This window comes from Dromiciops gliroides, chromosome 4 (genome assembly GCF_019393635.1).
Source record: "Dromiciops gliroides isolate mDroGli1 chromosome 4, mDroGli1.pri, whole genome shotgun sequence".
Classification (NCBI taxonomy): domain Eukaryota; kingdom Metazoa; phylum Chordata; class Mammalia; order Microbiotheria; family Microbiotheriidae; genus Dromiciops; species Dromiciops gliroides.
Window position 1 is genome coordinate 209833773 of NC_057864.1, and position 1060861 is coordinate 210894633.

At 38.2% G+C, this 1060861-nt stretch overlaps 4 protein-coding genes, 1 long non-coding RNA gene, 1 other non-coding gene and 2 pseudogenes across 6 annotated transcripts; 5 read left to right on the forward strand and 3 right to left on the reverse strand.

The window, feature by feature from the left end:
- Window positions 1-10734: 10734 nt before the first annotated feature.
- APOH (apolipoprotein H) lies at window positions 10735-39138 on the reverse strand. The gene is made up of 8 exons (XM_043999287.1): window positions 39017-39138; window positions 28203-28379; window positions 27397-27493; window positions 26101-26177; window positions 22241-22429; window positions 17646-17825; window positions 14423-14620; window positions 10735-10856 (listed from the first exon to the last, which is right to left on the reverse strand). The coding sequence occupies exons 1-8, from the start codon at window positions 39078-39080 to the stop codon at window positions 10801-10803; spliced, it is 1038 nt and encodes a 345-aa protein (XP_043855222.1). The 5' UTR covers window positions 39081-39138; the 3' UTR covers window positions 10735-10800.
- A 9777-nt stretch (window positions 39139-48915) lies between these two features.
- On the forward strand, window positions 48916-54843 carry LOC122756355. Its single transcript, XR_006356450.1, has 4 exons — window positions 48916-48975; window positions 49160-49306; window positions 50976-51023; window positions 52860-54843. It is a non-coding gene; the product is annotated as an uncharacterized LOC122756355 (long non-coding RNA).
- A 90449-nt stretch (window positions 54844-145292) lies between these two features.
- PRKCA (protein kinase C alpha) lies at window positions 145293-657448 on the forward strand. Its single transcript, XM_044000074.1, has 17 exons — window positions 145293-145532; window positions 148557-148588; window positions 358256-358338; window positions 504697-504808; window positions 507333-507461; window positions 570855-571011; window positions 571328-571462; window positions 571730-571826; window positions 586884-587027; window positions 595007-595180; window positions 600058-600149; window positions 602246-602308; window positions 603909-604047; window positions 621951-622031; window positions 633172-633279; window positions 634904-635044; window positions 650027-657448. Exons 1-17 carry the CDS (start codon window positions 145360-145362, stop codon window positions 650189-650191), a joined length of 2025 nt encoding a protein of 674 aa, XP_043856009.1. The 5' UTR covers window positions 145293-145359; the 3' UTR covers window positions 650192-657448.
- On the forward strand, window positions 193601-193930 carry LOC122753011 (annotated as a pseudogene).
- LOC122726999 lies at window positions 204449-204552 on the reverse strand. The gene has a single exon (XR_006352984.1). It is a non-coding gene; the product is annotated as a U6 spliceosomal RNA (small nuclear RNA).
- A 143028-nt stretch (window positions 657449-800476) lies between the features above and the next one.
- On the reverse strand, window positions 800477-801091 carry LOC122754858 (annotated as a pseudogene).
- A 74963-nt stretch (window positions 801092-876054) lies between these two features.
- Window positions 876055-997898, forward strand: CACNG4 (calcium voltage-gated channel auxiliary subunit gamma 4). The gene is made up of 4 exons (XM_044004600.1): window positions 876055-876649; window positions 971967-972050; window positions 992491-992631; window positions 996700-997898. Exons 1-4 carry the CDS (start codon window positions 876427-876429, stop codon window positions 997236-997238), a joined length of 987 nt encoding a protein of 328 aa, XP_043860535.1. The 5' UTR covers window positions 876055-876426; the 3' UTR covers window positions 997239-997898.
- A 26879-nt stretch (window positions 997899-1024777) lies between these two features.
- Window positions 1024778-1048965, forward strand: CACNG1 (calcium voltage-gated channel auxiliary subunit gamma 1). The gene is given in 7 exon segments (XM_044004931.1): window positions 1024778-1025579; window positions 1025581-1025662; window positions 1025664-1025684; window positions 1025686-1025749; window positions 1043777-1043851; window positions 1045700-1045837; window positions 1047907-1048965. Coding segments are annotated over 7 exon segments (666 nt in total). The 5' UTR covers window positions 1024778-1025520; the 3' UTR covers window positions 1048134-1048965.
- Window positions 1048966-1060861: the final 11896 nt, after the last annotated feature.

Here is a 1060861-nt window from a genome sequence, read left to right on the forward strand (position 1 = left end):
ATTTGTGGGGAAGATTGGAGCTGCCTCAGCATCTTTTCATGAAAATAGAATTAATTGTCCATACAAATGAGTCCCCTTAGGATGATGGTAGGAGGCACAACATCCAATGCTATGTTGAATGAAAAAAAAGGGCGATAATGTTCTTTCCTATGAGGAACTGTGGGGATGGCTTTTGAAATATGTGTTAGATAAGGATATGATTGATGGTCAGGCAATGGGAGTGTTAGTAAAATTGTATTGAAACATTTGGGAGTTCTGCTCTGCAAACATTTAGGACTTCACTGAAAACTTCCACCCCATTTGCCCATTCCCCTACACCACCTAGTTGTTCAGAGCCACTAGAATCTTTGTATTTAGATTTTAGGTATTATCAAAATGATTCTCCCTAAGGTTGAAAGATGTTTCAATTGCATGACTTGAGTTAGGTGCTGGGGCTGGACACTGGAAGCCATATGCCTAAGTCATTCTGGTTTGGAAGGAGGGTGGAGATTAGGTACCAAACTCATAAGAGGCTGCAGTTACTTGCAGTTTGCTATTTTCCTAGGATATCTTTAATGGTTTCCTAGAAATCCCCCAGTTTCTATTGAAAATTGGGGTATGGGAGAGAAAAGATCATCTAAGGAAAGTACTGGTTCTCAGATAAAAGTGCATAGGAAAGCTCCTCTCTGTTTCTCAATTGTGGTGGCTGGTGAGTCTATGGTGGACATAGGTATTATGCATTCTTGGAAGTCAGTACCTATACAAATATATACAGTAGGTTCTCTGCTAGTAATTATGGATAGAGATAAAATGAAAAATTTTAGAGTTGTCTGAACCATCTCTTGTTTATATTAAATAATATTGGGTCAGAGGTGAAAACCATTTTCTCTCTAATAACAGAGGTGAAGGAAGTTGGAATACTTCATTATAGAAATATCCTTTAAAATCATTTTGTTGGGCTAGTGAAGATTAGTGTTACTTGGTTGAAAATAGATCCTCAGGAACTGAATATAGTTGTTATACTAATTGCTCTGGCCATTTCTGTCTGTCAGAGATATAGGCCAGGTAACCCAGGCCCCTGTGTGAATAGTATGAAGCTATTGGTTTTGCTGGTGCTCTGTTTTTTATTTCCATAACTAAAATTGGTCAGGAGAATTTGCTTTCACCTGAGAAAGGGTTCTATATACTTTATGTTTCTTTGTTTGTTTGTTTTGCTTTTGTGGGGCAATGAGGGTTAAGTGACTTACCCAGAGTCACACAGCTAGTAAGTATCAAGTGTCTGAGGCGAGATTTGAACTCAGGTCCTCCTGACTCCAGGGCCAGTACTCTATCCATTGCACCACCTAGCTGCACCCCCTCTATATACTTTTGTTTGTGTGTTTGTTTGTTTTTTTATTTGTTTGGCAGGGCAATGAGGGTTAAGTGACTTGCCCAGGGTCACACAGCTAGTAAGTGTCTGAGGCTGGGTTTGAGAACTCAGGTCCTCCTGAATCCAAGGCTGGTGCCTTATCCACTGTGCCACCTAGCTGCTCCAAAATTCAGTGATTTTTTTTTTCCCTTTGGTGAGGCAATGGGGATTAAGTGACTTGCCCAGGGTCACACAGCTAGTAAGTGTCAAGTGTCTGAGGCCAAATTTGAACTCAGATACTCCTGAATTCAGGGCTGGTGCTTTATCCACTGCGCCACCTAGCTGCCCCACCTCTATATACTTTTACTGTCCTTCCTCAATGTTATTTAAATTTACCTTCATAGTGCCACAGTTTGGTGGTAGAGACCCAAAGGAAACCCCACTTTCTGGAAACTTCAATGCCCATCATTATATTGATAGTTTAACATTGAATGGGCTAGATGAGGCTACAGGGGCAGAAGCCTAGGTTGGATGAAAGCTTATATGAGAGACAAAGGGTAAGAGATAAACTCAGAAAATATGACGTCCAACTCACTTAATTTAGTTTTGAGGAATACACGGGATGGGGAGTGCCCAGATGATTTCAGATGTAATCTCTAATAAGATATTGACATGCAACCCTGACTAAAAGGGAAGCCCAGAGGTTTATTGAATTCTTAAAGATTTGGAGAACTCATATTGTCAATATGGGTATTTAGATGGCCCGTATTTACTAAGTTACTCACAGGTCTGACTCTTTCAAGTAGGGGACTGGGGCAGGCCATAGTCTTGGAAGTTCTAAGGGGAGATGACTATCATTCTCTTGGGTCTTTCTGTTCTCAAGGGGTTCATCGTCTTAAAAAATCTCTGTCCATAAGAACCGGAATTTGGGGAGTCTTTGGCAGATAGCAGAGTGACTAAGTTAATGACTGTTTTCGGTATCTTCATCCAGATCATGTCCGTTAACTGTGAGTGTCTCCCAGGACTTCTTTTCTTCTTCTTCTATAGTAGTTCACTTTCTGATCTTATCAGCTCCCATGGATTCAGCTATCATCTCTCTGCAGATGGTTTTCAGATATATGTGTCTTGTCCCAACCTCTCTGCTGACCTCTAGTCTTACTTCTCCTATGTCCAAAACTGAACTCATTATATTCCCCCCCAAAAAAATCCTCCATTCTTCCTAGCCTCCCTATTATTGTCAAGGTTACCACCATCCTCCCAGGCACCCAGGTTTACAATGTAGATCCACTACTCACTCTCTCTCACCCTGCATATTGTAAAAAAAATTAATAATTAGCTAACCTGGAAAAATTTTATAATAATTGGACTTATGAAAAATTATAATTATATGAAAATTATAAGTTTAGAGAAATTATAATTGGGCCGTAAGTCCTGCCGCTGTCGCCATTAAAATGTGAAAATATTTTTGATGACTAGCCTAATTTTGGGGGCTAATCTGACTAGAGGACTGATCTGGGGACTTTTGACTATTTGGCTATCTGACTGTCTATCAACTTAGCATGGGCCCTTTATAAAGTTCCACCACACTGCTCCCAAAATTGATAAGCAAAAGATTAAGAAAGGGCAGCTAGGTGGCACAGTGGATAGAGCACCGGCCCTGGAGTCAGAAGGACCTGAGTTCAAATCTGGCCTCAGACACTTAACACTTACTAGCTGTGTGACCCTGGGCAAGTCACTTAACCCCAATTGCCTCACAAAAAAAAAAAAAAAAGATTAAGAAGTCTCTTAACTAAATAATCAAAGCAGAGTTTATTTATGAGATACTATTTAAAATTAAGAATACAGGGAAATAAAATGTACAACCTGACTGCATTCCTGGGTGCTTTCACCTGCTGCCCCTGGAACCTTTTCAATACAAGAAGGGCCTTAGCTGCCTCTTGCCTCAGGGCACTCAGGTCCTTTATTCTAATTCTGAGCCCCTTTCACTTTGTAAATCCCTCTGCTTCTAACTTTGCTCTCCTTACTGCCACCGCTGAACCCCTGTGTTTCTCTCTCACTGACCTTCTGTCTGTCTGCTCCGTCAGTCTGCCCTTTGGCCTCTCTCTTCTCTGCTCCTAGTCCTTTAGCCTTCTCCTGCGTCCTTGTAGCCCCGTCTCTCATCTGCCGCCCTTCCAGTCCTCCTGTCTCTCTATCTCCAAACTTTCTAATCTTATCAGCCACCTCCCTGAGTCTAACTCCTGGGTCTATATATACCTTTTCTTCTCTCCACTCAAATCTCGGGGCCTCCTGTGCCCCCACAGACCAAGCTAATCCTCCAGCCAGGGCTGCGGCTGGTGGTGGGGGGCGCTCGAGCCTCACGTGCTACACCAGAGCCCAGCCTGGACAAGCCTAGGATCTCTTGGATACCTCCACTCAGGTCGGAGGGAGCTGGGGGCTTTTTTCCCCCAGCTGAGTGACCTGGCGTCTTGTACAGCCCACGGGGCTTTTTTGGCTCAGCTGAAGCAGAGGTGGAGGGGCACCAGCACCTCCCACACAGAAGAGACCCTGAGGGCCTAATGCTTTCTAATCTCAGCCTAAAGGTAGGGTCCCCAAATCAAAATAAATTTCCACAATATCCATTGCTAAGTCCTGTCATTTCTAACTTTCTTCCATGTTATCACCTCACACCTGGTTGCATAGACTTCTGGTTGGTCTCCTTGCTTCAAGTCTCTTCTTAGACCAATTCATCTGTCGATCAGCCATCAAATTGATCTTCCTAAAGTGCAAGTCTGACTATGCCATCCCCTTATTTAAGTCCAGTGGCTCCCTATCATCTTCAGGATTGAATAAAAAAATCTTCTGTTTGCTTTTTAAAGCCCTCCATGACTTGGCCCCTACCTATCTTTCCAGTCTTTTTACACCTTACACCAGAGGTGTCAAAATCAGGCCTGCCACAAGCACCTGCAAAACTCCCAAGTGAGGACTGAACCAGATGAAAATGTAACCGGGAAATGTTTAGCAAAATAAAAAATATATAATATAATAATATATTATAATATATAATGTCAATTTGTGGTTTTCTGAGTCAATATGAGGTCCACAGGAATATGTTTCTATTTGACTTTAACACTGCTGCCTTACGTCAACCCCACAAACTTTGCAATCCGGTGTCTCTGGCCTCTTCACTGGTCCTTAACCAAGACACTATTTCTGGTTTCTAGTCATTTTTGCCAGCTGTCCCCCATTTCTGGAGGACTCTGTCCCTCCTCATTTCTGCCTTTTAGCTTCCCTAGCTTCCTTGAAGCCTCAAATAAAGTCCCACCTTTTGCAAGAAGCCTTTCCAAGTGCTCCCTAATCTTAACACCCTCCCTCTAATTTATCCTGTATATGTGGTGTTGGTATGTAGTTGTTTGCATGTTTGTTTTCTCTCCAATTAAACTGTGGACTCCTGGAGACCAGGAACTATCTTTTACCTTTCTTTTATCTTCAGCATTAACCCCAGTGCTTGGAACATAGTAGGTGTTTAATAAATGCTAGCTGATATGATTCATGGGCAGCCAGGTGGCACAGTGCATAGAGTGCTGGGCCTGGAGCCAGGAAGGCTCATCTTCCTGAGTTCAAATCTAACTGAAGACACTTCTTATTTCTCTGACCCTGGGCAAGTCCCTTAACCCTGTTTGCTTCAGTTTCCTCATCTGTAAAATGAGCAGGAGAAGGAAATGGCAAACCACTGTGGTATGTTTGTCAAGAAAATTGGAAATGGAGTCACAAAGAGTAGAACATGACTGAACAACTGAGTATTGGGCTTTCCAAGTCATAAGCCTTTTTGCTGTACTATATTTAAAAAATAGTTGCTTGGCTGTTATTTGACCCTTTGCTACTGAATGGATGACTATTACCCTTTGGCCAGAGTTGCCCATTTTGAGTGGGTGATATAGGATGGTAACAGGTAGGCATAGTAGGATTCCTTTGTTAAATGGTACATTCAAGATCATACTCAAAGAGGCCTCTCAGTTGTCAGTGCCCTTCATTAACAGGTTATATTTTAGGAAGCTGAGACTGTCAGGCCCAGCCCTAATGCTTTGCCTCTTCTGTTAAAAAGAATAACTTTTATATAGTACTTACTATGTGCCAGGCACTGTGCTAAATGCTTTACAATTATTATATCATTTAAATTTTCCTCACAACAACCCTAGGAAATAGGTGCTATTATTATTCCTATTTTACATATGAAGAACTTGAAGCAAACAGAGGTTAAGTGACTTGTCCAAGGTCACACATCTAGTAAGCATCTAAGGCCAGATTTGATGTCATCTTCCCAGCTATAGGCCCAGTGGTCTGTCTATTTTGCCACCTACCTGCCCCTAACATTAACTCAATGGGACCCTGCCTATTAGTAACCAGATCTTATGAGACATTGTTTTGCTTCATTTCCCGATTGTTTTGTTCCTCAAGAGAAATATATACAAAATTGGAAGTTGGCAGCCATTAATATATAACTGGGGACATACAGAGGTTTGAGGTCCTGATAAATCTTTTTAAAGGGGTGAGCTAAGTTGACTGGTATATGACAGGGCCTTGAGAAATAAACCAGAAAAGATTTTAATTTATATTAATTCCTATTTGTGGTGGGTGTGAGACCCCATGATCCCTTTAACTAAGGACAAAAAAGATACTTCTGTTCATTTGTACTCCTGTTGTGTCAACTGGAATATCTATACTTTAGAACTATCAATATGCCATGATCCCCCATGGTTTTGGACCTGCCTCTGATGGGTAAATTTCTTGTTTTGGCCCTCTTCCTCCATCAGCAGGATGAAGTTTGCCTCTGTTGGAATTGATAGATAGTGCCAGTTAAATTTGCTAATGTGACAAGTACTATCAAGGCCCTTACATAATACATACTTATTTTTGTGAGCCTTTGAGCAAGAAATGCATTTTATTGAGTAAAAGGTCTAAAAATGAGACCAACCCCATGACATTTACTGGGTTTTTCCAGCTTCCATACCATGCAGGGACAGCTAGTATTGTGGAACACAGGAAAGAATCTTTAGCACAACAGCTTCATCACCACAATCCTGATGATCAGGTTTGGGTATCCATCCTATCTTCTCAGAGTCTGCCTTATAGTTAATAAAATGGATTCTGCCTTCTGGAGTACTCACCTAATCAGCATGGACTGCTTAGACGCATAGAGGCAGCTGTGGGGCTCAGTGGATAGAATGCTGGGCCTAGAGTCAAGAAGACCTGAGCTCAAATCTGACCTGAAACATTTTTACGAGTGTGACCCTAGGCAAGTCATTTAACACTGTTTGCCTCAGTTTCCTCATTTGAAGGAGAGAATGGAAATGACAAACCACTCCAGTATCTTTGCCAAGAAAGCCCCATGGGCAGCTAGGTGGCTCAGTGGATAGAGCACTGGCCCTGGAGTCAGGAGTACCTGAGTTCAAATCCGACCTCAGACACTTAACACTTACTAGCTGTGTGACCCTGGGCAAGTCACTTAACCCCAATTGCTCACTAAAAAAAAAAAATTAAGAAAGCCCCATGGACAGTATGTTCCATGGGGTCATGAAGAGTTGGACATGACAACAGAAACAACACCTATCTGCAGAGTCAAGGTTGATCATTCTAATCCTTTTTATGATTCCATCCTGTGTGGAGTTGCCCAGGCCCCAGGTTTTCTGACTCCCTACTTGCCTGGGGAAATAATCCCCCTTAGTTGGCATGTTTTCTTTTTTTTCTAGAATGGTTTGGACAGTTCTTTCCTAGAAAGGATTTTGGGGAGGTACCAGAGAGTAGAACTATTAGGAGGAATTTTGCTTTTTAACAATGAAGAAGGTGAAAGAGTGTAAACAGAATCTAACCTAGGTGAAGTCAAGGCCCCAAGCATTGAGCCCATATCCTTGCACTTCTCCATTGGAGGTTAGAGCAATCCAACTCATTAAGGAGAAAACCAACCAAAGTGGCCTGGGTAGAGATGGATTCCTTTGTCCAGATTGCTGGAAGAGGCTGAATTTCATGACCAAGCCATGTTCTCAGCAGAAGGAGCGAGCTGAAGGCTTTCAGCTCACCTCCTCATTTGAAAGTCCACCCCATCATTAATTGTTGACCCATCAGGGTTGATTTTCACTTGTCAGGGGCACCCCCCCACCTTTTCCAAAGATATTTGTGATATTCAGTGATCTCCATAGTTTTGTCTTTGGTTACCAAGAGAAACCACTGACCATCAATCTGGTTATCAGCTAACCTAATTAACAAATTGTTTATCAATGACCAAGAAACTCTCTTGGGCTTTCATTCATCACAGAAGTATTCATCCAACTCCCAGAGAAGAAGGGGTTAGTTCTTTGGTATAAACCTCTAAAGGGGCCAAACTTTTGGAACACCTTCCTGATAAGGTTTCTAGGGAGAGTGATGTTTTGGCTGTGAACTGAGTAACACTGAATAGGTGTTGAACTCGATGTCCCTCATGCTGTGCCTGGCCAACATAATTGTTTATACTTCAGAAGATTTTTATGAACTGCCTCTTATATCACTTAGCCACTATGTTGCAGAAGATTCTTTATGATGTTTATATATAATGCCTCCTCCCTTTTCTACTGTTGTTTTTAACATTATTTTAGTGGTGAGAAATTCTCTAGAAAATTTTGGGGACCTTAACACCAAGGGGTGGGATGTGATAGAAACTGTGCTTGTTTTGTGTAGGCATCAAGTGGGATGCAGGGGCAAGTGCTGGGAAGAAGCAGTCTGCCTGTTCCTAAGTGCATGTCCCCACTCCTTCTGCTGCTATAGCCATTGCCAAGCCTCCTCCTCCTTCCTTTCCCTTTCATCCCTTCCCCCTGGGTTTCTGTTCCCCTGCTTCCCAGGAAGGAAGAAAAGAAGGAAGGAAGGAAGGAAGGAAGGAAGGAAGGAAGGAAGGAAGGAAGGAAGGAAGGAAGGAAGGAAGGAAGGAAGGAAGGAAGGAAGGAAGGAAGGAAGGAAGGAAGGAAGGAAGAAAAATGGGAAGGAAGGAAACAAGCATTTATTAAGCACCTACTGAACCATATATTATTCTAAGTGCTTTACAAATGTCTCATTTGAGCCTCACAACAACCCTTCAAGGTATGTGCTATTATGAGCCTCATTTTACAGCTGAAAAACTGAGATAGAGGTTGAATGACTTGCCCAGAGTCACATGGCTAGTAAGCATCTAAGGTCAGATTTTAATTCAGGTCTTCTGACTCCAGCCCCAGTGCTCTCTCCGCTGCATCTGCCTCTAGATAGCTGGCATTCCGCACATGAGGGAGCAACTCAGGCACGGTGTACTGGGTTGAGCTGATCCTTTAAGGAGGCAGGAGATCCTCTGACTTCCTTGCAACTTGAAGTTTTTAAATAAATAAATAAATAAATGAATGAATGAATGAATGAATGAATGAATGAATGAATGAATGAATGAATGAATGAATAAATAAATAAATGAATGAATGAATGAATGAATGAATGAATAAATGAATGAATAAATAAATAAATAAACGAATAAATATATATATATATATATATATATACGTTCCTACGGCCTGCAGGGAATATTTTTTTTCTGAGTTTCTTACCTGGGAACTGGAGGCAAATGAAGAGTTATATTTTATATCCTTTTTACTTTGATCTTTTTCTTTTGGTGGGGCAATGAGGGTTAAGTGACTTGCCCAGGGTCACACAGCTAGTAAGTGTCAAGTGTCTGAGGTAGAATTTGAACTCAGGTCCTCCTGGATCTAGGACTGGTGCTTTATCTACTGTGCCACCTAGCTGTCCTTTGTTGAATTTGATCTTTTGGGGGGGGGGTATCCTTTTTACTTTCATGTTGATTTTTTTTTTAATCTCTTAATTAGTAAAGTGGCATTTGTTTTGTTTTATGGTGCACAAATGTTTTATTGCATTTTAACTATCATTGCACTAGGTTTAGACCTGGAGCTAAAGGTTCAACATCAAATCTCCACCATTTTCACTTTGGAAAAGTTTTAACCACTTCTATAAAATATACAAATACAAACCCCAACCCCCAACCCCCAAGCTTTGCCTTGTCACAGAAGCTGTTTTCTGTTTACCTGTTGAACCAACTTCTTCCCATTGAAGAAAAAGAGATAGAGATTCAACTACCCACTGAAACCATCACAACCAGCATGTAGAAGCCTGTTTATTTAAATGCTTGTTTGTATTTCTGTGTTATCGCAGCAACTATTAAAGAATATGGACATTAACAATGATTTTAGTCCAAAACAACATGTGTGCTGTCTGAGATTGAGAGAGGGGAAGCTAACTCAAAGAGGAAATGAGATTTTCCTCAAGTCAGGCTGAAGTGATGGTAAGTCAGAAAGAAAATGTGTTCGATTTTACTTATCTCTGAGCCTATTCATGTTGTCTGACTGATCTTGAACCTGGAGAAAAACTTAAATTATAAACAAGTCATTAGGGGGCAGCTAGATGGCGCAGTGGTAAAACACCGGCCCTGGATTCAGGAGTACCTGAGTTCAAATCCGGCCTCAGACACTTGACACTTACTAGCTGTGTGACCCTGGGCAAGTCACTTAACCCTCATTGCCCTGCAAAAACAAAACAAAACAATAAACAAGTCATTAGCAGTGACATCTCCCTGATGTTCTTTGTTCAGGTAACCACCCTGCACTTCTTGCCCAGCCATCTCCAACCTGGCTACATACCAGATGGCCCTCAAACTTGTGCAGTACTATTCTACTTCTTCAGTGAAGGTCACAGGGTAGAGGATTAGGACAAAGAATCCAATTTAATTCTATTAAATGTAAGTCAAACAATTTCTCAAGCACTGTTTAGACCAAACTTACTTGGTCTTTTGGCTGTAGGTCAATATATCTTTTTTTTTTCAGGGCAATGGGGGTTAAGTGACTTGCCCAAGGTCACACAGCTAGTAAGTATCAAATGTCTGAGGCCAGATTTGAACTCAGGTACTCCTGAATCCAGGGCCGGTACTTTATCCACTGCGCCACCTAGCCGCCCCCAGTCAATATATCTTGATGAGAATTATTTGTATTGCCTCGCAGCAGTTGAAATATAAATTCTACAAAAGAAAAGAATAATTCATTCAATTTGGATCTAATCAGGGTCTATCTATCCTATTTACTGTTTAATAGATTCATAGAGATATTACTCACACACCAAAATGGAGAATTAAGGAAATTGCAAAGCTTCAAACCACTAATCCTCCATTTATCTGGGGTTTTGAGGATAAATCTTTATGAAGTGATGGAATGGTGCTTGGGAATTTAACAGCACTGACAAAATGCTCCATTGTCTACCACTATGAAAATAATGGTGTTCCAAATGTTTGAGTCACTTAGCTATGAGAAAGAAATGGAGTAAGCTATGAGAAAAAGAAAAGTCTTAGAAAAGCTGAAAGAATACAATGGAGAACTTAGTTTTCTTCCATCTTTTATTTTAAGAGATACAAATATTTCATACTAAATTTTGAATTTGTAACAACTTCAGCATGGTTGTTTGTCTGCTGCATCTGTTTTCCAGAAAGCCCAAGAGCTGTGTTCTGTTGAAAGAAAAAAAAAAAAAAGGTAGTCACCCTAAGTGAGATGTGCAGTTCTTAAGGGAGCTTACTAACAAAATCAAACCAAATACATATACATACATATAAATATATAAACATATTAAGTATATAACTATATAATTAAGTTACATAAAATGATTTTGATATTTGAATGAAAAATTTGTTTGAAATTTCAAAAAAGACTTAAAAGTCAAGGGAGAAAAAAATATGGCAAATTGTTCTACCATTTGAGGATAAAAAAATAAGAGGGTCTAGATAACTTTGAGAGCTAGGGCTTAAACATAACTCATATACACACATGTACACACACATACATACAGCACACAGTGTCCCAAAATTCTTAGTGCAGCTTTAAGCTATAGTTTGCCTTAAGACTTTTGGATCCCCCTGTGTATACATGTATATATGTATAAATGTATCTGTATACACATATATGTATATAAATATATGTATACCCATCAATATATATACATACCTTTTTAAACCTATAATTCATCATTGTGAGGAAGTCCAAGTTATAAATTTCATCTACTAATATAGATTCAGTATTTTTCTGCAACTTACTGTTTTAGAGAGTTATCCAAGGGACTTGAGAGATGTCCATGGTCACACAGCTTATATATAAAAGAGGTAAGACTTGAACTCATAACTTCCTGACCCCCAGTGCAGCCCACTATCCACTACAACATGTTGTCTCTCATATGGATATAAGTTCCACCACATCATCATTACTATAATGAATGGAACATCTGTCTGAGGGCAATGTTAGAAGTCTGAAAAACTTCATCTGTTTCAGGACTATGTATTATTTTGAATTTTTGTCCAATTCTTATTTTCTTCCTACTGATTTCTATTTGGGCATCAGTTGTAGATGCAGCACAGACCTCCCAAACCCTCTCTCCCTCCAACACCATATTATTTGGTGTATAGTACCAATTAAATCCAAATTAGGGCGTGGGCGGAAGAAAAGGAAAAGAAGAAAATCAAGAAAAACATCCTTCTACAAAACTTTCTTCTCTTAGCATTTCCCCTAAGTCACCCCCTAGAAAGAAGATTCTAGTAGAGCACCCCAAGAATCAGGATTTGGCAGAGTGCTTTTTAAAAGATCATAATTTAGTTAGATAAAGGCATGTTCATCAGATCTGCAGATGGCATAAAGCTTGGAGGGATTCTGAATGACAGTCCCAAAATTCTTGATAAACTATAGCTTTGAACTAAACTTGGGGTTGGTAAGATGAAATTTAATACAAATAAATGTACAATCTTGAGTTTTTAAAAAATGGGCTTCCCTAGTACAACACGGGGTAGGTGCAACCATACAGCAAATCTTAAAGAAAAAAGCTCTGAGAGTTTTAGTGCACCAAAAACTCAATATTAATCAATATGGCAGGAAAAATGCAAATATAATGTTTTATTTTTTCTCCAGACCTATGATTTCATTTGTCAAGGGCATTTCCTCAGCAAATGACTTGAGGGGTTAAATGAATTGAGTGGGGGAGAGGGAGAAGGGGGAGGAAAGGGTGGAGAGAATTCACATGGCTAGTATGTGTTAGAGGAAAACCTTGAAGGCACATCTGAATTGAAGGCCAGCTTTCTCAACCACTACACCAAGCTCTCTCTCTCTCAGTGTGAGGTTAGGCCACATTAAGAGAATCATTGTATCTAGGACTAAAGAAACTATAGTCCCCCTACATACTACTCTAGTCAGGTTACAGATGATCTCTGGCATTTGGTTCTAGGAACCATATTTTAGGAAATATATTTATTTAAAAGTTAGAAAGCTTCCAGAGGAGAATGACAAGGATGGGCAATGGGGCATGTGAGGCTTGATTGAAGGAAAGGGGGATATGGAACCTAAAGAAGACTTGGGGTATACATAAGATTCCTTATATATACGTAAGGCTATCATGGATAGAAAGATTACATTTATGTTTGTTCCTAGAGGGAAGAACTGGGAGCTTTGAGAAGTTACAAAGAGACAAATTTAAACTTGATAAGAGGAAAAACTTTGTAACAGAGTCATCCAACAGTAAAATGACCTGCTTTGAGAGGAGATGGGTTCCCCTTCACTGAAGTCTTCAAAAGGAGTTGATCACTTGTCAGGTATTTTAGAAGGGATCCTTTTTCAAGAATGAGTTTGACTGTCTTTCAAATCCCCTCTAACTCTGAGATCCTATGTATGATTCTTCCTCTTTGAAACAGTGAGGCTAACAACAAAGGTATCTCTAAGTAGAGTTTGTTTTGTTATTTCCAGGGTAGACAAGAACAGCAAAAGTAAAAGCTAGGAAGCAGTCAACTTTTTCCCCTGTCCAGCTGCTTCTTATCCCCTGACCTCCTCATTCCTATCTTTCTACAAACCCAACAGTGTACTAGCAAATGTTTAACAACCAATTCTTTAAAAAATATGTTTCTAATGCTTTTAAGTTTAATCTGCACATTTCCTTAAATCTAGATAATCAACAAAACAATAAATCAAGTCCTGATTTGTAGCACATGCCAATTTATGAGATGTAAATGCTCAAATTGAAATTTTAACAATTAGTTTTCAAGATTTGAACTGGCTCCAACATTCTCCTGTCCAAAGCCCAGACTTTATCTGCTTCCACAGACAGACACAATACATTTACTTTCTTGGAATTTGAGTATAGAACTGTTAACATTCCAAAGGTACTTTCAACCTTATAGGAACATATAAACAAAGTGCTAAGGCTAAAACAGCTTCTTATTCCCATTGGACAAAACACCAAAACTAGATATTTCAAATGTAAAAAGCATATCTCCTTGACTTATAATCATTCCCATTTTCCTTTTCTCTCCTCTTTCTTTCATGCCAAGCATGCATTTGCATGCATGTGAACACTCAAATATGCATCTTTTTAAAAAGTCTTTTTTTACTGGACTTTTTAAATAATTACAGAAAGGAGAAATGATAGAAGATGAGACATTCAATTGGCTTTGCTACTATGCCATGTATAACTCTAATTAAAGGGATCTTTGAGTCAGACTTTTAGAGGTAGAAGGTATTTTACAGATCATCTTGGCCCAACTTGTTTAGAAGTTGATGGTGGGAATCTCAATGATAAACAGATGTTTCTGGAAATGAATATGCCCTAGGTCCTAACTACTTGCATTACACCCCTCTCCCCTACCCACCTCCCACATACACTTACTAACTTACCCCCAAAACACTGGGTTAGAGTGAAAATAAGGAGAGAGGGGTAGAATTATTCAATAATTATTCACTGTGAAATGTGACATATCATTAAGAGTCCATAACAAACAAAATAATAAGGTTATCACTCACTAACCCACTATGATCAGGAACAAGAGAAAATGAACACTGGGTAATTTGTGGTTTTTCCTTAAAGCTTAAACTCTTTGGGGGGTGGCAGTGAGGCAATCAGTGTTAAGTAACTTGCCCAGGGTCACATAGCTGGTAAGTGTTAAGTGTCTGAGGTCGGATTTGAACTCAGGTCCTCCTGACTCCAGGGCTGGTGCTCTATCCACTGTGTCACCTAGTTGCCCCAAGCTTAAACTTTTGAACTCACCTTTGAAGCAATTGGGAATTTCAAAATTCCCATTTATGCACTGAGCATCCTCAGTGTAACTGCATTTCCTTTCTTTATCTTTACAGAAGAAACTAATGATTTCACCATGCAGAATCCCATTCTTAAATTTATCTTGGATGTTCACCTTCTCTCCTTTGTATAGCACAGTAGCTTTTTTAACAGGAATTTTACAAGATGCTGGAAGAAATAAGATTTGTAAATGATAGTCAAATTAAAGAATATTTGATGAAAATTTCTCTTGGGGAGGGTGTATATTATGAGTAAGTTCATGAAATGAATGGGAGAAAGTACTGAATGCAAGCAATGTCACCAAAAATTTGCATGATAAATTTCTGTTATTTTCCTCCAATCAATTTGGCCTCTGGGAAGGTACAGTCCTAAGCACTAGAGATACACAGATTAAAAAGGACACGATTCCTGCCTTCAAAGAGCTTTACTTACATTCTAGTATGGAGATGAGACAGTTACTAAATAACAAAACACAAGTTAGAATATGTTTAGTATATAATAAAGTACTCAAATGGATCTGCTATTGATCAGTTTGAAAGACCTGTCCAATAATTTAGATTACAATTCATAAATGTCTGCTTATCCTATGAAAATCTCTTTCATTTTTTCCCGTAAATTCACCACAGAAAGTTCACCCAAAATCCTGGAGGTCTTTCTTCATTTCTCTTGACATGATGAAGGTAATGCTAGAATACTCGGGTTGACCACTTGTAATCCCTCATTGTCACCATATCCTATCATATATTTCCTATGGTTTTCTTTAATGAAAATGCCAAGATTGATATGATTCACCTAGCCCAGCTGTATGTATATTAACTGGTCATTTGACAAGAATCTCACATTTAGAATGCCAACAATTAAATTAAATTGTTCTTGTTTAGTTGTTCTGGTCATATCCAACTCTCTGTGACCCATTTTGGGGTTTTCTTGGCAGAGATACTGGAGTCATTTATCATTTATTTCTCCAGATCATTTTACAGATGAGGAAACGGAGGCAAACAGGATTAAATGAGTTGCCCAGGGTCACACAGCTAGTAAGTGTGTGGGGCCAGATTTGAGCTCATGAAGAAGAGTTTTCCTGATTCTAAGCCCAGTGCTCTATCCACTTTGCCACCTAGGGCCCTTGAACTTTATAAAAGGTCTAAAAACTGTCTCATTTTAGTAACCTCTGTAACTTTCCTATCATTCTGCCACCATCACTGCCAACAAGGAAGGGGGCATAGAAAATTAAGAGCCAGTTTGCATTTTTATTTCATAGGTTGTGATAGCTAAAAAAAAATTCATCTATCACCAAGTGGTTAGCTTTCTGATGATGTGCTTCTCCATGGTTAGTCTTAGTTTGTTGTGAGAGGCATATCTAAAGGCTTTTTAGCATGGAAGAACCTCTCAAGCCTCATGTGGAGCCATACACTTCAAAACCCATAATTGTTTAGTCATTTTTCAGTTGTGTCCAACTCTTTGTGACTCTTTTTGGGGTTTTCGTGGCAAAGATACTTGAGTAGTTTGCCATTTCCTTATCCAGCTCATTTTATAGACAAGGAAACTGAGGCAAATGGTGACTTGCTCAGTATCACACAGCTAGTAAGTATCTGAGGCTGAATTTGAACTCAGTAAGAGGAGTCTTCTTGACTCCAGGTCCTGCACTATATCACCTAGATATCCTTCCTTGTACTGTAATACATATAACTAAAGATGAACCTACTAAAAAGTTATGTGTTCATTGTAAGAGACTTTTCCCCATTATCAGTTTATCACCAATATTTTCAGGATGGTGAAGGATCTCAAGTTCATGCTATATGTAGATCAAGGAAAGGAACAGAGGGTGTTTAAAATGGAGCAAAGACTTTCAGGGGATATGAAAAGTGTATTCAAGTATAAAAGAAAATCCCATAGAAAAGGAATAAAAAATATTGGCCCCAAGAAAGAAATGAGAAAATCCACCTCCCTCTTTTCATTAAAGAAATAGAGACTATAAGAATGTATCAGACACTGTCATTATGGCAGTTTGTTTTATGTAACTATTATTTGTTACAAGGGAAGGCTTAGTGAGGGAAGAGAATATCTGGAAATATGAGGGAATATCTGGAAATGATTGTGATATAAAAACAAAGGGTCCATAAAAATAATAGGGAATAGTCGTCTTCTGCTCTGACTGAGAAAAGATCTAGCAACAGTGGGTAAGAATTTAAAAAGAGCCAAGTTGAAGCTTAATATAAGGAAAAACTTTTTTCTCTAAGGAAAGGTTAGATAACCATCTGTCAGGCAGGTTATAGAAAGGTTTCTTGTTCAATTATGGATTGAATCGAATGGGCTTTGAGGTTCCTACCAATCCAGAAGTTTTATGTTTCTATGTTTATGCCACCAAGTATAATCTCAAGGAAAATTTCTAAATATGAAGCCATCTCATGCACATATAAAATGTAAATACTTTTGCACAGGATAGTAACTCCACTGACATGACTATGGTATGGCACCAAGAATGTGACATGTAAATATATTCCTTATCATAAAAAAGGGAAAAGGACCCACATGTACAAAAAATATTTATAGATGCTCTTTTTGTGGTGGCAAAGAATTGGAAATTGAGGGGATGCCCACCAGTTGGGGAATGACTAAACAAGTTGTGGTATATGAATGTATTGGAATATTATTGTGTTGTAAGAAATGATAAGCAAATGGATTTCAGAAAAATCTGGAAAGACTTACATGAATTGAATGCTGAATGAAATGAGCAGAACCAAGAGAGCATTGGTACACAGTATCAACTGTTAGATTTAACTCTTCTCAGCAATACAGTGGCCAAGAAAATGCCCAAAGACTCATGGCGGAAAATGCTTCCCACATTCAGAAAAAGAACTATGGAGTCTGAATGCAGATTAAAGCATACTAGTATCATTTTGTTGTTTTTGCTGTTGTTATTGTTGCTTATTCTTTCTTGCATTTTTTCTTTTGTTTTGATTTTTTCTCTTACATCATGACTAATGTGGAAATATGTTTGACATGATTATATTGTATAACCTATATCAGATTACTTGCTGGCTTTAGGAGGAGAGGGAAGGGAGGATAGGAGAAAAGTTTGGAACTCAAAAAAAATATTTACATGTAATTGGAAAAAATTAAAATAAGTAAAATAAGAAGATATTCTTTCAGGTAAATTCAAAGAATTTCCATAATGCAAAATATACTTCCATACCTTTACATGTTGGTGATGCAGACCAGGTTCCAAATTTTTCACACTCGACTACTTCTGGTCCATCTAGGACATATGTCTCATGGCAGCCATAAGTGGCTTTGTCCTTATAAAAAAGTGCATGACTTGCGGGATAATTTACAAATCCATTATCTGGTCTTGTTGGAAATGGGCATCTTACTTCTGAAAACACATACAGAGAAATATTTATCAAAGAGAAAGAAATAATAATGCAATTACAGTTATAATGGATGATCAATATTAAGAGTTTTAAATTTCAATTCTTTACGATACCCAGCAGTGTGTTAGTATATGTTTAACAACCAACTCTCTGAGAGAAAAAAATGTAAGCAATGCACACTTTTACATTTAATCTGCATTATTAGCATTTTTCCATTACATTCTTATAGCTAGCCAATCAATAAAACAATAAATGAAGCTCTGATTTATAGAATTTACTAACTTCTTTTTTTTTTTTTTTTTAGTGAGGCAACTGGGGTTAAGTGACCTGCCCAGGGTCACACAGCTAGTAAGTGTTAAGTGTCTGAGGCCGGATCTGAACTCAGGTACTCCTGACTCCAGGGCCAGTGCTCTATCCACTGTGCCACCCAGCCGCCCCATTTACTAACTTCTGAAATATTAATGTTCACATTAGAAATTTAACAATTGACTCGCATGAGTCAGTATGGGCTAATGCTAGCATACTCCTGACCATACCATAACCTAGTTGTGTATTCCTGAAAAAGTTATATAATTTCTTAGTACCCAAGTTTGCCCACTTGAAAAGCAAAATTATTTTTTTCATTTTCAAGAACCTCTAGTGATTTGATGCTTTAAAAAGATTTTAAAATCTGTGGCAACTAATTATTGACCATCTGTCAAGCCAGGTGAACTTGGGGATATTACAAATCATATATAGCTCTTAGCAATCATTGTGGCATGTTTTTCAAAAGAAAAAAATCATATCCTGCTTCTTGAATATGAAAAAATTATATATATATATGTGTGTGTGTGTGTGTATTTAATTATTTAATTTATAAATAACAGAACAACTTCTTGCTGATGTCCTAATTATATGTAAGAGACCTGCAGTGAAATACATAAGCAAATAGCCCTTTTGTTACTTGATTTCATCAAGATCAGCCTTCAGCAACCTGATATGCATTTAATTAATGAGCTTCATTCACTGACTTTATTGGCCTTGGCATTATAAACACAAGTCCCTTATACCTAAAGCTATTTTTGCTCTGGAATCATTAGATGAGTTTTTTCATAATAAATACTATGTAAAAAATTAACTTTTCTTAGACATAAAAACATATGCTGGGGGCAGCTAGGTGGTGCAGTGGATAAAGCACCAGCCCTGAGTCAGGAGGACCTGAGCTCAAATCCATCATCAAACACTTGACACTTACTAGCTGTGTGACCCTGGGCAAGTCACTTAACCATCATTGCCCCACAAAAATAGAACAGAACAAAACAAAACAAAACAAAACAAAAACACCACATGCTTCAAAGTCCCGCCAAGGCTTCACTCCACTTTGGCCATACATAGGAATGGACATATACTAGATCCCTTCATTACTCATAAACATTCCATTTACATAATTAGGAGTGCTGACATTCCCTTATCTAGCCATGATTTCCTCTCATTTCACGTATTTCTACACTTCACCCCTCCTCTACCTATTTTTAATCCTAATTGAGACCTCTAATCTTCCCACCCTTCAGTTTTTTGGGGGGCCACTGCCCCTGCTCTGACTTTATTTTCCTTCTGCTCTAAAAGTAAACCAATAAAACCAATAACAAACTATTTCAATGCTATATTGTCCTCTCCTCTTGAATTCTTTGTACCATTTCTGTTCTTCTCTTGTGAAATTTCAGCTATGAGTTATTCTCACCTTCTGTCTTCTCTACTCCTATTCAGGAACAGCTGAACACAGCTGAAGGAAGCTTTGTGTGTTGACTGGGGAAATTCATATTACCCAATCTCTACTGGACCCTCACTGCAACAACATAATCATTTTATTTTTCCCTAATTAATTCCCTAGTTCACACCCCACTGAAGCTATTCCCAACTTTTCTTTTCCTTCTCAAACTTCCTATATCTTCCTCAACCCTCTCAGCTGAATATCTTATCTATTACTTTACTGAGAAAGTTTATATTTTCCATGAGTTTCATCTTTCATTCCTTTTTCTAAGGCAAATCTCTATCTGTACTGGATCCTGTCCTCTCTCTTCTTCTTTACATATTGTATACTCAGTCATAATCTCCCCTCCCCTTCCCCACTCCTTGGATCTTCACCCTTTTCCTATCAACTGGTTCCTTTGCTACTTCCTTCAAACATGCACATGTATCCCTTATCCTTAAAAACAAAACAAAAACAGAAAACACTTCAATAGACCCTACAACCACTTCAAGCTATCACTCTATGTCTTTCTCAGCAGAACTCCTAAATGAAGCTGTCTACACTCATTGCCTCCATTTTCTCTTCTCTTACTCCTCAACCCTTTGCAAACTGGTTTCCAAACTTATCACTTGACTGAAATTGCTCTCTCCAAAGTAACCAATGATTCTTATTTGTCAATCTTCATCCTCCATCCTTCACTGCCTATCTGCCATATTTGACTCTGTTGGTCGCTCTCTCTTCCTGTACACTCTCTCCTCTCTGAGTTTTTCAGATTCTACTTTCTTCTGGTTTGCCTCCTACCTGACTGACTGTTCTTTCTGTCTTCTTCACTGACTCATCTCTAACTGCAAGTATTACTCAAGCTTCTGTTTTGAGGCATCTTTTCTTCTTCCTCTATGCTCTCTCAGCAACTTCATCAGTTCTCTCTCTTAACTATCATCTCTATGGAAATGACTAACATCAATATGTTCAGCCCAAATCTCTCTCCTTAGCTTCAGTTTTGTGCCACCAATTAATTACCCAATGGACACTTCAAAATGGATGCCTGGAGAAATCTTAAACTCAATGTGTCCTAAACTCAACCCATTGTTTCCCCATGTAAAACACCTCCCCAGGATGCCCACCAATTAGGGAATGGCTGAACAAATTGTAGCATATGAATGTTATGGAATACTTTCGTGCTATAAGAAATGATGAGCAGGAAAATTTCAGAAAAATCTGGAAAGACTTAAGTGTATTGATGCTGAGTGAAGTGAGTAGAACTAGGAGAACATTGTGCATAGTAACAGCAACATTGTGTAATGATCAGCTGTGATAAACTTAGCTCTTCTCAGAAATCTAATTATCCAAGACAATTCCAAAGGATTCATGATGGAAAATGCTCTCCACATCCAGAAAAAGAACTTGGATTCTGAATGCAGATTGAGCCATATTATGTTTACTTTTTTGGTTTTTTTCTTTTTGAGATTGTTCCCTTTTTTCTGATTCTTCTTTAACAACATGACTAATGTGGAAATATGTTTAATGTGATTGCACATATATAATCTATCTAAGATTGCTTGTGGTCTTAGGGAGTGGGGAGAGTAGAGAGGGAGAGAGAAAAATTTGGAACTCAAAATCTTATAAAAATGAATGTTGAAAACTATCTTTACATGCAACTGGACAAAATAAAATATTAAGATTGAATAGGGGCATCTAGGTGGTGTAGTGGATAGAGCACAGGCCCTGGAATCAGGAGTACCTGAGTTCAAATCCGGCCTCAGACACTTAACACTTACTAGCTGTGTTACCCTGGGCAAGTCACTTAACCCCAATTGCCTCACTAAAAAAAAGATTGAACAAACAAACAAACAAATAAATGGAATTGCTGATGTTTACAAAAAAGAGAAATGGCTGAACAAATTGTGGTATATGAATAAAATAGCATTCTATAAGAATTAAAGAGATAATCAGTTTCAGAGAATGCTGGATATGATATATAAACTGATGTAGAATGAAGTGTTTAAAACCAAAAAGTTTTTACAAGGATAGCAATATTGTAAAGAAGAGCAACTTGAAAGACTTAAGAGCTTTGATCATTGCAATGACCAACTATGTCTCCAAAGAAACTATGATGAATTGAAGCATGTTACCTCTTGAATGAGAAATAATAAACACAAGGTGCATAGACATAAAAAAACCTACCCCATCCAACCTTCCCTATTTTTGTTCAAGACACTGCCATCCTGGGGCAGCTAGGTAGTGGGGGCAGCCAGGTGGTACAGTGGATAAAGCACCAACCCTGGATTCAGGAGGACCTGAGTTCAAATCTGGCCTGAGACACTTGACACTTAGCTGGGTGACCCTGGGCAAGTCACTTAACCCCCATTACCCCACAAAAAAACAAAAACAAAAAAACATCAAAAACAAAAGACACTGCCATCCTTATAGGAACTCATGTTTATAACCCTGGATTATTCTGGATTCCTCATTCTTCCTCATTACACATATCCAACTGGTCGCCAAATCTTGCTGCTGTTACCATCATACACATCTCTTGCAACTGACTAGCTATGTGGTAGTAAATGTTAAACAACTAGTTCTCTTAAAATGTATGCCATACATTGCTATACCCTAAAATATTAAAATGATGCCATAATATTAAAATATTAATTATATCAAAATATTGAAATGTATTGTTATACTTACCCCTGCATTCTGGTAGTTCAGTCCAATTCCCATGTTCTGTGCATCTTATTGTGTCATTTCCAAACATTGCATAATGTGGCAAACAGTCCAAAATGGCTGTTTCTTGATAGAAGGAGATGTTTTCAACTAATGATGTATACAGTTTTAGTGTTGCAAAATTAGGTATGGATGGTGGAGGACAAGTTATAGCTGAAAAAAGAAAGCACAACAATTTCTAAATTACTAATTGAAACTTAAACCCCTGATTCCTTCAAAAACACAAAGCTAGAAATAAAATGAAAAGAAAAGTAACTCTTGTTTATGTTGACAGAAAAAATGTCCAACTGTAAGCTAATATATTTTTTAAAAGTAATGGAAGGGGGCAGCTAGGTGGTGCAGTGGATAAAGCGCCAACCCTGGATTCAGGAGGACCTGAGTTCAAATCCAGCCTCAGACACTTGACAGTTACTAGCTGTGTGACCCTAGGCAAGTCACTTAACCCCCATTGCCTTGCAAAAAAAAAAAAGTAGTGGAAAAGTTGTGAGACTCAATTTTTTCAAAATCCAAAATAGGTTAAATAGTTGATGTGTTTATTGGACAACAACCCTGTTGTCTTATTTTCCTCATCTATAAAGTGAGCTGGAGAAGGAAATGACAAACTACTCTAGTATCTTTGCCAAGAAAACTCCAAATGGGTTCACAAAGAGTAAGATATGACAGAAACCACTGAACAAATGAACCCTGTCTACCATGGGTTTTCAGTATGATCAAGGATATCCACACTCACAAAGTAAAAGAAAAAAAAGATCAAGAACATCATTTAGATACTTTAAGAGGAAAATTGTGTTAGCTTGGTGTATTTAGGTTTAAGTTGAAGTAACTTTTTTCTTTAAAAATATGAATATGGTGGCAACTAGGTGGCACAGTAGATAAAGCACCAGCCCTGGATTCAAGAGGACCTGAGTTCAAATCTGGCCTCAGATACTTGGCACTTACTAGTTGTGTGACCCTGGGCAAGTCACTTAACCCTCACTGCCCCGCAAAAAATTAAAAAATAAAAAACAAAACAAAAAAATAAATATGTATACTCTACACAATTCCCAAAACATGTTTTCATCAAATCACGTTATCTAAAAATCAGAAAATCTAAGAGTTGGATGAATCTCTATCATGTAGTATTTCAGCTATTCCTCCAACCTTGGGTCATCTACAAAATTTATAAGAATACCATCTATACTTTCAACAAAGTCACTAATAAAAATGTTGAGTAGCACAAAGTCAAGGAATGATCCCAGGGACACTGTATGAGTTTTCTCTCCAAGAAGACCTGTATTCACTAATGACTAAGGGTCTAGTCATTCAACCAATTTCCAATTCACTTATTATTGTATAGTCCATATCTCTACATCTTATTCACAAGGATAAATATGAATAAACTCCTAGAAAAGGACAACTACAATAGGAACCTTCAGTTCCTCTCCTCTTTCTCTCTTCTTGTTGAAACAATTGGCTTCTGACTTCAACATTCAAATGAAGCTGCTGTCTCCAAAATTGCTAATGATCTCTTAATTGCCAAATCGAATGGTCTTTTTTCAATCCTCATTCTCCTTGACCTCTCCTCATCTTTCAACACTGTCGATCATTTTATTTTCTTTGATAATCTCTCTTGGCTTTGAAGACACTTTGTTCTTGTTCAGTCATTTTTCTGTTGTGTCTGACTCTGTAATTCATTTAGGATTTTCTTGGCAAAGATACTGGAGTGGTTTGCCATTTCCTTCTCCAGCTCCTTTTTACAGATGAGGAAACTGAAGCAAACAGGGTTAAGTGACTTGCTGAGGACCATATCCCTGGTAAGAGCCTGAAGACAGATTTTTAACTCAGGTCCTCCTGACTAGAGGGCTATTGCAGTATCCGCTGCACCACCTGGCTGTCTGTTGGGGACACTATGCTCTCCTAGCTCTCCATCTAACTATTTGGCTACTACTTCTTCATTTCCTTTATTGGATCTTCAACCAGATCATGTCCATTAACTGATGGTGTCCCAAAAGTATCTGTCCTGCATCCTCTTTTCATCTCCCTCTACTTTTTCACTTGGTGATCTCATCAGCTCTCATGGATTCAATTTTCATCTCTATGCTGATGATTCTCAAATAACCCCTTTGTTGATCTCCATTCTCACATTTCTACCTGCCTATTGGACATCATCCAAAGTCCTTCATAACCTGCCCTCCCTACCTTTCCAGTCTTCTTACACCTTTTTACCCCCCACCCATATACACTTTGATCCAGTGTTACTGGCCTTGTTATCCCTCAAAGCATTCCATCTCCTGCCTCAAAGCCTTTTTACTGGCTGTCCCCCATACCTAAAACTCCCTCCTTCCTCATCTCTTTCTCTTGACATCCTTCAAGTCTCAGCTAAATCCTATCTTCTACAGGAAGCTTTTCCTGATTCCCTTTTAATTCTACCCTTCTCTTTGTCCATTATTTCCAAATCATCTTGTATATAGTTTTTTGTTTGTACATAGATATTTGCATACTCTCTCTTCCATTAGAGATCCTTGAAAGCAGGGGCTCTTGCCTTTCTCTGTATCCTCATCACTTAGCACAGTGCTTGACATATAGTAGGAACACTAAGTGCCTACTATGTGCCAGGGTTAGGTCCTTTAATGTAAGTGACTGAATGCATGAATGATACTTTGTCAAATGTTTTGGTAGTCTCCTGATTTATGTAACCTGGTTTAAAAAGGAAATGGTGTTATATCAGCTCTTTATCAGACTATATACTGACCTTTAGTAGTCATGGCTTACTTTTCTAAATTCCCACTAAGTATCCCATTAGTAATACATCTAATATTTTGCCAGGAATCAAAATTTAGGTCTGTTGACAACTGACCAAGGTTTGCCAGTTTTAATGTACTTGGGGAGTTGGCTATTGAGGAAATTCAGGCACAGATCATTTTGGAAAGTGAATAATCAAACCCTAATTGATGCTGTGTATGTTTGGAATTTAGGGCATCAGGGTTTGATATTTTTTAAATTCCCAAAGTTGATACAGCTCTATACTTCCCTTAGTTGAGGCAGATTTAGTCTAGTGGGTAATAATTAATGATAATGATAATAATAATAATAATAACAAAGAACATGTGTTATATGGTTTGCAGAGCACTTTACATGTATTATGTACTTTCCTGTAGTAGCCCTACAAATTAGGCATTATTATTATCCTCTTTTTACAGATAAGAAATTTTAGACTGAAAAAGGTTGAATGTTTTGCCCAGGGTCACACAAGAAGTGTCTAAGGCACAAGTGTAACTCAGGTCTTCCTGACTCCAAGTCTAGCATTCGATACACTGTATCACCTAAATGCTTCAGATCTAAAGAATTAGTTTGCAAGGCAATTTCTTTGTCCTATGGATGAGGATATTGTACTTATATAAACCTACAATTTTAGGAACTTGAAAATGTTTACTCTTGCTCTATGCCCTGAAACAGTATCTTATCTGTGATTGCTCTGTTGCAACATTTCCTGGTTAGAACCATGGATGCAAAATCAAAAACCCCTTTTGGAGGCATGACCCAGTATGGGATGGGATTGGACCTAGACCTGGATGCTCCCCATAATTTTCCTGATAATGTAGCATCAGCTCCCATGGACAAAATGGCAACTGTAAAAAAAAAAAAAGCATCATAGAAATATTAGAAACATCGGCCATGGCAGCCACCAATTCTAACAAAGGGATTCTCTACTCCAAACTAGGTAAAAATTCCAGTTGTGCAAAAATGGATTTTTTTTCTATCTGTGGCTCCAAAGGGATGTTCATACACACTTCTGAACCAAGAAGGGAGAATTTTAGGGAACTTTTCCAGTAATAGGTGCTTACGAGAGCAGACGGGTAGGGGATGACTCCATCTTCCATCATCCATGCACTTAGCAGAAGCACTTCCATTGAGATAAAATCTGAAAAGGGAGAAATAATTCCATTATGGATTGAGGTAATTTATTAATAATGGGCCATAAATGTCTTCCAGAACCACTGAAAGGAAAAATGTACCACCTCCAACTGAGCAATTTACTCGCCCTATAGTAAGACTCTCAGCATATCAGCAAGTATAATGAATTCTCACAGGAATTAGGAGATGGAGGAAGCACAATTCACATACTATAGACATTGCTAAAGAACAAGACGATGATGATCTTTGAGAGAATAATAACCCAGAATTTCCTATCTGCATCATTAGGCAATGATTTCTTCTTTTCCTTCTTTTATGTCCAGAAAGTACAAATAAAAGACAATATGGTATATTCGACAGAGTAAATTAAAGTCAGAAAGACCTGGATTCAAGACCTGTCTCTGAAACATACTGGTTATACCAATATGGGCAAGTCATTTAACCTCTCGATCAGTCAATGCTCCAGGCTACTGTAAAATTTTAAGTGACAAAAGTTGCTGATCTGAAATGGTGAAGGGTTTTTCCTTGCAAAGGAAGGAAGGAAAGGAGTATTTATTAAGCTTAAGCCTACTATGTTTCAAGTATTGTACTAAGTACTTTATAAATATTCTCCCATTTGATACCCACAACAACTCTAGGAGGTAGGTACTATTATTACCTTCATGTTACATTTCAGGAAACTGAGGCAAATGGGTTAAGGGACTTAACCTAGGTCACATTAATAGTTAGAGTCTGAGGCTGGATTTGATCTACAGACTTCATGCCCAGTGTTTTGTTCATTGTACTTCCTATCTCTTTGTTGTGAAATTACAAATCTGGACACCCCAAAAGGAAAAAAATGTTATGATAGCCCACTTCTTCCCGGGAGCAAGAGAAAGAATCAAACCTGGTATCTTTACTCTTCATTTTCTGGGAAACAAACTGACAGTATATAAAAGAAAATGTATTTTGCACTAAAAATTAGCTATTCATATATTTTCCCCAGCATTAGAACCTATTTTGGGTTGGTCAGGTGTCAATGGGTCTGAATTCATCAATGCTATCACTAAAAAGGTTTTGATCAGACAAAAGAAGTTTGCTCCTGACTCACAATGTTTCTCCTCCTCCCTTGTGAATCAGAGATCTACTATAAATATTTATTCATAAAGACTGTTGTCAGTATCATCACAATATCTTTGCTTGAAAAGCTTGTTGTTCAGTCTAAATCTCTCTGGATAAAGTCTTACCCTTTATTACAAGTAAAGTTCACAGAATTAGGGTATTCAAAGGTTGTATAGTGCACAGCTCCATTTTCTAAAATTCCCGCAAAAGGACATACTCTGGCTGTAATTTGAAAAATAACAAAAATTAATATATTTTCATGGAATTTTCCACTAAAACAAAGCTAACACATGACTAATTTTTATGATAAGGTAGATTCAACTGATTGACAAAAGGCCATATAAAGAAAATTACCAGATCACAGAACAATTTATATTGTAACTTTTGAGTACTTAATTATTGACTAGATTGCCATAGAGTTGATCTGGATAACTACCAGATATCTGACTATATGCATCATCAAAAATGCTGAACTTTCTCAACTGTGTCCAATATATCTGTATAGCACAGACAACCTAAGGAATTATTTTTAGCTCTTAGAGAGTAATAGGGATGAACAACAGTTCAAAAGTTGCAAACTTGTTTCAAATACATATGCTCTCATTTCAAGGCAAAAGTATTGCTTTGGTAATTCCTGCCTTGTACCTATTTGACTTTTAGTTTAATTTAAGGTACTATTTTTTCAATTCTTATCTGTGTTTCCCCCTTCCTTTATGTTCTGTAACAAAATCTTGTCTTGTACTTTCACAAAACCTCTAGGTCAATGATCTCCCCTTTGTTTCCAAATAAGCCATTATTTCTCCTAAAATTTTTTTTTCCAGTTCTTATTCATTGTCCCTCTTTCAATTTCTATAATATCAGTCAGGTCTAAACACTGCCGTAGAAGCCACATTCCAGCTGGGGAAATATGTTATAACCTAAAGGGACTTACGTTGACATTTCAGGGTGTTTATGGGCCACATTCCAGTAAGAGGGCATGTAAATCTTCTCATTCCGCCTCGTGACACATAACCAGGCTTGCAAATATACACAATTTGTTCCCCTACCTCATAGCTCATTTTTAATGGAATAACTGTGGAAAATGGCACCTCCTGTGGCTTAGGACAAGCTGAAACAAAATAAAGAAAGAGGACTTTCAGTAGAACCTCCTGATTTACTCTTTAAAAGCAAAGTATAGGAATAGGAACAATTTTGACAAGTATGGAAAGACATATAAATTGACACAGAATGAAGTAAGCAGAACCAAGAAAATATTAGGAAATTTTTGCTCAGTTATTTCAGTTGTGTCCAACTCTTTGTGATCCCATTCAGAGTTTTGTTGGCATAGATACTAGAGTGATTTTTTTCCCCTAGTTCATTTTATAGATGAGGAAACTTAGGCAAACAGGGCTAAGTGACTTGCCCAGAGTCACACAGCTAATAAATGTCTTAGGTCAGATTTGAACTTAGGAAGATATCTTCCTGACTCCGGGCCCAATAGTCTATCCACTGCACGACCTAGTTGCCCTTTGTTTCCTATGAAACTAGAAACACTAAAATAAAGTTAAAACCTGAGTAATTGAAATAAACAATCTTGATTCTAGAGAAGAGGTGAGAAAATACACCTCCATTCTTTTGGTAGAGAAGAGTATGGAAACAGAATGTGTGCTATAAGCAATGAAGAAATAGATGACTTTTTAAGATAATAGCAAGATTTAGAAGAACAGATACAGAATGAAGCAAGCAGAACCAAGAGAATAATTTTTATTTTGACATCAATATTATAAAATGAACACATTGGGGGCAGCTAGGTGGCACAGTGGATAAAGCACTGGCCCTGGATTCAGGAGGACCTAAGTTCAAATCCGGCCTCAGACACTTGACACTTACTAGCTGTGTGACCCTGGGCAAGTCACTTAACCCCTCATTGCCCCACACAAAAAAAGAACACATTAAGGATGTTTATAAACTGGGGAAGAATAAAATGAGCAGAACTAAATTAATTTGTACAATAACAACAAGTGTAAAGACAAACAACTATGAAAGTTATAAGATATATGATCAATACAATGACCTGATGAAGAAACATATTCATTACAGAGAAGATTTTAGAGTCAAATAGATATACATGTTTTGTATACAACCATCAAAGTAATTTGTTTTGCTTGACTATTCATATTTGCCATAAGAAATTTGTTTTTCTCTTTTTTTCCCTCCAATGGGGTAGAGTTTCCTTTAAATTTTTTCAAATGGACCTTTTAAACTCCCTAATTACCCTATTTTTGATTTTAGTCTGTTTAACCAGACAAATGGGAGATAAGATCATGTTAATGCTTTGTTTTTGTGGATTTTCTATTTTTCTTTTTATTTTTGTTAGAAGAGCCAGCAATGTACTCCCACAAAGAAATATCTCCCCCTCTCCCAACCATGCTTTTTCAGAGAAACCCGAAGAGATTCCTGCAGCTTTTCCCACTTCTAACACTAATTGTTGCTCTAATTTTGCATGCCTGGAGGCAATGACCCACCCTCTAGAAGCTTTTAATCCCCTAGCACCTGGAGGCAAAGTGGGGGAAGAGGAATCCAGGCCTGAGTTCAAAATCAAGTCTGATTCAAATTGCTCTGGTCCCTCCCCTCCTCTCCAGACCCCACCCTCTACTCCTCCTATGGCCAAGCCCATTGCTTCCCCTGCCTGGGAAGTCCAGAGATCTGATGCGCATGCTCAACTTTGTCTAACTACATTTGCAGCTTCAGGCTCAGCCCTTCCCCAGCCTGGCTGTGCTTCTGAGACAACCTTAGAAAACCCTTAAATTCCAGATATACTCGTTTTGTTCATAATTTTGCTAACCTGCTTTTGTCTTTCATTAGTAATCTTATAAAGCATTTGTATGGTGAAAAGCCCGACAGACAATATAGAGGGGTTAAAGAAGAAAAACTTAAGCTGAATAAGAATGACAATCATCAACACAGTTCAAGACTCTGCTTCTTTTGCCATGGAAGCGTATATATTTTACAGAAATGTAGAAGTAAGCAGCAAGGTATTGATATGAGTATTGGGGATTTTAGATATCGGAATCAAAAGTGTTCTAAATTCACTCAGATTATTAATAGTATCAGTTCAGAGGTTACATAGGATTTCTATGCTATTACATATACATTTTGAAATTAATGGTATGGGTTTATTTTCATAGAGATTTTCATGCTTTTGAGATTGTGTCTTATACTTAGTTTCTAAAACAAGGAGAATATTTGTAAAAGCTTTTTATAGTCATGTGATCAAGTTTATATTTTATAATACTCTTATTGATATTAAGTTCATATTCATTTAGATTTCCTTAGTTTGAATTTCACTGTCTTTTATTGTTCCATGTGTATTTTCTTCTATTCATTTGTCTATCTAATTTTGAAACATTGCAAGATGGTTTTGATTTTATTATACAATGTTAATTCTAGGAGTATTGTGTTCCCATATTCTGAGTTGTTTGTTTTTGTTATTTTTTCTCAACTGATTATTTGATCAAACTCTTTAAAGCATTTCCCTGGCAAATTGGTTGCCATGGCAAGTGTAAATTGATTCTAGAAGTATTATTTTTGATAAGCATATTCCAAAAAAAAAAAAAAAAGAGGGGAATGTTTGTAAAAGTTTTCTTTTTTCAAAAAAAAAAGTTTTCTTTGAGATTCTGTTGTGCTTTAACTTGTATTTAAATATGTTCTGATTTTTCACAAAGTAATTGTATACTAAGTAAAAAAAAATGGGTATTATTTGAAATTGTTGCGTAATTATATATTGTGTTCTGAGTCAAGATGTATTCACATTTTTTGCAATCATTTATTATCCTCAATTTTAAATCCATATGAGACTTGGATTATGGGAACTTATCATTTAAGACATTAATTGCCTTTATTCTGAGTTATCAGATGCCGGTTGGCCAAGATGCCATCCAATCACAAGAGGAATACATGCAAGAGCAGACACTGAACTGTCACATGAGGGGAGACATGCATGAAGTCAAGGTATGGCCGAGGGAACGGCTTTTGACAAATGTTGAGGTTGGATTCTCTTGGTTTAATATTTTATTTTATTTTTCCCCACAATATTGTACAGATGGCTGGAAGTATTCATCCCACCCATCTCACTCCTAGACCTGGCTTCTATGCTCCCTCCTATATGCCTGATGCCATGGACATCTCAATCCCATGCATCTGATTAAGTCTGACTCAGTTTCCTCCAATATGTTCAGTGGCATGGACATATATTCCATCCACCTATTTTAAGCCTGGCATACTGCATGGGCAGTATATATTGCTCAAGTGTGGGAATGCTCATATCCCATCATTTCTCTGTTCTTTTATGGTAACCCCCATAATTATCTCAGGTGTCATGATAAATACAGTGTTGAATTTGGCCTTGACACCTGTTACCAATATATTAGATTTTTGAATTTCTCATAATGGCATGAGGATAATTAGGCAGATGATGCAAAAAGTGATAAAACAAAGATAAAAATTATTTTTATTAATTAATATTGCAGCAATTGTCTTCTCAATTACCCTCCATAAGGGGGGACTATAGTAATATTATAATTTTAAAGAATGTTTCAATTTTTGTTTTATTATATGTTTCACGTGTTAACAACTAAGATTCTGTATTCCCTTAGACATGTTTTTGAGAACTTTCATTGTTTGATTTGATTATTGACAAAGCTATTTTAAAGTTGTGTTAAGCTCAATTTTGTAGGAAGTTTTCCTGGCTGATTACCAGCATCTACACCTCAACCCCTGAAAAGACTTCCATTCCACTACTACACCTAGAGGACATCTGAGAAAAGACTTTCAGAGACTTTAAATGAACAGTTTTGATTTGTTGTTTTTGTTGGTTTTTTTTTCTCTTTCTGTTATAATATACACCATCTGTAACATGTATTCTCTGCAGAGGCCCTCCCTTTGCAAGACTAATGTCAAAGCGTCGGTTCATGAGGACAAAAAAAATCGCTCCTGTTCCGTCAAGGAAACATTTTGTTTCTTGAGGAACAACAGGGGGGACTGTAACGATTGGAATAACGCCACCTGCTGGATACTTACTGTAGAAGAGTTCTGCCCATGAAGCGAAGGTCTTTGAGGGCAAGACCAGGCATCAGGAAGTGACGCAGACTAGTGGGAGGAGGAAGGAAGAGACTGGCGCTCAGTCTGGGGCTCTTTCCTGAGGACGCTGGCGGAGAAGGGAGCTAGAAATGTGCTCTCCCTTTAATAGATAGGAATCTAGGCCTTTCTCTCTCTCTTTACCAAATTCTTATTCTCCTTAATAAATGCTTAAAAGTCTAACTCTTGCTAAAGCTTGTAATTGATTGGCAACCACTCATTAGATATTTTAGACAGGGGCAGCTAGATGGTGCAGTGGATAAAGCACTGGTCTTGGATTCAGGAGGACCTGAGTTCAAATCCAGCCTCAGGGGGCAGCTAGATGGCACAGTGGATAGAGCACCGGCCCTGGAGTCAGGAGTATCTGAGTTCAAATCTGGCCTCAGACACTTAACACTTACTAGCTGTGTGACCCTGGGCAAGTCACTTAACCCCAATTGCCTCACTAAAAAAAAAACAAAAAACAAACAAACAAAAAGGGGGTAAAAGATGTCCCTTTGTGGTCGCCATCTGTTAAGGGTTAAAATTCTAGCTAAACTGTCTAAAATATCTAATGAGTGGTCGCCAATCAATTACAAGCTTTAGCAAGAGTTAGACTTTTAAGCATTTATTAAGGAGAATAAGAATTTGGTAAAGAGAGAGAGAAAGGCCTAGATTCCTATCTATTAAAGGGAGAGCACATTTCTAGCTCCCTTCTCCGCCAGCGTCCTCAGGAAAGAGCCCCAGACTGAGCGCCAGTCTCTTCCTTCTTCCTCCTCTCACTAGTCTGCGTCACTTCCTGATGCCTGATCTTGCCCTCAAAGACCTTCGCTTCATGGGCAGAACTCTTCTACAGTAAGTATCCAGCAGGTGGCGTTATTCCAATCGTTACAATAGATTTATTTTAAGTTTTTTAATAGAGGGAGGGTACTACAGACATTGTGTTGAATGCACTTTCAAATGAGATCACTGTGTTATTAGTTTTATCTAACTGGTTTGTTTTGTTACAATAAATCTCTTATGGAGTGAAAATAATCTGTAACTGTAATGTAAAAAATAAAACAGTAAAATAATAAAATAAAAAATGGAATTTTGCACACATTGACAGGCTTGATCATTATATTAGATTGTTGTTTGTTGTTTTTAACTTACTTTCTTTGTTACTAGGCTAGAGGTAATAAAGAAACAGGGTTTATCCAGTAATGACTATAATATAAAAACACATCTATAGAACTTAAAAATAAAATTCCATCTAGCTTATAAATATCAAGTCACACAGTCATTCTATTAGCTTTCCTTTAACCAGTGCTCAAAGTTAGAGAGGAAAAAAGGAGAAGTGGTCTGTGTTTTTGTTTGTTTGCAGCTGAATAAATGAAAAATGGTATGGCTTCCCCATAGATGCAGTACTTTGGGGGAAGACTGTCAAAAGTTCTGAGAGACATTTATACCTCCTCTGGGGGAAAAAAAAGAATTTATCCTTCAAACACTATTTTTTTTACTTAAATAAGTATTCTTAATCACATAGTTATGTTGTAGTAAGTCCATAATAAGTAAAACAAATTTCACGGTATAATATGGTTAGGAAAGGAAAACAAACTTACTCTGGGAAAAATATCTTGAGAGCACTACATTGATTTTAATTCATCAATGATTTATCAAGTTCCTATTCTGTGCTAGGCCCTGGGACACTAAGAAAAAAATAGTTTCTTCCTTCAGAAAGTTTGCATTCTACTACAGGAGATAAATAAATGGTTAGAGAATCCTTTGCCTTCCAGTGAACTGATAAATATCAATGCATACTTAAATTACATGGTACTATGTAAAGTAATATAAGGTGTCTATAAGTAAAGAAACTATCTCTTTTGGGGGATTTGTTAATGCAAGGCAACTTCAAATGCTTTCATCTCAGTTGACTAAGGCAACCCTTTAAAACTGTAAGTTGCAAAATAATTGCTGTTCTCCATTGGTGGAGGGAATTTCCTTCCTGGGAGTTCCCTAGACCAATGAAAGCATAGATCCAAGACTCCCTTCCCTCCATCAAAAAGCAGGCATTTGACATTTAAATATATGTTGTCTTTCAAATGGCTAAACTGAGGTGATAATAGAGAGCTAGGGAGATTAGAGTATGAGCTCAGAGCAGGAAAAGAAATTATTAATCTGGGAGCAGGAGTGATATAGAGAGGATGTTTGAGGACTTCTGTTCAGTGGGATGTGGTAGGAGCAAGATCCTATAGCTGCTCATCTGGAAGCAGCAAAACAATAATCATTTAGCCTTCCATGGTCGATTCTCCAGAAAACTTGGGGGAAAACTAGCACAATTTAGTAAAATGTGCTTCAAGGAACTAAGAGAATTTACTTTAGGATACAAGTGCCAAAATGAAGGAGATAGGGAAAGGTGAGAGAGAAGTGGTCTTTAGGAATTTGGAGGCAACCAGATAAGGAAGGAGTGAGGGAGACAGGAAGGCTTTAACTAGAGATGTGCTGGAACCAGCTCAAACCAGGTTGGGATAGCTGAATGTTAAATTGCCAGTGTGCGCATTTATACCTTGTAAATCAGCAACACCACAAATTAGGACTTGAGGTCTTGCTTTGTTGATTGTCTAAACTTAATAAAGTGATGGAGAAAATGTTAAGAATAAGGATTAAATTTAAAAGTGTGTCCTGCATACATTCCCCTCTCCCAGAGAGTCAATAGTTAAACATTTAACAGCACATCCCTGCCTGAAACCTGGAGGAAACAACTGATGGAGATTCCTCTCTTGCTGAGAGTTTGTAGGAGGCACTCTCCCAGGCCATAGCCTGGGAGAAAAGGGGAGGGAAGATGAGGAAAGAGAGGGGAAAGGAAGAAACATTTATTAAGCTCTTTCTATATGACAAACACTGTGCTAAGTAGCTTACAAATAGTATTTCATTTGATCTTCACAATAGCCTTGGAAGGTAGGTAATATTATTATCACCATTGTACATGTGAAAAAACTGAGGCAGACAAAGGTTTGCCCAGGTTTACACAACTAGTAAATGTCTGAGGCCTGAACTTGAACTCAGGTCTTCCTGACTCTAGGTCTAGTCCACTGTGATATCGAGGTGCCTCTAGGTATGTAGAATGAAGGGAGGTTATCCAGGGTTGCACTTTGGAAAGGTCTTGCCTAAATCCTAGCCTCTCATACTTTATAATGCACAGCTCAGGGTGGGTAGAGTGGAAAGAATGCCCTGACAACTCTAAATCCTGTGGTAAGTAGATTTCAGAGGATCAAAGCACAGCAGTCATGGCCAGCCAAATCCACAGCAACAGAGTGAGAATTCACATTCACTGGTCAAAATCAGGCAGAAGGAAGTTAGACAGGAGGAAGCCAGAGCGAGTTTATTTATCCACATAAGAGTTACAAAGAACTCAACTCTGTGAAGTAGATAGTAAAAGTATCATGAGAATTTTACAAATAAGGAAACTAAAGTCTTATATAAATTATAAGTGACTTGTTCTTGGTCACATGAATGTCTGAGTCAAGGCTCAAACTCAGGCTTTCTATCTCCAAGATCAGTCCATCCACAATACCACATGCAGATCCAGCATCCCATTGTGGGTGCGAAGTAGTAAGATTAAATTCAAAGAACCTGGTTGTTGTAGGATTATAGATTTAGATCTGGAAGGGACCTTAAAGGTTATCTAATCCAACACTCTCATTTTATAATAAAGAAACTGAGAGCCAGAGAAGTTAAATGATTTGCCCAAAGTGAATAAAGGGAAGAACTGGAAATCCAACTCAAAATACTAAAAATTTAGCTGCCTGATGGTACTCTTGTATCTTTTATTGATAACCTTTCCCTCACTGCATGCAGCCTGTACTGATTTTAAGTCTTCCTTAAAATATCTAAAAGGTTAGTATTCTATTATGAGGGAACAGGAGAAAAGGTGAGGGGGCCAAGGATGCCCCCATGATCTTCTTCCTATTAGATACCTGGTGTTTAGGAAACTCAGAAAGCTAAAGGGGGTGGCAGAAACTGAAAATGTGAAAGTGGCACCAGTGAGGAGGAAGTCCATTGTACCATACTCCTCCAAAACTCTCCTCTTCATTTTACTATCACAAGACCTTGGAATACTCTAGGAGTTCATTGCTTTAGTTTAAGACCATGGTTTTAGAAGACTCCCTCATAAAAATACATGCATACCTTGGAAAGGTTCCATACTATTCCTTTATCAATCATAAATACCTCAGCTTGAATTAGCTATTTAGAAAGGAGAGAAAAGCCCTAACAGGATGGAACAAACTTTGACAGGGGAGGAAAAACAAAATAAAGGTCTGCAGTATATATTTGTTGAAAAGAGAGGGCAAAAGATAATTCCAAAGGACTCATGATGGAAAATACTCTCCAAATTCAGAAAAAAGAACTGTGAAATGTAGATACAGACTGAATCATACTGGTTCTATTTTTTTTGTTTTCATTTTTTGAGGTTTATCCCTTTTCTTCTGATTCTTCTTTCACAGCATGACTAATGTAGAAATACATTTAATGTGATTGCACATATATAACCTATATCAGATTGCTTGCTGTCTTGGGAAGGGGGCAGGGAGGGGAGGGAGGGAGAAAAATTTGGAACTAGAAATCATATAAAAACAAATGTTGAAAACTATCTCTCAGGGCAGCTAGGTGGCATAGTAGATAAAGCACCGGCCCTGGATTCAGGAGTATCTGAGTTCAAATCTGGCCTCAGACACTTGACACTTACTAGCTGTGTGACCCTGGGGAAGTCACTTAACCCCCATTGCCCTGCAAAGAAAGAAAGAAAGAAAGAAAGAAAGAAAGAAAGAAGAAAGAAAGAAGAAGAAAGAAGAAGAAGAAAGAAAGCTATCTCTACATGTAACTAGAAAATAATAAAAAACTTTTATGATAATAAAAAAAGGAAAAGAGAGGGCAAGATAAGGGATCAGGAATGGGTGGTCATCAAAATCTATGGAAAAGCAGCTAGGTGGCGCAGTGGATAAAGCACTGGCCCTGGATTCAGGAGTACCTGAGTTCAAATCTGGCCTCAGACACTTTACACTTACTAGCTGTGTGACCCTGGGCAGGTCACTTAACCCCCATGGCCCCGCAAAAAAAAAAAATCTATGGAAAAGAATGAGGGCACTGGGCATGTTGGAGGAAAAAGCAAAAGAAGAGAGGAAAAACCTAAAATCTCACTAGTCTATAGCCAGTCCTGCCACTTGACTCTCTCATCAGTCTTTCTAAAACTTTTACAATAAAACCATTAGAAAACAATCTGAATCAGTGGGAAAGGAAGCTTGTCTGGGCATCAGAGGTAGTTGTTATTGTTGTTTAGTCATGTCCTAACTATACACGAACCCATGGAATTTGTCCATGATATTTTCATGGCAAAGATATTGGAGTGGTTTGCCATTTTCTACTCTAGTATGTCCCCATTTTACAGTTGAAGAGCTCAGGTAAATAGGGGTTAAGTGACTTGTCCAAGGTCATGCAGCTAGTAAGTGCCTGAGGTGAAATTTGAACTTGGATCCTCCTAACTCCATGCCCAGTGCTCTATCTACTGCATCATCTAGCTAGGTATCAGAGGACCTGAGTTCAAATTTTAGCTTTGATACTTACCTTTGTGAATATGAGCAAATAACCTCTCTAAGTTTTCCTTATTTATAAGATAAGGGAGTTGGACTAGATAGGCTCTAAATTCATTTCCAGATCCAAAATTATGACCCTATGAATTTTGTAGAGAATAGGCAACATGAGAAAAAAAAAAAAAGAGGAAGCAGCTAGGTGGCACAGTGGATAAAGCACCGGCCCTGGATTCAGGAGGACCTGAGTTGAAATCCAACCTCAAACACTTGACACTAGCTGTGTGGCCCTGGGCAAGTCACTTAACCCTCATTGCCCCCACAAAAAAGAAAACAAGAACATCTTCTTTAATAACAGAAGCTACCTTCCTAAAAGTGAGGGAGAATTGATTATGCAAATGTAAATAAGGCCCTAAGGTATGTATTTCCAAAAGGAAGACTTCATTGGAGAGGACAGGTTTGGAACACAATCACTTAGAATAATAATTATTATCATATTGCTAACTAATAATAACAACAGTAATAATGGCATTTGTAAAGTGCTTTTAGAGTTTGCATTTTACAAATGTTATCTCATTTTATCCTCATAACAACCTGGAAGGTAGGTGGTATTATCATCCCCATTTTACAGGTGAGAAAACTGAAGCAGAGAGAGGTTAAATGACTTGCCCAGGATCACATGACCAGTAATTATCTGAGGCTGGATTTGAATTTAGGTCTTCCTGACTTTAGGTTTAACTTTCTATCCACATAATCAATGTAGGAAAACATATCTAGCATATCATGATCTGTGTCGCTATTTTCTTAGAAAACATAAGTGTTTTAAAGTCTTATTAGGTCATTAATAAAGTGAATTTCCACTAGAAAAATGGTTATTATATAAATTGGTATATACCAGTTCTCAAATTATATTCTTATCTATATATTATAGAAACCTAATATTGCACAGAAATTCCATGACATGAATATTAGATATATCCCCTAACACCAATATTATGAAGGGACTTATCAATTTTTCTTGAACCTTTACAAGTACTGAATGGATGGATATGTTAACTATTTTGCAAATGAAATAAGAAATACTTACTCCGTCCTGCAGTCACAGAGTGGCAAAGAAAGCTCACCAACAAGACTAACACAGGAGAAATCATGATGAAGGATTCTCACACAAGCAATCAAAATGGACCCTCTCTGTTAAAAAGAAAGATACAAACCAGAGAATGCTTAAATATTAACTATTCATTTACTTTGATCTTTGTAAATAGAAGATAAATTATCAAGATTTGGAACCAACCCAAATATCTAGTATTTTCTAATCATTTAACAGTAATTTTTATAGTTTCATTGTGAAATCTTTGATGGTGTTTTCTGTTTCAGTGACATCTGTGATTTTGACATAAACTGTTTCTTATTTGTTCCACATGTATGCTGATAATTCCCAAATATGCTTATTTAGGCCAGAGGTTTCATTCTATTTTCATTTTCATGTTTCCTAGATTCATGAAAGGACATCATTCTAGGGCTGAAAAAAAAATACTGGACTGATAGTTGAGATCCAGTTTCTAGCCTAGATTCTGCTTCCAACTAGCCAGGTCATTTTGGTTAAATCACAGTTTCACATTTTCCTAATTGGTTAAATGAGAATTGAATTTAATAATCCCTGAAGTCCATTTTACATTTAAGATTCTGTAGGATGTCTCTACTTAAACATTTGGTTTCCAATGGAAATTTCACATATAACAACAATAATTACTAATATTTATATATTGCTTTAAGATTTAGAAATTGTTTTATAGGTATTATCTCATCTTAAGCCTACCCTTTTCCCCCAATAAATGATCAACCCTTCCCTATTTTTTCATGTTGTCAACACATAGTGTTGCAGGTCTCTAGGCTTAAAACTCTGGAGTCATACATGATTTCTCTTTCTCCATATTAGGGGAAGCTAGGTGGTGTAATGGATAAGAGCATTGACCCTGAAGTTGGGAGGACCTGAGTTCAAATTTCACCTCAGATACCTACTAGCTGTGTGACTCTGGGCAAGTCACTTAACTCCAATTTCCCAGATGTTTATATGGGGCCATCTCCAGTTGTCTTGATATATATATTGCCACTGGACACAAAAGGCTCTGGAGGAAAGAGTAAGGTTGGTGACTTTGCCCAGCTTTCCCTCACTTAAATCTAATTCACTGCAAATCATGACATCAATCCTGATGTCATGGTCCTCTTTTATAATGAAGGACAACAACAACAACAATCCCGTATTAAATCTTGACAAAGTCCTACTGGTTTCTCATCAACACTTTTTAGAATGAATTTCTATCCTTTCCCCACTATTATTGGAATGAAGAGATGAAAAAAATAACATCTACCTGGGGTTGAGTAGGATATTTGAAGTATCCTCTGCCTTATTCCTGCCATGTACTAGTAGGGCTCTTTAGGAAGCTCAGAGAAATCCCTTTATTGGTCACTGAGCAGGAGTAATTCAGTGGACTTTTAATCAGAGAATGATTCTACCCCTATTACTGTCTTCCTTTGGTCTTGCAGGTGGCATTAGGTAGCTCAGAAAGTTCCCTAGAAGAATAGATAAAGAAGAGCCCTCCCTTTGACTTACCTGGCCACCCTGCAGCTGTAAGAATTTGGCGGCTAAAGTATATCTCCTACCTCAATGAACTGAGTCTAATTCTCAAAACCCTAATTACCTCTTCTGTTTCTATTTCTGTTTCTGTTTCTTTCCTGAGTGTGTAATTAAATATCAACCTTAAGATGGTTGTGTCCAGGCTTAGAGGTGGCCTTGGGATCTTGAGATGCCCAAGGGTTCTTTTGGTCAAGCTAACTGGAGGCATTGGAAATTTTTGTATCAGAGAAGAATACCTTCAAAAAAAAAAAAAGGAAGAGCCTAACCTCTTGCCTGACATGGACGTTGGAGCAACAAGGCAAAGTTGAGATGAAATGTAACAATGTCACTTCAGCAGACCCCCAAACTGCTTCATGTTCTTTTAAAAAAAATTTATTTATTGTATTCTGAACTTAAGAAATAAAATAAGCATTTCATAACATGGTAGAATAGAAAAAAGATAATTGCACATGAAACTGCAAATGTATTATGTACAACTTGCTATTCCCTTTAAATACACAATAAAGTTTTCATGTAACTTTCCCTCTATTCTTCTTCCCTTCCCCCATGACCCTAGAAATGGCTACCATTAGACACAACTATGTATGTATGTATTTGTGTGTATATGTATGTGTATATATGTGTGTATATATGTATATATAATATAAAATCATTCTATACATCTATTTATCAATTCTTTCTCTGGATGCAGATAGTATCTTCCTTCATAGGTCCTTTGTAATTAATTTGGATATTTATAATAGTTAAGATGACTTATTCACTCAAAATTCTTCTTCAAACAATATTGCTGTCACTGTATACAGTATTCTCTTTGTTCTATTCATTTCACTCTTCATTATTTCATGCAAGTCTATCCATGTTTTTCTAAAATCATAAAGCTCATCATTTCTTATAGCACAGAAGTAATCCATCACAATCATATACTACAACTTGTGCAGCCATTTCCCAACTGATTAGAATTCTGATGAGTTCTCAACCTCCTGAGAGAGTATAATAGTAATTATTTATGAACCCTGATTTTCTGTGTTTTCTGTCAAATTATGCTCATGAGTGTTTAACATTTCCTTTGTGATTAGAAAATAAATACCTGTCCCACACCCAATTTTTATTGTATATTTAGTATCTTTCTACTTCCTGTTTTGGGAAGACACTATCCATGGGCCCAAATGTCAGATTAAACAAATACCCCTCAGGATCCTGGGGTGGGACAAAACTAAAGCGTTTGATAAAAGAGAGTTTAATCTGTTTTATGAGACCCCATACCTGAGTCCATAGTAGAAGGTCCCTTAGTGGAAAGGAAGAAGATAAAACTCTCCAGCCTTTTACACCTAACACCAATTATCATTAGAAATAGATGAAAACATGGACATGACTTGGAAGAGAAAATGGGTGAGTTAATAGTGTTGTCTAAGAAGGGAGCTGTGCTAATGAACCATGCCTAATTCTATCAATTCCTCTATGGTTGGGCCACCTCAAAATTTCCCTAAGAAATGGTTATTTGAGAGATCAGTATGAAAATGCAGGTAATCAGATATTCCCAGATATGTTTTTCTTATTAAACCCTTTTTAAAGAAATGCAGTATCCAAACATTATAAGGAACTCAATTTTTTTTTTACATTATGTGGGATGCACTATTAAATGTAACTAGGATATTAAATCAATTTATATTTTATCTTTAATGTTCAACAATGAGCTAATGACAACATTAACCTGAGGAGCTGGCTAATATTAAATAGTCAGTGTAAACCAAAACCCAGAGAAAGTCTGCTGAAATGGCAATGGTATGATTCTCCTGATCAGTCAGGGAATATAGAAATATTAAATCAAAGGTATATTCACAGCTAAATTGATATATTCTGGTGTTAAAGGTGCTGATCCCAAATATCCAGTAATCTCTTATGAATCACAATGTATAGACACTTAATGGAAAATGTGTATATATATATATGTGTGTGTGTGTGTGTGTGTGTGTATACATGCATGCATAGATGGAGATACATACACACATATTTATCTCTCCATAAAATTTATCTTCATAGTGTATTTTGCAAGAGAATTTACAAATATTTCCTTGTCCTAGTTTTTAGATGAGACATTGACTATGGGTTCAAGGTCTCTACCTGATTTATATGTTAGACCTCCTATTTCTAGAACCATGTACGGTTAGTAACTTTCTTATTTACTCTACAAGCACAGACTTTGACCACAAAATTAAACATTTAGTAACATTTTAGATTGTTTAGAAAGTAGGCTCTTGCTTGTTGGGACCCAGATCAATATCTACTGGCTAGTCAATAAAAAACATATATCTACTTTTCTGCCTATAGCAAAGTCTGTCTATTGAAAACTATTTTCACACTTACAATCAGGCCAAAAAGCATCTTGCTCCATTTGATGGACCTATTTAAATGTGCTACCTTTATTTATAGAAATCCACAGTTGACACTGTCAGCACAAATGAAATCTTACTGAGATTCATTGCTTAGAACTATAGCTTCCTCTATCAGAGACACTGAGGTTGCATATTATGATGCACTTTTTTCTAGTACGGGTTCCCACAAATTATTTTTGTCCATCTACCTTTTCATTAAAAAGGACACTTCTCTCTATGTCCATATCTCTCCACTCACACAGCCTTGCTGCAGGTCCTCATCAACACCTATTTCTTGGATTATTACAATAGTTTATTATTAATAATTAATCATTATTAGTAGCTATTACAATAGCTTCCTGGTTTGTCTGCTTGCCTCAAGTCCTTCACTCATTCTCCACTTAACTGTCAAAGTTATTTTCCTAAAGCACAAGTCTGACCAGACCAGCCTACCCTCCTCCCACCCCCCCCCACACCCAGCTCCCACAAACTCAATAAGCTCCAAATTGCTTCAAATTATCTCCAGAATCAAATATAAAATTCTCGGGTTGATGTTTAAAGCTTCTCACATCCTGGTCTCTTCTTACCTTTGAAATCTTCTTACATTTTAACCTTCTCCCTATACTATATGTTCCTTGAATATGACACCCCATCTCAAGGCTCCATGCCCTTTCCCTTTTTTTGGCGAGGCAATTGAGGTTAAGTGACTTGCCCAGGGTCACACAGCTAGTGTCAAGTGTCTGAGGCCAGATTTGAACTCAGAGCCTCCTGAATCCAGGGCCAGTGCTCTATCCACTGGACCACCTAGTTGCCTCTCCATGCCCTTTCCCTGGTCATCTCTCATTCCTGGAATGTTCTCCTTCCTTACTTCCACTCACTGGCTTCTCTACCTTCTTTCAAAACTCAGTCTAAATCCCAATTTCTGCAGGGGGCCTTATCAGAGGCAGTCTTCTCCACCCCCAGATCTTGGTACTTCCCCTCTGAGATTACTTTATATTTATGTAGAATACCTCTGTACTTAACTTTTATGTGCCTAGTGCTTTGCATGCTTTCTACCCATTTGAATGTAAGCTCCTTGAGGGCAGGGATTATGTTTCTTTGTATCTCCAGTGCTTAACACTGTGACTGGCACAATGCAAGTGCTTAATAATACATGTTTGTTCATTGAATGCCTTACAAAGAGAAGATTTCTCTCCCACTTCCAGGCACCTGACTTTTTGATACCAGCATGCTCTCTCCTTAAATTTCCCTTCAGCCTGGAAAGGTGCTAACTTCTCAGGCAAAACATCCTTTGCATGGTCAAGAAGGTGCTCTTGAATGAATGGGGGCTCCTTTTTCTAAACTTGCTAGATGATGTCACTCTAGTTGTCTTGTCAGTTGCCCCTGACTAGTTTCCTGAATAGTATCACATACCAGGACAGTAGAATAGGAGTCATGGTACACCTTGTTTATACATTAAAATATAATCATGTCCATTGATTTATTGATTCATTTAAGCTGTTCAGGGCCTTCCATGACTATATTAACTGAGAGGAAGTAGATCACCAATCCCTTTACACTATAATCCTGCATACTTGGTTCATGTGTTAGTTTGGCTGAATTATTTTCATATCTTCTTTTTTTATTCTTTATATAAGGTATAGATTGCTGGGCAGAGTAGAAGAGATATTTGAAAATGAAGGTGATATAAAGACAAACACTATTAATAAAAACATTTTCTAAAAAGAATGACTGAGTCAAAAACCAAGTTATAATGTAAGAAAAAGAGGTTAGGTTAGGATTTATTGATTAATTCAATGAATCCCCCAATCATCTTAATGAGATTATAGGATATAGAGCTTAGTCTGAAGAATACCTTCAATAGAGCCAAATGTATGCCTTAGCTTGTGTAGGGAGGATACAGTAAACTGTCCCCAGGGACTTTGGCTGCTTCCACGATGATAGACAGAGAAGGCAGGATCTTGCTAAGAGAGCCACTTTTTTTCCTTAGTGGTATATAAAAACAAGATTTTTTTTCCTCCCAAAACCTCGGACTTCCAGAGGCAAGTGCAGCAAAAGGAAAGCTTGGGGAGATTTTTCCATTTCCCAATAAGCAGAACATGGTAGCTCACAGTAGAGGTACAAGAGTGGCCTCTGTTTGTCCAGGCAAGTCTGAACATTGCATTCAAGGACCTTAAGTTCCTGCCTGCTTTCTGTCTTTCTTTTTCCTTTCCTGAGAATAGGTTAGAGACTAGTAATCTAGTGAGAATGGAAATTTCTAGCCTTGAAGGTTATCTAGAGATTGATCTGAAGTTCAAACATTCCTTTTCTAGAGTTCCCAAGATATTGAGACTTTCTAAATTTCAGAAGGCTGTCTAGGGAGGGAATATTTCCTATACAGCACATGCATTGGAGAAGGAAGAGCATCTTCATTAGAGCATTTCACCTATAGCTAAAGGACAAATGCTATTTAATAAAGGGCCGGGAAGTATAGAGCTTACTAATCTTCTCTGAAAGATGCTATGAATTGTTCAGACAGCATATGTCTAAGGAGAATGGCAAATATTTGTTCAATAGTCCCAAAATGAGTCTTGATCTTCTTGGAGTATACTAATGAGTCTAATGGGTTATTTTTAGTGCCTTATGTTTCTGTATTTGCTCAGGGCTAGTTACAACTCCTTGTTAGCTAGGTGATACGATGGATAGAATATTGGACCTTCAATCAGGGAGACTCATCTTCCTGAGTTCAAATCTGTCCTCAGCCATTTACTAGCTGTGTAATCCTGGGCAAGTCATTTAACCTTATTTGCCTTACTTTCCTCATTTATAAGATGAACTGGAGAAGGAAATGGCAAACCACTTCAATATCTTTGTCAAGAAAGAAATCATGAAGAATTGAACATGAATGAAAACAACTCAACAACAAAAATTTGTGAATCCTCAGGGGTATTTGTGAGTCCTTCATCTTATTCATTTTGGGATGGAAGAAATCTATGTCATTCCATACCCACTGATATAAAGTGAGGATCCTTTTACCTATTTCAGAAGCAGCTCTAACACCATCATTCTCTTAGTTAAGGTTCAATGTTGCAATGGAACAAAACAGTCAAAAGTCACTGAATATTTAACAAACAATCAAATGCATCAAAGAGATGCAATTAGGATGCAGTGGCACTTAACTTCTCTGGACTCAACCTTGCCTCTCATATAGAAATACATTGGGATTTTAGGGTAAAATATCCTTAATGGAATAGTGACTAGCATGGTCTTGAGAAATCCACCGAGTTAGAGAGGCCTTAACTGCACTTGGGTGATACTTTTTATGTCCTTAGGTGTCTAGGAAACTATGTCAGGGAAACTGGCACCAATTAGGTCTGGAGGCTGCTGCTTCTACTTTTAGGGAAAACTGGTCCCTGTCACCCAGAGGAAAGCAGGAAGGGTGGGCCTAACCCATCTTGCAGGGAAAAGCTGGTAGATTTCAGTTCTATCCTAACTTTGGGGGGGGGGGAAATAGTTTAAGCCATACCTAAACTCGATTTATATTTATCAGTGTTATCTTTCCATTAAAATGTGAGCTCCTTGAGAGTAGGGACTATTTTTGTCCCTTTTTAAATCCCTAGTCCTTGGCACAATGCCAAGAACAAGCATTTAATAAATGTCTGTTGACTTGATTTGGAGTGGAACAGTGAATAAAAAAGATCTGATCCTTTGGAGTCGAGCCCCCCGTATTAATTCTAGTCTGTCTGTCCTTGGGGGAAAGCTAGCTGTAGGCAATGGGTGACCATTGAAATAGCCAAAAAATGATGTGAAAGATAACAACAATAACAATACAATATAAAAATTTATGAGCTACAGCCAAGGTAGCAATTTATTTCCCTGAACCCTTATATTAACAAAAGAAAAGAAAATGAATGACTTGTTGAAATTACACATAAATAATTGGGAATTATGTTTAATTGTATTTGTTATGTTTAAAGTTAATTTGTAATAAATCAATTTCAAAGTACAAGGTGGAGAGACTTGGTTGGAAGGCAATTTGTTTGAAAAATAGCTGAAGGTTTTTTAGCTGAGCACAAGCTAAATGTGAGCTAACAATGTGATAAGTGTTCTTAAAATGTTAATATAATTTTGTGCCACATTAATAGAAGTCTAATTTCCCTGGCACTAAACTCTCCACCAAAATGTTACTCTAATACATCTTCCTGGTGTAGAGGTGATACTGAGTTATGTGCCAGAAGAGTACAAGTACTGGTTCTACCAAGCCAGAAAGGATTCAAGTATGGACCCAGGGATGGAGCTTATGTCTTCTAAAAACAAATCTAGAGGGGCAGCTGGTGGTGTAGTGGATAAAGCACTGGCCCTGGATGCAAGAGAACCTGAGTTCTAATCCAGTCTCAGACACTTGACACTTACTAGCTGTGTGACCCTGGGCAAATCACTTAATCCTCATTGCCCTGCCAAAAACAAAACAAAACAAAACAAAAACCAAACTACAGAAAGGAAGGCACAAAAATACACTGGTAAGAGGGTTGTGGTTTCACCCAATTCTAAAAAAAATGAAGAATTAATCACTACCCTTTAATCTACAGATAACACTATTGGAACTCTAAGTCTTACAAAAATAATGATGAAAACTATTTTTGCATGTAATTGGAAAAAACAAAATAAAATACTATTAAAAAAACAAATCTAGCTAACTTAAGAGAGAGAGATTTATCATCATGTTGTTTTCAGGGTCATGACTTTTTCAGCAACAGTATTTTTCAGAGAACAACCACTGATATAAATGAGCTGTGATATGTGTTGGTGAAGGAAAAAGAAATTTACCTGATACCTTTATTATATATTTAAAAGGAATAATAAGTTGTACATAACAGATTTGCTGTGTCATGTGCAATCATCTTTTAAAAATTGTACTATGCTATAGAAATGCTTGTTTTATTCCATATATTAAAAATAAAACAAATAAATGTGGGAAAAAAGATAGTCACTGACAAACTAGATGGTGTCTGGAAAAAGGCAACAAGTTTGGTATTTGTTGTCCTGTGAGAAGGCAGAGGACCATGGCATGATTCCTAAAGGGCATTGGTGGGATACCTAGCTCATTATAGACAGAAATAAAATTAATCTTGATGTTGCTGGCTATTCTGCAATATCCACTATCATGGAGTCCACTAATCAATAAATGTTTATTAAGCAACTACTGTGTGCCAGACTGTGCTACAAATGTTGGGAATAAAAAAGAAAGATGAAAGCTGGTTCCTCCTGTCAAGGAGCTCACAGTCTAATAGGAGAGACAACACAAATAAGATATATACAGGATAAACTGGAAATAATCAACAGAGGGAAGCACCAGAATTAAGAAGGATCAAGAAAAGCTTCCTGAAGGAGAGATTTTAGTAGGATTGATAATGCCATATCTTTTTCAGTTGTCCCCTCTTTCTCTATACACAGGAAAGCCTCAGAACACACTGTTAAATGAGGGACTACGTGCTAAGCAAAGAACAAGTTTCATCATTATTTGCTGATGCCTAGTAAATCCAACAGTTCAGTACCTCTCTTGGGGTCAGTCCAGTTTTACACACATTCAAACAAGCAGGGACTTGAAAATGGTATAAATTATCCCACAGATACTGGCCACCAAACCTATAGCCATGGATTTGGAATCAAAAGATTTGAGTTCAAGCTTTTCAATTTTGAATAAGTCATTTCTCTCTGGGCTCCATTTACCTTCTCAGTCTGTTTAAAGGGAACTGAATAGATGAAAAAGCAGTGAAGCAGCACTGTATGTAGAGAAGATGTACATATATGAGTTCATCTGAGAACCAGAGTGGGACATAATGGAGAGCACTTGGGTGAGGATCAATGTAGGGATAAAAAGGAACAATGTTTTTTGTTTTTGTTTTCGTCAGGCAATGAGGGTTAAGTGACTCACCCAGGGTCACACAGCTAATAAGTGTCAAGCGTCTGAGGCCGGATTTGAACTCAGGTCCTCCTGAATCCAGGGCCGGTGCCTTATCTACTGTGCCACCTAGCTGCCCCCAACAGTGTTTTTGGGTGAGTGTATTTCAGATCACTTTGGCAGGAGGAATTAAAAAGGTATTCTGGCAAACAATCAATCACAAATGTGGTATAGACTGGTGATATTGCAGTAATGAGCAACTTCAACAATTTGGATATCTGCCTAAGCTCTTTCTCTGCCAACAGCTGTATCATGAATACATGTGACTTGCTTTAAAAGGTGCATGAAGCAGCAAGGGCAACTGCTATTCTGAACCTAATGCTGACCAGGATGGAAGACATGGTGACTGAAGCAGAAAAAAATGAGGAACTTGTGAGCAAGTGAATACTCCATCATAGAGTTCAGGAAAGAAATGGGGGAAAAAAGGTGAGTATAAATCTGGTGTAAATCCTAGATTATAAAAGAACATATCCCTAAGTATTCAGAGAATGAATAAGAAGGATACAATAGCCTAATATTTTGCAGGGCAAGTCATATCAAGAGGAATGGGAACCTCCCCAAAATGAAATTCTGAAGATACAAGCAGAAGTTATTTCTAATGAGGAGATAAAGGAATTGCCTAAAGAGATCAATGTGGCTGCACAGGGAACTCTGAATGATTCAGCTGTCAAAAAAGATACAAACACACATATGCGCACATATATGTATATATGGTTATATAAAGATATATTTCTATTATATATTTATATGGCCCTATGTGTGTATGTGTGTGCATATTTGTTGTTCAGTTGTTTCAGTCATGTCTAACTGATCCTATTTGGGGTTTTCTTGACAAAGATACTGGAGTAGTTTGTCATGTCCTTCTCCAGCTCATTTGACAGATGAGAAAACTGAGGCAAACAGAGTTATGAGGCTTGTCCAGGGTTACACAGCTAGGAAGAATCTGAGGCCAGATTTGAACTCAGGAAGACAAATCTTCCTTACTTCAAGTCCAGTATTCTATCCACTGTGTTACCCATACATGTATTGTATGAGTATGCATGTGTATACACACATCACCATATATGCAAATGTGTATATGTACTTATACACACACATATACAAGGTCAGATAACAGACCAGCAAAAACTGGCAAAAGGAAACAATATTTTAAGGTAAGGAATACACAGAATGAATTGACTGATGAGAAGTAGCAAGGAAAGCTATAAGGGATGGTTGGTTTGGTTTTTAGATATGTTGGGAGAAAGAGGAGGGTCAGTCAATCCACAAACATTTATTAATTTATTATGCACCAAGTGCTGTGCTAAATGCTGGGGATCCAAATATAAACAAAATGAGTTTCTGCTCTCAAAGAGCTTACATTCCTGCTTCTCCTCCTCTTCCTCTTCCTCTTTTTCTTCTTCTTTCTCTTCTTCTAGGATGGAAAGTCTCAATTACTTTATTTTGAAGCATTTCACTTATTTTTAGTGTTTAAAACAGTGGGAAGCCTGTCCCAGGGTGGAAATGTCAAGGAACAGATTCTGAATGCAAATTGGATGCTAAATAAGGTCATGAACCATCATGGCCAGCAAGCAAGATCCAGCACTCCAGTGTTCACTAGGAGACCTCTTCAGGGCAGATGGTGGGTAGGAGTTGGGGTGGGAAGGGGACACACAATTTACATAACATACATCTACTGTGTCAGATTGAGGCACAGTATTTATGGTGGGATAGTTTCAGGTTGGCAGTTGGAAAGCTTGCATTCTTTTAAAAAAAAAATTTATTTCAAGTTGCAAGTTCCAAATTCTATTCCTCCCTCCCTCTCTACCAGGCCCCTCCCTGAGTAGGCAAAAAAATCAGATATAGATTATACATGTGCATTTGTATAAAAAATTTCCATAAAAGTAATATTGTATAAGAAGACAAATAAAATTTTTTAAATGAAAGAAAGTTAAAAAATAGCATGTTTCAGTCTGTATTCAATCAATATCAGTTCTTTCTCTAGAAGAAGACGGTTTGTTTTATCATTAGTCCTGTGGGATGGTCTTGGATCATTGCATTATTGACAATGGCTAAATTATTCACAGTTCTTCATCTAACAATATTGTTGTTACAGTGTGCAATGTTCTCCTGGTTCTGTTCACTTCATTATGCATCAGTTCATGTAAGTCTTTCCTGCTTGTCATTTTTTATAGTGCAATAATATTCTACTACAATCATATACCACAGCTCGTTTAGCCATTCCCCAATTGCTGGGCATCCCTTTGATTACCAATTCTTAGCCACCGCAAAAAGAGCTGCTATAAATATTTTTGTACAAATCGGCCCTTTTCCCTTTTTTGGATGTCTTTGGTATTGCTGAATCAAAGGGAATGCAGTTTTATAGCCCTTTGGGTATAGTTCCATATAACTCTCCAGAATGGTTGTATAACTTCACAACTCCACCAACAGTGTCCCAGTTTTCCCACATCCCTTCCAACATTCAACATTTTCCCTTTTTTGCCATATTAACCACTCTGAGAGGTGTGAGGTAGTACCTCAGAGTTGTTTTAATTTGTATTTCTCTTTAATTTAGATAATTTTTCATATGACTATAGATAACTTTGATTTCTTTGTCTGAAAACTGCCTGTTCATATCCTTTGAGCATTTATCAATGGGGGAATGACTTGTATTTATGTAAATTTAACTCAGTTCTCTATATATTTGAGAAATGAGGCCTTCATCAGAAATACTTATTACAAAATTTTACCCCCAATTTCTGCTTTCCTCATAATTTTGGTTGCATTGGATTTGTTTGTGCAAAAACTATTTAATTTTACATAAAGGGCTTACATTCTAATAGAGGAGGACAAGACATAAAAGGAAGCTGAAAAGTGTATGTGGAGGGGGTGGGGCATTGCTGACACAGGAGCATAGTGGTGAAATCTGGAGAGTCAGAAAAAGAGCCAGGAAAGAAATGATGGGTAAATGACCTCAGGACCTTCCTCAAAATGGAGGTTCTGGGAAGAATTCACCAATGGGAGAAGGGGACTACAGGAGTGGAGGGATAGTGAGAAGGCCATAGATCCCAAGGTTCAAATAAGGATTAAAAAATGGGGTAGGTCCCTGGTCACAGTTGTATGGAATAGAATTATTGGATATTAGTGAGAAGACCAAATGGAACATTACTTCATTTTTTTTTACTTAGTAGAATGCTCCTTGACCTGGAAACAACAGGAAAAAAAATGATTAACAGAAAGCAGAAATGTAAGATAAAGGAGATGATTAGATAACATCTAGCTGTCCTCAGTGTATTCAGGTCACTAAATCTGGATTGGAATATGTGTTGGGGTCCTGAAAAAACTAACAAAGATTATATCCCAGTGACTGCCAATCAACAGAGGAGTTCTTACCTGAATGGTGGAGGGCAAACATTGCCCTGATTTTCCAAAATAGGGAAGGGGGTGGGGTCTGCAAATGAGCCAATAAGCTTGACCTTTATTCCCTGGCAAAACTCCAGAACATGGTAATTATTTCAGGAATGATTTGTGAGCATTTAAAAAGGGAAATGCTAGAATAAAAGTCCACCTGGGTACCCCAAAAAGAGATCATGCCCTTTCTGGGAAACTTTGCCTGCCCTTCCACCAGTCTCTCCATTTTTTTAGCCATTGTGGCATATGTGTTCTGACCACTTCACCCTTAAGATTTACAAGATTAAGGGGTTTCTTGCCAAGAAACAGAAGGAAAATTGTTTCACCGTATCGGTGGATCTTCAAGAAAACTGTCAATAAAATCAAGTACAATTTAGAGACAGTAGAAAAGGCTGATAAAGAACAGCTGGCATAACGATACACATGTTTATACTGTACCAAGTCCAAACTCCTTACCATGCCAACCCTGATAAGTAAATGATGCTCTCCTCCCCTTATAGAAACTGTTTACTTAGGTGCAGAGATAAAGAGAAACACCATTGGAGAGAATGATCTTTTCCATTTTATTTTCATGTGTTATATTTAAAAGTTCACCAATGAATATGTGGATGACAACTAAAAAAAGACCCGGTTCAACAACAACACTGTGGGATGATCAGCTGTGATCGACTTAGCTCTTCTCAGCGATACAATGATCCAAGACAATTCCAAAAGACTCATGATAGAAAATGCTCTCTACATCCACAGAAAGAACTATGGAGTCTGAATGCAGATCAAAGCATACTATTTTTGCTTTTTTGTTGTTTTTTGTGACTTTTCCCTTTTGTTCTGTTTCTTCTTTCACAACATGCCTAATGTGGAAATGTGTTTACGTGATTGCACAGGTACAGATTGTATCAAATTGCTTGCTATCTTGTGGAAAGGAGATGGGAGGGAGGAAAGGAGGGAAAATTTTGAAACTCAAAATCTTATTAAAAAATCTATGTTGAAAAATATCTTTAGATGTGTTTGGAAAAATAAAATACTATTTACAAAAAAAAATAATTGTTCAAGTCAGACTGAACCCATTTGAAAGAGGAACTAGACTGGTATATCAAAGGAGTCAACCTTTTTGTGTGTCGTGGATTCTTCTGTAGTTTAGTGAAGCTTATGGACCCCTTCTCAAAAGAATGTTTTGTAAATGCATTAAACGAAATATATAAGATTGCAAAGGAAACCAATCATATTGAAATGTAATTATGAAAATATTTTTTAATAAAAACCAAGTTCATGGCTTCCAGGCTAAGGACTCTTACTGGACATATAGTGTTCCTGGGTTTCTGCAGTGTTAGAAAGGTCTGTCATCTACTTCTGTGGACCAGGTAAAATCATATTGTTAGATGATAGTAAAATTAGATGGACACAAAATTGGTTGAATTATCTGATTTCAAATAATAGGTCAAGATCAACTTGGAGGGAGATCTCCAGGATGAATGGTCCTGTGCCAGCACTTGTGTCAGTAGCCTGAATGAAGCCATAGAAAACATTCATGTCAAATTTTTCTGGGGACATAATTAGCTAGCTGACACACTACACAACCCAGTCAAGATGCAAAAAGATATTGCTAGGCTACTACAATGAATTTTTAAAAAACTGATCCAAGATTTCATTACTGTAGGGAATTCCCATTAAGTTTTCAATTTAACCAATTCAAATTCAAATTAACAATACTCTGAAACTTAGAGAATTGTAAGTGGTATGTGTCAAAGATAGGACTTAAACTCAAGTCCTCCTGACGGCAGGGCCACCTCTATCAACTATGTTACATGATAAATTTATCAATGTAGAATGAAACGAATAGGAAGTTCTGTACCTGAGTTCTAGGAATGAAATAAATTTCAATGTGTCAGATGAAAAGCATGTGAAAAGCCTATGAAAAAGATCTGGGAGTTAATAGTCTGTAATGTTAATATCAGTCAACAGGGTAACATGACAGCCCAAAATGCTATTATTTAAAGCTCAGAGTGGAATAGTATTGAGAATGAAGGAAATAATAGTTCTGTGATATTTAGTCCTGATCAGATAACAACTGGAGTTTTAGATGCCACATTTTCAGAAGGTCATTTATGAATTGTAGTGTTGTCATAGGACAATAACAAAGAGAGTAAGAGGAAGAGATCACTTGTCAGCATATATTATGTAGAAGGGATTCTTGGTTAGGTATAAGTTGGACAAGAACTCTGAGGTCACTCAATTCTTAGAATCTATGAATTGTAAAATAAAGAGACTGTACTAGATTATTTTTAAGGTTCTTCTTTGTTTAGATTTTATGATTCATCTCCCTTGAACAAGAGCAGAAGACACTATCCCAGGAAGAAATACAAAGCCCCGAAGCCCCAAAACAGGAAAAAAAGGAGAATGGCTACCAGATGTTATAAGGTCTAAATGCCAACTTTTTACTACTGCTTTGTCTCTCTCGGAAGGCATGGGTAGCTCTTTAAGAATTCCCCACTGGGTGCCCATCAATTGGGGAATGGCTGGACAAGTTGTGGTATATGAATACAATGGAATACTATTGTGCTGTAAGAAACTATGAGCAGGAGGAGTTCAGAGAAACCTGGAGGGTCTTGCGTGGGGTGATGATGAGTGAGATGAGCAGAACCAGAAGAACATTGTACACAGTATCATCAACGTTGAGTGTTGACCTACTGTGATGGACTATATTCTTCTCACCAATGCAATGGTACAGAAGAGTTCCAGGGAACTCATAATAGAAGAGGATCTCCAAATCCAAGAAAAAAAAAAAAGAACTGTGGAGTATAGATGCTGAATGAACCATACTATTTCTTTTGTTTTTGGTGCTGTTGTTTTTTTTTTTTAATTTTGAGGTTTTTCATCATTGCTCTAATTTTTTTCTCTTATAACATGACTAATGCAGAAATAGGATTAATGTTATTATGTGTGTATATATATACATATATATGTGTATATATATGTGTATATATATATATATATATATATATATATATATATATATATATAAAACCAAATCAGATTACCTTCTGTCTAGGGGAGGGGGGGAGGGAGGGGAGGGAGGGAGAAAAATCTGAAATTGTAAAGCTTGTATAAACAAAAGTTGAGAACTATTTTTACATGTAATGGGAAAAAAATAAAGTACTTTATTAATTAAAAAAAAAACAAACAAAACAAAACAAAAAAAAGAATTCCCCACTGGGTGGAAAGGGGCCAGATTCTTTATAACCTGCTTTGTAAAGCATCTTGAGCTGGTTCTCATGGTTATTATGCCATTGCTTTTCTTGGATGGGGGAAGAGCAAGTTCACAGTTAGAAAGCTGAATGTGTTGGATTGCACATTGCATTAAATTCTACAGGTGCCCCATGGCAAGTGAATCATCTTTATGTCAACATGACACTTCACTGTGCTTTGTGGCAATGCCAGCTTCCAAGCAAATAAAAAGTTGTTTTTCTTCCACAGCATTTGCCCTTATTCAATTTTCTACAAGGATCCCCTGATGTAGCTAGCCTATATCTATCAATACTTTATTTTACCTTGATTATTAGTCTCCCACAGAAAGAGGAAGCACTGAAAACAATTTGCATCCCCTGCCCTTAGTATCATACAATCTATGATTGGATGGGAATATTGGTTATCATCATGGATTGCCTTTGTAAGTCATTAGTATGACCTACACTTTGTCCATTATTTCATCTGGCATGTCCCCCAGTCAAGCCTGTCTATGTACACAAAACTGAACCACCTATGAGACTCTCCCCTTTTTGATTTACCTACTCTTTTCATATCTGATCATAAACTTCAAAACAATTACATTGCCTGCCCCTGAAAGATCCATAGTCAAACTTAACCTTCCTTTCCCAAAGGCATTTCCCTAAGCATCCAACAGTGTGGGGTCTAGGAAACATGTGACAGGAGAGGTGTCAATGTATAGTAGAAAGATCACTGGACTGAAAATAAGAAAATCTGAATATAAGAATTGTTCCATACCCTAAACTGGCCCTTCCCATCACTTACTAGTCATATGACCATGGGCAAATCGTCATTTTAATCTCTCCAAACTTGCTTTCTCATCTGAAATGAGGATACAGAACTACCTCAGGAACTTACTATAAAGAAAGGATTAAAGCTGTATTACAAAAAAAAAAGGTAAAATATCTTAAAGTGCTATATATAAATACTATTTATCATCATCATCGTTGTTAACTAAGGGAATCAAGGATGTTTCATCTTGAGAAGAAAAAAAAAAAGGAGGATGTAATAGTTTTGTTCGAATAGGTCCATCACTGAGAAAGGGGAAGAGTTTAGTTCTGTGCTGCTCCAGGGGGCAGATTTGAGATCAAAGGTTGAAAAATCACAGCAAATCAACCTGAAGAACATTGTAACAGCCAGAGGTGTCCAGCAAGGGGAGGGGCTGCCTAATGAAATTACTGAAGTGTTGAAACAGAGACTGAATAATCCCTGATCTGAAATACTGGAAATTCTTGCACTATGATTACCTCTACGATCCTTTCAAAATCCAAAGATCCTTTGAGCCCCTCCATAGTCTTTTTACACATTTCCTATGGATTTTTACTCTCTGAGCGTCCTCTGAGTTATAACCTTTACCCCAAAGTGCTCTAGTACCCTTAAGGGCTTGGGTGGGAGGGGTGTCTCTCATCTCTGCCATTAGCTCAAACTTCTGCCAATTGTTTCCCCCCAATTTTGGGAGTCCACGTGCCCCAGTTCCATTTAACCACTTAATGGTTAGATTAGTTTTTCCAAAGGAACATTTACTTCAAAGGTATAAGAGTAACCCCCCCCCAAACATTTCCTCCAATGCCTCTAGGGCATAAACCTACCATCCTCCCCCCCTCCCCCATACCACTTCAGTTTCCAGGGAGGAAAGGACTAGGTTCACAGTTTAGCTCAAATTCAAATCCAAAGCCCCACTTTGGGCTAGTGTCTTTTCACCCTGGCTTCTAAGGACTTCCAGGTTGGGTGGGCTACAGCATCTGGCCTGGAATACAATGTCTGGCCTAGAACTCCCAAATTGATGACTCCACTCCCTGCACCTAGAAACTGCAAAGAACAAATGAAAGAGACCAAAACCCAAAGCCCATTTCTCAGGGCCACACAGTCTGGAACAGGGGGAAGGGAAGGAATAGGTTTGCCCTTAGGCTCGGTTCCTTTACAATGTGGAATTACCAGTGGGGAGTGGCTGAGTCTTGCACCCCTGAAATCCACAGGAAAGAGAGACACTATCTCAAAGAGGTGGTTTGACGATGTCACAACTGAGTAGAATAATGCAGAATGTTCCCATATGTGTCAGTCCTTCTGTCACCCCCAAACAGGGCCCCAGAGTCTCCCATGTGAATGATGAATGAATGAATAAAGCATTTACCAAGTGCTTACTATGTGCAAAATATTGACCTTAGTACTGAAGATAGAAATAGAAAAATCAGATACCATTTTAGGTGGTCTGAACATGTAATCTTTTTTGTTACAGGTGTATAATCTAAAACAAAGATACATATGTTGGGAGTACACACTAATTTTTTTTTTCACTAATAAGGGTACTCATTTAAAAAATTTTGGATACCATGGAGCCATAGGATAGAAAGAAAACTGGGCCAGGGAAGGCATGGCAGAAAGTAAGAGAGGAATGAAGACAACGAGGTAAGGGTGATATTTGTGCATAGATCATGGGCTAGATGTGCATGCACCCCACTGTGTGTGCCAATAGACCTAGCCCACATTCTATGTGTGCCTATATTAAGAGTGGTAACAAACTGCCTCCTTTCAAATTTTGCTCAGGGCCTTGGCTGTATCTGATGCATCAATTAAGCTATCAAGACTTATTTGAAAAGCTTCAAGCCTCTACTTTCTTCAAAAAAGGAAGAAGCCAGTCTCCTCAATCCAGTTTATCCAGTTTAGCTAATTATCTCTTCTTCTAATCTTGCCCTTCCCCTGCTGAGAAGAAGAGGGTAAGAAACAAGGAGTAGGCAGAACAGGAACAGTAAGCACCACACATCTATATATAGTCATCCTTTTTATCCCTTTTTATTAAGAACATCAAATTTGGGTACTTCAATGCAATCCTAATGTTATCAGGGTGAACATGCATTTCATCAATGTAGATAATGACCATTCCACACTTTCTGAAACTGGGTCATTCTTGCCCATGTCTATTCATAAATCATACAGGGTCCATCCAAAGCAAAGGAGAGCTTCCTCTGATTCTTTCAACAAAATCATATCACTTGGGCTGCTCTTGATTCTCATTTCTCACCACCTGATTGGGAATCACAGAATCTACTGAGGGAGTGAAGAACCAATGGAGAAATGACTGAACAAATTATGGTATATGACATGATGGAATACTACCATGCTGCAAGAAATGATGAAAGGAATGAAATGACTTGTATGAACTGATGCAAAGTGAGATGAACAGAACCAGGAGAGCAATTTATACAGTAACAATAATATTATAAAGGCAAATAATTTTTTAAAATTTGGATCAACACAGATGACTATCAAAATTTCACAGGATTCAAGATGAAATGACTGCCCAATAGAGAGGTCATGCACTCAGAGTACATATTGAGATATTTGGAGGGGGGTGGGGTGGAGGCTGGCCAATGCGGGAATTTGTTTACTATATATGTTTGTAACAGGGGGTTTTATATTTCTTGCTTTTTCCATGGAGAGAGGGAGAGGTCAGAGGAATGAATTCAGATCTGAAAATAAAACAAAATTAATTTTTTAAAAAAATCATATCTTTTGTGATCTTGATTCTAATAGACATAACTCCTATTTTTGGTCATTTATGTTCTTGTTGATTCATATAAGTATAATACAAATAAAAGTATAGATATAAGTACTTATACAATAAAAGAACAGTAAAACTAAGTACAAGATGGTATAGTGGATAAAAATGGTCAACCTTAGAGTCAGAAAAACATGAGTCCTGCCTCTGACAATATTGACTTTGTGACCCTGGACAAGTCACTTAAACTCTCAGTTTCCTCATTACTACTATGACAGTGACAAGTAGTGGAATATAGAGGAAAGAACACTAGTTCTAGAATCAGAAGCTCTGGATTCAAATCTTCCCCCTTTCCATTGTATAGTGTCCCAAAAGTCTTAGTACTGTTTGACGTTATTAAAGCATAAAACTGCACTAAGACTTTTGGAACACCCTATCTTACGCAGTATGGTTTTGGGTATGCTACTTAACCTTCTTGAATCTCAATTACCTCATATAAGGCAAGGGCATTAGACTACATAGTCTTTCAGGTCCTTTCCAGTTCTGTGTCTATGATTTCTTTTAATAAAAGGATTTACCAAAACTGGAGTTGCTACACTGATGATGGGCCCAGGACAAAGTATAATATAGCCCAGGAGGTTTCCCATTGAAATGAGTTTTATTTTTGCTTAATATTTTAAAAATTACTAACAATTTCTCTATTTGTTTCCCTTCCCCTTTCTGTTCCTTCCCTATTCTCTGTGCACTTAAGTATATTATTATTTTATTTAGTTAATTAAAAATCAGAAAAAAGAATCCTTTCTCAACCTCTCTTGATTCTAGTACCTTCCCTCTTCCATTTATTTCCTACTTATACTACACACACACACACACATGCATACATACACACATTTGTTGTTTACATAGCTTGTATGTACAAACTTTGTACAAATTTGTATAGCTTGTTTGTACATATTTGTTTATTGTCTCCCTCATTAGATTGTAAGGTACTTGAGGACATGGACTGTCCTTTGCCTCTTTATATCCTCAGCACAATGTAGCACATAATAGGCATTTACTAAATGTCTATTGATTATCTGACCAATCAATAAAATCCTAGAAATGGCACTTTGTATAGAGTTCTGATCTAGGATCAGTGAGACCTACATTCTAAACTTATTTCAGACTCTTGCTAGCTGTGTGACCCTGGACAAGTCACTTGATTTCATTCTTTCTCAATTTCCTCATCTCCAAAATGGGGATAATAATAGCACCTACCTCCCATGGTTGCTGTGGGGATAAAATGATATAATATTTGTGAATTATTTTGCAAACCTTAAAGCACTATATAAATGCCAGCTATCATCACCATTACCACCACCACCATCATCATCATCATTTATTTATACCTTTTTTACATCTATCATTACCCACCAATCCACTCATCCCTCCACCAGTAGAAGCTGAGAGATAGGTAGATACACACACACACACACATACATACATACATACATACATACATACATACATACATATACATACACACATATACACACTAGCAAAATCAATCAACACCTTGGCCATTTCTAAGAATATGTTTCTGGTTCTGTACCTTTAATTCTGTCCCTTTTCTTTGAAAAAGAGCATGGTGTATTTCCTCATCCATCTTTTGAAGTCATGATTAGGTACTATTTTGGTCAGTTTTGAGGTCTTTCAGAGGCTTTTCTCCTCTATTTATGATCATATAAATTGTTTTCCTGTTTCTGTTTACTTCAGTCTGCATCCATCCCCCCAAATTTCTACATATTTCTTTGAACTGGTCATTTTCCTCATTTCTTAGAGTACAATAAAATTCCATGACATTTATATACCACCATTTGTTCAGTCATTCCCAAATCAATGAATACCCATTTGGTTTCATTTCTGTGCTATGATAAAAAGTGCTGCAATACTTATTTTTATGCATATGAGTTCTTTCCTTCTGTCCTTGACCTCTTTGAGGTATGTGCCTAATAGTATTAGCATGTACTGTTTAGTGACTTTTGGGAGGGTATGGTTCCATATTGTTGTTTGTTGTTTTTTTGCGGGGCAATGAGGGTTAAGTGACTTGCCCAGGGTCACACAGCTAGTGTCAAGTGTCTGAGGCCGGATTTGAACTCAGGTCCTCCTGAATCCAGGGCCAGTGCTTTATCCACTGTGCCACCTAGCTGCCACTCCATATTGTTTTCCAGAATGGTTGAACCAATTCACAGCTATGTGCCTGTCTTCCCACAACTTCTTCAGTGATTGTTATTTTCCTCTTTTTTCCTCTTTGTCAATCTGATGGAGTATGAGGTAGAACCTCAGGGTTATTTTCATTTGAATTTCTCTTGTTATTATTAATGAATTGAAACATTTGGTCATATGGTTATCAATAGTGTAGATTTCTTTGAGAACTCTAAGTTCATATCCTTTGACCACTTATTTTTGGGGGAGTGACTCTTATCCTTACATACTTGTATTAACTCTTTAAATATCTTGGATATTAGACCTTTTAAAAGATTTTTAGAACATATTTCCTTGAATGAACAGGAACTTCTATATAGTAGTTACAACAGAACATTCCTATTTAACGTCTCTCTGGATGTTTCCTTCTATAAACACCAGATGGCAGAAGAGACCCTGCAATATGTGTCTTCATTAGGAAATCTCTAAGCTGAGGCTCAACCTAGCTAAATTCATATTCACTCCCAAGTCAACTGTAGAATTGTTAGACACAGCTCTCAAAGACTATCTACCCTGTCACAGAAGTCTGCAAAATACATTGGTGGAAACAACATACATACCATTTATATGATGGATTTGTAAGATAAGTATAAGGTACTATGCTAAATTCTGGGAAACAAAGAGAGATGTGTAATGCTTTTGGAACTTATTATAAATTGGGATTGGGGGAAGGAAGACAGGTACACAAATAACTAATATATAAGAAAGAATGATACAATTGCAAAGAAGAAGTACAAGAAAAATACTAAGAGAAATATAAAAAGGGAGAGACCACTTTTACTAGGGAGAGGGGCCCCAAGGAAAGCTTTATGGAGCAAATGATATCTGAGTTGGGCCTTGAAGAAAGGGAAGGACATCAACAGATTGGGCTGGGGACAGGAATCTCTTTTGGGCCAAGCACAATGGCTAATCAGGCTCTGCCAGGTGAGGCCCACAGGACCAGTGACCTTTTCCAATCTCTATCCTTTACGCAACTTATAGTTTGCTCTGGGTGTATTGCTCTGTCTTCTCAGCAGGGACTAGGTTCTTGGTGCTTTAATTCTACCCCACACCTTAGACTCCTGAGTCAACAATTCTATTTTTAGCTCTAGCCTAAGAAGTCTTCTCCCAGTGGGGGAGAGGAGGAAGTAAAAAAGTTATCTAGAGTACAAACAAAAATCAGATATTAAACAGATAGTTTTATTTCTATACAGAAAGGGAATTGCTAAACAATAAGGAATCATGACCTAACCCTAACCTTTAAAGAATCATAAAATAATTATAAGCCATGGGCAAGTCTCACTGGGACATTTTCAAATGGATTGTTCATTGCTTTGTTTACCTTTCACTTTCATTGAGCATAGTCTGATCAGTGCCAAGTGAGATCTTTGCTTTCTGGTTTCTCTCTTTGTGGGTCACTTTTCCCTTCACAGACTGTCCACTGATATCTTTGCTAGTGCTGCTATTACTGGTGCAAGCATGTTCCAATAGCTGATACCCTGCTACTTGACCCAATGCTTAGCATAGTGCCTGGCACATAGTAGGCGCTTAGTAAATTTTTATTGACTGCTCAAGTGCCCAAGGTGTTTGTTTGTATGTGTGTATCTGTTTGTCTGTGTCTGTCTGTGTGGCCATGTAGGAAATGGTGGTGCTAGTTGCCTTTTGAGATTTTACAAGGCCCTATACCAAAGGAAAGAAGATGCAAGCAGGAGATCCCTGAAACAGGCCTATGAAGAGGCCATGTTTTCATGATACTACCCAGATGTGCAAAGAATCCCCCCACCAACCCTTTGGAATTCAGAGTTGTCTTTATACCTTAAAGCCAGCAGGAAAAAGAGGCCTGAGGGGGAGGGATTACTTATTTAGTAGGTTCATAGAGTTCTGACTGAGTAACCAATTAAAAGTGTCCTTATGGCAGACAGGAAGCAGTCAGAGGATATCTGAACCTGCTCCGAAATTGGTGGTAGATGGACCCTTCCATCATGCATCCCTAAGGATGTGTTACATACACATGAGGAATGACATAGGAAAAGCACAGGGAGAGAGAAAAGGGGAAAAGATAAAGAGATTGAAGAATAGTTCTCCAGTTTAACAGGAATGTAGACTATGTGAAGCAGGTGCAACATGAGATATATCTGAGCAAGTAAATTGGAACAATTTTGAATGCCATACATGATACTTTATTTGGTAGATCATAGGAAGCTCCTGAAGTGCAATAAAGGAGTACCCTAGTCATGAGAAGTGGGATAACATTACTTGGGCAGCAGCAGTAGCATACATTGGAAAGGAGCTAGATTGAAGGCAGGAAGGAAAATTAGGGAGTTTTATTTATAATAGTCAAGGCAAGAAGGGGCAGCTAGGTGGCACAGTGGATAAAGCACTGGCTCTGGATTCAGGAGTACCTGAGTTCAAATCCGGCCTCGGATACTTGACACTTACTAGCTGTGTGACCCTGGGCAAGTCACTTAACTCCCCATAGCCCTGCCAAAAAAAAAATAGTCAAGGCAAGAGAGGCTAAGAAAGAAAATAGTGAGTAAAAATAAGATGGAGGGAAATTCACAAATAGAAATGACAACTTTGAATGTGAATGGGATGTTTATAGCCGTTCTCTTTGTGGTGGCAAAGAACTGGAAATTGCAGGGATCCCCATCAGTTTGGGAATAACTGAACAAGTTGTAGTGTATGGTTGTGATGGAATATTACTGTGTTCCAAGAGATGATGAGCTCAAAAGCATGTAAAGACTTGTATGGAATAAAAAAAAGGGTGAAATGAACAGAATCAAAAGAACACTGTATATAGTAACAGTGATATTGTTTTAAGAACAAATTTGAGGGGCAGCTAGGTGGTGCAGTGGATAAATCACTGGCCCTGGATTCAGGAGGACTTAAGTTCAAATCTGGCTTCAGTCACTTGACACATTACTAGCTGTGTGACCCTGGGCAAGTCACTTAAATTTCACTGCCTCACCAAAAATAAAACAAAGAACAAATTTGAGTAAGTCATTTTGACTGTTATAAATACACAAATAAAAAATAAAGGGGATATTTAAAAAGATGCTATCTGCATCCAGAGAAAAAACTGATAAATAGAAGTAAATATAGAGTAATTTTACATATATATATATAATTATATATACCAATTTATGTATAATGATAACCATCTCATGGGTGGGGGTGGGAGGGAGGAAAGAAAAAAGGCAGGAAAAGAAAGTTACATGATAACTTTATGATGTATTTTAAAGGAATAGTAAGTTATACGTAATAGATTTGTGGTTTCATGTACAATTATCTTTTTAAAATTATATTGCTGCTTATTTTATTCCATAAATTTAAAACAAAATAAATTTTTTAAAATAGTCAAGGCAAGAAGAAGTAATAATGAGATCAATATTACTACTGCTCCCTTGAAACTGTTAAGGGTTAAAATTCTAGCTAAACTGTCTAAAATATCTAATGAGTGGTCGCCAATAAATTATAAACTTTAGCAAGAGTTAGACTTTTAAGCATTTATTAAGGAGAATAAGAATTTGGTAAAGAGAGAGAAAAAGGCCTAGATTCCTATCTATTAAAGGGAGAGCACATTTCTAGCTCCGCTCTCCACCAGAGTCCAGAGGAAAGAGAGCCAGACTGAGCGCCAGTCTCTTCCTTCCTCCTCCCACTAGCCCGCGTCACTTCCTGACTCCTGGTCTTGCCCTCAAAGACCTTCCCTTCATGGGCAGAACTCCTCTACAGTAAGTATCCAGCAGGTGGTGTTATTCCAATCGTTACAGTCCCCCCTGTTGTTCCTCAAGAAACAAAATGTTTCCTTGACGGAACAGTAAAAACAATATGATAACTATTGCTAACTAATAATATGTGAACAACAATATAGAAAAGGAAGAGAGGGGCGATTTTTTTTGTCCTCATGAACCGACGCTTTGACATTAGTCTTGCAAAGGGAGGGCCTCTGCAGAGAATACATGTTACAGATGGTGTATATTATAACAGAAAGAGAAAAAAAACAACAAAAACAACAAATCAAAACTGTTCATTTAAAGTCTCTGAAAGTCTTTTCTCAGATGTCCTCTAGGTGTAGTCATGGAATGGAAGTCTTTTCAGGGGTTGATGTGTGGATGCTGGTAATCAGCCAGGAAAATTTCCTACAAAATTGAGCTTAACACAACTTTAAAATAGCTTTGTCAATAATCAAATCAAACAATGAAAGTTCTCAAAAACATGTCTAAGGGAATACAGAATCTTAGTTGTTACACATGAAACATATAATAAAACAAAAATTGAAACATTCTTTAAAATTATAATATTACTATAGTCCCCCCCTTATGGAGGGTAATTGAGAAGACAATTGCTGCAATATTAATTATTAAAAATAATTTTTTATCTTTGTTTCATCACTTTTTGCATCATCTGCCTAATTATCCTCATGCCATTATGAGAAATTTAAAAATCTAATATAATTGGTAACAGGTGTCAAGGCCAAATTCAACACTGTATTTATCATGACACCTGAGATAATTATGGGGGTTACCATAAAAGAACAGAGAAATGATGGGATATGAGCATTCCCACACTTGAGCAATATATACTGTCCATGCAGTATGCCAGGCTTAAAATAGGTGGATGGAATATATGTCCATGCCACCGAACATATTGGAGGAAACTGAGTCAGACTTAATCAGATGCATGGGATTGAGATGTCCATGGCATCAGGCATATAGGAGGGAGCATAGAAGCCAGGTGTAGAAGTGAGATGGGTGGGATCAATACTTCCAGCCATCTGTACAATATTGTGGGGAAAAATAAAATAAAATATTAAACCAAGAGAATCCAACCTCAACATTTGTCAAAAGCCGTTCCCTCGGCCATACCTTGACTTCATGCATGTCTCCCCTCATGTGACAGTTCAGTGTCTGCTCTTGCATGTATTCCTCTTGTGATTGGATGGCATCTTGGCCAACTGGCATCTGATAACTCAGAATAAAGGCAATTAATGTCTTAAATGATAAGTTCCCATAATCCAAGTCTCATATGGATTTAAAAATTGAGGATAATAAATGATTGCAAAAAATGTGAATACATCTTGACTCAGAACACAATATATAATTATGCAACAATTTCAAATAATACCCCTTTTTTTTGTACTTAGTATACAATTACTTTTGTGAAAAATCTGAACATATTTAAATACAAGTTAAAGCACAACAGAATCTCAAAGAAAACTTTTTTTAAAAAAAGAAAACTTTTACAAATGTTCCCCTCTTTTTTTTTTTTTTTGGAGTATGCTTATCAAAAATAATACTTCTAGAATCAATTTACACTTGCCATGGCAACCAATTTGCCAGGGAAATGCTTTGAAGAGTTTGATCAAATAATCAGTTGAGAAAAAATAACAAAAACAAACAACTCAGAACATGGGAGCACAATACTCCTAGAATTAACATTGTATTATGAAATCAAAACCATCTTGCAATTTTTTCAAAATTAGATAAATGAATAGAAGAAAATACACATGGAACAATAAAAGACAATGAAATTCAAACTAGGGAAATCTAAATGAATATGAACTTAATATTAATGAGTCTTATAAAATATAAACTTGATCACAACTATAAAAAGCTTTTACAAATATTCTCCTTGTTTTAAAAACTAAGTATAAGACACAATCTCAAAAGCCTGAAAATCTCTATGAAAATAAACCCATACCATTAATTTCAAAATGTATATATAATAGCATAGAAATCCTATGTAACCTCTGAACTGACATTAATACTCTGAGTGAATTCAGAACACTTTTGATTCCGATATCTAAAATCCCCAATACTCATATCAATACCTTGCTGCTTACTTCTACATTTCTGTAAAATATATACCCTTCCATGGCAAAAGAAGCAGAGTCTTGAACTATGTTGATTGTCATTCTTATTCAGCTTAAGTTTTTCTTCTTTAACCCCTCTATATTGTCTGTCGGGCTTTTCACCATACAAACGCTTTATAAGATTACTAATTAAAGACAAAAGCAGGTTAGCAAAATTATGAACAAATCGAGCATATCTGGAATTTAAAGGGTTTTCTAAAGTTGTCTCAGAAGCACAGCCAGGCTGGGGAAGGGCTGAGCCTGAAGCTGCAAATGTAGTTAGAGAAAGTTGCGCATGAGCATTAGATTTCTGGACTTCCCAGGCCAGGGAAGCAATGGGCTTGGCCATGGGAGGAGTAGAGGGTGGGGTCTGGAGAGGAGGGGAGGGACCAGAGCAATTTGAATCAGACTTGATTTTGAACTCAGGCCTGGATTCCTCTTCCCCCACTTTGCCTCCAGGTGCTAGGGGATTAAAAGCTTCAAGAGGGTGGGTCATTGCCTCCAGGCATGCAAAATTAGAGCAACAATTAGTGTTAGAACTGGGAAAAGCTGCAGGAATCTCTTCAGGTTTCTCTGAAAAAGCATGGTTGGGAGAGGGAGAGATATTTCCTTGTGTGAGTAAGTTGCTGGCTCTTTTAACAAAAATAAAAAGAAAAATAGAAAATCCACAAAGACAAAGCATTAACATGATCTTATCTCCCATTTGTCTGGTTAAACAGACTAAAATCAAAAATAGGGTAATTAGGGAGTTTAAAAGTTCCATTCGAAAAAATTTAAAGGGAAAACACAGCCAGTGCGCCAGTACTTAGCAGTTTAAAGGGTAGGAGAAATTTCTTACCCAACCGGAAGATCAGAAGTGAGGTTCAGCTTTCCTCTTCGTGGTCAGCCATCTGTTAAGGGTTAAAATTCTAGCTAAACTGTCTAAAATATCTAATGAGTGGTCGCCAATAAATTATAAACTTTAGCAAGAGTTAGACTTTTAAGCATTTATTAAGGAGAATAAGAATTTGGTAAAGAGAGAGAAAAAGGCCTAGATTCCTATCTATTAAAGGGAGAGCACATTTCTAGCTCCGCTCTCCACCAGAGTCCAGAGGAAAGAGAGCCAGACTGAGCGCCAGTCTCTTCCTTCCTCCTCCCACTAGCCCGCGTCACTTCCTGACTCCTGGTCTTGCCCTCAAAGACCTTCCCTTCATGGGCAGAACTCCTCTACAGTAAGTATCCAGCAGGTGGCGTTATTCCAATCGTTACAAAACACTGTGACAATCTATTTCTCTGTGGCTCTGTTCACAATCCATGTGAATACCTAAATCAAGGCTCTCTTCCTTGGCCACCACTCCTTAATATGACTTGTATCCCCCAGTAAAATGTAAGTTCTATGAAGGCAGGGACTCTAACTTTTATATTTGTATTCCCAGAGACTTTCAGATTGAGGTGAGAGCTTGAACCAGAGTGGCTGCATTTGGATTGGCTATGAAGGGAGCTTTATGTTTATAACCTGCAAGGGCATGAGAGATATTTCTAAGATTGAAATTGTAACAAAATTTTTCTGTTTGTATTCACTGCTTAACCTCCTTTTGATTTTCTGTTAATTTTAAAATATTATATTGATTCCTTTTCCCCTGGCATTACTATCATTATCCACACACAACTCTCCCTGTATCCCAAAATAAAATCCATCCCTTCTAAGAAATAAATATAGTCAAAGAAATCACCCATCAGTCTTGTCTGAAAAATCTACATCTCATTCTGAACCACTAGTTCTTCACCTCTCAAATAACAGAAGGAAAGCCAACCATTCTCAGGCTTCTGAAGTTGTGATTAGTCATTGTACTGATCAAAGCTGTGAAGTCATTCAAAGTATTTTTTTCCTTTACAGTATTATAGCCTTTTATAAATTGCTCTCCTACTCCTTGCTGCTCAAGTGAACGGCAAGTTTATAAAGGCACCAGTTCATAGAAGTCTTCTCAGGTTTCTCTAAATCCATTCTAGAGGAAGGTAGTTGGTACAGTGGAGAGGACACTGGGCCTATAGTCAGGAAGACTTGAGTTCAAATATGGCCTCAAACACTTTCTAGTTATGTGGTCCTGGGCAAGTCACCTAAAGTCTGTTTGCCTCAATTTCCTCCAATGTAAAGTAGAGATATTAACAGCACCTACCTCACAGACTAGGAGCTTAATACATTCTTATTCCTTCCTTCTTCCAGCCCTTTTGTTATTATTTACAGTACACAATAATCCATTACTTTCATATAGCATAATTTATTTAGCCACATTCCAATTGATGGGCATCCACTCTGCTTCTAGTTCTTTGATACAACAAAAAGTGCTACTATAAATATTTTTTGTATATGCTTAGTATGCAGTTTCATGACTTTAGGCGCATAGTCCCGAATTGCTTTCTAGAACAGCTAGGCTAATCCAAAGCTCCACCAATAATGAATTAATCTACTTGTTTTTTCATAGACCCTCTAACAATTGTTCTTTTTCTCTCTATTTTTTTAATATTTGCCAATCAGATTACATTTCTCTTATTAGTAGTAATTTGGCGCACTTTTCATTTGGTTGTTGATAGTATTTTTGAATGTATTTCTTTTAAAACTGGTCTTTTTTATTCATTTATCAATTGGAGAATGAGAATGATTCTTGTTCTTATATATTTCTATCAATTTTTCATATATCTTGGATATTAGACTTTTATAAAGTAATTTGCTGCCAAGGATTTTTCCCAGTTCACCCTTGCCCTTCTAATTCTAACTGCACTGATTTTGTTTATACAAAAGATTTACAATTTTATATAAGTAATGTTGGCCATTTTACCTTTTTGCTCCTCTCTTTTCTTTGGTCAAGAACTCTTCCACTGTTCATAGTTGTAAAAGGTATATTTCTTCATCATCCAATTTGTTTATATGATGTGACCCTTTATGTTTAGATCATATGTGTGTTTACATACATTTGGAACTTATTGTGATATATGATGTAGAATGATCTAAATCTAAATTCATTTTTCCAGTTCTTTTTTTTCCAACTTTCCCAGGAGTTTTTGTCAAGTTATGAATCCTTACTACAGTAATTCGTATACTAGGGTTTATCAAATCTTACGTTAAAAGGTTTGATTATTTCTGGGAATGAACAACATCTTTACAATCATACAACTAAATGAAAGTTATGGTGAATTCAAGATCTCATTGTACTCATTGTCTGTTAAACAAGAAAAAAAATTGTATTCAAAAGAATGCAAGGTACTTTCCCCAATCCTGCTTAATTTTAATGCCTGCCCTCTGAGATTATTTCTAATATGTCCTATAAATATCTTATATATACATAGGTGTTTGCATGCAATCTTCTCCCTTTCCCCCATTAGATTGTGAGCTCTTTAAGAGGAGAGACTGGGGACTTCTGATAAAGGCCTCATTTCTAAAATATATAGGGAACTAAAACAAATTTATTAGAATCCAAGTCATTCCCCAATTGAGAAATGGTCAAAGATATGAACAGGCAGTTTTCTGATGAAATCAAAGCTATCTATTGCCATATGAAAAAATGCTCTAAATCACTATTGATTAGAGAGATGCAAATTAAAACAACTCTGAAGTGCCACCTGACACCTATCAGATTGGCTAATATGACAAAAAAGGAAAATAATAAATGTAGGAGAAGCTGTGGAAAAATTGGAACACTAATGCATTGTTGGTGAAGCTATGAACTGATCCAACCATTCTGGAAAGCAATTTGGAATTATGCCCAAAGGGCCATAAAGACCCAGCAATACCAATTTTGGGTTTTTACCCAAAGAGATCATAAAAAAGGGAAAAGGACCCACATGTACAAAAATATTTATAGCTATTCTTTTTGTGGTGGCAAGGAATTAGAAATTGAGGGGTTGCCCATTAATTGGGGAATGGCTGAACAAGTTGTGGTATATGAATGTAATGGAATTCTATTGTGCTGTAAGAAACGATGAGCAGGAGGAGGTCAGAGAAACCTGGAAGGACCTGCATGAACTGATGATGAGTGAGATGAGCAGAACCAGAAAAACATTGTACACAGTATCATCAACATTATGTGTTGATTAACTGTGATAGACTAGATTCTTCTCACCAATACAATGGTACAGGAAAGTTCCAAGGGACACATGATGGAAAAGGCTCTCCAAATCCAGAAAAAAAACCAACTGTGGAATATGGATGCTGATTGGATCATACTATTTCTTTTGTTTTTGGTGCCGTTGTTTTTCTTTTTTGAGGTTTTTCCTTTTTGCCCTGATTCTTTTCATATAACATGACTAATGCAGAAATGTGTTTGATGTTATTGTGTGTGTATATATATATATATATATATATATATATATATATATATATATATATATATATATATATATATATATATCCTATATCAGATTACCTGCTGTCTAGGGGAGGGAGAGAGGGAAAGGAAGGAGGGAGAAAGAATTTGAAATTTGAAATCTTATATAAACAAATGTTGAAAACGATTTCTACATGTAACTGGAAAATAATAAAATACTTTTATTTTTAAAAAAAGAGGAGAGACTGGGGGCAGCTAGGTGGTGCAGTGAATAAAGCACTGGCCCTGTATTCAGGAGGACCTGAGTTCACACCCAGACTCAAACACTTGACACTTACTAGTTGTGTGACCCTGGGCAAGTCACTTAACCCTCATTACCGCTCAAAATAAATAAATAAATAAACAATTAAAAAAATAAAATAAAATAGCAGAGACTGTATTTTCTTTTCCTTTTCTTTGTATCCCTAGAAGAGCAGCTAGGTGGCATAGTGGATAAAGAATTGACCCCAGAGTTAGGAGGCCCTGAGTCCAAATCTGACCATAGGCACTTAACTAGTTATGTGACCCTGGGTAAGTCTCTTAACCCCATTGCCTTAAACATCTGGAGTCATCTCCAACCATCCTGATATATATCTTGCCACTGGACCCAGATGGCTTTGGAGGACAGAGTGAGGTTGGTGACCTCACACAGACTTGCTTCCCTTAAGTCCAATTCAGTGCAAGTCATGACATCACCCTGATGTCATGGTCTTCTTCAAGAATGAAGGATGGGCAGCTAGGTGGCGCAGTGGATAGAGCACTGGCTCTGGAGTCAGGAGTACCTGAGTTCAAATCCGGCCTCAGACTCTTAACACTTACTAGCTGTATGACCCTGGGCAAGTCACTTAACCCCAATTGCCTCACTGAAAAAAAAAACAAAGAATGAAGGATGAACAACAATCCCTAGTTCTTAACACAGTGCCTGGCACTTAGTAAGTGCTTAATAAATGTTTGTTGGCTTGACTTGAATAAAATATCACCTTACAAGCTTTTTTTTCCCCAATCAAATATCTTCCATCCATACTTCCAAATTGTTTGATGTGAATTGAAAGATGTAATGATAGAAATAATCTTGTTCAAAAACCTCTAGATCATAAACATCAATTGAGGCACAAAAAAGGGGAGGGGTAGACTTGCCAAGCTTGATCATCACCATTAGGGTGAAGATTCAGAGCAGAGTCCAAGTTGAAGAACGAGTGTCTGTGAATGGTGATTCAGATGCTCCTGGTTGCTGGTGTGATTGTGCAGGTCACATGGAACCCTATGTTATTGCAGAACCTCCTGAAAAAGAATTGTAACTTCCCAGAAGACTTTGGTCTGACTAGCTACACAGGAAAGATCAAGTAAATAAAGAATGTCATATTGCCCAAATTATGACATACAGTTAGATGGACAACCTATAGAACTCATTGATCATTTATACCTAAGACATATACAAGATGTTGAACAAGAGGAAAAGAGTGAATGAAAAAACAGTATTCTTTGCCTTGTGCCAAGAAGTGTGCTAAATTCTGGGGATATAAATACAAAAATCAAGATAGTACCTTCTTTCAAGTAGTTTACATTCTAATGGAGGGATATGACATATATAGAGGAGGAGTAGCCAGGGAACAGAATTTTGGTCTGGGAGATAAAAGTGATGACTGATGGATCCAAAGGGCTGTTGATTGACCTGCCCTTTCCAGAAGCAATGATAGCCTTTACATGGTTTTTTGTTTGTTTGTTTTGCTCTAGAGCAAGAAGCTGAAAGCAAGGGGAAGAGGGATATTATGCAAAAGCAGGACAGATAGCAAAATGATCTGAGTAATTGGCCTTATAGGATTTAAAACCTGGTGTACTCAGGAGCTGTTGAGGATAGTCAGTTGTATTGCCTTTTAGAAATTGCAATGCCTCTTTAATAACCCCACACTTTTCCCAGCAAGAAAAAGGAAGGCCTCCAACATATTAGATGGACTACCTGTGGTAAGCTCATGGGGAGACATGGACAAGAAATGAATGAATCTTCATGGAATGTAATCTGCATCTTCCAAGGCTGATGAGGTCATGGATCCATTGGAGATCCATAAGGAAGCAGTGATGATCCACTGTGTCAAATGCCAAGGAAAGGACAGGCACGTTCTTTGGATCTGGAGTCAAAGGAACTGAGTTTGAATCCTGGCTCTGCTACTTATAATGTATATAACTTTGGGTAAGTCACTTAACCTCTCTAGTCTTCAGCTTCATTATTTGTAGAATGGTAGTCATGAATTAGGTTACCACTTAAGGTCCCTTCTCATTCCAAATCTGTGATCTTACAAAGGTTGGAAAATGGCCAGTATATATTGCCAATAGAGAGGGGAAAAGAAATAATGAACATAGATGAGATAGATTGATGGAAGAAACTAAAATACATGTAATTTAAGGTATATATAGAATCATTGACTTTATTTTTTAAAAAAAATAATTAAGCGGGGCAGCTAGGTGGCGCAGTGGATAGAGCACCGGCTCTGGATTCAGGAGAACCTGAGTTCAAATCCAGCCTCAGACACTTGACACTTACTAGCTGTGTGACCCTGGGCAAGTCACTTAATCCCAATTGCCTCACCAAAAAAAAATAATAATTAAGCTTTATTTATATTACCATTCATTTAAAAAAATTAATTCCAAATTTTCTCCCTCCCCCTTGCATCTCTACCCACTTCTAGAAGGTATGCAAAACATGCTTTAGGTATGCTTAGGATTGTGCTTCAGTCTGCATTCAGAGCTCATCATCTCTGGAATTATATAGCAGTTTTTATGGTGAGTCCTTTGAAATTGTCTTAGATCATTTTATTGATTAGAGTAGCTAAGTTTTTAATTGATCATCATTATTTTTTCACTTTTCTTTATGTTTCTTGCTTATTGTATTTTTGCAACATAATTAATATGGAAATCTATTTTGTATGACTTCACACGCATAATTGATATCATATTGCTTGCCTTCTCAATTGGTAGGGGAGGGAGGGGGAGGAGAGAATTTGGAATTCAGATTAGTTTTTATTTTCGTTTTTGTTTTTGCAGGGCAATGAGGGTTAAGTGACTTGTCCAGGGTCACACAGCTAGTAAGTGGCAAGTGTCTGAGTCTGGATTTGAACTCAGGTCCTTCTGAATCCAAGGCCAGTGTTTTATCTGCTGTGCTACCTAGCTGCTCCTCAGATTAGTTTTTAATGAATGTTCAAAATAAAGTGGACTAATTAATTAATGAATAAAAAGATTATTGAGGGATGGTAATAGGAGAAGAGTCTGGGAGTGATAGTGAGAAGCAAGGGATAGGTTGTTATATTTTTCAGTCATAGGTTGGATTAGATAGCCTCAGAGATCCCTTCCAACTCTGAAATCAAGTGACTCTGTATGCCGGATCCACTTTCAGGATCTATAAGATGAAATGAGAAGGGCAAGGAGATGCCTACATTAGAAAAGGCGGTTAAAAATATAGAACCTTCAGGAGAAGGCCAAGCATCATGGCCTTCATATTAGGAGATGGAAGGTGTGTAGGAAGAAGAAATCTAGGATGAAAAGGCGTTTGTTACCAATCAGACAGTTTCCAAAGGATACAGTGGAATGGGTGGACAGGGGAGGGGAGGGAATGCAGGAAGTGAGGCTGGGATGAATAGAGGTGAAAGTGTAAGGGGAAGTAGCAAGATAATGGGGCTTATTGTGTATGGTGGTGCACGTGTATTAGAGGGATTAGGCTAGTAGGACTATGGGAGATGAGCTGGAGGGGTGAATTTGTCATAAGAGAAGTGGGAAGACTTAGCAGGACCAGATGTCTGCTTATAATGTTGGTGGAAACACATTGATGGCAGATTTCACAGTCTAGATCATCACCTGCTTTGTTTTCCAGGCTTATCTCAGGATCCCTCCTGCCACTAAGAGAGTTTAGATCATCAGTGACAAATAGGCAAGGCCCAGAACTACTAACCTCAGAATATGACCTATTGATTCAATTCAGTCCATTTCTATTTAACTCACCAAGTATTTGTTAAGCACTAACTATGGACCAAGCACTATGGCAGGTGCTAGGGATATTAAACCAAAGATGAAAACAGTTCCTCCCATCAAAGAGATTATATTTTATTTGTAGGAAACAACATATGCACCAATAAATAAAAAATACATTTGTATGATTTCATTGGTATAGAATGTCCCCATCAGGAAACTCCCCATATTAATGCAGATCAGCATTCACTCTGTAAATTTTCTTTGGCTAGGGTACTGAGAGGTTAAGTAAATTGCTTGGTCATCACAGACCTAATTTGGATTAGAGGCAGGACTTGAATTCAAGTGTTGCTGACAGCATAGGTACTCTTTCATGATGATGCTCATAAATATATAGAAAGTAAACAGAGTAATTTTTGTAGAGTAGCACTGAAAACTTGGGTGGGGGGAAGGATTAAGAAATACCCTTTTGTTGGAACACTAATGCATTGTTGGTGGATCTGTGAACTGATCCAACCATTCTGGAGAGTAATTTGGAATTATGCCCAAAGAGCTATAAAGCTATGCATACCCTTTGACCCAGCAATACCACTTTTGGGTCTTTTTCCCAAAGAGATCATAAAAAATGGAAAAGGACCCATATGTATAAAAATATTTATAGCTATTCTTTTTGTGGTGGCAAGGAATTGAGGGGCTGTCCATCAATTGGGGAATGGCTGAACAAGTTGTGGTATATGAATGTAATGGAATTCTATTGTGCTGTAAGAAATGATGAGCAGGAGGAGTTCAGAGAAACCTGGAAGGACTTGCATGAACTGATGATGAGTGAGATGAGCAGAACCAGAAGAACACTGTACACAGTATCATCAACATTATGTGTTGATCAACAGTGATAGACTAGATTCTTCTCACCAATACAATGGTACAAGAAAGTTCCAAAGGACTCATGATGGAAAAGGTTCTCCAAATCCAGAAAAAAAACAACTGTGGAATATGGATGCTGATTGAACCATACTATTTCTTTTGTTTTTGGTGCTGTTGCTTTTCTTTTTTGAAGTTTTTCCTTTTTGCTCTGATTCTTCTCTTATAACATGACAGGCAGAAATATGTTTAATGTTATTATATAAGTATATATGTGTATATATATGTGTGTGTGTGTAGATAGATAGATAGATAGATAGATAGATAGATAGATAGATAGATAGATAGATAGATAGATAGATATAACCTATATCAGATTACCTGCTGTCTAGGGGAGGGAGGGAGAAAAATTTTAAATTGGAAATCTTATAAAAACAAATTTTGAAAACTATTTCTACATGTACCTGGAAAATAATAAAATACTTTTATTAAAAAAAAAAGAAAGGCCTTTTTGTCAAGAGCATTTTAAAATATGGATTCATCTATTATATTCTCAATCCAATCTCAGTATTGGCGTCTCTCCATTATCGCTAGCCGACTGTTAAAAATATCCAATTTTAGATCTCACAGTATATAGTCCTGTCATCAAACCTGGACATTAAAGGCTTTTCACCTAATGAAGAAAGTTTTTTTTTTCATTTCAACAAAGTAAGAGCACACCTTAACTGATTACAATCTACTTAAAATCCAGTATTCTAATCTGATGGGCAGCTAAGTGGCACAGTGGTTAGAGTATTGGGTCTAGAGTCAGGAAGACTCATCTTCCTGAGTTCAAATCCCTGGGCAAGTTACTTAGCCTTGTTTGCCTTGGTTTCCTCATCTGTACAATGAGCTGAAGAAGGAAATGGTAAACCCTCCAATATCTTTGTCAAGAAAACCCCCAGGGGGGTCATGAAGAGTCAGACACAACTGAAATGACTAAACAATGAAATACCAATTTGATTTGTAGTTACACATATATGTAACATATAAACAATTCCTGCAATACCTCTTATTTGAGTTTATTTTTCTCACTCAGACTGTGTTTGACTCTGGGCTGTCTGGCTTTGCCTTTTACTTGATCTTTAATCATGCTGACCTCAGAGCACCTGATATCATCTCTTGCCTGGACCTATGCCATTGCCCTGCATTTTGCTGGTTTTGAATTTCCAGACTGCCATTTGCCTACAATAGCATCTCATTTGTCCATAACACTTACCAGACAACCTTACCTATTTGGAACATGTCTAAGGCCTTGAAATCAGGCAAAAAAGTCTTCTGAGTCATCAGACTGGATGTCACAAAATCCTTGCACCTTACTCACAGGAGAGCATACCCCATCCCATCTTCTTTTTTCGTTTTGTTTTGTTTTTTGTTTTTTGGGGTTTTTTTTTAGTGAGGCAATTGGGGTTAAGTGACTTGCCCAGGTTCACACAGCTAGTAAGTGTTAAGTGTCTGAGGCCGGATTTGAACTCAGGTACTCCTGAATCCAGGGCTGGTGCTCTATCCACTGCGCCACTTAGCTGCCCCCATCTTCTTACTCAGTATCTATTCTTATTTTGGACATAATTTAGACAATCTGGATAATCTGTCCACTTAGCCCATCCATAGCATCTTAAAAATAACAGATTACAAGAGATGCTAGAAGCAGACACACTGATAATGGCAAGTGACAGTTACTAACCTGTGAGTAAGGGGAGAGCTTATAAAAATTATAACAGATGAAATCCTCCCCTCACAGACCTAAAGGGACATTGAATGTAGGGACAAATATTTTTCTAGATCTCTATAGTCCTAAAAGGCGTCACTGTCTTGCAGCATAACACAATAACTGATATATATATATATATATATATATATATATATATATATATATATAATCACGACCTTGAGCCATTGAGGAAAGATTAAACCATGTTCATTATAAATAAAATAAGGAGGTGTGTGATACATTTTAGAAACATTTCAGGTTGGGCCAGATGATCTCAGAGCTTTCCAAGCTCTAAATCTATGAACCTATACACAATTGGTTTTTTAAATTTTAATTGCCATTTAAAGCACTGATTTTCAATTATCTGTATAATTAATTTATGTGGAACACTCTATTCCCCAGTGATGGGTGATGAAATAGGAATTACTATGTTGCCTCAGACCACATTGACCATACAGTTTCTAGCATTGTCTTTTCTTCCTTATCGTGTGCTCTTGCTCAATCCTATAAATTCTCTTAGCCACCTGCTCTCTCCCTTAGGGGCTGGAACTTTGTATTTATCCCATCTAGTCCAGAGAGAGCCCCTGTTGTTTGACATAGCCACAGACAACAACCAGAGCACTAACCAAAACAGATTTTTCCCAATGGGACCAAAATTTTGGGGGGTTGTTAATGGCACTTTTAGTCGTTCAGCAACAACTGAGTTTAGCATTTACTTAGAAATTTGAGGTTGTCTTTACCTGTGATTTTATTGGTGGAACTCTCAGAGGAGAAATGCCTCCCATCAAAGCAAGTATACATTTGCTCTGTAATTTAGAGTTATCAGGAAATCATTCAGGACACTGAGAAATTAAATGATTTGTTCAGGTTCATATACCTGACATACGAGTGAGAACTTGAACTCAGCTCTTCCTGACTCTGAGGCTCCTCTCTATCCACCATACCACGCAGCTTTTCATTAGCAATAATTAGCTAAGATAATCAATCAGTAAGTCAATAAACTTTTCTTAAGCTCCTACTGTGTCAGGCACTGTTCTAAGCACAAGATGAGACACAGAAAAGCAATGGATTTCTCCCCTCTCCTCCACCTACTCCATGGCAGTACCTCTAATGAGTTCCTCCATATACCAGCTTTGTTCCTGCCACCCCTCCATCTCCTTGTTACAGCAGACTCTCCAGTCAAAGTCTCTCAGTGACCCAAAGTTTCTGTAGCACTCTCCTTATCTCCTTTATAAATTCAGGGTGTGATTAGTGCTTCTTGTCTGATGGCAAAAAATTGCCAGTTACAACTCTGACACCAATCATTGGCAAGTGGGTAGATTACAATAAATACTGTGATTTGGTCGGGCTAGATGATCACTAACAGCCTTTCTAGTTCTAAATCTATGATTCTATACAAAATTAGCTTTAACAATTTTTAAAAAAAGGTTCACAGAATCAGAAGCTTAAAATCTAAGATGCCTATATATCATTTAAAAGATTATATAAGGTTATTTTAGCAGAGACTTTATTTGTTAAAATATGACTTATTATGATGCTCTTGTCTTTATGTCATTCATTTTAACTCCCTCCTTGTGATAAAGAAAAATAATTGAGCAGCATGTCCAATATAGTGATCCCATCTGACAGTGTGTACAATATTCCATCCTTGTAGTTCTCTACTGGTTTGCTGTGATATGGAGAATAGGATTCATTTGTTCATTTGTTCTGAGGGACCCTCACTGGTTTTTAGTTACTCAATATTCCCTTTAGTGAACTTTTCAATCTCCCTATTGCCTCCAAGTTGTTGTGATTCTGTGGTTTCAAGAGTGTCTGACTCTTCATGACCCCATTTGGGATTTTCTTGGCAAAGATACTGGAATGGTTTGTCATTTCTTTCTCCAGTTCATTACACAGATGAGGGAGCTGAGGTAAATAGGGTTAAGTGACTTTCCCAGAATCAAACAACCAGTGCCTGAGGCCAGATTTGAACTCAGGAAGATGAGTCTTCCTAAGTGCAGGTCTGGGACTCTGCCCATTCCATGACCTAGCTGCCATCATTGCCTCCAGGACCAAATACTAAATACTCAAGCATTCAAAGCCCTTCATAACCTAAACCCTTCCTACCTTTCCAGTCTTACTTTCCATCACATAGCCTTTGATCCAGTGACATTGACCTCCTGAATGTTCCATGAACAAGACACTCCATCCCTCAGCTCCGGGCATTTTCTCTGGCTGTTCCCTTTGCCTGGAATACTCTCCCTCCCCCACTCTGCCTACCAACCTCCTTGGCTTCCTTTAAGTCCTAACTAAAATCCCATATTTTATTGGAAACCTTTCCCTAATTCTAGTGACTACCTCTGTTAATTATTTCCTATTTATCCAGCATATAGCTTGTTTGAATATATTTATTTTCATTTTGTGTCCCTGCTTAGATTGAAAGGGGAAGGGGTTATCTTATGTCTCTTTTCATATACCCAGCACTGATCACAGTACCTAGCACATAGTAGGAGCTTAATAAATGTCTACTGATTGATTGATTGACTTTCATTTACATTGTTTTATACATGATGTATATTTTATTTCTCTTGATTCAGTCCTGGAGGAAACTGACAACCTAAAAGAAGCATTAGACTCTTTTTATTCTACACTTTGGCTCTTTCTATACCCACACCAGAATCCTGAAGGAAATTACTTAGACTTAGTTTATACTTATAGTCTCCCCAAAAGGAAGGGAGTACCCTCTACATAACGGAGATTAGGTATAAAACATTTATTTCTTCTATGCAAAGGAAATGCTAAGCACAAAAGATTGACAAACATATATTGACAGAAAGCTTAGACAACAATAATAATATAGCTATTGTTATACTCCTCCAGAAAGTTGAGACTTAAAATTACCTATATATAAAGTAGTTTGTGAGCCTGCTAAATAGGCAGTTCACATTTCACCTTGGCTCTGTACTATCCAAACAATTCTTCTCAGGTCTATCTCTTCTGGTAAGCTGAACCAGATGGACTTGGCCTCAACTTCCTGTTAGTAGTGGTTTTCTTCTCAAGGAAGTACTCTATTGGATGTAGAGTGGGCATCTCATACAGTATAACATGTCCATAATGAGGATTCAGGATCTCAAACTCACAGGCAGCCTCTAAGCTTGACACATTCATTTTGGGATAGCTTCTCAATTATCTATAAGCAGATAAAGCATCACAACAAAGAAGAAATTATCAGAGGCCCAAGCTCAAACTTATTTAACTGAGCTCCTGCTGTGGGAGTAATTGTCAAGCTGCCGGGATAGAGAAAACCACTCCTGTCCCTTTACAAAAAGTCCCAGAGTTACATGTTGACACCTGAAGAATTGAAGGAAGAGAAGCAAGCCAGAGGATGGGTCAGTTATTGTTATATATCTATTAAAGGAATTAGGATGGTAATGAGAGGTCTCAGAAAAGCCCAGCTTTCTCACAAACATTCCAAAAAGTTCTAAAAATGCAAAAGAAAGAAGAATTATAAAGAAAATCAAAGAGAAGTAGTAATAAATTCCTCCATCCAATCCAAAATTGGACTGCAAGGAAATCCCTTCTCTTTTCCCTTTTCTTCCCTTCATCCAGTGGTGTGCTGGTAAATATTAATAACTGGTTCTCCAGAAAAGAAAAAAACATCACTATGCATGATACACTCTTAAGTTTAATTTTCATTTTTAACAACAACAACAAAAAATTCATTTTTAACATTTTCTTTACTACTTATATCTAGACAATCAACAAGACAATAAATCAAGTCCTTGATCATTTTTTAAGGTATAAATGCTTACAATGGAATTTTAATGATAAATTCCTGTGAGCTGGTATGAGTAGCTCCAATACAACACCCTGCCTTCATCACTCAGTTGATCCAGGGCAACCCAGACCAAATCTGGGGCATCTGGCCAAGAAAAGCCATGTCACTCTTGGGAGTTGGGAATAAATAACTCTAAGACTTCTAGTCAGATAGAGGACCATGGCACCTTGACATCCATGATATCATTACATCCTTTTTTGTTTCCTTTTTGGGGGACTGGGTCTCCTTGTTTTGTCAAGGCTGAAAGTGCAGCATCTACTCATCAGCCTAATTCTAATCTTCATCATCATAGGAGCTTTGATCTACTCCATTTTTTACCTTGATGGGTTCATCTCTCCTTAGGCAGCCTGGTAGACCCCTCTCCTAGGGCTCACTATATTGATGCTGATCTTAGTATGGACAACCAATCAGATTAGCTCACTACAGCTCAGAACTCCTAAACTCTAGTGATCCATTAGCCTCAGTCTTTCTGGTGGTAGGGATTACTGGCATGCGCCACCAAATATCACCTAGCCATTTCATTCCAAAGTCTTCTGGGCCATACCTTCTTCCCAGACCACTAAGCACTCTCATTTGACCCAGCCAGCACTCTAAGAACTCTTTGGTCTAGCCATTTCCCCTGTTGCTGTGCCCTTAAGACTCCCAGGCTTTTCTATCTATCATGTTTCTGACCTCTGTTTTGTGTGTTATTTCCTTTAATCAATGTGTAAGCTTCTTCAGAGAAGGTTTTATTTAATTTTCACCTTCTTATATCTTCAGCATTTCATACAGTATTTGGCCCATAGTGAGCATTTAATAAATGTCTTTCTCATTCGTCAATTTATTCACTCATTCACAAGAAGATTGCCAGAGCCCATGAGCAGTTTTGAACAAGGCAGAGGAAGAAGTACTGCTTCAAGCTGAGACCTAAAAGCAGTGGTATTTTAGCGCTATCCTTTCAGAGTAACAGGAGACAGACCCAACCCCCACAGCCCATTGCACAGTGAGACAGGGCCAAGAAGTAGATACTTAGCTTCTAAAAAGCCCAAAGAATAGACCTTATACTTTGGCACTATAAGCCAGAACTAGAAAAGGAGAGCACCACTACAGCACCCAGACAGTCTAAGAGACAACCCCAGTAGAATGTTCAGGTAGAACTATGCTAGATCCACAGCAGAAAATAGGACCAGCACAGCAGTCAGGCATTATGTGCCAAGAAACCTGAAGTCATCCATCTTTCACTAAAACAAAAAAAATAAAATAAATGTAAAGATAAATAGAGCAACTACATTATGCTTAAAAGAACTATAGATGATTAATAGCAATACTTAACATATATGCACTGAATGGCATAGGATCTAATATTTTAAGGGAAAGTTAATTGATTTATAGGGAGAATAGAAAGAAAAATATAATCTAATAGTTCAATGAGTCCCTTTTAAAACTAGCAAATTTAACAAAAAGAAAGAAGGGAAGGACCTAAATAAAACCTTAGAAAACTTAGATATGATAAATCACTAGCAAATTCTAAATGGAAATCAAAAGAAGAAAACATATACCTCAGCTGTACATAGAGCCTTTATAAAAATTGACCAGGCATTAGCACATAAACATTTCACAGACAAATACATAAAAGCAGAAATACTAAATAAGTACCGTACTGAACATAACACCATAAAAATTTAACTGATAAAAGTCTTTGAAGAAAAGAAGAGGGGCAGCTAGGTGGAGCAGTGGATAGAGTATTGGCTCTGGAGTTAGGAGGACCTGTGTTCAAATCCGGCCTCAGGTACTTGATGCTAGCTGTGTGACCCTGGGCAAGTCATTTAACCCTGATTGCCTCACCAAAAAAAAAAAAAGAAAAGAATAAAAGTAATTCTAGACAATTGGTGGTCAAATAGTTGATAATTTCATCAAAGAAAAAATTTTAAATGAAATATAACAAAAACTGTAAAAAATTAAAAAGATAATTCAGAAAACATGAAGAAAAATGAAGGGTTTTATTAGAAACTATTATGCAAGAAAGAAAGAACTGTGGAGTATAGATGCTGATTGAACCATATTATTTCTTTTGTTTTGGGTGCTGTTGGTTTTTTTTCTCTCTATTTTGAGGTTTTGCATCACTGCTCTGATTCTTTCTCTTGTAACAGGATTAATGCAGAAATAGGATTAATGTTATTATGTGTATATATATGTGTGTGTATATATATATATATCTATATGTATATGTATAGAGATATATAGATATAACCTATATCAGATTGCCTGCTGTCTAGGGGAGGGGGGAGGGAGGGGTGGGAGGGAGAAAAATCTGAAATTGTAAAGCATGTATAAACAAAAGTTGAGAACTATCTTCACATGTAATGGAAAAAATAAAATACCTCATACATAAAAAAGAAACTATTATGCCCAATTATATGAAAATAAATTAACAATTTAAGTGATGAAAAGAATGGACTCATTAAAACCCAGGGAATAGAACCAGGAGGATAATTTTTAAAAATATATTACTATTGATATTTTTTACATCACATACATTCCCCCTGTAAACCTTTCTCTTACTCATAGAGCAACATCTCTTCTAATAAAGAATAAAAGAAAAAAGAAAAAGAAAAGATTCTGCAAAACCAATCAATACATTGAGAGAAAAAATACTTTGTAATGTTCCACACCCATGGGGTCCCACTTCTGCAAAAGATCTATGGAAGGTGTCTTCTCATATCTCTTTTTTGGGGCCAAGTTTGGTTTTTATAATTTCACAACACTCTGTTTGAATTCTTTTGTGATTGTTGTTGCATTCATTTACATTGATATTTTCATTAAATGTAATAAGCCTTTCCCAGATTCTATAAATTCATCGTTTGTACTTTCTTACCACAGAGTAATATCTCATTATGTTTATATACCACAATGTATTTAGTCTTCTCCCAGTGGATGAGCATTCACTTTGTGTCCATTTCTTTGCTACTATAATAAGTGCTGCTATAAAGATTTTTGCATATATGGAGCCTTCCTTTTGTCCACCAGTGATCTCTGTGGGACAAATTTCTAGCTCTGGAATCTCTAGGTCAAAGAGCATGAATGTTTTAGTCACTTTCTTTGCATAATTGCAAATTGCTTTCTAAAATGGTTTTTACCCATTTATAGCTCCACTAACAATGGATTAGTGTTCTTTTCTTTCCACAATTACTCTACATTGACTATCCCCATGGGGGAAGGGAAGGAAATTTTTGTAGTTGTCTACATATTTTAGATATCAAATTCTTATCAGAGATACTTGATACAAAGATTTCCCCCAAAAGACTGCTTATTGTCTTATCCTAGATCCCTTAATTTTTTTTTGTAAAAGTTTTTCAATTTCATACAGTCAAAATTAACATTTTTGGTTATGGAATATAATACAGTATTTGTTATTTATATATTATATTCTTTTATGGCAAACCAGTCCAGTATCTTTGCCAAAAAAACCCCAAACAGGGTCACAGGTTCAGACATGACTGAAATGAATGAACAACAGCAAAAACAACATTCATTTTGAACTTATTGTTGAATATGGTTTAAGATATTGGTCTTAGCCTAATTTCTGTCAGACTTTTCTAATTTCCCAGAAGTTCTTATCAGTCAGTCAATAAACATCAAGTACCTACTATTGCCAAAGAGGGAACTTTTTCTCGATAATTTATATTTCTTAATATATCATTGAGTTCAACTATTTGTTTCTTTCTTGTCTAGTATGTTCCATTGATCTATTTTCTATTTTTTAACCAGTGCCAAAAGGTTCTGATGGTTGTTACTTTATAATATACTTTGAAGTCTGGAAGTGTGTCTGTCTTTCTAGAACAATGATTATTCCTATCTTTTCCAATTTGCAGTATGCAAGGTAAAAATTATTTCCCTTGATATTCTAGATCTTTTGTTCTTAGGAGAACAATTTTTACAATGACTATAGCATTTCAAAGAAAATCAAATTTGAAAGACTCAAGAATTCTGATTAATGCAGTGACTAACTTCATCTTCAGATCCATTTAAAGCATGCTACTCTCTTCTTGACAGAGTGGTTTTAGACTTTAAGATACAGATTAGGCATTTTTGTTAAAAATATGGACAATATGCAGATTTGGTATTTTTGTCTGTGGTTTTTAAGGAAAAAAACAGGAGAGGATCATTAAAGCAGTTTTTTGTTTGTTTAATTCACAGAAAAGACAGACAAACAGGAAAGCTTTGAAACTAATGTTGAATTTGTTATGTTCTTTGGAATAAAGCAAACTGTAACCAATTGAGATTTATGGTTGTATACACAATCCTCTTTTTCTGTTTTTAAAATTTCTATATGTGGAATTGCTAATTTTTTGGGGTATTTAGTTCAGAATAAAAGAAAACAAAAATTATTTTAATATAAAAATAAAAGCTTCTCTCTCCCTCTCTTCCTTTGACTCTTCCATATGGCAAGCAGTATTTTCTGTCACGAGACTCCCCATAAAAGGACTGGGGTGAGGAGAACAGACAACAATGCTTTCACAACAGTGACACCACTGCATGAGATTCAGCAAGGTGAGCCTGTGCATTTTCTTTCCTTAGTAGGTGCCAGATTTGGAAATGACAGAGTGAGAGCGAGAGTGAGAGACAGAGAGAGAGACAGACAGAGAGAGACAGAGGCAGAGACAGAGACAGAGTCAGACAGAGAGACAGAGACAGAGAGACAGAGAGGAGGCAAGGCAAAATAGAACAAATATTAAGATTTTACTATGTACCAGACACTTGCTAAATGTTAGAGACATAAATACAATTAACAATGACAGTCTATGCCTTCAAGGAGTTTATATTCTAATGGGGTTGATAACACATTAAAGGGAATAGGAAAGTGAGAAATACAGCTAGGAGTGAAGTGAGCATGTCCCGGGTACCTCATGAAATTGTTGCCAGGCCAAGGACTCACCAAACAGGAAGATCACAGGATAGAGGTATCTCCTTGTGAAAAGACCTGCTGGCAAGTGGAAAAATATGGATAGAGAGGAGGAAAGTCGGGGAGAGTATGAATTCAGGACATCCTGGATAAATTAGGTTGGGCTTCCTTGAGACTGCCAACAGAAGATGAGCATACATATTTATTTGCTACACATAAAAGAACAGTTTAACACAAAGACTAGCAAGCACACATTTAACAGAAACAAACTTAATCAAGCATCAATTAAAACTGTTATACTGTCCCAGGAGGTTAACATCAGAAGATAGAAAAGTGGGGCAGCTAGGTGGCGCAGTAGATAGAGCACCGGCCCTGGATTCAGGAGGACCTGAGTTCAAATCCGGCCTCAGACACTTAACATTTACTAGCTGTGTGACCCTGGGCAAGTCACTTAACCCCAATTGCCTCACCAAAAAAAAAAAAAAAAAATTAAAAAAAAAAAAGAAGATAGAAAAGTTCTGGGATGTGTAGCATAGACATTGTTACTTTTCACCTTGGTTCTGTACTGTCCAAACAATTCCAGGTCCATGTCTTCTGGTAAAATGGGACAGACTTGGGTCCATCTTCTTGTTGGTGATTATCTTATCCAAGCACACTAGAAAAGGGGCAGCTAGGTGGTGTGGTGGATAACCCTCATTGCCCTGCAAAAACAAAGAAAACCTAAACCAAACCAAAACAAACACACTAGAAGAGTTTATGGGGACACCTACCTTTTCTACCAGCTAGTTTCAACCAGAAGGACTAAGGAGCTCCTGACCTCTCCAATTCACATCATTTGCAAGCCTAGAAAGGTCCATATCAGGAAAGAATACACAACTTGGGCTCAGGCATTTCTGACAGAACAGGTGCTTTACATGCTCACAGCTGCGTGGAAGTGGTGGTGGAGGAAAGGGCAAGTACTCTCTCCCCAACTCTTTATAGGAAGCAATTCTAAGTAGACCTGACCCAGTCCACATTCAGAAGAAAAGATTAATATTGAAAGGAGGATCACTCTTTAAAACATTCATTGAGTCAGGTCTTCTTAATCAGTGGTTAATAAGGAGATGTCTCTTTATCTCAAAGTAACAAGCCCCCTCAGCTCTGTGTCACATGGTAATCCAGAAGTAAGGACAGTTTTTTGAATGTCCAGAAGCCACCCCAATTATGCTTACATCAGATAAATGGATAATCAGGGTGAAAACTCTCACTATGTCCTGCCCCCAGAGAAGAACAATTCTGATCGTGTACTGTCTTGGAACATATTTCTATATCTGCTCAATTTTGCTGATAAGAAAGGCCCCATTTCACCTAAAAATGTTTAGCTTAGGGGGCGGCTAGGTGGCGCAGTGGATAAAGCGCTGGCCCTGGATTCAGGAGTACCTGAGTTCAAATCCGGCCTCAGACACTTGACACTTACTAGCTATGTGACCCTGGGCAAGTCACTTAACCCTCATTGCCCCGCAAAAAACAAAAACAAAAACAAACAAACAAACAAAAATGTTTAGCTTAATCTTCTGAGAAATACATCATTGCTTCAGGCTTTGTTTGTGTTTTTCTGTTGTTGTTGTTGTTTTAATCTCTGGTCTAATATAGTTGTCTTCTTAATTGTATTATATCTTCCTATGCACAACTGGCCACAGGGGAAGTAAAGAAAGAATGCTATCTGTAATCTTCCCATAAAAGTAGAGAAATAAGAGCTTTCTCTTGGTCTCATTTTCTTCTGAAAATGAGGTCAAGTACTGCTTGATCTTTGTAGAGCCCTCTATTTTCCTGTAATTCAAACAACTCAGACCTTACCCATCTTGGTTACAAGGCAATTTGGTTTTATCTTTTAATATTTTTTACTTAACTGATTTTTTCAGCTTGAGCAGTACAATTTTACTTCCAGTCCCCAGTTTCTCCTTAACCGAGGCAAAAGGAATTCTTGACCTAAAAGAATGCCCAAGTTGTAATAACCTTCATTTTCCAATGGAATCTTCTGGCTATTTGGCTTATTTCATGCGTCTTTCAAAATGGCAAATTTGGTAGGGAAGGTTATCCTTTTCTACCCTGTATTACTTTATAGGATCACAGATTTAGAGCTAGAACAGACAATAAAAGCTACCTAATCCAACCCTGTCACCTTAATTCAACAAATATTTATTAAGAGTCAGGTGTCTAAAAAGAAAAAGAAAAAAAGAGTCAAGTATCTGAGGTCAGATTTGAACTCAGGTCCTCCTGAATCCAGGGCCAGTGCTTTATCCACCATGCCACCTAGCTGCCCCAACCCTGTCACGTTATAGATGAAAAAATGGAGGCCATGAATTGGGTAATGACCTGTCTATGATCACACAGGTTGTAAATGGCAGTCAGGCCTTAAATTATGATCCCTTAATTGAAAGCTTTTTCCACTGCATCATGTCAAATAAATAAAATCACATAATCCCAGTTTGAAAGGGACCTCAATAGTAACCTAGTTCAAATTGTCCCTGAACATGAATCCCCTCAACAACATACCTGAAAAAGTAGTCATCCAGCCTTGTCTCAAAGACTTCCAGAGATAGAAAACTCACTACCTCCCAAGGTAGCCCATTCCATATTTGGGTAACTCAAGATTTTTGTTTTGTTTTGTTTTGTTATGTCAAGCCTAAGTGCCTCTCTGTGACTTCTACACATTGTTCCTAGTTTTGCTCTGTGGATACAAGAAGAACAGGTCTAATTGCTCTTTCATGTGACAACATTTCAAATATGAGAGACGCCATATCTCATTCCCCTAACTCCCTCAATCTCCTCTTTTACAGACTAAGTAACCATAATCCTCATATGGCATGAACTCAAGGCCTTCCACAGTCTTTGAGTAGCAAAGATAATTTTTTAAAGTGACACTGCACAGCTATTTTTCAAATGTTTTTCTAAACTCTAAAGTGGGAGAATGTGATAAATAGAAAATGCTTTATATGCACTAAATGGCATAGTGTCTAAGTACTTCAAGGAGAAAAAAGACACCAAAAAAAGACAGCAATAAAGTTTGGAACCTTGAAGGATTCCTTCTATGATACAAATATGATATTAATATCTAAACCAGTAAGAGACAAAGCAGAAAAAGAAAATTATAGACCAATATCCCATTTGATGTCAAAATGTTGAATAAAACATTAACAAAGAAGGTACAGCAATATATCAAAAAGGTTGTGCACTATGACCACACTGAATTTACACCATGAAAGCAGGGGTTAGTTCAATATTAGGAAAATTATAAACATGATGTAATCACATTAATAAAAATTTGAATTACATGATTATATCGATAGATAGAGAAAAATCTTTTGACAAAATACAATACACATTTCTGTTTTAAAAAAAGACTAAAAATAACAGAAACCAAGAAACTTTTCCTTACCAAGGTAACTGGTATCTATCAAAAACCAAGAACCAATATTATACATAATGAAGATATGCTGGGTACATTTCCAAAATATCAAAGGGGTAAAGCAAGAATGGCTATGATTATCACTATTATTTGATATATAGCATTAATACAAGAAAAAGAAATTAAAGAAATAAGAATATATTAAAAACATAATTTTTTAGCAGACAATATAGTGATCTACCTGGAGAACCCTAGCAAAATATGAAGTAAATCCACACAGATCATGTTTTTCTGCTTATTATGGGTAAAACCCAGTAGGAAGAAATAGAAACAGGAATTTAATTTAAAATAATATAAATAATATATATATAATATTTGGATGTGCACCAACTAAGACACAGTGACTATATAAATATAACTACATAATGCTCTTTACCGAAATACATACTAATTAATTGGAAAGATATTCATTGCTAACAGTTGGGCCATGACAATATAATAAAAATTACTTTACTGAAATTAATTTGCTTATTTTGTGCCATATTAACTAAACTACTAAAGAATTACTTTATAGAGCTAGAAAAAATAAAAACAAAATTAATTTGGAGAAAGAAAAGATCAAGAATCTTGAATGAAATGATAGGGGAAAAAAGAAAAGGGGTCTATAACTACCATATCTCAAACTATACTATACCACAGTAATTATCAAACCTATTTGGTATTGTGTTGTTGTTTTTTTTCTTAAGAAGAGCAAACCAGTGTAATAAATAAGGTCCACAATATATAGAAAAATAAACATAATAGCATTCAGATAAAGTCTCACCATTCAACAAAAACTACTGGGAAAATTAAAAGAAGTCTGTCACAAAATAGGCTTAGGCCAACATCTCACATCACATCCCATAGTAAAATCCAACCGGACGTAAGATGTGCCTTCAAAAGGTCACATCATAGACACATTGGAGGAGCAGAGGAAAGAAACATCTTTTGTAACTATAAAGAAGGAAAAGCTCTTGTACAAAGAAGAGATAGAGAAAATTCAGAAGATGAAACTGATACTTTTGATTATATAAAACTGAAAGGGGTTCTGTACAAATAAAATAAATGTGGTTAAAATCAGAAGGGAAACAGTTAACTGGAGGAAATATTTATAGTAAATTTATCTGATAAATGGCTAATGTACAAGATGTACTGGGGATTGACTCAAATATATAACAAGAGCTAAATAGATAAATGGTCAAAGGATATGAATAGGCAATTCTCCTATAGTTTTTTTTTTAGGCAATTGGGGTTAAGTGACTTGCCCAGGGTCACACAGCTAGTAAGTGTTTAGTGTCTGAGGTAAGATTTGAACTCAGGTCCTCCTGACTCCAGGGCCGGTGCTCTATTCACTCAGGCAATTCTCAAAGAAAGAAATCCAAGCTATCCACAGTTGTATAAAAATGATTCAAATTAGTAATAATAAAAGAAATACATATTTTAAAAAGCTCTGAGGTCCTACCTCACTTCCATGACATTGGCAAAGATGACAAAAAAGGGACATGACAATTGTTAGAGGGAATGTGGGAGAACAGGCACACTAATGAATTTGTGGAGTTGTGAAGTCACTCAAGTCTTTCTGGAAAGCAATTTGGAACTATATTCAAAGTCTCTCGACTTTCCATACCCTTTTACCCATAGATATCACTACTAGGCAGCAGGATGAATCAGTGCCATTCCAGGAAGGGGGAGGGCTTTCCTGTCCAGCTGTTTCCTAGACTCAGACTCTAGGAAGATTTACTATATAATAGTAAATGATTTTAGACATTATTCCAACTGGCCCTTTCTGGCCTTTCTTTCTCCTTCCCTTCATGGAGTCTTCCTAGAGCCTCAAGGCCCCTGCTTCTTCAGAGGGCTCCAGATAGTCCAAAGAAATGGCTTAGAGCTCTTCAATGGGCATATCTCTTTCTCTCTGGGAAGGTTTAGATAACATCTTAGGTCTCAAGGCAGAAAAGGAGTGGGATTTTGGGTAGTACTTTGCTTTCTAAAGACCCAAGGAAATTGAAACTCTCTACATAAATTGGATTTACTACAGTTGGTGACAATAGTGATGGAAACAGGAGATGGTCCTGAACCAGTCCCTAAGGAAACAAGGGTTATCCCTGAGGCAGAAAATTCTAAAATGGCAAAATCTTTGGTATCTTCCCTCTGATTGGATTCTTGACAGGTGGGAGATGTTCTGGTTACTGGGCCTGATAGTACTGAATGGATAGTGGGACAAAACAAGTCGATATTAACTCAGACTCCAGAATAGGTTGTCTACAAGAGGCTTATGACTTCTTAGCTACCTTGCTACAGATGACCCTGACCCAGGATAAGGACTGGCAACTATACCAGAAATGTCATAATCTGTTTTGTGGCTGTGATGCTCTTGGCACTGCTCCTGCTCATTATCACCACTTTACATTGTGAAATCAACTGTGAACTGGCTCACCAGAAGGACCAGATGGTTAAGATCCTTCCAAAGGCAAGGGGTAAAGAGAGAGGGGAGGTAAAGCCTGGGATTTCTGCCCATTAACGCTCCTCTATATTTGGTACTTCATTCCTTCAATGGACAATTTCATTCCTTGAGGCCTTTTTTTTCTGCTTTTTATTTTTAGCATGAACTAAGTTCCTTCTTCCATGCAGTCTGTACTAGGCATCCTCTATAACCAATGTCAGGATTGTCCAATAATAGTCTTAAGACCATTTAAAAGGGAGAAGGTCACCTAGAAAACTTTCTGGACCTCACCATTAAAGGACAGGTGCAACATATACTAAACCACAAAGCTTAGGCCAGTTTTTACCTAAAAAAGTCAATGAAATCATGCTTGAGACTTCATTGGTCCAGGGGCTAAAGTTTTGAACCATGGAGGTAGCTTCCCAATGAAAAAACCATGGGTCAAGTGAAATCTTCCACTTGGTTGTTTATTCGAAACATTGTTCAATCAAATCAAAACATTGATTGAGCCTCATTTCTTGGCTGTGTGGGAAGGGGAAGGAATAAGGATTTATATAGTGCCTACAATGTACCAGCTAATGGGTTGAGTTTTATGCTGCAAATTTGAATTGTATATTTACAACATATTTGTGCTGCAAACGTCACATTTGATTCTCACAACAACCCAGTGGAGTGGATGCTGTTATTGTCTCCATTTTACAGTTAAGGAAATTAAAGCAAACAGAATTTAAGTGACTTGCCCGGGGTCACACAGTTAGTGGGTATATGAGGCCAAATTTTAACTCGGGTTTTCCTGACTCCAAGCCCAGTGCTCTATTTACAACTCCACCTCTGACCGACCCAAACTGGAGTCAGAAAAACTGATTTCTAGCCTACACTTACTAGCTATGTGACATTGGACAAGTCATATGACCTCCCTGAATTTCAGTTTCCTATATGTATCATTATTTTTTTTTTGTGTGTGTGTGTGTGTGTGTGTGTTTTTTAAGTGAGGCAATTTAGGTTAAATGACTTGCCCAGGGTCACACAGCTAGTAAGTATTAAGTGTCTGAGGCCGGATTTGAACTCAGGTACTCCTGACTCCAGGGCCGGTTCTCTATCCACTGCGCCACCTAGCTGCCCCTATGTATCATTATTAATAGTTTCTTTGCCCACTCCAGAGAGTTGCTAAAAGGATTGAATAAGGTAATGTGTTGTGCTGGGTTGTTTGTGGAATTCTAAAACAATGAAGCAGGCACAAGGTTTTAGCTTCCTGATACAAAAGTTTATTCAAGCAAAGATCCCAAATTAAAGCAAAGGTATTCACAGCAAGGAGGAGTTTATGACCTCTCAGCAACTGACTGATGTGCATCTTGTAGGTCTTTCTCAATCCCACAGAGACAGCCGACAGACTGGACTCCAGGAAAGCAACTTGTACAACATGGATGCCTTTTCAAGTCTGAGAAGTCACCAGGTGGAATTTTGTAGTTTTATAATACTTGTCCCCAGGCCACACCTGACCACCTAGATGGCCATAGTCATTTATTGGGGCTGGTTACATATTTTTATGGTGTAGCAATTTCTGGATGTCTTCTAGAGAATATAATGAGAGCAAATTCAATGCCAAGAAGAAGGGATTGTAAAACAGAATCACTCAGCAGGTGTCTCCTTATACCCTAGTTTTTTAAACTATGGGTTGTGACTCTATATGGAGTCACATAACTGAATGCGAGGGTTGCAAAAATTTTGGCAACAGTAAAAGGTAATGTATACCTATCTTAAATACCTCTATACCCAAGGTCACATAAAAACTTCTTTGGCAAAAAAAGGTTTTGAGTGCAAAAAGTTTAAGAAGGCTTGTCCTAGAGTAATCCCATACCTCCACCATTTTAGAAGCCCTTTGTAACTATAAAGTTCCAGAGTTATAAAGTATCAATCAATCAATCACTATGCAATTACTAAGCCCTTGTTTTGTGTTAGGCACTATCCCTGGCAGAAGATATTACCCAGGATCCTTCTTCAGCATTGAAGGTGTCCCATCACACATGTTCCCCACCCAAGAGCCCCTAATGCATGGTTCATGCTTACCCTTCCCCACTGATGGTTTGTATATTTGTGGGAGAGTATATCCCAAGTTTATGGGAGTGAGTGGGTAATGTTCTATTGCAAACCTTCTTACTATCTTGTTTCATTGAATGACTTCACTTTCAACCAGTTGTATCTTCTGGCTAACTAGAGAAAAGGTAGTTACATTGATGAAAGCTCATAAGCTTTCTTTCTGGACCCATAGCATCCCTTGAAATAGGTGTAGGTATTCTGGGAGCACCTACATTTGAGAAGGGGTAAAAAAAATGTTGGTCACATATAACTAAAACTTGATTCATTATTATTTATTCCAGTGCATATAACAGTGCCTCACAAATCTCATCATTCCCCACAAGTGTATCCCCTCCACAGTCTAATATGCATTTATTCAACCATAGCCTCCTATACCCTCATCCCTCCCACTGCCTCACCCCTCCCTAACTTATTCTCTGTCTTCACCAAAACTTCCCATCATTCCATTTCTACCAAATCACTACACCACTCCACAACATTACATCTTTTCTGGACTTATTTTTTCTCCCTTGAAAATCTTGACTACTTAGTTAATCAATTCAACCTTACCTTTACTTGAATCCCTTGCTTCCTTGTCCTATTGACATTAACATTTTCCACATCCCAACCCCAGACTATTCGCATCATTCACATTCTATATGTATTTCAACTGCTTCAGAATTATGTTGGAGGAAATTCCACAATGTGTTGATTGACCACCATAAGTTTAAAATTTCTTATTTTGAGAAACTGATGTTGATTAACTGTGCCCTCATCATTTCATAAGATTCTTTTTACTCTTCCCTAATTGACTTTCTACTGTGCTTCCTTACAGTGTTTGTTCCAAATTTCTCTTCTCAAATTACTTGTACCACCCCATACCTTACCAAAAAAAATTGAGATCATCTATCTTAAGTTTCCTATTCCCCAACTCACCATCTCAACCCCTCCTTAACATTATCCTCCATTCTGTCCTGCTTTATTCTAGTCTCAGAGAAAGTAATTTCTTCTCCTTGCTAAAACCCAACCTCTCTGGTTGCGTCCTTGATCCCATTATTCCTTCCAGATTCTTCTAGGAGCTCGACCCTTCAATGATCCCTTTTGTTGTTCCAATTCCTCCATATATATTGGCTCCTTTTTCTTGCCTAAGATTATGCCCACATCTTCTTCATCTTTAAAAGACCTATATCACTCCACCTATTCATAACCAAACTGTTTGGATGGCTGTATATGGAAGACCAGGAATCCACATTACCTCCTAGGCATATAGGAGAGACAATGGCTTTTTCTTCTGGGTTTAGCTTTGTCTCTATGGCTTTTACCTACCCATTAATCTACATGAGAGCACAGAAGGGGCTTTGGAGTAGAGAAACAAGGGGACTTCATAACTTCATATTGGATGACTTGTTGTTTGTACTTCATTCTTGAAGATGACCATGACATTGGGGTGATGTCATGACTTGCAGTGAATTGGATTTAAGTGAGGCAGAGCTGTGCAAAGTCACTATCATCACTCTAGCCTCCAGAGCCATCTGGGTCCAGCAGCAAGATATATACCAGTACAAGTGGAGCTGGCCCTAGATGTTTAAGGCAATTGGGGTTAAGAGACCTGCCCATGGGTCAGCTAGGTGGTACAGTGGATAAAGCACCAGCCCTGGATTCAGGAGGACCTGAGTTCAAAAGCGGACTCAGACACTTGACAGTTAGTAGCTGTGTGACCCTGGGCAAGTCACTTAACCCTCATTGCCCCACAAAAAAAAGAAAGAAAGAAAGAAAGAAAGAAAGAAAGAAAGAAAGAAAGAAAGAAAGAAAGAAAGAAAGAAAGAAAAAAAGAAAAAAAGAGAGACCTGCCCAGGTTCTCAGGTCCTCCCAACTTCAAAGCCAGCATTCTATCTATTGTGCCACCTAGCTTCCCATTGGGTGAATAGTTCCTACATGAAATCAGAACTGATATTGATTGCTCATCATCAGATCATAGATCTATAGCTGGAAAAGACCTTAAAATTCATATTTTATAAGCTCTTCATTGTATAGATGAGAAAACTGAGGACCAGAGAGGCTAAATGAAGTATCCCAGGTGACCCAGGTAATAAATACTAATGGCTTGATCAGAATCCATGCCACAGTGCTTTCATAAACTAGAGTGAGATCTTTAACAAAGAGAGTCAAGCCTAGAGACCACGAGTGCAATTCAAGATAGAATTGAGCCAGAAAAGTCCTAGATATTTAGCTAACAGTGTTGAAACTCTTTGTTCCAAATAGCTTGGTGCTTGGGAAAAAGAAAGAGGCCTTGTAGCCAAGACTCTAAAGCCAAAGATGAGAGTCCCTGTAGCCAGGTCACTCTTTAATGGAAAAAAACTGAAAAGCCTTTTCCCCTCTGCTCCCCCCACATACATGTAGGAAGTTTTTCCAGTCCTGGGGCTGGGATAAGGGAAGGGCTGGTGGTTTTTCTAAAATAGCTGAGGATGGTAGAGACTACTTTTCTCCTGAGGAAGAGCTAATACTATAGCCAAGGACTTCAGCTAATGCCAGAAACTGGAAACAGAGGGAGAAGCTTCAGAGCCACCTGCCAAGTAGAGTCATGCCTGGCATGATCAAGTGGAAACTATGCATCTAGTGGAACAGCATCTGGCAAAGACAAGATGGCCAATGGAGACAGTCCCACAGCAGCCCCAGCTGTTAGAGCTTCATGATGACTGCATTGGGCGATAACAGGAGCTTTGTAGCACTGGAGGCATGAATTTTCCATGCATTAATGTACTTTAGACCAATGATTTCCCTTTGTGTGCCCCTCCCTGCATGTTCCACATGTGCACCTACTTTTCCCATAGTTACTGTGTGTATTTGTGTGAATGTATCCAGTTTTATGGTATTTTTTGTTCTTCTTATTGCTTGAGACTAAGTTCTCTAGGTCCTAGCTTCTTAAACTGTGGGTCATGATCCCATATAAGGTTGCAGAACTGAATGTGGGGTCACAGAAAATTTGGCAATGGTAAAAGATTATGTCTACCTATTTTATATACCTATGTACCCACAGTTGCATAAAAAAATTTCTCAGGCAAAAAGGGGTCACAAGTGGAAAAAGTTTAAGAAGCTTTGCTCTAGGTGATTCTTTTTTTTCTTTTTTGGCTGGGCAATGAGGGTTAAATGACTTGCCCAGGGTCACACAGCTAGTAAGTGTCAAGTGTCTGAGGTCAAACTTGAACTCAGGTCCTCCTGAATCCAGGGATGGTACTTTATCCACTGCACCACCTAGCTGCCTCCCCCCCCCCCACCAGCTGACTCTTAAAGGAATTTGTTGTAATTGTTGAATTGTTTCAATTGGTCTGACTCTCTGTGACCCCATTAGAGGTTTTCTTGGCAAAAATACTAGATTGGAGGGCAGCTAGGTGGCTCAGTGGATAAAGCACCGGCCCTGGATTCAGGAGGACCTGAGTTCAAATCCGGCCTCAGACACTTGACACTGACTAGCTGTGTGACCCTGGGCAAGTCACTTAACCCCCACTGCCCCGCAAAAAAAAAAAATACTAGAGTGGTCTGCCATTTCTCTCTCCAGATCATTTTACAGATGACGAACTGAGACTAACAGGGCTAACTGACTTGCCAAAGGTCACACAACTAGTAAGTATCTGAGATAGAATTTGAACTCAGGTCCTTCTGGCTTCAGAGCTTGTGTTCTATCTGCTGAGCCACCTAAATGTCCATTTAAGTTAAATACATTATTAAGGAGCTCATGAACTATGGTTTTGAGTGAATGGGGATATATATAGTAACAAGCTTTGGATAGTCTTTTTCTGGAGGACACAATCTGAAGCTGAGGGTGTGCTTCCAGTTATTTCACTAAAAAAAGCTATCTCCACTTTCTTATCTCTCATTCATTTATCAATCTCTTGTAGAGTATCTTTAAGGGGGCAGCTAGGTGGCACAGTGGATAAAGCACTGGCCCTGGATTCAGGAAGACCTGAGTTCAAATCCGACCTCAGACATTTGACACTTACTAGCTATGTGACCCTGGGCAAGTCACTTAACCCTCATTGTCCTGCAAAAAAAAAAAAAAAAGAAAAGAAAGAAAAGAAAAAGAGAGTGTCTTTACACTCTACTACTCAACTAAAACTCTTATCTCCAAGATCACCACTGATCTCTTTATTGCTAAATATACCAGATCCTTTTTTTTTTCTTTTTTGTTTTTGTTTTTGTGGGGCAATGAGGGTTAAGTGACTTTCCCAGGGTCACACAGCTAGTAAGTGTCAAGTGTTTGAGGCCACATTTGAACTCAAGTCCTCCTGAATCCAGGGCCCTTGCTTTATCCACCGTGCCACCTAGCTGCCCCCAGATCTTTTCTTAGTTCTTATCCTTCTTGATCTCTCTGAAGCTTTTGACTTTGTTGATCTCATTTTCTCAGATAGTCTCTCCTGTGTCAATTTTTTTGACACTTCTGTCTTGGATCAACTACTATCTGTCCAAATGTACTTTTTTTGTCTCCTTTGCAGGATCATGCCCTAATCTTGTCCCACCTGCTATGTGTGGTTGGACAATGGGATTTTTTTCCTAAGCCTTTTCCTCTTCTTTATTTATACTCTTTAAGTGATTGCATCAATTTCCAGGGATTTAGCTATTATCTCAATGCAGATGACACCCATATCTATATATTCAGACCTCCTTTCTCTTCAGAGTTCCAGTCCTATATCACCAATTGCATGTTGGTCATCACAAATTGAATGTCTAAATTATGGTCATTTACTGAAGCAAGTAGAATTATGAGTCACTGTGAGGTTGAAGAGTTTTCAAATCATAAAGAAAAATTTTCTACCCATTTTAGTTCCTACAATTAATAGCAAATGCCTCCAGAAATGACTGGGTATGTGGTATCTTAGAGTCCTTACTAGGAATGAGAAAAGCAGAAAACCTTCTCAAAAGGCTCATGCCTAAATGAGATTTATTAGAAGATAGTCTTGACAATCAACCGAAGATTGGGGAAATTTTAATTTCTTAATATAGATTGTTAGATGTAAGGGGTGGGGGAGTTGGGGTCAATTGATTCATTCAATCAATCTATCCACAAAGTAACTAAGAATATATGGTGGTATATGGTGAAAGCATGTCTACTGAATCAAATTAATCAAAGGCTTCTAACTAAGTGTGAAAACTCATTAATCATCTTGGAATAAGTAAAAGTCATTGGATGAAATGAAATGACAATGCAGAAAGTATATTAGGATTGACTGAAGAGACTCAGTCTGATATAAAATAGCAAACTAGTATAGAGCCTAGGCATTTTAATGGCTGTGTAGTTCAGTGGTAGAATCTCTTCCAGACAAGTACCTTAGGGAAAATAACTTGGGGGGGGGGAGGGAGAAGAATCTTTGTTTCCTCCCTCCCTTAAACCAGTGGAGTTCATAAGATTAATGGATTTACATTTTGCATCTTCTTTGTAATCTCCCTGGAATGGCAGTAGGTGACAGCAGTGTCTTCATCAAGAGCCAAGGAAACATGGAGGAAAAGTAGCTTCAGGAACCCAACAGACAAACCCTTCTCTCCTAACCAACGGGATTAAATGGGCCATCAGGGGGACGCTACCAAAGGAGGGAAGGACTTCCATCAAATAGGAACTGGGGATTTTGCCACATGCATTCTTCATGTTTGATCTCACACCTTCCCCTGGACTCTGGATGTACTCATGGGAGAGTGTGCTCCTGGTTTGGTGGGCAATAGCCTAACAAAATATTGAATCAACTGTTCTAACTATATTGCCTTAATAAATACACAGTTCTGGGGCAGCTAGATGGCGCAGTGGATAGAGCACTGGCCCTGGATTCAGGAGTACCTGAGTTCAAATCCGACCTCAGACACTTAACACTTACTAGCTGTGTGACCCTGGGCAAGTCACCTTAACCCCAATTGCCTCACTAAAAATAAATAAATAAATAAATAAATAAGTAAGTAAATAAGTAAATAAGTAAGTAAGTAAATAAGTAAATAAGTAAATAAATAAATAAGTAAGTAAGTAAGTAAGTAAGTAAGTAAGTAAATAAATAAATAAATAAATAGATAAATAGATAAATAGATAAATAGATAAATAGATAAATAAATAAATAAATACACAGTTCTAAAAGTTAGTTAACTCTGGCTGGTTAATTAATATCAACAGATAATCAAATGGGAAAGCTCAGTGGTAAGCGCATGTGAGCAATAGTACTAGAAAAACAATCACCCAAATTTCCTCCTCAAGAGAATCTTGGTACTCAGTCTGTCAGCAAGAATTGGGGTTTGGAAGAGTAGTCTCAGAACCTGCACTATATGGGAAGTGTCCTATCTCTTATTGTGTTAGAGATGCTCTCTCCTTTTGCAGAATTCCAGAATTTTTGTTGGTAAAAAGAGTTTTCATCTACCTCTGATTCCAAATTGATGCTTTGGGATCTTTGAGTTTGGTCTTTTGTTGAGGGGGATGAAAGTATGGGACTGATGTGCTTCATAATTTAATGTTGGCTAACAAAGGAGATATGAAGGATCTTATATATGATGCCAGGTACCATGGGGCTGGTTGGACTCAGATGGATGCTGTCTATGAAGCTATAATCAAGGAAACAAGGGAAGAACCCCTGGGCTGTTTTCTGAGATGAAAGCAACAAAGCAATAAAAAATACAGGATACACAGATACAAAGGAGAACAATCAATTAATATGAACATGGATATTCTGAGAGTACATTGCTGTTTATTCTAGGATAAAATATAAACTCTTCTCTTTGGCATTTAAACTCTCCATAATCTGGCTCCAAACAATCTTTCTGTCCAGACCTTTTACATAGTACTCGCTATGACACTCTCCATTTCAGTCAAATTGCTCCATTTGTTGCTCTTCATATACAACATTCACTCTCATTTCAGTGCCTTTATACCAAGATGTCTGTCATGCCTAGAATTCACTACCAACTTACTTCTATCTTTTGGAATCTTTAACTCCCTTCAAGACTTAGCTCAAGCGCTACTTCTTAAGTTCGCCAATCTTAGTACTCTCTCCCTCTACACACACACACACACACACACACACACACACACACACACACACACACACACACACACAAACACAGAGAGAGAGAGAGAGAGAGAGAGAGTACCTCATATTTATTTGGTATATACTCTATATTCAAGAGGCAGTCTGATAAGGTTCGATAGAGTCAGAATGACCTGGCTTCAAGTCTCACCTCTGACACATAATAGATAAGTGAATTAATCCTCAATTAAGTGAGAAGCAGGCAGCTAAGTGATACAGTGGTTAGAGTGCCTTCCTACAGTCAGGAAGAACTGAATTCAAATTTGACCTCAGATATGTACTAGCTGTGTGACCCTGGGCATGTCACTTAACCTTGCCTGCCTCAGTTTCCTCATCTATAAAATGATCTGGAGAAGAAATGGCAAACCATTTAAGTATCTTTTTTAAAAAAATTTTTTTAGTGAGGCAATTGGGGTTAAGTGACTTGCCCAGGGTCACACAGCTAGTAAGTGTTAAGTGTCTGAGGCCGGATTTGAACTCAGGTACTCCTGACTCCAGGGCCAGTGCTCTATCCACTGCGCCACCTAGTTGCCCCCATTTAAGTATCTTTGTCAAAAAAAAAAAACAACCAACAAAACAAAAACCAAATGGGGTCAGGGAGTGATGGACACAACTCAACAACAACAACAGCAACAACAGCAACAACAACATATGTGAGAAGCAATTCTCTAAGACTATGAATTGTAGAATAGCTGCCTATTTATATTGCTAAAAGGAATTTCTCATTGGGAGCTCCCTACACTGATTAAGCAAAGTTCTAAAGCTATGTCTATTTATCATCTATCTTTATATCCATCTACCTACCTATTATCTATTCTATCTTCTATCATCTACTTACCTATCATGTATCTATCCATCTACCTACCTAATTATCTATGTCTCATCTATTCTATCTATAGATATCAATCTATCCACCTACCTATCATCTATGTATCTAGCCACCTATTTATCATTTATCTAACCAGCCAGGGCTCTGTACAAATCTCTATTTATGTTTCAATTACCCCAGTCTAATCAATTATTTGTTTGAACACAGCCTTTTGACTTCTTTAGTCATTAGTATGCTTCAATAAACAATTCAAGAAATATTTAAGCACCTACTCGAATTCAATTCATAAAACATTTAAGCCTCTACTATTTGCCAGGCATTCTGCCTTCTTTTGGGGGATATAAAGACAGAAACAAAACAAATCTCTACTCTGACATGAGTTTAACAACTATAGGAAAGTCACCTAAACTATCAGACACAAATACTAATTAATAACCAAAATACTCTAGATTACATGATTAGTATGGGTGGATAGTAGAGTGCCAGACTTGGAGCAATTAAGAACTAGGTTCGAATCCCAACTCTGACATGAGCCAAATGAAAGTCACCCAAACTATCTGAAATCCATTTCACTCGGTAAGATTTGGTTATAAACAGGCTGTAATCTGTAGACGGTAGAGAGGGAAAGAAGGGAGAATCAGAGAGAGAGAAAAAAAGAGAGAGAAAGATGTTTCCCAAGGAGATAATTCCAGATGTGACCAAACTCTTGGAACTAATGGGTTAATGAAGATAGTAACAGTTGTCAGTAGTAGAGTCATGAATGCATGGGTTTATATTAACAAGTATTTGTCATTTAATTCAGTAGGCTGCACTGCCATTTATCGAAGGGAAAGTCTATCATCAGCCCATATTACTTATATTATTTGTTTCTGGAAGTTCCCCCTGAGAAACCTTACCCAACAAAATAACATTCAATAATGTAATTGAATAAGCCTGCCCACAATCAAAGCAACTTAATGTCACATGTTTGGAATGATTGTAGAGCCCTGGAGATCTTTCCATATTATAAACATATTTGCTACCTTGTATTACATTTCCACTTTGTATGCAATGGAATTAACTTCTGACAGTCCTTTTTCAGATGACTGGAGTCTTCTATGTATGTTGACCTTTAATAAGTCTATAATAGACTCCATATTTTATATTTACTGTGACCTCTGCTCTGTACCATTCCTGAACTTTTGACAGTAGTTCCATTTATGAGGCGAGCATTTGTTGTTGTTAAGGCAGCACCGAAGTAATGGGATTTCCCCCCAAGATCCTCTCTTGGGAAGTCTATTGTCACCACTTGGCAGTCCTCTTTCCCCTTTTTTAGTCTTCCTTAGCCCTGTCTACAAAGCCTTCCTGCTGCCCCCAACACACCCCTCCAGTTCTGTCCAGTCTCAGCCTGGCTGATCCTTTCATCACTGGAAACTGCCGTCCTGCCTTGTCAAGGCAGCCTTTCTGGGAGGAGTCTCCTGGTTTTTATTGCTGTGGGGGAAGGGTCACCTACACCGAGGAGAAGATTATTGTGACACAAATAATAAAAATGTTGCAAGCAAAAACATATATATTTACATATTGCCTATTACATTTACATATTACACATATGATCAAATTCTTATATTTTTCATTTCCATTTAGCATCTTTGCAGCATATTTTAACAAGTGATTATGATACCTTGCTAAATAATGAAGACCAGCCTTACAAAAAGAAAAAGAAAACAGGAAGAAAGGAAGAAAGAAAGAAGTCACAAGCTAAAATGTAACAATTCCAGCTCCATTTCCTCCTTTTCAGCATTGGTGAGGTTGGAAGCTACAATTTCATTTCCTCCTGTTCTCTCTCCCCAAATTCAACTAGCGTGGCCCAAGTGAACAACATGTTGAGATGACAAGTGCTGGAAAAGATTCCTCCTTTCTCACCATCTCCAGCTCTTGTCCATGCTCTGCTCCCTGCACTCAGCTCTCCATCATGGAAAAATTTCCTTTTTCCAAGAGAAGTAGAAAGGAGGACATTAGTGAATTACAATATAAGATTATATATGACTAAAGTAGGATTTGATCACAAACCTGAAATATAAACAAAAACATTTCCTGCCTCCTTATGCTTTCCTAAATGTGACTTTTAACCAGATAACTACTCTTTCATTTTTCATAGACCACTCAAAAATCTGGCAGAGGACACCATTAGGAGAGAAGTTGCTCCATTTTACATGTGGTGCTTGTAATCCTGCTACTCTTGATTAATCTCATAAATTCATAGATTTCAATTTGGGAGGAACTTGAGAGATCATGCAATCCAACCCCTTTATTTTTCATATAAGGAACCTGAACTCAGAAAAGGGAAATGGTTTACCCAAGATCACATGCACAGTAACAAAGTCTAAATTCTAAGTAATGATTGTCACAAACTAATATTATAAAGTTCAGAGTAGGAATTACAAAGGACAAAGGTATAACTGTCCAAGGCACTCATCTCTAGATGTAATAAGTGAAGTGTAGGTGAGATTAAAGTGTTAAAAGATAAATTCCTACACTGGCTGTCCAAGGTACTCATTGTCCTCAATATCACATTGTAATGTGCCTATTGAATTTGTTTTAATAATGAATTAAATATACACATGAAGACTTTAGGATTATACCTTCACTTGTAAAGTGCAGGGAAACGAGTTTTTCCACTGGTCAATATATAGCACCAAAACAATTAGTTTTTATTGCTGAAAGTGTTGTGTAAATAAAGATAGGAATGTGGTCTAGAGCCTAGCTTCTTAAACTGTGGGCCATGACCCCATATGGGGTTGCATAACTGAATGTGGGGGTTGCAAAAAATTTGGCAACAGTAAAAGGTTGTGTGTACCTATTTTATATACCTATATCCCTGAGTTGCGTAAAAATTTCTTGGTCAAAAAGGGATGGCAAGTGAAAAATATTTAAGAAGCCCTGGTCTAGAGGAATGATGAATAATGACTTTGATTACTTAGTTTGCCTTTCATTTTAGTTAAAATTCAATTTAGGCTATTCTAAAGAGGAGTTGGGGAGTATCAACAAGTATCTAACTATAAACTAATTGGTTATCAATAACTGAGGAGACTTTGATCTCTAGCTAGACATAGAGGTCAAAAATGAAAGACCTAATCTTAGCTCAGGTTGGGTAGTTGAGTGTGGTGGCCATGACTAAATAGCTATCAGCCTATGCTTATCAAGGCAAAATTCTAATCATTATACTCTATCAGACCAAAGCTAAGATAGTTCAGATGACCCTGAAAAGTTGGGCCCATAAGAAAGCAAAATAAAGCAGTGCTCAGGAGACTGGAGCAGTTCCCAGGAATTACCTAAGCACCACTTAGCTAAGACCAATAACGACCAACAGAATATATTGTTTCCAAGAGTGACATGACCAGGGACAACTCAAAACCAACAATGGCAAGTACACACACAACAGTCAACGTGAAAACAATAGAAACTAGATGATGAAACCACCAGAGCTCAATAAAACAACACACCCATTGAGAAAGTCCAGTAATAGCAATATTACAACTGTCCCAGTTGACACGAGGGATGAGGCAGGAGAGGTAGGCCATATCATCAGAGAGGTCAATTGTTTCTGTACACCTGTGGCCTCCTCATGTGCCATCCTTATGTATGCTCATTCTTCTCACTGATGGTATGCATATTTGTCCTTTAAGTTAATAGATGGAATATTCTACTGCAAATATTCTTACCATGCTCTTTCATTAAATGCTTTGTACTAATTGTGTTATCTGTCTGAATAGAGAAAATGTAAATATATTGGTAGAGGCTTATATGAGTGGATGTGGTTATATTGAGTATCTTGAACTTGGGGTGGGCATTCTGGAGGTCCCAAGTGGGAAAGGAGGATGCCTCATGTGCTACTAAAGAAAAAGAATAGTCGCTGAGTATTTATAATGACTAGTGCTGGAACCAGAGATGTTTGCTACTGTCACATAAAGTCACAATTCTGGTTGGGTTTATTTAACTGTTTTTCCTTGCTTTAAGGAAGGGTTTATTTAGTGGTGATGGGGTGGATGCAGGTGAGGGTGATATATCCGGAAAAGATAAAATGTATTTGGGGGGAGGGAAGGGAAATATCAAAACATAAAAGGAAAATCATCTCATCCAGTTCTTTAAACCATGGAAATGAGTCTATTTTGTGATTAAATTTATCTCATAATACATGTTCCTAAAATTCCTCATATCTAAAAGTGAAAATTGATGTGGGTGCCTAGAAAAGGACAAAAGCAAGCACATTCAAGTCAAGTACCCCTGAAGGATACCTAAGAAAGTAGCTGAAACTGATTGACAAGTGGGATTTTAAATATGACAAGCTCAACATTTGTAGAAGATTGGCCATGCAAACACAACTCTTTCTAAATGGCTTACTCAGAGTCTAGGAGGTGGGTCTACCAACTTCTCATTTTCAGCATAGAGGGAGATCTGCTGTTAAAAAAGGGGGGGCAGCTAGATGGTGCAGTGGATAAAGCACTGGCCCTGGATTCAGGAGGACCTGAGTTCAAATCCAGTATCAGGCACGTGACATTTACTAGCTGTGTGACCCGGGCAAGTCACTTAACCTTCATTGTCCCACCAAAAAAAAAAGTTTTATTATCCTTGAGAATATTTGGATTTCAGGGGCAGCTAGGTGGCACAGTGGATAGAGTACTGGCTCTGGAGTCAGGAAGACCCAAGTTCAAATGCAACATCAGACACTTGACACTGTGTGACATTGGGCAAGTCTCTTAACCCTGATTACCTCACCAAAAAAAAAAGAGAGAGAGAGAGAATATTTGGATTCCTGTTATGTAATATCACATACACAGATCTGTGCAACTATTTTATTTTTAAATAGAACATTTAAGCTAGCAGTCATATGGACTGTAAACACTTAGTGTCTACAATTACTACAAAATGAAGTTATCATAGCACATACCACTATATGACACCTGTCTAATTAGCACCAAATTCTCTTTGAAATTCAGAGACTGTTTGTTATTGGGGTTTTTAGGCTTAGAAATGTCAACACTGGTGATAAGTATGTCTGACAGAAGTAGCACAGATTAGTGTGTAACCATTTGGCAGTAGCTGTGTAAGTATTGTCTAAATGTGCTGTCTACACATTTAAAAATAACACTGTTGACCCACAATTAATCAGTAAGGTATACAGTTGGAGTTGTTTGCCTAGGATAATGATGGATATGATTTTAGTCATGCCCACAGTGTCATCAGAATTGGCTTGTGAGACTAATGACAGGCATCTGAAAGATGGCCAGACAGGGTCAAATATACCACCTGTGTCTGTGGTATCTTCACTGATACCATCCTACAACTGAATGAGTTAACCATTTCAATAAATGAGATTGACATTATGGAAAGGGAGCAGAAAAACATTAATTGTGTGCTGCATGAATTTTGGTGGCTAGGAGAAAAGGCTTCTGTGGAATGAACCTACTGCTAATTGGTGAAAATGCATACACATGTTGAGATATCAATATATCAGTTACATGCCTGAATGAAAGCATACTTGCTGGTGTTGAGTTTAGTGCCTTCTTCTCTTCCTCTAATTTAAAGGTTTTCTAGCTTCAATAATGCTAGTCTACTAGTACAAAACCTCATATGAAAAATGTGTGAAATGTATAATGAGGATTATATTTCTTGCCTTCTCAGTGGATGGGGGAGGAGCTAGAGGGAGGGAGAGAATTTGGAACTTAAAATAAAAATTTAAAAACAGAAAGAAAAATCTGTGGACAATCTAATACTAGTGATAAACAGCCGTTTACTGTGTCTCTGGGTGAACAGGATAGCCTGATTCAAGTTTGGTCGGTTAGCAGTCTTCAGTTACCCACGATTTGTTACTCAAATGCTTTGTTGTTGTTCAGTCAAGTCTGACTCTTTGTGACCCCATTTGGGATTTTATGGCAAAGACACTGGAGTGGTTTGCCTTTTCCTTCTCCAGCTCATTTTACAGATGAGGAAACTGAAGCAAACACAGTTAAGTGACTTGCCCAAGGTCACACAGCTAGTAAGTTTCTGAGGCCAGATTTGAACTCAAGAAGATGAGGCTTCCTGACTCCACTCTATCCACTGCACCACCTAACTGTCCACTAAAATTTTTAGAGAAAAGAATTGTTTTCATTTAGCTCTTAATGACATTAGTTGTGGTTACTTTACCTCTCCCAGCCTCAGTGTCTTCATCAGTTAAAAATGTGGATTGAAAACATACCTGCAATACTTTCTACACAAGATTGTTGTGAGGAGCAAGTCAGGTTAATATACATAAAGTGCTTGCAAATCTTATATAAGTGTGGGCTATTATTATCATCATTGTTGATAATAGTTTTTAGAACTCTTCAGATAATAGATAAAAGAATAATTAATAATAATAGCTAACATTGGGGGCAGCTAGGTGGCACAGTGGATAAAGCATTGGCCCTGGATTCAGGAGGACCTGAGTTCAAATCCAGCCTCAGACACTTGACACTTACTAGCTGTGTGACCTTGGGCAAGTCACTTAACCCTCATTGCCCCACAAAAAAACAAAACAAAACAAAACACCAAAAAAAAAACCCCAAAATAAGAGCTAACATTTATACAGGTCCACAAAACACTTTACAAATCTTTTCTCATTTGATCTTCACTACAACCCTGGAAGGTAGGTGCTATAATTCCCCTCATTTTACAGAAGAGGAAACTAAGACAGGCTTAGTTAGTCACACAGCTAGTAAGTGATCAGATTTGAGCTCATTTTCCCGACTTCAGGTTCAGAACTCTATTCACTGTACCACCTAGCTGAATCAGCAGCTTTTCCAACAACATGGCAAAGGGGGGAAATATTTTTATACCCATGGACAATTTCTACTATTATTATTTTTCATTAAAAAAAGAGATTTTTGGGGTAGCTAGGTGGTGCAATGGATAGAGTACCGGCCCTGGATTCAGGAGTACCTGAGTTCAAATCCAGCCTCAGACACTTGACACTTTCTAGCTGTGTGACCCTGGGCAAGTCACTTAACCCCCATTGCCTCACCAAAAAAAAAAAAAGAAATAGAGAGAGATTTGTAGGGTTGGGGGTCTTTTGAATAGTCTATAGTAGTAATATATTTGGAACATATCCATTAAGTGATTTAACAGGGAATAGTCTCTGTATAAGTAGACAAAGTTAAATTTCTAAATACAGGACAGCTAGGTAGCACAGTGCATAAAGTGCTGGCCCTGAATTCAGGAAGATCTGAGTTCAAATCCAGCCTCAGACCCTTGACACTTACTAGCTGTGCGACCCTGGGCAAGTCACTTAATCCTCATTGCCCTGCTCAAAAAAAAAAAAAGGAATAAATTTCTAAATATAAAAAAGCACTCTTATTTTTTGCAAGTTTTGGCCTTTTTCGGCAAATGGAAGTTATGGTAAGTGAATGTAACCTGGAAAAACAAATAGATCAGTCTTCTAATTACAACTATGCAATAGCATTGGACCTGGAGTCAGAAAATCTGGGTTCAAATGTCTTCATGTGTAAAATGAGGAGACTGGATTAGTTGATCTCTAAGATCCTCCTCCAACTCAAAGTCCTATAAATATATGATGACAAGTCCTAATTCTGTCATTGAGGTCCTGAGAGCAGAAATTGACTGAATAAAGAATATTGAGACAAATATTCAGATAAATTCAAAGGTAGTATTCAAAGGAACCACCAACTACATGTGGAGAGGGGTGAAGGGAGAGGGAGTTGGTTGAATTTAGAACATATTTGCCTGAAGTAAAGTAATAAAAATGGTATCACTAGAAAGATACATATGGAAAGGAAAAGAAGACAGGGCATGGAAAGAGCAGAAGGAATAATTATGCCTACATAATGTCAATAGGTCTAGAAGAAGGCCTTCAGAATGTGGGGGTTAGGGGTGGGTATCTGTCATAGATTTGTGGACATTCAAGGTACAAAAATGTATTAGTGACCTTCAGATTGCACTATGACAGAACCACTATTGGTGTACCTCCTCCTCTGACACATGGTTTAGGTTAATTTCTCCCTGAAAGATTATAAAACAGTACCTATAACTTGATTGGCTTGTGAGGCTGAGGCTCAAGCACTACCTTACTTAATGGCAGCTTTCTAGTAGTAGCCTCTGTCCAAAATGACACGGCTCAGCCAAGTGTATAAAAAAGCTTATTCACATGAAGTCCGAGCCCTTCAGACTTGGCAGATGTTTTAACACAGTGAGTCACCTGCTCTGCTGACCAGATCCATGTAAAGATATTTGGAGTGTGATGGGGGGAAGGGGCAACAAGAACATGTCTACCCAATATAAGCCCCATAGTATCTTTGTTTAATATCCTTTCACCTTTGCCATATGGAAACATCAAATGTGCTTCCCTATGGAAAGGGCTTGAATGCCAGAGAAAGCCTCCTCTTTACTTCCATTAAGGGAATGATTTAAAGAATTCTTCTTGGAAATCCATTTTTAGATTTAATGATGATGATGAAACAACTACATTGGGCCAAACAACTGAAGCTAAACTTCTATTTGTAAGTTTGACTATCATAACTACTTATGACAACTGTAGGGAACAGATAAAAAGCACTGAGGAATTATAATGACAAATCCCTGTTGATATCTGATTAGGGGGCAGTAGCTTTACTCAGAGAGCATATATAAGACCTTTATTTGGTGATTTAAACACATTACAAATGGTATTTCCTTGAGAAAGTATTGATTGTGTCTTGTAGGCCAGATGTTCAAGAAACAGACATTTAGTATTTTATGTACATTTGAATCCAAGCCATTGTTGGATAAATCAATAGGAATAGTAAATACTAAATGCATGCTTTTTGCCTAACTACCTATTACTTTAAATCTAATCTTACAGCTTTACCAAAAAACAAGTTGATATTGTTATTTAGTAATTTGTCAATTTAAAAAGAATGGACACCTTTTCCAAAATTATGGCTGCGATACTTCCATTTTGAAAATAGATTAAAGAAAAAGAAGAAAAAGTATAAGAATGTGATGGAGAAAAGTAGACTTTTAACAATTGTAACTATAAATGTGAATGGAATGGATTCACCTATAAAACAGAAATGGATAGCAGAATAGATTAAAAAGCAGAATCCAACAAAACATACTTGAAGCATAAAAACTCACACAGAGTTACAATAAAAATTAGAGCAAAATGTGCTTTAGCTGAACTAAAATAAGCAGGAATAGCAATCATAATTTTAGATATAGCAACAGATATGATACACTTAATTAAAAGAGATAAGCAAGGAAAGTACATTTTATAGAAAGTTAACATAGTCAATGAATTAATTCCAGTATCTAACATATATGTACTGAATGGCATAGCTTCTAAATATTTATAAGAAAAATTAAATAGGTTACAAGGAGAAATGAAAAAACATCTCTGCCTCACTTAAATCTAATTTATGTGCATGTCTAGACATCAGCCTAGTGATATCGTTGATCCTTTTTGAGAAGGATAAACAACAAATCCTGTCAGAGCTATACAAATATAACAAGAGATAAAGGAATGAAGGAAAGAAGGAAGGAAGGAAGGAAGGAAGGAAGGAAGGAAGGAAGGAAGGAAGGAAGGAAGGAAGGAAGGAAGGAAGGAAGGAAGGAAGGAAGAACTTAAGGACCTGAATAAAATTTTAGAAAAATTAGATATGATAGGCTTTTGGTGATTACTGAATGGGAATAAGATGTATATATTTCTCCCCAGTGTATTACACTTAAAAAAAATTAATCATGTATTGTAGCATAAGAACCTTACAAATACAGAATATTGAGTATATCACTAATACACCATTTACTGACAACAAAGTGATAAAAATTATATTCCACAAAGAACCATTGCAGACACAATAAAAACTCAATAGGAAACTAAATAATTCATAGAAATTATAGATGACTTCATTAAAGATATCAACAATGAAACAACATAACAAAATTTTGGGGATGTAGCCAAAGCAGTTCAAATGTTAAAACTCTGGACTCTGATCAACAAAAAATACAAAAAACAAATCCACAAATTGGGGATATAACTAAAAATCTAGAAAACCATCAAATCAAAAAATGTCAACCAAATACTAAAATAGAAATCTTGAAAATCAAAGAAAATATGAACAAAATTGAAAGCAAAAACATAAAATCATTGAATTAATAAACTGAACTAGGAACAGGATTTTGAGGGAAAATAATAACAGACAAATCATTACCTAATTTGATTAAAGAACTTGATTTTGAGGAAAATAATAAAATAGATAGACTATAAGCTAATTTTGATGAAAAGAAGTAAAAGGAAAATCAAATTACCAGTATCAAAAAATTTAAATGGAGAATTCACATGGAATAAAAAAAGAAAAAAAGGGAATTAGAAACTGCTTTGCCTAGCTATAACCATTATATCTTAAAACTTAAATGAAATGGATGAATATTTATAAAATATTAAATTTCCAGATAAACTCAACAAGAATTTGATAATTTAAACAATGCAATATCATAAAAAAGAAATAAGGCATAAGTGAACTACAAACAATTTTTTTAAAAGACCAAATGTATTCACAAGAAAATTCCATTAAATATTTAAAGAGCAATTAATTCTAATATTACACAGACTGTTTGCAAAAATATGAAAAGATGACATCCTACTAAATTCTTACTCTGGTCTTGATGCCTAAACTAGGAACAGTCAAAACAGAGAAAGAAAACTGGAGACCAAAATCGCTAATAATCACTGATGTGAACATTTTAAATAAGACACCAGTGAAAAGGTATTACAAAGATTCTAAAATATGACCAAGTTGAATTTATACTGTGAATTCAGGATTGATTTAAAATTAGGAAAACTATAAATATAATTAACTACACTATTATCAAGAACAACAAAATAATGTATCAATCAATGCAGAAATGACTTTTGAGAAAATGCAATGCCTATTTCTGTTTGTGTCAGAAAATAGAATAAGTGGACTTTTCTTTGACATAGTAAGTATTATATATCTAAAACTAAAGTCATATGTATAATGGGAATAAACCAGAGGCCTCTCTAATAGTCAGAGATGAAACAAGGATATTCATTATCTTCCCTTTTATTTAATATAAAGCTAGAAATGCTAGCTATAGGAATAATACAAGATATAGAAATTGAGGTAATCAGTATAGTCAAAGAACATTATTACTTTTTGCAGATGATATTATGTTGCAATAGAGAACCCTAGAGACAGAACTGAGTTATTTAAAAATAATTATAGCAAAGTTGCAGAATATAAAATAAATCCACATAAATCATCAACATTACAATATATTACCAATAAAATCCAGTGGGAAGAGAAATTCTATTTAAAATAACTAGAGAATGTAAACAATACTAAATACTGTTTATGGAAATAAAGATAGACCTAAGTAAATATTAAATCACTTATCCATAAAGAAGGCCACATAATAGGAATGATAGTAATGCCTAAAATAATTACCACACCCATCAAACTACCAAAATCTTAAAGAACAAGAAAAATATAGCTAAATTCATCTGGAGCAATAAAAGTCAAGAATCTTGAGTGCAATACTTTTTTTTTTTTAATGGACAGAAAGGTGACCTAGCAGTTTCAGATCTCAAATTAAACCACAAAGCACTAATTATATAAAAAAAAAAGTGATGCTGTTTTAAAAAACAGAGAGAGATTGATCAGTGGAACAGATTAAGCATACAACATACAAAAGCAAATAAACCTAGTAGCCTAGTATTCAATAAACCCAAAGACCCCAGCTAGTAGAGTGGGGATTCACTATTTGACAAAAATGGCTGGGAAAACTGGACAATAGTCTGGCAGAAATTACCACATGCCAAGACAAACTCCAAATGGATATGTGACTTAGATACAAAAGTTCATATCATAAACAAATTAGAGGAACAAGGAAGTAATAACATTTTAGATCTTTGGCTAGGGGAAGAGTTCATAACCAAATAAGGGGTAGAAAACATCACAGAAGATAAAAATAGATAGTTTTAATAATATGAAATTATTATTTTTTTGCACAAATCTAACACAGCTAAGATTAGAAGGAAACAGTGGCAAAGTAGAGCTAGATCGGAAATCAGGGAGACCTGATTTCCAATCTAGTTTCAGATACTTCCCTAGCTGTGTAATCTTGGACAAGTTACTTGACCTCTGTCTGCCTTGATTTCTTCATCTATAAGACGGGCATAATAATTGCACCTACCTCTCCTGGTTGTTTTGTTTGTTTTTTTAGTGAGGCAATTGGGGTTAAGTGACTTGCCTAGGGTCACACAGCTAGTAAGTGTTAAGTGTCTGAGGCCGGATTTGAACTCAGGTACTCCTGAATCTCCTGGTTGTTTTGAAGGTAAAATGAGATATTTTAATGCAATTTAAATACTTTAAAGCAATACATAAATGCTAGTTATCATCAATACTATTATTATAAATTGGGGAAAGTCTTTGCAGCTAGATACTTTTCAAATTATATCATTTCCAAAATAAAACCATTCTTCAATTGATAAATGTCAAAGGATATGAATAGGCAGCTCTCAAGGGAAAAAATACAAATTACCTAAAAATAACTACTTGTAACCATACAAAAAAAATTTTACAAATCACAAATGCTTATAGAAAAGCAAATTAAATCCACTCTCAGGTTTTACCTCATACCTGTGAGATTATTAAAGTTAAAAAATGACATTTTTTTTTCAGGAAAGCATCAATATGATGGAAGAAAAAATACTTGAAAAGTTTAAAAAAGTAATTTAAAAAAGAAAATAGCTTTCTTATTCTTGAATTTGCACTTACTACTTTGTTTCAGTGACACACACTACCATCCCACAACACTGGTTTCCTTGCTATTTCTCACACATAATTCTCTATCTTCTGCCTTTCTGCATTCTCACTGACTCTCACTTATGTTTGGAATGTTCTCCCTCCTCATCTCTGCCATTTAGTTTCCTTGACTTCCTTCAAGATGCCTCAAATCCTGCCTTCTGTAGGACATTTTCCCCAGCCCCAGGTCCCAGTGCCTTCCCCTCTGAAATTACTTTCCATCTCCTCTTTATGTATTTTGTATGTATCTAGTTATTGACATATTGTCTCCCCAATTAGAATGTAAACTCCTTTAGGTTAGGGATTGTTTTTGCTTTTCTTTGCATCCCTAGAGATTAGTGATTGAATTAATTGCCTGGCCACATAGTAAGTATTTAATAAGTGCTGTTTTGACTGACTGACTGACTGACTGACTGACTGACTGTGTGTGTGTGTTATTGTCTTTGTTTTATATATATGTATAAAATACTAACTCAAAGGCAAATTTAAGCATGGTAGAAGGGGTGGGGGGAAACACTTTCTAACATTGAGAGTAATTCAAAAGAGAGAATGACCTCAGGAAGTGGTGGGATGTACCCTTAATTAAACTTTTCAAGCACAGGATATATGTCTACCTGTCTGGTACTCTGTAGAAGAGATTATCATCTAGATCTGGATTAGATATCATGGCGTTCCCTTCCAGCTCTGACATTCTGTGAATTCAAGTTTTGGAGAATAATCATCAAGATTTAGCAAATCAGCTATGCCTTTTAGAATCTCTAGCTCTATTTAGGACCCAGCCCAGCTGTCACTTTCTACCTGAGGTCTTTCTTGATTCCCTCCCTAGACCATAACCCTTACCCTTAGCATTTAATATCAAGCCCCAATACTGTCTATATTTTGTATATAGTATAAAGATACAGTTGGCCAAGTTCTAAGTGTCCATAGGTGGCACACAAGGTAAAGTGCTGGGCCTGGAGTCAGGAAGACCTGAATTTAAATCTGACCTCAGACACTAGCTATAACTCTGAGGAAGTCACATAATCTTTGTTTGCCTCAGTTTCCTCAACTATGAAATGAGGATATTAGTACCTTCCTCCCATGGGTTGTGGTAAAGATCAAAAGAGATAATATTTGTGAATATCTTGGACAGTGTCTGGCACATAGTAGGTGATTAATAAATGCTTATTTCCTTCCCTCCTTCTACTATACTGGAAAGGCTTCAGGTACAGCCAGAATGAATCTATTTTTTGAGGACCAACTTAGACAACTATACAGAGGCATTGTATTAGTAAGTTGGACATGCAGTGGTTTTTTTTTTTTTTACCATGGCAACCCATGAAAGAAGGCGAAATAAAAATGGTACTTAGTCCTATGTGGCCTAATTCTGCTTCTGCTGAGATGGTGTCAAGGTGTCAGGAAAGACAGCTATGTGGCATGGTGAATAGAGTAGACCTCAGTCAGGAAGACTTGAATTTAAATGTGGTCTCAGATTCTTACTAAATCTGTGTCCCTAGGCAAGTCAATTAAACTCTGTGCCTCAGTTTCCTCAACTGTAAAAGAGGAGTAATAATATCAGGGTTGTGAGAATAAAAGAAAAATATCCATAAAGCAATCAGTTCAGTGCCTGGAACACAGTAGATACTTAATCAATACTTGTTTCCTTCTACCCTCATTTCTTTCCTTTTTTCCTTTCTTTCTTAGAGTGTTGAAATCCACACAATTTTTATACTATCCTTACACTTTATTTTGACTATTGGTACTCTAAATATGAGATCCTTGCACATTGACTAATAAGTGTACCTATTGCTAGAGGACTTGAATTTGTATTGGCCTTGGCACTCTTTCTATAAGTGAAATCAGAACAACAAAAAGAATTTGCAGGTCAATTTAATAGCTCAGATTCAAGACTGGAATGAAATGAGGAACTTAGAGACAATTTAACAATAAGCAAAAGGAGATTTTGTTAGCCATAGCAGGGGGGAATATTTAGCAAAGATATAGTATTGATTCAACTGAGAACAGTTTATCATTGCTAGCATTAGTCATACAGCTGGACTGTCAGTCAGAAGCATGAGGGGGGAGCTATGGTTACCTCTTGTCCTTTTTGTATTCAGATAACCAGGAAGCTACATTAAGGACTTGAATGTAACCAGATTTCAAGAGCAGTTTTAATCCCTTTTTAATGAAAAGAACCAATCTAGCCCATATGACAAAAGATGTTGGTAGATAGTATACCCTACTTCACACCTCAGTGACAAGGACCTAGAAGGTCTAAAGGATATTCCACAACTTAAATGGTTTAAGGCTTTTATTGGACAATGTTAATCTTAGGGATGTGAAAAGTCTGGAATGGAAAGAGCTGGAAATGGAAAATTAAGCCAGAAAGATTGGCAAAAACAAAATGAAACAAAGGATAGCAATGTAATTGCCTCCTGATGGTGTAGTCAAAGATAGGAGAATTAAGACCAGAAATTGCAGATCTTGACCACTCCCCCTCCTTAGAAAGACTGAGTCTGCACCATATAGTGGGTGATGCCAAATCTTTGCAGTTCATAGTTTGTCTCCCAACATAAAGAAGGAATGATGAGCAGAAGCAAGAACAGGACAAGAAACACCAGGGCCACAGCAAAGAAAATGATTCCTTTTGCAAAGTCATCGATCTTCATCATGGGTCAGGGTTATATTATCAAGGTAACTAACAAGTCATTACCTTCTTGCATCCAGCCTGTCCTAGTGCCTGGGTCAATACCGAGAATTACCCAGCACCATCACCCATTCAATCCAAAGAAAGATGATGGGCAATTAGAAGCAGTATTTTCTTTTAGAACAGAAAGAAATAGTGTACAGTAAAATCAGTTTAAAGGAAAACTTGGCAAGATAACCAACTAAGTAAAGTCAAGGGCATTTAAGGTTAAAAATTGATGAGGCATTAGAAACTAGATACAAATGGGAAAAAACTGGCAAAAATCCTTATTTAAAAAATATTGTTTTCTATCACAAAAAGTGGAGTCACCACATTTATCACAGTTTCAATTGTATGTATAAATGAGATAGAAATGGCAATAAAGAGAAAAGCAATGCATTGTTGAGGTGCATTGAGAGCAGTGGTTGGCAATCTACATCATGAGGACCAAAGCCTACTGTTGTCTTCTTTTGTAGGACCTGAGAACTAAGAATAATTTTTACATTTAAAAATAAATTTTTATCATATTTTAACATGTGAAATTAATTTTTAGTTCAAGAACATTACAAAATGAAGCAGCCTTGGTGATGGTTCCCCAACCACTGATCTACAGAGGCAAGGAGATGATAGTCCTATTATATTTAATACCCATTAAAACCTCATTTGCAGGATAACACAGAAATAAAGCACTTAATCGAGTGAACTCACAAACTCATGACATGATTGCTCCAAAAAACATCCAAATAATGCCATAGGACAACACCTGGGGCAGCAAAACCCACAGAAGAATGTGCTGAAATCATCTTCTAACCAAGAACAGCTTGGAAGATCAGAAGGAGGGAGCTGCTGTGCTGAGACAAGAGTGAAGCCCAACCCCACAGTCACCCTGACACGGATCCAGTCCCAGGAAGGCCTCACCAGAGAAGAAGACCCCCCTGAGCCTCTGAATCAGCTGAAGCATGAGTGTCATCTGGAACTAAGCTCACAGTCTGGTGAGAGGGCTGAGCCCTTGGCAGGGGGGAAGACTACAGGGGTCTATGCTGGTGCTGAGGCTGAACTTGGGTTTTACACCCCTGCTGAGAACCAGGAGGTAGGCTTGAGTAGCAGTGGCCCAAGTAGGGGAGGGGCACAGGCTTGTCAGAGCTGACAACCACAACACACGAACCTGGTTGATTAGCAAGTTGGTCTGAGGTCATCTACAGACCAGAGAACAGGCCAGGCAAGTGAAGAACCTGATTCTGCTTAAATCATACCACCTGGTACTTCTGAAGCTTGGGATAGTGCAGCCTGGAAACAGTGCCCCACTTTAAGGAGCTAAAAGTCAAGTAAAAGAAAGGAAAGATGAGCAGACAGAAAAAGGTGAGGACCATAGAAAGTTTCTTCAGTGACAAGGAAGATCAATGTGCACCCTCAGAGGAAGATGTCAACATCAGGGCTCCTATATCTAAAGCTTCCAAGAAAAATATTAATTAGTCTCAAGTCATAGAGGTGCTCAAAAAGGACTTTGAAGATAAAGTTAGAGAGGTAGAGGTGAAAATGGAAACAGAAATGAGGGTGATGCATGAAAGACATGAGAAAAAAGTCAAGAGATTGAAAAGTCAAATGCAAAAGGAGGTACAAAAGCTCTCTGATGAAAATAATTGCCTAAGAATTAGGATTGAACAAATGGAAGCCAGTGACTTTATGAGAAACAAAGACACAATAAAGCAAATCCAAATGAATAAAAAAATAGAGGGCAATGTGAAATATTTTCTGGGAAAAACTGCTGACCTGGAAAATAAGTCTAGGAGAGATCATGTGAAAATTATTGGTCTACCTGAAAACCATGATCAAGGTAAAGAGCTTAGACATCATCTTCCAAGATATTCTCAGGGAAAATTGCCCCAATATTCTAGAAGCAGAAGATAAAATAGAAATTAAAAGAATCCACTGATCACCTCCAAAAATAAATCCCAAAAGGAAAACTCCCAGGAATATTATAGCCAAATTCCAGAGCTCTCAGGTCAAGGAGAAAATATTGCAAGCTGCCAAAAAGAAAGAATTCAAGTACTGTGGAGCCCCAGTCAGGATAGCACAAGATCTAGCAGCTTCTTCATTAAAGGACTGGAGGCCATGGAATATGATATTCCAGAGGGCAAAAGAATCACCTACCAAGCAAAACTGATCATAATCTTTCAGAGGAAAAATGGGGCTTTAATAAAAAGAGGACTTTCAGGTATTCATGATGAAAAGACCTGAACTGAATGGCAAATCTGACTTTCAAATACAAGACCCTAGAGAACCATTAAAAAAAAAATTGGAGTTGGGGGACATACCTGGGGTAGTGAAGTGGGTGACTGTCTTGTGTCTGAGACCGGGTTTTGGCTGGAATCCCCCTGGGTCCAGGGGTGGATTCTTTGTCCACTGTGTCACCTAGCTGCCCCATGATGATATCTTTAGGGTTAAACTGAGGGATGAGGGGAATGTACTGTGGTAAGGGGAAGGGCAGAGGTGAAATCCTACATGAAAGAAACAGGAAAAGGCTTATGGAGTGGGGAAAGAGGTGGGGGAGGAGCAGGGCAATAAATGAATTTTACACTCATCAGAAAAGGCTCAAAGACCTTAAACTCATCAGAGTTGCCACAAGAAGGGATTAACACACACACCCAACCAAGTGGAGTAATTTATTTAATCTGGGCAGTAAAAGACCTCAATCTCATCAGAATTGGCTCAAGGAGGGAATAACATACACACTCAGTTGGGTGGAGTAATCTCTCTAACCCTGCAGGAAAATAGGAGGGGAAGGGGTTAAAGAGAGAGGAACAAAAGAAGGAAGGGCAGATTGGGGAAGGGGACAGACAGAAGCAAATCCCTTTTGAAGAGGGTTAAGATGAAAGAAGATGGATAATAGAATAAATATCATGGGGAAGGGAATAGGGTGGAAGGGAACCAGTTAACAATAGTAATCATGAAAAAGAGAAAAGGGGGAGGTAATTGTACAAAAAATATTTATAGCAACTCTTTGTGGTGGCTAAGAAGTGAGAATCAAGGGAATGTCCATCAATTGAGGAATGATGGAAGAAGCTCTGGTATATGATTGTGGTGTAATGGTCCTGTGCTATAGGAAATGACAAACAGGATGATCCCAGAAAAACCTGGAAGGAATCATGAACTGATGTATAGTGAAGTGAGCAGAGCTGGGAGGACATTGTGCATAGTGACAGCAGTATTGTTCAATGAACAATTGCGAATGACTTAACTACTCTCAGCAATGCAATGATCCAAGACAATCCCAAGAGACTAATGTCTAAGCATACTATCCACTTCCATAGAAACAACTGATAAAAAGAGCACTTGTGAATTGTACATATATAACCTGATTGCGATCTTGTGGAGGGGAGAGGAAAGGGAGGGAGGGAGGGAGAAAAATTTGGAGCTCTAAATCTTATGAAAATGAATGTTGAAGACTACCCTTACATGTAACCAGAAAAATAAAATAAATGTTTGTTGCTAAAATTAAAAAACAAACAAAAACAAAAACAAAAATCCTCATTTGCAATGACATATTCAGTTTAATAAGAACATTGATGACTTGGAGACAAGCAGAGGAGGGCGACCAGGACAGTGAGTGTTCTTGAGTTCATGCTATATGAGAATCAGTTGAAGGAAATAGACATGTTTAGCCCGTAGAGATAACTAAAGACGAAGGGGATGGAGAAATATGAAAGCATTATTCAAATATTTAAAGGGCTGCCACATGGAAAATAAATTAGATTTTTTTTTTTTTACTCCTGCATCACACTGATGATTCACTGAACTTGAAGCTCACTAAAACTCTCAGATCTTTTTTCAGAATACCTGTTGCCTAACCATCTCTCTCCCTTCTTACACTTGTGAAGCTGGCTTGCTTATTTTTTGTGTACCTAAGTATTAGACTTTACATTTGTCATTATTTATTTTCATTATAATAGGTGCTAGCCTGTCAAGACCCTTTTAGATTTTACTTCTATCATATAGCAGTTCTTTAAATCCAGTCATCCAACCAATACTTAATCTATCAATTTGTTATCATCTAATCCATAACTCTCCATCTTCTCCTAAGAATAATATGATACTTTACTAAAAGCTTTGCTAAAATCTGGGTAAATTATATCAACAGCATTACCCTCATCAACTAGTTTAATAATCTGGTGAAAGAAAGAAAGACAGAAAGAAGGAAGGAAGAAAATAAAAAAGAGAGACAGAAGGAAAGAAAGGAGGCAAGAAAGAAAGAAAGAAAGAAAGAAAGAAAGAAAGAAAGAAAGAAAGAAAGAAAGAAAGAAAGAAAGAAAGAAAGAAGCATAGTTTGGCATGACATGTTCTTGATGAAGCCATGCTGGCTATACCTTTTCTTGGTGTTGATCAATATGCCCTTTAATGATCCAGTCTAGATTTTTCCATGGGGCAACTAGGTGGCACAATGGATATAGCTCCAGACCTGGAGTCAAGAAGACTCACCTCCCTGATTTCAAAGCTGTCCTCAGACACTTACCAGCTGTATGACCCCAAACACATCACTTAACCCTCTTTGCCTCAGTTTCCTAATTTGTAAAATGAACTGGAGAAGGGAATGGGAAACCACCCAGTATCTTTACCCAGAAAAACCAAAATGGTGTCATGAAGAGTTGGACACACATGAAATCAAACATCAACACCAAGTTTTTTCCAAGAACTAGAGTTAAGCTCATTAGTTTTGTAGTTTGAGGACTTTGTGCTTTTTCCTTTTTAAAACTGCAAAACAATATTTCTCTTCCAATCTCATGTTTGGATTGTGGTTTTCCATGATCTTTTAAAATATCATTGACAGTGCTCCACAGTCACATCTATCATGTCTTTCTGTATTTAAGGATGGAGTTCATCTATGCCAGGTAATTAACCTATCAAGAGCAACTAGGTGCTGTCTTACTATATCCTTATTAACCTTGGGTAAGAACTGCCTGCCAGTCATTTTTCTTCTATCATTCATAGTGCAAAGATCATTCTCCTTAACAAAGAAAATGGAAGCAAATTGAGAATTAGGTATCTTTTTCCATCTCTCTATTGTCACAGATCATGTTATCCATTTCTGTATTAAGGTTCTATCCCTTCTTTGTCTTATTTTTCTTCTAATATATCTTTTTTTTTAAAAAAAGATCTTTCTGTTGTCCTTAATTTCCCTCGCAAATTTCATTTAATTCTGAAATTTAGAACTCCTGACATTATTTTGCAGTACAATGACATGCTTATATATTACATTGCTTCTGTCTCCTGTATGATTCTTTTGAAAATCTAAGTTAGTTGGTAAGTTCCCTATGCATCCACATAGGTGTCTTCAGACAAGACTTAATCTTCATCCTCAATGGCATTGTTTCCTTCATGATTTTATTCTTAAATATCTCCTATCCCTCCCAGCCTGACTTCTGCTGAATATTGTAATCTGTGATATTCTGCCAATTTTTATTATGAAATTTTCTAAATCTAATTTACCTAAATCTACATCACAAATTCTGAAAGGGAATGTTCACCACCCTTCAAGGTTCCATTTATTTCCATAGCAATCAATTCCTTCTAGTTAATGAGAATCAGATCTAGAATAGAATTTATACTAGTTGTTGAAAGATGAAATTATCACTAAGACAATTCAGGAAATTATTACCCATTCTGCTTTTAGAAGAGAAAGAACTCCAGTAGATATCTGGATAATTAAAGTCTCCCATCACTACCATATCCTGCTTTTGTGCCAGACTTGTGGTTTCCCAAATTCCCTTGCACTTCTTCCAAAATCCAGCAGGTGATGGGGAGATTTCTCTCTCCTACTCCCCCAGTGAAAAATACACCCTTGTAGGGGGATCAAGTCATCCATTGGGAAACAAAGGACTTAGCAGAGAATAGACCCACTATTCAGCTGCAGAATCAAAATGAGCTGCAAAAAGGAGCAGATCTAGGGGATTCAACTGAACAACTTGCTTAGCAGAGATACTATATACAGGGAGAAAAATGTGAGGACACTACAACATGAGAAAAGACATTGGGGACCAGCAGTGCTGGAGGAGTGAATTGTCTTTGCCATATGCAGTCCCTAAGTGTTTGCCTATGTGTATACCTACTTTTCCCACTGATAGTGTGGGTATTTGCAATAGCATATGGCCTAGGTTTATGGGAGGAAATGTTTTATTATGATTGTTCATGTTATGCCTTCCAGTAAATGCCTCTGCTTTGAGATAATGTGGGCAACTGGCTGACAATTAAAGGAACACGTACTGGTTGGGGCTTTTGAGCTATAATGTAGTCTTGAAAAGCCATATTGTACATTGAGTCTGGAGTAGGTGGCCCTTTAGGAATCCAGACCATGAATATAAATTGAAGGGAGAACTACACTGTGAAGGATTGTCCAGTATCTTCATCCGGCACACCTCAGCTTTGTGTGGTAAAAATTATTGGGGGCAGCTAGATGGTGTGGTGGATAGAGCACTGGCCCTGGAGTCAGGAGGACCTGAGTTCAAATCCATCCTCAGACACTTAACACTTACTGCCTGTGTGACCCATGGCAAGTCACTTAACCCCAATTGCCTCACCAAAAAAAAAAAAAATTATTGGAATTTAGCTGACTCATTTGGGAGGGGCCACACCTGGCCCACCCTGAAGTTATGTATGCTACTGAGGTCAGAAGGAGAACTCTCCATAGGCAGGTTTTGAAGGACCTCCCCTTTTGGGGGAGGGAGATTGAATACTCCTTGAAGGGAGGTGAGGAGTTGCTTCAAGAACATTCTGGAGCACTGCCCACTGTCTCTCTTATCAGTTTCCGGGTGATTTGAGAAAGTTAGCAGATTTTCTGGGTGTGGTGAGCGAATACAAAAACCCTGCATTCCTTTGAATTAGCTTAATTGGAAACGATCTGGGGATTGTATAGACTTAGGTTAGAATTAGGAGGATTTATCTGTATTTCTTTTTCCCTATTTCCTTATCTTTGATTTTTTATTAATTTCACCTATTGTTTAATTAATTCCCAAGTAATAAAATCTGAATCCTTTTGTGGAAAAGAAGCTATAAGGCGGGGCAGCTAGGTGGCACAGTGGGTAAAGCACTGACCCTGGATTCAGGAGGATCTGAGTTCAAATCTGACCTCAGACACTTGACACTTACTAGCTGTGTGACTCTGGGCAAGTTGCTCCTCCATTGCCCCACAAAAAAAAAAAAAGAAGCTGTAAGGCTCCTTTCTTATTGGCCAGGGAGAAATATCTAAAAGGGCAGTTTGGAGGGGAGGGAACTTTGAACCTAGATGTCCCTCATTATTTCTGGGACCCCAGTATTTTGGCGAATCACCCAATTAACACTTCATATATTAAATTTCAGCCCCTACATTTATAAGATTCCAGTGGAAAATTTAGCATTTTTTCTCTTGTTTTGTTTTCAGACTGTAATTAGACAATTAGTATTCCACAGTATATACTTTACAAGTCATACCTGTTGCTTTGAGGTAACTTGTGTATGGTTGAGTACAAAAGTGCTATTTTTGATTGTATCATTATGTCATTACCATTATGAACAGTATAGATGTTGTATCCCCGGAATACTGGTACAATCCCTAGAATACATAGCAATTCAGTTAGAGCACATTATGAGGCTTCATCCATGTTAATTTGATATGTTTTTTTTTAATCCAGTAATCAGCTTCAGAGTTTAATCTCCCTTTTTGGAGCTTTACACCTTTTTGAGAATTTTCTGAGTTGGGTTTCTTTTTCAAGAGGTCAAACCTCCATTAGGATTGCCCTGAGGAATACAGGGATCTATTGGAGATATTTTGGGTCCTCAATGTGTTGCAATAACCCATTAGAGAATTTTTTTAAACTTTCAATTATGATAGTCTATGTATTGCAAGGTTCAATTGGAGATAATTTGGGTTCCTCACATATTGTGGGACCCCATTAGAGAAAAGGTTTTATTTCTCACCTAAAGAGTAATTTCCTGTTAGGAAAGCCCTACATGCTTCAGGATGTTATGATGTACCATACTTTCTCTTTGTTTGTTTGTTTGTTTGTGGGGCAATGAGGATTAAGTGACTTGCCCAAGGTCACACAGCTAATAAGTGTCAAGTGTCTAAGGCTGGATTTGGACTCAGGTTCTCCTGAATCCTGGGCTGGTACTTTATCCACTATGCCACCTATCTGCCCCTCATACTTTTCCTTTGAAGAGGGAAATTCATTTTCCCCCTTTTCTTTTCTTTATCATATTTGAATTGGCACAGGAATCTAGAAGCATCAAGAAAGTGTGTATCTGAAGAGAATTTCATAAATCAATATTTGCCTGATTTAATTTGTGTAACCATATTTGTGGAGGTGATATAATCTTCTGACCCACCATTTAGTTAGGCTTTGAGTCTCTATTCCATTCTATTTAAGACTATGCCTTGCTCCAGTTGTTTGCATTTTGATAGCTAAGTGGTGAGTATAAATAGCAATTATTTCTGTTCTGACCAGAAACCAAGAGCGTCTTCCCCCTCAAAGACTTATTCTTCTGAGTAGGCAAAATAGGCCATCTTTTGCCTTAATTCTTACCTAGCCTTAAATCATTGAATGGGTTTTGCACCAGACAAACTGAGACTTTCTAAAGACCTTAGCTTAAAAAGGTCAATGTCTCCCACTGCATGGGGGGCATCTCCAATTGTCCTGACCTATGTCCTGCCAACTAGACTCAGATAACTCTGTAGGATAGAAAGAGGCTGATGACTTGGCACAGCCCTCCCACACTTCAATCCAATTCATTTGCTAGTCAAGACACCACCCTCCTGACATCATTGGTCCTCTTCAAGAACAAAGGACAAAGGACAACATCCCATGTTCCATGCTATTGCGGATTATCCTACAACTACGCAACATAGACTCTGCTTAGACTTTATTTAGTATAAGGTACTTGAAAGGACAATGCTTCAATTTCCCCAAATCATCAGTTGGGAATGTGCACAAATGTGCCAAAATTAGCTCAACTAATTTTCTGGGGAATCAGAAATATTAAGCTGATAAAAGAGTTAGAGGGAGGTACAAAGGAAGTGGAAAGAAATACTTATACTTCTAAAGCACTCTTGAGGTGCTCTACTCCTTTAAAAAAGGAGTGAAGAAGTTTCTGAATAAAACTTAATGTAATTATAGGAGAACTAGCTATGAGCAAGATGAAGGATCAGCTATACCCCTGGTGGTCTTTAAAAGGTATAAACTTGCTCTTATAATTCCTGTCACATTTTACCTTGCACCTCTTTTAGATTTAGGATTGATGGGAGAGAAAAAAATTTCTTGCTCAGCTATAGCACATTGTAGTGAAAGACTTTGCTTAATAGGTGATTCTATCCTCAACAGAAATCATACATCGAAGCGCAACTAGAGCTGAACTGAGCTCTAAAGAAGAGCAAATCCAGGGAACCCAGCTGAGTGACCTTCCCAACACAGCTACTGCACCTAGGAGGAGCAGGATGAGGATGTCATAAGTAGAGAAAAGACATTAGGACTTTGCTAAAGGTGTGGGTTGCCTTGGCAACATTCATTCCCTACTTGTGCCTCTCTACCAGTGTCCCCTTTTTCCAGCTATGTTATATGTATTCATGGGAGACTGTGCCCCAGGTTTTATGGGGGGAATGTTTTATTCTATTTATTCATCCAATGTTTTTTCAGTAAAAACCATTGCCTTGAGTTAATTATTCCATCTGACTATTAAGGGTGAATGTACCTTAAATACAGTTTTAGGTGTGAAGATCCAAATGGTATTTTTGCTACTTTTGGATTCCTTAGTGACTCAAACTGTGAATGCGATTTGAAGGGACAGGCCCTGAAAGGATACATTTAAAATAAAGGAGGTCAGTGTAGGTTACCTTTAAGCTTACTTGTAGCTTTAAATTTATGAACCTTTTGTGTCCAGCAGACGTTCCTGCAGATAGCAGAATTTGGTTATAGGAAGGATTTATCCCTCCTTACAATCTTCCAGATCCCCTCTCTCTCTCTGTCTCTCTGTTTCTCTCTCTGTCTCTCCACCTCCCCCCCCAATGGGCTTGCCTTTGGGTAGCACTTCCCTTTGGTCCCCACCCTCTCATTCTTTTCATCTTCACTTCCTTCTCTTAATTGGGGAGAAAGGTTCTTTTCTTAGATTTCTGCCTTTAAAGCAACCTGCCCTGCTGATGATGTAGTAAAAGTCATAAGCTTGAGGTTTTAGTCCATGACAATGATCTGGCAAGTTCATGTGTTTGTTCTTTTCCCATGCTATTTTAGGGAGTTTATTAATGTAGATTATTAAAAATAATGAGCCCCTAGGAGTTCTCTCATTGCCAGGCTGGAAATGAGATTTCTCAGCTGGATAAATTTTAGGTAGTCAAATAGCCACTGGCCCCAGTATTTTGTGTTCTTCTCATATCCCTACCCACACCCTTTGCAGCAAAGGCATTCACTCAGAATGAAATTAAAATCATCTCATCCTCATCTGGAGGGGGGGAAATGCCATCATTAAAGTAAAAATAGCAAGTGAACAAAATTGAAAGGACTAGGAATTTGCTTAAGACTAAGCAATACTTGTTTGTCAGACAATCACAAAGCAAAGGAGAAAGTGGAGTGAAAAAAATTTACCAGCTCTGGTAGCATCATAGGGCAGTCACAGTCATACAAGGTTCTTTCCAAGAAGATTCTTCCATCAGTGGATTAGTGAGCAAAGAAAGGTTACAATTAGTTACTCATGCTTATTGTTGAATAAGAACAAATGTACTGATTGACTGACTTCAAAAAACAAGGAGAAAAGAGTTTTTAAACTATAGGCTACTGAACTACCCTATAGTTTTTCATTCTGAAATTCTAGAATGGATCAACAGAGAGATGGTTGGCAAACATTTAGTAATAGAATCAGTATAAGAACTAGAACAATTTCAATAACAATAGGTCATATACCAGAATAAAGTAATTTTCTTCTTCTTCTTCTTCTTCTTCTTCTTGGACCAAGATTACTAAACTACTAGAAGATGGAAATGCTGTGGATATAGTTCTTCTAGATTTTAGCAAAGCTTTTGATAAAGCATCTTATACCATTCTTGTGGAGAAGATGAAGAGATGTGAATTAGACTATAATGCAATCAGAAAGATTCAGAACTGGTGGGATGACTGAACTGAAAGAGTACTCATTAATGGCTAAAAGTCAGCATCTGTAATTAACCCCATTTAATAATTCTGTCATTGTCTTGGGGAAAAGTGTATATGGCATGCTCATCTTATTTGCAGATGAAACAAAGCTGGGAGGAATAACTAACACTGGTTGACTGTCATGATCCAAAAAGATTTTATACTGGGCTGAATCTAGGAAGATGAAACTCATTTGTGACAAATGCAAAGTTTTATACCTGGATACAAAAAGAATTGAGTGTTACAATTAAAATATGTGGGAGGCATGGCAAGACAGCAGATGTTCTGAAAAAAAAATCTGGAGGTTTCAGTGGACTGCAAGCACAATATGAGTCAACAGTATAATGTGGTAGCCAGAAAACCCAAAACCAGCCAACCAAAGAAACAACCAACCAAAACAAACAAACAAACAAACAAACAAACAAAAAACAAAAAACCAAAACCAAAAAAACCCCTCTAATGCAATGCTGGGTTGTATTAAAAGGAGCAAAAGCTCAGTAAGAGTTCCAATCTATACCGTTCTCACCAAATCTCAAATAAAGTATTGTGTTGAGTGCTGGGCATTGTGATTTAAGAAGAACATTGAAAGACTGGAGAGTAATCAGAGGAGGCAACCAGGTTGAAGATGGCCCTTGAGTCAATGACACACAAAAATTCTTCAATGGATCCTTGAAGGAACTGGGTATATTTGACCTAAGGAAAAGATCACTCACAGAGGACAGGTTAAGTCTGTTTAAATATTTGAAGATCTATTATGGGGAAGTACATTTTTTCTGTTTGGACCCAGAGAGAAGAAAGAATCAATGGGTAGATGTTGTTAAGAGGTAGTTAGCCTGAATGTCAAGAAAAAACTTAAAAAAAAAATCTTTTGAGCTATACAAAAGTGGAAAGCACTGTTTCAAAAGGGGGTGGGGAAAAAGGGGGTAGAAAACCATCTGTTGGGCATGATATAGTGAAAATTGTGCACTACCTCATATTCTTCTTCAGACTGCGTCCTTATCATTCTTCCCCAAATCTTTAACCTCTTCCTATCTATTGTTCCTTCTCTATTGTCATCAAATATGTTCACATCTCATCATCCTTAAAAAACAAAACAAAACACAAAACTTCACTAGACCCTACCATCTCCTCAAACTATTGTCCTTTTACTCTATTCCCTTCGTTTTTGTTTTTGAGTTGTGTTCAACTCTTCATGACCCCATTTGGGGTTTTCTTGGCAAGGCTCCTGGAGTGGTTTGTCATTTCTTTCTCCAGCTCATTCTACAGATAAGGAACCAAGGGAAACAGAGTTAAGGGACTTACCCAGGGTCACAGAGCTAGTAAGTGTCCAAGGCAAGTTGTGAACTCATGAAAATCAGTCTTCCTGATTCCAAGTCTAGTGTTCTATCCACAATATCACCTAGCTGCCTTAGCTTCCTCCTTTAGCAATTGTCTAACCTTGCTGACTCTCACTCCTTAATCCTCTGTGATCTGGTTTCTCTTTGTTTATCATCCAAGTGAAATTTCTTTCCCCAATCTGGTGGTCTTTTCTAAGTTCTCATTCTCTTGCATCAGAATCTGTTGGCCACCCTCTCTTCCTGGATACCATCTTCTCTCTGGATTTTCATGACAATAATTTCTCTGAGTTCTTCTTCTATCTCTCTTGATAACCTTAGTAATCTATCAATTCCCACAGTTCTAATTTTCATCTCTATGTAGATGAGTCACAGATATATCTCTATCTATAGACATATTCAAATATGTATATAGCAATGTATATATAAGCACATTATATATCCTTATAGATGTACAAAAATATGCACACACACATCTCTAACACTACTTTCTCCCCAATTTCCCATTAGACACTTCCAATTGAATGTCCCACAGACATCTTAGACTCTATCTCCTAAACTGAATTATCTTTCCTTTTAAACTGTTTTTCTTCTTCTAAACTTCCCTACTTCTTTTGAAGGGACCACCATCCTTCCAGTCTCCTAGTTTGATAATCTTGGTAGCGTCCTTAACTTTTCATTTCCTCTCATCCTACATATTCAACCCATTGCTAGTTTATCATCTCTATTTTTATATCATCTCTTATGTCCCATTCTCACACCTTAGCTCAGGCCTTCATCAACTTTTGCTTTGATTATGGCAATATCTTCCTAAATATTATCCAAGTTTCAAGTCTCTTACCACTCCAGTCCATCCTATATACTACTGCCAAAATAATTTTATTTAAATACAGATTTCACCACATGACCTCCCAGACAGCCAATACCAGTGGCTTCATATTTGCCTCTAGAATAAAATATAATCTTAGGGGCAGCTGGGTGGTGCAGTGGATAAAGCACTGGCCCCAGATTCAGGAGGACCTGAGTTCAAATCTAGCCTCAGACACTTGACACTTACTAGCTGTGTGACCCTGGGCAAGTCACTTAACCCTCATTGCCCTGCCCAAAACAAAACAAAACAAAAAATAATCTCTACTGGTTAGCTGTTAAAATCCAATGCAATCTAGCTTCAGTAGATCTTTCCAGTCTTATTTGATATTACTTTTCCTTTTGCACTCTGTAATCTAGACAAACTAGACTTTTCTCTTCTGTTCCTTACATGGTATTCCATTTTCCATCTCTGTGCCTTGGCACTGGCTATCCCAAATGTCCTTATTCATCTCTACCTCATAGAATTCTTCTCTTCCTTTAAGATGCAGTTCAAGGGACAGCTACGTGGCACAGTAGATAGAGCACTGGCCCTGGAGTCAGGAGGACCTGAGTTCAAATCTGACATCAGACACTTGACACTTACTAGCTGTGTGACCTTGGGCAAGTCACTTAACCCCAATTGCCCTACAAAAAGAAAAAAAAGATGCTGTTCAGAGCACGATCTACATCAAGTCTTTCCTGGTCCCTTCAACTGCTAATGATCTCACTTTTGAACTATGTTACATTTAGCTACATTGTATATATTTGTATTCATTCACTTTGAATTCATGATGTACATATTTATATGTTTAACTTCTTGTCTCCCACATTGGAATATCAGTTCCTTATGACTTGGAATTGTTTCATTGTTTTTATTTGTATCCCTAGAGCCAAGCATGGTGCCTGGCACATGGTAGGGATTTAATACATTCTTATTGATGTGGACAGAAGGGAAATTTTGCAGGCTTGCATCTTTCTGAAAGTTCTATTTTAACTGCCCCTTATGGATCAAAAGAAATGACTCATCATTATTTTAATATTAAATTTTATCATTTACATTTAATAGCTTTTTACTTTATGTGTTAACATTTTAATGTGTTAGGGGTGCTCACTGAGACTTTGTTGCCCCAGAGTTGCTCTTTGTTGTTGTTTTTTTTTTTAAGTGGGGCAATGAGGGTTAAGTGACTTGCCCAGGGTCACACAACTAGTAAGTGTCAAGTGTCTGAGGCTGGATTTGAATTCAGGTCCTCCTGAATCCAGGGGTGGTACTTTATCCACTGTACCACCTAGCTCTGCCCCGCCCCCCGACCCCCCCACTGTGCCACCCCGCTGCCCTTACCCAGATATCTTAATTAGGGAAGATCATATCTCAGTTGTTCACTAAACGTGAGCTAGGCCTAGACACCTTACATTGAATCAATCGATCAGTCATAGACTTTAGATTAAGTGTGAAAAGTCCTTCAAAGAATTAGATGTCTTTGGAAGACATTGGATGGACTGCAGTGATGTCATATTGTAAGTTTCTTTAGGTTGGTCGAAGTCACATGCAGCTTGTATAAAACTAGCAAGCTCCTTGTAATAAAGGATTCCTTTCTGAAAGCTAATTGTCTAGCTGACCACACTGAAGCCTCCATAAGGGACCTAATAGAAAAACCACAACATATTTAAGGGAAAACATCTTAAAGATCTCAGCAAAGGATGTCTAGTCCTTGTAAGCTCTAAACTTTAACCCACTTTTCCTGGGACTGTGTATAGAATTGTGGGAGAAAATATGCCCAACTTCTGGGATATGTTTTGTGCCCACAGTTCTTACTCTACTACCTTAGAAAATACTACTTTCTGGAAGCTAATTGTCTAGCTAATTGAAATTAACTGATAATCACTGGGCAGCTGATGGCGCAGTGGATAAAGCACTGGCCCTGGATTCAGGAGGACCTGAGTTCAAATTCAGCCTCAGACACTTGACACTTACTAGCTGTGTGACCCTGGGCAAGTCACTTAACCCTCATCGCCCTGCCCTCCCCCCCCCAAAAAAAAAGAAAGAAAGAAATTAACTGATAATGGAGGGGGTGGGTGTATACTGGTTGGAATTCATGAGCTATAGCCCTACAAATATTCATGAGCCCTCAGGTCTTTTCCTAGAACTTTTGGAGGAGATAGGAGTAGGTGAGCTCTGGGGACTTATCCTGCCTGTGTGTTGGGTTTGGGAGTTAGCTTCAGAACATATGCTACAATAGCCTCTATGTGTTATTTAGGTCTTTCATTAGAGGGATCTAAACCAAGCTCTGAAAAAGAGAAACCTTGGGTAATTCAATTAAATTCAACAATGGCTTATTGAGTAATTCTTTTCTACTTGGAGCTATAGACACAAAGAACAAAAAGAAAAGCAGTGCCTGCCCTCAAGGTATGTATTTTCTCTCTGTGTGTTTGTGTGTGCAACTTGTAAACAAATAAAGGACAAGATAATTTTAGAAAGAGAAGAGCTCTAATAAATTGGGTAAATCAGGAAAGTCTTATAGTAGGTTGCACCAGAGCTGAGCCTTTAAAGGGATTTTGAGAGGTGGAGGTGAGGAGGGAATATATTCCAGGTATGGGGAATAGCCTGTGCAAAGTTATGGAGGTGGGAAATGGAGTGCCAAGTTCAACAAATAGGTCTATTTGTCTGCAATGGTGTTATGGGGGAAATTGATGGGGGTTTGGGTTAGGGTTTCTTAGGAATTCCTCTTTAAAGAATTACACCCTCTTGCACACAAATCCAGTTAGAATAAAATCATAGTTTATTTAGGTGCTAGGGAAAGGAAATCAAGAGAGAAGTCCTTGGACTTCTTCTCATAGGGAGAAGGCATGGCACAGAGGCATGGCTCTCTGAGATACCTTTCTCCTTGAGCAGGAGACAGGCAGATGCTTTTATAGAGAACAGATGGTGGTCTGATGGAGTGATCATCTGACTGTGGAAAGTTCCCTTATTGGGCGGTGGGTTGGAAGCAGTCTGGTAAGGGGTGGTTGTTCTGTTCCCTCTTGCCACTTTGGCAGCAGCCATGCCTAATAGGGTTATCTCCTCAAGGGGTGGGGGAGACTGGAATGAAGGGTGGTGGTCCTGGAGCTAACTCAGTCCCGAGCTGGTGCCACTTATCTCTTTAGGTGTATCTGTCCTTTAGTTTAGTTTCTTAAGGAGAAGGTTCTTTGATTTCCCCCAGAAAATTTCTGAGGTACCCTGGGCCCATAACATTGGAAAGGTGACGAATATGAAATGTGATTGGTAAGGTAAGCAGCTAGGTGGCACAGGGTATAAAGTGCTGGGCCTAGAGTCAAGAACACCTGAGTTCACATCTGACCTTAGAAACTTATAAGCCATGTGATTCTGCACAGGTCATTTAACCCTGTTTGCCTCAGTTTTCTTATCTGTAAAATGAGCTGGAGAAGGAAATGGCAAACCACTCCAATATCTTTGCTAAGAAACCCCCCAAAGGGTCACAAAATGTTGGATCTGACAGAAAATTTACTAAACTACAACAAGGTAGGCTGGAAATAGATTATGAAGGGCTTTAACTACCAACCTAAGTAGTTGGTATTGTATCCTAAAAGCAAATCTATCCATCTCTCCAGGCCTTTGGAAAATGAGAAGGTTGGACATGACCTCCAAGGTCCCTTCCAGCTCTAAATCTAGGATTTCATCTACTGGGACCTGCTGTACATTTGTGAGTAGACAAGTGACAGTGTTTTAGGAAAATCACTTAGGCAGTTCTTCGGTGGATGGATCTGGAAGAGACTAGAAACAGTAAGACAAAAAAAAAAATCCACAACCCACCAAACAACACCCCCCCCCATCCTTATTCCCTCCCCCCACCCAAATTAGGCTGTTGCAACTGTACAGGCAAGAGGTAATGAGAGTCTCAATTAGGGTAGTGACTGATTGAAGTGAAGGAGATGGATGAAAATATAATGGAAGGAAATTTGAGAGGGCAGCTAGGTGGCTCAGTGGATAAAGCACCAGCCCTGGATTCAGGAGGACTTGAGGTCAAGTCTGGCCTCAGACACTTGACACTTACTAGCTGTGTGACCCTGGGCAAGTCACTTAACCCTCATTGCCCCTCCAAAAAAAAAAAAGGAAGGAAATTTGAGAAAGGAATAGATTGGGGAGGGGAGTGGAAGGTAATGAGTTTTATTTTGAACATTTCTTGAAATGCTCACTGGACATCTAGGTATTGATGGCTAGCTAGTGATTATGGAATGAAGTTCAGGAGAGATTAGGGCTGTATATACAAGGTGTCCCCAAAATCTTGATGCAGATTTAAACTTTACAAGCTTAAGCAACCCTGGGTAAATTTGAATGTTATCAGCACAGAGATAATAATAGAGGCTGAGATGATCTCTAAGAACATATATGCATAGTGAAAAAGGAAGCAAAAGGTGGAAAGGCAAGCAGGTGAGCCAATTCCTGGGGTCAGACACAGAAAGGAGTAAGAACCATTAAGACCTGTGAAGTTTCTGAGTCTTTATGCTGGCCTGTGGGCCTGCCTCCCATAGCATTTAAACTCCTGGAGACCATGTCTCAACCTCTCAAGCAAAGCAGGCCCTACCTATCCCTAGGTCAAGGGAGCTCCCTTAGTAACTTGGTCCTGGAGAAGGGATAAGGCCAAAATATTTTACTCTACAGTGTCTCACTCCTTTCTTTCTTTCCTTTTTCTTAGTAAAAGCATTGACTAAAATGGTATATTAAGAATTTTGTTGTTTAGTAGTTTTCAGTCATGTTTGAATCTTCATGACCCCATGTGGAGTTTTCTTGGAAAAGATACTGGAGTGGTTTGCCATTTCCTTCTCCAGTTCATTTTACAGATGAAGAAACTGAGGCAAATAGGGTGAAGTGACTTGCCCAGGGTCATACAGCTAGTAAGTATCTGAGTTCAGGGAAATGAGTTTTCCTGATTATTGGCTAGGCACTCAATCCATTATGCCATTAGCTGCACACTCTATCCACTAGCTGACCTGCATGTTAAGAATAAAGAAAATTTTTCTTCCACAAACCTGTGCTCACTCTCCCACAGATACACAAAACATCCATGGAAAGAGTGGCCTCAAATTAAGACTACAATGATAGTGAGGCACATATGTACAATACATGTGTGACAAAACTCACTTTTCTGGTACTTTGGGGACTATTAGTCCTTTCTTCATAGATAATTCATGCAACTACTTCCCCTTTAGGGCAGTGTCTCTGCTTGCTGAGCAGGTTGCTCAGCTGAACTCCTAGGGGTCTGCTTCTTTTCTCCATGATTTCTTTTTCCTGTTTACCTTTATATGCTTCTCTAGGGTCTTGTATTTGAAAATCAAATTTTCTATTCAGTTTAGGTCTTTTCATCACGAAAGTTCTCTTTTTCATTGAAGGCCCATTTTTTACCCTGAAAGATTATACTAAGTTTTGCTGGGTAGGTGATTTTTGGTGCTTTTCTTTTAAAATTTTTTATTTTTATTCTTAACTTTACAAATATCTAACAAAAGGGGACTTTTCCATATACAGTCAAACAGAAAAAGAGGATCGTACATAAAACTATAGCTCTCTATTGTATGCAGCTTTTTTTTTTTTAATGGGGAAGCTACATGGCTTAATGGCTAGAGTGCTCCTCCACTAGGAGTCAGGAAGACCTAAGGTCAAATCCAGCCTCAGAACCTTAATAGCTGTGTGACCCTAGGCAAGTCACTTAACCTCTGTTTGACTTAATCCACTAGGGAAGGAAATGGAAAACCACTCCAGTATTTTTGCCAAGAAAACTCCATTGACAATATGGTCCATGGGGTCATGAAGAGACACGCATGACTCAAAAGCAATTTTTAATAGAGTCAACCTGTAGTTTTTAAAGCTGGCCTGCTTATATGTGCTGCTTTCTAGTCTTCTTTCTATAATCTTCTCTGCATTTCATTTTATTTTAAATTTATATTTTAAAATTTTAAACATTATTTTTCAAGGATCAAGTATTCATTTTCTCCCTTCCACCTCATCCTCCACTTTAAGAAAAAGAAAACCAAAACTCTTGTAACACATAAGAAAAATCAAGCAAAATAAATCCCCACATTAGCCACATCCAAAAATATATGTCTCATTATACATATTAGTACAACATGTCTCTGTAGGAAATGGGCATTACTCTTCTTCATCTATCCTCTAGAATCACAACTTATCATTGGGTTGATCAGAGTTCTTAAGTCTTTCAAAATTGTTCATTTTTACAATGTTATTGTTATAGCATAAATAATTCTCCTAGTTCTACTTACTTTGCTGTGCTTCAAGCTACACATACCTTCCCAGGTTTCTTCAATACAAAAGTATTCCATTTCATTTATACACTATCATTTGTCCAGCCATTTCCCAGCGGATGGGTACTGCTTTAGTTCTAAGTTCTTTGCCACTATGAAAATATTTGTTATAAACACTTTTGTATATATAGGACATATTCTACTCTTTCTGATGTCTTTGGGGTATAGTCCTGATGGTAGTATTGCAGTGTCAAAGGATATGCTCAGTTTAATAATTTGGGGGCCATAGTTCTAAACCTCTAAATCTTTCTTGAATGACTCTATTAATTCATAGGTCCAACAATTAGTGCATCAATTTATCTGTTTTCCTGTAGCCCCTCAAACACTTGGCATTTTCTTTTGGTCAATTTTGCCAATCTTTATGGGTGTGAGATAGAGCCTCAGAGTTATCTTAATTCGCATTTCTCTAATTGTTGGTGTTTTTTTTTTCATATGGCTATTGATAGCTTAGATTTTTGTCTGTTTATATCCTTTGACAATTTATCAATTGGGGAACAGTTCTTATTCTTATAAATTTGAGTTAGTTTATTTATTTCTTGGAAATAAGACTTAGAGAAAGTAGCTACATAGATTTTCCCCCACAGTTAACTGGTCTTATTTCCCTTCTAATCTTAGTTATACTTGATTTGTTTATGTAAAATTTTTTAAAGTGTATGTACTTCCTTCAAAACCATTTTCTTATTCTTTTTTGTCTCTTTGCTCCCCTTTACCTCTTTAAGAAGGGGGCTTGGAATAGGAGTGTACTCAGTATCAGTGTTCTTTGCTTGATGCAAAGTTTCTACTCCCTGCCCCTATTCTCTTTCTTTTACGCAGACCCTAATCATAGGCTCTTACCCTTTCATTCTTTCCTCTGAAACCCATCTTCATGATCCCCACTCTGAACTTTGAGTGTTTTGCTTATTACTCAACCATCCCTAGCTCTAATATTTCTCATCTTCTCATTTCTTCTTTTCCCCTTCCCCCATTTTCTGTTTCTTCATTAAGTGGAATGTATCTCTATACTAAATGCTTATGTGCATATGTTTTTTTTTTTCTTCCTTTGACTAATTCAGACAAAAGTGAGGTTTAAATGCTACCTGCTCCTTTCCTCATTTATATAGACTTCTACTTGCATCTCCTCCAAGTATGTGAGATAAACCCCTTTTCCCATTCCTAATGTACCCCATTCTCATCTCTTTCCTTTCCTCTTTTAAGACAAAAAACACTCCCTGACAAGACCCTCTATCTTATTTGATTCTAAGGCCCCTAAGTGACCTTAGGGTTCTGAGGAAACATTTGTTTCATCCCTTGTTGTTCATTCTTTGTTTTTGTTTGTTTGTTTGTTTGGTTTTTTTGGTGAGGTAATTGGAGTTAAGTGACTTGCCAAGGGTTACACAGCTAGTGTTAAGTGTTAAGCATCTGAGGCCAGATTTGAACTCAGGTCCTCCTGAATCCAGGAGGATTCTACTGCACCACCTAGCGGCCCCTCATCCTTTGTTTTTGAAGAGGACCAATGATATCACAAAGTTGGGATAAAATAGTGGGTGATTGGTGATGTCTAGACTTGCCTGTGAATTGACTTTAAGTGTGGCAGAGTTTACAAAGTCACCACCCTCACTCTCTTCCATAGTCATCAAAGTCCAGGGGCTGTAAAAAAGTCTAGATGACTGTCCATGGCCCCTGAGATTCAGTGGATGGCATTGGTGTCTTTGATGTTTGACTAAGCTCTAAGTGTTCCACAGCACCTTCTTTAGCTGCCTTCATGGACATTGGAACAAATTGTTCTCATCCCTTACTCTTCATTAGAATGAAAACATTTTATCCTTATAAAGTAGTTTTCCATTGCTCATGTGCATTTCCATATATGCATGCATGTTTATACATATATATGTGTATATATGATATGCACGTGTGTGCACACATATATTGTATTGCTGGATTAGCTCTAAGTTCTGGGTATTGAGTCCCCATAATAGGCCCCCCTGGGAAACCCCAAGCTGCTACATTCCATTCTACAGTACATGACACATTATGGCTACAAATCTATCTCTTTCCTTTGAACCCCTGGAGCAATTATCTCCTACTACTTATTTGGCATTTATCTCTTGTTATCTGAGCTGGGACTAAGGGAAGGCAGTGTAGGCCTCAAGGGTAATGTCCAGGGTGGAAGGTCTGTTTTTAATACTACTTGTTATACCCATGCCCTATGAATATTAGTTGAAGAAATTGAGGTTTATTTAACTTAAAAAATAGAAGACTCAGAGTGGACTGATAACTGGTTTAGAGTATTCAGATGGCTGTGATGAGGAGGATTGACTTGCCCTGTTTGGTTACAGAAGGCACAAGGAGAAGTGAGTGGAAATTAGAAAGAGGTAGATTTAAGCTCAGTATAAAGAACATTTCCTTATGGAAAGAAATGTCCAAAAGTAGAATGAGATGTTGGAGGGCAGTAAGTCTCCTTTCATTGGAGGTCTTCAAGTGGAGTCTGAATGATCACCGGTCAGGGAGTTTGTAAGAGATTTCTTCTTCAATCATTGTTTCAACCAAATGATCACTGAGATTCCATGATTGATTTAGATAATCATCATCCTCTTCACTGTCAATAATTTTAATGATGAAATTGACAATGGATTTCTGCTTGTGGATACACTGAGGTACTGTGGATTATTTTCCTGTAGCTCCTTTGAACTAATCAAGGGGGGGAAAGAGATGCTATGCTCTCTTCCAGGATGTTGTAAACTGTCAATCTATCCTTTGAATTTGGGGAAATTAATAAAGAAAAGAATGGATAAGAGATGTCTGTTTCCTTGATCTATGTCCATATCCTCAAGGAAAAAAAAAACATCAAATTTTCAACAGGTGATTATTTACTATATTTCCCTATAATGTCTTTGCATGTTAGTTAGTACCCACTATTGTGACTCATAGTTTTATTTGGCAATTTGCAAATGTGCTGGTTATACCCTGTATCAGGATGTTCTACAGCAATTAACATTAGAATGTAAAATTATTTTCCAAATGAAAAGTCTGCAGTCTTTTATTAAACAAAGGAAGTCTATCAACATTGTGCCTCCTATCATACACATAGTATAATAATTAACCAGGATTATTCATCATGAGATATACACACACACATATTAATCCTTGTCAAAAGGAGTAGCCTCCAAACCTTTTTGATCATTCAATGTCAATAGAAAAAATACTTAAAGTATTCACCTTGTGTCATTTGAAATTATATTGGGGTGCCCTATCTGTTCCAAGTTTTACAGAATTTAGTTGGGGTTTCTAATATATTGTTACTTAGAAATTAGAAGTTATAGCACCAGTTTGGGGCATTAAACATTTATTAAAACATATTAAATATTAGTAAAGAGAGAGCCATGCCCTGAAAGTTCAGAGGAGAGAGAGAGAAAAAAAGCAAGGTGGATGCCTTCAGCATTCCCAGGCCAAAAAAGAGAGCATAAGCTACCTGTGGTCCAGAGGAGAGGCAGCCCTTACACACTGCTTAAAGCCAATTGGCTAGCATCATTCAAATCTATTGGTTTACTTTACTTAAGGGTGGTCCATGAGCATTAAGTGCTGAGGTCATAGCCCAGAGGACAGACCCTCTAAAGGGCAAGGCTTTCAGGTAGGTGTGGTTTTAACCTCTATTGTCTGTTATGAGATTAAAAATTGGATATACGAGCATTAAACTCCCCCTTTTAACTTTTCCCTTATATATCTCCCAGACCACTAAGAAAAAGAAGCCTCTGAGCTTTAATCAGTGAGGGATTAGTTTTTATTGTTTGGTAATTAATTAGACAACAAAAGGTGATACCAATTAGGAAAATGGGAAAGTAGAAATACAAATGAATAATCTTAGATCTAAGCTTAGTCTATATTCCTTTATAAAACTCACGAATCCCAAACTGCCTGCCAGGCCGAGAACCAGCACCAAACACCAAACGGGCCGCCACAGCTAAGCTGAAAAACTAGAGAGAGACAGAACTTCCGTTCCACCCTCAGTTTTAAGCTGGTGTGCCAGAAGTTCATCATGGACTCCACCCCAAAAGGGAGGTCCTTCAAAAGCCGCTTCAGTAGCATGCACTCAACTCTCAAACGATTCACCTAAACCTTCTGTTTTTTTTTTTTTTTACCACATTCCCCCCTTTGTTTCATTTGAAAAACGAATGAGTTTGCTTAATGAAACAGCCAAAAATAATATCCTATGCTAGCTAATAATATGAATATCAATATAGAAAAAGGGAGAAAGAAAAGTTTTGTCCAGAGGGGCAGTCCTTCATGAATGCAATGTTTTGACATTGGTCTTGCAGAGGGAGGGCCTCTGCAGAGAGTACATGTTACAGTTGGTATATAATAACAGAAGGAGATAACAAAAACTAACAAAACAAAACTGTTCATATAAAGTCTCTGAGTTCTCTTGTCTTCTTGAAGTGGTAAGATGTCATCAGGAGGAAGCTGGATTCTGGTCTGGAAAACTGGGCTCTGGACTCTGATCTAGAAAACTGGATTCTGGACTCTGGTCTGGAAAGCTGGATTCTCTTCTTTAATTGTTTGAATTGCTGGATTTTTACTAAACCTTAGCATAGCTAGGTCAATGATCAAATTAATAAATTCCATTACACTGTATTCACAGTCCAAGGTCCAACCTGACTGACTCTGCAAGGCTTTCTGGGTTAGGCCCTTGAGTGGGGGAGCCTCTGGGTTCCCCAGAACCCCATTATTTTCTTACAACCTTATATATGTTTATATTTGCTTATTTATGTTAACTACATTGCTACATGTTAATATATATATGATATGATAAAAATATACATAAAGATTTTAAGATAAAGATGAAATAATTGATGTTAGAAGGAATACATATTCAGTAGAGTTTATTTGGTAGAGGAGTGACCTGGTCAGGTATGTCTTTGTTGTTGTTGTTGAGTTGTGTGCGACTCTTTGTGACTTCATTTGAGGTTTTCTTGGCAGAGATACTGGAATAGTTTGCCATTTCCTTCTCCAGCTCATTTTACAGATGAGGAAACTGAGGCAAATAGGGTTAAATGACTTGTACAGGGTCACATGGCTAGTAAGCTTCTCAGTCCAGATTTGAATACAGGAAGATGAGTCTTCCTGACTCCAGGCCAGGTACTCTATCCACTGTGCCACCTAGCTGCCCCTACAGACATGCTTTATTTAGGAATATCAATTTGTTAGCTGTGTGGTAGATTGACAGGAATAGGGGAAAGAATTGCAGCAGGCAGACCAATTAATAGATTAATGTAATAGTGCCTATGAAAAATGATGAGGGCTTGAATGAAGGAGGTGGCTATCAGAGTATAGAAAAGCGAATGGATATAAGAGATTGTGTGAAAGTAGAATTGATAGGGGTTGGCAACATAAGATATGTGGGGTGAGGGAGAGTCTGACGCCAAGGATAACAGAGGTATTAAATGAAACATGAGTGACTATAAGGATTGGTGCTACCCTCTATAGAAATAGGGAAATTCTGAGAAGGAGTGGGTTTTGGGAAAAGATGATGGAACAAGATCAGTGATGCAGATCAAAATCTATTCATTTCTATTCATCCTGTGCTACTTACTTTGTCCCACTGAAAATGAAAAGCAGGATGGGATGACAGCTCTCATTCACCAGCCCCTGAGCACTTTCTAGAACACAAAATCCACAAAGGGTGCCTGAGGTGACCTGGGGACAGGCAGGGCAGCTCCAATAGGGGTAGTGAAATGTTGCCTGTGGATATTAGTGCGGGTTTCATAGTGAGGGTTTGGTTAAAGCTGCCCCCAAGGGACTGATGGCCACAACCATAGGAAGCCAGCCAGGACTGAACAGAGCAGAGGAGTGTTGTGCAATATGAATGAAGAAGGGTGTGGAATTGTGTTGGAGACAAGCCTTGCAATTAGCTGTCACTGGGCTGAGACCCATCTTAACATCCTCCTATTAGTTACTCTTTAGAATTATGCCACAGCCCCCTTGGAATCATGCTATAGTCCATTGAAGATATAACCCCACCACTTTGGAGACTAATTGAGCTAAAGAACCAGTGAGCTATCTATATGACCTCTTTTTTGGGGGGTGGGGATGGAGGTATTAACCTAATAAATGAATTGTAGCTGAGAAGTTCAATATTCAATTATATTAAATGAAGAGCTTCCCTCACATATGGTAGGTACATTTTGCATCAGCTAGGAATTCCCTGGCATGCACAAATATTAGAAATTGAAATACCTTGTGTCACACCATAGAGAAGTACAAACATGAGTACTGAAACCTATCAATACCAATTCACCCCCATCGCAATAATGGTGAGGAAGGAGGAAGTGTAGAAATATTTGCCAGCTGTGTGTAAGATTGAAAGAGATAGTCACCAAAAACCAGAGGCAGAAATAGAAGGGGGAACAGAGAAGGGAATATGCTTTTATATAGCACCTACTATGTGCCAAGGAATGTGCTAAGCACTTTACAAATATCATCTCATTTGATCCTCCCAATAAACCATAGAGGTAGGTGTTGACAGAGTGAGACAAACAGGCAAGCAGGCAGGCCGGCCGGCAGACATAGAAGGAGATAGAAGATTTGAAAGCTGAATTGCATATCTACTAATCCTGGGAGTGTACACTGTCTCAAGTAAGATCGGTATTACGTGGTACTGTGAAAAGAGTGCTAGTCTGGGACTCTGGGGCTTCAAGTCCAACACACAGTTAAGTAGCTGTGTGACTTTGGATAAGTCACAACCTTTTTACACCTTAGTTTCCTCATCTGTAACATCAGAGGATTGGAACTTGATCTTCAAGGTCCTCCCAACCCCCCACATTATGTGCAGAAAACTCCAAAGAGGAGAAAGGAGGGAGAGGAAAAGCAGAAAGAAATGGAGAAAAGAGAATAAGGGAGAGAAAGAAAAAGAGGAGCTAAGGAAAAAGGCGGACAGATACGCCCCCTGAGATGCTTCCTCCTCCTCCTTCTCCTCCTCCTCCTCCCTCTTCTTCCTCCTCCTCTTCCCCCCTCTTCCTCCTCCTCCTCCTCCTCTTGCAAATTCTGTCTGCCCCCACGCCCCCAACCCCACCCCCCTTTCCGGGCTGCGGTGAAAACACGGAGACTCTGAATCCGCCCCATGACTAACTCCTGCACCGCGGAGGAGCCGGGACACACACACGCTCACACACACACTCACACATACACCCGCACACACACTCGCACACACACTCACACACTCACTCGCACACTCTGGGCATGCTCAGTCGGCGGGGCCGGTTCAGGCTGCTGCCGCCACCACCAGCAGCAGCAGCAGGAGCAGCAGCAGCCCCGCCGCTACCGCGGCCGCCGCTGCTGAGTCGGAAGCCTGTGCAGAGCAAGCGGGGCTGTCAGTGAGAGTAGGAATCGCGAGGGCGCGCGCGCAGCGGCGGCTCGGGCTCTTGCACCTGGGGCTCCCCTCGGCCGGACCAGCGGGAGCAGCGGCGGCGGCTCCGGGACCAGCGGCAGAGGCAGCGGTAGTAGCAGCAGCAGCAGCAGCAGCAGCCCCGGCCACGCCGGATCGGGCACAGTCAGCTCCTCTCCAGCCAGGACCTCTTGATCCCCCACCTGGCCCTGGGGCTCCTGCCCTTCCTTCTTCTTGGGGAGCGGAGGGAAGGTGTCCAGCACCTCTTGCTCCCCTCCAGCCTCCCCACTCCCTCGTCGGGCTCCGGCTTCCCCAGGGGAGGCAGGTGGTGGCTTGGGGGGGACCATGGCCGACGTTTTCCCGGCCAACGACTCCACCGCGTCTCAGGACGTGGCCAACCGCTTCGCCCGCAAAGGGGCGCTAAGGCAGAAGAACGTGCACGAAGTCAAGGACCACAAATTCATCGCCCGCTTCTTCAAGCAGCCCACCTTCTGCAGCCATTGCACTGACTTCATCTGGTAGGCGCGCGCCCCAGTTGGGCTGGGGTCGGAGAGAGTGTCGGGCGGGGGAGGGGGAGGTGTGGGGTAAAGGCGGGGCGCTGCGGGGGGGAGGGTGGTGGTAGAGAGGAGCACACTCACCGACATACTCACTCCGAGGTGCCCGTGGGTAGTTGCACTTTCACACCTGTGCACACTCAACGCCCTGGCACTCATCTGACACGCCCATGCACACGCACTAACTCTCATGGACACCCTGGGGAAAGCTGAACAACAGTAATGTATACACACACACTCAGGCTGATCCGCCCACAGAGCTTAGTGGCGGAGAAACACCAATGGACACTCACACTAAAAGATACAAACACACCCACACCTACTCTCATTCACTTACTGACACCCCCTCCACGCGGTGACAAACCCACTGGCGGGGTCTACACTGACGATTTCTTCTTGGCACTCACTGACAGGATATGAAGTAGGGGTTGGCACTGCCAGGCACTGACATTCACACACACACACACACACACACACACACACACACAGATGCTGATAAATTCAGGCTGCCCCTCTTCTACACGCGCACACTCGCACAGGTAGTAGAGCAATGATGTGTGTTTATGTGGGCCAAGTGAAAAATATTAAAAAGCCAAAGGGAGAAAGAGTTTCCCCGGTCTTGTCAGGAGAACCGCACACAGGAGAAACTGAGGAGCTGCTGCAACTGTGCTGTCACTCATTCCAAACCTCCTCTTTGCCAGAGGGCGTGTGTTGACTCTGTGTGTGTGCCCTTCCTTCCAGCTTACACTCCACTGAACCTTGTGCCCCCGCCTACTGTAGCTTATAACTGCTGGGCACAGAAAGACTTCGACTTTTCTGAGTAAGCAAGCAGAGAGAGAGAAAGAGCAGCAAACTGTTGTTGCATGTGGTGGGGGAGGAGGTGCTTTAAAACAGAGCAGGCAAAGGGCAGGAGGCATCTAAAATAGACCCTGTCAACACAAGATTAGTCTTACAGGTTTGTAGATGAGAAAAGATTTCTTATTTAAGAAAAATGCTATAAAGAATAAAGCCACCTGATAGTTATTTAAAACTAAAGATATAACCAATAATTGGGAATAAGAATTCTAGGTGGGAGAAAGTAGTTCTTCCTCGATCCCCCCCTTTCCAAATTGTTACTTTATATATCTTTTTCTGCCTCTTGTTCATAAATATAGGGTCTGCAATAGCTTGCAAAATGTAGACCCTAAAAGGCCCATATTCAAACTATTATCCCAACCCCAGCCATATCTGATTCCTATAGGCATCTTGTTGCCCCCAAGGGGTGAAATTATAGTAGATCAGGTGTAAATCCGTCAGTATTGGACAATTGACTGAAGTTGGTGGGTTGGTGCTGTCATCCTTCTAAAAAGAATAGCACTTAAAAGTAAATCTGATCAGAAATCATAATATGAATGAAGTTGTTATATTCAATGGAATGGGTAGTTATGGATGTGAATACATAAAATAAGTTAGAGCATCAGGGCAAAAGAAAACAGCAAATATTTTAAGGGGATGCTTTCTATCTCCATAACTAATGGATAAAGTTATCTAAAGATATCTTTCACTTACTTCAGGCTCTTAATGCTTAATTTTTATTGTTATATCCTTTAAACTTTGTTTGCAACTTAGTCCTTGAGGAAGCTGCTAATTTGAAAGACTGGATTACAATATGCATCATTTAGTTTACATGTTCCTGGTATCAGAGACTAAAGGAACAAAAAGTCTGTGGTGACAGTCAGAGCAAAATGCACAATAAATTATCCAGACAATTCAAGCAATTCCCTTGCCCCTATTTTTACTTAAATGATCTAGATGTTTCTAGTAAAACTTTTCTTTTTCTTTTCCTTCCTTCCTGCCTTCCTGCCTTCCTGTCTTCCTGCCTGCCTGCCTGCCTTCCTTCCTTCCTTCCTTCCTTCCTTCCTTCCTTCCTTCCTTCCTTCCTTCCTTCCTTCCTTCCTTCCTTCCTTCCTTCCTTCCTTCCTGCCTGCCTGCCTGCCTGCCTGCCTGCCTGCCTGCCTGCCTGCCTGCCTGCCTGCCTGCCTGCCTGCCTGCCTGCCTGCCTGCCTGCCTCATGTCTGGATAATTGCTTCAGTTCCTACCTTCACTTATGAAAGTGAAGTCTAGTAACATTTGCTAATTATTGGCTGATTTACAGTTTCTGCATTTACCAAAGTTTTCATTTGAGTCTTGAAGAAGTGAAGCTAAATAATTTACATTTAGTGAATCCTATTAGAAAGCACTCTAAACTAATCTGCATTTCTGAACTAATTTTAATTCATTTATTTTTGAGGAGAAATGCTTTGCAGCTCAATATTTATTTTAAGTTGCTTTTATCCTGAACCCATTTTTCCTCTGGACACAGATAATGTCAAATGATTCCTAAAAAACCAAGTCTGTACATGATGTTGACTCAGTAAATATGAAATGATTACTCATGTCAAGTGCAAACAACAGATACAATGATTTATTTGTAACATTGGGTATGGTAAGGCAAAAATTTAATCTTAAGAAAGTTTGCTTTCACAAATCCTAGGCATTGGGAAGTCAGTACATCCTAAATAAACTTTTAACAGTTTAATAGGCATAGTTAAGCTATATGAAGAGGCAGAAAAAGGCTACTCAGTCTTTAGAGATAAAAAGAATACAATTGCTTTCTGTTCCAGTGGGTATACTTTTGAAACAAATAGTAGTATAATTCTTAATGTCACACTTGTAACTTTTGGAAAGCTGAGTATCAACAGCATAGGTATGCAAAAGTGAAAATTGTGACACTGTAAAACATTTGTATAGTCTAGGTCCAAGTACTTTGTAGAAGTATTTTCCGAAGTTGAATTGATAGAGGTGGTAATCTGAGCATTCATTGCTGTGGTGTGTTTTTGCTACAAGACTAGGGGGTTTTACTGGATAACCTTTAAATGTGTAAGAATAGCCTGCTCCTTATTTTCCTTGAATATTATTTTCCAACACAAAATTTCTTAAGAGATTTTGTTCTTTCTGTTTTTTTTTCAGGGGGTTTGGGAAACAAGGTTTCCAGTGCCAAGGTAAGTGATGTGGTTTTCTTGGCTAGGTATGTGTATACTGTTGCATTTTGTTTTTAAATCTAGTGGAAATAATGAAATCAAGGGCATGAAATGAGTACAACAGCTAGGCAAAGTATATTAAGTCAGCTTTTTTTTTTCTTGCAGGAAAAGTATATGGTTGACTGGTTAAATGTCATGAAATCTGAAGAATAGATATTTGGATCTTTAAAGAAAAAAGAATTTACAAAAAGAAATAGCTCCTACTCTCTATACAGGGCAGCATGTCTTCCTCTTTAAACGAAACAAAACAAAACAAAACTTTCTGTATTTTTTTCAGGGAATGTTCTTGTCAGAAACTACTGTCTGTCTGTGGGTGTTTAGGAAAATGGATCCACTTTATAATCATATGGCTTTTCTTTCCTGTTCTTTGTTTTTTTTTTAATCATTATCTGTGTTACCTATGCACTGAGTTGTACTGATTACAATTCATTTTAGGTGACACAGAGTTTCTGTGTCAAACTTTTAAAAATCCATTTTAAAATTGTATGCACATTTAATAGTGCATTCGATTTTTAAATGGATTAAAAAAAGTTCATCATGATTGTAGTCCTGATCCCCATCCACAACCAAGTTAGTACTAACATAAAGGAACTGATTGGATGGCAGCTGGAACATGCATTATTATGATGCAGCAGTTCTATTTTCCTTAAATACTTATCAAATAATATAATACCCCTTCTATTTGAAGAAGAAACAAATTCTTTTGGGAATGTTCTTTTCATTAGAGTAGCATTAAATTCAGGCCAAATTTCTAATTTTTCAAAGTTTCCATAACCCATAGAGTATCATTTCTGGTACCTAATAAAAATGATAAAAATAGGAGCCTCTACAAAGAGCTTTAAGGTTTGCCAAGCAGCATCCACATTTTATCTCATTTGATCCTCAAAAAAAAAAAAAATCCTGTAAACCAGGTGCTACTATTCCCATTTCACAGATAAGGTAACTTAGGCTAAGAAGTTTATTTGACTTGTCCAAGGGCACAAAATTAGTAAGTGTCTGAGGCAGGATTTGAACACAGGTCTTCCTGCCTCCAAGTCCAGTGCTCCATCTAGCTGCCTTTACCATGTGTATTATGCACACTTTAAGGTTTTATTAGCCCATCCTCTATCTAGTCCCCTTGTCAAATGTTTTGTGATGATTTATTAAACTGGAAACCATATTTTCTCATTCATCAGTTTTATTAGCTATGTGTTAAATGCTTTTGATAATTCAGAAGTAGACACAAACAATGGAATTTTGTTATTACCTTGTTAAATTTTATGTACTCTTAAAACAAGCAGCATAGTAGAAGCTCATAATTTCATATACTAGTCTTGTTTTATGAGAGGTATTCACAACATAGTGGTTAGAGAACTGGCTTTAAAGTCAGAAAGACCCGAGTTCATATCTTGTCTCCAATATATACTGGCTAGGTGACCCTGGATAATTCACTTAACCTTGAAGTGCTTTAGGAAATTCTGTAAAACTTTTAAGTTCCAGAGTAGTTGTAGATTGTCATAAGTATAGTCTTCTACATGAATGAAATCACAGGTCTAGAAAAGAAAAATCCCTTTTCTTTGTTCTTTCATTTGTTGATATATTTGTTTAATGACCACTAAATTAATTATAAAATTTTAAAAATGAAGTAGTAAAGATAAATCAGGAATATTTTTGGCTTAAAACAGTATTAATATTATTTGCTTCAGTAAGCAAATTATTAAAAATAGCTATAACAGAACTTAAATACTATTTCCTTTTTAAAAGTTTAATTTTCTCATAGTATCATGATAAAGTGAGGTCCATTTCTCATATTCACCCTGTAATAATGGTTTAGATTTGAGTATCATCTAATGCATTCTCTTACAATAAGATTCTTTCTTTTTTAAAGTCCTAGTGAATGAATTCTTTGGGGGAGTTAACAGTATACATCTAGCAAATATTTTTTAGGAAAGGAGAGAATAATAATTAGACACTATGCTAGTCTCTCAGTATAGATTAAAGGAAGAGAAGAAGTGGCAACCATTTTCCTAAATCAGGGAATTTGACTTTAATAGCAGAGGTGTGGCTTTTTGGCAGAGTATGATTTGGGGGAGCCAAAGTGCTTAAGTTAGCCTGTTTTAAGTCTACTGATTTTGATTCAGTGAAATATAATGGTAAATCTCAATGGTGGATCTACGATTTGGTCGGGTCTCCAGGGCACCTTGTTAAGAAAGCAATTAGTTGAATAGATCATGGGCTATTGAATTTGCTGCTTTTTCACATCTAAGAGAATCTTTGCTACCAGAACCTTTCTTAAAAAAAGAAAAGATTAAAGGAACAGAAGAAGTTTTAGAAAATTCAGTCTGATCCCCTCTAAGATCCTGACTCCCCTTTAAAAGTGTTTAATTTGGGAAACTGGAAAGAACTGTGTTAGAATGTTGTTTTATCTATAAGACAGCATTATAATGCGACTGTAATGACTGTATTAGGAGATTATTTTGTCTGTAAGTGTAACTCATGGCAAACCTGATACATGAAAATCTGGACTGACAATTCAGTTAAATTTGGGAGGAATCACTTGCTTTACACAAATATTCATTGTTTTACTAAAGGATCACCACATCAGTTCTTTAAATTATGAAGTTCTTTCCTGCATTTAAACTAGGCTTTGCTTGGAGAAAGACTCTTTGGCATGACATCTATAACATGTAAAGTGAGGGACATCTGTTTTTAATATAGAATTATTAGTCATCCCCCCCCCACTCACACATGACTTACGATTTTAATAATTTTGGGAACTCATAGGTACAGTATTTTCCTCCAGTGATAACAGAAAAGCAGCTCCTTTCTATCTCTAGTCTAAGTTGCCTAGGGACACAGAGGTTAAATGTGACTTGCGCATGATAATGTATCATTTTGAGGACTTGAATACAGGTCTTCTTGATTTTTTGGCTGACTGTCTATCCAGCCTGTCTCTCATATCATTATTTAATTTATATATTATGGCAGAATAGTAACTAGAGAATAAACCTTGGATCCATTCTCTCATGCATCTGTATGACAATGGTGAAGTCACAACCTTCCAAAGCCCCTGGCAACTCTTTTAGAATATAAATTGCAAAGTAATAAATCAGCCAATCATCAAGCATTTATTAAATTTTTGTGTCAGGCACTGTGCTAAGCACTGGAAATAGAAAGAAAGAGAAATATAGTCCTTACTCTCTGGGAGTTTACAATCTAATGGGAAAGACAACATTCAAACAAATATGTACTAACAAGGTATATGTAGGATAAATAGCAGATGACCTCCAAGAAAGGCACTAGCAGTAAAGAGAACCATGAAAGGCTTCTTGAAGAATGTGGGATTTTACCTGAAACTTGAAGGGAACCAGGAGGTGGAGACAAGGAGGGATAGAATTCCAAACAATTATTCTATAGGGATGATGGTAAAGGACACACCCTCACTTGGAGTCTCTTACACAAATAAAATCATGGGTTCATTCCCCCATCCACCAAGTTATGATTACATATTTATGTATTACATAATATACAATGTAACAAATCAATAGTACACAATAGTAAAGTAACCAGTATTTAAATAGAGACTCTTACAGCTGATCTAGTTAATTTCTGTATCTTTGTCCATAAAATAAGGAGGTTAAACCAGAAAACGTAATATTATTGCTACCCAATAAAAGCTAAATAGCTATTAAGAGAATGATGGTTTAAGAAAGAATAGAATTTTAATCCTTAAAACTGGCTTCATAATTTATGGCATCTTAGAGAGTAAACCCATGCAGTGAGGGGGAAGTATTATCTTTCAGAAGCCTGAAATATTCTTTCCTTCTTTCCCTTCTTTAAATAATACAAAAGTGGAAGATGGAATTTTGCCATAGTTCTATTTAACAAATTATTCCCATTGGTTTCATAACTGCTTAACCTAATGGAACTTACCTAGTATTCTTATTTGTGTTGTAGCACAGGTATACAACACTGAAAACTGATCTCCTCTGTGCAGCTCACACAGGAAGATCCTGTTGTGAGATGCTTACTCTGTGAAAAAAGAGAAATGAACATCGGTTGACTCAGTAAGCAGCCAGTCAATGAATTTTAGACACTGATGAAATGAAATATTTTTCTTGAAGTAGTTTCCAAAGGTGGAGTATGTGCTTCATTGGAATTAAAAATCACTCCTCTAATATGCCTCATTTTGTCACAGTCTGATTTTGGTCGAGTTCAGAGATCTCAGTAGGATCTTTATTCATTTATATTGCTTAATTCTCCAAACATCCCTGTGAAACTGGTGGAGTATACAGATATATGTCCCACCATTCAGTTGAGGAAACAGAGGTATGGCGAGGGTGGGTGACTTGTCTAGGAGGATTATGATATAGATGGAGTCAAGGTCTAGAAATCCTGTTACTGTGCTTGTATATTTGGTCCTAAAGTATCTCAAGAGCAGTTGTCACAACAGTACTGTATGTTATAATTTAATGCTCAAATGACTGGGTTATTTTCTCTTTTCCTCCTGGGCCAGTGTAGTTGGAACAATATGATATGCTTACTCTCATGGTTGGAAAAGGGAATGAGCCAATTCTACTTTCTGCTCTTCAGGGTTAGCAAGACCAAAAGCTGTCTCTAGTTACACAGGATAGAAACAAACCTTGAAAATGTATCCTGATGTGCAGAACTGCAGCTTTTAAAGTTCACTCTTATCTATTAGTTTACTTTATCTGGGTATTGTTAGCTTTGTTCTTTCTTGTATGTTTTCCTCATCTTTACTGACTATCATCACAATTCATTTCAACAAATATTTATCAGATGCCTAGGTGCAGGACAAACAAGAAAGAGTCCCCACCTTGAAAGATGAAGACTTCTTAAAGAGACAGCATTAAAATATAATTCTGCCACTTGACCATTCACCAATAGGAGTTGATTGGTTTTAAATGATCAAAACATGGATGGTCAGAAACAGCCACATTCACTGGCTGTAGAGATTGCCATTGAGTTCTGTTCTTGAGTCTTGAATCATCTCACTGCTAAGAATTTAGCAGGTATTGTTACTTTATAACTCTAAATGAGGTTCTGTGGTTAACACTTCTAAGAGAAATCTCTTATTTTCCTCTCTTCCTGTTAGTCTGTGTTTTAGTTTAAAAGGTAGTAGATCTTTCCATCAGCTCCTGTGAGTAAAGGGGTGTTTTCTTCTTGGCTCTATAAGAACCAGAAACTGTGTTTGATGGAGGAAGAAGCTCAGTTTATAGTAGAAAAGATACTACATGAAACTTATAAAAATTAAGGTGATCTAAAAGCAGATGGGAACATGATTCACTCATAGTAAAATTCCAGAGTAATAAACCAAGAGAATAAAATAAAAATTAAAAAAATAAAAATAAAAAAATAAAAAATCAAATAGAAGGGAGAAAAAAGGGTCTTATAGTCTTTTTAATATTGTTTTCATTGATTTTTGTATATTATCAGAATTTCTCCCAGTATCCCTTTCTCTTTCCAGAGAACAATCCCATGTAACAATACTATTTTTAAAGAAAAAAAAGGATAAAAACCTGATCAATACATCAGAATAGTCTGAAAACATATTCAACATGTCACACACAGTGCACCTATGGACCTCATGCTTCATTCAGTAAGGGTGTAGGATAGAGGTTTCTTCTCATTTCTCTTTTTTGGGGCTATGTTTGTTTGTTGGAATTTTGTAATATTCACTTTTGATTGTGGTGATTTATTCCATTTCTATTGTTTAAGCCATTGTGTATATTATTTTGTTGACTTTGTTTATTTCTCTGTCAGGTAAGTCATGTCAATCTTTCCATGCTTTTCTGTATACATCATGTTCATCATTTCTTACAGCACTTAATATTCCATTTCATTTTTTTATATAACATAATTTGTTTAGTCTTTTCCCAATCAGTGGAATCTAATTTGTTTCTAATTGTTTACTAATACAAGAAGTAATGCTGTGAATATTTTGCTGTATATAAAGACTTTCTTCTTTTCAATTACCTTTTCAGGATATGTCTAGTAGTGCAATCTCTAATTCAAAGAGCAAGAGTATTTCAGCCATTTTTTTTTGCATAATTCCAAATTGTTTTCCAAACTGGTGCTTTCCACCAACAATGTGATAGTGTATAGATAGTGTGCTTATCTTCCCACAAGCTCTCCAACATTGATTAGTCCCATATTTTAACATCTTTTGCCAATTCATTAGGTATAAGGTAAAATCTCAGGCTTGTTTTCATTTGTATTATATTGTTAATGATTTGGAATATTCTTTCATATGGTTGTTTGCAAACATTTTGCAATTCTTTGAGAACTGTTCATATCTTTGGACCACATATCTATTGGGGAATGGATTTTGGTCTTTTAGATAAATATATTAGTTTATGAATCTTGCATACCAAACTCTTATCGGAGAAATTGGATACAAATATTTTCCCCGTTTGAACACTTCCCTTATCATAGATGTTTTAATTTTGTTTGTGAAAAAGGCTTTTCCATTTCATGCAATCAGTATTTATTTTATCTTTTGTAATTGTTCCTATCACTTGTTTGCATCCACCCATAGCTGTTACTGGCATATGATTTCCTTCTCTGCTGATTTTTTAATGGCGTGATGCTTAATATTATGGTCATATATCCATTCAGAATTTATTGTGGAATATATTATAAGGTGTTGGTCTAAGTTTAACTTTTTCCATCCTGCTTTCCAGTTTTCCCAGCAGTTTTTTTTTGTTTTGTTTTGAATCAAATAGGTAGTTCTTCCTGCCTCCATCTTTCTAGTTGTTGAAAATTCTTTGTTTGGGCTTTCAATGATTAGGGAGGCAAAACAAAGAGAGTTAAAAGGAGTTTATTATAAGTAGGTCAAGGTAGTAGCACCTTAAAGTGCTGATCACTGGAGATCAGTGATGGCTAAGAGATGGAACCAGCCTTTATCAATAACTTTCTTAATGAAATAAAGACAATTATGTTGGTCCATGTCAGCAAAAGAGTTTGGCCTTTTCATCTCAGTTCCTCCCCAAGGAAGGAGTATGTGACATTTTCCAGGTACAAATAGATAGGGGGTGACTTGACTAAGTGATAAATATTGGGGAACTGGGTGACACTCTCCCCCACCCCCCATCACTGACAGACAAAATCAGCATAACTTTTTTAAAAATCATAACTTTTAATACAGTCTTCATACACATTATACCTTATACTTCTTCACACATAGTCTAAGATCCTATGACACTAAACTCATTGCTGTCTCTCAAATGCAGTATGCTCATCTCTTGATTCCTAGCATTTTCACGGGCTGTTCCCTATGCATGGAATGCTCTCCCTTATTTCCATCTCCTGGTTTTTCTGCCCTCTCCCATGTCAAATATAATCCTACTTTCTACAGGAAATCTTTCCTGATCCCCTTAATTCTACAGTTTCCCCCTCTGTTGCTATTTACATTTTATCCTGTATATAACTTGTTTGTACTTGTTTGCATGTCATTTTTTCCTTTAGACTGAGCTCCTTGAAAGCAGAGATCATCTTTTGTTTTTCTTTTTATTCCAAGTACTTAGCAAAGTGCCTGGCACAAAGTAGGCTTACCTGACTTTTCTAAGTAACTATGTTTTATGGTTTATTAAATACCGGGTTTTTGAGTCTCATCATTTCTGATTTATCTCCCCATTCTATTGATCTACATCTTTATTTTTTGACCAATACCAGATTGTTTTGATGAAATGCCATTCCTCCTTTGTCTCTATGTCTTTTCATTATTTTGCTTAATATATTGGGTATTTTAGTTTTCCAAATTAATTATGGCATTATTTCTTTTTCTTTTCTTTTCTTTTTACTTTTTTTGGCGAGGCAATTGGGCTTAAGTGACTTGCCCAGGGTTACACAGCTAGTAAGTGTTAAGTGTCTGAGGTCATATTTGAGCTCAGGTCCTCCTGACTCTAGGGCTGGTGCTCTATCCACTGTGCCACCTAGCTGCCCCAATTATGGCATTATTTCATTGAGTTCTGTTAAGGAGCACTGAGTATTCATCCAGATATATTTAAGTTGTTCATTCTTTCTTTTTTTTTTTTTGCGGGCAATGAGGGTTAAGTGACTTGCCCAGGGTCACACAGCTAGTACGTGTCAAGTATCTGAGGCTGGATTTGAACTCAGGTCCTCCTGAATCCAGGGCCAGTGCTTTATCCACTGTGCCACCTAGCTGCCCCATATTATTTCTTTAAGGTACACTTTATAATTTAATCTATGCCAGTATTTTGTGTGCTTTAGCAGATTGATCCCCAAATATTTTGTGCATTTTTTAGTTATTTTAAGGGAATATCCTTTTCTATAACTGCCTCTTGGATTTGTGTGTGTATGTGTGTGTGTTTGTGTACAAATGCCCTTGAGTTTTGTGAATAAATTTTATTGCCTACAACTTTACTAAAACTACTGTTTCAATTATCTTTGCTTACTCCCTATGATTTTCTAAGTAAACCTTCACGTCATCAGCAAACAGGGACAGTTTTTTCTCTTTGTCTCAATGCCTTTAATTTCTTCTTCTTGTCTTATGACCATTGTTTGCCTTTCTAGAATTATATTGAATGATAGTGGGGGGAGTGAGTAATCTTTGCTTTACTCATTTGTTGAGAAAGCTTATTGTATCTTTGATTGTATTCTAATATTCTGTTGTATTCCATTGCATCTGATGCTTGCTTTTGGTTTTAGATAGATAATTTGTATGATGTTTGTTGTGGGTGTAGCTCTAAAACCAGCACCCTCTTAGTTCAGGTTCTATATTGGGATGAAAGAGGCAGTGAACGTTTAACAAAGGAGGGGGTTTACTTTGCCTTAACACAGCAAGGATATGCAACAGATACAGAGGCACTCATCTTGATCTAAGAGTCTTGTCAATCATTTTTCTGGGTATGATGACTTACATGGTCTCAAGAACTCATCAAGTCTTTGAGATGCCAGCTACATGCTGCTGGGACTTTTTATACCTGCAGACCAGGAATCTGCATCAGGGAAGCTGAGACCCATCAGGTTTTGTAGGAGTAAAAAGTTGTCTTAGGGAAGTCAGGGAACTACTGGTCCCATCACAATATTGAAAAGGCTCCCTCTATGCCTGTAATTTGTAGGACTTTCAGCATAAATATGTGTTATATATTGTCAAAGACTTTCCTCATCTAATGAGATAATTATGTGGTTTTCAATTTTTAAAAATTTTTATCTAGCATAGTCATAATAAGTGATTTCTTGGATGAATTTTGAGTCTTTGACGAGATTTTATTAACATTGATATTTGTTAATTGTACAGGTCTATAGTTTTCTTTCTGCATTTTAATCTTCTCTGGCCTAATATAAGGACCATCTTTTTCAGTTTTTGAGAATAATTTGTATAATACTGGTAGTAACTATTCTTTCAAAAGTTTCATAGAATTCTTTAACTTCATCAGGACCAGGAGCTTTTTTTTTTCTTTGCTAATTCATTTACTGCCAGTCCTATTTCCTTTTGATCACTTAAAGACAAAGTCATTTCTTCCTGTTTCTTTAAGAAGTCTTAGTCAAATAGACTCTGGAAAAACAGGTGTAAACTTTGATCTGATAACTCTTTCTTGTTTGTCCTATACCTAGGTATCTAATAAATATTTGTTGAATTGAATTGTAGTTATAGTAAGTAAAGATGAGGAAAACAAACAAAAAAGACAAAATAATAAAGTCCAGATAAAGTAAATTGTAGATACAGTAAACTTTAAAAATTGCAATTTCTCCACATCTTTCTTGATAAGACTCCTTTTCTTTATTCATACAGCTCCTACTCTAATTCATATCTTTTTTTTAACCTCTTTCCTCCTTCTAATTGATCTCCTTTTCTCAAATCTCATTGCACAACTTCCAAAGAGATTTTCCTAAAGATTAGTTCTGAGTTCCTACTCAGGAAACTCCATTGGTTCCTTGTTGTTTTTAGAATAAAATATAAACTGCTCCATTTGATTTTTAAAGCTCTTTACAACCTGGCTGCTTTATGTCTTTCTCTTCTTCTTACACTTTATTTCCTTCTTTACACTCTACAGTCTAGCTACAGAGGCCTACTCGCTGTTACTGGAACAGGGCACACCATATCTTGTCTCCTTCCCTTTACACTGTTCCAGGTGCCTGGGATACTTTACTTCTGCACCTTCAGTTCTTACAATCCCTGGCTTCCTTCAAAACACCACTTACTGCTTGGGGCCTAGCCTGGTCTCCTTTGCTAGTACTTTTCCTTCTGAGGTTATGCGTTCTGTATCTTATGGGGTGTATGAGGAGGACTAGCAGCTCTGGTGGGAGGGCTTGACCAGCCATTTTCAGGGCTCCTCATTCACCTTTGGTTTCCACCTTGCACTCAGTTCTTACCTGGCTCCAAGTAACTGTAGCATGTGCGGTTCCCCCCCTCCCCAAAACACACACACACACACACACACACACACACACACCACAGAGCAGCTCAGCAGACAGGTCAAACCAGGTTGAGGGTAACCAACAGGTATCAAACCTCATCCACTGCATCCTGGGCCATTGCCAGTCATCTTGACTTTTGTCTTGCCACTGGATTTACATGACTCTGGAAGACAGAATGAGACTGATGAATTTATGCAACTCTGCCTCACTTAAATCCCATTTACTCAGGAGTCAAATCATCCTAAGATGTCATTGATCCTCTTAGAAAATGGACAAACTTCAACATCTTGAATAAGCCTAATTATGTAAATATTGTTTACCCTATGATAATGAAAACTCTTTTAAGATAGAGACTTTTTTTTTCTTCTTTGAACCCCCACTGTGCTTGGCACAGTGATTGACTGGTAGTAAGCACTTAATAAATGCTTGTTGACTGATTCATTAATTGATTGAGCCAAAATCAGTATGTACAAACTATTTTGTTCTGCTATTTTCAGTTAACATTTCATCTAAACATTTCTAGGCATAATTATAGTCCATGTTCTTGTGGTTTTTGGAGTTGTATAGAATTGAACTCCTTAATATACTATAGTTTGCTAAGCCATTCCCTTATCTTATGACATTTGCATTGTTTTCAAATCTTTTATTATAAATAGCACTGTTAAAAACATTTTTATAGAAAATCTTTTTTCTTCTGAGTTATTTCCTTGGAGTATAATACCCAAAATGGAATTACTGTTTTATTGTTCTTATATATTATTATATTTTTTCCAGATTGAACAAGTTTATAGGGCTACTAGATATGTGTATGTTTCTCCAAATTTCCACTAACATTAGGTTTTTATTCTTTTTGTATAGTTTTACTACCTTTTTGTATTTGTTTAATTGCTAGTGAGGATGAGTGTGTGTGTGTATACACAGGCAACTTGGTGGCACAGTCGGTAGAATGTTGGCCCTGGAGTCAGGAGAATCTGAGTTCAAATCTGGCTTCAGGGGGTAGCTAGATGGCACAGTGGATAAAGCACCGGCCCTGGATTCAGGAGGACCTGAGTTCAAATCTGGTCTCAGACCCTTGACACTTTCTAGCTGTGTGACCCTGGGCAAGTCACTTAACCCTCATTGCCCCACCAAAAAAAAATTAAAAAAAAATCTGGCTTCAGACACTTATGAGCTATGTGACTTTGGGCAAGTCACTTAACTGTTTTCCTCAGTTCTTCATCTGTAAAATGAGTTGGAGAAGGAAATGGCAAACCACACCAATATCTTTGCCAAGAAAACCTCAAATGGGGTCACAAAGAGTCAGACATGACTGAAATATGACTCAACAACAATATATCTATATCTACACACACATTTACTTAGGAATTACCTTATGCTAATGTGTTATCTTTACATGTTTTGGGATAGTGTACTTTCGTTATTTGTAGCACATTTTCCATTTTGTTGTTTTCTTTTTGATATCAACTTTATTATATTTCATTAATTTTTTTTCATTTTTTAGCACATCCATATTATGATTTTTGTCTTTGAATGCTTCAGTAGATAGCAGTTTATTGCATTCTATAAGTAGGATAAAAATAATTTCATGTTTTTACTGACAATTTGGTTTCCCAGATAGGTGACTGCTGCCCAGGATTCTAGAGGTGACCTTAAGGGGCTATACTTCTAACAGTGCAGTTCATGAACTCCCACTGTCATCTTCTCCATTATAACCAGTAGACTCAACAAACTCTTCATGAAGTCATTTACTCAAAGAGCATAGCAAGAATAGTAGTTACACATATTCCTCAGCAAACTCTGGGGTATACTCTCCTCGACAAATTCTCAGAGACTGTTGCTGGTGGAGAGTGGGTACAAAATTAAAGGATTATGTTAGTGAGTCATAATTATATATGTTTCCCTACATTACCACAAATGTTGCCAAGATCGTTTATACTTCTGAAACTGCAATGATTTCATGTTCTATCCTTCTCTAGAGAGTCCTCACTCAGTTTGCTGCCTTAGGTAGGGTCACTGCTGATAGGTGGCTCCACTCATAACCTGGGCTTGCTCCTTAGAGGGCATAACAGCTTTTCTGGATGAGTCAATCTGTTACCAGGATGGGCCAGGCAGGTTGCTCAGCTGCTTGCCTGTTTCCTCACAAAGCATGCCATTTCTGTTGGATGAGTTGATTGGTAGACTCCTTGGACTTGCTCTTTGATGGGCAGCTGTACATAACTCATGTAGATAACATGGTTAGCTATGGCATACTTTGCTTTTTGTTGGAAAGGGCAAGAGACCCTTAATCTAGGATTTACAAAAGTCTCAGTAATTCTTCTCCCTCAGGACCTCAGGTTTAATGTTTATCACCTCCTGGTCTGTCAGTCAATAAACATTTATTAAGTATGTAATACTGAGCCCTGGGGACACAAAAGAAGATGAAAGCTCTGTTTTCACAGAGCTCAGTCTAGGTGAGGGAGATGCTATGTAAACAACTACAGTATGTACAAAAAAGCTATACATAGTACAAATTGTAAAAAAAATATATCAACAGAGGAAAGAAAGAGTTGAGAGAGATAAGAAAGGCTTCCTGTAGAAGGTGGAATTTTACCTGCAACTGGAAAGAAGTCAGGAAAGCCAGGAGGTCAGAATGAGGAAGGAGAGCCTTGAGGACAACCCAGTGAGTTGGGAGATAGAATGTCTTGTTCAAGGACTAGTAAGGATTTTAAGTCCCTGGATTTCAGAGTATTTGGGGAGGGATATAAGGTGTTAGAAGCCAGGAAAGGGAGGAGGAGGCCAGGTTATGATGAACTTTGAATGTCAAACAGGATGTTATATTTGATCCTAGAGGTGATAGGGAGCCACTGGAGTGTGGTTCTGAACTTCTTGGTTCAGAACTGAATTATCTCTCTCTAATTTATGTGTGCCTCCACCCTAATTTATAGGGATCATTTGGTCAATACATTGCCCAAGTCTTCCTCTCTGTTATGCACTTTGAGTGGCTGCGTAAAGGAAATAGTAACTGAGCCCTAGGAGAAAGCTCTGTTTCTTTTGGCCTTTGTCATATGCAGAAGAACTACTTAAAGCCTCCCTCTCTAGGGTGTGGGAGGGAGTGCTTCAATTACACCTAAAAGGGCCTACTTTTAAAATCTCGTATTATCTGTCTTTGCTCCACTGCGACAGTGAACTTTACTGAAATTTAAAAGGAATAAACTCTTATACTTGTTTATTTTGACAAATAAACAAGATCCTTCATATTTATTTCATTTGACCCCTATGATGCCTGTTGCCAGATGTGGTACCAGTAGTAATCCAAGTGATTTCTTTTTCCTGCTGTTACTTAATCACCCCAACAACATTTATTAAATAATGATTCCTTTACCCGCGGTATTATTTCTGCTTTGTTTTATATTAACACGGTAATAATAGTTTGATTTCATTTTTGTAGTCTCTTTTATTCCACTGATTAATCAGTCAGTTTTAAAATTAATACTACATGGTTTGGATAATTTTCAGCATTTGATCTGTGTCAAAAATCTGGCAGGGTGAAGTGACCATCATCATTAATTTCAAAGTGGCTCATTCTTCTATGTGAATTTCATTATAAATTTGTCAGGTTCAAAAAAAAAAATTACCTGTGAGGTGTTCAATCCAACAGTACATATACTAAAGTATTCTGTGAGGGGTTTTAATGAATGCTACATCAAACACATGTCATGCATTTGGGGAATATTGCCATCTACATGCTCTTTAGTTGAGTTGGCTGGGAGCAAAGTACAGTATAAGCTTCTTCTGTACAAAAGGCATCCTAAAGGTCTTAGTGCAATTTTAAGGTGCACTAAGACTTTTGGGATAACCTGTATTTAAGGTAGTGTGTTACCCTCAGTTGATTTGGACCACAGTAAAGGAGAAACTTTCTATATCTAGAGGGAAAAAATAAATCTAGCTTTTAATAGGTATGCCTCACTGAGCTAATATAAACTTACCATTTTATTTTACATTATATATCTATCACTAATAGCTTACAACTGATTGCTAAATCACAAAGAGAACACATGATCTTAGCTCCATTCAGATTTTGGCATTTACAAACATTCTGTGGCTGGAAGAAAATCTTGTTTTACAGGGACAAATAAGGGTGGTGCTAGGATTAACAAGTTGGAAGTGACTTAAATTTGTTGAAGGAAATTAGGGGAATTCATGTGAAGAACAGATATCTTAAAGGGAGAAGACATACTACAGTTCCAAGGGGCAAATGTTTGGTTTTCCAAAACTTAGATTGTTTTGGGGAGGCCAAAATAATGTCATTGAAGGAAACATATGGAAGGCTTTCCCCAGAAAGCATAAAGAATACTAAAATGGATGTTGTTAAGGGTATTTTGGTATAAACTTGACTTTTTTCTATCTTTGACCTCTTTGTAGTTAGTTAATAGAGATTTTGATCATTTTCTTAGAATAATTCCAATTTGTTTTCCAGACTGGTTGGACCAATTCAGATCTCTGTCATCAGTGGAGTGTGCCTCTTTTCCCAGTCCGCAACACTGTTTACTATTCCCATCTTTTGTTGTCTTTGCCATTATACTGAATGTGTGGTAAAATCCCACACTTCTGATTTGCATTCCTCTTGTTATTAGCAATCTGGAGCTCTTTCATATAGTCGTTATGCAATTCTTCTAAGATTTTTTTTTTTTAGTGAGGCAATTGGGGTTAAGTGACTAGCCCAAGGTCACACAGCTAGTAAGTGTTAAGTGTCTGAGGCTGGATTTGAACTCAGGTACTCCTGACTCCAGGGCCGGTGCTCTATCCACTGTGCCACCTAGCTATCGTCCCCTAAGATTTTTTAAAAAATCTATTATAATTGATTATTCATTAGGGAATGGCTATTGAAAACTCTTAATTTTTAATATTTGTTTTCAACTAAATTTTTAAAAAAAGCTTTGTCTTTTGCTTTATCCTGACATGCCTAAATATCAGTGTTAGTACTTTTATGATTTTAGAACTTAGAGTTAGGGGGCAGCTAAGTGGCACAGTGGATAAAGCACCAGCCCTGGATTCAGGAGGACCTGAGTTCAAATCCAGCTTCAGACACTTGACATTTACTATCTGTGTTACCCTGTGCTAATTACTTAACCCTCATTGCCCCGCAAAGAAGTTAGAGTTAGCTACAGTTGCTGTAATCATGACTTCCTGTCCCCCAGCCCCCCAACTTTAAATCATAAGAGTATAAAATGGCTTTTGCAATTTTCTGTATCATACTGGATTCTATATCGCATTGATCATGTTCTGAACAGAAGTGGTCTTAGAAACTCTTCAACTGAGCTCTGATTAAAGGGATTGGATAAAAATGGTTTCAGGAGAGGATCTCAGGAATCAAATTCTGACTGATACTATGTCTTTTAATTTACTCCCTTCTTTTTTGTTTATTTCATACATTTCTAAATTTTTTTCTTACTAATCTCTTTCTAGTCTTTCAGAATGACTCCCATTTACAAGGTAGAAACTAATATGTGAAGGTGAAGATAGAGGTCTTGAGAACATTTTCTGAGGATATAACAAGCTCTTTGGTTGTGATTGTTTCTCGATTAGACCAGCCCTATAAAACCCTCGGGGTTTGGTAATATCCTTAGTTCCACACTGGAAAATTTAATCAAATAAAATTCCACTAAGAAATAGCTAATTCTGTCATCCATGAGGTAACATATGTATAAAATCTATTAGCTGTTCTTATTTTTATTACCAATTCAACTGATGGATGGGGACTTGAATCCAGGATCCCACTAGGATCCCCTCAGTGCAAAAGGAAAGTGTGTTAGGAATACCTATTGCCTATATCCTCTAGAGTACCATAGGAATGTGAGTGGATTAGAGCTGCTCTTTCAGTAAACATAAATCTTATACAGATAATGTGTACACTGGGTCCCAAGTAGAATAGGAAAAGTAGAGCATGTTGGATTGGCTTTGGGGTACCATATGGCATTTTGGAATGGCCAAATCTTCTACCTGAAGATGACCCTTCTTTTTTTTTTTTTGGTGAGGCAATTAGGGTTAAGTGACTTGCCCAGGGTCACACAGCCAGCAAATGTCAAGTGTCTGAGGCCGGATTTGAACTCAGGTCCTCCTGAATCCAGGACTGATGCTCCATCCACTGAGCTACCTAGCTGCCCCCAATCCTTCTTTTTAATGTCCATTTTCTTAGTCATGCTCTATGGTTGTGATTCATGAAATACCACACAGTCTTGGAAAGTTTACCCAAAGGGCAAGAGAGAGAGGTACATCTAGGGAATAAGAAGTCTATAACATGCTACCAGCCAGGAATTGTGCAGGATCAGCAGTGAGCTAGTCTTGTAGCATGTGTGAGGTACAACCAGAGAATAGCCCACCAGCTCTCACCTACCGTGGGAGATTTTTAGGAAGAAATGTTAAAGAATCACAAGATAAGATGGTTTGGATTGGTCTCAACCTGCATCAATGAAGGGGGTATTCATATTGATGAAGTCTCATGTAGCCTAGTACCAATTCAATCATGTTATGGATGGAATCAGGTATAGGGTCTACCTTCTAACAAGACAGACAAAAAAACCACTTTAATGTAGGTGTTTTCATTGTCCCCCCTCAGTTTGATAACTGCTATTCTACTATTACTGTCTGCTTTACCTCTTATCTTGTTCTCTAAGAGTTAAATTTTATCTTTAACTTTATGTTTGGTTATGTTGTAGGCTCATACCCACTTTATAAAGAACAGCTGCTTCTCTGGATATATTTTATCCTTTTTTTCTTTTACAAATTAATCATTAAGGAAAAGGCAAATGTTTAATTGCCTTTTTAAAAGCTAAACATGAGGTTTACTGAAGTTCTCTTCCTTGAGACATGAGGTGCACCTTTTGTTTTCTCAATGGAGGTTGGGTTCAGTTATTAAAAAAAAAGGCTATTTCCATTCATTTCAGCTTTGTTCTCCATAGCTCCAAAGACATTTCAACCTTTTTAAAAAGACATTTTTATTGATACATTTTGTCTTACATTACTGTAGTTTCCCCTAGTATTTTTTCCCTGTCCCTCTAGAGAGTCATTCCATGTAATGAATAGTATATTTTTAAAGCTCCCTGAAAAAATAAAAAGAAAAAAGAAAGAAAAGGAAGAGGGGGAAAATCAGTATAATTCACCAGCATATTAAAAATGTCTGAAAAATGTGCGTTGTGCATCACTTCTGGACTTCCCACCTCTATAAAGGGCTAGGGGTGAGGATGTTTTCTCATAGCTCTTCTTTCAGGCCATGCTTATTCTTTTTTTTTTTTTAAGTGAGGCAATTGGGGTTAAGTGACTTGCCCAGGGTCACACAGCTAGTAAATGTCAAGTGTCTGAGGCCGGATTTGAACTCAGGTCCTCCTGTATCCAGGGCCGATGCTTTATCCACTGTGCCACCTAGCCGCCCCCATGCTTATTCTTTATACTTTCATAACATTTACTTTTGATTTTTCCCTCCTATGTGGAAACATTTACATTGTTTTAATCATTGTGTATATTATTTTTTTCACTCTGTATCATTTCATGTCACTTTCTATGCTCCTTTTTATTTCATAATTTTTTGCAGCACAGTAATATTCCATTACACTCATGTGCCACAAGTTGTTTAGCCCTTCCCCAATTGTTTCCAGTTCTTTGCTACCACAAAATAGTGCTGTTGCAAATATTTTGATGTATGTAGGAAATTTCTTATCAGTGGCTTCCTTCAGTATAAGCCTAGTAATGAAATCTCTGGGTCAAAAAGGGGACATTTTAATTACCTTATTTGCATAACACCTCAGCTTTTTTTTTATTCTAATGGGTTGCATTACAGTATCTTGACTTGGAAACCAAAGATCAGTACAGAGTAGCCATGCTATTTAAAATTTACCTTTTAGTGTCAATAACCAGAGCAGGATATGCTTTCTCCTTTCCCAATGCGTTAGCTCATTTGCTTAAATTCGTATGTCATTGAATGTCTATTTTCCAGTAATTTAAAAAAATGCATTGGGTTGTAGTGTTATGCCTTTTATCATTTAAATGATAAATCAAATTGCATTTGTCTTGCTCATCAACACAAGAAATGAGCTACTTTCCCTCTTTTAGGAATGTGCTGCTTTGATACTTTGCCAAGAATCTCTTGAATATAATGAAGCTTGAGAATCATAATTATAGCATTCACTCATGTTGTTTAGAAGGCAAGGGACTTATAATAAAGGAAATATTGAAATAACTAGGGGGGATATGATAAACTTATGAAATTTGCTCATTTTATTAGAATTTGCATGGGCAAAAATAGTAAAGAACATTTATAAATAGATATTAGAATTATGAGAGACTGTGGTATTTTGAATAGAAGGCTGGACTTGGAGTAAGGGAGACATGTATTCTAGTCCTCCTGTCTTTGGCACACAATGACAGTGCTTATGGGTAAGTCATTTAAATTCTCAGTGTCCCAGAGAGTTCTCTAATATTTTAAGTGATAGATGATTTCCACACCAAGAATCAAAATTTTAAAAAAAATCATAACTTACTTATTGAGAGTTGTATCCTAATTCATTAAATTTTATTTTGTATTATTACACTGGGAATTTGATTTCATCCTTCACTGTGGAATTTATACTTAAGTTGATAATCTATCTCTATATTTATATCCCTAATATCTAACACAGTCCCCTGCACATAGTACATTTTAATAAATGCTTGTTGAATAGAACTGAAGCAATTTGGAAGAACACCACAGACTTTCTTCTGAGGTAAAATGGTGCTTCTATCTGGTTTACAGATTTGTAGAAATGAATTAGGTTACCTGCTGAGTAAATGCAGTTGGGTTTCTATAAAAGGTCTTTAGGTAAACCCTTTTATAAATGTCTCATTATCCAAGTTCATTTAGTTTACATTCCGGTTCTTAGATGAAGTATAATTGCTGTTGCCATTCCCTTCCATCCTCCCCCAACCCCATTGAAATCAGGCCTTTCTATTTGAGGTTAGAGAGGTTGGGTTAGTCTGAGTAAGATATTTTCCAGTTTTTCTCCAGCTTCAGTTGAAGTTATGACCTTTGAGCAAGATCCAAGGGAATGAATCCAAGTCGATTGCTCACTGAAGAAAAATAATCAGGCACATTGATTTCCTTAAAGATTGAAGGCTTGTCGTGCAATTTTGTGCTTTGCTGTTCATAGTGAGTGAAGTCTTCATGAAAACAAGAAAAACACTACCTCTGCATCTGTACTTAAAAAATATGAAAACTTTACTTCATGCTATTTGTTTGTTTCTGAAAAATTGTGACTGAACTGAATTTTTGCAAATTAAATTCATTAGGGGACCTTGATGTGTAAAATGGTCCTGTTGTGAACCTTTTGTAAAACTAATAAATATTTGTTATTCTCTTTTGCATAAGTACAAATTTTCATACTTAGGGTTTGTTTAAAGTGAGTTATACCTATAATTTTAATGGAGAAAAATCTAAATTCTCATTAGTTTGACCCTTTTAAAAAAAATCTGAGCATCTCAGCATGATATTAAAGCACTTTGAATCACTTTGAAAAAAATGAGATTTTGGAATTGGCTTTACATCTTTGCATTAGTGTATCTCTTAAAAATTATTTTCCCCATAAATTCAGCACTAAATATGTTTAGATAAATGTGAGGGATTGATGGGTATTTTAGATTTTAGAATAAATTCATTTTTAGGTCAAGGGCTGATAGTTGGTATTCTCTTCCCCCCTTTGCCTAACTGCACAACAAAGCACCCCAACACCTGCTGGTATTGAGCTGTGTCTTGGCTTATTTGATGCACATTAACTTGCAAAGTAGCATTTTAGAAAAAGATTAATTATTGTGCTGGCACTGGAATAACAACTGCTCTGATCTTGCTGGAGCCTAAAATGGAATTTAGATAAAAGGTGAAGGTTGCAGAGATTGAAGTCTAAGACTAGTTTTGTGGAATTGTAAGCTTTCTAGATTTCCCCCACCCTCCATTTAGAATTATGCTGTCAAAATTGTGCCCAAGTCTTTGCTCTACTCCTTCTTCTCAAATATGCAATGAAAAGTTAAGAGAAAAAAAAAAAGCCCAGTGCTTTCAGGGAATTGATTTTTGGTAGTATTTCTTTCAAGACCCAACCTAGGAAGCTAGGCAACATAGTGGGAAAAAAGCACAAGTCAGGAAGACCTGAGTTCAAATTTAGCCTCAGACATTTACTAGCTGTGTGACTGGGCAAATCTGTCTTTGTCTCTGTCTGCCTCAGGTTTTTCATTTGTAAAAGGGAAATAATAATAGCACCCTACTTCCTAAAGTTGTTAGGAGAATTCAAAAGGATAATATTTGTAAAAAAAAAAAAAAGATTTGCAAACTTTAAAGTGTGATATACATGTTAACTATGATTATTGAGAGGTGTTCTGTGCTGCTAGGATTGTTTTATAGAATAAGATGGGAAATGGCTGTGAGGTGGCCAGTGTATTCCCTGTAGCATTTGAGTGCCAGGTTTGACTCTCGATTGTATTTATTTGGTACTGACAGATGCAGTTTTAAGGTCATCTGTGGTTTTAGGTTCCTTGTAAAGAAAGACTCTTCTAACAATTAGAGCTTGTCATAAATGAATAGGTGGCTGCTCCAGGAGACAGTTGTTTCCTCCTCACTGGACATCTTCAAGAAAGGCTAGATGACCACTTTCTGGGTGTAGTATAGAAGGGATTTTTGGTTAGATGAAAGTTGGATAGCAGAGCCTCTTAGCAGAATTATAACAAGGGTAGAATGCAGAAAAATGTATAAAACACATCTGTTCTGCCCAAGTCCAGCATTAGGATCTGGGAACACAATTTTATATTTTTGGCCTTGAATACAAAATTAGCTAGTTATAGTTCTCCTTCTGAGGGCTTTTCTGAGTCTAAAATGATGTCAGCAATACCAGTTCTTGACTTTTCCAATAACTATATGTGACCTTGGGCAAATAACTTCCTCTGAGCCCCAGAAGGGACTTAGTTTTGTCAGCTGTCAAATGAAGAGATTGGCCTAGATGGTCTTCCTGTTCTATGATCCCATGAGACTAGTCTTACTAGGTTTTATGTAGGGGGAGGGGGAGGTTGTTTTTTTTTTTTAAATTTGCCAATCTGATAAAATGTGTTCATTTCATAAAGAAAAAACTTTAGCCACTAAACTGAGCCTGGGCAGCTCATCTATTAGAATATCAGGCCTTGAAGCAAGCTGGAAGTAAGATCTGCCCCCATCTCTGCTGTCTCTGTTCACTGTATGACATTGGGGCAATAGTCTAACCTCTCTCAGTTACCTCTTTAATAGAATGAGAAGATTGGGAATAGATCATAGGTGGTCAATAAGATCCCATCTAACTTTTAACATCTGGCCATTCTATATCTATATCTATATGTAGATATAAAATATGTATAATCTTTTAGCAATTTAAAAAAGATAACCTGTAGAAATTGCTTAGGTGGACCTCTATTTGTCTTATGATTTTCTTATGAATGATTTGTAGATGCCTTGCTGTAAACTTACATAACCAGGACTGGTTTTATCTATAGGTTTACTTGGTAGCTGTTTTCATTGTGTGATATGAAGGACACAAAAGGTCTCCTTGCCTATGAAAAAAACCCCTTCACAATTTCTTCCTCTTCCCCCTCCTGCTACATTCATTTCTGAAGTTTTCACATTGTTTTCTTTGCTTGGAATTAAAAATCCTATTAAAATGCAAATCTTATCTGTAAGGTATAACTTTTAATTATTATGAACCATTGACACTTTACTTTCCCAGGTAGGGGCAGTTAGGTTGCACTGTGGATAGAGCACCAGGCCTAGAGCCAAGAAGACTCTTCTTTGGGAGTTCAAATTTGGTCCCAGACATTTACTAACTATGTGCCCCTGGGCAAGTCATTTCACCCTGTTTGCTTCAGTTTCCTCATCTGTAAAATGAGCTCAAGAAGGAAATGGAAAACCACTTCAGTATCTTTGTCAAGAAAACCCTAAATAGGGGGCAGCTGGGTGGCACAGTGGATAAAGCACTGGCCCTGGATTCAGGAGGACCTGAATTCAAATCCATCCTCAAACACTTGACATCTACTAGCTGTGTGACCCTGGGCAAGTCACTTAACCCTCACTACTCTGAAAAACAAAAACCCTAATGGTATCCTGAAGAGTCAGACATGATTGAAAAATGACCAAACAACAAAATTGTCAAGTAGAGGTAAAGATTGATTGAGGTAGTGGACAGACTGCTATCCTTGAAGTTTTCAAAAACAGTCTCATAGAATCATAGAGCTAGAGCAAGAAAGGACAGGTCAGGAGCCATCTAGTCCATCTCCCTCTTTTTCAGAGGAAGGAACTGAGGCCCAGAGAGGTTGTGACTTACTGTTGGTCATGTTGGAGGAACTATTGGAATTCAGGTCCTTTGACTCCAGAGCCAGTTCTCTTAAAGAAGGTACCATGCTGCATTGTGTGAATAGGGCCAATTCACAACTTCTTAGTGTACCAATAAATTCTCTTAAGACTGTAACTAGAAGTTAAAGACTGGTTTTAAACTTTGAGGAAGTTTCAATATTCATTATGCCATGCTGTCTCTCTGAGATCATCATCATCACTATCACTGTCACCACCACCACCATCATCTATAATAGTTGCTTTTTTTTGTGTGTGGGGCAATGGGGGTTAAATGACTTGCCCAGGGTCACACAGCTAGTAAGTGTCAAGTGTCTGGGGCTAGATTTGAACTCATGAATTCCTGAATCCAGGGCCGGTGCTTTATCCACTGCGCCACCTAGCTGCCCCTATAATAGTTGCTTTAAATCTTTGAAGTGGTTTACCTTAATTGTCTTCCCTTTTTAAAAGGTTAGATACAATCGGCTTGAAGGCAGAGAGTATCGACTTTGTTTCTGTTTTTGTATTTCTTGAGCTTGGTACCAAGGCTTTGTGTATGTTTTGGTAGATCTGTTTTTTCACCAATGTGGCTGTTGAAATCTTCTCACCCTTTGCCTTCTCCTTTTTGTCCACATTTTCCTATTTCTCTTCCACAGAGGTCTTAACATGCTAGAGGTCTTCCTCCTGGCCTTTTTATAGTTAATGGGTACAAGTGCAGCACTTAGACTTTTACCACATACAATATTATTCTTTACTACATGAGTCCATCACTGGAAATATGCTACAGTCTTATGCACTCATCATATATCTCTCAATTACTCTTTGGTTCACCTACAACATTGATTCTTTGGAGATGATGTTCCAAGATTTCCACCTATACAGCACTGCTTGAGGGAACATTTATATTAAAAAAGATCTGGGGGTAGTAGTTGTTCATCCTTCATACTTGAAGAGGATCAATGACATAATAGTGTTGGGGTCAAAGTAGTGTGTTTGACTGTGACTGATCAATCCAATATGATCTCAGAAGGCTCTATCACAAGTGGGTTACAAATAGTCAATTTGAGATGAAGATATCTCTAGGCAGGACTTGAATTCAGGTCTTTTGCTGTGAGATGTTTTACTATTCATTATGCCACGTTACCTCTCTGAGTTGACCATCATCACCATCGATATTTAGAATAGTTGCTTTAAGTGTTTGAAGTACTTTACCTTTATATTCTCATTTGAGATTCATGCAAAACCTATGACAGTTATTGTGAGTGTTATTAGAGATATTTAGAGATAAAGAAACTGAGACCTCAGAGAGATTAAGTGACTAAGTAAATGTCACAGTTAACATTTGAATTCGAGTCTCTAACTCCAACTCCAGCATTCTATTTACTGTGTTATGAACTAGGTAAAAAGGGATGTTGCAACAGGAATATAGAAACTCTTTAGAGGTGTGTTACTTGTGTGGCGAGTAAAACTATATGTGGTCACCCTAGTTATGCCCCAAGTGTAGGGAAAATTAGCTGGAGTTTATCATATGTTTGTTACTTAGCAATTAGAGGCTATCCCACCAGTTTGGGGGCATTAACCATTTATTAAAGTATATTAAATTTTAATAAGGAGAGCACTAGAAAAATATTATTATTTTCTATGACATCAATCTAATGTTTCTTATTTGTCAATGTTCATTTTTTCAAGAAGATCCAAAAAGGTAGAGGGAGAATAAGACCCTTTGAAACTCATTAAAAGAAACTTTTATTATTTATTTTGCTCTTTTTTGTATCTTTTGGAGAGTATTCAACTTCTTGATACCACTAAGAAATAAGTTTGTAGATATACATGCCCTTGTAGTCAAAGGTATCTATAATGATTTTCCAGGCTGCTTATATGTAGTCTACATTGTTAGTGAGGGAAGCAAGTATTTTACTATCATCCGTAGGACTTACAATGTCTTAATGCTGATGTTTTTTGATCCCCTGCTGTTTAAATGCATCAGTTCAATTCAGTTCAACAAACATTTACTGAACACCTGCTAGTTGCAAGACTATGCCAGGAACCAGGGATACAAAGAACAAAACAAATAGTTCTTGCCCTCAAGGAACTTATATTTGGTTGGGGAATACACCATATACTCAGATAAATTAATAATGATAATAATAGGGGACAGCTAGGTGGCACAGTGGATAAAGCACCGGCCCTGGACTCAGGAGGACCTGAGTTCAAATTTGGGACACTTGACACTTAACCCTTCCTAGCTGTGTGACCCTGGGCAAGTCACTTAACTCTCCTTGCCCCACAAAAAAAAAAAAAAAGATAATAATATTGACAATAATATCAGACATTTACGTGGAATTTAAAGGTTTGGAAAGTGCTTTCCATTTATTATCCTATTTGAGTCTCCCAGTTATCCCTTCTGCTACCTCCTGAGGCAGCCTCTGCCTGTTTTGGAGGACTTTTCCTGTTTGGAAGGCTTTTTTCATGTTATAACAGTTTCGCTCCAACTTTTGCCCTGTGAAAACAAGCAGAACAAGTCTAATCCACCAATCTTTTAAAATGCTTAAAGACAGCTATCTTGTCCCTTCTAACTCTTTTGTCTGTGGTAAATATCCTCATGATCTTCCTATGGCATCATCTCGACAGTCTGTTGTTGTTTTTTAGTCCTTTAATGATGTCTGATTCTTCCTGACCCTATAGACTATACCATGCCAGGCTCTTCTATTCTCTACTATCTTTTTTTGGGGGGGCAGGGCAATGAGGGTTAAGTGACTTGCCCAGGGTCACACAGCTAATAAGTGTCAAGTGTTTGAGGGCATATTTGAACTCAGGTCCTCCTGAATCGCACCACCCTCCACTAACTATCTCTTGAAGTCTGTCCAAGTTCATATTCATTGTTTCCATGACATTATCTATCCATCTCATCCTCTGCCATCCCCTTTTCTTTTTGCCTTCAATATTTCCCAACTTTAGGGTCTTTTCCAGTGAGGCCCATGTTCTCATTGTATGGTCAAAGTATTTAAGGTTCAGTCAGTACTTGACCTTCCAGTGAGTAGCCTGAATTCATTTCTTCAAGTATTGACTGATTTGATTTCCTTGCTGCCCAAGGGACTTGCTGAAGTCTTCTCTAGCCCCCCACCCCCACCCCAGTTTGAAGCATTGATTTGGTGGTAAAGTCCAACTCTCACAGCCATATGTACAAGGCACTGATGGTGCTCTTCTCTTACATGTTCTAGCTTACTGATGTCCTTCCTAAACATCAGTGCCTAAAACTGAACACAATATTCCAAATGTGTTATGACCAGGGGAGGGTATGGCAGGACTTTCTATTCCTTATTCCTGGATGATATGCTTCTCTCTAATGGAAAGAGGGAAGTTTAGGGGATACACACAGAGATTTGGGAAGGGATGATAATTAAACCTATGAGAGAAGAGGAGCTCACTTCAGGGAGAAAATATGATGGGGAAAGAGAAGACCTCAGACAGGGCCTTAGAGAATTCCCTATGATTTGTTCATAGGATAACCAAGATCTGAGAAGCAGGCTTTGGAAACTTAATATTAGGAAGCCGAATTAGCTGCTGCATCGTAGTACTTCATACCTGCTAGTGACATGTATAAATATAGCACTGTTTTCCTCTAAAAAAATGTGCCTAAAGTGAAAACACACTCACCTAATCTATTTTTTAAATGTTAAATTTTGCAGTACCTCAAAGTCAATAAGGAAACATTTATTTTTTACTTCTTTTTGGTGGGGAAAACTTGTCCAGATTGTCAGACGTTGGGACAAATACATCTTATTAAATGGGGCCTTATGAGGATTCTAGGTTTTAACTAAGTAGTTCTGTGGGCAAGAAGGTGTTTTCTGTATGCTTTTACAATTCTAAACACAGCCATTTCCTTGTCTAAACCTCACCCACATGATAGTACATGCAGTCTTTTTAGTTCTAGTCTTTTAATGTTCTACATGATAAACATTCTCTTTTGTCCATAAGATGAAGAACTAAATTGTGGTTGTGGTGAAGTTATTCTGGTACACTGGAACATCTGTTTTGTGTGGCTGTGGATGTGTGCTTTGTGAAAATGAAGGGCAAGGAGAAGCATGCAAGGAAGATGATTGGATCTATTCCTCTTTGAAAAATTAATCCATCCATTATTTTCCTGAGTGCTGGCTATGCACAGAACCTAGAGCTAGACACTGGGTATTTATTAGCTAGTTGGCTGATTCATCAGGCAGTGAGAACACTTTTACCAAGAAACAAATCGACAAATACAAGTTGTTGTTGTGTCCAACTCTTCATGAATCTGCTTGGCATTTTCTTAGCAAAGATACTGGAGTGTTTTGTCATTTCCTTCTCCAGCCCATATTACAGATGAGGAAACTGAGGCAAACAGGGTTAAGTGACATGCACAGGGTCACACAGCTAGTGTCTGAGGCCAGATTTGAACTCAGGAAGGAGTCTTCCTCACTCCAAGGCCCATTCACTGTGGCACCTACTTGCCCCAAACACAAAACTGGCACAGTACAAGTTAAGGGTAGCGGATGAAAACCGTGCTGGGTTCTCTTTTGTCCCTTTGTCTTTGGCCTCTTCCCCTTTGTAAGCAGCTTTGTCCTTGACAAAGAAGCTAGGAGACTGGATTCAGAGCATAATCTAACAGGCATTGGATTTGGAATTCCAGGACTTGATTTCAAACCTCAGCTCCCTTGCTTCTTGCCTTTCTAACTTTGATTAAGACATTTCCTTTATCTGGGACTAGGTCATCTCCTTTGTAAAAGAAAGGAACTGGTCAAGATCCTCTATAAAGCCCCTTCCAGGCCAATTGTTCTGTGATTTGGAGTCCTCTTTGAAGGTGGGGAAGCCCCAGGAGGCTCTAAAGAAATCTAGCCCCACTTTTCTGGGTGTGCTTTCTTATAAGGGCTTCTACTATTTAATTTCTTTTTTGTTTTTGTAGCCGGACCTTGTGTTCATTTTATGCGTGCTGTTTCTCCTTAAATTTTCTTCATTCAGTCTCACCTGGTGACATATAGATTTCTTAGTTCTAGTCTCCTTTTCTCTCTTGATGGATACAGATTTGTAAGAATAATCTGAGGTAATGAAAAATTATCCCTAAATAAAGATGGAATAATTGGAACACAATATCTTGCACACAGCAGGAGCTTAATAAATATTTGTTGAAGTTGGAACAGAAGTCTTGTAAGTTTTGGGGTAAGAAAGTCAATGTTATTGCACATTAGCAACAGGGCAGGATTGAGTTTACAACAACAATACTACATAGCTAACATTTACTAACATTTATTATGTCCCAGGAACTGTGCTAAGCAGTTTGCAATGATTATCTCATTTGATTCTCACAACAACCCTATGAATTAGGTACTATTATCCTCATTTTACAGATGGGGAAATTTAGGTTAAATGACTTGCCCAGGATGATACAGCTAGTAAGTGTCTGAGGCCAGATTTGAACTCAGGTTTTCTGGATTCCAAATCAATAGTGCCTAAATGTTATACCTTCTGACTTCTGTCTACAGGTTAGTGGTTATATACTGTTCACTTTATATCAATTCAGTACAATTTAAACCTTGTTGTGAGAGCCTTCCACTTGTGCAAAGGCCATAGATGGCAATCAGTTCCCTTAAGCAGTTTTTATCTTGCTGACCAAGGTGTTTACATTTGTTCTTCTAGAATATGTGATAAATGTATTGTGTTGAAATAGTGATGTTGGCCTCATCCTTACTGCTATATAGTTTAGTATGAATGGTGCAAAATGTTATGCATAGGATTCTACGAGCTATGCTAGAAATCATGGCTTTGGTAAACAGTACTCCAGGAAGTGTTATTAACAACAAACCAGAAAGAAGAGAAAGGAATTGAGGAAAAAGTTTTCAGGATTTGTCAAAAACATTCTTCAATTATAGATTTTCATATGGTCCCATGAATTATGAAGATTCCACTCAGACTTTGTTTACAGGGCAGCATACTGTTATTTGGCAGGAATCCTATTTGCACAAATTTGACCTCTAAAATTCTTTCCATTCCCATCTCCCACCCTTTTGACCTTCCTCTCCCCCTTTAAACGAGCCCTTGGTTTGAAACATTTATTTATTTGCTGATTTATTTATGTTATCATTTTTGTTAAGGCTCTATCCAAAACACTCCCACAACATCTGAGGTGCTCTTGTGTGTTTTAAGTTTATTTAGGCAAAAAGCAGTATAAAAAGCTACTAATCTTGTGACAAGCTTACAAAAGCTTAGTTAGCTAAAATGCTGCTGTTGGGAGAATCCATGAAGAATGCAGATTGCTTGGGGGGAAAGAAATTGTTTCAAATTATTCCTCTCAGCCCACATGGATTTCTTTGATGTTTTACATTATCTGCAAATTAAGTTTCTATACATTTTTGAAAATGGAAATTCCTTTTCTTGGATTTCCTATTATAAAAATCTAAATAATTTTTAGCACATTCAAACTAGAAATCATGATTCCCACAAATCATTCATGGTAGATTGTAGAAAACCACATCTGCAAAAACATGCACTTTTAATTTCCTGTGTTATATCCTGGAGATATTCTATGATGTTATGAAACAAGTACAGTCAAGCCTAGCAAACACTGGATTTGGGAAGTTTTGAGAGGGGAAGCATGTTAGTGATTTTTATTCAGTGAAAAGTTGGTTCCATACTAAAGTGCCCTTTTTAAGGAGTACCTTCTCCTCTAAGATTACCTTCCATTTACTGTGCATATATCTTTTACATCAAAGAAGATGCTGTGCTCTATGAGCAAAGTTGCACAAAGGAAACATGAGATGAGCAAATCTACAGGCATCTCCATCCCAAATGTTCAAAATAACTGTTTGTGACTGACCTGTTGTAGAGCCTGCTGAACTCATACTGGACTGATCAGCCACAGTTGAACACACTGTACCTTCAACCCAGCATCCTGATGTCATTGGTCTTCTTCAAGTACAAAGGATGAAGAACAACAGCAACATCTATTTACTTTTTCCCTCCCCCATTAGAATATGAACTCCTTAAGGACAGGGACTGTTTTTGTCCTTTATGTTCCCAATGCCTGGTACTTAATAGTGCTTAATAAATGTATGCTGACTTATTAGAACTGGAGTATTATTCTTAGGACTTAACTGCTAGAAGATTTGAGGCACCTTGCTCAGCTCACCCTTTTTGAGCTGCTCAGATCAACAGCACTCAGTTTAACCAGAGTGACTTCTGGTATAGCTCTTATACCCCCACTTATTTTGTTTGATAAAGTCAGCAGCAGATATGTGCCTGGTACAAGGAACAACTTCATTTTTTTTTTTTTTGGTGGGGCAATGAGGGTTAAGTGACACAGCTAGAAAGTGTCAAGTGTCTGAGGCCAGATTTGAACTCAGGTCCTCCTGAATCCAGGGCCAGTACTTTATCCACTGTGCCACCTAGCAGCCCCAATAGCACTTCATTTTTTTGTGTGAATAGTCCAATAGCATCTCTTATTTATATTTAGAAGTATGTCAGTGGGGAAATTTGGAGGACATGTGAAGTCAAATTTATGTAACATGCATTTTTTTCTTTAAGTAGCCCATGGCACCTCATCTACCTCATATATAGTCCTAGCATTTCAAACTAATGTCATAAGCTATGTGCATATTTTCTTCATCAAAATATTTGAGACTTGGGGGCAGCTAGGTGGCACAGTGAATAAAGCACTGGCCCTCTATTCAGGAGGACCTGAGTTCAAATCCAGTCTCAGATACCTGACACTTACTAGTTGTGTGACCGTGGGCAAGTCACTTAACCCTCATTGTCCTGCAAAAACAAAAAACAAGACAAATATATAACTAGAAAATATTTGAGACACTATTTTCATTGATCATTTCCACTCTTGTATATATATATATATATATATATATATATATGCACATGCATACGCACATACATATATGTATATGTATGTTTCAAGAATATATGTGTGAGTGTGTATGTGTTTTAAGAAGCTGAATCCTTTTGATCCATTGTCAAAAGTTTGGAAAAGTGGGGTTTCATATGAGATCTAAATTCTCAGGCATGAGTTTTAGCATTTGCTATAGATTCTTTAGTTAGATATTCCTATATATCACCATAGCACTGAAATAACATTCTTGGGGGCAGCGAGGTGGCATAGTGGATAAAGTACTGGCTCTGGATTCAGGAGGACCTGAGTTCAAATCTGGCCTCAGACATTTGACACTTACTAGCTGTGTGACCCTGGGCAAGTCATTTAACCCCCATTGCCTGGCCCCCCCCCCCCAAAAAGTAAGAAATAACATTCTTTTTGCCCGGTTGAAAGCTAGGAAAGTAGATAATTTCTTAAACATCAATATATACATGCATATATCACACATAATGTTTGTACATATATATATATATTTCTAATACCTAAATCTTTAATCATATCTGTATCTATTTCTATGTCTATATCTACATCTATAGCACCACCTTGTCTAAACTGGGTAGCTTCAAGTGAATTCTTCAGTTTGACATTGAAGGAGATAGAAATGGACCCAGATCTTAAATTTCAGTTATTTGTGAGATTGTTTCTTTGATAGGATAGAACCTCTGTACATGAGAGATACTGAATTCTGTGTAACAACGTTTAGTACAGTCCTTTACATCAGTGGCCTCAAAAGTATTAATGTGACTAAGTCAACAAAAAGAGAGTGGGTTATTTCTTCTTTCAGTTCTGAGACTTGTTCTCACTTAAAATAGTTCTTAGGAAACTGACATTAGCTGCTTTGTTAAGGAATGGGTAGTGACTAAACTGTGGCATATCAATGTAATGGGATATTATTACACCACGGCAAATGACAGATATGATGACTATACTAAAATCTGGAAAAATTGAAAAGAAGTGATGAAGAAAAAAAAGGAGAGAGACTGCATGGATTAGGCCTACAGAGCTCATAGTGATAACAATGAAGTCTTATGAACAGAAATAAAAGATGATTAGAGGGCAACACAGAAAAATCTATGAATATTGCTATTATTCTCTTAACATTTATAATTGCACCTTTTATCAAAATAGTTTGCAGTTTACAATATATGTATAATTTTATTCCTCTTTTTTTTTTTTACTTTTACTTGTTCATTTTGTATTGGATTTATTCTGTGCCTAAATGGTGCTTGACAAATGTTTGTGGAATGTTTCTTGAATTGAGAAGTTTACAATCTGAGTTATATATATTATTGGGGAACTAGTTTGTTTCTGGATAAATTATTGGGGACAGACTGGGTTTTAAAAAAATATTGCTACTTATAAATTAGTGGCTATTGTACCCATTTTTGGCAGTAAGCATTTATTATTAAAGTATATTTAATGTTAGAGTATTGGCGGTGTGGAATTTCCCTAACGTTTTCCCCCCTAACATTTCCCTAGCTAGTCACAGGTTTACAGGCAAAAACAATTACATACCCCACGTATTTAGCAAAGAGGGAGAGGAAAGGGGGTGTGTGTGGCAAGTTCAAGAAAGTCCTAGGAAGAAAGAGAGCAAGCCTCTGGTGGTCCATTGCTCTTCCTCCTTCAGATAGAGGTGGCTCCTTACACACTGATCAAAGCCAATTGGTCAGAGTCATTCAATTCCATTTATTGAGGTGACTTGAGGGTGGTCCATATTATAATGAATTGTACCTTGATGACATTAGGGTCAAGTGGAAGACAGACCCCCTGATGACAAAGGCACATTCAGATAGATGTGGTTTCTTTCTCCATTTTTTGTACACCCTGTACAGGATTAGGTCCTAAAAGAAATTAAAACTTTCTCTCCCCAAAATTTACCTCTGAAGTGGGGAGAAGTAGAGAGAAACTGGGTCCCCCCAACATCCATTATTAATAATTATTTTCTCAAATCAGTTGTCAGAATGAATCCTCAGTTTTTTGTTTGTTTTGTTTTGGTGAGGCAATTGGGGTTAAGTGACTTGCTCAGGGTCACACAGCTAGTAAATGTCTTAACACTTAAGTGTCTGAGGCTGGATTTGAACTCAGGTCCTCCTGAATTCAGGGCCAGTGCTCTATCTACTGCACCACCTAGCTGCCCCTTCAGTTATTTTAAAAATGGCCTATTGCATCTTGTCATTTCATCAGGAAGAAAGAAAAACAGATTAGCAGGGAAATATTTGATTGAGATACATTTTACTAAGTTAGAATGTTCTAGAAGTGACTCAGAAACCCATTTTAAACAATTTTAACACAATCCTAACATTTATTGCACTCAGGGTGGGTATGTTTTTGGGAGCAGCAGAAGTAAGATGGATTTGGAAGCTTTTAAGAGGATGACATGGTCCATAAGCCATATTACAGAGTTGACATAAATTATGCAAGATTTACATTTAAAGCAGCAATAGACTGGCCCAGTGACTCGGACATAGCAGCCTTTTAATAAATGTCAGCTTGAACTGAGGAAAAAAAGTGTATGGTTATTTTCCTTGTAGTGTGGCTAGGGATGTAATCAGACATTTGAGCTGTTATTTACATGGGCCCAACAGCTCTTAATCTGCAGAAGACCTAGAAGGTAAATGCTTTTTCTTGTCCTTTGAGTCTCTCTGGTTCTGGGTGGGTAGCTTCTTCCTCTTTTCTGTTGACTAGCTTCCACTTTTTTAACTTTGAAGTTTGTCAGCTCCAGTTATTGGCTCTTCTTTTTGTTCTAATAACCGAAGTGACTCCATAAATTAGTGATGAAGAGACAAAACTAGCAGAACAATGTAGTGAATTTTGATGATTCCCAAGGGCAAATTGAGTGAATTATTTTATCATAGAATTCAATTCAACAAGCATTTATAAAGTCCCCACTACATGCACAACACTATGCTACATGCTGAGGATAAAAAAAATAACTCAGTTTTCTGTAAAAATGATGGGTTCGGATTAAATGATCTTTAGTGCCACATTTAGCTCTGCTGTTCTCTTGAATTCTATCACAAAGAAAATAAGATTAGCTGGTGTAACTTGTTCTGCCTTCCTGTGATTGCTTTTTTTTAAACTGCTCATAATCAGTTTATAAGCATTTATTAAGCATGTATACATGCCAGGCACTGAGCTTATGAAGGAAAGTAAAAACAAACCAAACCAAAAAAAAAAAAACAAACAACCCCCCTACCCCCAACTCATTACCTACTCTCAAGGAATGAATTTACAGCCTAATGGGGGAAACAGTATGCAAACTACTATGTACCTACCAGGTATATACCTTGTAGTATAAATAGGAGATAATCTCAGAGGGAAGACACTAAAATTAAGGATTGGGAAAGGCTTCTTGCAGAAGGTGGGACTTTAGCTGAGATTTGAAGGGAATCAGGAAAACCTGAGGGTTTTCATGAAGAGGGAGAGAATTCCAGGTGTGGGGGACAGCCAGTGAATATGCTTGGATTTGAAAGTTAGAGTAAAAGATGGAGTATCTTGTTTTTGGAAAAGCAAGGCCGATGTCACTGATCCCCATAGTGCATGATGGGGAGTAAGGTATAAAAAGACTGTAAATATAAGAAGGGGCCAGTTTATAAAGGGCTTTGAAAGCCAAACAGATGATTTTACATTTGATCTTGGAGGCAATAAGGAGCTACTAGGGTTTATTGAAGTGTGTGTGTGTGTGTGTGTGTGAGTGACATGATCAAGTATGCACTTCATAAGACCTGTTTGACAGCAGAGTAAAAGAAATAGGAGTAGAGAGAGGTTTGAACAAAGGAGACCAACCAGCAGGCTATTGCAGTTGTCTAGGTATAAAGTAATGAGGTCCTGCACCAGGGTGGACAGAAAGGGCTTATACACAAGAGATGCTCCAGAGGTAGAAACACCAGCTCTTGGCAACTTATTAGAGATTGGTGGTTAGTGAGAGTGAGAAGTCAAGGATAACACCTAAATTGTAAGCCTGGGTGACTGGTAGAATGGTGGTACACTTAACAGTAATAGGGAAGTTAGGAAGAGGGGATGTTTTTGGAGGAAAGATAACGAGTTCAGTTTTGGACATGTTGAGTTTAAAATTTTTAAAGGGCATCCATTTTGAGATGTCCAATAGGCAACTGGAGATGCATGACCTAAGGTCAGGAAAAAGGGTAAGAGTTGGACAAATAGATCTGAGAATTATTTGTAGAGAGCAGATAATTAAACCCATGGGTGCAGATGAGATTATCAAGTAAAATGGGAGTGAAGAGACACAGGATGGAGCCTTGGGGGACCCTTACAGCAAGTCCATGTGACATAGGAGAAGTTTCAACAAAGGAGAATGAGAAGAAGCAGTCCAACAGGTAAGAGGTGAACCAGGAGAAAGCAATGTCATGAAAAGCAAGAGAAAGAGTGTGTCAAGAAGAGGGTGATCAATAATGTCAGACATTGTAGAAAGGTCCAAAAGGATGAGGATTAAGAAAGGGCCATTGGATTTGGAAGTTAAGACATCATTGGTAACTTTGGAGAGAGCAGTTTCAATTGAATGAGTTCAGAAGCCAGATTGTCACTTTTAAAAAACTTATCATTTACTGTTTTTGTTTTTTCAGGTAAGATTAATATTGTTCTTTGGCAAAATTCTAGTTTACTAGAATTCCTGTTGCTATATTTTAAAGTAGAAATTGAATGACCATGGTTGTAGGTGGCCACTAGGTTTTACATTTGTCGGACACATGGACATGCATAGAATGCAAAAGGAATAAACAACAGATCCTTTTTTTCTGCTCTTCTGTAGCTTGGCTTTTCCTTATTAAGTACAATTTTCACATTACCTGGCACATGGTGGGTGCTATATAAATGCTTATTACCTTCCTCCTCTCCCCCAAAAGAACCAAACCTGGGAGTCCGATATTTTGTGACAGTGTTTGCTAAATAAGCAGCCCAGGAACACTATTAAGGAAGGAGTGTTGCAAGGAACCTTCAAATGGGAGTCACTAGAGTTAGATATTAGTCCCAGCTCTCACTAACTAGTTGGGAGAGTCTGACCAAATCATTCCCCCTCCCTCGAGTCCTTAGTTTTCTCATTTATAATATGAAGGGGGTTAGACTAGATGAGCTCTAAGGTCCCTGTAGCTGTAATACATGGAGGTTCTATCATTGTAATTAATGAACTCCTTTTATCATAGATTAAAGGTAAACTTTAGTCCAGTGTACTCTGAATAATGATTCTATATCAGAGGCTGGTCCAAATTAACATGTTTTAAAGATAGGCATTTAGTCTCTAAGTTGCCTTTTATGTTGGACATTTTTGGTGAGGTGATTTTCTATGTATTTGTTTTAAAACTCTTTGAGGAGGGGCAGTGGCACAGTGGATAAAGCACTGGCTCTGCATTCAGGAGGACCCGAGTTCAAATCCAGGCTCAGACATTTGACACTTACTAGCTCTGTGACCCTGGGCAAGTCACTTAACCCTCATTGCCCCACAAAACCAAAACCAAACAAACAAAAAACAAACAAAAAAAAACTCTTTGAGGAAAGGGGTTGTATGTATACATGTATATATGTATATTTCATCTTGGGCATATTTATGAGTTGTCAGGAAGAAGCCAGTTGTAAGTGGTTAAAGATAAGAATGAGGGAGAATAGAAGGGAGAGGATGAGCTCTGTAGTTAATTTAGAAGTGATTAATTGTCCTATATCCATGAAAATTGTGGCATGACTACTACTTATCCTTTTCTATATTTGACTCCTCTCTACCTAGCTTTTCTCATCTAGTCAGTTAATAAATCCTGTTGATTCTACCTATGAAATATCTCATGTATCTCTACTCTTTTGTTTTCACTGTCATAATTCTAATCCCTTCTTGGACTATAAAAATAATCCAAAAGGTTTTCTCTATTCTCTGCTCATGTCCCTCAAATCCATTCTTTAGCTCACATGCCAAACTAATCTTTCAGTGTCACTGCTTTGTTCAGAAGAAAATGGTCTGGGGCAGCTAGGTGGCACAGTGGATAAAGCACCAGCCCTGGATTCAGGAGGACCTGAGTTCAAATCCAGCCTCAGACACTTGACACTTACTAGCTGTGTGACCCTGGGCAAGTCACTTAACCCTCATTGCCCACCCCCCCAAAAAAGTGTTTTGGGGCAGCTAGGTGGTGCAATGGATAGAGCACTAGCTGTGGAGTCAGGAGGACCTGAGTTTAAATCTGGCCTCAGACACTTGACACTTACCAGCTGTGTGACCCTGGGCAAGTCACTTAACCCCAATTGCCTCACCAAAAAAAAAAATAGTAGCAGCTCTTTTTTTTTTTTTTAAAGGTCTGAACTTCTCTACCTGCCATTCAAGTCCATCCAAAGTCTGGAACCCCCAGCCTTTCTAGCCTTGTGATATTCTGTTCTCTATATTGCAACCAAAGCAGACAACCTGAAATTTCCCGAATATTTCCTGTACCTTTTCTTCTTTGGCTCACCTTGTACCTTAGTAATCTTCCTTTTTGTTAATTGTTTTTTTTTAGGTTCTTTTGCAGGGCAATGAGGGTTAAGGGACTTGCCCAGGGTCACACAGGTAGTAAGTGTTAAGTGTCTGAGGCCGGATTTGAACTCAGGTACTCCTGAATCCAGGGCTGGTGCTTTATCCACTGTACCACCTAGCTGCTCATAATCTTCCTTTTTGACCACTGAATTCTAATCCATCTTTTGATGCCAACTCAAATGTAGGCTTTCATGATCTCCACAATTAACAATATTCATATATGTAAAAAAAATATTTATAGCAGCTCTTTTCTGGTGGCAAAGAACAGGAAATTGAGGGGATGCCCATCAATTGGGGAAATGGCTGAAGAGATTGTGGTATGTGATTATGATGGAATACTATTGTGCTATGGGAAACGATGGACAAGATGCTCTCAGAAAGCCTGGAAAGACTTACAGAAACTGATGCAAAGTGAAATGTATTGTGTACAAAGTAACAGCAATATTATAGGATGACCAGCTGTGAATGACTTCACTATTCTTAGCAATACAATGATCCTAGACAGTTCTGGAGGACTTATAATGAAAAATGGTGATGTCTGAATATAGATTGAAGCATACTTTTTAAAACTTTCTTTTTCTTTTTTTTTTTTAGGGGTGGGAGTCTGGTTTATATTTTCTTTCACAACATGACTAATTGGAAAATATGTTTTGCATGACTACACATGTAAAACCTATATTGAATTCTCAATGATAAGGGTGGGGATGGAGGAAGGGAGAGACTTTGGAACTCAGTGTTTTAAAAATTAATGTTTCTCATTGAAATCCCATTTTTTCCTCTGAAAGATTATACTCAGTTTTGCTGGGTGCATGATTTTTGGCTGAAGTCCCAGTTCCTTTGCCCTCTGAAATATCATATTCCATGCCCTTCGGTCCTTTAATGTAGAGACTGCTAGATCTTGCTTTATCCTTATTGGAGCTCCAAAGTATTTGAATTCTTTTTTTCTAGCTGCTTAGGGGCAGCTAGGTGGTGCAGTGAATAGAGCACTGGCCCTGGATTCAGGAGGACCTGAGTTCAAATTTGGCCTCAGACACTTGACACTTACTAGCTGTCTGACCTCGGGCAAGTCACTTAACCCCAATTGCCTCACAAAACCAACAAAAAATAAACAACAAAAATGAATCTTAAAAACTTTTACATGTAATTGGGGGTAAAATAAAATACTAAACAAGTCAAAGAAATGAACAATGTTCAACTTTCTCACTTCTCAAAGAAATTTATTCACAATTCTGTAATACACAAATCACCTATTAGTTTGTATCATAGTTATCAATGAATGCTTCATACCCTCCTCCTTGATTTTAAAGTCCATGAGGGCAAGGATCTTGTTTTATAAAAAAAATATAGGTGCTTAAACCTTTGATACTTAATAAATATTTGTTGAATTATCTAAATGTTAGCTATTCATCGGAGAAGGATATGGCAAACCACTCTAGAATCTTTTCCAAGAAAACCCCATGGACAATGTAGTTCACAGAGTCGTGAAGAGTCAGACAGGACTGAATCAACTGAACAAAACCTTAACTGTATAAAAGATAATTGAGTGTAATTGGTTTAATTCCATAATAATGTTAAATTTTTTTCTCATCCTTTGTGAGGAAATAACAAATTTCTCTTGTTACATATTTTCTCCCAATTAGAATTCAAATAGCTCTTATGAATGCCTAAAATATTTTAATTCATACATACACACATATGTATGTATGTATATATATATATATATATATATATATATATATAAATAAAATAATTTCCTTTCCTTTCCTGCTAACAGTAGAGACTTTCTCTTCCCTATTCCATCTCTCTATTTTCGGCAAGTTGCTAATTTCTATAGCCACAAATCCTATCCTGCTACTTACCAGAACCCTTAATACTGCTTTTCTCTTCCCTGTCTCCTTCTCTATTTTTGTTTTTTTTTTTTTGGAAGGGCAATGAGGGTTAAGTGACTTGCCCAGGGTCACACAGCTAGTAAGTGTCAAGTGTCTGAGGCCGGATTTGAACTCAGGTCCTCCTGAATCCAGGGCTGGTGCTTAATCCACTGCGCCACCTAGCCGCCCCCTCCTTCTCTATTTTTTACACCTATCCTGTGACTGGAGAAAGTACCTAGAGAGAATGGGGGGGGAAGAGACAAGGAAGAGAAGGAAAAGCAAAAACTGGCCCTACCACTACTTTTTAACCTGCTCTCAAATAAAACACAGTCTCTCAGAGTTCATCTAATCGAACCCATACTTGAATTAGAATGACTTCTACAATGTACCTGTCAAGTGCTCATCCAGGTTTTTCATGAAGAACTCCACTGAGAGGAAATTCACTTCCTCTTGAGGAATAGTTCAAAATGGTAGAAAGCTTTTTGATTACATCAAACCTGAATTTAATCACCTCTTTACAATTTCTCTCAAGTGTTTCTAATTCTGCTGTCTAGGGCCAACAAGAACACCTTTTCTTACTTTTCTATGGAACAACCCTTCATATGGGAGCTTGCCAACAACCTCCTCCTGCAGTTGTCTGGATTGTTGATGGTAGTAGGAGGAAGGAGGATAAGTGTCTTAATGTTGCTGTCCCAGACCACTTCACTTCTACCCTCCATCCTTGCCCTGATTTTTCCTCATTGAAATATTCTTAATGCTCCCTAACATTGTACAATTTCAGCAGTTCAGTTTAAAGCAATTGGGAAAGGACCCAGTACTGGAGAAACTAGAGGGAAAACTCTATCCTCTTACACTCCTTATACTCTGTCATCTTAATAGTGGGGCTTACAGTGAGAAAGAAGGAAGAGGGAGTAGGAGGAAAATTCTATCCTATTACTACTTCTTAGCACTCTTGTTCATCCTTCCCTTTGCCTCCATTCATCACAACCAGGTAGTCATGGTTTTGCCTCTTTCCTTAATGGAGGACCTCTTTTCTCACCCCTCTTCCTATGAGAAACTATATCCCAGGACACAGAAGTGCTGCTCAGTGACCTGAAGCCAGGGAAAGTCCTGGTGTTATTTAGCCCATCATGGGAAGAGGAGTCTTCTAGTAGCAGCCCCAATATCCCAGGGAGAGTGTATTGGCATCCCTCATTGGAACTCTGATAACATTTTACCATAGCAAAATTAAATAAATTTAAAAAATAAAATGGTGGCTGTTTCTTTAGGGCAGTTATCTCATCTATAATATGAGGAAGGTAGAACGTATGGTCTCTGATGTCCCTTCCAGCTCTAGATCTCTGATCCTGTGATCCTCTTGTAAGGAGAACCATCTTATGGAACATGCTCAGAGTTGTCCTTTTTGGTTCCAGTTGAAGATATTTGTGAACTCAGTACTTGGTGCATAGAATATGATGAATTTTCTGGTTGCTTGCATCTGTGTGGAGAACTAATCATGGACCCCAACCTAAATCTTTGAATAATTTATCACCAAGGTGCTGGTTTATTAGGCCAAAGGGCGTGAGAAAAGGAGGCCTAGTGCCCACTACCTCTCATTAGAGAGAACCTGGTTTGGACCACATGCTTAGTGAAGGATGTAGACAAGTGCTCTAGTCTCTCAGCCCAGCAGTGGTTGCTCAAAAATAGACTGTGATTATGGGTTGAATGGGCTTATTGGTGGGCTAGTGCGGGAATGTAACCAACACCTAATTTCAGATAACCAACTTACAAGTGAATCACAATTTATCTATAAGTTGAGGATTGCTGGAACAATAAATAGACTTCTAGATGATTTTGTAAGCTTGTTCTTCATAGCACCCTTGTATGCTAGATAAATATAATCCCTATCTAGAAGACCGAATAAGCCAAAATATGTGATTTACTGATGATGAATACTCATAACTGAGAGCCTTAGTTCTCATTCCCATCTGAATCTGAAAAAACTTGTTTGAAATCATAGGCTCATATGGTGTTAAAATTGTACAGCATCTTAGAGATCATAGGATATTGTATTTAGAACTGATAGGCAAACAAAATTTGGAAGAAAGAAACTTTCTCAGGTCATAAAGCAAGTACATCATTAATATTTTTTTAATTAGAATTCCAGACTTTTTACATTATGTTATACTAGAGCTAGAGCTAGAAGGAACTTTAGAAGTCATCACAACTTCACCATTTTATAGATGAAGAAACCAAGGCCCATGGAGGGAAGTGACTTTCTGGAGGTCAAAATGGGTAGTAAGATGGCAAAGTTGAGATTTGAACCCAGATCTTTTGAGTCTAGCTGGAACACTCCCATTTTCACCTCTCATCTCCTCACCCCTTGTTATTTCCCCACTCTGGCCCTCACTTTCTATGGGAATTGAGTCTCTTTTCATCCTCTTTATTCCATTTGGTGCTTAACCTTGCCTTTCCTTTTATAAAAGCATACTTTTGAAAAGGTACTGTCTTGAGGATGGTTTTTTCTTATTTGTAGGGCTGTCAAAAGCACTTTGTAGATGTTATCTTATTTGATTCTTAAAACAACCCTAGGAAGTAGGTGCTATTATTATTTCCATTTTACAGATGAGGAAATGAGAGATATTGTTAGATATTTGACCAGTCATACAGCCAGATTCAAACTGAGGTCTTCCTGATTCTGAGTTCAGTACTCTATCCACTATACTAATTATCTGTCTCCTAGCCATGATTCTTTGTTTTTGGGGTTTTTTTTTGTAGGCAATGGGGGTTAAGTGACTTGCCCAGGGTCACACAGCTAGTAAGTGTCAAGTGTCTGAGGCTGGATTTGAACTCAGGTACTCCTGAATTCAGGGCCAGTGCTTTAACCACTGCGCCATCTTAGCTGCCCCAGCCATGATTCTTAATATGGATCAGCATTGCGTAGTGGAAAGAGTTCTTGATTTGGAGTCAGAGAATGTGACTTCAAATCTCCACTTTGTCATATACTATTCATTTTGATGTTGGGCAAATCACTTACCACCCTGGGCCTCAGTTTCCTCCCATGTAAAATGATGAGATTGGATTAGGTGATCTCTGAGATCCCTTCTAGTTCTCAGTCTATTATTCTCTGACCCCTAATGCTTTTCACATGGTAAGTTATAGAACATCTTTTCAAAAGGATTTAGTACAAGAAAATTCATCTTGGCTGTGAACCATTTTCTGGCTATTATAAACACTGATAGTCATCCAGCATCACTTTGTTAAATTGTTATTCTAGAATAGAGGAGGAGAGGAGCAAAGGATGAACTAGTGAACATCTGCTAGGGTCATTTCCCCCCTTCTATTAGTTTCCTGACTTCTAGGATTACGTTCATTTGCAGAACTGTGTAATGAGGCACATCTGCTAGCTTAAGGATATAGCCTCCTTGCTTTACCTCCCACCCCCCAGTAACTTTAAATGTAGTCTTTTCTTAAGTTTCCACTAGAACAAAATTTTCTAATAGATATGAAATGTATTGAGGTTTGGTAGTATTCTGAGAAGGTTACTGCGAAAGAAGAAAACAGCATATTTTGTGGTGTGGACAATAACCAAAAAAAGAAAAATGTTTTTGTAATTTTAATTGCCTCTTCCTGGCAGAAGCTTCATACAGCTGTTTCTCAGAGACCCCAAAGAAACTATTTATGGTAAGCAATTTGTGTAGCCAGCAACAGAATTCAACAGGCTGCCATATATTCACATTTGGGATTGTATTTCCTGATTTTAAGACTGTATAAAAAAATTTTAAAATGAGCATGCACTTTGTAGTCCTTGATGGAGATACTTGGCCAGGCGTTTTATAGGCTGGTCTTGCAAAACTCAGGGACATTTACAGCTAAAATGTTGTAATAGGCTTAACTTCTCTTTCTCACACTTCTTAGACATTGAATACTATCCAAATCTTTCTTCCTCATAGTCCCATTAAACTCTAGTTAATTTGTGATTGCTACAAAACCTGTTCCTTGAATAAAACATTAAGAAGCTACTAATTAGCTCATTTTTATCAAAAATTGATCCTCAGAAATATACTTTGCAGATAACTTAATTTTCATTTCTGCTTGTGCTCAGCATAGGTTGGAATTACCATGTTAAGCATAAAGTAATGGATATTTAGTAGCTTATGCACTCCATTGGCATACTTATCTCAAGAGAATAAGCGGAAGGCCCCATAGTACCTTGGTTTGACCTCTCGGTGAATTTATGGATGGATGTAGAGGAGAGTCCCATAGCATGGGCAGGCATAGATACCTTGTAATCTGCATTACTGGAGGGAATACACTATTGGATACAATTAAGATTTAAGTATTGTACTTAATAGTTCATAAGAGAAATTCATGTGCTTTCTTAGAGCTTTTGCCATAACTTAAAAATGTAGCTGAAAAAGTAAGCTGTTTCCTTTATATTCACTTTATTTAGTTTTCATTCAATACACATTTCAACACCTACTGTGTGTTCCTGGGGAGACCATCTAGATAACATATTGTAGGGATAGACACAAAACTCAATAATAATAACTAGCATTTATATAGTACTTTATGATTTGCAAAGCATTTTTATTAATATTATCTTATTTTAGTCTCACATTCTCCCCTCTTGGAACATGCTTACTAATGCAACAAATGTTTAATAATTACAACATACATGTATATATAGGGATTTTATGGTTATACTTCATTGACTCACTTTTCTCTTTAAGTACCATCTTTTTAGATGTCCAGCAGTGAATGACAATATGTCATGAAAGATTATCTGAAGGGATTGAAATGGTTTATGGAAACAACTTTGTGTTTAACACAGACTTTCTAACTAAAAAGTCCCGGAAAATATACTAAAATAACCAAATGCTAAGAGCTTTGTTCACTGAAGCTTTCAAATGCATTTCATCATATGACCTGGGTGAAGGGCAGCAGCCTACACACGAATCATCACTTTTATTTTGTGAACTTAAACTGTCAGCTCTAACTAGATGTTTGCTTTTCCAGTTCCAGAGATTAACCATACAGAGCTTTTTTGAATGACAGCATGGATTAGTTTTGTGTTATGTATGCCTTCATCTTCTCATTTGCTGTTTGCATTAAATCCTTTGTAGAGCTGACTTAAAAATAATAGTTAAACTTCAGAAACAAAGTAAACATGACAGAAGGTTTGAATTAGCCTAGCAATTGAAATTGGCCTTTTGCTTATTATGTACAATCTTGGTAATAGGCAAAAAGTCACAAAGGACTCAGAAGAATGGATTGTTTGTGAGTGAATTGGCTATTAGTACTAGGAAACTCGTATTGGAACTGTTGGATTTAGTTTATCAGAACTTGGCACATGCTGGTTTATGTTTTGAGTATTTAGGAGGCTCCCATGGTTAGCATGGACACAGGACTTCTTTTGTTTCAGTAGAAATATATAGCACAAGAGCAATTCCATAATAATGAAGGGGATATAAACAATAGTCAGAAGATATAGAAAGGAGTGGAAATATTAGATTGTGGTGATGAATTCTTGGTCTTCTTTGCAAAACAAAGACTTAAACCTTACAATTGCTTAAGTCTAGATTTCTGTTCAACAGCCTTGGGGGTGGTGGTGTCCAAGACGAAGAATCCTTTTAATTCATAGGTTCTAGGACATGAGTTCTTGATCATTTTTTATGTCATGGACCCCTTTAGCAGTCTGGTAAATCCTATGGACCTCTTCTCAGAATATTTGTGAACATATAAAATAAAATACATAGGAATTACAGAGGAAACACATTTTATTTAAATACATGTAACATGTGTCAAGGCTTCACTCTGCATGACTGGAGGCGGCGGCTGCAGGGCTGGGACGGGAGCCTGGGGCCTGGGGCTGAGCCCGGCCAGAGCGCGGCCAGAGCGCGGCCTCTGGGTTGGGCTGAGCTGCAGCTTCGCAGACTCAGGGCAGAGCCCGCCGGCCTAGCCATGGCCAGCACAATGGGTAGCAGTTGGACTGACGATTGCTGCTGCAGGATTTGCAGGCCGATATGTTTTGCCAACAATGAAGCATATGGAGCCTCAAGTGAAGCAAGCGATTTGAAGTCTGCCCAAATGTGCCTTCAGTGGTGGCTATTATTGGGGCAGATTTGAACCCCAAATGACAAAGCAAGAAGCCCCACTCATATTGGGAGTAAGCCCTACAGCCAATAAGGGGAAAATTAGAGATGTTCACTGATGAATCATGCTTTTAAACCACCCAGACAAGGGAGGATCTCCTTATGTAGCAGCCAAAATCAATGAAGCTAAAGATTTATTAGAAAGCCAAGCTAAGAAGTAAAATTAATACACAGATAATGTTAAATTTATATATACATTGATTACTTTATGTATAGGAGTCCTGATGTTTTATAACTTCATAAAAGCTGTGATATTTCTTTACTGGTTGCATTAGTTGGTATAATTTGTTTTTTTTTCTTTTCATTAATTTTGATGCTATTTATAATGAATAGAGTACAGATGTTGTGGTCTTACAAGTTATGAATATTCTTCCTAATGGGAATTGACTAAAACCTGAAACATGATTCCTTAGTTAACTTACCTATATTTAGAATCCTACAGAACAAATCATCACTGCTGTGACCTAACAAATTGGTGCACATTTGCCTGCAGTATTTTATATTAATACACCATTTGATTCCACAAGGCTCAAATAACTTTAATTTTATGGAATAGAGAATGCCCATACATAAAAAATATAATCAATATAACAAGTCATGTAAGAGAAAGGTGTCAATAGATATCCTGGTTTATCATAAAAAAATGAATACATATATCAAAATATTGTTTAAAAAGCCTAGAGACTCCAGATTAAGAACTTCTGTTCTAGAGTTTACAGGAATCCAACTCTTCCATTTTACAAATAAGAAAAAAATGGGCAGAAAGGGCCTTACCAGAGGTACATACAAGTTGTAACTGATGGTTCTGATGCCAAATCCAGAGTCCTTTCTACAGCAAATATCAATTTATATAGCTCAAGGGAAAGGTAATTATTTGCTTTCTCTTTTTGCAAAATGTAATTTGACAGCATTTATGTTAGGCTAGTGATGCTTCTTGTGGAACACAATTATTTATTGTTTTTGTTTATAAAGTAGAGGGGAAAGAACATTGGACTTGGAGTTAATCGGGAGATCCAGGTTCCAATCTTTAACACTTAATTTTGTGCTGGGTAAAACTAAATGTGTGTGTGGCTGGTTGAGAGTGGTCTCATGTTGATGGGAGGTAGCTTCCAGACACTGAACCGTAGAAAGGTCAACCCATGCTCTCACAGCAGGGGGCCTCTGGTAATAATAATATTCTCACAATTTGCTGTTTAACTATGAGCAAATCACTTGACCTTGAGCTCCTAAACCTCAGTTTTTCTTTCTTTTTAGTAATACTTTATATTTTCCTTAGTTACACGTAAAGACAATTTTAAACATTCATTTTTAAAAAATTGACTTCCAAATTTTTTCTCTTTCCCTCCTTTCACCTCTCCCTGAAACAGTAGGTTATACATGTCCAATCATGAAAAACATTTTACCATATTAGTCATATTATGAAAGAAGATATAGACCCAAAGGGGGGAAAACATGAAAAAAAAATACAGAAAGTGAAAAATAGTATGCTTCACTCTGCATTCAGACTCCATCAGTTCTTTCTCTGGAGGTGGATACCATTTCCCATTATGAATCCTTTGGAATTGACTTAGATCATTGTATTGCTGAGAATAGCTAAATCGTTTACATTTAAGATCATCATACAGTATTGCTGTTACAGTGTACAATATTCTGGTTCTGCTAACTTTACTTTGTATCTGTTCATATAAGTATTTCCAGTTTTTCTGAAATTAACCAGCCCATCATGTCTTATAGTAGAGTAATATTCCATTACAGTCATAGACAAAAACTTGTTCAACCATTCCCCAATTGATAGGTATTCCTTCAATTTCCAATTCTTTGCCACTACAAAAAGAGCTATTATAAATATTTTTTGTACAAATAGGTCCTCTTCCCACTTTTTATCTATTTGGAATATAGACCTAGTAATGATATTGCTGGATCAAAGGGTATGCACAGTTTTATAGCCCTTGGGCATGGTTTGATCAGTACACACCTCCACCAATAGTACATTAGTGTCCCAATTTTCCCACATCACCTCCAACATTCATTATTTTTTTTTTCTGTCATATAAATCAATCTGATAGGTGTGAGGTGGTACCTCAGAGTTTTTTTTTTTAATTTGTATTTGTGTGTATGTGTGTGTGTGTGTGTGTGTGTGTGTGAGTGTGAGTGTGAGTGTGTGTGAGGCAATTGGGGTTAAGTGACCTGCCCAGGGTCACACAGCTAGTAAGCGTCAAGTGTCTGAGGCCAGATTTGAACTCAGGTCCTCCTAAATCCAGGGCCAGTGCTTTATTGACTGCACCACCTGGCTGCCCTGTATTTTTCTAATTAATAAAAATTTAGAGCATTTTTATTCAAATGACTAAAGATACCTTTGATCTCTTCATCTAAAAACTGCTTGTTCACATCCTTTGACCATTTATCAGTTGAGGAATGACTTGTATGCTAATAAATTTGAATCAATTCTCTATATATTTGAGAAAGGAGCCTCAGTTTTTTTTATCTGCAATATGAGAATAATAATAATCTTAACCACTTATTTCAACAGTAATCGTGAAGAAGTCAGTTTATACACCTTGAAGTGCTATGCAAGTGTAAGTTATTCTTATAAATAAGTAGAAAGAAGGTATAGTTTCTGGAGGATGGAGAGTGACCCTTGGAATTTTAAGCAGTTACTAGGAACCCATGAGAAACCACATGAGAATCAAGATATTGAATAATCCTGAAGAAGAACAGAAGGAAGGAAGAATGGGACAGTGACTCCAGTAGTGGTATTGTGAATGACAGAAGTTAAGGAAGTATTGAGAGACGAAAGAGAACTTTTCTATAAAAGTGAGTGTTTCTGTAGAGATGAAGAATCACCTCCAAGATGAGAATCAGTTACTTTGTGATTTATTCCTGTCTCTAGTGCATTTGTGGCTGTATTTTTTGTGTCTCCTAATAGCCTATGTTGTTACAAATCAGGGGAGAAAAAACCCAACCTCCTTGGTGAACTTTGAAGACCTTCTATTTTTTTCCCTAGGGTTTTTGCATTTTTACTTTGCTTTGGCATCACCTCCTTTAATTGGTTGGTCCTCCTCTTCCCAGGCTTTCAATCAGGAGCCCTGCGGGCTGCTTATTCTCTATTCTGACTTAGGGAAGTTCTGCATAGCCGCTGATATATAGTAGGCCTGGACAATTTTTTGTTTCTGTTTTTGTGAGGCAATTGGGGTTAAGTGACTTGCCCAGGGTCACACAGCTAATACGTGTCAAGTGTCTGAGGCTGGATTTGAACTCAGGTCCTCCTGAATCCATGGCCGGCGCTCTATCCACTGTGCCATCTAGGTGCCCCCTGCATAATTATTTAATTGGGTAAATGGTTCTCAGTGCTAATTTACCATATCTATATGTATGTGTGTATATACACATGTGTGTATATCTATATGTGTGTGTGTATACATGTACATACACATACATACACATATATATATATATATTACATAAGAAATAACTAGCTACCCAGCTGTCTTGCTTATCATGATAATTTTTTTTTAGTGAAGCAATGGGGGTTAAGTGACTTGCCCAGGGTCACACAGCTAGTAAGTGTCAAGTGTCTGAGGCCGGATTTGAGCTCAGGTACTCCTGAATCCAAGGCCGGTGCTTTATCCACTGTGCCACCTAGCCGCCCCTGGATCAGATTTTTAAAAGATGTATTTGATGCCTTTGTGTTTTCGCTGGAATAGATGATAGAAATGCATAATTGAGTAAGCATATGGTTTCCATGTGTGTTTATATTTACTTGTATTTTTTATGTAGTTATGTAGACACATCTGTATTAGAAATAGGCTATTTTCTGAGATCAGTTCTGCACATCTGTAATTAAGGAAAGTGTTAATGATTTGTAGCACTTTATAAGCATTACTAGACACAAGGTTTGCAGTTCTCAATTTTAAATAGTAATTGTTTGTAAAGAACTCTTCCTATGATAGAGGAACTATAAGTAGCAATTGGCTGCAAATAATCCACAAGGCATTTTGCCATGTTTGGCATAACATAAATGTATTCTGGGAATTTAAGATTGAACTTGACCCTGCTGTCTTTTAAAGAATAATGGTTTTCTTTCATTTTGTTAGGTATAATCTGACTTGCTTGTGAAAAAATTGTGTTAATGTTTTCTTTAAGGGGTCCTGTAAATAACTGTCCCTGTTAGCCAAAGTTATGTCTTCAAGTAGAGGAAAGATTCAAAGAGCTTTTAAATTAATAACACAAAAAAGATTTCCAGTGTTTTAGAAAAATTACTGTGTTTTGAGGAATTAAAAGTATCTATAGTTTATGTGTAAAAATCAGCAAACTGTGGAAGATCACTTAAGGTAGGAGAAGGATATGACTGGATTTAGTTAAAAGCAAACTTGTTAAGAGCTTGATTATTGCTTCATCTCTGGTGCTTTAGCCATAATGCATTCTCAAAAATACTGATTATACAAAGAGTAATTTTTATAAAAATAAATTAATGGTTTTTTTATTGAAAATAATGGTAACATGCTGTCTAGGGGAAGGGGGAGGGAGGGAGAAAAATCTGAAATTGGAAAGCTTGCATAAACAAAAGTTGAGAACTATCTTTACATGTAATGGGGAAAAAATAAAATACTTTATTAATTAAAAAACCCTTTAAATAAAAATATTTACTGTCAGTTATTATTTTTAAAATAAAATAAAATTACTAGCAGTAATGAAAATAATGGTAACAGGGGCAGCTAGGTGGCGCAGTGGATAAAGCACCAGCCTTTGATTCAGGAAGACCTGAGTTCAAATTTGACCTCAGACACTTGACACTTACTAGCTGTGTGACCCTGGGCAAGTCACTTAATCCTCATTGCCCTGCCAAAAAAAAATGGTAACTACATTTCATTACTTACCATTATGATATAAAAAAAATTGGAAACAAATGTTACCAGTTATAGGTGACTTTTTTCTCAAACCTCAGTTTCAAATTACAGCAACCACTGAAGGACAATTAATATACATATATATATATATATATATATATATATATATATATATATACACACACACTCATATTATATGTGTATATATGTGTGTACAAATAATATGACACACTTATATATAATATAATCTTATATGTGATATGTTATAAAATATATCTATATTCTGTTAAATATGTTCTATATTACATTCTATATGCTATATAGCAAATATATTTATAAATATATATAATAAACAAACTTCATCTTGAAACATAAAGTAGACAAAAGAAGAAAGAAATTGATGAACTACTAAAATTTTTTTGTGTGTGAGGCAATTGGGGTTAAGTGACTTGCCCAGGGTCACACAGCTAGTAAGTGTCAAGTGTCTGAGGCCGGATTTGAACTCAGGTACTCCTGACTCCAGGGCCAGTGCTCTATCCACTGCACCACCTAGGTGCCCCTACTAAAATCTTAATAAGGAAGTGTTGAAGACTATGAGGTAACTGAAAAGCTTTACCTAACACAAACTTCAGAAATTATAGCTAATAACTAAATGGATAATAAAAACAGCACCAAAATCTCAAATGAACATCAAAGCAGGATGGAGATTCTTGAACCAGAATTCCAAAAAGTTCTTTTAAAACAATTGACAGCATGAATTCAACTAGGAAACCAGACACACCATAGCAGAATAATTTTCACAATTTAGTATCTGTTGTACTAAACATATTGTATCATAAACAAATTATGTCATACAGTATTTTATAGAATGTGTCAAAAATTTCAGGATCTGCACATAGCACTTGTTAGCATAATAAGAACCATGGTAGGAAAGGTAGAGCTATGGAGATATGCCCCTAAAGTAGTGTCAAATACCACCATTGCAGAAGTGACTTCAGAGAGCTACTGAAGATATATTCAAAGGTATTGGAAGTTTACGTTAATATCTTACTGGTACATGTAATAGAAAATTTTAATGCCATTTTGCCCATTAAATACAACAACAAAGAAACATGCAAATTGGAATTCAAGAAATAAGACCATACCAGAAATTCTAGGTATCACTAATCAAAAATTGAAAGTGAAAAGCAAGAGTGGTGGTTCAAAGAGTAAAAGTAGCACAAAGATCAAAATAAAGAATTCAACATCAATAAAAAATTATACTAGGGCAGCTAGGTGGCACAGTGGATAAAGCTCCAGCCCTGGATTCAGGAGGATCTGAGTTCAAATCTGGCCTCAGACACTTGACATTTACTAGCTGTGTGACCCTGGGCAAGTCACTTAACCCCAGTTGCCTTACCCCCCCCCCAAATATATATATATATATATGTGTGTGTGTGTGTGTGTGTGTGTGTGTGTGTGTGTGTGTATATATACACAAAACAGAATATATATATATATATATATATATATATATATATATATATATATATATATATATATATATACACACTGTTTTGAGAAGCAAAGAAATTAAAAGGAGTAGGGAGGGAGTAAACATTTATTTAGTGCCTACTATGTTCTAGGCACTGTGCTAAGTTCTTTTACAAATATGATCGCATTTGATCCTCACAACTCTGCAGGGTAGGTGCTATTATTATCCCCATTTTACAGTTGAGGAAAAAGAGGTAAACAGCAGTTAGGTGACTTACCCAGGGTCATAGTAAATGTTTGAGGCTGGATTTGAACTCAGGTCTTCCTGACCCCAGATCCATCGTGCTATCTATCCACTGTACCATACAATGTAGAAAGATGAGGAAAATTTCTGGTCATCTATATGGTCAAAAGTTGGAGCAAATACAAAGAAGAAAGCTTGCATATTGTTAATATAAAGAACAATGAAATGGTTATATGAAGCGATATGACTTGAATTCTGGCTTCTCTGTAAAAGTGGGAAGTAATGGCTTCAGATAAGCTCCATGATATTAACTTGAATGTTTCATAGTGGTAGATGAATTATTAGCAAAATGCTTAACCAGCTTCCTCTCTGATGCAAGCTTGAGCTCATTTTTCTTAGCAGAAGACATTACATACTTATTACTCAGAGAAGAGAACACAAGGGACCCTTCCAAATATAGGGTATAGGCCAGATATGTGTTTGTATACTTTATACAAAGTATTCACAGTTTGTATTGCTCAAAAATTAATACATATATAAAAACCCCCAATATTTTGCCTAAGGAGCGAGAAAGTCCCAAGGATTTAATGGGCAACCTAGTATAGATCTGATGATTATTAAATAACCACTTGAAAATGCTCTAACATTTATGCCACCTTATTATTGCAAAGCCTTCATCATTCATAACTTAGTTATGTATTACAAATAAGATCCATGCATAGTTAGAATGTGTTTTTGATGTCCACATAGAAAACTGTTATATAAGACTCTACCAATACAATAATGTCAAGATTGCTTTTAAAAATGGCATTTTTCACAGAGACATTTTAAGCTCTTTAAGGTTTGGTTTAGACTCAAACCCATTATCACTTGTGAATAGGACTGAACCTGGCTTTCATATCAAAGAGGGAGTTGTACCAAAATATTTTCTTAGTTTACATGGATGACATCATCAAATAGCCCATTAAATAGTGACTTTATTAGATATTTACTTTGTACAATGATATCAAAATGTCATTTGGGCTTCATAAGTATACAGTTTTTCATGTGAACTGGAAGTAAGAGACTGAAGACTCTGAGGCTGAATCCATATGTCAAACTGAACCAGTTTATGAAGGCAGTGATCATATATATCTTATTCTTCTCCATATAAGACTATTGAGCATAAGGCTATCATGGAGAAAACTGAGGTTGAGTGTTCTAAGAAACTGACTGGTATCTTGAATTTAAAGCTTAATGGGAAGAACATATTTAGAACAATTAACACCTACACTGTACCATTCTTAACTTACTTTTTGGCATGGTAAAATGAACCATGATGGATCTAGAAGGTGTCTAAACAAAAACTCTTTAAGAATATTACAAAACACTCCTCACCCAAGGCAGCTGTAGAGAAATTAACATAAAAATACTTCTGCAACAAATAGTTCTCACAAAGCAATAGTAGAAGCCGACAAAAAGTACACAGCACTATATTTGTTGCCTATTACATAGCTAAGATCCAAGAGTGGAATTCAAAAGTCTTTGCAAAAATGACACTTTAATGAATTCAATCAACAATATGCCTACAGAGAAACATTGAACAAATGACTGTCTTGCAGATAGGTTCCTGAAAGGAAGATATCTATGATAGTGATTTAAAAATTAGGTATTTGCCCCCGCCCTGAAATTATAGAAAGGTTATCCTTAAGCATTCAGGACTTATTGATTATTGAAGGTTTAAGTGAAGTGGTAGAAATTTAAAGGTAGAAGGGAAATTATATAATTTAGATTGTACTCCTTATTTTATAGATGAGAAAAACACCACCCAGAGAGAAGAAGGAAGTTGTTCAAGGTCATACAGCTAGTTTTTATTGATAGTGTGTGTATCTGTGGTTATTCTCTCAAAACTGCTGAGATTTTGCATAGTGGACTAACTTAACTATATTCACATGTGTAAATAGCTATTTAATAGAATGGAATAGAGATTTTGGATTATGGGATAATTTAATAATTGTACATATACATATAGTTATTTAATAACTTGTCCCAGTACAGAGACAATATCCTACTCATTTCTTATCCTTGGCAATGTAGTAATAGTCTAATAGTGCTGAATCAAAGAGACCATAAATATATACTTATTTGGTTGGTTCTCTTAAAATGTTTTATTGATGACTTTTTTTTTAACATCGCAATCCCCTGTCATTTCTGGATATCCTCTCTCTGCTTCCCCCCCCCCCCCCAGTTATTGAGCCCTTCTCTAAAATTAGGGATAACAGTTAAACAAAATGATTGGTTGATTATTTTACTCCATGATAGAACAAAAGGAAATGTGAAAAATTTATGAAAAGAGAGGTCAATTAAACAAAAGGAAGACATTAAGAAAAATGCATTGGGGATTAGATTACTAGAATGCTTTGCCAAGGCATTCTATGACCTCTGGCCTGAATACCTTTCAAGGAAGAGTTGGTAAATTTCGGTTTAGGAATTTAGGAGTACTGGGGCTGGAAGAGATGACTTTTGTAAAGAACTTGGCTCCTTTATTTACCGTAACCTGTCATGACTTAGAGCCTAGGGTGTGTCTTGATGGGGGGTAATTCAATAAATATTTATCCTTAATGATATCCTTGGCTGTAATGGCTAAATGGATTGAAATGTTGCTTGTTTTCTTTAAAAAAGATGGACATTTACTAAAAGGGATCAGTATACATTAAACTAGGTATTAAAGATAGCCTTTATCAAAACCCCATTCATCTTCTGAGGCCTAGTTCAAGCTTCACCTTTTCTTAGAAAGTGTCTCTTGTTCACTTTTGCCTTCTCAATTCCTACAGCCCAGGTGCTATCTTTTCTCTCATCTCCCCTTTTTCTTCTCCTTTCTCCCCAGTTCTTAGTGTTTTCTGACTCTTGAAATTATGTTGTATTACTTTGTATATGCTTTCTATTTACTTATTTACCTGTTGTAACTCTTCAGTAGAGTGTAATTTCCTTGTCAGGGTCAGTTTCACTTTGTCTTTGTATCTTCATTGCCTAGTACAACATACTATGCATTTGTTGTTTTTGTCATATCCAACTCTTTGGGACCCCATTTGGTGTTTTCTTGGCAAAGATCCTGAAGTGGTTTGCCATTTCCTTCTCCAGCTCATTTGACAGGTGAGGAAACTGAGATCCAAAGGGATGAAGTGAGTTGTTCAAGGTCACATTGTTAGCTCCTGGTGAGCACTGACCTTTTATAATTTAGAATAGCTTGCCACATATTTCTGCTCCTCAATGTCTTTACTTAGCAGGCTGTGAAGGAATATAATACTTCCATGCTAAACAAACATAGTTTACACAGCACCCTTTGTACAAACCAAGAAGGGAATGAACATACTTCTTAGCATTATTAGAATCATTTTTTATAATCCAGGTGTGCCTTACTTATCTTTACCAGATTCCCATAGGAATTTTATTGCCTATTGTCGCTTTAGAAATAACATATTTATTAATAATTATGCAGATTTGGGGCAGCTAGGTGGCACAGTGGATAGAGCACCAGCCCTGGAGTCAGGAGGACCTGAGTTCAAATCCAACCTCAGACACTTGACACTTACTAGCTGTGTGACCCTGGGCAAGTCATTTAACCCCAATTGCTACACAAAAAAAAAAAAAAAACTCACCTAATAATTATGCAGATTTAGAGCTGGAAAGAACCTTAGACCTTGGTGTTAAGAACCAAGTTATAAGTTGTTTGGAATTTATTTTTATGTGACCTGTTTTTCCAACACTTCTATAGTCTAGGAATCTAAAACGCTTTTTAAAGTATTTGTTATGGATTTTTTTTTGGGTGGGGGGGCTCATGAAAGAATTAAAACATCTTGTTAAGAAATTAGACCATTGAAGCAATCATTTATATCCAATCTAATTAATAAACAATTATGTTTCCTGTGGAATCTTGCTTTAAAGAATTACTTTAATGATTATGTATACATTCACTTGACTGATTAGTTTTATCAGAGAATTTATCTTGTTTTTTGCCATTCTGCTTACAGGGATATTTTAGTCATCTTTGTGTTACTGTAGAATATTTAATATAGAAGAATTTAATATTGATAGATATGATATAAGATAGACAAAATACTTTTATCATGGCAGAGTTGAAAGTCAGTTACTTCCCGCTTTTGCCTGTCATCCTTGTGCAGGGGCCTTGCTAATCTCTGTATCATTCCAATTTTAGTATACGTACTGCCGAAGCAAGCACTGGAAGTCAGTTACTAAGAGGAGATGGAGTATCCTAACTTCCTGAGATTGTTGCCAGATCACTTTCCCTTTCTTAGGAATTTTTTTTTTTTTTTTTGGTGAGGCAATTGGGGTTAAGTGATTTGCCCAGGATCATACAGCTATTAAGTTGTCAAGTGTCTGAGGCCGGACTTGAACTCAGGTCCTCCTGACTCCAGGGCCAGTGCTCTATCCACTGTGCCACCTAGCTGCCCCCTTAGGAAATTTAATTTACCTTTATAAGGAATTGTACTGGAGAAATTCAGGTAAACCAGTACCCTCCAACTTATGAAAAGAAGATCTGTATCATAGGATTTAGATCTGAAATGAACTTTTTTTTTTTTGGTTTGTTTGTTTTTTTTTTTGGTGAGGCAATTGGGGTTAAGTGACTTGCCCAGGGTCACACAGCCTAGTAAGTGTTAAGTGTCTGAGACTGAATTTGAACTCAGGTCCTTCTGAATCCAGGGCTGGTGCTCTATCCACTGCGCCACCTAGCTGCCCCTGAAATGAACTTTTAAAATGATCTAAACCAGAGCCCTCATTTTATAGAGGAAGAAACTGAGTTCTAGAGGGAATAAGTCACATACCCAGAGTCATACAGGTAGTAAGTAGCAGAGGTGAGATTTTAACTCAGTTACACCAACTTTAAATTTCATGTTTTTGCATCGAACTATATTTAAAAATTCATTGGCCTGAATTCTTTCTAGGAAAATTTCTAGTTGTCCCTCACATTTAGAATACTTAGTATATAAAATTAGCTTTTCATTATTTATTTGAAATAATGGCATAGCAGTTAAAATGGCACAGTTATAGGATTTAAGTTTAACCATGGGATGTATGTATATGTGAATGTGTATCTGTTTTAGAACTGTGTGTCATATTACTATTACCACATTGTTTCTCATCTATGGTCTAAGAGGGAAAAGCTTAAAGTGATTAGTCAGTTTAAGTGATGAGAAATGTAAAGAATTTTTCAAGCCTTAACATGTTAAATACATTCTAGCTATTATTTTTATTTTTTAAAATTATTATTCGCCATTATTATTTGTGAAGTGAGCAGCTATGGAATTTAAGCAAGAAAGGCACATACTCAGGCACATATAATAAGAGGAAGAGGAGAGCAGCTAGGTGGCACAGTGGATAAAGCACTAGCCCTGGATTCAGGAGGACTTGAGTTCAAATCCGGCTTCAGACACTTGACACTTAGTAGCTGTGTGACCCTGGGCAAGTCACTTAACCCTCATTGCCCCACAAAAAAAAAGAGGAAGAAAGATGCCTAATTTGTACCAAGGCTACCCCCCCACACACACACACACTCACACACTTCAGGAGTCAACTTTACTTCCTAATTTGCAGGTTAGGCTAATTATATTATTTTAAATCATATTTGTTTTAACACAACAAAAATTATAAAATTATAAAAATTATATTTATTTTAACAAAAAATCATTAACATGTATATGACAGATGGCATTTAAGGTGAGTTGACCAGTAGGAAGAGTGACAGAGGACCGTTAGAGTTCTGGGTAAATCCTCCTGGAAATCAAATGAGAGACTATGGGGATGGGAATCGGGATAGTTTTATGTTCTAGGCTTAGATCTTCTACCATGCCAAGCTACTTCACCTTTTTGGGCCTGTTTTCCCATCTCTAAAAGCAGAGGATTGTAATAGATGATCTCTAAGGTCCCTTATAGTTCCAAGATTTTATGACTTGTCATGTATAATTCATGAAATAGATAATGAAAAATTGTCTAGTGTTTTAAAACACTTTGAGCATTAGTCACTAGCAGAGTTGGAAAAAAATACATTATGGATGAATTTTTGCCCTCCCAAGTAGTCACTGTGTTTATGAGTACTTTAAATGTGGCATTCAGCTTAAATAAATAACTGGGATTTAGGCCGAGGGTTTAGTACTCTCTCTTTGAAAGTGTTTAAAGCAGGCTAAACACTATACAAAGCACTACAAAGATAAAGTCCCTGCCCTAAGAGCTTGCACTCAGAGTGGACAGTTTTAACCTCTAATTAACATTAGTTTGAGAGTTCTTTTCCTTTTAGCTTCCAGAACACCGTTGTTCCCATAGGAAGAAATCATTTGATGGCTGGTGAAATAGGCATAAAGAAGAAATACTATTCCTTCCTCCCACTTAAGTTTTGTAATGCAATATTTCTCTTGAGATCATTCCATTTGAGATAGAAGAAGAGAAGTTTCAAATTTTGCAATTGATGGATACCTCTGGCAGACTGTGCAGACTACTCAGGAAAGTGCCAGAAAATAATTAGCTCAGTTGTGGATGTTGTGGTGAAGTTGTGCCAGCATACTTGAGTGCTATCCTCCAGCTTGGGATTGTCAATAAATTGTATTATCCTTTGCTTCTTGCCTGCTCCCCAATTTTAATTTTCTTACCCATTCATTCATTCATTCATTCATTCATTCATACATTCAGTCATTCATCCATTCATTTCTTCATTCACCTAGCATTTATTCAATGCCTACTAATTGTTAGATATTGTGGTAGCTGTTGTTCATGCAAAACCCCTTTGAGGATCCCTGCCCTGAAGGTGTTTACATTTTTCTTGGGAGGAAGCAAAATATATTTTTAAAAATCATCTTGAAATATTTATACAATATTGAAGTAATTTGGGAATCAGAAGGGTCTTAAATTTGGGGACATCAGGGTAAGCCTCTTGCAGTGGGAGTCACTTTCTGGGAACTTTTTTCTAATATATGAGTCAGGAAGTCCTTCTCCATGCAATGGGTTCTGTGTTCTCTTAGCCATCTACTTGTCCATCTCTTGTGCTTCTTCCATCTCATACCTGTTCTTAAACCCATTCTTCACTGTCATTGTGATCTTATCATCCGGTCTCTCTTCTCTTTCATGGGTGAACTCCTTGAGAAGATCATATAACATTTGGTACTTCCATTTCCTTTACTCTCTGTCTTTGCACTGACAGTTTCAAATGCCTTCAAATGCTCTGTCTCCTCCCCATTTCCCCTTAGTTTCCCTGACTCAACTCAAAGGCCTTTTGGCAGGGTCCTTTCATTCCCCACCCCCTCCAGCTACAAATTCCATTCCCTTTTCCATTACTTTTCATCTATTCTGTGTCTGATAATTACCTATTTTCATATTGTCTCTCCAATTACAATGATAGCACTTTTAAAGCAGGGACTATTTTTGTGATTCCTTGTATCTCCAGAGCTTAGAATAGTGCCTGAAGCATCAGAAATGCTTAAATGTTTGTTAACTGACTTAGTGAACTCAAATACTTTTAGTCCTCTGTACTTTCTTAGGCCATTACATTGTTTTTTTAATTTTATTTCCTTCTTGTCAACATTTGACATTGTTGACTACAATCTTCTCTAAGATCTTGTCCCCTTTCTGCATTTTCTTTTATTTTGAAATCGAAGTTATTTTTTAGTGAAAAATAAAACAAACATGAAATATTTTCTACTATGGCATGCAGAATTTGAAAAGAAAGCATTTTAAAGTAATTTTATAAATATGTCTATACATCAGCTAACCTGAGTGTCTACATTATTAGTTATAGGAAAGACAGCTCTAGCAATCATGAAGTCATTTGTCAGAGGTATAGGGATTCAAGCCTAGGAAGACAAAGACCTATCATTCTTTGTGAACGATTGAGTTGGGTCACCTATACTAAGCCTTTCTCTGGTTATGTGTGATAATAGAACAGAGAAGTGAAACTGGTATATTATTGATATGCTTTTTGTATAATTAATCCTAGGGAAAGAGCTTTTATTATCTGAATCAAGTTTATAATATCTGTGGAATCCAAGTATTCTTGAGGCTTTATGCTATGTTTTTACCCTGTTCTTTGAATTTTTTAAAAATAAAATTTTATTATTCTGAACTTGACAAATACCAACAAATATGGGCATTTTTGTATTTAAAGGGCATTGTATAGAAAATTACAAATCACCAAAAACTATTATAATAATAATTCCATTGAATTAATAAACCATAATTTGTTAATCCATTCCTAGCCAGGTAATTTAGTTTCCAATAGTTTGCTACCATGAAAAAAGTGCTTCTATGAATATCTTCCTTCTTTCTTTTATACTTTTGGATTGTGAGCTTAATAATCATATTATCAAAAAAAGATATGCATAGTTTAATGGCTTTTGGGGTATAAGAAAATGACAAATGAGACAACATATCAAAATTTTTGAGATGTGGCCAAAAGAAAATGTATTCCTCTAAACATATTTATCCCCCCCACCTGAGAGAGAGAGAGAGAGAATAAGGGTTCTATGAACTGGGAATGCAATAACAAAACAGATTACTTTTTAGTTAACATGAGAAAGCAATTAAAACCAAATTACTAACATCAAAAATGGGGGGGGGGGAGAATATGTGAAAAATAAAGAGTAAGTAAGGAGAACTGTTAAAAATTTTGATATGTTGTCTCATTTGTAATTTTCTTTGATTGCATTATTTATTTCTCCTGTGTTTAGTTCTTTGACATACTTTTTTAAGTCACTCTCACTTCAATTGGAGTCTTCTTCTTCTTCAATTGGAGTCTTCATTTCTTTATCAGGTTTTTATGTCTAGCTTATGGTCAGTTTGTATTAAGGTACTATAAACTGCTGAGCATTATGTATACTTCCTACACTATTTAGTAATTACCAGAGATCTAACATATTCAACTTTTTAAAAAGTCCTATTAAGGTTCTTAGCTTCTGTCTTATCTTTTTGTTCATTTTATCTAGGTCTAAAAGGGCGTACACAATGAAATTCCTGAATATTATAGCTTTGCTGATTGTTTCTCCCTGTAGTTCAATTCTTTTAAGCTATTAGATGTCATGCTATTCAGTTCACATGGACACATGCACATATATAATTTGATATTATTTAATTTTCTATGGTGCATTTAAGAATAATGCAATTTCTTTGTCTCCTTTAACCATGTCTATTTTTACTATTGCCTTATCTGAGGTTATGATTGCTATACTCATTTTATTTTAGTTTGACTAAAGCATAAGAAATTTAGCTTCTCCCCTCATTTTAACTCTGAATCTTTGTTTCACCTGTGTTTTTTGTAAACAACCTACTGTTGGATACTATTTTCATATCTATTCTGCTTGCCTTTGTGTGTGTGTGTGTGTGTGTGTGTAAGTTCATTCCATTTGCATTCACAATTATGATAGCTAATTGTGTACTGTTCTCCATCACATAGTTATACTTTTTCCCACTCTTTGCCTATCCCTTCTTTACAGAGAGTAAGATGGTGATCAATATGTCATGTGTAATTGAAACAATTGACTTCTACTTCCTTCTTTTTTCCAGATTTAATCCAAATGCCAATCACTAATTCTTGTACTTTCTTTTATTCCGCTCTTTATGACCTACTGTCTACTTTTTTTGTTTTGTTTTGTTTTGGTTTTTTTGCAGGCAATGGGGGTTAAGTGACTTGCCCAGGGTCATACAGCTAGTAAGTGTCAAGTGTCTGAGGCCGGATTTGAACTCAGGTACTCCTGAATCCAAGGCTGGTGCTTTAACCACTGCGCCATCTAGCTGCCCCTACTGTCTACTTTTGTTCAGGCCCCCCTCACCTCTCACCTAGATTACTCAAGGACTTCCTAATTGGTTTCCCTGCAGTCAAATCTCTTTTTTCCATTCCATACTTTACACAGCTGCTAAAAAGATTTTCCTCAAGCTCTTATCTGACCATAACATTCCCCAACTCAATAAACTCCAGCAATTTCTTCTTGCCTCTTGGGTAAAAGAGAACTCCTTTGTTTAGCTTTGAAAACCCTTCAATACTTGTCCCCAAACTCTCTTTCCTGCCTCATTATACTTTACTCTTCTTCCTGTACTCTTCCATCCAGCTAAACTGTCTTTCTGTTCTTGAAATGCAGCACTCCATTGTCATCTCTATGCCTCTGTACAGGCAATCCCTTATGCCTGGAATGTTACCCTCTGTTCACTTTTACTTCATAGAACCTCTGAATTTATTCAAGACACAGTTCAAGGACCAACTTCTACATGAAGTCTTTGCTGATCCAATTGCTAGTGCTTTTACTGGTAAATACTTAACAACTAGTTATCTGGTCAGAAAATGTAATCTTGACACTTTTCATTCTGCATTATAAACATTTTTTCTATCACTTTCTTCAGTTTAGACAACAAAATGATAACAACACATCAAGGTATTATTTGTAGCTTTTGCCAATTTCTGAGGTGGAAATGCTCACACTGGAAATGTAACAATCAGCTCTCCTGAGCCCATACAAGCTGGATCCACCATTCATCTTTAAATAACTTTAACCTTGTACTTATTTATATTTATTCTCTTTATGTGTACAATGCTCAAATATATGATATACATAAATATATTATACATGTATATATACTTGTCTCCACAATGCAATGGAAGCTGAGAGTTTGATCATTCTTTGAATTTTTACCTATAGTGCTTAGCCCAGTGGTTCACATAGAGTAAGTTCTTAACAAATGCTAGTTCGTTGATTGAGCTTGCCTTTGGCTGAGAATGAACAGTATATATTCATTAACTGAAAGAAAAACATTTGGACTTCTCAGTGCTTCTGAGACTCTCCTCACTTGCCCAGTTTTGACTGAGTGTTTGGTGTCTCTTATTTTTAGGGTTTCCATTAATGTCTTCAGTGTGTGAAACATGAAAACTGAAGCATAGCTCTCATAGGAAATTGAGGGCTTTTAGACAATGGTCTCTTTATCACAAAATCCTATCTTTTTCTTGAGTTATATGGGCAAAATAACAATCCACCATGGGAGCAGATAGGTGGGTATGAGGCAAGGAGAGGAGGTGGGGGAGGCAGGGAACCTAATTGCAGTGTAAAAAGATCTTCTAAGTAAAGCACCTGACAGTGTATTTACAGCTATGCTTTTTCAGGTACCGAAGGGAGTCTTCTTACAGTCAGCCTTGTTAAGTGTGATGTAACACATTTGAGACATGGTACTTATTTGCAATTTGTGAACTGGTTATAGCATTAATAGGGGCCCCAACTTATTAATGTATCAAGTTCAGTAGTCAGTAGTTATTCTTGAAGTGCTTTGAACTCCCTGGGAGAAGGTAAGTCCTTATATGCAATCTGTGTTCCTCTGGTAGTAGTGGGGGTGTGGTGGAGGACAGGGCTGTTGGGTCAGTAAAATACTAAGAATAAGCATGAATAAATTCTGCTGCTGCAAGATTAAAGTAGATAGAAGGGACAGCTAGGTGGTACAGTGGATAGAGCATTGGGCTTAGAATCAGGAACATTCATCTTCCTGAGTTCAAATCCAACCTCAGACACTTACTAGCTGTGTGACCCTGGACAAGTCACTTAACCCTGTTTGCCTCAGTTTCTTTCCTTTCCTTTTTTTTGGGGGGGGCAGGGCAATGAGGGTTAAGTGACTTGCACAGGGTCACACAGCTAGTAAGTGTTGTATCTGAGGCTGGATTTGAACTCAGGTCCTCCCAAATCCAGGGCCAGTGCTCTATCCACTGTGCCACCTAGCTGCCCTGCCTCAGTTTCTTTATCTGTAAAATGAGCAGGAGAAGGAAATGGCAAACCACTACAATGTCTGGCAAGCAAACTGCAAATGGGGTCACAAGGAGTCAGACATGGCTGAAATGACTGAACAATAACCAGTTGAAGTTGGCTTGTCTCCTTTCAACTCCTGTAGTTCTGTACCTGTCCTATGACACTCACCACTACCTTGTATTAGAGCCATTTTTATCCTTTTTGTTTGTTTGTTTGGGGTTTTTGTGTATGTGTGTGTGAGGCAATTGGGGTTAAGTGACTTGCCCAGGGTCACACAGCTAGTAAGTGTCAAGTGTCTGAGGCCGGATTTGAACTCAGGTACTCCTGACTCCAGGGCTGGTGCTCTATCCACTGCGCCACCTAGCCGCCCCTGTATCCTTTTTTTATCTCCCCTACTTGACTCTTAGGTTCTCTGAGAGACAGGATTGTGCCTTATGTAACCTTCCATTTCTCACAAGGATACTCTATAGATGTTTGTTGTATCAGTGACTACACTTGACTTACCATTCTTGGAAAGAAGCTATTGAGGTTTTGCCATGATGGCACTTTTCTTTTCTCCTTGGGGTATAGTTGGCTACCTCTTTTGAGCTGTCCCTGATATAATTAGGACAACAAGTATCTAAATGTTGAGGGACTGCTTACTATATTTGGTTAGAGTCCTGGACTTGGAGTCAGGAAATTGTTCAGTTGTTTTAAATGTATCTGACTCTTCATGACTCCATTTTGGTATTTTCTTGGTAAAAATACTGGGGTAGTTTGCTCATTTTGCAGATGAGGAAACTGAGGCAAAACAGGGTGAACTGACTTGCCCAGGGTCACAAAGCTAGTAAGTGTCTGAGACTGAATTTGAACTCAGTTCTTCCTGATCTCAGGCCCAACACTGAGCCACTTAGCTGCCTCAGGGAGTCAGAAAAACACAAGTTTAAATTCTGACACTTCCTAGTGTATGACTGGTCTGATTATTTATCCTCTCAGAGCCTCTCAGTTTCCCTATCGGTAAAATGGGAATTATAATAATACTTATACCACTTTCCTCTCAGGGTTGTTGTGAGGGTCAAATGTGGTATATGAAGTGTTTTACAAATTTCAGAGTACCGTATACTTATCAGTTATTATTTTTATTAATAGTAATAAATGGCAGTAAAACTTTCTTGATGATATATTTGTTCTTTGTTTTTGTTTTAATTTCATGAGATCCTTTCTCTGCTTCAAGACTTAGAAAAAAGCTTTCACCAGAAGTTCTGTAATGAGGTTCAAGCAGTTATTAGATTTTCTGACTAATTATGCCAGGTGTGTATTTGTTAGTACAGGTAATATATTTTGAAATGGAGCATTATGTTTAATTTTAACATCAGCAATATATCACATCTTGTCAGGCATTTCAGCTAAGCAAGATTGGGTTATTTTTGTTTGTTTGTTTTTTAATTTTTTAGTTTAGTTTAGTTTTTTGTTTATGTGGGGCAATGGGGGTTAAGTGACTTGCTGAGGGTCACACAGCTAGTAAGTGTCAATTGTCTGAGGCCAGATTTGAACTCAGGTACTCCTGAATCCAGGGCCAGCGCTTTATCCACTGTGCCACCTAGCTGCCCCAGATTGGGTTATTTCGATAATAAATCAAATTGTCATATAATAATCTTTTCTTTCCCTCATCCTCCAATCAGTTGAATAGAAAGTTTTATGGACAATAACCAGTAAAATAAAAATCATTGTGCTGACAAGTGAAAAGGACCTTGGAACCCAGTGTCCCCCCTGTATTTTTGTTTGTAGAGTGAGGGTGTTCTCAGACCACTTCTCCACCCCACCATAAGATTTAGGATATTTTCATATTGTTAAATTCATTCTCAGAGGCAAAAGTATTTTATAGGATGAATTTCAGTAATCTGCTTTTATCCTATGATAGACATTTTAGAACTTCATTGAATATTATACACCATCAAAAATAACTGATCACAGTGTAGTTGATTTCAATTTTATAACACACTTTCAAGGGATATATTAAACAGCTGGGTAGCTATTATTGCTGGGAGGTATTATTGTATTAAACTAATCAAACTCTCTGGTAAAAGGGATATGTCCTAGATTTAAAATTTGAAATCCTTTCATTAGGAGCAGTACAAGCAGATATGCACATTTTGGTGAAGCTTAATCATTTTTGATGGCTCACTTTTATCAGTTTCCTCCCATTTGTATAATTGCTTGTGTTCACCTCTTCTCTGGGTTGCTTTGCTGAATTTTACTACAGGTGTCCTTTTCTTTACAAAAGAGATGTATTTCATTCCACTTAATAAAGCAACTTTTATTTTCTCAATGACATAACAAAGTTATATAATTGTTCCTGTAGACTGAGCAGGAAAGAGTTAAAGCTCCTGCAGCATGATGAATTAATTTTGTAGTGTTTTTGCAATACTTTGAAACATACCACTTCTAGCAACTCTCCTTCTCTTCCCTAATCCTCATCTGGTGCCTGCTCTTTTCTTACTTATATACCTTTCTCTAGTTCACAGGGATTTTCTTCATCCTTGAGAATTCCTCAACTCCATACTCAGAGGTTAATTTCCTACCTATTCTTTAGCTTAATGTCAAACATCAACATCACTTTGTGTCCATTTCTAAAACTTGATATGATTTCACTTGATGTGCCTTCAAAATTGGGGTCTTAGGTTCAATGAAATAAATTACTTTTCCAACCCAAAATCAGCCAACTTAGATATTTTATAAAATGTTTTGGCTAAAAATAGCCGCTCTCTCTGTTGAGTAATTTCCCTTCAACCTATGGTAAAGCTGGGATGGAGTATTCTTTTTAATTCCAAATAATTTCAGGCTTTCCCCTCTTCAGGTAGATTCTAAAACTGCTTGGTAGAATATAAAGCTGTTTTTGAGCCATTCTAATTCCAAACCAAGCCACCCATCAAAGATAATTCCCTCTTTGCCATTACGGTGCTCATTTTGAATATAGAAAACAGAAAAAATGATTCTCTTTATGTAAATTATAATTCTCTTAACAGCGTTCTGTCATAGTATAACCTTAGTATAAAATCAAATACCCCCCTAGTGACATTTTACTTCATATAGAAGTGAGCATATTCTCTCTACCCTTACTTATATGCCCTGCCTGCTCACATACCTAATCAGTTTAAGCTTTTTCCTCTTAGGTCATTAATTCTATTTCACCAGAATAAAAACAGCATGATAAGAGTAATATGTCCTAGAGTTCTAAAAAGATATCATCATACTATTTTCTTCCTTGGAGAAAACATGATTAAGCAGAAACTTCATTTCTCATTTTTGCTTTCATTCTTTTTGCATTTTTTTTGTTTCCAAAGTGTATTGAGTGTGTGAACAAAATTTCCATCCTATTCGCATTGCTCTTCACTGACTCTGTTCTTTTAATTATTTCCACCTTTATAGAAATCTCATCTAGTCTTGCTAATAAGTACTTTTAAAATATATCAGCTCATTATTTGTACTAAAAGTTAAAGGTATAAAAAGGAGTAAGGGTAAAACTGATACTTCATGGATAAGCAGGATTTCCTGAAATCGCTTCAACATTTGTTAAATACCTATGATTTTAAATTCAAAATAAGTACATCTTTTTTTTTTTTTTTTAGTGAGGCAATTGGGGTTAAGTGACTTGCCCAGGGTCACACAGCTAGTAAGTGTTGTGTCTGAGGCCGGATTTGAACTCAGGTACTCCTGACTCCAGGGCTGGTGCTCCATCCACTGCGCCATCTAGCTGCCCCTTAAGTACACTTTTAAATCACATTTATTTATTTATTTGTTTGTTTGTTTGTTTGTTTGTTTATTTGCGGGGCAATGGGGGTTAAGTGACTTGCCCAGGGTCACACAGCTAGTAAGAATCAAGTGTCTGAGCCCGGATTTGAACTCAGGTACTCCTGAATCCAGGGCTGGTGCTTTATCCACTGCGTCACCTAGCACATTTATTAACCATAATGCTACTAGACAAACTTTTCTGATTTCTCATCTTTTCTGAGGATACATGCAAGAAAGTAGTTACATTACAATTGGAATCATTCCCACTTCTATCCTTATGTGTTGCCAACATCCATCCATTTAAGGCAATTGTAGTAAATTACAGGAAAAGATTGAAATGGTGTGACTTTTAAAATTTCTGGTAACTTAATCAGCAAATTTTTAGGATTCTCAAAATTATCTTATGCATTGCCACTGTTGGTCCAATAAAGATTGTTGCCAATAAAGGTTGTTACCAATAAAGATTTCTTAACCTATACTTCATAAAAATATAAACATATGTCTTGGTATTTTTGTTAACAGCTCCAACATTATATGAATTTCATTTTAATTCTAGTAATTGCAAAGAATTGACCTCATAGATAGGTAGAATAGGTGGCTGCTTGGATGTCTGATTTGATGGTTGCAAGACATACCCATCACCACTCTTCCTAAAAAAAAGCACTTCCTCATTAATGTATAAAATTATACCACTACCAATTTGTTCTTTTGTGGTAATTTCTGTCTTTTCCAGGCAGCTGGCCTTATGAAAAGTTTAGATTATTAAAAACTTCTTTATGTTTTCCTTTGGAATGAATTGTGACATTTAAACATTGTGTTTTTCTTAGGCCATTAAAATATTTATATTCCCTAATGTGACAAGTATATTGTAGAGAGATAAGAGCATTAGGTCTAGTCTTGGTCTTAGGAGAGTGGGTTTCATAGTGTGAATCATAGCAAGTCAAATCTCATCTTTAGAATTTGGAGATTAGACCACATGATCTTTGTCTAGGGCCCATGAGTCTAGAATGGACAATGGAAAGAGAAATATGTTAAGTATTTGGTAGGTAGAAAGGTAGGATGCCAGCCCCAAGTGAAAAAAGTCACAATGGATTATGTGAACATGAATAATAGTTGATTTATAAACAATTTCTTGAAATTACATGTACTACTCTGTGAATAATGATGATAATAATAATAAAATAGCATTTAGATAGTACTTAGCATGTGCCACACACTGTGCTAAGTGCTTTATAAGCATTATTTCATATGATTCTCATGACAACCCTATGAGACTGTTATTTTTCCTTTGAAGAAACTGAGCCAAATAGAGGCAAAATTATTTGCTCATGGTCAAACCCAAGTGTCTGAGGCCTGATTTGAATTCAGGCATTTCTGACTCCATAGAGTCAGGGTAGGACACAGTGGCTCTATCTACCGTGCTGCCTAGCTGTGACTGTGGTATTACTAAAAATCCATTTACTTAAAATAGGTTTTTCCATTAAATCTTGAATTCGTGGTAGTAAGTCCAGATCATTTGTAAGTAGAAGTAAGATTACTAGTAATGGCATAATTGAATCAGTGTTGATATCTACATAAAACTTGGGGAGTTACAATTAGAACTCTACAGAATTTTGAAAATAAAGCAGAGAAACTAAGTAAAACATTTATTTCAGGTCAAGATACAGTGTTGATTTGAACATTTTGGGGTCTTATTATTTGGTGGGACTTTAAATAAAAAGAATAAGTAATATGCCCTATAATATGACTTTCAGTTAGAGGCTATACAGGTCAACTGATATACCAGGAAAAGGACTAGACTAAGACCCGAGTTCCAATTCAACCTTTGTTACAACTTATCTGAGCCTATTTCTTCATCTTTTTCTATAAAATGGGGGATGATGCTTGAACTCTGTATCTCATAAGCTTGTTGTTAAGATCAAGTGAGATGGATATGAAAATGCTTTGTGATCTTAAAATTCCATGTAAATACCAGTTATTAATAACTATACATCATGATACTTAATATTTTTCTATGGAGTTCAGATAGAAATGGTCCTGGGACAAATTGCTTAACTATTGTTTTTTGGATACTTAATGTCTGGCCAACTCTTATACAGATAGATAAAATAACTTTTTAATATAATTGAATAAAAATCCTTGGGATGTGAACTTTTTCAAGGTGCAATTCCTATAGCAGATCGGATACTGAGGATCCATTCTTTTCTATCCCATTCCCTAGCTTAAAAATTAGTTATATTTGGTATGGTGATATCTATTAAAACATTTTTCTTTTAAAATTTATGGGTTAGAGTTATGGATGTGCAGTTGTGGCCAATAGTTCTATTATTTTATTTTATTTTATTTTTGTATTTTTTACCTAGGAAGTAATTGTATTTGATATAATATTATTGGGAAAATTAAAGGCAATTTGCCAGAAATAAGAATACACCAACATCTTATACCATATTCTACAATAAGTTCCAAAGGGATATATTACTTGAATACGAAAGATTATGTCATTAAAAATTAGAAGAGAAACCGATCATATACATCATTCAAAGCTGTATGAGACTAGTTTTTTAACCAAACAATTGAAAGAAGCAATTAGAAATGACAAAATAGATAATTTTAATTATATGAAACTGAAACATTTTTGCACAATGAAAATTAATTTATTTAGAATGATGCCAATTGGGGGAAAATTTTTGTTTCAAATTTTCTCTGATAAAGTTTTGGTACCCAAGACACCAAGTGCCAACTTATAGAAATATGAGTCCAAATTCCATTCCCCAATATATAAATGATCAAAAGATATGAACATATAATTCTCAAAAGAATAATTGCAAACTATTAATAATCATAAGAATGTTTCAAATCACTAATACTAAAAGAAATGAAAATCAAAACAATCCTGAAGTTTGACCTCACACCCAACAAATTGTCAAAAGTGATAAAAGAAATGCATGAATAAAATTGAAGGAAATGAAGAAAGAAAGGTGCACTGATACATTGCTGGTAGAGCTATAAATTAGGGCAATCATTCTGGAAAATGATTCGGAATGATGCAAATAAAGTGCCTAAAACATCCATATCCTTTGATAATGTGTGAAACAGTATTTGAACTCATGCCTTCCTAATTCAAATTTGAACACTGTTCTCTGTGCTACATAACTGTTACATGTGGATGCTGAAGAAGAAAAGGCAGAGGAGGTAAGACAGTGGAAGAATGTGACACAGAGATGAATGACCTCTGAAAACTTGGAGTGAAGTAATAGATAGGAGGTTATTCCCCCCCCACCCCCAAAAGAAGGACGCATCTGCATTTTCTGAGAAAGAAATCATTATTTGTTTTCCAAGGATTGATGATGTGAATCACTTGGTACCTTTAAGTGACTGATCATCTGAGGAGAATTATAACAAGGAGAGAGAAATACTGGTGTTAGGTGGGTTCTTCCTGAGGGTTTACTAAGACAAATGCTTTGTTGACCTCTCATTAACATGTACCTAGGGGATAGAGGACCTTCCCAATAACTATTATTGCTTCTGATGATTCACTTGTAGACAAATGATATTGCCAGAAGGAATCTAAAAAGTATTTCTAAGGACTTTGAATCTTGGGAAAGAAACTAGATATCTTAGCAGCAGCACTGCTGTTTACCCCTGCTGCCAATCACAGAGAAGGGACACAAAAGGGAAAGAGTTTGGAAAGTGAAGTAGTTAAGAAGACGGTGTTTGAGGACATGATTTGGATTTCTGGACCACAACTTAAAATGTAGTAATGATGTATAATTGGGCAGGGATGGAGTGTACCCAACAAGGTCTGACAAAAAAAATGTATTCACCTGGACTCTTGCAGATTAGTTTAAAAATTTTTTAAAAACTGAAACAGAAAGGAGAAAACTTCATATGGATAATCCGTTGAACTAGAACAGTAGTCCTCAAGTTTATTTTTCTCAGGACCTCTTTACACTCTTAAAAGTTATTGGGGGGGGGCAGCTAGATGGCGCAGTGGTTAAAGCACCGGTCCTGAATTCAGGAGTACCTGAGTTCAAATCTGGCCTCAGACACTTGACACTTACTAGCTGTGTGACCCTGGGCAAGTCACTTAACCCCCATTGCCTACAAAACCAAAAACAAACAAACAAACAAAAAGTTATTGAGGGGGGCAGCTAGGTGGCGCAGTGGATAGAGCACCGGCCCTGGATTCAGGAGGACCTGAATTCAAATCCAGCCTCAGACCCTTGACACTTACTAGCTGTGTGACCCTGGGCAAGTCATTTGACCCCAATTGACTCACCAAAAATAAAAAAATAAAAAAAAAATAAAGTTATTGAGGGCCCCAAAGAGCTTTTATTTATGTGGATCATATCTATCAGTATTTACCATATTAGAATAAAAAACTGATATTTTTAAAAAATCATCTAAAATATCAGTAAACCCCATTATATTATTGTAAGTAACACATTCAGGGGAAAATAATTATGCTTTCTAAAACAAAGAAAAACATAACTGATTATTTTACTTTATTGTAAATCTATTCAATGTCTGTCTTAACAGAAGACAGGTGGCTTCTTAAAACTTCTGCATTCAATCTGTCATGGTATATTGTTTTGGTTGAAGTATATGAAAAAATCTAACCTCACACACATATACAGTTGGAAAATGGAGAAAATTTTTAATAGGCAAATAATATTTTATTATTATGAAAATAGTTTTGACCTCTTGAAGTTCCTGAAAGGCTCTTGGGGATTCCTAGGGTTCCATGGAAGACCCTTTTAGAAACCACTGCACTAGAGCATTATGCAGAGTGATGACACTGTGAAAGGAAACATCATAATAGAGAGAGGAAGGATTTCTCAGGAGATAAAATCTAAGAAAAACCTAGCAATAAGACAAATAGGACTTCAGGTTTCTATATACAAATGCATGAAACATGAGTAACAATTAAGATAAACTAAAGAACCTAATGAAAGGAGACAAATTTGACCTTACTGCTATCCCTGAAACTTGGTGAGATGGGTCCCATGCTTGACATAATCCTTTGGAGAGGTTTAACTTTGTTTATAAGATACAAGATAGGTAAAAAAAGGAGGACAATATTTTAAGAAGAAATATGAGGAATCTCAGGAACCACAGAATTAAGCATCATGAAGAATATTTGGGTGAAGATCAATGGAGTAAGAAAAAGAAATTATATTATCATTGGAGGAGTCAACAGATTACCAGATTCTAGATCTGATTTTCCTCCTTTAACAAGGAGGAAATGGTTATGAAAGTGGAAATGATGGGAATTTAGGAGTGGGTGGAAATGGCTACCCCATTTTAGAATAATCTGGGACATGCATCTCAGATTATTGGAGAGCAGCTTTCAAAGGGTTCTTCACAGTAAGTATACACAATATCCCATGGCAGGGGAAATCAGTTCAAGAGAGAGGAGGCAGTCAAGAATGAAATTCTATTTCTCATGCTATTCTTGTTGAGAGAGGGAGACAGAGATAGAGAGACAGAGAGAGAGAGAGATTGAGCATAATTATAGTGCAGATAGGTGCATATGGAACTGGTTGAATGGATTGACACAAAAAGATTATGCCCTGTCCTGAGGGACGTTTTAATCAGTGTCCATAGGATCATGGATTTAGAGCTGGAAGGTATCCCAGAGGATATCTAGTCCCACATTCTCATTTTATAGATGAAGAAACTGATGTTCAGAGAAGTGAAGTAACTTGTCCAAGGTTACAAATCTGCTAAATTCAAGACGTGGGATTTATATTAAGGTCTTACTGGCACCATGTCTACTATGCCACACTGATCCACAGAATGCAGGTTTATTATATTTGTAGATTACACAGCCAGAAGGAATAGATAACATGTTGGTTGTCAGAGTCAGAAATGGAAAAGATCTTGGCTTGCTAGAACATGGGACTGAATTTAAGAAGATGAAAAATTCCAAGTCTCACATGTTGATTCACAAAATAAATTTCACAGATAGTAGATGGGAGAGTGATAACTAGATTGAAGTTCATTGGGAGAAGATCTGAGGGTTTTAGTAGACTGTGTGTTTAATATGAGTCAGTATGATTAATCAGTGCATTAGGAGAAACATAGTATTCAGGACATAAAGAGGTGATAGTTCCTCTGTACTTTGTCCTTATCAGAACACAAGTGGGCTACCATGTTCAATTTTGAGCACCATGTTTTAGGAAAGATGTTGGTAAACTGCAGAACACCAAGATTTTGAAAGGTATCAAGATCATGCCAAATAAGAATCAGCTTAAGGAACTCGGGATATTCAACTCAGAGAAAGGAACACAAGGATGTGGCATTATTTCTTTTTCTGTTTTCAAGTATTTGAAAAGAAGAGGAATTCGGGTTGGGTTTGTTTGGTTTTTTTGGCTTATCCTGAAAAAAAAACAAAAACAAATCAATTAGGAGCCATGGGTGGAAGTTGCAAAAAGATAGATTTAGGGTGGATGTAAGGGAATACTTCATGAAAATGAGATCTATTCAGAAGTGGAAGGTACCACCTCAAGGAGTGAGCTCTCTCTTGATAGTGGGCTTTAAGCAACAACTGGGTAACCATGGAATATTGTAGAGAGAATTTTATTTAGTTGAACTAGATGACCTCTGAAGTTCCCTCTAACCCTGAGAGTCTGTGATTCTGCCTTGTAGTAAAGATTTTGTTTTCAGTAATTTTTTCAGTTGTATCTGTTTGTGACAGACCCCATTTGCTGTTTTCTTGGCAAAGACAATGAAGTGGTTTGCCATTTCCTTCTCCAGCTTATTTTTTTACAAATGAGGAAACTGGGGGAAACAGGGTTTAAGTGACTTGGCCAGGGTCATGCAGCTAAGAAGTGTCTGTGATGAAGATTTGAACTCAGGAAGATGTCTTCCTGATTCCAGGCCTAGGCTGTGGTCTTAGTTATCTTTATTACCTACAGAGACAAATAACAGGAACAATGAAATATAAAATTGTGTCATTCAGACTACATTTTTTAAAAAATTTACTTTAATTCTAAACTTAATAACCACCAAATATAATGAGTATTTTCCCATGTAAAGTAAAACAGAAAAGAAGATTGCACATCAAAGGGCAAATTATATATAGCTTGCTTTCCCTTTTAGGCATATAACCAATTGAAATGCAATTTCCAGACCTGTCTTGCTTCTTTGTTTCCTTCTATCTTTCATTCTGCTATCTTCTGTGCATTGAAAAAATTTGCTTTAATGAACCTTTCTTTCCTTTCTTTTGACAGCCCTATCATGCTTACCTCCCTCTTCTCCCTAACTCTCACTCCACTAAAAAAAAAAAAAGAAAAGAAAAAGAAAATCCTTCTAACAAATACACACAGAAAAGCAAAAACAAATTCTTGTAATGACTTTGTCTGTTCAGATTGCATTTGCATTTTGTGTAGAATGAGCCCCTTTCAGATGTGAGTGAATCATTACTGACCCTGTAAAGGATGTAAAAGTATGAGTAGGCTACTTTGAACCTGGTAAAGTATGTCAGCCTTTGAGAAGCTTATTTGTATGGGTGGCTGAGCAGGCAGCAGAGCGACCATGAACTTGCCCTCATGGTATGAAATCCCCATGTGCTTTTTTTCTCCACCTAGAGTTGTTCTTATTGAACATTGCCTCTTTATGGCCTCATTTGCAGAGTTGAAGATGAATCAAAATGGACTTGATAGTCACCATCATTTAGGGTGAGGTTTTCTCCATCCAGGGAAAACTTGTAGAAAGGAAAGACTTTTGGAATGTCTGCTCCATGGTGCCCACTTTCTGGAAAAGCACAGCCGTGCCAGTTGAGCCTAGAGCTAGAAGTGGGAGACCTCAACTGCCTGGTAGGGAGCAAGCTTAGGGATCCCCTTGGACCAATATGCCCAGTAGGAGCACCATGCCCTTTAAAGAGAAGGCCCCAGCCTAGCTGCAGAGCCACCTGCCCAGCACAGATGCTAGGCACAAGGGCATCATGAGAAGTAGAAAATGCTTTAGGTGGTTCCTTCTTAGAGGCATAATATATTTGCTTACATATGTTCTCTTCATGTGTGTCTCATTATCACTGGACTGTTTGTTTCTACTTTTCTCCTTGACATTGTGCATTTATGGGAGGTTACATCCCAGGTTTATGGGAGGGGGGGAATGTTTTGTTTCTATTGTTTTTACTATGGCATCTTAATAAATGATTTGCTTTGAGCTCTTTGTGTTTGCTTACTTACTTTGGAGCACATTACTGGAGGCTTGTGAGCTGTGCTGTTAGAAGCTGGGTCCTTGCAGGTGACCCTTGAACCTGAAAGTAGCAGCTACCCTCTGGGGATTCTAACCCACAAATTGTGAGTAAGAGTTGAGGCAGTGTCCCAGAGGAGTGGCAATCTATGTTTTTCATTTTCTGAAACAGAGGGAGTAATTACTCTAAAAATCCTTTCTTTGTGGCTGTTAAATTCATCCCTTGTATTAATAGGGAACAATATAAAGCTGTTGATTTACTGGGCTCCTGTAGAAATGCAGACTAGTTCTAAAGAAAATCTTCTCTGGTATTCTATGCAATTAAACATTTCATTTGCATAGTGGATGTTGAATTTGCATGTTTATCTTAAGGTGTTTATAAAGCACATTTTCAAGGCCTAATTAAGATAAATGTGTCATTTTAAATACCCCTGGAACAGATCTATGACAGGAATTACTTGTATTTTTCTAGACTTCATTTTTTTAAAATCTCAAATTCATAGTATGCCACTAGTAGAGGTCCTTTTTAGATTGATCTCTAACCTGTGCTTTGAAGTCTTATTTTCTTTTTTTTTAAAGTCTAGTTTTGTTGAATTTATTTTAAAATTTTTATTTATATTTTTGTTTTCTCATCATTTTTATTTCCTAATAAAACCAATTCACCACTAAGAGAAACATCCCAGGGGCAGCTAAGTGTCGCAGTGGATAGAGCACTGGCCCTGGAGTCAGGAGGACCTGAGTTCAAATCCGGCCTCAGACACTTAACACTTACTTACTAGCTGTGTGACCTTGGGCAAGTCACTTAACCCCCAATTGCCTCACCAAAAAAAAAGAAAAAAGAAACATCCCTTAGAAGGAAGGTTAAAAAAGAAAGATAGAGAAGAATAGTTTAGTTTATCAAAATTAACCAACATGTTTTTTATGTGTATATACTACATATAGAACACCCATAGTTCCTACCTTTCAAATAAGAGAGAGAGTTGCATTCTCATAATTCTTCAGGGTCTGGCTTGGCTGTTATAATTCACAATATTTAGTTTCAATTTTTTTCATTATTCTTTACATTCACAGTGTTAGCTTCCTCATTCAACTTAATTCATTTTGCATCAGTTCATTAAATCCTCCCCTCTGTATTGTCTTTTAAAGTCTAGTAACATTTCATTATACTCATGAAACACAATTTGCTTGACCATTCCCTAATTAAGGGGCATCTACTTTGTTTTTCATTCTTTACTACTACAAACAGTATTTGTTATATAGAGGACCTTTATTTTAATCTTTTATTTTCTTGGAGCATATGTCTACTTTGGATCAAAGAGTAGGACTATTTTAGTCACTTTTTCACTATTCCAAATTGTTTTCCAAACTGATTTGGTCAATTCACAGATCACAATATATGAAGCTGTTTAATTTAAAGAATGCCTTTCTTATGAAAGTTCAGTCATTTTCATGATAATTTAATTTTTAAAAATATATATACTTAGCTGGCACCTTATGTAATGCCGTTGTTTATTTTTGTAAAGGAGGTATTAAGGAATTTTCCTACAATCTTCAGCTGGGTACCAAAAAGTTCCTTAACTTGAAAGGATTATAGGGTCTTGAATAAAAGCAATTAGCACTGCCCAGAAATCTGACATCAGTGTAGCGATTGGCTGCAATTACAACGATAATCCTTGGGCCTGTATTTAAAAAAAAAAAAAAGCAAGCCAACCACATTTGAGGAGAGTCAGTTCTCACAGTGGAGGAGAATGAATTCTGGAGGAAGAACCTAGTTCTTGGGTCCTTTTTCCTTTTTCCTTTGGGATAGTACAGCAAAGGGGAAAGGAAGAATTCTATTTCCTTTTCTCCCTTCTCCAGAAATGCACCTTGCAACACAATAACAGGAGTTTGTCCATGTCTCAAAAATAAATGATAGCATCATTACAATTATGGGTCATTTTCTCCTCTCATTCATTAACATTGCTGAGAGAGAGACTGAGAGTTTAAGAAGGAAAGGAGTCAAGCCTATTGGGAGTCCAGCTGTGGAGTAGAGCTGAGTGAGCCAGTAAGAGCCATTGACAGCCTGACACCTGAAGCTGGGATGATCTTCAGGAAATGGCAGATCCCAGAGCCAAGACTCCTGCTGATCATAGGGTGTGGTTCCCAGTTCTTTTCAAAAGTGCATAGCCATACTGTAGGCAAAGGAGTCAATTCAACAACCAAGCAGGGAAGCACCATGCAGGAGATAATTTGAGAGCTAGGTGGGCAGAATACCTTGGACCTGGGGTTGTTACCCTTTGGAGGCACCTGATCTGGGAGTTTGAATTGGGAATCTAGCCTAGAGAAGGGGCAGTATCTTTAATAACAACTCTACCATAAGTTGGGAGGACTAGATCCATAACTTCATTGGTATAGGAGCCCCCAGGTGACAAAATTCCTTTTAACAATGCAGGTTAGCAGGTCCTCTGCATCTTATAGGCATAGAGACTTGCCTAGAGCCCTGAGAGCTTAGTTGACTTGACCGGGGTCATATAGCCACTATGAGAGGAATTTGAACCAAGCTCTTCCAAGCTTCAGGGCTAACTCTCCAGTCATTTTCTTATATTGACTCTCCAGGATCTCAGTTTTCTCTTACTAAATTCTAAACTTCTTGAAGATAGAGACAATGTCTTAGTCAGTTTTTCATCTCCTTAGCACAACAAGTAGGCCTTCAATAAACTGTTGAATGAATGAATTAGAATTTATTAAGATCTTTACTATGTGCCAAACACTGTGCTAATCAGTAACAATAACTTATAGTTTTTATTCTACCAAAGTCCTTCAATTAGGATTCCTTCTGAAAACGAATTATTATAAAAATATGATTAATTGTAGTTCTCTAGAGAACTTATCATGGATCCAATGAACTTTATCACTTGCAGCGGAAGCCATTTGTTGAGTAAATCCTTATTTCACCTTAGTGAAAAAACTGAGCAAACCCTGAAATTTGCCAGCATTCAATTTTATATTAAAATGCACAATAATGTTAAGAACATAATAATCTTATGGTTTACAAATTTTCTGCTTTTTTTCCTCATCACATGTAATAGGTTAGTTGATTTCTAAGCTTTACCAGTCTACCCTTCAAGATAATGAAAATAGAAAATGGGTCTGGAAAATAAGAATTTTTTTTTACTTCAAATTTGTTGTTGTTGGGTATCTGTTTTGGGTATACTTTCACTTGTTAAATTGATTTGATTATGCTTGAAACTGGGAAAAGTAAAACTAATCAAATTTTAAAATGTGAATTGGGCCTTTATGAAAAGTGTTAAGTCTACTAAAGCATGGTGTATATTAATGGAGAAACTCCTTGGAGTGATAACCAATTTCAACCAGCACCACAGTGTATTTGAAGACTCTCCTTCCACTTTAAGAAAACCTAATATGTGAAAACCTAGACTTATACAAAAGATAATGAAAGAGTTATTATCCATTTTACAAAGTGATTCTTTACTCTAGAAGAAGGACTCCACTGCATGTTTACTTTCTATTGGTCTTTAAAGGTCCTTTTCAACTCAAAATTGTGTAGTCTTCTGATAGAAATAATTGCTTACCCAGTGGGATCCAAACAGGATTTTACTGACAACAAAAGAAAAAAATAGTTGCATGGCTTTTAAGGATAACATTCATTCTATTCAACAAACATGTATTAAGGACTTAATGTGTACAGAGTACTGTGCTGACAATAGGTGATAAACAATGTTTAGAGCACAGGTGTTTTCTGCCCTCATTAAATCCCTCACTGTCATGCATTTTAGAACATGTACAGCATGGGGTGATACACAATGTACCTGAGAGTTGTGGTAAATCACTTGTGTATTTCCACATCTTTAGCAGATGCTTCACCCTGGACATATGGACCTGTGACTGCCTGAGGCTGTAGCAGCTTCTAAGAATTTTTTTCTTCACCTGAGTCATTGCAGGGGCTCCCACTTTCAGCTAAAATTTGTCTTCCTTTTTTAGGTATAAGATTGCTTTTTAGTGGAATACTAAAGTACATCTTCCCACTGCTGAAGGATTTTGATGGAGCCTGAGTACATGGGCAGTGTACCTCAGTATTAGGTAGTGCTGTTGTGAGAGTGTCAGGTCTGGAGCCAGAAAGACTCATCTTTCTAAATTTAAATCTGTCCTCATACACTTACTAACCATTTGATCTTGGGCAAGTCACTTTAACCCTCTTTGCCTCAGTTTCCTCATTTGTAAAACAAGCTGGAGAAGGAAATGGCCAACTGTTCCAGAATCTTTCCCAAGAAAAACCCCAAATGAGGTCATGAAGAATCAGTTATTACTGAAAAAATGGCTGAACTGGGTACATGATGCTATAAATAACATCAGTGTATCAGATGGTATGGAAAAATATCAATGTTTGCAAGAAACAAGCATTTAAAGACTTCTGTCATAAATCACCTTGTTATGTCATGCATTCTATAACGATTGGATATACGCCACCTGCTGGAGACTTACTGTAGAAGAGTTCCGCCATGAAGCGAGGTCTTTGAGGGCAAGACCAGGATGTCTTTTCTTTGGCGTCAGGAAGTGGACGCGGGCTAGTGGGAGGAGGAAGGAAGAGACTGGCGCTCGCTCTGACGCTCTTTCCTCTGGACTCTTGTGGAGAGCGGAGCTAGAAATGTGCTCTCCCTTTAATAGATAGGAATCTAGGCCTTTCTCTCTCTTTACCAAATTCTTATTCTCCTTAATAAATGCTTAAAAGTCTAACTCTTGCTAAAGCGTATAATTTATTGGCGACCACTCATTAGATATTTTAGACAGTTTAGCTAGAATTTTAGCCCTTAACAATTCATTTATGGCACTATGTCATTCCATGATGCCAGCATGATAAAAAGGGAGGTTTTCCTTCCTTCCTTCCTTTCTTTCTTTCTTTCTTTCTTTCTTTCTTTCTTTCTTTCTTTCTTTCTTTCTTTCTTTCTTTCTTTCTTTCTTTCTTTCTTCTTTCTTTCTTTCTTTCTTTCTTTCTTTCTTTCTTCTTCCTGCCTTCCTTCCTTCCTTCCTGTCCTTCCTTCCTCTTCCTTCCTTTCCTTCCTTCCTTCCTTCCTTCCTTCCTTCCTTCCTTCCTTCCTTCCTTCCTTCCTTCCTTCCTTTGCAGGGCAGAGTTAAAAGTGACTTGCCCAGGGTCACACAGCTAGTAAGTGTCATGTCTGAGGATGGATTTGAACTCAGGTCATCCTGAATCCAGCCAGGCCGGTGCTTTATCCACTGCACCACCTAGCTGCCCGAAAAAGGGAGATTTTCATGCCTAAAATCCTCTCCCTTCTCATTCATCTCCACCTCCTGGCTTCTCTGATTTTTTTCAAGTCTCAACTACAGTGTCTTCTCTAATGCAAGAATCTAAGAGTGATCCTAGTTTATCTGATGTCTTATTTGTAGATAGTTGTTTATATGTTGTCTCCTCCATTGGACTATAAACTCCTTAAGGGCAGGAATATTTTTTGCCTTTCTATCCTTATCTTAGCCTAGTGCCTGACACATAATTGGCACTTAATTTGTTGACTGACTACTCAATTACTTATTAATAGTTTCCTTGGGATGTCATTCCTAAAGTGACCTGATTATACTGGATCATTTGGAGCAATTTTGCCAGGTTTCACTGGTGGCTTAAATAAACATTTATTATTACTCTAGTTGCTTTAATTCCTTGTTCTAGCCTTCTCCAGATGTCAGAGTTAATCAGTCTTTACTGAATGCCTATTTCTAATACCTTTAGATGAATATCTATTATAACTGTGCTCTAGATATATTAAGATCATGTCATTAAGAATCTTCTAAATATATGTGGAAAGGAATGGAGTAAGTTAAACCTAGGCTAGATCTTTAACTGTTTAGGCTGAAAGGGACTGCTAGCCCAAGCCCCTCTATTTATAGGAATGTCAGAGAGGTAAGAGTTGTTTTTCCCAACTCTGGTGGGGACAGACCTAGAATTCAGGTCTTTTGACATAGTATTTTGTGCTTTTTCTACTGTACAATGTCTATCAAAATATTGGAGAATGAGTTTTTCTGGATTGTGGCATTTCTAAGCAGCTAGGCATTTTTTTTTCAGTTGTTCAGTTATTTCTGACTCTTTGTGTCCCCCATGGACGATAGCACACCAGACCCTTCTATCCTCCACTATCTCTTGAAGTTTATCCAAGTTCATGTTCCTTGTTCCTTGACTCTATTTATAAATAAGTCTCATCTTCTGCCTTTTCCTTTGCCTTTATTTCTCCTTTAATTTTCCTCAACATCAGGGTCTTTTCCAATGAGTCCCCATCTTCTCACTATATGGCCAAGGTATTTAAATTTCAGCTTCATATTTGACCTTCTAGTGAGTAGTCTTAATTACTTTCTTTAAGTATTGACTGACTTGATCTCCTTGCTGTTCAAGGGACTTTCTCATATCATTTTTCATATCTTTTTTTTTTTTTTTTGCAGGGCAATGAGGGTTAAGTGACTTGCCCAGAGTCTCACAGCTAGTAAGTGTCAAGTGTCTGAAGTCGGATTTGAACTCAGGTCCTCCTGAATCCAAGGCCAGTGCTTTATCCACTGCGCCACCTCACTGCCCCCCCCCAAGGGACTTTTAAAAGTCTTTTCTAGCACCCCAATTCTAAAACATCAATTCTGTGGTGCTCAGCTTTCCTTATAGCCCAATTCTCACAGCCATAGAAAAACTTTTCAGAATTTTTTGGGGGGTGGGGCAGTGAGGGCTAAGTGACTTGCCCAGGGTCTCACAGCTAGTAAGTGTCAAGTGTCTGAGGCTAGATTTGAACTCAGGTCCTCCTGAATTCAGGGCCAGTGCTTTATCCACTGCACCATCTAGCTGCCTCCAAGAATTTTTTTAAAAAATCATTTGATATGGAACTCTTTCCAAAACATTGTCATCCTTATTTGAAGCTTTAAACAGAGTATCTTGAACATAATTTAACTTTTTATGAATCAGAATCATGATTATGAACATCATTGTACTGTTAAAGAAGGATTTTCAAGACCTGTTGAAGGTTATTGCTCTTTTTTGCTTATGTGCTAAATATTCCCAGGATGCTATGCATTTTGAGTTCTTGTATCTTGGGTTTTTAAAAAACAGATTTTCTTTCATTCTTGCCATCATATTGTAACTTCTCTTTATTGCTAGTGTGCCTGCTTCTAGAAGGTCCTTTTTCTACTTCTAGTTTGCTGTTTTTAATTTAATTGTGGTTTTTGGAAATCAGGTAACCAAGCATATTAGACCTGTTTGTGAAATAACACTAATTAGACTATTAGAAAGGGTCATTGCTTGTAAGCAAATGCACTTAGTAACATATTTTGGTTGCTCAGATGTCATTTTTGCTTACTTCCTAATTCTTTACTCTTTTCTATATGAAATGTATTCTCTACCCCCTCTACTACTCTATTTTCCCCAATTACCCCTAAAATATTTACTGAAATAAATTTAGGCTTAGGTAAAGTAGCTGAAAATAAAGAAGGCCCATATAAATATTTATAGAAGGCATATGTTGTTGCATACAAATTAGAGCTTGGTAAACAACCAATCACTCATCAAGGGAATTGGAATCATAAATTATATTGTGCCATTTACTATAACTATCATTATATATTGCTTTCAAGGTTTGCAAAGCACTTTACAAATATCCTCACAACAGCCCTAAGAGATAGGTGCTATTATTATCCCCATTTTTACAGATGAGTAAACTGAGGCAGAGAGCACTTACATGATTTTGACTAGCCAGGGTCCCACAGCAATAAATATTTGAGGTAGGATTTGAAGTTAGGTTATCCTGACTCCCAGTCCAGCAATCTATCCATTGTATCACCAAGGATGCCTACTATTTAACATCCACCATAACTATTTCCGTTTTCCCCTACATAAAGTTTTTTTCCCATATTTCTTCATATATTATGTATATGTATATGTGTACATACACATATCGTATTATACTATCCCACAAGACTAACATAACCATTTAATCACTTCTCTATTCTGAGATATTTAGATTACTTCCAGTTTCTTGCAATTACAAAAAAATGTTGCTACAAATATATTTTAATTGATAGGTCCTTTAAAAATCTTGATAAACTAATCAGGTTAGGTAAAACATTATGATTATAACTTTTATTATAATCAGTATTGCTTTCCAAAATTATATAAGATGCAAGCCAATCTTTAATGAATGAGTATAACCAGTTTTTAAAAAAATAACTCCACCAACATTGTTTGGTTAATTCAATTATTTTCGCTAAATTTGGTATGTGTGAGGGAGGAGCCGTTCAAAATTAATTTGTACCTTTTTATTAGTAGTAAGGTTTGAATATTTTCTCCAAGTGTTTAACAATTTGTATTTTCTCTTTTAAAAATTGTCCATTTATATTATTTTAACCATGGTATACCTCGAGTTACCTTTGTATATCTTACCAGTTCCTTATATATTTTAGATGTCAAGTTTTTATCTGTAACATTTAACATAAATATTTCCCCCATCTGTTCTTTCCTATTTCTTTTGATTATATATTTTGGGGGTATAGAAATACTTTATTTTGGTGTAATTTAGGACATTTTTCTTAATAATCACTTTTCTTTGGTTCAAAGCAAAAAAGTAATCTATCTTTGTAAGTTTTTTTCTTTTTTAAATGTTTGTTTATTATCAAGGTGGAATAACCTCTGGGTATGGTATCCATTTTCTACGAAAATGCTATCCCATTTTCCCAGTTCTATTACCTGAGATAGGAGTCTTTTTCTGGTTTTTATTTTTCTGTAGGTTTATCAAGGACCAATATTTTTCTTTATGTTTGGTTGACTATCTGGTTTCTTTATTCCATTGATCTATTTCTCTGTTTCTTTATCTTCATAGGTTTTTCATAGCTATCCATACTTGACTAATTAAAATGTAATCACCATTATGCTGTAGTTTTTACAGACTGATAAAATTCTTTATAAGTTGATGGAAACCATTTTCTTTCCTACATGAGTGAATCTGGAAAAGATATCAATGTGAAGTATTCCATGCTTCTAACACAGGACTTAGTTTGCATGGAGGTTTGGGTTTTTTTTTAAGTTTAAGCAAATTACCATGGGCAAAATGTGAAGTAGGAGAATGAGAGTATGACAAGAAATAATGGCACACAGATTCAGAAGTAAAACTTTGACAAAATTTGATGAATTTAAAATAGCTGTTCCATTTTGTAGATGAGCCTCATGGAAAAAAAAAAAAGGTTTCTGGTTTATCCCCACCCCTGCTTCTTTCAGTACTCCTAATGCATATCTTTTGTGGGTAAGAGAAATTACCATTGACTCATTCAGTGTCATAGATCTAAGAGCTCAAAGGGTCATCTCTAAGACCTTCTATTCCAATGCTCTCATTTTACAAATGAGATAACTGAGGACAAGGGAGGTTAAGTTACTTTCCCAAGGTCACATAGATGGGGAATTTGAAGCCAGGCCCTCTGAAAAAAAGAAACTTCAGGGCCAGATCTTTTTCCATTGTACCACTTGGGTGCTTAATGCTTAAAAGAAAACCATACGGTATAGGAAAACCATCTCACCAAAGATACCCTAGAAAACCTTCCCAGTGAGCAAGATTGTAAAGAAAGTCATTATTCAAATTGCTAAATTATTTGAGAGGATTATTTGGGATTTTCCCCCTATGTCTGCCTTTATGTAATAACAATTTTCACTTCAAATGATCTTTTCAGGTTCTTACCCACCTCCCTCTTCTTTGTGTTTAGATAATTATGGTGTCAGGAAAAAAAAAAAAGTAAAATCTTTTGAAAACATTGCTTTCAAGATGCCAAAAGCAAACCATATGTAGCAGCTGCAATTTGCAAATAATGTGAAAGTTTAGCAAATTTTTAATGCTGAGGACACAAAATCTGATTAAAAAAAAAAGAAACGAGAGGTTCTATCTTTTTCAGAGAAAGAAAGAAAACAGCTTGCTACTTTAGGACATTCAGGCAGAAGTACCTGGGATGATAGCCAAGAATGCCTAGACTTGGAACCTGAGCTAAGAAAAAACCCTGGTCACTGGTGCATAAAAAACACCACCACCAACAACAACACCAACACCACAAAACCTTAATGAGGGTTTGAAGGACAATTAAGAAATACAGGTTTGGAAGCAAGAAACTGCTGGATAGGACACATAGGTGACATACAGTAAAAATTCCTAGCTATGTAAATGACTGAAGTGGCCTTTTCAAAATGTATTTTTAGTTCAAAATTTTAGAAATTTAATGCTTTGATATTTAAGAGCTTTATGCATCTTTGGTCTGCATCTGAATTCTCTAATTTAGTTCAGTGCTCCAGTTAAGCTCTTAAGTAGCTGCGACTTTTTAAAGACAAGCTTGCTAGAGTCAGAAACCTCCAAGGTCTATATTCCTTTTCTAGTCAAGTGATTATTTAGCTAGAAGCCTTGCCTAGTCCGTCCCAAAATAACAGGTATTGTGAAGTGGTAAATGTAAGTAATGCTTGGTGCTTATAAAGTGCCAATTATCACAACATCTCCATTTTACAAGTGACTAAATTAATAAAACTAATAGAAAGAATGAAGGATTAGTTTCCCCCCAAGTTGATCAGAGATGTGATGAAGACTAGAATTAAGGTATCCTAATCCCCAGTCCAGTGCTCTTTCTACTTGACCATGTGTTTGGGGATTATTTTTTTTTCTCTCACAGGAGACTAGAACTTCTTCCACATGTATGGTATTGGGATTTTGTTTTAAATTGTTACAGCTGAATGGACAATGACCATTGGAAAACGGCTATTATTAGTTAGGAAATCTGGCTACTGGTTTTCTTTATTTATTGTAAGACATCACTTACAGAGAGATGATGATAAAGTTGCATCAATTTTGTGGAACAGGCATACCTCAGAGCTCTGTCCTGTTAACCTCCCCCAACCCCCCAGTCCCGTGACTTCATCATTTCTAGTGGATTTAATTATCATATCAAAGCTGATGGCTCAGATAAATTATTTAGCCCTAATCTCTCACTCCTATATCTTCCAGCTGTCGACCCATTAAATATTTCAAATTAGGCCATCTCATACTCACTAGGTCCAAAACGAAGTTCTATCTTCTCTTCCAAATCCACACCTCTTCCAACTTCCTTGTTTCTGTATAGAGCATCACCTCTTTCCAGTCACCCAAGTTTGTAGCCTCAGTATTATCATTGACTTCTCACTGCTCTTCACCCTACATATACATTTAGTTGACAAATTTATGCTTTATAATTCCATAACATCTCTCACATCTTCTCCTCCATTTACATGCCTATCACCCTATTTCAGGCTCTGTTACCTCTGGCTGGAAACTGCAATAGCCTCTTACCTAGTCTCTTTGCCACACTAAAATGATTTCCCTAAAATTGAAGTCTAATCATATCACTCTGAGTTAATTCCACTGGTTCTTAGAATCAAATGTGGGGGCATCTAGGTGGCACAGTGGATAAAGCAGCGGCCTCTGGATTCAGGAAGACCTGAGTTCAAATCCGGCCTCAGACTCTTGACACTTACTAGCTGTGGTGGACCCTGGGCAAGTCACTTAACCCCAATTGCCTCACCAAAAAAAAAAAAAAAGAATCAAATGTGAACTCCTCCATTTGGCTTTTAAAATCTTTCATGGCATGGCCCCAATCTCCAAGCATGTTATACATGTGTTGGTAAACACTGCCCTTCCCATATATTGTGGTATTGCCAGGGTGCCTTTGTTACTGTTCCTCATACAGGGCATTCCATATCCTGTCCTTGTTAGATATATTTTTGTACATAGTTATTTTTAATGTTGTCTTTCCATTAGACTGTGAGTTCCTTGAACGGTAGGAACTGTGAGTGCCTTTCCTTGCACTCTCAGATTTTAGTCTAGTGTTTGACACATAATAATGCTTATTGACTGACCGAATACTCAATTACTCTTTTTTTCCTTCTTGTGTCTATTTTTTTTTTGTAAGGCAATTGGGGGTTAAGTGTCTTGCCCATGGTCACACAGCTAGTAAGTGTCAAGTGTCTGGGGCTGGATTTGAACTCAGGTCCTCCTGAATCCAGGGATGGCGCTTTATCCACTGTGCCATCTAGCTGCCCCTACTCTATTAACTCTTTAGCAGCTTCCTTGTGACATCATGCCTAGAGTTATTTGATTGAACTGAAGCATTTGGAACATTTTACTGAATTTAATTTGTAGCTTAAACACAATCAATAAATGCTTATGGAGTGACCGACTATGCCTTTGCACAGACTGCCCTCCAAGCCTGGAATTTACCTCACCTCTGCCTATTAGAATTCCTTGTTACCTGCAAGATAGCTTATGTTACCTTCTGCATAGAGGCCTCTCTTCTCCCCCCCACCAGTTTCCTCCCCCCAACTTTTTCCCTTTAGCTAGACTGGTCCTATCCTTGAAGTCAGGGACTGTTTTGCATTTTCTTTGGAAACAAAGTTTAGTATACTGGCTGGCTCTGATGTAGCATTTAATAAATTGCTTGTTGGTTGTTCTTTGCTTTAATTATTGCATTTTTCTGTTCAGTGCCTAAGGTTTGTTGGATGAATATTGAACAGTGAACAAGACCAAGTCATAAGATACTGGGTGTAATAGTTGTATATAAAGTGCAACACAGGCAATTAGAGATCAGGACAGTGGAATAAAGAGCTAATCACGCATTTTGATTCTGATGTATATTTTTGAATGTTTCTTTTTAAAGGATCCCAGAATGAAGTCATTACTTCCCATTTCCTACAGAGCATGGCAAAATTAACATTTGTTATTAATGTTTATGCTGTACTGCTAACAAATAACATAATGAGGTGCATGCATTTATTTTTATAGTTCCTCTTTTTTTTATCCAGTCTGAATTTTTGGTAAATTAAGCATTTTAATGTTTGACAACTGAGAGGCAGTATGTTTTTAGTGGTTGGGAGGATGGTCATATGAACTTGCTATCTATGGGATCTTGGGTAAGTTACGTAACATTTCAAAGCCTTAGCAACACTCTCAGTGTTTGGGAACCTCTGTCCTCAGTACAAATAAAAAATGCAAAATGCAGAAGATGAACATTTTGATCTGGATTCTCACAGTTCAACCATGAGCTAGAAATAGAATTCTAGTCTCCTGGGCCTTCATTAATAAGGTTAAGAATAAACTGTAAATGGGTTTGTGGACTAACATGAAATTCAGATTTACCTAAAATCATATTAAAAGTGAATTTCCATGCTGGTGATATAACTGGATTTAAGAGTTTCTGTTCCACCTTCTGACCCCTCAATTATACAAGCAGAGCAAAAATGGAAACTCTACTGATGGGATGACACCAAACGAGGGACTGAGAAACTGATGGGGGGGGGCAGTAGATAAGCACCAGCCTGGATTCAGGAGGACCTGAGTTCAAATCCAGCCTCAGACACTTGATACTTACTAGCTGTGTTACTCTGGCAAGTTACTTATGCCCTCATTGCCCCCTCCCCCCAAAAAAAGAAAAAAGAAAGAAACTGGGTCCATTCTATGTAATAGTAATATATTTATAGGAATAAATGTGTTTTTGTTTTTGTAGTTGCTCTGTGGGTATATGTGCTTGTATGTATGTGTGGGAGTGTGTGTGTTATACTTGCGTAATGTGGAAAATTAACAGCACATGGTGTGTGCTGATTTTCTTGATTCAAAATTTGGTTAGAGGGGGTGGGGAAAATCACAGATATGTTCCATGTCAGGAACACAGTTTCTCATGAGTATGACTCACAATTATACCTGCCCCACTGCATGCTCTCCATTTGACTTTATGGTGCTTTTGACCTCAGGAACACAGAATTAGAGCTATAACAGACAATAAAATACCTATAGTCCTACTCCTCACTTTTCAATGAGGAAACTAAAGTTGAGAGTGACTGGAGTTACCCCAAGGTTGCATGAAGAAGTGCTAATATTCAAAGCCAGCCCTGGAATTCTAATTACGGATGCTTTTTTTCTCCACAGATGCTTATGATGTTCAAAGATAACAATTTTTTTTTTTTGCGGGGCAATGGGGGTTAAGTGACTTGCCCAGGGTCACACAGTGTTCCTGACGCCAAAGAAAAGACTCCTGGTCTTGCCCTCAAAGACCTTCGCTCATGGGTGGAACTCTTCTACAGTAGGTCTCCAGCAGGTGGCGTCATTCCAATCGTTACAACAGCTAGTAAGTGTCCAAGTGTCTGAGGCCGGATTTGAACTCAGGTCCTCCTGAATCCAGGGCCGGTGGTTTATCCACTGCACCACCAAAGGCAACTATTAAAGAAATATATTCAAAATAGCTACATATATTTCAACAGGTCACATTTAGGCCCCTTATGTATTTATTATATTTTCAGAAAAACACCTTTGACAGTCTATTCATGTGAAAAACTGAGAACTAAGTGTTGGCTGGAAAATACTGCATCAGTCACCTAGCTCTGTAATTTTCTTGTGACACAATCCAAAAACTATGGGGAGAGAAGGTGGTTTCTAGCCTCCAGAATGCCAAGGACTATACTCATTCCTATAGTTTTCTGAAACACTTTTAGGAGTTTAGTTTGGTGTGAGTAAGTGAGTGTGTGTGTGTGTGTGTGTATGTGTATTGTGATACGGAACACTTGAACTTGTAGCTGTGAATGAGCCATGGAGGTAGGAAATATTGGAAGAGAAGGAATTTTGGATTGCCCTTACTTTGGGAAACACTTTATTATTTAGAAGGAGAAAGACTGTAGTAAAACAAAACAAAACACAACAAAAAACTAACATTTAATTGACACCTAATATATTAAGAAGGATTCAAAGTCAGCAGAATAATTTAGAAAAACCATTGCTTGCTAACTGAAAATTTATAAAGAAAAAAAGAAAGACCCTTAGTGAGGGAGAACCCAATAGTTCCCAAGGCAGCACATTTCACTTTCTGACAGCCCTAATTATTAGGAATTTTTCCCTGTTATTAAACTTAAATTTATTGCTTTGGATTTTCACCCAATGCACCTGGTCTTTCTCTCTGTGGCCAAATAGCACAAAATTAAATGACATGACGACCCTTCAGATACTTGAAGACATCTGTCATGACTCTCCTGAAATTTCTATCTTATCTTGATCTCATCCTTTAAGCAGTCATGGTATGGCAAATACTCAAGATCCATCAACATCTTGATTATCTGCTTCTGGATGTTTTCCATCTTATCAATAGCTTTCTAAAATGTGATGCCACCAACTGTACATGTATGGTCTGTATGGGGTTGCTTGCCTTCTTGATAGGGTGGGGAGGGGGAGAAGAGTGGGAGAGAATTTGGACCTCAAGAATTTTGGAGAATAAATGTTAAAATTGTTTTTACATGTAATTGGGGGGAAATAAAATAGTAAATTATTTTTAAAACATGATGCTACAAATTGAAAATTGTGTACATGGGCCTTTTTTTTTTTTTTGAAATCTATGTCTCCCTATCTTGTCCAAGCTAGAAGTGTAGTAGCCACTCACATATGTGACTACACTGCTGATAGAAGTGGAAGCTTTCACATGCTCTGTTTCTGACAGGAGAGCTTTGCCTCTCCTTAGACAGCCTGGTGGCCTGTTGCTCCCAGTGTTTTGCCATATTGAAATTAAGTTTAAGAGTGGCCTTCTTAACTTTAGTCCCACTCAAGCAATCCACTAGCCTTAATGTTGCCAGTAACAGAGACTGGAAGAATATACCACTATACCCAGCCAGATTTAGACTTTTCAGATAAGCTTCAATCCTACCTTTCCCATTTAGTATCTGCTACCTTCAGTGGTTCATTTAACCTCTCTGAGTCTGTTTTCTCATCTATAAGTGAGAATAATAATAATACCTAAATTACCAACCTAACAGGCTTTCAAGGTCTATATAAATGTCAACTGCTATTATTTTATTGGCTAAATCTAAATATTCTATACTCCATACATTTTTTGATTTCTTGATGTATCTTACTGATATGGATAGTCCTTGCAATAATGTAGATTTCAACTCATTCATCCCTGTCCATCTGTTTCCTCTGTAAAATCCCCCTCAATAGGTTTACCCAGTGTGCTGAGGTCTCCTTGATATTGTTTGGATACCACTGGAGCATGCAAGCCATATTTCAGTTATCTCTTGTTTAACTGTGTGACTGGTCCTTACATCCTTCTGATAGTCTTTCTATTACTTCCACAGATTTCTGTGTGTGTGTATGTATGTGTTTTTAACATGCTGCAACCTGTTTATGCCTGCCAGATGCTTCTCCATTGACACAGGGGATCCTTTTAGTCTTCGAAATTTCAGCAGCAATCTTTAAATGGGCAACTAGAACATTTGATCAAGTATTTCAATATTTCTTATAACTATATATCTCTTTTCGTGTTTGTCTTTCCCGTTAGGCACCTGATTTCAGTTTATTATATTGGGGATTTCCAGTTATCAGATGAGCAACAGACACACAATGAACTCTGAAAAATTGCAATAATAGATTAAAGCAGGGGGTTTTCACCTTATCTTGGATCCTTTGACTTTCTGGTAAAGCCTATGGCTCCCTTCACAGAATAATGTTTTGTCTTCTACATTCATAATTGAAAAGCATACTGTTAAATGTTAGTGACATTAAAGATGTGACTCCCCATCCCCCCCAACCCCCACCCCCCAATGCAAGTTTACAGAGCCCTGTGATCTATCCACAGACCCCACGGATCCCAGGTTAAGAACTTTTGGCTTATGGTGTTTTGCCCCTTCCCCCATCAACATTTTGTATTGCACAGTATCCAAAGACTAATTCTCTCTGCTTTATGTTACCTCCATTGAACACTTTGATCTTGAAAACCCATAGTTCTATTTTTTTTTCTTAAGAAGCCTCAAAAGCCAGGATGTACTCCCTTTTGCTTTACTGTGCATATCTGTTCTTCTAAAGCCTCCACATAATGGTAGCTCTTATGAAATGCTGGAGTGATAATGAGTCCATTGTGTAGCTCTCCCATGGTGAAATTGATGAGAATTGGGAGTTTAGACTTGTGATTAAAATTTTCTACTTAGTTGTTCCAACACAGTGTGCTAGAATAAGATGCAAAAGGTTACTTCCTGAATGTTTAATGTTACCTGACATTTGAATGTGTGCAGGTATATCCTGCTGAATGAGCAATGCTAAGACCCATTTTGCTGACTGACATTGGATTTAGATGAAGCCTGGAAACATTTTCCTCTTTCACTTTGATATCAGGTTAGGGCGACAGGGAACAAGTGAAATCCTGGGTTTTGATGGAGCATGTTTTCTAAGGCTGCAGTAGTACAGCTTATTTACAATTCTGGTTTTACTCATTGTGGTGACTGGTCTGGTGAGTACAGGGCTATGCCAGCTTTTGACATGTGTCAGATTTGTGTGTATTGTTGGAAAAGGGAGGAAAAGAATGCGGAGTAAATTCAAGATGAGGGAGGCAGTTAGAAATGAGGTGCAGCAGAAAGAACCCTGACTTTCAAGTCAGAGGATCTGGGTTCAAATCCAAGCTCTGCTTTGTTTATCTGTCTGACTCTGGGCAAGTTAGTTTATCTCTTGACTTCTGTTTCTTCATCTCTCATATTAGAGGGTTGGACTGTGACTTCTTTGGTCTCTTTTAGCCCTAAATCCATGGTCCTGGGCTACCAGTCAACCTGAGGTTGCACCTGTACTTAAAGAGAGCTTATGATTATCTGGTGCAGGGAAGCATGACACTTAAAAATATTATCAATATGCTTTGTTTTTACATTATAAACTTTTATTTATATCTCATTCTCCATGAAACATCAACCAGTTAAGTAAAATTAATATCATGAAAGTATATGCAACATTTCATATATGTAGCACTCTCTACCTCTTTAAAAAATTAACAGAAATCTATTTACTCTCCTATCCCAATAAAAAATAAAAACAAACTTCTTATAACAAATACTCATAGTCAATCAGAACAAATTCCCTCAAAGGTGGCATACAAAAATATGTATTTCTTATTCTGTAGGGAAGCTAGGTGGTACAGTGGATAGAGTACCAGGCCTGGAGTAAGGAAGACCCATATCCCTTTGTTAAAATCTGGCCTCAGATACTTACTAGCTGTGTGACCTTGGGCAAGTCACTTAACCCTCTTTGCCTTAGTTTCCTCTTCTGTAAAATGAGTTGGAAAAGGAAATGGCAAACCACTCTAGTATCTTTGCCTAGAAAACACCAAATGGGGAAATGAACAGTTGAACATGACTGAAATGATTGAACCATGATTTCTCATTCTGTGCCCTAAAACCATTACCTCTATGTAATATATAACATGTTTAATCATCAGTCCTCTGGAATCATAAATGTTTATTGTATTGATAATATTTACTACAGCATTCAGAGGTTTTTTATTCTAATTTTCTTAGTATTTTTATTTAAAGTTTTGAGTTCCAAATTCTTTCTCTCCCTTTCTCACTTCTCACTCCCTTCCCTGAGACATTAAGCAATCAGATATAGGTTATACATGTGCAATTATGTAAAATATTTCCATAATAGTAATTTGGTATAAGAAGACTCAAATAAAAGAAAAAGGAAAGAAAGGAAAAATAGCATGCTTTAGTTTGTATTAAATCAATATAAGGTCTTTCTCTTGAGATAGATAGTACACTTCATCAATAGTCCTTTGGGATTGTCTTAGATCATTGTATTGCTGAGAAAAGCTAAGTCATTCACAGTTCTTCATCGAACAATATTACTTTTACTGTTTACAACATTCTTCTGGTTCTGTTCACTTCACTATGCTTCAGTTCAGAATTATTTTTATAGTGGTGTTACTGTATATATTGTTCTCTGGGTTCTCACTTTATGCCTCACCAGTTTATTAAAGTTCTTAGAATTGCTCATTTTTATAATATTGATGTTATAGTATTAATTGCTCCTCTGGTCTGCTTACTTAACTCTGAATCAGTTCATTTATGTCTTTCTTTATCTTTGAAATTGTCTATTTCTTTATTTGTTACAGCACAATGTAGATATAACACAGTTATAACACAATTTATTTAGTTATCCCTCAGTGTATAACCTCTAAGTTTCCAATGTTTTTTTTACTACCACAAAAAAGAACAACTACAAAAATTTTTGTAGATAAAGAGCTTTTTCCTCTTTCTTTAATTGCTTTTGAGTATAGAGCTATTAGTGGTATAGCTGAATCAAAGGGCACATACTGTTTTCTAACTTTTTTTCTTTTTGGTATAATTTAAAATTATTTTTTAGAATGGTAGTACTTATTCAGAGGTCCATTAATAGGGTATTAACATATGTTTTCCCATAGCTCCTCTGACATATAATTTTCTTTTTTTGTCATCTTTGTCATTCAGATGGGTGTGAGGTAGAATCTTGGAATTTTCTTTAATTAGAGTGATTTAGGACATTTTTTTCCTGTGCCTATAGATAGCCTGAGTTTCTTCCCCTGAGAACTTGCCTGTTCATATCCTTAGAACACTTATCAATTGGGGAATGAACTTTTTTTCTTAGAAATCTGAATCAGTTAAAAAAAAAGAAATCTGAATCAGTTCCTTATATATTTTGGAAGCGAGACTTACAACAGCAGCAAAAAATTACTAAAAAGATTTTTCCTCCAGTTGTTTCCCTTTTAATATTGGCTTTATTAGAGTTTTTGGTGCAAAATCTTTTTAATTTTATGTAATCAAAATTATCCATTTTATTTTCCATTATCCTTTTTATTTTATTTTTTTGTAGACTTTCCTCCTAGTCATAGATCTCATAGGTAATTTTCCTCATATTTCTATAATTTGATTAAGATGTGACTTTTATGTTTAGGTTCCCTCCCCATTTGGTACTTGGCTTTGTATAAGGCAGCATTTCTAAATAATAACCATAAAACCTAGTAGGAAAGAGATAGAAAGGCAAATTTCATTCAAAATTACTACAGGATTTATAAAATACTTGGGAGTATACCCTTCAAGATATAATTAAGAACTATGTAAATATACTTCAAGCAACTGGTTATAGAAGTAACGACAAACCTAAATAATTGGAAAAATATTAATTGCTCATGAGTGGGACAAGCCAATGTAATAAAAAGGACAATACTGCCAAAATTAATTTGCTTATTCAATGCCGTACTAATCAAACTACCAAAGCATTCCTTTTTAGAACAAAAAAAAAATAATGAAATTCCAATGGAGGGGGAAAAGTTCAAGAATCTCAAGAGAAATATTGAAAAATAAACATGTTTACCAATAGTGTAAAATAAGATACCTGGCTTTTCTAGAAGAGAGGTGTCAAAGAACAGAAACAGCTTATGTGAAGGGAGAAGACATGAGGACACTGGCTAGGTCCAACCCAATACAACAAATATTGACTAAGTACCTACTATGTGCAAGGTTGTATTCTAGGTATCAGAGATGCCAAGTTAAAATAGCAAACAGTCCTTGCCCTCTAGGAGCTTGCATTCTACTGGGTCCTGATGTGATCTACATTTAAAGCAACACAAACATCTTAGGTTAGAGGAAGCCCACAGGTGTAAGACTGATGACTTCCACAGTGCAGGTCTCAAAGTTGCACAGTGGCCAGTCCAGAAAAAGCAGCATCTCAGGTATACTCAGTCCTTCAGCTAAATGGAGAAATTTACTGGTTAGTGGTCTGAGTCCTAACAGACTATTTTGTATTTTCCCCAGATTGTCAACTACATTATGATAGATAAATTATTGCACCTACAGGTCCCCTGTAATTATGGAACCCTAAATCCTTCTCAAGGTAGGAGTGAGGTAGGAGGGAAAGTCAGATGAATGATTGACCATTCTTTACTAGTGTAGTTTAGAGGGATAAGAACTGGACTTATGATTTCAATGATATATGGAATTCCTGGGTGAGGAAACTCCCTCTATAAATTTAGGTCACATCTTTTCTGCAATTTTTGATCTGAGAGTTACCTAGAGCACTAGAGGTTAAAGGACTTTCCTAGGCTCACATAACTAATATGTGTCATAGGTGGGACTTTAACCTGGGTCTTCCTGGCTTATGAGGTCAACTCTTACCTTGGAGATCTTGGTTAATTACCATAAGAATCAGTAGGCCTTTTGTTATTTAATAATATACATTGGCTAGCACCAGTAGGGTCAGTAGGGACAGAGGCTGGTGGGGAAAAAAAGATATAATTATACATAAGAATTAAAATCACACTTCATTGTGATTATATAGCTTGGAGCTATATACCTGCTATTTATAGTTATAGCTACCCTTGATGTTTATCAGCTAGATTTCACTGATCTATAAAATTTTAGGGCTTGGGTTGTGGGGTTTGTGGTTGCACAGTGTGATTTAGGGAAGTAAAATCTGTACTACTCTAGGTGAAGGTTATCTGTCATTTTGCAACCATGATTCTTTGGCATTGAAAGGAATTGGTTTACGGAAGATGTTTTGCCATTCTTTTTTCCTGTCTTTACTCATGATCATTTCTTGTTTGATTTTGTCCTGTGGTTCTTTTGCCATATTTCTAGGAATATATCACCTTTTAAGATAAAAGCATGGCTATTTTATCTAATATTTGTGCTGCCCCAAGAGCTCTCATCCTCTAAAATTTCATTTCTAGAGCAACAATTTTAGTGTCTCTGTATGTAAAATTGGCTATGTATGCCATCTACCAGTCTTTATTTCTATGTTCATGGATAGTGACTTATTCATTTAGAAAGAAGCTAAGAAAAAAACATTGCAACATATAAAATTGTGCATGGTATATTTTATTTTCCTAATTATATTTTCTTAAATTTTTCTTAAATTCTTAAATTCTATACTCTGGGGTATTCCTAATGATAATAAAAATGATCATATTCATACTTTTGCCTACCTAGTCATCTCAGGCTGAAATAGTAAAATGGCTCATAAAAATAATTTACATAAAGAATAAGAGGCAGCTAAGTGGTGTAGTAGATAAAGCACTGGAGCTGGATTCAGGAGGACCTGAGTTCAAGTCTGGCTTCAGACACAGGACACTTACTAGCTGTGTGACTCTGGGCAAGTCACTTAACCCATATTGCCCCACAAATTAAAAAAAAATTAAAAATAAATAAATGCAGAAAGGGCAAGAGATCTCTGAGCCAGCAATGATCCAAAGAGGAGAAAGGAAATATGTGATCTTTTTAAAACAAACATTTTTTTTGTAAAGGGAGAAAAATTCCAGCAGATGTTTTTCTGAAGTTTCAAAAGAAACTATAGATGGATGAAAGGAATTGTAAGTAAAGTTAAATGAATTATAGAATCCCTCTCCTTTGGTGAATTTTTGCTACCCATCTTTTAAAGATTTTACTTTAATAGAATGGTCAATCTTTTACCTGCTATTTCAGTAACAGTGACTAAAGACGGTATGACAGGATATTTTTTTACGTAAACCCCCCTCCACCTTATGATCAATCAGTAGTATACCTCCACCCTTGCTTCTATGAGGCTGATTTGGAATCAGGTCCTGACCATGCCTAAACTCCTTGACTGAGGGTGAGGGTAAGAGGGGACCACCCTGACCCCATTTTATTCTCTTTGTAAGTTTCCTTCCTTGACCAAATCTATGGCTCTGCTCTTTATCTGTGAATCACCCTTTCTGACAGGGTTCCTTTTCCTGCCTGAGCTATTTCTAGTCATGAGTATTTGCTGAATAAGTCTGCTTGCTTTGCCTGTTTCCTACCTTGGCAGTTTTTGTGGCTTCCTAATCAATAGTCAATAAACATTTATTAAGCCCCTACTATATTCCAGACACTGTGCTCAGCACTGGAAGTACCTCATGGAAATTTTTCATTATATGCCTGACTTTCACACTCTGTCTTGTAGTTCCACTCTCTCCTGATCCTCATAAGCAGAGACAGTATGGATGAGACAGGCTCAGATCTTCCTTTTGATGACTGATACCTTGGGAAAGTCACTTAACCTCCTTCTTAGCCTTCATTATTTCATTTGTAAAATGAAGGGGTTGGATTAGATGGCCTGTGAGGTTTCTTCCAGTTCTAGATCTGTGATTTTCTGCCCCTATGATCTACATTCAAAATGAACACCAAACAGAACCAGGAATAAGAATCCAACCCAGGGGCCATCAGCACTTGGATTTGAGTAACCAGGTCTGTTCTGGAGAGAAAAAATAGTGGTCTCAGTGTATGTGAAGGATGAAACTTCACTGCTCATGACCACTATTGAAAGCTAAGCTAAAAGTAAAAAATGATTTCCAACTTGGGTAGCAGTAGCAGCTCAACAAAAACTTATTAATAAAGTCTGATAATTCTCCGTACTGATCTGAGTGGCATTGAACTTGAGTCACCAAGCTTGTTATAATACCAGCTAAGTCTTGCTATAGGGCAGGATATGGTAATGGGGCTTTCAAGGCAGTACATGAGAAGAAACTCTTCATTCCTATTTCATAATATTTTTGGGTAGTCAAATTCATATTCAATAAACTTAAAAAAAATCTTCAAAGAACAATTCCGTCTTGGAATCTAAACTTTTTGAGATTTTAAAAAAGATTGATATTAAAATATGACAATAGGAACAAAGGAGCACATTCACATAATTTTATTTATTTATTACAAAAAAAAAGATCTTTGGTTTTCTGACTTCCCCACTTTTTATAGCTCTGTACTTTGCCACAGTTCTGATTTCTCAATTAGTACTTTCAATTGGAATGGTTATTTAGAGAGATTGATGATACCTAGGCCTTTAAAGTATGCCAATTGGGCAAACAGGGTATAAAAAAATGCATAAAGGACATTCAGAAAAACAGAAATAATATGTTCATAATTCTAGATGATAGTGTCCAAGACTGATAAGGAACATCATAGCCATATGAAGTCAACAAGCATATATATATATATATATGCCAAAACATTATTCTAAGTGCTCCAGATGCTGCAAAGAAAGGCGTTTACCATCTAATTGGAGAGACAACACATACATGACTATGTAGAAGCAAGATATATACAGGATAAATTGGAGATAATCTCAGAGGGAAGGTACTAAAATCATGGGGGTCTTTGAAAGACTTCTCACAGTAGGTGGATTTTTTACTGAGTCCTGAAGGAAGCCAGGGAAGCTGGGGGCAGAGATAAGGAGGAAGAGCATTCCAGGCCTTGGAGACAGCCAGTGAAAACATTCAGATTTATAAGATGGAGCGTCTTGTGCTAGGAATAGCAAGGAAGGCAGTGAAGCTGGATTGAAGAGTGTATTGGGGGGTAGGGGGATTAAGGTATAGTAATCCTGAGTAGGAAGAGTAGGAAGAAGTCAGTTTCTAAAAGACTTTAAAAAATCAAAGAGAAGATTTTTTCATTTGATCTTGGAGATAATAGGAGTCACTGGAGTCACTGAACATGGGGTGATATGGTGTAACAATTGGAGTGATGCCACCTGCTGGAGAGTTACTGTAGGAAACCTCCACCATGAGGAGAAGGCATCTGAGGGCAAGCCCTGTGGCTTGGGAAGTCAGTTCCTTGGTGTCAGGAAGTGACATTTGATGTTTCTGGTTTAGACAGGAAGCTGGTGGGATGAAGAAGGAAGCATTGGGTCCTTTTTGTTTCTGACCTCGCTATGGCAGGTCGGATGATGGGGTCTCTTAGAAATAGTTAGATTTTTACCTTTCTCTCTGATCATTAGATCCTAATGCTCTTTTTAAAATTTTTTTTTAGTGAGGCAATTGGAGATCCTAATGCTCTTTAATAAATGCTTAAAAGTCTAAACTCTTGCTAAAGCTTCTAATTTATTGGCGACCAGTCATTAGATTTTTTAGACAGTATAGCTAGATAGCAACTTTACAATGGTCAGGCTTGTACTTTAGGAAGTTCACTTAGATAGCTGAATGGAAGATGAACTAGAGTTTGTAGAGACTTGATGTGGGCAGACAAACTAGAGAGCTATTGTAATAGTTCAGGTATGAGGTAACAAGGGCTTGTGCTAGGGTGGTTGCAGTGGAGGTGGGTGTAGAGGAGGGCATTTAAAGGAAGAGGTAAGGGGAAAGAGTGGATAAGAGAAATGTTGCTGAATTGGAAGATATAGAATTTAACAATTGATTGGAAATGGGGTGATAGGATAGAGTGAAGAGTTAGGGATGACACCTAGGTTGTGGTCCTGGGTGTTTAGGAGGGTGGTGGTGCCCTCTATAGTAATATTGAAATTAGGAGGATGAGAAGGTTTTAACTCAATGAATTAACAAATATGTATTGATTGCCTAATATGAGTCAGGTATTATTCTAGGGGTTATAAAGAATGGAAAAATCCTATTTTCAAAGAGCATATGTGTGTGTGTGTGTGTGTGTGTGTGTGTGTGTGTGTGTGTGTGTATTGTTTTTGGTGAGGCAGTTGGGGTTAAGTGACTTGCCCAGGGTCACACAGCTAGTAAGTGTCAAGTATCTGAGGCCGGATTTGAACTCAGGTCCACCTGAATCCAGGGCCGGTGCTCTATCCACTGTGCAACCTAGGTGCCCAAGCTTATGTTTTAATAGGATGCACAAGTACATATAAAATACAAATAACATGAAAATAAAGTGAATAAATATATTTGTATACATGGTAGTTTTGTAGGAATCACACTTGTAGTTAAGGGAAATCAGGAAAGGCTTCATGAAAATGATACTTGAGCTATGTCATAAAGAAGGACTCTGAGGCAGAGGTAAGGAGGGAGAGTATTCCAGGTATGTGAGTAGCCAGTTCAAAGATACAGAGTCAAGAAACAGAATGTTGTGGTTTTCTTTAAACAAAACCTTCAAATTTATCACAGTAAAAGCTGTTCTTAGTTCCAAAATTTCAGAAGTCTGTTAATTTGGACAATTTCTATTTGGATAATTCTTGGTTAATAATTATTTTATTTGGATAACTTATATCCTATAGAAACAGCATTCTTTTTTTTTTACTTTCAAATAGCAATTTTTTTCCAATCACATGTAAAACAATTTTTAACATTTTTTAAAAAATTGAGCTCCAAATTCTTTTCTTTCCACCCTTCCCTCTCTCCTCTCTTAGAGAGTATATAGGTTACATATATATATATGGGTGTGTGTGTTTTATATATATACACACATATATGTATATATACATATATATATATATATATATATATATATGCAGTCATACTAAAGTAATTCCATATTAATCATGGTGTGAAAGAAAACACAGACAACCCCCCCCACACACACACACACAAAGTTAAAAAAAAACAGAGTATGTTTTGATCTGCATTGAGATTCTATTCTTTCTCTGGAGGTGGATGGCATTTTTTATCACAAGTCTTTCAGAATTGTCTTTGATTTTTGTATTGCTGAGAAGAGCTAAGTCATTCACAGTTGATCATCATACAATATTGCTATTACTGTGTATAATATTCTCTTGGTTCTGCTCATTTCACTTTGCATCAGTTCATTTAAGTCTTTCTAGGTTTTTCTGAAAGCATCCTACTCATCATTTTTTATAGCACAACAGTATTCCATCACAATCATATACCACAATTTGTTTAACCATTCCTCACTTGATGGCCATCCCTTCCATTTCTAATTCTTTGATAACACAAAAGGAGTAGCTTGTTAAGGGCTAAAATTCTATCTAGTCTCTCTAAAATATCTAATGAGTGGTCGCCAATAAATTATAAGCTTTAGCAAGAGTTAGGCTTTTTAGCATTTATTAAGGAGAATAAGAATTTGGTAAAGAGAGAAGAAAAGGCCTAGATTCCTATCTATTAAAGGGAGAGCACATTTCTAGCTCCCTTCTCCACCAGGGCCCTCAGGAAAAGAGCGAGACAGAGCGCCAGTCTCTTCCTTCTTCCTCCCACTAGCCAACGTTACTTCCTGATGCCAAAGAAAAGACTCCTGGTCTTGCCCTCAAAGACCTTCGCTTCATGGGCGGAACTCTTCTACAGTAAGTCTCCAGCAGGTGGCGTCATTCCAATTGTTACAAGCTATTAATATTTTTGTACACTTACCCCTACCCCTCCCACTTTTTTTTAATCTCTAGAAGCAGTATTCTACAATGATCAAATTCTGAAGCAGTCTCAAAATCATAGATATTTCAGAGTTGGAAGGGACTTTATCTAGTCCAATCCAGAGCAGAAATGAATCCTCACTGGAATAGAGGGAACCTGTCTTTTGACCTCTGTTTGAAAACTTCTAATGAGGGGGAACCTATGACCTTTTTGAAGCAGTCTATTCCATCTTCTCAATTCAATTTAATTCAGTTCCTTTCCATTTAATAAGCATTAAGTTCTTAAAACAAAATTTAATTCATTTTATTTTTAACTTATGGAGTAAAACAAGCATTACTATAACATAGTATAACAAAATTTTTCTGACATTAAGGATAAATTTGCCTCCTCTTGCTTTTGGTTCTATCTTCTTGTACCATTTTATTTTATTTTATTATTATTTTTTTTTAGTGATGCAGTTGGGGTTAATTGACTTGCCCAGGGTCACACAGCTAGTAAGTGTTAAGTGTTTGAGGCCAGATTTGAACTCAGGTACTCCTGACTCCAGGGCTGGTGCTCTATCCACTGCGCCATCTAGCTGCCCCTCTTGTACCATTTTAAAAACAGCTACAAGGACAACAATAACATTCTAGTCCCTCTTCTACATTACAGCATTTGAAGTACTTGAAGATAGTGATCATTTCCAGCTCTGTGTCATTTGCAAATTTAATGAGTATGTCATCTGTTTCTCCAATTCGTTGATTAAAAAATATTAAACAGTACAAGATCAAGCACAGATCCCTGGTGCTCTCCACAGGATGCCTGCCAAGCTTATTGTAGCCATTCAATCAGTTCCTCATCTTTACATCTTCTCCATAATAATACTACAAGTTACTTTATCAAGTGCTTTGCTAAATTATATCCACCACTTTTTCCTGATCTCCTAGTTTAGTAATTGTGTTTAAAAAAAAAAAAGTAAAGCCAGTCTGACATATTTTCTTCTTTATAAAGTAAGGCTGGGGCAGCTAGGTGGCGCAGGGGCAGCTAGGTGGCGCAGTGGATAGAGCACTGGCCCTTGATTCAGGAGTACCTGAGTTCAAATCCGGCCTCAGACACTTAACAAGTACTAGCTAAAAATAAATAAATAAATAAATAAAGTAAGGCTAATTTTTTGTTTGTTTGTTTTTGGTGAGGCAATTGGGGTTAAGTGCCTTGCCCAGGGTCACACAGCTTAAAGTGTCAAGTGTCTGAAGCCAAATTTGAACTCAGATCCTCCTGACTCCAGGGCTAGTGCTCTATACACTGCACCACCTAGCTGCCCCAAGTAATGCTAAATTTAACCAAAGCTTCTTTGACAAAATGCTCATTAACCATTTCTTTAATGATTGATTCTAGAAATTCCCCAGAAATCAAAGTCAGCTTCTTGAACAAGGTAAACAGCATTCTTCATCTGTTGTTCCCTACCTCCTTACTGGGAAGGGGGAAGCATGTTTACTATCTGTTCGACAGGACCAAGATTGGACATTTATTTTAATTTGAGTATGATTCCCTTTGTGAGGTTTTTTTCCAAAAACAAATTATAATCACTGTAGATATTGTTTTCCTGGTTCTGCTTTCTGTGAACTGAATCAGTTCATAAGTCTTCCCATGTTTTTTCTGAATTCTTTTCATTCTTTATTTCTAAAGATGCATCAGAATTTCATCACATTCATGTCATGCCTCTATCTCTGGATGTAAATCAAGTGTCTGAAATGCTCCCTCTTCTCTTTTTTCCCCTCTATACTCTCTCACTTGGTCACCACATCAGCTATCATGGGTTTATCTCCAGGCAAATGATACCCACATATCTAGGTCTAGTTTCTTCTCTGCATCATCAATGGACTGTTGTGCATTTTGAAGAGGATGTCCTATAGGCATCTCAAACTCAACATGGTTAAAATAGAAGTCACTGTCTTTTCCCCCAAATTCTCTTCTTTTCTGAACTTTTTTATCCTTTTATATTTCTGGTGAGGGTAACACTATCCCTCCATTTATTTAGGTCTTGTAACCTCACTGTTATCCTTTACGTCTTATTCTTACTGTCCCATACATATGCAGTCCATTTCCAAATATTGTCATTTCAATCTCCACAATATTTCTCTGTAGTCTTTTTTTTCCCACCCAAATTAACCTTCCCTCCCCACCATGTTTATGTCTTTATCACCTCTTTTCTGGGTTATTGGAACAACCTTCTAAGTGGTCTCCTTTCTTCACATCTTTTCCAATTCCAGTCCATCCTCTACATAGCTGACAAAGGGATTTTCCTAAAGCACAGGGCTGACCATGTTAACGCCATTACTCAATAAACTCTAGTGTCTTGCTCCTGCCTGTAAGTTCAAATACATACCCCTTTAGCATTTAAAGACCTTCATTACCTGGTATCATCCTACCTTCCCACCATTATTACATATTCACATTCCTCCCCTCCCAGCAAGACCCTGCATTCCAAGGTCAATCTAAACTTGCCTTCTTCCTATTCCTTACACACAATACTGTATCTCCTATTTCTATGCCTTTGCACTGGCATTTGAAAATGGCTGGATGGCTTTTCCCTCTCACTTCTGCCTCTTGGATCCCTAGTTTTCTTCAAGATTCAGCTCAAGTTCATCCTTCTGCTTTTCCTGATCCTTCTAAACCTTTCAAAATTACCTTATATCCATTTTTATGTTTTGAAAAAATATGTCCATATATGTTCATGCTGTCTCTGTTAGAATATAAGCTCTCTGAAGTTAGGGATAGTTTCACTTTTGTCTTTGTATACTTAGCATAGTGCCTACCACATAGTGAGTGTTTAATCAATACTTGTTGATTAATTGCATTAAATGTTACAGTTTGTTTAGTCATTTGTCAGTCCAGAACTCACCTTGTTTCCCGTGTTTTTCTTCTTTTGTGTATGATTTGGCATATTTATATGTCATAATACACTCACGTGGCATATATATGCCAAAACACACACATACGCACATATGTACATATGTGTGTATACATACATATACATACAGGAACCACCTATACACGTGTGTGTGTGTGTGTGTGTGTGTGTGTGTGTGTGTGTGTATGAGCCACCTACTCATATTTACAGTGGAGGTCAAAGAAAAACAAATATATAAATATATTATATGTAAATATATAAAAATTTATATGTGTTTCTATATTTGCTGTAACAATTGGAATGACGCCACCTGCTGGAGACTTACTGTAGGAAAGCTCAGCCATGAGGAGAAGGTGCCTGAGGGCAAGACATGTGGCTTTTCTTTGGCATCAGGAAGTGAGGTTTGCTTGTGGGAGGAAGAGGTGGTGAAGCTGGCTCTCGCTCTCTTTCATCAAGACTCTGGTGGAGAGAGGAGCTAAAAATGTGCTCTTCCTTTGATAGATAGATGAACCTAGGCCTTTCTTTCTTCACCAAATTCTTATTCTCCTTAATAAATGCTTATAAGTCTTAACTCTTGCTAAAGCTTATAATTTATTGGCGACCACTCATTAGATAAAAATAGACAGACTAGCTAGCATTTGAGCCCCTTACATTGCCTTTCTTTCTTTGACCACCACTGTAAATATGAATAGGTGACTCTTAAAGCAGAAGCTGATTCAGAAAGTTATTTCAAACATGAGTAAGTGGTCTTATTCAGGACAAAGGCAGCGAGTCAAGATAGGGATGAGAAATCCCAGAGCGGAGCCCAAGTTCAAGGAAATTGGGTAAGGGTTGCAAAGAACAGGATACAAAGTAGTTCAGAGAATTTAGAGGGAGGTTAGGGGGGAAAAAGCATTGAAGTTGCTCTTCTTGCAGCTACCTGGTACCAAAAGGATGGGCCTAGGGCTCAGAGAGAAAAGAACATCATTTCTCTTGTGAATAAGGAACCTAAAAAAGTAGTTCAGCTTTGGACCAAGAGTGGAAAATAAGAATAAATTAGGTAGGAAAGGAATGACCCAAAGGATTGTATTACAGAAGGAATCAGGATACCAGAGGTGGAGCCTGGAAAAGTCTGAGTGATAATTTAAGTGGTATCAATCTAATTAAGTAATGTGAGATGATTTACCTGTAACTTACCTATTCAGAAGATAGCTTGTCACTGAGATTCCCACATTTTGAAGTTAAATGTTTAGCACTTTTAAAATGACTTGATTTTATGTATTGTCCTTCAGGGGACAGTACTATTTAAGACTAGGGGTGGGGTGGGTGTGGAATGGCAGGGAAGTCCAAGCAGATGACTGTAAATTCTAGGGTAATGATCCTTTTGGAGAAATCATGCATAACCTAAGCTCCATTCTCCAGTGGTGGCCATAGAAAGTTGCCCAAATTAGCAGTTAGCTTCCATGTGATCTTGGGCAAATATTTCCCCTTCTTCTAAACCTCAATTTCCTTCTCTGTAATGAAACATGTTAAATGGCTCCGTCATCTCATTAAATCTCTTCCATAATATCAAAATGTCATTTGTTTTCAGTAATTATAAAATTCTGAATGTTCACCTGCATGCAAGATAGAGACTGAAAACTTTGAGCTTGAATTCATAGGTCAAATTCAATCAGTAGATGGAAATAATATTTACCTTGGTCTCTTCCAGAAAAAAAAATACTGAGTATAGAACTATTGAGGAGAAAATAGTGGTTTGGATATGTTTAGAGACTGGCATCCCGATATCAAGATTAAAAATAAAGAGGCCCTTTAAATCAATGACCATCTATGAAAGACCTCCTTTCAAACACACTTTCAGAACTGTAACAAATTTGAAATGTATCCTACCAATCCAAACTGTTAACAAAATGAAATCACTTTAAGGCAGCTATAGAAAGATGAACTCTTTCTCACCAAAAAAGAGGAAGAAGATTGATAGACATTCATAAAACACATGGTAAAAGGTAAAAAACATATGGAAAAACATTTGGAACAAGCAGAAATTACTTCACTATTCAATTTTTTAAAAATCTGAATTAACAAACATCTCCATACACTTAGAATTAAAATATTAGAAATAAAATTAATATTTGCATATACTTAGAACAGGAAAAAAAACTGGCTCGCATATGAAGTTGTGACTATTATGTACTGTTTGCTTTTCTTTTAAGGTAAATTTTTAAATTGTCTTTCTTATTCCTTCTGGTCTTCCTTCTGTTTTCAACTGTGTATAGAAAAAATGATTAAGTAACCCTTTTTTATTTCTTTTCTTTTTGAAAAATAACAACTATATGCTGTACAACCCCCGCCCCCACTTCTTCAAACCTCATTGAAAAAGAAATCTTTAAGATAAATATACATAGACAAAGTGGATTGTTATATTGGTCATGTCCACAAATACCTAGCTTTTTCTGCATTTTGAGTTTATCACCTCTCTTTAAATGAGGGTAGCATGCATAATCATCAGTCCTCTGGAATTGTATTTGTTTATTGCATTCATCAGAGTTCTTAAGTCTTTAAAAGTTAAGTCTTTGCGATGTTGTTATTGCATACTCCCACAAAAGGGGAGGTCTGGTGTTTTTTCCTCCCCCAAAAAAAGGGAGATCCTTCAAAAACTGCCTAGTAGCATGCACAGTCTCAGGGTGAGCCAGGTGTGGCCCCTCCCAAATGATTCAGCTAAAATTTTCTATATTAATCTTTACCACAAATAATTTTTACCACAATAGACAAGGCAGTCAGAGCTCCAAGCCAAAGGCTTATGTGTTCAAAACCATCATAATTGCTATTTTACAAATATAACATTTTTATGGATGTGTGTGTGTGTCTGGGACAGAGAGAGAGAGAGGCTGCAAGTTCTAGAGAAAGGAAAAGTAACTCAATAAGTCAGAATCATTCCTTTTATTTTATTTTTACTTTTTAAATGTTATTTTCAGTTCCATATTATTTCCTTTTCTTTTTTTTCACCCAGACCCTTTGAGCAGGCAAGAAATACAAAACCCATTACAAAAATGAAATCATGCAAAACAAATTTCTGCATTAGCTATGTTCAGAAAAGAAAAGAAAAACAAGGAAAAAGAGAAAAAAAAAGGTACACTTCAATCTGCATTCTGAGTCCATTAGTTCTTTTTTTGTTTTGTTTTGTTTTGTTTTTTTGTTTTTGCGGGGCAATGGGGGTTAAGTGACTTGCCCAGGGTCACACAGCTAGTTAAGTGTCAAGTGTCTGAGGCCAGATTTGAACTCAGGTACTCCTGAATCCAGGGCCGGTGCTTTATCCACTGCGCCACCTAGCCGCCCCCCTCCATTAGTTCTTTATCTAGAGGTGGATAACATTTTCATCATGAGTCCTTTGGAATGGTTTGGGTCATTGTGTTGATCAGAATTACTAAGAATCATTCCTGCTTTAGTGGTGAGTACTCTTTATTTTTAGGGTTTAAAAAAAATATATTTTTACTGATGTGTTTTTTTAACATCATTGTAGTTATTCCCAGTTTCTTTCCACTTTCACCTTTCAGTCATCTCATATAACTAATAGTATTTTTCAAAGACAAAAAAAAAAAAGGATAAAAGTCAGTACAACCATTCAGTACACTGAAGAAAACATAGGCAATATGTAACACTTGTGAACCTCCCACCTCCACAAAAGGTGGGTTTGGGGTATCTTCCTTTATCTCTCCATTTGATTAATGCTTGATCTTTATAGTTTTGTTACATTAACTTTTAATTTTTTTTAGTTGTTTTTTCCATTTACATTGTTGTCGTCATCATTGTGCGTTATTTACTTATCCTGCTTACTACTTAATCCTTCATCAATTTATATAGCTCTCTGCATACTTTTCTATATTTATCACATACAAAATTTTTCGAAGTACAGCGATATTCCAATACATTTATATGCCATAATTTTTTTTAGCCATTCCCCACTTGTTTGGTATATGCTTTATTTCCAATTGTTAACTATTACAAAAAGTGCTGCTATAAACATTTTGGACTTTATAGGAAGTTTTTCTTTTCTTTTCAATGAATTCCTTGTGCTATAAACCCAATAATGGAGTCTCTGATTCAAAAGTAACGGCCATTTTAGTCACTTTAGTTCCAAATTGTTTTACAAAGTGGTTATACCATTTCATAGCTCAACCAATGATGTTAGTATGCCATTCATTCCATAACCCCATCCAACATTGATTGTCACCTTATTTTGCAATCTGTTAATTTTGTAATGTATGAGGTCAAACTTCAGGGTTGTTTTGATTTGCCTTTCTCTTACTATTAGTGATTTGATGCATCCCTTCATGTGGTTGTGAATACTTTGTAATTTTTCTTTTGAAAACTGTTTATTCATATTCTTTGACTGCTTATTTATTGGGGAATGAGTATTATACATATTTATGTCCATATTCATTTGTATATGTATATAAACATGTTTGCATATATGTTGTTTGTATATCTTGGATACCAAATCCTTATGAGAGAAATTACATATTATATATGTGTGTATATATATATATATTTTCACCCCTCCCATTTAACATTTCCCTTCTTATCCCAGCCAATATACTATATCGTAGCCTCTGCCCCTTTCTACTGTCATGGGGGCCAAGGAATTGTTGTCATCCTAAAGTATCATCTTTTAGCTCTGACCTAATACTCATCGCCCACTGGAAAGGGCCAGGGCAAAAATATTATTTAAAGGGGTGTGTTACCAAGGACAATACTTCTGTCATCAGAGGGGGACCAGATCCAGGCATGCTCTGTGGGATATTTTCAGCCACAATGGGTGTGGTAGGTAGTTTTTGTTAGGGAGACTATTTATTTAAAAACTACAACAATAAAAACAACAACAAAACCAAATCTCTGGCTTTTGTGTAATTAAAGAGAAATTAAAGTGTGTATACTGGAATAAATAATTATTACACCTAATTTTCTGGAGACCCAGAATTAAAATACTAATAAATTCTAAAATGCAGTGTTATTTTATGTATAGTTAGGATGGTTGAAATTTTTTGCGTGTATGATGTGGGAGTGGACAGGGGGAATAACAAATCTGGGATATGTAACTTGTAAATTGAATAGTTTAAGACCTGCTGTGAATTTTTCAGAACCACCTTTTTTTATAATGGACATCAATGCAAAAAGTACACATACTGTGTTGCTTTAGAAGAATGGACTAGTTCAAAAGTTGTCCTGGGGATCATGCTGATTTTTGTGTTCAAAAACATTCCAAACTAGCACTCATCCCTTTAGATGTATTTTTTTTTCTAAATGTGACCTTTGAACTTCCTTCTTCCCAACCTCTCTTCCATTTACACTGGCTATTCATACTCAGTACAACATACATGTGATTAACTGACTATATGACACCTTTCCTTGAGCAAAGCAGTAAATGTTTAATAAATATTGCTCAATTATAATTCACTAGATGGAAAGAGTTCTGAAGAGTTTTACTTTTCTAGGTAGATCTGTTCTTAAACACTCCGGAAAATGTGGATATTAGGTTTTTTTTTCTTCTGCAGTGAAAACACTTTTGCTTATATATTCTAGTATTATACAGAATTGAAAATTTTCAACTTCAGTACTTCCTGATGGAATTTTGGATCATTTCTTTGGGAAGACAGCATACTATTGCTCACTGTTGGCTAGTGACTTAATCTCTCTTACCCTCAGTTTCTTCATTTGTAAAGTGGGGGTAATTATAGCATCTAACACACAAAATTGTGAAGATCAAAAGAGATAATACTTGTAAAATGCTTTGTAAACCATGAATAATTATATACGTTAGCTATTTTTGTTTCTACTCTTCATACCATTTTCTTTATTTCAATATGAAATTTTGTTTTGTTCAGAATTAGTTTTACTGAGATGCTCAAGTGAATTAGAAATAGAAATAGTAGTATTAAAGCTAGAACAAATTTTCCTAAGTGATCATTATGTTGCCTCAAGCTAAAAAGTGTCATGTCTTGCCTATCTCTGTTTTTTTTTTGTTTGTAGCTATTTACTAATTTTCTTTTAGCTTTTTACCATCTTAAGAGAAGTTGTACTATTTAGTGGATAGACAGCTATCTTTGATTCCTGAATGACCTGGGTCCAAATCTACCCTGGTACATATTAGATTTGACCCCAGTCAAGTCATTTAACCTCTCAGTGCTCTAAGAAATTCTCTGAGTATAGGTTGTGGAAGAGAGAAAAAGGTGATGAGCTATATTTATAGAAATTTTCTTATCCTAATGAAGTTACAGGCCAAGTTCTTCTCCCTCTCTCTTTTCAATGTCTTAGTGACACTGAGAAGCAAAAACCTGAAGTATTTTCCTGCTTTCATTGCTTTCTTTCAGACGATGTCTGCTGTCTCTGTGATGTAAAACTGCCAAATTGTGTCCAGCTGTCCCTTCACATGGAAAACATAGAGCTCATTTATTCTTTCTACTGGGTCTTCTAGCTTCCACTGGCCTTTGTATTGCTGAATAAATATTCTTTAGTAATAGGAAGGAAACACAAAATAGTTGTTTCAGTCTCAAAATTATGGTTGTAGGCCTTTCAATGCTTAAATGGAATGGTATATTTCTGTTAAAGTTTATAATGGAATAATTCAATTTCTGTTCCATTGAAATAAAAGATTAATTTTTCTCCATAGGTACTAATGTCAGACTGAAAGGGTGAAGAAATCCTGGCAGACTGCTTAATTTTCTCTTCATTAGCAGTTGTCTCTTGTAAGAGTCAAGCATTTTGGTAGGATAATTGAAGTACTTTGTGGTTTAGTGCCAATTTTAACGTGGCTGGGTCCCAATCCTTTGGCTTTAGAACCATCCTTTTAAACAATTATTATTCATAGTGTGGAGGAGGAAGGGAATATGTTATTCCCACCTCTTTCTAAAAAAAAAAAATGTGGTTTCCTTTCACTTTTCCAATCAGCTGTGTTTTGAATGGACATCTAGAGTTTTCTCTGACTTAAATAGAAATGATAGCCTGAATGGTGGGGGTTAGTAGCAACCAATTGGAGTTTTTATTGATTGTCCCAAAACAACCTCAAGTTTTAGTACAGAAATCTAAAAATGTAAGAAAAAAGATTTTTTTCCTCTGTGTTTAAGTACATTGGCTCCCTATACAACCAATAGATTTCTCATAAAAAGCAGACCTGAGTTAAAGATGTTCATTCTTAATGGCTTCAACCACTTTAATAAGACTTATATTTTGCCCTAACATGACAGTTTATTTGATTGGATTCTCTTTAAATTTGGGGGCAGGGACCTGGGTTCAAATTTGGCCTCAGATACTTGACACTTACTAGCTGTGTGACCCTGGGCAAGTCACTTAACCTCAATTGCCGCCTGCCCCCCCCCAATCTTGGGCAAAAGTAATCTTTCTACTCTCATATACAAATGGTAAAAGGATGGCATAAAGCAGAAAGACTTCATTCTTTTTTTTTTTTAAATTAATAAAGTATTATTTTTTTCCCGTTACATGTAAAGATAGTTCTCAACCTTTGTTTATGCAAGCTTTACAATTTCAGATTTTTCTCCCTCCCTCCGCTCCCTCCCCCCTCCCCTAGACAGCAGGTAATCTGATATAGGTTATATATATATATATATACACATAATAACATTAATCCTATTTCTGCATTAGTCATGTTATAAGAGAAAAAAATCAGAGCAATGATGGAAAACCTCAAAATAGAAAAAAACAACAGCATCAAAAACAAAAGAAATAGTATGGTTCATTTAGCATCTATACTCTGCAGTTCTTTTTTTTCCTGGATTTGGAGATCCTCTTCTATCACGAGTTCCCTGGAACTCTTCTGTGCCATTGCATTGGTGAGAAGAATATAGTCCATCACAGTAGATCAACACTCAATGTTGATGTTACTGTGTACAATGTTCTTCTAGTTCTGCTCATCTCACTCATCATCAGCCCACGCAAGACCTTCCAGGTTTCTCTGAACTCCTCCTGCTCATCATTTCTTACAGCACAATAGTATTCCATTGTATTCATATACCACAACTTGTCCAGCCATTCCCCAATTGATGGGCACCCCCTCAACTTCCAATTCCTTGCCACCACGAAGAGAACAGCTATAAATATTTTTGTACATGTGGGTCCCTTTCCCCCTTCCATGATCTCTTTGGGAAAAAGACCCAAAAGTGGTATTGCTGGGTCAAAGGGTATGCACAGCTTTATCGCCCTTTGGGCATAATTCCAAATTGCTCTCCAGAATGGTTGGATCAGTTCACAGCTCCACCAACAATGGATTAGTGTTCCAATTTTCCCACAGCTTCTCCAACATTTATTATTTTCCTTTTTTGTCATTTTAGCCAATCTGATAGGTGTCAGGTGGTACCTCAGAGTTGTTTTTATTTGCATCTCTCTAATCATTAGAGATTTAGAGCATTTTTTCATATGGGAATAGATAGCTTTGGTTTCTTCATCAGAAAACTGCCTGTTCATATCCTTTGACCATTTCTCAATTGGGGAATGACTTGGGTTCTTATAAATTTGATTTAGTTCCCTATATATTTTGGAGATGAGGCCTTTATCAGAAGTACTGGCCTCAAAAATTGTTTCCCAGCTTTCTGCCTCCCTTCTAATTTTGGATGCATTGCTTCTGTTTGTACAAAAATTTTTTAATTTAATGTAATCAAAATCATCCACTTTGCATTTTATAATATATTCTATCTCTTGTTTGGTCAAAAACTGTTTTCCTTTCCAAAGATCTGATAGGTAAAGTATTCCTTTCTCTCCTAATTTACCTATGGTATCACCTCTTATGTCTAAATCCTGTATCTATTTTGACCTTATTTTAGTATAAGGTGTAAGATGTTGGTCTATGCCTAATTTCTGCCATACTATCTTCTAGTTTTCCCAGCAGTTTTTGTCAAATACTGAGTTCCTATCCCAGAAGCTGGAGTCTTTGGGTTTATCAAACACTATATTACTAGTGTCATTTACTACTGCATTTCCTGAGCCTAGCCTATTCCATTGATCTACCACTCTATTTTTTAGCCAGTACCAGATAGTTTTGATGACTGCTGCTTTATAGTAGAGCTCCAGGTTTGGTATCGCTAACCCACCTTCCTGTGAATTTTTTTTCATTATTTCCCTGGATATTCTTGATTTTTTGTTTTTCCAGATGAATTTTGTTATTATTTTTTCTAGCTCTATAAAATAATTTTTAGGTAGTCTGATTGGTATGGCACTGAATAAGTAAATTAATTTAGGCAGTATTGAGAAAGACTTCATTCTTCTCCAGGTTATACTTCTTAAACTCTAGATATCTTCCTCCCACCACAGAAACTTCCTCACACTGGAAGTTCACTTTACCCCTGGACATCTCACACTGAAAGTTCCTTTTGTCCCCTTTTGTTCCTATCATGTGATTGACTGTATTTTTTTTTCTAGAACCTTTATTTTGAGGAAAACTTGTCATTTGGTTAAGAAAAAAAAATCTGGGTACAGGGAAGCTCTTGTCTAATTTCACATTTATTTACCGCTATAGATAGACTGGTCAAGAAGTTCCATTATATGTTTCTTGTTGGTTTTGGAGGTCCAATAAACTCCCACTACATCAACTACTTTCTTTGCCTCTCCAAGGAATACCTGCCAACCATCCTTTAATTTAAACATTTATTTTTTTTGTAAGGCAATTGGGGTTAAGTGACTTGCCTCGGGTCACATAGCTAGTAAGTGTTAAGTGTCTGGGGCAGGATTTGAACTCAGGTCCTCCTGAATCCGTGCTCTATCCACTGCACCACCTAGCTGCCCCCTTTAATTTATTTCTCTACAACTTTCTTTCTTCTGATTTTGCTTATGGAAAAAATGTTAAGATCAATAAGATTCACCTCTTGTAGCTATATGTCTGTCTTTGGAAAAGGATTTCAAATGAAGTTTTTGTTTTTTTGTTTTTTTTTTAGTGAGGCAGTTGGGGTTAAGTGACTTGCCCAGGGTCACACAGCTAGTAAGTGTTAAGTGTCTGAGGCCAGATTTGAACTCAGGTACTCCTGACTCCAGGGCCCGGACTCTATCCACTGCGCCATCTAGCTGCCTCCTCAAATGAAGTTTTATTGACAATTTAAAACTGCAATTCTTAGTATCCTTTTTCTGCTTTCTCATCACTCTTATGCCTCCAGTGAAGTAGAATGAAGTTGGACAGGACAAAGGGTCTTTTTTTTCCTTTGTTTTATGAGTTGCCACTCCTCCCTGCCTCCCAAATCATCACCAGGTGGCCAAATTTTTGGTGATGTTCCTCTCAACATTTAGCTAGGTTGGTTTTCAGGAAAGAGACTTGTTCCCTTTCTAAGATCATACTCAAAGCTCCTACAGCATGGTAGAATCATGGTAGAGTTATGCATCACTCACATAGCCTTTGAGAATCCAGGATTATCTCCATTTTATGATGAGATACCAGAGAAGGAATTTTTAGGGAGTTCAATTCTTATCCATCTTTTAATGCTCATTTCAAATAATACTTCCTTTGTGAACTACTTCCTAGGCTAAAGTCCAAGCAAAATTGACATTTGTTCTTTCCCATGTCAATTTCATTGTAGTGGTTTCTTTTTAAAAGGAAACAAAGGCCCAGCAGAATAATGGTACATTGTAGACTAGGAACAGTTTTCGTTTCCTGAGCATGACAACAAAACTAAATTGGGGTTTCCCTTTAAATTTATAAACTTGTTTCCCTCTACCTCATCCCCACCCACCCACCACCCAGCCAAGCACTTTTTTTGTTTGTTTGTGAGTTTTTTTGTTTTTTGTTTTTTTGGCGGGGCAATGAGGGTTAAGTGACTTGCCCAGGGTCACACAGCTAGTAAGTATCAAGTGTCTGAAGCCACATTTGAACTCAGGTCCTGCTGAATTCAGGACTGGTGCTTTATCCACTGCACCACCTATCTGCCCCCTCAACCTTTTTTGTGTCACATACCCTTTGACAGTCTAGTGAAGCCTATGGACTCCTCAGAATATTTTTAAATGCATAAAATAAAATATATTTTATTTTAAAGGAAACTAATGATAATGAAATACAATTATCAAAAAAAATAAAATTATAAAAAAAATAATTTCTCACACCCCAGATTAAGAACCATTGGCTTAATGAATGAGATTACTGAATTTACTGCAAAAACTTTCTTCAATAGTTTCTTAAAGCATTTGGTTGTTGTAATTATAATGTTTGTTGGATCATAGAATCTACTAGATTAATTTTAATTATATTCAGGTATAAAATCACCAAGTAAGTAACCATTATTTAATTTAAGTCCTAAACCCTCTCCTTCATTTTTTTCCTCTGAATTATAAGGGTAATTGTCTTCCTTTAGACCAAGATTTACTGAAGTGCATTCTGGAGATGACTGTCAGCTTGAAAAATGTCTCAAGGTTACACAGTAGAGTTATATTTACACTTTAGATTTTGGAATTAAAAACTCATTAATAATTTACTTAATGTAACTTGGTGAATTAGCTAGCAAACATTTATATTTGCCGCGTGCCTGGTGCAGTTAGGTACTAATGGAGGGAGTGGTCTGGGAGAAGAGATATGAATGTATGATCTGTGGCTTCTGTCTTCAAGGAGTTTACAATCTGGGTGGGGGTTACTTGAAGAACAAACAGGAAACAATTAGAAATTTATATGATCCAGTGAATAATTAAGTGCTAGATTGCATGTTATAGACTAGGAACAATGGGAGTTCAGAGGAGTGAGAGAAGTGCGATGTGGGGATAGAAGTTATGATTCATAGTTCACAAAAACCAGACTAATTAGTGTCATATGAAGCTAAGAACCATTTTTCTTATTCATTGTAATTTTGGTAGTTTTTTTGTTAGTTAAAGGTGACAAGGAGGAATTGGTGATTTGGGTCTGCAGGGTCCTTTACTCATGGAATAGTATAGAGTTTGTGCAAAATTGACAGTGAATTTTGAACCACTCTATTTCTTTCCAACATAAATCTACAAGTATCTGATCTACTAAATTGTAAATCATTTTCAAGGGCTAAAGGGTTTTCTAGTGTTAAATACTTGGTATGAAAAATGACTGGCTTATAGAATTATATGCTTAACTTTTCAAAAGTCAGGGTAAAGGGGCAGCTAGGTGGCGCAGTGGATAAAACACTGACCCTGGATTCAGGAGGACCTGAGTTCAAATTCGACCTTAGACACTTGACACTAGCTGTGTGACCCTGGGCAAGTCACTTAACCCCCATTGCCCTGCCACCCCCCCCCCCCAAAAAAAAGTAAAGGTAAAATAGTTACATATGACCAATGGAAGTAATAGAGAAAGGAATGATACAATCCTGAGACCTAAATTGAGATTCATAGCAAATGCTTTTGCTCTGATATAGTGTGAAAAATAATTAGGCACTCTACCAGATAAGACAACCTTTGAGGTTCCTTCCCTTCCTAGATCATTAACCCTATGATACATCTGGAGTGGATAATGAAATTATCTTTCCGTATATAAAGCTCAGAAAGTTAGGTAAGGCACTGTTTTATTTGACTATACTTTTTCTTTTGGAGAGGGGAGTGGTAGAAATAGACTGAAACATTAGCTTTTCTTTCCCAATCTGATGGCAGATATTCAGAGTCTATATCAATCATTCAATATTTATATGATTACCACTCCTAGTATTCCCTTTGGGGGGGGGCTTTATGGTAAAGATCTTTGACTTATTATTTCATGATGTCACTCTGATAAAAAGATAGGGATAATGGAAGGCTTTTAAAAATCGGACCCCCATCATCTGTAATTAAGTCTCCTTGAGATTAGCTGACTTTTTAGTGGAACGTTTCCTGAATAATTTTAACTGCAGTATCATGGAAACAGCATTTACAGTTCCAGCCAAACTGGCTGACTTGCTGTTCCTCAGTTTGACATTCCAACTCCTGTCTGTGCAGTCACATAGACTATCCCCGCCATGCCTGGAATTCACTCCCTAGTCATTGCTTCCTCTTAAAATTCCTAGCATACTTAGTTCAAAGCTTAGCTCATGTACCTCCTTCTATGGAAGCTTTTCCTAATTCCTCTCCTTAACTGTTTACCTGCTGTATACTCCCTACACCTCCCACCTCCTCTCACTACCTACATATGAATTCCTTGAATCGGGACAATTTTTTCTTTCTTGTCTTTCTATCAATGGAGCCTCTCACAGTGCCCTGTATATGGTTAGCACTTCAGTGCTTATTTGTTTGAATTGGATATAGTTCTGAACTCAATGTTTGAATTGGATATAGTTCTGAACTCAAAATTTATGTCAGTTTTCTGAAAAAAAAAACAACAAACCAAAAAACAAACAGGCCATTCCCTCTCCCTTACAGTTAACTTAGTGTGTTTGAAAATCTGTTATATTAAGTGAAAAGTAATAAATATACTTTTCTAAGTTTCTAACTTACTCTGTTTACCAGTGATTATAGTGCCCTTATGTAGAGATGATGGGCCTCATTTGAGAGGCCTTTTATTTTTCATATGGACTTGGCATATACATTTTCATGTTTATTTATTTTCCTTTCCTGAAATGAGTAATTGGCAGGCCATTGGAAAGCACTGTCATTTTTAAAAGCTACAGAACACAAGTTCTCAAGGGCTGGGTAGGGATTTGTGTATTGATGTCATAGCAGTCAGAGCCATAGATGATTGTAAGGAGGATATTCTCAATTATGTATTATCACAATTGACACTGACACTAATTCACTTTATATGTCCTTTGAGTAGATGGGATGATGACACACAGCATAATACCAATTTGCTCAAAGAGGTGCCCTTATCAAAATAGACTATCAAAGACAACCTTAGTCCAGATGACACTTTCTGAGGGACAAACTTAAATTATACCCAGAAAGAACAGTTTTCAGTAGGCAATGTATTTCATTCACATTGTTTAATGCTGAAAAGCCTGCTTAAACGGGCATGTTAAATGGATTTCCCAGACTCATATAATATCAGAGCTGGAAGGGACCATTAAATATATCTCCAGGCCCTTCATTTTATGTAATCATTTACCTCTGGATCTTTTGGACACCTGTGTGAACTTTTATCTGTTTAGTCAATTCTTATTAGATACCTGCTGTCTGGAGAATAGGTGTACCCCCACCCCTCCCAGGGAATATGCACAATTTAATTAAAACATATTCCCTGACTTCATGGAGTTTACTGCCTGATAGGGGGTAATATAATGATAATGATAATTTCAGCAAGCAGCTGACATTTATATAGAGCTTTATTGCAAAGCATTTTATATGTATTATTTCATTTGCGTTTCCCAGACACCCTGTGAGGGTAGGTATTATAATACAACATAATATATAAGAGAAGAACAAAAAGAAATCACGTAAGGTTTGCTTTCTTAGGAAGGCCATTGACTGGTATGGGTATCAGGGAAGGTTTTATGGAGGAGGTGGCCTTATGTCCTACTAGATTATAATTATCCTGAGGACGGGAATAGTCTTTTTATGTTTCCTATTACTTAATATAGTATTCTGTTCACAGGGGCTTATTAAATATTTATTGAATTATTGAATTGGTTGAGGAAATGGAGGCCCACACATCACATATCTAATTAGTGGAACACATCATTATTTAATTAGTGCCTTTGTAATAACATAATCTTTCTGAATCCCCACATGTCAGGAATTTAAATTAATATGAAGGCTGTCAAGCATTTTTAGATTATAACATAATCCTTAGTATTTAGACAGTATGAACAATGGAGTATATTGTTGGTTGAGTTTATGAGCTTGTTGAAGGCTATTTGGTTTATCTCTTAGATCTTGGCTATTTTATGGGTTCCATCTGAAGATTAAACCATTATTAGTTACAATTGAGAAGTCCACTGGCATATACCTGTAATCATTTTTCATTTTTTTCTCTGTGGAGTCTATTTGGATAATATTTCTGTAAACCCATTCATTCTTTATAATTTAAAGACTGATTTTTCTCCCTCCATTTTATTCTGTTTGTTCCTCTCACTTCCTGCTTCTGTTAATATTTTTAAACCTTTACCAGATATGGGGATGAGATCAAATACATGCCAAACAAGTTACTGTTTTGATAGAAGAGTTTGAGACTATTGGTTAAAATAGTTTGTGTATTATGTAATAGCTTATATTTATCTACTCCTTTCAGATATGTAACCTCATCTTCTGTAGCCTCATTCAAGGTCTTTTTGGGACAACTCCCGCATGATGATGTGGATACTACGTGTCTCTTCCTGCTTTTCTCATACAGTTTTGAATCCCTCTAGGTATCTATATTTTGAAAAGCTTGTTCTTAAATTTTTTTTAAGTGAGGCAATTGGGGTTAAGTGACTTGCCCAGGGTCACACAGCTAGTAAGTGTTAAGTGTCTGAGGCCAGATTTGAACTCAGGTACTCCTGACTCCAGGGCCGGTGCTCTATCCACTGAGCCACCTAGCTGCCCCTGTTCTTAAATTTTTATGGATCAGTAATGTATGCCTGAGTGATGGTGGGCAACAGTTCTATTTTTGATAATTCTCTGGTTTTGTAACAGTTTATTTGTTGACTTTTCAAGAATATTTTTGGGTTTTTTATGTATAGTTAATTTGTTATATTACAAAGTCTTAAGAATCTGGTACATAATTTTGGACAGTTAATTGTAGTATTCAGGTTTTTGGTAGGCGATAAATTTTTGTGACCTGCAGTGACAGGTTAAACAATTTATATAGTTCCTTTGTATAATCTGCATTCATTAATAAGTTCTTTTATCACTCTCTTTGAATTCCTTTAATCTGAAGATGCCTCCTTCCTTTGCTTTCCACCCTCCCAAGATATGGATGATGGGGTGGGCTTTGATGGAGTTATTGTTATTGTTGTTGTTGTCATTGTTATTCCATTTTACATTGGAAAGTGCTTAGGGTGGGGAGGAAGGAGAGTGGAAAATACCATATTTATACATTTATTTTTCCTATTTGAATATACTTTAGTGTCATATTTGTGCAAGAACTTTCCTTTAAAAAGTTTCTTTCCCTTTTTTCCCTGCTTTAAAATAGCAACTAGTTCTCTAAATCTTATAAAGAACACAGTTTGTCTGGTTCAGTGAAAAGTGTTTAATTTAACAAATATAGAGGAGAGACATTCAGTAGTTAACAATTTAATTGCCAACTATTCCTATGCATTTCTCTACCACCTTTTCTGTACTATAAATGTCCTTTTGCTAACAGTAACAAAAAAGAATACTATCAGGTTTTTGTTAACATCTTAGGCCCTTTTTTTGAATGTCTTTGGTCAACATTTTATAAATTTGCACTTATTTCAGTAATCAAATATCAATTACCATGGCTTATTAGAAAAAATGAATTGGGATTACTAGGAAGTGATTTATTTTGCTGAAGAAGCTAGAAATGTACTTGTTGATATACACAGGAAAAAAGGAGACATTAAGATAAAATTGTCATTATAACTATAATTTTCTCATTATCTCAGCTGCCCATGAACTCAAACTAGCTGGCTGGTGCCCCAGAATACCATTACCCTACATTCAAGGTCCTACATGGGTTTCCACTCTTAAAACTATAGTTTATGAGTCTCCTTAATGAGTTCAAAACAAAGGAATTTACTGAAATGACTAAGAAATATTATTAATAAAACATCTTGTAAACGTGGGGCACACTCCCACAAAGACATACAACATACTATAACTACTAGATTCACGGATAGAATATACTAGTAGGCACACACACAGACACATACACATACATAAAGTGGTAACACACCTGGCACCTCAAGGCCTCACTGCCCTTTCTCATGATTTCTTTTTTTTGTTTTGTTTTGTTTTTGTTTTGTTTTTAGTGAGGCAACTGGGGTTAAGCGACTTGCCCAGGGTCACACAGCTAGTAAGTGTTAAGTGTCTGAGGCTGGATTTGAACTCAGGTACTCCTGACTCCAAGGCCAGTGCTCTATCCACTGTGCCATCTAGCTGCCCCTCTCATGATTTCTTAATGCTACTCTCTTTTAGTGCAGTCCCTGCTGGGCTCCCTGAGCCTTTTCTTCCCCACAGCTCAACTTAATCCCATGCTTGGATTATTTAGGCTTTTTCATTGTTGTGCCTATTGCCTATCCTACTGGATAAATTACAATTCTAGAAGATTTCATTGCTGATGTAAAGGAAATATAAATTAATCCACTCTCTCCACTATCTACCCATCTTCTTCCTTCTTCATGTAACAAAGAAGCTGGAGTGATTGCCTCTCAGTAGTTGAGTTCTTTATTCCTAACTGTCTCTTTTAGTGACTGTCAGGGACTGGCTGATTCTTCATTCTGCCAATGACTTGAGAGCCTATAATTCCCTCAAATTGATTGAGGAAAGCATGGAGACTCATTTTAAGAAGTAGAGAAATTATTTATATGTATTTTTTTACATTGGCTATCAAAGACTGAAAGGGGGTGAGCCTTTTAAAAGGTGCTAATAGACTACTCCCAAGTCTCCTACCCTTTATAACCTTTGAGCAAGTTACTTAGGGCATGTATCACTCAAGGTGTCATGCCCTTTAAAAGCTGTAAATACAACCACATTAAGTTAAAACAGGACAAAAACTTTACATAATAGTGTCAGTTATTTGTCCCATATGTCCATAATTTCATCAAGTATTTTGGGAGACCCAATTAAGCCTCCTGTACAACCTTTTTTCTGAGCCCTAGTTATGATGATAATAATCTTTTTTTTTTTTTTTTAAGGCAACGGGGGTTAAGTGACTTGCCCACGGTCACACAGCTAGTAAATGTCAAGTGTCTGAGGCCGGATTTGAACTCAGGTACTCCTGAGTCCAGGGCCGGTGCTTTAACCACTGCGCCATCTAGCTGCCCCCCGATAATAATCTTTTAAGGTTCAATCCATCAACAATTGTGTTGGGGCAGCAATAAAATAGAATAATACCAGCCAGAGTGAAAATAGAGGATGTAGTAGATATTATGCACCTTAAGACTGTTGTGGGGGCAGCTAGGTGGCACAGTGGATAGAGCATTGGCCCTGGAGTCAGGAGGACCTGAGTTCAAATACAGCTTCAGACACTTGACACTTACTAGCTGTGTGACCCTGGGCAAGTCACTTAACCCCAATTGACTCAATAACAAAACAAAAACAAAAAAGACTGTTGTGAAGGCCGCATAGGAAAACTGTGATGCTGGTGAATTGGTTGGGTTACCAACCCAGTTAGTGTGATGCAACTACTCCTAAGCAGCCAAAAGAAATAGAAAGGCTAGCATAAGGTTGCATGCAGGTTCTACTTTAAAAAGAATGATCTGTCTGACACTAAGGTTAGCACAGTGAGTGGTATTCCTTTATGTTGTAGCACCACAAGAAGGTATGATGCAAAGGAATAAATCAGAAAAAACACATACTTGAAATGATTCAGTGCCTATAGTACTGACAACAAAATGGACTGAAAGCATTTATCTTTACTTATGTGACACTACTACATTAGAACAAAATAGATTTCACCAGTTAAAGGCAAAGACTTTTGTTTGTTAAGGGTAACCTTAGTTACATGTCACGCAATAATATATTGGCCAGCCATTATAGGGTAATTGTACAGCTATAACTTCATACCTAAGATTAACTTAGATGAATTATAAGAGATGAAATTAAATGAATTATAAGGAATGAAATCAATGAGTTGCTAAAATAACTAAATGACTAAAATAAAATTTTTACTTTATTATACAACTTATGAAAAAACACCAGTGTCTTGAACATTTTTAAAAAGAAGATAGACATATTTAGGCTGGAATTCTGAAAAGTCTTTTTGAATTTGATGGCATGTACTCAACTAGCATAACAATTATACCAGAACAGAATAATTTTTAAAAGCTGCTTGAGTTAGGGAGATGTCTACCAAGAGTGTGAAGACTTCTCCCAGTGGAATGGGCTCATAAGAACCCTTTGTTCCAAGGCCATGAAGATGGTTAAAGAAGGCACTGTGGAGTGCTTAGAGCTTGATCAGGCATTGAAGACACCAAATTCATTCATCGCATCTTGGGCCATCCCCAGTCATCTTTATTTTTGTCTTGCCACTGGACTCTGATGACTCTCAAAGAGAGAGGGAGGCTGATGACTTTGTGCATCTCTTCCTCACTTAAATCCAATTCACATACAAGTCAAGATATCACCTGTGATGTCATTAGTCCTCTTCAAAAATGAAGGATTAACAACAATGTGCCCCCAGTAAACAACATCATCTTGGAAAAAAAAAGAACCAATGAGCTCATACCTCATCAGTTACTCCTTATCAGTAATCTCTGCCTTTCTGATTGGATGGTTGAGCCATAAACTCCTCCATTTAAGGGGGCCAGCAGGACATATTTCAAACTTCTCCTCATTTACCACTTGCCTGTACTCATTTTAGACTTCTTTGACTTCTCCATTATAACTCTCCTCACCCCTGCCCACCTGCTTTTCAGTTTTCTTTTGTATGTTATCTCCCTCATTAGATTATAAACTCCTTAAGGGCAGGGACAATCTCTTTTATTTCAGTTTTTTATGCTACCAGCACAATAATATAAAGAATAACTGATATAAAATATGGTATCATTGAGGGATAAGTTTGTTATAATTTTTCTTAGCCTTAAAATCATGGGTAGAATGGGTGACATATACATGAACTCAGAAAGCAATATGTTGATAAAGAAGAGTTGAACAAATGATTGTCATACTTATTTGTTTGTGCAAATGGAAAGGTATATTATGGTATTTTAGGATCTGGTTATTGCCACAGAATTTATAGAAGGATCATCCTTAAAAGCTCCAAATTTAATGATCATTACAGATTATGCAAGAAAATGGTAGAAACTATACCAGACATGGATATGGGCTATAAAATTTAGTTTCTACTGAATACCCAACAAGACATGACCTAGTGTCTAGAATTCTTTATCAGAAGCTCTCTATCACTTATAATATTTCTGGATAGAACTGTAGCATTGTCACACACTGAACTGTTGCACAGTCACCTACATATAACATTGATCTGTAAAAACTTCAGAATGATGTTTTAAGTGATGTCACCATGCCAAATATTTACAATCTCTAAGCCATATGGAATAAAATACTCATTCCTAGCAAAAGTCAAAATTATAGCACCATGAGGTATATTCTCATCATATTTTGTACTGGTGTACTGAGTATACTTTCAGTGAGTCTATAGACATGAGCTTTTAGATTCTAATACTTTCCTCTGATTACAAAAATCAGTTATTTTTATCTGTTGATAGCATTCATAGAGAATGAAATATAAAAGAATATCAGTATAGTGAGTTACCCCAGTACCATTTCTAACTGAACCAGATGCAGAGAATGCTTCTTTTAAAAATTAAAATAATAGGGGGCAGCTAGGTGGCTTAGTGGATAAAGCACGGGCCCTGGATTCAGGAGGACCTGAGTTCAAATCTGGCCTTAGACACTTGACACTTACTAGCTGTATGACCCCGGGCAAGTCACTTAACCCTCATTGCCCCCCCCCCAAATTAAAATAATAAACTCAGATTTATATTATGCTTTCAGGTTTTTGCACTGTTTTATATATATTATCTTATATATTTTTTCAGTAGTCTAGAAAAGTAAGAACTATTATCCCTATCTTACATATGAAGAAACTGAGGCTCATTGCTTCCCTATGATCACACAACCAGTGAGTATTTGAGGCAGGATTCAAACCTTGTTTTCCTAGCTCCAAATCCAAGTATCTATTCAATAAAGCTATGGTGTCTTTCTACAAACATTTATTTATTAATTGCCTGCTATGGGGAATACTGAGTTGGGGCTGGAGTAGAGTGGAATTCAAAGTTCAGATAAGACAAATTCTAGGAATTTACAATCTACTGTATTATAATGCAATCTAGATGATATGTATCAGTTATATCCCTTCTGTAAACTATCCTTGAATAGAGGAAAGTGTCTATGAGGAAGTAGACTCTAGCACTTTACTACTGTAAAAAATTGTAGAAATACAGCTTTTCCCCATCAACCAGGGTAATCCAGGTGAGTAGTTAAACTCTTATTTTCTAGTAAGAGTCATTTGAGATGAGAAGCAAAATGCTGCAAAGTCCATGAGTGACTGAGAGAGCATAGCCTTAGGAGGAGCAAAGACAAGGCTTTTGTTGTTTAGTCAGTCCAACTCTTTGTGGCCCCACTTGTGGTTTTCATGGTAAAGATACTGGAGTGATTTGCCATTTCTTCCTCCAGCTCATTTAACAGAAGCAAACCAGGTTAAGTGACTTGCCCAGGGTCATACAACACAGGCAATACGTTTCTGACGTCACATTTGAACTCAGGTCTTCCTCACTCTAAGCTCAGCTCAGAACTTTATCCACTACACTACCTAACCGCCCTAATGACAAGGCTACCAAAGTTGAAAAGGGAAAGGTGAAAAATGATTGGTTAGTTATCTGCAAACTAGTGGCAATGGATTTAATGTTATTCCAGTGTGATTTAAATAGTAAGTTTACAAAGGAAATTTTAGAAATGAATGATTATAAGTATTCAACTTACTCCTACTTTTCTGATGTTCAAACATTCATCGTCACAGGGGATAATAGTGGTGAATTCTGCAGTATGTAAGAAATGTGCCTAAGGGGATTATAAGATGAGTAATTTAATTAAGCAAACACTTATTAAATAATTTATTTAATATATAAGGAACTATCCTAGATATTGGGACACCAAGATGAAAATGACAAGGCCCTCTCATATAAAGGTTACAGTCTACCGGGGGAGATATAACACATTACACAAGTAATCATGATACAGAGTAGAACATAGTAACAGCTGAAGTGTTATGAAAATATGAGTGAGGAGAGAATTCTTTCAGTTGGATAGTGGTCAGGAAAGGTTTCCTGGAGGAGGCAGCATGTGACCCTAGTCTTTAAGGTAAAGAAGGATTTCAACAAGTAGTAATTATTAGAGAATGCATTCCAGGCATAGGAGTTGAAGGAAAGAGGGAAAATTCAGTGATAACTCCAAGGTTTTTTAGATTCTATGACTGAAGATAGTGGTGCCATTGATAATTATGAAAATAGAGAGGAGGGGCAGGATTAAGGTTGCAAATAATATGCAGTTTTATATATATCAAGTTTCAAGTGTCAGCAAGGTATTCATGTGGAGATATTCAGAATGCTTTTTGGTGACATAAGAGTTGGAGCTTAGGAAAGAATTTGGGGCTATATAGAGAAGTTTGAGGGTAATTTTTGTAGAGCTGATAATTGAAGCTGGTAAAGTGGATGAGATCACTAAGAGAGAGAATTTGTGGAAAGAAGAGAAAATGATGGACAGAACTTTGGAGAATACCCAATCTAATGAATGGAATGAGGAAGTGGCCCAGTATCAAACTGATACTAAGAGAAAAAGGGACATTTTCAAAGAAGCCAATAAAAGAGATTACCAGAAGGAGAAGGTGGTGGTGGTTAGCATCAAATGCTACAGAAAAGTTAAGGGAGATGAGGAGTGAGAAAAGACCACAAGATTTAGCAGGTTAGGTCTGTGATGACTTTGGAGAAAGGACAATTTCAATACAATTATAGGGTCTCCAGCTAGATTGCAGTTATGACTTGTGCCTGCTGAGGTAGGAAAAGCAGCAAGTATAGAATATTTTGTAGAAGTTTACAGTAAATGAGATAATAAAAGAGAGAATGATAATGTCAGGATATTACAGGGTTGAGACAAAGGGTTTTTAGTATATGGAGATGTGAGCTCTTTTAGGCATTAGGAAAGAAGGCAATAGAGAAAGGAGGAAGGGGTGGGGTTAGATAGAGGGACATTGATGGAGGAAATTCCTGAAAGAAACAGGTGGTGATGGGATCAACAATCTAGGACAGGACAGACATAGCTTAAAACCTATATCCTCATCAGTTTTCTCTTCTCTTCTCTTCTCCCCTTGCCTTTAATGAACTCATTAGTTACAACTGTGAGATTTAAAATTGGATATAAGAGCATTAAACTCCCCTTTGAACATTTCCTGTATATATCTCCCAGACCAGTAAGAAAAAGAAGCCTCTGAGCTTTAATCAGAGAGGGATTAGCTTTTATTGTTTAGACAACAAACAGGTGATACTGATTAAGGAAATAGGAAAGTAGAAGTACAAATGAATAGTCTTAGGTCTATGCTTAGTCTATATTATTTTATAAAACTCACTGAATCCCCAAACTGCCTGCCAGGCTGAGAACCAGAGCCCTGAGAAGCCAGTGTGCGATACAGAGAGCCAACTTCCGTTCCCACTCTCAGTTTTAAGTTGTCGTCCCAAAAGTATGGTATGCTTGGCCAAGCTTTCTGGGCAGCAGCAGGCGCATGGCTGTTCATCACAGTCTCCTCCCCAAAAGGGTGGTCCTTCAAAAGCCTTTTCAGTAGCATGTCTTCAACTCTCAAATGATTCAGTTAAAACTTTTTAGTTTTTTTACCACACCTCCTTCTGAGTCTTTGTATATCTTCTATGTTCAGCTTGAAGTAATACCTATATGAAGCCTGTCCCCCACCCAGTCACTTTGTATTCTATCTGTTAAGCTATCTATCCTTGTATGTATGCATGTATGTATATATGTAAATGTTATCTCCCTCAGCTAGATAGTATGCTTTTCACTCTGTATCCACTGTAAATGATAGGTGATAAGGTAGAAGGCATATAATAAATTCTTGAATCATTTTTGTACATGTCTTATGGCTCTATAAGGATCATAGATTTAGCTCTGGAAGGGACCGTTGAAGTCTTATGCCAACTCCGTCATCTTAACAGAGGCCCAGAGAAGTTTAGTCCTATAGTCCTACAAATCCCCAAGATCTGGAGCTTGAATAAAGTCAAGGCCCACTGCTTTTTCTATATTGTTTTGTTCATCTTTGGATCTGTGAACTGCACACAGCAGGTCCTTTGAAAAATGCTGTAGGAAGTGAGTGGAATTACTAGCTGTGCTTGGTTGCCAGGTAGGTCGAGGAAGGAGGCATTTGGAAAGCTGTCACTCAAGAAAAGAGGGAGGAACCCATGCTCATGTACAGGGAGGGTAAAGGAGCACAGACCTCTCTCTTGACTTATTTTCCCACCGGCATTCTCCCATGCACCTCCATTCCTATCCTCATTTTCCCTTCTGCTCTTGGGGTCCATCACACACCACCCGTGCAGTGCTTCATGACCTCTTGATACATACATGTCTAGAAATTTATTGTATTACCAACAAAATAACTGGGTTCTATATAATGCAATATCAATTTTTTCCAAAGCCTTTTGCATTTCAGCATGGACTACATCTTTGATGTCTAGAAATTTAGAAGCCAAATATTTAACTACAGACACATTTTTAAAAGCCCTCCATAATTGAAACTATAATTTGACATGAAGTAGAGTCAATACTTATTTGGAAAGTACCATGATTGGAAGGATCTCCTGTGGACTTTCCTTTTTCAAAGGCCAATTTATTCCCAATTTGTATAATGTTCTTACTGAGTTGCCAAATAAATCTTATTCCTTCAGTAGAATGCCTTTAGTAATTATCACAGTGATCTATAAAGAATTCAGAATGGCTGCATGGAAGGGCAAATTTACAGACACTTGCTAAAATTGTAATGACAAACTCTTGGCCCAACGGTTGGTTGTAACATCTTGATGTCTGAGATTAATTCATTAAGGGACAATATTGCATAGGACAGAAAATGGAAAAAGCAAACACACAACTGTGGTTGTATCAAAGGTCATTTGAAAATGATTTCTGGGCTTTTTTTCCTGCAAAGATCAAAGAATGATTTTAAAAGTGAAGGTGTCAGGGAAAGGATAAGAGAATTTGTAGCAGTTGTCTTCAGTGTCTGGAATGCAACTCACAAGATCACAGATTTAGAGAGATAGAAGGGGACTTAGAGGCTAGCTAGTCAAACTCTTTCATCTAATTAAAAAAATCTATTTTTAAAAATTCTGTATTTAAACATCAAACAAAATGAGGATCTCTTTTAAAAAGAGGACCACTCATGCAGATCTCCAAATATATCATAAAATAATTTCATATATACAATAAATTTTACCTGCAGCTTTCAAAGTTGTTATGCTTGACTGTGATTCTTTCTCATTTTCCTTTTGTTTCATTTACATTTTTTAAAAAATGCCTCAGTTGAACATGGTGACTCATTCCTATAATCCCTACTACTACCAAGGAGATCTACACTTGGTGAATTACTTGATCTTGGGAGTTCTGCAGTAGGGTTAAAGTCAATAGAGTATTGACCTGTTGGGCACCAATATGGTGGGCCCCTGAGAATGAGAGGATGTCAGGTTACCTACAATGGGAAAATTGGCCAATTTTGGAAACAGCAGGTTGAAGCTTCCATTTCCATCATTAATGGTAATAGTTTCATGAGTGGCCCCTCCAATTTAAAAATAATGCCTTAAATAACCCTATCTTAGAAAAAAAATTGAACAAGACATAAATGACCTCCCTAAGACAACATCCTTAGAACCAGATGGATTTACAAGTGAATTCTACCAAACATTTAAGGAACAATTAGTCTCAATGCTATATAAACTATTTTAAAAATAGGTAAAGTAGGAATCTAACAAATTCCTTTTATGACACAAATATGGTTAGGTACCTAAACCAAGAAAAGCAAAAACAGAGAAAGGAAACTGTAGACTAATTTCTCTAATGAATATTAATGCAAATTTTTATAATAAAACACTAGCAAGGAGATTAAAGCAATACATCACAAAGATCATGCAATATGACCAGGTGAGATTTATACCAAAAATGCAAGGCCAGTTCAATATTAGGAAAACTACGAGCATAATTGACCACATCAATAAAAAAACTAACAGAAATCATATTATTATATCAACAGATGTAGAAACATCTCTTGACAAAATGGGATGCCCATTCCTATTAAAAACACTAGAGGGAGGGGCAGCTAGGTGGCGCAGTGGATAGAGCACTGGCCGTGGAGTCAGGAGTACCTGAGTTCAAATCCGGCCTCAGACACTTAACACTTACTAGCTGTGTGACCCTGGGCAAGTCACTTAACCCCAATTGCCTCACTAAAAAAAAAAAAAAATTAAAAAAAATTTCTAAAAAAAAAAAAAACACTAGAGGGGGCAGCTAGGTAGTGCAGTGGATAAAGCCCAGGTCCTGCATTCAGGAGGACCTGAGTTCAAGTCCAGCCTCAGACACTTGACACTAGCAGTGTGACCCTGGGCAAGTCACTTAACCCTCATTGCTCTGCAAAAAGAACAACAAAACAAAACAAAACAAAACAAAAAACCCCAAACACTAGAAAGCATAGGAATCAATGGAGCTTTTCTTTAAATGATAAGTTTTAGCTTTCTAAAACCATCAGCAAGCATTATCTCTAATGGGGATAAGCTAGAAGCCTTCCCAGTAAGATCAGGGGTGAAACAAGGATGCCCATTATCACAATGATCAATATTGTACTAGAATTGTTAGCTATAGCAATAAGATAAGAAAAAGAAATTGAAGAAATAAATACAGTCAATGAGGAAAGAGAACTAATACTCTTTTCAGATGATATGATGGTATAATTGGAGAATCTTAGAGAGTCTACTAAAGAACTAGGTGAAACAATACACAATTTTAGCAAAATTGCAGGATATAAAATAAACCCACATGAACCATCACCATTTTTATATACTACCAACAAAACCAAACAGGAAGATATAAAAAGATAAATTCCATTTAAATAATTGCAGGCAATATAAAATACTTGGGAGTCTACCTGACAAGACAAACTTAGGGAAAATATGAACATAATTACAAAACATTCTTCGCACAAATAATGACAGATCTAAATAATTGGATAAATAGCCACTTTAATGAAAGTGACTGTCTGACTTAAGTTAATTTACTTATTCAGTGTCATACCAAGTAAACTACCAAAGAATTATTTTATAGAGCTAGAAAAACCATGAAATTAATCTGGAAGAGCAAAATATCAAGAATATCAATGGAATCCATGAAAAAAATGTACAGGAAGGTGACCAAACAGTACCAGATTTTATGGTTTATAACAAAACAGTAATCAACATGGTACTGGCTTAGAAATAGAGGGATGGATCAGTGGAATAGTTTAGGTATTCAATACACAGTAGGAAATGGCCATAGTTATCTAGTATTTGATAAACCCAAAGATCCAAATTTTGGAGGGAAGAACACACCATTTGACAAAAATTGCTGGGAGAACTGGAAAGTCATTTGGCAGAAACTATGTATAGACTAACATCTCACTCTATATACAACAATATGGTGAAAATGGATGAATAATTTAGAGATAAATGATGATATCATAGGTAAACTAGGAATCATGAAAAAATTTACCTGTTGGGCATATATATATATGAGAAGAATTTATGATCCAACAAGTGATAGAAAGACTCTTGGAAAATAAAATTTATAATTTTGATTATATGAAATTAAAAAGGTTTTGCACAAACAATCTAATGTAGCCAGAATTAGAAGGAGAGCAGGAAACTGGGAAAAAATTTTTTTTACAACAAATTAGCTTGATAAAGGCCTTATTTCTCAAATATATAAGGAACTGAGCCAAATTTATAAAAATAAGAGCCAGTCCCCACTTAATAAATAGTCATAGGATATGGATGGGCCATTTTCAGAAGAAATCAAAGCCATCAATTGTCATATGAAAAGTGCTGTAAATCACTATTAAAGAAATGCAAGTTAAAACAACTCTGAGATGCCACTTCATACTTATCTTATTGGCTAATTTGACAGAAAAGGAAAATGACAAATACTAGAGGAGAATTGAAAAAATAGGGACACTGAATCACTCTTGGTGAAGTTGTAAACTGATTCAATTATTCTGGAGAACAATTTGGAACCATACCCAAAGGGTATAGTACTAAGCATACCTTTTGACCCAACAATACCACTAATAGGTCTATATTCCAAAGAGATAACAGGGAAAAGGACCTATTTGTACAAAAATATGTATGGCCTCTCTTTTTTGTGGTGTCAAAGAACTAGAAATCAAGGGGATTCCCATTAATTGAGAAATGATGAACAAGTTGTGGTATATGATTTTCATGGAATACTATTGTGCTATAAGAAATGAAAAAATAGGATGGTTTCAGAAAAACTTGGATTGACTTTTATGAACTCATGCAAAGTGAAGTTAGCATAACCAGGAGAGAGCATTGTACACACTAACAGCAATATTGATCAACTGTGAAAGACAAATACCCTGATCAAAACAATTATCCAAAACAATTCCAAAGGACTCGGGATAAAAAATCCTATCCACATTCAGAGAGAGAACTAATGAACTGAGTGCAGATTGAAGCATACTTTAAAAAACTTGGTAACATTTTTCTTTTGCTCTGATTTTTTTGTTTGTTTTATTTTGGTAACATGGTTAACATGGAAATGTTTTATGTGACTTCAGATGTATAATTGATATTAAGTTGTTTGCCTTCTCTCGGAGGGGAGAGGGACCAGAAGGGACAGAGAAAATTTAGAATTCAAATTTTTTTAAATGGATGTTAAATTAAAAAAAAATTTAATTGTGAAATATTTCATGAAATAAAATGTAGTGTTATTAAGGAAACCTATCATATTGAAATACAATTTTAGAAAATACTTAAAAAAAATTGAGAACCCTCAAATTCTACCCAACCCCTCTCCCCCATTATTAAGGAAGAAGAAACTTAAGCCTGGAGAGATTGAGTGACTTGATCACATAGTGATGGTGTCAGGTTTTGAATTCAAGTCTTATTCTGCAGCAAACTTTTTATATAACATTGCCTCTCATTATAATATTTATTACATTACAATATCTTAATTTGGTGTTCACAATCAATTGCCATATCTTGCTGTTTCTACCTCCTTCTCAGATTAATGTTTTGGTTTTTAAGTACAGAATTATAGTCGATAAATATAATATCTTTCAGGTTTGTAATGAGTTCAATTTTTTTATTTGATTAAAGTTTTTACTATATTGTTTACATCTTGTCAAATAGTGGTTTTCATAACAAGTATCTCAGCTGTCTCTCCACTAATAGATAGATTGCTTTTCTCTGCATTCAATAAGCATCTCTGGCTACTTTGTGAGGTCTTCAATATTCTGTTGGATATGTGATCCCTTTAGGGCTGTATACATTCAAGCCAGACTGGTTTACTTGTTCCCAGTACTTAATATTTTACCCTTGGTCATTGTGCCTTTGTTTGGGGTAGAATATTATTTCTCACCTCTGTCTCTTGGAATACTTAGCTCCCTTTAAGGCTCAGTTGAAGTCCCAACTCCCACACAATGCCGTTGATGATCATCCTTCCTCACTACCTAATTCCATTTCATTTAGTTTGTACAAATTTGGTATTTGGAGAGCAAATATTTTTTTTGCAAAACATTTTGTAATGGATAGAGACCTGGCTTTGAATTCAGAAAGACTTGGGTTCAAATTCTGCCTCAAACACATACTAGCTGTTAGGACATTGAACAAGTTACTTAACTTCTCAGTGTTCCAGACAAGTCTATGATTCTATAAATTACACCAGCTGGTGGTTAAACTTATGAAATTAAGCAAAAATATTTTGTATTTAATTATTTGTGTACATATTGTTTCCTCATTAGAATGTAGGTTTCATGAAAGCAGGCACTCTTTGTTGTTAGTCTATGTATCTCTACCACCTTATACAGAACCTGGCACAGAGTAGATGCTTAATAAAATGTTGTTGAATTCAATTCCTAATTGATGCAGAAAACAATCCATCTCTGCCTATCTACTCATATTTTTTCAACTTTTGCCAGGAGCCAGGATATTGAGTTTGAGAGAGTGCAGTTCAAGTTGTCATTCCTAACAGCATGGTTTAATTAATGTTCATTACTAAAGTTCTTTTTCTGGTCAAGCCTGTACCTTGTCAGAAGAGAATAGAATTCACCCCATGGTTTAATGTAGACTGTTGCTAAGGAAATTTAAAGACCTGAGGAGAAGGGAAAATTTAATTGTATTCATACGGAGAGAAACTGCTTGTAAGAGTGGGGTTTTGGCCCCAGGCTTGTAATGAAATCATGATCAGCTTTAATTGTCAGCACTTGAAAATTCATACCAGTTTCTGTGTCACTAATGAGTAGTTTTCAGAATGTGTATTTTTTTCCACATAACTGTGTTCATTTGTTTACTGGTTGTTGTTGTTTTTGTGTGTGTGTGTGGTTTTTTTTTGATGAGAAGGAAAATAATAATGTGCTCAACTCTATTGAAGTGCCTTAGAATCTATTCAGTATATTCTTTCATCCTATTCTTGTATCATCTGAATATTGTCCTTCCCTGAACTGTAGGTTAGATGTATTTATTAGTGGCTAATATATTTGCTGGGCAGTACTAAAGGAAATGAATTCATTTTGTTGTTCTTTCTCTCCTCTCATAGCTCTTTTCTTTTCATCTTTCCCCCACAACTCTGATAGCTAGCTATCTGGTTTTAATATAGTTCCAAACACATAAAGGGAATCCCAAATACCACTTAAGGATAACTGTTCTAAATGCCCAATGCTCATTCTGTGAAGAGCTTTCTTCCTCTTCACATCATCTCTGTTGGGATGAGTACAAATTTAAAATATGCATAAGCAGATAATAGGGATAGATCTTTTCTCTAAGAGAGTGCTAGGGGGACTTGAAGCTGACATCACAAACAGAGTGCCTCATGCCACCCCCCAATTGTTTCATATCTAACAGACTCTAATAGTCAGTGGATTGCCCCTTTTCTTCATAGTGTTGCCTCTGGTTATTAGGCTTCTTGCCTGGCTGGCTGAGAGAATTAATGGTTGTGGGCCATGGCCAAATTCAAGCTAAGAAAGTTTATCTTAAGGACCCTAGCTAGAGCTTTGTTCTGGACACCACCATTCTACCCCAAAAGGGGTGGAAGATAGGAGTGCATTTTCCATTGATTAAAGTCTCAACTCCCTTGGTAGAAGAAACTTGATCTCCCTCTGACATCCATTGAAAACCAGAAGTAACTTCATAGATGTTTCTTTGCAATCTCTCTAGTCTGATAGACTGGCCACATTATTTGAATGCCAAACATAGGTTTCCTTAAAAGACTATTTTATGGAGGACTCACACAGGGAAGTACTCACTATGATACTGGAAGAAGTGATATATGTACACTCTCAAGGTCTCTGAAGAGCTTTGGAACTGATTGTGTGACACGGGAGGCACTTGCACAGGACCACCTGGCTTGGCATGCCTGTATCAAAGAAGGTGCTGTGTTCTATGAGCAAAGCAGAATTACAGTAGCTCCAAAAAAGCATGAGATGTACACATTTTAAATTTATTTTTATTTTTATTATTATTATTATTTTTGCGGGGCAATGGGGGTTAAGTGACTTGCCCAGGGTCACACAGCTAGTAAGCGTCAAATGTCTGAGGCCGGATTTGAACTCAGGTACTCCTGAATCCACTGCGCCATCTAGCTGCCCCCGATATACACATTTTTAATAGAAATTAAAAAAAAATAATAAACATTTTTATTTAAAGTTTTGAATTCCAAAATTTTATCCCTCCTTCCCACCCTTCTCCCTGAGATGGTAAGCAATCATATATAGGTTACACATGTGCAATTATGTAAAACATTACCATATTGAGATGTACAAATTTAGAGACATCTTCACTCCAAATGTTGATATGGACTATTTATGTCTGGCCTGTGGTAGAGCTTTTCAACCTCATATTGATCTGATCAGCCACAGTCAGAGACACTGTACCTTGACTTCAACATTTTGATGTCATTTTGGTTCTCTTTGATCAAGAAGGACAACAACTGTAACCAAGTTCTAAGACCTCTGATTCTCATCTTTTTTTCTGGATGACATATGAACAAGCTTCTTGATCAGATATTAAAGGATAGTAAAAGTTCATCCATGTTTGTCTTTGCCTGAAGGGAAATGATCTGAATCTCATTGCTCCCTGTGGAAGTCCCTAATCCTAACCCATCATGATAATAATTAAATTACACTGAAAATAGCTCATCTCAGTTGAACCTTTACTATCTGGAACCATCAGGCAGTATGCCATTTTATATAGATAAATTATATCAATAGTTGAATATTTTCAAAACCCTTTAAGCAAAAAGAACTTTAAAAAAAACTATTTTGGATAGAAATCTTTCCAAAATATTTTACACATTTTCCCATTTCTCAAATAGAATATACTGACTATAATTTGACCTTTTCTTAATGACTCAGGGTCATTAATCTGACTCCTTTATTTAGCTGTTAAAGCCTTTCACAGCTTGGCCTTGACCTATATTTACAGTCTCATTATATTTTAGTCCCCTTCTTACACACTTCAGTCCTTCTAAATGGGCCTTTTCTCTGTTCTTCACATATGCCACTTCATATCTTGTCTCCTTGCCTTTGAACTGGCTATCCCCCATTTCTGGAATGTATTTCCTTCTCACCTTCACCTATAGAATCCCTCACTTTCCTTAAGATGGACCTAAAGCTCCACCATACTTATATGTGTATACATATAAATATATATGTGTATATACAAACAAATGATATCTTTCACCCTTCAATCCCTCTAGCAGGCCAACTCCTTGAGAGTAGTAATTCTTTCATTGTTTGTATTTGTATCCCCAATACCTAGCTCTGTGTCTGACAGAGGAGGCATTTAATGTTTGTTAATTGATTTATGACTACCAACATCAATTATTCTTCTATGTTGTATCACTCATAATGCATTGAGTCTCTTGTTCTTAAATTGAATGGCTCAGATTACTGTGCATTTTGATTTCGTGTATCATGTTGTTTTGGATGTTTGTTTTTAATATGATTAATTAGGTTAATTGTTTTTCTAATGTTTTACCACCCTTGGTATCCTTGGTAGAAATCCAATTTGATTTTAGTGAATGAATTTTTGGATAATTTTGCTTGTAGCCTTTTTGCTAGGATCTTATTTTAACATTGAAAGTTGATATTCATTAATAATATTGGTTGATAGTTCCCTTTATTTTCCCAGTTTAGGTATTAGGCTATATTTCTTTTATAAAAGGAATTTGTATAGAGTGATTTTTTTTTTCTCATTTTGTAAGAATAATTTGTAACGAGACATTCAAAAGCCTGGTAGAATTCTACTGTAAATCCATATGCCCATGGTTTTCTCCTGCTACCTTTATTATTATTATTTTGTAGCTTATTATTAAATTTCATTTTCTGAGATTGACTTAAGATCTCTTTTAGGTTTTATATTCATTTGAGTGCATTATATTTTTGTAGACAACCCTTTTGAATTATGAGTTTTATTTGGCATATAACTAACTACATCATGGGTTCTGTTAATTCTTTTAATTTCTTTTGAGGTTGTGATTTCATCTAGATTATTTTTGTTTCCCTCCTTTGTTTCCCTTTGTTTTATACAATGCTGTAAAAGTTTATTAATTTTGTTATTCCTTTCAATCAGCTCCCAATATACCAGTTCTATATTTTTTCATTGCTAAATTATACATTTCTCATCACACTTTCAAGATTCCTTCTCTTTATCAATCTTCTCTTTTTTTATTTGGTTATGATTTTTTAGGGATATTTCATCATCCAAGGGCTGCTTTAGCTGCATCCCAAAAATTTTAATAAGCTGCCTCACTATATTTCATAGTTATTTATTCTTTGACCTGCTTATTTGTTAGGATTTCATTTTTAATTTCATTTAAATATGCCTTTTGTTTATGATCTGGGTATTGATGACTAATTTTACTGTTTTGTGATTTGTAAAGGAATGTTTACCATTTCTGATTCTTTACATGTCTTTTAATTTCTCTAATTGCCCCAATGATCTATTTTTGGAAAAATGTGGTAGTGTTAAATATGTATAACTTCTTATCTTTCCATTCAGATGATATCATAAGTCATTTAGTCCTTAAATTTTACCACTCTATTCTTAGTCCTATATTTTCCTTTCTGTTTATCTTTTTGGTAGATTTGTCTACCTCTGAGAGAAGAACATTAAAGTTTCCAACTATTACTTTATTACTATGTATTTTGAATTTGATTATTTTTTCCTTTATATATTTAGATGGTGTGCTATTTCTGATATGATATAGATGTTAGTCCTTTATCTATAGTTGCTTTAAATATTTTTTCTTTTTAAAAAATATTGCTTTTGTACATTTCTGTTTTTGATATCATGACTAATATTAAGCAACTTCTGCCTTTTTGGAACTACCTGATTCAAAGTAAATTTTATTTTGGCTTCACATTTTGATTGTGTATATCTTTGGTTTAAAGATGTGTTTTTAAAAATTAATATATTATTGGGTTTTCTTTTCTTATTGATTCTTGGTATTTGGTACTTATTGAATTGTTCAATACATTCACATTTGAAGTTATGTGAATTAGGTTTATGATTTCCTTCTTTTGTCTGTGTAGTGTTCCTTTTTTTCATTAAAGATTTTTAAAATCCCCATTTTAAGTCAATTCTTTGTTTTGTGTAATTTAAGATTCTAAATGTGGATTCTAATCTGTTCCCCCAGTTTTGGGGGAAACTGACTAAAATCACTGATAAAACGAGTTTAGGTTTTTAAGGGTTTATTGAAAAATAGAAAAAGATTGAGAACAGAATTCCAACAGCCTGACATTCCTATCTTTCCTCAAATTTCCTGTGAAGTCCTCTGCCGCCACCACCACCATCAAGTCAGGAACCCAAAAGAGCGAGAGCTCTCCGCACAGGCTCTCTTTCCTCCTTCCTGTCTCCTCCCAGAAAATAGGAGGCTCCTCAAGTCGATTGGCTGGTAGCCTTGATAGACAGCACCCATGAGCAAACGTCATTTCCTGACGCCAAGGAAAAGCCACATGGCATTGCCCTCTGAGGCATTTTTCTCATGGCGAAGCTTTCCCACAGCAAGTCTCCAGTAGGTGGCATCATTCCAATCATTACAGTTTCCACCATTAGTTTTTCTTGAATGATTATTATGCAATCCTATTCCCATTCATTCTCTTCCCCCTCCTCCCCTTCCCACTACTTTTTCTCAACTCTTTCCCTAGTTTTGGAATTTTACTTAAATTATTGATTTCCTTTAAAATTATTTAAATAAATAATTATATATATTTATATATATTTTATATATAACTAAATAGTTATATGTTTCTTCCCTTCTTTCTTCATTGGTTGTAATTAGGTAAAAAATGCTTCCTTCCCCTTCTTTCTTTTCTCTCCAGCTTTTTGTAGTTGTTGGTTTCTTTTTTTGGGAAGATTTACCTTGTTTTGTTCATATCATTAATTCTTTTATTTTCCTGCCTATTCCTAATTTCTGGTCTATATTTTTATTTATTGTTTTTAAAAGTCTTTTTCTGTTCCTCTTGGAGTTAAAGCTTCCGAAGTACTAAGTTTGAACTCCTTTTAACTAATACCTATATTACATTCCTTTTCCCCCCACTTGTACCTCTCTCATAGAAGTGTACTTTTGTGGCAGCTAGGTGATACAGTGGCTAAGAGCATTGGCCCTGGAGGGCTGGAGTTCATATCCAGCCTCAGTAATTTGACATGTACTAGTTGTGTGACCCTGAACAAGTAACTTAATCATAATTACCGTAAACATCCAGGGTCATCTCTGCTTGTCCTAATGTATATCTTTCTACTGTACCCAGATGGCTCTGGAGGACAGAGTGAAGTTGGTGACTTTACACAGCCCTCCCTCACTTAAATTCAATTAACTGCAAGTCATGATATCATCTCTGATATCATGATCCTTTTTTGAGAATGAAGGATGTGAGATTAAAATTGGATATTAGATCATAAATCTACCCTACTTAACCTTTCCCTTAATTTATCTCCCAGACTAGTAAGTGGAAGAAGCTTCTGGTTTATTGTATGGTAGTCACAAGGTGATGTTGATTAGAAGGATAGGAAAGTAGAAATACAACACAAATCGTCTTAAGTCTAGGCTTAGTCTATATTCTGTATAAAACTCACCAAAAGCGGAAGGCCACCTTTGGGGCGAGAGACCAAGTCAAGCGGTGCTGTTAACCAAGAGCCGGGCCGAGTCAAACTCCAGTCCGCGTCTGTCTGTGCAGCGCAGCCAGGAGACCAGTGGAGCAGGAAAAAAGGCCCCACTTCCGTTCTCTCCTTGCCTTTTAAGCTCGCACCCCAGAAGTCGAGTGCTCAGCAGGCAATCTGGCATGCTCATGCTGTTGGTCTCCTCCCCAAAAGGGTGGTCCTAAAAAAAACTGGCGTCTCTCCATTATCTAACTGACTGTTAAAACTTTTTACCACAAGGACAAACAACAACTTCTGTAAAGGCAGTCGTGAAGCAGTTTTCCAGGTAAATGTATTCCAGTTTTATCCATTTCCCTCTTCATGCTGACTAGTTGTGCAATCTCATCTTTGATTCTATGAGCTCCCTTCTCCCCTTTCCTTCTTTCATTTACTCAGAGTTCTGACTATATTTGCTCTCATATTCTTAGAGCAGAATGTTGTACATAGAGGAACTATATATCCTCTTAGAGAAGGTGGTATCCCAATGCATCAACTATGCCAAATTAAAGGTTTCATAGGAGTCTCATCTCCAGTTGCAGACATACAGCTCTTACACTCAGCCTAATTGAATTTAGACTTTTACCTTTCACTACCCTAGTTTTTAATCCTTTCCTTCTGCCATCTTTCCCATTCTCTTGCAGTAGTTTTCTTGCTGAGAGATTATAGGAGACATCATCTCTTTGACCTTCACCTGTATACTTGATAAGGGAACATCACCCATTCCTCTCTGTCCACTATCTTTCTTTCTCCCATTTATGTATCTTCCTACTTGGAAATTTTGTCACACAAAATAAATGAATTTACTTGTATAACAATTGTGGGTTTTTGCCATGATGCTTTAGTTCTATTCTTTCATTTCACTTCCATTATTTTTTTTACATTTTTAGCTCACATCTTTATCCCTTTGATTTTTTTATATATCTTGATGATCCCTCCTTTAAAAAAAATTTTATAGGTAAGTCTTACTCTCCTCACCCCCTGTCTTTTTGCAGAATAACTTATACTTCATTACTTATTCTTTCTTTAGGGATTAAATTTACCTTTTAAAAGTTTTTATTCTTTGGATTACTTGTCAGTTGAATATTGTGCTCATTTTTATCTTTTTCCCAGAGGAATGGTTCCAATATTTCCCTTCTCTTGTACACCCATTAAAAAAAATTGATAATTAAGCACAGGTTTTCAGGATATGTGATTTAGACTTGTAGTTTGAGCTTCTTTTTCTTTTAGCAATTTACTATTTAATGACTTCTATAGTTTTTAGCTGTAAAAGAATAGTCTTGGGTGATTCAGATTTCCTTTCTTTCATATTTGAAAGTCTTTCTCTTGATTGCTTACAGAATTTGATATGCCATTGGAATTGTTAAATGTAAACACTATATGTCTTGGAGTTTGAAACATTAGGCTTTTTTTTCCTTGGAGTTTCTTGATTATTTCAGTTGATTCTTTTTTGTATTCAAAAGTTCTGGGAAATTTTCTTTTATTATTTCCTGAATTATAATATTCATGTATTTTGATCTGTCATATTCTTCTGAGAGACAGAGGCTCTCTAAAATGTTATTGTGACTCCTCTCATCAAGATCAGTGACTTTGTGTTGTATAGAGAATGTGTTCTTTAACAGTTTCCTTTTGCTTCTCTTCTGCTAGATTACCTTCTACTTCATTGATTTTGTATTGTTCATTTATTTTTTTCTTTTGAAAAACTCTTTCATCAAGTATTTAACATTTTAATAATCAGTAATTGAATTTCTTTCTTCTTGATTTTATTTCCCTTTTGAATCATTCTGGAATTTCTTAATGTTTTTCTGTGGTCTTCTGGGATTCTATAAGATTCTGTGTTTCTTCAAGTATTGGTTCACTTTCCTTTGTCTTGTAATATTTATTAAGCAAGCCTTGTAGGGGGCAGCTGGTGGCTCAGTGGATAAAGCACCTCCTCTGTATTCAGGAGGACCTGAGTTCAAATCTGGCCTCAGACACTTGATACTTACTAGCCATGTGACCCTGGGCAAGTCACAACCCTCATTGCCCACCAAAAAAAAAAGGGGGAGGAATTAAATGTCATGGTCTCTAAGATCCTTTCAAAAAGAAAAAGAGAGCCTTGTTATCTTTTTTTCAGGTTTTAATATCCATTGTCCCTTTTAATTTTAGGTTATTTTCTGTGGATTTATCTATGTGTATGATAGGTTTTCAGAGTTTTCTTCCACTTGGAATTTGTTGTCTTTCAGCCATTTTTTTCTTTTTATGCATTTTCTGACTTCTTCATTGCTGACAATCTGAACTGCAATGTTGCCTCAATTTCCTCATGTTGGGATTTAGGTTTCTCTCCCTGAGTAGACACTAGGGGTGTATGTGTATGTGTGCTTGCATGTGTGTGTACATGGGCTTGCGGTGGGGTGGGGGTGAGCAGGACTGACTCCAGATGGGTTACAGTTGTTGTTTTCTTCCTTCTGGCTCACTACATCTATTCATGCAGGCCCTTTGGCCTAGCTTTAATTTTTCTCCCTCCTCTCCATAGAAATTTTCAACTGTGTTTGTAAAAAATTAGACTTGTTGGCACTTACACCCTTTGCTCCTGTTAAGTCCATCATCTCCCTTTTTTTTTTTTAAGTGAGGCAATTGGGGTCAAGTGACTTGCCCAGGGTCACACAGCTAGTAAGTGTTAAGTGTCTGAGGCCGGATTTGAACTCAGGTCCTCCTGACTCCAGGGCCAGTGCTCTATCTACTGTGCCACCTAGCTGCTCCTAAGGCCATCATCTCTTAATCCTGTGACAGCTATACCCAACTTCCTTTCCTCAATTTCCTCCATATCTCTCCCTTAACACCAACTTCCTATCTATTTTACCAACTTGCCCCACCCAGTAATCCATTCTACCAATTTGGTTTTCTCACCAGTTTGTATCCCATAGTTTTTCTTACTTTCCGTGGTATATGCTTTCTTTTTTTCCTTCTCCTTAAGCTCCTTTCCGTAAATCTTCTTCAGGTTCCTACTCCTTAATCTTTTTTTTTTTTTAAGTGAGGCAATTGGGGTTAAGTGACTTGCCCAGGGTTACACAGCTAGTAAATGTTAAGTGTCTGAGGCAGGATTTGAACTCAGGTACTCCTGACTCCAGGGCTGGTGCTCTATTCACTGCACCACCTAGCTGCCCCCTCCTTAATCTTTTAAAATATTTGTCCTTCTTGTAAAAGATAGATATAGAATGTTCACTTAGAGTTTCCTTTTCAAATTTTCCTCAGTGTTTGCAAATTTTTTTCTCCATAACTTACCTCTCTAGGCTCCTTTGTAAGACCAAATTTCTCTTCAATTTCTTTCTCCTTATTGAGCAAAAGTACTCTCATTTCCTATAACCTTTCTCCACAAGTGGCCATAAGTAACTAACTGATCTTCTATTAAATATTTGTAACTAGCCTATGCCTGAGAAGGTTTTTATTTCTTTCTTAGTCTGGATGTATGGAGTCAGTAGGTCAATCAACAAACAAACATTTATTAAATGCATTCTATGTGTGAGGCAGTGTACTGAGAGCTGGGGATATGAAGAAAGACAAAATAAACAAAACTAGTTCCTGCTTCAAGGATTACAAAGTCAGTAGACTTGTGTGTGTGTGTGTGTGTGTGTGTGTGTGTGTGTGTGTGTAGAAGGCTACAACATTCAAACAACTGTGTACAAACATGATAGAAATGGATAAACTGGAAATAATTATCAGAAGGAAGGCACTAGCATTAAAGGGGATTGGGGAAAGCTTCTTGTAGAAGGTGAGGTTTTATTTAGCTAGGGCTTGAAGGAAGCCAGAAAGGCTAAGCAATGGAGTTGAGGAGGGAATTAGCTATAAAAATGCCCTTTTCATGGCATTTTCTACCTTTTTTTTCCAAAATAGATTATTTGTCAGATGACTTTGTTTCCAACCTCATGGCTAACTAAAACATGAAATATTGTGATGCTTTATTATGGTGGTGTTACCCTGTAGTCCTCTCTATTGTCATATCATGCTGATCTCAAAAGTCATGTATATTTTAAAAAACAATTACTGATTGTGATATCGGGCTTTTCTGATAAATGTCCATTTATGCTTTGTTATTTGTGACAAATGACCCAAAGATGCCAGCTTCATTGACAACTGTATATTCTTTTCTACCAAATATGTCTTAAGCGAGCATATATTATTTGATATGCTATTTGTTTAATTGTACTGGACTCTTCAGTGGGAGAGGAAGAGAATGAAGACAAAAAGCCAGGAAATAGTCTCTCTTCCCCTGAGAGGCTACAAAATCTAAAACTCATGTGAAACAAAGAAATCAATGGCAAGTCAACAAAATGAACAAGTACAAAATAACAGAGACCAGGACCTTTAAATGGTTAGAGTGTTGGAACTATGGTTTAATCAGAGTGGATTGAGGACTTAGATGAGGCTTCTTTCAGTTAGGTGAATTTTGGAGTGTATCTTGAAAAGAAAAATGAGTGTAATTTGATGAGGGAGTAAAAGATATTCCATACAGAGGAAATAGCTTATGAGAAGACCAATCTGAAGAGTTTTAAGTTTGATACACAACTAATAGGGAAATGGTACCTGGAGTCACGAAGACTCCCCTCCCTCTGGCCTCAGACACTAAGTATCTGTGTGACTGTGGGCAAGTGACTTAACTCTGTTGGTCTCAGTTGTCTCAGCTGTAAAATGAGCTGGAAAACCCTAAATGGCTTCATGAAGAGTCGGACATGACTGAAAATGACTAAACAACTTCAATAGTGGTATAATGTGTGGGAAAGAGTATGGCTAGGCTTCTTTGTTATACTCCACATGCAATAGGCTTTTTCTTTTCTTTTGTTTTTTTTCAGAGCAAAGAGGATTAAATGACTTGCCCAGGGTCACACAGATAGTGTCAAGTGTCTGACATTGGATTTAAATTCAGGTCCTCCTGAATCCAGGGGAGGTGCTTTATCCACTGTGCCACCTAGCTGAATAGGGCTTTTTCTAACTCATCTACAGAAATCACTATAGAAGTGTGAGATGCTGGCATACCTCTTGGGGAACATAATAAACTCACACTCCTCAGCTTGCTACTTGATTCATTACCTTATTAATTTACCCACTTTAGATTTAGAGGCAATCAAAGTACATGCTCCAATATTACCTCATAAATTACCATGAATGAAGATAATATCAAATTAATGGTTAACTCTGGACTTTATCAAAACCAGTGATACCTCTTTTTCTATAAACTATGTTTTATCTTTCAGTCTCATATCCTATTCTCATATAGGCTTAGACTAATATCAATGTTACTGCTTATATAACTTATTAACAGAAATAGATATTACAAAGAAATAAATCATTCTTTTAACATTGTATCAGCATTAAGAAAAGTCATAGGTTCAGTCTCTTCTCGTCTATTACAACTACTCTTTAATTCTGAAACCACAGTAAAACAATTGAGTTCTTTCTGCATGGCTGGTCAAATCTGTTCTCAGGATGAATTTTTCAAAGAATACGGGATAAACTCAGTTCTCTTAGTGTTTTTTCACAATTTCTCCATGACAGTTAATTTTTACTCATTGTTTCAAAAAGTTATCATATTTCTTCCTCTGTATCCTTCACATGATCATAAAAGTTAAGTCTCTTTTCAAGATTCGATTCCGTCTTTCTTAAAAAATACTTTCAAATATTCTGTGGGAGGGACTGTCTAAATTGAGGTTACAGTGGCTTTTCAAGTAGATTATTCTGGCAAATGTTTGGAGGATGAACTGGAGGGAGTGAGACTAGTCGAAGGCAGTGTGGTATAAATGGAAAGAATGTTGGATGTGGAATCAGGCCAGAAATGGTTTTGAATTCTACCTCTCACAGTAGCTGTGTAACTACTGGGTAGTCCCTTAATCTCTCTTTGTTTCAGGTCCCTCCTTTGTAAAATGCACATAAAAATCCTACCTTGCAGCTTTATTATGGGGATTAAATAAAGATAATTCATGTTAAACACATTTTTAAAATCTTAAAGCATTATGTAGATAAAAGCATTTATTATTATGTTGTTATGGTCATTTGGAGGAGAACTTTCTATATTTACTGCCTCTTTTAAGTTGTCATTTTTCAGTGATGTACAACTCTCCATGAATCTATTTGGGGTTTTCTTGGCAGAGATATTGGCATAGATTGCCATTCCCTTCTTTAGCTCATTTTACAGCCGAGGCAACTGAGGTAAACAGCATTAAGTCACTTGCCCAGGGTCACACAGCTAGTAAGTGTCTGAGGCCATATTTGAACTCAGGAAGATGAATCTTTCTAATTTCAAGCCCAGTGCTCTCATGTATTGTGTCATCTGGCTGCCTACTTACTGCACCAATTTTCTCTACTTTCTTTTATTTTCTCAACCCTTTGCGCAACATTTCTCAGCTGGAACTGATTTTTTCAAAGTTCACTGGATCATAGAATAATATGTAGAGAGTTGGAAGGGACCTAGGGACTTAGCGGCCATTTAATCCAACATTTTCACTTTGCAAATTAAGAAACTGAGGCTCAGAGAGCTTAAGTGATTTTGCCCAGCATCACACAATTAGTAAGTGTGAGAGGTGGATTTTGAACACAGGGTTTTAAAAAAAAAAAATTCAAGTCCACCATTGTATCCATTATGCAGTGCTGCCTTTTAACTGTGAATTCCAATTGTTTTTTCTCTTTATCTGTTTCTTGACCCAGCATTTGTCATTGGGTTTTTGTGATACTTCTCTATTTTACTCTCCCCACCCCCACCCCCACATCTGTTATTTGCTGGATAATCATTGATTTCCTGACCCCTCTATGTGATTGTTCCCCAAAGTTCTGTCCTGAATTATATAAATTATTGAGGACTTAGGATGTATTTAGCTAAATCATTGGGGGTCAGACTAGATTTTTCTAAAATATTGCTACTTATAAGTTAGTGACTATTGCACCCATATTTGGCAGTAAGCATTTATTATTAAAGTATTTTAAATACTAGAAGAGCATTGACCATGTGGCAGTTAACACAAGCCAAAAATCCCACAGCACCATATTTCAAAGAGAGAGAGCACATGGCCTCAATTTTCCCTGTTCTAAGAGGAAAGAAAGCACTTACCAATCGACAGCCTTCTGTGCCAAGAGTGGGGAACTAGAACGGGGTTTGCCTTGTGGTCTGTCTTTTTACTCTTCCGATAGAGGTGGCTCTTACACACTGATCAAAGCTAATTGGTTAGCATCATTCAATTCCGTTGGTTGATGTGACCTGAAGGTGGCCCATATTAAAATGAGCTCTAGGGGCAGCTAGACGGTGCAGAGCACCGGCCCTGGATTCAGGAGGACCTGAGTTCAAATCTGGCCTCAGACCCTTGACACTTACTAGCTGTGTGACCCTGGGCAAGTCACTTAACCCCAATTGCCTCACTAAAAAAAAAATGAGCTCTAGTATGATGACATCAAGGTCTAGTGGGAGACAGTCCCTCTGCCTGGAATAGGCATAGGAGCATTCAGATAGGTGTCATTTTAATCTTCTTACTTCACTGAGCTAGACACAAAGAGTCCCATCTCTATTGTACCCTTGGGCTGGCCTTGAAACAGATTAGCTAAAGTTCCTGGGCTAAATTTTCTGAAGTTGGGGGTAAAGAGAAAGCTAGCTAAGCCTGGGTCCCTGTGTCCCTCTAAGAAATCCATTATTAATAATTATTTTCTCACAGTCTGGAACCCTCATCTTTCCTATCTCTATATTCCCAAGAATATTAATTATTGATGGGTTTCAGTGATAAATATTCTATAATCCTAGTCTGGGGGATCCAATCTTGTTCTTTATATTCTTTCTTTATATCCTTTTGCCTCTGACCTTGCTTATACTTTTGATGCCATGCTATCATACTTTTCAACTCATGACCCCTCCTTTTTTCAACCCTCATATAGTTTGCCTTTCCACAGTCTCAATCATCTCTTCCTTCCCCAGGTAATTAATTACAAGATGCTTGAGCCCATTTTGAAGAAGCTGATCTGAAGTTTTTATACTCTGCCTTCTCCAGCTGAGTATGTCTGAAGACATTTCTATCACCCTCTCCCACCTCTGTGGGGGTTACTTCAAGATAATGGCAGATTTTTCCCTTTCTGCAGACTGTACCCATCTACCATTTGTTTGTCTCTCATATGCTTCTCTTCCTCTGATCAATGTTCTTTCCTCACCCATCATTCCAGAGTCTTAGGGAGAAAACAAAAGGCTCATTACCTCTCTCTCCTCCAGTTGATACCTGTTAGTACTTGAGTTCCCCCATCCAAACCTCTTCTCAACTTAGAGTCATTTCTCTGCATAATCTATCAATATTGATTGAGGACAATGGGGATATATATTCTCCCCCAATTTTTTAAAAATTATGAATTTAACAAACACCAAAAAGAAAGCACATTTCCATATTCAAATAGAACAGAAAAAGAGGATGATGTGTGAAAACATAAATCTTTGTTATGTATAGCTTGCTTTCATTTATGTAATAAATTTAGTATGTTACCTTTGAAGTTGTCCTGCTTTTCTGTGTTTCTGAATTTCCTTCTGTTCCCTTTTGTACCTTTTAAAAGATACTTCAATGACCTTATTTATTTTTTCTGTTTTCATAGAAATACTATCAATAACTCCTCTTCCCCCAGTTCCCTTCAATAAAAAGAAAAAAAGAAAAAATTCTTATAATAAGTACCCATAGTCAAACCAAAGAAACCCACACACTTACGAAGTTCAAAAGTGTATATCTCAAAAAAAAAAGTGTATCTCATTCTGCACCTTGGGTCTATTCTTCTCCCCAGAAGCATATGTCATCATTGTTACTCCAGTTTTGTAGTTGGTCATTCTACTGAAATATTAATTCACACTTCCTACCTACTTTTGTTTGTTTTTGTTTTTTGTTTGTGGGGCAATGAGGGTTAAGTGACTTGCCCAAGGTCACACAGCTAGTGTCAAGTGTCTGAGACCGGATTTGAACTTAGGTCCTCCTGAATTCAGGGCCAGTGCTTTATCCACTGTGCCACCTAGCTGCCCCCCTACCTACTTTTACTAGCTTTTCTAGTTACACCTTTTACTCTTTAGCATCCTGATCCCATTGTGATATTTACTCATTGTGATATTTGTCATTGTCTCTCATTGTGAATTTTTAAAAAACAAAAATCAGATAAATAAAAACTGTTCCTCTTCATTCATATCCTTGTTTAGGCCTAGCTACATAGAAATATTTTACTTTTCAGTAATTTATTACCAACTGAAAGTATTTTACTTTAAGCTTTTTATTTATTTATTTTTTAAGCAAATTGGTAATATATAATACCCTGCTCACCTCTAGGTTCTTTGCAAGCAATGATGAGAATCCTTTCCCTATTATTTGAATGTCAGTGGGTATGTATGTTTGTATGTGCATTTTGAATTTCATATAACTTTTCCCCCTTTGGTTTCTTATACTCATAGTGTAATCCTTTAAGATTTTATTTGAAAATTTGAAGGATTTAGTAGGTTTTGTTTTCAAGATTTTTTTTTAATGTTTTAGTTCTAAATTTGTTTCCTGATGACTTAAACTGGGGCTTTCTTTCTTTTATTTGTCTATGGATTCTCCCAGTCTAAATTTTGCCTCTTACTATCAACATTTTGGGTATTTTTTTTTCTGTTTGTTTTTGTGGAGTAGTCTCTTTGCTTACTTTTCATGATTTTTTTTCTCCCTAGAAGTCCTGTACTACTTACATCATCTTTTGATATCCTTTCAAGTAAAGTCTTGTTTTTTTTTTAAATAGAACTCTCATTTTCTTCTAATTTTGATTTCTTAAACAGCTTCCTCCCTCTCTCCCCTCTTTTATCAATTTCTCTATCAATTTTTCTCTGCTGTCTTTGCTCACAATGTGCTTCTTACTGCCATTCCTTTTCCTTCAAAAGACAAGGCATTGTTTTGCCTCCCCTGGTCCCAGTTCTTTCAGACTCCTAGGACTGGAGGAGTCTATTTCCCCTAGAGGGTGAGCATGACTATTTAGAATACTGCAGCAGCATAATTTTGATGCACTTCTGTAGTAGTCAATCTGCTTCACCAGACCCATTCTTCTGGAATTCTCTGTCCATTCTGCAACTGACTTAAGTCCCCAGGTTGGCTACCTGGGATTGCAAAAGAACTGGGAACTGATTTTATATATAGGTTGAGGGAGAGTGATGAGTCAAGGAAGATTATGAAGGTTCTCATTGGATCAGTGCCCTTCTTGCTGTTAGGACAGGGTGAGGCTGGGGGCAGGAGTTCAATGAATAGCCTGATGAGTTGGCTGTCAGGTTGTTCCTTCATTTGTTTGTTTGTTTTCCTGTTGATGTAGGAGGCAAAAAAGGGGTTCATAGAAAAACCTAAGACCCAAGCTTTAATTCAGATATTAGCTCCAAAAGGGAGTTAGACCCCAGTTAATGGATAACTTACAAGTCAGGATGCTAGGTTCTCTTACACACAGAAATTAGTGCCTATAATGGAACAGAGGGAAAGAGGCCATGAAGGACTAAGACTATAACAATAAAGGAATCGACAGGCTATAGAAACTTAGAATAGAAATAAATGAAAAATGAACATATTTTGAAACTAGCTATGGGAACCAGAAAGAGATATGCACAGAAAAGACCAAATTTGTCCCCAGATTCACCTTATGGCATGTAAACCCCCAAAACACACCTCCACTGAAAAAGGTACCCACCTCGGGGTTTGGTTTAGGACCCCAGGAACTCCAAATTAGGATAAGCCCTCCCCTGTACCTCCCCAAGGTGGAGAATATTATAATGAGACTGATAATCAGTTTATCCATACTATAAATATAACTGTCTTTTCTTTCACTATTCGAGAGATACTTTTCCACTATTCTGGTTTTCTCCCTGTGGTCACTCACAGGATTGCAATAAAACTTGGGAAACTGAGTCACTGAATCTTTTATTTCTTTTGGGATGACTCATGATCATTTTGATCCTAAATTCCATCCCACATCACTGTGGGATTTAACTTGTCATTTCTTTCACTTTTCCTCTTCCTGCCTTCTCATAGTTTGTGGCATCTTGTGGTCTCTTTGCTTCTATTATTTGGTGTGGTTTAGGGAGAGACTTAAGGCAGAGAGACCAACCAAAAGGTTGTTGGCAGTAGTTTAGATGTAAGATGATTCACTAGGGTAGTAGTTGTATCTGAGGAGAGATGGGCTTATACTTTAGATGGTTCAAATTTAAAAGTGACACAATGTGACAACAGATTGGGTGAGAGAGAGAGGAATTGAGGATGAGATCTAGTTGTGAGCCCAAGTGACTGTAAAGATGGTGGTACCCTTGATAGTATAGGGAAGCTAGGAAGAGGGGAGAGTTTTGAGGGGAAAGATGATTTCATTTTTGAACATGCTGAGCTTCTTGTTGTTGTTTGTCCTTCATTCTTGAAGAGGACTATGACATTAATGTGATGTCATGACTTGCAGTGAATTAGATTTAGTGAGGGAGGGTTGTGAAAGGTCACTAACCTCACTTGCTTTTCAAAAGCCATCTGGGTACAGTGGCAAGATATATATCAGGATAACTGGAGATGGCCCCAGATCTTTAAGGCAATTGGGGTTAAGTGACTTGCCCAGGGTCACACAGCTACTAAGTTTCTGAGGTGAGATTTGAACTCAGGTCCTCCCAACTTCAGGGCCAGTGCTCTATCCACTGTGACACCTAGCTGTTCTTTATACTGAGCTTAAAAGATGTCTATTGGATATCCATTTGAAATGTCTAATAGGAGGTTGGAAATGGGGTATTGGAAGTTTACAGAATTGTTAGGGCTGAAGAAATCTGATAGTCATCCTCATGGAAATAACAATTGAAAACAATGGAACTAATGAGATCACCAAGAAAAATAGCATAGAAGGAAAAGAGAAATTGCTAAAGACAGCTGTGCTAGACCACAATCCCTTGTTGGTGGGCATGACTTAGATAAAGCAAACTGAGAAGAGATAGTCAAGTAAGAGGAAAACCAGGAGAAAGTCATGTCAAAAAACTAGAGAGAAGAAAATATTCAGAAGAGGGTGATTTATGGTGCCAAGAATGATGATTGAGAAAAAAAGCATTCATTTTGGGATTAGAGATTATTATTAACTTTAGAGAGATTAATTTCTAGTGAATGAAGTCAAAAGCCAGAATACAGAGTTAAAAAGAGTGTGAGAGGAGAGGAAGTAGAGGAACCTATTGTAGAGGGCCTTTTGAAGGAGTTTAGCCAGAAAAGGGAGAAGAGATCTAGGTCTCTATCTAGTAGGGTTAGGTGGACCAAAAGTAAAGATTTTGAGGACAGGGAAGAAATGGGCATGTTTGTAGAGAGTAGGGCAGTAGTCAGTAGATGCTAAAGAATTGAAGTTTTTACAGGGCAATGAGGGTTAAGTGACTTGCCCAGGGTCACACAACTAGTGTCAAGTGTCTGAGGTCAGATTTGAACTCAGGTCCTCCTGACTCCAGTGCCAGTGCTCTATCCACTGCGCCACCTAGCTGCCCCCAGCAATTGAAGATTAATGAGTGTAAGGGAGCAATATACTAGGAGAAGATGGTATAGCACTGAATTTATAAATTAATTTAGGTACTTTTTCTTCCATAGTACATGCTTACTATATGACATAATATATATCCTTTTGTGAAACATGGGCTACAAATCCTTCTCCATTTTATTTAAATCTGCCTTTATTTCTGTAAAAGTGTTTTATAATTGTTTTCGTATAATTCTCCTATGACTTGGAAGATGTACTTCTAAATATTTTGTACATCCTGTAATTTTTAAAATAATAAAATAAAATAATTTTCTTTCTTGCTGAGTTTTCTTAATATTTAAAGTTATTTATGATTTTTGTGGGTTTATTTTATACCCTGCTACCTTATGGGTTGTTAATTATTTCAATTTTAAGGTATCTTTCAATAGTAAACCATCACTTGCAGAAAGTGCTGATTTTGTTTCCTCTTTGATCATATGTATTCCCTTAAATTTTTTACTCTTTTCTTATTGCTTTAGTTATCATTTCTAGAACTCTATCAATTAATAATGACTACATTAGCTATTCCTGATCTCAGTGGATAGAACTCTAATGTTTCTCCATTATAGATAATTCTTGGTCTTTGTTTTAGAAAGATGCCATCTATCATGTTAACAATAGGTTCATATATTCCTATGCTTTCTAATATTTCTAATACAAACGTATTTATATTTTGTCAAAAATATTTTCTGCAACTATTGTAGGAGTAATACCTGTTTTATATAGGTTGGGCTCATCCTTTAAGGGTGTGCAGAGGCCATATGTCTTCCTTTCTGTGGGAGACAGTAAAGGTCTGGCCCAGGGAAGTCAGAAACTTCAGAAACTTCTGCTTTTGTGGGAATGCCTTCGTTGGTGTGCAGATTTTGTAGGAGAAAAATCTGTCTTGCTTTAGTGTAGCCTTCCATTGTTTTATTTTTATTATTTTAATTATTAATCAATTTTGTACTTATAATTTTTATATTCTAGAAATATAAAGTATAGTGATTTGAAGAGAAAGTTGCCATTGACCCCATGTGTGAGAAACCCCATTTCTGGGACTCAGTGTTGGAGAAGTGTCAAAGGTCTTTATACATTTGCCCTCGAATGGGCCAGCTCCCTAATGGAAATGGCAGCAAGCATGGGACTCAGGAGCCCTTTTATCTCTTAACCTGGCCAGCCCCTCCCTTCTTACTCAGTTACAATCTTTGGGCCAAGACACTGGCTCTAAACACTAGCCAAATTGGAATGCAGTATAGTCAAATTGGGTGGCCCTCTAAACTCCTCCCCAATGTGACCAGCCTTGGGTCTCTCTCATCATGTGATCCTGATTGCTGGAGAAGGGGGAGGAAAGGAACCATAGGTAAGTACCCTTCTCCCAAATGAAATTCACCTCCCAGAAATTAATTGTTCACCAGGCAACTGCAATCAGCTTTTTTTTTTTTTTTTGTGGTGAGGCAATTGGGGTTAAATGACTTGCCCAGCATCACACAGCTAGTAAGTGTCAAGTGTCTGAGGCTGGATTTGAACTCAGATACTCCTGACTCCAGGGCCAGTGCTCTACCCACTGTACCACCTAGCTGCCCCTTCAATCAGCTTTTGAGAGGGGCCCATATTTTCCCACACCATGGAACTGTTAAGATGTGTGTTTGAGGAGTTGGAGTGGGGTAGGAAAAAAAAATGCCTACTTCTTATTGAGATCTATGGAAAAGCTGTATCACTAGGGCAAATTGATTGTAAATAAAATTTCCTTACTTATTAGGCTATTTGAGGGAAAGGTAAATGAGCTCTAGATTTTTAAAGCTTGTGCCTGGAAGGCAGAAGAATGTTTAATGGATTTGTTAATTACCCAGGTGTAGAGAGAAATGCTTGTGGGGGTTGGAATCCTTGACCTAGAGTTTTTCTGGAGAATTGAGTTGAATCCTGGAAGAGAAGAAAAGATGAAATGACAATGGGAAATAAGAAGCTTTTGGCTTATTTATTCATTCATTTATTTATTTATCCATCCCTCTGTTTAGTAAGTAATCAATCCATCAATAATAATAATTATTATTGCTGTCCCCTGGACTTTTTGGAGACTAGCTAGCTGACTGTGATAGAATCTGAGGGTGAGTAAGGAACCTTGGGACTATCACAAGCAAAATTTAAAGGATTTTACAAGGAATTAACCAAACAATGGCTAATGAGGGTGTAGCCCAATGAAGGCAATTCATTTACAGAATTTCATCTTCTCTGGAGCTTAAAGATAATTTGCTCTAGCAAAAAATCAGCTGAATCAATTGGAGGCTCCAGATGAGAATTTCTTTTTACCCCCTTTCATTCAATAAAATGGCAGAGGTTAGTACATATGATCCTATAAAGATAAATAATCTCTACAACCAGTTCATTGATATTGATGGAGGATAGCAAGGAAGGGACTGATTTATTTTATTTATTTTTTATTTTTTAGAAGCCAATGGCTTTGGTGGAATGAATATATGTCTAGTTCCCATCACTCCCTCTCCTTATGACCAGCCTAACCAGGTCCATTTTTATCTTGTCATTTGGATTAAGTGCCTCCTTCATAGTATTGGGTTTTGACTTTTGGGACATAGTTCTAAAAGTGTTATCCAGAAAGGCTAGATTAATTAATTTATATCTCTTCCAGCAATAGAGAGCATCAGAGTGCCTATTTTCTCTCAGCTCCTCCAACATTTATTATTTCCCTTTTTTGTCAACTTTGCCAATCTTTTGGGTGTGAGCTCAGAATTGCTTTAATTTGCATTTTAAAAATTTATTGGTGATTTGGCCCCTTTTCAGATGATTATAGATATAGATAGCTTGAATTTCTTCCCTGGAGAACCATCTCTTTTTTTATTGTTTTATCATTTTGATTTTTATTCTTCTTTTCTTTTCTTTCTTCCTTTCTTTCTTTCTTTTTTTGTGTGAGGCAATTGTGGTTAAGTGACTTGCCCAGGGTCACACAGCTAGTAAGTGTTAAGTGTCTGAGGCCGGATTTGAACTCAGGTATTCCTGACTCCAGGGCTGGTGTTCTATCCACTGTGCCACCTAGCTGCCCCTCTTTCTTTTTTTTTAAGGCAATCAGGGCTAAGTGACTTGCCCAGGGTCACAACTAGTAAGAATCTGAGGTCTGATTTGAATTCAGGTCTTCCTGACTGCAGGGCCAGTGCTCCATCCACTGTACCACCTAGCTGCCCTTTTGGCTTTTATTGTTAAAAATTTGAATTCATTTCTTAAATCTTGGAAATGTGAAATTTCATCAGGACAACTTGCTATAAAGATTTTTTTCCCTGTTAACTTTCCCATATCTTGACTGCACTGGATATGTTTATGCAAATTAAAAATGTATAAGCAAAATTGTGCATTTTATCTGATTCTATTCCTTATTTGGTCAAGAAATCTTTTGTTCTCTATAGATCTTGTTTTAATTTTAATTTATAGAATAAAACAAGCATTTCCATATTAGCTGGGGTTTCTAATATATTTGTTACATATAAATTAGAAGCTTTAGCACCAGTTTGGGGTCATTAAGCATTTATTAAAGCATAACAAATATTAGTAAAGAGAGAACACTTGGCTCAGAAAGTTAACAAGCCTATCTACCCTAGAGGAGAGTTAAGAGCTCAGAGCCTGCTTCTTTCTCCAAGTCTTCTTTCACAAGCCTGTCCAAGAGCCAAACTGAGAGTGGAAACTTCCTCTGGGTCAGGAGGAGAGATGGCCCTTCCACATTGCTCAAAGCTAATTGGTTAGCATTCTTCAAGTCTCTTGGTTTCCTGGAATTGAGGGTGGTCCATGATCAGAACATGCTGAGGTTGGAGTTCAGAGAACACACACCCCATGAGGGCTAGGCCTTCAGGTAGGTGTGGTTCCAATCAAGTTAACTACAAGTGAGTCAATCACCAAAGTCAATTCAATCAATCTTAATATAACCCCCTTGAATGGGAGGATCTCTGGATGTCCCAAAACCCATTATTTTCTCACAATACTACAATAAAGGCAATGTCTTTTTTCCTCTAATTTGTTTATGATGGCCTGTAAAAAAATCGGTGTAATATGTTTATATATCTTATGTAATATATTTATATTACATAGATTTTAAAAAGGTCACATCATAAATAGATTTTTAAAAGCCTACATCAAACAAATTTGGAGTTTATAATAGTATGTGGTATGAGGTGTTGGTGAAAACCTAATTTCTGCCAGATTTCTGTTCGGTTTTCCAAAGTTTTTGTCAAAGAGTGAGTCCATAGTACCTGGTGTGAGGGGAAAAACCATCCTCTTCTCAATAATTCTCAGGCACTCAACAGAGATGTGACAAAGGCTCTTTATTTCCTTCTCATGAGAAGGAGACACCCTAGTGTGCAGCTAGTGGGTACAAAGAAAGGGGGCTCAAAGACCCTGTTTTATACCCTAGTCCCTAATGCGAATGGACCCTCCCCTTTCTCATCACTGATCTGTTTACTCAAGAGTTACAGTCTACAGGCAAAAACTAGATAATTGGAGTGCAGTATTCCCACCCCTCTTCCTTGTATGGGCATAACTCAGGAGTGGACCTTATACTTCCTTATATGGGCACAACTCCAGAGCAGACCTTATTGAGACCAGTGCTTCTTGAACCATGTGATTTTGTTAGCCAGAGAGGGAGGAGGAAATCTGAGACCTTTGTCATACAAACAGGTTAGGAGGAGTATGACTGACTGTTATATCCACATTGAGAGGAGACAACTACCTATTTTCTCACACTGGTGTTTGGGGATTTATCAAATACTATGCTACTAGGTTCTTTTGCTTCAGTCTGTGGTGTACCTAATCTGTTCCATCTCTATTAACTATACCAAATTGTTTTTTTGTTTGTTTAGTTTTTTGTTTTTTGTTTTTTGCGGGGCAATGGGGGTTAAGTGACTTGCCCAGGGTCACACAGCTAGTAAGTGTCAAGTGTCTGAGCCTGACTTTGAACTCGGGTACTCCTGAATCCAGGGCCGGTGCTTTATCCACTGTGCCACCTAGCTGCCCCACCAAATTGTTTTGATGATTTATTACTTCATAGTACACCTTGAGTTTTGCACTATTAGTCACTCTCCCTTTCTACTTTTAATCATTTCCCAATAGATTGACTTTTTGTTCCTCTAGATGAATATCATTTTTTTCTACTTCTATAAAGTAATTTCTTATAGGGAAATTGGACGGGGTTTGGGGTAGGGGTTCTTATTAATTCTTCTTTAAAGAATTATACCCTCTTGCACACAAATCCAATTAGGATAAAATAAAAGTTTATTTAGGTGCTAGGTAAAGGAAAATGTTATGGGGAAAGAGGGTAAGGGGTAAGGGATTGGGGTTTGGGTCCTTAGGAATTCCTCTTTAAAGAATTACATCCTCTTGCACACAAAAGCAGTTAGAATAAGATAATAGTTTATTTCGGGGCTGAGGAAGGGAAAGGGAAGGGAAGGGAAACCATTAAAGAAGTCCTTGGACTTCTCATGGGGAGAAAGGCATGGCACAGAGAGAGTGGCTCTGAGATACCAATCTCCTTGAGCAGGAGACAGGCAGGTACTTTTATAGAGGACTAATGGGGGTGAACTTATCTCCCCAGGGTTGAGGGAGACTAGAATGAAGGGTGGGGATCAGGGAGCTAGCTCAGTCTGATCTGGTTCCACTTATCTCTCTAGGTGTGTCTGTCCTCTGGTTTAGTTTCTCAAGGAGAACGTTCTTTGATGTGCCCCAGAGAACTTCTGGAGTGCTATGGGCCCATAACAAAACCAAGAGAGAAGTCCTTGGACTACTTCTCATGGAGAGAAGGCATGGCACAGAGGCATGGCTCTCTGAGATACCTATCTCCCTGAGCAGGAGACAGGCAGATACTTTTATAGAAGACCAATGGTGGTGGTCCAATGGGGTGATCATCTGACTGTGAAAAGTTCCCTTATTGGGGGAGGATCATCCCCTACTGATGGTGGCTGGGGGAAGTTGGTTGAGGGAGGGCTGTGAATCTCTCAAGCCATCTCTCTCCCCCCCACATCACAGCCACAAAGGCAGCAACCACACCTAATCTTATCTCCCAGAGGGGTGGGGGAGACTGGAATGAAGGGTGGTGGTCCTGGAGCTAACTCCGTCCTGCCACTTATCTCTTTAGGTGTGTCTGCTCTTTGGTTTAGTTTCTCAAGGAGAAGGTTCTTTTGATTTACCCCAGAAAACTTCTGACATACCTCAGCCCATTCAAATGAGGTACCCAGGCACAAAACATCATTCATTGGTAGTTTGTTTCATATGGTACTGAAGAACTAAGGAACTTTAATTAGTTTTGTCATTTTTATTATATTGACTTAGCCCACCCATTAGCAGTTAATTTCTCCTTTTAGGTCTCTGTTTATTTCAATAATAATGTTTTGTAGGTCGTTATATAGATTCCCAAGTGGTTTGCATATCTTATGGTTACTTTGAAAATTATCTTCCATCTATTACTACTGGATTTTTTTTGCGGGGGGGATGGTAATATGTAGAAATGTTGATAATTTATGAATTTATTTTGTGTCTTGCAACTTTGCTATTTCAGTTAATTTTTGATTTACCCTCTAAGTATATCATCATATTACCTTTGAAAAATAATTTTCTTACATATTTGCCTATTTATTCCTTCAGTTTTTTTCTTGCTATAGATCTCATTTTTAGCACTATGTCAAACAATAGTGATAGTGATGAACATTGCTTTTCCCAATCATACTGGAAAGGATTCTAGCTTATTCCTATTGGATAGAATGTTGGTTCTTGGTTTTAGATATATTCTACTACCATGTTAAGAAAAGGTCCATTCATTCCTGGTTTCATTATATTTTAACTCATTTACTGGGCTTTTCTATCTTAGTTCTTAGTCCTAGCCTTGAATAGTGTCTCTTGATAAATTTATTTAAATTTTATTGTTAGAATATTAATATGTTCTAATATTTTTATAATTTTCTGTTTCTATCCATCATTCTTTGTTAATATTTGTTATTTTTGTGTTAATGTTAATTAGAGATATTAGTATATTAATTTCTTTCTTTGCTTTATATATCTCTGGTTTAGGCAACAGAATCATGTTTGATTAATAGAACTAGTTTCATAGGATTCCTTCTTTACCCATTTTTGCAAATAATTTATATAATTTTGGTAATCATTGTTGTTCTAAAGCTTGATTCATGTCATTCATTGGTTTATAGCTTTGAGGGTTGCTTTTTGGTTTGTTAAATATCTTTTTCTGTGATTGAGTAATTTAAATCCTCAATTTTCTTGTTCTATTGGGAAGAAAGGCCTTCTTTATTTTCTATATTTTGCTTATCAAGTATTATATTACTTGGGTAAGGTCTTCTATTGTCTTTTGTTATTTATTCCCATTTCTCTTCTATGTTTCTAATTTTAATTCTAATTTTAATTTTTTTGCAAGTCCTTATTTATTTATTTTTTTTTTAATGTATGAGGTATTTTATTTTTTCTGTTACATGTAAAGATAGTTCTCAACTTTTGTTTATACATGCTTTACAATTTCAGATTTTTCTCCCTCCCTCCCCTCCCTCCCCCCTCCCCTAGACAGCAGGTAACCTGATATAGGTTATATCTATATATCTATATATCATATCCATATCCATATAGATAGATATATATACACACACATATATATATACACATAATAACATTAATCCTATTTCTGCATTAATCCTGTTACAAGAGAAAGAATCAGAGCAGTGATGCAAAACCTCAAAATAGAAAAAAAAAACAACAGCACCCAAAACAAAAGAAATAATATGGTTCAATCAGCATCTATACTCCATGGTTCTTTTTTTTTTTTCTTGGATTTGGAGATCCTCTTCCATCATGAGTTCCCTGGAACTCTTCTGTACCATTGCATTGGTGAGAAGAATATAGTCCATCACAGTAGATCAACACTCAGTGTTGATGATACTGTGTACAATGTTCTTCTGGTTCTGCTCATCTCACTCATCATCAGCTCACATAAGACCCTCCAGGTTTCTCTGAATTCCTCCTGCTCATCATTTCTTACAGCACAATAGTATTCCATTGTATTCATATACCACAACTTGTCCAGCCATTCCCCAATTGATGGGCACCCCCTCAACTTCCAATTCCTTGCTACCACGTAAAGAGCAGCTATAAATACTTTTGTGCATGTGGGTCCCTTTCCCCCTTCCATGATTTCTTTGGGCAAAAGACCTAAAAGTGGGATTGCTGGGTCAAAGGGTATGCACAGATTTATCGCCCTTTGGGCATAATTCCAAATTGCTCTCCAGAATGGTTGGATCAACTCACAGATCCACCAACAATGCATTAGTGTTCCAATTTTCCCACAGCCTCTCCAACATTTATTATCTTCCTTTTTTGTCATTTTAGCCAATCTGATAGGTGTCAGGTGGTACCTCAGAGTTGTTTTAATTTGCATCTCTCTAATCATTAGAGATTTAGAGCATTTTTTCATATGGGAATAGATAGCTTTGGTTTCTTCATCAGAAAACTGCCTGTTCATATCCTTTGACCATTTCTCAATTGGGGAATGACTTGGATTCTTATAAATTTGATTTAACTAATTTTAATTTTTTAATATATTTTACTTATTTTCTTCTAGCCACTTTTGGAGTTCTTGTGGCTGTCATTCTTCTTGCTGTTGCTGTGCTTATATTTGTTAATGGAGTTATCTTGGGTACCTTTTGGTTTACCTCTTGGGTTTCTCTTAACCCAGAGTATTCTCTCTCTCTCTCGTTTTCTTCTGTTTATTTATATCAATATGCACTCAAATTCCATAATTCTTTCTCTGGATGTAGATAACATTTTCTGTCATGAGTCTTTTGGAATTGTCTTGGATTCTTGTATTGCTGAGAAGAGCTAAGTCAATTATAGTTGATCATTGCACGATGTTGCTGTTAGTGTGTACAATGTTTTCTTGCTTCTGTTCACTTCAAGGAGATTACATTCTTTTTTTATTTAGCATTTTATTTTTCCCCAATTATATGTAAAAACAATTTTTAACATCCAAATTCTCTCCCTCCTTGCCCCTTTAAGAAGGCAAGCAGTTCAATTTAAGTTATACATGTGTAGTCATGAAAACATTTCTATCTTAGTCACGTTGTGGAAGAAAACAGACATAAAAAATAAAGTACAAAAAATATGCTTCAATCTGTATTCAGACACCATCAGTTCTTTCTCTGGGGAGGGATAGCATATTTCATCCTAAGTCCTTCAGAGTTGTCTTGGATCATTGCATTGCTGAGAATAGCCCAAGTCATTCACAGCTGATCATCTTACAATATTGCTGTTACTTTGTACACAGTACATTTCACTTTGCATCAGGAGCTTACATTCTTAACCAAAATTCTTCCCTCATCCTGATAAACTTCACTTTTGAGAGTGTAGGATTAAAATTGAGAACAGGACATTAAATTTGGTTAGGATAAGATTGTGTATCAGTTTAGTGTACTTGCAGTTGATTTGGGGGAGTACAGCCAAATTTCCAGAGATATAAAGATAACAAAAATAGGCCAGCAGCCATTCAATAAATTCAGGAGAGAAATGGCATAATGTTTAAAAGGGTAAGTAGATTCATATGAAAAAGGTTTTAGTTTTTTAATGTAAGAAAGATTTGTTCATGTTTAAATGCAGAAGATAAGGTACTTGTAGCCCGTTCAGTAGAGGTGTGTGCTTGGAGTCATGAAGACTCATATTCATGAATTCAAATCTGGCCTCATACAAGTGTATGAGCTGTGTGACCCTGGGCAAGTCACTTAACCCCATTTGCCTCTGTCTCTTAATGAACAAAATGGCCTGGAGAAGGAAATACACTCTGGTATCTTTTCCAAGAAAACCCTAAATGGGATCATGAGTTGGACATGACTGGAATGACTGAACAGACAGCAACAAGAGAATGAAAGGTACCAAATAATAGCAATGAGAAAAGTGTGGGAATGGGACCAAGGAAACTCATAGTATGGGATGTGTGGACTTTGAGCTAAGAAAAAGGTATTGGGTTTTGGGTTGAATGAATGAGAAAGCATTTATTAAGTGCTTAGTATGAACTAACTATTCATGATCCTTGCAGATACAACAAGGAAAAAGGAGATAATCAGCATAGAAGCAGAAAGGTGAATAGAGTCAAGGTGGAGAAGGGATAAGCAATATGGGTTTTTTGTTTGTTTGGTTTTTTGCAGGGCAATGGGGATTAAGTGACTTGCCGAGGGTCATACAGCTAGTAAGTGTCAAGTGTCTGAGGCCAGATTTGAACTCAGGTACTCCTGAATCCAGGGCTGGTGCTTTAACCACTGTGCCAGCTAGCTGCCCCCCTGCAATATCTTTTTTTTTTTTTTTAGTGAGGCAATTGGGGTTAAGTGACTTGTCCAGGGTCACACAGCTAGTTAAGTATTAAGTGTCTGAGGCCGGATTTGAACTCAGGTACTCCTGACTCCAGGGCAGGTGCTCTATCCACTGCGCCATCTAGCTGCCCCCCTGCAATATGTTTTTAAAGGAGTTATTTGGAAAAATATGGAAGTGGGTACTTCTCAATGTCAAAAATATTTTTTGTAAACTATATTTCTATTTCACAACAAAATTCCTTTTAGAAACACAGTTTTGTGTATGAACAAAATGATTTATAAATCTTAAATAATTGTCAATCTCTGATGACTTCCTTCCAAAAAATGTGACACTTTTACAAAAAAAAATTTCCATATCAACTTATGGACTTTTGTCAATAGATACAAGTCATAGATTATTAATGTAGAGATACATAAAACAATAACCATATGTCCAATTTCCCTTTCTAGGATTAATTTAAGGATAAGAAATCTAGTAAGAAGTTCAATGAGAAGCCTGTTTTGAGATATCCTAGGAAGCAAGTAGTTCCGAACCCCACTCATATCTATTTCTTCTTTTACTTTATAATCTGTCAAATGAGATGAAAATACCTATTTGTTTCAGATCTCTTTGATTTTTTTTTTAACTCAATGAAATGGAATTAAGGATAGGTGAACTCAGTTCCCCCTTTACTTCATCCCACCCCCTCCCCCAGTGTTTGTTTAGTTTTCTAAAAATACTTCATCTGTTGGTTCTTTCTAAGAACTGACTCATAGCTAAAAATATTTTAAATAAGTTCTCCTTAGATTTGGATACCATAAATATGTGTCAAGGTATTTTATAGCCATCTTCCAATTTATTTCATTAAATTGTTATTCAGTTTATACAACTTGTATCTAAATTGATAAAAGGAAAATAATTATACAAATGGAAACATCAGTATTTACTACTCCCCCCCTCCAAAAAAAAAGATTACATAAATCAACTCAGAAATGTAGAGAATAAAATAAATCCCATTTCCTTGTGGTTTTTGTGGATAGTCTTAAAAAAAAAAAGATGGACATTTATATAGTGAGAGTGAGAGGGAATTGCCTTGTCTGCAATATTGGTATCTGCACACTTTTTATAGAAATGTAGGAAGGCTCTTTTGCTTTTTTTTCATGCACCCTCTTGGCATGTAAAACACAGTCCCAAGATAGGCATGGATAGGTTAAGTTGTTCATTGTTGAAGGGAATGCTCATATTAAAATCCCAAATCCGTTGGAGTACTTCCTATGGGGGTGATATGATTTTTTGTTCCTTAATAAGGGGACCTTGCCTTTTTAAATGTAGGTTTTATATTATCAATGATAATAGTGATAATTTTTTAAAAAGCAGTCATTTCAGTGAGTCATGATTTTGACTTAATACCTGTGACTTTGGGAAAGTTACTTAATTTCTTGTGGTGGTCTCAGTTTCCCCCATTGAAAATGATGGCATTGGATTAAGTGACCCTTAAGATCTGTTATAACTCTAAATATATAATCATATGACATATTAAATATATTACAAATAAATTGTTAAGGAAATTAGTTAACAATAACTTAAAAACTCTGTTGTATGTTTTATCTTATTGACATAGGCATTCAATTTCACTCATGATAATTGTGATTCTGCTATGCCTGTCCATCTTGTGTGACTCATACATATTTTCCTATAATTTTGAAATCTGATTTTAGGGCCTTTCCTCACATTGTCTAGAAATGCTAATATATGTTTAATAATTTTTTAAAAATCATAAAATTAAAGGTGCTATAGCAATTTTATTTAGTTAAGATCATCACATATATTACATTTGAGCTACTTCGATCCTTGTTTCTGCCAAGGACAAGCCTTTCCTGAAACATAAGGCAAAGTGAACTTGGCAACTTTCTTCTATAAACTTGCTTAAAGATAGTTGTTAAGAAGGGAAGGAAGGAACCAATAGACCTACCTAAGTCTGTAAATCTGTAAAAACAAAAGGTGGGGAGGGGGACATGTTTCTTTAGGCTAAATATCCAGGCTAGAGCATATAGTAATTTTGAATGAGAGTAGAATAGACAAATTTCTCTATCCCCTAACCTGTACAGCTAATATATTGGTAATTTAGCTTCTTTATTCTAGATGTAGGCCCATTAGTTTAGCTCCTCTGATTTTTTTTTTCCCTCAGGGCAATGGTGGTTAAGTGACTTGCCCATGGTCACACAGCTAGTAAATATCAAGTGTGCAAGGTCGGATTTGAACTCAGGTCCTCTGAATCCAGGGCCGGTGCTTTATCCACTGTGCCACCTAGCTGTGCCCCTCTGCTCTTTTAAAAATAATTTTCTTGATATCTTTTTCTTTGACATCAATACCATTTCCCAAGGTATCTCTTCCTCTTACCTCCCTCTCTGAAAGCCATCCCTCATAACAAAAAATAAAAAGGAAGAAAAATAGTTCAGTAAAAATAAACAAATAAAGGGTCATCTAGGTAATGCAGTAGAGAAAGCACCAGCCATGGATTCAGGAGGACCTTAGTTCAAATCCAGCCTCAGACACTTGACACTTACTAGATGTGAGACCCTGAGCAAGTCACTTAACCCTCAATGCCCCCCTCCCCAATAAACAGACATAAAACATTTCTAACATATATGTGGTATTTCATGCTCATAGGAGGTTCTATGCCTTTACCTCTGCAGTGAAATGGAGGAGCATGGAAAGTTGCTTTCTTGTATCCCTTCTTTGGGTTCAAAGTCATTACAATTTCACAGCATGAAGTTTCAGTTGCTCTGTTGTATTTTCCATTTTCATTGTTGTAATCATTGTGTGTTTAGATCTCTGAATCATCTTAATAGAAATGATAACCAGTTTCCTGTATAGAAGTTGCTGGGATCAAGAGACATTGTGTAAGGGCCTAAAATTCTAGCTATGATATCTAAAATCTAATGAGTGGTCTCCTTAAATTAGAAGCTTTAGCAAGAGTTTAGACTTTTAAGTATTTATTAAAGTATATTAGGGATTAGTAAAGAGAAACAGGTGGATAAAGTATGAGATTTGCCTGCTCTCCCTTATCCTGCTTGTCTCTGCCACCAAGCCCCCGTCAATGAAAAGGCCTCGGTCCTCCCAGGAGCCTCCTGTGAAACAGGAAACAGGGCTATCCACACACACACATAGCTCCAAGCTAATTGGTTGGTAGCTCTGATTGACAGGACCCATGGGATCGCAAACATCACTTCCTGATGCCAAGAAACCCCAGAAAAGGTCACTTCCAGAGGCTAAAATCACATGCTTTCTTTTCAGGCCAGAGCTCACAATGTCCCTCTCAGCAGGGGGTGTCATTCCAATTCTTACAATGGGACTATTGCTAGGTTGCAGGGAAGGAACCAGTAGATAGGAAGATATACAAGATGAGAGTGGGTATGATAGTGGCCACAGTCTGTTGGAGAAGATGAGAAAGGAAAGGAGCAATGGTGCATGTAGAAAGAAGGTTTTGCCTTGGCAATGGGGCAAGATGTTAGAGTGATGTGAGATGAGGGGGATAGGTAAAGATGGAATGTAAGGCAACTGCTATGGAGGTAGAGTTCTAAGTGGGCATAACAGTTATCTGGAGGGACCATGAAGATTACTGCTTCTTTCTTTCCCTGGCAGCAGACAAGGCAACTAGAATGGCAGTAGAGTTGTAAGAATCCTCTACTAGGGTTAGATTTTCTCTTCCAGTCTTCCCTCAATTTTGCTACCTTCTTTGACCTCTTCCATTCTTCTGCTTTTTCAGGGAAAATATAGAAATTACCATCTACTCATTGTTCATTCATGATATCAGCATGTAAGGCTTTGAGAGTTGGACTATAAGGAAATCTGAATGCCACAAAATCAACATGATTGAAATAAGGGACTAGAGAAGACTTTTTAGTCCCTTGGACAGCAATGAGGTCAAATCAGTTAATATTTAAAAGAAATTAATTCAGGCTATTCAGTCCAAGGTCAAATAATGAAGCTTAAGCTTAAATACCTTTTCCATATAATGAGAAGATGGGACTAATTGGAAAAGATCCTGATGTTGGAAAAGATTGAAGGCAAAGGGAAAAGGGGATGGCAGAGGATGAGATGGATATAAAGTGTCATGCAAACAATGAACATAATCTTAGATTTTTTGTTTTGTTTGTTTTTGTTTTTGTTTTGTTTTGTTTTTTGGTGAGGCAATTGGGGTTAAGTGACTTGCCCAGGGTCACACAGCTAGTAAGTGTCAAGTGTCTGAGGCTGGATTTGAACTCAGTCCTCTTGAATTCAGGACCAGTGCTTTATCTACTGCTTCCATGACTTTAGATTTTGAGAGATGGTGGAGGACAGAAGGGCCTGGTGGGCTCTGGTCCATGGGGTCACAAAGGGTCAGATGCAACTGGACAACATCAAACAAAAAGCATACATTCCCATTTATCCTCCACCTCCTCTCTACCTGTGCATTCACCTTCCCAATCTGTGATTCCATCTTAAAAAATACATGGGTTCACCTGTTGGAGGAAATGGGATTTAGTCCATGATATTTCATTTCTGTTTCTCTACCTTCTTTTTAGCTAAATGGTTCTTAATAATGTATTTTTATTGTCAATGTGTTTTCATTCTGTTATAAAATTAATCTCTTTTGCTCTTATATTTTCAAGATTTCTGAAAGTCCATAATATTGATGGGGGCTGGGGTGGGGGGGACAACAAGTGCAGTTTTCTACTAATTTGCTTTCTGGCAAGAAATACCAGGTTTTGTTATTTGTAAAAAACAAAACAAAATAAAACAAACAAAATTTCATGTATTTGACCTTAAGAAAATTTGAGCAGAGACAGAAAAAGGGAATCAGAATTGCTGAGCTTGAAATGTTTCTAAAGCAGGGTGTTTTTGTCCTCCCACCTACATACCCTGGAAATCCCATAATTAGCATGACTGCATTCTTTGGCTGATGTACTAAAAACCACCACCAAAATGTACTTGTACATTATGTATATCTTTTTTCTAAATAAAATGTTTATCTTTCCTTAGATTTATTAAGGAGGCTGCAAACTGTAACCTTTTTTCTCCACTGGGACACCAAACTCCTTTCCTATATCAGAGAATTACACTGAAACAAAATACAAGACCCAGTCCCAAAACAAACCTTTTCTTTTTAAGGTTATGAATGCCTCTGATTGATGGAGTCTACCTTTATTCCACAGCTGGATACCTAGTATGACAAAAACCAAAGCTAAAAAATAACTCTGAACTACAGAAATTAAAGACAATTCTTCCCGAATACATAATTTGGAATGACTTCTCTTTTTTTCTTTTTGTTTGGGTGAAAGTATTATTTTGACCAAAGTGATTTTGCTTTACTAAATTTATCCATTAAAATATAATGAAATCTTTTTTAAAGTATTTACTATATTTAAAGTTTGTATTTTCAGTAGTGTTTCTGATTTTTGTTAAAAAATAGATTTTGGGGGATCTTTTCTGATTTTTACACTTACTTTAAGTCCTCCTGTATCCTTACATCTCCCTAATCCTAAAGAGCCATCCCAAAGAATTACAAAATAAGAGAAAGAAAAAGAAAGGAAGCAAAACTCAGCACGGCTAATCAATACATCAGAAAAGCTGCTATATGTTGCATTCTGTACCTTCAAGTGTATTTTTGAGGTGTCTTTTTTTTTTATGAGATATTTTATTTTTTCCGTTACATGTAAAGATAGTTCTCAACTTTTGTTTATACATGCTTTACAATTTCAGATTTTTCTCCCTCCCTCCCCTCCCTCCCCCCCTCCCCTAGACAGCAGGTAATCTGATATAGGTTATATCTATATATCTCTATACATATACATATATATATATACACACACATATATATACACATAATAACATTAATCCTATTTCTGCATTAATCCTGTTACAAGAGAAAGAATTAGAGCAGTGATGCAAAATGAGGTGTCTTTTTAAAATCTCTTCTTTAAGGTCAAGCTTGGTAATTGTAATCTTGCTACCTTCAATTTAGGGTTTGTTGTTACTATTGTAGTAATAGTTGCAAATGTTATTCTTTCCCTTTACTTTGCTATATGTATATACATATATATATATATATATATATGTATATTGTTTTCCTAGTTCTACTTTCTTTACTTTGCATAAGTTTGTATGTCTTTCTGTGCTTGTCTGTGTTTACCATATTCACCATTTCTTATAGAACAGCAGTTTTCCATTTCATTCATGTACCATGTTTCTTCAGCTGTCTCCCCATCAATGGGCTTCCACTTGTTTGTAGAAAGGATTTCTGATTAGTTTCTCTTAGTTAGAGTTACAAATAAGGATTGCAGCAGCAAATTTCAAGTGGGGGGAAAAACAACATTGCTATTTATAAGATTTTGATATGGAATGTCTTTCATTATATATAATCCTTGAATTCCTCATGAAATCATAATTTTAGCTGGCTCTGCTTCATAGTACTGGTGAGAGAATATTTAGAAAGAAACTGTTCCCTGATTGCGGAAGCTACTTCCACTTTCTATTCAGAGATTGTTTCTGTATCTAAAAATGAACTTAAGACCCATCTGTTTGCTGATGCATTTGAAAACCCTTAAAAAAGGGAGTGTCACATTTTATTAAGCTTCCTGTGTCTCTCATTCCCTTAGAGAGAAGATGCTACCTAAATCCTTGTGGGTTTTGATGTTATATTGTATGGTTTTTGTGGGTTTTTTTCCTCTGATAATAAAGTGGGGTATGGTGTTGTGAAAACAAGTAAAATGTCTTCTAGGTCAGCTGTTGGGTAAAATTTTGGTTTTATATTTCTACATATCCTGTTCTCCCCAACTTCCATTCCTAAATATGAAAAGTTGAGGTTAAGGAAAATGCTTAATTCACTTTGAAATTCCCTTTCATCTTTTGCTTTATATCTATATAGATCAGGTTTTACAATCCCCTAGTTTCCTTTAAGCCTCAGGTCATGTTTCCTTCTGCATGAAACCTTTCCTAATCCAGATCTCTCTTCCCCATCCCCCAATTATCTTGTATCTGTTTTGAACATAACTGCACTTGTGCATGTTGCTTCCTCTAACTAGAATGTAAATTCCTTGGAGGTAAGGACTTTGTATATCTCTTGTCCCTAGCAACGTGTTTGGCACAAAGTAGTGGTTACAAAATGCTTGATCAATTTATTTGGTTAGAAGAGGTTAAATACAATAAACATTAAACTCCTACTTATGTGCAAGGTACTAAGAGAGACACAGGGATGAAAATTACTCTCAAAGAACACAGTCTAATAGGGGTGGGGTAGGGAGATAACATATACACACATAGAAGTCTGCTATAAGGTATAAGGTCAAAGGAGTGATGTAGATAAAGTGCTATGAGAAAAAGCGGAGAGGAATCATTTTCATCTCAGTAAGAGAATTCGTGAAGGAAATGGTATCTCTGCTTAGTCTTATAGGGAAAAAAAGCTTTCAATGGGCAGAGTACATTCTGGGCATGGAGGATATTGAGATTCAGGGTCACATTCCTTGGGGAATGACTTCTGCACATATATGGATGCTATAGAGGATATCAAAAGATTAAGTAAATAAGTAAGCATTTTAATTTGGTTTGAACATGGAATCCATTAGAGAGAAGAGGAAGCTAATGCTGTTAAGGTGACTAGGAATCTTTTTGTACAGGATCTTACATGCATTGCTAAGGAATTTATATTTTATATTTTATTTTTTTAATTTTTTAAAGGAATTTATATTTTATATATCATCAGTGAGTTCCTGCTTGAAGTTTTAGAGCAGAGAAGTGATATTAGGTTATTTAGGAAGACTTCATTTGGAACTATGCCCAAAGGGTTATGGGACTGTGCATGTCCTTTGACCTAGTACTACTAGGTCTGTTTCCCAAAGAGATCATAAAAAAGGGAAAAGAACCCATATGTACAAAAATATCTATATCATCTCTGTTTATGGTGGCAAAGAATTGGAAATTGGGGGATGCCCATCAATTAGGGAATGGCTGAATAATTTGTGGTATATTACTGTAATGGAATACTATTGTGCTATAAGATATGATGAGCGGAAGGAAGAGCAGAAAAACTTGGAAAGACTTAAGACTGAGTGAAGTGAACAGAACCAGGAGAACATTGTACACAGTAACAGCAACATTGTGTGATGATCAACTGTGATAGACTTAGTTCTTCTCAGCAAGAGAATTCCAAAGGATTTATGATTGAAAATGCTCTCCACTTTCAGAAAAAAGAACCGTGGAATCTGAATGCAGATTGAACCATAGTATTTCTACATTTTTTTCTTTTTTTTCAGGTATTTCCCCTTTGTTCTGATTCTTATTCCACAACATGACTAATGCAGAAATATGTTTAATGTGATTGTACATATATAACCTAGATCAGATTACTTTCTGTCTTGGGGATGGGGGAGGGAAGGGAGGGTGGGAGAAAAATTTGGAACTCAAAATCTTATTTTTAAAATGTTGAAAATTATCTTTATATGCAACTGGAAAATAATAAAATATTTCTACAATTTGAAAAAAATTTAAAAATATTTAGGGAGCGTTGTGGAAGATTCACAATATCTCATTTCCATGAACTCAAATCTTTGGGCCCAAAAGGTATGTATTGTCTGAGCCTCGCTACAGCACTATTTTGACATATGGGTGAAGATCCCTTGAAAGGGAAGAATTTTGGGCTTTTCTGTCTCCTCTAAAAGTGAATTTTCTTTTGCCATTGGCATAGAGTTTTCTTCTGCGGTTAGCATAGAGGAAAAAGAGGGAAAGGAGATAGAAGTTGGATTATTTGGCATTTTAGCCTGAGAAACAGGCTCAGGATTTGAACTTGTGCTCAGATCTCCCTTCTCTTTTATCCCCTTGGATCAGTTCCTTGCTCACTTTACTCCAGAATTCCTAATAAAGTAAATGTGGATATTTTGGGGGTACATAGCACAAGACTGTTCGAAAGTGCCTCAATGTTTGGGGATCAAATGACCCATATTTTGGCCATTCATCCTCTAATATGCTATGACACATAAAATACAGTCCGATAAGCTTTCCCCTGGTCATGTTTGATTTCACTGTAAATTTTCCCTCATCCCAATCCATGAGTAGCTTTCCTACTGGAGAGTCCTCTGGAATGTCACGGGGTATGCTATTTCTAATCTCCTTCTTGGAATTCAAAAATTTCCTTACTATAACACAAAGAAAAGTAAACATAAAAATAGAATACAATATTCAAATTCAAATGGATGAGGTGTTAACATGATCTTATCCCCTGCTTGTCTGATTAACCAGACTAAAGTTAGAAAAAAATGGGTACTTAGGAGGTTGAAGAAATCCATTTGAAAATTTAAAGGGGCAGGCACATGAAAATAGGAGAGAGTTTCTTACCCAACTTCTTTTGCAGTGAAGATTAGAAGATTGAGGGGTTCAGCACTCCCTTTCTTGATTGCCAGCTATGACATTTAAAATTAAATGTGTGGTCACTTTATTCCTGTCCCAAGTGTAGGGAAAGCTGGCTGGGATTCACTTATAAATTAGAAGCTTTAGCATGTAGGGACCAATTTTTAATTGGGGAGTGTTAGCTAAGCGGCTCACCACAATATTGGGGCAAGGAAGGAGACCGGCAGCCTCCCTCAAAACAGAACAGGATTTATTTTAACAAGAATGAACTTAAAAAAACAAACAAAAAGAATCAGTAGGATCAAGGGAAAGGAAATAAAATGGGAAAAGGGAAATTATACAACCTGAAAAATACCACTGCTCAGGAATCAGCTGAGAATACACAGCAGAGCTCCTGTCACCTTCCAGCTTCCAGCTAGAATGCCGAATTCTCCCTGTTACCAAAAATCCCACACAGCCCCCAACCAATTGTCTGGCTGCTCTGACAGTCACATGACTGCCCTCACTAGGCTTCCAATCATTATAATTTTGCCAGGCCCATGTAGGCATCAGTGAGTGGTGATGTTGTGAGGTGCCAGTGCCATGGCAATGGCTACAACCAGTAGGTGGAGCACCATGTGGTTTGCGGAGCCCCAGGCCAGTGTACGCTGAGGCATAAAAACCTCAAATAACAATTCTTTACAAGCACCAGTTTCAGGTATTAAGCATTTATTAGAGATTGGAAGTAGGAAAACCAGTTAGTATGCTATTATCATAGTCTTAGGACTTGGTGATAGGAGAATAAAGAGTAAATAAAAATGAATTATTTGATTCTTGAGTTGATTGTGAACCACAGGAGTTTATTGAGTAGAGAATTCATTTTGACAGCTTCCTTTAGGAGAGATTGAATTGAGGAGAGACTTGAGGCAGGAAGAGTAGTCTAGGCAAGAGGTAATTAGGGCCTTGACTAGGAAAGGGGAACAGGTAGAAGAGGTGCTGTAGAGATAAGAAACTACTATATTTAGAAAGTGATTGAATGTGGTATGAGGGAGAGTGAGTAGGAAAGCATGATACCAATGTTGTAAACCTGGGTGACTGGAAAAATGGTGTTCTTGATAGTAATTGGGAAATTTAGAAATAGGTCCAAATTTTTTTTTCGGCGGGGGGGGGGAATCAGAAAAACAAAATCATGATATCAACAATGCAGCTCACAGTATATCCTTACTTGCTCAATCTTTGCTATTCACAAAATAAAAGGGGAGACAGGTGGAACACTTATTTTTTTATGGGACGCCTAGGTGACCCAATAGATATAGTGTTAGACTTAGAGTGAGAAAGAATTGAGTTCAAACTCTGTGCTAAACACTTACCTAAAGTTTTCTCACCCATAAAATAGGAATTATAATAGCATTTCTCTTCCAGGGTTATAGTGATGTAAAATCCTTTGCCAACCTTAAAGTACTATATAAATGTCTTTTTTTTTTTTATTGTTGTTGGGGCAGTGAGAGTTAAGTGACTTGCCCAGTGTCACACAGCTAGTATGCATCAAGTGTCTGAGGCTGGATTTGAACTCAGGCCCTCCTGAATCCAGGGCCTGTACTTTATGCACTGTGCCACCTAGCTGCCCCTATAAAGGGCAACTGTTATTTGACAGTTACTGTTTCAGAATCCAAAGCCCTGTCCCAGAGGGGAGTCTGGGGCAGCTAGAGTTGAAGGAAGGAAGAGGACTAACTGCACACAAACTTCTGGGACAACTTGTATATTCTCATTTGTATGATTGCACTTTTCTTAAATAAGTTTAGATTTCTAAACTCCATTAAAGCAAGAAGTTTCATTGTTGTTTTAGTTTCATGTTGTTTCACGACATAGCATGATTGTAAAGTCCCTGACTTTACAAGGGAAGCCCCTGAAAACATAAATAGGTTTCCTTAATGACCTATTATTGAGATCTTTCTGAATCTAATTACATTTTTATGCTCAGGGCACTAAGTTCATTACTTTTATGATTTATAATTCCTTTTGCTTGTTCTGAAACCACCTCTTTAAAACTTCTTTTGTCCCTCCTAATTCTAGCATACTGCTCTTTGTTGAAGAATCCTGTATTCATTTTATTGTAGAAAGAATATTGAACATCCCAAAGATGATATATAAAAAGTTCCATGTGAAGGTGAAGTTGAGAGGTCAAGTTATCATCAGCTTTCCCAATGTGACAATATTGTATGTGTGTATAATTTTCTATAAATAGAAATTTTACATCACCAAGAAAAAGTTTATTGGTAGGTATATTATTATAAAATTATTTGCTTTTTGTATTCTTATCAGTGATAATGGCAAAACACAAAGGGAAGGCATTGTTTTATTTGAAAGACAGTAATATAGTTGGGAATATTTTAGATTTGAAGTCAGAAGATTTTAGTTCAAATCCCAGCTCTGCTACTTGATAACTATATGAAATTGGTCTCTGAAAGAGAGAGGCTGACAACTTTGTGGACTCTGCCTGTGAGGGCCAAAATTTGATATACAGAGAGTTATTTGGGTGACTCGCCTTAATATTGGGGTCCCAGAAATATGAGGGACCTTTTAGGTTCTCCCTTCACTCTGAACAGCCCTTTTAGCTATTTCTCCCAGGCCAATAAGAAAGGAGCCTCTAAGCTTTAGTTCACAAAAGGATCAGATTTTATTACTTGGGAATTAATTAAACAACAAAGGTAAAACTAATAAAAAATAAAAGATAAGGAAATAGGAAAATAGAAATACAGAGAAATGCTCTTAACTCTAAACTTAACCTATTAGGGTTTTCCATAATTAAACTCACCAAACACCTGAACATCCTGCCAGACTGAGAACCAGCACATGCCCCCAGGACCTCAGTCACCACACCAAGTGCATGAAGCGCAGCCAGCGCAAGGGCCAAGAAGGAAGAGCGCCGAGTTCCAGAAGAAGCTTAGCATTCTGGAAGTAGCCTGCCTCCCTTCAGAGAGCATTCAATCTCTCCTCCCCCAAAAGGGGAGGACCTTCAAAAACTGCCTTTCTGAGCTCAGTAGCATAGTAACCTCGGGATGGGCCAGGTGTGGCCCCTCCCAGATGTGTTAGCTAAAAACAGGAATATTAATCTTTACCACAAATAATTTTTACCATATGCCTGTCTTAAATACATTTCATTTGCAAATCAAGACATCACCCCATGATGCCATTTGTTCTTTTCCAAAATGAAGGCAAACTACAATAACAACTTGGGCAAGCTAATTAACTCTCTGGCTTCTGCTGATTCATATGTAAAAATAAGAGACCAGGGAGTGAATAAATAAACTCCAAGGTCTTTTCCTACTCTATAATCCTATGCTGATTATAGAATCACATATTTCAGCGTAAGAAGTTACCACAGAGATTATTCACCACCTCATAATTTTATAGATATCAGTAAGACATATGGATATAAAGTGACTCACTCAAATTAACACAGGTAGTTTAAAGCACACTAGAACCAAGATCTTCTGAGAACTTCCAGGCCTTGGCTTAATTTCATTAGGTGTAGATCCCTCCCCTTCTCTAAATGTATTTATTTTGTTTAGAGAAATCCACATTCATAGTTAAAGTACATTGAAATGTCCTATTTTTACAGTGTATGTAAATATACTTATGTTCCCATAGGTGACAGATACAAAAGTTCCATGCTGAAGTAAATGTTGCATTATTTCCAACCCTCTGAATTTGACATATATAATAGGTGTGTGTATTATAAATTGTTGAGAATCTTTAAATATATATTAAATGCAAGTAATTCTGTGATATGACTCTGATGCCCATTATAAAGTTTCCTCAGTAATATGGAAAGGTCACTTTATAGAAGGATCAGTCATTTTATAGAAAAGTACAGGTTGTTTGAATGTGCATTTGCACAAACTTTATGGCAACTATGGGACTAAACTGAGCCTCTAGTGGGGTGTGAAGCAACTAGTTATAAATTACTCCTCTTGTTTTATGTTATGGGTTTGGGACATAAACTGGCCAGCTAAACTAAGGGACATGGGTCTGGGGTAACTGTCCTTGAGAAGCTAAAGGACAGACACATCTTGAAGTAAGGGAGATAAGCCTATTAGGTGTGGCTACTGCCTGAGTTGAACCTAGGGGACAGAGATAGCTCGAGAAATCAGAACAACTGCCCCATACCTGATTTCTCCCAACCCACCCCCAATAAGGCCCATCTACCATCTATAAAAGCTTGGCCTTTCTCCTGTTCAAGGAGTTAGATATCTCAGACAACCATGTCTCTGAAATTATCTCCCCTTGAGAGAAGTTTGACTTCTCTCTTGGTGTCCTTTCTGTAGCACCTAAATAAAGGATTATTTTATTCTAATTGGATTTGTGTGCAAGAGGGTATAATTCTTTACAGAGGAATACCTAAGGACCCTCCCTCTCCCACCAATTTCCCCTGGGACATTTTATATCTGAAGAAAATGGGGTTGGAAGAAGTACAATGATTTACTCTAGTAAAACAACTACACTCAAGGAAGTGTAATGATTTATCCAACATATAGAATCAACTCAATTGGACATGAGTATTTTGGAGAGTTATTTAGATTTTGAAGTGACCAATGACAAAAATTAACTCAATGAAGAAAAGTGTCAGCATGTATCATCTTGCATGTGGATCATTCACATATATTTCCAACCCATAACTCTTAACTTCTGTCTAGACTTATTTCTTTTCTTTCTTTCTTTTTTTGGGGGTTTGTGTGTGTGAGGCAATTGGGGTTAAGTGACTTGCCCAGGGTCACACAGATAGTGTCAAATGTCTGAGGCCAGATTTGAACTCAGGTCCTCCTGAATCTAGGGCCTGTGCTTTATCCACTGCGCCACCTAGCTGCCCCTAGACTTATTTCTGCTTGAACACAGGACATCTTCTGCTTGGTTATAATATTACTAAACATTTTGAAAAATATCTATTTAAAATTTACCACCATCCTTATTTCTCTAATCCCACAATAACATCAGTTTTCCCCCTGAGAATTCCTACAACTCTAAATTTTATTTGTTATTTCTGGACTGGTTGAACCTTTCGTTTTTCATGGACTTGGAATAGGAAGCTCTGGATTAGAAATCCATCCCTTCCACTTACTATCTATATCACCCTTGACTTAGCTTTTTAGGGCTACCAATTTCTCATCACTTAATCAAGGTGGGTGGACCAGGTGAAATCTTCAGTATTCCTAATGAACCTAACATTCTATGAGAACAAGACTGTTACCTAGGCCTCATGAAATGATGAAAACTTAGAGGTCACCTAGTCTAATGCCTCAATTTTACAAATGAGGAAAGATTGACATAGAGAGGTGAAGTAGGTTTATTCATAACAACACATTAGTGACTGTATTGAAAGTTATATTGATTTAGTTACCTATTGTTCCCAGCTGGGCTTATTGACTAGTGTTGGAGAGGTTTTGGTGGGGAAGGAGAGACCAAATCTGCAGCTTTTTGTATTTCTTGCTCTTTGTCCTATACCACTACCCACCAATTCTCACATTCTTGCTACCTAGAGGAGGAACTGGTATTCAAGGGCTCAATCTTTTTTGCTGATGTGAATTTATCTGCATTTTCTTAAAGTTACCTTTAACAGCAATCCCCACTTTGAAGCCATTGCTGATCTTCAGTTATTAGGCCATCAACATGTTGCTACCTTGCCTATAATAAAATCCTTTACATTCTCTTTGTCCTGAATTTTGCCTTGTTAAACAGGGTGAAATCCCAAATGAAGAATTTTCCTTTCAACAGCACAATTCAACTCAGAGTTAAAGTTTCAGTTGAAAGTGTTCTTCCTACTATAGTTCACTACTTCCCTCTAGAATGTAAATTATTTGCAAGCAGGGATTGTTTGTATCCCCATACTTTTGCCTAGCTAAGCTTACTTAATAAATATTTATGGGTTGTCACTGCAGTCAGTGACTTCTTACTGCCTACTGTGTATGAAGTAGAAATTTCCTCACCTAAACTCTTACTCTTCCAGTATCTTCCCTTCTCCCCAACATATAACACCCATATAGAGAACTTCTATCAGCTTTGCTTCCTCATTTCCCCCCCCCCCCCGCCCTGGATTTGTCACATCCCATTCTCATACAGAGTATGTTCAGAAAACTTTTTCTCCTTTACAAATCCATTTCTTCTATTCCTTGAAATGCTTGCTTAAAGCTTACCTCCTCCAGGAAGCTTTTGTTTATCAGTCACATCTGACTTTTTTATTTTTGAAATTTCAAATAAAGCATCTTTTTCAGAATCAATTTTTCCACTCCATGCAAAGTATCTTATCACACTGGGAAGATTCCCCACTATGTAGTCATCATATCAATTCCAGTGTTTTGCTTTAAAAAATTGGGAAGGGTGAGTTGCATTCTCCAGAGGTATTTCTGTATTGTTACATAATGGAACATATTGTTTCAAGCAATTCAGCAGAAGAGTTTATTAATATAGCAACGGGTAACAGGAAGCACGTTACCCAGTGAACGTATTTTTTGTTTTTTACAATAGGTATGTTGCAGGAGACACTGACAGGTAATATTGGAAATATTTAGTGGCATATTCAGTATTTCCCGTGTAAATAAACGTGAAAAAAGTTCAACCAGAATGTATGTGAATTTATCACAGAAATGATTGGAATTTTACAGTTTCTAGTCCATTTGTTTAAAGAATGCATTAAAACTGACACAAAGTAATGTTGGGAAATTTAGGTATGAAAACAAGTAACTACTTTATGGATTGGGCAGTTAAATGGCCAAGTGAATAGAATGCCTGCTGGGTCTGGAGTCAGGAAAACTCATCTTCCTGAGTTCAAATTTGGCCTTAGACACTTCCTAACTGTGTGACCTTGGGCAAGTCATCTAACCCTATTTGCCACAGTTTCCTCATCTGTAAAATGAGCTGGAGAAGGAAATGGAAAACCACTCCAGTATCTTTGCTAACAAAACCTCAAATGGGTTCACGAAGAGTCAGAAACAACTGAAATGACTGAATAGCAACACTTTACTGAGTATAACTATGAAGTCTCAGCACAAGAATTCATACTAGAGAGGGTTATGGTACTAGCCAGATGGTGGATTAGTCACTTTCTTCAGACCTCTTTAACTTCTCTAACCATACCCCTATAAGCAATTATGTGCCATACTTAGAATAACTGAATCCAAAGAGAGTGAATGTTAGCAAATTTAAATCCTTATGAATCAATAATTGGAAAACTCTAATCTTTAAAGCTCTCAATTAGCAATCCTTCTAGCTAGGTGTCATAGGGGATAGAGAGATTGACTTGAATCAGACAGTTAAAACTTGGCATCAGAAATTTACTGACTTTGGACAAGTCACTTAACCTCCATTTATCTGTTTCCTCATCTATACAAAGTTGACAATAATAGTATGTATTTCCCACAGTTGTTGTAAGGATAAAGTGAGATATGTATAAAGTGCTTTTCAAACCTTAAGGAGATATATAAATTCTAGCTATTGTTACTACTAATAGTATTACTATACACTACAGAGATTTTAAAGGAATACCTCCTGCTCTTTCCTCACCCTGCAACTAGTAGCAAACACTGACTATGCTAAGCCATGTGGGAGGTTGAAAAGATGCTGCTTTTTGACTGGTGTCTGATATGAGATCAGAATATTTGACTTACCAACACCCCAACCAATAGAAACACAAGTGTAAATGAAAATAAGCCTCAAGGAAAGAATATGTAACAGAATCAATTACCTCATGTTTAAGGTTTTTTAAAGCAAGGAGAGAGCAACATTAAATTTGGGGTGAAAATAAAGGAGAATAAATCAAGGGGAATAAAGAGAAAGGTAGAATTTAAAGCAACAAGAAAAATAAAGTTGGGAGAAGAGAATTGAAGCATCAAGGCCTAAACCCAATTATTAGGCACTTTCCCCTATGTGAATTAGAGTATTTTGGGGGGAAATACTAAAAGGGTGCATACAGAGGAGAAAGGGAGGTAGAAGATAGCATGGAATGGTTGCTGTACACCAACCAAATCCCTGGGCAAACAATGAAGTCATAGAAATTCCTATAGTTTCTTGGAAGTAAAGGAACTATAGGAGAATGATAAAGATGGCAGAAGGTTTAACTTGGGGAAAGTTGATGCAGTGAATGGCTGCCTTCTAGAAGAGACCTTGACAGGATACTCCATTATTGGCTGTGACCTGGCTGAAGATTCACCAAAGGATCCTAAGGAAAGGGCAGATAGGTCAATAGATTGTTAATAACTTTGGACAGAGCAGTTTCATATGAATGATGAGTGACATGCCTAAAGTCTCAGGCCCACCTACTGTGTTGCCTAACTGCCCAAGAATAGTGTCCATGAAAACTAAGGAACCGAGGGACTTAAGTTATTTCCTTGGTCTGTTCAGGATCATCTAATGAATTAGTATGACTGATAAATGTAAGATTTCCCAATTCTGTACCCACCATATTTGCCCATGTCAATTACTTCAGAATATCCTGGTGCTTTTGTGGATCTGGATAATTCAGATTGATGTTATACTCATTAGGCCAGTAAAACCTGGGCAAGGTTTTGACTGGACATTTTCCTAATTGTAGCTGAGAAGTGAAGTATTTGGTACAAAATGTCTAATCTTGTTTCCATGATTACATTACATCATACGGGCTCTAAAGGCAAATCTTCACTTGAAAGTTGTTAACATCTTTTTTGTCCTGACTAGTGACAGACATACAGGTGAGGCTTCATAAATACATGTTGAATTTATTCTACCCCTAAATTTATCATTTTTGGTTTGCAAACCATTCTCATTCTCTCTTGTGTTGAGTAAAATTATATGTGGTCGCCCTATTACTGTCCCAAGGTTAGGGAACATTAGCTCAGGGTTTATTATATATTTGTTACTTAGAACTTAGAGGCTACTGCACCAGCTTTGGAGCATTAAGCATTTATTAAAGCATATTAGATATTAATAAAGAGAGTGCACATGGCTCTGAAAGATAGGAAAGCCTAGCTAGGGAAAGAGAAGAGAGAGAATCATCTGTGCCCTGACTCCTTGAGTATCCCAGGCCAAGAGAGAGATCAGTGAGAGTAGGCTCTCTGAAGGAAGGAGAAGAGGTGGCCCTTACACATTACTTAAAGTTAATTGGCTAGCATCATTCAAATCTATTGGTTCACTGGATTTGAGGGAGGTTCAGTGCAGTCATGCCGATGTCAGAGCCCAGTGAACCAATCCACTGGCAGGAGCAAGGCTTTCAGGTGGGTGTGGTTTTGAGTGAGGTAACTTCCTGACTCTGGGTTGACCTTAAGAAAGGTCAGGCCAGGCTCTCTCAACAGGGGCCTCTGGGAGTCCCCAAATCCCTATTTTTAAAAAATTGTTTTTGTTTGTTTTGTTGTGGGGCAATGAGGGTTAAGTGACTTGCCCAGGGTCACACAGCTAGTAAGTCTCAAGTGTCTGAGGGTGGATTTGAACTCAGGTCTTCCTGAATCCAGGGCCGGTGCTTTATCCACTGTGACACCTAGCTGCCCCCTCCAAACCCCTGTTATTAATTTTCTCACACTCTCTCTGTCTCTCTGTCTCTGTCTCTGTCTGTTTGTCTGTCTCTTTCTCTCTCACATTTATCTACCTATCCACATACATATATGTATATATGCACATATTTAATTTTTTAGGTGTAACTAATCTCATTAAAACACTCAATAAGCATTTAATAATTATCTACTATGAGCCAAAAACTGTTCTAAATTCCAGTTATACATGCAGACACAGAATATATATTTATATACACCTTATATACACACATAAATACATGTGTGTATACATATATATACACATAAAATATGTAGGTTACGTATAATATATATACACATAAAATGTTTGTTTCATATTTTATATACACTTCTAAAACCTCAGTATATATATGTATGTACATATATATCTGTATGTGTATATGTGTGTTTATATATACAGAACATATGCAAAAAAATCAATAGCAGATAGATATGTGAGGCAGGGTGGCAATATGGAATGACTTCATGTAGAAGATGTGTCTGAGTTGAGTTTTAAAGGCAATCTGAGATTGTTAAGAGGCAAAGGTGAGGAAGAAGAGCCCTCCAGGCATGAGAAATATCAAGAACAAGACATGGAGATGGAGCACCATGGGTGAAGAACAAAACAATCTAGTATGGTTGAACTACAGTTAGGGGCCAGGTTGGGGTATAATGATAGATGGTGAAATTGAATAAATATCTTCTATATTTTTTACTTTAATGACTGATCTAGCTAATTATTGAATTACCATGAATGGAAAAGATCTAAGATGAGTGATTTTTTTTTTCACCTTTTGGTTTCTCATCCAAGTCTTCCTTGTTACATCCACTTCAGCCAATCTAATTTATGCCTTTGTTTCTTCAGTGTTTATTGTTCCTTCCTGAATCCATCCTTCACAATTTTGCTCTTAGTAATCTTCTTAACAATTTCTATTATCAAGTCATTCATTTATTCAAAAGCCTTCAGTGGCTCCCAATTGCTTATTAAGTAAAATATAAATTTGTTATCTTGACATTCAAGATCTTCCTGCATCCTCCTACCCCATAATCTGCCTCCACCTGTCTTTACATTTCTTATTATTGTCCTCTTATTCTATATGCCAGTCAAACTTGGCTACACTTTGTCTCCAGTTCTCATCCTTTCCTCTCCTATTTGTTTTTGTTCTCTTCCTTTTTTTTTTTTTTTTTTTTTGCGGGGCAATGGGGGTTAAGTGACTTGCCCAGGGTCACACTGCTAGTAAGTGTCAAGTGTCTGAGGCCCAATTTGAACTCAGGTACTCCTGAGTCCAGGGCCGGTGCTTTATCCACCGTGCCACCTAGCTGCCCCCTCATTTTTTTTTTCTGGTTCTCTTAAATTTCTATTCCAGAATAGACTCACCCGCTTTTTGGAGAATTTTCTTCCCTCTCATCCCCAATCTCCAGATGTTGAAGTTTCTTCATTAAGACCTAATTCAGATTGATGTTATACTCACTAGGCCTCCTACCTGAAGCCTTTCTTGATTCCCCCTCCCTCCTACCCCTATTCTAGGTGAAAGTTATTGTTCCATCCTCACATTTCTCAAAACGCTTTGCTTCGACCTCTTATTTATTTATTATTATTATTATTATTAATTTGTGGACTGTATTTGTCCTTTGCCCTATCAAATAGTAAGCTGTACTGTCTATCTTCATATCCCTAGTACCTTGAATACTGTAGTAACTTAACACACATTTGTTAAATTGGTCCATAAATATAAATTTAATTTTACACATAATTATTAATGACCTACTGTGTAGTCAAGTACTATAACATGCAGTAATAGTTAGCATTAATATAGTATTTAAGGTTTGTACTTACTTTATATACATATTTCATTTGATCCTCACAAAAATTTTGTGAAGTAGATACTATTATTTTATAGATGCCATTTTATACATGGGGAAACTGAGGCTAGTTGAGGTTATGACATTCCCTGAGGCACATAGTATCAGGGGCAGGATTTGAACGGAGGTTTTTAAGTCTACAAGTCCAGCACTCTTTCCACATGCTTTCTACCTGCACAAAAATAGAATAAGTATACATGTGGAGGAGGGAAGAGACTTAGCTTGTGCTTGAATTCTCTGTCTTGAATTTCTGTTTCCCTCAGTATTTCACATAGCTTCTTACCTGAGAGGCAACTAATAAATATTTGTTGAATTGAATAAGTGAATCAAGTGTGAAGTGTAGGGATTGTCATAGAGTTGACAGTGCATAGGGCCAGTAATACCTGGGTGAGCAAAGGTCCCTGTTAAATTTAGCTCTTCAATTCTGTGGATACATGTTCAAGACTAGGGTTGACAATTAACTTGCTTTGTGATATTGTCACAAAGTAAAGGGACCCCAGAGGCCATCTAAAATAACACTCTCATTTTACACATGAGGACACTGAGTTCTAAGGAGGTTAAATGACTTACTCATTGCTTATGGGCAGTAAATATTACAGTTGGCATCTAATACAAGTGTTCTGCTAAGAAAACATGCTAGAAATACGGAGGACAAATACAGTCCACAATATGTAGGACAAGGAAGGTATCCTTTTTATCCTCCATACTATCTAGCAAAATTTTCAGGAGTAGGGGCAGCTAGGTGGCGCACCAGCCCTGGATTCAGGAGGACCCGAGTTCAAAGTCAGCCTCAGACACTTGACACTTACTAGCTTTGTGACCCTGGGCAAGTCACTTAACCCTCATTGCCCCGCCCCCCCAATTTTTTTTCAGGAGTACTTTTTTTTAATCAATAATCTAAAGGTAATTTTTGATAACATAACAAACAAATCATCTTATATCAGTCCTGAAGTGAAATTTCAAATGAATGAATGAATGAATGGTCACAGGGAAATAGGTGGTGTGGGAGTAAAGAATTACACCTCTTCAGACACAATCCAATTAGAAGCAAATAGTCTTCTTTTTTTTTTTTTTGGCAGGGCCATGGGGGTTAAGTGACTTGCCCAGGGTCACACAGCTAGTAAGTGTCAAGTGTCTGAGGCTGGATTTGAACTCAGGTAGTCCTGAATCCAGGGCTGGTGCTTTATCCACTGCACCACCTAGCTGCCTCAGCAAATAGTCTTTTATTTGGGTGCAAGAGAAAGTGACCAAGAGGGAAGTCAAAGACTTCACCTTGAGGGGAGGAGATGGCCTAGAGTTCTCTGAGACATCTTCCTCCTCCATTGGAAGGGAGGCCAAAGCCTTTATAGAGGACAGATGGTGGGGAGATGGATGAAGTGACCACTAGACTATGGAAAGTTCTCTTTGGGGGTGGGAAAAGCTTGAGTGAGGGGTGGCGGTCCTGACTTCTGGAGTTATCTCTGTCCCCTGGCATTGGTCAGGCAGCAGCCACACTTAATGGGCTTATCTCTCTTCCTTCTTAGGTATGTCTGGCCTTTAGCTTTTCAGGGAGAGTTACCCCAGACCCATATCAGAATGAAAAAGCATTTATTAAGCACTGACTTTGTGCCCAGCACTGTGCCAAGTTCTGTGGATAAAATATAAGCAAGTAAGACTGATATAGCCTATATATAGCTTATACTGGAATAGAGGGACACTACAGATAAAGGTAGAAAATGGGAGCAGGTTCCCATGGGCTGGGATGCTGGGATGCTGGGGAGCTTTTCCAACATATAGTGTTACCTTCATGTTGTAGGTGCAAAGGAACTGAGTTTCCCTTAAAATGAAATGGTGAAAGCTTCAGTGAATACTCAAGGCCACTCAACCATCATGGACAGGTGATCACACTGGCAGCTTTCTTAGTGCTGGGGTTTTCACCAGCAGAATCCCCTTTTTCTTAGATGTAAAGGAATTCTAATCTTACTAGGCTGGCAGCTACAATGAGTACATTGTTAAGGGTATCATAGACCTTAGGCTTATCTCCAGGGCAACAGTTCAGTTGATTCATCTGGAAAGGATTATTTGTGATAAATTTAGAGGGTTTCTTTTTTCTTGTTGTCTCCTTGTGCTGGAATTTATTTTTAGTACTTAAGCTTTTGTCTGTTTGTACAGAGATAAGTTCATCCCTGAAGTCTTTGTTTGCACCTGCTTATAGAAATAAAAGCTTTTATGGGGCAGGCCAAGAGCAAAATCCGTGTTCTAGCACTTTGTATTTTGAAAGACCCAGCTGAGTTTCTGCAAATAATAAACCACATTGAGTTGAAACAGGTGAGCATGAACTTTCTCATCCAATAGAACATGTTACAAGGCAGGACATGTTCCTCCACCTGAATGTGCCTTCTGATTACCTTGCTTTGGGTGCCAAAATTCCATTGGTCACATGGTGAAATCTGTGAATGAACTATGTCTCTTTGGTTTTGTTTCCAAGGATGCTATAGTAGCTTTACTCATATTGCTATATGACAAGGCTCAGCAGAATCTGTATTAGTCTCAAGCCCAGGTTAAGAGGTTAGAAAAATGATGATGAACATAGAAATCTTTTCTATTCAAAAAGGTGTAACCTGTGGCCCAAAATTATCATTTATCTGAGTTTACACAAACGAGGTTCAATGTTGAGGGATTCTCAATAATCATGTACTTTTTTAGCTCATTCCTCCACCCAGAGTTTCCCCAGGGAACAATAGTAATTGGTTCATTTTGCCATCAGGATTTACCTTGGGAATATTAGAATTTTCCTTATTTGTAGGACTTAGTGCAAAGGGAAAAAGAAATTTCAGCTATATACAATACCACACTATATACAATAATCTAATGACCAAGGGGTAGGTTTAACCCTACCAAAAATGCACATATAAACAAAATTCTAACATTCCTTAGAAGAAACTTGAATTTGATTCTTACTTCTGGTACTTATTAACTAAGGATTTTAGGGCAAGTTATTTAATTTCTCAGTGCCCCTCAGTTATCTCTTATGAAACTCTCAAAATCTATGGGTTTTTAAAAATAGATTTTATTGATATATTGATATATATATTTATGGATGTATTTATTGATATTATATTGATATATTAATATTATTGATATATTTAATATTTTTAACATTGTGGAGCTTTCTTCCTATATACCTCTCTGTATCTGATTGATTGATCTGATTGATACATTGAAAACATCTGATGTTATATATAATGTTTCAGACCTATATATATTCCCTACCTCTGTAAAGAAGCAGGAGAAACTATTTTCAAGACTGTTACAGTTGAGATTCACATCTGTATTCCACTTTGGGAATTCCCTACAATGATGAAATCACAGGTTTAGATTAAAAAAACCGAACAACACAAAAAACCTAAAGCTTCTTCACTTTGTAGGCAGTGATAAACTTCCTAAATTTTAAATCTTAGAATCAGAGTTTTAGAATTATAGAATGCAATAGTTGAGAGGACTTAAAGGGTCGTCTCATCAGACGCTCTCAAATTTATGGACATCAACCACTTTAACCCAAACCCTCTGCCTTAGCTTTGAAGGGCTAGCTGGGCTGAAACATTGCATTTTAACTGGTCATCCATCCATATTCACTAGATTTTCCTTACATATGAAATCCAAGACAATGTAGATAAGAGGATACTTAATTTTTTTTGTACCCATCTTTATCTGTTTTTTCTTAACCTAGAAAGTTAGCCTAGAAAGCTGAAGACCCAGGAATTCATTTGTCATTTAACTAGAGACTCAGTAGCTGAACCTGACCAAAATTTAGCAAAACTTTCCTCAAATTATTTAATCATTTCCTGTTTCCTCATTCTACATTTCTATTCCCAGGTCCATTTTGCAACCCAAACGCTTATTACCATCAAGCAGACCTTTCCCAGAGACAAGAACAAAAGACTTCCCAGAAATGATAAAAGCAAAAGCTGACTTTCTACCAACCCAGAGCAATGCTATATTTTGGAAAGAGTGCTTCATTTTGAGTTGGAGGAGTTGAGTTTAATATAGTTCTCTAGGGGAAAGCTAGGTGGCACAGTGGATAGATAAAGCACTGGCCCTGAATTCAGGAGGACCTGAGTTCAAATTGGGCCTCAGACACTTGACACTTATTAGCTGTGTGACCCTGGGCAAGTCACTTAACCCTCATTGCCCTGGAAAAAAAAATACCACTTTCTACTTACTAGCATCTTGACCTTTGAAAAGGTGCTTAGCATCTTTAGGCTACATTTCCTCATCTGTAAAATGAAGCTAGGTGGAGGAGCAGATAAAATACTGGGCCAGAAGTCAGGAAGAATCCTCTTCCCCAGTTCAAATCTGGCTTCAGTTACTTAATAGCTGAGTGACCCTGTGCAAATCACTTAACCTGCTTGGCCTCAGTTTCCTATCTGTAAAATGAGCTGGAGAAGGAAATGGCAAACAACCCCAGTATCTCTGCAAGAAAACCCTAAGTGGAGCCATGAAGTATTGGACAGGACTGAAAATGACTCACCACCAACAAAATGAAGAAATTGGAAAAGACAAAAAAGTCTCTGAGTTCTCTTTAATCTCTAAATCTGTGATCCATGCTATTCACTCTCTCCCATTCTTGATCTTTTCTTCTCTTTTGGCTTATGTGACATAGTACTCTCACTGTTGTTCTAAGTACATGACCACTTCTCAGTCTTTTTCTCTTTCTTCTTAGTGTTATATTCCCTTAGACTTTGACCTAGAATCTCTTCTTTTCTCTCTTTACCTTCTCTCCTTTGGTGATCTTCTCTATTCCTTTGGGTTCAATGATCATCTGTATTCAAATATCTCCTAAATCTATAGCTGGACCCCCAGTCTCTTCCCAGAGTTACAGTTTTACACTATTAGATTATTATTTACTTGAGAGCAGAATTTGTGCTGTACTTATTCTTTTTATCTATACTCCAAAGTCTGTGCTTGGCTCATAGCAAGTCCTTAATAAATGTTAATTGAATTGAATGGCCATAGGCTTTAAAAGAATAGTTCATTGAATTGGTATCTAACTACAACTTATTTTGGAGATTTCTTAGGGGCTCATTTTAGGGCAAATGGACAGAATAGGTAATGATGTACATTATGAATAGTGTGAATGGATTGAATTGGGCTGAAAGCCATAAAACTCACTTCTTTATCAACCTTTGCCCTCCAGCCCCAGGAGCAAGGAGTGCCTCCTAGACTTTGAAAACTATTTTTTGTATTTGTTTTGCAAGCATACTATGATCAAGCAGAAATGATGCAGATTAGATTTGTGGCTTGTCTCTGGTAGCCCCCAGTAAGCTTCCTTTGCTAAAAACTAGCCTATGGGTTGTAAAATAATAGCTAGCAGAAAGAGAGTTGCTTCAATATTTTGGACAAATTTGGGAACTGTCTGAGGACCTAGAATACCATGCACCTTCCACAAACATTAATATGTGCATATGTACAATATGAGCATAACTAAAGCCATTTTGCCCACAGGTACATTTTGAATGGAAACTACAGGAGTAGACAGGTTTAAAATACCTTAGTCTATATTCATAACACAAAAGTGATTTATTCAGTTGGATTTTTAAAAAATTCCCATTATCCTCAAAAATCCAAAGCATAGCCTTAAGAGCCTAACTACTTTTTTACCCTTCCATTGTAGTCTCTAATTCCATTGGCTTTGCAGTTATTGTTTGTTTCTTTTGTATTTGTCTTGGATCGGTATTATAGAATAAATTTATTACTTGAAAAGTTTTATGTAAAATAGTCCCCTCTGAGTTTCTTTGCAGCCCCATTGAGGGAAGATTAGAGAATTTAGCAACCAAGCATTTATTACATGTCTAGACTAGATTCCAAGCACTGTAGTTGGCATTGGGGATACAAAGACACACGCAAAAAAATGAAGCTGGCCTTGCCTTCAGGAAACTTATTTTCTACAAGAGAGATACAGTGTGTTTAAAAAAATTCAATACAAGTTATGTGCAAAATCACTTCAGGAAAGAAATTGCTAACAGAAGGAAACCAGGAAAAGACTCCTTTAGCTGAAGAAGAGAGTCCCTTCTGTGGGACAAGAAGCAGAATATCCTCTAGGGGAGAAGTGTTTTCTTAGCAGTGGGATGTCATAGAAAGTACAACTGGTCGGGCATCTAAATCCTCCATTCCTTTCCCACCTTTGCCACTAGCTATTCCCGGACCTTGAATAATTGATTTAATTTCCCTCTACCTCAATTTCCTTTATGTTAAATGAAGGCATTAAACTAGGTGATTTAAAAAAATCTCTTCCAGCCTTAATTTTCTGGCATTTTATAATAATACACTCAAATACATGTATTCAAATTCATACTTTTTTTTTTGGTGGGGCAATGAAGGTTAAGTGACTTGCCCAAGGTCACACAGCTAGTAAGTGTCAAGTGTTTGGAGCTGAATTTGAACTCCTGAAGCCAGGGCTTGTGATTTGTCCACTGCACCACCCAGCTGCCCCCAAATTCATACTATTTTAAGTTATAGTTAGGTGAAATATGATAATTGATTCTAATCCAATGAAAATATACAAGTCTGAACAATTGGACTACTTCAGGAGATTCACACTAATGGAGATCTATAAAGGACTCTGAAGTTTGAAAGTCAACAAGCAGCCCAGGAAAACCCAGAAACAATGATAGTAAACAGTAAAAATATCAATAGCAGTTGATGTTTACATGGTGCTTTACAGTTTATTAAGTAGTTTTTATCCATTACTTTATTTGAACCTCCAACAACCTTGTGACATAGAAGGGATTACAAAGTACTAAAAAAATGGCATGGGAAGCAGGAATTTCTAAACATAAATCACTTTTAAAATGCTCTACTCACTTCTTGCCTCATTTTTCCTTTTTGGGGGATTTGGGCATAAGAAAACCAGTTTCCTTATTTTATGAAAAAGGAGAATCAGGATTGTGCCAATCAACAGAGTAAATTCCATAAAATGGCCCCAGGAAGTAGATGTGATGACAATGAACTTTGTGTGAAATATTTGGTCAGTCCAAATCTCTCATTTTACAAATAAGGAAACCGAGACCCTTGTCCAAGATTATAGAATCATAGGATTTAACACTGAAAGAAACCATAGAGTGTAACACCCTCACTTTACAGATGGGGAAATAAGTTGTTGAGAGGTTGTGAGTTATCATATGGGTTATGTTTGGCACAGCTGGGATTCAAATACAGTGCTCTTTCCATTGAGCAATGTGACTTGTTCTATGAATTTATGCATCAAAGCTTTTCATTTGGAAGTCAAACCAATTTGTTTTTTATTTGGTCTTTTAAAATAAGCTTCTACATTCTCATATTGAAGATAGAATTAGGCTTAAAATACCTTCCTCTGTACAGACTACACAGAGGCTGGTATAAATTTTTAAAAATTTATTTCAGACTTGTGTTTTTTATCAATGTAGGAAACTCTCCTAGTATACTAAGCCTTCTCTAACTGCAACAATTTTTTTTGGGGGGGGGCAGGGGGCAGGGCAATGAGGGTTAAGTGACTTGCCCAGGGTCACACAGCTAGTGTCAAGTGTCTGAGGGCGGATTTGAACTTAGGTCTTCCTGAATCCTGGGTTGTTGCTTTATCCACTGTGCCACCTAGCTGCCTCAACTGCAACAATTTTCAATGAATCTTTAATTTTTAATCCTGGAGAGTTGCCTAGGTCATTGAGAGGTTAATTGATTTATCCAAGATCATATAGTATATTTCATTAGCAGGCCTTTCAGCCAGCTCTTCCTGTTTTAAAACTGGCCATTTATTAAGTCTCACAGCCCTTAAGGTGTCAAGTGATAAAGGTATACTTGATAATACAAAAAAAAAAAAGTCATCATAAGCTCCTGCACTGAAGCTTAGGCTATCACTCAGAGCTTTATCACCTCCTCAAGCATAATTCTTAGCAGGTTATCTTATCTCCCAATCCATGACTAGCTCATGCTTCCACCTAGAGGGGAGGAAGGGGCCAAAGACTATTAGAAACAGATACAATATGGGGCAGCTAGATGGCGCTTTATCCACTGATAAAGCACTGGCCCTGGATTCAGGAGGACCTGAGTTCAAATCCAGCCTCAGACACTTGACACTTACTAGCTGTGTGACCCTGGGCAAGTCACTTAACCCTCATTGCCCCACCAGAAAAAAAAAAAGCATTCCAGAAACAGATACAATAATATCAGTGAGAAAAGATATATGATCGACCTAACATTGTGGGTGGAAACCAGAAAATGGATAAAAAACTATATTACCACCAGTGTGATCATAAATATTCAGAATAATGACCCTGAATCATAAGATTAAAGATTTAGAGCCAGTTAAATAAGGTAGTTTTGGAACTACTCACCTCAATTTATTTATATAGTTTAAAAAAACATTCAAGGGGCGGCTAGGTGGTGCAGTGAATAAAGCACGGGCCCTGGAGTCAGGAGTACCTGAGTTCAAATCCGGCCTCAGACACTTAACACTTACTAGCTGTGTGACCCTGGGCAAGTCACTTAACCCCAATTGACTCACTAAAAAAAAAAACAAAAAACCAAAAAAAAACATTCAAAATGTTCAGTGTAGTTGTATTTCAATGTTCTTTTATAAGGACATTTTCATGTTTATTGATAGTAACAAAGAAAAAAAAATTTAATCTGCCTTTTGAAAAAAACTTAAGAAGAACTAGAGATCATGTTCTGTTTTATGAATTTTTAGCTATGAAGAGTTTAAAGTCAAAATGGCTCAGCATTAATTAAAAATCTGTTGTATTTTCTTCCCATGATAGTAGAATTTTGGAAGGGTAGAGTTACAGTTTTGCTTGCCTCAGCAATAAAATTATTTCAGAAACACGAGGTGCCATTTCCACACAACATTAGTCTTAGGGGGAGGAAATATAGTATGATAATTTGAATTGTAATCTTTTCCTTTAAAAAAAGCTTTAAGTTATGTATGTCCCTAAGTTTACATTTAATACTGGCATTTGATACTAGTGAATGATTCATCTTTTATAGTAGGGAGATATTTAAAAACTGAAAGCAAATATAACTTTCTCACTCATTTTAGAATCCAATTATTCAATATTAATCCCTTTCCCCAAAAATATGTATGGCAGGGAATATTTTAATATTTTTACTCACTATTTAACATTTTTAAAAAGCTGTTTGCAAACAGGATGACAGCATTAGCCTCATCAATAGAGAGGTTGCGTCACAGAGAGATGAAATTATTTCAAGTAGTGAGTGAATCAGTGGCATAGTATGTACCACCTATACTCTCATCTTTGTATCATATCCTCAAATGTTAGCAGATGATTAAAATTTGACTTCTTTCCTCTTGAAATTATTTTTAAAAACTTTGATTATGCTTTGTATCTACTTTCATACATACCTGTTGAATCATGTGAATTTAAAGAGAATCTTTAAGGTGCTAAATGTCAGGCACTGTGTTAAGAACTGGTGATACAAAGAAAGGCAAAAACAATCCCTACTCTAAAGGAATACAGTTTAATGTTGTTTGTTCAGTTATTTCAGTTGGGTGCAACTCTTTGTGACTCCACTTGGCTTTTTCTTGGCAGAGATAGTGGAGTGGTTTGACATTTCCTTTTCCAGCTCATTTTACAGATGAGGAAACAGAGGCAAACAGGGTTAAGTGACTTGTCCAGGTTCACACAGTTAGTAAGTGTCTGAGGGGGGATTTGAACTCAGGATGATGAGTCTTCCTGACTCTAGGTCTGGCACTCTCTCCACTGCACTGCCCTTCAGAGTCTAATGAGGAAGACAATATAAAAACAACTGTGCACAAACAACATATATAGTATAAATTGGAGATCTCTGAGGGAAGGCACTAAGATTAAAGAGGTCTAAGAAGAGTTTCTTGCAGAACCTGGGACTTTAGCTGAGACTGGAAGAAAGTCATCTGTTTATTAAATGTTTATTGAATTGAATATTATTGAATATTAATATGGATTAGCTTAACTGGACCGTCTTTAAATCCCCTTGGACTAAAGGAAGTAGTGTTTGGATGGAGAAGTTTGGGAATGATGGAGGGGACAATCATGTAACATGGGGAATAGAGAGGGAGAACAGACTGGGACATGCACTTTGGATTACTCATTCCTGGGCCTTTCATGAAGGGGGCAACTTGAAAACCCTGGGTTTTGGTAGGCTGGGCAGAGGAACAAAGACAAGAAGAGGACACATTTCCATATGTGATGCTGTGAATTATAAATTAGTTCCACTGCCTTGATTTTACCTATCTTCAGAGACTGATCATGAAACTTGGCATAGAAAGCTTCCCTTTCTGACTGATCAATGTGTGGTATTGCAACAAAACCCCACCAAAATCATGAGTTAGGTTATGTATAGGTTCTTCATTACAGCATTTTTAGGATCAATTTAGAACTTATTTGTGTTATCAACACCCTTTGGGTTTTTCATTTGACTCCAGATACTTGTACAGGACTAGAATAGATGTCTTAAAATTCTTCTAAACTGTTTCCAAAGCTATGTCCTGGCATAATTTCAACACATTTATTTTTCTGTCCTTGACTGGCATGAAATTTATAAAAAGTAAATAACAAGTCTCTTAAATGAAGAGTCTGTTTGAATGATTACAGAAAAGGACCACATACTGTGAATGTTATTTTGTATTACAATAACGAAAACTATCTTCTCCCCCCACCCCGACCTTGTTCAAGCTGTTTTACCACCATCAAGGTCAATGTTGCACAATTACCTTATAGAAAAAACAGTATCTAATGAGGTGGGGGGTTTTGAGGGGAAGGAAAAAGAAGAGTTAGGAGGGGAAACCAAAAAAGAAAATAGTGTTTTATATGCAGGAGGTGATGAAGTGTTTGTTGAGTTTATGTTATCATTTGAACTAATTGAAAATTTTTTTTGGATGCTTGTTATTGTTTCTATAGTGAATATGGTTATAGTAATAATTTCTCTAGCACCCACCATAAGATTCTGAAAAGTCTTTTCCTTACAATAAACCTTTGAGGGAGTTAGCACATATAAAATGATTTTTATTTTTAGAGATTATGAAAATAATTCACAGAAGTATCCTGCCCACGGTCACAGGGTTAATAAGTTTTGGAGGCAGGATTTGAACCCAGGTGTTTTGACTCCAGATCCATTATGCTGTGTGTCCACAGCATGTCAAAGAGTCTTGAAGACCTAGATTCTAGTTTTGATTGACACTTACTGACTGTGTGAGACCTTGGGAAAATCATATTGAGTTCTAGAATTATAGATTTTAAGCTGAAAGAGATTTTAGTGATTTTATGGCTCAGAGAAGCACTTCTATATGTAAAACAGTATAATAATATCTGCTCTTCTCATGTCACTAGTTTCCTCTGAAGATTTTATTCCTTGGCTCTGGGACCTGTGATTTTATCAATGTGGAAACCCTAGTATGTCAGCAACTTGTTTATAGCTTAGTCTTTGAGAGGCATTGAAAGGTTGAGTGATTTGCCCAGGGTCACACAGCTAGTATGAATCAGAGGCAGTACTTGAACTGAGGTCTTTGTGACTCCAAGTCTGGCCCTCTATTCACTATACCATGTTGTAAGGAATAAAATAAAATAGTGGATGTGAAATCACTTTGAAAGCCACAAAGGCTTTGTAAAAAGTAAAGTGTTAGAGAGCTCTGCAATCATGGGCTTAATTTCTGTGGCAGCCTAGTGCACATTCTCTTTTTTTTCCTTCTTCTTCTCTGTTCTCCCCTCAACCCCACCAACCTCCTCCTACCTCCTGCAATCTGGAAACACATGTGACACTTCTATAGAGGCAAGGTTTTTGAAAGTCAGGTCATAATTCTGAAGACTGGAGTTTTGTAGTATCCCAAAGTATAGGATGAGATTCTAATTCTGGGTCTTTTGCTTATCTGTTTACTACAGAAAAATGTTGACCTAGAATAAAAATAAAACCAAAACAAAATAAAATAAACCCCCCTCAACTCCCTTTTGAGATTGATGAATGAAAGGAAAGACAGCATGGTCAAAGAGAAAGAGAAGCTGGGTTTGAAGCCAATACTGATTCTGACTTTTACTAGCTCTGTGACCTTGAGCAAGTCATTTCAGCTTTCTGGGCTCTAGGTTTCTTGTCTATAAAATAAAGAGGTTGGATTGGAAAGTTGAAGTTCCATTAAGCTCTAAATCTTTTGCTTGTTTGAGGTCAGTATAAATATCAAATTGCTTATTCTCTTCCTTGGGAGGAAGAGTCACTGGTGGTCAATCCATCAACAGGCATTTCTTGAGCATCTGTCTTGTCCCAGGTATCGTATTGGGTACTGGGGAAGAGAAAGACAAAAGTGAAACTACTCCTGCCCTCATGAAACTTACACTCTGGTAGTCCACATGCTCCTCCTTTCTTTCTAAGAATGCCAACCTTTCATTGTCTCAGAAAAATTGACCTTCTCTTTACAGGGTAACAGCAACTCACTGGATAGCAGTATTTAATAGTTCTCAGCAATCCCATCCAATGAGCAGTAGGCAGCTGGGTATAATGTAAAAGGCGGCTTGAAATTTATGTTCTGGCTCTGGTACTTACTTGAGCCTCTTTGAAATGGAGGTTATTTGTTCTGGCTCATTTTACTCTGTATCATGTTGTGTAAGTCTCCCTATATTTCCCTGAATTCATTATATTTGTCATTTCTTATGGGAAATAAAATTCCATTACATTCATCTGCCAAAATCAGTGCCGTTATTCCCTGGTTGATGAACATCTATTTGGTTTCCAGTTCTTTTTCACACAAAAAATGTTCTTTTATAAATTTTTTTGGTACATATGCATTCTTTCTCTCTGTCCTTGATCTCCTTACAGCATATGCCTAATAGTAGTCTTGCTGGGTTGGGAGGTATAGGCAGCTTAGTACCCATTTGGGTGTGGTTTCAAATTATTTTCTGGAATAGTTGAACCAGGTCTCAGCTCCATCAACAGTACACTCTTCTGTCCTGACTTCTAATACTTCCAACCATTATTATTTTCCTCTGTTGTCATTTTTGTCCATCTTATGTATAGAAGACAGAAGGATAGAACTGCTTTAATTTCATCCAGTCAACTAGCATTTTATTAATCACCCTATGTACTAAGCATTGTGCTGGGGATACACGCAAAAAAAAGACAAAAGACAGTCTCTTTTCTCAAAGAGTATTTGAATTTCTCTTATTATTAGTAAAGTGGTACATTAAAAAATATTCTTGTTGATAGCTGAAACACTCTGGATAATTTTTTTAACTTGAGAATTGGCTTTTATTTCCTTTAACTATAAAGAGATTATTTTTATTGCTTGGTAATTAAAAAATAAATTATAATGTTCCATATAAAATTATACTATATAATACAACAAAATATTATTATATAGAGTATTATATATTCATATCAATGGTATATGCTTTAGATATTAGACTTTATTAGACAGATTTGACATAAATATTATTTAAAAGTAAGTATTTATCTTCTGATTATAAGTGCCTTTGGTCAGTTTTTGTAAAGATGCTGAAAAATAGGCACAGTATAGACTTTAAGATTCCCATTCTACTGAAAATTATAATTTTATGATTAATTATAATTTTTTTCAAAATTATATTTGAAGTTTTATTTTCTTTATTTTTTAGTTAGATGTGGCAGTGTCTAAAAGGGACATATTAAAGTCTCCAGCAATTATTACTTTGCTGTTTATTTCCTCCTACATTTTAACTAAGTTTCCATTGGGGAGGTAGAGGCTATGCTACTCTCTCCCTATTATATATGCCTATATATGCATACATACAAATTAATGTTAATAATATTTCCCAATCTAAGATGCCTTTAAGTATAATGTAATGTCTTTGCTCATCATGCTTTATTATTTCTATTTGTATCATTACTTTGTCAGAGATACTGATTGCCAATCTTGCTTGAATTCACCTGATGCACAATATATTCTACCCTAGCCTCTCAAGTTTACTCTATGTGAATCTATAAGTTTCGAATGTATTTCTTGTAAACAATGTTTTTCTATTCTGTTTTATGATAAATTCTCTCCACCTCTTCTATGATTGAGTTTTCCAATTTAAATTCATGATTACGATTGTGATACTTTTTTCTTTCATTACATTGTATTATAATGAAAGGAAAGGAATTAATAAAAACTCCAGCTATTGAAAATTGCTGTGGTCTAATCCTACTCCTTTGCCTTTCCTTCCTTCATTCAAGCTAGATACTCATATACAAGTGAAATATGGCAGAGTTAAAGCAAGTACACAGAGAGGAAAATAAAAATGAAATTCAAAACAAGAGTAATTAAACCCCTAAAAGGATCAGCATTGAAAACAAAAATTCTGCCAAAACCTCAGTAAGGGAAAATAAAAAGAAAATAGGATAAAAATAAAATTGTACTTTGAAGAGAATCAAAATTAAACATCCAATAATAGAATATTAAAATGTTAAAATTCAGTTAATAATAATTCTTCCCCAAAAGTAACAAAATGAGCTTTAACTCAGAGTTGTAAAAAAAAAAAGTGAAATGAATAAACATAAATTTAAGAAATGAAAATTCCTAAAGAAAATACAAAATAAGTTATTTTGTAAAATTGGCACCTCTAATTTATACGGTAAAATGCAGGAAAAAATAATTAGAATGGTATTTGAGCTCTGAAAGCATAAAGGAAAATGAACAAAAATATCCCATATGATATTCCCACATTTGGAAAGGAAAGGCAAGGAAGTAGGATTAGACCACATCAATTTTTGCTAGCTAGAGTTTTTACTAATTCCTTTCTTTCACCACCTTTTTCCTAGTAAAAGGAAGGGTGTGAGAAGCAAAGAATCATTAAACTAGGATATAATGAAAGAAAGAAACTTCTCAATCACAATCATGAATTTAAATTGCAAAACTCATTCATGGAGGGGGTGGGAAGAATTTATCATAAAACAGAACAGAAAAACATTGTTTACAAGAAATATATTTGAAACTTTTATAGATTCACATCAGTGTGGGTTGGTTGCAGGTAAGAAGGAAAGTTAGCTTCGGCATCTTGAGTGCCCTTCACCTTGTACTGTGGACATCACTGATCTTTTCCAGCTACTTTCTTCCTTCCTTTTCCCACCCAGGTAACTTCTTTTCTAAATACCTCTGTTTGTTTCATGAGCATGTGTGGAAGGAAACAATCTAGAAAGCTTATGTGAATGACAGGTCAGCCCTAGCACAACCATATAGCCACACTGCTATTTTTTTAAGGCCCTAGTTTCAGCCTAGCAGAGAGGAAAGAGGATTAGATCCATGTGACTTGACCTTTCTTTGCTTTGGGGAAATTTATATAGTACTAAAAATCCACAAAAGTCTCTTTCAGGTAGCTCCCGAGCCCAAGCAAGAGGAAGGGGAGTGAAAATACTGGTTCCCACTTGACAACTGACACAGAAAGGGTCTGTCCTTTCTGTCCCCTTGGCTTTCATCTGTGTACCTTGTCCTCACTACCTTGTCTCTCTTTGCAATTCCCTTTTCAAAAATAATGAAGCATCCAGATCAGAAGGAGCTATGATCAATTGAATTTTATCTAGCTGGAAAATTCAAACTAATTATAACTTTAAAGAACAAAGGTAAGCTTTAGAATAGGAACTCGCTCTCAACCTGGCAGGGGAGAGAAGGAGGAGGGAGGGAGGTAGTAAAGGAGGGGGGAAAGGGAGAGAGGGAGGGAGGAACAGAGAGAGAGAGAGAGAGAGACAGAAGAGACAGAGAGACAGAGACAGACAGAGAGGCACACAGAGAGAGACAAAGAAAGAAAGACACAGAGAGAATCATTATCATTCTTGGCCTAATCTAGTAGTCACTGTCTCTTGTCTCAGCCCCACGTATCTTCATAGATTAGAGCCTTTATCATAGTATCCTTCCCACAATCAGAAAAGGAAACCCGAACAGCCTACTTTCCACAAAGGCATTCAGTCTGAAACCTCTGGGTCCAATTTTCACAGTTTGCATGATTTTTTTCCTCCAGGACAAAAGGAAAACACTAAGAGTAGCAGGCTCTCTTCTGTCTATGAATCATAGTAAGCTCCCAAAAGTTTCCATTCCAACCAGCAGAACTTCATCCTCATTGGACATTTTTCTTTGTCACAGAAAGGTTCCAGAGGTTACAGTAATTTGCCTGTTTCATTTGGAGGGATTTAAGAGTTATTTCCCACAGCTTAAATGTAGATGACTCCTAAATCTTTATCTTTAGCCCTTAGTTCTCCCCAGTCCTTGATGTCTGTCTGTGATTGCCAGTCTTTACCTGGTTGCCCTGTCAGCCCTTCTGCCTCATGTCCAAACCTGAGCTGACAATCCAGAGTTGTTATTCGTGAGTCATTTTTAGTTGTGTCCAGCTCTTTGTGACCGTATTTGGTGTTTTCTTAGCAAAGATATTGGAGTGGTTTCCTATTTCCTTCTCCAGCTTATTTTACAGCTCAGGCAACTGAGGCAAAAAGGGCTAAGTGATTTTGCCTAGAGTAATCCAGCTAGTGTCTGAGGCCAGATTTGAACTCAGGAAGATGGGTCTTCCTGACTCCAGGTAGGGTGCTCTATCTGTTGTGCCCCCTAACAATCCCCGCTTCTTCCTAAATAAACTTTTCTCTAACTTCCCTATTTCAGTTAATGATATCAATGACATCCTAATCTGGAATCTGTCAATTCTTAATTCCTTACTCTCTGTTACTTTCCATATCTAGTCAGTTACCAGGAACTGTCATTGCCACCACCACCTGGGGAAAGACCTTAGCTGAAAAAGGGCAAGGTCAGCTATTACATCCTGGGCCATCACCAGTTCTCTTGACTTTTGTCTTGCCACTGGACTCCTATGACTCTGAAGCTGATGACTTTGCAAAGCTCTGCCTCACTTAAATCCAATTTATGCCCAAGTCAAGACATCACCCTCATAATGTCATTGGTCCTCTGGGAGAACAAAGGACAAACAACAACAACAACAAGATCAACATCATCTTCCATGTCCTCTTAGACCCTTTTTCTTCCTCCTTTTCCATCTTCTTCCTCTTTTCCCTCTCCCAAAATGAGGAGAGCATTTTTACCCTTCTATTTTCTTTGCTTTTCCCCCCTTTATTTTGTCTCTTGTCCTTTTCACCTCCTTCCTTCTTTTTTCCTCTTCCTCTCCCCTCCTTTCAATTTTCTCCTCTGTCTCTTCCTCCTTCCCTCTCCCACACTCACTCTGTCCTGTCCTGCACCACTGATGCCCTGCTTCAGGTCTTCATTACCAGTGAACTTCATGTATCTCCCCCTTCAAATCATCCTATGTATTTCTCGTAGAAAAACCTTCCTAAAGCATAGCTGTGGTTAAATTATTCACCTGCCTCTCAACCTTTTGTGTGCATGTGTGTCATTGATCCATTTGGCTGTCTTGTAATGCCTATGAACTCCTTTTTCAAAATATTTTAAGTGCATAAAATAAAATATGGAGACTTACAAGGGAAACCAGTTGTCAATTTATTATCACTATTTTTAAAGTTCCCAGACCCTAGGTTAAGAACTTTTGGTTTATAGAATAATATCTAAATTATTTAACTTGGTATTCAAGGTCTTCCAAAATCAGGCTCCCACCTCCTATTGCAGTCTTCTCTTTACCCTCTTATATGAATCCTCTGCTCTAGCTAAGCTGCTTTCTTCACCATTGATTCACCACTATATTTAATTTGCATTTTTTTTTACCCATGTACTTTTCATATGTACTATTATTTCCATCTAAAATGACCTCCTCATTATTATTATTATATAATATTATACAATATAACATTATACAATAATGATGATAATAACTACCATTCATATAGCACTTTAAGTTTTGCAAAATGCTCTATATCCATTATCTCACAGCAGCCTTGAGAGGTAACTACTTCTAACCCTGAAATAATCAGTAGAAGAAAAGGGAATAGAAAAAGATGATTGCACATGAAACTGCAAAACTATTATGCTATTTTAAATTAAACTTGCTATTCTTTTCAAATATATAATAAATTTATCATGTAAATTTATTTTTTCACCTTTTTTCTTCCCTTTCCCACCCCCACCCTGCTTTAGAACTGACTACCATTAGATACAAATATGTGTATACATATAGACATATAAATGCATAGATATGCACAAATAAACATATATGTATATATGTATGTGTACATACATACATACATACATATATATATTTCTATACACACTTCTATTTATCAGCTCTTTCTCTAAATGCAGAGAGTGTCTTCCTTCATAGGTCCTTTGTAGTTATTTTGGGTATTTATGATAGTCAAAAAGACAGTTGACCAAAGTTGTTCTTAAAACAATATTGCTCTTACTATATACTATGTTCTCTTGGTTCTGCTCATTTTGCTCTTCATTAATTTGTGGAAGGTTATCCATGTATTTCTAAGATCATCGAGTTCATAATTTCTTATAGTACAGTAGTATTCATCAAAATCATAAGACAATAGAATTAAGGGAAATTAGGAAAGGACTCTGGTAGAAGGTATGATTTTAGCCAAACCTCTTTGGAAGCAAAGGGAGCCAGGAGATAGAGATGGGGAGGGAGAACATTGAAAACATGGAGGACAGCCAGTGAAAATTCCTGGAGTCAGGAGATGGACTGTCTTGTTCAAGGAAGAGCAAGACAGACTAGTGCAATTAGATCAAAGATCATGTATATAGGGTTTGAAGGGGGGAGATCGGGAGTATAAGATGTAAGAAGACTGGAAAGGTGGGAGCAGCTTGTGCACAGATTTGGATGACAAATAGAGGGTTTTATATTAGATTGTGGAAGTGATTGGAAGTGAGTATGGAATAACATGGCCATACCTATGCTTTAGGAAGGTCACTTTGACAGCTGATTGGAGGATTAACTAAAGTGTGGAGAGGTTGGTGACATGGAACCAACCAAAAATAGCCTGTTGGTTAATAATAATAATAACAATAACAACAACAACAACAACAACAATAATAATAATAATCCATGTATATGGTGATGGGAGCCTGCACCAGGGCAGTGGCAGTGTCAGAAGAGAGAACGAGGCATATTTGAGAGATGTTACAAAGGCAAAATCAACAGGTCTTGGCAACTCTCATGTCAGATGGGAGTGAGATGTTATAGATAACACTTGGGTTTTAAGCCTGTGACACTAGAAAGATGCTAGTGCTCACAACAGGGAATAACCAGGAAGTTTGGAAAGGTGGAGAGTTTGGAGAGAAAAAACACATTCAGTTTTGGGCATATTGAGTTTAAGATGTTTATAAGACAGCCAATTCAAAATGTCCAGTTGTCAGTGGTCTGGAGACCAACAGAGAGTTTAGGGCCAGTAAGTAGATCTGAGAATCATCAGCAAGGTAATAATAATTGAATCCATGGGAAATGATGAGATCACCAAGTAAAATAGTATGGAAAGAGAAGAGAAGAGGGTTCAGGACAGAGTTCTGTGGGATGTCCAAGGTTAGTTGATGGATCCTAGAATGAAGATCTAGCAAAATACACTGAGTAGAGATCAGACAGGTAGGAGCAAAGAGTGGTGTCAAGAGAGTATCAAGAAGAGGGTGATGAATAGTGTCAACTTGTTCACTCTTATGTGGCCGAAATTCCGAAAATAAAATTAAAACCAAGATAGTGCCTGACTCCAAATCCACAGCTCTTATACTATGCCTCACTGCTTGACTTCAGACTCCTTCATAAACCCTACTTCCTCCCAAAACAAGATGATGATTGATCTATGGTATAATCTGGGTTCTGCATATTCTTCATTCTTCCTTTTGGATTTCTTCATTTCCTTTGAAATTCTAGATCTTTTGTTCTAGATACATTTTAAAGTATTTTGTATAGATTTATAGAGTAACCCTTCATTAATTCGACATGGCACTAATTCTTTAAATTAATTCAGGTAATATAATTTTTTATCATGTTGCCCTGGCCCGGCCATTGGCACTAAATTTGACTATTTATTTAAATTGTTCTTAATTTTACTGAATGGTTTTTTGTGATTTTCAAGTTGGTATTTTGAAAGGGATTTCCTCCTGGATTATTATTTCCTCCTGGATTTTGTTATTATTCTTAGAAATGCCATTGATTTTATGGTTGTATTCTGCTACTTGCTAAAGCTATTTTTTCTCTTTTCTTTTCTTTCTTTCTTTCTTTCTTTTTTTTTTGCTGAAGCTATTAATTGATTAGTTTCTTTGCTGAATTTTTGGGATTTACTCTTTAGCTAGAGGAATGATTTTGTCTCCTCTTTGCCTAGATTGTAAGCTTTTTGTATCTCCAGTGCTGAGGACAGTGAATGACACATAGTAGGCACTTAATAATTGTGTACTGATTAATATGCTTATGTATTTAATTGCTATTGCTAGCATTTTCTAAGCTGTCAAGTAATAGCAGGCAATGGAGGCATCCTTGTTTTATTCCTTTACTGAAATTGGTTAAATTTCTAGTGCTTACCTCATTGCAGATAATGCTAGCTAATTTTAGGTATGTACTTTTAAAAATCATATTAAAATTATCCTTTAGTTCATGCCATTAAAGTTAATGAAGCTATTCTTGAGAATGGATTGGCTTATAGAACTAAGGCTCAAATCATTGAAATAGTTTTTCAGTCATTCAAGTAAAAAACAACAACAAAAGCAATGCTGAAAGAGTTTGGACAAGGTGTAACACCATGGAAGCTAGGAATCTATGTTCAACTGAAATAGTGTTATATCCTACTGAATATCTTTTCCATTTTTCTGGTTAAGTAAAACTTTTGTTAATTGTAAGATAGTCTTCATGTATCTCATTTCATTCCATTCCCAAGATGGAATCACCAGACATACTAGTTAGTTTAGATCCAGAATATGGTCTTATGCTTTGAAAAGATTTTTAAGTAAGTGTTGTGTTTTGTTAAAACCTTTTTCTGCGTTCATTGATATAATCATGTATTTTTATTTCAATTAGGTTAATTATGCTAGTTATTTTTCTAATTTTGAGCCATCATTGCTTTCCTAATATAAATCCAAATTGCTCATATTTAAGCTTTTTGGTCGCATTGATGAAGACTTTATACCAAGATTTAAAAAAAATCAGAAAATCATCATAATATTCATTATTGCTATTTGTTATAATTCTCTCCCTCCCTCCCTCCCTCCCTCCCTCCCTCCCTCCCTCTCTCTCTCTCTCTCTCTCTCTCTCTCTCCCTCTCTCCTCTCTCTCTCTCTCTCTCTCTCTCTCTCTCTCTCTCTCTCTCTCTCTCTCTCCCCCCCTCTCCCTCTCCCTCTCCCTCTCCCTCTCCCTCCCTCCCTATGCTTTACCACTCTTTGCTTTTAGGTCCTAATATAAGTATTACATGAATGCTACACAAAAAAGTATTATAGAAATTCAGAAGAAGATGAAACTCAGTATGATGCTTTAAACTTGCAGTATGTTATGCTTAATCAAGTCACTTAAACTCTAAACACTATGGTTGTCTTTTCTGTAGGAAGTTGGATTAAAGGTTTTTGAAAGCCCTTTTCTAGTTCAAAGTCTTATGATTTCAGACTTCTTTACCTACTGATGTTTATAATTCATTAACAGTAAAAAGCTGTTACTTGGTTTTGAAGGAGATGGTTGCCCTAATGTTTTCTAAGATATGTAGGTTTGCTTTTAATCAGCCAATATCCAACACAAATGAGTAGACTTTAATTTTATGCAACATTCTGTTCACATTTTGAAATTTGGTAATCCACAAATATTGGTTGATTGAACTATATTACAGACATTTGGTAATCTGTTTGAGGACTTTTAGCTCATCAAAACAATGTTGAGCTTAGCAAAGTGTTTATGATTTTTGGACTTGGTCAGATTTAGTTATATCATGCTTTGTAAAAGAATCAATAAGCATTTATTCAGTGCCTACTATATTCTAGGCACTGTACTAAGCACAGGGGATAAAAAAAGAAGCAAAAGATTGTTCCTGCCCTCATGGAGCTTACAATCTAATGGGGGAAATAACATGCAAATGAACACACACACACACACACACACACACACACACCCCAAGCTATATACAGGATAAATAGGAAACAATAGAGGGAAGTCACTGGAATTAAGAGGAGTTGGGCAAGACTTTCTATAGAAGATGGTATTTTGTTTGGAACTTAGAGGAAGCCACAGAGGTCACTAGTCAGAGAAGAGAAGGGATAATGTTTCAGATATGGGGGACAGCCAGAGAAAATGCCTAGAGCTGAGACACAGACTGTTTTGTTCATGGAACAGCTAGTATGTCAGTGTCACTGGATGAGTATATGTTAGAGAATATGGTATAAGAAAATGATGTGTAAGAGGGTTCTAGGTTATCAAGGACTTTGAATGCCAAAGGAGCATTTAGAATTTGATCCTGGTGGCAATAAGAAGCCACTGGAACTTATTTAGTAGGAATGTGACATGATCAGACCTGTGCTTTAGAAAATCATTTTAGTGGCTGAATGGAGGTTAGATTGGATTAGGGAAAGACTTGAGGCAGGTAGCCCTACTAGCAAGCTACTGAAATAATCAAAGTATGAATTGATGAGGGCTTACATTAGACTAGTGGCAATGTCAGAGGAGAAAAGGGGAATTATTAGAGTGATGTTGGAAAGATGAAATCTAAAGCCTTGGCAATAACTTAGATGTGGACCATGGGAGATAGTAAGGAATCCAGGATGACTTCAGGTTGTGAGCCTTAGGGATGAGGAGGATGGTGTTGTTCTCTACATTAATAGAGAATGTAAAGATGAGTGAGTTTTAGGGAAGAAGATAATGAGTTCAGTTTTGGACATATTAAATTTAAGATGTCTACTGGACATTCATTTCAAGATATCTGAAATCTGGAGATATCAGATTAGATTATCATTGAAGCAGGAAAGATCGATTTGAGAATCATCAGCATAGAGATGGCAATTTCATCCATGGGAGCTGATGAGATTACTAAATGAAGTAGAATAGAGGGAGAAGAGAAGAAGGCCCAGGAAAGAACCCCACCCCTATACTTAGATGGTGTGATCTGAAAGAGGACCTAGCAAAGGAGACAGAGAAGAAGCAGTCAGAGAGGTAGGAGGAAAACCAGGAGAGAATGGTGTCCTAAAAACTGAGAAAGAAGAGAGTATCAAGGAAGAGAGAATGATCAACAGTGTCAAAGGCTACCAAGAGGTTGAGAATGAGGATTGAGAAAATGCAATTGGACTTGTCAACTAAAATCATTAGTAACTTTTGAGGGAGCAGTTTTGATAGAATGATAAGGTTGGAAGCTAGATTGTTAGGGATTAAGAAGACAGTGAGAGGAGAGAAAGGGTGAGGGACAGAGGGAGGTTGTGTCATTGAGGGGGAGTCAGGTTTTAGTAAGAGGTAGTAGATGGAAAGAGTGAGAGAGGAATAGATTTAAGATGAAGTAAGTTTGTTGCCTATGTAACAGGCATTTCAGAGGGCACAGTGGAAGCAAGCCATCTGGAACAAGACATTGACAATAGGTAACCTATCAAGTCCTTTCTAACTTTGAGATTCTGCAAAGATGTTAGGTATCATTAAAAGAAAAAAAAATCCAGCTGTATTGTGAACTTTTAGTGTGCAGATTACTCCCACCCACCCACCCACCATTGAAGTTCTACAATCTCTGTGTAACTCATAGTCCTAGAAAGTTGCATAGGTTGTTGTGAGATTAAGTGACATCATTCCATATTTAGAATGTGTCAGAAGTAGAGCTTGTTATATTCCAAATCTAGCTTTCTATTCATTATGCAACTGATGCCCTTTGGAAGATAGCATGGAACATAACATTCTTCCATTTTATATTGTTGGGTTAGTGACAATGAATTCCTTAAGTGAGGAGGATAACTGTGTTATTTGTAATGTACGCGTGTTGTTTTGTTCTTCAATTGGTTGGGTCCATCATGTCCTACTCTCCATGACCCCATTTGGTGTTTTCTTGGCAAAGATACTGGAGTGGTTTGCCATTTCCTTCTCTAGCTCATTTTTACAGATGAGGAAACTGAGAGAAACAGAATTAAGTGACTTGGGGAGCAGCTAGGTGGAACAGTGGATAAAGCACCGGCCCTGGATTCAGGAGTGCCTGAGTTCAAATCCGGCCTCAGACACTTGACACTTACTAGCTGTGTGACCATGGGCAAGTCACTTAACCCCCACTGCCCCACAAAAAAAAATAATAATTAAGTGACTTGCCCAGCATCACACAGCTAGTAAATATCTAAGGCTGGATTTGAACTGAGGTCTTCCTGACTCCATGCCCAACACTATAGCCTGAGCCACTTAGCTACTATATTACAGGGTGTATAATACATACACAAATACATACATACACATATACCATATGTATATATACACATAGATATGTATATATATATATACATACCATATGTATATATGTGTATATACACATATACATAGAGAGAATGATAACAACTCACATTTACATAGCACTTGAAACTTTGCAAAGTTATATTCTCTAATTCCATCCTCAGAACAACCATTCAAGATATAGGTATAATTATTCTGTTTTTGTTTGTTTGGGGGCAGGACAATGAGGGATAAGTAACTTGCCCAGGGTCACACAGCTAGTTAAGTTTCAAGTGTCTGAGGCGGCATTTGAACTCAGGTCCTCCTGAATTCAGGGCTGGTGCTTTATCCACTACACCACCTAGCTGCCCTCTAGGTATAATTATTCTGAATTTGTTGGTGAAGAAACCAAGACTTTGATGTATTATCTAGCTTGTTTGTGGAAACAGATCTAGTGTTATAAAATCATTGAAGGTTAGAATTTATTGAAGATGATGAAGCATCTATATTTAATTTACTAGTGAATACTACAAGTCTTTGAATGAATGCCATGTGATTGCTTTTTTAAAGCATTCCATTTATAGTCAAATTAAATTTATTTGAGCAAGTGAGAACCTTCTCTAATTGTGATTTTGTTTTCTCCCTACCAGTTTGCTGTTTTGTTGTTCACAAGAGGTGCCATGAATTTGTCACTTTCTCTTGTCCGGGTGCAGATAAAGGACCTGACACTGATGTAAGTACATGTGGATGTCTGCTTGCTCACAGTGTCTTTGTCTAACAATTTTTACAATGTTTCTCTGGCCATTTTTGCATGGAATGGTGATAGATGGCATCCTCTCCTGGGAAACTTTCATATGTCATTAAGTTGTATCAAATAATAGGTTAATGACACTGAGTTCAAAGCCATGACTGTCATGTTTATTGTTGCATAGGTTACTATGAAAAGTTTGTCCTACTCTATGAAATGCATGTTATTTCCCCTGTAAACATATTGATGAGTCATAAACGGAACATAAATCTGGCTTCATTTCACTTCAAATGGCTTATTGAATAATGAGTCTTTTATTGCACTCTACTGATGTAATAAAATGTTGCTTGTTTTTTCCTGTGATGCTTGATGCCTTTTCATTATGCATTATGAATTCCCCTGTTGGATAAAATAATTTAACATCTGTTTAGAAGAACAATACTTAGAGAAGTTTTTTTTTGTCTGAACATATAATGTAGTTTATTTATGCCCTAATTCTACTCTGTCTTTACCCTTCTCTCCTTGCATTTCTCAGTTGTTCTAGAAATGGGATATATTAGTCAAAATATAAAAATACATGGGGAATATTAACATCTAAAATGCATTTAGAGAAAGAGGATAAAAATGAAAGTGATAGAATGGATTTAAGGATTTTTTTTTAAATAAGAGGGGCTACAATATTATTCCACTCATTCCTCTCTCAAGTCCCTGAACTGGCATTAGTTAGCATAACGGAAGGTTGGAAAAGATGAGATGGAAAAGGCTACTGAAAACTCATTGGAAGATGAATCCTTGGAGATTCTTGTCTATATCCTTCCATAAATCCTCCATAAAACATGTACATATGTTACTATGAGATATCCCTCTGTCACTGGATCATGGGTATTTATTTTGTGATATCAAATTTTTGACAAGTCAGAACCCAACACACAAAAGATTCTTAAATGCCTAGTCTCTTATTTCCATTCACTTTCTTTGCTTGAAAAAAATAGCTTGATAATCTCTTCTGTTTGAAATATTTACTTCAAGTATTTATTTGGACTATGTGGTTGAAATGAATTCTTCTATTGGCATTTGTTCCTCTCAAATCTTCACTACTTTTTTTCAATAATCTTTTCATTCTAGTTTTGGCTATTTTTTGGAGGGGGGTAAGGCAATTGGAGTTAAATAACTTGCTCATGGTCACACAGCTGGTAAGGGTCAAGTGTCTGAGACTGGATTTGAACTCAGGTCCTCCTGACTACAGGGCCGGTGCTCTATCCACTGTGCCACCTAGCTGCCCCTAATTGTTTTTCAAAAGAAGGAATTTTTCTGTGGGATTTGGGTCCTTTCTGCCTTGTTTTCCCCCACATAAGCAATAACAGAAGTTAATGGTGACCTGTTGGGAAGGGAGATACAATATTCAATAAATGGACTAATAGTCTTGTCCATAGCTAGTCTCATTTTTGGCCTTTTTTCTATACATCTTCTTTTTCCTTCCCTGTTTTATGCTAAACAATCTCAGTTTGAGGGCTTAGGAGAAGAATTAGTAGGAATTTATCCTACAACATCCTTTTACATGCCTATATCTATTTTACCCCTTTGGTTTTTATCTGACCCAAAACATTATGGGATGATAATTTCCTTTTTTTTTGGTCTTTTCTTCCTCTTATTTTTCTTATCCTTTTCTCTATCCTTTTTTATCTCCTTTCCCTATCCTTTTATCATTTCACTTGTTTTTTCTCCCTTACACTGGGAATGTATAGTAGCAATGGTCATAATGGGAGAGCAAAGAGGGAAAGAAGTAGATATTTTTTACTGGATTTATTTCAATCCCCTTCTTTCCATCTCCTTCAAACACTTCTTAGTTTTTAAAATAATACTTAACTAAAAATGGAAATCTATTATCCAATTCTTTGAACCATCTGTGTTCTTCTTGTCTTAATCATTCATTCATTTAACAAGCATTTATTAAGTGCACAAGATATGTCAGGCACTTTGCTAGGAATTGAGAATACAAAAATAAAAAAGGAAATACTTTATGCCTTTTAAGGAGTTTACATGCTATTGGGAAATACTCTATGTACATAGAAAAATACATTAAAAATACAAACAAGTGACTTTCTAATGGGAAGGTGGAAAGGATTGGAATCAAGATGGGATTTCTGTAGAAGGTAGTACCTGAACTGATAATATTTGAAAGAAGCTAGGCAATCTACTGAATATAAGAAATGAGGGGATTGAAAAGATGACAATATCTGAGGTTGCAAACCTGGTGGCCTGGAAGAATGATGGTACCTTCAACAGAAATGGGGAAGTTAGGGAAAAGGGAGAATTATGGGGTAGTTGGAAGAGAATGAGTTCTCTTTTCACTATTTTAAAGGGTTCTATCATATCTCTCTGTGGTTTTGAAATCATTCTTTTTTTGTTTGTTTGTTTTTCTGGGACAATGAGGGTTAAGTGACTTGCCCAGAGTCACACAGCTAGTAAGTGTCAAGTGTCTGAGGCCGGATTTGAGTTCAGGACCTCCTGAATCCAGGGCCAGTGTTTTATCCACTGCACCATCTGGCTGCCCCCTGAAATAATTTTTAATTGTAGAACTTAAAATTGGATATAAGGATAATAAAAATTAGAATGGTATCAAATAAAATTGGGAGATATTTTGTGGTCTTTGGTTCTGACATGTTCTTTTCTTATTTCTCAATTGTTTTCAAGGGCTTTTTAAAGAATCTTAATAAAACAGTAAATGGATGGTGGTGAACACTGTCATGCTTACATTTTAATATTCTTCAAAAAGAAGCTGATAGCAATCTTTATATCAGAGAAAATTACTTCATATGTTGAAATGTGCAAAGAATCAGCTAGTCTTATCTGTCATACGGTGGAGCTGGCGTCTTTTTTTTTTAATAAAAGTATTTTATTATTTTCCAGCTACATGTAGAAATAGTTTTCAACATTTGTTTATATAAGATTTATAATTTCAAAATTTTCTCCCTCTCCCCCCTCCCATAGACAGCAGGTAATCTGATATAGGTTATATATACATAATAACATTAAACATATTTCTGCATTAGTCATGTTATAAGAGAAGAATCAGAGTGCTGGCATCTTCTTTTTTTGTTTGTTTTTGTTTTTGTTTTTGAGAGGCAATGGCGGTTAAATGACTTGCCCAGGGTCACACAGCTAGTAAGTGTTAAGTGTCTGAGGCCGGCTTTGAACTCAGGTCCTCCTGAATCCAGGGCCAGTGCTCTATCCACTGCTCCACCTGCCTGCCCCAGGCATCTTCTTTTAAGGAGTAAAGTCTTTGCCTTTTGATCCTCTGAGTTAACAGGTATAGACTATTTACAATAAATGGATCATGCTTCTCTTTCTCTAACCGAACATTATTTTTACTTGTTGCTAGAGAGGAACAATTTTCTAAATATTTAGAGATGAGAGGTAATGAGGGATTTTTCTTCTTTTATCCTCTTCAGTTTAAAGCTGGAGAGGATCTTGGAGACCTTCTCATACACTCCACTCATTTTACAAGTTGGGAAACTGAAGCCCAGAGAAAATCAACATCTATGATTTGTGAAACCAATATGTCTTCTGCTTTTTATATGAAAATGATAGTTTTTATTTCTTTCTTTCAGTCAGTAGTTATTAAGTGCCTCCTATGTGCATAGCATAATGCTAGATATTGAAGGATACTTATCTTCATGGTAACTGCAATCAAACAAGTCAGGTTGGAAGACAAAATGCATACACATACAAAGTTAATGAGTATTAATATTTTGTATCGCAAGTAATCTTCCATCTAGCACTTATTACTTTAAAAAGTATTAAATGCGGGGCAGCTAGGTGGCACAGTGGATAGAGCACTGGCCCTGGAGTCAGGAGTACCTGAGTTCAAATCTGGTCTCAGACACTTAACACTTACTAGCTGTGGGACCCTGGGCAAGTCACTTAACCCCAATTGCCTCACTTAAAAAAAAATTTAAAAAAATAAAGTATTAAATGCTACAAAGTTATTTGGATAGGGATAGTCTTTTATTTATATTATTTCACTTGATCCTCCCACAATAGTAAATGTCATAAATCAGTCTATGATTAAAAGCCAAATGAGTGACAGAGGCAAAATGTGCTGAGTTCAAAGGGTAGAGATATTGGTTAAGGTAGAATTAAGAAATTTGGACTCGATTCTGTACTCTGGCGCTTAACTCAGTGATCCTAGGCAAGTAACTTAACCTTGACATGCCTCAGTTTCATCTGTAAAATGGAAATATGAATATCTAACTCACTATCTCATAGGTATATTGTAAGCAATATATAATTTAAACCTTAAAGTACTTTATAAGTATTGGGGTATTCTTCTTCTTAATTATACAATATTGTCTTGTAGAAATCACACCTGACTGAGTTAGAAGAGTGCTGATTTCCATTTATGTGGCTGAAACTTAATAGTTATAAGGCCATGAGCAAGCTATTGAACATTTCTGAATCTAGCTTCATTCGTAGGGATGATAGTCATTTCTTATAACCAAGAAGATAAAAGAAAGAGAATAAATGTTTAGTAAAGCCAATCATGTCTGACAATATATACCTTTTCATCCCCATTATTCCCAACTACTGTGAAGAAAGATATTCCCCCAAAAGTTAAAAAAGAAAGGTATTCCCATATTTCTTCTTTAGAGCTAAGCTTATTTATTATATGTGCTATGTTTTTTGTTTGGTTTTTTTGTTTTTGTTTGTTTTTGTTAAATCCATTCTCTAATTTGTGGGCATCTACTTTTTAAATTCTTTGCTACTTTATAAAAGTGCTACTCTAACTATTTCGGTTTATGTTCCTTCTTCAAAGCAGTAAGCTCTCTTGATCAATGCGAATAGGCACGTTAGGCAGTTTCTTATCATAATGCCAAATTGCTTTCTAGAATGGTTAAACAAATTTACAGCTTCGTAATGGTTTATTAATGTGTCATGCTTCTCACAATACCTTCACCATTTTCAATTTCCATCACTTGTTATCTTTGTCAATTCGCTAGGTGTGAAGTGAAACCCCAGATTTGTTTTGATTTGCATTCCTCTTTTTTTGGTTTGTTTTGTTTTTGGTTTTGCATTCCTCTTATTATTAGTCATTTGTGGCTATCTTTCTTATTTATTATTGTTAATAGTTTGCAACTTTTGAAAAGTTTTTGTATTATTAGTCACTTATTCATCAGGGTTTGACTTCTGGTCTTTATGTATTTTAAAATTTTTTTTACATATCTTGGATACCAGAGCCTATGGAAGGTATATGATATAGTTGTCTTTCCCAAATCAGATGATTCCTTTCTTAGTTTTATTGATTCTGTTAGTTCAAGACTTTTTCAATTTCATATAATAGGTACTTATCTTTTTTACTTTATTATTTATTTTTATATTTTGTAATTCTTTATATCCCTTATTAAGAATCCTTCCCTTAGTTATAGTTGTTTTTGTTCTCTCTTAATTGTTTTATGGTATGAATTAATTTTGAGTTTATTGTGATATATGATATTTTAGGTGTTGAAGTAAATTTAATTTTTCTAAATCATTCCAAATTCCCCAGCAGTTAGGGTATTCTTCCCCAACTCTTTTATATTTTTACATTTATTGAAGACAGAATTACTTAATTTGATTTTTTCCAGGCCATCTTTATTAGTTCATTCAATAAACATTTATTAGTGCTTATTATGTGCCAGATGTGTTTCTGAAATCTGGGATACAAAAAGAGGCAAAAGACAATCTCTGCCCTCTGCTTTTCTATTTTTTAACCAGTACAAAAATGGTTTTGATGATTACTAATTTGTAGTTACTTTGAATTCTCTTCCACTTTTATTTCTACTTTTTCCTCTACAGAGTCAAAATTTCTTTCTCCAAATGTCTTTTGTTGTTATATGGTCTTGTTCTATAATGTACCCACTTGATAATTTCATTGCTTATAGCACTAAAATCTTACAAATTAATTTAGGAAAATCATCATTTTGGTCATATTGGCATGACCTAGTCATGAGTAATGAATATTCCTTGAATTCGGTCATTATTTCACTTAAGAGTTTTTGTAGTTGTAGCTATTCAGGTCTAAAATATGTTTTGTTAGATTAACTTCCAAATATTTTATTCATTTTATAGTTATTTGAAATAAGACTTTCTTTTCTATCATTTCCTCTTGGATTTGTTATTCCTATATAGAAGTACTATTGAATTTTCTGAGTTTATTCTGTAATGACATATCACTAAAGGTACTATTTTCCTCAGGTTTTTTTTTTTATGATTCTCTGATGATTATTAAGTAAATCATAATATTGTTTTCCATTTGGTATAGTTTTGTCTCCTCTTTGCCTGTGTTTATGCCTTTAATTTCTTTTCTTGTCTTATGCTATCAATAACATTCCAACAACAGCAATAATAATTAGCATTTATTAATTCTTTTTTTTTTGTTTTGTTTTGGTGAGGCAATTGGGGCTAAGCGACTTGCCCAGAGTCACACAGCCAGCAAGTGTCAAGTGTCTGAGGCTGGATTTGAACTCAGGTCCTCCTGAATCCAGGGCCGGTGCTCTATCCACTGCGCCATCTAGTTGCCCCTCATTTATTAATTCTTAAACAGTTCCTCATTGTATTTCATTTGATTTGAACAATAAGGGAGGTGTTATTATCTAATTTTATAGATGAGGAAATGGAGGCTGAGAGAGGTCAGTTGACTATGATCACATAGCTAGAAAGTAACTGAAGATTTTGAATTCTGCTCTCTCTAAGTTCAAGTTCAGTGCTCTAATGGGGAAAATGAGCATCCTTGTTTTATTGTTGAATTTACTGGGAAAATTCTATTGTTTTCCATTACATACAATGCTATCTTTGAGTTTGTATGTAAACTTTAAAAATAATTTAAAAAATAAGGGCCTTAAGGGGGCAGCTAGGTGGCACAGTGGATAAAGCACCAGCCCTGGAGTCAGGAGGACCCGAGTTCAAATCCAGCCTCAGACACTTGCCACTTACTAGCTATGTGACCCTGGGCAAGTCACTTACCCTCATTGCCCTGCAAAAAAACAAAAACTAAAAAATAAGGTCCTTAATCTATGGATAGTATGGTTTGTTTTGTTTGTTTGTTTGTTTGTTTTTTGGTGAGGCAATTGGGGGTTAAGTGACTTGCCCAGGGTCATGCAACTAGTAATTGTTAAGTGTCTGAGGCTGGATTTGAACTCAGGTCCTCCTGAATCCAGGGCCGGTGCTCTATCCACTGCACCACCTAGCTGCCCCCTAGTATGTTTTTTTTTTTTAATGCAGGAATGACTTTTATACTTTGTGAAAGATTTTCTTTTTCTGCTTTAGAATGATTTTGGTTTTGATATGGTTAATTATGTTTCCTTAGTGTTGAGTCATCCTTATATTCTTGGTATAATTCCAACTTGATCATAGTGAATAATTTTTTGTTATTATTGATGTAGTCCTTAGGCCAGAATTTTATTTAAAATTTTTGAATTATTATTCATTAATGATATTGGTCTATAATTTCTCTTCCTTTGTTCTTTCCTGTTTTAGATATTAGGATCATATTTTTATCATAAAAGGAATTCTTGCTTCAATTTTTGAAGCTAATTTGTGTACTATGGATATTAATTTTTGAGGCCATAGACATTGAAGTAGGATATTTTCCATGTATGTCACACAGAATTGAGAGAATATAGGGCTAATTAACTTTTTCTTACACACAGATACTTTATCTCCCCCCCCCCTTTTTTTTGACACACTTAAAATTACTTTTATTATTTCCAGGGCAGAACATTGAGCCCAGATGTAATTAATATCTCATTTATTCATTGGAATTTGGCTTGAACTTACAGATACAGACAATGTGTCTTATCTATTTTTGTTTCTTGGATTTGTTTCTTGAGGAATTTGCAAGATTTTCAGCTTTGTTTCATAGAATAATTTTAGAATAATAAGAGTAGCTTTTCTGTGGGGGAAGAAAGCACACAAAAATTTACATGAAGATTTGGATAAAACTTGGTTTTTATACTTTATATTGCCTTCTATTAAGCATTTGGTGTTTCTGGCTTTTTCTTATCTGAACACACCTCAATTTCCTTGAAATATCTTTATTATAGTATCTTGATATTGTTTTTCTTAATATCTAATCTCCCCCTGTTTATGCAATGAACTCTTTGAATAAGGGACTTTTTTATTGTACAACTGTTGTTGTTTGTCCTTCATTCTTGAAAAGGACCGTGACATTGGGGTGATGTCATGACTTGCATTGAATTGGATTTAAGTGAGGAAGGGCTGTGCAGGGTCACCAACCTCACTCTCTTCTCCAGAGTCATCTGGGTCCAGTGGCAATAATAAAGTGAAATCTATATCTATATCTATCTATCTATCTATCTATCTATCTATCTATCTATCTATCTATCTATCTATCTATCTATCTATCTATCTATCTATCTATCTATCTATCTATCTATCTCTCTATCTCAGTATGACTGGAGATGGCCCCAGATGTTTTAAGGCAATTGAGGTTAAGTTACTTGCCCAGGATCACACAACTAGTAAGCTTCTGAGGTGAGATTTGAACTCAGATCCTCTTGACTCCAGGGCCGGTGCTCTATCCACCGTGCCACCTAGCTGCCCCTAGTTGTCCACTTAGGATCTCACACATAGCAGGTGTGCAATGTGATAATTTTTATCTAGACACCAAAATTTAAAACTTGGAAACCACTAAATTTGTTGATAGAGGTAGCATGGCATAGCGATAGAAAGTTAGCTTAGAGTCAGGAAAATCTGGGTTCTTATTCTGACTTTGATACATACTAATTATCTAATCATGGGCAAAGTATTTAACCTTTTATGCCCTGGGTATTTCTCTAAAACTATGTTACAACTGAATTGTTACTCTGCATTGGTGAAGGGTGTTTTCAGTGTTAAATATATGACACCCTCCCTCCCCCCAGAATACATAAGGTGGGGGGGGCAGCTAGGTGGCACAGTGGATTAGAGCACTGGCTCTGGAGTCAGGAGGACCTGAGTTCAAATCCGGCCTCAGACACTTAACACTTACTAGCTGTGTGACTCTGGGCACACATTGCCCTCATTGCCCCACAGAAAAACAAACAAACAAAATACATAAGGTACCATGTGAAGTGAGTTTGCTCATATGTTAATAATTTGGGAAAGGGGAGTCTGCTCAAGGCCTTAGAAGTCTATTCCAGAAAAATTGGGTGTACCTTTAATAATGGATAGAAAACAAGTTGAAGTCAAAGAGATTTGCATTTAAGTTCTGTCTCTGACATATACTGACTCTATAACCTTGGGCAAGTCTATTACCTAGAGTCCAGAGGACCACTTGTTTGATGTTGTTTATCCTTCATGCTCAAGGAGAGCCAAAATGACATCATGATGTTGATGTCTGTCCAACTGTGGCTAATCATACCAATACAAGGTTAGAAGGCTCTACCAGTGCTCAGCACAGTCTGTTTGACCATTTGGGAGAGAGAGGTTTCTAAATTTTTGCTTTTCACATTTCTTTTAATTTTTAAAATTTTTTTTCTCAACAAACATTTATTTTATTTTCCATTTACATGTAAGGGTAGTTTTCAACATTCATTTTCATAAGATTTAGAGTTCCAAATTTTTCTCCCTCCCTCCCTCCCTCCCTTTCCTCCCCCCTCCACAAGATTGCAATCAGGTTTTATATGTACAATCCACAAGTGTTGTTTTTATCCGTTCTTTATATAGCAGTGCATAGTATGCTTCCTCATTAGTTCTTTGGGATTGTCCTGGATCATTGTACTGCTGGGAGTAGCTAAGTCATTGACAATTACTCATTGAACAATACTGCTGTCACTATGTACAATGTCCTCTCAACTCTGCTCACTTCACGATACATCAATGTTCATTAGTCTTTCAAGGTTTTTCGGGGATCATCCTGTTTGTCATTTCCTGTAGCACAAGACCATTCCACTACAATCATATAACACAGCTTTTTCCATCATTCCTCAATTGATGGACATTCCCTTGATTCTCAATTCTTAGCCTCCACCAAGAGTTGCTATAAATATTTTTTTGTACAATTTTCCCCCCTTTTCTCTTTTTCATGATTACTATTGTTAACTGTTTCCCTTCTATCCTATTCCCTTCCCCATGATATTTATTCTATTATCCATCTTCTTTCATCCTATCACTCTTCAAAAGGGATTTGCTTCTGTTTGTCCCCTTCCCCACTCTGCCCTTCCTTCTTTTGCCCCCCTCTCTTTATCCCCTTCCCCTCCTATTTTCCTGCAGGGTTAGAGAGATTACTCCACCCAGTTGGGTGCATACATTATTCCCTCTTTGAGCCAATTCTGATGAGATTGAGGTCTTTGAGCCAATTTTGATGAGTATTAGGCTCATTTACTGCCCAGATTAAATAGGTTACTCCACCCAGTTGGGTGTGTGTGTGTGTTAGTCCCTCCTTGAGGCAGCTCTGATGAGTTTAAGATCTTTGAGCCTTTTCTGATGAGTGTAATATTCATTTACTGCCCTGGTCCTCTCCCATCTCTTCCCCCACTCCATAAGCCTTTTCCTGTTACTTTCAGGTAGGATTTCACTTATGCCCTTCCCCCTCCCCCTCCCCCAGTGAATTCCCTTTACCCCTCATTTTAACCCTAAAGATGTCATCATCTAGCTAAGTGACACAGTGGACAGAGCATCACCCCTGGACCCACGGGGATCCCAGCCAAAACCCGGCCTCAGACACAAGACAGTTGCCCACTGTACGACCCCAGGTATATCCCCCAGCTCCAATTTTTTTATGGTTCTCTAGGGTCTTGTATTTGGAAGTCAAATTTGCCATTCAGTTCAGGTCTTTTCATCACAAATATCTGAAAGTCTTCTTTTTCATTAAAGTCCCATTTTTTCTGCTGAAAGATAATGCTGAGTTTTGCTGGGTAGGTGATTCTTGGTTGTAATCTCATTTCCTTTGCCCTTTGGAATATCATATTCCATGCCCTCCAGTCCTTTAATGTAGAAGCTGCTAGATCTTGTGCTATCCTGACTGGGGCTCCACAGTACTTGAATTCTTTCTTTTTGGCAGCTTGCAATATTTTCTCCTTGACCTGAGAGCTCTGAAATTTGGCTATAATATTCCTAGGAGTTTTCTTTTTGGGATCTCTTTCTGGAGATGATGGATGGATTCTTTCAATTTCTATTTTAGCTTCTTCTTCTAGAATTTCAGGGCAATTTCCCCATAGAATATCTTGGAAGATGGTGTCTAAGCTCTTTCCTTGATCATGGTTGTCAGGTAGACCAATAATTTTCAAATTATCTCTCCTTGACCTATTTTCCAGGTCGGCAGTTTTTTCCAGAAGATATTTCACATTGCCCTCTATTTTTTTTATTCATTTGGATTTGCTTTATTGTGTCTTGGTTTCTCATAAAGTCAGTGACTTCCATTTGTTCAATCCTAATTCTTAGGCAATTATTTTCATCAGAGAGCTTTTGTACCTCCTTTTCCATTTGATTTTTCAAGCTGTTGACTTTTTTCTCATGTCTTTCCTGCATCACCCTCATTTCTCTTTCCATTTTTTCCTCTACTTCTCTAATTTTATCTTCAAAGTCCTTTTTGAGCACCTCTATGGCCTGAGACCAATTCGTATTTTTCTTGGAAGCTTTAGATATAGGGGCCCTGATGTTGACATCTTCCTCTGAGGGTGCCCCTTGGTCTTCCTTGTTACTGAAGAAACTTTCTATGGTCCTCACCTTTCTCTGTCAGCTCATCTTGCCTTTCTTTTACTAGATGTTTAGCTCCTTAAAGTGGGGCACTGTTTCCAAGCTGCAGTATCCCAAGCTTCAGAAGTCCCAGGTGGTATGATTTAAGGAGAATCAGGTTCTTCCCTCACCTGGCCTGTTTCCTGGTCCTAGATGACCCCAGACCAACTTGCCAATCTAACAGGTTTGTGTGTTGTGGTTGTTAGCTCTGATAAGCCTGTGCCCCTCCCCGACCTGGGCCACTTCTACTCAAGCCTACCACCTGGTTCTCAGCAGGGGTGTAAAATCCAAGTTCTGCCTTAGCACCAGTATAGACCCCTGTAGTCTCTCCCCTGCCCAGGGCTCAGCCCACTCACCAGACTGTGAGCTTAGTTCCAGATGACACTGGTGCTTCAGCTGATTCAGAGGCTCTGGGGGTCTCCTTCTCTGGTGAGGACTTCCTGAGACTGGATCTGTGTCAGGGTGACTGTGGGGTTGGCCTCCACTCTTGTCTCAGCACAGCAGCTCCCTCCTTCTGACCTTCCAAGCTGTTCTTGGTTAGAAGATGATTTCAGCACATTCTTCTGTGTGTTTTGCTCCCCATTTCTTTTAAGATACTGCAATTCTGCTTTGCTCATAGAGCATAGTGTCTGGACCATCCTGTTCCGTTATTTTCTATATCTCACAATTGATATCAAAATTCTTCAGAGAGACCCTGAGAATATCCTTGTATTGCTCCTTCTTCCCACCATATAGGTTCTGCCTTTTGTGAGTTTTTTGTAAAAGTCTTTTAGGTAAACATATATTTGGCATTTGAACAATGTAGCCAGCCCATAGGAGTTATACTCTCTGCATTTTTTTCCACGTTCTGCAGCATGTTGTAAGAATAGTATTACCAGGGGCCCCCTACTGAGAGAGCATGAGACCACCCTTAACCAATCAGCTTGAAGCAGTGTAGAAAGCAGTTCATATTGTCATTTAGTGGTGGTAACCTGATGGTGGTGGTGAAAAAACAAAAAGGGTTGAACTCTGATTTCTCCACGAGGGTAGATAGGTTTTCTTATTTTTTCAGAGACACTTGTTCACTAATATATTTTAATAAATGTTTAATGCCTAAACTGTTGTCCTAGCTTGCTTTCCCCACACAGGGGACAGGTAAGGTGACTACACACATTTGGGTTTACCCATCACAATGTGAAGGGAGCACAAACATTGTGGTTTGGTTTTGTTTTGGTTTGGTTTTTTGGTGAGGCAATTGGGGTTAAGTGACTTGCCCAGGGTCACACAGCTAGTAAGTGTTAAGTGTCTGAGGCTGGATTTGAACTCAGGTTCTCCTGAATCCAGGGCCAGTGCTCTATATACTGCACCACCTAGCTGCCCCTTATTATGTTTTAAAATATTTTAAGGGCCATTGTGACTTCATTGGTGTGAGTACTATTCTTCCATGCACTCTTCTAATGAGTAACTGTATATTCCTCTCCAGTCTCAGGAGGCTGAGGGGAGAGATCAAGAAAGACTTTATGAATTAGTTGGCATGAACTGATCCCTGAAAGGGAGAACCAGGGTTTCTGGAGGCCAAAATGATTAAGAAGAATGTTCTAGGGAAGGGGGACCATCTTGTTCAAAGAACACTCAGGGCAATGTATATGAACATATTTGTAAGTTATACCATGTTCAGTCCTATTCTCAAATTCAGAATCTCCCCTTGAACCATGAAATTAGGATTAGGGGAATAAAATACACAGTGCTGGAAGACAGCAACTATTAAAATAAAATATTTGGTTTTGCCTAGTATCTTTTTTCATAAATACATTTTAGCTGGAGAAGTCTTTAAAAGAGTCAAGGGAATAGAAAAAATGAAAATTTGTTTAAGGAGGTTAAACCATTTCGAAGTATTACCCTCTAAGCTACATTTCCTTTCAGCTGTTTTATTTTCATTAATCTCCAAAGTCTTCAGCAAATGACTTTGAGCTGTGGTGGGAAAAAATATCTGCATCATGTTGTGAAGTAGACAGTTTTGTATTAAGCATATTCTGGTGAATTTTTAAAAACCTCATAGGGATAACAGGATCCTGGGGGCTACAGTGAAGGGAAAGCCTGTACAAAGCTGATGTAGTCATCCAAATGTTTGGAAACCCTAAATAAGAAATAAATTAGCACATGAAAAGATAGAGTTTCTTGGTCCAGTCAAACCTTCAAATTTGTGAAGCTATTAAAAAATAAGGAAAAATCAATGTAAGTAGAGTAAGAGAAGTAGTCAATTGGGGAAAGTTTTTGTGTGTGTAAAATCTCTCTGATAAGGGTCATATACAAGGTAATGAGTAAATTCCCACTAATTGGTAAGTGTATGAACAAATTTTAATATATAAATGATAGAACATTATCATATCTTAAGAAATGATGAATTTGAGAAATATAGAGAAGCCTGGGAAGACATCTATGAAATGATCCAAAGTAATGTAATTAAAACCAGGAAAATGATATTCTTGATTAATGTAATATTTTAAATGGGAGTAACAATGGAAACAACAAATAGCAATTGAATGTTATATAATTGCAACTACCAATGTTGGACCCCAAGAGAAATGAGAATGTACCTTTCTCCCTTCTTTTCAGAGAGAGGTAGCAGACCATGGGTGTGGAACACCACAGATAATATTGAACTTAATTGATATGTTGATTAGCTTTCTTGAATTATTTTTATTTTTTTAACTCTTTTAAAAAATTGTTTGTCAGGCACTTAGCACAGTGCCTGGCATGTAGTAGCCATTTAATGAATGGTTATTGATTGATTGATAAGAGATGAATGGCTCTTGGGAAGGTTGGAAGATATATATTGGAAAATAAAAATGGTGTAAAAAATGAAAGATGCCAAAATTTAAAATGGAATATCAAAAGAGAGAATAGTTACTAATGGTGATTACTCATAAAATGAAACTTACTGGACAAAGCTCCATTAGAATTATTTAATGAACTTAGTTGGTTTCCCCCCCCATTCTCCCTTTGTTTACTCCTCTGACAATGAATGCTTTCTGTATATGCCTCACATAGTAAAAGATCCCGAATCCAAAAGAACCCTTAGGTTTGCCAACATGTTGGTTTTTTGATGCTTTGCTCTGAATTCAGTTATTTGCCTGCTTTCCTCAACTGTCCTAAAACTAAGAGATACAAGGTTATAGCCTTAAAGGTCTTAATTTGTAACAAAAACTAAAAAAGGTTTAAGAGTAAATTTAAATATTAAGCATATTAATACTTATTTTGAATAAATTCGATTTTAAATGCTACATATGTATATATACTAAGATAAACAAATATCAATTTAATTGGTTATCATTTAATGGTTATCATATAAGCAAACCAAATGACATATAATATATTTTAAGTTCTTTAAACAAAAAAAAGTTAGAATTTGTAAAGGATTGTTGAACAACTATACAAAAACTATTGCTGAAAAGGGAGGCAATGTCATACACAGGAGAGGACACTAACCCAAGAGTCGTCCCTGGCTTTGGGTTATAGCTTGTCACTGGACAGTTTTGTGACTTAGAGATAATGTGGTAGATTAGATACAATACTGGACTTATCATGAGGAAGCCCAGATTTCAAACCTTCCCTTAGATGTGTGATCCAGGGCAATTCTCTCTCTCTTTTTTTTTTTTGCAGGGCAATGGGGGTTAAGTGACTTGCCTAGGGTCACACAGCTAGAAAGTGTCAAGTGTCTGAGGCCGGATTTGAACTCAGGTACTCCTGAATCCAGGGCCGGTGCCTTTATCCACTGCGCCACCTAGCTGCCCCCAGGGCAATTCTCTTAACCTTTCTAAGCCTCAGTTTACTTATGTGTAAAATGGGGACAGGAGAGGGATTTTTTTTTTGGTGGGGCAATGAGGGTTAAGTGACTTGCCTGGGGTAACACAGCTAGTAAGTGTCAAGTGTCTGAGGCTGATTTGAACTCAGGTCCTCCTGAATTCAGGGCTGGTGCTCTATCCACTGTGCCACCTAGCTGCCCCACTTAATGCTTTTTAAAGTGTTTTGAAGCATTTATTTTGTACCGTGGGCTTTTGGAAGTTGTTAAGTATCTTTTTAAAAAAATTATCAGGGGGCAGCTAGGTGGTGCAGTGGATAATGCACCGGCCCTGGATTCAGAAGGACCTGAGTTCAAATGTGGCCTCAGACACTTGACACATACTAGCTGTGTGACCCTGGGCAAGTCACTTAACCCTCATTGCCCCACCAAAAAACAAAAACTATTAATGCAAACTAGAATAGAATTAGTGCTCTAAGAGAGATACAAAGAAAGCAATTTTTAACCTTTACAAGGAGAGAGATCAGATTTCCTTAAGCAGATATGGAAAGTGTTCATGAAGGATGTGGGTAGCAGAGAAAGCTAAAAGAACTCCATTTTGTCTCTAGTTCCTCTATCTTGCCCTTGACCCTGTTTTGTATTGCAGCCCTCACCCTATCTGCAACCTTCCTTACTGCTGAAACAGGGTGGGATTACAAAACGTGGCTAATCTGAAGAAAAGTATTTTCTGTTACCAGCCCAGTAACAGGCCTTTCCAATAGAAGGATACCACCTTCCTTATTCTTAGCTTGTGCCTCCCCTAGCAATAGCCCTTTCCAATTCTGTGGTACCACAGACCCAATTCACTTCCTGCCTAAATTGAAACCTATATAAGCTTTGTCTTTTTGTTCTTTTGGTGAATCTCTGCTGGTGAGGGTGGGACTCCTTTGCTAGTGAACTCAATAAAGCCTAGATGTTTCCCAAATTTATGGTATTGGGTTTGGGTTCTGGTTTTCATTTTGCTTCTGGTTTGTTGTGAGATCAACAATTTTACCCCAAAGGAAATAGCATCTTATATTATATTTCCATTTTAAAAAATTCACAGAAAATGAAAAACCCTTTCTCTCATTGGCTTCTCAGTTTAAAAAAAAATCTTATATCTCAAGGCCAACTAGAGGAAATACCTTTAGCAGAAAGGATGCATATGCGTGTGTGTTCATATATGTATATGTTTAAATATATGTGTATATACACATATACATATGTGTAAGTGTGTATAGATACCTATAGATTAGTTTACACACACATATGCATATGTATGTAAATGTATAAACAGGGAGCTTTCTGGGAAAGAAGCCTGGGCAATCAAGATATGTTGTATATTCTAGAAGTCCCAGCACCTTGTCACATGGAGGAATCTTTAAAAGAAAGCTTCAGAAAATACCACCCAAACAGCCCATGATATGCTCTCTCTTACTTTTTTTATGTCCCACTTAGTCTTAAAAAGCAAATATTTGGAGAAAACAAATGAAAAATTTCTTTCATTGCTAAATCTCCTCTATACTGAATTACATAGTGAAAGAAATATTTCCTGTAGGAGAAGAGCCTTTTACTCTATTTCAACTAAGTGCAAAGAGTTAAAAGTACCCTTAGAGCCTCATTTCTTCATCCACATAGTATGGGTAGGCAGAGAGTAATACTTCTGGGAACTGTTATATGCCACTTTTTCTTCCTTGTAGATCTAGTTTTTAAGTGGCTGTTTGACTTATATAGTCTCAGACTTCTGGGTAAGAATAGCTGAATGAAAGTGGCAAGGGGAAAAGAACTATGCAACTATGGACAGAATAGTTCTTTGATCAACCAAGGCATTAAAAGGATGATAAAAATAAAATGGACAATTTTGATTTAAAAATATATAAATCTTTTATACAAACAAAATCAATACACTCAAAATTAGAAGATAAAGAAATAACTGGGGAGAAAAATCTTCACAATTTTGCAGATAGGGGTCTGATGTCCAAGATATATAGGGGACTGATTCCAATATTTAAGACTATGAACCACTCACCTCCCTCGCCCCCAGATAAATAGTAAAAGGAGATGAGGGGCAGCTAGGTGGCACAGTGGATAGAGCACCAGCCCTGGATTCAGGAGGACCTGAGTTCAAATACAACCTCAGACACTTGACACTAACTAGCTGTGTGATCTTGGGCAAGTCACTTAACCCCAATTGCCTCACCAAAAGGAAAAAAAAAGTTAAAAAGGAGACAAAAAGGGAGTTCTCAAAAAAAAAGTAAGTTATCAATAATCATATGAAAAATTGCTTCAAATCACTAATAAGAAAATGCAAATTAAAATAATTTTGAGGTGTTACTTCATTCCTATCAGACTGGCAAATAATGACAAAAAAGAAAAATGGTAGTTTTTAAAGAAATGGGAAAACAGACACCAATGCATTGTTGGTAGAACTGTGAATTTGTATAGCCATTCTGGAGAGCAATTTGGAGCTATACCCCTAAAGTCACTAAAATGTGTATATCCTTTGAGTCAGTGATAAAACATTGCTATATTTATTCCCTAGAGAGTTAAATGAAAGCATATTGATAGGGAAGAAATGAAAAAAAATTGAAAATGAATGAAAAAATAATCAAAGAAATGATGAAAATCCATACGAAGTGATGAAAGGGATGGATTCAGAAAAAGAAAAAAAAACCCACTCTGGTAGTGGTACTTGCATGAACTGATGCAGATTGTAGTGAGTGTAACTAGAAAAATTTTATACAGTCATTTCAACAATTTAAAGAAAAAACATCTCTGAAGACTTCTGAATTCTGTTCAGTACAATCGTTATTCCAGATGATGGAAGATGAAACAAGCTTCCCATGTTTTGACTGAGAAGTGATGGACTGGAGATAAAGAATGAGATGTTTATGAAGCTCTTGTCTTTTCACTGTCCTTTTTAAATAACATGTTTGATTCTGATTTACATTTATTTGGGACTGAGAGAAGATTTAGGCTTGATGTAATGCAAAAAAACTTCTTAACAATTAAGAGACTCTAAAGTTCAGTGAAAGATGCCTCTGGTAGTTCTACCTCCCTGGAGGTTTTCATGCAGTCTGGGTGGCCATTTGTCAGGGATGTTGTAGAGGTTCAAATAGCTATCCCTGCCATCTCTTACAGCTCTTGACTTTATGTGATTCTATGAAAGGAAAACATTGATAAGACTCAAATGAAACGTGTGACATGTCAAGAGAGAGTATTCCAGAACGAAGGTACTTCCCTATTCTAAACTACATGTGGTAAATGAATTCCTGGTTTTTTTCCCCAGGCTACTGAAGAATGACAAAACATTATACCAGCATATGGACAGATGATGCTTGTGACATTTAACTAACTATGCCATCTGTGTAGCTAGAATTTCTTCCATTGATGAACAGTCTTGGTCAAAAGTTGAACCAAAAAAATAGCATTAGAAGGTCCCATTCATTTCCACTAGATATTTTAGATTTTAATGAATGTGAATAATAATACTTGACCCTTAAATATTGCTTTTCAAAGTGCTTATATATATAAAATTATAATAATAATTATTATTTTTGTGGGGCAATGAGGATCAAGTGACTTGCCCAGGGTCACACAGCTAGTAAGTGTTAAGTGTCTGAGGCCAGCTTTGAACTCAGGTCCTCCTGAATCCAGGGCTAGTGCTTTATTCACTGTGCCACCTAGCTACATCCCCAAGTGCTTATATTTAAGCATTCGTTTGATTCTCTCAACAGTCATGTGAAATTGGTATTTACAGGTCTTGTTGTCTCTGTTTTACAGATGAGGAAACTGGAGGTCTGAGAGGTTAATGGACTTGTTCATATTTATGAAGTTAGTAAGTTCCAGGGACAGAATTTGAACACAGAGCTTTTTCAAACACAGATCTGTGTTGCTTCTGTAGTTCAGTTCCCATGTTTATTGTGTCTACTATGTGGAAGCTTGTCCTCAGGAATGGAAATATGAAATCATCTGGAAATAATTCCTTGACCTCAAAAAGCTTACAAGGAAATTTAATCTTTTTGACCAAACTACTAAATAAGTAATTAATAGAGATAAAGTGAAAACAACTTCGAAATTACAGAAAAAGAGTACACAACAGAACATAACATTAGTGGTCAATATTCATGTGTTTGCTTCCTCTCCCCATACTTGCTTTTCAACGCGATCATTAATTTAAGTACCTTACCATAGAAAGATGAAAGGTGATAAGCAATAGTAGACAGAGGGCTAGCCTTTGCATTCAGAGAGACAGACTCAGAATTTGAGAATTAGAAGGGACTTCACTGAGCATCTAGGCTTGCTCCTGGCCAACAGGAATCCTGGCTATGACATACTTAAAAGTTTTCATCCAGTCTTTGTTTGAATACCTCCAAGTACCTACCATCTCTCAAGGAATTCCATTTTTGGACATCTCTAATTGTTAGGAAGTTTTTTTTTGTGTTTTTTTCTCATTTCTCCAACATCAAGCCTCAATCAGCTTTTATCTGTTGCTCCAGGTTCTGCCCCCTCAGAACCAAATAGAATTCTTATCCCTTTTTCACATCGCAGTTCTTCAAATAGTTCTAAATAGTTTGTTCTTTTCAGAACAAACACCCCTTTTCCCTTTAATCCATACTTATGTAATTTGGATTCACAACCTGCTGATTAGACATTCTGAATATAGGCATCTATTATATAGGGTTCTCAAACTCAGTATATTGCAAACAGAATTTACAATATCTCCGCCTCCCTCCCCCATACCTATCCTTTTTTCCAAACTTACCTATAGCTGTCAAGGATGTCACTACCTTTTCAGTCCCTCACATTTGCAACCTTGGTATCACCTTCACCTCTCCTCTCTCATCCCATATAGCCAATCACTTGCCATAGTTTGTCATTTTTATTTCCAAAATGACTCTTATGTTCCTTTCTTCTTTCACACAACCATCACCTCGGTTCATGACGCAATCACTTCTGATAATAGCCACCTAATGGCCTCCCTGCCCTAAGCCATTTTCTACTCAAGTCTGTCCTCCACATAACCATTAAAATGATTTTCTTAAAGTGCAGGTCTGACAATGGCCTCTCTCCACTTGACAAATGCCAGTGGCTTCCTATATTCACCAGGATGAAACAGAAACTCTTCCTGTTGGGCATTTAAATTCTTGGCCCCAGATGTTTTTTTAAGGCAATTAGGGTTAAGTGACTTACCCAGAGTCACACAGCTAGTAAGTGTCTGAGGTAAGATTTGAACTCAGGTCCTCCTGACTCCCAGGTCAGTACTCTATCCACTATGCCACCTAGCTGCCCTGTCATTTAAATTCTTAACAACATGGCTTCTTCCTACCTCTTTGATCACCTTACATAATGTTCCCCTCTCTTAATTCTATAGTTTAGCCATACTTGTCTATTCTGTACTTGAGGTTGTTTCTTACGCATGATCCTCCAACTCCTTTCTTTGTGCCTTTCCAATGCAATTTTTTGGGGGGCGGGGCAATGAGGGTAAAGTGACTTGCCCAGGGTCACACAGCTAGTGAGTGTTCAAGTGGTTGAGGGCAGATTTGAACTCAGGTCCTCCTGAATCCAGGGCTGCTGCTTTACCCACTGCGCCACCTAGCTGCCCCCTCCAATGCAATTATTATGATTGCCTGTCCACCATGATTAAAAAGCTCTCTTTCCTCATATCAACCTCTTGTAGCCTTTGGCTTCCTTCAAGACAACTTAAATTTCACTTTATGCAGGAGAATTTTCCTGGACTCCTAAACTTCTAGAGGTTTCCCATCCATGGTTACCTTTTGTCTGTTTTGTATGTATCTTGTATATACATCTTATCTCCCCTGATAGAATATAAACTGCTTTGGACACACTTTTCTTTTTGTCTTAGTAACCCTAACTTAATGTTTGGTACATTGTTGCTATTGTTCAGTCATTTCAGTCATGTCCAACTCTTCACAACCCCATTTGGAGTTTTCTTGGCCAAGATACTGGAGTGGTTTGCCATTTCCTTCTCTAGCTCTTTTTACAGATGAGGAAATGGGGGTAAATCAATTGAAGCAACTTTCCCAGGGTCACACAGATAGAGGACAAATTTGAACTCAGGTCTTCCTGACTCCTGTCCCAGAGTTCTAGCTGCCCGGGCATATAGTCAGTGCTTAGTAAATGCTCATTAATTGAATGATTGATTAGTAGACTCAAGGCCCTTTACCTTACTTGTTGCCTTCTGGATACTACAATTTATCAATGTCCTTTTTTTTTTTTTTTTTTTTTTTTAGTGAGGCAATTGGGGTTAAGTGACTTGCCCAGGGTCACACAGCTAGTAAGTGTTAAGTGTCTGAGGCCGGATTTGAACTCAGGTACTCCTGACTCCAGGGCCAGTGCTCTATCCACTGCACCACCTAGCTGCCCCTTATCAATGTCCTTTTTAAACTATGGTGTCCATATTACTGAGCACATTTTTACAGATGACACTGTGGAAACTATGCCTCTCATTGCAGTCCTGGACTCCTTTTGACTGCCACATCACAAGGCTGAGTCATAAAAGCCTTAAGTTCACTAAAACCCCTGGATCATTTTTGGAACATCTGTTGTCCAACCATGTCTCTCCTGTCTTGTATTTATGAAATTGATTTTTCTTTTTTGTACACTATTATAAGAGATAGTTTCAAGTTCTGTCTCTGACACATATATTAACTGGCTGACCATAGGCACAATACTTAACTTTTAAGGACTCAGGCAACTATCTAAAACTATGTTATTATAGAATTGGTGATCTACAAAGAAAGGTGGGAGGGGATGGTTTATGCTGAGAGTTTCTTAAACAGATCTAAATTTCACTTTACACCCCCCCCCCACGCCCTCATCCCAATGGAAATGACTACCTTTAAGTCATGAATTCCTACTCTGTGTGCAAAACTCATCCATATTGTGACAGATTCCAGAGAAAACAGCCTTCTAGTCCTTGAAAAGTTTATAATTTTCACAGGGATTTTTGTGTGAAATGAAAATGTCTTGATACACATAAAAAGTGGTGATACTGACATCTACATTGTTTTTCCATGTTGTATAACATGTTTGAAATAAATAGACTTGAGAAGTCAGTTTGTACATTTCTTGTTCTTTGCAATTGCAGTTCCCAGGCCTTTGAAAGCAAAATGCAAAACAAAAAATGCTCCTCTTCACCCACTCCCCTTCCACCCACCAGCAACAAATAGAAAAATAGAAAACTAAGGGATGCTTTTTTCAAGGATTCCCATGGGGTAGGAATAAGAGTGTGTTCGTTTCATACTTGAAAATGATATTTCCTGTGGAGGAGAGTGATTTTAGGTTTCTAGATATTAAGCTGTATCATGACTCACTTGTTCTTAAATAGGTTGTTCTCCAGTTTACTAAAATAAATCACAAAAGACTGAGGTAGTTTAAGCTAGGAGAGGATTTCATACAACTGATTTTAAAATTAGAAAGTCAAGGCTTCTCTCTATTGCCTTTGCCAAGATTTTAGGGCTTAGTAGTATTTAGACAATTTATTTTAATCTATTTTTTAAAATTAAAAATCAGTGATTTAGAATAATTTTTAATTGAAAAATAATGGAAAAGAAAATGGCACTTTGGATACTGGGAAAACCAATCATGTAGAAATGCCATAACTACTTTAGGTTTCAAGGAATAGCTGGAATATTTTCTTTTGTTTTGTTTTGGTTTTTGGTTTCTTTTTTTTTTTTTGGCAGGGCAATGGGGGTTAAGTGACTTGCCCAGGGTCACACAGCTAGTAAGTGTCAAGTGTCTGAGGCCCGATTTGAACTCAGGTACTCCTGAATCCAGGGCTGGTGCCTTATCTACTGCTCCACCTAGCTGCCCCCTGGAATATTTTCTTAAGTTATCTATCTATCTATCTATCTATCTATCTATCTATCTATCTATCTATCTATCTATCTATCTATCTATAATCTATCTATCTGAGTTGTTCAGACCCTAAGTAAATAATACATTGCATAAATTACATTAATTATATAATATCATATAAATTATATTTCATAAATATAAAATTATCTATACATAAATAAAATTCTTTTATAAATTATTTATATTGATAGACTAAATTTATATTATGAATTATATAAATTCTTTATGTGTTATATATTATATTATACACACATATATGTGTGTGTATGTACATATAAATTTATATATGTGTGTATATAAAAATATAAATATATATATTTAAATTTATTTATTTAGAATCTAAATATCTTGGAGAGATTAAATAACTGATTTTCTAAAAAGCTTTCTTCACTTGTGAGATCTAAATTAGTGGAAATAATTGATCTTTTAAATCACAACTTCTAGGATAATTCCTAGTTTCCGTTTATATGGCCTAGTTCTAATATTTGGCCTAGAACTTGAAAAGGACCTTAAAGGTTATCTAGTCTGTTCACTTCATTTTATAGATGAGGAAACTGAGTCCTAGCATGCTTACATCTCTTTCCTGAGGTCATACATGTATTACTGACAAAACTCAGTTTCAAACTCAAGACCAAATCTGGCATTATTTCTCTTGTGCTCTTCTCTAGTTTTTATAGAGGAAGAAACTGAGACCCAGGCTGGGGTCTCCTCTGCTTAAAAACCTTTAGTTTTACCTCAAAACTAATATGAACTCTTTATCCTGGCATTTCATAATCTTACTCCAAGGTAATGTTCCAGTTTTGTATTTCCCTACTTTTTTTGGCATGACAAATGGGATTATTCCTTATTCTTTTTGCGCCTTTGTACATACAATTCCCCACATTTGGAATTTAATCCCCCTACATTTCTTTCAAGATTCCACCTTTCAAGATTCATCTCAGTTGCTGCTGCTTCTTTGAAAGCTTACCTGATTTCCCTTATTCTTGTCGTGTAAATCATATCTGACTCTTCATGACCCTATTTGGGGGTTTCTTGGCAAATAATTATCCTTGAATGATTTGCTATTTCCTTCTCCAGCTCATCTGATATATGAGGAAACTGAAGCAAACAAAATTAAGTGACTTACCAGGGTCACACAGCTAGTGAAGCTGGATTTGAACTCAGGAAACTGAGTACCCTTAACTCCAGGACTGACACTCTACTGTGGTACCTAGATGATTTCTCTTATTCAAAGCTAATTTCACTCTCTTCAGCTCTCTTATAGCACTTTGTACCCCTCACATTCTATTTAGATGTGTGTGAATGGTTCATCTCTGATGCCTCATCATGGCGTGGAGATGTCACTTTGGGTTATTGAAAGCTACATCAACAGTATACACATTCTAGTCAGTCCTATCAAGTTGGAAAGGCTTCTTACCCTAGCCCTGGGGTGTGTCCTCTGAGGACTTCCCTAGCTAAGGGCAAAGAGGCTCAACATCAGAAGACTAACTGCTGCAAATGCATATATATGGTTCACTAAGAGGTGTAGGGGTTGTGATGTCTCAGTGGGGAGTGCACACACCAAAAAAATCTTGGGTCTTTTGAAGTTTGAAGAATTCTACATATTAAATTTTTGTCCTCTCTCCCTTCCTCCTTAGGCTGTAAGCTGTTTGTACATAGTAATCTTGGCTTCAGACCATTTTATGTTTATGTTTACAGATATAATCTCAATCCTCTGTAATTGTGCATTTTATAATCATAATTTGCCTACTAAATGTTTCTTGCCTCAAAATGATAATAAGAATTGCAACTAGTATTTATATAGCACCTACTATGCCAAGCACAATGATAAGTGTTCGATAAATAGTACAACTATTAATACCCATATTTTAGAGAGGGAAATGGATTTGGTGACTAGTTTAAGGTCACACTGTTATTAAAGGGAAAAAGTAGGTCTTATGACTCCAAACCCAGTGTCTATTTCACTCTAGTACTCTGCCTCAATTTTTTACCCTTGAAATGTTTCTATCCTTTTCCTATCCAAGTGCTCTTTCAGATGTGAAAAAGAACTTTGATACTTGTCTTTCAGTGTCCTGTTGGACTTAACTAAGACCATGCATATAAGGTGCTTTGTAAACCTTAAAGTGCTATCTGAATGTCAGTTATTAATGTTGTTATTACCTCAGAAATTGTGATAATATCCCAATATCCCTGGCTTTGAGGAGATAATAGTCTGCCTTGGCTCTGAACTAGTCAAGGAATGGATGGAATTATAATGGGATCATACATTTAGAGCTAGAAAGGACCTTAGAGGTCACTGAAGATAGCCCCCTCATTTTACAGACGTGAGACTGAGAGAGATTGATTGACTTGCCCAAGGTCTCACAGTACTCAGAGTTAGGATGTGAATTCATGTCTTCCCATCTCCAAATCCAGCACTCTGGGTACCATAGTTGAAACAGATACCTGTGAAGAGGAGGATGTCCAGAGGAGGGTGACTAGGATGGTGAGGAGTCTGAAAATAGTGTTATAAAGGGAGTATTTGATGGAATTGGGGAATTTTAGCCCTGAGAAGGAAAGAAAATAGGGGCGGGGGTGTCTTGAGGAAAGCTACTTATTAGAAAGACAGACAGAGTGTTTATTAAGTGCTTACTATGTACCAGGCACTATGCTAAGCTCTGGATATAGAAATACAAGCAAAAAGAAAATTAATAACTGCCTTCTAGGAGCTTACACTTTAATGGGAGAATATAACACCACTTAAAAGAGACCTGAAAAGCTGGGGAGGGGAGAGGGGATGTCACTTGGTGGGGCCCCTTAATTATTTGAAGGGCTGTCATAGAAGAGGGATACTCAATATGCCTTTAGAGAGCAGAACTGTGCCTTTAGCAGCACGTTGAAATTACAGGACAAATTTTAGGTTTAGTATAACAAGGGACTTTTAAATAAATAGAACCATATGAAAATGAAAGTTGTTAGTTCCTGGTCACTTGAGTTATTCAAAGATTGGATAATCACTTTTCAATGATACTTTGAAGAGGAATCTTATCTTGGAAGTTTGAACCAGGTGACCTATAAGATCCCTTTCAACAATGAATCTATATTTTTTGTTTGTGTCTATATATATTTATGTAAAATTACGTATGTTTGCTTATATAAACAAATATATTTTTAAAAACAGATGTCTGGTGAGATCCTACTTGACTTAAATATGAGAAATAATCATGGTTCCTATTTTTATTTTATTGACATGTGTTGTTTTAAATGATGTTGCCTTTGAACTAAACCATGCTGTTTTCCCATCCTATGTATGGTTACTTAATACAGAATAAACAAAACAGCCTTTGTGTGGGTGTCATTTAATTCCAATGCCCAGCTTCTGTGCTTGTGACAAGGTTACAAATTATCCACATCTCTGTTTTTGAGAAATACTTCAAACATTTTGACCTCCTGCTAGCATTTATATTCTCTGTTGATGATTGTAACATAAAACATGAAACAGCCAGAATGCTTGGTTTCAGTGCACATCAAGTAGGTGACCACATTCTCCTTTCCCTCACTTGTTAATATTGACTAGTCAAAGAATAAGGAACATTTTTTATATGCCCTGCTATGTATGTAAGTGAGATAATTTTACCTAAAGGTAAGGGGGAAATGGTATATCCAAATTGGTTGTGGTTGATATGCCAATTTTTTTTTTTTAGCAAGAAATCTTTTTGTTCCTTTTAAGCAGCAGATAAAAGAAAAGAATCCTAGGTAGAAATTTTGCATTATGGTGAGAAGGCACCATTCAACCAATAGTTGAATTTTTTTTTTCTTTACTTCCATCTTAGTCATAGGAGAGAGAGGCAAATGCAAAGGGATTGTGAAGGTTGACCTAGAATAGAGCAAAAAAGAAAAAAATCTTCCTTTTCTTCTCATAATTACTTTAAAATAATAGTGTATTATCTTATAACATATAATGAGTAATATACAAAGACATTTCTATTATATCATGATGGGATATTTTAGAAGAAGCTTCTGGGAGCTACTAATATTCTCCATGTTAAATATGTAAGGGCAATATAAGCATGAAATGCTAGAGTTTATTTTCCTTCTTAGGTTATATCTTTTTAAAATATGGCTTACTTTCTGTATTTTGGGGCCTTTGATGGTCTTGTTTATGTTGCCTGCCAAAAAGCTTAAGATGACTACTGGCTATCAGGATCTTCCTAAAGAGAGTTGATGAACCTGTTAACCTAATTTTAAACCTCTTTAAAATCGGCAGATGCATGGTATTTATAGTGTTCTGAATCAGTACCACCAAATTCACAATATGAATTTTAAAATAGTTACATAATTAGAGAATATGTTGACAGAAGAGATGTAACTCCTTAAAATCCTCTACCCAGAATAAATGCTTTAAGTATGCTAAATTTGGTGTATATTCTGGTCTGGTAATTATTTCTTTTTTTAAAAAGTATTTTTATTGATGTCTTTTATTTTTACGTCATCTTCATTTCCCAATCTCTCACAGTCACAGAAGGCTGGAAGTAGGGGGATGGTGAGAGATTTTGGAAGAAGGTGTGTGTGTGGAGGGGGATATTGAGTGATAAAGGTTGTATTAGAAATAAGCTCTGTGTTTGATTATTGTGGGACCTGTCTTCCCACCATCTGATTATTGCTTGGGATCATTTCATGGTCCTTTTCAGACATGGATTTCCCGCTTTAGAAACCATTTCTATAAATGGTGATTGTCTGATACAAAAGGGTGTGGACAGGCTGCATCTTTTACTAAGGAAAAGAAGTACTTTATACCTAAGGAGATGCTAGAACCATTGTTACTGTGCCAACTTCCCCAACTTCCATTAAGCTCAGCTGACCATTACCCCCATACCTTCATCCCATTGTTCAGTTCAACAAACATATATTAAGCACCTACCATATGCAAGACATCATGCTAGTCTCTGAGGATACAAAGACAAAAATGAAAGAATCTTTGCCCTTTAGAAGTTTACATCCTAATGGGAATATACAGCATCTATACAAGTAAATGAATAATGAAAATAATAACTCACCCTTATATATAGGCTATAAATTTTGCCAAGCATTTTTGATATATGATCTCACTTGAATACAGATTTGTGTTAAGTGATTCTAAGACAGAGAGCTGGTTGAAGGTTTAAGGAACCAGATCACAAAAGACTTCCTGTAGGGGATGATTGATTAAAAGGTTCAAGGAGTCAGTCCTGTTAGTGGAAAGAACACTGTATTTAAAGGCAGGGGACTTTTTGGCAAATTACTTCTCCCTCAGTTAATATCTTTCTCTGTGTTTTGTGGACGTTGTATTGAATAATCTCTTATTATGGCTCATTCCTGGTTTTCATTAGTACTATATTGAAATGCCTATGATTTTCATGGATATATTTTACATCCTGCTTCTTTATTGAAACTATTATTCATCTCAATTAGGTTTTTCATTGATTATTTGGAGTAGAGTATTTCTGAACTCCTTACCACATGATCCTATGAATGACAAACTATATTCTGTGAGTGACGATTGACCTGTGCCAATACCCTGCCTATTAAAAGACATTCAAGATTAAGCTGGGCACATGTTTCATCCACTCATTCAGTAACTCTGAAATCTATTTTCTCATTGGTTAAAAGTCCATTTACATGGGGCAGCTAGGTGGTGCAGTGAATAGAGCACCAGCCCAGGAATCAGAAGGACCTGAGTTCAAATCCAGCCTAAGACACTTGGCACTTACTAGCTGGGCAAGTCACTTAACCCTGATAGCCTTGCAAAAAAAAAAAAGTTCATTTACATCTCTGTCCATTCCATCTTTTATCTTGGTTTCTACATTGCTAATGTAGCTCAGGCTTAATTTAGAGTACAGGGCCCTAGATTGGGAAAGATGCAAAAGGATCAGCACTTTTTTGCTGTAGCTATTTTGAAAAGAATGAATTTCTCCCCTGGGTATCAAGACTAATTTTGTCACTTTAAAATATCTTATAATTGTTTTGAAATTATGCTTTAAAGAAAAAAGCCCACTAAAAAAACACTATTATTGAAGGGACATGAAGCAGGTAAAGTGCCCTTATTTCTTAAATGTTTCAGACAGTGGGGAGTGTAGCATATGGTGTTCATAGGGCACTCCAGGTTTCCACCCACTTAGTGCAACCCCAATTTGAATGCCAACTAATTTTGATTTGGAATTTGCCCCCTGACAAGGAAGAGTGCTAAAATGTTTGACATTTACAGGATTTTTGCAGAGGTCTGCAGTTTCCTCTGTACGTTTGTAGGAGGCTGAAATGGAAAGGGAGCAGTCACTTGTAATATCATGTTTTGGTAAATGTTGAAATTCAAAGGTAGTTCTCATGGGACATTGTGCTGATGTGTATTTATAGCAGAAGGCTAATAAAATTGCAGTCTTCACTTATATCATCACTTTTCACCCTGATATCAATGTATAACTGGAAAAAGAAAAGCATTTTTTACTTCCTAGTCCCCACTGGTATGGCTTCATTCTCTTTCTTTCAGAAATATCTTATTTTTTTTTCTTCTTTTTTTTTTTTAGTGAGGCAATTGGGGTTAAGTGACTTGCCCAAGGTCACACAGCTAGTAAGTGTTAAGTGTCTGAGGCTGGATTTGAACTCAGGTACTCCTGAATCCAGGGCCGGTGCTCTATCCGCTGAGCCACCTAGCTGCCCCTCAGAAATATCTTATTACTAAAGATTACTGTAATAATCAAGGGTATAATGCAGAAATTAAATTGTAGTCTGACTAAGCAAACACTTCATTGTGAACATCCAGTTGTTTGGTGATCTGTTTAGACTTCTTGAGACTAAATGAATTATCTCATGTCTCCATTCCTTGAAGGAACCCTAAATTAGTAGTGTGCTAAAAAGGTGGTCATTCCAAGCCAAGTTCTGATTTCACATATAGGAGACACTCTCCATGATTGTATTAATTCTATCTATACATGTTTGTTTTAAGGGTAAAGTGTGGTTCAGTTTTTATATTCTTTTGTTTATTGGAATGGAAAGAGCACCAGACTAGATGTAAGAAGACTTGGCTTTGGGGCAGCTAGGTGGCACAGTGGATAGAGCACCAGCCCTGGAGTCAGGAGTACTTGAGTTCAAATCTGGCCTCAGACACTTAACATTTGCTGGCTGTGTGACCCTGGGCAAGTCACTTAACCCCAATTGCCTCACTTAAAAAAAAATTATCATGTTAGGCAAGACAGCTGGGTAGCTAGTTATTTCTTATGTTATATATATATATATATATATATATATATATATATATATATATACATATACACACACACACATATATATATGTATAGTGTATGTATGTGTATATACACACACACACATATATATATGTACACACACACACATATAGATATGGTAAATTAGCACTGAGAACCATTTACCCAATTAAAAAATTATCCAGGGGGCAGCTAGATGGTACAATGGATAGAGCACCGGCCCTGGAGTCAGGAATACCTGAGTTCAAATCTGGTCTCAGACACTTAACACTTACTAGCTGTGTGACCCTGAGCAAGTCACTTAACCCCAATTGCCTCATTTAAAAAAAAAAAGACTTGACTTTGAAGTTTGGCTCTATCACATAGTAACAATTTCTTTACCTGTTCCTACCAGCCACATGGGCTTAATATTAGGAACACATGGAATAATTCACATATAATCACTTACAGTTTTGAGGCTCTATGTGAATGGGAGGTACTGTTATAAGTATTATTGTTGTTTGTAGCAGCAGTGTTGGTTATAGTAAGGAAAAAAGACTGTAATCCGATTTTTTGAGGGTGTGTGTGGAGGGGTGAGGCAATTGGGGTTAAGTGACATGCCCAGGGTCACACAGCTAGTAAGTGTCAAGTGTCTGAGACTGGATTTGAACTCAGGTCCTCCTGACTCCAGGGCCGGTGCTCTATCCACTGTGCCACCTAGCTACCCCAATCCAATCTCATTTTTAGGCCTGCCTTTGTTTTAGCTTTAATAGCTTTGTGATCTTGTGTAAATCAAGTAACTTCTCACAGCCTCAGCTTCTCAATCTATTAAGTGAGAGCTTTCCACTGAATCACTGTTCCTTTTTTTCTCTAGCATTGGGCTTCTATAAATTAGTGATCTACCACTAATCAGACAGCTAGGTGACATAGTAGACAGAGCACTGGGCCTGGAGGCAGGAAGACCTGAGTTAAAATCCAGCCTTAGACCTGCAGGTTGGTTGACCTTGGACAAGTCACTTAACCTGTTTGACTCAGTTTCCTCAACTGTAAAATGTGGATAATAATAATAGCATCTACTTTACAAGGTTGTTGTGAAGATCAAATAAGATCATATTTGTAAAGTACCTGACACATTGCAGGCACTATATACATGTCAGTTGCTATTATTATTATTATTATTGTTGTTGTTGTTGTTGTTCTTATTACCCCCATACCCATGGCCAAGGCTGACCATGGGCAATACTATCAAATATATACTGGTGCTGATTCTTTTCTACCTAGAGTTTCATGTTAGAAGCGCTCTGGGTTTTGGTCAGCTCCTTATCACCTCTTCCTCCCTTTTCCATTAGTAATAGGTTGTTCAGATAAACTAATTCCTGCTAAGGTGTTAGCCATGACCTTTTGAATATAATGTATGTATGACATATACACTGTATACATACCTGTGCCTGACTAAAGGATTTATGTTGTCTTAAGAATTCTCTTCTGGAGGGGCACTGATTTAATTTCAAGTGCTGTGGTATACCAGGAGGACATATTTCTAGTTAGGATGGTCTTTTGCAAAATCTCAGAGGGGAGAGACACCTCAGAGGCCTTCTACTCCAAGCAGTGCTAGACTAAGAATCTATAATCTTCTATGTCATGTCCAAAAAGTGTTCATTATATCTTTATTTCAAGACCTCCAGGGAAGGAGAACCCAGTATCTCCTGTCAGCTCACTCTAACTTTAGATAGTTCTAATTGTTTTTCCTTGAATCGGGCCTTGCATGTAAACATAACAAGGTGGCACCATATATAGAGGGCTAGATTTGGAATCCAGAAGAGTTGAATTCAAATTCTGTCTCATCCTTCCTAGCTATATAACCCTTGAAACTCACTTAACCTCTCTTAGTTTCAATTTCTTCTGTATTATGAGGCTAGACAATAGCCTTTAAGGCTTAAAAAAAAATTTAAATCTGTGATTCTATACCCTGAATCTTAGCTCTTTGCAACTTCTGTCTATTGTTCCTAGTTCAGTCTGGGGCTGTATCCCCTCAAAACACAACACATAAATGGATATTTATTGTGCCTAGCTAAAAGATAATAACTAATTTTTAAAGTACATGGAAACAGACATGCCATAGGATTAACAGTCTCTGAAAGCTAAGCAAACAAGAGGAGAGTTTAGTACTGTAATCAAATAAAACTAGCTGCAAAGTTAATCTGATGCATGTTTAATGACATAAATCTCATTAATATGCTGTATGTAATTAGTAGAGAATAAATTATAAACAATACATGTAAATGACTATAATTAATGTTATTTTTTAATGCAACCAAACCAGTCCTTTCTGAAATTGTCTGGAGGAAGAACTGAACCCTAGAGGAAGGTGTTTTGAGCCCCCTTGGAAGATTCCCAGATCTGTAACCCATGAAACTCCAGGTGGCTTCTCTGGAATGAGATATGCCCAGGGCTTGGGTGTGTCAATAGGTCAAAAACACAAACTCTTCTTTCTCTCTCCCCCTCCTTTTTTAGGGGACATCCTGTCTTCTCCCCTACTGGAAGGAGGAGTTACCCATCATCCTATTCTTTAACTAGCTTCCTGTTTGAAATGAGGTAATATGTCAGCCTTCATCTAATCTTTGTGGAGAGTATGTAGGTAGGCTTGGGGATTTGAAAACACAGGAAGAACTTGCTTTAAGAAAGGAAGACTTAACTACACTCCAGCATTTTCCTTATTCCTGCTGTCAAGACCTAGGTCATACATAGCTATTCTTTGTTGGCTCTGAGAGAACTTTTACTATGATCCTTTCCATTGAGGAGCTGAAGAGTGAATTAGACCCTTTTCATTATGGATCTAGGAGTTGCTTTCCTGTTTCAGATTCATTGTGGGGAGTTCTATTTAGGAGGGGAGTTGGGAATAGAGTCTGATCATTGGAATAAATTAGAAATCTCTTTGTAGTAACAATTGCATACTAGGCTCTCTATGAGTATTATTAATCATATAAGTCCTCTAAATGAATGGGCCTCAGAGAGGGTTGGGTTAGATTAGCTCCAACATCTCTCTCTTTTTTTTTTTTTTTGCAGGGCAATGAGGGTTAAGTGACTTACCCAGGGTCACACAGCTAGTAAGTGTCAAGTATCTGAGGCCAGATTTGAACTCAGGTCCTCCTGAATCCAGGGCTAGTGCTTTATCTACTGTGCCACCTAGCTGCCCCATCTTTTCTGATTCTATGATCCTAGGCATACCTCACACATACATTTGGTCACAAAGGATGAACTCAAAACCTCTCTCTTCCTTTGCTTATGACATTGCCGTGCTTCCATTCAACCAGATTACAAATCTCAGCATTACCTTTGATTGTTCCTTTTTCCTTACCTCAAATATTTTATTAGTTGCTAGGTAGGTAGTTTCTACCCACCCAATGTCTTGATAATTTTGTACACCTCCTCTCAACTCCTCCCACAGCTCTATAAGTTCATACTTTCATCACTTTTCATGTGGACTATTGTAATAGACCTCTTACCTATCCCCTCCACAATCTATCCTCCACTTTAGCACATGAATCATTATATCTATGAGTGGATCTGATCAGAGGCATTCATCTGTTCCACCACTATCTAGCAAATAAACTAATCTCCTGACTCTGGCATTGAAGACTACAACTTGACAGCAACCTACTCTTTCAATTTTCTTAGTTCCTGCTGCTCTTGTTCACATATTTCATATTCTAGTTTAACTGAAGTACTCCTCTGCCTTCTCCTGTCTTTGTGCCTTTGCTTCTTCTACTACCCATGAATGTAAAGGACTTCCTGCTTATCATCTATTTCTCTTTAACTATCTATCTATCTTCAAGGCTGGTGTTCAAGAGGACTAGCACCTCTGGTATGAGGGTTTGCCGAGCCCTTTTTCAGGGCTGCTTATTCACCTTTGGTGTCCACCTTTCACTCAACTCTTACCTGTGGCTCCAAGAAGCTATAGTGTGCACAGTGGCCACACCTTGGTAAAATCATCTTGGTAAATGGCCTAAATCAGGTTGAGAGTAGCCAGTAGGTCTCAAACCCCTCAGTGAATTAAGGGGATGTTTACCCCAAGCATCTGAAGACTTCCCTCAGCAGAATGGGTAGATGAGAACATTTTGTTTTAACACCAATGAAGGTACCTGAAGATAGGTTAGACATAGAAGATGCCAAGGTCACCCACTGTATCCAAGTCGTCTTTATTTTTGTCTTGGCATTGGATTTCAATGACCCAGGAAGAGACATTGTGCAACTCTGCTTCAATTAAATCCATTATGCACAAGTCAGGACATCATCCCGTGATGTTACCGGTTCTCTTTGAAACAATAAATAACCAATAGACCCAAACTCTTTCACATAGTCTTGATTGTCACCATATGAGAGTCATCTCTTCCTCCTCATATATTTCATAACACCTTACCTAACCTCTCTTTTACATTTATTGTATTCTCTCTTGTATCATTTATCCACATATCTGGCAACCCACCTTTGAATCTTTGTTCTACCCTTTGATACCCATGAGATCTTGGGCAAGACACTTAACTTATCTGGGCACATTTTCCCCATCTATAATTTGAGGAGTTTGAACTACATGGCTTTTAAGATTCCTTCAAGCTCTAAATCTATGGTTTTAAAATTTGCATTACAAAGCACAGTGCTTTGCACACAGAAGGTGGTTAATTGACTGAATGAATAATTCTAAAACACATTTTTAATTTCTTTTGTGAAAGTTGAAAATGATCCCCCAGATCTAGTAGTGTTAAGAATGATTGTGACCAGGGGCAGCTAGGTGGTGCAGTGGATAGAGCACCGGCCCTGGAGTCAGGAGTACCTGAGTTCAAATCGGGCCTCAGACACTTAACACTTACTAGCTGTGTGACCCTGGGCAAGTCACTTAACCCCAATTGCCTCACTAAAAAAAAAAAAAAAAAGAATGATTGTGACCAAATAAGCCCAGAGACCCCAGAAGTAAAGGGTGAATTAAAGAAACACACAGAAGGAACATTTTATATCACCCTGCCTTCCATTCACCTAGAAAGTTCTTTCTCATTTAGAAGGAAGGATCTAAAAATTTGGGAATCTATCTGCCTAACAAACAACCTATTATTTAATATTGTTGTTGCCTAGTCATGTTTGACTCTTTGTTACCCCATTTGGGATTTTCTTGGCAAAGACATGAGAGTAGTTTGCTACTTTTTTCTCCATTTCATTTTACAGATAAGGAAACTGAAGCAAACAGGGTCAAGTGATTTGTCCAGGGTCACACAGGTAGTAAGTATCTGAGACCAGATTTGAGCTTAGGTCTTTCTGACTCTAGGCCTATCACACTATCCACAATGCCATCTCCAGCTAGCCCTTGCTAATAATGTTTTCATAAAGAAAACCCCCCAAAAAGCATCTTTCAGGATTGTTCTGTAATGACCCCTTCAAAACAAAACAAGCCACTTTCAAGATTTGGCCTAAACATTGCACAGCAAGGATGGTTCCAGTGATAGTTGGTTTTGGCAATAATGTACAAAGCTAAACTAAAAAATATGTTGTAGAGCACATCTTAATGGAAGCAGGGACCTTGAAGACATCTAGTACAACTTTTTTATTTTATAAATAGACAAACTGAAGCCAAGAATAAGAGAGAGATACACAGAGAAAGACAGAGACAAGAGAGACAGCTACAGAGAAGGAGAGACAGAAGAGAGAAAGTGACTTACCTAAAATCACAAAGTTAGCTAGTTGGATAACTAAGACCAGAAATCAGGCTTCTATTTGTCAGTCCAGTTCCTTTCCCTCTACAACAAATTCTTTCTTCTAACAATGGACAAAATAGCTCTGCTACTATCATAAAACATGAAATACATAATTGAAATGTAAAAAGAATCTGTCAAAAGGGGATAATAATTTTGGCTCTCCTTATCTCCTTTGGTGGTTGTGAGGAAAGTGCTTTATAAACCTTAGGGCTCTATAAAAAAGCATGCTATGATATACAAGATTGGATGGAGATACAGAAGGCATACTTGACAAATTTATGGACAACACACTGATAATATAATGGTTGATGAGGAGCTAATATAGTAGATGACAAAACTGGAGTTCAAAAAAAAACAAGACAAACCGAAGGAATGGTCCTAAGTGGAAATGAAATTTAACATGAATGAATATAAATTTCTACACAGCTTAAAAAAATAATCTGTGTAAGAGCCCTGGCTTAATAGCTGTACATGTGGGAAAGGTAAATAGTTTTTAATTGACTATAAGTTCAATGAGTCATGGTGGGACATGGCTGCCAAAAAAAAAAAAAGAATAGGAATGCAATCTTAGTCTGCATTAATAAAAGTAGAGTAATCCAAATGAGGCACAGTGGGTAGATTTCTGGGCTTAGAAACAGGAAGACACATCTTCCTGAGTTTAAATCCAACCTCAGACACTTACCAGCTGTGTCACCTTGGGCAGGACATTTAACTCAGTTTCAGTTTCCTCATCTTTAAAATGAGCTGGAGAAGGAAATAGCAAACCACTCCAGTATCTTTGTCAAGAAAATCCCAAATGGGGTCATGAAGAATCAGACACAACTGAAAAATGAGTGAACAATATGAATGAAGGAGTGCATGGTCCACCCCCCACCCCCCCCCCCACCCCCCCCCCACACACTGTATTCTTTGTATTGATCAGTCCACATATGGACTATTTTGTTATATTCTGGCTCTTATATTGGGAGAAGCTGGACCATAATGGGTCCAGAGGAGCATGATCAGGATATTGAGGGTTAATATCAGGATATTAGGTTATTGATCATAGCCTTAGTAATCACTAAACTGGAAGTTCCTAGTTCCCTTGGCAATCTTGTAAAGTCTATGGACCTTATCTCAGAATCATGTTTTTAAATGCATAAAATAAAAATACAGGATTACAAAGAAAAACCATCACAATGAAACACAATTATCTATCTTTCTACCATCTCTCTATCTCTCTATCTATTTAAGTTCATGGATAGACTTGCATGAAATAATGAAGAATAAAATGAGCAGAACCAAGAGATCACTGTATATAGTAATAGCAATATTGTTTTAAGAAAAACTTTTTTGACTAAGTCATTCAAACTACAAAAAAACATGAAGGGGGCAGCTAGGTGGTGCAGTGGATAGAGTACTGGCCCTGGATTCAGGAGGACCTGAGTTCAAATCCAGCCTCAGACACTTGACACTTAGTAGCTGTGTGACCCTGGGCAAGTCACTTAACCCCAATTGCCTCACAAAGAACCAAAACAAAATATGAAGGAAGATATTTGCATCCAGAGAAAGAACTTATAAATAGAAGTATATAAAGAGTGATTTTACACACGTGCACACACACATATACATACACATACATACATATATATTTATGTCTGGTGGTAGCCATCTTGGGGGGAGAAATTTACATGATAAATTTATTATAGATTTAAAAGGAATAGCAAGTTGTACATAATAGATTTTGATTTTCACATGTGATTCATATTTTTAATTATACTACTATGTTATGGAAATGCTTGTTTTATTTCACAAATTAAAAATAAAAGAAATAAAATTTTTTTAAAAAGTTCATGGACCCCAGGTCCATGATCTAATCTAGCACCCTCTTTTTACAAATGGTTAAAATAAGGCCTTCAGAGATGATGTGCTCTTATTTGAGTGAACAAGAACAGAATTTTTTTCTGAAATAAAAGAAAACTAGCAGCAAAAGTTAATTTGGTGCATTTTAATGACATCTCATTTACATGCTATGCATTCATTAGAATTCAATAAATTATAAATAATTAATATACATTAAAAGAAATTAATGTTATCTTTATGCAGTTAAATCAGTCATTTATGAAATTGTCTTTGGGAAGAAGAGTATTCAACATAAGGGAATTAGTAATGAATAAATGGTAAGCAATTTTGATAATGGTAAATATATTACTAGTAAGTAACATTCTTCGGATTTGAACCCAGATCCTCTTTTTCAAGATCAGCACTTTTCTATTCTACCATCGAAGTAACCAGGAATAATTAGCTTGAAAATTGTCAGGTCTGTCATGTGGAAAAGTAATCAGAGTTACTATATACAGCGCCAAACAATAAAAATAGGAGGAAGGGATGGAAGGAATGGAGGCAGGTTTGAACTCAATTTAAGGAATAATTTTCTAACTATTCAAGTTATTATTTTTTTTAAATTTGATAGGCTGCTTTGGGAGGTAGTCAGTTCCCTAACCCTGAAAGTATTCAAATGGGATTACTTTGATTGGATAATCACTTGTCAGAAACAATAAAGGAGAACTCTAGTATGGAGTGAGTGATTGAAGTAGACTATGACCTTTCTTAGAGGTCCCTGTTAATGCTTAAGAATCTATGTTTTTAGGACATGACAGATACAGCACAAGAATAGGAAAAAAAATTCTTTCCTAGATGTTTTTGGTGGCAAAGCCTTGAAACAAAGAAGGCATTTCTCTTTTATGTATAAGGCTCTCTGTGTTTGAGAGACAGAAAAAAAGGATAAGGGGAGAGAAATAGAAACAGAGGGACAGAGAAAAACAGAGTAGGGAAGAAGGAAACAAAGAATGTGTGTGTGTGTGTGTGTGAGAGAGAGAGAGAGAGAGAGAGAGAGAGAGAGAGAGAGAGAGAGAGAGAGAGAGAGAGAGAGAGAGAGCTTGGCTTGCCTCAGTTTCTCCCTCTGTAAAATAGGAATCCTAATAGCACCAATTGCCCAGGATTGTTGTGAGGATCAGATGAGATAATAATTTTTTAAAAATTTCAATATTAGTCATGTTGCAAAAGAAGAGTCAGAACAAAAGGGAAAAACTATGAGGAAGAAAAAACAAACAAACAGAAAAAAACAAGCAAAAATGGGATACTGTGTGCTGATCTGCAATCAGACTCCATAGTTCTTTCTCTGGATGTGAATAGCATTTTCCATCATTAGTCTTTTGAAATTTTCTTGGATGAGATAATAATTTTGAAGTCATTTGTCAACTGTAAAGTGTTATGTAAACACTTAGCTGTTGTTGTCCTCCTTCTTGGAGGACTAAGAACCAAGGCTAATTATTGTTAAAAGAAGAAGAAAAATTGACTAGAATATGTTTGTTTAAGAACTCAAGAAGTTTGAACTACTTGTAAAAGTATGAACAGCTTCTTTTTTTCTGTAATAGGATGTTTATTCAGAAGAACTAGTGAGAAGCCATCTTCATTTCTCACAGCTCTTTTTAGGCCCATCATTTAAATAGTTATTATAAAGTTCTCTCTTGCTTTTATTCATTTTTGGTCCATATATGTCTTCTGAGGCCTCTCTGTAACTCTCTTCATTTCTTATGACACAATGGTTCTCTAACTTGTTAATTATATAATCTTTCCTATTTAAGTCATATATCCATTTGGAGCTTATTGTGGTATGTGGTGGGAAATGTAGGTATAAAACTAATTTTGTAAAACTGTTTTCCAGCTTTCATGGCAGGAATTTTTTTTTATATTGAGTCATTATTTTATTAGTTATCTTCCTTAGTTTGTTTCACACTATATTAATATATTCTCTTTTGAGTCTTGTGGATTTAATTTATTCCATTAATCAACTTTTCTATTCTTTAATCTGTAAAATAGTTTGGACGATGATTACTTTGTAAAGTAGTTTGAAATCTGGTAATTCCCTTTCCCCCCATTATTTCCCTTGAGATTCTTGACCATTTCTTCTTCCAGGTGAATTTTGTTGCCTTTTTTCAATCTCTATTAACTTTGGTAGTTTAAATGGTTTGGCACTAATTTATGAATTAATTTAATAGAATTGATGCTTTTGTTATATTTAAAGTATGCAACCATAAGTAATTAATATCTCTCCAATTATTTGTTATTTATTTATGTAGATAATGTTTTCATATAACTACTTGTGTGTCTTCATAGATTAACTCCCTGATATACACACACACATACACACACACACACACATGCACGCACGCACATACATACATATATGTTGGGGGGGTTGAATTTTTTTTTTTTTACAAAATGTAATATTCTTGTTCCTTCTTTGATTTCCCTGAGAGATGGCTAAAGTGTCAACTCTTTAAAGGGAAGGGAAAGGGGGCAGCTAGGTGGTGCAGTGGATAAAGCACTGGCCCTGGATTTAGGAGGACCTGAATTCAAATCTGGCCTCAGACACTTGATACTAGCTATGCGACCCTAGGCAAGTCAACTTAACCTTATTGTCTCACCAAAAAAAAATTATGCTATTTTTTCAACTTAACTAGTCTAAATAATGTAAAATAATAATAATATAATGATATAATATAGTATAATTATATAATAATAGAAAAAAGTTGCTGACTTAAAGTTGATTACTATATTTCATCATCAATTAATTGTGGATTTTGGGGGGATATTAATTCAGTGCATTTTAGTATCCTTTATGTATGTTAGTATTCTTCTATAATATGATTCCATGTCCAAGTATTCTTTGGTTGAAGGGACAAGGCTATATTGTGATCAACTTTTTTCAGAGACATCTGATCATATAGCATCCACAGTCAGGAAATATCATTGTCACTTTGAGAGAACATTTTTCAATTTAGTAAAGACATAGTCTTTGGCTACAGATTTTTTGCAAAACCACAATAAAATTATTTTATATACAAATATTCAAAAAGGTAGTGTTTCGAGGAGATTGTTGCATGTGTTTTGCCATTATGGGATCAAATTTTCAGGAGATAGTGGCAAGACTTAAAAATAAAATTTCCCCAAACTGTCAACTTTTAAATTGTGAATTCTGATCTCCCTCCTTTTGCCAAACAGAACAATGTCAATCACTCTCCATTATACTTTGTTTATGGTACAGCTTTTTGTTTAGAGAGATAATTTTGCTTGCTCTCATCTAAAAATAGGTTTCCCTTTGTCAGAACTAGACTATGAATAATAACACTTGGGATATTGATGATTTTTTAAAAAAACATTTGTTTTTCCCTTGCCAGTCTCTGAGTACCTTATCAATGAATGTGGTATTAGTATAATCTTTGTTTGCATCATTCAAGGAAAAGTGACTATAAACACAAAATGCTACATACTTTGATAGGCTGTATTTGTACTTTTTATAAATTCACACTAAAATGTTTTTGTATATTCCCACTTTTATTTCTAGGAAACATGCTCAACCTTGACTAATATGGATCGTTATATCAATTATGTAATGATAATGTAATTACATCAGGAAAATAACTTTTACCCTTAAGTACATGTTTATTATAATATACAACATTGTGAACATTATTAAACATACACAAAATTAGAAATTAAATTTGACTCATCAGTTAAATGCTAAGAATGAACTGAGTCAAGGTAGAACCAGGATTCTTTTTGTCATTTCTGAACACAGATATAAATCATGCTGATGATGCCTTTTGGTGTAGGAAGGTGAATCCAGCATCATTCACTCTTTTTTTTTGGTGGGGGGGGGTGAGGCAATTGGGGTTAAGTGACTTGCCTAGGGTCACACAGCTAGTAAGTGTCAAGTGTCTGAAGCCAGATTTGAACTCAGGTCCTCCTGGTTCCAGGGCTGGTGCTCTATCCACTTTGCCACCTAGCTGCTCCTCACTCTTAATAGTTATTGGAAAGTTAATATTTTTATTTCCTTGTCTCTCCCTCTGAATTTCTTGCTTTGCAGTGAACATGTTTTGGATGGAAGATTTGGACTTCAATGTTCATTGTTTTGCAACTCATCAAAACTGTTAAAGTTCAGGATGAGGGCATCCTTTATACTGGCTTTTTATGAGAGAGATGAGAAGAATGGCAGCTGTATGAATATATTTAAATTTAGCTGGGAGACATTAGTATCTCAATCTTGCTAAAGCATGCCAATTTGAACGACAGAATGAACATCAGTTGTGTCGGTGGTAAATATTAAGTATTTAGTGAAATCTTTTTGAGCTTTCTAGAAAAGGAAAAACCCTAAAATGTTTGGGCAATAGGAAATCCTGATAGAAGAGCTTTATTCAGTGGTGGAGAAGCTGTACCAAAAAAAAAAAAAAAAGCAAAATAGGGTATTGTAGCAGTGTGTGCCTTGTTTTCATAATGATCCAATTGATTGTCAGCTTCCATCAGGAAGAAAGTGAATAATTATTTTCTTAATATTCTCTGTTCCAGAAAAGTGAGAGAGGCCTTCACCAAATATATTTTCCCAAATACCAGGTGAAAGAGTATTCCATTCTATTTACCTTAACTGCTCCTTGAATATTCCAATATGTATACAATGAAAATTAGGAAGGGTTGTCCAAAAATAATCATTAAACATCTTGTTTAACTTTCTATGCAACTATATAGTCTTTAAAATGTTAGTATTATACTCTTGACTTTCAGAGCAGAAACATTGGGATAAAGGTTTGAAGACCAACCTAGAAAAATTGGTTTTACCTCCTGTAGCTTACCTGTGGGGGAAAAAAAAAGGTCTTCCCAAGGAATATGAGAAGCTTCAGTGGCAAAACTCCTAGTATCATAAGCTTAACTAATTACTCAGACTTTTATTGAAAATTAGAATCTTTTCAGTAACATTATTTACTCTGCAGAGAATTGGTGAGCTATCTTTATTAGTGCCTTCACTATAAGGGAAAAAAAAAACCACAAACAAAAAACAAACAAAAAAACTCGAGGAAAAGGACAATCAGAGAAGCCAAGGTTTCCACTCTGTTCATCTTTGCAGTGGGAAATCGTCTTTTTCATAGGGGTTTGGTTACAGAGACAGCTTCATTGTAGCCATTGCTATCCTTGGCCACATTCAGTTCAATTCAATTAAGCAAACATTGAGTGGTCTCATGAGCTTGACATGGAATTAATGGATATGGCTTAACTATAGGGAGCAGAGTAACATGGAATTATTATTAATTTTTTTTTTGGTGACACAATTGAGGTTAAGTGACTTGTCCAGGGTCACACAGCTAGTGTCAAGTGTCTGAGGCTAGATTTGAACTCAGGTCCTTCTGAATCCAGGGCCAGTACTCTATCCACTAAGCTACCTAGCTGCTCTGGAATTATTTTATAATACTGATGCTATAAGAGATACAATTAATATCTGTGTCATAGGACAAGCATGTCATATCAAATAGTTAATGTATGTGATTGCTTTTTGGGTGTGTGACAATTCATATAATAAAACTCAAATCCATGTAATAACAAATCACATTTTAATGGATTCTATTGTAGTTACTTGGATATGAGACTTCTTGACCACAGGAGAGAAGGGCATGGTAAAGGATAATACCAAACTCCAGTTTATGTGCTTTTCTAATGTCTTTTATTTTTGTATAAATATGAATTGTTTTTAAAGTTCCTTAGAGGAATAAGTGAAATGGATGAGTAACCAGGCACATCTTGAACCTGGCATGTTCTTGTTTGGCGATAAGAGCTCCAAGAAAATATACTTCCTTCTTGAAAATATGTTCTTAATTCTGAATTTTCTGCAACTGTTGTAGTTTTGGGCTCATGCTATAAATTGCAGGGGCTTGATTTCCCCAAAGGGGAGCTGTGTTCAAGCTCATGAGACTAGGAGCTAAGCAATGCTTAGTTTCTATCAGGAGAACTCAATGAAACATCTCACATTCCTTAGGTGGGTTTTACACCTACATTATTCAGTTCCCTTCGCTGTGCACAATGTTCTATTTCTAAATACATAAGAGTAAATTTCCAGGAGGATAAAATCACAGACCTTTTTGGGGGACGGTGGGGAGTGGGGATAGCAATGAATTTTTGCTAACAGTCCAATTCTGGTAAGGTTTTGAAACTCCTAGTATGATTTCCTTGTGTCTTTCATCTCCTTCTTCATTTAGAATTAATTGAGTACCTCAGTTTCTAGAAAAATGTTTTTAAAAAGAACACTTTCTTTATCAGTTAGCTGTTGTTGCTCTTCTGCTCACTGTAAAGTAGTATGTGGTCCTTTTGTTATGAGTTTATCCTTTTTATTTTAAACTATATTACTTAAATATTTGTTCTTTTCTCCTCAGGTTTGTTCATGTTTTTCATTTGTTGTTAATACTGTCATTTTTTTTTTCCCTCCCATTTCCCTGCTATACATTAGAATTGGCCTGGTCTTGTATCCCAGAAGCCTCATGTTCCTTACTTAATTCTCTAGCTTTGGCACTGACTCCTATAATCCTTTACAACATCACCCTTTATATAAAAGCAGTAGTCTATAATATTGCCTTTTGACAGATATTGTGAGGATGGGTTGTACTGAACTGTTCAACAGTGGCAAGTTGATTCGGTTTGCAGGCATAGAATATCCTGAGTCAGGATTGTTGTTTGTCCTTTGTTCTCAAAGAGGACCATGCCATGTGGAGGTGACGTCATGACTTGTGTTGAATTGGCTTTAAGTGAGGTAAGGGTAGGTAAGAAGTGAGGCAAAGAATGGCCTCCTTTACCTAGTCAAAAGAGACATAAATGAGTGAGTGGAGGAAGAAAAGAAAGGACAGAAGGGAGAAAGGAAGGGAGGGAGGGAGAGAGGATCCTGAGGTATGAATCTATATGATAAAAGAAGAGATACCCTCCAGGTAGCATGGTACAGTGGATAGGGAATTGGACTTTGAGGAAGAGCTGGATTCAGGTCATACCTATGACTTATTAACTCTGTGATGCTGGAAGTGTCCCTTCATATCTCTGTTCCTTGGTTTACTCATCTGGAGAATGAGAGGTTGGATTTGATGGTCTCTAAGTTCCCTTCCAATTCTAAGTCTGTGATCCTATGGCCCTATCTCCCCCACTTTTAAACCATAGTCTTCCTACAATAACACCTGATGCAATTTCATCATCAAGCAGGTGAGAACTTTTTTTCTTTCTTTTTTTTTGAGAACTTTTTTTCTGATCAGTTGTAGGAAATCTATGTTTTCAAAAACATTTCAATTTTTGCAATAACCCCCCCAAATTAGCAATGAATTTTAATTTTTTAAAAATTCAAATTTATTTATTTATTTAGAATTTTCCCTAAGTTACATGTAAAAAAAAACCAGATTTTTTTCACATTGATTTTTTAAAACTTTGTGTTCCAAATTTTCTTCTTCCCTCCCTCCACACCCCTCCCTAAGAAATCAAGCAATTCAATATAAGTTAAACATGTGCAGTCATGCAAAACATCTTCACATTAGTCAGGTTATGAAAGAAAACAAACAAAATAACTTTAGAAAGAGGAACTAACAAATAAAATTACACTTCCAATCTGTATTCAGATACTATCAGTTCTTTCTCTGTTGATAGTTTGCATTTTTCATACATCCTTCTGATAGCATCCCATTCATCATTTCTTTTACAATTACTATTGCTAACTGTATTGCCCTCCATCCTATTTCCTCCCCTTGATATTTACTCTATTTTCTATCTTCTTTCACCCTATCCCTCCTCAAAAGTGTTTTGCTTTTTACTTCTCCCTCCCCCAATCTGCCCTCCCTTCCTTCACCTCTCCCCACTTTCCCTCAGGGCAAAATATATTATTATAAATATATTACTATAAATTACTATATATTTTACAAAATATATTACTATACCAACTTGAGTGTGCATTAACAATGAATTTGAAGTGCTCCAACTTTTTTTAACTTTGTGTATTCTTTTATTTTTGTTCTTTAAAGGTTTTTTCTTTTTTATTATAAACTTTATTAAGCATTTCATTAAACAAAGAAAAAATTGTGTATGAAACTATTCTTATGTATGGTTTGCTCTTTATCTTCACTACCTACATTTTGAGTTTGCTTGTATATTACAAATTTAATGTGATGGTTCCAACACTACCCTGCTTATTTATGTTCCTTTCTGAATTTCCCTATGGTCTCTTCTGTTCATGTTTCCAATGATTTGTTGATGGTCTTTTCTTTCTTTCTTCCTTTTAAAAACATTGCTATCACTATTCCTTTAGTGACCCCTTAACCCTTCCCTGTTTTATAAGGTTTTTTCCTTCCAAAAAAATCCCCAACAACTCAGTTTTGTTTTTCTATTCAATATTTTTTTTCTCCAATTTTATCATCCTTGAGTCCTCATTCTGTCTCACCTCTTATATCTGATCAATGATCACTTCCACTGTCATACAATTTTTCTCTCCTGTGACCCTGCTACCACCCTTTTACAGGCCTTCATCACCTCACACTTCAACTAGAACAGCCTACTGATTGGTCTCCCTGCCTCAAATCTTTTCTATCTGTCAAATTCATCTTCTTAATGTGCATCTGCTGCTATTCAATAAACTCCCCATTGTCTCCCTATTACATCTAGGGTCAAACAACCAGGCAGTCAATAAACATTTATCTAGTGCCTACTATGTGCCAGTCACTGTACTAAACACTGAGGATATAAAGGAAGGAAAAATCCAGTTCCTGTTCTCAAGGACCTCACAGTCTATTGGGGGAAACAACATGCAAACAACTGTCTGTTTTCATGTTATATACAAAATAAATCAGAGAAAATCAACAGAGAGATGGCACTGGAATTGAGGGGAGGGTGGTCAAAGCCTTTTTATATAAGTTGAGATTTTAGCAGGGCCTTGAAGCAGGCATGGTCACTATTCCTGGAAGACAAGTTGATCTGCAAGAGACCCAAGGTACCTAGCTGAGGGTTTTGTCCATCAGAAACACTACCAGAAGTAGTGAAAGGTCATTGGAGTGAGTTGCCTTAGCCACATGTGTTCCCTTCAAATGCACCTCACTACCTGTACTCTAGGTTTGTGACATACACACATATATACATATATACACACATACACACACATGTGAGAATACATCCCAGATTTAAGAGGGAGAACATTTTACTTTGTTTTGTTTTGTTTTGTTTTGTTTGTTTTTGGAGGGGCAATGAGGGTCAAGTGACTTGCCCAGGGTCACAGAGCTAGTAACTGTCAAGTGTCTAAAGCTGGATTTGAACTCAGGTACTTCTGAATCCAAGGCCAGTGCTTTATCCACTGTGCCATCTAGCTGCCCTCAGGGAGAATGTTCTGCAACTAAAACTCTCCACCATCTTAGTAAATGCCTTTACTTTGAGTTAGTTTTATAGACAGTCTAACTATTAAAAGTAAACTCACCAGGGATCATGGGTAGTTGGATTGGGGTATAGTTTTAGGAATGTGCATCCACAGGATATCTTTATATCTGTAGGAGCAGTTACCCTTCTTTGAATCCAACCTGCAAACCTGTAAGCTAACAAGTTGGGGAGATATACTAGCATACTTAGAATTAGATCTCCAAATAGAATATCCAATAGTATACCCTGAATTCATTATTTATATTCAATCAATCAATAAACATTTATTAAGCATATACTAAAGACTGTCTCTGCCCTCAAGAAGCTTACATTATAATGGATTTAATAGATTGTAATTCATTCAGTATATATGAAGACCAAACATATCTTTGTTCTTCAAAAGACCAATGTGATGCTTCCTAGATCCCTCCCTCCCCCTTTCACTTTTCAGGCATCTGTGTATTTATCAGAATATTGTCATTACTTTGAAAAATCTAACTGGCCAGAATTTGAATGGTCCAGTCCTGAACCTAATCATCAGAAAGGACTTCTCCTAGTCTGTTTTTAATTAGCCTTCTCTTTGGTAGAGTTGGATCCCCTTCAGGAGTGTTATAGGGCTTGCTGTTCTCTGTATATGAGTCACAATTTGTTCTTGTACATCCTTTTGCCCATCCAAGGTGTTTAGTCTGGCGCTCATTAGTCTAGTCAATCATACCTTCCAATGTGGGCAGGGATACCAGAGATTTTTTATTGTTGCCTCATGCCCTTGGCAAAGAGAGCAACAGTGGCATTTTCCCCTTAGGTTCCCTGTGGAAAAAACAGACTATTGTCTGCTGGGAAAGCAGCTTTTGCTTGCAAAGACATTTTTGTGACAGCACAGGGAATTCATCCCATTACAGAGGCTGTTGGAAATGATAGCACTGACAAACAGGCTTTTCCAGTGTTGAAAATTGTTGCTTGTTGCTTGAAGATTAGTGTAATCTGCAGTGCAGAAGCAAGGCCTGTCTAAAGCTATCCCTTTTCCTCTTGCCTGTTTCCTTTCTTCCTGTTTACCCTTCCCCATCACTGCCAGTCTAATCCTTCTAAGACTTGGATATTGTTATTCCCTGGAAAAGCCTGTCCTCTCTAAACCTCTGCAAGCAAAGCCAAGTCTGTTAGAGCTGGAAGAGTAAGGTCACAAAGCATCCTGGATATGGGAGGTTACTAGACAGTGCCATTACTGAGATCTACAGTTAAGTGGGACTCATTTCCCTGTTAGCCCCTAAAATGGAGAGGTTATGTGATTTGCCTCAGGTTACACAACTAGTAAGTATCTGAAGCTGGATTTGAACTCAGGTTTTCCTGACCCTAGTCCCAGTGCTACATCCTCGGTATCACCTAGCTACATCATTTTATAGAATGAAACCTATGAAATAGTGAAGATCAAAAAATGAAACAACAGACTAACTATGGAGAACATCCACGTGGAATTAGCCATCAGTATTTTGATAAAGAAGCATAAAAGTTTGTTACAGAAATGAAGAATTCATAGCACAATCAGTGTCTGCTTATTGATACATATAAACGTGACAGGGAAATAGTTAAAACTGTCCAGCACAGCACTATAGGTTTCAAAATTTATCATCTACCAAGCTCTTAGGACAGTGAGGTGGTGCAGTGCTGGGCCTGGAGTCAGGAAGACTCATCTTCCTGAGTTCAAACCTGACTTCAGACACTTACTAGCAGTGTGACCCTGGGCAAGTTTCTCTCAGTTTCTTCATTTGTAAAATGAGCTGGAGAAAGAAATGGCGAACTGAAAAACAAAAAAACCCCAACAACTCATAATGGGGTCACAAAGAGTCAGACACAATTGAACAACAACAAAAATACTTATAAATATAAGATCAAATGACCATGTGTTATGTTCAGGTGATTAAGGGTGAAGGTTTTATCTTCAAAAATGCTGCAGTTTCAGTACAATAGATTAGTTCAATTCTCAAGGGTATTTTGGTGCTTGTATTTGTAAAATGGAGATTGGTTGTCTACACATCTATACAAAATAGCTTCTTGCATAAAATTCTGGCCCTTAATAGTCTTAGAGGAAAGTAGTTTGCACAGTGACTTCCTGAAGTCAGGAAGACTCATTTTCCTAAGCTCAAACCTGGCCTCAGACACTTACTAACTGTATGACCCTGGACAAGTCACTTAACTCTGTTTGCCTTGGTTTCCTCATCTGTAAAATAAGCTGGCAAAGAAAATAGCAAACCACTTCAGTATTTTTGCCAAGAAAATCCCCAACGGGGTCACAAAAAGTCGGGCATGACTGAAAATGACTAAACAGTAAAAGGGGTTAAATGGGATCTGCAGCTCCAGATGCAATATTCTTCCTACTACACCACACTGCCTAACATTCTCCAAATATTCATTTTTGTGCCTCTTTACAAATACCTTTTTTCCTAAATGTTTAACTACTCATTGTGCTCAATATTCTGTATTTTAAAATTCACTGATTAATCTTTATAAACTATAGAGCCAGCTGTGTCTGATGATCGAACTTCAATTATAAGGAAAGCAGATTAAATAAGCCTGCACATTTATGATCATTACATTTGCATTTATATTCTTCCCTACTATAATTAATGAGGTTGGGTGAAGAATTAGAAACTACACTGATTTTATGGACTGAAAGGAGTAATTTTGCAGATTCCTCAGGATTGTTTATTATTATCAATAATAATAACTCATAATTATATAGAACTTTGGTATTTACAAGGTACTTAACCTCTGTCTTTTGTTCATCTCTGTTGGGATTAAATTATAGTATGAGGGAATTTAGGCTAAATATAAAGAAGAATTATCTTTCCATGAAAGGTTTTAAATACTGGAAAAAGTTGTTATGGGGTACTATCTCTAGAGGCCTTTATTAAACCAGAGTATCATGCGGAATGCTTTAAGCATGGTTTTGCCTGAAGATGAGAAACTTCTTGAGATTTCTTCCTTCTCGAGGATTTTGTGTCCACAACTCATTTACCATATTCAGTTTAGATAAAGCCCATGTATCCCTATTCTTTAAGAAAAACATTTCATTTTCAGGGTTCTATGGCTATTTACATTGCTTTGAAAAATTCCTTCATTCAGTTGAGAAGCATTTATTGAATGCACACTATGTGCTAAGCATTTGTGCTAAATATTGCAAAGACAAAGACAAAAAGAAAGAAGGAAAAACAATTGACACATACACACGTTTGGACAAAATATATACAGAATAATTACGATATCTATTTTTCTTTTGGTGGGGAATGAGATTAAAATAATAAGTAGAAAGCAGTCAGAAAGGGCCTCCTATAGGTGGTGGTACCAAGCTGTGCTTTTAAGGAAGGTAATAGAAATTTACTTGGACTTAAGATATGATGCATAAGAAGTTTTCACAGAAGCATAGGAAGACTTTAATTTTTTTTTAAGAATAAGGGATGGGGGGGGCAGCTAGGTGGTGCAGTGGATAAAGCACCACTTTGGATTCAGGAGTACCTGAGTTCAAATCCAGCCTCAGATATTTAACACTTACTAGCTGTGTGACCCTGGGCAAGTCACTTAACCCCAACTGCCTCACTAAAAAAAAAACAAAAAAAAGAATGAGGGATGGGGGCAGCTAGGTGGTGCAGTGGATAAAGCACCACTTTGGATTCAGGAGTACCTGAGTTCAAATCCAGCCTCAGACACTTGACACTTACTAGCTGTGTGACCCTGGGCAAGTCACTTAACCCTCGCTGCCCCACCAAGAAGAAGAATTAGGGATAAGCATAGAGTGGGAAGATAAGTGTCAAGGATGTGGACTAAATATTGAGTAGGGAAATAATTGTCAGGAATGGAGGATAAATGCCAAGGATGAAGGATAAGAACTGAGTGGGGAAATATTTGTCAGAATGGGAAATAACACCAGGGATATGGAGATGGGTAAGGAATGGGGGAGAGGGAGGGGCAGAGAGATGGAAGGAAGTAGAGATGTGTCCAAAATGATGTTAGAAATAGAGAGACAAGGGGCAGCTAGGTGCAGTGGATAGATCACAGGCCCTGGATTTAGGAGGACCTGAGTTCAAATCCAGCCTCAGACACTTAACACTTACTAGCTGTGTGACTGGGCAAATCACTTAACCCCAACTGCCTCACCAAAAAAAAGAAAGAAAGAAAGAAAGAAAGGAAGGAAGAAAGAAAGAAAGAAAGAAAGAAAGAAAGAAAGAAAGAAAGAAAGAAAGAAAGAAAGAAAGAAAGAAAGAAAGAAAAAGTAATAGAGAGACAAGTGTAAGAGATGGATTATAAATTTCAAGGATGGGAAAAATGTTAGAAAGTGAGAGATAAAGGTTAAAAGTGATACAGAATGCAGCAAGCAAATCTAGGCAAACAAGAGAATGAATACAATAATGTAAATTGAAAAAGTCCTAACATACAACATAGTGTTATTATGAAGAGCAAGCTCATTCCTAAACTTCTGATGAGAAAATTCACTTTCCCTTCATAAAGATGTACAAGATTATTGGTGTGGAACATTGTATTAAATCAAACTCAGTAGATTTGTTAGTGAGTTTTGCTGAAGTGTTTTCATTCCTCCCTCTCTCTCCTTCCCTTTCTCTTCCCTCTCTCTTTTTCTCTCCCTCCCTTCCTCCCTTCCTTCCTTGCACAGAACTCATTTTCCCTCAGACCCTACAGACTTCCCAACTTCCCTATTACTGTCAGCCAGGCATTACAACATCAGTGTCATCCTTGATTCCTCATTTTTACTTAGCCTATATATCTAGTCAGTGTCAGTTGCCAAATTTTGGTGTTGTTTCCTTCAAAACATCTTTTCTATATGACCCTTTTTCTCGACCCACATAACTACTACCACAAGTCATGTCCTGATCATCTCACACTTTTATTATTGTTAAAGACCTATGCTTTTTCTTCCTGCCTCAAGTCTCTCCCCACATCAATTCATCCTCAATGATGAGTTATTTTCCTAAAGCATAGGTCTGACCATGTCAACTTCCTGCTCTTACCCCTTCTCATTAAACTCCTCTTGCTCCCCATTGCATGCAAGCCCAAATATAAAGTCCATTGGCATTTAAAGGTCTTTATAACTTGGTCCCTTCTTACATTTCCAGTATTTGTACACTTTACTCCCTTATATATACTCTCTAATTCAGTCCTACTATTTTATTTATTGTTCCTCACATACAATTACCATCTCCTAGACTTTGCATAGATTATTCTCTCATGCCCAGAATACTCTCCCTCCTCATCTTTGTTTCTTAGAATCCTTTCCTTTCTTCTAGGCAGGTAGGTGATGCAGTGGATAGAGTGTTAGACTTGGGAGTCAGGAAGATCTGAGTTGAAATCCTGACTTATCGACACTTACTTAGCTGTGTGACCCTGGGCAACTCACTTAACCTTTCTCTCTGCCTTAGGCTCTTCATTTGTAAAATGGGGATAATAATAACACCTAACTCACAGTTGTTTTGAGGATCAAATGAGATGACATGCAAATTCTTTAAGCCTTAAAACATATAGACACATCTCAAATGAAATAATGTGTCAAACATCAAATATTATATAAATGCTAAATAGCCTCCCCTGTCTATTCTGTAGATATAATTTATGTACCTATTTATGTACATGTTATCTTCCCGTTAGAATATAAGCTTCTTTAGATCAAAGGCTGATTTTATATTCTCTTTGTATTTAGTTCAGTGTCTGGCACATAGTGAAGGCCAAGTAAATGCTTGTTGATGTTTTACTTATCTTGTTTGATTCTTCTAACAGCCATGCACGAGGTAAGCACAAATATTTTTATTCATGTTTTGTAGATGAGGAAAGGGAGGCACAGAGCAGTTAACTAACTTTCCCATGGTCAAACTATTCCTAACTTTGTAAGCCTTAGATTTGAACCTAGATTTTCCTGTTTCCAAATGTATTAGCTGTGGCCTTCCCATAGCTGGCACATTCTAGAGTCAGTAAGGACAGGCTCTGGAGAGCTGATTGTTAAAATTTCCAGTGAGAACATTTATGTCTTAAAAATGGATAAATACTCTGAAATTGGGGCTTGATTTCTTGTTTTGAGAGCTAGTTATTAAATATTAACCAACCTATTCTTTCCCATATGTGAGTATACCTGTAAAAGCTAAGAAAAACCACCAAATAGAATACAAAATCAACACTGCAATGTAAAAGTATAAAGACCAAGTTTGGCCCCAAAGAAAAGATAGAAGATGACATCTACCTTCATTCCTTCCCAGAGGTAGCATGTCCACAGGTTTGAAACATTTCATATGTTGTCAGGGGTTTCAGATATAATGATCAGTTTTGCACAATTTTGTTCTCTCTCACTTTTTCTTTTATATTTAAAAAATGATCCTTGTTTTAAGAGATAGCTCTCTGGGAAGGAAACAGATGCTGGGGAAGGGGTGTGGGGTGGGGATTTAGGCATTGTAAAAGAAATGATAGGAATATAAACTTTAAATAAGTGACATTGAGACTAGAAGTCTCACACATGATTGGTAAGGATGAAAAATAATTTTGATAAGAGTTTATGCTTTTCAGCTCTCCTCATGTTATGGTAGGAACAAAACTGGACTGGATATCAGGAGAACTAAGTTTGACCTTAGATAAGTCGCCAAATTGCCATCTTGCTTTCTTCTTAATAACAAGAAACATGGACTAGATAGCGACATCTACTGAGACTTCATAAGTCCTCATTTAGATCATTGTCTACTAAAATTACAATTTAAAAATCATTTTAGCGTGACTGGATGGTATCACCAATTTATTGTCAAAATTCAGCTACTTCTAATTTTTTAAAATCTGTAGCATATAGTGACATGAAGATTGAATGACAACAAATGTTCAAAGTTTTCCCTTTTGGGAACCCCAGAAAAGCAAGCTTCTGAATCTGTACCCAGTGGCAGCCCAAATGCTGCTATTTTAGCTCTGATGAGGAGGCAGCTTGAAAAAAACCCTCAAAAATAAATACTCTGATTCATCATTGTTGTTAAAGTTTTCCAATCGTCAGAGCCAACATGGAGCAGCTAAAACAAAGGGCAGCATTCAGTGGAGGATCGGCCCATAATCACTTAGCTGGGAAGCCCTGGAGAGGAGAATATTTGGTGAGGAGGTGGAGAGGAAGCAAGTTTAATGCAAAACCCGGAATAGCACTGACCTTGAAAATGCAGTTTGGGCAATGAGGTTGGGTGAAGAGTGGAACTAGTCAGCTAAGCATTAATTTTATTTTGAAGAGAGAAAAATTTCAATGCTGAGGAGCTAGAAAATGTGCAAGTTGAACAGAATTTTTTTTTTTTGGTTATTGCTGTTTTACCTTCCTTCAGCCAATTTTTTGAGTACTGAAAATGAATGTGAATGGGGTCCTATCCTTTAGGTTGGTTAGTTGCAATTCATGATGTTGTGTTATAAGTTACATCTAAGGCTTGATAAAAATTATCATGTTCTCTAGGTATACTGCCTCTCTTCCTACCTGTCTTTCATTTAGTCTAGAGCTTATGTAGTCTTTTTACTAACCAGATGATAGAGAGCAAGTCATTATACTGAATCTCACACTAGACTATTTTTGCCATATCCATTCATCCACCCATCCATCTGTCTATCCATCTTTCTATCATGTTTCAAAGGCTTGCTTAATAGGCAGTGTAGTATGTTAATTGCTGAACAGATACACAGGGTGGGAAAAGGTATGTCTCTACTCTCAGGGAACTAATAGTCTTTTGGGTAATGATTGAATAAATAATTTTCAAAAATTTAGAACTTACTATTTGCTAAGTGCACTAAGTACACTAAAGAAAAATGAAGAAGACAGGCTCTGCCTTCAAAATCTTGTAATTCTAATGGAAGATTCATGATATATTAGCAATGGTAGCCAGGAATGAGGAATTTTGAATGGAATAGTGAGCAGAGCCAGAAGGGAAGGGAATGACACACTTTTTCAAGTAGCAGTGATTGTACTGATTTGAATGTGTCTGTGAAACTAGAAAGTAGATGTGGGGATATGGGCGAGGGTGGAAATAGTGATGGTTGTAATAAAAGTTTTATATATATAAAGGGAAAAAATGGGTTTCTTGTGGATTCATCAAATCATTCTTGTCTGTAGGTTGAAGTTCACTTTGAATTTCTAGTGAAACATGTTTCCTATAATGTTCCTGGACTTTAATGATACATTTGTCATGGCCAAGCCTGGAATAAACAATTTATGCCTTTGCCGAGAGCAAGGGTTCATTGTCCTATAATATAGGGTAAAGCTTTCCCCTGTTAGTTTATAAGCTACCAGAAGGCAAGAACTGTCTTCTTTCATCTTTGTACCCCCAGTGCCAAGCATTTAATAAAAGTAATGGTGACAACTAGAATAGTAATGGTACCAAGTCACACAGTAAGGTATTGCTGAACAGTGAAAGGTAACCTTAAGAAATAACTTTATCCCCAAGTTTAAATTCTATGAAATGAGATGAAATTAAGAAGTTATTAAAATATGAAGAACCAAAAGTTGAATAACCCAAGGCTATGGAAACTTTTCACTCAATGCAAACTCTAGACTTTCTATCTAAAACTTGTAATGATTGGAACGATGCCACCTGCTGGAGACTTACTGTAGAAAAGCTGCGCCATGAGGTGAACATCTCTGAGGGCAAGACCATGAGTCTTTTCTTTGGCGTCAGGAAGTGACATTTGCTGATGGGAGGAAGAAAGGGGAGCCTGGCGCTCTGACACTTTCTCTTTCCTGAGGACGCTGGTGGAGAAGGGAGCTAGAAATGCGCTCTCTCTTTAATAGATAGATGAATGTAGGCCTTTCTCTCTCTCTTTACCAAATTCTTATTCTCCTTAGGAAATGCTTAAAAGCCTAACTCTTGCTAAAGCTTATAATTTATTGGTGACCATTCATTAGATATTTTAGACAGACTAACTAGAATTTTAGCCCCTTAACAAACTGAAACGGATGACAAAAGTAATAGCAAATGTCTTGGATGGTTTTAAAAAGAAAATAGATAGCATTTATCTAGTACTTTATGGTTTATAAATTTGGTCCTCAAAATAATCCTGTGATCCCCATTTTACAGATGAGGAAACTGATGCTCACTGAGGTGAAGGGACTTTCCCAAGATCACACACTTAGTATGTGTCTGAAGCAGAATTGGAACTTAAATCTTTCTGAATTCAGGTCTAGCACTCTATCCACTACACTGCTGGGCTGCCTTTGAAAAAGAAATGGGCCTATATAACACTGAAATTTTGAAAAACCTATTTTTGAGTTTGACAGTATGAATCCATCTAGCAGAACAGCTACACGAAAGCAGAGTAATTTCTTCTTTTAAAAAAGCTGGCATTTGCTATAATCACCATGAATGAACTCATTCTCCCACAATACTTGACAGAAAGTATAAAAATATTGCAGGATTTGCATACAAGAGTACAGGCAGATGATATTGCCATGGTAAGAACCATAGGAGGAAGGTTGGGGCTATCAAGGAATACTTCAAAGACTATACATCAAACACTGTCATAGCAGAAGTGACTTGAGAGAGCAAAATAATCACCGGAAAAGAATTGGAAGATTAAGTCAGAATCTCACTGGTACACACAGTGGAAAACTAGAAAGTCTTATTGTCCAATTAAGGGCTTCAAAAAGGAATCATGCATAACATGATCTGGAAAACCTAGCATATTCTAGATCAGGGGTGCTTAAACATTTTTTGTGTCACAGACACCCTTGACAATTTGGCAAAACCTATTGGCCCCTTCTCAGAATTTTTTTTTTGTGGGGCAATGGGGGTTAAGTGACTTGCCCAGGGTCACACAGCTAGTAAGTGTCAAGTGTCTGAGGCCGGATTTGAACTCAGGTACTCCTGAATCCAGGGCCAGTGCTTTATCCACTGCACCACCTAGCTGCCCCAGAATATTTTAAGTGTGTAAAACATGAAGGAATATAAAGTAAAATTAAATTATAAAATTAAAACCCAATTATATTGGAATGCAGTTATTTAAAAAAACACAAGTTCATGAGCACCAGGTTAAGAACTCCTTTTCTAGATTGTGTGTTTGGGCAGATCTGTGATTTTATTGCTAGAGAGAATTCCTGGTGAGGAAACTCTCAATAGCAATGTAGAATTCCAACTGTTCTGCACCTTATATTCTGAAGCACTCACCTTTGACAGCGAGAAGTTAAATGACTTGCCCTGGGTTTCATAGCCAACATGTCAGAGATAGGACTTGAACCTCCAATTTCCTGATTCAGAGACCCTCTCCCAGTGCTCTACAATATGTGTCCATCACTGGGAGCCTTTCTCAATCTCCCTTAATTCTAGGGTCTTCCTTCTATTGATTACCTCTGCTTTGTCCTGTGTATAGATTGTTTCTATATAGTTGTTTGCATGTTGTTCCCTCCTTGAGAGTAAGTATCCTCAACACTTAGCAGTGCCTGGCACAGTAACAGAAGCTTTTGTTGTTGTTTAGTCTTTGTCAGTCATGTCTGACACTCCATGACCCCATTTGGTGTTTTCTTGGCAAAGATACTGGAGTAGTTTGCCATTTCCTTCTCCAGCTCATTTTACAGATGAGGAAACCGAGGCAAACAGGGTTAAGTGACTTGACCAGGGTCACACAGCTAGTAGGTCCGAGGCTAAATTTGAATTTTGATCTTCTTGACTCCAGGCATGGTGCTCTGTCCACTCCAGCAACTACCTGTCACTTAATGAATGTCCGTTCACTTGACATCAATAAATACTTGATGTCAAGTATTTATTATCTTGCAAGTATATAATAAATACTTGATGTCACATATTTACTATCTAGGATAGGGAGCATTGTCCTTTCGAAGGAGCACCAACTTAAATTTTGAGGACCTCTATTCCTGTTTGTGCTTCGCTATTCATTCCTTCTGAGATCTTTGCCAACTGATCGCAGTCTTTGTGGAAAGTTGCACTAAATAGTCTCTGAGGTCCCTTCCAACTCTAAATTTATAGTTCTATGCATTCATCTATGGTAGGAACTTCTGGTGTAGAAATTGCCTCCTCTTAAGAGTCTTAGAGAGTCTCCTGTAGCCCTGCAATGTTGTCACTTGTTATCTACTGACACAAGCCAGTGTATTCCAAAAGTAAGTATTGAACACAGGTATTTCTGACTCCAAAGCCACTACTCTTTTATAAGTCACTGTCTTTCATTGTTATTATTATTGTTATAATGAGCACATAACTATAGGTGCACATGTGTGTATATATGTGTGTGTATGTGTGTGAATATTTTCTATTATGTGTGGGCATGGTAAATGATTAAGAAACCAATTTTTGGCAAATCGCAAAGTAAACGTTTCCTCACATTATACCACATTTACATTTCTCCATTCTAAGTGTTACAGAATAAAATATGCACTGTGTGAATTTGTAATTAACTTTTTAAAATACTTCTAAATCCATTAATTGTCACTAAAATATGATTTCAAGCAGTGCCAACTAGATGCCAGAGCATTAAACTTGTATAATTAATTCATAAAGCATTCCTTTGGTCCAATTGAAATTTTTAGGGACAGTCTAACAATAGTTGTGCTTTGAGAAATTAAGATAATAGTTATTGGTGGGGGGGATTTTGGAGAATCAAGAAAAGCTTCACATAGAAGTTGGTACCTCAGCTGTACTCTCAGGGAAACTAGGGGTTTTATAAAATGGAGGTGATGAGGGAGTTTGTATATTTCTTTTTTTTTTTTTTTGAGTTTGTATATTTCAAACATGGAGAACGAATGTCCCTCAGTCTGAGCGACAGAGTACAGACCAGTTTGCTTTGAACATAGTATATGTGAATAGCAGTAGGTTACTATAAGGCTGGAAAGGTAGTTTGAATCCAAGTTACAAAAGACTTTATATGTCAAACAGTGAAGTTTATATGTGAGCCTAAAATAGTAAATGAACCAACTAGAGGTTTTTGAGTAGAGGGGTGATACTTTCATTTAGGTAATGACTTTGATGGTTTTGTGGAAAATCAAATGGAGACAGGTGAGAGTTGAGACTGGAACACCATTTAGGAGGCTATTACAATAGTCAGTCTATATGTGTTTATGAAGCATCTTCTATGCTTCTTTGCTAAGGAGGGGAATGATTGTGTGAATGAGGAGGAAACAGTTTTGAGTGATGCTGATGGGTGGTAGGGCTAGAAATAACAAGATTTGGCAAACACTGGGATATGGAAAGTGGTCAAGAGTACAGAGTTGAGAATGACACCAAGAAAGCAAACCCATTTAACTGGCAGGCTAATGGTGCCCTTGACAAATAATATAGTTTAAAAAAACAAAAAAACAAAAAACCCAAATAGTATAGTTTAGAAGGTGGGTATGTTTAGATGGCAAATGATATGTTTAGGTTCATTTAGGGGGTATAGAAAGATGAGTTCTATTTTAATATATCATATTCATAAAATCTAGATAAATTAAAGTATTGCAACTTTTCTGTGTTGACATTTCTTTATATTTAATAGGTCTATTTTTTCTTATTGCTTAGGTACAATGAATCAGAAGTGAAAGTCAAGTCAGTGAGATACTTTAAAGATGATTGAACTAGGAAAATGTAATTTCTATTAAATCCCATAGGGTGAAGCAAAGAGCAAAATGCTTCTATGTCACCAGAAGGGACACAATGAAAAATGAATTGAACTATGTTAATTTGGGAGTATTTTAGAAGCTTCAAATTTCTATAATTTCTTCTTCTCCATAATTAATACAATGGGCCTATTTTAGCATTTAATGCATCATAGCCTTTGCTTCATTAGGTATCACTGGCTAATTTCTGTTCTTTGGGTTGCCATATACTTTCTCATGCTTATTGAGTAAAACGTAAACTCCTTAGCCTGAAATGTAAAGGCCAAAGGTGTGCTGGTAAATGTTTAACAACTGAATCTCTGAAAAAAAAAATTATGGTCCACAATTTTAAATTGAATCTTCATTGTCAATATTTTCTTTATCATTTGCTTAAGTCCAGAAACGAATGAAACAATAAACCAAGCCCTGATTTGCAGCATTTGCAAGTTTCCAAGATGTAAATACACACAATGAAAATTTCACAATGGCTTCAAAGTCACAGAGCTGGCTCCAGCACATGACTATAGAGCCCACTACAATTTGGCTCTAACCTACCCTTATGCCTACCTTTTCCCCCAATTCCCCTTCACTTACTGTGTGTTCTAGCCAAATTGCAGTATGTTTTTCCCCAACATCATCTTGAACATTCCTGCCTCTCTGAAGCCTCAGTCTATGTAGCTAATGACTGTAATGTACAAATACCCCATCTTTGTACCTTGAATTCCTTTCATTCAAGACTCTAGGCAGCTAGGTGGTGCAGTAGATAGAGCACTGGCCCTGGAGTCAGGAGGACCTGAGTTCAAATCCAGCCTCAGACACTTAACACTTACTAGCTGTGTGACCCTGGGCAAGTCACTTAACCCCAATTGCCTCACTATAACTAACTAAATAACTAAATGAATGAATGAATGAATGAACGAACAAACAAATAAATAAATAAATAAATAAAGATTAAAGAATGCTTCCAATAAAGCCTACCCTAATCCCCAAAGTGAAAGCTATTTCTCTCTTCAAATTTTCTGAGAGCACTTTGCCTGACTCCTTTGCAGGGTGGGATGTGGGGAGAACATGAGGAGGTGTCTTCTCATATTTCTTCTTTGGGACAAAACTTGGTTAATATAATTTTCCAGTGTGGAACTTTGTTTTATTTTTCTTCCCAATTACATTGTTACAATAATTGTGCATATTGTTTTTGCATTTCTACATACTTCACTTTACATCATTTCATAGAAGTCTTCACATGACTTCTGTATTCTTTATAGTTATTATTCAACAATTAATGTTGTTGAATTTTTACTGAGTCTGGTAGTGCTGCTAAAAATATTTTGTTGTATGTGGCATTTTATTTTTATCTTTCAATTCCTTGAGGTATATATCTAGAAGAAGTAGGATCTCTGCATCAGAGGTATGGCCATTTTAATCCCTTACTCCACAGAATTCCCATTTGCTTTTCATAATGATTCGATTAATTCATAGCTCCATAATAGTTTTATAGTAGGCCCATCTTTCCACAACACCTCCCTCATTGACAGTTACCATCTTTTACCCATCTTTGTCAATTTGTTGGGTATGAGGTAAAAATTCCTTGTTTGGATTTGGATTTCTCCTCATTAGTGATTTGTAGCATGCTTTCTTATTGTAGTTAGCAATATATATAGTTCATCAGAGAAGTTTGTTTATATCCACATTGCTTGGAAAATGACTTTGGGTTTTATCTATTGGTGTTAATTGCCTCTATATTTGGAAATTAAATTTGATCAGAAATTGTGATATAAATACTTTTCTTCAATGTATTTTTCCCTTTCTTCCCTTCTTATCTGAGTTGCTTTGTTTCTGCCAAAATATTTCAATTATATGTAATTAAAATTATCTAATTTACTTTTTGTGATCACTTTCATCTCTTGTTTGATTAAGAATTCTCATCTCTGGGGCAGCTAGGTGGTGCAGCAGATAAACACCAGCCCTGGATTCAGGAGGACCTGAGTTCAAATCCAGCCTCAGACACTTGACACTATTCAATAGCTTTCATGCCCTTCAGCCAAAGTGACAACTTCCCTTCAAGGTGCTGAGATTTTTCCTCTTTTCTTTCTCTGTCTCTCCAACTTTAAAGAAAAGGTCCAGGAATATGATCTAAATATATATTTATGCATATTAATGGCCTCTCTTATTTTTTGGGGGGGTACAGAACCATCATATGGCCATTCTTTTCCTTTATCTTGCCTTCACAGGTATCATTTCAAACACCCACTTCGAACAGATTAGCAAGTGTTTGTGTTTCACCTTGCAAACTTGGCAGATGAATTAAAATGCCATGAAATTCTTCCTTTCAAATATTCTTCCCTGGAAATAGACTTTGTAGATTTCTGTTTCCAATTTCATCCCCAAAATTCCAAGCAACATTATGACTAAATAGCCTGGTTTCTCCTTTAATATTCTTTTAAAAGATACTTCAGCTCCAGGAGAACTACTCCACCCATACTTTCTCATTTGAGTCAGAAGAAAACATTTTGGATTTTTCCCCCTTTTCTCACTTCCATTACCACAGTTAGTAAACTGCTATTTTATACAACCATTTTCATTTTTCCTTCACAGAAGAACTTTCAAAAATATCCACCACACCCTGTTTCCTTTCACCCAACTGTTCCTTAGGGTAAGCCTTTGTGTAGTCTAAAAATTCAAAAGGCTTTCATCTTGCCTTCTCTTGGCTACAGACTTACTGCTAGTCTTTCATTTCTAACACTTGGTTTTTTGTTTTTTCTCATCCATTTTGCCAAATTCCTCTTACTATTTTTTCCCCAGAGAAGGCAGTTATATGAAAAGGAAGGAATTAACTCAGCTCTCTTCAAAGATAAATCTACAATGTTGAATCTGGTTGAGTCAATAATCATTTGAATTATTTGCTCATTCAAGTGAAAGATAATTTTTTAGTGATGGATTATCATTCAGTATTCAGGGCCCCTTGCACTTTGACCTAGAAACAATGTAACATCGATTGTTAGAGCACTAGACTTGGAGTCAAGAGGCCTAGGTTTGAATCCTACATTGGTTACTTAATTGGCTATGTCATTATGGGGACTTAACTGCTCAAATGATTATCCTTATTTTCTCATCAAGGTTGTTGTAAAGAAGGTGTTTTGCAAAACTTAATGCCCTACATCAGGGTGACATTACTAGAAAAGGTATTTCTATTCAAAGTGTTGGCATTATCATCCCTAGAAGAACACTTGTTAAGCATTTGTCTTGTATTACTTACTCAACCCAGATGGGTCTATGATCTTGTTGAAGTGTGTATTGCCTCAGAGGATACAGCTCCCCACCCATCTATGCCCACCCATCCCACCTGACACCTGAGTGTGTCTCTCCAAATGCTTCAGTGCTTAGCATGGTACCTGGTATGATAGGCCCTTGATAAATGCTTACTGATGGAGTGATTCCTATTAAGTTTGTCACAGGGGTTGCCCCACCATGCTGAGTGACTTTCTCTTTCCTCATTTATATCACAAGGATACCAGTGGACAGTACACCTAATCTGTCCATCAATTTTCTTTCAGTCTCACTGTGGTAGATCACCCCAGCAGTCTTTATTGCTCATAAATTTCTTTGATGTCAACTTTTACTATGGTACTTCTCACTTCTTTGTTGGGAAAGGACCTATTCTGCCCACTGTGCACTTCTCCATTGCTCTCTAGAAGAACTTCATTTTTGGTTCTTTGAAAATTGTAGAGCTCCATGACTTATAGTCATTCAAGAGGGGTAGAGAGTATTAGTATTAAAAAGGTGAACCTATGTCTCAGGAAGAAGGCTGGCATTTTCAGATGTCCAAAAGTAATCTAACATACCCTTTTTTCCTCTTCAGTGCTGTAGTAACTCATTACCCATGTGTAGTGTCTGTCCAAGATATACATGTATATACAGCTGAATATAGGATACATATGTAATCTAATTAACCTATTTAGGAACTACAGGATCTAATTGATTTTGGCTGCTTCTGCAGTGGTGCAGTTAAAAACTCGTCTTTTATGGGAAGCCAGGACTAAATAATTAATAACTTGGTGACCAAACTTAATTACTCTTTATGGCCTTGAGATAGTTGAAGCCATCCTATTGGGCTTTAATTATATAAGGAGGGTTTGGAGCCAGAGGACCTTGGTTCAGATTCTGGATCTACACCATAGTATTTCTGTGACCTTGGGAGATGGGGTCCTCATAAAACTCCCAGTGCCCCCACTAATGCTAGCCCTAACACCATTTGCCAAAAAACTACTACCAATAAGGCAGGCAAGCCAACCTAGATGAAACAGCCACAAGATATCCTGCAGGAGAGTTAGGAGGTGCTATGGAAAGGTAAGTCCAACCACCCCCACCACCTCTCCTCAGACCTGAGTAGAAACATCCCAGGACCCTAAGTCCAAGATCCCCAAGAATAGTAGTACCTGTCCCTCTACGCCTCCATCCCCCACCAGGCTTGCCTAGAGTCCTAATTCCAACCTGTCCACTCTCTCTCTACACACACACACACACACACACACACACACACACACACACACACACACACACACACACACACACATACACACACACACACCATTGTCCAAAGGAGCAACCTTTGTGTAAATTTGATGTAGCAACTTCCTTATTCTTATCATCAATAACATTTTTCTAGTAATTTCTAATGGAGAAAAATTTTCAATTTAAAAATATCTAATACTACTGATTCATGAATTCTCACTAATAATACATGTTGCAGGCCTATCTGTGCCTATCTTTTCGTGCATCTCTTGTCCAACTCCTCCAAAAGGTCACCACAAGGGATCTGGTTACATCTCTGTAGCCATTATTGCTGCCTCCTCAGCAGCACAGTTACTGAAGACTTGGAAAGGAAAAAATTGTCATCATCAAATTCCTTAACACTTTATGTCTTAATGTCAGAAATGAATGTTTTTTAATTAATGGAAATGACAGTAAAGAATTTGCATCACCATCTGCTTTGTTGCTGCAACCTAAGAATCATTGGGCTTCTCTATTTGATTTGTACCTGATAATCTAGATGCTCTTTGAGAGGAAAGACTCTTACTCTCCTGTTTCCTGTCCTTGATACAAGGTTTTATGCTTGATACACAGCAAGTACTTAATAAATGCTCACTTGCAAATCTGCTTAATCTCTCTGACCCTCAATTGCTTCCTCTGTAAAATGAAAGCGTTGTACTAGATGACCTCTGAGGTCCCTTCAACTCTCATTCTAAGATCCTATTATAATCAATCAACAAGCATTTATTAAGTGCCGTCCTATGATACGCCACTGTGACAAGTACTGAGGATAAAAAGACAAAATGAAACAGTCCTTGAACTCAAGGAGCTTACATTACATTATCTGGGAAACAACATGTATACTATCTATACAAAGTCAACATCAGGACTGGGGAAAGCGCCAGACCCGGAAGATCAAGAAAGGTCTTAGGGGCAGCTAGGTGGCACAGTTGGATGGAGCGCCGGCCCTGGAGTCAGGAGTACCTGGTTCAGATCCGGTCTCAGACACTTAACACTTGCTGGCTGTGTGACCTGGGCAAGTCACTTAACCCCAATTGCCTCACTAAAAAAAAAAAAAAAAAAGGTCTCACGGTAGCAGCATTTGAGCTGTGGCTTCAAAGGGATTTGGGAAATCTTAAGAGGCAGAAGTGAAAAATGAATGCATCTTAAGCATGGGATATAGCTTATGCAAAGACTTGGAGACCAGAGATGGATGTGGTGTACAAGGAACAGCAAATAGGTCAGTTTGATTGGGGGCTTAGATTACATGACTGGAAATAATATATAATAAGTTTAGAAAGGTAGGTTAAACTAGAATGTAAAGGGTTTTAACTATTAAACAAAACAGTTTATATTCGATCCTTGAGGCAATAACTAGAGAGCCACTGGAACTTCTTGAGCTGGATAACGACATGAGTTATTGTATGGAGAATGTATTGGAAAGAGGAGAGATGAAGCAGGCAGCTTGATGAAAGAAAATTGTATAGTGCATAGAGTGCTAGACTCAAGTCGGGAAGTCCTGGGTTTGAAATCACCCCTCAGTTACTTACCAGTTATGTGACCTTCTACAAGTGTCTCAGTTCCTCATCTGTAAAATAAGAGAATTGGACTAGATAACATTTAAGATATTTTCCAGTTCCAAATCCATGTTCTTATAACCATATAGAAGACTACTGCCACAGGCTAGGTGAAAGAAGATTAGATAAATTCATAGACAGGATCTGCTGAGACATAAAATAGTGTGTGTACTGGTGCAGAGAATACCCACACTGCTAAAATCTATCTTGTAATTTTGCATGAGAATTATTAATGTGACTAAGAAATGCACCTCACTCTTTTTCCCAAAGAAATCATGGAAGGGGGAAAGGGACCCACATATACAAAAATATTTATAGCTGCTCTCTTCGTGGTGGCAAGGAATTGGAAGTTGAGGGGGTGCCCATCAATTGGGGAATGGCTGGACAAGTTGTGGTATATGAAACAATGAATACTATTGTGCTGTAAGAAATGATGAGCAGGAGGAGTTCAGAGAAACCTGGAAGGTCTTGCGTGAGCTGATGATGAGTGAGATGAGCAGAACCAGAAGAACATTGTACACTGTATCATCAACATTGAGTGTTGACCTACTGTGATGGACTATATTCTTCTCACCAATGCAATGGTACAGAAGAGTTTCAGGGAACTCATGATAGAAGAGGATCTCCAAATCCAGGGGGGAAAAAAAGAACTGTGGAGTATAGATGCTGATTGAACCATACTATTTCTTTTGTTTTGGGTGCTGTTGTTTTTTTTTTTTTTCTATTTTGAGGTTTTGCATCACTGCTCTGATTTTTTTCTCTTGTAACAGGATTAATGCAGAAATAGGATTAATGTTATTATGTATATATATATGTGTGTGTATATATCTATATCTATATGTATATCTTTATAGATATATAGATATATAGATATAACCTATATCAGATTGCCTGCTGTCTAGGGGAGGGGGGAGGGAGGGGAGGGAGGGAGAAAAATCTGAAATTGTAAAGCTTGTATAAACAAAAGTTGAGAACTATCTTTACATGTAATGGAAAAAATAAAATACCTTATACATTAAAAAAAAAGCTCCTTATGTAGGAGTATAGAATTTAGTTAAATACTCAAACTTTTTTTCCATCATTTAAATATGAAATACTGTGATCATATTAGGGATTGATTACTGTCACTAACTTTGATGGAGGCATCAGGGAGCACATATTAAATTGATATACTGGCCTTGCTCTTTAAAAAAAAAAAAAGAAATGCACCTCACATGTGAGTAACTGAAACTTTTATCATGGGAAAAGCCAGTCATATACATAAAATTGTATGTTAGAACTTCACCCTATCATTGCAGTGATGAATCATGGTTACTAGTAAGGATAGAAGTTGGAAAACTTCTATTTTTTAGTAGTTCCAACATTTTTTCCCCTCTTCTTATTATAAGTGCATGGGATATAATACCTACCACCTATAGGACGCCTGGACGGATGAATGGGGACTTAAATCAAATTATTGGTGGTGTCCATAGCTTAAATGAGTTTCTATTAAAGGTATTTATATGTAAAGAATGCTCTGGAAATACGCTGACAGTTCCTCTTGGATAAGAGCATTCTTCCCCAGATGATCACAGGTCAACTTAGTAATGAATTGAAAGAGCACAGTATAGAGTGTAATCTTTCTCCTGATCAATTAGGTCACCCATTTGGGTCACTGCAAAATTATTCCATAAAGAAAGATATTTGGTATACTGATCATTAGGGCTTTTTCCCCCTTGTTTACTTTGGGTTTGGTTTGGTTTTTACCAGCTGAGAGTAGCTGTGGCATGGTTAGATGAGATATATAGATATTACTTAGGGTCACTTTTTTAGGAAGCTTGAGTAAAATTGCACTGGTTCTAAACACCCCCCCCACACACACACACACGAGCAAAAAGACATGTGAGGGGGCAGCTGGGTGGCGCAGTGGATAGAGCACCAACCCTGGATTCAGGAGGACCCGAATTCAAATCTGATCTCAGATACTTAACACTTACTTCATTTAACCCCAATTGCCTCACCAAAAAAAAAAAAAAAAGACATGTGAGAAATTTATTTTAAAATTTATAGAGATCTGAAGCATTATCAAAATAGCTAAACTGTTTTTTTTAAAGGTTACCAGCCATTGAATCTATCAGCAAATCTGTTAGTCTGTTTCTATTTTAGCAGTGAATTGCTGAATTTTAACAAAAAGTAATGAAATTTGGGGGTCTTATCCTATATTTCCTCTGCCTACCTTACTGAAGTGTTTTATGGAAAGTATTTTGTAAACTATGAAGTTTCATATAAATGTTCACTGAAAGTGAGCTTTGTATCTAAAAGTAATATAACTTGAATCTTCATTTCCAAATTAATATCCTCAAACTGGTAGTCTACCTCTAGGAAGGATGGTGGTGTTGTTGTGTTATCTGGTCATGTGGGCACCAACACTTTAAAGAGTATAAATTTTATGAACTTTTAACAAAAAAAAATTAAATCAATGGGATGAAAAGAGATCTTCAAAATTCCTGATTCCCCAATGAAACGGTTTAACTCTGGACAAACATCAAAAATATTCAAAGGATTAATTTTAGCAACATGCCTTTTTCCATTCAATAAATATTTGAATGTTGAGGCACTGTAGCATGGTAGGTGTATAGGGAGATAGTAAAGAAATGAAAGGATGTTATTTCATTTCTAGGGCTAGACTACGTCAACCCTTCTAATTCTATCTGCAACAGATCTGTGATATAATTAATGTTGGTACCTACTTCCACTGGGGCAAATAACCTCCGATAGCCTCTTATCCTGGGGGTTTCCATGGTTCCTTCTATAAATAATCCACTGGGGATATACTTAATATGCTGAGAGGATTTGAATAGACATAAATGGGGAACCACCCATTAATTATCCTAGTGCTGATGATGGATGCCTTCCTAGGTACTAGTGCTCAGTGCCGATAAATACATTGGCAAAGTGTTTGTTGATCAGTGTGAAACATTCCATAGTTTTATGCTAGTGTCTTTCCTCTGTGGATCACCTCCAATTTATCCTGTACATATCTTGTTGTACCTGGTTGTTTCATGTTTTCTCCCTCATTAGACTAATGAACTCCTTGAGATCAGGGACTGTTTTTTGTCTTTCCTCAGATCATCAGCACTTAACACATGGTAGTACTTAATAATTGCGTATTGGGGGGGACTGCCTCTGTTTTTTTATTGTACCTTTTAAATGCTGTTTAACTCTGGATTGTATTTATTTATTTATTTGTTTGTTTATTTATTTATTTATTTATTTATTTATTTATTTATTTATTTATTTATTTATTTATTTATTTATTTATTTATTTATTTATTTATTGCGGGGCAATGGGGGGTTAAGTGACTTGCCCATGGTCACACAGCTAGTAAGTGTCTGAGGCCGGATTTGACTCAGGTACTCCTGAATCCAGGGCCGGTGTGCTTCTATCCACTGCACACCCTAGGCCGCCCCCTGGTATTTATTATAAACTTGAGAAAAGTAGATGTTGGATTTATATAAAGAGAAACTTAAAATAAGAGCTGTCCAAAATAGAATGTTTGTCCTTATGATGATGTAGTAGCTCCCCCTCAATAGAAGACTTCATGGCCATCCGTTAGGTGTATTATAGACTGGATAATTGCTCTGGCATAGTTTAGTTGAGGTGACTTTTGGGGGGGGCGGGGCAGTGAGGGTTAAGTGACTTGCCCGAGGTGACTCTTTCTAACTCAAGAAACTGGATTTGACCTTCAGGAGATCAGTCATAGCTCCAAAAGAATCTTGTACCATCATTCGAAGTTAGTGCTGCCTCCCTCCCTCTTTGTTGGTATATTAGATCACCCTTTCCTGCTTCACCCAGCTTTTCCTGTAATTTTTCCCATTACTGACTCAGCCTAACCCTGCTGAGGTTTGAAGAAATAATGAGATCATCGCCTGAGGCAGTTTGCTTGCACATTGAGAGAGTTGCTCTTTTTCTTAAAACATATCATTTTAAATGATTCTAAAGTCAGTTAAATCAGGCTGACATTTATTTGCTGAGTAGTGACAGAGGAGACAAACTGAAATGATAACTCTCACTTGCTGTTTAAATGATTCAATCAAAATTAATGAAATATCTTTTGTGTACCCACTAACTGAAGCTTAAAATACAGGTACAGAATTTATTAGCCTGCCATAATGAAGAAATCCAACTTCACTAACAGTGTATGAAAGTATAATTGACTAAAACTAGATGCTACTTAGGGTTTTATTTAAGATCCTAGTGGCCCATCTGACAGACTGCATAGACGGCGCATTGACAGGAGCATTGAAACTATCTTTTTCACTGTTGAAATAAGGTTACTTCCACAAGAGAAAACAACCTTTTATGTTGTCATTCAGCATTTGTCATTCCTATAGCCTTGGTGAACTAGATTTATTTTTAGGGCTGTATCCAGGGGCATTCTCTATTCTACTTCAGAAGAAATGTATTAGTTATATTGCTGCCAGGCTGGCCTTGAAGTCATTGTCCTGAGGAACAATGGTTACCTGTCAAGATGGGTTCCTGCACTCTTCACCAAAGCCAACACCAACCACAGCTAACTGCCACAAATGGGCAGGCAAGCCAGAGTAGCCAAAACAGCAATGTACCGGGAGGGAGGAAGGGAGAGAGAGAGAGAGAGAGAGAGAGAGAGAGAGAGAGAGAGAGAGAGAGAGAGATGATCGATAGCAAACTAGATAGATAGATTGATAGATAGATTGATAGGGCAAGCAATTATTAAGCATTTACTATAGCCAGGCACCACACTAAGCACTGGGGATAGAGGAAGTAGTATATAATGGTGGTCACAATTAGGCAAATGAGGTCTCATGATGTACTAGTATAGGGCCCCTGCTCTAAATCATATTGTTTATGGACTGGCAAAATCTTAAGTGCTTTTATATCTCATTAAGGTTTTCTATTTGTAACCTTCTTTAATATTAGTGAGTCTCAAAAATATATCTATTAGTCTCTTACCAAGGGTTTTGGGAAAGAACTAAAAGCATTTGTTTTATAAAAATACTTAAATCTTATCAGATAATTTCCTTTGACTTTTTTTATTTCCTGGCAACAGAATGCACCAAGTTGAAGTGAGGTCTTATTTCAGTAAGCTGTTGGGGAAAAAGGGATAAACTGCCAATGAAAGTTTAAAAAACAGTCCTCAAAGAAAGGATTCCTGATATATACCTGCTGCCCTAGAAGTGTCCTTGCCAATAACTATACTTTGTGCTAGGAAATGTTAGTAAAATTATCCCTAACTCTGTCAGTAACCAGTGCTAACCTATGTGTTACACAGTGCATTCTAGGCCATGTCCAAAGAACAAACTGCCTCTAAGTCTGTCTCTCAATGTCAGATTACTGCATCACACAACATATCCATCCCAGGAGTACCTAGATACCAAATGTATAGTATGAGGATATGGATGTGTTATGATATGGATCACTAGATAGTGTTCCCATATCCATGATATCCTAGACCCATTGAAATATGGAGTTGTGTCTAGAATCTATTTACTTCTTTTGTCTTGAATGGCACATCCTGTATGAAAAACCTACTGTTGAAGTGAAGCTGGGCGTGAAGCCAGGTGTGATGGTGCACATCTTTAATCCTTGCTGTTGAGGGAGGCTGAGGCTGGTGGATGATTGTGGAGCTCAGGACTTCTGAGCTAAAGTAGGCTAAAAGTAATCAGGTTGTCTATACTAAGTCTGGCACAAATATAGTGAGCAACCATTTTCCCCTTGAGAGTGAGGGCCACCAGGCTGCCTAAGGAGTATCAAAAGGCCATATTGAAACAATAACTAATCAAGTCATTTAGCATTTATTAAGCATCTACTGTATTCAAGGCATCCAAAAAACAACAAAAACACGGAGTACGTCAAAGCTTCCATGCTGATTAGTGCTCAGACATCTGATTTCCCAACCAGCTGCACTCATTTTGGATTTCCTTGACTTCTCTTGGTGCACTAATTTTTTTTATTTATCCAATTGCATTTTGGGTTTCTTTGACTTTTCTACCATGCCTTTTTGTGTTGTCTTTCCCCATTAGATTGAAAGTTCCTTGAGGGCAGGGACTCTCCTTTCTTTTTTGTATTTGTTTCGAAGTGCCTAGCACAGTGCCTGATTTAAAGTAAGTACTTCATAAATGTTTATTGATGATCGACTTTTGATTTAGTGGCTTTGAGTGGCTACTACAAACACTTGGGAGTGGATAATAGAGGTAAGAGTCTTGAGGAAGGGAAGCCAGGTGGCACAGTGGATAGAGTGATAGGCTGGAATCAGAAAGACCTGTGTTCAATCCAGTTTCAGATCCTGGGCAAGTCACTTAACCCTGTTTACCTCAGTTTCCTCATTTGTAAAATGAACTGGAGAAGGAAAAGGAAAATCACTCCAGTATCTTTGTAAGAAAACTTCTAATTGGATCTGTCTCTTCTTTCACAACATGATTAATATGGTAATATGTTTTACACAATTGAACATGTGTAACATATCAAATTGCATACTGTCTAAGGGAGGGGGGGAGGTGAAAGAGGGAGGAAGAAAATTTGGAATTCAGAATTTTAAAGAAATAAATGTTTAAAAATTGTCTTTAAATGCAATTATGGGGAGTGAAATGGAATATTATTTTTTAAATAAAAATAAATATATTAGTCTAAAAAAAGAAAACCCCAAATGGGATTGCAAAGAGTTGGACCTGACTGAACAACAACAATATCATGAGGAAAGAATGCAGTGCATATAGATTCTATTTCATTTTATTTTATTTTGAGATTAGTTCTCCCTATATTGCCTGGACAAGAAGTATAGCAATGAGCACAGAAGCTTTGAGTTAGCTTTTAGTACTATCATTTGTTGTAATGTAGTTATCATTTGGAGTTTAGAAAATTGAATCAGGAAGGAAGTAATTGATGAAGAAAAACAAGGACTCCCTAGAAGGATCTTATTTCTGTAAAGTTATTTTTCCAAGCTTCAAGCACTTAAGAAAATATTTGTTTTGTGTGCTGTAAAGTGATATGGCTTGACTTGGTAGAATGAGTGAATGATTTTTTTTTTAGAAGAAAAATAAGATCTATGTAAATACTCACAAGAGTTTGAATCAGGTGATTCAAAACAATGCACCTCCTATTATTAGGGGAAGGAGGAACACAAAGAATGTGAACAGGAAAGTCCTTACATGTGAAATACTAAAAACTGAGTATGGAAAGTACCTAAGCAAAATGGAATAGTAGGCATTGGCACCATCAGCACCAGTATTCTCCCCCACCCATTTGACTTGCTAACAAAGTACTAGTAAGGTACAGAATAGTGTTGGCAACAGGCTTGGGACATCTACCAGGTAAGATTTCAAGTCATATTAGCAGGGCCACATTTGCCACTTTGGGATCTCTCCCACGTGAATAGCATTAGAGTTTGGCCATCCATCAAGCTGCCACCAAATACTAGTATTGTCTGCCTGTCTCTCTGTATCCCTCTGTCATTTCTATAGCTTTTACTTCTAAATATAAAGAAATGTTCTCAATGTCTTTAGGGTTATTCTATATATAGAATATTAAATTAGCTATACTTTCTTGCTTAGTCTCCTCTTAATCCATTTTGAAAATTATTCACTACAGTGTAGTATAATGGATATAGAGAGAGTATGACCTTTGATTGGGGAGACCTGGGCTCGGATCCTGTCTTTGACACTTACTAGTTATGGGAATGTGGGCAAGTTTCAATTTCTCAGAGCCTCTTGCACAAAAGGGCCTAGCAATACCTGTAGCAGCTACCTAACAGAGCTATTGTGAAACACAAATGTATTTAGTGCGCTTTCCCAACTGGAAAACATTCTAAAATGTCATTTGTCATGATTGCCCTCTCTGTCTTGCTTGAGATATGATGCTCACCATGGATTCTGTGAGAAATAAGTAAGGAATGAATACTAGAGATCATTTTTCATCTTCTCCTAGTTTCACCATATTAATTTCCCAGAGTAGGAAGATTTGTCTTTTTTTCCCTAAACTTTAAAAAGTACAAAATGTATTTTTTCTTTCAATCAACATAATTGAATAATGCACTAAATAAACTTTAAGGTGATATAAAAAAGATAATACTAGATTAGGTTACATTAGATAACTTTAGTTTGGGAGATCCTATAGGGCAGGGATTGTCTTCCACCTCTTTCTGTATACTTGGGTGTTTAGTAAGTGGTATAAATAGCAATGAATTAATAATGCTTAATGAATATTGATAAATTAATAATTAAAATAACAAATAATAACAAAGTAGTGCTTAATAAACATTTATTGATTGATTGGTTAATATAGCATAGTAGAATAAGCCCTGTGGATCAAATCAGCTGGGCTGATTTCAAGTCTTGGCCCCACTATCCTCTAGCTGTGTAACTTTTTGTTACTGTCCAATGCTCTATCCCCTCTGCTGCCTAACTTTCCCAACCAACCTGTGTGACTAAGGGCAAGTTAATTACCCTCTCTTCACCTTAGTTTCCTTATCAATACAATGGGAATACTTTCACCACTCAATTCACAGCGTTATTAGGAAAAACCTATTTTTTAGTCTACTATGTAAATGTGAAGGTTTGGAGGGTATGGAGGAACAGTATTGATGAGGAGAGAAAATTTGTCTTTATGACTTCACTGGTATAGGGATCTCCAGGTATGAAATTCCTTCTACCAGGACAGATGAATCAGCTCTTAGTGAATTGTCTCAGCCACTTGAGAGGGTGAGGGACTTACTCTTGTTCATAGAGCTAGTAGGTGTCAGGAATAGGACTTGAAGACAGGTGTTCCTGACTCCAAGGCAAGCTCTCTATATACTTTGCCACATTGCTCCTCTAGTTGTTATTTGTAATAAATAACAAAGCACTCCATAATAATGGTCTGTCACTACAGAAAAACTTAACTACATTGTATATTACTGTAAACAAACTACTAATCCTATCCTGGCATTAGAGATGAGAAGATTTAAAGTCAAAGTTTATGGCCTTAGGACCCCTTCGAAGTCTAGTGAGTCCCTCTCCAGATAGGCTGCTGCCAGAATAACTTATCAAACATGTTAAAATGATTATTTTTACCTTTAGTAAGATAGTACCAAGCCAATATGATGCTCAGTATCTTTACTTTAAAGGATCCTCAGATGACAGTCCCAGGGCTTCAAAGAAGGCACCCTACCAAACTCTTCTTATGAGACAAATATGTACCTAATAATATAACCAAAGAAGGATAAAATAAAAAAGAACAAACCAATATCATTAATGAAAAGCAATTCAAAATTTTTAATAAAATCCTGTCAGCGAGACTATAGTATTTTCTGTGGAGTCATTCATTCTGACCAAATTACATTTATAACCAGGGATTCAAGGGTGGTTCAAAATTCAGAAGACTATATTATTATTATTATTATTATTATTATTATTGAAAACAAAAATATCTAAAACTGCATAATTATCTCAATAGATTGTAGAAAAAGACTTTAACATGGTATAACATTCATTTATGTTAAAAAAAAACACAATCATACAAAGTAGAGACAGAGAGATCTCTTTTTACGTACTATCACTCTAAAAACAAAAGCAAACATAAAGTACAATGGGAATGCAGTAAGCAGCTAGATGGGGCAGTGGCTATAATATGGCACTTTGAATCAGGAAGACCTGAGTTCAAATTAGCCTCAGATGCTTAATATCTATGTGATGCTGAGCAGGTCTTATGGAATTGTTGTGGAGATCAAATGTGTTAACATGTAAAGCACTTTACAAACCTTAAAACATTAAGCAAATGCTAAGTATAAATAATGCACTGTACATTTTCCCAATAAATACAGCAACAAAGCAAAGATATTCCCTCATCCTACTATTATTTGATAGTTCTACAATACTCCCAATAAAAATAAGAGAAAGAAATTAAAAGTACACATATAGGCAAAGAAGAAACAAAACTATCCCTGTTTGCTGATAACATGATTTGCCTTTTTTAAAAAAAATCCTAGACAATTAATAACCTAATTGAGACAAGGAATAAATGTCCTTGAACTGTATCACTAAGATGAATAATAAGATGATGAATAAAATGCTGAATTAAATATGGGCCATGACACTCTGTAATTTGAAATGACTGGATTCCCAGCTGTTAATGTTCATGGCTCTTCCTTTAGCATGTAATTTGTTTCTCATCTTTAATTTTTTTTAATTTTAAAAAAAATAATTTTTGCACTGTCCCTGGGGGCAAGGATGCAATCTCACTTTTGTTATTCATAGAAGAAGAGTAATTTGATATCCTTGTATGCTTTGATCAGGCTTGAAAATTCATTTGATTTGGTTGTTCAGCAAATCAATGTGTAAATTAATGTATTCAGGACTTCAATAGAGAACATGTAAAGTGGATAAGAGCCAGTGTAATTCTTGTTATATTGAATAATGAACCCAAGTCAATCTCCTTGTGTTTTACAAAAGATCTCTATAGTTTCAGAAATCATGTTTTCCTGTTCTTAAATTTTCACTTTACCAGTGGAAATTGATTATCTTGTAATTTTTATATAACTTTCTATAGTTATATGACTATTATATCCAGTCAATTTCTAAGACTTTGATCCTTGCCCTTTCTCTTCACTTGTTACTTGGACTACTACAATAGTCTTCTAATTGGACTCCCTCCCTCCTTCCACTTTCTCTTCCCTCGAGATGAACCCTCAAAACAGATCTGATCATGTCACTCCTCTACTCAAAAATTTTCTGTTTCCCTATTACCTCTAGGATGAAATATATAAAATCCTAAGGTTTTGTCATTTAAAGTCATCTAAAATATATCTCTTACTTACCTTTCCAGCCTTTACTTATATTCTTTTCCTTCATGTCCTCTCCATTGCAGTCATATTGGCCTCCATCAGTTCCCATTGCATCTCCTAATTTATTGCCATTGCACAGGGATGTACTTTCATACAATCCATAGCTGTGGACTAGTCATACAGGTAGAAAGAGAAATGAGAGAACAATGTCATGAAAAATCCAAAGAGTGGTTCAGCATTATCAAGTGCTACTGAGGGGTCAGAAGTCTATTCTATCTGAACCATAGAGGGCATGAAAGAGAATAATGAAGCTGAAAAAGTAGATTGGGGCCACATCATGAAGAGTTTTAAATGCCAGCTTATATCTGCTCTGAGATAATAGGAAACCACTGGAATTTACTGAATGAGTTGGTGATATGGTCAGATCTGTGCTTTGGGAAAATCACTTTGGCATTTGTGTGGATGAGGGACTGCAGTGGGGTGAGATTTGAGGCAGAGGGACCAATTAAACACTGCTGAACATATTCTGTTACTAGTCAAGTCATCTCAATTTTCGCAGGGTCCTGATGAAGTAAATATTCTGGTTCCCTTGTCCCACTGAGTATGTAAAAAACTTGGTTTATTACTTGTCTTCTTGAAGATGAAAGGAACTCAAAAGATCATAGCTCCTTCCTGAAAGGGGGAGTTGCTATCCGACCATCCCCATCTGAAACATGAGTCACAGTTTTCAATTCTATGCTTTTTCACTTCCAATTAGCATCAACTCTCCCCCTCGCAAGCTGCCATTTCACACTTGACACCTCCTCTGTGCACAGAGCCCAGACTCCAGTGCTTTTCCCCTTTAGCTTCATATTCAACTTCTACTCACCCACACTAACCCTACCTTTTCAGATGGGATGAAATGAAATGGGGAACAGGTTCCTTGCATGCCTGATTGAAGGATCAGCTTAAGTAGAAGATTCTTCTTCTCTCTTTGATATTTGTTACCAGGGCAGTGTACCAATCTTTGTTAATATATCTTAAATCCCCCCTGCCATAAAATAATAAAATAAAAGCAATAAAAGCTGCATAAGTTCCCAAAGAGAGAAGATGACTCAGATTGCTCTGGCTTCCAGACACAGTCCTATCAGAAATGTTTTGCTAGAAATTTTTCAGCCCTATGGGGCCTTAATAAACTTGAAAAATGAAGTTCATTCTCTCCTGAAATCCCCTCCTCCATTTCTAACTGCCAGCCAGATGCCTCTATTTGTATGTCTCATAGGTATCTCAAACTTAAAATATGCAAAACAGAACTCAGTATTTTTTGGGGGGAGGGAAGGGCAGGGCAATGAGGATTAAGTGACTTGCCCAGCGTCACACAGTAAGTGTCAAGTGTCTGAGGCCACATGTGAACTCAGGTCCTCCTGAATCTGGGGCCAGTGCTTTATCCACTGTGCCACCTAGCTAACCCCCAAAACTCAGTATTTTTTGCCCCAAGCTTACAAGCAAGGAGTAATCTCTGACTGTTTACAGTCTTACCTCATCCCAAGTCTTATCATTCCCCCTTCTTCAACATCTCGGGCATCTATCCCCTTCTTTCCACCTACATGGACCACTCCCCTAGTTCCAACCTTGTTCATCTCTCACCTGAACTATTGCAATAACCTCCTAATTGGTCTCTGTTTATCCATTCTCTCCCTTCCAGTTTATCCAAACAACTGCCAAACTGATAGCTGACACACAGGTCTGAACTTGCCATTCCCCTGCTCAAAAAATTTAGTACCTCCCCATTTCCTTTCTGTTATTTAGGGATCTTTACAATCTGGGATACCTCTCTGGATACCAAACTTAGTCCCAAACTTGGGCCACCCGAAGTAGCTTATTTACTACTCTGAGAATATAAGATCCTATCTCTGCCTGCCTTTGCACAGCTTATCCCCCATACCTGGAATGCTTTTCTTCCTGTTTCTTGGAACTCCTAGTTACTTTTTTAGGCTCAACTCAAGGGTTATCACCTTCAAATAATTTTTCCTCATTCCACTAGTTGCTAGGCCAATCTCCCCCTAACAATTACTTTTTATTTATTTGCGTTTATTTATTCTTGTGTTTGTTCATTTGCATTTGTTTGTATGATTGATTGATTGATTGTATATTTGGGACTGAGAGTTGGCTCAGTGGTTAGAGTAACAGGCCCAGAGTTAAGAAAACCTGAGTTCAAGTCCAGCCTGACACTTAATAGCTATCTGACTGTGGACAAATCACTTGGCTTCTGTTTACCTCAGTTTCCTCATCTAAAAAATGAGCATAATAATAACCCTTGTCTCTCAAGGTTCTTTTGAGGATCTATTTAGATAATATCTGTAGACAGCTTAGCAGAGTGCCTAGCATATAATAGGTGCTATAAAAATAATAGCTATTTATTATTTTTATCTCTTGTGTTTACTTGTTCATGAGCATGTTATGCCTCCCCTCAACCTGGACAATTGCAGCTCCTTGAGAGCAAGGACTATTTTGTCTTATGTCCCTTGCACCTATTATGTTGTCTGGGTTAATTATTTATATGTAAATCATCTTTAACTTTTATCTCTATCTCTCATCTATCTCTTTATATACACATATATGAATGTATACATAAACACATGCATATACATATGTGTGTGTTTGGTCTGGACTTTTGATTTAATTGATATAAGAAGCTCCCCCATAAGGAATTTCCTCTACCTGTGGTTATGGCACCTGTATTGCATCTTCTTTTTTTGTTTGTTTGTTTGTTTGGGTTTTTTGGGGTTGTTTTTGGCTTGGCTATGTGGGTTAAGTGACTTGCCCAGGGTCACACAGCTAGTAACTGTCAAGTGTCTGAGGCTGGATTTGAACTCAGGTACTCCTGAATCCAGGGCCGGTGTTTTATCCACTGTGCCACCTAGCTGCCCCCGCATCTTCTAATATTAGAGATTTTGTGCAAGTAAACCATGTATCATTTTAAAAGATTTCTGCACTTGTTCTTGCTCATAGACATGAAAATCTACCACATGAATCCATTAGTTAGATGTAGACATAAAGATAGTATACTGTTCTTTTTTTTTCCTCAGGTGGGTCCTTCACTCAGACCATCAATTAATTATAGGCAACAACAAAATGGACAAATAAATATTACAGAGATTCAACTATTACACCAAAAAAGTGCATCTCTACAGTAGCTAGTATTGGCATTATTTCCAAACTTAAAATAGCTGATGATAACTGGCAGCATAAAAGGTCCTTGCAATGGATTGCCTGTGCTTGAGAACTTAGGATGTAATTATTGAATGCTGCTAATATGTTAGCTCACTGTGAATGGTGCTCTACAATATTTGCTGGTGGAATGCAATTAAGATGGTATCTAACAAAAATATTATGCAGAAGAAAACCTTATTCACGTGCTTCTGCCATAAATATTTTGAAAACATTACAGAAGAATGAATATTTGCTGGGGTTATGGCCAAAACAATTGCATCGTAACAACAGTATAGTTGTATGATTTAAAGCTTTGACAGATTCTTTGGTCAGATTCTTGTAATTCTTCTTATTCTTCAGTTTCCAGCTAGGTTGGCCACTGATTTATCTAAAACAAAGTATTTCTCTTCCCTGAAAACTCAGGTAATATTGTATTTTCTATGCTCAGAAAACTTCAGTTATTTTTATGTTGAAGAGATAACTAATGAAATGCAGTAATATGCCTTTCATAATGTTATTTGCAATGCCCTAAAGAATACATAGAGATGGGCTTTGTAGGTCAGCACAACCATGATAGGACTCTTACATTGAAAGAAGCAATTGTTTTTCCTGTTTGGATTGATTTTTGGAAGGAACAAAGAATCAGTTTCATCATAGGGTGGATTTACTTCACTAGAGATGTATGGCAAAACAACAACAACAATAACAACAAAAATTAGTCATCAAAGTGTTCACAAATCCCTTATGTCCATGAAGTCTGGGAGACATGTTGCTTTTAATTCTTTTATATATGGTTTGAGGAAACAGATCAAACTTTATTGCTTAAGTAGTTTTTTCTTTAATTTGAGAAGTGGGAATAAGAAACTAAGTCCCTTTTCTTCAAAAATCCCCAGTATTTTGATCATTATTTTCTTAGATTTCTAAAGCCACTGATTTTGCTTTGTGGGAACATTTCTGTTAATCATTCATGAGCTTGGAAATCAGCTAATTGGTTTTTAAAAATTCTATTAGTTGTCTCTATTTCTTAAAAACCATTTTAATGGATTAGTTATTTTAGCATTCTTTTCTTTTTACATTTTGAATTCTAAAATCTTTCCCTCCCTATACATATGAAATCATGCAAAGTATATTTCCAAATTAGCCATATCCTCCCCCATCCCCCCCAAAAAAGCAAGTACTTCAATTTGAACTGAGTTCAGTACTTTTCTCTCTCAGGAGGTGAGTAGTATTTTTCATCATAAATCCTTTGGAATTGTTTTAGATCACTGTATTGATCAGAGTAACCAAGTGTTTCACAGTTGATCTTCATTACAACATGTCTATTACTGTGTACAATGATATCCCAGGTTTTTTTCACTTCACTTTGCATCAATTCCTATAGGTCTTCCCCTGTTTTTTCTGAAACCACCCCCCTCATCAATTCCCACAACACCATAGTACTCCGTCACAATCATATGCCACAATTTATTCAGTCATTCCTCAATTGATGAGCATCCCATAATTTCCAATTCTTGCTGCCACTAAAATAGGTGGAACAAATGTTTTTGTACATATAGGTCCTTTTAAAAAATCTTTGATCTCTTTGGGGTTACAGATACAGTAGCCGTATTGCTGGGTAAAAGGGTGTGCACGGTTTTATAGCCCTTTGGGCATAGTTCCAAATTGTTCTCCAGAATGGTTGGGCCAGTTTACTACTTCACTAGGTGTTCATTAGTGTCCCTATTTTCCCCTCATCCCCTCTGGCATTTGTCATTTCTGATAGGTGTGAGATAGTACCTCAGGGTTATTTTAATTTGCATTTCTCCAATCAATAGTAATTTAGAGCATTTTTTTTTCATATGAATAGAGGTAGCTTTGATTTCTTTGTCTGAAAACTGCCTGTTTATACCCTTTGACCATTTCTCAATTGGGAAATAGCTCTTGTTTTTATAAATTTGACTCAGTTCTATATTCAGTCTATACATCAGAAATGAGGTCTTTATCAGAAAAAACTTGTTATAGTAGTTTTTTATATTACTTCATTGTCTATGGTACCGTTTAGCACAATGTAGTTTCCTTGATTACCTCTTTTAATTGGGTCTATTTTTGCTTTTGCTTTGTCTCAGATCTTGTTAGCCCTGCCTTTTTTGTTTCAGCATATCAGATTCTGCTCCAACCCTTTATTTTCATTCTTTAATTTTTAATGTCTTTCTGTTTCAAGTGTGTTTCTTATAAATAATACATTGTTGGATTTTTGTTTCTAATTCATTCTACTATCTGCTTCTATTTTATGGGTAAGTTCATCCCATTCATATTCATGGTTATGATTATTCATTGTGTATTTCCTACCATCCCATTTTCTTCTGTTTCTTCTTATCTCTCTCTGTGCTATCCCTCCTCAAATGTCTATTTTGATTCTAATCATTGTTTCCCTTCATCTGCCCTCCCTTTCTCTTCTCTTTTCTTTCTTCTTTCTTTCTTTCTTTCTTTCTTTCTTTCTTTCTTTCTTTCTTTCTTTCTTTCTTTCTTTCAGAGCAATGAGGGTTAAGTGACTTGCCCAAGGTCACACAGCTAGTTAAGAGCCAATTGTCTGAGGCTGGATTTAAAATCAGTTCCTTCTAAATACAGGGTCAGTGCTTTATCCACTGTGCCACCTAGCTTCACTCCTGCTCTTTTCTTTTATCCCTTTCACCTTCTTTTTACCATGAGGTAAGTTAAATTTCTATACACAACTGAATATGTGTGTGTTTATAAACCCACATAAACAATATATTACATATATTATATATATACATATACATACATATAGTATATATTCTTCCCTCTTAGAACCAATTCTGATAAGAATGAGATTCAAACATTGCCCATCACACTACCCCCCCATTTCCCCTTCTATTGTAAAAACTCTTCCTTGTATGCCTCTTTTAAGAGAGAAAATTTGGGGGGCAGCTAGGTGGTGAAGTGGATGGAGGACCTGAGTTCAAATCTGGCCTCAGACACTTGACACTTACTAGCTGTGTGACCCTGTGCAAGTCACTTAACTTTCATTGCTCTGCCTCCCCCCAAAAAGAGAAAATTTTCCTCATTGTACCTCTCCCTTTCCTCTTCTCACCCTTTCATTTTTGTTTTTTTGGAGGTCATTCCAACATCATTGACTCATACCCATGCCCTCTGTCTATGTAAACTCCTTTTAACTGCCCTAATAATGATAAAATTCTTAGGAGTTACATGTGTCATCTTCCCATATAGGAATGTAAACAGTTTAACTTTATTGAGTCCCTTATGATTATTCTTTCATGTATATCTATGCTTCTCTTGAGTCTTATGTTTGAATGTCAAATTTTCTATTTAGTTCTGGTTCTTTAATCATTTTTCCCCCTGAAGGATTACACTGAGTAATGATGGATAGATTATTCTTGGTTATAATCCTATGTCCTTTGACTTCTAGAGTATCATATTTAAGTCCTATGTGTCTTTAACATAACATATGTGCCACTAAACCTTGTATTATCCTGACTGTAGTTCTACAATATTTGAATTGTTTCTTTCTGGCTGATTGCAATATTTTCTATTTAACCTAGGAGCTCTGGAATTTGGCTGTAATATTCCTGGTATCTTATCCAGGATGTAATTGGTAGATTCTTTGAATTTCTATTTTACCCTTAGGATCTAAGATATCAGGGAAGTTTTCCTTCATAATTTCTTAAAATAAGACATCTAGACTCTTTGATCATGGCTTTCAAGTAGTTCAATAATTCTTAAATCATCTCTCCTTGACCTATTTTCCTGGTCATTTTTTTTCCAGTGAAATATTTCACTTTTTCTTCATTTTATAATTCTTTTGACTTTTAAAAAATTGTTTCTTGATGTCTCCTGGAGTCATTAGTTTTCATTTGCTCAATTCTAATTTTTAAGAAATTTTCATTGGTGATTTTCCCCCCTCTTTCCATTTTGCCAATTCTGCTTTTTAAGGAGTTCTTTTCTTTGGTGAATTTTTTAACTTCCTTTTCCATTTGGCCAATTTTATTTTTAATATATTATTTTCTTTAGCATTTTTGTGCCTCTTTTTACCAAGCTATTAATTGTCTTTTCATAATTTTCTTGTATCATTCACAATTCTTTTCCCAGTTTTTCCTTTACCAGTCATCTCTTTCTTTAACTCTTCCAAAAAATCTTGTTTGGCTTGGGTCCAATTACCATTTTTCTTGAATTTTTTTTTTTAGGGGAGGCGGTTTGGGGTTTTTTTGGGGGTGGTTTGGTTGCTGTTCTTACATTATCATTTCCTTCTACGTTTGTCTTATTCTACCCTGCCACCATAGTAGCTTTCTATGGTCAGATTCTTTGTTGTTGTTTGCTCATTTTCCCTGCCTATTTCTTAACTTTGAACTTGATATTAAAGGTGGGCTCTGCTTACCTGGAGGTGGGGAAGCACTGTCCCAAGCTTTAGGCTTTTTTATGCTGCTGTTTTCAGAGCTGGGTGGCTGCCTCTAATCTGCCACCCCCAGATAGAGTCAACTCCACCACCAGCCCTAGGTAACTGTTGAAAGCAAAATGAGAAGTAAATGTAAGTAGGTTTTGCTTTTCCATGGCTGAGCTAGTCCTGAAATGTTTGCAAGCTTTGAACTAATTGCATACATTTCAAAATGTGTTAAATAAGAGTTCACAAAAGGAATGGATGAATACCTGCAGTTTTGGATGCTGGTCTCAAATGTTCAATGAAGCATAGGCAGCTAGGTTGCATAGTAGATAGAGTATTGGTCTTAGAGTCAGGGAGTCCTAAGTTCAAATCTGGCCTCAGACACTGTGACTGGGCAAGTTTTTTTACCTTTGTCTTCCTCAGTTTTCTCATCTGTAAAATTGGGAAAATAATAGCACCCATCTCACAGAGTTGTCATGAGGATCAAATGAGATAATATTTGTAAAGTTCTACATAAATGCTATTGTTATTATTTGAATAAAGTCACTACTTTTTTCTTCCTATAAGTAAATTCATCAAGGAATCTGCTTTTTCTTTATCAGATCTGACTAGTGATTTTGCTAATTAATAATCTCTAGAAGAAAAGATTCTGTGGCCCTCATATCCCTTCAGTTGACAGCATTGTTTCCATCCCCACTATTTTAGATACTCTGTCACAACAGCCTCAGTTAGTTTTTGTATGGGAATCTTCCAGTGAAAGACTGACTACCTATGGCTTACCTCCTTAAATGAAATAATCAGTTTATGGTATATCATTGTCCTGTTATTTAAGGCAACCTTTTATTAGTCCATTTGAGATTAGATCACTATATCTTCTAACAGAGCTTCAAACTAGTCAGTGATTTGGTTATTCTATAATGGTACCTTTGGGCCAAAACCGGCATCTTCCAATTACTCACAAATATTCTGGTATTTAGATTCAGGTTTTTGTCAACTGGACAATTATAAATACATCTTACCTTGTAAGTTTAAAATACACATGCAAGAGTCTGCCCTTGGATGCCCACACCTGAGTCTTTGAAAGTTTCAGAGGCTTTCATTCCTATGTAAATTACCTCACTTGTTCTTAAACCTGTAATGGAGAGATAGTCTATCCTATACTTTGAGTCTAACCTGGGGTTTCCTTCCCCCCCACCCCCAGGATTATTTCCAGAGCCGTTGATAACAGAGAGCAGGAATGCAACATAAATCAATAAAATGTCATTCCTTAACTGCTAATTAGGATCTGGAGCAATGCCAATAGGATGTTTGCTGGCAAAGTGCATGAAAGGGTGGAGTGTGGAGACATCTACAAAGGTAAATGCAGACTTCAAGCTCCAATGTCATCAGTCCCTATGCATCTGTCCATTCGCTTCCCAATTTCCCAAGTATGAGAGCATGTATCTTTTGAGGTGAAATTTCTATTAAAGGTTCTCCTAGGATTTGAGTGTTCTGTGCTATAAAGACAGTTTGTTCGAGGATAAGAAGGTTCCTCAGTTATTAAGTTTGGCACAGAGGTGCAAACTTTGTTATTTGTGAGGCACAATCATGGCTTTCTTATCTGCCCATGGAGATAGGACATTCCACATAAGTGAAGTTTCCATGTTGTTGAAGCTTACTCCTTTATATTCCCAAAGTTTTTAATTTCTGCATTTTAAAACTAATCCTTGAAATGTGTAACATACTTCTTTACCTCCTTAAACAAAGCTAAGTACATATATTTTTGGTTTTTAAAATGAGAATTTTTACATAATTCTATCCCAACCCCCAGAGAACCCTTTTTATAACAAAGAAAAAAATACTTAATCAAAACCAAATGGTAGATTATGCCACATTCTGCACCCATAAACTTCATCTCTCCTGCAAACAAGATTGATCTTTGCATTAAATTTGAGTTTGTCTGCCTTTTAGTGGCCTTCATTTATATGATTGTACTCATTATGTCTATTTTTGCCCTAGTTGTATGAGAGGTGTTTTACACCCTCAATCTCCAGTTAATTTAACTAACAAGATGCTATACACCTGAGACTGGAGTTTTGATTGAGTTATAGAATCTCTTCATCAAATGTATAAATTAGATGTGAATAATCTACCCACCTCTAATCAATCAATCAGAGGTATAAACGAAGTATGAGGCCTGAAATGTTTTAAGACACTGTCTGAAAGCAAATGAAGAAATGTATTGGGATTGCTTGAAAGAATTAGACATGTGTCTAGGACTGTGTATATCAAAAATGTCCACTCTTGAGGAACATTCTAGCAACTACTTGTTGAAAACTTTGAAGAGCCTTGCCTTTGGGCAGGAGGGCATGAACAAGCTAGAGGGAGTATTGTACTCTTCCTTCCCCCAATGACCACATCATTCACTTGCAAGTCAAGACATCAACCTCCTGGGGGCAGCTAGGTGGCTCAGTGGATATAGCACCAACCCTGGATTCAGGAGGACCTGAGTTCAAATCTGGCCTCAGACACTTGACACTTACTAGCTGTGTGACCCTGGGCAAGTCACTTAACCTTCATTGCCCTGGAAAAACAAACAAACAAACAAAAAACAAAAACAAGCAAACAAACAAAAATCATCCTCCTAATGTCATTGGTCCTCTTCTAGAATGAAGGAAGTGCAACATCAACAACAGCATCACCCTAGATCTGAAAGAAGACAAACTAAGCAGCAAAAAGAAAGGCAGTTTCAGGGAGTTGTGACCTCATCACCTTGGAAAGAAGTACAGCTCACACATGCCTCCGGAGAAGATCATATAGACTTCAGGAAGGAAAAATAGGAGTTTCATCAGGCCAGGAGCTGTAACCCCTTTTACAATATGTGTTTTCTTAGCTGGAGCTCACTTTCCAATGGACTTTGAGGTATTTGTGAGGATATGTACCAAACCTTCTGATACATGATTTATATGAACTGTTTTTATTATACCACTTAAGCAAATTCTGGTTTCTAAAAGCTAATAAAGTCTGATTGGATGACTGACAATCTTGAGGGGGGTAGAATGGGAGGAAGTCCTGAGTAATATTAGAGAAACTATTCCCAACTCATCTAATCCCTAGAACCTGGAGGGGGAGAATCAGTCCTTGCTTTCTAGGGATCTAACCTATAAGACAGAGGTGATGTGAGTGAGTCCAGAATGGGTGTTACACATTCCCTTCTAACCACTTCATAAAAGTCTTCCCATATTTCTCTTAATTCTTCATATACATTGTTTCTTCTGTTGCCACAGTTTTTCAATACATTCACATAACAATTTATTTAGGTATTAAACAACTACAATCCTAATTCACTTCTCACTTAGACTACTGCAATAACATCTAAATGATCCTCAAGTCTTGTCCAACTCCAATCCATCCTCCACTTAATTTCTTTCCTTCCTTCTTTCTTTCTTTCTTTCTTTCTTTCTTTCTTTCTTTCTTTCTTTCTTTCTTTCTTTCTTTCTTTCTTTCTTTCTTTCTTTCTTTCTTTCTTTCTTTCTTTCTTTCTTTCTTTCTTTCAGGGCAATGAGGGTTAAATGCCTTGCCCAAGGTCACACAGCTAGTAAGTGTCAAGTGTCTGAGGCTGGACCTGAACTCAGGTCCTCCTGAATCCAGGGCCAGTGTTTTATTTACTGCACCACCTAGCTGCCCCACCACTTAGTTTCTAAGATGAATTATCTAAAACATAGAACTAAATATGTTACCACCTCCCCCATTTTCTCCCTCAAGAAATTCTAGTGGCTTCCTATTCTTTTCAGGATCAAATGTAATCCCTTTGTCAATTTTCAGTCTTCATGACCTGGTCCCTTCCTACCTTTCTAGCATTCCTACACCTTCTTACCACAAACTTTGCAATCTCGCTATATAGGCCTAATTGCAGCTTCTCTAAAACATTGTACCTCCTTTCTCTTTGTTTGCACTGACTGTCCCCCATGCCAAGATGCTTTCTCTCTTCACCTTGTCCTCTTCATTTCCTGTATTCCTTCAAGACACAGCTCAGCTCTCACTTTCCACAGCAGACCTTTCTTGGTTATTCCCCCAAAGTCCAGCCTTTTCCTTTCAGATTAGCTTCATCTACTCTGTATACATCTTGCATATGCCTAATTACCTGTTGCTTCCCCACCTAGAATATTATTTCCCTGAGGGGAAGGACTGGGTTTTTTGCTGCTTTTTTTTTTTTTTGGTAGGACAATGAGTGTTAAGTGACTTGCCCAGGGTCACACAGCTGCTGAGTGTCAAGTGTCTAAGGTTGGATTTGAACTTAGGTCCTCCTGAATCCAGGACCAGTGATTTATCCACATGCCACCTAGCTGTCCCCTGCTTCTTTTTTTGCTTTGAGGTTTTTTTTCCCCATGGTATTCCTAGCTCTTAGCAGCTGACAGTAAGTCCTTAATAAATGCTTATTGACTAACTATATATCTATATATTATATTATATATAATAAGACAAAAATTAACATATTATATGTAAATGTATGATGTAACATATAATATAGTATATATTATAATATATAAATATACATTTGCATGTTGAACAATTTAATGTTTTCTTCATGAACATTACCTATTATATTGTATTTTTTTCTTTCGCGGGGCAATGAGTGTTAAGTGACTTGCCCAGGGTCACACAGCTAGTAAGTGTCAAGTGTCTGAGGCCAGATTTGAACTCAGGTCCTCCTGAATCCAGGGCTAGTGCTTTATCTACTGAGCCACCTAGCTTCCCCTTGTATTGTATTTTCATATAATGGTTCCCTCTAAGACGTTCTTGTTGTCATTCAGTCATTTTAATCATGTCTGACTCTTCACAACCCTGTTTGCAGTTTTCTTGGCAAAGATACTAGAGTGCTTTGCCATTTCCTTCTCTAGCTCATTTTACAGATGAGGAAACCAAGGCACACAGGGTTAAGTGACTTGCCCAGGGTCACACAGTTAGTAAGTCTCTGAGGTCAGATTTGAATTTAGGAAGATGAATCTTCTTGACTTTAGGACTGACACTCTATCCACTGTGCTACGTAGTTCCCTATATCGCTATTACAATTCAATTAATAAACATGTATAAGTGCTGACTTTGTTCAACATACTGTGTGGGACCTGTGCTTGCACTAGAAAGCTCCCAGTTGCTCATCTTGAGTTCTTATCTCTTCTTAATAGTTGTTTTGTCTTTTCCCTTTGTGTCAACTGTACTTATTGTTTCCTGTCTACAGCTAGCTTTCTTTAACTTTCAGAATTGTTGTTTATGATGTGCTGGTGTCTAGGAAAATCGTTAACCACAATTATTAGAATTGATTACAAAGTAAAAGCAAGCAAATAGGTTTTGGACAAGGACCTGAGGCACACTTGAAAAAAGTACATGTGCTTTACTACACAGTCTTTGTGACATCTGTTTTAGCTGTTTACATTCCCCTTCCCCACCCCCACCCCCACTTTTTTTTTTTTTTTGCCTCATTCATACTTTCTAGTTGAGTTGCTGATAGTTGAGATTTCTAGATAAGTGACTTCTGGATAAATTAGGTGTTAGCGGATAAAATGTTGTTTTTAGAAAATAAACTCTTTGGAATTATTTCATGATAAAACTATTTTTAGACCATTTCCTCTAAGTGCATATATATAGATGTGTGTGTGTGTGTGTGTGTGTGTATCAATGATAGCTATGTTGAAGTTAAAAATTGACTTTGTTTCTACATTGGAGATTATTTTTATGCAAAGTTTTAGGGTTAAAGATTAGTTGTTGAATTTTGAAGTACTTTGCCCAAGGAGGAGATTCCAGTTTTCTTCCAACGCACACATAAAGATTGTAAAAGAGAATAACTGGAAAGTATTGGTTTCCTTAAGGGAGATTTTCTCAAAGAATTGGATCATCAAACTCTTTCTTTCTTTGATACATTTCAAAAATAATGAGCTCGGCTATGTATTGATTAGCATCAGAGGTTATGAGAATGTTACCGAAAATGTATTATTAAAAACTAGATCACTGAAAGTATGAATAGAAAAGCATGTTTTCTTTATATATCTACCATATGCCTGCACAGGCTTTTCAAATAAAGTTTAAACCCATGAGAAAAAAAGTCCTAGATTCAAATAAGAGATATGCTTAGGAGATACCACCCATTTCATAAATGGAGAAATAATAGTGTATCCTAATTTGTCTGTTCATCCTTCCCTCACATTTTTTATAGGTCTAGGTCAGGTACAATGGCAAAGTCATTGAGATTTGTTTTTAGGCAGATCTCTTCATTTGTGAGCTACTTTCTACAGTGCCTCACAGTCCCTTTCCTAATATCATGCTAAAATCCCAGATTCAGGCTTGCCATCTGATATTCCTCTGCTCCTTCCAGGTTATATGGAAACCTCCACATGGAATCTCCCTGGCCTTACACGTTATCTCTTCCATAGCTAAGCTTTCTGTGTATCCCAAGGTGACAGCTGGCTAACCTGCAGTTACCGTGTTCAACCCAAGAGGTACTTTTCTCTGTCAAAGGACACTGTCTCAAGTGAACCTGCAATCAGTCCTTTAAGGATCTTGATTATAAAGACAGGAGATATAGGATTTTTGTTCTCATTCTCTAGTCTCAGAGAAAATTTCTTAAAAAACAAACAAGAAACCCCAAACCTTAGGTATAGTTTATAACTTGGTTCTCCTCAAAAAAAAAAGAGTAACAGGTTTCTTTCTAGAATAGTTATTCAGTGTACAAAGTTGTAGATATCAGGTATAAGACAGCCATATATTTTCTCCACCACAAACAAAACACTTTATACAAAAACTCCTAATTGCTTATTCACAAATACTTAAAAATATGACTTATCACTTTTATTATGTACCTAAGGGAGGTAGGAAAGATTCCTGGGAAAAATGTAGGACTGATGGACAGATTTCACTTTTACCTCAGTTTCCCCTATTTGAACAGCAACTCAGGGCTCACTGAACAATCCAGTCATGGCTTGGGCTTTCTAGTTCTAGGAAGAGCCTGTCATTAGTCATCCCCTACTCCAGAAGAGGCTCAGTTGCTAGAAACACTTCCTGCTGCTACTTAGCACCTGAGAATTAGCCTCTTAAACTGATGAAGTAGAGATCAAGGCCATTTCCAGTGATTGCTATTTGGTCATCTATGCTTAGGGAAAGAAAATACAGCACAACAGCCAACAGTAAATTGATGTTTTGCCTCTAACTCACCTAGGCAAACTCATGTTCTGATGCCTTGTATAGGGAGCTCCTATAGCTGCTGCCGAGGGGTGGGGGTGGGGGTAGAAGGGAGAAAAATTGCCTCTCCTACAACAGGGAGTTCAATGGAGAATGGGTAGAGTCCCAAAAGATATGTTCAAGCATTCTGGGTTTGATAGTAATACTGTGGCTTTTCATACCTTTAATTAGAAGAAATGGCCTCTTGACAACAATTGACCCTGTGATAAGTTTTAAGAAAGTACCACTTTTTCTGTAGTTAGACTGCCTGGGGTTGGAGAGCTCTAAAATAGGAACTCATCCTGGAAGCTGATTATATTTTATGATACCGCAGTCCAGAAAACACTTTTTAATCAACCCGAGGAGCTGTTTAACTCAAAGTACCTTTTCTGATACCCAAATAAATCTCTTCAGAAGTATTTTTACTTTGGACATTTTCACGTTTCCAAAAGTTTTCTCACAAGTAATGAAAACTGTCCTTTTAAAATTTATCTCTTAAGTTCATGTCCCCTCTTGAATCTCTATTTCCACAAAAATGATTATCCCTTATTGTCATCAATTTCTATAGTCATTTTGCATCTGATTTCTTCTATGTGCTTGTGGAGAGTGTAGAAAATTCCCCATCCCTTCTCCTAAGAAGCTTCCTTGAGGCAAGAGAAATAATATGTATGCCTGTAGGGTGGGTAGACAATAGGGGATGAGTTTTTACTTATAAAGTAGTAGAATAGGCAGGCTTTAGAGTCACAATTTTGTTCTTGTCATCATCTTTTTTTTTTATTCATGTCCTACTCTTGCTGAAAATATTTGAGCTTTTCTTTGCAAAGAGTGGTTTGCCATTTCCTTCTCCAGCTCATTTGACAGATGAGGAAACTGAGGCAAACAGGGTAAATGACTTGCCCAGGGTTACACAGCTATGAAGTGTCTATGGCTGGATTTGAACTTGGGAAGATAAGTCCTCCTAACTCTAGGTTCAGCACTGTATCCACTGCATGAAAACAATACCTAAATTTAAATTCCACCTCAGTTACCAATGAGACTTTTGGCAGCAATCCACCTTGGCCTTCAGTTGTCTCATCTCTAAAAGGAGAGTTGGTGTGATGGTCTCTGTGATCCTTCCTAGCTCCATATTTATGATGCTGTGATCTTATGCTCATAAGATACAATGTTTGATGCATGCTTATCGCTCCATAAATTGGCTTTCTAAGTAGTTTCTGTGATTCCGGTTTTTGGCATCTTTCCACAGAAAACCCAGGCATTTTCATTTTCTCATAGTTGAAAATGAGCTAGAGACTGTTCTAGAAAAGTAGATGGATGACAAGCACGATGTATTTATTTTGTGAATCTTTTTGCATCCCCGGTCTTCTGGCAGAACCTTTCTAATATAGTATTCCTTTCATTCATCTCATTAAATGTTAGGGAAAGAGGGATGTGGAAAAGAATGAAATACATACCTTAAGGAAATCATGTATGATTTCATCTGCTTAATGTATGGTTAGTTAGCCACAGAGGTGCTAGTCCTTCCTTAACACCCCAAGCACCTTGGTCTCTGGAAAACCTCTTTAGCTAGGTCTTAAAGACCAACTTATAATGCCCTAGGGAAGAAAAAGAAAGGATTCTCCTATTAGTTTAAGCATATTTATTGATGATATTCCCTCAAACATCCTAACCTCCTTGTTCCTCTGCTCAACTCTTATGATCTACTGCCCTACTCAACCTCAGCTACACAGAGCGACACACTTAATCTTGTCAGCACCCATAAGTACTCTATTTTTAAAAATATTTAAATTAAATTTTATTTTTGAATGATCAGTCATTTAATATTTTTCTCCCTTTCATCAAACAAAAATTCCAATATTGGCTTTTAAAAAATGTATCTGGGGGCAGCTAGACAGCGCAGTGGATAGAGCACCGGCCCTGGAGTCAGGAGTACCTGAGTTCAAATCCGGCCTCAGACACTTAACACTTACTAGCTGTGTGACCCTGGGCAAGTCACTTAACCCCAATTGCCTCACTAAAAAAAAAAATGTATCTGTCATTCTGCATATTAGTCATAACCTTACATAATTCCTGTATCTCAGACACAAAACCTTCTTGCTCCTAGGGTCAGAGCCCCAGGCGCCAGAACCCTCATATCTTAAGATTAGTTCCTCCCACAATAGACCTTGCTATCTCAAGGACCAACCCAGGAAAGAAAAACCCAGATGTCAGATCTATTACAGCCATGACTTTATCTGCAGGAAGAACCTTTAAGAAGCTCAATCTTCCCTTCCTCACTAACATTTAATAGAGACTATGTACAGTTCTGCCATTCATAGGACCTTTGAGGGTTTGAACTCAAACAAAACAGTACTATATCACTGTCCCTTTGCTAACAAATGTACCTCTTACTCTTTCAATTCCAATGATACTGAAAAATCCCTCTTTTCTGAGAGAAAATCACCCCCCTCCTTCACAATTTCTATTTTTCAAACTCCAGTCTACCATTCTGATATTCCGTTGAAGTTCCATTTCAGCTCTGCCAATCTCTTCCAATGTACTCTCAGGAACTCCTCTATCACTGATTCTAGTCATTTTAGACTTTTCTTCCTCTCACATCTCTTCCATCTTCTAGCACCCAATGACCTTGTGCTGATAAAGAATCACACCTGAAACTAGAGGCTGACCCCAAAGAGATCAGTTTTTGTTATGATGGCTTGGGTATACTTTGTGCCTACTTTTTATTCAATGTAGTTAATAGATCTCCATCCTGCCTGCAAAAGTACACTATTGGTATCAGGTATGGGACAGTTTTTACTTCACCTATCACAGAAAATACATGAGATTCAAAAGGCTTACAGGCACAAATGAACAAATATAGGAAACATTAAATACTCAAAGAGTCCATTAGACTCATTAAATTCCCCTTGAAAGAAAAAGATACTTTGGGGGACTGTTGAACTCCCCTTCTTAGATGTGCACAACACATTTCATTATGGTGTACTGGCAAGGAATTTTATTTTTAATGTTTTAAGGTAAATTTTTATTGAACAATGAATACTATTTTTAATCATTAAACTGAAGAAACAAACTCAATTTTGAAAAAGATAACAAGAAAAGGAAAAAGATAACTAAACTTTACTTAAAAATACAAACTTTAAAAATGATACGCAAAATATCAATTTTTCTGGAGACTTGGGGCCTGAATCATCTGAACAACCCACTGCAATATCACAGAGAGTTGCCAAGATCCAAAATCTCACGGAATGACTTTGCTCCTTCAACATCAGGATAATTTTCTCCTTGAAGGTACGTGTACTTGAGTACTTCTACATCTGTGAGGCTGTTCCTTGAGCTCAGGAACTCAAATTTAGGATTATGAAAGAGGTGACCCCCAAGGTTATAGATATTCATTTTGAGCATCAATAATCTATGACCTTGGTTCAGAAAAAGAAATGAAGGCAGAAGACAATTCTGCTCAAGGATAGACCACTCACCCTGTATAGCCCTCTAATGTCCTATCACTAGTCATCTTGGAGGAAACCGCAGGTATCATGTCTTCTCAGAGTAATCTCTAGGCATGTTCATTTCCTTAAGAGGTGCCTTTCTGATAAAAGTACAGTCTCTATGATATCATCAAGTTAATTAGAGAATGTTAATCATCTCCCATTTATTTTTAGCATTAGTAAAATTTTCTAGGATCTCCTCATTTCCCCCATAAATGCCTGAGAGAAACTTCAATGAAGGGCATAGGAACACCATGGAAGACCTGTTGCCAGATTCCCTCATTGCCAGATGGTTTCAGAGGACGCAGGAAGAAAAAATAAGTTATGTCAGCTGTATGTGGTTTCCATGGCATTGAAAGTATAATTCCCAAGATCCAAGAAAACAATTTCCTAATTACAAGGATAGAGAAGAATTAAAATTTTAATTAAAATTGAGCAATGCTTCGCCATACTGCAAGATATTTCTTGTGTTTTACAGCGATATCATATAGATAGAGTTGAGCTACAGAACTGCTTATGAAGCCTCATTGATTCACACTGCTTAATACTGAACCAATATTAAGACCTTATTAATACCCTCATCAAGGTATTGCTACAAATGTATGCTAAAGATTTTCAAATCCAGCACCTCCAACCTCAATGCTGAGATTCTAGGGCTATTTTGGAAAGTACCTGAGAAGAGACTTAGAAGAGTTGTCATGCACAAATATAATTTAATTAATTCAATAAACATTTATTAAGCACCTACTATGTGCTAGGCACTGTGCTAAATGATGAGGATACAAAAAGAGGCAAAAGACAATCCCTCAAGGAGCACAGTGATTATGGGAACTTCAGCTATCACTCATCCTGTCTGAGGACTGGTAAGACTGTAGGACCAAAAAGTTTTTACCTTTAGAGTATCTCTATATTACATGCATGAATACATGTGAGTCTTCTTTTTTTTAATTTATTTTATTTTTAATTTATGAAATAAAACAAGCATTTCTATAACACAGTAGAATAATAAAAAGATGATTGCATATGAAACTGCAAATTTATTATGTACAACTTGGTACTCCTTTTAAATATATGATAAATTTTAATGTAAATTTCTTTTTTCTTCCCTTCCCCTCCCCCTGTGTATGTGTGTGTGTATGTATGTATGTATATAAAATCATTCTATACATACTTCTGTTTATCACTTCTTTCTCTGGATGCTGATGGAGTCTTCCTTCATAGGTTCTTTGTAGTTAATTTATGTATTTATAATAGTCAAAATGACTTCGTCTCTCAAAGTTGTTCTTAAAACAATAATGCTGTTACTCTATAAAACATTTTCTTGGCTTTTCATTGGGGAAAAAAATGCTACAAAGTTTACCAACATATGCAGGAACAGTATTTATTTGGAGAACCTTGATGTATGTGGCTTCCCCCACTATTTATAACGATGCATGTGAATAGCCCAAACGCATACATGTCTTCAGTGTAACAAAAATATGTGCCTCCAGTGCTACTGATGGATGTTCTAGGGATTGTTCCTCCTTTGCCATGTGTTTTCTTTTTTAACTCCTTGTAATTAGTTGGCAGGTGCTCTGCTGATCATTCATCCCTTAGGGCTTGCTAAGTGTAATTTGACTGTCTAGTTGGCACTTGCTGGCATATTTTCCACTTTGTACCTTTACCACTGGATGTTGTTCCTTTGAGCTAAATAAAGGAAAGTTTTTAAAAAGCCAGCAAGAGCAGGGCAGAGAAAGTCAGAGCTATAATTTGGTTGTTTAAGGTTCAATTGGTCATGTTTTTCCTGTTCCCTCCTGTCTTCTCCAAACTGTTTTTAAACCCAGGCTTTGTACTGCATCATGCCTTGTGACATTAAATCAGCTCCCACACCTTTTCTGCTCATTTCACTGTAATCAGTATCATCAAAGACAGGAAATGTGATAAGGGAAAACATTTTTGCTTGAAGGCTTTTCATTTCCTCACATACTTTCAAGGCATTTTTGGAGAGGTGGAAATACTAAAACATAGATGCTTTGTTTTGTTTTTTAAGAAAAGAAAAAGGATCAGGGACCCATGAGGGTTGCATCTTAGCTAGTCTTTTATAATGAAAGAAATTACAGCATTGACTCAGCTATACCTGACTCAAGGATCCTAGGAAAACTTTGATTGCATTATAGAACATTTACACTGTTCCCTAGCTATCTTGGTGACATGCCTGTTTTCCAAGAATCGGCCTATCCAAATTCAGGGTTGCCTCTTGCCAGAAGGTTAAGCCTATAAAGTCTCAATGGAAACTCTCTATTAAGACATGAGAAGTTTGCAATCTATATTCATGGAAGGAGTACCTACATTGATGAAATCATGGATCCTAAAAGTCCATGAATATTCAAACTAATAAACTGAAATTATGCTTGATAAACCTGTCCCTTGTGAATTTGGTCAGTGTGGATTCATTCCCAAGAGCCCAGATAAACTAACAAAAATGAAATCCTAGATCGAATGATGCTGAGGACCAGCTCTGGTACTGCGTTGGTCTCACCAAAGTATGAACAACCATGAGGGTTACAGTCCCTCTCTCTTTAATGTAGTTTTTTGACTCCAGTAATCACCTTATAGAGCATACAGTAAGCATTGTACAGGCAAACTAAGGAATTTGGTGAGGTGCTAGATAGATATGTTCAGCTTGAGCAGACAAGCTGTACTGATCTTCTAATATTCATACTGTCAATAAGTCATTGTTACTATAATCTCAACTGGAAGGGGAAGAAAAGATCTGCCCCTCCCTCATACTTTTAAACCCTTACCATTCTGTTCCATGCTTTAGGTTAATTTTTTTTTTGACATTTTTATTTGTTTGTTTCTTGGCAGGGCAATGATGGTTAATGACTTGCCCAGGGTCACACAGCTAGTAAGTGTCAATTGCCTGAGGTCAGATTTGAACTCAGGTCCTCCTGAATCCAGGGCTGGTGCTTTATCCGCTGCACCACCTGGCTGCCCCTTGACATTTTTATAAGTCATTTATATCTTCTACCCCACCAGCAAGACATCTCTTAAAACAATTAGTTTTAAAAGATAAACAATATATTTAGATTTTTTATTAGTCTGTTTTTTATTTTAAAAAGTTATCACCTTCCTGTATGTGCAACTAACATATTTGTGCATTTAGAATATTTTGTTTCAACTTCCGGGAGCTATTTGAAGTCTCGTAATGATTTTATTTGTCTAGCTTCCTAGAAACTTATTTCCTACAAATAAAGGTCTTCCATTAACAGAATCTCATTTCCTCAATAGTGACCTGTGTAAAAATGAATTTTTCATAAAGGTTTTTGACAGTCTAGTTAGATTATATTAGTTGGCTATAAAAATAAACAATGTCAGCATAAAAAGTCCCCAGAGTATTTTTTAAAATATATGAACTGAATGAAGCTTATTCATTTGACAGAATTTATTGATTACTATGTACATAGAACTTTCCTATATATAAATAGAATCAATCAACAAGTATCTATTAAGTATCTACTTATATACTATTCACTGGTGATACAAAGACGAAAACAAAACCATTCTTGGGCTCAAGTTGCTTATATTGAATCAGAGGAAATAGCATGTTTGTAAAATAAATGAGAAGGATCCTGGTATACTAGTGAGAGAGCTGGTCATGAAGCCAGGAAGACCTGGGTTCAAATTCCATGTAAGACACGTGCTGGTTGTGTGATCCTGAGCCGATGACTTAATCTTTCATTTCTTTAGAGAACTTTTTTTTAAGACTGTAAGTAGGAGAGAAAGTGTTGATTCCGTTGTTATACGGATATTTCTCTTTTTGGAGTTCCTCACACCAATGAACTCAAAGGTTCCCCTATTCCTCCACAAAATAAATACAAAGTAAAATTTTTTTAAAGGAGATGAGAATCTGGAGAGGTATTGTGTGGAAGTTTGCCCTTGAGCTGTCTGAAAGGAAATTCAGCATTCTAATAGAGGTGAAGAAGGAATGGGTACATTCTAGATAAAAGGGATAGTTCAGAGGCATGGAGATGGGCCATTTAATATCATTTACGAGGAACAGAAGGAAGATCTGTTTGGCTAGACACACCAGAAAGCATGTGAAGGAGAATTACATATGTAACAAAACTGGAAAGGTAGACTGGGCTGTAGAATGTTTTAAATGGCCATATACATAAAATGTATAAAAATAAAGTTTTCTAAGATAAGAGAGAAATTCATATTTAAATAATCTGGGAGAAAATGAGTCTTGAAATGGAAGAACCAAAAGAAAATTTGGGACCTAATTTGCAAAGGAGGGAAGAGGACATCTTAGAGTAGGATGGCATGCTTTAAAAGATGAAGGAAGAGAAATGTGAGATATGGAGGTTTCAGAATAACTCCTATGCTATGAATTGGAGGAAGAAGTGTGTACTGTTGTGTAGCCCTTCACAATAGACTATCTTCAGTGACCTGGTGAGGTTGTGAGAATTGAATGAGATATGTATTCTGCTTTGCAAATGCTAAAGTGATAAATTAGCACAGTCTATTTCATATTATTATCTGTAGTTTATAGAGAAGGAAACTGAAACAGTGAGATCAAACGACAAGCTTGTCACATGGCTAGTCTTCTGACTTCCAGGTCCATTGCCTTTTCTACTATGCAATACTGCCTCTTTGGCTGGAAATAAGAAAATTGGATAGGAATACTTTTTGTGTGGGTGTGGGCGTTGGGTGAATGGTTGGTGGTCGGGAACTCAATACATTCAGTTTTTTATGTTAAATTTCAGATATCAGATGTCATGGTCAGTGGCAGTGCCTCATTGCTAAGTAAAGATATGAAAGGGGAGATATCAAAATGGAAGATTCTGGAGTATGGGGAAAAGGTGGTTTTTTTTTTCAAATTTATAATGTATAATTTTATAGCTGTTGGTAAGAAGAAATCAAAGTAAGTTTCAATGTTAACCAAATTGCTTCCAATTTCTTTTTCTTTTTTTAAAGAATGGATGCATATAAGCAAAATGATATTATAAAACTGTAGATAAGGATTATGTGAAATATGTCCCAGATACATTCTGAACAAATGCAGGAAATAAAGATTTCATAAGGTTGGCTGACATCTAACTGAGACTGAGTTATTCTCCTGATTTGTTTAAAGTAGTCTGGCTGACAAAAAGGCCACGGGAAGGATCATGTGTGCTGTGTAGTTCGTTTTGGCTATAGCAGGAAAGCTGAGAAGACAGAAGCAAACTTGCAGTCACATTAATTTAAGGACAGCCCAATTTAATGAGTGAGCACTGATTGTCTTATAGATGAATAGGTATATAGCCTGAAGACAGTTTCAGAGCAAGGCTGGGAAGCTTAAGGGTAGCAGGCCAGGGAAGTGATGCCAAGAGAAACACAGTACTATTTACCTGTGTTGTCCCTGAGCTGAAGAAATTGATGTTGTAACTCACTATTTGGCTTTAAGGAAATACTGGAAAACTAACATCCAGTATTAAGAAGTTCCCACTGAGGATCTCCATTAGATTGCCTTGGAAAATGTCTCTTTGAACAGTTATTTCCAAAATTACTTTTGTAAAAGCAAGTTACAAAATCATGTATTGTGTTACAGATGGTTTCATATCATATATTTAAAATTGGAAGGGACCTTAGAAGTTTTCTTTGACTGTCTTCATTTTAGAGATGAGTGATCTGAGGCCCAGAGAAGTTAAGGGAATTGCTCAAAACCACATAGGTTAGTAAGTCAATAATAGCAGTCAGAGCTAGAACATTCCCCCACACTGTTTCCCATTAATAAAGAACTGATTGATAATATAATGGCAGATGTCTCACAGTTCTGGCAAGCTTACTTAACTTTAATTACTATCTCTGTGACCTTGAGCAAGTTACTTAGCTTTCTTGCACTTGAATTCTCCCTATCTGTAAAGTGATGTTTATGATACTATGGTACAATGTTAAAAGAAGATGTGAGTTCAAATCCTACTTCTGGTACTGTGTGACTTTGAACAAATCACCTAACCTCTCTAGGCCTCATTTACTCATCTTTAAAATTAAGGGGCTTGATCAGATGCCCCAAGGTCCCTTCTAGCTCTAAATCTAGGGGTCATTTGTTCCTTTGTGTGATGACACTGCCCAGGTAAGAACTGACACAAGTACTAATGACACATGTGCCATCTAGTGGCCAAATAAGGTGATTTAAATCTAAAGTCATTGCACCACATGTTGGAGGAAGGTAGTCATGAACAAGATGTCAGTGTCCTCTGGATTGAGAGAACCTCTGAAGCTATGTGAATCACTGTAGAAAGAGGAAACTAACTTGATTTTCTAATTTTTAATTTTCTGGTCCTTCATTTTCTATTCTCTCCTTCCCACTAAAACCTCCCCCCTCTCTCTTTTTTTTTTCTCTTTCTCCAATTTTCCATTTTAAAATGCTCTATTACATATTTGGATAATCAACATACTGAATTATTTTGACAAAAACATCCAGGGAACTCAATTATTGAAGGCCCTTACTAGAAAAGGACAGGCAATTCCAGCTTTTTTAGTCGATAGAATTAGAAACTGCCAAAAAAAAATAATTAGAAATTGCCCATAGGAACCCAATTCTGCACATAGTAATCCTTCTGGTCTGGTAATTCATATTAAGTGACTTGTAAGCATCTGTTCTTTGTTACAGGTTTTCTTCATAAAAACCTTTTCATTGTTCAGAAGCAGTATTTTTATTCATATCCCAATAGAATATATATCCCTTAAAGGCAGGACTGTTTGACTTTTGTTCTGGTCTCCCCAGTACTCAGCAAAGGGCCTTGTACATACTAAGGGTGAAAGAAATGCTTGCGGAGTTGACATTGAATTCCTAGGTGAGTGGGTTTTGTGTTGGGCACACCCTGCCCTACACATGAGCTTGTCATCCTTTTTTTTTTTTTTTTTTTTTTGGTGAGGCAATTGGGTTTAAGTGACTTTCCCAGGGTCACACAGCTAGTCAAGTGTCTGAGATTGGATTTGAAATCAGGTCCTCCTGAATCCAGGGCCAGTACTCTATCCACTGCGCCACCTAGCTGCCCCATCATCCATTTTTATTGTTCATTTTCCTGGAGTATTCATGGCAGAATATTCACAGAGAAGGAGGTGGGGTGGTGATGGTATTGATGAGGATTGCTTCTGCAAGCCAGGAAGGACCCCTGCTTGACAGAAAATAATAACAAACTTAACTACAGGCATGTGGAGGAAAGTTATGGAGGTCATTTGAGTTCTGTTTTCCAAAATGATGTTTGAATGTGAACGGTTGGGCAAGATTTATCACTTACAGTCCAATACTTATCAATTGTTAATTATTCTTAAAAGAGGGTTGTTTGTGATCTATGTTCTCATTCTACGGTAAGGTAGCTCCTTTTCTACAGTACAGCAGCCTTTTTCTTAGGAAATTAGTTAATAATCCACATTCACATAGTGTTTCAGGGGGTACAAAGTCCTTTCCTCACAACAGCACTGTGACTAAGTAATAGTATTCTCATTTTATAGACTCAATTCAACAAGCATTTATTGAATACTTATAGATACTATTACCATTAAAAATAGCTCGCATTGATAGAAAGAATTTTAAAAGTACTTCACAAATACAATTTTGCAATATACAAAGTAACTTGGGTTATTACTAATGAAGAAAAAAGGGAGTCAGGAAAAAGCTAATGACTAAACTGAATTTCAATGTGATTAATTGATGGAACCATGATGACACAACTACATAGTAAGAGTCAGAACTGTGGTTCCAACCTAGTTCTTTGTCTCTCTGTTCCTCTGACTCTGTGTCTCCATCTCTCTCTTGTTTCTCTCTGTCTCTCTCTGTCTCTCTCTCCATTTCTGTCTCTCTGTCTATCTCTCTTTGTCTCTCTCTCTCTCATTTTCTCTAATCCTGTGAAGAAAGGAAACGCAAAATTATGTGAGGACAACAAAAATAACAAGAACAACATATATTGAGTAATAAATTTGAAATACTAGCAATTTATGTTTGCCTGCTTTGTATAAAAGGACATTATAAAAGAGTTTGTTTTGTCTTTTCACCTCAATTCTTTCATTAGATCTTCAGGACAACCCACTGGAGAGTAAGCTGATTATTTCCCATCTGCTTTGTATAGCTTTTATTTACCTAGTTATTTACATGTTGTCTCCCTCCTGACCCAACCTTAGGATGTAAGTTCCTTAAGGAGCTGGGATTATTCCTGCATTTCTTTGTATCGACTGTTTTTAGCATAGTAACTATTTAATAATTGTTTGTCAACTGACTGTTAAATGACTCACCTAAAGTCACTCATCTAGTCAGGATCAGAAGCATAATTAAAACCTAATCAATCAACTAATTTAAAAAGCCTTTTAAAAATGTTTACTTTGGGGGCAGCTAGGTGGCACAGCGGATAAAGCACTGGACCTGGATTCAGGAGGACTTGAGTTCAAACCCAGCCTCAGACACTTGACACTTACTAGTTGTGTGACCTTGGGCAAGTCACTTAACCTTCATTGCCCCACCAAAAGAAAATGCCTACTTTGTGCCAGGACCTATGCAAGGTTTTGGAATGCAAATATAATAAGCGAAGCACCTCAGACACTTACTGACAGTGTGACCCTGGACAAGCTACTGAACCTCTGCCTCAGTTTCCTTAACAGTTAAATGGTAATAATAATAGCTCCTGCCTCCCAGGATTGTTGTGAAGATTAAATAAGATATTTGTAAAACACTTAGTATAGTTCTTGGCCCTGTACTTGGAACAAGTGCTTAAGCTTGGTGATAAAGAAATGCCAATTTGCTTCCTTCCTTCACAGAATTTGTATTCTGAGGAAATGTGTGTATATATATGTGTTTACATTGTGTGTGTATTCACATAAAAATATAAAGAAAATATGAAGCTAAGTAAATAAAATGAACTTTTAAAGACAGTAGTAGCAATTGAGAGGATCAGAAAAGGCCTCATCAAGAAAGTGGTGATTGAGCTGCCCCTTGAAGGAAAAGAGGGATTCATTGAGGTGGAAGTGAGGAGGGGGTGCTTTTTAGGCATGGGAGACAGCTATTATAAAGGCACAGACAAGAGATCAAGTGCCCTGTGTGAGCAACAAAGAGGTTACTTTAGATGGATCACAAAATATGGAAGAAAGAAGTAATGCCTAATGAGAGTGGATTTGGCCAAGATAGTGAAAGGCTTTAAAAACTAAGTGGAGGGGGGCAGTCAGGTGGTGCAGTGGATAAAGCACTAGCCCTAGATTCAGGAGGACCTGAGTTCAAACTCAGCCTCAGACACTTGACTGTGTGACCCTGGGCAAGTCACTTAACCCTCACTGCCATGCCTCCTCCCCCCCAAAAAAAACAACTAAGCAGAGGAGTTTATATTTGATTCTAGACACAATAAGAAGCCACTGCAATGTATTGAGGAGACATAGTTAAATTTATACTTAGGGATCACTTTGGTAGTTATGCAGAGGGAATGGGGCAAGTTATAGAGGTAGTAGATTGAGTTAGGGAGAGATGAGGCAAAATGACCAATTAAAGAACTTTTCCAATAATTTAGGTGAGAGGGATTGAGTGTGTGGACTGTGAGGTCTTGGTTGTGTAAGTGGAAAGAAGGGGTTAGATGCCAGAGATGTGAAGATTCAAGTGGTAATATTTGACAATTGATTGAATAGGTAGGATGAAGAAGAGTGAGGCATTGAGGATAATGCTAAGGTTATGAGTCTAAGAAATTGAAAAGATGATAGCCTTAAATATAAATAGCAGAGATGGGGGGAGGCAGTGTTGGAGGGAGAGCTAATTTGTTAGGCTTTGGACATGTTGAGTTTGACATGCCTCAACATTAAATTTGAAAAGCCTATAGCATTTGGTGATAGGGGGATTGCAAGTTTAGAGGAGATATTGGGACTGTATATATAGATCTGATAGTCACCAGCGTAGAGATGCTGATGAAATCCATGTCATATTACAGGATATTTAGGTTCAGAACTGTAGCCTTCTAATGAATTAGTGTTAACAAATGTGTATTCAGAATAATTAGAGTAAGAATGCCCTCCTATTTCCTGACCAAGAAGCAATAGAATTTGGGAATTCCCTTCCCCCTCCCATGACATTGCTTATAGTTTATGTCATTCTTTCTCAGGCATCTGTTATGGATACAATCTTCCTTTTGCCCTCAATTTTGGCATGTACCCAAAGACAAATTGGTAACTAGCATCAAGCACCACAAAACACACCCTGAGGCAAGCAGTACAAATGCTGTCTGCAAATCAATTTTAAAATTCAGAAATACTTTGAGGTAGGAGAGAAAACCATATTTCAAGTCCTCGTGGGACACAAACACACACACACACACACACACACACTCAGAAAGATTTTTAACTTTTTTTAATATCATGGACCTTTTTGGCTGTTTGGTGAAACCTATAGACCCCCTCCTCAGAATATTTGTTGCCTACATTTGTAATTGAACAAAATGATAACTTTCCATTAGAGGTTAGTCAAAATAAAGATATAATTTTTTTATTCCTCCAAGTCATGGACCTCTTTCCTGGATCCCACGTTCAAAACTCCTCCCCTGGGGAATGGGAGAGAGATAAAGATTGTGCCCACTGTTGGAGCTGGGGGACTAAAGAGTAGTTCCCCTGGGATGGGGCTTGCCATCTGGTAGCTTCCTGTTTTAGCTGGGGGCCATCGTCAGTTGTCCTGACTTATGTCTTGCCACTGGACTCCAAATGACTTTGGAGGAAAGTGAGGCTGGTGACTGCACAAGCCCTGTCTGACTTAGATCCAATTCACTTGCAAGTCAAGACATCACCCTTCTGATGTCATTGGTCCTCTTCAACAATGAAGGATGAGGGACAGCTAGGTGGTGTAGTGGATAGAGCACCAGTCCTGAATTCAGGAGGACCTGAGTTCAAATCCGGCCTCAGACACTTGACACTTACTAGCTGTGTGACCCTGGGCAAGTCACTTAATCCCAATTGCCTCCCCCCCCCCCCAAAAAAAAAGAATGAAGGATGAACAACAACAACAATCCTATTGTAGTTATTTATTCTTGCTAAGTGCTAACCTTAGGTGTTTCTACCACCTAAAGGAGTTATAAATGTTGCAACTGGGACAACCCTAGTTATCTGATAATAGATGTAATGTACTTTATAAACTTTAAAGCATATATGAATTGTAGCTATTGTTAATGTTATAATTATGACTGCCTACAAGGCTAAAAGGGCAGCTACTTGGTACAATGGATAGAGAGTCAGGCCTAGAGTCAGGAAGACCTAAGTTCAAATGTGGCCTCAGACACTTACTCGCTGTTCAAACTGTCACTTACCCCAGTTTACCTCAGTTTCCTTATCTGGAAAATGAGCTGGAGAAGGAAATGTCAAATCACTTCAGTATCTTTGCCAAGAAAACTCCAAGTGGGATAACAAAAAGTCAGAAATGACTGAAATAACTGAACAATATAAGTTAAAAGCCATTTTCATCCTGTTTTGAGAATTCACTGACAAATCATTAGTCAGTTTTCACAGAAGAATAGTGATTTTAGTTTAAATACCCATCTTAGCCTTATAGAGTCAGCCTTTTCCCCTTCGGTCTCATGCTCCCCAGTGAAGGAGACAGGGGAAGAAGCTGAACAATAATGAGTTAAAGGAAAGTGAACTGTGAAGTATTTTCAGGCCATTGATGGAGTCAGATGTGTTTAATGTGTCAGAGCTTATTGATTAGGCTCAGACCACAACGCATTTCTCTTCTGTTACCGTGGCCGTTGTCCATCCTTTCTTTCACTTACCCCACATGCTCTTATTACCTTCCAAAAATATAACCACTACGGTTGGTGCAATGGATTTGCAACAAAGGGGTTTTGATCTCCTCTAGGTTTGTTTTTTTTTTCTCCTGATTTAACTGAATGCCCTGTGTCCCTTCTAGAGCTTGAATTTGCTATAGAGAAATGGTAGATTTAATTGCTCCTACTCTCTAAATGTCAACTCTTAGAAATTGTGTTTCTCCTAGATTATTTCTTGACTTTATCCAGAAGATGATAAACAGTGTGTGTAACAACTAGGGAAGAAAATCAAAAGATGTGGATTCAGCTGATTGACTTTTAATTAAAAATCTTAATTGAGTAGTGCATTTCATCTGGAGGTGGAATAATTTAAAACTGTAGACTAACCCTATTCCTTGAACTCTGTCTTAGAGTTAAATGATATTTTTACTTCACTATTTTTTTTTTTATTATAGGGCAGGAAGTTGGTGAGGAAGGACTCGGAGGCAAGAATAATTAAGGTCCAAATTAAACAATTAAGTGCTGAATTGTCCAAATTTAACCAGAATTGAATTTTAAATCTGTATTTTATCAGGATTGCTTTAACTTCTTACAACAAATACTATATCTCTTTCTAGAGTTGTTTTACATGTTTTAAAATATCTTTTTTTTTTTAAAAAAAGGAGTTTATTGTTGCTAATAAGTACAAAGTCCATTGTTTCATTGGCTTCCATCTTTGAAATGTTTATCAGCCAAATGTAGAATGTTTTAAGGTTCTTGAGTGATTTAATTTTGAAGTCAGGATTTCTTAGATGATCTTAAGTGGCATATGTCAGAATCCTTGGCCAAAACCATTTTTAGGCATAGGACTCAAAAAAAAAAAAAACCTAAGAAAGGTATCTCTGGGTCTATACCATTTTTGGTGCCTAGAGGGAAAGACCAGCCCTGACTTTTTAAGCTACCTGCATTGTGCCTGTGTCAGGTGTGCCAAGATACTTTTGTGCCTGAAGAAGACACTATTTTATTAGAACTCCTGAGGACCAAACAGTGCTACAATCATGATTTTTGTTTAACCAGATGGACTTCCCAACAAAGATCATTGCAATTCAGCCTCAAATTTCTTCTGGGAAAAAATGCTTAAAACTGAATTGTCAGGGCTTCAAATTGCATTTTCAGGAGAAGCAGCTGGAGCAAGGGCTCTTAACCCTTTTTGTGAAATGAACCCCCTTTTAGCATTGAAACCTCTTCTCAGAATGTTTTTCAATGCAAAAGAAAAAACAAAAAAACCTAGGATTACAAAGGAAATTGCTATACTGAAATAGAGTTTTGGAGGCAGCTAGGTGGCACGGCAGATAAAGCACTGATCCTGGATTCAGGAGGACCTGAGTTCAAATGTGACCTCAGACACTTAACACTTACTAGCCATGTGACCCTGGGCAAGTCACTTTACCCTCATTGCCCCACCCCCTAAAAAAAAAGTGGTGTTTTTTTTCCTATTCAAGTTTGACGATCCCATGGAATCTATCCTTGAACCCTGGAGATCCATGGACCCTCAGGTCTAGAACACCCAAGCTTACAAATTGCTAAGGTCACTTCCATCTTTTGGATTTTGTGACCTCCTAATTCAAGAATAAGGGATTAATTCTTTCCCAGGCTTCTGTGCTATATTTGGACAAATGGCCTTTTCATTGAAGGGTTTTTACAAGATGCAATTTCATGTGAAAATGGTGGTAGCCCTTCTGGCCATGTTGCTACCACAAGAAATGGATGCCTAGATTGCAAGAATCATTTCATGCCATTGTCAAACCTAAAATGTTTAAGCACCCCAAATTCTTCTAGGTTTGTCTCTCTAAACCAGTGTGCTTTAGAATTGGGAGGATGGCTGTTACTGCTTCATCAGTGGAGGAGTAAGGAGGTTTGTTTTTCCATAAGTTCCTCTCTTACCCTGCCCCTGTGTGAAGGGGTTGTTGTTTTGTTCTGAATCACATACTGCATTCATAACGTGATTTAATTTTGAGGTCTGGGTTCCTTGTGGTATTTCTTATTTCCCTGATGACTGCTCTCTCAACAGTGGTGCACTTTTGCTCAGCTTCCAAGCAAGCAATTAGCTATAATGGGTCAAATTGTGCAGGTCTCAATCCAGCAAAACTCTCAATAACTTTATGGGGCTCTTGCAAAAGCCTGAATTAAATAAGCTTTTTCCTTCTTTTAGCTACAGTTCCTGCTTACATTTAACTAGGGCTTTTGTAATCACCAAAAGTCCATTTTCCCCCATCTTTTCCCTCACATCTCTAAGACATCATTTGAAAAGAATCATTGTATCTAGAGTTAATCAGCAAAGTCAGTTCAATGTAAGGGCAAAATCTCTCTTTTAAAAATTTTTCTCTTTATGTTATGAACTTAATCTTCAAGCAATATTTTATGGTATGGGAAACTGAATTTGTTATATGCAGCTTGGTTTTAAATATATATTAAATTTAATGAGTTTGTAACAAAACTGATATTTTTACTCTTGAATTTTTTTTGTGTGTATTTTTTCTATTTTAAACAATGCTCTATCGATGCACCTTTTTTTTTTGTACCTCTGTCATTTTGCACTTATTTAACCACTTCCCCCCAGCCTTATAGAATCCTTCTTTGGTAACAATGAGTACAGTCAAGCAAAACAAATATCAGCCATGTTTGAAAATATGTACTTATTCTCTACTTATCAGTCCATTATCTCTATGCCAAGAGGTTAGGAAGCATGCTTCATCGTTATAAAGTCACTGATTGAGTCATCAATGCATTGATCAGAGTTCTGAAGTTTTTCAACATTGTTTTCCTTTGCATTAATGTGGTCATCATGTAAACTGTTCTTCTGGTTAGTCTCATTTTACTCTGAATCAGTTCATACAACTCTTCCCAAGTTTCTCTGAAATAATATATTCATATTTTCTCATTAATATTCTGTATTTACAGACCAAAATTTTAAGACTTTTCCCAAAAGAGTGGTTCTATTATGCTGCTGCAATAAAAAAAAGCCTGCTACAAATAATTTTGCATGTATACATTCTTTCCCTTTCTTGAGGGGTATGCCTAATAGTGGTATATCAAACTCTGCATAGTTTGGATCTTTGGAAATAGGTCCAAATTTTTTTTCCAGAGCTCTTGGATTAATTCACAGCTCTACTCATAGTATATTAGTGTGCTTGTTCTTCTAGAGAATCTACAAGATTTTCAAGTCTTTTGTCTTCTTTGTGAATTGGATGGCTATTGAGATGGAACCTCAGAGTTGTTTTATTTTCCATGTTGTGATTTGTTCATATTTCTTAATTTGAAAACTGCTTCTTCTTCTTCTTCTTCTTCTTCTTCTTCTTCTTCTTCTTCTTCTTATTATTATTATTATTATTATTATTATTATTATTATTATAGCATCTGACCACTTATCTCCTTAGGAGTGCCTTTTGTTCTTACATGTTTGTGTCAATTTCCTATGTGTCTTGGATGTCAGGATTTGTACTGATGTTGACCATACAAATGCTTTTCAATTTTACTTAATTGAAAATGCCAGTTTTACCTTTTATGGTCATCACTATGCTTTGTTTACTTAAGAATTCTTACCCTTCCTTGAGTTGTGAAAGATATAGCTATGCACTTCCTGTTCATTATTTGTATTATACGACATTTTATATACTTTGGTCATGTTTACCTTTGTAGATTATTATGGTGTATGGCATAAGTAGCTTACCTAAACCTAATTTATGCCTATTTTCCAGATTTCCCAGATTTTGTTGTCCTTACTCATTTCATTTATTTAACATTATACTACTATGTTTCACTGCTTCTGGGTTTTGGGGTTTTTTTGTTCTTTTAAACCTAACCCATGCTGTTAATCATCTTTTCTATTTTTAACCAGTACCAAATAGTTTTGATGATTACTGCTTTACAATGTAGTTTGAGATCTGGTAATGTTAAGATCCCTTTCATTGCTCCTTTTGTTTCATTGTTTCCTTTGAGATTTTTCACTTTTTCTTCTTCCATATGAATCTCGTCTAGATTTATATTTAACCCCCTGGTAGTTTTATTGTTATGGTACCAAATTTGTAAATTAATTTAGATGGAATTATTATTTTAATTACCCTGTCAATACAGTGGACAATTTATATCCTTCCAGTTATTTAAGTCTTTATCTCTGTGGAATGTTTTGTAGTTGTATTCATAAAAGTTTTGGATGTGTTGATAAATTGACTATCAAATATCTTATAGATTTTGACATTATTTGAATGTGTTTTTATCTGTCTTTGTTTTGCTGGGTTTTATAAAGTATTTTACAGAAATTCTGATGCTTTATGTGGGTTTATGTGGGTATATCCTGCTACTTTCTCATAGTTATTGTTTTCAAATAATTTTAATTGAATTAGAATTCTCCAGCAGTTAATTGAATTTAGAATCTCTTTATGCACCTATAAATAAAATAATTTCATTTTCTCTTTTCCTAAGCTTATTCTTTCAATTTCTTTTTCTTGTCTTTGCTATAAAGAGGATTTCTAGAATTATATCAAATAATAGTGCTGACAGACTTCTTTGCTTTATGCCTGATCTTATTGGAAAGGTCTTTATTGTTTCTTCTTTATGGAAAATGCTATTTCCTGGTTTCACATAGGTGGTTTTTTTTTACTGTAATAAGAAAATAAATACTTATTTCCATGATTTTTAATGTTTTAAAGCCTTTAAAATTCCATGATTTTAAAATTCTGAACAGAATTCAACTCAGCCATGATTTTATAAGAAATACACAGTGAATTCACAAGAATTCTCAAGATACAAAGAGCACTAAGTCTAACCAATCAATCCATAAGACTTCAATTTTACAGCTTTCAGTCTTAGGAAGGAAAGCCATGGCCTTATATCCCCAATCATGTGATTTATTTTTAACAGAAAAGAAAGAAAAGTATTGATTATTTATATCCCTTTTCATGAAATCTTGACCCAACTTGTCTTGGTATTGGCAGAAGCATTACATTCTTTCCTTACCATACTATATAGTGAACAATTGCCACATTTGAAATAATTTCAGTGAACTGAGATTAGCAATCAAATTCCAGTGTGATTCTGCTCAGAGTTTTAGAATGTGTAATTTTGTTGAGATGATGGGGTTTTTTACATTTCTTGAAGTGAGCATAACAGAATTTAAGCCAGAACAGAGTGAATTTTGATAGGCAGATTACCTATTTGACATGCAAAAAAATCATCCATTACAAATTGGAGCCATTTGATTTAATTCCCAGAGGTATTGAATTGCCTTTGGAATGAGGGGCAGAGACTAGTAGGGGTTGACAAGGTGACAAGTCAGATAGGGCTATAGGTGTTGATCTGGAGACAAGTCAGAACCAGGAGTCCTGAACAGGCAGGGCAAAGGTCTGCCTTTTATTATGTAATCAGTTCAATTCAACATACAAGTAGTGTGCTAAGGAATTGGGGATACAAAGCTATAAACTAAACAGCACCTACCCTTAAGAAATTTATTGATTCTACTAGGTGGGTATACTTTGTACACAAGTAAATAAAGACAAATATGTATGTGTATATGCATATACATATATAATACACACATATAATTTCAAGAGGAAGAAGATGCTAACAAGAGGGGATCAGGATAGATCTCATGGAGGAGGTTTCACCTAATCCATAGATTGAAAGAAGCTAAGGATAATTTGAGGTGGTAAAGAAAGATTATGTTCCAAACATGGGAAAGCATTTATACAAAGGCATGATTAAAAGGCATGATACAAAGGGAGATGAAGTGTTACAGGGTAGTTTGACTGGAATGAAAGCCTCCCTTACACCATACTAAACTTGGATGTAAAATTTGCTGCATAACTTCAAACAGTCAGTTTGACTGAACTGGCCATTGGTCTGGCGAACATACTGACACACAATCACATTCTTCTTCCTCTTTGTCTAGGTTAGAAGCGCCCATTTTGGGCTGCTCTTTTTATTTGATACTGACCAAATATAGATTTGCTTCTCTTCTAGTTACCATGAATTTCTTATAATTGCCTTTTTCTTGGACATCACAAAATGAGCAGAACTACAGGTCATTTTTCAAAAGCCCAGATGTTAGATTAAAGAAAAGATTTTGCTTGATACAGTGGAGAAAATGGTTAATTATGAGAGACAGTGTAGCAGTGAGAAGTGCTGAGCTTAGAACCAGGAGTTTGAACCCTCCTTCCAGTATATACATGTATGTATGCATATAAGTTTACATGTGTAGCTATATAAATACACAAATACAGCTTATACATTCATGAACAATTCACTTAGCCTCTCTTAAAGTGCTCTTGTCTACAAAATGGCAATGGCAATATCACTTCATCACATTGTTTTTGTGAAGAGCAAATCAAATAACATATATAAAGCATTATACAAACCTAAAAGAAAAAAAAAACATAAATTCAACAGTTATTATAAGTACAGAATATCAGCTCAGTCAAATAATTGGCCCCTTTAGGCTTTGATATTATTTTTTAAATAAGTCGAATAAATTGTCTTCCTATTTTACCAATAGCCTACCTGTACAGGGTGAAATTTGTAATTAAAGCACTATAATTGCATTAGAAAATGACTTTTTTGTTTACTTGTCTGCCTTAGGTTTTTAAAAAAATATGAATAAAAATAAGGGTTGGTTTTTGTTATGTTTGAAACATGGTTCAGGATGAGGACAGAAATGTGTGCTGAAACCAACACAACTTACATGCCATTTTTGTTCATTTATGGCATGGCTCCATGCAAGCTAATTTGTAGCAATTGATTTGGAAGGTGGTAAAATGCCAAAACGTTCAGAAGAGACATTCCTACCTAATGTTTCTAAATGGTTTTGAAAGCACAATGTTAGGTGAAATAATATTGCTAGGGATGGTTCTGTAGACACAACATTCTTCAGTGAGAATTGTAAGCAGGTCTCAAATGCTAATTTCACTTCAACTCTCACCATTCAGTATGTATCTCAGGTGTTCTGTCAAATGATGTTATAGCAGGTTCTATTGGTGCTAAGGTAGGGTTTGGTTCTAAATCACCAGACACTGAAAAATATGTTGGTGTAGGCAACGTTTTGTGGATATAGATGAAACCCATCATCATTTAAAGATGTATTCATACTAGTTTGTATTTGGAGAACATTAAGTTTACAGAAGTCTAGAATTTAAAGCTAAAAGAAACTTTAAGGAATTTAATCCAATCTCCTTATTTCACAGGCAAAGTTATTAGAGCTAAGATTGAACCCAGGCCCCTAATTTCAAATCCACTCCTTTTTTCTTCCTTATTACATTTCCTCTGATGTTATTTAGTATGCGTGCAGAAACCAATACAAGTTACAGGCCATTTTAGTTAATTTATGACATAGTTCATGTAGGAAATGCTGGTTATTAAGAGAGTGTTTTGAGTATAATGGGGGGGGGGCAATGAGGGTTAAGTGATTTGCCCAGGGTCACACAGCTAGTAAGTGTCAAATGTCTGAGGTTGGATTTGAACTCAGGTCCTCCTGAATCCAGGGCTGGTGCTTTATCCACAGCGCCACCTAGCTGCCCCCTTGAATATAATTTTTAAATAAGATTAGAAATGCATATGTCTAAGGATACTGATTCTTTTTGTTTGTCTTTAGTTAAGTTATATGGAAATTCAAAAGATAAGTGTTTCAATTTGTGGTATTGTGGATCTTTAAAAAATGCTTTTCCTTAGCTAGTCAGTTGAAGGAAATTATCCATTCTTAGTTTAAATGATCATAATTTTGGTTTTTTTTAATCACTGACATTTTAAAATATTTTAAAACTACAGAGCATGTACAATCATGTTTATTCATTTTGATTCTTCTGAATACATATATGCTGTACTTACTGCTCTATTCTTCTGAAATTAACACCATCAAGTTTTGAATTAGACTAATGTATACAAGGGGAGATTGTAGAAAGTGTGTTTTCATTTTAAGAATGGAATCATCAATCTTATCCCCAAATCTAATTCGCATTTGTTTTGGTTATAGATGATTTAAAACAGCCGCCTTCTTCCCATCAATAACTAGGACATCAACAACAAATGAAACCTGTTTTGAACATTAAGTTAGACTCCCTGCCAAAGGGAGAATCTTGAAGTTTATTGCTGGTTCACATAAAAATCGAATCAAAGACAATGTAGTAATAGTAATAGTGGTAAGGGAGCAAAAATCAACTGCAAAACCACAAACTGGAAATGAAGATGTGTATTAATCACACTCTCTGCAAAGCTCTTCTTCAACCCTTTAATTTTAAACAAAGGATTATGTTGCAGCTGTAAAGGAATTAGAGTTAAATCTATAAAGAAGCAGGATAACCTTAGGTAAGATAGAAAACCTTATGAATTAGCCCAAGAGAACATTAATACTTAGATTGTACGTTCAGAGTCTCCCTCTCCCCATCCTCATCTCCATGTAATGTACTGAGTTCAGTCATAGAAGTGCTAGACACTGGCCTTTGGGCGGGGTGGGGGGGAGGGCACCTACTAAAAGGAACTCTGCCAAAATGCCTCTTCTCCTTACCTACTTCCCATAAGAAGTAGTAGATGCAGGGGCGGCTAGTGGCGCAGTGGATAAAGCACCGGCCCTGGATTCAGGAGTACCTGAGTTCAAATCTGGCCTCAGACACTTGATACTTACTAGCTGTGTGACCCTGGGCAAGTCACTAACCCCATTGCCCTGTGCAAAAAAAAAAAAAAAAAGAAGAAGAAAGTAGTAGTAAATGCAGAGTGTATGAATAAAAGGTGGAAAGAAGAAGGAAATTGGTAGGACTAAAAATGTTGTGAGCATAAGTAGCTACATTGGACCTGGAATCAGCAACTGGAAACTTAGCTAAGTGATTCTGTACTTTACTCAGGGCAGAAACCTAAACCTAAACCTGTAAACTTAATATCCCCAAACCCAAGGAGACTGAGGATCCTATAGCCTTTCAGTCTATCCTTGTTGGTTGCAACACTAAGGAAAAAAAACAAAGAAAGAGGAACTAAAGGAGAGAGGGGGAATAAGGAAAAAAAGGCTAAAACATCAAAGATGCCAAGAAAAAAGGCCCCGACAAATAAATCAGCAGAGATCCTAAAATCAGAAGGAAAAAATTAGTAAATCCAAAGCACAAACTAAAGTACAATTAGTAAACATTATACTAATGAATAAAAGTAAACTAATAGTTTATGAAGAAATCCTTTGGGGTCTCCATAAGTTGTGGAATCACAATAATAAACCTCAGAATGGATCAAAAATAACTAAAACTCAAAAACAATATATTAGGAATAAATTTAGGTCAGGGTAGGAAAAAATTTAAAAACCTATTTTAACAAGTGTGAGAAAGATGAACAAATTTCATACCCCAAAATGGAGAAAAATCAGGCAGAAGAGAGCCAAAGGTAACACCACTAAAAAGTATAAATGAATGTTATATGATCTTTAAGAAAACAATGCAAAGAAGAACATAGCACATCAAAAACCTTTAATAAAATAATGTAGGAAATCAAGAAAACGGTTTGAGCTAAAAACAGACAATAAAGCACAAATTGAGAAAATCATAGATTAATGCTAGAATAAACAAATATGCATTTGAGCACTTTAAAATAAACTACAAAAGATAAGGTGGTGAAATTTTTAAAATGTTAATGATGACAAATTTTGTTATCAGCCTGTAGAGAAGTCCTTTAATGATGAGATAAAAGGCAGTTAATAATCACATAATCCTATGGATTATTCTGAAATTACAAAAAATTGAGGAAGAAAATGAAATTATATCTTTCCAAAGACAATGGAGCACAAATGTTTAGCCAAAAATGACATTTTCTACAAAACTGAGACTAACCATCAACACAGAAAAAAGCAATAACCCAGGAATAGATTTTTGATTTGCAAATACCCCATACATCTGGACATGAATTGTCAATGAGTACAATTTTACAAAAATTTTTAAAATGTATTTATTTTTAGCAATTATTAAGTGCAATTATTAAGAAAAGATTAAGCCATAAAACCAATTATTTCATGGTTATAACTTTTTAATGGGACCAAAAAGAGAAAGCTTGATCTATAGAAAGAAAAAAACAAGTAGGGACAGTCAAGGTGTAAAGAGAACCTAAGAATTGAAAAACTTTCAAGGGAATTTACAAACTGTCATCCTGTTCCCTCAGCTAAATCAGTACCTTTTGTGTGAGGGAATAACAGTATAGGAAATTGTAGAAATGGGAGAGAAGAGGAAAATAGGTGATATATCCCCTACCACATCCTTGGCTGAATAAGCCATGTGTGTGTCCTATTATCTATTAGTAAGGGGAAGAGAATTTCTGGAAGAAGGTGATGGAGGATGGGTACTAAAAGACAGGGCTTTGTCCCAAAGGGGAAAGGGTGGAATTTCTTTGAAAAAAATGTTCACAGGGGAGACAATATGGTATACAGAGATCTTATGATAGTGTTTGTCTGGGAAAAGTTGGCACATTGAAAGGATACCTTCTTTGAGAAATTGTAGTGTCTCCATGGACAAATTTTTTTTTTCTATCTTGGAAAAAAGAATATGAGTTCTTATCATCAGCCAATAACCAAAGTAATGGGGGTAGGGCAGGATGGAACATCAAGCCAGAGATAGACTGATCATGGAGTCTAATCTTAGACAATATAAAAGAGTCCAGAATACATAAACTGGCACAGGATAGCTTCTGCCATGCAGCATTGTTTCTGTCCAATAGTGTTTCTCCCATAAATGAGGCAAGGCAGAAAGGGTGGGGGAGTGGGTGTGGCTGTGGTGGGGCAAGATCTACAAAAGCAGTAGCATATAAATTGGGTAGAAGAGGGAACTCAAATCTTATCCCTTACAAGTTTCACATCCATTAGAGATAAGATAATAAAGAAAAATCACGATTGGAGCCAAAGGGAACCAAAATAAATGGAAGACAAAGCAAAAGAAGATTCTTAGAAAAGGACATTATAGGGGCGGCTAGGTGGTGCAGTGGATAGAGCACTGGCCCTGGAGTCAGGAGGACTTGAGTTCAAATCCAGTCTCAGATATTTAATACTTACTAGCTGTGTGACCCTGGACAAGTCACTTAACCCCAATTGTCTCACCAAAAAAGAAAAAAAGGACTTTATAAAAAAATAGCTACAAAAGCAAGCAGTTATAGGAAGGGTTCGGAGGGGAAATGCTTTGAATTACTTGCTTAACTGGGCAGGGAAAGAAAAAGAGCATCATAGAGTAAGAAAGAGCTAACTAAAAAATTAAAAGAAAGAGAAATCAATTGAAATAAATTCGAGGAAATGGGGTATGAGTTAAGCAAGGAGGGTTAATTGGTAGAAAGGGAAGAACCACTGGGAACAGACTGGGAACAAAGTAGTGTTAGCCAAAGTTATCTCAGGGACAAAGTACCAACTCAAAAGAGGAAAGGAATGAAAAAATGCAAAAGAAATAGAGAGAAAAAAATACAAACCTAAATTTTAACAAGCACAACTTTAACTGTGAGTGGATTAAATAATTCAGTAAAACAAAAAATGACAAAGTATATTAAGAGGACCAACAATTAGCTATATTAAGAAACATCTCAGAAGGAAGGACACATTTTTTTTTCATTTTCCTTGGTCTATGATATACAAACATAAAATGTTTGACTAGAAAGGCATCTTATATATATAATCTAGTCTAAGCCCCCCATTTTATGTATGAGGAAACTGACACATGTAAATGGAAAGTGACTTGTGTAGGGTCATATAGCTGGTCAGTGGAAGAAGTAGTATTAATTCATTAGGCTAGTTAACATTTTAAAACCCCATACTTGTTATATTGAAATTTATGGCTCCTGTACTTGCCTAACATTGCCTCAAATAATAACAAAAAAAATTGCTCTTTTATATATATTTTTTTTAATGATGAAAAAGTATTGTTGGAAAGAAATAAAAATACAGTAATGAAAGATAATATAATTAGATGTAGTTTAATCTTTTCTGAGGCTTAAAGTGCAACTTTCTGCAACAGGGCAGTCTGGAAAAAATCAAGTTTCTCCATTTGTATTTCTGAGTAATCTAGATATATTTATTTTTTAAAAGATTCTGAGAAGAATGGAAAGAATAATATGAAATGCATATGTCATACTCAATATTTTCCTGATGAAAAATGTGCCTAGTTTTAAAAAAGTGGATGGATGTTAAAAGAGCTTTCATCATAAGTATTATGGGTCAAATGGAATTAACTTTTTTAAAAAATGGAATATCTGGTCAATGTCACTTCTCTGTGTCTTGCCAGACATGTCCTGTTTTTCTTCATGATGATCAACTGAGTATGTTTGGTTCTTTTCTAAAATTTTAGGTCCATTTTAATATAGGGTTTTGTGTTTTAGAAGTGTGAGAGCTCAATTCACTTCCAAGTGCCTTACTTAAACCTAATTCATAACACTGAATGGTGGCATTGCTGCACCTTAAGATTAAAAGAGAAAATGAATTTAATGATGAACCAAGGGGAATGGACTAAGGAAAAAGGATCATAGTTTGCTTTCTAAGACTTATTTTAACTCATTAGACCCATTCATTTTTATTTATTCATCTATCCATCCATCCATCATCTATCTATCTACTTATTTGTTTGTTTGTTTTTATTTATTTGTGGGGCAATGAGGGTTAAGTGACTTGCCTAGGGTCACACAGCTAATAAGTGTCAAGTGTCTGAGGTCCGATTTGAACCCAGGTCTTCCTGAATCCAGGGCCAGTGCTTTATCCACTGTGCCACCTAGCTGCCCCCCAGACCCATTAATATTTTTGTGTGTGAGGCAATTGGGGTTAAGTGACTTGCTCAGGCAGACCCATTAATTTTTATGGAATGTCTGAAATAGAAATATGGCCTACTTTGAAAGAGTATATCTTTTGTATAGGAGATATGTATTTGTGTGTGTGTGTGTGTGTATGTGTGTGTGTGCGTGTGTTCCATAAAAAGTCTACACTGATGTACTATCATGACATGGACTTGAACTTAGATTTTCAAAGTATGTTTCACAGGACCATAAGCTCATATAAGTAAAGTCTTCATGTATAAACCTAGTGATGAACATCTGGATCATTTGTCCAAGAACCTATTAAGCTAGGAGGAGGGTCACTAGAAAGTTGACTATACAATGGAGACATTTTTTCAACCACAACAATTCATAAACACTTTCTTTGTAGGTTTCTAGGGCCCATATTAACAAAAAGAATACATGTATAAATGAAATTGTGCCTCTCTGATGTTTTGAAATATATGCTTGTGGGCAGGGAGCCACATTATTAACAGTAAGAAATGGGGAAAAAACCTGCTTGTGAAGAACAAATTTGAAGCAAATGTTCATTGATTTTCCATGAGAGCAGAACCAATATGTGCTCCTGTCATAATTAAAAATCTATTCCCTTTTCCCTCCTGTCTCCCAATTTGAGGTAATAGCATACTGCTTTGCATCTAAAAAGAATGAACCAGATGATCCTTCGAAATCCCTTCCAGTTATAATAAGACAGCCTAATGTTTGAGAAGATCAGAGCATCATTCTATCTTTAATCAAGGAAATAATCTAATTCCATGCCTATAATTCACCATTAAAATTTCTCTTAGATATTAAGCACATGCTCTGTGCTAGGCATTGTGCTAAGTGCTGTGGCTACAAACAAAGGTAAAAGGCAATCAATCGGGGCGGCTAGGTGGCGCAGTGGATAAGCACCGGCCTTGGATTCAGGAGTACCTGAGTTCAAATCCGGCCTCAGACACTTGACAATTACTAGCTGTGTGACCCTGGGCAAGTCACTTAACCCACATTGTCCCGCCAAAAAAAAAAAAAAAAAAAAGGCAATCAATCCCTTCCCTCAAGGAGCTCACATTCTAATGGGGGAAGACAACATGAAAACAACTATGTTCAAACAAGATATATAAAAGGTAAACTGAAGATAGATGTTAGACATGCTAAAGTATATACTGTTCCCAGGGATATACCTGGATAAATAAGTGGGGCAGTCTGTGATGAAAATTTTTCTCCAAATGCATACAATGTATAATTGTTGTTATTTTATTAAAGCTTTGGGCATCTACCAGTTTCATGTTTCTCAGATAAAGATTAGAAGCAAGCAAGTAATGAAAGACCACAGTGTTGGGACATGGCTCATGCGTCACAATAAAATGATTTCTGATTCAAGGGATTTTATGTTTGGGGAGATGTTCAAGATCCATACATCATAATGTGCTGTACACATACCTGAATTCAACAAGGCTTGACTAGGAACCAGATAACTTTTGCTCAGCACCAATGAAGACTAAAATGAGAATGCTTTGCTCTAATCCCCATCTTCATTTCCAGAATATACAGATCTGAGTCGCAAGTCTGGGGTCTATGAAAGTATGTGCACATGTATGTATTTGTCTATATGTATGTACATGTATACACATTTATACTATATTATGTTGATAACTATTTCAGTATAATTATTTCCTTTGTAATCCCATTTTATGCATTTTCATACATTATTCTGAGAAAGGGTCCAGAAACTTCACCAGACTTCCAAATGGGTCTATGAGACACACACAAGGTTAAAAAACCCCTTCTAGTAGAGTTTTTTAAAAGCCTTATTAGTACCTTTTGCTTTTACAGTTCAGTCATTTCCTGATATATCCCCTCCCTATCAGTGTTATTCGTTCCCTTCTGGAAAAAAGACAATAGTTATACCAAAGCAACTTAGACATCTTTTGTGTCTATCAATGTATGAAAGATTCCATGTCCCAGCATCCCCTATCTCACCAACAAAAGGAAGGAGATGCATTTTCTTATGTTTTTGAGGGAATGTTTTTTGCTATTACATAAAAATTGCTTTTATTTTATTATTTCTTTTGATATTGATATAATCCTAGAGCAGCTCTACTTAGAGTTAAGAATACTTGAGTTACTAACACCTGCTTTACTAATTATGTGACCCTAGACAAATTACTCTCTCATCATTGGTTTCCTGATCTGTAAAATGGGGACAATAGTAGCACCTACCTTACAAGTTGATTGTGAGGACAAGATAAGATCATATATGTACAGTACTTTGCAAACCTTAGAGCTTTACATAAATGCTGTTATTTTAGATTGTTTTCTTCCTCCTCCTTTCTCAGTTCCATATCTGTTCATAAGTCTTTCCATTGTTTTTATGAATTCCTCATTTTGGATGTTTCTTACGGTACAATATTTTTCTACATTCATACAGAATTCTTTTATCTATTCACCATTTGATTTGCAATTACTTTATTTTCACTTCTTCTCTGCCACAAAAAGTATTGCTATAAATATTTTAGGATCTATTGGACCTTTCTGGTTTTTTTTTATCTTTAGATTTTCTTTTGAAATTTGAGACTTTTTAAACTAGACTTTCTTTTTAAAAAGAAATCTTATTGTTAGTTTTTTATATCATTTAAATCCCTCCTAGAGAACAATTTCAAATAACTGGGGGAAAAAATAGAGGAAAAAAGGGGAAGAGGGAAATCAACAAAACTGATGTGTATTTTTAAAAATATGAAAATATATACAGCGTTCTATTCCTAATGACCTGTGACCACTTCAGGACTGGGATTTGGTGTCTTCTTATATCTCTTCTTTTGTAGCCATGCACTTAAAAACTTTTACTGATTTCCTTATGAAATTACTGAGTGGCCTAAGAGGAGTGTAATGGAACCAGGCCAAGTGCAACTGCTCCTAGGCATCACAATCTGCTCCTTAGCAGCTTAGAAAATAAAACCTAACCTGCAGACAAACAAGGCTTAGCCTTTGCTTAGCAAAATAACTCTAAGGGTAAAGGAACAGGAGCATCAGGAATCAAAGGCAAATAAGCATTTGAACAGCCAGTACCCGAGATCTATCAGTAAACCAGTGGTCTGTGGGGTTATGGAAGAAGGAACTGGTAGAAGTAAAGAGAAAATACAGACCTCTCTCTTTCAAATCTCAGCTTCTTTGATGTGTGCAGATTGGATCAAACCAGTGACTCTTCTATCTCAACCAGCTAAGTCAGCTATGTAAAGGTTTGGATAGCCTTTATTAAGTTTCATATTTAAATAATGGTTCTTGCATCTGTGTGGGTAAAAAGGCAGACAGACTAGGCTACCAGTTATTTTATACCCTCACCCCCTTTTTTGTTGAATGAGTTGCTTCTCCCTTGATACATTCATGAATTGTCTTGGTCCCTCCCTTCTGTGGGAATGGTTTTCTTTCAAACTAGGCTACAGTTAATGAAGGTTGCCTGCCTTATTATCAGCCACTTAACTTCCTGGGCTGTTCCTAACTCATTTTGATGCCCAGAGCCATCCCAGTAACTGTGTGTTCTGGGAAAGTGTTAAAACTAATCAATAGTTTTCTCTGTCGTTTGACTCTGAGCCCCCAGCCAGAAATTTGTCTCTGGCAGATACAATAGTTTAAATCTCCCTTCTTGGATCATTCTGAATCTCTGTTCTCATGTTGTATTCATATAATAGCATGCTCAGTTTAATAAGTCTTTTAATTGACATTTGCTGGAGTAAGAAAATAATATCTTAAACTCAGAAGGGAGAGTAAGCATCACGTTCAAAAGGAGATGCTACTAATTTTTGAAGTAGTACGCAACATCTCAAGATACAGAAACAAAAGGGATAGGAGATAAAGGTCACCAGCCTTGGCTTACAGCTAGAGGAGACTCTTGCAGCACATGTCTCCTGGATCTGGGTTGGGTATGCTTTGTCCATACCATCCTGGCACTAGGAGTTCCAACCATGATACTGTCCTGTTTGCTCTCTATGGAAGCAATGCTTTTGATTCCATTTCTCTGACTCTTCCCTTTCCTCAAGCAGCTTCTTCCCTCAAGTCAAGCCCACTTCCCTAGGAGGGTTCTGTTCCCTTTCCAAAAGGCACAATAAACCCTATAGACTAAATCACTTGCCTTTGCCACCATCTGGAAAAGTTCATTACAATAGGATCTTAGATTTAGAGCTGAGACTCTAAAGCCTTAGAGGCTATTATTCCAATGTCCCTCATTTTACAGATCAGGAGAAAGGTCTAGAGAGATGAAATCACCTGACATAGATCACATGGGTAGTGAGTAAAACTGGAAGAGCCAGGATTTGAACATCGCTGGGAGGTGCAATGTACCTGTGTGAATGTTCTTTCTACTGACTATACTGCCTTCCCAGGGAGTAATAGCAGAAGCTAATATTAGGACTTTATGGCAGTACTTGAAAGAATTGGTTCCAACTAAGCAGAACTTTTATTTTCCTCCTGGGAGGAGGAAATGTTGTGTTTTAGGATAACACTGTTGAATGACTGGCAATTTCACATCAGCTATTTTCCCCATGGGAAGTTTTGTAAAATACCCATTAAGTCTTAGGCATATTTGTCATTAGAGGGGCATAATGTACTTCACAAATTATTAGCATTATCTCTATCCAAGAAATAGAAGACTTCATCCATTCTTCAATGCCACAGAGCAATTAGTTGGCAAAGCTGGGAGTGGGTGCACAGAGTTCTGAAACACAGCACAGAATATTATCTAATTTCTCCACTTAAGAGTCTCAAGGCAAAAGCCTAGTAAACAGATTTTTTTTAATATACATATATAAAGTTGGTTATTATCCTCTTTGGTCACCTTTGAGTAAGATGTTTTATATTTTTTCTTGCTGTGCTTCCTGTCTATCCAATGATGAGGTCATAAAGAGAGCTAGAGATCATTTGTTTTGCCATGGGAATTATGATGTCACAAATGACACGGTTGTTACTTCAATGCAGGATGAAGCATCTCAGAAAATTGATTTCTTGTAACTTCTTTTTTCATGTCAGTGTAATTGTAAAGTATTCATTTAAATGGCTGTAACTGGGACATACAAAACACAGTTTCAAAAACAAGCCTGCCTAACAGTAAGCAACAACAGTCTTCAAATAACAAGCCTTCCTTGTTTAACCATGTCTCCATATTATTTTAGTTTTAAAAAAAAAAAGCAGAATTATCCATTTTATTTCTTTCCAAATCAGTGAAAAACATGAGGAAATAGAAGCAAACTACAAAGCTAATGCATTCACATATACCTATAGTAGAAAAGTATCTTCTTGAGAATATTCGAAATTCACTTTTTTCTTCAAGGAATCCCAGAATTGTGACATTCCAAAAGAGGTGTTTTAGAGAAAAGGGTGGTGGGAGTCTTTAGGTATTCCTCTGTAAAGAATTATAGTCTCACACACAGTCCAATTAGAATTAAAATGGTCCTTTATTGGACACTAGAGAAAGTGACCAAGAGGGAAGTCAAAGACTTAGCCTCAAGGGGAAGGGATAGCTTAGAAAAATCTTCCTCCCTGAACAGAAGAAAGGCAAAAGCTTTTATAGAGGATAGATAGGGTGACCACCTGAAAATGGGAGGTGAAGTGGGGAAAGATTCCTGAGAGTCAGGGTGATTTTCTTTTTTTGAATGATAGTCCTGAACTCTGGAGTTATCTCTGTCTCTTAGCTCAGGTAGTAGCCACACCTAGCTGACTTTCCTGCTGTAGAATTTTATCTCCCCTTACTTCTTAGGTGTGTCTGTCCTGATATCAAGTTGGCCAGTTTAAACTTTAATAGTCCCTTGACTCCTTGATAAGTCTGTCCTGTTATCTGGTCATCCTAACCCCCATGTCAGAGGGAAATGGAAGGATTCTGGACACAAAATTCATTGGGAAATTCCTGAATTATCAAAATTGTTATTCTCCCTCTAGTCCTTTTATTAGGTCTTTTCTGCCCTAGGTTTATCATAACAATAACACTGACTGAGCTCCAGGAATTGAGATAATTATCTATACAGGTAGCACTAAAATCTATCCTCCTTGTTTGAGTGAAAAAAGGTGAGATTGACATATAGTTGGTGGAAATGGAGTAGGAGAGGCCTTAGGAAGTTTAAAATTGTTATCAGGATAGTGAGTACCAAATTACCTTCATCAAATCTGTTATCTACTGAATAAAGTCTGAATTCCTTTGTCTAGCATTTTAAGGCTTCTAAGATTTGGCCTTACATATCACCCTGTTTTGTCTTTCCTTAGTGATATAGGTTACTTGCTATTCTTTGATCTCTCCAATACTCTCTGAGAAAACACCTTATACCTTTTCTCCTGTTATTCTATATTCCTGCAATGTCCTATCCTCCAAGTGCCATCTGTTCTTTTTTCAAGGCTCAACTCAAATGGTATCTCCCTCTTTGGTTTGTTTTCTTTGATTCCACCACCTGGCAATGAGTCCTCCTTCCTCAGAACTCCTATGGTATTCAACTATAAATCTCTTTTCCCATTCTACTTTTATTAGAATTCTGTATGGACATGTAAGCTTTGTAATGGGAGGGACCACTATAGCCTATGAATCTTCATAGAGATTCAGTAAATGTGAACAATTGACTTTCCCTTCTGTCTTTGGTGGAAACAAGTAAATATTTCAATTATTTAATTCCAACCAACTTGTGTGTGTGTGTGTGTGTGTGTGTGATGCAGTTGGGGTTAAGTGACTTGCCCAGGGTCACACAGCTAGTAAGTGTTAAGTGTCTGAGGCCAGTTTTTTTTTGTTTTGTTTTTTTAGTGAGGCAATTGGGGTTAAGTGACTTGCCCAGGGTCACACAGCTAGTAAGTGTTAAGTGTCTGAGGCCGGATTTGAACTCAGGTACTCCTGAATCCAGGGCCGGTGCTTTATCCACTGCGCCATCTAGCTGCCCCTGTCTGAGGCCAGTTTTTAACTCAGGTCCTCCTGACTCCAGGACTGGTGCTCTATTCACTGCACCACCTAGCTGCCCCCAACCAACTATTTTTTACATTAAATACTAGCATAGCTTACCTAGTTTATAGGCTACCCATCCAACAAGGAAGTGTTTAAAACATTAGTTGTACCAGAAGCCTTGACTTCCTCAATTACATATTTCATGGTTCGGAAAGGGAAATGAATCCATCTTGAATTTAACAAAATAACCTTCAGGCATGGAATTTGTCTTCTACCACAGAATCTGAAAATAGCTCTGAAGTTTCCTGGTCAGACTTTTCCCTCTGGTAATAGCATAAAAATAAGCTTTTATCCATTAATCAGAGCAATTTTAGCTCCAGTCTCTTTCATTAAGTCCATTTTGCTCTGTGCTATTCCTTCTAAGACCCATTAACCTCTTACAACCTACCTATGCAACTATATTGTCGTATTTGTAATCAAGACTCATTGTTGAGCTACTTGTTGCTCTAGAAGGGAGACTTAGATTAGTAAAATTTAGAGATTTAGGGTTGGAAAAGATCTTAAGTGTGCATATGGTCCATACTTCCCTGCTCCAGCCAAACTGAGTAATTTTTACTATGGGATCTAGAACTAAACAGATTCAGGTTTTGAGAATGTATGAAAAAGCATTTCCTATGATTTCCTTTAAGCTTTATAATTCTGGTAGAATCATAGGCCACTTTAGACATTTTTGTTGTAAGCTGACCAAAACCAAGAATTTATTAAGTGAAATACAGGGGAAAAAATCCCATGTTTTTTCTTCAGAGACTTCTCATTTTTGTCTCTCCTCCCACCCCCACCCCCAGCCCCATTCTCTGTTAAGCAGATACTTTATTCAGTTTATTTTCTTTATAAAACCTAAAATTTTCCAACTCTCATTCATCCCCTTTCTTAGCTTTCAAGCAGGTGAATCCTTTGCTCCTTACAAAAGGAAGTGTCCCTCTTGCCACTCCCCCCCCACACACACACCTTTTTAGCTGGCTTCCTTTGAAAAGCATTTAGGTGTGTGTTGCAGGTGCTATCTGGCTATAGAAGAAATAATGAGTAAGCAAGTACGTCAGTGAAGAAAGTGTATCCCCGTCATCAAACATTTATTGATCACCAATAAGATGGACTTCTTAGAATAAAAGATGCATGAGCTGTGAAGTATGTGCTTGCATTAGTGCATGTTTTTGAAAAACTCACCAAAAGCACAGATGATGAGCTGAAATCTCCTAGACTGTATGTAAACTTCAACTCTGACCTCTTAAATCCTACTTGAAGAAATATTGTGTGATCTTAAAATAACTAGAGGGCAATGATCTTGAGATGTATTTGATTACATTAAAACTTAGGAGGAATTTTGCAATTCACTTTACTATTTATTTTACTATTTCCTCTCTCCTCAATACCTCCTTCCAAACATAATTTTCACTGGAAGAAATGACATGAAAAAGGCATCAATTAGTCATTTTAAAATCTATTTATATCATTCTGGCTTCTCTTGTCACATTTTTTAACGGACATTTGTTTTTTAAAAGTTGTAATCAATGTACATTAACTAATTTTTAAATTTTACTTTCTTGTGTTCAGATTTCCATGTATCATTATAGTTTAGGTATTTACTTTGTAGATAATGATAAAATAATGCATCATATTTATAGATGATATGTTTTAGATGCTTCTGAACTCATACACTAGGGATACAAATCCAAAATTGAAACAGTCCCTGCCTTTAACCAGCTTGCAATCTATTATGGGGGATATGTACTTATATAGGGATATACAGAGTAAATAGGAGATAAATACAAGGTAATCTAAGTATTACCTTTCATTAGCAGTTGAGGGGATCATGAAAGGCTTCATGTAGTAGTTGAGCTGAGTCTTTAAGGAGTGAGGTATTCTATGAGGTGGGGTGAGGAGGGAAAGTATTACAAGCATGGGAGTAACTAGTGTAAATGCATAGCATGGGAAATGAAATACCAAATATGAGGAACAGCAAGAAGACTGTTTTAGTGAATTGCAGAGTATTTGAAGGAGAGTAATTTGTAATGACACTGGAAACATAAGTTGGAGGCAAGTTGTGAAGGACTTTTAAAGCAAAATGTGAGTTTATATTTTATCCTAGAGCCAATAAGGAGATACTAGAGTTCATTGAGTATAGGAATGACATGCTGTGCTTAATAAGGAAAATCACTTAGGCAGCTATGATAAAGATTGTCTGGAGTAGGGGATAACTTGAGAAAGGGAAACTAATTAGGAGGCAATTGCAATAATCCTGGTGAAAAGTAATGAGGGCCTGAACCAAGGTGATTATTCTGTGAGCATTGAGAAGGGAACAGATGTGAGAGATGCTGTGAAAAATGAAATGACAAAATTTTGCAACTGATTGGATATGTAGGTTAGGGAGAATGAAGAATTGAGTATGGTGCCATAATTTTGAGTGATCAGAAGGATGTTGGTATCCTTGACAAAAATAGGGAAATTCAGAAAAGGAATGGGTTTTGCAAAAAAGGAGGAGTTTTGGGGAATGGCCAAACAAATTATGGTACATGAATGTAATGGAATATTACTGTGCCATAAGAGATGATAAAGGTGATGAAGCATGGAAAGATTTACTTGCACTGATGCAGTGAAATAGGTAGAGCTGTAAGGGGCTGAAATTCTAGCTAGTCTGTCTAAAATATCTAATGAGTGGTTGCCAATAAATTATAAGCTTTAGCAAGAATTAGACTTTTAAGCATTTATTAAGGAGAATAAGAATTTGGTGAAGAGAGAGAAAAAGACCTAGATTCATCTATCAAAGGGAGAGCACATTTTTGCTCCACTCTCCATGAGAGTCCTCACAAAAGAACGCAAACCACACCTTCCTCAATCCCACAAGCCTCCTGTGAAAACTGGAAATGTCCTATCCCCACACACACAGCTCCAAGCTAATTGGCTGATAGCTTTGATCGACAGTACCCACGAGCAAACGCCACTTCCTGACGCCAAGGACCTGACTGTATGGCTTGCCCTCAGATGCCTTCTCCTCATGGCGGACCTTTCCTACAGTAGCTCTCCAGCAGGTGGTGTCATTCCAATCGTTACAGAGCCAAGAAAACAGCATACCCAGTGATTACATCAATGTCAATGGAAGGAGCAACACACATTACAAAAAAGTGAATGTTATGAGCAAGGCTCAAAAGAAGAAATCTGAAAAGAGACTCTCACCTCAGCCCTTTGCAGAAGTGTGAGGCCCACAATTGTTTTATAATGTATATTTCTTCAAACTTTTATGATGTATACATCATTTGTGCTGTGTTGGGTTTTTTTTGTCTTTAAAATAATATCTATTAGAAGGAATAGCTTTGTGAGCTAGGAAGGGGGAGGAGGGACACTGAACAAGAAGGAGGGGAAACACTGAAGGAAATTATAATAATATAAAAAACAGACATCAATAAAAATTTATTTTCAAAGATAATGAGTTCTGTTTTGGATATGTTGAGTTTAACATGTCTATCTGATTGGATATGTCCAATAAGAAATTGGTGATGGGGCTGGATAAGTAGATCTGGGAGTCATCTGCAAAGAAATGATAATTAAATCAATGAATACTGATAAGTCATCTAATGAGTGTATTTGTAAAGAAGAAAGAAAGCCTTCACTCAACCTTGGGGTATACTCATATTTAGGCAGGGTGTTATGGGTGATGAACCAGCAAAGTAGGCTGAGAAGGAGCAGTCAGATAGGTAGAAATACAATGAGAAGAGAGTAATGTCACCAAACACAGAGAAGAGAGTATTTAGTGGGAAAATGTTGTACTTAGTATTAAATGTTGCTACAGCAACTACAGAAGAGAGTTCAAAAAAGATGACAATGGAGTACAGGAGGTGGAGAAAGGCCATTAGGCTTTATCAATTAAGAGATCATTGGTAACTTTGGAAAGAGGAATGTCACCTGAGTGATGAGGAATGGACCCAGAATGCAAAGGGCTAAGAGATAAATGAGAGGGGAGATAGTGGGGGCAATGAGTATTGACAGCTTTTTCAGGGAGTTTAGCTACAAAAGGAAGAAGAGATATAGGGTAATGACTTGAGGTGATAATAGTATATTGCAAAGGTTTTTTGAGGGTGTGGGTAAACTTGAGTGTGTTTGTAGGCAGCAAGTAAGGAACCAATAGATAAAGAGAGATTAAAGATTAGAGAGGAGGGATGAGATGATTGAGGGAATAATCAGGAGAAAATGGGAGGTTTAAATTGCTGTTATTTGTCAGGAATTGGATTTAAGTGAGAGTGGTCTGTGTAAGGTCATCATCCTCACTCTCTCCTCCAGAGCTTTCTGGGTCATGGCAAGATATATATCGGTATGACTGGAGATGATCCCTGATATTTAAGACATCTGGGGTTGTGTCTCAAGTGAGATTTGAACTCAGGTCCTCCTGACTCCAGGACCAGTGCTTTATGCACTTTACCACCTATCTGCCCCATGGAGGTCCAAGCACAGATGTAGATGGGTTGACCTACTAGGAAAGGTCATTATCAGACTAGTAAAGGGAAAAAAGTGGGGGATGATTTCAAGGGTTTTGAGATGAAGATTAGAAAACATCTTTAAACATTTTCCTTTAGGAGTATGTCCTTAAGATATATTCCCGAAATTAAATGACTACTGTGAAATGTTGCCACTTTGATCTACATGAAAACTGAAGGTTGCCACTAGCATAGCAACACCAATTTTGTAGACCCATGGGACTTTCCATTTAAATTGATGTAGTCGTTGTATATGTCGTTTTCTTGGTTCTGCTTACTTCAGTTCACATAAACTCTTTTCATGTTTCTCTTTACTTATATTAGTCAAATGTGCCTGATCTGATCGCTTTAAGGATGACTGTAATTCCTAACAATTAGGACTGTCTAAAAGTGGAATGGGCTTACCTTAAGAAGAAATGGGTTCCTCCTGCTCCCTACAGGTTTTCAAGAAAAGACTGATAATGAATTGTGGAGATTCCTTTCATGTATGGGTTGAACTAGATGACTATTAAGGCACCTTCAAATTTCATGATTCAAATGAGGCTGGCGTCATGTTACCAAAGCACTTCATTTAAGGTACCATAAGCAGAGTTTTCTCAGAAGAGAGTTCTGAGAAACAAGAGCAGGACCCTGGAGCCAAGAAGTCCACACTGAGAAATCACTGACCTAAATAAACTGGAGATAAGAGCTATTACAACCTGAATATTCATGCCTAGAGCCCTATGGGTTTTAGGAATTTTGGGGGGGGTGGGGGGGATTGTTCTTAACTGAATGTGCTTCTCAAAGTTGGTGATATGGAGTCTTGCTGGGGCATAGAGTTATGCAACCCATTTCTGGTGGGGCTGATATAAAGTGGGCTCTCAGTGTGAAGACAGCTGTCTTCAGTATCCTTTCTTGTCGGTTCATCCTTCATTGAATCTATAAGCCATTCAACAAATTGATCCCATAGAGCTTTTTTTTTTCTAAAATACCACCTACTTTCTAAAGTACTATGAGGATCAAATGAGATTATACTTTTAAAGTGCTTAGCAAAATGCCTGACACATAGTAGGCATTGTATAAATGTTAGCTATTATTATTGTTGTTATTATTGTAGCTTCCTAATGCCAAAGTAAATGCTGACTTACTGTCTCAATTCTGTTCAGAACTGACCCCTACTCCCTTCTTTTAAGGTCCCAAATTAATGTTAATATTGATTTGGACTGAATCCTCAAAGACTTCTAATATAAATCCCCAGAATTATCCAGCAAGGTGATCTCTTATTTTATTGATCCTTGTAGAGCAAGCCCTGATACTGAGGTGATTAGCAGGAAATTTTGGCCTAATGAGGAGGGAATTTGTAGGGAGGCACAGAGTGAGAAGAAAAGTTTGATCTGAGCCAGACAACTCCTGATTGACCCTAAAATCTTTCTGGGAATAAGAAGCAGCTGGCCCAGAGCTCAGAAACATGTTCCAACTACTGTCAGAATTAGTTCCTTTCTCTCTGGATGGGGGCCAGCCAACATAGGCTGGCTGCTCCCATTAGTACTACAGCTGAGCTTTGAGCTCTGCACTTCAATGTGGCAGTGCTTGCACAGAGGGTCATCATTCTCTTAGGAAGTGTCTGCTGAGGGGAGTCTTTAGTAACATACAAGATGTTGACTAGTTGCTATGGAAACAGCTGAAAGAGCAATAACCACACTCATATTAGGGAGATATAATGCTGGCTGGCCTGTATCAAAGAGATTTGTCAAAAAAAAGAAATAGGGGCAGGGCTGGAGGAAGTTCTGAAAAAAGAGATAGAGAATCAGAACAGGAAAAAGGAATGAAGGAGTCAACACAGGAACAGTGTCAAAGAGGCTAAAGACATTCATCTCTTGATTTCTGGCATTTTCACCGGCTATCCACCATGCCCTCCTCATCTTTGCCTCCTGGCTCCTTTTGCATCCTTCCAATCCCAGCTAAAATTTCACTTTCTAAGTGAAGCCTTTCTCAATCCTCCTTAATTCTAACGACTTGCATTTGTTGATTATTTTTAATTTATCATGTATGGAACTTATTTGTACATAGTTGTTTACATATTGTATCCCTTTTAGATTGTGAGCTCCTTGAGAAGAGACTTTTGTCCTTGTCTTTTTGCCTTTCTTTGTATCGTGTTTATTACAGTGGCTGACACATAGTAGGTGCTTTAAAAAATGTCTATTGACTGACCAATATATGGATGGATGCATGACAGGAAAACAGTATGCTGTTGCTATCATTTAAGGAAGATTAATTGGAATGTCCAGGAGTATGTGATTTACAGACCATTTTTACACCTCTGTGTTGTCCCCACCTACCTGTACTTTTACTGATCATCTGACTTATGGGAACCTATGCATACTGTCTCTTCACATTCCTGCCAACATTTGGCTTTATCAAAATTTTAATTTGATTTTCCTAGTTTAGTAAACTTATTCCCCAACACTATAGTGGTTCAACATAGGAATAATGGTACTTTAAAGTTCTGTTGACTTGCATGAATTTCATTGTTAACAAGTTTTAGAATTGGGCAGAATTTATCCAATCCAATCCACATGAGAAAACAGAGGTCAAGTAGAGAAAGTAGATTGTTAAGGTCTATTTCCTAATGGTCTGCTTTACTTTTTCTTTTTGTGGGGCAATGAAGGTCGCACAGCTAATGTGTCAAGTATCTGAGGCTGGATTTGAACTCAGGTCCTCCTGAATCCAGGGCCGGTGCTTTATCCACTGGGCCACCTAGCTGCCCTGTTTTACTTATTTGACTACTTATCTAGTGCAATTCATATATTAATTTTATATATTCATATCAATTTTTATATATTTCATATAATCAACGAGGGGAAAGGTTTTAAGGATGAGTCTAGTAATGACCTGAATTTGATTCTTCACATACTATATTTAGAGAGTTTCAATTGATTGTTAAACTAAAGCAACTTTCAGGGATTAATTACTGAATTTTAGTGAGTTCCAATCTCTAGCACTGGAAGGAGAACCCTTACCAATTAACTTATTGTAGTAAACTTTTATCAGTTATTTGTCAATATTTTTTCCATTATGTTGTGTTCCTTATGGTATTTCTTTTATTACATGTTATTCTATGCATCTTTTTTAAAAGTTTTATATATTCAAACCATTTTGTACATTCAAAAATATTATTTTCATGTCCCTACTAACATGAGGCTTTTTTAAATTTAAAAGAAGTGTTGTTTTAATAAACTTAAACTCCAAAACTACAATAGTTCAACATAGATATAACGGATCCTTTAAGTAATTTTCTTATGCATGGCTTTAATTGTTAGATAGAGCTTTTACACAAATACTTTGTATATTCAAACCAATCTATCTAATGTTTGATAGCTTCTATTTTTTAATAGTCAAGAATTTTTCTCTTGTCCACAGGTGAGATAGATATTCTATTACATTTTTATATCAATGTTTGAAGGATCAGTAATTTTATCATTATGAATGTTTCATCCATAGCTACCCTAGTAGCTTGGGTCTTTGGGTATACTGAACACTAGGCTGATAGGTATACAATATACAGAAAGGCAAACAAACCTAACAAGTTCTTCTGATCACTCTATTTTTTTAACCAGTTCCAAAACACAATTCAAATTTTGAGAACTACTGTTTATGTCTTTTGACCACATCTTTATATTTAGGTGGCTTACCTTCTGTCTCATAAATTAAAAAAGGCCAATCAAATGACCAAAAATTATTTTATAGAGCTAGAAAAAATTATAAGAAAATTCATTTGAAAGAATAAAAGGTCAACAAGGAATCAAGGGGGAAAATATGTGAAGAAAAGTAGCCTAGAAGTATGTCTACCCCAAGCATGTGAAGACTTCCCCTTTTGGAATGGGCAGATGAGAATAATTTGTTGTAGTAGCCATGAAGGTGTCTGAAGCAGGTTCTGTGGAGTTCTTAGAGCTTGGTCATGCACCAAAGATGCCAAGGTCATCCACTGCATCCTGGGCCATTGCCAGTTGTCTTGACTTTTGTTCTGCCACTGAATTTTGGTGATTCTGAAAGAGAGTAAGGCTGATGACTTTGTGCAACTGCCTTACTTAAATCCAATTCATGCACAAGTCAAGACATCATCTGTGATATTATTGGTCCTCTTTGAAAACAAAGGATGAACAATAACAACAACAACCAGATTTTTAATGATATTACAAAGTGATAATCATCAACAAGGGCAGGTAGGTGGTACAGTGGATAGAATGCAGCACCTAGAGTCAGAAAGACTCATTTTCATGAGTTCAAATCTGGCCATAGACACTTACTAGCTGTGTGATCCTGGGCAAGTTACTTAACCTTGTTTACCTTAGTTTCCTCATCTATAAAATGAGCTAGAGAAGGAAAGGGCAAACCACTCTAGTATCTTTGCCAAGAAAACCCCAAATGGGGTCATAAAGAGTTAGACACAACTGAAATGGCTGAACAACAACAACAATCACCAAAACAATCTAGTGCCAGCTAATAAATGGAGTGGTGTATCAGTGGAATAGATTAAGCACATGATATATAGTAGTCAATGACCTTAAATCATCTAGTTTGTTTGATAAATCCAAAGAGCCACACTTTTGAAGTAAGAATTCATTATTTGACAAAAATTGCTTAAAAAGCTAGAAAGCAGTCTGGCAGAAACTATGAACAGACCAACATCTAATACTGTATAATGAGATAAGGTCAAAATGGATGCTTGATTTAGACATGAAAGATGATATCATAAGCAAATTAGGGGAGCATGGAAAGAAATGATTTGTCAGATCTATAGATGGGGAAGATATTATGACTAAACAAGAGATGGAGAAGATCACAGGAATTAAAATGGATGATTTACATTAAATTTAAAAAGATTTTACGTAAAACTAATTCTGCCAAATTTACAAGGAAAGCAGGAAAAATATTTATAACAGCTCTTTTTGTGGTGGCAAAGCATTGGAAATTGAGAGAATACCCATCAGTTGTGGAATTGCTGAACAAGTTGCATTATATGATTTTAATGGAATTATGAGAAATGATGAGGGGAATAGGTTCCGAAAACCATGGGAAGACTTATATGAACTGATGCAGAAGGAAACGAACAGAAGCAGAACATTTTATACCAACAATAGTGTCGTGATCAACTGTGAAAGACTTAGCTACTCTGATCAACATGATACATGATAATTCTAGAGTCATGATTAAAAAGACTATCTGCTCCTAAAGAGAGAACTGATGAAATCTGTGTGAAGATTGAAGCATATTTTTTCATTTTCTTTATTTTTCTTGCCTTTTTTGCTGTTGTTGCAACATGGTTAATATGGAAATAGGTTTTGTATAACTTGTGTGTAATGGATATCATAATGCTTGCCTTCTTAATGGGTGGGGATGGGCTAGAGGAAGAGAGAAGATTTGAAACTGAATTTTTTTAAAAGAATGTTTAAAAATTGTGCGATATTTTCTCATTTTAAAAAAGTTAATTATAAGTCCAATTCCTACCCTTGTCCCATATAGTTTATAAAAGATTTTTTATATTTCTGACTTTCTGGTTTTAAAGTTATTTATGACCTAACATATAATTACTTTTTCTAAAAATGTTATTTGAGCCTAAAAAAAATGGATATAGTTCATTAGATTCATAAGATAGGAATCTGTTAATTATCATAATACTAGCTAACAAATTTTTTTTAAACATTGTATTCTTATCTATAACATTCTTCTTGTTCATATTTGTTGGATTTTTCCTATTCAAACGATGACTATTAAAGTCTCCGGTAATTTTTTTTGTTTGTTTTTTTGCGGGGCCATGGGGGTTAAGTGACTTGCCCAGGGTCACACAGCTAGTAAGTGTCAAGTGTCTGAGGCTGGATTTGAACTCAGGTCCTCCTGAATCCAGGGCCGGTGTTTTATCCACTGCACCACCTAGCCATCCCCCGGTAATTTTTTTTTAAACCGTAAGTAAATTGCATAAGTTTAAATGCTGTATTGGCAATAGGATGTTACTTTAAAACAATTGGAATAAAGTGTATACATAGCAAACTAAAACAAAAACAGATCAAAAATATATAAAATTAGAAATGAAATAAAGGTTAGCATTCTCAGGAATGGGAGACAAAATTTTAAAAATTCTTAATGTCACATTTCTCTGCTTGCTTATATGTCTCAAATATAAACTAGCTTAAACTGAATTGATCAAAAACCTTATTTCAACTTTAAATACTTTGAAAGAGTGTGAGTATGGATATTTCTTCCCCTGACATAAATTGTAATCTCTTCATGGGAGTTTTGTGTTATTGAGGCTGAAAATACACAAGAGAACAATTAGGGATTATTTTAGGTCAGAATTCAATGCTTCCAATGTAGAATTAAAGTTCTTATTTGGCAGATTAAAAAAAAATTTTTGAACCCATAATGGAGAGTGTCCCTACAGGATTCAAAGAAAGATTTGGAACACAAAAATACTTGATGTGGAAGCATATCTACAGAACAGAAGCAAAAGGCAACATTATTAAACAAGCACTTAAACTTTATATAAGCAAACATAATCTTCTTCATAGACTTAATGAGTAGAAATGAATTATCATAAGTCTCTCAGAAAAACATGGCAAATAGAAAACCTTGAATATCATAATACATGAAATAATACCAAAAAACTGCTTAGAACTTCTGAAAACTGACCAAAAAGTACAGACTTTTGACAACTACATGAAAGCTTGCTCCTAATTACTAATAATGATAGAAATTAAAATCAAAACAACCAGCCGATTAGCAAAGACAACAAAAAAATATGAACAGATAATGTTGGAGAGGCTGCTGGAAGACATGCCCACTAAAACATTATCGATGGATCTGTGAATTAGCCCAACTCTTCTGGGAAAGGAAAGGAAACAGAAAAAGAAATAAAAAATAAAAGGGAAAAGAAAGGAAGAAGCATTTATTAAGTAACTACAATGTTCCAGGTTCTATGCTAAGAACTTAACAAGTATGACCTCACTTGGGAGGAAAGTGTTATCTCCATTTTACAGCTGAGAAAACTGAAGCAGGCAGAAACAAAATGACTTTCTCATGGTCATACAACTCATAAATGTCTATTCTTGGATTTGAACTCAGGTCTTCCTGAGTCTAGACCCAGCTTCCTAATCACTGGGACACTTAGCTGCCAAATTATTCTGGAAATAACTTGGAATTTTGCTAAGAAAATGACTAAAATTTCCATACCCATTGATCTGGAGATACCATTGCTAGGAATGTACCTCAAATGCACACATGTCCCATAGACCACACACCTGTCCAAATTACTGAGCAGCACATTTTTATTACAAGAACAAATGTCTGTCCATAGGTGAATGGCTAAACAAATATGTGTTCTTGACTCTAATGAACTATTACTACACCTTGATAAATAGTGTCTATAAAGAATTCAGAAAAGCATGGAAAGACATGAATTGATACAAAGTGAAGTGAGGAGAACCAGTAAAACAATGTACACGTTATATATAATAATGTAAATGGGAAGAACAACACAACACTAAGCTAAACTGATCAAGCTTGGTCCTGAAGAAGGGATGATAAAATGCACATTTCTGCCTTCTTTTCAGAAAATGGGTGCTATGGATCAAGAACACTTCATATATTCTTAGATTTAGTTGGTGTGCTGTTTACTTTTGTTGAACTGCTTTTTTCTCCACCCTCCCCCTTTACTTCTATGTTACAAGAGTTGTTCTCTGACTGCAGAATTCTTAACCTATTTTGAGTGTCATGGACTCTTTAGGCGGTCTGGTGAAATCTACAGACCCCTGTCTCAGAATAATACTTTTAAATGCATTAAATAATATACAAAGGTTTACAAAAGAAACCAATTCTACTAAAATATAATTATCAAACTATGCTTTTTAAAGTTCATAGATCCCAAATTAAGAACTCGTAGGGTAAGGAGAGAATGAGGTATATATTTAGAAATGAAGGTGATGTAAAAACAAAAGACATCAATAACATTTTTTTTAAAAAAAAGGCAATTTTTCATGTATCGAACAACTTGGGTTTTGGTGGCAAAAGATTAATCCAGGTGGTTCAAAGATTACTTGAGGGTGAGAGTTTTGTTTGGCAGTCAAGGTTTCAGAATTTATTTCTAAAGGAATTTGACAGAATGACAGCTCTGGAAGGCACCCCACAGAATGTGGAGATCAGAAACACAGGGAATATCATAAATAATTTGCTCAGTTTCTTGCCAGCTTCTCACTAATCCTACCACCCTACAATGCCTAAATTTCCGTAGTCCTATATATCCATTCAAGTTGTAAGTCATTATGCCCATCATTTCCAGTGAGGTGGGGAAACACAGGCTTTTTTTTTTTCCCGAGATAGTTATTGAGTTTATTCTTTAGAAGATAGACATATCACATTGAAGGCATTGCCTTCTGTTTGGGTCAAGACAATTGGAGACAGCTATTTTTGGAGAGGCTCAGGGTTGAGAAGGGATCCATGGCTGAACTCTGGACTCTGGTCCAGAATTTTGCAGGATCCAGGGCTAAACTCTGGACTCTGGTTCAGAATTTTGCATACTATAGATGATTGGATTTCCCTGTAGCCCTAAAACCTTTAAAACCTACAGGAACCACATAAATACTGAATTACTTGTTCAAGTGAAGCTCAAGAAAAATGAAGTAATTTGCCTGACCATGGCTTAGGACAATGTTCCATATGTCAACTCTGAGGAATCTTTTCTGGGCAAGTGTGGAAGATGTCTAGAGCTGTTTACAACCTTTATGCATCTAATTAATTGCAAATATTCCAGATAGTTATTATTCTTTTTTATTTTATTCTTAATATGGTTTCCTACCAGCTGTTTATGTCTTGCTTCTAGAAAGTTGTTTGCTGTTTTGCCACGTCATTTTCCAGCACATTGTGAAAAGATCTTTTGTGTTACCACTCTATTCTGGAAGTATTTAATAGTATAGTTGACAACTGGGTCTTTTTGGAAGGTGAGATACAGAGAATAGCAATGGCCTGTCCTTGGAAACTTTGCCTAATAGCCTGGTGAACTGAAAATAAAAACTGTTTGGCTTCTTTTTAATAGGTAGTACATGTGCATGCCACAGTTTTCCTTTGAGAATAAGTAATCTCATTAGGAACGTGTTAATTCTCTCAAGCCTCAAGGTGATATTTAGAAGATATTCTAATAAGGCACCCAAGGAATCTAACTTACAAGCTTTAGGAGATCACACATTTGTCAAAGTCTGTTTTGTTGTGAAATGAGTGTTCTTATGTGTTAAGTTCTCATTTGGGAGTAATTACAAGTGACCCAACAGTATTTTAGTACTTACAGGATCCATGATCTCTTTGTTGTCATTCGCTATTGCAGTTTTTTCATACCATATCTTTCTCGCTCTCGCTCTCACTCTCTTTTTTGGTGGGGCAATGAGGGTTAAGTGACTTGCTCAGGGTCACACAGCTACTAGTCAAGTGTCTGAGGTCAGATTTGAACTCAGGTCCTCCTGAATCCAGGGCCAGTGCTTTATTCACTTCGCCACCTAGCTGCACCCCAGAGCATCTCATACTACAGGTTGTCCCAAAAGTTTCAGTGGAACTGAACTGCATTAAGACTTTGGAAACCCTCTGTTGAGTGTGATTCCTGAAGACTTTTTTGTAATACTTTTTGTCTATGGCTTTCTATAAATCAAACATCCATCCACTGGCCTGAAAACTTTGCTTTGGTTCCTTTGCATTTCATGGGTAATCAGCGTAACATGAAGCCTGTTTGTCTCTTCCTTTTCACACTTTATCACATGACCAGCCCACCCATTTTTTTCAGGCATACATGTATTTAATGATATCTTTTATATGACTCCATGTCCTTATAACACTCAAATATGCACGCACTTAGAAAGTAAGTAGTCTCCCTAACCAGCTTCTTTCATCCTCTTTGTTTTTCATGTGTCATGGTGTATATGCATGGCTAGACCATCTTTTTATTTTAAGTGGCGATATATGTGCCAATATAAGCTATGCAGTTATGCATTCTCCTGCCACACCACAAGTATACAGGGTGTTCCAAAAGTCTTAGTTAAACTATTTAAAGTGCTTAAAACTGCCCTAAGCAATAAGACTTTGGGGCCACCCTTTATATATAGCATGTTCAAAATATCTCATAAAACTTTAAAGGAGAATTCTTGGGGATAGTTAAATGAGAATGCTATTTTAACTGTCAGTGTCAGTGAGTTACAGGATCATAGAAATTAAGGCAAGAAGTTGTGACTTATCCAAGGTCACACAGGTAGTAAGCTGCCAAGCTAGGATTTGAACTGTTTTTCTGATTCCAAGTCCATTGATTTTTAAAAATTTGTTATCATACTATACTGCCTACCTCTTTATTATTATCTTTGTTAATTCAGGACTTCATTTATTTGAAGGAAATTAGGTTTTATCTAGGCTGATATATGAATCCAAACTAAATTATAGAGTATGTAATCTGACTAATAATTCAGGAGTCCCTGATAACTTTAAGGAATACTGATTCCTTACAGATGATCATCAATTCTCTGTTGGACTAGACCTCCCAAGAGGGATCTAACTACCTAACAAGGAAATTAGTATCTTTTGGGCAGAGTTTTAGTTGCTCATTATTCTGCAGAGATGAAATTTGCCCCCTTGTGGATTGGGAGTAGGTGGACTTAATTATCCCTCAGGTCCCTTCTAGTTCTAATATTCTAGTTTACAAATATTTGAACATACCTGTCATACCCCTCTCCAAGTCATCTCTTCTCCCAGATAAACATAACTTTTTATAAGACACTTTATGAGCACTGTGATTGCCTTTCTTTTGATACTCTATAGTTTGTCTTTGCCATCCTTAAAATGTGGTATGCAAAATTGGACACAAAATTCCACACGTGGTTTGACTAGTATGGAGTATAATTTGTATCTTTCCCTAGCACTACTCAGGAATTCAGGATCTAGGATGTTAAGGTAGTTGAAGCCCCCTATCACTACTACACTAGTTTCCCTCTGCCAGTTTTGTATTTTACATTAGGAAAGCACCATCAGTATTTTCCATTTTGCCAAGTAGTTTGTAGTTGCTGTTGGTCAGTTGTTTCAGTCATGTCTGACTCTTCATGACCCCATTTGGGATTTTCTTGGCAAAGATACTAGAGTAGTTTGCCATTTCCTTCTCTAGTTCATATTGTAGCTCAGACAACTGAGGCAAACAGGGTTAAGTGATTTGCCTAAGGTCATACAGCTAGTAAATGTCTGAGGTCAGATCTGAACTCAGGAAGATGAATCTTCCTGAATGCAGGTCCAGCATTCTATCCACTGAGCCACTTGGTTGTCTACTCTATAGGGGATGACAATATTATTTCCGTTCCTTTCTCCCTTTATTCTAATCCAGAAGCTGAATCACAATTCACTAATTTGTTTGTGTATATAGATAGATATGTCTGTATGTATGTATATGTATGTTAGATGTATATATATGTGCATATATATGCATGTATGTATCTTTTTTTTTTTTTTTGGTGAGGCAATTGGGGTTAAGTGACTTGCCTGGGGTCACACAGCTAGTAAGTGTTAAGTGTCTGAGGCAGGATTTGAACTCAGGGCCGGTGCTCTATCCACTGCACCACCTAGCTGCCCCTGTATCATTTTTTAACATCTATTCCATGCCAGACACAGTACTAGGTGCTAAGGATAAAAAAGGACAGAAACAGTGGGACAGCTAGGTGGCACAGTAGATAAAACACTGGCCCTGGATTCAGGAGGACCTGAGTTCAAATCTGGCCTCAGATACTTGACACTTACTAGCTGTGTGACCCCGGGCAAGTCACTTAACCTTAACTGCCCTGAAAAAAAAAATGATTTGGGGCAGCTAGGTGGTGCAGTGGATAGAGCACCGGCCCTGGATTCAGGAGGACCTGAGTTTAAATCCGGCCTCAGACACTTAACACTTACTAGCTATGTGACTCTAGGCAAGTCACTTAACTCCAATTGCCTCACCAAAAAAAAATAAAGGACAGAAACAAAACAGTCCCTGCTCTCAGAGAGTTTACTTTCTATCTAAATGAAGAAATGAGCAATGATGGGGCACTTACTATGTCCAAAACACTGGGATCACAGATTGAAAAGTATGACAGCTCACATTCTAATGGTGGAGATAACACATAATGTAAGTTTGTGGTGAAATACGTAAAGGTCTCATGGTCCACAGAATGCTGCGGTAAAGCACACGGAGAGACAAAAAACAAATACAAGGTGACTTCAGGGAGAAGAAGGTGGATATTAGGGAAGGCTATATATAGGAGATGTCCCCTGAGCTGAGCTTTGAAGGAAGCTGAAGATCCTAGTAGGTAGCAGTGAGGAGAGTGTATATTCCAGCAATGAAGGATGGAAACTACAAAGGCATAGAAATGGAAGGTGGAATGTCTATTATAGTATTATAGTAGTCCAGACTAGAAGTGATAAGGGCCTGAATAAGGGTAATCAACATGCAAATATAGAGAATAGGATGGATAAAAGAAATGTCATGGAGATGGAATCAATACATCATGGCAATTGAAAATTGGGGATGGACACAGACTGCAAGCCTGAGTGATTGTGGTACCCTCATCAGAAATGGTAAAATTTGGGAAAAGGTGATTTTGGAGGCAAGGAGAATAGTGGGTTCTGATTTGGACATGTTAAGTTTGAGATGCCTGTAGTATATCTATCTGGAAATATCCAATAGACACTTGGTAATGCAGAACTATAGCTCAGGAGGAAGAGTAGAGCTATATAGAAAGACATTGAAAGAACAATATAGAAGTCAATCATTTGTGTTGAGAAGGTAAATAAATCCATGGGAGCTGATTAGATCCACATAAGAGAAAATATAGAAGTCCAGGATAGAATATTAGGAAATACTCATAGTTGGAAAGATACACATGAATAGTGAACCAGCAAAGAAAGCTACATGGTGGCAAGCAAGTAGAAGAACCAAGAGAGAACAGCGTCCAAAAAAACCTAAACAAACAAACAAACAAAAACAAAGGGAGAGGATGAAAGGGGTCTTCAACAATCTCAGATTCTTCTGAGAGAACAAGAATGAGGAGGACTGGGAAAAGGCATAGTGTGTTTAACAATGACTAGATCTTTAGTTTCTTTGGAAAGAACAATTTCAGTTGAGTGATAATGTGGAAAGCCAGATGGCAAAGGGTGGAAAAATAAGTGAGAGAAGAAGTAAAACTCAAAAGCATTTCCTAAGAGCTTGGCAGTGAAAGAGAGGAGAGATATAGAATAGCAGCTCAAGGATCAAAGGTGGAAATTTTTTGGTTTTTTCTTAAAGGATCAGGGAGATAAGCATATGTATAGATGACAGAGAAGGAATCAGAATATGGGGGGGGGGACTAAAATTAGGAATGGGCATTATTGTGAAGGGAATCAGCTGGAGAAGATGAGGGGGGTGGAATCAAAAGTGAAAATAGAGAGCTTACCCTTGGTAAGAAGGGCCACCTCCTCTTCAGAAACTAATATAAAGGGATACAGAATAAGGGATGGTGTCCAGAGGTTATGAGAACAAAAGAAGGGGGAACAGAGGATATTGTGCTATGGCTTTCATTTTCTTAATAATGTATTAGGCAATGTGCTCTTAGAGCAGGGGGGTTTTAACCTGAGGTCCATGTATAGATTTCTGGATGTCCATAAACTTGGATGGGGGGAAAAAATTACAATTTTATTTTCACTAATCTCTGACTGTAATTTAACATTGCCTTCAATTATGAATGTAGGCCAAAAAACCACACATTATTCTGAGAAGATATCCATAGGCTTCACCAGACTCTGAAAAGATGGAGCATGATACTTACAAAAAAAAGTTAAGAATCCTTGGCTTGGGGAAGCTAGGTGACTCAATGGATAAAGCACCAGCCCTGGGTTCAGGAAGACTTGAGTTCAAATCCAGCCTCAGACACTTGACACTTACTAGCTATGTGACCCTGGGCAAGTTACTTTACCCTCCCCCCCAAAAAAATCCTCGGCTCACAGGATAAAGGAGGGAGTGGGGTGAGAGGCTTGTGGAAAGAAGAAAAAGTTTGTAATAGGGATATGATGAAGACTCAGTTGTGGGGAAAGAGAGGGATAGAGAGAGTAGATGGATTGTCTTGTGCCAGTGAGGACCCACTTGAGACTAGATAACACAAATCTGTTATGGATTCACTCAGGATTATTATGAGATTTCCTGTAGCACTATTTAGCAACATGTGATTAGAGAAGAGGAGGCAGAAAATGGAACAATGTCAGATACCCTCTCCCATATTTGACAAAGTTCTTTGATTTCATTCTCTTTTGATTTTTAAAAATTGTGTGACCTTTTATATTCATTTAAGATGCCCATTTAGGACTTGTGGTTTTGACTCTTGACTCTCTCATTTCAAGTATCCAATTAGTTGCCTAGTCTTCTTAAGACTACCTCCACAGCATCTTTTACATTCGTACCCTTCTCACATTTCAGGTCTTCTCATAGGTCACTACTCTTTTGTAAGCTTTCATCACTTCTCTCCTAGATTATTGCATTATCTTCCTAATTGGTCTTAATGCCTTAAATCTTTCTCCTCTTTCATTGATCCTTCACATAGATGCCAAAGTGATAACCTTAAAGCACACATCTAAGCATGTCACTTAAAAAAAATTTATATTGGTGGAGAGAGTTTCTATATTGTTTAAATCATAATTTCAGACCAAGCAAACAAGTACATGAATTAATGACTAAATAAATGCCATTTGGGATGAGTTACAAGAAACTGCATGGTAAAGCAGACTGTAGGCTGTGTATACAATAATATATTAATTTGTTTCAATAGGTCAACTGTTATGGATGGACAAGTTGGGACAGGCATATAAAGAAAGGGAGAAATAAAAAAGAGGAATTTAATAAATAGCACAATGAAATCTGAAAAGTGGAGCTTGCCCCAATATTATTCTGAAGGTGGAAAAGAAAGTATTTAAGGGATAAACACTAGCAGATAATGGTTCTGCAGTAAAGATGGAAGAAGGTTCACTTGATTGTGTTTAACATAGAGAAAAAGATGATGACTTCATTAAAGTGGATGGTACCTGTGTTTCTTCTTTCATTAGGACCCCAGAAGTAAGCACAAGTTTAAAATCCACACATATGGAAGCCCTACATTTTGTGATCACTGTGGCTCACTTCTCTATGGACTTCTACATCAAGGGATGAAATGTGACAGTAAGTTTTCCTTTCATATCAAAGGGGTCTATTAGGTAACAAAGTTTAAAAAAAAACCCACAATTAATTGCTCCTGTTTAAAGAGGGATTACTTCACTTGCAGGTTGCAAAAGGTTGCCCAGGAGTATTGAGTTTTGAAGAGCATATTTATTAAGTACTTAGGATGTACAGTAGGACAGCTAAGGTGGTGCAATAGATAGAGCACTGGGCTTGGAATCAGGAAGATTCATCTTCATCAGCTCAAATATGACCTCAATCACTTAGCTGTGTGACCCCAGGCAAGTGACTTAACCCCATTTGCCTCAGTTTCCTCATCTATAAAATGATCTGGAAAAGGAAATGGCAAACCACACCATTATCTTCACCAAGCAAACCACAAATGGGGTCATGAAGAGTCAAACATGACTGAAACAACCCAACGAAACAATAGGATGTGCAATAGACAGTGCTAGTAAGTAAGGATTTTTTTAAAGGAGTTTATCATATTGATACCAAATATAATGTGGATACGTGATAGGATTTTGCCCTACTGCTGCTCAGAACTCCTGAGCTAAAGTGATCTACCAACCTTGCCCTTCCCTATAGTAGGGATTACATGTATGCACCATCATTCTTGGCTTTTTACTTTTTTTCTACTGGCTCAAACTACTTAGTTCCAATTACTTAGAAAAAATTACTGAATGTACAAAGTCAAATATATATATATATATATATATATATATATATACACACACACACACACACACATATATACACACATACATACATATATTCTGTTAGGATACAGATACATGCTCTCTGACATAAGCAGGATCATTTACATTCTACTGATAAAGCTGAGACTTTTTCCTGGGTATTTAAAGTTCAGCCTTTTTATATGACCTTGTTAATATAGAGAGTGAGCTCAAGCATAAACCAGACTGAAAAGGGCAGACTCTCTGGTGCTTTGAATTGCATGTTTATTAAATTAACAAATTTATTATGAGCCAAACAAACATATGTGAAGATGGTGTTCTTTAATTTTTTTAGCCAAAATAACAGATGTTGGTCAGATAGCTTGATGTCTCTTTTAGCCTATCAAAGACAACTGTGATCTCAGGAATATGAATAGTCCTTTCACCAACATAGATCCTGATCCCTCTCTGCCTTTGTAGATAGGTGCATTGGTTACTAAGCCAAAAGAAAAAATACATCCCCTAGTGGTCAGCTTTCTAATCATAAACCTCTTAAAGCTTAGGTAAGCTAGTCATCAGATCATGGTCAATTATCAAAACTAATTTTTCCCAACATTGTACAGCCTACCAGAGACTATACTTTGGTGATGCCACCTTTTAAAATTGACTGTTCCCTCCAAACTCAATGAGTTATTTGAGTAAACCTCATAGAAGAGTTTTAAATCTTAGCTGCTCATATGAGAGTCAACTTTTCATTATGTGTATGACCAGACTTTTTTTTTACTTTAAATTCCACATTTCTTTTCAATTGATGTGTCAGGTACCATGCTGATACTAGGATTGCAAAGATGAAAAATGGAATGAATAGTCCTTGTTCTCAAGGAACTTACAGTCTATGAAGAAGAATAGTGTATGTACAAACACAAAGCTTGATGATAAGAAGTGGGATTGGATAGGGGCAAATTAGAGTCTAAGAAGAAAAGAAAAAGTGTGCTTAAAAAATTCAAGGAGGGTAAGATCATTTTCACTGAGGATATATTTTGGAAATTTTTATAGTGGTGGCACCCCCTGATCCCCTTGAAGGAAAAGACAGGATTCTGTCTGGTGAAGATGGGAGTAGGAGTATGTTATAGATAAATGGAGTAGCTTGTACTAATGCACAGAGGAGGGCAAGTACATGACTATATAAGATTAGATAACAGTAGTCCTTTTTGATTGGAACATAAAAGGGTACATTACTAAAGGACAGTAATATGAAATTAGACTGGAAAGGTAAGTTTCAACTAGATTGTGATTCACCTGAAATGCCAAATTAAGAATTTTTCATTGATGGAGTTGGAGTAGGATTCCTTAGCAGGGAATAGTCTCCTTTTAAATAACTTGAATATCATTTACATAGAGCCATGTATATTATTAATCTGCCTGTACTCCTTATTCTGCTACCCAAGTTAGTTTCCTAACAGCTGTCACTGTTGACAATCCATAAAATAGTGTCCAATTGGGAATTAAACTTATTTAGAAAGACAATACCAGAGGATTTTAGGCCATAAACCTGACATATCATCTCCCATGAGTTCTAATCATTAAGTCTTCCCAGGATTCCCAGCAATAATTTTTTTAGAAACTCCAAAAATATGTTGGATGCATTTTATCTGTGTTATCACACAGATGATTCCAGGAGTTATAACAGATTCCTACTAAGAGTCTGTTATGTGAACAAAGACATCACAGCAAATTTTCAAGTTGGAAGAAAGCTAATTTGTCACTTCTGTTCAGAGATGAGAACACTGTGAATATGGTAATCTTGCTCCTTATGTATGGTTTCTTTGCCTATTTTTTTAAATTCACAGCCTGTGATATGAATGTTCACAAACAATGTGTAATAAATGTTCCAAGCCTATGTGGAATGGACCATACAGAAAAAAGAGGGCGAATTTATCTGAAAGCAGAAGTCACAGCTGAAAAACTACATGTCACAGGTAAGACACAGTTGCATAACAGTGTTGCCTGTAACTTAATGGGGTATTCCCTTGTGATCAGCTCATTTGTCTTCCAGTTTTGTTTATGAATGAATAAGTCTTCTAAAAGGAATACTGGACATATTCTGTTAAATAATTTATTATTTGAAAGAGATAGTGCCTGTTCATAAGTATTTGTGGAATTGAATTGAAATGAATCCAAATAATTGAATTCACCCAAGTCAAGAAAGATTCCCTCAAGCCTGGAATGCACTCACTCCTCACCTCTACTTCTGGGAATCCTTAGCTCCCTTTAGGGCTCAGTTCAATTGCCACCTCCTATATAAAACCGTTCCTGATACTCCCATTTGTTAGTGTCCTCCCCCCTCCTCTAAAATTACTTTATACTTAATTTATACATATTTTGTAATTATTTTCTTACTTGTTCCCCAGTAGATTATAGTTAGTTCCCTGAGAGCAAGGATTGGGTTTGCTTGCTTTTTTTGTTGCTGTTTTTGTATTCCCCTGTCCCATAGTAGGTTCCTAACTGATGCTTGCTGATTTGAATTGAATTGAGTTTGAAAACGAGAAACTGTCTGAGCCAATTGCTAAAGTACCTCCAGAGAAAACTTTTTTGAGGAAAAACGTAACTTTCCATGTTCTGAATGGTATGCATCAATATTTCAATTTAGTAAACTCACCTCAGGGCATTCAGAAATTTAAAAAACCATATATGTTCTCTGCTACTGGTAAACTGAATCTGAAAATATTCCTCTATTAAGGAATTACTCACCCACACAATCCAATCAAAATTTAAATAAAAAGTTTTTATTATTTGGCACATAGAAATATGGATGGGAGAAGTCTAAACTTCAATTCCTAGAACAAAGGAGAAGGTGATAGTTTTATAGAGGATGGGGGTTGGAGGAGAGACTTAAGACTGAAAAGTTATAGCAGTTTGGAAAATGATGATGCTAGCTATTTGGGTGGTGGGATACATGAAATAGTAAATATGTCACATTCTTAACGGGATTATTTTCACTACCTGGTTCTTATCACAAAGCAAACACAACTGGCTCCCAACAAAGCTCATGTTGTAAATTCAAGTTGCCCAGCTTTCTGGGTGGCTGCTTTGTTATCTGTTTGACTAACCACAATCTGGTTAATTAACTACTTTGCTTTTCCAAGGAAAGAGTAATCTCTAACTAACCCCAGCAAGTTGATCAACCATATTTCTCCATGGTCAGAATGTCCTCCTCAGGGTCCTAGTATCCTTTTTTTTGTGTGTGTGTTTTGTTTTTTTTTAGTGAGTCAATTGGGGTTAAGTGACTTGCCCAGGGTCACACAGCTAGTAAGTGTTAAGTGTCTGAGGCTGGATTTGAACTCATGTACTCCTGACTCCAGGGCTGGTGCTCTATCTACTGTGCCACCTAGCTGCCCCAGGGTCCTAGTATCCTTAACTGGACTCAGGCCTACTAGACTACTACTACATTCTCTAACAAATGCTATTATGTTCTGTGATATCACAGGGAATCTCAAACACATGGATTGTGCAGGGTAACAGCCAGAGAACTGAATCATAGGAGACCTCAGTTCTAACCCTAACTCTCCCACCAACTAAATGACAATGGGAAAGTGACCTCACCAGGTCTTTGTTTCCTCCTATATAAAATGAGAGGAGTGAACCAAAGCAATACCAAGATTCCTTTAAGGTCTGAAATCCTATTGTTCTGTGAAATGCTAATAACAATAAATATAATCATAACAACAATATCACCAAGCAGGCCTGTTATTTTATTGGTATGAGGAGCTCCTGATAGGAGCCCACTATGTCGCCTGAGAAGCTTATCTGTCTGGGGCACTAAGAAGCAAAGAGATTTGACCATAGTCATGCAGCCAGTATGTGTCTTTTTTTTTTTTTTCGGGGCATTGGGGGTTAAGTGACTTACCCAGGGTCACACAGCTAGTAAGTGTCAAGTGCCTGAGGCCAGATTTGAACTCAGGTACTCCTGAATCCAGGGCTGGTGCTTTATCCACTGTGCCACCTAGCTGCCCCCACCTGTATGTGTCTTAACCCCAAGGCTTCCCGGATACAATTCCACCACTGTCTTTTACTCTAAACTGCCTTTACAAGGATATTTTTTCCCCTGTTCATTGATAGCAGATCTCTTTTATGAGAGAAACCGTTATTTTTCTCAAAAGTTGGCCCATTTTGAACTTTGGACTCTGCTCCCAAAGAGGGTTTGATTTTTGTGGGGAGCTAATGACTCTGCTTTCATGAAATACACTCTTACGCTCTAGGCATGTCTATCAAACAGTGTACTTTGGTTAATAGCTTTTTTAATATTTGAACATCTCAGAAGACCTACAAGTGCACTGATGTGTGTGTTTCCTGCACTCTCAACCCTTTCTTCATCTAAGTAGATTGTTTTAGGAGTTATTGTGACCTAAAACCTTCACCCTCTGACAGCCAGCCTTCTGATAATTCACCTATCGGCACTTACTTCAGTTTGGCCTCAGACAACCCTACAGCCATCCTCAAGGCCTCTCTACCTGCATTGACCTGCTCAGCTTACACCCTGTCAGCATAACCTTCAGAATCTCAGGTTCATCATTATGAACATTGATATTTAGTCAAGACTGCCCCCCAGCTCTGTTACCTCAGCTATGGCTTGAAGGAAGAAGAAAATTGGCATCTCTTCATAGTGAAGTCTCACTGGGAGAAAAACAACTCCCTTAACACTTGAAAGGGGTTCTTCATGAACTCACCAAGAGCTTTGGAAGTTTTAACAGTTTTCATTACATGGGGGCAGCTAGGTGGCACAGTGGATAGAGTACCAGCCCTGGATTCAGGAGTACCTGAGTTCAAATCCAGGCTCAGACACTTGACACTTACAAGCTGTGTGACCCTGGCCAAGTCACTTAACCCCCATTGCCCCCCCACACACACACACAAAACAAACGTTTTCATTACAGAGCTTCAGATAAGGGAACTCATATCTAGCTTGGTTGTAGCACATAGACTCTGAATCTAATTTCCTCACCTTTGTGCTGGTTTTCCTTCCTAAGTGTTGTTCTTAGACTCTAGTTTATGCTTTAGCATCTTAGATTTTTTCAAATGTAAATTGTGGGATATTCACACCATTGAAGGGACTCTTATCTCTTCAGGGGACAAAGGTTTAAGTCAAACTAAGAATGTCAGAACTCAAGATGAACACTGGGTGAAATAATTTAACCGACACTGATCAAGTGGGCAGCATCCATGGAAACCTAAATAAAGGTCATCTGGGTTCCAGGTGTATTCTTTAGAGACAGGTGGACAGTTCAGTTTTGAGCTACCCCCTTCCTAGCATAAGTGTACCCACAGTTGGCTTGATCTTTGCACTGTCACTGTCTCATCCCACTTCATGCCCATCCATTTTTATTCTAGATGAAAATCTTTCTAGTTGCAACTCTGACAGCTCCTTTTTCTCAAAACTTTTCCCTTGTGACCTCCACTTTAGCTGAGAGAACCAGTAGTCTCCCTGACCTTGTAGACAAACATCACCTTGTGTAGAGAAGCATGAGTTAGATTGTTATGAGCTTTCTGAAGCCTAGGGCCTGCCTAGACCTAACAAACTATTTCTGACTGCTCATGCTTTTATACCCTCTTCTCCTCTCTAAGTCCTGAAGTGTAAAATGCTTCAGAATACATTATCTGCTACTTTATCAAAGTCAATTTGCTATACCCTGAGATCAGCCCTGATTAAGGAAAGCAAGTATAAATGGAAGAGCAATAGAAAAAGTCCATGTTTATGGGACTAAGGTCCTACAGTAGTGAATGCCAGTTGGCTGCCCATTTTTGTTAATTGTCTGGCATCAAAAGCATTGGACTCATTGTTGGTGTAGTTATAAATATCCAGGTGGACTGTCAGGATATAATTTCCATGGTCCATGTGGTATCCTACAGGTGGACTAAGACAAGAATGATTAGGTAATGAAGCATTTACGTTTTCATCTCCTTTTGGTTATGTTTCTTAATATGGGTGAAGTGGGTGGAGTCAGTTCGTGCACACGCTGGACTTTCTACTTCATTTCCACTCATAAAAACAGCAACCTTATGGTGCTATTGGAATTTTCTATCTTGCCTATACCTGCCAAGGGCCCTGACAGTTTCTCAGAACTCATATCAAAGAGAACAGATGATCAGGACTGAATATATAACTGAGAGAAATTGTGAGGCATATTTCAAAGGTCAAAATCCATATTGAATGTACTAATGTTATCTATGGTTGGAGGCTAATTTCATGAACTAATCGTCATCTTAAAGGGACATAGTTTTCATTCATTAGATGATCATGCACTTCAAAGTAGGAAAGGAAGCTAGCATTATTGTAGGATGACCATTAGGGTTTGTAGGAAGAGGAATATCTACCACAGGACTCTCTCCTTGCCCCCAACCATTTACTGACATAGCTTTTCCTAAGGCCCTAACCCATTCGGGTTAGGCTAGATTTTCTGTAAAAGACATTGAAACTAACCTAGAGACATGATTGGTTCAGGGAAATAAGACTTGGGCTGTTGATATAAATTCCTGGTTGTCTGAAAATGAAAGCCAACACAGGGAATGGTCAGGTGGGTACCCCCTTGAGGCTTTAGACAAGAAGATGTCACATGACAAAACTAGGAAAACTTGTTCAACTGAATCAAGGCTATAATTTCAGTAACCTATTATGAATGCCCTTCTTCTGATCTCACTAAGTAAACCTCCTTTGGTTAACTGTTAGATTATGAGTATCTATAATTTTTTGGAGGTCAGACTGGTTTTTTCCCTAGTTGACTACTTCCCTTCTCAACCTAGTCACATTAATTTTATTCATAAAGTTTTCAGTTTCATGAATTAACATTATCTATTTTATTATTTATAATCACTTTTCTTCCTTTTCTGGTTAAGAATTCACCCATAGCTGTGAAATTATATGATTGGCTTTTCTATTTCTGTGTGAGTATTAAAGGTTTTTTATATTCAAGTCAAATATCTATTTGTAATTTTATTGTGAAGTATGACATATAATTTTGGTCCAAACCTAATTTTTCCAGACTACTTTGCAGTTTTGCCATCTCTTCTTATCATATAGGGAGTTCTTTTCCAGGTAATTTATATTAGAGAATTTCTAAAACACTGGGATATTGAATTCAATTATTTTTGATTCTCCCTTGTCCAGTATCTTCTACTCATCTATTTTTCTATTTGTTTGTTTTAACCAGTACCACATGCTTTTTTTCTTCTTTTTTGTTTTGTTTTTTTGGAGGGGCATTGAGGGTTAAGCGCCTTGCCCAGGGTCACACAGCTAGTAACTGTCAAGTATCTGAGGCTGGATTTGAACTCAGGTACTCCTGAATCCAAGGTCAGTGCTTTATCCACTGCACCACCTAGCTGCCCCCTTCCACATGCTTTTGATGCTTACTCTTTATAATATAGTTTGATATCTAGCTATTCCCCCTTCATTCCTAACTTTTTTCATGATTTCACTTATTAGTCTAGATCAGTGCTGTCAACCTCAAATAGAAACAGGGACCACTAAGCTATACATAAGAATCCCTGTGGGCAACATGTTTAATTGGTTTTAAAATATAATTATTTTTTTTTTGTATTTTTATTTATTTTAAAAAGTATTTCCCAATTACATTTTAATCTGTTTAGGGCCACATTCATAAGTGTTGTGAGGCATATGTTTGGTACCTCTGGTCTATCTATGTCTTTTGTTCCTACTGCAAATTTTTTTTTGAGGTTTTTAAAATGTCCCTTTAGTATTTTGATTGATATTCATTGGAGCTAAATCTATAAGTTAACTTTCATGGTATTGTCATTTTTATTATATTAATACTTACAATCATGAGCTCTGAATATCCATCCAATTATTTAAGTTGTTCTTTATTTCTTTAGGGAGTGTTTTTTAAAATTTTATCTCTACAAGTGTTTTGGTAAATTAACTCCAAGATATTTTATAAATTTTGTAGTTATATTCAATGTCATTTCCTTTTTATTATTGCCTCTTAGTTTTGTTATTACTGTGCAAACATGCTGTTAATTTTTGTGGGTTTATTTTATATCCTACAACTTGACTGAAACTATTCATTGTCTCAATTTCTTTTCTGATTCTCTATTATTTTCTAATTAAACTACCATGTCATCAGCAAAGAGCAATAGTTTTATCTTCTCCTTACCTATCTTTATTTCTTTGATTTCCTTCTAGTCTTAATGCAATTCTTAGCATTTCTAGAATTATTTCAAATAATACTCAGGCAATTGGGAATCCATTATGACTCATATATGCTAGCTTTAAGTTTTAGATAGATACTTAGCTTTTAAAAAATCTTTCTATACTTATATTTTTGTAGTATATTTTAACATAGCTGAATATGATTTTGTCAAAGACATTCTTTATCTGTTGACATAACAATTTGATTTTAGATATTTTTTGTTTCTTTTTTTTTTTAGTGAGGCAATTGGGGTTAAGTGACTTGCCCAGGGTCACACAGCTAGTAAGTGTTAAGTGTCTGAGGCCGATTTGAACTACGGTACTCCTGACTCCAGAGCCGGTGCTCTATCCACTGCGCCACCAGCTGCCCATATTTTTGTTTCTTAATGTGATTTATCATGTTAATTACTTTCTTATGTCAAGCCATCCTTGTCTGTCTAGTATGTCCAGCTTGATTATGGTGAATTTTTTTTTTTGATAAATTGATGTAATTTTTACCAATATTTTATTTAAACATTTGAATGGCTATTAATATTGGTTGATAATTATCTTTCTTTGCATTATTCTTCTTCCCTTAGTTTAGGTATGCTTATTTGTCTTACAAACAGTAGTTTAGTAGAAAGTCTTTTTCTCAGTTTGAGAATAATTTGCATATGATTAAGTATAATTGTTCTTGTGATAGAATTTGCTTATAAATCCATATGAACTAGGTTTTACAAAAAATTTTGTAATGCTTTACAATTAATTCAGTTTCCTTTTTTGAAATTCAGTTATGCCGATAAGTAATCTGCAACTAGCTCTTTTTTGATGGTTCTATGACTTTGTTTCATTTATTCACTACTACTTATGGGTGGTTGTGAGGAATTCATTCTATAACCTAAAATTCTATATACGTGTGAGCCATTGTTACTTTTACAATAATTACCTAGCACTAAGCTAGGTTTTGGTGCTCTGGTTTGGCTCCTTCCCATGTTATGCATGCTCTGAGGTTTGTTTATCGGAAAATTAATTGGACCTTTAAGCCAAGTTCAACAATTAAGTAGGAACTGGTTTGAAGTCAGAAGACTTGAGTTTGAAGCACTTATTAGCTCCCTTGTTACAGCCAAGTAGCTTCACCTCTCTGGGCAGCAGGATGCCCATCTATATACCACCACCACCACCACTGACTAGTATTATTCTTCAGTCATTTTAGTTGTGTCCAATTCTTCATGACCCCATTTGGGATTTTCTTGGCAAAGATACTGAAATGGTTTGCCATTTCCTTCTCTAGCTCATTTTACAGATGAGGAACTGAAACAAACAAGGTGAAGTAACTTGCCCAGGGTCACATATCTAGTAAGGGCCTGAGGCCAGATTTGAACACAAGAAGCTGAGTCTTCCTGACGCCAGGCTACCACCTACATGATGATGATGATGATGATGACGACAAAGACAACTAACATTCATCCGGTGCTTACTATGTGCCAGGCACTGGGCTAAGTGCTTTACAATTATTAACTCATTTGATCCTTTCAACAACCTTGGGAGATAGGTATTATTCTTACTCCTCATTTTGTAACAAATGAGCGTATTGAGGCAGACAGAGGATTAAGTGAAAATAAAGATGTTAGACTAGATAAGTGCTAAGGTCCCTTGAATGCCTGCTATATATGCAAGAAACCTATGCTAAATACTAAAGATAATTGATTCATATGAAAAATATATTATTCCTTCTTTTCTTTTATTATTTCTATAATTAACACAACATATACCTAAGGAGCTTGACATAAGATAAATATCATAATAGGTAGCATTTGTATAGTGCTTTAAGATTTGAAAAGTGGTTTACATATACTATATTAGGTACATTTTTTTCTTCTATATTTAACTCAGTGGCATTATGGATAGAGAACTGGCCTTTGAAGCCAGAAAAGTTGTGGGTTCAATACCTCTTTGACACATACTGGATGTGTGACTGGCCACATCATTCAAGAGAGATTGGTACTTAAGGCAATTCTCTGAGACTGTAAGTTGCAGAGACCTGCCATTGGTAGAGAGATTTCCCCCCACGTGAGAGTCCATTCTCCTGATGAAATCACAAATCCTCTCCCCTCTATTCAGGGAGTTGTTGGATTTCGTGGGGAGGGCATTCTGTAAGAGTGCTATGTTTTGCTTGGCCCATGTAATGGAGGAGCAGGAAGAGAAGAAAGCAGGCAAACCACAGGTACAGTCATTTGCTCAGCAAGAATAACAGGAGGCGTAATCTGAAAATAAAATGGGGTCACCACTGCAGTGAACAAACCATGGCTACAGCAAAAATGAACAAATTAATTCAGTAGAGAAGAGCACAGTCTTCTGATGGTAGAGTTTTTAAATTGTTTGCTTTTTGCCAATGGTGCCATCTTTTACTTGCATTGACCTCTAGACTACACACATCTCTCTACCATCCTCCTGTAAGTCTGAGCAGTTACATTTTACTTGTGGCTTGGAGAATGATTGGTTGGGCATACGGTCAGAATTAAGAGTATAACCACTTGACTTCCATACTGAAAACCATTTAAAACTATGAATGACAATAATTGCCATAAGAAAATAGAGAAACTCAAGCTTCTGACTGGAATTTTGGATGCCTTTGACAGTGTCAGGTCAATCCTGATCCACTTTCCAAGAACTTTTTTGTGTAATATCAGCTCACTGGGTTACTTTACTGATCTGCTTAGAGTGTTATACCAAGGACTTTACAATGGTTTAAAATGGAAGGCATTTTCTTTGACATAATAATCAGTATATATCTCATAGAGATCAAAGACAGAAGGGTCCCCATATATATATGACAATATTTTAATAGAATTTTTATGGTCACAAAAGAACTGGGAAAAAAAGATGTCCATCAGTTAGACAACCAGACAGCAACTAAACAAAGTGTGGTATATGAATGTGTGAGAATTGGAATGACCCCCCCCTGCTGGAAAAGATATTCAGGGAAGCTCCACCATGAGGAGAAAGCATTGTGAAAAGAAACCATGTGACTTTAGCCGTCCAGAAATGACCTTTTCTGGGGTTTTAAAGGTCAGTTTGGCATCAGAAAGTGATGTTTGCCTGTCATCAAGTGTTACCAGCCCATTACCTTGGAGCTGTATGTGTGACGGCCCTGTTTCCTGTTTCACTGGAGGCTTCTGGGAGGAGGAAGGAGGAGCGAGGACTTTTCAGCCCCACGACCTCAGCTTGGCTGGAGGAGAGATGCTGCTCTCTTAGATTGATAGACGAAAGTGTCTTGGCCTCTTTCTCTCTGATCACTCGCTTCTAATGCGCTTTCATAAATGCTTAAAAATCTAAACACTCTTGCTAAAGCTTCTATTTAAGGCAACCACTCATTAGATATTAGACATCCTAGCTAGAATTTTAGCCCCTTATAAATGTAATGGCACTATTGCTGTACCATAAGCAACAAAAATATACAAAATTCCAAGAAGAATTGGGAAACAATGTGCAGTGAAGTAACAGATCCATGCTAAAACAATAGGAATATACAATACCAATAGAGATGAAAGAATAACAACAAACCTTAAATATTATATAATTGTATAATGACTAAATTTGATCCTGGAGAAGAGTTGAGAAAACTAAACTTCCCCTTCATTGCAGAATTTGGAAACTTTGGGTATGGAATATTGCACATACCATTAAACATGGTCTCTGGGTTTGTTAATTTTACTAAGCTTTTTTCTCTTCTATTTTTTTGTTATAGAGAATGGCTCAGGGGGCAGCTAGGTGGCACAGTGGATAGTGGATAGGTGGCCTTGGATTCAGGAGGACCTGAGTTCAAATCCGGCCTCAGACACTTGACACTTACTAGCTGTGTGACCCTGGGCAAGTCACTTAACCCTCATTGCCCCCTCCACCCCCCCAAAAAAGAATGGCTCAGTATGTATGAGGGAATTGATATATTTTGATATGAGTATGATAATAAAGAAGGCATTGGGGCAGCTGTGACCCTGTGTGACCCTGGACAAGTCACTTAATCCTAATTGCCTCACCAAAAAAAAAAAAAGAAGAAGGCATCGATGAAAAATAAGCTAATTTTTGCAAATATGATAACCAGTTGAAGTTTCCAGTAAAGAAGAATTTGACTTAGATCCTAATTTACAGGAGAGGAGTTATTTGGAGATAACTTGCTAAAATGGAAGCCTTGTTGATATGATTAGTGCTGAGATCAGATAAACATGATGTGGCTGTTCTAGTCCATTTGTTTGAGAAACTTCTCTGCCATGTAGGCAAAATAGCACTCAATTTGGAGTCAGAGAACATGGATTCTAATTCTGGCTCATCAATTACATCCCTGGGTGATCTCATCAAGTGACTTCTCTCTCAGCTCCACTTTGCTTATTTGTAAAATGAGGCATAGATGATCTCTAAGGCCCCTTTGAGCTATAAACTGTATGATTCTTCAACTTTTGCATATCCAACACCAGAAATTTTACTCTTACAAACATTTTCTTTTTCGTTGGAAAAAAACTAAAAACACCAGCTTAAATAATCAGTTGTACTGCATTAAGAGGATTCTTATTCTCAAATAAGTTTCACTTGTTACTTCCCCAGGTGTTTCTGCCTCCTAGGGAAAAGCTTCCCTCCCTTGTAAAAGGACAGAAAATAATATGTAGGTATTCTGCATCTCAAACCTGAATTTTTGGGTTTGGGGGAAGGGTTTTTTTGGTGCCTTTGGACTTGAAATTCAGCTTTGTAAATAGCAATTATCTTGCTTACTAAATCTAATTGATCCACTTGAATTGTTGACCTTTTCTACAGAGAATGATAAATCTTACTGAATAGGACTTTCAATAACTTACCCTGCCAATGGATAAGTACTGGGGCCTTGCTTTTCCATATGATAAAGAGCTAATAGCACCCAGGGAAGGCAAAATGCTTTGTGGGGTGTCATTTGGGAACTTGTTAATGACTCTTTTCTTCCACATGACCTTATGCAAAATTAATGGATGAGTACAAAAGCATTTATTCAGCATTTACTATATTCCAGACACTGCATGGTAACATGGATACAAAATAAACAAGATTAAGTCCCCTGCCCTGAAAAAGCTTAAATTCTAAAGGAGAAGAGAACACATGTCGCGGAGAGCTGACCAGTTGAAGAGAGTCCTGTTCTGGGGAAGTCGGAGAAGATATGGGCAGGGTGGATGGCCAGGGTAGATAACTGGATTGCACATGAAGCTGAAAGAAACATGGTGTGGTGTCTAAGACCGGCTGATAGCTATAATAGGCTATATGAGCTAGTTTGCACATAATCAGTCACCCATCAACTGGTTTAGGCATTGGAATAGGTGCTCCAAAGATAAATGGATTCAGAAAAAAGTCAATTATGGAGATCATGTTCTCGGGTCCATTGCACAGAGTGTTGGTCCAAATGATGAGGAGTGGGTCGATAATATCAGGCCAAAAGGTGAGATACCATGGGGTAAGATGGTTTATAGGGTGTAAAATAAAGTATGGTAAAAGACAATAGAAAGGTAAAGAAGGAATCATGGCTACAAGCTGTAATGGATAGAAATGTAGCCTTGGAAACAGGAAAACCTGGGTTCAAATTTTGCCTCTCACATTTACTATCTGAATTGAATGACCATGGTTAAGTCCCTTAACTACCTCAGACCTCAGGTCCTCATCTGTAAAATTGAGCTATTAATACTTGTAGTAACTATTTTATTTTATTTTATTTTTGGTGATGCAATTGGGGTTAAGTGACTTGCCCAGGGTCACACAACTAGTAAGTGTTAAGTGTCTGAGGTCGGATTTGAACTCAGGTCCTTCTGAATCCAGGGCCAGTGCTCTATCCACTGCGCCACCTAGCTGCCCCTAACTATTTCATAGAGTTGTTGTAAAATCCAAACAAGCTAATGTACCCAAAGGATTCACAAACCTTATAGCACTGTATAAGTATCAGTATTCTGAACACAATATTTTTTATTTATCATAAAAGTCTTTTATTATTTTCTACTTACATGTAGAGATAGTTTTCAACATTTTTTTTTTTGCAGGGCAATGAAGGTTAAGTGACTTGCCCAGGGTCACACAGCTAGTTAAGTGTCAAGTATTTGAGGCTGGATTTGAACTCAGGTCCTCCTGAATCCAAGGCCAGTGCTTTATCCACTGTGCCACCTAGCTGCCCTCAACATTTGTTTTTATAAGATTTCTAGTTCCAAATTTTTCTCCTTTCCTTCCCCCCCAAAGCAATCTAATATAGGTTATATATGTACAATCACATTAAACCTATTTCTGTATTAGTCATGCTGTGTGAACACAGTATTTTTAAAATTTAAACCTGTGTTTATATCCATGAACAGAAGGGGGGAAAACACCTTTCTATAGCGCCTGCTATATATCAGGCACCATGATAATCACTTTTACAAATATTAGCTCATTTGATCCTCACAACAACTTTGTAAAGGAGGTGCTATTATTATACGCACTTTATAGTTGAGAAAACTGAGGCAAACAGATGTTAAATGACTTTCCCAAGGTTACACCACTAGTAAATGTTTGTGGTCTGATTTGAACTCAAATCTCCCTGATTCAAGATCCAGTGCTTTATCTACTATGCCACCAGCCATAAATAAGTAGTGTGAAAATGCATTTCATTGATGCCTATTGGTAAGCTATCTGTAACTTGAGAGGTTAAGTGGCTTGTCCATAGCAATACAGCTATCATGTGTTGGAGACAAGACAAAAACCCAGGACTGTACTGACTCCAAAGCTTGACCTTTTATGTGGTCCTCTCATTGTTAATATTAATATTATGGATTTAGGCAGGCCTTTCTAATGTAAGTCTGTATTATAAAAACAGATTTTATGAATGCTACCATCTGTGGCAGATATCCATGTATATACACATGCATGAATGTGTGTGTATACATACACATATGTGTACACATAGGTTTATATTTCTATATCTGCCACAGGTGGCAACATCTGTAAAATCCCTGTTTTTATAGTATATACAAGGAGATGTGGCTCCTCTACATGTCAAACCTGCCATGTGACCCACCTCCTACACTGTAGACTCCTTGAAGTCAGGAAACCTGTTTCATCTATCCGGGTATCTTCTTTAACATTGGGCACAATGTTCAACTATCAGATGTGCTCAGGGCGCATTTGTGGATACTGTAGTATTGAAGGCTATGCCTCTCTGTGGTTCATGATGCCTTTGTGCCCCTCACTCAGGTTAAGACACCTGAATGCCTCTGGCCATTGCTGCTGATGGTTTCAGCCAGGTCACAGCTGATTGTCATTGTTTGGGGGAGATGAAGTAGGAGGAGTTGGGATTTCCTGATTTCTTCTGGTTGAATTGACTTCCTGTTCATCCTTACAGCTGTCCCCATCACACTTTGTTATTTAGCTGTTCAGTGGTCAATACTTGGGTCAGACTTACTTCCCAGACTTATTGTATGTTACTCTCTTCATATCCTCTATATTCCAGTGAAACTGGCCTTTGGGTAACCTCCATGGAATGTACTCCCGTCTCACCTCCACAGAATGTACTCCCTTCTCACCTCCACCTTATAGAATCTCTAGATTCTTCAATATTCAGCTCAAATGCCACCTCTAAAAAAAAAGATTTTCCCCACGATCCCCCAATTGTGAGCCCTCTCCCTAACATTTGTATTTGTTTTGCATATATTATATATTTCATTATCTGTGTATATGTTGTTCTTTCTCCCTCCAGCTCTTACCCTATAGAAGTAATATACTTGAGGCTAAGGGACCTGTTTCATTTTTGTTTTTGTTTTTAGATTGAGTCCCCCAGCATCTAGCACAGTTCCTGGCACATAGTAGGTGTTTATTACATGCCTTATGAATGAGTGATGAAACTGAAAGTCATTCTGGTCTATGAACCTTAAACATCTGTGAACTTACTTCTATAGACTTGAATACAAAATAATGAAAAAAAGAGCTTAATATCTCCTGTGAATGATATTCATTACAAAGTATATTTACTCTAGATGAATTATTCTTTAGAAACTGCATCAATTCCTAATGTCAGTTCTATGCCTTTATAAAGTAAATGCGGATATAGATATTTTCCCTTACGAGCTCAATTACAAAAATGGTTTCCTTACTTGGTAGAAAAAGAAGAAGAAACAGAAGGTCAAGTGGCCTCCTTATGACACAGGGACTCATAATTGAACCATGCTTATATTTATGACTGTTAATCATCTTTCTCACTCTCAGGTCTTGTTACTCCCAACAGGTTTTATTTCTCTTTTCTCTGACCTGTGAATAAGCAACCTTAGATACCTTTGTAGGCCTCATTTTTCCCCTATGTAAAATGAGGAGGAGTCGAACTGGATATCTGAAGGACCTTTCTAGCTCTGACATTCTACAACATGGCCAGATAGAGTTTCCAATGCACAGTCAGATGGTCAAAAGTCAGGTAGTTAGAAAGGCAGGGAAGAAGATAAATGGAGGACAAATGAGAGAAAAAAAAAAAACTATGATCCAGTCATTTATCTGCTCATTCATACAACGGATATTTACTAAGAATCCTCTATAGCCAAGTATTGAAAGAGACATAACAATAAATAAGATTTGCTTCCTCCTAAGAACGCTTGTGTTTTTTTGAGTTTTAATTGTGGTTTCTCCTTTGACACAAACTATTTCATAAATGCCTTTTTGGGCCAGCAATGTTGCTGAAGTGTCTATATTACATGTTTACATCTTAGAATTAGGAGCACTTTGGATACTGAGAATACTTTAGTTGATGGGTCCTATTTGAGAGTTGCCACCATATTCACCCTAACCTTCATTTTCAGAGTTTAGATAATGGTGAGAAATTAAAATGACAATAAGTATTCTGGCTGAAACCTTTTCCTTCTGTAGAACATGGCTTAGCTTTTATAGTACTAATGGTTAAAACTGTCCTTTATTTGACCTGAAGCAAGGGATCATCTACTGAAGTTATTCTCATGTGGTTCTGTAACCTCAAGCTATTTCATTTTTCTCTGCTTAGGTAGGTGTTACTCAGCTGCAAAAGCCAGCTTAACCTAAGTGACCCTGAGTGACCCTCAAGTCCTTATCCTGGACGTCAGCAACTGTCTGTATCCTTTCCCTTGCTTCAGTAACTGCAAAATGTCACCCATTATGGTATTAGGAAGTCTGTGCCCCCTCCAGGCTTCCTGATGTTTCCCTTCTCCTTTGACCAGGGTATAATAACATCCAGAGTGCTGAAGCTCACCGAGGCAGTTTTGCAGAGACAATTTCTCCACTGGCAAGGATTATTTAATAAAAAGCTTTGAGCACTTTGAACTGCCAATCAGAATGTGGTCTTTATTTCACAATACTTCAAAGTGGAAAACATAAATGGACAATGAAACCTACAGGACCAATGCAGGGGGGAAACAAGGTTTTGTTTGATATTGTATGAGTAAGCTAGAGATGGAGCCGCATTCTTTCTACTGTCTTATCCTTCCTACTAAGCAACTCTGCTAGGCCTAGCTTCTTTCCTGCTGACACAACCATAGTTCTTTGACTGTATGTCCCAACAGGAATCAATGGGGACTAACACAAGCAGGTTACCTGCTTCACTTTGGTTATTGTGACCTGCAACATTGTCGAGTACTTAAATTCATGGCTGCTTTCACCAGTGTGCACAAAGACGTTTGTGAAGGAAATAAGGAGAGTGTTGCTGGAACATCTTAAATCAACAGCAGTTTATGGAAACATTTATTATACCAGAAAAATCATAGGATCATAGCTTTTGGGCCAAAAGGGATCTTAGAGGCCACCTAGGTCATTTCCTTCTTTTTACAGATAATTAAAAAGGAATCCCAGAGAAAGAGGCTTAGTGATTTGCTAAAGGTCATAGAGGGAGTAGTAGTAGTAAAAACTAGATTGTCCTCCAAATTCGTCATTATTGCCATCGTTCTATGCTACCTCCAAAATAATTGAAAGTTATGACCATATTTCTCTTTATATTGTGGGTTGATTGTGGGACTCCAGATCAATGGAGTCCTCCTAGCCCACTTGGTAAGGGTAGGGGAGTTTGGGGAAGGATGGATAGATTTGAGAATCATCAGCATAGAGATGGTAATTAAATACTTGGGAGCTTCTCTTTCTTCTCTTCCCTACTTCTGTTGACAATGGGGTCTTCTATAGAGCATCTCATTCAGTGGGAGATGGCATACTCAGCAGAGAGTCAGATAAGAAGGTGAACATTGGAAGCCAAGAGTTGAGCTATAGGGAAAAACAGGCCTAGGGAACCCAGCAAAGTGACCTCCCCAGAACAGATGGTATACCCTACAGCATGAGGACCCACTAAAAAAAGACATTTAGAACCTTGCAGTGCTAGAGGTGTTGGTTGTGTTCGATATGTGGCTGTATGCCTCTCCACTTGTGTATTCTCTGTGTGTGTATGCCCCCTGATTCTATTTTCATTTTGTGAGAGAGCATGCCTCAGTTTTATAAGGGCAGTGTTTCTTATGAAGGCATCTCAGTAAATGCCTTTGATTTGAACTATTGTGTCCTCTGACTATTAAAAGCAGACACCTTGGTGGGGGCTTTGAGCTCTAGTTTTAGGTGTGTGGACCTACTAATAACCCTGAATTCTTGAGGGGTAGAAGTGTTATTTGAGATGTTACTGATAGAAGACACTATATATACATACATTTTTGGTCTGTTTGTTTGTTCTGCTTTCTTTATAGGTTGCAAGTTGGTTGATGTTAGGGATTGTATCTTCTCTCTACTAATGCAAACACCACAGAATTCAATATAATATCATGTCACCTACTGTGTATTCAATAAAAGTTTATCCATATTCATAGTATGGCCTTGTTGCCTAATGGATCCTCCAATCCATATTATTCTACCTTTTTGCCCTGTCCTCCCTTTCTGTTTAACTGTAAATTAGGAGGTGATCACATAGTTATTTTGCTTTATTTGATGAAGTCCTATAACTGCTAGGATTTGTAACAGAGTTGTGAATAATAAAGGAATTGCATAGATTATTGTAGTTACTTTATTGCCATATCTGTATAGTACCACTTATTGACCTCTGTAGCACAGTAAAATGTCAAATATATGCTAAATAGCAACATATTCACCATGGAGCATTATTATCATGTTCCAATTCTCTTTGCTGAAGTTTAGTGCAACTCCCCTTTTGGATGTTGAGTCACCATTAGCTGTGGAAAGGAGGCATGGGAAATGGGAGACTGTGGTCTCTTTACCCCCTTTTTATCATGGTAATTGAGAGTACTTTCTTTAATGAAGTCTTTTCCTTTTGGGGGGTGGGGAGAGGCAAATGGATTAACATGATTTACCAGGGTCATATGGCTAGTAAATGTTTGAGACCAGATTTGAATACAGTTTCCCCTGACTCCAGGGCTGTTGCCCTATCCACTGTGTTCCTCCTTGCTTTTTCCTTTGATTAAAAAAAAATGCACTTTTGTACCAGGACCTGAAGTCAACTGTAGCCTTCTTTTCCCATTTCTGACTGATTAAGTTGTTCCCAATTTCCAGGTTTTTGTAGAGAAAGCCAACTAGTCAACCAGAGGGTCTTAGGTGAGCTTTTAAACTCTATGAATTATTGCAGTGTGATTGATTCTCTTGAAGGAGCAATATCCCTCAGAAGAGGGGAAGCAAATTATTATTGAGGTCTTTTCCAAGATTATCCCATTAGCATAAAAATGAATAAACATTGACAGAGCAGGTCATTCTTGTGTAGAACTTTTAAGTGCTTCTAATTATAGGATTATCATTTAAGCACAAAGACTAATTGCTATGAAATTACTGCAAGAAACTTGATCTGCTAGAAAGTCAGAGCTACAATTACTGAGGAATCATCTAAAAATGTGCAAATTTTGTCTTTCTAAGCACTCAGACTTTCTAGTCTCCTAAATCTTCACAGGGAAATAAGGGTGAAGAGTTGAGGTGGGGCAACAAATAGAGGAGAAGATAAAAGCCAAATGAGTTTTTTTCATCCATAAAGGAAATTAGGACACTAAAAAGCTCTTGTCCAAGTGGAAAACACTATAAATATTAACTATAATTCTTATTCTATATTCAAAGATATATAGTTTCCTAATTAGGGTAGTTTATATGGTTTGCTATGTGTTCCACCTGAAAGCAAGTAGATGATACCTTCCAAAAGTCCTTTCCAGGGTTGGTTTGCTATAACCTTATCGATATAAACAGTGAAAAATCTAGTAGCCATAAGTACCTGAGTTCCCAAGGTTAGTGATCTTCCTCTTAGGGATGAATGTAATTGGTTGTAAAGTATGCCCACTCTAGCTCAGTGAGCTGGATGGAGGGAAGATCATTTGAATCAATTATTGCCATGAAAATTAATTTTTTCAAATTTCTTATTTATTATCAATTTGTCATTAACAAGCATTATTATTACAATATACAAAAATAAGATTACATATGAAACTATGAACTTCTATTACATTTTAAAAGTACATATTAAATATAACACAGTAGTAATAGAATTGCCCTAATTTTATTTGCTCAACTTCTTTTTCTTTTGTGTACTTTCCTCTTTTTTTTGCTGTTGTTGTTTTGTTTTTTTTGTTTTGTTTCTTTGCGGGTAATGAGGGTTAAGTGACTTGCCCAAAGTCACACAGCTACTAAGTGTAAAGTATCTAATGCAGAATTTGAACTCAGGTCCTTCTGAATTCAAGGGCCGTGCTTTATCTACTGCACCACCTAGCTGCCCCCGTACTTTCCTCTTTATTGATCTTTTTTTGTTTGTTTTTTTGCATCTTTGTCACTGAAGATTCATCCCTACCCCACAAGTAGTAGCCATCCCCTTGTAACAAATATGTATAATCAAACAAACAAATCAACATATTGGCTACATCTGAAACTGCGTGTCTCATTCTATGCCTCTTTTACATTTCTGCCAAGAGGTTGGTGAATGTTTCATCATCACTCTTCTAAAGTAATGAGTCATTACATTGGTTAGACTTTTTTTCATCTTTTTTCTTCTAAAGAAGAAATGTTATTATCATTTAAATTGTTCTCTTAATTCTGCTCTTTTCACTCTACAATAAGTTCAAATAAGTTTTCCCAGGATTTTCTGAATTCATCATACTGTTCACAGGCTGCAGTAATATTCCATTCACAGGCATCCACCTTGTTTTCAAAACATTGTTACAACTAAAATTCATGTTACAAATGTGTTTGTATGAATAGGCCCTTTCTCTTGTCTTTTATCACTTCTAGGGTATTTGCCAAATAGAAATATATGGCACAGTTTAGTGACTTTGGGGGGTATATTTCTCTTTTTTTTTTTTTCTCAGAAAGGTTAGACTAATTCAAAGTTCCAAAAATTTATCAGTGTTTCTGTTCTCCAACAACTTCCATTTTTTGTCTTTATCATCTTTGCTAGTCTGAGATATGTGACAAAGAAGTTGTTATTTTAATTTATGTTGATCTTATCATTAGCGATTTAGAGCATTTCTTATATTGTTGCAATAGCTTACATTTCTTTTATTTCTAAAAAGTGCTCAGCACAATACCTGCCACAGAGTAGCCACTATATAAATATTTATTCCTTCTCTCCCCCTTCTTTGCCTACACTTATACCTCAGTTTCTTTATCTTGTCTTGCAATATCTCAAATTTCTATAAATTTATCAAATAATAGTAATGACAGTGTATATCTTTGCTTTACCCTGTTCTTATTGGAAGGTATCTAGTGCTAGTTCTTGGTTTTAAGTATATATTGTTTAAAATATTCTTATCTTAAATATACATGCATGTTGTTATTTGTCAAAAACATTCATCTATTGCTCTACCCATGATTTTTTATTGTTATTAATATGCCCTATTATGGCTGTCATTTTTCCAGTATTGAACAAACCCTGCATTCCTGGTATAAATCCAAATTTATAATAGGGTATAATCTTTTTAATATGCTACTTCTTTGCTAATATTGTATCAAATTTTTTGGCACTGGCTCAGTAAAGCAGTTGCCTGTCAGGAGGTCTGCATCTTCAGAACTCATCCTCTACTCCACTGACCCAAAGACAGTACAGGCTTCAGTGCTTGCCTTCTGACTCAGGACTCAACAAGAAGATCCTGAGAAATACCCCCTCCCCCCCCCCCCCCAGCTTTCCAGCCCATTTCATGGTGTGCTAATATGCACAGGCTTTGGGCTGTCCTTGGCTAAATGGAGGAACTCCTTTGTATTTCTCATTGCTTATGTTAAATCTATTTATTTTATATGGCAATCTTCACCTTTCCATTGTATTTTCTGAGGGGAGTCAGACTTTATTTGCTGCAATTATTTGTGTATCCTCCTTTGTTGAAAGTCCATATGAATTCTAAGTGAATTGGTCCACTGATTTCTTTGGGATGTTATTAATACTTTGTCCATTTTCCTTAACATTTTAATGGAAAGTTTTGGCTAATGAAGGAATAGCCAGTATTCTTTCTATTATCATTGGATCATATTCTCTAGGACCACTTGGGGGGAGAGAACAGAGGGAGGCAAAATTTTCCTCTAAAGCAGAGGTTCTTAAGCTACCATATGTGAACTTGTCTTTTTTTAAATGTTATGATAACTATTTCCTTTGTAATCATGTAAACTATATTTTGTTTGTTTAATAGCATTATGCTGAGAAGGGGTCTGTAAACATCAGCAGATTGTCAAAAGGGCCCACAAAAAAATTTTCAAAAGGTGATGATTTTTGATGGAGGTGGTGGTTGATAGTGGGGCGAGGGGAGGGAAGGGTTGAATTGTTTATGTAAAAGAAAACATTATTTAATATTCAAAAGTCTGCAGATGAAAAACAATATAGACTTAGCTACTGCTTCTCTGAGCACTTAGTGAGTCTCTGGCAGTCGATGGCTCTTACTCCACCAATCTCAAGGCTGACGGGCGCATCTCTTTCTTATGATTCACTCCAGTGTAGCCAAGCAAGGAGAAAGCACATTCTCTGACTGCATTTTGGGAAATTATCCTGGAGAGTGCCTCGGGTGCCAACCTGAGGGTGAAGATCTCATTCATATAACTGGCAGCCCCCACAAAAAGGCATGCAGGGGAAGGTGTGTATAAATTGTAAATTAGAAATTGCTTCTTTGTGGCATTGTAACAGATCATTCATTCTGTCCTCATTACTTCTTTCAGATACATAGCTCCTTTTGGACTCGATTGAAAACCTATTTTAATAAGCCCCAAGAGAGCATAAATTCTGTTCCAACCCCTTCCCCTTAACTCAGAGTTTCTGCCTTCTGAAGGATACTGATTAAAAACCAACAACAACAACAAAAGTTAAACAAAAATAGGGTAAGAAAGTGTCTGCATTGGTATTCCACAGACAATAGGACAGGAGCTCCTGCCGTGCTTATTTTTAGAAGACGATGAAATTAATCTGGTTTTAGTGTTGTAGTTGTTCAGGTGACATTTATTAAGTCATTTTCCTGTATTGACGCAGCAGTACCACTCATCCTCCCACTGCTAGACCCACAGAGCGGGGCTCTGGCCACAGCAAGAGAACTTTGCCTGAACCTTCATTTATTTTTAATTGCTGGCACCCACTATGCATTTTGTTTTTACATTCTTCCTGGGTGGGGGTGGACAAGTTAGGGCAGGACCAAACTGTAAACAAATAAGTGACTTACGGGGCATCATGTAAGCATGTACAGTCGTGTGGTTTCTATGAAGCTTAAGGCTCTTTTATCCAGGTCATCATGTTACTGGTCTATGCCAGTTACAAGAAGTAGTGAAGGGCAAGAAAACTATCCAATTCAGCGTACAGTTGTCCAGTGTAATTGCCCAGGGTATTAATCATCTCTCCTATTTGGGTGAGGAAGAAAGGGAAATAAGTATTTAAATAAAGCCTACTATGTGCCTAGGTACTCTGCTTAGTGATTTTTAAAAATATATATAATCTTCCCCCAAATTACATGTTAAAACCTTTTTTTTTTAACATTTGTTGGTTTTTTTTAACATGAGTTCCAAATTCTGTCCCTCTGTTTTTCCCTCCTCCTCTCCCCTCCCTGAGAAGGAAAGCAATCAGATATAGGTTACACATGTGCAATCATGTAAAGCATTTCTATATTAGTCATTTTTACAAGAAAATTAGAATATAAGGAATGAAAGAAAGTAAAAAAGAGCATGCTTCAGTCCATATTCAAACAATGTCAGTTCTTTCTCTGGAGGCAGTAGGTTTCTTCATTAGTCCTTTGGGATTTTCTTAGATCATTGTATTGCTGAGAATAGCTAAGTCATTCACAGTTCTTCCTCATATAATATTGCTATTACTCTGCACAAAGTCCTCCTGGTTTTGCTTACTTCACTTCGCATCAGTTCATGTAAGTCTTCCCAGGTTTTTCTGAAATCATCTGGCTTGTCATTTCTTACACTACAATAATATTCCATCACAATCATATACCACAGTTTGTTTAGCCATTCCCCAATTGATGGGCATCCCTTCAATTTCCAATTCTTGTGCTTAGTGACTTAAAACAAAACCAAACAAAATAAATATTTTATTTAATCCTCAAAACATTGAGAGGTAGGTGCTATTATTATCCTCATTTTACAGTTGAGGAAACTGAGGTCAACAGAGGTTAAATGACTTGCCCAGGGTCACATAGCTTAATTAGTGTCTGAGACTAGATTTTAACTTGGATCTTCCTGACTCCAGACCCAGTGCCCTATGCACTGTGCCTTTATAAGAATGGCATGGTGAGTCCTGAGCTGAAATAAAGTGGTGTTTATAAAGAATGGTGTCACAGTGATGCTATCAGGTCAAGGTCAGCATCTATTGAATGGGTTGGCATTTTGAATGTGTAGAAAGTGAATGAATGCCCTTAGAGAAATGGAACCAAGGAACAGACAAAACATTACTGACTGTGTCTCAGTCAGCTTGGCAACCACCCTTCTTTCTCAAGAGATACTCCGTCTGGACACTTTTTTTGCTTCTGGGCCTGGACATGTGTGTTCCCATCACCCTTAGGGCTTTGCTTTCATCAAGAATTTGCAAGTATAACAAGAAGCATTTTGTGACTTTGCTAGTACATCCTCTGTGGGTCTTCTTAGTGTCTCACCCAAGCAAATGCCTGCTTTGTGTCTGACCTGAAGAAGGGAAAAAGGGAAATGAGGTACATTTTATTCGTGAATCACTGGCTTAGGTTCCATTGTCAGGGAAATGCTACATGTCACCAGTTCTGTGTTTGATTTCTGAATAGGAATCTTGTTTTTTCTAGTGATTCTATTCTGACATGTGAGCTGCTTATTCACCTCTCTCCAATGCTCAGGGAGTGTAAAGGTTGTAGAAATCATGAATGCCTCTGCCATGGTACAGTACACAGCCTCCTAGGATATATAAATAGAGGTTTTCTACTCCTATTGTATCATTTCTTACCTGTTACTGCTCTGGGGAATTGAAGAGTGCCTTGGTGTGCTAGGTAAATAACATGTGGTTTGTGGAATGAATATTATTTGCCCAACAGACCCCTTGATTTTTAAAAATTAGAAGTGTGGTGAGTTATTTGCTCTCAAATATTGTCCATGTTCAAGACCTCAAGCCCAGCTCCCTGTTTGTTATTAGAATACAAAATCCCTAGCCTCCCATTGAAGGAACTCCATACTCATTTTCAGCCTCGACTACCAGTGGTTCTCCAGGTTTTTAATGTTCTAGCAGGACTGGTACTGCTAACTGTTCTCCAATCTCATCCCATCCATAACTTCTGTAAATCTGTGTAGGCTATCCTCTCTTCCTGCAATATGTTCTTTTCATCTTTTGTTGAAATCTTTTCTCCTCCTTCAAGGTCTAAACTCCTTTGCCACCATATTCCATGAAAACTTCCCTGATCTCTTCCTTCTCAATTTTTCTTAGAGCATTCATTTAGTCTGGACCTCTCCTTTGCCTCCATCACATCTTTTAAAAAAAATTTTTTTGAACTTTGAACTTAACAATTGTCAACAAACATAAACATTTCCAAATGAAAAGAATGGAAGAAGATTATATAAGAAACTGTTAGCTTCTGTCACATGCAGTTCTCTTTAAAAGAAGCATATATAAAGTTTAACAAAATGTGACAAAATTGATCTATTTTTATCCCCTTAGACAACTTTTTCCAGTGCATTTAAAAATATTTTATCGATGCTCATTTTTTCATATGTAGAACTACCAAGTGATCTGCCTCTCCTTTCCTACTAGAAGCTATCTGTTGTAACAACTATGTATATTCAAAATATTGGCTGTCTGAGAATTAATGTGTGTTTCTGTACTTCTGAGTATATCACCTCTCTCCCTAGAGATGGATATTATATTTGATCATCTTAGTGTTTTGAAGTCCTGATTGGTTGCTGCCTGGTTCTGAGGTACTTTGAAATAGTTTTTCTTTACATAATTATAATGGTAACATCATAAATTATTCTGGTTCTGTTAATTTCACTCTTTATTAACTTAAACAAGTCTTCCCAGGTTTCTCTGATTTCTATCCCTTTCATAATTTCTTTTTTTTGTTTGTTTTGTTTTGTTTTTGGTGGGGCAATGAGGGTTAAGTGACTTGCCCAGGGTCACATAGCTAGTAAATGTCAAGAGGCCAGATTTGAACTCAGATCCTCCTGAATCCAAGGCCGGTGCTTTATCCACTGCGCCATCTAGTTGCCCCACCCCCTTTCATAATTTCTTATGGGAGAATAAAATTCAGTTACATTCATATATCAGTTTATTTGATTCCTGAATCAGTGGCCAAATATTTTTTTATTTGCTACAACAGGAAATGCTACTATAAATATCCTTGTATAAATATCCTTTCCTTCTGTCCTTGACCTCCTTTGGGTACATGACTAGTGGCGGTATTGCTAGGTCAAAGGGTATGTACAGTTTAGTAATTTTTTTTGGGGGGGGGAGGGTTATAGTTGAAAATTATTTTCCCAAATGGGTGAGCCAATTCACTTCTCCTCCAATAGTATATTAGTATGTCTTTCTTCACTCTTTCTTTTCAGCAATTGTTCTTTTACACTTTTGTCATCTTTGCCAAATATACCATTTGGATTGGTTATTGATTTTGTTTCATGTAGTTGTTGAAAGCTTGCATTTATACATTTTAGAAATGTTTATATACTTTGAATACTTTTCTATCTGGGAAATGTTTATTATTCTTATGGATTTGTATCAGTTTTTTTCCAGGACAATAAAGGTTAAGTGACTTGCCCAGCATCACACAGCTAGTAAGTGTCAAGTGTCTGAGTCCATCTTTGAACTCAGGTCCTTCTAAATTGTTAAGGGCTAAAATTCTAGCTAAACTGTCTAAAATATCTAATGAGTGGTCGCCAATAAATTATAAGCTTTAGCAAGAGTTAGACTTTTAAGCATTTATTAAGGAGAATAAGAATTTGGTAAAGAGAGAGAAAGGCCTACATTCATCTATCTATTAAAGGGAGAGCACGTTTCTAGCTCCGCTCTCTACCAGAGTCCAAAGGCAAGAGCGCAAGACAGAGCGCTAGTTTCTTCCTTCTTCCTCCCACTACCCAACATCACTTCCTGATGCCAAAGAAAAGACTCCTGGTCTTGCCCTCAAAGACCTTCACTTCATGGGTAGAACTCTTCTACAGTAAGTCTCCAGCAGGTGGCGTCATTCCAATCGTTACAGTTCCCCACTTTGTTTCCTCAAGAAACGGTATGTTTCCTTGATGAAATGGTCAAAAATAACAGAATATAATAACCTATGCTAACTAACAATATGTTAATAACAATACAGAAAAGGGAGAGAGGAAAGTTTTGTCCAGAGGGGCAGGGTTTTTTTGTCCTCATGAACCAACGCTTTGACATTGGTCTTGCAAAGGGAGGGCCTCTACAGGGAGTACATGTTACAGATGGTGTATATTATAACAGAAAGAGAAAAGAAAAAACAACAACAACAACAACAAAGCAAAACTGTTCATTTAAAGTCTCTGAAAGTCTTTTCTCAGATGTCCTCTAGGTGTAGTGGTAGAATGGAAGTCTTTTCAGGGGTTGATGTGTGGATACTGGTAATCAGCCAGGAATATTTCCTACAAAATTGAGCTTAACACAACTTTAAAATAGCTTTGTCAATAATCAAATCAAACAATGAAAGTTCTCAAAAACATGTCTAAGGGAATTCAGAATCTTAGTTGTTACACACAAAACATATAATAAAACAAAAATTGAAACATTCTTTAAAATTATAATATTACTATAGTTCCCCCTTATGGAGGGTAATTGAGAAAACAATTGCTGCAATATTAGTTTTTAAAAATAATTTTTATCTTTGTTTCATCATTTTTTGTATCATCTGCCTAATTATCCTCATGCTATTATGAGAAATTTTAAAATCTAATATAATTGGTAACAGATGTCAAGGCCAAATTCAACACTGTTATTTATCATGACACCTGAGATAATTATGGGGGTTACCATAAAAGAACAGAGAAATGATGGGATATGAGCATTCCCACACTTGAGCAATATATACTGCCCATGCAGTATGCCAGGCTTAAAATAGGAATATATGTCTATGCCACCGAACATATTGGAGGAAACTAAGTCAGACTAAATCAGATGCATGGGATTGAGATGTCCATGGCATCAGGCATACAGGAGGGGGCATAGAAGCCAGGCGTAGATAGAATGGAGGGTGGGATGAATACTTCCAGCCATCTGTACAATATTGTGGGGAAAAACAGAATAAAATATTAAACCAAGAAAATCCAACCTCAACATTTGTCAAAAGCCGTTCTCTCGGCCATACCTTGACTTCATGCATGTCTCCCCTCATGTGACAGTTCAGTGTCTGCTCTTGCATGTATTCCTCTTGTGATTAGATGGCATCTTGGCCAACTGGCATCTGATAACTCAGAATGAAGGCAATTAATGTCTTAAATGATAAGTTCCCATAATCCAAGTCTCATATGGATTTAAAAATTGAGGATAATAAATGATTGCAAAAAATGTGAATACATCTTAACTCAGAATATAATATATAATTATGCAACAATTTCAAATAATACCCCCTTTTTTTTACTTAGTATACAATTACTTTTGTGAAAAATCAGAACATATTTAAATACAAGTTAAAGCACAACACAATCTCAAAGAAAACTTTTTTTGAAAAAAGAAAACTTTTACAAATGTTCCCCTCTTTCTTTTTTTTGGAATATGCTTATCAAAAATAATACTTCTAGAATCAATTTACACTTGCCATGGCAACCAATTTGCCAGGGAAATGCTTTATAGAGTTTGATCAAATAATCAGTTGAGAGAAAAATAACAAAAACAAATAACTCAGAATATGGGAGCACAATACTCCTAGAATTAACATTGTATTATAAAATCAAAACCATCTTGCAATGTTTCAAAGTTAGATAGACAAATGAATAGAAGAAAATATACATGGAACAATAAAAGACAATGAAATTCAAACTAAGGAAATCTAAATGAATATGAACTTAATATTAATAAGAGTATTATAAAATATAAACTTGATCACATGACTATAAAAACTTTTACAAATATTCTCCTTGTTTTAAAAACTAAGTATAAAACAATCTCAAAAGCATGAAAATCTCTATGAAAATAAACCCATACCATCTAGGGCTGTTTATCCACTGTGCCACCTAGCTGCCCCATGTATCAATTCTTTATATCTTGGGTATTTCACCTTTATCAAGGGAATTAGCTATGAAGATTTTTCTCAGTTTCTTTCTAACTACACTAATTTTACTTATAAAGAACCTTTTCAAGTTTATACAATTGTCACTGTTGTTGTTTCAGTTGGGTCTGACTCTTTGTAATCCCATTTGCTTTTCTTGGCAAAGATACTGGAATGGTCTGCCATTTCCTCTCCAGCTAATTTTACAAATGAGAAAACTGAGGCAGACAGGGTTAAATGATTTGCTGATGTTCACACAGCTAGTAAGTGTCTGAGGCTGAATTTAAACTCAGGTCTTCCTGATTCTAGGTCCAATACTCTATCCATTGTAATAGCTAGCTGCCTGCCCTGCCCCTCCTAATACCAGAATGGTTTGTCATTTTTTTCTCCAGTGGATTAAGGCAAACAGAGATTAAATGATTTACCCGCATCTAGTGTCTGAGGCCAGATTTGAACTCAAGTCTCCCTGACTCCAGGTCCAGTGCTTTATGCACTGAGCAGCCTAGCTGCCAATTACAGTTGTTTATTTCATCATTTATGATCACCTGTATCCCTTATTTGGGTGAGAATTCTCTATGTTGCCATGTTGTGAAAAGTATTTCCTTCCTTTTATGATATGAAATCACAATTGCATCTTCAGGTGACATTTGTTATTATTTTGCCAAATGTACAAAATAACCCTTTAATAGCTTGATATTTCATTAAATTTGTAAAAATAGGTGGCAGCAGCATGGGGTTGTTGCAAGCCTTAAAACACTATTATATAAATATTAGATATTATTAGACAATATTTTAATTTTCTATTATATTGGCACAGCTCAATCATGGCTAATTGATACCACGGCAGTTTTTGTCTTCCGTTATTTCTATAAAATAATATTTTTAGTTATATTCATATGAGTCCTGAGTGTATCTTGCTAACTAGACTACCAGATATTTTATCCATTCTGTGATTCTTGTGAATAAGATTTCTTTTTCTGTATCTTCCTATGCCCCATTATATCTTAATATATATCATACTTACCTGTGTACCTGTCATGTCTCTCTTGTTAGACTCTAATGCACTGAGGGAAGGGTGTGTGTTCTGCATTTTTAACCTTTGTATTCTCACCCCTTCAAGACCATAGTGGGCACATAGTATGTGCCCTATTTAAAATAGGCTTGTTGACTTCAATTGAATTTAGGCAAACAAGAAACACAGTAATAATTGTTTTCAGTGGCCAAATTTCTATGTGCTGATTTTGACTGAGAGGTTTGAGGAAACCGACAGAAAGTGATATCACCACTACAATGTCAATGTCCAGACTTTCTGACTCTTGTTGAAATGAATGAGAAGCTTTGGCAGGTGAAATTCTCTTGGCTCCTTGCATCACTGTTTATTTAGTGTTTGTCAAGAGTTTCAAGATTCTCAGATTTTAAATGATGGAATGGTCCAAATATAACAAAGTAGAACAACAGAAAAAATGTATAATTCTTTCCCATTGTGAAGACTATAAGGGGAAATGGAATTAATATTTTATATAGCACCTACTATGTGCCAGGCATCATACTAAGTGCTTTACAAATATCTCATTCCATCCTCACACCAATCCGGGGAAGTAGATTCTATTATGATCTCCATTTTACAGTTGAGGAAACTGAGGCAGACAGAATTTAAGTGACTTACTCAGGGTCACACAACTAGTAAATGTCTAAGCCTGGATTTGAACCCTGACCTTCTTGACTCCAGGCCCAGCCCTCTATCCACTGCACTACCTAGCTGCCTTTGTAACATTCTAAAGCGTAGGTACTAGCTTCATCACCTTACTGTATGTGATCAGGGCTGAGCATGTATGTGATGAATCAAGGGCCACTGATCAACTGAGTGTCCTTCCTCCCCAACTTGATGAAACTACAGAATGTAAGGGGCCTTGTAATTGAGACAGTGAGATGTTGATTAAATTACAGAATGACTTTGGCAGGTGCCTGAGACAATATGAGGCTGTACATTCTTAATGGAAATGTAAAGGGGTGTTAAGGCTTTCTTACTCCTAAGGGAGAATGAAGGCATCCTTCAGTAAAACTTGATAAAATTATAAAGCACTACCCATTGGATGGCCCAAGCTTCTGCAATGCCCCTGGTGACATTTAAAAAGCAAGACAGACATACTCTCTAAATTTCAGGCAAGGCAAGAGATCAGACTCTGAAATCTGGTAGTCTGAAAGACAGCCAGCTTCAGAAGAGGAATGAAGCTCTTGAGAGAGAATTGTTTCTTACCTCTTCGGGGAAGGGATTTTCTTTCTCTTCATCCCCCAATCTCATCAGCAGTATAGAGTTTTACAGTGGAGCCACTGACCCAGTAGAAGATATCACATCTAGCAGGGAATAGGCTTCCAGAGTCCAGAAGAGCAACATGCCCATCAAAAATATTATGCCAAAGAGGAAGAACCTGAGGCCTCCACAAGAAGCAAAAGGAAACTGAGGTCCTGCAGCATTGGACACATGAGTTTCCTTTAATAGTGTATGCTATGCATGTGTGCCTGCTCTTCCCACCAATGCTGTATATATTTGAGAGAATGGACCCTAGCTTTGTGAGGGGTGGAAATGTTTTTTGGCTACTGTGCCATCTCAGTAAATGTTTTTGTTTTGAGCTAGTTGTGTCCTCTGGCTGACAGTTAAAGGTAAACACATTGAAATGCTATTGGCTTGGGAGAGAAAGTGTTAGGACAGCAAACTCCAGAGTACCTTGAATCTATGGCAGTCATTTATTAGGAGACTCAATCTGAAAATGCACATTGGGAGTGGGGTGGTAGGGAGGGGGAAGGATAGGGGAGGGACAGGTATCTCAATGGGGTTGATTCATGTGAAATCCCTTTGATATCTCACACAGAAAGTGAAGTCAACTTCTTGGCACATAGTAAATGCTGAATAAAGGCCTGTTGATAGTTTGATTCTTATTGACTGAAAGTATGTGTTTGTGAGTAGGGAGAAGAAATGCAAGATGTAGAAGTAGGACATGTATGGAACTATAAAGGGATAGGATCTACCAGGATTCTCACACTCATCATATAGATTAGGCTCTATTCTCTCCCACCCTCCTTCCCCCCAAAAGGAAGGAAGCTATCCCCAAGAGAAGACTAGCCCAAAAGCCTAAGGTTCTGGCCACATCTTCATTGACCCAGCTTTCTAGTGGCAACTGGCCATACTTGAGGACCTTCCCGGTCTTCTTAGGCATAAAAAGATCCAGCCATATGGAATAGTAGGCCTTCTGACTTGGAAGACTTCCCAAGGCCATGCAAGTCATCACATTCTGCACTGCTGAACAGACTAGTTTCTGTATGGAGCCTGGGTGTGGAACGGGGTGAGGGCAGCAGCATGTCTTCCTAAGCAAAGTGCTGCAGTATCATTTTTGAATATCCATTCTATGCTATGGATAAATTAACCTTCTCCTTTTAACTGTTAATTGACCTATGAGTGCCTCATTTCACTCTAGTATGAAACCTAAACAGTATTAAACCTAACCCTAAACTAATAGACTACTGATTAGTGATAAAGGAATTTTCTATCTGGTCTTATCAACTGAGACTTTTCTGTCATCTATGCAAAGGGACACAAGAAGAGAGAAGATGGCACTTCCTTAGGTACTGTTTTTAATGAAAGTTATGGTTCTCCCCAGCCTTATATGAATCCATTTGTTATGTGTTTCAGTACAATACCCATATGAAAGGGTAGTAGAGTGCTGGACTTGGAGTCAGTCTTCCCAGGCTCTGGGGATACTCATTTACTCATCTTTGAAGATCCCACCCTAAGACCCAGCCCAGTTGATTGGTAACTGGGTACAGACTAGTCACCTTAGTCCACTGTATCCACTAGCTGTGCCTAGACACCAGACACTGCTTCACTCTCACCATCTGGCTATCCAGCTGGGTCAGCATCTGTTTGCTGCTGTACCCTCACCCACTTCCACCCCCCTTCAACTACTTGCACTGGGCAATATGTAATCAAATCAATTCCCTTTTGAAAAGGGCTTGTCAGTTGACTGCCCTTTGTGTCAACTTGCTATCTGTATAAGCCCTCCAGACCAAAACTCTTGTCCCTGGCCATGTGCTGTCTTTCCTTATTAGAGAATAAACTCCTTGAGGGCAGGGACTGCCTCTCTTTTTATATCTTTATTCTAAGTCCTTAGCACAGTGTGTGGAACTTGCAAGTGCTCAGTATTTCCTTTTTCCTTTATTCTTTCATAGCTATGTGACTATGGACAAACCCCTTCATCTTTCTAGGCCCCAGTTTTCTCCTCTGTAAAATGGGGGGAATAATAAGTGTAGTATCTCTTTGTTTCTCCTAGTGTTGCTGTGAGTTCTCAGATGAGATAATTTATGTAGAATGTCTTTTGCAAAGTGCTTAAAGTGCTAGATCCGTGTCAGCTATGATTAATTGATTTGATGAGACTGTCTCTCCCGAAGGGTGAACTTCTTTTCCCCACCCCCAACCAACAACAAAAACAGCAACAAAAAGTTGCCCCATGCCTATTTTTGTCCATATCTTCCAGGCTGATGTGAATATTTGTGATTCTATTAGTAACTGCCTCAGAACCAGTCCTGATTTAATTTAATTTAATATAATCGCCTTGGTTATTTTCAGTTCTGCTTCCTCTATTTTAAGCACAAAGGCAAGGGAAGTAATCAGAGATGGGGGAAGGGGAGGGGTAGGAGATACCTCTTGGCTCTTCCCCTGGTTATATGAGCAGAACCCGCCGACAAAGAGGTGGGTCAACAAGACCTACTTCTTTCCCTAGCTGTGTTCACCTATGGTATCATCGTTTTGTGACTCAAAAAAAGAAGAGTTCATCATTTTGGGAAAGGGGAAAGGAGGAGGGATAAATGTCAGGGAATACAAATAACATAGAAATATAAATAGCACAGGTCTCTCATGACAAGAGGGAGCTGAATAATGACACCTTTCATTTTTCCTTTGAACAAACTGCATTTTTCCTGTTGTTCTTTCCCTTTACTACTTCACTCCATCATTAAGCCTCTCTCTGGCTTTTTAATGCTCTGTGGTGGGAGGGAGAGGTGTGGTAAGTGACTGAAAACTGGGCATTAAGGAAACAATTTTGTGCATGAGTGTGTCAGGCAACAGTTCCTGCAGCAAGACACAGGAGGGAGGATCTGGTGTGGTGATTAGTACTGAGGTAAATAGTAAAGGGATGACTTCAGCAAAAATGTCTCTATTTAAATCGACAAACATTTATTAAAGGCCCTCTTACATGTTAGGCACAGAACTAGGAAATATGAAGACAAGAATGACACAGTCCCCATCCTGGAGGAGTTTACTTACCTTGGAAGAGGATACAATAGATATAGGAATAAGTGTGAAACAAAGTGTTGTGGGAAGGGGGAGACAAAGGAGAAACCAAGTTCTCTAGGAAAATTTGAGAAAGGAGAGATCACTTCCAAGTGGGGAGATCCTAAATAGCTTAATAAAGGAGATGGCACCTGAGGTCAACTGGCAAGGAAAGAGGGAGAAAGGAAAGAAGGGAAAAAGGAAGGGAGAGAGGGAGGGAGGAAATAAGGAAGGAAAAAAGGAGAGAAGGAAGGGAGGAATTGAGGGAGAAAGAGAGGAAAGGAGGGAGGAAAGATATTTATTAAGCATTTACTGTGCTAATACTGGGGATATAAATAGGAAAAAACCTGCTAGCCCCTGATATCAAGAAGCTCACATTCAGGGGCAGCTAAGTGGCACAGTGGACAGAGCACTGGCCCTGGAGTCAGGAGTACCTGAGTTCAAATCCAGCCTCAGACACTTAACACTTACTAGCTATGTGATCCTGGGCAAGTCACTTAACCCCAATTGCCTCACTAAAAACAACAACAACAAAAAAAACAAACAAAAAAAAGAAGCTCACATTCTAAGTGGGAGACAGCTCATAAAATTAAGTTTAACAGCCAGACAAGTGGAAAAGCTCAAAAATCCTAAGGTTCCTCAGTAAGACAAAGGGCAGGGCCTAAGGATCCTTCACTTACATAAGTAGATCAGTGATGATTGTGCCCACACAATGCATAGAGAAAGGCTCTACTCCCAGTGGTGCCAAGTCATCCCTCCCTCTGGACATCCCAGATGGAATCTATCAGCAGAGAGGTGGAGGATATTCATTCTAGGCAGGGGAGATTAGACAAAGGATAGCATAGTTCAATTGGACGGGAATGAGAAGTGTTCCAAAGGAGGTGATTTAAAATAAGGCTGGAAAGGCGGAGTACAATCTAATGAATAAATCAATTTGTATTTATCCAAGTCTTGTAGAGAGTTATTCCCAGGATGTGGCAGGAGGATCTCCAGGAGCTTTGATTTTGTTGACACCTTGTTTAAAGAATCCCATGGGTCAAGTAGAATTTTAAAGAGCAACGTAATTCTGAGTCTTTACCAACACTGACCAGAGTCTCATAACTCGGCTCCTCTCTGGACCCTATTCCTTTTCTCACTCTTGTTTCCATGGTGCTCTCAGAATAGTGATCTCAAACTCATCCCACCATCCTGAAGGATCAAAACCAACAGAAGAATTAAGTAAATTGTTTTACTTTTCCCAATTTTATTTCTTTTTTGGTACTGCTTTATTATGTGAGTTTTAAAATTGAATTTTCTTCTTAAAGAGAGCGAAATATTTTGTCATTTCAGATTTTCAATGGATGTAAAATATGCTGAGATATACAGAGTAAATCAACAATTTGAGAAGGGAAGGCTACCCTCTCTAACCATATAGTCTAACAAATGTGCTAGAATCAGTCAGAATACCTGGCTCCAGTACTTACTAGCTGTGTGTCCTCAGGCAACTAACAATCTCCTCATCAGTTTTCTCAGCTGTGAAGTGGAGATAATAATGTTTCACTCCATACTATATAGTAGTGTATATTTGCATATACTAGTGTAAAATTTGTATTGAAAACTCTTTTGGTTGTTCCTTAATTACTATGCCTATTACTGTTGCAAGAGCCTACATCCAAAACAAAGTAAAAAAAAAAAAAACCATACAAATTAGGGGCGGCTAGGTGGCAAAGTGAATAAAGCACCAGCCCTGGATTCAGGAGTACCTGAGTTCAAATCTGGCCTCAGACACTTGACACTTACTATACTAGCTGTGTGACCCTGGTCAAGTCACTTAACCCTCATTGCCCCACAAAACAAACAAGCAAACAAAAAAACCATACAAATTAGACCTCATACCTCAGGATCTAGGAGAACACAGATAATACAAATAATAGATTCTTCAGAACTTCCCACAAAAAGTAGTTTTTCATAACCAAATGAAAGTACCTTGAAATAATTAATTAAAAAGTCATTCAAAAGTATTTAATGATTTATTTAACAGGGTTTACCAATATTTAGTCACTCAATTTTATACAGTACATTAAATTATCTAGTTATTTAGGACTATACTTTATAACTAGTATGTTTCACCAGGCCCAAAAGGATGCAGGTCTCATACTGAGATGATAACACCTGCCCTCAACATTCTTCAAGCTAGAGTCCCTTATTAGATTGCAAAAAAAGCTTCGTGTTCTCAATTTATTATTTATAGGATAGTTTGAGAAGCTCTAAAGCTTCTTCCTGAAAATAAACAACTGATGCCTACCCATAGGCACCCCTGACTGCTCACCCCTGACTAAGATAGGGTAGCCTCCTGTCTGGACCAAAATAACAAAGATAATTCTTGAATTTCCCCAATAGAATATCAATATTGTCTTTGACACATATAGTATCTAAAGTTCACGATTCTTGCTTTTATCCAAAGTATAGAGTACTTGCCTACACATATTGGAGTGTTTGGCTCATAATTTAATGAAATCTAACACCTGTTTAAAACCCATTTAAAGCAGCTGAAATTTTTAGTGAATTTAATGGGCATCTTCATTGTTTGCTGATCCTAGGTTCCTCAAGTTTTATCCTTGAATTAAGCAGAATCATATAATGTTGGAATTAGAAAGGACTTTCAGGAATTACCTAAATCAGAGGGGTGGGGTTTTTTGTTTGTTTGTTTTTGTTTTGTTTTTGTTTTTTCCGGGTAATGAGGGTTAAGTGATTTGCCCAAGGTCACACAGCTAGTGTCAAGTGTCTAAGGCTAGATTTGAACTCAGGTCTTCCTGAATCCAGGGCAGGTGCTTTATCCACTGTGCCACCTAGCTGCCCCCTCCACTGTGCTACCTAGCTGCTCCCATAATTCAGAGGTTCTTAACCTGAGGTCCATGAATAACATATTTTGATAGCTGTATTTAAATATATATGTATATATATTTCATTTTTTAAAATGCTGTCTAACAGCTTTATTCTAAGAAGGGACCCATAGGCTTCATCATGCTGCAAAATGGGTCCATGATCTTGTTAAATCTCCCCCATTCCCATCATTCACACCATAGGAACTTAGTTTCATTAGTCCAACATCAATCAGCTGAACTCAATTCAATTTTTCAAATAGTTTTTAAGCATATGAAATATGCTTATGTATATTTAATATTTAATATGTATATGTAATCCACTGTAAATATACCACATAGCTATATGATAGATATGAATCTATCATTCTAAGAGAGATATGAATGAGATCTTGCTCTCACGCAGTTTATAATCTAATAAATTCGATCATCCGCCAAAAAATGGTTCAACTTATCAATCAATACAGTTCCCATGTTCCCAAATCCAGTATTCTTTACATTATACCACAATGCCTATTGTTCAGTCATTTTCAGTCATGTCTGACTCTTTGTGACCCCATTTGAGGTTTTCTTGGCAAAGATAGTAGAGTGGTTTGCCATTTCCTCTTCAGCTCATTTTACAAATGAGGAAACTGAGGCAAACTGGGTTAAGTGACTTACCCAGGGTCCCACAGCTGGTAAGTGTCTGAAGCCAGATTTGAACTCAGGAAGATGGATTTTCTTGATTCCATACCCAGCTCTCTGTCCTTTGAACCACTTAGCTGCCCACCATGATACCTAGATAGCAGCTACATCTTCCTACTACTAGCTCAAGTTCTTTCCATCTACCACTTAATTCCATCCTGATGTTTCTTTATCTTTCTCAAAACTATATTCAAATATAAAAGATTTATCTAATATGGCACCTTATAATAGACTGAATATAACTAGGCTAGAAAAATATCTGATGATTATTCTTGGATTATGTGTGCAATCATTTTAATTTTTTTTTAATTTGGGAAGCATTATTATTTTTGTTATAACCTCTGTCATCACACAACAGAATTTCCACACCCTCCATAACATTATTATCATACTACTCTAACATAAAGTTTTATTCTCTACTGATTTTTTTTATGGTAATGGAGCTTGTGTTTGGTCCTTTCCAAGGACCAAACAGTAATCTTTGTTTATCAATATCGCATGTGATATGCTTAAGTCCTTCTTCTGTCACTTTTACTACTCTACAACATTTGATTAGTGTATTCTATCTCAAGTTGATTATTCTGTTATTCCCTCTTGGATTTGCTAAGGTAAAAAATACTTTCTTATCTCCAGCCACTCAGGCATGCCAATGAAACAGAAAGTAGAATAAATGGGTTTTTTTTAAATCTGCTTGAAATAATAGTAATACCATTAACAATAATTCCTTATGTATAGTGTTTTGTTTTTAGTTTGGAGTCACTTTAATGCTTTAATAAATTTTATTTCATTTGATCCTCACTACAATCTTTTTGGGCTGTGTGGTATGGTTTGTTATGATCATAAATCCAGATTGGAATATGGAGTTTTTTGTGGGGATAGGGTAATCATTATTAGACAGTCAATAAGCATGAATTAAGCACCTACTATATAACAGGCGCTGTATTAAGTGCCAAGGATACAAAGATAAAAAAAATAGTCCCTGATCTCAAGGAGCTCACAGACAACCATGTCTGAAAAAGACATACACTACAGGATAAATTCGGGAAAATCAACAGATTTCTAAACATTTATGGGGAGATCAAGAAAAGCTTCTTTCAGAAGGTGAGATTTTAGCTAGGACTCAAAGGAAGCCAGGGAAAATAGGAAGCAATGAGGAGGAGAGAGAGAGAGAGAACTCCAGGACTGAGGAATAGCAAGTGAAAATTCACAGAGCTGTGACCGTGAGGCCAGTGTCACTGCTTCACAGAATATGTGGAAGGGTATAAAGAGTAAGAAGACTGGAAAGGTAAGAAGTAGCCAAGTTATAAATGGCTTTTAAAAGCTAGAGGATTTTATATTTGATTAGGGAAGCTGGCTCTACCCTCTACTCCAATTTTCAGTCTCTTATGGTAAGTAAGAAAGGGACAAACTAGCCCCACTTTGCTATTTTCTTAGAATGTGGAATAAACCATATCTGAAATATAGTCTATTTGGCCAAGTAGTAAAATTTACTTATATAATAGTACCAAGACGCACCTTGATACCTCTGTTTGTATATAGGATCTTCATATGTTTTCTTTTCTTTCCTTTTCTTTCTTTCTTTCTTTTTTCTTTTTTGGCAGGGCAATGAGGGTTAAGTGACTTGCCTAGGGTCCCACAGCTAGTTGGTGTCAAGTGTCTGAGGCGGATTTTTACTCAGGTCCTCCTGAATCCAGGGCCAGTGTTTTATCCACTGTGCCACCTAGCTGCCCCGCTTCATCTATTTTCTTTCCCCCAGATTAGTAGTCATCCTATGTATTTTCTGAGGCTTTTGTGTTGTTGTTTTTCTGAATGTCAATGATGAAATATGTATCTCGTAAAGTATTCAGAGGAATGGCCAATACAAAGATCATTTGTAATGTGTCCTCCATGTAAGCTGGAGACATACCATGTAAGTCTATGAGCAAAGCATCTAATGTTTGGAAAAGGTTGGTTACATTCTGTTTTAGACATCGCATGGTTTTCTATGGATGATATATTAGGTTTTATTGTAATCCTATAGTTCCCCCAAATGGACACTTCATGTACTACATTTAAAATATCTGGAGGACTCTTGAAACTTTCCAATTAACTTTAGCTTTATGTGAGCTAATATCTGTCAGTAAGAATAGAGTGTCTATTATGAGCCTAATACAATGTGGGTGTGCATGTGCATGTATGTGTATGTGTCTTGTATAGGTAGAAAATATAGAAGAATATAACATCCTTTCCCTTAGATAATGTATTGTAGCTGGAAGAGAAAACTAATTACACACAGTCTTGTATATTTAACTTAGAAGGTGAGTTGGATTTGGATAGATTACAGATGGGCTGGGGAGGTATTCCAAGTGGAGGAAATGGGGAAAAAGATGTAAGATATGGAAATAAGCATGGTTTCTTAGAATTCTGTTTCTTCTATATAATAATAATATCAATTAATATTATATTAATTCATATTATAATGATTATTATAATTAATAAATAATCACATTTCTATATCACTTCAAAGTTTGCAGAGTACTTTACAAATATGATTACATTTTATCCTCACAAAAACCCTGGGAGGTGGTTGCTATTATTAGCCCCATTTTACATGTAAGGAAAGTGAAGCAGACTGTGTTAAGTAACTTGCCCCAAGGTAACACAGCTAGTAAGTGTCTGAGGCAGATTTGAACCAGGTCTAGAGTTCTTTCCATTGTACCACTTTAGCTGCCTCCAAAACTTACCTCATGTCAACTACTACATGAAGCTTTTCCTGATCCTTCCAAATCACTAGTTTTCTCTCCTCAAACTCACCTTTTATTAATTTTGTATAGACCTATGTATTCAATATAGACTTTGTGTGTCCTTATTCCAGCTCCCATTCTCATGAAGTAGTTGAGCTTCCAGAATAAGGTTACTTAGTTATATTTCACCCACCTTGATTTTAGGGACATCCCTAAAATGTTTTGGTGTTTTCTCAGAATACTATTGGTCCAAGCTCCTATTCTGGTGGTTTCTCCCTACCTTCAGTGACTATTGATTAGCATCCCTTTCTCACTTAACCTGACAACCTAAATTAGCTAAGAGATATTTATAGAAATGACATAGCAACAACAGAAGTACAATCATATCTCCTGGAACTAGGAGATATTTTCTCTTATACCATCTCAGTCTTTTGGGAAAGTTGCCTTAAAGTAGTTGCTAGATAGCATTAGATCCACCAAGTTTTAAGTTTCCAAATGTGGCGTAGTCAATGGACAAAGCCTCTCCTTTCCTTTCAGAAGCCAACATCTCAATGCTGATGCACTGCTGTGTTTGAGTCAGACAGGCTACTTAAGGCTTTGCTCCTCCCATACTCAGCTGCCCATAAACTCTGACATGGATTTCAATTCCTGGACCGCTAGCACTTTCCTGACCTCATTGTGTCATAGTCTTGGTCTCCTCACTGAACTCAAGGGAAAATAGGCATAACCATGACAGGAGCAACATCCAGGCTGTGTTCTCATGGCTTCTGTCCAGGTGAGAAAAGGCCAAGGTCACTTCCCCGGTCTTGATGCCCACAATAACTCATTCTCATTCAAATGCAGCCAGGCAGGAAAGAGAACAAGTTTGAGTTACTGGGGCCTTTTATACACATGCTCAATTCTAGTTCAGAAGCCAATCCAAAAACCTTCCCATACCACACCATAATTGGACCAGATAGTCACAGTATACTTGTATCCACTCCAAATTCCTTGGGGAAGATTATATGAGGCTTAACAGGCTGTGTTCTCAGTGGTCAGAACTCTGTGACATATATCTGTATGTGTGGTATCTCCCTAATAGAACCTAAGCAGGGATTGTTTCACTTTTATTTTGTATCCCTAGTGCCCAATATGAGCAGTAGATGCTTAATAAATGCATATTGATAAATGGATGGGTGGTTGAAATGCTTGGAGACTTGTGAGGAGATGAGTCTCATTGAAACAGATGATTTCTACCCTAACATTTTGGCTTAACAGTAAGCCAGTCACTTAGCTTCTCTGACTATTGAATAGGAGTAATATTTGTATCATCCATCTCTAGGTTGTTACACGGAAAGTGCTTTATAAAACTTTAATGCATTCTGTAAATATGAGAGTCAGGGAAGAACTAGAGTGCATAGAACCTTATAATCAGTCAGAGAAAGTTATAATATCACTAGATATTATAGAGACCTCCATTGCTATAGGGAATTCAAAATTTAGAAGTGAAATTTATATCATCATAGAGAAAAACTTTGGCCTTTGTTTCAGCTTGTGTGACAAGAAACTGCTAAGAAATGGTATCTTTCTTTTTAAAAATGTTAATAAACATTTTTATTTAAAGTTTTTTGTTTTTTTTTTTAAGTGAGGCAATTGGGGTTAAGTGACTTGCCCAGGGTCACACAGCTAGTAAGTGTTAAGTGTCTGAGGCCGGATTTGAACTCAGGTACTTCTGACTCCAGGGCCAGTGCTCTATCCACTGCGCCACCTAGCTGCCCCTTATTTAAAGTTTTGAGTTCCAAATTCTATCCCTCCTTCCCTCTATCCCTTCCCTCTCCCTGAGATGGTAAGCAATCAGATATAGATTATATACATGCAATTATGTAAAACAGTACCATATTAGTCATTTTTTATAAGGAAACTCAAATAAGAAAGAAAAAGTGAAAAATACTATGCTTCAGCCTGTGTTCAATCAATATCAATTCTTTCTTTGGAGGTGGATAGTATGCTTCATCATTAGTCCTTTGGGATTGTCTTGGATCATTGTATTGCTGAGAATAAATAAGTCATTCACAGTTGATCATTATACATTATTGCTGTTACTGTATACAGTGTTATGGTTCTGCTCACATTACTTTGCTTCCATTCATGTAAGTCTGTCCTTTCCTATCCCACTCTCCTTCAGTAGAGGAACCATGATAAAATAAACTTTGTCACTGTTTCTGGATAGGGTATATCAGTCGATTTCCCTGTTACCTCTCTGCCTTGCCATCTCTGTAATTTTTTTTGGACCAAAGTACCCTTTCCATGGCCATCACTTCCCAAAGTGTTTTGTCTTCCCTTATTAGGATTCCTTGAAGGCAAGGACTCTCTTTGCTTTTGTATTTGTAACCCCAGGGTTTGACAGAGGGTGTGGTAAATAATAAGGCTTCATAATGTTTTTCGATCATTCATTTATTTATTCATTCGTTCACCTTAGGCAAGTAGAATTTCTCAGTCTCTGGGAAGATGAACTTCCATAAGAAGTAAAGACCCCTTAAGTCCTAGGGAATGATAAAGTACCTCTATTATCAGAGCTCTATTATCAGTACCTCCCTTCCCTTCAAGGAACAACTTCTTTGGTGTGTTTCCTGCCTAGCCCTCTTTGAATCTTTTCCATCTGCCCATGACCTTCTTGACACTTGCCTGTCTGATATTGGATCCTGCCTAGACTTAACTCTGAAGCCCTGACTTACTGATGCAGCTCTGTCATCACCTTGCAGCCATGACAACACTGCTTTATCTGACCTGGATTCTGCTAACTCCTGTTCCATTCCTGGACCAATCATGATCCCTGATGATTTAATAGCCTCTACTTGTGCCACTGTACCCTGTGGCAAATTCCCCATGCCTACTTGCTACAGGGCAGTTCCCAACTTAGATTCTCACATAAAAGGCTCTTTCCTTATTGCTAGACAGCTTGACCCACCCTCCTCCCCTCAATAATAGCTCCTTTAAGGGTATATGGTAAATCCTGTTCTGGAAGCAATCTGTTCTTCCAATTTTCTGAAGAATGTTTGCTGAGAGGTTCTGCTTACCAATTTGTGGTGCAGAATAGACTTGTGACAACATAAGGAGAACTGACAGATGCTTATACACACATTCCTACTTGCAGAAATATCGAAGAAAGCCTGAAAGTTAAGGGCAAAAACAAACTTGAGGACAACATGTTCTTCGTAAAGTAACAGGGAAAATGTAATTTAAAGAAAACAGGAGAACTTCACTGTCTGGCCCAACGCAACCATGTTAATCTAGGCTTATTTTTTTTTTCCATCTGGTTCCACGTAACCGCCTTTTGAAATGTGGCCAAACATTACAGCTCAATCCTTGAACCAGTCTTCTGTGAAGTAGGAAAAAGAAAAATGCTCAGCATGCCAAGCATTTTACCACTGGATGAACTGAAATGCAATCGCAACTCATCATGAACATTCAACTAGTCTTATCAGACAATTCCAACTCATCTTTCAGTTCATTGTTTTCCTTAAAATGATTCCCATACTTCTGTAGATTGTCACAGTCACATCTGCCCTCCTCTCAGCCCCTTCCTTCAATCCATTTGGCTTTGGACTGGGACAAGATAGGAAAAATCAAGTTGTTAGGGCCTGTGGCTATGTGTACTTGCCTTGTAATCTTGCATTTTGTATCCAACAACCTAACAAAATGCAAGATTACAAGGCAAGTACACATAGCCAAGAAATCAGCTGTTCTACAGAGGGGATCGTGCGTGGTATCATGGATATAGAGCTGCAAATGACCTCAACTCCGAGGCCATCTGGTCCAACCATCAGTCAGCCGACTGGTAAGCATTTATTAAGCACTTCTCATGCGAGGAGCATTGTGCTATGTGCTTACCTTCAAGGAGCTTACATTCTAATAGGTCATGGAAGGAAAGAATATCTAAAAAGAAGCTTAAAAAAGAGGAAGGAAAACAGGACAAAAGTACTCAGATCAGAAAGGGCATGGTAGAGAAAGTTTAGAGTGTAACCTGGAAAAAACTAAGACAAGATTGTCCTGGGCACTGTAATGATTGGAATGATGCCACCTACTGGAGACTTGCTGTGGGAAAGCTCCACCATGAGGAAAATGCCTCAGAGGGCAAGGCCATGTGGCTTTTCCTTGGTGTCAGGAAATGACGTTTTGCTCATGGGTGCTATCAAGGCTACCAGCCAATCAACTTGAGGAGCCTCCTATTTTCTGGGAGGAGACAACCTGACCCTGAATGTACACCTATTGGATCTCTAAATGTAGTGGGTGTTTCAGGAAAATCCCAGTCCGTTGTGAAATTTACCCCTCGCAAGGTGAATCTGGGTCCATTAACAGTAGAACATTCATTCTTACTTATGCCTGACTCTCCTGTAAATTTATTAGGTCGTGATCTCCTTTGCAACCATATCTTGTGCTCCAGATGGGGCTGTCTCCCTACAATTGCCAGAGGATACTGTTCATTTATTACCGATTTTACTTACAGAAGCTCAAGGAACAGTAGGGGAAGTATCCAAAATCCCCTCTGACATTCCTGAGTCTTTATGGGCCTCATCCCCTAATGACATGGGGCTCCTTAAGTCTGCCATGCCTGTTACCTTTAAAGTTAAGGGGGGACCACCCCCCTCCATTCCACAGTATCCATTGTCTAGGGAAGCAATAGAAGGGATCACCCCTATAATCGAGGCTTTGAAAAGCCAGGGTATTATTATTCCATGTCATCACTCTCCATGCAATACTCCCATTTTGCCAGTTAAAAAACCCAAGCCTGGGCCAGATGGTAAACCTGTTTATCGTTTTGTGCAAGATCTTAGAGCAATTAATAATTATGTTATCCCTAGACGTGCTATAGTGGCTTCCCCTTCTACCATAATTTCTTCCATTCCCTGTGAATCTACATGCTTCACAGTGGTAGACCTCTGCTCTGCTTTTTTCTCCATACCAGTACATGAGGACTTTCAATATTTATTTGCTTTTACCTGGAAAAATAGACAGTGGACCTGGACTAGACTCCCACAGGGATTTGTAGACAGTCCCACATTATTTTCCCAAATTTTACAGCAGGATTTGGCCTCCATTACCTTTAAAAGCTCCACACTAATACAATATGTTGATGACTTACTTTTAGCCTCCCCTAATGCTGAAATTTGTCAGGAAGATAGCCGTAACTTACTACTAGAGCTGCACAAGAGAGGCCACAAAGTGTCCAAGTCAAAGGTACAATGGTGTTTGCCCCAGGTGGAATATTTAGGATTTATTCTGGCTGCTGGAACTCGCTCTGTCTCTTCTAAGCGAGTCCAGGCCATTCAACAACTTTCCTATCCCTCTAATCAACATCACCTGGCAACTACCACACAATAAAAGCTCTAACTATAGAACAGAGGTCTCTTCCATTTACTAGTCTGGGAGATAAATTAAGGGAAAGGTTAAAGAAGGGAGATTTATGATCTAATATCCAATTTTAAATCTCACAGCACCCTCTTTAAAAGGGTGACAAAATATTTCTGAAACTCCTAATCTTGAGAGGAAGGAACGGAGGCAAGGACAGAGGATACTTCTGAAGCTCCCAGTTCTGAGAGGAGGGAGAAGCAACAGGGACAGGATATTTTCAATGTGTGAATTCCAGGACTGGAACAAGTTTCCAGGATGAAGAAGTTTCCAGGGCATAGCAGAGAAAGTTTGGAGTGCAGTCCAGACCCCTCATTTTTACAATCAAAGATACATAATTAACATAAATTTGGAAGGAAAGTCAGCATATGAGTCCCAAAGTATGATACCAGCTCAAGGGAACCAGCAGGAGGAAATTTCTGAGTAAAAAGACTGGATTTCAGTGTTTGAGGGTTCAGATAATATGGACTTGGGACTACATAGGAAACCTCAGGTGTAAAAATGTATTTATAGAGGCACTGGCTATTTTATAATAGAACCAAGAGAACAATTTACACAATGACTATAATATTGAAAAGGAAAAAACTTGGAAAGACTTAAGAACTCTTATCAGTGCAATGATCTTGGCAAAGATAATTAAAGATGAAAAAGCTCAGTGTTGGTATGCTGCATGAAAGGAAGCATGCTGATTTACTGCTGCTGAAGCTATGAATTTTTCCCTTGGTTTTGAAAAGCAATGTAGAATTATGCAATAAAAGACACAACAATATCAATTCCATTTTATCCACTAGTATTAGTGATCTGACTAACAATAATAATAATTATTATAGCTAGCATTTATATTTACAAAGCTATTATAACTTCAAGGTTTGTGATGCACTTTGCCCATATTATCTTATTTTTATCCCCACAGAAACCCTGATACATAGGGGCTATTATTTCCCCCATTTTACAGATGTGGAAACTGAGGCCAGAAGAGGTTATGTGACTTGCTTAGTGTCACACAACTAGGAGGTGTCTGAGGCCAGATTTGAACTCAGATCTCCTTGACTCCAGGTCCACCTGACTTCAGGTCCAGTGATCCATCCAATGTGCTACCTAGCTGTTTTATTAGATCTATGTCCTAAAGAGGGAATTGACAGGAAGAAAAGACCTACCTGCACAGAAATAATTGTAGAAGCATTTCTTCCCAGATCAATACATACAAATAAACTGATTACATTTGGAGAATGGCTTAATACATTATAAGAGTATACATATACATGTGTGTGTAAAATGGAATATTACTATGCTACAAAGTGATTAAAATGATGGATTTAGAAAAATATTGGAATGCATATTAAATTATGTCAAATGAAAAAAGGAGAACCAAAAGAACACTATGTACATTGACTACAACTATTTAGCAGAAGACAAGCATTAAATAACAACCAAGTCAAATACAATGAATGGTTCTGGTATTTTCTTGTTAAGCTTAAAATACATGGGTTTCTGTTCTTGTAATGCATCGTTCGCAATTGCTCCTTTATGTTTTGCTCATCTACTTTTAGGGATTTCATTTGTTTGCTTTTTTGTTTGTTTGTTTTGACAAAGGAGAATTTTCCAATTAAAAAAAAAAAACACAAAATAGGCTATGGTCAATGTCCAAGGATTTGATTCAAGGTTTGTGATGCAGTTTACACATATTATCTTATTTTTATCTCCACAGAAACCCTGATACATAGGTGCTATTATTTCTTTTTCTTTTTTTTTTTTTAGGCAATGGGGGTTAAGTGACTTGCCCAGGGTCACACAGCTAGTAAGTGTCAAGTGTCTGAGGCCGGATTTGAACTCAGGTCCTCCTGAATCCAGGGCCGGTGCTTTAACCACTGCGCCATCTAGCTGCCCCAACGTGCTATTATTTCAAAGTAAAGGGGGGAAAAAAGAGAAAAAAAAGATTCCAAATGGAATCCAAGGAGAGATTCTAGTGTCCAGCAGAATAGCTTGGTTTGGAGTCAGAGGACCTAACCATAATTCTGCCATTTTTACTTCCATGACCTGGGGCAAATCATCTATCCTCTCACTCTCCTTTTCTGTAAAATGAAGGGGTTAGATTAGAGATCTCTAAGATAGCTTCTAGCTCTCCATCTCAGATCCTGTGGTCAAGACAAGCCAAAAACATACCAGGACATAACAGTGTTATAGCCATTAATTTGAGGACAGAGACGAGCTGTCTTCTGCCTTGGTCTCACATGTCTTGCTGAGTGTAAGTGAACATGGTTTTTGGCTGATGTGTTCTGGGAGCTACAAAGGCTGCAGGTGGTAATAGCAGCTGCTTGTGGCAGAAAGGCCAGGCTTACCTAAAAATCTATTAATGGAAGTTAGAGAAAGCATAAAGAACACAAACGAAGCTTCCTGTTTCTGGTCCATTAGGTTGCATTATGTTCTAATAGTTTTGTTCTTTTTTCCCAGGGTAGCTGGAGATTTCATGTGTCCTAAAAGCACACAGTGTCCTAAGACATATTCCATTCGGTGAACAGTTTTACTGTTTAATGAGAAAAATTAAGAATGATACAAAATATAGATGCATGTGTGTGATTTTGTGGGGTCTGTGTCTTCCTTGGTATAGAATATGGACATGAAATGCAAAATTTTTCCATTTAATTCAATACTAATTTCCCTTGTAATTTATGTTTTGTTTTGTGTTTTTTTTTTTTTTTTTGCCATTTGTACCACTACCAACATGTTTGCAAGAGGAAAAACAAAAAAGGGAACTGACAGATATAATTTCAGGGCCTGAATAGGCACAGCTTTCAATACATCCCCATAAAACATAATTGACGATAGCAAATTTTTTTTTTTTTGGTGACCTGATGAGATGGTGTTCTGGTCCTAGATTCTTCTTAACATGGTTTCTTGCCAGGTATATGTCAACATTAAAAATCATGATCCTTGGTCAGTCTCAACAGAGAAGCTGAGAGAGGCCTGGGAGAGAGATTTTACAAAAGTCCTTTTATACTACTGAGATCTATGATGATGATGATAATAATAGTAGATATTTATTTGGTGTTTTAAAGTTTGAAAAGCACAATACTCCCTCCACCAATGAAAGTTACTACCCCTCTACACCATACTAAGATGTTTTTCATAAACTTTTGTTTTTGTTTTTGCGGGGCAATGAGGGTTAAGTGACTTGCCCAGGGTCACACAGCTAGTAAGTGTCAAGTGTCTGAGGTCGGATTTGAACTCAGGTCCTCCTGACTCCAGGGCCAGTGCTTTATCCACTGCGCCACCTTAGCTGCCCAGTTTTTATAAACTTTTGAAGAAAATAAATCAATTAAGCCATCAATCAGTCCCTGGTGATCGTTGTTTTGGTAATGAGCCTCTCTTGAACATACCTAGGCTGACAAGAGAATTACAGTCTATCATCAGGCCCATATTCAAAGCTTTTCCAGCTTGGTACATCCTCACTGGGACTTGCACTATAACCCTGACAACTCTCTCCTATCTGTCCATCTGACTGAATACAGGTATGTAGAGGGATGGTGACTCATTGGTACTTTTCAGACTTTAAGCCCATGTGTATCTGATGACTTAATTTATGGTTTAAGAAATGAAATAATCCCAAATTTTCATAAGCACTAAATTCACATATCAGGATTCTAGGACATCCATGTATTTTGCTGGAGCTTTTTGGAGGGAAGGTGATGTTTGCTTAAGAATAAATAGTTAATAACTTTCATGATTCTTGTCTGGCTTCACTCTTTATGGGGAGAAAAGTAAAATGATTAAGCTACATGCAAAATACCAGAGACTGTCTTATCACATGTTGGCTGGCAGGAAAGAGGCAAAGGACACCATTCATGACTTTAAACACTGCACATTGTCCACATTCATGATGCCTTTTGCCTATTACCCTAAGGTTTCTTGTTATTGATAATTATGGCCAAAGAAACCATCTTTTTTCCCCCTCTAGTGGTAGAAAATTATAAGGAATATGATACTGCTGAAATAACATGGGTAGCACTGTGGCACTGTACTTAAGAGTCCAGATGACCTGGCTTTGAGGCCCACCTCTGCCACATTATTTTGAGAAGGGGTCCATAGGTTTCACCAGACTGCCAAAGGACTCCATGACACAAAAAAAGGTCAAGAACCCCTAAAATAAAGTAATTTTAGATCAGTAGACATACAGTGAAGAAGGGACAAAAGTGGAAGTCTGAAATAAAACCTATGCTTTATAAAGGGAACAAGGGGGTACAGTGAATAAAGGGCAGGACCTGGGGTCAGGAAGACATGAGTTCAAATTCAGACTCAGACCCTGGATGACTCACTCAACCTCCATCTTACTGAGTTTTCCCATCTCTAAAATGGGAGGTGAAAATGTGATAATATTTGTGAAGTGTTTTGAATACCTAAAAGCACTATATAAATGCTAGGTATTATTGACCAAATAGTTAGGGCTACAAAAGACCTCAGAGGTCATCTGAGGAAATCGAGGCCCAAAAAAGTTAAGCCCTAGGTTATACAGGTAGTAAATAGTAGAATTGGTATTTGTACACAGGTCATTTGACTTCAAATTCAGTGTTATTTCCACTGTTTGAAAATTCTATTTCTTTTTACTTTAATCACAGACTTTTAGAACTTGAAGGGACATCAGAAACAATTTACTCCAGTAAACTTCATTATTTATGTGATTGCCCTAAGTCACAGAGCTAATAAGTGGGGACCTAAGACTTGAGTCCAGATGTTCTAATTCAGGCTCCTTGTTCTTCTCACTCTATCAGGCTGCCAGCCAGGGTTCCTGACTACTGGTTCTAGTCACTACCACAGCTTGAAGCTAGAAAATGCAAAACCATGTTGGAACATTTGAGAGACTGCATAACCTTACTTAGAACCTTGTGTTCGACTCATTTTAGAGTTAAAGGAAGTTTCCCCCCAGTGTCTCACAAGTAGTGAGTGTCCTTTTTATCTTCTACACTATCTCCGTACTCTGGATATTCTGAGGTAACAGTGCCCAGAAAGATGTTGAATAGAAAAATATGCTATTTTAGTTCACAGGATACAATTATTCTGCAAGTGGGATTCATTTTGAATTGGTTATGTTTGCTTTGTCTCTGCCAAGCCTGGGTCCCTGCCTTATATAATCATTTTCCTATATATTATTTGACTGGATATTATGCAAAAAATTCATGGTGTTTTATCAAGAAATTATGTAACTCTTCAGCACTGCTCTGGCTTTACTTTAATCTGGCTTTGACAGCTGATAATTGCAAAGTAAAACATCTCACCACCAAAAAAGAATGTGATTAGTACCCCATCTTTGCATCACAATTAGGAAATTGGGCAGTTTTTCCATTCTGAAACAGCCAACAACATAAACCAGAGATATTTCAGTCTGCATATATATCATCTTTGTCACACTTAGGTTCCAGAAATATTGACAGTGTTTTTCAGGTACAAAGAGAAGGTGTGCTTTTAAAAATCTTTTAAAGTTTTTATTGATGATTGTTTTACTTGACTGCACATTTGTCATGAGGCTTTTACTTTTTCTTCAGGCATGGGAGAGAGAAAATAAATGCTTGGCAATTGAAACAATTAATTAAAAAGAAAATTAAAAAAACTTTATTGATACTTTTTGTTTTTACATCATCTTGATTTCCCAATTTATCCCTTCCTTTTCACTTCTACCACATACTCTCTTCTATCAAAGAATAAAGACAAAAGACATAATATCAAAGCAGTTCAGCAAAACCAACACACACACACATCAACCAAGTGTGACACGTTGTGTGTACTGTCATATAACCATAATTTCCCATCTCTGCAAAGGCGGGGAAGGAGGTACATTCTATCTCTTTTTTGTGGTCAAACTTGGTCATTAAATTTTCACAGCAGTTTCTCTCATTATTGTTATTTGGTGGTGGTGGTTTTCTTTCAAATGACATTGTTTTGGCCACTAAGGATATTATTGTTTTAAGTTTTCCTCTCCTCCCATCTCTTTTTCCTCCTGTCTCTTTTCCTCCTCTCCATCTCTCCTCTCTTTCTCTCTTTTTCCCCCTTCAGGAATGCCTTAAGTTCCTTTCTTTTGTTGAACTCTTTTTTTTTTTTTCATTTCTGACTTAGGCTCAGGGTATGCATGTCATTTGGGGTTGCAGCTTGAATTCCTTTCCTCTTTTAGAATATAGTATTATATTCTTTGCTTGAAGCTTATTATGAATGAGGGATAATCCAGTGTTATTCAGATGTCCTTTCCTTCATATTTGAAGGTTGTTGTTTTTTCCCGGCTGTTGGTAAAATTTGTTGTTTACTATTGACTTTGTTAAATTTAAACATTTCATATGCTTGAGATGATTTTTGTAATGATATGTTGTATTCTTTTGATTGATGTTTTGTTGTCTAAATTCACAGTACTGGGTGACATTCCTGTATTTTTCCAAAATTATGATGGTCAGGGTTTTTTGTTTTGTTTTGTTTTTCTTTTGTTATCTTCTGGGAGACATTGAATTACCTATTCTCAAGGCTTCATGAATGATAAAGGTGGGAATGGTTTTGGGCAGAGTCTGTATCTGCAGGGAAATAGTGGCCACTGTAGCTCTTAAGAACCCTAGAGAATGAGAAGGTCCCAACCAGGATTCAGTCCCCTTTCATTCAGGTCCAATGTAGCTTCCTTCTGCAGGTATCCCACTTAATTCCTCCTGCCACTGCCTTCTTTTCCTGCACAAAGGGTGGCAGATTCCTCCTCTTCTTCCACAGTAATGTGGGGAACAAGATGTTTAGAGTTATTACCCTAGGCCTGAGCCCTTAGCATCAATCTGCAAATGTGCTTGTGCCCATGCCTCAAGTGTGTGGAAACTGGTGGGAAAGGGATGCCACAATCTCTAGATATCAAAATTAATAAGGTTTTACATTGTCCAAGGATTCTGTGTTTTCATCCTGTGGATTTAGTACTAATTACTAGACAGTAATTTTTTTTTTTTTGGTGAGGCAATTAGGGTTAAGTGACTTGCCCAGGGTCACACAGCTAGTAAGTGTCAAAAGTCTGAGACTGGTTTTAAACTCAGGTCCTCCTGAATCCAGGGCCAGTGTTCTATCCACTGTGCCACCTAGCTGCCCTCAGTAATTCCTTTTTAAGGAGATTGAGGATTGAAGAAGTTTGCTGAAAGTAGCTAATCCACCATCTTACTTATCTCTGGCAAGATTATGTTCATACAAGAATGAAATAATGAATGAAAGAGAGGAAGGAAGGAAGGAAAGAATTGTAGGCCATTAGTACTGACTTTTTCAGGATTTGGAATTATGATTATTAAATTTATAGCTGAGTAAACAAATGAGAGATAGCACACTGAGCTGGAAGAGACCTTGGAGTTCATCTTATTTAAACCATTTATTTTATATTATCATGCATCTATTCATCTAGATTTTCAGCCTCAAAGTCATTTCCGTCTCTTCCCAGGTTTTGTTAATATAATAATTCATATATAACACTTTTATTTCCTGCTACTTTGTTATAAACATAGAACAAAGAACAGAAGAGGGTAGATAAGGAAAATAATACAATTGGTTATAGGATTGAAAGCATCATTGGAGTGAGGACAACATGATTGGTTACATTAGGAAGAATGTGTGTATGTGGGGGGTGGGGGGACACAATACTCATGTTGGGCCAGCCCTCTCTATCTTCAAGAAATGCTTGATTGATTTATTGAACCCATATAGTGGACTAGGGATAGTAGACTCCCTGGCTCATAGGAGAAAGATAAGACCCTTTCTAATTGGTCAGGGGCGGACAGTGTATCTTATAGAAATGTACCAGTTCAATTTGTAGGTCCTCAAAGATAGCAAACGTCGTGGAGTTTTCAGAAGCTGAAGTTAAGAGGGATAACAAGTTTCCTTGATATAAAGTGATTTGTAGGTGGTGCTGAGATAAAAATTCCCTTTGAATTAAAATGTTTTATTAGAGCACTGAATTTCTAAACTTAGCTCAGAGTTTTTCTTTAATTAAAAGTGATCAATAGAAAAACTAAACTTTTGCATCTAACTTTAAAGAGGAAGACTGAACTTTTGAACTCATGAGCTTCACTTAGACAGAGAAAGGGGTTTGGGGTTATTAGGTAAAACACAGAATAACATCAACCACAGAGTTGGTTCAAATTTAAATGACCAACTCACTATTTGATTTTCTCATCTAGTCTCTCAGTTTCTTTTTCTTGTCCAAGTTATATAAGTAGCATTCCTAGAACTATAATTACAACAACCTACTTCCACTCCACTGCCCATTCTTTCTTCACCAGGCCCAGACACCATTCACTGATTTTTGCCCTTTCTGTCTTTTCTTTTAAATCCCTCTTTCAAATACATCTTATAAGCTTGAATTTTATTTTGCTTGCCCCATATCAACTCTACTCACCCTCTTAAAATCTACCCTCTCATTTCTTTGTATCTACCTATTTGCCTGTTGAGTTTAGACTATTTTCCATTCAAGTCTTTCCATCATAGCTTTCACTTCACTTATAATCTCATGTTTCATTTCTTCCAGGTACCCCTGTAGTCATTAGGTAGTGCATTCTTTTTCTCTGAGGCCCTGCTTATAATTCTTGTGGTGTTATACTCTTCTGGGTTTACCTCTTGGACATCTGTGTCTTCTGTTTAATTATATCTCCTTTCTCAGTTCCTTTTTTTTTTGCAGGGCAGTGAGGGTTAAGTGACTTGCCCAGGGTCACACAGCTAGTGTCAGGTGTCTGAAGCCAGATTTGAACTCAAGTCCTCCTGAATCCAGGGCTGGTGCTTTATCCCATTCTCAGTTCCTGATTCAGAACTTTGTGATATGACCAAGCTCTGGCCCCTCCCAAACTTTTGAATGGAGTACTAAGGCCCTGGTTTGTTCCTTCCCTTGATTTCCTGGAATCTTGCCCTATTAGTTTACACCTTCCCTGATGTGTCTGTGCTCAAAACGCTAGCAAGTTTCATGGCCCCCAGATAGTCTTGTATTCAGAGAACTGTGGTCTTCTTTCCCTTTTGGAGTATCTCATGTTGGAGTGCTACAGACATTTGGCCCCCTACAGCTGCCCTATTCAAACATACCAGGCTTTCATCTGCCATCAGATACTCCTCCTTAGGTACAGGATGATACAGACCACCAGGTGCCCCTGGAGCATCTCTAGGTGGTGCACTTGCAGTTTTGGTTTATTTACCTGTGCTCAATGGTTTTCCTGATGTGACTCCTTTCCCAGTACACACAGGTTTCTGGCTATCTTTTTAGGAAGTCCTGGAATACATGAAGACACTGTTTCTCTCTGAATTTTTCTCATCATTATTTGATCTGATGCCCTTTAAAAATATTTGCTGGCATATATGTGGGAGAGCTGGGCTCTGCTGTGAGCTTTCATATTACCACCTTATCCACAAGTTCTTAGAAGAAGTATATTTTGTGAGTTTGTGCTTTACCCTCTATAATTCTACTCACTTCAACAACAAAATGAAAAAAAAATTCTTTCTTGATGTTTCATTGGGCTTTGGCCAAGTATTGTATGCATTTTGTTTTTGCACAGCTTTTCTGAAGTTTCCCACTTTACTAGACAAGAATGTAGGAATTTGTAGAGTTAAACTCAGGGCAGATTATCTCATTTTAACAGAATCATTTATCATTTTATGATACCAATTATAAAGAAGAAAGACCTAGTCAAACTGGGACCTTATTTTAGGAAATAAGTATAGGTCTAATTAGATGACTGATATGTCATTAATATTATTCCACAGACTTGACTGCTAGGCCAGCTCTCTTTCTACAACACCACAACTCTCTCTACCCATGTATATGTTACAAGTAAAAGAGATGGGGCAGCTAGGTGGTACAGTGAATAAAGCACCAGCTGTGGTTTCAGGAGGACCCGAATTCAAATCTGACCTCAAACACTTGACACTTACTAGCTGTGTGACCCTGGGCAAGTTACTTAACCCTCATTGCCCCCCCCCCCAAAAAAAAAACAAGTAAAAGAGATGAACTTAAGAAACATTTATTAAGTATCTGCTATGTGCCAGACATACTACAGAGACAAAATTAAATAGTTCCTGACTTCAAAGACCTTATATTCTATTGAGAGAGGGGATGTGTTATAACTCATAAAGAGATAAGCAAATAAAAAGTAATTACAAGTTAATTTCAAGAGGGACAGAACAGAGGGCCTCATGTTGGAGGTGGCTCCTGAGAAGTATTTTGAACAGAGGTAGGGATTCCAAGGGGTGAAGATGAGATAGACAGTGCCTTCCAAGCCTATGGGGATGTTCTGTACAGTGGCACAAATAACTAAAGATGCTAGCTGTGTAACTCTGGGCACTTAACCCTAATTGCCCGCCAAAAAACAAAACAAAACAAAAAAAACTAAAGATGAATTGTCATTCATGGAGAATTGCTAGTAGGCTGGGTTAGCTGTAACACACAGAAGAGTAACATGGAAGGGAAGTAATATGAAATAAGCCTGGAAAGGTAGGTATAAGGGAGTACTGTTAGCTAAAGCTACAAAGATTTGCTGGTTACTGATTGTGGAGGGGCTGGAATGACAAACTGAAAAGTTTGGATTTTATGTAAGAGTCACTTTTTGTCCTGCAAAATGGGCAAAGTAAGTTGTATTATTCCCATTACACAGATGAGGAAGTTGAGCACCAGAAATACTAAGTAACCTGCCTGAATTTATGAAGCGAGCTAGTGGCAGAGCTGGTAATCAAACCAAGGCTTTGATGCTTTTATTCACTGGTGGTATTCTCTATTTCTGTGCATAGAATATCATTCATAGAAACCCAACTCAAATGTTACCTCAATGAGGAAGCCTTTATTGTCTCATTCCTCCCCCTCAGCTCCCATCTATAGCCACTGTTTGACCTATATATCAGATAGTATTTTATTTTCCCACTCTCTAATGTACTTATCAGACAGTGTGTACAATTATGTATTTGTGTCTTGTCCCTCTACTATATTATACTCACTTAATAAGAATAGAGACTGTGTCTGACCTAATTATTGTTTCCCTTGGCACCTAGCATAGTTCTCTACAGTAGTAAATGCTTATAGAATTAGTCCTGGTTCTGCCTCCTAGACAGAATACACCTAGTGGTTTCGATTAAGCCTAAATCTTCCTTCCCTTTCATCATCATTATCATTAACATCACCACCACCACCATCATCATCACAATTATACCATCCAGGTAGAATTGAAAGAAGTTCTGAGCTAGAATCACTCTAAAATGGTCCTCCTGAGGACTGAATATAATCTGTCCATATGAATATTCTTTTCAAAGCATTCATATAAAGTCTGGTTAGTTGGAAAGGCAATCTCTCTAAGGATCCAAAATCATCTTAGGTTGTCAAAGAAACAATTGTAAATCATGGATGAAATAGTAGAATACTTTGAGGATGCAAATTAAAGCCAGGTGTCTACTGGTATTACCGTAGTGCAACCTACTTAAATCAGTCATTAACAAGTAGCACTTATTAAGCATCTATCATGTGCCAGATCTTTTGCTAAAAACTGGAGATTCCAAAACAAAAATTAAAAAGACCTTGTCCTCAAAGAGTTTACGTTCAATTAGGAGAGAGATGTCTACACATTGAGTAATACAGACAAATAAGAGATAATTTTGAAAGGAGATAGACACAGCTGACAGGATCAGAAAAGACCTAAGGTGGAAGGTAGAACTTGTGCTGAACTTTGAAAAGAACTAGGGATCCAGAGAGGCAGAGGTAAAAGAGGGAGAGCATTCTAAGCAAATGGGAGAGTCTGTGCAAGGGCAAAGAACCAAGGGATAGAATAGGATATTTGACAAACAACAAAAAAGGCCACTTTGGCTGGACAGAGGAGTGCATGAAAGGGATGAATATAAAATATAAAATAAGGTCAGAAAGAAGGATTGGAGCCATCCTGTAGAGGGCTAGAAATATCAAATGTAGGAGCTAATATTTGATCTGAGAAATAATAAGGAGCCATTGGAAGTTATTGAACAGAGGAGTGATAAGGTCACACCTATGCTTTAGGAAAATCATTTTGCTAGCTATATGGATAATAGATTGGAAAGGTGAGAGGTGTGAAGCAACACCAATTGGAATGCTATTGCAGTAGTCCAGGTTAAGAGGAGATGTGGACTTGAATGAGGTTGGTGGCTCTGAGGAGAAGGAAGGAGACTGATGGGAGAGATGTTATGGAGGCAGAATCTATGAGATCTAGAACCTGATTGTATAACTGGGGTGAGGAAAAGTAAGGAGCCACCAGCAGGTTCCCAGCATAGTACAATATGTTGGGGATACAAAGATAAAAACAAAATAGTCTCTGGTCTCAAGGAGCCTACATACTACTAGGAGGAAACAACATGTACACAGACAAGTAGAAATAAACTATATATAATGTAATTGCAGGGAGTTGGGGGAAGGAGAGCACCAGCACCTGAGAACAGCACCCTTATAGGAGGTGACACTTCAGCTGGCCCTCCAAGGAAGCCAAGCATGAAGCAAAGACACCGGGATAGGATATGGCATATTTTGTGTAGAAAACAATCAGCCTGGCTGAAATATAGATTGCATAAGCATAAGGGCAGATTGGAACCTGTAGATATTCATGAAAAGAGAAGTGAATTTGGAGTCAAAAGATCTAAATCCAAATCTTGATCTGGACCTGGAGTAAAAAAGATCCAAGTTCAAATATAGCCTCAGACACTTACTAGCAGTGTGACCTTGGGCAAGTCACTTAACCTCTGTTTGCCTCAGTTTCCTCAACTGTAAAATGGGGCACCTCTCTCTCAGAGTTGTTATCAGGATCAAATGAATTAATCATTGGAAAGTACTTAGCCACAATACCTGGAACATAGTAGGCACTATATAAATGCTGGTCTTTTATTATTATTATTATCATTATCATTATCATTATTATTACCATTACTAGATTCTACTTATATAATCTTAGTCAAGTCACTTTACATCTTTGGGATGCAGTATTCTTAGCTTTAAAATGAGAGAGTTGAACTAGGTGATAACTAGCTAACATTCATAATATCATTTTAAAGCTTGCAAATTGCTTTATAAATATCATCTCATTTTCCCTTTTCAATAATCCCAGGAGGCGGTTACTGTTATCCCCATGAGGAGACTCAGGCAAGCAGAGGTGAAGTGACTTGCCAAAGGTCATATAGTAAGCAAGTGTCTGAGGTCTGATTTAAACATAGGCCCTCCTGGGGGGCAGCTAGGTGGCACAGAGGATAAAGCTCCAGCCCTGGATTCAGGAGGACCTCAGTTCAAACTGGCCTCAAACACTTGACTCTTAGTAGCTGTGTGACCCTGGCCAAGTCACTTGACTGTCATTGCCCTGCAAAATAATAATAATTTACAAACATAGCCCCTACTGAGTCTAGGTTCAGTAATTGATCTGCACCTAGATAATCACCAGCACCCTTTCCCACTCTTGATGATCTATGTTCTATTAATGTTAGGGGAAATGTGCCAACCCTTTGGAGACAAAAGTGTTTAGTTAGCAAACCAGAAGAGGTATATTGAATGCTATGCCCCGCAAAGTTTTTGCAGCTCCAGAAGTTGGGCAGCATCCTTATTTAGAATAGGAAAATCATGGGATATTAGAGTTAGCAAGGCACCTTAAGAAAATGAAACCATAAAGAGAAGTGGCTTACCCAAACGATTTTCCTAACAAGTGGTTTGGATTTATATATAACAGCAAAAGCAGCAATAATAATGACTCACATTTATATAGCACTTTGAAGTTTACAAAACGATTTTCTCACTACCCAGCTGGTAGTGAGAATAACATGATACATATATATATATTTTTTTCTGATAAAAGTATTTTATTTTTTTCCAGTTACATGTAAAGACAGTTCTCAACATTTGTTTATACAAGCTTTCCAATTTCAGATTTTTCTCCTTCCCTCCCCTAGACAGCAGATAATCTGATAGAGGTTATATATATATATTAACATTAAACTTATTTCTGCATTAGTCATGTTATAAGAGAAGAATCAGAGCAATGAGGGAAAACCTCAAAATAGAAAAACAACAGAACCAAAACCAAAAGAAATACTATGGTTCAATCAGCATCTATACTCCACGGTTCTTTTTTTTTTCTGGATTTGGAGATCCCCTTCCATCATGAGTCCCCTGGAATTCTCCTGTACCATTCCATTGGTGAGAAGAATCTAGTCCATCACAGTAGATCAACACACAATGTTGATGATACTGTGTACAATGTTCTTCTGGTTCTGCTCATCTCACTCATCATCAGTTCATGCAAGTCCTTCCAGGTTTCTCTGAACTCCTCCTGCTCATTATTTCTTACAGCACAATAGAATTCCATTACATTCATATACCACAACTTGTTCAGCCATTCCCCAACATGATTATATTTTATAGATCAGGAAACTAATGCACAAAAAATTATGTAACTTGCCTGTGGTTCTACTGCTAAAGTGTCCAAGAAAGAATTCTAACTGCAGGGATTTTATAAAAAAAATTTTACTTCAACTTCAGTTATTTTCTGTGTTACATTACATTGTCCTCTGTACCACATATGAATACAGGAAGGCAGTGGAATTTTGACAAACATGGAAATTCCCTGCTCAGAGGCAGATCTAAAACTGGTCTAATTAAGCTTTAGTAGATAGGCCCTAGAGGATCTCCTAAAGTATAGAGAAGACTGAGTGATTTGCTTAGGGTCATACAGCTAAGTAAGGATCAAGTGGAACAGAAATTAGGTCTTTCTGGCTTTACAGCATTCCATCCAGGATACCAGCTGTAACCCTTGTTTCCTACTTATTAGCTGTTTGAATCATTGGTCTGGTTAATTCTGAGAACAAATGAGACTCTGGTTCCAGAGTGGTTTCCATAGTGGAGTGTGCAGGAAGAAAATATTGGAAGTTCTATTTTAATCTCTCAGGGAAGATGGAAATGTATAGCCAAATGTAAACAAAAGCTTTGCATAATTTCTGGTTGGGATTAAAAAATAAGTAGCATGATTTAGTTTGTTCAACAAATGCTTCATTTCTTCCCTTTGGATAGCTATATCTTTGTGACATATCTTTTTCAGCTGTTAAAACCAAGTATAAAAATAAATTTAAATTGGAACCAAACCTTTGACTCTTCCTATCAAAAAGTGTTAAACCTGGATTTTAAAAAATAATGATTAAAAAATAATAAGCCATATTCAAACACATTGCTCCCATTAAAAATACAATAATTTTAGTGAAATCAAAAGAAAGGGGGTTTTATACTGTTAAATAAAATGAAAATTATTTTGAAATATTTCATCTTTCATCTTTTTAATTTATATTTCTGTATATTTTTATAATACTCACTTGATTTATATATATATATATATTTTTGTAATAGAAACAAGTACTGGACCAGTGATTTTTAAAAGAAATTATTTTTCCCTAATTACATGTAAAGACAATTTTTAACATTTGGGTTTTTTTATTTTGAGTTCCAAATTTTGTTCCCCCCCCCTTTCTCACTGTTCCCCCCAACCCCTGCTGAGATGGTAAGCAATTTGATATAGGTTATACATGTTCAATAATGCAAAATATATTACCATATTAGTCATATTGTAAAAAAAGACAGAGACCCAAAGGAAAACACACACACACACACACACACACACACACACACAAAGTGAAAAATAGTATGCTTTGATCTGCATTAAGACTCTATCAGTTCTTTCTCTGGAGGTGGAGAGCATTTTTCATCATGATGGACCAGTGATTTCATTGGCATAGAAACTGCCAGATGAGGAAAACTCCCTCTACCAGGGCAGGTTGGCACTTCCTCTGACTTTTGTAGTCTTAAAGGAGACTTTCTTAACCTGGGTTGTGTGAACTTTGTGTATTTCTCTTAATATATGTTGATAACTCTAACTCAGTATAATTGTTTTCTTTTGTAATCCTATGCATTTTGTTTTATTCATTTAGAAATCTTATTTTGAAAGGGGGTCTATATAGACTTCATCATACTGTTAAAGGGATCCTGACACACAAAAAGGCTAAAAACTCCTGTTTTAGAGGATTACCTAGAGCATTAAAGAATTTAGAGATTTGTCCAAAGTCACACACACACACACACACACACACACACACACACACACACACACACACACACTTTGCTAGTAGAAATGCACAATCAAAAATGTTTTGTATATCCTCTGTTGATTTCAATTTATCCTGCATTTATCTTATATGTACATAGTTATTTTTTGCAGCAGGATAGAGTGGCACAGTAGATAGAGTGCCCAACCTGGAGTCAGGAAGACTCATCTTCCTGAGTTCAAATCTGACCTCAGATACTTACTAGCTGTGAAAGTGTAGGCAAGCCACTTAATCCTGTTTGCCTCAGTTTTCCCATCTATAAAATAAACTGGAAAAGGAAATGGCAAACCACTCCAGTATCTTTGCCAAGAAAACCCCAAATGGGGTCACAAACAGTCAGACATGACTGAACAAGTTATTTACATGTTGTTTCACTCTTTATAATATGAGGTCCTTGAGAACAGGGAATATCTTTTGCCTTTTTTTATTCTCTATACTTAGTATAAGTCCCAGCACATAGTAAACACTTAATAATTATTTACTTACTAACTGATACACTGTATACTATATCTCATGGCATTACGGATAGAGTGCTAGGTCGAGAGTCAGGAAAACCTGAGTTCAAATCTAGCCTTAGGGACTTCCTACAAATCTGGCACTGGGCAAGTCATTTGATCTCTAAGCCTCTATACAATGGGAATTAATATTTACCACATATCATCACAAAGCTGCAATAAGAATCAAATAAGATAATATGTGTACTGCACTTAAGAAGCCTGGTGGTGTTGTTGCTACTACTTCTATTACCTTCAAGTTCTCTGGTAAAACTTGGGTCTTTCATTGGCCAAAATGGACTCAAAGAGTTTGTTCATTTTCTGAATGGTACATAAAGCAGTTTTGTTTTGTTTTGTTTTGAAGCTTCTGAGTGCCAGCATTAGATTAAATCCATGTGTGTACCCAACTGGCAGATGAATCTTCAGTCTGTGACATCTGAAACTACAAAACTAGAAAGTACAGAATGAACTTTGGTTTTTAAAAGTAAAGCACAACAATGTTGTTTCCTTAGGAGATTGCAATTTTTTGATTTGAGGAAGTGTGTCAATGTTCTGTGTTTTGTCCCAAGCAATTGGGTTATATTCAATTATCACCATTGATGTAATTGTTTTTAAAATATAAGATTTATTTGGATTCTGAGGAAACAAGGGAGGTTTCTCTGCATTGGGATTATTAACCTAATCTTATTTATTTGAATTGAAAGTTTGAAATATATTTTTGGGTTAAGTAGAGTTGTCACTGAGAGAATAATAATAAAAAATAATTTTATATAGCGCTTTGTGTTTTGCAAAGTGTTTTACATATATTTTCTCATTTGATCCTAAGAATAACCTTATGGAGTAGGCACTAATAGTACCCCATTTTACAAAGGGGTAAAATAAGATTGGTATAAGTGAATGACTTGCTCAGGGTCATACAGCTATTAAGTATTTAAGGTGCAATTTCATCTCAGTTCTTCATGACTAAAGTACTTTAAAGTGATCCAGCACTACACCCACTATGGCTGCCTAGCTGCCTAATAATAATAATAATTAATAATTATGTAATTAATAGTAATAGCTAATATAAAGGCCTTAAAAGTTTACAAAGCACTTTGCAAATATTATCACATTTGTTCCTGTGAGGTAGGTACTATTATTAGTCCTCTTGTTCAGATGAAGAATCTGAAGAAGAAAAATATTAGTTAAGTGATTTGCCCATTGATGGTAAATATCTTAGGCTAGATTTTAACTCAGATATTCCCAACTCCAGGTCTTGCACTCTATCCACTGTACCACCTATAGCTGCCTAGAGTTTTGCCCAGAGGTTCCAGAATTTGGAGAGCACCATGAGTCCTTGTACTCCTTTAGCATGTAGCAGCCACTGAGTTTAGCACCTGATTAGCAAAAAAATTATTCAAAACATGAATATATTACTGGGTGACATGATTCCTCCCCATGCCCAATACATCACCTGTAAGTGAATTCCTCCCCAACTTTTTTCCTCAAGCAAGCCCACTCCCTGGGCAGCAGCTTTACATTATCTCAGGGTCTTTCCCCTCAGGTTTTTTATTCTGAGAACCAATCTCTTTCCAAGGTCATTCCCTCATTTCCAACTGTGTTTGTCCTTTTATTCTTTTAAATAGTGATTTGAGAGTGTGTCTGTATTTTTGCCTGAGTCAGTTTTGTGGTATTTAACTCAGAATTGCTGGGTACAGCTCTCAGGGTAGAGGAAGGGAGATCCTGGATTTGGGGATAGCAGAGTCTGGTTTTTATAGTACTTGTTAAAAGCAAACATCTGTGTGAACAAGCTCTGACTATGGAACTGAATAGTACTTGTTTAAAGGTTCATCATATTTGTTGCCCAATCCCAATCCCTATACTAACTTGACATTTTTTCCATTTGGCCTGGATTGCCATCATCATATCTGTGTATTCAATGTTCAGCCCTCATTTATTAACATTTGCTTTTTTCCTTTTTCTCTTTGTATAGTACGAGATGCAAAAAACTTAATCCCTATGGATCCGAATGGACTTTCAGATCCCTATGTGAAGCTGAAACTTATCCCTGACCCGAAGAATGAAAGTAAACAAAAAACCAAAACGATCCGCTCCACACTAAACCCACAGTGGAATGAGTCATTCACATTGTAAGTAGAAACCTCTTCTCTTCTCCTCTAATAATGTGTCCTTCCTGTATATGCTGTATTCCTCTTCTTAATGAGGTGCATTTATTATAGACCATCATGATATTTAGAATATCCCTGTGCCTTTTGGCCTGTGGCTCTCTTCTCAGGTTAATGGATAAACGGAATGTCACTATTATCTTCTCTGTCCTCTATCTAGAGAGAAAAGCTATTTCCCGAGAAGTTATGCAGTGAAGTTGGGGATATCATTGGGACCATTTTCTCCCTGCTTCATGCTGAGATGATGAGTGTGTGCTTTTTTCTCTATCATTCTTTCTAGCAAATTAAAACCTACAGATAAAGATAGACGGTTATCTGTTGAGATCTGGGACTGGGATCGAACAACAAGAAATGATTTTATGGGTTCACTCTCATTTGGGGTATCGGAGCTTATGAAGATGCCAGCGAGTGGATGGTAAGATCTCATCTAGTCAAATCTATCTGCAAACAAAGTTATTTGGCTTAAAGCTTTGCATACATAGAGCATTAGAATAACTCTTGGCAAAAGGGTGTGAACAACTCCTCCAAAAATGACTGGACAGAACCTTCTTGGTTTTGCTAGATCTAATTAAGCACTGCCTTTATGAAACAGTTTAATCACCAGTTGAAGGAGAGGCATTGCCTAAACTGTTGTTGATTTGAGAATAAATGAACTGACGGATTTCTCCCATTTCTTTGAAAGGTATAAGTTGCTTAATCAAGAAGAAGGTGAATACTACAATGTACCCATTCCAGAAGGGGATGAAGAAGGAAATATGGAACTCAGGCAGAAGTTTGAAGTAAGGATGAAAAGGAAATAGCTTGAATCACCCTCCCTCTGACTAAGTAACATTTCAGACAGTTAATCTATATTTTTGAATGCTTAAAAATGTTCTTTAGCTATTAGCTTTACAGCATAGATACTATATTATTAAATCAGCTATATAGAATGCTTCTAAGTGCTCAGTTTGCAGTCAGGAAGACATGAATTTAAACCCTACTTCTTCTTATACTTAGTAACTATGATAATAGACTAGTCAGTCACTTTGCTCTTGTATACATCAGGGAACTGCCTAGGACCTATCTAGTAAGTCATGAATGGGTTGCAATCTGTACTGGCAAAGGGAATTCCTACAATCAGGATTCTTTATGTTCACAAAAATCACCTTTTCTTCCTCTAAGAGTACATTTCTTTGCAGGTTCTATTCTTCACTGTCATTAATAATTTGAATAATGAAAACTGAAAATCTTCTGTAATAGACCAGGATGAAAGAATTGTCTTGGGCATATATAAAAAGGCTAGGTGTTGCCATAGTGCACAGAATACTAGGTCTGGAATCAGGAATTCCTGAGTTCAAATCTGACCTCAGACACTAATTGGCTATATGGCCTTAGGGAAGTCACTTTACCCTGTTTGCCTCAGTTTCCTCATCTATAAAATGAGATGGAAAAGGAAATGGCAAACCACTCTAGTATTTTTGCCAAGAAAACCTCAAATGAGGTCACAAAGAGTTGGACACAACTGAGATAACTGAACAACAATCTACAAAAAAAGCTTAAGTATTCTGATTTTATATGGAAGTAGTAGTTCTCTACTGTAAGGAAGTAAAGAAGTGCTTACTTTGAGCCTCTAATATTGAAAAGAAAAACTACAAAATGTAAAAGGTATATGACTATTTTAATGGAGGCCCTTCTAAGCAGATATCACTCTGTCTTTTCGAGGCTCTTAGACAGACCTCTGGTTTGTACCCATCAAGGCAGTCTTTAAGTAAACACAGCTTCTGTTGATTTCTCATTCACCTCAGTCAATAAGTTCTTTTTAATTTCCAAGCTCATCGCAAATGTCTATCTTCTTCTTTCTATTTCCTTATCAAACTTTGGGGGCGGGGGGGTTGGATGAAAGATGGGCTGGTATTAAATAGATTCTTTTTCTCTAAGTCATACTTTTGTGGCCCTGTCAATTCTTTTGCTTCTTCTCACTTCTCTACCTCATATTTTACCTTCGTTAGTGATTATTGTGATTATCAATAATCAACCTCATTCTGGTTAATGTCATTTCAAATTTTTTTACTCTTCATGCGATAAACTAAGAAGGTAATAAATTCTCCTGATACAAAAGAGAATCTTTATAAAAAGCTATAGATAAAAATAAATATACGTATATATGTATGCACATGGATATGTACATATACACATGTGTATATGCATACAGAAATATTGTTCATGTATATATACATAGATGTGTGTATGCATATCTATTTTTCATGAACCCTAGACATGTAGGACATCCTTCAGCTAGGTGATACAATAGATAGTGTTGGATCTGGAGTTGAGAAGACCAAAGTTCAAATCCTGCCTTAATTATACTAGCCTTGTGACCCTAGACAAGTCACTTAACCTCTCCTAGCCTGAGTTTCCACATTTGTAAAATGGGGAAATTAATAGCACCTACGTCATAGGGTTGTTGTGGGGACCAAATGATAATACATGCAATTTGCTTTGCAAATCTTAAAGTGCTATATCAATATTATTATTGTTATTGTTTCCCCTTCCTAGTCCCTTTTTTCTCCCCCATGTCAGATTTCATTTCTGTCCCCCAAATATACATATCTTATCTGGTTCCAGTAAATTCTTAAGAAATTTGGAACAAGGAATTAGCCAAATTATTTAATTCTCCTGAGAAATGGTTGGATTAGATATTATTAGAAATAAATGGGACCATCAAATAAGCCTCAGAAATCTATAATTTAGTGGTTGTATTGGAACAGTCTTTTTCCTGGGGGAAAAAAATTGACCTGTTTTGGTGTTTCGAATAAAAAGCTATTTTCTTACTATATTTTTTGTAAAATGGAAACTATCTCCCCAGATGGTTATGAAAATGTTTGCTAGTTTGCTACTTAATTGGATTGGCTATATATGTTTAAACATGCTCCTTCATTACTAAAATGACCTTTTGAAATGTATTTGCCAATAAAATGAACTCAGCAGTCTTGTTTGAAAATATGAAGGGAGAGTACACAAACTGAACTCTAACCCAAAATGATGAAAGTTACTATTGTTTGAGCATATTTTTTCTGAGGCATGATTGGGATTCATATTTTGTAGTCCTTACAGTTCTAATAGGTATCCATTTCTTTCCTCTGTTATGTTCCAAAGAAAAGTCCTTGTTCAATTTGTCTATTCTGCTAAAAACCTTTACCTTCCATACTATAGCCCTACATTTGTTCTTATTAACTTCAATATATCATAAAGTAATCTCAATTTTCCCATGTTTCAAAAGGCATACATTCTTGTTCCTGGGTAGTATAACATGGAAGAAACTAGTCTACACAATGTGAAAACACTGCTTTCTGCTCATTTTTTTTTAACCCACAAAGCTTCATAAAAACCACCTTCAAAATACTGGACAGTTTGAGAACATCACATTCTGTTGGTGTTTTAGGAAGACTTCTCCCACTATTTGCTTTCTGTATACGAAGTCTGGTACCTTTTATATCCACTATGTATATGGTTCTTGCCCACAATATTGAAACAAAAATCTGTTTGTTCTATACATATTTCAAAGCATTTGTCTTGATTGTATGTAGTAAAATAGAAGTGAATGTCTCCTTAGACTTATACATTCCTTCAGGCTGTATTTTGTACTTGTTGCCAGAACTGAGGTGAGAATTGGGTCCCTATTTAATTTATGTTGCTAAAAAGATTCCGTGGTTCTTCTCGAATCAATTTGATTCATTGTGCATTTATTTATTCACAGTCACATTACTTGACAGTTAGAGTGGAATTTGGCTGCCTCACATAATTTAAAAGAGCTATTCTCAGTCTTCTCTTAAATATCTTCAGTTCTTTCAACTGATCTTTATATGGCATGGATGCTAGGCTCTTTGCTATTCTGACTGCCATTTTCTGAATTCTCCTTGGCTGACCAATACCCTTCTTAAACTGATACTTAAAACTGAACACCTGACCAGAACCGAGCAAAGAGAAACCATTGCCTCCTTAGTCATAGAACCAATGCCACTCAATGCAGCCTAAGATTTCTTGACTGGCTTAACATGACTGCCATCTTGATGCTGACATCCATCCTAACACCCAGAACTATGTCTTTTTGCAAGTTATTGATAAAAATGGTAAAGAACACAGGAGCAAGCACAGATGCTGGGATATTTCTCTGAAGTGCTTCCACATTGATATTAATATATTAATAACTATTCTTTGGGTCCTGACATTCAACTCTTTATGAATCCATCTAACTCTATTATTGCCCAAAACATATTTCTTCATGGTATCTATAAGAATGGCATGAGGGGCAGCTAGGTGGTGCAGTGGATAGAGCACTGGCCCTTTTCCCTTATCTAAAGAACCATTCCTTGTAACAACAAATAAAAAAGAAAGAAGATAATAAGTTCACCAAAACCAAATAGCATATCGACAAAATACAATAGTAAATGATATCTTACACCCATTGTCACCTGACTGGAAAAAAAAAAAGCAAGAGTTAGCTCATATTTCTTCTTGTAGCTAAATTTGTTCATTATAATTACAGTGTTCAGTTTCAATTCTTTAAGTTCCTTCCATTTGCATTGTTGCAGTTATTGTGTGTGTGTGTGTGTGTGTATACACATATATGTGTATGGCTCTGTTTACTTCACTTTGGATGAGTTCATATCAATTTTCCCATGTTTTTCTCTATTTTTTATAGTATAATAATTTTCCATTGCATCCTCGTATCATAACTTGTTTAGCCATTCTCTAATTGAAGGTCATTAATTTATTTCCAATCCTTTGCTCCAACAAAAAAAAAATGCTGGGACAGCTAGGTGGCACAGTGGATAGAGCACTGGCCCTGGAGTCAGGAGTACTTGAGTTCAAATCCGGCCTCAGACACTTAACACTTACTAGCTGTGTGACCCTGGGCAAGTCACTTAACCCCAATTGCCTCACTAAAAAAAAAATTTTTAAATGCTGCTTTAAATATCAAGGGGTGGAGAATGGGCTTCCTTTTTATCTTTGACCTCCTTGAGGTATATACTTAACTGTAGGATTTCTGAGTATGCAAAAGGGCAGGGAGAATGCACTTAACTAAACCAAGGCTATGGCCTCACTGAATATTCTTTCCCTGCTCTGAATGTCTTTCTTATTCTGTGGCTAGCGAACTTCTTTTGTTAAACATGCCTGTCTTATTTTATTCCAGACCAAACCAAGTCCCTGGTTTGAGCCAGCCTTGGCCTACTAACTCTGTAATCCCACCTCCGGTTCTATGTACCCACTATTTGGGGTACTGGTTTTCCCTAGGACCTTACATATCCATTGTCTTGGGCAGAATGTTGCCATAGAGGCAAAACACTCTCAGAGAAGACTTATTCTGTCACCAGACTTAAATCTTCCTTGAGGTTTCCCATATCACTACACATACACATCCTCTCACCTCACATATTCAATCCATTGCTAAATTTTGGTGTTTCTGCCTTCAAAACTGGTTCCATCACTTCCTGAAAAATGGGGGGGGGGGTGGAAGCAGTGTCAGATTTTAAAGATCGTTGTACATGGTGATGGCAGCCATGAAATTAAAAGATGCTTGCTCCTTAGAAGGAAAATTTGGCAAATGTGGATAGCATACTAAAAAGCAGAGTAGCAGTCAGGACCCAGATGAAAACAGCATGAATTTGGGCTCAAAGTATTCTGCCTAGTTTTGTGATTTTTGTCATAAGCATCCAGGAGCATGGGAGCTATAGAAGAATCTTGGAAGGTAGAGGTATAGCAGAAGAGGTAAAGGAATATAGAATCCTGGCCAGAGTATCTTTATGAAAACTAGCCAAGGAGTCCAGGTTTGGTAAGGAGGCAGTCAAAGACAGAAGGGAACTAATGGACTGAGAAAATAAGGAGAGGTAGAGGAACCAGAGACCATAATGAGGACCAGGATCTGTGGATGTGAGGGAGTAGAAAAAGGGGAAGGTAAAAGAGACTGTGGTCACAGATAATTTTTCTTTTACTACGTCACCATTTTGAGATTCAGATGAGCTTAGTAGTCTTGAGAAGGCATTCCTGCCCAGAGTCCTTAGGATATAACTTCACTATTAATTAATTTATAATAGCCATGAAATTGAGAGGAAAAATCCACTTTTCCAGGATTCATTATGTATGGGTCAGAGCAATTGAAAGATTAAAATCTGTTTTGATTTCACAGATTTGCTCTATTCTCTCTTCCTCTTATTCCTCTCTAGGAAATGCACTGCCTTTTCTCCTTTTGCTACTCTAATTACAGTCAGGTAACATGCCATGGTTCCTTGCATATGTTTGCTTTATTGTATTAAATGTCATCAGCAATTAGCCTTCTTCTTTGTTTCCCAAGATCTCTGTTGCTGGACTCTCTCTATCCCCAAACATATATTGATTTCATTTTCACTGTGTGGTGTCAGAAATTACATTCATGCCAATGAGAATTACGTCAAAGAACATGCAAGTGGGAGAAAGGGAAAGTCCCTGTAGATTCTGTCCCAATTAAAGACCAATTGGAAAAGAAGGGTTATGTCAACCAGCTTATTATTACAAGAGATTCTGAAGAAAGAGCAGCACAGAAGGACTGTCTATACTGTTTGACTTGAGGTCCTAGCTTAACTGGCCCTTAAAAAGGACCTGACATGGATGAGCATTGGAAAGAGTGAAAGTCTGGAAGTCAGTGCAATAACCCAGGGCCTGGGTTCTAGTCCCAGTTTTGCCACCAGTTAGCCATGTGACCATTAGCATGTGATATGAGTTTTCTGGTCCTCAGTGTTACTGTTAGTAAAATAAACAAATTAACTATCAAGTTCACCTTCCAATTCTGGCAGACTCTCATTGTTTGGTATCCATTTGTAGAGATGATAACATCTCAGCCTGTACTTTTCTTTGTCTGTTGTGAAATCAGGCTCAGAGTATTCTCTATAGGGACTCTATACCCATCATAGTGCTCTCCATGAGACTAATCTACTCTGGGTGTTAATGTATAATTCACAAATCATTATTTATAAATAAATCATTAAATTTATAAATCATTATTTTAAGGAGCATGTAGTACCAGTGAATACTCTCCTGATACACATAATTCAAAATATATGTATTACATATATAAACACCAGTTAGCCATAAATATACTACCTTATTGGGGGCAACATTTCATTGGATCCTTACATTTTTTCTTTTGCTTTCAATTACCCTATCTCAGTAACATCTGTTTATGGGGGAGGCCAAAGAGGGAAAGAAGAAACCCTGTTATTATTCATATTTTAGACATAGAGTCATAGAATTGTTTGAGCTGGATGAAATCTTATAGGCTATCTATTCCAAAATCCCTATCCCTATCCCTATTTACAATATAAGAAACAATCACGAAGAGTTGGACATGACTAAGGAATGACTAAACAAGAAGATATGTAAATATACACACATATATTCTTTTTTTTTTTTTGGTGAGGCAGTTGGGGTTAGGTGACTTGCCCAGGGTCACACAGCTAGTAAGCGTCAAGGGTCTGAGGTTGCATTTGAACTCAGGTCCTCCTGAATCCAGGGCTAGTGCTCTATCTACTGTACCACCTAGCTGCCCCTACATACATATATTCTTATATGTACCTACAAATTACATGTTCTCTTCCCCCATTAGATTGCATGCTTCTTGAGGACAAGAGCTATTTTTGCCTTTCTTCCTAGCACATAGCAGGCACTTAAGAGATGTTTGCTGATTGACTGGTAGTTGACTGACTAGTGGTCCTGAGCATTTAGCAACAGGGTGAATGGCAAGGTCCAGGGGTCCTTAGGGTATATTGGCAATTCATATGACAATTCCCTTGGCTCTGGAGGTATATAGCAAGGCTCATGACAAGATCTCATAATTATCCGTTTTCCATAAAAGATTCTAAGTAGAATGTAAGTTCCTCAAGCGTAGGGACTATTTATTTATTTTCCTCTGTACATTTCATTGCCTCATGTAAAGCTGGTACTTAATCAATGCTTGCTGGATTGGATTGTTGTTGTATTTTCAGATCCCTTCTATCTCTGACCATTTTTTGTTTAAACTCATGATCCTTGGTGTTCAATAAAGTCTGTAGTGGCCATCTGTGATGCATCCTGCTGTAGAAGGTGCATCTACTTCTCTGTCTAGCCTGGTTTTCAAAGTGGTATAAGGTCACAGTGCCAATTTAGCCAATATGAAACCCACCTTGATACTGCTCATTCTCAATCTTCCATCATACCAACCATCACAAATAGTTGTGTTTCTCACGAAGTTGCAAAGAAAACATAGAGTGCACAGACATTTCAGTCAATCAAGGCACAGCCTGTCAAGGCATAATCTGCTTCTTGGTCCAATACACAATCTCTGTCCTCAGCCGTGACCTTTCTATAGCAGTGACTGAACCTGAAATCATGTTACTTGAGGAATGCATTTCCAATCCATTTAACAACTGTCTCTCCAGCTCTCTGTCCCCAACCAATCCCTTTGACTCAGCAGCACACATAGAAGGTCCTGGTTACATATTAGAATTCATCACAATAGTGGGTAATAGCTAACATTTCCACCAGGTTTTAATGATTATAAATAACTCTACAGGGGCAGCTAGGTGGCACAGTGGATAAAGCACTGGCCCTGGATTCAGGAGGACCTGAGTTCAAATCCTGCCTCAGACAATTGACACTAGCTGTGTGACTCTGGTCAAGTCACTTAACCCTCATTGCCCTGCAAATAATAATAATAATAATAATAATAATAATAATAACTATATGCACCTCATCTCATTTGAGTTTCACAACATCCCTGTAGAGGAGGTACTATAGATCTTATTGTTCCCATTCTACAGATACTGAACTTGAGCCGCAGAGAGGCTAACTGATCCAACCGCTCATGCTCATGTAGCTAGTATCAGAGGCAGTATCTGGACCAAGGTCTTTTTGATTCCAAGTCTAATACTGCATGTATTACGCCATATTGCCCCTCCTGTAGCAACTTACCCATCCTGCTCTGTGTATAGCAGAGGGAAACATATAGAACACATTATGTTGTGTGGAGACATTATTGGATGTAAGCGATTCTATTCTCTCCCCCTCCCCAAACAAATGCTTTTATCTTAACAGTTGTTGTTTCTTAATCTGAGGGGAAATACTACCCTTTTGCTTAGACCTAGTGCATAATGCAGAAATATTTATAGTTCCCTTACTTGTAATAATTATAGTAATATCTGACATTGTATGGTGCTTAAATGTTTACATTATATATATATATATATATATATATATATATATATATATATATGGGGCTGTTGTGAGACTCAAATGAAATTATATATATATGTGTGAATTATATATAAATATATTATGTATAGTTTCATTTGAGTCTCACAACAGCCCTAATATATATAAAAATAATATTATATATTATATTATTATAAATATATATAAAATGTTTGTAAACATTTAAGCACCATACAATATCAGATATTACTATAATTATGTATAATATATAGTTATATATTTATTTTATATATTACATATAATTTTATTTGAGTCTCACAACAGCCCTAAAAATTTACAGGTATTATAATTCCCATTTTGTAGATTAGGAAACTGAAACTCAGAGAGCTTCAGTGATTTCCCTATGCTCACATAACTAGTAGAATTTGAACATGTCTTCCTGACTTGACACAAATTGCCATACTGCCTCTCTTGTACCAACTCACACTTCCTGCACTGTTTATACTAATGAATTAGCAAGGGGATTCAATGACTGTTCACTGAACAACATGATTCAGTGATGTCTCATTGGTCCTATATGTCCTGGCATTCTAGTTACCATTGACAATGAATTCATGGTGGAAAGAAGTTCATCCAACTGTTCTTGGGACCTGGGAAACTTGAATCACCCCATTTGGATCTTCCCTGTTGTACTTGTGCAGTTTATAACAACTTAAAATCATTCCTTGTCAAAACTTTTTTTTGGATCATTTCTTTCCTTGGCTTTTGGAGGGCAAAAAAGAGTTAGCATGTTGAATGTTTGAACCCTGGCACTCAGAATTCCCAATGTTTCATTAAAAAAAGAAAAGAAGAGAGAAGAAGAAGAAGAAAGGGAGGGAGGGAGGGAGGGAGGGAGGAAGGAAGGAAGGAAGGAAGGAAGGAAGGAAGGAAGGAAGGAAGGAAGGAAGGAAGGAAGGAAGGAAGGAAGGAAGGAAGGAAGGTAGGTCATTAGCTATGGTTTGAAGGAACTGCAGGATCCCAAGTTAAGTCATCTTTTTCTTCCTGTTTGATCCTTAGGAAATGATGCCACTTTATTTTCTAAGACATAAGATACTCAAAGAAAGCACCTATCCCAATGGACTTTTTTTTTAAGTAGACATGAATATATTTCTCAGAAAGTTCTCCAGTCTTTTCCAATTTGTTGATACCCACATTCTAGTTACAAATTTATAATTAACTAAGGATTGTGGGTACTTCTTTTGTAACTTGAGATTCCTTTATATCAGAAAGATATCAGGAATGAATTTATTAGGATTCTTCCTTCCTCCAAAACTATGAGATAGATATAGATATAGATATAGATATAGATATAGATATAGTTTCTATATATACATTGTTTTACTGTACAACATAAAGCTATTTCAGGGAAGGAATTGTTTCATTTTTTTTTTATCTTTGTATCTCCTGCTCCTAGCACAGTGCATTACATACAGTAGGAAGGGAAAAAATGTTTATATATTAAATGCTGGCTGAGTATCAGGCACCATGCTTTACAAATATTATTCCATTTGATCCTTACAACAACTCTGGGAAGTATATGTTATCATCATTACTGTTATTATCTCCATTTTACAAGTGATGAAATTGAGGCATACAGAAGTTAAGTGAGTTGTCCAGGGTCACACAGCTAGAAAGTATAAGGTTGGATTTGAACACAGGTCTTCCTGACTCTAGGTGAAGCACTCTATTCACTGCACTATGTAGATAACAAAATGCTTGTGAAATTAATTAATATTATATCATCAGGCTTCAACACTATTGTTGGTTATATTACTGAACACACCTAGATGAGAGACAATAGATTTTAAAAGCTGATCATCATATTGAATGAATGAATGAAATTGCATTTATTAAGTGCTTACTATGTGCAAAATAACTGAACTCTCAGCATACAAATATAAAAATTTGACATTTCCTTATTTCAAGAAGCTCACATTCCAATAGAGGAAGATGACACTTGTAAGAGATTTCAATTATGTCAGATGCATTTTCTTTTCTTTTTTCTTTTTTTTTTTTACAGGGCAATGGGGGTTAAATGACTTGCCCAAGGTCACACAGCTAGTAAGTGTCAAATGTCTGAGGCCAGATTTGAATTCAGGTCCTCCTGAATCCAGGGCCAGTGCTTTATCCATTGCACCACCTAGCTGCCCCCACATCAGATGCATTTTCAAAGCAGATGGTGATGCATGCTCTTTAATGTTATTTCCATCAGTCCTTTCCTAGTCTTCCATATGTGTCAGTCACCTTCCATCCTTTGTTCTGTAGCTGACATTGAACTATTTGGTAATTAATCCAAAGACTGTGGCAGCAGGAATTTTCTTTTCTAGGTTTTCAGTTGCTGAACAGGTCAATTAATCAGTTACTCAGTAAATATTGTTAAGCACTTCTATCTGCCAGGCACTGTGCTAAGTGCTACAGATACAAATAAAGGAAGGATGATTGTTGTCTTTGGAGCTTACAGTATAATAGAGTGGGGTCTACATTGTATACATAGGAAGTTATTAGGTCAGCTCTCTGCAAGTGTGGCTTTAATGGACTATGTCTGCTTGGCCCAAGCTAGAAGTAGTGTTCTGAGGCATGCTTCTGATCCAAGGGCTCTTCATCTTACTTGCCTGTTAGTGGCAGTTGGTTTGTTGGTAGTATTGATGGTAGCATGTATGACATGGCCAGCTCTCAAGAAGGGTTATTCCCTTCAGTGATGGCTACAAGGCCAAATCCTTAGTAGGAAACAGGATATGTGTTCTGTTTTTCTTGGATATTCAGTGCATGTAAAAAGGCAGGGGAATTCTGATTCTTGTTTCCTTAAAAATTATAAAGATATGGAGTACTGAGTCCCAAAATTTCACAACTCAAGGCCAGCATTGGGTGATATATAAATATCAGCTATTATTATCAGTAATAAATGATTCTAATCATGAGAACAATTGAAAAAGGAAGACCAGTAGGGCTCCAATTTCACCAATAGGCATGAATGTCTTCTTACCTGGACTAGTTAATTTACTTCTTAGCTCATAGAACTAATGAGATCAAATATATACATATGATCCCCATATAAGACAATGAGCTTTTTTTTTTTGGTGAGGCAATTGGGGTTAAGTGACTTGCCCAGGGTCACACAGCTAGTAAGTGTCAAGTGTCTGAGGCTGGATTTGAACTCAGGTCCCTCCTGAATCCAGGGCCAGTGCTCTATCCACTGCACCACCTAGCTGCCCCTGACAATTAGCTTTTTAGAGAAAACCTCTGTTCCATGGCTATAGACTTTGTCACTATGTCTGCTTGGCCATTGTGCTAACCATCATGTTCCCGCATTGCCCCTTAGATCTTTCCCCTTCATGACATCAGGGTCATCATTAACACTATACTCACTCATGACATATTTTCATATTTTCTTGGTCAAATTTTGTTTCTACTATCAACCCTTGTAGCTCTTTTCCTCTACATCTCCTTGTCTCCACTTACACAGCCACCATCCTAATAAAGGCATTGCCATTGGGACATCACCCCTCATTTGGACTGCAGATTTGTAATTGGTCTCCCTGTCTTAAGTCTCTCCCCATTTTTATTCATCTTTGACTCAGCTACCAAAGTGATTTTCCTAAAGTAAAGGCATGACCATGTTACTCCCACTATTCAGCAAATTCCAATGGCTTCTTATTATCTCCAAGATCAAATAGAAAGTTAGCTATTTGTCACTTAAGCCTCTCATCTGACCTCCTACCTTGACAATCTCATACTTATTCCTCGCTATGCACTCTCTGATCCAGGTATATGCTGTTCCTCACATATGACACTCCATCTCCCAGAATTATGCCTTTTTGTTGGCTTTTCCCTGTGCCTGGAGTACTCTTTCTCCCAACCCACAAATATTAATTTTTCTGGTTTCTTTCTTTTTTTTTTCTTTCTTTCTTTTTTTTTTTTTTAGTGAGGCAATTGGGGTTAAGTGACTTGCCCAGGGTAACATAGCTAGTAAGTGTGTGTTAAGTGTCTGAGGTCGTATTTGAACTCAGATCTATCGATTGCGCCACCTAGCTGCCCCCTCTGGTTTCTTTTAAGACTAAATTCTAGCACCACCTCCTCTAAGAGCTTTTCCCAGTTCCCTCATATGCCGGTTACCTTTCATCTACTCTACTCTATATTTATGTTGTACATACTGATCTCTCTGTGTGTCTCTCTCTGTCTCTGTCTCTCTCTGTCTCTCTTTTTCTCTCTCTCTCTGTGTTTCTGTGTCTCGTGTATCCATTAAAATGTAAGTTCCTTAAGGTTTGGAATTGTTTTTTCTTTGAATCTCCAGTCCTTTCAACAGCACTTGGAACATGAGAACTACTTAATAATTGCTTGCTGATTGATTGATAAAGGGAATCGGGCAATAGAATTTGGATAATTTGGTATAATCCCATCACTGGGAGGAGGAGGGGGTCCAAATTGTATGCCCTGGTTCACAACTTAACATGGTGAATGGGATGCTAGAATTGGACTCAGGAAGACAAGGGTTCAAATCTCACCTCTGACACTAGCTTTGTGGCTATTGGTGTCATTAAATTTTCTAATCCTCATATAAATAAATAAGCTATACATGGATCACTATCTGTGTTGTTGGAGAAATTTCTCAAACCTGTGAAGTCATTGGTCTATGATATTTGAAAATGCCCTCCACAAAGAGCCAAGGAAAAAACTATCTTAGACTATAAAAAGAATTACAGTTTAAGTGTCTTCACCCCATAAACCTAAAACATTTTCATGCCCACTAAGTCACTGACATCCATAGCATGACATTCTGTTAAGTCTTGGCAAGAGTAGATTAGAACTATCATCTTAGAAACATGTTGGCAACTTTATAAGGACCCTAAGCAGTTAGGTGGCATAATGGATAGAGTACTGGGCCTGGAATCATGAAAACTTTTCCTGAGTTCAATTCTGGCCTCAGATATTTATTAGCTGTGTGATCCTGGGCAAGTCACTTAACCCTGTTTGCCTTGGTTTCCTCATTTGTAAAATGACCTAGAAAAGGAAATGACAAACCACTCCAGTATCTCTGCCAAGAAAACCCTAAATGGGGTCAACAACTATCAGACATGACTGAACAACAACCACAAAGGAGCATATTGTATATTTGGAAGGTTGTCCAAGAGGTTTTTTAACACATCTTAGTCTCTTTGTGTCCAGCTCATGAATACTTTTTCTAGGTTCATGAATTTGGCAGCTATTTGCACATACAATCTACTTCTTTACCTGAGAATATAGTATTTTTAGCTAGTTCCCACCTCCTTAATTGTGTCCATGATGATTCAATTACTTTGCCTTCCCAGTGCCTCTTTGTGGAGGCTTCATTCCCCTGTAACAAACCTCTCTAGTTTGTGTTGTGGTTATGAGATCTTAGTCTTAGCTCATGTCTCTCTTATCCTGCTTCCAACAATGATACCCTACATACATTTTGCCTTTGTTTTTGGAATGGAACAGAACAGATATAATGATCCTGATTTAACTATGGTTTAGCAAGTGAAAGAATCAAGAGGTTTGTTTCTCTAGGATCTATCTTGTTCTTACTTTCTTAAAACTTCAGAAGTTTGCATTTCAGAAATTAGGTACTTTTTAGTCTCATAGGGTACTTCTTACATTATGTAGAACCATGGAATTCTTGGATTCAATTCTAGAATTATAATTTGTTTGAGTTCAGTCTTTTATTAAAATATATGTTTTATATATGTGTTATATATTTTATATATTATATTTGTATATATGTATATGTGTAAATATATATGCATATATGTATATATCCCTGTTCCTCTTATCACTGTTACCACATAGTGGTTGAAATTGGACACTGGCCATAAATCATCCACATAATCTGACTTTGAGCCATGCTTTTCCAAGTGACAAGATCTCCCCTTTCCAAATGCCACCAACTGTCGGAATGTTCTTTATGCAGATTGAACTTCAAATATAAAAATATGTCAATAAGAAAAATTTCAGTGTACTTTTCTATTTCCTTAATCACGAAAGGGAACATGGCCCCCTGGTTAGAGAGCCAAACTGGAAGCCAAGAAAACCTGGGTTAACCTCTCTCCTTCTCCCCATTTGACATAAAATGGCTGAATTTCCCTGTCACTTAACTTTTCAGTATTTGAAGCAACTCGCCTAGAGAAAATTTATCTGCATTGGTTGAGGGAGTTTCCTCACTCAAGAGATCTCTATACCAATGAAATTACAAACACAGGATCTTTAGTTTCACTTTTTTATCCTGATAAGAGCCCAAGACCATGATTTTTTTTTTCCCTAAGAAGTTTCTTCTTGGGTCTTCTTGGATCAAGAACAAGAGTGTCCTGTACTTGGCAGGATAATTCTGTGATGGATTGTTTTTATTATTTGAGTGCTTAAAGAGATAAATATTTGTGTAATTGCCTGATTGGAAAGTAGAACTCTTTATAGATCTTTATGGAAAAAGAGTGCCTTTGTGGGTGAAAATATCCATTGTCATCTGAACTGATATCAATCTTCTGCCTGTGACTATCTTTTCTCTCCTCAGACCAGTCAACTTTAGTCATAATATCTTTTTCCTAGAAATGGGATTCATTTTCTTGTGTTTGATTTTTGTTTAGAAAGCCAAGCTTGGCCCTGCTGGTAACAAGGTGATCAGTCCATCAGATGACAGAAAATCCAACATACCATCCAACAACCTTGACAGAGTCAAACTCACAGACTTTAATTTTCTCATGGTCCTGGGGAAAGGTAGTTTTGGAAAGGTAAGTAGGCTGTATGCTTCTAATACTACATATAAATGAGAACAGGAAGGGAAAAATGGTTAAACAGCTTTTCTTCTATTCTGCTCAAAACAGAAATGTATACTTTCAAGACAGAAAAAGATATACAAGGTTATAGCACAGAAAAGGACATACAAGGACAGAGCCACTCCATTTTCTCTAGTATTCTAAATATTTTCTAGACTATTACCTAATTTTATCATATAAGAGCATTTCCAAAGAACTCTATGTAATTCCATTTTGTTTTCCATCACTTTTTAACAATTTCAACAGCAAAAACAAATCTATTTGTAATAAAATTGTTAAGATGCCTTTGGAGTAATCTATTTGTTTCCTCTCATGAATATTGAGTCAAAAGTTTTTTGTTTTTTTTTTAAACTATTCTTTCATGGAAGATGCATTAGAAAGGTCCCTAGTTTGTGGATAAAATTCCATGTGTGAGAGCAAATCAGAGTAAAAACCTGCTGTAATTACTGGGTTATCAAATGATTATAGCAAAGACGTAAGGAGAAATCTGTGATTCCTTGAGGTACAAGTTGTAATGTTCCATTGGAAGAAGATCCATTCCTTAAGTTTGTAAATGTTATGGCTTTCTATACTCTCACTTGATAGCCTCATCAAGTTTCTACAGGTTTAATGATCACCTCTGTGAAGATGATTCCTAAGAGTGTATCTAGCCCTAGTCACCCTTCTCAGCCAAAGCCATACATTTCTATCTGCTGGTGGATATTTTGAACTCTATCAGAATAGGTATCTCAGATTCAACATGTACAAAAATGAATTCATTATATTCTCCTTACTACCCACTCTTATTTTGAACTTCCCTTTTTCTGGGAGAACATCACCATCTTTCCAGTTACCCAGCTTTGTAACTTTGGATTATTCCTTGATTCCTCACCCTCTCTAATCCACAGCAGTATGGCTTAGGAAAGAGGGCACTAGACAAGGAGTTAGGAATCAAATTCCACTACTTACTAGTACTACTTACTAGCTATGTGATCCTGTGTAAGTCCTTTAACTGAGAAAGGCTGCTTACAGAACATGGGATTTTAGGGTTAGGATTAGGGTTAGGGTTAGGATTAGGGTTAGGGTTAGGGTTAGGGTTAGGGTCAGACTTGAAGAAAGCCTGAGAAGTCAAAAAGCAGAGAAAGGGAGAGCATTCCAAGCATAGTGGACAGCCATTGCAAATGCCTGGGGTTGGTAAATATAATGTTGTGGATGAGGAAGAGCAAGGAGAATAGTGTCATTGAATTGTAGAGGACATAGAAGGGAGCAAGGCATAAGAACAATGGAAAAATATGAGAGTATCAGCTGAGAGCTTTAAAAGCCAAATAGGATTTTCTATTTGATTTTGCAGATGATAGGAATTACCTGAGCATCAGTGTCCTCACCTATAAAAAGAGTATGTTGGGTTGGTGACTGTCACTTCCAATTCTACATTTATGATCTCCATTTGGGAATCTCTATAACTCCAGAAAAATTTTGCCTCTTCATATATCAACATATTTATCAGAGATCATCATTCCTTCAATGGCAATAAGATTTTTAGGAGGTCAAAAATGTCCAAGATGGTTATTTTGAGTGGATGTTTTATAGTCTGATAAGATGTTCAGATATTACATCCTTTCTTAGACTTCTAACAACTGTTTCAGTATATTCTTGAATGAAAAAGTGAGCTTCATCAATAAAAGTTACATTTTTTCCCATCCTGTTCATGACAATTTTTCTTCATAGCAATGGTTAGTAGTTTTTGTTGGGTTTTTTGTTTGTTTGTTTGTTTGTTTGTTTTACTGGTCTCACTGTTCTTCCAACTTTAACTTGCCTAAAGGACGCTGTACAGGAATCAATAACTACCTCCCCAGTTTCTAGGTTTAAAAATCTTTGCTTATTTTGAGTATTAATTAGCAGTCATTTGTCACCTTGACATTATTTGTAATTTTTGATCCCACTTTGTATTTTGTGTGACTGAACCTAATTCATTGTGGGCTTGAAGGATTCTTAAAACGCATCCCCTTGTCAGCTAGGTGGCTCAGCGGATAAAGCACTGGTCCTGGATTTAGGAGGACCTGAGTTTAAATCTGGCCTCAGACACTTGACACTTACTAGCTGTGTGACCCTGGGCAAGTCATGTAACTTTCATTTCCTTGGGGGGGGGGGGGAGAGAGAAAAAAAAAAACTTCTCCAATCTAACAGCTACTACAATATCTCTAGCTGTCACTGATGTGTGTTCTTTAAGAGTTAAAAAATTTTTTTAACATTTCCTTACTCCTTGCAGTAATAAGAATTTTTAAAAACATCAAAAGAGGGCAATAAAATGTTCATTTCTGTGTAGCCCAAAACCCAGAACTTAAGTGCTGACTAAAAACTAAAGGTTGAGAAACCTTTATCTGGTTTCATCAGGGTCAGCCTAGTGTCAGCAGAATATACATGACAATTGCTGTCACAATAATAATCATATTAATCATCATCATAATAACTATTATTATCTAAATATATACATTCTAATATAGTGTCATACATAATATAATTATTATAATTATTACTATAATTATGATAATAATAATAACAGATTTTGCTCATATCACCCTTTAAGGTTTGAAAAGCACTTTACATATATCTCATTTTCTTCTCCTAACAACATAGGTGCTATTATTATCTCAATTGTTCAGATGGGCAAACTAAGGCACACTTGCCACTTGCCCAGAGTCCTACAGCTAGTTAGTATCTGAAGCTTGATTTGGACACAAGTCTCCCCTACTCCATTTCCAACACTGTGTCCATCGCACCATCTAGCTGCCCCTAAAATAAGACTTTATCAAAATAATTCTTTGTTTAGTCAACTAGCATTTATTAAGCCCTTATTTTTTTTAATCAAGCACTGTGGATGTAAAGAAAATTAAAAATCTAATTGGGGAGACAACATGTAAACCTCTATGTACAGACAGGATACATACAGGATAGATTGAAGTTAATATCAGAGGGACAGCACTAGCATTAAGGAGAACTAAGAAAGACTTCTCACAGAAAGTAGGATTGTAGCTGAGACTTGAAGCAAATCTGGTAAGTCAAGTGGCAGAGATGAGGAGAGAGCATTTTATACATAATGGACAACCTGGGAAAATGCAGGAAGTCTGAAAATGTAATGCTATGTTCATGCAATAGCAGGAAGACTTATGTCACTGATTATAGAATACTTAAAGGGGAGGAAAATGTGAAAAGGCTCTAATTATCAAGAGGGGCCATGGTATAAGAGGCTTTAAAAGCTAAGCAGATGACTTTATATCTGATTCTGGAGCTGCTGAAGTTTGTTGAATAGGGGGGGTGACGTGGTCAGACGTATGCATTAGGAAAATCATTTTGACAGCTGGGTAAAGGGTGAAAGGAAGAGTAATCTATAGGCTACTTCAGTAGTCTGGGTATGAAGTACAGAGGGGCCTGTACCAGGATGGTGAGAGTATCAGAGGAGACCAGGGAACATACTAGACAGATATTTAAAAGGTAGAATTAAGAGATCTTATGAAGATAGAAATAACAAGACTCCGCAACACGTTGGATAAAGGGATAACAGAGAGTAGAAGTTGAGGGTGAAAGCTAGATTGTAGTGTCCTCAACAGAACTTTCAAAACTTCAGTAAATGTTTAGGCCAGTAAAAGTGGATTCACCTAAGTATAGTTTCTGAGTGTTGATTATGCTGCTTGTCTGAAGTCTCAGTGCCTTTCTGTTCCTTCTTCTACTAAGGTGATCAGGAAACTACACCAATTACAGGAGCTTTATTTAGTCCCTAGAGCCAGTTAATTCTCAAGGATGCTTTTAATGATAAAAGTTATGCTGTCCCTGTTGTGAGGGACTCTGATAGCTATTCCTACTACTACACCCTCACCCTTTAGTTACATGGTCTTAAAGGTCTTCTAGAGGGAATTTCCACCATTGGATTAATAGGATTGGGCAATCCTAATTAAGGGGATACATAAACATTTAGCAGGGTAAGTACTTGAAAAGAAAAAAAAAACTAACCTAAGAAGTGTTATTATTCTGTAGCCCTCCTGTTCTTGGTGCTGCTCCTGGTATATCATTGCCTCCCCACACCAGGACACCAGCCGTGAACTTCACATATTGGGTATTGTCTACCATGTGGACAGATTGCTTAATCCTTCCAAGGAGGAGGCCTAGCATTCCTTTCATGTTTGGTCATTCCTTTACTGGGCCATTACATTGCTTGTTATTGTCTTTTTCCCCCCAATATTTATAGTTTAGTTTTTCTTTTCCAGCTCTGCCCATCCTAGGCTTCTTGAATCTCAAAGAGTAGGTTTTTCCACTAATGGCCTCTAAAGCCATTTAAAGTAGTTGAAGGTCCTCTTGAAGACTAGGAATGTATGCTATTTCATCTTTCCCACCTCACTTACACAGATATTGGCTCAAAGGAGCAGATACTTTAGAATGCTATAATTTATATGGGAATAGAAGATGAGTATAATTGGCAAATGAACTTGTTCTTAGCATTAGACCAACTGTAAAAATGTAAGTCAAGGCAGGGCGGAGCCAAGATGGCGGAGGAGAGGCTGTAACTCCCACAAGCTCCAGATAAACCTGTCTATTCACGCCCAAATAATGTGGTAAAAATCAAAACCCAGAACAGCCCAATGCACATAAGAACAGAGTGAGACTATTTCTCCACAAAAGAGGGCAATTTTGATCACCTACTGATCAGGCTGAACAGCTCACCGCGGTCCAGACCCAGCCAAGGACACTGCTTCCAGCACGTCAGAGTCTTCAGCACCAGCAGCTTCTGAGGCTCCGATTACAGACTGGTGAGGGAGTTCGGCGGTAGGCCAGGGTGAAGTGGAGGCAGTATCTACTAGAGTCAGGGCAAAGCGCCCTGGGTCTGAACCAGTGGGCTGAATCGAGTGGTGGTGGCCCAGTGGGGGAGGGGTAAAAGCACGCCAAGCTTCCGACCATAGAGAATCAGAGTTTAATCAGACTTCTGTTTCCGGGTCAAAGAGAAAACAGCTGTGATTACTCACAAGCCAGGCAGGCTGAAAAGAAGCCCAATCACCCCCTGGGTGACGCTGTAGCATGAACAGTGTGTCCTGGAAGCAACACTACACTTTAAGAAGGAGTAAAAAGCCAAGAAATAGTAAGCCAGGATGAGTAGGCAGAGAAAGCAGAAGACCATCAAAAACTTCTTTGGGGGAAAGGTAGACCACAATACATCCTCAGAAGAAGAATATAATAATAGGGTCAAAGCTTCCAAGAAAAATATGAACTGGTCTCAGGCCATGGAAGCTCGCAAAAGGGACTTTGAAGAGAAAGTAGGAGAGATAGAACGAAGATGTAGAGAAAGAGAGGAAGGAATGGAAAGAGAAATGAGAGCAATGCAGGAGAGTCATGAGAAAAAAGTCAACAGTTTGAAAAGCCAAATGGAAAAGGAGATTTAAAAACTGTCTGCTGAAAATAATTGCCTAAGAATTAGGATTGAACAAATGGAAGCTAGTGACCTTATGAGAAACCAAGACGCAGTAAAGCAAATCCAATTGAATGAAAAAATAGAGAGCAATGTGAAATATCTCCTTGGAAAAACAGCTGACCTAGAAAATAAATCTAGGAGAGATAATTTGAAAATCATTGGACTACCTGAAAACCTTGACCAAAACAAGAGCTTAGACACCATCCTCCAAGAGATTGTGAGGGAAAATTGCCCGGATATTCTAGAAGCAGAAGCTAAAATAGAAATTGAAAGAATCCACTGATCACCTCCTGAAAGAGATCCCAAAAGGAAAACCTCCAGGAATATTATAGCCAAATTCCAGAACTCCCAGGTCAAGGAGAAAATATTGCAAGCAGCTAGAAAAAAAGAATTTAAGTACTGTGGAACTCCAACAAGGATAAAGCAAGATCTAGCAGCTTCTACATTAAAGGACTGGAGGGCATAGAATATGATATTCCAGAGGGCAAAGGAACTGGGATTACAGCCAAAAATCACGTACCCAGCAAAACTAAGCATCATCTTTCAGAGGTAAACATGGAATTTCAAGGAGAAAGAAGACTTTCAGGCATTTGTTATGAAAAGACCTGAACTGAACAGAAAATTTGACTTTCAAATACAAGACCCTGGAGAAGCATAAAAAGATAAACAGGAAAAAGACTTCATGAGGGATATTAAAAGATCAAACTATTTATATTCCTACATGGGAAGATAATACTTCAAACTCATAAGAACTATCTTAGTAAGGATTTAACAGAGGACACAGGTCTGAACTGAATAGGAAGGGATGTTATGTTTTGTTCTTTGTGGGGTGTCTTTATGTCTGGGGCCGGATTTGGGCTTGGGGCCTCCTGGGTCCAGGGCTGGTGCATTGTCCACTGTGCCACCTAACTAACCCATAATGACATCTTTAAAATAGGGTTGAGGTGTAGGAGAAATAGACTGGGGGAGGGGGAAGGGGAGAGATGGTCTGGGGAGAGGTTGTTCACATGAAGGAAACAAGAAAAAAGCTTATGGAGGAGAGGGGAAGAGGGGGAAGGAATTGGGGAGTGAGTGAACCTTAATATCATCAGAATTGACTCAAAGAAGGACTAACATACATACTCAAGTGGGTATAGTAATATATTTTTGCCCTGAGGGAGGGGAGGGAGATAAGGGGAGGGAGAGGGGAAGGAGGGAAGGGCAGATTCGGGGAGAGTAGTAAAAAGCAAAATACTTTTGAGGAAGGTAAAGATGTTCTGCATAACAGCACAAGTATGACATATTGAATTGCTTGATTTCATAGGGAGGGTTGAGGAGAGAGAGAGGAAGAAAATTTGGAACATAGATTTAGCTCAAAGACCTTAAACTCATCAGAGTTGGCTCATGGAGGGAATAACATTCACACCCAGTTGGGAGGAGTAATCTATTTAATCCTACAGGAAAGTATGAGGGGAAGAGGATAAGGAAGGAAGGGTGAAAAAAGAAAAAAAAAGGGAGTACAGAGTAGAGGAGGGGACAGTCAGAAGTAAAACACTTTTGAGGAGGAATAGTTTAAAAGAAGATAGAAAATAGAGTAAATATCATGGGAAGGGAATAGGATGGAGGGAAATAGTTATGATGATTGAATATAATGGCAAAACATATGGTACCTACTTTGCTGGGCTAATATGAAGAAAATTCTTTGTCAAGTTTAAGGTACTTTATTAAGGTTATGATACTATCAGAAAAACCTGGAAAGACCTACATGAACTGAAGCAGAGTGAAATGTACAGTATACAAAATAACAGCAATAGTGTAAAATGATCTGCTGGGAAGCATGTGGTTATTTTCAGCAAGGTAATGGTCCAATATAACCCTGAAGGACTTATGAAAATGGCAATCCATCTATAGAGAAAGAAGTGATAGTATCTGAAAATAGATGGAAACACATTCTTTTTTTCTTTTCTCTCTTTTTTTTTTTTTTTTTTTTGGTGAGGCAGTTGGGTTGGGTGGCTTGCCCAGGGTCACACGGCTGGTGGGTGTTGGGTGTCTGGGGCCGGATTTGGGCTCGGGTGCTCCTGGTTCCAGGGCCGGTGCTCTGTCCACTGCACCACCTAGCTGCCCCTGGAAACACATTTTAAAAAAAAAATTTTTTTCTCTTTGACAATTCCTCAGTCTGAAGTTTTGGGAGTTTTTTGACTGTTTTCTCTCACAACCTAGCTAATGTGGGATTGTTTTCCATGACTACTCATGTATAACTTATTTTGAAATGCTTGAGTTCTAGTGGGTGGGGGTGGGAATGAAGGAGGAAGAGAAGTTGGAACACAATTTTTTTGTAAAAAATTGATGTTAAAATTTGTTTTTACATATATTTTGGAAAATAAAATTCTATTCAATAAAAAAAAAAGATTAAAAAAGAAAGTAAGTCAAATCCATTGCTCTATCGCAATTTGCACCTCTTAAAAGTCAACGTTCTTTTCCAGCAGAGACGTCCAAGTTATTAATTTTCCTTGTTTAGGTGATGTTGGCTGACAGGAAGGGGACAGAAGAACTCTATGCCATCAAAATTTTGAAAAAAGATGTGGTGATACAAGATGATGATGTTGAATGTACAATGGTAGAAAAGAGAGTACTGGCTCTCCTAGACAAACCTCCTTTCTTAACACAACTGCACTCCTGCTTCCAGACAGTGGTAAGTCCTCCTTCTTTAACTTTGTGTGCTTTCTCAAATATCTCTCATTTGCTACATTAAGACAATAGCTGTTTAATTCGACTTCTGAGTCCTCTGGGCTCTTTTTGTCTAGTTTGGTAAAAACAAAAAATGGAAACTAAAGGAGAACCTTCAGATTATGGTATTTTTCATGAGGTGCTCTCCACTGTGACAAAAATATAATCTAATACAAGTACTCAATAGAAGGCTTTAATTCAATAATTGACTGCTTTGTACTATGAGAAATTCCTTTCCTGTGTACCAGAGGACTGGAAGAATGTAGAATGCTATGCACATCCCTGTTGTATATTTACAGTATAACCAAAAAGAGGGCATTACCGTGCTTTATAGCAGTAACCAGTGACAAGAACCAATAGTACAGAAACTAAGATTTAGGACTTCCCCATTCCACCAGTCCCCAAAGTTATTTTATAGAAATACTAGCAGTTTATAAGTGTCCTAGTTAGGAGTTCCCAAACAAATCATTTCCATTCTTTTGCCAATTTGTAACTATTTAAGATATGGCAAGCCACACTTTACCAGTTCGTGCTCAGGAATGAGGGAATATACTTTGTTCATGAGCCTAGCAAACTTTACCAATAGTCCTTTGCTTTTAAATTCAAAATCCTAAGAGATAAAAGCATAACCAGATTGTAAAAAAAGAAAAAGCCTGAGGTTGAAATGTAAAATTATATTCACCATTCTCCAGCCACTGTGTGTCAGTCTTATCTTGGCTGTAAGCCATGTTTCTCTAATCCTTGTTTCAGTATAGTTCTTGGCTTTGCCATCCATTATTGCTAATCTCATTTCTACAAAGGAAGTATTTGCACAATATGTGTTAGGTGGGATCAGCAGGGGGAATGGAACCTGTCTGTGTTTGAGGAAAAGACCCCCATGCACTTCATCTCCATATGCCTGAAGAAATCATATAAATCTTGTTATACTAATTAAGCTAAGGAAAGGATATATATATATAGCACAGAAAGGAACATGAAATTAAAGTACATAAAAAACAAGTTGAATATGATGCACTGAAGGCCTCTTCCTGACAATTAGCATTGATGCCATCATCCTTGCCTTCCTTCCAGCCCTGCCCCCACTGTGCATCACTTTAATGATGAACTTCAGTGAAATGATTGTGTTGTCAAGGATAGAATCGTGTTCAGCTTCTACCTCTGTAGGCTTTGGTTTTAGCTATTCTACTACAAAACCACTTAATTTGCCTTGCCCACCACTAACTTCCCCCACCATCCTGTACAATGTACTGATAATTAATTCAGACATCTGTGACTGGTTCTGTGGAGCCTTTTATAAGAGAATAGAGCTTAGTGTACCAGTGACTAGATGCCACTCAGGCATTGCAAACGCTCCTGTAAACCCTCATGCCATCCTGGAGTACCCAATATTTTAGTTCATCAAAGAAATAGAATCATCAGACCTTTGACACTAAGAATTTATGTCTGTTTAGGTGATAAAAGAATAAAGTAAGACATCATTGTAACACGGGACCCATCTCTCATAGTTCCTTTGTGCCTCAATTTCCTCATCTGAAAAATGCAGGAGGCTTCCAACAAAACTAAACCCAAATCCCCTAAGAAATCCTCTAGCAAAAATTTAAGAGGGTGCCCAGTGAAAAACTGTATGTAAAAATGGCCAGAAACCTATGTGTGCTCTGGTGGGGGAGGGAGAGATGCCAAGGGGGCTTGATGCCAACACAGTCTTGGCCCTGGCCTGTGGGAAATGAAGCAAGGGATAAAGATAGATTCTAGCAGGTTACTGTGAAAGGAGAATGAGATGGCTGTCTGGAGCCCTCAAAGAAGCCTGTAGCCAGCAAGATCTCAAATATCCTGTCAGAACTACAGTAGGAGATAAGTCAAGCTCTCTCTATAGGTGTCCACTCAGGGAAAGAGATAGGCATAATATCCAGGGTATCCAAGGCTAGGACTGCAGAAAAAGTTATCAGGAACTAACCATCTCATCCAGAACTGCAGCAAAGTAGTGATAACAGTAGCTAGACTGCAGCATAGACAAAACCAGACAGGGCCTGTCCACTCCATCCAAGAGTGCAAGAAGTGTCAGAACCTGGCCCTGGCACAAGAACTCAATATAGGAACTATTGCTGAAAATATGAGTAAACAGAAGAAACTTCTGAGCAAGATAAAGAAATATTATAGTTAAAAGAAGCCCAAAGAGACAAATTTAGAAGACAGTAATTTCACAATTAGTATAAGCAGAGCCTCAGGGCAAAAATAACAGCTAACATTTATATAGCCATTAGGTTTTCAAAGTGCTTTACATTTCTTATTTCATTTGATTGTCTCAACAACTCTAGGAGATAGGTGCTATTATTATGCCCATTTTACAGATAAGGAAAATGAAGCATACAGAAATCAAGCAACTTGTCTGGAGTCATGTAACTAACAAGTGTCTGAGACAAGATTTGAACTGAGATCTCCATGACTCCCTGTCTAGCACTCTATCCACCATACCACGGCTTGGCCATACTCCCAGAGTAGAAAGGAGAAACTCGCTAAAAATTAATAAAATTAGAGCTCATGAAGGAAAAAAAAATTGGAAAGTGAATACATGCTTTAGAATAAAAGGTAGAAAACATAATTTGATTAGTGAACTCCATGAAAAGTACAACAACAACAAGAAACAGACAAAACTCAGAGAGTCAACAAAGAATGTTCAAAGTCAAAATAATGGAAAAATTAAAAGACTGTTTGAGATACCTACTATCAAAAACAACTGATCTGGAGAACAGGTCAAGGAGAGATAATTTGAAAATCACGATACTTCTTAAAAACCATGACCAACAAATATGTCTGGATACCATATTTCAAGGAATCTCAAAAGAAGCCCGTTTGCATCTTTTAGAGCCAGAGAGCAAAATCAAAAATAGAAAGAATTCATTAGTAACTTCCTGAAAGAAACTTTCAGTTGAAACTAACCAGACATGTCATAGTCCAAAATCCAGAGCTTCCAAAGATAAAGAAAAAATACTGCAACTAATCAGATAGAAAGAGTTCAGCTTGTGCTCTAGTGGATATGAGTTCCAATCTTGCCTCAGACAGTTGTGTGATTCTGGGCAAATTTCTTAGCCTCCCTAAGTCTGAGTTTCTTTAATATCTATAAAATGGAGATAACAATGATAGTGCCTGCCCCACTGGGTTCTTCTGGGAGGTCTAATGAAAAAATATATAGAAAGCACTTTCCAAACCTGAAAGAACTATGTAAATGCTAGCTATATTGTCCAGTGCCTATTGCTTGATTGACTGACTGAAGTCATCCATAATGAAGGATCCATAAAAAGAGCTTAATACATGTTTATTGACTTGACTGACTGATCAAAGTGCAAATTTAAAAGGATAGGAAGGAAGGAATGGGGGCAGCTAGGTGGTGCAGTGGATAAAGCACTGACCCTGGATTCAGTAGGACATGAGTTCAAATCTGGCCTCAGATGCTTGACACTTACTAGCTGTATGACCCTGGGCAAGTCACTTAACCCTCATTGCCCCCATCAAAAAAAAAAAAGGATAGGAGGAAGGTGAGAACTAGTGATCATGGTCTGAGAGGAGTGGGACGAGACCACTTCATATATAGATTCCTAGTATTAAACCCATTCCTTTTATTTCCCCACTTTTTTTTTTTGGTAAATTAAGAGGAAGAGAGAGAGGGGAAAAATCAATGAAGTTAGAATTAGAAGAGAAATATAAGTTAGCTGGGAAAAACCTTTGCAGCCAATATATCTGTTAAACATTTGCTATCCAAATATTTAGGGAATTGATATAAATATTTAAGAACATAATCATAAATTGTTCAAGGATATGAGCAGGCAGAATTTAAAAGAAAAAACACAAGCTATCCTCAACCATAAGGAAATATGCTCCAAATCACTAATAGTAAAAGAAAATTAAATTGAAAATAACTGCTGTTCTGCCTCACAGCCTTTAGTGCTTGACATGATAGGCACCTAAATAATTGTTGGTCGAGTGGTCAGATTGGCACATATGACCAAAAGAAAAATTGTAGTTGTTGGAGGGGAAGTGCAAAGACTGGGGCTATATGAATTTCACCCATTCTAGAAAAAAAATTGGAATTATACCCTCAAAGTGACTAAATTATGTAAACCCTTTGACTCAGTAAGACCAGTAGTAGGCATATATGTCAATCGGGTCAAAGACTTTTTGTTGTAGCAAAGAACTGGAAATAAAGTGGTTTCCTATCAATTGGGATTTATAAAAAAATTATGACATGTGAATTTAATAGATTATTGAGTCATAGAAATGACAAAAGGAATGAATTGAGAGAAATCTGAAAAGACTTGTTTAAATTTTATAGTGAAGTAAACAGAACCAAGGGAATTGTGTATACATTGAGTATAATAATGTAAAGTAAAAGAACTCTGAAAGACTTAGGAACTGGTCAGTGTAATGACCAATCATAACTCCAGTGGACCTATGATGAAACATGCTATCTACTTACTAGCAAAGAGGTGATGGACTATAATATAGAACAAGATAAACATTTTCAGATACAGTCAATGTGTTGATTTGTTTTGCTAAACTATTTTTATTTGCTTTGGGGGGAGGGGGGTTATGAGATGGAAGAGGGATTTGGTGTGTAGTGATAGCAGAGCAAAAAAAAAAAAAGAAAGAAAAGAAAAGGAAGGCATATCAATGAAACATTTCTAAAAATACACCAAAGAGAGAAGTAGGAAGTACAAAAGATCAGGTAGGGCTGTTTTGTTCCTAACTTGTTAAATTGAATAAACACTTTAAAAACTATAATAGATGTAGTTTCATATACAATCTTTTTTTCCCTGTTCCTCCTTTTGGTTAATGCTTGGTTCCTAGGATCGTCTTTATTTTGTCATGGAATATGTCAATGGTGGAGACCTCATGTACCACATTCAGCAAGTAGGAAAATTTAAGGAGCCACAAGCAGTGTGAGTATTCTGCCATTTTAGATTAAATGTACAAATGTTCTCTGCATTGATTCTTTTGCTTATTAATGTTCTCTTGATTTCCTCTTTTGGTCATTAATATCCTTTGTTTTCTTCTTATAAACATTAGAAAAAATAATCAGCACTAGGATACTCAATATTTAGATTTAATAAACCAAATTAGCAAACTGAGAACCCAGATTCTGTATAATTTAACAACAGCATTTAAGATCTGGTAAGTTTACCTTTTTAAAAAATATTGACTATAGGGCAAGTTGCCATTACCAAAATGTATACTACATTCAACAACAACAACAACAATAACAACTTACTGAATCTTTTTTTTTTTTAACACAACAGACATCTTGAACTCTCAAATAAATCCTGCTATGAACTATGTTATGATCTGTATTGGTAGAGGGTGTGCTCACACTGATAACCTTGATGAATCTCTTAGTTTCCTCATCTATAAAATAAGGGGTTATACTGGATGTCCTCTAAGGTCCCTTCTAGTTATAAAAACATGATCCTATGCTCCTTCTGGCTTTAAATCTATATCCTCTAATCCTTTGAAATTATGGAACCAAATGATTAATGAAAGACACAAGATAAGGTTGTGCATTTCAGAGACATGTTATGGAAATTTTGCTCACTTTTGATTTTTATCCTTAAAAGGAAAGACATATCTGTTCTCATTCTACCTGTGTATGTGTGTGACTTATAAAACTTTAACACATACAGAGATGAAAAGCTAATGTCATGGCAACTTGATCCACCAGAGAGAACATTTCAGAATTGCTGAGGACAGTTCTAAAATAACACTTAAAAGCTTCTGGGATCTTTTCCTTTTATTAAATTCAAACTAATGAAAAGCATTTATTTTAGAGATTCTTTTTTTTTTGCAGTATTTTGTCTGTTCACAACTATAGAAAGTTGATTTAGATTCTGTCTACAAAGACTCCTGAATGCCTTGCAGATTTTAACTCATCTTTCAGCATTTTACCTGGATTTAACAAAATTTACTAATTTGGAATTAACAATTATTTTAGAGCTTCCATATGATTCTAAATGGGACTATCATTCCATGTGAATTCATGCATGGCCCATCTTAGCCCAGCCTTCCAGGAAGGATATCAATCAACTATTTATTTCATCATATACCATACTCCACTTTTGGGAAAGGAATTAATTGCAATCCAATCCACTACTGTGTTTTCCCTAAAATGCCACTGAATGTGAAATGAGGATTTTCTCCCCTTAAAATCATATGGAAGTTTAAGTCTAATTGTTAACCAATTCTCTTTTTTTTTTTAAACCATCCTTTTGAAGGCTTTTGGAGAATTTATGCGGAACTATCTTATAAAAAGTAGCATCCATTTACTGAAATAGCAAGTATCCATTGATACTGAATAGGCATAAAATTGCAATTTTTTTAAAAAAGTGTTGGATTTGGAATCAGATGACCTGAATTCAAAGCATGTCTTTCTCACATAGCAGTTTTGTTTTGTTTTGTTTTTACCTTGGCCAAGTCACTTAACTTTTCTAAGTCTGTTTCCTCATCTGCAAAGTAAAGACTTTGGACAAGATGATCTCTTAAAGTCCCCTTCAGCACCAACATTCTATTTTCATATGGGCAAATGAACTTTCTAATTGAGAGGCACTATAGTAGAAAAGGTTAGAACACTCAGATTTGAGTTCCGGCTTTGACACTGGTGTGATCCTTGGGCAAGTTATTTGACCTCTCTAAGCCTCAGTTTCCTTATCTGTAAAAATGTAAGTTATGCCTATACCACTTACCTCAAAGAATCATGAGGAAAGCATTTTGTAAACCTTAAAGTGCAATAAAAATGGGCATGTCCTAGTTGTCCATTAATTTCCTGTGGGGTATGTAAATTGAGGGGAAAGTTTATGAGATGAATTTGTACAATGAATAACAGAATGTGGACTGTGCATGACTTGTTCTAGTCAACACCAAGTGTTCAAAATCACTTTTTACATTCTGTGATGCTTTGAGTTTGGAATAGCTGGAATGGGGGAAAGGAAGGATGAAGGAGTAGGTACTAGAATGCCGTGGATCTCAAGTAATATTTCTTTTCCAGGTTCTATGCAGCAGAAATTTCAATTGGATTATTCTTCCTTCATAAACAAGGGATCATTTATAGGTGAGGACTGGAGCTCTTTTTCTCAGCTGTTCATTTGATAGTTACAGAAGGTATAAGAAGATGGATTATTTTGTAACTTACATGCTGAAACATGAAGTAGATAAAAGGCAGGAAGTGGGGCACAGGGGGCAGAGTTCTCATCCTTCTCCTGAAACCTTCTTCCCTTGTGATCTCAGGGTAAACACTGCACTTCTCAGAGTCTCAGTTTCCTTATCTGTAAAATGGAAACAATGATGATTGCACTCTCTTCCTCAGTATGTACTTTGTAAATTGGTAACCTGCTACTTAAATGTAGCTATTATTAAGAGGAATCCTTTGTGAGCTGCCTTTCCGTTTGGCTCTCAATGAAGGAAGAACCATCTTTAGTTCCATTTCTCAACTTCAGAGACTTCCTGTTTAATTTTTACTTTCATAAGAAAACATGTTTATGCCCATGAACAATGCCTTTCTCTGCTCTTTTTCTTGGAAATGAGGTTGCAGCAAACATTGAAACCCCAAAATACTGTGTTTTCAATAGTAAATGTTTCTGCAGAGGGGCCGAATGACAGAGATCAGTAATATCACAGTCAACTAGAAAGTGGGGCCACTAATCTGTACATAAGGATACCTGCAGGTTCTCTTTTGATTTATTTTTAAAGCATAATGTTATTTATGTTTTGTATTTTTGTTTATTGTCAAATACTTCCTAATTGAGACAGCTGGGTGACACAGTGGAAAGCAAGCCAGGCCTGGGGCAAGGAAAACTCATCTTCCTGATTTCAAATCTGGCCTTTGACATTTCCTAACCATATGACCCTGGACAAGTTACTTAACCCTGTTTGCCTCAGTTTCCTCATCTATGAAATAAGCTGGAGAAGGAAATGGCAAACCACTCCAGTATCTTTGCTAAGAAAACCCCAAATAGAGTCATGAAGTCAGACACGACTGACGCAATTGAAATGACTGAACAACAACAAATTTCCCAATTATATTTTTAATCTGGTTTGGGCCAAACTTGAAAGTGTTGTGGAATACATGTGTCCCAGAGACCACATGGTGTACACCTCAGATAATAGAGAGACAGTGTTGAAGCCAGAATGATTTGGATTTGGGTCTTACCTCTGACATACTGACTCTGTGACCCTTGGCTTGTCACTTAACCTCTCAATGCTCTGGGCAGTTCTCTAAGACTTTTAAGTTGTAGAGAAGGTGCTGGCCTACATTAGTAGAGGAATTTTCCCTCTACCAGTGAACTCATAGGTCCATTGCTTATCTCTAACTTTCAGTGGCAGAATATAGGGTTGTTTAGGTGTCTGTGTATGAATGCTGTTGATTCTGATTACTTGTTAATTACAAGAAGATTCCATAACCACAAAATCATTCTTCCCAATAATAACTTTAAAATAATTTAATTTTCATCTTGAGTTCCCTGCGGGGGACACATGTCCCCTATGTCCCTGTGCAGAATGGAGGGGGATGGGGCACAACCTCTTACTGAGGTGGCGTACTTACTCACTGGATCATTTTAATGGTATCCAAATGGAGTTACAGTGAACAAATCCAAAGGAAATCTGAGTTTTACTCTGGAATCAATCACTGATACCAACCTACTTCTTTTCAGAGATTTGAAATTAGATAATGTCATGTTGGATTCAGAAGGACATATCAAGATTGCTGATTTTGGAATGTGCAAGGAGCATATGTTAGATGGAGTCACAACCAGGACATTCTGCGGAACTCCAGATTACATTGCCCCAGAGGTAAAGATTTGAAGTTTCAATCCAATTCTCAGGCACAAGTAGCATGTGCACTTTAAAGATTTTCTAAATGTGAATGTTTAATTTTCCATCTTTGACATCCATTCATTCAACCAGCAGTTCGCACATTTATCCTCATCTAAGCCTCTTGAAATCTTTAGCTCCCTCCGAGGCCTATCTCAAATTCTGGGGGTAACTAAGTGACACAGTGGATAGAGCACTGACCCTGAAGTTGGGAAGATCTGAGTTCAAATTTGACTTCAGACATTTTCTAGCTATGTGACCCTGAGCAAGTTACAACCTCAATTGCCTTAAATATCTGGGGTCATCTCCAGTCATCTTGATAATATATCTTTCCACTGGACCTAGATGGCTCCAGAGGAGAGAGTAAGGCTGGTGATGTGCACAGCCCTTCCTCACTTAAATCCAATTCATTGAAAGTCATGACATCTGTCATGGTCCTCTTCAAGAATGAAGGACAGAGGCAGCTAGGTGGCACAGTGGATAAAGCACCGGCCCTGGATTCAGGAGGACCTGAGTTCAAATATGGCTTCAGACACTTAGCACTTATTAGCTGTGTGACCCTGGGCAAGTCACTTAACCCTCATTGTCCTGCCAAAAAAAAAAATTAAAAAATTTTTTAAAAGGACAAACAACAGGGCAGCTAGGTGGCGCAGTAGATAGAGCACCGGTCCTGGATTCAGAAGTACCTGAGTTCAAATCCGGCCTCAGACACTTAACATTTACTAGCTGTGTGACCCTGGGCAAGTCACTTAATCCCAATTGCCCCGCAAAAAAAAAAAAAAAAAAAAGGACAAACAACAACACTGTCAAGTTCTACCTGCTTTTCCTGGTACTTTTACTAGTACCACAGGTGGTTACCTCTATTCACTACCACTATTACTCTGCTGCTGAAAATGATTTTTCATTTATTTATCACCATGTGTATTATTTCCCATCAATAGAACCTAAACCCCTGAAGAGCAGAGACTGTTTCATTTTTGTCTATGCATCTGTACCACTTAGCACAGTGTCTGGTCCATACTAGTATGCTTAATAAATGCTTGTTGAATTGAATTGAAGTGATTTCATTTGTTCAGCATACAAACAACCTAATATTTGCAAAGTTATTTCCTAGACACTGATGGAGACACAAAGAGAAATAAGACATGATTCTACCCTCAAGGGGTTTACAATCTAATCAGGAAGACAAGATGCCTGCCCAAAGAACTTAAAATAGAATATAGAATGCACTTTAAAAAGGCATGACCCACAGTGCTATGAACAGTCAGAAAGAAGAAATTCCTTCTGGGACCGCCAGAGATAGGATTATAAAATAATTCCTAGTCACTTTGAGTGACCTGTGTAATACTAGGCTTGCTCCTAATTCTTACCATTCATTTTCATTGTCATCTTCTCTCCCTCCCCTGTACCTCTCTCCCACACATTGAGAAGACAAGCAATATGATACCCATTATACATGTGAAACCATACAAAAATATTTCTGTATTAAACAGGTAGGGGGAGCAAAAAAATAAAGAAAAGGAAAATCATATATGGTTCAATTTGCACTCAGTTCTTTCTCTGGAGGTGGATTTTGGGCTTGTCATCTTAATCACCTAGTAGAAATTACATACTTTGGGTAGCTAGGTGGCGCAGTGGATAAAGCACTGGCCCTGGATTCAGGAGGACCTGAGTTCAAATGGGGCCTCATACACTTGACACTAGCTGTGTGACCCTGGACAAGTCACTTAACCTCAATTGCCTCACAAAAAAAAGAAAAAGAAATTACATACTTCACCAGTCTCAGCATACCCTTCAGAGAACAACCTAATGCCATTCTCAGGGCAGGCACAGTTTGAATTAGAATCCTGGCTTACCTGCCAGTTCAGCAGATGACCAAGAGGCCCTCAGTCCAAGCCATATCCAAAAAACATCTCTTCTTCAATATACTAGACAAGTGGGTTATCTAGATTTTACCTGAAGACCTCTCCTTAGAGGGAACTCATCACCTCATGAAGCCAGTCTATTCCACTTTGGGTTCTTTTTCATTGTTAGAGAGGTTTTTTTCTTGACCTCAAGCCGAAGTTTCACTTTTTTGCAATTTCCATCTATTGCGTGGCCCTTTGCGGCAAAGTAGAACAAGTCTGATGTTTCCATATGACATCTTTTTAAAGTCCTAGGAGACTGCTATCATGTCCTTCAACCAGACCAGAAAGGGAACTCTAATATAAATTGAATGATTGTTTCTTCTCAAGGAAAACATCAGTTTGAACAATCAGGCTTTTCATATCTGAAACATAGGGAGCACTGCACTATAAAAAGTATCAACTCTTATAGAAGTATTTGTTTTGAAGCCATCCAATAGTTGACAGGTGTTAAGCAGAATGTGATTATAAGCTAAGTGATCTTCATTTAACATCCACCAGATGCTGTTTGAATACAAACAAACAAATAACTGTCAGCAGAAAATGCAGCATTTTTAGGAATAAAGATGCCTCTGGGCTTCATCTTCATTTAGATTGAGTCTGGACTAGTTAAATATTAACTTTCCATATACAATAACTCGCTTATTTGGCATCTTGGAGGAATAAGGTGTTCCAATCAAGTGAGTTGTCTACACATAAGCATATGTCTTTAAATGCCAAAACTTTGTTTTTAGCCATTCTTGAGAATTTTTTTTTGAAATACATTATATTTCCTTGCTTTTTTAAAGAGAAAATGTTAAATATCAGCTATTATAATGTGTTTTAATACAGTTCTATACTTAGGTATTCTATCAAGGGTTATTTACCCTAGCACTAAGTGACTCTAAACTTCTGTGCATGTGTCTACTTTTTGTAGGTTTTTGTTTGTTTGTTTGTTTGTTTGTTTCCTTTCTTATTGTCAGGCTCCCAGACTACCTTCCTCAATCAATTCCCATTCTCCCTCTCATCTGATGTTTCTTTTATGGCCTGGGAAACCAAGTAACCACATGTTAGAATTTGGTAAAAATTAAAAATATAGTAAATCTAGAATAATATCTGAAGGGCTTGGGTAAGCTTCAGTGCATGAACTTGGCAAGTATCTTGGGGGTTCAGAGGCCTTTGTTCCTTCTTGTTATTTAGCCATGTTCCAGATAGTTGGCACTGCTGGGTACATGACTTCTAAATAATTGAAATGTTACCAAATTTGCCTACAGTTGCTTTATGTTAAAACAAAAAAGCCAGAACCATGGCAGATGATTTTTAAAGAAAAGCTAACATTTAATTCTTTGAAAATGGAAAAGAATACAATGGATTCGCCTTAAAACAGATATCATTTTATAGTCTAGTGAAGGTTAGAATATCTGCAATCAAGGTTTTAGAATCCGTACAATGATTAAAATAATCTCATCCTCTTTGTAAGTAGATCTGGCAGGCAGAAGCAAAATAATTATCTCATATAGAATTTTCATTAATAGTGTTGGCCAAGGCATAAATATTTATGACTATTTGTTTTAAAGCCTTGACATTGATTAACAGTGTAGCATCTCCTTAACCTGTCAAGAGGGGCCAAGACAGATGGTTGTCACAAATAGATACATGGTTGGTGGTGAGATGAGAGTATAAGAAAGAGGCACTAATCAAGAAATTATTCCAGAATTTTATATTAAATATATTCCTTTCCCTGACACAGAAAATTATTCAGGGGATCAACAAAGTCTTCTTGAAATGATTGAAGGGAATCTTGATCATTGATCTTGAAATGGATAATACCTCAATTTCAGGGTATTTTTGGTGAACACCAATAGCTAGTGTGTCTAGAAAGGAAAATGAATCATCTATGTTTACTTAAAAATGGATCATTACCCAAGTCAGGGAGATTAAGAAATGAGAATTCTGAATCCTGTTATCACACATTCTTTCCTATAAAGTATGTACTAATGAAGGAGAGAGGTAGCAGCATCAATAGTATTAACCCCCATTTTGAGTTACACCAAGTCAGTAAACATTTAGTAAGTGTTTAGTCCGTGCCAGGCATTAGGCTAAGCAGAAAGGCAGAAACAGTCCCTGCCCTCTAGTAGCTCACGTTCTAATAGGGGAGAAAGTATGTTTTTTAAAAAAAGTAGGTACATAGAATCTATAAACCTGAATAAGGAAGACACTAATACTTGGTGTCACTAGAAAAGGCTTCTTGCAGAAGTTAGAACACAAAGTTTTTAAAAAACTGATTTTGGGGCAGCTAGGTGGTACACTGGCCCTGGATTCAAGAGGACCTGAGTTCAAATCCGACCACAGACACTTGACACTTACTAGCTGTGTGACCCTGGGCAAGTCACTTAACCCTGATTGCCTCACACACACACAAAAGTTCTAAATATTAAAAAAAGAAAAGGCTTCTTGCAGATTGTGGATTTTGAGCTGAGCCTTGAAGAACATCAGGAAAATTAAGAGGCAGAGGTGAGAGGGCAAAACATTCCAGGCATGGGAGACAGCCAGATGTAAAGTCACTTGCCCAGGCTCACACAGTCAATAAGCCACAGAATTTTAATTAGATTAAGTATCTAAGGAACCTTTTGAAGTTATACCATTTTGAGTCCTTTTCCACAAGTAATATGGTCTAAGCAAGATGACGGAAATTCCAAATTGTAAGACTTATTAGGTATAAGTAAGAACTTTCTAACAAGAAGAGACTTTTCATACTGGAATAGTTAAGTAAAGGAGTGTATCAAAAAATCTTTCTTTGGAGATCATTGAGAAGGATCACTTGTATGAAATGATGAAGATGATCTAGACTTAGGAGTGGATGACAACCGGCTTCTATATATTTTAGTTTCTGCCTCAGCAGTTAACCCCATCATAGAGGCAGGGAAAAGCTCTTAAAAATCAAAGTGAATGATGGGTACCTATTGGATTATCTATAAGGTACATGACACACTTAGAAAACAAAGAAGTCAATAATTTCCCATCACTTATCTTTAAAATCTTTCCTTGTGGTTCACTCAACCTTTAGAATGAAAGGAGCCCCAAACAGCTCCAAAGGTTTCATGTATTGTCAATTCTCAGAACCCTTCTATAACCCTTATGGAGTGGGAGGGGGAAATAAAAGAGAACTTGAAAATTAAATGAAAAACTGTGAACTCACTTGCTGAAGTAGTCAGTTGGGCAGCAAATTAGTACTCTCTCCATACTAAGAAAAAAGGAAAATGAAATACAGTGATGGAAGAAATATAATCAGTGCTAGTTATAGCTCAATTTAAATGAGCAGCTTTCAGCAGAATAAACCCAAGCCTGAAGAAAAAAGAGAATTATGAGGTTAGGATAAGTGTTTTTGTTTTTCAACCCAACAAAAGCCAATTCCTCCCCTTGTAGGGCTACAGTCTAATGAATCCTAACATTACATGACAGAGGGGGGAAAAAGACATTTTCCCCTAGGAAAATAGAAAAGAAACAAGTCAATATTTTCTTTTGGTACCTTCCTTAATTTTTAAAAATTTTCTTCAGATCTTTTTTGGAGAATGATTTAAATCATGTTGTCCTTCAAATCTACCTTCTGCTCTGCATTTCCTCCACTCCTCTCTTCCTCCTAGCTTTTTCAAAAATATTCCAAATTCATAGGTTAGTCAAAATGTGAAACAACCAGGTTATGAGCTACCTGACCCCTTCTCAATCCCTTCAAACCATTCGTCCTTCTTGAATCCCTAACATCCCTATGTCCTATAAATAATCAAACATGGATATCAAATATGTCAGCTGGAGAAAGATCACAGCTTTCAGTCTTCCATTAATTGTAGCTGCTTCTCACATTGTCCTTCATAATCTCTCCTGAGACTTTGCCAGGTAAGTGTAAAATTGGGGCAGCATTCTTAAATCCTAGCAAATGATTAAGCTATTTCTTAAGTATAAATGAAATATCCAGAAGTACCATGAACTATTTTAGAATTGCAATGTGAGGGGCAGCTAGGTGGCGCAGTTGATAGAGCACCAGCTCTGGAGTCAGGAGTACCTGAATTCAAATCCGGCCTCAGACGCTTAACACTTACTAGCTGTGTGACCCTGGGCAAGTCACTTAACCCCAATTGCCTCACACACACACAAAAAAGAATTGCAATGTGCTCAAATCCTAGTACCAAGGTGGCCTGAAATAACTGTTTCTTTTTTTTAATTATTATTTGGTTAGATTGTAAGCTCCTTAAAGACATGGCCTGTTTTTCATTTTGTCTTTGTATCCCTGGTCCAGGATAGTACTTTGTACCTAGTAGGCACTAAACAAGTGCATATTGGATTGGATTGTGAGTTTACTTCTGAATCAGAGAAGTTAGCCTCTATCACTTACTCTGAATAATTTCCTAGAAGTTCTTGTGATTTGAGGGAATTGGTGAGGAGGGAAAGAAAAGTAGCCCAGTATACAAATCCTTAATCATCTGTGGTCCATAACAAAACACATTTTCATAAATATCTAAAATTACTATGAGTTCTCCCAGCTCTGAGAAACTATTACTCTGAAGATGTTATATGCATGATAATACTTTCAAACCTCTCAGCTCATTTCTTTGTAGCATTGGTTTTCATTTTGTTCAGGTTCCCAGTTAATATTTGAATAGTTCCCATGCGACAAGTGGGAGCTGCACTACCAGTGGTGGCTCATGAAAAGCAGACTCACAAGTGGAGGTAGAAAATATTTGGTCTAATAGGCGCCTGCCTATAAAACCCCAAAGATAACATTAAGAATTTATATGAGTTGTGTACAATTAGTACAATTAGTGGTGTTCTTTTGAAAAGAATCTTAAGGAACCAAAATACTGCAGCTGAATCCAGGTTAACTCAGTTCTAGAGGTGTTCTATGTGATTTTCTGAGACTTTTTTCAAATAAGTTATATATATAACATATATATGTGTATATATATATATAAGTTATATATATTATATATATATACATAACGATCAAGAACACACATATGGCCTATTGTCTGGAATTAGTCTGAATTTTAGACATCTGAAGAAAGTAAGCACCCATCACATTAAAACAGTCTACACACACAAAAACAAACAAACAAACAAAAACAACAACAAAAATAACAACCTTTAATTGGGTGGAAATTTATTGAATCTTCATCAGCACAGTCAAAGTTATTTTTATTCAAGTAATTTGAAAAAAACACCTAAGCTCATATGTATTTATGGATTTAGGAATTGAGAAATTACTCATAAACTGAGATAGATTTTTAAATATACACACATTAGAAAGTAAGGTTCCCAGAGCAAGACTAGGTACATCTCTCCCCTTGGGGTTCTAGGGTAACTCTGAGGAGCTGCCTCTTATGATCTTCACTGAGGCCTGCATTCTGCTATTTTTTCTTCAATGTTAACACCTCATGAATATCACCCAGTTATATTTAACCAGTTCTCTCAGGAAATAAGGTTCATTTAGTCCTTTCTATCCTCTCAGAATCTTTTTCTAGCCCTCACAGTTAGCAGTCACTCCAGAATGTCAGTTCAGCTGTCATTCCCCAAGATTCCATTACCTCTTAAAAATACAATAATAATATCTGTGGGAGCAGCTATTGAAGGTGGTATTTTAGATAGTTATATATATGCGTGATAAGAATCATCATGGTGTAATGAAGTGTCAGATTCATAACTTATGAGCCCTTTGTTACAACACATTCAAGTGTGGCCCAAACAAAATTAAGATGTAATTGCAGGGGGCAGCTAGGTGGCACAGTGGATAGAGCACCAGCCCTGGATTCAGGAGGACCTGAGTTCAAATCCGGCCTCAGACACTTAACACTTACTAGCTGTGCGACACTGGGCAAGTCACTTAACCCCAATTGCTTCACCAAAAAAAAAAATGTAATTGTAAAATATTTAACAAAATATATAAAAATACACTAAAGTACAGATAATATTAATATATGATTTTCTAAGATGCATAGCCCACAAGGAATCATTTTGTAGGCTTTAGTGACCCCTTTGTCTATTAGAGTTTGACATCATTAGTGTATTGTATGGAGAGCCAGCCTCTGATACATATTCATTTTTTAACCTTGAACAAGTCACTTAAGGTTATAAATTGCTAAACTGGGGCAGCTAGGTGGCACAGTGGATAGAACACCAGCCCTGGAGTCAGGAGTACCTGAGTTCAAATCCAGCCTCAGACACTTAACACTTACTAGCTATGTAACCCTGGGCAAGTCACTTAACCCCAATTGCCTCACAAAAAAAATTAAATAAATAAATAAATGATTTTTTTTTAAATTGCTAAACTGTTGCTTATCACCTTTAGTAGTGGGAGTATCCACAACAGGAACTCTCTAAAACAATGAAATCACAGTTTCTGACATATCTATCTATCTATCTATCTATCTAGCAATTAGAGAGAAGGGTGAGCACCCTGCCTAGGTTACCTACACTGTGAATGTCCCTAAACATAAGGGCTTTGTAGATTTTTTTCTTTCCTGTATTCATTTTTTAACTCATTATAATGAGATATGTAATTCGTAAATGCAAAGTTTCCAACAGTGCACTAATCAGTGAACTAATCAGTAATACTAATTAATGACATTATTTTGCCTTTTACTTTTTTATTTGCTATGTGTTCATTATATATATGATTTTTATTGTTTATTATTATATATGTTGTTTTTAATCATTAGCATACCATAATTAGTTTGCATAATATAATTTCTATGTTATAAATAAGTAAAAATTGAGACTAGCATGTTTAACAATCATTGTGAGTTAATGGGTATAAAAGTATACAGACCTCTTTTGATTTTAGGAGTAAATCCTGAATGTTAAAAGAACATGATAAGATTGTTTAAAAGATCTGAAAAAAAGAGTTGGAGAAGTACAAAGTGATCATTAAGGGGGGGAAAAACTCAGAGAAACTATTCAATCAGTATTTTATGAATTACTAGACCCAGATGATCAATCAAAAATTCCTGATTCAGTAACAGCAGAAGTTAATATATGAAAATTGATTTCTAAGTCACCCTCTGAGGAGAAGGTATTAATTTAAACATTAGAAAATTTTATGAGACAAAAACATTTCCCATTAGAAAATTGCAAAAGTATACTTAAAATCAGAGAAAGATGTCTATGTAGGTAGTTCTGAATATAGATTTCCTAAACAACAAAAAAACTGTAGACTCATGTTAAGAATTTTCTGAGAAAAGGATCTTTTCTTCTGGGGAGCAATCAGAAGTTTGGAATGAGCATGCTATGGAATTCCTAAATCATTGGCCAGCATCTGAGCTAGACATAATGTACAATTCAGTAAGAAGTATTCGAGGACCTCCTTTTAATTGCAAGTTTCTGAGAGTAGAAAAACCTGAAATCACCTATCAAGCATATTTGCAAATGTTAGTGTGGCCTAAGTGCTGAGATAGCATTTGCGGGGTTTGGCAGTAATCTTGAGCATATAAGGGAATCGCCATCCAAATCTGTGGTGCAAGATATCCTATTAATGAATTGCTACAGTCTGAGCGACATACACACACACACACACACACACACACACACACACACACACACACACCACAGAGGGAGGGAGAAGAAAGGGGGAAAGACAAAGAGAGGGAGGGAGAGGTAGAGAGGGAGAGAGAGCAAGAAGTGAATTGAGCATAGATAGCCTTGCTATGAGATTGTGGTCCCAAGCAGGACTCACCAATCAGAGGAAAATGCCCCAGGGATGGAAGCATCTCTAGCTCTAAAGTGATTAGAAAAAAGCAGGAGAGGAGCTGGGAATGAAGGATCTGAGTTTTAATTAATGTGGGTATTCCCTCCACCAATGAAGAATACAATCCCCTCAATAGCAGATTGTCTCCATGAGTTACTGTGGCAATAAGGATTCTAGAGATTCCATTCTATAACAGATTATCAGTGGAGGTTCCTGAACTGATATTTAACAGTTAATACAGTTAACTTCCATTCTGCAAGCATTTATTGAGTATCTATATATAGTGTGCAGGGAGGCATTGTATTAGGTGTTGAGTATAGAAAGATGAAAAGCAAAGCAGCCCCTGCCCTATTTTAATGACTCCTTTATAACACAGTGCCCATAATTCCATTGACTTGTTCGTGCTATAGGTCATATCATGCTTCTGTGTAAACAAATATTATATAGCACATTTCTCTCATTATAACCCATGTAACGATTGGAATGACGCCACCTGCTGGAGACTTACTATAGAAGAGTTCCACCCATGAAGCGAAGGTCTTTGAGGGAAAGACCAGGAGTCTTTTCTTTGGCGTCAGGAAGTGACGCGGGCTAGTGGGAGGAGGAAGGAAGAGACTGGCGCTTGCTCTCGCGCTCTTTCCTGGGGACTCTGGCAGAGAAGGGAGCTAAAAATGTGCTCTCCCTTTAATAGATAGGAATCTAGGCCTTTCTCTCTCTTTACCAAATTCTTATTCTCCTTAATAAACGCTTAAAAGTCTAACTCTTGCTAAAGCTTATAATTTATTGGCGACCATTCATTAGATATTTTAGACAGACTTGCTAGAATTTTAGCCCTTAACACCCAATAGGCGTCAACATATATGTTACCTTTATCTTCCAATGTCAGTGAGGTAACAGGGCTCTACCATGCTGTTTTCTCTCATTTCTCATAGTTAATTTCACCAAAATGTGCCTGATAGCAGAAAGCTTATCAATGACACATTTTCCACTAATGATTAGGCCTGGATTACCTATTTCACAACACTTTTGCAACCCAATATTCTTAATCCCCTTTTTATGAAGAACATAGCCTTTATAGGTTATCTGAAGCTACAAAATCTGGGAAGAGGTCCCTTAATTTTAGAGCAAGTACAGTGTGGTCATTGAATTTTTCAAAGCTGACTACTTTGAGCTGTATTAAAATCTTTGCATGATTTTTTTTTTTGGTATCATTTCAGTCTGGTTTGACCTTTGGGAAACTTTACCTTAGTTCATCCTATCTATAATCAGATTTGTCTATAGTATAAAAATAACCATTGGGAGGGGAAGGGTGGCTATTGTGTATAGATTTCAGAGTCCTATTGGGTATATTTTTAAGTAATTTTAAAACTTGATATTATTTATTTTCTTTAGGAAAATTCAGTTTTCTTCCATCTGTGCTTCCAGATTGAGCCATAACTTTTGCTTAATAGTGCATCTAACCCAATAAACATCTATTAAGTGCTTCCTATGTATACAGCACTGTGCTGGGCTCTGGAGATACAAAGTCAAAACAGACAAACAAAAAAGGACCCTGACTTCAAGCTTGAATTCCACTGATAACTGTATACATGATAACTTGAGGCAGGAGAAAGCACAGCACTGACAACTAGGAAGATCAAGAAAGGCTGCCCTTAGAAGGTGGTGCATGAGCTAAGGCTTGAAGGAAGCTAAGGGATTCTAAAAAAAGTGGAGGTGAGAAGGGAGAGCAATAGTAGAACTTCTATTTCTTTTTTTTTTTAATTTTACAAAGGGTAAAAAGGTTAAGCTTTATCAGTATTTGATATTTAATATTTTTTAAGAGATTAAGGAGACTAAGCTTTACCAGTTTTTAATACCAGCCATCTGTATGTGAGATAGTTACATATAACATCCCATACTTAAAAATATTCTGAGAGAAAGGGAGGAGTGCCATAAATAAGGAGGAATTGACAGTGGCATTCTCTCTCACTTCATCACAATAATAGCCAGCATTTATCTAGCAAAGCACCATCCTTATGTTTTCTGAATTTATCCTCATAACAACCCTGTGAGGTGGTCCTCAGTAATAATAGCTAATATTGACATCATACTTACTATTTGACAGGCAGTGTGCTAAGCACTATACAATTATTATCTCATATGATGCTCACAACAGGCCTGGGTGATAAGTGCTATTATTATCCTCATTTTAAAGATGAGAAAACTGAGACTGAGAGAAGTTAAGTAAGTGGCTTGCCCAGAGTCACACAGCTAATAAATATTCAAGGAGAGATTTGATTCCTTTCTGATTCCTGATCCACACTGTCCCCTACTGTGCCACCTGTCTTAGGATGTGTTACAGTCTCATATGCCCGCATGTGACTTTAGAAATTACATTAGTCAGGGCAGTTGGGTGGCACAGTGGATAGAGTACCAGCCCTGGATTCAGGAGGACCTGAGTTCAAATCCAGCCTCAGAAACTTGACACTTACTGGCTGTGTGACCCTAGGCAAGTCACTTAACCCCAATTGCCTCAAAAAAAAAAAAAGAAAGAAAAGAAATTACATTAGTCAGTCAGTCAACAAGTATTTGCTAGGCACTGAGATATCTAGTTTTAACTAATCGAACCTTAAAATGAACAAATGGCTAAAAGCAAACACAAAGAGATTGAAGATATATATGTGAAAATTGTAAACACAAGATAACAAGAAAACAACTACTAGTGTCTGCTTAAGCCTCTCACATCCCCATGGCAGTACAAGCATTCCATATTAAATAGAAGCTGCCCTATAGATTTTTTTCCTTGAAGTTCTTGGTATTGCCACTTACTACAGGAATGACAGTGTGTCATCACTGTCAAGTAATCTATCCCTCCTTTCTTTCTGTGCTTCCTCCTCTTTGTCTCTCTTTTTCTCTGTCTCCCTCCACCCCCTCTAACCCCTGCTCCACATACATCCCTCTCTTTCTTTCTTTTGTTTTTGTGTGGCAATGAGGGTTAAGTGACTTGCCCAGGGTCACACAGCTAGTAACTGTCAAGTGTCTGAGTCCAGATTTGAACTCAGGTCTTCCTGAATCTAGGGCTGGTGCTTTATCCACTGTGCCACCTCGCTGCCTCCATTCCTTTCTTTCTATCTCCCTTTCAGCTCCTCCATTATAGGAAATTAAATGTCCATTCTAGCTCCTTATATGAGGTTTCCTAAAAAGATTTTCTCCTAGGTCTTAATCAGTCTCTAGGTGTGAGAACAAATCCCTACTTAATAGCCACAGCCTGAGCAAACCTTTCTGGAAGTCACCTAAAGAATGCAGCTGCCTAACATTCTTTGAGTTTCTAGTCTTAATTGGTAGAAGATTTCTGGGGAAAAGAGTTAGTAACTATCTAGTCCCCTTAATTTACACATTAGGCAAAAAATGAATTCACTATGTCAGAGACAGTAGGAAATTGGAGTGAGCTGTGGAAGATAATGGAATTTAGTTTTTATCTAGACAGCTCCAAATGGACTATAACTAACATCTTCAGTAATCTCTGTGTGTGTTTGCCTCTATTATTTTGGGTAAGGTGAGCGTCCTTAAAATGGTTTCTCTCTCTTCCCCACCCCCACTGGAGTTAAGTTAATTAGAGGTATATATTAATAGCATCTAACCAATGAATAAATATTTTTCTGAAAATGAATTTTCAATGGCAAGTTTGAATCTTAAACACCATAATTTAGCTCTTTAAGGCTTCTCATTTCAACCAGTGCCCTTGAGTACTATATTAATAAGCCAATGATGACAGATTTTGAATTTCTCTGAAAAGAGACTCTCCTGCTAAATTTCAAATCATGTCCTGTTATCTTTTCTGAGGGGACTACACTGTAATTGCCAGATAAACCCCACAGTCTTGTTTCAGTGGCTAAACCAACATGTTTTGTTCAGCTGCTGAATGCTATTGCTAAGGACAATAGGCCTCTGACAGGTAACATTTCTTGTCTAGATCTTAGAGATTGAGGTATGGGAAGTAGGAGTGGAATATTCATTAGTGGTCTATAGGGAAAGAAGATGAAGAGCAAATTATAACCATATTGAGAGAAAATAACCTCATGCATTGATGACTTTCCAGATCTGCGGAAGTTGTGCCCCAGACACAGAAACAGAATCTCCAAAGTTGTGAAGTTTCCCAGAATTCATGATATATTTCCTATAACCTGAGTAGGTGGTTTTGATTCCTATAATGGTCCTTCAATTAGTAGAGTTCAGTTTTAAATAAAGTCCATTTCATTCATAGACCTTACTAATTATGTTGAAATCCAATTATCAACATATTTAAAAAACAAGTTCACAGAACCCAGGCTGAAGAACTCATTCACTAAATCATTCTATCAAAGAGTAACTTCAGTGTCTATCAATTACTTTGTCAGGCATCATAATGATAAGTTCAACTGACCATTACCTGCCATTAAGAAAGGGATGCTCTAAGAGTGATATGGACAGACTCAGGAACAATATTTACAATTTCAGATATCTGTTCTCTAGGTGGATATAGAGAATAACTATATAGTGAACAATCAATCACAGGTATGATCACAATTTGATGAAATGGGATTCTTAACAAGAATATGTCCATGGAAAGGTATATTTTTTTTCAAAAAACATCATACTTGATAAAGCAGGTGACAGAGTACCCCTGCAGTTCATAAATTTATAAACTAGTATAGAAATGTACCAATGTGAAAAAGAGTAGAAAACATTTGCATGAGATGGAAGACATGGGAAGATTTTTTTTTCAAATCTAGAAAGATCCAAATGGGCTTTCATCTTAACTAAAACTTTAATAGTTCACATATTTCTGCAAACTTGTACTTGGTGAAACACTAGGATGTAGTTAGAGTGGTTCTTTATTACTGAGAGATTCAAATATAAAATTCTTTATTTGGAATTTAAATCCTTTCTTACCTTGGTCCTTTCCACTCCCTTGTGTGTATCCTTTTTTTAAAAAAAATAATATTTTATTTTGCTCCAATTAAATGTAAAAACAATTTTAACCTTCATTTCTTTTACAATTTTGAGTTTCAAATTCTCTCCCACCCTTCCTCACCTCACCCATCAGTGAGAAAGCAAGCAGTTTGATAAAGGTTGTACATGTACAGTCATGTAAATTAAATTTCCATATTAGTCACGTTATAAAAGAAACTGTGACCCATTCTTCTTGCTGTTCCTTGCACACAACACCATGTTCCAACTCTGGGCCTTTTCACTGGCTGTTCCCCATACCTAGAAAGCTTTCCTTCTGTAAGGGCTAAAATTCTAGCTATACTGTCTAAAATATCTAATGAGTAGTCGCCAATAAATTATAAGATTTAGCAAGAGTTAGACTTTTGAGCATTTATTAAGGAGAATAAGAATTTGGTAAAGAGAGAGAGAAAAGGCCTAGATTCATCTATCTATTAAAGGGAGAGAGCTTTCCTAGCTCCGCTCCCCACCAGAGTCTACAGGAAAGAGAGTGAGCCAGCGCACCAGCCTCCCCTTTCTTCCTCCCACAAGCAAACGTCACTTCCTGATGCCAAAGAAAAGATGCATGGTCCTGCCCTCAGAGGCCCTCTCCTCATGTTGGAGTCTCCAGCAGGTGGTGTCGTTCCAATCATTACACTTCTTTACCTCCACCTTCTGGCTTCCTTCAAGATTCAGCATAAACCCCACCTTCCATGGGAGGCCTTCCCTAGGGTTGCCTCCCTTCCACCCTGTCTTCACACTAATGCCTTTCCTCTGATTTTACCTTCTATTCACTTTTTTTGTTTGTTTGTTTGTTTGTTTTTTGGAGGGTCAATGAAGCTTAAGTGACTTGCCCAGGATCACACAGCTAGTAAGTGTCAAGTTTCTGAATCCGAATTTGAACTCAGGTCCTCCTGAATCCAGGGCCGGTGCTTTTATCCACTGCGCCACCTAGCTGCCCTCTTCTATTTACTTTTTATATTGTATGTCTACACTACATATATAATAATATATATATAGCATACACATATAGTAAATGGAGGGTAATAGATGTGCATCATATGCATACCTTTTTGCATATTGTAAACACACACACACCCCCATTAAATGTAAGTTCCTTGAGGACAGGGCCTGTTTTTGCCTTTCTTTATATCCCCAGTGCTTAGAAGAGTGCTTGCCAAATAGTACATGCTTAAATGTTTCTTAATAGACAGATTAGTTTTTTCTTTGTAATGATCTTTGGTTAGTTAGATCCATATATTTATAACAGCTAAACATGGCATAAAAGAATATGATTTCTTTTTTTAAATGTTGCTACGGTAACATTAAATCTTGTCTTTTCATACTCAGAAACCTTTTTCAAACTGAACTATATGACATCATCTACCTCTTCCCAAGGACACCCTTAGAAACCCACTATAACCATGAAAATTATACACCACATTTACTATTCATTACCTGTCAGGTTTTAGAATGTTTTGTCTCATTCTTACAGGTGCAAGCTTACAGTGACCCTTTTGAATGAGGTAGAAAGGGATGGAAGGCAATAATTTGTTTAATAAAACTTGTCACATTTTATTTTAAGAAATGTATTAAACTCATTAAACACTGTGTGCTATTGTGTGGTGACCATCAAGAGAACAGCCCCAAGCTAATAAATTCAGTCCTATTAGGTTTGTAAGGAATATTGAATTCCACTGCCATTAGTTTCTTGATTAAGTTCTATTTTCATGAGATTATTTTCCACACTCATTGCAAATTTACCAATGACAAAGAAAAGCACTTATAAATTAGTCAAACATTGTCTTAACATTATCCTGCATAGTCTTTTTGGTACAGCATGAATGTGTGGGACCTGATTTATAGGGGAATAGTACAAAGAAAGAGATGAGTACTTTCAGATTAGAATAAAATTTGGTCGGGGCAGCTAGGTGGTACAGTGGATAGAGCACCAGCCCTGGAGTCAGGAGTACCTGAGTTCAAATCGGGCCTCAGACACTTAACACTTACTAGCTGTGTGACCCTGGGCAAGTCACTTAACCCCAATTGCCTTACTAAAAAAAAAAAAAAAAAATTGGTCCATAGATTGTTGAGGTAGAACCTACCGTTCTGTCATAAGAAGTGGACATCTCTTTTCTTTTTGGTTTCTGTGCTTGTCAATTTCTTCTTCATGAAATACGGGTTAAGGTAATAGAATCTGAAATTTAGCCTCTTTTTTTCCTTACATCAATCCTTTATTTCATTTCTCCATGAATTCTACACAGAAATGCTGTGAATAAATTTATTTAAACAGACAGGGACTGGACATACAGAAAGTTATATAATTATAGTAAGATTTCTTGAATTCATCTGCTAGACATTTGGGGGATATTAGACAGGTTAATAATACTTGCTAAGATTAAAACTTGTTTTTACATGTAATTGGGGGAAAATAAAATATTTTTTAAAATAATACTTGTTAAGAATGAAATCAAGGAACTAACTTTAAAAATAACACAATGGATGTGTTGAGACTAACAGTATTATTTTTCTCTTTGCATAGAATGCTTGATCAGACTAAATCCCCTGCTTTGTGTTTTGGTTTGTTTTTACAAAAACACCTCAGAACTTATGTACTTTGATTAAGTGTCACCCCTAACATTAAAGCAGTTATTTGGGGAGATTACACATTTATTACCATCATGTTTCTATTGTTGGGTTCCTTCTTGGTACATTGTCATCATTCATTGGCAAGTTTCTCCCTCTCCTTCTCCCTCTCCCTGCCCTGCCTTTTCTGTTCTTTCTTGCTAGCCCGCTCTCTCTCTCTCCCTCTCTCTCTCCCTCTCTCTCTCTCTCTCTCTCTCTCTCTCTCTCTCTCTCTCTCTCTCTCTCCCCACACACACACACACACACACACACACACATACACACTCACTCTGCTTTGAGGATGAGTTTAATTTTTTGAAAGAGCCAAATGTTGCCCAGAGAGAAATATGTTGAATAAGTTAGGTAACTAAGATAGCTGTCATTTCTGTTCAAAGATGAGGTGTCAACAATAACAAAAGAGACTTCCTTATGTGTCATGTGAACTAATACTAGGGCAGTTCCCAAAGAATTCCAATCATGTTCTAACCAAAAACAGTATCAATGGAATTAATGTATGACTTCTAATGATGTTACTTGAAGACTATATTCCTTTACATATGTAAGTTCAAAAACAGTCATAACAAAACCAACCTCATGACATTATAGTTAAACCTCAAATATGTGTATGCATCAATGGTTTTCTCTACAAGTTACTGATTAACAACTAAATGTACCAATTTGTCTCCACACAGATCATTGCATATCAACCATATGGAAAATCTGTGGACTGGTGGGCGTATGGTGTCCTGTTATATGAAATGTTAGCTGGACAGGTAATGATTCATTACATTATGACATTGATTTTATGTAGTATGCTAAAAAGTTTATTTCTGTACTGTGGATAATTACATGATTTCCTATGAAAGAGCAGCAGAACATAGCTTCTTTGGATCAAGACCAATGAGAATTTGCCTTAGATGATCTCTTTTTAAAAGTAGAAATTCCCTTTACTAAAGGTGAAATTGCATGGAGTGGTGTAGGACTTCTTCACACTTTTTTTTGCCATTCACCCTTGGGCAGTCTGGTGAAGCTTATGGATCCTTTCTCAGAATAATGTTTTTAAATGCATAATATAAAATGCATAGGATTACAAAGGAAACAAATTATATTAAAATTTAATTATTGGAGCTTTTTTTCAAGTTCATAAATTTGAGGTTTAAGACCACTAGAATAGTAGATTCTAGAAAGTCAGCCTTGGAATGAGAGAGACTGTGTTGATTCTGGGAAATTCACTTGACCTCTCTCAGTTTCTGTTTCCTCATCCATAAAATGGGAATAATAATAGCACCTCCCTCCCAGGGTTCTTGTGGGGCTCAAACAAGATAATATAAAAGGGCTATGTAAATGTTATTGCATTTAACTTTGAATTGTTTGATACTGATTATCTTTCTTCTCCAAACTTACCTCTCTTCCAAACTTAACTGTTGAAACCAGCATCCTTCCAGTCACCCTAGGTTCACAACCTTGACTCTTCACTCCTTCATATCCAATCAAATTCTAAATCTCTTTGATTTCCTCTTTGCAACTCTCCTCATAGGTGTTTCTGAACATCTAGGGAACTAGTGAATAAAGTGCTCAACTCAGAGACATGAATATTTGAGTTCAAATCTGACCTCACATTTATTAGTTATATGATGCTGAAAAGTCACTTAGCTACTCTCAGCCTCATCTGTAAAATGGGTTAGTAATAGCAATTTTTTTCAGGACTGTTATGAAGACCAGATGAGATAAAACATATAAAGCTCTTTGCAAACATTCAAGGGCTACATAAAGGCTGGATATTATTCTTATTATTTCCTACCTTTCCAGTCTCCTAACCTTATTCCCTTCTCTCCCTCCATGTACAAATCAATGACACTGCCTTCCTTACTGATCCTCACACAAGAGTCTCTATCTCCTGACTCTACACATTTTCCCTGGCTAGATCCCATTTTTGGAATGCCCTCCCTCCTCATCTCTGCCCTCTGCCTTCCCCAGCTTCCTTCAAGTCTCAGTTAAAGTCCCATCCTCTTCAAGAAACCTTTCCTAACCCCTAGTTTTGGTGCCTTCCCTCTGAAATTATCCCCAAATATAATTTATATGTTATATTGATTGGTACATGGTTGTTTGCATGTTGTCTCTCCCATGACCATGAGCTCCTTGAGTGCAGGGACTATTTTTTTTGCCTTTCTTTGTATCCTCAAAACTTAGCAAAATGTCTGGTGCATAGTAGGTACTTAAAAAATGTTAACTTATAATGTGAGCCCCCTAGTTCAGGCCCTCATTGCCTCTTACCTGGCCTAATTCAATAGTGGTCTCCTTATTGCTAGTCTCTCCCCTCTTCAACCTATCCTTCACAATTGCCAAGTTGATATTCCTAAAACCCAAGCTCAGGAAAGCTCCAGTGGCTCCCTAGAGGATCATATACAAACTCTTTCGTTAAGCATTTGAAGCATCATAATTTGGCTCCATTCTACATTTTCAGGCTTATTATACATTATTCTCCTAACCACTCGACTCTACTGTCCAGCTCACCATGGAAGACCTACTATGTGCTAATTTACTTATAGCAGGCTGTTTCTATGTGGTGTGAAGACCTGACTTTGTGAGGCATAACAGAGGTCACAAAGATCATTTGCTACATTTTCTTTCTTCCTTTTTAGTAGAAATATTTATCTCAGGATGAATGCCTGATATAAAAGGATGTTTTTACAATCAGGGAAAACCTGAAGCCACCCAGGACTTGTGTCAGGGTATCAGCTACTAAAAGAATGCACCAAAGTAATCCTTACTTCTTCTGTCACAGAATTTGGGGAATACATTTGGCCATATGAATCATGCATTACTTTATCCTTCAATAGCTCTGCTGAACATGGAGACACAAGTAACTCCAATTCTTCTCTGTGATGCAGCTTGAATATTAAAAGCCCTGGACCTCAGGAAGCGAGCTCATTATTCTTTAGGACTCACATTTGCATAAACTAACAAATGACAGTGTTTGACTGAAAAAGAAGCTAAGAAAAGGCCAAAGGTCTTTTAACAAATGGATCCTCTCTTTATTGGGCAGAAAAGTTCTCCAGTGATGCCATAGCCAAAGTATGTCTCTTCTTTTTTCAGTCACTCTCACATCATTTTTCTCCAAGCTTCTTCCACTCTAAGAATTTGTAAGTAGTATTTAAAATGTGCATCTTTAGGGTTGTACAGAATTTGTTATCTTCACAGTAAAGAGTATGTTGTCAGGAAGACCTGATTTCAAATCTTGCCTCAGACATTGACTAGCTTTCTGACCCTATACAAGTCATTTAACATCTCTGAGCCATAGTTGACTCATCTGTAAAATGGGGGTGATAATATCAATTACCTCATGGGCTTGTTGTGAATATTTCAAATATGAAAAATTATGTAAAGTGCTTTGCAAACTTTGAAAAACTGAATAAATGGTAGCTATTATCATCATCTTAAATATGGTTAATAATTATTGAACTAACTGGTCTCTTCTGGTCAATATTTTTTTTTGGTGGGACAATGAGGGTTAAGTGACTTGCACAGTGTCACACAGTTAGTAGATGTCAAGTGTTTGAGGTTGGATTTGAACCCAGGTCCTCCTGAATCCAGGGCCGGTGCTTTATCCACTGTGCCACCTAGCTGCCCCCCAGGTCAATATTTTTTAAAGGTGTTCTTTCTTCTCAATTCCTATCTGTGAAAGCATAAGGGCACACTCACATGTCTGAGGCAGTGAATCCTCGCTTGGATTTTTTTTTTAAATTTTCTCTTTAATTATGGCTCGCTCAGAGTAAAGCTGATTTTACACATTGGTTATAGCAGTGGCTGTGAATATTTTCCATCCCTGGATCCCAAGCCATGCTGCCCCTGGCATTGACTCACCTGGGAGCACTTTACTCCCAAATAGTTCCTATCATTCTTTAGCCTGAGGTGCCTCCTGTAGCAATCCAACTGCAGTGGGGCTAGACATTCATTACCCAGTAAATGTAGAGGATCCCAGGCTAGAAGAGGGAACTAAAATGTGAACCAGCTCTATACCTGACAATTTCTGCTGCTTGGAAGCAACAGCACAGGCTTTAGGAGGCAATTGAGAATTGGAGGCAGATGGGACTCTGACTAGCCGCTGCAGCTTTGACATTGTTAGGCTCCGGATTAGGACTAGAACCAGAGCATAGGGCAGAGTGACAACCCAGACTCAAGTATCAGCTACCCAGATTAGTGATGAGGAGGAGGAAGAGGAGAAACCAAACTTATAGAGTAGGTCACATTTTACTCTGTTACTTATAGTATTACAGACTGAGACATAATCAACACTTTTAAAGTACCTACTATGTGCCAACTGCCATGCTAGTGTCAGAAATAAAAATACTGGATTTTCCTTTTTGTGAAGTTCTCTTCTATATCTACTTTTAGGCACTTGCAAGACTGGCTTTTAGCCTTGAGGCCCCTTCCTGCAATCCTCCTTTCTTACCCAGACTCCCTCCCTGTTAGCTTTAAGGCCCCTTCCTACAATCCTCCTTTCTTATGTCTTGTTTTCTGAGATAACAGAATTTTTCTGGGGGGAGACTTTATTTCATTTTTCTCACTAGGTTCTGAGATACAAAGACAAAAAATAATTAGTCCCTGTTTTCTTGGAGCTTCCATTCTACTGGGAGAGATAAAATGTACTACAACAACATCTAGCATTTATATAACTCTTTAAGCTTTGCAATATGCTTAAGGTATGTAATCTTGTTTGTTTCTCACTGCAACTCTGTGAGGTCATTACTATTCTTACCCCCATTTTACAAGTGAGGAAGGTTAGACTGAGAGAGGTTAACTGATTTGCTCAAGGTCACATAGATGGTAAATACTGAGGCAGGATTTAAACTCAGGTCTTCCTTACTCTTAAATGTATCATTCTATACACTGGCCATCCAGCTTGCCCCTAACACTCAACATATCTGTGATCTTATTGACTTATTTTCTCTAACAATGCAGGTCTCAGCCCATCCATGCCTTCTCATCCTTTGTGACCATCATCCATGTCCTCCCAAAAGTTCATTACAGGGGGCCCATCCAATTTGTTGAAGGCCATTCTCAGTTTCTCCTAAAACAAGGATACTGGTGGAATTCTACAACAAACAAAAACAAACTATCTGCCCATCTTCTTTCCCTATCATATGATTCTTTATGTTTTTCACTCCTTTTTTACTTTGGAGTTCTTTACTAGGTACATGCTGAAGCCTTTTCATACTCACCATGTGATTCTCCATTGCTTTCTCTGTGATGCTCATCTTGAATTCTTTGAAGGCATTTGTATTCTATGGTTCATTGTCTTATAGCAGCACAAGCAAGAATGTTACTATTAAGAAGTAAGCCTTTGCTTCATGCAAAGCATTACATTTTAATATGAAACTATACTGCTTATACTTATACATATACAGGGTAAAAATGTACAGAATAAATAAAACTGCATTAAGGTAGTTAATAGGAGGAGGAACACTAGCATTTGGAAGGTCAGGGAAAAACATAGAAAGTGTCTTAAAGGTACTTGGGGGTTCTGGGAAACAGAGGTTAAGAGAGGTTGGATTCTAGGAATGGAGGTATAGCCAGTGCAAAGGCACAGAGACAAGAGATAGCCAGCCATTTATGAAGAACAAACAGAAGTTCTGGTCAACTGTACCACAGGATACAAAAAAGAAACTAATGTATAATCAATCTGGAAAGAAAAATTAGTGCCAAGTTATGAGTTTATCCTAACAGCAATTGGGAACCACTGGAGTTTATTGAGTAGGGAGATGATAGTATCAAATCTATACTTAAAAATCCTTTTTGTTGCCATGTGGAGGGTAGAATGGGGAAAGGCAGGGAGACCCATTAGATGGCCATTACAATAATTAGGCTAGAGGTGACAAGGATCAGAACTAAAGTGATGACTGTGAGAGTAGAGAAAAGAAATCAGATAGGAGAGATATTGTAAAGGTAGAAACAGCAAGATTTGACAACTGATTAGATTTGGGGTGGGGTGAGGAAAGTGAGGTGTTGAAAATTTGGAAGTTGCAAGCTTAGGAGAGTAGAAGAATGGTGGTACCCTCAACCAAAATATGAACATTCATTAGAAGGAAGGCCTTGGTGAAAATTGAAAATCAGTTCTGTTTTAGGGATGTTTGAGCTTAAGATGTCTCTGGTGCATGCAGTTTTAATATCCAAAAAGCAGTTGGGTGATGTAGATAGAGCTCAGGAGAGAGACTCAGACTAGAGTCTTATGAACCATATGGTTAGAGGTGATAATTGAATATTTGGGAACTAATGGTCATGGAGAGAGAGTAGATAGAAGAGGACCCAGAATGGAACTATGAAGTACACCCATGTTTAAGGGATATGATATGAATGAGGATCAACAAAGGAGCCCACGAAGGTGTGATCAAACAAATAGGAAAAGAACCAAGAGAAAGCAGTGTCATGAAGACCCAGAGAAGAGAGAGTAGGAGCAGAAAGGTAGTCAATGGTGCCAGATGCAGGAGATACTGAGGAGAAGGACTAATATCTTTAGACTTTTTTAAGAGACCATTAATAACTTTGGAGAGCACAGTTTCAACTAAATGATAATCTTGAAAGCCAGATTGCAAAGGGTTGAGGAGTGAGTGAGAAGTGAGAAAGAGGAAATACCAGGATCTGAAGATGGAATGTCATGTATGAGGGGAACAGAAGACCAGTTTGAATGATCCACAGAGTTCATCAAGGGGGACAAAGTGTAAGAAAACTGGACAGATGAGACTAAGCAAGATTGGGAAGAATTTCAAATGTCAAACAGAAGATTTTATATTTGATTTAGGAGGTAATAGGAGCCATCTCAATTTATTGAATAAGGGGTAATAATGGTCACACCTGCACTTCAAAAATCATTTTGGCAGCTGAGAAGAAAATGAGTTGAAAGAGGAAGAGACTTGAGGCAAGAAGACCAATTAGAATGTTATTGCAATAGTCCACACAAAAGGTGGTAAGGGCATTTAGTGGAGTGGTGGCTGTGTGAAAATAAAAATGACAATATTTGAAGAGAAATTGGATATGTGAAGGGAGAATGAGTAGTAATGACACCAAGGTTACAAGCCCGTGCACCTGGAAGGATGATGGTGCCTTTTACAATAATAGGAAAGTTGGTAAGAAGGAAGAGTTTGAGGGAGGACGGAATCTTACACAGATGGAAATAGAAGCCATAGTCACATGTCACCTCTGTCTGATCCAAAACACAGTAAGGATATTTTTTTTTCGGGGCAATTGGGGTTAAGTGACTTGCCCAGGGTCACACAGCTAGTAAGTGTTAAGTGTCTGAGGTCGGATTTTAACTCAGGTCCTCCTAAATCCACGGCCAGTGCTCTATCCACTGCGCCACCTAGCTGCCCCCCTCCCCCACAGTAAGGATATTATCTTAAGAGGGAATTTAGGTGGCACAGTGGATAAAGCACTGACTCTGGACTCAGAAGAATATGAGTTCAAATATGATCTCAGACACTTGACACTAGCTGTGTGACCCTGGGCAAGTCACTTAACCCTATTGCCCCACCCAAAAAAAGGATATTATCTTTAGCTTAGCATTTGCTATTTCAGAAATAACAGGGGATAGTAGAGGGTGTTCAGTGTGAAGCTTGCCTTTAACCATTCTGAGTAAGGAAGTATGTGATACAGGCAGGTGTCTTTCACAAAGAAAGTTCTCCAAAGACATGCCATTCCTTAAATCTAGAAGAGAAGTGAGGGGGTGGGGCACAGCTACAACTGATCAGATTTAGTCTTTTTTTCTTTTCTTTTTTTTTTTTTTTTGTGAGGCAATTGGTTAAGTGACTTGCCCAGGGTCACACAGCTAGTAAGTGTTAAGTGTCTGAGACTGGATTTGAACTCAGGTCCTCCTGAATCCAGGGCCAGTGCTCTATCCACTGTGCCACCTAGCTGCCCCCAGATCTAGTCTTAAGAGAGTCCTCTCATAGCTTTATCCCAAGAAAGGTAACTGAGAAAAGTTAAGAGTCTGCTCTCAGCCAGAGGCCCTTGATTTTATTATCTATAGATTTCTGTCATCCAGACTAATCTAGTATGTGGTTATTATGAAAGGGATGAATCAGTTCTTATTGACAAGCTCTTGCTTGGCTCTTGTCCTTGCCCCCAAATTATTCATACAGAGGCAGAACTTTCTCTAATTCCTACTGTACCTTTCTACCAGCTAAGTAAAATTCTTCACAAAAAGGTCACAAGACACAAAGAGCCCTGTTTGATGTAAGATTTTTATTTATTAGGCAGGAAGTGTGTCTGCATTTGTATTAAGATTATAGATTTTAAAGCTAGAAAGAACTTTAGAAGCTATTAAGTCCAATCCCCTCATTTTCCAGATAAAGAAACTTAGTCATGGAAGTTAAGTGATTTTTCCATGTTCATACCACTAGTAAGTGTCTGAGACAAGATTCAAACTCCTGGCTTCTGACTCCAAGTCTAGCACTCTATCTACTTTGCCGCTTTTCTATAGTCATTGCTAATTAATTATGAAAGTCCTGGCTAAAAGCAGTGAGTAATTCTAGGGACAGTCCTGAAACAAGTTTTGAAGTAGTTGACAAAAATGCAAGACAATTCTATATTAAGAGATTAAGAGGTTTCTCCAGAAAAAGAATAGTGGGTGGTAGATCTGGCCAAGTATTGCATTTCATCAGTCTTTTTATCTGTTACCCTCCTTATAAAACCCACCACTATCATATCTGCCTTTGGGACCTATAGTTTTTATTTTTAAAAATATTTTTTTTTCGGTGTGATGAGGGTTAAGTGACTTGCCCAGGGTCACACAGCTAGTGGACCTATAGTCTTTATGCTCTCAGCTGCCCACAACCCCACAGCATTATTCTCCCATGGACCCACCTTCTCTGGTAGCTTCCACATTGTGTCATGTTCTGCTCTCTTCATTGAAACAAAAAACTGTGTGTCTCTGTGCCTCCCATGGTGAAAATTAAATACTGAGATAAATTAATTGATGCCTCAGTGTGGTGATGAGAAAAGTAAAGAGTAAACCTTCTGGGCACATCATCTTGTCCCAGGTTTTATTAAATGCAGTGCATATTTATATGTAATGACCACCCACATTGTACTACCTCATGCCATTAATATGGAGAATGTAGATAACTGTTCACTCTCTAGGCCGGCCACTCTGGTCTGCTCTCACACTGATAGGTCTAGTTTCCCAGTGAAGGTTACACTAAAGCTTTCTCAGAGGTAATACTGTTGTGAAGGGAATACACTCCCCCTACTAGTCTTTTTGCCACTGGTGTATTTCCATTTGTGCATACCCAGCTACTCACAATTGACTCATTTAGATCTTATGAGATTTAAAGTCGAATATTTGATCATAAATCTCCCCTCTTTAACCTTTCCCTTAATTTATCTCCCAGACTAGTAAATGGAAGAAGCTTCTGGTTTTCTAGTTAGAGCTTTTATTGTATGGTAGTCACAAGGTGATGTTGATTAGAAGGATAGGAAAGTAGAAATACAATACAAATCGTCTTAAGTCTAAACTTAGTCTATATTCCGTATAAAATTCACCAAAAGCCGAAGGCCACCTTTAGGGAGAGAGAGAGAGACCGTGTCAAGCGCGTGCTGCTGCTAACCGTGAGCCGGGCCCAGTCGAACTCTCGTCAGCATCAGCCTGTGCAGCGCAGTCAGGAGACCAGCAGAGCAGGAAAAAAGTCCCCACTTCTGTTCTCTCCTTGCCTTTTAAGCTCGCACCCTGGAAGTGGAGTGCTAGCAGGCAGCAGGCAGACTGGCGTGCGTAGCTCATGCCATTGGTCTCCTCCCCAAAAGGGTGGTCCTTGAAAAACTGGCGTCTTTCAGTTATCCCAACTGACTGTTAAAAACTTTCATTTTTTTTTTTTACCACAATCTTAACCGTAGCCATTTACTTAACAATAAGGCAAAAGAAATAATCACATCACAGATTATTAAAGTAAATGCAGGAATAATAGAAACATGTTAAATCTGGGTCACATTCTTCTACCAATATGTATTTATATCTGTAAGGGAGAGTGGGTACACACTTATAGAAACCTGCTAGGGAAGGCCATGAGAGAGGAAAACCTAGGTGTTCAGGGTAACACAATTCTGAAGTACAGACTTTGGTGCCATTATTCCAATTAAAAATCTCAACACCTGATTCTCTGTTAACTGTTCCCCTTCTAATCCTCACCATCCTCTAGCTGGGCAGATCCAATTCCTTTTTGTTCTGAAATCAATGAAGCTTTTAAAAGTTCTTTCAACTAGCAACCACCCTTAAAATGACATGGAAAAGGTATTACCCTTTAAGCTAGAGAAATGCAAAGCTCTACAAGCTAGCTATCTCTGGGCAAAGCATATAAGCCCAACCAGGTATTCACTAACCAGGATGCTATGCTGTCCAATTACATATAAGCACTTCTTTCTAACCAGTGTAACGATTGGAATGACGCCACCTGCTGGAGACCTACTGTAGAAGAGTTCCACCCATGAAGCGAAGGTCTTTGAGGGCAAGACCAGGAGTCTTTTCTTTGGCGTCAGGAAGTGACGCGGGCTAGTGGGAGGAGGAAGGAAGAGACTGGCGCTCAGTCTCGCGCTCTTTCCTTTGGACTCTGGTGGAGAGCGGAGCTAGAAATGTGCTCTCCCTTTAATAGATAGGAATCTAGGCCTTTCTCTCTCTTTACCAAATTCTTATTCTCCTTAATAAATGCTTAAAAGTCTAACTCTTGCTAAAGCTTATAATTTATTGGCGACCACTCATTGGATATTTTAGACAGACTAGCTAGAATTTTAGCCCTTAACACCAGCCAAGCAGCTACAAAATCTATCTTTCCCTTAGTCTGCTTTTCCATCTCACATCATGGAGGGTAACAAAGAACAATAGACCCTTCTAAGAGACTTCATTTCTCTCAGTACCCTAAATCATTTTCACTTACGATGTAAAAATTCCCCCTATGAAATCAAGAGTCCTTATTTATTCATTCCATAGTCTCCAAATAGTTATATGATTTTTCATTTTGAGATTTGACATTAGTAGTATTAATGATATCATTATTTTTGGAGGGGTCCAGATTTATAATTTCATTGGTATAAGAAACTCCCAGTAAGGAAACTTAGTCTGACAATGACAGTTGCTCTGCAACTTATATTTTTAGAACATTTTTAGCCTTTTCTGGATAGTGGACCACTTTTGGCCATCCAGTGAAGCCTATTAACTCATTCTCAGAGTAATGTTTTAAAATTCATAAAATTAAATACATCTTGAAACCAGGTCTTTGGGACTTAAAGAGCAGTCCTTGATGTCATTACACCCTACTGTTTCTTACCTTTTACTATCTGATGGTCGTGGTGGTGGTAGTTGTGGTGGTGATAGCAGCAAAATTCTGACCATAAAAATTTCAGGGCTAGAAGAAGAGGGCATGGGCCATTGTAGGTCAAGATAGGTGCCTTTTGGTGGGTAAGATACCCCTTAAATTAGACCATGTAGGTGGCTATAGGTATCTCTTAATTAATTTTGAAGTGTTTCTGCTTTAAAGTGAATCACTGAGCTAGATAGAGAGGGTTCTTCCCTACTGTAACCTAAATTTTATCATAATTAGTTTGTTTGACATGTGATTACAAGATAAATGAATTAATTATATTTTATTTGCAAATCATTAAAAAGTATTAACCAAAAATGGTTTTCCCTGCAGATTGTTTTTGGTTGCCTGGGGTAAGATAATTAAGAGACAAAGGGGAAAAAATCCGTACTGCCATCAATCTAATTAAAGATAATCAAATAAACCCTTAAGCTAACTAGAGGTAACTTTGAAGCCTCTGATGTGAATAGAAGCACTGTGCTCTTCCCTGCCAAAGGAGCCATTTATTAGCAGCGGGAATAAATCAATCCTTCTACATCCTTTCACATCTTTGCTGCTTTCTGTTGGATAGCCTCCCTTTGATGGTGAAGATGAGGATGAACTCTTCCAGTCCATAATGGAACACAATGTTTCCTATCCAAAATCATTGTCCAAAGAGGCTGTTTCCATCTGCAAAGGAGTAAGTAGATCCTGTTTATTTAGCAGCACCTTATTATAATCATTCCATAAAGAATGTGAGCTGATGGATTCCTACCCATCCTCTATGACTTCTCAGGATTCGGACCAGGAGTGTTGTGAGGCTCAAATGAGATAGTGGTTATAAAACACTTTGAAAACCTCAAAGTGCTGTAAAATTGCCAGTTATTATTGTTATTATTATTACCCTCCAATCTGGTAATTACTTTATTCCCTGAAGCTTTATCAACATTCCTGAACTCAAGCAATTTTTACAGAGCAATATAACTGGACTCTCTGTGTAAAAAAAAAAAAATGCACATTTTAAAGTTTAATCTGCAATATTAACACTTTCTAGACAATCAATAAAGCCACAAATGAAGCTCTGATTTGTTGTAATTGCCTATTTCCAAAGTGTAAATGCTCACACTGGAAATTTGATAGTCATTCTTACAAGCCTGTTAAAGTTGGTTCCAGCACAATCAAGTTAGAATCCTGTGAAATCAACCCACTATGGTTACTTGGTTAGTTTGGTTCATTGATTGGTTTGACTTCAGCAATATTTCCTCATAAAACTTTCCTCACATAAGTCCACAGATGAATGTGAAATACAAATCACAGTTAATGGGATGGAACAAGTGGTTTTGGGAAAACCTTCAAGTATGTTCATTCATTCATCCAATACCATGTGCAAGGTACTTTTAGGTACCAGGCTCTGGAAGCAATACAGAGAGACACAGCTGTAACAGCTCCCAAACTCTTAACCTCCTTGACAATGGGGACTGTATGTTACTCAACTTTTTAACCCCAATAAAACCCTGATATACATATAATAGACACTCAGTAAATATGATCAATTGAATTGCATTAGTAATAACCCCTGCTCTCAAGAAGTTTATAGTCTAGTATTATATCAAAACTTCACAGTAGAAATAAATGAATAGAAGTTACCTCTGCAATATTTTTTTTTTTGCGGGGCAATGGGGGCCAAGTGACTTGCCCAGGGTCACACAGCTAGCAAGTGTCAAGTGTCTGAGGCCGGATTTGAACTCAGGTACTCCTGAATCCAGGGCCGGTGCTCCATCCACTGCGCCACCTAGCCGCCCCCCGCAATATTTTTTTACATATGATCATACAAGTCTGGAGATTTTAGTCCAACTTATAAATGAATAATACACACATGAAAACCAGCACACAAGACACACATACCCGTATGCCACGGACATTTATATATAAATTGTTTAAAGAATTATAGCCCTTGGAAACAAACAAGCTCTAGTTAAATCTTAGTATAACCAGTCACAAATAGGATGGGCAAGGATAGGGTGTCAAGGAGCAAGGTCTCAATGAGTGCCAGAGGATGGAAAGAACATGAAAAGAAGTTGAAAATAAAAGGAAGCTTGATAAAATTGGTACTTACAGGCAGATTACCATTTAAATCTTTCATGACATTTCTCAGAACTACTCAATAGTACTTTGTATTATCATCATGAAAATGGTGATGGAAAGAACACTATAGTACAAATTCATTTAGTCAACTTGGGGGAAGTAGAGAATGGAATAAAAATGAAAAGAAGCTCATCCACTGGAATGTCACTTTTTTCTTTTGCTATTCTTTTGTTGTCTAGCTAATGACAAAGCACCCTGCAAAACGCCTGGGCTGTGGGTCTGAGGGAGAAAGGGACATCAGAGAACATGCGTTTTTCAGAAGAATTGACTGGGAGAAACTGGAGAACAGAGAGATCCAACCACCATTCAAACCTAAAGTGGTAAGTAAAGAAAGAAAGCCCTGTTTCTTTGAGAAGACAGGTGTGAAGTCATAACATTTCCCTGGGCAGAAGAAAAAGATAACACCCCTGGAACAAAGAGAATGACCAACTTTTTGCTTTATCCTCTTTTCTACTGAAGACTCACCCCATTTTATTATTTGGTTTCATGTAATCAATATTGCTGTTTACTTTAGGATGGAAAAACTGATCTGCCCCAAATATTGGTTTATAGGCCAATGGTCATTATATAGAATGACAAGTTGAGGAAAGATTGATTTAACTCCCATAATCTCATATCCAACATGAGATTTAGTCCCTTTGCTTGTTCATTCCCAGGTAGGAGTGATATTTCTGAACCATTTTTAATATGTACAGTATGATCATAACAAGTTCTGACTAATAGTGTTTTCTTTGGTTCTCACACCCCTAATAAATCCCCAAGTTTATCACAACCATGTTATAATTTCCTTGTATCTTACTTTTTCTTTCATTCCTGGACATAGTTACTTCAGCTGTTACTCCAGAAATAACATGTTAATTTAACTAGTTTCGTGTGTGTTATGTTATTTTATGACTACTAGTTTTCTGACCAATGACTTCAGCTTATATTGGGTTTTGACAATCTTATTTGACAATTTTATTTGACAATCTTTTTATTTTCACCAAATAACCCTTTGCAAATAATACGGAGGCATCAGATCACCTCTCCATCATCAATACCTCTAGTAGAGTAGCTAGTACTTTGGTATTGTCTCTGAAGGCTCATAACCAAAAGGCCTCCCCTCAAAATGGAAAATATTTTTTGTTGTTCAGTCATTTCTGACTCTTTGTGACCCCATTTGGGGTTTTCTTGGCAAAGAAACTGGAGTAGTTTGCCATTTCCTTCTCCAGTTCATTTTATGGATGAGGAAACTGAGACAAATAGGGTTAAATGACTTACCCAGGGTCACACAGTTAGAAAGTGTCTGAGGTAATACTTAAAGAATCTAGGCCCAGCACTGTATCCACTGTGCTACCTACCTACCCATAAAATTGGAAATACTTTCTGGTATAGGCTGGACAGAGAAAACTTACAGCTATTAATTTCTGTGATTCTGAGAAATGGGTCCCTTTATTCCTTGGGCCATTGTTAAAGCAATGAGTGGGTTAGTTTTCACAAAGCAACTACTATTATCAACCCAAAAAAAAGACTCCTCATACCGCAGTTTCTCACTCAACTGAATGAAATGTCAAACCCTTTTGTTAGAGGGAAAATAGGAACTCCATCATCAAACATATGCTCGTGCTTTACCTACTGCAAGAAGCAAACTGGTGACTAGGTCTAATTTTATTTTTTCAGGCTGCTTTTAGCACAAACTGAACAAAACACAATGTTAATCTAGTCAGTTGACTTCTTCCTGAACCAGTATGTTAAAATCAGCCCCTATTCATCTTTCTTTTCCCTTTCTCTTTGATGCCAGTAACCTGGACAATCCAGAACACTGAGTTCAGGGCTTTGTCTTGTGATCCCAGGTCTTCTATATATAAAGCCCAGAAACCTGAACTGAGCAAAAGCAGAGTATATGGAGGGTGATTAATTCTCCCCTGACTAGCTTAGGCAGAATTTCAATTTATTTTTCTTTGTTGCTTCATGTATTTGTCTGACGCTTTTGAAAAAGAAAATGCAAGGTCATTCAGTTGAAAACTAATAGCTTCTTTAATGAAGTAATAGGAGAATAAATATTGAAAATGCCTTTACAGTTAATATAAAATGTGGATATTCTTGACTTTGCAAAATAAATGAGTTTCTGCAAAGTTGTCTGATTTTCTCACTGACTTCCATTTTAAGATGCACATAAATTCTGTTTATTCACATAATTTCTCACTTTTCTGGTACTTATTTTAACACTAAAATTAAATGCAGGAGAAATTATGAAATGCTGTTATTTCAGCAGGTTAGAATATGATTTACCCTTGATGGGCTGCTATCAGAGACAGCTCTGCCTGTCCTCCCCACCCTTCCCAGGCCCACATACCTCCTGGAAGGAAAGCAAGGTGTCTCAATGGATAGAATGCAGAATCTGGAGTCAGAAAGACCTGAGTTTGAACCTAGCCTCAGACATTTACTAGCTCGGTTACCCTGGACAAATCATTTGAACCACTATTTCCCTCAGTTTTTCTTGTCTATAAAATGTGCATGATATTAGCACCTACCTCCCAGGGTTATTGTAAAGATGACTTTATAATATTTCTAAAGTATTTTGCAAATCTTGAAGTGCTATGCAAATCCTAGCTCCTGTGATTGTTATTTTTATTTATTAATCCATTTAATCCTGAAAGTTATTTCATTATTTTTTTTTAATTCAAGCTCTCTATATAAGCTCATCCTTCACCGAAAAAACAAAAGTCCTACCCTGATTCTTCATTGTGGCATGAGGGTGACACTGAGTTTCCAAAAGCTATGATGGTTTTGGCAATGTCTGCCATACTGCCAAGGCCTTCAGTGATGTACTAGCCACCACAGTGCAGCTAGTTGGCACAGTGGATAGAGCACTGGCTCTGGAGTCAGTTGGACCTGAGTTCAAATCTAGCCTCAGATACTTGACACTTACTAGTTGTGTGACCCTGGGTAAGTCACTTGCCCACTATTGCCTCAAACATCCATGGCCAGCTCCAGTTGTTGTGATCTATATCTTGCTACTGGACCCAGATGGTTCTGGAGGAGAGAGTGAGGTTAGTGATTTTGCACAGCCTTTCCTCACTTAAATCCAATTCACCACAAATCAGGTCATCACTTTCCTGATGTCATGGTGCTCTTCAAGAATGAAAGACAAACAACAGATGATGAAATGTTTTGGGCCATAGAAACTCATGAAACTACTATTTAGACTTGTAAACGTTTGGCTCTGAGGCAAGAGACAAACAAAATCTTAGCTATTTAGAGTATGGAAATAGATATTTTGCTATTATCACTCAAGTAGTTTTAAAAAAGATTGTGTTGTTTGAAGTTTTGTGTGAAGAAGTTTGAAATAATAAAGAAAGCCATTTCAAAATTAAAAGAAAAAAAAATTTAAGGAGTATGACTATATGATTGCTATATAGAGTGACACACTGTGAAAAAAAAGGATCTAACCCTGGGACTTTGTTGTTGTTGTTTAGTTATTTCAATCCTGTCTGACTCTTTATGACTCCTTTTGAGGGTTTTCTTCATAAAGATACTGGAATAGTTTGCCATTTTCTTCTCCAGCTCATTGCAGATGAGAAAACTGAGGGAAATAGGGCTAAGTTACTTGCCCAGGGTCACACTGCTAGTAAGTGTCTGAGGCTGGATTTGAACTCAGGTCTTTCTGACTCCAGGAAGTCTCACCAAAACCCAGTCAGCTTATCTGGAAATTAGTCTTTCTTATGAGCATGTGCACAAGAGTTTATTTGCTTTCATCCCTTTCATCCCATTTGTTTTTATCTTTCACCACTTTCAGGCATTTCCTAATCACTGAGCCACAATTTGTGATACACTCTGAGACTCCTGGACTTTTCTAAGTTCCTTAATTTCAGACATCTATCACACCTGAACCCTAACCCACACCTGAACACCTGTTCTCCTCCCTCTGCTACCTTAGCTTTTCATCATTTCTAGCACTATCTTCTTTCCATCCTACCACTATCTTCATACACTGCAGACCATAAGAATGTTTTTTTTCTAAAGTTAATTTACAAGGAAAAAGTCATGTTCAAATTCAGAAATACTGTACCAGAATATGATACCTACATATAAAAGAATTTCTACAGACCCAGCCTAAGGGACATATAAGCTTTCTAGCTTAATTAAAGTTCCTTAGAACTAACATCATCTTTTATCTCTATTCATCTTCCTCATGGCCTGAAGGAGAATAGTGTCTTCATTCCCATAGTGCCCTTCTGATTGCATGGCATGTTTATGATACCCCATCCATACCACTCTGCTAATTTACTTCCCTTCCCTCTAAATTAGGGGTAGAGGAAGGAATTGAAGGAACAATCAAAGATCACCTCAACATGTCAAAATTCAAAATAATTCAACCAGACACAAAATTCAGTCCCAAAGTTCAAAGCAGACTGCCTATTCTTTACACCAAGATATATGTAAAATAAATTTCAAAAGCCAAAGTCTTTCATTTATTCATGTTCAAAATGATTTGGAATGCTTGGGCAGAAATAACTTTTGAGGTTCAAATATGAAAGTAACATGCTGTTTCCCAGCACTAGTAGTGAAACTTCAGCAAGGATTATTCCTGTAGAATAAACAACTGGAGAACTCTTGTCCTAGGATCACAAATTTAGAGTTCAGAGAGACCATACAGGTTTATCTAGCTCAATCTCCTTATCTTGTAAATAAAGGAGGTTATATAACTTGCCCGATGTCACATAGGGAAGAAGTGGCAGAGCCAGTATTCAAATCTAAGTCTTCAGACTTAATCAGTGGGCTCTTCTCTGTGCCATGCTACTCTTATGAATGTTTTGTAGTCTGGGTATTTACAGTGTCTGAACTAGGGTATAATATGTCATATTTCATTAGTCATTGCCTCCATAATGGAGTGAACATTGGATTTGGAGTCAGGAAGACCTGAATTTGGATCCCGTCTCCAATATGTAATTACTAGCTACCTGACCGTGACCAAGTCCTTGAATCTCTCTGAGATTCTATTTTCTCATCTGCAAAATGAGAGTAATAATACCTGTAAAAATATCTCATGAGACTGCTTATAGGCTTAAATGAGAAAATAGATGGAAAATAGTTTATAAACCTTAAGTTCTCATTTAAATGTCAGCAATCGGAACATGTGAACTATTATAACCTGAAAAGATCTTGATTTCAGAGTTTCGGGAAACTTTATTCCAAAAAATAAATTATTATCCTATTTATCAATTTTGTTAGTTCAAATTTTGGCAAAAGTAATTAATATATTACGTTTAAAGTGGCAGCATGAGGTAATGTTCTTCATGTTAAAACACCTAGATTCAAGTTCTTACTAACTCTTTGACCTGGGATAAATCACTTAACCTCTCTGAAACCTGGTTTCCTTACTTATAAAATGGGGATCATAACCTGGTATAAGAAAAGTATTTTTCAAACCTTGAAGTGTTATATAAGGGCAAGCTATTATTATACAGGACTCAGAAATAAGACAAAGAAACTATGCTGCTGTGGATGTAGATTCAAGACCACTGAAGCATTTTCATTCTATGAGTTCCAGTGGATTGATAATGAAAGAAAATACCTACAGAGGAGAAAACAAAGACTGCAGCATTTTCCTCATTATTGAAACAATTAGCTCTGAATCCCCAACAAAAGTTGTTAAATATTTATTCTGTTATCTATTTTTCCTTCATAAACATTTTTTCATCTCTTCAAACCTCCTGTTTCTTAGGCTGAAGTAAAAACATCAAGATTAGTAGCTCTGCCATTTATAAACAGTATAACAAACAGTAAAACAAAGGCACCATTATTTACACTATATCACCTTGAGAAAGTTCACAGACAAAGTTAATTTTAACCATCACTATAACTGCTGACTTCTCAATTCTGGAAACACAGTCCCACTGTTCACATCTCTCAATATATCAAATAAACTCTTTTCTCAAGAAGTCATGTTTCTTCACAAGATAAGGATTAGAGTTAGTTCTCTAAGTTCTTTTTCTCTGTCCTTTCTTCAGTCACCATAGTTAAATCTTTGCAGAATGACAAACTCAGGCAACTTCTGAAGGGAAACAAGGGAGAGGGAAGGAAATGAGCATTTATTAAGTGTCTACTAGGTACAAGGCACTATGCTAAGCCCTTCAAGAATGTCTCAGTTGATCCTCACGACAACTCTGTTATTATCTTCATTTTAACATGTAGGAAATTTGAGGTAGACAGAGGTTGTGACTTGGTCATATAGCAAGTAGGTGCCTGAGGCAGGATTTGACCTCAGGTCTTCCTGATTGCAGGCCCATTGCTTTATTTACTGTGCCTCTTAGATATCATTATAAAGTACTACATAGCTAGCTGCCTCATTCTTCTTGTAGATTGACAGTTAAGCCTTCCATAGTCCAAGATTCCATTGCCTCTTAAAGATACATTAACGGTAGCTATAGTTTCTGGGGGAGACAGTGTTGAAGTTATATTCTTATATACTTATTTTAAAATAAAGATTTAGGGGGCAGCTAGGTGGCACAGTGGATAAAGCACTGACCCTGGATTCAGGAGGACCTGAGTTCAAATCCGGCCTCAGACACTTGACACTAGCTGTGTGACCCTGGGCTTAACTTAACCCTCATTGCCCTGGAAAAAAAAAATGAAGACTTAAACTGATTAAATTATAGATTTTTTAGCTCTGTAGGCTATCTAAACTGGATATTAATCCAACAGCTTCATTTTACAGGTGTGGAATTTGGGATCTAAAGAGTAGAAATGATTAATCCAGTACCAGAATTCTTCTAACATCTAATTCTGCCACTAGGTTCCAGTGGATTCGAATCTGATTTGAGTAGTTATATCTATTCAAATACATCAATACTCAAAATTTTAAAAATACATCAGTATCTAAAATTCACTTGAGAAAATAAAATAATAATAATAATAATAAAAGCCTGGACCCTGAAGAGGACAAATGAAGATTATTCCAGGAATCAAAAAATGTCACCACAGCAAGTATGCCTTGTCCTCTATGACTAGAAAATGGGATTTTTAAAAAAACTCATTTCTAGAGCTCTCAGAATGTCAATAGACTTCATTTTCAGAAATTGAAGATATACGCATTCTTTTATTCTTTTGTGAAATTACATTCTAAAAAATACATTATAATCTTAGAAATAGAATTCATTTTAGGTTTTCAGTCAGTTAAACTTTTATAAGTCAGGCTGTTACAGTGTTACATTGTTACAGCTAATTAAAATTTTTAAAAATAGGCTATAATCTGAGAGGGATGTTTGGTCTTCCATGAAGCCACAAAGAAAAAAATGGAGTGTTTACGTTGTATCAGATCACTTGCCAAAATCAGAAACAATATTATAATTGAAACAAAAAAGGAGTTAATTTTAAGATAATTAGTATTTATGATTACCGATGAATCTAATTCATGTTTACTACTCATAGGAGACCAAAAGTTCTCCTAGAAGCATTCACTATAATTATTTTTAAAGGATAAGTTAATATTAAAAAATTACTCCAGGGGGCAGCTAGGTGGCACAGTGGATAAAGCACCGGCCCTGGATTCAGGAGTACCTGAGTTCAAATCCGGCCTCAGACGCTTGACATTTACTAGCTGTATGACCCTAGGCAAGTCACTTAACCCCCCATTGCCCTGCAAAAAACAAACCAAAAAAAAAAAATTACTCCAAAAAACATCCTATAGTTGACAGACTTCAAGGTAGCTTCAAGCCAGTTCTCTTCCATGAAAAGCCTTTCTTGGGAAATTTACAAAAGTTATTTTATCAGGTAGAAACATAAAGAATGCATTAATCAATTTTGGTTCTTATTCCAGTGTGAAGGTAGGGTGAAAAACTGTTTGACTTTTTTTCTGAATTGGATTTCCCATTCCACTTGAAACACTTAAAAGTAAACTGTATTTCTCAATATGTTTCACAGTAAAAATGTAATTCTATTGGCCCTCCTGTAGTTTGAAGAAGTTGAAATTGTCTGAGTTAACAATGTGCTTTTTTAAATACCATTTGGGGGGCAGCTAGATGGCAAAGTGGATAAAGCATAGGCCCTGGAGTCAGGAGGACCTGAGTTCAAATCCAGCTTCAGACACTTGACACTTACTAGCTGTGTGACCCTGGGCAAGGCACTTAACCCTCATTGCCCCACCAAAAAAACCCCAAAAAACCCCAAAACTTAGGTACTTATTAAGTATCAACTTTTGAAGAGGAGAATTTATAGCAGTTTTTTGACTTCTAAAATAGACCGAGAATTTTAGGTCTTCAGTTTGTAGACTATAAATAATTGAGGGAAGTGGGAACTACTTGCATAAAGATAATAATTAGGCAATGAAAGTAAATAAAATGAGAGCAGAGAAAAGAGAGAAATGAAGAAGGTCTAGCCTTGGGAGTTACCAACACTTAGCATTGGTTTATTTAGGGGTGTGGCTTTTGATTATAAATGGTAACAGAATTATAGGCAGGTCACATAGACCTGAGTTCAAATTCTGCCTCAGACACTTACTAGCTATGTGAAGCAAGACAAACCAATTAGCCTCTATTTGCCTCAGCTTTCTCTTCCATAAAATGGAGATAATAATAATACCTACCTCCTAGTGTTGTTGTGAAGATAAAATGAGATATCTATAAAGCACATTGCAAACCTTAAAGCATTATATAAATGCTAGTGATGATGGTGGTGGTGGTGATGGCAGTGGTAGAGGTGGTAGTAGTGACATGAATTCTGGAAGTTGAACAAGATTTCTACTGACAATACTGACTGCATGTCCTGAAAGTCTAATGTGTCCAGTTGAACTTGGACTCAATTTAGAGGTCATCTTAACGCTTGGATAAAAATGATAATGATAAAAACTTCTATTTACATACTAATTTACAATTCACAAGGCACTTTTCTTCACAATAGCTCTGAGGCATTTAGTGCAAGTATTATAATCTCCATTTTCAGAGAATAATAATGATAGGTCATTTATATAGAGCAATTTAGAAAGTATTTTCTTCACAACTGCATTGTGGAATAAGTACTACAAATATTTCATTCCCATTTTTTACAAGTGAGGAAATTCAGGTTTGAAGAGATTAAAGCAACTTGTCCATAGTCTCATAGTTAGTAACTGTTGGAGCTAGGGTTTGAATCCTGGTAAGATGCCATGGTACATTGTCACATTCAAGTAGTTTTCCAATCCATTGAAGCCAGTTCCTTACAAATTTTTATATTTGTCTATGATATTGGGAAAATGTTTTTAAATAATGAATATAAAGATATAGCATTTGTGCTGTTGTAGAGAGCCAGCCAAGAAGACCTGGGTTCAAGTCATACCTCTGATATATACTGATTATATGATACTGGGCAAGTTATTTAACCTTTCAGTGTCCTAGACAGCTCCCTAAGAGTAAAAGTTGCAAAGAAAGTGCCTATCTACACTAATAAAGGGAGTGTCGTCACCTATGAGTTTGCTATAGCAGAGCTTCTTAACCTTTTCCCACTCGAAACCCCTTTTCTCCCAAGAATTTTTTTTTTGCAGGGCAATAAGGGTTAAGTGACTTGCCCAGGGTCACACAGCTACTGTCAAGTGTCTGGTTTGACCTCAGGTCCTTTTGAATCCAGAGCCATTGCTTTATCCACTGTGCCACCTAGCTGGCCCCTATCTCCCAAGAAATTTTTATGTGACCCTAGGTATATAGGTATATAAAATAGCTATATATAACCTTTTACTGTTGCCAAATTTTTCCCAACCCCCACATTGTTACTTTGTCCTATAGTAGTAAAATCACAGGTTCAGTCTCTAATCTTATTCTTGTATGCACCAGAGTTCCCAAGTAGTGAGCAGTCAGATAAATGCCCGAATCCAGGTTATTGCAAATCTTCAATAAAAAGTACCACTCTTTCTCAAGACAGCTATTTCTACAAGCCCACTTAAGATAGGGGACCTAATATTCCTCAAACTTGCCGAAGTGTAAAGAAGCAAGTAATGTAAAATATAAAGAAAGAACATATGTTTTTATTTCACATTACCAAGTTTAACTAGTCAGTAAGCATTTATTAAGCATCTACTGTGTGTCGAGCACTATTCCAAGCACTGGGGAAACAAAGAAATATAAAAAAACCATCCCTACCCTCAAGAAGCTCACAATTTATTACAGCAGATGAGAAGCCTGAGTCTTTGTCCCCAAATATCCATTTGGCTCTCAGACCCATGTAGATTGAGCTTTGATGTCATGTAGCCTTAAGCCTACAGATTCACAGAAAAGCTTATGAATACAAATTTTCTCCAGGATAGACTTTCCATTTACTGGGATAGTTCATCAATGCCCCTTGTTGGCAAAGTGAGAGAAGAGGATTGTCATGATGTTGTTGTTTTAAAACATAGGGAAACCAAGCATTTGTCCCATAGACAGAATTTGTAAAAACATTTCATTAGTGCTTTTAAAGTTTGCAGGGCACTTTCCACACATTATCCCACTTGAGCCCCATGAAGTAGGTATTATTGGTATTATTACTCCAGTTTTACAGATGTTCTCTGAATGGTTAAAGTGCACTGACCACTGTCTTTCAGCTAGTAAATGTTCAAAGCCGGGTTAGGACCCAGATCTTCTTGACTCCAAATCCATTACTCTATCCACTAGAAGATTTTTGTAAGTGGTGATTATGCCAGTCCAGTTCAATTCTTAGTCTCTACGGTTGATAGATGACCCTTCTCCAAATATTCTACTGTGTCCATTCTTGTTCCCCAGAAATTCTGTACCAAAATGCACTGGCTTGATTGGGCTTCAAAGTCTTCGGTGAGCACATTTTCAGAACCATGGGTGAATAAATCAGCAAACTAACTTCTCCCTTTTTAACACTTGTCATGTGTTTCTGCTTGTGTTGGTAATGAAACAACAAAGTGCTGTTGACACTGTCTCCCCTGGGAATGCTGATCTTCTGAGATGGAGGGCAGAGGGGGACAGAACTACCCATCAGTGCCCCCCAAGGCCCTGCTCAGTAGTTCAGAAGTGTTGATATTCCATCCCAGAAAATCAAAACCACATATATGCTAGCTTGAATTGGGGGCCAATCGGGTAAACAGAAGTGAGTGAAGGTAGCTTTGTGTATGTCCTTGAGCTTTCATTATCAAAGAAGTATCCAGAGTTCTAGCATTGCTGGTCCAGTTACCAATATATCCACCTAGTAAAATACTTCAGATGCTAGTTGGCCAAAAAAAAAAAAATAGACAGACAAGCAAACCAAGGCAAGTTCCCAGGATGCGAAGTAAATGAAACTATGTACCTAAAATAAGTGGGTCATCCTTTTGTAAATACTGCCACAGAATGGGCTATGTCAAATCACACGAAAAGCTGTTCTCTGCCTCTTCTCGTTCCTGTCTATAATCAACCTGAAATAACTTTTTCCACTTTATTTTCACAGTGCCCTTCCTGTTCTTTTCTGTGGTTATTTTTCTTTATGGGAATGCTTTCAAGCTGTTCTTATTCACCCTGTATTCCCATTCTACTGACAGGGAAGGTATGACTCCAAATATGGAATACTAAAGATAAAGGCCCAAATAGAAACAGAAACAAGTGTTGTTTCTTCCCAGTCACCTGTGAATTATAGGTCATATCAGATCCTACAGTAAAAATGAAGGCTAGTGTCAGTGGGCTACAGATACCCTCCAATCTCCCCAACAATATTTTGGAGCTAATTAAATAGGCACTAGACCTGAAACTTTGCTGAAATTCACTGGATTTAGTTAAATTTAATTCAACAAATATTTATTCAGTAAGTTACCCAGTTTAAGACATAACAATGACCCTAATTTGGTTTGTCCCACTAGATTTTATTGATTCTAATTTGGTGTATTTCATTAATTCATAGTTTTTATCAAACAGATTGGAGCCTTCAAAGAACCCTCCCAGACTAAGGAATTGCCAAAGCAAGGAAAATACATTCTTTTTAAAAATTATTGGTCTAAGCCTTGGATTTCATCTTCTTTGGGAATTTCCAGTGTGGAACCTCTCTCTGCTTATGCACATCGGCAATTCCTCAGTAATTTAGAATTGTAGAGAGTTGTCACCTGGGGTACCAAGAGCTTAAGTAACTTACCCATAGTCAATAGGCAGCATGTGTCAGAAGAAAGAGTTCAACCCACCTCTTCCTGTCTATGATGCCAGCATTCTATCCACAATATATACATTAGAAATGTTTCATTTATTGGGGGCAGCTAGGTGGCGCAGTGGATAAAGCACTGGCCCTGGATTCAGGAGGACCTGAGTTCGGATCTGGCCTCAGACACTTGACACTTACTAGCTGTGTGACCCTGGGCAGGTCACTTAACCCCCCATTGCCCTGCAAAAAATTAAAATTAAAATTAAATTAAATTAAAAGAATAAAGCAGAGGGGCAGCTAGATGGCACAGTGGATAGAGCACTGGCCTTGGAGTCAGGAGTACCTGAGTTCAAATCCGGCCTCAGACACTTAACACTTACTAGCTGTGTGACCCTGGGCAAGTCACTTAACCCCAATTGCCTCACTAAAAAAAACAAAAAAAAAAAAGAATAAAGCAGAGCATTTTCAAAAAAAAAAGTGTTTCATTTACAAGACCAATGTTTCAGTCACACAGGGAGCAATGCTGTGGCTTACTGACACCCATCCCTTGACTACAGAGAGAAGTTTGATGAAAAGTAAATATTAAAAAAAAAAGTGGAAGGCCAAGACAGCCTTACTTAACTCAGAGTGGGCTTACACCCTATGTCTCAGTTTGTTTTAGATTTTTCTGGTCCATTTTCCTGTACAAGGCTAGTTTGTGGACAACATCTGTATAGTGCATGACAACAGAAATGATGCTTACACATTTGTGGATGAGGAGATGGGTGATGGGCACAGGAGGAAGTTAGAATGTGTATATGATCTAGGGAACCTTTGCTTGGGCCGTCATATGCTACCCTGATTTAAAGGAGTGTCAGCTGTTTCTTTTCATGTGTGTGCTGATGGACTGCCTGAGCTCTGACATAACTGCCTCAGAAGCTTGAGCTAGCTAGCTGCCATGGACAGCTAACAAGGTTGCACGTGAAATAACTCTTATCATAAGGTTTCTGTTTATATCCTGAAGAATAGAGGTAAGAAACCCAGGGTCCACACTGGTTTTATTTATCTCTTCAGTCTCTGTATCTCTCCTTATCCTCTCAGTTCAGATCCATATTGGTCCTCTGGAGGGTTTTTAGATCACAAATGGAGTCGTTGCAGTCTAAGTTGGACTACAAGAGTGGGAAGAAGAGGAAGGGAAGGCAAGAAACTTGACCTTATTACTAATAAGAACAAAAAGAATCATGGTTATATCAAGGCATGTAAAAAGGTTGTTGGGTGTTGTTTTTTTTACGAAACGCCCATTTCTATTTTTAAAAACCACTGAAGGAAATAGGATGGAATAGGATCACTTCTGCATGTAGGGGGTTTGCCTTGATAAGGACACAAAGTAGGTATTTAATAAATGTGTGTTAAGTTGACAAAAAAAGACATAGAAACAAATTTTTAAATGCATAGAAGAGAACAAAAAGAAATGTTTATAAGTAAGCAAACTCTACTCTCTGTGCCTTTCTGCCTTTTAAAGCACAGGATGACCTTAAAAGTCACCCAGGTCCAGAGTTAAGCCTAGAAATTCAGTGTCATGGAATATTCTTTACTAAACCCCAGGCTATTCAAAGGTCAGTTTTTGCAGACTCACCTTTCAGAGTGTTTGCTTTTGAAATTTTGTCTGGCCAGTTAAGTTATGACTTGTGGCTATCTTGTGAGCAGAAAGTGATTTGTAAGTTACCATATCTAGAGAGAAAGTGTGAGCCTATGAAATCTTGGCATGGACTAATACTGAAGAACCTAGAAATCTCAGAAGAGTAGGTAGTTCCAGCCAGTTGGGATAGAACTTGACCTTTTTTCCATTCCTTCTCCTTGGGGATTACATGGTTCTCTTTGGGCAACCACTCCTTCTCCCTAACTGGGACAAAGATTAATATCAAGACAAGACCAACTGATCTCTCTCTGAACTAGAACACAGCAGTGGTCACCATCAACTGGATAGCCATTAAATAATTTGTTGCAACAGATGAGTTTTGATTAATCAGGCATTGAAAAAGACCTTCCCAAAATATCAGCCTGCAGGGGATGCAGCAGCTCCCCATCACAGTACACATTTGGGGCTACCATCTTTGGCTCTGGGTTGGAGATCTCTTTTATTTCCCAAAGCACATACATACTTGAGGTGGCTTACTCATGGAGGAGACTGTGAATGTCAGAAACCTGCTGTGTTTGATCTCTGCTTTGAAGTCTGTTGCGATTTTTGGAAGAAAAGCACAACAGAAATACAACCTATATGGATAAAATCTCTATAATTCTGCAAATTGAAGGCAGGACTGATATTAAGTGGAAATAGATTACTTATCTAAGGTGATTTTGGGGTGGAAGTAAACATTTGTTCCTTCACCCCTTTGCCCAGGGCCAGCTATTCTTTGTTGATAAAATACATTTTCCCAAATTCATCAAAACTTCTTTAATTCATATTGCACCCAGGTGGTCCTTGGCCCATACAGCAAAAGGAAATGTGCCAGTATTAGAAAGTGATTTAAACAAATCAGTGAAGCACAGATCTATTTTTTTTTAAACAAAACCCAGCAAGAACAGTAAATAACTCTTCAACAACCCTCCCAATGCTCCTAGTTAATTATTAAACTAAAAGTTTAGCCTGGGCCAGATCAGAAACATAAATTTCTAGAATCAAGCAGATGGCCAAGTATCTGATAATTCACCTTTTATTGTATTAATATTATTGCTAATGATCTAGAATAGTCTCCACAAGACAAGACAGATACTCAATCAGTAGGACTTAGAGCGGCTCATCTCAACTTAGAGCTCTCTGTTTCCCCCCTCCAATCTAGTACAAAACTCACAAGGAAACAATAGCTAATCTTCACTCCACCTGGGGTTAGTGTGTTAGAGCCTGTTTGAGGTACTGGTATTATCCAAAAGGCTTACTTTATTGCTATTGCTTTATATCCCACAGTGCATCTCTCCCTGGTGTTTCTATTATGTTGCCCTCGGAAGCATCTAAAGATAAAATATTAGGTTGGATTTGTGTGTGTGTGTGTGTGTGTGTGTTTGTTTTAAAGGAAATATATTATTTCCTTATCACTGTGTAGGACTTTAAACACCAGCAGCCCTGTTATTCCTCCCAAATCCTTCCTGCTTACTCAGTCCTGGCTTTCAAACGGCATACTCTCCAACTCAAATAACTTCCCCCCAAATATGTTTCCTATGTTTATATTCTCTACTGACCTCTCTCTTTCTCTCTTCTTTCACAGTGTGGCAAAGGAGCAGAAAATTTCGACAAATTCTTCACACGAGGACAGCCGGTATTAACACCACCTGATCAACTGGTCATTGCTAACATAGACCAAGCTGATTTTGAAGGGTTCTCTTATGTCAATCCACAGTTTGTGCACCCAATCTTGCAGAGTGCAGTATGAAACTGACCAACAGGAACAAAACCCCCAATTCCCTGGTCCCACCCACAGTGTTCCTTAATTCCTAAAATTTTAAGGTCTCAGTCTTGTTGCTTATTCCACTTGGAGACCTGAAAATTGTAGGGTTAGAAGTCTAAATGTGATCAACCATTCAGGATCTCACTTCAACCAAGAAACATTGTCTTAGTGAAAGTTGATATAGTACCCAGTTTAGCCTTTTAGGAGCCACAGATGGTTGTATATCACTCTTACAAAGCAAACAAATTCTTAACCCATTTTTGGTACGTTTTGATATATTTTCTTTAACTTTCACCTGTCAATTCTCATCAATAGAATTCCTCATTATAGAGTTCAGGTTAGAACCCTCTCATTATCTGATAGGCTGAGGATTTCTTCAACTGAACAGTCTTTGGAATGGTCGCATGGAGAGCACAAAAAGGAAGCACTGTGTTGGGGGGTGGGGTGCCTCACTGAACCAGGTATTCCCATGGTCTTTGCTAGTTGATGGATAATAAAACCTAGAAAAGACCAAGGAGGAAGAGGAGAGTACAGATGATGGCACAGTTGCAAGGTAAACATTCCCAAGCATTGGCTGTTCATAACCCAACCACAGCCCATCACCTCTCAGTTTTAAAAGACCAAAAAGAAAGAAAAGAAAAGAAAATCAGACATGTTTCATGAATCCATCATATCATGTCTGGCTGGTTTGAGTTAACTAGTTTTAAATTGTATTTCTATTATGAGGCCAAATATTTGAAGGACAATGCTAAGGTAGCGTGTGAAATCATTTCAGATCAGAAGTAAAAATTCCATATTTATGTTTGTGTTAATCTCTGAGAGATTATTCTGAGATCCAGGGTGCCATTGTTAATTATGCCACTATCCAAGAGCATTGTCAGCCAATCTCACAAAAGACAATATTTTGCTACTGACTTTATTAACTTAGTAAGAAGCTGAGCTGTAACCCTTTTCCCCTTTTGTACTTATTTATTTGATAGGCTGCAGTGTCGTTTATGAAAGTACTATGTACAATAACTTAATGAAGTATTGAATTAGACAGTCCGTCCCTACAGTTGGGAAACTTTATCCTTTTGAGTTTACTTAGAGAGAAAACAAAAAAAGACTTCTTTTTCCATTTCTGTTTCCCATTGAATGACTCACCTGGAGATGTAGAATCAGTTAGCCTGGATTAAAATCAGTTTCCCCCAAACATTTAATTTCTAGAAAGAATTTACTATGGTTTGCGTCTGCATCATGCAATGAATTTTGCATGTTTATAATAAATCTTAACCTATACTGTTGATATAATCATATGCAGTATAAAGAGAGTATTATAATAATTTTATAAGACACACTTTGTGTTATATTTGTGAAGGTTCTCATTTCTAAGCAACTTCCCCCTTGTTTAGATTCTAGCTTCATGGTCTGCTGCCATGATTCTTTTCTCCTTCAATGCATCTCCTGCTGACTGTCACTGGTATCAAGTATATTCATTTTTTTTTAACATAGATCAGCTATCCAAAATGAATGGCTACTTTACATGATTTAGTTGGGCTTTTGTTATATCTGTCTGCTTCTACTTATAAAACACACACATACATAAAACAGCACAGAGAGAGAGAGAGAGAGAGAGAGAGAGAGAGAATTTTCTAGGCCAGAAGATGTTATTTTTGACATGACACACTTATCTTCTTAATGCAATCATCTCCTTGTTGGCTCATGCACAATATTTCCTCTTAGAGTTGATGAAAAGTGATCATTTCCGATCTCATAATTTATGCCAACTCAGGTTCTCTTTCAGCATCTTGGTCCTCATTTGTGTGAGTGACTTGTAGGCAAGGAAAAGGCAGAAAGGTTGCCTTCTTGGGAGGCATGGGAATGCCAGAAGCATGCTGTTTGTACTGCTATTTGTGAAACAATTTGCTGTGTTTTTTTCTCACCATGTAACATGCTGTCATGAGAACAATATTTGCCATATGAGATTTAACACTGCATCAGTCCCAATAGTAAAGGGGTCCCCCAATTGTGCCAAAAAATATTCCATTCGAGAATACAGGTTTCATTATGGCTACTGGTAGAAGAGCACAAATGTTATGAGATCATCCAAAAGCAAGGTAGTCAAAGGAATTTAAAACTGTCTTGATGACTCAAAAATATATGAGCTACAGCCTCAGACACTTGACACTTACTAGCTATGTGACCCTGGGCAAGTCACTTAACCCTCATTGCCCTGCAAAAAATATATATACATGAGCTAGAAGTATCCATTGGCTCTTGAAGAAGGTTGATAGATTTTCCTTTTCTTAAAGTGTTTCCCAGCCAGGTCTCTCTATGCTTTTATTACGCACATACCACACACACCATTTTTTAAAAAAATTAAGTCCGCACATGGCCCACTAAGAGCTCTCTGTGATGTACTCTACCTATATTCCTGGGCTCTACAATGCCTGGCAGGGGTGAAAGGACAATCAGAAATTAAGAAAGGCAGAGCCCCAGAAAGTGTGGTTCTATAGCAGTCAGCTATGGTTTCAGGCATCTGTGCACTGAGACTTCAGAATTCAAAAGGGACTATGGATTCATACTAGAGTCTTGATGGTCTATGTACCACCAAGGACCAACTGTTCACAGAGTTGACTTAATTCAAGAGTTTGATTTAAACCCCTAGGGTGAAAACTAATCACAAAGCAAAGATAAAGAAGTAGTAAAGGAAGTGATTATCATACAAGCTCTTAGAACCCACTAATGGTTCCCAGGTCATGTCACAGAGACAGCTCCTAATTCAAGACCATCCTTTTCAGAAAACAGATCTAGAACCACATTTGGAGGGGCTCTTTTGATTCCCATACAGATTTCCACATAAATTTTTTTTAGGAAACACAGTCAGGCATCTTAGCCTTTTTCTGTTCTTTGTTTAATTCTTGTAGATTTTAGATCAGAAAAGGTACTACTAACCTAAGGGGGCATCCCTTTGCTCTGAATAAGATTTTAGGCACAGCAAATTTGCTGAAAATGTTTTTTAAAGACCATGATATAGAAGTCAATTGGAGCAAGGTGGTTGGGGGTGGGATTTGGCATTAAAGAACTTATGATATATTGAAATCTTTTGTGCTGAGGACGGATGTTAGGGGCAGTCTTGGAATGGCTCTTTCAGAGAATAACTACTGAAAGCAAAGAATTCTATGGGCAGCTCTTAAGAAAGCTTTTACTTGGGGGCAGCTAGGTGGCACAGCGGATAGAGCACTGACCCTGGATTCAGGAGGACCTGAGTTCAAATCTGGCCTCAGACACTTGACACTTACAAGCTGTGTGACCTTGGGCCCTTATTGCCCAACCAAAAAAACAAACAAAAAAATAAAAATAAAAATTTTAAAAAAGAAAGCTCTGACTTGCAATATCTGTTTACAAAAGAGTATACAAGAATTGACCAATTTTGTGAATTATGTATAATTATACAGTTATTAAAAATGTTAGAATCATAACATCTCAGTTGAGCAGGCACTTTTGAGAATAAATTGAGTTCTTTAGAAGATGAATTTAATTCAGCAAACATTTATTAAACCCCTACTTTATGCCAGTTAAGTACTATAGACATAAGTCATATATAAGATGGCATCTGCCCTCAAAGAGTTCACAATCAATGCCCCCTTGAAAGAAATGATTACCCCATGCCAATGATTGGTGCAATAGTAACTTGTACAGCCCAGTAAATTACCACTGGGAATGTCATATCTACCTGGTAGGCTCTGACTCATTATTTTTCTCTCAGAAACCAAATGCCTTAGGAAAATTTAAAAGCTATCCATACTGCTTAGCATGGTTTCTCCCAGACACTATTTGGTTTGGGTTTTTTGGTTTTTTGTTTTTTGTTTTTTTAGTGAGGCAATTGGGGTTACACAGCTAGTAAGCGTTAAGTGTCTGAGGCTGGATTCCCAGACACTATTGAATAGCTATAAACCTTAAGAAGTTTAATTCTGGGATCCTGCCATTTTTTTCTCCTGACTTCTCTTCATGAAAGTTAATGAGTGTTTGGACCAAGTAAAAATTACACAATGAATCCTAGGTTTTAGTGGCAGGCTCAAATCAAATGAGAAAATGAAAATTGAAACAAAAAATAATAAAAGACATATAAATAAACCATTAATATGAAATTCTTTTTTCTTGGTGCCTTTATTCCTCAATCCCTGTATAATACTTAATGCAAAATCTAAAAAGACCTTTTAGATTGGACTTACTATTTAAATTAGCCATTTAGAAGAACATAATGTCATAACTGTTCAAGAAAACTGTTCAAAGAATATGAGAGACTGAGTGATCAAATTCAATTAGACTGCAAGAGTATTTGTTGAGTGTCAGCCATATATTTCTCATGCGCAGCAGTAAGGGACTCCAGAATCTTCCAAGAACACCAGTCTAAGTAGAAGAAGGGGAGTCCCCCATGTAAAAAGTGACAAGACAAAGAGAGTGTAGGACTTCAAATGAAAATGAGAGATAAGTACTCTGGGAATTCAAAGACCAGAGACATCAGTGATGGTAAGATGGTCATTGCTGAGGAGTTGAAATTTGAAATGGACCCTAAAGGATTAGTATATTTACTATTTGGCATTTTAAGGAAGAAGCTCCATCTGTTTTAAGTAAACATTAGCTGACCTTCATCAGTGCAAATGTGGGATTCTAATACTGCCCCAGAAAGCACTTTTGCTCTTACTCAACACTGCCCCCCCCCCCCAAAAAAAAACCCTATTGACAGGGAAAGGGTCTTTTTTCTCCTTATGTAGGGAAAATGTCTCACATGCTATTAATCATGTCTCTATCATGGCCTTCCCTCCAAACTTTCTAATTTAAAATCATGGTTATTTCTCTTTGTGAACTAGGACAAGAGTTTCAATAGGTATAGATCAGACATCAGTGGGACCCTTCCTGTTTTTGTCCCTCTTTACTGTGGCTTCCTGCAGAGAGCCTTTACAGTTAAACCCAGGTGGGAAAGTCCTAAATTCACCTAACCAGTCCTGCAAATCTTGTTTTAATTCACCTTAGAAATACACACACACACACACACACACACACACACACACACACGCATAATTTTCATTCATTTTTTTCTCTATTCCTACCAAAATAAAAGGTGTAATTGTATGGTTTTTCTATATAGCCTCAGGAAGGCAAATAATTAATCTCATCTGGCAGTGTGGTTTTCCTACTTCAATCTTATATACATTCTGTGAACAGGTCATTTTAATATTGGTTAATTTTATTATTGCTGATATCAGAAAGATCAAGGGTGCTAGTTTCCCTAGCTAAGGCATCTCTTTCACAGTCATAGAAATGAAAGTGAAGGCCTGGACACTGAAAGGAGACAAAATGGTTTCCAAGCCCAGTACAATGGTGCCATGGAAGTCACCTAGTAGTAGTGGTAAGGACAGAAAGTCAAGGAAAAAGGGACAGGATTTGGTTCTTAGTGGCTGTATACTAACTCCCCAATGAATTCCAAGGAATACCACTTCCTTCTCTCTCTCTCTCTTTTTTTTTTTAATCACTGATATATTTCTTCTGGGCCAGTCATAACTAATTGTGAGATGTTCTCTTTGCCTTCCTGGTGACTTTGGAGGAGAAAAGGGAAACTTGGTCTTGTGACATAATGCTTAAAAGGAGAAAACTATTAAGAGCATATGTGAATGAGGATAATCTTAAAGAAGTTATTGAGTGTGGTTTGTGAAATTCCATAATGCCAGACACTTTGTAGGGGGGAGGAATTGAAACTTTGAAATGAACTCTGACATCAGTATATCTTGTCTATGTGATTTTGTAACTGTTAACAACTGTTTCAGTAAAACTCAACACTCTAAGGGCCTTACAATAACCCGGCACTAAAGTGCAAAATGTTCAGAAGAATTTTTTAGCCTTCAAGAAAAAAATCAATTTATTAAATTGACATGGGATGGCTGCATATACTGGGCTGTTTGTACTTTTTTATATACAACTTTAATAGCTAATTCTGCTAAGACCATTTTTTTAGAAAATACCATCACTGACAATGTTTCATAAAAATAAGCACACAGACCCTGGAGGAAGACTTAGCTGTTGTCATCCAGAATTCCAATGGTATGAAATGGCATCTGTGGAATACAGTTGCACTATTTTTTTTAAACTTCTCTGGGGATTTGTGCCATTTGAAAACATTGGAAGTCCTGGTGGGTTTCGTTAGTAGCCCAAACCCCTCTGTAGCCATTGAAGAGATACTGAAGATAAAATACGGAAAATCCAGGAACAATTGTCTTACAGGAAAGATGCACTTATTTTATTATTTCAATTGGAGACTTGTAGTCAATCATAAGTCATGTGATTTCCCTGAGCCTCCTGGGCAGTTTTCCTTGGACATGCATAGATGTCTACACTGCTAGTTTCAGTGTGAGCCCTTACCTTGCCTTGCCTTGCTTATTTCTATCCCCACAGATTCAATACACCCTCTTCCCCATGTTCAGAAACATTTCTATGTAATTTCCATGAGAAAGAATGAGCAGCATACCTGCCCATGGGCATTGTTTTTTACATAACTGATAGTGTAGACAAGAACTGATTTTCAGAAAAACATGCATTAATTAGACTTAATTAGAACTCTTTCTAAAATAAGCCAAGAAAAATTGGATGCTGCATTTTTCTGGTTAACAATTTTGCAGAAATCAACTTTGTTTGCATCATGTCCCTTTAAGAGTATGTCTGTAGATAATCAATGATTTGTGGGGTGTTTTTTTTTCCTTTCTGGAAGAATTTGGTTCTTTTCCTGGGGATTAGGAATGGGAGAGGTGATAATAAACTTCAAACCAGTTGAAATGGAGGCAGTGATTCCTCTGGGTCTAAATATTTTGCTAAAAATTCAAATCTTGATCTTTGTTTTAGAATCTTTTTAGCAAAAGACTCACTTTTTTGGGCAGTTGCAACATTGCCTTTGTGATGTTACTTTTTTAACTAAAAAAAAAAAAGCCACTCAAGAAGTACTAATCCTGCAAATTACCAGAAGATCCCCAAATTTATATTTCTAAGAAGGAAGTTGTTTTATTTTATAAGTAAACAACTACTAAGAAACGTAAAGGCCATTTGAATGTCAAACATCTGGAATAAAAAAAAACAAGAATGATGTATAAATTACTGGCATTGGTTTTCTTACTTCTTAAAACCTTTACTCCTTGTTTGCATGATCCGCTTTGTTAAATATACTAATTGTAGTTTGAAAGCAAGTGTGTATGAATAAAGATAATGATCATTCCTTGGTCTCTTTGGTCTTATTTACATACTTAGAGAAATTTCCCTTCTTTTCAGTAAAGTATATATTTAATAATGGTTCTGTGTAAAGAGAGAAAGGAGAGCTTTTGTATCCTAGAAGAACACTAGAGTTATCCCTTCCACATTGTGACTTTCCCCATTGCAGTTTCCATATATGGAAGGTTGGCATAAGAAATTAAATGGGAATTTGGGGGGCACTTTTGCAGAAGCCTTTGATGACATGTGAAGCTATAAGATATAAAGGGCTTTTTGTCAATGCCCAAAGGCCCCAACCAGAGATTAATCTAGACTGATTGAATTAAGTGAGACTGACTGAGAGGATTGACTTTTCTGATTAGCCTACTTAAAGTTAATTAAATTAAAACCACACCTGCCTGACTCCCAAGAGGGAGTGTTCTCAGAGGCTGTGGACTACAACATCAATATGAGACCACCCTCAACCAATCAGCTTGAAGGACCTCCCCTTCCGGGGGAGGGGGTACAGGAAGTAGGAAGTGAGACTGGCTCCCTGGCTCTGATCTCTTTCCTTCTGAAACCTCGGTTTGGTGGCTGAGGGAAGAAGAAGAAGGAGTACTTTCTGAACCCTAGGGTAGAAAGGTTTTCTTTTTCAATTTTCTGAACTCCATGTGTTCTCTCTTTTTTTGGTTTGTTTTTTTGTTTGTTTGGTTTTTGCAGGGCAATTGGGGTTAAGTGACTTGCCCAAGGTCACACAGCTAGTAAGTGTCAAGTGTCTGAGGCCAGATTTGAACTCAGGAACTCCTGAGTCCAGGGCTGGTGCTTTATCCACTGTGCCACCTAGCCGCCCCTGTTCTCTCTTTACTAACCCCTAATATACTTTAATAAATGCTTAATGCCTAAACTGTTGCTGTAGCTTCTACTTATAAGTAAATCCTAACTAGTTCCCCCCACACACTAGGGGCAGAAAAAAGTGACCACACACATTAGATTTTAAACATCACAAAGCCTAGCAGACAACACAGAGCCTATGACCAAATACTTAACCTAATTTTTATAATAAGGTAAACACACACACCATAAAAGAAAAAGAAAAAAATTCAGACATGTTCTCTGGTACAAAGGGAAGGCCAAAAAATTTTACATGGATTTTCCAGATTGTAGGGCACTGTAGCCCTGACCCTTGGGATGTGGAAAGGATAACCATGATTCAGTTTCACCCTCTCTTTGTAGCAGCAATTTTATCTTACAGTACCTAGTTGGAGCCTAGATCTCCATTTGGGCTTAGATTTCTTTCTGAAAATAAATAACCACCCAACATTAGAGCAGGAAGGGATGACAAGTATCACCTAGCCCATCTTTTTACAAATGTAAAATGCTCAGGGTCATCCAGCACATAGCTGGGATCGCAGCCTTAATTAGACATTTTGTGCCTATAACAGTAGTTATAGGGACCTACCAGATAGGGGAAAACCAAGATCCTAGGATAGCTGACAGATACTAAGACCACTGGTGGTGAGAATGGGTCAAAGCACAAGATCAGAGTGAGGCAGGAGAGGAGCCATAATTGACCACCATAATTAATTTTTCCTTCTAAGTGTTAGGCTCAGTTGTTCTAAAGGGTGCCAGTGCTATGGGCGTCCTGTAAGTTCAATACACTGGTTGCTCTGCCCTAATTAATAACAACAACAATTCCTTCTGTTCATATTGAACAGAAACATGGTACAAAAGTGGACTACGTACTTATTTGAGACTGTTGTTGATGCCAGCATGTATGTGAAGTGATGTAAAGAAATAACTAGAAAAAGATTATCAAAATCAATGATCGTAATTGAGTACCTACTATGTGGGGGCCCTGCTGATACAAAGATGTATTAGATATCATCCTTGCACTTAGGGAGACAAGCAGAGCTAGACCTGGCAATATTTGAACTTTGAGAGGCATGAATGAATGGGTTTTAGGTAAAAACATGTGTGAAGGGGAGAGGTTTAGTGAAGACTAGGACAGGGCAAGAGTTAATCTGGAGAATGATCATGGAGAGAAGTGTGCTGAACTATAATTTCAACCTTGCTGAGGACTCTCTAATTTGATGCCTCAGGGAAAGGTACAAGTTGCCCCATTCTAATTGGGGTTCTGGTAACAAGTGGGTAAATAGCAATAGAAGGTAGACTATGCTAAGTACCTAATGATGTTAAATGAATTCAGAAGAAGAAGCATTCCTGGGGGCCAGATTGATATAAGGTGCCCAAATCAGCTCATTCTAGTAAGAAAAAATAAAGGCCATTTCAGCAAAGGATGGAAAGATCAAATTATTTTTAAAGTTTGGAAACAAATAATTTTAGGACTGAAAAGGACCTTAGCGATCATTTAATTCAATGCCTTCCTAACAGAGATGAGGAAACTAAGGCCCAGTTATGGGAACTGATATTCCTAAATTCACATAGACAATGACAATGACATAAATTGATGACTTTATTAAGTACTTACCATATGCCCAGAATTAGCCTAATGGAAAAGGAAATACAAAAGGTCACTAAAGAAAATAATTCCTTAAAAATTAGAATTGGGGGCAGCTAGATGGCACAGTGGATAGAGCACCGGCCCTGGAGTCAGGAGTACCTGAGTTCAAATCCAGCCTCAGACACTTAACACTTACTAGCTGTGTGACCCTGGGCAAGTCACTTAATCCCAATTGCCTCACTAAAAAAAAAAAATTTGGATGCTATACCACTTGGTGCATATATGTTTAATATTGATATTACTTCATTGCCTATGGTACCTTTTAGCATGATGTAGTTTCCTTCCTTATCTCTTTTAATTTGGCCTATTTTTGCTTTTTCTTTGTCTGAGATCAGGATTGCTACCTTGCTTTTTTTTTTTAACTACAGCTGAAGCATAATTCTGCTCCAGCTCCTTACCTTTACTCTGTGTATCTCTGCTTCAAGTGTGTTTCTTGTAAACAACATATTGTAGGATTCTGGTTTTTGATCCACTCTGCTATCCACTTCTGTTTTATGGGTGAATTCATCCCATTCACATTCACAGTTGTGATTACTAATTGTATATTTCCCTCCACCCTATTTTTCCTCTTGTTTGTCCACTCTCTCCTTTTACCCTCTCTCCTTGACAATGTCTTGTTTCTGTCAATTGCCTCCCCTGATCTGCCCTCCCTTTTGTCAGTCACCCCACCTTAATAATTAGTTATTATGTTATAATTATATTGTTTTTATATTATTGTTATAATTCAATGTTTGGTTGAAATCATTTATAAATTGATTAGGTCATGAGATTTTTCTTTGAGAGTTCATTTGTGATTTATGCAATTTCTTTTGGGATTGGATTTTTCAAATCCCTACTTCACATTCTGTTAATTGTTGTTGTTACTAAGTCATTTCATTCATGTTCAACTCTTCATGACCTTACATGTGCATATTTTGTCTATGGTGTCTTTAAGTATAATGTCGTTCCACTGGTTTTCTTTTTTAAACTGAGTCTAATTTTACTGTTTTCTTGTCTGAAACCATGATCCTTACCGCTGCTTTTTTGAGTTCACATGAAGCACAATAAATTCTGTCCCAGCCTCTTATTTTAATTCTTTGTAAATCTTTCTTTTCTATGTGTGTTTCATGTAAACAACATATTGTTGAATTCTGCTTTCTAATGCTCTTGCATTAAGTAATATTCTTTGAATGTTCATTGTTTATTGTTGAATGTTGAATTGTTTCTTTCCCTCAATTCTACCCTATTGTATTCTTTTTGACACTTTCCATCTCTTTACAAACCAGAAGATAATACTCAAAGAAGACTATAATTTATGCTAATTACCAATCATAGGTTTGGCTCTTTAAGATCCAACCTCCAAAGTTGAAGTTACTACCCTCCCTCTTCACTCTCCATTTCCCTGTTTCCCCACTGAGTTTACTGTATTTCACCAAACTACAGGTGTGTGTAAGAGTATGTACTCAGTGCTTCATTACCTGGTTCATACAGGAATGAGGTTAATGTAGTACCCAGTTCCTTCTGCCCTTCTATGTTTATATATACTTCTCCCACATCCCTTTATGTGAAACAGTAATTTCCCACACTTTGATGTTCATTTTTTCCCTTTGTGATTTGTTGTTTAGTCAATTAGCCATGTCTAACTCTTTATGAACCCATTTGGGGTTTTCTTGGCAAAGGTACTGGAGCGGTTTGCTATTTCCCTCTCCAGCTCATTTCACAGACAAAAAAACTAAGGCAAACAGGGTTAAGTGACTTGCCCAGGGTCATACAGCTAGGAAGTGTTTGAGGCTAGATTTTAACTTAGGAAGATGAGTCTTCCTGCCTCCAGACCTAGAATTCCATCCATATCTGTCCTAGTGTATTCTTTCCTACTGTATTTCATTTCCCCCTACATTTTCTTTCCTTTCTTATGACCATCTAAACAAAATAGAACTACCTCCCAGGTCCTCTGTCCTATTTAATTTCCTCTATGACCCTTGAAGACATTAAATCCTGAAAAGTCACTTAATTCTTCTCCTAATATTATCATATTCAACCCTTTTTCATTATATAGCCCTTCATATTCATTCTTATTTGCTTACCTTTCTAGTTTCTCTTAGCTGCTGTGTCTGATTTCAAGGTTTCTACTCAACTCTCTTCATCAGAAATGCTTGAAAGTACTCTTTTTTCCCCTTTGTAGGACTAATCTTTGATTTTGCAAAGAAATTTATTCTTGATAATAAGCCTTTTTCTTATGCCTATTGGAATATCTTATTCCAAGTTCTCATATGTAGTGGTAACTACCTAATTGAAGTCACCTAGGCAGCTAGGCAGCACAATGACTAGAGTGCTGGGCCTAAAATCAGAAAAACATGAATTCAAAGGTGGCCTCAGACATTTGACTGTGTGACCTTGGGCAAATCACTTGACCTCTGTTTGTCTCAGTTTCCTCAATTGTAAAATAATTATAAGAATTACCTCATAGGTTTGTAGTAAGGATCAAATGAGATAATATTTATAAAGTGCCTGACACATGGTAGGCACTATATACATGTTCTGCCCCCCCCCCCCAGCCTTGTATGATCCTCGATATAGTTTCTTAGAATTGGAATGCTGGGGCAGCTAGGTGGCGCAGTGGATAAAGCACTGACCCTGAAGTCAGGAGGATCTGGGTTCGGGTCCAGCCTCAGACACTTAACACTTACTAGCTGTGTGACCCTGGGGAAGTCACTTGACCCCAATTGCCTCACTAAAAAAAAAAAAAAAAGAATTGGAATGCTTTCTTTCTGGATGCTTGCAATAATTTTTCTTTGACTTGGAAGCTCTGCATTTTAACTATGATATTATTGGGAGTTTTTGTTTGGTTTTGGGGGGTTGGGTTTTTTTTTTCAGAAGGTAATCAGTGGATTCTTTCTATTTTCAATGCAGCCTTCTGGTTATAATAGTTCTGGTCTGCTTTCATTTTTGATATTTTTTAATATTTTATCCAAGTGTGGGGGGGTAACTTTTTCAGGTAATTCAGTGATTCCTTAAATTGTCTCTTCTTGACTTTTTTTTGTGGGATAATGAGGGCTAAGTGACTTGCCCAGGGTCACACAGCTGGTGTCAAATGTCTGAGGCCGAATTTGAACTCAGGTCCTCCTGAATCCAGGGCTGGTACTTTATCCACTGTACCACCTAGCTGCCCTTTGACATGTTTTTAAGGTCATATTTTTGATAGTAGCTACCTTATATTTTATTCTATTTTGAAATCTTATTTTCTCAAAAAGTTATTGATTTCTATTTGGTCCATTCTAATTTTCAGGGAATCAGTTTCTTGGGTAAGGCTTTCTTTTCTTTGGTTCTAAACTATAAATCTTCCTTCCAGTTCTTTTCTCCATAACTGTCATTACATTTATAATTACATTTTATATCTCTTGCTTCATTTCTTCCAGGCACTTATCAAGTCCTTGTGGCCAAGCCATTTTCTTCTCTGACATTCCTTTTGTCACTGTGGTTGAATTATCCTCTTATTCTGACTGAGGCCTCTCAAGAAATGGCAAACCCAACTATATTCTCACCAATCAGGAGAGCAGATCTTGGGGCAGAGTTATTCTGAGATTGCCAAGGCAACTGGTGGGCATGTAGAACAGTAAGGAAGGTGAAGTGAGCTGACAATAAAGTGAAAAAATTTTTAAATAAAGGATACCTTTCAATATCTGACTGGTTGTTATGTGGAAAAGAAGTAAAACTTAATTTTGTGTGGCTCCAAAGGACAGAATTAGGGATAAAATAGTAGAAATTACAGGGATTTTCTGCTAACTATAAATAAGGAAGAATAGAGTTTTCCAACCACAGAATGGGCTGCTTTGAGAAGTTAGCCACCCCCAATGTTAACCTCCTCAGTAGCAAGCATTTAGACGGATGCTTAGCAAAACATTTCTTTGGAAAATTGAATGAGAGATCGCTCAAGACAGTTACAACAAAGGAAGCTCCAAAGAAGGTTACCATGGATACATCACTATGGAAAATGAAAAAGCTGAACTGGAAATGGGGCTGGAGTAAATTTGATCATCAGAAATTCAAAGAAGGAGTCATTGTTGTTGTTTTTCTTCTCTTACCTTCTCATCTTGAATCATTTACCAAAGTCTCCTACCTCCACAGCATACAGCCTTCATCATAGTTTAGACCCTCATTACCTCTTACTTAAACTCTTGCAATTTCTTCCTAATTGGCCTTCCTGCTTTCATTCGATCTCCTCTTCAATCCGCCGAGCACACAGTTCCTAAATTGATTTGGAAGCAGGTAGGTGGTATAGTGAATCGTGTGCTGACTTTGGAGTCAAGATGACCTAAGATTGAATCTGGCCTCAGACATTTACTGGCTGTGGGATTTGGGGCAAATCATTTGCCCTTTTAGCCTCAGTTTTCTCTTCTCTAATATGGGAGTAATAATGTCACCTACCACACAGTATTATTGTAAGGAGCAGATAAGATAATATATTGTAAAGCACTTTGCAAAACTATATAAATGCTAGCTATTATAATTCCCAAAACATGTAACTACATCATTTTTCTATTCAAAAATACTTAGTACATCCCTCTTGCTTCTAAAATTAAATGCAAAATCTTCACCCTTTCCTTCTGAGGTCTTCACAACCTAGCTCCCACCTGCTTTTCCAATTTTGTTTCATGTTGCTGTGTCAAAGGAGCACCCTTGAAATGATTGATTCCTGGGGCAGCTAGGTGGCACAGTGAATAGAGCACTGGCCCTGGAGTCAGGAGGACCTGAGTTCAAATCTGGCCTCAGACACTTAACACTTACTAGCCGTGTGATCCTGGACAAGTCACTTAACCCCAATTGCCTCACCAAAAAAAAATGGATGTGAAATGATTGATTTCATTTTGAATTTCTGGTAAGCATTCCTTATATAAGCAGATAAATACACACACACACACACACACACACACACACACACTTTGACTATAAGTATCAGGGTGATGTAATGGCCAGTGATGAGCATTATCTGATTACCTTCACCAAATGGCTTTCTGTAGTAGCCAAATCTTTTTATCATGAGATATTTACTAAAAGTGTGACACCAATGAACTATTATGTTATTTACTAAACCTCATATAGTCCTTCTGAGGAGTGATATCAGTTTATGAGTACCTTGGCACACATAGCCTTGTGGGCTGTGGATAGATTTCTGGACCTGAAGTCAGGAAGATTCATCTTTCTGAGTTTAAATCTGACCTCAGATACTTACTAGTTCTGTGACCCTGGGCAAGTCACTTAACCCTGTTTGCCTCAGTTTCCTCTGCTGTAAAAGGAGATGGAGAAGGAAATTGCAAGCCACTCTGCTCTCTTTGCCAAGAAAACCCCAAATAGGGTCACAAAGAGGTAGACATGACTGAAAAATGACTGAACAACAACAACACACAGAGTTGGCCATCAGTTGCTTTAGTTAAAACTGGATTGGCTGAGTTCACCTTCAAAAAAAACTATAGGAGGCTCAGGTTGCAAGTTCTGATACTAATAAGAGAAATGACCTGGTGCTTCAATAGAAACCAAGTCTAAGTTCAAACAAAATAGAATCAAGCAAACCTTTAACGTCAATGGCTAGAGATTTGAGAAGAAATCACACTTTGAGTGTCCAGCTTCCTGGATTCCACAGGGGATTTCACTATTGCCTCTCCAGGCACAGAACTAGCTATGGCTACTCAGACACTGAATCTGTCTGTCTAGCCCTAACTCTCCATCCCCTTCATCCTTGGTGCTCAGTTTCACCATCATTTCCACCAGCTTAGGAGTAGATTGCTATGAGGAGTTTCAAAGAGATGTTGGCCTGGGTCTAATCTAGTCTACAACTCGGGAAACTATAAGTGACTTCCATTATGTGTTGTGAGAATCAGAGTAAAAGCTTTCTTCTAAATTAAACAACTGAGTCAATTAATATATTGTATTAATAAAGCAGCTGATTAAATATACTGACTAAAGTAAATAAAAGTGATTTATTTGATTGACTAAATCATTGGATATTTTCGCTTTTCTTTGAGCAGTGTTTTTGAACATGGGGTCCACAAAAATCTTCATACCCACTCAGGGCCCATGGATAGATTACAGGGAGATTGTGAATCTGGTTGGGGGAAAAGGTTTACATCTTTATTTTTTACTAACCTCTGACTGAAATTTGGCATTTCCTTCAATTACAAATGTAGACAACAGAGGTCCATAGGATTCAATGGATTGTTAAAGGGATTTATGTTTCAAAGTAGGTTAAAAACCCTGCTTTTGAGGAGATGTCTGATTGGAATAATAACAATGCTTTCTGATTTACATGAGCTGATGCAAAGTGAAATGTACTGTCTACAAAGTAACAGCAATATGGCAAGATGTTCAGCTATGAATGACTTGGCTATTCTCAGCAATACAATGATCTGAGACAACTCTGAAGGATTTATGATGAAAAATGTGATCCATCTCTAGAGAAAGAACTGATGGTGTCTGAATACAGACTGAAGCATAATTTGTTTTAGTTTATTTTTCTTGGGGTTTTTTTGTCTATTTGCTTTCACAACCTGACTAATATGGAAATGTTTTTGCATGACTACACATGTATAACTTATATTAAATTGCTTGCCTTCTTAAAAGGAGGGGTGGAGAGGGAGGAAGGAAGAGAATTTGGAACACAAAGTTTTTAAAAAAGAATATTAAAATTGTTTTTACATGTAATTGGGAAAAATAAAATTCTAAATAACCATGCTTTCCTTCCAAGGTTGTGAGGATGAGATGAAAGAATATATGTAAAGCACTTTGTGAATGTTAAAGTACTATATAAATGCTGGCTATTATTATTTCTGAAACATATACCTATGTTATTCCTCTACGAAAAATATTTAATGAATCTATAGTGCCTCTAGGACCTGTCAACAGTTTTGGCCACTCATTTTTTTTTCTTATTGCCTTGAGTACTTGAACTCAATATATTAATTTTTAAAAATTTAAAAAATCCCAACCAATAAAATTAGCAACAAATATGGGACTTTTTAGAGATAACTGAAAAGATAAGAACAAGATAACATTGAAGAACAAATTTTGGCCAAAACCATTCCTTCTTTAAAACAATAGCCTAATATAAGGTAAATGTCCCTAATGTAAGATATTATGGGAGATGTTGTTGTATTCTCTCTTATGGGAGATGTTGTTCAGTTGTTCTCCACTGTGTCCAACTCTTTATGACCCCATTTGGAGTTTTCTGGGCAAGGATACTGGAGTGGTTTGCCATTTCCTTCCCCAATTATTTTTGCAAATGAGGAAACTAAGGCAAATAGGGTTAAGTGACTTGCCCAGGGTGACACAGTTAAGAAGGGACTGAGGCCAAATTTGAACTCAGGATAATGAATCTTCCTGCTTCCAGGCCCAGCACTCTATCCACTGCACCATGTAGCTGTCCCATTATAAGAAATAGGCTTTTGATATTTACTATTATTAGAGAAATTCACAAAATCATAAATATAGAACTGGTAGAGAACATTTGAGATCATTTTAGAGATGATGAAGTTGAAACATTGGAGTGACTTCAGGCTTTGAACCCAGATCTTCCTGACTTCAAGTCCCTTATTCACACTGCTTTTAAATGGGAGACATTTAGGATTATAGATTTAGAGCTAAATGGGACATTAGATGCCATTGAGTCCAACTCCTCCATTTTACACATGAGAGACTGAGTCCCAGAGAAGTTTAGTAGTTTTCCCAAAGTTTCATTTTAACAGAGCTGGGATTTAAACCCATATAATCTGACTCTAAATTTTTCACTCTTTTCATCATGCCACCATGAATTCCTGCCCTTGACATAAAATTCCACCTCCTTACATAGAATTTGGATTAAAGTAGTAGCTATTAGTAAGGATTCCTGGTTAGAGAAGTTGGAGAAATTCCTAGAATTCCTAAAAGAGGGCAGAAATACAATTAGCATAATTGTCCAGTAAGCAGTGGACTGGTGGCTTTGAGATATAGTTAAAGTTCCTTGGGCAGGCTCAGTGCATGAAATACAATTGACTGGGGTAGGGGCGGGGGAGGAAGGTCCTGTTTTATACTCGATGCATGGTAATACATTTTCCATCAAACAATTAGAGTAATGGATGGAAGAGAGAAGCTTGGGAGCATGGCTGTTTAGACCAGTAATCCTATTCCAAAAATAGGGGATAAAGCCTCAGGTGCTCCTTATCACCAGACTAGAACAAGATGACCTAAAACACTGGCAAACCTTGACAAATGTTAGGAAGAAGTGATAGAGCGTTTGAAACAAGTCCCATGCTAGATATAGACCAGGAATTTTATGGTTTAAAAAAGCACTTAAAATTTTAAAATGAATCCATGACTTTGAAGTATAAAGACACAGTACATATGTAGGTAGATAGATAGATGATAGATAGATAGAAACATAAATACATACATAGATACATAGATGAATAGATGGATGGACAGACAGACAGGTGATAGAGAGACAAATTAACTAGAATCACAACTGAAGAATTCAAGAGAGCTATAGACAGCTCCCATAATTTGTGTAGGGACAGGCCTTCTTCCAAAACCTCTGAAGGAAAGTAAACCCATTGCTCAATATTTGTTCATATTTGCTGTAAATATATCATTGACCCTTAAGTAGAAAAAAGAAAAAGAACACACTTAGAACTTAGAGTGCCAAATATAGGGGTTTGGTGTAGGGGGAATGTGGAGCTCTCTTTTGATTGGCACATAAAGCTTCTAAAGGAATTAAAAATGGGCTTGAATTTTGACTTTGGAGCCTTATTGTTTGTTCTCTGTATATCTTTGATCATGTGAAAGCTAGCAAGAGACTTTGTTTTAATTTTTTAATTCTAAGATACATACAGCATCAGTGGAAAGGAGTGGGTACACACATAGAGAATATTACTAGGTAAGCATACACAAAGGGAATACATGTGGCATAGTCAACTCATACTTCCATCAATGGAGGGCCTGATGTATTTTCTCTTTTTGTGGCATACTGCTGGGCCTGCTCTCTACTGGGCATGGTGTTTCCTACTGGATGGAGAAGGGAAAGCAATCCCTTCCCCTGTTCACTTCTCTACTGCACTATGGAAGAAGCCCAAAGGAAAAAGTAAAGAGCAATCCTTTCTCAAGAGCTGGGTTCTTCCTTCATAGCAAGCTCTCTTCTCAATTGCCAGAGATAATTCCAGAACTGGCTTTTTTAATTAGTCCAAGAGGTGTGGATAATTATCTCAGTCAGTCACTAGATGTGTCAGTTGCTTTCCTCTGGTGGTCAAAGACCTCTAATGTTGATTTAGGAATGTTAATGAATTGTTGTCGTCGTTCAGTCATTCAGTTGTGTGTGATTCTTTGTGATCCCCCCTGCACTATAGCATGCCAGGCCCTTCTTTCCTCAACTACCTCTTGAAGTTCAAGCTCATTTTCATTCTTTCCATGACACTATCTATCAATCTCATCTTCTGCCATTATCTTTTCCGATTGCTTTCTACCTTTTCAGGATCTTTTCAATGAGTCCCATCTCATTATATGGCCAAAGTATTTAAACTTCAACTTCTGTATTTCACTTTCCAGTCAATAGCCTGAATTAATTTCTTTAGGTGTTGACTGGGGGCAGCTAGGTGATGCAGTGGATAAAGCACTGGCCCTGGATTCAGGAGAACCTGAGTTCAAATCCAGCCTCAGACACTTGACACTTACTAGCTGTGTGACCCTGGGCAAGTCACTTAACCCTCACTGCCCCGCAAAAACAAATAAAACAAAACAAAAACAAACAAACAAAAAACCCCCAATGTGTTGACTGATTTGATTTCTTTGGTCTCCAAGAGATTCTCAAGTCTTCTCCTGTACCACCTAAGAAGAAAAGAGAAATGGAAAACAATACTTTTGTTGGGTCAATTAAAGTCTGAAATTGCATCTGCAATAAGTAATTCCAGGTATGAGCCTCTCAAAAGTTCATACTGTGTAGGCTATTGTTGTAAGTGTGGCTCTAACACCAACACCCCCTTAGTTCAAGTTTGATTTTAGGTGCTCACAAGTCACTCAACATTTAAAGGAGGAGGCTTAGTTTCCCCTAACACAGCAAGGATATGGGACAAAGATACAATGACACGTAGCTTCTCTGGAAGCCTCCAATCCGGAAACGTGAACATTATTCTGGTCAATCTGTCATCAAGGTTTGACAAATCCTGGGGTCTCAGGCATCCATTAAATCTGAGGGATCTGGAGTTCACATGACAGTGGGGGGAGGGGGGGTTACTAGCTGTAGGTCAAGAAACTGCATCAGAGAACCTGGGACCAATTAGGTTTCAGTGGGGGAGGAAGCTATACCAGAGAAGTTGAGACCATCAAGGGGAGGAAAACACTGGTCATAATTGTGAATGGGCCACTTCAGAGTCTGAAAGGATGCACCCTCACATATACTGTTGTCTTTGTCACCCTGCCCATTACATTCTGTAATTTCATAAAGTGGGTTGACTGGGATTCTATTGATTGGTTGTCTCTGATCATTACCCTGATATAGAAGTAATTAAGTCAGTTTTAAAGAAATGCAAACTTTAATAATGAAAATACCCAAATTTGCTTAATTGTCATTGGAACCCCATCTAAGCAGTTCTCTTCCTCTTGGTTTGATCAGCCACAGAGAAAAAGATGATTTTTTTTCTTTCCTCTTTTGTAGTGGTACAGCTGTGAAAAAGGAAAATAGAGTAGTTTTTTAATGAAAAAGTCTTTCAAAATGACTCTTTATTGGACTTATCTTTCAGCAGTATTTTCATGGACTCAGCACTATAGAATTTGTGAGGGGACCTCAGCATCCATACATGAAAAGAACCCTTTGCAACATGACTCATCCAACGTCTGCTTGAAGACTTCTAAGAAGGGGAAATCCACCACTTCTTGAGGCAGCTCATTCCACTTTTGGATAGTTCTAATTGTTAGGGAGTTTCTCGTGATATTTCCTAAATTGCCCTCTTTTCTCAGAACAATTCCCTGTAAAGAAGGGGGGGGCGGCTAGGTGGTGCAGTGGATAGAGCACCTGCCCTGGAGTCAGGAGTACCTGAGTTCAAATCCGGCCTCAGACACTTAACACTTACTAGCTGTGTGACCCTGGGCAAGTCACTTAACCCCAATTGCCTCACTTTAAAAAAAAAAAAGAATAGGGTTTCAGGGGACAGCTAGGTGGTGCAGTGGATAAAGCACTGGCCCTGGATTCAGCAGGACCTGAGTTCAAATCTGATCTCAGATACTTGACACTTACTAGCTGTGTGACCCTGGGCAAGTCACTTAACCCTCATTGCTCCACTAAGAAAAAAAAAACCTGCCTGGAAAGGTTGTAATTAGGAGGCATGGTGTCATTGTGCATAGAATGATGGACCTAAAGTCAGGATACCTGGGATGGAAGCCTACCTCCAACCTTTACTAGTGATGTGACTCTGAATGAATCACTTAACTTCTCTGAGACTCCATATCTTCACCTGAAAATGGGACTAGCATTTGAATTATCTGCTTTATTAGGTTGTTATTAGGAAAACATTTTGAAAACATTAAAATATTATAGACATAAGATATTATTACATTATCATAATCACCATCATCAAGGGGGGAGGGGTAGAAAAGAAATCTCTTTTCTCATGATAGGATTTTGTAAATTAAGGCAGTGGAGGTAAGGGGGCAGAGCTCTGAGTTATTAAATTAGATAGTTATACTTTAGCATTTAATTGCTTTTTCCTCCAAAATTGTCAGCTTTCCTTGAAGGTAATCATTCCCATTGACTCCCCATCCCTAGTTCTAGGTTTGGTGGGGTGACAAGCATCCCACCAAACTGTCCTTCCCCTTCGGAAGTTTGGTTTCCATCCAATCCTTTTCTCCATTTCCAGTCATCCCAACTTCCTTATATTCTACAACTCCAGCCCAAATTTATTTTCCCACCAGCATCAGTTGCTACAAACAAACATGCCATGATTGTACTTAAGGAGATCTTTATTGCTTGGCCTGTGATATTAAGTTCCATAAACCAATGAAATATCGTCATATCTCCTGAATGTTCTCAAATGGTCAAATAAGCCAGTTGCTTTCTGTGGTGTGGATGCAGTCCTTTGTATGGGGCTGGCAAAGTTCTTATTTGTGATTTCACTGGTGTAATGGGGGCTCCCAGTACTGATGTAAGGAACTCCTCCATTGATGTAACTTAGAGTTGCCTGGGACCCTGACAAATTGAGTGAATTCTCAAGAGTTACAGAACCCAGGTCTTCCTGACTCCAAGACTAACCCTCCATCCATTGTGCTATACTGACCCTCATGGCCCATACTTGTATAAAACAGTTGCATCCTATCCTCCTGGGTCCAATTCTATGATGTGAGTAATGCAAGAATCATTTATTGTTGAGAACACTGGGTCTCTAAGGCATTACAGGCTTCCTATGCAGAAAATGTAAATGTGTGTGTGTGTGTGTGTGTGTGTGTGTGTGTCCATGTTCTAGCCCAGTGCTCCAAGCTCAGAAATGCATCACTGTTAAGGACAATTTATAACAAAATCCAGTAATTCAACCAAGGAGAAATGATTTAAGACCAAAAAGGGAGAAAACTAGAAAAATTATATTAGATTAAAGAGTCAGAAAAATAATTTTTTTTTAGTTAGCTAGAGTGCTAGACCATTTCATTTCAAATGTTGTTTCAGTTTTGTTTCACTAAACCAGGAAATTGTTTCCTCAGTATTGTTTCCTTGACTATTTGTATTCCTTCGGATCTCTCTGCTACAGATTTCTGAACCACAGGGCCTGGGCAGCACATAGGTAAACAATTGGTCCCTGGCAGGTTCTGATGTCTGTTAGGATTCTCTGCTCCAACTACATGTATTTCATCCAGTGGCCCTGAAATTTAGCTTGAAGTTGCCATCATCAGCCATTCCTTAGAGTAAAAATGGTTCCTAAGAGTTAAACATGATCCTATTTGACCAGATAAGCCAATAGTTTCCTGTCATGTGGACATTGTCCAGTAAACTTATCTCAGCCCACTCTTTTGCCTCCAACCCTATGTTAAAGGTAATACAAGAATTGTATTGTCAATTTTATTGCTAAGGAAAACATATTACATTATCATCCATCAACATATCAGGGTTCATCTGGTGCCCCAGTTGCTCATCAGGGATGAGAAAGAGAACTTTGCATGGTCATGAATAGTGAATTTTTAATTGAGTGGAATTTTTGTTTAATGAATGGGTGAGGATGGATATAAAAAGGGTAAGTTCAGTGCACAGGGTTTAGTGCCTTAATTAGCAGTTTGATTTGTGTATTTGTGTATTTGTGGTTGATATGTTGGGGTGGAGCTGTTCAAGCATGAGCCAGTATTGGGGCACTGGGTATCTGGGAGGGACATATAAAGAAAAGATTAGGTAGAAAAATGTAGATAGAATGAGAAAGAAAAAACACTTTGTTTCACAATATTGATTTTGCTGCCACACCAAAGAAGTGGTGTTTAGGGGAGTAGCCAAAAGGCGCGCGCGCACACACACACACACACACACACACACACACAAATGATTCTGATACTCTCTGAAAATCCTGAAATTAGGCAGAGAGAGAGAAATTGGTCAGCAAAATATTATGTGGGTAACAATGTAGTGGGGCAGAGTATTGGGATCAGAGAAGACATTCTTCTGAGTTCTGGTTTTACCTCTCTTAACAATTATGTGGCCTTGGGCAAGTCACTTCACTTTAACCAAACTCAGTTTCCTTCTCTGTAAATATAATATGACATCTCGTACCAATATCACAAAACCCATATTTTCAAAATATCTTCCCAGGGATGTTGTGTGGCTTGTGAATCATGATCGCTGAAGACTCAAAATTACAAGAGACTCAAACTACAAAGAAGAGACATATGGTAGGTGTTAGGAAGTAGCATCATTTTGCAAGTAATTCACTGACATCTAGTCAGTCAGTTAACTAGCTTTTGTTTATCAAGTGCCTATTATGTGCCAGGCAATGTGTGAAGTGCTGAGGATACAAAAAGAAGAAATAACAGTCCCTATTCTCAAGGAACTCAGTCTGGTGGGGGAGACAACATGAAATCAACTACATACAAATGAGATATACAAGATACATTGAGAGTAATCTTAGACAAAAGAGTTCTTCCAGAAAGTTGAACTTGAAGGAAATCAGAGAAACTAGAAGGCAGAAAGAAGGGAGAGAGAGTTCCAAGCAGGGAGGACAGTCAGTGAAAACACTCAGAATCAGGAGATGGAGCATTTTGTGAATGGGACAGCAAAGAGGCTAATGTCACTGAGTCACTGAGTATGAGGAGGGGAATAAGTTGGAAGAAGATTGGAAATGTAGGAAGCGCCACTTTTTGGAGGACTTTAAAAAAAAAGAAAACGAAAATTTTATATTTGATCCTGCAAGTAACAGAGAACCACTGAAGTTTAATAAAATAGGGTGCTGATATGGTCCAACTTGCATTTTAGGAAGATAAATTTAACAGCTGAGTGGAGGATGGATTGGAATGAGGGGAAACTTGAGACAAAGAGATCAACCTGAAGACTATAGCAATACTCCAGGCTTGAGATGGTGAAGGCTTGCACCAGCTTGGTGGCAGTGTCAGAGAGAAGAGGAGTGAATACAAGAAAGGTCGTGAAGGTCGAAACAATAGGATTTGACCACCAATTAGACATTGGAGGGTGTAGGGCTGGATTTGAGAGTGAGGAGTTAAGGATGACACCTAGCCTGGGTGACTGGGAGGATTGTGGTAACCTTGACAGTAATAGGGAAGTTTGGAAAAGAAAACAGTTTAGGAGGAAAGATCATGAGCTCAGTTTTGGACAGGTCAAATTTAAGATTTCTACAGGACATCCAACCTGACATGCCTAAAAGGCAGTTGAGGATATGAGAAAGGAGAAACATATGACCTTAAATGGAGATGAGTCAGTCACATAGAAGGGAATAACAAATGGGCAACCCAAGTTCTTTATTGCTCTTTGTGAAATGCTAAAACACCCAGAAAAAGAACCACTTTGGAACAAAGAAGGAAGAATTGTACTGAAGAATTGCCCAAATTGAAAAAGTATTGATACACTGTGAGCTGCAATGGAGGAAGCAGTGACCACACTGGTGAAATAATACATCTACATATCCAGAGCCATGATTGATATTTTTTCATGCTCAGAACAAGTAGCACAAAGTATCACCTGGAAGCAGTAATGTCTAATGTGAAGGAGAGGAGCTCACCTGGGAAGCATATACTGTAGCTTTCTATTTGCACTAATTATTATTACTAATGAGGTGCTAAGCTCAATTATTTCTAAGCTGCTGCAGGTTTACAGCTTTCTGCTGCCTCAAAATTTCAGCACCCTCAAGCAGAGTCTCAGTTACTTTGCCCTGATTATGACTCTGGAAGGATCTACTTCACAGGATTATTGTGAAGATCAAAATGAGATAATGCTTTTTAAGATTTTTGTAAACTCTTAAAGGGCCATATAAATGTCGACTTTTGTTATTATGTGGAGAGAGAGAAGTAGGAGACTCTCTTGCACTCCAAAAGTTCTCTCTGGATATATACAAAGGAGTGATGGCAACCTTCATTATTGAGAGTCACTGACTGATTTATCTATAGATCAGCATCAACCCAATCAACATGTAGTTTTAGGCTCTTTGCTCCACTGTTGTTCAGTCATGTCTGACTCGTGATCCCATTTGGAGTTTTCTTGGCAGAGATACTGCACTGGTTTACCATTGCCTTCTCTAGCTCATGACACAGATGAGGAAACTGAAGCAAATAGGGTTAAGTGGCTTGCTCAGAGTCACACAGTGAAGTGTCTGAGGCTGGATTTGAACTCAGGAAGATGAATCTTCCTGACTCCAGGCCCAGCAATCTATCCACTGTGGCATCTAGCTGCCTTGTTCCTCTAGATGGACACTAAATTCTACATTCTCCTAAGAATTTCAAGCCTCTGAAATCAGGAGACCTACGTCAATAGTCCAGGATCCAGCAAACTTCAAATATTTCACTTGAAAGGTAAACATCGCAATGGAAAGCAAACCCAATGGCATGCCAAGTTCTTGTCCCTATTCAAAAGGGCTAAATGGTAAGTCTTTCCCTTTACCCCATACTTAAAGAACTCATGCTGTTGGGTATCTTTGGCTCCTGGCACAATTTTATTTTTTTTAAGAGTATCTTATTTTTTTTTCCCCAATTACATGTCAAGACAATTTTTAGCATTCATTTTTTTACTTCTTTTTTTTTTTTTTTGGTGAGGCAATTGGGGTTAAGTGACTTGTCCAGGGTGACACAGCTAGTAAGTGTCAAGTGTCTGAGGCTGGATTTGAACTCAGGTCCTCCTCAATCCAGGGCCGGTGTTCTATCCACTGCGCCACCTAGCTGCCCCAGCATTCATTTTTACAAGATTTTGAGTTTCAAATTGTTCTCCCTCCTTTTCTCCCCTCCCCCTTCTGAAAATGGTAGGCAATTTGATATAGGTTATACATGTGCTATTTTCCGTATTAGTCACAGTTGTCCTGACACAATTTTAAAATAGGAAAAAAGTGGGACTTAGAACCTACTCCAGTCCATTCTTTCTTGTCCCCTAGTGGCTCTTTTCTCTCCTATCTCAGCTGCCCTATGTCATAAGCTTCTCTATCAAAGCAACTGTCAAGCAAGGATCAATCTCATTCACACTAAATGACTGATAGATCCCTTCATTAGATTTTCACTTTAAAAAACAACCAAAGCTTAGGCTAAAAGGTGGAATTTCAGGAATGGAGAGTGGGGGAGAGTGTAGGAAACCTTTTAGGAATGCCTGTGTTAGTCAAGATTATGGTGTTTGAAAGTTGTTGAGCAGACATCTATTGGGAAATGGTTAAGCAAATTGTGGTACATGAATGTGATGGAATATTACTATATTGTAAGAAGCAATGAATATGAAGAATACAAAGATGCATAGGAATTGATATGAATTGAAAAGTGCAAAGTGAAGTAAACAGAACCAGGAAAACAATATACAATCCATCAACCAATAAACATTTATTAAGCTCCTACTATGTACCAGACATTATGCTAAGCACTGGGGGATACATAAAGAAGCAAAAGACAGACCCTTGTCCTCAAGGAGCTAACAATCTAACAAAGGAGATAACATGAAAACAAATATATAAAGACAAGCTATATACAGAACACATAAGAAATATTAACAGAGGGAAGGCACTAGAATTAAGAGGAGTTAGGGAAAGCTTCCAATAAAAGATGGAATTTTAATTGGGACTTAAAAGAAGCCAAGGAAATCAGTAGGTATGATGACTATAGCTATGTGAAAGAAAGCAACAAAAATTAAACTGAACACTGTATAGTTATACTGATAAAGCTTGCCTTTAAATAAAAAAAGGAGAAAATGCTTCCCTCCCTTTGCAGAGATAGGGAACTGTGGGGTGGGCAACTTTGCATATTCTCTCAAATTCAGTTGTCTAAGATATCTGGGTTTGTCCACTCCAGTCAGCTTTTTAATCCATAATGCTTAATGCAAACATGTATTAAGCAAGGCTCTGGGAATACGAAGATAAAAATGAAATATGAATCCCTATTCTGAGCCTACATGCTGTTGACCTTTTACTTACATTAAACCCCAGCCTTCAAAAGAGACTTTCAGATCAATTTCCAGCTCCCAGAAATTGTACCACAGAGGAGCTACCTACTCCTTTTTAAAAATAATACAAGTCATGATTCCAGAGTTAGCTTAATTAGCTAAGCTAACTTACTTAGTTCATTAGTTAGTTGGTTAGTTAGTTAGTGAAGTGGCACAGTGGCTCCCCAAGCCAGGAGTCAGGAAGACATGACTTCAAATCCAGCCTCAAACACCTCTTTTTTGCTGTCTGACCCTAGGCAAGTCACTTAATATCAGTTTGTCTCAAATGTAAAACAGGGTTAATAATAGCACCCACCTCTCAGGTTTGCTGCAAGAATTGAATAGTAGGCCCTGAATGAAGGATGATTGGGGTTCCTAGAGCCAAGAGATTATGTTGCAGTAAACAGGTTAAATAAAGGGATTGATGAAGGGAAAAGTAGCATAAGGTAAAATTAATTTGCCTTATGGGGAGAGAAGCACTTATTAAGAACTTACTATGCACCAGGTACTGAGCTAGGTACTTTACAATTAACTCATTTGATAATTTATAGGCTCATATCATTATATAATATTATATATCATAGATCCAGATTTGGAAGGGATCTTCAAGGTCCTCTAATCCAACTCATTCATTTTGCAAATGAGAGTTGTTACTTCCACAAGGTCACACTGGTAGTAAATTAGAATCAGAATTTGAACTATGGTTCTCTAATTCCTTACTTAATGCTCTTTCCTAGGCTTCTATCCTATAGTTTTGTTTTGTTTTGTTTTTATGAGGCAGTTGGGGTTAAGTGACTTGCCCAGGGTCACACAGCTAGTAAGTGTCAAGTGTCTGAGGCTGGATTTGAACTCAGGTCCTCCTTAATCCAGGGCTGGTGCTCTATCCACTGCACCACCTAGCTGCCCCCATGCTATATCTTTGAAGGCGAGGTGAGTGTGAGAGAGGAGGGCTGAAGTTCTAGTGAATGTTTTTCCAGGAGATTTGCCAAAGGGTATGGGGTAGAGTAAAAATATGCTGTTTGGTGGAAAGCTCAGGGTGTTGTCTTATTATCACCACCACCATTCATTGAGAACTTACTATGTGCTAGCTGGACCTGGAGTCAGGGGGACCTGAGTTAAAATCTCACCCTAGACACTTACTAGTTATGTGACCCTGGGCAAGTCACTTAACCCCTATTGCCTTAAAAAACATCGAGGTTGGGGCAGCTAGGTGGCGCAGTGGATAGAGCACCGGCCCTGGAGTCAGGAGTACCTGAGTTCAAAACTGCCCTCAGACACTTAACACTTACTAGCTGTGTGACCCTGGGCAAGTCACTTAACCCCAATTGCCTCACCAAAACAAAACAAAAATTGAGGTCATCTCCAGTTGTCCTGATATATAGCCTGTCACTGGACCCAAATGACTCTGGAGGAGAGAGTGAGGTTGGTGACCTTGCACAGCCCTATCTTGCTTAAATCCAATTCAGTGCAAGTCATGACATCACCCCAATGTCATGGCCCTCTTTGAGAGAACAAAGAACAACATCTATGTGTCAGGCACTGTGTTAAACACTGGGGATACAAAGAAGAGTAAAAACAATCCCTGCTCTCAGGGTACTCATGGGCTAAGGGGGAAGGAGGGAAAAAGAACAAGCAAACAATTATGCACAAACAAGATATACATGGGCTAAATTGGAAACAATCACAGAAGGAAGGTACTATCATTAAAAAAGGCAAGGAAAGGGGCAGCTAGGTGGCTCAGTGGATTAGAGCACCGGCTCTGGAGTCAGGAGTACCTGAGTTCAAATCTGGCCTCAGACACTTAACACTTACTAGCTGTGTGACCCTGGGCAAGTCACTTAACCCCAATTGCCTCACTATAAATAAATATATATATATATTTTTTTAAAAGGCAAGGAAAGGGGGCAGCTAGATGGTGCAGTGGATAGAGCACTGGCCCTGGATTCAGGAGTACCTGAGTTCAAATCCAGCCTCAGACACTTAACACTTACTAGCTGTGTGACCCTGGGCAAGTCACTTAACCCCAATTGCCCCACAAAAAAAAAGAAAGGCAAGGAAAGTCACTTGCAGAAGGACACTTCAGCTGGTACTTGAAGCAAGTCAGGAAGCAGAGATAAGGAGGTGGGTAACTGCATGCATGGGGGACAGCCAGGGAAAATGCACAATTCTGTTGGAGTATCTTGTGTGAGGAAAATGAAGTAGGCCAAAGTCACTGAGTCAGAGTATGAAAAGGGGAATAAGGTATAAGAAGACTCGAAGAGTAGGAAGGGGTCATGTTATGAAGGGCTTTAAAAGCCAAGCAAAGGGGCAGCTAGGTGGCGCAGTGGATGGAGCACCAGCCCTGGAGTCAGGAGGACCTGAGTTCAAATCTGGCCTCAGATGCTTGACACTTACTAGCTGTGTGACCCTGGGCAAATCACTTATATTTGATCCTGGAGGTAATAGGGAGCCACTGGAGTTTATTGAGTAGGAGAATGAGATGGTCAGACCTGGGCATTAGAAAGACCCTTTTCTTTTTTTTTTTTAGAGAGGCAATTGGGGTTAAGTGACTTGCCCAGGGTCACACAGCTAGTAAGTGTTAAGTGTCTGAGGCCGGATTTGAACTCAGGTACTCCTGACTCCAGGGCCGATGCTCTATCCACTGAACCACCTAGCTGCCCCCAGAAAGACCCCTTTCTTACTAGCTGTGTGACCCTGGACAAGTCACTTAACCCTCATTACCCTGCAAAAAGAGAGAGAGAGAGAGAGAGAGAGAGAGAGAGAGAGAGAGAGAGAGAGAGAGAGAGAGAGAGAGAAAAGATCCCTTTGAGGGCAGCTAGATGGCACAGTGGATAAAGCACCTGCCCTGGACTCAGGAGGACCTGAGTTCAAATATGGCCTTAAACACTTAACACTTACTAGCTGTGTGACCCTGGGCAAGTCACTTAACCCTCATTGCCCTGTGCAAAGAAAGGAAGGAAGAAAGAAAGGAAGGAAGGAAGGAAGAAAGGAAGAAAGGAAGGAAGAAAGAAGGAAGGAAGGAAGGAAGGAAGGAAGGAAGGAAGGAAGGAAGGAAGGAAGGAAGGAAGGAAGGAAAGAAAGAAAGAAAGAAAGAAAGAAAGAAAGAAAGAAAGAAAGAAAGAAAGAAAGAAAGGAGAAAAGAAGAAAAGAAACAAAGAAAGATCCTTTTGACAGCCAAGTGGAGGGTGGTCTGGAATGGGTAGGGACATGAGCTATTGCAATATTCTAGGTGTGAGGTGAGAAGAGCCTGCACAAGGGTGATGGCACTGTCAGAGGAAAGGAGTATATAGGAGAGATGTTATGAAGGTGGGGGGCAGCTAGATGGTGCAGAGGATAGAGCTGGACCTGGAGTCAAGAAGACTCATCTCCATGAGTTCAGACATTTACTAGCTATATGACCCTGGGCAAGTCACTTAACCTTGTTTGTCTTGGTTTCCTTATCTATAAAATGAGCTGGAGAAGAAAATGGCAAACCACTCTGGTATCTTTGCCAAGAAAACCCCTAAATGGGGCCACGAAGGGTTGAAAATGACAATAACAGTAGGTATTCTGGTATCAAGGAAACCATGCCATATTTGGGGACTTGGGAGCTACATTGATAGTAAAGTTCAATCAATTTTATGAAGGTAGAATCAGGAGGACCTGGCCACAGATTGGTTATAGGTAATGATGAGTCCATCAATAAGCATTTATTAAATGCTTACTTATGTGCCAAACCCTGTGGTAAGAACCAGGGATATGAACAAAAGGCTGTCCTTGTTCTTACCAGTTTATAGTCTTATGGGACAAATAAGATGCAAACAAGTTTTATACAGGATAAATTATAAATAATCAAGATGGAAGCTAGAATGTGAGCCTAGGGGATGGGAGAATGGTGGTGCCCTCAACAGTAACAGAGAAGTATGGAAGAATGAGGAGTTTGGGAGTAAAGATAATGAGTTAAATTTTTGGATACGTTTATTTTAAGATATCCAATAGGCTGTTGGAAATGTGAGACTGGATGTCAGCAGAGAGGTTAGGGATAGATAAGTAGATCTGAGAATCATCTGTATAGAGATGAAAATTGAACCATGAGAATTGGTAAGATCACAAATAAGGTAGTATGCAAAGAAAAGAGAGTCCAGGACAAACTCTTCTTAATCCATGGTTAGCTGGCATGACCCGGATAAAGATGTAGCAAAGGATACCAGGAAAGAGTGGTCAGACAGGTAAGAGGGGAAACAGGAGAGTGAAGAAGATTTACAGGAGAAGAGGCAAATCAACAGTGTCAAAGACTGCAGAAAAGTCAAGAAGGAGAATTGAAAAAAGGCCATTAAATTTAGTAATTAAAGATGGCTAGACACAATGGATAGAGTGACAGACCTAGAGTCAGGAAGACTCCTCTTCCTGAGTTCAAATTTGGCCTCAGACAGTAATAGTTGTGTGGCCCTAGGCAGGTCACTTCCCCCTGTTTGCCTCAGTTTCTTCCTCTGTAAAATGAGCTGGAGAAGGAAATGGCAAACCTTCCAGTATCTTTAACCAAGAAAACCCCAAATGCAGTCACAAAGAGTCAGACACAACTGAAACAACTGAACAACAACAAAAAGACAAAAAGGAGAGACTAAAGTTGCTCTCTTGTTTCCAGCAATTGTAAAACTCCCACCTCTCCATTTCCTGCTTTGCACTGGCTCTTTTTTTCAGCAAACCTACTTCCCATTTCCTTATTTTTTTAAAAATAAAAATCTGTTTGCTTTCTGTATTGGCCATGAATTCTCAAAAAGAAACCACTTTTTCTAATCATAATCCTAAAATATGATGTGGGCCCCAACTTGGGCATACATGATGGTCAGCACTTCAACTACATCATACTTTTTTTTTCTAAACAGCTTTCCTATGTCTACAATTTAACTGTAAGTTTCTTAAAGTACAGTATAGTATAATTGATCATTCAAAGGCACTGCCTTCAAGTATCAGTTCTGCCACTTACTAGCTGGCTGTTCTTAGCAAGTCACTTTATTGCTCTAAACCTCAGTTTCCCTATCAATGTTGTGGCAAAAAACGGAAGTTTTAGCTTAATCATTTGAGAGTTGAGCGCATGCTACTGAAGTGGCTTTTGAAGGACCACCCTTTTGGGGAGGAGACCACGATGAACGGCTGTGCGCCTGCTGCTGCCCAGAGAGCTGGCCAAGCACACCATGTCTGAGGGCACCAACTTCCCGGGACAGCAGTTTAAAAACTGACGGTCTCTTGCTCTGGCGTTTAAGCTTACCCTTGATGGTGCACACTTTTGGTGTTTGGTGCTGGTTCTCGGCCTGGCAGGCAGTTTGGGATTCGGTGAGTTTTATAATGGAATATAGACTAAGCTTAGATCTAAGATTATTGATTTGTATTTCTACTTTCCTATTTCCTTAATTGGTATCACCTTTTTTTTGTCTAATTAATTCCCAAACAATAAAAGCTAATCCCTCACTGATTAAAGCTCAGAGTCTTCTTTTTCTTAGTAGTCTGGGAGATATATAAGGGGAAAAGTTAAAGGGGGAGTTTAATGCTCCTATATCCAATTTTAAATCTCACAATATGATTGATGCAGGGGTTGGACTAAATTATCTCTAAGGTCCTTTCCAGCTCTAAATGCAATTGTAACAAGATTAAGGCCAACAAGAGCCTAATCCTTCAGAACCTGGGCAATGTGCTTTATAGGATGCAATCTCCCTTTTGTGGGTGTTTGGGGAGCCTTCTGCTGGGTACATACATACATACATACATATATATACACACACACACACATATGTATATATACATATATATACACAAATACACATATATATGTATATGTATATATAGGAAGTCTTCTCTATTTCTGAGTAAATATTCCAGAGCTATTTCCTCTCTGCTTTCTTTATTGTGAAAATGGCCCTTTAATTAGCTGCTGAACCACTTGTTTGTCTTTCATTCTCTCTCTCTCTCTTTTTTTTTTTGGTGGGGCAATAAGGGTTAAGTGACTTGCCCAGGGGCACACAGCTAGTAAGTGTCAAGTGTCTGAGGTTGGATTGAACTCAGGTCTTCCTGAATTCAGGGTTGGTGCTTTATCCACTGTGCCACCTAGCTGCCCCATTTGTCTTTCATTCTCAAAGAGGACCACACAATGTCACAACACACAGAATTGGATTTAAGTGAGGGAGGGCTGTGCAAAGTAACCAAACTCACTCTCTCCTCCAGAACTATCTGAGTCGAGTGGCAAGATATAAATCAGGACAACTGGAGATAGCCCTGGATGTTTGAGGCAATTGGGTTTAAGTGACTTTCCCAGGGTCACACAGCTAGTAAGTGTCTGAGGTGAGGTTTGAACTCAGGTCCTCCTAACTTCAGGGACAGTGCTCTATCCACTATAGCACTTAGCTCTCCTAGCTGTTGAGCCACAAACAAAAATTCCCAATGACGTGACCTTTTTCTCTTTTCCTCTCTAGTTGGATTTGTGTGAGTACTACAAATCACTGTGGGCCTCTTGGTAGGGAAAGGGCCTTGGGCCTTTTCTCACCCTGGAAGCCGTGAGCATTTGGGTCAGTTGTTGTTTCTGTCCCTGCTGTGTCTGTTCTGTCCAGCTCTTAGGTAAAGGAATATTAAAGATGATGAAGACTTAGTGAGCGTCGAAATTGGAAGAAGAAGGCACGGGAGGTTCAGGAACTGGTGCCTATGCTAGAGTTTGTTGGCACCTGAGTCTGGTAAGGGACCAGCTCAGCCAATGAGGAGAGACCAGGAGGAGCCAGCCAGAAACCTCATGAGTTTTGCAGCAAGAAAGGAGCTCACCTAGCAGCTCTGCCACATTTGGAAGTGAACTTGGTGGGATGAATGCTTTGTTTTAACCCCTTTAACTTTGAGCCCATTCATTTCAAGGACCAAGGTGATAAGAGCAGAGACTGTGAGGTTGTGTTTGTGCTTCTTGATATATCCTCTTAGTAAATATCCTTTTAAAAGCTAATTTATGGGGGGCAGCTAGATGGCGCAGTGGTTAAAGCACTGGCCCTGGATTCAGGAGGACCTGAGTTCAAATCCGGCCTCAGACACTTGACACTTACTAGCTGTGTGACCCTGGGCAAGTCACTTAACCCCCATTGCCTGCAAAAAAAAAAAAAAAAAAAGCTAATTGATGGTCCCACCTGGGGTACCAAAAAAAAAAAAAGATAATTTATGGGGTAGCTAGGTGGCACAGTGGATAGACCACTGGCCCTGGATTCAGGAGGATCTGAGTTCAAATATGGCCTCACACACTTGACACTTACTATCTGTGTGACCCTGGGCAAGTCACTTAACCCCAATTGTCTCACCAAAAAAAAAAAAAAAGCAGCTAATTGATGTTAATCTATCAAGATGATAGTGGAGTGCCAATCACTGGATCTATCATTAATATAGGGGAGATATGAAATGTCACTGGTACTTGACAGTGCAGAGAAAACAACAGAATGGGGGCTCTAGCTGATGACATTAGAGAAAAACCCACTTCCCTTCAGAGGTACCCCAAAGCCCTGAGAAGAAAATGTAGCTACCTTCTGGGGACTTGACTTGTCAGCACAAGTCGGGGTTTGGATAAAGACATCCAAAGCTTACAAATGCTATATTACAATCCTATGAGTTCAGCTGGGAATGTGCCTTTCCCCACATTAGTGGTTTTCAAATTTTGTGTAATGATGCCCACCTTTTAAAAATTTTTTTACAAAACTACCATCATGCTCCTCACTTTTCATAAAACTATATATATAAAGTTCATATATATGGTTATATATAGTTATATATAAAGTTCATATATATGGTTATATATAGTTATATATAAAGTTCTTAGCTGACAATATATTTAAATACAATTAATAATATATTATAATTTTGTTATAACAAATGTTAAATATGTAGTAAAATAAGAGTACCTTTCAGTGCCTCTTAAAGATAGGAAAGCCTAGCTAGGATCTAAGAGAGAGAAGAGAAAAAGCCTTTCAACTTCAAGTCTCAGGCTCCTAAAGAAGAAGTTCCTGTACCTCTTAGAGCAGAAGCTCCCTGCAGGTCGGAAGACAGGCAGTCCCTACACACTGCTCCAAACTAACTGGCTGGTAGCATTCAAGTCCGTTGATTGACATGACTTGAAGGCTGTCCATGAATAGAATGTGCTGAGGTCAGAGTTTAGATCCTCTGGCAGGAACAAGGCTTTGTGAGGTAACTTCCTGAGGTTGGGCTCTCTCAGCAGGGTGGCCCCTAGAAGTCCTAAAACCCCTATTATTAATAATTTTCTCACAATAACATACATTGATGATGATAAAAATAATGTGTTGGGTAGGCTTGTTTTCAGCAAAAATTTTCTCAAAATGTGGTGTCATTGATTATATTGCTACTCATGTCTTTTTCAACCACTAATTATGACTGATATTTTGTCTTTATAACACCTAGAGCAAACAGTCCCATTTCATGCAAATAAGATGTTGTGAATAGTAGCAAAAATGTGTATTACACTGTCTAATAAATCAAAGAACTCTTTGTTCAGCCATAGCCAAAACATAATAAGATTTTCAGGTTCAAATGCTTATTCCTTCTATGACAAGACAAGTCTATTAATTCTGTTTTTTTCTAGATAAAGAAAGACCAAATGTATCATTTTTGTCTATGACAAATGGGTTCCTTACATATTCATATTTAGAAATAGCAAAGTCTATGAAGTAAAATGAGAATTGCTTCTGTAGACTAGGCAAGTAGTTTAAAAGATTGCCTTTGCTTTCATTTATTTTATTTGCAAGGCAGGGGGCTTTTAAATTGGGAAACATCAAAAATATTATTTTGTAAATTTATTATATGGACCTCTAATTTTTTCACAAATAAAGTCTTTCTATCTCTAAAAAGATAGAAAGGGATTTTTATAGTCCCTGAAGTCCCACTTCCTTCCTATCCCCTCCCTCTGAGTGGAGCTAAGGCACATCTTCTCTAAGCATGTTCCATCCCAGAATGCATCTTGTTTGGGGTGGGCGAAGGCTAAACCACAATGTAAATTAGGAGATAATTAGATATTAAGTAGCTGAGGTTACTAGCACACAGCTCCAAGTAAGTAAAGTGCATGCTCAGGACTCAGGGGTGCCCCTAAAAGCAATGCCTCAGAGGATTGGAGGGCTTTGCTAAACTATATTGTCCTAGGGATGCTATTCCCCAAACTATGTTACCTTAAGGGATGTTATCCCCCTCATCAGTTTGGAAGCTGGAAAGTATCTCCGAGATCATATTATTCCAATCCTTTATTTTAAAGAGTAGGAGCCAGTGTCTCAGGAATTGGAGGGAGGGAAGGTTGCTCATGGTATCAGCTAGCTAGCGATAGAACTTAGACTACAAGTCAGATCTTCCAACTCCCAGCCCAGTCTGATTCTCATTATGCCATACTGCCCACCTTAATAATACTTTTTTGTTTTGTTTTGTTTTGTTTTGTTTTGTTTTGTTTTGTTTTTGCGGGGCAATGGGGGTTAAGTGACTTGCCCAGGGTCACACAGCTAGTAAGTGTTAAGTGTCTGAGGCCGGATTTGAACTCAGGTACTCCTGAATCCAGGGCCGGTGCTTTATCCACTGTGCGACCTAGCCACCCCCTTTAATAGTACTTTTAACCTGCTTGAGAACAAATAAAAGCATGTCTCAGACTTGTATAGTTGAAAAAGAACTGTAAGATTATAACTTTATTATATATTTTAAAGGAATAGTTTCACGTGCAATCATCTTTTTTTTTCTATTCTGCTATGCTTGTTTTATTTCTTAAGTTCAGAATAAAATAAATGAATTTTTTTTTTTGGTGGGGGAGTGAGGCAATGAGGGTTAAGTAACTTGCCCAGGGTCACACAACTAGTAATTGTCAAGTGTCTGAGTCAGATTTTAACTCAGGTCCTCCTGAATCCAAAGCCGGGGCTTTATCCACCTCGCCACCTAGCTACCCCCAGTGAAATTTTTTTAAAAAGAACTATAATAGGGGGCAGCTAAGTGGCGCAAAGGATAAGGCACTAGCCTTGGATTCAGGAGGACCTGAGTTCAAACCCAGCCTCAGACACTCACTAGCTATGTGACCCCGGGGAAGTCACTTAAACCCCATTGCCCTGCAAAAAAAAAAAAAAAAAAGAACTATAATAACTATAACCACAAATGCTTTCCCTCTGCTGATTATCCCCAATTTATCCCATATGTAGCTTGCATGTACACAATTATTTGCATGTTGTCTCCCCATTAGACTGAGAGTTTCTTGAGAGAAGGGACTATCTTTTACCTCTATATCTTCAGTGCTTACCACAGGGACTTAATAAATGCTTGTTGACTGACTAATTGCTGTAAATATTTTATGCAAAAATTGGGTTATGATAGGATTATATAGCTCCGTAGTTAATATTCCATATTATGGATAGAAGATGCATCCTTTGGATTATGACTAAAAGGCAGGAGTATGGAGGAACATCTTCCTTTGAGGAAGCTGAAGTTATGTCTGGGACAATCTCTTGTCTGATACAAGTCAAACAAGATGATCATGGAGGCATTACTGGCATTCCTTCATCTACCATTTCAATCAGCACCTTTGTAATATCAAGAGCCATAATGTATTAAGACTTAAAGCTCTTCAGGGAAATTTGTTTCCTTCCACTGAACGCAATCTAGTTCTGAGGCTTTGCACTAGTTACCTGGGAAACAGACAAATGATAGCTGTATTACTCTGGCTACAAGAGTTGTGTTCACAGTACACAAGAAAAACATAAAGTACTTTACAAATAAAAGCCAGATTCATTTGAGGAACTGAAATGGGTAATCTGTTTTTTGTTGTTGTTCAGTCATTTCAGTCATGTCTGACTCTTTCTGACCCCATTCTGGGTTTTCTTGGGAAAGATACTGAAGTGGTTTGCCATTTCCTTCTTCAGGAATCTGTTTAGCTATTTATAATAACTTGTCTTTATCTTGTATCAATTGTGCTGTAAGAAGAGTTTTTAAAATTATCATTTATTTTTTCTCCCTCTCACTCCACTCAAGTGGAAAAATTAAAAGAAATACAAAACCCTAAATCATATAATTGAGCAAAATAAATTCCCAAATTCTCTATGTCCAAAAATGTATGATTTATTCTCCATAGTAGGTCATCACATCTCTTTTGGGAGATGAGTAGCATTCTTCATCATCAATCCTCTAGAATCATGAAGTCTTAAACTTTTTAGACTTGTTCAGTTTTATAATGTTGATTTTATGGTATAGATTGTTTTCCTGGTTCTGCTCACCTTGTGTTGAATCAGTTCAGACACACCATCTCAGGTTTCTATACTCCACAGTTCTTTTTTTTTCCCCTGGATTTGGAGATGCTCCTCCATCATGAGTTCACTGGAACCCTTCTGTACCATTGCATTGGTGAGAAGAATATAGTACATCACAGTAGGTCAACACACAATGTTGATGATACAACACAATGGTTTCTAATGGTTGGAGGAAGGAGGGAAATGAGATGGGGGGGGGAGGTGATTTAATAGTGGCAATTTCATAGCAGACATGATGTGGAAGACACCTAGAGTCAAGAGACCTGGGTTTAAGTACAGATTCTGCTAGCTGCGTGACCAAGTGTACTCCATCTGAAAGATGAAGATAAAAACACTTGCATGACACCTCTTAGGACCACCATGAGGGACAAATGAGGAAATGTGCATGGAGCACTTGGTAACTTTTGATTGCTACGTAATTATGTATTGTATTTCTTAACCTTTTCAAAGGGTCAGGGAAGAATGGAGGGAGTGAGGTGAGGGATGGAGGGATGAGGGGAAGTCAAGCAGGGTGTCTCCTGCACCCAGCTGTGCTATCAGATGGGCCTGTCCAAAGATGTGCTTCCTGCCCTCCCTGACTTTGGAGAGTTCCTCCACTCTTAGCCAACCTCCACTTCCCCAGGACCTGCAGTTCCTGGCTCCAGGCATCCAGTCCCCTTTACCCAGAAATGTAAGTTGAAGTAGCTGGAGTGGCAGCAGAGGCTTCTGAAAATGGTCATAATAGTAGCAAGCTGCCGGCACTAACCTAGGTTACTGGAGTTGAGGGGTACCAGTGGGGTAAGATTGGGGAGAGACAGAGGAAAGGTGAGAATAATCAGGAGAGCCCATCAAGGGAGTGGAGGTGTGCAGAGGAGGAACAGGAACACAGGGCATTCTGCTTTGTCCTCTTTTCCCACACACCATCTTGGAAAGGCTGGATCCTGCCTTCTTTCATTTGCAAGAGTTTGAGGTGCAGGTGAAGGAAATTCAAGTAGAGCAGCCTCTATTGGACAGGGGTTGCCTGCAGGCACCCTCCAACCTCCCTCACCCAGGAATCAGGATACTCCCCTCCTATTAAGAGTAAAAAGGGTCCTGAGACCAAAAATTTTGAGCATTGCTAGTTTAGTCCTTTCCCTTTCATCGTATTAGAGAGTGGGTGACTGAGCTTCTGAGACATTAAGTGATTTGTCTGGGGTCACACAGGGTGCCAGTTAATGGCCAAGGTATAGATCTTGACTCCTAATCTAGGAGCAGTATGTTGTCGCTCAGTCATGCCTGACTCTTCATAAGCCCATAGACAAGTTCATCGGATTTTCCTCGCAAAGATACTGGAGTGGTTGGCCATTTCTTCTTCATTGTGTCCCCATTTTACAGATGAATAACTGAGGCAAATAGAATTAAGTGACTTGACCAAGGTCACACAGCTAATGTGTCGAAGACTGAATTTGAACTCAGATCTTCTTGACTCCAGGCCTAGTGCCCTATCCACTACATTACCTAGCTGCCCCAGGGACAATATAATATATTTGGGGGGAGGGGGGAGGGGGGAAGGAGCGGAGTGAGGGGGAACGGGAACAACTGGATTTTGAGTCAGGAGACACCTACCTGTGGTTGAGCTCTGGGTTGACGCCTGCTGTCAGTTTCTAGCAGCATGACCCAGAGCAAAGCACAGCCACTTTGAGCTTCAGTTTCTTTATCTGAAAAAAGGAGAATGATATTACTGTAAGTGCTCCTTCATGGTTCACTGTAAGGACACTGTTTGGTAATGTGTACAAAGTGCTTTGCAAGCCTTAAAGTCTGTATAAGTGTAGGCTATTGTCATTTAAGTACTTTCCACTAGCCCAGCTGCCCAGGGGGTTATTAGCTAGTAGGACTCCCTTCTGGAGTCTCTCTGGGTTATTTCCAATAATTGTATTCTTCCCTCCCCAGCACATCTATAATGAGTGAGAGTCCTTATGTGGAGCGCCGTCCCCCCTCCTTTTTTTTCTTTTGTTTTTCTTCCTCCCTCCCTTCCTCCCTTTCTTTCTTTCTTTCTTTCTTTCTTTCTTTCTTTCTTTCTTTCTTTCTTTCTTTCTTTCTTTCTTTCTTTCTTTCTTCCTTCCTTTCTAACTTTCTTCATTTCTTCCTTTTTCTTGTGGTGCCCCCTTTTAGTTTCCATGCAGACCAGCAGATGTAGAATCCACTGTTTTGACTTCGCCTATGACAATTGTACTTGGGCAGCAATGGGAGTCTGAAACTGGATCCACCTCCACTTCTGACTTGGCCTTTTCCCCTTCTTGGGCAGGGTAGTGCTCTCTCTGCTGTCACTCAGCCTCAGACGGTGAAACGACAACCAGCTTTGCTAGAGGATGGAGATGGACCTGGTGTCCTCCAGCTTTCTTTCTGGGATACGTGTCAGTGTCTAAGTAGAAATTGCTGTCTTACATGTCACTAAGAGGTTAGTTGTTATCGGCTTTTCATTTTGTCTGGACATATTCCCCTCTTTGGTGCGGTGATTATTGACTTACTGTAATCTCTTCTCTGGCCTGAATCTGGTCCCCTGTGCACAGCCTCAGAATATGAGGCATCTTGGTGGAAAGTTTATTTCAGACCCTTTGCTGACACAGGGGTCTGAATGCTGTTCAGGCTAGGTTTTCCTGACTGAGAACCACCAATTTTGAGGAATGATCATAGCTCGCCTTTATAGGGAGCAATGAACTTTATACATATCATCTGATGTGGTAGAAGGGAAAAATAGTACTATAGGGAGTTAAAGGACCTGGGTTTGAATTCTGGTTCCTCCTCTTACTAGCTGTGTTTTTCATTTGTGTTCAAATCTTCATGACTCCATTTGGGGTTTCCTTTGCAAAGATACTTGCCATTTCCTTCTCCACCTCATTTTACAGATGGAGAAACTGAGGCAAATAGGGTGAAGTGACTTGCTCAGGGTCACATAGCTAGGAAGTGTCTGAAGCCAGATTTGAGCTCAGGAAGATGAGTCTTCCTGACTTCAGGCCCCTTTGTGACCTTGGGTAAATTGCTTCATTCTTTTAGGCCTCAGTTTCCTTAACTCCAAAATAAAGAGTTTGTACTAAATGGCCTTCTAAAGTTCCTTCCCGCTCTAAATCTAGGATTGTATAGATAGATAGAGTATTTATTAAGGGCTTAATGTGTTGTGTCACACATTGTACTGAGCACTGGGGATACAGATACTCCTGCCCTCAATGGGCTTACAGGGTGCCAGAGATAATACAAAAAGCTCACCAGTGGCCCTGGATTCAGGAGGACCTGAGTTCAAATCCAGCCTCAGACACTTAACACTTACTAGCTGTGTGACCCTGGGCAAGTCACTTAACCCCAATTGTCTCACTGAAAAAAAAAAGAAAAGAAAAAAAAAAGCTCACCTATAAAATATGCGGGTTCTAGGGGCTAGTGTCTAAGTTCCCTAGTTGGGTGGAGATAAGAGAGTTGGGCAATAGTGAGGTGATGGTGGGAAGGTCTTGTGAAGGGTGGTCAAGAGCGGCCTATAAGCTGAAGAACAGTTTCTCATGTTACCCTCAGGACAGCACCCTTAAATAAGAGCAAGTCAGTCCTTGCTCATCTATGTTCCTGAGCTTCTGTGGACCTCACCCATCTCCTAACCTAGGTCATCAGTCCCTGGTAGCTGTCCAGCAGAATGGATCCCTGGCTTACCTGGACCTAACTGTGCTTACTTGCTCCTTCCTATCCTCTTCACCATTGGTGTCAAACTGAGATAGACAGTAATCACTACATAAGGATCCCTGCAGGCCACATGTTGATTATTTTAAAATGTAACATTACCTATGTTTTATGCATTATTTATTATTATTATGTATTTACCTATTTTTATTTTTTTTTAATTTCCCAGTTACATTTTAATCTGGTCTGGGCAGCACTTGGGAGTGTTGTGGGCCACATTCAGCCAGTGGGATAAGTGTTTGACACCTCTCACCTTCAGCAACCCCACCTAATGTAGGAAGCCTTCCCAATCCCTCCTAATTCTAATGCCTTCACTCTGTTAATTATTTTGTACTTATCCTGTATATACCTTGCTTTCAGGGAATCTACGTCACTCAGTGGATAGAGGACCAGGCCTAGAGTCAGGAAGACCTGAGTTTAAATCTTGCCTCAGAAACTTGCAGGCCATGTGATTCTGTGCAAAGCCCTTAACCCTGTTTGCCTCAGTGTGCTCATCTGTAAAATGAGCTGGAGAAGGAAATGGCAAACTTCCCCAGTATCATTGCCAAGAAAATCCCAAATAGGTTCACAAATAGTCAGACATGACTGAAGCTACTGAAGAAGAACAAAAAGTTTGCTTTGTTTGCATTCCTTTTCCCCCATTCAGTGGTAAACTCCTTGAGAGCAGGAACTGTCTTTTGCCTCTTTTGATCCCCAGTGCTTAGCACAGGACTTGGACACAATCCATAGTAGGCACTTAATAAATGTTTATTGATTGATTGGTTTATATCTCTGAGATAATGAAACAGAGCCCCTGAGAATGATTTATCCAACATTACTCAGGTCAGAAACAGCAGAAGTGAGATTTAAACCAAGGGCCTGTGATTCAGTTAATCAACTGAGCTCACCAGTTCAGACTTGGTGATTTAGATGATCCCTAAGGTAACTTCCAGGGCCACAGGGCCACAAGCAGACTGGAAACTGTGGGGAGACAGATAAGTCAGACAAATGAACACCACAAAAGCACTGAATGAAAACTTAGAGTCCATGCTCATGCCAAGAGAGGATTGCTGACTATTAATATTGCTTGACTGCACTTGTTGGCTTTCAAGATCAATTAATATCAGAATAGCTGCCCATGTTTTATGCTTCCTGTTTCTCTGCAGGAAAAAAATAGGTAAGGCAATATAATAATTTACTGATTTCCCTCTTTCTTCCTTTATCTAAAAGTCTTTCTTAGCTGATTTCTTGCCATCACCAAAGAAAGTTCCATTTTGAATGGATGGGAGGGGGAAATGAAGTACTGTGACCTAAATTGAGTTAGACAAGTCTAACATTAATGAACTACTAATAGACCCACAGGGTGTGGGGCACTGTGCCATACTCTTTTCATTAAAGAGTCCTTGGGTTCTGCACCTAAGTATTCAGGTTGATTCAGCTTCAGGCTTTCAAACTTCTATGGTTTCTAATGAGAAGGATTAGTCTCTGGGTCCCTGAGCATATAGGGCACCCAGAATTTCCAAACCAGTGCATAGGCAGTTCAAAAGAAGTTTCAAACACCAAATGACAGCCAGATAAGCCCCCTACATGTGTAGGGCTCCCCAAAGAAATTAAGCTCTCAGGGTTCATTAGAATCAGACCCTCAAAAACCAGTCAGCATATTGTTCTTTTTTTTTTTGTGGGGCAATGAGGGTTAAGTGACTTGCCCAGGGTCACACAGCTAGTAAGTGTCAAGTATCTGAGGTCAGATTTGAACTCAGGTCTTCCTGAATCCAGGGCCAGTGCTTTATCCACTGTGTCATGTAGCTTCCCCTAGCAATATCGTTCTATCAAAAACTGTAATTGACATCTATTCTCAGCAATACAATGATCCCAGACAATCCCAAAGGACTAAGGATGAAGCATACTATCCACCTCCAAAGAAAGAACTGATATTGATGGAACAGACTGAAGCATGCTATTTTTCACTCTCATTTTTTCTTTTATTTGAGTTTTCTTATACCAAATGACTAATATGGTAATATTTTATAGAACTGCCCCTGTATAACCTATATCTGATTGCTTGCCACTTCAGGGAGGGGGAAGGGAAAGGAGGGAAGGAGGGATAGATTTTAGAACTCAAAAGTTTAAATAAAATGTTTATTATTATTTTTTAAAAAACAAAGTCCCCACATCTAACCTAAAGGAAATGGTTTTGGGTCCACTGGTGGTAGAATACTGCACATATTCTCTTCTCCACAAAGGGTCTCCTTTGCTCTGGACTCAGGAATGCTCTTTGGACTGGCTGGGTTCAATCCTACATGAGCCTGGCCTCTAATGAAAGGTTAGGTGGCTTTTTCTCATACTCTTTGGCTTGTTAAATTCTTATTCTGGTTTTTCAGAGGGAAATTGACTTATAATTCATGTTTCTGGTTTTTCTGAAAAGGAGGATGAGGTAAGTACTCGATATTAAGTAGATATGGAATAGACATTTTTTTCCTATACCCAAAAGGACTGCTCAAAATCATGCATATCCAAGGAGACAAGGGCAATAAGTCACAGTGCTAGCTAGCTAGTGAGTTAAATCTTAAAAACATCTAAACGTAGAGCAATTTGTATGACAGCTGAGCATTTTATAGTTCACCTTGACTCTATACCATCCAAATAATTCCAAAAACATATCTGCTGGTAAAACAATCTTAGTTTGAGCCAATCTTTTTCTTGTCTGTGGTCATTTCTCTGATGAAGAAATTTCCCTTGCCTCCACTTGGCATCACTCATTGGACCCAGGAGCTCCAAACATCTAGAGCTCACAAGGTTACCTCCAACACTGTACATGTTCACCTTGAGTTTGATGCACGGTCATCTAATTAGGAAAGAAACACAGCACACAAAGAAAAGGCAACCATAAGCCCAGGCACAGGCTTACTTATTTGAGCTCATGCTCCATGTGGGAATGGAGACAGAATTGGGGGAAAGAGCAGAACCCATCCTTTCACCCCTCTTCACCCTCAGTCCCAAAGGGAGTCTAGATACAGAATTCATTACTTGTTGCACAGGAGAGGGAGAAGAAGCTGTCTCTTCTTTTAACTGACACAGCACCCCACCCCCTATCATTGTCATGGATCAAAGAGAACTAAGGGACAACTCAGGGTTCACCATGTCATGTTGTTGTTCGGTCACTTCATTTATATCTGACTCCTCATGACCCCATTTGGGCTTTTCTTAGCAAAGGTCCTGGAGTGTTTTGCCATTTTCTTCTCCAGTTCATTTTACAGATGAAGAAATGGAGGCAAATAGGGTTAAGTGACTTGCCCAGGGTCACACAGCTAGGAAGTTTCTGAGGCCAGATTTGAACTTAGGAAGATGAGTTCCAGCCCAGCACTCTATCCACTCCACCATCTAGCTACCATGTCATACCAAAACACAAAGTCCTTTCAGAGCTGGGTCACTAGAGAGCTCCAACATAGTTACCTAGAAGCAGAATAGCTTTGAATATATTCCATGTAATGATTCTCATTACTCTAGGTAAGAAGTAAAATTTTTGACCGGCTCTTTCTTGACCAGTCCACAGTCATAGATTTAGAGCTGGAGGAGACCTTACAAAGCATCAAATTTAACCACTCACATGAGGAAACTGAGGCTCAGAGAATTGAAATGATTTGCCCAAGAACACACAGGTAGCAAATAGAAGAGGTGAGATTTAACTAAATACTTCAACAGCAACTTGGCACAGTGTTAGAATGCAGGACTTGGAGACAGGATGACCCTTCCTATGAGTACTTCTATTTATCAGTTCTTTCTCTGGAGGTAGATAGTATCTTCCTTCGTAGGTCCTTTGTGATTGATTTGAGTATCTATGGTTCTCAGAATAACTTGATTGTTTACAACTGTTCTTCTAATAATATTGTTGTTACTGTGTATAATATTCTCTTGGTTCTGCTTACTTCATATTATTAGTATTGTTACTATTGTTATTATTATTATTAATCCAAATTGAGTGCTCCAGAAAAATCATACTATGCTACTTTGTTAATCTTGGTTCTAGTCCCACTCTACTACCCAATAATTTTATGTGTTACAGGTAAATAGATGTATATGAGTTATTTCTCCACCTTAGCCCTCCGTTTCCTCATCTATAAAAAGAGGAGTTAGACTACATGATATTTAAGATCCTTTTGAACTCTAAGAGCACATGACTCTAGGATACTAGGTAACAAGTAAGGAAAGAGTAAACTTTTCACCCCCTTGATTTTACCCCAATCATTTAAAGAAAAGTGTGATATCTTAGACAGAACACTGAACTTGGAGTCACTGGGCCTAAATTAATATCCCTGATGTACCAGATTAGAGGGTGGGACACAATGAAGTGACTTGAAGATCACTCCTGGCTTTAATCTGTGATCCCAAGTCTATGGTGTCAAAATGTGGTAGGTATATTGCTGATGCTACTTGAATGTAAAAGGCAAGAATTTTGAATAAAGGATTTGAAATCCAGGCCAATAGCTTCTCAGCAATCTCCACCTACGCTTTTGTTCTTGCTTCTCATTCCTCTTCCCATAATTTCCCTTAAAAGACCCAAAAGATTTTGCAGAGCTGAGGGAAATCACTGTGCTTTAGATCCATTCATACCTTTGTGATTTATTAGAAGGCAGCTTCCAAGATTATCTTAGGGTAAACTATTAGGAATTTGCTGAAGTTACAAGAACTTTCTAACTCTATAGAAGTTTGGGGCAGAGATACTGATTACACTAACAGGAGGAAGTGAGTTAAAAGGCTTAAACTTAGCATTGGGGGAACTCTACCTGCCTTTGCTTTGTAATATCTTAGCTAGATTTGGTATCCCATAATCTCTGCTATGACTAAAGAGATATAACAGCCTGACCTTACCATGGAGAGGCTTTCTAGTCACTGCACCCTACTAATTGAAAGCTGAAAGTCAGATGGTGCTGAAGAGATAAAATCCAGAAACTAGTAGCAGAGAAAAGCTTAGCAATCATGTAACAAGTTCACAGCTAGTAGAGACAATGTGCCTAGAGGAGAGAAGTATGACAGCATCACAAGAAAACATCATCAGCTTCATAGAATCAGAGGTTACTATGAGTATGTCTTTGACACGTGTCTCCTACATTTATTTCTTCCATACATGACTTGGTCACAGGGTCTCCTGATATTATCTCTATGTGGGTGCCCTTGTACATGTTCCATGTGTGCCTTTATTCAATGATGATGTATATTTATGGGAGAATATACCCCTAGTATATGAGGAAAATATTGTATTGCTACTTTTCTGACTGTTATTTTGTTTATTGCCTTTACTTCAGAACTAATTGTATCTTCTGGCTAACTTATTAAAAGAAATACATTAGTGGACTCATGAACTGTGGTTTTGAGTGAACATAGACCCAAGGAGTACCTTGAACCTGAGGTCATTTTTTTCTGGGGGACCACATGTAAGAGGGGTTACCCTATGGGTTATATGTTATATAGTAGGAGATTGTAAATTTCTTAAAGTAGGCTGAGCTGCATCATATTTCATCTGTGTAATTCCATCATCTACCACATGCTCTTTCTCCTACCTCTCACCTTGTCTAACTCAATTTAGGTCACTACCACACATAGGATGTGCTTAATTTGTTGAATTGAATTGCATTAAAATGGAGAAGGGATTGAGAGACATGGAACTTGGCAAAGCTTCTTCAGAGCTCATGCCAAGCTGGGTAAATAATAAACACACTAGTGATGGATGTGAAAATGAAAGCTAGCTAATTTCTAGCTCTGTGGAGCTGAGCCATTTGGAGGCAAGCAATTGTAGTAAAAACTGCAATTCTCTACAAATGAGTGCATTCCCCTGTCATTCTCTTTCATCTCTCTTATTTCTCCCTTGTCCATATTGAATTATTTCATTTGAGCACTGGGGCTCCCCCAAGGCTTCCCACAACCTGTGGTACAATCAAAAGAGCCCCCAATTTGTAGTCAGAACACCTGGGTTCAAATCCCTACTTGGCTACTTACTACCTATACAACTTTGCACAAGTCACTAAGTGTCTCTTGGCCTGTTTTCTTATCTGAAAAATGAAGAAGTGGAACTAGGTCTCCAAGGTCCCTTCCAGCTCTCAGTTCTGACCTTATGAACTGTTTTGTCCTGGGCAGAAATATTTCTAGTTATAGTTTTAGGGTAAGCTAAAGCAACTGTCAGTGAGAATCAAACACTGGTAGCTTTTGAATCGCTAGATTCCAATATCTTGACTGGAATTCTCTTCTGCCACACCAGTGGCCCTTCAGTTCATGCAGGATAGATCCATTTCAGTCTCCTTGAAAAATATTCTAAGTGCAGAGACTTAATCTGCCAAGAGACTCATGACATATGCTTCGGTACATGTTCTGTGGAATTAGCAGATGTTGCTATTAAGCCTAACAGCATTCCAGAGGGAGTTACCTGAGCTAACGAAGCAGAGGGAGCAGACCTCAAATTTCCTTTCTAAAGGTTGCTCAGGTCTCCTGGGACTTTGAGTTACAGTGATTTCTAGAGAGGTGGTGGAATGAACAAGAAAAAATTTGTGCCTCAGTTTCTCCAAGCATTACTTTCAAGGTTACCAAGTGTTTCCTTCAAAGAGGGAGGGAGGAAACCAGGACAGAGAATTGTGCTGAGAATTCCCAGGCAAAATACAGTGCTGCTCTAGGAACTCAAAACCAACTAATTGCTCTTTGTCCCCTTTCTCCAGTAGAATGTAAGTTTTTTGAGGGAAGGCACTAATTTTTTCCTTTTTATCCCCTGTACCTAGCACATGGAATATACTTAATAAATATTTATAGAATTTACTTAATTCCTACCCCATCTATTTCATTGACTCGGAAGTAGAACAACAGGCTGTCAGAACAGTAAGGGCCCTTAGAGAACATCTGATCCAATCCAAATTCCCCCATTTTACAGAAAAAAGAAACTGAGGCCCAGAGAGGAGAAATTTGTCCAAAGATACACACAAAAGACAAGACAGTGCCTTTTCCTTTCCACTATTGTAGGCAGATACTGTACTGTCTGGATTTAGTTCAGGAACACCTGAAGTAAATCATAGAGCATTACTTCTTCCCCGCCCCCCCACTTCTTTTTTTTTTTCACTTTTCCCTGTAATAGTGACTACTCTTTATTTTATTTATCTTTCAGGGCAATTGGGGTTAAGTGACTTGCCCAGGGTCACACAGCTAGTAAGTGTCAAGTGTCTGAGGTTGGATTTGAACTCAGGTCCTTGTGAATTCAGGGATGGTGCTTTATCCGCCGAGCCACCTAGCTGCCCCCAATAGTGACTACTCTTGCTCCCACTGCCTGAAGGTCAAGTTATTTTACTTTTCAGCTCTTTCCAAGGTTCTCTGTTACTCTTAAGGCAGTTGAGGAGGGGCATCCAATATGAGTCACTGGCTTAAACTCCCACAAATTGTGTTCCCTTGGTTTTAAGGGTCCCTAGCACCCTAGTTTCATTTATTTTGTTTTGGTTTTTTGTTTTGTTTTTGTTTTGGTGGGGCAATGAGGGTTAAGTGACTTGCCCAAGGTCACATGGCTAGTAAGTGTCAAGTGTCTGAGGCTGGATTTGAACTCAGGTCCTCCTGAATCCAGGGCCAGTGCTTTATCCACTGCGCCACCTAGCTGCCCCTCTAGTTTCATTTAGTCATTTAATAGTCATATTTTATAAGAAATGGTTGCTTCAAAAGCATAGCAAGAAAAAAACAAACATTCCTCTAATACCTAAGATTCATAATCACCCACCACCACCACCTCAATACATGTACCATTTCTGTCTCTGGGGAGGCAAGAGAAGGGGCATTAAGTTCACAGTCTCTATATAGCACCAATCCCATCAAGTTCCAAGTCGAAAACTCACCCGAGCTTGCTTTCCAAAACCCTGGTCTCTAAGAACTTCCCTACTGGGCTGGCAGCAACATCCAACCTGTGATCATGGCACCAAGATCACCATGGCCTGAGGAATTCACTGTCCACCCCTAGAACCAAAAAGGAAAGAAGAAACTGACCAAAACCCCAAGCTAATTCTTGGGACCATAAGCCCTAAAAAGAGAGGGTGAAGGGGCAGCTAGGTGGCTTAGTGGATAAAGCACCGGCCCCAGAGTCAGGAGGAACTGAGTTCAAATGCGGCCTCAGACACTTGACACTTACTAGTTGTGTGACCCTGGGCAAGTCACTTAACCCCAATTGCCTCACCAAAAGAGAGACAGACAGACAGACAGACAGACAGACAGACAGACAGACAGACAGACAGACAGACAGACAGACAAAATTACCTCCCTCCCACCAGCTTATGCATGGTGCCCATCCATGAACAAGACTTTTACCCCTGAGTACAGCTGGAAAGAGAGACTGGAGGCTATCTCAGCCTGGTAGTTTTAAAGGTGCAGTTAGTTCTGACTGCACAGCCAGAGCTGTTCACACCCATGTGGTAGGGGACCAAAGACTGTCTTCTCCCAGAAGTGGGTCTCTAGTGTCTCCTGCATGGATACTTCAATCATAGGTGGTCTGGGCATGCACAAAGTCTTATTACACTCCTTTGGCCCAAAGTTTATTCTGAGTCTCTCCAGTTCCAGTGCACTAGGGACTAATTAGGGAGAGTGCTTAAAATGGGTAACCCTCTGTTAGCAAATGTGGGGAAAGGGACAGGGCTGGGAAGGGAGGAAATGAGAGGAGGAAATGAGGCTGGGTAGAGATCAGGCTCAGGCTGGTTATATAGTAAGTATGGTTGGAGCCCTAGTATCTGGAATCTAGATTAAAGAGAAGGACACCATATGGTACTTTTTAATGGGGTGAGGCTACTGAGAGATTCTTTAATGACCTTGCAAGGATAATGGATCCACGGACTATTATTTCTCTAAGGAAAGCCGTGTGCAGGGGACTGAAGCAGGGGACAGAAAGATCATTGAAGATACCTTTTCCAAAGCCAGTTTCAAAGTCTCCTTCTTCATAAAATAAAGATTTTGGCTTAAAGAGTCAGACATGACTGAAAAATGACTGAATAACAAAAAATGTAAATTTTAGCTATCGGGTTTTTTTGGTTTTGTTTTTATTTTATTTTATTTTTGTGGGGCAATGGGGGTTAAGTGACTTGCCCAGGGTCACACGGCTAGCAAGTGTCAAGTGTCTGAGGCCAGATTTTTAACTCAGGCCCTCCGGACTCCAGGGTTGGTGCTTTATCCACTGCGCCACCTAGCTGCCCCCACTATCATTGTTTTATAAAGTTCTATGAATGATGGCACAGGCGGATAAAATAGCTGGAGGATTTGTAGCTAAACAAATGTGAACTCATCCTTTAGATTCACTGAAAGAATCACTGATGCAACTTTAGTTGCCTAATATGTTCCTCATCCTCTTCCCACATGATTCTGGTCTCCTTGACTGGTGCTTAGATTTTTTAAGTGTTTTGTTCTATGTAACTTGGAGATTATGACTGTTTGATATTATGAATTAAATTGATTAATTTAAAACTCTATTTAAAATGTTCTTGAATATTTATGTATTGATGTTATGTCCAGGTGATTGTGAAAAGAATTTCAGTCTATGATAATGGTCTGGTAAGTTCTCTAGGTTTTTGTTTTGAGGTCTGAATTTGTAGTATGGGGATGTGTTATCTATTAGTCCATGAAAGATCATGGAAAATAGGTATTCAGGTATGCTATTACCAGGTATACTATTGCTTTGCATTATCTACACTGATCACTAAGACCAGGCTCCTTAAGGATACTTCTATAATTTCTTCTGGACCTGGTTCTGAATTGCCACAAACCCCTTTGTTTCTAGAAACAAAACCTCATGACCAAGCTATTTGTTTGGCACTTCCTGGTTGGCTACGTACTTGCAGATGTCACTCATGGAGGGTGACATCTTTTGGTTCCACTCTTGGATCTTAGCCATTTTATAGGCTCCAAATGGAGGTAAGCCACTTTTAGTAAAACTTGACAAATCTATTGGTTGCTTCCATTATTCTCACCATACAGTTATCCTTTCCACATTGCAACTTGCCCCATCATGGTTTCAATATATGGCAGGTCTGCATAAGAAATTAAATGGGATTTTTGGTGTTGTTTTCTGGAAGCCACGGATAACATGTAAAGGCTAGCATATGACACAGAAAAAGTTTAGAAACTTGGAAATGCATAAAATAGATATGTAGTATGGTATAATACTATATTAAATGATAACATCTTATCTTTTAATACCATAATACTTCAGGCATCTTCTCTGGTATGAAGGGAAAGCCAAAAAAATCTTTTCCAGATTGCAGGGGTGCCACAGGCCCAACCTCTGAAATCTGGAAAGGATAACTGTACTTCCTTCTCCCCACCCCCCAATATGACATGAATGATTGGTTGGACTGAAGAAGGCTCATAGCCTTTGACTTCTATAGCATGTTGTAATGGTCTAGATTGCCTCCATCTTTTTGCCAAAGGTTAGCTAGAAGGAAAGGAAGTTGAGAATGAATATATATATATATATATATATATAGTATGTGTATATGTGAATATAATGTACATGTATATATAGCTATGTGGAAACATGAAAGAATAAATTATTCCATAGCTTAGTTAGCTATACTATTCACTTAAATTATTTGGCTTATTTAGCTATAGAACAATCTATTCTCTCATTTTATGATATGATAGAAAACCCATTAGACTTAGGAGGAAAGACCTAGGTTCAAGAATCCTGACACCAGTGCTTGTCAGCTGTGTGTGACCTTAGGCAAATCAATTCCCCTATTAGACTCAGTATTATCATGTATAAAATGGGGTTACAAAGCTTTTAGTACCTACCTTACAACAACAGAATTGTTGTTAGGAATAAACCTTCTGGGGGTAGCTGGGTGGTGCAGTGGATAAAGTACTGGCCCTGGATTCAGGAGGACCTGAGTTCAAATCCGGCCTCAGACCCTTGACACTTACTAGCTGTGTGACCCTGGGCAAGTCATTTAACCCTGTTTACCTCAGTTCCTCATCTGTAAAATGACCTAGAGAAACAAATGGCAAACGTTCCAGTATCTTTGCCAAGAAAACCCAAATGGGATCATGAAGAATCAGACATGAATGAAATGATTGAAAAACAATTGGGACATAAACACCTTGCTCCAGATAGCAGGTGCCAGAATATAAAAAACACTAACTTGTATTCAGAAGATCTGGGTTCAAATTCTGTCTTTACTACTTATTACCTGTGACCTTGGGTAAGTCTCATTTTTCTAATCTGTAAAATGGGAATAATAACACTTTTAGTATTTACCTCAGAGCGTTGTTATAAGGAAAATACTTGGTAAAGTTTCAATACTCTTACATAAATGTGAGTTATTAGGATACTGGCATTTGGATCTACATAACAGGTATTCATTACTTTTTAAGAATTAGGTGTAGAAAAGCTGAACAAGCAATAGATCAAGAATCAGTTGACTTTGGTTCAAAACCAAGCTCTGCCACTCCTGTTTGAGCCACAGGTTCCTCATCTTCTAAATAAGGGATTGGATTAGACAGTCTCTAAGGTCCTTGCTAGCAGCAAATTGTTGTTTATCCCTCATTCTCGAAGAGGACCATGACAGCAGGGTGATGTCATGACTTCCAGTGAATTGGATTTAAATGATGGAGGGCTCTGCAACATCACCAACCTCACTCTCTCCCAGTCATCTGGATCCAGTGGTGAGATATATATATCAGGACAACTGGAGATGGCCCTAGATGTTTGAGGCAATTGGGTTGAGTGACTTGCCCAGGGACACACCGCCAGTAAATGTGAGGTGTAAAGGTGAGACTTGAACTCAGGTCCTCACAACTTCTGGACCAGTGCTCTATCCACTGTGCCACCTAACTTCCCCTTAGCAGCAAATAGGTCTCTATGAACTACCAGGGAAGGAATTGAAACCACCTTCACCTTTGTAAGCCTGGAAAATTGATTCTTTATCTTTGCCCTTGGTATCTATAGTTGTGGCATTTCAGAGGGACAGTGTAGATAGTTTTCCAGGTCACCTCTGGTATCTGATCAGTTTCTGCTATAAACTTTTCAGAAACAAAACAAAACAAAGCCTAAAATCTCTGGTCAGATCTGGGAAAGACCTGCTGTGATTTATGCAGACATATGCTGTCCAGTCAGCAGTAGAAATCCAATATTACTCTGGGCCTTATAAAATGTTGGTGGTAAGAATTGAGAAAGATAATCCCATCTCTGTTCTTGGAAGCTTAGAACATGGGAAAAGAAGTTATTAATCCTTAGCTTTTAATTGATAACCAACAGGTTTCCTCTCCCTGTAAAGTTGGCCCTGGGCACTTATCTTTGAATCTTGTCATGGAGAAGGCCCAGGATTTGATTTGTTGAAGTTATACCCCTCTATTCTCAAGGAAAAGGCGATCTTTGCCAGTCATATTGGCTGGATAAAAATTTCCGAAGGGCATTTCAGAAGCAGAGCAGAGTGAAGTATGTTGGGGGCAGTAATGAAAGGAAATTCTACAGCACCAAAGTGAACAGCACCTGCTTTGGCCACATCCTCCTATTTTATGGGAAACAATGCTTTCAACTCTACATTACAAAGTAGTTTACAAACTGAGTAAAGAAAGGGGTGTCTCATACCCCTCATTTTAAATCTAACTCAATTGAATTCATAAGGTGTGGTCTAGCTCCTGATACCTGTATAAGAAAATAAGACTCTTTGGGTTGCAGAATCAATAAACAGTTCACTAGTTATGAACTAGGCCTAGATGCCTTTATTGAATCAATCAATCAAATACACAAATGAGGTTATGAATTAGTTTGGAAGAAGTGAGATGCTATTGGTAATTTTGGAGAAAGCAGTTTCAGTTGAATAATGAGGTTGGAAGCCAGACTATAGAAGAATTATGAAGAGCGAGAGACGAGATGACGCCAAGGCATCTATCATAGACAACCTTCTCAAAGAGTTTAGCCCAAAAAGGCAAGAGAGAAATGGAATGATAGTCAATAGATATAGTTGGATCAGATGATGGTTTTTTAATTAATAGGAAGGGGCAGCTAGGTGGCACAGTGGATAGAGTACCGGCCCTAGCGTCAAGAGGACCTGAGTTCAAATCCAGCCTCAGACACTTGACACTTACTGTGTGACCCTGGGCAAGTCACTTAATCCCAATTGCCTCACCCCCCCCCCCAAAAATAATAATTAATAGGAAGCACATGGGATGGAGGCTCATGAGCAACAGCACTAGAATATCCCCAACCCCTCAGGTTTATTCATAAAGCCCTGAGAAGGAAAGTAGTTATCTGCCTTCTAGGGACCTAATCTGCCAGTATTAATGGGGTTTGGGAGAACAAGATCTAAGGGGGTGATACAAAAGTAATAAGAGTTAAGAAGATGGGAAACTTAAAGATGGAAAGTTCTTGGAGCCCTACATGGATTCCACTGATCTTTGGTCTGTCTCAAAGCCTTAGTCAACCCATTGCTAGAGAGGGAGCTTTCGTAAGCCTATTAAAGTTTAAGATATACCAATTTGCTCCCTAAACACTTCATGGAAATGATAGGATTAAGAGCTGGAAAGGTCCTAAGTGGTGATCTAATCTAACTTCTTTGTTTTATATGTGAGGAAAGTGAGGCACTGGGAGGGAAAGTGATTTGCCCAAACTAAAGAGCTAAAGTATCAGAGGCAGAATTTGAATACAAGTCTTTTGATTTCAAATCTAACACTCTTTCCACTATATCCCTACTACTGCCAAGGTCACTGAGACTTCTCTAGCTCAGTATGAGCCTACTAAATCCAAGGCTACTTCTCTATTCTCCCTTTCAACCACCACCCCCCTCCAAAAGAATTACCTTGTTTTCCCTTTAAAACTTAATTGTGGAGGCAGCTAGGTGGTGCAGCAGATAAATCACTGGCCCTGGATTCAGGAGGACCTGAGTTCAAATTTGACCTCAGATAGTTGACACTTACTAGCTGTGTGACCCTAGGCAAGTCATTTAACCCTCATTGTCTTGCAAAAAACCAAAACAAAACAAAACAAAAAGCTCACAAAACTTAATTGTTCTTCTTGACTCTCTCTACCAGAGCACAGAGGCCATTGTGGGTAACCCTGTCATTCATATAATTTATTTGACATGGTGGTTTTGCCCAAGAAAGTGTCATTAATGATTTAATTAAGTAGATTATTTACTTCTTAATAGCTAGCAGTAGGTAATGATTATTGGAAGCTTTCTCCTGCTAATTATCCCAGATACTTTTTGCAATTGCTTTACAAAAGACTTTGTACTGTTCTTTTGGGGGAGGGGTGCTAGAAATCAAACCCCCAAAGTAAGGTTCATCTTTTTTTTTTTTTGCAGGGCAATGGGGTTTAAGTGACTTGCCCAGGGTCACACAGCTAGTAAGTGTCTGAGACTGGGTTTGAACTCAGGTCCTCCTGAATCCAAGGCTAGTGCCTTATCCATTGTACCACCTAGCTGCCCCCAGTCAGGTTCATCTTTAAGGCTAGGAGCTACCAGGTCTTGAGGGCAGGTCCAGCGGTTGGTGAGTACACTGTAATGTTAGTTTTTGACACAGCCTCCCCTAGCCACCTTTCCCTTCTGATTGGAGAGCTGGAGAATGAAGTACCAAACTTCTCTCAATGCCTTCCTTAATAGAGGGCATAAACTGGATTTGGGGGCTCACTCCACTCTATCTGCTGCTCTGCCAGGTTTCAGCTCCACAGAACAAGATGCCCCTGAGCTGGGTGCCCTGTGGTCTCTACCCACCCCGTTTCCTGCCTCCTTTTGTGCATTGTCTCCTCTTATTAGATTGTAAACTCCTTGAGGGTAGACACTACCTATCTGTATATTAATTGTATAGCACTTAACATAGTGCCTGGTACATAGTAGGTGCTTAATAAATGCTTATTGGATTAGATTTTTTTAATATAGCCTCTTCACTCTGAACAGACTGAAACTATAGACAGACAACATGGTGGCATCTGTCACCCATGCTATTATCTAAACCCCTCTTGGATGCATTTATACTTTTAGCCAGCATCATCACTTGGGGGCACAGCTCCAAAAACTTACCAATGAATAAACTTGGGGCATAGCTCTATAAATAACTGATTAAAAAAAACTTCCTTATATTGATCCTGAAGCCCCAAGGCAACAGGACATAGTGAGAGAAAACCTGGGTTCAAATCCCACCTCTGATGTTTACTTATGGACTTATATGACATGACACTTAACCTCTCTGAATCTAAATTAATGCTATTTTCCAGATCCATAAGATTTTTCTTAAACTAGAAATGGGAGGTGCTCAATCCTTCATGTCCATAGTATTCCATATTATTAGAAGCAGCTAGATAGCACAGTAGATAGAGCACTGGGCCTGGGGTCAGGAAGATCTGAGCTCAAATCCTAAACTTACTGTGTGACTCTAGGCAAGTCACTTTAACCTTTATTTGCCTGTTTCCTCAATTATAAAGTGGAAATAAATAACAGTACCTACCTACAATGTTGTGGTGAAAATCAAATGAAATTATATTTATAAAGCACTGAGCACAGTGCCTGACATGTTATTGCCTCCCCCTAGTTCCTATATTTACCAGCAAATTCCTCTGTGGTAACTTTACAGGAAATCAAAATCCGTGGTAGGAAAGGAAAAAAAGAACCCGAGTCCAAAACTTATAAATGCAACTAAAATATATAGAAGCATATTCTTTTCAGTCCACTCTGACTTCAAGAAAAGTAGAGATGGCAGGTGCTACAAGTTTTCTCAACTTTATCTTAAAGTGGACCTCCACTAACCATCTAGTAAAGCATCTAGTTGGTAGAATAGGAAGTGGAAGATTTGGAGTCAAGGAGGCCTGAGTGTGAATCCTGCCTTGGACATTTTAGGTATGTTATCCTGGGCATATCACTTGACCTCTCAGTCTCAGTTTCCTCATCTGTAAAATGGGGATAATAATAGCATCCATGTCATGGGATTCTTGTGAGGATCAAATGAAATAACATATGTAAAACACCTTGCAAATCTTAAATCACTGCATAAATGCTAGCTATCATTATTATTCATGACTTAAATGTCAGATCAGTTTAAGCTGAAAAATAACAAAGCCCTAGACTGAGTACCCCTCCAGTACATCACTTGGTGAAGAATGGGTTGGGGGAGGATAGAGGGAAGAAGACAAGGCGGGGGAGAAGCATCAGAAATAGTTCCCCAGCTTTCCCTTTATATATAGAAAAGGTCCTTTTCTGACATCTGTCAATAGTACCATATCAGGTCCTCATTTTCTTGGGGTTCTAGGGAAGTGATTGGTGGATAAATGAAGGTGTTGTCTGTTATTTCTGCTCCTGGGTTTATACTTTGGATTCTTTCCACATTACAATTCATTGAGGGGGGTGAAGGAAATAGGAGAAGAGAGTCTGACTCATTCCATAGTTGATTTATTGAACAATTTCTCAAAGGGATCAGGGCCTGCTCTCTTTGCCTTGGCTGTACTCTGAAAACATTCCCATAGCCCGGAGACCCATTCCTCTGAACAGCTGGTCATTAGCTCATAAGGGTCCTCATGGCAAAACAAAGAACAAAGGTACCGTTAAGGTTGTTCATGGCTGGAATTTTCTGACTTAACTCTTAACTCTCCCAAGCCAGTCTCCAGACTCTAAGGCATGTGTTGCTTCTCTGATGTAGGTCAGATTTACATTCTCTCAGAATCTTTTGTTCTATTCTGTATATATTAAGAGGTCTTACATTTAGATGTAAGACCAATATGGGTCAGCACGCAATTACTAATGTGTAGACAGATATATTTCCTAGCAAGCAATGGCTACTTGTTTGCATTCACAAAAGATATTTGCAGTTATAAAAAAGGTAACAAGCATATCCTACTATATACATTATGGAGAGTATCAGAGCAGCCACAAACCAGACATTATAAATGAATCATGAGGGCAGCTAGGTGGTACAGTGGATAGAGCACCGGCCCTGGAGTCAGGAGTACCTGAGTTCAAATCCGGCCTCAGACACTTAACACTTATTAGCTGTGTGACCCTGGGCAAGTCACTTAACCCCAATTGCCTCATTAAAAATAAAAAAATAAATGAATGAATCATGGTAGTTATAGCTTATCTGGCCCTGTCACAGGTCTTCAGTTTCTTCATCTGTAAACTGGGAATGATCTACTGTCTCAGAGGGCAATTGTGAAGCTTTATTGTGAGATAATACAAATAAAATCAACAAGCATTATTAAGCACCTCATATACCAGGCACTCTGAAAAGATAACATATGTAGACTTCTTTGCAAGTTTTAAATTTTTGTGATAGGCAACTACATGATGTAATAGGGAAGCTACGTGGTGCAGTGAATAGATGCCAGGCCTAGAGTCAGGAAGACTCATCTTCCTGAGTTAAAATCTAGTCTCAGACACTTATTAGCTATGTGATCCTGGGCAAGTCACTTAACCCTCTTTGCCTCAGTTTCCTCATCTATAAAATGAGCTGGAGAAGGAAATGGCAAATCACTCCAGTATCTTTGCTAAGAAACCCCCAAATGGGGTTATAGAGTCAAGCATGACTAAACAATGACTAAATGACTAAACAATAGGTGGCATAGTGGATAGAGTGGTTGGACCTAGAGTCAGGAAGACCTGAGTACAAATCTGGTGTCAGACACTCACTAGCTGTGTGATTCTAAGGAAGTTACTTAACCTCTGCCTATCTCAGTATCTTCACCCGTGAAATGGGTATAATCATAGCACCCACCTCACAGGATTGTTGTGAGGATAAAACGTGATTTTGTTTCCCTGCTGAATTTGTAAACCTTAAAGGGCTGTATAAATGCTGGTCATTTATTTATTTGTTTTTTTATTCACCCATTTATTTATTTATTCATTCGTTTGTTTGTTTTCTTGCAGGGCAATGAGGGTTAAGTGACTTGCCCAGGGTCACACAGGTAGTAAGTATCAAGTGTCTGAGGCCAGATTTGAACCCAGATGCTTCTGAATCCAGGGCCAGTGCTTTATCTACTGTACCACCTAGCTGCTCCAATGCTGGTTATTTTTTATTATTATCCCCCTTCTCTACTATTCTGGGATTTGGCAAACCAAATAATAAGGATAATACTCAGTAATAACCAGAATTCTGGACCTAGACTCCAGAAAACCTGTATTAAAATCATGCCTCTGGTGCTTTTAAGCTACATGACTATTGGCATATCATTTAACCTCTCTGAGGCTCTAAGATTGTAAATTATATACGGGTTATAATCCGTATTAGTGGACTGAGTTCCCACAAAACACTATCAGAGGTTTCTGGTGTAGCAATGTATCACATTCAAAGTATAGTAAAAAACAAAACAACAACAACAATAAAACCCTGCTAGATTAGAAGTCAAAAGATCCAGGTTCAAATCTCAGCTCTACCCTGACAATGTTGGATGACCTTTAACAAGTCATATAATCTGAGCCTGTTTCCTCATCTGTAAAATGAGAATGGGAACACTTGGAATACCTCCTTAACACAGGTGCTGCGATAAACCAATGAGATGATATATGTAAGGTACTTTGTAAACTACAAAGAACCATACAACTGTGAATGACTGATGATTGTAGATAGTTGGATTCTTTTTCCTTTCAGCCTTCATCTATCTAGAGAAAAGAAGCCTCATCCTTTCTGTCTATCAGCCAGACTTAGCAGTAACATCTCAGATATGGTGAGTCAAGGGAGCTTCTTTTATTCTAGTCTGTGGGCTATGTCTAAACAACAACCAGGAACCTACTCCCTAGGAACCTAAATCTGCCTAGATTTTGCTGGGCCCTCCTAAGAGATAAGAATGAGACTATTGACTTTGTAATCACATCTCTGACTCTTTTTTTCTTCCTATCTAACCCTGACTCTATTCCACACACACCCATCTCCAGCTAGGTCTCTTATATTCTGAACCCGATCCCTGGATTAGAGTCAGGGAAGACCTTTGTTGGGGTATTTACCCTCAATGTATTTATCTGTAAAATGAGAGTTTGGGACTAGGTAATGATGTCCAAGAACCTTTCCTACTCTAAAACCTCCATGATCCTAGGTTCGTAGGACCTTAGAGACCAAGATGACTCTGTCCATATTTTAAATGACAATCTACCCTCCCACCTCCCAATATAGCAAAGCCAGTGAAGGTCATAGATTGAGCACCTACTTACTTGATGCATATCTTGTATTGAGTACTGGTAGGGGTGAAGAAAAGCATGAAAAGAATGGGTACAAAGAATTACAGAATCTCTGACCTCAGGGAGTATCTAGTGTAAGGGGGGAGAGAGGACACATGCATGAAAAACCTGCCAATAACAGACACAAATTCACAAAGGATGTGATTTCATCAACGTGTTGTTATTTAGTAATTTTTCAATCATGTCTGATTCTTTGTGACTCCATTTGGAGTTTTCTTGCAAAGATACTGGAGCAGTTTGCCACTTCCTTCTCCAGGTTATTTTATAGATGAAGAAACTGAGGTAAATAAGGTTAAGTGACTTGGCCAGGGTCACATAGCTTGTAATTTCCGATACTAGATATGAATTCAAGAAGATGTCTTCCTGACTCCAGGTCTGGTGCTCTATCACTGCGCCACCTAGCAGCCCATTATAAAAGTGCATATAGCAAATAAGCAAGAGAGCAGGACATTCTTGAAGGTAAGTAATGCCAATTCACCAGGCAGAGGTGAGACAGGGGAGTAGAGAGTGGACAACTTGATGAAGTCCCAGTGTGCCAACAGTCACATAGGTAGAAATCTCCCCTTTATACCTCTATTGTTGCCTTTCTCTTTCCTGGAACACCAATCTTCCTTTCCACCCATCCATGTCCATCACTTCCTTCAAAACTCAGGCCAAAGCCCAGTTCCTTCAGGAAGCATCCCCTCATTGATTTCACTCTTGGGTCACTTGATGCTCTCTCAAACCTCATGGAGTCCATCTGTAGCACATTAGTGTACATTGATGAAATCTCTTGAATCTGTTCTCAATTCTCACATGCATCTGTCTTCCCTCTAATTAGACAAAGCTCTTTGAGGGTCAGGACCATATTATCTATTGCTTTCGTAGCTTCCATCTATCTAGCTCAGGACTTTTGGGGCAATTGGGTTGTGCAGTGAATAGAGTATCAGACTTGCATTCAGGAATAATAATGATGGTGGTGATGATAATGATAGTTAATTTTTATATAGTGTTTTAAGGTTTGAAAAGTGCTTTAGAAATATCTCATTTTGTCTTTGCAACAACCCTGGGAGTTGTTATTATTGCCGCCATTTGACAGTGGAAGAAACTGAGACAAAGAGGGTTAAGTGATTTACCCAAGGACACAGCCAGTAAGTGTCTGAGGCCTGATTTGAACCCAGGTCTTCTTGACTAGAGACCCAGCGCTCTATCCACTGTACTACCCAGCTGCCTGCCTCTCTCTCTCTCTCTCTCTCTCTCTCTCTCTCTCTCTCTCTCTCTATATATATATATATATATATATATATATGTGTGTGTGTGTGTGTGTGTGTGTGTGTGTGTGTGTGTGTTTGTATACAAATAATATACAATACATATTTTATATCTTTACATATACACATATATGCATATATACACATACATATATATTTCCATTTCCCCCCTTTTTTTTCAACTCCTCTGCACTGGCTTAGTACTTTGATTAAAAAAAGATTCTGTGCTCTTTGCTTGACTAGGAAGCACCTTTCCCCTAGAGCTCTTGGAAGGCATTAATTAGGACTCCAGAACCTCAAGGAGGTTGGTGTTCTGCTCATTTTACAGATCAGTAAATTTGTTCAAGGTTGGCTGGTGAGTCATGGCTGGTGATTCAGAAACAGGATGAGGCTCCTCAGTCTTGGCTAATCTCTCTCCCTCTTCCCACCCCTCCTCATCCAGAAACCCCAGAGGAAAACATCTGTGAACAGAACAAGATGAAAACTTTCCCATTCGCAGAAAATGTATGTTAGTTTCATTGACAATGACTCATTCTGTCTTTAGGTTGAAACGCCAGCTCTGCCCTGCCCTGGCTTGCGCTGGGCTGGGTTGGCTGGGATCCATGCCTTGAGCTCACCAAATACAAGAGTCAAATAGTTTCTGGGTGATGGTGTTTGGGGAAGTTCGTTCAACTTAGACTAGGATTTCTCTGGCCAGACACAGAACTCCCGGGGTTACTTTTGCTACTCCACCTTCCTAATTGACCATTGCAGCCCTAATCTCCAAACACAATTTCTCAGACCTGCATATAAAATACATACTTTACTATCTAATGTGAGGTTGGCTTACAGATTTTATTCTCTTGTCTGGATGGATATGAATAAAACAGTTAATTTGTTTTCAAATGAAACCTCTCAGAGGACAAGGGCTGCCTTTGAAGCTCACTTTCTATAGGACTAGCAGGTATAGAGAAATAAAATTGGGTGCTTCACAAATCTTTTTGATGACAGTAATAGAGATAACTAATGACAGCAACAATTCTCAAGTATTTCATGGTACTTTTATTTGGATTTTTTCCTTCTATTTGGTATTTATTAACCTGTCATCTCCTACTTTTCCAGTCTTCTCATATATTATCCACTACACCACCATCACTACCCCCCCCCTCACCATATGCATCTTGTGTTGCAGGCATATTGGCCTGATTGCTATTTCTCACACATGACACTCCATCTCCCATCTCCATGCCTTTTCAGTGAATGTCCACCATGCTTGGGCATGTTCCCCTTCCTTACTCTTGGAATCCCTGGATTACTTTGATACTAAACTCAAATGCTTCCTTCCGTATGGGGCTTTTCCTAGTCCCCCTAGATGGTAACAACTTGCCCTCTTTGATTACCTTCTATCTGCCTTGTAAAGACTTATATGTGTGAGTAACCATAACATCTCAGTAGATTTGGTTTATTCCTGGAGGATCCTCATTCCTTTTTGGCTCTTTACACCCTCACCCCAGAGTTCCAGGAAAAATTAATTAAAGCATAGGTTTGGCTCATATCTATGGTCTTCCTAAAGGGAATGGGTCAAAAAACACTCAAGGTACAATATAAATTAAGTATAGAATTGTTATTAGTTTTCTCTACACAGAAGAAATGCTTAACATTCATAAGACTCATGAGTGAGCATTGACCAAAATGAACAAATAAACTTAAATAGTATCAGTAACTGCTGAATAGGCATTACACCCTTCACCTTACCTCTGTTCAACCAACTCTCTCCATATCTTTGCCCTATGACAAGTCAAGTCAGGGATTGGGATTCATCCTCTTGCTGATAGTCATCCTCTCCAAAAAGCACTAAAATAGCTGCTGAACAATTGATCCCAATCTCCAAAAGAGGGACCCAGAATCTTGGGACCTCTTAACCTTACTAGGCTGCCCCCAGAGTTGGATCCATCTCTAGACCACCACCCAGTCACCTGTACTCATGAGGCAGCCCCAATCCCTGACGTAGGCTCTCACAGACAGAGCAAGTACTTATAGTCACTAAACTGTAGAGGTGAGGGAGAGGCACCAGCTCCTTTCTCCACTTCTCCAGTGAGGAATCCCAACAATCCTGACTCATTCAGCTGGAGGGGTGGGAAAGAGAGGATCTTTAAGGTTCACTGAGTGGGTTACCCTTTCTGGATCAGTAGCCAATAATATCTGATGAAATTTTAAGACAACCTTTCCCCCACTTCAGCTACTTTGAGATAGAGGACCAAGAGACTATTTGGTGTTTACTTCATCATTGTAAGGTGAAAAGTCCTTGAGAAGTGAACAAATGTTTTACCAGAGGTGACTAAGGCATAGGCTCAGCACTCTTTAGCCAATCACTTCATTTTATTTTTTCATTTTTTCTCAATTACATATAAAAACAATTTTTAATATTCTTTTTTAATTCCAAATTCTTCCTCCTTCACCCCCTCCTTGAGAAAGCAAGCAATTTGATATAGATTACAGAAGTGTAGTCATACAAAATATTTCCACATTAGCCATGTAGAAAACCAAGAAAAATAAAGTTTAAAAAAGAATTCTTCGATCTGCATTCAGACTCCTGAAAGAGAAATCAGCTCTTTTTGATTACTTTGATTTATTTTTAGTTTGATTATTGGATTAGGCTCCTTTCTTTAAGAAGAGCTATCCCTAAACCAAGTCAGACTAACATAAATAGTTTCTTAATTATAGGTTACCTATAAATTTATTCTTCTAAATCATCTGCTACTAAATGATAAAGTCTTTTCACTGTATCTATTCACTAAAGACTACTTTTAAAATTGTTGTTGTTGAGTCATTTCAGTCATGTCTGATTCTCCATGACTCACACTAAAAATAAATCAAAGTAATCAAAAAGCTAAGTCCCCCTTTCTAGCAGAAAGCAGGGTTGACCAGAGGCCAAGTTCACCTTCCTGGCAACTGGAGAAAGCTTAGCCATAGGTTAAATTATGCCCCTTTTCTTTTTCTTTAGCTAGAGTCTAAGTTGAGTAATGGACTATGCTAAGATGGGAGGGGAGGTGATGTCACTGCTAATCACTGACCACAAGTTCCTCTTTTCCAGTATACTTTCTGGGTACAAAAGGTACCACCTGGAGGAAAGGACTTCTGGTACAGGATTTTAAGTCTGGGAGAAGCTAACTAATCAGGCCTTGTTCAATTGGATTTTGTTCTAAACAAGTTTCTGTCAATTTTCCAATTCCTCTTTTTTGTTATAAAAAAACCTATCTCTGTAAATAACTCCTTGTCTCTGACCTCTGAGGAGTCAGGTGACCTTGTTTCATATGCAAGTGCTAGCTTTGCAAACTTAATCATGGCTCAGTAAGTTTGTCCTCCTTTTTATTTCCTTTTTATTTCAGATAATCAATTTAACACTCCATCAGTTCTTTTTGATCTTTCATCATAAGTCCTTTGGAATTATCCCGGATCATTGCATTGCTGAGAATAGCTAAGTCATTCACAGTTGATCATTATCCAATATTGCTATTACTGTGTAAAATGTTTTCCTGGTTCTGCATACCTCACTTTGCATCAGGTCATACAAGTCTTCCTGGGTATTGCTGAAATCATCCTGCTTGTCACTTCTTATGGCACAACAGTATTCCATCACAATCACACACCACAACTTGTTCAGCCATTCCCAACTGATGGGCATCTCCTCAATTTTCAATTCTCTGCCACCACAAAAAGTGCTGCTATAAATATTTGTGTATTTATATGTCCTTTTCCTTTTCCTTTGATTTCTTTAGGATACAGGCCTAGTAATGGTATTGCTGGGTCAAAGGGAAAACAGGCTCAGCACTTTCCTAGAGGGTGCTATAGCCAGAGGAGATAGGAGAGGGAGAAGGCTACTGTTTACCATACGCACACACACACACACATGTATGTATGTATGTATATGTATATGTATGTATGTGTGTATATATGTATTATGTATGTGTATATATGGGTTTTGTATATACCCACATGTTGTCTTCCCTGTTAGAATATAAGCTTCTTAAAAGAAGAAGCTTTTGCATTTTTTTTTACCCCCAGACTAAAGTAGGGCTTTAAATGCTTAATTAATCCTTTAAATGACTACTAGAGTAATTTATGCAGTAGGAGCACCTATATAGAGATTATTAGATAAAAAGCCTGGAAGGAGTCAGGAAGATGAGAGTTCAAATCCAGCCTCAGAGACTTCCTAGCTATATGAACCTGGGCAAGTCATCAAATGCTTTGAAACAAAAATACAAAATGTAGTATAAGTCCATAATGAACCCTTTTGCTTTTATAGTGAGGAGGATGGAACAGGTAGGTGGCACAGTGGATAAAGGACTGGCCTTGGATTCAGGAGGACCTGAGTTCAAATCTAGCCTCAGACACTTGACACTTACTAGCTGTGTGATCCTGGGTAAGTCACTTAACCCTAGTTGCCTCACCAAACACAAAATGTAGTGATGAGGATAAAGAGTGCTGAGGATCACATAATTTTCATAGTATCTATAAACAAGAATTTGGTTGCTAATACTTAAAATTTGAGGTTGATGTCTAGGTATAAAGTGGACATATTACCAGAGAAACTAAATCCTAATTAACTTGATATCACTGTAACAGAAACAGAATAAAGAAGTGGAGGGTAAATGAAAGGATAGTTCATCATTATTCCTTGGAGAGGCAGTTTCCTGTTTGCCTCAGTTTCCTCATCTGTAAAATAAGCTGGAGAAGAAAATGGCAAAGTACTCCAGTATCTTTGTCAAGAAAACCCCAAATGGGGTCATAGAGAATCAGACATGACTGAAATGACTCAACAACAGCAATTTAAGAAGTGGTATTTTCGACTGCAAATTCCTTGGGGCCATGGAGGAAATTTGCCTTTTTTCATCTTTGTATACCATACACCAGTACATATGTATACATACTTAATAAATATTTGTTCACTTGAATTAAACCTAAAAAGTTTAGAGGAGGAAGAACTCTAAAGAAATCCTTTAATCCAACCCCTTGTCTCTGGGAAGGACTGTCCTGTGAGAGACAAAATTGGATACACAGAGAATTAATCTCCCCCTTTAAACTTTCCCATATTGGGAAATACAGATGAATAGTCTTAGATATAAGCTTAGTCTATTCGATCCCAGAGATTAAGCTGGTTTAAAGGAATTTAGGATTTTCCTTTATAAAACTCACCAAATCCCAAACTGCCCACCAGGCCACAAACCAGTACACCCAGAGACCAAACACTAAACATGTACTTCCGAACTCCTCTCACCAGAGCACCGCCACAGCTAAGTCAACCACCAGAGAGAGCGAACTTCTGTTCCTGCCCTCACTTTTAAGTTGGTGTCCCAGAAGTTCCTTGCATTTTCCTCCCCAAAAGGGGAGGTCCTTCAAAAGCCACTTCAGTAGCATGTGTAATCTATGTGCAACCTCTCAAATGATTCAGCTAAAACTTCCGATATTAATCTTTACAACAAATAATTTTTACCACATTCCCCTCTTTGTTTCATTTGAAAAACGAATGAGTTTGCTCAATGAAACAGCCAAAAATTATATCCTATGCTAACTAACAATATGTTAATATCAATATAGAAAAGGGAGAGAGAAAGGTTTTGTCCAGAGGGGCAGTCCCTCCTGAATGCGACTCTTTGACATTGGTCTTGCAGAGGGAGGGCCTCTGCAGTATATAATAACAGAAGGAGAAAACAAAACCAACAAAACAAAACTGTTCATATAAAATCTCTGAGTTCTCTTGTCTTCTTGGAGTGGTAAGATGTCATCAGGATGAAACTGGACTCTGGTCTGGAAAACTGGGCTCTGGACTCTGGACTCTGATCTGGAAAGCTGGATTCTCTTCTTTAACTGTTTGAATTGCTGGATTTTTTACTAAACCTTAGCATAGCATTGTCAATGATCAAATTAATACATTCCATTACAGTCCCCAGGCTCTTTAGGCAACTAGTGTTATTGTCTCTTAGGGAAAGAGAATGCACACTCCTTCACAACAGGAACTAATTCAATTTCTGTCTTTACTCCAAATTACCTGTGTAATCTATATAAGTCTTTGGTTTCTCTTCTTCCTTTTTCCTGATCTTTGTTTTCTGATATATTTCTTTACTGTTCTCACCCATTCTTGTCTTTGCATTGTCATGTGGGGTCCATCACAGGATTTTTACACTTGTTTATCCTCTGCAATTGATGATGGTAGATGAATTGCAATTATCTTCATGGTCATTCTTTTACTAATACTGATGTTGAACTAGCTAGACCAGATGTTTCATGAAATGATGTTTCTTTTTGCCTTTGAACATGCAGTAAAACCAATTCCTCCACCTTTCTTCTTCGCCTATCCAAGGAATAATGATGAACTATCCTTTCATTTACCCTCCACTTCTTTCTTCTGTTTCTGTTATAGTGATAATATCAAAATCATTATGATTTAGTTTCTCTAGTAATATATTCACTTCATCCCTGGACATCAACATTGTGTGATCCTCAGCAGTCTTTAACCTCATCACTACAGAAGCAAAAGGGAGCATTACAAGCTTAAAGTATATTTTGTATTTTTGTTTCATGAGTTGCTATATCCAAAGTATTCATCACCACATGGCCAGAGTATTCTTTTTTTTTGCAGGGCAATGAGGGTTAAGTGACTTGCCCAGGGTCACACAGCTAGTAAATGTCAAGTGTCTGAGGCCGAATTTGAACTCAGGTCCTCCTGAATCCAGGGCTGGTGACTTTTCCACTGTGCCACCTAGATGCCCCCAGAGTATTCTTGATGAGGCTTTCTATACTTTAGAAAACTAGGCCTCAGAAAACAGACTCAGTCTGGTTCCAAGACCATATCTGAATCATTACCAATGTTTGAAATAAATAAATTTGAAAAGGTTTCACACAAACCAAAACACTGCAAATAGGGGGAAAAGCAGTAAACTGGGGAAAAAATTGCAAGACATTTCTTTGACAAAGGTCTTATTTCGAACTGGGCCAAATTTATAAGATAAAAAACGCTTCCCCAACTGATAAATGATCAAGGGGGGCAGCTAGGTGGTACAGTGGATAAAGTAATGGTCCTGGAGTCAGGAGTACCTGAGTTCAAATCCTGCCTCAGACACTTGACACTTATTAGCTGTGTGACCCTGGGCAAGTCACCTAACCTTCATTGCCCTGCCCCCCCCCAAAAAAAAAGAAAAGAAAATGGGGACTGACAAATGATCAAGGGATATAAATAAGCAGTTTTCAGAGGAAGAAATTAAAGTTATCAATAGCTATGTTAAAAGTGCTTTAAATCACTAATAATTAGAGAAATTCAAAAGAAACTACCTCATACCCATCCTATTGGCTAAGATGACAGAAAATGAAAATGAAAAATGCTGAGGGGAATGTGGGAAAATGGGTTTAACTAAGGCAGGGTTGGTGGAGCTGTAAACTAGTCTACCCATTCTATAAAGCAATTTGGAACTATACCATAAAAGCTATCAAACTGTGCCTCCCCTTCAACCCAGAAATACTACTACTAGGTTTATACCCAAAGAGATTTAAAAAAGATTTATATATACAAAAATATTTGTGGCAACTCATTTTGTGGTGGTAAAGAATTATAAACGGAGGGAGTACCCATCACTTAAGGAAAGGCTGAACAACTTATGGTATGTGAGTATGATCAAATACTATTCTGTTATAAGAAATGATGCAGTGAATGGTTTCAAAAAGACTTGGGAAGACTTATATGAACTGATACGAAGTGAACTGAACTGAACCAGGAGAATAATTTACATAGCAACAGCGTTATTGTAAAGATAATCAACTGTAAAAGACTGAGTAACTGATCAACACAATGACCCACCATAATTCCAAAAGACTCATGAAGAAAAGTTGTATATACCTCCAAATAGAGAACTGATGGACTAAGAATGAAGATTGAGGTATATTTTTCTCTCTCTTTTTCTTTTTCTTTTTATCATGGCTAATGCAGAAATTTGTTTTGCATGACTTCATATTTATAATGGGTTTTGTATTTCTTGCCTTCTCAAAGCGGGGCGGGGGGGAAGGGAAAGGGAAAGAATCTGGAACTGAAACTAAAATAAAATTGAATTGTAAAAAAATAACCATTAAGAACCTAGCTTCACCTACATGCTACAAAGATATATCAGGGTAGGATTTGGTGAAGGTCCATGAGGATCTCTAATAATAATAGCTAATGGTATTATATAGCTATATGCCAGGAACTGTGCTAAGTGCTTTTCTTTTCTTTTCTTTTCTTTCTTTTTTTTTTTTTTGTGGAGCAATGAGGGTTAACTGACTTGCCCAGGGTCACACAGCTAGTAAGTGTCAAGTGTTGAAGGCCAGATTTGAACTCAGGTCCTCCTGAATTCAGGGCCAGTTCTTTATCCACTGCGCCACCTAGCTGACCCCAGTGCTTTTCAGTTATTATCTAATATGTTCCTCACAACAACTCTGGATAGATGCTATTACTATGCCTTTAAAGATAAGGAAATTGAAGCAAATAGATTAAGTGCCAAGGTCACACAGCTAATAGGCTTCTGAGGCCAAATTTGAACTCAGTTCTTCCTGACTCCAGGCCCAGCACTCTATTCACTGTACCAACTAGCTGTACATCACTATAGCATGAATACTTTCCTCAAGAAAAGAACCAGTAGGCACTACACATAGTAAGCACTAAATCACATCCAAAAATTGAAACTGATTATATTTTGACATGGAAAGACTCATTATTGACATTTGTCATTGATGAATCATCTACATATAGTTCACACTACCACCATTTTAGAAGAAGAATCAGAAGCAGTGTAACGCTAACAGAAAGAACGATAATGAAAGAAAGATATGCCCTTTGTAAACAGGGCTTAGGTTGGCTGTCCTGAAAGTCGGGGTCAGAGTCTGAGTCCCAGCTAAGCATATCAGTATTTATAGTCCAGTGCTTGGTGAATCATCACAAACATGGAACATGAAGGTGGCTCAGTGAGAGATTTAAAATCAGCTGAAGATTCAGAGGAGAAAAGACAGAGTTGAGGAAAGATAGAATTGAGGGTTTAGTGGCACCTGGAGAGCCAGGGAGCTGTTGTCAAGACTATGGAGTAAAAGGAGAGGCTGGTATCTGCCTGTCTGCCTCAGCCTCCCAATTTTTTTTTTTTGTGGGGCAATGGGGGTTAAGTGACTTGCCCAGGGTCATACAGCTAGTAAGTGTCAAGTGTCTGAGGCTGGATTTGAACTCAGGTACTCTTGAATCCAGGGCCAGTGCTTTATCCACTGCGCCACCTAGCTGCCCTCAGCCTCCCAATTTATGGCAATAAATTGACTGTGGAAAATGTGAGGAAGCACTACAAAGTTCTCTCTCTCTGTCTCTCTGTCTCTCTATCTCTCCAATTCTTCCCTCCTTCCCACATGTTCAATCTTTATGAGGTGTCTCATATTCTATTTCCCTGTGTTGCTCTAAGTCGTTCCTTTATAACTTTGTTCTTTTCCCACATAAAACAATGGAATGTTGTGTCTTGCAGGGACTTAAGCTGTTTGTGATCAGAGAATGCAAACAGGAAAGCCTGTAATCCTTGTATTAAAGAGAATTTAATTTAGTGGAAAATGTCCTTCTTAGCTTAATAGCTGGCTGCCACCTGGGGCTTGGGGGAGCTGTTGTTTTATTTTATTAAAAATGTTTAGGGGCAGCTAGATGGCACAGTGGATAGAGCACCGGCCCTGGAGTCAGGGGTACCTGAGTTCAAATCCGGCCTCAGACACTTACTAGCTGTGTGACCCTGGGCAAGTCACTTAACCCCAATTGCCTCACACACACACAATTTTTTTATAAACTTCCTACAGGTAGAACTCCAAACTGAATCTAGAGATCCTCTTTCTCCTCTAGGATCAGCCTATATGGGTATTATTCTTCATCCTTAACACTGTGATGAGGAAAATGAAGATGAACCCATGGCTATGGAGCCCTTAGGCAAAAAGTTTATTCCTTTTATTTGAAACAGAGGGGACTCAAATAAAAGGGAAAATCTCACCTGTCACTGGACCCTTTGGAAGGAGATAAGCTGGTCTTTCAGGCTTCCTTTCTGCCCCTTTTCCTGGGAGAAAAGGGAACATCTAAGAGATACCATCTAGTCGGTCAGTCAGTAAACCTCATTAATCACCTACTACATACCAGGCAATGTGCTAAGTGCTGAGGATACAAGAGGCAAAAGATAGTTCCTGCCCTCAAGGAGCTCACAATCTAATGGGAGAGATAATAAGCAAACAAATATGTACAAACAAGCTATATACAGGATAAAAAGGAAATAATTAAGAGATGAAAGACACTAAAATTAGTGCAATGGGGAAAGGCTTGCTGTAGAAGATGGAATTTTATTTGGGACTTAAAGAAAGCTAGGAAAGCCAGTGGTCAGAGATGAGGAGAGAGAATGTTCCAGGCATGGAGAGCAGCCAGAGATGATACCCAGAGCCATCCAACCATCCACCATACAATTTTTCTTGTTACTGCAACATGTACAGATTACACATGCAATTGAAATAACTCAATCTTGACCTACTTAAACGATGAGTAATGGGTACTACAAATGGCTTTGACATTTATTATAATAATTTTATACAAGAGTCTAACTGTTACACAGAGAGTGTCCCTGGGAGGAACTAAGCCCCTCAGCTCTGCTCTCCTGGGGATCATATATCCTCATCTTTATCCTGACCATTTTCTATTCTGCCTCTAATGTTGCTACTGTTGCTTTGTTCTCCAAACTGAAACACCAGAGGCCATGCCTGACAGGAACTAAGACACTTTCCTGTGAGGTATGGAGAACAGCAGTCTCCAAAGGATTGGAAATAAACATCATACGGAGGGCAATGGGGAGACTCAAGGTGAATATGAGCAGGCTACAATGTGTAACAAATGAGGAACTTCAAAGAACAGTAGTAAAGTATCAGGAAAATGTTAAGCCAGGAAAGAGAAGGTAAGTTGGTCAGGTGGTGAGGACAAGAGATGACAGGTGGCTAGCCCTAGTCCTCCTTGGATACCTTCAGGATACCTCTGGTATACTTGCAATGTGAGGAGAGAGGGTAGTGTCAAGATGGTGAAATGAGGAAGCAATACAGCCCAGATCCCCACTAAACCTCCTCCTCAAAGATTTAGAAAATGTCCCAGACTGAACTCTGATTGGAAGAGGCAGGGAAAAGTCACAGTGAATCCTTTTTTTTTTTTCCAGTTCAGGGCAGCTTAGGGAAACAGACTGAGAGGTCTGTGGACACTGGGAACAGGTGCTGGTCAAGAGTGTTCACTGCATAAACATTCCAGGGTCCAGGCACTGAGATAGTTGAGGTAGATCACCAGGGCAAAAAGAGATCCCAGGGGATTACTGAACTAGAACTGAGTGAAGGAATAGGGGTCATCTGGCAGCTTTGTTGTCCACTGTCCAATTCTGGGTCACAGATCTAGGAAAAAGAGGGATGGTCATGAGAATATGACCTAACACTGTACTTGACAATGTATAAGGTCTGAATGCAAAACTTAGCTATGTGTTTCTGAACCCAGGAGCAAAGATTTTGTCTCTGTCCTAGAGCAGATACTCATAGGGAAATAACCAGGCAGGAGTCCCAGGCTAAAGTGAATACAGCAGTTCAATCACCTGCAGAGACTGAAAACAGAAGCTCAGGCTAAACATTCCCCCCCTCCTCTCTTCCCCCTCCCCTGCCCCACCTCCATCAATTGAGGGTACAGCCTATCACTAACATAAAGGTCAAAGTCAAGGAGTAAGTTGGGAAAATGGTCAAACAAACAAAAAAGAATCCCACCACAAAGAACTATTGTGGCAACAAGGAAGCTCAAAACACAAAAACAGATGAAGAAAATGACTCAAAAACATTTACAAGCAAAACTTCAAAGAAAAATGCAGCTTAGACACAAGTCCAAAAGGATTCTAGAAAGTTAAAGTGAAAATTACTAGTAACTCCTAGAAGAGTTAAGGTTAAAAAAATTAATGCCAATTTTTTTTAATCAAATGGAAGAGGTAGAGAAAAAATGGGAAAAGAAGTGAAAGCTGGGAATAAGAAAATTAACAGTTTGGAAAAACAGTACTAAATCTTAATGAAGAAAATAACTAATTAAAAATTAGAATTGGATAAGTGCTGATTATTGGTTCTACCAGGAAACTGGCATTATCCTGCTCCAGAACCAGATCCCTGAGCTCAAGATGTTCCTACCCTGTGACTCTTGGATCAGTTGTTTCCTTGCAAGTTGTGATGAGCATGGTTCTGCCAATTCAGAAGTGTAAAGGCTGAGGGCTGGCTTCTAGAGAATGCCCACAGGGAGATGCCAAGGTGGCAGAAAGATATCTTCTCGACTTCTTCGGCCCCTTTTTAGATAGATATTGCTCATCAAATCTCTCCTAGAATGACAGTTGGAAGGGACCTTACAGAGTATCTTGTCCAACTCTTTAATTTTATGGTTGAGGAAATAAATTCATAAATATAAAGTGACTTACCCAAAATCATACAGCTAATTAATAGAATGACTAGGACTAGAACCCAGGTCTCATGATTCCTAGGCTAGTACTCTTTCTGTCATATGTCATATTATTGTTCAGTTGATTTTTACTTGTATCCAACTCTCCATGACCCCATTTGGGGTTTTCTAGGCAGGGATACTGGAACAGTTTACCATTTCCTTCTCCAGCTCATTTTACAGATGAAGAAACGAAAGCAAACAGGGTTAAGTGACTTGTCCAAGATCACACAGCTAGTAAGCGTTAGAGGTCAGATTTGAACTCAGGAAGATGAGTCTTCCTCATTCCAGCCCTGGAATTCTATCCACTAGCTGCCCTTATATATCATGTGCAGAAGCTGAATTAGTAAGGAAAACCTAACATACTGTATAGCTTTGGGCTAGTTATTTAACCTTTCTGGGTCTCAGTTTCCCAGTCAGTTAGATGGGTGTGTCCTGGAATTAATCGTTAAATTTTCAGGATGAGCATTTATACACCTCAGAAATCTGCAAACAGTACAAATCAAGGCTTGATTTATTGTTTGGTTCATTGTCTAGACTTAAGAAAGTAATGGAGACAATGTTAATAGTGCAGATTAAACTAAAAATTATGTGTCTACTTTTTTTTTGGAGGTGGGGAGGGACTGGTTGTTAAACATTTACCATCACACCACTGGATGTTACCTTCCCTTTTTTTCCAAGTCTGTAATTAGAATAAATGAGTTTCTCTACAATACCTGACATCTATGTAATACACTTAAGCTTGCAAGACATTTTATGCATAGTAGGAATATTTAGATTCAAGCCCTAAGAAGGCTATTACATCCCTTCCTACCGTTCTCTGACTGCGATAAAGTCTTTTCTCCCCATGCTGTTGCTTTTTCAAGAACTCTATTTGTTCTTTAATCTCCTGTGACTTCCCAGAACCAGTCTACCCAATGAATAGTCTATTGATTGAAGGAACAAGTTTCTTTCTGAATAACACACCAGATAAGCAAACAGACCCAAATTGGCTTTTACTCTTAAAAAGTGACATATTAAAGGCTAAGTGGTAGAGCCCCATCGCTGACAGTCATCAAGTATTTCTTGGCCAGAATTTACTGCTTGTGTGTTCCAAGGTCACCAGCAATATGATTTTCTTCAGATCAAGGGGAACCAAGACACTTTTTCTACCTCCTTTGGGGTAGAGTACTCCCAGTGGGCATTTGTCTTGTGGTCTTTGGAGCAATCTGCATTCTCCAGGGAGGAAGGGAGGGAAGGAGGGAGGAAGGAAGAAAAAAGAAAAGAAGGAGGATGGGAAAGAGGGAAGGAGGGAAATTTTTTTCTTTTTTTGGTGGGTCAATGAGGGTTAAGTGACTTGCCCAGGGTCACACAGCTAGTAAGTGTCAAGTGTCTGAGGTCGAATTTGAACTCAGATTCCCCTGAATCCAGGGCTGGTGCTTTATCCATGGTGCCACCTAGCTGCCCCATGAAATTTTTTAAAGGAAAAGTTAGCATAGGTCAGTCAATATAAGATAACATATGGCTTTTTCTTTATTTCTGGGTTATTTCAACAATAAGATTTAAAAAAAAAAAACTAGGGATCACTTGCTATGCAATGCATAGTTAGAATTCCTTTTGCAGTCTTAAGAGAAAAATAGATAATATCCCCACTGTCTTATTTTCCAAAAATTTTCTCAACCATATCTGGGAGTGATACAAGCCAGACATCAAAAAAGGTAAAGTATTATACAAATAAAAACAAAAGGTAGTTGATAGCTTCCTTCTGTTTCAAAACCGATTATAAAATTTTCCAACAGTTCATTTGGCCTTTTGGAGATAAAAATCTAGAAGCAGAAGGCCTTTTCTTTCATTCATGCAAGACTTCTTCCTTTCAAATAAGGAAGAAAATTATTCCATTCAATCAAAAATAATGATGGGTGATATTTGAAATAAAAATAGAAGTACTTAAATCAGGAAGTAAAATACATAAAATGGCCTTAGTTGCAAGCCCAAATTTATAGTTATTAATAAATTTGAAAAGGCAAAGTGAGTAAAGGTTTAACCAAAAAAAAAGAATTTGGGCTAAATTCATAGGATCATAAAAGCATCAATTTAAAGCTGGAAGGAAACTTAGAGATCATATAGTCCAACACATCTCCTTTTTTTTGTTGTTGTCATTTTTCAGTCATGTCCATCTCTTTGTGACCCCATTTGTGGTTTTCTTGGCAAAGATACTGGAGTGGTTTGCCATTTCCTTTTCCAGTTCATTTTACAGATGAAGAAACTGAGGCAAACAACATTAAATTATTTGCCTGGGGTGACACAGCTAGGAAGTGTCTGGCCAGATTTGAATTCAGAAAGATGAATCTTCCTGACTTGGGACCCAGAACTCTATCCACTGCATCACAGATCAGGAAACCGAGGCCTAAAGAAAGATTAAGTCATTTGTCCAAGGTCAAACAGGTAGTATGTGGTAGAGCCAAGATTTAAATCCAGAGTCTTTGACGTTAATTCCAGTATTCTTTTTACTGTACTGCAGGCCAAGCCAGAGACGTTGGGGAATATGTCACTGAGAAGCACACATGCCCTCCCCACTCCCAAGTTCGCATCTTGGCTTTGTTTCTAATGCTTTAATGAATTCTTCTCCTGGAAGTGAGGAGTGGGATCACCATTTCACTATAAAGTACATAATATCCATAACTACTCAGGTGACATTTTTGTCCGTGATTACTATTCTAAGGAAGTGACCTTGGCTTTCAGAACCTGTCTTTGTAACTATAGTAGTAGTCAGATGGATGCTATGGTTTTGGGGCCCATAGTTCAAATCTAACCACAGACTGTCAGATCCTGGGCAAGTTATTTAACCTCTATTTGCTTCAGTTTTCTCAACTGTAAAATGAGAATAATAATGATACCTAACTCACAGGGTCATTGTGAGGATTCAATGAGTTAACATTTGCATTCATATTAATATTAAGGGAGTTAATATTTGTAAATCCTGATTAAAGTGCCATTTAAGGGGCAGCTAAGTGGCACAGTGAATAAAGCACCAGCCCTGGATTTAGGAGAACCTGAGTTCAAATCCTGCCTCAGACACTTGACACTAGCTATGTGACCTTGGGCAAGTCACTTAACCCTCATTGCCCCCCAAAAAAGTGCCATTTAACTGCTGTTTGCTTCATTTTCTTCAACTGTGAAAGGAGGATGATAACAATACCTACGTCTCAAGGTTGTTGTGAAGATAAAATGAGATAAATATTTATAAAGCACTTAGCACAGTGCCTGGCATATAGTAAACATTTAATAAATGCTTTTTTTCTTTCCTTCCTATTTGGACCCTGAACTATATTTCCAGTAGCAGGGATGGGTTTGCCCTAAGCTATCAACCACATAGGTGAATTCAGTCCCCTGCTAAATAATAATAGCTCACATTTCTGTAACACTTAGAAGTATACAAAGTTCTTCCCTCCAAACAACCCTGATCCTCATTTTACAAATAAAGAAAACTGAAGTTTACTTATGGCCACAGAATTTCACAGTTGGAAAGTCATCTACTCCAACCCATATCTGAGCCACGAGCAAGCACTTCTACATCTTCCAAGGTCATCTTCTACTTATCCTCTATTTTGAAAATATTTATTTTATAAGACCTCTAATGAAGAGGAACCTACCACTTTCACTGGAGACAATCCATTCTTTTTTTTGTGAAGCAATTAGGGTTAAGTGACTTGCCCAGGGTCTCACAGCTCGTGTCAAGTGTCTGAGGCCAGATTTGAACTCAGGTCCTCCTGAATCCAGGGCCGGTGCTTTATCCACTGCACCACCTAGGTGCCCCCAGAGACAATCCACTCTAAAAGCCCCTATGTCGGGCAGCTGGGTGGCACAGTGGATATAGCACTGGCCCTGGAGTCAGGAGGACCTGAGTTCAAATCCGGCCTCAGACACTTGACACTTATTAGCTGTGTGACCCTGGGCAAGTCACTTAACTCCAATTGCCTCACAAAAAAAGCCCCTATGTCAGCCTATAGCTTCAACTAGCTTTGAGAAAATATTATTATTCAAAAACAGTAGTTACCAAGAGAAAAAAAATCCTTCTTAAATCATCCCCTTCAAACATTCTCCCCTTAAAAGTACAAAGTCTTTGAGAAAAGTGGGCTCCAACATAGAATACAATGGCACCAGGAGAGAATGCATATGGACAAGGGGTAAAGTCACAGCTTCTGATTACTGGAAATCCTTTATTCTCTGTGAAGTCCTCATGTAATTTTCCCTAGGTGCAACTCTCTGTAGAGCCTTTCTAAAGTCCAAAGCCAGCTTTCTCCTTGCCATGAAGGGTCTCACTCCCATTTGTTTACAGGTTCTTTATTGTCAGTTACTGCAATTCTGGGGGTCACTGTTCCTGTCTCTAGGCACTGGAGGGACCTCTGATGGATCTCCCAAATTCACTCTTTCTATACCCCAAACAATTCTCTTTCTGGACCTTGGCTGAAGCTCCTACACCATTGTACTAGTCTATTGCTGTCATTTTTGTGATCTGAACTAGCTTGCTATTGTATCCATAGGTCCAGAGATAGGTCTGATGTTATCAGCCCATCACAAAATTTCTGTGTAGCATCATCCTCCTTTATCCAATGACTGAAGCACTTTATTCTTTTCATATTGATTAAAGTCTAGTTCCCACCTAGTTTATTACTACTAATAATAGCTATCATGTATACAATGCTTTAAGGGTTGCAAAGTACTTTTCATCTACTACCTGATCATCACAATTCTTTTTTTTTTTTCTTTTGGTGAGGCGATTGGGGTTAAGTGACTTGCCCAGGGTCACACAGCTAGTAAGCGTTAAGTGTTTGAGGCTGAATTTGAACTCAGGTCCTCCTGACTTCAGGGCTGGTGCTCTATCCACTGTGCCACCTAGCTGCCCCATCACAACAATTCTGTGAAGGTGAGTACTATTATCCTTATTTTAGAGATGAGGAAACTAAGGGGTTAAGTGACTTGCTCAAGGTTATCCTGTCCAAAGCAGGATTTCAACTCATATCTTCCTGATTTCAAAGCCAAATTTAACTCTCTCCATTATGCCAAACTTGATTGATGCAATAAATCTGTTTGGGCCTTCAGTGATTACATTCAATCAAATTACATTTGGAATGATGATGCCATTAAAATGACTAATTGCATTACTTATAAAGTTTTCTTTGGGTAATTAATAAGGAATCTGGCTACATTGAGAAAGCTGTAGCATCCCTCTTGTTATTTATTCTCTGATAACCAGGAGGATGAGAAGAGGTACAAGGCTAATTTTAGGTAAACAGGTGACCTGGCGTAGAGAAAACATCCCTGAATGAGGAACAGGCATTTGCATCTCCAGAGAGGGTTTGACAATGCCCCTCAACCCATCCCCCACTGTGTGTTTTGGTCTATTAGAGGCTTCGAACCTTCAATCTAACACGTGCACTTGACTTTTCACAAAATGCCCACATGTCCTGCAATAAATATTTTTTTCTGGCATTAAAAAATAAGCATTTAAAAGTAACATTCAGAAATATTCTTCGTGGTTCTCTCTCCCTCTCTGTCTGTCTCTGTCTGTTTCTCTCTCTCTCCCTCTCACACACACACACTCACACACACACACACTCACACACACACACACACACACACACACACACACACACACACACACACACACACTCTCTCCTTCCCACATTTTACTCCCCCCCAGTATGTTGGCACTCTAGGCCATCATGCTTGCCCCCATGTTCAAGTTTTAGCTTTACTACTAACTAACCAAGTGACCTTGGGCAAGTCACTAAATTTCTCTGACCCAGTTTCATCATCTATAGATCACATTTTAATACCCTTCCAGCTCAACACTGCCATCAGCCTACTGTCACCTTTAAATAGCCATCCTGCTCGAGTAAAGAAGCACAGTCACCATCTAGTGGCCAAATTGAATAACTACTCTGATGTTGAAGCTGTGAGGATTGCTGAGCTCATAAAAATATCTTTAAATTCTGGGCTCTAATCAAAAAAATCAGAAATGGCCTTCTCACCTTTGGTGAATTGTATGACACAGATGACTTGCAGTGGGAGCAGGCCCCTTCCTCTCCTGGGCCTCCCTAATGGAGGGTTGGTTGGATGACATTAATAGAAGTGCTTCTAACAGAACCTGGTTTCATTCTTCTGGTGTGTTGGGGAGTTATAGTGTAATACTCAACCACAGAAGACACACACACACACACACATCATTCACTAATCATGGTGAAATTCTCAATGGGTGTAGGAGGGGTAGAAGGGAGAATATTTGGAACTGAAAATGATTTTTTTTTCTAAATTGTGGCAAAATCTTTTGTATATCTTAACCATGTTTGACAAAAACCTCAGTTTAAATAAAAAGTGCTGAATTGGTTCTTTTGAGTAGAATCACATAATCTGAGAGATGGAAAGGACCTTAAAAATTAAAGTCATCTGAGCATTGACTATGCAACATCCCAAATCAGTGGCTGTCTGGCTTAACCCGTGCAGGCTCTAATTGTTATAATTTTTTTTTTTCTTAGGTGCAGTTGAATCTGCCTCTCTATAGCTCCAGTCCATTTATTACCCCTGGTTCTACCCACAAAGGCCAAGCAGATCCAGGCTAATGCCTCTTTTATATGATATTCCTTCAATTCCTGGAGATGGGGAATTTAAGGGAAATGATAGTTCCACTGTTCAGTGGCTAATTCGACAGAAAAGGAAAGTGACAAATGTTGGACAGGATATGGAAAAATAGGGACACTAATTCACTGTTGGTGGAGTTGTGAACTGATCCAACCATCTGGAGAACAATTTGGAACTAAACCTAAAGGGCTATAAAACCGTGTATACCCTTTGACCCAGTAATACTACTAATAGATCTGTATCCCAAAGAGATCACAGAAAAGGGGAAAGGACATATTTGTACAAAAATATTTGTAGCAGCTCTTTTTGTGGGGGCAAAAAGGAGCTGGAGAAGGAAATAGCAAACCACTCTAGTATTGTTGTCAAGAAGCCTTCAAGTGGGGTCACAAAGAATCAGACACAACTGAAATGACTGAACATTAACAACTCTGATCAAGACAATGATAACAGGCAATTCCAAAGGACTCATGATGAAAAATGCTATCCTCCTCCTCTAGAGAGAGAACTGATGAATTGTTTTCATTTTATTGTTCTTGCTTTTGTGTGTATGTTTTCTTTTACAATGTGGCTAATATGAAAATCTATCTTGCATTACTTAACATGAATAATTGATATATTACTTGCCTTCTCAATGGGTAGGATACAGGTGGGAGGGAGGGAGAGAATTTGGACCTCAAATTTTTTTTTTTTTTTTAGTGAGGCAATTGGGGTTAAGTGACTTGCCTAGGGTCACACAGCTAGTAAGTGTTAAGTGTCTGAGGCCGGATTTGAACTCAGGTACTCCTGACTCCAGGGCCGGTGCTCTATCCACTGCGCCATCTAGCTGCCTCCTGGACCTCAAAATTTTTAAAAATGAATGTTAAAAAATTTTTATGTGATTGGGAAATATTTAGTGAAACAAATAAAAGCTATATTAAAAACAAAATAATATGGTCAGTTCTAGTCTCCATATATAAGGGGCCATTAATAACCTGGATAATATTCATGGGAAAGAGAACCAGGTGGTGAGGGGATTTGAAAGCATATAAGGTAGAGTTGAAGGGGAAAAGGATGGTTTAGTCTGGAGAAGACTTAGAGAAGATACGGGTACATTTTTGAAGGTTTGTCAACTGGAAGAAAAGATAGATTTAATATTTGTGGCTCTAGAGAGAAGAAAGTGGACCATTGAATAGAAACTACAAAGAGGCAGATTTCAGCCACTCCTATTGCTTTCAAACAGGCACTCTGTCTGAGAAGCAGTTGTCTGTCTGGTCTTTCTAACTGTTTTGGGGCAAATCAAAGAACCTTCTCCTTGAGAAACTAAACCAAAGGACAGACACACCTAAAGAGATAAGTGGCACCAGATTGGGACTGAGTTAGCTCCAGGACCACCACCCTTCATTCCAGTCTCCCCCACCCCTGGGGAGATAAGATTAGGTGTGGCTGATGCCTTTGTGGCATGAGGAGGACAGAGATGGCTTGAGAGATCCAGAGCCACCAGCCCTCACCCAACTTCCCCCAGCCACCACCTTTGTGGGATGGTCCTCCCCCAATAAGGGAACTTTCCACAGTCAAATGATCACCCCCATCAGTCCTCTATAAAAGTATCTGCCTGTCTCCTATTCGAAGAGACTGGTATCTCAGAGAGCCATGCCTCTGTGCCATGCCTTCTCCCCATGAGAAGAAGTCCAAGGATTTCTCTTTTGATTTCCTTTCCCTAGTACCTAAATAAACTATTATTTTATTCTAATCGGATTTGTGTGCAGGAGGGTGTAATTCTTTAAAGAGGAATTCCTAAGAACCCCTTTCCCAAACCTCCATCAATTTCCCCCATAACACTAACAATCTGTGTCTGTTCTCAGCATTTTATCTGAAAAACCATGTTTCTTCCAAAGTTGATTTCATTATTTTTTTCTTAAACAAAAGATATTTTCCCTGTCCCTTTCAGCAGTCAGACCGTTCCTATGAGAAAAGTTTAGTTCCTTATATTAAGGAAGAACTTTCTGACAATTAAAGATGTCCCAGTGGAATGGGCTGCTTAGTTGAGATAGTGAGCTCCCTGTCACTGGAGGTATTCAAGCAGAGAAAGAATGACCCTCTGGTAGAGATGACTTGAAAGAGAGCCTCAGAGACAGCTAGGTGGCACAGTGGATGAAGCACAGGCCCTGGATTCAGGAGGACCTGAGTTCAAATCCAGCCTCAGACACTTGACACTTACTAGCTGTATGACCTAGGGCAAGTCACTTAACCCTAGTTGACCCACAAAAAAAAAAAAAAGAAAGAGAGCCTCACTTAGGGTGAGAGGTTGGACTAGATAACCTAGGTTTAAGGTTCTATGATTTAAGATTGTAGATTTAGGATTAGAAAGAACATTAAAAGTCATTTAGCCCAACCCTCTCATTTTAAGGATGAGGAAATTGAGGTCCAGAGAGCTTTGTCCAAGGTCGTTCATGTAGTAAATAGATCCCAGGTATTATGCCTTCAGAGTCAAAACCCTTTCCATTCCTCTATGGTTTAGATAAGTGTCCGCTCTATACATACACATATACACAGAACACTGCTTTTTGTATCATTGTTCAGTCATTTACATAGCACCTGAAGGTTTACAAAGTACCCTAACATAATAAGCAAAAAGCAGCTGTGAAAATAACCTGCAGTTTATTTCATTTCAAAACTATTTCTAATCATAAGGAAAATTTTATTTAAAATAAGCTTTTGCATTTCAACCTGTGGATTCCTTTAACTTTTTTATCCTCAGTGTGACCCCAAATCTGTGCTAGCATCAAAAAGAACAAAAAAGTATCCCAGAAGATTTTTCTACTAATTATTTTTGAAGCATTATTTTCCCAATGTGCAAAAGAATCATTTTCCCCCTCAGTATAACAGGAAAAAAATTAAATCTTATATGTATTGAAGTAGTTAATAAATAATTTTTTTCTTTTTATTTCCACTTGAAGTTATAATTCAAATAAAAGTTTATAAATAATGGATTTTATTTTTTTTTAACTTTCATATGAAAGTTGCTTTGATGGCATATGCTAATTCTTTGTAAGACAGTTGAATGTCCTGTAGTGGCTAGAGCACCAGAGCTGAAGTCTGAAGAACCTGAATTCAAATTTGGCCTCATACATTTATCAGCCGTGTGATCCTGGGCAATTCACTTAACCCTGTTTTCCCCAGTTTCCTCACCTGAAAAATGAGCTGGAGAAGAAATGGCAAACCACTCCAGGATCTTTGCAAGAAAACTCCAAATGGAGTCAAAAGAAATGGATGTGACTGAAAACGACTGAACAACAATCAAATTGAAGCCTAATCATTAGCTATCATCTTGCAGTTATAAATGAGTATTCAACAAGCATGTATTTTGTACTTTATTGCATCATGTACTACAACTAATAAGCCAAGGAATCAATATATATTAGGTACATGTACCATTTCTATAAACTGCAAACTAAGAATGATAAAACTATTAATATGGTTTCATATTTGCTAATTTGACTATACTTTTTGTTATGTATATGTTGGGAGGTCATGAAGATTACAAATTCATTTTGACTAAAGTTTAAAAACCATATATTTTGTGACAAAGGGCCTTCAACTGAAAATCAGTCAAAGTGCTGATATGTATTTACTATAAAGAGAATCATAAGAGCTTTATTTTTCTGATATTAAAAGTTATTTAGGGGGGCAGCTAGGTGGCACAGTGGCCCTGGATTCAGGAGGACATGAGTTCAAATCAAACGTCAGATACTTGACACTTACTAACTGTGTGACCTTGGGCAAGTGACTTAACCCACACAACAAAACAAAATGCAAAAATATACATATACAGTAATTAAAAATAAAAGTTATTTGTGGCAGCTAGGTGGTATAGTCGTTAGAGTGCCAGCCCTGGAGTCAGGAGGACCTGAGTTCAAATCCACCTTCAGATATTTGACACTTACTAGCTGTGTGACCCTGGGCAAATCACTTAACCCATACTGTCTCATGACACACAAAAAAATGTTATTTGATAAAGATTTGTTTCCATTTAAAAAAAAAAAAACAGCCAAATTCTGACTTTACTACTTACTGCCTGAAGGATCTTGGACAAGTCTCTTAATCTCTCTGAGTCTCAGTTTCATCCTCTAAAAAAGGAGAGGGGGGGGGGATTTATGCTAGATGGGCCCTAAGGTCACTTTTCATCTCTAAATCAATGATCCTATAAGTCCCTTACATCCAGTCTAGTCAATTTTACCTCTAAAAGTTTCCTCTTATCCATTTTTCTTTTCAACTCCCAATGTGCCTACCCTAATTTAGTTCTTCCTTAGTTCTAACCTATACCTGTTTTAACAGTCTGACAAGCCAGAAAAGCCCTATCTTTGATTCTCTAATAAACCAATAAAATATCATTTCATACAATTATCCATGTATGGCTTGAAAGATATCCATCTTTCAAACAGATAAAAAAAAAGATCCTCCTAATTCACTGTTCTTATTTCATTCATCTGCTCAAATTCTCTCAGTTCTTCCCCATTGTATAATAAAGTAAACTTATCTTTCTATGGTCTGACTCTAATATACCTTTTAATCTTTATTTCTTATTCTGTATTACAGTCAAACTGGACCATTTACCTTTCCTCATTATCATTCTGTCCTCTCCCACCTCTGTCTTTGCCAGTGCCAAAATGGGTTGACTGTTACTGTTTGGACCTGGTGAATGTATTCCCTGGGATGCAATTACCATAAAAATGATAGTGCAAACTTGGGCTGCATTAAGAGAGGAACCGGGAGTCTTTCTGTACTCTGTCTCAGTCAAACCACACATGAAGGACTGTGCTCAGGTCTAGGAATCTTAGTTTAAGAAGTGTAATGGGGGGAATGGGGTACGGGTTTGGGTTAGGGGTTGGGGTTCTTAGGAATTCCTCTACAAAAGTAGTTAGAATAAGGTGGTAGTTTATTTAGGAGCAAGGGAAGGGAAGGGGGGGGGGGAAGGGAAACCATGCAAGAAATCCTTGGACTTCTCATGGGGAGATAGGCACAAAGCACATGGCTCAGAGGTACCAATCTCCTTGAACAGGAGACTGGTAGGTACTTTTATAGAAGACTGATGGGGGGAGGGGTCACCATTTGACTGTGGAAAGTTCCTTTAGTGAGGGAGGACCATCCCCCACTTGTAGTGACTAGAGGAATTGGGTGAGGGGTGGCTACAGATCTCTCCTTTTTTTTTTTTTTTTGGTGGGGCAATGGGGGTTAAGTGACTTGCCCAGGGTCACACAGCTAGTAAGTGTCAAGTGTCTGAGGACGGATTTGAACTCAGGTACTCCTGAATCCAGGGCCAGTGCTCTATCCACTGCGCCACCTAGCTGCCCCCAGATCTCTCTTAAGGACACAAAGGCCACAGCCACACCCAAACTTATCTCCCCAGGGTAAGGGAGACTAGAATGAAGGGTGGGAATCTGAAGCTAGCTCAGTCTGATTTGGTTCTGCTTATCTCTCTCTGGTTTAGTTTCTCAAGGAGAAGTTTCCTTGGTGTGCCCCATAGAACTTCTGGGGTGCTCTGTACCCCATGACAGAAGGATATTTGTTTGCAACATGGGTAATATGGAAAGATGTTTTGCACATGTTTTACTTGACTTCCCATGTATAATGTGTATCAAATTGCAAGCCTTCTCAAGATGAGGAGGAGAGGGAAGGAGGAGGGAATTTGGAACTCAAAATTTTTTTTTAAATGTTAAAAATGTTTTTTTAAATGTTAAAAAAATTTTAGATGTACTTACGAAAAAAGAAAAGAAAAAATGTTTAAAAGAAAGATATTTATAGGGTAGAAAATATCCAGATGATACCTATTATGGTCCTTGAGCCCACAGTATATAAGAATCAGTAAAAGGAAACAGGTATGTTCAGATTGGAGAAGACTCGGGGAAGATATGGATGCCTGTGTTTAAGTATTTGGAGGCAATCTGTTGGAAGAGGGATTAAATCTCTTTCTTTTTTGGTCACAGAGGGCATAATTAGGAGAGATGTCTGAAGGCAGGAGGCAAATTTGAGCATAATATGTGGAAAAGTTTCCTAACATTTAGAGGTATCCAAAAGTCGATTAGGATGGATGCCTCAAGAAGTGATGGAGACTGAATAACTACATATCAAGAAGGCCATAATGAGAATTTCTTTCAGATGTGGTTTGAGCTACATAGCTTCCGGGGTCCATTTCAATTCTTAATTCTATGCTTCTGTAGCATACATTACCAAGATTAAAAACAGGTGGTAAATTAACTAAATATGCAATTTATTTTTTAATTTAATTTTTTCATTATTTTGAACTTCAACACCAAAAGAGAGAGCATTTCTATATATAAAGAACACAAAAAAGAATTGTGTATAAAACCATGAATATCCATTTCATATTACTTGTCTTTTTAATGATATAATAAATTCAACCCATCACTTTCAATACTATCCTGCTTGTCTATACTTCTTTCTATATTTTCTTCTGTTCTTTTCTATGCATTTAAAAAAATGTTTCAGTAGTCTTCTTTCTTTTTAGCAATAGTTTTGCTAAACCCTCATGAAAGTGGCCATATTCAAAATGTATGTCTCTTTCTGAATGTTGAGATGATAACATCTTGGACAGAAAATAAATAACATGCTTCATCATAGGTTTTCTGCATACGTGGTTGGTCATGGCATTTGATCAAAGTTAAGCATTTCAAAGTTGTTTTTCCTTACAGTGTTATCCTTGTATGAATTGCTTTCCTACTTCATTGAACTTCACTCTGCATCAGTTCAAACTACTCTATGAAATCATCTCTTGTCATTTCTTATAGTACAGACATATATCATATAATATTCATTACATTTGTATACCACAGTTTGGATCACCATTTCCCAATTGATTAGCACCCACTTGGATTGAGATCCTGCCTCAGATACTTACTAATTGTGTGACCCTGGGTAAAAACACTTAAACTGCTCTCTTTCCCAGTTTTCCTCATCTATAAAATGGGGGTATTAATAACATCTGACTCACAGGGTTGTTGTGGATATTAAATGAGATAATGTATGTTAAGAATTTGTGAACCTTAAATGCTAACTATTCTTTGTTTTTTTCCCTTCCTGCCAACTTCCAAGATCAGGAAGTTTGTTTTTGCTGGCAAATATTCCCTCCCTGGTATTTTACTTCCTCTTAACTTCATCCCTATTTGTTTCCTCACTAAATTTGGTGCATTTCTATACCAAACTCTGTGTGTATGTGTGCACACACACATGTATTCAACCCTCCTTTGATTGTTTCAGATAAGAATGAGGTTTATCTGATACCTCCAAGTTTGTATATTCTTTTCTTTTTGGCAAGGCAATCAGGGTTAAGTGACTTGCCCAGGGTCACACAGCTAATTAAGTGTCAAATGTCTAAGATCAGATTTGAACTCAGGTCCTCCTGACTTCTAGGGTCAGCACTCTATCTACTGCAAAATTTAGCTTGCCCTCAAGTTTGTATATTCTTTTTCTTCTTTTTTTTCACTTTTTTTTTTTTGGTAAGGCAATTGGGATTAAGTGACTTGCCTAGGGTCACACAGCTAGTAATTGTTAAGTGTCTGAGGTCGGATTTGAACTCAGGTCCTCCTGAATCCAGGGCCGGTGCTCTATCCACTGCGCCATCTAGCTGCCCCTATTCTTTTTCTTCTAGTGACCCCATTGTTTCCAGTGGGCATGTAGTCATATGTGCTTTCATCCCATCCTCCTTAACCTCTAATCTCATTTCTCTATAATGTGGCAATCGGGAAGGAGCTGAGATGCCATGAACCACCCCTTTTTGTAAACATGTACCTGTCAGGATTGTTTTGCTCTTATTAGGAGAGGAAGGAATAGTTTACCTGTCAGATCTATTGAGAGAGGAATTAATATCAGTTCTTTCTTTGGAGGTAGATAGTATGTTTTATCAGTAGTCCTTTTGGCTTGTCTTGGATCATTGTATAGTTGAGAATAGTTGTCATTCACAGTTCTTCACCAAACAATATTGCTGTGTCTATGCATGACATTCTCTTGGTTCTGCTCACTTCACTATACATCAGCTCATACAAGTCTTTCTAGGCCTTTCTGAAATCATCCTGCTTGTCATTTCTCATAGCACAATAATATTCCATCACCATCATATACCACAGCTTGTTTATCCATTCCCCAATTGATGGGCCTTTCTTTGATTTTCTTATTTGCTTATTTATTTATTTAAAGTTTTGAGTTCCAAATTCTATCCTTCTTATTCCCTCCCTCCTTACCCTCTGACCTCCCTGCGGTGGTGAGCAATCAGATATAGGTTGTACATGTGCAATTATGTAAAACCGTTCCTTTGATTTTCAATTCTTAGTCACCACAAAAAGAGCTGCTATAAATATTTTTGTACAAATAGGTCTTTTTCTCTTTTGGAGGATATCTTTGGGATATAAACCTACCAGTGGTATTGCTGGATCAAAGGGTATGTGCAGTTCTATAGCCCTTTGGGCATAGTTCCAAATTGCTCTTCAGAATGGTTGGATCTTTTCGCAACTCCACCAACAGTGGATTAGCATCCCAGCTTTCCCACATTCCCTCCAACAACCAATATTTTTTGTTTTTGTTATATTTGCCACTCTGATAGGTGTGAGGTGATACCTCAGAAATGTTTTCATTTGCTTTTCTCTGATCAATAGTGATCTGGAGCATTTTTTCATATGATTATAGATAGCTTTGATTTCTTTGTTTAAAAACTGTTCAAATCCTTTGACCATTTATCAATTGGGGAATGACTTGTATTTTTGTAAATTTGATTCAGTTCTCTACATATTTGAGAAATGAGGCTTTTATCAGAAACGCTGACTGTAAAAATTGTTTCCAAGCTTTCTGCTTTCCTTACAATTATGTTTGCATTGGTTTTATTTTTGAAAAAAATCTTTTTAAATTTAATGCAGTCGGGGCGGCTAGGTGGCGCAGTGGATTAGGCACTGGCCCTGGATTCAGGAGTACCTGAGTTCAAATCCAGCCTCAGACACTTGACACTTACTAGCTGTGTGACCCTGGGCAAGTCACTTAACCCCAATTGCCCTGCAAAAAAAAACAACAACAAAAAGAAATTTAATGCAGTCAAAATGTTCCATTTTGAATTTCATATTGTTCTCTATATCTTGTTTGGTCATAAATTCTTCCTCTCTCAATAGATCTGACAGGTAAACTATTCCTTCCTCTCCTAATTTGCCTATGGTATCACCCTTTATGTCTAAATCATGTACCCATTTTTACCTTATTTTGGTATACAGTGTAAGATGTTGGTCAATGCTAGTTTATGCCATACTAATTTCCAGTTTTCCCAGAAGTTTTTGTCAAATACTGAGTTCTTATCCCAGAAGCTGGAGTCTTTATATTTATCAAACAATAGATTACTACAGTCATTTACTAGTGTCTTGTATAAACTGATCCACCACTCTATTTCTCAGCCAGTACCAAATAGTTTTATGTTTTTTGTTTTTGTGGGGCAATGAGGGTTAAGTGACTTGCCCAGGGTCTTATCCACTGTCCCACCTAGCTGCCCCCAAGTACCAAATAGCTTTGATGATTGCCACTTATAATATAGTTTTAGATCTGGTATGGCTAGGCCACCTTCCTTTGCATTTTTAAAAATTAATTCTCTTGATATTCTTGACTTTTTGCTCTTCCAGATGAATTTTGCTATTATTTTTTCTGGCTCTACAAAATAATTTTTTGGTAGTTTGATTGGTATGGCACTGAATAAGTAAATTAATTTGGGTAGAATTATCATTTTACTGTATTAGTTCAGTCTGCCTATGAGCAATTGATAATTTTCCATGTTTAGATTTGATAGTATTTGTGTAAAAACTGTTTTGTAATTATGTTTTTATAGTTCCTTAGTTTGTCTTGGCAGGTAAACTCCCAAGTATTTTATATTATGACAGTTATTTTAAATGGAATTTTTCTTTCTATCTCTTGCTGTTGGGCTTTGTTGGGCTTTTTTTTGTTGGGCTTTTGTTTTTTATATAGAAATGCTGATGATTCATGTGGATTCAAATCCTTGATTCTCTTTTAATACTTTTTGCTGTCCCATGGAGTCATTGCTTTCTGTTTGGTCTATTCTAATTTTCAGGAAGTCTAGTTCTTATGTACAATTTACCACTTTCTCTTATAAGATATTTATCTCCCCTTCTATTTTTTCCTTAAGAACTGTTATTTCATTTTTTTAGCCTAACATTATTTCTTCTAGGTATTCATGAAATTCATTTTTTCTTTTCAATCTCTGATTACAGTTTTTATGATGTTATTCTCTCTTATTTTAGGAGATATATAGATCTAGAATTACTTTTTGATAACAGTGTTTTCTTTGAATAAGCAACTTTCTCCAGCCTGAACTGGAGCTTTGTGCCAAAGCCAGGCTTCACCCCTAGGCAAGTCATTTAACCCCAATTGCCTCACCAAAAAAACCCCCCAAAAAACAAAAAGAGTTCTATGGGGGGGGCAGCTAGGTGGTGAAGTAGATAGAGCACCAGCCCTGGAGTCAGGAGGACCTGAGTTCAAATCTGACATGAGACACTTGACACTTACTAGCTGTGTGACCATGGGCAAGTCACTTAACCCTCATTGCCCAAGCAAAACAAAACAAAACAAAGCAAACAAACAAGAGTTCTATGAGGGGCAGCTAGGTAGTACAGTGGATAGAGCACTGGTCCTGGAGTCAGGAGGACCTGAGTTCAAATCTGGCCTCAGACACTTGACACTTACTAGCTGTGTGATCCTGGGCAAGTCACTTAACCCCAGTTGCCTCACAAAAAAAAAAAAAAAAGAGTTCTATGAGTATGAATACTGATACAAGAATGGTTCAATATTGAGAATACAATTCACACAATTAATCATATTATAAATGAGATGTTAATAAGTTTTCTTAAACCTCAACAATGTGGTGTGGAGAATTTCCTTCATCAACCTGAGGAGATTATGACAGGCTTTGCCCTCACATAAAGTAAGATGAAGGAGGTATAAGAGTGTTTCTCCTTCGTTAGAAGGCCCTTAATCTATTTGACATGATTATAGGTGTTGACCATTGGATAAAAACAAGTGATATCTAGTGACTGTTTCAGACTAAGTCTTGTTCCTGGTGGACTTAGAAAATACAGTGGTCGGCTCTGAGAATGTGCTCTGGCAGTCATAAATAAAGTCAGCTATGGAAAAAAAATTTTAAGTTCTTGAGTTCAATCTTTACTTTTCCCTTGCAAACATTACCATTGCAGAAAATGGGAGAGAAGAGTTTTCTTTCTTCTCCCTCTATTCTCATTGACCAGAGAAAGGAGCATCCAGCCTTGTGGTACTTCTGGACACTATCTGCCCCACCCCCAATCCCCTCAGCTAGTATCCTGGTCCCGATGCCTGTAATTCCCCAGGCTTTCCTCCTCTCTCTCCATGCCTTCTGAAAAACACCCAGGTATATGTTTAGCAACTCACATGGACTTACATATCTTACATGGGCACACATATTAAATGACTGACAAAATGGTTTGTTTAGAAAACCCCAAGAATCAGAAAAAGAACTAAATGAGGCAAGAGCTTCAAGAAAGTATTAACTTTAATAAAGTACCAGGATATAAAATATATCCCTAAAATTATCAATATTTTATAGCAATAACAAAATCCAGGTGAAAATAATAGGAGGAAAACTACAAAATTAATAAATTATCTAAGAATTGATCTGTGGGAGGAATATAAATTACATATGCTTGGGCTGCATAAAATGTAATAAAAACAATATTACCTAAAATAATTTGCATATTTACCAATCAAACTACCAAAATGGAACTTCATAAAATTGAAAAAAGTAATCATAGAATTCATCTGGAAGAACAAAATGAATACATTCTCAAGGGAAAGAATGAAAAAAAGGCAAAAATGAAGATAGAATAATATTTTGAAGATTCAAATTATACTCTAAAGCAGTAATCATTAAAAAACTATTTGGTATGGATTTTAAAAGTGTATCAAAGGGGCAGCTAGGTGGCGCAGTGGATAAAGCACCGGCCCTGGATTCAGGAGGACCTGAGTTCAAATCCGGCCTCAGACACTTGACACTTACTAGCTGTGTGACCCTGGGCAAGTCACTTAACCCCAATTGCCTCACCAAAAAAACCCCAAAAAAACAAAAAAACAAAAAAAAAAGTGTATCAATAGAACAGATAAGAAAGAATAAGAAACATAAAATTGAATAATCTGGTGTTCAATAAAGCCAAGAACACAAATTATTTAGGGGAAAACTCCCTATTTGATAAGAACTGCTGGGAAAACTGGAAAAAAAATGGCAGAAATTAGTAGTAGACCAACATCCTATACCACATATCACAATAAGCACAAAATAGAAACATGGGCTGAATCTCAAACTTTGTACCATAAAAGAATTAGGAAAGAACAAGAGAATATCCCCTTTATGTCTATGCTTTAGAGAGAGAATTCCTAACAAAGAAGGGATAGAGGTAAATTCAAAAGAAAACATGTGTTTTCAATTACATGAAATTCAAAATATTTTGCACAAAGAAAATCAATGCATTTAGGATAAGAAGGAAAACTGTTTAATGGAGGGGAGCGAAGTCTTTATATCATTTATCTCTGATAAGAGTCTAATATTCAAGGTGTACAGTATAGGTAATTAACTGAAATCCACATGGATAAATGGACAGTGGATTCAAACAAGCAGTTTTCAAAAGAATTGCAGACTATTAACAACTACATGGAAGATTCTTCAAATAATTAATAATAGAAATTCAAATCAAAACTGTTCTCAGGTTTCATTTCACATAGAGAAGATTGGCAAGATTGGCAAAAGATTGGAATTGTCAGTCTTGGAAGGGCTGTGCAAATACAGGCACACTAATTCACTGTTGGTGGACCTTTGAATTTTACCAATCTGGAAAGCAATTTAGCATTATGGTAAAAAAGTGACTATGATGTTCATTCCCTTTGATCCCTAGATCCTACTTATAGGCATATACCACAAGGAGATCAAAGACAGAAGTATAAGTCCTATACACACCAAAATATTCATAGTCATTTTTTTTTTATAGTAGCAAAGAACTAGAAATAGTTACCCATCAATTGTGGAAAGGCTAAGCAAATTGTGGTACATGAATGTAATGGACTATTACTATTTTGTAAAAAAAATGATGACTACAAAGAATTCAAAGAAGCATGGGAAAACTTATGTGAATTGACACAGAATGAAGTAAGCAGAACCAAGAAAACTACACACACACACACACAATGTTACAGCAAACTTAAATGTAAACAACAACGACAATAAGACACAATTATAATCACCAATCTTGGACAGAAAAAAGAAGAATTTAGAAGATGCACTGCCCTCACTTCTTTTAGAAGTGAAGGATTCGGGGGGCAGCTAGGTGGCGCAGTGGATAAAGCACTGGCCCTGGATTCAGGAGTACCTGAGTTCAAATCCAGCTTCAGCCACTTGACACTTACTAGCTGTGTGACCCTGGGCAAGTCACTTAACCCCCATTGCCCCCCCCCCAAGAAGTGAAGGACTATAGGTTTGGAAAATTGCCTAAGCTGATGTGTATTCCATGCATTAGGTTTTTTTGCTGACCTGATTTTTTATTCTTTTATTTTTTAATCTTTGTAATGGCTTGCTGGGTATTGGAGAGGGCATGGAGTGATATGTTTTAAGATGAAGATGATATAAAAAACAAAAGTTTGATTCTGCACACACCCCCAAGAATCAATAAAAATAAGATTTAAAATTCTGTAATGTTTTATGTGCTTATGCAACCTTTCAAACCTATAGTCCCCCAAAGAACACAAAGAATAGAGGTCCATTTTATACGTGTGTGTGTGTGTGTGTGTGTGTGTGTGTGTATTCTAAAGAATGAAGGTACACTTTCTACATTTGTCTGCATGTGTATGTGTGTGTGTGTGTGTGTGTGTTCCTGGTTCTGCTTGTTTTATTTTGTGCTGGTTCACATACATACCTATTAAATTAGGAAGAAAATCCATAAAAGTTATAAATTCCATTGTGATAAGAAAGGTTGTATTGATCACTCTTCAGAAAGGCTGACACAACTTACAAGGCCACTTACAATCTAGAAATACATTACAAGAACTATTCTGATCACTCAAAACCTGTTAATTCTCCTCTGACTAATACATTCCATAGAAATAACTAAAAAATTTTTTTAACAAAGTCATTTGTACAAAGAAATTTACAGCTGTGTAGCTTATTATAATAGAAAATGAGAGTAACCCAATGGTCCAGAATTGGGAAACAGCTGAGCAAACACAGTATATAGGCTAAGAATCCTATGGAGTCTATATGATCTTGAAAAAAATGACAGTGTGAATCATGACAACATCCAGAGCTCTGTCTTTGAAAAGAAAATGTGAGAAAACCAGGACAAGATCACCCATGCACATTACTCCTAGTTCTATATAAAACAGATGTAGGTATGCATATTACAGTAAGTTGAAAGGAAATGTGGAGAAAAGGAAATAGAGCATAGTGTTCATTAGATTTCTTTTTTTTTCTATGAAGTTGCTAAAGTTCATCATTTGGAGGGAAAAAAAGGTAGGGGAGGGAAGCAAACACTAAAAACAGCATATGGAGAGTGGAAATTTAGCCCCCAGAGAAAAGGATAAAGAAAGGCAGCTTCTTGTCCCAGTGGTACAAAACAAAAGCTGAGAGGGGCTTTCACGGTCCTCTGTAAAAGGTTATCTCCCAGGTGACATGGACCCCACTAAAGGAAATAATGTACTCTATGCCATTCTAGCCATTTTCCCATAAGACCCTTAGGTGTCTTCCTGATAGTGGAACTCTGCATTTTGGCAGCTTGAATAAAGAAATTTAGTCCTCTCCTGAGTTCCAGCTGCTCTCCTATTTGCTGAAGCTTAACAATGAAGATGCACAATCTAGCCAGACTGCCTCAGACTGGGGGTGGGGATGGGAAGTTGGAAAGGGATGGAGAGATCTCCTGGTCATCATGAAGCTTTGAAATGAAAATAGTGACTAAATAACCCCTACATTTCAGGAGTCCACTCATTGAGAGCTCTTTATTTGGTGGTCAGAAATATCAGAAGGCCCTTATTTCAGTGGGGACGCATTGCTTTAGACCAGATGGATGGTACTAGAGAAACTGAGGCACATCTCACAATTGTGGGGTGGGGAATCTGTTTAGTGATATCTATCCCAATAATTCTATGTTCTGTTGGAATACACCTTGCATAGTACCTTACATATAGTAGCCACTTGACAAATGTCTGATGAATTCGTTGAATTGGACACAGACATAGTACATACCTAAACAATAAACTAATAATAAACTAAAGAAGTTTCTAGTGAAAAACATAACTGTCCAACAGCTATAGTACATACCTAGAAAATTTTTTAAAGAAAGGTTTCTAGTGAAAAAAATAGCTGTCAAAATGCCATGCATTCTATTTGCAATTTTCTCTTTCCTTTTCTGAGTTCTCAGAGAAAGGAAGACGCCTGCAGAGTCTCACTTTGGCACCTCTTTCCAAGATCATTACTGCCTCTTCTTTTTAAGTCTCTCTTCTACCTCAAGGCTGAGATGCCCAGCATATTCTAAAGAAAAAGGTTCCTAGCCTTTTTGTGTGTTGTGGACCCCTTTGGCAGTCTGCTGAAGCCTATATGTGTCTATACCCATTTTCTGAAGAATTTTAAAAATTCTTCTAACTTGATTTTTCTAATATTCATCTAAATTTTTCAGAAGGGATAGGAGCCTCAGCAGGAAAATGGCTAGTCCTGGTGGTCCGAACCCATTAGAAATAAAACAAGCAGTTTACAGGGAAGTACTCGTTGGTTTCATTTCTTTCTCTCACACTTAATAGTTCCATAAAGAGCTAGTAAGCTCTTTATAGATCTGAGGCTTGACCCTTTCAAGACTCAATCTTTTTTTCTGCAAAATAAAAGTGGTTGTATTAAATGTTCTTTAAGTTCTCATTCTATATGAAACATCCAGAGAATGGAAAATTCAAGGACATTTAATTTTGTTCTATTGAGTCTGCCAATTCCACATAGGTTCCATATGCAAGGAATTGGCACAGATAATCAAACATACTTACAGGCATTTCCCACTTGCCACAAATTACACTCAAATCCAAACTCTGGGTCCACTGTCTCCTCCCCAAGTGTGTCTTTTCAGGAGATGAGAGTGGTATCAGAAGTATGACAATCAGATATTAGTGACTGATGTGGTATAATCATTCACAAGTCCTAAATGTTCATCTTGCTCCCTCTCTGGTTGACTAAAAAGATAGAGGGCCACCTACCTCTGCCTAGCTTTGGTATCCACCCACACACAACCAACTTGGAATCAGCTCCAAAGTTCCTCATCTAGTCACCCTTCTTCACAATCATATTCATTCTATTTAGTTCTCTATTGTCACTCAATTGAGAGAGACACACATCAGGAAGAGCTGGGTTCAAATCTGGCCTCAGACACTTATTAGCTGTGTGATCCTGGGCAAGTCAATTGACCATTGTCTGCCTCAGTTTCCTCAACTGTAAAATGGGGGTAATAATAGTGCCTACCTAATAGGGTTGTTGTGAGAATTAAATGAGATAATATTTGTAAAGTGCCTAGTACAGGGTCTAGCACATGGTAGGCTTTTAATAAATGCTTATTCCCTTCCCAATTAATCCGTGTACTGTTTTCTCTCTGCTTTATTCACTCAATAATCACTGCATTCTTGACACCAGAACACCCGGGGTCTGGGCTTAGCCACCACATCAAACCATGATTAACAGCATCAAGAGCATGACCGGATGTCCTTTACAGCCTGGGAAGCAATTGGCCATTTCCAATAGCTGCTCAAATGCCGTATCTTCCCCTCCTAGCCATCTGCCTTGTCCCAGGAGTCCCAAGTTTGGCAGGGAAGGCAGACATTTCTAGGGCTAAGTGCTTAGCAAGCAGGGAAGATAGAGTCCCATCACCCAATGTGGCCTCCTTCACAGCAACTACACAAATATGCTCCCAGTTTCCCAAAATGAACTTTCTCCATCTCAAATCATGGGCTTTGCTTATCCTGGACAGTCATCACCCTACATTTCTATGGCCTTTGCTTTCTTTAAGTCTCAAACCCCTGCTTCTTTCTCTAGGCAGTCTTCTCTAACTGATGACTCTTCTATTATAGACAACCATTCCATTCATACAATGTCTCTTTAATACTTATGAGAGGGCAGTTAGGTGGTGCAGTGAGTAAAGCACTGGCCCTGAAGTTGGGAGAACCTGAGTTCAAATCTCACCTCAGATACTTACTAGCTATGTGACCCTGCCAAGTCACTTAACCCCAATTGCCTCAAACATCCAGGGTCATCTCTAGTCATCCTGATGTATATCTTGCCACTGGACCCAGATGGCTCTGGAAGAGAGAGTGAGGTTGGTGACCTTGCACAGCCTTCCCTCACTTAAAACCAGTTCAGTGCAAGTCATGACATCACCCTGATGGCATGGTCCTTTTTGAGAACAGAGGAAAAACAACACGCTTATGAACTCTGTACCCTGTGTCTCAAGTTTCCGCCATTAGCCATTTGGAGCACATCCCCTAGCATGGTACTGCTCATGCTATAGACACAAATAAATGCTTGTTGAATTAAACACAGCTATTCACCTGGAATTTAAAAAGTCATCTGGATGAAAATAGCTATTACCAAGTGAGTGCACTCTATTTGCATATCAGTTATGGGGCTGCAAAAAGATTAGAGTCTAGTGACTGACTTATATGCTAAAAGTATGGCTACAGCTTGACTAGCCCTGATATATTCGTTGCTAGACAACCTTCAGTTCTTCCTAAATTATAGCAAGGGGCAGCTAGGGGGCGCTGGAGTCAAGAAGACCTGAATTCAAATCCCACTTTCTAGCTGTGTGATCTTGGGCAAGTCACTTAACCCTGTTTGCCTCAGTTTCCTCATCTGTAAAATGAGCTGGCAATAGCAAAAACCACTCCAGTATCTTTGCCACCCCAAGTGGGATCACAAAGAGTCAAACACCACTGAACAACAACAAAACGTTATACCAGATTCTGTCTTGGGGAGGGGGGAAGGAAGGGAGAAAGGGAGAAAAATTTGGAACTCAAAATCTTATAAAACTAAATGTTGAAAACTATCTTTATATGTAACTGGAAAAAATAAAAATACTGTTAAGATTGGAAGTGGGGGGGGGGAGTTATAGCAGAAAGGGAGGGTCTTCTAGCCTACTAAGGGCCATTAAGTGATACCCTAGTGCTGAGAATGCTGAGCCTGGAGTAAGGAAGAACTAAGTTCAAATACCACATAAAACGCTTCCTAGCTGTGTGACCCTGGGCAAGTCACTTAAGCCTTGTTTGCCTCTGTTTCCTCAATTATAAAATGGAGATAATAACAGTGCCTTACTTGAAGGGTTGTTGTGAAAATCAAATGAGATGATATTTGTAAAACACTTAGCTCAGTGCCTTACACATAGTAGGTACTATATAAATGCTTGTTCTTGCTCCCCCTTTCCTAGAAGCTGATACAATAAAAAGGGATAGGGAACTATGCATGAATGACTACTCTGAGATCATTTAGCATAGAGGTAAAAATCCCATAGGATCAGAGACTTAGAGCCAGAAGGGACCTTGGAGGTCATTGAGTTTAACTTCATTTTGGAAATGACGAAAATGGGACAAAGAAAGGTCAAGGGACTTGCTGAAGCTCACAAATCTAGTAAATGTTAGAGAAGGGACATCACAATAACTCCCAAGGAAGTTGTTATATTAAGAAATTTAATAGTAGAAAGTCATCGTAGTGGCTTAGAAAATAGAGAACAGAATCAAGAACTGAATTTGAATCCTGCCTCAGAAATTTATAGTGTGACTTCTTAAAAAAGTCATAGGGGTTGCTAGGTGGCACAGTGGATAAAGCACCGGCCCTGGATTCAGGAGGACCTGAGTTCAAATCTAGCCTCAGACACTTGACGCTTACTAGCTGTGTGACCCTGGGCAAGTCACTTAACTCCAATTGCCTCACCAAAAAATTAAAAAAGAAAAAAAGAAGTCATTGGATTTCTCTCAGTCTCAGTTTCCCCCTATGTAAAATGGGAATAATAATACTTTCTTACAGGGTTGCTGTGAGGTTCAAATGAGATCACCTATGTAAAACACTTTGCAAACATTAAAGCACTATATAAATACTAGCTTTTAGTATTTTGAAGGTTGTTTTTTTGTTTGTTTGTTTTTTTACCTGGACCTTTGATTTCACTGGTGTAAAGAACTCCCAGTGAGAAAACTTCATCTTACCAATACAGATAGACTACTGTTCTGCCATTTATATGCTGAGAGAACTTCTCTGGGGAGCTGAGATTAAGTAACCTGTGCAGGATCACACACCCAGTTCAGTGTGTATCAGAAACAAAATGTCTGTTGTTGAAGGATCAGTCAATAAACATTTATCAAGGGGGCCTGGATTCAGGAGGACCTGAGTTTAAATCCAGCCTCAGACACTTACTAGCTGTGTGACCTTGGGCAAGTCACTTGACCCTCATTGCCCGTCAAAACAAACAAATAAATAGATGATAGAGAGATAGATAGATGAGAGATAGATGAGAGAGAGAGAGAGAGAGAGAGAGAGAGAGAGAGAGAGAGAGAGAGAGATAGGTAAGTGGATAGATAGACAAACAAAAAAAAATTTATCAAGTGCCTAATACATGCTAGGCACTGTGCCAAGAACCAGGAATAGAAAATGAGGCAAAATACAGTTCTTGCCCTCAGAGAGCTCATAGTCTAATGGAGAAGACAATACACAAACAACTATATTCAAACTATATATGTCCCTATACATACATATGTGTATGTATACACATACATATTATATATCTATTGTGCATGTGTGTGTGTGTGTGTGTGTGTGTATATATATATATATATATATATATATATATATATATATATATATATATAATTCCTCATCTATAAAATGAGTTGGAGAAGGAAATGGCAAACCACTCCATTGTCTCTGCCAAGAAAACCCCAAAATGAGGTCACAGAGAGTTGGACATAACTGAAACAACCTAATAACTGACCAACACCACACACCTATATACACACATACATATATATGTATATATGCACATGTACATATACAAATATACATATAATTAGTTGGAGAACATGGATTAAGGGGGATCAGGAAAGGCTTCTCACAGTAGTTGGGATTTTAACTAGGATCTGAAGGAAGCCAGGAAGTAGGTGGGAGAATGTTGCAGGCATAGAGAACAGCCAATGAAAGTGCCAAGAGTTGGGAGATGGAATATCTTGTCGGAGGATCAGTGAGGATGTCATTGTCCCTAGCATGCAACGTATCCTACATTCTAACGGGGAGGAAGATGGGCCAGAATGAGAGTAGGAAGGGGCCAGAATGAGAAGGCTTTGAACACCAAGCAGGGGATTTTCTCCTTTCACCTGGTTCTGATAGGGAGCCTCTAGAGTTTATCAAATGGGGGCCTGGGGTGGGTGGGGGAAGTGATATAGTCAGATCTGTGCTTCAGGAAGATTCATTTGACAGCTGAGTGGAGGATGGCTCGCAGCTGAGGGAGATAAAGCAGAGAGACCAAAAAGCAGGCTGTTGCAATAGTCCAGGTGTGAGGTGATGAGAGCCTGGACAGGGTGGTGGCAAGGTCTGAGGAGAGAAGAGGGCATATATGACAGATGTCATGAAGGTGGAAATGAGGGGGGCCTGGCAACCAATTGGAAATGGGAGGGAGCAAAAGGGTTAGGAGTCAAAGATGACACCTATGTTGTAAGTCTGGGTAACTGAGAAAATACTGGCCTTGCTAGTAAATAGGAAAGTTTGGAGGAGGGGAGCGTCGGGGGCGGGGGAAGGATAATTAATTCAGTTTTTTATACCCTGAATTCAATATGTCTATGGGGTTAAGAAATCAAAGGAAAAACCAGAATATGATATTTCAAAAACCTAGAACTCAAGGCAAAAAACTTGAACTTATATCTTCTCAAATTGGGTAGTTTGGTGGTCCAGTGGACACAGTACCAGGCAAGGAGTCAGGAAGACCTGAGTTCGAATTTGGCCTCAGACATTTACTAGCTGTGTGACCGTTGGCAAGTCATTTAGCCTTTATTTGCCTCAGTTTCTTCAAGTGTAAAATAGAAGTAGCAATTAGTACCTAATTCAAAAGGTTGTTAGGAGGACGAAGTGAGATAATACTAATAATAAAGTGCTTAGCACTGTGCCTGGAACACAGTAAGTGCTATATAAATGTTAACTATGATTATCATTGTTGAGTAGTTTTCAGTCATGTCTAACTCTCCCTGACCCCATTTGTGGTTTTCTTGGCAGAGATACTGGAATGTTTTGCCATTTCCTTCTCCATTTCATTTGATAGATGAGGAACTGAGCAAATAGGTGATTTGCCCAGGGTCACACAGCTAGTGTCTGAGGTCAGATTTGAACTCAGGCCCTCCTGACTCCAGGACCAGCATTCTATCCACTGTGCCAACTAGCTGACCTTAATTATACAGTTATCCCTTTCACATTGCAGGAGTTAGGGGCACAGCACCCTGTCTCCTCCCCTCGCCCCCAGGATCTGGAAAATCCATGTGAAATTGTTTGGCTCTCCCTTTGTACCAGAGAAGAAGCCTAAATTAATACGGCATTATGTTGATGTTATATATAACATAATATACATATTATATATAATATATACTATACTTATATTTTATGCATTTCTGAGTTTCTAAACTTTTTCTGTGTCATCTGCCACTTCTGCAGAACTCCCCCCAAATTCCCATTTAATTTCTTATGCTGATCCATGATATATTGAAACCACAATGGTAAAAGTTGCAATGTGGAAGGGATAACTATTATTATTATTTATTATTATTATTATTATTATTATTATTATTCCTGACACCAAAGCTAGCATGTTTTGTATCATGGCCATATATATTTATTTGGAGTATAATACATAATTGATATTTATAACAGAGTCTAAGTAACCTATAAAAAGTTATATAAAAACATATATATAGAACATTTATATAAAAAATGTAAGTTCAGTCCCTCTTACTTTCTTCACTAAAGTTTTCCTCTGGTGGCTTATCATGATGGCTTATTATGACATAGATATATCCCTAAGTCCTCAAAGGCTATACCTATGGAAGGCATGCTGTGGCATGTCCTGACAGGTTGAGAAAGCTTTGGACTCCATGATGGATTGTATGCCTATAGTGTGAGACCAAAAAATCAAAGGGAAAACTGGGATATGCTCTTCCAAAAAACAATGAAGATTGGTCGGCACCCCCAAAATTTCATATTCTGCAAAGCTAAGCCTAAGCATTGAAGCACAAAATTGGATGTTCGGGAAAAGGGAATAATTCAGATGATTACATTGAGTGACAGAAGGCAAAAGGAGAATAAATGGGGTGATAAAACTAAGAAGAAAAAACATAATGGGAAAAATCAGGAGGAGCAGAGGTAAAAGTAAATGATTATTTCAGGAGGAAAAAAAAATCTCATTCCCTCATTAGCAAATCAATTTCATAGGTGGTGGCATAACACACAGGGAGCTTCTCTTGGGTTTGGAGAGGAAGGAACAGGGAGAGAGGAAAATATTAGTCAGGTCTCAAAAGGAGAAGTGGAGGAAAGGCTTTCAATTTCCTCCTTTGCCTTTGTGAGGGAGGAAAGCAAACATTGGTGGAAAGATCACAGAGGGATGAGTGAGAGTTGGGTCTCACCAACAGAAATAAAAAGAACTGGCAAACTGCACAGAGATGGGAATGGCTAAGGCAAAGGGGTCCTTCAGTGAGCCCTTCTGGTGGAGGATGCTGGAACTTTAGAATATTAGCTTCTACAAGTCTGGGTTTCATGTTTTAGTACTAACTCACACTGGAGAAGAGGAAGAGTTTGGCATCCTGAAGAATGTGGGGTATTACTCAAAGGTGGCGGAACCAGGAGCTGTAGATGTGAGCTGATGAGACAAGGGAAGCCCAGTCGTCTGATAAACCCAGACTTATCAGAGATGAACTGATTGCAAGTAAAGGGTATTGCTGCCATAGTCTGAAAACAATTATGACCACTTGGAAACTTGTCTGGCTTTACTGATATAATCCACTGAAGGAATGATTTGCCTGAATAGAAGTTGTTCTCCTGAATGTGCCTACTTTCTCCTCACTTCATTTTGGGATCTATTAAATTTATTCACTCCCCTTTTCCTTCCTGTCCCTCTCCTCCCCATCTCTTTGCTTCCTGGTGAACTGACATCACATACCCTCTGAAATTTCCTGTTCTCCTATTTGCTATCTGCATTTTTATAATGAGTTTTTGTCTCCAGATTAAAATTGCTGATTGTTATTGAAGTTAAAATGTTTGCTATAAAGGAATGGAGAATTCAGGGGTAGGGGATGAGAGAGGACAAAAGGGAACCTTTGAAACCAATCACTCTAGACCTTAAAAAGGGAAAAAATCAGCCCCCCTCTCCCTCCCACCTTCTTTCTCTTTCTCTCCCCACAAAGGCGGCTTCAATGGCATGACAAGAAGAGATAAATGATGAAGGGATAGTCAAAAATCAAGATCCAGTCACCTGGTCTTGGGTTAGAGAACACTTCCCAGTCCACTTCACAGATTCTGGGGGGGAAAAATAACATTACTGATAAAAGGTCATAGAGTAATCTAGAGGAGGGAGGAGTAAGAAAGGAGGTGAAATGGGGAAAAACATTAAAAAGAGGCATTTCAAAAAAATAATGGGGGAGGTCAAGACATATGGAGAAATAGTTACTAAATTCTTATCTGAGCTTGGAGGGAGAAGGAGATTGAGAGGAGAAGGGGGAAAGGAGAGAAAAAATGAATCGTTCCTCTCCATTCAGAATTCGGTTCAAATCCTACCTTCTGCAGGAGCCCTTTTCTGGTCCCTTCAGCTGCAAATGCCTCTCCCTTTGAGATTATCTTTCACTTATATATACTTCTTGATGGAGGGAACCATTTTTTGGTCTTTCTTTGTATCAGCAGTGCTTAGCACAATCCCTGGCACACAGTAAGTGCTTAATAAATGCTTATCGATGGACTTGTTGGCTGACAAACAGAATGAGAGGAAAGTGGAGACAAAGCTTTGGTTTTCGCTGAGAAGGGTAAGAGAGATAGAGAATGATAGCTTGAGGGAATGGTTGTTGGGTTTTGTTTTTTTTTATTGATGAGGTAGGGAGACTTGGGCATAAAGATGATAACCTAATGGAAAGCACCAAGCAATAGTAGGGTAGTTAGCCCACTCCTGCACAATGCTGGAAGTAAAGTATGTCCCTTGGTCAGAGAAAATGAAGGCAGGGGAGCTATAGGAGAGTATTGATTAATCAATGTGTCTACATTAGTGGCAGTGGCATTCTAAACTGGGACAACAATATTACAGCCTGAAAAAGCATCAGTGGCAAAGAAAGCAGAATGAAAACCATGGCTATTTGGTAAAGAGCCAATAAAAACCATTTTCCAGTCTTGGATGGAACTCAAGGACATACTGATGGGGGCATGGAGGCTGAGAAAATTGGCAACCTGGACAGTCCAGGACAATGGTAGCAGCCAATACTTTTATCACAGGATAAAGGAATGAGATGATTCCATGTGGCTGAAGCATGACATAGTTGCTTCCATGACTAAAGCAAAGATACACCCAACAAAGCATGGCACTGGCACTCATGAGCCTGTTGTGGAGAGGAGTAAAGGGTTAGTGACAATGCTATTTTTTAAAAAGCAAGAAAAATATCAGTGACACTTTCAAAAATACATAGAGAGCAGACGGGAGTTTAAAATGAAACACAAACAGGATGGCATTGGAATTCACCTGTTAAATTTGATGTATGCTTTTAAAAAACCCAAATTGTTAAGTAATAGAGATTCGTGGTTTCATATATGATCCTCTAGTCTGTTCCTCTTTCTGTGAGGAAATGCTTGTGTTTATTAATATCCCTCAAATCCATAATAATAAAAAATCAAACATTAAAACTAAATGAATTTTTGAATGGTATTAGACTAGCAATGAGGAGAGAGACCTTGTTTCAAATCCTACCTCTGACATGTATCATCCATATGACCATGGGAAAGCCATTGACCATTTCTCAACATCAGTGTATTTCTCTGTAAATGAGAGATAACATTAGCACTTGCCTTACACAATTAATATAAGCTTCAAACCACTTTGTAAACCTTAAAGTGTGTAGCATGTATGTTCTGTGGCTCTCTCTCCGAGTGCCAGTCTGCTGCATCTGCTTCTTGGGATTCTAGGGTACACAGAGGTTTTGTGGGGTGTCTTTTCCCTACTGGCATCAGCATTGTGTTCCCCCTATCTGTTAGGTGCAAGTAATTAATTCTATTTAACATGTAACATCAATCACCTTTTACAAAGGGTTTATTTACTTCGAGGATAGAACAAAAACAAAGTTTAAACATTTTTCCCAGTGCCTTGGGGGCATACTCCTTCCTATACCTCCTCAGTATCTTTGAAATAATAGGCTCAATTTAGATAATTTTCCTACAAAACATCAGTCCCGCCAAGTTCATGTCCAAAAGCGGCATTGCTGCCAGATGAGTCTTTGTCTCTGCTGCTGCTGGGTTAGTATTATGAAGGTCACTCTGTGCTCCTTGGGGAATTAATGCTGTGCTGGCTGCAAACCTGCACTCTATGCTGGTATGTGGAAGGCTCATCAATGCTATGCTGGCTATGAAGCTGAACTCGGGAATGCCAAGATCCTGAAGCTCCCAGAGGGAGCGTCTTTTGAACTTACAATGTCAGAGGCTCTGCTCCCATTATTGGCCATTATGAGCAAAGCTATAAGCTCCCCTAAGAGCTCTGAGACAAAGAGAAGCAGGAGCTGACACTGACAGTCCTTTCTGAATGCATCTACAGCCAGTCAAAGGGCTTCCATTTAATCACATGGTTAGCCAACCTAAACCAGTTAAAGAATGTCTATGCAGGTATAGTCTCCAAGATGCTTCCATTCTACACAATCATGGCTCTCTCTGAAGCAGGCTGTCCAACATCACCACATGGGGATATGTCATTAGAGATATTCTGCGCATCTACCAGACCCCCAAGTTTTATATAAATGGGAACTACTGTTATATCTTCCTCTAAGTATTAGTACCGAGGTCTGCACACAAGAGACAAATTCTTTGTTGTTGTTGTTGTTGTTGTTGTTGTTATTTTGTTTTTTTTTAGTGAGGCAATTGGGGTTAAGTGACTTGCTCAGGGTCACACAACTAGTAAGTGTTAAGTGTCTGAGGCTGGATTTGAACTCAGGTACTCCTGACTCCAGGGCCAGTGCTAGAGACATATTCTTAAGAAATGTTTGTTGTATTGCAGTGAATTGGATTATCTGGTCTTATGAAAACGCCTGCTTTTTTTTTTTCTTTTTCCATGTGAAAGAAGATTCTACCCATGGTTAGGTTCATGGAAACTACCTCCATCTTAGCCTGGGACTAGGAGTTGGAAGACACTGACTCTTCTTCTGTCTCTGCTACTAACTAGTTAATGTGATCTTGGACAAGTCATTGCTTCTTTAAGCCTCTGATTTTTTATAAAATGGAGAAAATTATCACAGAGTTATAGAGCTAGAGGGGACCATGGAGATCAGTAAGTCTCCACCTAGCCCCATAACTTCATTTTATTATAAATGAGGAAGCAGAGGTCTGGGCGGGGTGGGGGGGGGAGTTGGGGGAGGGGGGGTTGGGGGAGGGTAATAGCAGAGGGATGATCTGGAATCCAAGTTTCCTAACTCTTTGTCCAGTATGCCCCAGAGAAACAGCATAACTTAATGAATAAATTGTTTAACTTGACATCATAGAGACTTTGGTTCAAATCTTACCTCTGACAATTATTTTCTGTGTAAAGGTAAGTCACTTAAACTCTATAATTCTAGGTTTCCTTATCTATAAAATGGAGATGATATTAACTATAGACAGCTAGGGTACCAATGGTAGATAGAGTTCTGGGTCTAGAGTCAGGAAGACCTGAATTCAAAAATGGCCTCTTATTACAGTGTGACCCTGGAGAAGTCACTTAATCTCTGCCTATTTCCTTAACTGTAAAATGGGGATCATAATAGTACCTACCTCCCAGTATTGTTGGGAGGATAAAATGAGATCATATTTGCAAAGTGCTTAGCACAATGCCTGGTACATAATACAGAGATTCCTTCCACATCACAGGCGTTAGGGGAGCAGCACACCTGTGATCTGGAAAATCCACATAAAATTTTTTGGCCCTCCCTTTGTACCAGAGAAAATGTCTGAATTTTTTTTCTTTTATGAAGTGTCTACAGTACCTTATTATAAAATTTGGGTTGATATTATACAATACTATGTAGATATGGACCTCCATACATACATACATATATATATTGTATAAATTTCTGAGTTTCTAAACTTTTTCTGTGTCATATCCTAGCCTTTATCTGTCATCTGTGGCTTTCACAATTCCCCCATGATATGATTCCCATTTAATTTCATATGTTGACCCACAATATATCAAAATTGTGATGGGGAAAGTTCTGACGTAGAAGGGAAAACTGTAGATTCTTAATGAATGCTTATTTCCTTCCATCCTTCCTTCATCCCTCCATTCTTCCTTCATCCATCCTTCTTTCCTTCCCTAGCTAACTCACAGAGTTGAGAGGACTAGAGGTAGATGATAATAACTGATATTTCTATAATGCTTTAAAGTTTGCAAAGTGATTTAGATACATTATCATGTTTGGTCCTTGCAATTGTGTAAGGTAGATATGACTTCTTAGCTAATAGCATAGTACAAGAGTGGCAGCAGTAGAAGTTAGCATTTATATAGCATTTGAAGATTTGCAAAGAACTTTTCATATGGTATTTCATTTGATCCTCACAATAACACTGAGAAGGAAGTGTTATTATTATACAGTTAATATATTATGGGGATCAAATGAAGTGGTAGATGTGAGCAGTCTGAAAAACAAGAATGTCATAGAAAAGGGGCAAGTTATTATTAGCAAATGATCTGTGTTTTGGTTTATCAAATGGTTTCTATATGCACAAACACCCAAGTATAGGCAAAGACATGAAAGCAGAGAGAGAGAGAGAGAGAATTGGGAGAAAAGATAAAGAAGCGAGAAGAGGCGAATCTCAAAATCTCAAAGCAAGTTGGCATTACCTTTGGAGTGAAGGGTAGGTCTTCTATTTCCCAGAAAAGATTAGTTCACTTGGCTTTTCATCCAAGAAAAGGAAAAGAAGCCATTTCTTTATTAGCTGTAAAACTCTATGGGAGCAGAAGATGGCAGGCAAGTTCTCCAAGCAAAGACGGAGGGATTGCTCAGACATTTGAAGGCAAAGACAGAAGAGGAAAGCTGGTTTAGGGAAGTGACAGAAATTTCCTCCAGGATCCTTTACTAGGGAGAATTTTCCATCTCTGGCCTCAGAAGTCTAGGGTCTAATAACTGACCCAGCAAGGGAGCATTTTAAAAAGAAAAGACCACATATGTGCCTACATACACTGAAATGTATACATTGATACATACAGAGTCATACACACAGAGCTATAATCAGTATGGGGCAAATCGGCCTTTGCTGAAATGTAGAAGACCCTGACAACACTTGCTAATGACAAGAATAATTTGTTATAATAGGAATGGCATCCTTTATCCTAAAATGGATGGCATATTTACTTCCTTTTCATACCAGCTAGAGCTAAGGTGCTGGTCCCATTCCCCTTACCTTTGAAAGTTCAAATTTCCTGCTATTTATTGGGGGGGGGGGGAGCAGAATTGGTGTGCAAAATTGCTATTTATAGATCTGCACACATACCCCTCAATCACAGTAGTGGTTTCCAGATTTTTCTAGACATTTGCTACACTCATTCATGCCATCTGACATCCTTACCTATAGTATTCTACATATCCCCTGTATTCTCTTTTCCTTCCACCATAATTACTACCATATTTGTTATTCAGTTGTTTCAGTTGTGTCTTACTCTTCATGATCCCCTTTTTTTGGGGGGGTATTCTGCCAAAGACACTAGAGTGATTTACCATTTCCTTCTCCAGCACATTTTACACATAAGGAAACTGAAGCAAATGGGGTTAAGTGACTTGCCAAGGGTCACACAGTTTGTGTCTGAGGCCAGATTTGAACTCAGGAATATGAGTCTTTCTGACTCCAGGTCCAGAACTCTATGCACTGTCACTTAGCCTTCAGGTCATTTTAGTATACCGATTATAGGTCTTTTCAAAATGGGAAATAACTCCAGAATAATCAAATAAAAACAAAGTTTGCCGATGTCTGAGAATCTTCATTATTTCCTATTATGGCTCTCAGGAGATTCTGCCCTTTTGGGACAGAGACAAGAGAAAGTAAAAAGATTTCTTTTCTCAGATTCCCCACTATCTCCACAATGATAGGCCTTCTGCGTATAGTTACAAGTTTCTGTATTCAAAGTAGTCATACTGTTCAGTAAGAACACAGTATCTCAAAGCTGGAAGGGACCTCAAAGATCAGAAAACTTCCCTGTACGCTATATTTGAACCAGGAAACTTATGTTCAAAGCCTGTATCTGCCCCTTACTGTCTTCTGAAGTTCTTTCCAGTTCCAAATATATCATTATTTTATTTTGAGGCAATGAGGGTTAAGTGACTTGCCCAGGGTCCCACAGCTAGTAATTCTGATGCTGGATTTGAACTCAGGTCCTCCTAACTGCAGGACCAGTGTTCTCTCCACTGCACCACCAACCTGCCCCCAAATATATCATTCTATTAATCCCATGAGGAAACAGTAACAGTAAAGATGTGATTTTCCCCAAGGTCACACAGCTGGTTAATAAGAGAGCTAATACTAAATCCCAGGTGTGCTGACTCATGATTCAGTGTCCATTTAACTACATTATGCTCTCCTATAACCCCAACCAAAGTTCACAAGGCAAAGAAGAGTACAGACCTGGAAAAATAACCCTAGGCTAATGACTAAAATTTAATCTGAACCAATTCAATCTACTCAAGAAATATTTATTGGGTTCCTAATATGTGCAAGGTGTTGTATTACATAGTGGGGAAAATAAAAAGATGGAAAAGATGAGCCATGCCTTCAAGGATTATAATTAGTCAGGGAATTAAGATATATCTGTAAATTATAGAACAAAACTGACTAGCAGTGTCGATACCCAAGGTAAGTAAGTAAGGAGATAGTAAGAGAGCACCTTGCTGCACTGGATGGATGCAAGTCACCTGGCTCAGAGGAAGTATGTCTTTGGGTTCTGAAACGACAGACAGATTTGATTGCTGAGCCCCTGTTAGTGATATTTGAAAGATGAAAATGGGAAGGGTAAATGTTCCGATTTTCAAAAAAGAGGAGAGAAGAGTATTTGTAAACTATAGGCCAATGAGCTTGACTTTGATTCATGGAGAAATTATTGAAAGGATCATCAAGGAGAGAGCTGGTAAACACATAGAAAGACAAGCAATGATTGCGAAGAACCAGCAAGGCTTTATCAAAAACAAGTTAAGTTACAGTGTACAATGGATAGAGCGTCAGGCCAAAGACTCATATTCCTGAGTTCAAATATGGCCTCAGACACTAGTTGTGTGATCCTGGGCAAGTCACTTAACCCTCTTTGCCTCAGTTTCCTCATTAATAAAATGAGCTGGAGGAGGAAATGGAAAACGGCTCCAGTTTCTTGGCCAAGAAGACCCCAAATGGGGTCACAAAGAGTCACATATGACTGAACAACAACAAAGATTTTAGCAAAGCTTTTGACAAAGTATCTAATAAGAATATCTTCTTATAAGAAGATAAGAGAAGTGAATTAGACAATAGTATGTTGAATGGATTCAGAGCTGGTTGGCTGGCCTGGCTCAAAGAATGGTTATTTGTTAATGGTACATTGTCAGTATGGCATGCAGTCTCTAATGGAATACTTCAGGGATCTCACCTTGGGCCAGAGCTATATATATATATATATATATATATATATTTAGTGAGGCAATTGGGGTTAAGTGACTTGCCCAGGGTCACACAGCTAGTAAGTGTTAAGTGTCTGAGGCCGGATTTGAACTCAGGTACTCCTGACTCCAGGTCCGGTGCTCTATCCATTGCGCCACCTAGCTGCCCCTAGGGCTATATTTTTTAAAAAATATTTTATTATCAGGGGCAGCTAGATGGTGCAGTGGATAGAGCACCAGCCCTGGAGTCAGGAGTACATGAGTTCAAATCCGGCCTCAGACACTTAACACTTACTAGCTGTGTGACCCTGGGCAAGTCACTTAACCCCAATTGCCTCACTAAAAAAAAAAAAAAATATTTTCAATTCAGGGAACAAAAAAAGCATTTCCATAACATAGTATATTTTAAAAAGATTATTGCACATGAAACTGCGAATCTACCATGTACAACTTGTTATTTCCTCCAAATATACAACAAAGTTCTCATGTAAATTTCTTCATTTTTTCCTTCTTTTTCTTCCCTCCCTTTTCTTCCCTTTCTCCCCCAGGTGGCTAACACACACACACACACACACACGTATGTGTGCATGTATACATGTGTTATGTATGTGTGTATGCATATATGTTATAGTTAATATATTGTGTTCATGTGCCTATATGTCTGTATGTACATGTGTGTGCATATATGTATATGGATATAGATGTGTATGTAAATATGTGTGCATGTAAAATTATCCTATACATACTTCTATTTGTTTTTTCTCTGAATGTAGATAGCATTTCTCTTTATATGTCCTTTATTTTTAATTTGTGTATTTATGATAATCAAAATGACTTTGTCACTCAAAGTCATTCTTAAAACAATATTGCTATTGCTGTCTACAATGTTGTTTTGGTTCTGCTCACTTCACTCTTCTTATTGATGACAGATAAAGCCAGGTATGAGATGCTCATTAAACTTGCAGAAGATCCAAAACTGGGAGGGATTGAAACCACACAATGGACAGTAGAGTCAGGATCTAAAAGGCTCTTGATAGGCTAAGGTAATCTAATAAGATGAAATCTACCAGGGATAAATGCAAAGTCTTTCATTTGAATATAAAAATACCAACTTCAAAGTATAAGGGGGAGATGTGGTTAGACAGCACTTTCTTAAAAAGAACTGGATGGTTTCAGTAGACTATAAGCTCACTAGAAGTAAGCAGAGTGACACGGCAGCCCAAAAAGCTTATGTCATTTGGAGCTATACTTAAGAGTATAACTTCCAGGAATTAGGAGGTGTTCATCTTACTCTTCTCCCCTCTCAACAGATTGTATCTGGTGTATTGTGCTCAGTTATGGTCATCTCAGCTTAAGAAGGGCATTGATAAGCTGGAGAGAGTTCAAAAGAGGACAACAAGATGGCTAAAAATCATGTTATATGAAGATAAGCATGTTTAGCCTAGAGAAGAGATAACTGAGGGATCAGGGGTGGACTTGATGGTTGTTTTAAAGTATTATTTGAAGGACTATGATGCTTAGGAAGGATTATACTTGTTTTATTTGGAACCAGAGAGCAGAACCAGAAGCTTTGGATATAAGTTGCAAAAAAGAAAAATACAGGCTTGATATCAGGAAAAACTTCCTTACAATTAGAGCTATACAACAATAGAATAATTTGCCTCAAGAGGTAGTAGGTTGCCCTAGAGGTCTTCAAGAAGAGGCTCTATGACCACTTGTCCATTGTGATAGAGTGGAGATCCTTCAAATGTATTGTAATTTTCTTGGCAATTGCAACATTTGTACACATGAATCAGAGTTTAAGAAATACTTAAGAAGTAGAGCTAATAGGGACTTTTCAGATCAAATATCTAGCCTAATTCTCTTTACAAGAAAATTAAGGCCTAGAAAAGTCAAGTGATTTGTGCAAAGTCAGCCAGGTTACAGTAAGAAGCAGAGCCAAGATCTGAATGCAAGGTCACTGACTCCAAAATCCTTTCTACGAAACTGTTGTATCAAATTGTTCATTTCCATCATTTTACAAAGGAAAAAATAGGCTCTGAGACAGGAAGTGACTTACTTAAGGTCATGCAGGTTGTAAATAGCGGACTTGGGTTTCATATTGTGAGAAATTATTATCAGTAATCAATATCTTAGAGACATTCGATGATCTCCCCTTCTTCCAAATTACTGATTTTAATAAATTTCAGTCTCTTGAAGGACATTACTGGTAATAAGAATACATAAACTCTCCTGATGTTGGTCAGACCCCACCTAACCTTATGAGGAATTTAATCTAACCTGGGGAGCACATTATGTTCTACACAAGCTTGAGTGAAGACAGATCCTTTTGTTGAGATAGCCCAAGGCTGGCAGTGGTCTGGTATAGATGGGTGTCATCAGCTTCTCATTGAAAGGGTACATAAATTGCAAGCCAGCCACCATGATTGTCTTTGATCTTAGAAAGATAGCCAAATAGCCTTATTAATAAAATGATTAAATTACGGGGCAGCTAGGTGGTGCAGTGGATAGAGCACCAGCCCTGGAGTCAGGAGTACCTGAGTTCAAATCTGACCTCAGACACTTAACACTTACTAGCTGTGTGACCCTGGGCAAGTCACTTAACCCCAATTGCCTCACCAAAAAAAAAAAAAAGTTAAAAAAAAATGATTAAATTACCCAGAAACTATGTCTTTCAAATCTTTCAGATCATCACAATATTCAGGTGTTCTGATTACAAATTGAGCATCTACTAGACCCCATGTGATTTTCCACAAAGATAAGAAATAATAAAAAGCTCAGTGGAATGTGATCATATATGAAAATATATGGAACCAATTAGTGCCTTACAGGAAAGGGAAGTGCTCAAAATGGGATACAGTTATGGAAGAAGACTTCATGAAGAAAGAAGGTAGAATATTCAGATAGACCTTGAAAAACTGTAGGAAGAGGGGTCATAGGGTGTGTGAAGTGTTGGAATAGTTGTTTTTCAGAATGCTTTTCAATCTGAAAACTTTTTTTAAAAAAGAAAGAAATGGGGGCAGCTAGGTGGCACAGTGGATAAAACACCAGCTCTGGATTCAGGAGGACCTGAGCTCAAATCCAGCCTCAGACACTTGACACTTACTAGCTGTGTGACCCTGGGCAAGTCACTTAACCCTCATTGCCCATCAAAAAAAAAACAACAAAAAAAAGAAAGAAATGGGTGATGAATATAAAATATCTAAAGCTGAATTCACAAGATAAGAGAGAAATAAAATTAATATGTAACACCCCACTGCAGAGGGAATTGGAGGTCAGTGATGGATGGGACATAGGTACTTCTCTCTTGGTAGCAGCTTCCAGTTGTCAGTGGTTTCTGGGAAAGTTCTGGAATTAACCCCTTGCTCCCAGGTAGGGAGTTGGGATTTTACTTTGGTAAGTAAAAAGCTGCCAGAGCAGAGATTAGCAACTGAGAAACTCATCACAGAGATTCCAGACAACCTTATGAAAGAGGGAACAAGATTCAGTAGAGTTTATTGTACCAAAATAGGACCAGGGCACTGTAACTGGATGGTATCAGGGATGTTAAGATGCTGGGTGTCTGTTGGTGAGGAACTTCGTTCTAGCTCATAGTGAAAAGCCATCCTTCTCATCTCCATGTTCTACAGTTCCCAGGAAGAAAAAGGAGTCTTGCTGTCTCTCTTTGTAGTTAAGCCTGGAATGTTTAAAGGTTTTTATCTTCATTTCCATGCTACTAAAATCATGGCTAGTGGTTAAACTGTATACTAGTGCTTAGATGTAAAGTTAAAGGAGGCAATTGGGAAACTCAAAGGGCAAAATATTTAAATTACCATTTCACTGGCATCTGCTGAATAGAAGCTCATATTCAAAGAGAAATTGAATTTATTGATTTATTTTTAACAGCATCCTAGAGCAAAGAGAATACTTCCACACAGGTGTCCCTAGGATTGAGTGAGGCAATAATCAAAGGGGTAGCTGACTGGGGCTGGTTAGTCTGCTGCCATTATCCCTTTGCTATATGGCTGTATTTAAAAGTAAACCACGCTTCCAAAGAAGAGTGGTGAGAGAGAACGTCATTTGCCCAAGGGAGAAGTGACTCTGGGGGTAGCTCTGCCCACACAAACATAGGGGAGAATAAAGCAACTGACTTCTCTGTCCGCCTGCTCACCAACACAGCAGTAGTATTATAGACACCAGGTAATTGTTACTGGAAAGACACCAGTAGCTAGAGGAATTAGGACAGACCCCATTTAAGAAGGCATCATGAAGGGAATCATGAAGAGAGCTGGGGATGCTGAGAGGTAGAGGTGGGGAGGAAGTATAATCCAAGTGTAGGATAAAAGCAATGAAGCTAAGAAAAAGCTGAAGCTGATATGGGAGGCCAAGGACATAATGGATAATGATGATAAACATTTATATAGTGTTTACTATGTGCCAGGAACCGGGCTAAGCAATTTATAATTATCATCTCATTTGATCCACACAAAAATTCCTGGAGGTAGATGCTGTTATTATCCATTTTATGGATAGGGAAACTGAAGCAAACAGGTTTTGTGACTTGCCCAGGGTCATAAACATAGTAGTAATTAATAATAATTATATTAATAATAAATAAAAGTAGTAATGATGATGATAGCTAACATTTATATATTACTGTGTGCTGGGTATTGTGCTAAGTGTTGAATAGTTTCAGGAATGTCTCACTCTCTGTGACCTTATTTGGGGGGTTTTCTTGGCAAAAATACTGGAGAAAGTTGCCATTCCCTTTTCCAGTTCATTTTATAGATGAGAAACTAAGGCAAATATGGTTAAGTGACTTGCCCAGGGTCACATAGCTTTTAAGTGTCTGAGGCTGAATTTGAACTCAATTCCTCCTGACTCCTGGGCTGACAGGCTCTCCTCTACATCATCTAACTGCCTTTATGCTAAGTACTTTACAATTATTATCTCTTTTGATCCTTACAACAACTCTGCGAGGATAGGTGTTATTATTATCCCCATTTCACAGATGAAAAAACTAAGGCAAACAAAGGTTAAGTGACTTGGCCAAGGTCACAAAGCTAGTAAATATGAGGCCAGATTTTAACTCAGATCTTCCTAATTCTAGGACTTGTAGTCTATCCATTTTGCCACCTTGCTGCCCCAAATGTCCAAAAAAAGTTTCAGGGTTGCAGAGTGTTTATTTTAAGCTATAGTAGGAAAAGAAGGATCAAAACAGTATCTCGTCATGCAATGGGTGGAGCAATGATAACTGACAACAAACAGTAGGCAGAGCTGCTTAATTCTCATTTTACTTTTGTTCTCTCTACTAGGAAGAATGACCTTTGCACTGGGGAATGACAGAAGAAAATTGACTAAGAGGGAGTTAATACCCAAGAGAAGTTAGCAGGCAGAGCACTCAGCTGTCCTGGATTAATTCAAGTCTTCTGGCCCTGATGAACTACCTCCATCCTTGGCTCATCAAAGAATGGTCGGTAAGGTGTGATTACTAAGCCACTGTTGGTGATATTTGAAAAATCATGGAAAACAGGAGAGATTCCACAAAATTGGATAAGGGCAAATATTGTCTTGATTTTTTTAAAGGAAAGAGAACAGAGCCTACAAACTCAAGGCCAGAGGGCTTGACTTAAATTCCTGGGAACATTTGAGAATGGGTCAATGATGAGATGCTTACCATTTAGAAATGGAAGTGGTTATTATAAAGAGCCAGCATGGCATCATCAAGAATGGGTCATTCCAGACTAATCTCATTTCCATTTTAGGATTCATAGTGCTGAATGAGACATACAGCTAGGTTCCAATTGATGTGAATAATGAATCCCCTGAAGTGATCATATTATTTGAATCTACACTGCATATTTCTATTGGAGTGGAACCAATTACTGTATCTTACATAATTATAACTTTGAATAGTGCAAAGTTGAATGCACAAAACTACTTCAGGGGATTCATTATTCACACTGATCTAACTTTAAATATTTTTGTATAGAGCCATTGAGGGAATTTGTTTTGCTTGACTATGCATATTTGTTACAAGAAATTTATTTTTCTTTTTTTTTCTTAATGAGGAGGAAGGTGAGAGGGTGAAAAATAGATTTCCATTATTTTTTAAAGAAAGTTAGAGGGTACTAAGATGTGAAATATTGCATGTCCTTTCAGATGAAGTCACTGTATTATTAGTTTTAACTTAACTGTTCTACTTTGTTACAAGAGACCTCATTAAATTAAAATAATTTGTAAATGATTATAGTCTAAAAACAAAACACATCAATAAGTCTTTTTAAAAAGAAATATAGAGATATAGCTTAGGTAATAATAATAATAGGTAAAATCAATATGGCCCTTTAAGAATTACAAAGTGATTTACATAGATTATCTCATTTGTTACTCACAAAAGCCATATGAGGCAGGTACTATTATCATCCTTATTTTACAAATGAGGAAACTGAGTCTTAGAAAATTTAAGTCACTTGTCTAGAGCCATCCAGTCACACAGCTAGTATCTGAGGCAAGACTTGAATGTAGGTCTTCCTGACTCTAAGGTCAACTGACTATCTGTTCCACCATGATGCTTCTTATATACTTAACAGATCATTTTAATAACAATAAAAAACATATGATTATATCAATAGTTGCAGGAAAAGGGTTTGAAAAATTACAGCATCCATTTATATGAGGAAAAAACAGAGCATAAGTGGATCTGGACTATTGTGCTTAGCTCTGGGCACCTCATTTTAAGAAGGTAGTTGATAAGCTGGAGAGTGTTCAGAGTAGGACAACAAAGATGGTGAAGGGCATTGAGTCCATGCCACATGGGAATAATCCTTAATATGGTAAATAGTAACTATCTTTTTTAAAGAGGTAGCATTATCTGTTATAAAGAAATGCTAGAGGACTTTCCTATAAGATCAGGGGCAAAACAAGGATACACATTGCATCATTATTCTTTTAGTTCTAGAAATGCTACCCATAAGAAGAAAAAAAAATAAGGGAATAGGCATAGGAAAAGAGGACACATAATTGTTGGTGGTGGTGTTTTCAGAGAGAGAGAGAGAGAGAGAGAGAGAGAGAGAGAGAGAGAGAGAGAGAGAGAGAGAGAGAGAGAGAGAGAGAGAGAATTTAGCCATTTAAGTAAATTCATAGAATTTGAAATAAGATAGAAAAATAGGAAGAAAAAAGGAACATCATGTGGATTTCTAGATAAGTTGGATAAGCAAAACTAATCACAGACATATAATACTGACTTAAAAGATTTAGGGGATAAAAATCAATACAAAATAAATAGAGGAAAACATAGCCTCACACTTTAAGAGTGAATAGATTAAATAACATAATAAAACAAAGGGAGTGGTAGAATGAAGAAGAAAACTAAACCCAGTGATTTATTGATATAAGAAACATATCTAAAAAATAAAAATGCAGACAGAATGAAAATGAGAAACTGGGACAAAATTCACTATGCTTTCTAATAGCAATTATGCTATTAGAAAGAGGAAAAAAATGTCACAACATCTAGTGACAAAGTAATAAAAAACACATCTAGCTTAAGGAAGTCACAGATAATGAGTCGGTATCAGTATTCAACCAATGGCATAGAATTTAAATTCATAAAGGAAAATTTGACTGAATTGCAAAATAACAGATAGTTATAACTATCTTATAATTATATGTACAAATGACATATATGTTATTACTATACATAACTACATACAATAACTGAGAGGTCTTATTCTTGTCTCAGATTTAGATAAATCTTAGCAGAACAGTTAAAAAAAATTAAAAATAGAACTGAACAAAGTATCCTGGAAGTTAGATCTGAAAAACTTACAGGATCTTCAGAATAGGAACATTTTAAACACTATACATATCATAAATGTTAAGAAGTACAAATACTAAACACATTCTTTACAGATAAAAACACAATAAAAATTTAATAGATAAAACAAGCAAAAAAACCCTGACCCAAATAAAGATTTAATTATTGCATTCCCAATAATGATTGGGATCAAAGAACAAATAATAAAAATAACTAATAATGATGGGAAAGAGAATGATAATGATGAAAAAATAAACCAACATTTCTGGGATGCTAAAACAGATTCAGAGGGGAAAAAATTACATCCCTTAAAACATATGTTAATAAAATAGAAAAAAATTCATAAACTAAACATTCAATTTTAAATATGAGAAAATAAACAAAAAGACCTAAAATAAGCACAAAAGAAAACATCTTAAAAATTAGAGGAGAAAGATAATTTTTAAAGACTATACCAATAAGAGGACTAAAATATAGTTCTTTGAAAAGACTAACAAAATTGACAGGTCTTTAGCTAACATGCTTAAAAGGGGAAGAAAATTAATTTGCCAAAATAAAAATTAAAAGGAAAAATCACAATAAATAGAGAGGAAATAGAAAGACTTTGCAAAACTCATTATCTATGATTATATGCCAGAAAAAATGAGATTTTAAAAGAAACAGAGTATTGATAATAAAAATTTTAAATAGCAAAATTAAGAAAATACAAAATAAAGATCTTAATCCAATCTTAGGAACTAAAAAAATTATAATAAAGGAACTAAAAAGGAAAAAAAGCACCTAATCCAAACAGATTTACATTTAAATCAATTCTCAAGCATTTAAAGATTAGTTGATACGCTATACAAATTATTCTTTTTGTGTGGGGGGGGCAATGGAGGCTAAGTGACTTGCCCAGGGTCACACAGCTAGTAAGTGTCAAGTGTCTGAGATTTGAACTCAGGTCCTTCTGAATCCAGGGTCAGTGCTCTATCCACTGCACCTCCTAGCTGCCCCTATACAAATTATTCTTAAAAATTAAAAATTAAATTCTCTACCTAATTCTATTATGAGACAAATATAATCCTAATACTTAAGTCAAGGAAGGAAAAAACAAAGTAAGAGAGCTACACATCAATATCACTAATGAAAATTGATTCACAACATTTCAATAAAATGCCAGCAAAAAGTCTACAGAAATATATTTGTAAAATTATTCATTATGGGCAAGTTCAATTTATACTAGGGATACAATGATGATTCAACATGAAAACAAATAAAATAATCATGTTTAAAACACAAACACTGCAGGTCAAATAATAATGTCATTAGCTACAGGAGGGGAAAAAGGAAAATATTAAATGCTCCTCTAATAAGTAGAGGGAAAAGCCAAGAACATCCTCTTTCCCTACTGTCATTTGTTTGAAAAATTCTAGTGAAAGCAATAAGAAAAGAGAAAGGAATTAAAGGCATAAAATAGTAGTAAAGAGTAGACATAATTATCCACATTTACTGATGAAATGATAGTCTACTTAGAAAAACCTAGAGAATTAGCAAACAAATTGAAAAAATTAATAATTTAAGTAACAGGACACAAATTAGGTTCACAAGAATCATGGCAATACTAAAATCAAGGATAGAAAGATAAAATCTCACTCAAGATTTACATAAATACACATGAATCACACTCAAGATATATAAATAGTTATGACATATTCTAAAATACAGAATAAAGCAACTGAAAGATTAATTGCTCAGGCTTTGGTAATTATAATACACTAAAAATTATATTACATACATTAACTCCCAGATTTAGTATTATACCTATTAAACTACTGGGGTGGCAGTCATTATACTGACAGATTAAGTTTAGGAGAAAAAAGTCCAGAATTTCAAAGGAAATAATAATAATAAAAAAGTAGTAATGATTGGATAATATCACATCCAAACCTCTAACTATAAAGCAGCAGTCATCAAATAATAAAGCAGCAACCATCAAAACTATTTGGTACTAGTTAAAAAATACAAAGGTAGATCAATGGAATGGGCAGCTAGGTGGCACAGAGTGCTAGGTATGGACTCACAAAGACTCATCTTCATGAGTTTAAATCAGGCCTCAGACACTTACTAGCTGTGTGAACCTGGGCAAGTCACTTAACCCTATTTGCCTCAGGTTCCTCATATGTAAAATGAGCTGGAGAAGGAAATGGAAAACTATTCCAGAATCTACCAAGAAAACCCCAAATGGAGTCACAAAGAGTCAGACACAACTGAAATGAATAATGACAATGAACCAGATCAATGGAACAAAGAGAACTCAATAATGAAGGATTCAATAAATGCAAGCACATCAGTTACTTTAGGGAAGAAGACTTTATTTGACAATAACTGCTGGGAAATTGCAAAGCAGCTTGGCAGAAATTAAGTTTAGACCAACATCTTATACCATATGCCACAATAAGCTCAAAATAGATCTGTAACTTGAATATAAAATGTCACAACATAAAAAAAGATTATAAGAGAACCAGATCAGATTGCAACTATGACAAACATATATGTGTGTGTGTATGTATATATATATATATGTATATGTATATACATATAAACATATAAAGGGAAGAATTATTGACCAAACAAGAGAAAGGAGCAGTCATGAAAGATAAAATAGTTCATTTTGATAATATGGAAATAAAGAATTTGAACTAAATCAATGCAGTTAGGATAAGAAGGGAAACTTACTTGGGGGAAAATCTTTGCATCAATTACCTCTAATAAGGGTCTGATATCCAATATATGAGGAATTAATACAAATATAAGAACAATTGTCATCATGAATAAGTGATCAAAGAATATGAAAAACAGTTCTCAAAAGAATAGCAAAATACTAACAACCATATAAAAGATTGCTCCAAATTACTAATAATGAGAAAAACATAAATGACAAATGGTAGAAATATTCAATGTTGGAGGAGTTCCACAGAGATAGGAATAATAATACACTATGGTTGGAGATGCAAATTGGTCAAACTATTCTGGAAAGCAATTTGAAATTATCCATTTTTAAGTGTCTTAAATGTCCATACTTTTTGACCCCAAGATTCTAATGCTAGGCATATATTGCAAAAGATATCAAAGATAGAAAGGTTTCATATATATATAAAATTTAAAACAGCACTTTGTGTGGTAGCAAGGAAACAGAAACAAAGTTGGTGCCCATTCCTTGGCAAATGGTTAAATAAATTATGGTACAGAAACATAATAGAATATTACTATGCCATAATAAATGATGAACATGAAGAATACCAAAATGCATGGGAAAAATTACATGAACTGATGCCGAATGAAGTAAGAAAAACCAGGAAAGCAATATACATGATGATTACAGCAATGTAAAAGAAAAGGAAAACAGTGAAGTCAAACATTATGATGAATAATAATCACAATAACCAAGATTGTCCCAAGAGAAGAACTGAGAAAATGCATCTCTCTTTCTTTATTGCAGAGTGAGGAGCTAAGGATGTAGAGTGCTGCATAAATGGTCAATCAGAATTGATGTATTTACTGATTGTGTTGGACTGCTTTTTTTCTTTCATTTGTATTCTTTGCATAGAAAAGAAGATGTATTTTAAAATAAAGATTATGTAAAAACAAAATATACAAACTGAAAAAATTTATTTAGAATTCTATTTTTCCCAAATTATATGTAAAAACAAATTTTAACATTGATTTTTAAAATTTTGTGTTCCAAATTCTTTCTCCCTCCTTCCCTACCCCCCCCTTAAGAACTCAAACAATTCAATATGTTATACATGTGTAGTCATGCAAAACATTTCCACATTAGTCAAGTTGTGAAAGAAAACAGACAAAAAAACTTTAGAAAAAGGGAACTAACAAAAAGTATGCTTCAATCTGTATTCATATACTATCAGTTCTTTCTCTTGAGATGGATTGCATTTTTCATAAGTCCTTCAGAGTTGTTTTAGATCATTGTATTGCTGAAAATAACTAAGTCATTCACAGTAGATCATCTTACAATATTGCTGTTATTTTGTATACAGTACATTTCACTTTGCATCAGCTCATGTAAGTGTTTCCAGGTTTTTCTGATAGCATTCTCATCATTTCTTATAGCACAATAGTGTTCCATCATAATCTCATCCCACAATTTGTTCAGTCATTCCCCAATTGATGGACATCTCCTCAATTTAAAATTCAACTTTCTAGGATTTTTAAAAAAAAAATCTCTTTTTGGATACCAACCTAGTAGTGGTATTACTACGTCAAAGAGTATACATGGTTTTATAGTCCTTTGTCCATAGTTCCAAATTGCTCTACAGAATGTTTGAATCAGTTTTGAACCAAGAGTGCATTAATGTCTCATTTCCCCCATAACCTCTACAACATTTGTCATTTTCCTTTGCTGTCCTGTTGTTCAATCCAATTTGTATGAGGTAATACCCCAGAATTGTTTTGACCTGCATCTCTCCAATCAATAGTGAGTTAGAGCATTTTTTCATATGACTATAGGTAGCTTTCATTATTTCATCTGAAAACTTCATATCTTTTGATCAGCTATCAATTGGGGAATGGCTCTTATTTTAACAAATTTGACTCAGTTCTCTATGTGTTTGAGAACTGAGGCCTGTCAGACAAACTTTCTTCAAATTTTTTTTCACAGTTAGTATTGCTAACTGTATTTCCCCCATCCTATTCCCTCCCCATGACATTTACTCTATTTTCTATCTTCTTTCACCCTATCCCTCCTCAAAAGTGTTTTAAAGATATCATCCCTTCATATTCAACTCACACCTGTGCCCTAATAATGAGAGAGTTCTTATGAGTTACAAGTATAATCTTCTCATTTAGGAATATAAACAGTTTAATCTTTTAATATCCTTTATGGTTTCTTTTTCCTGTTTACCTTTTTATGCGTCTCTAGGGTCTTGTATTTAAAAGTCAAATTTTCTATTCAGCTCAGGTCTTTTCATCAAGAATGCCTGAAAGTCCTCTCTTTCATTGAATTCCCATTTTTCCCCTGAAGGATTATACACAGTTTTGCTAGGTAGGTGATTTTTAGTTGTAATCCCAGATCCTTTGCCCTCCAGAATATCATATTCCAAGCCCTCTGATCCTTTAATGTAGAAGCTTCTAGATCTTGTGTTATCCTGACTGTGGCTCCATAATCCTTGGATTGTTTCTTTCTGGCTGCTTGCAATATTTCCTCCTTGACCTGGGAGCTCTGGAATTTGACTATAATATTCCTGGAAGTTTTCATTTTGGGATCTCTTTCAGGAGGTGATCAGTGGGTTCTTTCAATTTTTATTTTACTATCTACTTCTAGAATATCAGAGCAATTTTCCCTGAAAATTTCTTGCAAGATGATGTCTAGGTTCTTTTTTTGATCATGGCTTTCAGGTAGTCCAATAATTTTCAAATTATCTCTCCTGAATCTGTTTTCCAGGTTAGTTGTTTTTCCAATGAGACATTTCACATTGCCTTCTATTTTTTCATTCTTTTGCTTTTGCTTTATTGTTTCTTGATTTCTCATAAAGTCATTAGCTTCCATTTGCTCAGTCCTAATTTTTAAGGAATTATTTTCTTCAGAGAACTTTTGTACCTCCTTTTCCATTTGGCCAATTTGGCTTTTCAAGCTGTTGACTTTGTTTTTATGTTTTTCTTGCATTAATCTAATTTCTCTTTCTATTTTTTTCTCTACCTCTCTTACATTTTTTTTCTTTCTTTCTTTTTTTGGTAGGGCAATGAGGGTTAAGTGACTTGTCCAGGGTCACCCAGCTAGTAAGTATTAAATGTCTGAGGCCAGATTTGAACTCAGGTACTTCTGAATCCAGAGCCAGTGCTTTGTCCACTACACCATCTAACTGCCCCTTCTTACATTATTTTCAAAGTCCTTTTTGAGTGCTTCTATGGCCTGAGACCAATTCATATTTTTCTTGGAAGCTTTGGATGTAGGAGCTTTGACTTCATTATCTTCTTCTGAGGGTGTATTTTGATCTTCCTTGTCACCATAGAAACTTTCTAGGGTCAGCATTTTTTTTTCTGTTTGCTCATTTTCCCAGCCTATTTCTTAACTTTTAACTCTTTGTTAAGGTGAGGCACTGCTTTCAGGGTGGAGGGTGCACTGTTCTAAGTTTCAGAGGGTTTGAACAGCTGTTCTCTGAGATACTTCTAGGAATTTGTAAGCCCTTCATTCTTCCAAGATAGTATTATTTAAGGAGAGGTATGCTCACCACTCTCCTGGCCTGTGCTCTGTTCTGTAAGCAATCACAGGCCTGCTTCTCTGCCTTGGAAACTGGAATAGAGTCCTGCTCCACTGTGGCTGCAAGCTCTGGTGTGCTTGTGCTCCTCCCCTGCCTGAGACCACCACCCAAGACTGAAACCCAGATGTGAGCACAGGCAAAACAACAGAGTCCTGCCTTAGTGCCAGCAAAGAGACCCCTGTAATCTCCCCCTGGCCCACTGCTCAACCCCCTCACCATCCATGGGCTGATTTCCAGAAGCAGCTGCTACTGCAGCTGATTCAAAAGCTCCCAAGGCCTGGCTCTCTGGGGCTGGGGCTGTGTATGTGCTTGAGTGGCCTATGCTGGGCTGTGCTCTACTCTCACCCTGGTACAATAGAATTTTCCTGCTGACCTTCTAAGTTGTCTTTGACTGGAAAATTATTTCACCCTGTCCTTTTGTGAATTCTGCTGTTCCAGGAATTATCTTATGGCATTATTTGAAGGTATTTGGAGGAGTCTTGGGGAGAGCTCAGGCAAGTCACTGCCTTTCCTCTGCCATCTTGGCTCCATGCCCTGAAAAAAAAAATTTAAGCTATTTAAGCAATTTGGAACTATGAACAAAAGGCTTAGGGGCAGCTAGGTGGCACAGTGGATAGAGCACCAGCCCTGGATTCAGGAGGACCTGAGTTCAAATCCAGCCTCAGACACTTGACACTTACTACCTGTGTAACCCTGGGCAAGTCACTTAACCCCGATTGCCCCACTAAAAAGAAAAAACAAACAAACAAAAAAGGCTGTAAAATTGTGCATACCCTTTGACCCTATTTGTACAAAAATACTTATAGTGGCTCTTTTTGTGATTGTAAAGAATTGAAAATTGAGGGCATGCCCATACATTAGGGAATGACTGAACAAGATGTGGTATATGATTGGGATGGAATATTTTTGTGCTATAAGAAATAATGAACCAGATACCTTCAGAAAAACTGGGAAAGATTTATATGAAATGATGCCAAGTGAAGTGAGCAGTACCAAGAAAACATTGTATACAGTAATAGTAATATTATACAATGATCAGCTATGAATGACTTAGCTATTTTCAGCAGTAAAAAGATCCAAGACAATTCCAAAGGACTTATGATGAAAAATGCTATCCACCTCCAGAAAAAAGAACTGATGGAATCTGAAAGCAGATTGAAGCATACTATTTTTTACTTTATTTTTTTGTCTGTGTTTTCTTTCATGACATGAATTAATATGGAAATATATTTTTCATGACTGCACATGTATAACTTTATCAAATTGCTTGCTCTGTCAGAGTATCTCAGAGGGGAAGGAGTTAGAGAATGTGGAGCTCAACATTTTTAAAATGTTAAAAATTGTTTTTACGTGTAATTGGAAAAATATTTTTTTAAAAAGCTCTCCAAAATTATGCTCATACCTACCTTTTCAAATTTTTTTTCATATTATTCACCCTCACTATAATGCCTGATATGTAGTATGGACTTAATGAATGTCTATTGATTGATAGACTCTCTAGTCTATCTTAAACTATCTAGTCTACATTGAATTATTAGCTATTATCCAAATTCTACCTTCAATTCTCTGTCCTTTATAACAGGACATCTATCAGTTTTGGAATGTACATTTTTCTAATCCCTACCTCTCAGAATATTTATTTTACTTCAAGACTCAGTATAGAAGCCAACTCAAGTGCTACCTAATCTGAGAAGTCTTTCCTGATCTCTCCAGTTGTTGGTGTTTGTAACGATCTTCAAATTATCCTCTATTTACCTATTTGTGCATATGATATATTGTGCTTCCTTTGTAGAATGTGTGTTTCTTGAAGGCAGGTATAGCACCACACTTCCAGAATTAATGAAACCAACAGCTCTCTGGGAGAAGGGCCTCATTTATCTCAAGGAGGGTTGTTCTAGAGAGGATGCAAGCCATACTTTAAGATCCCTTAGAGATGGAGTAAGAGAGAGGAGAGACTCTTCTAGGGAGACCAGACACAAATTGCAGGCATTGGCATCAGTCACCTGAGTTCAGCACCCAAAGAGAATCATGAGCCAACAGAGAAACAACAGCAAGTGGCAGTGTGTTTTCCTCCCCAGTGGCTGCACAGATGAGCAACTAAGAGCATCTTCTCTCCTCCTCTCTTTCCACCTCTCTCTTTGCAGATGGAAAAAATTTCCCCCTTAGAGCTTTCTACCCCTGTTACAGGAGTCATTTCTTGTACACTGGTTTTCTTTTTTGTTGTTTTTTTTGTTTTTTTAGTGAGGCAATTGGGGTTAAGTGACTTGCCCAGGGTCACACAGCTACTAAGTGTTAAGTGTCTGAGGCCGGATTTGAACCCAGATACTCCTGACTCCAGGGCTGGTGCTCTATCCACTGTGCCACCTATCTGCCCCGTGCACTGTTTTTTTATATTTCACTATGTATGTACTAGACCCTTGTTTCTGATTAGTAATCAAGAAGACCATTGTGGCAATGGGCAAGGAGGGTCACATATAATGAGCAATTTTATCATATTCTTCATAGCTGAACTCCAAGCTGCAAAACTGGAAAGGATTTGCTCTCCCTCTGAGACCAGAAGCCAGTTTTTCATTTCTATTAGTTGTGATGCTAGGCAATTCTCCACCCCCCATCTAGAGAGAAAAGACTGAGGGAAGGGAATTACAGAAGGAATTCGTACCCTAGCCAGCCCAGGTAGTGAAGACAGGGCAGTCTAGATGTTTTCAACTTTCTCCCCTTTCTGGTTGAGAAGGACAGGAGTGAGGAGGATGCAGAGAACTGACTACACAGGGGCTGTTTGCCTTTTTATATCCCCTAGGCCCTAGCACAGTACCTTGTACACAATAGGTGTTTAATAAATGTATGTTAATCAAATTGATTAAAATTTAAACAAATCGAAGTGACATCACTCCAGGACCTACTTTAACAATGGTTGGCATTATTTTTACATCATTCCCTGCACCCCCCCCACTCTTTGTTAAACCTCTTCATTTGTGTGGAGGCCAGGCAAAAATGACATTGTTCTATATTCTTTTAAGGATTCTTTCTTGAATTAGCAGTTGAGATAAAGGATATGAGAATGAGGAGTTTCAAAGATCTCTTTTTTTGTACATCTCCCAAACCCCTGGCTGCTTATTAAATAAAGACTTAGAAAGAAGTTTCCAAGGCAGCAGACCCCAACAATTATAGCCCCAAGGAGGGAGTGAGGTGTAGGCTCCTGGGAATGAATTGGGGGTGGAGGTAGTGTTAGTAAAAATTCAAAGTAAACTCACATCCTTAGATGTATTCCTTATTCTTTTCTTGCCAAGACTTAAAGATTTGGACTACAAAGACTCATTCCATGGAACACCTTCTTTCTCTTCCTTCCCATCCCTCCCCCCAGGCTTCCTTTGCTCCCAATATTGTTTGTGAAGCAGAGCTGTCTAGACTCAGTATCAGTGGCAACATCAAAGAAATTTCTTCTTTTCATACTCTTGTCTGTTTGTGTCTAAACCCAAAATGATTACTTTTCCCTAAATGAATAGCTCTTTTTTTTCTTATAAAGTAGAAGAATAAGCAACTACTTGCACCTGATCAGGCTGAACCCCATGACAATTATGTGTATTGTTTGTTCATTTTTTGAAGAAAAACTCCTTTTCTTCCATGAGAATTTGCTGCTGAATAATTTACTTCAGCCATGTGGCCTGCAGTGCCTCAGGAATAATAACAAGGCTGGTAAATGTCTCCTCCCTTACCCTATAGGAATTAGGGGTTAAATGCATTCAAGGTGGATTATCTGTGGGAGAAGGTTAGGAGTAATAAGACCTGATCTTTTGTTTGCAACTGACAGGAAAAAGGAGGAGCCCCTCCAGAAGCTTTAATGTGGGAGTGACAAACTGAAACAATAGCAATTATACAAGGTGATCCAAAAGTTACTTGCCTGTATTGAATCACAATTGATGCCAAGCAGTCAATATCAAAGTATGATCAACAGGGCAGGCAGCAAAAGGGGTGGAGACAGCAGGGAGGAGTGGGAGGAAGTTGAAAATAGAATCCTGAATAGCATATCTATTCCCAAGGTTCCCAGAAACCAGAATTATAACTAAAGTAGAGTGACAGGAGCTTTGTCCAAGGCACCAGAATTTAAAGGGCACTGACAACACTTGCAGTCCTTGAGTCATGTAGGAACAACTGAGTTTCACACCCAAGTTAGCAAATATAATTAAAATAAGAAGCTACTTGATAGTACTTCCTCCTCTATGAGGAAGTACTGCTCAACCACTCCCTAGCTCCCCTCCAGCCAAACTGCCCTAATATTACATTACTCCTATCCAGCACAGTGTTTCTGAGAATTTGATAAGGGCATGTTTCATGCCACTTGCTCCAGGTACCAAAATGGTCTCTAGAACCAAAACTGCCAAGTAATTTGACCAGCCTATACTTTATTTTAATCACACAGACCAGTTGTTTCTTCAGTTTTGAGATGGGGTTTCTCCTGTGAGAAGCAAAACCAAAGATAACCAGATAACAGGACAGACATATTGAGGAATCAAGGGACTTTTAAAGTTAGATTGACCAGCTAGAAATCAGGGCAGACATATTGAAGGAAAAAGGGGAGACAAAAACTATAGCAAGAAAGTCAGTTAAGCATGGCTATTACCTAACCAGAGCTAGGAGACAGAGATAACCCTAAAGGTTAGGACCATCATCTCAAAAAAAAAAAATCCCCTTTGACTCTCAGGAATGTGACAAGAATCCAAGTTTTCCCCACCCACCCTGAAAAGGGAACTTTCCAGTTTTTAAATTGACACCCCATCTGTCCTCTATAAAAGCTTTTGCCTTCCCTCTGTCCTTGGAGGAGGAGAATGTTTCTAAGCCCTCCTCCCCAGGGGTGAAGTCTTTGACTTCCTACTTGGTCACTTTCCTAGCACCAAATAAAAGACCACTTTAATTCTAGTTGAACTGTGTACAAGAGTATAATTCTTTATGGAGGAATACCTAAAAACCACCACTTCTCCCCCGTGACAGTTTTTATTTTGGTAATGTTCCTGACTACTCAGAATAGAAGAGAGAAAAAAGATTCAAAAGTGGAGGAAGAGTAAACTTTTGCCACAAATTCAACAAAGATCAAGCATCTCCAAATCAGAGTACTAAGCTATACACTGGAGAAGAGATGAAGCTTTTTGTGAGGAGAAAGGGGAATTTGTTTTATTAAATTTTATTTTATTTTCAAGTCCTCAGTCTCTCCCTCCTCTTTCTCCTTTTGATGCCCCCATTGCAAAAGCAGGAAATATAAAACCTGTTACAAACATATACAGTCAAGCAAACCAAATTCCCTCACTGGCCATGCCAAAAAAAATGTCTCAATCTGTCTTCTGAGTCTGTCACTTTTCTATCTGGAGGTGGGCAGCATGCTTCACAAGCCCTCTGGAATAGTGTTTCATCATTGTGTTGATCAGAGTCCCTAAGAAAGATAGAAAATTTTGATAAGAATCAGTCATTGTGATCCAAGACAATTCCAAAGGACCCATAATGAAAAATGCTACCTAGCTACAGAGAGAGAACTGAAGAACTCTGAATGTAGATTGAAGCATACTTTTTTGCTTTCTTTAGCCTTTTTTCTTCTGTAACATGGCTAATGTGGAAATATATTTTGCATGACTTCACATGTATAATTGATGTTGAATTGCTTGCCTTCCCAAAGAGAGGTGGGAGGAAGGAGAAAAGAGAATTTGGAACTCAAAAAGTTTTTTAAATGAGTGTTAAAATTTTTTACATATAATTATAAAATATTTAATGAATAAATGAAATATATTAAGTGTTTCTAAAAAGAAGAAATAGTGATTGCCCTCATAAAACTTATTGTCTAGTAAAGTTAATAAAAATCAAACACAGATAACTATAAAGCACAATATCATGTGAGGTTCAATATTATAATTGTCACCCTTTTCTGCCCAAGGATGGGACAGTTTTGTGGAGAGGCAACCCTATACTTCATGTTGGATACATAGAAGCTGAGAGAATGGTATGTGTAATAGTATATACCTGTGTAAGGGACTTACTTCAGTTTGTTCCAGAGACTTGGGGAAGAAACTTCAGATATCTGTAGAGAGAGGAGATCCAGGAAGGCAATAAGGCTTTTGAATGGCTGACTGGAGACCTCAGAGCCACAGATAGGTATGGGAACTAACCCCATCATGTCCCTTGACCTCCAAGGCTTGCAATTCTCAAAACTAACAAAAGTGGGAGGAGGCAGAATCAAGATGGCAGAGAGAAGCCAAAAAGTTTCCTGAGCTCTCCTGAGTTTTCCTCAGAAACAACATTAAATCAAGCCTCTAAGTAGATTCTGGAGCTACAGAACCTACAAAGAGACATAATTTTCAAACTTGAGATAATTTAGAAAACTTCAGGAAAGGTCTGTCTCACTTGGGCAAAAGGGGAATGCAGTACAACTCAGTACAGGGTGGAGGGGGTCTGGGTAAGTCAGCAGGAGGCTCTTGGACAGAGCACAGATTAGTAGCTAAGCGCCCTTGGTCCTGACTCAGCAGGCTGCTAGAATGGCAGGTAAGTTGTGAGACTCCCCCAGCCCTGGCGGAGAGGGCGAACTGACAACTAGAGAACCACCCACAGAACAAACTTGACTAAGCCAAGCCATCCCAGCATGGGAAGTAAGCCCAGAGCACTGAGGAATGTGTAAGCCACAGAGGCCTCAGAGCAGAAAGCTAGTGATCAGGTCCCTACCCCAGCATAAGAAGTTTGCAAAAGTGGCCCCTGTGCCTCAGGAGCAGACCTCAACTTTAAAAGTAAAAAAAAAAATAGGCTAAAATATGAGTAAGAAACAGAAAAGGACCCTTATAGAGAGCTTCTATGGCAACAAGAAAGGCCAAAACACAAACTCAGATGAGGACAATACTGTCAAAATGCCTACATGTGAAGCCTCAAGGGAGAAAATTAATTGGTTTCAAGACCAAAAAGCCTTCTTGAAATACCTCAAAAAGGATTTTTAAAATCAAATAAGAGAGGTAGAAGAAAAAATGGGAAAAGAAATGAGAGTTATGCAAGGAAAATATGGAAAAAGAGTCAACAGCGTGGAAAAGGAAGCAAAAAAATTGATTAAAGAAAATAATTCCTTAAAAAATACAATTGGCCAAATGTATAAGGAGGTGCAAAAACTTACTGAAGAAAATAATGCTTTAAAAATTAGAATTGGGCAGATGGAAGCTAAAGACTCCATGAGACATCAGGGATCAGTCAAACAGAATTAGAAGAATGAAAAAATAGAAGAAAATGTCAAATATCTCATCAGAAAGACAAATGACCTGGAAAATAAATCCAGGAGATATGATTTAAGAATTATTGTACTACTCAAAAGCCATGATAAAAAAAAGAGTATAGACAACATATTCCAGGAAATTACTAAGGAGAACTACCATGATATCATAGAATCAGAGGATAAAATACTCAAAGAATCCACCAGTCACCTCTTCAAAGAGACCCCACAAGGAAAACTCCAAGGAATATTGCAGCCAAATTCCAGAATTATCAGATGAAGGAGAAAAAACTGCAAGCAGCCAGAGGAAAACAATTTAAATATCATGAAGAAGATGGTGGAGAGAAGCCAGGAAGTTGCCTGAGCTTTCCTGTGTTTCCCTCAAAAACAACATTAAATCAAGCCTCTAAACTGATTCTGGAACTACAGAACCTACAAAAAGACAGAGAGACACAATCCTCCTACTTGAGATAATTTAGAAGACTTCAGGAAAAGTCTGTCTCACCTGGGTGAAAGGGAAGGACAGCTCAACACAGCTTGGCTCAGTGGGCAGATCAACATTGCTACAACTTGACAGAGCTGAGAGTGGTGCAGCTGAGAGCAGTAAGAAGCTTGCAGCAGTGAACCTGTGCCCCAGGAGAAGATTTCAACTTTATAAGTTTAAAAATAGGCTACAGGGGCAGCTAGGTGGTGCAGTGGATAGAGCACCAGCCCTGGAGTCAGGAGTAACTGAGTTCAAATCCAGCCTCAGACACTTAACACTTACTAGCTGTGTGACCCTGGGCAAGTCACTTAACCCCAATTGCCTCACTAAAAAAAGAAAAATAGGCTACAACATGAGCAAGAAACAAAAAAGGACCCTTACCATTGACACCTTCTATGGTGAAAGGGAAGACCAAAACTCAAACTCAGATGAGTTTGTCAAAATGCCTACAAGTGAAGACTCAAGTGGGAAGATGATCTTGTCTCAAGACCAAAAAACCTTCTTTGAAGAGCTCAAAAAGGCTTTTAAAAATCAAATGAAAGAGGTAGAGGAAAAAATGGAAAAAAGAAATGAGAGAAATAAGAGTTACACTGCAAAAAGAAGCACAAAAATTGACTGAAGAAAACAATTCTTTAAAAAATATTATTGGCTAAATGAGAGGAAAAAATGTCCAAATGAGAGAAAAAAAATTGGCCAAATGGGAGCAAAAAGTTGGCCAAATGGAAAAAGAGGTGCAAAGGCTTACTGAGGAAAATAATGCCTTAAAAATTAAAATTGGGCAGATGGAAGCTAATAAGTCCATGAGATACCAAGAATCCATCAAGCAGAATCAAAAGACTGAAAAAAATAGAAGAAAAGTGAAATACCTCATTGGAAAAACAACTGACCTGGAAAATAGATCCAGGAGAGATAATCTGAAGAATTATTGGACTACCCAAAAGCCATGAAAGAGTCTAGACACCATATTCCAGGAAATTATCAAGGAGAAGTGCCCTGATATTGTAGAATCAGAGGATAAAAATCATCATTGAAAGAATCCACTGATCACTTCCTGAAAGAGAACCCAAAAGGAAAACTTCAAGGAATATTGTAACCAAAATCCAGAATTACCAGGTGAAGGAGAAAATACTTTAAGCAGCCAGAAAGAAACCATTTAAATGTCATGGAGCCACAGTCAGGATTGCACAGGACCTGGAAACTTCAACATTAAAGGATCACAGGGCTTAGAATATGATATTCAGGAAGGCAAAGGAGCTTGGATTACAACCCATAATCAACAACCCAGCAAAATTGTTAATTTTCTTTCAGCAGAAAAGATGGACATTCAATTAAATAAGGGACTTCCAAGTCTTCCTGAGAAAAAGACCAGAACTGAACAAAAAATTTGATCTCCAATAACAAGACTCAAGAGAAATATAAAGAGGTATACAGGGCGGGGAGGGGAAGTTTGTTCAATGATGTTAAACTGCTTGCATCCCTATGAGGGAGGATAATATTTTTAACTCTTGGGATCTGTATCTCTGTTAAGGTATTGTTATTAAATTGACTTTGATGTGATGATATAAAGAAACTTAAGAGGCAGAATAAAAGACTACGGGAGGAGAGGAAGTGGGAGATGGAATGGGGTTAATTATATCATATGAAGAGGCACAAAAAGAACCCATTACAATAGAGGGAAAGAAGGGAGGGGTGAGGATTGTTTCAACCTTGCTCACATCAGACTTGGTTCAGGGAGGGAATAAAATACACTCCCATTTGTATAAAGGAATTTAGCTTACTCTTTAAGGAAACACAAGAGGAAGAGGGAAAGGGTGGTATTGATAGAAGGGAGGTGAAGGGGGCAAGAAAAAGAAGGGCAGCTGATAAAAGGGAGGGCATATTGAAAGAGGCAGCGGTGAGAAGCAAAACACTGGTCAAGAGGAATAGGGTGAAAGAAGGGGGGAAAAGAGTACAAACAAAGGGAAAAAGAGGATGGAGGGAAATAAACCATTAATAATCTTAATTGTGAATGTGGATGGGATGAACTCTCCCATAAAATGGAAGCAAATAGCAGAGTGGATTAAAAATCAGAATCCTACAATATGTTGTTTACAAGAAACACATTTGAAACAGAGAGATACACACAGAGTAAAGGTAAAAGGTTGGAGCAAAATATATTATGCTTCAGCTGACATCAAAAAAGCAGGGGTGGGGGGCAGCTAGATGGCGCAGTGGATAAAGCACTGGCCCTGGATTCAGGAGCACCTGAGTTCAAATCTGGCCTCAGACACTTGACACTTGCTAGCTGTGTGACCCTGGGCAAGTCACTTAACCCCCATTGCCCCGCAAAAAAACCACAAAAAACAAAAAAAAAAACACAAAAAAAAAGCAGGGGTGGGGCAGCTAGGTGGCGCAGTGGATAAAGCACCAGCCCTGGATTCAGGAGTACCTGAGTTCAAATCCGGCCTCAGGCACTTGACACTTACTAGCTGTGTGACCCTGGGCAAGTCGCTTAAACCCACTTGGCTCACTAAAAAAAAAAAAATGAAAGGGGTGATTTCACCACCAATAAAATGGAAATTAAAGCAATAATTAGGAGCTATTTTGCCCAACTGTATGCCCATAAAATTGACAATCTAAATGAAATGGATGAATATTTACAAAAATACAAATTGTCCAGGTCAACTGAAAAGGAAATAAAATCCTTAAATAGGCCCATTTTAGAAAAAGAAATTGAATAAGCCATTAATGAACTCCCTAAGAAAAAATCTCCAGGGCCAGATGGGTTTACAAGTGAATTCTACCAAACATTTAAAGAACAATTAATTCCAATACTATACAAACTATTTGGAAAAATAGGTGAAGAAGGAGTTCTACCAAATTCCTTTTATGACACAAATATGGTGTTGATACTTAAACCAGGCAGAGCCAAAACAGAGAAAGAAAATTACAGACCAATTTCCCTAATGAATATTGATACAAAAATCTTAAATAAAATATTAGCAAGGAGATTACAGCAAGTGATCACCAGGATCACTATGACCAGGTGAGATTTATACCAGGAATGCAAGGATGGTTCAATGTTAGAAAAACTATTAATATAATCAACCACATCAATAACAAAACTAACCAAAATCATATAATTATCTCAGTAGATGCAGAGAAAGCAATTAACAGAGCAAAGCAAAGTTGGAGGATATAAAATAAATCCACATGAATCATCAGTATTTCTATACATGACCAACAAAGCTCAGCAGCAAGAGATAGAAAGAGAAATTCCATTTAAAGTTATGGTAGATAATATAAAATACTTGGGAGTCTACCTGCGAAGACAAACCCAGGAACTCTATGAACACAATTACAAAACACTTTTCACACAAATAAAATCAAATCTATGTAATTGGAAAAATATCAATTGTTCATGGATAGGCTGAGCTAATATAATAAAAATGACGATTCTACCTAAATTAATTTACTTCTTCAGTGCCATACCAATCAGACTACCTAAAAATTATTTTATAGAGTTAGAAAAAATAATAACAAATTTGATCTGGAAAAACAAAAAGTCAAGAATATCAAGGGAACTAATGAAAAAAATGCACAGGAAGGTGAGCTAGCTGTACCAAATTTGAAGCTATACTATAAAGTGGCAGTCATCAAAACTATTTGGTACTGGCTAAGAAATAGAGTGGTGGATCAATGGAATAGGTTAGGCACAGGAGACACAGTAGTAAATGACTACAGTAATTTACTGTTGGATAAACCCAAAGACTCCAGCCTCTGGAATAGGAACTCAATATTTGACAAAAACTGCTGGGAAAACTGGAAGATAGTATGGCAGAAACTAGGAATAGACCAACATCTTACACCTTATACAAAAATAAGGTCAAAATGGGTTCAATATTTAGACATAAAGGGTGATGCCATACATAAATTAGGAATAGTTTGCCTCTCAGATCTATGGAGAAGAAAACAATTTATGTCCAAACAAAAGATGGAGAATATTATAAAATGCAAGATGGAAGACTTTGATTACATTAAATTTAAAAGGTTTTGTACAAACAGAAGCAATGCAGCCAAAATTAGAAAGGAAGCAGAAAACTGGGAAACAATTTTTACAGCCAGCATTTCTGATAAAGGCCTCATTTCTAAAATATATCAGTAACTAAATCAAATTTATAAGAATCCAAGTCATTCCCCAATTGAGAAATGGTCAAAGGATACGAACAGGCAATCTTCTGATGAAGAAGTCAAAGCTATCTATTGCCATGTGAAAAAATGCTCTAAATCACTACTGATCAGAGAAATGCAAATTAAAACAACTCTGAGGTACCATGTCACACCTATCAGATTGGCTAATATGACAAAAAAGGAAAATGATAAATGTTGGAGAAGCTGTGGAAAAATTGGAACACTAATGCATTGTTGGTGGAGCTGTGAACTAATCCAATCATTCTGGAGAGCAATTTGGAACTATGCCCAAAGGACTATGGGACTGTTCATGCCCTTTGACCCAGTGGTAACACTGCTAGGTCTGTATCCCACAGAGACCATAGAAAAGAGAAAAGGACTCACATGTACAAAAATATTTATAGCAGCCCTCTTTGTGGTGGCAAAGAATTGGAAATCTAAGGAATGCCCATCAATAGGCGAATGGCTAAACAAGTTGTGGCATATGGAATACTATTGTGCTGTAAGAAACAATAAGCAGGAGGAGTTCAGAGAAACCTGGAAGGATTTACGTGAACTGATGCTGACTGAGAGGAGCAGAAACAGGAGAACATTGTACACAGTAACAGCAACATTGTGTGATGAACAATGGTGATAGACTTGGCTCTTCTAAGCAGTGCAACGATCCAAAACAGTTTCAAAGAACTCATGATAGAAAATGTTCTCAACATCCAGAAAAAAAAAACCCCATGAATTATGAATGCAGATTGAACCATACTGTTTCTATTTTTGGACTGTTTTTCCCCTTCTTTTTTGGGGTTTTTCCCTTGTGCTCAGATTCTTCTTTCACAAAATGACTAATGTAGAAATATGTTTAATGTGATTGTACATATACAGACTATATCAGACTGCTTTCCATATTAGGGAGGAGGGAGGGAAGGGAAGGTGGGAGAAAAAAATTGGAACTAAAAAACTAGAAAATAATAAAATACTCTAATAAATAAACAAACAAATAGATACATAGATAGATAAATGAATGAATGAACAAATAAATAAATAAATAGCTATATATATATATAAATAAATGAATTAATTAATTAGTTAGTTAATTAATGTCATGGAGTCACAGTCAGGATTACATAGTACCTGGCAGATTCAACATTAAAGGATCAGAGGGCTTGGAATATGATGTTCTCAAAGGCAAAGGAACTTGGATTACAAACAAGAATCAACTACCCAGCAAAATTGAACATTATCTTTCAGGGGAAAAGATGGATATTCAATGAAATAGGGGACTTTCAAGTTTTCCTGATGAAAAGACCAGAACTGAACAGAAAATTCGATCTTCAAATAAAAGACTCAAGAGAAGTATAAAAAGGTTAACGGGGGGGGGGGGATTTATTCATTAAGGTTAAACTGTTTACAACTCTACATAGGAAGATAATACTTGTAATTCTTGAGAACTGTATCTCTGTTTGGAACAGATAAAAGGAGTATACATAGGGGGTGTAGGTATAAATTGACTTTGATGTGAAAATATTAAAAAATTAAGGGGTGAAAAAGAATATATGGGGAGAATAGGAAAGGGGAGGTTCAATGGGGTAAATTACATCACATGAAGAGGCACAAAAAACCTATTACAATACAGGGAAAGAAGGTTTCAACCTTATTCTCATTGGATTTGGCTCAAAGAAGCAATTACATATATACTCATTTGGATAAAGAAATTTAGCTTACCCTTTAGGGAAGGAGAAAGGTAAGGTGAAAAGGGGGCACTGATAGAAGGGAGGGCAGAAACAAGGTAGGAAAGGGGAAAGAAAAGGGAGGGGGCTGATAAAAGGGAGGGAAGTTTGAGGAAGGCAGTGATCAGAAGCAAAACACTGGTGAGGAGGAATAAGGTGAAAGAAGAAAGAAAAGTATAAACAAAGGGGAAAATAGGATGGAAGGAAATACACAGTATTCATAACTGTGAATGTGAACAGGATGAACTTTCCCATAAAATAGAATGGGTGTGTTCTCTATGTGCTATTTGTAATGCTGTTTCCTGTGACTAGTCTTTGGTAGGAAGGATCTAAGCTATTGAGTGTATTCTTTTGTGTGAGGCAATTGGGGTTAAGTGACTTGCCCAGGGTCACACAACTAGTAAGTGTCAAGTGTCTGAGGCCAGATTTGAACTCAGGTCCTCCTGAATCCAGGGCCAGTGCTCTATCCACTGTACCACCTAGCTGCTCCTATTGAGTATATTCTAAGGACTGCCCTCTCCTTTATAAGCACTAAAGAAAGTAGATTTCCTTTTGAAACCTAAACATCATACCCCTAGTTGAGATAATTTAGGGGTGCCAGATATATATAATTCAAGTCCAAGATCCTTGTTGAAAATAGTAGAGATTATCCAGCCTACCACTTAGACTATAAGCAATGCAGGCATGCCTGGCAAAAGTGGGCCAGGCCTTAGATCATAGCTATCTATGTCACCCATGAGCTTTAGCTCTATATATTTAGACAGCCCCCCCACACACACATATATCTACTATATGAGTTTCATTGTGGATAAAATATCATTCTCATGAAAAAGGAGACATTGATTCAAGCCCCAAATTGAAATCTACTGACTGTGTGACCTGTGTCCCAAGCAACTCTAACAATCAAAGTTGCTAGGAAGGTAATTGCATTGCAACGGGTAGAAGATGATCTGCAATAAGAGCTCCTGGTACCAATGAAATCCCAGGTTCATTTTTTAAAAACAATATGCAAAATGTTTTATGAGGTCCAAGGGGGAAAATATAAGGGCTGAACTGGTTCATCAGGGAATACTTTATAGAAATGACTTTTGAATTTGGTCTTTAAAGAATAGGTAGGAATTCAACCCTGACAGCTAGGTGGTGCAACAGATAAAGCACCAGGCCTGGAGTTGAGAAGAACTGAGTACAAATCTGTCCTAAGACACTTATTAACTGTGTGACCCTAGGCAAGTCACTTAACCCTGTTTGTCTCAGTTTCCTCATCTGTAAAATGAGCTGGAGAAAGAAATGGTAAACCTCTCTAGTATCTTTGCCAAGAAAACTCCAAACGGAGTCATGGAGGGTCAGACAAGACTGAAATAACTAAGCAATATAACAACAAAGAAGTCAATAGGCAACAAGGGGAAATGAGGGCATACCAGGCATGGGAAACAGTGTAAGCAAAGGTGCAAAGTTGAAAAAGTACAGAAGGTTTTTCTAAGGATTGAGAGTAGCCTAATTTGGCTAGCTCATCTAATACTTGTAAAGAGTCTCAAGTATCTACAAGGAAGTAATAAAATGGAGCGGTCAAAAGGTAAGGAAGGTAGAGGCAGCTTATAGAGGTCCTTGAATGCCAAGGAAAGGAAATGGACATTAGGTAATCACTGAAATTTCTGAGCAGAGAAGTGATACAACCAGATTTATTTTTCACAAAATACTACTCTGTTAGCACTGTAAAAGATAAATAGATTCAAGGTGGAGAGACCTATCAGAATATAATTTCAACAGTGAATATGAGAGATGTTATAGAGATAGAAAAAATGGAACTTGGTGACCAATGGTATATGAGAAGTGAAATAGCAGCCAGGTTTTGAAGATGAGAGATTGGATGAATTGATGGCTGTTGTTTGTCCTTTGTTCTCAAAGAGGACCATGATAGATGTTATGACTTGCACTGAATTGGATTTAAGTGAGGCAGGGCTGTGCAAAGTCATCAACCTCCCTCTCTGCTCCATAGCCATTTGGGTCCAGTAGCAAGATATATCTTCAGGACAACCAGGGATGGCCCGACATACTTTTTTTTTTTAGTGAGGCAATTGGGATTAAGTGACTTGCCCAGGGTCACACAGCTACTAAGTGCTAAATGTCTGAAGCCAGATTTGAACTCAGGTCCTCCTGACTCCAGGGCCAGTGCTTTATCCACTGCGCCACCTAGCTGCCCACTGACATACTTTTAAGGCAATTAGGGTTAAGTGATTTGCCCAGGGTCACATGGCTAGTAAGTGTCTGAGATCAGATTTGAACTCAGGTCCTCCTGATTTCAGAGTCAGTGCTTTATTCATGGAACCACCCAGCTACCCCAAATTGAATGAATCAGTGGTACCACTAACAACAAGACCTAAATCAGGAAGAACAAATTGGGGAGGGCAGGGAATTCATTTGGATTTGGACTTGTTAAGTACCAGGTAGAGATAATTTCTAGACAATTAAGTATATAGACCTAAAGCTTGAAAGAGAGCAGGGGTATATAGAGGGATTTGAGAATCATCTGCATAGAGATGATTGTTGAAGTTGTCAATCAGTCATTTCAATAATGTCTGACTCTTCATGATCTATTTGAGGTTTTCTTCACAAAGATACTGGAGTAGTATGCCATTTCCTTCTCCAGCTCATTTTACAGATGAAGAAACTGAGGCAAACAGGATGAAGTCACTCACCCAAGGTCACACAACTAGTAAATGTCTAAGGTTGGATTTGAACTCAAGTTATCCTGAATTCAAGCCTCACACTCTATCCAACAAGCTATCCGATTGTCGAAAAGCATCAAAGTAAATGAAATTGCTAAGGCAAAGAATACACAAAAGAGAAGAGTGCTGACCAAAGTACTTTCATTTTCTTTTTTTTCTTTCATTTTCAACAAAAACAAAATGTGCCTGGACATTAAGGATGACCAGGATAGATGGACATTAAGAATGAGCCAGCAGGGGCAGCTAGGTGGCATAGTGGATAAAGCACCAGCCCTGGATTCAGGAGGACCTGAGTTCAAATCTGGCCTCAGACACTTAACACTTACTAGCTGTGTGACCCTGGGCAAGTCACTTAACCCTCATTACCCACCCACCCCCCAAAAAAAGAATGAGCCAGCCTAGACCAACATTTTCTTGGGTTTAGAAAATTTCATAACCTCCCATATTCAACCTGAACTATAGATATTATACTGTAATGATTGGAATGATGCCACCTACTGGAGACTTGCTGTGGGAAAGCTCTGCCATGAGGAAAATGCCTCAGAGGGCAAGGCCATGTGGCTTTTCCTTGGCGTCAGGAAATGACGTTTGCTCATGGGTGCTGTCTATCAAGGCTACCAGCCAATCAACTTGAGGAGCCTCCTATTTTCTGGGAGGAGAAAGGAAGGAGGAAAGAGAGCCTGCGCGGAGAGCTCTCGCTCTTTTTGGGGTTCCTGACTTGATGGTGGTGGTGGCAGCAGAGGACTTCACAGGAAATTTGAGGAAAGATAGGAATGTCAGGCTGTTGGAATTCTGTTCTCAGTCTTTTCTATTTTTCAATAAACTCTTAAAAACCTAAATTCGTTTTATCAGTGATTTTAGTCAGTTTCCCCAAAACTGGGGGAACAGATTAGAATCCACATTTAGAATCTTAAATTACACAATACTCAGGTATTTCTGAGCTACCAATACAAACATTTATTAAGCACCTGCAATGTGTAAAGGTCACCAATGGAGATAGAAAAATAAAAACAAAATGGTCCCTACCTCCAAAGAGTTAACATTCTGTTGCTTACATAATGTTGGCTCCCAAACTTTGTCTTAGTAGAATTTGCTTATGATCACACACATATACTCCTCAGGAAATTCCTTTCTACACCAATTTTATCACTCTGAATACATAACTGGTTTGAAATGAGCACATGCATGATTCATATCCACCAACTCAAAGATTCCAAAGGCCACCAAGACTAGGGGCATAGTCTATGCTCCGTAGGACTAACTCATTGCCTGTTGTAGATCAAGTTCAGTTCTCCCTCCAAAAATTTTAGATCACTGGTCCACTATACTGAAATAAACCCCTGACACCACAGGCCCTTTTCTGCTGTGGTGCCACAGGGCAGGGGGCCTTCTGTTAATTTCAAATCCCTAATGTTCCACTCAACTCTTATGGTTCAGATATCCTTTTATACAAGTAATACTTATATGGAAACATACTTTACTATTTAGGTCCTAGCAAGAACTGTGACTGAATGGGGTCCATGATGCTCCTTGAACCCTCCCTGGCATGGGGAACAGAGAGGAAATGAGGACGAATCAAAAACTTTCAGAGCAGGGAAAAGTAAAACCCAGCTAAGATAAAAACAAACAAGCAAAAACAACAAAAACCAACTAGACAGACAACTCATATCTTAATGGCCTAGAGTCAATCAGTCAATCAATCAATACTTATTAAGCACCTACAATGTGCCAGGCACTGTGCCTTAAGCTCTAAGAATAGAAAAAGAGACAAGGACCCTGCCCTCAAGGACTTAACAATCCAATAAACAACATACAAGCAAATATATACAAAGGAAGTTTTATACAGGATAAATAGGATAGAATTACCAGATGAATGGCACTAAAATTGAGGGCCATTGAGGTAGGATTTTAATTGGGATTTAAAGGAAGCCGGGGGCAGCTAGGTGGCATAGTGGATAGAGCACCAGCCCTGGATTCAGGAGTACCTGAGTTCAAATCCAGCCTCAGACACTTAACACTTACTAGTTGTGTGACCCTGGACAAGCCATTTAACCCCAATTGCCTCACCAAAAAAAAAAAGGAAGCCAGGGAGGTCACTAGTCAGATTTGAGGAGGAAGAGCATTCTAGGCATGCCTGGAGCCTAGAGGAGTTTCTTATGTGTGGAACAGGCAGAAGGCTAGTGCCACTGGATTGAAGGTATGTGTCATAAAGTCAGTGGAAGAAGACAGGAAAGGCAGGAGGAGACTAATTTGTGAGGGCTTTTTGAATGTCAAACAGATTATTTTGTATTTGCTCCTGGAGGCACTGGGAAGCCACTGGAGTTTATTGAGTGTATAAGAGTGTGTGTGTGTGTGTGTGTGTGTGTGTGTGTGTGTGTGTGTGTGTGTGTGTGTGTGTGTGACATGATCAGACCTGTGCTTTGGGAAAATCACTTTAGTGGCTGACTGGAGGATGGATCGGAATGGTGAAAGACTTGAGGGAGGCAGACCCATCAATAGGCTATTGCAATAATCAAAGCATGAGGTGATGAAGGCCTATATTAGGCAGTGTCAAAGGAGCATATTCAAGATATATTGAAGATCTGAGTTCAGATCTAGCTTCAGACACTTACTAGCTGTGCGACCCTGGGCAACTCACTTAACCTCTGTCTGCCTCTACTTCCTTATCTGTAAAATGGAGATAATAGCAGCACCTACCTCCCAGGGTTATTTTGAGAATCAAATGTGATAATATTTGTAAAGTGCTTAGCATATGTTGTTTTTCTTTTTTGAGGTTTTTCCTTTTTGCTCTGATTCTTCTCATAACATGACTAATGTAGAAATATGTTTAATGTTATTATATACATATATATATACACATATATATACATATATATATACATATATATATATGGGCAACTAGGTAGTGCAGTGGATAGAGCACCAGCCCTGGAGTCAGGAGGATCTGAGTTCAAATCCACCCTCAGACACTTGACACTTACTAGCTGTGTGACCCTTGGCAAGTCACTTAACCCCAATTGCCTCACCAAAAAAAATTTAATTTTAAAAAATATATTAATATACAAATATAATAATATAAATAAAAATTAATATATGTTAATATAATAAAAATATATAACCTATATTCCCTGCTGTCTAGGGGAGGTGGGGAGGGAAGGGTGGGAGGAAAATTTGAAAATGGAAATCTTATAAAAACAAATGTTGAAAACTATCTCTAGGGGGCAGCTAGGTGGCACAGTGGATAAAGCACTGGCCTTGGATTCAGGAGGACCCAAGTTCAAATCCGGCCTCAGACACTTGACACTAGCTGTGTGACCCTGGGCAAGTCACTTAACCTTCATTGCCCTGCAAAAAACAAAATTATATCAGAAAACTATCTCTACATGTAACTGGAAAATAATAAAATACTTTAATTTTTTTAAAAAAGTGCTTAGCACAGTACCTGGCATATAGTAGAGACTTAAAAAATGCTGTTTCCTCCCTCCCTCTTTTCCTTCCTTCCTCCCATCCCTTCCTCCCTCCCTTCCTCCCTCCCTCCCTCCCTCCCTCCCTCCTTCCTTCCTTCCTTCCATCTCCCCAGCTAAGGGTTATTTAGCATTTGTCTGGACAACTCTAGTGATAAGGAGCCCACTTCTTCCTGAGGCCTCCCATTCTACTTCTGGATTGCTTTACTAGTTAAGAAGTCTTTCCATATGTCTCAAGCTTAAATCCGCCTCTTTCAGAGTCCTACCCATAGCTTCTAGTTCTGCCCTCTGAGGTCAACAAGGAAAAAAAAATCTCTTATTGTTCCTCCCACCCCTTAAACATGGGCTTCCCTGAGCTTTGATCAGAGCCCTCTGCTTCCCTCTCTGTACACTCTCTTCACCATCAATCACATCTATTCGAATGACTCCAAATCTTTGGAAATACCCCCACATGGGTATCTCTAGCCATCACCTCTCTCTCCTGTACTCCCAGCCTACATCTCCTACTGTCTGCTGTACATTTTAACTCAATGGATGTTTGTTGATTGATTGACCAATTCCCTCCAGTCTTCCCTTAACTGTATTTTAATCTCTGTTGATTCTGACTCATATGTGAGATGATTTAAATCTTCACTGAGAGAGGCTGGAGTATGAAGCCGATTTTTCATCTTGTCCTTTTGAATGTACAAATTGTCATTCATTTATAAGATTCTAGATTGCCTTCTGGTGAAAGCAAATAGAAAAATAAATCAATTTTTACAAAACTAATTAGCATAGAAGATGCTAATGTGCTTTGCCAACTGTATCTATCCTCTCCCCACCCTCTCCTGTACAAGAAGAAGGTCAAGATGTTTGGGGTGACTGCCCTTGTCAGCAAAAATGACTGGCAGCAAGGACCTTGGGCTGTGCAGGTATTGCCACCTAGCCTCCACCTGCTGGACAGCGCCTGTTCTTCCTGTTAATAAATGTTTATATTGATGCCTTGATTGGGTTGTTATGAATTTCCTGTGCAGTGGGAAGGAGTCTAGTCCCAAAAGGGAAGACTTTTGGATAGTAAGAGTATTTCACATTCGCAGCTGAATCTGAAGATGGAGCAAAAAGAAACTCTTGTTCTAGAACAGAAATTACAATAGCTCAAGCCACCCAGGTACAGTACTTCGGCTTCATTACCAGGAAGAAGGCTAAATAATACCTATAGGACACTCCTAACTCATCGTAGGACCAAAAGTTAATCAAGTCCAATACCTCATTTTACAGATGTGGAAACTGAGGTCCAGAGAGGATAAATCATTTGTCCAAGGTCACAAAGGTGGTTTAGCTGAGCCAGAATTTGAACATAGTCCCTCTGATTTCAGAACTAGTTCTTTTCCCACTGAACCACGATGCTGCCTCAGAGGGTATTTGCAAATGTCAATAGTCAAAGAACTGTTGTCAGGTAGCTGTAATGGTCTTCTGCATCTTAGTTCCACATTCTTTCTATAATGCAAAACATCCTTATAAATCATAAATAATAAGAATAAGAATAATAGATTAAATTATCTCCAAATCATGTATAATGATATTCTGTGGTTCTATCCCAGGATTGAAAGTGAGACATCCTGATTCCTAACCTAATGTGCTTTGCATTGCACTACACCACTTCTGGGAGAGTACCAAGCCCTAGTAAGAAAAAAACATTGTTTATCTTTATTTCAGAAACCTTGGTAATGTCAGGGCACAAGAGATTCTAGTATTAGGATGGGGCCCATGGGGCACAAAGGAATACAGTTGGGAGTTTTTTCAAATGAACAGACAAATAGCTAATTGAGAGCTCCAGATTAGCAGAGAAGACTGATCTTAAGGTCACTTATGTAAGAAATGAATGTGGATGAGAACCGACTGGGGCCAAGAGGACAAGAAGAAGGAAGAGTAGTTCATAATGGTCATAAGAGGAGGAAGAAGCTAGGAGGATTTCTCAACCAAAGGTGACCACATATGCTAATGGACAATTATATGAAGCACTTGTATTGCTGAAGAGGTAAGAGTCTTATGCAGATGCTATCCCAGTGTCCACCAGTTGGTGACTGTTTTGAACTTCAAGTTTTTTTGTAGATTTGGGGGATAAAGAAGCTGGAAAGAACTAGTTCAGAGTTGGAGAGTTCTGAGTTTATTCTCCATCTTGGGGCCATGTGGGCAAGCCAAGGTTAAGCAACACTCTGGGTTTCTGGGTGTGTGCACCTTCTTCTGAGACTTTGACCAGCTACATCCCAAGCAGTTTTTGCTGTTGCCATGTGGACCAGCCAGGAATAGGACCAGAGAGACTTCTGAGTGATGGTTGGTGAGATAAGGCAATCATCCCCATCCAGACATTTTCCTTTCCCTCTTTCCTTAACAGGGAATGAAACAATTACTATTAACTGTCCAGGCTCTCTGAATTTTTCCTCTCTTCTTCCCATGAGACATAAGGGATTAAAAGCTGGAGAAGCCTTTTTTTTTTCTGTTCTGGAGTTAGCAGCATATGCTGCTGACTGCTTTCTATCCAGACAAAAATGTTACCCTCGCCTTCACTCATTGTTCTTTTCTTGCTGTTGTTTTATTCTCCTTTATAGAAAATAAAACCTGGCTTCTGTTAATCCTTGTGTGTGTGATCACACACAACACAAACACATATTTGGGAAAAGCAATGGGGGGAGTTAGAGAAAGTGATGGGGAGAGATTAAAGGGAGGAGGGGGGAAGGAAGAAGAGAAGGGGAAAGAGACACAAAGAGAGACACACAAAGAGATAGAGAGAGAGGAAGGGAGAGGGAGACAGCGAGAGGGAGGTGAGGGAAGGAGAGAGGGAGGGAGGGGGGAAGAAAAGGAGACAAAAAGAGAGAGAAGCATTGATATGCATGCAGGGAGTTGAGTGGAGGAACAGACCACGAATCCATGTGGAAATTGCAAATCTAATGGAAATGCATTGCAATAGTATTCTGTCCAATCAGAAACAACAAAACCAGGTACCAGCCAGGGAACAACTCAAATCCAACTGTCACTATTAATCCCATTCACAATGAAAGATTAAAATGGCCTTCAAAAATAATAAAACCATAAATCCCAATAACAGGAAAGAAAAACCCTAAAAGAAAAAATGACACAAACTTTCCAAAATTAATTCCCAAGGATGGAACATCATATATAATTTGGTTCAGATGCAAAGTGGTCCAGGGCATGGTGCCCACCTATAACAAATACACAGAAAGACACTCTCCCAGCTAACTACTTAGCTGAGCCCAAGAGCATATAAGGGTTAAGGTTGTTTTCAGATGTAAAACCCCACCCATATGTATAAATTCTTGGGTGGTCAAATTAAGTATCACTATGGAGACACAAGATGCAGATTCCCTCTTTCTAGGTCTTGGCTTCCCTTTGCCTCAAGGGATTATCTCCACTAGGTCAAGGAACCAATTTACATTTATGTTATTAATTTCTTTCTTTATAAATTCTCCTGCTTGTGTCAACCAACTTGTTCTGGATAAAGAATAGTATCTTCAGGGGCAACTAGGTGGCACAGTGGATAAAGCACTGGCCCTGGATTCAGGAGGACCTGAGTTCAAATCTAGCCTCAAACACTTGACACTTACTAGCTGTGTGACCCTGGGCAAGTCACTTAACCCTCATTGCCCCCAAAATAAATAAATAGAAAGAATAGTACTTTTCCTTACCCCCACAATTTTATTGATGAAAACAGTACAAATTTCCAATCATGTTGCATTTAATACTCTCTCAGACACTGAAAAATGTCCCTGTCTCCACAGTTTAACAATGTTAATTGCATAATAGCATTTACAGTATCATTTCTCTTGCTTTTTAGGAATCTGACAGCCTTTGCTCTGGATATGTTTGTATGAGACATGACTGATTCCATGTCCTTAATTTCCATACTTGTTTCAACTTCTTGCTCTTTGCTTGCTTCTTGAAGTTAGAGTTAATGTGTTTTCCTGAATGTGTGAGACTGCTTCACCTTGAATTCATTTTCTGCAGCAGTTATCTGTGCCTGCTGAACAATCCTTAATCTTGGCTGCCCTAAAGATTATGTATCTGAAGTTGGGTTCTTATAGACATCTGGTTTCACTATGACAAAGAGATTTGGGTGGTGACTCAAGTACTTGTTGAAGCCCTAGTTTGAACATAACCTTTCTCTCAAACCAACTCGGCTTTGTTTCCCTGACAGGTTCCTCATGGATCAGCTGGTGATGCCCACTGTGTGGTTGCCCATGTAGAATTCTGTTCCTCAAGCTCTGGTACTGTCACTGTCAGATTCTGTTCCAGACCCTGTGAGCAACTCTAGCTCCTGGGCTGGGACAGTTTCTATCACTTCACTGGGCATTGTGAGATGAAGGTAGATACAAGATGTTTGTTAAAAGAACATAGATATTATCTCAATTTACCTCCCTTGCATTTCTAATTTCCACATAAATTCACTTTTCCCTTTTTCTCTGTGCCTCAGGCTGAAGCAAGATATATCTCTCTGTTTCTCCAGATCCAAGCCTTCCACAAAGCTTTACTTGTGTTACCAATGATCAGGCTATGGATTTTATTTTATGTAAAGGAGAATAAGACAACAAAAAGGAATGGACAGTGATCAAGGGGGGAGAGAACATTTTGTTTTGTGTAGAAAGCAGCTAGAAGAAAAATTTCCTTTCAATTCCTTCCATCTTTTGGAAGGAGGGAGAGTCAAAACTCATAGGAATTGGGTAATTGATGGAAGTTGTTGCTTTCCCTAGTGAAGACAGTGGGGAGGGGGAGAGGATTTCTCAAGGGGTGTTTGCCTTGTCTCACCAACCATCACTCTTGGAAATCTCTCAGGTCCCACTTCTGGCTCTGGCTTATCAAAGTCTCAAAAAGAAGGAGAAGGAAAGTACACATTAAAAAATGCAAAGTGCTACTTAACCCTTTCTGCCCAAATGGCCCCAAAATGGAGACTACTTGAATTCTCAAACTTGGAACTCTCCAACTGTGAGCTGACTTCTAGATTTTCTCTCCCAGAAATTTTCCAAAATTTCCAGATGCCGAAGGGTTTTTTTGATTTGGGGTTGTTGTTTTTTTTTTCAGGGCAATGAGGGTTAAGTGACTTGCCCAGGGTCACACAGCTGGTAAGTGTCAAGTGTCTGAGGCCAGATTTGAACTCAGATCCTCCTGAATCTAGGGCCAGTGCTATATTCACTGCACCACCTAGCTGCCCCATCACATGTCCAAGTTTTAAAAAGTATCCCCCAATGTACCAGAGACTTAGTATTGTTGAAGACAGGATCAAATCTATCCCATGGTACCCTGCAAGGCATATCATTGAAAAGGACCATATTATGTGACAGAAGACAAGATTTCATGATCTCAAGTCATTAAGATGTCATGAGGCTCAGGCCACCACCCTTACAGAAAAGAACCAAAGATACAAGTTTCTTCCAAGCCAAAGGACATCAATTCTATTGCTCTTTTATTGGGCCATCTCCTTCCCCTATACCTCTCTCTAAGTTCAGACTTTGTTTCTGCCTTCTTTTGTATTGCCACCACTTAGCTCAGTACCTACTAGATAGAAAGTGTTCAATAAATGTTTGTTGACTTATTATGGAAATATTTTACATGATTGCATATGTATAACCTATATCTGCTTACTGTTGGGGGTGGAAGAGAGAATTTGGAATTCAAAACTTTAAATAAAAATGTTTTTAAAATTTGATGTTTGTTGACTGACTGACTAAGAACATTTAGAGTGAATAGCTCCCACTTGTAAGAAGAACACTGAGATTGGAGCCAAGCGACCTGGGTCTGAGTTATAACCAGCTATGTGACCCTGGGAAAATTCACTTAATCCCTCCCAAGCCCAAGTTTTATTTTCTATAAAGCAGAGATGTTTTTCCTCCCTATATCACAGGCTTGTTGTAAAGTTAAAATGATATAATGTACATGAAATCACTTTGAAAACTATAAACTGCTAGGTTAATATAAAGATTTAGCATCTTTTTTTGTTCTAGCTGCTAGAAAATTGATTCTATGATAATTTTCCCAAGTGTGTTGCTGGGCATAGAAATTACTCTTCTATAGGCATTGTAAAAAGTAAAAAGGCAGCAGGATAGGAAGGAAAGCACTGAGCTTGGAGTCAGAAGACATGTGCTTGAATCTGCTCTATGTGATGGCTATATGATCTCAAACACGCAGCATAACCTCTCTGAGCCTCAGTTTTCTGATTATAAAATGAGGATGCTAATATTTGCACTGTCTCCCTCATTAGGAGACCAAATTGGATAATGATATAAAGTACTTGGTGACTGGAACATGCTATACATATATATGTGTATATATATATAACACATATATGTAACATTCTATATATACATACATATAATAACAAAAATTATATAAATATTTTTGTTATATAATAAAGCCTTGCTTTTATTTGGGGGGGATGTTTTAAAATCATAAACAATATCCTCCATAAGTATCACTCCAATCGATGATTCCTCAAGGGATGGAAGGGACCCCGGGTTCTCAAAATCTGAGCCAATGGAGTGGAACATCTAGAAGGTTCTACCATGCTTTTTAAAAAATTTATTCTGAATAGAATTTTATTTTCCAAAATATATGTAAAAACAAAATTTTAACATTAATTTTTTAAAAACTTTGTGTTACAACTTCTCTTCCCCCCTCCATTTCCACCCCCCACCCACAAGAACTCAATCAATTCAAAATAAGTTATACATGAGTAGTCATGGAAAAATTCCCATATTAGCTAGTTGTGAGAGAAAACAGTCAAAAAAACCAAAAATTCAGATTAAGGAATTGTCAAAGAGGAAATGAAAAAAAATTTTCAAATGTGTTTCAGTCTGTTTTCAGATACTATCAGTTCTTTCTCTGCAGATGGGCTGCAATCTTCATAAGTCCCTCAGGGTTACATTGGATCATTGCCTTGCTGAAAACAACCACATGCTTCCCAGCAGATCATCCCCCACTATTGCTGTTATTTTGTATACAGTACATTTCACTCTGCTTCAGCTCATGTAGGTCTCTCCAGGTTTTCCCGATAGCATCCTGTTCATCACAACCTTAAGCTTGACAAAGAATCTTCTTCACAAAAGCCCAGCAAAATAGGTACCGTACATTTTGCCACTATAATCAATAATCATAACTATTTCCCTCCATCCCACTACCTTCCCATGACATTTACTCTATCTTCTTTTTACCTATTCCTCCTCAGAGGTGCCTTACTTCTGACTATCCTCTCCCTCAATCTGCACTCCCTTTTTTCACCCTTCCTTCCTTGTCCTCTTTCCCTCCTATTTTCCTGCAGGGTTAAATAGATTGCTCCTTCCAGCTGGGTATGAAAGCTATTCCCTCCATGAGCCCACTCCAATGAGATCAAGGTCCCTGAGCTAATTCTGTGTTCTAAATTTTTCTTCCTCCCTCCCTCCTTAACCCTCCCTATGAGATCAAGCAATTCAGATGTTATACTGGTACAGTCATGCAGAACATCTTCATCTTCCTTGAAAGTGTTATGCTTTTTACTGCTCTCTCCCCCAATCTGCCCTTTGCTCCTTCCCTTCTCCCCACCCCCTTTTCTCCCTCCCTCCCCCCAGGGCAAAAGCATATTACTATACCTACTTGAGTATGTATTTCAGTCCTTCTTTGAGCCAATTCTGATCATATTAAGGTTTACTCACTCCCCAACTCCTTCCCCCTCTTCTACTCTCCTCCATAAGCTTTCTTCTTGTTTCTTTCATGTGAAATACGTCTCCCCAGACCATCTCTCCCCTTCTCCCTCCCCCAGTTTATTCCTCCTACACCTCAACCCTATTTTAATGATGTCATCATGGATTAGCTAGATGGCACAGTAGACAAAGCACCAGCCCTGGACCCAGGAGGCACCCCAAGCCCAAATCCAGTCCCAGACATAAGACACCCCTCCCCATCTGCCCCACAAAGAACAAAACATAAATGCTTTACAGATATCATCCCTTCATATTCAGTTCAGCCCTATCTTCTGTGAATTTCTTGTGAAGAATTTTTGTTTTGTTTTGTTTTGTTTTTTGGTGAGGCAACCCGGGGCCAAGCGATTTGCCCAGGGTCACACCTGAACCCGGGTTCTCCTGAGTCCAAGGCCGGTGCTCCATCCACTGTACCACCCAGCTGACCCTGAATTTCTTACTGAGATAGTTCTTATGATTTCAAAGTATTATCTTCCCATGTAGGAATGTAAACAGTTTGATCTTTTAATATCCCTCATGAAGTCTTTTTCCTGTTTATCTTTTTATGCTTCTCCAGGATCTTGTATTTGAAAGTCAAATTTTCTATTCAGTTCAGGTCTTTTCATCACAAATGCTTGAAAGACCTCTTTATTGTTGAAATCCCATTTTTGCCTCTGAAAAATTATACTCAGTTTTGCTGGGTATGTGATTTTTGGCTGAAGTCCCAGTTCCTTTGCTCTCTGGAATATCATATTCTATGCCCTTCGGTCTTTTAATGTAGAAGCTGCTAGATCTTGCTTTATCCTTATTGGAGCTCCACAGTATTTGAATTCCTTTTTTCTAGCTGCTTGCAGTATTTTCTCCTTGACCTGGTAGTTCTGGAATTTGGCTATAATATTCCTGGAGGTTTTCCGTTTGGGATCTCTTTCAGAAGGTGATCGGTGGATTCTTTCAATTTCTATTTTAGCTTCTGCTTCTAGAATATCAGGGCAATTTTCCCTCACAATCTCTTGGAGGATGGTGTCTAAGCTTTTGTTTTGGTCATGGTTTTCAGGTAGTCCAATGATTTTCAAATGATCTCTCCTAGATTTATTTTCCAGGTCAGCTGTTTTTCCAAGGAGATATTTCACTCTGCCCTCTATTTTTTCATTCAATTGGATTTGCTTTACTGCGTCTTGGTTTCTCATAAAGTCACTAGCTTCCATTTGTTCAATCCTAATTCTTAGGCAGTTATTTTCATCAGACAGTTTTTTAATCTCCTTTTCCATTTGGCTTTTCAAACTGTTGACTTTTTTCTCATGACTCTCCTTCATCGCTCTCATTTCCCTTTCCATTCTTTCCTCCTTTTCTCTACATCTTCTTTCTATTTCTCCTACTTTCTCTTCAAAGTCCCTTTTGAGAGCTTCCATGGTCTGAGACCAGTTCATATTTTTCTTGGAAGCTTTGGATGTTGGAGCTTTAACCCTGTTATTATCTTCTTCTGAGGTTGTATTGTGGTCTACCTTACCCCCAAAGAAGTTTTTGATGGTCTTCTGCTTTCTCTGCCTGCTCATCCTGGCTTACTATTTCTTGGCTTTTAACTCTTTCTTTAAGTGTGGCGCTGCTTCCAGGACACACTGTTCAAGCTACAGCATGGCCTGGGGGATGGTTGGGCTTCTTCTCAGCCTGCTTGGCCTCGCTTTCATTTGATTTTGAACCCTCCACTAGGGGGGGGTGGCGGGGCTGCTTCTCGGCTCCACTCCTGTTCTCAGCTTCAGAGGGTCCCAGATGTTTTGGGTTGAGGGGGGGCAGGCTTTAATCTCACCTGGCCTGTTCTCAGGTCCGGAGATAACCTCAGGCCTATTTACCAAGAAACCAACCAGCAAAGCTTTCTGTGGTGTTGTTCTCAGCTTCTGATGAGACTACTCCCCTGCTCCCCTCCCCCACCTGGGTCTCCCACCTCTCAGGATTTCTTCCTGGTTGCCCGCTGGGGTGGGACAGTCAAATCCTTCCCCTCAATCCACTGGTACCCCTGCACTTACCCCTCCCCCCCAGGCCAGCTGTTCAGTCCGACCCCGCGCTCGGTTCCAGAAGACGCCGGTACTGCAGCAGATTCAGAGGCACTGAGGCAAATTCCTCTGGTGGGTGTCTGGTGTGTCGGCCCGATTGTGGGGTTAGGCTTTATTTGTGGCCCAGCACGGCCCCCTGAAATCTATCTATAGCTGGAGAAAACTCTCAGCCCACATTTTTGTGTGTTTTTCTGCCCCAAGAGTTTTTTTATTGCTATTTTTGGGGTTATTGTATCAGGAACCCTGTGAGCTTAATGTCTTTCCTCCACCATCTTGGCTCTGCCCCCCCCCCATGCTTTACAAAACAGGCTTTGATTAAAGTGGCATTCACAAAGGACCAACCTGATTAAGGGTAAGAGTGGGGTCAAAATCACCCCACCCCATTTTAACTTTGATAACTAGGTATCTCAATAAATCAGTCAATCAAAAGATCTTAAACCAAGTATCAAAAGTTCATCAGGGGCAGCTAGGTGGCACAGTGGATAGAGCACCAGCCCTGGAGTCAGGAGGATCTGAGTTCAAATGTGATCTCAGACACTTACTAGCTGTGTGAGCCTGGGCAAGTCACTTAATCCCAATTGCCTCATGGAGAAAAAAAAAGTTCTTCAAACTAGAATGATGAAGCACAAGAATCCTGATTAGATAGACCATGCCCCAAGGATCATCTATAAATTATTAATCAAGTTGAAAAGGATGGGAATTCCAGAATTATAGGCAAGTGTGGAGTTCTAAATGAATTCCCTGAGAAGGAATTGCCGGGGTTGGGGGTGGGATGGAGAGGCCTTGGCTTGGAGCCAGGCCTCCTTCCCTCCCTGACCTTGACTGGTATCCTAAATAGCATTCTCAGGTCAGCTGGTGGCAGTGTGTGCATCTCCAAAAGCCAAGGACAAAATGACTTCTTGGCTCTACAAAACAGGAGATAGCATTCCTTATTATCAAGAGAGCTGAAATGCAGTGGGTTGGGGATTTCCCAATGGGAAAAAGAGGTGTACAAGAGCTAGCTTTAATCTACTTGCAAAACTACTTGTGAAATTTTCAGTGTGAGCATTGACAGTTCAAAAACCATATTAGGGGGAAAGGAGAAGAACCTATATGTTCTAAAATGCCTAAGCAGTTCCCCTTGTGATGGCAAAGAACTGGAAGTTATAGGGATGCCCATCAATTGGGGAATGGCTGAACAAGTTGTGGTATATGATTGTGATGAAATACTACTGTGCTATAAGAAATGATGACCTCAATGATCTTAGAAAAACATGGAAAGACTTGCATGAAATAATGAAGAGTGAAATGAGCAGAACCAAGAGAATATTGTATACAGTAACAGCAATATTGTTTTAAGAATAATTAAGTGAGGGCAGCTAGGTGGCACAGTGGATAGAGCACCAGCCCTGGATTCAGGAGGACCTGAGTTCAAATCCAACCTCAGACACTTAACACTTACTAACTGTGTGACCCTGGGCAAGTCACTTAACCCCAATTGCCTCACCAAAAAAAAAGAAAGAAAGAAAAAGAAAAAAAATAACTGAATGAATAAGTCATTTTGACTATTATAAATATCCCAAACTTTAAAGGACATATGAAGAAGGATGCTATGTGCATCCAAAGAAAGAACTGATAAATAGAAGTTAGAATAATAGAATAGGGGTATGTATGTGTGTATATGTATGTATGTATGTATATATACTAGGTATGTATATATATACACATATATGTATATATACATACACCTATTTGTGTTTAATGGTAACCATCTCGGGGGGCAGGAAGAAAAAAAGGGAAAAAAGAAATTCACATGAAACTTTACTATATATTTAAAAGGAAAACAGGCAGCTAGGTGGTGCAGTGGATAAAGCACTGGCCCTAAATTCAGAAGGACCTGAGTTCAAATATGGCTTAAGACACTTGACACTTATTAGCTGTGTGACCCTGGGCAAGTCACTTAACCCTCATTGCCCCACAAAAAATAAATAAAAAGAAAAGGAATAGCAAGTCATACATAATGGATTCACAGGTTTATGTGCAATCACCTTTTTTTATTATACTATGTTATGGAAGTGTTTGTTTTTTCTACAAATTAAAAATAAGTAAATGTGAAAAAATCAGCAATCTCTACAAATCAAGACTTGATTCATTGTTTTGTGGATTGCCTAGACTAAAAAATGTAGTAATAATATGGATTAAACTTAAAGGTAAGTGCATATAGTTTTTGCTCTTGTAACCCCCAAGGTGAAAAACTCACTAGAACATCCTTAAAGAGAGAATATATGATTATACCGTAGACTAGTTAGAGAAAGAGAGCCACAGAGATTGAAATGTCTCAAGTTAGGTGAGGCTTGGAAGCTTCAGCATTAAAGGGGGGTGAGGGGTGGGGTGCTCCCTTTTTATTTTTTGGGGGGGTAATGAGGGTTAAGTGACTTGCCCAAGGTCACACAGCTAGTAAGTATCAAGTGTCCGAGGCTGGATTTGAACTCAGGTCCTCCTGAATCCAGGGCCAGTGCTTTATCCATTTTGCCACCCAGCTGCCCCAGGGTTCTCCCTTTTTAGCCTGAGGCCTTTTGGTCCCACTGCTGAGGATGAGATTGATAGGCTTTGATATTATTGCAGTTGTCCCACTAGCCTGTGAGCAGCTAAGGCACCAGGGCTGCTGTTATGTTATGCTGTCTGTTATGAGAAGATTCCCAGAACCCAATACACCTCCCATCAAACCTTACAAGTGAGACTACATATATTATCATTCCTGGGACCAGCCTAGTTTTCACCAGGTATCTTGAGGCAGCTAGATGGTACAGTGGTTAGAGTTCTGGACTTCAAGTCAGAAGGATCTCAATTCACATTTTGCATCAGATACTTGCTAACTGTGTGGCCCTGGCCAAGTCACTTAGCTTCTGTCTGCATAAATTTCTCTTATGTAAATTGGGGGTGATAATAGCACCTACCTCCTAGGGTTGTTATGAGGATAAGATGAGATAATTTACAAATGTAAAGTACTTTTCAAACCTTAAAGAGCTATATAAATGCTAGCTATTATTGTTTTTATTGTTGTTTTATTCATGAGCTCTATCACAAGCAGGAGCTCTTTGCTTTATATTCTCTCAGTCAGTCTCCACAAACATTTGTGCTAAGAGCAGTGGGATAGAAAAGAAGGTAAAAATGGCAGACCAAATTTAGGCTAGAGGACAGAGTGCAATGTGAGGGCCTGTCAGAAGAGCAATAGAACTTAGTTCTTTTGACCTGGGAGAAACCTTTATCTTTGGTTCTTGTCTGAGCCTTTGGATGCTCTGAACAATGACCTGAGATCATGAAATCTTGGCTTCTTTGTGGAAGATATGTCACCATACTGGAGCCTCACACTCACCCGTACCTCTGTAAGCTGTTCATTTTTAATTCCTCAGAGATTGTGACATTTACCATTACAGAACAATACCAGAACATTGGTAGACTACATACTATATCCAAAATACATACATATACATGCATGCATGCCTACATACACATACATACATACATACACACTCACACACATACATACATACATACATACATCTTTTCACTAGTATAATGGGTGACTGACCAGTCAGGGCCTAGTTCTTAGGGCATGAACAGATGTGCTCTTTCTGATGACTTACATAGAGATGTGCCACGTTCTCTGCTTGCTACCAATCCAACACGTAGAACTTTGATGTGCCTGCTTCCATGCACATGTAGCAGAGGGAACTTTCCCCCTTCCCCTACTTTAAAGCAGGTACAAGTATCCTCTCACTGTTTTCTGTTGGCATATTGCACAGTAAGGAGAAATCTTTCAGTTACTTATTGAGCCAGAACTGAGAGTATCTACAAATGGTTTCAGTGGACATTCTCCCACCATCTTCCATGGTGACTTTTGAATGAGGAGGAAAAACTTCTGGAAGCCATCAGATGGGGGTGAAGGGCAGCTGGCCATTTCCTCTGAGCCAGCTGTCATATGTCCACAAGCATAGTTGCACCTGTTTCTTTTGCATTTTTTCTTTCATGATCCTAGGAATTGAGTACCTGGAGCCTGAACAAACCAGGTTATGATCTTGTGAGCACACAAAGGTCAGAAGAGCTATGAGAGATTCAGCTGATGACAAAGGCCACTGAGAACCTCAGCAGTTGAGTGCAGTGAAGTGAGGAGCTGGACCTGATGAGTGACCGGCTTGAGCTAACCCAGCAGTGAATAGACCTGACGTCACGTCCTGCAAGCAAGAGAGAGTTGTGTTCATCAGCTACGTCACACCCAGAGTATAGAAAAGGACTCCGGGGCAGCTAGGTGGCACAGTGGATAAAGCACCAGCCCTGGATTCAGGAGGAGCTGAGTTCAAATCCAGTCTCAGACAATTGACACTTACTAGCTATGTGACCCTGGGCAAGTCACTTAACCCTCATTGTCCTGCCAAAAAAAAAAATAAGAAAAGGACTCCCAGGGCTATGAAATACCACCTAGATTTGGGAGGGAATATTTTTTACCTGATACTTTAGGATTAAGCTCACTCTTTCCAGGAACTAAGTGAGTGCAGAGGGAAGAATATACCTCCCAACTTGAGGGAATGCTTTTGTAGCTTCCATCCTTTGCTATATCTTCTCAGTAAAAATTCTTTTGTAAAAAATAATTGGTATCAACTGGCAAACTGATATTGTGGGAGATATCAATGGTTAATCAATATTGGGAGGAACATATGGGATGGAAGCTTGTGAGTGATTATTGTAGAAGTCCCACCCCTCTAGAACAAAGCTTCCTAAGCTGTGGGTTGCAACCCCATGTGAATGTGGGAGTTGCAAAAATTTTGACAACAGTAAAAGGTTATGTATCTCTATTTTATATACTTTATATACCTGGGGTCACAGGTTATAATTTCTCATGAGAAAAGGGGTTGAGGGTAGAAGTTTAAGAAACCCTAATCTAGGGCAGCTAGGTGGCACAGTGGATAAAGCACCAGCCCTGGATTCAGGAGGACCTTACCAGCTGTGTGACCTTGGGCAAGTCGCTTAACCCTCATTACCCTGCAAAAAAAAAAAAAAAAAACCAACAACAACAACAAGAAAAGAAAAAGAAAAGAAAGAAAAGAAACCCTAATCTAGAACACTAATGGAAAGGGTAGTCGACTGCCCTCTAGAGTCCCAATCTGTGGGAGAGAAAATAGTTAGGAGAGTTGGAGAATGGGGGAACTCCACTGCTACAGGAAAATAAACACTCAACAAAGGCATGTAAATATACATTAAGCATGCATATATAAGTTCAGTTCTCCAAGGTCCTGCCCACAGGAAACACCCATATCAGTAATCAGTAATCCACTGTGCCACCTAGCTGCCCCCTTTTTTAGAAACAGACTTCCTTGGGGGCAGCTAGGTGGTGCAGTGGATAAAGCTCTGGCCCTGGAGTCAGGAGGACCTGAGTTCAAATCTGGCCTCAGACACTTGACACTTACCAGCTGTGTGACCTGGGCAAGTTACTTAACCCTCATTGCTCTGCAAAAGAAAAGAAAAGAAAAGAAATAGACTTCGATCTCAAGTTAGCTGTTTGTTTGCTCAGGGAAAGAAAAGTGGAGCAGAAGCAGGTAGGGAATGATATTAAGTTTTAATGATATTAAGTCCCACCTAGGACATATTCTAGCTGCCATGGCATATAGCTGCTGAGAAGGAAGAGGAAGATGAAGAGGAGAGGAAAGTACCAATTTTCCAGTCCCTCTTCTCCTCCCACAAAATGGGGGTTAAGTGACTTATCCAGGGTCACACAGCTAGTAAGTGTCAAGTGTCTGAGGTTGGATTTGAACTCAGGTCTTCCTGAATCCAGGGCTGGTGCTTTATGCACTGCACCACCTAGCTGCCCCCTCCACAGGTTTTTAAGAATAGATAAGATAATATTGGTAAAGTAATTAGCCCAATGCCTGGCACATAGTCAGTAGGTGCTTAATAAATGCTTATTCCCTTTCCCTTCTATTTAATGACCTTCCTTTCTCTAATACTCATAATTTGTAAAGAAGATGCCAGTTTGTATTGGTAGAAAGATTTTCCTTACCTAGGAGTTCCCTATTCCAATGAGATCCATTCACCATCCCTATCCAAGGGATACACAGGGGCCACTTTGTACTGATTAGAGAAAGCCGAATGCCAAATTTTCAGTGTGAGCATTTACACTTCAGCATCAGCTACAAATCAAGACTCCAGAGAGCTCCTGTTTCCCTTCCCTACCAGCCTCTCCAGGCCCTCACTTCTTGCCCCTCCTCCCAGGTGTTATAGCACTGCCCCCACTCCTTGCCTCTGAGGAGTTCTCACTGCATCCTGGGTCAAGGACGATGGCAGCTACAGGGCTTCCCCGTGGAAATAGAAGTCAGACATCATCTCTTCCCACACATTCTACCAAATGCTGGCACCACAACCACCCTCACCCCCCCCTTACCATGATGAAATTGCACAAATGAAAATTTCATTTATGCTCCAAACTGTTCCCTAACATATCAATCATGTTAGAACAAATTTGAGTTTTCAAAACAAGAATTTTAGCAGAACTGTCTCTACCATAAGCTCAAAATGAATACATGACCTGAATTTTAAAAGTCATATCACTAGTCCAGAAAGTCAGTTATGCAAAGGACCACAGTGGTTAAAAAAGACAAAATATATAATTTCAATTACATGAAATTTTCAAAAATGCATAAAAATAGTACAACCAGCATAAGAAAGGAAGTTGTCATTTGGGAGAAAAGTTTTGCAACAAAAAGTTACCATTACAGAACAATACCAGAACATTGGTAGACTACGTACTATATCCAAAATACATACATATACATGCATGCATGCCTACATACACATACATACATACATACATACACACTCACACACATACATACATACATACATCTTTTCACTAGTATAATGGGTGACTGACCAGTCAGGGCCTAGTTCTTAGGGCATGAACAGATGTGCTCTTTCTGATGACTTTCATAAGAAACTGATTAAATCTCTTAATAAGAGACTGATAGCTAAGATATATAGAGAATTAGGACAAAGTCCCCAGTAATGAGTTATCCCCCAATGAATACAAGCAAAGGATATGAACAAAGAGTTCTCAAAAAAATTTAAAAATTACAGACTACTAACAATCATGTGAACTATTGCTCCAGCTCATTAATCACTAAGACAACTGTAAATCAGAACAACTCTGAGGTTTTACCTCTCACACAACAGATTAACAGACTTAACAAAAGAATGATCAATGTTAAAGGGCTTATGGAAATATAAGCACATTAGTAAATTGTTGGTAGAACTGAAAATTCATCCTATCATTCTGGACAGCAATTTGGAATTAAAAGAATGTGCCCTGTGTCCCAAGGGGTGCCTACAAGAGGCCTCTACTCTGGGCTCAAGGAGACCAAGATCAACTTGGAAAGGGAGGAAGCCTGAGACAAAAGAGAAGGTGTTAAGCTCCGTACAGCCATTTACTTCTGGAAAGTAAATCCAGGGCAAATCTCTTTAATCTTAGGTTTGCTTCTTGTCTAGGGTCTTCCCAATAGGGATTAGTAGATAATCTTTCTTGAGAAGTTACTGAGTGTACAAAGTAATAGATATGAGGTAAAATACAGCTATTTGTACATTGAATAAATATTTAAATCATGAAATCCTCCTATCCTAGCCTCCTATCCCTAGAGGTATGAAGGACTCCTGAGAGATCCATGGGATAGCTAAACAGATTTCACTTGTACCTCAGGGGGCTAAGAAGAGCCATCTCAGGTTAGCTGTTTGGTTACCTGCACTCAGGGAAAGAAAAGTGGAGCAGAAGCAGGTAGGTAATGATATTAAGTTTTAATAATATTAAGTCCCACCTAGGACATATTCTAGCTGCCATGGCGTATAGCTGCCAAGAAGGAAGAGGAGGACAAGGAGGAGAGGAAAGTACCAATTTTCCAGTCCCTCTTCTCCTCCCACAAACATTGGAAGTCCAAGTCATGTATTCAAGGAGGGAGAGAGGGAGATAGAAAGAAAAACAGAGATAGAAAAAAGAGACAGAGAAACACAGAGACTTTGGCCTTTCCTTTTAGGCCACAATGTGACACTCCCTGGCTAGCTGTCAATCGTATTCAGTAGAACACACTCCTCCATCTTGGAGATCAAAGGACCAATCAGAAGCCCCTGTGCATGCCCTTTAATAGGGAACAAGTGCAGGGCAGCTAGGTGGCGCAGTGGATAAAGCACTGGCCCTGGATTCAGGAGTATCTGAGTTCAAATCCGGCCTCAGACACTTGACACTTACTAGCTGTGTGACCCTGGGTAAGAAACTTAACCCCCATTGCCCTGCCAAAAACAAACAAACAACAACAACAACAACAAAAAACCCTCAAAAAAAAAAAATATGGAGCAGATCCATTGCCAGAAGTGGCCTGAGTATAAGAACAGCAGAAGGGAACCAGAGCACAAGTCCACTGTATGGGAAATACCTCAGGGAGGCTTCTTGGATTCTGCACATTACATTAAAACAATGACCAAACAGTCTGTACCTTTGACCCATAGACTCCACTTCTAGGTATTTACTCCAAGAAAGTTCAAGCTAGAAAGGCCCCTTCTACACCAAAATATTTCTAGTAGTATTTTTGTAGTAGTATAGAACTACAAAGCACATTCCATTGATTTGGAAAAGGTTAAACAAATGGAGGCACAGAAATATGAGATGATACTACTGGGCTTTAAGCAAGGGTAAAACAGAGAAATACAGAAAGACATAAGAACTGATGAAGATAGAGGGCAGGAAGCAAAGCCAGGAAAATAATGTAATGACTACTACAATGAAAATAGAAAAAGCAACAACAAAGAAACTAAAAACTGTGCAATTAGATCCAGGATTGAATCAGATGATAAGATGGGGGGGGGCATGCAATTCCCTTCTTTTTTGTCACAGCAGGGAACTTGGGATCCAGAATATTGTGTACTTTGTCATACTTTGTTGATAAAAAACTTTCTTCTTTCTCTTCTTTATTCTTTGTAATCCTTCTGGCAATAAGGGAGGAACAATATATTTGGAAATAAATGTGATGTAAAAACAAAATAATAAAAAAAACTTTAAAGAATAAAATGAAGAAACCAGGTCATCTCTGAGTTCCCTTACAACTCTAACGTTTTGCGAACCTGTGATTCTTAATCTCCTGATGACATGGCCACTCTTTAGGTAGAGGGATCCTTAATCTGGGGTCTATGAACTTGTTTTTCTCTTTTTAAAAAAAAATTTGATAACTATATTTAAATATAATTTGTTTCCTTTTTAATCTTGTGTATTTTTAAGCATTTAAAAACATTATTCAGAAAAGGGGTTCAATGGCTTCACTAGATTGACAAAGGGATTGAAGACACCCAAACTTTAAGAACCCCTCATTTTGAAGTTCAGCACCAGAGTTGTTATTAAAAGAAGTCAAAGGACAATCAATGAGAGTCAAGAATTGACTACCAGTGGGGTCATCATGAACCCAAAATTAAATCAGGAGCCCCAACATAGGAAGGCAGTGACAATAAGTTGCAATTATAACTTGTGGTAGGATTTGCCCATATCCTGCTACCTGACAACTGCTTTTATGTCCACCCTATCAAGTCCTTTCCTCTCACACCCATACTGACCATCAGTCTTTAATTAAAGTCCTGCAAAATGGCGTGGCAGCTGGGTTCAAGGAAGAAAGGAATGGGTCGAGCTCTTGAAAAGCTGACTAGTGGTCTGAAATCCTGGAAATCTGCTGGCTTTGGGAAAGACGTCTTCTCTCCCTGCCTTTTTACACTCCACTCCCTATCTAAACTCGGCCTGGCCTATTCACCTTGAATAAGTTTTGTCTAAGTCACATGCCAGTAGGGAGCCAGGTTAGCGAGTAATTTTTCTAGATGTCTTTAAATGGCTGAGAAAAGGAGGGGAGGCAGGGATTTCTGCCTTTTTTTGTATTTTTTCTTCTTATTCTTTTAAAAATTTCTTCTTATTTATTTTTAACTTTTTCTTTTCAATTTTGAGTTCTAAATTCTCTCCCTCAGTCCCATGCCCTCCCACACCACTGAGAAGGCAAGCAATATATCAATAATACATATGAAATCATGCAAAATATATTCCCATATTAGCCATATTGCAAAAAAAGGCAAGAAAAATGAAGTGGCAAAATTATACTTCAATTTGGAATCAGAGTTCATTGGTTCTCTCTCTGGGTGTGGAAAACATTTTTTCAACATGAGTCCCTTGGAATTTTCTTAGATCACTGTACTGATCAGAGCAACCAAATCTTTCACAGTTGATCATCAATTACAACATTGATGTTACTGTACAAAATCATCTCCCAGTTCTTCTCATGCCACTTTGTATCAGTTCATATAGGTCTTGCCATGTTTTTTTTTTTCTGAAAGAACACCTATCATTTCTTATAGCATAATAGTACCTCATCACAACATATGCCACAACTTGTTCATCCATTCCCCAAATGATGAACATTCCCTTGATTTTCAATTCTTTGCCAACACAGAGTTGTTATAAATATTTTTGTATATATAACATTTTTTCCTTTTTCTTTGATCTCTTTGAGATACATACCTAGTAGTGGTATTGTTGGGTCAAAGGGTATGTGCATTTTTATAGCCCTTTGGGCATAGTTCCAAACTTCTCCAGAATGATCAGACCAGTTCACTACTCCACAGACAGTTCATTAGTGTACCTATTTTCCCTCATCTCCTCTAGCATTTGTCATTTCTGATAGGTGTGAGGTGGTACTTAAAAATTGTTACAATTTGCATTTCTCTAATAGTGATTTAGAGCATTTTTATATGATTATATATAACTTTGATTTCTTCATCAAAAAATTGCCTGTTCCTATCCTTTGACCTCTTACCAATTGAGGGATGATTCATATTCTTATAAATTTTACAAAGTTCTCTGTATGGTTGAGATACAAGACCTTTATCTGAGAAACTGTTCATGAACATTTCCCCCAATTTTCTGCTTTCTCTCTAATTTTGGCTACATTGGTTTTATTTGCACAAAACCCTTTTAATCTAGTCATGTACCCATTATGATCTGATCTTGATAAATGGTGTAACGCATTTCTGCCAAAGTGCTTTCCAGATTTCCCAATAATTTTTACCAGTTAACTCTTATCCCCAAAGCTTAAATCTTTACAGTTGTCAAATACAAGGTTGCTATGATAATTTACTACTGTGTATCATGTGTCTACTCTGTTCCTCTGATCCACCTTTCTATTCCTTAGCCAGTACCAGAGAGTTTTTATAATTACAGCCTTATAATACAGTTTGAGATCTGATACCAAGTCTCCTTCCTTTATAGTTTTCATATTAATTCCTTTTTCATATTTTTCATATCAATTCCTTTGATATTCTTGACCTTTTGTTCTTCCAAATTTTATTATTTCTTCTAGCTCAATAAAATCATTTTTGGTAATTTAATTGGGATGGCATTAAATAAATAAATTAGTTTAATAGAATTGCCATTTTTTTACATTAACTCTGCCCATCCACAAACAATTAATATATTTCCATTTATTTAAATCTGACATTATTTATATAAAAAGTGTTTTAGAATTATATTCATGTAGTTCCTGGGTTTGTCTTAGCAGGTATATTACCACCTTTTTTCCCCTACTATTTACAGTTAATTTTTTTAGGGAATTTTTGTACCTCCTTTTCCATTTGATTGATTCTGCTTTTAAAGGAGTTCTTTTCTTCAGTGAAATTTTTTGCCTCTTTTACCATTAGGTCAATTCTGGTTGGCTTTTTGTTTGTTTGTTTTGGGTTTTTTGGCAGGGCAATGGGGGTTAAGTGACTTGCCCAGGGTCACACAGCTAGTAATTGCCAAATGTCTGAGGCCGGATTTGAACTCAGGTACTCCTGAATCCAGGGCCAGTGCTTATCCACTGCGCCACCTAGCTGCCCCCATTTCTGGTTTTTAAGTTGTTATTTTCTTCAGTATTTTTCGTTCCTCATTTACCAAGCTGTTAATTATCTTTTCGTAATTTTCTTGTAATCATTCTCATTTCTTTTCCCAAATTTTCCTCTACCATTCTTATCTCTTTCTTCAATTCTTCCAGGAATTCTTGTTGGTCTTGGATCCAATCAGCAATTTTCTTTAAGGCTTTCCTTTAGCTATTTTTACATTATTGTCTTCTTAGTTTGTGTGCTGCTCTTCTCTCCACGTAGTAGTTTTTTGTGGTCAAGTTCTTTTTTGTTGTTGTTTGCTCATTTCTCCAGCCTATTTCTTGACTTTGAACTTTATTTTAAAGTAGGGCTCTTCTTAGCTAGGTTAAGAGATGCATTGTCCCATGCTTCAGGCTTTTTTCAGAGCTAGCTCTGGGGGTCTGTAAGTTTGGGGTGATTCAGGGAGAGATGTGGTCATTGCTCTCCTGGTCTTCACTTCAGTCTTTATCCAGGAACGTCCCCTCCTCTCCTGCAGCTGTAAGCACTAGTACTACTCTTGACTCTGGAACTATTACCAAATCCCTTGCTCTCCTTCAGCCACAAACACTTTTCTCTGACTTGGAACAGTGACCAGAGCCCCTGCTCCCTTGTGACTGATCACCAACATTCCTCAACACCTTGGAACATGACACAGAACTGACTAAGGGTTGTCAATCAGCTCCAGCTATAGCCAATGCCAGAAAAGGGTCCTCTGAAATCTCTTTATGACCAGTTGCCTAACGCCAGCAGCATCATCTCTAGTCTGGGAGATGCCAAAGCTGCTGCTACCCCATGCATGCACTCAGGACAGGCCTCTATCCCAATGTCACAGACCTCTCCTGCTGACCTCCTAAGTTTTCTTAGGCTGAAAAAATGTCTCACCCTGATCTTTTGTTGCTTCTGCCACTTGAAAATTTGATTTGAAACATTATTTTAAAGTTTTTGGGAGGAGAATGTTGAGAGAGTTTAGCTGGGTTGCTGCTTCTAATCCACCATCTTGACTCCACCTCTTGTGTATTTCTTTTCAACACTCAAGGTGCCTTCTTAGTCACTGGTCACATCAAAGGACTGAGATGATTTTGTCTGTAGATGGCAAATTGCTATACTTGTTTCTGGCTGGAGGAGGAGACTAGCCAATTGAGAGCAGCGGATGCTCTTAATTACATCAGACATTATTGGTCCTGTCTGTGAATAAGTAATTATGATGGGGATTATACAAATCCCTGTTGCACAGGAAAACTGAAACAGAGCTGTGCAGACTCATAAAATAATACATAATAAAGAATTATGAAACCTAGTAAAATAAAATTTAGAATCAATTAATTCTCTTGAGTCTAGAGTTCATTTGAAGCACATCGATTATCTCATTTATGGAAGAGAAATCTTTTCTCTGAGTGGCCACTGTTTCATTTATGTAACTTTAACTAATTTCCCTCCCCACCCCCCAACCTTGTTTGTTCTCCTCTCCCCCAGGGGATAAACTAATCGCTCCCCTTATATCCAAGGGCCACTATGCCCAGATACAGGAGAAGAGATGAGTCAGTCAAATAAATATAATTTCAAATGAATTTCAGGAAAAAGCAGTGGGAGTGGGGGTGGCCTGCAAGGAAGGGTAGACGGTTTGGTGTGGCAGAAGGAACACTGGATTTAGAGTCAAAAGACCCGAGTTCAAATTCTGGCTGGTACCCTCCATATGACCTTGAGCAAACCACTGAATCTCTCTGGATCTCAGATTCCTTTTCTATATAATTAGATAATTTCTAAAGGCTCTTTCTATCTGTAATCTATCATCCTTGGTTGATGTAGTCAATCAATTAAATGTAAACTACATAAGCCCTGAGAGCCTTGTAAAGAGACTGATATTGTATCTATGTCAGGGACATACTGAACATCCAATTCCTAACAAACTAAATAGAGCCATGAAAGGTCATGCCACCCAGGTGCCCCAAAGGAAACAAAGAGAAGTGACATGGAGCCCAGGTGCCAGGGTATAAAGAAAAGGAGTCACTTGAATGAGCCTTCTTTTATATTCCCATTGTGGTTTGACTTTAATGGAAATTTGTGCCTGGCAATAACTCCAAATGGGACATGAAAGTAGTAGGTAGATGCTTGCTTGGTCACTCTTGTTCCAGTGATGGCACCTATAAAATGATGGAATATGGAGAGAAGGGAAGCAGGTTAAGTAAGAAAGAGAAGAGAGAGGCAAGGAGTGTTTGTCATTACCCTAAGGGACCTTGGGACTACAGAGATTAAGAGAGAAGCAGACAAAAAAGAAAAAAGAGAGAGAAGCAGGAGGATGATCCAGAAGAACTGGTGGGTTTGACCAGTACCAGCAGAAGACAACAGGGAACTACCAAAGACAAGACCTGGATGACTGCCAGTGACTTCCATCCAGAGAGCACTTAACCTTGGAGTGGGACTGTAGCAAAGCAAAAAGCAGCTCTGACAGTTGGGAGGTCCAATGAAAAAAAGGGGGTGGAATTGAAAGTCTTCAAATTCAAGGAGAGAAATCCAAAAGGAAAGGCTCTGGCACTAAGCAAGATGTTTACTGGTTTTCCAAGTAAAGGATTTGGGATTTTATCTATGCAAGGGACTCCTGGCACTCACACAAAAAGAACTGCAACCTTCTAGAGCTTAGACTTAAGTCATTTGGCCAAAGTTTGTGAAGATGCAGAGGCAAGATTTGAACCCAAGTTTTCTTGACACCAAGCCCAGAATTCTATCTACAATTCCATGTTGCCTCTATGATTCTTTGATTGAAGAGAAAAGTAAAGAAAGATGTGGGGAATTATCTTACTGGAGATTACCTAGGGTTCTCTCCAGTGGTATGCTGATAAATGTTTAGCAATAGGCTTTCCAGAAAAAAAAATGTATACATAACACATTTTAAAGTTCAATCTGCATTAACATTTTCTCTATCACTTTCTTCTTTTTTCTCATTTAATTTTTTAATTTTTCTAAATTACATGTAAAAATATTTTTGAGTTCCAAATTTTTCTCCCCCCTTCCCTCCCACCTCCCAAAGCCAGCAAACAAATTGATATAGGTTATACATTACTATCATGTTAAACATATGTCCATATTAATCAGATCAAAAGGAAAAATATAAGAAATGATAAACAAGAACAATAACAAAAAAGCGACAATAAAAGTGAAAATAGTATGCTTCAGTCTGCATTCAGACTCCACAGTTTTCTCTCTGAATGTGGAGAGCATTTTCCTGGCATTGTCCTGGATCACTGTATTGCTGAAAAGAGTCAAGTCTGTCACAGTTTATCATCTGACATTGTTGCTGATACTGTGTGTAATGTTCTCTTGATTCTGCTCATTTCACTCAGCATCAATTCATGTAAGTCTTTCCAGGTTTTTCTGAAATCCATCTGCTTATCATTTCTTACAGCACAATAGTATTCCATTACATTCATATACCAAAACTTGTTTAGCCATACCCCAATTGATGCATATTTCCCTCAATTTCCAATTCTTTGCTACCACAAAAAGAGCAGCTATGAATATTTCTGTACATGTGGATCCTTTTCCCTTTTTTATGATGTCTTTGGGATAGAGACCTAGTAGTGGTATTTCTGGGTCAAAGGGTATGCACAATTTTATAACCTTTTGGGCATGGTTCCAAATTACTCTCCAGAATGGTTGGATCAGTTCACAGCTCCACCAGCAGTGCATTAATGTTCCCATTTTCCCACATCTTCACCAACATTTATCATTTCCTTTTTTTGTTATATTAGCCAATTGGATAAGTGTCTATCACTTTCTTAGAAATCTAGAAATCAACAAAACAATAAATCAAACCCTGATTTGTAGTGCTTGCTTAGTTCTGAAGTGTAAATGCTTACACTCAAAATTTAATAATCACCTCTAAAAACCATTTTAGACTGACTCCAGCACATCCCTCTTTCTCTCCTAGATTCCTTGAGTATAGGTACCCAAAGCATTACATGAAAAATTGCTGCCAAAACTAAGAACATATTCTCAAAGGAATGAAAAGACACTCAATCATTTGGTCAATCAAATTGATTCTATTTACTTAAATCAATATGTGAACTCAGTTGCTTTACTCAATTTACTTAATCACTCAATTACTTAATAGAGAAGGAGAAAGCCCTTGCTCTGATTCCCACATTAATTAAATTCCCTAAGATGTACACTAGGGAATACCTAACCCAAAAATTCATTCAAAATAACCAAAATAACCTTACTACTTCGAGGGCAGCAGAAATTATGGTAGTGGATCAGAGGTTGAAGAATAAAGGATTTGAGGAGTTGGACCTGGGAAAAAAGACTTGGTGACTGATTGACACTCAAGGCTGAGGGCTAAACCCAACTTGATCCTGTTTCATAAGACTGAAGTTGGATTTCTGATTAGCCTCCAGATAGACCCTTCTGAACTCCAGGAAGCCAGTCTAGCTCCTGAGATGATTTGCATAGACAAGGAACATGGTGGAAGTTGAAAGGTACCACATCACCATAGCCCCACCCAGCTCCTTTAATTCCCAGAATAATTTGCAAAGAAGTGGGGGTGTAATAAGAGGTAAAAGGGTTTTAAAAAACCATAATTTAAATAGAAGTTTAGACTTCAGTACTGGCAACAAAGTGCAGCTAGGTGGCACAGTGAATAGATTACTTAGCCTGGAGTAGGGAAGACTCATCTTCATGAGTTCAAATCCAGTCTCAGACTTGACCCTGGGTAAATCATTTAACCCTGTGTGCCTCTCAGTTCCTCATCTGCAGAGTGAAGTGAGCAGAATCAAAACAATTTCTATAGTAACCTAACATTGTAAAGAAAAACATTTGGAAAGTTTTAAGAACTCTGCTCAGTTCAATGACCAACTATGTCTCCATAACTACACAGGGCAGCTAGATGGTGTAGTGAATAGAGCATGGGTCCTGGAATTCGGAAAACTCATCTTCATGAGTTCAAATCCAGCCTCACACTTGACCTTAGACAAATCACTTAACCCTGTTTGCTTCAATTGCCTCATCTATAAAATGAGATGGGGAAAGAAATGGCAAACTACTCTAGAATTAAGAAAACCCCAAATAGGGTCATGGAGAGTTGGACATGACTGAAACAATTCAACAACAATAATTGGCAACAAAAAGTTCAATTAAAAAGATAGATTTAAATGCTTAAGATCTTCTCTAACTTAGTTAACTGGGTGTGTCTGACTGGTATATTAAATCCAAATTATAAAAGTTAACTAGCTCCTGGGGTTATGAAACAAAGAAGCTGATAGATATCACCATCACCACCACCACCTTATTGGGGAAGAGGTTAAATAGCAAGTTTAAGATAAGCAAAGAGTGGATCTGTAGCAAAGCAAAAAGCAGCTTTGAGAATTGGGAGGTCCAATGAAAGAGAAGAGTGTAATTGCAAGTCTACTTGCAGCAGAGATACTAACAGAGAGTAAAAAAGACCAGCTGTATGGGGATGCCAGCTGAGAGCTTCCAAGAGCAGCACAGTAGACAGTAGAGAAACAGAGGATCCTGGATGAAATGAAAATGAACTTTGCATTGCTGAAGGACATTAATGACTCTGAAAGGGAGCAAGAAACAGGAAAAGAGGCAGATAAAGGGATTGGCATGTCAGAAGCATGAATTGCCCTGACTATACATGAATTGCCCTGACTATAGCACACTATATCACCTATAAATGTACTCCTTGAATCTTAATCTCTGGCTACACATATTCCCAATATGCCTCATTTTTCTCACTTGTGGTGTCATATAATCTATGGGAATATATCCTTCCATGTAGAGGAGGAATTTCTTTTGTTAATTATTTTATGTCATTTAATTTCATGATGTCCGTGTGTGTGTGTGTGTGTGTGTGTGTGTTTTATGTGTGTTATTTGGTTTGCTTTGAACCAATGTATCCTCTTGTTGACTGGCAAAAGAAACACATTGGAAAAGGTTTGTGAATTGTAGTTTTGAGTAGATACTGATCCACAATATGTTTCACATCTAGAATTGCTTCCAAAGTCCCATGAATGAGGAAATGTAGCCTGGATGCTACATCTCACACCTACCAGATTGGCTAAAATGATTAAAGGGAAAAGTGATGAATGTTGGAGAGAATGTAGAAAAACTGGGACACTAGTTCATTGTTGGTGGATTTGTGAACTAATCCAATCATTTTGGAGAGCAATCTTATGCTCAAAGAGTTATTAAATTGCTTATACCTTTCATCCAGAAATATCACTAATAGGTCTATTTCCAAAGACTTATGAGGGAAAAGGGAAAAGAATCTATAGGTTCTAAAATGCTTATAGCAGCTCTCTTTGTGGTAAAAAAAAAAAAAAAAAAAAAACTGGACATTTCTGGGATGCTCATCAATTGGGGAATGGCTGAACAAGTTGTGATATAAAATTGTGATGGAATACTACTGTACTATAAGAAATAATGAGCTCAGTGATCTTAAAAAACATGGAGACTTTCATGAAATAATGAAGAGCAAAAAAGAGGAAAATGAACCAAGACAACACTGTATCACTGTATACAGTAACAGCAAGATTGTTTTGTTTGTTTGTTTTTTTCTTGGTGAGGCAATTGGGGTTAAATGACTTGCCCAGAGTCACACAGTTAGTAAGTGTCAAGTGTCTGAGGCCAGATTTGAACTCAGGTCCTCCTGAATCCAGGGCCGGTGCTCTATCTACTGTGCCACCTAGCTGCCCCCAACAGCAAGATTGTTTTAAGAATAACTTTGAGTGAATGAGTCATTTTGACTATTATAAATATCCAAATTAATTATAAAAGACATATGAAGAAAGATACTATCTGCATCCAGAAAAATAACTGATAAATAGATGTATAGAATAATTTTACATAAACATACCTATGTACCTACCTAATGGTAGCCATATCTAGGGTGGAGAGATAGGGGGGAAGAAAAAAGCGGGGAAAAGAAAAAGGAATTTCAATGGTAACTTTATTACATATTTAAAAGGAATAGCATGTTGTACATAACAAATTTGCCATTTCATGTGCAATCATCTTTTCTTATTATACTGTGTTATGGAAATGCTTGCTTTATTCCATAAATCAAAAATAAAATAAATAAATGTAAGGAGAAAAATAAAGCCCTCCAAAACCTGAAGAAGAAAAAGAAAACAAAGGAGAAAAAAGTAGTTTAAATTTTTTAAAAAGAATTTATTTGAACCATATTAGGAGTGAAGAAAGTAAGGTGGGGGATGGGGAAAAGAAGAAAGTATTCATTTATGGCTCATAATATTCAATAAGAGGTAACATGGGAGAGAGAGGAAGACCTGGGTTTAAGTCATGCCTCTCACATATATTGGCTGAATGACAACAGAAAGATCATTTAATCATTCAGTGCCCCAGGAAAATCTGCAAGACTATACAAGTTGTAGAGTAAGTACTAATCTGCATGAGGACAGCTAGGTGGCACAGTGGATAGAGTGCTGGGCCTGGAGTCGGGAAGTCTTTTCAGGAGTTCAAATGGGGGGGCAGCTAGGAGGCACAGTGGATAAGGCACAGGCCCTGGATTCAGGAGGACCTAAGTTCAAATCTGGCCTCAGACACTTGACACTAGCTGTGTGACCCTGGGCAAGTCACTTAACCTTCATTGCCCTGCCAAAAAAAAAAAAAAGAGTTCAAATCTGGCCTTGGACACTTAGTAGATATGTGATCCTGGGCAAGTCACTTAACCCTGTTTGCCTCAGTTTCTCATCTGTAATACTAATGCCATGATAATGGCAAACCGCTCCAGTATCTTTGGCAAGAAAACTCCAAATGGGGTCATAGAGTTGAACATAACTGAAAAAAAAAAGACTTCACAACAACACTAATCTGCATCCTTACCAGGAATTCTCTATGTCAAAAAAAAAATCACAAGCAAAATAAAAAACAAAAACATAATGATTACCTCCATACTACTGGTTAAAGCTCCAAACCAAATTTCAAAGTACAAGAAAAAACACTCATCATGACTGACTTCAAATTTGTATCTGCTTCCCTCTGAACGGAATTGGTGTTTTACAAAGAATTCTGGATTTGGAGCCAAAGATTTGGGTTCAAATTTCATCTGTGCCACTTGCTATTTGTGTGATCTTTAGCAAGACTTAACTTCTCTGGGCCTCCATTTGTTCATTTGTAAAATAATGGGTCTGGACTAATTAACCTCCATAATTCCTTCCAGGTCTGCTCTGAATCTATAATTATTTGATTCTAAGAGTGTCCAACAGGAGATGGAATGCGTGTCTGAACTTGTAGAGTCAGGCATTTCTTATTTTTCAGAACTGAGCTTTAACCTGAAGGTTGAATAACAAAGAAAATCTGTGATTTTTAATGACTTTGTTGACATGCATTAATTGTTAGTCTGTGCATTGGTGCTGTGAGTTCATGGGTGAGGTACTATGAAGGAAGACAGTGTTCGAATATCACAAGTGTTGTTCGGGTTGTTTCAGTCATGTCTGACTCTTCATGACCCCATTTAGGGTTTTTTTGACAAAGATAATGGTGTGGTTTGCCATTTCCTTCTCCAGCTCATTTTACAGATGAGGAAACTGAGGCAAACAGGGTTAAGTGACTTGCCCCGGGTCACACACAGCTTATAAGTGACTGAGGCCAGATTTGAACTCAGGAAGATGAGTCTTCCTGAGTCTAGGCTCAGCTGTCTATCCACTACTCCACCTAGCTGCACAAGTAGGAGAGTTTATTATTCACAGCCATGAGAGCATCCAGTTTCCCAACCCTTCCCATCCCTAAAGTTTCATGCAAGCACAAGTTGTAGTATGGCATAAGATGTGATGCATACTCCCGTCAAAAGTCCAGAACTCTGGGTCCTTTAATCTGATTACTGTTAGGGAGCAGGTTTGCAGGCACTGAGGGGAGCCTTAGAGACAGCCAAATCAGTAAGTGGTGAGACTGGACACTGCCACTCTCCTCCATAGACTGTAAAGGGCAATGAATGCAATTAGGAAAGTTTGTTAAATTGATTATGGTCAAGAGAGCCTTGCATACTTTGCATACATTGATTAGATGAAATGAGACCTTGACTAAAAGAAGCTACCTTAAACCATCTATTGGACTACATAAGAATTTCACAGGGTGGATCAATCAGTGATCAAACATGGAATCACTTCTGTCAGCTAGGTCCTAGCAATAGGCCATCCTCACATCTATCTGCCTACTGGTCAGAGATAAGTAGAGCTGTCCAAGTTCTGACAAATGATTCTTAAAAGGGCACCCCCCACAAGGGTCCTCTAATTGCTAGTCAGGATTTTAAAGATAACAGACAACAAACCTTAAAATTTGTTTGAGAATTCAACAAATAGATTGTACCAGAACCAAAGCCTCATCCCAATCAAAACTGTTATTCACAATTACCTGGACATGACATAAAAGTATCATTGGCCTATATTTGGAAGCATTGCTCATGTTCTCATCTTTCAGTAATAGATATGCAATACCTTCCATTAAGAAAGGTGAGATCTGGGGGGCGGCTAGATAGCACAGTGGATAAAGCACCAGCCCTGGATTCAGGAGTACCTGAGTTCAAATCCAGCCTCAGACACTTGACACTTACTAGCTGTGTGACCCTGGGCAAGTCACTTAACCCCCATTGCCCCACAAAAAAAAAACCAAAACAAACAAACAAAAAAAGAAACACCCAAAAAAACAAAAAAAGAGAAAGGTGAGATCTGGATGAAATGATGTGCAAATTAACAGGGACAAAGTAAAATAATTAAATCTGTTGACATATAATAAGCGTTACAACTCATTACATTTTAATTTAAATATATTATATCCTTTTACCACAAAAAACATGCTTTACGTGATGTAACATTGAATTCGCACAATTTAACATGTGCTTCATCATGAAACCACACTTTTATCACATTGGATATTATGTATATCACTGTGGGAGGGGTGGGGCAAGAAGCCCATTTATTTTCAAATCTGACCTTGGTTATAAGCCAAGGATTTTCAATGGGTAGCAAATCGGCTGAGTTCCCAGGCCATTAAAACTGGTTTGGCTCTATCTTTTGTAGAAAATTTCTTTACCTTTCATGACCTATGGCATGATACAAGATAGGCTTATTGTAGTATTCTATCTTTGTCTGTAAATTTCTGTAATCAAGAATAATTCTGTTTCTTGTTATAGCAGTATATTTATCAGAATTCATCATTCCTTGAATGAGTCAAGATTTTCAGGCTTGCTGAAAGTTAAAAAAATCCCTAAAACAATCTAATGGAGATGCTCAGATCTTACAGCCTCACCTGGACTTCTGACTGAGGTTTTATAGCCTGGAATGAAAAAGTGAGTTTTATCAACAAAATTTCCCCCAATCTTCAGTATTCCCTTCTCTGTGTCAACTTTCCTATATTGAGTATATTTCTTTTCCTCCCTCTCGCCTTTCTTTCCTTCCCTTCCATCCTTCCTCCCTCTCTCCTTCCTTTTTTCTTTTCCTTCCTACCTCCCTCCTTTTTTCTTCCTTCCTCCCTTCCTCCTTCCCTTCTCTCTTTCTCCCTCCCTCCCTTTCTTCCTTCCTTCTCCCTCTCTTCCTTTCTTCTTTCTCTCCCTCCCCTCCTTTCCTTTCCTTCTTTCTTTTCCTTTTCTTCCTTTCTTCCCTTTTTCCTTCCTTCTTTTTGTTTTTATAGAGGGATCTTTATTTTTCCTTTTACTTCTTTGTCCTGGGGCATTACTCCTTACTAAATAAATCCTGGAACTTGTTCACACATCATAAAGGGATCAACTGGCATGACCATCTTCACAGTTATTTAACATCTTGTTTTTGGCCTATTTTCTGTAATTAGATCCTGGATTTTCAAGGATTAATTTTCTTATAGATAATACTAAGGTCTTCAACTTTTCCCTCTTGAAATTTTAGTAGCTCTTCAATTTAATCTCTTTTGGGGGTCTAATCTATTTCTACAAATTGACATTTTTAATTGCCCTGCACTGGCCAACAATGTATATATTGTCAAGTGGCTTGGAGCCAAGGGTACTGTGGACAAAGAGCAATGTGTAGCCCTAGCCTGTCACAACTGGAATCCATTTCTAATTTTGTTGATATAGTCCTGGTACATAATGAAAATCTTCATATCTTTTGTCCATTTCATGAACTGTTTTGCCCACTTTAGTGGGCAGTGCTTTCTGTACTGCAGCATTTCCAGCAGATGAGGTATTAATATTTCTGATTTGTTTTGATGTATCTGGCATTCTTGTGCTATCCCCAAATAAAGGCATGCATACCTCTTGCTCTGATTTATTTCATATCAATTCAATCATCATTATGATTTCTAATAAAAACAGACTGCAACTTGATGCCACCCCATCTTTTTCTTAGATTCATAGGAGCAGTTTCATCACACTAGGACAATAATCAGTGGTATATCACTGGAGCCCAGCTGAAGAGTATTTCAAGGTTCCTGTCAGAACTTCACACCAGACTCAAAGCACCGAGAGTCCCTGATGTACATCACCCTGATTTTGTCAGGGTGTCATTCACATACTATGTCATTGTCCCACCCTCTCACAACTTTGTGCAGCTCTGCTTCACTTAAATTCAATTCACCTGCAAGTCATTACCCTATTAATGTATGTTATTGGTCAGAGAATGAAGGGGGAACAACAACACAACACAGACAGTGGGTTGGGCTTTGTGGGGCAAGGCATTTCTTATGATCTCTTTCTCTTTTGAAAATGAGGTTTGGATAAACCCTTGGGACCAGTCACTAACTAGCTATTCTTCTTTTCTTTACAATTAAATGTTTTCCAGGCTATTATTCCAATTATTATTACTACTACAACATTAGATACTAAAACTACAGGTGCAAATCCATTTTTGGAGAGTCCTAAGCAGAATAAAATTTTAATTAAATATGGATTATTGCAATTTTTTGCTTATATTGGCCAAGGCTCAATCCTACACATTTTCCTAAAACTCTCCTTATTGGTGTAGAGAATTATTACTTGATACTCTGATGGGTAAAATTAACGAAAACTTGGGAAAACAAAACTGCTTTTTGTGGTTTCAAGATTCAAGAAAGGAAGCACGTGGTTTTGGGCTTTTGTCATGAATAGATTCCTGGAGGGCAAGAAAGACTTTGAAAAGAAGCCACCACATAGAAGGACTGGTGCTTTGAGAATGTCCAGATTGCTGTACCAGAGACTAGGAAATTTCTCCTTGGGTGAGATAACTCTCTCTTACTTGTGGTGCTGAGTGAGATATCTTTCTCCTAGAAAGAGAACACATTCATTCTATGTATTACCTGGTATTGAATAATTTGTACAATTTCTCTAATTTCCATTTTCTATTGACTTAGTTGAACATGTTTATTCACTTTTTGCTATTGTAATGGTCTTTGTGTAATTGACATCTGGTGGGTAGGGAGTCAAGTTTCAGATATACAGGGCACTGCTATGGTGAAGGGATAGTGACCAGGAAAAGCAGTGGTAAACCTAATTATTTTCTCTAGGTTAACAACATTTAGAGGATCCAATAGATAAAATTAGATTCTAGTATCATCTCTCTGAGGAAGAGCAGAGCAGGCCAGGCTCATGGACCCAATCTCCTCCTATCCTCTTGGCCAGAATCAAAGTTACCTGGGAAAAGAATGGGCAAGATTCCAGAGATATCTATTTATACCTCCATGCAATCTACATAGATTTGTGTATTACCTACATGAGCAACACACAAATCTTAGACTTGCATACTGAGTTAATATTTTTCTTGGAAGCAAAGTTCACTTGTGGTCTCATGTTTGCTAACCAAACATGAAGCAAATTTTATTCCTATTGCAAGAGGTTTTGCCTTACTTCTGCTTTAACATAACAGTAGCTTCTGTCAAGTTATTTCTTGGAATATTAATTAGAATACAATATTCCAAGACAGAACTTGACAGGATAGATTAGAATACAAGCTGATTATACTATCCAATTTGAAACTGGATATTCTCCCCAGAACATCCCTGTAATAAATGGCCATTTGGCATAATCCAGGGGTTCATCATATTCCTTCAACCTTTCATGTAAAATGCATACAGAATATTTTCTCGACAGTCCACCAAAAAGTCCCATTACGCTTGGAAATCACCTCACTCTGAATTCATATAAGATACCCAAGATTCAAAATATACCCAGATACACTATCAGTATGAAATAAAGAAATGATCTCATTTTCTAAGAAATACTTTTACAGAAGGGCTTATGAAATGAGTTAAATGCTTCATCAGCATTCTGACTCTTAATCCATCCTAGCAGCTCTTCCTGATGTTTTATATTAGGAAATAATGGAAATTGTTCCTCAAATAATCAATTTTTACACTTCACATAATTATGAAATGATGACAGTCTCAGGCTACTATGACATTGCTTTTTCCCGTTAGCTGCTTTACTTATAGTCTTTGACTCTTGGCAAGTCACCTAACATCTCAGTGTCTAAGGCAGCTCTCTAATAAAGACTAGAAGTTGTGGAGTAACTGCTGACCAAATCCCAGAATAAGAGTCAGAAGGGCCCTCAGTGGTCATTGAGTTTGACCCATGTTGGAAAGCAATCCCACTATACATACCTGAAAACTGACCATCTAATAATAGGGGATTGGGGCTTCCAGGAGCCCACAAACCACACCTACCCGAAAAGCTTTGTTCCCGCCAGAGGACCGTTCTCTGAGCTTTGACATCAGCATGACTCCACTGAACTGCCCTCAGATCCAGTGAACCAATAGATTTGAGTGATGCTAGCCAATGAGCTTTAAACAATGTTGATGGGCGGGCTCTGCTCCTGCCCTGAGGAGTTTGCACAGACACTCGCTTTCTCTTGGCGAAGGAACAGGGTGAGTGCAGACGCAGCCCTCTAGGGCTCCCCATTTTCTCTCTGCTCTAGGCTTCCTATCTTTCAGAGCCATGTGTTCTCTCTTTACTAATATCTAACATACTTTAATAAATGCTTAATGCCCCAAACTGGTGCAGTAGCCTCTAAATTCTAAGTAACAAATATATGAGAAAGCCCAAGCTACTTTTCTCTACACTTTACATGAAGGAGGGGGAATATACAACCCCATGGGGGTTGCCTAGTCCATACATCGAATTGTTAAGAAAGTTCACTTATAACTGATTCTAAATAGCCTCTTTGTCGTTTCTCTACCCATTGTCGCCAGGTTCTGTCTGCCTTATGGTTTCTGAACAGATCAAGTCAGGCTTCCGCTCCAATAACAGCCCTTCAAATACTTGAACACAATTATCATGTTCCTCTTCTCCAGGCTATGTGTACCTACATCTTTCAACTGATCCTCATGTGACATGAACTTAAGTGGTCCATCACCATCAAGGTTGTGTCTTCCTCTAGACATTCCAGCTTATCAATGTCCATCTTAAACTGTGGTGTTATCTCTAAGACTAGTTCCTCTAGTTTGTTACCTAAAATATGGTCATCTCTATAGACAATACTCAAGATGAGGTCTGATGGAGAGCAGAGAACAGTCAGATATCATGTCTCTACTTCTTTTTTTTTTTTTGCAGGTCAATGAGGGTTAAGTGACTTGCCCAGGGTCACACAGATAGTAAATGTCAAGTGTCTGAGGCCAGATTTGAACTCAGATCCTCCTGAATCCAGGACCAGTGCTTTATCCACTGCACCACCTAACTGCCCCCTATGTCTCTACTTCTAGGAGCTCTTCCTCTCTTAATGCAGAACAAAACACATTGGTTGCCACATCACACTTCTCACATATTAAACCTCTATTCCACTAAAAAAAAACAACCTAGATTTTTTTTCAGAACAGTCAATATTAGCCCGATGAGAGGTTTTGCAGTTTCAGAGTTATGAACTATTGGCTTCCCATTGGTTCTGGGTCTCCCACACTGGATATTCTCCTACTGGACTCAGAGCCATACAGAAACTATTAGTAGTACAAAGAGATCAAAGAGAAGATGAAAATACCAATATGAAAAAATATTTATAGTAGTTCTTTTAGTGGTGTCAAAGAATGGAGACTGGGATGGGTGCCCATCAATGACTGAATGGCTGAACTTGTTTGTTTTGTTTGTTTGTTTGTTGCAGGGACTTGCCCAGGGTCATACAGCTAGTAAGTGTCAAGTATCATACAGCTAGTAAGTGTCAAGTATCTGAGGCCGGATTTGAACTCAGGTCCTCCTGAATCTAGGATGGTGCTTTATCCACTTGTGCCACCTAGCTGCCTCTCCCCACCCCCGTACATTTCTTTTTAAAAATTTAAATTGGCTGGGTGAGTTCCCCATGCATCCACATTACCAGCCTTGTCAGAAAATCCTTCCTCAACCTTCTCTATCTCAAATATAGGAAGCAGGGTCCATTCCCCCCGCCCCAGGTTCCTGTCATTTCTACCTAGAACAGCTGGTCCTACCCTGGGCTGTTAAGTGGTTAAATAAGTCATAGGTTTGGTCAAGCCCATTTGTTTTATAATGTAGCCATAGCTACTGATCCACGCACAGCCAGAGAGCTTCATTCTCTTGCGCACATAACATACACCAGAGCCTTCTAGCTCTCAGAAATGACTGACTGGTCAACTAAGCTGTTCTCATGACCCTTAGTAAGGTTATGGTAAGTTTCTACTTTAGGAATCACATCTTTTGTGCATCCATGAATTGGAGATAGAAAACAAGTTAGAGTTCATGAATATAAAGGAATATTGTTTGTGTCATGTAAGAAATGGCAACTATGGAAAAATTCATGTAAAACTTAAGGCTTGTATGGAACTGGAGTACAAAGTGAAGGCAAAAAATGTATAAAATACCACAATAATTAAATAGAAATTATCATTTAAATATTTTGGAACACAGATCAATCAATGGTCAATAACAATTTTAGAGGCCTGATCTTAAAGCAGTCCACCAACTTTCAGTAGAGGAGGAAGAAGGCTATAATATCTCCTAATCAGTATGTAGCAAATGTAGCTTTATTTGACTGACCTTTATTACAAGGAAAGGTTCTATTGGAGGTAGAAAGGAGTCATTGAAAAGTGATACTGACTTTTTTAGAAAAGCATCAAAAAATATTATATATATAATTATGTGTGTATATATGTGTGTGTTAAATATTATATAAGTGTGTTATATATGTATATAGTATAGTTGTGTAGATATTATATATATGTATATGTTGTGTGTGTGTATATATATATAAGGCCTACCATCCAATATGATTGTTTTTGGCTTTTAAAAGACTACAGGTTGGGGCAGCTAGGTGGCACAGTGGATAGAGCACAGGCCCTGGAGTCAGAAGGAACCTGATTTCAAATCCAGCCTCAGGCTCTTGACACTTACTACCTGTGTGACCTGAGCAAGTAACTTAACCCTCATTGCCCAACCAAAAAAAAAAACGACTACAGGTTAAATAACAAAAACAATCATATCTACTAGTAGCATTTTTGTGAGAGGCAAAACATGGGAACAAAATGGATGTCTTTCAGTGTGTATTGGCTAAACAAATGGTATGGTATAGTGGGTTTTTTTTCATGCTATTGCAGTAGAGGAAACAATGAATATGAGGAAAGGGTTAAAATTGAGATTTCAGAGCCAATACTGGGGCTGATTATTGCTACTCTGGATTGATGGTGAGAATCTGAGTAGGTCGCAGTTAGGTGGCACAGTGGACAAAGCACTGGCCCTGGAGTCAAGAGGACCTAGTTCAGTCTGGCCTCAGACACTTGACACTTACCAGCTTGTGACCCTGAGCAAGTCACTTAACTCTCATTGCCCTAAAAAAAAAAAGAATGCTGAGTAGAATGTTGAGGCATATGGGGCAGAAATGATAAGAGCCTTCATTCCTTCACTGAAAAAAGACATGCATGGTTCCAGTCCTCAATGAAAAGGGAGATAAACAGAATTGGGAAGTCACAGATGTATAGGAGAAGCCACCTCCTCTATGGTCCCTATTTCTATCTTGCTCCTTGAAGACTTTGGGGAATTTCTCCCTTGGGTAAGATCAGGTCTTTCTCCCTCTTGAGCTGAGACCTTATCTCAGTCTATCTAAAGAGCTCATTCACTCTTGTTAATTTTCTAGTAGAATTCTAATCTGCATAATTTCATCTGATATGTTTGCTATCTACTTGAATAAATAGGCTTATTGCTAGTTACTATTTTTCATCATCTTTTGTGTAACTAGAGTTTGGTGGGAAGGAACCAAGTCAATGGGTGTAAGCTTAAAGAAATCATTCCACGTAAGAGAGGACAGGAATAGCAGCTCTTTGTTTATAACCTGATAGAGTGCCAGTCCCAGAGTCAGGAGAACCTTAGTTCAAATTCTAGCTCAAACACTGGGCAACATGATACTGGGCAAGTCACTTAACTTGTTTTGCCTCTGTTTTTCATCGTAAAATGAGCTGGAGGAAGTCAATGTCAACCATTCCTGCATCTCTTCCAGAAAACCCTGAATGGGGTCACAAAGAGTTTGGACGCAACTGAAAAAAATGACTGAAAATCCTTGGACTAGCAATATGGGCGGGGTAGATTGATTTATTCTAGTCCCATATCCTCTTGGAGACTAGACAAAAATGTTCCTACCAGTTCGCTTATCTGTGGGCTTGCCTGTCCCTAACTTTCTCCCCACCTAGCTGTATTGGCTGACTCTCCTCTTCTCCACAGGGGTAGTCCCAGACCTCATATAATAACTGTAAATTTCTCAGAAGGCTGAATTTAGATAACCCATGAGAACATGAATATCTTCTTGTGGCACCTTACATAATGAAACTTAAAGCAGAGTAAGAAAGCAGAACTCAGAAAACAATATACACAATGACTTACAGTATTACAAATCAAATAGATATAAAAGACAAATGAACTCTGGTTAATTAAAGTGACCAATCTCAGTCCTGAAGAACTAATGTTGAAATATACTTCCCTTCCCCTTAGTAAAGATCTAGGGGATCTACAAATGTGGAAATGTGAACATATCATCTCTCAAAGATTTTTTTGCTTCAAGGTAGATTCAATGTTTAGGGTGAAGTGAGATCTAAGGAGAGGTGATTATAAGAATAAAAATAAAATATAACAATAAAATTTTATTTCAGAGAACTAAAGGTTTCCCCCTCAGAAAGGGCCTAGGGGCTAGGCCATATTTAACCCTGCAACTACCAGTTCAAAGAAAACTCAACTGGGTACCATAATGTATTTCATCTTCTGGATCTCCATTGCTAGCAAGTTCTTAATCACAGTGAATATCATTTCTGATTTTCAATAAGAATTAACATTCCCCTCTCCATGACCAAGACATCATTTCTTTCTCTCAAAATTCAGGGACAAATAGCCCCTAAAGCATCATTTTCCTCCATTACCTTCACTGTTTTTTCTCAGTGCAAGAAGGCTATGCTTTAAGAAAACCTGATTATAAGAAAATACAAATTACAAAACATTCCAAGAGGAATCTTTACAATTATCTCATATGAATCCTCACAACAATCCCAATGAGGTAGGTGATATAATTATCCTTACTTTATTATTATTATTTTTGTGGAGTTAATGGGGATTAAGTGACTTCCCAGAGTCACACAGCTAGTAAGTGTCAAGAGTCCAAGGTCAGATTTGAACTCAGGTCCTCCTGAATTCCAGGGCTGTTGCTCTATCCACTGTGCCACCTAGGGTCCCCTATCCTTACTTTAGAATTGAGGGAACTAAGGCTGAGATATTTAAGTGGCTTCCCAGAGTCTTATAGCTAGTAAGAATTTGGAGTTGGATAGGGCAGCTAGGTGGCACAGTACATAGGAGCACTGCGCCTGGAGTGAGGAAGACCGAGCTCAAATCTGGCCACAACACTTACAGCTGTGTGACCCTGGAACAAATTCTTAACCCTGTTTCCTCAGTTTCTTCATCTGTGAGATGAGCTGGAGAAGTAGCTGGCTAATCACTTCAATATCTTTGTCAAGAAAAACCCCAAAGGGGTCAGAAGAGTCAGACCACTGAACCAGTTTGAGGTGAGATTTCAACTCAAGTCTACTTGACTTCCCATGTCCAGCACTCTTCTATCCACCATGTCAAAAGGATTTTATGTAGACTTCCTTTAAATAACAAGATTTCTAATTCATTTTAAACATTAGCATTTGGTCATATTAGCAGTCAGGGCCAGGGGGGCAGTTGGTTGTCAATCACCTATCAATCCATCTATTATTGTTATATGTCAGGCTCTTTTGTCTTGGAGTATCTGTCAATCTTATGTCACACATCAGAACAGCCCCCCACCTACTTGCAACCTCCTATTCCTTCAATATCCAGGTTTGCTTCAGTCACTAACTTGAGGTCATGATTAAATAAGTACTTTAATTAGAATAATAAAAATGTGGTAAAATTTTTTTTTAACCATTACCACTTTTATCACAGAAAAAACCGATTCTGAACATTTTCCAAAGCCAATCGATCGGAAGCAAAATGTCCCTATCAGGTTAAGTCTGGTTCCTTTAAGAGAGTGAAAGCTGACCAAAAATTGTGGTGTCTTATAATATATTTCATGTCCTCTAGTACATTTAGTAAGAGTGAGGACACAGGCAGTTGATGCACAACAGATACCAGTCGAAAACACTTTTTAAGCACCTCCAGTGTGCCAGGGCACCATGCTAAGTTTTGAGTTTACAAAGAAAGGCAAAAACAGAAACTGTTCTCAAGGAGGACACATTCTTTTCTTTCTTTTTTCTTTTTTCTTTTTCTCTTTCTTTTTTCTTTCGTTTCGCTTTCTTTTTTCTTTTTTTTCTTTTCTTTTGCACAGGCAATGAGGGGTAAGGTGATTTACTCAGGGTCTCACAGCTAGTAAGTGTCAAGTATCTGAGCCAAATTTGAACGCAGGTCCTCCTGAATCCAGGCTGGTTCTTTATTCCACTGTGCCACCTAGCTACCCCCATACATTCTAATGGAGGAAACCAAAAAAGGGGGGGGGACATATAGAGTAACTATCCAAATACAAGATATACACAGAAAAAAGGAAGGGTAATATGAGAGGGGAAGACACTAGGGGAACCAGAGAAAGTCGTGGTTCATCAGTGAGATTAGAGCTATTTTGAAAGAAGTCAGGGAAACCAAGGAGTAGAGGTAAAGGGAGAGAGCCTTCAAAGGCATGAGGAAGGAGTAAATGCAATGGGGAAAAGGTGGAGACAGTGGCCATATGTGAGGAAATACAACTAGGCCAATGAACTGGAGCCGAATCTGTGTGGTGTGTGTGTGTGTGTGTGTGTGTGTGGGTTGTGGTTGTGTGTGTAGGATAGTAAAGTTATAAGAAGACTGGAAAGGTAGGTAGGGGCCAGTTATGAAAGAGCTTCAAATGTTATATAAGTTTATATTGTTCTTGGAGGAAATAGGGAGCCATTAGAACTCAATGAGCCTCTAGGGAGGGACATAATCAGACCTCTCCTTTAGAAAGACAGATACAATCCACATCAAGACTGGAGAGTTCTGTGTAATTTTGGTCTTTCTCATCGATATAGGTGTCTACTATGCTTAAGTACTTTTTACAAATATTATCTCATTTGATCCTCACAATAACCCTGTGAGGCAGGGGTGCTATTATTATCCCCATTTACAGTTGAGGAAACTGAGGCAAACAGAGGTTGTGGTTTTGCCCAGGATCACAGGACTGGTGTCTGAGGCTCTATTGAATTCAGGTCTTCCTGATTCCAGTCCCGGTGCCCTATGCACTGTACCACTAGCTGTCCTCTATAGCTGCTTTGGGCAAACAGGGCAACAGTCATTGATTTCAGGTCTTCTGAGCTCCACTCCAAGGTCTCATTCATGGTACCTGCCTATCCCTAAAACCCCAGCACTGTAAAAGGACCCTTATATCAAACTCCCCAGAAACTAACACCCACAAAACATCACCTGACTGTCACAAATCTAATGCTGACAACCACATTGGGGGGGGGGGGGGGGGGACAGGTCAGCTGTGTATTAGTTTTTGGCTGCTATTTCTCTGTCTCCCTGTCTTTGTCTTGCATAATTCTTCATGCTTCTCCTGCATTTGACATTACATCCATAAGCCAAACAATCCAGGGTCATGCAAGAAACAGCAAATTGGAAACTATCTTGGTCCTATAGTCCTTATGGGAAACATGACCTTCAATTGGATAACAGAACCTACAAAAATATGGTTTGGTTTATTGTTTGAGAAGTAGTGTCATGGTACCTTGAACTCAGATTTCTGAGATCTGGGTCCTATTACTAATATATTAATAGCCAGCATTTATATAACATCTTAAAATGAAAGGTGCTTTACACATGCTATCTCTTTTGATCCTCACAACAACCTCTTTGAGGAAGATTGTTATTTTATATATAGGAAACTGAGGCTGAAAGTTAATTGATTTACCCAGGTCCACACAGCCATCAAGTGTCTGCTGCAGGATTCAAACTTTCTGACACTCAAGTCCAGCATCCTATACCCTGTACCATGACAGCTGCCTATCCAAACCTGTCACTAACTCCCTGTGTCATCTGACAAGTCATTTTACTTAGTGAACCTATCTTATAAAAGAATTACTGTGGATTAATCAGGTAGGACAGGCACTTGGAGGTGCTCCTCCCACTCGGGAAGTTCTTTTGCTTTCCCACCACCAACAACAACATTTACTTAGTACCTCCCTCTAAGTAGCAGCCTGACACCTCAGATCCTTTGCCTCTTCAGCAAGACGAGGATTAGTCAGAGCTGCACCAAGAAGAGTCTCCTTATGATGAGTAGCAGTGGTGATGGTTAAAATCTGAAGATAATTGAGGGAAACAACGGTTTTGAGTTGCCAAGCATATTGATTTATTAAACAATAAATGCCAACTGCATAACAAATCAGGACTAGGTCTCCTCAGCTTTGGCACTGAACCTCAAATACAAGGGGAGACAGATTTTTAATGCATTAAAATAAAACAATTAACAGGATAAAAATCAGGAAGCAAAATTAGGTATTCTGATTTCTAATTGGAGAGAAAGATTAGGGGCTTTCTGAGTTGGCAAGAGGAAAGCAAACTAGTTCAATTTTCTGAAATCAGAAGAAGAGGTATCCCATTCCCCCCCCATCATGGGGTCCTGTATTCAATCAAAGGAACAAGGAAACAGTAACTAAATGACCGTGCATAGGGGCCAGTTTTCAGATAGCACATATGGGTTGCTTGAAATGTATAATTGTGAGATAAGTCCTTGTATCAGTCTTCAGATCTGACTGGGTTTCTGGTCAGCATAACTTAGGTCCTTAGTTAAGAGTCTCTAAGCAACAGGTAGAAGCAATTCAGCTCCTCAGCCATGAAGGGATAGGTTCAACCAATGCAATAAAGGGTTTTTTTTCACAATTTCCATAGTTGTATAAAATTTTCTCACAAGAAGAAATGAACTAAACCCATAACTGAAAGAAAGGGATCTAAGCTAGGTCCAGAAATGACTCACAAGATAGAGTCAGTATCATTCATTTAATTCCCACAGCAAAGAGGAAGAGGAGGATCACAGTTATATGATTTCAGAGTTAGAAGGACCATAGGATTTAGGCCTAGAGAGAACTTTAAAAGCTCATCTGGACCACACACATCCCCATTTTACAAAGTAAGGAATTGAGACTCAGAGAAATTAATTAACTTTTCTGAGGTTACAAAGATCCTAACAAAGCCAGTAGTCAAACCTAGGCCCCATGACTTCAACCTGGTATTTACCTACAACATCTTGTAAAACATGGATAAGTGGGGTAGCACCAGCCCTGGATTCAGGAGGACCTGAGTTCAAATCCGGCCTCAGACACTTAACACTTACTAGCTGTGTGACCCTGGGCAAGTCACTTAACCCCAATTGCCTCACTTAAAACAAAACAAAACAAAACAAAAAACAAAAACCATGGATAAGTTCCACCTACTTTAGTCAAGAAAATTCTGCCTACTTCCCTAATTTTGATGTAAACGACCCAGCATCCTCTAGTAACACCTGTCTTGATTAATGACTTGACAATCATCATTAGGACAAGCTATAACATATAACAACCAATGAAAACTCTAATTAGATTATTTTGATGACTACTGGCAACACAGTCAGTCATTGACATTAGTGGAAAGAAGGAAAAGGAGTAGCGTCCTCCATATTTATGGCTCTAATAGCCATTTCTGCATTGCACAAATAAAACATCCTGTATATTGTCATGTACTTAGATTATCCTGCATATCCCAAAAATCTCTTCCTGTTCTAAATTCAACAGCATATCTATTAGTCAAAGTGAAATACACCTGCAAAGCATCACCACCATTAATATAGCACATTCTTCAATTCTATTTTTTAGTCTATTCTTTTTTTAAAAATTCAAGTTCCCATTCTTTCCTTTCCTCCTTCCCTTCCCTCACCCACTGAGAAAGCAAAAAAAACAAAACAAAACCTATTATAAATATGTAGAATGATGCAAAATAAATTCCATCTTCCAAAAACTAAAAAGGAAGGAAAAGAAAAACATGCTTTCAAGCTACATTCTGAGTTGATCAGGTCGATATCTGAAGTGAATAGCAGGTTTCATCATGAATCCTTTGGAACTGTGTTTGGTCATTGTGTTGATTCAGTTACTAAGTCTTTCAAAGCTGATTATCCTTACAACATTGTTGCTATTGTACAAATTGTTCTCCTAGTTCTGCTTACTTCAATTTGCATCAGTTCATACATTTTCCCAGGTTTTTTCTGTAACCATCCTCTTTATAATTTCTAACAGTACAATAGTATTTCCATCACAGTCATACATCACAATTTGTTCAGTTTATTCCCCAATTGATGGGTACCCCCTCAGTTTCAGATTATTGCCACCGACAAAAAGAGCTGTTTATATTTTGCTCATATGGGTCTTTTTTCCTCTTTATTTTATCTCACTGAGATATAGCCCTAGTAATATTAATCACTAGATCAAAAGGTATGCACATTTTTTAAAGTTTTGGGAGCATAGTTGCTTTTCCAGAATGGTTGGACCAGTTCACAAATCACTCATAGTGCAGTCAAAGTACTTGTTTTTCCCACATCCCCCACCACCACCACCACATCCCCTTCAGCATATGGCATTTTTCCTTTTTGTCAACTAGACCAATCATGATAGGTATGAGGTGGTACCTCTGTTTGTTTAATTGCAATTCTCTAATTATTACTGGTTTAGAGCATTTTTTCTAAATGACTATTGATAACCTACATTTTCTTCCTCTGAAAAATGCCCATCATATCCTTTGACCATTTATCAATTAGGGGATTTATATTCTCTTATACTTCTATTTGAACAGACTCTCTTTGTAACTGCTGCCAGAGTTACTTGGCTTTTTTTCTACTTATTTTTCTCTGTTATGAGAAAGCAGGACTGTTCCAGCCACTGCAACAGATTAATTCTTCCAAGTGTAATTTTATTTTCATTAGTGATGCAGTGTGACAGTAATGTTTTGTCTTCAGTCAGATGACTTCCACAACAGCATGTTCAGGTTGCTAACTGCAAACAATTCCCTTTTTCCAAGCCCAAAGGGTTAATACCAATACTTGGTGCAACTGGGGATAATTGTCCTTTGCAAACTACTCTTTCAGAATGAAGAAACACCAAGTAATTATATTTCCAGACACTGTCATCTCGTCATCACAAGACATTAAATTTTCTAATTCTTGGAAACATGGAAGTATGTAACACACCTTTAGAAGATGATAAAATCTCCATCAGTTTTCAATTTCTGTCTCCATGACTCCTAAGCCAGGGCTTCTTCAGGACAGATAGTAACTCTAATATTTTTTAGAAATCAATTTCTTTTTCATCTGGGAGAAAGAGGAGGGGAAAGTGTTTACTCCTAGCCTATAAGTAAAATATTACAATAACCAATAATATTCCGATGAAATTCATCATTCAAGAATTTTATATATAATTGCATATATATAAAACTAATCAGTTTTAGCCATTGATTTGTCTAGTGGTTTTGACCTTTAATGTTATCACACAATGGTGATAAGTCAATAAAATTATATAGAATCTAATCACTTGAAAACATAACTGAGGATTCAAAAGAAAAAATTGATATATCTGTGGGTTCAAGTAATACCATCATTCATGCTTCTTTTCTGGAGCCAGACTTAACAAAGAGGCTGCTCTCGATGCCTGGAAATTTCCTTAAATTTCAGACTATATGGATTTTCTGTTTTCTCCATTTAATTTTAAATTAAGGCATGTATTACGTATCATACCCTTAGAGCTTCCTCTGAGAAGTGTCTTTCAAATGAAAGTAAAATTATATTGCAGAGAGACTTGGGAGTGATATGTTGCTGAGTGGAAGTGGGGACTTTTCAACCTTCGCTAACCAGCACAGTCACTGCTATTCAAATAGACAGAGAAGGATGATAGGGCATGGGGACAGAGATTTAAAACAGTTTCATCACTACAGAATCTCTCAGTTCCTTTCCATTTGATGAAGTAGAATCCTAGAGATTTTTTTTCTTAGACAGAGGGAATAATAACAAAAATCTAAGGAACCAAAAAGAAATTTCTAACCATGAGTTGGATGAAAATTTAAACTGGAGAAACAGACAAAATCATTGAAGAGAAAGTAGTCAACATAAAAAGAGTAAAAAAAGAGACCTAACTTTACCCTGGTAGCTGTTACCTTCTGGTATAAACCTTGCATATAGAAATATCTTCATAGTCATTGATTGAAATGATTCATCTGAGAAAAGTATAATACTTCTCTTCTACTGAGAGAAGAGGCTTACTAATCATAGAATACCCTGTAGCTAGATGATAGAATCTAGCACCTTCTCGGAGAACTATAGCCAAGGTATAGTAAGATCTGAAAAAGCAGACTGTAAGAAACATAGCTCTCTTTGAAGAGAGGGATTTATAGACTGGAACAGTACATAGTAGATGGGGGAGGTGGCTGAAAGGAGCTTGGTTAACAGAGGCATAGGATCTCCCTGCGGGGGAGAGATTGACTAGCCATAGCTAATTACTAGTAGATATTGGAAAGGATATTGGGTAACTTTACAGAGTAGCTAGAAAGCTGATGGCCAGCTAAAACAGAGGATGATAAACACATAGGCAGTGATCAGTGATAGCAGGTTCAGTAGAGAACAGCATGATACTCTCATCAGAAGAATGTTTTCAGATTTGCAGTTTATAGATGAGAGTTATCCCTCCATGTTTACACATTCTCTAGGGTGTATGTACCCATATTATCGTGTAGCTTAGCATGACTGCTACAAATACACTAAATCTGATTTGCAAAGCCCTTTCTGTAATGTATAGTACATTGTTGTCTTCACATGATTTTCAACAATACGTTGACTGTTGAGTTAGACCCACCTGTAACTAGCTTTAATAATAGCTAGCATTTATATATCTCTTTAAGGTTTGGCAATGCACTTTGCAAATATTTTCTCATTTTAGTCTACAAGAATGGGGGGGGGGAGGAGGAGGGGGGTATTTGGTCTCCATTTACAGAAGAGGAAACCGAAGTGGATAGTATTTAATAAGTTCCTTGCCTAGGGTCACACAGCTAGTAAATTGTCTGAGGTCATATTTGAATTCAGGTCTTCCTGACTCCATGTCCAGCTTTTCTATCTACTACATCACCTAATTGCCTATAACAATAACTTATATTTATATTAGCTTTAAATACATATGAAATAGTACCACAATCTAATGGGGGAAACACACCATAGCTGTTGACCACAACCATTCAGAGGATGTACAAGCTCAGTGCAGCATTTCTGGGATTCATTTGGCCTCCTGGAGACTTGAGTTAGTGAATTCCTTACTCCTTTCTCTCCTTTCCATCTATTTTTTCATCAAAGGAATGTTCTTATCTTCCCCAAATTTATCTCCATCTCTTAAGAGTTGATATACTTTCTTTTACCCATCTAAAAAGCCAGCTTTTATGAAAGAAAAAAGTCATTAATCATTGCATTCCCAACCTGGTGTGTGTTATTACAGTATTTGCAGAAGACAGAGACAATAGTGAATGGAGAGAGAGAAATCTAAAATGGAGGCATTCTGCAGCTATTTTTTTTTCTGGATAGAGGCTCAGGACTGAACAAAAGTGAATTTGCTGATTCCTCTTTACAGCTTCCCAGATCAGAAGAGAGAAAATTAACACTTACATTGGGACTCTTCTCCCCTAAGCAAGGAACGAGTTAACAGTTTTAGGCAGGTTGCAGCTGTGACTTGTTAGCTTCCCTTTTGAAAGCAGGGTCATTGTACATTCTTGCTTTTTTTGCCATAGGAAAAATGGCCAAGAAAATGGTAGGAGAGAAAGTTGAGCCCCAAAGGGAGGAGCCCAGAGGAAGACATAGAGTAGTAACAGAGCCCCTAGCAACCCACTCTTCACCACAACATAGCCCCACAACCCGGCCAGGACCACCTGCTAAATACATAAGGATGTGTTCTGGTTTGTTAGGACTTTGAAATCTTCAAATGCTAATCCTTTGCAGTGAATTGAGGGCTTGTGAGAAATTTATTCAAAGGAAAGCAGCAACTCCTTCAAGCAAAGACTTTATTGTCCACTCACCAAAAGACCATGCCCAAAGCAATATCCATTTCCCCTTTCCCTCAAGTTATTTAGAGATAAAAGAACTCTGTTAGGAATTTAGTAACTATTCATTGGTTTATCCTACTTACCTGTGATCATTCATTGTAACAGCTCTTTTGCATTAACATCCCAGAAACTGAAGGGAAGAACTCTTCCAAATTGTGACAATGTTCATCTCATTCCAACAAAGGATTTTGGTAGTACTGTTTCCTGGTATTAAAGACAGAATTCTTCATCCTATGTGGAAGTAAGAAAGTTTTTAGCCTTGTGTCCTATACTTACCATCTGATCTAATCATTCATTGACCTAAATCAACTGGGAATTAGAAAATTAAAATAACAGAAGAAGCGTATGATTTGTCACATCTTTGTTGTTGCATCCTACTGAGACAGCTTTGTCAATGCAATCGGTACAATTTTTGTTGTTGTTGAGTCATTTCAATTGTGTCCAACTCTTTGTGACTCCATTTTGGGGTTTTCTTACCAAATATACAGGAGTGGTTTGCCATTTCCTTCTCCAGCTCATTTTACAGAAAGGAACTGGAGCAAACAGGATTAAGTGACTTGCCCAGGGTCACAACGGCTAATGTCTGAGGGCTGGGATATGAATTAGTACAATATCACTATAAATAGTCAATATTTAGAGACACTTTTATCAATAGGATATTTTTCATTTATTTGGATTTCACACAAGATATCTTTCACGATGCTGGCAAACAACTGTCTTTGAAAAATATAGCTATAGATATAGACACACACATATTATCCTAGTGTAGAAGAAAAATGGTAGTGAGAGAGAAAAATCTAAAATGTTGGTATTCTGTAGCTTTTTTATATGTCCCTAGTTGATATTTCTCTTGAAACTCAAAATCAGAAGAGGTCTGTCTGACTGATCCCTGTAGTCATATCTGTCACTGAATCTTGTAAAGGTAATATTTGGGGTCCTTCACATATGGATCTCCAGTTAGCTATCCTAGGTTGTATGTCCTTTCTGAGTCAGAATCATCTAAAAAATGTAGATCATGAACTCCCATCAACATATTTATGTCACTATTTGGTCAGAGGATATGTTTCGGTCACAACAAAATCATTTAATAAAATGGCAGTGAAATAAAATAACAACAAAACATCCCCCTCACAAAAGAACTACATTAAGAACTCAAATCCTACTTGTAGCTTACATAGTGTTATATGGTACATAAATATCTCATTGCATTCTAATCCCAAGCCTAAACCACAGGACTATCCTGAATTAACACTGACCTAGAACCATTGACATTAGCAGGATTGGATTAGAATGATCTCATGGTTGAAGTGAGGGAAGGAGATGATGCAGTGGAAAGGGAGCTTCTGTGATTGCATAACTATATACTGAAATAGTGTACAGTGTGTCTTTCATGCTTCTGGCCTTATACAGCAAATTCTACCAATGATATAAAGGGGGAGGGAATCCCACTGACTACATAGGATTAGCCTGATGGGCATTTAAGGGAACTGATGGAAAGAGTAAAGGTACTATAAGGGCTAGGATTCGTAGATCACCAGTATAAGGAAAATGGAAGCAAGCTACCTTTGCACAGTCAACAACTAGAGAGACAGATGTGAATGCACTCTTGACTTTTAAGGATCATGTCCTGATGTTGGAGGGGCAATTTATGAATTTAATGATAGCACAAAGGAAAAGGATGATACCGATGGGGTTGGGGACCATCAGGATACAGGTGGAAAGTATGGCCTCCAACCCAGGAATCTCATTGAAAGATGTATGAAAACAACTTAAATTGGAGTTATAAGGAAAGATAATGGAAGTAGGTATAGGAATGAACCAAGAATGTGCCCCAGTACCAAAAGATGCTTACACTTATTCTGTTACTACCTATTTGAGAGGGGACAATTTCTCCACAAGGTGTTAAGAGTGAACTGGCTTTTATCACCAAGAAACTTGGGAGATTATGGGAGAAATTTATTTTATTTTTACTTCCAAATTCTTTCTTTCCCTCCACCACTTCCCCCATCCATTGAGAAGGCAAGAAATAACATACCTATTATGTATATGAAGTCATGCAATACATATTTTACATTAGTCATGTTGCAAAAAGAAGAAAGAAAGAAAGAAAAATTATGCTTCAATCTGCACTCAAAGTTCATCAGTTCTCTCTCTGGAGGTGGGTCGCATTTTTCATTATGAGTCCTTTGGAATTGTCATGGATCATTGTATTTTTAAATTTTTTTCAAATTTTATTTATTTAAATTTTATTTATTTATTCATTATTTATGACATTCTTTTTTTTTTACATTTTGAGCTCCAAATTCTCTTCTTCCAACTCCTACTCCAACCATTGAGAAAGAAAACAATGATACTCATTATGCATGTGAAGTCATGCAAAACATATTGTGAATCACTTTATTGATCAGAGTAGCTAAGTCTTTCACAGTTGATTATCATAACCATATTGCTGTTACTGTGTATAATATTCCCCTAGTTCTGCTCACTTCACTTTCCATCAGCCATATAAGGCGTACCAGCTTTTTCTGAAGCTATCTCCTTCATCATTTCTTACAGCACAATAGTATTCCATTACAGTAAAATACCACAACCTGTTCAATCATTCCCCAATTGGTGGGTATCCCCTTAATTTCCAATTCTTTGTCACCATGAAAAGAGCTCCCATGCATATTTTTGTATATAGGAGTCTTTTTTCCTTTTTTTATTTCTTTGGGGTACAGACTCAGTATCAGTATTGTTGGGTAAAATGATATGCACAGTTTTATAACCCTTTGGGCATAGTTTATGAGAGAAATTTAAACATCAAACTGATGAGTCATTGGAAAATATGACTGATGAGGACATGATCCAATGGAGCTAATTCAAAGAACTCCTCTTTCAAAGATCTCATAGAAAAAATGTGTTCTCAAGCCAATTGAGTCAGTTAGAAGCCTAGGATGAAGACTATACTTTGTCCCTTTTTAGATGGCTAAGATGGGGAGGTTTGCATACCTGATCCTATAAAGATACAATGAAGGAAGGAGTAAAATTCCCAAAAGAGATAGATTTAGTAGACTGGATCTATGCCACTCTGTCATGGCCTCCCACACTCTATGACCAGCTTACCTGGGAAGCAATTGGATCCCTCTTAATGGATGGGGTCTCACTACAGTGGCATTAAACTTTAGCTATGAGCCTCCCATGCCACACCACAATACAGGTTTGGGAGATTAGGAAAAGTGAGCAGAAATTTGGGGCAGCCCTAGTGGATATTCAAGAAAATACAATTATATCCGCAAATATTGGTGCCCATAAAGACAGCTGCCTAGAGGATGGCAGGAGAAGGCATGGTTCCATTCAGTAGATAGGAGGGGAGCAACACTTTCTTCTATACTGAGATTTGTGTATAGCTCTTGAAGCATAGGTTTGATAAAGGAAATGATCAAAAGAAGATGAGCCTACATGGAGTGTTAGTAAGACTGTATTGTATACCTGAGATGGGGACAATTAAGGATCCTTCTGCCCTACCAAAGTGGGCCTACTCAAAATGGAGGATTCTTCTATAATAGAGGTATAAAGCAACTGTTTACCTTAGCTATCATTAAAACAATAAGAAGGGGACAGCCTTAGGGATGGGAGCCCTAGTAAGTCCTTCCAATAGACTGAACTATCAGTTATATGCCTGACCTATAAGAGTCTTGAGGGATAAGGCATATGAGAACTTTATCTAGAATGATTCCTCAGTGGCAACTACTACCCCATTTGGTAGTCTTAAGCCACCCAAGTCTTTGTATCCAGACATGAGGGCCTCCTGGAATAAATCCTTCCAGGGAAAAGAAGAAGGTTTCCTTAAGACTTGTATCATCCTAATTGTTGGAACTGGATGGGACCAGAAATCATATCCTCACATCATGGGGATCTGAAAAGGGAGATGATCATCAAATCTATGATGCATTGTTGAATAAACTGTCAAATTAATATCATATCTTGAGACTCACAAGGGGTCTATATAAGCATCTCACTTTCCACAAAGAGTTTTGTAGGAAGATTGAAGCATAATTTTTAGTCCCTTTTTCTTAAGGCATCTATTTCACAATAAAGAAGGTTTGTGATTGGCTCACCACCATTTTACCTGCTGTTCTCTCAAATGAGATACTCTTTGTAAAGCACTTAGCATAGTGCCTGGCACACAGCAGGAGTCTAATAAATGCTTACTTTCTCCAAACCCCAATTCTTTCCCTTCTTCTGTACCTTGCTCAAAGGACTGGCACACTGGAATGGGGTCTTGAAAATCACCTTCATTATCATATCCCCTCACTATTGGGGTTAGGGTTCCACCTCCCAGAAGTTATATCTATGATGAGTTGGTGCCACCTTAGGAAGGGGAATGGTTCTCCACTATAGCAATTTTTTGGTTCTGGCCTCTTGGAAGACATCCAATAAGGATTGACTGCTTTTATATATATATATATATATATATATATATATATATATATATATATATATATATATATATATATATATATAGTTCTTATTGGCCCTTCCCACCCCTCAATCTTTCCTTATTCCATCCCCTGTATAGTTACCTCAGAGGGCTTGATATGCTTGTGGGAGATGGCTCAGATCTACATTAGTTGGCAGGATTCTTTTCCTCTGTAATGGTTCAGATAGTGCCTTTTCAGAAAGAGTTTGGGAGAATTCCAAAGGGCAAAATTGTTGGAAAGTGTCTTGCTTTCTAACAACAAAGAGGAGGCAAAACTATCTTTGCATAACTATGATGATTGCTAATGGACTTAGAAATAATATACCTTAGTTGATTTAGTGAAAATCCTGAGTCCCAAAATGAAAGCAAGAGAAAGGGGACAGATCCTCAGCAAAGGCTTGTTAAAGGGACAAATATTGGTTTCATAAACATATCCCCATTAGGCTTCTGGAATAGGGAGATTTTAGCTGATGGTCCTGAGAAGGTGGTAGGTAGTACAGGGACACATCGTATATGAGTATAACTTCTTAGCTATCTTGCTAAAGATGACACTAACCATAACACCATGGTGGGGATAGGTGACTCTGCCAAAAATATCTTGACTTGTTCTATGACCTGAATGCTTCTGGTGCTCTTCCCATTCACTGTTGCTGTTTTGCCTAGGGAGATCCACTATAAGTTGTTCCTGATGTCAACCCCAACTATATGGATTTCATTTCAGTTCCTATTACAATGTTTTATTATGTTAGGGAATTTTTTTATAATTTGCACTAAGCTCTTTCTCTCTGTATCTGGCTTCTCACATCTCTGAGGTCAAAGTTGTTTGGTGATGACCTTAAAGTCATAAGTGATATAGAAGTCCCTTAGAAGTTTGTTTGTGGACTATCCACATAAGAGTGGAATGTGGTTGGAACAATATTTATTTTGTGATCTAGTTTATCCTTAAAGGTGCTGGGAAACTGTCTGAGACTTCAGTGATTGGTATATAAAAGATATAGTCTGGGGGCAGCTAGGTGGCGCAGTGGATAGAGCACCGGCCCTAGAGTCCGGAGTACCTGAGTTTAAATTTGGCCTCAGACACTTAACACTTACTAGCTGTGTGACCCTGGGCAAGTCACTTAACCCTAATTGCCTCACTAAAAAAAAAATTAAAAAAAAAAAGACATAGTCTATGAGAAGTCAGAACTCCCTAAATTTGATGGAATCCTCACTGAACTGTGGGTCCATACATATTTCTGAATAGGTACTATCACTATAATAAATGCAAAGGCAGAGAGGAACTTCCACATGAATTAGTGCTATATTATCCTTATTGAATCTCCTATTTTATCTTTAAGTAAATTTATTTTGTTGGCTGTTATACGGTCCATGGTATGTTCCATGTTGGTATGCTCCAATACCAAGCATGAACTACTGGACTAGTCCTAGTTAAGCCTGAACTAGAGTATTTGGATTCAAATCTTGCATTTAATACTAGCTATGTGATCATTTTCAAGTCACTCCTCCTCTCTGCACCTGTTTGCTACTCCCCACCAGATAAACAAAATGGGAGAAAAATGCATGTTTCAGAGACCACGACATGCAGGTAAAGAGGAAGAATAGGTGTGGGGGAAAGAAAGCAAAGCAAGTTTCAGTTATGTTGAATTTATGGTACTGGTGGAACATCAAGGTATTAATGTCATCAGTCCTCTGGAATCCTGCTTGGTCATTATGCTAGTAAGTGCTCAGCACAATCGTATCCATCATATTTATATAGCATAACTACCCATCCATTCCCCAAATAAAGGGCATTCCCTTGGAGTCTCATTCTATTCCACCTCAAAAAGAGGTAGAAATATTTTTATATATCCTCAGAGTTTATTTTGCCTGGGACTAATCCATCTCTTAATCTGCCTTCCCTCTGATATTCTTTTCCCCCTTCTCCTCTTTCTCTGTTTTCCTGTTGAGTTAAACATACTTCTATATCCAATTCTATAGCTGTTTTGTAGTCAGTCTTTTCTTCCACATTTGTTTTTTGAGTATCTGCCACCATAATGATTTACTATGGTTGAGATTTTTTTTTCTTGCAGACTACTCCCAAAGTGATCTGATCAAGGGCAAAAATCTGATTGCTGCTCTACTAGTCTGAGTTTTTTGAATTCCTGATCTGGATTTGGATCTATGCAAGAGTAGATTGCTACTAGGCTTTGCCATGTTAGCCAGCTGGAAAGCTCTGTTGCTTCAAAGTGGCAGAATTGTAAGCCCTGCTTTGGTCTGAGTTTACTGTGATGATTATTCTTCTGCAGACTGGTCTAGTTGCAGGAAGTAAGACCCTACTCTAAGCTTGGGGTTTTAGGTACATCACTGCTGCTGTTGGCCTCTGAACCTCTTTTTTCAGTATACCAACCAGAGTTTCCATATCTGACAAAAGGAATCCCAATGTTGCTCTATGCACAGATTCCTTTCTCATTCCACTCTGGATCTAAAACTGAGGATTGAGTAGTGGACAAAAAAACCTGCTAAATTGGCATCTGCTCCTGTTGCTGTGCCCCAGTATGGACCTAGGTATATCTTAGCATGGATCTGGGATCTCCTTTTGTGCTAGTGTAAAGCCTCTCCCTAGGTGCTAGAGTATGCTACAATCTATATGCTCCTGCCCCAGTCCTTGAACTCAGTGTTTGCAGACCACTCTATCACACTATGCTGAACTGGGCCAAATAAAGGACTCATTGCAAAGTTGTCTTAATTTCTCCATTAGGATTTAGTCTGGTAAATTTTATAGATATGTTTGGAACAGTTGAGAATGGGACCTCAGCTGCATTGCTTCCTTATACTCTGCCATCTTGCCTTCTAGCCAATTAACTTAAAGAGAAAACAGCAAAATTTTCTTAAGTAAACACCTCAACATATTTTTTCAGGGAAAAAATAAACAATAAAGAGTTAAGGACCTAAAAAGAATTTTAGGAAAGTTAAATGTGATGAGTTTCTGGAGATTACTGAATGGGAATCAAAAGGAGAACATATATTCTTAACTTTAGCACCTTTACAATAACTGACCATGTATTAGCTCATTTAAAATATTCACAAATAAGTGCAAAAAACCCCAGAAATATTAAACATATATGCTGTTGACCATAATATAATAAAAAATTATAATCTAAAAAGAGCTTTTTGAAAAAAGCATTGGAACTCAAATGGAGACTAAAAACAAATAATGTAAATAATTAGTGGTGCCAAGAAAATCATAGAAACAGATAATAATAGATAATTCCATTGATATTAATACAACACAAAGAAATTTTGGGGATACAGAAAAAGAAATCATTACAGGGAAATGTATCTCTCTAAACACTTCCATTAGCAAAAGAGAAAAAGAACCAATCAATGAACTGGATATGTCACTAAAAAAACAGTGCATCAAAAAAAATAATAAATACCAAAAAAATCGATAAAACAAAAGAGATATAAATAGAATTGAGAACCCCAAAAAATCATTGAATGGATAAATAAAATTAAGAGCTGGTTTTGCAAATAAATAAATAACAGTGATAATAATAAAATTAAAGCCAACATCCTATAATAAATGTAAAAATCATTGAATAATTTGATTTTTTAAACGAAATTGTCATGCTCAAAAAAGGTATATTTACAATAACGAGAAAATGAAAGAAAATATTAGAATTTATTTTGTCCTATCATATGTAAACAAAACTGATCACTTAAATGGATAAAATTTTGTAAATATAAAATAAAAAGGTTAAGAGAAAAAGAAATAATCATTTAAAATAATCTAATTTCAGAAAAAAGAAAATGAACAAAACATAAACTCCAAAAGAAAAAAATAGTTATGAGTATTTTTATCAAAAACTCAAAGAACAATTGATGCTAGTGTTGAATACATTATTTAGATTGTCTAAGAGAATTGCATGGGACACAAAGAAGTTTAGAGATTTGCCCAGAGTTAAATAGCTAGTGCAGAAAGGAGGTGAACTCAAACACAGGTTTTCCCGGCTTCAAAAGTGGATCTCTATTTATTATGCCATGCTGACTTTTCAACAAGTTTCAGCACTCCCTTTTTTTGCTTTATGTTTTATTGAGAATAAAAGGTAGTGAGAGCAAGCACAGTAATCAAAGGACAAACCCTGTTGGTTGTGTGCTGACTGGACTCATTCCATTGCTCCTTGATCCAGGACTTTCCTTCTTCACCTCCTTCTTCTCATAGAGAGGTGTTGAAGCAAAAAATCTAGAAGAATGGAGCAATCACCAGTAGCTGTTTCCCTCTCACCCCAGTTACCAGAATTGTTAACTTTTTTATATATCAAGGATGCTTATGGTAGTCTGATAAAATCTATGGATCCTTCCTTAGGAAAATGTATTTTTAAATGCATAAAATAAAACATATAGGATTACATAGGAATTATGTATAATTACATTAGGAATTATGAATAAAAGAATTACAAAGGAAACCAATTATATCAAAATAACAGTTATCAAACCATAAAAAGAAAAACGTTCATGGACCCTATGTTAAGGACCATTCCTCTAGGGAATATGAGGGGGCTCATCTCACCCAACCTGGTACAATAAAAACAACAAATACACTCTTCACCCTCATCCTCAGTGTACCCATTGGTTTCTGTCTCTTTCTCTGTGTATTGAATGGGTGTGGGGGGAAGGAGGTGGAGAAGAATGTCCTAACCTTAAGGCTTCCAGCCACATGGTCCTAAAATGAAGCTTGAACTGCAAACTCTCACAGCTTCTTTCCTTCTGGTATTTTTCTCCCAGAATTCTCCTCAAAACATTCCCATAATCCCCCAGTTTCACATTAGTCCTGGTGGATTCTGGGACAGTATCTGAATGGCAATTTTGGGCTACTAATATTCATGTTTTAAGTAATTTGAATAATGTGGTCTAATTGCCTGAGAGGAAAATGAAAGACAAAAGAACCACCATCCAGGGAGATGTGAGGTAACCTCTTGAGTCCTAAAACCCAGTAGAAAATACTGCTGGATAGAATGGAAGCTCCTTGTTATAGACAGAGAGCACACAGCCAGGATGTAGTAATAATTCACATGGTAATGATTCACCATAAGGCTGAATGGAATGGAAGACAGAGGGTAGTATAAAAAGAATGAACATCACTACCCTATCCTATCCAACCTTCTTATAGGAGATTGAGGCAGTTCAAACCATGAGCAAAAGAGAGCTGAAGAATCATGAAGCTGTGATTTTTTGAGATGTAGGGCAGAACTTCTGACACAAGCTTTACAAGAATATAGCAAACTATGATATTCCTTTTAATAGCCTGAACAACAGGCCTAGGTCCTAAGATAGTAACATTAGTTTCATGGAAGTTGGCCCTACTTTAAGAGGAAAAAAATGACATAAAAATACAAGCTTATGAACCAGACAAATTAAAGGGTGAAGCTTCACTTTATAAAAGGAGTCTTGTAATTCAGTGAACTGATGAAGAATTAGAACAATATATATAATGACTATAACAATCAATGCAAACAAAAAGTTCACCAAAAAAAAAAAAAAGCCAAATTCTGAGTATCTGAAAAAATCAATAATGGTTCCCAAAACCATATGGCACATGCAGGAATGTTGCATGTGTTGTTGAGTGTGCTCCATTGTTTTTGCTTTATTTTTCTTTCTTACAAAGGAGAGTTCGGTTTGGGATGGGGTGGATGAAATGAAAATTATATGAAAACAAAAGGTATCACTAAAACTTTTTTAAAGACCGTGAGGCATTTTTTCTTAAGAAAACTTGTAGATTTATAGAATCATAGATTGAGAGCTGGAAGAGATTTTAAGCATCCTAAAAAACAAAGTCATCTTTTTAGAAACAAGGAAATGAAGTGATTTCCATTAGATCTGTTAGACTGTAATTTCCTTGAGGTCAGGGACTGTCTTCTTATTTTTATTCCCCGTGCTTAGCACAGTGCCTAGAATTTGGAAGTGCTTAATAAAAGTTTTATTGCATTATGCTGGATTGGATTGGATTGGATTATACCGTACTTGCCCAAAATCACACTGCTAGTAAGTGATAAAGCCAGGATTTATGATAAACACTCAACACCAGCTGATGTCTTTAAATAAAGAAGACCCCATAGCAAATCTAGGCATCTATGTGGCATAGTGGCTAAAGTGACAGGCCTGGAGTAATCAGGAAGACTCATTTTCCTGAGTTCAAATCTGACCTTAGACACTTACTGGTTATGTGGCCCTGGGCAAGTCATTTAATAACCCTGTTTGCCTCATCTATAAAATGAACTGAACCACTCTGGTATTTTTGCCAAAAACAAAAAAACAAACAACATACACACACATATCAAACAAACAAACAAATGGGGTCAGAAAGAGTTGAACACAAATGAAATGACTGAATGACAACAAAATAGCATATCTAAGTATTTGTCTATTAATCATTAAATATTTGAGAAGGGGAGAAGGCAGGCAAAAAGGTAGAAAACTGACTTGAGGAGGCACATTTCTTCCACCCAGATTAAAGTCAAGCAAAGGAAGATTGAGCAGTTCTCAAACTCTACTCAAAGTAGGAAAATACAATGCAGACAGCACTGAATGGAACAAACACCTTCAGACCCTTTTCTCAGAGCCAGGATAAAAGAGAAAGAAGCAGGGGAAGATATCTCTCCAAGAGCAATTCCCACCTCCACCTCCGACAACACGCCCACATGTCTGCCAGGGTCTTTCCCTCTCACCGGGCTCGGTGTGTGGTGTGTGTCCTCAACCGTAAGTGAACATGGCTCTTCACCCTCTGGACAGAGGTTAGAAGGAGTAGCCCAAAAGAGTCATATGCTCATCTTCAACCAGTTTTTACAAAACCCTGACAGCCAATCAATCTACCCATGTGGTAGAGGATGTAGAGACCTCCACGTCCAGCAATCCATACAAGCTCCAAAGGCCCCTCGAGGGTGCTGCCATCTTAGAACTCGGTGTGCCCAGAGAAGTCTAGGTCCAAATTTCCACTGTTGAAATTTGCCATCTCAACAAATAGGCTCTCTGTGCTCTATAAGAGCTAAGCCAAACTCTGAGCCATATCCCCTTTCCTCTCCAGAGACTAAGGTGGGGGGCAAAGTAGGGGGAGGAAGATTATGACTCCTATGTGTTGGGGGAATGAACTTGGATATTTGCGGTCATACCTTCTGAAGTAAATATTTCCATGTAAAAGCCTAATCTGTTATGGGTAATAAAACTGTGGTGCAGGGGACTGCCCCCCTACAAGTGAGGAAACACTATCAATGTAGCCATTTGCAGAGAGCCTTGATGCCCCCTAAATCCCTTTAAGAGTCCTGGAGAACACTGGGAACAAAAGGGTAAAAATGCAATCCACCAGACATTCAAGTAATGGGAGCCAGGCTAGCCTGTGTTACATAAGCAGATCCATTGACCAAGGACCAATTAATACTTAGAGATACAGCGGGGCTGTGAGTAACTAAAATCCATTTGGCCAGGCTATATCAGGTGTCAGATAGCACCCTGCTGAAAGCCAAGTGTAAGCAAGAAGGCTCCAGATGTTGAAAGTAGTCAGACCCTTTCTACATCAAAATACCTCCATTCAACAAAGAAAGGGACATTATCCAACAGCTAGAAAGTAGAAGTCAGCCTTCTTTAGGATATTTTGAAAATTCTGTTATATTTTAGAAATTTAAACCTTAGTTCCAGAATTAAAAAAAAAAACAAAAAAAAAACATAAAAGATGCATTTTTGAAGGTGCACAACCACCAGGTGGTGATGGCAAATACAGCCAGCCCACTGAGCTGTCCATCATCGACCCAATCAGAGATGGACTAGGCATGCTCATATAATTTGCTTTTCTCTCTGCGTCTCTTTCTGTGTGTCTCTCTCCTTGTCTCTCTCTTTCCTCTTTCACTTTTCTCTCTCTCTCACCCTCTCTCTGTATCTCTCTCCCTCCTCTCTGTCTCTGTATGTGTCTCTCTCTATTTCTGTCTCTGTCTCTCTGTCTGTCTCTGTCTTTCTGTTTTTGTCTCTGTCTCTATCTCTCTGTGTCTCTGTCTTTCCCTGTGTCTCTGTCTCTCTCTGTCTCTCCCTCTGTGTGTCTCTTTCTGTCTCTCTCATCAGTATGTTTTAAATGGTCCCTCCCTCTCCTACAGAGAGATGGCTTCTCCTTTCAAGCCCTGGTCAGGTTTTCAGGGCAAAGGGAAGAGATGAACTCCTTTCAACTTATTCCATCTCAAATGATATCATATTTGTAAAGTACTTAGCACAATGCCTATCTCTTTCTCCATCAAATAAACTAGCATGTCACTTAATGCTTGGTTTCTTGAATTCCCAGACAGAAATCTCACTCTGGCAACATTAATTGGGATTGCATGGGTATAAACCCCAATACTTTTAAATCAACTTGCATCCTGGGGTTTTGTCCTCCCTCTCTCCCCAATCTCACTGCCAGCATTAAAGTAAGCAGACTGGGCATACATTCCAATGGACATCCAGGTTTTAATATATAGATACACACATAAAGAAAATATTTAAAATAATACAGTTTATAGCAATAGTCATTTTAGAAGCAGCTCTAGTCTGCCACTGCAAGCATTGTGGGGGTGGAGGGAGGAGCAGTACAGTAACATCCCCTTCATCTAATTCTCATTTAAAGAATTGATAAAACAAGAGAGCAACATAGAGCCTCCGTGTCAACCCACTTCTACCTGGGAAAGCAGGGTAGGAGTGGAGCTATTGCAGGGCAGTACCACCATAACCCTAGGTTGGCACATGGGTGATCATTGACCAGTTCTGAGATTCTGCCCCTGGCTTCTCAGTGCCAATCTCTGTCAGTGGGGAGTAGTGATGCCTGAAGGTACTCAGCTCAACTAGGGATGACAGACTTTGGAATATAGATGCCTTTTTGCTATTTCATCTCACATATCTGCCAGGTCAATCTGTATACCTTTCTGCTTGCTTCTCCGTCTCTTGCTTGCTTGGCTTTTTTTTTTCTTTTTTAACCCTCTGGCCTCCTTCAAGACAGGGTCAAATTTTTTAAAAGTACTCTGGATGGTTTACCTTCAGGTAAAATCTGAGACCCTTTAAAGCTCAGAGAGCACTGGAAAAGGGACCTGCATAAAAGGAGGCAGCTCTGCCCATTCCTCACTCCAATGCCCTGGCTTCATGTCCAATCTTTTTACAAGGAACTCCAAAAAGGTTGACCTGTGAATTCATTGCCACTGTCCAGCATTCCCAGGGCCCATTTCCCCCATTTGTAATTATTTCATCAAAAAAGACCTAGCCCGTTTTTCTACAGTGGTCCTCAACAATTTGGAAATGAATTTTTGGGGGGAAAGGAACAAGCATTTATTAAGCACCTACTCTGTGCCAAGCTCTATGCTCAATGCTTTACAAATATCATCTCATTTGATCCTCACTACAACCCAGGGAGGAAGGTGCTATTATTGTCTCCATTTTACAGTTGAGGAAACTGAGGCAAAAAAAGAGGTTAAGGGACTTGACCAGGGTTACACAGCTAGTAATTGTCTGAGGCTAGATTTGAACTCAGGTCCTCCTGACTCCAGACCCAGTTTTAATTCGTGAGCTGAAGAAACAAGAACCACTTCTCCTTTGACTCCTATTACAATGTTTTTAAAGAATATTTGCATAACAATAATTAATAATAATAATTAACATTTATAAAGCACCTACTATGTTCTTAGCACTGTGCTAAGTGTGTTAGAATTGCAAATATGAAAAAGAAAGACAGTCCCTACCCTCAAGGAGCTTATAAGCTAATGGAAGAAAACACACAAAAGGAAGTTGACTAGTAACTGTGAATGAATAAGCTATTCTGAGTAATATGATCATTCAAATAAACTATAAAGGACTTACGAAGGAAAATGCTATCAACTTCCAGAGAAAAAACTGACATATGGAGGTATGTATTATATGGTTGTGTGTGTGTGTGTGTGTGTATACACACACACACACACACACACATATATATATATATATACATATACATATATATGTGTATGTATCTTTTTATTTTATTTTTAATTTATGGAATAAAACAATCATTTCCATTACATGGTATAATAAAAAGATAATTGCACATGAAACTGCAAATCTATTATGTACAACTTGCTATTCTTTTTAAGTATATAATAAAGTTATCATGTAAATTTCTTCTTTTTTTCTTTCTCCTTTTTTTTCCCTCCCTCCCACCCTGGTAATAGTAGATGGCTACCATTAGACACAAAGAAGTATATACGTATACACACACACACACACACACACACACATATACATACACAAACACATACACATATACATGTACACACATATACCTATACATATACACACACAACTATTTGTGTCTAGAATTGTGTATAGAATGACTTACATATATGTAAATTATTCTATACATACTTCTATTTATCAGTTCTTTCTCTGGATACAGACAGTGGCTTTCTTCATACATCCTTTATTTCTAATTTGTGTATTTATAATAGTCAAAATGGCTTAATTGCTCAAAGTTGTTGTTTAAACAATATTGCTGCCACTATATACAATATTCTATTGCTTCTGCTCACGCTTCACCGTTTTGTGGAAATCTTTCCATGCCTTTCTCAGATCATCGAGCTCATCATTTCTTATAGCAAGATAGTATTCCATCACAACCGTACACCACAAGTTGTACAGCCATTCCCCAATTGATGGGCATCCCTGAAATTTCCCGTTCTTTGCCACCACAAAGAGAGCTGTTATAAATATCTCATTCACATTCAAAGTTAAAATGAATATTAGTGAATTTCTCTCCATCTTATTTTTACACTATTTTCTTCCTTAACCTCTCTTTTTACCCTTTCCCTGTTACCTTATCTTCTCCCCACAGTCTCCAACTCCCCATCTTACCAACCCCTCCAAGAGTCCTCCCACCCTCTCCTCCTAACCTCCCAAATCCCTATCTACAGAACCTATCTAAAAGTCCCTCTCCTACCCTGTTACCTGGTTTTCTCACCCCTCTACGAGATAAAAAGACTTCTACACCCTTCCAAATATATACATTGTTTTTTCTTCAACCCATAATACATACGTGTGTGTGTGTGTGTGTGTGTGTGTGTGTGATAAATGTGGGCCTTCTCTAATGCAGGTTTGGGAGGGAGCAAGGGAAACAGCTTTAAACTTAATTTTTTTAAAGGACAAGCGGGAAAAGTACAAAGACAGGAGCTTGATGGATAAATCAAGGGGGAAAATGGGAAATGAAGAGATGGCTGGCCTGGGTGATCTGCTTTAAATGGAGATGCTGGAAGAAGCTCTCCCACCCTCCATTCAGAGAGAGGGACCTCCAGGGCACAAGGTACTGATGAGACAAAAATTCTGGAGCTGAAGTTATCTTTTGGGATAGTGAGGTTCTTGGGCCATAATCAAGAAATCTAGAAGAGTTCAACCAGATGGGAAATGAACTGTCCCCCTAAGCTCTTCTCTGCATATCCTCCAATGAGGAAAGGACCAAGATTCTCTGGGGAATGGGCCACCCTCTCCAGGCACCTGTGATGGGACTGACCTCTGAACCTCACATTTCTTCCCAAACCCCATACCCTCTCTGAATTCTCCCTAAACACAGTTCTGGTTTGACTTTGAGATTAATTTTCCCAAATTATTTTCTAAGGGAAGTTGAACTCACTCTCCAGAAATCATAGATTGCCACAGCTGCAAGGGCATTTAGAAGTCATCTAATATGCAGCCCCCTTCATTTTATAGAGAAGGAAACTGAGTCACAGAGAGATTAAAGTGCTCTGGGTAATACAGCAGAGATTCTAATCCAGGTCCTCTGACCCCAAATTCAGTCTTCTTACTGGTCTATCATCTGCCTCCTCTCCCTTGGTAACATAGAAAGTCAGCAGTGGAATCTAGGCTCGGGCTTCTCACTCTACCACTCCAAGATTGCCTCTTCCATTTTCATCCACCAAAAGTCTCTAGGCCTCTGAAGACCCTTTCAATGGACATTCTGAAGTCACCAGGACCATCTGCTCTGAGCCTGGAAGAGAGATATTACCCCCAAAAAAATGAGGCAGGAAGATTGATTTCCTGAGGGCAAAAGGAAAGATAAAACTAATAAAGGTCTGCTTAAACTGCTGCAGAATACACCAACATTTTACAAGGTAAAGTTTCAGCTCAAAGCTGCTGCTCTCCTCTCCTCTGATCAAAAATGCAGTATTTCTGATGCTTTGACATCCACGTTTACAGATAATGGATGGACTCATGCTATATTCCAGTGAAATTAGCTCCTCGTGATTTTCTGAAGATTCTGAGTTCATAAGAGCTTTGTCTTCATAGACAAAGTAGAGAATTGAAACAATAACCTAAATGATTTAGGAAATTGGAGGAGAGGCCCCTGGAATGTTAGGAGGAAATAAAGAGCCCAAATGAGCATATTTTCAATTTGTGATTGATCTAATAGACTGTGCTTCAACTCTCCACTTTCTCATGATGACTCAGATTTCTGGGGTGGGGTTTGAAAAGGCCTTAGAGAAGTCCAGCTCTCCAATATACACTCTAGCAAAGATCTAAAAAAAGCACCACATGGAAAAATAATCAATAAGATAAAAGAGAAAGGGGAAAGGAACAAGTATTAATTAAATACCTATCTACTATGTGCATGCACTGTGCACTTTACACATACTATCTCATTTGATCCCCACAAGAACCCTAGGAAGTAGGTGCCATTCTGACCTAAATTTGACAGTTGAGGAAACTGAGACAGGCAGAGATTAAGTGACTTGCCTAAGGTCATGCAGCTATCAAGTATCTGGAATGCATAAGAAGAAAACCAGAAATCTTTGGGTGCTGGAAGAGAGGTGGAGTCAGTGGATAAAAGAACTAGTCCTGTAATAAATGGCTCTAAACAGACAATGCTCCAGAGTTGACTGGCCCACACTAAAACCTAAAACTTGTGAATTTTAGTGCATGAGGGGGGCTTCAATCCAACCTGGTCTAACACAGCTGGAACTAGGCAAAGGGGAAGAGGTAGGTAGTGTGAGCACTGGTAATGAGGGCTTGATCCCCCATGGAATCTTACTCTCTCCTGTTGGAGATTATACTCAAGACTTTAAGCCCTCATTGCCAACACTCACACTAAGCTTCCCTTTCCTCTTGTGGGTCACAGACAGATTAGGACAGTACACTCCCTGAAACATTGGGAGCCACAGCAGGTAACAAGGCCAGGTAAGTAACCAAGGCTGCATCTGTGAGACCTTTTAGGAGAACAGAGAACAATATGATCTTCAACATCTCATTGGAGTCTGTCAGGGCAAACAGCAGGAATGGAAACAACTCCCACTTGAGGAATGTGCCAAGAGAAGGAGAAAGAACTGGACAACTCAGTATTTGTTCAACAAGAGATTGAGGCAAAGCCAGGGATCACTACAGAGAGTGGGGTCTAATCCCAGGCATTCCACCCAGGAAAGTAGGGACAGGAGAATCAAGACTACAATGGGGATAGAATAAAACAGGACCTAATTACCCCACTGGAAAGTGCATGAAGTGGTAGAATTTGGTCCTACCACAAAGTCCAAATCCAAAAACTGATGTGGAGATATATGAGTCAACAGAAGAAAACACGAAACACAGTGGAATACAATGGGTTAAAAGAAGTCAAAGAGGTAAATACAGATGTGAGGTACAGGTAAAAAAGAGTAGCTTGCCACAAGGACAACAAGAGTTAATGGAAGAAATTGTAAGTGGCTAAAATTAGCCCCAAATGGGCCGGCCCTCCCTCATCAAGACTGTTCTCCCTAAAACAGCCTCTCAAGCCACACCCATGCCCACTCAGCCGGGGAATATGCATGGGTTTCTGGTCCAGCCACAGCTCAGGGCCACCATTACAGGGGCTTAGTGCCCTGGCTGGCCTTGGGCCCAGCCCTGGGACCGCCAACAAATTAGCTTGATATTCCTGGTCGCCCAGCCCAAGGCTTCTGAGAGGAAGAGCAGTCACACTGGGGGAGGGGTTGCCCTTTGGGGTGCCCGAGGCTAATTTTAGCCACTTACAAAATGAAGCAAAAAATTCAAAATTAAATGAGAATGATTGAGGGAAAAAATGAAAAGCTAATGAATGACATTGAACAAAAAGCAGAAAACCTTACCAAAAACATGGAATCTCCAACAAACAGAATGGAAAAAAAACAAAACTTAATTATTCCATGAAATAAGAAATATTAAAACTAAAGTCAAGAGACTACAAAATTAGGAAAACAGATCAAATATCTACTACTTTTCAAAAAAAACCTGGAAAATAAGATGAGGGTGGATAATTTAAAGATTATCAGATTTCCTGAAAAATATTATCAAACAAACAAAGAACACCCCTGGGTAACATATTTGAAGAAATTCTAGACAAAAACTACCTAGGTCTTTAGAAAAAGAATGAAAACTATTATGAAAAAAAATTTTTTTTAAGTTTCACAATGAAAAAATATGAAGAATTGACTAGTCCCCTCCTGGGGAAAAAAAATCAAAATGAAAATAGCCAGTATCATCATAGCCAAAATACAAAGCTTTCAAGTGAAAGAAAAAAGTATTACAGATATCCAAAAAGAAAGTGGTCAAGTTAAAAAAAAATTATTGTCAATATCACACAAGGCTATGTTGCAACTACATTAAATGATAGAATAATCTTTCCATACAGTATTGGAAAAATGAAAGCAAAAATAACTTATCCAGCCAAACTGAATGTAATCCTGGTTTGGGCAGGGGGGGGGGGTGGATATTGTGAGAGGAATGAACATTTAATTTAATAGAGAACTTTGAGTCAATCCTGATGAAATTACCAGACTGGGTAGAATATTTTAAATACAAACAAGAGAGTAACAAGAAAACTAGAAAGGTTAATATGCTTTTACATTTGATCAATTGGCAGGGTTTAAATGACAATGAATGATGAAGTGCTTACATTCTAATAGTGACCGGAGAGACAAGTATGTCTTCAGAATAGCACTGTGTTCAAGGTTCCTTGAGAGAGCAAAGAAATATAAATGTGAGGGATGGTTTTATTCTGTTTTGTTGGTTTTTGAGAGAAAAAAAGGTGAGAGGGAAAGGAATATACTGAGGAAGAAAAGAAAAAGAAGGAGGAATCAAGCTTAGGAATAATCTATGGCAAATGGTTAATTTATAAATTCTGGTTGCCAGAAGTTCTTTCCCTTTATTCATTGGGGTGCTCAAGAATTCATCCTTGAGCATAGTGAATCTATGTCCAGCCAGTCTTGGTTCTTGATAGAGGCATGAAGGGGCATGAAGCTGGGATGCTGATGGGGAAATGGAAAGTTCAAAATATACCAGATTCTCTAAAATTTAAAAAGTCCTCTCTTCTGGCTAAGGGCAGAAGCAGAGACCCAAAGCTAAAACAGAGGCTTCTTCCCCAAAGGGATTCATTCTCAGGGGTGTTAGTTAGAACACACATTTGCTTTACTTTTTGGACTTCCCTTCCCTATTGTAGCTAATTTCATGCATTTGCTGTTTTTGTTGTTGAGCCTTCATTTCTAAGAGGACCAATGACATTAGGAGGTGATATCTTGACTTGCAAGTGAATTGGATTTAAGTGATTCAGAGCTGGGCAAAGTCATCAGCCTCACTCTCTCCTCCAGTCATCAGAATCCAGTGGTGAGACATAGGTCAGGATGACTGGCAATGGTCCAATCCATGAATTTATATATGGCCCAGAGGATATGGTGAGGTCCCTTAGTCATTTGGAACAGATCTCCTATCTGGCATTATTTCACATTACCCAATGATTTTCAGAGACTTTACACTTAGTTTAAATCATATAATTTATTGACTGAGATGTGTTCTTACCTAGTTAAGATATCAGGCTAAAATGGACTGTTTCAACTCACCCTTAAGTTAGCTGTACCATACCTGGATTTGTACTGTACTGTATGTTCAGTGTCTCACTTATTTCCCTCCCTTTGGGGGAACTCTTCAGATATGTCAGCCATCATCCAATTTATTATTATTAAAAATCATCTCCTGAGGTCTCCTACCAGGTGAGAGACAAAATGGACCATCCATTGAGGGGAGAACCTCCCCCACACACACACTAGAATAGGTAGGCTCTCCAGGTGAGAAGTGGTCCAATCCATATTGTTGAATAACAGGGAAGTGGGAACTCTCTAGCCCCTGTAAATTCAGCCCAATGGTAGAGAACCCTTGTTTCTAAATGATTCTTTTTTTTCTAAGACACTACTTGCACTTATCATAAAGTTCCTTTCATTTTCCATTTTCTTAGTTCACAGTATTTCCTTGTTATAGTTGTAGTTTTCTTCTGTTTACTTATATTTTTAATCTCACTTCCTAGATTGGCACTTTACACTAGCCTCGGCTCTACCCTTTCTTGTATTTCCACTCCAATCTCACTTCCTAGATTAGCACCTTATATAGCTAGGTTCAGATTAGCATGGATTAATTAATTCCATGAAATAGTCAAATTATTTGAATTCTCACTCCATATTTCCATTGGTCTGGAAACAATTACCATTATAATTCGAATAGTTCAAATTTTAACAGATGCAACCACTTCTGTAGATTTGTGACTAGAACTAATCAAGATCTAGCTGTACTAGAACTAGGCTCTGATTTTTCTCATATTTTTATGTGGACCCCATTAGATCACATCCCCTCTGTCATCTGCATGTTCTAGTTCTAAATGAAGTAGTTACAATTAGGCCATGCTCTCCACCATAATGCCCATGTTCTGCCTCTATATCCTGGTAACCCAACTTTAGGTGTTGACCTAACCCCCATCTCTGTCTTCTTCTTAGCCAACTATCATCCAAGAATACTATCTCTTGCTGTGGCCCTAAGAGGCCCCCAAATGAATGTCGGCTATTTTACTGGTCTCAGGCCTTCTGGAGATCCACCTCCCCTGTCACCCAGGATAGGCTGCCCAGGATTCCTGCCACCCATGAGAAGCTAGTCCTGTCTCCTGGTAGGGCTCTGACAAGAATTCTGGTTTAAGAACTCTTGCAGAACCTCCCAGTGTCCACACATTGCCCAATTCATCTCTCTGTGTAGTCACTTGTCAGAGGCTAGCTCTCTCTCCCATTATATCCCACTGCCCTACTAAGGATGAGATCTCATTGGGTTCATTTACCCCAAAGTATCCCATTGCATTCTAAACCTCACCCCAGCCCCTCTACACCCCTACTCAGAGATTTGCTGGTGTTTACCAGAGGTTCTATTGGCTTCTGACACCCCCAGGCAGATTCCTTCTCAGAATGCCCTCAGGTTTCAAGCTCTTTTTGTGCTGTCCTATACTAGATGGAGGAGAACCTTGTTATTACCCTTTGGTTTTATAAATTTTCCTAAAATCCTTTCCTTAATATATTCTCTTATATCATGGGTTCCTAACCTCTTTTTTGTATCATGGACCCCTTTTCAGACTAATGTTGTTTGTATATTTAATTTCATAATTGAAGGAAGATGCTAAATTTCAATGAGAAATTAGGGAAAATAAAGATGTAATTTTTCTAATCCATAGATCCCCTGAAATCTATTCACAGACCACATAGACTTCTGATTAAGAACCCCCACTCTATATATTAGTAACAACAGGACCAATCACATTAACAATTGGATACAAGGTCCAAGTTATTCCAGACCATTTGGAGATAAGATAATATTTGGAACCAGTAAGGGGCTGATTGTTTGATGGGACTCTGCTTTAAATGCTTATTCTTTCACCTCTTTTAATGAGGTCAAGAGTATAGATTCTGCCAGTTAGTACTGGGAAAACAGATCAGACTAACATTAGTCATTAGCTCTTTGTTGGGGAGAGGGCATTCCAGGTCTTCAGACTCACCAATGTGTTAGTCCCTAAGACTTAAGTCCGTACTAAGGGAAGCTATATTTTCCCGGCAATGATTTGTAATTGATTTAATGGATTTTAGTGCATTTCAGATAATAAAAGCTCACATTTATGAAGCACTTTAGGGTTACAAAGCGCTTTTCATCCATTAACTTATTTGATCCTCCCAACAGCCTTCTGAGGCAGGCAGAGTAGGTACGATCATCTCTACTTTATAAATTAGAAGACTAAGGTTTAGAGAAACTAAATCACTTGCCCAGGATCCCACAACTAGTTAGTGGGCAAGCTAGGACCAACTCCCCTAATGCCAATATTCCCATCATACTATTTCTAAGAGCAATTTCTGGGGCAATGTAGGTATAGCTATTTTCTGTAGCACAAAAACACAAGTATTCTTCAAGATCCTTTCATTTTGTCTTTTAAGTATGTAACACCTAGGAACAGTGCCTTGTACAGTATAAGAGCTCATCAGATTAGATTGGTTGTGGAAATCTCCTTTGCTACCCTGAAGAGGCGATTCTAGACATAGGGTCTAGAAGTTGATTAAGCTTTAATTACTTTCTGTGCCTCTATTTCCTGATCAGTGAAATGAGGGTATTAGACTAGTTTTGGGGGGGGGGTTCTTAACTGAGGGATCTGTGTTGAGAGTAAAGGGGATCTGTAATCTCGGATAGGAAAAAAAATCCTTATTTTCACTAACTTGAATTTTGGTATTTCCTTTAATTATTTAAAAAACAAAATTCAGTGAAAGGGTTCATAGCTTTCACTATAGAAAGAATAAGTTTATTGCCTTGACAAACCTGACTTCGTTCTATTTTAAACCTCCCTCCATTTTGTGACTGAGTAGTTGTTATAATATGATAAGGACTTAAATGCATAATTTGTCAATAAAGTGTATATTCTCCAAATTGGTAAACAATTACTTATTACATGTGCCTCTCAGTGTGTTCCCCAGATTTGTTAAACAACTTGTAATGGCATACAGCCCCCAGATTTGGTAAATGATTACTAAACACTTGTTAAAGACTTTAGTTTTGATTGATAGTTTCCTATCATCACTGACTTAGGTAATCATTCAACAATCAGAACTTGAGCATAACAGGATAAATGCTTATAACTAAAAGTACAAAAAACCCACCAGAGACTCCAATATCCAACCTGATTTTGGGTGACACTGAAGCAGGAGCCTGCATATTCCACACTTGAGACTCAAGCATACCTCATGCTTGATTGAAGGTAGTACTGAATGATTGACAGAAATAACAGACTTGCCAAGCAACTATCTTGGAGAGAGACACATGGCCTCTTAGGCAAAGAGGCAACTTTGCCATGAAGTAGCAATATGAGACACACCTAATAGGAAGCCCTAGGAAATCAAATTGGTGGTTTGCTGCTGGAGAGGTTAATATTGTATTATCTAATAGATAATATAAACTAATGTTTGCATGAATTTGATTAATAAAATTTGATTGCTAACAATGAAAAGTGAGAGTCTAATCAGTGTTTTCATTGGACTAGTAAGCATAAGTCATAGTAAATCAGTTTTCTATGTGCACTGTGTGTCCCATTTGCCACTGTACCAAAGGGTTTCTTGATACATAAAAGATTAAGAAGCCTTGCACTAAATGATCCTTTCAGGTTCTAACTCCAATGATTCTATGAACCTATAATCCTATACAAATTGATTATTTGGGAAAGGAAGAGATAGATAATTTTTAAAACCTGTGCTATCAGATCAAATTGTCCCTGGTCTTTTGAGTCAATAATAGTGGGTGCATAGAATTCCAGATGTAATGATTGGAATGACGCCACCTACTGGAGACTTGCTGTGGGAAAGCTCCACCATGAGGAAAATGCCTCAGAGGCATTGTGGCTTTTCCTTGGCGTCAGGAAATGAGATTTGCTCATGGGTGCTATCTATCAAGGCTACCAGCCAATCAACTTGAGGAGCCTCCTATGGTCTGGGAGGAGACAGGAAGGAGGAAAGGGAGCCTGCGCAGAGAGCGCTGGAGCTTTTTGGCTTCCTGACTTGATGGTGGTGGCAGCAGAGGACTTCACAGGAAATTTGAGGAAAGATAGGAATGCCAGGCTGTTGGAATTCTGTTCTCAATCTTTTTCTTTTTATTTTCCAATAAACCCTTAAAAACCTAAACTCGTTTTATCAGTGATTTTTAGTCAGTTTCCCCCAAAACTGGGGGAACAGATTAGAATCCACATTTAGAATCTTAAATTACACACAGATAAGGCACCTTGACAAGAGAATGAATAATAACAATCCAGCGGGTTCAAGGTTTTTATATGCAACAAACACTCATGGAACAAATAAATAAATAGTAAAATAATAATAACAAACAACTTTATTAATTAAGAATAAAAAAACCCACAATTCCAAGTTTTAAAAGTGTAGAAGCATTGTTCCTCTCTACCTCCACAATCACCACTTCAGAAAACTCATGAAAGTCTCCCTAAAAGCAGCAAAAATTCAATAGTATTCTCTCCCACAATTACATCTTAGGCTAAGCCTTTTCTATTTCCCCCAGGTAATTACTCTTCCTCTCACCCCTGTGTTGATTCAGGGGAGTGCTAGAGACAACTCAAGCTCTCAGGTTCTCTATTGGTTGTTAAATTTTAAATGTTAACATTTAACATATAACATAATGTTAAATGTTAACATTTATCATACAATGTCAAATGGTTATGTTAAAGCATTTATACCTTGTGAATCAGCAAGTGTTACAAATCAGAGCTTGACTTATTGTTGTCTTGATTGTCTAGACTTAAGAAAGTGATGGGGAAAATGCTAATAAAGCAGATTAAACTTAAAAGTGTGTTATCCATGGTGTTTGGTTTTTTCCTAGAGAGCTGATTGCTAGTCACTTCCCAACACTCTTCTGTGTGTCATGGACCCCCTTTGGCATTCTAGCAAAACATTTGGACCCTTTTTCAGAATATTGTTTTTAAATGCACAAAATAATGTATACATGTATGTTTATAGTATTACGAAGAAAACCAAATATATTGAAATTAAGATGTAATATTTTCTCATTCAAATTTACAGATCGCCTGAAATCTGTACATGAACCCCTTGGGAAGAGAAGGCAGGCACCCCACCAGTACTACAGCAACTTTCAAATATGTAAAATAGTAGGCAGGGAAGGAAGAAGAAAGTTATAGAAATAAAAGAGAAAGTAGAAGGAGATTCTAGCAACTGGAGTGGGTCAGGGTACACAAATGTAACCTACTCACAACAATGTTCAGGGATGGCAGGTGGGCATCCCTTCCTAATGACAGACCCCACCATAAAACAAACATAACTCCTAAGATGATCTCTAAAGCCCTTCTACATCTAGCTCCATCATCTAATTCCAGTCCTAAATCTATAATCTGTTTCCTTGGGGAATTTGGAATAATAGTAATAACAACAACAATAACAACAAAACCAATATTTATAAAACATGTGCCAGGTGCTCTTCTAAGTGCTCTACAGCTATTATCTCATTGGATCTTCACAAACTGTGATGGGAGGTATGTGCTATTATTATCCTCATTTTAACAGATGAGGTAACTGAGGCAAATAGAGGTTAAGTTACTTGCCCTGGGTCACACAGATATTTGGAAGACTGACTCCCGGAAAGAAATCTTAAAAGAGAGATCAACAAAGGCAAAAGAATATCCCTCAATTAATCCAGCACTTAGATAATATTTCCTAGTACTATATGCTAAGTCAATAGAATGTGAGCTTGAGATCTGTTTTTCATTTTGTCTGTCTTCTTACATTCATTAGGTGCTTAAAAAAGGCTTGTTGGATGAAAAAAATAGGTACACTACTATTAGTGGAGCTATGAACTAGTCCAACCATATGCCCCAAACTATAAAACCGTTCATGCCCTTTGACCCAGAAATGTTAATTGGAGATCTGTACCCAAGAAAAGAACCCACATATACAAAAATATTTATAGCAACTCTTTTTGTGGTAGCAAAGAATTGAAAACTAAAGGAATGTCCATAAGATAGAGAAGGCTGAACAAGTTGTGGTATATGATTATGATGGGATATTATTGTGCTGTGAGACATGATGAAGGAGATAGTTTCAGAAAAACTTGAGAAGACTTAAATGAACTGATGCAAAGTGACATGAACAGACTAGGAGAACTTTGTACACAGTAACAGCAACATTGTAATGATAATCAACTATGACAGACTTAGTTACTCTGATCAATACAATGGCCCATGACAATTCCAAAGGACTCATAATGAAATATACTGTCCACCTCCAAAGAGAAAATTAATTGACTCTGAGTCTAGATTGAGGCATATTTTTTCTTTAACTTTAACTTTGTTGTTTCCTCACCCTCACAACCTGCCTAATGGAGAAATGTTTCATATGACATCATATATTTATATGTGTGTATATATGTATATATACATATAAATACACACACACACGTGTGTGTGTGTGTGTATGTTTTTATCCCCTAACTGGGGACTCCAGAGATATATGAAAGAGAATCTTATAGCAATGACTTTTGTTTATACCCTTTATTTATTTATAAGGAAGGAAATAAGCATTTACTTTGCCAAACACTTTACAAATATTGTCTCATTTCATGTTCACAACAACACTGCAAGGTATGTCCTATTATTATCCCCATTTTATAGTTGAGGAAACTGAAGCAGACAGAGGTTAAGAAACTTGCAAAGGATCACACTAGTATCTGAGATCAAATTTAAACACAGATATTCCTGACTACAGGCTCAGTACTCTATTTACCAAGCCATTTAGCTGGTTCTAATTTAGAGGCTCCAAAAATATCAGAGATAAAAAAAGTAAACCAGAACAATTCACCTCTAGGCTAAAGTCCCCCCACCCAAATCATTATTGCAACCAGATTCAGATTGCTAGATTAAGGGAGCCTCAGGAAAAATCTCTAAGCAAAAGGTGGAAGGCAGGAGTGAGGAATGAAGGAAACTCTTGTACTGGGCTGTCCAGTGAGAGGAGAAAAAAATGAATGAATTGGAAAGAATCAGCTCCTCCCCCTTTTTCTACTGAGAAGAGGGAGAGGAGAGGGAAGGAGAAGAGGGAGGAAGAGGAGGAGGAGAACAAGAACAAGAAAAACAAGAAGAGGAAAAAAGAAACAGGAAAAAAAAGGAAAAAGAAAAAATATCCATCCAAACTTTGTTCCACAGTGATACCTGCTCATTACACCAATATGTAAGTTCAGCCTCTGAAACTAGATTGTAAACTCTTAGAAAGGTAAGTCTAAGGTCTCTTTGCATTATTAGCACTTCATACAGAGTGAATTCTACGTAAATGTTTGTCAAGGGTGATAATTTAGTGGTATCTATAAAATATTAAAGACTCAGAGATTGGCCTCTGGTACATTACATAGACCTGTTTTGAAAGATTTGGGGAAAGAAAAAAATCAGGATGAGGAGGCATGGAAGAATTGCAATTGGCACTAGTGGAGGGAATATTCACATAGATGAAATAACAGGGAGGGGATGACAAGAGTATTTATAAATGTAAGAGGGTTTGTCTGAGCATACCTCTGTCTCCTACATAAGTGTTGAGATATCAGAAAGTTAAAAGAATAATCAAAATTGTAGGTTAGTTCCTCAAAGAGATTAATTCACAGCTAGATTTTAAAGAAGGAACATAGATTGAAAGGAACTACAAGAGTCTTTACCCAAGTGGGGGAAATGCTATCAGCAAAGCCATCTAATTAGGAAAGGAAAATAGGGAGAAGTTGGTGGGTGGGAAAAGAGCTGAACTGGTCCAAAAATTCCATGGATGCGTTACATTGATGAGATAGAACATGAGGGGACTGAAAGAAGGGAGGACTCTAGAAATCAATCAATAAACATTTATTAAGTGTCTATTATGTGCCAGGCATTGAGATTCCATCTCTCACCTCTGAGCATTCTCTCTGGATGTTCCCCCATGCCTGGAATCCTCTCCCTCCTCCACTCCAGCTACTGACCTCCCTGGCTTCCTCTAAGTCCCATCTAAAATCACACCTTTTACAGGAAGCCTTCCCCAACCTCTCTTTATTCTAGGGCCTTCCCTCTGTTAACTTTCTATTTGCCCTGTATATAGTTTGCTTTGTTATCTATTTGTTTACATGTTGTCTCCTTCATTAGATTGAAAGTTCCTTGAGGGCAGGGTCTGTCTCTTTTTGTATCCCCAGTGCTTAATAAATATTGATTGATTTATTGATTGAGCTAGATAAGGCAGTAAATAGAGAGCTGGATCTAGAGGAGTCAAACAGACCTGAGTCCAAATCCAACCTCAGACATTTACTAGTTGAGTGACTCTGGTTAAGTCACTTAACCTCTGTTTGCTTTGGTTTCCTCTTTTGAAAAATAGGGATAATAATAGCCCTTAGATCCTAGGATCATTGTGAGGATCAGACAAGATAATAATTGTCAACCATTTAGCACAGTGCCTGGCATGTAGTAGACACCATATAAGTGTTATGATTATTATTATTATTAACAGGTGACTTACGATGAAGTATAGCATTATAAGAGCCTAGACCTAAAACTGGAAGAGACATCCAGCTGTTGAGTTCAACCTACTCTTTTTTACAGAGAAGGAAACAGAGGTCAGACTTTTGCAAGGACTTTTCCAAGATCACATAATTAGCATCAGATGGGGTTTGAGCCTGTTTTCTGACTCCAGAACTCTTTCCACTTAGCACACACAATAAAACCCTACTGTTCCAATGACAGCTGAGCTTTCTATCATTGAAAATAGGTGCATTTATCTTTTTTCTAAAGCATTGTCTTCTTCATGTTGGGCCTTAAAGGGATGCCTGTTTTGCCTTCCCCTAGTCCTGGCTCTATCCCATTGGTCTGTATCCCTCTGTCCTATGTGAATGATGAGGACATCTTCGCAGTCCAAGAGGTACCCCTATGTAAAAAAGACAAAGAAGTGTGTGTGCGCCCGTGTGTGTATGTGTGTGTGTGTGTTGCAAGTGGGGGTGAGAGGGGGTGCTTGAGAATAGGGTAGAAGAGGCAGTGTCCCTAGGGACAGAGGGGATTGCTCTTTCCTTCCTTGCTTCCCAGGTCGTTGTTTCTAGGCAGCAACCAGACAGATACTGCCTGGTTTCAGAGATAGATGACTTGCCTAGCCCACGAAGTTGCTACATCTGTGAGGTTTCATCTGGGGAAGCAGAATAGCGCTCCTCCCCTCCCATTCCCTAATCCTCCCCCCCCCCCCCCCCCCCCCCCCCGCCACTACCACCACTCCTCCTGCCGGATCACCGGGAGGGAGGCTACGGTGAGTTGACTAGTTGTCTTTCAACTGTCACAAGCATAACAGGGGAGAGGGAAACAACAAGACCGACTGACAGTGACATGGATGAGGCACACCCCTCTCCAATGCCAGCCGCTAGGCTAAGATGAGGGCTGACTGTTTCACAGAATACATTTTCTCTCCTAGGCCCCCAGTGGAGCGTGGAGCGTGGAGCGGCTGTCCAGCTCACTAGGAGGGAGGTGGCTGATGGAAGAGCTGGGGAAGAGATTTTCTTTTAGGTCCACCGTCAGCTCCCACTCCCTCCCTTTTCTCTGCTTTAATACAGTCAATGAACCAGAAGAGAAGAGTGAGTTTGAGGAGGGGAAAAGAGAGGCGAGGAGAAACAATAATAATAAAACGGAGAAAGGAGATAAATCGAGACCCGAAAGGGGGAGGAGTGAGTAGAGGAAGGCAGAGGGGAAAAGAAAACAGAAGAGGGAGGTAGGCAAGAAAAGAAGGAGGGGAAACAGGGGAATATAGGGAAAGAAAAGAGAGAGGAGGGGAGGGAAAAGAAGAGAAGAGGAGGGGAGAGAAGAGGAGGGGAGGGAAGAAAAGGAGAGGGGAGGAGCCCCCTGGCCGCCAGCAGTCAGCCAGCCCCGCACGCCCAAGCCTTAGACTCAGAGCATCGGGAGTTTGAGCCCAAGCAACGCTTGGGGGCTGAGCTGGGAGGGGGCGGTGCTGGTCCCCGGGAGAAGGCGAAGGGGAGGCAAAGCACGCGGGCCAGCTGAGTTGGTCAACGGGCCGGAGTGTCGGTCCTGTTGGACTCGGCCTCGAGGAGGAGAGCTAGGTCTCTGCCCTTTTCCCCAGGGCATCCCCGGGGATCGCACCCCCACCCTAAGCCTCATTCAGTGTTCTTCCCCCGCACGACCTCCTAGCGCCAGGAGAGGGAGGCAGCGTCGCGGGGAGGGGGTTCGGGGCAGACTATGAGGCGCCCACCATGGTGCGATGCGACCGCGGGCTTCAGATGCTGCTGACCACGGCTGGAGCCTTCGCCGCCTTCTCCCTCATGGCCATCGCCATAGGCACCGACTACTGGCTCTACTCCAGCGCGCACATCTGCAACGGGACCAACCTGACTATGGACGAAGGCGGCCCGCCCCGCCAAGGAGCCCGAGGCGACCTCACGCACTCCGGCCTGTGGCGGGTCTGCTGCATCGAAGGTATGTCCCGCCCCGCCCCCCCTACAGCCCCCTCCCGGGGACAGGGGTGGGGAGGCAGAGGGGCCACGAGGAGGAGAGGAGGGGAAGCAGCTGCCCCTTGAGCCTTAGGGAGGGAGGGAGGAAAGAAGGGGTTGGATGGAGCGGCACACAAAGAGGATGGTGCCCCCAAGTAAGCCAAGTCTCTTCGTTGTCCAGATGTGGACCCACCTCTGCTCTTCCAGGTGGACCAAACCTCCCTATTCTCTATCCACCCCCTCCCTCCTCGATGCGTCCCAGCTACCCTTCTTCTTAATCCCCCCTCCCATATCCCGACACCCCCCCAACACACACACCATCCAGAGGGCTCCCGACCTGGCCAAGTCGGGTGGTTCCGAGCGAAGGGGTCGGGGTGAAGGCGAGAAGGGGTGGGGTGCAAGGAAGAAGAAGAGAGAGAGGAAAAAGGGGAGGGGAGGAGGAAAAAAGAAAGGGAAGGAGAAGAGAAGGAGGGAGGGGGATAGGGGAAGGGGAGAAGGTTGCTTGGCAACCAGTGTCTGTGCAACTGCTATGGGAACGGGCAATCGTCGGGAGGGGCGGATGGGGACGAGGACGGGGGGCTGGGGAGGCTGGGGAGGCTTGGGGCCTCCGGTCATTCTCTGCTCCAGCCGCTCCCTAGGGCGGGCTCCCGCGCTCCAGGGTGCAGCCAGGAGGGCGGCTAAAGAGCTGTGGTGGCAGAAGCACAAGCAGGGGCGACTCTGGTCTCTTCGGGGGCTTGACGGGGTGCGGACCAGTCCTAGCCACAGAGCCGCAAGTCTGCTGGAGTCCTTCGCCACTTCTCAGGGGAGGGTGGGGGCCCTGGAGGCCGGAGTGTGGGAGGCACCGCCAGAACCCAGAGCCAGGAAGCGAGCGCTCCCGCCCCTTAGCCTCGTGGCCGGACCCAGGAATACTGGGTGACGGTGACGGTGACGGTGGCGGTGGCGGTGGCTGTGGCCACGTCTCCTCCCGCCGGTGGTATCAGAGAGCAGGCCGTGCCAAGCTGGCCGAATCAGAGAGAGTGGCCGTGTCCCTAAACCCTGGAAAGCACAAATAGGAGTGTGTGTGTTCAGTCCTCTGCTTGGGACAGGGATTCTCCAGAAGTCAAAACGAATGGCCATCTATCTCCCCGAGGCTGAGACTGAGGCTGGGGTTCAGGTGGCAAACAGGTGAATAAAGTGGGAGAGGGTGAGGTAGGTGAGGAAGAATTCCGGGGTCTCTCGCCTGGTCTCTCCAATGTGTTAGCTGGCCTTCACTACCACGCAGTCTCTGGACCAACTCAGCTGCAGCAACTTGAAAGAAACAGGTGGCTGTTTCCAAACAGCATAGGATGGGGACATCCTAGGAAAACAGAGAGAGTGAAGCCCGCTCCCTCCACGCAGGACTGTGGCTTCATCGTCCCAGCTAGAAAGGTTTTAAATATCACCAGAGAGAATTGTGACACTTTCTCTAGTCTGTTTCAGAATCCACGTGATTACTTAGGAAGTTCTTCTCTCTACCTAACCTGAAATTCTCCCTGCAATTTAAGCAAGCCAATTTTAGAATTGTGGGTTGATGAAAAGGTGAGGAAAACAGAAAAAGGAATCTCATTGGAGAGGCAACTGTGTGACCTTGGACCAGTCATTCATTCATTCATTCATTCATTCATTCATTCATTCATTCATTCATTCATTCATTTATTCTCTCTCTCTCTCTCTCCTCCCTCCCTTCCTCTCTCTCTCTCTCCCTCTTTGTGTCTTTGTGTGTGTTTCTCTGTCCTTGTCTCTATGTCTCTGCTTGTGTTTCTATGTCTCTATTTCTGTCTCTCTGTCCCTTCCTCTCCAGCTCTTTCTGTCTCACTCTCTCTGTGTACATCTCTCTCTCTCTCTCTCTCTCTCTCTCTCTCTCTCTCTCTATCTCTCTCTCTCTCTCTCTCTCTCCAGTGAGGGAATTAGACCACAGGAACTCTGAAAGGTCCTGTTCAACTTTCAGTCTAGGGATCTATTATCAGACAATCTAGTCTGGAAAATCCAATAAAGAGGAGACTGACTACAAAGTTACTTCTGTTTTCAACAAACATTTATTAAAGCAGCCTAGTCCAATGGCAAGAATACTACATTTATTGGCCAGAGGCCCTGACTTTGAATATCAGGCTCTGACCTTGGGTAAGTAACAACTTCTCTGAGCCTCAGTTTCCTCCTCTGCACAATCAGGAAGTTGGATTAGATGACTTCTAAGGTTCTTCCCAACTCTTCAATCTCTCATGAACCTACACAACAGAAGTGTTCAAGGCACTAAAGTAGATACTGTTTTTCCTCTTTAACGATGAGCTAGAGCTGTCAGTTCCAGCTTCTGAATTCTTTGACTGAAATTATTTTCTCATCTCTAATCCTGTCATCTCCTACTCTTCTCCACCTACTTCTTTTTCTGTTCCTCCACCCTCCCTTTCTCCCTTCCCCCACACCTTACGTATTAAGAATGCACTTGGTAACTTGCAGCTTAATGCCAGGGCTAAATAGAGTCTTCAGGTAATACTAAGTGTGAAATCGATAGTCCCTCAAAGACTTGGATAAACAACAAAGCATGTAGGATCAGGAGTTTCTCCCCCTCCTTCCTCTCTTTTGAAAAATACCCTTCCTTTTATGAAATTGCTCAGCTCTTGAACACCTACTCTTCTAATCCAGAAAAGACACCCACGTCACTACCTACCACGAGCACCTGAGATCTAAACATATGAAATATCCCCATTATCCTCATACTTTTAAAATACCTTCATGGCAAAAACAAATTCCTAAAGTTGTACTCTCTTTACCATAAACAGGAGGTTACATAGGATCTCAGATATAGGACTGGAAGGGACCTTAGAGATAATCTAAATCAATCCCCTCATCATACAGATGAGGAAACTGAGGCCCTGAGAGATTAAGTGATTAAGAGAGATTAGGCCCTTCACAAAACAGAGAGAGAGAGAGAGAGAGAGAGATTAGGCCCAAGGTCAGTAGGAGTCAGAATTCAAATTCAGGTCATAGTTTGACCATAAGTCATAGGCAGCTGGACAGCTAGGTGGCACAATGAATAGAACATTGGACTTACCAGGAAGACTCATTTTCATAAGTTCAAATCTGACCTCAGACTCTGGCTAACTGTGTGACCCTGGGCAAGTCACTTAACCCTGTTTACCTTAGCTTCTCATCTGTAAAATGAGCTGGAGAAGGAATTGTCAAACCACTCCAGTATCTTTGCCAAGAAAACCCCAAAAGTGGGTCCCAAAGAGTCAGACATGATTGAAACACTACCATCACCGCTGCCGCCACCACTACCACCACAACAACAACATAGTCAACTGGGTGCCATGGTAGATAGAGTGCTGGACCTGGAGACAAAGAAGACCTGAGTTCAGGTCTAACCTCAGACATTTACTAGCTGTGTGACCCTGGGGAAGTCACTTCACCTCTTTTGGCCTCTGTTTTCCTCATCCCCCCCCAAAAAAACAACACCCGGGGCAGCTAGGTGGCGCAGTGGATAAAGCATCAGCCCTGGATTCAGGAGTACCTGAGTTCAAATCCAGCCTCAGACACTTGACACTTACTAGCTGTGTGACCCTGGGCAAATCACTTAACCCCCACTGCCCTGCAAAAAAAACAAAAACAAAAACAAAAAACAACACCCTCACAGAATTGTTATGAGGACCAAATGAGATAATATTTGTAAAATGCTTAGCACCATGCCTGCTAAATAGTAGTCATGACCTAACTACTTATTCCATTCCAAGTCCTGTACTAGAAGGTTTGGTTCTCTTTTCACTGTATCATGTACATTGAGCAGTGACATACAGTTGAGCCCTGATGTATGATTCCCACTGCTGATAAGAAAATGGTTGGTTCTTTAGATAGGCTAGATCCACAGGTATTCGTATGGCAATACCCCAGTTTCATAGCTCACCTTCTGGTTAGGGAAAGGAAGGGAATAAGCATTTATGAAATACTCCCATGTGCCAGGCACTGTGCCAAGCACTTTACAAATATCATTTCATTTGGGAGTATAACTTGGATTGTCTTTACAATAGCAAGGATTGTGGGGGAAGGGAGACCCACAAAAAATTGAAACTGGAAATTACTTCCATGGTCTGGAAGGAAGCCCAATTAGCCCTTCCAGAATGTCCAGAATGTCATGGCTCATGCCTTTATTCATTCCTCCTCATGAATAGATACATCCTAGTATTTCCAGGCAATTTTTGGAGTTTTTGATGCTTGATGTTCATTGGTCCAAGCTCTAAGTTGAGGTTAGCAGGATGACAAAACAAGCATGTAAAATGAGAATAATGAATTGCCTTTCTGGGCCTTAGCCCAGCTAAACGGACTACATTGTGTCTCTTCCACAGAGCCGCATGTCTTAGGTCCCAAGAGCCAGACTCTGGGAGAAGGAAAACATTTAGAAATCTGAATGTCCATGCAGGTCATCCATCTTGGAAAGCTCATTTTAGAATGGCTCGTTTTCCCTGTGGTGGCTTGAGCTGATCATTTCTGTTACTTTCTAACAGCAAGATCACCCTTATCTCATAAAGACACATCTAAGAAGTAGATGTGCCCACAGCCTAGAAGAGGCTTCGGCCTGCCTGTAATGTTGATGGTGCCATGAATAAAAACATAAATCATCATACTGGGGGAAGGAGAAAGAGAAGAGAAGGTAGGCCCACCTGGGCTTTTTCTCTTATTTAACATGGTTTGCGGTAACCTATTTCAAAGATGATGGCTCTAAGGCATTATATTCAAACCAATTCTGATTGTTATCATTAAAAAGGCACATTTCTGAGTCAGAATTATTGTATGAGACAGCAGATGAAATACCTAACCCTCTTACAGCGGGCTTCTTAAGGATTTTCAGGCAGCTTACCAATAGTAGCCTCCATTCCTGGGTTATTTTCCACCAGTCGATCCAGCCACTCTCAAAGAAAGTCTGCCATTAAATATATTTAAGGCTCTGGGCAATCTGTCAGGGTTATATTTCAGAGTAATTACAATGAACAGCACCACTAAGGAATGGACTCAGATCAAAGGTGGTTTGTGGGGTGGGGGAAGAGAGAATCACATCCTTCACGATAACTTTCCCAACAGTCTCTAGCCTTCCATTAATTGATGGGCCTCATTTCTTCCCTTGGGCTTAGGTGAGGATGAGTGCTAAGCTTTGAGGGTATAAAATTTCCTTCTGATGGACAGGCCACATAGCCCAGAGAGATGCTTGGGTTTTTCCCAGTATCATAGACATACTCAAACCCTGTCAGCTAAGATTCCCTGAATTGTCTTTGTACTATACCCAACCCCACCTCAGATTGGCCTATTTCTCCAGGAACTATGCCTCATATTGTTTGACATGACACCTAGCACAATGATGAGCAGTTAAACCACCACCATTATCAAGAATTTATTGAGGGCAGCTAGGTGGCGCAGTGGATAGAGCACCGGCCCTGGAGTCAGGAGTACCTGAGTTCAAATCCGGCCTCAGACACTTAACACGTACTAGCTGTGTGACCCTGGGCAAGTCACTTAACCCCAATTGCCTCACTTAAAAAAAAAAAGAATTTATTGAGCACCTACTATGTGCCAGGCACTGTTCTAGGTACTGGGGAAATAAGTACAAAGAAATAAATAATCTCTATTTACAATGAGCTTACATGCTAATAGAGGAAATAACAAGTACATACAAAAATATGTACTGGATACATAAAAATGAATAAATAGAAATATATACAAAGTAGCTAAATACAAGATTGTTTAGGAAAGAAGACACCAGCAGTTGAGGGGATCCGGAAAGGTTTCATGCAGAAAAAGTTGCATCTTAAAAGAAGAGAGGAACTCTGTAAGGTAGAGGTAGAGAAGAGTGCATTCTGGGAAAAGTGGGACAGCCAGTGCAACGGGATTGGGTGTTGTGTGCAAGGAATAGAGAGAAGGCTACCTTGCTTAGATGGTGGGACAAAGAATAAGGTCCAATGAGACTGGAAAGATATGTCGTGAGTAGATTATGAAGGGCTTTAAAATCTAAATGGAGGAGTTTATATTGATCCCAAGGGCAATAGAAAGTCACCAGATTTGATTGAATATCCTGCCTGACATAGTCAGCTCTGTGTTTAAGAAAAACTACATTCGCAGCAGTGTATCCCATTAAGTGGAATCAGGAGAGACTTGAATCTGAGAGACCAACTATCAGGCGGTTGCAATAATCTAGGTGAGAAGTGATTAGGGTCTGAATTAAGATGGCAGCCATGGGAGAGAGAAGGGATCAGATGGGAGAGGATGGTGTTGGGACAGAAATAACAAGATTTGTCAACTGTTTAGATAATCAGAGTAAGGGAGAATGAAGAAAGAGATGTTTAATACATATTTAAGTGATTATTATGATCAAAAGCCACAACATTTAGTGCATAGGATGCCACACAAGGAAAAGACCTTGGGGATCATTTAAGCCCAGTCACACAATTTTATGGAGAAGACCCTAAGTCTTGTACATATTTCAATACTTCAGGTACCCATAATCTAAGTAGTGCTAAAGTCTCTCTAACCACACAAATTATAACACTTTCATGCTTTGGTAGATGGTCTTCATGAGTTATGCCCTCAAAATTCACCTTGCACCCAACCCTCGGTGTTGAGCATCTGAATTTATCTATGCTGGTGCTTGGATAATAGATATACAATCCATCACTGGAAGAAAAGCTTGAGCCTTTTCCAGCTTGGGTCATTGGCTCTTAACGTAGCACCCAGTGCACAGTAGATACATGAAAGAGATCCAGATGTTTGAATATAGGCTCTGCTACTTATGGACAGCTAGGTGGTATAATGGATAGAGCATATAGGGACTTAATACAGCATAGCCTCTCAGAACCCAAGATCCCCATATCAAGCTTTAGTGAAGTGCAGTACCCAGAACAAACATTTAGGATCATAAAATCATAGATTTAGGATTAAAAGGAATCTTAAATGTCACCTAGCCTAACCCTTTCATTTAACAGTTCAGGAAACTGAAACCTGAAGAGGTAAATTGACTTGCTGAAGGTCACACTAGAAGTAAGTGTGGACTTCAAATACAATATTCTTTCCACTGTACTATGCAGTGTCTCCAGATAATAAATGTTTGGATTTAATTAATTTAATTGGATTTGCATAAAGCATGAAAAAAGAAAACTGAAATGATTGGGGGGGGACTGAAAAAGTGGCAGATTTTGTTTTTGTTCAGTCATGTCCAACTCTTTGTGACCCCCTTAAGGGTTTTCTTGGTAAAGATACTGAAATGTTTGCCATTTCCTTCTCCAGTTCACTTTACAGATGAGGAAACTGAGGCAAACAGGGTTAAGTGACTTGCCCAGGGTTATACAAGCTAGTAAGTGTCTGAGGCCAAATTTGAACTCATGAAGATGAGTCTTCCTGACTGCAGGATCATCACCCTCTCCACTGACCAAATGTAAGCATGAAGCAAAGCCAGGAAAAAGAGGGGGACTCCACTCTCAGTGTCATCTGAAACCCACAAAGAAAACAGTAGGTCAAAAGTAAGTACATAAGAGAAAAAAATGTACTACCATGATTGGCCAATAATGAATTCACAAGCCTTCCCACTTCCTTTAGGCCAGGTGCTAGCAATGCAGGTTCAGCAACAGTCTCAGCCCTGGATCCTCCAAACTAAGGCAATAACCAACTGTTTAGTTCTAGAGAAATGTTTGTCTGTAAGGGGGCTGCCTCTGTTCTTCTGTCAATATCAGTCATTTAATAGCGAGCATTTATATAGTATTTTAAGGTCTGCAAAGTGCTATACATATGTCATCTCCTTTGATCATTGTTTATAAACATCAGGACAACCCTGGCAAACAATAAGCATCTAGCAATATAAAAAGATTGAAAGAGAAGGTGAGGATGATGTTCTGCCAACTCGTACATCAAATAAAGTCAATGCATATTTACAAAATGCTACTGACTCTGAGCCAGTGGTATGCTGGATAGAAAGAAAAAAAAAATCATGGAATCTCTGAGTGGGAAGAAAGCATTTAGTACAACCTCAGTTGGATACAGATCTCTCCTTTACAACATCTCTGATGGAGAGGACAATCTGGACCTTAATGTTGGGGTTAATTGATTTCCTAAGTTAATGTTAAGCGGTCAATCAAGCCAAAATGCACCACTTGGTTTCTGATTGAATACCTCCAATGATGGGGATCTCACTTTCCAAATGTTAGAAAGTTCTTCCCTATAGTGTATTGAAATCTTTGTCCCTGAAGCCTTTATCCATTTATGGTCCTACTTCTGCTATTAGATAAATCTAATCTTATTTCTATATTTAAGCACTTCATATACTTGTGATCGCCACAATCGTGTACTACTTTTAAATTTTCTCCTTCTTCAGGCAGAACACCACCAATTCCCTCAACTATTTTTCCATATAGCATGATTTCTAGGACCTTGGGTCACTCTTTCATGCAGAAAAGTAGTAGGATATCTATGCTTAGGAGAGCTTGCTCCTGGATGGGACAGACTGAAATCACTGTTCTCTGTGCTATTGGGGTAGGGAGGAGGGCTGTAGCCCAGCAACAAAGGGAAGGGAAGTCCTCTTCCTATTTTTCTAATATGTTCTCTAACTTGCTCTTAAAATGTAGCATGGAGAAATGAATAAAATATTCCAGCTGTTCTCTGAGCATTTTACAATAAACTAAGACATCACCTGTGTCATTTTAGATGCTACACTTCTGTCAACAGTCTAATTTTGTCTTGGTCCAGCCTGGGTGAATGCCCAAACACAGAGTCAGCTTTGGAAAAGGGACACCATGTTGGAGGCTTCTGAAAAACTGTGGAGAAAAGTGAATCTCTCTTTAAAGCAAACCTTTTGCACAACTTTCTTTGGATTGAGGTTTTAGTCAAGGACAAGGGATGCTTTAGAAATATGAGAAACATAAGGCAACTGGAACCAGAAGTGAAGAGGAGAAAGTCAAGCAAGTCAGAGTTTTCTCCTCTGTACAATTAGGGAGTTGCACAAGTTGGTCTTTTGTTGTTCATTTATTTTGCCTCTTCATGAACCCATTTGGGGTTTTCCTGGCACAGATACTGGAAGGGCTTGCCATTTCCTTCTCCAGTTCACTTTACAGATGAGGAAACTGAGGCAAACAGGGTGAAGGGACTTGATGAGGATCACATATCTGGTAAGTATCTGAGGCCATATTTGAATTCAGGAAGATGAGTCATCTTCACTCTAGACCCTGCACTCTATCATAGTTACCACCTAGTTACTCAATCTTTAAGGTTCAGTGATTAAGATCCTTTCAGCAAGTTCTTAATCCTGTTTTAAAAAGTTATATTACTAGGCTCATCATACCTTCTTCAGTACACTATAGTAAGATGAGTATTGGACTTAGAGTCAGAGAACCTAGGTTCAAATCCTGACTGCCTGTAACTGTACTACCTGAGAGGCATAATAGATAGAATACTAGCCATAAAGTTGAGAAAACCTGGGTTCAAATCCCACCTTGGATGCCTCCTTGGACAGAGGATTGTGGTATAATATACTTAGCTTCTCTGAGCCTCAATTTCCTCATCTGTGAAATGGAAACATTTTGTTGGACCTCTTTGATACTGAGTTTTCTAATCTATAAAATGAGGATAATAATATCTTTGGTACCTACTGCAAAGGAAGTTTTGAGGGTCAAATGAACTAATGTACATAAAGAGCTTTACAAACTTTAAAAAGTCATTTAGGGGCAGCTAGGTGGCACAGTGGATAGAGCACTGGCCCTGGAGTCAGTAGTACCTGAATTCAAATCCGGCTTCAGACACTTAGCACTTACTAGCTGTGTGACCCTGGGCAAGTCACTTAACCCCAATTGCCTCACTAAAAAAAAAATTGTAATTTTTTAAAAGTCATTTAAATATCATCTGAGAGGTAGCCTGGTCTTAGCTATCAGAAGGTTGGCCATGGAGTCAGGAAGGTGTGTGGGCTCAAGACCTGCCTCTGATACAGTCTAGCTGTATGACTGTAGGCAAGATTCTTAACCTCTCAGTGCCCCACCCCCAGAAAGAAGAGGGGAGAATGGAAAGAAGGAAGAAAGGAGAGGAGAGGAGAGGAGAGGAGAGGAGAGGAGAGGAGAGGAGAGGAGAAAGGAAGAAAGGAAGGAAATGACCTCAAGTAACTCCCTTGGAAAAGAGGGTGTGGTGTTTTTTTTCAGCTCTCACTGAAAAGAGCTCTCACCCCCCCCTAAGGATAGCTCTGATGCTAATTCCCTGCCACCTTTCTTCTGGGAAAAGAGAACTGGGTTCAAATCTTCACTCAGTCATTTCTTGGATGCGTAATCTTGAACAAATTACTTAGCCTCTCCGGGCTTCAGTTTCCTCATGTGTAAAATGGGAATGTTATGCCGACTCCCTTTCAAGCACCTTCCAGCTGATGGGTTCTAAAGCCCCCTCTAAGTTCTAAATCTAAGCCTGTGACCCTCCCTTTGAGTTGCTGCCTTGAGTTATTATTGCTCCAACCAAACATTAGTTAGTAGAGAAGTCTTATTCAGAAAGAACTGAATTTAGGATTAATAAAAAAGAAGAAGAAAAATTAATAATGGGATTTAGAAAAAGAAGGGATCTTAGAAATCATGTAAGGTCCAGCCTCCTAATTTTATGGGTGAGGAAAATGAGGCCTCCCAAAAGTGATGATGACTTGTATGTCCAGATCTAGGGGTGTTCCTTCCACTACCCAAATTGCCTTTTTTCTCTTTTTCTTTCGTTATTTCTTCCCTTCTTTTTCTTTTCTTTTTTGTTTTTATGAAAGTAAAATATTCAGGGACCAAAGTCTGGCAACTCCACAAATACATCACATCTTTTGTTTGACTTAAGCATCATTTGAATCAAACACCCCTGATTGCACTGATTTCCATCTTACCCCCCTATAATATGCCTTTGTCCTCTATATCTACCCAAATTCTACCTATCTTCCAAAGTCCAGCTCAAACTTCCAAACCATCCCCACTCCCCTCTTTCTACCCCTGAAGTCTACTGTGTATATTACTAGACCCATGTCATCTAATTCAGACATTTATACAGGGTGTCCCAGAGTCTTGGTGCAATTTTTTTGTTTGTTTTTGTTTTTGTTTTTGTTTTTGCAGGGCAATGGGGGTTAAGTGACTTGCCCAGGGTCACACAGCTAGTAAGTGTCAAGTGTCTGAGGCCGAGTTTGAACTCAGGAACTCCTGAATCCAGGGCCGGTGCTTTATCCACTGCGCCACCTAGCCGCCCCTTGGTGCAATTTTTAAACTCTTAAAGGTTCAAACTGCACTCAGACATCCTGTATATTTATTCAGACTGTTCTGTCTCATGTTTACCTCTCCAATTGTATTGTAAGATCCTTGAAAATAGGAGCCTGGAAAATAGAAAGGCCCTTTGTGATCACTTGGTTTCACTCCCTTATTGTACAGATAAGTAGCTAAGAAAGGCATGTGACTTGTTTTGCAGAAAGGAATGTTGTTGTTTCGTAATTTTCAGTTGTGTCCAACTCTTTGGTGTCCCCATTTTTTTTTTTTGTCAAAGATACTGGAGTAGTTTGCCAGTTCCTTCTCCAGTTCATTTTACAGATGAAGAACTTAGGCAAACAGAATTAAGTAACTTGCCCAGGGTCATACAGCTAGTATCTGAGGTCAAATTTGAACTCAGGTCCTCCTGACTCCAGGCAGGACACCCTGTCCACTGAACCACTTAGGGAACAAGGAATACTTGCTTCCTGCCTAAGATACTTAATAGCTTGTGTGGTGCCCAACAAATCACTTTCAGCCTCAGTTTCATCTTCTGTAAAATTGGAACAATAATAATAGAATCTCCTTCACAGGCTTGTTGTGAGAATAAAATGAGGTAATGCATATAAAAACATTTAAAACTTAAATGTGCCTTTAAAATGGCAGCTATTGTTATCACTCAAATCCCAGTCTTTAGTCCCCAGACTCGCTATACAGCAGACTCCATATACAACAATGACTGCCTGACATCTTCCATATTATTGAGAATAAAATAGGTGCTCAGCAAATTCCTGTTGATTGACTGCTAATAATTCAATCTGTCCTGCCATTTCCCCCAGCTGAGAATAAGTATGCGTCAAGAGATAGAAAGATTCTCCACACCGATATCCAGATTTGGTGTCTGAGAAAATTCAGTTGTCAAAAAACTTTCAAGAATCCTCAGCCTCTGTGGACATCATCCTTAACCTCCCAAATCCTGGTTAGACAAAAGCATGTCTAGTGATGCCCAAAGCTCACCCTGTATTTGCTGCCTTCCAGAAGGGGAAATTTTTTGTTTGTTTGTTTGTTTGTTTGTTTTTTTAACCAAAGCAATCATTTATCACAATCCAAGGGAGGAGTCACAAGGTCAGTTCAGCCTTCCTCCTGGTTTACAGACCCCTCCTGGGTCTGGAAATATAGGCAACCTAGGGATCGCCTAGTAACATTCAATCGTGTTAAGAGCATTAAGCGGCTTCATTCAATTCCCAAAGGCAGAATTTCCAAATGGCTGCAAGTGAAACATTAAATAGAAACCTTGACAGATCACAATTAGGATGTGAAATAGGATCTAGCCTGAAGGTGTATTGCCCCAGGAGCAATGAAGCCCACTATACAAGGTATTTTATCTATACCCATTTGCTGGCTCTGTAAGTAACAATGATCATTACAATATGCCATTGGCTGATGTGATGTGGGCACCCACAGAAACTACAGAGCAGTGTAAGGATGAAAAAGAAGAAAGGCAGTCATTGAATAGCACTCTTCTGATATGAGAGCAATAATAAACTTGTCATTCTCCAGTACCTTAACATGTGCCGAGTGCTTTTCTCCTAATGACTGGTATCTGGAGTGTACTATGGGTCCCATTTTGGAGAAACTGAGACTCTGAGAAGATAAAGAGATTTACTAGAGACTATCCAGTTAGTGTCTGAGACAGGATTTGAACCCATATCTCCTGACTCTAGATCTAGTGCTCTATCTATGATGTGACAAAGTGTTCAACAAATGTTTGGTTGTTGTCGTTATTGTTGTTTGTGAGGCAATTGGGGTTAAGTGACTTGCCTAGGGTCACACAGCTAGTAAGTGTTAAGTGTCTGAGGTCGGATTTGAACTCAGGTCCTCCTGACTCCAGGGCCGGTTCTCTATCCACTGTGCCACCTAGCTGCCCCTGTTGTTGTTTTTGAAAGTACCTCCTACACATACAGTTCTAGTACTAGACCTAGAAAACATACAAAGATTAAAAAAAAAAAGACTGAGCCCTCGACCTCATGGAGCTTTCATTCTAGGAAGGGAGGTGAGACACACACACATAGTAAAAATGACTAGGATTGTGGTAAGTATAATTAAAGGACTCATCCAGCATTAGACATTTTAAAAGGCTGGAAAGACTTCCCCAAGACATAGTAGCATTTGAATTTAGCTTTAGAGACTGAATAGGCTTTTAAACATGGAGATTTGGAGGAAGGCATGCCAGAGGTAAGGAATGGGCGTGAGCAAAGGCGTTGGAGATGGAAAAGTCAGGGAGTATTTCTGGGACATTTGTAAATAGTCCCATTTGAATGGAAAGTAGCCTGCATCCCAGGGATCTGGTGAGAGATAATGGGTTCATAGACCTGGAGCTGGAAGGAAGCTTAGAGATGATCTATTTCAACCCTCTCATTTTAAAGAACTGAAGCTCCTAAAAGGAAAACAGAGGCAGCTAGGTGGGACCATCGTGTACAGAGCACTGGGTCTGGAGTATGGAAGACCTGAGTTCAAATGCAGCCTCAGACACTTACTAGCTGTGTGATCCTGGGCAAGTCACTTGCTCTCTTCTCAGCCTCAGTCTCCTCATCTATAAAATGGGGAGAATAAGAACACTTGCATCACATAATTGTTACAAGGATCAAATAAGATATTTGTGAAATACTTAGCACTAGGTGACTGGCACATAAGTGCTAGCTATTATTATTAAATGGAGAAGGAAATGGCAACCATGTCAGTAACTTTGCCAAGAAAACTCTGAATGGGAGCACAAAGAATGGGATGTGATGGAAATAACTGAACAACAGCAATTATTATATGATTTTTTTCTTTCTTTTTTTTTGTGGGGCAATGAGGGATAAGTGAGTTGCCCAGGGTCACACAGCTAGAAAGTGACAAGTGTCTGAGGCCAGATTTGAACTCAGGTCCTCCTGAATCCGGGGCTGGTGCTTTATCCACTGCACCAACTAGCTGCCCCCAACAATTATCATTGAAACAACAATGCCAACAAGATTCCATAAAGAGTAAGGGGCAGACCCAGAATTTTAGCCTGGGTCTTCTGACTCCAAATTGTGTTTAAATCAGGCTGCAAAGGTAAGTTGGATCAGATGAATAAAAGTTCATAGATTCATAGATTTAAAATTGGAATCAATCTGGGATCTTGGAAATCATCTAGTCCATTCCTCTTCATTTTACAGGTAAGGAAACTGAGGTCAAGGATATGCAGGTCATAAGTAACAGAGGAGGGATTTGAACTCATGCCCTTGGAATCCAAATACTCTGCTTTCCATGGTGCCATATTGCTCCCACACTAGTCTTGACTGATAGGCTGAGGAGTTGGGACTTTTTTTTTATAAACCACAAAAAGTTGTTGAAGGTTTTTTTATATAGGAGAGTATCATTATCCAAGCTGTATATTAGGAGGATAATGATTGTTCTTGTTGTTGTTAACAATAGCTATTTATATAATGCTTTATAGATTGCAAAGTGCTTTGTGGGAAATAGTTCAAGTTCCTTCAACATTTCAGTGAAGCTATGATCTCATTGTTGCGGGTCATTCTTTCATTGGTACAGTTTACAACCTATTCATGGCTTCTCATTCTGAGCAACTCTTTTCCACATCTTTCCATAAATCTATATCTCCAGGCCCCCAGGATCTACCCCACACAATGGAAGGGTTCATTTGGTTCTCTAAATGTTTTATGGATACTCTCTGTCTTGGATTAAACCCAAACAGAAAGAGTGGATCATGTTTTATCTCATTGGAGAAGTGGATATTTTTGTCACATTGGACAAAAAGGGGGGGGGGCTATCCATTTGCTGTCATTTTTGATACATGACCTGCCTAATTTCTTTTCTACTCACACATGCTCAACCTCTGTGGACTCACTTTCCCGATTCACATTGGTACTGACAGATTGGGTGGCTGCTACTTTGTGTTCTAGAAGCAATCCTAGGGGTGGCTGTCATCCTAACACTATGGATCACAAGTCCCCACTGGTGTGCTTCCCCTTAACAATCAGCCTGTAGATTCAACTAGCTTTTTAGGGAAAAAAAATTTTATTCAAATGCAGCAGCAAGAACAATAGTTACAAAGTATTTCCCCCAGTGGGGGTGGGGTGGGGAACCTGGAGCCAAATCTCCCACAAATTCACAGAATCTGCCAGGAGAAGAATAGGCATGAGTATGTTCAAAGGAAGTAAGGAATACATACGGCCAAGGCAATTCACAACTCTAGAACAGAAGGGCCTTTCTGTCTTGATCCGCTCAGCTGGTTCCTCGAAGGGTGCAGCATCTTGGCTGGATGGACAGTTTGATGTTGGGCTGGCTTAAGCAGATTGAACTGGCTCTTCCACAGACTCATCCAACTGCTGGGCTGGGCAGGTTTCTCTGTCCCTGAGTGGCTAGACTAGGGCAGTCAGGTTGTTGGTCATTAGGTTGCTGCTGCCTGGGTTGATCCACAAAGATTGCTCACGGCATAGTATGTTCACAGAGCATAGTATCCCTGCTGCACAAGAACAATCTGATGGATTCCCTGGCTTCCTCTTTAATGGACGGACAGCTATAATCTCCATGACATCCAACTTCTCTCTAAATTGACTGTTACTTGCTCTTTCTCATATGGACAGAAGTCTTTCCTCTTTCATGTCTTAAGGGGGGAAAAAAGGCTCAGCTCTGAGGTTGTCATCTCCAGGCAAAGGGTGGGAGAGATCTACCCTCTCCTCTTTGACAAGTCCAACTGACTCAAAGTAGGTTCCCTAAGCCAGGGAAGGAAGGAAAGAAGGAAGGAAGGAAGGAAGGAAGGAAGGAAGGAAGGAAGGAAGGAAGGAAGGAAGGAAGGAAGGAAGGGAGGGAGGGAGGGAGGGAGGGAGGGAGGAAGGAAGGAAGGAAGGAAGGAAGGAAGGAAGGAAGGAAGGGAGGGAGGGAGGGAGGGAGGGAGGGAGGGAGGGAGGGAGGGAGGGAGGAAGGAAGGAAAGAAGGAAGGAAGGAAGGAAGGAAGGAAGGAAGGAAGGAAGGAAGGAAGGAAGGAAGGAAGGAAGGAAGGAAGGAAGGAAGGAAGGAAGGAAGGAAGGAAGGACTTATTAAACACCTACTATGTGCCAGGCACTGTGCTAAGTGCTTAACAAATATTATTTCATTTGACCCTCACAACTACCCAGGGAATTAGATAGTATTTTTTTGTGTGTGTGAGGCAATGAGGGTTAGGTGACTTGCCCAGGGTTTTACAGCTAGTAAGTGTCAAGTGTCTGAGTCCGGATTTGAACTCAGGTCCTCCTGAATCCAGGGCCAGTGCTTTATCCAGTGCGCCACCTAGCTGCCCCTTTCCCCTACTTCTTGCCAGCAAGTCATCCATGCTTGTATTCTTCAAGCTTATTTAAATACACAATGCATTTTCCCATTACCCTTTGAGTGATCTGCAATTGTGATTTTTCTGAGATTATGGTGTCTCATGACTTGCAACCATATAACATCACTGAAGAAAGAGTGACATTAAGAAGCTGAGTTTTTGTGGCAGGAAGCAGCTTAGGATGATCAAAAAGAGAGACACAATTTTCCCAAAGTGATTGGGCCAGCTCTCCTGCTACTATTCTGCTCATTTTATATCTGTGGCACCTATAGAAGTCATTTGTTCCCAGTGGGCTACCAACAGTATGCCACGATCTGGGTAATGATGTGTATTCTTCATCTCTGCTTTTTCTTTTCTTTTTTTTTTTTCTTATGTGGATTGCTAAGCTGATCTGTTTTGAATGGTTGTAGAGTGTATTGAGGGAATCTCTATAGTATTCTAGGACTTGATGTTGTCAGCACAATGTCATCAGCAAATAGTAACATCTGGAGGACCAATTGGGAAGGAATCCTTCCATTTGGACTTTGCACAGAACATTCATGACTGGCGAACACCTTTAGTAAGCATATCTCTCCCTATTTTATGCTTCACTTGATGCTGATGCTCAGAGGGTCATTGGAAAAAACCATCTCTCCAGAATCCTGTGTAATCTTACTACATGGATGAGAGATGTTTTGTTTGAAGACGGTCCCCAAGGATGTGCCTTGCTTTGCCTAAGCAAAAAGAACTTTGTAGGTACAAATATTAAAACCTCCATTTTATAGATAAGGCAACTGAAGCTCAGAAAAATTGTATGATTTGCCTATATTCATAGGGCAAGTAAGGGTTGGAGCCAAAACTCTAGGCTCCCTGTATCCAAGTCCAGAGGAGGAAGAAACTGAAGGCATTTTCAGTATAGTGAAAAGACTGCTCTCAGCTCTGACCCTAGCTAGTTATACGTCTTTAGGCAACTCACTGAACTTCTGTTTCTGTAGGGGTCAAATGGAGATGCTCATACATGTCCTGACTGTTTCATAGAATCTTAGAGTTGGAAGGAACTTTATAGACCTCCTTGTTCAACCCAAAGCTAAAAACCAATCTTCTCTACAAGATACACAACAAGTAAATGTTTATCTAGCCTTGCTTTGAAGACCTCCAGTGTGGAATAGTGTCGGATTTCCTAAGGTTGTTGTCAGGTTCAAGAATTTAGAGGACCAAAAGATCTTCTAGATCAGAGGTTCTTAACCTGGAGTCCATTTCCTTCCATATGGGGACCACTGATAGATTTCGAAGAGTCTCAAAGCTGAAATTGGGGAAGAAATCACATTTTTATTTTCATTATACATATTTCCAAAAATGATATTCTGAGAAGGGGTCCAGAGGCTTTACCAGATTATTAAAGGAAGCCTATGACATTAATTTTGGATAATTTAGTCCAACTCTCTCATTTTACTGCTGAGGAAACTGAGGCACAAACTTGTAAGGCAATTTGTCCAAGGTCTTACAGCTCATTAGTGAAAGAGCTGGGACTAGAACCCAGGGCTTCTGACTCCAAATTCAGTGTTCTTTCCACTACATCATGATGGGGGTATTCTGTGGAAGAGCTAAAATGTGAGGGAGTATTCATGACAGTGATTTCAGGTGGGTTTTTCCAGGATGACACTTTGCATCCACCTCTTCAGTTTTTTGATCTGCGTCATCTCAGTTTGACATAAAGATAAAGCAAGCTGAATAGCAGGCAGAGGTAGGCTGGCCATTTGGAGGAATTTTAAGGGAAGGAAGTGAGCTGTCCCAAGATATCTTCCCCACCTGATCCCTGCTACCCAAACTCCTTCAGCAGGAGACAAAAACTTTCCCTTCCACACCATGGCAGGAGTGTCACAGTCCCCTCTGGAAGTGTAATGAAGTTGTAAATCCCTTCTCAAAATAATGCTTTTAAATGCATAAAATGAAACAAATAGGATTGCCAAGCAAACTCCTTATATTAAATAAACTTTTGATTTTTTTTTCCCCATCCAAGTTCATAGATCTCCTGAAATCCATCCACAGATCCCAGAATGTTTGAATTAGAGCCTTTTTTGAGAAAAGACTGATGGGGAAGGAAACAAGCATTTATTAAGCACCTACTATTTGTGGCAGCTAGGTGGCTCAGTGGATAGAGCAATGGGCCTGGAGTCAAGAAGACTAGCTGTGTGACTCTGGGCAAGTTATTTAACCTGTTTGCATTAATCCACTGAAGAAGGACATGGCAAACCACTCCAGTATCTTTGCCAAGAAAACCCCATGGACAGTATGGTTGGATTTTTTTTGGCAAAGATACTGGAGTGGTTTGCCATAGGGTCACAAAGAGTCAAACAGGACTAAACACCAACAATGTGTCAGGCACTGTGCTAAACATTTGAGTCACACAGCTAGTAAGTATCTATGGCTAAATTTGAACTTAGGTCTTCATGACTCAAGGGCCAGTTGTCTATTCACTATACCACTTATCTGTTTCTACGAGGAGAAAAAGACATACTCAAGTCAAGAAATATTTATTAAGCATTATTATGTGCTAGGCACTAAGTGCTATGCTAAGTGCTAGATATACAAAGGAAGGCAAAAATAAAGTCCTTTCCCTCAAGATTACCTCCTAATGGAGAGGACAACATATACATAACTGGGTGTATACACGACATACACAGCGGATGGGAGGCAATCTGAGAGGAGAAGATATTCACAGTTGGTGGGATGGGAAGGGGGATGGGGTGGAACAAGGAAAGGCCTCCTGGGATCTGAGCTAAGTTTCAAAGGAAGTCAATGAAACTAAGTGGTAGAGATAAGGGAGCAGAACATTCTAGATGGGGGGGACAGCTGGTGCAAAGGCTTGGCAACCAGAAATGAGTGGCACGTTCAGGGAACTGCAGTGTTGCTGGAACAACTTAAGAAAGGAACTTCTGAACCTCAGGCTCTTGTTCTATAAAAAAAAAAAAAAGGAGCTCAGACTAAATTATCTGTAAGGACTCTTCCAGCTCTAGCATTCCGCAGCCATGCAATTCCACCTAAAGAAACAGAAAAGGAAAGTTAGAAGAGATAGCCACCCACTTCATCATTTCAAGAGTCAGATCTGACTGCTATGAACACATTATTTCACCCATTTGAGGTTCACCTTAGAGAATTCTCATCCTTGGAGCTTGGTCAGTCATCAGGTATCTTGTTCAGTCAACAAATCCCTACTGAATACCTACTATGTTTCAGGCATGACTCAAGTGCTCACAAAGAATCAAACCTGAGGGAGGGATGTGGTCCTTGTTGTCAAGAGGATGCCTACCTCTCCACCTCCTTTTGAGTAGGAAAAAATGTGATTTATTCTGTTTTCCCACCCCTCAGATGGGATGTGAGTCCAAAGTCCAGTTGCCTCACATTCGATTCAACTCAAGAAACACCTACTATGTGCAAAGGCACTATGTTAAGCCCTGAAATACAAAGACAAAACCCAAAACTGTCCCTGCCCTCGAGGTTCTTACATTTTACCGTGTTTTGAGAAATTCAGTAACTGCTCCATTTCTTCCAATTATTGTCATAGCTGCACTCTCTCTTTGAGAGTCTCTCATGGTGTGAATGTTTCCTTGAAGTTAAATGCCTTTGGGCATCTGTCAGCCCATGAGCTACCTTCTCCCCAGAAAGGAGGCTGGCTAATAGAGCTTATGATCTCTTTATCAGGCACCGTGATTATATAGAGAAACTATAAAAATAGGCATGGTCTCTCCCTTCATGGTGTTTATATTTCATTGGTAGACAAGACAAGGACCCATGAGGCGATTATAAAACAATATGAAATGGCAGCTAGGTGGTGCAGTGGATAAAGCACTTGGCCCTGGATTCAGGAGGACCTGAGTTCAAATCTGGCCTCAGACACTTGACACTTACCAGCTGTGTGACCCTGGGCAAGTCATTTAACCCTCATTGCCCCACCAAAAAAAAAAAAAGAAGAAAGAAAGAAAACAATATGAGACCAAACATGCAACAATGGATGGCATAGTACAGAAAGAAGCAGCCTGGCATAGTAGCAAAAGTACTACATGCTTATATCACCTTAAGCAATTAATTTTCCTTTCCTGAGTCTCAGTTTTCTTGTCTGTAAAATGATGGACTTGAATCAATTGATCTCTAAGGTCCCTTGTAGCACTCAATCTGATGGACCCTGTGGGTACTACAAGATATTCAGAAGCCGGCATTTTCCTTCCTTCTGTTTAGCCCTAAGGATGTTTTGCCATATGAGGACATCACTGGGTGGAAGGGAGGGGAACTCTTTTCTGCCCCTAGATAACCAGGTCTTTAACCTTGACCCCAGTGACCTCCGCCACCCACCTGGGGGAGATGGCAGCCAAAGAAAGAGGTACCCCTGTGCCCCTCTGCTTTTCCTGGGAAAGTGATTAAAGAACATTTGGGGACTAGTGGGCTCCCTTCCAGTGGACTGTGAGCTTATTGGACAAGGTTTGTGTCACTGGTTTATAATTTAAATGCAGCAGGGGGAGGGGGTGAATGAAAGCTTCAATTAGCCAGTCTGACCCTGCTTCCGGCCCTCCTTCCCTCTGAAAAGCTCAGATAACAAGCTCCCATTTATGATCAGGAGTGCTGGGCTATTCCAGGGCTCACATCTGAGCCCTTCATTGAAGACATTTTCTCACTTCATCGAATTTGGCTTGTCGTACAAAGGGGCTCTGATTCTCTGTGATGTCCACCTCCTCTAGTATGAAAAAATGGATTTTGTTGTTTTGCCTGTCCCCAGATTCCTGGGGGCAAGTCCAAGTCCAGGTGCCACGTCTTTGGAGAAGCACAGCATCTGCTTCACCTCCTTAGGGCTATGGCTTATCTGTTCTGTACCCTGTTCTCTCTGTCCCTCATCTTAGGGAATGAGGTTCCTAGAAATTAACCCCCTTAGGATACCTTTTTAGATTAGACCCTACCCAAAATGCTCTGTCTTTACAGATTTTACAGATGAGGAGACCGAGGCCCTGAGTATAAGTGGTTTGACAAAGGTGACAGAAGAACTAAATAATAGAGGCACCATTTGGTCCAGCACTCTTGTCCCTATAAAGATTTTTAATCTCTCAAGGATCAGACTTGCCACTCTGTCACGGCCCACTTTCCCCATGCCCAATGGGCAACCTAGCAAGAATTTATTCAGTAAACTCCAGTGGCTCCTAATTGCCTATAGGATCAAACAGAAAATCCTCTGTTTGGCCTTCAAAGGTCTTCATAACTTGTTCTCTCCCTTTCCAGTTCTTTTATACCTTACTCACCCCACATACTTGGTGACCCAATGGCTTATATCTTCTGCTGACACTCCATATCCCACCTCCAGGTATTTTCTCCAGCTTCCTCTCATGCCTGAAATGCTCTTCCTCCTCATCTCTACCAGGAGGCTTCCTTCAAGTCCCAACTAAAATCCCACCTCCTACAAGAAATCTTTTCCCCACACACCTTAACATAAGTGCCTTCCCTCTGAGAGACCTCTTGTATAGATCTCATTTGTAAGTAGTAGTTTGCATGTTGTCTCCTCTCTCAGACCTTAAGATCCTTATGAGCAGGGGCACTCTTTTTTTGTGTGTGTGAGGCAATTAGGGTTAAGTAACTTGCCCAGGGTCACACAGCTAGTAAGTGTCAAGTATCTGAGGCCAGATTTGAACTCAGGTCCTCCTGAATCCAGGGTTGGTGCTTTATCCACTGCACCACCTAGCTGCCCCCGAGCAGGACACTCTTTTCCCTTTCTTTTGTTTCCCCAATGCTTAACACCATGCCTGGCATACACTATAATAATGAATTAATACATGTATTAATAAATATTAATAAACTTAATAAGTGTTTATCGATTCCACCCCCTCCCCCAACACACACACATAACAAGAATCCAGTGATCTCACCATTGCTGAATTTCTCCTGGAGGCCACATGTATTTTTCTTTTCCTTTATGTTCTTTCCCTTTCATTTCCCTGAAACATTGTAATAGGTACTTGTTCAAGACAGTCTTTTGAAAGCACTTGTAAGCCTTCAGAAGGAAGCAGCATTGTTTTAACTCTCAGCCTGGATATGCCAAGACTGATCCCTAAGACGGTGAGGATTCAGCTAAATAGACAATTGTCCAGAGTTATAGATCAGAGGTTTCTAAGGCACATAAAAAAAAAATCATCAGACTCAGCTTCCCGCCTAAAGGCAGATGAATATCTCTCCCTGGGGGGAGATAGTGGTCTTTTTTCTTCTCAAAGATGTTCTGAGAGAGTCGTGTTGTATTTTAGCCATCTCTCTCTGTGTTTCATCATCAGTGTTGATGCTCCATAATAGAGTTTAATGGCTAGAGTTCTGGAAATGCAGTTAAGGAAGATAAGTGTTCAAGTCCATCTCAGACACTATCAGATCTGTGATCCTGAGTCTAAAGTTTCTTCATCTGTAAAATGTGAATAAAATAAAAATATAATAAAATAGCACTGGGGGAGGGGCAGCTAGGTGGCACAGTGGATAAAGCAGTGGCCCTGGATTCAGGAGGCCCTAAGTTCAAATCCGGCCTCAGACACTTGACACTTACTAGCTGTGTGACCCTGGGCAAGTCACTTAACCCTCAGTGCCCCACAAAAATAATAATAATAATAAAATAAAATAGCACTAGCCTCATAAAGTTATTGCCCTGCAAAAAAATTAAAAATAAAATAAAATTAAGGGAACACATAATAACAGCTAGCATTTCTAATGTCCTTTAGGGTTTACAAAGCTCTTTACAAATAGCAATAATAGCTAGCATTTTTATAGTGAGTTACGGTTTGCAAAATACTTTACAAATATTATCTCATTTGACTGTTGCAATAACTCCATAATGTTGGTGCTATTATTATCCTGAGGTTAAGTAACTTGCCTAGGGTTGAGCGGCTAGGAAGTGTTGTTGTTTGATGTTGTTGTTCAGTCGTTTCCGTTGTTTCTGACTCTTCCTGACTCCATTGGGGGGTGGGGGAGGCTCTTGGCAAGGATACTGGAGTGGTTTGCTATTTCCCTCTCCAACTTGTTTTACACATGAGGAAACTAAGGCAAACAGGGTACTTGCCCAGGATCACACAGTAAGTTTCTGAGTCTGGATTTGAACTCAGGCCTTCCTGACTCCAAGCCCAGTGCTCTATCTCCTGAGCCACCAAGCTGTTATTATCTAAATTCTAATTGTTAGTATTTTTATTTGGGGTTAAAGGACTGGGTTCAGGCCCCAACCGCATTTGGGTTCGCAACCCACAATTTTGTTTGTTTATTGTTTTGTTTTGTTTTGTTTTGGGAGGGGCAATGGGGGTTAAGTGACTTGCCCAGGGTCACACAGCTAGTAAGTGTCAAGTGTCTGAGGCCGGATTTGAACTCAGGTCCTCCTGAATCCAGGGCCAGTGCTTTATCCACTGCACCACCTAGCTGCCCCTGCAACCCACAATTTAAAAAACTGTGTTCTTGAGGGCTGGGACCATCCTTTACTCTTCTTTGTATACCTATGGCCTTACCCAATGTGTTGAATAAATGCTTGTTGATTGATTAAATGGATGCTTAATAAATATTTGTTGTAGGAAGAGTGAATACATTAGAACAACGTAGGTGCCATCCCCCAAGTTCAGGCCAAAAGCCTGCTAAATGATCTCCCATCTTCGGATCTATCGCACATAGATGCCAAAGAGGTATTCCCAAAAATGCAGGTCTTAACCAAGTCACTCAGCTGCTTAGAGAACACCAGGGCCCATTATTGCTTTTCAGGATGAAACAAGTACAAACTCTCCTACATGGAATTTAAAGCCCATCCAATTTGGCTCCAGGCTACCTTGCCAGATTCACTCCTCCTCATTTCCCCTATCTCCCAATCATATTAGACTACTTGCTACGTATGCACACCAATCCACCTCCATCCTCCATTTCTTTCCACAGGAAAAGGAAAAAAATTCTACCCACTGCCTAGAATTCATTATTGCCTCACCTCTGCTTCTTTAAATGCCTAATTTCTTTGGAAGCCCAGCTCAGAGGTCACCTTCTATATGAGGCCTTTTCTCATCTCCCCAACAGGCAAGTGACACCATTCCCCACCTTCCCAAATTATTTTTTAATTACTTTACATATATATTTTATTTATATTATATTTCTACCCAGAGATTTTTGGGTTTGTCTTTGTATTCCCAACATCTAGCACTTAGTCTGACACATAGTAGGTAGCTAGGTGGTGTAGTGGATAGAGTACTGGGCCTGGAGTCAGGAAGACTCATCTTCCTGAGTTCAAAAAACATGGCCTCAAACACTTACTTGCTGTGTGACCCTGGGCAAGTCACTTAACCCTGTTTGCCTCAGTTCCTCATCTGCAAAATGAGCTAGAAAAAGAAATGGCAAATCACTCCACTGTCTTTGCCAAGAAAACCCCACATGAGGTCACAAAGAGTAGGATACTACCAAAGCAATTCAACAAACAACAAGGCACTTTAATAAGCGCTTGATAAACATTTGTTGATGTAATATCAAATACATGAGTATCCTAAGAGTATAGGAATCATCCATGTTGCATGGAGGATGAAATTATGGAATGGATTTTTTGGAGGGCTGGCAGAAGATGGCATAATGAATTACAAATATTCAAAGCTGAATCCCAAGAAACAGTATAAGATGCAGTCCCTGTCCTCAAGGAGCTTACAGTCTAATTGGAAAGGCAAGACACAGACATGGAAGCAATAGCCAATAACACAAGACTATACCTTGCCAGGGTTCTAGAACTGACCACTCTGAGTCTTATGGAAGTCCAGAAGAAGGTAAGATAACATCGAGTTAGGGTGATTAGAGAAGGCTACATGAAGGAGGTGAATTTTGAAAGTGGGGTGACCAAAACTATATAGTGATCACACAAATGGGGATGACTAAACTAAGTGTATAGAGGGAAGATTCCTATAGATCAGTCTTAGGACAGAGATATGTCAGCCAAGAAGCCCAAAATTATTCTGGGAAAGTTCTAGCTTTTAAGATTTTTTTAAAAAAATTTTTATCATAAATGTAAGAGCTGTCAACAAAATAAAAATTGTAACATTTCTTTAATGCTTCAAACTTTGCAGAGAACTTTACCTTATACAAGGTGCCCCCAAAGTCTTAGGAGGTTTTAAATTATGATTTCATTTGGTATTCACAACAACCCTGAGGTAGGTACTAATATTTTCCCCATTTTAGAAATGAGAAAACTGAGGCTTATAGAGTTGGAATAATTTACCTGTGGTCGCAGAGCTAGTGAGTGTGAGATGAGATTTGAATCCAAGTTTTCTTCACTCCAAATCCTATGCTTTCTCACCCCTGTATGACTGGCTTTGTAAACATGCAAAACAAGAGACAACATTTCTTAAAAGAATTTGATCATATGTTTCATACTCCTGGCAAACACGTATGTAAATTATTTACATTTGTCAGATTATGGTATTACTATTAGAAATCTAGTGTATCAAGTCCTTTCTATAAACTTGAGTTCCCAGACAGAAAAGGTAGAATTTTTAAAAACCTGTATTTGGTAAAATTGTGGGCTTTCACTATTTCTGCCTTTGTATCTGTCTTCCACGTCTGTCTCTGTCTCTTTGTGTATCTCTGTCATTCTGTCTCTACCTGTGTGTGTGTGTGTGTGTGTGTGTGTGTGTGTGTGTGTGTGTTCCCTGGCTCTCTGTCTGTCTCTATCTTTGTCTTTTTCTCTGTTTCTCTGTTTTCTTCTCTGTCTCTCATCTCTACTCAGCCTAAGGCCTCAATTTACTGGTCTTTAAAAAAAAAAAACAATCTTTTCAACTATAAACAGATTCTGACTCCTCTGAGTTGCTTAGCTAAAAGACTTCCACATCCTCAGAAGTGTCAGAGCAAATCAAGTCAAGTCAAGAAACCTTTATTAAGCACCTACTGTGGTTCCGCAAACTGTATTGAAGATACAAAGAAAGGAAAAGTTGGTCCCTGTCCCTGCTCACATTCTAATAAGGAAGACAAAATGCAAACAGCTATGTGCAAAAAAATATGCATACATAGGATAAATTGGAGATAATCAACAGAGGAGAGGTACCACCATTAGGTGGATATGGAAAGGCTTCTAGCAGAGCCAAGGTCAGCTGACTCCTCCATAATGTTGTACAAAGAAGTCATGTTCCAGATAGGAATGGTTCTAGATCAGAGGTCTGCTATGGCCTGGGGGTCAAACCCTACCTGCCGCTGTTTTTGTATCCCCAGTCTAAATGTAAAAACCATTCTTTGTTCTGAGAGGTATAAAAATAGGTGTCTGGAGCCTGACAACCCCTGATAGAAATGATCCTTGAGGGTCTTTTCGAACCTTAGTGTTCCATGATCCTGTAAAATGCCAACTGTCCAAACCATCGGTAGGGATTGTAAGCTTGCTCTTGCAAGCCTCTGAAGGAAGCACCAGGGCCCTTAGCTAGACCAGCTCCTTGCTCTGAGAGGAAGGCCCCCATAGAGTTGAGCATCCTCTTGAAAGTTGAGCAGATGTAGCACCTTCATGCTTGACTGCCAGTACATTGCTTTCTTTTTTAGCAAAGACCTAGACACAAAAACAAAATAACCCAGTCTGTTCTTCCAGTAATTGTGAGATCTTCAGGCATGTAACCAAAAGACAGTCTGCTGCTGTGACTTTGTCCTCTAGTATTCCAACCATCATGCACACAGGTTTCATATCTGTGATACTGTGTTTAATGCAGGACCTTGCAGTTTAAGAAGGATGGCAGGGGCAGCTAGGTGGCGCAGTGGATAGAGCACCGGCCCTGGAGTCAGGAGTACCTGGGTTCAAATCTGGCCTCAGACACTTAACACTTACTAGCTGTGTGACCCTGGGCAAGTCACTTAAACCCAATTGCCTCACTAAAAAAAAAAAAAAAAAAAAAAAAAAAAGGATGGCAGAAGTCCATGCCAAATGAAGGCTGGGGGAAGGAACTGAAGAGGTTTAGCTTAGAAGTAAAGACTCAGGAGGGATATAACTTCAGACTTCAAGTATGTGAAGGGTTGGCATATAGAGTATATAACATAGTATAATTAAAAAAAAAGATGATTGCAACTGAAACTACAAATCTATTATGCACAAATTGCTATTCCTTTTAAATATATAATAAAGCTATCATGTAAATTTTTTTTCCTTTTTTCTTCCCTACCTCTTAGAGATGGCTACAATTAATCATAAATAGGTGTGTGTGTATAAAATTATTTTATATGCACTTCTATTTATCTGTTCTGTTTTTGGATGAAGATAGCATTTCTTCATATGTCCTTTTTAGTTAACGGGTATTTATAATAGTCAAAATGACTTATTCACTCAAAGCCATTCTTTAAAATTGTTGGGAAAACTGGAAAGCACTATGGCAGAAACTGGGCATAGATCAATATCTTACCTACACCATTTACCAAGATAATGCCAAAATGTATATATGACCTAGATATAAAGAGAGATTACAAAAAAGAGAGAGAGATTAAAAGACAATTAAAAGCTTATTATTTCTGGCTCCATTTGGTAGAAACAAAGAAGACAGTTTAGACTTGATGTCAGGAAAAATGGTTTGACAGTTAGAATGATCCAAAACCAGAAAGGGTTGTCTAAAGCAGAGGCTTAGATGACTATTGGTCAGGTGTATTGTAGTGGGGATCCTTTTTGGGTGTGGATTAAGTTAAATGGTCACTGAAGTTCTTTCAAACACTAAAATCCTGTGACTATCTACCATGGGGAAGAGGAATATCTATGTAAGCTAGTGACCCTTCCTCATTCTTGTCATGAGGACAAGTCTAGGCTCTGAGGTTTAGAGGAATGTGAGCACAAGAAAATAGTTGAGTTTTTTGTTTGTTTGGTTTTGGTTTGGGTTTTGTCTGTTTTTTGCGATGCAGTGAGGGTTAAGTGACTTGCCCAGAGTCACCCAACTAGTATTAAATGTCTGAGGTCAGATTTGAACTCAGGTCCTCCTGAATCCAGGGCCGGTGCTTTATTCACTGTGCCACCTAGCTGCCCCCCAAACAGTTGTTTTTTAATATGCTAATGGACTCTTTACTATCTTTTATTATGAATTTAGTAATAAAAGTAGCTAGCATTTATATAACTTTTTAAGCTTTGCAAAGCATTTTACATATGTTGTCTCACTTGATTCTCACAACAGCCCTGGGAGGCGCATGTTATTACTGTCCTCATTTTACCAAGGAGGAAACTGAGGTTGAAAGAGGTTATGTGACTTGTCCTATGTAACATAGCTAGTAAATGTCTGAGGTAAGATTCAAATTAAGGTACCAAGATAATTAAGATACCAAGTCCAACATTTATATCCATTGTGCCACCTACCTTGAAAAACATAAACAAATAAGAACATTTCTATATCCAAAAGAAAAAAAAAGGATTGTATAAGAAACAATGGATCTCTATTATAGGTAACTTGGGTTTTTAAAATACATATGGGGGCAGCTAGGTAGCGCAGTGGATAAAGCACTGGCCCTGGATTCAGGAGGACCTGAGTTCAAATTTGGCCTCGGACACTTGACACTAGCTGTGACAGTGGGCAAGTCACTTAACCCCAATTGCCTCACCAAAAAAAAAAAAATACATATGAAATTAATCATGATATGACCCATGTTGTCCTGCTTCTCAGTGTCCCCTTCTAAACATTCTTCTCCTCTCTTCTATACACATTGTTTCATTGATTTTCTTTGCTTATTTTTTGTGGTCTCACTATCACTAGCCCCTCACTCACACCTTCCACAAATCTCCACCTCCCCTTCCCCCAAACAAAAGTCTTCCCATGTAACAAAATAGTAGAGTTAAGCAAAACAAATTCATACATTGGTCACATCTGAAAATGCGTCTCTCATTCTTCTTGGGGGGGAAGGCAAGGAGGCAATTGGGATCAAGTGACTCACCCAGGGCCACACAGCTAGTAAATGTCAGAGGTCGGATTTGAACTGAGGTCCTCCTAACTCCAGGCTTGGTGCTCTTTCCACTGTACCACCTGGCTACCTCAACTTTTGGCTTCTTCTGTACCTAGGACACAAATGCTCTCTGCAAAGAGGTAAGAAACTTGCTTTATCATTAGTCTTCTGGGCTCATTACTAGTCATTACATTGATCAGAGTTCTTAGGAGGTTACACTGCGGAATAGATAAAATTCTGGGTGTCGACAGGACTTCAGTTCAAATCGAGTTTCAGACATTAACTAGCTATACCCTGGGCAAGTCTCTTAGTTTCTCTCTTCTTCAACTTCCTCAACTATAAAATGGGAATAATAATAGCACCTGCCTCCCAGGGTTGTTGGGAGAATCAAATGAGATAATATTTATAAAGCACTTAGCACAGTGCCTGGAACATGGGAGGCATTTAATAAGTGTTTGTTCTCATTTCTTCCTTTATGCTATTCAGAGTTGTTTTCCTTTCCACTATTATTTTGTTGTTGTTCAGTCATTTCAGTCATGTCTGACTCTTCGTGACCCCATTTGGGGTTTTCTTGGCAAAAATACTGGAGTAGTTTGCCATTTCCTCCTCCAGTTCATTTTACAGATGAGGCAACTGAGGCAAACAGGGTTAAGTTAATTGCCCAGGGTCACACAGTAAGCGTCTGAGACCAGATTTGAACTCAGAAAGATGAATTTTCCTGACTCCAGGCCCAACACTCTATGCACTGTGCCACTTAGCTGCCCATCTAGCAGTCCATACATATCATTTACAGTAGTGATACCAAAGAAGAATGGAAAGATACAAATGAAGGTAGATTTCTGAACTTTTACCCCCAAAAAGAGGGCTATTATCCCATGCCAAGAGTTCAAAAAGCCCTGGACTGTCTGGTAGAAAACTAACTGTGGTTTTTAGTATTGCATTTGCATAGTGGCTACTGTTCTGTTTCATTCAGTTGTTTCAATCATATCCAACTCTTCATGACCCCATTTGGGGTTCTCTTGGCAGAGAGAGATACCAGAGTGGTTTGCTATTTCCTTCTCCAGCTCATTTTACAGATGAGGAAACTGAGGCAAACAGGCATAAGTGACTTGCCCAGATTCACACAGTTAGTATCTGAGGTTGGATTTGAACTCAGTTCTTCCTGACTCTAGAGCCAGTGCTCTATCTGCTGTATCACCTAGCTGCTAGCTCTTACCAGATTCCTATGATGGAGAAAGAGGAGAGTTTTCATCTGGCCAGCTTGATTTTAACAGTTTGTGCATATGTTCGAGGCATCTCAGGAATGCCTACCACTTTCCAGTGACTAATGGAGAAAGAACTGTATGTTTTGGTGTATTTTGTGGACATTTGTCTTTGTTTGAAAGACTGTGGAAGAACTAAGGAGAGACTAATGATAGTGTTGGGTTGACTACAGGAAAATGGCTTGATGCACTCAATTGAGAAGTGCTAGTTTTGCAGAACCTCTTTCGAGTGTATAGGTCACATAGTGTCTTGATGAAATGTGAGCATTGACACAGAGATGATAATTTCTCAAGTGGGCCACTTCCTCAAGACCTTTGAGATCTATGCAATTTTCTAGTATCTGTCCATTTTTATCACATTTGTTAAGAATTCTGCTTCTCTTTCTGAACCACTGAATAAATGCATTCATGTTTGCAAGGCCAAAGAGAATATGAAGCTGAAAGATCCCCCCAAAAAGGAGTCAATTTGCCTTAAAATCAACAAAGCATTTTGCAGACTAATAGGTAGACAAATACATACATACAGACATTCAAATCCTTGGTCAACTGCCTCACACATGCACCAGTGTTGGCCTATGTAGACCCAAACAAGCCTTTTGTCCTACACTCAGATGTCAGATTTAAGGGCATGGGAGCGGTCCTATATCAAAAGCCTGACAGTCACCAGAAATCAGTTACATTTGCCAGCAGAAAATTGTTACATCCATCATTAACCCATAAACAAGCTTGAACTCTTGATTTTCAAATGAGCTGTCACTGAGAAGTTTAGACCGTGTGTGTACAGAGAAAAGATAATAGTATGGGCTGAGAACAATCCAATGACATATCCTGACCAGAATCTTCAAAGCCTTATGTGATGACTTTGAACATATGGGTCAATAAGGACCCTATAGAGCTATTAAGATACGGGTTTTACTGTCTGAAGGTGGGCACAAATGTCACCAAGAAGTGTGATGCCTGTGCCTATTGTGAGTGAAGAAGGGTATTTCCAATGCATGCCACATACTCATGCAGAATATAAGCACTAGCAAACCCTTAGGTCTTAAGTAATAATAGCAAACATTTATGTAGCATTAACTATGTGTCTATTTGCTGCCAAGCATTTTACAATTATTATATCATTTGATCTTCACAACAACCCTAGGAGGTAGGTGCTACTATCATTCCCATTTTACAAATGATCAGATAGAGGTTAAGTGACTTGCCTGGATTCACACACCTAATAAGTGTCTGAGGGTGGATTTGAACTCAGGTTTTCCTGACTCCAGGCCTATTAAGAACATAATGTAAAAAAGTAAAGACTATAATGGCTATTCTGATAGTGATTGATGATTCCTCACACCATGCACAGGCTTACCCAATCAGGATTCAAGAGAGCTTCCATCAAGGCTAAAGTATTGTGTTAGAAGTATAATTCAGGGAGCAGTTAGGTGGCACAGTGGATAGAGCACTGGCCCTGGATTCAGGAGGACCTGAGTTCAAATTCAGCCTCAGACACTTGACACTAGCTGTGTGACCCTGTGCAAGTCACTTAACCCCAATTGCCTCATCAAAAAACCAAAACATAGATGATAGATAGATAGATAGATAGGTAGATAGATAGGTAGATAGATAGATAGATAGATAGATAGATAGATAGATAGATAGATAGATAGATAGATAGATAGATAGATAGATAGACAGATATAGATAGATAGATAGATAGATAGATAGATAGATAGATAGATAGATAGATAGATAGATAGATAGATAGATAGATAGATAGATAGATAGTATACTTCAGTGTATGGACTAAAAGAGATGCTAGCTTTTGCTGGTATCAAAAACCTTAAAACATGAGTATTTTAACCACTGTCTTTACACCATCTATGTTTGGGTAAGTCTCATGCCTACCTATTGATGTATTTTGGAGCCTCTAAGGACAGAGAGACTTCAGATATTTACAACAAGTAGATCTCTTGACTGAAAGAGAAGGTGAAGAAAACTTACCAACTAGCAATAACATCAGCTCCAAAGGTCACTGGTAGAAACAAGAAATCTTGGTGTTCATGGAAAATACAAGTTAGTAATCTATGGAAAGTCACTCTAAGCCTAGTTGTAGACACACTGGACAACTTATTCATTTGCTGAATAACCCCAGAGACTGATAGGGGCCCTGTAAAGATAGTTTGCCACAACAACTTACTGCCTATGTTAATTGAATTTCCTGATGAGCAGGAAGAAACTGATGGGCACTTATCTCAGTGGATCTTAAGCAAAAGACACCGCATACCAGTTGGGCAAAAACTATTATCACCAGACAACGGCTCAGAAATAGACATTTCAAGTGAAGAAGGCTTGGGTAGTAGAGCATCTAATTGTATTTTTTTCATTGAGGCACTTGGTAGTTATTGAATATTTGCATACTGTAGATCATTTGCTTGTTTTTACACATAATTTTTCTGTTTTGCCTATTTTGCTGCTATTTATGCACATGCTATTGTGCAGACCTACTGATATAATTACATTGCCTTCTGTGAATATTGACTTGTATGCTTTTGTAACACATTCATGTAATATAACTTACACATGATTTAGACCTGTAGTCACTATAGGGTTATCCAATATTGAATATGACCAACATCTTCCCTATAGGTTTGCTGGGGGGAACAAATATTTTAATTAGGTTGGGGAGTGGGAGGGGGTGGAGAAAGGATGTAAAGGAAATGGTCTTTCATAGTCAATCAACAGGTATTCATTAAGCATCTACTATGTTCCAGGCACTCTGCTTGGGCTAATTACAGAAAAGGTGTCAGATAATGAAGGATTAAACTAGCTATTAAAAATTTTGTTATGCAATTTGATCCCATTATAAGGTACCAATGAGTCCCTCAAGTGAATCTGAAAGGAAATAACCCATAAAATAAAGAATGACAGACAGGTCATGCCTCTGAGTGACCATTAAAATTCAGTTCATTGAGTTCAGAAGATAACCTCAAAGAGGAATCCAGCTCTTGACTGGATAGGTTGAAGACACATGGAGTTAGAGAAAGGAAACTATAAGAAACCATGTACATCTGGGAGAACAGGAGGCCCAGGCAAATGCAGCCACCAAGAAGAACCTGGCTTGTGCTATGGGAACAAGGATGTTTGGGCCAACCAGGACAGAATCAATGTTGCTTAAGCATGACCACATTCCAGGACTATAAACCCCTCAGAGGTAATCCATCATCTTCTTTATCCCCTTGACCTCCTTCTTGTTCATTTGTTTCATTCGTGTCCAACTTTTTGTGACCCAATTTTGGGGTTTTCTTGGCAAAGATACTGGAGTGGTTTGCCATTTCCTTCTCCCACTCATTTTATGGGTGAGGAAACTGAGGCAAACAGGGTTAAGTGACTTGCCCACTGTCACAGAACTACTAAGTATCTGAGGTCAGATTTGAACTCGTGAAGATGAGTCTTCCTGATTCCAAGCCCAGTGAGTGGTCTATCCACTTCACCCCAGCTGACCTCCTTCACAAGAACCTAGAACATTTTCCTCAGGATGTGAGAAAAGTCTGTTTACCTTTCTTTGTTTTCACAAACAGCATTTGTCTTTATAAATAGCATTAACCACAGGACTTTGTCAATCTGGTTGCACTTATTGGAAGCTCACTTGGGAAGGAGATAATGGGAGCTGGGGGGAACATCCTTGGGGAAGAAGAAAGAAATATTGATTTAAAGTGTGTAACTCTATCACTCTCTGGCTGGGAGCTTGGAGCTTAAAAGATAGAGAATTATAGGTCCTTAATACTGCTTTCCAAAGAAGAAAAGGAGAATGTATACCAAGAACACATTTAGGCCAGGAAATATTAGGAGAGTGAGGGGCAAATAGGAAAAACAAGCCCAGATCATCATACCACCCTTTCACTGCTACAAAAAAAGGCAGAGGGAACCATCATCTGTCATTCTTGGAAACCTTGAATGTGGAAAGGGGAAAGGACTATAGCAAGGAGGGGATCTGGACTCACAGGACCTAGTTTTGAATCCTGGTTGGGCCAATTACTGCCAGGTAGGAAAGGTGCTTTTAGCACACCTGCTGTATTGAGTTCTGGTGCACAGTCTTGACAAGATACATTTCTTTTTTCTCAAGAAACTCACGAGTTACTAAAAGAATAAGACACCAACACAGATAGTTCCAGTGACTATTAATTTGTTCTCAAAATTGTAAGAGGTGGAGTGATTCATTATAAGCAATGTTCATAGTTAAGAACTTGTGGTTTGGAAGCAGCTGAGATGTATGATTTTTAGTGGAAATGTTGTTGTTATTCAGCCATGGCCGACTCTTCATGACACCATTCAGGGTTTTCTTGGCAGAGATATTAGAGTGATTTGCCATTTCCTACTCCAGCTCATTTTACAGATGAGGAAAGTGAGGCAAACAGGCATGAGTGACTTGCCCAGGGTCATACAGCTAGTAAGTACCTGAGGCTGGATTTGAACTCAGGTCTTCCTGACTCCAGGCCTGGCACCAAGAAATCGCCAAATGGGATCACGAAGAGTTGGATGTGATTAAAAATGACTGAACTGATGGGCTAGGCCCTAGCTTCTTAAACTGTGGGTCATGACCCCACTTGGAGTTGAGTAACTGAATGTGGGAGGGCCAAGAAAAATTTGGCAACAGGAAAAGATTATGTATAGCTATTTTATATACCTACATACCAGGGGCTGCATAAAATTTCTTGGGTACACTTACTATCTGTGTGACCCTAGACAAATCACTTAACCCCAAATGCCTGACAAAAAAAATAATAATTTCTTAAAATTTAGAATTGGGCAACTGTAAACTAATGATGTCACAAGATACCAAGAAACATTTTAAAAGATTTCTTGGGCAAAAAGGGCTCGAGAGTGGGAAAAGTTTAAGAAGCCCTGTGCCAAGCACTGTGCTAAATGATGGGGCAAGAGTGAAGGGGGAGGAGGTTATTGAAGCAAAAAGTAGTCCCTGCTCTCAAGGTGCTGTCGTTCTTGTTGGTGGTGGTGGTGCCTGTGGTTGTTGAGAGCACCAAGACATCTGGGAGTTGTCATGACTTCCAGTGAATTGAATTTAAGTGAAGGAGGGCTGTGCAAGGTCAACAACCTTACTCTCTCCTCCAGAGCCATCTGGGTTCAGTGGCAAGATATATATCAGGACTACTGAAGATGGCCCCAGATGTTTAAGGCAATTAGGGTTAAGTGACTTGCCCAGGGTCATGCAGTTAGTAACTGTCTGAAGTGAGATTTGAACTCAGGTCCTCCTGACTCCAGGGCCAGTGCTCTATCCACTGTGCCACTTAGCTGCCCCTAGAGTACTACACAGTGGAAGTAGGTTCTTGGCATCAGCATGTCTTCTAAATGGTGTCATCATGGATTATTTGAAGTTTTGCCAGCTTTGCAGGTCTTGGTCTGCCAACATAGCTTTGGGAACCTAGGGTCATAGAGTCATTTAGAACTGCAAGGGACCTTAGCTCTTCCTTTTATAGAGGAGGGAAATGAGGTACAGAGATATTAAGTGAATGACCAAAGTCAAAGGATCACAAATATACAGCCTGAAGGTATCTTAGAGGCCAACAAACCCAACTCCCTTCTTTTGCAGATGAGAAAACTGAGGCCCAGAAAGGTGAAAGTATTTGTCCAGGTTAACATAGCTAGTATGCATTTCATGCAGGGGTCTTCATGACTACAAGTCCAATGCTAACATTCCATCCATTATATCCTACTGTCTCCCATGGTCCACCTTCTGTAACATGGGGATAATGACAATCTAGGTGGCATAGTGGGTGGAGCACCAGTCCTGGAGTCAGGAAGACTCATCTTCATGAGTTCAAATCCAGCCTCAGACACTTACTAGTTGTGTGACGCTGGGCAAGTCATGTAACCTTGTTTGCCTCAGTTTCCTCATCTGTCAAATGAGCTGAAGGAAATGGCAAACCACTCCAGTATCTGCCAAGAAAATCCCAAAATGGGGTCACAAAAATTTGGACATGACTGAACAACAACAACAATAACAATCTGCCTACCTATCTCCCAGGATTGGTATAATGATCAAATAATGACCAATGGAAAACACTTTCTTGTTCTAAAAAACTCAACACTCCTAAATGCTTGAAGACATTGGTAATGTTTTCTCACATTTGGCTAGCCCAACTCACTGAATTAAAACCTCTGTCTACTCTTTCCCCATTGGTCTCAGCCAAGCCAGTTATGCGTAGTTGAAGCAGGTATTTGGCACATGCCTCTCTTCACATGGCGTCATCATACCTATTTGTTTAACAGATGCACAATTTAACAGTTTAAGTGTGTTTGGAGTCACTGGAAGCCCTCTGGAAAAGCTTCTGCAAATGGTTTCCATTGCCCTCCACTGAGAGGCTGAAACCCCACCTGGTTTTAAATGTCTTTGCCTCAGAACAGCTCCAGGGGGTCAAGCTGTGGGCCATCAAATTTACTTTCATCAGATTAAAACCAATCAGCTCTTTTAAAGAGAGTGAGAGACATAGAGGAAAAAGGCATGGTGCAGAGAGAAAGGGGGGGTGGGGGGAGGGGGAGAGAGAGATCTCTCTCTACCCTCTTCCTTTAGCACAGACCTAGTGATGTGAGAGCTATGGAGTGCATTTGTCTTCATCAGGGTTCCTACCTTCCTCCCGCACTCATTCTAAATTGGTAAAATGGAAAGAGTATTGGATTTGAGTCCTCTCAAGACAGCTCAAATCCTATCTTCTGCAGGAGGTCTTTCCTTGTATTTCCCCCTCATCCCCCAGTGCCTTTCCTCTGAAATTTGGTGGTGAAGTGGATAGAGCACTGGCCCTGGAGTCAAGAGGATATGAGTTCAAATCTCACCTCAGACACTTACTAGCTGTGTGACTCTGGCCAAGTCACTTCCCCAATTGCCTTAAACATCCAGGGCTATCTCCAGTTGTCCTGATGTATATCTTGCCACTGGACCCAGATGGTTCTGGAGGAGAGAGTGAGGTTGGTGACTTTCACAGCCCTCCCTTACTGAAATCCAATTCATCATGGTCCTCTTCCAAGAACGAAGGACAAACAACAACAACTTTCCATTCATTTCCACTATATATATATCATATGTGCAATTTATTGCTGCATCACACATTTTAAAGTATTGAGCTCCTTAAGGGCAGGCAGCAATGTGTTTGTCTTTCTTTGTGTCCTGAGCAGTTAGCACGGTGTCTGGCACATAGTAATTAATAAAGCCTTGTTAACTGACTGACAGCTAACTAGGTGTTTATTAAATTCAGTTGCTTCCACCTGCTGAAAGATTAAAAGTGCTATCAGTATCTTTTGCTAGTTATTACCTACCTTTGTGACCCAGTCATTTAACCTCTCTCAGACTTGGTTTTCTCTTCAATTAAAAACAGGGGATTAGGTGAGATTACCTCCAAAGTAATCCAGCTCCAAATCTATGATCTTCAGAACTATTTTCTGAGGCCCTTTAAGGAAAAATCTGGCAGACCAGTGTTCTTAAGAAATTCACCACTTGTACAAGGCTGGGTGGAGCCCATCCCAGCAGACAAAGCAGCACCCAGGAAAGCAGCTCTTGTCCTCTCCCTATTCTTCTACTTGTTAGGATGTTTAAAAACAAGCTAATCAGACTGACCTTTCAGACTTCTGAAGTCACAACTTCTGTTAGCAAACAGCATTTATGTTTGGGCTGGCTGAGAAGCCGTCTGAAGGGAATTCTGCTGAAAACCCCCTGCCCTGGGTTTTGAAAATTCTTCACATTTCAATACCAATTACAAGCTTCAATCTGGTCCAGTTTGAGTCCTCTGTAAGAGATCTAAATATGGTGAATAGACATGCCTGTCAGCACATGAAATGCAATTAAAAGCCTCAGAGGCCCCGGAGGCTACTCACCAAGCCCTAGGATTTCAGTTTTCTTGAAAAATTTGGCTTCAGATTTCTAGTGATTTAAAGGTCTGATTGACTCCCCTTTTCAATCTGGGCTGGAGTCCTGGGGTCACGGCTGTTGAGCAGTGTCTGGGGACTTTACATCCACTAAGAGCATCCTAATCATTTATTAATGAGCACTGGCAGCATCCCTGGGAATTAGCTCTCAGTGGGAGGCTCTGGCTCAGAGGGGTCAAGGAGTCCAGTCTGCTGGCACACACGCCTGCTGAAATGTTTTCCCTTGCATTTGCTTTGTGCCTATTGCCTTTCTCCCTGTTAACCCACAAATGATTCCGAGCTGTTTTGAAGCAAGCATCTGCATTCAGATTTTCTCTTTGCAGTGGGGACCATTTGTCATTCTTCCTAGATGTGCATTGTCCTAGATATACACAGACCCAACCACCTGTATCAGATTTCTCTTTCACTATAAAAAAACAGGGGTCCCCCCCCCCAAATGCTGTCATTTTATAGAATAAAGGCAAAGGAGTCAGTGAATGTGATTTCTAGCCCAGCTTCCCAAAGTAGCAGGGACCTAACTAGGTATTCTTATTCCTGGGGCCTACATCACATAATGTATCAGGGCATGCGGCAGGAAAGGCACCCTCAAAATCATCTTTTTTAGCTCTGTTAAGTGGGGGTGGAGGAATTGTACCCTCTGGTGGCTTCTTTTTTCTTCTTTTGGTCCAGACCTGTGATTTCATCTAATGAAGGAACTCCTGTTATAAAAACTCTCTCCATCGATACAATTTGGCAACTTGTCTGCAGTTTAGAGACTTAGAGTTGCCTGGGGCAGTGAAAGATTAAATAAACTGCCCATGATCATATAACTAGTATATGTCAGAGAAAGGTCTTGAAGCTAGGTCTTCCCAACTCCAAAGCCGGCTCTCTGGCCACTATAGCAGGCTATCTCCCAGTAACTTTTTTATTTTGACAAGTTTTGGGGTTTTTTTTGAGGGGGTGGGGTAATGATGGCTAAGTGACTTGCCCAGGGTCACACAGCTAGTAAGTGTCTAGTGTCTGAGGCTGGATTTGAACTCAGGTCCTCCTGAATCCAGGACTGGTGCTTTATCCTCTTCACCACTTAGCTGCCCCAATTATTCTTTTTTTTTCTTTTTTTTTTTTTTTTGCAGGGCAATGAGGGTTAAGTGACTTGCCCAGGGTCACACAGCTAGTAAGTGTCAAGTGTCTGAGGCTGGATTTGAACTCAGGTCCTCCTGAATCCAGGACTGGTGCTTTATCCTCTTCACCACTTAGCTGCCCCAATTAGTTATTCTTACTCTAACACTCTTATCGTCTACCTCCAAGCATTTTCATCAGCTCTTCCCTGTGGCTGGAATGTTCTCTCTCCTCACCTCCACCTCCTTCCTGACTTCCTTCAAGACTCAGATTGAATCCCACCCCGCTCCCACTTCCACATCCATGTCCATGTCCACATCCAAGAGTGCCTTTCCTTCAAAATTACTTTCCATTCATTTACACTGTATGTATTTTACACATACAATTTATTGCATGTGCTCTCCCACCTTAGAATATGAGCTCTTTCAAGGACAGGGAACAAAACATGGTACATGGCAAGTAGTATGCCGATAAATGCATGTTGCCTGACTGCTAACTAGGTACCAAGTTCAGTTGCTTCTACCTGCTGAGGAGTACAGGTGCTGTCAGTATCTTCTAAATTTTGCTGCTTGGGTCCAAAGCCTTAGTTGCTCTGCCTAGTTATGGCTCTGCAACGTTCCCATCTCTATCCAGTTTCCTAAGCTGTTATTTCACTGGCATCTGTAGGATATTTGGACAGCACTATTACTGGACCATAAGTCAGAAAGACCTGAGTTCAAATACAGCCTCAGAGATTTGCTAGCTGTGTGACCCTGGGCAAGCCACCTGACCTCAAGTTTCTTCATCTGTTAAGTGGGGATATTCATAGTATCCACCTCCTAGGGTTGTTGTGAGGATAAAATGAGATAATATTTGTAAAGCAATTTGCAAACAAAGTGCTATAAAATACTAGCTGTCATCATCATTGTAATTATTTATTATTATTATTATAGAAGAGTTGGGGTGAGGCAAGTAAAGTAAATGTTTGTAAGTGAGTGGTTACAATTTAAATGGGAAGAATTAAGATAGTTTGGAGGGGAAAAGGGTAATGTTTTGGAAGGGATCATGGACAGGGACCATGGCCCTCTTATAGAGATTGGCACATAGAAACTTTTTTTCCCCCTGAATTATACAGAAAATTGTGTCAAGGTGAGCATGAGCTTAGAGGGCAATGGTGTCACTGTCCATTAGACTCTAAAATCTGTCTTTAGCAAATACTTCTCTCTCCTCTTAAAGGCCAATTTCAAATGAGACTGCTCCACAGTATCTAAAGGCACAACATCCATGACTCAGAGCCTTTAATTGTAAAATATTCATGCCCATAGTGTTGAGCTCACCCTGGATCCTGGCATTCATTCACTCTTCTGACTGGAGAGGGTGAAATTAACTTGACCTCTTTTATCTTCCTGATATCCCTCTACCTTTTACAGATCATGTTCCCTGACGTTTATTCATGGGTGTTGAAGAGAACAGATCAGTTCAAGAAGTGAAGGCAGCTCCTGTGAAATTTGGGGATCAGGATTAGCTGGCAAGAAAAATATTCCTAATGAATAATGAAAGCTTTAATATCACACTCTGGCTTCTTCCCAGGTTTTGCTCAGTACTGAGCTTTCAGCTGACATTAAGCAAACAAGGCCTTCTATACAAGTTCCCATTTGATCTCCATCACAGTCCTGTGAGACAGCTACTCTGGGTACTAGTGTCATCATTTTACAAATGGGGAAACCAAGGCTCAAAAGTCTAAAGCATCTTGCTCATTATTATACAGCTGATCTGTCAAAGATTTAGTAAAAACCTGGATCTCTCCTGACTCCAAGTCTTGAGCTCTTTTTCAAACCACAAGTCAAGTCAACAAGGATTTTATTAAATCCCTGACTGGAGATTGTTCAGTCATGTGACTCCATTTAAGGGTTTCTTGGCCAAGATACTGATGTAGTTTGTCACTTCCTTCTATAGCTCATTTTACAGATGAGGAAACTGAGGCAAACAGGCTTAAGTGAATTACCCAGGGTCACATAGCTACTAAGTGTCTGAGGCTGGATTTGAACTCAGGTCTTCCTGACTCTAGGCCAGCACTCTATCCACCTCACCACCTAGCTGCCCTTACTATATGCCAGACACTGGACTAAGCTCCACAAATATGAATGCTAATTGAAAGAAAAACAGCCCAGGCCCAGCAAGACAATGTATAAAAAATACTGAAGGGAAAGAGGGGAGAGATTATGGTAGAGAGACATCCATAGGAGAATCTAGAGAGGAATGAAGATGTGGCTGGCCTGGGCATTTTCCCTGAAAATGGAGTCTCCCAGAGGAACCAGTCAATCAGAGGAAAGAATCACAGGGGTAGAAGGTATTTTCAGTTTAAGAAGCCAAGGAGCAGAGTGAACTTCCAAGATAAGAGAGTTTCTGTGGCATGAGACATAAAGTTTACAGTCAGGAATGCAGCCGAGAGGAAAGAAGAGGGCTTCATGCTTCTTTGGGAAATACTGTGGCTTGGGGTCCATATAATTAGCCTCTGCTTGCTGGCCATTCGACTGAAATGACAGATCGTCAGGAATCACCTAGTACATGGTATTTGATGTTGACACTCACGCTGACCAATCCTCTCTCTCTAGTAAGCTTCAGTTTATTATCCCCAGTCCAAACTATTTGCTTGGTCATAGGCTCCTGAATTAAGGACTCAAAGGAACCTGGGGGGTTATTTAGTACCAAACTGTCATCTGTAGAATGAGGGAACCGGGGCACAAAGAGGTTAAGAGATGTACCCAAGATCACACAGGTAATCACACAGGCAGAACTAGAACTTGAACTCCCCTCTCCCCATTCTAGGGCTCTTTCCCCAATACCCATCCTGCCTTTCTATAACAGAGGGTGGTGATTGCTACCCAAGTTTTACAGATGGGAAAAGTGAGGTTCACAGAAGCACCTTACCTCCTATTCCTGTCCCCTACTATCACACAAGGGATTAAAAATAATAGGTGCTGAGGGGCAGCTAGGTGGCGCAGTGGATAAAGCACTGGCCTTGGATTCAGGAGGACCTGAGTTCAAATCCAGCCTCAGACACTTGACACTTACTAGCTGTGTGACCTTGGGCAAGTCACTTAACCCTCATTGCCTCATTAAAAAAAATAATAATAATAGGTGCTGGGGCAGTTAGGTGGCACACTGGATAAAGCACTGGCCCTGGACTCAGGAGGACTTGAGTTCAAATCTGACCTCAGACACTTGGCACTCACTAGTTGTGTGACTGAGCAAGTCATTGCCCCACCAAAAAAAAAAAGTGCTCATAATTACATAGCTCTTTTAAATTCATGAAGGGTCATCATCAGTGCAGGTTTTATTCCCATTTTTCAGATGAGGACACTGAGATTCAGAGAGGATCAAGTGTTGTTAGATGGTAAATAGATAATTATCAAAATGTGTGCCATGGGGATGCTCCAGATGGCCTCCAAATCAGTCACCATTCCCTAGAAGCAGTAAAGTTTACCACACGATAATGAATAGAGTGAAACAAAAACTTGCTTGGTCCCTCAAAGAAGTTCTAAATTCTGGTCCTTTTTTAATTTCCCTGGAATATGTAAGACTCCATCTGAGTCTCACCAAAAGCAAAATGCTTTATTGATGCTTCCTATTCACTTTGGTGAAATTTCTGTCACTACCATATGTGCCATTTCTACCCTTCATGTGGCTACAGCATTTTAAAAAGTAGCTCTGCTTTATCAATGCTTTTTATTTCATAAACCAGTTACTTAAATTCCAATACCCCCCCAGAACTCACACTTAATAACTGACATTTATATGTGTTTTTCCAAAAAATGGCTGCTAATGCTAATGGCGCCAGTTTGGGGTAAGCATATTATTAATTTATTAATATTATACCAGTAATGAATTGACCACGTGTCTCTCTAACTTCTCCTGGTCTCAGGGCTGCATGGTAGAGAAAGCAGGGAGAGAGCTTCAGCATGCCAGTTAGCATAAGCAAGAGAAAAGCCCCCCAAAACCTGTTGCCTCTCAGAGAGACAACATGTGGTCTCAAGGAGATTCAAGAGATCCAGCAAGAGGGACAGAGACGATGTGGTCTCAGAGAACCAAGAGAGAAGCTCAGAAGACACCCCAGCAGTCCCAGAATACCCAGAAGCCCTAGAAGCTCAGAAGACTTCACATAGTGGTGGGTCATTATATATTGATCAAAGCTAATTGGTTAGCATCATTCAATTCGATTGGTTGACATGACTTGAAGGTGGTCTATGTTAAAATGTACTCTAGAGATGACATCAGGGAAAAAAACTGCAAAAGACCCTCATTCAAGTTGCTTAAGGCAAAGTCCATTATCTATCCTTTCACAGATCTAGACCAAAGACTGACTCTCTCTCCATACCTTTGGTTCCCCTGGGTTTGTCCCAGATGAGATTTGATGAAGTTTCTCTAGGAGAACTGGACTTTCAGGAGTGGGGGGAAGAAAAGACTGAGAAAGTGATTTCTAGGTCCTCCAAGAAATCCATTATTAATCATTATTTTCTCACGTATGGTGATTTAAAATTTACCAAGTGCTTTATAGTCTCATTTGAGACTCAAAAAAATGTGAGGTATGAACTTCAGACATATTATACCCATTTTTTCAGAGAAACTGAGGCTGAGAGCTTAAGAGATTTATCCATGGTCATATAGCTAGTAAATATGAGAAATGGGATTTTAATCCTTGCCCTTTTAACTGCAAAGCCAGCGCTATAGCCACTATAGCACCTTGCCTCTCATTATAACAAAGAAAAGTAATGATTAAACATTAACCACCCCAACAACTAAGTACATCTGGCATTCCCACGCTATTTTTCACCCATACTCAAGTCAACATGCATTTATTAAGCACTTACTACGTTTCTGGCACCACACTAAGTGCTCAGGATACAAAGAAAGGCAAAAACAAAACAAAACACCAGTCCTTGCTCCCCAGGAACTTAGAGTATAATGAGGGAAGGCAACATCCAAACAACTGTGTACAAACAAGATACATAGAGATTCAACTGGATGGATAATAAAAGTGTTAGTATTAAGATGGGGAAACCAAGAGATAGGAAAGAGGAGGGAGAGAATTCTAGGGATGGAGGACAGCCAGTAAAAATGCCCAGTCAAGAAAGAGTGTCTTGTTCTAGGAACAGCAAGGAAGCCCATGTCACTGGATCCCAGAGTGCATGAGAGGTAGTCATGTGTAAAAAGACTTGGTTTGCTCTGGACCTATGCCCTGAAGGCCACGTGTGTTATATTTCACCCCTCCCCTCCCTTCTCTGGTAGGCTGAAGGGTTTGAGGGTAGGGTTTCTCACTCTCTGCCATTGGCTAGCACCCCCACTGATAGTGTTCCCCCAATTTTGGAAACCTAAGTATCCCAGTTCCGTTGAACCATTTAAAATCAGATTGGCTTTTTTTTTTTTTTTTTGCGGGACAATGAGGGTTAAGTGACTTGCCCAGGGTCACACAGCTAGTAAGTGTCAAATGTCTGAGACCGGATTTGAATTCAGGTTCTCCTGAATCCAGGGCCAGTGCTTTATCCACTGCACCACCTAGCTGCCCCCTAGATTGGCTTTTACAAAGGAATATTTATTTCAAAAGTATAGCAAGAACAAACTTACAAACATTTCTCCAAAAAACTTGTCAGGGAGACATAATTGCAAGTTACACCAGCTCAGTCTGTAAGGAGGGAAGGGAGATTAGGCTCACAGCTTAACCTGGTTCCTATATAGCATTAGTCCCACCAATTTCAAGTCCAAAGCCTCACCTTGAGCTAGCGTCCTGGGACCCTGACTTCTCTGGACTTCCCTGTCCTACAATCCTAGGTTCCAAGATGCTTGTAACTCAATCCCAGGTCCTGTACTCCCTGAAGCTAAAACTAAAAAGGACAAACAACAACAAAAATAGACTTTGACCTCAAGCCTATTTTTCAGGTCCATGTAAACTACCGGAAGAGGGAGGTGACCCTCCCTTTACTGCTTTATGCCAGCTTCTGTGAATGAATGCATCCTTTGCCCCTGGATGTACCAGAAAGAAAGGGAGACCATCTCAGTCAGGTAGTTTTAAACAGGGGATGGGGGTGAAGAAAACGTGCTCTATCATTAATTCTCTGGAACAAAAATTAGACTTTGCACCTAATCTGATTTCAAATGTCTTTTTGTATTGTTTTCATTTACATTGTTACAGTTGCCAGGTTCTCATTTCTTCACTCTGCATCAGTGTATACAAGCCTTCTCATGTTCATCTGAATTCTTCATAGTCATCATTTCTTCTAGCATAAATGTATAATATTCTATTACACTCATGCATCACTATTGTTCTGTGACATTTCTACACTATTACACTGAAGAAGGACAGAGAAGGGGTATATGTGACATATGAGAAGTTTTCGTCACTGCTGACAGAGACAGATTGGAAGGCAACTTCCAGTGGGGCTTGTGGGGCAAGTATGATCAGCCCCAGATACCCAGCTCTTCACTGAAACAAATAAATTTGAGAATCAATACAACACTTAAACTTCTGAAATAAGGCTTCCCATTGATTTTAGGTGTTACTCATTGTGCTCAAGTCTTGGGCCCTCAGGGGAAGGAGTGAGCCAGCTGAATGGTGTTAATGATTTAAAGTGAATGTCTAGTCCTTAAGCCGAGGAGCCTTGGAATGGAAATAGACTAAATTCACAGAGGCCCACTTTTCAGTGGATCCTATATCAACCAGTGTCAAGAAGAGAGTATAGATCTTCGGAGATGACAGACTGTTTATTTCTCTGCAGGCTTTTGTTATTGTAGAGATATATGCGGTTGGGCTGAGTAATATAAAGAACACTGGCCCATGTGTGCCATGGATAGATATATGATTTGGGACCTGGCCCATCTAATCCCCAAGGGAGACTGTGATTTCTACCTTTCTGAGGAGCAAAAAGAAGACTTTCTTTGCCTATACCTCCAGTAGTCTAATGGGAAAGGAGTAGGCAAGGTCCAGGACTGCTGTGGGCTGGGTGGTCTTTCCTATATTGTCCTATCTTCAAGAGGGGTATCAAGCTAGCATTATATTATTCTACCACATGTCAACTATTACTAGTCTAGGGGTACAATAAAGGAGTTGGAATAAAAGTCACTTCCCCTGATCACTCTCAAGGGGAGAATATCACTTAGCTTATGACCACCAATTTAGCTTCTGCCTACTAAATGCTAGCAAAAGGCCATCTTTCCGAGGCTCTTTATCAGAATAATGGGTAAACAGAAATTGGATTTGTGTCAATTAAAATAGACCAAAGGACAGGGCAGCTAGGTGGCGCAGTGGATAGAGCACCGGCCTTGGAGTCAGGAGTACCTGAGTTCAAATCCGGCCTCAGACACTTAACACTTACTAGCTGTGTGATCCTGGGCAAGTCACTTAACCCCAATTGCCTCACTAAAAATAAATAAATAAAATAGACCAAAGGATACTTAAAAGCAAATGAGTTTTTTATTTTGGAGCGAGATAAGATATCAGCTCAAGCAGGAAAAGAGAGAATGATCTCACCAAAGAGATTCTGCTTTTAGCAAATCTCTAATTCTCTAAAATTCTCTAGCAATCCCTAGAGTTTCAGGTTTTGGAAATCAAAGGATATGGTTGAAATAGGCTTCCCCACATGCCTGTGGATCTGGGAAGATCACCTGTCTGCCGTTCAAAAGTGTGTTTGCCTCTCTTGACCAGCTCGCATGACTTTTTTCTCTCTATACTGTCTGCCCCTACACCTGTGTATACACCTGTGTATTTGGTGTATACCTGTATACACCATAATTGCACCAGCTCTCAGACAATCAAAAGTCTTGCATCTCTCTCTCTCTGTATACTTGACACTTGTTGTCAAAGAGCTGTCCTTTAGGAAAACTACCCATATATATCTTACAGATGGGTACCTAGAAAACTGTATCTATCCCTATATATCCTGAATATTTATATTTAATAAAACCAGAAGGAGGAAGGAGGAAGCTTTAGCCAAGGTTCTTAACCTGGAGTCTGTGAACATTTTAAAAAATATTTTGAGGTAGCACAGTAGATAAAGCAGCAGCCCTGGATTCAGGAGGACCTGAGTCAAATCCAGCCTCAGGCACTTGACACTTACTAGTTGTGTGACCCTGAGCAAGTCACTTAACTCTCATTGCACCGCCCCAAAAAACAAAAACCAAAAAGTTTGATGACAATATTTCAATATAATTGGTTTCCTTTATAATCCTATGTGATTTTTGTTCATTTGAATACATTATTGTGAGAAAGAATTCCTAGGCTTCACCATACCTGCCAAAGGCATCCATGTCATAAGAGGCTTGATTGGGGTTACTGAGGCTGAATTTCACAAATCTAGGAAATTAGTGGACAATGCTGTAGACATTGGGGATCGGAGAGTTGTATCTCTGTTTCAGATGGTTCAGGTGGGAATCAGTCGGGCTTGTCCCTTTAAGGAGAAACTAGTTCTTTGTCTATCCTGTTTTAATCTAGAGACATTCCCTGGGCACGGGGAGTAGGGGAAGGGGTGGATGCTTATCTGAAAGAGTTGAGGGTTCTTGATGGGTTGCATTATATCTTTCACGTGACTAAGTCCCCATTTCTTTAGGAACATCCAGCTTCCTCTGGGACCACTAGAGCTAGGCTCTTAGAGGATGCTTCTGATTAGAAGCTGTAGCTTGCTGTGGGCCTTTCCCCATCTGTGACTGCTCAGGATTGGGTGGATGTGCTTCTGAAGTTTAAACACAGGGTGGGCCTCCTTGATCGTTAGGCAGATCAGAGGTTTTCTGCTTTCTGCATCAGCCCTATCAGTCTAACCAGGGTTGCTATGGAGATACCACCTAGCATCCCTCAGCCGATGACATAGTAGAACTGGGACTACAAACCCTCCAAATGTGCCCTTGATCTCAGCCCCTCCTGACTCTAGCAAATTGCCCCCACTATCACCCTCGCTCTTTTCTTATTTTCAATCTCTCCCTAGCTACTGGCTCTCTCACTGTTGCCCACAAACACTTCCATGTCTCCCCCATCCTTAAAATATCTCCACCTGCTCCACCCAACCCCTGCTAGCCTTAATCCTCTATCTTACCTCCTCTTAGAAGCTAAATTCCTTGAGAAAACCATCTCCACTTGCTGCCTCTGCTTCCTCTTTTCTCTGTCTTCTAAACCTTCTGGGATATGGCTTTCAACCCCATTATCATTAAAATGAAACTGCCCTCTCCAAAGGAGCCAAGGATCTCTTGATTGCTAAATCTAACGTGTGGGGGGGTTTTCCCCTCAGTCCCCATTCAACTCGACCTTTCTACAGCATCTGGCACTGTTGACCACTTTCTTCTTCTGGATATTCTTTCCTCAATAGGTTTTAATGACAGGTTCTCCTAATGATGGGTTATGAAAGGTTTTCCATTCTCCTATTTGTCCAACTGCTCCTTCTCAGTCAAAGGAGACAGAGCAAAGGTGCTGGATCTTCATCCAGGTCATGCCCCAATAACCATGGGTGTCCCCCAAGGTTCTCTCCTTGGCCTCCTCTTTTCACAATATGCTATATCACTTGGTAACCTCCTCAGCTTTCATGAGTTCAATTATTATGTCCATACAGATAATCACCATATCTTTTTATCTATCCTTAGTGTCTCTGTTAAGCTACAGTCTCATACTGCTCAGACATCTTGAACCAGATGTCACATAGGCATCTCAAACTCAGTATGTCCAAATCAGAACTCAATACCTTTCCTGCCCAAACTCTCTCTCTCCTTCCAAACTTCCCTATTACTGACCCAGTCCCATAGGCCTACCACTTCAGTGTGATCTTTGACTCTTTGTTCTTATTTTCCCTACATATCTAATCCATTTGACAATGGCTTGTCATATCTACCTTTACAACAACTCTTCTCTAGGTGCCCTTCTCATCTAGGCACAACATTAGTTCAAGTCCTCACCATTAGGCACAACATTAGTAGGTCCTCACCTTCATTAGTAGGTCCTCTTGCCTACACTATTTCAATGGCCTTTTAACACATCTCCTTGCTTCAAGACTCTCCTGACTCCAATCAATCCTACCCTCAGCTGCCAAGGTGATTTTTCTAAGGCACCAACCTGACCATGCCACTCCTCTTCTCCCCACCTTCTATGAGCTCCAGTGGCTCCCTATTGCTTCCAGAATCAACTATAATGTTTTCTGTTTGGCATTTAAAGCTCCTGATGACCTGGTCTCTTCCTATCTTTCCAGTCTTCTTCCCCCTTACTCCCCCTCCACTATCACCCAGCTGCAGTAAGCCTCATTTCAGTCCCTCAAACATAACACCATCTCCTATCGCAATGCTTTTGCATGTCTCAAGTAAATTCAATAAAGGTAGACAGGTACATACTCCAAACAAAATCAGTTTATTAACAGTGACAGGTGTAACCTGTTAACAAAGGGGTCAGATTGGCCATCTAGTAAAGCCAGTGACCCCAATGAGAAGAAGGGAGCCCCTTTTTTGGCACACAAGAAAGAAGGGATCTTGGTAGTCGTGGAATGTCACAATTGGCTATACTAAGAAAAGTGGGTTGGCGTTCAAGTGAGGCTAAACACACCCCTTTTTGACAAGTAAGGGATGTTAATGATTTTATAGGGCCCACCTGCATCTTATAATGTTTGTCAGAGGGTCAAAACTACCAAACTTACTGTCTCCTTGGGAGAGATAAAATCTCTCCTAATTGTATAAGGATTAGCAAGGACAGATGACTTATCTTTTGGGGATGGTACCAAGTTAACTTGTTGGAGCTTAAAGACAACAAATCGATGTCCAGTGGCTGAAGGTGTAGTAGATAACAACTTTTAATTACACCTTTAAACTAACTCAAAGGGAAAGCTAAATTTTTGGTCTCAATTCAAGGACATAGAGAGATGCAGACCTAATTATAAAAGTAATACTGCATAAAATCAGCTATATTGTAGAATCAATAAAGTAAAAATCAATATGGTAGAAACTCAAGGTAATGTTAATTTTGAGTTCCTCATGCACTAACTGTCCCCCATGCTTGGGGTATGACTCCCTCACCTCTTCCTCTTAGCTCCCCTGACTTCCTTCAGAACTGGGCTCAAATTCCACCTTCTGCGGGAGTTCCCCTCCTACTGCTAATGTCTTCCCTTTTCAGATTGCCTTCCCTATATTCTGCATATATATTGTGGATACCTAGTTATTAACATGTTGTCTCCCTCAATAGATCGTATGCTCCTTGAGGGCAGGGACCTTCTTTTTGCCTTCCTTTGTCTCTTCAGTGGTTATGTAGTGTCTGGCACGTGCTTATTAAATGCTTATTGACTGACTTCTGGGAAGAATTTCACAGAAAATTTTGGGAGAAATGCTGAAAAAAAGTGAAGAATTCAGGTTTGAAATTTATTTGGCATCCTCCATCTTGGTGCTGTGTGGGGAGATGTCAGGTGCTCAGGCATTTTGCCCCCCATCCCAGGTTCTTCCCTTCTGAGAGACTATGATGGCTGTTGATTTGTATCCATTGAGGCTGATAAAGGTATTTGTCATTCTGACAGGAACAGTGATTGGTAATAGAATCCTAGTACCCCTCAGAGACATTGCCTTCTCTCGTACCTCCTAATGAGACAAAGGTACTTCTCTTCCAACTGAGCAATTCCTCCAAGGTCTATATCTATCTCCTTCCCAGAAAGAAGGGTGGAGAGAGAGAGAGAAGGAGAGAGAGAGAGAGAGAGAGAGAGAGAGAGAGAGAGAGAGAGAGAGAGAGAGAGAGAGAGAGAGAGAGACCTTAAGCAGAAAAGCTCTTTTCTGCTGTGTTCAAAAGTTCCTGGTGTTCCTGGTGTTGGCTGTAATGTATCCAATAAACTATCCCCTTTGCCTCTCTGTTCTCTTCCCCTTATTATTACACTAATTTTTCCCCTTTATGGAAAAGAAATCAGTGGCCACTAACCAATCCTTCTTGCATAATCAATGCTAGTACTAGGCATAGAGGTTGGGAAAACTAGACTGTCTGGAAAAAGCATCCAGAACCCAAAACTTAAAAAAAAATGTTTATTATCAAAAAAGGGGGGGGCAGCTAGGTGGTGCAGTGGATAGAGCACTGGCCCTGGAGTCAGGAGGACCTGAGTTCAAATCTGGCCTCAGACACTTAACACTTACTAGCTGTGTGGCCCTGGGCAAGTCACTTAACCCCAATTGCCTCACTAAAAAAACAAAAACAAAAACAAAACAAAAACAAAAAAAACAACTTTAAAAAAGGGGGGGAAAAAAGAAAAAGCATCCAGCAAAAGGCATGCAGAGAAATGGCAGAGCTGATTTCTCCCTCAGGAGACTCCAAGTCTTTTTGGTCACTCTTGGTGATTGTGCTCATTAGTCAGATCAAAGCTAATATATGAGAGGAAGTGTAAACAGAGAGATTGATAACCTGAAACAAATTTTAAAATTCCCTAGACTTAAGAAGATAGGCCTGGCAAAGTAGATCAAAGCCAGCCTAGAATGAAGAGGGGGTGCGGGGAGGGGCGGGGGAGGTTGCCTATTAGCATACCAGAAGGATCCTCTTCTGGATTCCTTTGTGGATGTACATATTGATGTTAGCTTATACCTACCTGCCCTTGCAGCAGCTCATGGATGGGTGAGGGTACTTCCAGATTGAGGGGCTCCCCTTACTCCCCTTCCTTACCATCTGACTTACACCCCTTCACTGATATCTCCCTACATCTGTATTGCTCTGTTACATATGGAAGCTTCCTCCTATGGAGTTTCATTACTCTCCCAAGCAGAGAGAAACCTAACCCTTAAACCCTTGTTTGACTTTATATCGCTATCAAATATTGCCCCAATAGGTGGCCAGCTCTAAAAGGATGGAAAGATAAGAAATCTTTCCTAGGAAGTACTTATGGATCTAGTTGATAAAATGGGAAACTGTCAGTTCTAGGCCCCTGAATGCCTCCTTGTGAGGATTTGAACACTTTGGACCACTCTGGTACCTGGTTTGCAGATGATTCTATCCATAACAGTGGATAACTATCCATAACATAAACCACTGCTCCACCATCCTTAACCTGGTTTCAGAGGATGGGATGAACTGGGCTCATCTTCTTGGTGGGATGGGGTTTGGGGCCTCTAGAATAGACTCCAGGTTACTGTAACGATTGGAATGACGCCACCTGCTGGAGATTTACTGTAGAAGGGTTCCGCCCATGAAGCGAAGGTCTTTGAGGGCAAGACCAGGAGTCTTTTCTTTGGAAAAGGAAGTGACACGGACTAGTGGGAGGAGGAAGGAAGAGACTGGCGCTCGCTCTCACTCTCTTTCCTGAGGACTCTGGTGGAGAGCATGGCTAGAAATGTGCTCTCCTTTTAATAGATAGGAATCTAGGCCTTTCTCTCTCTCTTACCAAATTCTTATTCTCTTTAATAAACGCTTAAAAGTCTAACTCTTGCTAAAGCTTATAATTTATTGGCAACCACTCATTGGATATTTTAGACAGACTAGCTAGAATTTTAGCCCTTAACATTACCTTGTGAGGAACAATAATGTCGACATTTGTATGGACTCTTAGATTGTTCCTATAGCCTGTAATGACTAGTATTAAACTTCCCCTGACCCCCACCCTGCATGCTACCTCTAATGGGACCACCACCTCCACCTCTTTACCTGGACCCCACCCCTGGGTGCCTCAGCCCTGGTAGGCCAATTATTACCTCCTCTTATGAGAGCCCAGGTCTCCATACTTTCCAATCTGCCCCCTACTATACCACAGGGTACATGCCACCCCTCTTTACTCCTTGAGAGCAGGGATGGGCTTACCTGCTTCTATTAGTTACCCCCCTCCCCACTTTTTTTTTGTTTCCTGTGGTAATGAGGGTTAAGTGACTTGCCCGGGGTCACACAGCTAGTAAGTGTCAAGTATCAAGTGTCAAGTGTCTGAGGCCCAATCTGAACTCAGGTCCTCCTGAATCCAGGGCCAGTGCTCTATCCACTGTGCCACCTAGCTGCCCCCCTACCCATTTATCATAGTGCCTGACCATAGTGTTTAATAAATGTTCTTTCTTCTTTCTTTGAATGTGCTAAAACCAGCTCAAACAGGAGCCAAATGTTAAATTTTCAAAGTGAGCATTTAGACCTCAGTAATCAGCAAATTCTAGAAATCAGTGCTTTCTTTATTCTTTTGTTTATTTTATAGACTTAAGAAAGTGATGGAGAAAATGTCAATAATCCAGATTAAACTTAAAATGACTCGTATGTACTTTTTTCCAGAGATCCTGTTGTTAAACATTTAGCAGCACATCTATTGATCAATCTATATCTATCATTCTATCCATCTCTCTATGTTGGCACCCAACTACTTGAGGATTGTTGTGGACAAACTCCTTCTTTGTGCCAATCCCACCCTTCATTTTCTTGGATCGAGACCCACTTTATTTCTAGCATCATACAGATAGGGATAAATCTCGTAATACCTTTGCCTTTCATCTGGTCCATCATCCTCAGTCAGCGGGTTGCTTCTGAAGCATTGGAATGGTCTTCTTTTTATTTTTTTTAGTGAGGCAATTGGGGTTAAGTGACTTGCTCAGGGTCACACAGCTAGTAAGTGTCAAGTGTCTGAGGCCAGATTTGAACTCAGGTACTCCTGAATCCAAGGCCGGTGCTTTATCCACCTAGCTGCCCTGGAATGGTCTTCTTAAAGACTAGATTTGTTTGGTGATGGATCTCCTAAATGGATTTCATTACAGTTGTAATGTTTGCTCCCAATCATGTCTAATTTACTAAGGGGAGAAGGGAGCAAATTCATTTTTAAGTGCTAGCCTAATGCTGTTTCCCTAATGAGGGTGCATTACAGTTAACCAAAATTCCAGTACAGTCTCAGGGGGAAAAAGTCATTTCTACCCCAGTTTTATTGGGGTCTGATACCAAAAGCACATAGGTTCCTTATCCCTAAGAGAGCTGCAAGATACCCTTTCAACATCATGTTCATCTCTTCCTCTGGATAGTTTGGGAAGATCATCTCCCTGAGGGCCAAGGAGAGAGGGAGGGTGGACCCTGACTGTATGGGGGAAGGAAGTACAAGTGACTATGACGACATGAGAAAGAAATGGGTTAAATGGGAGAAAGGGGAAGGCAATGCCTAATTAGTGGCTTCGAACATTCCTACCAACTCTAAATCCATGATCCTTCTACCCAGCCTGTGAGTAAAAGTCAGAGGAAATGCAGTCAAACTCCCAGAGGAATCTAAGATTTGTTACATTCTGAACCAGAAAACGTGGTTTCGGTCATCTGGGGTGGCTGTTCCTCTGGAGGAGAAGTGGTAGCTAAGGGACAAGGAAACCTATAATGGGCAGGGAAGTATGGACAAGGGAAATAGCATCTCAGGTCAGGGAACAAGTTGTGAGCAAAGGAATTATCAACCCTTGGAGTTTGCTTTCAGATGGCATTTTTTTAGAGATGTTTTGGAGCACAGATACTTTTCAAGTCCTTCAAGAGTTGACTTTATGCTCCTGATTGCTGTTGTCCTGAAAAAGATAACTTCAATTGACCTCCAGCTCTGTGTGGCCTTAGTAATCATTTCTGACTTTTGTTATTACTAAGGTCAGAGATCTAGGTCATTTATCACTAAGCATAAAATATGTCTCAGTCTTCACTGGTGTGGTGTAGCCATGACAGGACTGAGACCAAGGGGTCTCAGATGTTACTTGTTCTGTCCAGCATGGTGTTAATGATTTAAAGAGTGCAAATAGTCCTTAGTCTTGGAGACTCTAAATGTAATAGGTTAAATGCACTAAGGACTGTTTCTTAGTGGGTAAACCAGAGTCAAGAAGGACATGTAGCTCTTTAGACCCAACAGATTCTTCGTTCCCTTGCCAGCTGTTGTTATTGATCAGAGGGAATCCTGGTGAGTAAGGGACCTGTAGAGCTGCACCTGGTCCTATACATCCTGGCTCAATAATTGTATTTTGTAAAAAGATTTGTTTTTGTTTGGTTTTTTGGGTTTTGGGTTTTTTTTTTAGTGAGGCAATGTTGGTTAAGTGACTTGCCCAGGGTCACACAGCTAGTAAGTGTTTAGTGTCTGAGGTCAGATTTGAACTCAGATAGAATGATAGATATAGATTGAATCCAGGGCTAATGCTTTAACCACTGCGCCATCTAGCTGCCCCCTTTGTTTGTTTTTAATCTGCCCCATTGACTCACTCTCTCCAGATCCTGAACATACATCTGGGCTCAATGTGCACCTACCATAAGACATCTTTGAATCTTCAGGACACTTCAGGGAGGGAGGAGGAGAGTGGAATGACCTTAAAAGAGAATACAGGTGTGGTGAACCTGTACAGTTGGGTGTCTGTGGTATCATATCAAGCAGGGCTTCTTAATTATTATTATTTTTTTTTGCAGGGCAATGGGGGTTAAGTGACTTGCCCAGGGTCACACAGCTAGTAAGTGTCAAGTGTCGGAAGCCGGATTTGAACTCAGGAACTCCTGAATCCAGGGCCGGTGCTTTATCCACTGCGCCACCTAGCTGCCTCCTCAAGCAGGGCTTCTTAACTCAGGGTCCATGAAGTTCTTATTTGCTTCCTTTGTGGTCTGATGTACTTTATTTTATGAATTTAAAAGCGGGGGCAGCTAGGTGGCACAGTGGATAAAGCACCTGCCCTGGATTCAGGAAGGACCTGAGTTCAAATCCGATCCCAGACACTTGACATTTACTAGCTGTGTGACCCTGGGCAAGTCACTTAACCCTCATTGCCCTGTCAAAAAAAAAAAAATCATTAAAAGCATTCCTCAGAGAAGGAATCCACAGGCTTTACCAGACCCTGCCAAAGGGGTACATGATGCAAGGAAAGAAAAAAAGTGAACCACTGACTTAGATCCTAACAGCATCCCGAGGGTTAGTAATTCAGGGCCTGATGAAACAAAACTAAAGAGTCTACTCTACATCCTTGGAAAATTTGCATCTGAAATCATCATCATACCTTCAGGCAAAGTGCTTTTTTCATTAAATGAGATAATATATGTAAAGTACTTTGCAAAACCTTAAAGTACTATGTAAATGTTAAGTATCATCATGGGCCACTAGGTGGCTCAGTGGAGTCAGGAAGACCTGAGTTCAGATTCAGCCTTAGATACTTACTAGGTATATGAACTTGGACAAGTCACTTAACTTCTGTTTGCCTCAGTTTTCTCATCTGTAAAATGTGGATAGTAATAGCGTTTATCTCTCAGGATTGTTGTGAGGATCATATAAGATAACATGTGTAAAGTGCCTAGCACAGTGCCTGGTACACAGTAAAAGCTATACAAATATTAGCTATTATCAGAGGTATACTGGTTCACACCAATGACTGGTGATAGGCCAAGATGACTGCAGGGACAAATATTGGCTTGCTTTTTTTTTTAAGTATTTTATTATTTTAATTATCAAGTATTCATTTTTCCCCTTTCATCTCTCCTGGAAGGAGAGAAGGAAGGAAGGAAGAAAGGACAGACCCATGTATCATATAAGCACAGTAAAGCAAAACATTTCCATATTCGTCACATCCCAAAAATATATTTTATTATTCTTCATATTATTCCATCCTCCCTGTCATAAAGTGACCAAAGTTCTTTTGTCATGATTCCAGTTCTCTGGAATTGAGGTTGATCTTTGGCTGCTTTTCTAGCACCTCCTTTTGTTTCCAAGACAAATCTGATTTGCTGGAGATCTTTTGTCCCTTTCTTTTCTATACTCAATGCTGCCTTTCCAATTGATTTCTTTATTAAGCATTTCCAAAGTTACCCATTATCTTCCCAAGTTCAGCTAAGGGAAGGTTCCACTCCTGAGGTCAACCCTTTTTGCTGCAGTCACCAGACACCAAGGTATTTCCTTGAGCCACAGGCAGCGCTATTAGCCCTTGCTCTTGGATATCTACTTGGCTCAAGAGTTGGCCATTTCCTTCTATCCATCTTCTGAAACGTGTCCATTATGTATCTCGGCCGTCTGGCAGAAAATGGAGACAACTGTTAACCATTAAAATAAATGAGGATGCAAGCTTGACCTGTCAACCTGTGCAGCCTCACAAGACTGACTGTGGACTTTAATTTAGATGGATTAAAAAAGGCTGCTTCCTTTCTCTAAATGGGCTTTAAATGGGCATGTGAAAGGGACAGCACCTGATGGTGGGCAAAATAGATTAAAAGCCACATGGAAAATTTAGATAAAATTAGTGATGTCAAAACATTGACTACCTTCCTAATGAATTGATTAATATGCCACTGCATCACACATTTCCAGCGCCCAGATTATATCCATCTGAGCCCTGGTGTTTTCGTCTCTTAAACAAAACTGCATTTCCAGGTTTCTTCTGGCTTCTGCATTTCTCAGGTTTACTCTTTGGGAGCTCTAATGTGACTCTTCCATTAACTTTAATCCTGCTCAGGGATGACCTGCTTAACTCCCAGTGACAATCGTTCCCTTTTGTTCCCTGGACTGTTTCTACTGTACTTTTGGCCACAATCAGATCACTCCCAGGAGGGGAGAACAGGCTCCTGTCCCCTGCTCCCTGAAGAAGCAGTGTGTTATCAAGGGGAAAGACCCACCCTTTTTCAATAATGCAGGAGAAAACCCAATACCCAAATCCAGATTTCCAGGTGGAAAACTTGAGGCAAAAATTACCTGTCAACTGGGAATTAAGAAGGCTGGAAACAGAAGGATGTTTTGTAACTGAAAGAAGAGTGGCCAAAAAATAAGGAACAAGTTTTAAGGATCACAGAATTTAGACCAGGAAGGGATATGGACTTCATCTAGTTCAGGAGTTCCTAATTTTTTGTGTGTGTCATGGACTTCTTGGGGAGTCTAGTGAAGCCTGGGAACCCCTTTTCAGAATAACATTTCTAAATGCATAAAATAAAATACGTGGAATTAGTGCAGTGGATAAAGCACTGGCCCTGGATTCAGGAGGACCTGAGTTCAAAATCCAGCGGTGTACTCAACTGTGTGACCCTGGGCAAGTCACTTAACCCTCATTGCCCCATCCACCCCCAAAATACATTAAATTACCCAAAAACCCCTAATAATATTGAAATACAATTATCAATTTTTAAGTTCATGGACCCCAAGTTAAAAATCCCTTGATCTAGTTCAACCACTTCATTTTACAGAAGAGGAAACTGAGGCCCAGAAAAATTAAGTGACTTACCTAAGGTTACATAGGCAGGTAAGTAGCAGAAACCGGGTCTCCTTCTGTTCCAAATGCAGAGCTCTTGTCACCATGTTCTGACTTGTCCATAGTTAGATATCATTTGCATATTTGCCTTGCTTGGGAGTCTTCTTGGGACTCTGTTCACATATGTTTCTGGTGCCCCATATGGGTAGTAGATCCATGAGGTGACTCTGGGAAGGGGGGGGGTTGTTTTCAAGTCTCCTGGATGTTGTGATGTTTATATGAAGGGATGGGGGCCCTACCTGGTGCACCCAGAAGGACAACCTTGCTGAGTACAATTCACCGCGAGCCTGGGGAAAGTCAGTGAACCTGTGCCTTGCCTCAGGGCAGAGCAAAAGATGCTAAGAATGTGACAGGCATTTTGTACTATTACTCAGGATTGTTTTCCTAAGCCATTCCAGAGGGCGCCTTGAAAAGGTTGCTGAGAGAATGGGTCCTTGGAAAGAGCAGACCGAGTTCCCAGCAGACAGCCTTCTTTCTGAGGGATGCTCTCTGGATAGAGAGACAGTCATAAACTATAGCAGGGGGTGAAATAAGAAGACTGGCAAGGAGAGCTGCTACTGAGAGCTGTACTGGAAGGAGGGAAATGTAGAAGATGTGGACAGACCCAGGGTCCCAGGAGCCATAGAAAGGCACCAGCCAGCACCCTAGTGAAGCAATCCTTGGCATGTTTAGGAGCAGAACAAAAAGCCACTACTTAGGTCACTGGGCTAAGGTGGGAGGGGTCTTTCCTACCTAGACATCTCTGGTTCTCCTTTCCACAAGCCAGCCACCTTGAGGGGAAAAAGAGGTATCCCTTTCCCCTTGTTATGTCCTTCTTGGGGAGCGTTGTTGTTTGTCCTTTCTTCTGAAAGAAGACCATGACATCAGAGTGATGTCATGACTTGCACTGAATTGGATTTAAGTGAGGGAGGACTGTGCAAGGTCACTAACTCTTTCCTCCAGAGCCATCTGGGTCTAGTGGTAATAATAACTACTGGAGATGGCTCGGGATGTTTAAGGCAGTTGGGGTTAAGTGACTTGCTCAGGGTCATGAAGCTATTAAGTGCCTAAGGTGAGATTTGAACTCAGTCCTCTTGACTCCATGGCCCAGTACTCTATCCACTGTGCCACCTAGCTGGCCCTTGGAAAGCATAGACCGAGAGGGCAGGCTATGTGTTGTAAAAGGCATAATGGTAACATCAGAAGAGTGCTGGACCAGGAATCAGGGAACTAAGAGCAAGACATCTAACCTCTCCCAGCCTCAGTCCTTTCATCTCTAAAATGGGGCTAATAATACTTTCACTGACTGAGAGGTAACATGGCTTAGCAGGTAGAAGGCAAGCCTTGGAGTCAGCAAGACCCGGGTTCAAGTCCTGCTCCTGATCTATATTATCTGTGTGACTGTGACAAGTCATTTAACCTCTCAATTACAGAGGAATCGCTGTTCTGTACTAATGGATGGTATTTTCACGATTCCCAACAGCAATGGAATCATAAGTTTGAACCACAAAAGGGGAAAAGAAAGGGAACAAGCACTCATTAAGTACCTACTATGTGTCAGGCACTATACTGAGCACTTTGTAAATGTTATCTCATTTGATAGTCCTCATTATCTCATCCAGATGTGATAATAGTGCTTTGTAACTCTTCACCCACCACAGAAATGAGTCATTGGTGTTATTATTATTATTACTATTATTATTCAATAATTTTTCTAAAGCAAAAGGCAGCAAAGTACCTTGGTAGAATTAGGTAGGGATCCTGATCAGCCCTCAAGAGACTCTGAACTATATCCAAGGCCTAAGGTTCTGGAGAAGAAGAATTACATAGAGAGTTGTTTTGCTTTCAAGTGTCAGGACACTTTCTATACTTTATCAAAATTCCATTTCCCTGCCTGAGTCAAAGAAAAGCTATTCACACTTCTGGATAAGATGGTGACTTGAAAGGCTGCAAAGAGCCCCAACCTCTTCACATACACTCCAACAAAGATCTAAAAAGAGCACCAGATTGAATAATGATCAAGAAAACCAAAGAGGAACAGAAACAAGCCCCTCTATGCAGTAGTATAAGACTGTACAAGATATTGGCCAGGGGAGGGAAGCTCATCTCAAGAACAGGCCTGAATCCAGATGCTCCAGGGGGGTCCAGAAGTTCACTGACACTGGGCATTAATATTCTAGGGGTGCTAGGAAGTTATAGACACTCTGAACAGGGATGATCCAGAGGAAGGAAGAGATCAATAGGAGCTTTGGTAATTAGTGACTGAAGCCAATGAGATTTGGACCCTGGCCTGTCAGGATAGAAGCAGGGGGCACAGCTAGTTCCTATAGGTCACAGGACAGAGAGATAAGAGCCAGGTCGTGCATTCCTGGGAAGATTGGGAATTATAGCAAGAAACAAGGCCAGTTCAGTGCCTGGAGGTGTGCAGATCATGAGGCCTTAAAGAAGGCTTGAGATGAACACATTCTCCCAGATCCATCTAGGGCCATAGCAAGGGACAGAACTGACTCCCCACTAGAGATTATTTATGCAAAGAGAAAGAGACAGAAATGAGTCAAGTCCAGCATCACACAGGGAGGCCAGGAGACTGAGAGAGAGAAGCCAGAGATGGAGGCAAAGGTTGAGGCCCAGTATCAGCCAGCCCATCCAGATATAAGGGGACAGCAGCAGCCAAACAAGTGAACTTCCAGATTGAAGAAAAAAAATGCTGCAAGAAGCCAAAAAGAGAAAGAATTCAAATAACAAGGAACCATAGTCACAATCATCCCTCCCACTAGCCCAGGTCTGTCCTTGTGAAGCTAAATGGAGATAAAGTGCTTAAATTCTAATAGGAGGTGAAGACACAAAGGTCCCTGTAGTAACCCACTGCCTTTAACAGTCAAAGAGGGAATTAAGAAAGGCAACCTTAAGGCATGAGGAGGTTTTGTTGTCTTTAAAAAACAAAAAAAGGAAAGTTACTTTCTCAATGGGTGGGAGATGTGTGGAAGGGAGGGAGAGAATTTAAAACTCAGAATTTTTAAAAATTAAAGTAAAGGGGCAGCTAGGTGGCACAGTGGATAAAGCACGGGCCTTGGATTCAGGAGTACCTGAGTTCAAATCCGGCCTCAGATACTTGACACTTACTAGCTGTGTGACCCTGGGCAAGTCACTTAACCCCCATTGCCCCGCAAAAAAAAAAAAAAGAAGTAAAAAGAAAACAAAATACATAAAGAAATGCAGCAGCAAAGAAATGCTTGGAAATTACAATCTCATAATTGCAATACAGAAGAGGATAAGGACTGGACCTATGATTTCATTGGCAAAGGAGACTCCTTCTGCCAATGCGGATCAGTATCTTTCCTGAAATGTATGGTCTTAGACAATTGTCTAGGACACTAAGATACTCTGAGGTTAAATGACTTACCCAGGGTCACCCAGTCAGTATGTGACAACTGAGTGGGGAGGGGGTGGGGTGGAGTAGATTTTAATGGAGAAAAGCTTGAGACAGGGAGACCAATTAGAAGGCTATAGCAATAATCCAAGCAAGAGGGGGAGGGTATGAACTAGGGTTGTAGTGAACAGAAAGGTACATAGAGGAGATATGTTGTGAAAGCAGAAATGATAAGATTTGGTGTTAATGGTCTAGTTACTGGTGATCAAAGGGAGAGAGGGAGGGTGACCTTATGATTTTGAGCCTGGGTGACTGGGAAGATGATGGTACCCTTGACAGTAATAGGGAAGTGGAGAAGAAAGGAAGGTTTAGAGGGGAAAGATAATGAGTGTGGGGTTTTTTGGACATATTGGGTTTGAGGTATCTATTAGACATTCTGTAGCCATTTAGGGGATAAAATGGTTATCCTGGAGTGAAGAAGACTTGAGTTCAAATACAGCCTCAGACAGTGTGGCCTTGGGCAAGTCACTTACTCTTTGCCTCAGTTGTCTCATCTGTAAAATGAGCTGGAGAAAGAAATGGCAAAACACTCCAGTATCTTTGCCAAGAAAAACCCAAATGGGGTCAGGAAGAGTCAAACACAACTTTAAAAAAACTACTAAACAACAATAAAATCAGACATCCTATTAAAGATGTCCAGAAGGCAGTAGATGATGTGAGCTGGAGCTCAGCAGAATAAAACTAAGGTCAGATGTATAGATTCGGGAATTATCTGCATAGGGATGCTAACTGAACCCATTGAAATTGATGACATCACATGTAAAGATAGTACAGAGAGCAGTGGACAGATAGGCACATAAACAGGAAAAAACAGTGTCACAAAAACCCAGAGAAGAGAGATTATTCAAAAAGAGAAGGTGATTAACAATGTCAAATGCTGCAGAGAAGTCAAGAAGGATAAAGATTGAGAAATATTTATTGGGTCTGGCAGATCATTGGTAATGTTGGAGAAGGCAGCTTCAGTTGAATGATTGATGGACTTGAATACCATATTGCAGGTGGAGAAGAGAGAAAATGAAGGCACCTAGTATAGACTTCTTTCTCAAGGAGTCTAGCCAGGAAAGGGACTAAAGATTCAGAATGTTACCTAGCAAGCTTTTGCTTCTGTTCTGGGAAAGACAGCCAGTAGATAGGGAAAGATTGAAGGTAAGAAAGATACTGGGGGAAATCTGTTGAAGAAAATTGAGAGAACATGGGATCAAGGGTAGCTTGATAGGTTGGCTTTGGAAAAAAAAGAATCAAATCTTCATCTAAGACTGGAATGAAAGAGGAGATAGTAGGGGAAGATGTTCAAATGATATGAGATGAGGAAGAGGAAAGAAGGGGGAGCTCTCAGAAAATGGCCTCAATTTTGTCAGTGAAGTATGATACAAGCTCCTTAGATAAGAGGTTGAGGGGGAAATGATGCCACAGGAGGCTCAAGGAGGGAAATGGAAATTTTTGCCTTGCTGCAGTGAAGACTTGGTTGAGATTTTTATTGTTGTTATATATACAAACATAAATTTGTAATGCACCCCATCAGCTTGGTTTAAAATTTTTTCTCTAGTCCCACATAGCAGTACATGAGAACAAAGGAGAGGCATGGTGATAGAGATGCAGGGGTGGGGCTTGGCAAAGCATGATCAATGATAAGATAATGGACAAAAGGATTTGATACTGGGAGATAATATAGAATTGAGTTAGTTCACCAAGAGGTCAAGCTAGGGAAGGACCAGGGCAGGGATGATGTTCTGGGAGAGAACTGAGTAGAAGAGGAAAAGGAGGGCACACAGAGAATGAAGAAAAGGGTTCAAGATCATAAAACATAGCAAAATGTGGAATAATGAAAATTATGATTAAATAAAGGAACTTCAAATTTTGGAAAAAGAAAGTTGAATGCTTTGGGTAATGAATGGCAAGGTTATGATCATTTCTGTGTATAGTTGAGGTGGAATAGAAGAGTAGATCATGAGAAGTGATTAGATTGAGAAACTAAGAAAAAAAATAATAAGGCATTTGAGGGATTATAAATATGTATATTGAAGCCCCCTAGAATGAAGACAGGAGATGAGGAGGAGAAAAAGACTATGAGGCAAGCTGTGAACATTTTATTATTATTCTGGGCATTGATAGGTAACAGCCATGAGGATCCCAATTGAGTAGTAAATTTGGGTGGTGTAAAATTCAAAGGAGAAAAAGTGGTTTAGTGAAGATGGTACTGGGAGAATCTGACATTGATATCAAGAAGTATTCTGCCTCCCTCAATGAAGACAGGGGTATAAGAGAGAATATCCTGTACTTGAAAGGGTAGTAAAGATAGCATTGTTGTGGGGCAGCTAGGTGGCACAGTGGATAGAGCACCAGCCCTGGAGTCAGGAGTACCTGAGTTCAAATCCAGCCTCAGACACTTAACACTTACTAGCTGTGTGACCCTGAGCAAGTCACTTAACCCCAATTGCCTCACTAAAAAAAAAAAAAAGAAAGAAAGAAAGAAAGGTAGTAGCATTGTCATCAGGAGGGAGCCAGATCTCAAAGATGGAAGGAAAACATTTAAGATAAAAGGAAATTTGTCCCTTGCAGAGCTGATATTCCAGAGGACACAGTGGAAGGGGCAGGTCAATCTGGAGTGGGACTTTGGAGGGGAAAGGTGAGGTTGAGTTGGATATAAAGGATCAGTGAGTTGTGGATAAGATGGTCCAATGGGTAGTTTTGGACCTGGAGACAAGAAGATCTTAGGTCAAATCTACCTTCAGACACTTGCTGTTTGACCCTAGGCAAGTCACATAACTTCTGTCTATTTTGGTTTCTTTATCTGAAAAAAAAAGGCATAATAGCACCTACCTTCCAGGATTGTTCTGAAGACTAAATGAGATAATAATTGTAAAATACTTTGTAAACCTTTGTTGTGGTTCAGTCATTTCAGTCATGTCCAACTAAATTATAGATGTTACTATTTTGATGATGATGATGAGGGCTTGTACATTGGCTTGGATTGAGTATGAGGAGATGGGAGTGTAATAACTATTATGGAGTATATCTAGGGACAGCATGAATGGATGGAGAGAGATCTTTTGAAGGAAGCATAACATTAGATTGTAAAAGTCTTCCCTTGAGGTTCAACCTGACAGCAGATAAGTGATACTTTGTCCTGTGAGGTCCAAGGAGGCCTGCCTCAGAAGAGGCAGGAGCAAGCAGAGGTCTGGGAGTCTGATCAAAAGGGCTGGCTGGCTGACTGGCTTGCCCTGAAGATCAAGAGGTATAATTGCTCTTATCCCTAGAGAATATCAGAATATTAGTGGTCCAGGAGCATGGTCCCATTGAAGTGGTAAGTGAACAATGAACCCCTATGTGCTGTGCAGGAGAAGGGCCTGATGAATCCGGTGGTCTGCAGTGGGTGGGGGTCTTGTCTGGCCACTTGATCAATGCTTGAACTAGACCATTAGTCAACAGACTACCAGTGTTTTGTTGTTGTTTTAAGTAATAGTTTATCCACAATATAAATGGAATCCAATGAGACCTTTGTTACCCAACTTCATAGGGATAACTGGATGTCTTGGAAGTCATAGGGCCACAACACTGACACTAGATTTGGAGTCAGGAAGATATGGTTCAAATCAGACACTTACTAGTTATATGACCCCAGATAAGTTAATGAAGCTCTCTGAACTTCAGTTTCCAGAGGCATGGAAGAGAGATAAGTGGGGGCAGGAAGAATGGGGAAGTAATAAGGAATACATTAACTAGTTGAAGTCACATGGAGTGAGGTAATGATTAGGTGCAAGCTGGGAGGAGCAAGATGGTGGCTACTATTCCCTAGGGCTGGGTTGGAACATTAACCTGTTTAATAGCACTTTCTTTCATCTCTCCATCCCTTCATCAGGGAAGCTGTTTTCCAATTTGCCAGATGATCCTTCACTTCATGCTTTTCCACTTGAAGTTTGAAAGACAAGGGATGAGGAAGATAAAACAACAATAACAACATTACAGCTCTAAGCAGCCAGTTTGGGTGCAACTTATTACCTAATTGCTGATATTCTGTGTCTAAAAACCCTGATGACAGTCAACCTGAGATAATGTGCTCATTGCATATGCTGTAAGAGAGTAAGAGGGGGAGAAGCCAATAGCCTTACAGGAGCAGCAATCATTTTTCTCTTATCACGAGTTGGGGCTGGGGGCTGCAGCTGAAGAGAGAAGTTTTATTTTTCATAACCTTCTGAAGTAAATCTAAGTCTGGATCATACCCTAGGCATAGAAATACATATAAACCATGAGCCAGAAAGCAGTGCTGTGGGAAAAACAGTCACCACTTTAGCTTGAGTGCACATTGGGGAGTCCACCATTCCTCTTGGCTGCCTAACAGCTTAGCCTATGAGGGAGGGGGAGCAATCATACATGCACCACTCTTAGAGAGTATGCAGCTGGCTAACTGTCATTGTTTGAGGCAAGTGCTCTTGGTCTTGCTCACACACTCCCCCTAGAGGCTAAACAAGGAAGGGTTCAGGGTTGGGAATAACGAAGAGAGAATGACTGGTTTAAAAACAAGCAACCACAAAAATAATAATAATAATAATAATAAAAGGGGGGGGGGAGACAGTCTTCAGCCTGGGTTGTGGAAAGAACAATAACTGAGCATTCAGAATTCCTGCAGCAAGAGTAGGATGGAGCAGCAGGGAGTGGAGGGAGAATAATAATGAACTATAGGGAATTCTCCCTGGCTCCTCTCAATTATAAATCTCAGCAGGAAGTTTGGAAAACCCCCGGCTGTGTGGAACAAAATGTCGGAAGGGGTTAGAAGTCTGTCTACAATGTTATTGAAGAATTCACCAAGTGAGACAAAGGGAAGGGGGAGGGGGAACAAGGCTCTGTCTTCAACGGATGACTGGTAGAGATATGACAAGTGAACCATACCCTGGGATGTAGGAAATGATCTGGGTGTTCTCCCTGGTTAACACCCTTCTGACTTTATCTTCTTGCCTGCTCCACCTGGATCCCACAGTCAGTTATATCTACAGTGTACTCAGGATCACTCAAGAATCCCTCATCCCCATGTCTTCTCATGCTTCTTTTTGTCTAACCCTGGGTACCCTCCATTATCCGCTCTCTCTATTCAAACCAGTTTCACCCATTATAAATCCCACCTACTTAATCTCGTCTGGGCCCTCAATGTTGTTCATATTTTTGTTGTTCATCTAATCTTCATCTAGGCCCTTTCTTTCATTTTGTTGACTCCCTATTGTGGTTCCCAAAGTGACTGCTTCCAACCTTTTTCTATTTTCTCAACCCTGACTTCCTTCAATACTGCTATTCTCTCAAGCTACTGATCATTTGGCTGCCAGATTGTGAGAAAGATAATCTATTTCCACTATGTCTGCTTCCTCACCATTCATTTACTCCTTAACCCAGAGGTTCCCAAACTTTCTTGGTTCACAGCACCCTTAGTGTCTCATTAACTTTTATATATGTGTGTATGTATAATACATATATTATATATGTGCATATGCATATATATTTATATATGTATGTGTATATACATATATAGTTTAATAAATATTTTCCCTAACAACTTAGTAGATATTTGAAAAAATAATACACAGACATTGAAAGAAAAATAATATTTTTATTTCATTCTTATTCAGTTGTATCCAGCTCTTCATGAACCCAACTGGGGTTTCTGTGGCAAAAATACTGAAGTAGTTTGCCAGCTTATTTTACATATGAGGAAACTGAGGAAAACAGGAATAAATGACTTGCCCAGAGTCACATAGTAAGAGTCTGAGGTCAGATTTTTTTTTTTTAACTCAGGAAGATGAGTATTCCTATTTTCAGGTTCAGCACTCTATCCACTGCACCAGCTAGCTGTCCCATTCCATCCTTAACTTTCTATTTATCCTCTGGGCTTTCTTGCTTGGTTATTTTGTCTACTCCTATGGATTCAGCTAGCAAATATCTTTTTCTGACTCCGATCTATCTGATCTGTATCTCAACCTAGATATCCTAAAAGAAACCTCAGACTCAACATGTAAAAAACTGAATTCCTCTCAAATTTCCAGTTCTTCTTTGCCTCAGTTTATGGGCAGAATCAACCTTTTGAATTTCTCTGATAATGTCACTTAATGAAGTGGGATAGAATGGAAAGACCAATGGCCCTGTTGTCTGAAAACCTGAGTCCAAATCCTGTCTCTGAGTCTGTGGTGGGAGTAATAGCCCCAATCCCCCTGCTCACATGCAAGTTAGGCTAGTTTTCCTTTTAAAAGGATCCAAACCATCCTCAAGATTTAATTGGTTCAACAAGGGACTAAAAGCTCAAGTTGTTGACATCTCTTCCTGTTCACCTGAGTATGAAACAGCCACAAGGAGCTCCAGGTATTTTCTGAGGCTCTAGGCACTCTCAGTTTTATTGGCACACAGGTAAAATCCTTTCTAGAATATTCCTTATTTCTTCTTTATTTTGGTGTGAATTCCCCTTTTTCATTTTTTATACTGGTAATTTGCTTTTCCTCTTGCTTTTTTTAAAAGTCAAATTAGCTAATGTTTTATCTATTTTTTTAAGTTCCTAGTTGTATTTAAATTTTTTTTTCTCCAATTTTGTTAACTTATTTATTTTTTTAGGATTTCAATTTTGTTATTTAGAGTTTTTTTAATTAATTAGTTAGGGAGCAGCTAGGTGGCACAGTGGATAAAGCACTGGCCTTGGATTCAAGAGGACCTGAGTTCAAATCTGGCCTCAGACACTTGATACATGTGACCCTGGGCAAGTCACATAACCCCAATTGCCTCACATACACAAAACAAAACAAAACAAAAAAATAATAATTCGTTTCCTAGTATTTTTAGTTAAATTCTCAACTCATCAATTTGATCTTTTTCTTTTTTTGTTAATGAAAGTGCTAAATACTTTTATTAACAACTTTGAATGAATCCTCAAAATGTTGGCATATTGTCTCATTGCTATCATTATGTTTACTGAAATCATGTATCATTTCTTTGATTTCTATGACCAATTTTCCAATTTTTTAGGATTAGGATTTAGTCTCCAACTGATTTTTTTAACTTTTCAGCCTTTTGTTTAATAATTATTAATTTATTATAATTTAATTACATTTTATTGCATTATGGTCAAGAAAACTTTACTATTTCTCTCTTTCTAATTCATGAGGTTTTTATGCCCTAAGACATGTTCAATTTTTGTAAAGGTACCATACACAGTTGAGGATATGTATACTTCTCTCTGTTTCCATTCAATAATCACCACAGGTCTGTCATATGTAATTTTTCTAAAATTCTATTCAAGTTTTAACTTCTTTTTTTTGTTGTCATTAAAATTATCTAGAACTTATAAGAGTAAGTTGAGGTTCCCTACAGTTTTACTACATATTTCTCCTTTTAATTCACTGGATTTTTCCTTTAAGTATTTAGAAGCTGTGCCAATTGTGCATATATGCTAAACATGGAAATAATTTTGTTGTCTATGTTACTGTTCCACAAAATGTAGTTTCCTTTTTTAATCTCTTTTAATTAAGTTTATTTTTGTGATTGCCAAGACTGAAATTATAATTGCCATCCCTGCATTTTGTGTTCAGCTGAAACATGATAGATTTTGCTCTAATTCCTTATTTTAACTCTGTATGAGTCTTTATGTTTCAAGTGTGTTTCTCGTAAAAAACATAGTGTTGGATTTTGCTTTCTAATCCATTCTAATCTCTTCCATTTTATGGGTGAGTTCATCCAATTCAAATTCATTGTTATGATAATTGTTTATTTCCCATTCCCATCCCATTCTCTCATGCTTTTTCTTTTCCATATACCTTGTTCCCTGTTTATTTTAAATTGTTGCCCTTTCCTTTTTTTCCTTTTAACTTTCTCTTCACTCTCCTCTCTCCAAACTTAGTATTTGTTTTGCTTATGACTAAACCCTCCCTGAATCTTTTCACCTTATGCTCCCCTTCCCCTCTTCTTGTTTTATTTGTATCCCTGTTGAGTTGAATGTATTCCTACACAGACTCATGTGTGTAATTTGCCCTCAACTGACCAGTTTTGGGTTTTGTGTTTGTTTGTTTTTTTGGTGAGGCAATTGGGGTTAAGTGACTTGCCTAGGGTCACACAGTTAGTAAGTGTAAAGTGTCTGAGGCCAGATTTGAACTCAGGTCCTCCTGACTCCAGGGCCGGTGCTCTATCTACTGTGCCACCTAGCTGCCCCTCAACTGACCAATTTAGATAAAAGTTAAGTTGCCTCCACTTTTTTGTATTTGTATATGGTCCTACTTGAACATTTTGATCTTATGTGTTAGTAATTTCTTCCATATTTCCTTCCATTTCCCCCTAATGTGTCCTTTCCACCCCCTCCCTTTCCCCCCCCTTTTTTTTTTTGCAGCATCTTTAAAATATGCCAAAATTATTTATAGCTCTCTATCTCAAGTGACTATTTCTTTGACCCTTTGTGATGTAAGGATTCACAAAACCTTTTAATATCCCCTCTCCACTAGAATATAAACAGTTCATCCTTATAAAATCCACTCAAATTGTTTACTTGTGTTTTCTTTTTCTCATCTCCTATGTTTGAATTTCAAAGTTCCTTTTCAACTCCATTTTTTTCATCTGTAATGTTTGAAAATTCTCTATTTTATTGAAGGGTTTTTTCCTTGTAAGGTTATACTCAATTTTATTGGCTAAGTTATTCTTAGTCATAAATCTTTATCTTTTGACTTTTAAAATATCTAATTCCATGTTCTCTGTTTCTTTATAGTGATACTTGCTAGGGTTAAGTGACTTACCCAGGGTCACACAGCTAGTAAGTGTCTGAGGTGAAATTTGAACATAAAAAGAGCAATTTTTGCTCTTGTACACTCCAGTGTATGAGGTTTTCAAGGAGGATAAGCACCTTGGGTGTGAGAGCTTGCTAAGTCCTTTTCAGGGTTGATACCTTTGGTGTCCACCTGGCACTCAACTCTCACCTGTGGCACTAAGAAACTATAGCATGCACTATAGCCACACACCAGATGGGTAAATCAGGCTGAGGGTACAACAGGTCTCAAACCCATTGGTGAGTTAGGGGGCATCTACCCTAAGCATATGAAGACTTCCCCTGGTGGAAAGGGCAGATGAGAAAAATTTGTTCCAACATCCATGGAGGTGGCTAAAGTAGATACTGTGGATTGTGGAGTGCTTATAGCTTGGTCAGGTATGAAAGATGCCAAGATCATCCACTGCATCCCAGGCCATCACTAGTTTTCCTGATTTTTGTCTTGCTTTGAATGACTCTGGAAGAGTGAGGCTGACAACTTTATACAACTCTGCCTCACTTAAGTCCAATTAATTCACTGGCAGGTCAAGACTTCACCCCATGATGTCATTGGTCCTGTTCAAAACAAAGGGCAAACAACCACTAGATCTTATATGATCCAGATTGTGATTCCTTGACATTTGAATTCTTTCTTTCTGCCTGCTTGCAGTATTTTTCTTTTATCTGGAAGCTCCGAATTTTGGCAATGACATTCTTGGGAGTTTACATAAGAAATTTTTTCAGGTGATCTTTCTATTTTCACATTGCCCTCTTGTTTTTGAATGTTTGGGCATTTTCTTTAATGAGTTATTGAAATATGATATGCAGGTTCTTTTTTTGGATATGAATTTCAGGTAATCCTATGATTTTTAAAGTTATCTCTTCTTGATTTGTTTTCTGGGTCAGTTGTTTTTTTATCTTCAACATCTTGCATTTTCCTCTTTTTTATTCTCATTCTTTTGACGTTGTTTTGAGAATTCCCATTGCCTTCTAGAGTCGTTAATTTCTATTTAGTCTGTTCAGATTTTTAGGGAATTTGTTTTGAAAGTAAGGATGTGTTAAGCTAATAGTCTTTCCCCCAAATATCTCTTCCATAGCTCTCATTTCTTTTAAAACTCTTGTATCATTTCTTCTATGAATTCTGATTGCTTTGGTGAGTGAGCTAGGTTTTTTTTTTTCTCTGAGGTTTTAGTAGTAGGTGTTTTTTGAGTTATGATTCTCTTTGTATATGGCCTAGGACAATGATAGTTTTGGGGGGTTGGGGTTTTTTTTGCTTTTTAAAAGATTGGGTCTCCCAATCTTGCCAAGGCTGGAAGTTCAGGGGCTACTCAAAGGCCCAATCTCACTAGTGCCCTTCAAAAGAACTTGGACCCCCTCTGTTTCCAACAAGGACCAGTTCACTCTTCTTGAGATAGCCTGGTACCCCCCCCCTTCTTAAGGTTCAACATATTGGTGCTGTACTTAGTGTGGACATCCTATCAGTTTAGTCCATTGCAACTCAAAACTCCCCAGTTCAAGAGATTTGCCAGCCTCAACCACCCCCAGCTATGTCAACCATTCTCAATCAAGACAGGGATAATCACAGTTAAGAACTTAATACTTTATAATTTTATTTTTATATATACTTTTAAAATAATAACCATTCATTCAATAAGCATTTAATAAGTTCCTACTATGTGCCAGACATGGTACTAAGGTCTGGGGACACAAAACCAAAAATTAAACAGCTCCTGTGCTCAAAGACCTTATATTCTATTTGAGGAAACCACATTTAACCTTGATTACGAAAAATATGTATATAAAATAAATACAAAATAATTTGTCAGTGGGGGAGGATAGGACTCATACAGGATAATATGCAGTAAGCCTGGAAAAGTAGGTTCATTCCAGATTGTGAAGGGCTTTATATACCAGAGAAATTTGTATTTTATCCTAGAGTAAGTTGAGTAAATTGATGGAGCATCTTGAACAGGGATGTGATATTGTGGGATCTGTGCTTTAGGAATATCAATTTGGCACTTACATAAGAGATATATAGGAGAGAAGGGATATTTGAGGCAGGAAGATCAATTAAAGGCTATTATAATAGTTGAGAATGGAAATGATGAAGATCTGGAATATGTGGTAGCTAGGTGACTGAAATCAAATATTTATTCCCCCATTCCCATGCCTGGTCATGTTCCCTAAAACTGTAATTCACTTCAATTCAGTAAACATTTATTAAGCACCTACTATGTGCAAGGCACTGTGCTAAGTACTGGAGATACAAATAATAATAAGAAAGACAGTTCCTGCCCTCAAGGAGTTTATAATCTAATAGGGGAATATAGTACACAGGAGGAAGTTGGAAGGGGTGGGAAGGAGGGAATACCAGGGGGGTACCTGTGACTCAGAGGCAGCTTGTTTTATGGAGTTGAGACCAAGTAGAACTGCAGGTAGAAAGTAAAGTGAGCTTAAAAATCTAGGTTCTGCTCTCCAGAAAGAAGGGTTTTGGGTGGAGTATAGTGCTTTAAATTTGTACCTTGTAGGGAGCCACATCCATTCTTTGTTGGTTTTGTTTGTTTGGTTTTGCTGGGCAATGACGGTTAAGTGACTTGCCCGGGGTCACTTATTTATTTATTTTCTTATTTGTTTATTTTTTTTTTGAGGGGCAATGAGGGTTAATTGACTTGCCCAGGTTCACACAGCTAGTAAGTGTCAAGTGTCTGAGGCCGAATTTGAACTCAGGTTCTCCTGAATCCAGGGCCAGTGCTTTATCCACTTTGCCACCTAGCTGCCCCCGATTCATAACAGCTCTTAACAGTCCCTCACATGTAATAGGTGCTTGATGAATATTTTTGTGTTATTTTATTGATTTGCTTGTGTAAAAGCATTTCTTCAGTACTAAGATACATTTGAGACTGGTTACAACTAGCTGCCAAGATAGGTCCAAGAGCTGAAGGTGAGAACTGTCATTCCTTCAAGAGTTGAATTCTTCCTGGGATAGCATGTAATCCACACCAAGTTCACTCAGTCAATCTCAAAGACTCCCCGGCAGCTGAAGCCCAGAACCTGATGACAGTCAACCAGAATAACACCCTAGATTAAACCCCCAAGTCAGCAATAGGAAGTAATTGGTTTTGAGCCAAAGCTTAACCTCACCCTTGAGTACAATGGATTTCAACATAAGTGGGGAAAGGAGGATGAAGGAAAATATTTTAATCCCAGTGGAGCCAGTAGTCAAGAGTTCTCTAAAAGCTAGCATGTCCTTTAGACACTCAGATTTGGCCCACTGCTCAGAAAGCCTATCCAGAAATTCACTAGGTGGCCTGATAAAGTAGGGACCTTCACTGGCTTCAAATACCGCTTTCTGTACAAAAAGAAAAGAAAGGAAAAACTTCACTCAAAAGTTACTGATGATCTCATTCGCCAAATCCAATGACCTCTTCTCGGTCTTTTTCCTTCTTGATATTTCTGTGACCACTTTCTCAGGAACAATATCCTAATCCATGACCCCATGCAGGTTAGGTTATTTTTTTCCCCTTTAAAAGGTATTGATGGGGCAGCTAGGTGGCACAGTGGATATAGCACTGGCCCTGGAGTCAGGAATACCTGAGTTCAAATCCAGCTTCAGACACTTAACACTTACTAGCTGTGTGACCCTGGGCAAGTCACTTAACCCCAATTGCCTCACTTAAAAAAAAAAAAGGTATTGATACTGTTAAGACTTGGATATCTCAGAAGACTAAAGGTGCAGTGTTGATATAACTTCCTGATTGCCCAGATATAAATCATCCATGAGGAATTCCAGCTGCTCTGTGATGTGTAGTTTGTGGGAAACTATGGATGGCTCAGGTAAAGGGGCTTCACTCATCTAAATTAATAAGGTGTGGGGCAGCAGGGCAGCTAGGTGACACAGTGGATAGAGCATCGGCCCTGGATTCAGGAGGGCCTGAGTTCAAATGTGACCTCAGACACTTGACACTTACTAGCTGTGTGAACCTGGGCAAGTCACTTAACCCTCATTGCCCCTCAAAAAATAAATAAATAAGCAAACAAACAAATAAGAAAATAAATAAATAAATTGATAGACAAATAAACAAACAATAAGAAAGTAAAGAAATAAATGAATGAATGAACAAGGTGTTCTCAGTGTCAATCCTTGTTAAGTCCCCATTTCTGTCCTGCAATGAATAATTAAATCCCCTTTCATTAACTGTGGAAAGGAAAGGGAGAGGAGAGGAGAGGAGAGGGATTATACCACATGGACTTTCCCAGTTTCCTCTACCCTTGGCATTTGACCTTGTGCCACCTGGGAGGACTTTATTACCTTCCCTGGCACTATGTGCAAAATGCTAAAAAGTCATCCAATAAGCTACATATAAAATAGTAATAATCATTTCTGCCCTTACAGGTTTATCATGGTCAAATAAGATAATTTACATGATGCTCTTTATAAACACAAAGTGTTATATAAGCATAAACTACTCTTTTGTAAAGATATATAATATGTGTAGCATACTGACCACCCTGGCCCCCACTGCCTAAAGGCCATTCTATAGCATGAAAGGGTTGGACTAGGTAGATGATTACCTCTCAGCCCCCCCCCCGGGTTGTCTGGTACCCTTAAAGAGGTTAGGGGTGTCTAGACTCTCTGCACATGACTCCAGCTCCTACCAGTGTTGTTTCCTCAATTTTAGAAGGATCCCCTAGACACCCAGTTCCATTTAGCAACTTATAGTCAAATTAATTTTTACAAAGGAGTTTTTGACTTCAAAAACTATAATTGGAAATATACAAACCTACTCCCTCAACATGTGAAAGGCATTATCTCCCCCTCCCTTTGCACTATCTCAGTCTCTTGGAAGGGAGAAGGGGATTACGTTTATAGTTTAGCTTAGTTGCTATAGAGCATAGTCCTTGTCTGAAGTCCCAAACCCCACCTCAGTCTTGTGTTCCAGACATTGTGACTTCTCAGGGCTTACATGCTAGGCTGACGGGCTAAACTATTCCCACCTGCAATCTTGTCTCCAATGTCATCATGACTCAAACTCCTGGGTTACTTAGGGATCACCTTCAGTACTTGAAACTGAGAAAGACAACATAGAAGAGAAACAAGTCTCACCAGACATATTTCTCAGAGTTGGAGTAGAAGAGGAAAAAGTAAGTGAAGAAGGTCCTTCCCCTCTCACCGGTTCAGTATTCACGCTATGAGTGAATGCACAGCAGGAAGGAGCATGCAAGAGAGAAGGGCCAAAAAGAAAGCAACTAAAAGGGGAGCATGGGTCTGACCTTGTTATATAACTCCATACCCAATGAGCTCCATTGGCTCCTTACTACTGTCACTGGAGAAATAGGTGGTGTGGGGGGTCCTTAGGTACTCCAGCCCTGGAGTCAGGAGTACCTGAGTTCAAATCCGGCCTCAGGCACTTAACACTTACTAGCTGTGTGACCCTGGGCAAGTCACTTAACCCCAATTGCCTCACCAAAAAAAAAAAAATTACAACTCTCCCCCCCAAAAAAAAGTAAAAAATTATAACTCTCAAACGCAAGCCAATTAGAATAAAATAGTCTTTTATTTGGGCACTTGAGAAAGTGACCAAGAGGGAAATGAAAGACTTCACCTCAAGAGGAGAAAATGGCTTAGAGAAAACATGATTCTCTGAGACACATTTCTCCTTAGGAGCTCAGGTAGCAGCCATGCCCAACTGACCTTTCTGCTATAGAATTTAATTTCCCCTTATTTCTAAGGTATACCTGTCCTGATAGCTAGTTGGTCAGTTTAAACTTTTATAGTTCCTTAATGCCTTGATATGTCCCAACTCCATATCACTACCATAAGGATCAAATATGAAACCCTCTGTTTGGCATTTAAATCCTTTCACAACTTGGCTTCCTTCTACTTATCCAGTCTTCTTACACTTTACTCCCCTTCTCCCCACTCCCACCCCCTCTATATTCTACCATACAGCCACACTGGCCTTTGTGTCATTTGAAATCTACTGGGGATGCCTGTCTCTGTTCTAAGTTATTGGGGAACTTGCCTGGGGTTTCTAATATATTGCCAGTTTTCAATTAGAGGCTATTGCCCCCGTTCTTGGCATTATTCATTTATTAATTATATTAAATGTTAGTAAAGAGAGAGAACACATGGCTCAGAATTAGAGTTCAGAAGCCCTGCATTACCTAGAGATGAGATTGGGGGGGGGGGGGAGGGTGGATCCAGGGCTGCCTCCTCCAGAGTCCCAACCAAGAAAGAAAGTGAGAGAAGAGATGAGAAGAGAGCAATCTCCCCTCTTCCCAAGGATTTTTTTTTTGGGGGGGGGCAGGGCAATGAGGGTTAAGTGACTTGCCCAGGATCACACAGCTAGTGTCAAGTGTCTGAGGCTGGATTTGAACTCAGGTCCTCCTGAATCCAAGGCCAGTGCTTTATCCACTGTTGCCCTGCTGCCCCACATCTTATTTATTTAGATGAGTGAAGCCACCTAGCTGCCCCTCCCCAAGGATTTTTATCCTCTCTCTGGTAAAGGTGGGTCACTGAACATTGATCCAAGCTAATTGACCAGTAACATTTAAGTCCATTGATTGACATGACTTGGGGGGGTCGCCCAGGTGAATTAACTTCCTTTAGGCAGTCAGGAAGATCAATCTACATTTCTTTTGCAATTCTACTGACTCTGGGCTGGCCCCGAGTGGGGGGAGGGGGTCCCTGGGTCCCCCCAAAACTCCATTATGAATAATTTTCTCACACTTTCTTTCTCTTCCTTGAACACAACACTCATATCTCCTGAATCACTGTTTCCTACTCCTAGAATCTTCTCCCTTCTCATTTCGACCTCCTGGCTTCTTTTGTGACTTCTCAAATCCTACCTTCTCCAGGAAGTCTTTCTAGTTCTTCCCACTTCAATTCCCTTCTCTGTAAGGGAAGTTTAGTTTAGTTCTGCTTACACTGTATGTATCTTGTGTGCATAGTCATTTGCATGGTGAATTAAGGTATGTAAGACCCTTGAGTGCAGAGACCATGATTTTATCCTCCAGTTTAGCAGCATGCCTGGCATTTAGTAAGTGCTTAAATGTTTATTGATTGACCGTATGCTTACCAGGGAAATTCTTCCACATTGGGCAAAACCATTTGGTCATGGCAGGACAGAGGAAAATCAGAAAACAGTTCAGTTGCTCCAAGGGAGGAAGGGTGGGAAGAAGGCTTGGTTCTTGGGAGAGGGGCACCAACTATTTGGCAGGCACTGTGCTAAGCGCCACATCAACAGGGCATATCATCAGCTGAAGATGATAAATCATATAAAGTCACCTCCAGACTACCATTTGGAAGGATTTCTCTCCATTTTAGTGCCCTAGAGCAAATCTCTGGTCACCCTGCCTTAGTTATGGCACTATTACTTACATATGAGGTTGACTGACCCCTGCCTTAGGTTTGACTAAAGATTTTCCATAGCAGTCTTCTTTCTCTATGAGAAAGGCACCCATGACCAAAAGATAGTTATGTTCAGCTGAAAAGAATTTAGGGAAGTAAATAACTTAGAGTTTCTACATGTGGAATCAGTTAGCACCCAAGCAAGTAGGAAACCTAGGCTGCTGCCATCATTCATGTTGGCATTTGACTGTTTTTGCATTATTCAATCATCCCCATCTGGCCCTTAGAATAAGAGCAAACACGGCTGGGTACAGATCTGTCTCAGGAAGCAACATCAGCCAGGACAGGAATAATCCTCTTCATCTCTTTTCATCTAGAGACAAGGCAGGCCCCAAAACAGTGACTAGGAATTGGAGACCATAAGGTACAGTGTTGGGATTGCTACTGTGACCTCTTTCCCCACGCCCAACACACACACACACACACACACACACACACACACACACACATCATCATCATCATCATCATCATCATCATCAGAAATTTATCAAAATGCCTATAATAAAAGGCTCATTGATTTGGAGTTTGGAAAACAGAAGCTGAAATCTGAGGAAACAGAGCCCAAGAGTCCTGTAAATATCTCTAAGGGAGGATGGAGAAGTCACGAGTCTTATTTCTATTGCTAGATTTATCGACCCATTCCTATGTAAGTTAAGTGAAGCCTGTCTCCCTACCTGAGCCTCAATTTCTCTCTGACAAATATTGTATATGGCTTCCCTCAATAAATTCAGCAGAGAGTTTAAGCACTTGCTCTGTGCAAAGGACTGTGTTGTCTGACAAGGGACATATGACAATAAATAAAACATGATACCTGCCTTCAAGAAATATATAAGCTATTGAATGAAATAAAACATATCAATAAGACTACCAAAACCCACAGAATCATAGGATTTATAATTAGAAAGGATCTCAGTGGTCATCCACATCAAACCATACCTGAAAGGAATTTCCAGTATTTCACCTTTGTCTTTGGAGGTCTGTTTGGCTGACAGTATAAAACAAAAGGGACCGATGTCCACTCCTTTTTTTTGGGGGGGGGGGGTCAGGCAATGAGGGTTAAGTGACTTGCCCAGGGTCACACAGCTAGTAAGTGTCAAGTATCTGGGGCCAGATCTGAACTCAGGTCCTCCTGAATCCAGGGCCAGCACTTTATCCACCCAATGTCTACTCCTTCCTCTGACCCCCACATTTGGAATGTGGACATTATTGACCCATCCCAGACATTCCATTTCTCTTCCCACTAGGCATGACCTACTTCTGAAAGATATTCCTCTCTTAATGCATCCCAACATCATATCATCTTTTTTTCCACTGCTGACTTCTGTCGCGCTTACAGTCCCCCAACACCCCCAGACTTTTTTTCATTCTCCCTAGCAACCTGGAGTGTAGAAAGGCACTCTACATGCGCTTTTACCTTCTCCTCTAAGATAGATCAGCCTGCACTTGGAACACAAATAACAGCCACTTGGCTGTGACAAAAATACAAACACTGAGCACATTTTTCCCTTTTCCCTAATAGTTGAGCTTCTTAGCTTTGATTTTTTGAACTACTTGTGAGTGTTTACACCTCAGACAGAGGCATCTGGTTAAAACTTTTACAACTAATTATCACCTCTTAATAACTTGATAATCCCACTCAACCTTCTTTCCTTAGTCTCAATAAAAACTTCACAGTTACTCCCACCTCGCTTTAAGTCTTTCACCAACTTCCTGTTTGACTAATTTGCCTCACTCCAACTGTTCCATTTACCTTTACTTATTTATCCTGCCTAGCTAGAATGGGAACTACCCTTCTTCTTCTTCTGCCCCTACTTGGTTCTACCTCTTCAGGTTCTGTTCCTTAATTCCCCATGATCCTCCATAATCCTTTCATATTCTCCTTAATTCTCCTTGATCCTGCTCTTCTGTCAGGAGGGAAGTAGAATCTAGACTAGTATCTGAGCCTAGAGATATAGAAACTTCTCCTATATCTCCCCAAAGTTTTCCTTTTCAAATTCAGTGTCTGACCTTCCCCACTGATCTTAATCCCTCAAATTCACCCATACATAGTATCTCCTCCTCATTAAGCTCATATCCATCTCTCCTGCTCTTTCTCTCATAGCCTTCTCTTCCACAGAAGACAGAAGTAGAAATGTAGAATATGTGGAGAACTAACTGATATGAATATGTAAGACCAAGAAACATTCCTCAATGGATAAGTGGTCAAAGGATATAAACAAACATTTCTCAAAAGAACTGCAAACTATTAACAAATGCTTTAACTATTTCTATGAATCACTAATAATAAGAGAAGTAATAAATGCTTGTTGATTGAAAAGTAGCCACAAGACCTTGGGCAAGTAACTTCTCTTGGCTTTGTTTTCTTTCTGTGTAAGATGAGGAGTTGGACTAGAATAATGTAGGATTTGATTATTCTAAACATCATATTGGTTCTGAATTAGGGAAAAGCCGTGGTTAACTGAACAAACTATATATTCAAATTGAATTCTGATATGATTCATTCAATCCAGTCAGTCCAACAAGCATTTATTAATCAACTACTGTATGCAAAGTGTCTGGTTAGGGATTTTTTTTAAAAAGATAAAAGGAAAATAGTTCTTGTCCTCAAGAGGATAAGGGAGAGGGCGGCTAGGTGGCGCAGTGGCTAAAGCACCGGCCCTGGAGTCAGGAGTACCTGAGTTCAAATCCGGCCTCAGACACTTAACACTTACTAGCTGTGTGACCCTGGGCAAGTCACTTAACCCCAATTGCCTCGCTTAAAAAAAAAAAAAAAAAGAGGATAAGGGAGACAGAAGGGGATCAGGAAAAAGCCAAATCTTGAAGGAAACTGGAGATTCTGAGAGGTAGAGAGGAAAAAGGATGACATTAGAGGAATGGTGGACAAAGACACTAAGGTTTCGTGTCATACCACTTAAATTGTCAAAGATGTACACCCTCAATGCTGGAGGGGCTGTGGATAGAGAAACATTACTACACCGTTGTTAGACTGTGCATTGGTCCAGCCCTTCTAGAAAGCAATTTAGAATCATTCTAAAAAAAGTGACTCAGATGCTCCTGCCTTTTGATCCAGAGGTTCAGTTGCTAGGCATATAACACAATGAGCTCAAAGACAGAAAGAAAAGTCCTTTATATGTCAAAACATTAATTTACAACAAATGTTCATGGCAGCAAGAAATTGGAAACTAAATAGTTGCTCATCAATTGGGGGGGGGGGTGACTAAGCTAAATGAGTGTAATGGAATATTCCTGAGTCATAATATGAATATAAAAAATTCAGGAAGCATGGGAAAACATATGAAACTGATGCAGAATAAAATAATCAGACCCAGGAAAACAATAAACATGACTGCAATGATGTCAACAGAAAGAACAATAACATCAACCAAATCAAAAAGATTTGAATAACTATGGCCACCTGTCAAATAGAGTTAGGACATAAAATTTGTAAAGGGGAATAAAGGGGGAAAAGCCAGAAAAGTAAGTGGGAACCAGATTGGAGATGGAACTTCCAGGATAAAGAGTTTGTATTTTATACTATAGAAAGTCACTAAAGTTTTTGTTTTGTTTTGTTTTGTTTTGTTTTATCAGAAGACAATTAAATATCAGACCTGTATATTAGGTCAACACCCAAGTGTAATAAATTGCACAGGTTGCATTCTGTCAGTAGGCTTCCTATATGCAAGGACATTTTCTTGTTTTGTCTTTATGTCCCCAGTTCCTAGAGGATGTGTTATAGTAAGATAGAGAGAGTCAAGCTTAGAGTCAGGAAGAACTGGGTTCTAATCCTTCCCTTGTATAATACTGTCTGTAAAACCTTCTCCCAGGCACATAACTTCTCAGTGCCCCCAGGAAACTCTTAAGATTTTAAGTTTCAAAAAAGGTGTCAGTCTGCAGTGGAAGGGAGGAGGTGGGGTGGGGGAACTTCTCAGTGATGAAATTATAACTGGTTAAAAACAAAACCCTGTGGCTAAAACACTAGCCCTGGAGTCAGGAGGACCTGGGTGCAAATGTAGACTCATATACTTACTTTCAGACAGTGAATACTACTGTGTTCCAATGTAACTGACCTGCTTGCAGGAATATGCTAGTAAATGTTTGACAATCAGCTTGGGGGTGGGGTAAGGGAGAGGCAGGACACATTTTTAAGTTTAATTTGCATTATTAACATTTTCTCTTGGCTTCCTTAAGTCTAGACAATCAACAAAATGATAAATCAAGCCCATTTGTAGTGTTTACCAGATTTCCAAGGCATAAATGGTCCAACTGAAAATTTAACAATGGCATGAGAGCCCAATTTTGGCAGGCTCCAGTAGACTTCACTATGTCATTCCTTTTCTCCTACCTCCATGTCTTTGTCCACCATTCCTCTAATGTCATCCTTTTTCCTCTCTACCCCTCAGAATCTCCAGTTTCCTTCAAGATTCAGCTTTTTCCTGATCCCCTTCTATCTCCCTTATCCTCTTGAGGACAAGAACTATTTTCCTTTTTTCTTTTTTAAAAAAATCCCTAACCAGACACTTTGCATACAGTAGTTGATTAATAAATGCTTGTTGGACTGACTGGATTGAATGAATTATATCAGAATTCAATTTGAATATATAGTTTGTTCAGTTAACCACGGCTTTTCCCTAATTCAGAACCAATATGATGTTTAGAATAATCAAATCCTACATTATTCTAGTCCAACTCGTCATTTTACACAGAAAGAAAACAAAGCCAAGTTACTTGCCCAAGGTCTTGTGGCTACTTTTCAATCAACAAGCATTTATTAAGTTCCTATGCACAAGGCACTGTCCTTGATGCCAGAGATACAAAGACAAGTGAAATAGTATCTGCCCTTTCAGTGCTTACAGTCTAGCACAAAGTATACTTTGTATATATCTATGTACACATACATATACATATATTTGTAAACACAGATATTTTGTATACACATGTATATTTTATATATACAAAACAAATCCAGAATAAAAGCAAGATAATTTTGTGAGGACAACAATAGCAGCTGCTGGTGGGCTCAGGCTTGACATCTTGCAGAAAGTGATGTGTGAGATAAGCCTCAAGAATCTGAGTCTGAAAGGTGGAGGTGATGAGGGCATATGTTACAGGGCTATAGAGAACAGCCAATGCTGTTACAACAGAGATGGGGAGGGTGGAGTGCTAAATGTGAAGAGCTGTAAGAAATTCTGTATATCTCTGTCTGTCATTGTGTGAGGGAAGGGTAACAAGGCTGGAAAGGTCGGAGGGGGCCAGGTTGTGAGGGGTTTTAAATGCCACATGGACCAATTAATATTTGATTCTAGAGGTAATGAAAGGAAGCATGGTCTTTTGGATAGAGAGCTAGTCTCAAAGTGAGAAAGACTGTTTAAGTACTGTCTCTGACACATATTGGCTGTGTAACCTTGTGTAAGTCATTAACCTTTCAGTGTTCTAGGCCAAAGCTTAAACTGTGGTTTGCAACCCCACATAGGGTTGTGTAACTGAATGTGGGGGGGGTCACAAAAAATTGGGCAACAGTAAAAGATTATGTATATCTATTTTATATATGGAGATACCCGGGGTCGCATAAAAACTTCTTGGGCAAAAGAGGGTCATGAGTGGAAAAAGTTTAAGAAGCCCTGTTCTAGGCAACTCTTAAAAACTATAAACAGCAGAGGAGGTGCTAACCTGCATTAATGGAGAGAATTTCCTCATCTGAGAGTTCTTGATAACAATGACATCACAAATCCAGTGCCTAACCCTATCCCTAGAGGTAACAAGGAACCACTGAAGTTTATGGAGTATGAGAGTAAAATGCTCAGAGCTGCACTTTAGGAAAATCACTTTGACAGGTGGGAGAGGGGGAGGACAATGGAGTGAGAAAAGAATCAAGGGGAAGACACCAATGGTTGTTGCAATCATCCAGGTGAAAGAGGGCAATGATCTGAACTAGAATGGCAGCCAGCAGCCTTCAGAATGCCAAAAGTCCCCCATTACTCACTACCTCCCCCATTGCTTGTAAGTTGGTTGTTCCTCCAAGATGGTCATTTCTTGGTGATCTCACAATTAATAATAATTAACATTTGATAAATAACGGTAAGTGAAATCTAGTCATTGAAGGAGAGAGAACGTGGGTAAGGGAACAGAGGAAAGGCTGAAAACTCTGGACCATTTCCAGACCTTCATATTTAAGTTATTGGATAATTGGACCTTGGAATGTTAGAATTAACATTCAAAATTATTTAGTCCAAAGTCTTCATTTTACAGTGAAGGGAAATATAGAGAGCCCAGGGTGAAGAAAGATTTTCTATAGGTGCTTAAGAAAACAACTCATCAGAAAAGAGGATCATTGAGGCGCTTTTTTAAAAATGCACCGAAGGGAACAGAAGGCCAGAAAGAATCACAGAGGAGCAGGGCACCTTTGAAGGCTATAAGTTGAATTTATTATATAATTGAAAAGAAAAGTGAGCTGTACATAATAGAAAGCCACAGTTTCCTGTGCAGTCCTCTTTCTGTTCTACTCTGTATAGGAAAATTCTCATTTTATTCACTGTTTGTTAAATTTAGAATAAAAATTATTTTTTAAAAATAGCTCATAGTCTTACTTTTTTGGCAGAAGAGTAATCTGCTTCTGTGAGCTGGTCAGTTTCTCATCTTATTTATAGGGTTAACAATAGCTAGCATTTCAGGTTTGCAAAGCACTTTGCAAATGTCTCATCTGACCCTCACAACCACCCAGGGAGGTAGCTACTATCATTATCCTTATTTTATAGATGACAAAACTGAAGCAGACAGAGGTTAAATGACTTGATCAAGGTCATACAGCTATGAATGTCTGAGGCTGGATTTGAACTCAGGTGTTCTTGACACTGAGTCCAAGTATTCCAACTACTCTGCCACCTCACTGCAACAGATGATAATGATGTGCTATCATGTCCATGATTTGTTAGTAAAAGATGCAATAATCTTCCACATTTCCTTTCTCGAAACAATATCCTGATTTTTGCAGTCTGTGCATTTCTCTTACCAAGTCCCTGGGAGTTGTTTATATTGAACCAGGAAATGGAAATAGGCATTTTGAACTGGAAACTGTTTGTTTTCCCCAGTCCTTAACCCCATTAACTGTTTCTTGGTCTCTCTGAGAACAGCTCTTGAATTGGATAGAATCAAAGATGCTGATAGTGAACTTACCCCTGAGATTCCTGCTATTGATACTTATTGAATACCTGGACCACTTGGCTCAGAAGCTTTAGATTATGATTATTAATAATAATATAGCGCTTTAAAATCCCAAATTATTTAACATATATTATCTCATTTGTACTTCCATTTTTAGAAGCATTATTGTACCCATTTGACAGATAAGTCTACTAGAACTCAGAAAAAGATAAGAGATTTGCCTGTTATCACATAGCTAGTGTCTGAGGTAGGATTTGAACTCAGATCTTCTGAATTCCCAAGTCAAGTGTTCTCTATTCCCCTCATCATTTTGCTTCTGAGAGGTAGTATTGTATAGTAAACAGAGAACTGCCCTTGAAGCCAGGAAGACATTGGCTATCTTTGTCACATACTGGCTATGTGACCCTGGGCAAAACACTTAATGTCTCATCTAGGCAAGTTTCCAAGACTAGGCTTTGAAGGGGAAGGTGTCAAACTGCACTTGTAAAGAGTTTAGTCACCCATGAATTTCCTCACACAAAAAGCATGTAGAGAGGAGGAAAGGGAAGGGGAGGGGCATAGCAGGGGAGGGGCGTGGTAGTGGTCCCAGGCAGGGTAGGGTAAGGCAGGATTTGGTAGGGGATAGACACTGGCAGTGAAGGGTTCCTGCCCCACCATTCTGAGGGAGGTGTCCTGGCCTTTTCTCCTTTGGCCAGTCAGGGTCTCCAACCAAGAGAAGGAAAAGGACATGCAGGGACACCTTTTACCTACATTTCCCAATATAGCCTTCCCTTCTCCCTCTTCCAGAGAGCAATCCCTTGTAGCTAAAAATAATAAAGAGGAGGGAAAATCCAGTTCAGCTAAACTAACCAATTTCAATAAAGTATTATATTATTTTCAGTGTTCAGTACCCATACCACCCCCCTTCTGCAAGAAAGGTAGGGAGGTCCAATACTCTATGTCTTCTTCTTCTTCTTCTTCTTCTTCTTCTTCTTCTTCTTCTTCTTCTTCTTCTTCTTCTTCTTCTTCTTCTTCTTCTTCTTCTTCTTCTTCTTCTTCTTCTTCTCTTGGTGAGGCAATTGGGGTTAAGTGACTTGCCCAGAGTCACACAGCTAGTAAATGTTAAGTGTCTGAGGTCATATTTGAACTTAGGTCCTCCTGAATCCAGGGCCAGTGCTCTATCCACTGTGCCACCTAGCTATCCCTCCATGTCTTCTTAAGAGTCAAGCTTATTCATGATAACTTCACCACATTCAGTTTTGATTGTTTTGCTGCTGTTCTTTCCATTTATATTGCTGTAATCATTGTGTATATTGTTTTCTTGGTTTTCCTTACTTTACTTTGCATCAGTTTATATCTGGCTTCCCATGCTTCTATGTATTCATCGTTTCTTATAGAGCAGTGTTAATCCACTATATTATGTATGATAACCTTTTTAACCATTTCCCAATTAGTTGTCATCTACTTTCTTTCCAATTCTTCTTTGCTATCAAAAACCATGCAGCTTTTATCATTGCCCTCCTTGAGTAAATGCCTAGCCATGGGATCTCTGGGACATGCAGATATAGACATTTAGTCATTTTCTTACATAATTTCAAATTGCTTTCCAGAATAGTTGGATCAATTCACAGCTCTTCCAAAAGCATGATGACATGCCTATCTTCCCACCACCCCTTTAAAATTGAATATTCCCAATTTTGTCATCTTTGTCAATTTGTAGAATGTGAGGTAAAAATTCAGAGCAATTGTGATTCATGCCTCTCTTATTAATAGTGATTTGGAGCAACTTTCATGGGATTGTTAATGGTTTAAGATTCTTTTGAGGATTGTTGTTTGTTCATATCCTTTGAATATGAAAGGTTTTTGTTCTTAAGTAGTCATTCCTTATATAGCTTGGATGTCCGAGCCCTATTAGACATATTTGTTGTGAAGTTCTTTCCCCAATCAACCACTTCTCTTTTTATTGTAGTTGTATTTATTTTATTGCATCGAACCTTTTCCATTTCATGTAACTCAAAGAATCTATTTTATCTTTTGTGATAACTCCTGAGTTCCATCTCATGTGGGCCAGTCAACTTTGTGTTAAAAAAATTCTATTTCAGGGGCAGCTAGGTGGCACAGTGGATAAAGTATTGGCTTTGGATTCAGGAGGACCTGAGTTCAAATCCAGCCTCAGACACTTGACACTAGCTGTGTGACCCTGGGCAAGTCACTTAACCCTCACTGCCCTGCCCCCCCCCAAATTCTATTTCACAGTAACAAAGAATAATTCCAAATCTCACTAGCTATCTGACAAATCATGTCAAAAAGCATTTAGTGTCCACTCTGTGACCAGTTCTGATCTAGATGAGCAGAAAAACACATGGCCCTGGCTGTCAAGATATCTACAGTCTAGTTACACAGTGAAAACAAGGCCCTACGCTCATTACTGAGAATATAGAGACAAAAACAGAAGTCCCTACCCTGAAGAAGATTCCATTCTAAGAGGAGGAATAATAGGTAATAATAGCTAACATTTATATAGCACTTCTGTTGTTGTTCAGTCCTTTCAGTCGTGTCCAACTGTTCATGACCCCATTTGGGGTTTTCTTGGCAGACAAGACTGGAGTGGTTTGCCATTTTCTTCTCCATTAGATAACACTTACTATGTGCCAGACACTGTGCTAAGCATTTAAAAAAATACTATCTCATTTGAGCCTCACAACAACTTTGGGTGCAAAGGTGCTATTTCCCCCATTTTAACTGTTGAGGAAACTGACAGAGCTTAAGTGACTTGCCCAAGTTCCCACAGCTAGATAAATAAATGCCTGAGGCTGGATTTAAATTCAGGTCTTCCTGACTACAGGCCCAGTGTTCTATCTATCAACTATTGTACCTAGCTACACACACACAAATATGCTATTTTATAGATAAATGAGAGAGAGATGATAGTGATAGATAGATAGATGATAGAGATAGAAATGATTGTTTTACTAGATGAGGGTGATCATTATATTGTGTTTTAAGGTTTGCAAAGAACTTTATATGTCAATACTCTAAATACACTGTGCTGTCTAGCTACCTTGTGAGTTCACTGAGTTAAAGAATTCTGGATAAGGACATTTCCTTTATCCATGCAGGTCAGAGAGTGCTCCCCATCTTAAAACCTTGGAGTTTCCAGGGAGATTGAAGGTTACATGACTCGCCTAGTATCAAACAACTAGTAGAGGTCAGAGGTAGTCCCTACTCCAACACCAGCTCTCTAACCACTATATTTGGGGCAAGGGGAGTACTAGCAACTAGGTGGGGAGAATCTTGAATAGCCTGAGGAAGGTGAAATTTGAGCTGAATTTGAAAGAAGCTAGAGCTTCCCAAAGGCTGAAGCAGAGAGATTACATTCAAGGCACAGGAGCCAAATAGCCCATGAAGAGGCATGAAGATAAAAAATGGAATAATGAATACCAAAGATAATTCTCAGGATTAGGAAGCAAGAACACCTTGCTCTTGTGGTCCTTTACAACTGCTGTATTCCCTTCTCCATTGAAGCTGACAACATCCCTTCCTGACACAGAGCCCTTACTATAATGAAACTCTTTGAGCCTGGTGGCTATTGGCCACATAGGAAATGTGGATGGTTTCAAACACTTCAACCCTATGCCCATCAAGGGACTTTGGGAGTCACTTGGAATCTGTGAAGGCCTATGGGGCCTGAACAAAAGGGAATAAGACTGGTGAGGTCAGCTGAAACCCAATAATTGGGAAATCAGGGTAGAGAGAGAGATGTGCTCATTAGCTGCCTCTCCCAATTACAGTAAACTCTAAGTGCCTCTTGGAGCTGTGCAGAGAGAGATTAGATTTCGTTAAAGATTTCACCTGGCCCACATTGAGGTCACTACTGTGGCTAGATGGATTGCTAGCTGGTTAAGGTCAATGTGGGCTGTCTTACAGAAGCTATTGAAGATCCTTTTCCCTCAGTGACCAATAGGTCTAAGCAAGTATCACATTTGACAGGAGGAGGATAAAACATTCTTTCAGCCATTCGTTTTCTGACCCATGCTGCAACTTGCTGGGAAAGTGAGGGTAACCAAGGCAGTCAGTGCACTGGTGAGATGTTTACAAAGATTTATTTGTAAATGTAAAATGTGGCTGCAAATGCAAAGCATCTGCGCCCCTCCGGCCCATGTTCATTCTTATCATGATAAAGCTCTAGCCTAGAAATTGAGGCAAGGGTAGGGATGGGGGTGAGAACTGTGCCAAATGTAATGTTTTCTGGTGTTAATTCAACACACCTCATCAAGTTTTTATTGTCTCTAGATACTGAGCCAGTGATGGAGATACTGCAGATACAAAAACAAAACCAAGTAGTCCCTTGCCTTCAAGAAGCTTACGTTCTATTTATGATAAAATAATAACTTATTAATAATATCTTATATTTCCATGAGATTGCATAGTGCCCAAACTATTTTCACATCTATCATCTCATTTATTTTTTTACAATTCCCCTGTAAGGGAGACAGAATATTAGCATTTTACAAAGGAAGAAACAGACTCAGAGAGTGATTTGCCTGAGTCAGAACCTAAGCCCCAAGACTTTCAGTCCTTTGATCTCTCCCCTAATTTACATTATAATAAATTGTAATAGTCTGCTTTATCACAACAAGCACTTATTAAGTCCTTCCTTTGTACTGGGCTCTACCACAGGTTCTGGGAATACAAAGACAAAAAATAAATTGTCCCAGCCTTCAAGTTTAACTTCTTTGGGTGACACAGTATGTTCACATGTAAGCATAACCCTCCAGGTGGTGCTGTTGAGAAAGGTAATTTGAGGAGACAATTACCCAGAGATGTACAGGGTGTTCAAGAGGACTCACACCTCAAGTGTGAGGGCTTACAGAGTCCTTTTCAGGACTACTCATCCACCTTTAGTGTCCACCTGTCACCCAACTCTAACCTGTGCCTACAAGAAGTTGTAGCATGAGCAGCAACCACACCCTGGCTGAGGGTAACTAAGAGGTCTCAAACACATTGTTGAGTCAGGGGGATGTCTACCCCAAGCAAATGAAGACTTTGCCCAGTGGAATGGACTGAAGAGAACAATTTATTCCAACAGCCATGAAGGTGGTTAAAATAGGCACCATGGAGCACTTAGAACTTGGTCAGGCATCAAAGATGCCAAGGTCATCCACTACATCCCAGGCCATTAACAGTCACCTTGACCTTTGTCCTGCCACTGGACTTTGATGACTCAGGAAGAGACAGTGAGGTTGATGACTTTGTGTAATTCTGCCTCACTTAAATCCAATTCACTGGCAAGCCAAGATATCACCTGTGATGTCATTGGTCCTCTTCGAAAAACAACCCAGGAATAAGCTGGTATATTGGCTCATATCACCTTAGAGGTAAATGTTTTACAACCAGCTCTCTGAAAGAAAAAAAAAACCTATTAACTATTACATTTTAAAGTTTAATCTACATCATTGATGTTTTCTTCCATTACTTTCTTTAAGTCTAAACAACCAACGAAACAACAAATCAAGCCCTGATTTGTAGTTTTCTGATTTCTGGAAATTGAAAAATTGGCTGGGTTTTCAAACTGGCTCCAGCACATCTTTGTAATTACCCCTAAGCCTGGGAGCCTAACTATGTATGCCTGGGGAACTCATTTCCCCTACTTTTCTATGGATGAAACTTCCCTAACAACTTATTCCTCTTCTGGGCCTTGGACTTTTCTTTCAATATTGACTCAAACTATCAGTGGAACTGTGAAAATTGATCTAACCATTCTGGAAAGAAATTTAGAACTGTGCTCCCAAAAGTCACTAAATTGTGTTATAGCCTTTGACTTATTTGACTTTGGCCAATTCTAGACCTATATCCCCCCAGAAAATAAAAGGAAAGGGACCCATATTTACATAATTTTTTTTTAGTATTTTATTTTTCTCAATTATATGTAAAGACAATTTTTAACATTCAGTTTTAATAAAATTTTGAATTCCAAATTTTCCTCCCTCCCTTCCTCCCCTCCCTTCTTCCTAAAATGGTAAGCAGTTTGATATAGGTTATATTGTGCAGTCACATAAGACAGTTCCATATTAGTCATGTGGTTAAAGAAGAAACAGACCAAAAGAAAAAAAAAGTGAAAATAGTATTTTTCAATCTGCATTCAGAGTCCATCAGTTCTTCCTCTGGATGTGGATAGCATTTTCCATCATTGCAATTGTCTTCAATCATTGTATTGCTAAGAAGAGCTAAGTTATTCACAATGTTGCTGTTATTGTGTACAATTGTTTCTCCTGGTTCTACTCATTTTACTCTACATCAGTTCATATAAGTCTTTCCCAGTTCTTCTGAAATCTGCCTGCTCAATATCTCTTATTGCACGTTCCCCAAGCAATAGGTATCTTTTCAGTTTCCAATTTTTGCTACCACAGAAAGAGCCACTATAAATATTTTTGCTCACATGGGTCCCTTTCCCTTTTTTTATGATCTTTTTGAGATAAAGACCTAGTAGTGGTATTTCTGGATCAAACATTATGCACAATTTGGTTGCCCTTTGTACATAGTTCCAGATTGCTCTCCAGAATTGTTGGATCAGCTGACAACTCCATCAGCAGTGCATTAGTGTCCCAATTTTCCCATATCATTTCCAACATTTATCGTTTTCCTTCTCTGTCATATTAGCCAATCTGACAGGTGTGAAGTGGTACCTCAGGGTTGTTTTAATTTGCATTTCTCTAACTGAAAGTGATTTAGAGCACTTCTTCATATGGCTACAGACAGCTTTGATTTTTCACCTGGAAACTGTCTATTCATCTCCTTTGACCATTCATCAATTAGAGGATAGCTTATATCCTTAAAAATTTGACTCAGTTCTCTAAATATTTGAGAAATGAGACCTTTGTCAGAGATACTTGCTATAAAGATTGTTTCCCAGCTTTCTGCTTTCCTTCTTTTTTTTTAGTGAGGCAATTGGGGTTAAGTGACTTGCCCAGGGTCACACAGCTAGTAAGTGTTAAGTGTCTGAGGCTGGATTTGAACTCAGGTACTCCTGACTCCAGGGCCGGTACTCTATCTATCCACTGCACCACCTAGCTTCCCCTCTGCTTTCCTTCTAATCATGGTTGCATTGATTTTGTTTGTGCAAAAACTTTTTTATTTAATATAATCAAAATAACCTATTTTACATTTTGTAATGCTCTCCATCTCTTGTTCTGTCATAAATTCTTCCCTTCTCCATATATATGACAGGTAAACTATTTCTTGCTCTCCTAATTTGCCTATGGTATCACTTTTATGTCTAAATTATGTACCCATTTTGACATTATCTTGATATATGGTATAAGATGTTGGTCTATACCTAGTTTCTCCCATATTGCTTTCCAGTTTTCCCAGCAGTTTTTGTCAAATAGTGAGTTCTTATGCCAGAGGCTAGGGTCTTTGGGTTTATCAAATACTAGGTTACTATGGTTGTTTACTAGTAGTGTTCTCTATCTCTGTCTCTCTCTCTCCCTTTGTGTCTGTGTCTATCTGTGTATCTGTCTCTGTCTCTGTGTATGTCTGTCTCTCTCTGCCATTCTCTCTGTCTCTGTGTCTGTCTCTGTCTCTGTCTCTCTCTGTCTCTCTGTCTCTCTCTGTCTCTCTGTCTCTCTCTCTCTCTCCAATGTTTACTTCTGAATCTCCAGCCAGTTTGCACTGGCAAAATCCAAATTGAGTTTTTAAAAACTCAATAATTTAGATCTCTTGCTCTTTCAGGTTTGTCCTCCCTCCTGTCTCCTTACATTCATTTCAAATAACCAAAATTGGCTCAGATTCAATAGCTATCTGGTTTAATTACAATTTCAAGCATATAACAAGAAAACCCCAAACACTGCTTAAAGAGATAACAGTTACAGATGCCAGACACTCAGTCTGCCACTAAGAAAGGGCTTTTTCCTCTCCTCCACCCCATTGTCTTTTGGGATAAGTAAAGGTGATGGAGGGAATTAAGAGAAGAATGGGCTTCTGCTCCCAGGTTGTTTCTGGTCCTTCATTCTCTCAAAGAAGACCGTGACACAGGAAGTGATGTCATGACTTACCCTGAATTGGATTTAAGTGAAGGAGGGCTATGCAAGGATATCAACCTTACTCTCTCCCCCCAGAGCCACCTGGGTCCAGTGTCAAGATATAGATAGATAGATAGATAGATAGATAGATAGATAGATAGATAGATAGATAGATAGATAGATAGATAGATAGATATTTTTATGCATGTATGTATATGTATATTAGGACAACTGGAGATGTGTGTGTGTGTGTGTGTGTGTGTGTGTGTATGTGTGTGTGTATATAAAATCAGGACAACTGGAGATGGCCCCAGACGTTTAAGGAATTTGGGTTAAGTGACTTGCCCAAGATCACACAACTAGTAAGTATCTGAGGGGAGATTTGAACTCAGGTCCTCTTGACTCCAAGGTTGGTATACTATCCACTACACTACCTAGCTGCTCCTTCTGTTCCTAGGAGAACTTTGAGTAAACCCCATACCGCTCTTACCAACAGACACCTATTGCTTCCTGTACCGATGGATGCCAATAGTCACTGACCCCTTTCTACTAATTTTAATCATAGTTAACATTTATATGATGCTTTAATGTTTGCTACTAATTTTAATCATAGTTAATATTTATACAGTGCTTTAATGTTTGCAAAACTCTTGAATAGATTACTTCATAATATATGTTTGGCAGTACCTCTGGTGCTTAGGGCTTCTCTTGACCCAGCCAAGAGTAGCAGACACCCAGCCTAGACTGGAAAAGTTCAGCTAAAGGACCCTTGGAAGGGCCATCCTGGCCCCCAGCTGGTCCCACACTGCTTTCTTCAAGGCCAAAATCTCATCTCTCCAGGGGAGATTTGGGGAAAAACAGTGAGCAACAAAAGATAGTCAAGAAAAATTACAATTACCTGTCTAGTTCTTAGACCTCGATCTTTGTCAGGCTCTGAGAGAAGCTCTACATACACAGAGTCTGCTCTAATTTATTCAGGAGTTCATTTTCTGATCTGTGGATTATCCAGGCTTCTAGCTTCTCTTGCTTCCTCCTTTTTACCTCTTCAGGGTCTCACTGTTTTTTCTCTCCCAAGAGAGGAGGTGAAGGGATAAGAGACAAGACCAAACATCTTTATGCAGGGATGGCACATAGGCTTAATTAATCATGCATCACCCACCACCACCACCACCACTGTTCTCTTATTAACTAGGGCAGTAAGGCAGCACAGTAGATATACTGCTGGGCCTGGACTCAGAAGACCTGAGTTCAAATCCAGCCTTGGACACAGTCTAGCTGTGAGGCCCTGGGCAAGTCACTAAACCCTGTTTGCCTCAGTTCCTTGTCTGTAAAATGAAATGGAGAAGAAAATGGCAAACTCACTTCAGTATCTTTGCCAAGACTACTCTAAATGGAGTTACAAAGAGTCTGAAATGAATGAGGTATGGGGATTGATTAATTGTGCATCGCCACTGCAACCATCACCCTTGTCACCATCCCCTATTTATGAGGCTAATCCAGAGTCAACATTACATCTCTGATCAATAACCTGATGGGACCTGGACCAGGGGAGTAGATGCTAGATGTTTTAATGGTTAGCTAAATGAAACTGTGACTCCTTTCTGGAGCCAGTTATACTTAAAACACATGCAAATTACCCAGACATCCATTCATTCTGCAGCACATTGAAATGATCTCTTTCTGTTCTTTTTAGGGATCTATAAAGGTCATTGTTTCCGGATTAACCACTTCCCAGAAGACAATGATTATGACCACGACAGCTCAGAATATCTCCTGCGTAAGTACAGCAACCAAGGAGGCAGTTCGGAGGAAAGATAGACCAACTTTTCAATTCAATTCAATTAAACAAACATTTAAGAAGTCCCTGCTATGTGCAAGATACTGGGCCAAACACTGGAGATAAAAAGACAAAACCTTAACAGGCCTGGCCTTCAAGGGGTTTACAGCTACTAGGGTGGGGATACACTTCCAGTACATACAAAATAATATCGTTTCATTAAGATGCCAATTTCAGAGTTGCAGGTAACTGATGGCATAGGAAAGAGCTCATGCAGGAGATGTCACCCAAGCCTTTTTTTGTTTTGTTTTGTTTTGCAGGGCATTGAGGGTTAAAGTGACTTGCCCAGGGTCACACAGCTAGTAAGTGTCAAGTGTCTGAGGCTGGATTTGAACTTGGGTGCTCCTGAATCCAGGGCCAGTGCTTTATCCACTGTGCCACCTAGCTGCCCCACCCTCCCAAGCCTTGTTTTAAAGAAAACAGGGATTCTAATTCTTCTTCCGGGGGTTAAGAGGGAGGAGGGAGGAAAGAGCCCTGTTGGTTTGAATGGGTTTGAAGAATGGATCTGAATCCCACTTTCTCCACTCAGCAGCCAGGTAGTCCTGGACAATTTGATTAATCTCTCTGGGTTTCTATTTTCTTATCTGTGAAACGAGAGATCATAGTATCATACATTTAGAATGAGCCTGAAGAAAATCTAATTCTATCTAGTTCAAACCCTTCATTTTACTCTTGAGAAAACTGAGGTCTAGAGGAATGAACTTGCCCACACAGGTAGTATGGAGCAGAGACATGATTGGAGCCCAGGAATTTGAGCTCCAATTCCAGCCATCTTTCCATGGTCTCTAAGGTTCCTTCTAGCTCCTAAATCATGATTTTTCCTGGGATAAATTCAGGCTCCCACATCATTATGCCCTAAAAGTACGTCTCCTTTGTACTCTCTCATTCCCTTTCTGTTTTTGAAAAGGGAAGGGACAGTGGATAGAGTCCTGGAATCAGGAGGACCTGAGTTCAAATCCAGCCTCAGATACTTGACACTTGACTAGCTGTGTGACCCTGGGCAAGTCACTTAACCCCAATTGCCTCACCAAAAGAAAAGAAAAGGGTAGTTGATGAAAATTTGTCTGTATTGGCAGTGAGATGTCAGGGGACCAGGAGTTGCTGGAAGACTGGTGACTGGGTCATTATATGCCTTCACTAATGAGAAAACTCAGTCCTGCACATGCCAAGTCCTACAACCAGTCAGTCAAACAAGCATTTATTAAGTGCCTGCTCTCTACCAGGTAGGGAGGCATCTCGATGGCCCAGTTCTGGGCACTGGGGCCTGGAGTCAGGAAGACCTGAGTTCAAATACAGCTTTAGAACTAGCTGTGTGACCTAGGCAAGTCGGTTAACCTCTGTTTGCCTTAATCCTCTGAAGAAGGAATTGGCAAACTACTCCAGTGACTTTGCCAAGAAAACCCCATGGACAGTACGATCCATGGGGTCATAGAGTCAGCCTGAATGAATGAATGACAACAACAAATCTACCAATCATTGTTCTAAGCACTGGAAATACTAAGACAAGAATTAAAAAAAAAAACACTTGCCCTCAAAGAGCTTACAGTTTAGCCAGGAAAAACAACTTATACATATAGAAGACTAGAGAGGCAATGGAGATCAATGCTTACTGATAGATATGAATTCCCCATAACAGTCATGATGGTGGTTGAAGATACCATCCTGCCTTCCCCCATTGTCACTGAATCCAAGTGACTTTAATTCTAGGTATATCCTGTGGCTTAGTGGCCCTCAGTTTCTCTGCAGCACAACTGAAAGAGAAATGGAATTAGTGCGGCCATCTTTTCTACCACTGCCTCTATCACAATCAAGAGTGAGATGTGGGATCCCCCAAAGCCACAGCAGAACAGACTGTGGCTGTGGTTGTTTGCTAGGAACCACCAATAGTAAAACTTGTTTCTTGCCTCTCCCCCACAAGGTTAGTGTGGCTCCATTCCAAAGCTTATTTCTGGATCTTTAAAGTTCACATTTTACACTGTTGACTACCTACACTCTAAAAGTCAATTATAATTTGAAACTGCAATTAACCCAGTACACTGTTGGTCTGTATGGATTTCATATGCTCAAAAGTAGTGAAAGGGTAGTTAAATGGTACAGTGGAAAGGGTGCTGGGACTGGAGTCTGGAAAAGCCATTTTCATGAATTCAAATCTGGGCTCAGACATTTACTAGCTGTGTGACCCTGGAAAAGTCACTTAACCCTGTTTGCCTCAGTTTCCTCATCTATCAAATGAGCTGGAGAAGGAAATGGCAAACCATGCCAGTATCTTTGCCAAGGAAACCCCAATGGCATCATGAAGAGTCGAACATAACTGAAACAAATGAACATTAAAAGGAAGATCATGGTCAGCTGCAGAGAGAAAATAATTTGCCAGGATTTTTCAACATCTGAAGGCTTGAAAAGAACCAAAGAGGTTTTATTGTTAAAGTATTACATCTCTTCAAAAGCAAAGTATAAGGTACAGTAAATGAATCTGCATTGTCATGGATTCCCTCAGGGCAGAGAGGAATAAGTCCCACTGGGTTAGGTGGGAAAGGAGGCTTAGTAAGGAAAATCATCTTCTTAAGCAAAAAATTTCCTTTCCTATTGTTCCACACTGGAGGCAGGTTCAAGGAAATTCTTTCTTGCAGGGATAGAGCCATGGATGATAACCAGAGAGAAGAGAAGCATTGACAGGCCTTAGCAACAGATTGGATATGGGGAATGAGAGATAGTGAAGAGTCAAAAATGACTCCTAGGTTATGAACCTGAGGGACCGGGAGGATGATGTTGCCCTTTGTTGTTGGTGGTTGTTGTTGGTGGTGGTTGTTCTTTGTTCTGGAAGAGAACTAGTGACATCATGAGGGTGATGTCTTGACTTAAGAGTGGATTGGATTTAAGTGAAGCAGAGCTGCACAGTCATTAGCCTCGCTCTCCTCCAGAGTCATCTGAGTCCAATAACAAGACATAAGTCAAGTGGACTGAGGATGGCTCAGCTCTTGCCCTCTACAGTGACAGGGAAGATGGGAGGTGGGGAATGTTTAGGGGGAAGATAATGAGTTCATTTTGGACATGTTTACTTTAAGATGTCTACTGGACATCCAGTTTGAGATATCTAAAGGGTAATTGGAGATGCAAGTTTGGAGGTCAGCAAAGAATTGGGGCAGAAATAGTAGATTTGAAATTCCTCAACATAGATATGGTAATTGAATTCATGGGAGCTGATGACACCATCAAGTGAAGTAGTATAGAGGGAGAAGAAGACCCAGGACAGAACCCTAAGGGACACCCACATGAGGCTAAGGGCCAGAGAGGAGTAACTAGTTCTATTCACCCAAAGAGCTCCAGTCTCTGTGCACTGTTATATAAGTATATACAAAGGTCAGAGTTAGGGATTGGACCTGGATCTTCATTCATATAGGAAACTCCCTGTGCCAATGTAGGTCAACACTTTCTCTGTAACTTTTTCCCTGTTCTGCAGCATGGAGTTTCCTAAAAAGCAATGAGGGATTACATGACTTGTAGAGTCACACAGCTATCAGGAGGACCTGACCTCATGTCTTACTGGCACTGAAGCCAGCTATCCACTATGCCATGCTGCTTCTCACAAAGTATATACAATGAAATTGAGGTGTGGGAGGGGGAAGCCCTGGAAGTTGGGGTAATCGGGAAAGGCATTAGGTAGGTTTGTCAATTTTAGGCAGAATAAGTGAGGCGAGAGAACATTATAGACCTAGAAAGAGCCAATGCAAAGGCATGAAAATGGGAAATGGAATGTCATGTGTGAGGAAGTATAGGAATACCTATGTGATCGGGGCAGCTATGTGGCTCTGGGCCTAGAGTCAGGAAGACCTGAGTTCAAATCTGGACTCTGACACTAGTTGTGTGACCCTAGGCAAGTCCCTTAACCTCAATTTGCCTTAATCTACTGGAGAAGGAAGTGGCAAACCACTCTAGCCAAGAAAACCCCTTGGGCAGTATGGTCCACCAGATCACAAAGAGTTGGACACAACTGAATGCCTGAACAATAAATTTGACTGGACCAAAGAGAGCAATAAAGTTTAAACAGTAGGTTGGAAGCCGGTTGGAAAGGCCTCTAAATGTCCAACAGAGGAGTTTCCATTTGATCCTAGAGATTAAGTAGAGAGGCAAATAAGTTTACTGAGCAAGATAGCAAAGTGGTCAAACATGAGCTTTTAGGGCTGTCACTTTGACAGCTATCTGGAGGATAAGCTATTGAGGTCAGAGACTCATTAATAAATTGTTATAATAGCTCAACAAAAGAGAGCCTTAACTAAAGTAGTGGCTTTAAGTGGCAAGAAGGGGACAAAAATGAAAGATAGTATGAAGGCAGAATGGGGAAGACAGCAATTGATAGGATAGCCATGAAAGGGAATAGAGGGATTTATGTTTTTATATGGTTGGGGTGAATTTCCTATTCATCCAGGTCCCATAGGTGTCTAAATTGCTGGCTTATGCTTATGTAATGTTAAGGGTTGACAAGGATTGGGGGTGAAAGAACATCAAGGAATACATTCCTGACCCAGACAGGAGCCAGATTAAGGGTCAGGGAGGGAGGAAGAAGAGACTGGGAACAGCACTTAAGGCACATTTTCCTCTGCTACTCCACAACTCTAATATTTATATCCTTGTGAAACCAGATTAAAATAAAGAATCATGGAAAGCCTTGAGGGGGAAAATAAGTCTTACAGGTTCCCCCAAATCCTTTTTTTGGCATTCAAAGCCCTTCTTAATCTGGTCTCGCTTCCCTTCTAAACTCTTTACACTTTAGACCCCCTTAACTCCTCACATACTCTGTGATTCAATGACATTGGGTTCCTTTCTGTTTTTTAAGCAAGATGCTGGGCATTTTCACTGGCTGTCCACCATTCCTGGAACATTCTCCGACCTCATCTCCAGCATCTGACTTCCTTCAAATTCCGATAAAATCCCACTTTTTAGAAGAAGCCTTTCTCAACTCCTCTCAATTCTAGTGCCTTTCCCCTATTGGTTATTTCTTTTCTTTTTTTTTTTTTTTTTTTGGTGAGGCAGTTGGGGTTAAGTGACTTGCCCAAGGTCACACAGCTAGTAAGTGTTAAGTGTCTGAGGCCGGATTTGAACTCAGGTACTCCTGACTCCAGGGCCAGTGCTCTATCCACTGTGCCACCTAGCTGCCCCTGGTTATTTCTAATATATCCTGAATAGTATATCTTGTTTGTAAGCAGTCTCCCCCATTAGACTGTGAGGTCCTTGAGAGCAGGGACTGTCTTTTACATTTCTTTGTATCAGTCAGTCTTTATTAAGCACCTACTCTGTGCCAAGCACCATGGTAAGTACTGAGGATACAAAAAGAGGCAAAAGACAGTCGCTGCCCTCACGAGCTGTCAGGGAGTGAGGGGAAAGAAGATTGAGAAGCGACAAAAGGGCTTTGCACACCAAGAAGAGGATTTTGTATTTGATCCTGGAGGCAACAGGGAACTGCTGGAGTTCACTGAGTAGGGAGGTGACAGGGTTGGATCTGTGCCTCAGGCAAATGACTTTAGTGGCTAAATGGGGAGAGACTTGTGGTAGGCAGACCCACCAGCAGCCTAATACAATATTCCAGGTGATATGGGGCTACACTAAAGTGGTGGCAGTGTCAGAGGAGAGAAGGGGCCATATTCAAGAGATGTCACAAAGGTGAAATTGGCAGGCCTTTTCAACAGCTTGAATATGGGGGAGTTGAGAGGATGGTGTTGCCCTCTGTAGTGATAGGGAAGGTAGGAAGTGGGGAGGGTTTAGGGGACAAGATAATGAGTTCAGTTTTGGACATGTTGAGTTTAAGATGTCTAGTGGAGGGGCAGCTAGGTGGCACAGTGCATAAAGCACCGGCCCTGGATTCAGGAGGACCTGAGTTCAAATCCAGCCTCAGACACTTGACACTTACTAACAGTGTGACCCTGGGCAAGTCACTTAACCCCAATTGCCTCACCCTCCCCCCCAAAAAAAGATGTCTACTGGACATCCAGTTCAAGATATCTAAAGGGCAGTTAATGATGCAACATTGGGAGGTCAGCAGAGAGGTCCTGGGCAGAAGTGATAGAAAATGGTCAGCATAGAGATGGTAATTAAATCTGTGGGACCTTCACCAAGTGAAGTAGTATAAAGAGAGAAGAGAAGGTGGCCCAGGCAGCACCCTGTGGGACACCTACATTCAGAAGGTGTGATGCAGAGGAGGATTCAGAAAAGAAGACTGAGAAAGAGTGATCAGAGAGAGGAGAACTAGAAGAGATTAGTGTCCCCAAAACCTAGAGAGAAAAGGGTGTCTAGGAGGAGTGATCAACAGTATCAAAAGGTTTCAGAGAAGTCTAAGAGAATGAAGATTGAGGAAAGGCCATTGGATTTAGCAACTAAGAGATCATTGGTAACTTTAGAGAGAGCAGTTGATATCCCCAGCACTTAGCATAATGACTGACACATAAGAGGCACTTTATAAATGTTTATTGTCCAATTGAATGACAAATGGGCAATGCCACCTTAGTCTTGTTTATGGAAGGTGGAGAGGGTGTCTAGTCTGCTTTCCTTTAGTATTGGTAGTACTAGGCTCTTAGAAGCTTATTATATATATATATATATTTTTTTTTTTGCTTATTATATTTATAAGGCATCAGCTGAGCAAGCTGGCTCCTTCTGTCCAACTAGCTGTGTCTCTAAGTCTTTGCCTAACTATCTGGTTGCATGGGATGCTACATAATCCCCTCGGTTTTCTGTGGCATATGATGGATTCTGATCCAAGCTCTAGGAACAACCCTTGATTTCCCCTCCCTACCTTATCCTTTGTCATTAAAATAGAACTTTAGAAGACTAAAGAGGGAGGAAAAGGGGGGGGGGAGGAACACAGCAGTAGAGAAAGAATCTAGAAATTAAGGAAAGGACAGTAACATCTAAAAGTCATTTTGCTGTCTTCACAGCAAAATGTCCAGACACATGCAGAGTCTCTCTCAGCGGCATACCTCAGGGTAGAGTAGATTCAGCCTCATTTATAGAGAATCAATACCAGGCCTCTTTGAGCAAAAGTAATTCACTCTGCACCTGCTTAAGGGTAATTTTTCCAAAAAGGGAAAAAAAATGGATTTTTGCAATGAATCATCTAGCGACATAGAATGTTAGTGTCGCTCCCATGGAGTCCTGGGACAGGACAGCTCCAACCAGGCAAGCAATCTCTGTCAGCCCCAGAAATGTGAACAATCAGGTCAGCCTTCCAGCCTCTGGCTCAGTCTCCCTCCTCCCTTCCTCCCCTTCTCATTCCCACCAATAAACACCCATAGAGGGTCCAAGAGACCAGGGAAAAGATGAGTCATGTCCCTCCTGTCCTCAGGCCCAAAATAGCTTCCCTCAGGTTCCCAGGGATTCCATATCCATTCTTGCAGTCACCTTTCTTCCAGGCCTACCCTATCCCCTGCTTCACCCCAGCCAGTACTCACACCCACCTACCAGGAGGAAAGGGCAGCCACTACCCCAGTAGTTGGAGGCCCTGAGCATTCTACCTAGCTTGAACGCATGAGTTGGCTTTGGTGAAATACTAGCCAATATTCCAGCCAATCTATTTCCCTTCCCCTGGGTGAATATGCTAAAGCAAGTTTCCCATTGCTGTCTCCAACATTTTTTCCCAACCTCAATCAAGCCTCCCTTTGTTTCCTCTCCCTTCCCTCTTATTTCTAGAATTGAACCCCCCCCATCTCTATTTTCTTTCTTCTGGATTTTAAAGCAAGCCCCACCATTACAGCTCCAACTTTTCATTTCTTTTTTCTTTTCTTCCTTTCTTCCTTACTTCCTTCCTTATTTCTTTTTGCCTTCCATCCTTCCTTTCTTACTTTCTTTCTTTCTTTCTTTCTTTCTTTCTTTCTTTCTTTCTTTCTTTCTTTTTCTTCCTTCCTTCCTTCCTTCCTTCCTTCCTTCCTTCCTTCCTTCCTTCCTTCCTTCCTTCCTCCCTCCCTTCCTTTGTTTCTCTTTTAACAATAAAACTGAATTTAATCTTCCCTTGCCTCTGGTTTGAGAATCATCTGTTTGCTTAGGTTATATCCCTTTTACATCATTTTGTATCAAGCTTCCTATCCTACGAGGCAATGGAGAGATACAGCTCTGAAAGCTAAATTCTTCAGGAAGAAGACTGCAGATTTCTGAGCCCTTGGCTCCCAGACAGTCCCAGCATCATGGAGATGGGGAGGTGGAAAGAGGGGAAGAGGGAGCGCTTGCAGGAGTTTAATTCCCACCCCCTTTACTAAAGTGATAGTGATAGCAATTTAGCAGTCAGTACTCATTTGGGAAGGAGGTAGGCTCTTTAAGTAGCCCCTTTGGGGAGGAGGAGAATCAAAGAGACTTGGAGGCAAGGAGGGAGAAAGGGAGAGGGATCAGGGCCCTAGTGCCTCAGCTCTTTCTCTGCCTGATGTTGGCTAGTAAGAGCTCATTCCCCAAGAGGGAAGTGTTTGTTTTTTTTCACCCCATAGATATAGAAATAGGAAAGTTTGTTTGCCATGTAACTGAGATTTGTAAACTGAATAACATATTTCAATCTCTAGTTCAGAAGGACAAGAATTCCCACTCAGGGCGACACCCACTGGAGTTAGTCTGCCTTTTTTTTTTGTCCCTGCTTCTCTCTTTTTATTACCAATCTTAGAATCCTAGAGTCATCAAATTTGAGGGATGAGTGATTATCTGGGCCAACCTCTTCATCTGACAGCAATCTCTTGATTCTTCTACTGTAAAATGAAGGGATTGGGCCAAATGATCTCTCAGTTTCCATCTGACAGTCCTGCCTATCCAGGGTTATAGGAACAAGGCCTGGAGGGTTTATTGGTCTGATATATTTGTGGTGACTAAAGGAGTTAGGGCAGGAGAGTGTATACCTGGCAGGTTTCCCAGGACTCCAATCCAGGTCACTCGGAGTTCATTTCCTTGTATATCCTTGTTTCCACACATTCAAGAAAAATTATAATTCACTTAACTGGCTGTCCATGAATAAAGGATTCTTGAAGTGGTACTCTATACATGCCCAGACTCTGAATGTCATTGCATGTTAGTACATTCTCCAAGGATTTATTCCTAACATCCAGTGAATCCAGGAAACCACCCCTCATCCCATAGCATTATGTTCCTCAGTCAGTCAACAAGCAATTATTAAGCACCCACTAGGTACCAGGCACTGTGCTAAGCAGTGGAACATCATTTTGCAAAACAATCATTAAAATGTTATAATAAAATCCTGCCTAACATCAGGCATACCTTTCTTAACGTTTCCCTGACAACTGCCCATGCATAACAGGAAGTGTTCCTGTGGACACTATGGTCTTTCACCTGATGCCCTGCTTTCACAAAAATAATTAATAACATTAGATGAGACATGCCTCTATTTTTGCCAGCCAGATATAAATGACACAGTGACCAAATCCCTTCCATCCACCCTTTATTTTCTACTTAAGAAGCCAACAAGAAACTTATGGATTTTATTGTAATTTTTATTTTATTTCATAGTACAAATGGGAAAAAATTAACTAGGTATCTCCAGTTGCTCATGCTAGAATTGTTGTTGTTGTCCTTTGTTCTCAAAGAGGACCATGACATCAGGAGGTGATGTCATGACTTACTCTGAATTGGATTTAAGTGAGGGAGGGCTGTGCAAGGTCACCAACCTCACTCTTTCCTCCAGAGCCTTCTGGGTCTAGTGGCAAGATATATAGAGATAGAGAGATATGGAGGTGTGCATGTGTGTGTGTGTATACACACACACACAGAAACATATATACCTATACCTATACATATACATATACATATACATATTAGGACAACTGGAGATGGCCCCAGATGTTTTAAGGCAATTGGGGTTAAGTGACTTGCACAGGGTCACACAGCTAGTATGTGTCTGGGTTGATATTTGAGCTCAGGTCCTCAACTCCAGGGGCAGTGCTCTATCCACTGTGCCACCTAGCTGCCTCTCATGCTGGAATAAGAATTCCAAAGTGAGATGTGAGGGACTGTTCCTCATAAAGAGGAATTTTCAGAGGGAAGCATTCCTTCCCAAAGCTGGCTTCGTCCCTTTATTAGCTAGCCTGGCCATCAATGCCATCTCGGTCCAGGGGCTTTCTTCCAACTTCCAGAGAGTGCACAGACTTCAGCTCTGTCTGGTGGTACTTCAAAATGTACAAATCTTTCCAATTTAATGGATTGTTTTGATGTGGTTATTTTGATGTGTTACTGTTTGCACAGCCAAAACTTTAGAGTGAGGCCAATAATGATTGCTGATGTTTATACAGTGCTTTAAAAGTTTATAAAGCACTTGCTGCAGGCCACTCTGTAAGGAAGATAGGCTGTGTAAAAATTATTGTCCTCTGTCTTTATGTAGAGAAGATTGATCTGACTCCTCCTGAATAACTGAGCTTTTTCCCCCACAATTGTAAAAGGGGAAGAGAACAGCAGAAATGAGGTGTTAGGATTGTACTCCTTTCAGACTTTGAATGGTTCCATTCACAGCTTGTAAAAGGAGTAAAATCTTGGGTGTCTCAGACCCTAAGTGATATATTTGCAAATTTTAAAGGGTTCATTCCTTTCACTCTTTTATGGGTCAGTGTAAAAGCAATGTGAAGAAGTGTTCACACATATTTGCTCCTTTAGGAGGTGTGAAGTTCCTGTCAACTTGGCGTTAATCGGCCTTGGCTCTGGTGGTTTTAAATGCACAAGCCAGCTCTGAGAACAGAGTTCTCCCTGGCAGTAAAGAAGAGAGCTACCTATGGAGGAAGAAATCAGCTTTTGAAAAGGAATCTCATTTTTCCCTTGTATCTTTTGGGGGAGAGGAAGAGGGAAGGGAGATTTCTTTCCTTGCTCCATCTACAATGGCTCTTAGAACACAGCAGCTCATAAAAAGGTCTCAGAGAATCCAGATGAGTTCTAGAGAGGTACAAGCCCAAGGAGACCAGCAGAGACATTACATGAGGAAACCACAAGAAAAGTCACAGGGACCTACAGTGTGGGTGGCTTTGGCCACCTGTGTTCCCTTAAGGGGTGCCTTTCTACCAGTATACTATTATGTGTGTGTTTACTACTTTTTCCACTGATGCCATGTATTTGTGCAAGAATATACCCCAAGTTTCTGGTGGTAATATATATATATATATACATAATTTTTTTTTTTAGTGAGGCAATTGGGGTTAAGTGACTTGCCCAGGGTCACACAGCTAGTAAGTGTTAAGTGTCTGAGGCCAGATTTTAACTCAGGTACTCCTGACTCCAGGGCCGGTGCTCTATCCACTGCACCACCTAGCTGCCCCCTGGTGGTAATATTTTGTTGCAATTATTCTTATATGCTGTTTCAGTAAATGCCTTTGTTAATTGTGATAAATGGATGAATCAATGTTTAAATACAGCAGTGGGAGCTACTTGAACATACCCACTGAATAACTTGAATCTGGGGTAGTTTTCCCTTCCAACACAACCTGTGAGTGTGACTTAGGTTGTGTTACATTTGGATGAGGGCGCAAACTTAGAGAAATGAAGCAACTTACCCAATGTCACTTTGCTAATAAAGTATCATGGACAGCTTTTGAACCAAGGTCTCTTGATGCCATGTCAATAGCTTGTTTAACTACTCCACACACTCCATTGCCTCTCCTAATATTCCAAATGACAGAAAAAAATCCCCCAAGTAATGAACTGACTTTGTGCTCCTTTGAGATCAGATGTTACCATCCAAGCAAGCAAATCAGTCTTCAGGAAGATTCTTTTATCCCTAGGTTAATGGTTCTATAACACCATACCATATAGAGAGAAGAATATTTAGAAGGACCTACATTTGATTCCTGCTTCTGACAGTTCATAGCTATATGACCATGGAAAAATCTCTTACTCTCCCTTAGCCTCTATTTACTCATGTGTAAAATAAGAATAATAATACCTTGAGTATCTACTTCACAGGATGTCTGTGACACTCAAAAGATGAAGCAGATGAAAAATGCTTTTTTGAAAAGTTATTATAGCAGCAGCATGGCACAAGTCGATCAGTTCAACAAGTATTTATTAAGCACTTACTATATGCCAAGCAGGCAGCTAGTTGGTGCAGTGTACAGAGTTGCGGGGTCTGGAGTCTGAAAGACTCAGCTTCCTGAATTCGAATCTGGCTTCAGACTCTTACTAGCTGTGTAACTCTGTTTGCCTCAGTTTCCTCATCTGTAAAATAAGCTGGAGAAGGAAATAGTAAACCACACTAGTATCATTGCCAAGAAAACCCCAAATGGAGTTATGAAGAGTTGGACACAACCAAAAACAAAACTGAAAAATGAGTGAAGCACTGCTAAACCTGGCAATACAAATACAGACAAAAAGAAAGATAATCCCTGCCTTCAAGGGGCTTACATGCAAATGGAGGAAAGTAACATATAGAAGGTAGCTGGAAAGGATCAAGGGTGAGGAATGTAACTGCATGAGGGCATGAAACACTTAATAAAGAAAGTCTAGAGAGTCAGGAGTGGAGCCTAGAGAAAAAATGAAGACCATTCATAGCAGACAGATAGAGTGTTCAATTGGTGGTCAGTGAGACCTGGATTTGAGGTGGGCCTCAGACACATCCTAGCTATGTGACTCTGGGCTGGTGACATCACTTCTCTCATTCTCAGTTTCTTCATATGTAAAATGGATATAATAATAATTGTAGCACTCACTTCACCAGGTTGTTGGAAGGAGCAAATAAGGTGAGATATATATGTGTGTGTGTGTGTGTGTATATACATATGTATGCATGTGTATATATACACACATACACACACACACACGCACACATATATATATATATAATATATATAATGTTTGGCAATCCTGAAAACACTATATAAATGTCAGTTAATAATAATAATAATCCAGGGGGCAGCTAGATGTCGCAGTGGATAGAGCACCGGCCCTGGAGTCAGGAGGACCTGAGTTCAAATCTGGCCTCAGACACTTAACACTTACTAGCTGTGTGACCCTTGGTAAGTCACTTAACCCCAATTGCCTCACTAAAAAAAAAAAATAATAATAATCCAGCTCCCTTTGCAAAGTGAGAGAAAATAAAAATATAGCCTTATTTGACAAATGCTTTGAGATTTGAGTTCAAAGGCCCTTAACACTAAGATAATTTCCATATAGGGCCCTCTGGTTTCCCAAGAGCTTAGTATAGTACTGAGTACAGTAAAAATTTACAAAATACATGACAGAGACATGGGGAAATAATGGTAGGGGTCAAGCCAGTGTAAGTGATAAGGAAAGTGATTCCTGAGCAAAACCATGATTTGGGCAAAATCTACCCTTGGTCCTGATAGACTGAGGACTAAGGAGAGAGATGGTTGATTTTTTTCCCCCATTTCTTTTCCTCTCTTCTCTCTGGGGCAGCTGAATGTATAGTGGGTTATCAATTAACTAAACTACCTGCTTTCCTCTGAGGCTAAGGAAGCTTCAGTCTTTATCCTAGACTCATACTCTCTCTTCTAAATCATTAAATGTTATATAACTGTTGATCAACATAAACCCAAAATGTCTGTTGTATTGTTACTAAACACTCAGATATATAAATACTTCGAGGGGGGAGGGGAGGACAAGGGAGCAGGAGAGTAAAAAGGGGAGAGGAAAAGATGAAGAGAGAGACAGACCAGGGGAGTGGAAGTTGGAGGGGGAAAGGAGGAGAGAGGGGAAAGGAGAGAAGGAAAGAGCGAAGGAAAGATGAGAGTAAGAAGGTGAAGGAAGGAAGAGGAAGAGAGGGGGGAGGAAGAGTGGGAAGGAAGAGAAAGAAAGATGGAGGAAGGGAGGGAGTGGAGAAGAGAGAGGGGGAGGAAGAGAAGGAGAGAGAAAAAGAATTCCCCTGCTTTAGAGATGAGACAGTGCCAAGTAGGGGGACAAATTCGACTATCACAAGCCTAGTGAAAAGTACCCGAAGTATCCAAACCCAGGATATTTCTAGAAGCCTTCCTTTTCTTTATTTAATCAAAGGAAATCACGCCAGAAGCAGTCTGCAAGTTGGAAATGAACAGCCACTTTTGGTCAGGCAGTTTGCTCCTTTCACAGGCTTCCTGCGGCATTCAAAAGAAAGCCATGGCCCAGAAGGGTGGTGTGATGCTGGGGAAGCTCTTGCCTAAAGGAAGGAAGGTGAAATCAATTCTCTAGGCATGCATTTAGACAGCACCCCAGGCTTGAAGAGGTGCGGAGTGGGAGGATGATTAGCAATAGGGCATGCCTTGGGCAGCTAGGTGGCACAGGGGAGAGTACCAGGCTAGGAGTCACGAAGACTCATCTTCCTGAATTCAAATCTGCCCTCAGATACTTCCTACCTATGTGACCCTGGGCAACTCACTTAATCCTGTCTACCTCAGTTTCTTCATCTGTAAAATTATTTAGAAAAGGAAATGGCAAACCACTCCAGTATCTTTGCCATGAAAACCCCAAATGGGGTCATGAAGAGTTGGACACGATTGAAAAATGACTGAACAACAACAAATACCTTCTTGCTGCCTGGTTGTTAGGATAGGAGCATTTTTTTTTTTTGGTGAGGCAATTGGGGTTAAGTGACTTGCCCAGGGTCACACAGCTAGTAAGTGTCAAGTGTCTGAGGCTGGATTTGAACTCGGTCCTCCTGACTCCAGGGCCGGTGCTCTACCCACTGCACCACCTAGCTGCCCCAGGAACATAGATTTTAATCTAGAAGGGACATTGGAAACCTTCTAGCCCACCCTCTTCATTTTACAGATGAAGGAGCCACAGTCCAAAGGACTGAGATGATCTGGCCACCGTCACATAAGGAAGGAAATGGCAGATTTGCAATTCAAACCCTGAGCCCCTCTGCTTCAAGTCCAGGGCTCCTTCCACCGTAGAAGGAGTAATATTTAGAATTTGTTCTCAGTCACCTTTCCAATCTGACACAGAGAAGCAGCTAAAATCATTTTCTATCCAGAAAAGGGTACGTTGGTCCATCCCTCCCCTGACTCTGAAGCAAGGCATTAGTCCTGCTGGCTTCTCTTTGGTTGGTTGGTTTCCCTAAACTCTGCCTTTCAAAAGCAATAAGGATTCAAACCAGCCCTGTTGCCTTAAACGAACCTTCAAAAATTGCCCCCCCCATACATTTTTCTCACCCACTTTTTTTCTAAGAGTCTATGGGTGTCAGCTTGGTTATTTCTTCCTCTGGAGATGGAGAGATGAGCTCTGGCACATCTCAGAAGCAGCAGAGCTCTGGGCTTCATCCTTAGGCTCCCACTTACCCTCTGCTTCCTCCTCCTCCCTTTTTCTACAGTTCCAAACTACAGCTCCTACCCCTAGAACTACTGCTCCCTCCCCCCAGCCTGGCATCTGCCTGGTGCCCTAGGGGTAGTTTTCTCCTCTTTCCTTGCTAGCAGAAGTGTGACACCTCCCCAGAGGCAACCAAAGAAGAAATCTCTAAGCATTTGAAAGAAAGCCAATAGTAGATCTCCCAGCAAAAGTTTCATCCAGGTTCCCTTCAGGAAAATTAAGAGGAGTACAATATGAAATAAAGATTTAACGGAATCGAAAACAAACATCAGAGAGGTCCTGCCTCCAGTTGAGGGCTGAAGCAGAAGACATGACACAAAAACTGCAGATGCACAACACAAAAGGGACCAGTTGTTGTTGTTTGTCCTTTCTTCTCAACATAAGGATGATGTCATGCCTGGCAGTGAATTGGATTTAAGTGAGGCAAGGCCACCAACCTCACTCTCTCCTCCAGAGCCATCTGGGTCCAGAGGAGTGGATATAGATTAGAATGACTAGCGATGGTCCCAGATCTTTTAAGGTAATTGGGGTTAAGTGATTTGCCCAGGGGTCACACAGCTAATAAGTGTCTAGGGTGAGATCTGAACTCAGGTCCTCCCAACTTCAGGGCCAGTGCTCTACCCACTGTGCCACCTAGCTGGCCCAGGTTTCACCAAGAGGTAAAACCCAAAGCCCCACACCTTCCTGTAAGATTACTGAGTCAGGAGACCAAAACTGGGTAATCAAGGCCTCTAGAAAATGGGGCTGAAGCCAGTGTGATCAGGGGTCAGGGGATTCTCCAAGAGAAATAGTAATTGTGGGTTATCGATTGACTTTATACTCCCTGCTTCCTCTGGGGCTAAGGAAACTTTAGTCTTTATTTTAAATGCACACTTCCTCTTGTAAGCCATTAAATGCGATATAACTATTGATCATTGTAAACCCAAAATATCTGTTTTATTTTTACTGAAAGCTCGCAGTGGGAAATGGGAATGAGGAGGGAGGAGAAGGAGGGAGAGGGAGAGGGGGGAAAAGAGAGGGAGAGAAAAGGAAAGAGGAGAGAGAAAGAGGACTGTAGCAAGGAGCAGAGGCAGGCCACAGCTCTGTGTTCAGCTCTCAGTCCTAAAACAGGACTGCTAAAGGAATCGGATCCTGACTTCTGATGGCTTACTGGACAGGAATCATACGGTAAGGAAAGTATCCAGGATGCAGTCATCCCATCTGAAATGACCACAGGACAGTGGCATCTAGCTTACTGCAGGACCTAGCCCCAGGTACCGTGGCATCCCACCCTAGGGGTGCAGTGGAAAATGAGGCCTAGACTTAACCACCCTATCCAAAAATGTGAGCGCCTGGTCCTCGTATAGTCCAAATCTAAGAACTAAGGCTGAAGACATAAGTAAACAAAAGAAAGTTTCAGAAGAATGAAGAATTACTATGAGTAAAAGATTTCCAAGATAGGAGAAAAAATTAATTCTAAAATACTTACAAATAGAACCCCGGTGGGGGGGGGGGGAGTAGCTTGGCTAAAAGATTTCCAAAGGAGCTAAAGAATGGAATTTTTAAAAATAATAAAGATTAGAAAAGAAATAAAATTGTGACAACCCTTAAAAATGGGAGAGAGAGAATTTAGTAATTCAAAGAGAAAACAAGAAATGCTATGAAAAAACAACTCACCTAGAAAATAGGATGAGTGGTCATTTGAAAATCATTAGATTCCCTGAAAATCATGACCAAACAATAAACCCAAATATTTAGCACAATGCCTGGCTCATTGATTGTTCAGTCATTTTTCAGTTGTTTCTGACTCTTTATGAACCCATTTGGGGTTTTCTTGGTAAAGATACTGGAGTGGTTTGCCATTTGGTTAAGTGACTTGCCCAGGGTGATGAAGCTAATTTGAGGCCGTATTTGAACTCAGGCCTTCTTGACTCTAGACCCTGTGCTCTATCCACTGTACCACCTAGCTCTATTCCTCGAACAAGACACTCCATACATTTCACTGGCCCCAGAAACTTCCTCATGTTGGAAGATCACTTCATCCCTGAAACTCACACTGCTGAATTACATCTGTCCCTGGGTCCCCTGCCTCTGACTGGACACATTAATTATTCATGGTTAGGCCATGCCAATGTAATAAAAGTTATACCACCTAAATTAGTTTACAGATGTAGTGCCATATGAATCAAATTACCAAGGGGTAAATTTATAGAACTAAAAAAATAATCTGAAGGAACAAAAGATCAAGAATCTCAAGGGAAATATTTTTTAAAGCAGGCATGAAGGGGTCCTTTCTGTATCAGCTTAAACTATACTATAAAAAAAGTAATTATCGGGGCAGCTAGGTGGCACAGTGGATAAAGCACTGGCCTTGGATTCAGGAGGACCTGAGTTCAAATCCAGCCTCAGACACTTGACACTTAACTAGCTGTGTGATCCTGAGCAAGTCACTTCACCCTCATTGCCCTACAAAAAACAACAAAAAACAAAAAAGTAATTATCAAAACTATTTGGTACTGGTTTAAAAAATGGAAAAGCTGATGATTAAAACAAATTAGGTGCACAAAACCCAGAAGCAATTGAACATAATAATCTCTAGTATTTGATAAATATAAGGGCACCAACTATGAGGATAAGGACTTAATTTTTGACAAAAACTATTGAGAAACTGAAAAGAAGTCCAGTAGATATTAGGTTTAGACCAATATTTCATACCATATACCACAATAAACTCCAAATGGAAACATGACTTGAATATTATATATACATATAATATATAGTGGTTGTATATTATACATATAATATATAGTGATTATATGATACATATAATATATAATGATTAAATAATAATAATATATTAAAATAAAAATATAAACTTATCATAAACATATTAGAGAAGGGAAAGAGATAACTTTTACAACCATGTCTAGGGAGAGAATTCTTAACTAAATGCATAGGGGTCATCATAGAAAATAAAATTAATAATTTCAACTGCATAAAATTGAAAAGCTTTGTCATAAGTGTAAGTCCTACAGCCTAGGGAGCTAAGGGAAAGGAGACATCTTTTCCCCCTAATTGGAGAAGCCCATCTTTGGGCTCATAAAACATAGTTTGTATCCTAAAGGATCCTGACCCCAAAACTATGAGATTGGCTCTTCTTTCTTTTTCTTTTTTTTTTTCTTTTTTTTTTTTTTTAGTGAGGCAATTGGGGTTAAGTGACTTGCCCAGGGTCACACAGCTAGTAAGTGTTAAGTGTCTGAGGCCAGATTTGAACTCAGGTACTCCTGACTCCAGGGCCGGTGCTCTATCCACTGCACCACCTAGCTGCCACCCGATTGGCTCTTCTTTCACTCTTTGGCTTATTAAATCTTTAGCCAAAAAAGCCAGGGAAAATCTTTTAAAGCTTAGGCTTGGCTCACATCTCCCGCAAAACTGGATGAACTGGATCTCTTCTAAAAAGGTACTAGATACACAAAGTAGATTGGTTCTAGGATAGCTACTTATTTCCTTCACCATGAAAGAATTGCTGAAAACACAAAAGACTCATAGCACATATAGACAAATACTTAAAAGATGAAATAGCATCCCATGATCTATATTATGTTCTTCTAGGAAGTTGATGCTTAAAATATTAGGGTATTCAGGGAGGAATTGCACCTCTGGTGTGAGGGCTTACTGAGCCTTCTTCTTCAAGGCTTCTCATCCACCTTTCGTGTCTGTCACCCAATTCTTACCTGTGGTTCCAAGAAGCTATAGTACACAGTGGGAAGCTGTACCACAGTAAATTATCTCAGCAGATGGGTTAAGCCAAGATGAGGGTGACCAGCAGTTGGTGAGTTAGGGAGCTGTTTAACCCAAGCATGTGTGGACTTGGCAGAGTGAGCAGATAAGAACAATTTATTCCAAAGACCATAAAGACAGTTCAACTGTAGAGTTTCTTAGAGCTTGGCCAGACAGCAAAGATGCTATGTCCAGTTGTCCAGCTTTTGTCTTGCCACTGAACTTTGATGACTCTGAAATTGACCACTTTGTGCAACTCTGCCTCACTTAAATCCAATTCACATGCAAGTCAAGACATCACCCCATAATTTCATTGGTCCTCTTTGAAATGAAGGTTGAACAACAATAACTTAAAAAATGAACTACTGTGGGACTATTGAACAGGTATTTTACCTTCACCACAGAGCTTAACTCTCTGAGAGACTCACTCTCTGAGAGCCCCATGCCTTCTGGCCAGCCATATATGTATAGCTCAGATTTTTCCTCCTATTAGTTGTCATGTTCTCCTTTTAGAAGATTGGGTGGTATGATGAGAGGAATATTAATCCATGTGCCCTGACTTACAGATGAGGCTAGTTCTTTTCCAAACCAAGCTGCTTTCCTTTGTTTCCACTTTTAGTTCACTGGGAGGAGAATGGGTGAGCTATGATATTTAATGTTTTCAACTTCAAAAAATTGGAATCGGGGCAGCTAGGTGGTACAGTGGATAAAGCACCAGCCCTGGATTCAGGAGGACCTGAGTTCAAATCCTGCTTCAGACACTTGCCATTTACTAGCTGTGTGACCCTGGGCAAGTCACTTAACCCCAATTGCCTCACCAAAAAAAACCCAAAAACAAAAAAATGGAGTCACAGATAACTCCTTCCTTCTTTGAAAAAGACATTAACTGTCACTAATAAATAACATACTTTGCTTGCATATTTACCTAGTACATTCCTACAGGTCCTGGATAGATGATTAGAGTGGAGTTCAGGAAAAAAAAAATTAGAACCTTATTGAATAGAATGGAAAAGCAACCATCTTCTGTCTTCCCCTTAGTTTTTCTGCCAACAAACAATATTAATAAAGTCACAAATCTTTTCCAATGCAGAATAGGCATTCTTATACTGTTTATTACCAACACATTTTAAATACATATTATCTCATTTTATCCCCCAATACCAAAGGTAGGTATGATGACCCTCTCCCTTCCCCATTTTGCATGTGTAGAAACTTAGGCCCTGATGAGAAATTCTGACTCAAAGAACAGCCAATGCATCTCTATGGATAATCTCATCTTTACTCCAGGCCTGGAAGAAAAGCAGATAATTCATTGTTTCTTCTTTCTTCTTCTGCTTCCTGACATCCTTCCCATCCTTTCTTGCAGGTATTGTCAGGGCTTCCAGTGTGTTCCCTATCCTCAGCACTGTCTTTCTTTTGCTGGGAGGTCTCTGCATTGGTGCGGGGAGGATTTACAGCAGCAAGAACAACATCATCCTTAGTGCGGGAATCCTATTCGTTGCTGCAGGTAAATATATTCCCTCCATCTATTTCTTTTCCCCACTGAGAGAAAGATGGGAAAGTACAGGGACAGGCAGAGCCAACTCTGCACCCTTAGTGGCTTCTCAGTTCACTTGGCTAAAATTAGACCAACACCTTTCTGTATTGAATACTTCCATAGTGTTCCCCACCCAACCCTACCCTAACCCACCCCAGCACAGATTGCCATAAAAACCTAACAAGAGGGGCGTCTAGGTGGCACAGTGGATAAAGCACCGGCCCTGGATTCAGGAGTACCTGAGTTCAAATCTGGCCTCAGACACTGAACGCTTACTAGCTGTGTGACCCTGGGCAAGTCACTTAACCCCAATTGCCTCACTAAAAACAAAAACAAAAACCTAACAAGAAAAAATTATAACAAAAACACTAGAACATGTTCTCATCTATTACAGATGTTAGTTGCAGCTTACCAGATCTATGACATTGGGGGAGATCCCTTTCTGTTCTTAGGACTCAGTTTCCTTATCAGTTAAAAAAAGGAGCTGGACTTCCATAGTTCTAAGACCCCTTCCAGCACTAATATTCTAACATTCTGCATTTTAACATCCAGGTCCCCAGCATATCTTTCTGAGTTTATTACTCTCCTTCACACACTGAACTACTTGCCTTTCCCAGTATACAGTATTGCATTTCTCATCTCCATGGCCCTTCTTTACCATTTCCTCTTAGAATTCCTCACTTCTGTCTAGGTACAGGTCTTATCTATCCACTCCCTCCCTTTGCCTCTCTCCCTCACTGCTGGAAACCACTTGGCATACTTTCGTAGTTACTTATTCTATATGTATCTCCCCCCAATACAATGTAAGCGCCCTTATTTAGGCTAGAGACTGTGTCATTGTTAACTTTGTATCTGCAGAACCTAATAGAGTGCCTGGGACACAGTTGACACTTAAATGTTGAATTAACAAATACACTCTATGATTCTATCCTATCTCACTGAACTTCATAACTCTTCTAGTCAATACATAAAGAAAGTATTAAGTGCTCAGAAATACTCAATGGATGAATAAATGACTCCTTGTTCATTGGGGAATAAGGCCCAGAAAGCTGAAATGATTTACCAGGATCCCAAGGTTGGATAGTGACTGCGCCAGTCTCCTGACTTCCAGATCCATGTCCCTTCCCCTAAACCACTCTATACTCAGAGATTTCTTCTATCAAATAATTTCAGTATTGCATGTGAGTGGGTCTTGGGTGGTGGATTGGAGCTAGGGCTGGGGTGGGGTGGTAAAGCAGGGAAGAAATAGCAATGTTCAATTGTGTCCTTTTGAGAACTTTAATTTTTTCCCCTTTCTCATAAATGAGTGGTAGCTTCTCAGGAGCATCATTCTTCCTCAGCCTTCTTCCCTTCATCTGCTCTTTTCCCTCTGTCCTTCCTCCTCTCCCTATAGCCCAAAGTAATACATGGAGTATGGTCAGGATTGAGGAATGTAGTCACCACTGAGTAAAATGACCAGGCTTGGAGCTATATAATCTTTTGCAGAAAGAAAAAGTCTTTAGTTTGTGTAGAGGAATGTATGGTTGGTATCAACAAAACGATTAGTATTGGGGAGTATAATCAGGAATAGAAATGTGGTCAGGGTTGATGAAGAGGGCAGTAATTATTTATGGTGATAGAGAGCTAGACTCAGGGCCAGGAACACATGGGTTCAAATCCCACTTCTGATGTTCTTAAGGAAATGAAACAAGACCATCTGAGTCTCAGTTGCCTCATCTGGAAGATTCTGCTCCTATAATATATGTATGTGTGTGTGTGTGTGTGTATATATATATATATATATATATACACACACACACACACACATACACATATATATACATACATATACATATGCATACAGATACACATACAGATACATATATTATTGGGGCAAAATAACTGTTGGGGATGCTGGGGTCATATAAAGTTTAAATAAGATATGGATGCTAGCTTTATGGAGCTAACAGTCTAATAAGGGATATCACAGAGATATATAAATATTTTTAATTCAAAATAATACATAATAAGTATATAAGAGGGGTTAAAAGCAAAGTACTATGTAAATCTGAAGGAGGAAAGGTCATTATTTACCAGAAAGATACAGAAAGTATTGTGAAGGAGTTGGGCCTTAATCAGGTAGGGGAGAAGGGATAAGAACAGTTAAAGTCATGATGATGATGAAGAATGAGATTGGGAAAGGACCATGAATATATAGAGAAAAGAGGACTGAGGACAACACCTTAAGGTGAGACCACCCACGGTAAGGAACAAAAAAAATGTTGAGGAGCCAGAGATGGAAACACTTGAAAGACAGATCAATTAGAAAGGCAGAAGGAGATCTTGGAAGTGTGTAGTTAGGGCCCCTTTAGGAAACAGAGGTGAGATTATCAGAGAGGGTTTCAACAGTGCCAATTGTTGGATGGAGATCAAAAGGGATGAGGATAGGGGCAGCTAGGTGGAGCAGTGGATAGAGCACCGGCCTTGGAGTCAGGAGGACCTGAGTTCAAATCCGGCCTCAGACACTTAACACTTACTAGCTGTAAGTGTTAACCCCAATTGCCTCACAAAAACAAAAAAATAAAAACAAAAAACAAAAAAAAAGGGATGAGGATAGGGAAAACAGCCACTATATTTAGTGATGAGGCAACCTCTAAGAGAGCAGTGTACATAAAGTGATAGGGATAAAAGCTAGATTTAAAGGCATTCAGGAGAGAGTGGGTGATGAGGAAGTAAAGACATCAGGTATAGACAGCTTGAGTATCTAAAAGTAAAGCAGAAGGATTGCCAAATAGTAGTGATGATCCACCTAAAAATGCTATAAGAATTTAGAGCTTGTGACTTCTCCCAGCTCTAATGAGCAACCCAGGAGTAGATATAGAGGCATCAAATTAAAGTGAGGCTCAAGTATTAACAGGTCAAGAGAATGGCAGGAGGTCATGAGTAAGAGATTCTAAAGCAGTAGCTAAAGAATCATTAAAATAATAGACCATAGAAGCATAGCTGCATTTGGAGGCAATAAAAAATGGAGTGGGGGAAAATAGATTAAGAGAAGGGGAGGGTCAAGGGATGAATAGTTAGGATAGGAGCAAAGGACAGACTGAGGGTGAGTGAACAAATGGGAGGTATGGAAAGATAGGATATTATCATTAGAGAATAGAATTTCCAAACTTAGGATCTTGAAGGTCCCAGAGTTCAAAGACATGGCAAGGTCTAAGGTGTATATCCCATCCTTCCATTTTTATCCAAGGTAAAATGACAGATTCTAGATATACTAGTGTGAGATACAGGACCAAACCAGACTTCCTCATGCATATGGCCAAGAAGTATGATGATGCCCTTTGCAGTGGATAGAGCACTGGCCCTGGATTCAGAAGGACCTGAGTTCAAATCCGGCCTCAGACACTTAACACTTACTAGCTGTGTGACCCTGGGCAAGTCATTTAACCCCAATTGCCTCACAAAAAAAACAAAAACAAAAACACACCTGTCCAGTTAGGATGGAGGGATTTAGTCTAGGAAGGGAAATGTAGCTCAGGTGGAGCCAGACTACAGAATGGCTTAGCTAGAGAGATGGACACCAATCAGGAGGCTGCTAAGGAAATGTCCTTGGAAAGCTGAAATATATGAGAGAACATTTAATCTAGGAAGACCTTTGCAAGTCATGGAGGACTCATTTTATAGGTAAGGAAACTGAGGTCCAATGAGGAAAAGAGACTTGTCTCTCTTCCCTCCTCTCCAAGTTCACACATGGCCTTAATAGCAGAGGAGCGCCAATAATACAGGTGTCTAGAACTTTCAGTGGTTTAGCAAACAAATATGACACACTGAAAAAGGAGGTAAGAAGGAGAAGGAAAGGGGGGGTGGAAAACCGCCAAAAGGCAAGCTATGTCTATGTGGGAAAGGATATTGAAATCCAGGCCTCCTCTGAATGGTTTAGAACCCCTGCTTGCCTCCTCCAAATGATCCCCTGCTCATCACTTCCCAAGCCATCTTCATGATCCAGCTGTCTGGGCTCCAAGCCTTCGCATTCTTCTTCCTCTCTTCTTTGCCTTTCAGGTCTGAGCAACATCATCGGAATCATCGTTTATATCTCCAGCAATGCAGGCGACCCAAGCGACAAGAGGGATGAAGACAAAAAAAACCATTACAACTATGGTTGGTCTTTTTACTTTGGCGCTCTGTCTTTTATTGTAGCTGAGACAATAGGCGTCCTGGCTGTAAACATTTACATTGAGAAAAATAAAGAGTTAAGATTTAAGACCAAACGGGAGTTCCTTAAGACTTCTTCCTCTTCCCCTTATGCCAGAATGCCAAGTTACAGATATAGAAGGAGGAGATCCAGGTCTAGTTCCCAATCCACGGAGGCTTCTCCTTCCAGGGATGTCTCCCCTGTCAGCATGAAGATCTCAAGTTCCATCCCCATGGGGGAGATCTCCATGTACACCCTATCCAGGGAACCCCTGAAAGTGACCACGGCGGCAAGCTACAATCCAGAGCAAGAGGCTGGCTTCCTCCAGGTTCACAACTTCCTGCAGAAGGAGCTGAAGGAAGGATTTCATGTCAGCATGATTAATCGGCGGACCACGCCCGTGTGAGAAGAGTAAAGGATCTCCTTCCCCTTAAAAAAAAAATTCTCATCTCCTTACTACAATGGATCTTATGATCAAACAGGAAGATCCTTAAAAGAACAAACAGACCAAAAGAGAAAAAAGAAAAAAAGAAAAAAAAACTCAACATGAAACAAAAAAAAAAATTTTCCCTGATCTCCAAAACACATCAAGTGCTGGTTTTTACAAATAAGGACCTGGAGATATTGGAATATGGACAGCAATCAGAAGCCGAAGGCTGACTCTAAGCAAGGAGGTTGTTCAAATGCCTTAAGGTTTAGTCAGCCTCGCAAGAAGGCAAAATGCTTACCTGAGCCTTCAGGGGTAACTCAGTCTTATTGATGCTGGAACAAAAAATTGAGCCATTATCTCCTTTTGACAATATAACTTTACAGAAGAATGGGATTTTCATGGACCTGTACTTAATAGGGCCCAGAACCACTAGAGAGCCTCCACTTTACACAATGGAGGACTATTGTGGAGATCACTGCTGCTCCTCAGAATAGTGTTTCACTTGCTTTCTGTGATGGAGAAGAGGAAACCAAAGCTGCTCTCTCAATCAATCAATCAATCAATCAATCAATCAATCAATCTCTCTCTCTCTCTCTCTCTCTCTCTCTCTCTCTCTCTCTCTCTTCACTCACTCACTCTTCCTCTCTGTTCTCTCTCTGTCTCTTCCTCTTTGTGCTCTCTCTTCCTCTCTGTTCTCTCTCTCTCTGTTCTCTCTCTCTGTCTCTTCCTCTCTGCTCTCTCACTCTTCCTCTCTGTTCTCTCTCTGTCTCTTCCTCTTTGTGCTCTCTCTGTTCTCTCTCTCTGTCTCTTCCTCTCTGCTCTCTCACTCACTCTTCCTCTCTGTTCTCTCTCTCTCTCTCTCTGTCTCTTCCTCTCTGCGCTCTCTCTCTCTCTCTCTCTCTCTCTCTCTCTCGGACTTGGGTTGAAACATTATGAGCAGAGGACAAAAAAACAGCAACAAGCTGGTATTTTCATGATGCCTGTGCCCAGGGCACCAGCTCCATTAAGGGAAGTTAGGAAAGATGGGGAGCTGGCTTGGAATTCCACAAGTAGCAGGCACTGAGTGACTGAGTTTGAAAGCCTAGAAAAGTTGAGGAGAGCAATGGACTGGGCCACCAGGAAGGAAATAATCAACTGGATGTTTGAATGGAAATATTCCAAGCAGCCTTTGCAAAGGTGACTTCAGGCCTCAGTTTGGAGGCATGGCTGTAGATGGAAAGAGCTATGCAGACAAAAGGTGAAAGAAAGAACATGGGGCAGGATCATGTCTCCCACCCCTTTGCCTCACAAGGCAGAGCTAATCTTAGTGGATGTCTGCAGTGCTTCTCTTTGGATCTAGCCAGCATTTGGCATAGAGAATGTTTGTCCAGATATGTGAAGTTAGAGTTAATATATTAATGATGCTATGAGAAATACAGAGAATACAAACCCACTCAGTAGGTTTATTAAACATGTTTTATTACAAACACATGCCAGGGGAACAAGTTATGTCCACTCCTTTTTTTGTATCCCCAGCACCTAGCATAGTGCTTGGTACAAAGCAGGCACTTAATAAATGCTTGTTTATTGATTGGTTGGTTCTATCCCTTTAAAAACTCAAATCTTTATAGTCTATTTTATTAAGATCTGAGAGGACTAAAAGGAGGAAGTTTGGGTAAAATGGGCAGAAACACTCACTGTTTCTGGCTCTGAAAATGAAAAAGACAATATTTTATTTTTCAGAATACAACCAAGGTGGGGGAACATATTCATACAACCTTTACTTTTTCCTAATTCCTCTCTTTTTCCCTTGAAGGAAGAGGGAAAAGTAGAGTATGTCCAAGTTCAAAAGAAAGACATGGACCTTTCCCCCTTTTTTTATATAAACATGCCTTTGTGCTTTCTAAAAACAAATCGTTTCCTACTTTTTTGAGACAATACAACCTGATCTGCCATCTCTGAACACAGTTGATGTGCTCCAAAACATCCATCAAATTCTTACCTCAGCTACTGGCTTACAACTCCCATTGACTAATGGCTCAGCTCCATGGGAGTGAGGAGGCACAGAATTTGGTCCATCCTGTCTCATTATGACATCATACTCACACCATCCTCCTTTGCACCTGCTAGAGTACCTCCCTTTCTAGGTGCAATTCCTCCAGCTGATTGTTCCCTGTGTTAGTAAGATAAACAGTAGATACTAGTTTCCTCTCTGTGTTTTGCTGTAATCCTTTCCTTCCAAGTTGAAGTTGGCATTTGTATGATAGTGTCTCTGACCATTTGCTGCAACAAAAAAAGAAGGGTGAGGGTTTTGTCTTGAAAAAAAACCTTTTCTCAGCCATTGGGCCAACTTCACCAGCACCATCTTATCCAGGTCAAATCAGGATCCTCTCTGCCTGGAATCCTCTCTGATCTGTAGACCCTCACCCTCTATCAATGTCCCCATGCTTCTGCTCTGAGGTCAAGAGAGTCAGTCTGCCCTGAAATTGTTCTAAATTGGTCATCTCCAAATTCTCTACCCTGAAGCAGTTAAAGCATAATAGAAGAAGCTCTGCCCCCTTGCATGGGCCCAGGCAAAGAGAACATGCCTGGCTGATGGGGGGGGGGATGAAGGGATAGACTGAGGGGCAGAGAGAGGACAACAATGATAGAGAAAGAAGCTCTGACCCTTTGGACCTCAGATGTCTTTACCTCTAGCCCACTCCTTTCCTACCCATCTCTAAGGCATGACCTGTCTCTTGCCACTAACCCCTTCCTTGCTGGATTTCAGTCTAGGCTCAGTAGGTGGCCCCCAGCAAGGGAGGAGAGCTGGTTCACTCTCCCTTGTTAGTCTGGGCTCCCCTGGGGGAGACAGAGTAGACAGTGGTGCTCTAACCCTCTTGGAGGGGGAGACTTGTTTTTCCTCATCCTCCCTTCTGACCCACTTATCAACTCATGTGTGTTCTACCCATTTAGCACCATGTGAATCTTGTATCTACTATTGTTTCCCAGTTGTTGGTTTTGTCTTTTTAAAAATAATAATGATGATAATAAAAAACATTTTTCAAATGTTTTCTTTCTGGTGTAGAAACAAAAAAAAAATCAAGCCTCTGTGATTGTTGGTAAAGGAATCAATCCCCTACAGCTAGAAAGAGCCCTTGCTTCTCAAGGAAAAAATGGCACAATTGGGGTAGGAGAGGTAGAGGGTGAGGACTGTATTTATTCACTAAGGCAGGTGGGTGGAGCAATGGATAAAGCCAAGGACTAGGAATCAGAACAGGTCTGAGAGCAAATCCAGCTGTGTGACTCTACCTCAATTTTCTTATCTGCAAAATGTGGATCTAGGTGATGCAATAGATAGAGTGCCAGGCCTAGAGTCAGGAAGACCCATCTTCTTGAGTTCAAATCCAGCCTCAGACACTTACTAGCTGTGTAACCCTGGGCAAGTCACTTAAACCTGTTTGCCTCAGTTTCTCCATCTGTAAAATGAGCTGGAGAAGGGAATAGAAGACCACTCTAGTATCCTTGCCAAGAAAACCCCAAATAGGGTCACAGAGAGTCTGAACAATAACAAAAAAACAACAACAAAATGGGGATGGTAATAGCACTTACCTTCCAGGGTTGCTATGAGGATAAAATGAGATATTTGTGAAGTGCTTAGCACAGTGCCCGGCACATAGTAGTATTCACTTAATAATTGCTTGCTTTAAACAATTCTTAACCTCTCAGCCTTATTTTCCTCATTTGTCAAATGGAGATAATAATAGCAAATATGCCAAAGGTTTAATTGTGAGCATCAAACAAGATAACTTATGTAAAGTACTTTGCATACCTCAAAGTACTAGTACTAAATGCTAGTTAATATTCACCCAATGAGCATTTGTTTAGTAAGGATCCATGTGCCACAAAGGTGTTAGGACCCAGGAATACAAAGACTGGAACAAAACAGTCCTTGCTCTTGAGGAACTAATATCCTACTGGAGGCAAACTACAGATACACAAGTAAGTAAATGCAAAGTAGATTCCAAAGTAATAAGGGGGCAGGGAAGGTCTCTTCATAACTGGTGGATCAAGAAAGGACTCAGGTAGGAGGCTGTGCTTGAGCCAACCCTTTCTTGTAGGAGGCTGGGATTCCAAGAGATACTATGAGTGAAAGCAGGGAGACTCGAAAGTGCAGACCACAAAAGACCCAGTCACTTTATATTATAGATCATGTTTAGGGGAGTACGGGAGATCTGTCTGGGAAGGCAGACTAGGAGTAGATTTGGATAGATCTATGCTAAACAATAGGGGCAACCAAATGGCCCCAATTCAGGAAGACTCATCTTCCTGAGTTCAAATTTGACCTCAGACAGTGCCTAGCTGTGTGACCCTGGGCAAGTCAATTCATCCTGTTTGCTTAAATTTCCTCATCTGTAAAATGAGCTGGAGAAGGAAATGGCAAATCACTCCAATATCTCTGCCAAGAAAATCCCAAATGGGGCCACAAAGAGTCCGATATAACTGAAAATGTATTTAAAATTTCTAAAGGGTTGTAGTAAATAACACCAATGTTCACTCAAGTCACTTGGAGTAGAGTTTCATTTTTTTAAACCACTGCCCACCATCAAATCTAGTTGAATCCTCTTGGTCAGTGGTATAATTTCACAGCTGTGCCTTTAAAAACTTCTTTGGGGAGACAGGATCAAGATGGCAGCTCCAAGCCAGAGACTTTCAAGATAGATGGATAAAGAGACTCCATCTTAAAGATCTATGCAGGATATACAATCCTCTCTGAATTTTTATGTTTGTTGATAACTTACTTCTCTTCTTCTGAGACTTTCCTTTTCATATCCTTTGACTATCTATTGGGGAATGACTGTTCTTATATATTTGGATAAGTTACCTATATATCTTAGATATCAGACTTTTATCAATGAAATCAATGATGCTAAGGCTGTAGTTTGGAAATAAAAGGTTTCTTCTCTATATGAAGCTCTATCCCCTGTTTTCTTTCTTTTCTTTTCGTTTTTTTTTTTTTTTTTGGTGAGGCAATTGGAGTTAAGTGACTTGCCTAGGGTCACACAGTGTTAAGTGTCTGAGGTCGGATTTGAACTCAGGTCCTCCTGAATCCAGGGCCGGTGCTCTATCCACTGCACCACCTAGCTGCTCCTCTATCCCCTATTTTCAAATGATAGAATGATCACACATCGCATTTATAAAGCTTTTGCAAAATTCTTTACATAAATTATTTCATTTGATCCTCACAACAACCCTATGAGGTAGATACAATTGTTATCCAATTTTACCAATGAGAAAACTAGGTCTGAAATGAGTTAAGTGACTTGTCTAGGGCCATACAACTAGTAAGTGAGACAGGATTCATCTCAGGCATCCTGACTCCCAAATCCAGCACTGTATCCAAGGTACCACCTCTCTGCTGCATCCAGTCACTGGCTGGTGTGTGAGTGAGGCCAGGAGCCCTCTAGTGTCAGACGCAAGTAGCTACAGCTTCTCCAAAATAGAATCACTCCACCTCCCATCACATCAGGGGATTGGCCTCAGTGCTCCAGAACTGGCAGCCCCCAGGTTCCCTCTGACTAAAATAGCTACTTTGTCCATGGCCCATGACTTATAGTTTCCAGTCTTATGAGGTCTCAAGATGTTTAGAATAAGGCTTCCTAAACCTTTTCCACTCACGACCCCTTTTCACCCAAGAAATTTTTATGTGACACCATGACAGCATGTGCAATGCAAAGTATGCATGTTGTGTGTTCAGAACCAAGGCTGCAGTGACCCTCCACATTGAGTTATGCAACTCCAAATGAGGGACCCATAGCTTAAGAAGTTAGGGTCTAGAATATGATCAGACACCAAGCAGTTCAATCCTTATTTTATAAATGAAAAAAAACTGAAATACAAGGAATTGAACTGACTTGGCTACACAAGTTGTTTGTTGTTGTTTAGTTGTTTCAGTCATGTCCGACTCTTTCCAACCCCATTTTGGGGTTTCTGGGCAAAGATAGTAGAGCGGTTTGCCATTATCTTCTCCAGCTTATTTTATAGATGAGGAAACTGAGGCAAACAGGGTCTCACAAGTGTCTGAGGCCAAATTTTAACTCAGGAAGATGAATCTTCCTGGCTCCAGGCTTGACACTAGTAAACCTTGAAGGAAGGATTTGAACTCAGGCACTCTGCCTCCAAAGCCAGAAGCTTGTATGTACACTGAAAAGTTATCAGATAGCCACAATATCATTGGTTTTCTAGCCATATCTCAGCCTAAGAATGTAGGAAAAAGATAGATAGATAGACAGACAGATAAGTAGATAGGTAGATAGATGATAGATGATGGATAGATAGATGATAGATAGATTGATAGAGATAGATAGATAGATAGATAGATAGATAGATAGATAGATAGATAGATAGATAGATAGATAGATAGATAGATAGATGATAGATGATGGATAGATAGATGATAGATTGATAGATGATTGATAGAGATAGATAGATAGATAGATAGATGATAGATAGATAGATAGATAGATAGATAGATAGATAGATAGATAGATAGATAGATAGATCCTTCCCTCCATTGGACCCTAATTTCCTCCTCCCTCAATTTTGTTCCATGTATGCAATAAACCAACAAGCTCAGGTTAGTGGTCATTTAGTTTCTGTAAATAACAGGTTAAATAGAATAGAAATCAAAGTAAGCCAGCTGCTTTAGTTACCAACCAAGAAAGGACAAAGCCTGTGTTTCTCTATCCCATAATTCCATGAAGATTAAAAGGAAATTTTAAAAAAAGGAAATTCAGAAAATAAATGATTGACTGGCAAAAATGGTTTTACCTACTGAAGAGCCAGAGGGAGAAAAAGAAATACGGCACCAACCCCAGAGTCTTCTGGTCATTGTCACCTCTCAGCTTGAACCTAGCCACTGGCTCATTCCATTCACCCTCAGATAATCAACCCTCCAAGACCTTTCTCCTTGGTGCCCCTTGCCCTTGCATCTTGCCCAGCTGGGAAGGATCCATTTGCTCTGCCCATTCCCTCAAGGCTCTTTCCCATGCCACCATGCAGCCTGGAGCTCAGCCCACTAGAAGGATTTGCCAGGTCCCCATTCCCTAAGACCTAGCTTCTTAAACTGTGGGTCCACTGGACCAGCAGAGAAGGCAGGGCTCTAGAGCTTGGAATGAAGGTCACACACAGTCTTTGGCATAGTCTCCACCTGATTGTGAAGGACATTAAACCTGGAGGAATCTAGGCGAGAGTGATTTTGAATGAACCATTACCATTTAGCAGTAAAAGCCTCTTATGTCCTATCTTTTTAGACCATCTAGCATCACCCAACCTATCATGGGCAACTTTGTACAAAAGGTCCCTTTGTATCACTCTGTGTCATCAGTTCAGTAGCAACTAGGGGCCGGTAAGAGTCATGCATCTGCTTTTCAAAAGCAGTGTGATGAATGGCTGCTCTAGGGAGCTTGGAGGTCTGGATGCCTAATAGCAGCTTATTCCAGTCACCCTTCTGTGCCTGCCAAAGGTTCCACTCAACCTGGTCTACATGGACAGAGACCTCTGAGAAACGTAGGCCCAGAAGGGTCATAAGGGCCCAAGGTGGAAGACTGCCAGACAGTCTACTTTACATCTTCAGGCCCCAGGGTATGCAGGTAGGGAATATTTATTCTCTGAAATCTGAAGAGTACAATGAGTCTATGGGCTTTCTTTTTAAATCATAGGAAAGCAAATATTAATAGTTTATTCCAGACTCTTCCAGAATCCTCTAGGTTTTCCCCACCCACTGTATTCCCCAAAACTTGACTGAGCAGCTGGATCCTGGATTTTCTTAGGGTTGATTTCCCACTCCTTGTCCCTTAAAAGTGCCATCATCTGATCTAGGGCCTCTGCCACTCTGCCCTCAGTATCTGGTCTGGTCCCACATGATTTCATCAACATAATGGTGTCAAACCCTCAGCTCAAAGCCATAAGCAATACTCCCAAGCACCATAGAAATAAGATGAAAATGTAATTGGGAAATATTTAACAAAAATAAATAAAAATACAAGAAAATATGGATTATGCTACTATGTGGTTTTCTAAGTCAATAAATGTCAATAAGGATCCTTACGTATGGTTTAGTGGCCCCCAGTCTCTATTTGAGTTTGACACCATTATTGTACACCAATACCTTCAGGAGAGGGGCCTCTTTCAGATCTCTCCCTCATTATAATGTGGCAGTATGAAGGAGAGTTCACATAGCCCTGGGGGAGGATAATGAAACTATGCTGGACTCCTTCAGGTGAAGACAAACTGCTTTTCATTTGTCTCAGTCTCAGAAATAGAGAAAAACACACATTGGAGAGGTCAGATAACCTCAGACAATTCACCCTGGGCCCGGGCTACCTGGTCTATGAAATTGACATGGTCAGAAACAATTGTAATGGAAATGATGAATCCTAGAGTCCACTGTAAGCTGCCATGGGCCATTTGCCTTCTTGACCGGCAACACAGTGCTGCTGTAAGGGGAGCTGGTATAACAAGTACAACAGCTTCCATTATTTCGATTACTAGAGAAGAAATATCTTTCCTCTCCCTGGGGATTCAATATTGTTTGGTATTAACTCCATAAGATGGTTCAGGCAGCTCCAAGCATTTCCATTTGACCCTACCCAAAATAACCTCCACAGGGTTTGCTGAAAAGGCCTACCCATTCATCTTCCCTCCATAGTCAGCCCTTTGTAGCTTCCCCTCAAAGATCCAAATAGGGCAGGGGCTTTAGAAGATGCTTCAGGCTTGGAGAGGACTAAAGAGCAAGCCCCTGTTACCCTTGTGCTGAATTTCCCTGTACAGTTTAGCACCGCCCCCTGGGCTAACCATCATTTGTGTTTTCTTATCCACTCCATGTTCCAAGAGCCACAACCAAAGCTCCCTCCAGGAGAGGGTGTCATCATCAAACCTAGCAGGGCCTTGGGTTCTTATGACTCTTCCTCTCCCCACCCCCATTCCCAGGACACTCATTCACACTGACAGCAATACTGACCCAAATCACAGCTATCCATACACTCTACTTAGTGTTTACCAGTTCATCAGCCTACACCTGGATAGTTGTATGCTAGGGGAAATCCATTGTTGAAGTCTGAAGTTTTTTTGGTGGGGCTCTACTTAGAAGTTGGAATTTGACTGACCCCAAGCCAGGCTTATCATAGTGTGTGGCAGGCCATGGGTCAGGACCACATATATTCAAATCTATCAAATTCATTTCCTTTAGGAACCTCACCCCCTCCCTTTCACATCCCCATCACAGACCTTATTGCAATGGGAATTCATAACTATGGGTTCAGGTGCAAATAATGCCCCATCTCAGTCACCTAAAAAGGGACAAAAGGAGTCCTTATCTGGAGTCCAATTGATTCAGCTGACTGTACTAATAAATCCTCAAAGAGCTCCCTATGCCTATGAAACTCAGCTACAGAGTCTCAACATTGGTTCTATTAGACCATGGCTTCAGTAGCCAGTGGTCCAGTCACTCTTCGGGTTTCTGTTTGAAATTCTCATAAAACCTGCCCAGTACCTTGGTCATGAATGAACATCCACCTCCTGCTCCCTCAGTGGAAGAAATGACCCTTCTTCCTGGAACAGTAATAAAATTAATCTGGCGCCTTTTCTTTTCTTTCTTTCTTTCTTTCTTTTTTTTTTTTTGGCAGGGCAATGAGGGCTAAGTGATTTGCCCAGGGCTACACAGCTAGTAAGTATCAAGTATCTGAGGTTGGATTTGAACTCCTGAATCCAGGGCCTGTGCTTTATCCTCTGTGCCACCCAGCTGCCCCTTATGGTGCCTTTTTTAACTACTAGTAGAAGTTCCTAAGTCTCTTCCTTATTTCCACTCCCATTCTCCTGTCTCATGGCTCCACTCTTAGCAAGGATGCACTGGGATCCCTGTATTGAAGACCTTTCTGTGACTTCCTAGCTGTGGCACCCCTCAATAGAAGAGTCCCTTTGACCTGAGTGGCCCCTGTTCCATTAGCCTCCCCTCTGTTTTCATTGTACAATGATTAGAAACTAAAATCTCTGCCTCTAGTTGCGAAATGTGAAGAGGCCAGTTTACTTTCAGTATTTTCATGTTGGAAGCATAACTTTTGCAGGACAGTCAACACCAACCAGGGAATGCTGAACTTAGTGCTTTCTTTACTTTTTCTGACAGCTTCCTCCAGCACCCATGGAGCTAATCACTTCACCTGAGAGGGAGCCTGCTCCTTATTCTATTGAAAAGACTCCCCTTACACACCCAGAAAGACATTTGCCACCAGATGATACCATGTCACATTTAGATATCCAATCACACAACCCTTCTCTCAACTCAACCATGTGTGTGAGTCACAAGGCTCTTCTCATCTCAACTCAATTATTGATTATGCCAAATAATAGGGGCAGGCCTATTAATTCAGGTTCGATGAAATGAAGCATGGGAAAGTCATTGAACAGTTAACAAAAGGAGGTTTATTTAGCCCTAATATAGCAAGGATATGCAACAAGGATAAGGTAACACTTAGCTTCTATAAATGTAATCCCCTCCCTTCCCATCTCCATATGGAAACACGTCTGTTCAATGGGGCAGGGTATAGTGACTCACCACCTGGTCTTCTGGCATTCACTGACTTTGAAGGGCAGAACTGAGGCAGAATTAAGTGAGTATAACCAGGAGAGCAATTTATATAATAACATCTTAAAGAAAAACAATTCGGAAAGGTTTAACTCTGGTCAAGGTAATGACCAACCACAATTCCAGGAGCCTAACGAATTACTGACAGAGATGTGATGGACTCAAGATGAATAAGACATTCATTTTTTATCACGGACAATGTGGGAAGTTCTTTTGTGTAAGTATATTTGTTAAAATTGCCTTTTTTCATTATTTCTTGTGGCAGAATAATATTCTATTAATTCATATACTATAATTTGTTCAGTCATTTCCCCCATAGATGGGCAAAATCCGTTTCCAGTTCTTTGCTATAAAAAAAAATGCTTTTTGTAAATACAATGTTGTTCCTTTCCCTCTGTCTTTTATCTTTTAGGGATATAAGCCTAATAGTCATATCATTTGATCAAAAGCTATGCAGTTTGGTGGTCAAACCCACTTCACAACTCCACCAAGAATGCATTAGTGTACTATATTTTCTCCCAGACTCTATGACTATAGTTATTTTCCTTTTTGTTATCTTTGCCAGTGTGATAGGTGAAACCTCAGAGTTATTTTAATTTGTTGTTGTTTAATTTTTCTTATTACTAGTGATTTGGAGAATTTTTATATGATTATTGATAGCTTGCCTCTCTTCTTTGGAGAACCTCCTTTTCATTTTCTTTGACTTTATTGGGGAATGAATGTTCTTATATATTTGAGTCAGTTACCTATATATCTTAGATATAAGACTTTTATCAATGAAATTGACTTTCCTTTCTAAAATTTCATTTATTCCAATGATCAATTTTTCTATTTTTTTCATAAAAGTATTTTATTGTTTTCCATTTACATGTAGAGATAATTTTCAACATTTGTTTTTATAAGATTTCTAGTTTCAAATTTTTCTCCCTCCCCTCACTCCTCCCTCCCCATGACAGCAAGCAATCCGATATAGGTTATATATGTACAATCACATTAAACATATTTCTGCATTAGTCATGCTGTGAAAGAAGAATCAGAGCAAAAAGGAAAAACCTCAAAAAACAAAAACAAAAAAAATAGAAATAGTATGGTTCAATCTGCATCTAGATTCCATAGTTCTTTTTTTCTGGATGTAGGGAGCATTTTCCATCATGAGTCCTTTGGAACTATCTTGGGCCATTGTGTTGCTGAGAAGTCAAGTCTATCACAGTTGATCAACCCACAATGTTGTTGATACTGTGTACAATATTCTCCTGGTTCTGCTCATCTCACTCAGCATCAGTTCATGTAAGTCCCTCCAGGTTTCTCTGAACTCCTCCTACTCATCGTTTCTTACAGCACAATAGTATTCCATTACATACATATACCACAACTTGTTCGGCCATTCCCCAGTTGATGAACATCCCCTCAATTTCCAATTCATTGCCACCACAAAAAGAGCCACTATAAATATTTTCATACATGTGGGTCCTTTTCCCTTTTTTATGATCTCTTTGGGAAAAAGACCTAATAGTGGTATTGCTGGGTCAAAGGGTAAGCACAGCTTGATAGCCCTTTGGGCATAGTTCCAAATTGCTCTCCAGAATGGTTGGATCAGTTCACAGCTCCACCAACAATGCCTTAGTGTTCTAATTTTTCCACAGCATCTCCAACATTTATTGTTTTCCTTTTTTCTCATATTAGCCAATCTGACAGGTGTCCAGTGGTATCTCAGAGTTGTTTTGATTTACATCTCTCTAATCAATAGTGATTTAGAGCATTTTTTTCATATGGCAATAGATAGCTTTGATTTCTTCATCAGAAAACTGCCTGTTCATATACTTTGACCATTTCTCAATTGGGGAATGACTTGGATTCTAATAAATTTGATTTAGTTCCTGATATATTTTAGAAATGAGGCCTTTATCAGAAATACTGGCTATAAAAACTGTTTCCCAGATTTTTGCCTCCCTTCTAATTTTGGATACATTGCTGCTGTTTATACAAAAATTTTTTAATTTAATGTAATCAAAATCATCTATTTTGTATTTCATAATATTCTCTATCTCTCGTTTGGTCATAAACTGTTCTTCTTTCCATAAATCTGAGAGGTAAACTATTCCTTCCTCTCCTAATTTACCTATGGTATCACCTTTTATGTCTAAATCATGTACCCATTTTGACCTTATTTTTGTATAAGGTGTAAGATGTTGGTCTATGCCTAGTTTCCGCCATACTCTCTTCCAGTTTTCCCAGCAGTTTTTGTCAAATACTGAGTTCCTATCCCAGAAGCTGGAGTCTTTGGGTTTATCAAACAGTACATTACTAAAGTCATTTACTACTGTGTCTCCTGTGCCTAACCTATTCCATTGATCCACCACTCTATTTCTTAGCCAGTACCAAATAGTTTTGATGACTGCCACTTTATAGTAAAGCTTCAGATTTAATACAGCTAGCCCACCTTCCATTTTTTCATTAGTTTGCTTGATATTCTTGACCTTTTGTTTTTCCAGATGAATTTTGTTATTATTTTTTCTAGTTCTATAAAATAATTTTAGGTAGTCTGATTGGTATGGCACTGAATAAGTAAATTAATTTAGGTAGAATTGTCATTTTTATTATATTTGCTTGGCCTATCCTTTTCTATTTTTTTAACCATCAACAAACAGTTTTGATGATTACTACTTTAAAACATAGTTTAGGATCTAGTACTGCTAGGCCCTCTTTCTTCTCAGTTTGTTTCATTATTTCTCTTGAAATTCTTGACCTTTTAGTCTTTCAGATGAACTTGGTTATTATTGTTTTCTAGTCCTATGAAATAACCCCTTGGGAATTTGATTGGTATAGTATCAAATCAAATTAAATGTAAAATTAAACTAAGTCTATAAGAGGTAGAATTGTCATTTTTCTTGTATTAGCATAACATAACCATGAACAATTAATATTTCTCGGGACAGCTAGGTGGTGAAGTGAATAAAGCATCAGCCCTGGATTCAGGAGTACCTGAGTTCAAATCTGGCCTCAAACACTTGATACTTACCAGCTCTGTGACCCTGAGCAAGTCACTTAACCCCCATTGCCCTGCAAAAACAAAAAAAAAAAAAAAAAAACAAAGCAAAAACATATTTCTCCAAATACTTTTCTTCCTTTCTCTAAAGTGTGTTTTATAGTTTAATTCATATTAACTCCTGTTGTGTCTTGATAGCTGGACTCCCAGCATTTTATATGTGCTTTTGTGAATGAGAATTTTGTTTTGTTCCTTTTTCTCTTTTAAGATAATGCTGCTTCAGTTATTTTTACTTGATCTATCTTAAGGCAACCCTCTTACCACAGGCTCTTTTCCCTGTACCCTCAAGCTTGAACCATAAGATCATTTTCATTCTTTTTCCTAGTTTTAGAATTTCACTTATTGATTACTTTTTCTTCTTTTTATTTAGTTACCTAATTTTCCCCTCTTTTTTTTTCTTCTCAGTTAAGTAGATAATTAAAATCCACCCCTTCTCTCCTTCCCACTGACTTCTGTTAGGTTTTTTTTCCGAAAACTTTTTTTCTATAAAAGGATTTTTAAAAACTTGTTCTATTCTAAACTTTCATTCTTTCATTCATGGTCTTTATGCTTATTGATTCCTTCTTTAGTCTCTAATTCTTTGTCTTTAGGGAACCAACATCCTCCTATGGTTCCATGTTCTCTTGGGACTCTTCAGGGTCCTCTGTGTCATCAGGTATTGGTTCAATGCTATTTGTCTTTAAATATATTTAGAGATAATTACAATCATTTAGATAAATTAGTAGTCATTTTCCTTCCATTTTGATATCTTTCCTGTTTATCTGCTTGTGTTCAAGGTATTTAACTCATTTTTATTCCTCCTGAGATATTTGGTGGGTTTAGTATTTTCTCCCATATATTCCCCTATCACTCACCCTTTAATCACTCCTTCCCCTTTAATGATATGTACCCTAGGGGCTGGAACTCAAAGCTATCTCAGTCTTTTCCCATGTTAAGAAATTCATGTTTAACTGGCCTCAGTCTCTAGCCCAAGAGTCTTTTAGGGAAACAGCACTAGATGCCAATTTCCTCTCCTTCAGGCTTGGCACAGCCTCATAAAGAGGTATGGTGATGCCCCCTATTCTTTACTTCTCTGATTGAACATTGTCCTATGTACTTCTGCCCCACACTTGATGTGCTGCAGCCCCAGGAAGAGCATATTGTAAGGGGCTACAATTCTAGCTAGTCTGTCTAAAATATCTAATGAGTGGTCGCCAATAAATTATAAGCTTTAGCAAGATTTAGACTTTTAAGCATTTATTAAGGAGAATAAGAATTTGGTAAAAAGAGAGTGAAAGGCCTAGATTCATCTATCTATTAAAGGGAGAGCGCATTTCTAGCTCCCTTCTCCACCAGAGTCCTCAGGAAAGAGAGCGAGTCAGAGCACCAGCCTCCCCCTTCTTCCTCCCACAAGCCAGCGTCACTTCCTCACGCCAAAGAAAGCCACATGGTCCTGCCCTCAGAGGCCCTCTCCTCATGTTGGAGCTTTCCTACAGTAAGTCTCCAGCAGGTGGCGTCATTCCAATCGTTACAATATCCTATACCTGCCAGAGTATTGAGGCTGGTAGAAGAGGAGGAGGGATACTGACTAAGAAAGTGAGAGATTAACATTCTCTGCTATTAATTCATAAGGCATTACTTTGTTCATCTTTGGTCTCTTGGCTTGGGGGGAAAAGCTGTATTTGCTTTTTGTCTAGCATATAATTCATATGTTAGCAAGTTTTTGAGAGTTAGCAAGGACTGGAAAGAATGTCTAGTCTTTCATCTTGTTGGACACATGACAGAAAAGTCTTTCTGTAGTTATTTTAAATGGAATTTCTTTTTCTTTCTTTTCCTGTTGTGCTTTTAAAGTAACATACAAAGTGACTGATGATTTTTAAATAGTATTTTATTTTTTCTAATCATATGTAAAGACAATTTTTAACATTCATTTTTACAAAATTTGGGGTTCCAAATTTTTCTCCCTCCTCCCCTTCCTTTTCCTCTTCCTCAAATAGTAAGCAATTTGTTATAGGTTATATATGTGCAATCATGTAAAACGTATTTCCATATTAGTCATAGTTATGAAAGAAGAAATAGACCAAAACAGAAAAACCATGAAAAAATAAAATGAAAATAGTATGCTTCAATTTGCATTCAGAGTCTATTGGTTCTTTCTCTGGATATGGATAGCATTTTCTATCACAAGTCCTTTGTAATTATCTTGGATCATTATATTGCTGAGAAGAGCTAAGTCATTCACAATTGATCATCACACAATGTTGCTGTTGCTGTGCACAATGTTCTCCTGGTTCTGTTCATTTCTTTTTTTTTTTTTTGCGGGTCAATGAGGGCTAAGTGACTTGCCCAGGGTCACACAGCTAGTAAGTGTCAAGTGTTTGAGGCCAGCTTTGAACTCAGGTCCTCCTGAATCCAGGGCCGGTGCTTTATCCACTGCACCACCTAGCTGCCCCCTGTTCATTTCATTTTGTATCAGTTCATGTAAGTTTTTCTGAAATCTGCCTGCTCATCATTTCTTATTACATAATAGTTTTCCATTACATTAATAAACTTCAGCTTGTCCATCCATTCCCTATTGATGGGCATTCCTTCAATTTCCAATTTTTATGGCTGATGATTTTTTTGTGTATTTATTGTATATCCTATTACATGGCTGAAGTTATTCATTATTCACTTTTCATGTTCAAAAGAGATAATTGGGGGGCGGCTAGGTGGCGCAGTGGATAAAGCACCAGCCCTGGATTCAGGAGTACCTGAGTTCAAATCCGGCCTCAGACATTTGACACTTACTAGCTGTGTGACCCTGGGCAAGTCACTTAACCCCCATTGCCCTGCAAAAAAAAAAAAAAAAAAGAGAGAGATAATTGTTTCACATTTGCCTCTACTTAGTTCCTCAATTTCTTTCTCTTGCCATTTCTATAGCTAGCATTTCTAGAACGATTTCAAATTAATTACGGAGATAAAGTACATCCCAGCTTTCTCCTTGATCATTAGAAAGGCCATTAGCAATTCTCTATTACAGATCACTCTAGTACTTGGATTTAGATAGATACTATTTGCCATATTAAGGAAAGATCCATTCATGCCTTTGTTTAGCATAATGAAGTTTTGTGTTGTCAAAAGGTTTTTTCCCCAAATTGATTGAAATGATCATAAAACTTTTTTCAAACTTAATTTTATTATTTTTTCTATTAACAAATATTTATTTTTATTTTCCTCCAACTTCTATCCCTAATTGACCAATAAAAGAAATAGAAAACTAAAGCCTTCATGACAAAGAGGCATGGTCAAGCAATACAGATGCCCATATTGGTCATGTCAAAAAAAAAAGTATGTTTCTTCCATTTCATTCATATATTATAATTTGTTTAGCTATTATCCAATAGATAGCCACTCCCTTAGTTTACAGTTTATTACCACTATAAAAAGAACTGTTATATATGTTTTTGTACATTTGGGTCCATTTCTGCTTTTTTTTATCTTTTGGGGGTATATTAGTGGTATTTCTGGGTAAAAAGGCATACACAGTTTAGTGCCTTTTCAGGAGCAAAAATTGGTTTCCAGAATGGCTAGAGCCATAGCTCCACCAATAATATATTAGTAGGATTTTTTCCCCACAGCCCCTCCAACATTCCTCATTTCTGAATCTATTGATATAATCACATTATTTTTTGTCATTAAAATGGTGTTATGTTTATAGTTTTACTAATATTTAATCAACTTTGCTTTTCTGGTATAAAGTCAACCTCATAATAGTGGTATAAACTTTTTAAATATGTTGATGTAATCTTCCTGCTAATATTTTATTCACATTTTTTATCAATATTCATTAGAGAAGTAGTCTACTTTATTTCTCTGCTTTTATCCCACCTTGGCTTAGTTATAAAGAATATATTTGGGGGCAGCTAGGTGGTGCAGTGAATAGAGCACCAGCCCTGGAGTCGTGAGGACCTGAGTTCAAATCCAGCCTCAGACACTTGACACTTACTAGCTGTGTGACCCTGGGCAAGTCACTTAACCCCAATTGCCTCACAAAAAAAAAATATTATATTTGCCTCCTGAAAATAATTTAGCAAGTTGCTACTCTCCCTGTTTTTTGCAAACAATTATGTAACATTGTGATTATGTATTCTTTAAGTGATAGATTGATTGATTACATTATTAATTTAATTGTCCATCAGAAGGTAGTGTGAGATTTAAAATTGGATATAAGAGCATTAAACTCCCCTTTAACTTTTCCCTTAAATATCTCCCAGACCAGTAAGAGAAAGAAGCCTCTGAGCATTAATTAGAGAAGGATTAGCCTTTATCGTTTAGACAACAAACAGGTGATACCAATTAGGGAAATAGGAAAGTAGAAATACAAATGAATAGTCTTAGATCTAAGCTTAGTGTATATTCTTTTTTTTTTTTTTTGCAGGCAACGGGGGTAAAGTGACTTGCCCAGGGTCACACAGCTAGTAAGTGTCAAGTGTCTGAGGCCGGATTTGAACTCAGGTACTCCTGAATCCAGGGCCGGTGCTTAACCACTGCATCATCTAGCTGCCCCTAGTGTATATTCTTTTATAAAACTCACCGAATCCCAAAACTGCCTCTCAGGCTGAGAACCAGAGCCGATCACCAGAACGCGCTGTCCAGCCGGAGAGTGAGACTGAGCCACCACTTCCATTCTACTACCCAGCTTTTTTAAGTTGGCATCCCGGAAGTATCAGAAGTATCACATGCTTGGCCACACTCTCCCAGGCAGCAGCAGGTGCACGGCTATTCGTCACGGTCTCCTCCCCAAAAGGGGTGGTCCTTTAAAAGCTGGAGGTCCTTTGTTTCAGTAGTATGCGTTCAACTCTTAAATTTCAGTTAAAACTTCCATTTTTTAACCACATTCCCCCCTTTGTTTCATTTGAAAAATGAATGAGTTTGCTCAATGAAACAGCCAAAAATAATATCCTATGCTAGCTAATAATATGTCAATATCAATATAGAAAAAGGAGAGAGAAAAGTTTTGTCCAGAGGGAAGGTCCCTCATGAATGCAATGCTTTGACATTGGTCTTGCAGAGGGAGGACCTCTGCAGAGAGTACAGTAGGCTGGAGATAATGAGGTAGGGGCCTATAGGTAACCTACAATAAATCACCCTGTTTAAAAGGAAATTGTACTTTCCAGAAAGAACTAAAACATAAACAGCAGGTGTGTTTAAAATACAACAGCAAATTGGTAGGAAAAGAATTTTTTTGTTTTTTGGGTTTTTTTTTTGGGGGGGGGTCAGGGCAATGAGGGTTTAGTGACTTACCCAGGGTCACACAGCTAGTAAGTGTCAAGTGTCTGAGGCCAGATTTGAACTAAGGTCCTCCTGAATTCAGGGCTGATGTTTTATCCACTGCACCACCTAGCTGCCCCCAGAAAATAATTTTTGAAAACCTCATACCTACCTTACTCTGATTATTCCTTTTCTAGAAGTGTCCCTTTTCTAAATTCATTCTAAACAACAGAGAAATACTTGTGTTTTTAGGTGGTCTTGTAAAAGTATTCTAAGTATATAGTCCAACAAATGAGACTATCTTGCACTTAGAGAGAAAATCAGGTCCTATTGGTTTTCTGAGTTGAAGGTCACAACAATGATGACACTGGAAGCCCAACATGGAACTGAAGTATACATATATGCCAATAACTAGAAGGCATATAAAGTTGCTACCTAACCCTGGGACAGCTCTGGAAAGAATCTCAGTAGAATATCAATTCCAAACATTTATTAAGAAGTACTAAAATGTGGCAGGAAGTGTGAGATAAAGCCAACTGGGTGGATATAATTTCAGGGTACATGCCCCTAAAGGAGATCCTGCCAACGTAGCTCCCAAGTAAGCAGATGAACTAGCCAATGTGATGGCAATAACCCATTTCCCAGATTGTCTGATCCTGTGGGTGCATTAGCAGAGTGAAGACCTGTGAGTAAAATGTTCTTATGCTTTCACACATGGAAACAACTAAAGGATATGGCCCACCACTGCTCCATATAGAAAACTGTGGCCATTAGTAAAAAAGATCTCAGGAGAAAATCAAATTCAGGGAAAGTCACAATGAAGTCTGACATATTGATTATGTAGGGGCACTCCCTCCTCTTCCCTCCACCATCAAATCCCATAAGTAATATATTTTAACTGTGGTTGACATCTACTTGGGAATACTAGATACATATCCAAGAGCCTAAGCTAACCAGAAAGCAATGTTGAATAGAATGAGCTATTTATTACAAACATAAGGTATTCTGCTTGAGATGTAGACAGACATTGGTTCCCACTTTAGCAGTCAAGAGGTCTAACATTGGTTGGCAGAATCTGGTATTAAATTAGTTTTAGATATCCTCTATCATTCATAATCAACTAGTTTTATTGAAAGAATGAATGAGCTACTAAAGGAGTGTATAAGGAAGCTTATTCCCACTTACTCCTTCAAAGGACCTGGTACTAAAGTAAAGAATCTTTAAAACCAATCTTTACAGGAGACTAACCAGACCTACATTGCTTCTCCTAGCAATACAGTGAATGCTCCCAAATACTACACACCTCAGAAATCAACACAGATGGGAAAAAGTTATCACAGTGGGATAGGAAAACATTGCTGATATAATAATCTGAGAAGACCTTTCCATTTATTTCCCTCTCAACAAGTTATCTTCACTCTCCTGATTCTGTTTATCTTGAGACATAGTTGGGATAGAGGAGGGGTGCCCATCATTCCTACACTCTGGATGTCTTTTAAAATCACCAGAAGGACTCTTTCAAAAGATACCCTTTAGTGGTGGAAATTCTCAATAGACAAAATGATCTACAAATTACAGTAATGTAAACATGAGACAAAGCAGTTTGCCAGTGAGGGAGTTCCTCACTAATAAATTTTCAAAGAAAAGGAAGGGAAATTATCAATATCACATCACCCTTAATCCCACCATCATCTGCAATAGTAACCCTAAGAGCTTATTTGTAGGTATCAACATAGATGGCATTCCCTGAGTGTTGTCATGTCTAGAACTGATCACATTTTGATTTTGACTATACCGACAGGATATTGCATAAATTCTGTACTTAAAACACTGAAACTCCAACTTTCACCCTTTAGACCAGCCCATGTAAGGGATCCTGATCGACACACTCAGAATCATAACCCAAATTTGGTGCCTATCTGTGGAACACTCCAGAATACATCCCCAATATCCACAATGTGCCTCTACCACTATACCATAGAAGCAAGACCACTCAGTAGTTCTCCCAGAAGAATAGCTCTGTAAGATTGTGAGGTGGCAATAGGGATGGGGTGTAGGGCTAGGAGTCCTTGGCCAGATTGAATGGGTGTATTTAACATCAGAATGGCCTAGAGAAATTAAAACTACTCTAGTTAGACCATGTGGTGGGTCTCAGCACACCAAGGGAACTCAATTGACTCTAGGCCAAGGAGTACTGCTGGCTTTTTAAAATCATGCCATGGAACTTCTCCAAGCTAGGGCTCAGAACCCAGTGTGAAAAGTGACTGCCTTGCCACCCAGAACACATTACTAACCATAAATGAAATCTTGAATGAAAGCAGATGCTTTTGTGGGCTGTTGCTTCAGATGCTCTTGAATTGATGGCTAATAACTGTCAATTCTTCAACACATGTATGATCACACTTTCAACAACTCTGCCCAACTTCTTAATGCCATTTATCTGCACAATTATTCAATAGACTAGTGGTTATTAGAATAATGTCATTATATCTTGGGATCTATTTCATTATGGAAGGATAGAGGCAACCAGCTAAAGAAACATACCGAAAACCATACCCAGTTGCTTTATCCCATCACTATCTGTATTGTGTCCCCTGATTGGTGGCTAGCTCTGTCCAGCTCCCAAAGAGACATCTGAAAAATGACTGGCAGTTAATTTCCAGTTCTGTCACCATGGGGTAATAGAGTCTTCTGCTAGAAAGAATGAAAATGACAATATATTAACCTCACAACCATACACTGTAATTATTGCTCTGGAGGGTATGTTAATGAGTGGCAGTCGTGTTGCACTAACCTTTCTGTTCTCTCTATGAGCATAAAACCATAAATGGAGGCTCTTCTTAAAGACTGCCTGGATAAATGGGTGGACATGCCTTCTTCTGTTTTGGTTCACTAGCCTAAAGCTTAAGTGCACCAAGATCTCCAAGAATCGACACTGCAGATATGAGACAAACAAACAACATAAGCTTATCTAGGCCTTCATTGTGTGATGAAGAAAGCTACACCGGGACATATATTTTAACCAGTTCCCTGACTTCAGGAATTCTCGTTTTGTGTGTGTGTGTGTGTGTGTATTATTTTGGGTAGCTAGGTGGCACAGTGAATAGAGTGCCAGGCCTGAAGTCATCTTTGTGAGTCCAAATCTGGCTTCAGACACTTACTAGCTGTATGATCCTGGGCAAGTCACTTACTCCTGTTTGCCTCAGTTTCCTCATCTATAAAATGAACCGGAGAATGAAATGGCAAACTGCTCCAGTATCTTTGCCCAGAAAACCCCAAATGGGGTCACAAGGAGTCAAACACAACTGAATGGCAATGAAGTAGATGCTGAGCATTAGTGGAACATGCATAATGCAAAGGGGAGTGTAGGGGCCAAATTTAATATGTGGAGAGTTAATTGGGTGGCTCGCTGTAATATTGGGGTTCAGAAAATAGTGAGGGACCTCTAGGTCCAAAACTCCTCCCTTCCAAACTGCCTTTTTAGATATTTCTCCCAGGCCAATAAAAAAGGAGTTTAACAGACTCTTTTCCACAAACGAATCAGGTTTTATTAATGGGAATAAAATACACAGTGAAGGTGAAATTAATAAAGTCAAAGACAAGGGAATAGGGAAAGAGGAAAATGGATAATTTCCCTGGCTCTAACAATAACCTATACAATCCCCAAACTCGCTTCCAGCTGAGCTAATTCATAGGACTGGATTTAACTCACTACCAGGGATCTGTAGTTTCTATGGGAGTCAGCAGCCAGTCTCTAATCTGCTCTGAAGCCAGAGGGAGAGAAAGTGTGTGAGTGTGTGAGAGAGTGTGTCTGTGAGAGAGAGTGTTACTTCCTGTTGGGGTCCTCTTTTCTACCTTTTTCTCCTCCCCCAAAGGGGAGGTCCTTCAAATAGTGCAGCTGACATTGGTTCCCTGTTGATGATACAGTCCACAGCCTCTGAGGACACTCCTTCTCAGGGTTGGCTAAATTTAGACTAAGGTCTGACAGGGGTGGCTCAAGACCTAATCACCTTAAGTGGGTACTTAGTGGTTTCTCATTCACACCCAATTCAAAGACTACTAAGTCAATCAAGTCAGACCCCTGGGTGTCTGCCAAATTCCATTATTTTACCACAAGAGTCTACAATTCTGCCACTTTGAACCAATAGAGCTTTCTGGCTAGGTGATAAGTAGAGTCACAGCAGCAGTTTACTCTTGCTTAAAACAAAACCTAGGTCAAGAACTTACAGTTGTCAGACCAAGGATGGATCAAACTTTGTCCTGGATCAGTGCACTTTGGGAGCACTGAAAGCTTGCAGGTCCCCAGCCTGTCCCTGAGATTCTGGAATAGCACAGCACTCAATGCTCCCAGAAAGCAGCAACAGGACCAGCTCAGACTTTCTGTGCCTCCTTTACCAAGCTGTTGACTCATTTTTCATGGTTTTCTTGCATCACTCTAATTTCACTTCCCAATTTTTCCTCTACCTCTCTTGCTTGATTTTTAACCCCCTTTTTGAGCTCTTCCATGGCCTGGGGCCAATTCATATTTTCCTTTGAGGCTTTGGATATAGGAATTTTGACTTTATTGTCTTCTTCTGAGTTTGTATTTTGATCTTCCTTGTCACCATAGTAATTTTCTATAGTCAGGATCTTTTTTTCCTGCTGTTAGCTCATTTTCCAGCCCATTTCTTGACTTTTAACTCTACGCTAAAGTGGGGCTTTGCTTCCAGAATGTAGGGGGTTACCAAAATAAGGTCAAAATGGGTACATGATTTAGACATAAAGGGGGATACCATAGGTAAATTAGTAGAGGAAGGAATAGTTTATCTCTCAGATCTATAGAGAGGAGAAGAATTTATGACCAAACAAGATATAGAGAACATTATGAAATGCAAAATGAATGATTTTGATTATATTAAATTAAAAGGTTTTTGTACAAGCAGAAGCAATGCAGCAAAAATTAGAAGGGAAGCAGAAAGCTGGGAAATAAGTTTTACAGCCAGTGTTTCTGATAAAGGTCTCATTTCTAAACTATACAGGGAACTAAATCAAATTTATAAGAATGCAAGTCATTCCCCTATTGAGAAATGGTCAAAGGATATGAACAGGTAGTTTTCAGATGAAGAAATTAAAGCTATCTTCAGCCATATGAAAAAATGTTCTCAATCACTACTGATTAGAGAAATGAAAATTAAAACAACTCTGAGGTACCACCTCACACCTACCAGATTGACTTATATGACAAAAAAAAGGGAAATAATAAGTGTTGGAGATGCTGTGGAAAGAATTCGAACACTAATGCATTGTTGGATTTGTGAACTGATCCAACTATTCTAGAGAACAATTTGGAACCATGCCCAAAGGCCTATGAGGCTGTGCATGCCCTTTGACCCAGTAATACCACTACTAGGTCTGTATCCCAAAGAGATCATAAAAAGAGAAAAGGACCCACAGGTACAAAAATATTTCTAGCAGCGATCTTTGTGCTGGCAAAGAATTGGAAATCAAGGGAATGCCCATCAATTGGGAAATAGTGGAACAAGTTGTGGTATATAAATATAGTGGAATACCTGACTGGAGGGGGCCCTTTCCCAAGCTTTAGGGTTTTTGTGTAGCTGTTTTCAGAGGTAATTCTGGGGAGCACATTTTCTGTTCTTCCAAGGTGGTATGATCTAGGGAGAGGTGTATTTACTATTCTCCTGTACTGTGCACAGGTCTGGGAGCGGCCACAAGCATTCTTTTCCACTCTGGAACTGGGACCAGCATCTCCCCTCCCCTGCAGCCACAAGCTCCTCTTCACCCTAGGACTGAGACTCAGGACCGTGACCCAGATCCAAGTATGGGTCCCAGCAAAGGGACCCCTGTAATCTCTTTCTGACAAGTCGTCTGACACCCTCACCATCTGTGGGATGAGAGATCCAGAAACTGCCACTGCCACCACTGATACCATTTTCCTCAAGATTTGCTCCTGGTTTGCTGGGGCCTGGTCTACATTGGTGCAGCCTGTGCTGGACTGCACTCCACTCTCCTCTTGCTGCAACAGACCTTTCCTGCCAACCTTCTAAGCTATCTTGGGCTGGAAAAGTATTTTACTCCATCCTTTTTTGGGTTCTGCTGCTCTAGAATTTGTTTTGAGGGGGCAGCTAGGTGGCGCAGTGGATAAAGCAGCAGCCCTGGATTCAAGAGGACCTAAGTTCAAATCTGGCCTCAGACACTTGACACTTACTAGCTGGGTGACCCTGGGCAAGTCACTTAACCCTCATTGTCTCAGGAAAAAAAGAAAAAATGTCAAATTGGCGGGGGGGGGGGGGACATCATTTTAAAGATGCTTGGTGGAGTTTGGGGAAGAGTCAGGCAAATCCCTGTCTTTTTTCTGCCATTTTGGTTCCACTTCGCCCCAACTCAGACTTTCCCTCCAGAAGTGTGGCAGAGTCCAGCCCTAACATCAAATGTGAAGTCAGGAAGCTGGAAGAACGGCCAACCAAAAGAGAACCCAACCATGATGAGCTATTATGGTGGCAAAGATGCTCAAAATAGAAATGCATAAGAAGAGAATGAATGACTCCCAAACATCTACAAGCAATGCCTCAGAGAAAAACTCAGCTTGGGCACAAACTCATGAGTAAAAATCTATAATCACTAGAATTTGATATAGAAAAAGTGATTCCCTGTATCAGAAAAAGATAGATAAAGGATAGTGTCTCCCTTGGCTTTTTTTTTTTTACCCCAGGAGGATTCACAGCATAGCTTCATCTTCCTCTAGTGTTGTGTAGTGAAAAATGCACTCAGAGGCAGAAGTCCTAGGGTTGAATCCCAGATTTCCTATTAATTCTCTCCTATTAAACACTCTGAGATTCAGGTTTTCTCATCTATAAAGTGGGGATGATGATCCTTTCCCCACATATCTCTAATGTTCACTCAAGTCTTTTGTAAACTACAAGTCTCATGGAGCTCAACAGTTTTATTAGTAGTAGTAGCAATTGTTATTATCGTTGTTATTCAGTCACTTCAGTCTTGTCCAACTCTTCGTGACTCCATTAGGGGTTTTCTTGGCAAAGATCCTGGAGTGTTTTGCCATTTCCTTCTCCAGTTCATTCTACAGATGAGGAAACTGAGGCAAACAGGGTTAAGTGACCTGCCCAGGGTCACACAGCTGTTAAGTGTTTGAGGCGGGATTTTAATTCAGGTCTTTCTGACTCCAGGCCCAGTGCTCTAATTCACTGCACCATCTAGCTGCCCCTATTATTATTATTAGCATTTTCTAATTATTATTATCCCAGTAGCTGCCTCTACTTGGCTGTTTCCAAACCATGTCACCTGCACTGTAGCCCTCCTCCTCCTGCCAGAACTTGAACTCTGTCCCTGAGACCCTGGACTCCAACAGGTGAGTTTTCACCTCATCTGGACACCATGAAACTTAGCAAACCCTCTGCAACTCTAGCTCCTCTAAATGTATTATCTTCTTTTAGTAGAGTGTAAGTCCCTTGAGGTTAGGGCTATAACTAGGATGAGGGTGATTGTAGCTTTTCCTAGGATGCCGCCATTCAGAAGGGACTGAAAACACAGTGAGCATCTCCCAACCTGGCCTTACCCACAGAAATGGCAGCCTTGCCAGATCCCCCTGCCCTATATCCTCTCACTCTGTTGCCAGTCCTTTAACAGTGTAGAAATCTTGAGTATCCCAAAATGTACTTCTTCCCATTCCCTATACCACCCACTGATTTTCCCTCCCTCTTTGTCCCACATGCAAAATTCCCATAACAGCTCTGCAGCTAGGTGGCACAGATACTATATCATGAACCTAGACTCAGGAAGACCTGGGTTCAAATCTACCCTCTAATGTATTTTTAGCTGTGTGACCCTGGGCAAATCACTTCACTTCTGTTATAGGAGGAGGAGGGGGAGGGAGAAGGAGGAGGAGGAGATTACAACCAGAGTTCCCTCTTTTCCCTGAAACAGAGATTAGTTTTCCCTTAAAGGCAACAAAGCTGTCCTTAGGGCCTCATTGGCCCCTGCTTCAACGCAGGTTCACCTAAGGGCGTAAGTCCCACTCACATGGAGTCAGAGCCCCTTGGAGTTGATGGATGTCTGAAGACCATGAGAAACACTAGATTGTCCCCTGCCAACCAGACAGGTTTCTGTGTAGAAATGAGGGGGTTCCAGAACTATAAAAGCTAAATGATACCATTTCCTTGTTGCATATCCTTACTGTGTTAGGAAGAGGTAAACCACCTTATTAGGTGTTCAGTGATTTATAAGTGCCTCATTTGGACCCCAAATCCAACATAAACTAGGAGAGTTGGGGGCAACTAGGTGGCACAGTGGATAAAGCACTAGCCCTGGACTCAGGAAGACCTGAATTCAAATCCAGTCTCAGACACTTGACACTGGCTGTGTGACCTTGGGCAAGTCACTTGACCCTCATTGCCCCACAAAATAAAATAAAATAAGTGAGTGCTAGGTTTTGGCTCATCCTGAAGACCCTGAATTACTTCAGGCAGAATTACATAGCTATCTTCCCTTCACACTTCTGCAGAATCAGGTCAATCTTTTTTTTTTTTTTTGCAGGTCAATGGGGGTTAAGTGACTTGCCCAGGGTCACACAGCTAGTAAGTGTCAAGTGTCTGAGGCCGGATTTGAATTCAGGTACTCCTGAATCCAGGGCCAGTGCTTTATCCACTGCGCCACCTAGCCACCCCCCAAGTCAATCTTTCTGAGTCTCTGTATGACCTTTAACCCCAATGAGAGAGGCACACTTTGAATTCAAAAAGACCATCTCTTCCCTCATTCCATCTGGGTAAGGTGTTTTATCCACCATCCTCAGTCAAATATCATCTTCCTCCCCCACCTCTTAACAGTCAGACTCTCAAGTAACCATGTGACATCCCTCCCCAACTACACACAAAGTATTTGAGATGACTTTCCTTCCCCACCCTACTCAGCTATTTCATAATGACTATTCCTTGAGGCTCCCCACTGAAAAGGGGTGGGGTCATTGCTCAGAGACAGCTTCCCTCCCCGCTGGGAGCCATGAGGACTTCCAGATCCAGCTTGGGAAGCACGATACTGTAACCTGAGCAGTGGCAACCTGCTCTGAATATGTTCGATGTGTGCATTAATAGAAGCCTCTCTCACTGCCCCTGACAAGACTTAGCAGCTGTGCTTGCGTCCCAGTTGCCTAAATGCTTCAGTGCCTGGCTGGTCTCCTTTTGCTCCTTGGGGCTGACATTTGAAAGTGCTTAGGCTCACTAAGACACCATTCCTACAACCTACAACCCACACCCCTGTCTGGCACTGCTGCCACCCACCGCCTCAGTCTGCTTCGGCCAGCTCTAAACCATTTGGACAGGAGGGAAGCAGCTCCCTTGACTTCAACCTGCTGAACCCCACTTTTGGTCATCATGGCCAAGGCACTGAAAGTCCGGTTGACTTTCTGCATCATCCTGGTGGGCATCTGCTTGTGATGGCTGCAGTGGTGACGATCACTGGGCTGTTCTGAGCCCCAAGGTGGAAAGTACAATGCCACCTGTGAGGGCAGCCCACTTTTGGTCTCTGGAGGCTCTGCCACCAAACGGATCTACATGAGCAACACCAATGACAAGAGCTGCGGACCTATCAGCCTACCAGGGGGTAAAGTGCCTGTTTCCTTGTTTTCTTTCCCCACCTCAATCCCTATCCCTCCAAATAAGTTGCATGTGGAAAAGAGCAGTTGATGCACTGGTGATGTCTGGCTTTCCCAGCTTTCTAGAAAATTGCTTGTTTACTCCAGTCCCTAAGATCTTGATGGCAACTGTTTGTGATGATGCTATTGCCTTCCATGGCTAGGGAGTATATATAGTGCATCTGTCTTTAGTTATTTTTGTCTCCCTAAGGCAGAGGTTATTTGCTAAAAAAAAAAAAAAAAAAGGATAGACAGGCAGGACAAAGGACCAGAAAAGCAAAGAAGTAAAGAGCAGGGATTTTCTCAGTGGCTTTCCATCTGAAACTGCTGTACCGGATCTTCAATCAGGGATTCTTGACTTTTATTTGTGTCATGGATTCCCTTTGGAAGTCCAGTGAAGCCTATGGACCTTTTTTCAGAATAATGTTTTTAAATTCATAAAATAAAAGACATAGATTACAGAAGAAACCAATTATATTAAAAGACAGCAAAACATTAAAAGAAAAAAAAAGTTCGTGGACCCCAGGTTAAGAAGCCCTGCCTTAGAATCACAGAACAATAGAACATGAGAGCCAAAAGAAATGAAAGGATTAGTGGTTTCAAAATCAACAAGTTATTTGTTTTTAATTTATAACACTCACCTATGTCCTACTACTTAAATCACTAATTAAGGAAATGAGCACTTATTAAAAGTCTACTATGTGTTAAGTATGGTGTTAAATGCTTTACAAATATCTCATTTGGGGCAGCTAGATGGCACAGTGGATAGAGCACCGGCCCTGGAGTCAGGAGTACTTGAGTTCAAATCCGGCCTCAGACACTGAACACTTACTAGCTGTGTGACCCTGGGCAAGTCACTTAACCCCAATTGCCTCACTAAAAAAACCAAAACAAAACAAATATCTCATTTGAGCCTCATAACACTCCTGGGAGGGGGGGTACTATTATTTGTGCCACTTTATAATTGAGGAAACTGAGGCAGAGGTTAAGCGACCAAAGAAATGCCTGGTATGACTCCAGAGGCATGGGAGGCAGCTGGATGGGAGTCAGGAAAGATGACTGGATTTGAAATCAGAAGAGCTAGATTCAAACCCCAGCTCAACTAACCTAGCACTTGAGTAACCTTGAATAAGTCCCTAAAACCTTCTGGGCCCATTTTCTTCCAGTGCAAATTGTGGGGCTGCACTAAATGATCTCTAAGGTTCAAAGAGTCTGTATTGCTGCAGTTTCTCTCCAAAGTAGCAATGTGGTCTAGGTGCATCTTTATTCCTGAGACTGGTCGGGATCGACATCCAGTTTCACAAATTGATCACTGATGTTTGCAGTTTGGGAATCAGTCCTAGAAACAGAGCCTGAGACCCTTGGGCTCTATAAAATGTCAATCATTTCTCAGAGCACACCTTTTGGAAGAAAAACTCAAAACCTCATCCTCCAATCTCCATCCTCAACACCATTTGCTTCAAGTAACCTCTTGCTTTCTCTGGCTCCTAGTGAATACATTTAAGACTCAGGAATTTCACAGGAAAACAGACTCTCAAGACAGATAGTTCAGGGACACGAGGAGGAATCTTGATGGACACTCGCATGTGGGTGTGTAGATGTTGCATAGCAGAGATGCCCTGGTCTCTTTGGTTGCCTGCTAAATGTGGCCCTATAAATATATTGCTCACTTTCCCAACTCCCTTGAGATGAGGATGAACAGGGCAAGGCAGCTTCTCCAGAAACTAAGTATAGGCAGAAAAGGTCTGATCTTACCCACCTTACCCTAGGGAACCTGCCTTTTAAAGTTCAATGATTTTTTTTCAAGTAAGGAAACAGTCCACACAAGAAAGAAACCAGAATACTTAGAGAGCTGTGCCACAGGGCAATGGCATATGACCTGTCCCAGGAGCCATGCCTTGAATATAGTCCATGAAGCTGGGCTATATTCCTGTAACCTCTCCTCCCATCCTGGTCGTTGCTTAGCATTGGCTATACCAGTGCCACTGAGCACCTGCTCCTTTTTTTTTAACCCTTCAGCCCCTGGCAAAGCCTATGCTCATCAATAATCTCAGCATGGCCCTACCTAGTTCTCTGGCCTCTCTTTCTTTTGCAAAAATGCTCTGTTTCGGGGGCAGCTAGGTGGCGCAGTGGATAAAGCACTGGCCTTGGATTCAGGAGGACCTGAGTTCAAATCCAGCCTCAGACACTTGACACTTAACTAGCTGTGTGACCTTGGGCAAGTCACTTAACCCTCATTGCCCTGCAAAAACAAAAACAAACAAAAAAATGCTCTGTTTCACTTTCAAGTTCTTATCCTTCTTGTCTCAGGGACACCTCTCCCTGAATTTCTCCAGTTCCAAGTGGAAGCAGCCCTGAATCACCAGCAAATAGCATCATCCATTTGCAGTCTGCCTTTGAAATTCAGAAACATCCTTCCTTTAACTAAACCTGAATCATTCCTAACATGGACAGACAAGATATCAGAATGAAATTTCAAAGAGGTGCTACCTGGGTAGAAGAGGGAGGAGAAAAAGGAGGGGAAGGTGAAATAAACTTCTTAAGACTCCTAACTATAGAATTTTTGTTGTTAGTGAGTCCACTGCACCATCTAGCTGCCCCACTATAGAATTCTTTTTTTTTTTAAGTGAGGCAATTGGGGTTAAGTGACTTGCCCAGGGTCACACAGCTAGTAAGTGTTAAGTGTCTGAGGCAGGATTTGAACTCAGGTACTCCTGACTCCAGGGCCGGTGCTTTATCCACTGTGCCACCTAGCTGCCCCACCACTATAGAATTCTTAATCTTGAGAAACAGGAAATTTCTTCAGCTGGTTTTTCCAAGGCCTTAAATAAAATAACATTCTACAAACTACAGTAACAACATAGATGAGATCAGTTCAAATTCCCCCTGATCTGGCCATCCAGTCTCAGACAGACATATCCTCTCACCACCATTCCCCATCTCCTGGTGAAGATGCTGTTATTACTTCCCATGTATTTCTTCCTGATCGCAAAGTTCAGTAGATAAGAGAGAAAAAAAGCAACTTATTCAATGCCCTTGGAGATCAACTCCACCTACCCCATGTGGAAATGGTGTTGTTCCATGTATTGTTTCCCCCAGTAAAGTGTGACCTCCTTGAGATCAGGGATTGTCTCTTTTTCTATCTGTAGCCCCTGAACTTGGTGCAAAGTATTTAATCAATTAATGATTTTCAACTTTTCATTCACTTCCCTCTGTCCTTCTACTGTCATCAACAATGATTAGTTGGAAGGGACTACTTTGCAACAGAATATTAACAAAACCAAGAATTTCAGGGGTTAACCCAAACCTAGTTCTGCAGGAGACAATGGCTGGTGTAGATAAACCCCTAAGTGGGGTCATGAGGTATTTGCCCAGGAGTTTGCACTCTCCCTGACTTGACAGAGAGCAAGCACTTCAATTGAATTTAACACTACAAATTATTTATTAAGTTCCTTCTGCGTGCAAGGTACTGTGCTAAGTACTGGGGCTACCCAGATTTTTTTTTTTTTTTGCAAATGACACAATCCTTGCCTCTGAGGGGTTTAGATGTTAGATACTGTACCTATACAAATAAATATAATACAAAGTAGATGGATACAAGGTGTGGTAAGATGTAGGCATAGGAGAGGTACAGATAAAGTGCTCTCTGAAAATTGGAGGAAGAAGGAAATATTTTCGACTGGAGGAATTTGCTCAGAGCCCTAGAAATTTTTCCCAGTGCTGAGCTATGCCTCCAACTTCCTGGCAGAGTTGATGGGCTTAATAATGTAGAATAAGACCTATATTTTTTGACATGGCCAATTTGGGAATTTGTTTGACTATGACTATTTGTTATGAGGGTTTTGTTTGTTTGCTTTTTCCTATGGGTGATGTCTTGGGAGTAGGAGGAAGAAAAAATAATTATTAATTGAAAAATATTTTTTTAAATCCTAGTAGCCTCGCATTGTAAGGGTTTACCTGAGGATATTAGCAATAGTTTAACCATAGAGGTTGAACACTTTGGTATTTCAAAAAGAGCTGTGGTTTTGCTAGGTTAGGTTCTCCCTTCATTGATGCAAATCACAACTCCTTCATAACCTTAGTGGTCATCATCTTTTTTTTTCTTTTTTCTTTCATCATCTCCTTAGCTTGCTATGTCCAACCCTCTGGTGATGAGTTTATCTACACCAGTTATTGCCTCCTCTAGAACTCTCTGCTATCATCTAAGCTCGGTTTTTGGACAATCAACACATTATCTTTCATCAGGCCAGTGGTCTACTGATATAGCCCTTATAAACTCCACATCACCTCTGTGCCATAAAAAGGCATCAGACCCTGGTATCTATGAAGCTAGAATATGAACTAACACCTTCCCTTCTCTGGAAAGCAGCATTCCCAAACTGCTTTACATAATTTGTGGTGTCATTTAGTTGTTGTTGGGGTTTTTTTAATAAAATAAGGTTTTTACTAGCCAGCATTCTGTCATGCACAATTCTGTGAACCAGCATTTATTTGCATGTGCAATTCAATGATAAGGTCATAGCCCCAAGGCATTGCCAAATCCTGCAATGTCCTTCTAAAATGCTTAATCAACAAGCATTTATTAAGCACTTCTTATGTACCAGATATTAGGGATTCAAAGAAAGGGGAAACCATGGTTCCTGCCCTTAAGGACCTCAGATTGTAATAGGGTAGACATTTAAACAACTATGTATATAAAAGATATACAGAGTTGAAGTGCAAGGTAAGCTCTGGGGGAAGGCATTAGCAGTACTTCCTGCAAAATGTGGGATTTGAGGTGTCTTGAATAAAGTCTAGAAAGCCAGTAGGTGGAGGCAAAGAAAGAATGAATTTCAGACACAGGCCAATGCAAAGACCCTAAGATGGGAGATAGAATATTTTGAGGAAGAACAAGTTGGTCAATGTTTCTAGATCTTAACAGTGTGTGAAAGGGAGCAAAGTTTAAGAAGACTAGAAATGTAGGAAGGGGCTAGGTTGTAAAAGGTATTAAATAAACAGATTATTTTGATCCTGGAAGCAATAGGGAGACATTGGAGCTCACTAGAGGAGAAACAGGGAACTGAGGGGGCAGGGAAATAACATGGTCAGAACTATGTCTAGAAAAACCATTTGGGCAACTGAGTAGAGAATGGAGTGGAAGGGCAGCTAGGTGGCACAGTGGATAGAGCACCGCCCCTGGAGTCAGGAGTACCTGAGTTCAAATCCGGCCTCAGACACTTAACACTTACTAGCTGTGTGACCTTGGGCCAAGTCACTTAACCCCAATTGCCTCACTAAAAAAGAGAGAGAGGGAGAGAGAGAGAGAGAGAGAGAGAGAGAGAGAGAGAGAGAGAGAGAGAGAGAGAGAGAGAGAGAAAATGTAGTGGAGTGGGGAAAGACTTGGGGTAAGGAGACCAACTAGAATGCTGCTGTGATAGTCCAGGAATGAGGTGATGAGAGCCTGTACCAGGTAGCAGGGAAGCAACCAGTAGTAATGATTAAAGAGTAGAGAGTAGACATGATGGAAGGGGACAATCTACTTGAGAATATGGGAAGAGATGGGATCATGTATGTATATAGAAGAGCTTGCCTTGACTGGATGAAGGGCCTCTCATCATGAGAGATAGGTATGAAGCAGGACAGACTGTGGAAAGACATCTGAGTGATATGAAATGAGGATGGAAGAAGAAGAGGAGAAAAGAAAAGGGAGCTCTCATCAAAGAACCTCAATTTTTTCAATGAAGATCTTGAGTTGGGGTCTTCAGCTGAGAGTATTAGAAGAGAGGGTGCTATGAAAGACTTGAAGAGGGATGAAAAGATTTGGAGTAGCCACTGTGGTGAGAGGAAAAGCAAATCAATTAGGGATGTATACTGAATTACCTTGTAGTGAGGGCCCAGTTAAGATTTTGAACATAAGTGTGTAGAGGATACAGTCACCACCATTTCCTTGCTTTCTTCAGTTCCATTTAGCAGCATGTGACTAGGAGTGAAGGCAAGAGACAGTGGAAGTAATCTATTATTGGGATTTGACAAAGGTGTGATGAGATAGGACAAAAAAATTAAGCTAAAGATAGTGTTAGGAAAAGGTCCTTTCATGGTACCCCCTTTAGCCTCAAAGTAACTCTCTGGGGACCTAATCTGTGAGTTTGAGTGAAAGTTAGGGGAAGCACATGGGATGCTGTATTGTAGGGGTTCCATCCAGGATATATTTGGACCCCTTATACATTTTCAGGGACCCACTGGAGAGATTCTCAATCGCTGATTCTTCTTGGTTATCTCAGACTTTTAGAGACCCACTAGAGAAAAACTAGTATTTTTTTCTTTCATTTTTGACTATAACTCAACAGTCAATTTTCCAGTGTGTTTCCTTTATAGGTCAGACCAATTTCTTTGAGAAAATTTGAGATAATTTTTGCATGGTTGGATGCTTACATACTAATATCTGTTGTATTGCTGTACCTATTATGAGCATGCAAGCTGATATGAGTAGATATGCATATATAGTGAGTTGTTCCTCCACAAATAGCATGAAAGTGACTTGAAAAGAGTCAAAAGAGACATCTCTAGACTCTTCTTTTTAAAAAAACATTAATATGTTATCTTTCCCCCAATTATATGTAAAAACATTTTAAAAGATTTATTGTTTTTTTTTTTATTTTGAGCCCCAGATTATCTCTCTTCCTCCTTCTGTCCCCTCTCCCCTCACTGAGAAGGCAAGCAATTTGATATTAGTTATACATGTGCAGTCATGCAAAACATTTCCATTATTCATCATGTTGTTAAAGAACACACAGACCAAAAATCAAAACAAAATAAGAAAAAAAGTTTTTAAAAGAATTCTTTGATGTACATTCAGATTCCATCAGTTCTTTCTCTAGAGACAGATAGCATTTTTCATCCTAAATCCTTTGGGATTGTCTTGGATCATTGTATTGCTGAGAAGAGCTAAGTCATTCAGAGCTGGTCATCATTCAATATTGTTGTTACTGTGTACAATGTTCTCCTGACTCTGTTCATTTCACTTTCCATCAGTTCCTGTAAGTCTTTCCAGATTTTTCTGAGATAATATTGCTAATCATTTCTTAAAGCATAATAATATTCTGTTACAATCATATACCACAATTTGTTCAGCCATTCCCCAATTGATTGGCATCACCTCAATTTCCAATTCTTTGCCACCACTAAAAGAGCTGCCATATTTTTGTACATATAGGTCTTTTTCCTTTTTGTTTTTATCTCTTTGGGATACAGATCTTGTAGTTGGGTCAAAGGGTATACATGGTTTTATAGCCCTTTGGGCATAGGTCCAAATTGCTCTCCAGAATTGTTAGATCAGTTCACAACTACACCAGCCAGTGCTTTAGTGTCTCAAATTTCCAAGACCCCCTCCAACATTTGTTATTTTCCTTGTCTGTCATATTACTCAATCTGATAGATGTGGGGTGGTACCTCATAGTTTTTTTAATTTGCATTTTTCTAATCAATAGTGATTTAGAGCATTTTTCATATGATTATAGATATAGCTTTGATTACTTTTTCTGAAAACTACCTGTTCACATCCTTGTATCAATTGGGGAATGGCTCTTATTCTTATAAATTAAACTCAGTTCTCTATAGATTTGAGAAATGAGTCCTTTCTTTGTCAGAGAAACTTGCTATAAAATTTTTTTACAGTTATGATTACTATCACTAATTATCATTACTATTATCCATTCTATTTCCCCCTGTATATCCTACTCTCTCCTTTCACCCTGTCCCTCCTCAAAAGTGTTTTGCTTCTGACTACCACCTCCCCCAATCCTCCCTACCTCCTAATAGCACCTCCCTCTTTTTTTTCTTATGCCCTTCTCCTACTTTTCCTGTAGGGTAAATAGATTTCTATACCTGAGTATGGATGTTACTTCCTCTTTGGACCAGTTCCAATGAGAATAAGGTTCATTCACTCTCCCTGACTTTCCCCATGTTCCCCTCCACTATAAAAGCTCTTTTGCACCTCTTGTAAGTAAGATAATTTACTTCATTCCACCTCGTTTTTTCCCCTCCTCCCAGCATTCCTCTTTCTTACCCTTTCATTTTATTTTTTTGGATAATCATCCCATTATATTAAATTCATATCAATGCCCTCCGTCTATGTATACTCCTCCTAACTGCTGTAATAATGATAACATTTTTAGGAGTTACAAGTATCACTTTCCCGTGTCATTTGAAAATATTGGGGGGAAGCTTGTCTTTGTTCTAAGTTATTGGGGAACTTAGCTGGGGCTACTAATATATTGCTACTTAAAAATTAGAGTCCATTGCACCAGTTTTGGCAGCAAGCCATTATTATTAAATCATATTACATGTTAGTAAAGAGTTGACTGCATTTAAGGCAAGCTGAAAGCCCCCAGCACCATAGAGAAATAGTAAGCACATGGCTCCAAAGTTCAGTCCAGAAGCCCTACATTACCTAGAGCTAGAGAAGGGGGGATGGGGTGTTTGTGGCTATCTCCTTCGGTGTGCCAGGCCAAGAGAGCATAAGCCCTTACACACTGTTCAAAGCTAATTGGCTAGCATCATTCAATTCTATTGGTTAAGGGCAGCTAGGTGGCACAGTGGATAAAGCACCAGCCCTGCATTCAGGAGTACCTGAGTTCAAATCCAGCCTCAGACACTTGACACTTAGTAGCTGTGTGACCCTGGGCAAGTCACTTTAACCCCCATTGCCCCACAAAAACAAACAAAAAAACACAACACAATTCTATTGGTTGACAGGACCTGAGGGTGGTCCATACCAAAATGAACTTTACCTTGCTGATCTCAGGGTCAAGTAAAAGACAGACCTTCTACTGAGAGCTTGATTTGCATTTCTATTGTCCCTGGGCTGGCTCTGAGAAACCAGCCAGAGTTCCTGAATGGGGGGGTGTCTCTGGGTCCCCCAAAAAAACATTATTAATAATTATTTTCTCACATTCCTATGTAGGAATTAAACAGTTTAACCGTATTGAATCACTTATGATTTCTCTTTCCTGTTTACCTTTCTGTGCTTCTCTTGAGTCTTCTATTTGAAAGCCAAAATTTCTATTCAGCTCTGGTCTCTTTATCAGGAAGTCTTGATAAAGTCTTTATTTTATTGAATGCTCATTTTTTCCCAGAAGGATTGTATTCATTTTTTCTTTTTTCTTTTTTTTTTTGTGGGGCAATGAGGGTTAAGTGACCTGCCCAAGGTCACACAGCTAGTAAGTGCCAAGTGTCTGAGGCCGGATTTGAACTCAGGTCCTCCTAAATCCAGGGCCACTGCTCTATCCACTACGCCACCTAGCAGCCCCTGCTTATATTTATTTTTGCTGTGTAGGTACCTAATTGTTGGTTGTAATCCTAGCTTTTCAGCCCTCTGGAATATCATATTCCAAGCCCTCTGATCCTTTAATGTAGAAGCTATTAAATCTCCTGTTAGATTAACTGTAGCTCCATGATATGTGAATTGGTTGGCTTTTTTTTTTTCTGGATGTTTACAATATTTTCTCCTTGACTTGAAAGCTCTGGAATTTAGCTATAATATTCCTGGCAATTTTTATTTTAGGATCTCTTTCAGGAAGTGCTTGGTGGATTCCTTCAACTTCTATTTTAATCTCTGGTTCTTGATAATTTCTTGAAATGTGATGTGCAGGCTCTTTTTTGTTTTATTGTTTCTTGGTGTCTCATAGCATCATTAGCTTCCACTTTCTCGATTCTAATTTTTAAGGACTAATTTTCTTCTCTGAGCTTTTGTACCTACTTTTCCATTTGGTCACTTTTACTTTTTAAGGAGTTCTTTTCCTCAGTGAATTTGTGTACATATTTTTCCATTTTAAGGAGTTCTCTTTTTCAGATTTTTTTTCATACCTCTTTTACCATCTGGTCTATTTTGTTATTTAAGATATTATTTTCTTCAGTATTTTTTGTGCCTCCTTTACCAAACTGAGGACTCCTTTTTTTATTGCTTTCTTGCATCTCATTTCTTTTCCCAATTTTTCTCCTACCTGTCTCATCTGTTTTTAAAAATCCTTTTTGAGCTCTTCTAGGAGTTCCTTTTGGGCCTGAAAGCATTTTTCTTTGGGGCTTTGGATGTAGAAATTTTGACTTTGTTGTCTTCTTCTGAGCTTGTGTTTTGATTTTCCCTGTTACCATAGTAACTTTCTATGATCAAGATCTTTTTTGTTGCTTCCTCATTTTCCAGCCTATTTCTTGACTTTTAAATTTATATGAAAGTTGGGCTCTGCTCCCAGGGTGGAAAGGGCACCCAAGCTTCAGGGGTTTTTTGTGCAGGTATTTCTGGGGGCCTATAAGCTTTCAGCTCTTCCAAGGTAGTATGATCAAACAAAAGATTTGTTTACTACTCTCCTGGCCTGTGGTCCTGTCTATGAAGTCCCACAAGCACTTTTTTCCTGCCCTTGAACTGTGAGAAGGGTTCCTGCTCTGCTGTGGCCACAAACTCTGGTGTACTAGTGCTCCTTTTCACCCTGGGACTGTGATTCAGGACTGCAACTGGGATCCATATGTGGTCAATGCAACAGAGTCTTGAAACCAGTGCCAGCAAAGGGGTACCTTTAATCTCTTTCTGACTAGTTGTCTAACCCAATTACCATCTATGGGCTTTCCCCATCTATGAGAGTTCCAGGTTGATTCAGTCACTCCTAAGGCCTACTGCTGGTTTGCTGGGGTGCAGCGTATGCTGGCACAACCTGTGTTCTACTCTCATCCTAGTGCCAACCTTCTAAGTCATCTTAGGCTGGAAAATTGTTTCACTCTGTCCTTTTGTGGACTCTGATGCTCTAGGATTTATTTTGAAGCGTTATTTAAAGTTGCTTAGAGAGGAATTTGGGAGAGCTCAGGCAAGTCCTTGCCATCTTGCCTCTGCCCCTCCCCTCCCCTCCCCAATCCTCTACTCTAAGGAAGATTTTAACTCCTACCAAGAAAGGAAACAAGAGTATGGGGCCAGATGTATGGCCACTTTGCTCTCCCCAGAGAGGAGGGTACCAGGATCTAATTATTTCTTATCTGCTCTCTTAAGTCTTATTAGTCTAGGGGATGTGGTTTTCAGGTTCAAGCTAACTTTTGGTTGTCATTCATTAGTGGGGGAAGCAGGACCCCAAGCTTTACATCAAAGCCTTAACTCTCTTCCCACCAAATACCAGTTCCACAATGAACACACATAGCAATTAGCAAAGCAACCCATTTATCCAAGTTGAATAGCAAAAATTAAATTAAATTTTAAAATGGAAATAAAAGAAAGCATATATAATATAATAAACACCACACAATGCAGAGTGAGAAAGTTTTTCCATTGGGTACAAGGTAACTCAAGTCAAGCAAGAGAAAGAAAACCTCATTTCACCCAGTGAAATTCCTCAATCTAGGGATGGGAATGTGATGTAGACTGCTAGTTTCTCTCAGGTTGGCTTCATCTCAGAATGTTTTCCTTCAGCAACCTGAAGTAGGGTTGGTATCAACCATCTTCTTTCTCAAAGCTGGAAACCAGAAGCACCTGAAGTGATTAAAAGACTGTCAAGAAAATTAAGAGAGCAAAAATCTCTTTTCTCTCAACTGTGCCCTTTATTCAGGCTCAAGGCATTGATCTGCACCAATAAGTAGAGAGCACCATATCAATGGGCTTTGGTGCTTGGAGGTAGGTAGGTAGGTAGATTAGATGATAGATAGATAGATAGATAAATAAATAGATAGATAATTTTCCTTTTCTTAGGGGCAGTGTCCATCAAAATAGCGGTAGTGATAATGGTAACAGGACAATGTAGACTGGTTTCCAATGTTTATACACTAAGTCCCCAAGAGGACTTGCCTTTTCCCCTTCCTAAAGGAGAAAGAAGAGGTGATGCTGTTGAAAAGTTCCAAGGAACACAGGATGGCAGGAGGCAGGAGGGAGGTGAGCCCACACCACTGCTGTTACTACTGCTGTTTCCTTGATTTTGCATGTAGTGGGAGAGAAGGCAAGACTTTAAGAGAAAAACTGTAGCCAAACTATAGAGAAGCCACATGGAACAGATACAGAGCAGTTTTATCTGTCCTATTTCTGAAAACAAAAACTGGTGACTCTGTACTTTCCCGATATTTGTATTCTTGTGTTTTTCCAAGAGATTGATGAATTTATTTCCCCAATACTCATTTCCTTTAAACCATTGTTTTGCTATTTGTTTTAAAAGAATCTAATTTCTCTAAGGCATTGTGTGTATCCCCAGTGATTAAATGTATAGGGGCAGAGCAATGGATGTTAAAGCATACAGGAGAAATAGAGGATTTTATACTGCCATATATGTATGCATATATATAGATATATATGTATATACACACATTTAGATGCATAAATACATTTAGGTGCATATGGGAAGAGACTGAGTCTGGTCTTCTAGTTGGCACTTCAAGCAATATTTGACAGCCCATCCCCATCCCACTTCCAAGAAAAAGAGAAAGTCTTGGTTCTAAAGGAGGAGCTAAGGGAGTGGGGCCAGCCTGGAGAGAAATACCTTTCTTCTCTTCAACACAGAGCTAAAAGTCTACTACTCCCACTACTAGATAGCATAAAGGTAAAGGATTGGTAGGGTAGCTAAATACAGCCTGTTGAGGTGAGTCTTCACTTCATGCACCAAGGGGGCAGCTCAGTGCCAGGTAAAAACTGAGTGGAGTGGAGGAGGAGGCACATGGTCTCAGTAGATCCACCTGAAGGTCCCTGTCCCTTTTGGGAAGAAGGGAGAAATAGCAGGCAGGATGGCAAGGTGCCCACCACACTGGGTAGCCCAGTATGCTTTGAAGTTAATAGTTGAAACCACCATTAATTAATGAGCCTCCAGCTTTTCGATGTAATACAGATAGGTGGGTGGGGCAGCTAGGCAGCATAGTATATGTACATGTGTAGTACTTATATACATACATACACAAATATACCACATATATGTATATAAATATATGATAAACACCTCCTCCTCAACAGTAAATAATAATAAATTGTTCTTAAAATATTTGGGTCTGATGATTTTATACATGCATATGTATATAATGTTTCATGTACATAATTGTAAGGGGCTAAAATTCTAGCTAGTCTGTCCAAAATATCTGAGTGGTCGCCAATAAATTAGAAGCTTTAGCAAGAGTTAGACTTTTAAGCATTTATTAAGGAGAATAAGAATTTGGTGAAGAAAGAGAGAAAGAGGCCTAGATTCAGCTAACTATCTCAAGAAGCCTGCATTTCTGCTCCACTCTCCATGAGAGTCCTGACAAAAGAGAGAGTCTTGCCCCTTCTTCATCCCACAAGCCTCCTGTGAATCTGGGAACATCCCATCCACACACATACACATCTCCAAGCTAATTGACTGGTAGCCTTGATTGACAGTACCCACAAGCAAACGTCACTTCCCAATTCCAAGGAAAGGCCACATGGCTTGCCCTCAGATGCCTTCTCCTCATGAAGGAGCTTTCCTACAGTAACTCTCCAGCAGGTGGCATCACTCCAATCATTACATAATTATATTTATAGAATATTTTATAATGATTACTACATGTATACATGTGAAAATCATCATTATCAAATAAAACATCCAGATGGAGGTTTTTTTAGGAACAAACTACTCTTGAGGGGGCCTGGAGTCAGGAGGACCTGAGTCAAATCTGGCCTCAGACACTTACTAGTTGTTTCATCCCAGGCAAGTCACTTCAGCCTGTTTGCCTCAGTTTCTTCACCTGTAAAATGAGCTGGAGAAGGAAATGGACAACCGCTCCAGTATCTCTGCCAAGAAAACCTCAAATGGGGTCATGAAGAGTCTGACATAGGACTGAACAGCCTGAAGAACAACAGCAAGGTGGCACAGTGGATAGATAGAACACTGTTCCTGGAGGCAGGAATCTCTGGGTCCAAATCAGACCTCAGACTCTGGCTATGTGACCCTGGGCAAGTCACTTAACCTCTCTTTGCCTCAGTTTCCCCAACTGTAAAATGGGGGTAATAGCAGTGTTGTTGTGAGAATCAACTGAGATACTATTTGTGAAGTGCTTAGCACATGCCTGGCACATCATAGGCACCATATGATTGCTTAATCCCATTCCCTGGTGAATCAAAATCTATGGGGGGTGGGGTTGGGGAGGAGGATGGAAAATCCTTTTAGAATAAGTAGTTTTCAACAAAACAAAACACACAAAAAAGAGAATAAGTACTTTTAAACTGCTGGTTTATAACTCAGCAGTGACTCTTATCAAGTTGAAAGCTTCATCTTGGGAGTTTATTCAGGGAGTTAAAGCATTATGGCCATTGATGGCCTTTGACATTGAATTTGCTAAGGGCTATGGGAAATTAGGTCAATGGTCACATTTGGCTCTACATTGAGAGCCTACATAGGCCCAAGCAGAGTTCTGTTCTAACTTTAAGGTTGTCCCAGAAGGGCTTCGGGGGTGATTGCTGGCAGATTTGAAACCCAAGACACTTTGCAATGATTTTTAAAGGACTCTGGATTTTAGTTCTGCCACCTTCATAACTCTATGTACCCTAGCAAGTCATTTGAACTTTCTATATCTTGGCTTCTCAATCTGCTGGATGGGTCTAAATGTTCACTTTGCTCTGACTCGAGCAACAAATTCAGTCCTTATTTCCTCAGGCTCTTCAAGCATTTTACTCAATATTTTCAAGTCAACAAGCATTTATTAAGAACCTACTGTGGGTATCTACCTAAAGCCATCAGCAAGTATTATATGCAATGGAGATAAATTAGAGGCCTTCCCAATAAGATCAGGGGTGAAACAGGGATGTCCATTATCACCCCTATTATTTAATATTGTTCTAGAAATGTTAGCTTTAGCAATCAGAGAAGAGAAGGGAATTAAAGGAATTAGAATAGGCAAGGAGGAAACAAAACTATCACTCTTTGCAGATGTTATGATGGTATACTTAAGGAATCCTCGAGAATCAAGTCAAAAATTACTTGAAACAATTAACAACTTTAGCAAAGTAGCAGGATATAAAATAAATCCACATAAATCATCCGCATTTCTATACATGACCAACAAAGTCCAGCAGCAAGAGATAGAAAGAGAAATTCCATTTAAAGTAACGGTAGATAATATAAAATACTTGGGAGTCTACTTGCCAAGACAAACCCAGGAACTCTATGAACACAACTACCAAACACTCTTCACACAAATCAAATCAGATCTAAATAATTGGAAAGATATCAATTGCTCATGGATAGGCAGAGCCAATATAGTAAAAATGACAATACTGCCTAAATTAATTTACTTATTCAGTGCCATACCAATCAGACTACCTAAAAATTATTTTATACAGCTAGAAAAAATAATAACAAAATTCATCTGGAAAAACAAAAAATCAAGAATATCCAGGGAAATAATGAAAAAAAATTCACAGGAAGGTGGGTTAGCAGTACCAAACCTGGAGCTTTACTATAAAGCGGCAGTCATCAAAACTATCTGGTACTGGCTAAAAAATAGAGTGGTAGATCAATGGAATAGGCTAGGCTCAGGAAATGCAGTAGTAAATGACACTAGTAATGTAGTGTTTGATAAACCCAAAGACTCCAGCTTCTGGAATAGGAACTCAGTATTTGACAAAAACTGCTGGGAAAACTGGAAGAGAGTATGGCGGAAACTAGGCATAGACCAACGTCTTACACCTTATACTAAAATAAGGTCAAAATGGATACATGATTTAGACATAAGAGGTGATACCATAGGTAAATTAGGAGAGAAAGGAATAGTGTACCTATCAGATCTTTGGAAAGGAAAACAGTTTTTGACCAAACAAGAGATAGAGTATATTATAAAATGCAAAATGGATGATTTTGATTATATTAAATTAAAAAATTTTTGTACAAACAGAAGCAATGCATCCAAAATTGGAAGGGAGGCAGAAAGCTGGGAAACAATTTTTGAGGCCAGTGCTTCTGATAAAGGCCTCATCTCTAAAATATATAGGGAATTAAATCAAATTTATAAGAATCCAAGTCATTCCCCAATTGAGAAATGGTCAAAGGATATGAACAGGCAGTTTTCTGATGAAGAAACCAAAGCTATCTATTCCCATATGAAAAAATGCTCCAAATCTCTAATGATTAGAGAGATGCAAATTAAAACAACTCGAGGTACCACCTGACACCTATCAGATTGGCTAAAATGACAAAAAAGGAAGATAATAAATGTTGGAGAGGCTGTGGGAAAATTGGAACACTAATGCATTGTTGGTGGAGCTGTGAGCTGATCCAACCATTCTGGAGAGCAATTTGGAATTATGCCCAAAGGGCAATAAAGCTGTGCATACCCTTTGACCCAGCAATCCCACTTTTAGGTCTTTTGCCCAAAGAAATCATGGAAGGGGGAAAGGGACCCACATGTACAAAAATATTTATAGCTGCTCTTTATGTGGTAGCAAGGAATTGGAAGTTGAGGGGGTGCCCATCAATTGGGGAATGGCTGGACAAGTTGTGGTATATGAATACAATGGAATACTATTGTGCTGTAAGAAATGATGAGCAGGAAGAGTTCAGAGAAACCTGGAGGGTCTTACGTGAGCTGATGATGAGTGAGATGAGCAGAACCAGAAGAACATTGTACACAGTATCATCAACATTGAGTGTTGACCTACTGTGATGGACTATATTCTTCTCACCAATGCAATGGTACAGAAGAGTTCCAGGGAACTCATGATAGAAGAGGATCTCCAAATCCAAGAAAAAAAAAGAAAGAAAGAACTGTGGAGTATAGATGCTGATTGAACCATATTATTTCTTTTGTTTTGGGTGCTGTGGTTTTTTTTTTCTTTCTATTTTGAGGTTTTGCATCACTGCTCTGATTCTTTCTCTTGTAACAGGATTAATGCAGAAATAGGATTAATGTTATTATGTGTATATATATGTGTGTGTGTGTGTATATATATATATATGTATATGTATAGAGATATATAGATATAACCTATATCAGATTACCTGCTGTCTAGGGGAGGGGGGGAGGGAGGGGTGGGAGGGAGAAAAATCTGAAATTGTAAAGCATGTATAAACAAAAGTTGAGAACTATCTTTACATGTAATGGAAAAAATAAAATACCTCATACATAAAAAAAAAGAACCTACTGTGGGAGGGGGGCAGCTAGGTGGCGCAGTGGATAAAGCACCGGCCCTGGATTCAGGAGGACCTGAGTTCAAATTCAGTCTCAGACACCTGACACTCACTAGCTTCATGACCTGGGCAAGTCACTTAACCTTCATTGCCCTGCCCCCACCACCACCACCAAAAAAAGAATCTACTGTGTACCAGACACTCTTGCAAAGCTCTAGGGATAGAAAGAAAGAAAAAAATACAGTTGCTGCTTATCCAACACCCCACCAAGGTTTTCACATTCTAAGGGGATGGATGACATGCCAACAGCAATGTAAAAACAAGATGTATACAGAATAAATGGAAGATAATCATGGAGGCAAGGCACTCTAGAATTAAGGGGAACTGAGAAAGACTTCCTTTAGAATGTGGGGTTTTAGCTGGAACTTGAAGGAAGGCAAGAGGTCATCCAAGGAGATGGTGTATGTACAGTGCTTTGAAAACTTAAAGTTATATAAATGTATATATGTATACCCAGATGTGTAGCACATATATACACACATCATATATATATAATATATATATATATACCACATATATATACATATGTGATATATACCTTCTCCTCCCCCTCAATAGTGATAAGTTGTTCTTAAAATATTTGGGTCTGATTAAAATTTTATACGCACGTGTTTCATGTACATAATCATATTTATAGAATATTTTATAATGATTATTACATATGTACATACGAAAATCATCATTATCAAATAAAAGATCCAGATGGAGATGGTTCCAGGAACAAATAACTCTTGAGGGGGAGGAGACCTAGTCTCTTAAGCTCCCTATTGATATCTGAATAAAGCCAAGCCTATTTTTCATTTCCCATTTCTCTGCTCGATTTCGGAGTCCTTCCCAGAGCAACTTAATCCATTTCTCCCTTCTTTACAGAACAAAACTGTTCATACTTCAGGCATTTTAACCCGGGAGAAAGCTCAGAAATCTTTGAAGTCACCACCCAAAAAGGTAAGACCATCTTGGGAAAGGGGTCTGGCTATGTTTTCCAGATGGGTTCTATATTGGACAAAAATGCTAAGTCCTTTCCTGAGAGGGCTGACTTTCCAGCTGCTAATTAAGACAAACAGGTTAAAGTTCATCTTCTTCCTTTACTCCTTGTTGAAGGCCTCTTAGGTATCCCTTAAAGACTGATGATCTGGGAAAGGTGTGGATGAAAGAAGTATTTCTTAGAATTCTAAACTGGCTAAAAGGAAAAAATAAGCATTTTTCTATCAAAGCCTAAAAGAAGGTGTGTAAGGAACTATGAAAATAAGTCAGGTTTTCTAAATCTCCCTTATGGTTCTCACCCAGAACCTATATAAGCTAGATTCTCCCCCTCTCATAAATGACCCCCTGCAAGTGAGTGGTTTAGGAATATTCAAGAAGTCCTTGGGGACTACTGAAGCAGTAGTTTACATTGGTGGTCTTTAAGAATGAGTGTGGGTGAGGCAGCTAGGTGGCTCAGTGGATAAAGCACTTACCCTGGATTCAGGAGGACCTGAGTTCAAAGCCGGCCTCAGATACTTGACACTTACTAGTTATGTGACCCTGGGCAAATAACTTAACCCTAATTGCCCCACAAAAAAAAATAAATGAGTGTGGGCAAATAAGTGGCACAGTGAATTGAGTGGCAGACGTAGATCCAGGAAGATTCTTCCTAAATTCAAATCTGACCTCAGATACTTACTAGCTGTGTGACTCTGGGCAAGTCATTTCACCCTATTTGCCTCAGTTTCCTCCTCTGTAAAAATGAGCTGTTGAAAGAAATGGCAAACCACTCTAGTATCTTTGCCAAGAAAACTCCAAATGGGGTCACGAAGAGTCACAATTTAACAACAACGAAGCAGATTCTGAGCCCGGTAGAAGATCCTTAATCCCTGCTACTGGAGAGACTGAGGCTGATGGATCACCTATGCTCAAGAGTTTTGAGTTACAGTAGGACTAAAGCTGATTGGGTGTCCCCACTAAGTCTGGCATCAATATGGTAAGACACAGGAGGCCTCCTGGCTGCCTAAGAAAGGGAGAATGGACCCAAGTCAAAAACAGAGAGTCAAAACTTTCTTTCTTTCTTTCTTTCTTTCTTTCTTTCTTTCTTTCTTTCTTTCTTTCTTTCTTTCTTTCTTTCTTTCTTTCTTTCTTTCTTTCTTTCTTTCTTTCTTTCTTTCTTCCTTCCTTCCTTCCTTCCTTCCTTCCTTTCTTTCTTTCTCTTTCTTTTTAATTTTTTTGGTGAGGCAATTGGGGTTAAGTGACTTGCCCAGGGTCACACAGCTAGTAAGTGTCAAGTGTCTGAGGCCGGCTTTGAACTCAGGTCCTCCTGAATCCAGGGCCAGTGCTCTATCCACTGTGCCACCTAGCTGCCCCTGAGAATCAAAACTTTCATGTTGATCAGAAGCAGGATGAGGTATATGAGTGATCACTGCACTTCTAGCCTGGGTAAGCTATGAAGATCCAGACTTAAAACAAATAAACAAAAACAATATGTAGTTGACATAGAGCTACATACTCTAGGTAGTATCTTACTCTGGGTGTTCATTAATGTCTCAAATCCTGGCTCCTTTCTCAGAGGATCTGTGGCTTCAAATTCAGGAAACTATCCACCTTCTCCCCTCCCCATGCCCACCTTCCTGTTTAGGAATCTCATTCTATCCAGTCATTCCAACCCAAAGGGAGTTTCCCTCATCCTCTGGAAACAAACACAAACTTTACTAGCTTGGTTTGGTGGCACAGACTACATCTGACAAAACTTTGGGTAGCAGGGAAGATAGCAATGAAGAGGGACAGACTGACCAGTCTCTGCCCTTATTGATATCTCGGTAGAATACAGCATCTCTGCAGCAGCCATTGCCATCTTCAGCATCGGTTTCACCATCATGGGGACCATTTTCATCCTTCTGTCCTTCAGGAAAAAGAAGGATTACCTTCTGAAGCCAGCAGCTCTGTTTTACGCTTTTGCAGGTAGGAAGTTTGGCTGGGGGGCAGGGCCGGGTAAAGTGAATGTCATTGCCTAGTGTGTCTTAAATTAAAGTGGAGCAGTGGAGATGATAGGAGTTCTAAAAACAAACCCACAAATCAGCCTTGGACCTTAGTTTCCTCATCAGTAAAGTGAGAGATGTATACTAAACGGCCTTAAAGGTCCCTTCTGGCTCCAAAACTATGATCCTATCATTTTAGTGCAGAGAGATATTCAAAATAGAGGCCAGCTCTGTTCAACTTGGATTCTTTGGGATATATAGAAAGTCTCATTTCTTTTTGATTCTTAATTTCTTTTTTTCTAAAGGAAAGAATTGTTCGTCTTATAGAGATCATTGCTCATGAAGCACTAATAGTCAATCAGTCAACAAGCATTTATTAAGTGTTTACTATATACCAAATAGGCAGCTAGGTGGTATAGTGGGTAGGAATCAGAAAGACTCATCTTCATAAGTTCAAATCCAGCCTCAGACATTTATTAGCTAAGTGACCCTGGCCAAGTCACTCAACCGGGTTTGCCTCAGTTTCCTCATCTGTAAAATGAGCTGAAGAAGGAAATGCCAAACCACTTTCGCATCTTTGCCAAGAAAACCCCAAATGGAGTCACAAAGAGACAGACACAACTAAACAACATCATACACCAGACACTATGCTAAGCACTAGAAAATTTTTAAGAAGGCAAAAACACAGTCTCAGTCCTTGGAGTACTCATATTCTAATGGTGGAAGACAGACTTGTACATATAAGATATATACAGTATCAGTGAAGGTCACCTGAGAGGAAAGGATCTAACATTTGAGGGAGCAGGAAGGGGACCAGAAAGGTTTCTTGCAAAAGATGAGATTTTAACTGAGTCTTGAAAGCCAGAGAAACTAAGAGGTAGAAGTAAGGAGAGAGAACATTCTAGTCATGGTGGACAGCCAGTGAAAAGCCAAAGAGTTGAGAGATGAAGTGTTTTGAACAGCAATAAGGACAATGTTGATCTATCATAGAGTATATAAAGAGGAGTAAAGATTAAGAATACTGGAAAGGGAGGAAGAGATTACATTGGAAAGGGCTTTAAAAGCCAAACAGGACTTCATATCAGATTCTGGAAACAATACAAAACCACTGGAGTTAATTTGAATAGGGGAGTGACATGGCCAGGTTTGCACTTTAGGAAGATCAATTTGATAGCTGAGTGAAGAAGGGAAGAGACTTGAGGCAGGGAGATCAATGAAGAAGTCCATTGTCATAATTTAGTCTTGAGGTGATGAGGTTCTGGGCAGTTCTGTGAGCGGGGAGAAGGGCATACATATGAGAGATGTTGTGAAGGTAGAGATGACAAGACTTCAAAACAGACCAGACATGTAGATGCTGATGTTGTGAGCATGGGTGATTGGGAGCATGGTGGTACCCTCAACAGTAAGAGAGAAGTTGGGAATGTGGGAGGGTTTTGGGAGAAAGATGACAAATTTTGTTTTGGCTAGCTATATGGCATTTGAGATGCCTATAGATTGAGTTTGAGATGCTTATAGAACATCCAGTTTGACAAGATGAAGTTGATAATGCAAAACTAGAGCCCAAGAGAAAGGTTAGGGTTAGACATATAAAACTGAGAATCTTGTATATAGAGATACGGTGATTGATGGTGATGTGAGCCAATAGGATCGCCAATGTGATAGTATAGAGCTAATAGCTCTAGAATTGTCAGACAAATGCCTTTTATTTTTCCAAGTTCATTATTTTTTGAAATAGTTAAGACCCTCAGGTTCAGGGGAATTTTCTCCAGGATCTTTAATGCATTATCTACATTATACAAAGATGTCTAAAAATGAGGTGTTGATAATCGTGGCAGGGTGGAGTCAGTAGAACCAGGTTTGAGTCCTGGTCCTATTGGTTTAACTGTGTCACCTCAAGGCAAGTCATTTTATGTCTCTGGGCCTCAGTTTCCCCATCTTTAAAAGAAAGGACTTGGACTGGATGATCGCTAAGGTCCTTTCCAGCTCCAAATTCAGCAGGTGGGTGAGGGACAGACTAGAACCTGAGAACGATTGTCTTGCTTGTCCTTCTAGGCCTGTGTATCATCGTCTCTGTGGAAGTCATGCGGCAGTCAGTGAAGCGGATGATTGACAGTGAGGAGACGGTCTGGATAGAATACTATTATTCCTGGTCCTTTGCCTGTGCCTGCACCTCCTTTGTGCTCCTCTTCATCTGTGGCATCGCTCTCCTACTCATATCCCTGCCTCGTATGCCCCAGAATCCCTGGGAGTCTTGTATGGATGCTGAACCTGAGCATTAGCTTGATTTCATCCTTTTTTTAATGACCTGGGCTGAGGACTAGGGAAATAGTGGCCTCCAAGGCTCTCTCTCCACAGAAGCCAAATGGCCGAGGCCAAGCAGGGGTAAAAAATGGAGAAGAGGATGTGGTGACATCACCCCCATCCCCATCCCCATCAATAGTAACCTGTCCTCCTTTTAAAGGGATCATATTTTCCCTTATCTGAGGCATCTTTTCCATCTATTCTAGTTCCATTCTTTACCCATTCTCCATCCTCCCTTCTCCTCCTCCCCTCTACTCACCATGCTATAGAATGGTGTCTGGATGCGTGACATCCTCCCCAATCCCTATCATTTCATTACTACAGACTGCTACAGTATCCTGTGCTCATACTTGAGTGGTCTTCTGCTCTAACCTAGCAGCGAATGTGAGTCCAGAGCCTCATCAGCTTTAAATCAGAGGCCTGATTTTCTATCCTACAAGCAGTGTCTATAGATAGGGACACTGGGGGAGTGTATGTCTTAGATGTTGCAGTTTGGGTTCATAATTGTTCTTGTGTACAATTTTAAAATGGTTACAGGTTGTCCTTGTAAACTACTCCATCCCTACATTCTACCCCTACTACATCATTTTGTCAGTTTCCAAATTCTCTGTGTGTTTTAGTCCCTGGGAGAAAGTACCCAGAATAATGGCTAGAGATTTACTTGAAGAAATAGCCAACCCCTCCTCTACATAAGGACAAGGCACACAGTGGGGCTACTTGGAATTCCTCCTCTTTGTCCTAACATTCATCACAAGCCCCAAGGAGCAATTCCAACTGAGAAGAAATGAAGCGTGGATTAAAATAAAATTTCTGTGAAAATGTATTCTTTCTGTACCCTTCACTGAAAATTCACTTGAATTTCTGGCCATAACCTCGGATCCATAAGCATGACTCTTGACCAAGTTACCTCTCATGGGGTGAAACTATGGAAGCATGGGGATGTCCCAAGGGTGGTGCTGAGAATATCTCTTGGGGCAGGGGAGGATCTCCATTACAGAAATTGCTTGAGAGTCCAAAATTTCCATTTAAACCCTTCGTTTGAGGAATGTTCTTTGGGAGAAACCAGGAATCAGCTTTTGTCTGGCTAGACAGGGTGTTAAAAATAAGAATCAGGCTATTTCTAGGCTTAAGGTCTGTCTTTGCCCAAGAGTGATGTGTCTCTCAGTGCTAAGCCAGAATTTAAACAGCTAGGTCATAGGCTTCTGATGCTTGACATTGGAGTTCTGCTATCCTGACAACAAAGGAAAGATAGCAATCTCTCTCTATTCTCCTTCCCCCTACAGCAGCCCTCTGGTTAACAATCTGACTTGAAAATTATTTTTCTGCCCAAGAGAAAAGGGACTGATTTGAATAAGCAAATCAGGAACACACTAACTAGAGCCCTAGTGTAGGAAATAGGTCCCATTCAAAGCTCCCAGTTGGCATATAACAATGTATCAGCCCTCTCTGCTTTAGTTTACCCATTTGGAAAATGGGAAGAATATTTGTTCCAGACCACCACCACTCCCACCAAACACACCTCTCTGCCTAAAGCAGCTCTAAGTAAGAGATTTTACGTGGATTTTGGGATTCAAATGTAGGAAAGATTTTTAAGACTGTCAAACTTAGAGGCAGACACGAATGCCTGAATTTAAGTCCTGCTTCAGAAACTTCTAGTCGTATGACTACAGACAAGTCATGTAACTTCTCTGAGCTTCAGTTTCCTTATCTGTAAATGAGACTAATAATATCTGTAGTGTCTTCCTTGCAAGGCTGTGGTGCAGCTCAAAGGAGTTAATATAGGGTGTCCCAAAAGTCTTAGTGTACCTTTAAGTGCTTACGTTTTTACAATTGCACTAAGACTTTTGAGACACACTATATAAATTCTGGCTTAGACACCAGTTATGGGACCCTGGGCAAGTCATTTAACCCTCTTTGCCTCAGTTTCCTCATTTGCAAAATGAGCTAGAAAAGAAAATGGCAAACTACTCCAGTATCTTTGCCAAGAAAGCCTCCAAAGGGGTCATGAAGAGTAGGACACAACTGGAAATGACTAAAACAACAATACTATGTGCCAGTCATTGTGCTAAAGTGCTTTGCAATTATTATTTCATTTGATCCTCATAACAACACCAGAAGGTAGCTGCCATTATTATCCACATTTTACAGTTGAGTAAACAGAAAGGTTAAGTGATTTGTCCAGGGTAACACAGCTGGTTAAAGTATGAGGCCAAAGAGAAACTCAAGTCTTCTTGAATCCAGGTCCAGTGCTCTATACCAGGGCTTCTTAAACTTTTTCCACTCTCAACCCCTTTACTCCTGAAAAATTATTACGTGACCCCAGGTATACAGGTATATAAAATAGGTATGCATAACCTCTTACTGTTGCCAAATTTTTCACAACATCTACATGTAGTTAGGCAACTCCATAAGGGGTCAAGACCCACAGTTTAAGAAGTTAGGCTCTATATATCCTACTACCTATCTGCCTAAAGAAAAAGAAAGGCAAAAATTACAAAAACAGTCCCTGTCTTCAAGGTGCTAACATACATTAATTAGTATGGAAGAGACAACATGGAAATAATTAGTTGAATTTATGTCTTAGAGAGGGAGAATGAGAAGACTGGCTGGTATATGTAGGAGGCAAGGAACAAAATCTGTTTTACCTTAGCAACACAACTCACAACTTTGGAGGGATATAAAACGGTTTAAACCATTCTAGGCTGCAGCGAGCCTGCAAACATTTGAGTTGATGAGGTATTTCTGACAATTGACTGAAGTTTCACCTGAACAGAAATAAACAAAAGTAATTCAGGTCCAAACTTATACCCTTCATGTCATGGGAAATCTGCCTCTGGGGGTGTTAAGGCCCCCACAAAACAGCAACTTGACCAATGCTACCAGATTAGGCTTCTCTGCTGAGAAGATTCAATTTATACATCATAGTGAAAAAGAAAAGAAACATTAGAAAAATAGAGGCTGACATACCAGAAAATGAATACAACAATGCCCATACAAATATTCACATGGTTTTTGTTTTTGTTTGTTATTTTGGGGCGGGGGCGGGGGTTGTTTGTTTTTCCAAAATGTCATTGACCAGTTTACCAGGCAGGATGTTGGTTAATCACTAGATCCAAATAAAGAAAAGCTCACTTTGAGGGCAGCTAGGTGGCACAGTAGATAGAGCACCAGCCCTGGATTCAGGAGAACCTGAGTTCAAATCTGGCCTCAGACACTTGACACTTACTAGCTGTGTGGCCCTGGGCAAGTCACTTAACCCTTAGTGCCCCGCAAAAAGAAAAAGAAAAGAAAAGCTCACTTCAATACAGAGCTTTATTCAGGATATATGTAATTTGGGACAGTTTTTTGTTTGTTCGGTTTTGTATCCAATGGCCAGACAGATGTATATTTAGAATTAAAACAACTCTGCCTTTTTCCTTCTGGTACAGGACTAAAGTCGGACATGGATTCTAATTCTGCTCCACTCCCTTGCCCCATACAAATTAAGCCATAATATCTTGTCTTACATAGCACAGTCATTTCCCAAGTATTTTTATGTCTGTAGTCTTTTTTATCTTCACTAAAAACAAAAAACAAAACACACAAAACAAGATCCCAAGCCCTAAGGTCCAGAGAGGCAAATGATTTACCCAATGATAGATGGTGGTTGGGATAAAATTAGAATTCTAAGTATCCTGACTCTTGCTGTAAATATCTTCCAGTAAACTAGGTAAGCTCTATTGGCCTTCCTCTATTTACAGTTGGCCCCCCCATAAAAAACAACCATTCTCGGGACATGCAAATGCTATTATAAAAGGTAAGGCACTCTTTGGATAAGAGATACAAAGAATGTGTGATGCTAGACGTGATACCAGATTTCCTCTTTTTTTTTGGGGGGGGGGCAGGGCAATGAGGGCTAAGTGACTTGCCCAGGGTCACACAGCTAGTAAGTGTCAAGTGTCTGAGACCAGATTTGAACACAGGTCCTCCTGAATCCAGGGCCGGTGCTCTATCCACTGCTCCACCTGGCTGCCCCATCAGATTTCCTCTTGAAATTTGAACTGTATAAAGTCAACCTTTTTTTTTTTAACTGCCATAGGAAGGAGGGGTTTTTTTAATCATTGGTTATTGAAAAAGTATGCATTTCATACTCACATGCACCAATGAAATTTGCTTTATCAAAATGCTAGTAGGGGCAGCTAGGTGGTGCAGTGGTTAGAGCACCGGCCTTGGATTCAGGAGGACCTGAGTTCAAATCTGGCCTCAGACACTTAACAATTACTAGCTGTGTGACCTTGGGCAAGTCACTTAACCCCAATTGCCTCACCAAAGAAGAAGAAGAAGAAGAAGAAGAAGAAGAAGAAGAAGAAGAAGAAGAAGAAGAAGAAGAAATGCTAGTAAAACTCATGAAGGAGAACTAGTCCATTGAAACCATATTTGATTTCTAGCTGACAATGCAGCTGCCTCTCTCCCCTTCCCCAATGGTCTTTAAATTTTTTTAATTTACTTTTTTTTAATTATCAAGCATTTTATTCCCTCCCTCATACCCCACTTAGGGGAAAAAACAAAAAAACAAAAAACAAAAAAAGAAGAAATATAAAGCCCTTGTAACAAATAAATGTAGTAGAGTAAAACAAACACCCATATTGGCCACATCTAAAAATAAGTGCCTCATTTTTCAAATTGTGTCCATCACTTCTCAGTCAGGGGGCAGGCAGAATTCTTCATTATCTGTCCACTGGAATCAATGCTTTGATCAGGAAGCAGTTGTCTCTTGCTACTGAAGACTCACTAAATGGTAGTTACAGACACAAAGATGTTATTAAGCAGTCACATCACAGAGAACTGCAACTGCATTGCAAACAAAGTTAATTAAGGTGATTGTCATTAGGAAAGTTTCTATTTCCTAGACTTAGATATTAATATGAATTTCACTCAAACAGAATGAGTTTGCCCCAATGTTTTAAATGACTTGGTCCCAGGCCTGAACATTAATGAGATGGAATGAGGTAGGGATGAATGTAAAGTCTTATGTTTAGAGCATTAGATGGGGAAGGCCTGATTAGAAATCAGCTGGTCTGAAAAATATCCAGACTGCAAATTCACTATATGGCAGCCAAAAATAACAGAAGTAATATTATCTGTGGCTTCATTAAGAAGGGTTGCTTTTAGGAATGAGGAGGTGAGATTCCGTCTGCTCTCTGCCATGGTCATATAATATCAGGGTATTGTATTCCATTCTGGGCACCACAGTCTAGGAAGGACATGGATGAGCTACAAGATGGCCAGAGGGGTGTAGTCAGAATGGTGAAGGGTCTCAAGTCTATGCCATGTGAGGATCTGCTGAAGGAATTAGGAATGTTTAACCCAGAGAAGGAAAGGCTCAGGGAGCCACAATAACTATCTTCAAGTATGTAAAGGATTGTCTCATAGAAGAGGAGTTAGACCAGTTCTGATTGGCCCCAGAGGGGACCATTGGTAGAATTTATAAGAAGGTAAGTAAAACTTGGAAGAAAGAGCTTCCTAATGATGAAAGGTATCCAAAAGTGAAATAAGCTGCCTTGGAATAGGTTCCTCCTATTGGAGGGCTTTAAGCAAAAGGGCAGCTAAGGTGGCACCATGGTGCATAGAGTACTGGGCCTGGAATTAGGAAGACTCATCCTCATGAATTCAAATCTGGCATCAAAGACTTAATAGCTGTGTGACCCTGGAAAAGTCACTTAACCCTGTTGCCTCAGTTCCTCATCAGTAAAATGAGCTGGAGAAGGAAATGGTAAACCACTCCAATATCTTTGCCAAGAAAGCCCAATATTGGATTACAAAGAGGTGGACATGACTGAAAAACAACCGAACAACAACAAAGCAAAAGCTAAATGTTTATATAGGTCACTTCAGTCTCGGAAATTTTGGATTCTGTTACTCCTCCAATACAAATCTAGGTCTGGGCCCCCACTGAAAAGAATAAGCTTTCCCCAACAGACCCCAAAACACTGCTTCTCCTTTGACTTCAACCATGGAAGGACATTGATCCGTGTCTCCAAGTAGAAGGATTACTAAATCATGCATTTGCAAATCCAATACTCTCCCTTGCACATTTGAAAGCAAACCCAGCCTGAGTCTAGTAAAGTAGCAAGGATGGCCATCTGCTCAAACACAGAGATCAAGAGTATACCTCGGGGGCAGCTAGGTGGCACAGTGGATAACACACCAGCCCTGTATTCAGGAGGACCTGAGTTCAAATCTGGCCTCAGACACCTGACATTTACTAGCTGTGTGACCCTGGGCAAGTCACTTAACCCTCATTCCCCACAAAAACAAACAAACAAACAAAAAAGAGTATACCTCAAAGCCTTCATGTTGCTGATAGAAACAAGAACATTGTTTTCCTAGAAATGTTGAAGACTCGGGCAATTGAAAATTTATAATAAAAATCTTTGAACACAGAAAAATGACAAAAATCAAGGAAGCAAAGTAAGTGAATAAGAGACAAAATAGAACATAAAATAGAAAATAGAATATAAAAGGAGAGGGAAATTGCCTACATTCAGCCAGGCTCTATGCTGCTGATATACAGATTAAATAAGATATAGTCTATGCCTTTAAGGATCTTATAATTGAATAAGAGGATAAGATATCTTATCTTCCATTATTATTATTATTTGTTTATGAGTATAAAGCCAAGATACTGATAAAGTTATACAAGAAAACTGGAAATGGAGATCGCTGACCATCATCTTGAAAGGAGAGAAAATAGGCAGATCAAGAAAGGCCTCATGGAAGAGGCTCTCTTGAGTTGGGAAGGGAGAAATTTTGATAGGCAGAGATAAGGGGAAGCCATTCTAGGCTAAGGGAAGACATACACAAATACAAAGAGAATTTGGGCAATCAGTTTGAGGAGATAGGTGGATAAGCCAGTTTAACTACAAGCATAGATTAAGATGAAAAGGGAAGTTGAAGCCAAATTGTGGAGGGCCTTGGATGCTGGATAACTCTACTTTAGCTGAGAAGCAATGTACCACTTGAGAAGCATTATACCACTTGAAGTGGTATAAAGCAATAAAATGAGTGCATTAGAAATATAACTCAGGGGGCAGATAGGTGGCGCAGTGGATAGAGCACTGGCCCTGGATTCAGGAGGACCTGAGTTCAAGGCCAGTCTCAGACACTTGACACTTACTAGCTGTGTGACACTGGGCAAGTCACTTCACCCTCATTGCCCTACAAAAAAAAAAAAGAAAGAAAAAGAAAAGAAATATAACTCAGGAAAAAGTATAGATTAAAAAGGGGGAATTTTTTTAATTAAAAAATTTTTAATTTCTTTAAAAAAAGGGGTGGGGGGAGAAAAAAAGACCAGTTAGAAAGACTATTACAATAGATAGTAGAGTAAAGGTAGGGACTCACCTAATCTCTCCAATACTCCCCCTCAAACAACAGTAAAATAATACCTCAAAATAAATTCTGGAGTATCAGAACCAATAAAAGGATAGGGAGAAACAAATTTTCTAGCCCAAGACAATTTAGAAAATTGGCAGGAATGGTCTGCCTCACTGGGGTGAGAGTGAAACAGTCCAGCACAGACCATGCCACAGCAAGCCAGCAGAAGTTTTTAGGGAAAACTAAATCAGAGGCAGTGGGTTCAGGAGTTCTCAGACTACAGATATTAAGGGAATCAGACAACTGGTTAGAAGGAGATTACAGGGGACCCTTTGCTGTCACTGGGAACAGGACTCTGTTGCTTTGGCCATATGCAGTTCTGGGTCACAGTCTTAGGGCAAGAAGGAGCAGGGACTCTTCTCATAGTTCCAGAGTGGAAAATAGTGTTTATGGTCACTCACAGACAAGAACACAGGCCAGGAGAGCATTGATCACACCTCACCTTAGATCATACCACCTTGTAAGAAGTGAAAACTTACAGATCCCCAGAACTAGCTCCGAAAATGACAGCATGAAAAAGCCTGAAACTTGGGACAGTGCCTCTCCAACCCAGTTAAATTGAGCCCAACTTTAACATAAAATTAAAAGTCAAGAAATGGGCTGTAAAATGAGCAAGCAACAAAAAGAACCTGACCATGGAAAGTTACTATGGTGACAGAAAAAATCAAAATACAAACTCAGAAAAAGACAACAATGTAAAAACAGATACATGCAGACCCTCAAATAAAAATGTCAATTCCTAGAATCGTTCAAAAAGGATTTTTTAATCAAATAAGAGAGATAGAGGAAAAATTGGGAAAAGAAATGAGTGTGATTCAAGACAATCATGAAAAAAGAGTTAATGGCTTGGTAAAAAGTGATGCCAAAAAATACTGAAGAAAATAACACCTTAAAAACAAAATAGGCCAGATGGTAAAAGAAGCACAAAATTCCTATAAAGAGAACACCTTAAAAGTAGAATTGGCCAAATGGAAAAGAAGGTACAAAAGCTCACTGAAGAAAATCATTCCTTAAAAATTAGAATTGGGAAAGTGGAAGCTTGATATGACATATCAAGAAACAAAACAAAATCAAAAGAAGAAAAAAATAGAAGAAAATGTGATAAATCTCATTGGAAAAGAAACTGACCTGGAAAATAGATCATGGAGGGATAATTTAAGACTTAATGGAATACCTAAAAGCCATGATTTTTAAAAATAGCCTGGACATCATCTTTCAAGAAATTATCAGGGACAGCTAGGTGGCACAGTGAATAAAGCAATGGCCCTGGAGTCAGGAGGACCTGAGTTCAAATCCAGCCTCACACACTTTGACACTTACCTAGCTATGTGACACTGGGCGAGTCACTTAACCCTCATTGCCCTGCAAAAACAACAACAACAAAAGAAATTATCAAGAAAACTGCTCTGATATTCTAGAACCAGAGAGTAAAATAGAAATTAAAAGAGTCCACTGATCACTCCCTGAAAGAGATCCCCAAAATGAAGACTGCCAGGAATATTATAGCAAAATTCCAGAACTCTCAGGTCAAGGGGAAGTTATTGCAAGCAGTCAGAAGGAAACAATTCAAATATCTTGGAGCCACAGTCAAGATAACAGAAGACTTAGCAGCTTTTACATTAAAGGATCAGAGGGCTTGGGATATGAAATTCTGGAGGGCAAGGGAGCTAGAATTACAACCAAGGATCACCTATCTAGCAAAAATGAGTATAATCCTTGGGGCTTGGGGGGGAGGGCGGTGTGTGGATATGCAATGAAATAGAAGACTTTCAAGAATTCCTGGTTAAAAGACAAGAGTTGAATACAAAATGTGACTTTCAAATAGAAGACTTAAGAGAAGCATAAAAAGGTAAACAAGCGAGAGAAATCCTAAGGAATTCAATAAAGTTAAACTGCTTATATTCCTACATGAGAAGATGATACTTGTAACTCCTAAAAACTTTATCATTATTAGGAATATCAGAAGGAGTGCACATAGAGGGAAATGATGTGAATTGACAATGATGATATTATGTGTTTAAAAAAATTAAATGAAGGGGTGAGATATACTGGGAAAAGGGAGAAGGGAGAGGTAAAATGAGGTAGATTGTCATATAAAAGAGTTACAAAAGAGCTTTTACATTGGAGGGAAAATTGGGGAGGGAAGCAGGCAACACTTGAACCTTACTCTTGTCAGAATTCAGAAGCAATCAGATCAGAATCAGAGGGACTAACATACATACTCAGTTGAGTACAGAAATCTACTTTACCCTACATGGATGTAGGAAGGAAGGAAGTTGAGGGGGAGGGGATTGATAGAATGGAGAACAAATTGGGAAAGGCAGTGGGCAGAAGCAAAATACTTTCCAAGAGGGATAGAGTGAAGGGAGAGAGGAACATGAGGATAAACAGGAGAAAAAGCAGGATGAAGGGAAATACATATTTAGGATCATAACTCTGAATGTGAATGGAATGTACTTACCCATAAAATGGAAATGGATAGCAGAGTGGATCAAAAACCAAAATTCTACCATATGTTGTTTACATGGGAAACACTTAGGGCAGCTAGGTGGCACAGTGGATAAAGCACTGGCCCTGGAGTCAGGAGGACCTGAGTTCATATCCAGCTTAGACACTTAACACTTCCTAGCTGTGTGACCCTGGGCAAATCACTTAACCCCAACTGCCTCACAAAAAACACAACAACAAAAAAAAAACAACCAAAAAAAAAAAAACCAAGAGAAACACTTGAAACAGGGAGACACAAAAAGTAAAAATAAGAGGCTATAGCAGAATCTATTATGCTTCAGTTGAAGTAAAAAATAAGAGGTAACAATCATTATCTCAGACAAAGCAAAAGCAAAAATAAATATAATTAAAAGTGATTAGTAGGGAAACTACATTTTGACAAAAGGTATCATAGACAGTAAAATTATATTAGTGAAGAAACTCAATTTTGCCTTCTCAGAATTAGATAAATATAACCAAAAATAAACAAGTTAAGGAGATGAACAGAATTTTAGAAAAGTTAGATATGTGAGATCCCTGGAGCAAACTGAATAGAATAGAAATGAATATACCTTTTTCTCAGAAGTACATGGCACCTTCACAAAAATTGACCATGTGTTAGGGCAAACTACCAAAATATATATATTTTATGGAGCTAGAAAAAAGAACAAAACTCCTCTGGAAGAACAGAAGGTCAAGGCTATCAAAGGAATCAATTAAAAAAAATGTGAAGGAAGGTGGCCTAGTTGTACCAGATCTAAAACTGCATTGCAAAGTGGCAATCATAAAATCATTCTGGTAATGGATAAAACCCAGGAATGTCAGCCAAAATACAGAGATTTCAAGTCAAATAAAAAAATATTGCAAGCAACTATAAAGGACTGGAAGTCTGTAACAGTTGGAACACCATAGTAGGGTGCAGGTTTTTCTTTTTTCTTTTTCTTTTTTTCCTTCTCTCTCTCTCTCTCTCTCTCTCTCTCTCTCTCTCTCTCTCTCTCTGTCATGCCCATTTTGGGAATTTTTTTTGCTTAGCTACATATATTTGTAGGGGTAAAGTTCACAGAGGAGGATGGAAGGCAGTTCAGAATGAAGCACAGACAAGTAAGGACAGTTTTGAAAGTAATAGGTTGAATTTATTATGTGCATTTCCCCCCAAAAAAGCAAGCAGTATGGAATACAGATTCGCAGTTCAGTCATCTTTTATGTTTTAATATGTATTTGGAAATGCCCGTTCTTTGGTGAATAACTTTTTAATATAAGAATATCAGATGACAATGCAAAATGGACTGGAGACAGGGAAAAGAATGGAGGAAGAAAAAGGAGAAAGGAGGTTACTGTAGTAGTCCAGGAGAGAGAGGAAATGAGGGACACAGCTAGGACAGTAGTAATGAAAATAGAATGAAGAAATAAAACAACAACAAAAACAGAAAAAAAAATTTGTATTCAAAAGGAAAGGAAGGGAAAAAAATTAAAACAAATTTTCCCCTCAAAGAAAAAAAATCTAGTTCCAAATGAGCTCCTATGATGCATAGGGTTTTTCCAGCAGGTACTGAGGACCTGGAGTCAAAAATCATTCCTTCACTATTAAGTGGAAAATAAGATCATTCTGGGTAAAATTTCTCCAATGGGGCCCTATGATATGTTGGGCAAATCAAATAGAAGTCTGGATGAAAATTTCTCCAGAGGGTCCCTATAAGCATACCAAATGACCAAAAATTCCTTTAGTAGATCCCTGTAGTACACAGGGGATGCCACATGAAAGTCTGTATTCACATGCATACTATGATGAGAAGGCCACCTCAAAATAGATAAATCATTAGATAACTTGATTTTTAAAAAATAAGAAACTGAAATCATCAGTATTAAAAATAAAAAGGGGGGGGCAGCTAGGTAGCACAGTGGATAAAGCACCAGGCCTGGATTCAGAAGGACCTGAGTTCAAATCTGGCCTCAGACACTTGATACTTACTAGCTGTGTGACCCTGGGTAAGTCACTTAACCCTCATTGCCCTACCCAAAATAAACAAATAAATAGGTAAATTCCTACCTAAGGAAGCAGTAAAAGTAATCATCAAAAACTATTTCACTGACTTCTATAGTAATAACACTGACAATTCAATTAAAATAGATGAATATTTACAAAAATATAAACAAGATTAGCAGAACAAGAAATAGAGAACTTAAATAATCTGATCTTAGAAAAAATAAATCAAACAAGCCATAAATGGGTTCCCAAATTAAAGTGAGGGGAAGACCAGGTAAATAATCAAATTCTATCAAACACTTAAAAACAATTAATTATAATACTACATAAATTAAATGGGAAAAGATAGGGTCCTACAAAACTTCTTCTATAATACAAAAATGACCTTGATGCTTAAATCGGATAAAACAAAATAAAAAAGACAACTATAGATGAATGTCCCTAACAAACATGATGAAAAATTTAAAGTAAAATATTATCAAAAGAGACTATAACAACACACCAAAAGATTATACATTATGACTAGGTTACATTTATGCCAGGAATGTAGGGCTGGTTAGATATTAAGAAAACTACAAACATAACTGACCATATGAATAACAATTGCAACAAAATCACATGATTATTTCAACAGATACAAAAAGTTTTGACAAGATACCACATTGATTCCAGTTAAAAATACGAAAAAGCATGGGAATAAGTTGATATTTCCTTAATAAGGCAAGTAGTATATATCTAAAATCAAGATCCAGCATTATGTCATTTGCAAAAAACAAGCCTTTCCAATAAGATTAGCATAAAGCAAGGATGTTCATCATCACC

Excerpts from the sequence above, each read along its gene's own strand:
- CACNG4 (XM_044004600.1), top strand. The coding sequence starts at position 876,427 with ATGGTGCGATGCGACCGCGGGCTTCAGATGCTGCTGACCACGGCTGGA. Across the intron at positions 876,650-971,966 it reads GCGGGTCTGCTGCATCGAAG|GGATCTATAAAGGTCATTGT; the intron begins GTATGTCCCGCC and ends TGTTCTTTTTAG. Across the intron at positions 992,632-996,699 it reads AATCCTATTCGTTGCTGCAG|GTCTGAGCAACATCATCGGA; the intron begins GTAAATATATTC and ends TTTGCCTTTCAG.
- APOH (XM_043999287.1), bottom strand. The coding sequence starts at position 39,080 with ATGATTTCTCCTGTGTTAGTCTTGTTGGTGAGCTTTCTTTGCCACTCT. Across the intron at positions 17,826-22,240 it reads TGAACTACCAGAATGCAGGG|AAGTAAGATGCCCATTTCCA; the intron begins GTAAGTATAACA and ends ATGTGTTTTCAG. Across the intron at positions 10,857-14,422 it reads AATTCCCAATTGCTTCAAAG|AACACAGCTCTTGGGCTTTC; the intron begins GTGAGTTCAAAA and ends TTCTTTCAACAG.
- PRKCA (XM_044000074.1), top strand. The coding sequence starts at position 145,360 with ATGGCCGACGTTTTCCCGGCCAACGACTCCACCGCGTCTCAGGACGTG. Across the intron at positions 145,533-148,556 it reads CATTGCACTGACTTCATCTG|GGGGTTTGGGAAACAAGGTT; the intron begins GTAGGCGCGCGC and ends TTTTTTTTTCAG. Across the intron at positions 571,827-586,883 it reads AACTCAGGCAGAAGTTTGAA|AAAGCCAAGCTTGGCCCTGC; the intron begins GTAAGGATGAAA and ends ATTTTTGTTTAG.